Below are 1,146,905 nucleotides of genomic sequence, written 5' to 3' on the forward strand. Positions count from 1 at the left end.
AGGAATTTATGAAAAGTTTAATATATTTTCTTTTTTCTGTTACGGAGAATCAATTTCGAAAGTAGGTTAATTCTCGGAGTATACTATTATGTAACTGTTCGGGACATAGGCGTAGGGAGGCTGCTGACAGATTTTTGATACATAACCTATTTTCTACCGATGTAATCATTTTGGATTCCGAGTGTAACCTAACTTTTGTCTCTGTAATTATTTTAGGTACCGTATACAAGGTTCGTGTAGGGTTAAAGTTTGAAACAAGTATCGTCGCAGACTTCTAAGTAAGATTCTTCGATTTATCTTCATTGTTTGGTTTACTGGGACATTGTAACCTAACTTTTAGAGAACACGAACGGTACACTGGTATCGCAGGGAGAAAGATCGGTCTCGTGTTAAGGGGAATCTGTTGCCACGAGTAAGGAGAATGAGGATGACGTCGAGTAATTTTTGCTTAGTCGCTGGCCTTACGAAGGCTGACCAAAATGTCTGACCCAATACGACTCGTAATTCCTTCCAGAATTTATCTTTCTTCCACCCCTGTGGTACACGGTACTACCGTGTTCATATTTTTAAAGTACATATACATCTACACGCCATCGATGAAATTTTGAACTCACTTTCACCGACTTGTGTCAACGACAAACAAGATACATTAAACAGTAATAAAACAAAGAAATTCCGTACCGTTCGACAAATTATTGTTCACTGGAATTTCCCAAAATTGTCCTACTCTCTTACATCATTTCACCAAACGGTTCACTCCAACGTTATAACCGAGAAAGACCATACTGTCGTATAAAAACATCGTAATAAAGAATACGATTAATCCTGCTGTCTCGCTCGATACGACCTTTCGACTACCCAAATACACAAAACGAAACTTAGTATGCGAACCTTTTGGGTTCTCGTAGGTAATTGTGCAAGATCGTTCTCTCTGTAGAAGGTTCGAGTACGATTATCGCGAAACAAATTGTAAAATGTGTAAAATCCAGCGTTGAGATTTTCTTTCAGCGGTGATTAATACGGTGATGGGAAATGGTCGAAGGAAAAAGTATTCGAACGATGTTGGTGGATGAAAAATTCACCACGGAGCGTACACACTCGAGTTTAAGCGGATTAAATAACTCGCGGGAGAAATAAAGCAAAACGGAAGAAAGTTTCCATCGAAGCGAAACGAACGAGGGTTCCCACAGTCCTCGTCTCCGTTTCCGCGTGAGTTTCGCGGAAACGATTATTTGATCGATTAATTTACACGGATGTTCGTTTACCGAGGGTCCCCATTCAGCGATGCGTTAGCGTCGAGGCGCACTCAGACGCTACGCGCGTGTGCGCCGCGCCGTGGCGCGTCCAGGTGTGCAGGTGAAGCCGAGATGCCGCGGGGTCGCTCATTTATCATTGCATAAGATTCAGAACCTGTTCCGGTGTCCATTCATCGCCGGTTGCTCGTATATACCTTCGAAAGTTACTCGTGGGACGGGCTACGGAAAGGTGTAGCCGCGTACGTGCCCATTGGCGTAGAAACCGATCCAAGATCGCTACCTCTCGGCCCATCTTTCGATAAAAATTACAAATCGTATTTCCAAAACTTCCTAACCTCGTCCCTCTGTCACAAAATTCTCCTAATTCTCATCCGAAATATATAAGCAGAATAGAGATTCTAGCTGAAAGCTTTCTTTTTGATAAGAAACCAATAGTGGTAATTTTCATTCACCGTCGAATATATTTGATTATTTTTAATTTTTGTCTAACGTAATAGAATTTTTTGTAGCCACGTACATGCCTATTGGCGTAGGAATAAATCCAAGATGGCTACCTCTCGGCCCATCTTTCGATAAAAATTACAAATCGTATTTCCAAAACTTCCTAACCTCGTTTCTCTGTCACAAAATTGTCATCCGAAGTACGTGGAACCAGGATAGAGGTTCTAGCCAAAAGCTTTCTTTTTTAGAAGAAACAAACAGTGGTAATTTTCATTCATCATCGAATATATTTGATTATTTTTAATTTTTGTCTAACGTAATGGAATTTTATGTAGCCACGTATGTGCCCATTGGCATAGAAATGAATTTAAGATGGCTACTTCTCGGCTCACTTCTCGATAAAAATTACAAATCGTATTTCCAAAACTTCCTAACCTCGTCCCTCTGTCACAAAATTCTCATCCGAAATACATGGAACCAGGATAGAGAGTCTAGCCAAAAGCTTTCTTTTTCACAAGAAACAAACATTGATCATTTTGAATTTTTATTCACTATCGAATATATTTTGTAACTTTTAATTTTTGTCTACCGTAATGGAATTTTTTGTACCCATTGGCGTAGAAATCGATCCAAGATGGCTACTTTCCATAAAAATTACAAATCGTATTTCCAAAACCTAACCTCGTCCCTCTGTCACAAAATTCTCCCAATTCTCATCCGAAATACATAAGCAGAATAGAGATTCTAGCGAAAAGCTTTGATTTTTTTTCCACAAGAAACAAACATTGATAATTTCGAGTTTTCGTTCCTCGTCGAATATATTTTGTTATTTTTTAATTTTTGTCTACCGTAACGGAATTTTTTTGTCAGGAACGAATAACGTTTTCTGTTATTTTTCTCTCGTTCCACCGTCGATGAGAAATATTTTCGTACACGTTTCAAAATCGATGAAAAGTTTCTCGATTTCGATAGAACCGGGGAGACATATAGGTAACAATTAAACGCGTAACGGTGGAGCGTACACGGAACGTTAACGTTTCTTTAATGTTCAGGTTGTGCAGGATTTGTCTTGGACACTTGCGAAAAATAGAATCTGCTTTGACCCTGTTTAGAACTTTGCCTCGACTTTGTCTCGACTTTGTGGAATCGATTACCAAAGGCAACGGGGGGTTGTCGGTTCGCTGCAAGATCAACACGTACAGTGTACTCGGAGATCGTGCTTAACTCTCTCAATAATTGTTAATATGTAACTTGCAGTTTATAATAATTCCCGGTTCCACGCAAAGACAAAGACACCGAGGCGAATACCGAATCACGTGGGTGATATTACAAAATACTTTAGGACCGCCCCGGAGTATCGTTGTTGTTGAAACGTTGAGCTGTAATGGTCGTCAACGATACCACTTAATAACTCAAGCCGCGGACAGGGATTCGCTGAGAACATTTTCCGTCCCTGTGTTGTTCATCATCATTTTCTGACAAACATCTTCGGGTGGACAGGAGAAACGCGAGATTATCCGGTCTTTTTTTGCGTTCGGTGCACCGTATACCGATTTATTTAGCGTCCTCGAGGTTTCTTGTTCCTTTAGCGAATAAGATTTATGTACAGTGTGATTCGTATACGATTGAACATTTTCGAAAATTTATCATTTATCGTCTAAGCAGCTAAATACAATCCACAGTACGGTTATTTATATCTCGTTCCTTTTTGTACAGTTCGTACAGGCTGATTCGTAAATGCTTACCTTTGAAAATTTATTTCTTATTATTCGAGTATCTAAATATAACGGTGGCTCTCCTCGGGCATAATCGAACAAGTTTAAAGATTGATCACTCGGTAGCTAGGTTTTGTCTCGATACGGTGAAATAAAAATACGTTCTTAAAAAACGTTATTCAGTATCGAGCAGAACACAGTATAAATAATCTCTCCATCCTTCTCAAATATTTCTAAGAACATTTTCCTCGACTCTATTGATCGTTCATAAAATATTCTACCGTCTTAAGACAAACCAGACTCTTTGTCTAGAATTGTTACTCACTATGTTACTATTCGGTGACTATATCTATATGTAATACACAATATAGAGAAACTGCACAATTGTTCGTTTCTCAGTCTCTTAGAAATCTTCCATTGCGAATTAACATCGATTAATACGTTCACGCATAACCTAGATACCGATCGATCGATTTTTCCAATAGCCAAAGCATTCCAGTAATTATCAATCACTGTATATAATTTCGAAGACACATACCACAATCGATTCTCCGAAACTTTCATCGATCGTTCAGTTACGAATCTACCAGCTACGAATCAAGATGGCTACCGGTTAGCATTCTCGAAGTAACGGTGGATTCGATTTCTTGAGATCGATTCGTGGTCATCTGGAAAATTGATCACCGATATATTTTCGTGCGTCAGTTACACACAAAACTCTGATAATCGCGATGATCTCTACTTGAGCGGAAATTGCATCGAGGGGTTCGTTAACCGCGAAACCGAAGCTTTTAGACGACCAACGATCCGTGGCCTACCGATCAGCACGAATTAACGCGTGTTCGCCGACCGAAATTTCGAAATCGCGAACGATTCCGCTGGAAAATTAGCTCACCGTTTCGAAGGCGCGCCATATAGTGTAAATTTAGTTAATTTTTATTTTAGAATAAACACGAGTTAATTTTTCGTCGATGCAATCATCCTTCGAACCGGTAGAAAATTAGCAAACGTTTCCAAAAACGCAGAAAAAGAAAATTTCCACGCCTGAGACGCGTGGACAAATATACACACACCTTCGAATCGAATAATCCATTTATTAACAGAGAACTTATTTTTCTCTATTGAATATTCTATTTCACGATCTCAGAGATCGTGCAATGGCTTCGTTTTGGAAAATATTGACAAAGATTCTTCGATGATCAATAATGGAAAAAATATTCTTTACTCCGTGTCGTTTAGAGATCATCGTTAAGATTGGTTCTTCGTTGATACAAATATCAGAAGACACAATATTTCTCTTGTAGTTTCTCCTGGTATCTGGTTACCCTATTGATTTGAAATTCGAACCGTACGCTCTCGGTAACATCGCTGGTGGTATCCACGGACTAATTTTTTTTTCCCGAGGAAATTTCCCAAACCGCGGACCTTTTTCGAAAATTTAATTCTTATCGAAAACGGCTCCCTTTTTCGAGCAAATCGATAGCGACGTTCCATCCAGTTTCAACGGATAGCAATTTTATTCGTCAAAATTCTTCGACGAAAAATCGCCGGAAATCTTGTCCCTGTTGTGTTCATCCAACGCACGTACGGAACATTTATAACGGACGTTTCGTATCGGTGGAAAAAATTGCCAAATAACAGCATTTGTTTCGTTCTCTCCTCCCCTATCCCTTAAATCGTAATTTCCAAGGAAACGTTCCAACTCGAACATCGTTTCGGGCGCTCGCTGCAAATCAATTTCTAATTCCCATCTTTACGTTTCCTTTCGTAACCGAGTTGCTCCGTTCGTCTTGTTCCCATAGTAATTGATATTACTGAAATTTTCGCTCAATCCCGGCCCGGATGCGGTCTCGAAACTTCGCCGCGAATCAATTGTCCCGGTTTTCCAGCGCCATCGCGATCCTGGTGTTCGGAATTTCAACGGAATTAATAATCCTGGTGGCTCGCGGGTCCCAAGGAGGAGCGGTTCTTTTAATAGGTTTCACGGCCCGGAATACATAAATCCTCGTATCCCCGTGATCCGCGTTTCCGCCACGTTCTTCTTTTAATCGGAAATACCATCGATCCCGTTGAACCGGGGGTTGCGGGGATCGGTGGAGGACATCGCCGAACGATTACCAACGTTTTCCACCGTTTGTCGCGATCGATAACTTCCACGATTTGCTTAATTTTCGCGACACGTTTTTCCGCCACCCCGGCGATAGAAACCGATGGAAAACTCCACCGACCGTGGTCGCTCGGTTTCTTTCCCCTGCGAGTTTTCACGCGAGTAATAATTTCCCCTCGGTTGTTTCCCGTCATCCAGGAAAACGTGGACTTTTTTTTCTTTCGTGTACGTATTTATTTTTCCTTTTTATTCCAATGTGTATGTATGTATTTTTCTTTTGCACTGTGTGTATAGTTTTCTTTTGTATTGTGTATATGTTTTTCTTTTGTATTGTGTATATATTTTTTTGTACTGTGTGTATAGTTTTCTTTTGTAGTGTGTACATATTTTTCTTTTGTACTGTGTATATATTTTGCTTTTGTACTGTGTATATTTTTTTCTTATATATATTTCTTTTTCTATATGCATTTTTTCCTATATATATATATTTTTTTTCTATATATATATTTCTTTTCTATATGTGTTTCTTTTCTACATATATATTTTTGTTGATACATATATACTACACATTTTTTTTCTATACGTTTTACTCATATATATATATATATTTTTTTTCTTGTACACGTGCAAGTAAATATTTGTTTTCCTCCATTTTTTTTCTATCTATGTATATACATTTTGTCCTTTGGTTCATCTTTGCACGTTGTTGAAAACTCATGTTCGTGTGTTATCGCAATCTCTGTGTTCCCTTTTTACTTTCTTTGTGCTTTGCACACTCGCGATTAATAAATGTCCGGTGTGTTTGACTCCGCGGTATTAAAAAAGGGAATATTTATTTTTCTAGCTCATTGTTTGCAAAGAGGATTTTCCACGGTTTGATTTGCGATTTGGGGAAGCGGTATTGGCTCGCTGGAATATGTTGCAGTTATCGCGTTATTTTATTAAATCCCTGTTCTCAGTCATTCGACGTTTAAAGCTCGTGAAAATATCGTTTGAACGTATAATCGTTGTTGGCAAGTACTCTGTGTGTTTGAAATCGTATCGTTCGCAAGATTTTAACTCTCTGTGAAAATATTTTGCGTTTTGTTTATTTTTCTAGCTCGATGTTAAACTAAGTAGGGGTTTAGGATACTTTTACGTAGCATGGAATATTTTTCGTGGTTTTCGGGATAAATTAAAATATTGTCCGAGATGGATACGATCTTGAACAAAAATTCTTTTACGCAGAGTAAACAGAATTCGAATCTCTTCGTTCTGGAACACTCTGTATGAAATTAATTCACTTTGCGTTGAAAAAGTAAAGCCGATGAAACTTCTTCTCTCGAGACACGTGAAAATTTTCCTCGTTACAGTCGAAGCAGATAATCCGCGAGACAAAATTATTTAACACCGTTGCAAATCCCCCCAACAACAAATTAATTCCCCCGCGTACGATACTCGAAAGTGCCAGACATTCGTTAAAATTTTCCCCGTACCACCTAGCCCTTCCAACGAGTATAAAAAGAAATATCTTTTTTCGATCCCTCGTGCGAAACTTAAAATAAATAAAAGTGGCCCAAGTTCAAAAGACCCTTCGCGCGCGTACTACAGGAAGATATAATTTCTTTCGTCCCTGGTACGAAACTTGAAACAACGAGGACAAAATAAAACAGTTCAGAATCAAAGGACTCGTGGACGTACATTCGTTGCAAAAGGAAATACAATTTTTGTCATTCTTTCTACGAATCTTATGTTTCACCTGTTTCGTAGAATATGTAATAGTATAGTGTGAATTTGAACGATGTTTACGTGGAAAGACGAGTGTCATTATTTTTTCAAAAAATCTTATTCGATTAGTTTAAATTCCTTCTTTACATATTATCACCTATTACTCTCTGAAAATAAACAAAGATGATCCAAGATCACAGAAAAAACTAATTTCTTTCACCCAACAATCATCGAATCATCTATTACTCTCAGAAACAAATGAATCTTTTCCTAATAAATTCAAAACAAAAAAAGAATTTCATTCACTTCAAATTCTTCCCCTGCACACTATCACACACTACTCTCAAAACCAAACGAATCTTCCCCTAATAAAATCAAAACAGAGAAAAATTCCACGGTGATCCATGATGCCCCCCCCCCCCAAAAAAAAGAATTTCATTCACTTCAAATTCTTCCCCTACACACTCTCACACACTACTCTCAAAACCAAACGAATCTTCCCCTAAGAAAATCAAAACCGAGAAAAATTCTCTGATAATCCAATCGATGTCGACTCTCCACCTCCAAGTTTCTCAAAAAGAAAAAAGGAAAAATCTCATTCACTTCAAGTTCTTCCCCTACACACTCTCACACACTACTCTAAAAACCAAACGAATCTTCCCTAAGAAAATCAAAACAGAGAAACATTCCACAGTGATCCATGATTCCCCCCCCCCCCCCCCAAAAAGAATTTCATTCACTTCAAATTCTTCCCCTACACACTCTCACACACTACTCTAAAAACCAAACGAATCTTCCCTAGTAAAATCAAAACAGAGAAACATTCCACAGTGATCCATGATTCCCCTCCCCCAAAAAGAATTTCATTCACTTCAAATTCTTCCCCTGCACACTATCACACACTACTCTAAAAACCAAACCTTCCCCTAAGAAAATCAAAACAAAGAAAAATTCTCCGACAATCCCTTCGACATCTACTCTCCCCCTCCAAGTTTCTCAAAAAAAAAAAAAATCTCAAAAATCTCAAAAATTTGAAAAATCTCATTCGACTCGCGTCAGTTTTCCGCGGTTCCCTACGGTACATCCCGATGCATCCCCTCTCTGCACAGGAAGCGGTCCCGTTACCCTGAAAGCGCGCGAGCCTCGTATTTATCCGGCTCTCGATTAAGGACGCGTCATCGTCGGTGCAACGTGGGACGATTTGTCAGCGCCGCGCGCCTCGCGTTTCACGGCCGGGCCCGGTGCACTTTCGACCGGCAATCGATGCACTTTGGACCGGGGGATCGATCCACCGACACGGAAACGCGCATCGATTCCACTTTTATCTAACCGTGCCCGTACCCCAGCATCCCCTCTGTTACGTCACCCTGGAATCCGGCCGAAGGAGAGCCAACCGGCTGCCTACCTCGATCATTGTTTTTTACCCGTGCCCCAGCGATCGCGATTACGTTTCCAGTAATAGGATTACGCCGCTGGAATTCTCGAATCTTTTTATCAGGCAGCAGCAGCCTGGCGGGTTTCTTCGGGCGTTTTCAACGGCGTTTCGCTACCCCCCTCTACCCCCCTCTCGATGCGACGACGTTTCATATTCTTATTGTATGCTGAAAAGCGGATTTCACCCCCACCGTAGTGCGCCACCACAGGATAATACTAGCTGTTTCTCGAACGTTTAATCATTTTCACGACGAATCTCGTTTCACCTTTCGTTTGTGGTTTCAATCGGGACCATTTTATCGATCGTGGACGATTGTCAACGAAACACACTTTTCGATTCGAGTTTGTGAAAATAATTCACGTTCTTGAGACTCGAAGAGGTGTACCATTTGGCAAATTTTTGGCTAATGTTTAAAGGGTGTTGTTTTAATAATATTGGTTGCTAAGGATTCGTTACTGGGAAATATTTGCGGAAAGATTGTATTAATTTTTGTAGGCGCGACGAGACAGTGTTCTCCAATCTAGTGTTTCGTAAATATTTTGGAAAATGTTTTATACTTATACTGTGTATTTTATTTTTTCATTTTAGTTTCATCGTCGTCTCGGTTGGGCTAGTTTTATCGTATCGAGTGTATTTTGAATTTTTGCCTATTATTTCTACAATTAATTTCGTCTTTGTTATTATTGTCCAAATCGATACAATTTCTCGGTGAGTTTTTTATGTTAAATATTCCGGTGTCGGGATAATACTCGATGTCTCTCGTATGTTTACCATTAATTTTAAAGCGGATTTAATTTTTCTCGTCGTTCGAAAGTCTCTTGCGTTAAAAATTGTACCGTTAGAAAATACTCTACTTGTTTGGAAATATTTCAACTTCGGTACATCCTTGCAGCTTGGCGTTAAAGTAAGTGGAACCTGGGATATTTTCGTAGACCTATAGGATAGAACGTTCGTGGAATAAAAAAGTGTTACACGATGGTTCAATTTCTTACGAGACTAGAGAGTGAACATTATTGGAGCGGTGATTATAGTCGGATTAAAATCAACGGGACGATTAAGGTCACCTCCCATGGTGTGAATCACGAGTTTCGTTTTTACTCCAGTTCCTGCTTCTGCTTCCACCTTTACGCGCCGTGACAATTCGTTTCTTTTTTTTTCGACGAAGACACGGATTACGTTCTTTTCACCCGATACACCTTTTATACCGTGCGCGTAATTCTACCGCAATAAATACCCATTATTATCGTTCCGGTGTAACATCGATAGCGACGGTAATATTGATGTAATTTTAGGAGTGGTTGGTGCAGCCACGTATGTTGCTATTAGCATGAAATTTCGTGATAATATCGAGGGATGGAATACTGTCAGTTCTAAATATGTACAAATTCCAATATCAGGCGATTAATAACTTTGATCGTAATAATTGTAGCGTAACAAGGTTCTCCAGCTACATCACTTTTCTCGTATATGTACGTGTGCAACGATGCACTTGCAAAATTGCATCTTAATTTCGGTCGGATCGATCTGTACAGCTATTCGCGGATTAAATTCTCACGAAAGGAGAAACTTAAAATTTCTCGACGAAAAAAATACTTTGCTCGAGCAATACTTTCCTCAATTTTCTCATATAAGTGCATATGAAACGATGCACTTGCAAAATTGCATCCTAATTTCGGATAGATCGATCTGTACAGTTATTCACAGATTAAATTCTCACGAAAGAAGAAACTTAAAATTTCTTAACCAAGAAAATACTTTCCTCACTTTTCTCATATAAGTGCATATGCAATGATGCACTTGCAAAATTGCATCTTAATTTTGGATAGATCGATCTGTACAGTTATTCACGGATTAAGTTCTCACGAAAGAAGAAACTTAAAATTTCTCAACGAAGAAAATACTTTCCTCACTTTTCTCATATAAGTGCATATGAAACGATGCACTTCCAAAATTGCATCCTAATTTCGGATAGATCGATCTGTACAGCTATCCACGGATTAAATTCTCACGAAAGAAGAAACTTAAAATTTCTCATCGAAGAAAATACTTTGCTCGAGCAATAGCTCAAAATAATTGATCAATTTTCTAAATTTCTCTCCCTAATTCGAAGTATCGTTTTTCGTACGAAATTTAACAAACGAAATAAAATTGGTCGATAGTCTCCATTCGTGTTTCGTGTATCTCTATAGATTACGTCGGTTATCGGTCGGTTATCGGTCGAACGCACGAAAATCTTCCACGTTTACGTTACAACGACCATAGACTGCGTTTCAATCTGGAGAAACGCGCGGCCAGACGCAAAGGATAGCGAATTCCGACAAATATTTTTCTCTCCTCTGGCCCTTTGGGCCAAGGTTTCCTTTAATCGTCCGTCCATGCCTCGTTCGGCTTTTCCGAGCTCAAAGGAATAAAGGAATCGGCGCGTAAATTTCCACTTTGGTCCCGCGATTCGAATTCGGCCCGCGTAGAGACGCGAGAATTTCGACGGATCATCGGATGGTATTAAATAAATCATTCTCGTGTGAAATTACATTGGTTTCGAAGGGGAGGTGGGACGACACACGAACGAATTGCAGCCAGCCAACGACCGAAACGTTAATAAATAACGGGGTTGGTTAAACATCTCTGCTCGATTATCTGCACTCGTCGATCGTTTTTCTGGCTTGCTTATCCGTGTGTGTGTACGCAAGACATTCGTCAGCGAGCTTTTCGAAGTGGTTAAAAAATAATAAGGTAGAAAATCATGGCAGTTCCACGATTTTATGGCTTCGTTTCACCAACACCGACCACGCGAAGAAAATTAACAATTATGGACACTGGATAATTATGGATGTCGATTCGAAATGACGAGTGACAGATTGTGAAAATTGTTTTCGCAAATTATTAGCAAAGCGATGCAGAATTCAATTTACGAATAAATCGTTCTGGAAAACTGTGTCGAATTTATAGAATCGAATGTTGAATACGAGTTCGACGGAATTGGAAAAGGTAGAAGATGGTTCGAATTTTTAACTTGAACAATTTTCGCGAACTTTGAAACCATGGAAATGAATATCGATCGAAGCCAAGAATACTTGGAAGTTTTGGAAAATCTCGACGTTCCAAGATATCTCGAAAAATCTTGAAAGTTTTCAATATATCAAAAATCTCACCTTCAGAGAGTATTGAAATATTTTTGCTTGAAAATCTTGGGAATAAAATTGCCAATTGTCGAATAAAATTATTCGAGTACTTGTATAAAATTTTTCACACCTTCGACGAGAAAATTATTTACAATCGTTCCATTATCGAATGACATCGACGTTCTTTCATGTTCCAATAATCATAAGTAGCATTCTTTCGGGGCAAGAATCACCTAATCGACAATACTTAACCAACTTTACTCCTACATGCTCCATTAAAAAACTTCTTAAACACACTCCAAAGATTTTCCAACTCTTCGAAGTCGTTCCATGAATATTCCCACCAGCTCGCGTTCTCTCATGTTCCAAAAATCATAATTAGCATTCTTTCGGGGCAAGAATCACCTAATCGACGACACTCGACCAACTTCATAAAAAATATTTTTAAACAACACTCCAAAGATTCTTCAACACCATCTAAAACCCTTCGAAGTCGTTCCACGAACATTCTCACCGGTTCCCATTCCTTAATTTCCCAAAAAATCCCAATTGGCGTTCCACCACAACAGCTGATCACCGAATTGACAATTTTTAAACGACGGACCAACGATACCACGTATTTATGGAAATATCATCGACCCCGTTAGAGACGACGACGAAAAAGCACGTCGCGATGGTCCGTCGCGGAGTGCGCGCGCTTTTAATTAAAACATGGCGCCCGAAGAAACCCGATCGACTGGATTATTAATCGGACACGATCACGCGATATTTCCTCGCGATACGTCCGCTGGCCGGCACGAATTTATCGTTGCGCGGCGGCTGATTTATCAGCCGGAATCCGATTTATCAGCGCGTCGCAGCCCGCGCGAGAGATCCTCGCGATTCAGGAGTCAGATTGGTCAATCTCGTCCGCCGTCACGCGTCCCTTTTTTCCCCTCCCCCTAGCCAACGACCATCGACCATCCACCTCCGACCTTCCAGAAACCGATCGATCCTATTGCGCCCGGGAATCGAACGAGTTCGACGTCGGTTTAATTTCCGGTCGACCGCCGAGCGTACTTCTTCGTCCCCCGTCTCGATCACGGCGGTCGAATTCGCGGACTTCCGGTAATCCTCGGTAGCGTACGGAACTTAAGACCACGTGACCCGTTGTTTCGGTTTTTCCTCGCGACTTCGTTGAAATTGTTATCCGAACCCTTGGGTCCGGATCGTTCCACGAGCCGAGGAGATTTATGAGCGATTTATAAGTAACAGTGACACGGCGAAAGGAATGGTACATTGTGACAGGATTAGAAACAGGTATAGCGCGAATATAATAAATCGAGTGAACATCGAACGAGAGAGGCGTGCACGTATGGATAACGTTTGGATCTTTTCTCGACTCGTGGATCGATTTGTTTCTCGAGTAGAAATTTATGGCGACGTAGTTTGTAGAGAAGATGTAGCCGGAAACAGATTTACCGAGTGTGAAAATAATAAATTGAATGAATATTGAACGATAGAGGCGAATATACATGGATAAGTGTGCTTGGATCTTTTCTCGATTGAATTGATTAATTTTGCGAGTATGAGATGATCGGGTAGGAATTGGTGTACATAACGTGTGAACAATAAAATGAGAAAATTTTGGAAGGTAGATGTTTAAGTGTAAATAATAAAAGAATAAATTGCGTGCTCGCGGTGAGTCGGAAGAGATTCGAGGGTTAAGTAGTAAAAGGTTGGACCTAAATTTACAAGGTAGTTTTTACCTTTAAAAAGAGGGGAGCACGTATCGCGCTACTACAGGATCCCATCATCGTTGGATTACTTTGTTATGTAAATGGTGAAAGGTTTCGACAACGCGGGGCGGTCTCCTTAAACTTAATATAATAAGGGTTTGCCATTGGGTTTACCAATATCCTGTTCTTTGATAGTGTTCTTCGAGCAGGCTGAGTCTATAGAAGTTTCTCTCGAGAAAAGAAAGCAGCATTTCTTATGGACGAAACGTCCACTTTCCAAAAGGAAAGACGAAAAATAATTCTCCTATTTTTTCGAGACGAAGAAAACCCTTGGGAGGATGGTGATCTCTTTTCTTGAAAATTTCTCTCGAGTCACCGTCGGGGAACACTTGTTTCAAATAGAACGAGTCACGAAAGGATCGTCTCATTAATCTTGAAACCGTGTAACGCGAAGCAGAAACGATCAAATTATTCCCTCGTTTGTGTTAATCCATCGCTATCGCTTCGTAATGGTCAGCTCGAAGTACAGTTATCCATTTGATCATAATCACTGTTCTATATACTCGGGCGAGACCGCAGACAGATGGTCAGAAATACTGCAAGTCTTCGACGTCGCGGCAAAATATGTTGGCCGCCAAAGGACACCTACAGTGGCCATCCCCACCGTTCAACTTAACTGGACCACTTTTGTATTCTCTTCTCTCTGTCTTTATATAGTCAACTAGCGTTGAGAAAGTCCAGGTTGAGTTAACAACAACTATGTTCGCACCGTATACATGTATCTTTGTTTCTACACACCATTGTACATTAATATTATTAATATCTACAATCTATGGGGGGACTTTTATTAGAGAAAGCGATCTTTGTAATCTACTTGTATAAAACTCTCTCGTAACAAATCCAAACATCATTACTATACTCAATAAGATCACAAAGACAGGGAAATATCGTTCCCAGTAGATCAGGGAACTTTCACAGTTCACCTATAAATATAAAACCTCGTGCAACAAATTCGTTCCCGTGACAATCGCCATCGTTACCCACAGCGCGTGTCCTCTACGTCGCAAAAGTACAAACATATTGCTCCGAGTAAAGAAAGCGACCTTGAGCGGCCAAAACATTGCGCCTACACCTCGGTCGCCCACGCCTCGCTAGGGTTCCCCCCACTCCTCGTGCGCGTGTAACGTTACGTTACGCGTTGCGTTGTTTCGCGAACGAGCAAGGCTCGCGTCGAGTGGGAGGCACGGTTCGTGGAAGGAGAAAAGTTGAACGAAACGGGAATCGGACGGAGAGGGTCCCTGGGTACAATCGGCGGGGGAGAAAGGGGGGAGGTGAAGCGGGGAGAGAGGCTCGAAACAGGGAGGTAGAGGGCAGAGTTCGCTCCATTCATACCTAGCTCCGTATGCACGCCCGTGTCGGGAGAACCCACACGTGCACCGTTGCACTTGACGGTGCATGGTTCGCGATACCGGCCAGTGACTCTCAAGGGCGGCCACGTCCCGACGAGGAGCCGCGATTCAGGGTCCTCCCCCTTTCTAATTGGCCCGTTGCGCGGCCGACGTCAAGGCTTTTGTCACTGGTTCTGGATCTGGCTTGTTGGGTTCCATTGGAAGTTGAAATTCACGGGCTAGCGAGCCGCTATTGACGACAGGGGTAGATTCACCCTTTGTACGGAACATGGTGCGTCAATTGGCGCGATCGACTAGCGGTCGGGAAAGTTGTTCCCCGGAAGATAGCCCTCGAAGGGGTTTGGGCGAGTTGCATGATCGAGAGGATGCTCCAAGTTGTGGTTTCTTCTTTGATCGTTGGTTCTTGTTGGTCGACGAGTAGCGTGGATGGGTACAAAATGGACATTTGAAGATTGGTTGCTACGTTGTATTTTTTAAAAGCGTCTTTCGTGTTTTAAAAGTCTAGGTGAACCAGTCCTGGAGGTTATCGAATCTCCTATTGGAGAAATATGAAACTTTTATTTAGAGGTTAGGTTTTGTACTTAGCGTAGGTAGGTATAAAATGAACATTCGAAGATTAGTTGCTATGTTGTATATTTTAAAAGCGTCTTTCGTGTCTTAGAGGTCTAGGTGAACCAGTCCTGGAGGTTATCGAATCTCCTATTGGAGAAGTATGAAATTTTTATTCAGAGGTTAGGTCTTGTACTTAGCGTGGGTGGGTACAAAATGGACATTCGAAGATTAGTTGCTACATTGTATTTTTTAAAAGCGTCTTTCGTGTCTTAGAGGTCTAGGTGAACCAGTTCTACAGGTTATTGAATCTCTTATAGGAATAATATGAAACTTTTACTCAGAGGTTAGGTCTCATACTTTGAAAATCTTCTACGAGGTCCGAGCGAACGTGAACTCCGACGGAATATCGAACTTCGAGGAGTGTAAAATTTTAATTCAGTGATTAGGCTTTGTACTTCTTCCAGAGCTTTCACGAGATCGAAGTAAATAACAATCTTGAAGTAGATTGAAGTAATTCTTTATAAAATATTGAATTACGATTTAGGGGTCTTGCGATTCTTCCAGAACTTCTACTATATTAAACGAAGATATATGAAACTGTAATTTAGAGGTTAGGTTTTGTTCTACAGAGTAATAAAACTCATTTTTGAAACTTGGAACTTTATTTTCGTTGACGTAAGCTCTAATAATCTTTACAAACTTGATTTTAAAGGATCGTCGACATTACTGTGCATAACCTCAAAAGTGAAATTACTCTCCAGACGCATCGGTTCAAAGTCTCCAAGATTTCGAACCCTCGGTGATAGAAAAATTTCGTCCTTCGATTGTAGCAAGTTGAATCCGATGTTTCAGTTTCTTGGAACACGCTCGAAACTTTATTTTCACTGCCGCATACTTTAATAATCTTTACAAACTTGATTTTAAAGGATCGTCCACATTACTGTGCATAACCTCAAAAGTGAAATTACTCTCCAGACGCATCGGTTCAAAGTCTCCAAAATTTCGATCGCTCGGCGATAGAAAAATTTCGTTCTTCGTCTGCAGCAAGTTGAATCCGACGTTTCAGCTTCTTGGAACACGCTCGGCGATTTGTTTGGAGTCGCTTTAATGACCGCAGCGGTGCCCTGAACACCGGACAACTCCCTTAGAAAGTTTTCGTTCAACGCGCGTCTCTTTTTCTTCGTGCTCGGGATTAAAATCTTCTTCGCAAGATCGCCTCTACCCTCCTCCCCGCCATTCCCTGGACATCATCCGGTTTTGCACCATTAGCTACCTCGACTTGCTCCGCGTACAAGTATCTTTGGCCAACAATGGAGTACCTTTTCCACTGGAACGTCGCACTCGCGTTCCCTAGACTAATGGCAGCCTAATTCTCCGCGTTGTGTCAACATCGTGCACGGAGACATCAAGCACGCAAGAAGCACACCGAGGACCTATTATTTTTCAACGTTAATTCGGTGGTGCGTGATTATTCGCTTCGCTGCTTAAGCACGAGTGTCGTTTACGTTTTTCAACGTTGTACGTTACGCGTTGCACGAAATAACGAGTGAATTTTTAATAATTAATTCGGTATTTACTGGTTACCACTTACTTCACCGGTATTCTACTCACAAACTGAATTTTAAGTTCGGTGATTCGAAAACGTCGTTGATCTTTCAATTTGTGGAACAATTAGACGGTATGAACGCGTTAAAGTCGACTTAATTTTTATCTTCGACGGAATAGTGATTTCTTGAACCTTGTAGGGGCAAAAGACACGTTTAAAACTTGTTAAGGAATTTATCGTGTAAGATCTGTTAATGTAATAGACGCGTAAGTATATAAAATCTTAGAAGTAGATATGGCCGGTCGTGGTCAGACACGAAGTGTTCGTCTTTCGCGGGAGAAATTTAAAGTTTCAAATCACTCGAACGTTAACGCACTATTTTTATAAAATGTCGCGATACGGATGTTCGAAATTGTTTAGCAACGATTTTGTATACTTTTCCACTTAAACCGCTGGATTTAATAAAATAAAAATGTGAATAAAATAAACAGAACTCTGTGTCTGGAGAACACGATAATTGAGATTCTCACTTGTGGTTCGTTCGATTAATGAAAAATGATTTACGTTGCTCTGAATTTTTATCGTTTATTAACTAAAGTATACATTTTGCGTTGACGAGAAATACTTTGTATAAATCTTAGTTTCACAATGAGATAATTGATGTTAGGTTCAATAGTATTTCGAGGATGTATTGATTGCTATTCGCTCACTATAGGTTTATAGCTGGGTTAAGGGGCTGAATGGGTCTTCGACGTAAACCATACATCGTCATGGGACAGCGCTGGACGATGGCCGGTGACTTGCAGTCTCGTAGTTATTGGGTGTCGTTGATATTGTTTAACGATGGTTGGATCGAATATGTTTCCCAGAAACACCGCTCTTAAACGCAGCGTACGCTACACGTAGCTACTGATAGCCATTTCACGATGTCGATATTTCGGTTCATGCGACATCAATTCCTATAAAATAAAATATCTATATAAAACAAAATATCACAACACACTGAATCGAGAATTAATCACGAAAATTCAAGCATCTTACAATGAACCAGACATTAAAGGTATTTATACAAACGTGAATCAATATTTCGTTAAGAAAAGTAATGTTAAAAAAACAATATGGTGATTTTATTTTGAAAATTATACGTTCGACAAGTATTATTTCGAAAATTATACGACTTATTGCGAATAAAATTAAACGAATTAATAGACATATGTTTACAAAATTTTGAACCGTAATTCTATTTATTTACGAGTTCTGATACGGTGAACATCGACAAGTGGAAGCCGCCACGTAAACAAAAGTTCGTGCGGCGTCCCCAGTGAACTTTTCGGATTATAAAGTGTTTCGGGTAGCAACAATTTTGAGAACCTCTGTCTTCGCGTATAGAACAGTTTGCTTCGCATAATAATCCCAAATGTTTCATTACTCTGTACCACGCATTTAGCTTCAAACCAAAAGTTTTCCTTATTCTATATACATTGCTAACTCGCTTTATGTCTTTCCCTCTTCTTCCACCGTCATTATTCACACTTCGCGTTACTTTACACAGTGTACTCGGTAATCTCATCTCCATAAACACACGAGCGTTTCGCGAGTCGCATAAATACTTATTTCCCGCTTCTCGACCCTTCCATCCCCTTAAATCCTATTTCCACCATTACCTGGGTCCCTCGTTTTCAACCATTCCCCCTTGCTCCAACTTCCGAGAACGTATTCGACCCGTATTTTGATGAAACTTTACGGGATTTCCGAACAGTCAAAAATAAGGAACACTTATCTTTTCTTAAGCGCGTTAAATCAACTCCAAAGTACCAACTTACTTTTTCTAACCTCCTGTGACGTTACCTTGAAAAATATCGGAAAGATACGAAGAAGTGTTTTCGAGAAACATATATACTTAAATAATCGATAATTCTTAGTATCGTTCGTTCATAATTTTACCAATTATTATTTCTACAAATACTGTTTCTCGCTTTTCGTAGCTATTTAGAAAAATATGTCCACGATTCGACAAGTGCACAGAAAATGATAATTCGTTACGAAAAACGACGAGTTTCTCAATTTTTATGTAATCGATAATTCTTAATATCGTTCGTTCATAATTTTACCAATTATTATTTCTACAAATACTGTTCCTCATTTTTCGTAGCTATTTAGAAAAATATGTCCACGATTGGAGAAGTACACAGAAAATGATAATTCGTTACGAAAAACGACGAGTTTCTCAATTTTTATGTAATCGATAATTCTTAGTATCGTTCGTTCATAATTTTACCAATTATTATTTCTACAAATACTGTTCCCCATTTTTCGTAGCGATTTAGAAAAATATGTCCACTATTCGACGAGTGCCCAGAAAATGATAATTCGTTACGAAAAACGACGAGTTTCTTAGTTTTTATGTAATCGATAATTCTTGGTATCGTTCGTTCATAATTTTACCAATTATTATTTCTACAAATATTCTTTCTCATTTTTCGTAGCTATTTAGAAAAATATTTCCACGATTCGACGAGTGCACAGAAAATGATAATTCGTTACGATAAACGAGTTTCTCAGTTTTGATGCAATCGAAGACACTTTGAAAAAAACGCGCTCGACTTTATCTCTCCCGGGAATTACCCTAGGACGTTCAACGTCCGTGAAAGATTTTTGCCCCGGATTCAAGTAGCAGGATTTCCTAATTCCCTCGGTTGTCGCGGAGCTCGGTTCTCTTTACCTCCAAGCGAACGAACTCGAACTCGCGGCATTGTCTGGCCACCGTTGCCCCCCAAAAGTGATCCTTAACTCTTGCTTTCTGGGACTCTTGAATTTCACGCAGCCCCGTCGTCTTCCGGCAAACTTTTTCGCCGTCACGTTCTACGCCGCCACCGAACCGTGGAACGAAACCGAGGGAAAACAAAGAAACGAGGAAAAACACCGGAACGAGGAACGCGCAGTTGGTTTTCGTTTGAGTTTCCCCGCCGTAGCCGGCCTCGTTTCTTCTTCTCTTTTCTGCCTCCTGACGCCCCGGGTTCGCCTTTACGGCTAAGTAGCGCGAGTAACTCTTTTCAGCCGTTTTGCTTTCCAGTAGCTTTCCTCTCAACGACTCGAACCCAAATCGGACTTGTTCCGAATCGAGGTGTTGCACACTTTTGCAACATTCTACATCGCGATTTTTCCAGTTTTACTACCACTCGAACTCGAATCGGATTTGTTCCGAATTAAGGTGTTGCACACTTTTGCAACATTCTACATCGCGATTTTTCCAGTTTTACTACCACTCGAACTCGAATCGGATTTGTTCCGAATTAAGGTGTTGCACACTTTTGCAACATTCTACATCGCGATTTTTCCATTTCTACAAACACTCGAACTTGAATTGGACTTGTTCAGAATTAAGGTGTTGTATATTTTTGCAACATTCTACATCGCGATTTTTCCAGTTGTACAAACACTCGAACTTGAATTGGACTTGTTCAGAATTAAGGTGTTGTATATTTTTGCAACATTCTACATCGCGATTTTTCCAGTTGTACAAACACTCGAACTCGAATCGGACTTGTTCAGAATTAAGGTGTTGCACACTTTTGCAACATTCTACATCGCGATTTTTCCATTTCTACAAACACTCGAACTCGAATCGGACTTGTTCAGAATTAAGGTGTTGCACACTTTTGCAACATTCTACATCGCGATTTTTCCATTTCTACAAACACTCGAACTTGAATCGGACTTGTTCAGAATTAAGGTGTTGTACACTTTTGCAACATTCTACATTGTAATTTTTCCATTTTTCCAACGACTCGAATCCAAATTGTTCAGAATCCATGTGTTGTATACTTTTGAAACATTTTGTATCGCGATTTTTCCATTTTTCCAACGACTCGAACACGAATTGTTCAGAATCAAGGTGTTGTACACTTCTGCAACATTCTGCATTGTGATTTTTCCATTTTTCCAACGACTCGAACACAAATTGTTCAGAATCCATGTGTTGTATACTTTTGAAACATTTTGTATCGCGATTTTTCCATTTTTCCAACGACTCGAACACAAATTGTTCAGAATCAAGGTGTTGTACACTTCTGCAACATTCTGCATTGTGATTTTTCCATTTTTCCAACGACTCGAATCCAAATTGTTCAGAATCAATGTGTTGTGTACTTTTGTAACATTTTGTATCGCGATTCTTCCATTTTTCCAACGACTCGAACACAAATTGTTCAGAATCAAGGTGTTGTACACTTTGTCAACATTCTCTACATTGTGATTTTTTTATTTTTCCAACGACTTGAACCTAAATCAAACTTGTTCAAAATCGAGGTGTTGCACACTTTTGCAACATTCTACATTACGATTTTTCCATTTTTCCAACGACTTGAACCTAAATCGAACTTGTTCAGAATCGAGATGTACATTTTTTCAACATTCTATGATATATCCAGATTTTTCCATTTTTCCAACGACTGGAACTCAAATTGTTCAGGATCAATGTGTTGTACACTTATGCAATATTCTCTATCCCGATTTCTCCATTTAATATTAATTAATATCGTACAATTTTCACGAGAACTTTCGAGAAACTTCCAATATAATACGAATTAATTTTGTATAATAAATATTTCTCTCTAAGTATCTTCGCAAGACCTTTGTAACTCAGTCGTTTGCAAATATACACTTTGAAGTTTCCCTCCAATTTATACCGTTCCTTTTGCTCTATTTTCTATAGAGTCCTTAGAAGGTTACTTCGTTGCTAAGAAAAACTTGTCTCTGTGTTTGAAAAACTATCGATGAATCTTTTACAACCTTAATGAAAAGAATCCTGATCGCCACTTAAACAATATTCGTTTGCAATATAGGAGACATCTTTGTGAAATTTAGAAAAAAAAACACGTTGATTGTTCCGGTGGAGAAAAATACGACGGAATGTTTATATCCTTTCGAACGAAAAGGCGACACGAAAATTCGAGCATCGAATGGTTGAAAACCGTTGTATTTTTTAATTTGCTTTTCGGTAGTCGGATATTTTTGACGCGTAAATTGCGCGAACATTAACGAGAAACCTCGCTGGAGGCTTTAAAATCGATTTCAGCCCGGGAACGATGCTGGATTAAATACAATAGAATCACTGTGGAACAAGTTGTAACGGAGCTATACACGGAACAACGCGATCGTGGAATAACCTCTAATTCACGATTTTTCCGTTGGACATTTTCCGACAGGTTATCAACGATTTTTTCGCTCAAAATGCTCCGGGCTACGATGCACGAAATTGTGAAAAAGCTGCACCAACTGGGTATATTTTTCGAGCGTGACAATGGGGAATTCGATCGGAGCGCTGTACTTAATTGGCACGGGGACCTTTTACAGCGGCCGATTGGATCGTTTACCGTGCCCGAATTTACCGGCGAACGATACACGGAAAGTAAGTTCAACGACAACATTCGTGGAACGGGGTTCCTTTCACGTGAAACGGGTGAAAGAATTTCCCTCGGTTTACGAGAACGAGTGTAACATTATCAAGCTACGGGCCATTGTAGAGAGCAGGGGAGCCCCGGTACCTGGATTAAGTGGAATGTACCATGAGTAAGTAGAATGTGGACACTGTCGAGTAATTTTTCCTTAGTCATGGCTTTACGAGGGCTGTGTAAAACGTCTGACCCGCTGCCACTCGAAATTCCACCGATGACCGATCTTTCTTTCTTCGTACAGTATTTACGCTCTGGGATTCGATTAAATACGCGCGTTCGTTTCTAGCGAATGAAACGTTTACGATTGTGGAGGAAACGTTACGACGAATCGAACCAACTCGGGACGGTGGTTTAAATAGAACGAAGGGTTGCCACGTTTCGAAAATTGTTTTATCATTGGACCTGTACGTTCAATAATAAATGCTTAGGAAATAAAACTTAGGAAAGTTCGGAAGTCATTTTGTTTTTTTTTTTTTTGGTGAATATGAAACACGACTTTTTTAGAGTGTACAAACATTTTATTTAATTATGTATTCTCCGTTTTGGAAAACGAAATCACTTTCCGAATAATCCAGTATATTCCCGGAAACAATATTCACCTTAAGATTGCCTTCAAAGTCTTCAATGTTTTCTTAGAAATTTTTCTATGCATTATAATTGTCACCAACATCGTTAAAGTATCGTTGATCTTACGACGAACTTAGTAAATATTGTTCATCTCTGCGAAATCAACGAAATTCAAGACGTTCTTGGTGAACGAGATACTCGAGTACTTAATTTTGTCAAAAAAAAAATATCTATGACCTTGATACGAACTTGCGACATTGCTTGCAAATACGAAACCAAGGAAAAACGTATTTTTACTATCTCTTGATACTCGATAAATAAACGTAATTTTAATCACGATTTACTTTCTTTCGATACTCGATTAATAAACGTAATTTTAATCACGTTTTACTTTCTCTGGATACTCGATAAATAAACGTAATTTTAATCACACTTTATTTTCTTTCGATACTCGATAAATAAACGTAATTAAAATCACACTTTACTTTCTCTCGATACTCGATAAATAAACGTAATTTTAATCACGTTTCATGTTCATCGATCATGCGAACAAACAAACAAACAAACAAACCTACCTTTCGTTCTCTTCGCGAGAGTTGCAGAGAGTTTTGGTATTAATTTTCGTTGCAGGTTGCAGGTACGAGGGTCGTAGGTACCAGGAGGGCACATCGGTGATCACGTCCGAGCCTTGTCTGCAGTGCAGGTGCATCGAGGGTGCGCTCAGATGTCGTCTTCGAGTTTGCCCACGATTACCGAATCCACCGCCGTCAGGATGTCGTGTTCGCCCACCTGGGGAGAACGTATGCTGCGCGGAACTGGTTTGCGGCGAGACACGTTAGTACTGTTACGAAAAAGCTCACGATTGCGAAAAGGACAGGTAGGGGAACGTGAAAGGGGGATCTGTTTATCGAACGACAACTTGGTTAGTTCCGTCGTAGTCGAGTCTAGATAAATGTTCACGAATCTCGACGTGGATAATCTCTTCTCACCTCGAGGTTGTTCGAAAAGTTTCAGCTCGAAGATATTCCACGCGCAATAATTACGATAATCGGTAGTCTTATGTAACTTCGGGTTGGTTCGACACTTTTCGAACAATCCTCGTAATCGTTCATGGAAAAGAAGAAACAGTTCACGCGCCACCGAGACACGATAAATATGGCGAAGATACCAGAGTTGATGGCGAAAATTTGCAGGCGATTCCGTGAACGCCTTACGAAGATCCAACGTCCATCTGGAGCAGGAAGAGACGTACGAGGAGGAACACCAGAATTCTCGCTTTCAAGGTAACGTGCTCGCTACAAGGAGGATGAGTGTCTATAAAAGTGGACTCTTCGATGTGATATTTAACTATCACTCTGGGATGACTTCTAGACATTCTTTAATTGTTTGAGATTTATCGGAGATAGGTAAATAACATACTTTCTTGATAGTCCAACTCGTTAGAAGTCGTTCTAGGGTTAGAGTAGATTTTAATAAATTTCACTTCCACTCTAGGACGATTTCAATTATTTGTAATTTATTTTCATTCAGAGATAGGCAAATATCATACTTTTCTTATTTGTTATCGAGTAACAGAGTTTCGGTTAGCGAAAGTCTCAGGGGACCTAGATAGCTCAATTTGTCAGAAGTCGTCCTAGGGTTAGATTCATTTCGAGAATGATCGCGTTTGAAAGATTCATGCGGTTGTTCGGTTAACAATCAGGTTGCCTGCACGAGGGCGTGAGATACGGGCCAGGTTCAGCGATGATGGGCTCGCGTAGATGCGAGTACTGCTACTGCATCTCCGGTGCAAGAAGATGCATCAGACCGAAGTGCCTGTTGCCCCTGCCAGGATGCACTCCGCTCTACGCGCCGCACTCCTGCTGCCCGGTTGCCTACAATTGCACCCGTGAGTGTGCTCTAGCCCTGTCGCGAGCTTACCTCTCGACGAATCGAAATAACTTACGTTGGTTCTGTTTCTCTCTTTTCTTAAAGATCTCCACTCGTCTACCCTGGCGCCAGTCGTGGGAAACGGTGAGTTCGATATTCGTTCCTCTTCGTGAACAATTTATGCGGTAATTTATCAACCAACTTTCCAACATTTATTTTGTTTTTTTTTTTTTAACGACGAGTTCACCGATGGTGAAATTTTTCGCGACAGCCAAAAATTAATTTTAATAAGATCGGTATTAATGTCGCGAAAAGATCTTGTACGTTTTTAAATATCACATTTATATTCTTCTCTTTTCGTAAATTTTTTAAAACAATGATCGGAAAGATTAACTGGCAATCGAGTATTTAATAGAAAATATTTTTAATCGATGTTTAGTTTCAAAAATTCTTCTCCGTTTTAAATGTCGATCGTAAAATAAATTTAATTCGGAATCCGATTACGCGTCATGGATTCGCCGCTACCGGTCTAGTCGAAAGTACGAAGTTTCTTTCGTATTTAATCGTGGATCGCGTTATCCCACATTTTGATCCGTGATCGCTAACAAAATGAAACTTTCGATCTATTTTGATTTCGCGTTTCGCTGTTTGTCTTTGGTAAGAGTTTAATCACCGGCTGCCACGCCAGCAGGCACGTCGGTTCTGTCGTCTCTGAAAAGCCCCTCAAACAGCCACTCCGTCCAGCGAAAGTTGCGACGAAAAGTTTCCCGCGATAAAAAGGAAAGTTTGCCCCACAGTTCGCCACATCAGCCGCTTTGGAAGAAGCCGCGACGCTGGCCGAGTTTAAATTTAAGCTCAGCTTATGAGGAAAAATCGCTGCGCGGGACGAAATCGGGCGGACGCTGTATGGTGAATTTTAATCCCCTTAAGTTGCGTCTGGTCTTATCGCGGTACCGAGTGCCGTGTAATTATCGTTAAGAAAGTCCTTTTAAGAATCCCTGGTCGCTCTCTTTTTTTTCCCCCCTCGGTTTCCACGAGCAGGAAAAACTTTTCCTTTTTTGGAATACACACACGTCGGAAAGTTGGAGGGAACCGTTTAGCGCAATAAAACACGGTTACTGTCGGCGTTACTTTTATCCCGTGACACTTGCTTCAGAAAGATTTCTGCCGTCGTTTCTCTGCTCGTTCACTTAACGCCCAGTTTCATTCAATTTTACGACGCGGCGGCCCTTTCCGGGGAAACTGGAAATCACGTTTCCGGGTAAATCTGACGTGTGAAGCGACGGCGGCTTTTCTTTCCCGCGTTTCCCCCCCCACCTATTTTTCCCAGCAATGTCATGGAATATTTTCATTTCCAATTTCCATTCCTATCTCCTCCTCCTTGATACTTTTAATCGATACTTGGATCACGACCGCGCCGCTTTTCTATTTTCTCTCTTCCTTCGTGCTATTTATTATTAAACACTCTTTTCTAACTACTTCTCTCTCGTTCTATATTTCCCGGTATTTCTACATTTCCCAATTCTCTCTCCTGACTTTGGCTGTGCTCCTGGGAAATTTACTTTTCCCCCAGCAATTTCCATTCTTGATGCGAGATGCAGCAGCACATGCAATAATACCCGAAAGAAACTTTCTTTCCATTTTTCTTCGTAAAAGAACACCGCATCCACCAACATTCGATAATGGTTTTTGTTTTTTTATTATCCGAATTTCTATTTCCCAATTTTCCGTAAATTCTTTTTTCCTCGTCCAGAAATTCACTTTCCTTTAATTTTTGGAAATATCGACGCATGAAAAATGGAAAATAATTTTTTCCAGGCCCCTGCGGGACTCGAACCCGGGCCCGCTGGGGTTGGTAGTCGAGTACTCAACGCGTTTCGCTACGAAACCATTACAACTTTTATTTTCGTTTTCGATTATTCCTACTGTAGGAACTACCCAACTTCCATGTGAAATCTAGTCGAAATGCTCGTGGTTATCGTCGTTTTAACGGCCAGTTTCGCGCCGCTGCTTCAAACTTTAAATCCACCTCTAAACCCTCGTTTCTGTCCCATTATGCGAGCGTCTCTCGGTAAAGTAAAAAATTATATTTTACATATTTTTGAGAGTTTGACGACAACGTGTCATTGTGCTATCACCTCCAGGACACGAATGATAATAATTTCTTTATCCACAGAGACTTTTTTCGGTTCGTTTTTCGTGAAGAAACTTCTCTATTGGAAAGAATATTTTTTAAAGTTGAATTGCACACAGATCTTACACAAACTTTTACGACGAGAGAGTATTTTCTATTAATCTCAAGAATATTTTTTAAACGTGAACTTTATATTGTACGCAAGGCACGAATAGGTTCGTCCCATACAGTTTCGTGGAAATTACCCCATGAACAAGGAGAGGCATTTCGCTGACCGTCAAATCGGTAAACAACAATCGAATGGCACGCTTGTTTCGTCCCGACGAGAAAACAACGCATTACTACGTCGAATGGCGCTGTAACCCCGTAATAACGCCCCCGGGTGACGTTTTCATGATAGAACTTCGCCCGGGAACGGATCATCGGGGCCGATATTGGGTTCCTTCGGTTTTCAACCCTGCCCACCTCCGACAGAGTGAGGTGAAAGGAGATTGGCTCTCGGCGCTTTATGAAGTGCTGTATCACCTTCGACCGAATGGATTCGAGAGATTATCCTCCCTCCCTTTCTCACCCCCTCTCCCTCTGTAAGGAACCGTTTCGCTGTTCTTGAGTCCGGATTCGGTTCAGTTTGAAAGTTAAATTGCCGGATTTGCCGCGCTTTTTCATCCCTCCTTTTCCGAAAGTGTTGAGAAACGACAATGATCAAAGCAGGATTATTTTTTTTCTTTTTTTTTTATTTCTTTAAGCTTTTATACATTGTACCGCTTTATACAGAGTGTCCCTTTTCGATCGATCCACGCTACCAGTGACCTGGCAGAGAAGTTTATCACGAGCGAAGATTTAAAAAACGATTTAAACACCTTCCTTTTTTCTTCGATGGCATTGCAACGAGATAAACAATTTTTAATGCAATTTTTTACCAAGTATACACTCTCGTCTTTATACACGAATCCCTTGATCTACTTTCGAGTTAGTATCGAGGTTTTGTAATCCCCTTTTTATTGTTCGCGTTACTTCGTAGAAGTCGCCATCAACTTCTTCGGCAACTTCTTCTAATACATCAAACTTGAAACTAATCGAGCGAAGAGCGAATCTTTAAGCTCCTTTTTTTTTATTATTTTGCATGCCTGTGCTTCCCCACTTCCAGATTCCCTGACCCACTTTTCGACCGACTCTGTCATTCTTCATCGCTTTTTCCTTTCTCGTTCCGCTCCACCGGAGTCTAATCACCGACAACTTTCGCAACAGTTCTTTGCGACGCGTCGGGCTTCGAACTATCCGAAAAATGAAGAAATTTGAACGATTCCTCGACATTCGAGTCATTTATCCGTGTTGTCGAGGAAGCAATAAAAGATAATTAAATGCCCTTTCTTTTGGACGAGTGACACTGAACATCGATAATCGTCTCGAACTGTGTCTCACAAGACATAAAATAACACCGTTAATCTACATTCGTGAAATCTTCTTTAGATTTTTATTTATACAATTTACACTTTCTATCCGACACTTTTGCCCTCACTAAATTAACTAACAGTTACTTCGGAGATATACCCAATCAAAAACCTATACGTACCTTGTGTCGAACAAAGCTACTCGAAATGCGTGAAAAAAATTGTATAAAGGGTGTACGATTAATTCGAAGTATAGAAACGTATAATAACAAAACCTCTAAAATCTAATAATATAACCTCTAAAATCTAATAACATAACCTCTAAAATCTAATAATACAACCTCTAAAATGTAATATAACCTCTAAAATCTAATAATTTGTGTACTTCGAACGACTCCAGATTTATGTTGCTGCAATGTCTCTACGAGGACTCTAAACGTGCAATTTTCATTCTACAGGGTGTCGCGTTGGTTCACGAGTCTACGACGAAGGTGAGATGGTCAGGGACATCGAGTGGAAGGCAGCGTGCGACAATTGTTTCTGCGCGATGGGGGCGGTGCGTTGCGTGCCCCTCGCCTGCGCGCCCCCCCTCCAAGGCTGCAGCCCAATCGTGCGCGATGGACACTGTTGCCCCTCCACCTACAACTGCAGTGAGTCGCTATAACTTTGCATCAGGGTTGTCGCGATTTCGCCCCGCCCGACAGGCCCACCCCGGATTGTGTTTCCAGTTTTTCTCGGCTGTTACTGTTTTCCCCCACCACTCTCCCATTTTTAAGGATAGAGAAAAATTAAAAAAAAAAACAGCAATGTCGAAAATTGACACTCGATCATTGTCTACAATGTGTGTTTTATTAATTAATATTATGTACGCCTTTTTCTTTCGCGATTAGAATCAAAAGTATAACACACGAGATTAAAATTCGTTTGGTAAATTTTTGCTACCGTTTACTTTATTCAATTTCATTCTCTACTCGGTAATAAATATCCAATTTGATATAAATTATGTAAATATATTTAGGGCCACTTCCACAGATTTATTCGTTCGAAATAAATAATCGGACGAAATAATATTTCGCGCGAGTGGTGTTTTTTCTATTCGTCGTCGGTGGTCTCGAGAAATGAAATAAAATTCGATCCGGAGATCCTTGTTCCGTGAAAGTGAAAGTTTCTCGAAATTTCAACGATCGAATCGATTTGGGAAATTGCGGGGAAAATAATTGTACGCGATTATTTCCGTCGGGTCTTTTCTCGTAGAATCTTCAACGGGGTTTGGAAAAGAGGCTGGCTCTTAATTGTCTTAAATTCTTTATACCGCGCGTGGGAAAATGGGGGATTTTAATTTCAGAAAAATTGCATAGGAATTGGAAGCCACCGGGGAAAGTCATGAAATTTGAACGGTTCGTTGAGTGCTCGTGTTCCGTGGAAGTACAATGTTGATAAAAAAAAAAAAAAAAAAAAAAAAAAAACAGCCGCGCTGTTGACAGGCGTCGGAAGTACTCCATTTTCGTTGATTCGTTCGAGGGGGCGTTTATTCGATCCGGTTGCAGCCCGAGATTGGATACACCGAGCGTGGAAAAGTGCGCGACTAACGAATGAAAATTATTCAGCGAGCCGTGATGTTTGCCATAAAAACGTATATCGCGTTTAGAGGGAAGAAGCGTTTGATGGTTTCACAGGATGGAAACTGTCACCCCGATCGTAGCCGTTGTATTTCACCGTGATTCCCTGGATAAAAGTAAATCGAAAACATCGAATAAAATTTCTCCCTACGAGGCTTCGTTTACCGGGAAATTAATTTCGAATATTTTCGGGGCACGCCTCACCACCGCTACGACACTTTCCACGTACGTGGACGCTCGTGAACGATAACCACGATGGTTTAGAATAATTTACAATCGATCACGAACTTTAGAATCGTCGAAAACGGACGATACTTAGATCTTGAGTAGTTAATACGAATCTTAAGTAGAAACATCGAGTACGTGGTCAGACGCAGCGGCGTCCGATGGTTCACGCGCCCCAAAAATGTTCAGAATCGATTCACTCGAAAACGGGGACTCGTGGAAAAAAAGTCCATAGCAGATTTTCGATTCGTTTTTACACGTGGAATCGTCTGGACGTTCAACCGTATCGCTCACCCGTCGCCTATCTCCCGCACGCGAAATGTTTCTAAAAACAGGAGGAAACTTTTTCGAGACCCTAACGAAGACAGATCTCCTGGCGCGTGACACGGGAACCAGCGCTCGTTCCAATTTTCCTCGTGGTTCCGGTTGGCGAACACCGAGACCAAAGACGGAAACACAAGCCGGGCCGGGCGCAGCGCAAAAACCCTGTGCTCTTTCACAACCCTGATTACCACCTAGGTGTTCTAGCCCGAATGCCATAAGAAACTGACAGATTAAACGTTCAAGGCGGTAGCATCGAGGTTAAGGCCACCCAGAACTACGCCTCGTACGCGTTCATCAGCAAGGACTACGCCAAGTTCCGCAAGGAGACCAATTTCTTTGTATGTTTTCGCCTTTCACTCTTCGAATTCCTTCCCGCTTCTTCTGCTACGTCCAACTTGTCGCTTCGACGAATCAATCTTCCCCGGCTGTCCTGTGCTTTCAGCTACCGCGCCGTGCATGACTTCTTTCCACTTCTACGCGATTGGCTGGGAATTCCTGCGAACGCTTTGTCTCGACTTTCGGTCCGCTCGATCGTATCTTTCCTTCCCGCTACGGTGAACGCGATTCGATCGTTTTTAAACCGTCCAGGGGACAGTCTTGGCTTCTACGCGTTGAACATTTTATGTTTTTCTTTTTATAATTATTTACCCCTCCATTATGGACCAATTGAATCGGAATGGAAATTAACTTATACACTTTGTACAGAGTTTAACGGGGTATAGATTTTTATTGAAAATAATATTTCATTGTGTTTTCTTAATTTGAAAATAAAACGAGGCTATTTCAATGGTATGTTTGATTTCCGGGTAAATGGACGATTATTACCAATGGAATAATTTTACGAATGGAAAATTACGATTTTTATGCGATTCGAGCGTCTTTAATACATTAAGGGGACAGTCTTGGCTTCTACGCGTTGAAAATTTTATGTTTTTCTTTTTATAATTATTCCTCCTCCATTATGGACCAATTGAATCGGAATGAAAATGAACGTGTACACTTTGTACAGAGTTTAACGGGGTGTAGATTGTTATGTAAAATAATATTTAACCGGGTATAGATTGTTATGTAAAATAATATTTAACAGGGTATAGATTTTTATTGAAAATACTATTTCATTGTGTTTTCTTAATTTGAGAATAAAACGAGGCTATTTCAATGGTATGTTTGATTTCCGGGTAAATGGACGATTATTACGAATGGAATAATTTTACGAATTGGAAAATTACGATTATTATGCGATTCGAGCGTCTTTAATCCATTAAGGGGACAGTTCTGGTTACTATGCGTTGAAAATTTAATGTTTTTCTTTTTATGATTATTTCCCCCTCCACTACGGACCAATTGGATCGGAATGAAAATGAACGAATACACTTTGTACAGACTAGTTTAACGGTGTAGAGGTTACTATTTAAAATAATATTTCATTATTTTCTTCATTTGAAAATGAAATGAGGCTATTTCAACGTAATTGGATTTCCAGGCAAATGGATAAAAATCAAGATTATTGTGCTAGAATTTCACCAAATAAAGAGAATATTTTTGGACGATGGTGATTCGTTCTATAGACAGATCAGTTCGGTGGATTTTGTTATTTTTTGTTATTTTTTTTTTCGGAGCATATATTTTATTTAAACTCGCTCGGAAAATTAACTAGAAGTATTTTCGCCGAGGCTCGATTTGAGATTTGAGTTCACTCGATCGTGTAACAAAATATCGCAATTAATTCGGCGGCTGTCCGTTGTTTTTTTTTTTTTTTCTAGGCAAAGTAAACAAGTGGGTAGGTTCGCGCGATTTTGGAAAAATGTTTTCGCTAAATCGTTATTCTCTTCGTTCCTGTGCGCGTTATATTCCCTTATTTCGAGTCAAAAGCGGTCGTTCGATTAACCGACGAGTAATGTAAAAATTTAAAAATCTTGTCTCAGACGTTACATCGATCGTGTTTTCATATTTTCCGAGTAGGAAAAGAGCTACGTACTCTGACACCGATAAATTTCTCGTTCCCGACGATATCCGTCCGAAACGATATAAAACCGACTGAAAAATCGCCCGAGGAAAGAGGAGCGTGAAAACGAGAGAGGAAAAAATCGCTTCTATCGTTTTATCCTCGTCCGCGTTTTCCAAAATCGCTGTTTTCGTATTCGGAGGATGTACTATCAAAAGACGACACGGAATTTGAAATTTTAAAGGACGATCCGACACGACGGGGGACGTGGAATTCTTTTTCGATGATCGAACCACGGGTAAAATTTGAAAAATAATATTTATCGACTACGCTCGAAATAAATCGAGTTTGTCGCAGATACTAGAAAAAAAAGTACCGTTCGAAATAATTGTAAATCGTTCGTAGGAATTATTCTCGGAAATCGAATTGTACCAACCTCGGTATTACATTTACAATTTATTTCCAAAACTCGTTATCTCTCGGTGGAATTGCAACGTAATCGTATCAAAAATCGCGAAAAATTGTTCCTCAAGGAACGCGAATTTCTTTCGAATTTTCCCACGTATTCGTGATTAACGGCACAGGCATCCCCCCCCCCGTGTTCGAAATTTCAAATTGGCACCATTGATCGTGCTCGATACACGCTGCGGTGCAGAGAATCGCGAAATGATATCGGCAATGTCAATAAACGGACAAATTTTGTTTATTTATTGCCCTTTGGAGCCGCGTTAGCATATATAAACTTTGCCAGGGAGCCGTTATTCGTTGCCAAATTTCAACGCGATTAAAATATAAACACGTTCCACCTGTCTTCGTCGTTTTCGACCATTAACGAGTGTTTATTACGAAATAAAATAATATCGTACCGCGAACGTAACCGGAGCGTGTATTATGTAAACAGAAAAGAAGAAAAAGAAAAATTATCATCAATTTACGAGAACAAGTTTGTATTTTAACCGCGTTCAAATTTATCGACCCACGAACTACGAACGATATCAATCGGTTGAAAAATATCCGTGCTTTCGAATTGTAAAAATAATGATCGTTTCTCGCGAAGTGCACGCCAAGTGCAGTGTCTCGACTCGTGTCTACGATTCGAACGTTTGAATCGTTGATTCCTTCCGGACGACAGCTTCCAGAATATTGAGCATTTTGAGGGACAAAACCGCTCGAATAAATGGTCCTATAATTGTTTCGAGCGGTTCAACACCGACAGGATCGTAACAGACGCGATTGTCCAATTGGAGGCTGAAGTCTCTGACGAGGAATGCTTCACTTCACGTTCCGGGATTAACTAAGTTAAATGTCTAACCGGTGCCGAGTCCGTTCCCGCTGGGATTGCATTAATTAAATTCCATTTCGGGGTTGTAAATCACGCGGCCGCGAACGAGATTATGCATCGATGACAAAAGTAATCGGATCGAGATTTCGTTCTCGCGGCAAGAATTTATGCCGTTTCTTTCGTTCGGAGAATATTTATACAATATTTCTCTTTTTTCAACGACTCTATACATTCCGAAGACGATTTTGGAAAAATTGGAATTTCTGTAATATTTTTCACCTAGTGTGAAAATTTCTTTCGATGTTACAAATGGGTTAATAATTTCGTTCTCGCTTCTCTGAATGAAAAATTAAAGCGCGTATTAAATTGAAAAGGAGTTATTCACTTCCATCTAATTAACATTGAATTATTTTCTCCCCGATCGGGGTTAACCCTTCGCCGCGAAGAGGCACCGTGGCTCGAACAGTTTTTAAAGAGATGCACTTTCGCGGAAAAACGAAGAAAGCGAACGTAATTTAGCCTTTGCACCGTAGATGAAAGAAACAGCTCGCGCGTGGTGCGTTACATGCCCCGGAGAGGGTACAAGAATCTTGGATTATGTTCTTTTCTCGCCTCGAGTTCCCCGGTGCAGCCGCGATAAGTGCATCCGTGTTAAAAGCGAGTTCTTAAGATCGGGGGGTGCGGGAAACCGATGCAGTGATATTTTATCCGGTGTGTGTAAACATCGAAATCGATCGATGTTGCTAATATCGTCACGGTGATCGTTCGTGCGATAAATTAACAACGATCTAACCGTTCCGTCGGAACGATAAAACCATTTATCGAATCGTCCGCGGCGAGGTTCGTTAATGCATTACCCTCGCGCAGAAAATTGTCAATTAAAATTGAATTCTCAGCGTCGAACGCTGGAATTTGATGCTTCAATTTCGGTAATTGAATTCGCTGTATTACACGACGAGTACACGCGAAACTTTGCGAAACGAGACCCAACGGATAAACGATAGTGTACACAATTAGACCCGAAGCGTTTATTTTAATAAAACGATACGCGTTACAATTCCGATTTTCGGTTCGTTCCGTACGGATGGATCTGGACAGCTCGGATTCCTTTGTTCTCACCAGGTGAAAGTCCCCGAACGTTTCGAAAGTCTTTCACCATCGTTTACTCGACGAGTTTTACAACGATCATCGGTCCAATTATATTCTCGAATATTTCGCAACTCGACGATAATTCGCGATTTTTTATCGTTCGTTCGTGCAACCGTGTCGTGGTTTTTTTTTTAATACCGGTTTCGAAAGAGCGGAAAAATATTTGATAAACACAACCGGTACATTATTTTTGCAAAACAAACTCCGTTAACAATCGGTCCCTTTCAACGAAGCAGAACGATTTTAATCGCACATTGTGCCCACGGGGAGATAAATATTCTTCTGTAAACTCGTTCGTGCGTGAAAAATGGAGGTTGGAAATAATAACAACGATGCGTTGATTTATTTTTTTTTATACGCGATCGAATTTGAAAACGCACAAAGCAACTTTAATCCGATTTCCACGGGGTAAGTTGTCCCGTGTGAATCGGTTTCGTAAGATCTTAATTCTATTTTTTTTTTTCTATATTTTTTGTTCTTCCTTTTTTTTTTCGCTTCGCGAGGGGAAACGATCGATGGACGGATATGGTTTTTATTCTCGTGGAGAGCTAGCCGCTAGCCGCGTTATTTTAACGGCTAGGCCACGTAAAAAATTTTCTGTACAGCCGGCAGCGGAGCAAATAACGAATCCTCCGGTCGAGGGACGAGGTCATCGCGTGGTCGAGGAACGAATCGATTCGAGCACGATGGATCGCGAGGAATCACCGAACCCAACCGATCCCACGTCCTGGCCGTCCACGTTCGAGACCGACATCATGGACAACGAGATCATGGTGGAGACGGTGGACTATGTGAAATCCAGCCCGGAAATCACCACCACGACACCGGCCAACCCGGAAGAGGTGATCCTACGCTCGAAAAATTACGCGACTCGCCCACGACTTTTCCATTTTTTCGAAAAAAAATTAAAAAAAAAAAAAACTATAGTGATTAGGAACACTAATTTTGTAGGAAATTAATAAGTAGAGAATTAATTCGTCAATCCGGAAGAGATGATTCTACGCTCGAAAAATTACGCGACTCGCTCACGACTTTTCCATTTTTTCGAAAAAAAAACTAGAAAAAAAAAAACTATAGTGATTAGGAACACTAATTTTGTAGGAAATTAATAAGTAGAGAATTAATTCGGCAATCCGGAAGAGGTGATCCTACGCTCGAAAAATGTTGCGACTCGCCCACGACTTTTCCATTTTTTCGAAAAAAAATTAAAAAAAAAAAAAACTATAGTGATTAGGAACACTAATTTTGTAGGAAATTAATAATTAGAGAATCAATTCGGCAATCCGGAAGAGGTGATCCTACGCTCGAAAAATGTCGCGACTCGCCCACGACTTAAAAAAAAAAAATTAGTAATCTAGAATATTTCTCCAGAAGGAGAAAATTCGATAAGAGTGCACATTTTTTTAAAGGAAGAAGGTTTAAATGGGATTATTCAAACGAATAAAAATTATTTTCTTCCCTATCTCCGATGAAAAGAGTGCAATTTGTGAATTTTATACATTTTATACAGATACTGGGCGATCGAGTGTTCTTAACACTGAGACTAACAAATGGTGTGAATTTCATTTGTTTCGAACTTCTCTTTAAACTTACTCGGTTGTTAAAACCGAAAATCTTGACTTAACCTCGAATATTCGTGGACAATTATCAAAATAGACAACTAACGTTACAAACAGTAATACGTTCGCTAAGATGGTAATATAATAAGTTCTAGTATTATATATATTCTAAATATAATAATCTATAATAATCTAAATAAGTTCTAGTATTAAATTCGAGTATATCGCGAGCCTAACCCAGACCCGAATCCAGACACAGTGCAGACCTAAATCGCTGACGTTTCGCAGCTGACGACCACCATCGATTCGATGACCCTGGAGTCGACTTTGGCCAGCAAAGAGGACGATTCCGCGAACGATTTGTCGACGACTTTCTCGACGAGCACCGTCGATGGATCGACGATCGTCGCCATCGAGGATCTATCTTCGATCGAGGACACGACCACCGAGCGTACAACACCCCTAACGGAAGTTACGGGAAACGATACCGCGATGGAGGACGAGACGAGGACCAACGTCACCGTAAGGAACAAAAATACCATCGTCTCGAATTCAACGAACGCCGCATTCAAAGAAGATTTCGAGCACGCCAACTCCACGGTAAGGCTTGGGTATAAATCGATGGAATACATGAATTTTTAACACCCGGGAGAAGTTCAACGATTTATTAACGTCGGTTTAATAAAATTAATATCAACGAAACTGTGGCGCACGATGACCGGGAGGGTTGTACTTTATTTTCTCGCGGATACAGTTTTATTATTCATTACGAATCGAGGAGCGCAATAATTTATTAACGTTTAACAAAACGAACACCTCAGGAACCGTGGCGCATCGATGGCTCGAATGTACACACTTTTATTTATTTACAACGTAGCGAGGGGACTGCGGTACACGATGATCCCGAACGTTACCAGATTTTATTTATTTTAACGGATACGAGGCTTCCTAAATCGATTTTTAACGTTAATGTTGATCATAAATGGTTTTTTCTCGTTCCGATCGCAATGGGGAAAATCGCAGAGAATTGTTCTCCGATGAAGAAAAAGAATCATATCTTTCTGTTTACGAAACGGGTCACGAAAGATTGATAAACAATAATGTATCGAAGATTCGAATAATTCGATAGGTTAATGAATAGAATAAACTTTGTAATTCTTTTGTTTCTTTCTATCGGCTTGTTCGGAAAGTTATTGCGTTTTTCTTTGGTGAAAATGAAACACGATCTTTTTTAAAGTGTACGAACATTTTATTATTAAATTGTATATCCTCCATTTTGGAAAACGAAACGATATACCGAACAAGCCGATGTATCTTGAAACGGTACGAGTTAAAAGATGTCGATTCGATACGCGATTTAAAAGATGTCGATTCGATACGCAATTAAAAAGATGTCAATTCCATACGCAATCGGTCGAAGCAGTATTCGCGTAAACGTGGCGAGCAATTTCCAGAATCGATCGATTAGATCCGAAATTAGCTTAATCAACGTCGATCCGTGCGGTCGGGATTTAACAATGGTTACCTGTTGCGATTAGATGGAGCCGGTCGAAACAACGGAGTCCATAACCAAAGGGGCTGTCACCAAAACGTCATCCAGTGTACTAATGCCGGATGACATCCTGGTGATGAACGTGACTGTGAAAACGAACGTCTCGGTGGGTCACATTCAGGGTGTCACGATAAACCCGATTAGGTCAATTCCGCCGGACGTCGAGGCCATACTGAACATCACTCATCGGGAGAAGGGCGAGGACTACGATTACGATTACAGCGAGCCCACGTTGCCACCGTCCCTACCGAATGTCAGGTAAGGTAAATACCGGTGCCGACGAGTCTCGAAAATTCCCGAGGCTCCTTGCAGAACCAATTACGAGATTGTAGGCGACCCTGGACAGGGACGGGGCCAACACCAAAGAGGATTTTCCACCTGTCACCGAGACCCACCTTTCTCTTTTCCTCACGATCCTTGTGTTCGCGCGATTTCAACCGTGACGTCGAAACGCTCGCCAAGTAACAAAAGAAGTCGTCCGCGGGGCTCTTTGATTTTTCTGTTTTAGTTTCCCCTCCGTTTATTGTGTTACTTTTGAAAGACGAAACCCCGAGAAGGACAACGGACAAAGTCCCTTTTTATGGAGAATCTCGTTAAGCCGAGTAACGGAAGCTTCTCTGCCCGCCATTTTTATTACCGTTGGACACTTCCAACGATGAGAAATCGTCGTGGAAGCGGTATCGTTGGAATTTCTAGTTCCGTTCTTTCGTTTCACCCTTCTCGTCTCCTCTATTTTCATCTTATTCTTCTTTACGACCGTGTCGCTCGCCAAGAGGAACCAAGTCTCTCGTGAAACTAAATACGAAATCGCCTCTTCGTTTTTCCGTCGCTTAGACGAGCGATAAGTTCGATTTTTCGTTCTCTCGTTCGCCACGGTCACCGATGGGAGCCACTTTCGCATCACGGGGAATCGATGAAACGGATGACGTTTCCAACGAATAAACGCGACTCTTGCGTATTCATCGATCGTTCGAGACCAGCTTCAGGTTTTCAGGTTTTCAGGTTTTCAGCACGAAGCTGCGTTCTTTCGCAAATCTCTCGAGAGTGTCTAAACGCACGAACTTTCGAACGAGCTTCGAACCGTCGTTCGCTCTTGTGTATGATCGTCGATCACCAATTAGGGTCTTCGTTTAGGCGGCTGATCGATTACAAAGTTGGTTCGTCGGATGTCGATAGTGTTCGGGGTATAGTCAGTTTCGCTATCGATGTTACGGGAGTTTTGAGGTTAGGTCGATAACACCGCGTAGATGTATTCTATTTAGTTTCTCTTTACTTCCTTTATCTTCGTACGTGCCAAAAATATGTCGTTTAAAAAATTGTTTACTGCGGAGGATGGAATTTTTCCACACTTCTCCAAATTAATAACATTGATTGTCCAATTGATGTTATGTATTATACAACCCTGGTACAATAAAGATGTATTATTATAAACGGAATAGAAAAGATCGAGAAGAGTGTTTTTAAACTAGCTCCGACAGTGGATTCGAAGTTAAGACTGTTTATAGTTAAAACGGAAAATATTGACTCCTCAAGGTCACTTCTACGAGCCAACTGGTATATGTAACTTTTTTCTTCGATGTATACACGAATATTTCCTGACAATTTTAGCGGATACTTCCACGTTAGAATACTTAAAAGAATTTAAAGACCAAAACTGTACCTGTGTCGATATTCCTGAAGAGGTTAGGAGACTAGGTTCGTTTTATGCCTCCCAGACGCAACGAACGAAGCAAACGGTCGACGAGGAGACAGAAGACGGAGTGGTGGGGATGGACAAACCGTGGGTAGCGCCTACTCGGTGACCTTGAGCGGCCAATTCATTTTGCTCCGACCTAATAGACTCTGTTTCGAGCGCAAAGACTGTTCTATTCGTTGCAATGGACGAACAAGAGCTCGTGGACACAGAATACCGGAAAATGACGTTGGTGGATGCTCCAGCAATTCCAGAGTTTCGGTTATCGACCTTGACAAAGCCGCCCTTCGGCTTTTGGCTGTTACTTTGTTTCCACGAATAACACTTTGCGCCCCGCAGCGAAGTTCCATCGAGGTGCGGTTAGTGCTCAGACAGGTGATCGTTTTGGAGGATCGCTGGCAGGTGGTTTCAAAGGCCGTTTGAATTTCTAAGCCTCTTCGTCTCTTGGCCAGGGAACGTTGTAATCAATACCGGTTGGTACAAAGAAACAAACAAACTTTGCGACCCTTTGATGTTACGGTCGACAGTACGCGGTCCAGGTGCGCCAATCCTGCTCCTCGAGCGGTGTGTACACTTTTCCACGTGAGCAGGGTAACTTAGAGACGTTTGATGAAAATTACTGGAGATATGAGTCGTTGGGCAAATATTGGTACTACGCTATTAGCAGAACCGTCCCGTCAACATCGGCGAGGGCACTTTAACCGTGTACAAATTAAAATACCACTATTATCCACCGTTACAAGGAACTTGGTAACAGATTAAGGAATCTTTTACGTTTCGACGACCGAAGCATGTACGTGGTTTATTTACACTTGGTATGTACCGTGGAGCATTTAGAATGAATAAATACTTTACTTTCAGAAGTGGTTGGGTTTCCATGCCGTTACTATGTCACCGATTACTTGTTTAAACGGAGTAATATACTTCTTTTTAGTTACCTTCTAATTAGGGGTTTTCGAGACGAGTACGGTTCAAGGTCGATCGATGTTACTCGAGGTCGTTTGATGTTATTCGAGGACGTTCAATGTTACTTAAGGGCGTTCAATGTTACTCAAGGATGTTCTGTGTTACTCGAGGTCGGTCAATGTTACTCGAGATCGGTAAATGTTACTCGAGGTCGGTTAATGTTACTCAAGGACGTTTGATGTTACTCGATATCAGTTAATATTACTCAAGGATGTTCAATGTTACTCAAGGACGTTTGATGTTACTTGAGGTCAGTTAATATTACTCAAGCATGTTCAATGTTACTCAAGGACGTTTGATGTTACTTGAGGTCAGTTAATATTACTCAAGGACGTTTGATGTTACTTGAGGTCGGTTAATATTACACAAGAATGTCCAATGTTACTCAAGGTCGGTCAATGTTACTCGAGGTGGTTGATTAATGTTACTCAAGGACGTTTGATGTTACTTAAGGTCAGTTAATATTACTCAAGGATGTTCAATGTTACTCAAGGACGTTTGATGTTACTCGAGGTCGGTTAATATTACTCAAGGATGTCCAATGTTACTCAAAGACGTTTGATGTCACTCGAGGTCGGTTAATATTACTCAAGGATGTTCAACGTTACTCAAGGTCGGTCAATGTTACTCGAGGTGGTTGATTAATGTTACTCAAGGACGTTTGATGTTACTCGAGGTCGGTCAATATTACACAAGGTCGGTAAATGTTACTCGAGGTCGGTCGATATTACTCGAGGTGGATCAATGTTACTCGAGGTAGCTCACGACCAAGAAAATACCTTCTCGAGCGTGGAGAAAGCTCGGATTCTGTCAAAATAAAATTATCCGGCCAATTTTACGCGCCCCACCCTCTACACGAATGACCACCATGAACCTCGAGTTTCGAGCGATCGGTGGATTCGGTACGCCCCGAGATTACCATACCGAGAAATAAGACGGTGGGTTTTCCACGTTTCTCCACGTAGAATAATTCCGTTCGTGGCGGCGGACGCGCTGGTGAAAGACAAGACGGTTTCGTCGCCTGTCACCGGATATCCTTCCGGATCGGTGGTCGTACCGCCGGAACTGCGGCCGACTGACACTTCTGGATTTTACGATATCGCTACTCAAGAAAACAGATTCAGTCCGCCGGTCGAGACCGAAGGTGGGTCGTATTTTAAGCATACGGATTTTCTCGCCTCGTGTAAATTTTCAGATTTCTCGCGATCCACGTCCGACAACGAGCATTTTTATACTTTCCATACATTTTTTGCCGCGCGCTATCGGTACCTAGGTGTCAACGATCCACCGTGGAACGTATCGATGTCGTCTCGCGCGTTTCTCGTCGATACTTTTTTTTTTTTTTTTATTTATTTTTTATTCCTCCACTCCGCCCCGTTACAGAAAAATCTATTTTACGCAATTGAAAATTTTCCAGCTGCTACAAACCGGGGACGGTATAGAGGCGAAGTTATAAAATTTACAATTTTTTTTTTTTTTTTTTTTCGTCCCCCTATTGCGATCAACGTGACGCTGACGTGCATTTATTTCGCGGGCCTTCGCTTTGCGAGACTGTAAAATTTACCGGTTGTCGCGGGCACACTGGGCTTGACAGTATTTGCCCCTTTTTTTATATCCTTTTTTTTTTTTTTTTACGAACGACTCTCGTTGCTGCACGGATTTGCGTAATTCGTGGATTTTTCTCGTTATTATCGGGAGACATTTCTCGTCGCGGAACGATACAAAATGGAACGACTCGGGAGTTTGTAATAAAGAAAGCAAAAAAAAAAGAAACGAACAAAACGATAAAAGGAGATTGTCCGCGGGACGATTGTAGACCGGTTGTCGATCTTGTCGATTTTTCCGCGTCGGTTTCGATACGTAATTGTATTTTATCCTCGAACGAAGAATTCGCTCGCTCGTCGAGACAGTTGGATCTATAGATTGCTTTTACCGTTTACACCGTTGTTATTCTTGCTTCTTTGTTCTTTCGTTTGTTTACCGTTCCCTCTTCAAACTGATTTGTTTTTCACAAGGTGGCTTCGTGCCGAGAGAACCGCCCTATTTCGACGCCTCGTATCATTCCACCGATTTGAATCTGGAAATTGGAACAGCCGTCACTGTTGTCCCAGCGCCCATCACCAATCCTCACCGTAAAAGCGATGGTAACGGATCTTCCCTTGTTTTTTCGTTCGAATTATTACGAATTTTTACTGCACCAAATTTCCACCATACTTTTCTTCCGATGAAATTACTAGTAAACGGTACACTATAACATTTCTCGACATATTCAACTATATCAATTATTAGTAATTACCATACCTTGCTTTTCCACCAACCACTATAATTTACCACTCTGTTAACGATTGTACTCTATTGTAGACTACTACACTTGGTTATATTGTTCATTGTTGCACAGCTGAACTTTACTATGTCCACAATTATAGTGTCACCTACAATTTACTATATCACTGTAGTTTATCATACCATTTAACCATACTGCTGATCTCTATTTTACACCATTCACTATTTCACTATCCAGCTATTTGTAGTACTAAATCGTTACTCGTATCTCTACACTGCTACACAGACTATTTTCACAATATACTTCCTCTCACTGCTATAATCTCACCAAAAGTGCAATTCTTCCGTAACGTACACTACTATTCGAGATACTATCCACCTTTGACACAATTATTTTCATACTATACTTCCTCTCACTGCTCTAATTTCACCAAAAGTGCAATTCTTCCATAACGTACACTACTATTCGATATACTATCCTCGCCTGACACAATTATTTTCACACTATATTTCCTCTCACTGCTCTAATTTCACCAAAAGTGCAATTCTTCCATAACGTACACAACTATTCGAGATACTATCCAACTTTGACACAATTATTTTCACACTATACTTCCTCTCACTGCTATAATTTCACCAAAAGTGCAATTCTTCCATAACGTACACTACTATTCGATATACTATCCTCGCCTGACACAATTATTTTCACACTATACTTCCTCTCACTGCTATAATTTCACCAAAAGTGCAATTCTTCCATAACGTACACTACTATTCGGTATACTATCCAACTTTGACACAATTATTTTCACACTATACTTCCTCTCACTGCTACAATTTCACCAAAAGTGCAATTCTTCCATAACGTACACAACTATTCGGTATACTATCCAACTTTGACACAATTATTTTCACACTATACTTCCTCTCACTGCTATAATTTCACCAAAAGTGCAATTCTTCCATAACGTACACTACTATTCGATATACTATCCTCGCCTGACACAATTATTTTCACACTATACTTCCTCTCACTGCTATAATTTCACCAAAAGTGCAATTCTTCCATAACGTACACAACTATTCGATATACTATCCACGCCTGACACAATTATTTTCACAGTATACTTCCTCTCACTGCTATAATTTCACCAAAAGTGCAATTCTTCCATAACGTACACTACTATTCGATAATACTATCCACCTCTGACACAATTATTTTCATATTATACTTCCTCTCATTGCCACAATCTCACCAACAGTGCAATTTTTCCATAACGTACACTACTATTCGATATACTATCAACGCCTGACACAATTATTTTGATATTATACTCTCGCTGCTACAATTTCACCAAAAGTTCAATTCTTCCATAACATACACAACTATTCGATATACTATCCACCATTTTATTCGCAATTTTATTTTCGAACCTCGTTCGAAGGAACTCTGTGTTTTTGTTTCACGAAAATTCAGCCAGCAACTGTCTCTTTGAAAATATGGAACACCGTCACGGGGAGATTCTGCCTAGCAGCAATATCTGCGTGATTTGCATGTGTTACTACGGCGAAGTGGTATGCTCGTCGGAGAAGTGCCCGCCCCTGAAGATCGGCTGCCGAAGAATAAACACCGAGGAAGCCTGCTGTGGGAAAATTGTCTGCGGTATGCAAGAAACACGCTAGATTTTACTGAGAATCCCGTGGCAACAAAGCAAAATCCCGTCGCGCTTGGCACACTTCCCCTTCCCCCCATCCCCCTTAACCGTGCTAGAACTTGCAGCTTGTTAGGATGAAACTTTTACTGTTTAAGAGCAACGTTACCCCCGACTATAAATCTCGCGTTGTAGCTGGTGTGACTCCGTCGTAAATTTCAACGGTAGACGCTTTTACGGAAGTTTTGGCCAGTTATACAGGATAAGGGACCTAATGGAGGATGATATAAATATCTTTATAGTTTTCTAAATTACGGTATTACCATTCATTGCCAAGAACTATCGCGGAGAGAATGCGAAAGGAATTGTACGCGAGACACTTCGTTGTTAACGTTGCTTTTAAAGGCTTGGACGATAACATTGATATGGTTATTTTACTTCGTCCTTTCTCGAGCAGAATTAGAGTAATACTGCTTCGACGTTTTCTTCTTTGGCCATTTTACGCGTATATACGAGTATAACAGAAATATTTCTGGAGAGGGTTCGGAGAAGAATCGATAATAATATTCTTATATTTTGCTACGGTACTGGTAATTATCTAAATACGATCGAGACTATTGTGTTTTGTTACGATAGTAATGACTATATTAACAAAATACTATCGAGTACTTTATTTTACTAAAATGTCAAATGTACTATAGTGTGGTTTAATTACGATACTGTTGAATATATTCTACTATATTTTTTATTACTATTACATACTATACTATCAACTACTGTATTTCACTACCCAACTATTTACTACTCGTATGACTCTACCGCTACGACTACTTTTATACCAACGATTCGATTTACTGTCCATGCACCCGCCTAACGAATCGTTTATTCGCAATTTTATTTTTCATTGGATATATGAACAAAATAAAACGATTGTAACGTAACACAATTTTCTATTGACGTTTAACGGAGCAACAAAAAATATCGTTAAAAGTATTTGACGAAATTGGAACCTACTTGTGTCTTGCCTCTGTATTATATTCTGGCCTTGGTAAACGTACCCGAGCGATTTTGATCAGCTTACGTTGCAATTACTAGCGTCGAGTTAACCTCACTTAGTTCCCTGAATCCTTCCAGTGGAGGCAGACGAGTCGCCAACGGTGGTGCTGGATCGCGCAGACGCAACAGCTCCTTCGCTTCATCAACCGATCGTGTCACCTGACCCCTTCCGCGACGTGATCAAGACCGAGCCAGCTCCCGACCTGCCTTCCCTCATAGAGGACATGATTCCATACCTAGTGGAGCACGGTATAACAACACCGAGACCTACCACCACCACCACCGCAAAGTCCCTGCAAACCCAAGGATCCAATCACCCTCAGCACGCGTCCAATTTCGATTACATGGACAAGTTACCCTTGATCCATCCACCGTACGACTACAGACAGGAGGAAGGTCCGGACAGGTTGATCTCCAAGAACAACTACGCCACCAATCAGGACGCTCATCCGAAAGAAGCGATTCCACCGAGTTACAACACAAAGGACATCGATCAAACTCTGGACCACGTTTCAGAGACCGTTCCAGCGATCGGAGTCTTCGATTTCGACAGACTCAATCTACCTGTCCTGGAGCATACGACCGAGAAACCCGACGATCGTTCCCATCCTGTCAACGTCACGGATCCTGGTCCCTCGAAGTCGAACAGCTCCGGGAACGAGGACACCGCGATCGGATCGATGTCCAAGGATCCACCGAGCAACACCGACGACTTTAAGGTGCATTCGACTACCGGAAAAGCTTCCGATGACCTGGAGCCAATCTTTTCCCTGGACAGTGTCCTCGACTTGTTGTTCTCATCGGACAACGATCCCAGCAGCGAGAGTACCAGGTCACCGGGTGTCTCCACCACCAGTGGATCCACGATAGAGACGAAGAACACGACAGAGTCGACTCTGAACACGAGGGAGCCTGTCACGGAGACCGGTTCACCGTCCAAGGTTCTGGACAACGAGATCCCCGTCTCGGTGGCGAGTCTTCTGAAGCTGGCCGGATGCAACATTTACGGCAGGATGTACCGCGTCGGGAGGATCATCACCGAACTCTCTGGGCCCTGTCTAGAGTGCAGGTGCACGGAGATCGGTGTCCAGTGCAAGCAGCTGCAGTGTTGATCGGAGTTGGGGGATGTCGAGGAGGATTGTCTTTCGTTCTCGCTGCTGAGATTCGGTTCGGGCTGGATTAATGCATTCACTGCTGTTCGACGTATTCGCGGGAGCCAATCGATGGACGAGAAATTGGCCGACAGGTTACCTGGCGAGTCTTTCTATCGAGGTATCAATCTCGGCCCTAGTGCCAAGCGAATCGAATTTCCTGACACTGCGATCGAACCGATGGGGTACTGACGTCTCGACTGACTGCTATTGCACTTGAACGTTCACAGTGTTTCTTTTTCCGTTTTCGTATAGCTCCCGCCAACTCTGTTCGTTCGGTTAGGGTGCGCGAGCAGTGAATACGTTAATTCGTCAATGGCGGGTATACCTTTGAAGCTGAATTATCGCTCCACGTTTCACTTAACGATTAGATCGCTGGGAGGACGGCGCCACGGTTGAAAAGAAATTTAAACGCTCACAGACTCGCAGCGGCGCGTACCGAAACACCAATCGTACGCCGATATTCGTTTCTCGAATTTCGATTGGTTGGTAGCTAGATTACGATACGAAGGTGTCCGTTTCTCATGATCTTGAACATTATTGCGACGTCGTTGAACTTGTCCTTCCTCGTCTGATAAAATTGCGATACGATAGAAGCACGTTGTTTAAAGAAACCAAGTTGAAACGATGTTCAAGAAATACGAATAAAGGTATTTTTATCCCCGTGTGCGAAAATTGGAGCAATTTTCCCTGTGAACACCTCTACCTGGAACAACGTTTGAGGCACCTTTCAATAAAAATATCGTACAGGGTGTTAGAGACAGGTTCCTTCTCAGGATCGATTCCTCGTGTAAAAAGAAATCGAAAAGTCCTTTACCGTATCGCAATACGAAACTTCGTTCCGGAGATACAAGCAATTAAAGTTTACCCGTGCGACCTTCCAGGTACGCGCCATTTGTATTCCAGGCAGTCAGCGCCGCGCGCCTGCGCGCACGTGCGCTCACACACACACACGCGCGCGCACGCACGCACACGCGCGCGAGAGACACGTGACCGTGGGTTCGCACGCGCAAAAACTTCAACTGTCCATATCTCGGTAACGAAGCTTTCGATTGCAAAATGGAAAAGGACTTTTCGATTTGTATTCGCGCGGAGAATCGATCCGGAATGTCGGTTCGACATTTTCGTAAACGTTTCGCAAATTCTCGGAGAAAAACTGCAAGGTGAAAATATCGAATGCCATAGTACGTTTGCTATTTAAACCGATTAAAATACACGAACAGTTCGAGAATCGTGTAACACGGGGATGTAGAACCACTACTCCGGGCCCGGTGAAAACGGTTTTAAATTTTAAATCATTCAATTATCTCTTCGCCACTTGCCTTCTCACCCATGGAAAGAGGTTACCCTCCTCTTATTCCAGCCGCGTCGTTGACCAGCCCATAAACGCCCCCTTGGAAAGGATCCACGTCCCCGGGAGGATCGATCAGGATGTAATTGTGAGGAATAGTCCTTCCGTGCTTCGCAAGGATAAGTGGATAAAGACGGAAGTTAGCGCCTCGGTCTGGCCCCTCCGCTTTAATGGGAATTATCCTCGGCTATATAGGCAGCCGGGTGTCCCATTTTGATTTATCTGTGCAATTTATCTCTGCCGGTTAAATGCAAAAGATACGAGCTCGGGACGGGGGAGAACACCGGAAACCGGGTTATCTTGTTAACTTAGCTTCGTTCTCCGCTCCCCCGTACCGATCTCGGTAGCACATCATCTCCCGATCGAACCGTGCGAGTTATCGACAGGTTTACGACCGAGAACGATATTTCGGACGTTCACGAGACGAAATCGCCAAGTTCTTTCCACTTGGAGCGTATAATCGATGAACTCGCGAGGAATACATTTCACAACTTCTCCGACTTCGTCCTAACGATCGGGCCAATTAAACTTCCAGGATACCAGGCAACTTGTCGCGGGCCTACATTCGTCATTCTCGTGTTTTGATTGTCTACTGTCTCTCGGTTTCCACCGTTCTTTGTCCTTAAGGGGAAACATCGATTTGACACTGTACAACAGTGAGCGATGTACAACAGTCGCAACTATGAATTTTCTTCTTTTTCGTTATTTTTCCAGCAAACTCCAAACCCTTCGATTTCGTTCGGTGAAATTTAATTCTCTCGGAGAGTGTATTTTCTAGAGACATTAACATTTTTTCGTGAAAATTGACAGAAATATTGTTCAGTATACTTTTAAAAGCATGCACGAAACATTTATATTAGATTCTCGAATATCAACGATACTTTCAGCCGGAAAAGTGGTTCTCCCTCTTAATTATTAACACTTCCAGCATCCAAACTGAGAATATTTCCATTCGAAGAACCTCTCTCTTCGCTTTCAATGAAAATAAATCCCAGAGGTGAGGGAGCGGCTCGAAACGTTTGCCCGGCGAGTTACATTATTTATTGAAAATGGCGCTAGTAAAACCGTGGCTCCGTCGTTCGCGAGATCGTCGCCGTAGGTACATTTAATCCTGTAGTTTTCTCTAGTTGCTGTGTAGCGCGTAGAATAATGTAATTACAGATCGATCGCGATCCGTGCGTAATTGCAGATTGCGCGTGAGAAATTATTATTGTCGATGACGTGCACGATTTTTTCTCCGGAGAAAGTAGAAAGAAAAGGAAGCAAAAAAGGAAAAAAAAAGAAGAGAGAAAGAAACGAGAGAAATCGAGAAGAAAAATTATTACCTATTCTCCAATAGCTGTAACACGAGTTGATCATCGTTCTGATATTTATACCGAGTAAGAGCACATTAGGATACCGCACGTTAAGTTTCAGTGTCGTTAATCGACGAAAGCTCTCGATTTCACTTACCAGTCGTCAGCAGCGTTATCGTAGATCGTAAGGGTAGCTAGTAATCGATGTAACCGATCAAGACTATAATCTCGACGCATGGAACGGACAGAGTAAAACGATTCCACGCGTCTTAACCGTTCCCTCTTTATAAGTACTCGAACGAACCGTTTCTTTTTCAACCGTTTAAGAATTAATGATACGCTTGAATCGCATCGGAAGGAATGACGGAAAAGCGCACAGTCGTTTCTGTATCGCGTTGCAAGGCCGTAAATTCGCTCTGAATGCCGCACAGAGGCTTGTACTATACGTTTTATGTTCGTCGTAATAAACGTTTACGGAATTCACGTTGTTCCCTTCAGGTTATCCCACCTCCTCTTCCTTTTCATCCACTTCGAAGTTAAAGAGAGAGAGAGAGAGAGACAAAGGGAGAGTGAGGAGCAGTTCGATCTGGAAAAACGTTTATACAAAAGAAAAAAAAAAAAAACTGAAATTGTCGAAATACGCTTCGGTTCTCTCCTTGTCGATCGACATGGTTTCGGTCGAATAGTTTCGCGGACGTTGCGTGGGATTTAGAATATTCGAAAAATTCGGAAATCTGTTTGGCGGGAGCATCGTTTCGAAATAAAATAATCGAGACACGAGAAAAGGGGAATTACCGGAATGGAAATACTATATATATATAGTATTTTACGAATACGTAGAAATGATACATCGATCTCGAGAGAAGAGCAACTATTTTACGCAAGAACATTCATTGATATTTTTACCAAAGTTTTCAAAACGCGACGAAAAAAAATATATATATATATTTTTATAACTTTGGTAAAAATATCAATGAATGTTCTTGCGTAAAATAGTTGCTCTTCTCTCGAGATCGATGTATAATATCATTTCTACGTATTCGTAACGTTACGTTTGCAACGCGTACTGTACGCGATTGAAAAGATTGCATCTGGACGAGTCACGTTCGTTCGAACGCAATCTGTTGTACCGTACACTGTACATTTTCAAAATACGAAGATCGTTTCTGACGAATGAAAACCGAACAGAAATATTAATATTGATTTTAATTTCTTGCTACGTATTTCCTTATCGCGAAACATTCGTTTCCAATTCATCGAAAAATTGTCGAAATGGAAGTAATTTCAGGTTAGAATCCAATTATCGTTAATTTTGCGGAACGAAGGTTACTTAGAATATCGTGTGTAAAATTGTACGCAGAGATTCGCGAAACGCGTCGACCTTGAATGTTCCACTTGTCGTCGATTAGTGTCACGGTTGAAGCATGATTGTTTCGACGGCTACATCGGTGATTATTCGTGACGCGAGTTTAATGGATGAAATTGAACGAACGAATCGGGTCTGTCAGGCAAAAGACGTCAGGATTACGGGAACCACGGTACGATTTCGACTTTATTGCAGGCAATCGATTGTTCCGATACACAATGGGGAGGTGACGGCTCCTCGTTAATATGCCCGTGACTGGATCACAGTGTATATAATCGTATTTATATTCAATAGTCGGTTCTATTTACAGATCGTATTATCGTTATTATTAACCGTGTCGACGTAGTCAGTAACACTAACATAATCACAGCCAGTTCGCCTCGTGTGTATAATATCGGTAAACAAGTAGGTACAATGATCGACTAAACTGCCGGGGAGAACACATCCATCATTTGTTCAGGTTATCCACAAACTGGCCACGAAACTCGATTAAAAAACTTCACTCCGAAATAGGATTTGTCACCTTTAACGTACCGTTTCATTTTCAATGAATTTCGTTTCTTTTCTTTTTACGCATTGATCGTTTTCAACGAATCGTAGCTTGCTACCAAGGAATTTCGATTTGAATATATTTCGCTATTTATTCATTTAGAGTCGTTTCACCCCGAATGAATTTCATCTACTCAATAGTGTCTTGCATCCACGCGGAGCAAATTTCTTTAGGAAGAATTGAAATGAAATAAATTTTCCATCGAGGCGTTTCGTGCAAAATTAATTATTCTCCTTTCGATGGCGCGTGATTTTTCGTCTAAGTTTCAATTTTGCTAAAGAATTGCAACACTTTGAGGCGTTGTGGATAATTTCTGGCAAATTTCTACAGTCGTGCATCGAAAGTTCGCGTTGCTGTACATCGATCGATACACGACACTGGGAAATCGAAATTGTATTCGTAATTATTAAAGAAATATTTCTTTGTTTTTTATTATTACAGGTAAACGATCGAGTTTCGTGGGAATTTGTGGACATCCTGAACACGATTCGGCTCTACGATCCACTATCGAATAGTTTCTACGTATAATTATAAATGTATTCCTTTTTTTTTTTTGTTCATTTAATTCTTTTTGGCAGCATCGTTAATGCTTCGTCGCGATGGAACTAAGGGGACATTTCCCGAGTGCAGCATTTTTGGAAAATTTTCGCATTTCCAAGTGAATTTTCCGGCTGCCTGGGAAACTTGGATTCCTTCTTATTACTTAGAACGTCTAGTTTGCGAACGAAGAGTTCTATGCACGATTCGCTTCGAAGATTTCTCGGCGTGGAAATATTTCCGACAATTTCCATTTCGACACGATTCGCACGTTTTCGAAAATCGCTTCGATCTTCGTTCCAGATCGCGAGAAACTGACACCGCTTAGAAATTCTGCGTCACCTTTGAAGTCTCGCGAAAGGAATCCAAGCAAAAGTGATCCTCCGACAGCATTTCTCAACCCTTAACAAGCGTTACATTCTACTCGGGAAAAGAGATCCGGTTTCTTTTATTCTTACGTCAATTTTTCCTTCTATGTTTTCCATGGAAAGTGTTGCACGATAATCGATTTTATTTTATTTTTCAAATATTTCAATTTATAAATATTCAAATATTTAAATTTTCAAATTTTCAAATATTGAAATTTTTAAATCTTCAAATTTTCAAATTTTCAAATATTCGAATTTTCAAATTTTTAAATATTTAAATTTTCAAACATTTAAATTTTCAAATTTTTAAATATTCAAAATTTTAAATATTCAAATTTTCAAATATTTTAATTTTTTAATATTCAAATTTTCAAATTTTTAAATTTTCAAATATTTAAATTTTCAAATTTTCAAAAATTTACATTTTCAAATTTTCAAATTTTTAAATTTTCAAATATTTAAATTTTCAAATTTTCAAAAATTTACATTTTCAAATTTTCAAATTTTTAAATTTTTAAATTTTCAAATATTTAAATTTTCAAATTTTTAAATATTTAAAATTTCAAATATTTAAATTTTCAAATTTCCAAAAATTTAAATTTTCAAATTTTCAAATTTTCAAAATTTAAAATTTTCAAATTTTTAAATATTCAAAATTTTAAATTTTCAAATTTTCAAACATTTAAATTTTCAAATTTTTAAATATTCAAAATTTTAAATATTCAAATTTTCAAATATTTTAATTTTTTAATATTCAAATTTTCAAATTTTTAAATTTTCAAATATTTAAATTTTCAAATTTTCAAAAATTTACATTTTCAAATTTTCAAATTTTTAAATTTTCAAATATTTAAATTTTCAAATTTTCAAAAATTTACATTTTCAAATTTTCAAATTTTTAAATTTTCAAATATTTAAATTTTCAAATTTTTAAATATTTAAAATTTCAAATATTTAAATTTTCAAATTTCCAAAAATTTAAATTTTCAAATTTTCAAAATTTAAAATTTTCAAATTTTCAAAATTTAAAATTTTCAAATTTTCAAAATTTAAAATTTTCAAATTTTCAAATTTTCAAAATTTAAAATTTTCAAATTTTTAAATATTCAAAATTTTAAATATTCAAATTTTTAAATATTCAAATTTTCAAATTTTTAAATTTTCAAATTTTCAAATATTGAAATTTTCAAATTTTCAAAAATTTAAATTTTCAAATTTTCAAATATTGAAATTTTCAAATTTTCAAAAATTTAAATTTTCAAATTTTTAAATTTTCAAATTTTTAAATATTCTAAATTTTAAATATTCAAATTTTCAAATATTTAAATTTTCAAGTTTTCAAATTTTCAAATTTTTAAATCATCGAATTTTCGTTAGAATTATCGTGCAAACATTGTTCTGGTGAGACTATTTTTGTCCAAGTTTCGCGGAAGGTGTTCAGGATGAGAATTACTGGCGAGCTGATAGAAAAGATACTTTTAGACTAGAGTTAAGGGTGCGGTTTGGTAAATACAAGAGGGTGCTGGGGAGAATGTCACTGGGTCGCGTCTGTTTTCCCAACTCGTGTGGAAAAAAAAAGAATAAAAAACCGACCGAGGGATGCACGATTAGAGCGTTCGAAAGATACTGAGGTCGCGATCGAAATTGCGATCACGTTCGCGCACCGTTTATGGCAGTCCTGGAAATTTTCTTCCAGCATTCGGCTTCGTGAAATTCCTTCATTAAATTGTTCTTATTCGCACCGAGTCTAATTCTCAATATCGGGGACAATTTATTCCTAGAAAAGAAAAAAAGTGTCACACGTTTCACGAACTCGAATCGTTGACAACTCGGAGTTCGATGACAAATCAGATTGCACTCGAGTAGCTGATAAAAATTAACACAGCTCGCGATAAAATTTCGTCGAATTTCGTAACGATAAATATTTCTTTATCTTTTTTCGAAACGATACGGATCTCTATTTTTTGGAAAAAGTCCTTCGATTTAAACGTTTAAATTTAATTCCGTTTAAACCGATTGATATAATTAACGAACTTACGTTACGATGGATTCCAACGGGAAACGTTCATGACAAATTCGTCGAATTTTGAGTCGAGTTAATTTTCTTTTCCAATTTCGATCCGTTTCAGAGCGTGTGAGAATGATTACACACGACTTGGCGTTTGGAAAAGAATTTCGACGTAAAATACAAAAAATCGAATGTCGACGTAAAAGGGTTGACGCGAACCTGTAACAGAGATCGTAAATTGAACACAGTGTGCATCACGTCTCGAAGTGAGATCGAAATCGCATCAGCCCCTCGACGCGTCGATATCTTCGACAATGGCGGTTCAACATCCGTCTCGACGCAAAAAATGCATCGCAGGGTGCAATCGTTCCGCGAGAGACACGGACAATGAATCGAGAGCCCGACTCGATCTCTCGAGCCACGCAATTTCCTCGGGTTTCGTCGGACTTCCGTAGAGAAAATGGCAGGGTTGCGCCTTACCGAGGGATTCGTCGTCCGCTGGAGCTTAAATACGGAACGAACTTACGCTACTTTTATCGATAGTTAATATCGAAGAATGACTCGAAACACCCTTATCGATTAACATCTCTAAGGCTGCGCGCAGACTGGCGAGCGAAAAAATGGATCACTAGTTGGAGAACGGAACGAAAATTAGAGAGGAAACAACCTAAATAATGTTCTCGGTACAGACTCGAATATACGTTTGGTTATTGATACGACGAGTCATTTTATTCTTAACGATCTATCAGTTTCCCCATTATCCATAACAATTGTTTCTCCGCCAAAGAAGAATTTGTTTCGTTTAACTCTACAATCGATAGACCGATCGACGTTCTTGCAAATTTATAGCGGTTCATTATATACTACGTTTAGTATCTCGGTTCAACTCTGGGTTCAAGTGCGTTGAATTGTTCACCGACGTGTAATTATCGCACCGATTTTGCACTCTAGTTTACGATTAATCGCATACTCTGTTCGACGAACCGTATTCCTAACCTGTATTTTCATTAGAACTAATTTGAACTAAAACTTAACCTAGAATGTACTTTAGCTATTATGAACCGAGCAGAACTCAGACCTAACCTAAAATGTACTCTAGAAGTTACGAACCAAGTTGAACCAAGACTCGACCTAGAATCTACTGTAAAAGTTACGTAATGTACACTTTGCTTTTACCAACCGAGTGTTAAAATAATAAATATGAACGAATTGTAGATATCCAATTTGGAAATACTATCGCTAACAATGAAAATAGTTCTACAGAGATTATCTCCAGTTGCACTTGAACTTAACGCACCAATTATTGTCCTCGTTAGTAGCATAAATTTAATTACCTCGTATAAAATATCTAACGTTCGGAAATTCTTTCGAACGGTTAAAATTTTCTAAGAAATCGAATCTTCCGGCCAACCCAAGACCCAAATCAGAACAGAGAAATCCATTTTGTTCGTCAATCTACACGCAGACGAAAACAACGATCTACCAATACTTTACCAGTCAACGGATTCGTCGCTTACTGCTAGTCGATTGTACACACTCAACCTCGCACCTCAAACTGGACGATCAACGTTCACTGTAGTCACATGCTAGGTGTCCGTATCCCTACCGTTCAAAACGTCACTCGTCATTCTCAAACAATACTAACCCAACGAGCGTCGTCCTCGAAACTTAGCCCGAAAGTTTCTTCAATACCGTGAACCTCCGATCGACAACCCGTGGGTCCGTTTCCTCTTCGATTCCGCTTCTATAATACGATCCACAAAGTCGATCGGACGTTCCATCTTCCAGCTCCGAGCGTCTTAGCGTTAAATACTCGATTACATCGAAGAGTCCTGGTTAGGCGATTTATAGTACAGAGGCGTCCATTTGTTCGGGTGACCCCAGCGATTCGTCAGTGTTTCGCCCACCCAGGAAAAAAGGTCGTCGTGCAACAATCTCCTAATCTTACAATTAGAGGGGACTCCACGCTCGTCGTAAATTTCCAGGGTGTACCTCCCACCGTGGAGAGATGGCCCCATCCTGGGTGATCGAAGACACCGTGGTTTGATTAACAGCGCGAAAGAATTCTTCCCGAGGCGTGGAAGAGATGCTGAAACACGGCTCGAAAGGGATTTTCAATCCTCCCTGTCGATACCGATCGACCCCGATTAAACCGAGTGTACACTTTGGCAGCTGGTTCTCTTTGGCTAAGTTCCGCGGGTACTTCCCGGCGATCTCTCCTTCATCTGTCTTTCCATTAACCGCGTTTTATTCTCTTTTGTTCGCCTCCACCACGGTTACCAGCGACGTCAAGTTTCAGTAGTCGGGAAACGAGTTCATCCGAGGGTCTCCTCGGTTCGAACAGGCCCAGGGATTCGTGGCATTCATAGCGAGGGGGAATGATCCTTTTCGTGAAAGTTGCACCTCGTCGATGGTTCGATCGGCTGATCGTCTGTGCGCCGAGAACACGAGACGATCTAGTCATCTGTGAGCCGAGAACACCAGACAACAGAGTCATCTGTGAGCCAAGAACACGAGACAACAGAGTCATTTTCGCCCCGAGATAATTTCTTCCTCCGTTTGGCTACCGTTGGAGAACCTTCTCGATGGAACAAGATCAGCGTCTTCCATTTAAATCCATAGTACTTCGTTCTAAAACAATCACTCGACGAATCGATCCATTAAGGACTACTCGCCTATCCACAGACCGTTGGCATCCCCGATTCTTTCGTTGAACACATTTTCTACTAACCCCAGTTAGACTCCATCTCGGTAGACTACAACCGATAACAATTCCGAATAGTTTCAATATCGATCACAACGAACAAGTTTCGTATCACTTCACTCGAAACGTCTGTTCGATCAACGAGAGACGAATCTCTAGGTCCTCCGTAGTCACTGGTGACTCTTAGCGGTCGCAGACGTTTCGAATCCTTCGCTATCGTTCAATTCAACCGATTCCAAATTACGTTAGAGTCTCGGGCGACTCCAGGCTCTGGGCAGTCATCGTTTTCAGCTTCTCTCGCCCGACCAGCTGTCACAAAATTCCCATTCCGTGGAGATTCCATGGAGAAATCTACTCGTAAACGCTCTCGGCGGCCTCCCGGATCTTGATGATGAGGAAGGATCGCCTGCAGAGCTTAACGAGCAGTTCGACCCTCTGTCAGGATGGCTTTCTCAGCTGGGGCAGCGCGATCAGATAGATGTTGCCCAACATTGCGCCGACTACCAACAGCATCACGCTGATGGCGGACAGTAAACGCACGAACCTGACGAATCTTCGGCCCCTGGCGTCCTTCTTGCTCTGATTCGGGAACACCGCCAGGCCCAGGAGAGGCCCCGCGAGGGCACCGGCCACGTGCGCGGCCCAGCCGACCCTACCGCAACCGAGCAACGCTGGTATAGGAAGGGACGCCACGTCGGCGCTGGCCAGCAACAATACGGCGGCCAGACGCCAGCTGGCGTAACGGAGCTCTCCGTGACACTGGAACAAACGAGGGGATAACTTCGCGGTTGGTCCGTTTGGCTTTGCGTCAACTGCTACGGGATAAGTACGCGCCAGAAAAATTGGCCGCTAGAGGTCCGAAGCCTGGGTACGTAGTTAGTGGGGAACTAGATCTACTTCTCTTCGATCCCCCGTACTTTTTCAACGGATAAACGAGGAATTAGGTTAATGTCTGGGTATGTAGCCTCTTTTCTTCTCGATCCTCCGTGGTTTTACAATGTGGTAAGGGAGAAATTAAGTCAATGTCTCGGTACACTGTTAGGTGTACCTATAGTTTTGTATACGGTAGACGAGAGAAACGGAAGCATCGGACCAACGAAATGATCGTTCACGGAAGAAGAGTGGGGACGTAGGACAGCTTAGTCGTCGATAGTGAGAAGTGTCGTCAACGGTATCTAAATCTAGGATAACGTGACTTTTCGTCGGGTCTCGTATTTAAACCTTCGAGACGGGTGAACGAAGTGAAAGTATCAGAGGTGGGGGTAGCCAGATGGTACGGTGGGGGTAGCTGTTCAGTGACCTCGAGCGGCCAAAACTTTCTACCGCGACTGCAAATAACACACTCGAGCAAAACTATCCGGATACTAGGATCTATTTACAGAAGATCCTAGTACTCGCTACAACAAGATCTCGCGAAACTGGGTACACCGTATTACCGTTCTATCGTTCTTCGAACATTTCCTTATACACTATTCTTTTATTACGTTTTCAGAATTCCTTAATGCAGTAGCCATTGGAATCGTTCGACTTAAATTTCTCGATGTTTCGGGAGCACCAATTGGCTAAGGAAGTTCCTCGAAAGAATTACGCTACGCGGAGCGGGATTATTTCTTTCCCGTGGACAGCTACGAGCAATATTCGCGGGTCAAGTTCATAGTTATTCCGAGACAAGTTCCTGTTTCTAGAGTCGTCGTTCCCACGGTGCAGTCCCGTCCCCCCGCCAAACTGCGTCGATTCCTCGACAACAAGAAACGATCGATGCTCAACACCACCCTCCAAAAAGCGTAACTTCGATAAAACTGCACCGAGCGTAACTTCGGAATGGAAAACAGGCCAGAAACAATCGCGACGAAAGCCGAACCAGATTCAAGAGCTTCGCGATCTCCGTTAATCCAGCCCCGGAACTTTGCACGTTTTTCAACCCCCTCCGTTTCTCTCAGCTCCCACGATCAGTCCATCGAATACCGAACCGTGGATTTTATTATTCCCCGGTTTAATGAGATTTAACTGGAAGAATGGGACTAGCCAGAGAGAGAGAAAGAGAGAAAGAGAGAGAGAGAGAGAGAGAGAGAGAGAGAGAGAGAGAGAGAGAGAGAGAGAGAAGGAGGAGGGAAAGATTCGAAAAGGAAACTTCGTCGAGCGTGTTTCACCCAGTTTTTCCTGCGCGAATGGTCGCGTGGAAGTTCGAAGCCCGCGCCGATAGATCGACAAACTTTTCCACCCCCTCGGCACCACCCCCGACTTACCAAGTAAAGATGCGCGAGATGGCTGGTAAGCAGCGCGTAAACACCTGCAGAGGCGCCCACCAGGAACAGACTCGGCTGCAGCAGGGATGCTCCCAGGGCTCCGCAGACACCACCCCCCAAGTAGATCGTCGCCACCCCTATTCGACCCTGCTCCACCTGCGAACATTGGAGTTTCTTTTTTTTTTCTTTTGCGATCGATATTTTATCGCGTTCTCTCGTTCGTTGGAACTTTTCGAGAGACTTTCGACGTCTTTGAAAATAAGGCTCTAAAATGGGGCAGATCCTTGGAGTAGAGTTACTTTGTTTTGTAAAAACAATTTACTAATATTAACAGGGAAACAAAGATAGTTCTTTTTTGCGATTGATATTTTATGGCATTCTCTCGTTCGTTGAAACTTTTCAACGTCTTTGAAAATAACGTTCTAAAATGGGGCAGATCCTCGGAGTAGTTACTTTGTTTTGTACAAAAATAATTTACTAATATTAACAGAGAAACAAAGATAGTTCTTTTTTGCGATTGATATTTTATGGCATTCTCTCGTTCGTTGGAACTTTTCAACGTCTTTGAAAATAACGTTCTAAAATAGGGCAGATCTTCGGAGTAAAGTTACTTTGCTTTACAAAAAAAAATTTACTAATATTAACAAGGAAACTAAAGACATTTTTTTGCGATCGATATTTTATCGCGTTCTCTCGCTCGTTGAAACTTTTCGAGAGACTTTCAACATCTTTGAAGATTCCGTTCTAAAACGGAGCAGATCTTCGGAGTAAAGTTACTTCGTTTCATGAAAAAAAAAAACAATTACTAACATTATCACGGAAACCAAAGACGAAGAAACAAAATGAAAGAATACGATAACGCAAACTTACACTATCGGCGAAGAAATTAATAAATTATAAAACTCTGGAATTTGATCAAAGACCGTTACCTCGATAATTGCACGAGAGTTTCGTTCGTTGCACCGTGGAGGGGACGGTTGCTTAGCAACGCGAGTAAAAATTGAAACGAAAGTCCAAGTATAAACAAGGTTTCTTAATAAATCAGCCCCCACGAAAACTCCACGAATCTCGCCGAATGTACCGCCAACCCCGTTTTTAATTCTGATTAATTAACGCGAATTAATTGTACGAAATACGACATTCATGTCCCCGCAAAATTTTCCACCGATTAAAATTCCCTCGATGGTCCCGGTGTCTAATGTCCTCGGTGGTTTCCGCTCGATTCGACCCTTTCAGGGTACGAAATCGATCAAACCGTTCGTTGGCCACCGAAAGATTCGCTTTAGACCCTCGCGAGTGGAAAAAGGGTGGTTCGCGACAGCCCCTGCAATTAGTCTGATTAACTCACCTCGAGCGGAGTGGCCAGCACCAGCTGGATGACCACGTTGAGTGCAAGGTGAAGTGCATTCGAGTGCAGGAGCATGTACGAGGCGAACCTCCATCCCTGGACCCTCTGACGGGGGTCGTAGACCAACCACCTGCGCAAGGTCGCTTCATCCCCCAGGCAGTGGACGGCTATCTATCGTCATCGAGAATCGGTTTCAATGTTCCAGTATCGACAGCGTTTCAATTTCCAAAATATAATTACTAAACGTGTCTCCGTTAACGTGAACGACCTCCGAAAATGTTCCAACAGTTTCGATAAAAGTTACACGTCGATCGTTCGCGTATTCTTTGTAAGTGTATTACTATACCTGTCTGTCTCTTTACAAAAATTCTTTTCTCATCGAATCGAATTCTTCAGTTCCAACGTTCTCCGGATCGATCTTTGAAAATAATTATCCTAACGATTTCTTTGCGAGGGTATTTTTCTCGACTCAATAATAATGTATGTTTTATTGTCCGCGTAACGTTTTGATACTTTTGTTTTTCAGAAAGATTCCTTCGTTCAGGAAGAGAATATTTTTAAACCACTTCCGACAAGGTTGGATGCTTTAAAGGTGAAAATTTTCTGAAAAATTGTAGGAAAATTTCAGTAATTTCCCTCTCGGCAGAGTATTTGATAATTCGTTAGCAAACGTGCGTTATTATTATTGCGTATAACATACTCCGTTATTAATTTTCGTTCGTTTAATGTAGAGCATTAATACGATATTATTAAATTAGAGAGGAAATCACGAAACGCGCTCAATTATTTACAGAAATACCTACAACCCGGGTTACCAGAGAAACGGTAATCTATTCAGTAGCGGATTAAACGCATATTTTTTCGTTAGAATTATTCAGAATTATTCCGCGAACAGAGTAAATTTATACATAGAGATTCCGCATCCGTGTTGCCGCGGTCAAAGGACGCGAAAAATTGCACGGTTATCGACAAACCGTCTAGCGAATTATTAACGAAAATTCCACCAACAGAATGTTGATTAATCGAAACTGTTTTATTGAAACACCGAATGGATCGTTGTTGTTAGTTTGTAAATAAGGCGGAGAGTGGATGTGCGTAGATTGATACGAACAAAAGCGTAAAAAAAAAGAAAAATACACGTAAAAATGATTGTTTCACCTTTCTTTATTAATTTTACTCCACAAAAATTGTACAGAATTTGAATGAAAAAAGTTCCTTGTATTTCTAATACTTTTCCGGTTAATGTCAGGGGATGAAAGCTCGAAGTAGACTTTGGTGCTTGGAACTTGAGTTATCGCGGTTGAAAGAATAAAGAAAAAACAGTTTTCTTACTTTTAGTCGATCTGGAAATCTGCGAAGCAGAGATTGGGAAAATTTTATTCCAACAGGACGAATCTGCGACGATTTATTCGCCACGATTTGACGATTCGATTTTTATTTGTTCGTTGGGAAATAGTTCGGTGCGTAATTCGAATTCTAATATCGTCTAACGGTTGAAAGGTTGTTCATCGTTTGTTCTTTGCGCGAAATTTTTTATTTCGATGAACAATCTCTCGGTCTTCGACGTAGCGAATAATTAAAGCTGCAATGGAAAAAACACCGACGACTTCCACGTCAGTTACAATCGACGAAGAAAACGATAACGTTGGTTAAAATAATTTTTGAACAGCAAAACAGACGTGACCATGATATTCTCGCGCGGCCAGACGGAATGAAATTTTGCGAAATCGAGTTTGACGGAGTCTGATCCGAACTGGTTCGGTTAAAGTTAGTTAAACGCGCGCACGCGCATCAAATTTTGCGGGCTAAACTGAATCGGGCGCCAATCGCGTTGACGATAAAATTCGCCGGAGAAATTCGTTTACCCGGCGACTGGCATCAAATTTCCTAGATAAATCGCGTTAATGGACCGATGAGACCATCTTCGTTTAACCGAAATGGATTCTTAGATGAACTTGGGCAGGAACGATCGGTTCGTGAATCAATCACGTCTACGAATTCTCCAACGAGCGAATATACTTCTTATATTTATTCTTTAATTGATAATTAATCAGGAGATTGTACAAAATTGATAATACAAGTACACTTTATTGTATAATACTATTATAGTATATTTTTATTCGTTGCAAACTCGAATCACATTTTTGTTGGTTGCAAAGTGCAATACAATGAAGTACGAATCCTCGAACGAGCAAATGTAGTTCTTATATTTATTGTTGAATTGATAATTAATCAGGAGACCGTACAAAATTGATAATACAAGTACACTTTATTGTATAATACTATTGTAGTATATTTTTATTCGTTGCAAACTCGAATCACATTTTTGTTAGTTGCAAAGTGCAATACAATGAAGTACGAATCCTCGAACGAGCAAATGTAGTTCTTATATTTATTGTTGAATTGATAATTAATCAGGAGACCGTACAAAATTGATAATACAAGTACACTTTATTGTATAACACTATTGTAGTATATTTTTATTCGTTGCAAACTCGAAGCACATTTTTGTTGGTTGCAAAGTGCAATACAGTGAAGTACGAATCCTCGAACGAGCAAATGTAGTTCTTATATTTATTGTTGAATTGCTAATTAATCAGGAGACCGTACAAAATTGATAATACAAGTACACTTTATCGTACAATACTATTGTAGTATATTTTTATTCGTTGCAAACTCGAATCACATTTTTCTTGGTTGCAAAGTGCAATACAATGAAGTACGAATCCTCGAAGGAGCAAATGTAGTTCTTATATTTATTGTTGAACTGATAATTAATCAGGAGACTGTACAAAATTGACAATACAAGTACACTTTATTGTACAATACTATTATAGTATATTTTTATTCGTTGCAAACTCGAATTACATTTTGTTTGGTTGCAAAGTACGATACAATGAAGTCTCTGTAAATTGTTTTTCAAATATCGCGTTTAGTATTATTCCAAAGTCGAAAGAGTATTTTTTTAACACTGGAACTAAATCGATGGTGAACAATATTTCTATTTATATAACATCACCTATGTACGTATCCTCGAAATTAGAAAGGGAAAGGGTAAATTAATTAATTTATGAATATAATTAATTCTCCGTTCCAATAATTGTCCCCGAATATTACGGACTAAAGCGCCATTAATAATTGAGCAATTTTAAAACGAAGTACAAAATAGTTGAAATTGACCCGCCTGATAGTTCTACCGTTAAAACATTTTAATGAAGTTCTATCGATCGACCGTCCTTCGTGTGTTAACGATACATTGCTTCCTGGGGTTATCATCGTTATCGACTATTATTCTTTACTTTAATATTCTCCTATTAAAAATCTCTTCGAACCGGAACGCTCTGAAAGTTATTAATCGTAAAACTTACTACGTGAATATTTCCACAAACATTGTCTCGAAGTCGAAAAGAAAAAAGAAATTTCTCAAACGCTCTAAAAAAAATTCCATTCGTCGATTAATGTTACCATATTAATCGCGTATTGCTTCCTAGGGGTTATCGATATGAACGTTCTGAAATTTATTAATTGTAAAATTTACCACGTGAATATTTCCACAAATATAGTCTCAAAGTCGAAAAGAAAAAAGAAATTTCTCAAACGCTCTAAAAAAATCCATCAAATTCCATTCGTCGATTAATGTTACCATATTAACCGCGTATTGTTTGCTAAGGTTTATCGATACGAACGCTCTGAAATTTATTATTCGTAAAATTTACCACGTGAATATTTCCACAAATATAGTCTCAAAGTCGAAAAGAAAAAAGAAATTTCTCAAACGCTCTAAAAAAATCCATCAAATTCCATTCGTCGATTAATGTTACTATATTTACCGTGTACTGCTTCCTAGTGGTTATCGATACGAACGCTCTGATATTTATTAATCATAAAATTTACTACGTGAATATACATTTCCACAAATATAGTCTCGAAGTCGAAATGAAAAAAGAAATTTCTCAAACGCTCTAAAAAAAATTCCATTCGTCGATAATGTTACCGTATTAACCTCGTATTGCTTCCTAGTGATTATCGATACGAACGCTTTGAAATTTATTAATTGCAAAATTTACCACGTGAATATTTCCACAAATATAGTCTCAAAGTCGAAAAGAAAAAAGAAATTTCTCAAATGCTCTAAAAAAAGTCCCTCAAATTCCATTCGTCGATTAATGTTACCGTATTAACCGCGTATTGCTTCCTAGGGGATATTATCGAGTGTTACTCCTTACTTGGATTCCCCTATTAATAATTCCCGAAACTCTCGGTACGCGAGAGCTCTGAAATTTATCAGCGGTGGTGTTTACCCCGTCGTTTCACCGAAAAGTTACAGGACAGAAAGAAACCACAGCAACCGGGTGGCCACAAATCGCGCGAATTCCTGTATCCTTCCGCGCGATCTTTCTCCCGATATCCTCTTTTTACGTTTTTCCCGCGGTGTTCTCGCCCCGAACGCGAGCTCTCTCTGTAAATCATCTGCTTGCCGCGGATACACGGGACTTTTGGGCTGCGGGGCGGGCGTACGCCATCCATTTTTACGTCACGGGTGTTACGACCTTAGCGCGGTCTAGGTTTCGGTTTGCGCTTAATGCACTGTTATATCCGCCGTCTTGGAAAACGACGGAACACTCGAAAATTCGGCCCACGGCTGGCAATAACGAATTTTTCCATACCGTGACGTACAATCCCTCCTCCCTCCTCCAACGTTTTTGTTTCGTCCCGTTCCAACCGATGGCGAAGGCGCCGGAGCCTCCTCGGCTTCGATTTTTTCCGATTTATTCCCACGATCGATCATTCGTGATTTACCGCTAGTTTCGCCCCGCGAGTGTGCTATTCTACGCGCGTCACGCGCGAAATTAATCTTCCATTTGAATATTGATTCCATGCGCGAGCCGCTCGCCGAGCCGTTTCACTTTTAAATAAAGCGTAAACTACTCGGTGAACAACGCCGAGTGGCAAATTTCCCGGAGTGATTTTCAAAATTTGTGTTTAGTGGTGGTGACGTCAGAGGTTACGAAGTCATCGTATCGGGTATCGGCAGTTCTTTTCAGAAATTTGTTCGAATTGATCTCAAACTGTTTGCTCTAGCGAGACACGGAAAGTAATTTCGCGGGATTATTTAACAGTAACGCGTACGCGTATGCTTTCAATATTGTGATTATATTCTCTGTTCTGTATTCAATATAGCGAGTATATTCTGTTCTGTATTTAATATAGTGGCTCTATTCTCTGTTCTATATTCATTACAGAAACTATATTCGATACTCTATATTCAATATAGCGACTATATTCGATACTCTATATTCAATATAGCAAGTATATTCGATACTCTATATTCAATATAGCAACTGTAATCGATACTCTATATTCAATATAGCAACTATATTCGATACTCTATATTCAATATAGCAAGTATATTCGATACTCTATATTCAATATAGCAACTATATTCTATACTCTATATTCAATATAGCAACTATATTCTATACTCTATATTCAATATAGCAACTATATTCTATACTTTATATTCAATATAGTGGTTCTATTCACTGTTCTAATGTACTTTTGAATACGAAAGTCTAATAGGATTCTCGAACAGTCTAATAGGAAGATCAATTGGAAAATGTATTCCAAGTATAGAAATCTATAGATCGACCACTTGGAAAAGATTCCTGTGATGGGAGGAGCATCGTTCAGACCTCTTCTCCCACCAAGCATCGCCACATACTCTAGTTCCTCTAGAACTATAAAAAAGTATTTTACGAATTGAAAATTTCGTAAAACACACAAAATTGAATTTTCGATGCTCGTTTAAAGCTGTCCACCCTATACATTTTTCGTAATGTTCTATTCATTGTAGTAACTATATTCTTTATTCAATATAGCGACTATATTCTATGGTCTATGTTCAATACAGTGATTCCGTTCCGTTGTATATTCTCTTCTATATTCAATACAGCATCTCTATTCTCTGTTCTATATTCAATACAGCGACTCTATACTACGTTCAATATGCAATATATATAGCGACCATACTCTCTGCCCTATATTCGACACCGTGTCTATACATTCCAACTACAGCTGCAATCCTCGACAAATACTTTTCACGAATCGTTCTCCACTTGCTCTTCTTTTTTCTATTAACCATTCTCCTCGATCATCTTGTACGTGTTTAATTCAACGGTCGTGGTTCCCGATTGGATATCCGATATCTATAATTCACTTCGACCGGCCGGGTTATTGCAGTCGCGCGTTATCGTTACGGGATTCAATCAACGTGGCCGATTCGAAAAGTGACAACCACGAAATGTAAAGACGAACGACACCTCGCGATCGTTATTAAAGCGGTGGACAGGATCGAGGTTCCACGAGTCCGCCGCGTGGCATCGTCCCGGCGTATCTCGACGTTTCATTAGCCCGGGGAACGTTCATTGTCGTTTTACTATCCCCGTTACATTTTCCCGCAATTTTAAGTTCAGCCGTTCTAGATTGGACGCATTCTTCGGTGGCGCGGCCCCGGCCATAACGACCCCCAACTTCGAAGCAATTATTATCTCCGGAAGAGCTGACCCCGGGGGTCGTGTCGCGATCTTTTGCGATCTTGAAACCCAGGTGGCTTCCCTTCCGCGATTTCGAGATCGTTCTCCGACCGTGGAGGAGGAAATCCGGCCATCGAAATGCGACAGCGAAAGTAAAACGAGACGTCTCGGGGCTGAACTGAATCGCGCTGAGAAAACCTTTTAATAATCGATACCTACGTATAGTTGTCTCCTGTGTGTTACTTTGTCTCGATTTTTGTTATTTGCACTTCGGAAAGGTCGACGATCGATATCCAATTACATTGAAATTTAAGAATCTACTTAGAATTGCGCGCAACGAATCTTACGCTGTGTTCTCGGTATTATCGCGTGCGTTTGAAAATATTTTATCTTATGTTATTGTTCTATTATCGTGTAGTGTTAGAGTAACGAGTTTACATTCGTAGAAAAATTGGTAAACTAATATTTAGAAGTCATCTTCCAGTATGATTCGTAGAGAAGAATTTTTATCGACCCAAAATTCACTTACCTCGAATCGTATAGCGATTAATGTTAGACAGATGATTTTACACTCGTGGAAAAATAATGGAGCAACATTTAAAAGTCATCTTCCGGTACGATTCGTAGAAAAGAATTTTTATCGACCCGAAATTCACTTACCTCGAATCGTATAGCGACTGATGTTAGACCGATGATTTTACACTCGTGGAGAAACGAATGGAGCAACATTTAAAAGTCACCTTTCGGTACGATTCGTAGAAAAGAATTTTTACCGATCGAAAATTCCGAGGTTCGTGTATCACCATCGCGTGAACCATGGTTCGCGAATGTTACGTTCCATTTATTTCCAAGTACCTCGAATTATTCCAGTCACGTAGAAGGCGATCAAAGCGTTCACTTAACCTCGAATTATATAGCGACGATTAATACGAACGATAAATTAGCAATTAATTAATTTCGGGGACCAATCTGGAACCGTCGAGGCAAGTTGTAGCTAAAAACCGTTCCCAACGATACTAATGCGGCAATCAGTGCCGATTCTCGGTGGTCCGCTCGGCGAAAACTTTCTCGTGATTTATTAGCGAATTCTCTAACGAGCCATATTTACGGTGGCGCTTTTACTTCTGATTTATCGCGTTCGTTATCCTATCTCCAGCGATATTACGGAAGAACTCGACCGATTATTACGACGCAGCCGGGAAAGTCGACCTTTCGGTGAGAGGCCACGTAACCGGATACCACCGTTTCCGCTATCTCAGCGTTTCATTAAACCCCCACCCCCTTCTGGAGGCATTATCATTCGTTTCATCGCGCGAAACTGGACGGGAGTACAGACGGCGATTAGCTTCCCTCTTTCAACGATCGTTGAACGAAAATGGGAAATACGTACCTTCGCCCCGACGGGGGAACGAATCGCCATTGAAATAACCCCCATCGAGTCGATACGTTCGTCAGAATTCGAGAAATCGTCGAACATAGGACGATTGGTTTTTTCTTTTATGCTTCGGGTCAGTGTTTACCCTTGTATCGAGTTTAGCGACTGAGGACGATTGTTGTTTCTCCGAGACGTCTTGCGAATTGGTATTCGAGAAATGTGGAGGAAAATTTTTCTAAGAGAAATTTTTAATAAGACATCTTGCGAATTGGTATTCGAGGAGTGTGGAGGAAAATTTTGAAGAAAATTCTTACGAGTAGCGGACGATTGCACGGTGATCCTCGATAAACGACCGCGTTCTACCTCTATAAAGGGTATCGTCTTCCTATTACCTTTTATCTTTCTTGTTTCGAACGATCGTGTAAATGTAAAAGTGTTTTGAGAAACTTCAAAGCGATTAGATTAGCTATTGGTACGAATTGAATTTTTTTTTTACGTTACAAGAATAGTGTCGATCGATCGAAGAGATTCTTACGACGAAAATTAGACGAAATTACGGTACTTGAACTTATGGTTCGAGAAACAGAGAAACTTTCGTAATTTATCGAACTCGATCGTTTGTTACGTTTCTTCTAACTGATAATTCACGCGTACTGTATTTCTATGAATAAATTAATTTACTTTCACGGACAATTCTACAAACAGCAATTCGTAATTGGCCGTGGATTTATGTTACCGCGAGGGGACTATTTCTCCGTTTCCTTTCCCGCCTGCTCTCTTTTTGCTATGAAACGATGTTCCTTCCAATTATTATTGAAGAGGACCCAAACGAAACGAGGTCGAAACGTTTAAAATATTCTGCCAGGTTATATCGTTCTTTAATTTGGATTTACATCCTACAAGTGCTCGCTGGCTCTCGATCTTTTAAACGGAAACGTAGTATGTGTATATTTAAATGTTTGTATTCCGAGGTTAGGTTCGGTAACAGATGTGCGGTTGCATCTCAATTTTTCCATTCGCGTACATATGTGTACGATATCTTATAAAATATCACTCCTTAGGTTAACTAACCGAGGTATCCGATATTAGGGTGTTCGATAGGGTAACTATCCAGACATTTGTAAAATATCTAATAACGTTGATTAATGTTATTTAAGCAACAAACATAGTAACTGAACCGTCACATTGTCGCCTAAATTCTAAGAAACCTATAAAGATTAATCTAGAGCGTTCGACCTACAAAATCACTCCATGAAGATTATCGCACAATTGTCACGAAGTTGTATTGTGCGTATACGACATCAAAAAACATATTACGACATATAAACATATTACGTATCTACTCAATCATCTATCGTAGAGTATCCGAAGTGTCTATTGCTAGATTTAATAAATATCCTAAAACATTTGATACAGTAGTGCATACAATATCAAAAACAATGTATCTCTTCCTGTATCTATCGTACAATATCTCCAACCCCAAAGGGTCTATTGTCAAATTATAAAACACACTATCGGTAGTGTAAACTATATAAAAAAACAATGTACCTCCTTCTCCATTTATCGTACAATATCTCCACTTCCAAAGCGTTCATTTCTAAATTATAAAACACACTATCGGTAGTGCAAACTATACAAAAAACAATATACCTCCTCCTCCATCAATCGTACAATATCTCCACTCCCAAAGCGTTCATTTCTAAATTATAAAACACACTATCGGTAGTGCAAACTATATAAAAAGCAATGTACCTCCTCCTTCATCTATCGTACAATATTTCCACGTCCAAAGCGTCCATTGCCAAATTATAAGTATTTTAAAGCATTGATACAGCAGTATATACCATATCAAAAACAATGTATCTCCTTCTTCATCTATCGTACAATATCTCCACTCCCAAAGCGTTCATTTCTAAATTATAAAACACACTATCGGTAGTGCAAACTATACAAAAAACAATATACCTCCTCCTCCATCTATCGTACAATATCTCCACTCCCAAAGCGTTCATTTCTAAATTATAAAACACACTATCGGTAGTGCAAACCACACAAAAAACAATATACCTCCTCCTCCATCAATCGTACAATATCTCCACTCCCAAAGCATCCATTGCCAAATTTTTCCATCGTGTTTCAAAGTTTCTTGAATCCCCGGTATCAGGAATCCCCCGCTTCGAATCGCACTTCGATCACCTAGCGAACACGCGAGAGCAATCTTCGTCGTTTTATCGCGCGAATCTCGACCGATTATTGTAACCCATGAACTAACGGAATTCGATTTCGAGTCAACGACGACCTCACCTCTCCTCACCCTCACCCCTATTCGCTCCACGCTTCGCGCCATCCTCTTCGCGATCTCGGGGGTTTCATTAACTCCCCGCTGGCGTTAACTTCTGTTTTATTGCGCGAAACTGCGTGAAAGAAGGGCGCGTTTAACTTCGCGGCTTCAACTTGACGCGTTTCGTCGTTCGTCCACGTGACGAGCTATTCGTTACCACATCGAACGAGCTCTTCTACGTGGAATTATTATCGAACATGGTCGACGGTGGTGGATCCACGCGGGAAAGTCTCATCTCGTTTTCCTTCTCGTTTCTTCTCGCGTGGTGCTTCTTTTTTTCTTCTTCTTTCATCCTCTTTATTTATTTTTTTGTTTTTGTTTCTCTTTTACTTTTTCCTCTCCTTCTTCGTCTTCCTCGCCCGAGATCTTCTCGAGCACGAGTTTCTCGAAATACCGGCGCGCGATGTTCGTTCGTGAACTCGTGCGTATAATTGAGAGAGATTCCCATCGGCCTCACTGTCCCCGTCCCCGCCCCCACCGCTGCCTCCGCGACGCATTAGCTCGGCTAATGGGAAATCTTTCGAGCTCGGCCTCGTGCTCGAACCCATACTCCTCCGTGTCTTCGGGTAATACGTACGCGGTTTCCGGTTTCTTGCGAATCTCCTTCCGCGAGGACGCACCCGGCTCCGCGTTCGCATTCGCGATACAAACGAATCACGAAACGACTTACCCGCTTTCAAGGAGCATCTGCGTACACGTTGTGGAGAAGTTACGCGAAGAATTACGAGAATTTTAAATTTCAATCGCGGATACTTCGGTGTTGTTTTCTCGAGGTATTGGGAGAAAATTTTCCGCGAGAGTAATTCGATCGTTGGTTGAAAATCGCGGGAGTAGGGTTTCTTTGTATTGTTTTTAAACAACTAGGATGAATGTTTCCCGTTACTATCGATTCCGTATTTTACGTATCGTGCGAATATGCGAGAGAGAGTGGTTGAAAGTGCAACGACGCGGAAGTAGAATCTTTCCGGTACCGTTTCGAACGAATCGCTTAGTCGGCTCAACGAGTGTCCTTATTGTGCAAATATTGATTCGGGAATATTGTACAAACACGCGAATAAAACAGGTGCCGATTCACTTTGTCGCAAACAAGAGTGACCGCACCGCGGGAGTCGATTTCGTGACGTTTCGAACGAACCACTTAACCAGTTTAACGAATGTTTAAATATTGGTCCGGGAATATTATACAAATAGGTAGAAACACCAGGTGTCGATTTACTTCGTTGCGACTACGGTGGCTCAACGTACAAGTAGAATCTTTCCGATAGAATTTCGAACGAACCGTTTGGCCTATTTAAAGATTACTCCGTTTAAATATTGATCCGAGAACATTGTACAAGTAAACGAAAAGAGAAACAAAAATCAATTTACTGGCAATTGAAACAGTGACTCGTCCATTGTCCGTATCATTCACCTCAAAATTATAAGTATTTTAAAACATTTGATACAGCAGTATATACCATATCAAAAACGATAGATGGAGGAGGAGGTATATTGTCTTTTTATATAGTTTACACTACCGATAGTGTGTTTTATAATTTAGCAATGAACGCTTTGGGAGTGGAGATATTGTACGATAGATGGAGAAGGAGATACATTGTTCCTGATATGGTATATACTGCTGCATCAAATGTTTTAAAATACTTATAATTTGAGGTGAATGATACGGACAATTGGACGAGTCACTGTTTCAATTGCGAATAAATTGATTTTTGTTCAAATTCGTCTCCACGATCGAGCTCAATTCGTAAACTAACTATTCCATGTCTGTTCGACAAATTGTCGAACTGTCCAAAGGCAGTGACGGTTAGCTCGAAGCTCTCGTTCGTTCCTGGTGATTCTTAACGATTGACAACCGAATTCTGATGTTTAACCAACGACGAATCCGTTCCAAATTATTAATAATGATCACGATTACGAAATAATGGTACCAAATAGGTGAACCATCTTTCGTAACGACGCAAACAGTTCTCGATACTCACCTCGATGATGCTGATACAGATCATAAGGTAGGGCGGTCTCATCCGGAAGTTGGGCTTCCTGGGCGGCAGTGGATGCCTGGGCGTTGGTCTGGGCGTGACCTCGTCATCCTTTGTCTTCTTGTAGGAGGACTTGACGATGATCGGCGATTCCGGGGAGTAAGGGGACCCGGGTCCGGAGTACGTAGTGTCGGTGCAGTCCGACGAGATGGTCGAGAGTGTCGGAGAGTTCTCCAGGAGCGCTGCCTCGACGTCCATCTTGGCCTACCTGGGAAAAAACAACGGGCCTCGTTAGCCTCCGGGGTTTCGAGTGGCCCTCCTGCGCATAATCCTCGCGTTAACCGTTACCGTTCGAGAGTCTACGATTATGAAATAATTCGTCCGGGTCGAGCGCACTCGAGCCGCTTGGGAAATTCAACTGCGAGGGAACTTCAAGGCGATTTACTTATCGCGATAATGGAACAACGCACTCGGTATCCCAACCCCGTGACGTTCTAGACGGAATATTTATGTTTCGGGTTCGAAGGGACTCGACCGTTCTTATCGAAGTGATATTTTCAACACGGTAACCGTTTTTCGTACGATATTTTTCAATTCGCCGATTCGTGGCGGGAGAGGATCGTCAGAGGTTCGATGACGACGATGAAACGACGGAGAGGTTAAGTTTCGGGGCGAGGGATTTTCGAGATCGGAGCTTCTTCGTTTCGAGCTCGCGAGACGAGGGGTTTCGTCGAGCTTTGCAACGGCGGAGAGTTTTCATTCGAGTTTTTCCAAGTTTAAACGCTTTTGAGTTACAGATTTGTAAAGTCGGAGTTCTTGGACTCGATTTCTACGAAATCGGAGCTCTCGAGCTCGAATTTTCCGAGGTCAGGATCTAGAGCTCGAATTTTCCGGGGTCAGGGCTTTCGAGCTCGACTTTTCCAAGGTCAGAGCTCTCGAGACCAATTTTCTCGAGATCGGAAGTCCAGAGCTCGACTTTTCCGAGGTCAGAGCTTTTGAGAACAATTTGTCGAGATCAGGGGTCCAGAGCTCGACTTTTCCGAAGTCAGGGCTTACGAGCTCGATTTTTCCGGGGTCAGGGCTTTCGAGCTCGATTTTTCCGGGATCAGGGCTTTCGAGCTCGAATTTTCCGGTATCAGAGCTCTCGAAACCAATTTTTCCGAGATCAGGGGTCCAGAGCTCGACTTTTCCGAGGTCAAAACTCTACAGCTCGATTTTTCCGAGACCAAACCTCTCGATTCCGATTTTTCCAAGATCAGAGCTCTGCCTTCGTCGAAACTTTCCGTCTGGAAGTTCTCAAGGCCAATACCATCGCGCTCTAACTTCCCACGATCAGTGCCTTCGCCCTTGAGCTCCCCAAGACAAACACCGCTCTTTCTTCTCCCCTGAACTTCAAAATACAGACCTTTTACTACACTCTCTTTACCATTCTCTTCGCGGAACAGTGCCGGAAGAAGAGAAGAAAAAAAACGCCGACGTTTCTATACGCGCGATCACGGGTATCGGTTATCGCGAAAAGCTGCACCGCGAACGCTAATGGCGACTAATCGTAATTTATGGCTCCCGTAACACTTTCGTCTCCACGGGGAGGGATATATCCTTCCTCCAGTTGCCGCGAAGATTACGGTAAAATACTTCCGGGGAAAACGTCGGCGAGACGTACAAGTTGGGAACGTGATCCCCCTCCGTCGAGGCCGCAAACCGAGCCGGAGAAAAGAACGAGCGCGGAAGGAAGAAACGGTTCGTGCCGCGAAACGGATGGGAAAAAGAAACGTTGGAAAGGTTCGCGAGCCACGCGGAGCGGAATATTAATTAAACGGTTTTCTTTCGCGGCTGAAACGGACGATTAAAAAGGAGAGGGTGTACGGGTGGTGGGGGCCGGGAGAACAGAAGCAACGGAGCCGGAATCCATAATTAGCGCGAAGAGCTTTCGCCGCGCTATTACACACGTATGGTTCCCTAAACTCACTTTGGCCGCACTTTACTGCCCGCCAACGGGGTAGGCATTAATTTGCATGCGGTTTAAAGTACACGGCGACCGCCAGCCCGTGCTAAACACGGCCATTCCCGAGCGTTCCCGCTCGAACGGTTACCAACCGCCTTCGATAAATACGCCTTCGAATTCTTGACAAAGCGGACTCCGAACGAATAACGATCCGTTCGCGAACGCGCGGTACTTCTACCCAGAACCCCCGTTTACGCGGTGTTCTCGCGAATTAAATCCGTCGCGATGCATCACGGGACAATCGCTACCTCGGAACGACTCGATCTACATCTAATTGCTGTTTTTCCAACCCCCCATCGACGCGCGCGTTGCACCTCGGGTACAATACCTCTCGATTAGCTTCGCCGCGTAACAAGCAACTTTCCAGAAACACCGCTACGGTGCTTATGCGTACACATTTTCTACGAAACTTGCTCAATTTGCCGCTGGAAATATAATATTCGGCCTGAATTATACGCGGGATTAAGTGTAAAGTTTCCCCGTGTTTATGCACAGTTTGTGCAAGTTTTCAGGTTAGGTTTATTAACAGCCCTCGCGACCGGTATCTCATTTGTACGATACGTGTACCGTTCGCTCGCGACATAGGTGTCTCTCTTTGTACTTTCGTTGTCATTGTTTTTATCCAATCGACGATACGAATTACTGAATTTTTAATCAAATCTACCCTGAAGATTTCCATTGTTTCTGCTTGGTTGGTTTAACGCATCTATAGTTCGTATTTCTGTTTCACGTTTCGAGGTTAGGTTTTCGTCCGGTTTATATACATCTATTATTTATATTATTATTGTTAGGACGTTCCTACGTTTTCTACACCTTAATTACAATCTGATCGAATCAACACACTTATAGTTCGTATTTAAGTTTCACATTTCGAGGTTAGTTTTTCGTCCATTTTATATAAATCTACTTATATTACTCCTGTCAAAAATCTTCCTACAAACTTTAAATCTACGCCTGAATTACGATCTGATCCAATCAACGCACCTACACTTCGTATTTAAGTTTCACATTTCGAGGTTAGTTCTTCGTCCATTTTATATAAATCTACTTATATTATTTCTACCAGAAACGTTCCTACAAATTTTAAATCTACGCCTGAATTACGATCTGATCCAATCAACACACCTACATTTCGTATTTAAGTTTCACATTTCGAGGTTAGTTTTTCGTCCATTTTATATAAATCTACTTATATTACTCCTGTCAAAAATCTTCCTACAAACTTTAAATCTACGCCTGAATTACGATCTGATCCAATCAACGTACCTACACTTCGTATTTAAGTTTCACATTTCGAGGTTAGTTTTTCGTCCATTTTATATAAATCTACTTATATTATTTCTACCAGAAACGTTCCTACAAATTTTAAATCTACGCCTGAATTACGATCTGATCCAATCAACACACCTACATTTCGTATTTAAGTTTCACATTTCGAGGTTAGTTTTTCGTCCATTTTATATAAATCTACTTATATTATTCCTGTCAAAAACCTTCCTACAAACTTTAAATCTACGCCTGAATTACGATCTGATCCAATCAACGCACCTACACTTCGTATTTATGTTTCACTTTTCGAGGTTAGTTTCTCACACCATTATCGTTAGTAGACCTACGAGTACATCATTGTTAAAAAAGTTCCAACGAATTGGAAATCTACGTCTTAATTACGACCATAGAACGAAGAAGAGTATCAACAGCTCGAATCCCCTGAACATCAGCGCAGACCAGCCGATACTTCCCAACCTCGAAAGGGAATCCCCTTTTCTTCCTCACCTCCCCTCTTCCGAGTGATTTTTCCCGCCTGGTTGACCCAGGTCGGATCGACGACGGTCTTTAATCCGAATACGTCTAGATGGATTCATTTGCTTGCGGTCCGAGGTACAGGGATGCAGTTGCGCGTCCAACGGTCTGCGGAGAGGTGGAGGACGCAAGTTCGGCTTGGAAATGGCCGCGACAGGGAAAGGTGTTGGAAGTCCCTGTCGCGGAGGAAGACAGGGCGTGGAGGAACGTAGACAGAGCCTCAACGAACACGACGGAGCGAGACGGGTCGAAGTTTCGGCCGGGGTCAATCCTGGTGTGCCCCCTTTGTCCGTTCCAGAGCCGGTCTTTGTTCGCCTCGTGTTTTCGAGCCACCATAGAATTTGCCCGTGAATTATTGGGGCTCGTCGAGTTCGGGTACCGGTTTTCGTCGCCACGAAACCGAGGACACTCGCGAAACCGGGCTGTTTCACCTCCTTCCCAGTTCGGGTGCCGCCACCGTCGAATCGATTCGGATACGAGATCACCGAACCTACGGATTTCGCGAGGATCGTTCTCGGAGAACCGGCGGCATACGGAGAAATTATGGAGGGACGAACACTTTTCACATGCAAAACACCTCGTTCGACCCGGAATCGAGAGGATTTCAACGCCACCGTACGTACGTAGTCCAAGGGACGTTACGCGCCAGAAGTCGATTATCCGTGGGAATTCGGCTACCGATCTTCGAGCTTCTCGAAGCTGCTGAAAATCTTCGAATCCGTTAAACGATCCCGATTATCTCGCGGGACCAGCTCCATTTGCACCGTTTCGAATCGTCTCGTTGTTCGTTCACCATGAAACTCACGGTACCGGAATGGCCGCTATCGTAGAGGGTAGTAGTCACCGTTGAGAGAATAACGATGGCGTCGATGCCGCGGAGCTCTCGAGGCCGCGAAACCGGTCATTGGCAGCCACTTTGATACGCGTCACGCCGCGGAAACGGAAACGCAACGGCAGGCACACTTTCGACCGCGGGTAAATCAATGTCCGCGTTTCACACAGAAAGCAACATCGTCGTCGGTGTAACGGCCGCGTTTTCCGCGGACAGCTCGGTCGCGATGCAACGCGACGCTCGCGTTTGATGTTCATTATTGTAACGGCTCGTCCGTCCCGTTTCGATGATAAACGATCGTCGCGGTTCGGGGATCATTTTACCCCTGTGTGTACTGGTAAATGAATCTCATAGCGAGAGAGAGCAGAGAGAGAGAGAGAGAGAGAGAGAGAGAGAGAGATTTATTTTTTCTTTCCTTTTCCACATTATTCGTTTTAATCGCGCGACTTCCATCTCGCTCGTCAAGTCGAATGAACGCGGGAAACGAGCTCCTTTAAAATTTACCAGCCCTGAATTTTAATCCCTGATTATGACAACGGGCCGCCACGATTTTTCCCATTCGTTCTCTCATCTTGGTCAGCTCGTGTCTCGCGTTTATTCGCTAGAAACAACGTGTTATTCCCCATCCAGATACGCGAAATAAAAACAAAAAATAAATGTTAAACGGGGCATCGACGTTATCGAGAGAAAGAAAGAGAATCGCAAATTGTTTTTCATCGCCTCTTTTTTTTATCTTTCTCTCTCTTTTTTTCATTTTCAGCCCGGATCGTTGTTGCGTTGATAGTTCATCGCGATAGATTTAATACTAATACGGACGCAACGGTCGTCCGTGCGCAGCAGGAAAAAAAATCACGCGAGGAATTTTTTCGACTCGTGCCGAGAGTAAATGCAAATTGTAACTCCGTTCTGAAAATGATTATTTCAAACGCGAGCGAGCGAACGATTTCGCGAGTGGTTGTTGCTTTTGTTAAATATGTTACGTTCCGCGTAGACGTCGATTGGAATTTTATCAGACAGATTCGTTCTGCTTCAAAATTCATCTCTTTCGAACGATTGTTGATAATTATACCCGCGAAAAGAATTCTCGATGAAAATGTCACAAGACTGGTTTCAGATTGTTTCAATCGACGCGTTATTTTTTCTTATTAATTAAGTTCTAAGTTTAATATTCTAAGATTTCAATTCTAAGAATTCAAGATCTATTTTTAAGGAAAAATTCAAGATCTATTTTTAAAGAAAAATTCAAGATCTACTTTTAAAAAGAAATTCAAGATCTATTTTTAAAAAAGAATGCAAAGAGATCTATTTTTGAAAAAAAATGCATAGAGATCTATTTTTGAAAATAAAATGCAAAGAGATCTATTTTTGAAGAAAAATGCAAGGAGATCTATTTTCGAAGAAAAACGAACGGAGATCTATTATTCAAAGAAAAACGCAAGAAAAGTCTATTTTGAAAGAAAAACGCACGGAGATCTATTATTCGAAGAAAAACGCAAGAAAATCTATTATTCGAAGAAAAACGCAAGATCTATTTAAAAAAAAAAAAAAAAAAAAAATACAAGACGATCTATTTAGAAAGAAAAATTCGTACACCGATATCTTTGTTCTCTTTCTATCGTTATGGTCGTCCCGCAGCTGCGTGTTCTCCCAATTCAAGATTCCCGAGGATCCCCCGAGATCGAGGACGCGGTCGACTACTTGTCATCGAGTACGCGGCGGTCATCGGCGCGTGATCTATGCGGGTGCAGCGTGCATTGTTCTTCGCGCGGGCTGGGAGAGGCCTTAATTACGGCGCTCCTCGTACGTCCGCGTACGTTTGATTTGCGTGGGCAACGGCCAGACGACCGTTACGTTAATTACGCGCGGACAGGTACACGCTTTCGCCGGACGCGTCAATGCTTCATTAAGCAACCGGACGACGACGTGCGTCCAAGTTTCGCGACGACCACCATTTCGCACCGCCTTATCCCACACTTCGCCCACTGGACCCGTCATCCTAATTCAGCAAAACTTTTCCACCTCGAATTTACCCCGAAACTGGGTCAACGGACCCAATCACCCACACCTGACACCAACGTTGCACAGATTTTTTAATTATCGGCCAGAAACACGCGTCTCTTCTATTATTCGTTGTCGTTCGCTGCATCGATACTCGTGCAACAATCCAACATTCAAAAACCATATTTCGAGACACTCGAAAGAGTACTGAGCGATCGTTGAACGTTTCAATTTTCATGGAAAAGTTCGCAAGGTTATCTCACATCCTTCTTTGAATTTTAAATACATTTATAGGTACAATTGCGACACTAGGAATAATATGCGAAATTAAAATTCAACGCGGGAGATTTCGCCGTCACCGATTAATTCAACGAGAAGGTTAATCAAAGTATACATATTGCATTGTATGGAGATTGGTCAATGAGCACGTGAAATCATTTATTATTATAATCGATATCAACATATCGGAACTGTATTCTCCGAAGTTCGGTTCACGAGCTGTGAAAATTCTCCCCGTGGTTTTTGTCCCTGTATATTAACCATTGTTTCTTAATTTTATAAATCGAATCAATTTTCAAGCTAAGCGTCTGGTGTGTAGATTCATCGATCGTTCTCCAGGTCGGTGGAAATCTTTGGTAAATGTGAAAACGAGAAACTGTGTTTCTGGATTCGAAGTGGTTCACTTATTTGTTAACTACGAGTGTGACATCGTGTTTTAGCATCCCAGAAAGTAGATGTAATCTTTCGTTAGTTCCTCCGGTTCGATTCTCCGTAATCGAACAGATTTTCGTCCATCGTCGATCAATCGTTCCCCTATCGCGAAATCGGGATGGTTTTTTTTTTTCTTCTACTCTGGAAGAGGAGATTCTCGCGAAAACTCCGGTCCCAATGGGACCCGAAGAACTACAAATGCGCGATCATTAATTATTCCGGAGGCTTGACTAGCGGAGCTACACACGATTGGCTCATTAATTTTCAGCGACGTTCTATCGACTTTCTGTCACGAGCCCTTGCCACTCCGAAATCCCGATTCCGCGTTGGAGCAGCGACCACAAATCAAAATTGCAACCGAACACGCCTAAATAATTTCAAACTTTACCGCCGCTGTTGCTCGCCATTGAACGCTTCGGTGATACGAACCGTGTCTTTTTATTTCTTTTCTCCGTGTACCCCCCAATCCCACACGTTTTCTGTTGCAACGCATCGAGAGACGCCCACGATCGAAACGACCGCGAAACGATAGGCGAGAATCGTTTTATCCGTAGCAACGTTGATAAATATATTGATCGCACGCGTGGTCGACTTTCGCGCTCGAAAGTACACCGGTTGATTTGTTACGCGGTGAAACCTAATATCGACAAATTTCATACAATATTACGACCACCGAGCTGGTAGCTTTGCAACGTAAAAGGTAACGTGTATTTTACTATCTCGTGCGATTATAAGTGTAATACGGTAATTTTCTAACTGACAAATAATTTTTTGGGGCCTCGATAGAGAGACAGAGAGAGAGAGAGATTTATTTTCATTTTTCCTTCGAAAAGGAGAAATTAAAAAGTGTGAAAAGTAGGTGATTTGTTTCGTAATATATCATCGGAGATATTTCTTTCGTCTTACGAACTCACGAGGTAATAAATCGATGTCCAGAATTAACAAATAGTACAATGTACTTTACTTTCTATGATATTCTCGATATTGGAGTATTATTATTGCGTTATAGTTTCAATTAAGCAGTTTCTTAAATCAGGAACGATTTTTTTTTTTCTTAACGAACAGGTGTTAGAATTTCGAAAAAAAAGTTTCTTTTTTCCACCGTGTGGTGCAGTGAACGCACAGTGGAGAATGATTCCAGATCGCGGTTGCGAGTACTACAATTTCAAAAAAAAAAAAAGAAAAAAAAAATATTGCAAGTGGTCCTATTTAAACGATCTTTCTCGCCTCGTGAAATTGACGAGGGTTACCGAGCGAAGCTCGAATTCACGGTGAAAGTTCGACCGCGACCTGGTTCGCGGGCAGTTTTAGGGCTTGTTTGATTTAGGAATTTCCTGGGTCCGGAAATTTTGGAAATTCCCACGTTTGAATATTTTCCGTGCACACCGGGCGCGTGTGGAAACTCGCGGTGGCCACGAGTTTAGAAACGTTCCAAGATCGACATTTTTGCCATTTCTCGCGCTCTTACGTTTACGGTGAATTTTCATATTTCGCGCGAAAGTCTTCCCACCGAGTCAACAAAATTTCGTGCATCAGACCGAGAAGTCTCGAAACCTGAAAAATTGAAAAGTTTTTCGAACGCGGGAAAATTTAAAAAAATTCAAAGTCCGCTCCTCCGTGGACTGAAACTCGGTTTTGCGAATTTGGAAAGTTTTTAATATTAAGTACACGTCCGAGATTGCGTCTGGAATTTTCTAATTTGAAAAAAAAAGAAAAGAAAGGAAAAAAAGAAACAATTTCGTACGTGGTTCCGTCGTTGTCGTGGTAATTTCAACCGATGGCACGAAAACAGTGTCCAACAAATCCGCTCGAATTTCCCCGGTAAACGTCCACCGTTTCTCGAGATAACACCGATAATGATTAATCACGGTGGACGATAATCGATCGTACGAATAAGCGATTAAATAAACGAGGGCTCGTTCGCTGAAAAAGCTCGGCCAGGCAATTTCCATTCAACGTGTTTCGATTTGTATCGAGCTTACGGTTCATTGGTCCATGACTCGATTAATTTTTGCATTCTGTCGTTCGTTCGTTCGTTCGTTCGCTCGGGATCTCTCGTATCGAACGTCGCGGTGTTTTCGAGAGGATGCGCGATTCTACGGCCGCGTTTAGATGCTCCGTGACTGGAAACCTTCGAGGAGACCTCATTTTTTAAACGTCCAATGTTCTATCTCTGTTTCTTGGCTCATAAAATTGTTCGATCGACCGAATGATCCGTGAAACGATACATAAACGACATCGTGCCACACCGTTTTCGTTTTCTCATTCGTCGATCGATAACTTATTACATTTTATTAAAAATAATATTGGAAAACCCGTGAAAAGGTTAACTCGTCCATTGAGTTAACGTTTGGAGAAAACGAGAGTGGCGAAATTGTATTTCCTTTTTTTTAGATATCAGTTTTATTACCGAAAATAATATTTGGTAAAAATAGAGGAATACGAAGAGGAAAATTCTTTGATATTATTATTAAGAATAATATTGGAAAATCGGAAGAACGAGAATTAAGAAAAAAAAGGACTAATAAGAACAGTGAAACTATCTTCATCCAGAGATTTACTAATCGTTAGATTTATCAAGCACTTGAGTAATTTTAAAGTCAACAGCTAGTCGTACGATCTATTTCAATTTTGGTCACTTTTTAATCGAGTCCGATAGATCATATTTCAATTGTCCATTCCACAATCATTCGACCTGTTTCGATCAATTTAAATCTATTTCTAGGTTCGAGGACTTTAAATGGCACTTCAACCCCTTTTGATAATCAACTGTCACGCGCAGTTGAACTCAAATATTAATCGATCGCATACATATACCTACTACAATTTCAAATAATTCTAGTTCATTTCGAACTATTAAACTTTCAGTGTTATTCCAGTTTCTCTATAATACATTCGATCACTATGCACAGATATATCATAGCACTGAATTTACACGATTTGTCTGTTAGATCGATCCATATAGTATTATAGTAAAATGACCAAAAAATATTTACTCAAGGTGGTATTCGTTTTTTACGGTAATCACGACTCACGCTCTTATAATCTTTCAAATATTAATATTCTTACGGTATACAAATTTGCGTATATTTTTCAAGGGTGTGTAAATAACAAGCTATAGTTATCGATTAAAATATTTTGTAGTTTCTTAAAAAAAAATGGTTTACAATTTTCGACCAAAAAAGAAAGACACAAACCAATTTAATCGTCACATATATCGTGTACTACTTTCATTCTTTGTATATTCTTCAAAGGTGTGTAAATAGTAAGTTAAAGTTATCGATTAAAATATTTTGTAGTTTCTTAAAAAAAATGGTTTACAATTTTCGACAAAGAAAGACACAAACCAATTTAATCGTCACATATATCGTGTACTACTTTAATTCTTTGTATATTCTTCAAAGTTGTGTAAATAGTAAGCTAAAGTTATCGATTGAAATACTTTGTAGTTTCATAAAAAAAAAGAATTTACAATTATTAATTTTCGATTAAAAAAAAAAACACAACCAAATTTAATCGTCACAAGTATCGTGTACCACCTCAATGTTTCGCAAAAATTTGCGTATATTCTTCAAAGGTATGTAAATAGTAAACAAAGGTTATCGATTAAAATGCTTCGTAGTTTCATAAAAAAAAAGGATTTACAGTTAGTAATTTTCGACCAAAAAAACACACACACACACAAATTTAATCGTCACAAATACCGTGTACTACCTTCAATTCTTCGCCTCGTTATCGATTAAAATACTTTGTAGTTTCATAGAAAAAAAAAAGGATTTACAGTTACTAATTTTCGACCAAAAAAAAACACACGCACACACAAATTTAATCGTCACAAATACCGTGTACTACCTTTAATTCTTCGCTTCGTTATCGATTAAAATACTTTGTAGTTTCATAAAAAAAAGGATTTACAGTTAGTAATTTTCGACCAAAAAAACACACACACACACAAATTTAATCGTCACAAATACCGTGTACTACCTTCAATTCTTCGCCTCGTTATCGATTAAAATACTTTGTAGTTTCATAGAAAAAAAAAAGGATTTACAGTTACTAATTTTCGTCCAAAAAAACACACACACACACAAATGTAATCGTCACAAATACCGTGTACTACCTTTAATTCTTCGCATCTGCTTTCTGTAATCTCCAACCGTTACACCGACTCTCCTCGGTGATATTCCCGCACACGAGTGACCGAAAACACCGATCGAGCACCGTATCCTTCCACGGTTCGTTGTAAACGCCAAGCAGACCACTGTCCACCGACGAAACCGACGTTAAAACTGGGGCACCGCTTACGTAAAACGGAAGTGCGCGATCAACGATCGAAAGACCGACGAAACAACGATCGACGAACAAGAAGGAGGGGAGAAAATGGTAAACAAAAAGAAAAAAAAAAAGAAAATCTCGAACGCCTTCGATACGATAGCCTTATCCGATTATCGACGAGCTAATCGCAACGGTGGCTCGCGAGTGCACTTGCAAAGAGAGACCAGTCGCCCGTTGCAGTCGTCTTTGCATAAATTATGTAACCGAGAGACTCAAGGCTGCCGCGGAAATAGTCCGAGCGCTGTCCACGCGATCAATCGGCCCCCTGTTTGAAATTTCAAAGTCGACCCCCTCTCCTCAACGGAGAATCGAAAAGAGGGGGGCAGGGGCACGCGTGGTCGTCGAAGAAGAAATATTTGAGAATTTTTTCGCGACCATTCTCAAGCATCTCACACGAACTTCTCACACGTACGTGAAAAGTACAAATTTGGAAGAACACTTGGGCGAATTTTCATTAAAAATTATCAAACCGTTTAGAAGCTGAGAAGGGTTCTCGTGACACGTTCGGAATTTCCACGTTGTGGATACTCGACTGTAATTATCAACGAGTTCACTCTTTACGAAGGCATCGGTTGTTTAAACGTTGAAACTACAAAATAAACGGTTTCACTTTCGCGAAGAATTCCACGGGCTCGTGAATTCTGTTTACGTGCAATCGCAACGGTGCATGTTCGAAAGTCTTACGGGAAGGCGATGTCGCGTGACTGAATAGAGGAAAGGATTGAATTACGATGCAGGCCGTAGTTTCGAGTAACAGTGTAAATAAAATACTGGGTTAACCGCAGAACACGTCCGTTTCCATTATTCCGGTTGTTAATGGACCGATTAGAAATGCTTTATCACGAACGATAAGTCCCTACTGTCGATAACGTTGAATCTGAACCACTTTGTGCGTTACAATTCTTTTCGTTTATTATTTGGTAGAATTTCGAACCGAAATACACAAACAATATTTCCGATACGCGTCGTTTCTACTAAAAAAAAAAAAAAGAAGAAAAAAAACTACGTAAACTGTCAGAATTAAATCGAGACGCTGACGCGATCTATTCGTTCACTTGTTCGAACAACGACCTTGAGCGTGGGAACTATTATGATCGTGTCTCAACGTCCCGAACAATCACTTCGAGAATTGCTGGTCTTTCAAATTGCAACTCACCGTAACACCACCAACTTCTACTTACACGAATTAATTCTAGGATACATTTATATGCGTAGACGTTGACTCATACCCACAATATTGTATCCGAGTCGCCGTAACCCATTTCAAAAGGTTGACAGCGGTTTTATGCAATTGGTATAAAAAAATACATATATGCACACACATCCAGACACACATACGTGATATCGAGCGAGCACCCGACACGAAGAAACGAGACTCTCCAATTGGTATGCAATTTCTATAAATGTCGGACAGCTCCGGATAGATTTATGCGACTCGCTCGTATCGTTGATCCAAAGGAGTATCGTTCGATTCGAAATTCGATAACGGACGATTCGACGTGGTATTTGGCGACTTCCTTTCAGCGAGCCGAGATGCTTCCATGGTATGATAAATTATTGAGCCACCGAGCGAGACGATCTCGTACCGGTTTACAGGGATCGTTAACGTTCGCAGATTCGAGTTCTTTGTTGTTCGATCCGTGGATACTCGGGTAGGTAGCTTTGTGCCGCGGGAAGACATTAGCTTTCGAGTTGTATCGCAACGAGTACAATCTACTTTCCTCGACGACGCTCGGGATGATCGATGGCCGTTGACTGGGCTTCTGTTCATTCCCCGCGAATCGCGGAATTCGAAGATTTTCTTCCCGAGTTTCCTGGAAGACGTTGAATCGTCGACGATTCGAGTCTTCTTGGGTCGTTTCACGCGTTCAAACCTTGAGGAATTTACGATCGCACGCATCGCCATAGGTGCGACCGGGTCGTAACGTAGCGATCAATATCGATGTTACATTCGAAGTGCAATTTTTTGTTGCACTTACCGACTGTCCGGAGTTTCTTCAGACTGGAAACTACTATGAGTGTGTCTGCGTAACGAGACGTTGATCTAGGAAATTCGTGTAGCGCTATAGTAACGTTTGATCGCGTTTGAACAATATTTTTTTATTCAAGAAATTGTCGTAGGTGTACCTATGTGATAACATGTAGATTTAAGAAAAGAAATTTTTGTATCATTTTAGTTTAACAATGGTTAGAAAATGTTTGTTAATTTTGGAACCACCGTAGTTGTGTTTATGTAATAACGTAACAATGTAAGAAATTTCTTTTGTAACTAAACAATTTTTTCGTTTAAGAAACTACTGCAGGTGTGCCTACGTGATAAGATGTAGATTTAAGAAATTTATTTCGTACACGACTAGCGTTAAATCGTAATTAAACAATCTTTTCGTCTAAGAAACTACTGTAAGTTTCTCTACGTAATAACGTATAGATTTAAGAAATTTATTTACGCAAACGAATCTCAATTAGACAATTTTCGTTCATTCGAGAGCTACCGTAGGTAGTTACATACTTGGATTAATTCGTTATTTATCTAAGAAATGTACGTTACGCGTGAATAGCAGGAAATTACAGTTAGATAATGTTTTTCGGCCGGGAAACTTCCCATATAAATTTGCCAAAGATCACAATTTAGTTCACAATCCAAGTTTCGTAAACCCTTGGGAAACAGCAGCCTCCGGCGCTCCCAAAACTCGGAAAACAATTCCTCCCGAAGCAGGCACAATTAAACCTGCATAATTGAACGCACTACTTTCCCAAATGGCAGCGATGATTTATTAAAAAAAAAACCCGGGGAACGATTCAACGACGAACGAGACGAAGTCACGCTCGAGAGAAACCGAGCGTCGCGGCACGAATCGCTCGAGCCCCGCGGCTTTGAAATATTCATTAAGCCTCTCATTGCTTTGATGAAACAATGTTTCGCTGTAAGGAACGCGTAAGGCTCTCTTGGCCGTCACGGCCGTTCCCCTTTCTCCGATTACAACCGACTCGGAATGATTTAATAAACGTAATGTCGCTCTAATCCCGCGCAATCACGATTTACAGGCCTGCGTGGGTTCTGAAGGCGATTCGTTGATAACCGCTCCGACAGAGACGAAAAAGAACACCGCTACAGGGCCGCTCAAACGTCACGTGCCGATCTTTTTTATCCATTTTTTATATTTTTATCACCTCTCTTAAATTTAACGAGGAGAAACTGTTCAGAATACAATTTATATGATTTTGATACTATGAAGGTTACTTTCTTGTAATTTTTTAATTCAAGGCCTCGACAAGGTCAATTTTATCCTTTTCTTAAATTGTGAGTACCTTCCTTAGATTTAATGAGGAGAAACAGTGTGTAGAATACGATTGATACGATTTCGATACTATGGAGGTTACTTTCTTGTAATTTTTTAATTCAAGGTCTCGACAATGTCAATTTTATCCTTTTCTTAAATTTTGAGCACCTCCCTTAGATTTAATGAGGAGAAACAGTGTGTAGAATACAATTGATACGATTTTGATACTATAAAAGTTACTTTCTTGTAATTTTTTAATTCAAGGTCTCGACAAGGTCAATTTTATCCTTTTCTTAAATTTTGAGCACCTCCCTTAGATTTAACGAGGAGAAACTGTTCAGAATACAATTTATACGATTTTGATACTATCAAGGTCACTTTCTTGTAATTTTTCAGTTCAAGGTCTCGACAAGGTCATATAGTGATACTTAAATACAAGGGAGAAAGTACACAACTACGTTTACTGTAATATAATACATTATATTGTGATATGAACTATTATTCAATACTTGAATAATAAAATTATTCAAAGTACAGTGTTTGTTCTTCGAGAATGTTTAAATTCTTTTAAAATTTTCAATTACTCCGAACGTAGAATTCGTTCGCGTTTAAAAATTTCGTGAATTGAGAACTTCGGGGGAATTACGCGCGGAGATATACGCGGGAAATAATTATCGACGAAAACCGATTGGACGACGACAGAATAATTTATCGCAAAGTTGGAACCGTTACCGGGATTCCCCCGAGTCGCAATCACGCTTCCCAAGAGGGAGAGGGGGTAGGGAGAGGGGGCCAGGGAGACCGACTTTTCGACAGTCCAGATAAGATGGTCGCCAGTCGCGGCGCATTAAATCACATCGGGCCGTTGGAATTGTACCGAGCTTTTTCCACTCTACTTATTTTCTGGCCCGCGGCGCACGAGAAACTCAATTCCGTTCGATCCGTCATTTTTACCGTCGTGGGACGTCCGCCCGCGATTCCAGTTCCGCGGCGTTTCCCCCGTGCTTGCGAAAAATGTGCTCGTTATCGAGAAACACGCGACCCTTGCACCAATTACGTTCCGAAGAAAGTCAAGCTTCGAGATCCAGTTTCGAACTAGCTGGACAGACTTACGATTGGAGGGTTACGCGATGCACTCGGGTACGCGCATGCGCGTAACTTCGAACTCTCGGGCCACGAACACGTACGAAGAGTACCGATCGGGATAGATCGAGGACGATTTCGTCGTCCACTCGTCCAATGTTTTGTAACAAGTTTACTCCCCTTTCCATTCTTACTATACTTACTGTACTGCATTATACTTTCCCTTCTTACTCTTTCGATTATCCAACTTTTTAATTTTCTTTCTTACGTTTGACACCATTCTCGTGTTTTATTGAGCAGTGTTAAATATTAGTATTGTTAACGTTATATTAGAGTAATTTTACGTATTTATAATTTTTGAGGTTAGGTTTAACTTTTTAATTTTTTCTCTTACATTTGACACGATTCTCGTGTTTTATGGAGCAGTGTTAAATATTAGTATTGTTAACGTTAATTTAGATTCATTTTAGGTATGTATAATTTTTGAGGTTAGGTCTCACCTTTTAATTTTTTCTCTTACATTTGACACGATTCTCGTGTTTTATGGAGCAGTGTTAAATATTAGTATTATTAACGTTATATTAGACTAATTTTACGTATGTATAATTTTTGAGGTTAGGTCTAACCTTTTAATTTTTTCTCTTACATTTGACACGATTCTTGTGTTTTACAGAGCAGTGTTAAATATTATATTATCGTTACCGTTATATTATACTAATTTTACGTATGTATAGTTTTTGAGGTTAGATTTAAGGACGACGTAAATATATATTTATTTTTCAGGTTAAGTCGAGTTAGTAATAATTCAAATATTTCATCACGAATGTTTCTTTCTTCTTCGCGCGAGAGATCGGTACATACTATTATTATCTTCGCTATTGTTTCGTATAATATTAATCGTTTCGCGTAGATACGTTTTGCGAGGTTAGGTTTGGACACCTCTTCGCACACTCATCCTTTTCGGTGTTTCGCTCGCGTAAATTGAATATTCGGTTAAACGAAACAAATAAGTGGAAACGTAACTTTGGTTTAATCTTCGCGATGATTAATTGTTCGTCCAACTATTGTTTACGGAGTGCATTCAATTACGGGAACGAACGAGGATCTATAAAGTACCAGGGAAATGCAATAACGCGAACGGTGAGTACCTCGTGTTCCATTTCCAATGCACGAGGCACCGTACCCCTAAGACAGGAACGAAAGTTTTCATCGGACGCCATATTTACATACTTTCTTTCACGGTCGGGAGTTGCTCGAGTTTTCGTCTCGGACGGAAGGCGGCCGTACGACGCTCCGGTTTCTTCCTCCCACGAAATGAATTCGAAACTTTTGCGATCGATCGGCCGCCGTTCGGACGGTGCACGATGGCGTTGCACACCGTGCTTGTATTCACAACGCGACAAAAATAACTGACCGATTTCGATGAGAAGTACGCGTAGAAAAATACTAGTAGTTTTCTTAATATTTCCATACCACCCGTAATTCTTTCCTTCCTCGTCCGGTAAGAAATTACCAAACGTAAATATTTCGCATTTTTACGTTTCGGTGTATCTAAGCCTTGCGTGTGTAAATCTTGCTATGTGTCTGTAAGTGTATTGAGTCTTTGTAAATGTAAATATTTCTCATCTTTTCATCTTAGTGTTCGCAAATCTTGCTAGTGTATGTAAGTGTAATAGTAAATGTAAATATTATTCATTTTTGCGTCTTAGTGTTTGCAAGTCTTCCATATATAAGTTTTGTTAGTGTATGTAAGTGTAAATGTAAATATTTCTCATTTTTGCGTCTTAGTGTTTGCAAGTCTTCCATATATAAGTCTTGTTAGTGTATGTAAGTGTAAATGTAAATATTTCTCATTGATGCGTCTTAGTTTACGGAACTCTTAAAAAAAAAAGGAACACCTCTGGAAAGACATACTTGGATCGGAATATTGAGTGGTTACGTATGTATAGAAACCAGACTCAAAAAAGTTGAATTAAATTTGGAAATGTCGTTCCACTTGGATGGAACTTACGTAAAGTGGACGAGAATGTCTAATTAAAAGGGCTGCTCAAATTTCTGGATACGAAATCCAAGTGTATTTCTGGAAGCTGGTAACAGATTATTTCAACGGCCGGTAGATCGTTCCTCAGCCGAGTTCTCACACGTGACCGTGCCAATTTAACGCTAATGTGCGTCACCTTACGGGCACAATGGCGAGAAATTCGAATTAACATACTAACCCGAGCAAACACTGCGATACGTTGAAACTGAAACTCTCCGGTAGTTCCCAATTGTTGTACAACTATAGAGGACGTGCGATCTAATTTCATAAATTAACATTAAAAACAGTAGAAATAATAATACCGATACTACTACTAATATCATTCTCGTTAAAACTAATAATAATAGTTTCTCACTGTTACCGACGAAATTCTCCGATATTGCCCAAAACAACAGTGAACGGAAGAAATAGATAAATTCGGTAAATAATCTTCCAAGTTGAAAAGATAAATTCGGTAAATAATCTTCCAGCTGAAAAGATAAATTCGGTAAATAATCTTTCAGCTGAAAAGATAAATTCGGTAAATAATCTACCAGCTGAAAAGATAAATTCCATAAATGATCTTCCAGCTGAAAAGATAAATTCCATAAATGATCTTCCAGCTGAAAAGATAAATGCCATAAATAATCTTCCAGCTAAAAAGATAAATTCGGGAAATGATCTTCCAGCTGAGATGATAAATTCCGTAAATGATCAGCTAAGAAGATAAATTCTGTAAATGATCTTCCAGCTAAAAAGATAAATTCGATAAATAATCTTCCAGCTACAAAGATAAATTCGATAAATAATCTTCCAGCTGAAAAGATACATTCCATAAATAACCTTCCAACTGAAAAGATAAATTCGGTAAATGATCCTCCAGCTGAAAAGATAAATTCGGTAAATGATCTTCCAGCTGAAAAGATAAATTCGGTAAATAATCTCGCAGCGAGTGTTCGTTAAATATTGTCTCGCGCATCTAAAAAAGAAAATCGGTCGATTGGCATCGTCGCTACGAATGAATTCTTCGGCTGGCTGTCCACGGACCATTTTTCACAATTTCCCGGTTGCATCACGAAATAAGCGAAATAGCGTCGCGCGACGCCGAGCGACGTCCACGTAACGTACGAGCGTCCGTCGGTAATGGACCGGTCGGCCGTCGGGACGCACAGGCCACTCGTTAACTTTCGACGTTTTATCGCGAATATCCTGCGATGTGTACCCCGACCCGGGAACTTTCCCGAGGCGTGACGTAACTCCGGATTCTCCGACTCTTTGAAAGCTCTCGGCGACCCCGATAGCGTCGAGACCCCGGCAAACAGTGCTTAATCTTTCATCGTGGAAATCTTTTTACTCCAGACCCCCCTCACCCGTTGCACTTTCGAGGTGCGCAACTCTCGGGGATCCACCATGAATGTTTATATCGAGTCGCGAGAATTTATCGACTAGGTTCTTAGATTTTTTGTTTTTTTTTTATTTTTTTTTTATTTTCAAGTTTCACGCCGAACAGGGGTGGTTGCGTTAGTTCGAGTGGCCTCGATTCGTTATTGCGTACGAACGTAAAAGTGCGAGAGTAAAGTAAGTTAATCTTAAAATATGCAATTCGCGATCGAATTTATGGATAATTTCGTGTACGCTCGATGGGAGCAACGAGGTGGAATTATCATTTGAGGTTATAGCGTCGAGTTTTTACGAGACGTTGTATTCTAGGTTAGGTTTTACAACGGTTGAATCGAGACTCGTTTTTTGCGCGGATCTCTCTCTCTCTGTGCGTGTATTTTCTTCGCTACGGTGCAATAAAGGCGTTAGTATAATTATACTGTCGTGAGATTCTGTGTAGATTTTACGAGGTATACGTGGTTGTTTCCGATTGGTTGAGGTGTCTTCTATCAATCGGATGCCTCGTGTTTACCGTGCTATTGTGAATTGTAATTGTAAATTATAATTTTAAATTATAATTTTAAATTATAATGTTACGTCTTGCAATTGAGTCTCCATAATTTCGTAAGTTAACGTAATAAATATTTAGATAGAGAATAACGATGCAGGAGAACATCAATGTACAGGGAACGACAGTGTCATCGAAATTGCGCATTAAAATGTTACGAGTTTATTAAAACGTATAAAAATTGTTCCCCCCCGCCGTACGTGTTAATATTTTTTATTTATTCGTCCCTCTTCTATATTACTCAGGTGTAGAGACACGAGTACCGAATAAATAAAACGAGGAGCAGAGTAACCGCACGTAATATGAAACACTCGATTTTAAAAGCTTGCCAAATATGGAGAAATGTTTTTCCTCTTAATGAAATCAACGTCGAACCACGACGAAATTTATGGATATTTATATGTAAATAGTTAAGTGTGTAAACAGTCGAATGTTTCAACGATGGCGAAACGAGTAAAAAATGTCGTACTTGGAATTTTTAAAGAAAGCTCGAAATGCTTGAACTATTCCATCGAAAACGATCGATCGTCGATAGAAACGGAACAAATGAACAAAGACAAGTTTTTTTTTATCCTACACGGTGTATTTCGATAAAACATTCTTATCAGAACCTAACTTCGATTCTCGTGTCTCGTTGTAAATACGAACAGTCTACAACAGTGTACACTCAGGAGCTCTCGTACTTTACGAGAAGCGTAAGTATATTTGTGCACACCAGGTTACGCGTTAAAAGCATCGAAATTAATTTCCCGTATCGATAACGCAAAATTACACCGTAATCATTCCGTAAGTAACGAGAAGACGAACCGTGGAGGATTCGGTCGAACAGTTTGTCCTCTCTCGTAGGTTTTCTCTCGGTTGGTCGAGTAGCTCGTCGTTGGCTAAATATTGTACATTTTTAAATACATATCCTCCGCGGCGAGGCCCTCCGGCCGAGGCGAAGAAACAGACAAACGCGTAATTACGCATGTAATTTACAACTCGCTAATGAGAGCCACAGTTGCACGTTACGGCCTGGATTCTGGTGTTTGCACGACGTCGACGGTGCGCGTTGTGTTTGCGGATTCCTTGTGCAAAGCTATGCTAGGGCGGCCGACCGCGGTTCGCAAACACGTGGCTGGCAACGTTTGTTTCTGCGCATTGACGATCATCGATCACAACGAAAGAAGCTCCGTGTTTCTTTCTTGAGACGGTTGCGAGACATTGGCCGTTTATTACGAGCTTTCGCGCGATACGCGACGCGATCGTTTTCCCAAATAAAAACACCGAGATCGCTTTCCGAGATCATCGAGAAACTGCTGTTTCGCATACTTACGGCTGTGGTACGATTCGCGACGATTGTCGTTTCTTTTGCATCGTGTTTAACTTCTCCGTGGCCACGTGTCGCTACGTTCTCGGTTCGTTGTTAACGAACCACGTTTCGACTTTACTTTTCACGGTCAGCATCGATGGAACCTTAGTGTACCAGGAGATTTCTCGATATACCGGGGGTGGATCACGTAGTACTACTTTCTTGGTAGATTTCCAAGAAAACACTACTCATTCCACTTTAAATTCCATGTTTGGTCGTTAAGAAACATATAGCATTAGACATATCGATAAATCAAGAATCACGTAGTACTACGTTCTTGGTAGATTTCCAAGAAAACACTACTCATTACTCATTCCACTTTAAATTCCATGCTTCAACATTAAGAAACATATAGCATTAGACATATCGATAAATCAAGAATCACGTAGTACTACGTTCTTGGTAGATTTCCAAGAAAACGCCACTCGCTCGAGTTAAAGTTCCACGTTTGGTCGTTAAGAAACACATAAATCTCCAAAGAGTCGCTCAGCCCGGTTTACAATTTAATCCATCGGTGGACGAATACACGCGGCGCATCGTTTCCTCGTTCGAGGATCACGTAGTGCCACGTTCTTGGAATATTCTCCCGTGAGGTCGTCGGGATCGACGAATCGCGAATTATCGGATCGTGGATGAAACGAGCCCCCCCCCCCCCCCCTCCTCCTCGGTCCCGCCTCGCGGTTGACTCCGCCCAACAACGTTATCGCGACAGGCGTTGCGGCGTTATTTCGTTCTCGGTGGCGCGCTCCACCTCTCCTCGATCGGGTTTTTACGAACGACCGAAATCGAATCGAGCCCGTAAATCCCGAGTCGGGGCGCGCGTCGAGAAGAAAATCCGTCGTTCCAGGCACCGTGGAAACGGTGGCCCGTGATCCGCGCCGAGTTCCCGATTCTTCCGTTCCGCTCGTTACATTAAAGCCGCGCGGAGCGTCGTAAATAAATAAGGGAACCCCAGGACCCTCTCCGGGTATTAAAAATGCACTTTGCCCGATGAATCTTCCGTGAGCGAGCCGGTGCCGCGAACAAACCGGCCGCGCCGCTCTGCAAACCCGACAGTAGCGTGCGCGAGCGCGCGCGGAGGGCGGAGTGAGTGGGTGGGCGGGTGGGTGGGTGGGTAGGTGGGAGGGAGGGAGGGAGGATTCCCCGGGGCTACCGCCTCCGCGCAGCCAGCCGCCGCTTCGACGTCGGTAAACAAACCGTCCGATGCGGAGGGTCGATGGTGTAAACGCTCTAAGAAAACATTGGAAGCTCGTGAGCCCGCGTTGGATACCGCAACCCCCGTGAGGAATCTTCCGCCGCCAAGAACAAGGGCGCAAACATGTAAATCACGCGGGAGATGCGCTTCGCTGCGAGCTTTCGTCTCTGGAACGGCCCGCTAATACCACGAGTTCGCGTGCGAGGACGATTGGTTAGCTGCGAACTTTCGTACGGAGCGCGCCCTCGTTCTTCGCGGTAAATTATCGTCCTTGCGACAGGGTCGCGATGAAGAAACTGTGGGGTTCGTATGGGCGAATGTGTGGAATATTGAAAAAGGGGCGAAAGAAAGAGCGATTGGGTGTACACGAGAGAGAAACGTCGAGAGTACCAGAAAGCGGGGTGAAGTATCTAACGAAGAGAGACTGTGTACAGATTTCTAAAGTAAGGCATATTGTTGTTGCAAGTGTTGCTATAAAAAAACCACGGTTCGTCTAGACGAACGAGTGGAATATCGAGAGAGGTGGGAAAGGAGAAGCGTGATCTATCGGTCACGAATTTAAGGGATCTTCGCTCGAGAAGAATTAGTAGGTTTTATAATTCACGGACCGGGTATCGTCCATTTTCCAGCAGATTGAAACTTGCCGGAACTACAATAGATTCTTCTCAACATTAATTTCCCCCTTGTCCGGTTCAAGTTAGGAAGCTATAACGTATATTATCACGTAGCGAGTATCGGCCATTCAACGGGTTAAACCCGAAACTAGTAGCTCGATTCAATTCAAAGTTTCAATGAGTTGCGGCTTCCGATTAAGAACACGGGGGACCCTCGGTTTCGGCCATCGTGTCTGTCCGTTTCCTGTCTGCGGTGGAAAAGTCTCGAATGGAGCTGGACGGAAATTAATCGATTCGATGAAATTAATATCCAACCCGGCTGGGTCTACAGGACCCCTTGAAACCTTTCCAATCCACGTGTACGTTTCAAAAATCGCTTCGAATCTGCAACGAATACATTTAAAAGTCCAAAGATTACCTTTCAAGGTCACCAGCAATTTTTCCAACCTCGCCACAGTACGTATCCCCCTCCCTTCTCCGTGGACGACAATTATTCTCGATCGTGCGAAACAACATCGTCGAACGCTAGCGCGTACACTCGATCGCGCGTTCAGCCTCGACGACGTCGCATTTACGTCGAATAAAATATTCGACTTCGTTCGAGCAATCAATGGAACCACAATTCCGGTTAAACTATTCAATCCCCCCCTCCCATTCGATCGCGCGGATTTATGGATTCGCCGCAATCGGATTTCCCCCGTTCTCCACCGTCCCGATAATCGCGGAGTATATAATTACGAGCAACCGGAACAAGCTTCGACGCGCGTCGTCCCGATTTAAGAGAGGCGAGTGGTATCGGGGACACGGTGGCGGGTCGTCGAAATAAAATCCGAACGCGGAACGTAAGTGTTAATTCCGTGCGAAATTCGAGCAACGATTCGCCGCACGGTAACACGGTATTACAATAAATCCGAGCGCAGTCGTACACGAACTCGACGCGACTCCGATGAATTCAATTCCCTTCGAACAAGGCTGCACCGCGCTCGTAATTACCGACGCGGGGATAATACCATTATCTTGCGCGCGCCTTTCCAACGAATATTCCCCGCGAACGCGTCAAGGGTGTGTATCGTTAACATGCAAATGTTACAATTCCGACGCGGGCCGCGTCGAGAGCCCGCCCGCGACCGCCTTTTCGCGAAACGGGGAGGTTACGGGAGCGGTGGACTGGAGGGGAAGGGGGAGGGCCGCGTTACAACAAACACGGAACGCGGAATGCGAAACGCTGACTGCAGTCACGGGCCGCGGGATGCGCACGTCCGCTCGTGAATTACGAATCTGTCAAGGGTTCGCACTTCGCGGGACAACCTCGCATAATTTACACGGGACCGTGTTCCCACGCGGGGCACGCGCAACACTGGATAACTTTCCCTGGGAAACGGTCCCCGAATTCGACGAGAAGTCGCCGGAGAGAAGTGAAAAAAATCGAATAAGGTTTTTCGAATACGTCGATCGATCGGGTGTTTCGAATTTAACCTACGAGACGGAAAGGAGAAACTACTTCAACCCTTTCGTTAGGGAGTGCTTCTGACAAAGCGGTGAACGGACCGCGTTACCGAGTAGTCGACACCGAGGTACGGAATGCTACGAAATAAGTAGAAGTCGTTTCTTGTTCTCGAAATTTCGCAATGATATTTATTGTATTTGGTAATGTTATTTTACTTTATAAAATATAAAACTTTGTAATCGTAATTCATTCTTTTATATATTATATTATAACGCTCGTATAATATTTTTTAATACAATGTAACGACATTACCAAAGTATTTAAAGCCAACACACAATATTAATAATCAAGTTTGGTACGATAAAGTTCCAAGCATGGAACCACGCGTAAGTCAACGTCACATTGTGAACAATGGTACCTCGACTCGCGTCTTTTTCCGTGTTTACTACGGACGACACATTGTCGAACTTGATTTTTTTGTTCATACCTCATTCGAGACATTTTTCATGCCAGATACTCGATTAACGAAAGTATCTCGTGTAAAGTATGAAATAAAAGCATATATTGCATGAACATATATATATACGCTTTTCGTACCTCAGCGACCACTTTTCCAGAGCGTATATATACGCTCTCCGTATATGAGTGGTCATTTTTCGAGGGCATATATATACGCTCTTCGTATATGAATAGTTATTCTCCGAGGGCGTATATATACAATCTTCGTATATGAATGGTCATTCTTCGAGGGCGTGTATATACGCCTGCCGGAGCGAAAGGGTTAATTACATTTAAGAGACTATACCGGTGGACAATGATTTAGAAATATATTCTCGACACGAATAGAGGTCAATGGTATCTGTGCAACTAAGTTCTTCCATCGACGAGATATTGACACGGATTTGAAGATCTCGATGAAAGAAGCAAAAAAGTTCCGAGCCGTTTTTCTCTAAAACGAGTATTTACACTCGAAATTGTACTTTCTTTCGCGAGTGTTGCGCGGTAGCGACATCACGGGAACGACAAGATGGCGGCGCGCGCATGCGCATGCGGTATCACTGCTCCGCGCGACGCAACCACGAAAGAACAGCGTTTTGCGCCGTTCGTGTACGTTTTGGAAAGAAACGTCATAAGAGTTTTACGTTCGTTTTATCGAGCTCTACACCCCGGTATAGTTTATTTCCTCGATGCAAAAACTTCTCGGTCTAAATCGTTCCGCGAAGTAATTGCGCTTACGAAAAGATTCCATTATGGTGTCCAACGAACGAACGCAATGCGCAGTCACCGTACCAGCTCACCGCGGTCCAGTTTCTCGTCTCGGTGACGCTTTTTATCGACGTTCGAGAAAATCGTCGCCTCCGTTACGACGAACTCGGCGTTCCCGCGATTTTAACGACCGGTCTCGTCGCCCCGCGTTCTGGATAATGAAAACGCGCCACAGACGACGTAAAACGCGCACGGTGGACGATATTATAGGTACCGTTTGCGTCGACGGAGCAAAGGTGAGAGGATTTAATGCGACGCGCGTTCACCGGGGTAACCGCGACAGTCAGCGAAAATAATCACTGCGGCGAGCCGGAATGCCATTTGCTGGCGTCACCCATGGGGATTCCCGGTTCGAGGGTAGCGGGGGCATTTTTAACGCGGGGTTTCACGGGAAGGGACAGAAACCGCGAATATCGGTTCCGGACCGGTGGAACGGAAAATAAAAGCGATGGGAGACAAATGGTCCCGCGAATATGAAAATTCGCAACGTTTCGGGAACGTTTGCGGTAACGTTATGGAGAACTCACGGTGCGGTGCGTCGTTCGGGGTTTTACCCAGAGAAAAAAATAAGGAATAATGGTCTCCCTCCGTCCGGTGGCCCTATTTTCGATCACTCGCGGGAAATACACCAATTTGTGCGCGTTCCCTCTCTCGATGATCGAGAGTAACGCGATGGATGACGCGTTCCGCCGCCGGTCGAACGGAATTTCTCGAAATTGAAATATTCATCGGATTACGAGAGAAACGCAAACGCTCGCGAGTACCCCGTAACTCGAGCATCGAACGAACGTTCGTTCGATGCTCGAGTTAGCGTTCGATCGCTATTGGGTAAGCATTGCGCTTAACGTGGACGAACTCGAATAATATCGCTGCCTTTTCGCGACGACGAACTCGAGCTGGTGCACCGCTCGATCGTTAGATCGGTGCCGCGAGTGGAGCGCGGAATGGTTTTAATTCGCGATGTAGCGCGCGAACCTGGAACAACAACGTCGAACGACTCCGTGTACACGGGCGTCGATGTTCGAAAATTACTCCCGTCGAAGCTAAACATTGTAACGACTGCAACCCGTTCACGATTCGCCCCTTTGCCCCGCGATGATGTACCAACGGTCCGCGAGTACCGAATGCAAACGTTACACGCTAAACAGGCTCTCTACGTGAGTCATGACTGCCCCACCTAGTTGCAACTGGACCACTCGTCGAGCGGTCACGCGGTCAATTGTACATGCAGGGATTCAAACGTTGCCGATCCGCCAGCGTGCGAATTGCTCGGATCGAGAGAGAGGGGACGAGAGGGTTTCGATGCTTTCCTTTTCGAAGTTTTCGCAAATCCCTACGAGTCGTGAAGTTTTAGACTTTCAGGATACATGTCGTAGTCTCAGTGTCTTAATGATTCAAAGTTTCAGGATGTATCTTATAGTCTCAGTGTTTTGGAGATTCAGAGTTTCAAAGTGCATCTCATTGTCTCAGTGTCTCGAAGATTCAGAGTTTCAAAATGCATCTCATAGTCTCAACGTCTCAAAGATTCGTAGTCTCAGGACCTTGACGTCTCGTATTCTCGATGTTCAGAGTCTCGAGGTTCCGGAGTTTCAGAATCTCTAGTCTAAGAGACTCAAAATCTTAGAACCACGATGTATCGAAATTACGGAGTCCTCTCATTCTGAGCCTAGAACGTTTCTCAGTGTCTCAAGACTTCAGAATCGGTAATCTTAGAATCTCAATGTCTCAGATTTTCGGAATCTGTAGCTATAGAATTTTTAAATTTCAGATTTTCAAGATTCTATCGTCTCGTAGTCCCATCGTTAAAAAGTGTCTCGAGACCTAGACGTTCTCGTACTCTCGATATTCTCGAAGTCTCGGAGTTTCGAAATCTCTTATCCGGAAGATTCAAAAAAAAAGTTCTCAACGTCTCAGAGTTTTGTCGCCTCGGACTTTTCCGATACTTTAGAATCTCAGTGTCAGAAGGTTTCGGTAGTCTTGGAATTCTATACCTACTTTTAATGTTTCAGAATCTTTAGTCTCGGTGATCGAGAATCTCAAAGTCTCAAAGTCTCCAGCTGTTCGAGGTCCCGACACCCGAAGGTCTCGACACTTTCCAATCTCGTCGTCGCAAGGTCTCGATGCTCGAGACTTTCGGAACCGTTGCTCGAGAATCCATGGATTCTCGAGATCCCTCAAGATTCTCAGATTCTCAGATTGTACGATTTCTCGGGGTTCTCGAATTCTCGAGTCCACGAAACGAGCTCGAACGCTCGAATTTTCAATTTCGCTCGCTGGCGAATTTCCATATCTTCCGATGCTCGGAGCCTCGCGCCTCCCCGCTCGGAAGTTTCGCGTTTTCGAAACTGCGAGAGATTTTTTAATTCACGTCGGTGGAGCTGTTGAATCGAGAGGTGAATAGATCCGACGAAGAATATCGCGTACGAGAAAAATTGAAATGGCGGCGTCAATACCGACCCGCACAATACGAGTGTACGGTGCACACGGAGCCATTACGCGTTTTATGATCCAACGATTCGGATTATGCGCGCCTCTAGGCGTTACGTGTGTTCGACGATTTTTCAGATGACGGACACGCAGACGCGCGATTCACCGTATCCAAGATTTTGATTTATCCCAGGATTTGAATAACATGAGTGCAATGCCTCCGGAAGGCGTTACGAGCTTCCACGTCGTATCGGTTTCTAGATAAATTTACAATTCCACTTCCGGCCGGGCACGGAACGGCCCTTCGCCGTCCTTGCGATTTTAATTGGTGATTTTCTTTCCCTCGGTGAGACTTGGAGCTTTCCTTCCCCGGCTCGTGTTGCTCCACGACGGAAGAGTGTTTAAATTCCCGGTTGAATAAATAACCGTAGCTCCGCGTTTCGAGTTTCGCCCGTTTATCCTCCCTGTTCGAGGAATTCTTTTGTCCGCGGAATTTTTCGACCAAACATCCGTGAACGCGTTCACGCCGATACTATATCCAATTATCTTAAACGAGCTACTTTTATTATTAACGTTTCGACTAGCCTTCAGAGCGGACGTCGTTGTGCAATGATCGAGAAAAGATATGGCGTGAGATATCTTTGAGCGACCAATAAAACGACGTACCGTATAATTCGAAATGGAATTTCGTTATTTTTAAATATTCTCCAAGGAATTCAATTTATTCGTGTTTTTGGAATATTTTCGACATACTCGTGACAAGAATTTTGCACTGTCGATGGGAAGGAATATTAGGTTGTTCAATAAGTTTTGTCGTTCGATAAAACTTACCACATCGAGTAAGTTTACTACTCCATCAAGTACTATATTGAATTCCATCAAGTACTGTTCAATAAGTTTTACTGTACTTACTATATTGAACAGTACACTTCGACAAGTTTTACTGTACTTACAACATTGAACAGTACTTTTCTATATATTTTACTGTACTCATTACATTGAACAGTACTCTTCAATAAGTTTTACTATACTTACTAGATTGAACAGTACTCTTCAATAAGTTTTACTGTACTTACTACATTGAACAGTACTGTTCAATAAGTTTTACCATACTTACTACATTGAGCAGTACAGTTCAATAAGTTGTACTGTACTTACTACATTGAACAGTACTCTTCAATATGTTTTACTCATTACATTGAACATTGAACAGTACTCTTCAATATGTTTTACTCATTACATTGAACATTGAACAGTACTCTTCAATATGTTTTACTGTACTCATTACATTGAACAGTACTGTTCAATAAGTTTTACTGTACTTACTAGATTGAACAGTACTGTTCAATAAGTTTTACCATACTTACTACATTGAGCAGTACAGTTCAATAAGTTGTACTGTACTTACTACATTGAACAGTACTCTTCAATATGTTTTACTCATTACATTGAACATTGAACAGTACTCTTCAATATGTTTTACTGTACTCATTACATTGAACAGTACTGTTCAATAAGTTTTACTGTACTTACTAGATTGAACAGTACTGTTCAATAAGTTTTACTATACTTACTACATTGAACAGTACAGTTCAATAAGTTGTACTGTACTTACTACACCAAATACTACATTGAACAGTACTGTTCAATAAGTTTTATCGAACGACAAAACTTATCGAACAACCCATTACAAATAGAATCGTCAACTGTAGCTCTATAACATCCTTGTCTTTAATATCTACGTATCATACATAAAAATACGAGTGTATATAAGAACGAGCGTTCCGTGAACCTACTGTATGAGTCACTAGTCCTTTACTTCGAACATTCAGAACAACAAACAAGTATACATATCACAGATTAAAACCACTAATAATTGAATCATTCTCATTCGTTCGAAACCCTCGCTGAAACTTATCACTCGCGAGTCGCGAATCGATCAAACTCGAAAAAGCGGAAGATATCGTCGCTGGAAGAGGGAAGAGGGGGGCGAATTTCTTATTACACATTCTCGGTGAATTCGCTTGGAAACTCTAATTGACATTTTTAATGAATCCCCCCTCTACACCCCTTCTCGCTCGAGCAACGCTTGGAATTGTCGTCGTTACGCGATCTCGATAAAAGTATGCGGTAACCGGGAAGTTTATTGATAAGTCGAAAAGTTTGAAAGTTCTCGACGACCGGAAGTCGGCGGTAAAAGTAACGATTATACGACCGTGGCAAGAACAGTAATTAGAGAGTCGTTTAAGGGGCAATTTGCCGAATCGCCGCGCGGATCAATTCCCAAACATGTTGGCGCGGTTTGCAATTAAACCGTCTTCGGATTATTATTCCGATTTAATCGAAGTATTAAAAACACGAAACAAAACGAACGAGTCGAATCGAACTTCCGGTAGGCGTACCACAACACGGCCAACCGTAACAAAAAGACCCAGCATCGAGACTTTTAATTCTTGGCTCAAAGTGAAACTGAACTCTCCGCGTTGCACCGGCTTAAATATTCGCGCCAACGTTGCATAAATATTGAACTTGTTATTCGCGTGGCTCCGTAGACGGTGGTCCGGCTTTTTGTTGGATCTAACCAAGGAATCTCGAGGATTTCTTATCGCGCTGGATCGTTCGCCCGCTGCACGGAATATACGAAGTGCGTTAATTGTAACAGAAACGAGATTCTGGGGTCAATGAAACGATTGCACACGGTAGGTCTCGCGAGAGATTTTAAAGAAACCGGGGGGATTTGAAGTATTTCAATGGAATAACGTTACAAATGCACAATACACGTATTAAAAATATTTGTAACAATAATTCTTCCAGTAACAATAATTTATTTCCAGTTCAGGATAAATCTCTAAGAAGGATACTTTAATTCCTGATTTCCACGCTTTGCAAGACACACGATTCAATTTCGTTTCAATGACACACGGAAGAAAGATTTACGAGAGTTGATTGCAGTTTGGAAAAATTCGACCGGTTTAAAAATTGCTCGACTCACAAGTTTTCGTGCAGGGTATACCGTGCGGTCAACGCCTATAGGCGTTCGGTGCGTGTGTTCCGTGAACGGAGCTATAAGATTCCCGCACAGAGGGTGGGAAAAATGTTCGAGTTTCGGAGCAGAGTGTCGAATTATCGTTATCGAGAAATTTACGTTCGTTTATCGGTCTCCGATCGTCCGAATGTTTCACTGCGTCGTTCCGAGGCCGGTCTCGTGTAAAAATTGTAAAAAATATCTACCGCGAGGTAGGATTTAATTTATTAAACGCATTTCATTGGTTTTCTCGAGTGGGGCGTTTCGTAGGTCGTTTCGAAGCGACGTATCCGCTTTTAGGGTCGTCTGCCGCGCGTTTATTGACGAGACCAGGAAGGTCTCCGCCGATCTCGCGGCGAATATCGGAATTACGAGTGCCATTAGGGGTCGTCGGTGGGTCGCCGAAGAAAACGTTCACGTCGAGGCCCGTTTACGAGCGACGCCGACGTCTACGTTGACCTGCTGACGGAAGAGAATCGACCTTAAGTACTTTCAGACCGGATCGAGGGAACTTTTACCGCGAGTCTGCTGTGACACGCTTAAAAAATCCATAAAGCCCGCCGCCGAGGGTCAAACCGTGATACGTACAGGGTGTCTCGGCTGACATTGTCGCGCTGAGGAATATTTTCGAGAAAAAACTAATATTTCTGATTTGGTAAAATAAACTCAAATAAAAGATAATATAAAATAAAAGTAAAATAAAAAGATATAAATATATATATATTTGGTAATTTGGTAATTTTAATATTTGGTAATTTGGTAATTTTAATGTTTGGTAATTTGGTAATTTTAATATTTGGTAATTTGGTAATTTTAATATTTGGTAATTTGGTAATTTTAATATTTGGTAATTTGGTAATTTTAATATTTGGTAATTTGGTAATTTTAATATTTGGTAATTTGGTAATTTTAATATTTGGTAATTTTAATATTTGGTAATTTGGTAATTTGGTAATTTTAATATTTGGTAATTTGGTAATTTTAATATTTGGTAATTTTAATATTTGGTAATTTGGTCATTTTAATATTTGGTAATTTGGTAATTTTAATATTTGGTAATTTGGTAATTTTAATATTTGGTAATTTTAATATTTGGTAATTTTAATATTTGGTAATTTGGTAATTTTAATATTTGGTAATTTGGTAATTTTAATATTTGGTAATTTGGTAATTTTAATATTTGGTAATTTGGTAATTTTAATATTTGGTAATTTTAATATTTGGTAATTTGGTCATTTTAATATTTGGTAATTTTAATATTTGGTAATTTGGTAATTTTAATATTTGGTAATTTGGTAATTTTAATATTTGGTAATTTGGTAATTTTAATATTTGGTAATTTGGTAATTTTAATATTTGGTAATTTGGTAATTTTAATATTTGATAATTTTAATATTTGGTAATTTTAATATTTGGTAATTTTGTAATTTTAATATTTGGTAATTTGGTCATTTTAATATTTGGTAATTTGGTAATTTTAATATTTGGTAATTTGGTAATTTTAATATTTGGTAATTTTAATATTTGGTAATTTGGTAATTTTAATATTTGGTAATTTGGTAATTTTAATATTTGGTAATTTGGTAATTTTAATATTTGGTAATTTGGTCATTTTAATATTTGGTAATTTGGTCATTTTAATATTTGGTAATTTGGTAATTTTAATATTTGGTAATTTTAATATTTGGTAATTTGGTAATTTTAATATTTGGTAATTTGAATGTCGAATTCAATTTGTCGCCCGAGATGACTAATAACAGTGGAATACTTATTAACGATAATCGTCACGATAGTTTCTCGAAGTTTTTGGATTTCGTTCGTACCCTCTCGACGGTAATTTCGATTGTTGAAAAGTACTCGTAATAATAGCGTTCGCGATCCCAAACTTTGTAATTGGAAAAAAAGGAAGCACGCTGTAACGCAAATGTACGAAAGAAGTGCAAATCGATTCGACGCCGCCGGTAAAGGGTCGAAAATTGTAAAAAGTAAAAAAATCGCTCTCCGATTACATCGAAAAACGTAATTGCAATTGAGAATGTGTATGTACGCTTCTTTTTTTTCTCTACTTCATTCGAGAGATCCTTTATAAAACGTGGTTCGATTTTGATTAAAAAGTGCAAAATACCACGTATCGGATACATCCACCCTTGTTTTACACACTCGGAACAGATTCCTCTCGAGTTATTACATATCGTGTTTGCACGTTTATTCGTGGTTCGAGTGCTAAATATACGTGTCGTATAAATCGAAAATGTTTCTTCCTGCGACTCGAAGCACTCTGCGTTCATATTCGTAAATGTGGAACGAAGTATCGTTTTTCGTAATTTTAACCCCCACCTGAATCATCGAGTGTTCTATATTCAACAAAGAATCGATAATTCTCACCGAAGTAAACGCAAACTCTTATTCAAATTTACCATTTACAAATACAAAAATTGAAGAATCGTTAAAGTATATTTATCTCGCCTCACCCTCGTTACTTCGCAAATTTTAATCCTTTGCAAATTTTCGATCCTCGTTTCGTCGACGAATCCCTCTACTCCTAATCGCATTCGTAGAATTTGATGTAACTGTACCTCGAACGTTTAGATCAATTTTTGCCCCGGTTCCATCCGACCGGCTCTGTGGTACGGTGGAATTAAAACAATGCGTTGTTTGCAAAACATTTTTCCCTGCACGAGCAATTTCATCTTCTTGATCGTTATCCGCAGTTATTCTCTAATTCCCGGCCGTATCAACAGCCGTTAACTTTTTCCCGATCATTATTTTTTTAACGAGTTCCACACGGAACAATATTGCTCGGTATCGTGAATATTCAGCGATATCGGGAGGGCCGGGTACTCGACGTTTTGATTAAATTCGTTCGAACGTGTATAAAAAAAAAAAAAAAAAATAAAAAAGAAAGAGAAAAAAAAAAGAAGGAAAAAAAAACGCGGGAAAATATCGCGGGGGAAAAAAATGTGCCATCGTCGAAATGACGGGACCGGACGCGGGACGCGTTACATTTTTAACGTGTAAATAATACACAAGAGCGCGGAACCTTACCGCGGATTAATTTATTGACCGCGGTTTCGATATTGCAACGCCGACGAATGTTATCGCGCGTCATAAACACTTATCAAATTCGATATTTGTCGAACGCAGTCGGCTAAAATCGTCCAACGTTTTCGATATCCGTTTGCATTGAATATTTCTGCTCGTGCCCCTATGTAAACGTTGTAAATCAGTGACCGTGATAATTACGCTCGCCGATGCAACCCATTCCCCTCTACTCGCCCCTTTCAAGGGAGGGGGGTCATCGCGACTGATAAACGCGTACGATTGCCGCTGAAAGAAATAAATCGTGAATATTTTTTCTTTCTTTCTTTTATTTATTTTTTTTATTATTTTCCAGTCGCGTTACAGCTAAACGAATGTATCGACGAACAAACAGCAACGCTCCGAGTCGGTGTATACGTTGAACGAAATTAAAAGGTTCGCGCGGGTTCGAGCAACCCTCGTTCTGGTACACCGATTGATTAATGCACCCGTGGGGAAACGTATTCCATGAAACCGATAATACATTTGAAGACGAAAGTAACATTATCGGTTATTTTCACGAGCATTTGTTCGCTCGTGCATCAACAACCATCGAATCGATGGTAAAAAGGGGGGTGGGCCCCGAGTGTAACGATGTAATCGAGTTTTTCGACCGGGGTTACTCCGTTTGCGGAGATTCTCGAGTCTCGATTGTTCGAGGAGCGATTCGTACGCTTGTTACACGGAATGAACGAGATGGTGTGGTCGGAGTGAACACTGGTCGATTTGCGACGAAAAAGTAAATCGAAAATGTGGAATCACATTTTTCAATCGGAGACCTCGTTCAGGAGGAAATTAATATCGAAAATTGTTCGGGGCACGCGCGACATGGAACGCGATCGAGCTACACGTGATACGCCTATTTGCGTATTATTCGCTGTTTCGATCTGTATTAGTATTTTTATCGATTCTTGTAACAATTTACTCCATTTGTACCTACTTGGAGCGAGTAATACGAATAGAAGAAACGAGCGATCGCCCCAGCCACGTGTCAAATGGAAAACGTGCCCCAAAGATATTCAAAGTCGATTTTCAGAGAAACGGTACTCTCGATGAAAAAATGTTATTCCACGTTTTCGATTCATTTTTACACGAGGAATCGTCCTACGGTTGTTTCAGTCGCTAAATATCAACTCTGCGTGCAAGAAGGATAAGAAACCGTGAGACGCGCTACCAATATTTCACAATGGTACGGGGTAACGCGCGAAGAAACCGAAACTTGGAGTAATTTGTATCGTCGTAGGTTGTACGTTGGTATTTGGAAGCGTTTTGCGCTGACAGATATAGGAAATAAATGTACCTCGGTACGTGTCGTATCGCAGCTCCTTGGCGGCGTTTTTCGCGAAATTTCGCTCCGAAACCCTTATCGCCACGCGGGCCAGGATGCTCCAAATTGCCAGTCGTTCCTAGCAGCACGACAAAGCGGATCGTCGCTCAAGTTCTAACCCACCTCCGCAAGAAAAGCTTTTCCATCTGGCGACACGTGACTTCCCGGCCACCACGATCTGGCAACAACCCAAACTTATTAATTTACTCTACTTTCGGTTCGACGTCGTTCGCGGCTCCTGCTGTTCATTTTCGCGAAGATTCCCGCGCGCTCTCAGTTTTGTCCCAGCTACACCGAGAAACGTCACCGTTGCCCCCGTTTTCGTTTCACGATGATCGTTACAGCGGATGCTTCGTTTCCGTTTCCGCGGTGGTTACGAACGTTCGGAGAACTTTGGAGAACTTTATTCGCGAGTTCTTCAATGTTTTGCAACCCTTCGCGTTGTAGGAGAATCTTGCGAGTGTCGTAAGTTGCCTGGGAATCTTGCGAGTGTTGTAAGTTGTCTGGGAATCTGGCAAGTATCGTGAGCTGTCTGAGAATTCCACGAGTACAATGAGTCATCTAAGAATCTTGCGAGTACCGTGAGTTATCTGAGAATCTTACGAGTACAATGAGTTGTCTGGGAATCTTGCAAGTATCGTAAGTTGTCTGGGAATCTTGCAAGTATCGTAAGTTGTCTGGGAATCTGGCAAGTATCGTGAGCTGTCTGAGAATTTCACGAGTACAATGAGTCAACTAAGAATCTTGCGAGTACCGTGAGTTGACTGAGAATTTCTCAAGTACAATGGGTTACCTGAGAACCTTACGAGTACAATGAGTCATCTGAGAATCTTGCAAGTATCGTAAGTTGTCTGAGAATTTGACGAGTACAATGAGTCATCTAAGAATCTTGCGAGTACCGTGAGTTGTCTGAGAATTTCTCAAGTACAATGGGTTACCTGAGAATCTCACGAGTGCAATGAGTCATCTGAAAATCTTGCAAGTATCGTAAGTTGTCTGGGAATCTGGCAAGTATCCTGAGCTGTCTGAGAATTTCACGAGTACAATGAGTCAACTAAGAATCTTGCGAGTACCGTGAGTTGACTGAGAATTTCTCAAGTACAATGGGTTATCTGAGAATCTTACGAGTACAATGAGTCATCTGAGAATCTTGCAAGTATGGTAAGTTATCTGAGCATCTCACGAGTACAATGAGTCATCTGAGAATCTTGCAAGTACCGTAAATTATCTGAGAATCTCGTAAGTACTGTGAGTTATCGACTTGTAGAATGCACCGAGAATGCCTGAATCGATACGATCGAGCTGAGACTACTTAAATTAATACAGTAAAAACCTCCTCCTGACATCGGGAGTCGGATTAACTTGCTTCGTACGACACATAAGATCCCAGATTAGTATCGAGAATCTGAGAATGCCTGAGAGAAATGCGAGTAGACCCGGAGTACTCGAATCCGCAGTGTACTCTACGCGATTTAAGAATATCCAAGGCAACACGAGCTCAGCTGGGAACGTCCGAACGAAATGCGCGTTCTGAGAGTATCCAAGTCGTTGTCGACTGAGAGTACTCAATGCGGTATCGGTAACTTCGGAATACACCGACGCTTGTACGAGCACCGAAAATTTGAATAAGTTCGAGCCGACACGACCGATCCGAGAATACTTGAGTCGCCGCGAGCGAGCTGAGAGTACTTAACAAGGTTTCGGTGACTCCGGACTCTCCGAAGACATAAAAAAAAAAACTTGAGCATCCTCGAGCTGAGAGTACTCGAACTATTTCAGCCGAGATAAAAGTACCACCGACCGAGAACAAAGAGCGCGTAACTTACTCCGTACGACATCGAAGTACCCAAGTGGAGTTGCTAATATCCCAGACGGAAGACACCGATGATACCGCGCACTCTGAGGCTACTCGAGCTCGTACATCTCGGCCGACAGTGCACCCTCACGGCAGAATCCAACACCAACGTACGCAAAAAGCATCGAAACGCTCCGACTACCCACACATTGGCGAATTCCTCCCGTGTCCCGTTCTTCTGCCTCCGATCTCGACCGTACGAAACAAAAACAAAGTAGAACGCTCGCTAATTCAATTATCTCTTAACTCGATTATACCCGGGCTGTCGGGTCGTCGAAGGTCCAACGGACCAACGAACGAGAGGACGGATAAGAACCGCGCGAAAATTGTTTATCGTAACGCGGACAGGGTTTTTATCAAGAGGGGTGGAGGTGTGGGGGCTGGACGATAAAAATCCACGACGTTGAAAGCACCCAGAGAGCAGAATTCGTGACAAAGTGCGACAACCGGCGCGGTCCGGTTCTCTCTTTCCTCTCGAAGTTGCGAGCAGACGCGGAGAAACTGGATCGAGCACATTGCTCGCATACCGCCAACAACTCGAACCCCCTCCGTTTCGTTTCTCCCTTCGGTCGTCGAGTCTCTTTCTTCCCGAGCGAATTTGTCAGGCGTCGTAAATTCAACGAGAGGCGCCGCGAGACGACGCGTCGATTCCCCCGATTTACGACCCCGCATTAAGCCGCTATTTATTTGTTTATGGTGCCCCCGGAAGGCGTTTCGCGGCCCCGTACACTGCTGGATACGGTTTGTTCGACCGTACTCGACGGATTGAAACGTTAAAGTAGACGTAAATACGCCGTATCGATTCCCTTTCAGAGATATCGATTCACGGCCCCTTGACTCCAATTCCCAGCAAAGTACTCGCGATCGGTTTTTCCACAGCCTCGTGACCTACGACGCTCGGAGTACTCGCGCGTGTCTACGTGAATCGAGGCAACCGTTCACCAGGAGACGTGAGAGGATATAGGTGAGGGGGATCGAGGGTGAGTCGATCGCGGATCGACTGAGAGTATTTGCATACCGAGGAGATGAAAATAGCTGGGTATTAGACGGATAGAGCGAAGGGTGGCTGAGACAGAAAAAACGTAGCGGAGGTATTCGAAGAGTTTGGGAGAGTTAGGTTTTCGAGACGTTCGAAATACGAGCATTCGAGACTCGGAAACTTTCGTGACTTTCAGGTACTTCGAGGATTTCAGAGATTTTCAGGTATCGAGACTTTTATTACTTTCACGACTTTCGCAAGTTTTATGACTTTCGAGAGTCAGAAGAGTCTGAAGAGTTTGAACATTTTAGACCTAGAAGGTATACGCAATATTCGAGGTATTTAAGATTATCAAAGAATTCAAGGCTTTTAAGACTTTCAAGGTACTCTAGGCTTTCAAGACTTTTAAGGTACTCAAGGCTTTCAAGACTTTCAAGGCTTTGAAGGTATTCAAGGCTTTCACGATTTTCAAGATATTCAACCTTTCAAGATATTCAAGGTATTCAAAACTTTCAAGGTATTCAAAGCTTTCGAGACTTTCAAGGTACTCGAGGATTTCACGACTTTCAAGGTATTCGAGGCTTTCAAGGCTTTGAAGGTATTCAAGGCTTTCACGATTTTCAAGATATTTAAGGTATTCAAGACTTTCAAGGTATTCAAAGCTTTCGAGACTTTCAAGGTACTCAAGGCTTTCAAGACTTTCAAGGTACTCCAGGATTTCACGACTTTGAAGGTATTCAAGCCTTTCAAGATATTCAAGACTTTGAAGGTATTTAAAGTTTTCAAGACTTGAAGGTATTCAAAGTTTTCAAGACTTTCAAAGTACTCAAGCCTTTCACGACTTTCAAGGTATTCAAGGCTTCCAAAACTTTTAAGGTTTTCAAGGTATTCAAATCTTTCAAGATACTCAAGGTATTCAAGACTTTCAGGGTATTCAAAGCTTTCGAGACTTTCAACGTATTCAAGGCATTCAAGAGTCCACTCGTTCCGAGCGTGTCAAGAGTACGAAGACTTTCCACGCGAAAAATATTCAAGACTTTCGCGAGTTTCGAGAGTCTCCGGAATTTCCACACTCTTGTAACATTAAAGACGTTCGAGGCTTTCGAGTGTCCAATTGTACCAAACGGCGGCAGTCTCGAGACATTCTTGGCTTTCCAAACCGATTCTTCCCAGTGCGTCAAGAATTTCAAGAGTGCCAAGAGTACCGGAAGTGTGTCGAGAGTCCACCTCGTCCCCCGGTACTCCTCGACCATCGAAACAGGAAAGTATTTAAGACTTTCAAGATGTTCGTTGCTTGGGAACTGTTCGAGAGTTTCGAGATCGTTTGGCTCGTTTCGGCCTCGAAGAGCTTACAAAATGGCGACAAGACAAAATTCCCGACTCCCTGGACGTTTTACGATCTACGAACAGTCACCCGGTCACTATTGCCCTAAACTCGCGCCAACGTTCTCGATTCAACGGCCATTTTCCTCGAAGCCCGAGGAAGAAGATCACCCGATCGACTGGAGGGTGGTCCTCGGTTGGAAAACAGCCGATAAATTCCAGAAAATCCAGTCCCCTGGTATTTTTCCCCCGAAAATCTGTTCCCAGGGTGAGTACTCACCCAGTTCACGGTTCAAGAGGAGCTAGCTAGCTACCGTCTACCATAGGAGGAACGAAAGGGAGTACCACGAGCAGCGATTCGAAGCGGAAAGAGGGTGCTAATGGGGGCACGCGAGGGAGGTGGTTGGCCCTCTGAGGCTGTTCATTGGTCGATGAAATGCAGCGACCGCCGGCATGTGGTCATTAGCACGGACGACTGGACCGAAATCTATGGTCGTTTGGCCACCGTTCGCTATCGCTCGAGAACGTCCGACTCGTCTTCACGCCTTACGCATATTTGCGTTAATTGCCCGGCTCGGTCGTTGCCACCGCTGTATGCTGGCTCCTCTGTTCACACTGACGAGACCACGCTCGAAAACCCGCGATCATGGTCGAACAATGACCACGAAAGTACCGTGAATCGACGACACCAGCTCGATATATATAACCGGCTCGTTCGATATGTTTTACCGAACGATAAAACATAGCAGTGTAAAGCACTAGTACCGGGTTGCTCGATTAGTTTTGTCGTTCGATGAAACATAGTAGCGTAAAACATAGTACCGGGTTGCTCGATTAGTTTTGTCGTTCGATGAAACATAGTAGCGTAAAGCATAGTTCCCGGTTGCTCGATAAGTTTTGTCGTTCGAATCAAATTTATCGAACGGTGCTGTTCGATAAGTTTCATCGAACGACAAAAATTATTCAACAACCTATTATACCTACGTAGACGTCCTATTATATTACCTCGGACGTAGGTAGAAGGGTTCGATTATACCAGGGAATTTTTCGATAGGATTTGCGATTCCATCGAAGAAGAGTAAACGAAAAGTGCGCGATAAAAAGAATAGACGGATCGGGTAATGAGATTTTCATTTCGAGTCGAGTGGTATTACAATCCAACGGGGTCGTAGAGCGACTACTGATAACGCAGTGAATTTCAGTTGTTTTCGGTGATCGAGGTGAATAATTGCAGAGAAAGAAGCTACAACACACCTGTCCAACCGGGGAGAAGGAACGAGACGAACGATGGAACCGGTGATCGAAACAAAAATTAAATAAAACAACGGGTATGTTTTCGAGATATACGCCGGATTATATTACGAAAGAATCGGGAGAAATAAAATTTAATTTCTAGTGAACCTTGCGCGAGTCTTGTAATGGAAAATTACAAGGGACGAAGTGACTTTGCGAAGTTATTTTACTACGATGGAATCGAAGGGTGAAGCGAAACTATCGCGAATCGAAAAAGAGCGAACGAGAAGGGCGCGATAAAAATAGTGGATGGATCGGAGCGGGTGGATTCGCGGGATAAATAAAATTTTTATTATTTCTGGTCGTCGTTGGACGATTAAAGCGGTACACCGCGCGGAAGGAAGCGAGTCGGACACTATTTTACCCGGGAAATAAAAGTAAAGCGGAAAATATGAAGACTCGAGAAAAGGGAGGGCCGCGGTGGAAAGACAAAGTCTTTAAGCGGGTTAATTACCCGTCCTTGGACGCGTTTCATTAAAACCAAGCCGTTTAATTTACTCGGTGCAGCTGGTCTCCGCAACCGAAACAGGTAATCAGGATTCCTAATTTCGCTGTTATCGCTCGATCGTCCGTTCCGGGCTCTGTACCGATACAGCGAGTCCTCGGAGACGAACGTTCGACGTCTCGACGATAAATCGTGCGAGTAATAACAGAGTTACCGAGATTGGAGCAAAACAGTGAACTCCCGGTAAACTAGTTCCCCGTTCAAGGGTAATTGCGTGTCGAGGCCATTCACTGTGTACGTCTTTCTCCAAGCTAAATGAGAACGCGAATAAAAAGCTGCACGAGAAGGAAAATGGCTCGTCCATTGTTACCATTGTGCGCATAAATAGCTCGCGATACGTACACCGAAACCGAGCATGGAATATCGTTTCTTATATACGGATCTACGAGATACAGAATTCCTTCGAGGTAATTTTACGAAACAACAATGCTTCGGTTTCGTCTCGAAGCTATCGGTTAAATTCCTCGATACCGCGATATTCTCTTTCGTTGAATCGATTCGACAGAATCAATTATTTCAACTCGGGAAAATTTTCATAGCTTGGCGATACCTGGGCAAATACACTTGGGAAGTTTGAAGTCGATAGGTTTTATAGTTTTCTAAAAAGAAAAATGTCGAATATTACCTAGTTTATGGAGACTCCAATGGAGCCATTTCTAAGAATTGAAAGTATCTATGTTGTTTCAAAATTTGTGCAAATATACTTGCAAAGTTTAAAGTACCTACGTTGCATAGTCTTCTGAAAAAAAGTCAAATATCATCCACCTGTAAGAATAAGAAACATCTAGAATGTTTCAAAATCTGTGCAAGTGTAATGTACTTGCAAAGTTTAAAATCCATACGTTGCATAGCCTTCTGAAAAAATACTGTCAAATATCACCCACTTGTAAGAATAAAAAACATCTACATTGTTTCAAAGTTTGTGCAAACATACTTGCAAACTTTAAAATCCATACGTTGCATAGTCTTCTGAAAATATACTGTCAAATATCACCCACTTGTAAGAATAAAAAACATCTACATTGTTTCAAAGTTTGTGCAAACATACTTGCAAACTTTAAAATCCATACGTTGCATAGTCTTCTGAAAATATACTGTCAAATATCACCCACTTGTAAGAATAGAAAACATCATCGATTTTTCAAAGTCTGTGCAAACATACTTGCAAACTTAAAAACCCCTACGTCTAACAGTCTTCTCAAAGAAAACTGTCAAACACCACCCACTCTTTAGGAGTCTCCAAAGGACCTATTCCTAAGAATCCAAAACATCTCATAAATTACTTCTCGTAGTATTCGAAGATTATTCCGTGCCAAGATGGAATCGAGACCTAGTTACAGATTCTGGAAGACGTTGACCACGAATCGTAGCCACTCGAGCAAAATATCCAGGATGGTTAGGGTATCGGTGGTCCAGGAGCCTCGGTTCCTGGTTCCCAGGCACGCAAACGCTTTGGTCCATCCGATCGAGCCTTCTCACCTCGGCTATAATCATGTTAATTAATTGGCTGCCGGTTCACCTTGCAGGCTGTGGTTCACGAAGGGGGATACGCTGCGGTTGGGCCGGTGGTTGCCAACCTTGTCTCTAGTTTCGGAGTGGTTGCATCAAGGACGCGATTGTTGTCCCTGCGTCGGATCATCTCGGTCGCAACGGAGGTGAAAGAGGAATTACGCGTCATTGTGCCCTGATTGAACCACCGTCCGCAATTTTCACTGGCAAAGGGGACCTCGGGTGGTCATTTAGTTCCGCGGAATATGTACCGCCATCCGAGGTCCTTGGGTCTAAGGACACTCGAGAGCGTCGAATTCCCTTCTGTCCGGAAATTTCCGAGGGAAATATCGTTCGAGTTCTGATTAAATTGCGCTTCTGATACCGTGAGATAGATTTCGGTGAAGTTTCGGGGATTAAGGACCGGGGAGCCTCGAGTCTGTGCAACGAGCTCCACTTTGGTTTATTTCGTTCGATTCAGGGTGTATTAAATTCGTATAAACATTTCGACAGCGACGTTTGGAGAACGCGTGACGTTTAATCGTGAGAACCAACGTTCGCGAAGAATAGAAATAACGACGGTTTCTGGTTGTGGGAAATATTCTTTTCGTTGTTGGACAGAATGAAATCATCCCTCGGTACTATTTACGTTTTTCTAAACGAAAGTCGATCAAATCGTACGTCTCGATTGCAAACGATCTTCCAAAGTCTCGCGATTCGAAAACGGGAATATTCCTTATCCGAAGATAAAGAAAACACTTTTAAGGCTTCTACGTGGAGATTATTCTCAAGATCGTGGTAAATGATTCGTTCGCGTATCGTTCTAAGGTCTATCGTTCGCGTTACGCGCGAGAACGCGTTTACTCGCCGCGAGAGACGAGAGACGAGAGACGTAGCTGCGGTTTCTAAACCTAACCTCGATCGTAACGACGAAGTTCAAGATCGAATTCCTCGGGATCAAACACACGGTGAACGTATAATTGAGCAAAGATTGAAACAGATTAACCGTTCGATTACAGTGGTAATTCCCATTCGGATAGGTTGGTAATTAAAAATTAAATCCCGCCGATTTGAATATCGCGGGGGTAGCTTCGTTTCCATTAGGGGAGAGACGGCTGAGTTTTTCAATCGAACCTCCCCCTCTACCCCTGATTCGATAAAAAGTTTCCCTGGGATACGTCCACCTAGATCCTACCAACGTTTATTCTTAACTTTCGAACACTTAAGACGGGCTTTTAGAAGTTCGCCGGAGCGGTTCCAGGTGACGAGAAAAAGTCCACGGAAGAGCAAACTGTATCAGACAGGGGGAACGTAGATGTTGTCTTTGCAGAGAGAATGATCGGGGAAGACCGCGTCGACATACATCGAACGTCAACTTTGACTCTAGTCTCGGGTCGGGTGTCGTGGTTCAAAGCGTCCGCAGTTCTGTTAAATCAATACCTCTATTGGGGAACGTTGCCAGTGGAACGGTATACCACGACCGGACACCTAACACCGTTATCAGAGACAAATAGAGTGACAAAAACGAGACGATAACGTTAACGTTGTAGCGTTATATAATCCTAGTTAATTTACCGACGAAATCCGCTCCAATTTCTCGAACGGTACTCCCAGAATCGAAATCGAAACGCGCTTCACCGTTTCGGACCCATAACTCAAATATCAGCGGTCTGGACGAACACGGAAGTGAGACCACGACTGGCTCCAAACGGATCTGTAATTTCACCACGCACAAATATTTCCAATAAGAATTCTACTATTTTATAGTATTTTTTTTTTACTTATAAGGAAGCTTGTATCGAGCAAATATTTCGAATAAGAATTCTATTATTTTATAGTACTTTTATTTAATTTCTAAGGAAACTTGTACCGAGCAAATATTTCGAATAAGAATTTTATTATTTTATAGTATTTTCTTTAATTTCTAAGGAAACTTGTACTGAACAAATATTTCGAATAAGAATTCTATTATTTTATAGTAGTTTCTTTAATTTCTAAGGAAACTTGCACCGAGCAAATATTTCGAATAAGAATTTTATTATTTTATAGTATTTTCTTTAATTTCTAAGGAAACTTGTACTGAACAAATATTACGAATAAGAATTCTATCATTTTATAGTATTTTATTTAATTTTCTAATGAAGCTTGTACCGAGCAAATATTTCGAATAAGAATTTTATTATTTTATAGTATTTTCTTTAATTTCTAAGGAAACTTGTACTGAACAAATATTACGAGTAAGAATTCTATTCTTTTATCGTATTTTTTTTTAATTTTTAACGAAGCTTGTACCAAGCAAATATTACGAATAAGAATTCTATTCTTTAATCGTACCTTTCTTAATCTCCAAGGAAAATTGTACAAATGATACAACCGATCGATGCAAAAGTCCATCCGGGTCCGAAAAAAACCAGATAAAGGAAGGTTCAGAAACGAATCGCTGGTAATTGCAACGAATTACGAGCAATGTAAAAACCAATCAACGTAACTTAGCGCGGAGCTTCGTTGTGTAATTAGCGTTCGATTCGTTCGTTTGGTGAGACCACACTTTCAAATTGGCGGGTCGAATTTTGGGCAAATAGACGCGTATCCCGGAATTTTATTCGAGCAGACCTTTGATAAGATCGCAAAGGACCATAATTTAACCGCTGTTGAATATCGGTGCACGGAAACGCTGTTGAACGTCGCCGTTCAAAAGAGTTGGCGAATAAATATCGATTTGCGGGACAAATTCTATCAGAGTCGCTCCTCTCGCCCTGAAAGTAGCTTATCAGCGTTATCGTTCACCGATTATGCCAACTCGTCGTCCCGGCCGACAAATTGTACCGATTTTTCCTGGAAGACGCGAGATCGTTCGCGCGAACGACGCTTAACCGCGACGATGAATTAAACGAGACGTTATCTCGCAGTGGATCGTGTTTTACGATTAACCTTCGACATTCTGGGCCGAGGGCAACGAACCGCGATTGAAACCGCTGCGATTCAACGGTGCTCGATTTCAACATTAATTGTATGTTTCCACGGGCCGATATTTCGATCGTGAAATAGTTCTCTGACCGTGGACCGTCCAGAATCAACGGTGATTTAAATCAATTGCAGTATACATCGCTGATCAATGGTAACTCGCGCCCGAGTCGCACCGTAGACACTTATATCGATTAACCGGTCACGTTCTTATTTCTTCTTCAATTTCATTCGTATTTCTCCGTTAGAAATTAACATACTGTATTATCTCACGAGAGTTACAACCCACTCAATATTTTACAGGTTGTACAATTGGGTATCATTTCCCCCAGAGAACAATCTTATTTATTATCGTTCAATCGCGTCGATCGATCGTTCGGTAATTTCACCGGCGTGGTTCGTTACTAGCATTCGAAGATCCCGAGAAACCGGAGGGTAAATACTTTCGAAGCGATCGCGAGTGGTGGTGGTGGGGGGTGACCTTGAGCGGCCACTTGAATTCGCGCTCGCGCTCGGTGCGTCACGGTGCGCTCGACAGGTCCCGAGCGATCGTTTTTTATTCCGTCTCTGTTAACGACGACACGAATCCCGAGGGGTTATCTTCTCGAATTGGGCCGGAGTATCTCGCCGCCGATAATGAAACACGCGCGGACGAAAGCACTCTGCCGGATGGAACGTAAATTCCGCGTTTCCACGCTCGCGAACGTGATTGACAACCGACGATGCTATCGTTGTCCGATACCCGCCCTTTTCGTCGCCACTTTTTTCCCCCTGCCCCTCCCTCGGTCCTCCACGTTGTCCGTGCACCTCGGTAAATAGGATAGAAGGGGCGCGTGGGGTTCACTCGAAGCGACGCCGTGAAAAGAGTATTCGTCGTAAAGGGTGGGTCGATACGAGACTGATAAAAGGGACTGAAACACGTAATGGGATGCGTCGGGCAACCGGGGCCGATAGTAGGACAGAGAGCACGATACTTGGACGAGAGAGAGAAAAAGAGAGAGAGAGAGAGGAGGATGACATTTTTGAAATCTACTCGAAACTACGGAAATCGAGAAAGAGTATTCGATACGAGTCACAGATACGCATCTTGCAAAGCGTTGTCCGATACGGTTCGTAAATCGAATTACGTGTATATAATACATTTGAAATAATGGATGATGTAAAAATATATTAGAAAATCGAGTTACTACTAGGTTGTTCGGAAAGTCATTTCGTTTTTTTTTTTTGGTGAAAATGAAAGATGATTTTTTTAAAGTGTATAAACGTTTTATTAAATTCTATATTTACATTTTGGAAAACGAAATGATTTTTCGAACGACTCAATACTTTTAAATTTAGAAGGAACGATGTCTCGCGATCGAGAGAAATTTTGTATGTTACACGTTCCGGAATAATGAAAGAAAAATAACAAAATTAATTCTTATTTACTTCCCGACTCATCGAAAAGAATTGCGATCGATCGAAATTTCGTGTACGCGTATCGAAATAATGAAACGAAAATAACAAAATTAATTGTTGCAGCTTCCCGAACTATTACGAACGGGAGCATTATAATCGAAATTTCGCGTATCGAAATAACGAAGCGAAAATAACAATATGAATTGTTATTACTTTCCGATAAAAAAAGTTTGCTTGCAACGAAAATTACGTTTCATGACCCCTTGATTACGTTTTGGTTATTAAAAAATACTTCGTTCGAATGCGCGTACGTACGTGTGACGTAATTATAAATATTTCTCGTCGAAGATCGTCCTTTTTTCTTTTCTCGACTTCTATAAATTTCCCTTTTCACCGAGTGAATAAATACTATTAAAATCATTCGCGATATCGCTTTCTGTGTATTCTGTCGCGGGTTCTTTCGTCTCGTTTTAATTTTGCTGGGGGTTATGTTTATTTAACCCATCAACGACCAAAATCATCGGGTTCCAGATTCCGTGGGCGGTCCGGGACCGAATTTCCATGGGCGTGGAGTCTGCTCTTTGCTCGACGACAGCTTGACAAACACTGATTACGGGAAACCGAGGGGGCGTCAAGATAAAGCACGGTATCGTCGATTTCCTTTATCAGCCTAAATTGCCCTCGTTATCGGGAGGTGTACCGGCGTCGTCGTCGCTCATTTCTCGCCGCCCTCGACTCCGATGGAGCGCGCCGGGACGCTCGTCATGAGAAATTCATTTCCACGGATCCGCGTCTGCGGTAATCCGGTTTTCCTCGCGATGTCGATCGTCCCGTGAGTAGAAAAAATGGAGTGGCGGAGGAAATAATACGAAAACGACAAAGAATCCCGATATCGCGGCGTCGTTTGATTTAATATCGATTTAAATTAAAATATACAGTTACTTTAATTAATACGTTCCACGAAATCTTCAATTTTTTAGTAAAAATATCAGTCGCGGAACCAGTGGAAGTTTTAAAATGTTTACACCAAAATTCTTCATCTTTCCTCTTAAAGTCATAATTTTTTCTATTATAATGTATTTTCAATGTGATAATTTTTCCTATTTTAATGTATTTTCAATGTCATTTTTTTCTATTTCAATGTATTCCGTTCAAAAAGCGGACGAAGATTCAAAAAGACCGGTGGTTCGCGGACGAACCGTTTTCTCGCAAAAGGTGGTCAAAGTTTCGACCAATCGGATCGCGTGGAGGAGCTACTGGAGGAGTGGCGCTTCCCCCACCTTCTCTCCCGCGCGCTACACTCTGCTCCACGCGCGGAGTCTAGTAGCTGTTTACAAGGCGACTTAACGTCTCGTATAACTCCTTTATTTTTGATGTTACGAAAAAATATCAAAGGAAGAATATTTTTTATATTTAATAAGAAACTTCTAGAATCTACGAAACTTTAATATCGGATTACCGATATATGTATACGAGTTCGATTTAATTTCAACAAAATTGTCCTCGCATCAGGACGTTTCGAACTTTCCTGGAGGATGTTTAACATTGATTATTTCTCAGTAAAAAAAGATCTCGAAGTCCACTTACGTTATCAATGTACAGCGAGTCTGAATGGGTTAAAGGATTCGAGGCATCAATTTTAGCGGCTCTCGCGCGTCCAATTACTTTCCAGAGGAACGGAACTCGTAAACACTTGTTTCCATTAAACGGGTGTTCAGCGAACGCCCAAACTAAATCCTTAATTCGCGTTTCCCGCGTTGCATTCAGCTGTGTATCGCCGCTGAAACAACCGGAGGGCGCGTGAAAAATAAGCGAGGAGGGGAAAAAAAGAAAAAGAAGGGGGAAAAAAACAGAAACACGGCGGGTCGTTAACACGAGGGAACTCGAGACGGAAATCGGACGTTTAATTTGATTAATCGTCTCGAGTGGTCTTGAAGCAAGCAGGTGCGAGAGTAGCGGGCCTGCCAAGAATATTCTCGAAGCCCGCCGGGAGTAGCGGCGTGTTTAATTAAATTAACGTTAGCTGCCCGCGAGTCCTCGTTCGCGATTACACGCCCGACACGGCTAATCACCGGACTCCGTGTTTCAATTAGAAGGAAGTCCCACCCCTTTTTCGCCATCGAACGACCTTCCGAAACGGAATTGTTCGAACGCCTGGAACTGCGCGATTTAGAGGGATCCGAGCTGTCCCCCTCCAATTTTAACGCGCTTTGGCAGAGCGATAGGGTACAGGTTTCTGCTCTAGATGGGTAGAATATTAGGTGTAGATACTAGATAATTTTCGAGATACAAGCTATTGAAATTTCGAGTATCTCGAGTTGCACGAGCGATCGAAGTTTCGAGTACCTCGAGTTGCACGATGTCCAAGAGAAGATTCCTCAGGAGCGATCGCTTTAACTCTCCCCCTCCAATTTTAACGCGCTTTTGCAGAGCGATAGGGTACAGGTTTCTGCTCGAGATGGATAGAATATTAGGTGTAGATACTAGATAATTTTCGAGATACGAGCTATTGAAGATTGGAGTACCTCTAGTTGCACGATGTCTAAGTGAAGATTCCTCAGGAACGATCGCTTGAAATTATTTTGTTGCAACTCCGGTTACAATACAATTTTTGAAAAAAGAAAAAAAAAACGATTCGTAGTGTAAATAGTACTCGATGGAAATACTTTTCCGCGTTGTGCACCGTTCAGCTTCAATTTCGTGCTACACGAAACGTCTAAAAGTACAATAGTAGAGCCACTGGTCCTTTCCTTTGGTCACGGTGACTCTTTGAGAATCAGTCCGTTCAAATAGCGGATCGACGCTCGTGGAGAAATAGCCAGCCTCGTTTGTCACCCGCTGGTTGATCGATGCTTCTCGATTGGGTACATTTATTGGGGTGAACCGATTTAATCAGTCGTTGATAACGGGCGTAGTTCGTGTGACGGGCACCTGACAAGCGAAATTTTGACGAATGGCGGTGCAAGCGAGTTGTCGAATCGAGGGAAGTCGAGTAGCATTGATCGCTGTACAATGGTCTTGAGGATTTGAATCGCATATTTCTTGCACTTTCAACATCCAACGTCGATAATATTTTCAACGAGTCGAATCTAAGATTTAACATTGTCCCACATCGATCCTTGAACTCCTACTTTATTCGTTCGTGCTGGATTTGCAACCGCTAGGACAACCCGAAAAACAAGTAGGTGATTCCAAGAATCAACCAATAATACTTATCTCCCGATTTATACGAGCAGTTTTACAAATTTACGAGTCCAACCACGCGACAACCTGAAGGACAATGCCATACTTCTATATAACGCAAACTTGTCACGTTGCTGTTAATTTTTCTGTAATTTCTTCTCCAGATAAATAAATATTTATATCGAATCTAGAAGATCGAAACTTCGTAACTAACATTCTCGTACCGATTATTGTTTTTATTCCTAGACGGAAAAATGGTAGCCAATACTTTTCAATGCTCCCTAAAAAAGTATGGAGTTTCGTAAGAAATCAAAGATCCTCGATCGGAGGTTCCATTCGGTAGTGAATCGTCGCGCGAATTTTTCCCGTAACCTGTTTTCACTCTCGGTTGTTTCATCGCGGATTGTGTCACACGCTCGACGGGAACCTCGCACCCGCGCGTCGTCTTTATTCGGGGATTTGCTTCACGACGAATTCTCGCGAAGTTTTTCGCGTCGTTCTTCCCCGGCGACTTCATTTCCGCGGATTTACGAGGGAATCCCGTCGACGATTTTACGGAATTACGCGAAATTCTTCGCGCAGCGACGTTTCCTTCCGCGATTCTCGGTACCGCGAAAAGAAAAAAAAAAAAAAAAAGAAAGAAAAAATACAAAGATGATTAATTAATCGTCCTTCTCGCGGGAACGTTCGTACTCGAGCGTGTAAATACAACCGATCACGGTCGAAAGTTCCCGGCTCGGTGTATCGAGTTACATTATTTTTCTCGCGCCAATATTTGCATAATTCGAGCTGCCCGCGGTGCCAATCGACCCCTTTTCTCGGTCAGAGAATCCCAGCGTATGGTTGGCAGGGTTTGGGACGGGAGAGAACGAACCTTTGTCTTCGGCATGGTCGATAAGATTCGAAGGGAAAATTACAGGTTCGCGCAGCTAATTATTATTTGAACTTCGTCGAAGCCGTCATGCTTCCGGAAAGTTAATCGCCGCCTCTCGCCCCACCTGAACCCTTCTGGGGGAGTAAAGGAAGCGGAAACGACGAAAGGAATTGTAATTATTGGACTCCCCCGAAGCCGCGTTTCACGAACGATTTTCAACCGAACGTAGAGATCGTCTATTCTTTCGAAAAGTAAAATGGAAGGATGTGAATTGTTTTTAGCAACCCTTACAATTTTTCTTTCCTTTTTCAATTCATAAAAGACAGACGTTTCTGCGAAATATTCTCTCGTCTTCGCTCAAGTGCGAATCATACCGGGAGATTCGCTAAGAAAATCTTTACTTTTAGGGAGATTCCCTAAATTACAAGTAGTAAAGAAATTAGAATAATACGTTGTCATGTTTGATCTGCACGACTTGGAGACATTTTCACGCGCAACGAAATGGTTCACGTGTGATTTGAAAATGGACAACAGCTTTCGACGAGTCGTCCAGCGCAACAGGAGACACGGGAACAAAAGTTCGTCGTACGGCTCGATATCGATAAATAAATATTAAACGGCTACGGGGATGATAGGGAAAAATGTTCCGAGCAAACGTCACTTGTTTTTCAAGGGGTTGTCCAAATATGGAAACATTTGGATACATTTCCATTGGCAGGAACGAGGGCGTGCCACCCTTTGCCCGGAGGGTGACTCTCGGTTCTAAAATATCAAAAAGCTTTTCGCGGTGTTCGAGGAAACGATTGGTGAAGCTGGTGGCGGCTGTTATATTTCCACCATCGACTCTTTAACACGCTTCGAACGATAAAATCGGCGCAACGTTAATTATTCCGCGTATCGTGGAAGTTTTCGGCTTGAAATATACATGTGGACAGAGTGGGATCTAAGTTTGTCCGGAATGACAGCTCGAGAGTAAAATTCTTACGATGCACGAAACTAGAGCGTCGGTACAAGCTCTCTCCCGACCCTTCCAGATAATTTGGTTAAAAGAGGAGCGGATGTAAATAGCACGGTTATTCCAATCGCGTTGTCTTTGCTTGCGAGTTGGTAAGTAGATTATCCGGCAAAGTGCAGAAATACTGATGAGGTTCGTTCCAGGTGCAACCGTCCTATCGACTGGACTAAATATACAAAATTATATACACAAATATGCGCATCGATAGGTCATACGGAAAAAGAATCATTGGAAGCTTCAACGTCGCGAACGAGGATCATTTTTAAAAAAATTATTTTATACTTCGTACTATTGTACATTACGCGATAGAAATTTCTATCGACCAAACGTTTACTTTCGCTTTGGTGTTGGTTTATAATATACGTACGTTTGTTTCCAAAGTTCCTGTGAAAAGTGCGGTTCGTTTCCCAAGGTATGAGAGCGTTTGTGCGTGTGCGTTTGCGTGTTGTTAACGTTTAGCGGAATTGTAGTTCTAATGTATCTTTAACAAACGTTTGTTTTCAAAGTTTGGGTGAAAAGTGCGGTTCGTTTTCCAAGGTATGAGAGCGTTTGTGCGTGTGTGTTTGCGTGTTGTTAACGTTTAGCGAAATTGTAGTTCTAATATATCTTTAACGAACGTATGTTTCCAAAGTTTTGGTGAAAAGTGCGGTTCGTTTTCAAAGGTATGAGAGTGTTTGAACGTGTGCGTTTGCGTGTGATTAATTTTAGCGGAATTGTAGTTTTAGTATATCTTTAACATAGTTTTCTATTTTCAACCTACATCGCAACCACGCACCAATTGTTCCTAGGTATGTATTATTTTTTAACTCGACGAAAAATCTTGCCCCCTTAATTAACGCATCGTGTAATTTTTCGGCGGGTTGTCGTCGACCGTATGCTTCGCAATTCCTCGCCATTCCGATTCAACGCCGATCGACAACCCGTGTAAAATTCCTACGGTGTTACTTAATCCGTCTCGGGGCACGAGTCTGAAAAAGGGCGCGCAACTAAAGTTCACTTCCCGGGAAACCAATTACTCGCCCACCGACCATTATTTCTACCGTTCCACGGCAAACCAGCCGTACACGCACGGAACAAACGAACCCCGAAACGAAGCAAACTACGCGCATCCATCCGCCCCCCCCCCCTCCTCCTCGACGCCCTCTGCTTTCCCTCCTCCTCCACGAACGAGCGATTAGCATCCGGCAGGAAACTTCTCGGTGGCTCGTCGTTCCGTAATTGATACTCGAACTTTCCGCGTGTTTCAAAAGTTAACCTCCCTCGAAATGATCCCTCTGGGAAAAAAGGGGGATGAAAAAGATACACGAAAAAAGATGGCGAGAAACAACTCGTCTAAAATCATGGTGAATTGTCAAGCGTCAAGCTCTCCTCCTCGCGACTCAAAAATTATTTCCAAATGTTTCGAAAGTTAAATTCTTTTGAAATGATCCTTCTGGGGAAAAAGGGGGATGAAAAAGAAAATGGCGCGAAATATCTTGTCTAAAGTCATTGTGAATTGTGAGGAGTTCTCTTCCTCTCGACTCCTCAAAAATAATTTCCAAATGTTTCGAAAATTAAATTCTTTTGAAATAGTCCCTCTGGGAAAAAAGGGGGATGAAAAAAAAAATGGCGCGAAATAAGTTGTGTAAAGTCATGGTGAATTGTGAGGAGTTCTCTTCCTCTCGACTCCTCAAAAATAATTTCCAAATGTTTCGAAAATTAAATTCTTTTGAAATGATCCTTCTGGGAAAAAAGGGGGATGAAAAAAAAAATGGCGCGAAATATCTTGTCTAAAGTCATGGTGAATTGTCAAGCTCTCCTCCTCTCGACTTCTCAAAAATTATTTCCAAATGTTTCGAAAATTAAATTCTTTTGAAATGATCCCTTTGGGAAAAAGGGGGATGAAACAAGATGACGCGAAACAACTCGCCCAAAATTATGACGAATTGTCAAACTTTCTCCCTATGAACTCCTGAGAAATAATAATTTCCAAATGTTTCAAAAGTTGACCTCTGAAATGATACCTCTGGAAAAAAAGAGGGACGAAGAAGATGGCTTGAAACAACTCGCCCAAAATCATGATGAATTGTCAAACTTTCCCTCCTAAGGACTACTGAGAGATAATAATTTTCGAATGTTTCAAAAGTTAACCTACCCTGTTAAATAATAATTTCCAAATATTTCAAAAGCTAACCTCCTCTGAAATGATACCCCTGGAAAAAAGAATGATAAAGAAGATGCCTTGAAACAACTCGTCCAAAATCACGATGAATTGTCAAACTCTCCCCTTATATACTCCCGGAAACTAACAATATACGAATGTTTCAAAAATGAACCCTAAAAATAATAATTTCCAAATGTATCAAAAATGAACACACCCCGAGAAATAATAATTTCCAAATCTTTCCAAAATTGATCTCCCTCGAATCGATCCCCCTGATTGGAAGAAAGATGAAAGAAATGGAAACCGCTCGGAAATTCGTTGAAAATGGTGGAGGAACGTCAATCTCTCCCACCTCGACCGTCAAAAACTAACTTCCGTGTGTTCCAGAAAAATTAACCTCCCCGAAATTATTCCCAGGGATGAAAAAAAGATGGCACGAAACGAGCCACGAACCCCGGGAACCTGTCCAGAATCGTGGCGAACGATGAACCCTCCACCCCACCAGTCCCCCGAAGCCCGAAAAATGATAACAGAGAGTCGGGACGCGATAAGAGGAAAAGGAAGGCTTCGAACGCGGGAAACCGTGCAGAGAGGATTCGCAGCCCACTATTGGCATCCAATAAAGGGAACCGAGAGCAGCTCGGAATTGGCTCCGATGGTTTATATTTATAGATTGAAATCCTCTTTTCCCTGGTCCAGCCTCTACGGTTCTCCTTTGTCTACGTTCGTGACTGCACACCGACGTTTCCCTCGTCGTCCCACCCCTCCTCGAGAAACTCGATGATCGCGCGTCGATGGGGAAGATGGCCTCGACTTTTGCGCCAACGGTGTTTCATCTGGGTTTTTCGAGCGGAAGATTAACCCTTCTCTGGCACCGAGCACGACCGTAGTAGCTATCGGTGAAAAAATTGATGAAATTTCAATCGTATCGCGACTCCGTTTAGAAACAGAGCTCGATATCTGACTTTGTACCTTCCGTTCTGTAAACACCACCTCTCGATGTTTCATCGTTCGTTGCGTCGAGATACTTCGCGAGCGAATCGAACGAGGTTTCCAGAGAATAGAACAATACTCGGACGAATGGGACGGATAAAACGGTCAATGATACGATACACCGGAATTCGATATTTGTAACGAAAGTTTGGTTATCGATACCAATCGTGATCGTTACGTTCGTACGCGGTGGACACTTCTGAAGTGGTTTTTCCACGTGATAGCGGAGCGAACGAGAAATCGATAATTTGTATAAAATTTCACGCTTAAAAATACTCGGTGCGGTGGCAATCTATTCGGTATTAAACTCGATGAACCGAAAGGGTTGAAAGCTATCCCGTTTACGCGACTCGATCGATAAAATTATCGTCCAGGAGTCGTCCACGCGTCGAGGCTTTTTGCATTGTGTACCGTGTAAACTTGACATCGAAACAATTCGCAAACAAGCCACGCCCGGGGGCTGTTTTTAAACCTAACCTCGCGGAGATCGCGGACACATTGCGCTCGGCCCAAGGCTGCTTTTAACCTTAAAACGTTCTTTCGTTCTTTCGAATGCACGCGCAAACTCTTTGAGGGTGAAAACGTACGGAATGTACGACACCCGAGTTTGTAACTTTCTAACGCGCCGAGACGACACAAATTGACCGAAATTTTTTTTTTTTCATCGACCAAAGGAAATATCGAAGGGTCTGGTTGCATTTGTCGTGGGAGAAGATTCAATTGTGGAAAATAATGCAACGCAAGGTAGAAAACACCAAGGTGACCAAAGAAAATATCGAAGTTGCATCAATTGTAATAGAAGCTCCAATTGTAGAAAAATAATAAAAATAATACCGCAAGAAATACCGTAGTACTTAGTTGCATCTGTTGTGGAGAAAGCTTCGACTGTGAACAAAATAATGTATTATTTATTCCAAGAAGACGTCAAGATGACCAAAGAGAATACCGAGGGGTCTAGTTGCATATCTGTTATGGGAAAAGCTTCAATTGTGGAAAAATAATGCAACGCAAAGAAGAAGACACCAAGGTGATCAAAGGAAATACCGAAGTTGCATCGATTGTAGAAAAATAATAGAAACAATACAAAAGGAAATGCTGAAGCACTTAGTTGCATCCATTATAGAAGAAGTTCCAACTGTAAACAAATAATACAATTCAGGAAGACGTCAAGATGCATTTATTATAGAGAAAGCTTCAATTATGGAACAATAATACTATGAAAGGAAGAAGACACCAATGTGATCAAAGGAAATACCAGTTGCATCAATTGTGAAAGAAGCTTCAATTGTGGAAAAATAATAGAAATAATACTAAAAGAAATATCGGAGCACTTGGTTGCATCTATTGTAGAAAAAGCTCCAATCAAGACGACCAAAGAAACTACCAAAATTGCAACTATTATAGAAAAAGCTTCCACTATTGTAGAACCATTTTTACACTATCTTTGTACCATACAATCGTTGTACTATCGTGAAAAAAATAGTACAAACAATACCAAAAGGAACTACCGAATCACTTCCTTGCATCTATCAAGTAAAAAGTTTCAATCGTAAAAGAAAAGTACAATTCGCATTTAGGTTCAGAACTTATTCTTCGCTGTTGCGGTTCCATTCGATCCACATTTTCTTCGCCACGAAGGTATTAAATTGCGCGTAAATGAACAGGGACTGTGAGACGGTATCCCTTCGCCGAAGGAGGAAAAATGTCTCCCCCTAATTTCGAACCGTAACACGATTCCAGCTTCTGAAGCGTCTTGAGCCCATCGCTACCATCGACCCCTTTTCAACCCGTTTCTCGGCTCACTCCCCACCGGAGTCTCCTCGGCCTCTCCGTCTCCATTTCTCCGATTTACCTTCCCCCCTTGTTTCATCCCCTCGGCCCGTTCAACACACGAGTCGCGCACGTGTGCACACACGCGCAAACGTGTACATCCATCCCTCCGCTATCGGGCCAATGGAGGAAACATCGTGGCGGAACAGAGAGCACGGGTACAGGGATGAGAGGAGGGCAGGAGGGGGAGGGAGGGACCAGAGTCGTGCCATCCATTCCGTTTGATCTCGCGACCGTGATATTTTTCCAGATTCCTTCCTTTCTGTCGCGGCTCCATCATCCATCCAGCTGGAACAAAAAGGAGGGACACGTTCTTCTCCGTGCGATTGTATCGACCTGGAGAACGATCCATAGAGTCCCTTCCACGACGATCGCCCGCGGAGTCGATGGTATCGAAGGAACGGAGAACGAGGAACGCGTGAAAACTCTTGGATCATCGAGAAATCGTTCTCTTCCTCCCTATTGGCCGCGATCCACCTCTAGCGAGGATGATTTTCAAAGAGGTTGCACGGTACGTGTCCCTCGCTAGGTCCTCGCGGGGATCGTGACTGGAGAAGGGACGTTTCCTCGGGGATGGACGAGAGGGAATTTATTTTAATTTCTTCGAACGGTAACTTTTTTTCACACGTGTGTACCTGTGTGTGTGTTTGTGCGGTGTAAGTTAGAGGGAATTTATTTTAATTTCTTCGAACAGTAAGTCTCGTCTTTGTGAAAAATTCTAGCGAAGGTAACGAGGATGTAGACACAGAAAGTGTGTGTGTGTTGTGGTGTAAATTAGAGGGAATTTATTTTAATTTCTTCGAACAGTTAGTCTCGTCTTTGTGAATAATTCTAGCGATGGTAACGAAGATATAGACACAGAATGTGTAAAGTTTTCGGAATAAATCGAACGCAAGAAAATAAGAGTCTTTTTCTTATCTGTCCACCGGATTACAGCGCGTTGTAGATCTTACGTGTAATTTCGCGGTGCACGGTTCGCAACGAAACGTAGGAAATTGGAAGTTTTGTATTTCAGAATGCTCTTCGGTGGATCGAACTTGTAGTTACATTAGAAACAGCTCTTGGATTGTTTTCCGGTTCACGATGGATAAAACGTACCGCGGAAGCGACGGTTGGAAAAACAAAGTGATTTAGAACGCGCGTCCGCGAGTACGCGCTTCGAGATAGCTTCGAATATTAGACGCTCGACGCAAAATTTCGAATCTCCTTCGGTATTGCGTTCGATCGTTGCTGAAGCGTTCTCGAAATGTCTTCTACTTCGCGACGAATGGAATATACGTGTATATGTATCACGGTCGTGGAAACATCGCGGTGTATCGCGGAGAAAGAGGTCAAGTTTCATCGGCTGTGAAACGTGGATCATCGGGTACGCTTTGTTTCGAGTAACGCGTTCGATGGCGTTGTGTTCCAATTGCGGGGGAAATTTTCGAAAATCGAGATCGCGCTGAACCGTGCGAAAAGATGCCAAGATCTCGGTCGAGACGGTCGATATTATCCAAACGGGGACAAATTCAAAGGACGATCCGGTTGTAATTTAATTCAATTTCTCCGACAATTTCGCCGAGGAGCGAGAAAACTCATTTAAATCCGCCCCTTAGGTTCGCTTCCCTCTCGTTCGTAGGAGGGCACAGCCAACGCGTCGAATTGGCCGTCTGTGTTCGATTCGAGGCGAAATTAAGGGAGCAAATGGTACAGAGAATCCACCTCGAATAATACAGGATACACAGACGCTCGCTCCGGTATGGCAGAAATAGAAGCCCCGTCTGTGAAAGCCGAGCTTTAAAGCGGGTCGAACGAAACGCCGGCTTCGCGATAACTGGTTCACTGAACGCTTCCGTTCCACCATTTTGTTGATATCGAAAGAGTCAGCCCGTGGCACCCCCCGGGCCACCGAGCAATGATAAATGCGATTACACCGACTAAATTTTATTGACGTTCGAAAACGTAGTCGTGACCCAGAATTTTTATCTGGATTCCCGAGCATCTCCGGCGGGTAACGCGTTTTTCTCCCACTGTACAACCCTCTCTCTCTCTCTCTCTCTCTCTCTCTCTCTCTCTCTCTCTCTCTCTCTCTCTCTCTCTCTCTCTCTCTCTCTCTCTCTCTCTCAGTCCCTCACTCACTCTTACTCGGTCGACCACGTTCACCGGGTCGAGAAACGAAATTCCCCGTCCCGATAAAGAGAGAGATTCTTGCTCGAAAAATAGCTCGGGAAACGAACGCGTTGCGTGGAAACAAGTATTTTTCCGGGAACATTGTAAACCGTTCGAAGCAACGCTCGCTTTCAATTTACATTTCGTTGCGAGAATAACGACGTACAGGGCGCGGTGGAAATCCTCCAGCGAACTCGATCTTTTCCCTAAAATTGTTCCCAATTTGAATATTTCTTTTTAATTACACCGGGACCTCGAGCCGTCCGGTAAGCCCAACTGTGAGAGAATTCGACATTCGTGCGGATCGATCCGGACGGTTTTCGAATCTTTTGTTTATTTATTCTCGAAAGAAAAATATTTTATGGATACCGGAGCGTTTTCCATCCTCGCGACGTGTTTTCCTTTTCGTGCACTTTTTCCCCGATTATTTGCAAACGAACGGGAGGAAGTGACGATTTTTAAGAATCTTACGCGTTGTTGTTCGTTCGTTTATCGTGAGTTTCACCGGAACGGTGAAAGAAATTCTTGAAATAATGTATCTATTGCGAGTTACAGAGAGATACGGCGGATGTGTCCGACCGTGGACGATCCGATATCACTTGCATTCTCGCGCAATGAGTGCGCAATTTTGTTCGGGGCATACGTTCTTAAAGGTTCGCGATCGAACGTGTATTATCTCGCTGAACAATTTTCCAGGATGGTACGCACATACTGAATTTCGGAGAGTGTCTGATTACACACGTGTCTGATCATGGACGATACGATATCGTTTGTATCTTGACATACTCGTACAAATGTATTCGAGACAAAGGTTTTCAAAGTTTCTATAAAATTGAAAAAATTTTTCAAAATTATACAAATATAGTAAATGACAGGAAAGTACAATGCCTACTATGTTTTGCCATATGTCTGACCATAGACAACGTATCATTTACACCTTGACACTATATTCGAACATATGTATTCGAAGCAAAAGTTTTCAAAGCTTTCATAAAACTAAAGAATTTTTCAAAATTATACAAATATAGTAAATGACAGGAAAGTACAATGTCTACTATGTTTTGTCATATGTCTGACCATACACAACGTATCATTTACACCTTGTCACTATATTCGTACAAATGTATTCGAGGCAAAAGTTTTCAAAGCATTCATGAAACTAAAGAATTTTTCAAAATTATACAAATATAGTAAATGACAGGAAAGTACAATGCCTACTATGTTTTGTCATATGTCTGACCATAGACGATATCATTTGCACCTTAACACTATACCGGTGCAATTGTATTCGATAAATGTTTTCTTAAAGCTTCCACAAGACTGAAGAACTCTATCCGAAACTTTAGTCAAAATGATACGAATATTGAAAATTACAAAGAGACCCAAAGTACGTTACATTCGACACACGTGTCTGACCATAAACGACATTTACACCTTGACACTGTACAGGTGCAATTGTATTCGATAAAAATATTCTTAAAGCTTCCACAAGACTGAAGAACTCTGCCCGAAACTTTAGTCAAAACAATAGGAATATATTAGGTTCTTTGGAAAGTCATTTCGTTTTTCCTTGGTAAAAATGAAACAAGATTTTTTTTGAACGTATAAACATTTTATTAAATCACATATTCCCCATTTTGGAAAAATCGAAACAACTTCCCGAACAACCCAACAGTAAATTACAAAGCGATCCAACGCACGCTGCATTCAACACACGTGTCTGACCATAAACGACATTTACACTTTGACACTATACAGGTGCAATTGTACTTGATAAAAATATTCTTAAAGCTTCCACAAGACTGAAGAACTCTGCCCGAAACTTTAGTCAACACGATACGAATATATTATATTAGATTGTTCGGCAAGCCATTTCATTTTTTTTTTTGGTGAAAATGAAACACGATATTTTTAGATCCTATGAACATTTTATTAAATCACATATTCTCCATTTTGTAAAAATCGAAACAACTTCCCGAACAACCCAACAGTAAATCACAAAGAGATCCAAAACACGCTGCATTCGACACGCGTGTCTGACCATAGACGACTCTGCCACTTGCATCGTTCTCGCTGCGTGTATTATCGTTTACCCCCACGTAACTTTCGACGCGTTGTTCATAAAATGTCACCGAACGATCACCCCGCGACTCGGCGTAGACTTAGCGAATTATCCGTTCGAATTTCAGTGGTCGAGTCGCGTTTCTCTCCGCTGGTGCATGTTTCGCGAGCCCTGAAGCTTGCCAACGGTAGACCATTCGAGGTAACAAGTTGTTTCCTCGAGGAGCGAGCGCTCGAGGCCGGTATATCGAGGCTGGTGAACAAAAGAACCGAGCGAGTATCGCGATACAGCGTGTCGCGGAGCAACAACGACGTCAATAACCGGAGAGCAATTAACTCGATTACGACCGAAAGTAAAAATAACGCCGTGTAGCCCGTGCAAGCCGCCGCGAGCGCAGCTGTTCTAATTATCGACAATAAATGGATAGAATGGTAGGTGGGGAGGGGGAGGAGTAACAGAGGGCACACGTTTTTCGGGGGCAGTCTCCATTGTTGCAATTTGTCGCGGAGTGAATATCGACAGATTAAAAAAGGGCTTTTACCCGGTGAACACCGCCCGCACCGACCGACTACTTCTTTATTTCATTTCGCGTGCGTTCGAATTGAATGCATTTGTTTGCTACCTTCCGGGACACGAGTTTCACCCTTTTGGGAACGCTTCCATGGAACGATATTCAAATATTCCTGGGGCTTTGATTCGAAATTCGACCCGATAGCGATCCCATTTGTCGAGAATACACGTTTCCTTGTAATATTACAAAATTCCCGCCGCGACGATCGTACGAACGGGAAACTTATCGTCGGGTTATGAATCGTGTTATCGTTTACTTTACCATTTTTTATCGAAGAAGCAAAAGAATCATCAACCGTGTTGACCGTATCGGTGTTTCGATCTACCTTGACTCGGTATTTTTCTAATTTTTTTAATTTTTTTAATCGGTATCGTACGATCCTGAGAGCGAAACATTTCTTTCAGCGTCCCGTGTACGAATTATCCGTGGAATGGAGAGTTCTATTTCCATCCGATTCTTTTTTTCTTTTCTTTCTTTCTCGTTTTAAATGTTTCTCGTTTCTCATTAATTCGTCGCTGATCGAACGCGCAATTACAAGCGTAAATGAAAATCTTCTCTGTAACGAATGCGTGTACGTATTATTACTCCCGTTTCGTAGCCGCCGGTTTCGAGACGCTTTATTTTCGCAATTATGAACCGTAGAAATCTTTCATTCGGCCCGCTAATCGGCTCGTGTTTATTCAACGCTCAATGAACGCGCCGCCGTTGCCGTAAAACAAAAGCTCCTTTCGGTCTATCCACTCCTCGTCATTTATTTATTCGCCACTTATTGTCCCCGAACCGAGTCAAACGGAGAATAAAGTAAAAATACCCGACTCTGCTCATTATTCGGTTCTTACCTACTTAAAATGTACTTGCAATAGTAGCTGCACAACGAAAACATCCTAAACCCAGCTCACACACCCTGTGGCTTGCACATTCGTTTAACGTGTACCAACTCTACGTTGATAATCCTTCGAGCGATCCGGATCGATCTTCACCGATTCGTGATTATTACTCCACGACCCGATTTCTATCGAGACAAAGTGACCTAGATTAAATACAAAAGACGTCAATAATTCTTTATCGTAACATTTGCTAAATTGACGCTCGTTCTGTGCACGATTAAAGAAAAGAGTGTACAATTTAAACAAGTCTCGACACGAGTACAGATATAATACACACTAAATTAATGCTCGTTTTGTGCGCAATTAAATGAAAGAGTGTATAATTTAGATAAGTATCCATACAAATACACATATATTAGGTTGTTCGATAAGTTTTGTCGTTTTTACCGTTGTAAAAATATATTACTATGACACCTCAACTTTGAACAACCTTAAATATATGAACGAATCGACAGATCTACATGAAACTTTGCACATGTTTATGGAACAGTATTACTATATTTAGAAAAATTAAACGACGAATCTGATAGCTCCATTTCTTATCGAACGATAAAACTTATCGAGCAATCTATTATACTTTCTACAGGGGACAGTCTGCTACGTGTGCACATTTTTAAATTGTTTTAAATATCGCTAGAACGATCTTCAGAATCGTCAGTAAATATTCGTAAATAAATTTTCCAAAGATGGAGAAATCTTCATCCGATAACCAGAAACTATATAATCGATTCATTGAGCATTTGCGCATAAAGTGTATTCAATATTGTGTTTTTCCTAACGAAGAAATAAATTTTCCAAAGATGGAGAAATCTTCATCCAATAACCAGAAACTCTATAATCGATTCATTGAGCGTTTACGCGCAAAGTGTGCTTCAATATTGTATTTGGAAGTGTATTTTTCCTAACGAAAAAATAAATTTTCCAAAGATGTAAAAATCTTCATCCCATAACCAGAAACTCTATAATCGATTCATTGAGCGTTTGCGCGCAAAGTGTATTCAATATTGTGTTTTTCTTAACGAAGAAATAAATTTTTCAAAGATGAAGAAATCTTCATCCAATAACCAGAAACTCTATAATCGATTCATAGAGCATTTACGCGCAAAGTGTACTTCAATATTGTGTTTAGAAGTGTATTTTTCCTAATAAAGAAATAAATTTTCCAAAGATGTAAAAATCTTCATCCCATAACCAGAAACTCTATAATCGATCGATCGAGCATTTACGCGCAAAGTGTGCCTCAATACTCTGTTTTTCACAACGAAACAATAAACAAGGAACCTTCCAGGATATCCTGTTACATTATTTCGATCGCGTCTCAGTTTGGAAACTCGTGAACGTAAAACGAATTTCAAGCTCTCCTCGCGTTTCCTCTGTGGATCCCGCCGGCCCTGTTGTTCATCTCGTTACTCACTCTTATCAAACGTTTATTTATTCACCGCTCGTCGCACGTCTAATTGCGATCGCGAAACAGGAGGATCGTTCCCTCTGGCCGCGCCCTTTGTTTATTAACTAATTGCCAGAACAAAAGCCCTCCATCTGCGCTTGTATCCGCTTGGTCCCGGGCTCGTCCGTCTATCTCTCGCAATCTCCATTCACGGGCCAGGGCCAATTGTTTCAACTTTCGCGGGAATTACACGGCTCGGGGAACAACGGTTTCATCGAATACCGCGGGACCGACCAAAATTGGGACAGGGGGAGGGAATCGAGCCTCCAGGCCTGGAAATCTCGAAAACGAGCCGCTCGAGGGATGGAAAAGGGGGGGTGGGGGTGAAGGGGAAGGGGAGATCCCACGGGCGACGATGATGCCCTCGTCGCGCTAATTTGCATTCGATCATTCGACGTAATCAAATCGATCTCGTCGATACTTTCCCTCGTTCGTTTCGGAAATACATCGAGTATTTCGGTGTCTATCGAAGGACGAGCGAAATATTTTTCAAAATTATTTGCAATGTGCACGGTGACGAAGAACCTGGGAATCGCGCGTTTTACAATTTCTTGTATTCTTTTGGTTTGTATTTATATATATGTAGAGTAATATATATATATGTATAGGAAAATATGCCTGTTCCTCTGTTATAACAATGTATTTCCTGTGAATTGCAGTTGGAAATATAGAGTCTGCGCAAGGTCACGACGCGTACAAAAGGAAAAGTCAAACCCGCTCGCACCGCGGAACACACACACACACACACACACGTTTTCTCGAAAACTCTTTTGAAACTTTTTCTCGATACTGGTCGACTCACGTCCGTATCGGTCGCTGGTTACATTACAACTCATCTTTTGTCTTTCGCACAGGGTTTCAATGAGATATCGATTTACCGATACAGTCGCTCACTCGATCGAAATAACGCGATTCGCTCGCGCTAAACTCGTCCCTACATATATAAATATAAATTTGTATAGTTTTATAGTTTTATATATATATTATATAATGTCTTATTTCGTCTGCAGGTTCTTGGTGGAAAATGGGTCGAATTGTTTCTATAATAACAAAGAAACAACATTCAATGTTATTATTCACACCGTTATTTTCCTGATAACTTTTCTCACGTGTCTCTATGCTTTACACTTTTCTCTTATCTTCTCTCTCTCCCGCCACATGTCTACTCTAAGATCTAACTTATCGACGCTAACTTCGCTATAACTGAGGGTGCTTTCCTTACATATATATAAATATAAATTTTAGGCAATTGTTGCGTATCTCCATACGGATGAATTTTATCTATCAATTGTTTACGATGAATAATATTCTAGAATCGCGTACGAGTACAGAAGTTGCACAAAGTTGTGAACCTTCAACTGACGGTTGTTTGTCACTTAGGACGAAGTGTGATAATTAATTGACGTTTGAAAGAAATATTCTTGAAAATACGATCGTAGAGGATAATTTCTTAGAAGAAATTCTAAGAAGCATATAATTTCTTAGAAGAAAGTTTCCAACGTATGTTTCTTCGTCGTGAGTTACAGTGGAATGTAGTACAGCGATGTATGAAGTGCACGGTGTAGACTGCGTCTGACCACAAACAGCCCGCTATCACTTGGGCTTCCAAGTGCACTCGAGCGATGCACCTTCTAACAACTTTTCGTCTGTACACTATTTCGAAAATTGTTTCCACGGGGAAGTAGCTCGATTTGCAATACGCGAAAATTTGCGAGGAATTTCTGTTAAAATTTGTAATTTTCAATTGCACGCGATGAAATTTTGCGGAACGATCGCTTAAAACTTGGAAGAAATATTTGAAATCGATATTTGAGATCGATGTTACGCGACATCGTCGAAAAGACGATAAACGTCGCGACGCGATAGTTTGAATTTGTATTCGTTTCGAAGGGAAAAATTCATCCGTGATTCGTGCGTCAATGGCGACGAACAAGAACGAAAAAGTTATTTTAACAGAGGAAGTGCAATTTTATCCGAATGATTCGTTTTCGTTTACGTTATCCGTAAACGTGTTACGTTTTGAGAACTAAACGTTACGAGAACGCGCAATCCCCCGGTGGCTCGCACAATGGATACGAAATTTACTCGGGAAATTGTCCAGCTTTACTATGAAAATGTCAATCACGCGATGAACAGAAGCTCGTCGACGGTATATCGCGGTCGATAAATTGTAAAGTATTGCTGGATTATGCGCCCCAACGAAATTGACTTTGTCGATAAGTCTGCCCCGACACGGCGCAATATACGTGCTAATACGAAAGTAATTTGCGAAGGCAGCTGGGAAAGGGTTGTTTGATTGATTTATGCATGACCGCGTAGGATATTCCATTATCTAATTCTCCTATAATATAGGTCGTCGCGACGTTCCGGAAGTTCGTCGTCACCGGACGATAAAGAGTTTTGTCCCGTTGCCAATTTCGTCCGGTTGAAATTGACGAGTATCGAAGAACAATTACGCAACGTCTGCCTTACGAATGAAATCGATTCGACGACCGCGTCGCCGAAGAACGAGAACGGTCCCGAAACGATATATAAAGAAATATTCAAAATATATCGAGCGTGAAATTCTACGAGAAGCGCGTCTAACCAGAGACGTTCCACCGCTACTTGATTTCCTCGTTGAATTAATCGTGTAACCAAATGTGCCTTTACTGAAAATTATGCAACGTCTGTCTTAAAATTAAATCGATTCAACGATTGTGTCACCGAAGAACGAAGAATGGTTTCAAACCGATAAATAAAAATATACCGATAAATATATAATAATCGTTAAGTAAAAAAATATTCAAATATCGCGCGGGAAATTCTACGAGAAGCGGGTCTAACCAGAGACGTTCCACCGCTACTTAATTTCCTCGTTGAATTAACCGTGTAACCATATGTTCCTTTGCTAAAAATTACGCAACGTATGCCTTAAAATTAAATCGATTCAACGACTATGTCACCGAAGAACGAGAACCGTTCCAAATCGATAAATAAAAAAATACTCAAACATCGTGCACGAAATTCTACGAGAAGCGGGTCTAACCAGAGACGTTCCACTGCTACTTAATTTCCTCGTTGAATAAATCGTGAAACAAAATGTGCCTTTGCTAAAAATTACGCCACGTCTGTCTTAAAATGAAATCGATTCAACAATCAGGTCCTCGAAGAACGAGAACCGTTCCAAATCGATAAATAAAAAAATACTCAAACATCGTGCACGAAATTCTACGAGAAGCGGGTCTAACCAGAGACGTTCCACCGCTACTTAATTTCCTCGTTGAATTAACCGTGTAACCAGATGTGCCTTTGGCCGTAATTTGAAAGCCAATTTTGCCCGAAGAAATCAACAGGTGTAGATTTCCAAAAGACACGCCGCCGTGCCTCCTTAAAATTCTACCCCGAGAAGCGTGTCTGTCTACGGTAGCTCCGCTACCCGTTTAATTTCCTCGACGGTGGATTAACCCGTCGCGTAACCGGATATTTTCCTAGTGGAAATTTGAAAAGAGTTCCGCTCGACGAGACCGGCGAGTGTAAAATTCCAAAAGTCGGTCCCGTCGCGGCTTTTTAAAAATTTTACCGCGAGTTCGACTACCGACGGTGCACCGCCGCTCGTTTCCCTTGGCGCTGAATTTACCGCGCAATCGGACAATTTCGTACTGGAAATACGAAAAGAGTTCCTCTCGACGAAACCGGCCGGTGGAAATTTCCAAAAGTCGTTCGTAACTTTTGAAAATTCCACCGACGCGAGACACGCGTCCGATCACCGACGAACTACTACTCGCTACTACTTCGAGGCTGAATTCGTCGCGTAACCGGACATTTTAGTGCTCGAAATTTTAGAACCGTGCTGCGACAAACTCTCGAGTGTGAATTTCCAACAGTGGGAATTTTTTAATTTGAATCGCGAGACGCGTGTCTGATCACCGCCGGTCTGCTACCTCTGGTTTCTTTCCGTGCTGAATTTACCACGTAATCAGACATTTCGGTATTCGAAATTTGAAAACAATTGTACTGTAAACTCTCGAGTGAAAATTTCCAAAAGTCACTCGGTTCGTTGATACGTTGACCACGAGACACATGTCTGATCACCACCAGCCATTACCACTGATTTTTTTCACTGCTGAATTTATCATATAACCAAACCGTTTAAGTACTCGAAATTTGAGGACAATTGTACTGCAAACTCTCGATTGAAAATTTCCAAAAGTCATCAAAAATTTTAAGTTCCTTAAAACTTCGACCGCGAGACGCATGTCTGATCACCACCAGCTACAATCACTGATTTTTTTCGGTGCTGAATTTATCATATAACCAAACCATTTAAGTACTCAAAATTTAAGAACAGTTGTACTGCAAGAATCCCTCGAGTGAAAATTTCCAAAAGTCATTCATTTGTTTAATATTTTGACCGCGAGACGTACGTCTGATCACCATCAACCACAACCACTGATTTCTTTCGGTACTAAATTTACCATATAACCAAACCGTTTAAGTACTCGAAATTTGCGAACAATTGTACTGCAAACTTTCGATTGAAAATTTCCAAAAGTCATCAAAAATTTTAAGTTCCTTAAAATTTCGACCACGAGACACGCATGTCTGATCACCACCAGCCATTACCACTAATTTTGTTCGGTGCTAAATTTACCATATAACCAAACCGTTGAAGTACTCAAAATTTAAAAACAGTTGTACTGCAAGAATCCCTCGAGTGAAAATTTCCAAAAGTCATCCAATTGGTTGATACGTTGACCACGAGACGCATGTCTGATCACCACCAGCCACAACCACTAATTCTGTTCGGTACTAAATTTACCATATAACCAAACCGTTTAAGTACTCGAAATTTGCCAACAATTGTACTGCAAACTCTCGATTGAAAATTTCCAAAAGTCATCCAGTTGGTTCATACGTTGACCACGAGACGTGCGTCTGATCACCATCGGTCCGCAGCCACTGGTTTCCCTCGCCGTTCAACGTACCGCGTAACCGAACATTTTCGTAGTCGAAATTCGAAAACAATCGTACCCCGAGGAACCAGCAGCCGTACCGTTACCGATTTATCGGTCGAAGTAGTTTCCAGTGGTCGAGATTTCGAGGGTTTCGTTCGCGAATATTCGTCTCCGTGAAAAAGGGTCGAGAAGTCCTCGACAATGGAAATCCACGCCAACGCGAGAGAGGGAGAGAGCATCGTTCGCTTTTCTTTCCTTTTTCCCTTCTTTTTTCTTTCTTTTTAAGCAATAATAAGAACGACGTATTCGCGGAATCACGGGCTCGCCTGTTTCCTCGGGGCTCCGAAACTTTACGAGCCACTATTACTCGCTACGACCTACCTCACTTTTATATCCGATCGCCTAAGGGAAGGGCTACGACGCGCACACACAATTTCTCCCCCTCTCTTTCTCTCTCTTTCTTTCTCTTGAATTCTGCGTCCCCCTTTCTTCGAAAACTTTATCGAATCTCGCTCGAAAGTGTTTGCGACAGCTGCAGGTGCAGGTGCACGTGTTCCACGACGAGACGAGACGAGACGAATCCAGGAGAAAAGTGTGCCTGGACAAGTAGGGAGGCTTGCTGGAAGCTCGTGTTATCGAAACGCTAACTATTCCAAAGTTTCCACGGTGTTCGTTAATAAAAAGAACGAAACCCGTGAAATCTCGTTGCATCGGATAGGGATCGAAGACTCGAAGGTATTCGCGATCGACTAATTAAATTTATTTTAAGGTTTCTTTCTTGCGATCAAGCCGAAGACGCTTGAGAAATTTTACAACTTCTCGATCGTTCGTGCACTCGGTTCGAAGAGAGCGTTAACTTCAGTTAAGACGAGAATTAAACAATTTGTACAAATAAAACTTCGTAAACGCACACCTCTTTATCGCGATTGTTCCAAAAACGAGTTTCTTTTTATCAATTTAGATCAATCTTTCGCCTATTTACCATCGACACTCAAGAAACGTACGGAACATTAGTGTTCTTTGTAAAAAGACTTCGAACTTTTTAATTTATCCACAAACAGCCTGCATCCAATTCCCAAACAGAGACTTCTGTAACCAGCCTGCACAATAACGAAGTGTTTGCACGAAACGAAGCAAGCAAACGATTCGTTCCCACGCGATAGTGTTTCCCAACCTGTATACCACAGATTTCACTCTGTTTAGAATTTTACGCTTTGTAATTTTCGTCGAACAAACGAATAACCTTCTCCAACCGTGCTCGGCCCAGTTACATTCGATCCAGTCGCTACCTTCGTAATAAATAGAAACCGTATCGCGAAGTTAACGATACGGAAGAATTCTCGGTTGAAGAATAATCGTAGAAATTTGATTAATATTCCAAGAACGGTGTCGTTGCTCCGAAACGCGTAAACACTCTTACGAGAAACAAAACTGTCAGGGTATCGGTGTTCCGTTTACCTAATTAGAAAAATTCCTCTCCCTCTTCGTCGATGTTATTCCAGGGGAGGAGTAGAGAAAAAAAAGGGGGAAAAATCTTGTCAGGCCGGTTGTGCAAACGTTTCTCGGGCGGTTGCCAAAACTGTATGACGTGCAAACTTCGCGTGGCGGTAGGTACGTGGCGATTGCCAAATCCTATAAATGAATCAACAAGTTGGGAACTCGATAGAAATTCTCGCGTCGAAATCGCGCAATCAGCGAAACGCTTCAAACGAGATAAAAATAAACGATCCAGCCGGGATCCAGCGATCGATAAGGAATTTAAATTCGTCCCTACGATGGACAAGTTGAGGGGAGGACGGACAGCTTGAAAGATCACGGTACGGTTTGCGTGGACGCGTTGATTGTTCGGTTCTTCGTACGAGGACCACTTGGCCCAATTGTATTTAATTGGCAATTCATCATACGCGATTCTTTGATGATAACCACGCGCTCCGAAACGAACGACTTTCGCTGTACTTTACCAGCGAGGACTGTTCCTCGATAAGTGCCGGGAGAAAATTACGAAAACCACGGTTTATGGAATGGAAATAATGGATTGTTCAATGTGTTTTGTCGTTCGATAAGAAACCGAGATATTGGGTTCGGTTGTTTTATTTTTCTAACGATGGTATTAGCGTTTGACGAACGTGTACGAAGTTTTGTATAGATCTGTCGACTCGTTCGTATGTTTACAGTTGTTCGAAGTGTTGTAGTATTTTTTTTACATTGGAGAAAACGAGGAAACTTATTCGACAACTTAGTAATTATTCTTACTTTTGGCTCTCCGTGCTTTGTCAAATATTTTCGGTAATCTTACAAGGAAATATTCCGAACAGAGAAACGAAAGTATGGCTGTTTGTCAGTCTTGTGTTTGTAGATTTCGGAGAAATGCAATTTCACAAAACGAAATAGAGATTCTAAAGAGAATAGAATTAAATTTTTTTCACTTAAATCTTTTTTAAAGGGAACTGATATTTCTGGTTTAGTTTCTCGCGTTGTTTATCATCAGAAATCGATACTCCACGTATCATTTTTTCGTTACTCAAGGTTTCCACGATACGATATTTTCTCGATATCGCGACCCCCTAACTTCGAGCTTTTCCACGTTAGATTAAGGGTGTTGATTTCTTGTTTATTCGTTCGAAAGTGATTCCACGTTGATCGATCCTCGAGTAGGATCTCCGTGAATGAAAGCTGCGAAACATCTGTTGCAAAATACACGAAAAAAAAAAATACTGAGACCCTCTTACGTAACCGAGTAACCTTATGTGACCACGCGTTTTCTATTTCGTGAATTTTGGTCATCTTGGAACATCGAATCGAGAAATTTTACGATACTTTGCGATCGACAAGGAATCGTACAAAAATGTTAGGTGACAGATAATATACAAACATTGCCATCCTTCTATAGACACTTGGTATTAATATAAAAATATAAACCAAGAACGCTACACTGCTCGATTAAACCGTGGTCGTAAATCGTAACTGTCTTTCCGGGATCTTCCATGTACAAATAATTATTCGTACAAGAGAACTTTTGAATTTTTCCAATGGTAATTCACTACACGGATAACTCATACTTTCGAACAATTGGTTCTTCGTGCAGTTCTTTCTCATTTTCTATACTGTAACATTTTCAGTAAACATCAAAACCGAGTTAAAGAAAGCTTCGAACTTAACGTTCAAATATAATGAATACTTAAAATAAAGCATCGTTTCGAGAAATCGAAAATAGTACAAATTTCCGTATCGAGTGTACTCAGTATTTTGGAGTTACTGTTGTTTCTACGTTAACCGAAATTTGGCTTATTCAAAGTATAATAAATGCTTAAAAAGAAGCATCGTTTCGAGAAACTGAAAATAGTACAAATTTCCATATCGAGTGTACTCAGTATTTTTGAGTTACTATTGTTCCCACGTGAACCGAAATTTGGCTCATTCAAAATATAATAAATACTTAAAAAGAAGCATCGTTTCGAGAAACTGAAAATAGTACAAATTTCCGTAATGAGTATACCCACTATTTTGGAGGTATATTATTTCCACGTTGACCGAAATTTGGCTCATAAAAATTGAACTGGACGCTTTCGCGTTCGCGTTCGTCGCAAAGAAGCTGGAAATTTCACGCTTCTTCCCCGTTTACGTATTTATGGAAACGATCGATTCCAATTCGCGGCGGAACGGGCGGGCGAAAAAACGGGAAAGCCGCTCTCCCGCGCAAAGAAATTTAAATCGGAAACGTCGAATAACGGGGACCGATAAAAACCGAGTAAATAAAAACACGGGAACCGGCCGGGAAAGATTAACATATCCGTGGATTGAAATAGAAACGTAAACGGAGCGCAGCTGCGGCGCGACAAATTCGTCGAAAAATTAAAATTCGCGGCACTGGAGAGGGGGCAGGGACGTTCTTCTTTTTTTTTGTTTTTTTGGTTTTTTCACCCCCACCATCCGTGGAAACGCGGTCGCACGTGCGCGCAGGTGAGAATATTCATAACGAGGCCGAAAGAACGTATGGAATTAATGGGCGGGAGGGATTTAAACGTTTCCGCCGCAGGGAAAATTGCAATCCCGTGGAAATTACGAGGTCGGTCCAGCTCCGAGCTGCCCGATGATTCGCGAATAAAAGACAAGGGCGTCGCGGTGGAAACTGTTTCCGTCTCGCAAAATCTGCGGGTTTTTCTCCTTTTTTTTTCTTTATTTTGCTTTTTTTTTTTTTTTGGAAAGATAGAGAGACGCGAGAAAATTTCAAGCATTCGCGAGAAAAGAAAAAGAACGTGTAGTTTTTTAGCTTCGTGGAGAAGGTACGGGAATATACAGGGTGAGTCATATCCTTGAATATCTTTCGAAGTGTGTTTCGAACGAACACGGTTTTAAGCAGGGAGATAATTTTCATCTTTCGAACGAGTATCGAAGATCGAACAATGTCCCCCTGAAAGTGTACAACTTTGTGTGGAATATTTCGTGGATAAATAGTTATCTATACTCGAGAAGACTCGAACGACTCGCCTAGTAAAATATAAACAGAAATTTTTCGAATCGAATTCTAATCTCGGAATATATTGTCTGAAAAACCATTCTATTAGACGTCTCTATAAAATGAAACATTGCACTTAAATTTCATCGAAACTGGTCGAAAGAACTTTGCAGAAATCGTTTTTACTCGATGTAGCAGAATTTATGTAAAATATTTCTACACTCTCGTTTCGATGGAACACGAGCATCTTGCACGTACATCGTTGCAGCTGAGAAGAAAAATGTGATCACAGAGTAATCGAGATCGTTGTAGACCGGTCAACGTGCACTTATGCACGTGCTCGGTTAGCGCGCGAAAAACACGACTCGCGCAATTACAGTGGATTCGTACGAGGTATCGAGCAACAACAATCGAGGTTACGAAATTCGTGGAAGGCTCGCCATTGTGTGCCGCGTGTATCGCGCGAGCTCAATTTTCCATTGTCGTGAAAGCTCGATTCACCATTGTCGCGGGGCGCATTGTACGGCATTTAATAAGAGAAAATTAGCGATATTTAATAATCCTTACCGCGATCGCATGGTCGTTGTTGCGGCACGCAAAAATCGGCGCAGTCCGTCGAGCCCTACGTTTTATGGCGGGATTAGTACGGGTGCCGAGCATGTCATCGGCACACGTGCTACCCCCCGTCAACTAACTACCCTGCCTGGGTTCTTGGAAGGCTGCTAAGCAGCTGCAAGTAATTAAGGCGACTTTCGCCGTTTTATGATTTTTAGTAACTTTGACTTCCAAGAACCCACGGTTTTAAACTAACAATCCCACTCCTGGGATCCCTTTCCTGCACCACCGCTGTCCACCTCCAAATTCCCTCGACCAATCAGATCCTGAGCCGAGTGTATAAAGCGGAGGGTAGAGACGCGAAAAAGGTCATTAGGTCATTACATTACACTACGCCACTTAGTCATTACTACGTCATTACACCATTACACTGTTACAAGTGACAAGACTCTTACAAGTTTGCCACGAGTCACCATCACTTGCAAGACTTACAAGTTTGCCACGAGTCTATCACTTACAACTTACACACGAACTCACTGACTTACATATTTGCCAGAAGTCACACTTGAAACATTCTTACACTTCGCTTACACAAGTCGAAACTTGAAATACAACTGTGCCAGCAAGTTCGAACAACAATCTTCACCATCATTGTACAAAATATATTATTGTTGAACCACATCGACAATAGTGCATTTTTAATCACCAACCATCTCGAGACCTCTAACGAGCTGTCGAGAAGCGCGGACGACGAGAATCTACAACCATCGACAACTCCCGTCGTCCAAGGCGCAACAGTCGGTGACGTTCCTTACGTGAACGCGATCGCGAAACGCGTTACACGATTCCATCATCGGCGATAATTCGATGGAAATTGATTTCGATCGACGAATTAATGAATCGATTCGAACGATGTTTGTACAAACGGGAGCTAGCGTTTGCACTAGGCGCGTTCCCAAGACCGTTATCCAACGATCCGGGCATTTTTCAACGCGAACGGTATCGTAATTATCGGCGAATCGAGGCGACGCGACGATAATTTACGCTCAGGGATCCGGAGAAACGAGTTCGCCCCGCGAATATTTATATCGTAATCGGATTAACGGCGAATAAATCTTCGACGGCAACGATCGATATTATTGATAAAGCCGCTCGACGAAGCGCGAATTAACGAGCCAGCAGATCAAATCGCAAAGTATAGCTTAATCTCGTCGTTACGAATTACCCCGTTATCGTTCGAAACTCGAAACCACGAGCGAAAAATCCACGCCCGTGTGCGTCCATTCTACTCGCGAAATCATTGGGAATCAATTGGTTCCCGTGAAACGACCATCGTACAGTCTCCAATGGTGAACCATCCGTCGAGTAATAATTGAACGAATGTTAAATTAATTTATCTAAATAATTATTATTATTCTTTATGTTTGAAACACGTTACCGATTCAAACAACACGTCAATGGTGACCATCTGTTATTTCGAGACTCGTAGTGAATTAATTTCTGCGAGGGAATTGAACATTTACAATGCATCGATAAGATGCATACATTGATATGTGTGAATGTTAACAACAACCGTGCGGACGAAGAAACATTCACAGAAAATGTCTCCCTTCGTAGATTTCGCAATATTTTGATGTTTATGTATCATAATTATTCACAACTGTCGTAGGACAACAGTTTAAACGATTATTAACAATGTTGTAGAATAAATAATGACTTAAAATATCATTTCGTCGAAGAGTGCTTCGTTTGTTATTAAATTGTTGTCATTGAGATCCAACCGACATTGTCAAGGCTACACGTATCGATTATCGATTCACAAATGTTCATCGCGATAATTTTTCTATCTAGAAAAGCGATTAATTAAATTTCGGGGCTTTTAAGTAAAAAAGACAACTTCTATGCGTATCGTGTAAATTATAAGAATTAAACAAATGTCAAATTAATGTATCTAATAATCAATTGTTACTTTCCATGCTTTATACATTAAGAAACACGTTTTCACTTCGAATCTCGAACAAAATCAATTTCTATAAGTTATTTAATTATTTGTAATGCATAAATAAGATGCACATTGTTCGATCAATATTGGGAACATGCGTAAATGTTAATAACAATCGCGGAAATGAACAAACATTCACCGAAACCGTTCGTCTTCATAGATTTCGCAATATCTTGATGTTTATTTATCATATTTATTAACAGCCGTCGTAGGATCATAGTTTAAACAATTATTAACAATGTCCAAGTATAAATAATTGCTTGAAATATCATTTCGTTGAAATATTCTTTGTTTACGAAGGAATTTTTCGTTGAGATCCAACTGACATTCTCAAGGCTACACGTATCGATTATCGATTCACAAATGTTGGTCACGATGATTTTTCTATCTAGAAAAGCGATTAATTGAATTTCAGCACTTTTCAGTAAAAAATACAACTTCTACACGTATTGTGTAAATTATAAGAATTAAACAAATGTCAAATTAATGTATCTAATAATCAATTGTTACTTTCCATGCTTTATAACATTAAGAAACACGTTTTCACTTCGAATCTCGATCAAAATCAATTTCTATGAGTTAATTAATCATTTCTAATTCATAAATAAGATGTACATTGTTCAATCAATATTGCGAACATGCGTAAATGTTAGTAACAATCGCGGAAATGAACAAACATTCACCGAAACCGTTCGTCTTCATAGATTTTACAATATCTTGATGTTTATTTATCATATTTATCAACAGCCATCGTAGGACCATAGTTTAAACGATTATTAACAATGTTCTAGTATAAATAATGGCTTAAAATGTCATTTCGTTGAAATATTCTTTGTTCACAAAGGAATTTTTCGTTCGAGATTCAACTGACATTCTCAAGGCTACACGTATCGATTATCGATTTACAAGTGTTCATCGCGATGATTTTTCTATCTAGAAAAGCGATTAATTGAATTTCGACGCTTTTGAGTAAAAAATGCAACTTCTACGCGTATTGCGTAAATTATAAGAATTAAACAAATGTTAAATTAATGTATCTAATAATCAATTGTTACTTTCCATGCTTTATACATTAAGAAACACGTTTATTCCTCGAATCTCGAACAAAATCAATTTCTATAAATTATTTAATTATTTGTAATGCATAAATAAGATGCACATTGTTCGATTAATATTGGGATCATGCGTAAATGTTAGTAACAATCGCGGAAATGAACAAATATTCACCGAAACCGTTCGCCTTTGCAGATTTCGTCATATCTTGAGGTTTATTTATTATAATTATTAACAATCGTCGTAGGACCGTTGATGAAATAATTATTAACAATGTCCTAGTATAAATAAGGGCTTAAAATATCATTTCGTTGAAATATTCTTCGTTCGCAATGGAATTGTTGTCATTGAGTTCCAACCGACATTGTCAAGGCTACACGTATCGATTATCGATTCACGAGTGTTTATCGCGAAGATTTTTCTATCTAAAAAAGCGATTAATTGAATTTCGGCGCTTTCAAGTAAAAAATGCAACTTTTATACGTATTGTGTAAATTATAAGAATTAAAGAAATGTTAAATTAATGAACGAAATAGACAATTGTTACTTTTCATACTTTAAAACTTTACGAAACACGTTTTTACTTCGAATCTCGATCAAAATCAATTTCTATAAGTTACTTAATCATGTGTAATGCATAAATAAGATGCACACTGTTCGATCAATATTGGGAACATGCATAAATGTTAATAACAACCGCGGAAATGAACAAACATTCACCGAAACCGTTCGTCTTCGTAGATTTTGCAATATCTTGATGTTTATTTATCATAATTATTAACAACCGTCGTAGTATCATAGTTTAAACAATTATTAACAATGTCCTAGTGTAAATAATGGTTAAAAAGCCATCAATTTCTTGAAATATTCGATTAAATCGAACAAAGACAATCGAAGTAACGGTAAGTCACCTTGAATGAGGTATATATAGCCCCCCTCGGTAGCCAAAATTTTCATTCCAGGAGGAGCCTCCGAGGTGGAGGGACATCTCCATTTTAGGTACCTGGACCCTCCGCGGACAGCCATGGACATTGATTGCCCTCTTGGTGACTGGTACTGACCACCGATGGGCGGTTGTCAGTAATGGCGACCAACTAATTTTTTTTTTTCTTTTTTTTTTTTTTTTTTTTTTTTTTTTTTTACATATTTACTTCTTTCTTTTGTACTAACTCGCTAATTTTAATTCGTACTTGTTTTTCCATGTTTATTTTTTTGTCATATGTAATCACTGACCAACTTCATTTCTATTTTCTCCTTTATTCTATTTAGCTCCTATAGATAGATGTATCGGAAAACGAAGAACGAAGAGGACCGATGTATTGCATCCTCCGCGGGACTGTTAATTCTAAGTATAGACTAAGTTAGTTTTAAGGCCACCATGTACGAATATCTGTGATCTGCCGAGCAATTATTCAATATTTAGCTTATTTTTGCTCGCTTGCTCGTTCCTCAGTCCGGCCACCTCTGCTTGTTGCATAAGCAAGTGACCGGCCGTGTAGGTGGACCGAACGCTCGATCGCCGTCTCTTCTGGTGCGTTCGCTTTGAGAGAGAACATGCTGCGAACACAGGGGCAGGTGTTCGCACCGGTCCCTGCGGAAGCCCTTGTTCCATAAGACCCTCTCTTCGTCATCCTCCGTGAGTCAGGTCCACGCTCTGCGTGGCTCCTGGCTGCGGAGTTGGGAGAAACGGGGCACTCCTCTAGAGGAGTGGACGGCGTCGCGCAGTTCCTTGAGAATCGGGCCCACTGAGGGGAAACGGGACCGACCTAGTAGGAACAACTCCACGGTTCGCGTCGCGTGTTCCCCAATTTTGCCTCAATTTTCCATAACGTAATTGCTCGGCAGAATTAAACGAGGAGATCGAAGGAACATTGATTCCTTCTATCTCTGCAGTTAGAATAAGTTAGTTTTAAGGCTGTGATCTGCCAAGCAATTATCCAATCTTTAGCTTAATTTTGCTCGCTTCCTCGTTCCTCCGTGTAGGTGGTCCGAACGGTCTATCGCCGTCTCTTCCGGTGTGTCCGCTTCCAGAGGGGGCATGTTGCGAGCACAGGAGCAGGCATTTTTGCCGGTCCCTGCGAAAGCCTCCAAAATAAGACCCTCTCGTCGTAAAGATGGAGAAACGGGGCACTCCTCTCGGGGAGTGGACGGCGTCGCTCGTTTTCTCTGGAATTGGAACCACCGAGAGGAAACGGGATAGACCTAGTAGGACCAACTGCACGGTTCGCGTCGCGTCTTTCCCAATTTTGCCTAATTTTTCCATAATGTAATTGCTCGGCAGAACTAAACCAGGAGATCGAAGGAACATCGATTCCTTCCATCTCTTCAGTTTAGTAATTTCGTTTGTACTGCGTATCGAGGGAGATCGATGGAACATTGATTCCATCTATCTCTCTCTGGGTCTCCGCTCACAGCAACCTCCACGTGGTGAGACCTGGTAATCGGTATTACTCGCGATGAAGCATTGTTCGTCGCGGGTAATACCGAGCTAATCGGTTGTGAATTTAGAGTAGTTCCTTAAGATATAAGTGAACGAATAGAATATCGTAACATGGAACGTTTCAATGAAACGTAACGGCGCGAATGTAACTCGAATGTATTTCAATAAATTCATTTCGAGAAATGCGTGTACCTTTCTTTCTCACTCTCGATTCCCTGTATCCCAAATTACGAGTCAAAGACAGAATCGTGAAAGTTTCGAGTAATGTTCGATTGTTCCTCGTTTGGAATGTAAGGTACGTGTTACGAAATAGAAATCCAAGAATAAATGGTACTTGGAAAATTTGATTAAGCTATTAGAATGGCTGAGAAAGGTAAGAGAAAAATGATTGCCACGGACAAAGGTGAATCGATAGTCACTACCTACGAGTTGTTTTGGACGATGATTTTTCTGTCCAGATAAGTGATAAATTAAGTTCTGGCTATTTTATTCCGTTCGTGTACAGGTAGATGAATCTCTTAGGTTTGGCCACCTATCTCTGCTGGATATTCCAGGGTTCTCGGTGGTTCTCTGTGCCCTACCCCTTGCCTCTGCCCTCCACCCTTTGGCACCAGCCGGTCAATGTTGACCAGTGGTGACCAGTGATGAAAACTGTTTAATTTCCCACCTCAGCTCGCCCGTATTTTGTATTGTATCCTCAATTTGACCATTTATTTTGCGTAACTGTTCGATCTGAATTTAACTTTATTTAACCGTTTGATCTTAATTTAACTTTATTAAACCATGTAATTCGATTTTACTTAACTGTTCGATTTTAATTAAATTTTATTTAACATTTTGGTCGTAATTTAATTTTATTCAATTGTCTGACCGGGATTCTGTATTGCACAATTCTTTGGTTTTAATTTCATTTTATTCGACCGTTTCTCTGTTTTATTTTTTAATTATTATAGATGTTTTCTTGCTCCTTGGTTGGGAATTACAACTATCGAAGAGGATGCCAATAAGGTATTTAATCTTGTATTACCTTACTTCCCTCGATTAGTTATTTCGGTTTGTAATATAATTAAGTAATAAATATTGCAACGTAGAAAACTTTCGTAGCGCGTAAGAGTACACGAAACTCTGAACATCTTAATAAAATGTAAGAGTATACGCATTACTTTGATAAATTTCAATAAATTCATTTCAAATGACACGAACAGCTATTATTCCCCGTTTTACTTTCATTCTCTTTGTACGATCCTAAAGTATGAGGCAAAGAAAGAGTTATTAAAGTTCCAAGTATTGTTTGAATATCCCTCCCTTTCGAATAAAAGGTATTATATAGTTCGAGAATAGATGGGACTTGGAAAATTTTAGTAAACTGCTAGGGTAGCTATAACTTTGAAAATATCGTTCCATGTGTCCAGGAACTTTTTTAAAATTTTCCAAATTATATCGATACTCGCATGTGTGTTACGTTTCAAGTTCCACCCTTTCTCGTATCGAACCAAAAATTCATCTTAACTCTTGTAATATCTTCCAACATTGATAGCTTTCGCGGTTGTTTATTTTAATTATTACCTCCAAAATCCTCTCGATCGTATTTCTAATCACAATCGATACCTTTGGTCTTTGCACGAAAATTATAAAAATGTTTTAAAAAAACCCCAGAATCGCGAAACAAAAAAATTTCCATCGAATCTATTCTATTTCTCGTTGATACTTGTTCTCGTCGATACTTGTGGTCGTTGCGCGAAAATGATAATAATTTTTTAAAAAACCCCAGAATCGTGAAACAAAAATTTCTATCGAATCCATTCTATTTCTCGTCAATACTTTTGGTCGTTCCACGAAAATTATAATAATGTTTCAAAAAAGAAACCAGAATATCGAAAGAAAAAAATTTCCATCGAATCTATTCTATCTCTCAACGATACTTGTTCTCGTCGATACTTTTGGTCGTTGCGCGAAAATGATAATTTAAAAAAAAAAACCCCAGAATCGTGAAACAAAAATTTCCCTCGAATCCATTCTATCTCTCGTCGATACTTGTTCGATACTTCGAATGCTCGAGAATCGTCGCGAATATGCTCCCAATCGTTTCTAATTTCTAATATTTCACCTGGTAGAGCCGTGACAACGAACGAAAGTAAACGCGTAAAAGTCGCGGGAAATTCAAACGAATTCGTAATAATCAGTGAGTTTCGACCATCTGGGATGTTATTTACGACGAAGGAGCACCCAGAACGAAAGACTGGAACCACGAAAGCGGGGTGACAGAGAGAAGCTTATGCCTCGCTTATTGCATGCGCGCGCACGCGCGATCGGCACAGAACGGACGCTCTTAATTAATTAACCGATTGAATTCGCGTGCGCTCTGCAGTCATGGGAATGCGAATTAGTCTCCTCTCGTTCGAACGGTCCCGATGAATCGAGATTATTTGTTTGTCCCTTGTTAACGATCGTCGGAGTCGTTCGAAATCACGGGTTATCCTTGAAAACGATAATTCCGTTTCCTCTCGTCGGGAACAGTCGCGCAACTTCAACGATTACCATCCTTGACCTCGGTTATAGTTCGATCGAATAGTCGAAGTGCAAGTTTCCTAATGTTCAACCTTGTTTCACACCCTGTCGCGTTGTGTCCCTCGTTTTGCGACACCCTGTACGTATCCTTTGCACAATATCGCGCGTGCAAAGTATCCTAACCACTTGGTTCGAAGGCCGGTCGTATTTCACACCCTGTCGCGTTGTGTCCCTCGTTTTGCGACACCCTGTACGCATCTTTCGCACGCAGTGTCACGCGTACAAGATATTCCAACTGATTCGTTCGGAGAACGGTCTCGTTTCCGGTAAATAATGAGCGTGGCCGGAATCGCGTCAAAAATTAACAGAACGTCGTGTTTCGTATATTTCACGACCGTAAGAGTCCCCGTTCCACTGTCAATAACTCATCCTTTCAATTTTCCGCGTTATCCGGTTAACGCCATTCACCCGGCTTCATTTTACGCGCGAGGGGCGTCGGGGATCCGGTCGAGTGTCGGTACAGCCGAGCACACCCATCCAATAATTGTCGGTCCGTTGAACGAACACAAGGAAATCCTAATTTTCAGATTTTTACGCGCGACTGTCCGCGATTACTCGAATTCGATAAGCGAGGCGCAAATATCGCGCGTGAAACGCTTTTTGTCCCCTACCTTTGTCACCTCTCCGCCGCCGCCCACCCGTTTTCACGCTGGCATTATTTTTCCCACGCTTTTATCGCGACCGAGCGAACAGAGAGCCGCGAATACCGCTGCAGTCGACCGAAATTCCTTAAGTGCTGTAAATTCGTTTGAATTTGCCGCGCGATCCACCGTGCGACGCGTTTCCCCCACCCACCCTCGAGCCGCGCGTTCTAACGCGACGATATCGAGCGCGCCGGTTTCGAAATGACGAAATCGCGCGACTCTTTCTCGCAGCGTGGGGATCCGAAAAATACATTAACCTTTGAGAGCGAATGCTCTAACGCTGAACGAGTCATTGTCCTTTTGTAGAACGGACTTTGTTGTCGTCTGTCGTTTATATTTCTCTTCTTTGATCGTCGAGCTTTCATTTTCTCAAAACGATCTCGCCATCGGTGCTATGTTCCACGCGTCTTTCAAGCATTAAACATAGCTAACATTCCGTCTGGACACAATCCAGAAACAAGGTTTAACGCGATTGTTGTCGAGCTTACTTTACTTAGAAAAGTAGACTTGCGATTTAATTTCAATCGTCCGAAACACAAAGGTTTCGTATTCCAAGTGTCTATAAATCGTTCCTACGCGCGTAATGTAGCATTTAATTTTCGAAAATATCGATCGAGGAATTTCGAAGAAAATTTTAAAGAGAAATCGAACAATACGAACGTGAAATAATTCCGCGTTCCGATGTTAGATATTGCTCCGTGGAATGTTTGTCTTATTACGAGTCAGCGGCAATGAAAAACAGAAGGAAAGAAGGATTCTCGTAATTTCGATTGCGCCGAGCCACAACGGGGCGAAACGAAAAAGAAAAAAAAAGGGGGGGGGAAAAAAACGCGCGCGGTTCTATCCCCGGTCGCGAGCGACTGGTGGCGATTTTTCCGATTTTCTCGGGCATAAATCCAGCGGGTGTTCCTTTTTTTTTTTCTTTTCACGACCAGCTCGCACTTTTTAATAAAAGCATTTGCTCGGCGGTTCTCCTAATGAAATATCGTTTCTACCGCGCGTTTCTACCTACACGCGTCGCTGTTCTTGCGCGCGACCAACCGCGCGCAAATACCGAGGGCGATCTTCTATGCGGGGTGCTCGATCGCATGATCATCGTTGGCGTTCTTTTTTTTTTTTTTTTTAACATTTTACGGCGAGGTAATTTTACGATCGAGCAATTTTACGCAGGTCTCGCGCCCGAAAAGAGCAATCGCGTTCGATACGTAACGTTAACGGCATCCGTGATCCTTCGAAGACATTATTCAATGGTTGTTGAATCCGTTAAATAATTCATAATGACCAAAACCAAGGAATATGGTATATTAACAATTCCAACGTGCAACTCGCGTCGAGTTACCTTCAGTCAACGCGTAAAGTCTCGTTTATCGTCGTTGACTCGAGATCGAACTGTAGAGGCAACTATGAAACAATTAACGAGGCACGACTCGCGACTATTATCGAGGTATCTCTTAAAACACCGTTCCGCGAGGAGTGAAACAAAACCAAATAAAGAATCTTATCTCGTGGCGCAATAATTTATCGACGAAAATCCTCCCTTAAAGATCCTCGATTCAAATTCTCCCCGAATTTCCAAACGAAACTCGATACGTTCTCCCTTCGATCTCGATTGTCCCCTGAACGACTACGATGACCTTCGCGTAATCGTTTCTTCGATCTCGAGTTCGTACGCGATCACGTGATCACCGTGACCACCGTGACGTCTCACTTTTCCTCTATTGGGAAAAAAAGGGGGGGAAAAATGTGACCCCGCGACCGTGGCCTCCCTTCGAAGGAATTCCAGTCGGCAACTTCGTCGTATATATTACGAGCCATGGCACGCGGCCGCGGTTGCGGCGGATTCCCGCGTCCTTTCCGCCCGGGGAATTCTGCACGCGAAATTCGTATTTCTCCCGGCCGGATGACGTAAACACCGCCCCCGCCCCCCGCCTCGAGGACTCGTGGGGTGGCGTTTCACCAGTATATCGCCGCAACAACGCCGGTTGCAACGGAAAGGGCGCAAAAATTACGCGTGCAAATTAATTCAGTTCGCTCGTTACGCCGAGCGGGCGGGCGGGCGGGCGGCGTTTCCATTTTCTTGAGACGCCGCGATGCGAAAGGTTCAACGAGAATTGCCTTAATTGCGAGGCGTCGGGATTGCCCCCGCAACCTTTGTCTTTCGTTTTATCAGCGGGCTCGTGGAAGGCGCTATCAGCGACGCAGGCAACGGGGAATTTCAAACAGCTAACTCGACGCGGATGGAATTATAAACTTGTTTTATTGCGTTCCGTTAGCAGCTATTAATACAGAGGGGGTTGCCGGTTTGCTACTGACGCACGTTGAACCTAACCCCGTCCGCGAGTTGTGCCCGTGTTAACGTTTGCTCGGCAACGTTCCACCAATCGAGGAATTCCCAAGCTGCCTGGCAACGAATCGAAATTTTTTCGCTCGTGGAGGGAACATTGACGAGAGTCGGGAAGAAAACGGAGAAAAAATTTATCCATGGAGAGGGGGAGGTGCAGAGAAATACCCTCTGCGCTCGAATTAATCTCACGATTTACCTTCGTACAATCGCGCACTCGTGGGTGTCTAAAGATTGAAGGAAGAAGCAAAAGTTTCCAGAGAATTGTCCACGAAAAACGAACGATCTGTGTACTCGGTATTTCCTTTCGTTGGAGCATCTGTAACAATATCGTCGCCCCGGTACACCGTTCGTCCCTCGAAGATACACAATTCCGTAGCGGAACTATTTCGGTACGGTTAATAATAGTCGAAGGTAAACGCTGAATACCCGATGTGGAAGATTAAGCGTCAAAGACCGCCATCCATCGCTTTATCGTCGCGAGATTGCCCTAATTTCGATAGACACCGCTTAATAAAGCAGCTACTTCCGACTCGTGTTTATTTTAATTATCCGGAACCGGAACGAGGTGGGTCGGTAATCTCGATTTAAGGTTCGTCGCGGAGAACGAAGTATCGAACACTCGTTTCACCCGTGGAGACGAGTCCTCGTCGTCGAACACTCGTACGAACGATCTCCCCTCGAAATTCGAGGCAAGAAAATAGAAACGATAAAAAGGATTCGATCGTTAAAACGATGTTCTCGGATTGGCTGTACGGCCCTGCGGTATTTCACGCGGATTATAAACCATCCCGTATTTCCTTCTCATAACACGTTGCGGTTGAAATGCTCGACCGTGGGGGAAAACAAGGTTTGTTGTTCATACGTTCGTTCACGTCTCATTCAGCATTTACGCGATCCCAGGTCGGGAATATTTTTCCCCGTACAGGCGCCGGGACGCCAGTAATTCAGAGGAACACGGTTGCCACGGCCAGGAGCTTTACTTTCCTACGAATTCCTCCCTGGAGAACTTTGCTGCGCGAGTCTTCCTGCTCCTTTGTTTTCCTCCGCTCCGCGGGTACGCCGACGTTCGAGCAACTGCGAAACTTTCGCGCAGCCGCGTCTTAAAGGGTCGGTTGAGCCGAAATTGGGAAGAAGATGCGATTCTTCGAGCATTCGGGAACGCGATGGTACCGTTTGAACACTGTCCAGGGTCCACGGAGGTCGAACTCGATTCCAAAAATTCTTGAGAAGGGGGAAAAAGTAGGCGGGGACTGTTCCCCTCCCTCGATGTACGATATGCGAAAGAGTGGGGCGACCCCACTCAAAGTCGACGATTTAGAGAATTAACCCTTTGAACTCGAGAGGAGATCCTCGGTCACCGCACAATCTAGTGTACTTCTTCCAATTCGGGAAAATTTCGCGACTTGAAATTGAAATTGGAAATTAGGTATTACACTCTTTTAAGATGTAAACACACGTACGTCAAGTATTGGAACAAAAATGTTCCATTGCGTATTAATTTTTCCGATTGAAAAGATTTCATCGAGGCGCCAGTTTTAGGTAGCACAAACGCTTCGAGTGCAAAGGGTTAAATCTGACCATCGGTGGTCGGGAAACCACCGAGAGGATTTCCAAGACTTTCCGCGGTCGTATCTGTTGGCTGCTCAAGGTTGAAGACCCGCCACCCCCACTACTCCGCGCTCGCTACCGGGCCACGCCTCTCGACTCCGCCCACTGGTACACTCGCCATGCCTCGCGGTTGGAGGGGGCGCTGAGGAACTTCTCGAGAACAATGGAACTACGCAGTTACTGCTGAGAAGTGAAAAATGTCACCTGTCGAGTGTTGCTTTGGAACAATAATCGGTCTTCCCTTTAGATGCTAGATTCTCCTCGATTCGGGTGACGTCTTTCCATAGCTTTCTCACAGTACCATGGAAACGAAACTTAAGAAAAAGATACAAAATTCTTTTTACAGTGGACGATTCCGCGCAAAATACGATCCACATTTTTAACCGCGGCGCGTGAATCGTCGAAGTGTACGTTTCTAGGGTCTGAACGCTAAAAATTCGCCTCGATTCGCCTCGTTCGCTCGGACTGCGACCCTACTGGGAACCAAGCTTGCGAAAACTCAGGGAACGAACGTTCTCTGAAATTGTGCTTCCGTTCCAACCGTCTGAAAATATTCCATCAAGGACGAGAAGCGTTAAAAGAACCCCGGCCCTCTACCCTTGGCTTGTTTTAATTTCGCTGAGCACATAGACGGGGAGCCGTTCTCGCGCTCGAGGTACAAACAAACGACATTTTAATAATCTCGATAAACCAATAAACTTCGCCCTGGTAAAAAAAAAGTTTCGCGGTTCTGTTTTCACCCTCGAAGACCGTTTCTCGATCCGTGAAGCGGAACGCGAGCGCCAACTCGCGCGCGCCTAATTCCGAAAACGGAAATGGCCCCCGGGTGGGGGTAGGGGGAGGAGAGAGAGAGAAAAATCCCGTGAAACTGCACCGAAACGAGCACGGAATAAGCGACAGAGGTATCAACTGCTCTCGAGAAGCGCGAAAACTGCGGAACTTCCTCCCGATTTTTACGATCTCGTAAAACGGTACGCGTGCAACGGCCAGAGACATTTAAAGGCATTTTTATTTAAAACACCTCCTCCACCGCTGATAAACAAATCCTCGGGCGTAATATTCGCATTACCCGGCGTCAAATTCGAGGACGAAAGGCAATATCGAATGGACGAATACAACTTACAATAACACTTGAATTTCGTTCCTTTTTACGTTGCATCGGTAATAAAATATGTATGAAGGAAAAAAAAAGAATACGAGAATCCAGTTAGCGATTCGAGCTGCGAAACCGATCTCGGAAGAGAAAAATGTATCGCCTTTATCCCATTTGGTGCGATATTTAAAACAGAAAAGATTCTCTCTGTACGAACACATCAATAAAACATCGATAACTAAATAAATCAATAACTAAATAAATTCTTCTCCTACCATTCGACGATCCTCCGGTAATATTTTCTCCTGTAACGTAATCTTCCTAATTTACAATCTTGCGGTGGAAAATTACAGTTTATTTCGTTTCGATTACGAAACTGGACCGGTTCCGCGTTAAAAGAGTAAAAAATTGTTGCCCCTCCCCTCATACTATATATTTTCGTCGCGAATTCGAGCGTTATCGCCACCGGCAATTATCCACCGAAAGGATATTTCATCTTTACGTTTCCATCGGAAACGACGGCCCGCGGAGCTCTAATTATTTTTTCGAAACGCGTGCATTGATCACGAACGGGAGTAGGGGAGAGGGTATTATGTACAACTCTTTCGTATTTGATCGCTTCGCGTTGGAAAATTGTGGTTCGCTCCGCTTTGATTAGAGAACGGTGCGCCCATCGTTCGTAATTAAAAAGAATCGGCCGGCCGTCGATGAAAATCCTCCGGGCCGCGAAATCCGGCGCGGAGATTGTTTTACGAAAACGTTTCGCGTTCGCGGGGTACAGGCGGGAAATTTCACGTAAAACCGGGCCGAAGATACTCGTTCGTTCCTCGATGGAAATCCCCAAGCCACGTGTGCAACACAACGAAGCGCAAAGTTCCAGTATCGAACACGCGGACAGGGTTGCTCCAGTTTCGCGAAAATTCACGATATCGGCTTCACGGTTGCGTGTCGGTGGTTCTCGCGTCGCGATCCACTGCGTCTCCTTGGCAATTTTCTCCTCGTTAGCCGCGGCCATTGACGCCATTTCGAGCACCGTGTACTTTAAACCCGTCTTTCCACCCACGGTGTCTCCTCCCTCGATTATTTATCCGTTCTGGTCGCGTTGCCTCTTCGCGACACGATCGCGCGAATTCGAAGGGATTCCAGGCACGAACAACGATTTCGTCGAACTCGGTTATTTTCGCGACATCGATGTTTATCCGGGCCAGTGTCTTCGAAATTTGCACCGATGCACTCCGTGTGTATACGTCTCTCTCTGTATCTGTAATTCGTGGCGAGAACGAGGCCGGAGAGACGTTACTGCTCGTGACGAAAATCGAGAACAACGAGAATCGCAGGTATCGTTTACGAGAAGAACGCGTTCGATGATCGTTGCAAACGTGTCGTACGAGTGCAGCTAATTAACGACCGGCGTTTTATGGATTTTAATACCGATCGTTTTCAATCTCGCGGCATTTTACGCGAATCGCGTAACAGTGCGACCAAATCGTTGAAAATGACACTCGTATTGTAGAAAAGAATCATTTCTTTGAGAAATCAACGTAATTGGAATATTTCTCGATTTCCCCGAAAAGAAAGCTGCTTGACAGAAAATTTTATTGCACGTTCTCCACTTTTATCCTCTATTTTTAGAGAAATAATCCTCTCGCTTCCCCTTCCTCGGTGATTTCGATCGTCCGTAAGTTCTACCTAAGAAATTGTTCAACTCGACACTCATATTATAAAAAAAAATGATATTCAAAGAATCAACGCAATCGGAACGTTTCTCAATTGTTACGAAAACGAAACTGCCCGTTAGAAAATTTTATTGCACGTTCTCCGACTTATTTTTAAACGAAGGATTCCTCTTACGGCCGATGGTAGAAACCCGGACTCGAGCCTGTACATCGTATCCCCTTTATAATCCAAGTTGCTTTAACAACGCTACTTTCAACTGCTGTCTCGTTCCACGATCGAGAGTTGGGTCACGGACGTCGATAAACCGGTGTAACGAGCGGCCACCGCCGACTGTTCTGCCGATTTAGTTTTCCCTAGTTACAAATTGGAGTGTCAGGAATTTTCCCAGTTCGGGGTATCCCAGGTGGGTCGGTCGCGCGTCAAGTTCCAACGCCTCGTATTATTTCCTGCCATTCGGTGCAATCGAATTCGCTCGTCGAAAATTCTTCGAGTCTTCGAGAACGCAGCTCCTACGACGATGGAAATCATTTCGCCCCATGGAAACGCGCGTTTTGTGTTTTACATTCGGTGCTTCGGCTGGATTCGTGGAAAACCGAACGACAATGTTTCTCGCCGCGAGTTTGGATTCGAATGGATTCGATTCGAGGGAACGATAATTAAAAGTAACAAGAGCAAAGTGCGCGATAAAATAGAAAAAGTGTGAACGATCGACGAGAAATTACGAATTATTTAACGCAGATGATCACGAAGCGTTGCGATACGAACAGAGAATTTTGAATCAGGTTTTTTTGTTATTCGTATACGCACGTATACAAAGAGAACGTGCGACGAAGAGCCTGATTATTAAAATTCGTTTCACTCGAGTTCGACCCTTTCACTGTCCGATACTCCCGAGTGAAATTTAACAATTACCGTGGACGGAATATTTTTCTCCAAGAGTGAACTTTGTTGATCGAATGTGCATACAATGCAACCAAGTCACCGTTGCGATTCTTTCGCTAGAAATTAAACAACGCGAGAAACTTATCTTCGAATATACATACTCATGGACGACATTCATATCCTAGAAAGTTAAAAAAAGCACAAAAAGGAACAAAATCGGAACCTTTCCCTCCACGCTCGATTAAAAATTTCCCTATCGATCGCCAACCTGAGTCGCCGTGAAAAAAAAAAGAAAGGAAGAAACCATCCGTGGCTTCGATCGTCCAGAAAAAACGCAACAAGGTCCACAAACGCTAACCTAAATCGAACCTCCATTTCATAGCGAATAGTCGCCGAAAGGAAAGGAAAGGAAAGGAAAGGAAAGGAAAGGAAAGGAAAGGAAAGGAAGAAGCTCGAAGCTTTCAGACGGACGGTTTACCTAAAAGCAAAGAAAACCTCCTGGAGGGTTCGGTCGCTCCGAGCCACTGGTTCCCGATTTTTCTTTTTCCTCTTCCCTCCGGCCCTGTACCCCCAACAACCAACTCCCCTGTTTCGTCTCCTTCCGCTCCATAGTCGATGGAAATTAAATTTTACATCTCGACGGCGCTGGTTGTTTCTCGTCCCGGTCGTCCAACGAGAACAGACTCGGCTCTCGTGTCCTGAAAAGCGTTAAGGAGAAACAAATCCCGAGTAACCGGACGGGGAACCCCTGTCGCGCAACTTCCACCGGTCCCTTCCCCCTCCACCCCCCTCCACCCTTCTTCTTTTCTTCGTTCACCGCCCCTTCTTTGTTTCGCGGGAATTTTTCCATCGGGATGAACTCGACGGGCTTTCCACCCGCGGCGAAACATTGAATTATGTATACGGAATAAGTAAAGCACGGCTGAGGGAAATTGGACGACGCGGGCGCGTCGTTTAAGGCCCCGGGCCAATTTGAATTTTCGCGCCTACACGGGGAGTTGCGCGGAATCTATTAAACCACTCCCGGGAGAACGACTAGTCTCGAAACTTGGTCACGTTCTTCCTAAGGGTGGTGGTTTGTATACGATGAATATTGATACGGTAATTTCCGCGATTACCTCGGAACGGTGTCCCACGGCCCTCCCGCGTGATACTCGAACGCATTTTCCGAATGTATTTCCAACTGGCGTCATTTCTTTGGTAATTTATCGCCGTTACGCGATATACGTGTGTTCTCGGTGACGTCTCCGGGGAGGTACCACGCGCGGTGCTTTCCGTGGCTCGTTGATAGCGTTCGGCTCCTCTGGGACGATGTTAAATTCCGTACGCATCGAGAGTGTTTTTTTTTTTTCTTTTTTTTTTTAGTAGAGAATAATCTCTCGAAACGACGAACGCGTCGCGAGAGAATTTCAAATAATACTTTTATCGCGGGAGAATCGTTTCTCGAGAGATCTCGTTCCTTGGGTAATAATTCGATATAAGATTCATCAACACCGGAAACTGATCGAACGCTGTCGTTTCGATCGGTAAAATATATACACGTATCGAACGTTGAGCAAGTGAGACTCTAATTCGCGATTCCTTGATACTGGAAACTGATTAAAAATTATCGTTTCGATCGGTAAAATATATACACGTATCGTACGTTATGCGAATGAGATTATAATTCGCGATTCCTTGATACTGGAAACTGATTAAAAATTATCGTTTCGATCGGTAAAATATATACACGTATCGTACGTTGCGCGAATGAGATTATAATTCGCGAATCCTTAACACTGGGAAATTGATTAAAAATTACAACTTCGATCGGTAAAGTATTGAATTGTTCGGAAAGTCATTTCGTTTTTTTTTTTCTTTTTTCGTGAAAATGAAACACGATTTTTTTTAGAGCATATAAACAGTTTATCAAATTGTATATTCTTCATTTTGGAAAACGAAATGACTTTCCGAACAAGCTTCGAACATTACATGTACGAAACTTTAATCGACGATTCCTTGATAGCGGAAAGTGTATCGGAATGTTTCGACTCGAGCGCATTCGTCGAAACCGGAACGAGTGAAAAATATTTCCATCGTCCGTGGAGAAAAATATTCGAGCGTCGGGGACGAGATCGCAAACTGAACGTGAAATCGTGGAAATAAATTCGGTGTTACGAGGATCGACGAAGGAGAAACGTATGAATTAACGATACACCGTGTGTAGCAATTATCGATGTTGTTTTCAACGCGGAACGCGGTGGCTTCGAAAACAGAAATCGAACAGATAACGGTCATGAAACATTACAGTCCATAAACGGGGCCGTAAATTATCGCGCAGCGGTGTTTGCGAGAGACGAGTGGAAAAAATAACAGACGATACGATTATTTTTCCATTTGATTGAAAGCTTATCGGCTCGGCTCGGCTCGGCTCGACACGCGCGCCGGCGCACCTCGTTCCACCGTTGAAAATATTATCACTGCAAATATACTTACTGCAATATGTATCGATTAAACTTAGTCGGATCGAGCGCTGTGATAATCGTTTATTCGAAACTGGTCGCGTATCGCGGATTTTCGATAAATTCGCGGGACAGGATACGCGAGGGGATGAACGGAGGGAGGGGAGGTACCGCGTGCGTGTTCGGATTTTATTTCGAGGGGAAAAGAGGAAAGGAGAGAGAGAGAAAAAAAAATAATAAAAAAAAAAAAACACTCGAACCGATACACCATCCGATTTCTGTTAATATCGAGGGCGTTATCGTCGCGAGGGCGGCACGTCGACGCGAATTCATCGACAGAATCGATACGTTCGAGAATTGTTTTCGAAATGCGCGTAGAATTAACCTTCTCCTCGAAGACAACGGAATTAATCGAACCCGATCGATTTTCCGTTGCTCGGAAACACTTTTCAAGCACCGTTTACGGAAATTGCGAGGGAAGTATATTTTCCTGTATAATTTACAAATACGTTGAATAACCCAAGATTAACATACGACACCGTATATAGTATATACTGATCCAGATTTCTATTAACTGTATGAAAAACTGGAAAATAAATTTTCCAGTATAATTTACAGATACGTTAAATAAGCAAAAACCAACGTATAATATCTGAACCAGATTTCTATTAACTGTATGTAAAAGTACAAAATAAATTTTCCTGTATAATTTACAGATATGTTAAACAACCCAAGATTAACGTATGATATCTGACCCAGCCCTCTTAATAGAGTAGTAAGACAGTAATATCTACTGTATGAAAAAGTGGAAAATAAATTTTCCAGTATAATTTAGAAATACGTTAAACAACCCAAGACTAACGTATAATACCTGATTAACATCTCTATTAACAGTATGAAAACCTACAAAATAAATTTTCCAGTATAATTTACAAATATATTAAACAACCCAGGACTAACGTATGATATCTGACCCACACCTCTATTAACAGTATGAAAACCTAAAAATAAATTTTCCAGTGTAATTTACAGATATATTAAACAACCCAAGACTAACGTATGATATCTGACCCAGACCTCTTAATAGACTAGTAAGACAGTAATATCTACTGTACGAAAAAGTGGAAAATAAATTTTCCAGTATAATTTACAAATACGTTAAACAACCCAAGATTAACGTATAATACTTTACCCACACCTCTATTAACAGTATGAAAACCTAAAAATAAATTTTCCAGTATAATTTACAAATATATTAAACAACCCAAGACTAACGTATGATATCTGATCCAGACCTCTTAATAGACTGGTAAGACAGTAATATCTACTGTATGAAAACCTACAAAATAAATTTTCCAGTATAATTTACAAATACGTTAAACAAGCCAAGACCAACGCGTGAGCCAGAGCTTCATTAGCTCGGTAGTGCCAATCTTCGAATCTCGCAATTCGCCAATAATCCTTGGTAAACCCGAACGGGAAAGAACCGTGGGACGTTGTAGACGTCGTGATTTTAATCACCAATTAAGAAGAACCATCGAAGAAAATGTTGCTCTTATAATCCCCCATTCCGGTGGTCGAGTCTCTGCACCCCTCGTCGATTCAATTCCAGACAATTTGCCCGCGCCGGGGAAACAGTTCGATTCCCAAATTACTCTAATTGCCGCAACGCACGGGATTAATAAAACACCTGCTACCGACTACTCGCTCCCGGCCCGTTGAATTTCCAATATTTTCGCGAAATCAAGAGCCAGAGGGATGGTCGTCGACGAATGGACGACGAACAAGAGCGCGGGAGCGACGATGGCGGTTGAAACGTGGAAATATTTTTTTCTTTTTTTTCTCTCCTTCGTCGATCGAAAAGCCCAAGGTGCATTTCGCTCTTCTCCGCGAAGCTCACCGTCGACTCACGGCTCGGTCCGTTTTTCCACGGCTTGTTTCTCCGCGAAAATGGCTCGCCATTACGCGGCAACGATTCGACGAAGTAATAAGCGATTTATTGCCGGCCAATTATCATAATTGATTTAGCACCGCGCGCGACGAGAGAGCCAGGAGATTTTGGCACGGGCCGTTCCCTCGTTAATGCGCCGTTAATGCGAAAGGGTAAATCACGCGGCAAAAGCGCCCGCGGGATATATATCGTTCGCCTGTTAAGGGAGTCGTTTGTCATTGGCAAAAACGCATCCCTTGGATCGCGTTTGTCCCGCCGCTGACTTACCGCCAATGCGTCACGGTACCACCACAGTGTGAAGAAAAAAAAAATTAAAAAAAAAAATACCGCGTTCACGCGAGTTGTTGCTCGTTTCCATCGGTGTTTCAATTACGGTGACCAACACCGGACTAAGAAATTGAATCTGCTCGGTTTTCGTTCGTCGAGCGCGAGGAACGTGTACGATTGTTCGATTCAACGGGGGCAAAATGTTGCTCGGATGATCGTGGGAGTCCAGAGATCGAAGGATCTATTTTCTTGATCGATAGAGGGAGTCGAGAGATCGAAAGAGACGAGAGAACGAAAGAGACGAGAGATCGAAGGAGTCGAGAGATCGACAGAGTCAAGAAATCGAGGGATCTATTTTCTTGATCGATAAAGGGAGTCGAAAGATCGAAGAATCTATTTCCTTGACCGATAGAGAAAGTCGAGAGATCGAAAGATCTATTTCCTTGATCGATAAATATATACTACACCCTATTTTTAGTCTAGCCTTGTTCAATGAACATTTACACGTTACGATAGTCCCTCGATTATCAGAGTCAATAGGGACAAAAGATTGTTTGGATAATTGAGAAAGTCTGATAGTCGAAAGATAGCATTCCTGGGGTATGATACAAGCTTTCTTTAATGTACATTTGTGTAACGAATCTCACGAATATTTGTCGAGGTAAATTTTTTGCGTAAGAACGTCTATAGGAAAATTACGACGATAGAATTTATTAATGTTTCGAAACCCTCCTCGTGAATCGTGTTAACGACATAATCTAAGAGGCAGCAATTCTTGATTCGCAACCACTGAGCGAGTTTACGAACGGTTCGAGTTCAGAGGTCGTGTCTTCTTAACTTTTTTCGCTCCTATCGCAGCGAATGAATGTTTTTTTATTCAAGTGGTCGGATAATCCGGGAATCGGATGTAATCGGGGGTCGAGACTTGTGTATTTGAATTGTATAGAATCGAGCAGGTTTACGATCGTAGTTCCTCGGACGATTGGGAATAAGAATTCGTTATTTCTCGCGTAGTCGTATATTTACTCGGAGCGATCGCAACGATCGAAGCGAGAAAAATGGCACGAATTAACTCTCCGCGCTCGGAATGCCGGTTGCATCGGCATTGTGCTTCGGAGAGGAGCTATTGTAACGATGTTCGAAGATTGTACGCCAGAATTACGCGAACCCGCGATTGTTCATACATCCGGACGTGTAATCCATTGGTTATCCCCGCTACTTGTAACTCTTCGTTCGAATAACCGGATAAGTAGATTTATACGCGTAGTTACGCGAATCGATAAAGTAATAACGCGCGTACGTGCGGTTATTATTATTATTTAAATCGTAATTCAAGACAAATTTTACCTGCCCCCCCAGAGACGAGTATTTCGTTCGAATAAGGCCAATATAACGCGATTTATTCGTTCGTATCCGCGATTAAATTTGCATTTGTTCATTGTGAAATATATCGTTCCTTTTAAACACTTGTCCGCGTGATTTTGCTCCGCGTTCGAGAGCGAAAGATCGATTGAACCATCGATCTTCGAGAACGAAAAAGCACCGAGCCTACGACGAGATTCTCGTTCCCGCAAATGGGTACACGACGGTGGCCTCACGATCGCGTAAACGAGGGATCGTTGCGTTAAACTGGAATTCGTGTCTCCCACAATTGACCCCGGTGGACCATCGGCCACCCTCTCGAGGAGGATCCTTCTCCGAACGCGGTAAAAAGCACCGTCATCCGACGGGGTGCTCGCAAAACGTCTACGAGACGAGACGAAAATTTAATAATCGAGCGTTCGTAAGGGCGGTATAACGTGCATCGTAAACGCGATAGCGGGGTAGCCGGCGTCGTAAGAAGGTATCACATCCGGGAAGCCGATGGCCCTGTCGGAGTACGTATTCTCGTTCACGGAGAGCTACGAGGATCCAACGTGGAAGATTAGAGCCGTTCTCGTCGACACTTTCGTCAATGTAAGTCTGGTGTGCCCACGGGACCGTTATCGTTGACATTCCACCGGGAGGAGGAAAGAAAATTGCCACCGCTCCCGGGCTGGGTACAGGGTGTTCGCGAAACGCTCGATCGAACTTCGATCCCAACCGCGTTCCACCGAACGTTGCTCAACAATTTCTTTCGAGCGCTACAGATGCACGAAACGTGCCCATTAGAAAGGGAACGCGCATCGAAATTCCGCGTAAGGAGCACCGAGGTCTTCCTCGCGGCACTCTCCGTGCATTCGTAATCGCGGAATCTCCGTAACGAGTGCGCGAACGCGAGAAAGTTCGAACCGAATCGTTCGGCCGCCGAGGATACCCGAGATCCTATCCCCACCACTTCGCGTGACTTCGCTCCGCCCACCGGGTTCGGGAGACGGCGCGGAGTCGCGGGCACTGACTCTCGTTCCAGGAGCCACCGGTTATACAGTTGTTCCATTACTTTACGCCGGTGAAACTAAAGTACGGATTTTTAATCACGATTAGTCTACGACCGGAAGTGTATTTTAGAAACTGTTAACTGTTTTTTAGAAATATATTGATATTTTTTGTGTATATATATTCTATTATATGATCAAGAGTCTCGTACTAGGTTCAAAGGTAGAAGTGACGAGTTAAAATGTCAAGATTTTTTAAACAAGTAACCTCGACGATGAATTTTTGCCATAACTGGAAACACGAGGGGAAAAATATTCTAGAACGCTGTCCAATGACGAGCACGCATCGACCGGTATCCGAATGGTTGCGCTCTACGATAGACGAGCTTGTTGCGACTAAGTGTATTACGATAGCTTCGCCTAAGTAAGATTTATCGACTTGTCGCAGCTGGCTTGAACTATCAGCGGTATACTCTACTTGACGAACAGTCTTGTATGAGGGTCCGGCAGCTGCATATTACAGCCGACGACAGCGACGATAGACTCCAGCCTGAGTTCGGTTAAACAATTTCCCGTGTAAACTCTTCGAAACAAAAACGACGGAGAAAACGAACGAACGAATCCAAGTTTTCCAAGACGAAGATTTTGGTAGCATAAAGATTCGATGAAAAAAATATCCGAATCGTTGCCCACACTCGAATTCTACGTTCGAGAGCATCTCGGCGTACTCGCGATAACCCCCGCTTTCGAGAGCAAATCTTTTACCCCGGATACAAGTAACGACGCTATCTCCGCCACTGTTCGTGTTCGTCTATCGCGATTTCCTCCACTCGTGCACAGAAATCCCTCCTCGGAGCGAATTAACGATCCCGATTTTATATCTTGAAAGCGGGGAACGTGTTTCCAACGCGAGCAGCCGTACCCGTAAATACATAGCGCGTCCAGAAACGCGGTTAGGCAATCCACGAGATTGCTCCGCGAAGCCGTGGAGCGGTCCTCGCCGAAAAAAAAAAAAATGGCTACCCGGAGCGTCTTCTTCGTTTGCGCGACTCCGCGAGAAAAGCACTTCCCTCGTCGGGCACAATTAAACGTAGCTTTGAAAGCTCGCCCGAACATTTTTAAAACACCTTGTATACAAGCTCCGCGGAGATCGGCGGGTAGTAAGCAAATAATCCAATCAGATTCCTTCGTCCAGGGAGAAGCTTCCATCCCCTCCCCCTCCATTCCCCTCGAGTTGCTCGAGAATTCTTTCACCGGGTAAAAGGACGCGGAGGAAAAAAGGAGGAGGCGAGCCGATTCGAGGAAGCAAGAATGGGGCGGAGAAGAGAGGGGTGGGTGGATATAGCGGTGGAGGGGGGCGGGGCGGGGAGGGGGTAGAAAAGCTCGTGTTTTTCCTCGGTTCCGGCTTTCTATGGAGTTCCTCGCGAGTCCTTCTGTGTGTACAGCGTTCTTTTCTTCGTTCCATTTCCGCCGTTTTCCATCCCCCTCTCCTTCCTACCCCTCGGTCCCCGCCTCTACCCCCTCCCGCCACCGAACGCGACCTTGTTTTCGATTCGGAGCGAGTTCCATCCCTCTCGCAGCCCGTCTGCTCGCTTTCGTTCGCCCGTTGAATCGCGAGAGCGTAATTTCCCGTGATTAATAATCCTCTTTCATCCCTCTGCGCCGTGCAGTTCGAACGAGTCTCGAAGGAATTACGATGCACCGCGTGCGGCTACCATCGATGACTACCGATACGGTTCGATCGTTCGTCGAAGAAAACAGCGATACGCTCCCTCCCTCCCCACCCTCTTGGTCCATCCCCTTCGAACCCCTTTTCGCAATGCAATTTTCCAACGACGGAAGAATTACGATCGCGGTGATTCCCAGCATTCGACGCGCAACGCCGTGCAATATTTCAGTATAACCGGCTATTTATTACGCCGGATTTAATTGAACCGGACGCGACCGACCGACGATAATTACGAAATTCATATTTCAGCGGGTGGAGGGAGGTGGAGGGGATGGGAGGGGAGGGGCGTGCGTGCCGGCGGCCCACTCCGAACGAAGGAATTCACCGTGTCCGGGTACCAAACAGAATCCTCGATCCCTGTGTTTCGTTCGTTAATTCAGGGTGCTCGAAACAGAGGACCGCTACCCGAGTGCTCGAGAGTCTCGATGGAACCGGAAACGACGATATCGAGTAATAAAATACGCGGCTCCGCAAAGCGGAATTTATTACTTCGCGAACGTTTCGAGCGCAATTTTTGGTCCGCTTCGAGAGCCATCGAGGGATTATGACACTTTCTGCTGGTTCAAAGACAAAGGTAGATCTCGAATTTCCTTTTCACGACGAGTGTGCAATTTTACACGAACATTTTTGCACATTATCCAAGCGTTAAAGCGCAATCCTGCGTCATTTTTTTATTCAATTTTAACTTATGGAAATTGTAGTCGGTTCTATAGACCGTCTAAACTTAAAGAATGAGAACGTTTTATGTGGATTAGGATCGTTATTGTCGAGTATAAGTAGTTTCTTTTAATGTTTCTCAAGTTGATATTGAAAATTGAAAAAATAAACCTACTCGTAATAATAACGACACTGGTACAAACTTCCTTCTTTCTTTTTTTTTTCATTTCAGATCGTGCGCCGCTTTTTCGTCGACCGAAATTTTTTCCACCACTTCGCGTAATTGGCCATAATACCTTCACAAATTAAAGCTCGTCGACAAAATTTGGTGGATTTGTACTTCGTTGTACGCATATGATTAATCTATACACGTTTTACAAAATTGCATACCTATCTTCGGAAAGAACTTCCGAAACTTTTTTTTCTTCATCATTTTTCGCGAATTCTAATCGCTTCGGATTCAGTATCTTCTTCGTAATTTCTCGCGAATTCTAATTTCTCCAAATTTAGTATCTTCTTCGTAATTTTTCGCAAATTCTAATTTCTACGAATTTAGTATCTTTTTGTGATTCTTTCCCAAATTCTAATTTGTCCGAATTTAGTATTTTCTTCGTAATTTTTCCCAAATTCTAATTTCTCCGAATTTAGAATCTTCTTCGTAATTTTTTCCAAATTCTAATTTCTCCGAATTTACAATCTTCTTCGTAATTTTCCCAAATTCTAATTTCTTCGAATTAAGAATCTTCTTCCTAATTTTTCACGAATTCTAATCGCTCCCAAATTGAATCGTATCGTCTTCGTAATTTTTCCACCGCAATCGGTCATACCCAAATATACCCAGGTGTACCCGGGAATCGTTCAGTTAACATTCAACATTTTCGAACGGTTCTCGTCGTATTGAAGTTACAAGGAACCCCGGAGATTCGATAGAAATATCTCGGTGTTAAGCGGAAGAGGTGGGTTAAATTCGTGGCGGGTAACAAGAAACGGAAAGCGTTCTCGTCTCCGTGAATGTCTGTTCTTCGAGCGATTAACTCACTCCGCGCGGTGAAGTGGCATAATTTCGAGAAAGCCAGGCTTCGGTTAATTACACCGACGGTGAATTAACAAAACCTGGCCGTTTCGTCTCGCGCGTCGCCTCCGAGGGCATCCCTATAAGAAGGTCCCCTTTGAACACCGTTAATCCGGATGCTGCTTTCGCTACATACACTTCGTTTGCGCTTTGCAAGGGCCCTTTGCCGATGAAAGTGGCTGCGGACGACAGACTCGCGTCTTAAAACTTCATTGCCGCGAGCGCGGCTTTCAGCCTTCAGCTTTCATTGCCTAACAAGTTCCCGGTGGTTTTACACCGGGATATTCTTCCTCCTTTCTTCCTCGAAAGACTTACGCGCGGTGGCGGCATCTGTCGTTTCGTGCCGCGTTCTCCTCTCTCCCTCCCCCACTTCTCGTTCTTTTGGTTCTTGGCGGGTAATTTAAAATCACCGTCCACGAGGTACGCGGGAACACGAAAACCGACGAAAATAAGAGAGTGCGATCGAAATGGCAAAAGGAGTGACCTTGAACGGTCGAAATATTCCGCTTTGACTTGTCGCTCGTTATTGCGCTCTTCTTGAGCTCCTAGTGTGAAATTATACTATTACTGTAATGTGTAATTATGACGTACGTGCTATAGAGAATCAAGTGACGTCATCTGAGAATAGTTCGCGAGTAAGTCGTAGTAGAGCGGGTGACCTTGAGAGGTAAAAATCTTCCATCTCGACTGTACGATCGTGATTTCTTCCCCGCGTCGTAACCTACAAATCTGCACCGGAGGAGGTGTGGAATAACGAATCCGTAAACGACAACTGTTATTCGAAAACGACGAAAAACTTTTTCACGCGACGTTATACTAAATCTGACCGATCTTTTCCCTATTCACGGATCGTGTTTGTTCCAACGCTAGTTAAAACAACGAAAAAAAATGATAAACGATACCGTCGCTCGTGGAACCGAAGCTCGAACAGCGTAACATTTCACGCCCCCGAAAAAAACATTCCGGCAATAAAAATCTCTATATTTTCACCAATATCCCGAAACACGCGAACGATTCCGAGCAACAGTAACGCAGTCATCGAACATCGAAAATTCAGGATTAACGTATCGAAACACACCGCTGTAACTTGGAAAGCCAATATCGTAAAGGGTTTCAGGGATTCAAGGGACCCGGTTCATCGAAGCACCGAGCGGGAAAAAGCTCGCGCCGAATCGTCCCTGGGAAATTCGATTTTATCGACGTTGACCGACGAATATGACCGAATCGCCTACCGTTGAAACGAAATTCTGCCGGTTGTCCCGATTAATTCTAATTCACCGAGCTGCATTACTATATCTCCTTTAAACGGCGTACAATGCAACCAGCTCGTAACAATTATGTATCCCGTATATACAGTCGCATCCGAACGTGTTTCCTTTATATTTGTACACGTATACGACAACAACGTACGATTACATAGGGAAAATCAGGACCGAAAATTCGCGCAGAGTCCGGGGTTGGTCGCGAATTCGTTCCAAGAATCGACGTTTTGTATTTCTAACCGAAAACCAGCCACTCGTGAACCATCCAACGAAGAAAGCGAACGAGAATGTACACCGCGACCGAGAGAGCCCGTATTTCAGCCGCTGGGTCGTCGAACTTCAAAGCGATGAATTTTCATAAATCTCAACGCATCCCCTTGAGAATATTACCGACGAATCGGCGAGATTCTCCCGATTAAAACGAGTCCAAACACGACCGTGTTCGGACTATTTTTAGTTCGAACGTACGAGCGATTTTTGAAAAAATTTTCACCGCGTCGAATTCAAAATGTTCGAAACACGGTCGTGTTTGGACTCGTTTTCCACGCCGCGATCTCAGCAATTCTTCCGTAACGTTCTCGCGACGATACAACGACGTATATAAAAATTTCAATTTTCATCGTTCTTTCGCGCGCATACGGTAAATTTATTCCAAAGGTTGACTCTTTCCCATATATCCGGATAAAATCTTCCAACGTATATACCGGGACACTACCACGAAACAGCGTTACACGCAGCAGCGACACCGTGGCTGGTGGTTCGCGTAAATTTTTGGATCACGTAACGCGATATAATACGTGCCAGAAATATCGATACCGCGTACGCGTCGTTAAGGGGCGGCCGCGCTATCAGTTTTCAACGTCCGAGCGATTATGCAGATCAGGCCCGCGACAATTATTCCGAATTAAATCGAATTCTTAATCGTGACCGGAATTCAAGGGAAATCGGTGGCGGACCCAGTCACGAGTGTCTCGCGCAAAGTATTATTGCCTCGAAGCGGGTTTACGCGCTCGTGCGCGCCTGGACACGCTTTCGCGCGCGCGCGCGTGCGAGCGCGGCTACGACCCGCTTAATCCACTCCGCAACCCCATTGTTATATTGTTTCCGAAGGGCGAACAATGCCAAGCTTCGCCTGGTGATCGTTAGAGGTACGCTTGGGCCGCTCGCGCGCATTTATTACGGGAACCGAACTCGGACGCGCATAATCCGCGCTCACGCATCCGTCGTTAGGTGAATTCCCCAAGTCGTATATATTCGATAACGCCGTGAACGCGTTACAGCGCGGGCGCAGCTGTTATTAGCTGCTAACGGGCCGACGCCATTATGCAAAACCGAGCAGGCCGGTTAGGCGGAATTGATTCGGGCATTGAACGCGCGAGGAAAAGGAGCCGGGATTTGGATACGTTGGACGAGGGCTGCCCGATCGAAACTTTCGAGGTTAGGTTGAATCGGGATTAATACTTCCTCGGTTGCGAGTGGAATGGAATTTTTCTTGGAAATAACTCGGTATAATATTTTTGAATCGAAGTGTATAACAATTGGGACAAATTTTGCACGAGAAATAAACAAAACACTTGCTATTTGTAATTAGAGTTAGTAAGAGTTTTTTTCGCCTGAGTAAGTGTTAGTACTCGATCGAAAGTTTGGAGGTTAGGTTGAATCGGGGTTAATACTTCCTCGGTTGCGAGTGGAGTGGAATTTTTCTTGGAAATAACTCGGTATAATATTCAGAATCGAAGTGTATGATAAAAATTGAAACAAATTTTACAAAACACTTGCCACTTGTAATTGGAGGTAGCAAGAGCTTTCTTCCCTCGGTAAGTGTTACTGGTATTCGATCGAAAGTTTGGAGGTTAGGTTGAATCGGGGTTAATACTTCCTCGGTTGCGAGTGGAATGGAATTTTTCTTGGAAATATCTTGGTATAATATTTTTAAATCGAAGAATATAACAATTGGGACAAATTTTGCACGAGAAATAAACAAAACACTTGCTACTTGTAATTAGACATAACAAGAGTTTGTTCTTTTTTGCCTCAGTAAGTGTTAGTATTCGATCGAAACTTTGAAGGTTAGTTTAGATCGAGATTAATACTTCCTCGGTTACAAGGCCTGTCTAGAATAGCATTCTTCTTCGAGATAAATCAACTCAGTATTCCGGAATCGATCGATACGACAAAAATTAGAGCAAATTTTCCCCAAGAAATAAAAAACACTCTCAACTTACAATCCAAAGAATGAAAAGTCTCTCGTGTCGATGAATCCTACCAACGCCATCGTACATACTCCATTCATCCAAAAACGAATACATCTCTCTGAAATACCCTTTAATATCGTCAAAATTCCTCGCAGAGTTCCCGAACTTCTCGTAGGAGAACTTCATCCTATCGATCATCACCGATACCATCGTTCGCGTGTATCTCGGAAGTGAAAGCGATCACCGTCCCCCTCGTCCTTCCGAGAATCCTTCATCAATTCGAAGCTAACGGTGAACTCCACTCGTCGAATCTTAAAACCGTCTCCCAGCTACTAACCGACTTCGAAGAGCCCGGACGTTCTCCAGGAAATCCAGACGGCCACCTGGAACAAGCGTTCTCGGGGACTGGGATCGCGTTTCGAGGTAGATCCCGGCCACTCGAGCCGGAAGCCTCTCTTTATCCATGGAAATTGCCGCGTGTAGAGGCGTGCACGCATGCAAAATGCAAATCGCGGCCCGATGAGCCTTCTCAATGGCTCGTTTCTGCGGTACGTATACCAATACACATCCCCAGCACTCCCCTCATCCCCGATACCCCCCACGAAGCCATCAACCCTAGGCTACACTCGCGAAACGAGCAGCCGACAGCCACGGTACACAAATATCGCGGCCAGGAGAGACGGACGTTGATCTCTCCGTACGTCCAACGACGTGTAAACGGCTTAAGCCATTACATCGGCCAGCCGCCAGGGCACGTATGCGCGTTAATTCTCCTCTATCGCGGCGTATGATCCCCTGAGAATATACATAACCATCGTTCGCGTAAGTGCGTGCACACCGGATCGGTCAACGCGACCGCCTGCGGGACCGATCGCTTACGAGTTACTCGAGTGCCCCCTTTAAGCCTCGAACAAACGTCTGTCACCGGACGTTTACACGCAGACACCTGTGAGACCAAATTTTCGAAACTTTCAAACTCCACAACCGATTTCCTATCTTACGGATAACCGATTTTTAGCGTGTCATACAATGGTCCTTCTCTGACACCTTATCCGAGCAGAGGTAAGGAGACTAGGCGCAACTATCAGATGTCCCGATAATCGATCAATCGTTTCTTAACCGATACACCTGAACGTTTCTCACGTTGCAAGATTATTCATCTAGTTAATATATTTATCCAAAAACACTACTATAAATTACCATAAATTTTGGACTCAACTTTCCCAAAATCGCGTTTTGCAAAGAAGAAACAATCGCAATGTGAATTTTCTCGAATTTTCCCGGATTTTCCCCAAGTTTCCCACGCACCTTTTCCCCAATCCTCTGTATCTCTATATTCTCGATCGGTCCACCGACGATCGCGTCGTTTCCCCGTGATCGTGTAATTTATCTTAAAGACGACGAGACGAGAACGGAAGATAGTTCGGTCGATATATTACACCGGAGGCTCGAGATATTTGTTAATAAGATTTTGTGTGCTCGACGAGGCAACCGCCTCGGTCTTTCTGGGGTTAAAGCCGATCTGGTTCGAGCCGTTGAGTGCCCCTTGGCAACGCGACGCCACGTTAGACACGGCGTATGCTCGTATTACCAGGTCTGAGCTTCGGCTGGTTCCGTCGAGTGCGGATTGAAATCGCGCGAGTTCGCATCCCGGGATTTGGAGCGGTTTGAGTGGCTATCGGCCGGCTGGCGGGTTCATAAGCTCTATCGCGAGGGGTTTATAAGCTGTATTTGGGGCATCGGCGATGTTGCGTCGAAGCGGCCGATTTCGAGGCGCGGTGCCGCGAGAATTGATTATTCGGCTGCTGGTTCCTCTAACGAATGGGACTTTCCGGGCCTCGAAGAAGAAATAATTGCAACGCGTAATCGTTGCGTACCGATGGATCCTCGGATCGTTCGAATGGGATCATTTACAGGAGATTTCGTTCGCGAACATTGGCCCCCCTTTTTCCAAAACTAGTCTTCGACGGGATTAGAACCAGCAGTGGAATACTGTACTAATCCACTGTAGTGTAATGTATTGTATTTTTGAGTAAGTATCAGTAACCATTTTGAGTAGTGTAATGTATAGTATTTTTGAGTAGATACGAGTAACCATTTTGAGTAGTGTAATGTATAGTATTTTTGAGTAGATACGAGTAACCATTTTGAGTAGTGTAATGTATAGTATTTTTGAGTAGATATGAGTAACCATTTTGAGTAGTGTAATGTATAGTATTTTTGAGTAGATATGAGTAACCATTTTGAGTAGCGTAATGTATAGTACTTTTGAGTAGATATGAGTAACCATTTTGAGTAGTGTAATGTATACTATTTTTGAGCAATACCAACGATGTAAATAAAAGTGCAAGTAGCACCGAGAATTGCTCTTCCAGGTAAGTGATAAACGACAGATTGAACAAGTTATTTTTCACTTACCTTTCACCCCCGAATACGAACGATTACGATCGATGCATTACGATTGCAATCGTGCAGGTTGAAAGATTAGTTTTATTCCGAGAGCGAGTCGAGTAAATAAGTTTCTTTGATACGAACGTTAGATACTTTTTTTTCGTGCGCGTTAAAAATTTATTTCCGTTTTTAATTCACCGTACGCGTACACCTGTGTGTATTTTATTCGATACTTCGACTTCGGTGCAGCCAGAAACATCACTGTCGTCGGTACCGTTAATTGCTAGACGTTCGTTCGTTCGTAATTGAACGAACGGTGTTGAAATTTTTTCTCCATTACGTTCGTTAGACGCGAAACGAACCGACGAGCGCCTTACGAACGAACGTCTCTGAAATCGACTTTTCATCGACGAGTTCCATCGATACGAAATCGCGACCGTGGCTTACACACCGCCTCGTATATTCGAAATCATTGTTCCACCGATACAATTGCGCGAAAACCACGCGCTCGTGGATGTTTCGTGTCCAAGCACCATTGTTCCATCGTTTATGATGTAACTGGAAACGGGACCGCCGCAGAACCGAGCAATCGAGGGCATTCAGCACTGCAATCTATCCTCCGCATGCATACAGAAGTTGTCATGAAACCCTACAGGGACGGAGATCTAAGTTTCGTCAAACTAGACTGCGAGTTTCGAGATAATATTGCCATCGGAATAATAATTACCACGATTACTCCGCCCCGTGTTATCCAAATACCGCCATTAACAGATGTAATCCTCCCCCTTAATAACAATCTTCCACTTATTGCGTTCGTCGAGCCGTGGAAGCTACGACATGGGACAGGACCCTGAACTCGAGCGAAAAAAAAGGAAAAATAATACTTGTAACGTATCCACGCAAACATTTCGTTGTAAAAATTGTGCTCCACTTGAGCTTGGATTCGTGTTTTCAAAATCGATCGATAAACTCCACCGATACATTCCGCAAGATAAAAAAAAAATATACAAGTGACTCGAAAACGAACACAATAGAAAATAGTAAAGAAATTACGCAAATGTACAAATTTACGACGAGCAAAATTTCTGAACGCGATGGAAAATATTGCATCGTTGATAATTCTCTAGAAATGAAATAAGTATCGTCGATACTTTCTTCCTTAGTGTTTAATACTCCCGATGTAATTTTTCGACGAATCGATTTCTTTCCATCCACGTTCGTCGACACTTTCTCCACATTTTTGCCATAAGCGAAAGAAGAACACGATCAGATCGCGCGAGTTTCGAACGCGAAAGGTGTCGAACGAAATCTCGGGCGTATTTAATTTCGTGTTAGGTTTTTCCGCGCGCAACGATACGCTGTTACAGTTGACTTCGTACTCGCGTTTAATACGTGACACCTGCCTCTTCGAGGGAAATCTCGTGGCTCGGTGCACTCGCGCGTGCATCCCTGAATATTCGAACACGAGACGACGAGGACATTCAATAGCGCGATTTGCACTTCGGTGGCGCGCACACAGACCTCTGTCGCGAAATTCCGCAGAGAGATAGGTGTAGCTTTCGTCGAACCCATTCGCGGGAAGAGCGGAACAGGGACCGAGAGGAACTTCGGGGACGAGCTCGGCAACCGTACTCCGGTAATAATTATTATAATTCCACGTGTTTCCGCTGTTTAACTATAGCCAGCTCGAGCACCACACTCGCCATAATCCGTTTCTGGCCGTGCTAGACAATACTCCGTCGAGCTTCTGGACTCTCTCACCCTCTCGTGTTTCATTTCGCGGCACATGGATCGCAATTACCATATATTTTTTTTTTTTTTCTTTCTTTTTCGCGTACCTTCCCTCCACCACGAGCGCGAGAATGTCTCTTGCGCGCCAGACGCGTCGAAAATCGCGTTAATTAACGGTTAATCGACGGAGTGAGGAATCGAACCGAAATGTTCGTGGAAGTCTATCGAATTGAACGAAAAGATTCATCGAATAAGTAAATCGAGCCGATATTCGTGGAAGCTGCGAGACCGAATCGAAACGTTCGGGAAATCCTCGTTCGAATTAAATTAAACGATTCGTACGAATGTTAACCGAGCGAGCGATTAACCAGGATTGGGAGTTGGTATTCCCGTGTCGAGGTACAAACAAGTGTCGTTCGTTGCGCATCAGAGTGCCCGTTTTGTATTATTAACCAGAGAGACGGTAAATGTAACGTGGAAGAAATTTTACAATTTCCTAGAGCATTTGTATCTGAGAGAGGAAACAAGTACAATTTGGAAGAATTTTTATAATCTGCGGAGCATTTGTTTCTCAGAAAAGAGGTCAGTACAATCCAGAAGAGCTTTTATAATTTTTCGAGCATTTGTTTCTCAGAGAAGGTGTACGTACAATCTAGAAGAGCTTTTGTAATTTCTCGAGCATTTCTTTCTCAAAGAGGGAATAAGTACAATTTGGAAGAATTTTTATAATCTTTCGAGCATTTATTTTTCAGCGAGGAAATAACTACAATTTAGAAGAACTTTTATAATTGTTGGTGCACTTGTTCCTCGAAAAATAGATACACTTCAGAGAAGATAAATTTCGAACACCGTTAGTTTCCCAAAGAATGAATACATACCTACGATAATATTTTGAAAGATCGAGAACACGAGTTCTCTTCGAATATTTCAAAGTATAATTTTCGAACTTGCGCCGTTCTTCGATTACAATATTCGTCTCGATGTGTATCTGGGCTCGCGAAATCGAGACGCGAAAGGATAATAGCTGAAAAGATTCGTTAATTTCCAGAATGTTAATCCGCAGGGAACTCTCGAACGACGGTGTACACGTGTCGAAAGAATTGGATAAAAATTCACGTTCATCCGGCACGATTTGCGAACGATTCTCACGGCGCCCGATTAAAACTTAAATCGTCGAATACTCCGAGGCGGGTGGAAATCGATAGGCAGGGGGTGAACGATAAATAAGATCGGAAAGGGTTGTTAGTTGCCTGCACGCTATCGGATGTACGTGAGTCGAGAATCGAGGATGCCGAGGCTATTGAATAGCGCAGCACCAGTCGCGATTTGCATGCATACACGGTCCTGTTGCGAAATTCTATGAGGCTTCGGCGGGTATAGCTTTCGTCGAACTAAAGCCGGACAATTCGATGAAGATCTATAAGAATCGCGGGGGATAGCCGTACAGGTTTCGAAACTCGTTCAGGGGACTGAAATTGCGACCGAAACCCCCCGTCTCCTCCCTCCGTTGAAAGTTCTTGACAGAAAAAGATCGAGTTTGCCAACTGTCTACGCGGCTGTACTGCACCCTCTGCAACGTATATAATCGGCCACTGTAAGATAAGGCGAAACCCCTCCCTCCCTTCGTGCCCCGCCTCACCGAAACGAAACTTTTTCGGCGGGCTCGTGATTACGACCGTTCTATTTCCCGGAAAGAACGTTCGATACGCGAGTCAACATAATTATCCGCCATTCGAACGGAAACTGATCACAGAGACACGGAAATACGACCAAGGGTCGTGGAATTGTTGCGATACTTTGAAACTACTGGTATAAAAATATTCGGTTGTTTGGAAAGTTGTTTCGTTTGCAAAATGGAGAATGTATAATTTAATGAAATGTTTATACATTCTAAAAAAAAATCGTGTTTCATTTTCACCGAAATAAACTAAATGACTCTTTGAACAATTCAATATGGTTGAAAATACGCTTAAAATGATTCTTTCTTTTTTTTACGTTGTGGAAGTTTTACAATAATCGTAAGACGTCGTTGGAAATGTAACACGGTTTCTTTTTATCGGAAGAGAGGTATTTTTCAAAGCTTCAAACGAGTTGCGGTCTGGAATCGTTGGTAATGATTTCAACACCGACTGCGGTGCAATTCATCCGGATAATTACCATGCGTTATTAACCCACCGAGTGGAAATGACCCTCTCGCTTGTATTCTCCGTGCCAAAGTCAACTTTGACGGCTTACGTCCACCACGATGTTGTTTAATGAGGATAATTTTCGTCCCTCCGCTTTTTCATTCGTGTCGTTACCATGCAGCTCGAAAGCGAAACAATTTCCGTATATTCGAAAATAAGAAAATAAGCGTGACTAGCGATGATCTTGAGATCGGTCGAAAACGCGTGAAAGTTTCTAATTTTACGTGCTACTTGTAATAAAAACAAAAGGTAAGATTCTCGTCGATAAGTTAAACATCCAGAAACCTGTTTCTTTCACCGAGTAAAGGTGACCAAAACGTATAAGATACGCAAAAAGTATAAAGATTCTAAATCTCGTTACCTCGTGGGATCTTCCAAACCACGTTACGAGTAAAAAAAAAATAAAAAAATAAAATAGAAATCTTTCGATCCTCTGACAAGAAAAGTGACAGCGATGATCGGGTCGCGTAACTCACTGCGTGCATCGGGGGCGGTGGGTGTGTGGGGGTGGAGGGTAACGTTCCAATCGACGGGAATCGTTTACGCGGAAGGAAAATGATTCCCGGATCGAGAGAGACGCTCGACGCCGCGACGATTTATATTATTTCGAATCCAGGAGAATCCATTCCGGCGTGCAGTCTTTCCGAGCGATTTCGGGCCAGCTCGGTATCCCGGGACGAAGTTGGCCGCCGTCGATCTGACGAATGGCGTCGATAGATCGAGTCCGTCGTTGCACGAGCGAATTCCTAAACCCCCGTCGGCTTTGCTCCGTGAAACGAATCTCCATGAACGAGAGAATAAAAAAAAAAAGAACAGCACGTGGAGAGGGGATAGTGTAGACGGAACCGCGACGAGAAGGAACGAAGAAGGGGAACGCGAAAAGTCGAGCTGTCGATCTGGACGAACGAAGGGGGCCAAGGGGTACGAATTCCGTATCCGGGGTATGAACCAGGACAGTAGCATAATCTCGTTCGCTTGGACGGATTTCCTGCCAGCGAGGTATCGAACTTTTTTCCGCGGACAGGGGCCAACTTTTCGTCCCGAATCGCATTGGTCGACGAATAGGAAGGATAATTTAACCGAGAGAGAAGCAGATGGTGGATTATTAATAACGTTGTTGCGTAAATAACGAATGAAATTTCGTTTTACCGTGATTTCATTGTGATTTTACTGTGATTTCATTGTGATTTCACTCTGATTTCACCGTGACTTCACTGTGATTCCACCGTGACTTCATTGTGACTTCGCGGTGACTTGACTGTGGCTTCGTGATTACATCATTGTGACTTCGGCGTGACTTCACCGTGAATTTACTATGACTTTGCGGTGACTTCACCGTGACTTCGCTATGACTTCGTCATGACTTGACCGTGACTCCATTGTGATTTCACTCTGATTTCACCGTGATTCCATTGTGATTCCACCGTGATTTCATTGTGATTCCATTGTGATTCCATTGTGAATCCACGGTGACTTCATTGTGACTTCGCGGTGACTTGACTGTGGCTTCGCAATGATTTCATTGTGACTTCGGCGTGACTTCACCGTGAATTCACTATGACTTTGCGGTGACATCACCGTGACTTCGTCATGACTTCACTGTGACTCCATTGTGATTTCACTGTGATTTCAACATGATTTCAACGTGATTTCAACATGATCTCAACGTGATTTCACCATTGATACCCATTGACCTCCTGAACCGATTTCGTAAATTTATTATCACGTGTAAAAGTACTATTAACAGCATTATCAACGGTATAAATAATGACTCAAGATATCATTTTACCGTGATTTTTCGGTGATCTCGAACGGAGACTGTCGACGACAATTCGTATCGATTACCGATTATAATAAGCACCGAGGAACCGGGTAAAGAAAAGCAACGCGAGGGGTCCGGAAAGTTCGCAACGCGCGCTCTCGCATAGTGGAGGGATCAAAGGGACGATAATCCCGCGAAGGGGATTATTTGAAACTTATCCTCACGGATGAAACTGCCGGTCGGAACTTTCCGCAGGAATTTACCGAAGACGCCATAAAGGATTCATGAACGTCGATGAGGCTAAACTCCACGAGGATTGTTGACCCTCGTAGACGTGGATGGGTTGTCCGACACCAAAGCCAAACACATCGGGCCACCTTCCAAGTTGAAACACACGGTTAATCCACGGTGTCTTGACACTCGTGTCCACTTACCTAAAAGCAAAAAAAGAAAAACAAAGTTAAACGAATTAGCACGGTCGTGAAACGCGTACGCGTCTACGTACTTGAAATTATTTTTTATTACTCTAACAACGAGAACTGTACCATGCATCCAACGAGATTAATTCGTTGCACGAATGTCATTCCCCTACCACACTGTTCAAATACTCCTACAAATCTATAAGTTTTCGTTTTTTAAATATACTTAATATTTTAAGTTTCTTAAGCCTTTTTTTATTAGTTTCTTCAAACTTTGTCTTCAATATTGACCCATACGAGTCTGAAACACACCGATCGTCAAATATCCCCATGTTTCGAGTTCTACCAAAGACAAATTCTTCGCGAGTTGTATCATCTCTTACCTAGTGTCCTCCAAGAGAGGGAATCGATCGAAAAGACGTATTAGCAATATGCTTAGCTAAATATTGCAATATTTTTACATCGTGCGTCCAATATATTTCAGAGAAAACTGATGCACCCAAAATGTGGAGTTCACGAACAGAAAAGGTGTCAAATCCCAAGCAAGACTCGAAGACTCCTTCCTACAATTTCCAAAAAAACGAACATAAAAGAACCCGAATCCTTGGAACAACGAAGAAGTTGCAGCTGCATCGAGAACTCGGTTCTTCGAACGATCTCGAACGATTCTCCATTTTCCAGGTTGCCCTCACCGTTTCGTGTATCGATTTCCCTGCGTTCAACGGTTCGTTAAGGTTCCCGGTCCGATTTCAAAGCGTGGATCGTCTCGAAAAAAATGTTCGCTCACAGAGGTACACGCATTGGGAAAACTCGATCCGATCGCGGTCCAGGGTTCGCGGACGAGGTCAACGCGAGATTATGAATTCCAAGGAAACGAGACTCGCCGAAAGGAACAACTGAGGAACGAGAGAGAAAGATAAATTAAAAAAAAGTGGAAAAAAAGAATAGAACGAGCTGGTTGGACGACGAATACAGCGGGGAGGGTTCCGTCTGGCCGCGAAGTGCAAGTAAAAGCCACGGTTGTAAAGAAGTACCACCGCTCGGAGCCACGACGCCAATAAAATCCTCGCCGCGAAATCACGAATGAAGTGGCTCGTTTATTTTCCTCTCGATGAGAATCGCCCGAAGCTGGGTCAACAAGCAACGATGCGCCGCGGCAAAGCAAGACGAAAGAGTCGACGAACGCGAAGGAAATGAAATTCGCCCGATTCCAACCGGGGAGCACCGCAATCCGGCCTCTGTTTGCGGTCCTAAGAAGCTTAAAAAATGAAAACGCTCGAGGAACGTCTGCCGCGGCGAGCGAGCGCCCACTCCTCTTTGGGAGGAAATCCATGGAACACACTGAAGAGAAAAGATGGCCGATCGGCGCGCACTCGGGGAAAATTCCGACCAATTAATCGAAAAAGACGACCGATTAATCGTCGAGTGGCGTTATTCGAAAAACAAAAAACAAAAAGGGAGCGCCTGGATCCGTTCGACGAACAACCGTTGCTCGACTCGCGATATCAATGGACGCTTTCCCGCGATTATCGACTCGGTACTCCTCGCGTATGATCGAGCTGCTTGGAAAATCGAGGGAATTTCTCTTGGAAGTCGTGCACCGATGTCTTGGCTTTTTCCTCGCGTTCAAGATCGGGTGGTACGTCTACCACTGTGCGTGTTTTCGTGAATCGAGGGTCGCTCGATTCGAGGGAAGCTTGTGAAAACGAAGCCCAGGTGTTCGAGCATTAATTGATTTCTGTGCCGAGAATCCGCGCGTACGATCGAGAAGGATGGAAAATTGGTGGAATTTTGAGCACAGATGTGTTTTCTGTATCGACGGTAATTTTTTGCTCGCGTTCAAGATGGAAAATTAGTGAAATTTTGAGCACAGATGTGTTTTGTGTATCGACAATAATTTTTTGCTCGCGTTCAAGATGGAAAATTAGTGGAATTTTGATCGCAGATGTGACTTGGGTATTGATAATAATTTTTTGCTCGCATTCAAGATAAAAAATTAGTAAAATTTTGAGCACAGATTTGTTTTGTGTATCGACAGTAATTTTTTGCTCGCGTTCAAGATGGAAAATTAGTGGAATTTTAATCGCAGATGTGACTTGGGTATTGATGATAATTTTTTGCTCGCTTTCAAGACTCCAGCGTCGTTTATACCATTGTGCGTGTTTCTTCGAACCGACAATTCGTCACAAACGAAACTCAGGTGTTCGAGTTCGAGTACCAATTGATTTCTGTGCCGAGAATCGTCGCTTATGAACGAGAAGAATGGAAAATTAGTGGAATTTTGATCACAGATGTGACTTGGGTATTGATAACAATTTTTTGCTCGCTTTCAAGACTCGAGCGTCGTTCCTACCATTGTGCGTGTTTCTTCGAACCGACAATTCGTCAAAACTGAAACGCAGGTGTTCTAGTTTGTACAATTGGATCTCCTTCTCGGAATACCCGATTGTGATCGAACACGTCAGAAAATTAACGGAAGTTTCCTCGCGGAAATACCTCCAGACGATACAATCCGAACGCTAGTATTTCCGCGCCCCGCGAATGAAAATTCAATCAAAAGTTTACCTCGAAATATTATTCCGAGGTATTACCGCGAAAACGTAGTCAATTAATTCGCATCGCTTCGATACGACCGCCACTCGAAGAACTCTATGATCGGATTACACGATTTTCCCGCGGAAATGGAGGGAAAAAAAAAAGACGAGATTACGGAAACGCGAAAAAACTATTTTTATTTAATTCCAGCTACGCTTCTCTCGCGCTCCGCGACAAAGTTTCCACGGTGCCGTAATCGAAACGTTATTAATTAATCACGGATGCATCAATCCGACTGGCAATTAAGAAACTCCGTGCACCCGTTTCTTTTTTTTCTCTTTCTTTCTTTCTTTCTTTCTTTCTTTCTTTCTTTCTTTTTATTTTTTTGCGCACCTTCGATAACTCCGTTTCAAGAATCCATCCGCGCGATCTAGGTCGGCCATTGGATTTTCATTTTCCCCGCTGGTTCCTCGTTCTCGTTATCTCGTGCTTCTCCATCGTGTTACAGAGGCAGCCTTCGTGAAAACATTATTAATTAATTCTCGCGAGCATCGATTCCGCGCGTTTTCGCCGGCTGTCGGTTTCCGCGTATCGAGGAGTCGGAGATGGACGTTTCGGTGCGCGGTTTCGGGTGCCGAGCAACCGCCCCCGTCCCCCGCCTCCGCCTCCAAGCGTCCAATAAACTCGCGGCCCCTTTCGTACGTAACGGTGAAGGGATGGAGAAGATGGAAGGTCGAAAGTATCTCGTTTGGATCGCGATCGTTTCTCGCTTTCTTTTTCTCCGTGATTTAATTTCATTCGCCGCGATCCACCGTACACGAAACCGGGGTAGAACGCGCGGCGGCCACCCTCGAACCTCAATGCCCTCGTTGACCCTCTCGTACCCTCGCCTCTATGTATCCTCGAAACCAACATCGGAACTCGATGGTTACAGGCTCTCCTATCGCACCGTGCACTTTTCCCAGTTAATTTTCGACTTACCTCCATGCGATCCATCCGCAGATCCCTCTTTTTCTGCCCCCAACGCCCCTCTCCAGCCACGGTGTTTGCGCTTCTCGACCAGCCGCGCTCTTCTGCTCGATCGAGGTCGAGTCATGCGAGGATTCTTTCGCCACGCGAAACGAGTCTCCGGTCGAATCGTTATTTCACCCCCCTCCCCCTCCTTTCGACCGATACCTTCCAACCGACTACTATTCGTATCCTCGGATTCTTGGCACTCGGCAATTTTTTAATACCAATTAACTGCGAACATCGTAGATTTACCATCGATCGGAGACCGATTCGTAGCGGATCACCACCGTCCCTCGCATCGGGGTTGACGAGGATTTCAACGCGATTGAAAGACACGGAAAATTACCATTTGCGGGCTTTTTCATCGTTTGGGTGTGTTTATGACAATTTTACGTTCAAGAATCGAGAAAATAACTTTTTTGTTTCGGTAAATATATTCGCGCTGTTCCAAAATATTCGTTTACATAATTTCCGCTCCTTCGTGATGGACGAGTACCAAAAATGGTCACCTTCCAATATTGTCCTTCGACTATGTATATTACAATTTTACAAACACGAGTCGAGAAAATAGCTTTCTCATCGTTTCGGTAAATAGATTCGCGCTATAGCAAAATATTCGTTTCCTCCACAAGTACCAAAAATGGTACTTTCGAATATTGGTGTGTTTATCGCAACGCCCCTATTGCAAATCTTACGTAACATTCCTCTCCTTGATTTTTTTCTCCAGTCAGATACCCACTACTGGAAAATATTTCTCTCCACACGAGTACCAAAAAATGGTCACTTTGTAAGGTTAGTCGCTTCTACGATCCGTCTCGACACGTCCGTACCCTCCCAGTGACGAGACACGTGACGGTAGCGATGGATCAAGTCGCGAGCCATGAAACGGGAACGTGACAAAGGGGGCGCGCTAGCGGGCCCCCGCCTAGCTGAAAAGTGGCAGGGACGAACGAGATAAGAGGTAGGGAAACCTTTCGCGTCGAGACACGGCGGGGAGGAGGTCGAGGGGTTAGGGAGGGACGGTTGAAAATAAACCGAGAAAGGGGCGACGATACCGGGGCCAAGTGACGTCGAGTCTAAGCGAGTATCTCCCCGTGCACTTTTGCCAGGCGAGGAGGACTGCTGATAAGATATCGAGGTGGCAGCGGTGGCTTCCGGTGGCGACTCATCCGCGACACGCCGATTGAAAGGTAGACGCGGTTCTTTGAACGGTTGGAGAAGAAGTTTCGAAGCTCGCGGCTGACACTTTTGTCGGATGGGAAAGCTAACCGGAGCTTTGCCGCGAATACGGAGATACCGAGGGGATCAGGATGCATGAATATGAACCCAATAATCCTCAAAGGACTTCCTCTCGCCCGCACAGAGACGGCTTTGGATAGGGAACTGCCAGGACTGCTTCGTCCGTAAACGAAAGGTTCTTTCAACCTCTTTAAGGAACCGAGACATCTTTTCGACAAACTCGCTTCCTCTCGCAATATCCGTTTGGAAATAATTGAACGGTGGATTTATGGATGACAAGGTGTCGGAAGAACTCGCATCGAGCTTGTTTCTTCTCATTCTTCGGACCTAATCGAACCGCAACCGAAGAAGACACATGTACCTAGGATGTACTCGAGCACCTCGCCGATCGTAATCGAATCTGTCCGGTAGGTCCGCGCGTAGAGCAGTAATCGAAATTACCGATCGTGGACGACTTACACGGTTAGGTGGAACATAAACGTCGAGTTTAGAGAGACAACAGAACCGAGACATCTTTTCGACAAATTCGTTTCTTCTCGCAATATCCGTTTGGAAATAATTGAACGGTGGATTTATGGATGACAAGGTGTCGGAAGAACTCGCATCGAGCTTGTTTCTTCTCATTCTTCGGACCTAATCGAACCGCAACCGAAGAAGACACATGTACCTAGGATGTACTCGAGCACCTCGCCGATCGTAATCGAATCTGTCCGGTAGGTCCGCGCGTAGAGCAGTAATCGAAATTACCGATCGTGGACGACTTACACGGTTAGGTGGAAACATAAACGTTGAGTTTAGAAAGACAACAGAACGTACACTCGAGCAGCAGAGCGTCCCAATGATCGAACCATGCTCCTCGGTGTTACGTACGGACAATGTTAAAGAGTTTCGCGCAATTCGTGTTAATCCGTGGCTGTATTCCTTGTATTATAAATACGGTGCGAGCATTTAGATCCTTAATAATTCCATTTTCTATACGGTCGAAAATTCTCGCATTAATTTCTCACCGAAGTTTCAGATTGGGTTAATACCTTCGGGGTTAGGTTTAAAAGCAGCCCCTGGCTGTTCACCGGCCATTAGGTAAAATTATTCTCCGTATTATAATACGCGTTACAGTCTGCTTACTCGCGCGTTACGGAGGTGAAACGATAACAGAGAGTTACGGACAGTTCCCCGTACGGCAATTAAAAACATTTTACGCCGGGAAGTAGATCGAACGCGGTGCCGAACGGAAAGACTCGAACCCGATGGTGGTGGTTGTGGTGGTGGCGGTGGTGGCCGCGGAACGGAAAAATGTGCACTCTCCGGCACGTATTTCCGTTACAGACGAAAGCTGAAGTAGAAGACGACTGAACAAGAAGAACGGCGGAGATAAGAGGAGAGAACAGCGCGGCGTGCACCGAAGTTGAAAATAAACTGGAAAAGACCGAGAGACGATACCAGGGCAAGTGCAGCTGAGTCTACGCGGAAGATCTTTCGGCTGGTTTTATGGTGGAAGAGGGTCGACGAGCCATCGAGGACTAAAGTCAACCCTCTTGTCCTGCTATTCGCGACTCGTGAACGGCTGGAACGACTGGAACGGAATTAAATGCCAAATTGCGGCGAAGAGAACAAGTGGCTACGTCCCGCCAAGGACGACGACGACGACGGCGACGACGAGGACGACCACCACGAGAAAAAGCCAACCGATGGCTGAAAAATTCTAATTCGTACTTAACGAGAGGATTATGCACTTTCGGTGGACCGCGTTGAATAAGTTTGCGTAAAACATTGAAACCTTAATCGTATTAACACACGGGACGTGTCCTTGTAAGCGAGACTACGGCGTACTTCGAGCGAGGGCTCGGATCGACTGTTATTTTTAAATAAAATACCCACGAAAATATTTCACTCGTTGAGAATTGTTCTCCAAGAGGCCCGAACGTTTTCTTCGTGCACTCGTTGGATAAATATCAAACGAACGCGCGACGTGGAACGTTTCTTGCGATCAGTTGGGAATAAAAATATCCTCGAACCGGGGAATACTTTCCAGCCGCGTGTTTAGCGAATAATGTTCCCCGTTGTCTTCTTTCGAAGGGAAAAAATCTTTTCTGCCCGATTCGTTGCCTAATTTTTAGAGTAAATCCTCGAGGCACCCTTAAATCGAAGTAGTTTTCAGCAGCTCGGTACAATACATTTTGTTCCAATTTACGTATTTCTCTTTCTCTTCTCTCTTTCTCTCTCTCTCTCTCTCTTCTTTCTCTCTCTCTCCCCGACTACTCGACGCCGGTTAAAGATCTCCTCGGCCGGTAATGGAAACAATTACTCGTTGTCCCCGACAACAATGGTCCCCGAGCTGTCCAACGAACGAGAGCTGGGCGCGGAGAGATAAGGCGAGGCCCGATTAACGGGAATGGAAAATATTTTCACCGGCGCGAACCGATTCCTTGATCAATTCCAGTGCTCGATAACCCCGATTAATCGGGCCGCGGGATCGAGCAGCCCCGTTGTGCGCGAACGAGAAAGAAATCCGGGTGAAGAGCGCATCGCGCGATATCAAAGCCCGGGGACCGGAGTCGGCCTGAAGAACGAAATCCCGTTGAAATAAAGACCAGCGTTGGCCACCGCTCGCGGAATTAATTCACGGACTCATTAAAGTAATTAAAACCGACGGTGAGGCGCAAGCGGAGAAAGACAACGGGCGAAGGGAGATCGGAAGCTACGATAAAAGTGGCGCGGTGGGGGCCCGTGGAAACGGAGTGGGGGAACGAGGAAACCGAATCGAGCAATGCGGAGGACGGACCGTGGACGAGCGCACCTGAGACCCCTCGATTAATCTGGACGCGAGATCACGTGGAGAAAAATACGCGACAAATTTTTCCGCAAACGTCGCCGCGTCGCGCAACTTTCTCGATCGCGGTTAGAGTGCACGGTGGGAGTGATTATCTCCATTGTCGTGGTCGCGTCGTTCGTCGACCGCGAGAGAGAAATATTCTGTAAGAGAAAGAGGGGAAGATACAAAGGATATTCGACGCAACGATGAGATTCGCGAGAGGTGACTTTTATCGAGGTGGAACTTTTATCGAGGGATATAAGATCGTTCTGGGGAGGAAGTGTATGAAGTATAATACGTGTAAGGGTGCAATGAAGAGATTCGCGCGAGGTAACTTTTATCGAGGTAACTTTTATCGAGGTAACTTTTATCGAGGTAACTTTTATCGAGGTGAACGTGAAATTTTAATCGAACGGAATAAGATAATTGGGGAAAGGTAATAGATATTCGATGAAATGGAAAGATTTCTGGAAGGTAACTTCCATCGAGGTGAACGTGAAACTTTTATCGAGGGAAATAAGATCGTTCTGGGGAGAAGGTGTATGAAGTACGTGTAACGATGTAATGAAGAGATTCGCGCGAGGTAACTTTTATCGAGGTAACTTTTATCGAGGTGAACGTGAAATTTTAATCGAACGGAATAAAATAATTGGGGAAAGGTAATGGATATTCGATGAAATGGAAAAATTTGTGGAAGGTAACTTCCATCGAGGTGAACGTGAAACTTTTATCGAGCGAAATAAGATCGTTCTGGGGAGGAGGTGTGATTGTAATTCGATGTAATAAAGAGATTCGCGCGAGGTAACTTTTATCGAGGTGAACGTGAAATTTTAATCGAACGGAACAAGATAATTGGGGAAAGGTAATGGATATTCGATGAAATGGAAAAATTTGTGGAAGGTAACTTCTATCGAGGTGAACGTGAAACTTTTAACGAGCGAAATAAAGTAATTCTGGGAGAAGTTGTAATAGATATTCGATGTAATGGATAACTTTTATCGAGGCGAATGTGAAATTTTAAACGAAAGAAGATAATCCTCGGGTGATAAATGTGATCGATATTCGATGAAATCGACAAATTTTATAAAATGTATCCAACAAAATTAAAACGTGCGTGGAAATATTTTAAAAAACAATAAATACAACGAATAATACACGAGACCAGAAGTCGATCGACCGTGTGATGCTCGCGCAATTTCGAAAATGGTGTTGATTCGTCGAGGACCAAGAAGGTCGAAACAATCCAAGGCGTCGGTATTTTAATAGCCATCGTTGATTCCTTTGTTCGAATCAAAAAAACTAGGTCACGGATCTTGGGACGAGTTAATAACGCGGAAAAAACGCACGAGAGGGTGAATGGTGCCCGAATGGTGGGCATCGGTCGGCCTCCGAATAATTTGCATACTGCATTATAAACCGTCAACGCGTGTACGCGTACGTGCGTATGCGTGACAATTCTGACCCTCCCCTGGAAGGATAAATAAATTTCAAGGACGATAATTCTCCCTCCTAGAAGGGAAACGAATGAAATTTTTCCCCTCCGTATTTCACCGCGAAGTAAAATTTTCAATTTATTAAATATTCCGGTACAAAATTTCCCGTCTCTTTTGTCCACCGTCTCTTTCGTTCAAATTATTTCGTTCTATACTACATTCACTTCCATGGTATTTTTATTAATTTTAATATCGGTGATCCGAATTCGTAATTAAAAAGATCGTTTAATTATTCGAAACGAGGTAACTTTTACATCGGGAACAAAAAATTGAAATTTCTTCTCGATATCGATCAATATCACCGAGCACCTATACCAAGATACAGATATATTTACGATATAAAACGCAAGAACACGAGGCAAACACCTGCCCCAAGAATCGTATATCGATCACCTCTATAATGATTTATTTTTTTCAACTTTCGTATCACTACATTCGCATACTCGTATAAACGTATCCACTTGCGAACAATTTTTATAATACATCGCTCGCGGTATACTAGTCGACGTCGTCTTCGTCCCGGCGCGCTTAATTCGCGATTGCTATTATTCGCACGATCGTGCAACGACACCCCGCGGGGCTCGCTGGTTCGAGGGCGTCGAAGCTACCGAGGAAGAGAGAGTCGTCGACGACGAGGAACTACTACGCGTGTTCTCAATTTTCCGAGCGAATAATCCAAATTAGATTAGGCGAAACCGGACAGAAAAAGACGTTCCGCGTAAAACGAGGAAGGAAGCGCATGCTCGCGGAAAATGCAGCGAAGCAACGGGAACGCGGCAAGGACTCCTCGCAGACGTTACGCTAATATATTGCAGTCGTCCCCCTACGCTTGGCAAAAGATACCAGACGCTTTTCCACGACAATTTTCCAAGCATCTGGGATTACCATATACCTCCCGCGAAGCACTGGTATGTACACTCCAACGTTACTGCCACTGCCGCTGACGGTATCCCATTTTTCCTTCGCGTCTGAGCCGCGGTACCGACTATCTTTATTACCTGCGAACTTCGGCAACAGGGTAGAGAAAACCCGCGCCCAGGAACAATGAATTACGCGCTAAACAACCCGGTGTCCTGTGCGTGGCGGAAAAATTACGGGGGACCGCGGGAGAATTTACTTACAGGGAGAGCCTAACAGCTGCTCTCCAACTCGGGAGATTCTCGCGATACACGGTGGAACGTATCTGGAGCTCGAATAATGACAGCGTGGAACGTATCTAGAGCTAGAATAATGACAGTGTGGGACGTATTTAGAGCTAGAATAGTGACAGTGTGGAACGTATCTAGAGCTCGAATAGTGACAGTGTGGAATGTATTTAGAGCTCGAATAATGACAGTGTGGAACGTATCTAGAGCTTGAATAATGACAGTGTGGAACGTATCTAGAGCTAGAATAGTGACAGTGTGGAACGTATCTAGAGTTCGAATCTAGAGTTCGAATCTAGAGTTCGAATCTAGAGTTCGAATCTAGAGCTTGAATAATGACAGTGTGGAACGTATCTAGAGCTAGAATAGTGACAGTGTGGAACGTATCTAGAGTTCGAATCTAGAGTTCGAATCTAGAGCTTGAATAATGACAGTGTGGAACGTATCTAGAGCTCGAATAATGACAGCGTGGAACGAATCTAGAGCTTGAATAATGACAGTGTGGAACGAATCTAGAATTTGAATAATGACAATGCGGAACGAATCTAGAGCTCGAATGACAGTGTGAAACGAATCTAGAGCTCGAATAATGACAGTGTGGAACGAATCTAGAGCTCGAATGACAGTGTGGAACGAATCTAGAGTTCGAATAATGACAGTGTGGAACGAATCTAGAGCTCGAATGACAGTGTGGAACGAATTTAGAGCTCGAATAACAGTGTGGAATGAGTCTAGAGCAGACGACACAGGAGTAATTCGTTCCAATGGAAATTTTTTTTAAGTAACTCAATGTACTTTTATCCTTTCCCAAGAAAGTGTGAGTGTGAGAATTCCAATTTCTGACTTTTTCCGATAATTCAAATTTATACGATCTTATTCGCGAATTGTTACAAATTGGTTCAATTTTTGGTTGGAAATATACAGATAGAGTACACCTGTTGAACAATGTATTGTCAAAGTATACTAAAATCTATCTAATGGTGTAAAATAAAATTCAGAGATGGAGATTACATTGGAAGAAATTGATCATCTTTGAACAGAATTACCGAAACACTAGAGAAAGTAATGAAATAATCTGTGCGTCCTTTCCGTTCAAAGGGAATCTATATTACACTCGAACGAAATAATCGCGAAACAGGACGAAGTGGAAAAATTGTGAAGGGATCCATCTAACCGTGGAATTTGTCCGCGTTTATAGTGTGTAAATCGTGAAGTTCGCAGCGATGTAAATATATGAAACGGTAGGTTCGATTCGTTGGAATACACGGTTTCGATTCTGTCAGGAATTGAAGTCCGAACGAGCCGTATGATAAATAGACCGTTGCTGGAGCATGGTTGCTGGACAAAAAGAGTGGAATCCCCGGAGCGTTCTCGTCACGTTTTCGACTCATTGGACGCTCGTAGTCGATAACGAGAAAGATTTCCTTTCGAGCAGAAGAACGGTTTCCCGTTGGCACGGCGGATGGTCACTTCGGCCACGAATTTCCGATGTCGGACTCGCTCGTTTTTCGAACTCCATTTACCGACCATATCGGCTGCCAAGGTTCCTCGAACCGATTCCAAAGAAATACCCCAAGCTGTGATAACGCGATAAAGGAACGTCTATCCCTACGAGACAATAGTACATCAATACGGACTTCCTTCGACCGGGATTAACCCCGTAGAGGAATTCCTCGATGGAAAAGTTTTCGAGAATCACCAGGGGAAAGGTGACACTTGTCAAACTTAAGAATGCAATGGCGAGTGGAACTCGACGAGACGCGTTTAGCGATCGAATGCACATCGTATGGTTAAATACCAAAGAATATTACGTATCTTGATATAAGAGGTTGGTACATTTAATTATCGTTTGATTTAATTCAATTAGAGAATTATCTTTCAATGGAATAAAATATCCAGTCTGTTTTGCTCGAGGTATGGACGATTAAATTGGCGAAGAAGATATCCAATAATTTTGTTTCGTATCTCGCACGAGGATAAATTTACCAAGAACAGTAGTAACGATTTTCTTGAAAAGGAACAAGGATAAGAATAAATATAAGATTAAAAATAAAACAGAGAAATATCTATTCATAATTTTAGAAACTACCCGTGTATTTTAATATGTGAAGTAGAAGAGTGTTTCAAGCGGTCTGCGCAACATAAGTTGGCCGCTCGAGGTCACCGAGTGTCCATCCCCACCATCGAAACTTTCGAGACCGCTCCGCCGTTTCGACGACAGTAATAGTCTTCCAATGTCTCCGTGCGATCGATTTATTTATACGAGATTACATTCCGCGCTAATTCGTGCGGAAAAAGCACCGTACGCGACACACTGTCCACCGTTGAACGTTCGCGTTGTCGCGATTACGACCAGAAATACGATATATTCGCGCATAAAGCTGAAAAATCCCCCCGTTATGGTACCGTGCGTGCATCGAACGCGGTATTGGCGGAGCCCGTTGTTTGAGAAACGGTGATAAAATTTTCCTCGTGGGCGTGCAAAGTCTTGCGTCGGGTGTCTAGATCCGCGCCACTGCCGGAGATTGCCCGTGGTTACACGCGCGATGCCTCATTCTCAGTCTACGGGCTCATCGGAGCTATCTATCTTCGAAACTGCCGAACCCTGGGTAATCTAAAGTGCCGCAGGCAACCGATAAACGCGAGCTCCTCGTCTAAAATGCGAAACCTACCGCTGTCCTTCGGAACGAGACCGATAGAAACACCGATTTCTGCTGATAGGTGAAGTCTACCTATCGCAACTTCAGCCATTACAGTCGGTGGAGATAAAACTTTACGTGTTGTATTGGCTACATTAATATACCACGTCAAACGTTACGTCTCTATTCATGTGGTAAACTTTGATATTAAATTCAAGCATACCTTCGTCCAACCCTCTCAACCCTTCACCGTGTAATCCCCACTCGACCTGCTCCAATTTGCTAGCGATACTTTTTCGCGAGGACACCTAACAGCCTCGTAGATTCGACTACTCGATCCTAGGGTGGTCACAAGCTGCGCAATTAAAGACGGTGGGTTACCTCCCTCGCGAAAGGTCTTCGTTCGACTCCAACTCACTTCACATCGGACAAATCTCCAACCAAATGTGCCTCGATCGCGCTTCTCTCGCAGCCTGTATTCTCTTTCGATCTAATTCTTGGGCGATCTAGTCGCGTTCACCCAAAATCCCTCGCTCTGGCGTCATCTGAATCTCATCTTCCACGTCTTCTGTTCAAACGCACTTCATTCACATCTCACACTTCAAAACACGATTTTTTTAGAGTATATAAACATTTTATTAAATTAAATATTCTCCTCTTTGGAAAACGAAATGACTTTACGAGCAACCCGATACTCTCCTTTACCTCTCGTGCTTCTAAATCTACAGACATCAGAACGATTTATTTTCTATTAAAGTAGTTTACTGTAACTCGTCGCAATCAAATCTCGACCCACGAACATTTCAACGAATCTGAACGTCGCGCGATTCGGTGGATCGAAGTTTAAATTAGTCACGTGACGATCGAATCCCGCGACACGATCGTTCCAAAGGTCGCCTGCGATAGTGCGTTAATTCGTGAACGCATACGTAATCAAGTATGCAGTTTCTTCTCGAACGGAACGAGTGAAATGCATGCAATAGGGTTGAATCGAGTTAGAGAAAGAAACGAGGGAACAGTGTGGATGAAAGGGCTATCCTATTGGGATGAACGATGGTCCCCCAAGTCCATTCTTTCCTCGACCTGGCTGTAGTCTCCTCCGGTCTACAAACAACCGGGAAGTACAATTGAGCTTCAACGAAACAATGGAGACAGTGGAGACGAGAAACCCTTAGAAGAGAGCCTTCGGAACGAAAGGAACCACGGCGACGTCTGGACGTCTCGAATTTATCTCGTACACGTTCTTCATAACGTTGACAAAGTCGATTCCTTCGGGACGTGGCTGGTTCCCGTAACGGGATGGAACCAAGAGAACGGTTTTCTTTTGGCACGGGGTCGTCGTGTCGGCCACGAAACCTCGGCTACCTTTTTCTTCTTTTTTTTTTTTGCCTTTTCCTAGCCTTCACCCTCCCCACCACGACGAATTCCGTTTCCCGCGACACACGACTCCCCTCTTCGTCTCGCAATCTCTATATCCCTCTCTCTCTCTATTCCTCCCGATTGCAAGGGAATCGGGCGTTGGCGGTCTTCCAGGAACACCCTTATCCGAAATACGTCGTTAAAAGGATTCACGAGTCCTTGGCCTGACAATAACAAGTTCGAGCGACGGAGCAACGAGCTAGGTAATACAGAAACGATCCGTGCTCGCTCGGGACGAACAGATTACTTCGTACACCCGCATTCGCGGTCGACTTCACGCAAGACTGTGACTACCATCGGAAGTCGGACTGTGGGACCACTGTTAAGAACACTATAGGGGAAGTGGAGCAGAGTTATTCACCGATAGTCCAAGTACGCTAAAGTTCCCCGGCGTGCTTCGAAATAAGTTTGCATTTTGTGTACGATCGGGGGACAAACTTTGGGAATTCTGAGATTTCGGGCTCCCGAGGATTTAGAAAGTTCGGGACACATCTCCGGGAGACCCCGGGAGCCACTTAGCGCGTGGATCTAAGAGTCCACGTGTCCCGCTTAACCGTGGTTCGGAGATTCGAAGATTCAAAGAACCAAAGGTGCCCAGATCCGTGTATCCGGTGGTTTGGGGATCCAGGAGTCGAGAAATCTAGACATTGGAGTATTCGGGGATTCGGAGATCCAACGGTTCGAGAATCGAAGAGTTTGGAAGTTCAGAAATTTGGAAAAATCCAGAGACTCGGTGTTTAGACACCTCGACGCTGCAGAGAATCGAGGATCCAGGGGTTCAATACCTCAGAGATCCAAGAGTTTAAACACGTCCAGGAGTGGAAGGCCTAGGATGCAAATCCCGGTAATCCAGAGGTCCAAACTTCGAAACACGTAGGAGTCCAGAGATGTGGCAAACGGTGATGCGGGTACTCGGAGACGCGAAGAACCGGGGTTTCGAACAATTCTATCGGTTCAGAAATCCAGTGACGTAATAGCTTAGAACTGGAATGGATGTCTAAACTTGGACAGTTCCAAGAATCCAGGCATCTACGAATCTAACGGACTAATAATTCTCGAGTTGTGAAACGTATCGTCGAGTCGGAACAGGGAGGACTCGTCTTTATCTTTCTCGGGTAAACGTGGCACACCGAATCGATAACGCAACACGCGGTATTTCCGGTCTAAAAAATAAATTCGACCCCCTTCCACCGATCCCGCTCGACTTTATTACCGTTCAATTGAAACGAATTTCCCCCGCTTATTGCGCTCCCTAATTACAATGAAAGTTCAATTTACTCGGTGGACCCTGTGTAACGTAATCCCCGTGCAACTATGATCATATTTGTAACGGGATTGGATTAATTAAATTACATTTTTAAACTTTCTTCCCGGCAGCCACGTTCCCGGTTTGTGGTTATCCATTTAAATCACCCCCTTGGGAAATTAGCTAAGTGTTCGTCTACCGGATAAAAATACCAACAGGAACCGTGCTTGTATCGTCGTTTAAAGACCAACACCGACGACGAAACCAAAAATTCATTTTCATAAAAGTTACGCACAATTATGAACACCGTGAATGGTATAACTAGAAAAGTGCCGGCAGCTTTTAATTCGTAATTCGTATCCGAGGGAAATTAAAACCGAAAACTAGCGCTTTAATAAAGCAACAGCTGTAAAGTTCGCGTAGAGTCCAGATTCGGGGTTTACACGCAGGGATTCCCCCTACGCGCGCATGCGTGAACATTCGCGCACGGACAAAACCAGATCCAACAGAGACGCGTCGAGTCCAGATGGCGTTATCGTCGTTCCGTGGCTCGTAACTGCTTCCAAGGAATCCAAAGCGGAAGATATAATAAAATAATGGAATAATAAATACAAATGGAACAAAAATTCACATCCAACGGAAATTACATTCAACGAGTAACGCGCTAAGGATAAGGGTAACCACTAGAGTATACGTAACCATCGGTGGTCCATAGTTCGCGATCGTTTCTACGAAATCCCGAGCAATGGAGCGGAACGAGGAGGCAACGAATGCACGGAACGATAAGAAGCTCGAATACAATTTTCCATGAGCAGAAGATGAGCTCCAGAAAACTTCTGAATCTTGTTCTTGCTTCCGCTGAAAAAGTTCCAGCCGCGCTCGGTATCGGGGGTTGCGAAGGAGGAGGGGGAGTGTCTTTCGCGTGTCTGTGCGCATCTACGTGTACAGGATGGAGGAGGGGGGAGGGGGTGCGATTTTTGTTCCGAGTAACGAAGCTCTCCGCGAATTTTCGAGCGGAGGGGAATCGGGAACTGGCAACGCGCCAGAAATATCTTATCTGGGTATACTTCGGTCGAGAGTCTCGCCGGAAGATCCTGAAGGTACTGGCAATTACGAGGAAAGAGGAGATGGGGAGGGGAAGGGAGGGGGCAGGCGTTGCCGCCCTCCGCTTTGACGAAGGCGTTAACTCGAATCGAAACTTTCGATCTCGAACAACTTCGATCGACTTTGATCGGTCACCGCCTCGGGCCGAAACTGGCCAAACGAAAGGCGATGAAAAGTCTCGAGTTTGTTTCTAGGTTAGGTTACCAACTGCTATACTTCACCTTGGCACCGTGACTATTTATTTATATTTTTTTCCCCGTACCGTATTCTATTAAATCCCTCGTTTGGTGCTATTTGTGACTCCGTGGGCAAGACGCGTTTTTATTTTTAGGTTAGATTTAGAACAGCGCGCTCTTGCGTTTATTCGCGTAAATACTTTTTTACTATTGTGACGCCTTCTAGAATTGGATTCTAGGATTCAGACTTCTGTGACGGAGGAAGAGTGAACGAGTGAAAATAGGAAAAGGGAGAGCGTTTTGTCCCGAGCGAAACTGGACAAACGAAAGACGATGAAAAGTCTAGAATTTGTTTCTAGTTCCGGTACAAGACGAATTTTTATTATTTCTAGGTTAGGTCTAGAACAGCGCGCTCTTGCGTTTATTCGCGTAAAACGTATTACTATTATGGCGTCTTCCAAAATGTGTGATAGAGGAAAAATGAACGAATGAAAATAGAAAACGCAGAGCGTTTCATCTTGTACACCAAGATATAGATAAATCGGTAAGGATCGTATACATACCAGTACAGGGACTTGCGAGAAACCACCAGCGGTCGAGTCTCCCTCTACTGGCAAGTATGAAAAGTACAGTCACGTTACTTCTGAAAAAGTTTCCTACCATATTACGTAAGAAACTCGTATTAAAGAAAAACTTGAAAATTCTCAATCCAGACAACACTCGAAGCTTCTATTTCTCCTTGTGTAGAAGGGTGGCGGTTACGGCGCTGTGTCGATCCAATTAAAGAATTTTGAGTCGTGAAACGAAGTCGCGTGTAGTTCACGATTTTGAGAAGGTCGAGAAAGATTTCCAAGAGGATCCTCCTGGCAATTACGAAGTCGAAGAGGATCAGGAACCGGCTGGTTCGTCCGTGTCTCCGAAGAAGGTGCTAACTTTAGAAACAGGCTCCTCCTATATCGAGTGACTTCGATGAAGCCAGATTAGTTCCTCCTTGGCGCGAGAATACCTCGCGTTGCTTTTGCGTGACGAGGGAAGCTCGTCTCGATGAGAAAGAACGTCTCAGACCGAGTATCGCGACTACGACGACGACGACGACCAACGCTTCTCGAAGCTAACTCGACACAAGGGGAGCATTCTCTTTCAACCCCTCCGGGTTCGTCGTTGTAAAATACAACGTCGAAAGGATAACGAGAACATCGATGCAACACACCCTGCAGACTTCCTAGCTACCAATTAACTTCGTTTAAACAAATCCTCCGGGTCTTTGAAGTCGTCGTCGCGATCGCGCGTAATTAAGCGGAAATTTCGCGAAAAGAGAAGTGACCCCTCGAAGTACCTCAAAGTTCGGTTTCTACATCGGACTGGATCTCGAATTCGAATCATTAATTTTGAAATTTTAACCAAAGTTCACTCGCGAGGTCCAGAACCGAACGGAACGACACTCGTGTAAACTGGAGACGAAACCGTGGAACGAAATCGCGTTACTTCGTTCTCGAGACTATCGTTTTCACTCGTTGATGTCTTTCGGTACTTGCGTTGTAGCTCACCGTCCGAGAAACAAATAATTTTCAACCGTTTACTTCTCATAACGTTTCTTAGACACGGATTATTCGCTCTTGTTGGTTTCTAAAGTGGATTCTAAACCAAGCCACGAACTCGTTTCGATATATTTCCCCGTTTAGGAATAAATAAATAAAGACAGAAGGAGAGGGTAGAATAGAAAAATAAATTGCTGCGGAAAACGGTCCGTTATGGAATTCGAATTCGTACGCGGCTCGAAAGTCACGGATTGTGGAAACCTGGGCACAGGTAACGGAATATATTTCTTCCCGGGTCGAAAGAGCGACCGACGAAAACTGGAACCGATTCACCTGATTTATGCGGCTAATATACCCATTAGGGGAGATTTATCGCGGCGAAAGAACGGCAAGCAAACGTATAATATTTACGTTTCCGGGCGCGGCGATGGCCGCGGGTACACACACGTGGGGTCAAGTACGGAAAACGAAGGGCGGAACGAAGGTAAGAAAAATAAACGAACCGGTGGAAAAAGAGGACGCAGAGTCACGAGGGTGCCTGCGGCCGCCTACACTTTTTGCTGTTCTTTGGTCCCGGCTATGAAAGAGAAAGTGTAGGGGTTCAAAGTAAGAAGGAAGAGGAAGAAGGAGAAAAAAAATAACCGCCAAAAGAGAAGATGTCTCTTTGATACCAGGAGGATGAAGAACGACGCACTCGACCATCGTCGATTCCTCGATCGGGGACCATCTGGCGAGTCGCGCGACCAGGGATGGATTTTCGTTATTTTGCGCATAAATTCAACGCGACGACCCCTGTGATCTCGAACGACGGAGAATTAATTTATCAGACGACGAAAGTTTGAAACGCTGACGCGAGATTCCCGGATAGATTCGGCTTCGAGACTCCCAAGAGTCTTCCTTGAATGAAAAATAAATGTTCCTTTCTTTCTTTTTACCTCGCTTAATAACCGACGTAGAATTTTTTAATTTCCTAAAAATTAAGCGAATATTAATTTCAGACGAATATTATTTTCATCGAGTAGTTTTCACGTTACTCGTTTTACCAGAGACGCACACTTTTCAAGAGGATAAAATATCTCTCTCCATTCTCCTATCCTTTAATTTAATTATCGTTCGAAAATATGAGGAAAAAGTTTAATTCGTTCGCGAAGAACAGTACGCCCCGTGTAAATAACTTTCTACTTTTCTCTTATTGTTAACTGTACGGGTTCGTTTTTCGACTGGAATAAACGAGCGGAAACGAATCTAGGGTTGTACGAGATCGAAATAATATTAGCAATCGCCGAGAACGCTAACAATTTTAACGGGAAGTATCGTTAAAATTTCCAGTAATATTCCCCGTAGACGAGAACAAATTTACAACAAACATCGAGAACGATCGCACAGATCGACCGACGAGAAAAATTCGCAAGAAATCCACGACAGAGGGAGGAGAGAGACTTCGTTGCCTTGGAACGAAACTTTCCTGATGCAACTCGCTCCCGATGACGCGTACTTCGCGAGCCGAGTTGCTCTAATTGTTTCAGTGAGTTGCCTTAGGTGCCGAATTTACCAATCGTCTTCGAGGGGCCGGTGCACGTGACACGCGTGACGATCAAACGTCCCGGGGACACCCGGGGAGGGACTCGACCGAAATATCTGGTTCCCGGATGTCCGCTCGACCCTCCCCCACCACCGGAAACGAGAAATCGGATCGCGCGACAGGGAGAGGGTATCGTCGATTAATTATTTAAACCTCCTCTTGCAGCCTTTCTCCTCCGGCTGACAGTGTGCACCGGCGAGCGAGTCTTTCCCACGATTCGTTTAATTAGGTTAATTTAATTAAATTTCATCCCGCTCTAATTAGTTGCGCAACATCCTCGGTCAACGGAGCAAAGCTAAAGGGATCCCGGGTGTCCCGGTCGGCCATTGTTGCGCTCGTGTAACGAACTTGCTTCTTAAACGGGGGCGAACTGAATCGGCGCGGGAGGGGAGGGGAGGGGGGGGGGGTGAGAACGAAACGTGAATGGTCGTCGTCGAAAATAAAAGGATCCCGAGAGAGAAACAGGGAGAGAGAGAGAAAGAGAGAAACGCGACTCGTAATTATCGAAAGCTCCGATTCCCTCGGGGCGGAGGAATTTTATACGACGGATCGTTTGCAGAATTTTTAAGAAGCTTCGGTCCGCCTCCGCGGAAAATGCTCGCTGAATTTTACAGTCCAGTCACCTACACCCTCTCCCGCCCCCCGACCAACCGGTTCCTCGAATTCCATCGTTACGAGGTAGATTCGAGCTAATGAGGAGTCTATATTACAGTTCCAATTCCGTGTAGATAGCTCGATCGAGGTTAGGCGTACGAACGGGGTTTCGACCGTACTCCCCAACTGTGTGTCTTCTAACTCATTTCTCGCGGTAAACGAAATTACCTTGTGTACACGATAAACGTAGCGTGCTATTACGTATAAGTGGATCCGCGTTTGAACGATCTAGTGTGCATCGCTGGAAAGTTGACACGCGCAAGGAATGCGGGCACTATTGGTAACGGATTAGCCACGCCTGTACGCACACGCGACCAATCGCGTCGCTCGACGAAGAGGGGGGCGCGTCGAGACGTAGCGGAACAGCGAGAAGCGGCGGTAAGTGGGGGAGAGCGAAAGAGTGGGGGGTAGGTGGAGTCAGCGAGTCCCTTGCCTCTGTAACGTCCCGCTGACCATCTTCCCAACGACGCACAGTACATACAACAACGCGAATGCATCGATTCGTAACGTATCGTCTATCAACTCTTCAACTACTGTACGCCACTGTACTGGCATCTGTTTATATCTTTCTTTTTACTTTTCATTTCAACGCTTCGCACTCCCGTTTATTACTCGCTTCGAGTAAAGTTCGGTCGATTTTGCTGCAGAAACTTTCGAAACTACATACGAGCGTGTTCTATTTTTCGAAAAATTCCAAACCAAGGGTACGAACCACGAGTTTGGTTCCTTGTTAGCGGAAGGTGTACAACGAGGTACTCGAGGCACGGTTCTCGTAAATTGTCCCGGAATTCCACGCCCCTCCGACAAAAATTCATCCCCAGGTGAGATCCACGGTCGATTAAAAAGCCAGTGGCAGCCGGTCGAGCATCCCTTTCATCGAGAATCGTGGCGAAAGCACGATGGGGGGAAAAAGAAAGAAGTACCGCGCGAGACGCGACCGGAGACTGCGGAATCCCATTCAGTCGTCCCTTTCACGATAACTAAGTCTTCCCTTCTCGCGTCTTGGCTTTCAGGCAGCCTTTCCCGTTCTCTGTTCTTCGTCTCGTCTAGCTTCGAACCACCCTAACCCGGCTGCGTGCATCTCGCCGTAAATAATCGAGCCACGCGTCACGCGGTAAGAAAAGTGACGGAGAGCAATCCCTTTTCCTCACGGAGAATTTTTAAAACGAACCCCTCCCACCACGCACGCCACAAGTGAGAGAAGATTGGCTGGCGCGGTGCACGGGTCGGTATCGATCTTCGAGAACGGAAATGTTTCTCGCGCGCGACACACGCGGCACGGGGGAATGTTTCCCGAGTTTCGTAAATTAATGTCGAACGAGAAGCGCGAGTGCATCGCGCTAAGGGTGACCGTTTTATTGCCGCTGGAAGCGACACTCTAAATTGATGAAAATTTTCATCGAGTACGTGTCCGTACTCGGAATAGTTTGTAAATTCTGCAACTCGATATCGTATCTGAGAAGTTTCGCGACATCTGGCAGGACTTCGCTCGAGGTTAGGTTTTATAACAACATTTTTAGCTCGCCGCTCACGTACCACCTCCGCGGTGGTTATATTTTACCTTTCGGATATATTTGTTTGCACGGTTACAATTTAACTTGCCGCGCGTGTATTCGTCTGTGTAATTATACTCGACTTTGTTCGCGCGGGTAGCTGTATTTCACTTTCGCGTACACGTTCCCGTGCACGGTTGTATTTCACGTTTGTGCGAGTCGTGCGTGTAGTTTCGCGCGTACGCAACGAGAACGTTCGACGATAATTATTTCAACGAGAACGTCTCGATCGAACGCGTCGAATCGAATCGTTATTGCGACGAAGAAACGTTACCGAGATTAAGTTGGTCGGGAAACTATTTACAAATTCGTGAATTCTCCAGCGTCGCGGCAATTCTAAATAAAAAAAATTGGGCGAACGTTACGTAAAAACGATCCGATGAATTCTACTTCGCGTCGAAATTTCCATTCTCGATAAATACCGGTTTTTGTAGCGGGAATTAATTAAACATTTCTTGCGCGCTTTTTCTTATTCGACGGTCTTTATTGCGCGAACGTAATAAGGGTGAAAATACGTAAATAAGAAACGAAGCGCGTTAGATGCAACGAAAATGCTCTTATTAAAATCTAACTTACACAACCATCGAAGCATGTTTTCGAAACACCCTGTGTGTGCCTTTATTTGCCGTATATCGGGCCACGGGAAAGGTAGTAATTAATTACGCGCTTGGGAATACAGCCCGAAGACCCTTGAAGCTTTCCGGTCAGGCTTCATTAATACCTTTCCCGCACAATATTTATTCTTGCCTTACTTATTACCCTTAATGATTTTAATGGAACGGTTAAGTGCCGGGAGAACCGCCGGATAAAAAGCGGCCCTCTCTCGTCGCATCCTTTTCACGACGAAAAATCTGGTCGACGAACCGGGACTAAAAAGAAAACAAAAAAAGAATAAAAAAAAAAAAAAACAAAAAAAATTCATCCCATAAATCAAAGAACGGTTTCGTAATATTGTAATGGAAAAATACTTCGGAAGACACGGTAGCCATCGTACGTGCCCACCGTTTCGTCTATAACATTAATTGAATAAAAATTTAACCGATGGTTCGCCCGAGCCAATATTATTTCGCTCGAACTAATATTGTTTCGCTGGATCGATTTGAATCGGTTCGAAGAACGACGATTATTGCAAACACGTCCACGTACGGTATCGGTAGCTATCGAAATATTATTTGTCCGTGAACACCGTAATTATTTTAGCATTATCGCCGAGGTTCTTGTATAAAATTGATAAAACGCGGATCGGGCCCGAAAAATATTATTTCGAGGAAATTCTTATTTTATAATCAGCTTTCCTACGGATAATAAATATCAATTTCAAGTTCCCTGTATTTCGTTATGTATTATACGTTCCGTTTAATTTATCGCGCTACTCTGTATTTTATCCTACCCACGGATTAGTCTTCGCATAATGGTAGTCATTTTTCGTATCGTATTGATAAAATGAAATTAATCGTCGATACTGTGACATTTGTACAACGGATAAGAAACGAGCAACCGGGCGAATAAAAGTTCACCGGTACAGAGTTAATGAACAATTGGCGCCAACGGTCGCGAGTCACATAACTCTGCATACATTGAAACGATCTAGCTCGTTTCTCTCTAAGAGTCTCGATGTTTCTAATGCTCGATTCGAGAATAAAAATCCAATACTCGTTGTATCCGACGCAACGAACGTAGCAAATTTTATCAAATCTTTCCCGATAAGTTTCATTCGATCTTTCATAAATTTCGTTCACGCGAAACGAAACAAAGACAATTGACCGTTCGTTCGAACATTCGAATCTTCGCACGTATATATTACGTAATATATACGTATGTATCGCGTAAATAATCGGTCAGTGCGACCGTGACGACCAACGTTGCACAAATGATCGTACGTTGTACGAACACGGTACCCTCTGCCGTGTTTGAAATTTTTATAAGCTTCGTTCGAGACTCTAAACGCGAAGAACTCGTCATCTCGTTTTGAACTTCCGCGCGAATACGATAATGTCCCCGCGAAATTCGAGAGTGGTTCCCGGCTCGTTCGACCGTGACGAATTTCCAGCTAGGGTGTCGTTAAAAATTAACGATATTTCCCCCGGGCTCCCGTAATGAAAAAACCAGAACGTCGACTCGTCGACGCTCGTGATTCTCACGGGCGGGGAAAAATCGGCGGGAAATCGCGCCCCGACGAGGCCATTATTCTTGCCGGTCGGCGCCGGTGCATGCGTGTTTACGAGTCGAATAAAATTAGCGATTAAATATTAACGGTACGACGACTATCGGTGCATTGTACGCACGAACGGAGGAAGAATCAATGAAAAAGCGTTTTCCAATGGCGTCCCTCTCTCACTCTCTCTCTCTCTCACTTTGTATCCAGCGCGCAGTCGTTCGGAGCGCGTGAAATTCACGATACCGATGCTAGACGAGGAACGCAATTACATAACTCGGTAGTAACGCAACGACGACGAGATTGAATCTACTTTAGGGAAAAAGTAAACTCGAACGGTATCCCGCGTGCGGTGAACGCCCATAGGCGTTCGGTTAACACACTCGAGGTATACGAATGGAAGATTTCCGCACGGACGGTGCTACTCGGATAACGTTGATCACGATATCGATCCAACTTCCGAGATAACATTCCGTGCCTTCGATTTTGATCACCGAACCACCGCGTACAGTACTTCGAACCGTGAACAGGTACTTGGCGCGTGTAAATCGCGTCGTTGTCGAGATAAATAATTTTCATTGATTCCCGAACCGCTCGACGCTCGCGTTTGGTCCGTGGTATCGTTGCGACCCTATTGACCGTTTCACGGTTACCTTGTAACCTCGCGGTACCCTTAATTCCACGTTTCTCGTCGTTGTCTGAAATAAAACGTAGAGGTGGAAAACGTTCGTATTAAATCAGCCGGTAAAAGACCTATTAAATGCCTATGGGGCAACGATGGGTATTAACGGTGTAAACTGGTCGCGGCACGCGAGCCCCGACGAAACTGATAAAAATCACCGGTACGAAGCGATGCGGCCCAGTCACGAAACCAGACAACTTTCGCTCGAGTTTCCCAACCCCCTTCCGGTCAACCGATCCACCGTTTACCGTGCAAACAGCAACACGATCGTTCGCTATTTTTCCAAACGAAAAACAGTTACGGCGCTCGAAGGAACCCACCGTAAAATCTAAATTACACCCGGAAGTTCGGAACGGGGGGCGACCAACCGTACGATAAATTAAAACGGTTAAAATTCCCCGGCAGTCGTTTTTCAGCTACCTCGTCAAATCTTTCATTGCTCCGTTCCATCTCGTTTCATCGTTTCTGCCAACGACGCCCCCCGCGTACACCGTGGCGCGAGTTTCTTCCACGAGTAACACACGGGACGTCTCCTTTTTCTGGACGATAAAAGAATGGCAATTTATGTCCCGATGTAACGCGGTGGAGAGAACTTGCCCCAGTAAAATACATATTGTGCAAGTTTTATGGCGGAACTTCGTTTATTCGAAGACACGTTGACAGATAACCGGTGGATAATAGAAATTTACCGATCTCGCGAATAATTCGTCTCGCGTACCCTGGTAACGAAACCGGGGGATTCTACGGTGCTGAATCTGGTGTTTTTTTTTTTCTTTTTTTTTTTTTTACTTTTTTGTTCTCGAGAATGGGAAAAACGATCGTTTGCAATTTAACCGTGTAAACTCTACGCGAGAGATTAATTCTGAATTACGTGCACTTCGAGTTCTGGAACGGGAATGATTAATAATAATTCCTGCGGTGCGGTGAGACCCGCGGGAAACTGTAGCTCCTCGGTTAACGACCAACAGGAAGTCGGTGTCGATTAACGCCAGGGTAACGTCGAACTTAACAACATGCATCTCGAAAATAATGCAAAACGAAGATTTCGTCTACGCGAATATTGTATCGTTAGTTTAGAACCGATTGGACACGTTTTATTCGAAATTAGGCAACGATCGATGCGAGCCGATTATTCGAAATAGTTTGCGTTAGGACGCAACGTGGGAAAATATATTTATTTTACGATTCGAATAAATTGGTCCCAGACAGTTTTTTATTTCAATTATTTCGCTCGAGTAAAATAACAAATCATCGTTGTACATTGTATACGGAAAACATATTTAATCTACGATTAATAAACGAATAAATATTTGATCGAGCGAAAAATGAAACAGAAAATAACTTGATCGTTTAAATCAAATGACAGTCGAATAAGATAATACGGTATCTAAACGATTAATTTACGAATAATTTATTCGGATGTCCAGGTTCGATTTGGAGGAATAATTTAACGAATATAGAAATTTTTCTATATTCGTTAGATTTTTTTCTATAAAATTTTTCTACATTCGTCAGATTTTTTTCTATAAAATTTTTCTACATTCGTCAGATTTTTTTCTATAAAATTTTTCTACATTCGTCAGATTTTTTTCTATAAAATTTTTCTATAGAAATTTTCCTACATTCGTTAGACTTTTTTCTATAAAATTTTTCTATAGAAATTTTTCTACATTCGTTAGATTACTTCTCAAAATCGAACTTGGACATCCGAATAAATTATTTATTACTCGAATTGATTATTCGAGTAGGGAGATCATTTTGGAAAATTTCTTTTTCCAACCGTAGAAGAGAGATTCGTGTAAAAACTCGTCCTATGCGATCGTGCGAACGAAAGGAAAATTATTTATAAAAAATCAATGAGAATTCATCGCTCGTGGCTGGTGTTTTTTTTTCTCTACCCGTTAGGGGTACCGTCCCTCGTCTTTTCACGCGCAACAGGAAGAAAAAGAAAGAAACTGCTGAAGTCGTCGCGAGGCTCCCGCAAAAATACTTGTTTCCGGTGCGGCGCGACTTATCGCCATTAGCTGACACCTCGAGCGAGGGTTCCTCCGCTTTTTCATCGCGAGCGGTCCCTGCGAGGGTCGCGGAAGAAAGGGTTACAAAAGCGTCGTGAACTCCCCCTTAATTTCAAACGAATCGTGCCTCGAAGGTGCGAGGGCGCCTCGAAAAATGAGATTACCAAGTTCCCGAAGAAACGGAGGAGGCGAACATTCCGTCCCCTTTTATTTTTTTCAGAGCGTAGGCCGTGGCTGGATACCCAGCTTGAACCCGGCTTTAATCCCGTGGAATCGTCTACTCTACCCGACCCTGAAATTTCGCGCTGAGAAAATTAATAACATTTCGTTGGGAGGGGAGAAAGTTCCGCGACTCGTTCTTTAATCAACTTCTTCTCTGTATTTTCGGGAAGAGTCATTTCATAGATACGATGCGGTACACTCGCGAGAAAGCTTACAAACAAACCGGAGTGGAAAACTGATTTTATGGGAATTTCATCCGAAACACGACTATAGATCTTTCCTACGATTTATTCAATTTTGTGCACGATGTGTACGACTTCAGTGCGAGCGAATTCTTTCCACGATACGAGTACAGATTTTTCTTACAATTTACATCATTTTGTAACCAGTGCTTCCTGACACACCGTAGTGTAAAACTGATTTCATGGGAATTTCATCCGAGACACGACTATAAATCTTTCCTACGATTTATTCAATTTTGTGCACGATGTGTACGACTTCGGTTCGAGCGAATTCTTTCCACGATACGAGTACAGATTTTTCTTACAATTTACATCGTTTCGTAGATGTAAAAATTCTAAGTCAGAGATACGCATTGATTTCTGATCGTCGAACTAAGTTTACTAAGGCTACATTGCGATCTTATCGGTATTTTTCTTATACGTTTATAATTCCATGATCGTTTACACTTCGATATTTACCGTGCTCTTAATCGCCCACTTTGCTCCGTTTCGAATCCTTTTCTTTTTTTTTTTCTATCGTTCCCAGTTTATTGGATTCGATGGACTAAATTGTACAAAGTGATAGGAACACATTTTGAAAAATTTCCCCGAGAACGGGTTTCAATTATTCCTTAATCACCTTGGTGTAATAGAATTTCCCTAACGAGGTAGCTCGGAATCGTGTAAACTTTAAATTCCCCATTTTATGCTCGCTCTGGCTCGAAGAATCGCTCGGTACCACCGTTAAGCAACGAATTACCAAGCGGACCGAACGAGACTCTCTAAATACGCAACAATTTCTTCTCCCCTGGTTCGGTTCTCTTTTGTCCCGCGACTCGAAGCACCAGACAAGTCCGCGCGACCGCACAAAGACAAGAGACGCGGCAAGTTTTTCATAAATTTTCATTCCCGGAACAGTCGCCGGCGAAATCGACCCACTTTCCTCGTTACCGGCCTCAAAGGCGTAAAAAAAACCGCCCGTGGGACGCGGAGACCGCGTCCTCAAAGCATTGTATATTCCGCGTTAATTCCGGCAAGTCGAGCCCCAAAGACGCGAGGCCCGCGAGGCCGTCTCGAAAAATGATATTACAGGGTGCTCCAAAACTCTCTTCACGCTTGCACGGAGAATTTTCCAACCGAGTATATTAAAAAGAAATCATTGCACGCGTGGAGATGAATTTTTTATCAACTTACGATGCGCGTGAGTGTATTGAAAAAATCGCCGAACGCGTACAAATGAATTTTCTTATCAATCTACGAGCAAGGAGAGTGTAATCGTCGAGAGTGTGTTAAAATTGCACGGAGAGTTTTCCACGTGAGTATATTGAAAAGAAATCATTGCACGCGTGGAGATGAATTTTTTTATCGACTTACGATGCGCGTGAGTGTATTGAAAAAATCGCCGAACGCGTATAAATGAATTTTCTTATCAACCTACGAGCAAGGAGAGTGTAATCGTCGAGAGTGTGTTAAAATTGCACGGAGAATTTTCCACGTGAGTATATTGAAAAGAAATCATTGCCCGCGTGGAGATGAATTTTCTTATCAACCTGTAAGAGAATCCTAATTGAGAAGAATATTTCTTGCAAAAACCACATCCCCCTGATTGGGTTTCGATTATTAAAAAGGAAAAATTTTTCCTCGAGTTGTGCGTGTATACGTGTAAATATAAGGAACAATTATTCTCGATCTTCTCTAACAAAGAATTGAACGAAACGTTAATATAATCGTGCTTCTTGCTTTTATCCCAACAACAATTTCGTGCATCGAGAAAAGAACGAGCGTTTACTCTCTGTAACTCCGTTAAATAACGTACGAATAACGAACGAACATTTATTCGTCCATTGCCGTAATTTGGATAAACTGTTATTGGAATCGAAATTTACTCATTGTTGTTCGTTGGAAAGTTACCCGTTATTCGCGTTCGCTCGAGTAAAATTGTGCCCGACGCAATGAACATAATTCGGTTCTTCTCTTTTCGAGCGACCGGGATGCACGAAATCTCCGAGGGGTGAATTGCAAATGCGATTTCAACGATATCGAAAGATACGCGTCTCGGGAGACCGATCGGAGTAGAACGCGTTAACAATACCGACGAACGAGCGGAAAGTTGTTACGAGACGAAGATATACTTTTTAGACTTTTAGGTATCGTGTCATCGGTTAGGTACACGTTCGCGTAAGTGTTGCCTTTTTACCGAAGCACCCTGTACACGCGTGGCGGGAACGAGACGACTCAGGGTTAGGTCCTTGGCGCACTTTCGCCCGACGAAGTAATTGAAGAAGACTTCACCTCTTCCTCGCCTGTCTTCCCGCGGTTCAAAGGGAGTCCGCCCTTATTTTCCGAGCGAACGCTTTAAAAACTTATAATTAAAAAATCGCGGAACGCCGAGAACTCGCGAGAGCCCTTTGTGTCCCGGTGCAAAGTATCTAAAAAATTATGCCCTCTCGCGTAGCTAAAACGTCGACTGCGATGCGCGGAAAAATTTCAGCAATTTATTATTATCGTCGCTACTGTCGATCGTTTCACGTTGCGCGGATTGTGGACAAATTAACGGACGCGAATCGAACGGCATAAAGAATACAATGACGCGCGAGAATCGAAAATTAGGGCAATTTGCAGTTATCGAAACCACGAGCTCGATCAACTATTGAAACGTAACTTTGAAGCTTGAAGAGTTCTTCTGTACGCGATCTCTGGGATGAAAATTGTCCGGAATAGATTCTGGACCGAGTGTTTTTAACTTTGTAACGCAACGAGAGAATTGAGAAGTTTTAATTGTGTAAGAGTAACGTGTTAGGAGGATACTGTGGGTTGAGGAAGACCCGAGGAATGTACCTAGGTTAAACGCCTACTTTACTCCGAAGAGAACTCTTCCGTTGACTTTAAAGTCAAGGGAAGAACTCTTCTGTCAACTTTGAAGTCAAGGGAAGAGCTTCTCTGTCAATTTTGAAGTCAAGAGGAGACCTCTGTCAATTTCGAAGTCAAGAAGAGACCTCTGTCAGTTTCGAAGCCAAGAGAAGACCTTTGTCAATTTCGAAGCCAAGAGAAGACCTTCTCTGTCAACTTCAAAGTCAGGAGAAGATCTTCCCTGTCAATTTCGAAATGAAGAGAAGACCTCTGTCAATTTCGAAATCAGGAGAAGATTTTCTCTGCCAATTTCGAAGTCAAGAGAAGACCTCTGTCAATTTCGAAGTTAGGAGATCTTCTCTGTCATTTTCAAAGTCAAGAGAAGATCTCTGTCAACTTCGAAGACAAGAGAATTCCTTCTTTATCAACTTCGATGTCAAGAGAAGACCTTCTCTGCCAACTTCAAAATCAAGAGAAGACCTTCTCTGCCAACTTCGAAGCGAATAGAAGACCTTCTCTGTCAAGTTGAAAATCAAAAAAGGTACTACTCTTTCGTCAGCTTGGAGGCCGGGAAAGGAATCTTTCCTCCTCGAATTTCAAAGTCGGGAGAACTTCTCGCGCGTCGACTCGAAAATCGTGAGAACTTCTCGCAGTCAAGGAACTTGGAAATTGTCAGAGGAGAGCTCGAAGGTCCCTGGAAGAGATTCCGCCCTCGAGTCCAAAAGGGTGCAACCAAAGCGGGCGGGGTGTTCGACGATCGCGCTCGTCGCTGGGTCGCACCGGCTCGAACGCAAGTAAAACAAAGCAGTGTCGCACCGAAACAGAGTAATTTTATACCTTTCATCGCGTCTCATGAATACGCGTAAACGAAAATGTCACACGAGCCCCCCGGAGGCATCGTAGCTACCGTTCACAATTGCCATTCGCAGGCGAAACGCAAATTTTATTTGTCAGACGTAACTGCGAACGGCGTGTGCACGGTGGCATAAACGTCAGCCATTTTCGCTCATATTGCATTACTTTTCCCTCCTACGTTTCCTCCGCCCTCCTCCCTCCCCCTCCCTCCTCCCCCCTCGTTGCTCCTCTTTCGCCGTGCTCTCGCCCCGGTTTCCTGGTCGCCACCGCCGCCGCGCACGCACGAACAGTTTCACGGCTGCGAAACTGCGCGCGTTCACATACGGAACGAAATTCAGAGAAAAGCCGAGGTCGTCGAGCTCCCAACGACCGAGTCGTTACGTCATTAGCGTCGTCAGCTCGTTTGCGATACTATTCGACCCGCCGTCACCCTCCTCCTTCCTCCCTCCTCCCACCCTTAGCCCATCCAACCCCTTCCTCCTGGTTACGACCAATTGTCGGTAACTTTAAAAACTGCCCCACATTTTCAACACCTGCACACCACCCCCTCTCCTATTTTTTTTTCTCTTTTTTTTTCGTCACGTGTTCGAATCCTTTGATTCATCTCGGGGGACCACGGTGCCCGTTGCCACGTTACGAGATTCGTATCGTACCTTTGTAACGCGTCCACTCTGAACCAATCACCGTTTCGTGAAACGTTTCGCGATAGTGTAACGTCGATTTGCGATTGGCCGCGCGAAGCGAGTGCCACCATCGTCTTCGATGTATGGAACGGTGGATAGCGTTGGATTAGTTTGGAATTTTTAAGGTTCAAAGTACCATCGAAATGGAGGTATTTAAAGTTGCGAACAATTTTCTATTTTAATGTACTGCCGAAACGAATGTATTCAAAGTTGGAAACAATTTTCTGTTTTAAAGTACCGCCGAAACGAGTATATTTAAAGTTAGAAACGATTTTCTAGTTTGTCTAGAAAACTCTCGGTGAATTGATACCTTGCAAAAGGTGAGCGATCCAATTTTATCGATTAAAGTATTTATTCCACGCTCGAAACACGTTTCCACTGTAAAAAGATATTGTTATTTAACGTGTTAGTGGTAAAGTGAAAAGCGTTTTACACTTGTTTGCGCGTGGCAAAGTTGGGGGGCACATTTTGAAAGTATCCAGATTTTGAAAGTATCCAGATTTTGAAAGTATCCACATTTTGAAAGTATCCACACTTTGAAAGTATCCACATTTTGAAAGTATCCACATTTTGAAAATATCCACACTTTGAAAGTATCCACACTTTGAAAGTATCCATATTTTGAAAGTATCCAGATTTTGAAAGTATCCAGATTTTGAAAGTATCCAGATTTTGAAAGTATCCACATTTTGAAAATATCCACACTTTGAAAGTATCCACACTTTGAAAGTATCCATATTTTGAAAATATCCATATTTTGAAAATATCCACACTTTGAAAGTATCCACACTTTGAAAGTATCCATATTTTGAAAATATCCATATTTTGAAAGTAACTACATTTTGAAAGTATCGACATTTTGAAAGTATCCGGATGAGTCGAATATTTCTATTAATGTTTCCCTAAGAACAAACCCCTAAGTTGAGAAAATACTATACAGGGTTGTAAACGCATATCTTATCGAGGAATGCGTTTCGAAAATACGCAGATGGATCTACGATTAGATGTGAAGTAGAAGACACGTTGTTTTTAACGTACAGTAGTAAAATTATATATACAGAGTGTTAAACAAAAAGGATTCGGTATTTCCAAGGAGGTAGTACTCCTTGGACGAAGGAAGAAAATTCTAAAAAACAAAGGATCGCCTTACTGTCTCTTCCTCTGGAGTTTACAGAAGTAAACACTTTTTACTTCATTTTCGCGCGCCCTTCGCGACGAAGAATTATCTTGGCGCCATTTTACGACGGAAAAATGCTAGTTACATATCGACGCGCTCGGTGAACAGTTACAGAGAGCTGTCGCAAACTTTTCAGAGCACGTTGGCTATGACATCGCATTATTCCAACCAAGAAACGGCACAGATGCATTTCATGCATGGCCTTACCGATGGAAACGCTGCAGCCGCACGAAGACTTTGCGTGGAAAAATATTCCACTTGGAAAATACCATCTGGTATATTGTTCGAGAAATTTTATCGACGTCTTTGCGAAACCGGTTCGTTTAAAACACGTCGTGATTCGCGAAGAGCTAGATTTCTTTCGATTCCTCGTAAGGTCTCTGTTTCAAGGTTGAACGAGATACAAGAACAAGTGCAAGTAGAATTTCAGCAGTAGAAATGAACCATCTTCTTGTACGAAGAATTCTTCGTACCTAGACTTCTTCTTCTGACCTAACCTAGCCTCAAGAGCAGTTAAAAGAAACGTAAAAGTAAGGGCAAGAAGAATGTATATAACTGTAGGAACGAGTAACGAGTCATCTTCTTGTATGAAAAATTCTTCGTCCAGACCTAACCCAGACATAACTGAGACCTAGCCTCAAGGGCAGTGGAAAGAAATCTGAAAATAAGGGCAAGAAGAATTTATATACCAGTAGAAACGAGTCATCTTTTTGCGCGAATTCTTCGCAATCAGTTGCTATACTCGTAACGTGTACAACGAGTGTAGATCCTCGCTCGAGCAGATTATTCAACGAAAGCAGAGTTTTCGCAATGGATTCTCGTAAAACGTGCGCTAAATCCACAGTTTATTTCGCATATTTTATTCACCGACGAAGCTGTGTCCACGAGACGAGCAAATGCTGCTCTGTTTATTTTTTTTTTTTTTACACAACAACCATGCGCGAGCAGCACAAAAATTCTTACGCAACTATTTGAACAAATCGCCAAAATTGACATTCGTCGAACGCACGGACATTGCAAACGAATGTCTGCTAAAATTTGTTATTTTAACAAATACATCCATCGTACGTATATCATAATTTCTCGACAAATCCAATTTTCGAACAACACTCGATTATACCCACTAAAGCGGATCTATGGTTCGTGCACGATAATATTTTAACTTATTTTGCGTTCAGCTTTCGGCAATATTTAAATGAGAATTTCGTCGAAAGATGGATCGGAAGTGGTGAACCAATCCTGTGGGGAGATCGTCCGATTTATAGCAAATCCTCTTAATTTTTCTCCGCGAGGATTCCTTGAAAGTATGGTGTACTTTCCGACAATAAATAACACCGGCAACCTACACGAGCGAATGGAAAATGTCCGTTAAGCGGTGCGAACAAATCCAGGAATTTTTCCGAGTTCGAAATTCTCTCGTACGCGGCATCCGTGAAAATGAAAAGGGAACACGTGGAAAATCTTTCGTAAACATCGACCGAAGAAATAATATGGTAATCCGTTGCTTTTTTATCGCGATTTACCACCAGAAGCGAATTAAGCAATCCGTGTACATTAGGTCTGTCTTTTTGCATTTATCGTGTACCGTTTGTCCCGAGAATCGTGAATCCCTTGTTTCGACACTCTGTACGTACGTACGAGAAACATTTTGGGACCAACCTCGCAAAATAAACGAATCTCTGCGTAGGTAAAGATTGATCAATATTTTTGTCGCGTTTATTTTAATTAATTATCAATTGCGCCGTTCTCGTTGAATTTTATGCATCGAGTCGTCCACTCGTCGATTGTAAAAATTTATTCGGAGCTCTGACCAAATTAATTATGTATATACACCGAACGAATATATAATGAAATAATACTCTCGGTGCTATATATGCGTGAAAAATATACGAATACATTAACGGAAACAAATGCTCGAGTTCGACGCGTTTCTTTGCGTTAACAATTCCCTCCCGGATCTCCCACTTTGGGAAACACTGCTTTGGATGATATCCGCCTAAATCTAAATGTAAATTAGATTTCACGGGTATAATAGAGCGTTTTATCGGTACAGGTATTCCCGTGTGTCCGATCGAGACAAAGGAAAACTTAATCAGAAACGCAAGGGGAGTGGCATATTTGAAACGATGCCTGGAAAACGTATCGTTGCATCGATGAGAACAAATACTCCGTTTGCGGACGTTTCCACGCGTTAACAATTTTCTCCGTGCTTCGAAAAACGTTGCTTTCACCGTACACCTAAATCCAAATGCAAACGTATCCGAACGTGCAATAGTATTCTATCAGTGCGCGTATTTCCACGAATCCGATCGATGCAAAGAAAAACTAAACCTCGAAAGGTGCAAATATATTCGCAATTCTCGATAAATGTATCGTCGTGCAGATAGATACGCCCCAATTACATGCATCCTGAGAAATAATAACCCGATACTTTGTTAAACACTACTTTATTAGCTATCCATCTAAATCTAAATGCAAACGTATCCTAACGTGCAATAGTATTCTATCAGTGCGCGTATTTCCACGTATCCGATCGATGGGAAGAAAAACTAAACCTCGAAAGGTGCAAATATATTCGCAATTCTCGATAAATGTATCGACGCACCGACAAATACGCTCCAATTACGCGCGTCCTGAGAAATAATAACGCGATACTTTGTCGAACACTATTTTATTAGCTATCCATCTAAATCCAAATGTAAATCCATTCGCGCGCGCAATAGAGCGTTTTATCGGTACACGTATATATCCAGCGTGTCCGATCGGGGCAAAGGAACACTTAACCTCAAATACGAAACAATTCCGTTCGCTGCATAATAGTTTCCGCGGATTCTGGGGCGAACGCCGAATATCCGGCTAGGAATTCGTCGACGATGTACCGTTGCGCGGAACTCGCGTTTCGACCGCAGAAAACGGCGGTTTGGTGTTTGCGATCAATTATAAAACGTTGCCCCGGAAGCATCCGCGTCTCGTTCGACGCGCTGGCTGGTGAGTCGCGCGCGGCTTTCGACGAGGGGGGTTAGGTCTGGATAGGGGAAAGGAGGGGAGGTGGTGTGTGTACGTCCCGTTGACGTCGACCGAACGGGTTGCGGGCGCAAGGGCCGCCTAAAGAGGCAATCGTGGCGAATTTAGGGAAAATCCGAGAACGTCGAGCTGGCATCGGCTACGTCGTCGTCCTCGTCGTCCTCGTCCTCGTCGTCGTCGTCGTCGTCGTCGTCGTCGTCGTCGTCGTCGTCGTCGTCGTCGTCGTCGTCGTCGTCGATTCTCTCGTTACGTCATTAACGTCGCCGACACAATGTGTCCTGAGTTCGTTACCGCGAGTGCGATCGCTCGCGACACTCTCCTGGTCCTCTCCTACGACCTCGTTACGCCGTGCACTCCCATTAGAGGAAAATTGATAGCGACTATCTCTCTCTCTCTCGGGCCAGCGACTCTACCTCTATCCGCTATCCTACGTCCTCCCTTCTCCGCCTACTCCCCTCCTACTTCCACGAATATCTCCGTCCCCTCCTTATTGCTCAACCTGTCCCCTGTCCTCTATCCAGCCAACCCGGTGTCCCGTCTCTCTCGGTTTCTTTGTTCCCGTATCTCTTTCCGCGCGCTCCTATATCACGACTGCTTATCGTCCCGCTCTTTATCCGTCTGTACGTGTTTCTGTTTTCACTTCTCCGCTCCTTTTCTCCGCTTTTTATCGCGTCTTGCCTTCTTTGTTCCCGTGTAATTATACTCCCCTAACGGCCACCGATGCTCACCATCGTCTTCAGTTTTATCTCTTGTCTCTTACTTACGCTCTCTTTGGGTAGCATTACAGGGAGGCTTTCTTTCCATCTTCTCGGGGCCGTAGTCGGATTCCACTCGGCCTCTAATTTCCCTTGTATCTTCGCTTCTTGGATGTTTCACGCGTTTCCTACCCCTTCCAAACCGGGGAAGGTCCGTCCCCTGTTCCGTGGCTACCGTTTCCAACGTTTTGTCATTTTCGCGAGATATTACTCCCGACGTTTCCTCTAATTTTTAAAACCGTTTCACCGGCAGCGACTTTCCTTCGTTTTAACACGCGCTAACCGGTTGCCGCGCGGTTCTTTTAATCGCTACAGTAACAGCTTTCAGTTCCTTCTTTTGTTTCGTAGCGATTACTATTGTATCAACGTTGCTGATATTACTTTCGTTATCGATAACAATAACCGACGGGTTATTTCAATATCTTCTTATTATCGTCGAGATCGACTTTTCGTAATTGTTTCGGGTCCCCAAAGGAGGAAATTTTTGTAAAATTTAGAACAATCGCACGCTCTTCGTTTTCTCCTCGATATTTCAAATATTGAATTGTTCGGAAAATCATTTCGTTTTTTTCTTTTTGGTGAAAATGAAACGCGATTTTTTTCGTTAAATACTGATACCATCTTTAGAAAAATAAAACGACGAATCTAGTAGCTTTCTTATCGAGCAATCTATTAAGGTATTTTTACTCACGTTTCGTTCCATACGTTTCGAATCATCTTCGGAACAGATACTAGGTTAATCGACAAACTTCATCGCTCGATAAAACTCATTGAATATTATCGAAAGACAAAACTTATCGAATAACCTATTATTATTACGTAACGTATAAACGTGAAATCAAGAATTGGGTTTAAAAACCTTCTGATACAATTCTCATCGAACGACGAAACTTATCGAGCAACCATCGATGACCAATCTGTACACTCGTTCCTTTACACGGGCCCCAATTCGAACGCTAACGATTCGAATTGCGTTTAGGGCGATCGCGGCACCATTAGAACAAATCGTCGAGCGTGGTCCTCTCACGATAGGTGGTAAATGGGTCTCTTTCGGCGTGGCGACGTAGTTGGGTAATTTCGGCGGTCGTTTCTGATAAATCGTCGAACGGTAATTTATGAGTGGCGGCGAGTTATCGCCGCCGGAATACCTTGCGGAGTGTTTACTTCGGAACGAGCATTTGCTAAATCTTCCGCGATCAATTGCACCCTCTTTTTTACCGGACGTCAGTGAATTACACCCGCCGCGGTCTGCACTTCCCCGGTAATTTATTTCTCGCGTCGAACGTTTCTTTCCCAGCCGCCCCATCGCCCCGAGCTTTTCATCGATTCCTGATGAACTTTTAATGACACCGGATCTCCCGCGTTTTGGACACCGTTGGAAAATCTCGGGGAGCTCGAGCGGAGAGTCGATGAAAAATAAAAAAAAAAATCGTCGTACGAAAAGAAAAAAAAAATAAAGAATCTCTCCAATCCGAAAGAAAACAATCCGGTCACTATTCGTTGGAATTTAACCTCGGTGTTAACTACACAAGTTAATGAATAAAAAATATAGATCGGATTTGAAATTTTGGAGTATCGACACGGAGGTTTCGATCTACGGTGCTTGGTATTGTTACGAGATTGTTGCAATGGGGGTATCTCACGCGACTTGGCAAAGTAGATCGATTTGTCGAAGCGAGAAACTTTACTTTTCTTTTTTTCTTGAATTTGATATCCGGGTTACGTGTAACGCGACACGTAAAGCCTCGAACCGGAGAATTAACGGGATCGGGGAAACGACGCATTAACGTTCCGGACGATTATTGGAACTGAATTATGTCGCAGACGATTTAAGTACCATTAGGGCCGGGCGTGTAGCATAAAGCTTCGGGGAAAGGTAAAGGGAATAGCTCTGGAAGGGCTCTCGATTCGCTCGAAGGAACTCGCGAAGAAAGTTCCAACGCAGCGAATATCTTTCCTGTTTTATCAGTTTAATGTACGTACGTCTTAAAAGCTACGTTACTTCCAACGACACGTTTCTTTGTGCAACTGCGTACACGAACGACACAGAAAAGTCTAGAAAATATTACTCGATACGTATACATATACATATACGTATACATTTCTTTGAATATCTCCGTCTCGCGAAAATAGTTTGTCGAGATTCTCAACTTCGAAAATCGGTTCATTGTTCGCGGAATGTTACAGATTGACGCAACGGGAGTGAATCGATGATCGAAAGCTTTTTCGAGCGAGAAGAGAACGTAGAACGCGTGCAACAACCATTAGAAGATATCGAGATGAAATTTCGCGTCGAGGGAACAACTATAATCGGAATAACCGATTATCTTGCGGGTAAACCGTTGAAAACAAATTCTCCGAATTACTTCCACGGATCAGAGTCGAGAGGAGAGCTGATAGCTTCGTACCTCGGCCGGCAACTATTAGAGGAACAATACCTGGACTCCTGAACAAAGTTAGCAGCTCGAAAATTACTGGTGCATATCTGCACAGCCGGTCGAAAATTTCGAACCGTACAGGTAACTCGGGGTTTCCTCCATTTCTGTCGCGAGTCGTTACGACAATGCGAACTTCGGGGAGCTTGTCCCGGGTATTTAAAAATAAATACCTCTCGAGCTCGTTACTCGAGCATCGCGATTAACACCGAAGACGATCCAACGGGGAAAATAAAGAGAATTATGAACGAACAGGTATCGAGGTATCGTTCGACGAGAAAGAGTTACGATTTTACGGGACGGAATCGTCGAATCGTTTCCCCAATAGTGATCACACAAGTGACCATAAGTGGACTATTAACCTGCTTCGCACAGGATTGAACTTCCATCGACAGTATCGCAGAACCTTTCGGTGGTCAATGTTAATCACAAGCGTGGCTATGAGCGACTACAAACCATTAGAAACCTACCCTTTGTAAAGTAACGATCAAACAGTTCGGATAATAGTAGCGTTACGATTCTTTGAAGTGCCTACGAATTTCTTTTGTGAGACTTTTTTTTTATTCGTTGAATGGATCTTTAGAATTTATCCACTGGATACTTGGCAAATTTTGTCACCGAACCTGTTTCTCGTAAAATTGGATTTCAATCGCTGGAATTAGATCAAATCGAAAGCTTTCTCTCGCGTGACTGTGCATCGACCTTCTGTAAAATCGAACTTGCACTCGAATCGTGTACGAGTCATCGTCGTTCGTGAATTTCCCACGAGTCATCGATCCTGGGTGGGAGGTTAGAAACGACTTTCTCGCGCGACCATTCTCACCGCGACAGCGTTAAAAATAATTACACCGCAATAATGTCTTGTTACCGAGCGCTACGGAACGTCCGAGACGAGAGGGGGGAAAAAAAAGACGAGAGGAAACGCCTCATTTCGCATGCACCTTGCGATAGAGGGTGCTCACGTAGTTGCAAGCTCATTCAGTCGGAGCGACACGAAGATGGTCATAAAAAGGAACTCCCCGACGCGAACGAGAGACCGGAAATTAATGTCCTCCCCGACGTTTCTCTAGCTGACGACGAAGCCAGCCGAAGAAGGAGCCGCGGTAGAATTTTGCTCTCACGTCACGCGATACGCCCTTCGCGACAAATGCCCGTGTGGATGCAGTTACGTCGTCGTATGGTTTCCTTCGTTGACCCTACGAGGTATGACTAAAATCAGACGAGGACTGTCTGGTGTATCAGTTCAACGAACACCACACGTTCCGTACCGAGTCTCTTTATAATAATAATAATTAACTTCCTGAGTCGAATATAGAAGTTGGTATATAATGAGATCAAATGTGCGAGGGTTTTTCTAATAATAGTAGTAGTAGTAATAGTCTAATAATAATTAATTTCCAATGTACCTGAGTCCAATACAGAAGTAGGTATATGTTGAAATAAAGTATGTGACAGTTTTTATAATAATAATTAATTGACGATATACCTGAGTCCAATACAGAAGTTGGTACGTACTGAAATAAAATACGTGAGTGTTTATAGAATAATAATAATAATTAATTTCCCACAGGTCTGGGTCCAATACAGAAGTTAGGTACATATTGAAATAAAATGAGTATCTTTATAATAACGATAATAATAATAACACTAAATAATTTTCTACAGTCCAGTACAAAAGTAGATATATATTAAGATAAACATAAAGTGCTCAAAGACAAGATATGGATTCTGTTCTTACGAATAAGCGAGAAAAGCCCAAACTTCCGTTCCCAGTGGAAAACTATCACCGTAACATCGAAAGCTCGATATCAGTCCACGTAAAAAATCGTTGCAATTAATCTTTAAATTAACCAACTCCGTCGACTGTCGACTGAAATATTTAACACTAATTTCTTCCGTCATGAAATTCACCGTCCTTTACATACTAAATCAAAGGACCGCGCGCGCGCGCGGCGCTCGAACGTACGCGCAGCGAGTTTAAAATTTGTTCAAAGGCTCCGTTTCACGACCAGACGGAAAAAGTTCCTCAGCATTTCCATTTACACGCTCCAGCCACGGTTTTTACTCCGTTTCGCGATACCCTGAATTCTTAAAATAAAATCTTCCGAATCGGGGGAGCATACGCGGCTCTAACCGAGAGTCTCGAAAAACTGGTTCCGCGCGAAAATGTATCTTCTTGGGAAACAAATTCACCGCGTACGTGTTCACTGGGAATTGTTCGAGCGGAAGGGAGAATCTTATTCGATTCGCTCGCGATTTTCGTTTCACTTGGTATAACGTTCGCACGAAAGACGACGCCTTTGTACGATTTCGGATTTGCATAATCCCGCGCGGGTGTATTCCCCTCGGTTAAAGCAAAATCTCGTTAATTGTCATTCAAATTGCCGGATCTCTCGGCTCTCGTTGCGGGAGAACATCGTCGAAATGAAAAATTCACTTCCTTGGTCCTTCCACCGTGCCCATCCTCCATCCTCCCTCCGTCTACCTCGTCCATCTCCCTCCATCCTCGACGTTTCCGTCATCGACTCGGTACAATTAAAAATTCTCGCTCGAAATGGAACGATTCGTCAAAGCCGAGTCCGTACAATGATTCGTAATCTTTAGTCACGCGTACTCGCGTTAATTGCCGTTTTAATTGCGAACTTCCCGCCCTAAGTCTTTTCGCGAAGATTGTATTTAAAGAAGCGCGGAGCTCTTTAATCTCGTTCCTCTTCCCCTTCTCGTTTAATCTCGGGACAGTCGGTCGTAATCATTGCGTCCCTTTGCCTCGCCCGTTACGACGTCGGGCTTAATTACATTAATTAACAACGTAATGGCCGGGAAGACAAAGCCGCGACAAAGTTCGTACCGAAAATTCGCGGTGAAATGATACGTTACGAAGCCCGAACCGTGACAACTTCCTCGATTTAAATATTTATTACGCCCGCGGAACCGTGAGGAGACAATTTTCGATAAGACGGGGGAACAACCCGAGTCGATGCGTTTACTCGCGAGTAGACGAAAAAGTGCAGTTTAAACGCGTACCGGGGAACGCACGGAGATACATATTTATGTATTTCCGTGCGCGGAAAATTCGAAATATTTACTTTGCCTTTAAAACTGCAAAGAGACGTTCCATTACGCGATGCGTTTCGAAGCTGTTCGAACGAATCGAACGTCTCTGTTTACGCGTCCATCGGAGCAACACGTAAATATTGAGAGAATGGTATCTAATTCTCGTAATTGACCCTTTCGCTCCGTATATACGCGCCATCGAAAAATGACCATTCGTATACGAAGAAAATTGGTCAGTGGTCGCTGAGGTACGAGGCGTGTATATATACGTTCTCGAAAAATGGTCGCTGAAGTACGAGAAGCGTATATATACGCTCTGGAAAAATGGTCGCTGAAGTACGAGAAGCGTATATATACGCTCTGGAAAAGTGGTCGCTGAGGTACGAAGAGCGTATATATACGCTTTGGAAAAGTGGTCGCTGGGGTACGAAGACCGTATATATACGTTATGGAAAAGTGGTCCCTGAGGTACGAAGAGCGTATATATACGTTCTCGAGAAATGGTCGCTGAGGTACGAGAAGCGTATATATACGCTCTGAAAAGTGGTCGCTGAGGTACGAAGAGCGTATATATACGTTCATACAATATATACTTTTATGTCATACTTTACACGAGATACTTTCTTTAATCGAGTATCTGGCATGAAAAATACCTCGAATGAGGCATAAAAAAAAAATCAAGTTCGAAAATGTGTCGTCCGTAGTAAACGCGGAAAAAGACGCGAGTCGAGGTATCATTGTTCACAATGTGACTTTGGCTTACGCGTGGTTCCATGCTTCGAACTTTATCGTACCAAACTTGATTATTAATATTGCGTGTTGGCTTTAAATACCTCGGTAATTTCGTTACATTGTATTAAAAAATATTAAACGAGTGTTATTATATAATATATAAAAAAATAAATTACGATTGTAAAGTTTTATATTTTATAAAGTAAAACGATATTACCAAATACAATAAATATCATTGTGAAATTTAGGGAACAAGAAACGACTTCTACTCACTTCGTAGCATTTCGTACCTCAGTGTCCCACTACTCGGTAATGCGCTCCGTTCACACCTATCGCATTTTGTCACGAGCACATCGTAGCGAAAGAGTTAAAAAAAAAGCTCGCTCAGGGTGTAAAATTATAAAGAGCGTCGCCGACCAGAATATTTACCGTACATTTGAAACCGTAAAAATCTTTCCATCGAGAAATTCGGTTCGTGATCTACGATTGGATCAATTTACGCGTTCGCGAGAGTCCATTCGAGAAGGTCTTTACCCGACCGTGGACGACCGTGTGCCCGAGTCGACTAAAACGTATTCGGATCTTCGACGACTAATTACGCTAACGCCAGAGTCGAAACAGAGAACGAGGAAGAATAAATTCCAGCTGGTGGTACGAACGGAGGGAACGATGGGGGATCGGAGTCGCTCCCACCTGACCAGTTAATCTGCCCTCGACTTTCCGTGGCAAAGAATCCCTCCGGGTCGCGGTACCGGCCACAGAGGGGAGTTCGAAAAGTTGTCCCTCGTCGTGGGAAATTTATGTTTTCGAAACGTTCCGCGGCCCTGAATGACGAATAGTTCGGTCGGTGGCTCGCGGAGGGTTAGGTCTGCGGATGTGGTTGCGGGGAAACGAGGGGGTGTAGTCGGGCGATCGTAGCGAAAGACCAACAGAGGGTTGAAATAAAGAGAAACAGAGGCTACGGGGTGGGTGTGGGGGAGAGGAGAGAGAAAAAAAAAAGAAAGAAAGAGGGGGTAGGGTGAAAACCTGAATAAAACGAACGAGAGACACCGAGGTGCGGCAGAAAGGGCCGATGGTAGGAAAAAGAAGACCGAAGGGACGGATACGGTGACGCGAAGTCGGATAGAGGAGGATCGGGGACCTAGGGAGGGATCAACGAAACGAAAGAAACGAAAAAAGATCGAGGAAAAAGCGAAATGGAGCGAAAGGGAGACGGGAAAGTGGAACGAACGGGGGGAAGACGGAAAAATCTGGTGGGAACAATGGAGCGAGAAAGGGGGGAGGGAAACGGAACGGAGGGAGGAGAGCTCCGAGGGTGAAGTACGATTCCGTTAAAAGTTCGGACGATTAATTAATGCCGCGGCTGGGAGTCTGTCTCTCTGTGTCCTCCGTCTCCTCCTCTCTTCCCCGTAGCCTCTCTTGGTCTCTGTTCTCCCGAACCAGGGCGTAAATTCGGTCCTCGTTACCTTCGTTCAAACTCGCGCACCCGAGAAAGCGAGGTCCCACCAAGACGGACGTTTAGCTACCTTCCTTCTACCGCTCCCCACCCTATCGTCGTTCATTTACTTGCAAATTTCGCGGTTTGTCGACGAACGCGAACGAGGGGTAGCTCCAAGTTTTCCTCCGAGCTTGAAACGACGAAATTGCTTGTTTCGTAACATTTATCGCCCGGCGCACGAAAACCGAGCGGGAGGGTGGCGGTGCCGGTGGTGGCGGTGGGTGAATAGGCGTGGGCGGTTGTGGAAATTTATGCCGGCCAAGATATGACAACTTTTCGACGGGATTCACCACCGACCGTGGAAGTTTTCGGTAAACAGCGCACCGACGGCGAAAGCGACTCGTTTAGCAAAAATTACATCGTATTCTCTCCGAGAGCCTCGAGCCCCGGAATTTGTATTTTATATTCAACCGGCGAACTTATTCCCTGAAATCGTTCGTCGAAGAGTCCGTGTTTCACCGCTCGTGCCCCTCTGCTATCTTACGGGAGAACGAGTGGGCCACTTTACGCTATTTACAAAGTCCTCCGGGGACGAGGAACGTGGAATCGCAGTTCCGAAGATTTTATAAGAAAAAAGGAGGAAAGCTCGGGGAACGAACTTTCTTTATACGATTGCGACTAGGGGACCGACTGCGTACTTTGATCAATTTCCCTCGAAAGTCGTTTAAACGGGGGTCCATTCGCGCGACATATTTTCCTCACGACGTTCAAGAATGCTTTTTCAGCGTTATACGGCCTGGATGGAAGGATGCTCGGTGTCTTCCGTGGAGAAAACGTGCGTCTGATGGGGATCGCGAGCTAGGGATTTAAACGAAAGGGAGGTTACTCACAGAATCATCCTGTTCTGAGAAACTTCATTTTTCAGTGTCGATGTACTCTTGAACCTCTCGGGGTGTTGTTAAATTCCAATAAAAGTGCTTCAAATTCTATCGTAAGAAATATTGGTACAAAGCAATTCCCTTTTTGAAATGAATCTAACGTTACTTTACAAATAATTCAATTACATTTCTACCATTTCTTAAGCAACTTGATTCTTTCTTGCTTGCGTTCTTTTTTAAATTGAAATGTGAAAAACCTACAATGTCTGATGCCCTGTTTTTCAAAGACCATCTTGCTACTGTTTTTCACAAACTCTACGGTTCCAGACTCTGTTATTTTAAATTCAGTCGCACGTGTGACACTTCGATACACAAACGCGATAGGAAAGACTTCGATTCGAAAAATTACCGAGCTCGAATTAATTCCTGCGCCCAAACGGTACCGGTTCTCGTGTTCCTTGCAATATGATCGTTGTTCGAAACACGCGCGATCGTTTCGATCGGTCGACGAAACATTTCGCGGGTCGAGGGTTTAAACGGGGTATAATCGTGAACGCGGTACCGATTCCAACCGTCGATTTTCTAATTCTCGCCGAGTTAGGAGTAAAGCGTTAACGAGGTCTCGTGACAACGTGGCGCGGGAAGTTAAACTTGTTCGAGACTGTTGGTCCCCGGAGCGATCGAGGTCGGGTCGCGGAATCATTTGGTTAACGAATCGCGTAGTTTCCCCATTGAAACGCCTCTTCCGCTTGTCTTCGGCGTTTCTGCGACCAAAGACGGTGGAAGTTGCCCCGCAGTCTCGAAACGATCCGAAAAATACTCGGAGAGTTCGACCTTCGCGAAACTTTCCCCGTCAAGTTCCTCCAACTCGCGGAGGATCGCACAACGAACGAACGAACGAACGAACGAACGAACGAACGAGCCCCCGACGTTGTATGTTCTTAACAAGTTTCCCGAGGCTTTTATTTCGCCTACGGAAAAATTTACTTCCTCCCTTTTGCCTCTTCTCCTTCGACCGTCCGCGATTCTCGACCGGGGGAAAATACCGGCAAGTTACGTCGGCCGAGATCGTTTGCTCGTTACGATTTTTACGCTCCTCTTCGCGACGAGGGAATCGGTATGTGTGTGTGTGTGAGGGTGTATTTTTAGGTGGAACAACCGGATGTTTGTTCGTTCCGCGTCCACCTCGCGTATCTCGGAGCCGAGATACGTGACACGAAATTACTTCCCGTGGAATTTCATCGTGGTTGGCTCACTCGGGTCACTCTCGACCCGTAACGCGTACCCAAAATCGTTCTCGCGTAACGGAAGTTACGATTGAGAGTGTTCCCTCCAATGTGTGATTTTTTCGCTATTTACGATTGATAACAGTGGTGTCGAGTAATAACGGAATATATATACCGAGAAATTTCGGAAATTGTTTTCACACCGCTTGGGTTCTTCAATTGGAATATTTTCGCAGAGTTAGTGTGAAGGAAGGTTAGACATTCAGGAAGGTTGGATGGTAATAATCATAAAATATATTTAAACACGAAACTCTCGATCTACGATCCACGCGTAACAAAGCCCTTGACTGTCTCGTTCATCTGCCCCGACCTAAAAACTCCAGACTCGTTCCAAATGAACCGTGCACACTCTCGAAACCGATATCCTACTGTAAACTATAAACATCCGTTTCCTCCGTCCCAAACACTCTTCATTCGCACCTACTCAAACCGACATTTGTCTCCTACCCACATAAGTAATTCTACTGAATCGCCCTCTGGTATCTATCAGGTTGTTCGGAAACTGATTTTGTTTTCCAAAATGGAGAATATATACCTACATAAAATGTTTATAGATTCTAAAAAAATCGTGTTTCATTTTCACAAAAAAAAAAACGAAATGACTTTCCGAACAACCCAACATCGCACAAAACTCTTATTACACAACACCCTTGCAAATACCCGATAGTAATTCCCTCGGGATAATTCACAGGGATTCCCCGATGGAAAGCCGAGCTGCACGTTCGAACTGTGCAACGAAACGCGGAAACAAATTCCGAAAACCAATGCTTAAACAATCGGCTCTGTTCTCACCGACCCTTTTGCCCCCTCTCTGTCTCCCCGTAACGCGAAGAGCGTCCAAGTATTCAGCGCGAAGCAACGCGCTAGGTATCCGACGCTTAATTCCGAACCGTTTAATTAACCGTCGTTTCAATTCTTGCGCCCCACCGCGGCGCATAATCGAAAACGATAAATCCTTTGAAATCGTGTCTCAACCGCGACCTCCCACTCCAACCCCTTACCGGGCGACGACAGGATCTCGGTAGTCGCGAGCCAATTTCACAGTTCCCTTACCCCCTCCACTAAAAACGTTAACCAATCGCGAGGGGGGTCGAAAAGTTTATTTTTGCAATATTCGTCGCGGTACCGAGTCCCACGGAACTCAACGTAGTCGTTCTCGCGAAGACTGCCAAGCACTCCGATGAAACCGACGCAAAACCCAAACACCAGAGGATCATCGATAACCAAAAACCATGTGTATAAACCACCGTCCGTTGAACAAAGATTCGTTTATTGTGTCGGCCTACGCGAGCCTAAATCCCTGTCCATCAACTGCAGGCGTACTCTTAAAGATAATCGCGTCGATACATTCTGTATGTAGAGATTCGATAAATGGTAACTTTTGCTAATTACCTCGTACTTTCATAGAGTGAGGAACAGGTTGAGCTATCGTCATTTTTGATACTTCTCTGCGCAAAATCGCGAGCTGAAGCGCGCGAGTGGAAAGAATCTTAAACTATATTATTGTCCGTGATCCGACACGGTCCCGTGACATCCTCGTCGTTGTAGTCGCGACGAATTCCCCGATATCTAATTTCTACGAATAGCTTCGTCACCTCGGACCACCCGGAACAGTGCATCCCGATCCCCAAGCTCGAATTCGATGAACGTCCTGCCGATAAGAGTTAGCCCGAAAACCAACCGTGTGAAACTTTTCCGCCTGTACTATTCTTTAAGATAGCAACTGTATATAAACCCACCGAGCTCTCGAATAGAGCATCTATATTCCGAAGTCAACCGGTCGCCACGTCGTTACGCTGTCCGTTTCGACCAATTATTTCTCCCGTTCGAATAATTTTCAAGTTCTTAGACGACTCTCACCAATCCAGCCTAAATTTACCTCAACGAATCAGGATTCGAGCGCGGCACGAAACTTTCGCTAAAAAGTGACGGTTCGAAGTTTATCCCGTCACATAGTCGTCGTCCACGGTTGAATTCCGCGAAGCTGCCGGGGGAGGGGCTCCGCAAACAAAACGGGCCACTCCTCCCTACCCCCCACTCCGAGCTGTCTCTCGCCGCGTCCTCTAATACCATAAAGGGCGCAACGGGGAGAATCTTTTATCTCGCGGCTCTGCTCGGTGGCCCGGGCTCTTGCGAGCAGTTTCCGTCGCGTCGTCGGCTGAGAACGAGCACCTTAAGGTAGCCGGAAATTCGACGCGTCTAGGTTAGCCCGTCTAGCCCACGGTAGCGGACAGAGACGGAAGGGTGGGGGGCGGCGCGGAGTAGGGGCAGAGGGCGGAGGAAAATAACGTCCCGAGGAACGAAAAGTGGCGTGGAATGGGAGTGGGGGTAGAGGGGGCGGCGCGCGTTTCCTCGGCACGGTTTCTTTCGCTCGATTCTCCCGCGCGCCGGCAAGAGAAAGAGAGATGTTTATTGCCGGCGCGGTGCAAAAGCGGTTAGGTTGGCCCGGGATCGTCTCGTTTGCCACCTACGAGGGTGTCTTCACTCTGATATTTACGCTCTCCTACACGGGGATACTATCTCTCCCACAGTGTTCGCGAACGGGGCTTTGTCACGCGGGGAAACCGGGATGGATTTTTACCGACCAGCGCTGGATTTTTCGATCCGTTCTCCGATCGTTCTGAGAACTCGATCGATTAAAACTTGTCTCGTTGAGATCCCAGCGTTACGAACCGTATCAGTAGACGTAAGATTTCGAAACGGTGAAACGTAACGTAAAACGATCGATATTGTAAGTGTAATATAAGCGGTTTTTTTACGATGTTTTGTTGTCCCTAACGGAAAATTTACAAATTATTGTACGGGAATATCTTACGACTCGGGTAGGTATTTTAAATCGATAAAATAAAAATTTCGATAATTTTGCGATGTTTCGTTGTCCCTAACGGATCTGTAATTTTTCTAACGGAAAATTTACAATTGTACGGGAATATCTTGCGACTAAGGTAGGTATTTTAAGTCGATAAAATCAAAATTTCGATAAAACGCAGACGATATTTTTTATTTTACATTCTACTTCCGGCGCACGGAAGACACACTTCCGTGAGTCTGGAAGCATATTCGTCGTCAAAAGGTTACATATTTGAGCAATTGAATTTTTCTCGATGAAATTTTGACGATACACTCGTTCAATAATTTATTCGAGCTGCTTAACTGTAACGCAAGTATGGGCGTGCAATTATTGTGCACGAATCTATTATTTCGCGAAACAGTATACTCGGTGCCATAATGTGTGAGAAACCGTTAGATTGTAAAATGGCTTCATAGTTTACTGTAGACATTTGGTGTACACAAATTAGTAGAAACTATTCCCATATAGGGTAACTCAACGTTTCGAACATTGTGGCTTGACACAGAAAACTCATGCGGACGAGACTCATCATTTATACTCAAAGGGTTAAAGAAGTTTTGTCATTTCGAGCGAAGAACTCATAATTTTTTGTTTTTTCTACGAAGACATGATTTCTTTTTGATTCACAGGAATCAAAATTGAACACGTAAAATAGATAATTCCTAAAAAAATGGACGTATACCTTACGTAATATAATTTAACGAAATATATATTTTTTCAAAACAAATAATCATGAATTTTTGAACACGAAAAGTAATGTAAATCTACCTCAATAACGTGCACAATTTTAGATAAATCGTTAATCCGATAGACAAAATTTAAGGAGATTATCCAAATTAATCTAGATTTAATCCCTCTATCGAAAGAATTTTCCGTGAAACCGTAATTACAAAATGGTCACGACTTTGATTGCATTCTTTTTTCTATTTCTTAACTAATCTGTAGTAAATATTGCTCGTTATTGTGGAAACAAGCGGTCGAATTGGTAGCAAGGCTAGCACCGTTCAAATTTAGTTTGTTCGAACGTTTTCACCGTATTATGTTTGGATTCTCCTCGGTAATGCATATAATTTTGATCAAATATTATGAGTAACAATTAACGCAGTTCGGCTAGCATCGTTGACTGAATTTCAGCGTTTATCCATAGAGGGGAAACCCGTTTCAATATTTGCATCGATTCGAGCGAACACGATCTGCCCAATAATTAGGAAAATACGTATTTATTTCCGTGTTGATGCAACAAGATCATCAGTACCGTTCACGCATCGTTCAACAATAATCGATGACGCACAGACAAGAATTCCAACGTATTAACAAACCGGTAACAACAATAATAACACAAACTATACGCGATCGCTTGAAAAAGGAGAGTTTTCGAATTTCTGCTTTTTCGTGTCAAACGAGTAACAATTACTTCCAAACTTTGAAATCTACCTATTCAAAACTCGTTAAAAAAGAACTGTTTTCAACGAGTTAAAAAAGAATCCTACATTCTACGTAATCCTTATTTTGTTCAAACTATAAAAAATATAACTAACCTATATTTTGTTTCAAGAACTCGATCGACTGTTGATTCAATTCTAAATTATCATATTTGACCCGTGATATTTCGATACCAAAAAAAAAAAAACTAGATTAATTCTATTTTATTTCAAATTATCATTCTCACGAAGTACAGACCACTAGTCTGCTTCTCTGTAACAAAGTCGAGCCTAAAACTCTCGAGTTAATGTTTAAACGCGCCTCGTTTATAAATCGAAAACGCACCTCGTTTATAAATCGAAAACGCACCTCGTTTATAAATTCAAAAAGTACCTCGTTTATAAATCGAAAACGCACCTCGTTTATAAATTCAAAACGTACCTAGTTTATAAATCGAAAACGCACCTCGTTTATAGGTTGAAAACGTACCTCGTTTATAAATCGAAGACGCACCTCGTTTATAAATCGAAAACGCACCTCCTTTATAAATTCAAAACGTACCTCGTTTATAAATCGAAAACGAACCTCGTTTCTAAATCGATACGCACTTCATTTCTAAATCGAAAACGCGCTGCGATATTTACACAGATTTACGCACAGAGACCGTAAATTTACGCACAGAGTCGACAACGATTGTTTCTCTTGGAGCAGACGGTATTATCGTAAGAAACACCGAGAGACTGGTTCGCTCGTTCATCAAGGTTTCTAAACAGCGCTGTCGCGCGACACCCAAGAATCACGGCGAGCAATTTCACCGACGACCAGGGACGAAACCGTGGAAAAACAATTCCGAGTAAGTTTTAATAGAAAACGGAACCCTCCTAAGTTCACGGCACTGACACGTCATTAAAGAAAGAACATTTTTCTCTTACAGGAGGGTGAAGAAAAAAGGGGAGCAAAAAGGAGAGAAGAGAGAGAGAGAGAGAGAGAGAGAGAGAGAGAGAGAGAGAGAGAGAGAGAGAGAGAGAGAGAGAGAGAGAGAGAAGGAGTAGTTGGCGAGAAGCGTCGCGTTCGCGAAAATTATGCCGCCCACCTTCGATTCTAGCGCGATCTCGTTTTCCGGGCGAATGGAAAGCGCAGCGAGAGGGTTCGAGGATCGAAGAAAAAAAGAAAAGTGTCTCGTTTCGACAAATCGATCCAATACTCGTTAACTTGTTAGCGAAGAATTTTCGACAATTTTTCGGGGACCGTCGAGTGACCAAAAAGTTGCAAAATAGTTCAAAGAGGGTACTTCCGGTTTTAATTCGTGTGCACTTTGTTGCGACGATCGATCTCGGTATTTTCGATACCGAACGACTCAGTAGCGAGAGAAGTCTCTGTGCTTTTAAAGAAAGAAATGAAAGCTCTTAAAGAATCATCGAGTGACCACGAAGTTGCAAAGTAGTTCAAAGAGGGTACTTCCGGTTTTAATTCGTGTGCACTTTGTTGCGACGATCGATCTCGGTATTTTCGATACCGAACGACTCAGTAGCGAGAGAAGTCTCTGTGCTTTTAAAGAAAGAAATGAAAGCTCTTAAAGAATCATCGAGTGACCACGAAGTTGCAAAGTAGTTCAAAGAGGGTACTTCCGGTTTTAATTCGTGTGCACTTTGTTGCAACGATCGATCTCGGTATTTTCGATACCGAACGACTCAGTAGCGAGAGAAGTCTCTGTGCTTTTAAAGAAAGAAATGAAAGCTCTTAAAGAATCATCGAGTGACCACGAAGTTGCAAAGTAGCTCAAAGAGGGTACTTCCGGTTTTAATTCGTGTGCACTTTGTTGCGACGATCGATCTCGGTATTTTCGATACTGAACGATTCAATAACGAGAAAAATCTCTGTGCTCTTAAAGAAAGGAATAAAAGCTCTTAAAGAATTATTCGTGGAAGAATTTTTCCTACACAGTGTTTTCCTTAACCCGAAACAATTATTCTCGTCCGTGCTCGAGTATCTCGATTAAGAAACGAATAATTTCTTTTCAAATATTATTTTCTTAAAGAGAAAGTGAAAAATGTACAATTCTCTGAAAAAAAAACCTCAACCGAATCTCGCTTAAAAATGTTCAACGTTGACGTGTAAGCACCGATGCTTACCGATTTTTGTTGCATCGAGGTATACGAGACTGTTTCGGTGAATCTCGAGTGGTTCGAGTCCTTCGAGAAGAAAGAATCTTCGATACAAAATGTATCGATTTCGATCGCGGATGTATCGGTAACGCAGTTTCATTCCGTGATTAGGTGAATCGGTTTCGCCGGAGGGGAATCCTACGTATAGGAAGAACACCGAGTGAATGATGTTTTTCCGTTCCAGGATGGGTGAACTTGTTTTCCAGAGCGTCGTCGTGGGCGTGGACTTGGAAAAAACCGAACCAATGAGCGTGAGTAACGCGAGCCCCGATCGTCTGAGCGTTTCCCAAAAATTAGATTCTTCGTTCGGGAACGGATCGTTTCCGCCATTTTATGCCTTTCAATTCCGATTGTGCTCCCGTATACTTCTGTCTGGGTGTTCGGGGATGATCCGCGAGTATTAAAGCGGAACTACGATCTACAGGGTCGTTTCCACGGTGAAATTAATTCGGTGTGCACGGGGTGTCCCGATTCGATCTCGTCCACGTGAAACCGTCTTTGAGATTGTTGCTTGTCTCGAGACACGGAGTTTGAAGAGATCATCTTGGGATTAAATTTATTATTAAATCCAACCCCGAACAGGGACAGAAAAGGACCTAGTATGCGGGAGGAGGCGATTTCTGAACGGAACGACCTTGGATAATAATAGTTGAACATCCCCTGAATCGTTAACCGTCCGCGTCTAAAATCGTGTATAGATTGACTCGAGTGTTTCCAACTTCGTGGTTGCGCGAGATCTAATCTCGAATAAAAATAGTCGAAGATCGTTTGGACTGTTAATCGTCTACCATTAAGTTCCATGTTCCAAAGTCTATGGTTGGCAAAATCTCGTTAGAAAGAAAGCGTCACTTCTCGTCGTGCGATCTAATTTAAGTCTCGAACGATAGTAAGAGTTAAACATCTCCAGAATTGTTAATCATCCGCGTCTAAAATCGTGTATAGATTGACTCGAGTGTTTCCAACTTCGTGGTTGCGCGAGATCTAATCTCGAATAAAAATAGTCGAAGATCGTTTGGACTGTTAATCGTCTACCATTAAGTTCCATGTTCCAAAGTCTATGCTTGTGAAAAATCCCGTTAAAAAGAGAGCGTTACACCTGGTCACCTCTAGCCGTGCGATCTAATTCAAATCTCGAACGATAGTAATAGTTTCACGTTTGAAAGTCTATGGTTGTGCAAAATCTCGTTAGAAAGAGCGTTACACCTCGTCACCTGAAGTTCGTGGTTGCGCGAGATCTAATCTCGATTAATGATAATCGAACATCTCTTGGACTATTAATCGTCTACCCTTCGAATCGAGCACGGTTAACTTTAGTGTACCAAAATCTGTGGTTGACAAAATCTCGTTAGAAAGAGAACGTTGCACCTCGTCGGCTCTCGTCACCTCTCGTCGTGCGATCTAATTCCAATCTCGAACGATAATAATGGTTAAACACCGGCTGAAGAGTTAATCGTTCGCGCATAAACCACGTGCCATTAGCTCGGGAAATTTGGAACTGAATGGCTGCGCGGAATCTCGTTAAGAAAGGAGCGTTACACCTCGGGAGGTCTCGGCGCGAGGTACGGGGCTGTTGCGCGTAGAGGGTTTCGAAGATACTCGAACGTGCACGGGACCGGGAACAGTGGGCTCGAGGTGTACGAAAAGATTCGAGGTTACCGAGAAATCGAAAACTCGAGAATTGAAGGGCTCGTGAGAAACACGAGGGCAAGTATTCTCGGTGAACGTTGCCGGATCGGCTCGCGGCCGAGGAATTTCCCGTATTTTTCCGACCGAGCGAAAGCGGCAAAAAGACGCGGACATAAGAATAAAAGGTCGTCGAGACAAAGGCCTTCTGTGAGTTTCCTTATCGATGCATCAAGCACGCCCGGTGGCGACGGTACTACTCGAACTTTTTAGACTTTTCTTACCGAACGGACAATGGACGCCGCGGCGACCACCGCCGCCGAAGGTACACGTGAATACTAAATTTTAAAAGTAAGCCCCGGCGCCGTAGAAATTTATGACTCGCGCGAGTACAAGTTTACAATTGCACGGAAGAACGGGGCCGGGGAATCCGCATCTTAATCCCCTTTTTATCTCCGGCCCACCCCCGCCCCCGACGTTCCCGCCCCGTTTGCCCCACCGCTCGCCGGTGGTATCTATGCCCCTTCGAGGGAAATCTAGGCGCCCGGGAACCAACCCCGTAGATATACGTAGATACGAAACGAGCGACGATCGTAGATACGGAAATCAGGTCCCGAGATTAGGAGGAAGATACATTTTCCTTTACATGGAAATTTATCGATCGACCGGGTTTTCGGGGCACCCGGCCACGCGCTGCTCATTTACCGCGCGTATCTATTTTTAATCGAGACCGACGGTGAAACCGAATCTATTATATTGCCCTCGTTGGAGTCTATTAAGAGAGACAAATAGCGCGTCCGTCGAGGAAACGTTCTTTCTGACCGATTCAGTAGGAAATTTCGCGAGAAAGATTCCATAGAAATCGACGAAAAAATTGTTCAACCCGAGTGTTCGAAGTTCGAGTTCGACGCTCGTCGCGTGCGGGTAATTGGTAGTCGCGTTTACCGAGCACGCTCGACCGACGCCTATGCGCGTTCGACGCACGGGCCGTACCGATCGACTCCAAATGAAAGAATTAATAAAAAAAAAAAATCTTCCACAATGTTGATATCAATGTCGATACAAGGAACGATAATTCAAAACGAGAATAACATCGTGAACGATCCAGAGTCCTCTGATGGAAAAACTGTTAAAAATATGCCTACGGTATCAACTTCGAAAAAAACAACGGTTTAAACGATAAAATGGATATTCGTACGCGCAGGGTATAAATTGCGGTCCGATTCGAAGCCAGCTTAGAAATAATACCGGTGCAAAGGGTTAACAGGTGCTTTTACACCGCTCCGTTCGGATTCCGTAAGATGGGGAAACGTTTAGATGAGAGAATCGAGGTAGCGGGATTAAGGGACACATTTGCGGTTTCAACGCGAGAAAGAGTAGACGACGAGAATGGGAAGAATATCGCGAATCCGAGCTTGCCAAAAATCCAGATGCCCGCGAAAATACAGAGAGCGAGTACACGGTGAAAATTGATAACGGTTAATCTCGTAGTTGCTACCTCTCGAGAATGATCGATTCCCGCGTCAAGTGTAACGCGAAAGAAACTCGACTATTCGAAGGATATCGTAACGTCGAAGTCGGTGCCAACTGGAAGCTCTAGATACTACCCGCCTACCGGTTGCGGACTGTTTCCATCATACTCTAAATTCCAAGTTTATATATGTCGTCACTCGGGCACCATCTGCGCGGACGCACGTGCTGCTCCAAATTTACTCGGCACTAGCATCCTTCGAATTACTGTTCTACTACGCTAGATAACCTTATTACAATTGAAATTACCCCGCGTTCTGCCGAGTGAATCGGCTGGCCATCCACCTACGGGCTTTAAATATTTAACAACGCCGCTTCGAACGTTATTGTAACCATTACGGACGGGGATAACGTTTCTTGATTCGCAACAAATAAATTTTGAACGACCGATGAAAGTGTGGTTCGTGAAGAGGAGAGATCGTACCTCGATAGTTGCACGGGTCTCGATACTCAATGAAGTCTTCGACCCGATAATTGTAGAAATTTTAATCTCGATTATCGCACGAATTTCAGCCCCGATGATTGCGCGGAGTTCAACCCCGAAACTTGCATAAATTTTATCCCCGAAAGTCGAACGAACTTTAATCTCGATTGTTACGTATAGTTTTACATACGTAAATTTAGTCCCGATGATTGCACGAATTTTAACGCAAATGGAATCTTAGAAATATTTCTCGCTTGAAACGAAAAAAAAAGAACGAAACTTGGACGAATCGTAACCCCAAAATATATTTAGATACTTTGATCCTTACTTTCACGAATCGTAATCCTAAATATATTTATCGGGTTGTTCGGAAAATTCATTTCGTTTTCCAAAATGGAGAATATACAATTTAGTAAAATGTTTATACGCTCTGAAAAAAATCGTGTTTCATTTTCATCAAGTAAAAATTACTTTCACAAGTAAAAGACCTTTACTTTCACGAATCGAGATTCCACTGTGCACAATTTTCGTAATTATTTTCCTTCGAAGTATTAATTTTCGCTATCGTTAACGACACGGATACTTCCGACACGCGTAACTCGAACGAAGCGAGTCTTTCCTCGTAAGAAAAATGTCGAAACTTTCCCAACGACGAACCAACGCGCCGGAACCCGTTTAAATCTCGAATGTTAACACTCCTCGTCGATAAATATATTCTCGAACGGAGCTTCGAGCGGCGGTGCGCAGCCGTGAGATTAAAACGGATTTTAGTGCGAAATTCTCGGGTTCATCGACACATTATTTAACGTCGCCAACGTTGGAACTTCGCTCGGTATTTAAAAAAGGCATTTTACCGAACGTGCCGCGTCTGATAAAAGCAGGAATTAACGCAAAATGGAAAACTTTAAGGCGCTTTAATTACGTTCCGCGAGTTAAGCCGGCCCTTCGTGGCTACGCGCCGCGAAGTCACCCCCGTCTTAAGGGGATTCTCATGAGGTGCGGACGACTAATTGCGGGGAAAGAAAGACCACGGTCGACGACATTTTTTTGGTACCGGTGAGCAGAGTATCGCGAAACGATTCGAAATACACGAAATCCGGATAACCACCGTCCGAAGAGCAAATCGAACATTTGTAATGTAATTCTCCCACGAGACGTTCTCGCGATAATTATTGGGTTGTTCGGAAAGTAAATTCCTTTTTTTGGTGAAAATGAAACACGAATTTTCTAGAGTGCATAAACATTTTATTTAATTATACGTTCTCCATTTTGGAAAACGAAATGACTTTTCGAACGACGTACTTTTAAAAACACACGAGGGAGAATTTTTGGGACGAAGTTTCATAGTCGATTCGTATGATAGAAAAGAAATGACTTTCTTCGTTCCTGTAGAAGATACCTCGTATTAGTCGACAACGTGGTGTGTGTTTTCAAAGTACATCTCGAAAACAGTACGTAAAAATGTAATACTCGGCGATCGTCGACTCGCTTACCGTGCAAAGAATGTCCTTTCCTTGGTTCGATCGTGGACTCGGCATCGCGAGTCCCGAGAAACGTTATCGAGCCACGTGAATACGTAGCCGTTAATCGGATTTCTCGACCGATAAAATATTAACCCGAACCGAGAGACACTCCACTTTTGCTACACGCTCGTAACCGACTCTCCGCGTAGATAATATCGCCCGGTGGAACGAACGCGGACCGAGATCGGATGGTAAATCAAAGCGTGCCCGAAAAACTCGTATCGGTTTATTAAAGCGCCCTGGGACATTTTCGCGTACTGATTACACGCCGATGGGGTTATTCACGACCTCCGTTTCCTTTTTTTTTTCTTTTTTTTTTACTCGTCCCCCACCGCGCCTGTTCCACCACCGCCACGTCGACGTGGCGCACGGGCCACGATCGACGCGAAATTGGTCCGATGCCAGATCGAGCTTAAAGCTTTTCTACTGTCCGCTGCGAATAATACGCCAGAAACTCGCGAGCGGCGTTGTCGGTCGGATATACTTGAAAAATCCCCACCCACCGTTAGAAAATATTTGCACTTGTTTAGCACGTAAATCGTCCCACCGTGCCTCTCGCACCTTCGTGTTCTCCGATCCCCCTCCAACGGACGGGTGTCTCGTTAAGGAGACGTAAAAACAATTTCACCGAAAAATTCGTAGGCGAACACCGGCGCGATGCAATTTATTTATTCAACGTTTCGTACGCGAGTGAAAAGAAGAAATAACGCGAAAGAGTAACCGTAGAAGGGACAGTTAATTTTATCGCGTTCCTCGGGTCGTTTTCGACCCACCGTCTCCTCGCGTTGCATCGTTCCCCTACAATTAAAATTGTTGTAAGATACTAGAGTATTTTTATCATAGTTTTCTAGGTGTATTCGAAACGCGAATTTCATACTTGCACATTCGGGGTATTTCTCATCCGAAGACTTTTAACGTTTAAAGTTAAAGCAAGTTGGACTTTTAAGTATATATTATAATAGATACTTAAATAGTTAAATACTCCAGTATTTACTCCAGTATTATAATAGATGTTAAGTACTCCAGTATGATAATAACTGTTAAGTACTCCAGTATTTACTCCAATATTATAATAGCTGTTAAGTACTCCAGTATTTACTCCAATATTATAATAGCTGTTAAGTACTCCAGTATTTACTCCAGTATTAAAATAGCTGTTAAGTACTCCAGTATTTACTCCAATATTATAATAGCTGTTAAGTACTCCAGTATTTACTCCAGTATTAAAATAGCTGTTAAATACTCCAGTATTATAATAGCTGTTAAATACTCGAAAATACTCCAGTATTTACTCCAGTATTAAAATAGCTGTTAAATACTCCAGTATTATAATAGCTGTTAAATACTCGAAAATACTCCAGTATTTACTCCAGTATTATAATAGCTGTTAAATACTCCAAAATATACTCCAGTATTATAATAGCTGTTAAATACTCCAAATTTTACTCCAGTATTTTTATTACTCCTTAATCCTCTCGTTCTATCGTAAAAACACGAGTTTCGTATTTTTGGAGTATTTCTCGCCCAAAGACTTTCGATGTTGAACGAAGTAACTCTTTGCAAAAAAAAAAAAAAGAAGGGAAAACGAAGAACAAGATCGAACACAGTTGTTCTCCATCGGTGAATGGTACACGCGTACTCGCGAAGGGACCGAGAAGTGATTTAATTTTCGGATTCGTTCGTCGTAACCGCGAAACGATACGGTATCGTAATTCGTAGGCGGGTCGCGAAAAAATAATCTCACGGTTTCCTATCTGGCGTCGTCGAATGAAACCGAGTCCCGGTCTCTCGCGATTGGAGCCGATCCAAATCTTCGTATAAATATTACCGCCCCGTTGATCATATCTTGGAATGTTAATTCCGCGAGGGGTGGATAGGGGTGAGGATCGTCGAACTTCGTTCCTTCGTTTCTTCGAACGAGGAATAGATGCAGCTCTACGATAAGGCTCGGAACGAGAACGGGTCGACGTTTGAATCGATCTAATACGAACTTTCTCCCCGTAGTTTTTCCACGGTTGATTGAATCGCTCCACTCTTTCCCGATTATTGTTTAGAGCACCGTTAGACCGATATATATATATATATATACCATTGATAGACACGCGGTTGTCTCTATAGGCTATAGCGCCGGACCGATGCGACCGGCCGGTCGCGTTCAATTTCCTCGAAAATTTGCACCGTAACCGACATTTTTATCGCTGGTGCGCTGTCCAAAGGACCTTGGACAAAACCGATGCAACGTTCAATTCGCGAATTTTCTCTGCAAATCGATAAAAAAAAAAAACCCCCGTACGAGAACGTTTCAGCTTAATTTTCAATCGGAGTCGATTCGACGCGAGCAGCGGCAATTGCCAAGTGTTCTATCGTCTTGCGCTTCGAAATTTGTCGGCTAGCCTCTAAGGGTGAAATACGACCTACCAACGAGGGAGCTTCACCCTCGAAGGATTTCGCGAGTTTCCGTGTACGTTAACGGGATCGAGAATAACACCCATGCAAAGGGCACTGGACAAACATCCATCTGAACTCTTTCGATGTTGAATACTTTCGACGAGTGTGTGATATACGAAGGGAATACTTGTCGAAGTACACTGGATTGAACTTTGCTATATGCTTGGTGTAAGCAGTGTCCAATTCTGTGAACGTGTAGACATACTTAGACGCTTGTCGATTAATTAGACGCGTATACACACTCGTAGCACGGAAAGGGTTAACGAGAAAAGAAAAAGGCGACTACTGCTTGCATCTTCAGTGTACACGCGTAACACGTATTAATTTAAAAAAAAAAACTACCACTAACATCTTCCATGTACACGCGTCCATAACGCATACGCGATGACGCGTGTACACGCTCTGAGAGGGTTAATCCGAAGAGGTTAAAAGGCGATTACCACTTGGGTCTTCCGATCAGAACCTACGGTGAACGCCGAGTAGACAATTAAGTATAAATGACTGTTGCAGTCGTTGGTTCGTCTCGTATCCCCGAATCGAACGAAACGTTGGTCGGCCAATAATAGCGCGCACGTATAAATAAATACAGTCGATCGGTCGGTCAAGCATCGAATTCGGCACCGATGGTCGTCCATATGACAACGGATACAATGGCAACCGGAACACAACGAGGCGGCAGTTTTCACGGAACAAATCGTATTTCAGGAGAACGGGCATCAACGTGACTTTCTTTTCCGGTGACAATGGACCCCAACGACGAATAAAAGAACGGGAACGAAGAACCAATGGTAACGGGACAACCAAGCTGTTCTTTGACCTATCCCGAGAGACAAAACAACTTTCGCGCTTCGGTATCAATTGGAAGTCCAATGGAAGTGCATCCTTTCGTTTCTCTAGTTTACATCGAGATATTGCAGCGAGAACTGGGATGAGACGAGAAGGGTGGAGACCCTAATTTTGGGGGTGCGGGGTCTTCTTGTTCTTTCGACAAGCTGTGCTTTAATTAATTTTCGTACACACGTATATTTTTAATGTGTTCCTAGTAGTCGAACATTTGTGATATTTGTATAGGGAAATTTGAATGTAACTAGATGAGAGATTAGGTTTAGAATAGACACATAATTTTCGTGCACACGACTATATTAAATGTGTTCTTAGTAGTCGAATATTTGTGATATTTTTATAGGAAAATTTGAATGTACACACGACTATTTTAAATTTGTTCTTAGTATTCTAACATTTGTGATATTAGTAGAGGAAAATTTGAATGTAACTAGATGAGAGATTAGGTTTAGAATAGACACATAATTTTCGTACACACGACTATTTTAAATGTGTTCTTACTAATCTAACATTTGTGATATTTTTATAGGAAAATTTGAATGTAACTAGACGAGAGATTAGGTTTAGAATAGACACATTAGTCGCAATTCTCCTCCTTTGAATACTTCACCCTCGTGTCTTTTTCACTTGTATCGTTATATCGCGTTACGTATAAAAAGAAATTCATCATCGTGAACGATGTGTGCTCGATAAATTTTCAATGTTTCTATCTGGAAAATATCGCGAAATATTTTCGAAATTCATCTCGTTTTCGGTGATACCACCGATAGAACGAATCGTGTGAACTCGTTGAGTCTCAGTTACGAGAATACGTTCCGTTTTGTCGCGAACTTTCCGCGTGCAAGTACATCCTAATTAAAGAATCTTCGATGATGTTGATTTATCGAACGTGGAGCAGAGAGTCGTCGATAATTGGTAACGCGAGTAAATATTTATCGACGACTATTTATACGGAACGACGCGTAAAAGGACTCGAGAAACGTTCGCTACGAACGAAAAAGTATTTAACAAGGTACAACTTAGCTTTCGTACAAAAAAAAAAAATAATAAAGAAAGGTGACCGATAAATTTCGCGTGTTTACGAAACGGTGCACGGATTTCGCGATACGCGAAACGCGAAACGCGAAACGCGCGCGTGTCTCCCTCGTTCGGGTGAAAAATTGCGAACAACGTCCACCAAACCCCGCCCCTCAAAATTCATCAATACACAGAGGGTGGATGTCGTTTATTAAACGATTTCACGCCGACCGAATTGCATCGCGATTTTATAATATCCAGATACACGCAATATCCTATCGAAAGCGCGCGGTTCGTGAACGATTAAAAGTTCTCTCTTTGAAAATTGTCGGTTGACGCACTGCTGTATGTATGAGTACGAAATATTTGATGCGGTAGGTCGAGAAGTCTTGCCAAATTTTAGAGTTGAAAGCGTTTGGGACAGCGAGGTGTGCTTTTAAATTTTTATACCGTATGCATTATTAGGTCTCGTTGCGCGAGGTTTACGGCTGCCTAAGATAGATAGATATTTACCAACCTGTGATAATAACACATCTCGACAACGTGAAAAATATTAGTGCACAGTGCGACACGATCCGTAACAATTGTATAAATTAATTTAATTTCGCCCGATAAAAAGTACCGTAAAAAATTCACCATGAATTAATTCGAAACGTTCTCGTAACTTGAATTTACCCTCGTCAATATTACTCGACGTTTAAACGACTCGTAACGTAAAGATGAAAGAATAGATCGTTGCTGATAGCAGTCAATTTTCGTTAGATTAACGAACTAATGCCTAAACCGTGCAAACTCGACTACGCGTACCAATATCCTTGGCCGTCTCTAATATTTAGATTCAATATTTATCCGTGGCCAATACCCGCTAGTACTGAAATTATCGGCAGACGTGCATACATATGTACGCACCGAATACACTACTTTTCTAATACGCTAATTCCAGCTTTCGAGCGACTATTCTCACCCCCTCCCTCGATCCGCGAGAGTAACTTATAATCCTCGAAACGAGCTTTCTTGATCGAATCGACGAGGAGAGGCGCACCGAGGGCAGAGTATACGTTGAAAAACAAAATTAAACATTTTTAAACTTACCTAAAGCAAGGAAGTGAACTATTCGGTCTACTTGCGAGAGAAATCTTCTACACTTTCTACGCCACGTGTGTCTGTGTATTTACACATTCTGTAAAGTGCTGCACAGCACCGCAGAGTAGTTAGAGAAACGGTGGCAAGGTTCTCGAAATTTTCGAGAATCTCGACTTTATCGAGAAAGTCGACCCTTCGAGAATCTCGAAATTTTCGCCAACGTAACCTCACTCGTCCCGACCAGTTCTCGCGCACGTCCGGTGGCTCGTTTCCAGGCTCGTTCGTACGAGAAGAAAACCGTCCGTTCGAAATACACTTCGAACGAAAGAAAAAGCTCGCGTAAATGGATAAGGTACGCGCGCCGGATGCAAATGTACAAGGGCATCGTATACGGTACAGGAGCGAGAAACGCGGCGCAACGTTTTCTCGGCCGGCTCGCTTTGTAGGGGGCGAAACGAAAACAAGGACGAGGCAACGGCTAAACCGCTATTCGAAAACAAAATATTCAGACGCGAGTGAGCGAGCGAGCGCGTTCTGTGCGACGTTAACCTTGAAATTCGCGGAAATCGACGGGAAGGCGTTAGTGGTCGTCGCCGTATCGGGATTCCAGGAAATACTTGGAAATGGTGATTTAAAAATAAACGCCTGGAATGAGGGATCTTGCGGACCCAGACCGCTGGGAATTATACCGCTCGGAACGATCCGAGACAGACTCAGAGGTTCCCAAAGTACGGATCATCTACCCACTGCTGGGTCGGGAGTTAATTTTTGGCTGGATTGCGTTAAATATTAAAACGCAATGAGTAGTTTGAACGTTCGTCGAGAGAATTTTACGTTGCACCGGATTAATGAGTTCGAACGTTGACTGTACGCGAGTGTCTGTATGCAAGGGTATTTTCGATACAAAATTACAAAGCAGTGGAGCTTCTCTTTTGGTTTTTTTAAATGTGTACCATAAGCGAGTAGGTAACGAAAAATGATCGTTTTCGACGGTGAGACTCGACCCGCAAATGTTTGAAAAACACTGGTCTAACCGAGTGACTTTGAGGGACGTAAGGTCGAGTTCCATAACAGGAGTTCGCTGGACATTACTTCTTAGGCGTTTCTATGTTTCTTGTATTTATTTGTAATATATTGTGTATCGAAGGAATGAATTTTTAACTAGCTCGATTGTATAACAAATTGAAGCAGGAACGGTTGCGCAGGAAGAACCTTTTGGTTTATTGATTAAACTATAATAATTTAATTAGATTCTTTTTATCGTAACGCATTTAATACATTACTGAGGGATAACCTATCTTTCGTGCGTTTGAATGTGCACATGCGGTGGGTTAAATTTTTTTTTTAAATTATTGGGGTGCTTGAAATAGTAAAAACGTTGAGTGAAAGACGACAAATTTTTTAACAGTGCGAGATCGTCGAATCTCTACTTCTATGAATCTCTGTACTTGTATGAAAGTAACGTTAAGATATCTAGAAATCGCAGAAATATCGGGCAAAAACGGCTGCTCTCCATGGCCATGAGAGCCAAAGGTTCGAAAAGGGTCGAGGGTCCATGGAAAAAGCTTTTAATCTAACCAAAACCGGGACGATGAACGCACCGAAAAATCACGAAAGTGCATTCGGCCCGAAGATAACGACCGCTTTCATCGTAACTTGATAAACGGCGCACTCTGCCCCCAACCTGATCTTCAAAACTAAAAGCAGAGCGAACCACTCGACCGATGGTTGACAGAGCCGGACCACTTGAGAAACATTCGTTTCCATTAGTGTCCCGGCGCAACACGACGCCGGTTAGAGGCGACAGTTTCGCATTACAAGCATTAAAATATGCCTCGTCACGTTTTCTGTCTAACAGTGAACCTCAAATTGCTCCAACTAACTGTTTCTAGACAAATTCGTACCGTTCGACCGGAAGCCATTTTTACTTCCCTTTTGGCGCGACTTCGCAATCGATTATTGACTCGAGTATTACTCGATCGGCTATTACGAGTAACGAACATTCCACGCGCAATAACGAAACGTGTCGAAACCTGTCAAACACGTTAGAACACGTCGGAACGTTTTCGAACGTGTCGAAACGTATCGAGACCTGTCTGAAAATTACTCAAGTACAACGAAAAAACCTTTCCTTTGTACGATTACATATTCTGCGAAATATCTCGATCGATGGTTTTGCAATCGATTCGGATCGTTGGACGAGACGCCATATTTCTTTTCTTTTTCGCGCGTTATATTTTCCCTTTATCGCACCACGGATCACTCGGACGAATGTTTCGAGCACAATGTCAACGGTTGTTAACTTCGCAGGGAGCTTTGTTCGTTTTATAACGCTTTCCGCGTTCTCGCGAGAGCAGCGTTCTAAATTACTTACACTTTATCGTGTTAACTTTACTGCGGTACTAAACGCTAGTCAACGATCTGTATTCGTAACGACTGTAACGCGTGTATTTTAATGCGCTTTAGGGCAACGACCTCGTTGAAACTTCTCTTTCATTGACGGTTTTCTGATCGACAAACGAGCGTGAATTTACACGCATTGCGAGAATAAAATTGTAGACGGTCACGTACCTTGTTTATCCAGTCGCCGATCAGTCACTCCATGATCTCTCCGACGACAGCGAATTCTGACCTCGCGGATCCTACGGTCGTCCGCTGATCTTCCAGATGCAGAACACAAGCACTGTATAAACTCGTATGAAAGACGCGAGGATAGTCAAACGTCACGACGCGCTTACACGAGAACATGAACATACGGCTTGACGTCCGCGCGTGCACTGACTTCTGTTCGGTCGCGCCAGGCCGCAGTCCATCCACCTTGGACAAGCGTAGACTCGTCGCACGGTTGCCATGACGATGGGTCAACAGCACGCGTTGCGCGCGCAACGAAGACAGTTTCACTCCGAGTCCCGCAGTCGTGACAAAGACCGATACTCGCCGCGATCGTGTCTTCTCTCCCGCGTAGTGCACGTTAAGTCCACGCCACGAAATTGTAACACGCGCGCGTGGAAAATTAATAACGACGCCTGTTAACTATGTACGCGAGTGTATGCAAAAACGAAAGTTTTATATCAATTACGAAAACTTCCTTCAACAATTTTTGTTTTTACATCGAGGTGCATGTAAGAAAATAAGATCGACCAGGGATATCGATCTCGAATGGATATATCGAAATATCGATTTTTTACACCGATAGATAGATTTTTCGTATTGATTTTTTCAACGTTATTATTACTTATTATTATGGTTATTTATTATTATTTATTGATATCTTTCTGTTCAGTTTCTTAAGAAATTGATTTTCTAACTTTCGATCCGTATCGATTCAAAGGATCGATTTTGTCGACACGAATCGATATCGATAGTTGGAACGCTTTAATGCGCAATTCCTTGCAGCAACGTGAACGTGTCGCAACGTGAACGGGAGATAAGTCGTGTTTAAATTTTGAACGTAATCGAATACGTCGAATATGACTATCGCGATGGTTATTGAAAGCAGATAATAGAAACGGCGGGATCTAATCATTTTCTCGCGGCTTAGTTGAAAATCCTTGGACCCCGGTGACATTATTACCGCGAACGTCCAAAGATTTAATAACGATCGCGGGTTGAAAAGGACGGTCGAACCCGGTGGGATCGTCGAATAAGCTGATGTTGCAAGAACGTATCCGTGAATACGTAAGCTTTCCGTGAACGCGACAGGTTTTCTGCGATCAGCGTGTTCCAGCGACGTTCCCTAACCTCTCATTCGCAAACGCCGGCAGATTCGAGAGCAACGCAAGCGGTCGTCGAAGAAATTATAAGGTAAGTGGAAAATCAAATTTTAAATTTCCCGATGGCGAGACACGTGCACATTACGGGAATAATTCTACGGCCATTTTGTATTCAATGTTTTCGATTTAGTTCGATTTGTCCCGTTTTGCGTCGAAGTTTCGTAAATACGATCACATTGTCCATGTATATCGCACTCGTTGCTTTTTCGTACCGCAAATTCGACGAAAATTAGTTTCCACAATGTCTTTGTTCTTTCTATTCGACGATATTAAATTGCCACGTGTAAGATTACCAAAATTAAAACCCATTGTTGCGATATTAAATAAGAGGAAAGCCATTTCGTGGCTCGCAATTAACCGATGATGAAGTAACTTCACCCTCGGTGGTGCACATTTATATTTATTATTCCCTGGAGAGGAGTTAAGCTTTCGTGCAAGTTACGTCTGGCTCTTCGTATTGACCCTTTCTCATCTGAAATTAACATATCTATGAGCATATGGTACTTTCGTGGCACATGTGCGACCAGAGCATCGTATTAATTAAATCGCATTATTAGTATTTATGATCACGTTTGCAGGTACCCATACGATATTATAAATTTGCACAAAATTGAAAGTTAAATTTATTCGCGATACTATCGAGACTTTTCGAACGTTACAAAGGGTGTAAATAATACCGTCCGTGTTTTGTTTACGTTAGAATTTAGTACCCTTGGGTTTATTTAGAAACACACGTACGAGTATCGCGTTACGTTCGTTTACTCGGAATCGAAGTATTCTAAGAACTTCGCTAACTCGAAACATCCATAAACAGTCCAGTTGATCACTGTTCGTTTCTCGCGATTAAAATTATGAAAATTGAAGTCGAATGTATAATCGAGGGAAATAAAACACGTAGAATATATATAAAAATATAGGACGAGGGTTGGAAATGAAAGAAAATTGAAGAAGTCTTCAACCTTTTTCTTTAATATTCTAATACCCTTCTAAACGTTCGTTAACTCTTCTTTCAGCTCTTTCAACGCAGCACACGTTTTGACATATATTCATTTTTTAATTAAAATGTCTTACCCTGTACAAAAATGCCTACCCGTTGGCTCCTCCTTTCATCTTCTGATTTAAAATGAGTCGTACTCAATTCTGACGTTAATTAATATTCGGGGTAAAGCTCTCGTAGCTACGAAGGAAATCTCTCCTTCCGAAATGGTAACTTATTTCTCGTTAAATAAATTGGACGACGGAGCAACTAATCAAATTCTGTTGAAAAAGTTCCAGACACCGGCACCTGTTTATTGTAGAACGTACATATTTATATTTTTCAGGTGTCTAAAAGCTTAATGCATATTAATTTTAACGCTCATTAAAGCCTGATATACACACACCAGCTTTAATATTTATTAGAGCTGAATGTACATTAACGTTAATGCGTGTAATATTATACATTAACATGCCAGAGCTGCTTTTCCACCAATATTTCAACTTACTACTTCTTGTATTACCGCGTTATGATAATTCACTTTCGGGAGAAATCCAATTTACCTTTTGCAACGGTCCCCGTTAAATTTTTCCAGCTTTTTCCCAAACGATTTTAACAACAGAAATTTTTACAAAATCCATATTTTAACCAAAACTTTAAACGCTCGAGTTACACGAACGTACGAAATTCGAACGTCGAAACAACTCTGTTCGCTTTTACATAATTCGAGACTACTCGCTAGTCTCTCGCTCGCACGAAGTGTTAGACCAGGATCGAATTTCGAACTTCGGATAATACGATAGCTTAATTCGGCGGGCGAACTTTTTTTTTCACGTTCAACTCGATGCCCGCGACGCCGAAAGCAGAAAGCACTGCGTCAATTTTTCCGAAAAAAGAAGAAAAAAAGAGAAAAAAAAAAGAGATCGGTGAACAGAGGCCAGCGTGCAGCGTGGAATATAGCGCACGACCGACACAGACATAATCGAATGCAAAACGAACAAAAGGCCGTCGCGAAAAGGACGCATTTTTTACGAGCCTGTCGAAAAATGCACTTCGACCGAGGCGTATCATGACGACGGCGTGAAAAGTGGTCGAAACATTTTACTGATTTTCACGGGCTGGATGGCGCGTCGTTGACTCGCTCCTTTTTTTTTTTTTTTTGCCCCTCCCTGCCCGGTTCAAAAAATACATATGTCGTACACACGCGGTTCGCGCGAAAAAGGCTCGTAAATTTCAACCGCACGAATCGATCACGAACACGCGAGCCTCGATACCGATCCTAACAAAATAAATATTAGTTGTGAGCCGCGGGGTGGGGGTGGAGGGGAGCGCGAACACCGTTTATTCCGTGGAAAATGCGGCGTAATTAGCGCCGGATCATGGCTGAAATCGTACATAGCCGCGTATTAGGGAGTATTAAATTTCAATTTTCGGAATATCGGTCCGCTCTGGTAGCCGCGAGACACGGAAACCCGGCCCGAATTCGAAGTAGAAAATCGCCGGAGGTGGTCGGGGGAGAAAAGGGGGTAGAAAAAAAAAAGAAAGAAGTTGAAATAAGTTCATCCCGGTGGACCGAAATTTACATTTTTAAATTGGATTTATTTGCGCGCCACTAGCGGACCGATTAAAAAGTATTACGGTAAATTAAAGCCGAGTCCTTCTTCGATGGTTCGTAATTATTCCGTAATTATTCTTCGGGTTCGAATCGAGTTCGAAGTATCGCGGAATTTAGGAAATCTGCTTAAAAATCGTCGATGGGTACCCCGAAGGTAGAAATTAGAACGGAGATATAGAAATAGGTCAACTCGAAAACCCAGAAGTATCTGCGAATGTTTGGAGCCTTTCAGCTCCGAAACTTTAAAGTATCTGAAGTGGAAGAATCGAAGGGTCGAATCCATTATATATATACATACGTATAGTTGGATCGGAATCAATGAAACGCTCAAGGCCAATTATATTAAACCGAGTAATTCGATTACCCATGGTATAATCACCGTGAGAACCGTCCTCGCGGGACTGGTTGATTTCGATTCGACCGTCTAATTAATTCTTTCTAAACCGGACGCGTTTAATTCCCGTAATACGAAATTTCCTTATCGAGGCTAAACTTCGGTATTTGAAATTCCACCGACTGTGAGAATTCGATTAATTACGGGGCTTGCGGATCGATTCTCCGAAAATGTCCAATGTTGGTAAAAACCGCGGGGAACGCCGGCCCGCGTTTCCAGACCGCCCGCCATTTTAAGCCACTAATGATATCGCGATAATTAATTTCGCGGTGAAATTGCACGAGTCGCGCGGACGCGAAGAGAGGCAGCGGGAAACCCGGTGAAAATAAGAGAATCGTCCGTGAATATTTTTTCCAACCTATTTTCCATGGCCGCGAGGAACGTTTCTCGCGAACGAAGGAGAGAAACCCGCTCGAGAGTCCACGGTAACGCGCCCCGGAACGAGAGAGAGAAAGAGAAGATGGCGGTACGCGAGCGTAATAGAGGGAACTACGAGCGGAATACGCCGTCGGATTATACGCAGCGTGGAAATTAATAAGTGAAACGATGTAAACACGTGCCACTGTAATATGCTGAAGAGACATAATTAATTCAAGACTCTTGCGCTCGGGAGTTGCTCGCCCGTAGATCATTGAAAGCAAGATTACAGTCACGTGGCGGGTAACGTGACTTAACCTCGAACGTTCGACGAAAGCTCGTTACTTTCGTGGTATTTCTTTCTTTCTTTTTTTTTTCTTTTTTTTTTTTTAATTGCAACTTGTATTTTCGTGCGATTGAAACATTTTTCAAATCGAGGGTACGATTGTCTTTTCACAACCGGAGAACGGTTCTTTACAGACCCGGAGAAATACATCTTTTTTATATTGTTCAGTTATATCGTTGGTACAACTTTCCTTGGGAATGAAGAGAAGTGTGGTAAAATAATGGAATCTTTGTTCGAAATATTTATTCGAGAAAGATCAAGTCACGGGTCTATTTGGACCCAGAGAGCGATCTCATCCATGGACGTTCAAATTACCAGTTTTCTGGTAATCTCATATGTCATCTCATAGTCATGGTCGTATTTGTGTACGGATCACGTTAGGTAACGAAAGTAGGTTAAAATTTATTTGTTTTTATTTTTCCACGCCAGATAGCAGGATTTGATGAAACACGGGAAGCGTGTTACAACTTTTGAGCGACAGTGTACACGCGTTCCAAGTGGATCGAGGAGAACCGAGCGACTGAGATCCGAAAGCAAAACGTTAACATTTAATGCTCTGCAGCGCGGTAGGTTTTGGATAATTTTAACTTCCTGAAGTACGAAATGCAGGAAAACGTTGAGAATTTGCGAATCTTATGAATAACCGATGCCCCGTGAGTGTTTCGCGAAAATTTCGCAGGCTTCCGAATGCAGAAACTCGAGCGCGAGCGAAAGCTTTCGGAAAAAGAAAGTCGATGGTTTTTGTTCGTAATTCTCGTTCCACGGCTGTTCCCCGGATTTCGAGCAACGTTGATAACAATACATCGTATTGAAAACGGGACACGATAAATTATCGCAAGATAATAATAAATTTTCACGCGATACTTCGTGTACGTATACATACAGACACGCGCGTATATATATTTTTCTTTTTCTCTTTTTTCTATTTTTTGTATTTTTTTGTAATTTTTTTTTTTGCAAGGATGCTTATACATTTTTATCTCGTGTATCAATGTGATATACGGGAGAACGGGGTCGTATAAATCTAGTTTAAATCTGGGAAAAGCGTGTACCGAGCTATGGGTACACACATATTTGCGCGTAATACAAGTATGTTCGGGAGGGTTTATCGAAATACGAGCAACAAAAGTAACACAAAACCCATTCAGAGCCCGTCTTTTATGCGTTCGCGCGTCATTTGCATACGCTTTTGCAACCGTCGACCTTTTCCGGATACTACTGACGTGTGTACAGCCACCTTCGTTGTGGCGCAAACGATGCAAGGAATACATATTAAAGCCGATGCAAATGCAGCAACATTGTTGGGTAATAATATAAAACTAGAAACTTTTCGCGAAGGAACTGCGGAGAAAACAGGAAACCGCAACATGTAGATACTTGTGTTTCGCATTGTGAAAAATCTCTTGGAACACGTCCATTCCAATTCTATTACCACCTTCCTGCTACTATAAAAAATAATCGCGTCCATTGCAAAATATAGCGCCGATCAACCGCGTAGATCGTAAATTTGTTGCTCGTATCGTTTAACTGTGAATAACCTATCGAAATATGGGTAATTTCACGTTGAACTAAACCACCCCGTTAAAGGTACACAGGGTGCTCGAATAAAGAGAAAAACGAACAATCAATCCCTCCGCGTTATCGCAAAAAATAATCACAGCTATTGAAAAACATAGATTTATAATCTACACCGATTAACCGCGTAGATGGTAAATTTGTTGCTCGTATCGTTTAACTGTGGATAACCTATCGAAATATGGGTAATTTCACGTTGAACCAAACCACCCCGTTAAAGGTACACAGGGTGCTCGAATAAAGAGAAAAACGAACAATCGATCCCTCCGCGTTATCGCAAAAAATAATCACATCTATTGAAAAACATAGATTTATAATCTACACCGATTAACCGCGTAGATGGTAAATTTGTTGCTCGTATCGTTTAACTGTGGATAACTTATCGAAATATGGGTAATTTCACGTTGAACCAAACCCCCCCGTTAAAGGTAGACAGGGTGCTCGAATAAAGAGAAAAACGAACAATCGATCCCTCCGCGTTATCGCAAAAAATAATCACAGCTATTGAAAAACATAGATTTATAATCTACACCGATTAACCGCGTAGATGGTAAATTTGTTGCTCGTATCGTTTAACTGTGGATAACCTATCGAAACACGGGTAGTTTCACGTTGAACCCAACCCCTTCCCCCTTCCCTCGCCCCGTTAAAGGTACACAGGGCGGCCGAACGAAGGGAAAAACGAGTAGTCAAATATTGTAAGTTCATTCGCGGCGGTCGAATATTAAATTATTCAAACAGTCTCGATGCCCCGAGCGTAACGCGGCGATATCGCGGATTCATTTCCGCGGGCGGAGCGGGCAGAAATCGGTTGGCCGGCCGCGCCATTAATTTCATCGCGATCCAGCTCCGGCTCACGGTTCTCCGCCGTCATTCGTCCTTCTCTCGCTGAGCCCGAAATAAAATTACACGCTCGCGCGGTAACGCGCGCTCGCGAGCGCGCGCGCGAAACGGTAGAGATCACGCGCGACAAACACGGCTCTGATTGATACCTGACGCGACAGCGACGCGGAATTCGCGTTCGCGATGCGATTACGACCACGGCGTTGGAATACACCCGCGCGGGATTACCGCCGACATTACGGTCGCAAATAAAATTACAAAATCGTCATATTACACGCGGTCCAACGAACGTGAGGAGGGTGCGAAATTTCGCGAACGCGGAAACCGTCCTGTCCGTGGAATCCAATTCCTGCCCCTTCCCTCTTGTACACCCCGTACACCCCATCGATGAAGCGGGGAGGATTTGGAAACGAGGGGCGGGGGTGGATCTACTCCCGAGGAACGCAAATACATCGCGCTCGCGCGTTACCCGTTCGCCGATTTTTCCATCGAACGTTCGCGCCGCCATCCGCTCGTGGAAATCCGGATGTACGCGTTGGTAAAAATGTCGAGATCCCCGCGGCGGTGGAGACCAACCCCGGTTGCTCTAATTCAGCTTTCAGGCCTCCGAAATATCGACAGACGGCTCTGTGTTCCTTTGTAGCGCGGTTCGCGAAAATCCTACGCGCAGACCGACCGACCGACGCGACTGGAGAAGCCTCTACGTAAAGAATGGGAGCTCGAAAGATCTATTTCGAGATAGGGTACATCCCATTCGGGCTTCGTTCGCTTTTAGGCAAGGGTTCGCGACCGAGACGAACAGTGTCGCGCATTCGACTATGTACCGTTCGATCTCGCGGAGACACCCATTTTGATTTCTTTCCGAAACACGGTACAGTTCTGACAGGGTACTGTTGAATACGCTACACTGTACTCTATTCACCTTTGGTAACGTCGGTTAATGATCCAACGAACAGGATTTACGAACGGTGTTGACTACTAGTCCGGTGGCTTCCTTTCTAAGACACGTACAATACGGATACGTATACAGGTTAGCTCGAAATAGAATTGAGCAGGAGGTAAGTCTACGTAATAGAATAAGAAATATATTTGGTAGAATATTTTATTTCGAGAAAATCGATTATCGTGTTCGTTTAACTTGTACCACGCTTGTCTTCGTTTCAAATAGTGTTTGAAGCTGTACGAAGTGTTCGTAGAGATAATTAATTTTGTATTTCTTGTTACTACTTTCGATACAGTAATTGCAAGTATTGTTGAAAGTGTCCTAGTTGCTGCGTACGTAAGTTTGCTCGACGAATCGATATCCGAACCGAAAGTAAATCGTCTCTTTAATTTCTCGAATATCTCCACGATCTTTTGATTCGAATTAGTATTCGAAATCTCGTACACGACGACCAAGTCGTTTGCAAAGTCGACCGAACTTTCATGTCGATTTTCTCGAAAACGAAACTCCGGAAGAGAAAGATGTTGTACCAAATACTTTTCTTATTTTTTCGCGTGAAATTTTCTTCCTACGAATTCCGGTCCACCTTGTGCAAGTGGTACCGTATAGTTTGCGTGCATCTCGCAGACGTAACGATTTCTTCGTTCACGTGACTCCTCCGATACAGCGATCTCTTTCGTCGCGTCACCGGCTCGAGATCCGACCGTGACGCCACGAAAGCAAAGTACACGAAATTTGATCGCTCTTATCTCTCCCTTGGAGCCACACTTGCCCACGCCACACTTGTTTCGCTGTACTCGGAGCGCAAAACAGAGAGAGCTGAGACCAACGAGAACGAGCGAGTCGCGACGATTAAGTTCGAACATTGCGCACATTTCTCGCTCGTTACCGGTTACCTGTTCCTCGTCCAACTTAAAATCACTCGGACACGTTCGTGTTTGGTATCGCTACTCTCGTAAAAAAAAAACCTCGTAACGATGACGTATAAAGTGTAAAACTTTTACTATCCCGCCGACTCGTTAGCGGCCCGAGACACCGTAGGTCGCGTGACTTTCGTCACAGTTTTCAATAACCGGATAACTTTACTAGGTGAGAGAAATGGCGATACGATGACAGAAATTACTTCAGCATGCTTCGATTGGGTCTCGTTCTTGTGAAATTTTAACAAACGATCCAGATCCGAGAAGATGGCGCAGACTCGGTGGAAGTAACTTACGAACGATAATCACCTATTTGTCAGTAACTCGAGATACAGGTCACGTGACTTCCGTCACAGTTTTCAGTAATTAAGATTACTCTACAAGAAGCCTGAAATGGCGATACGAGGACAGAAATTAGTCCAGCATGCCGAAACTCCGGACGTTCCGATTAACCGATGCTTCGGTTAGGACTCGTTCGTCATGAAATTATCAAAGGATCCAGATCCGGTAACATGTTGCGGACTCGATACAAGTAACTTACCAACGATAATCAACTCTTCGTCAGTAATTCGAGCCACAGGTCACGTGACTTCCGTTACAGTTTTCAATAACTAAGATAACTCTACAACAAGCCTGAAATAGCGATACGATGACAGGAATTAGTCCAGCATGCCGAAACTCCGGACGTTCCGATTAACCGATGCTTCGGTTAGGACTCGTTCGTCACGAAATTATCAAAGGATCCAGATCCGGTATGATGTCGCGGACTCGGTGTAAGTAACTCGCTGCTAACGATAATCGAGAAACCGTCACCGTGAATTCGGCGAGTCGGTGGTTCGTAGCGTGGTACGTCTTCGTATTCATTTCCGTTCGCGGGCTTGTTGGCGAAACTCTCGGGGATCGCGGACTACAAATACCGCGATCCGCAGGTACCCATATAGACGGTCGTGCTCGCGATACCTGCCTGCATGAATGTCAGTACTGTAACGCGGCCGTGGCTGAGGAACCGAGATTCCGCGAGTTCTTCGTGGCTGTTTACACGAGATAGGGGTATCACCAGGCACTAACTAGGGCGTCGCGCCGCGCCACGCCGCGCCACGCCGCCCCGACGCTGGATATTAATTTTCGAGACGCGTCTAATCTCGCGTAATGCGCGCGTGATTAAATAGTGCACCGTCCCCGAACCCCTCTCGCGCCTCACCTCCCCTCGTTTTTTCACTCTCCGTTCCTCTGTCCCTCTTTTTCCGTCGCTCGAGAGATTCTTGGTCGCGCGACCAACGACGATTCGAAAACTCCAGTCTCGCGCTCGATCGATTTAATCAAACGTAAATAAAAGCGCGAACTACTGGGGGTAAGAAGCGAAACCAGAGTAGTTGCATGCCTGGTTTTGTAAAATTATTAGTATAATTGATGTGGAGTTAATCGTGTAATTTTTTTTACACGAAACTTTACTTTTACTTTCTTAAATTGATTTGGAATAAGTTTAGTGTATTTTATTCCGTGACGCGCAATTTTTCGATTATTTGTAACTATTCGGAGAAAGTGTTAGATTATTGATTATTTGTAACTATTCGAGACTAAGGAGGATTCGAAAACTCGAGTCTCGCGCTCGATCGATTTAATCAAACGTAAATAAAAGCGGGAAATACTGGGGGTAAGAAGCGAAACCAGAGTGGTTGCATACCTGGTTTTGTAAAATTATCAGGGTAATAGAGGGGGAGTTAATCGTGTAAACCTTAGAGCGTAGAATTTTTTACTTTTACTTTCTTAAATGGATTTGGAGTAAATTTAGTGGCTTTTTATCCCGTGACGCGCAATTTTTCGATTATTTGTAACTATTCGGAGAAAGTGTCAGATTATTGATTATTTGTAACTATTCGAGACGAAGGAGGATTCGAAAACTCGAGTTTCGAAAACATAAATAAAAGCGCGAACTACTGGGGGTAATAAGCGAAACGAGAGTGGTTGCATACCTGGTTTTGTAAAATTATTAGTATAATTGATGGGGAGTTAATCGTGTAATTTTTTTTACACGAAACTTTACTTTTACTTTCTTAAATGGATTTGGAGTAAATTTAGTCGCTTTTTATTCCGTGACTAAATTATTCGAGACGAAGAAAGCGTTTTGGAGAAAAATTGATCGGTATCGAAGGTGCAACGATGATAATTTTGGAATCGGTCTTCGCAACCATAGTTTTCTACGTTTTGTAGGGATCGTTCGTAGAAATTTATAAAATAGTACAACTTTGTATTTTTCCCGACGCAATACTATGTTTCCGATAATGGAAATGGAATATTTACCTTCTCGTTGTATTCTACTTTTAGACGATGCTTGGTCTTAGGTTGCAGAGTGCAAACTGTGAACGTTGACTAACGAAGGAACCGCAATGACAAACAGTACAGTTTACACTCGGTAATCTAGAGTGGAGTGTATTTACACTGTCTAGAAGTAGAATAACGAGAAAAAGTTACCGTAAGCAGAGTATTGCGCGAAGAAAAGTATATCCGGTCTCGTTCGAAATACTCGAGGGGATTTCTATTTCGCCATGAGATCGAACCGATTTCCAAATTTACGGTGTCGTCGTTCGTTACGTAAACGGTTGAGGAATCGTGCGTGGAAACACTCCGCGATTGTGCGCTCCTTTTTTTTCTTTCTTGCTTTAGTGTGCAGAATTCAATGTACATTCGTACGGGTAGATCGTAAATTCGATACAAATGAACGATACGAAAAGACTGCTCGATATCGGCGATCATGGGAGATTCGAGTACACTCGGGCGTGGAAACTCCGCGTGCTCGAGGCTGGGAAACAGAGTAATCGCAAATGAAACTGGGTAGGAGGGAATCCAGGAGGTTGGTTATCAGCTTTAGCCGAGATTTCTTGCGAACAGTCTCCGCGTTCCTCGGTCGCGTTTAATTTTCCAGCGCAGGGAACCGATATTCTGATGTCTCGCGGTTTAATCCGTTCCTTAATGTGTTTCGCTCACCGTGATTCGACCGAAAAACAGAACAGAGAAACCTAGAAAATACGGTCTATTATCAGTGAATTTTCACTCTCGAGTGAATCGAGTTTAGGTTTTACGCCATTTCTTTCTTCTTTCTTTTTTTTTTACAAAGCACGTTTTATTCGCGGATGTACTTCCACGTACGAGAAACAACGAAGACGTTCGCTGGTAACAATAATTGTTGTTGTTGCAACAATTGGAATCGGGTTCCATTTTCTTCGGCAGTGATGAACGAACGAAATTATTCAGGATCGAATAGTCGACACACGTACTCGCAACACGTAACCAGGCGAAACGAGCAACATACCGGGCGCAAGAGCGAAACGCGAAACGAGGGGAAGGGAACGATGAAAACCTAGCCTTATGGATGGCCGTTCTATCATGTAAAACGAAACTTTATTGACTCGTGCTGTGTATACACGCGTACGTCGTGATATATAGGTACGTTACGAGTGCCACGCTCTTGCGCGGATAATTGAAATAGGAAACCATAATCATCCGGCTGGATGAAATGCTTCCATCGGTACGTGGCGGTTTCTGCGAAAAAGATTCCGTTGAAAGGAATTTGGTGGCGAGATACGCGTAGTTGGTTGCCTCGTGTAAGAATTGGTCGCGTTAACTACGTACAGGATGTTACAGAAAACGTGAACACCGAATCGGGAGAATTCAACGCGCAAATATAACCAACGAAATTTGTGCTGTGCGTTCGCGCGTGTATTTGTATTCCCAAAGTTGTCCTATCGAAATGAATTTCATTCTCGTGTATGAATGTTTACACGATAATGTTTATACGCGGTACGAACCGTTAATTATCATATTTAAATATATTTTAATCGCATTCTCTGTAACGGATCGGTGCTAAAGTATTTCTTCCGCGAGCGTAGCTACGGAATTACGAAAATTAATATCCGTTGGAGACGACACCGCATACTTATCCGTCTAATTGCGCATAATTTACGATGAAAATTATTTTCAATTCGGTCCCGGCAGATTCGATAAATCCACGTTCCGTTTCCCCGGGACGAGAACGGTTAGTAAACTTGAACCCGAACGTTTCGCGAACGTAGGAATTATTTTCAAAACCACATCGAATCGATAGACGATCGAGAAAATTCTTACCGCTGCATCGGGATATTTGGACGTGCGAGTGGAAAATTTGTTTTACAAATCGTTTCGATATTAAAGACGATCGAGAAGCTTCGACGCTTCGTTTAGTACCTTCGTCAAATTACAATTACCCGTTAATCGACAGATGAGCGTTCTTAGACCGCCGAAGGTGAAGTTTCCGTTCTCTTCGTCGAACTCGGACGTAATAAAAATCTCCACCGGTTATGAGAACGTTACACCTTTGTTTTTACGCGCGGGCTGTTTCCCTACGGTTTGTTCACAATTTCCAGAATACGTCGATCAAAGAGAAACATCGTACGCCGGGTTTTTTGCCCCGAGAAAGGTGAGGATAATGTTTAAAAAAAATGGTCGCGCAAAACGCCGGAGGTCAGCTCCCGTTGAAAAATCACGGACCAAGGAAAACGTTAATTTTTCCCTTACTGTCTCATTCCACGGACATTATCTCGCTATTTATCTATCCCCGGTGGACGGTTTTCTGTCTGAAGGGGAAGCTGAACGTACCACCCGGCAGATGAGAAATTGCGCGATTTAATAAAGCGGCCAGTTCTTTTCGAGAAAATAATTGCTAAAACGAGAGCGCGCTCGCGTCGCTTCCTTCTCGTTGGCAATTATTTCGTTTTTTTTTTCTTCTCTCTTTTCTCTATTTTCTTTTTTTTTTTTTTTACGTTCACTCGAAAGTCTGCCGCTCTTTTCAATTTCAGACTGTCCACGGCAACGCTTCAACGAGTTTATTTGTGATTTTTCGTTCGATCGAGGGACTTCCAACGCTCTTCGAAAGCGCCTAAAATGTTTTTCGATTGAAAATTATCCGAGAAACGATTCCTGGAGTACAGTTCGTTTCCTCTTCCACCATATCTACTTTTACTCCCTCAAAATTTTACACGCTGGAAGTACTGTGCGTTTTTGGAAAGATGGTGGATGCTATAGAGGCAAGAGGAATACTCAACTTAAATGTTTTTTGATTGAAAATTATCAGAAACTATTTACAGAGTACAGTTTGTTTCTTTCTCTATCATTATTCACCCTTACTCCCTCAAAATTGTACACGCTGGAAGTACTGTGCGTTTTTAGAAAGATGGTGGACGCTACAAAGACAAAAAATACTCAACCTAAATATTTTTCGATTGAAAATTATCCAAGAAACGATTCACAGGTTACAGTTTATTTCCTCTTCTACTATTATCTACCCTTACTCCCTCAAAATTATACAAATTGAAAGTACTGTGCGTTGTTTGAAAGATAGTAGACGTTACAGCGTCAAGAGGGCCCTTTGACTCTCCCCACTACCGCTTGCTTCGACACGCCCCGTTCCCCCTCTTCGTCAGACGGCGCGACTACTGGTAAACGACAACCATTTCGTCCAACGATACGCCGCGCCCGAGACCACTTACGCGTAGAGGCGTGGCTAATACACTACAACCAATCGCGCTCGCGTTCCTTCCGCGCGTCGTCGTTCCAACCGTACACAGTACCCGTAGAATCGTCGTTCGCGCGTTGAAAGAATATCCGTTATCGTTTCGGCGAACGTTGTTGCGTCCGACCGAGGACAGGTGTTCGACAAATGATTTCTATCGTTCGCTGTCCAACGGTGTGTTCCATTTGGTAGACGGCCCTTTTTGCGCGGCTATTTCGCATAAGAGCGGTAACGGAACGCGATTTACAGGTCGAAAATAGAGCCGCGAGTGAAAAGCTTTTAGTCCTTCGTAGGTCGGCAAATATGTGACTAACCCGGAGCTCCGGGGTGCACGCGGGTCAGACCCGCTTTCATCCACCTGTGTAATCGTTCCCTCTACCCCCACCACGTCCCCGGTGTCGTTCCACGACCGTACGTACCGTGTCTGACCAAAATCGCGCCCCTTTGACCGTGAGTCTCTTTCTCTGTGGCTCTGTGTTCCGCGCGCGACCCTCGTCGCAAACGAGCTTCTAATAGACCTCGTGTCCCTTAAACGGAATAATTCTCGAACGCGAAAATTGATCGCGTCGCCCGTTCATGAAATCGCGACACTCTCCCTCGACGACTTTACCCGCCCAGATAACGCAACGAAGATCCGGGTTTGTGAACTTGGAATTGCTCGAATAACCGACCCGAATAGTTCTACGGGATATCGAGTACGTAACGTGGATAGTTCTATTGGATATCGGATACCTAGTGTGGTCGGTCTTGGAATTATTTCGATAATCGATCTAAGAGGGTCCTAAGGGGGATCGAACGGTCCGAGTAGACTTTGAAGGATTCTGGTGCCTATTTTCGCTAGCTTCGTTGGATATTGAGTAGTCGGTGTAGGATTAGCCTTAGTTTTGAAATTCCTCGGGTATAATGGTAGTTCTAGAAAGGATCAAGTGCGTAACGTACAATAGGTAGTTGTTTGAACATTGGATAGCTGGTTTGGGTAGTTTTGGAATTATTTAAATAACCGGTCTAGATAGTCCTCAGAGGGATCAAGTACACGGTCCTAGTAGTCTCTAAAGAACTCTGATTAATACCTCCGGTAATCCAGGTAGTCCAGGTAACCCTGATTCGCAATAACACGATTTGCATATAAATTTCACCAAGCCGTAGACAATACCCCTGTAACCAATCAGATCAGATTAGATCCGCTACTAATGGATTAATATCGACGTTACGTTCGACTTCGCGACACAGTTAATCCCTCGTTTGACGTTCCCGTGTGCAAGAATTGTCGAATTTTTCGAATCTTCGCGCAGAATAGACTGGCTCCGAAGTTTCTGTGTGTCTTGCGTTCCCGATCGAGCCGGTGGAAGTTTCCTATTATATTTTTCAACTCGGAGTCTCGCGGAGGAGGAACTTACCGATGAAAGTTTCTGTTTATCCAGGAAAGGAAACTCCGAACTAACGACCCGAGATGCAAATAGTCGGTATTTAAAGAGAGAATGGGACGCGTCGAGTTTAAAGCCGACTGATTTTCTTTTCGACGTTGGATCCTCCGCATTAACAAATTCCTGCGGAAATTTAATTACGGAGAAGAACTGTTTCGCGTTGCTGGATTTTAATACCAACATTGTACGCTAACGGAGATCGTCGATTAATTTCGAATCATTCTTTTCTTTTCCTTTTTTTCTTTCAAATTAACAACTCTTTCCAAGTTTTCGTTACACAACATTCGAGGTGATGTACATCCGAGACAAACGTTCTTTTATTCTTGGAATCTAAATCCAAATTCTTGTAATAATTGTCGGAGTGATTTTCCGGTGGTGTTTAGATAAAGATAAAATAAAGGAAAATAAATGTCTAATTCCGTGTTTTTGACCCGGCTCGCTAATTGTACACCCTTCGAGCGTATGTGGAATCGCGAGGGAAAGCATTGTACTCCTGTTTCCTATTTAGTAATTCCCTTTGGTAGCGAGCCACGGACATTGTCCCAGGGAATAATAAAATCTGCCTTGGTCCTCCTCTCGTTCGCGTCCCTATCCAGTTAGCCCGTATTTCACCTGACAAATATTAATCTCGGAATGGTAAAAGAGATCCGCTCGTACATCCCGAGCGGAACGATATTATCGGAAAATTGGAAGTTACGGCTGACGAGAATTAAAGGCGAAGTATTCCGAATGGGCTTCGACGTGTATCGTGGTAATCTAATTAATGCGACGAGTTCGGTCGCGAGAATTCAGCTCATTTACCCGGATGGTAATTCGAATTCACCCCCCTCGAGTCACGTGAAAATATTATAAACCTCCTCCCCCCTCGAAGATATAATTTTTGTAACGTTTTCGAAAGATCGACGCAAAGATGCGTATCGTTTCCTTTAAACGATCTTTTTCCAACTAGATTACAAAAATGGTTCAAATATCTACGAGAGGTTTATTTTACAATTTTATTTTGACAAATTAACGAAGACTCGTTTCTTTGATTTTTGAACATCTCGAAGAAACTGAATCGTTCGTTACATGCGTTCAATAATTTTATTAAAACAATACACGGTTCGTATTTCGAACGCTTACCTCGTTAACGGAGAAAAGGATTAAATGTTGAAAAACTTTCGATGCGTGTACATACGTATTAATTTATAAATCTAACCGAGACACTGATAAAGCCCTTTAAAATGAGTACACTGATTTATGGTTCAAGGTTATTCAAGGTCAGCTACGTATAAAAACGTTCAATTTCAATCTGGACCGGTTTGTTCGTTCGACGGAAGATTTACGAGTGTTTTCGAGCAGATTATACACGAACAGTTGCGCACTTTTCGAAATAAACAATCGCTCGATTCGTTCGATCGGTTTCGCGAAAGCGCTCAGGGGAGGTGGGGCGAGCGGACAGGAAAACTGTCCGTCGCGTCAAATTTATTAATTGATTTATTCCAATCCCCCTCGGCAATCCGGTTTACCTTTCCGTCTCTGTTTTTCGTATTGTTTTATTTCATCTGTGTCCTTTGTGCGTCGTTGGTCGGCCGAAACGGTGGTATTTCGTCAGGGAACTTTTCGATCGGATCGTTTCCGTGCTCGATTTCCACGCAGTTATCGATACTAGCGTATTACAATAGTTTCCACCCTCGAGTAACAAAATACTCGGGTATTACAATAGTTTCCACCCTCGAGTAACAAAACACTCGCTAATTACAATAGTTTCCAAGCTCGAATAACAAAATACTCGCTAATTACAATAGTTTCCACGCTCGAGTAACAGATATTCGGGTATTACAATAGTTTCCAAGCTCGAGTAGCAAAATACTCGCTAATTACAATAGTTTCCAAGCTCGAGTAGCAAAATACTCGCTAATTACAATAGTTTCCAAGCTCGAGTAGCAAAATACTCGCTAATTACAATAGTTTCCAAGCTCGAGTAACAAAATACTAGCGCATTACAATAGTTTCCAAGCTCGAGTAATAAAATACTAGCGTACTACAATAGTTTCCACGCTCGAGTAACAAAATACTAGCGTATCACAATAGTTTCCACGCTCGAGTAGCAAAATACTCGCTAATTACAATAGTTTCCACGCTCGAGTAACAAAATACTAGCGTACTACAATAGTTTCCAAGCTCGAGTAATAAAATACTAGCGTACTACAATAGTTTCCACGCTCGAGTAACAAAATACTAGCGTACTACAATAATTTCCACGCTCGAGTAACAAAATACTCGGGTATTACAATAGTTTCCACGCTCGAGTAACAAAATACTAGCGTATCACAATAGTTTCCATGCTCGAGTAACAAAATACTAGCGTATCACAATAGTTTCCACGCTCGAGTAACAAAATACTCGGGTATCACAATAGTTTCCACGCTCGAGTAGCAAAATCGAGATGTCTTCGAAAGCAATTCTTATCTTGAGCCGAGACCTTAAGGATCGACACCGCGCGAACGTAAACAGTGGCGGAGATGATTGCAGCTCTCGATCCAAGGTAAAAAGTTCAGTCTCGAGAAATCTCGGTGGGCACTCCGTGACGTGGAAACGGTAGGAAATTGAAACGGAAAAGGAACACGATGCGTATTGTTGCGAACTTTAACCATAATCTCTAGACACAACGAGCTCAATTATCCGCGAACTCTCTATCGGAATATTTTTATATTCGGTTCGTGTTCGATTTACAATGTCGTTTCGTCGTCTAACCGATACTAATCTGCTCACGTTCCAATAGATTGTTAGTACAGTAAGCTATTAGTGTAGCCTAGTATAGTACTAGATTGCTTATTGAACAGTGTAGTACCAAAACTCGAATACTTGTAAGTTTTTCAAAAGCTTCTACTAAAATTTATCGAACAGTACAGTACTAGGTTGCTCGATAAGTTTTATCCAACGTGTAGCCTAGTATAGTACTAGGTTGTTTATTGAACAGTATAGTACCAAAACTCGAATACTTGTAAGTTTTCCAGAAGCTTCTACTAAAACTTATCGAACAGTACAGTACTAGGTTGCTCGATAAGTTTTATCCAACGTGTAGCCTAGTATAGTACTAGGTTGTTTATTGATCATTATAGTATCAAAATTCGAATACTTGTAAGTTTTTCAAAAGCTTCTACTAAAAGAACAGTACAGTCCTAGGTTGCACGATAAGTTTTATCCAACGACAAAACTTATCGAACAACCCAGTACACTCTCTGTACTGTCTATCGAAGATGTTTCCTTCCCTAATGAACGACACCTAACGTAATTGGTTCCGGTGTCTTCCGTCGTTTACAAAAACCGAGACAAAACGAACGAAACACCCTTAAGATACACGAGAGGAACGGAACGGTGGATAAAACGGGTGAAATGAAATAGGAATCGTGGAAAAAAGCTCCGGGTGAGAAATTTAAAGCAGACCGACGGAGCGGACAGGGGTAACAAAAATGGCGGAGAGGAATGGGACCGGAGCGTGTAGAAAAAGCGGAGGAAGAATTAAAAACACAAAAAGGTTGGAAGGTAAAGGGCGACCTAGGAAACGGGGAGGATGGCCCGAGCCGGTAGGGAAGAGAAACAGAGAGAAAGAAAGAGAGAGGGAGAGGGAGAGACGGTGGGGTAGGGGAAAAAAGATAAAGGGAAACAAAAAATATGCGCTCTCGGTGCGACGAGCGAGTTCAATTTGTTACGAGTTCGCTGGTCGTCGATTTTCCCGTGCCCGCTCGGCCGGGAATCGAAAATCGCCTTGAAAAAGAGTGGAAAAAGTGCACGATGAAGGGGTGTGGGTGGGTAGGGTTAAGCGGGCGGGTGGGGTGCTCTGCGAGTCGTTTCCAGACTCGTTTTTCGAGTATCGGATTCCAGCATCGGGTCAATTCGTCGAGTGGCGAGCTGTTATTTCCATTTCGTAGGCGAACCCGTTGGAACACGTGTTGTCGCGGAAAATGGAATCATCGCTGCGATCTACGCGCCCGTTCGCGTGCGACCCGACGAACATTGTCGCGTAGGTGACGTCCAAGGGTTGCCAGCGAAACGAGAACGAAACGAAACAAAAAACAAAAACGAAAAACCAAAAAAAGGAACAAAAATTGCTTTAACCGAATGGGAATCGATTCCGTCGATCGTCGTCGGAAATTTGAAACTAATCAACGCACGGACCACCGCTGGAACGGTGATCGATCGACGGTTATTTATTCTTCCAACTCTTCGAATTGACCCTATCGCCACGGCTAAACGAGTCGTGGCACCGAAAGCGTAAATACGTGAAATGCGCGCGGACGGTCGCGCTTCGAGTTGAAAAACTTACTTTCGCGATCGTTTTCGGTAACGAGGAACTCGTCTTTGTCGCGTAATTATTCGGTATTTGACAAAAGAGATGTCGATCTCCAACGGGAGACGAACTCTTTATTATTTTCACCTGTTTTACACTTTGATTACAATTACCGTATCGTTGGTCATAGATTCGTTCGGATCGAATTGGTCGAGACTGAACTGTCTCCTATGGGTCGAGTTTCTATATCTGTTCGTTCCCTTGTTCCGAGTGTCATGCGTTACGTAAGGAGTGTCCTACGTGCGTTGTTATGGGAACCTATGCAAAACGGAATTTCGGTTAAACATTTTCTTAAATCATATATTCTCCATTTTGGAAAACGAAATCACTTTTCGAACAACCCAATAGTATAAAGAAAATTACAATACCACCGACGATTATCAATTATCATCGACAACGTATTTGCAACCTCCTCGACGATCTTGCTTCGTTCAGTTCAAACAACTCGAGAAACTACCGCAGATTCGGAGCAACTGGTCGTACACGAACGAGTTGTCGCATAGAACGACCGTACTCTCTTTCCAACGAAACGATTAATTCTTAAAAATATCCCCTCGTATCGAATCCCGTCGAATCGAGGTCCCCGAGTTTGTTCGACCGCAACGACGAGAGGAGCATCCCTTTCCGATCGGAGGAAGTTTTTGACGGTTGTTTTCGAGCACTGTCCGATTAGCTTGTTTTTCAACTGGAAAACTAGAGGGAAAGTGTACGGAGAGAGGGCGCAGGTAGGGCAGGAAAAGACGGAAAACTCGATCGGTTGGCGAACTCCGTGGAAAATTATGACGTTCCGTGTTGTCGTGGGATGGGTACTTCTTGGTGACCCTTTCGCGACGGCCTATTGTGTCGCTTGGTGAAAACCAACCCCGGCCGGGTTCCCTCGATCTTGCAAGAACCCCCACTGACACGTTGATAACTTCCCAGAAACGGTGGGAGAGCACCTAACCGCAGACTCCCGTCGTTCCCGCCCTTACGATAATCGTGTGTATTCGTTGGCCGAGAACTACGTGGAACTTGTCCCCCACGATCGAGCCGAAGTCCTCCGACAGCCGCATTATCTACGAGGAAACTTTCTTACGGCTCGTTTCTCCTTTCGACGATTTGCCGCTACGAGAGGAGGGATCCCTTCGAAACTAAGTTCGAATGATCCTTGTTGAGTCCACGCGTTCGTTGTCGAAACCGTTCGCGAGACGATTCGCCTGTTCGATATCGGTCCTCGTTCGTTTCCAGTACGGGGTAGCTAGTAGAGGGTCGAATGACTCGATGTTTCACGAAAGTTTCCAACGGCGGTGGTAGGGTCTCCTCCGCAATCTGTGTTTGAGAAATTAGTTCGGTATAAGGAACACGGTAATAAGGATGCTCGCGAGATCGGTACGCGAACGATCCTCGAGTAGAACGAGTCGATGCCATGGCTCTCGAACGAAGAGAATACGGTCGCGAAGGTTCTCGAGTAGATCGAGTCGATAAAGTCGACTCATCGCGAACCGTACCCGGGTCGCGGTTACTTCCAAGTAGAACGAGTCGATAATATCGGCTCCTTGAGAGTAGAATAAGTAAATAATAACGGCTCTTCCGAAACCGCTCGAAAGTATTCTCCATTAAGGACAATAACACGATCGTTCGGGACTGTCGATGAATTGTACAATTGAATTACCACAGCGTAGGAGTAAATCGTAAAGGAAACTCGTGTCGTTTTACACGAAAAGAGTTTCTACGGTTGTAACGGTGATTGATCATTTTCGTAAGTGTGTCCCGGTGAATCTCGTTCTCGGTTACCCTACGTTCGTTGTAGAGCGATTAACGTTTTACGAAGCGTTTACGCCGTAGAGTAGCAATTACGAGAATTATTTTATCGGCGGCGAGCGTGTTCACGGCGCGAAATCAATCAATTCCGTTTAAACTAGTTGCCGATTATTATCGCAATTTGTAGCCGGTCGATTTGTTTGTCACGTTTGCGGCCCTGTTAAGCGCAATAATTCTCAATTAATTAGCACACGGGCCGCAATATGAAGTAATAACTACAATCAATGTTTAACCGGTGCGCGTATAATCTTCATGGAGCGCCATAACGGCGCGCTTGCACAAGAATTAACCAAATTAACGTACATCTGTTAAATTAATTTCGACGCGCGACACGGGGAAAATATCGCCACTATCATAATTACGTCGGAGAAAACACCGGTGAAGTATTCCCCTCGATTATCAACACCCAGACCTCGTCGATGTTCCCGGCTACGAACATTCGTGAAACCTAACCCGGATATCGTGGATGTCCACCAGCGCAAACATTTTTGCCACTGACCTGAAACACGTCGTTACCACCGATGTACGAGAACACGATCCGAACTTTATCAATGTTTATACCGTACAGAGGTGTCTCGTAGAGAAGAGTTCATTTATCGTTAAAGATCCGAACCGCGTCTACTGATTATCAAAATCTTAAAGAACGACGACGATTCACTTAGGAAAAGAATGAAACTCGAAAACATCCGGTATAAAAAGATTGATTTGCATTTTCTTGATAAAAATCGAGAAGACCCTGTAGAATTTTACAAATTGTAATAAAATTTGTAAATTTGGTTGGTATCGGTACAATTTGTTTTATCGGGGAATTAGCTAAATTTGATTAATTTTAATTTATAAAGTCAATGATATAAATAGATATTTAGTTAGGAATATAGAAAAATATACATTAGAGATAATAGCGTGATATTTTTGGATAGACCAAATTGATAAAAATATTCGCGACCTCGATGTTGAATTGAGATACAATTTTAACGAAGGAGTTTAAATAACAAGTCTGTTCGACTTTTGATGTCTTAAATAAAAATCTTCAATTCTTTCGTTTTATGGGACACTGTGCCGATGGTAAGATCTCCAAATCTGCGATTTGGTGTCCCTCGTGGACATGGAAATTTTATTATTATACAACAGGACTACGAAAAACCCAAGAGTGGAATTTCTGTATAATAATCGAAGTGAGTAGACCACTCTTCGGTTTGTAAATGACTAACCAATCGAATGATCTTTGTGCAATACTTACGCAAAAATTTATCCGAACGTACATCAACGAAATCAACGCACAATCGAAAGCACTTACACCCTTCTCGAATTTTTCCCATCAATTATTCAAAGAACGAGACTGTACGCTTTAGATGAATTTTTTCTACCCAAAAATCTCTTTCTTCGATTACACCGTTCACCGCGCAACACCTCGTGCAATCTATCAACGAGTGGGATTAGTTGAAAAAAAATTCACAAGCTTCGCGCATTCCTTATTGTCTACTTACCCTCGTAATCGTTTTCGGATAGCGCCGAATGTCTCTAAGAGTTTCTCCAAGTGTATTTGCATTCCCCTCGGGAGCCAACCCTTCGTATAAACATACCGGTATCCCCTTTCTTTCGATAAATAAATACCTGGTACGCGAATTGTGATCTGGTCGTGTCTCGAGGGATACCGAAAAGCTCGTCCTAATAGCCGATCCTTAATTCCGTTAGTCCTTTTCCAAGGTGAACGAGTCCGACGGATAAGTAAGTCGACGGATTATTGGAATTTATCGATACCTCGATGAAGACGATACCGCTGGGACGAAACACGTCTCCGAAATGGAAGCACCGATAGACCTCGTGATTCTCGGTCGAATGGAATTTTTGCTTAGAAGATCGATCGATCCGTTTCACCGGTCCGGTTACTTCCAGGGGATTGCGTCGAGAGAAATTTTCGAAAAGTAAATTCACGAAGCACGAAGTTTCGAGTCACTCTTCCTACACGTACCCACGATCGATATTACATACGATATTTGCTCGCCAATTCAGAGGAGAATCGTGTACCGTATCAATTTTATAATTTCCATCGACGTTTCACGATAAACCGAAACGGTTCGTTCTCCCAAATGTCCTTTGCACATCGTAATTTTTATCAAATAAAATCTCTCTGCCCAACCGGAAAAATGTATCGGTAAGTACGCTTCCTTAACGTCGAATATTATTGGAAAATCTTTAATATTTACAATTCACGCAAGACGTTTAACGTTAAAACGGTGAATTGACCATTTTTGAAGTATCTCGATCGTCAGTTAAAATTTATTCGTAAATTGCTCGCGAGATTCTCCTGCCTCGAGCGAAGCGCGATTCCATCGCGCAATTTTTCGCGAACGTTCGGACATCTTTGAAATATTCCTTCTCGTTGCTTTTTCTAGGTTTTTCCCTCGTTTCTCCTGTTTCGTTCCGTATTCGCGCTAAGTCCTTCGTACGAGATCACCGTCGTTTGTCGCATTTGCGGTGCATCCTGCGAGATTGAAAGCTTGCTCCCTTTATGTATTTTCTAGGGCGTACGCGGATAGGCAAATGGTATGGAAAAAACAATCGATGGGGTCGAAAAAGAATGGTGGCGGGGAGGGTTGAAAAAAAAAACGAGATTGCAGGGGATACACTCTGAAAGCATCGACGCGCATGGTATTCCGCTGTTCGATCGATGAACCAGCACGGGAGAATGAGTCGTGCAATTAAAAACGAGGAGGGAAAAATATTTTCGAATACCAATAGAATCCCACCGATACGTATTTCGTTTCGAGAATACTTATTTAGCCGATATCCACCGCCACGATTCAATTTACAAATAAATGCAACTTTTCATCGGTGTGCGTGTGTACAACACTCGTACATCGAACAAGAGTTTTAATTCCAAGATCATCGATCAAAGGGTAACGAAATTCAATCGACAAAATTAAATTCGAATCTTCTAAATATACTCCATTTTGGAGGGAAAAAAGTATACCGTGATCGGGAAAATTTAAATTCAAAGTTACACACTTCGAGACTCGATCGCGTTTCGACCATTCGAAATTTCAAATTTGAACGAAGATTCAACGAACTTTGCGCTTAATTGTCAAACTTTAGATTCTCGTTCGAAAATGTGACTATATTCGGAGCATAATCGATTCACGAATAACGATCGTTACCTTTCGTAGCTTTGCTTCTCCCGGTATAAATTCGTTGCTCGTAAAAATTTCGAAAAATCTTTCGGATGGACTTTAAAGGTAAGTAATTTCTATGTAAAAAAAAAGCAGAAAAAAACACAAATTTAAACGAATTTCGTCGGCGTGCTCGAGCCACGATTCCTTCGCGAACCGAGTATCATGATCTCTGTTAATTCGATTTTCAACGCGGCAACGCGAATCGTATACCGTTTTACAGAGTGAGAGGGCTCTTTGCGATAATTGTTCGAAGAATATACACGGGTATGGATAGCGTCCGAGAAACGAATCGGATAACGATGGTTCCAAATACGATTAACCGAGAACTGGAAACGTTCGGAACGAGGGAAAGCTTTCGAGCCGGTGAGATCGTATTTTAACCAGGATCGCCTTGTTTAATATAATTCGTCGCCAAGGTGAGCGCGCAAACGCTCGTAAAAGCCCCGTGGAAACTGTCGAAACGAACGAGTCCGAGCAGTTACTTCGAAGAGGTTTAATGGCCACTTGAATCGAGTTTGCGGGCTCTTTGCCTCTCCTCCGCTTCTTTAAAAAGAAGAGAGAAAAAAAGAACGAAAAGAAGAAGAAGAAGAAAAAAAAAAAGAACCGAGGAGGAGCGAGGAGCTACGGTGAGGGAGGAGGGAAGGAATCGTGAAACGAAAGATCCAATTTACTCGTAATCGCGTCACCGCTTTCGGCTCGATTAATCTCTCTTTTCTCCTTTTATCCCTTATCTCTCCTACCCCGGGACGATATCGTGTTATGTTTTTCCTTTTCGGCGCCGAACCTACTAAGGAGATTTCAGGGGGGTTCTTGTTCCGGTTCCATTGAAATCGAATCGATGGCCAAGAAGCTGGTAATAGAATCGAACGAAACGCGGCAGTCATTTTATTCGTTGGTAGTGGATGATATTCGTTGATGTCGGTCGAAGTCTTGGGCAAAGTCGAAGTTTTACGAGAGATCGTCCGACATTGAACCTTCTCCCCGAGTGACTTGGAACGTTCGGAAATTTATCACGATGAGAAACGTTCAAGAACGTTAACTACGCGATACCGTACCGAGAATCGAAGTGTTCATCTATTCGTGGTAACGCATCGAACGATCGAGATTCGATGCAAAGAGGAACCACGAACGAAAAGACGCGTCGATGTTCCATCGAAAGAAATTTCGTCGTTCGAAAAGTCCCGGATAAAAATTAACCGGAGTCGAAGAAACGGGAGATTTTGTCACTTTTTCCCATGGAACGATTCGGTGGCACGGTTGTGTCGGGATTTGGGAGTTTCAGCTCCATTGAAGCAACCTCAACGGACGGAGGAAAATCTTTTACCAACGAATGTCCGACCTTCTTTTCATTCGACCGTTGCTCGATCTCCGTAAAAGTAGCTTCGTCATCTACGGAATCGAACTCCGTCATCCGTCTTTCTTCCCTTTCTCATCGGATAGTCTTTTCCACTTCATTTTTCACGTTGCTCGATCTTTCTTTTTTCTTTTCTTTTTTTTCTTTTTTTTTTGTCTTCCACCGCGACCGAGCTTTGCGCGCCATTTCTTTCAATTTTCCCCATTTTCCGCGTTGCCCGCGCCTCGCGTGTCTCTCCGGCATTCTTCGGTTAATTCGATAATTTTCTTCCCGCTCGGCTTTCCCTCCATTTTGCGTTCTCGCTGTGACGTTCCAGACGGAATTTCTTCTTTTTTTTCCGTCTTCGTTTCCGTTCTCCACGCCGCGCGCAACTACTGCGTTGCTTTATTTACTCGCAATTGTCGCGCCGAGCACCAATTCCGATTTTCTCACTTCTCGGGTGCTAACGATCGTAATGGATCGTGACAACTCGCGAAATAATGTAACCGTCCTCGAGTGGATCGTGATTTACGTAAAATGAGATCGGGTGCGAGACAGCGGGATTTTAATTCGTACAAGAACGCGGTACGGTATCGATCTCGTCTCATGGATTCGCGCAACGATTTGCGTCGATCGTTCTGGGTTTCGATTTAAAAAAGTACGCAGCACCTCGTCGACGATTATGTTAACCGATGGTTTTAGTACTACGTCTGAAGTTAACGAAAGAATCTAGTACCGCTGTTCTTGGTTACAATTTCTGAAAAAACGTAGAAATACGTTCACAGTCTTGCAGGTTAAAAGTATCGTCAACGATTTCAAAATTTCGAAAACCGACTAGTTCGATACTATCACATCAAACTTGTAGTTGCAGTTTTTGAAAACACGTAGTGCTACGTTCATTACCTAGTGTTATTCCGCCAACGATCCCTATTTACAGTATTTGAAAGCACGTAGTGCTACGTTCATGACCTAGTATTATTATGTCAATGTTCCCTACTTTCAGTATCTTAAAAAACGTAGTGCTACGTTTACAGACTAGTATTATTACGTCAACGATCTTTACTTACAATATCTGAAAACACGTAGTGCAACGTTTACAGTCTAGTATTATTATGTCAACGATCTCTACTTACAGTATTTGAAAGCACGTAATGTTACGTTTACGGTCTAGTATTATTCCGTCAACGATCTCTACTTACAGTATCTTAAAACACGTAGTGCTACCTACTATTCATAGCCTAGTATCATTACGTCAACGATCTTTACCTATATTATTTGAAAACACGTAGTGCTACGTTCATAGCCTAGTATTATTCCGTCAACGATCCCTACTTACAGTATCTGAAAACACGTAGTGCTACGTTTACAGTCTAGTATTATTATGTCAACGATCTCTACTTATAGTATTTGAAAGCACGTAATGCTACGTTCACGGTCTAGTATTATTCCGTCAACGATCTTAAAACACGTAGTGCTACCTACTGTTCATAGCCTAGTATTATTACGTCAACGATCTTTACCTATAGTATTTGAAAACACGTAGTGCTACGTTCATACCCTAGTATTATTACGTCAACGATCTTTACTTATAGTATTTGAAAACACGTAGTGCTACGTTTACAGTCTAGTAATGTATCATATGTCAACGATCTTTACTTATAGTATTTGAAAACACGTAGCGCTACGTTTACAATCTAATAATGTATCATATGTCAACGATCTTTACTTATAGTATTTGAAAACACGTAGTGCTACGTTTACAGTCTAGCAATGTATCATATATCAAGAATCTTTACTTATAGAATTTGAAAACACGTAGTGCTACGTTTACAGTTTAGTAATGTATCATATATCAACGATCTTTACTTATAGAATTTGAAAACACGTAGTGCTACTTTCATAGCCCAGTATTATTACGTTAACGATCTTTACTTCTAATATTTGAAAACACGTAGCGCTACGTTCACAATCTAGTATTATTCCGTGAACGATCTCCGGTTACCGTATCCAAGGATCACGTAGTACTACGTTCGCGTCACCTCTGTACACGAAAGCAGCCAGTATCGCATTAACCGGTCGGAAAAGTCAAGTACTGTTCCTCACCGCTAGCAACGATCCAAGAAACGTACCATTACGTCAACGACCACGAACGTGTCGATGTACACGTACCTACGTACTATATGTACGTAGCGAATCGATACGAGCGACGGGTAGCAAGAAAAACATCGAACTTCCAGGAACAACTCCTCTCCCCTCCCCGAGTAATTCCGTTGGTGGACGTTCGTTCTCGGCAGGCAGAAAGTCCGACGAGGTCAGGAAGGAAGTGGCTTCGTTGTTTCCCGTTGTTTCCAGTGAACCCTGCTCTCGAGGATGTAGGTACACATTTACCCTTCCTACCTCCAACCTCCTACGTCGCCCTTTCGCGTTACCCAGTTCTTCGCTGGTAATATTAACGAATTAGCAACGAGCCAACGTTAATCGATAAAATCGTCCTCGACGCATTCACCGCGATCTGTCGCGGTATCCTCCCGGAAGTCGAGCGGATTTTTCCATCTCCGCGGCAGAAACTTGTCGACGAGCGTTACTCGTTCTTGAAAATGGGCTTCGGGAGTCGTCCGAGCGAACAGAATCCTCTCGTTCCGTCTCTGTCGCGCCACAGAGTGAATAATTTTATCGAACGAGATATAACGAAGAATTGTTGATCAACGAACCGTAATAGAGCCGATAACAGTCGCACCTAGTAGTTAAATCCGAGCGAATATTGTGCAACTCGACCGAGCTGGGAAATACAGGTCCACTAGTTTTCAATGTCCCGACCAGGTGCTCGTAATATCGTCCAACGACACCTAGTATCGAGGAAACAACTACGAACACCTAGTATCGAGGAAACTTTCTTACCAAATTAATTCCACGTGTCCAGACATTTGTAGATCCGTGTCGGTTCGAATCGTCGAGGAGACAATTTCGCGTTATCGCGTCCACGATGATCGAACTCGTCTGTTCGCGGAAAGTATCGAGGAAACAACTACGAACACCTAGTATAGAGAAAACAATTACGAACATCTAGTATCGAGGAAACTTTCTTACGAAATTAATTACTCGTCCCACGTGTCCAAAAATTGTTATATCCATGTCGATTAGAATCGTCGAGGAGAAAATTTCACGTTGTCGTGTCCATGATGATCGAACTCGTCTGTTCGCGGAAAGTATCGAGGAAACAACTACGAACACCTAGTATCGAGGAAACATTCTTACGAAATTAATTACTCGTCCCACGTGTCGAAAGATTTTTAGATCCACGTCGGTTAGAATCGTTGAGGAGAAAATTTCACGTTATCGCGTTTACGATGATCGAACTCGTCTGTTCGCGGACAGTATCGAGGAAACAACTACGAACACCTAGTATAGAGGAAACAATAACGAACACCTAGTATCGAGGAAACATTCTTACGAAATTAATTACTCGTCCCACGTGTCGAAAGATTTTTAGATCCACGTCGATTAGAATCGTCGAGGAGAAAATTTCGCGTCGTCGCGTCCACGACGATCGAACTCGTCCGCACGCGAGTCGAAATAAAAGTCCAGGAATTCGGTGACATTCTCCTGTTCCCGGTTACCGTGTAAACCGGTAAACAACGCCATTTTTCGCGATGTAATGCACGCGCCATTAAGTCACCGTGAACTTTTTACCGCGCGGGATAACCGTGAGAGCTGAACATTCGATAGACCGAATTCTCCGGATAGTTGTCGACTCGTCCCGGCACGGCCGCGGGAAAAAATTCAATCAATTCCGCAACAGCTCAATCAACTTTCATCCCAGAAAATAAAGCCGGCAAATTGGCCGATACATTGTGCTCCGCGCGTTCACCGATCCTAGAATAATGCCGGGGATAGATTTAAACAGCTGGCAAACTGACCGACGTGGGTGGAAACGTATTTCACGGTAATTTCGGGGGTCGGTGGGGTGGAGAGTGAAAAAAAAAAAAAGTGGAACAATGGCCGGTCCAGAACGAACACTGGAAAGCTCCGTTATCGCCGCGCAACAACGGAACAATGGGAAACTCGCCGACGATCTTTATTATCCCGAATCGCTGGAAATAGCGTGCCCTAGCCGCAAAGATTGAAAAAGAATCGCGAATTCCGTTTGAAGTCCCGCGAACAATAGGAGACGCCGCGAATCGCGCCAAACCGTCAACGTGTCACGTAACGCGAGCATGTGGACGCGTAGGCTACCGGGTCAGTTGTTGTTGGCTCTTAAATAGTTCACGAGACTGCGTACAGAGCAAATCCCTGTGCATTTGCGACCTCTGGAACATTTAAAGCGGAACAACAACCGATGGATTCGCAGACGCGATCGGCAACCGATCGGTAAACGGGACGTTTTTGTTCCGTGCAAGTAATTTCTTTTTAAATTTTGTAAAATGAAATTAATGCAATCGTAGTGGTCGAGGTGTTCAATTTTTTTTATGTATTTTTATAACCGTATTATCTTCCCGGTAAATTTGACCCTTTGACCTCTAACTATATCCAATCGGTAAACGAGATGTCTTGGTACTGTGCAAGTAGTTTTTTTATATTTTGTAAAATGAAACGAATGTAATCGTAGTAGTCGAAACGTTCAATTTTTTTTATGTATTTTTATAACCGTATTATCTTCCCGGTAAATTTGACTCTTTGACCTCTATCTGTACCCAATCGGTAAACGAAATGTCTTGGTACTGTGCAAGTAGTTTTTTTATATTTTGTAAAATGAAACGAATGTAATCGTAGTAGTCGAAACGTCCAATTTTTTTAATGTATTATTATAACTGTATTATCCTTTCGGTAAATTTGACCTTTTGACCTCTATCTGCACCCAATCGGTAAATGGGACGTTTTTGTTCCGTGCAAGTAGTTTCTTTTTAAATATTGTAAAATGAAACGAATGCAGTCGTAGTGGTCGAGGCGTCCAATTTTTGCAATGTATTTTTATAACCGTATTATCCTCCCGGTAAATTTGACCCTTTGACTTCTAACTATACTCAATCGGTAAACGGGACATTTTGGTCTCGTGCAAGTAGTTTTTTTATATTTTGTAAAGTAAAACGAATACAATCGTAGTGGTCAAAGCGTCCAATTTTTTTAACCATTATTTTTAAAACTACCGTTTGATTGCGGACGATCTCAAAATTGGTCGACAAATGTTAGAAATTGTATCGATGAAATTACGAAGAATCGTAAAATGAGAATTTTTTTTAAAAATGTAGATTTTTTTAAGTATATCGTACACTATAGCAGCCAACACCTGAACGCTCTTTAATTATATTCAAATAAGAATAGCATATACTGTAATGTCTAGAACCGTGGTCACGATTGCGCACAAGTTTCTGCAATAGGTAATTGTTTCGAGTAAAATTGTCCAATGTTCGCGAACCACGAAACGTTGTAAAAATCCGTGCGTTCAGATATTGAAAATTCTACAGAATTTTGATAGCTTCTGTTTCTACAAAGAAGATGTTCCAGAAAGTTGGGGTCATCGAAACGAGCAGAAAAGTCTGGAAAACCATGGTTCTGAATTCTAAAGCCGGGTTATTGGGCCATGGGTCACGCCCTCGGGGATGGTTTTAAAATTGTCGGATAATACATCTTTCGAGCAACCACCCAGGTGGCCTAACTTTTCCAACCCCCTTATCCTCCAACCTCTATCCAAGTAACAACCAGTCTTCGAAAGTGATCGTCGCGCGGTTAAAAGCAAACGAATCGATCGTCGAGAACGCAAAGTCATTTTATCGCTAACTCGACGTTACAGAATGGACGATTTACGTATTCGTAATCAGCATCAGAAATTCCCAAACTCCCGAAGAGCCAGCGAAAAAGGGAGGTTCGAAAAGCCCTGGCTTTCAAAACGACGACGTCAGCTCGGCTGGAACTAGTTGGAAACTAGTTCGGCGGGATCGCTGATTGGTCGTTAGATGGGCGGAAAAAGATTCAAAGGGCTGCCATACGTACACATATACACGTACAGGGTGCTTGGAAAAAAACATGCGAACGATCGCGCGGCGAATTTTTACCCGCGTATATTTCGAAATGTACAACATCGAACCCATAGAAACGATTCTCGTCTACTTTCCGATCTACGCGGTAGGAAAATATTACGATTGCGAACAAAACGATAAAGTACACGCTCTGTTCAAATTTTGTCCGTGAAAACCTTTTTAAGAACCACTCTCCTGGAACGAGTATGGATAAAATTACACAAATCCTATGAAAAGAATCGTAATAAAACTTTTGCTAAAAAAAAATTCCCAAATCGTTATATTCTTAAAAACTCTTAATAAGAGTATTTTTGCTCAGTTTCGTAAGAAATATTAAAAAAAAAGGTGAATTTTCCACAACAAAAAAATCATCCGTGAAATTTATTTTCCCTCTCTATAAATTCTATTGAAACCAAAAACATTTGTCCAATCCTCGTCGGTGTGCATCGCGTGAGAATTTTTCTTTCGCTAATTCCATTTCGATCGTTCCCAACCGATCGAACGATTCCCCCGATCGTTTCTATCCCCGCGACGCTCACCCGCGTAGGTATTTACGCGCGTGTAAAAAAATAATCTCTCGTCTTTCGTACGTATCTCGTTTCTTTTTTTTTCCGTGGCACCCAGTATATCTCGGGGCTGGAAGTTTCGCTAGGTACACGGCCGGATGCGTGGCCGGTTGATTGTCGAAGTGTGAAATCGCTGGGATTCGAACAGCTTCGAGAGCTCCGCTGGCAGAGCGCCGTGGCACGGGAAGCGTGTAATCACGGAATTCCGTGGAATTAGCCCGAACTCCGTGAAAATTCAGGCCGCGGAATCGATTTCTCCCGTTGGCTCGGCGAGGTCGGAGGTTTTCGCTGATTAACGCACTCCGTGGAACCGGGGAGACCCAGATTTAAGAGGCCCCGGAGCCTTTAAACGGGATCGGTGGAGATACCGACGGTAGAATGGACGTTTCGAAACGGGCGTCGCGAGGTTCAACGCGACGTCGGGGACAAAGGATCCCCGGGTGTGTTTACCGGAAGAGTCCTTTTAATAACGGGGAAACTAATTAAAATCTCTGCGGAGATGAAGTTGCCCGCGTGCGTCACGGTATAAACGAGCTATCCCACCCCGGTTCTGTCTCTCCGTCACCGACAAAGGAGAAACTCCGCGGAAGGAGTTACCTTTTCCAACCTTCGACCCTCACCGGGCACAATCACGGGGGTCGGAAGATGTTTTCCGCGGAACGAGAGTGGCAGCTACCCGTTGTTCGCGTACCGTGTACACAATTGAACGGGAGGGAAATACACGGTTAATTAAAACGTAGCGAGTAGCGGTATCTACGTTTACGCGCGGTTCGGTTCGACCGTTCAACCGGAAACCGTGCAGCGACGTTATTCTCCGTTACGTACGGCGATACCCAGCCCCCGCGGTACTGCGCGGGCAACGTTGTTCACCCGTTGTTCGAACGCACGGGCTTTCCACGCATCGACGATAAACTTTGATCACGCGTCAGACTCTGCCTTTTGCCGGTGTCGCATCGCAAATACTCTCTGCGCGAACGCACTCGGAAACACTCGACGCTTTGACGTCCGCTGTCACGCGTACGTGATCTTTCCCAGCCGGACCCGGTTATCGACTGTTGTCGCGTACGTATTATTTCTTTTTTTTTCTTTGTTTTTTTTTTCGCTACATCGACGTCCACTCCGCTTCGAAAGCGTTCGATCCTCTCGTCCAGTACGGGGCGTTCTTCGTTACGATCTTCGTTCACTTCGAACCGATCGTTTCTCGATTCGAGGAATGGTGAACGTTTGTCGAGAAATGGCGAACGTCTAAAAAGGTTCTTCTTTCAATCGTAGTGAAATTTAGGCGCGAAACCTCGACGCGCGCTACGTATACACCTACTTGCAATACCCTTCCAAGCCTACGAACCCCTATACCTCCGCGTAACAGAGATCGAGAAATCCTCCACATTTTTCCCTCTCATCGTATCTCGTCCAGATCGGGTATGGAAGAGCCTAGCTCTATTCCTTTACATCGTAAGGAAGTTTGCTCTTGAACCACGGTTTAACGCAACTCCACCAGAAACAAGATCTAGGGATCTTAACAAACGCATAATCCAACCGCAATAATGTATAATCCAACCCTCTCCGGACTATTCGTTCTCGACTAAGTGCGCGAGAAAATCTCGCGTCGCTCGATCGACCAATGTCCCGTCGCGGGACAACCTCGGGACCAAGTACGCGAACAACCTCGTGAACAGGTACGCGAACAAAGCCAGATCGCGCGGGAGACGGAGAAAGCCCGTGGCTACTCCCGTTTCGCGCGTTATGCTCCGCGAGGAGGATCGGCTCTCTCGAAATTAATTCGAGGTGGACGACTGGCCCGGAGAGCGAAGGTAAGAGGGTGGGGGGACTACATCGGCCTGTAATTTACATCGTTAGATGTCCCACGGGTCGGCAAAGCGCGACGGTACGGTTAAGTAACGCCTGGAAAGTGTACGGGGATCGATTCGAGAGTGGCTGCGGCGATGTAATACGGGGACATCCGTGGCACACACACCCTCTCCCCCTTCCCAGCCCCCCTCTACACTCCGTACCCCGTGCTCCGACCCCGGAATTCGCCGCGAGGTTCGTGAAATCCTGTTACAGCCGAGTGGATGGCCATTTAGAGAGACAGACGTTCCGGAGCCGCGGATTAGAGGCCAGAACGAGAGGACGTTTGACTCGAGACAATCCATTCCGTGGGTCACGGGAGGTCTCCGTTCGGAATCCACTTTGTAGACGGATGCCGGGGAATTTTGAATGCTCCCAGGGTATAGAACGACGCCGCTACGTATCGACAGCTCGTGTATTTACGGCTGGACTTTGACCGGGGACTTCCTACTCGAACGTCTCCCTGTTACGAGGATCGTTCGTTGAGCTCGTTGGCTCTTCGTCTCGGTGGAATTTTGTTGAACCGTGGCGCTAAAAATAACTCGAGGCCGCGTAACTTCCTTACCAAGTAAAAGAACAGAGCTAGGATCTTTCGTACCCGATCTGGATGAGATACGACGAGAGGAGTGGTTAACAGAAGCTTCTTGACAGAGAATGACAACCGTGAGTAACTCTGTTGACTATCTTTGAGTCAGTGCAGTGCTCTGGATAGAGGACAAGGTTTCTATATTTGTTAGCTTTGCGTACAGATGCGTTTGTTAAGATCCCTAGATCTTTTTTCTGGTGGAGTTCTGTTAAACCGTGGTTCAAGAGCAAATTTCCTTACGATGTAAAGGAATAGAGCTAGGCTCTTCCATACCCGATCTAGATGAGATACGACGAGAGGAGTGGTTAACAGAAGCTTCTTCACAGAGAATGACAACCGTGAATAACTCTGTTGACTATCTTTGAGTCAGTGCAGTGTTCTGGATAAAGGATAAAGGTTTCTGTATTTGTTAACTTTGTGTACAGATGCGTTTGTTAAGATCCTAGATCTTGTTTCTGGTGGAGTTGTGTAAAAATGACTCAAGAGTACGTAACTTTCTTACGAAGTCCCTGAATAGAGCAAGGCTCTTCCGTACCCGATCTGGATGAGATACGATAAGAGAACTAGTTAATAGAAGCTTCTTGACAGAGAATGACAATCATGAATAACTCTGTTGGCGATCTTCGAATCAGTGCAGTGACCTGGACAAAGTACAAGGTTTCTATATTCGTTAGCATTGTGCACAGAAGCGTTTACCTGGGTATCTCTAAGTCTTGCCCAAGAGCAAACTTCCTTGCAATCGCCAAAGAGTGTAAGAATCTTCCGTACCTGACTCGAACGAGTAAAATACAAAAGAACCAGTTGATCCAAGTCTGAGAAATGGATGGCTCCTAGCCTTGGACCCAACGAAACCTAGTACCGTGTCGTCAGATCCCAGCTCTAGACCTGAAAAAACCTAGTACCGCGTCGTCGTCCAAAACTATCAATACTCTCGCAGTATCGAGCTACTTACTCTCAGCTCTGGACCCAATAAGAAGCAGCGTTACGCAGTCAACTCGCAGCTTCGTGCACGATAACCGTGAGTTCAGACTCGACGAAACCTAAACCGAATCAGTTTCAAACTTCACGCAGCGAATATAAAGCTTCGTAGGCTCAACGTTTCCAAGATGTACATAGAGCAATCCAAGGACAGCTTTGTTCGCAAATTCCCCTCGCGGATAATCAAACAATCGGATCGATTCGCGAAAATTCAGCTCCCGTTTCCGCAACGGGAACGTTGACGAAACACCCCGGGGACTGTCCGGTGGATTAATATTCACGTGCACATCCATGGTAAAACGGTTCGTGTAATGCACGGCTGGCCGAAAGCACGACGGAAGTAACCGATCGCGCAAAAGGGTCCCGGTGAATTTATTAAACTACAGACCCCCGTCAATTTACGACTCCGTGGAACAACATAATCCCGAGGAACTCGCGCAGAAATTTCCTTGTCGATTGCGCGGATAGCTTAAACGGGCGCGCTTCGAACGATAAAGTAGAAAAGTGGATCGTGTGGCGCTCGCATTCCGTAGAAATTGAGCTCGTAGGGGGAGGTTAGGTAGGAGAAGAGGAGAGCTTTGGGGGGAGGGGGGGGGGTTAGTGGAAGCATTTCTCCGGTTTATTCCATTCTTTCCACCCCCGGGCTGGTTTTCGTTCCGGCTTTGTTCCCTGTGTTCCTTCCCGCGATTCTTTTCCATCGCCCCTTCGCCTTCTTAACCGTCTCCTCCCTTCCGATCCCCCTCGCGGAACTAATCTCGATCTCGACGAATTAACGCCGAACCGGCCCACTCTTCGGAGCTTAAAAAATTTTCCGAGCTTTCGACCTCCGAACTGCCGACGGAGAGAGGAGGGTAACGTGGACTCGAGAACGGTGGAAGAAGTCGTTTCTCCGACCAATTTCTCCCTCCCCCTTGATTCTTTCGTTAAAATATTAATCCCCCTCCGCGAACCGTTCGGTTCAGATTAGAAAACTTGGAGGAGTCCGGGAGCGCGGAAGGTTTGTCGTCGATTTATTTCCCGAATTCAATTCGAAGTTATTGTGTCGGCGATTAATCGCCGTTCCGGCTCGTTGAATATTTTATTAAAGCGACTTTCGAGGAAGTTCCAGACCGAATGGGCGGCCGAGACCTAGCGACGGAGGAAGTCTTCGGACCAATCGCGAACGATACACGGAGAAATCATTGGTTAGCTGGTATCGACCTACTCTTCGCGATGGAAGAACGCGCGGACAACTCGGTATCGAGGTGTATCGTTGCACGCGTGTGCGCCTCTAATTACGCTCGCTTGGATGTTTAATATTTCCCCGTGGGACAGAGAATTTCCTCCTACGCTTACTCGTCCCCGTAAATCTTTCAACCGCGCTCCCCTGCGAAGAAGATGGTAGTATGTACCGCGTCGAAGACTCGCGGACTCGTACCAACGTGGTAGCACATACACGGTACCTAATCTTGGTACCAGGTGCACACCTCGCTGGAAGCACTGTGACAAGAACGTAACGCTTCGGGCTCCTTATTTTAGTACCATGTTGCACGAACGTAACATTACGTTTCGAGATCCTTACTTTTAGTACTGTGCTGCAAGAACGTAGTACCGCGTTCGAAGTTTCTTACTTTGGTACCCTCTGTCAAGAACGTAGTACCGCGTTTAAAGCTCCTTACTTTGGTACCCTCTGTCAAGAACGTAGTACCGCGTTCAGAACTCCTTACTTTAGTACTCTCTGTCAAGAACGTAGTACTATGTTCAAAGCTCCTTATTTTAATACCCTTTGTCAAGAACGTAGTACCACCTTCGGAGCTTCTTACTTTAGTACTCTCTGTCAAGAACGTAGTACCGCATTCATAGCTCCTTATTTTAGTAACATCTGTCAAGAACGTAGTACCACCTTCAGAACTTCTTACTTTAGTACACTTTCTCAATAACGTAGTACCACATTCGGAGCTTCTTATTTTAGTATCCTCTGCCAAGAACGTAGTACCACGTTCGAAGATTCTTATTTTAGTACCCTCTCTCAAGAACGTAGTATCGCGTTCAGAACTCTCTACTTTAGAACCCTCTGTCAAGAACGTAGTACCACATTCGGAGCTTCTTATTTTAGTATCCTCTGTCAAAAACGTAGTACCGCGTTCGGAGATTCTTATTTTAGTGCCCTCTCTCAAGAACGTGGTATCGCGATCAGAACTCCCTACTTTAGAACCCTCTGTCAAGAACGTAGTACCACGTTCCTCACATCCCAGCACAACGTTCCCACTTCCCCACCTTGGTACTTCGCGGTAAAAACGTAGCGTTGCTTCCATAGATTCTCATCCACGGATCCACGGAACACGTAGTACCGCAATTGCCCACACTCACGATCCAGAAGACGCGACACTTCTCAAGCATAGCTTTGCGGCGACACCTGCCACACTCGCCACTAGAGGGAAACTCTACCCTCGACCGCTGACCGTTTCCCGCAAGTCCCCGTACCGACTCCGGTCACTATACAAGTACAATCCTTCCCACTATCTCATCGTACAAGGCAACGCCTGCTAAAATGTCCCATCAACGAGTCCACTATCAGGCCCGAAATGGAACCCTCGTTTCTTTTCCTATTCTCACTCCCTCTAGAAGCTACCTCGGCTCTCAAAGTGTGACTCCTTCGAGACGAAAAGGGAATAATAAGCTTCATCGGTCCCCGTTGCATTGTCGTTTAATTTTCTTCGCGAGCTTCTCTCCAGAGTCTCTCGGTGACTCTTCTTGTTCTTCGTCTCGGAAGATCGCCACGCAAAGTGGACGCTCGAGGAAACAACGGGAACACTAGTCCTAAAGGGCCTCGGGAAAGAAACGAGGGAGAGACCTTGGCGGAGAGAGGGGCGTTAGCGAGAGCACGCGTCTTCCGCTGTGAATAACGAAACCGGGGCAAAATCTGGGCCAAGCTTTGGCTGGAAAATCGCCGGTTACGGCTTGGTCGCCGACCGACAGATATTAAAGGCCCGGCGACCGGCCTCGTCTCACGGAGTCTCTTAATGCCTCTTAATTAACGTCGACGAGAGGCTCGCTTGTGTGCATCACTTTACCATCTCGCCACCTTACCCACCTTACCACCTCGCTAACAGCCTGCGGAAATTGCCGCGGTTACGCGTCGTCGTGGAAATCACGGGAGACAGCGATCACGAAACTTTACACGTTTCCGTTCTTCTCCATTTTCCTACGTCGAGTGTCCAGAAGTGGAAACAATCGGTAAGCCAACGTCGAAGATCGATCGATCTTGCAACGCGATTGGGTTGGCCAACGTCGAAGATCGATTTTGGTCTCGATCGAGTATCACGAGTGTAGCCAGATACTCGAAGACTTTAACGTGTTCAGGAACGACAACGAAACGCTCTCGCGTTGTTTTAACTCTGTTTCTTTGAACTTTCTAGGAATAATAATGACGCAAAGTAACCTACCGTTGTAACGGTTCCTCGATTGCCCGAGGTCGATTGGATAATCGGTGAATTTTTTCCCCGGGACAAGCAGTGACCAAGATAAGCGTCGATTGTACCGAGAGACTTTTACGAGAGATACCCAATAGTGTTTATTTCGTATAATTAAGTTTGCACGAAATAGACACTGACTTTGAACGAACATCTTCTATCGCGTCTTTGAGAATTCTTTCTTGGATGAACTCTGTACGATGGAAGTTGAATCGATAATTCTGAGTTTGGAATCGATCAAATATGTAAAATATGTCGCTCGTGTAAAGTGGAGGGACACTTTTGATAGTAGCTGTGTAATTTCGATCGTGAAACTTACGGATGTGGATTCTGGTTCTTTTTATAAAACGGACATCTCTCGGACGATGAGCGCGCGGAGAAATTTTCACGCGGAACGACCTCGGGTAAATCGTGTCTCGCAATTACGTACTCGCGACTGCTCGAGTATGCATGGAGGGGGAAAAAAGTGTTCTTTTTTTTTTTATCACTGCTCAATTTCCTTCGCGATCGAAGGATTCCTCCCTCGGCGACGATGTTATTGTGTTTTCCTTCGCGACGACACGCCGATGATACGTTTTCCCCTCACTCCTTTATCGTCGAAACGAAATAAAATTCGAATAATATTCTCCGCCACGTTGGCCCGGGATATTTTAGGTTGCTCCGTATCCGAGTTCGCGACACTCCTCGCCCCTGAATGCGGTGGAATAAACCAACGTTGCAGCTTTTATACGAGCGAATAAACACTGCGGGGGCTCCCGTTACAAATATTTTTCTTTTCGAAATTCTACGCGTTGCGTTACCGTGCGTCGACCGACGGAGCACCGCGACGCGGGTTCGGTGCAGATTGATTCGTAAATATCGCGAAATATACGCAACAAATTTCGACCTATCGCTCGAAATAATCGGATCATTGATTCGAGTTACTTCACGGCTGTGTAAAAGTTTTTTCGCTCAATGGAGAAAGAAAATCATTTCTTCCGGTACCGAGAGCCCAAAAATTACGTTTCTTTCGTAATCTCGTAACAGTCTCTTCCCGAAAAAGTTTTCATTCCCGTTCATTTCGGCTTCGAACGTACTTCGAAATCCGACATTCACATTGTTCCCACTACCGCTGTACCAAATTCGAGCATTCTGCCCCTTTCACAATTTTTCCCATCGAACGACTTCCCATCGAGTCCTTTTTCCTCCGCAAAATTCACCGTACGGATAACGCGCGTTTCTGCGTACGAAACTGAATAGAATTTGTGGAAAAAAGAACAAAAAAGAAAACGAGGAATAAAATTCGATCGTACGAGGCTTCGTTTCGGTGGAAATAGGTTTGGAAAATTCGCGGCTACGCGCGCGTGTCTGTTCGTTACCGTGTATTTCTACTTGCGAACAGCGCGCACGCCAATGGTTGCAACTGACGCAAGTAGAAGCGGTCACGAGTGGTCAGGTGCATCGGCAGCGTGGTGCGCTTGCCCCGAAAAACGTTCAACGCCGATTTTCTCGTAAACGGAGCTCCGTATGGAAAAGTTCCGTTGCACGTTTTCGTTGTATTTTCGCGCGAGGAATCTCCTCTCGTGTCGTCGATCGTGGCCGAAAGTTTCGTTCGCGATCCACCGCGCGCCTGTACAGAGATTACTCGGTGCTCTCGAGTCCGCAAGGTACTATAAGACTTCCTATTGTCCTTCGAGTGGAACAAACACTTACCAACGGCAGTGTGTATATCGGTGTCGGTGCTGTCACTGCGTGATTCGAAGTTTGTTCGAGCAATTTGACACTGGAGGGCTTTCGGCGAAATTGATTCCGGGTCGGGGAAGTTTACCGCCGCGCGTACACCACCTTCCTGATTTACATTATTAAACCGGGGCTGACTTAGCCGAGTAATTTCGCACGCGGCATTACCGTTAATTGCGAATATCATATTCCCCGCAACGTAATCTGTCGTTCGACGCCGAATCGTGGCCACCGATACCAGTGATTAAATTGACCTGATTACCGAACCGACTGTTCGCCGCTGGTGACTCTTTCGCGTTGGAATTCGTGGCCGACGACGAATCCGCTCGGCTCTGTAATGCACCGAATTCGATCAACGCGGCCAGCTTCTTCCGTGTAAATATTCGAACGCTGGAAAAATTCCATCCGCGAGCGAACACGGAGCTGACACATTTTTTTTTTTACAGAAAAAATTCCGTACACACGGGATTAACTTACAACGTTTACTTACAACGTTTCTCGCGACGCTCTCGAACAAAAGCTCCGCGAATTTACCGAGCAAAAGAGGATCCCAGCGAACGGTACGCGCGTAGATTTTTTTACTTAACTATTGATTACCACACTTTCGGACAATGATTCCCGAATTTACTGCGGAAAGTGAATTTTATTGTAGGAAAGTGTACGCGTGTAGATTTTTGTAATCACTATCGCACGGTTTGCATCGCAAATTGGGTAAACGGAGGTGTATTATACGTAGTATTACGTAATTTTAGCGTGGATTTAGGAAAACGTGGAAAGGCAGCGTTCAGTCAAAAGCCGTTAAGCATTCTAGAGAGTTGTATTATATTATAGTCAGATTATGCACTATTGTTCAACTATCGTCAAAGTATTAATTATTCATAATTTACTAAATTATTCCATATGTACAATTACACGAACATTTGACACGAGTCTCGAACTCTCTTTTCACCAACTCGTTGATTTTCTACGAAATCTTTCTTCTCTTATTTTCTCTCATCTTTGTTCTCATCGTCTTTGTCCTTCCTTTTTATTTCTACTTGTAAAATTTATGTTCGTTCTATTAGGTTGTTCGGAAAGTAATTTCGTTTCCTTTTTTTTTTTTTGGTAAAAATGAAACACGATTTTTTCAGAGTGTACAAACATTTTATTAAATTATACATTCTCCATTTTAGAAAACGAAATGACTTTCCGGACGACCCAATATTTATTAGAAACCAAACGAAATACACGCTTGAGCGTGCGCCAAGCTCGTTCCTTAATTCGAATTTAAATAATGTCGAGCCACGTGCGTTAACGAACTTTCGAGATCCTGATGGTTCTCAGACGTGGAGGCGATCGTCCCGACGGAGTAACAAAAATTCAATTAGAAGGACAAGTCGACGTTGTCGAACGCGTAATTTGGCTCCGTGTCTTCCGGTTTAATTACCCCCAGGACTCGTCGACAGTTTCACCGTTTCGTATTCGTTTGTTCCGGGCACAATTACATAAGCACGTATACGGTGTCAACGAAAGAGGGAATTGGTCGTATTTCTAGGGTCTCGTTGTCCCAGTTAGGAATTTTTCCCACGAATTAACGACGGTTAGGAAGGTCGGAGCAACAGGAAAGAACGAACGTCGGAGAAGAAACCGGGGAATATAGCTCGTTAACATGGTCATCTAAATGCTAAAGTGTCCGGTAACGACACCTCCTTGTAACTCGCGGCGGTTTTAATTTCATTCCCGAAGCCCCGAGACGGGAATTTTCCTTCGACGGGGAACACTTTCTCGATCTCTTCGGTCGAAACGTTGATTAGCACCTCGTAAAAGAAGTTTACTCGACGAAAGCACGACGAAACTTCAACTTCCATGCAACAGTTTACGGTGATTTCTACCCTGGGGTGACAATTTTTGATCGGAAACTGGTTCAGTTCCTTCCTCCACGAGCGTCAAATCGAATTTCGTCCGCTAGTGAAAATTAGAAAATTTTTTTTTTACGAATAAAATTCTATGTACGAATAAAAACGAATCTTACGGTATATTGGTTGTAAAATTGTTGCCAACGAATCGGTAAGATTCTCTCGATGAAAACGAGCCCAAACACGACCATATTCGGACTGTTTTCAATTGCTCAAAAATTTTTCAAAAATAATTCGAATTAACCTTTTGTTCGAAAATGGTCAGAACGTGGTCGTGTTTGGACTCATTTTCATCGGGGAAACATTACCGATCGATCGATGATACTCTCGAGATTGTGTAATAAATTGTGTAAAAAAGAATTTTAACTCGCGTTAATACCACCATACCTATGTATATTTACCTCTTAACGTTTAACGAAAATTCGACACAACCTTGCAGTATTAAGCTCCCGTGGCAATAATTATCGAATGTTTTGGAGTGCAGTACCAAACAAAAACCTATTATTATGTTGCACAGCATTTGAATATCGAGTCGGTAATTAATTAATGCGACCGGATCAATTATGAGTACTCATTTGGTTACGCGGTAATATTCGCGCTTAATGTATCTAAAACAAACGGTTTCCACGCGATCGTACCGTAGCTTGTGTTACATAATGAATTTCTCATTTTCTACCAATAAATAATAAAGACTAGTAAAATAGTAGCTAAATCTTGTACGACAATATTGAACTACAAAGATTGCTAGATATTTTCCTGTAAATTTGATCAACTTCCTCAACTGTTGATACAATTTTGCAAAATGATATAAATGTGATTCCATACCGATAACAAATAGCAAAATTGCGAAACATTTGTCGATTCCAATTAAAAGCCGCCAATTTGCTCCGATTATTTATTTTTGTTTATCAACAACACGACAAGCATTACTCGTTATTATTTCGAAGAGAATATACGTTAATATTTTAAATAAATTCACCGGTAGAAAAATTATTTTACGAAACATGGTGTTTACTATGCAAGAATATTACTGTGTTGGGTAATAACTTTTAAATAAAACTCTCCAAATTTATTTTTCTTTTTTACATATCGTTTATTCGCTTAATGTCGTTATTTATGGAATATTATATCGACCGAATGACCCTTCTCGCTGTGTTGCACATTCGAGATTTTTCAATCACATTTTTCATTGCATCCAAACACGTTCCAGAAGCGATTTGTTCAATTTCGACGCGAATGTTTCGCTCAAGCTGTTAAATGGTTGTTCGTTAACGTGGATCCTTCGAGTAGCCATTTTTCCCACCAAAAGAATCTAGGGTCTCCTATCCACGAACTAAACCAAATTTGTCGTTCTCCGCAAATCAAATTTTACCCGCGTTAAAAAAGCGAAAAATCGAAATATGAACACGTTCTGAAAAATGCTTAATCGTATCCGGGAATTAAAAAATTAAATGTAATAAAATATTGTGTAATTGCATCGGTATACCGTACAGTAAATACATTTAACTCGAACCCCAGATAGAATTAATGTTACATACATTGTTCGATTCAATGGCAAATATTAAGATCAAATTTCTGACCATACACACTCATGTCTACTTGACTGACCATACGTCCATAATTGTCTGACTATACACTCATATTTCTACTTGTCTGACCGTAGACGGGTGTAATACCACTTGTCGGGCCATATACGGAGATCCTACTACTTGTCCGACCATATAAGGTTGTCATACTATGTCGGGTCATATAACTCGATCACTGTAGCAACATGGAATTCAGATAGCAACCACTTTGTTAATACTGAACCCCTTGCTTTTTCAGTCCTCGCCTTTCCTTCGCTATTCGAGATCAAGTAGAATTACTCCCGCCTATGGTCAGACAAGTAGTATTACTCCGTCTATGGTCAGTCAGGTAGTATTGGCCCGTCTGTGGACAGACAAATAGTATAATCCCCATCTATGACCAGACAAGTAATATTGGCTCGTTCGTGGTCAGACAAGCAGTATTGTCCGTCTGTAGTCGGATAAGTAGTATAGCCCCGTCTATAATCGGACAAGTAATATTACCCTCGTATATGGTCAGACAAGTAGTATTGGCCTGTATGTGTTCAGACAAGTGGTATTGTCTCGTCTGTTATCAGACAAGTAGTATTACCCCGTCTATGGTCAAACGAGTAGTCTGCGCTACTATAATGGCTATAACATTGTTAAAAATCACCGCAAGTTACGTTATGGTAACTTCACTAAACCAAATGTTTTTTTCCTAATCAAGTGCTCTCTTTTCGTTCGTCCACTCGCGCTCAATTTCAAAAATACTATTCGAAATAAAATCTAACCGATTCGTTGCTTTACTCTTAACTCTTTCCTTGTAGATTATATGTGCATTTGAAACCGTGCGACTGATTGCAAAATAAACGAAGCGCTATCGCGCCGCTTGGGTCGTCAGGTACTCGTTTAGAGAAAGCGCGATCGCGCTGTTTAGAATTCCTCGACAGTGTTTTTTCAATACGCTGAAACGATTAAAAGGATCAATGTCGCGAAACGAACTTTCGAATCGAATTTTGAAATTCTCGAATGGACGGTCTCGAGTTACAAACGTGTAACAATTATTCCGTTCTCGTCCCGTTTTGTGTTTCTTCGAGTGCATCCTGTGCAAGCTTCGTTCCGTTTTGTGCCACGCGACACGTCAAAGGGTCCTGGTCGCTTCCGAGTAATTCGCAAAGGAGAAACGTCGACTAACGCTAATTAGAACCACTGCAGCCGACCACTCAACCTCCTAGACAATAATTATTGCAAGAAATATCGAAGCACCGTGGCCGGGAAAACGTTGACGTTTTCAAACGTGGATTGCAACCGGGCGCCGACAACGGTTTTGATAGTCGAAAACCTCGAGAAATTTGAAACACTTGCGTTTATCGCGTTCGCGCCGGTGGGATATTTACAACCGTAATTACAAGCGTTGCTTTTAATTAGAAATATTTTCGAACGTGGCTGCTCTCTATCGGGCGTGAAAAAAAAAAGAAAAAAGAAAACCTCTCGAGCAGCTGGAATTTTCGTTCGGAAAAACGATTCAGAAGTGGCCAAGGTAGCACTTTTTACATTTTCATGCGAGGGGGATTGAGTGATTCTGCTCGAAAGAAAATAGTAGCGTGGAAGGGTCGCGGAATGAATACAGAAACGGGACGAAATTAACCGAAAGATGAGACCCGTGCGATTTTATTCAGACACTTCGCGTGCGCGAGGTCGTGAAAGGTGTTGGTAATTGCTGAAGCTGACCGAACTTTTAAACGCGTTTAAACCGCGCTATTAGGGTACGGAAAGAAAAAGTAATTTGCACGAGTTTGAATTTTAATCGCGCTCTAATGACACGTCCCATCGAAAAACCACTTAATAGGAATTAGCGCATTTTAAGCCGTTAGTTTCGAGAACGTAGTGTTCCTACGATTGTTTTCAAAGTCGAACGCAAATTACCCGGTGTCCTGGGGAATATTGATAGCGACGTTTGCTCTCGAGCGTTGCGTAAATAAATTCTGTCACGTAAATAATTTCTTGAACGAACGTTTCACGATCGATAATGCGGTACTATGTTTTTTTTTTTCACTTTACGAAACTTGGAAATCGTGGAAATTTTTACGAAATTTGGAAATCGTGGAAATCTTTACGAAACTTGGAAATCGTGGAAATCTTTATGAAATTTGAAAGTTGTGAAAATCTTTACGAAACTTGGAAATCGTGGAAATCATTACAAAACTTGGAAAACGTGAAAATCTTTACAAAACTTGAAAATCTATTCCGATTGTAAAAGTTGAAAATTACAAACGTAGTACTACGTGCTATCGTCAAATAAAATTAAAAATCGTTCACGTGCTATAAACAAAAGACTTCGAATAACCAAAAACAAATTACCACGCACGATACTACACCTTCTCTTTGATCAATGACAAGAGCCACCGAACGTAGTACCACGTGTTCGTGTAAACTAAAATCGAGCACCATTGCCACAGTTTTCTTTTTTTTTTTTCTTTTATTTTCTAACGGAAAGAGAACAATCCCGGAAATTTGAAAACAACGACAATCACCGACCGGGAACAAAACGAATACATTGACGAGTAGAGGTTAATACTGGTTAGGTTAATAACAGGATAGAACTGGAGCTCGTCTCGCCTCTGCAGCTGTGTATTTATCTCTATTTCCACGCATCGTATTTTATTTAATCCCTCGATTCGTATTACGCACAACCCGGCGCAATAAAGATATATTATTATTATTATTATTGGTATAAATTTTGTATGTACACTCCGGTGCGCGTTGAACGAGCAGAGGTTTCGCGGTCTGGTCCAGTTTCCCCGAAACGATGATCCCGAAGTTTCGGCCGCGCGACGGCGCAGCCAATTGCCCGGAAAATGAGAAACGTCGACTCGCGCTAATTAGGGTCGGTGCCCCGACCTTCGACCTACCCCGTTGCCGTACATAATAATTATTACGAGAAATCCCCTTTAATCGGCTGGAATCTGAAAACGTATGCAACAAACCTTCCATTAATAAGAGAGTCACAGTTTACCAGAGAAACGAGGAGTGGGATTATTTAACGTAATCTCACGAACGGGCAACAAAGAAGATTCTTTCGTTCGTTACGTTGAAACCCTTCAGCTTCGAGCTGCGGATCGTCGTTAATTGTACGTATACTTGGGTCAGTTTTTACACGTTTGATATCAAATTCGTTATTCAGAATGGAACCTTTGAGATTGAGGAGATTGAAAGTTACGAAAAGGAACTTTTTATCTTATCAGGAAAATTTTTGGAAACTCTACTATAAGGGAGAAAGGGAGAGTGAGATTATTTAACGTAATCTCACGAATGGACAACAAATAAGATTCTTTTGTTCGTTTCGTTGAAACTCTTCAGCTTCGAGCTGCAGATAGTCTTTGTGGTATAACATCGTCGTTTAATTGTACGTAGGTCTGGGTCAATTTCGACCCGTTCGATGTCTAATTATCCAAAATGGAACCTTTGAAATTGAGAAAGTTGACGATCCAAGAAAGTCACGAAAGGAAACTTTTTATCTGGAAAATTTTTGGAAACTCTCGCATTTATTTTTATCGTATCGATTCACCCAAGGGTAACGATCTCATAAATGCATCTGGTGGCTCGAAAATTTGCTAACCGAAAAGTATCATAGTCGATCACTTTGGATATAAAATAACACGATCGGAAATAAAATTCCGGTACGTACTTTCGACGAATTCGATCCGTAACTCGAACACGAACGAAGAACCGTGCAGTAGGTGATTTCGAAACGAACTACGACGGAGAAGTAATTCGAAAGTTCGATCACGCGAGTTGCCGAATTGCCTCGCAAATGAGGAAGGTTAATTAGGAGAGTCGAACACGCGAGTTGTAAACAATTGCGACAGCATTGTCGTCGTTGCATCGATACCGGTTTCGAAGCCACGTTGATCTCGCATCGCGCGAACGTTTCCATTTGAAAAATATTTCAGTGGGAGAAAATCCAAGACCGGAAGTATAATCGTAAGGGAAAAGGAAAATCGGAGTGATACGAGACGCGAAGAGACTACGCTGTAACAGCGAAATGCAACGGTAAATACGAACGAGTTACGCAACGGAACGCTCCGTATCGATTAATATAGTCACCTCTTTTCTTTTTTTTTTTTACATCTGTTTCTTTTCGCAAAAAATTCCAAATAATTCCAAATCCACGACCAAGTATCCTTAAGCAGTCTCGACACTTGGCTGAAACGAATTTGAAAAAACTGTTCACAGTGCAACAGTGAACGGATTCAACTGAACTTTCTTTTTTATCGTGTAAACAAGATCGATAATGTGTACACGAGTAACATTATAACAGGGAATAGTTAATCTCGCGACGAAAGAATTGCACACTGAAACGACAGTGCACCGTGAAACGTAGAATTAGAATCTTATTTTTCGGTCGCGTTTCACCGAACGGAAATTCTATTTTCGATCTCGAAATTTCTAGATCGTAGAACACTCGGAAAGGTAGAACGGAAAAAATATTTATTCAAAGTGCTCCGACGAGCCGTGTATCGCGAAACTTTCAACGCGCAGGAGGGATATCGTCGTCGTTAAAATTTGAGCGAGCGAGCCGACAACGCTCGCGATATCGCGCTACGTCGATCGTAGTGTTGCGTTGTAACCATGTAATTAACAATTAACGCCGGCTGGGGGAAAAAGGCTCATTCTGGCGGTGAGCGAAGGAAAAAAACGATATCAAACCGGCGAGAGAAACTTTTTTAATCAACCAGTTCTCTTTAATTTCTCTCACTCTCTCTTTCGCCGTGGCTCGCCCCTTTTTCCCCGCGAATTGGCTGTCGACTGTTTTTACGTCGGTTTGAGGGGGATTTTCAAACAGCTTGTACAAAAGCGGGGCTCGCAGGGTGCCCGACAAAATATTCTTCCTGTAGAGCATTCTCTTTTTTTTTTTTCGTTCCTTTTTTTTTTCTTTTTTTTTTTTTTTAACGCCCAGTGAGCGAGTTAAAGCCGGCCAGACGATAGGTCATTAAAATGCAAAGCGAGGATCAAAGCGCGGGATTGGATCCGCTCGGTACCGCGGCGCGCGGAACTTTTCTGTACACGCGAATCGAAATCGAACGCGCAAGATGTCGCGCGAGCCTCGAAGCTGTTCTCTTTTCTTTTTTTTTTTTTCATCGAATTTCCCGGATTCTTTGCAACGGTGCTCGCTAATTTCTCCCGCGTCGAGATTTTTTTTCAATTTTCGATAAACCGGGCACCGAGCACCGTTCGTAATTTTTTCTTTTTTTACTTCTTCCGCTCGAGGAAAGCGGAGTGGCGAGCCGCTGCGGAACCGTTCCACGAAGTCGCGAGACGAACGGAACGAAAATCTCTCGGCGAAACGTACCGGAGTGTTCGATCATCGAGTATCTGCTCGAACAGATCCAATAAACGCCGCGCGCCTTAATTACTCCGGGCTGGCGCATCGCGTTTAGTTTTCTTCTTCCTCTCTCTCTCTCTATATATATATGTTTATCTATCTATCTATCTATGTTTCTATCTATGTATGTATGTATCCATTTATCTATCTATCTATCTATGTTTCTATCTATGTATGTATGTATCTATTTATCTATCTATCTATCTATGTTTCTATCTATGTATGTATGTATCTATTTATCTATCTATCTATCTATGTTTCTATCTATGTATGTATGTATCTATTTATCTATCTATCTATCTATCTATCTATCTATCTATCTATCTATCTATCTATCTATCTACCTACCTACCTATCTATTTATCTATCTATTTACCTATCTATCTATCTATCTATCTACCTATCTATCTATCTATCTATCTATCTATCTATCAATCTACCTATCTATCTATCTATCTATCTATCTACCTATCTATCTACCTATCTACCTACCTACCTATCTACCTACCTATCTATCTATCTATCTATTTACCTTATTTACCTATCTATCTATCTATCTATCTACCTATCTATCTATCTATCTATCTACCTACCTACCTATCTATCTATCTATCTATCTATCTATCTATTTACCTATCTATCTATCTATCTACCTATCTAATACTCTATCTATCTATCTACCTATCTATCTATCTACCTATCTATCTGTCTATCTACCTATCTATTTACCTATCTATCTATCTATCTGCCTATCTATCTATCTATCTATCTGCCTACGTATCAATTTACCCATCTATTTATCTACCTACCTATCAATTCATCAATTTATCTATTATTTATCAACGAGCCTATCTATTTATCTATCCATCTATCTCTCTCTCTCTCCCCCTTACGGCGTCCCCGTCACGGACTCGAACGTTAAGAAGTATCGACGGTTCGACGCTGCGAGTCGAAGGTGGTGGACGAAGGGGAAGGAAAATCGCCGCGGGGAATTTCATTCGGTTCGCAGAAGCGACGACATCCTTTTTCCACGTGGCGCGGTCCCTCGCATATAACCCCGTGGGGCCGCGAGCTCGACGCACACGTACAAACACACCCGGCTACGAAGGGAATAGACACACCGGGATGGAGTGACAGGAAGTGGAAGGATATTAGCCTGGATGTCACTCGACGTAATAGGAAGAGGTGAGCAACCCCCCCGCCCCACCGCCGCCACCCCAGGCGCCCATTCTCTATACGTCCCAGGGGGTGGCGGAGGCGCGAGACACCCTAGAATAGGAAAGAGAGGGTGTCTCCGGTAACGACAGCTCTCGGCGCTTCCACCGATGGATTTTCGTTCCACCGGTATCCGTGGATTCTTCGTTCACCTAGTCGGGCTGTTTCGCTCTCTAATGGCTCGTGTGTGTCGCGATCCGCGCTGGTCCTCCAAGTGTCCGGACAATCGAGTCCGCCGGAGAAATTCCACGTCGTTTCGCCTCGTAATACCGCGTGTACCGTATCGACCAGCTCGAATCGTTGAAATTCGTAAAAAAAACGAGACGTTACAACGATCCGTATCAATGCACGCGAGAAATTTAAATTTTCTTCGAAAATCCATCGAGGTACCGAGCAATCGCGAACCCATCGTTCGGAGCGTACGAGACGCGAGGGTTATTAAACGATACCCGAAACAGAACAATTCCGCTCAATTGCAATTCTCTACGTAAACAACGATCGTTATTACGTACCGTTTACCCGGAGTAAATTCCGAAAGATACGTGTCCCTTTTTCGTGTACGGAATATCGATCTCTTCGAAAAGGGTGTAATCGCGCTCGTTTCAACCCGGTCGACGTATCGATTCTACCGGAATAGAATATAAATACGTGTATAAATAAATATTAGTTTCGATAGGACCGGTCGCTGAAAGTACACTTAAGGCTGGGTTTCGTTTGGAAAAACCTGCAAGCGTCGTATCGAAAAGGACAATTTTGCAACGTCGAGCATACGTATGCTCGATATTCGATCGATAAGCGTCTGACCCGGCACGGTCCGTAATTCCTGTCGGAGGACATCTTTCCAGCTGCGAACAGTACACCGACGCGTCTTTGTAGCAGCGGGATCGCGACAAGCGTATTTAACGCGCCTCGGCGACAGTTCGCGCCGTACGCTTTGTGAAAATGTTTACGGGAAATTCCATCCGAAAGGAGTGCAGAGGGAATGTACGATGGCGTTAAAAAAAAAAAAAATAGAAAGGAAAAAAAAAACGAGAATTTCGAGCGCACGAACAACGCGCGACTATCCTTTCAATTTCAAATTTACCGACGGATACCAGCAAACACAAGCTTCGCATTCAAATGTAAAATACGCATCTGCCGCGCCGGTACTCGCGGAATAGAGATAACGTAGAAGTGCCCTGCAACGCGAATGGCGGATCAATACGCGGATTTTCGGACCGAAAAACTTTTGTACGGCTCGCGCCGTTCGAAAAAAATCGTTGCTGGTTGTACGGTGAGAGGGGTGGGGGAAGCTGCTGGGAAATAGCCGGCGAAAATCCTCTTAGTCGGGCCTGGTATCGGTTTATAAATGAATTTTCTAAATTGCCCGTTAAATCCACCGACCGACAGAAACAAAAAAAAAATAAAAAATAAAAAAACACCAAGGGATAGCACGAACCGAGAGTATCTCCACTCTCTTTCTCTCTGGATCTTCTGCACGCCCTTTTGTCTCGATATTTCGACGAGTGAATCGATATTCGAGAAACGTTGACGTCGATACTCGGAAAAAAAAAAACATCGACGTCGATGATCCGTTAGGGTTTGCATCGTCACGGTTTGTAATCTCATCACGGTAGCCCCGTAACCGCAGCTACGACTGCGTTCCAGGCAACGTTAATTCGCAAAACGTCGACGGCCCCTGATTTCCCTCGCAGCAACGGAGCCCCCGAATATTCCACGGCCCTCGTGGAAGCTTCCTGCCGGTGCGGAAGTTTGAACGTGTCCCGGCCGAAAACTTGCTACTAACGAGATAATAATTTTGACACGCGCGGAACACGAGATAGACGAAGTTACGAAGGAAGTTGCACGCGTAGCGACGAAATTTCTCGGTATAATTGTGTTCCAACTCCGGCCACCGTGCATTAAAAAAAATTTCGGTACCGTGCACCCAAACGGTCGTTCCCAACTAGCGTCGTGTTACGGGCACAATGAACGACGAAGGACCACCGTGGTACTGATAAGGGGGGCTGGCCATTTTTTTTTTTTTTGCAAGAAGAAAAATGCCTCTGAAGAACTCCAGGCTCGTCGATGGTTTTAACAATGAATAATCAGGGTTGCTTGGACACGCTTGATTCGTTGCGAAAAAATGAATGGAAAACGTGCAGTGATGTTTCTCCTCCCGAGACCTTGTTTCTTGGAAAATCGATCTTCGAAATACTTTGGGGCACCGTTTCGATCGTGTTCGTAAACTTTTAGATGATTTTCGTTTCGGTCGGTTACGATTAAAATCGACGAGAAACGAACGGTATCGTTATCGACGTTTGCAGACCTTAGAACGCGAGTAGAAACAGCGAGCAATGGTCAGACACGCAGTAGTAGCGCCAGCGCGCGCTAAGAATGTTCACGATCGATTTTCTCGAAAATGGTGACTCGTACCGAAAAACTTTATTCCTCGTTTTTTAGTCATTTTTACGCGAGGAATCTCTTCGTGCCCGAAAAAGAACGTTCCTTCCAACGAACACCGAGAACGACGGGTTTCTCGATCGTTTCTCCCCTGGTATCGCAAACTTGAACAAAAAAAGAGAATTAATAACACTTTCCACGATGTACAGTGACAATCGTCACGCGCAATAGGATCAAAGTCGGCGTTATGATAACGCAATTTCGATATAATTATTGTACGATCGCGAAACCGTTTCTCGAACAGCGGGAAACCCGGCGGGCGTAAACGTTGCGCAACAGATGCAAGGAAGACGGAATTCTACTCGAGTCGAGCGTGCAAATGAACGTCAAACGGATCGTTCTAGCGATATTCGTCGCGACGACGACGACGAGTACGACGAGTACGAGGACACCGAAACAAACGCGGGCGTCGATACGCACCGAAACGTGTCTCTCTCCTCGATTACGGCGAGACATTACTTACCCGGCGCCATTACGCGGGAACACCCTCGTCGTGCATGTTCGTCTTTTTCGAAACCTCGTACCGATGACAACCGCTGCGCGGCGCATACCTAGCTGGAAAAATGATCTCCAACGCGGGACGCGGTGCTTTTGAGCTCGTCGCGCGAACATCCTGCGGTAAATTGGAAAGCCGCCACGGCATTCAGACCTTTGTCGAGCGGAGCTTCCCCCGGATCAAAGCCCCCCACGGTTGAACGGGGTGCGGTGGGAGTGGTGAGGGTGGTGAGGGGGTGGCTCAAGTGGAACGGAGAGAGAAGGCAGTGTTCGTTTCCATGCAACGTGTGACGCGAACCAACGGCCGCGGTTCGAGGGGGCTTTTCGTTTTCCTTTTATTTCGAAAATTGTAAGGTTCCGGGCACGACTGAACCCCGTTCCGAGCGACTGACCGCACCGAGAACGAGGCAGGGAGCGTCAGTTGCACACGCGCCGATTGGAAATACTTGCGCGCCGGTTCGTTATCGGTAACGATGCCTGGCGGAAACTTTTCAAAAAATATTCATCGTCCCGATGAACGTACACCGTCCGTGGCTGAAAACAGTACACGGTAGGGTAAGAACCCGCGTAACGTCGGAAATAACAGCGTGTACTTGCAACTGGCTTGTAATTCGACGCGTTCTTCGTCGAATGTAATATTTAACACGCGCGTGTATGCTTTTTAGGTTTGTTTCTTGCACGTGACAAGTAACGATGTGCTTTTTCGAGAACGTGATAATACGCGCTCGCGACAAATGTACGTATACCTGACGTTGCAATGTGTGACGTCCGTGTGAACGTGGACACGTTTACACGGTTTTGTACACGTTACAACACGTTTCGTGAACCGTTTCTGGGAAAATAATTCCCACAATTGTGATATTGGAACGGGATCCGATGAAAGAGGAGTTCACGAAGGGATTCAACGACTCTTCGATCGGACACGATCGAACGTTATCGGTTGTTCTCTAAACGCGAGTGTAAGCAATCGTAACGCGAGCGCGTATTTTTGAACACGCGCGACAGAACGAGTCCGTATGCATACATAAATAGGGAAACAGCTGTTAGAGCGTCCGTTCGAATTAGCTTAGTACGGTCGCGGATCGTTGCTCGATTTCTCCGTGGTGCGTGAAAATCGGTTTCTGGTTACTCGAGGGACCGTGTCGAAACGATTCCTCGTGACAATTCCCTGCTCGATGGGAACGGAGCTAACGGCGGTGGACGTCTGAAAGTTTCACGTTGCGAACGCGGTACGTACCTTCGTCGGTCGTTGAAAAATTACGAAAACGCGAGAAACATCGCCATCGAAATAAATTCAAGGAAACATCGAAGTTCGCGAACAACCCGATACGATAATAACCGTTGATTCTCGCTTGCTAAGAACAGGCGAGACGAGGAATTTATCGTCCAATATTTTCCAACGATATCGTCTCCATTATCCTGAATTGACGAAGTTATATTTGTACAAGAATATGAAACAGTGATGCAAGGATAGAAATTTTTCTATGGAAGTATTTTACGATTAACAGTAGTGTATTTGATGTAAGATGGTAAGTTACAACGTTAGACTCTGAACTTTGGTACCATCTCGATCGACTTCGATTGAATTGCAATACCAACAGCACGTTAACGCTAGATTTATCGATCAGTTACAATGACTTTCAACTGTTTCGATAAAGAAATTTACTTTAAATTTCATAGTATATTTCCAAAAGATTATAACGTTTTCTATTCTGTTTGATATGATCAAGTTCCTCTTTTTCCCGAGACTCGTACAAAGAACATCTTAATACACCAAAACCTATCGATAGTGTAGGAATTTATTTAATTAGTGGTGGTGGTTATAAAATAAGGGTGAATAAAGTTCTAGGATATGCGTGTATTAAATGAGGTAGTAGTAGGAACAAAACATTAACAAAACATTAATGACTACGCTGACCACGCTGACTATGCTGACTACGCTGATCACGCTAACTACGCTATTCTTTCTTTACACGACACGACACGCTTCGACAATTTTCCAACAATGACTGCTCTTGACTCCCGATGACTGCTCTCGACGCTCTTCTTTCGCACCTTATATCCTCCCACGCATTCATACCCTTCGATTCAAATTCTTAATCTCTCTCACTCCATGCATCTGGTCACTGAAAATTTCTCAATCTCAATCGCTCTTCTTTCACGCTTCGCTCGCTCCTCTATACCAAACACATCGAATTCTCCCCGGACCACGCGCAATCCCTTTAATTCTCACGCATTACCACAATAGTTGAAACGTTAAAGAACATGTGGCGGCACTACCCACGCTTGCCACCAGAGGGAAACTCACCACCAACCGTTTCCCGCAAGTTCCCGTACCTGCTCCGATCGCTATATATACGACCTCTTACCGATCTTCCAATGTCCCGGCGTATAAGGCAGGGCCTGCTAGGATGCCTTACTGACGAGTCCACTAGCAGGCCCGGGATGAAACGCTTATCCCCACTCCTTTTCCTATATCCGTTCTTTCCTTCCTCTAACATACTTTAATTTAGCGCCGCCAAAGTGGTGACCCCGTCTAGCAACACGCAACCTTCTGGACAACAGCACAGCAGCAGTACAGGTGCAGCACAAGACGATGGAAGGAACGCAACGTAAAGGCCGATTTTTCGTAAATCCCCCTCTCCGAGGGTTGACTCCTCGACCTGCCAGCGACGACACGAACGCTATACTCCCGGCTAACCATCAGGATCAACCCCAGGAGGACAGCAGGCAGCTTGTCGACATTATTCACCGACCACACCGATGCGTTTCATAAATACTGGTACGCGCACGCATCAACGTCGGACAACAAGCGAAAACGCGGCTTGAGCAAACGATGCTCGCCACGCGTATTCCGCAATCGACAGCAGCTGGGCCTTACTACGAAAAAAAAAGAAGCATTCTTCTCTTCCACCGCTCTGGACAACCTCCTCCTGTGCCTGTTGTGCCACCGACCAACGGAACAAATACCTACGCCACTGGGACATCAGGACGGAACTTCAAAGTATCGTTTACCACTGGCAAGGGGGTTATGTGGCGGCACTACCCACGCTTGCCACCAGAGGGAAACTCACCACCAACCGTTTCCCGCAAGTTCCCGTACCTGCTCCGATCGCTATATATACGACCTCTTACCGATCTTCCAATGTCCCGGCGTATAAGGCAGGGCCTGCTAGGATGCCTTACTGACGAGTCCACTAGCAGGCCCGGGATGAAACGCTTATCCCCACTCCTTTTCCTATATCCGTTCTTTCCTTCCTCTAACATACTTTAATTTAGCGCCGCCAAAAACACATATCACTTCTCCTTCGAGACGAGTCACTCTACCAAAAAAAATTGAAGCAATACCGGGGCCAGAGATTCAACGAGACCTTGAATTTTTCCATGTGTAAACGATCCGCGATATTTCTCCGAGGCAATACCGGCTCGCGGCTGCTGTTCCAAAGGATTTTCCACGTTGAAACTTTTCCGAGGGAAACGCGAACCCGACGCGACAACACGACCGACGATTGCCACTTGAACGGGGAAAAGAGACGAAACGGAGCCGGAGCTCGAAGTGAAAAGAACTCTAAACGGCAATGAAAGACCGAATAGCGAAACTCGATGCTGATAATCCTCCTGGGTTTCGTCTTCGTCGTAGCCCCGTACGGTTTGTTTCCTCGTGGAAAAAGTTCCCGAGCTCCGCCATCATCCGGCTCTCGATCCAACACGCGAGTTCGATCCTTCTTACCTTTTATTCGATTTCTTCCGTTTGCTTCGAGCGGTCGAAGAATGTGGAAATAGACGTTCGATCAAACTCGCTACGAGAATGGGAGTATAACGTTTCGTCGAATGCACTTTCGAACTCGCGATTGCCGGGGTTTGAATCTTTTTTTTCTTTTTCTTTTTTCCTCGACGACGCGACCCGGGTGCATCCATCAAGGGTCGCGAATCGCACGAAGTTCTCTCGACGGTGGACTCGACGCGGAAATGGAGTCCTTTTTGTTCACCGGGTCTGCGAAATTTATCTCGCGAGGGATCGATCATTAGCGTGCTTGGTACCTTCTCGTCTTTCGTCGTACCTTGGTTTCTTTCGAAACTTGGATGATAATTAGCCGCGTCAGCGTTGTTGGAGAACTGGATTCGGAAAAGTAAACCGTCGCGGAGGACAAGAATCGTGTCTATCGCTAGTTGGTGGAAATTATTACAGATCGTATCGATTGTGTAATAGGTGAGTATGCACTCGAGTGCAACTGTTTGCACTCGAAGCTTTTCTGCTACTAGAAACTAGCGCCTCGATGAAATCTTTCGAATCGTGTAATTATTGGGTTGTTTTTTTTTTTTGTGAAAATGAAACACAATTTTTTTAGAGTGTACAAACATTTTATTAAATTATAAACGAAATCACTTTCCGAACAACCTAATAATATAAACAGAACATTTTTAAATGTAATAGACAAAACTCGGGCAAAGTACGAAGTTATCGCTTCTTTGATAATATTAGGTTGTTCGGAAAGTGATTTCGTTTTCCAAAATGGAGAATATATAATTTAGTAAAATGTTTATAAGTGTTTCATTTTTACCAAAAAAAAATGGAATGACTTTCCGAACGACCCAATGGTAATGCAAAATTTAAGAAAGAAATTTTCATTCTGCAATCCACACGTCTCGACTTTCTCATCGTGACTTTCTCATCCACACTCGATCGAAGTTCTTCCTTCGATCGTCACGTTCGTCTCGGTCTAAAAACTACGCTCGTAAATTATAAACATCCGCTCGACTTGACCCAAACACTTTTCGTTCGTACCCAGTCGTACCGATATTTATCTCATACCTACACGTGTTACCATGTTTACCAAAAAACATACGTTACTATGTAAGAAACACGTACAACCACTGTACGCTCAACGACTGTGGGACCACCGACTGTCGATACCTTTGGACGAGTGCAATCGTATGCATTTCTAACAGAAGGAACTATCGAATAGTTAAGTAAATTAACCCTTTGCACTCGAAGCTTTAGTGCTACCAGAAACTAGCGCCCCGATGAAATCCTTCGAATCGTGTAATTATTGAGTTGTTCGGAAAGTTGTTTCGTTTTTTTTTTTTTTTTTTTTTTTTTTTATGAAAATGAAACACGATTTTTTTAGAGTGTACAAACATTTTATTAAAATACACATTCTCCATTTTGGAAAACGATGTTTCGTATTACAATGTTTACATCTTACAAGAAAGAAGTGATTGAATTTTAATTTCAATTCCAAACCACGATAGTTTCCCGAATTGGAGAAAGTACACCGAGTTAAGCGACGATCGAGGATCTCCTCTCGAGTGGAAAGGGTTAAGTGTAAGTCAATCGTAGAGAAAAAACGAAAGCTTTAAGACGCAAACAGTTTTCTTTTTCCTTTTGTAATACATTTACCTTCATTCGTCCGAATAAATCAGATAAATAATTTCCCACTGTACGTTCACCAGAAACACCCAAGATCGTTCGTCACACTTCCACCTCGTTTCTCGTTCAAAGGAAATTCATTTGATCGAAGCATCGCGTAAAGTTCGTAATTTGTTTCTCGTATTTTGAAACGGTCGTTCGGTATTCGATCGTGACTAAAGTGACAGCGTTAGTGTTTCAACGTCGAGGACGCGTATCACCGAGTACCCGGGTATCTCCCACTTCGGTACGGACGAAACAAAAGGGTCGTTGGAACCGAGTCGGAAAAGAGCGCCACGCGGAAGACCGGTTACGAAGGGGGTCGATGACAAAGGTGTTCGATGGAGTTCGATGGTTGATCGATAGCTCGAGGAGTCCGCGGGCACAAAGCGTCGCGATCAAACGTCGGCTGGTTTAACGCTGCTTTAACGTCGCGGTGCCCTATCCGCTCGGTACTAGGCGCGTTCTCGTCGCGGCGGTCCACGGCTGTCGCGACGTCTGTGTTTATCCACGCGCTCGTGCGCGCAACGATATTTGCCATAGGAAGCCGCACAATGGTCCGTCACACCGCAGCACGACCGTACCAGACGCGACGTACCTACGGCAATGCGGACGTACACACGCTGTACCTGGATTCGAGTGTCGCTACCGATCCCCCCACCCGTCCTCCTTTGCGATTCTTCCCTTTCATCCTCGACGAGAAACGAGAACGTTAACGCCCGAAGGGAGGGGGAACGTCCCGTTGACTCTTTCCCAGCGGTGGCACCGATACGATTAGTCAATCCACGAGACTCGGGCAACTCGGTACTCTCGAGTAGCGGGACACGCGGTCCGCTACGGTCTCGCGAACGAAATTTAACCGCGTCGTTAACTCCTCGCGAGTCTGACTTACCGACGCTACCGGACCAGAGATACTCAAAGCGGAGGAAAAGCAACTTTACGCTCCAATATTCTATCGTAACGATTCGATCGGACAAAGCTGCGTATTAATGATACTTTGACGAAAGTATTTATCAATTGTACTTTTAATATCGCTTTTTCGATTTTGTCCATGTACGTTTAAAGTAATTTGTAATTACAGTTCGGCTATTGCAACCGGTGAATTTTTAATCCTACATTGTACCCGATGAAAAGGTGAGTCATCGGTCGAATAATTCGTAGGAAATCTAGCGATCGAATTATTGGACAGTGGTGATCGAATAGCAGTTCTTATCGACTTGCTTATACTTGCTTTGTGTAGTTGCGCGAGTCAGTGAGTTTTATCGCGGTGAAAGTGTCGATTTGAAACAGAATAATCAGAATTCTTTCTTTCGTGTATTTTTAAAAATTGCACATTAACATAGGTATTCCTCCACTGTGCGAAGAATACCGATTACTTTAGTACTCCAAACGCGTGCACACACGGTACCGATTCGTCATTCTTGAACAACGTTTAACCCTTTGGACTCGAGAGGAGATCCTCGGTCGCCACCTAATTCATTCCACTATTATTTTCGATTGGGAAAAACTTCGTGGTTTGGGATTCGAATTGGAATTGAAATATCACGTTCTCGTAAAGTGTAAACGCACGTGTGCGTAGTACATAAAAAAGGTTCAATTCCAGATTAATTTTACGACTTGAAGGATTTTCTCGAGGCGTTGGTTCCCAGTAGCAAAGAAACTACCAGAGACTGATTAAATTGCTTAGAGTAATTTAAGCAAAGTAGTGATAAATTACTCAACCAGTGTACGAATTATATTATATTATATTATAAATTACCGTGTACGGGACTCGTGACGCAAAATAATCGATAATAATTGGTAAGTAGTAGCGAATTTGCTTCTCTCCTCGAAGAATTTACTATTCCGAGAACGGATCATAATTCACGGAGTTAGTATCGGTATCGATTCGGTGTCGTTCCCATCGCTACTCTTTTGTACACCGGCCACGTGTTATCCCGAGGAAACGATTACCGCTTTGATTTGTTGGCGCTGGCTAGTTTTCGAAAGCGATCGGGAGTGGCGTCATCTTTTTCTTTCGAATCAACGGATGGAAAAGTTCGGAGAATTTCGAAGGTGACGCGAAGTTGGGAATCCCGATCGAGCGGAAGAGTTTTCTTTCTCGTTTTTTTTCCCCCTCTTTTTTTTTTGTTGCGCGCGAGGACGACGAGAAATCGGAAATTATCGTTATCTCGAGAAACAGCAGCGGCAATATTTTTATCACGATCGTTTCTTTCGACGGATTCCTGTTTCGTAGCGGAGGTTTTTCTCCATTTAGTTTCCACGGAACCCGAAACGAAGGGAAACTTTTTTGCGAGTTTCTTCTCGAACACTGATAATAACAACTTTCTCGAACTTCTCGCGTTCGTTCGTCCGTATTTGAAGAACATATGTATCGTTTCACAGATGTTTCGAACGTAATTTACTTACCGATACCTCGTTTTTATAATTGTATATGTTCATAAAAAAAAAAGAAAAAAGAAAAAGAAGTAAATCGAAAACGTAGAGTAACGTTCTTCGTTTTCGAGGAACTCGCTCTTGAAAGAATCAACATTACAATCGTTACAAAATTAGAACCAGTACCTGTAAAATCGACATTGACGATCATTGTTCTTTAAGTAGAAAAATTCATAAACAGAGAGCTACGTGTCCACGGTCCAGTATTAACGGTCGTTCGTTTTCAAACGAAGCAGATATTGCAAATCGGGATTACGCGGAGTAGAGTTGTAAAATCGGCTCGCAGCCAGTCTACGATGAGAATCCATTTGTTCGTAAATACTACTAATCGAGCTTCTAATCCGTCGCGTAAAACGGCTCGAAATGAGAAGATTAATCGGTTTTTTGTGCTCCGCCCTGTCAGCTCTTGTAAGTACTTACGAGGGATTAGAGTGCGCTCATCGGTGCAAAAAAATGCGAAATCCTGCAAAAGGTGCAATTTCGAGAGTCGATGTATTTCGAATCGGAAGAAACTCCCGAGCTTTACTCGATCGGTTATTCTGTCTCCTCGATGGGATCCATAATTACTCTGATGCTCCGTTCGTCGATTTGATAATCGTATATACGTACAATACCTCGGTTATCGATCGAATGTGTTCTTATTCACGACCAATAGTCGTCATCTACGCAATTGTGTTTCTTAGAAAGTTTGCAACGATTACAAATTCACTATCGAGAACGATCAACGCCTTTGGATAATTTTTTTATACATGAAATTTCTGACCCGTGGCAATAAACCAAGAACGATCGAGCCTTAAGGAGAAAGTTATTCGCGTTAACGTTGAAACGAAGCCTCGAGTGCAGGATGTTACAAAAAAAAAATGATCTCTGGGATACGCGTTATTGAACCAAACTAGAAATAACATTCGAACGATACATCGTCTCGTTCGAGTTGAAAGATCTGTATATAGTAAACGAAAGACTGTGTGATTACGAGTATCTCGCCTCGCTTCTAATTTACAAGAACCCGTTCATCCGGTGATCTCGTTTACACGGTGTTTTACAACGGCTCGACGCGATGGGAGTTTGTTTACGCGCGTTGCTCAGTTCCGTGGGCAAATAATTGTTCGATTGTTATCGAACAATTTCGCAGTAACGCGGGCTTTTCCGCGGTAGGAACGGCGCAATCGATGTCGGGGCACTCGTGGCAGCTTTAAACGCCGACAGAGACCCACAAAAGCCATCCAAACCGGCTCGATACACACCCGTCGAGATCAGAAAATTAATTTACATCCAGCCGGCACTCGTGTCTAGTATAGATTTCACGAAGCCGCGGTAATTGTACAGCCTCGCGCTAAATCCCCGGTGCCAAAGCCCGATGACGAGAGCTTTAACGAGGCCTCCCTTGTTTTTCGAGGAGCGTGTCGCGTCAACGAGGATCGGTAACCACCGTGGCCTTTGTAAACCGAGTTCCCAGATATCGTCGTTGAGAAATAAAAGCCACCGTTCCCGTTCATTTTGACGAAACGGTCAAACACGAAAATCGGTTTCCTTTCCCCCTCGTTGAACCTTCAACCTTCAACCTTTCTTCGATCGTACGATCGAACGTACGAGACTCGTTTTCATTTTGTAACGTAACGAGAGGACTGAGAAATTTTACGTTTCTTTTTTGGGAATGGAAACACTCTTAGATCGTTACATCGTTTTATTTACAATGGAGAATGTTTACAGTAAGGATTTTTACACTTAGCTTTCCGTGCTTCGGATCGTCTCATAATAAAACTAGGAATTAAGAAACTCTAGATTCTTTGAGAATGTAAACACTCTTAGAGCATCACATCGGTAGTTTACTATATTGACAATAGAAAATATTTACAGTACAGATTTTTACACTTAGCTTTCCATGCTTCGGATCGTCTCATAATAAAACTAGGAATTAAGAAACTCTAGATTCTTTGAGAATGTAAACACTCTTAGAGCATCACATCGGTATTTTATTGACAATAGAAAATATTTACAGTACAGATTTTTACACTTAGCCTTCCATGCTTCAGATCGTTTCATAATACAATTAGGGATTAAGAAACTCTAGATTCTTTGAGAATGGAAACACTCTTAGAGCATCACATCGATATCTTATTGACAATAGAAAATATTTGCAGTGCAGATTTTTACACTTAGCCTTCCGTGCTTCAAATCGTCTCATAACATAACTAAAAATTAAGAAATTATAGCTTTTGGGATTGGAAACACTCTTAGAGCACATATCGTTATCTTATCAACCATAGAGAATGTTTGCAGTAAAGATTTTTACTCTTAACTTTCTGTGCTTCAGATCGTCTCATAACACAACTAAAAATTAAGAAACTCTAGATGTTTTGAGAATGTAAACATTCTCAGATCATTACATCGATATCTTATCGTTACAATAACTTCAATTACATAAACACACCATATTACAAAGACTCAATGAATCGAGAAAGACCCAAGCAATCCTCGCAATACATGCATCAGAATGCACCCGCATTTCCATGTATATTTTTTTCATTCTCAAATCGAATAACACGTAAAGATCCCTCCTATTGATATTTCGAAAGAAAGGTTCAATCCGTCGGTCACAATCGATGAAAAATATAAAAGACGACGAGCGTGAATTTTCAAGGAAAACGATCGTTTCGCTACTTTCTGCCGCTTTCGATACAAAGAAGAAACGTGGTTCGCGACTTTCGAAACGTTTAAAAATCCCCCGAGTTCCACGATAACGGGGTAACGGGGAGATGGTCCACGGTTCGTTGATATATTATGGGACGAGGAGACGGAAATACCCTTGATTCAGATATTGCGTGAGCCGGTATAAATCCGAAGTTTCGGCTGGCGGGTACAATCGCCGGTCCGTTTCCCCGTAAATGTATTCGCGTTAGGAAATGGAACTGCTGGCCACAAATACCTATCTGCGGCCCTTAGTTTATGATGGCACATTCTACAAGGTCGGTATTGCACGTACGGGAAGCTGGATAGTCGCAGCGACGTACACAGCCGAAATTCGATAGCGCAATTCGATGCATTGACCCGCCAAAGCTTCGTGTAACTACGTATACACTCAGAAGCAAATAGTGTCTCGTTGTTCAAAGACAAGAGATCAATCGATTCTGCCCTTCCCTCGTGCCACGTCCCTCTCTCGTCACTCTCCCGACTCCTCTTTGCTACGTTTCCCGGATCACAAGCCAGACCGCGTCCTCGTCAATCGACGCAGTAATTAATTCTAGGGCCGATAAACCGCGCCAAAAATTGCTCACCGTGACACGAGGACCCGCAAATTTCTTCGCGGCCATTCACCGATCCCGAATCTACACACGACTTTATCGGTCGGTTCGTTCAACCGAGCCGAAGAACCGGATGGTCGTCCAGGGACCGGGTTGTAACATTTCGTGGAATATACAAGATATCGGCACGGTGAGGTATCGTCGAGTACGGGGATAATTTTCTACGCGAAAAAACGAATCGAAAAGGAAGAATAACATTTTACGAAGCAACCCTTCGTTTTCGAGCAAATCGGTTTCGAAAACACGTATTTTCATTTCTGGTCGGCCTGTCCGAAATCGTTTGAAAAATATATATACACGTATATATTTTTAATCGGTGAAAAAATAGACCGAATTGCACCGGTACTACATTTTGTTCGTAAACGCAAACACGAACAACAGAAGAGACGTACACTTTATTTTTCAGTTTCGATTTACCATTCCGTGTAAAATTACCCCCTGCTCGATACTACTACACTCTGCGGGACACCCTGTACAGGGCGAGGCCGGACGTGTGCTACAACCCGGCTGGGGATTATTCGACGTGTAAAACTAAGTCGGAACAAAAAACAAAAAAAAAAGGAACATTTTTTTTCATTCGAGAACTCGTTTTCGAGAAAATCGAGTTGGAAAATTCCATCGTGTACACGTGTACTGCCTCTACGGTACGGTCCGTTACGGATATTTTCTATCGGACGTCACTTCGAACGGTTCGCTCGATAATGTACGCGTAAATTTGTTAATAAATGTATTATCGATACTTACCGCGGTATTGGCATTCCTAGTTTATTAATAAACACCGAAGCCTGGAGATACTCGAGTGCACACGTACTCGATAAAATGTTCCAACCCTACGTTTCGATTTCGTTACAATTATATTTATAACATTACCGTTGGTAATAAATATGTATCTCTGTGCCAACGACGATGTTATAAAGATACACTTTAAAATGAAATCGAAATCTAGAATTATTATGATCGATATACCAAACAATATCTACCTCTACGTTAACTATTATATAATTGAATATCTCCATCTGCAACGAATGACACCGAACGAACAAATTTCAATCCAGGAGACACTGGTTGAAAAAAAAAAAAAATAGAGAACGTAACGTTGAAATACGAGCTATTCATTGGATCTGAAATATTTATTCTTCCAACCATGTATGTACGTTCGACGATTCCGTTGGACTTCTCCAAACTGTATCGATTCCCAAATCGATTCCCCCGATTCGAATCCGCCCGGTTGGCTAATTAATCGATCGATTATCCAACCGCTCCTAATTCCTGAAAAGCACGGAGGTAGGTATTCTCTTCGTGAAAAAGTAGCCTCCGCGAGTCTCGACGGAACGACAGGGCTCTAAATATCGCGAAACTCGATCGTGATTAGTAGCACTGTGCGTCGACCGATGCAGTATGCATCCGAGGTGCATCACGCCCGATGAATAAGTAACGCTAATTAGCGCCGCGTCGCCAGTCGGCCTCAATGTCAAAATGGATCAACAACGTTGGCATTCTTCATTTTGCGTTCATGAATTCGTCACGACGTTTCCCTTTGAACCGTTCGAGTTCCATCGAGGAACTCCGGCCGACGTGCGTTTATACATTTATACGCCGGTGTACACGCGCGAGTCGTGCGGGACTGTGACACGTCGAACCATCCACGCGTACGATCGCGAAAAATCATTCCCGATATCGCGTTTCACGAGGTCGTAGCGTTCGTCTACCATTCGCGATCGGAAAGAAAACGAGGTCAAGGAACGTGGATCCGATTGATCGTTCGGTACCGCACATCCACCGAGACAGACTCGTTTTCGTCAGTGGTTCGCTATTGGCTCGATTTCTCGCATTTATCGTTACCGAGGTTGCGAGACGAGCTCCGAATCTTGTACCGTATTGGCCCGATATGTCGCGTCTGTTAATATGAACGTTGCGGGAAACGAGATTCGTGTCTCGAGCTGCATCGGCCTAATCCGTCGTGTGTATTGGTACCGGAGTCGCGAGAACGAGCATCGAGTTTGGAGCTTCGAATCCATTTCCTTGTGTCGAATCGTAAGTTGAGATGTAAGAAAATGCCGCGTTGAAATATTTTACGAGTACTTGGGTAAACATTTATGTAGTATTTTGTCTCGAGCAGAGGTCCCTCGAATTTAACGAGTGCGACAATCCGCGTTTCTTCGAGTGTCTCGAAGACGCGATTTTGAATTTGTGAAAAATGGATCGACGAACGGGTAAAAGAGATCCGGAGACGCGTTAACGAGCGTTCAAAGTATTCGGCCGTGTTCGAACTGAACTCGCGCGTCCTTGAGCGCAAGTTTTCACCGAATGGCGGATCCTTGGAAGACACAAATCACATTTCTCGCGGCGGAGGAAATTTTTACAGGAGTTACAATTTGCAGGACCATTACGAAAGTTTGTCGTAACATTTTTCTCCCTTTAATACGCAACAGGAAGCGAATGCAAATCACGGGACGACGAGTTTTCCGCTCTGGCCTGGTTGGAAAGTTTCTCGGCGGCAGCCGCTTCTTCGAAGCAACGTGTATGATATTTCCCGAGGTTTCCTCGTGGCAGTCGAGTCCTCTGTTATCCGCAGGGGTCTTTCAATTGTATGCCCTGTTTCGTATCCGTGGCACGAAAGCTTCCTTACTCTTAATCCTTAATTAACCCCAATTCGAACCAATTCCCGGCAAGCAGTTCCAGTTCAATTCGAACTTTAATCTCGACCCGTCGGGCGTTTCGAATAACCGGCACGGAAACCAGGGAGCGGTGTTTTCCCTGTTGGAGTGTCGCGGAATTCCGACGAAACAATAATTCGAACTTCGATGCCGTGGCGCTGCGAAAATATGGACTTCCGGCGGGGTGGTCCTACCTTCGATCGTATTCGAGAAATGTCGTTCAACGAATCCGAACGAAACGGTACGAGATATCGATGGAACGTCCGAGTCGTTTGAACAAGACTTATGTAAACGTATGTCGTGGTTTACGATTGGAAATTAACAAGTCGAGAAGAAAAACTTGCAAAGAGCAAGGTTTCTAGTGCAAGTATTTGCACGTGATGTAATAGCGAAAGACTTTACCAAGGGACTGATAAATTTTGATCTCTGTATCGATAATCGTCGTCGAATTTTGCGTAAAAAAGAACCGTTAACAATCGGATTATTTTAAAAGGAAGTGTACGAAACGGGTAAAATATACCCCTTTGGTAGTTGTAGCGACAAAGGCTCGCGAAAATCTTAATAGAAATTTCGAAGGACGAGATTCGAAAAATTTCGTTCAACTTTGCCTCGAAATGTCTTTGTAACCGTAAATAATTCTTCGTACTCAAATTCGTCGGGTCGATCCCATTTTTGACCATACAACCGCATTTCAACTTGTCTCCCTCGGTTACAGCACGCGAAAAAAATCGATACCTTCCTTGGTTACAGTGCGTAAAAAATCGATAGTTCCCTCGGTTAGGTCTAGATTAGGTGGAGAAGGGGACGTGGCCTAATCGGGCTAGGGCGTGTTAAAACGGGGAGGGGCGTGGCTTAAAGAGGGAGGGCTTGTCCAAACGGAGGGAGAGGAGGCGTGGCCTAAGAGAAGGAGAGGGGTCTAAAGGGGGGCCCGTGTCCGAATCTATATCTCACTCGTGTAGAAGAAAAAACAATCGATACCCGATTAATAAAAACAACCTCACAGACTCTGTCTTCGATGCAATTAGCAGTTCAACCCCTAAAATATCGTGTAAGACTCGTGGAAAGTAAATTATGCCAAACATAAGATACACGGGTGAGTCTTATTCAAATTAATCGAGTCGAGTTAACTACAGTCAGGTCAAGTCGAGTCATGACAAGTAAGGAAAGGTGAGGCGAGATCAAGTCAGATGAAGCGAGGCGAGACGAGGTCACACAAGGTCTCGTGAGGTCACCGGAGGTCAAGGTCACGTAAAGTCACCAGAGGTCACCAGAGGTCATGCGAGGTCACTGGGTGTCGCGTAAACTCACCGAAAATAAAAGGAGCGTGGCCTAAAGTTAGACGGGGAGGGGCTTCCCCTAAGGAGAAAAGTAGGGTCGTGTCCAAAGGGTTTGGGGGAGGGTGATTATCGGAGTCTTTTTTAACACTTATAGGCAACCTTAATAGAAAGTAAGCTTTCAAAGCGCGAGGAGTGGGAAAACCAAGAAGTGTTTTTATTGTATTGGTACATCAAATCTAATGTACAACATGGTATACCTAACTGCAATAGATATATCCGTTACTTTTCCCATCCCGCCCATGCAGCCATGTCCAATTCCTTACACTTGGTCTCAATTTCAAAATTAATATTCGATATAAAATCTAACCGATTCATTGCTTTACTCTTACCTCTTTCCATGTAGATTATATATGCATTTAGAACCATGCGGCTGATTATAAATTAAACGAAGCGCTATCGTTCCGCTTGGGTCTTCCCGTACTCGTTTAGAGAAAACGCGGTTGCGCTGTTTAGGATTCCTCGAGAGTATTTTTTCAATACCCCGTGGGACTCAAACGGTTAAGGCGACGCGTTGTCCCAACGAGGCTCGACCTCCCTCGTTCGAGGGAAATAATAACAATCGGTCCCTCGTTCGTCGTGACAACGGCAGAGAATTGTGCCGCGCGAAGCCTTTTCTTTTCCGGGAAACCCCACCTCGGGAGTCATTCCCATCGAATTCGAACGCGTAACAGGATCTTGCGCAACGCTCCCGTGACTCCATTTGCGGAGTCTTCGTTCTCATCGGGACCGAACCGTTCCGACGTCCGCGTTAAGAAACCCGCCCACCTCTCCCGAACAATACATGCTAATTACGAGGTCGCAATTATGAGAGTCACTTGGCCACCCCGCGTGTAGTTCCCGGCCCGATGTGGACCAACGTATACATTTTGAAGACGAGAGAAATGTAGGTAGGGTGCTCCGAGGGAACTTTCCTCGAGTGTAACAACCGTGCAGTTTAAAAAGGAACAGAAATCGTAAAATTGTGCAACTTCCGGGCGCGGGACACGACCGCCCGGAGGGGGTAAATTCGATGGAAGAATTACAGGGAATAACCGTGGAAAAGAAGGCGGAAGTGTGTCGTTTGAAAAATTGGAAAGCTCGGTAACGGCGATGCAGTTAAAAACTGCTTCGAATTTATCGCTTACCCAAACCCGTTTCACGATAATTTCCTTCCTTTATGGTTCGGCTTACTCTCGACTTGTTTCTCTTTTGTTTTTCGTTTTTTATTCGAGAACAGAGAGCAACAAGAGCCGTTGCGCAAATTGCGATCCCCACCGGGAAGAAAGTCGCTTTTTTAATTTTAAAAGATACGATTCGTTGAATTCGGGCAGCGATGATCGGCCACTGTTAATTGGTGCTATCATTATTAGGTTCTGCTGGTTGGACGGTATCGATACCGTGTATTCCGAATTGGGGGTTATCGTAATCCGATCTCTCGAAATAGGGTTATCGCTACTGAATCTCCCGAATCGAGGGGACGTCAATATGAATCTCTCGAGTTGAGATGGATGTCGATAGCCTGCTTTCCCCCGGGTGGAAGGTTACTAATATTCGCTCATTAGAGTCGCAGACCCGAAGATAGTATACCTGGAAGTCGAGATCGCGAGGACGTCGATACCGGATCTTTTGGACCGGAGATAAATACAATTGGATCGTTCCAGTTGGAAATTAGAGCTACCTACTCTGTCAGGTTGCCAGTGCTCGCTATAGAATCTCCCAAATTGTGGAGATGTCGATTATCGAGTTTCTTCAATTGAAGAGTCGTCGACACTGCGCCTTGTAAGCGGTGAGATCGTCGATACCGATTTCTCGAGTTGGTAAGATACCGACACCGTGTCTTTCGAGTCGAGGGTCGTCGATGCCGAATTTACCGAGTTGATAGATCGTCGATATCGTGTTTTTCGAGTCGGAGATCCTTGATACGTCACCAATACCGAGTCCCTCGAGTTGGTCAACTACCCTCACTTACTCGAGTCCCTCGAGTCGGTCAACTATCCCCACTCTCCCGAGTCCCTCGAGTCGGTCAACTATCCCCACTCTCCTGAGTCCTCCGAGTCGTTCAACTACCTCCACTCACTCGAGTCCCTCGAGTCGGTCAACTATCCCCACTCTCCCGAGTCCCTCGAGTCGGTCAACTATCCCCACTCTCCTGAGTCCTCCGAGTCGTTCAACTACCTCCACTCACTCGAGTCCCTCGAGTCGTTCAACTATCCCCACTCACTCGAGTCCCCCGAGTCGTTCGACTACCCCCACTCACTCGAGTCCCTCGAGTCGGTCAACTATCCCCACTCTCCCGAGTCCCTCGAATCCCTCGAGTCGATCATTTGCCTCTACTCTCCCAAATCGGTACTCATCGTCAACATACCCAAACCCGCGTGCCATCGAAGCTTCTCTTTCGGTAATCGCCACCGAGTCTCTCGATTCTCCGATGGTCCTTCTAGGACATAACTCGCCAATCGTCGCAATTGGATCGGCCAAAAATCAGACATCGTCCCTACACTCTAACCACGGCGCCGATTCTTTCGAATCGAAATCTCGAGCCACCGACTCGTCCCCATCTCCGAACCCTTCCCGAATTTATCAGATCCGTGTCCCTTGCCCCCGAACACTGTCGTTTTCGTTCCAGCTGCGGGTAATCGTCCCGGTTTACAACGCCCCATTTGCGGAATCGCAATCGTCGCGGACCATACCGTCGAAAACGACATCCGCTCGAAATTCGCGCGTTTAACAAATGGCTCGTCATTATTCTCGTTGCGTAACCATCGTGCTGCCCGTCGCGCGCAGTTTATTTTCCCTCCCCGTACTTCGGTCCGCTTTCCTTGCAGAAACTACCCGCATGATCTCCACTGGCGTAGTACCCACACACGTACCAAGATCCTCTCTCTCTCTCTCTCTGTGCGTGCGTGTGTATACGTGTGTGCGCGTACGGGAGAAGAATGCGACACCCTGATCCGCACACAGACACACTCTCGAGCTTGGCGCGGACGCGCGTGTGCGTACCGGAGAATACTAGAAGGGATTTAGCAAAGTCCGGCCATAAAGAGTAAATTACGATGTCGGTCTCGCTCCACAGTTTTACGCCGACCCGCGCTGCCGTTGTCGCCGCCGTTGTCGTAGCCGCCCCCCACCCGTAGATTCTCTCGTATTGTGAACCTGCCCGGCACTTTCTGACGCCACCGTCCGCCAAATAAACTGAACCCAGTTTGCGATATTGCACGTGCAGAGGAGCGGGGCTCTCCATAACCCGAGCAACGAAGAAGGTACTCGTCTTCGTCGCCTCGAAGAATCTCGCACCCTGATTTTCGTAAAGCTGGGTCCTCGTATACGGGTGACTCGTTATTCGAGTACTTGGGTGTCTTCGTTAACTCTCGTAACACCAGCGATTTGAACAACCGCGGGAGAGCCTGGGTCCAATCGGACCCGTGATTTACCATTCCAGTTAAACGTTTCGAATATAAGTTCCGTTGTTCGCAATCGTGCGATGCAAGTTACTCCGGGTCGGAGAAGACCCAGACGTGGGATTCTTTATTCTACTCTTTTTCATTTCCAAGGAAAGCTGTGCAAACGGTATAATCCGGCAACACGAAAGTCTCTCCGGGTCGGAGAAGATCCAGACGCGTTACAAGTTAACCCTCGACCGACGTACGTCACCATCTGCGCGACAGCGTCGTACAGGACGTGCGTCGCTTCGTACGTGACACGGTAACTTCATCGAGCGTACAAATGAACAACCAAAGCTCGAGCATCTAGTAAAAAATATTAACACGTTGAAAATGTTTAAATACGCGTTCCCGCGCAATGAAATATACATTTTTTGTCCGGTAGCGTTGGCACAATATTTCCACGTACGGGTAAAACGACCTACCAAGTCGTATATGAAGCGTTGGCGAGTGGTGGAAGTTAACGGGTAAAATATAAACACTGTAATCGCAAGGTAGATTTTCCAAGCATTTTATACCACTTTTCGACCAGTTTACATCCGAGACGCCCCCTTGGAGGAGTCATCGAAGCCCTCCACGATGTTCCAAAGATAATGTTCAATTTCCAAACGAATCGTTCCGGTGTGTGTCGTCGATACGATCTCCACCTGGCCCTGATCTCTTGACGTACGCGTTTTCATTGGTCGATAATGCGCCCGGTTCGCGTTTGCTTTGCATATTTTTTGCATTCGTCGTGTAGCACGTGCGTCGCTTTTTTCGCCGACTGTTTCTGACCGGTTGAAATTTAAACAATTCCGCGCTCTCTCGTAACCATTTTTTTTTTTTTTTTTTCTTTTTTTTATTCCTCGCGCGAGAACGTCACCGTGGTCACGGCACGGGGGACAGAGGGGGCCCTAGGGGGGGGTCTCGCTTTCGCGAAACCCGCCGTATCGCGGCGGCTGGAACGGAGTGAGTTACCGAGTACCTTTTATAAACTGTACACGCTCAACTAAAACTGAAAGCGTGGACAACGGTGGGGGTGGGGGAGGGGGTGGGGGGGCAGAGAAGAAAAAAAAATGTCCGGGGCGCATTTGCATGGCTGTGCCGCCTCTCCGGGCGTCGAAGCAGTCAGGTGTGACCCACTTCTCCATCGTCGCTTCGTTAATGCTACACGAGTCGCCTTTTCTTTCACCGTGTTCCGCGAACCGAATGAATTACATCCCCCTCCAAGCCCCTAATTGACGACATTGTCTCGAGGTATTCTCAATAGTCGTTAAATCAACAAATCGGGGCATCGAAGGAAGCGAACCACCCGATTACCGCTGTCGGTGAATAAATATTGGAGTATTATTTAAAAAGCGATCCGTGTCAGTGTAAGAGACTCGATTGTTATGTGTGTTGATTCGATTGTTATTAATATTGTTATATTAATATTATTAGCATTGTTATTGATTGGGTAAGGTTATTTTCGCCAAATCGGAACGATAAATTTATAAATCAGGGTGTTTCGAAGTGGGGGTAATTTTAACTGGCTATTTTGATCTCCGAATATAAATCCTCTGAATTTTTAATGTGCATACGTATTTTTGGAACACAATGGACGATAATTTACAATTCGAATTCTTGTTCATTTTTCGATATCTTATATTTTTCAGAGACATCAAAATGGTTTCGTGTCGCTCGAACGACGCTGCATATTTCTTTAAAGTCGACCCGTTCGCTCTCTGTTTCTCATCGACGAGCATGGATTCGAATCTTAAATTTATAATTCCCTTTGACCTCGATCGAATCCCCTTTACGGTCGCGGAGGTAGGAGGAAACGATCGCTCGGTATTCGAGTATCTTTCTATTATTTTTTATTTCATTTTACTATTGGAAACTCTTTTGTTTCGTAATGTTTAAGCTCGAGACACTTCGAATTGGACAAAATTCGACCGGTTTCTGTCAAATACAAAAATGTCAAATACATTTTTTATTTTATTTTACTATTGGAAACTCTTTTATTTTCTAATTATACTCTTCGTATGTTTAAGCTGGAGACACTTCGAATTGGAAAACATTCGGCCAGTTCCTGTCAAATACGAGAAGATGGAAAACACGGGCGACGTTCCAGTATTTTTTTATTATTTTAAATTTTATTTTACTATTGGACACTCTTTCGTTTCATAATTATACTCTTCGTATGTTTAAGTTCGCGACACTTCGAACTGGAAAACATTCGACCGGTTCCTGTCAAATACGAGAAGATGGAAAACACAGGCGACGTTCCAGTATTTTTTTATTATTTTTAATTTTATTTTACTATTGGACACTCTTTCGTTTCATAATTACACTCTTCGTATGTTTAAGTTCGCGACTTTGTACGTGGCTATTGATCGCCACGAATGTACGCGCGACGACGAAAGAGGAATTACTCGCTTGGATTCACTAGGTTACGTCGATACAAAGAATACCGATATGGACAAAGCGGCGGAGAACGGTACTTTCTTTCGAAATTGCGTACAATCGGTGTAAAAACACGGTTATTTACGCGCAACAGCGCCCGTTCCTGTTTAATCGTAATTAAACCGTACACGACGAATACGCTCGAGGATCGTGCGTGGATAACGATCGCGTTTCTGAAGGTAACGCGTCATTTTAATCGGCAGCGAGGCGCAACGGAAGCTAGTGTTACCGTCACGAAAATGAACAACAACAACGAGGAAATTCCACGCGAAATTGCAAGACGACGCCCAGCGTGCGCGCACGATGGAGGCGGGGGCGCAAAACGAATTAGCAGAAAGCGGCCGCGATGCCGCATTTGCATATTCCGGTACGGTTCTCCTGTCGCCCCGCGAACCAGAAGAAGACGTAGACTTCCGCCTCCGTAGCTTGCCGGCTTATCTTACCTAGCCGAGGATGAAAGAACTCCTCGAACGGCCGCGACGCGACACCGAGAATCAAGAAATTCCACCGGCGGGGAAAAGAGCGAAATATCGGTAGGAAAAATCTTATTCGAGCGACCCTCCTTTGGATTTCATTTCTCCGCGTAAAGTATATCCCCCGGAATAATTTTCTCCAAAGGTGAATAAAAACCTCCCTCGATACCGGAGGGGTGGGACGAAGGGTTTTCAAAGTGGCGAAGATTGAATGCGAAAAAAATTTCAATCCCCTTCCGACAGAACGCATTCGTCGCGGGTTAATCGAATCTCCGCCGCGAGAACTTCGATTTTCCAATTTCGAACGCCCCGGCGCCTTCGCTAAATTTTATTTTCATCTTATTCTACGGGAAGGACTCGGATTCTCGACGACAACACGATGAAAGGGTTTCCTTTTCGCACGCTTCCTGTGCGGTGTCGCGGGAAGATCGTAGAATCGTCGAGTCGTCGCAACGCGAACGACACTTCGAGCGTACGGTGCGATTCTTTTTTTTTTTCATTCGGAAATCATTTTTTTCACAGCTCTCATCCTCGATGGAGCGTGGATCGTCGTCGAAAACGATCGTCGAAACGTGGAAGCGAAAGACGCTTCGAATGCCAGGAAGAACGAGTTCGTGGACGACCTACTCGTTACGAGCACACTGCTCGGGACCGACGCGCAGCTTACAACGCGGAGGAGACACGTGCTGTCGTTTGTCGCTTCTTTCTCGTCGAAAAGCAAAACGAGACGAGAACCGATCAGAGGAAGAAAGAGAAGCAAAAACGGTAAGAGAGACGATACTTTCGTATAATCGAGGGGCAAAAAAAAAAAAAAAAGTATTTCGCGAACCACCGAAATTCTTGTGTCTCGGAGAGCCGCTCCTTCGGAATTTAACACTCGAAGAAGCTGCTTCGGATATTTCCGAGGGATTTTTCTCAGACGCGGTACGTTTTTCGTGAACAGAAATTGAACGAGCGAATTTCATTTTCTCGCCGGGAGAATATTGTGGACGTCGCGAAATTTCTCATTTGGCGGTCTAAGACGTAGCTACGGGGAAAGGATTTTAAGGAAACGTCCCATCTTGTTTAGTGCGGGGTGACTCGGTCGTCGGTTCGCTTCGAATTAAACGATCTATTCGCATACATGGAATAAATTTCTGTATCGCTCGGGCGAACGAATATACAACGTTGTATACACCGGAGAAAATCGGTTGATAGTCGACTGTAAAGAAGAGTAAAAACTGTACGAGAGAAACGGGAGATGATCTCGGGAGATACGTGAAAACGGGACAACGTCGGGAAGACACCTCGTAATTAAAATTAATTGCACCTCCCGGCTGGGCGAAATTTAAATATTTGACATTAATTACACGAGATTCCTTCCCTATCTTTTTCCCGTATTGTAATTTTTCCGTAAGAAATTATCTTTGCCCAGACGCGAGAAACTTCGACCGCCGAGACAGAATTTATTTATTACACCGTGAACAGGAAGACGTTCCAATGACTTACGGACCTTTCTGGAAATTTTACGTCTCGTGATACGTGGACGTTGCGTTCTTCGATTCGTTCGTTTATTCGTTCGCCAAAATTCATTATCGTTATCGTATTCGAATCGCGCCGAGCTCCGTTCTTTTAACTCTATTCGTTGAGAGAACTTCGCGCGTACGTTTTGCGACTCTCCGCGAGAAACGAATGAAAAATCGCGTCGATGTTATCCATTTGTCCGAATAGGTTCTCAAGATGCATTACCTTTCGTGCGCGTTCGCGAGATCGAAAGCTTTCGAATTTGAAATACAGCTCGATCGAGCTTACTTCCCCCGTGTGCCACGATCTGTGTTTCTCTCCATCGCGAACCTTTGGAAACTCGTTCTTTCGCGATGCACTCGAAGAAAGCCCATTCGAACGTCCCTGAGAATGCATAGTCTCGCATGCCCGCGAACGCCTCGTAGGATTTCTATGGAAACGCGCTAACTACACGTGAAATCGTAAGGAACCAGGAGCCAGCTTATTTGCATGGTCTCTGCGCGTTGCACCGCGAAAACACGGTACCGTATCTTATACATAATGCTCGCTCGCGTACGTGGGCCAGGAAGACGAAGTAGAGGGCGGAGAAAAGGTAGTCTCAAAATTCAACGACCGACGTCTGCGTTATCCGGCTTCACCTTCCCTACGGTTTTTCCCTCACGGAGAAAATCGCCGAATCGACCGAGGACACACCTGATGGCCGAAGCTTTGCACGGAAAACGGAAACGACGACGACGACGACGACTTGGGTAGTTGAAACGGGGGAAACGGGACGCTGTTAATTTCTAGTATTATATTTTTCCTTCCTTCGTAGTGGATTTTAACCTTAACGCGGTTTTCCAGCCGATTTTACACTCGAGGTATTCGGATGAAATTGTACCTCGAGGGTGTAATCGATGTACACGTTTAGATAAAAATTACCTGGAGGGTGTAATCGATGTACATGTTTAGGTAAAAATTTCTCGGGGATGTAAATAATCGATGTAAGTATTTAGGTAAAAGAATCTCACGGGGGTGTAATCGTTGTGAATGTTTGGATAAAAAATATCTCGAGGGTGTAATCGATGCATACGTTTAGATAAAAATTACCTGAAGGGTGTAATCGATGTACATGTTTGGATAAAAAATTTCTCGGGGATGTAAATAATCGATGTAAGTATTTAGGTAAAAGAATCTCACGTGGGTGTAATCGTTGTGAATGTTTAGATAAAATATCTCTCGAGGGTGTAATCGGTGTAAATATTTTGGGTAAAAGATCTCTGAAGTGTGTAATCGGTTTATATATTTAGGTAAAAAATATCTCGAGGGTGTAATCGGTGTAAATATTTTGGGTAAAAAATCTCTGAAGAGTGTAATCGGTGTAAATATTTACGTAAAAGCTATCTCGAGGGTGTAATCGGTGTAAACATTTAAGTAAAAAATATCTCCAGCTCACAAAACTCGTGTTTTCAACTTTGTAACATTATATATAATAACAGTTACCTATTTTTCTCGCGATGTAAAATATCAAATGGGAGTATATTCGTTCGAGTCCTTCGATAAGTTTACAACAGTTTTAGATTCACTTCCAAGTGTCCTGATGCAACACAACGAAAGAACTATGAAAACATCCAGTCCATTGTAATAATTTTTATCGCAAAAAGAGAAAAGAAAAAAAGACTCGGGGAACGCACCAGTGTTAAAGGAATGGATCGTACGTAATACCTCGCATACGCTATAAACTCCTCCGTAGAGCCCTAACATCCAGCCCCGACTCTTCCTCCTGTCCATAAGTATCAGGACATTCTGTATTTTTCATAGAAAAGAGGTGAAAAATTTCGAGAAAAATACGATTCTCCCTCTGGATTCATTTTTCCTTACAAATACGTTGAAATTTTACATTTTTTATAGAAAACATCGAGCCACGTTTATTAACGCGTTTTCCATCTAAAAAAAAAATGAATTAGTCTCGTTGTGTCCTCCTCGAAGTCTCTCAATTCCTATCCGAACTATTTTCTATTTAAGTAATTCTCATTTACGGATTGAATTCGAACAGCCTGTGTATCGAGGACGCTTCGAAACGTTCAATAAAAACACGAAACCTCGTTCGCTTCGAAATGAAAGATCCGTTGTAAGTAAAACGTTAATTCCACCAACGATTAATAAAACTGTTACGTTCGTTTCATGATGGAATTTTCAGTTACAACGAGCCCCGGTCCGCCATTAGTCGTAGCGGCAATTAGTTACACGTTCCGCGATCATCGAGAACGAACGAGATAACGAAGTCTCGCCGAACTGAACCAGTATTACGCGCCCGGAATCCGCTAGTAGCGCGAAGTGTCTCTCGAGGACGGAAGGACGAGATCGAAATCGTTGGAAAAATTTTGGACGACCCCAAGAAACACCCGCGATGAATAACGTTCAGCCGTGTCTGGAAAGCACAATGTTTCACACGCGGATCGTGAAAATCCCCCAACTATAACCACATTTTACTAATTCTTTTCCTTTCTTTTTTTTTTCTAAACCTATCTCTCTCTCTCTGACTCGTTCTTGTTCGTCGAGTCTACGAAGCAGCTGTATTTTTCAGCAATAAACAACGGAAACTTTTATCCCAGCGTGATATACAACGAGCGAAGCTGAATCCGCGTCCTGCCTTGTTCCGGAATACTTTATGAAAATATCTCTCTCTCTCTCTCACACACACACACACACACACTTTCCGTCTCTTTTTCACTCTACAGCACGCACGGTCCCACGACCGAGAGAATATCCGGGTAACGGTTGTTTAAACAATTCAGAACCCTTTCGTTTACCGAACCGTATCGCGAAACGAAGGATCTTTCGAGTCGAAACTCGACGAATTAATTCTCAGGAATAAAGGGGTGGGTCTGCGTGAAGGGGGACAGGGCGAGGTAAACAATTTTTCCCGGAGACTTCGAAACGCTCGCGAGAAATTAAATTATTCTTCGTTCCTTCGGGGTTCTATTTGTTAAGAGTCAACACGAGCGGAGGAGAAGAACACGAACCAGAGAAAAGTAACCGACAAGCGTGCGGGAGGCTCGTCCAAAGAACGGTGTACGACCCTGAGTGTTTGCAATTTTTGTTTTAGTTTTTTAGCGATAGGAGAAGGAGTAGGGTCTCTCTCTCTCTCTCTCTCTCTCTCTCTCTCTCTCGAGGGTTTTCAAAATTAACCCACGAAGATCTGTTCTTTCGAAGCGATCGATCCTCGAGACGATCGGTGGAAAATTTGCTCAGAATAATCAGTGAACGTTGATCATTGATGTAATTGTTCAAAGACGTGGAAAGGAGATCGTTACTCGAGATGTTTCGAGTATACGTAAATTTTCATTACGAGAAAATTTAGAACGGGACGATTGTTTTCGAATACCTTTCGCGACATCTCGAAATTACTCTTTCGTCTTTGTCACGAACGATCGCGTCGCGTTCGCCAATGTCGGTGTATTTGAAATTCATGAATCTATCGGCAATGGTACGCGTCGGTTTAAAATTCCAATCATATTCAAAATAAATAATCAAATATGCATTTTATTGGTCCGTATCGTCCGGGGTGAGCGTTGTATACGCGTACCGTGTTTATATTACATTCACGTCGGTTTAATTGGAAATGGTGTCTGACGCTCGGTCAGTGTGTTTCTCCCCCTCTCCTGCGATATTAATCGCGATAACAAATTTCGACAAGTCGACGAGGAACTTCCCGGAAAAATTGTCGCGTTAAATTTTCTACAGGATGCCCCGGCATCGATGATACAACCGAGGAGAGGGAAGATTCTAAGTGAAATGTAAAGTAATGTAGAAAATAAAGAGTAGGTGGAAAATAAAGAATAAGTGAAAAATAAAATAATGTCGAAAATGAAGTATAAATGAAAAATAAAGAGTAAGTGAAAAATAAAGTAATGTCGAAAATAAAGAGTAAATGAAAAATAAGGAATAAGTGAAAAATAAAGTAATGTCGAAAATAAAGGATAGATGAAAAGTCGAAAATAAAGGATAAGTGAAAAGTCGAAAATAAAGGATAAGTAAAAAATCGAAAATAAAGAATAAGTGAAAAATCGAAAATAAAAAAAAAAATTCTTTCGAGACTCTGTTCTTGAGAAATTCGACTCTGAACGATACGAGTACTTGCCTAACTACTTAGTTAAGTTGAACAGATCTCGATACAGACATTTATTTATAATGTACCTCGGATGAACAAATTTTATTCTTTATTTCAAACTTATTTCTTCGCGTAGAATCATCCCTTCCTAGATTGTACCATGGACACTAATCCACCCCGTGTTTGTACAATTCAGATTTCGGAGAATTATCGAAACAATATGGAGCAAGTAATAGGTTGTTCAGTAGGTTTTCTCGAACGACTATACTATACTTATTTTATCTACTATACTATATTTTATCGAACGGTGAAACTTATTGAGCAATCTAGTACTATACTATATTTTATCGAACGACCTAGTAATTGAAATCGCCGAGCGATTGACATCCTTTGCGCCGTGCCGATAGCTCGTCGCTCCCGAATCGATCCGGATCGTTGAATTTTTTATTTCTTCCGTATCACTCGTTCGAAATTTTCTCTCTGGCTGGAGAGAAATTTCTTCTTTTTTTCGAAAAACTGTCCGTTCTGAATGTTTTCGTATCGTTTGATCGTGTCTTTCGTCTCGCCGAGGGAAACGAAAAAATTCGTCGAAAAATCAGCGAAGCGAGGATCTCATCCCCTCGAAAGGGGATCTCTCGTCGTTCCCCGACAAACAGCCGCGTAGACACACGTTCCCCGTTCCCTCCCCCCGTTCCTCGCGATCGAACAATCGCAACCCCTGGAGCCGTGAACGCGAAAAAGCGCGACGCTCGACGTAGTCGCGTACCCGTGGCGAGGGTGGCGGCTCGTTAAGCTGGAAATTATCGGATAATTAATATGCAACTCGTCGACTGCGCCCCACCCTTTCGTTCCCTTACGTGAACCTTCCCGTTCACCCCGGTGAACTAAGTCAATACATAACGCAATTACCTGACAAGTGGATGGAGGATGCCTCCGTCGGTGCATCAACGTAGGCGTTAACGCACCCCCGTGAAACCACGTGCACGTGCAGCTGCACATACACCGCGGTTCGTGATTATTCCAACGACTCCGTGTCTCGGTTCGAGCAACAATTATAACGGGTGACGAAAAAACTAGGTACCCCTATCACCGCTCGAGAACGATAATCGACCGCGTGAGAAGTAACACGAAAAGTGAACTTGTGGGTAGTTGAACGTTGATAACGTATTATCGTTGTACATTGGAAATTTGAAAGTCGATTTTTAAATTTAAGTACAGTTTAGAAATTCGAACAAAGCGAACTCGAAAGTATTGAAAATAATTGTAAGAATAAAGTAGGTACCCCTATCGCTCGAGAACGATAATCGACCGCGTGAGAAGTAACACGAAAAGTGAACTTGTGGGTAGTTGAACGTTGATAACGTATTATCGTTGTACATTGGAAATTTGAAAGTCGATTTTTAAATTTAAGTACAGTTTAGAAATACGAACAAAGCAAACTCGAAAATATTGAAAATAATTGTAAGAATAAACTAGGTACCCCCATCGCTCGAGAACGATAATCGACCGCGTGAGAAGTAACACGAAAAGTGAACTTGTGGGTAGTTGAACGTTGATAACGTATTATCGTTGTACATTGGAAATTTGAAAGTCTATTTTTAAATTTAAGTACAGTTTAGAAATACGAACAAAGCGAACTCGAAAGTATTGAAAATAATTGTAAGAATAAACTAGGTACCCCTATCGCTCGAGAACGATAATCGACCCCGTGAGAAGTAAAACGAAAAGTGAACTTGTGGGTAGTTGAACGTTGATAACGCATCATCGTTGTACATTGAAAATTTGAAAGTCGATTTTTAAATTTAAGTACAGTTCAGAAAATCGGAGGAAGCGAACTCGAAAGTATTGAAAATAATTGTAAGAAGAAACTAAGTACCCCTACCGCTCGAAGTCATCGAAATTTTCATTCTTATTCTTATCGAACGTTTTTTGTTATACGTTATACACGTCTGTATACACAGATACAGTGTACACGCAGGGGTGACTCGTTCCTTTGGTAAAAAGGTATTAACAACCTCGGAAAGAATAAAGAGAAAGTCGTTTCTTTTTACGTCGTTCCTCCTTGGGAACTATCCGGATTGTACCGTAAATATTTTTCGTACTGTTAAAAACAGAGGAGACATTTAGATGGCCTCCTTCTGCCGATACACCCTGTGCATTGTCTTGCAAGAATAATTTCCACAATAGAGAATTACGGGCGGGGCTGGCTGGCTGCTATTTCGAGCCAACCTCCGAGTTATTGTACCCGCGGAAACAAATGCGAACAATTATGATAAAAGGAGCGGGACAATAATCGAGTGAAAAGAAAATTCACGAAGAAAATGGTGGCAATGTATACGCAACGAACGCGTTAAATGTACGCGTGTAATATAATAACGACCGCATAAAGGACTCCTCGTACATAATTAAAAATCAGGGGGAGGGTACTGAAAAACGCATTCATCCGTCGTCGAGCGGCTCGACGAGTCGCTTGATTTAAGAAATAATTATACGACCGCATCGAAGCTGGAAAATCCACCGTGGCTCGAGTAATTACTGTGTACCTGTGCACACGCACCTGTGTGCCTCGTTCGAGGACCCTGCTTTCCCGTAGGGGTGGTAAACAAGAGATCCCGTCGATGAATTCGTGCAATCCAGTCGAGGATTTAACGAAGAATCGTTGCGAGTCTGGTCGTCGACTGGTTCTCTTTTTTTTTTTTTTTTTTTTCTTTTTCTTTCTTTCATTTTTTTTAAGCACGCAATTAGAGTAATCGAGAGGATTCATTGTTTTCATTTCGCGGAACGTCGAGTTCCCCGACGGGGGTGGGTTCGATCTCGATGGAATCGAACAGAAGTCGGGGTGTCTTTCATCCCGTCGACGAAATTATTGAGACTGCTGTTCGTTCGGTGCATTTCTGCTGAAAATTGGAAATAACGGTTCGACATTTTAGCCAAGAGTCGAGGCGAGTTCTCTGTGTGTATCGTGTATCGTGAAAATTGTTTCGCTCTCACCGGTGGTACTCGGATCGTCGAAGTAATACGATCCAGTGACTCGTTTGTTAATCTATCGATACGTACGGTACACACCAGTCGATACAGAGTGAAATAATTGCGTGGACGGTTTCCGGTATCGAGCGGGTTAAAATTATCTCTGAACGTGCGGCAAGTGTTTCTCGATCTAACGGTATAATACGGGGATATTCGTTGATCTATTGTCCATACTATACGAAAGTATTTGTTAACGTATGGATACGGTATGGGTGCATTTGTCGATTTATACGATACCTTTTATACTCGGTACACGGTGACGTAATTGCCTGGACGGGTTCCGATATTGAATAGATTAAAATTATATCCCACGATGCGCGAAAAGTATCGCAGTGACGGACCCAACGACAACGAGGGGGAAAAAATCGACCCGACAACGCGTCTCGTCGAGTATTTAATTCCTATTAAAGAAAATATCAACGATGGCCACCTGTCGCTCGTACACAACCGTCGATTTGTTTCATCGTATACTCTACGATGCATTAAACGACCGATTGATGGCAAATTGGTATAATGCGCTCGACGACACGACGGCTTTCAATCGCGTCAGAAGGTATTGCATAAATGATACAATATCATAAGTGGACTGCACGTGCAACAATCGAGTGGATTCGGACGATTAGTTCTCCGCATACGGATCCATTTACCAAAGGGACTACGGAATGGAAGGGAATATAACCTACTACGAATTTGGTATCTACATTAGCGAGAGAAATTGGTCCATTAATTTCGAAGTACCGTTAATTACATTTGCCCCGTGGTATTACTCGAAAGAGGGATAACGAGATAACTTTGTAGCAATTGCGCAAAAAAGAGGAGCGTGAAATAATTCCCCTACAAGAAATATCGTGAAACTTATCGTACCGACGCCCAACGATCACTCGTTTCGATGCATGTTCGATACCTCGACGCAGTGCTTAAAAATTTATACGTATTTCCATTAATTAGTATGTCGTTGGACGAGTAAAAAACGCAAAATAATTTTCCTCCTAGAAATGTTTCGATACCTGTTCGATATCTCGACGCAATGCTTAAAAATTGATACGTATCCCCATTAATTAATATGTCGTTGGACGAGTAAAAAACGTAAAATAATATTCCTCCTAGAAATGTTTCGATACCTGTTCGATACCTCGACGCAATGCTTAAAAATTAATACGTATTTCCATTAATTATTATGACATTGGACGAGTAAAAAACACAAAATAATTTTCCTCTTAAAAATCTCAACAATCTGCTTATACCAACGCCCAATGATCATTCGTTTGGATACCTGTTCGATACCTCGACGCAATGCTAAAAATTAATACGTATTTCCATTAATTATTATGTCATTGGACGAGTAAAAAACACAAAATAATTTTCCTTTTAGAAATCTCAACAATCTACTCATACCCAATGGTCACTCGATACATGTTCGATACCTCGACGCAATGCTAAAAATTAATACGTATTTCCATTAATTATTATGACATTGGACGAATAAAAAACACAAAATAATTTTCCTCCTAGAAATCTCAACAATCTACTCATACCCAATGGTCACTCGATACCCGTTCGATGCATCGACGCAATGCTTAAAAATTGATTCGTCGTTAATCGTCACGTCGATCGGTATCGCTATTCATTTAATCGACAAAGGACACGCAAAGAAAGGTGCTCGATTCCGCTTAATACCGATCGCTCGGAAATCGGTGGTTTATTGGAGGGCAGAGGTCATCGAGATTTCTCGATAAAAAAAAAACCGATTCGTCCCGCCCCCGTAAAACAAATAAATTGATGGACACCCGTTGGATGCACGCCGATATGCCGATACGGTTGACTTTAGCGGGCCGTGTAAGCGATATTGCTCGGCTGATAGATGCCCGACCGTGCCAGGGATATCGCGTACAATGTACCGGGTGATAGATGCCGCGTATTTAACCGAGAGAATACGGAAACGTGCGCTACCCGCGACTAAGATACCTTTTTATAGGCGATCATTGATTCCACGGATACGGTATCGAAAGCCCGTATAAAACGGATTTACGAGTCCCGCGAATATAATGCCCGGTGAATCCCAGGGAGAGGTTAAATCGCGCGTTCCTGTTCGCTGGAGAACCTAACGTGACATTGGACAACCTGAATGGTAATTCCTCGATACGCGAATGTTGCGTTTTGTACAATGGTCCAGGGACACGAAAAGATATCGTGTAAGTATCGAAGGTTAAGCTCGTCGATGCAACGAATACACGACGATGATAATCGTCTCCGTGATAAACACTTCGCGACAATAATCATCGTACGTTACGGAAGATTAAACATTCCGTAAAATGACAATTTAACCTGGTCTCTGTAATAACCCACTCGCGAATAAAAACGGTAGAAATCACGGAATATTAAATTCAAACTTGTCGATGTAACGAATAATGTATTCAATATTGAGGTTGTTCGGAAAGTGATTTCGTTTCTTTTTTAAATCAAACATAATTTTTTTAGAGTGTACAAACATTTTATCAAATTATACATTCCCCGTTTTGGAGAACGAAATCACTTTCCGAACAATTCGATATTAAATAGTATCTGTAATACGAAACGATGAAAGTGATAAGTTTCGAAGACGGTACGAATACCTGGGTAAATCTAGGTAAGAGGATCGCAGCGTTTCGAGTCTACCTTCTCCGACGTGTGGATTTCTGAAAAATGAAACGGAGCTCGATGGAACGGGGAATCACGTGATATAAATTTTGCGTTCGTTGTTTCCTTGAACGTCGAGCGATTCATGGACCGATCGTATTATCGAATTCGGAGTAAACTCCCGCGTTGTCGTCGGAGCGACGCTCTTTACACAGGAGGATTAGCGAAACGAGACAACCGGCGGGAACACGTTCGATCGGGACAGGATCTGTATAAGCTCGCGGCGCGGCCATGCGTAAACGTCATCCCGAGTGTAGGCTGAAGAGCGTGTTTAACTCCGTTCAGCCGTGTAACCACATTGACTCCGGTGCACGTGCGATGCATTATGAATCTAAGGAGCCGATATCGCGGCGAATGCCACGGATCACGCGGAGGAGGGAGAGACGACGTTTCGAGCTCGCGCGACAAGTTTACGAATCCCGCGGGCCTGTGCACGTGTTACCCTGCTCGCAATTATTACAACGACCAATGTGTACGAGCCCACACGATCGCGTTCACGGGTACCTGTTAACGCTCGGGGTGCACCGCTTGGGTCCAGAGTGACCCGCAGTGGGTACAGACTTATACCATTGCTGTGCACGCGATAAACGAAGGGGTTGTAAATTTGGATGTTGCCAGATTGTTCGATAAGTTTTGTCTTTTTTTTTTATTGTAAACAAGAAACTACTGTGACGTTTCGATTTTGAATAATTGTAAATATACGAACTGGTCGATAGATCTTCGTGAAACTTCACACGTGTTCGTCAAACCAGTAGTATCGTCTTTAGGTAAATAAAGCGAATACAGCTCCGTTTCTTAACGAACGACGAAACTTATCCAGCAAAGTATTACAAAGGAATAATATTTTTTGTTCCAGATTTAAAATACGTGAAGACTCACTGCAGCGCAGTGTACGCGATAAACAAAGGGTTAGTAAATTTTGAAAATATAAAGGAATAATATTTTTTTGTTTCAGATTTAAAATACGTAAAGGTGCTATGTACGCGATAAACAAAGGGTTAGTGAATTTGGAAATTTACAAAGGAATAACATTTTTTTCTTCTCGATTTAAAATACGTAAAGACTCACCGGTGCTGGGTACGCGATAAACAAAGGGTTAGTGAATTTGGAAATTTACAAAGGAATAATATTTTTTCTTCTCGATTTAAACTGCGTAAAGACTCACCGGGTACGGGATAAACGAAAGGTTAGCAAATCTGGAAGTTGCGAATAACGTTCTTTTTTAATTGAAAATACATAAAGACGAACGTTCCAGGTCGGATAGCGCGAACGGAAAAGTAGAAGCGAATTAAGGTGCCTCGATATCGTTTATCCGGTGAATGAACTTATCGAGCGTTAAAAATTCCGCGTCGCGATACAATTCGCGTAGGGACGCTATAACTCCGCTCCCCGTCGTACAACGAATGATAATAAAAGGATGATGCAATAACATAGGATACTTACCCTCGACCCGCTTCCGTCGGGAGCAACGAGATAAAATCGAACGCCCGTAAATAATTCGAGGACGTCGACCCTCTCGTTTCCTATTCGACGTCAGATTCGTAGCTCGACGTGGAAACGTTGCTGGGGTCTTTAACGTCGAGGGAAATCACGTGTGAGAATCACCGTTGCAAAATAAAATCTGCTACCCCGTTCCGATAATACGAAATTCCCCACGAAAGGACAAAAATTGTTGACCGACTCGATCCATCGTTCGACGTTGTTTCATTCTATCCGTGTAAACTCCACGCTCGTTACGTGTCTTCGTACGAAGCTAAAAACGTTTCGTTCGGTTGGCGGGCGAACGGGAACGCGAGATCGTGAATTTTGCCGCAGCCTGTATAGCGGGGTGTGGAATTAACGAAAAATCGATGTCGCGGCAAATGTCCCGAACAATGGTCGACTCGTGCCACCGAGTCGGGGCACCGATTCTTCCAGGATGTTCGCAACTCGAAACGTACGGGACCGTCGGACGTCGTCTCGGTGTCGTTACAGGAACAAGATGTTCCACTGTTCGGGATTCCACGTAATTATCCCGTTTCAGAACGTTGACGAAGGATCCACCGCGGAACGGAAACTCGGTGGAAAGAAAAAAGTACGCCGAGAGAAAAATCGCGTAACGGTGGTGAACGAAAGAGGGACTCTGGTCCACGATGAGAGGGAGGGGGGTGGGAGGGGGAGGCAAGAAAAGGGGAAGTTCGTTTAATTAGAAACGGGACTACGCGGGAGATGCAAGTACACCGATGAAAGTACGCCGAATGTATAATTAAGTCCCGTTGTCTGTTCTTCGTTGATGAAGTAGCGTGGTCGACGCATAGTCGGCCCGGACTTCTGTATAGAATTACGTCTCGTCGACCGGGGGATATCGCGACGGAAGTTTGAAGTGAAAGTGTCGCCGAAACGGTTGCAAATACCAAGGGGAGCGTTTCAATGACTGTTTCGAGCAGCCACGGTGAGCACGTACCGCGATTATCGATGACGAAACCATGGAAAGGCTTTAACTCTTTCGAGCGAAATGTAACTAATGGAGAAGATTTGATGAAAAGAAACATCTCGGACAAAATGTAAGTAATAAAGATTTGGCGAGAGAAAACATTCGGGCAAAGTGTAATTAATGAAGATTTGATAATAATAACACCTCGGACCTGGTGTAACTGACAAACGAGATTTGACGAAAAGAAACGTCTCGGGCGAAATGTAACTAATAGAGAAGATTTGATGAAAAAGAACATCTCGGATAAAATATAACTAATAGAGAAGATTTGCTGGAAAAAAAAATATCTCGGAGAAAATGTAACTAATAGAGAAGATTTGCTGAAAAAAAAAACATCTCGGACAAAATGGTACTAATAGAGATTAGCTAAAAAAAAACATCTCGGAGAAAATGTAACTAATAGAGAAGATGTGCGGAAAAAAAAATATCTCGGAGAAAATGTAACTAATAGAGAAGATTTGCTGAAAAAAGAAATCCGAGTCGCATTCTCGTCGACAAAGAGGAAGAATCTCCCGGTCAGGTGGATCGTCGCGTTGTTCCATGAAAACCGTCGCGTCGTCGCGTCGGAAACCATCGAGTCTCGTGCACCCTGGTGTACGTAACGGCTCGGGAACGAGGGGAAGTTTAGGGAGGGTTCGCGCGCACAAAAGGGCTCGATACGATGTGTCACGGCCGCCGTCGGCGACGTTCGTTCGTTCGTTCGTTGGTTCGTTCGTTCGTTCGTTCAGAAAGCCCCAGCCCTTCGGGACGCTTCGTTAATGGAGCGGCGCGCGATCATTAAAGTGATTGCTGCCGCGAGAATCGCGGGGAAATCGTGGAAACTGCGCTGCGTTTTGACGACGAACACGTGTTGCCGTGCTTAAATGTGGCTGGCTCGGAGATAATTGAACGCAATGGCAGTAGCTGAACGACGAGACACCGTGTTTAATTTATTTAGAGCCAGCGTCGAGGGTTCTCGCACGTTATCGGACGAGAACTTGTCGTTTTTCTAGTTTTTTTTTTTTTTATCGACTTACTCCCGATGTAGAAATTCGTTCGAACGTAAACCGTTCCGAATCTACGAATGAGTCTTCAACGAGAATTTCTTTTGTACCGAACACAATGTATTTTACAACGTCGAATTATTTTACAACGTTTGTCGATATCTTTGTGTAAAACGATCAATTATTTACACCGTGGATCTGGAAAGATTGAGTCTTGGAATCTATTACTATCGTCGATATTTCTCTTCGTTGAGAGACGAGTTTTACCTACGCGCTAAGAGCTCGGCGATAACGACCGAGACGAATTAGCGCAGAGACAGGTCTACGGTATCGACTACTAACGGAAAAAAGATTCACGTAATAAAATATTATCGTCGACGAGAAGTGTTGCGATCCCCGTACTCGCAGTTTCGTATACTTTCCACGAATAGGGAAATTCTATATCAATGCAACCTGATCGCTTAGCACCTAAATGTGGGAATCTCTGGTGAGGATCGGATAGAGCGAGAGCCTGGGTCCTGTTTCGTGTCAAATCCGGCTCTTACCGGCCAAATGTATCTTGGTCGGATCCGGCTTAATTGGATCAACTGTATCTTGTCCAATGTAATAATTGACACGTGTCACGCGCCGAATTAATCTTGCGCGGTTGGTGAATAAGGAGATGCGAAATTGCGTGCAAATATAATTTCAAAGCAATACTATTGAGGGAAATAACGCGAAGATTCGTTAAGGTCGATGATTATCAAAAAACCGTTGAAAATTAACTCATAGATTTTGTATTGTATATTTCTCGTGACCTAAACTCTCGTAACGGAAGAGTCCGGAACAATAGGAACGAATTTGAGAACGGTCGGTGCAAGATCGAACGTGTAAAAAAATTGTTAAACGTCTACGAGAACCTAAAAGTACTATATGTAAAGAAAAACGTGGAATTTCGAATAATTTCCAGCCAATCGAAGACCGAGTTAACGTCCGACCCAGTACGGTCTACATCTCCTTCCATAAGTCGACTTCTCAACTGTGCGCAGTAGCTCGCTTGTTCTCGATACACACAGACATAACAAGAACCTAAAAATACCATATGTAAAGAAAAAATTGAAACTTCGAATAATTTCCACCGAATTGAAGGCCGAGTTAACGTCCGACCCAATACGGTCTACATCTCCTTCCATAAGTCGACTTCTCAACTGTGCGCAGTAGCTTGCGAGTTCTCGATACACACGCACACAACAAGAACCTAAAAATACCATATGTAAAGAAGAAAGTGAAATTTCGAATAATTTCCACCGAATTGAAGGCCGAGTTAACGTCCGACCCAATACGGTCTACATCTCCTTCCATAAGGCGACTTCTCAACTGCGCGCAGTAGCTCACTTGTTCTCGACACACACGCACAACGTCTACAAGAACCTAAAAGTATAAAGAAAACCTATATATAAAGAAAAACGTGGAATTTCGAATAATTTCCATCCAATCGAAGACCGAGTGAAACGCCCGACCCAATACCGTTTACATCTCCTTCCATATGTCGACTTCTCAATTGCGCGCAGTAGCTCGCCTGTTCTCGATACACACGCACACAACAAGAACCTAAAAATACCATATGTAAAGAAAAACGTGAAATTTCGAGCAATTTTCACGCAGTCGAAGACGTCCGACCCAATACGGTCTACATCTCCTTCCATACGTCGACTTCTCATCTGCGCGCAGTAGCTCGCTTGTTCTCGACGCAGAGCGCGACGTCATAAAACGAAACCGAGGGACCCTCCTCGGCAGGGAACGCGGAAGTCGCGCTGCTTAATGCGGAACCCGCGTCACGCTTTACTACATGTTGTTTAACAGCGTCGAACATTAAACCGCGGCATACGCGAGCGAAGCAGTTCATCCTGTCGGTAGTTTATCGTTGCAGGATTTTCTCGTTTCGTCGTTTGCCCGCCGCGGCCTAATAGGAACATTTACACCAAAGGACCGAACCGCTTCTGAACCCGACGTTGAAACATTACAAGGTCTCCCCGTGAAAAATCGATACCACGGATGGCTGTTGCTGCGCTTGAAACGAAGAATTATTCAACGTACTCGATCGAGCGACAGGGTCTCCTCTGTTTTTGAAGTACGATGCCTGGCGCTCGCGATTCGTTCGTACGATACAAACACAGATTGATAACACCGTTCGTACAACCGGTCTATCGCCGGTATATTAGGTGTCTCGTTTGATCCCGACTGCGCGCCACCGTGCCGGAAGCTACGAGTTCTTTTGTTCGTGTTTTCTTTTTTTTTCTCTCCTTCTTCTTTCCTTTCTCGCAACGGATTTTCGATCGGAGAATCTCACAATTCCGTCGCTCGAGTCGTTGGTTCGTCGATGGACGATAAATTACGTTCGATGGGGATGCGTACATTTCTGTCCGTTGCGAGACATCGACAAAAGGTAAGTCTTTCGCGACGCTTTTTATTTATCGCGTTTCGAAGAGCGGCACGAGCGGAAATAAAATTCGTATCGTTTTTCGAATTCCAACGAGACAACGCGCCTACTGTACCACACTCTCGAACGATCCGTTTACCGTGCGATATCATCGACGCGGAACGGAACACCATTCCGCGGAGAAAAGTGGAAATTCCGCGCCCGTGTAACGGGTCGGACGTCACACGGTCAACCTTCGCGAGTCGAAACGACTCGACGTTGTCCAGATTCTACTTACGCGCCGGTACCGCGTTCCCCTTAATCCCGGAGTAATCCGGTGGGTTACAACGGACATAAACATCGGTCCGTAACTAATGATAATGCAGCACCTGATGCGTCAGCTTCCGTCTACACCTACCGACCGACTTGTTATTCGAACGTCAACGCGTTGCCGGTGTCCTACATACGGAGGTAAGTTTTTTTCTTTTTTTTCTCTCTCTCTTCGTCGAGATGCTCGCTACAATTTATACAAGCGTGTTCGCGTACATTCAATTTTTTCGCGTATCGCGAAATATTTTCACGCGTTCGTGGATACGGTGAATGGTATAGTAATTTTGCACGAGTATGCACTTGTATTCAATTTTTTCTTTTTTTCTATCCATTGTGAAATATTCTCACACGTTCGTAGATACAGTGAACGGTGTAGTAATTTCACACGAGCGTGCACTTTTATTCGAATTTTTTCATCCATTACGGAATATTTCCACACGTTTCACAGTATATTATTAAATATTATTGCACATCGATATATTCTTATGTATGTATATACACGCAACCTTGTTCCACATTCGGTAAATTTCCACATTTCTCGCCTCAATGATTCTGTGCCTCTTTGAATCCAGAACCAGACGATTCGTCGCACCTTTCTTCTTTCTTTCCTTCCTTCTTTCATTTCTTTCTTCTTCTTCTCCTTTTTTTTCAACGCGAGTAAAATTCCGATCGGTCGCGAGTCTAACAGGTGATGGCTACCGAGACGATAGCCGGAGGAATTCGCGCGAGCAGATGAAAACGTTGGGTTTGAATTTTATATACTCCGGCGATATACAAGGAGGGTGAGCACCGGCAGGAAAAACGCCGCGGGGCTTCCGGTGGCAGCCGGATTATAATAATTCGCGTCGCTGCGTCCAATTTCAATTTAGCTCTGGCCGGGCGGAACGCATCACACGGCCAGGTGAGACTACTTCGTTAACCGGGCCACCGGTGTACTCGGTGTCTCGAATCAACGTTTTCCCGGTTGGTAAGTACCTGGTGCCGATCAGGTGTCTCGAAAGGGAAACGAAATCCCCGCGAATATCCAATTAGAATTCTCCCTCCCCTCCTCGAATCACGTTCTGGGATCGTCGATCTCTCGAGGGACTTCCCGAAGCGTTTGACGACTCGCGAAACACACTATTACGCTCGATATATTAAATAAATACGTATAAACACGCTCGGTATATTAAACGCGGTTCACCGGTGATCGATGCTGCGAACTTACTGTGTCTGAACGGGTTTACGAGAAATTACAATAACCGTAAACTTTCGAGCGACCTTACCGTCCCTAGCGGTATCATAAAATGAGAAACGCACCGATTAATACTGTCGTAGTATGTCGTAGTAAGAAAGAGGAGTACGTAACAGATCTACCTTCAGTGAAAAGCAAAACTAACTGCTAACACCGCGTCTAATACTAATAACACTGTAACTTATAATATACATCGATACACCGCACGAGTACAATTCGTTGGGGGCTCGTACGGGGATCAACAATTTTGCACACTCGTCTGTGATCGAAAACAACGAACGATACTATCGAGTATCTTCATTTTTCGTGCTACACTTCAAACGAAGTGTCGAGAAGACGTGTCACGATCGGTGAAACACCACTTGCTGTATCGGTTGAATCGTGCAAGTGTAAAAGTCCACCGCTTGACGAGAACGCGAACGAAACGAAACGCCAAGACGAAGTGAGATGCAACGATATAATTCGGGGAATGCATCTCGTGTGCGTACTGCGTCTCGCTTCGACGAGTTTCGATTCTCGGCAGTTCCACTCGTGTTACACGCACGTATAAACTCGTGCAAATCCAAAGTATTCTTAACCATTCTCCACACACCGAAATGGTGTGTGCGCATACACGCTCGAACGCCATCTAGCGGACAATTATGAGTAATACTACTTGGCTGGTCATGCGCGGGATAATACTACTTGTCTGACTATGCACGGAATTATACTGCTTGTCTGGCCATGGGTAGGCTAGTACTACTTGTCTGGCCATGGACACGTTTATGCTACTTGACTGACCATATGTGACTGATGCTACTTGTCTGTCCGTGAATGGCTACTACTACTTGTCTGACCGTAGCCAGACTTATCTGGTCGTAGACTGGCTAATACTGCTTGTCTCGCCATGTACGGGCTAATACTACTTGGCTTACCTTAGTTCGTGGTTTGTGCTACTTGTCTGACCACGAATGGAGTAATACTACTTGTCTGGATTAGGTATGCGATCTACAATCTGACCAGTAATTTACCAACTCTCTTTTTAATGTCCAATTGTCTGACCATGCCACCCCAATTTCGATATATTGAATTTGGGGTACCTCAATTTCGATACGTCGAATTTTTTATGATCCAAACGCGCCCTCGAAGGCGAACAACTGTTAGGATATGACAACCCCCTCTTCAAGTGGCGATTTCCTTACTTACGTATCGACCACAATCAAATAGGCCATAATGAGAAGAAAGTGGAAGGATTGAACTTTAATTTGATTATCGTGGCAATAGTCTGGGTTCGGTATCAACAAAGTGGTTGCTGTCCGAATTCTACGTTGCTACGGTGCTCGAGTAGTATGGCCCGTCTGTGATCAGACACGTAGTATGACCGTCGTATGTGGTCGGACAAGTAGTAAGACTCCCGTATATGGCCCGACAAGTGGTATTACATCCGTCTATGGCCAGATAAATGGAAATGCGAGTGTATAGTCGGGCAATTATGGACGTTCGGTCGGACAAGCAGGCATGCGTGTGTACGGTCAGACAAGTTGAAATGCGGTTGTATGGTCAGAAATTTGACCTTAAAGTAGCCATTTCCACGTTCCCCAATTCCGCGGTGTGACGAGCCGATTAATAACGGGAATAATATCCGACCTCGATTTTTAATACCGCTTCGAAAATAACGGAGGGACCTCTTCCGATGAAAGGGCAAAAACGACGATCGGAAAGAAAAAAAGAAAAAGAGAAAGGGAACCGACCGCGAGAGAAACGGAGACAGAACGACAGAGGGGGGTGGAACAGAGAGGACGAAACGGGGACGAGCGAGTGCGCGAAAGAGATAGAGAAATTCCATCGTAAAGCAAAGCGCGGAGGTAGTGATTTGCGACTGGTCCTTCGGGTATTTCCGTAGCTCCGATAAAATAAATTGTTGTTCCCTCTTGAGAATTCGAGGAGGACGAACCCCGTTGCCCGCGAATGCCCCGAACAATATCGTTAGTACCTTCGAGCCGTAAGGGGAGGGGGGGAGCTGCTGGGTTTTCGCCTCCCCCTTCGACCCCCTCCACTCTTTCCACGCTCTCTGTGGCCCCGCCCCCTCTCTCCTGTCGCGCGTTCGACCGTCCAAGACCGAAATTTATGATACGTCGCGCATTTATATTCCCACACCTTCCATAAATTGTAGTACTTTACGCGCATGTAAGTGGCTTCTCCATTTTTGTTCATAGATTTTCTACGACTGTCAGAGTTATCCCCCCCCCCCCCTCCCCGTTTTTCACCTCACCAACGGGGTACGTGCCACGATTCGACGCCCCGAGACACGTTAGGGGCGGAAACGAAGGGACAAAGCTGTTGAATCGCGGCCGATATACGATTCGAGAAAGGGAGATTATTCCCCGCGATTTTGAAAACCGTCTCTCGGTGTATATGCGACAACACTGTTTGGAGGAGCTTTTTGTTTAATACTCTTTAACGGTGAGACCCTTGGAAAGGTTATATTTGTGATTCGTGTAGTAGTCGAGCATTTAGTCCAAGAATGGTAACATTTTTTAATTGACTTAAGTTTCTTTTCGCCTCTTTCGTAAAAGAGAATTCATGAACATTAAGCAATTAAGGTGAAGGAAAGAAAAGGAAAAGGATGGGATGGTGGCGTTTCATCGGTAAAGCATCCTAGCAAGCCCTGTCTTATACGCCGGGATATTGGGAGATCGGTAAGGGACCGTATATATACCGATCGGAGCAGATACGGTAACTTGCGGGAATCGGTCGGCGGTCAGTTTCCCTCTGGTGTCAAGCGTGGGTACTGCCGCCACAACACAAATAACCTTTTCTGGTTCTAACGGTTCGTATTTCGTTGCAACGTACATTTATGTTTTCTCGGATGTATTGAACAAAGTAGACACTTGTCTGTGTTAAACGATAATTCAACATTTCTATACGATACTATTCTAACGATAGTTTAACGTAAACAAAATTAACGCTCTGCTGAAAAATGTTCCAGTCAAGAGCAAGAAGGAAGGTTTGTCGTTTCTGAACGCCATAGGTTAGAAAAATCATTTCGAAATAGAAATCCAAGCCTTAATGTCCGTTCATCCTCGAAACCTGTTTGATAAACTCGCGAACTAATCTCGAGCCGTTTCAACGGTAAAACCCGGTTGAAAAAAGGAACGCGAGATCGATCTCGTGGATCGAACGATTTCCGGAGAAAAAAATTTCGTCGAGCGTAACTCTATATTACGTCGACGAGCGGCGAGCGATGATCGATTTACGGGAAATCGTCGGGTCCTTCGTCGTCGTGCCGTTTATCCTCGTAAAAAGGTGGGAGCCAATCCGGAGGTAACGGACAGCTTGCGAGGGGACAGAGGGATGAAAACCATTCTCCTTAAGAGGAAGCTGAGAGTTCTTTTTTTTTTTTTTTTTTTTCTTGTCGTTGCCCCACGTTTCTCGACCGTTCGGTATTATTAACGCGTCGGCCCCGATTTCCATGGATGCAAGGATTCACGGATGATGCAGCACCATTGGATAACGGGATGAGAAACCATTCGTCTGCTCCATGATCGTCTCGATCGTACCGCTTACGTCACGATTCGTTCAACCTGTTCGGAGTGCAAATAAATTTAATAATTTGTACAGAATCGAGAGAAACTTGAGTTTACCAGGAATTTAATATAGGACGCAATGCCACCTAACATCGCAAACCAGACCTAGGATCTTAAAGAAGTTAGCGCCACGAACAAAAACCGAAGTATCTATCGACCGTCTGTGAAACCAGTGGTTTCACAGCGCCCTCTGTGTTTTCGGATGGTAACTGGGAATCTTTTTCGAAGTACAAATGGATTTTGTAAATTGTACAGAATCAAGAGAAACTTATGTTTAACGAAGCTTAATGCAGGACAGAGTGTCGTTTGATGTCGTAAACGAAAAATATAATAGAGTAGACTTAAGATTTTAAAAAAGTTGATGTCACGAACAGGAACCAAAGTATTTACCGACTGTGTGGAAAATCAATGGTTTTTTTAGCGTACTCTGCATTTACCAGTGGTAATTCGGAACTTTAAACCTATCATTCGCAGAAAATATTGTAAAATTTTACCAACTCAAAATTAAACATATTTTCAAAGTTATGCTACACTAGCAGCTTATGAAAATTGTCCAAGTCCCATTTATTCTCAGACTCCACTCTATAATATCTTATATTCTAAAGAAAGAATGATCGAACAATACGTAAGCGCGAAATAATATATTCATTTTGAAATGATTTATTAAAAATATCCAGCACTTGGAGTTCTAAATGTTATTAATAAAATTTAAGGAGTCGATATTTTGAAGAGTTTGAAATACTTTATTTAAAAATTTGTTTAAGATGTTTGAGATGCTGTATTCTTTAAATACAACACAATAATATTTGCGTAGTATAATTTACAAAGCCAAGTAAAAATTCATTTATTACATTAAATCTTTTATGATTCTATATTTTCCTACAATTATGTGCTTTCTTCTATTGCACACATTTCTTCAAACTGACACTCTTCTTCATGATCAGGATATAATGCCTTCATAATGGATAAAGGACATGGTATGTATAAGGGACATCCTGGGAGATAGAGTGGTCTTTCCTGATGCATAAAAAGAATACTAGGACCTCCCGATGAGCAACTAAAATAAAAATGACAAATATCGGGAATATAACAAAGTATTATTATCTTATTATCTTGTAGGTAAAAAATAATTGATAATTACTTGTATAAAACGAACGCGATGTTGGATGCAAATGTATCGATAACACCAGTTCTCCAAGCTCTGTGATCTGCATACAGCGAAAAAAGATCGTGCATTAAATGCTGATCATCTTTTGCAACTCCCAAAGAAGCCAATAATTTCAAAATGGTGCCTGAATGAGTAAAGTATGCCGATACTGATGGCCCATCGACTAATCTACGAATTAAAGACTTATAATTTTAATTCTATAATATTTAGTGTAAACAAATTTTGAAAACAAAATAAATACTTACGTGAGAAAATCAAACATATCTCTCAATGCAGAGCATGCTTGTTCGTAACTTAATTTGTACCCATATCCATCGATCCAATATTTTCTTAAATCCTCTACAAACTCGAGTATCTGAAAGATTTACATTTAGAATACAACTAAACTCTTGATAAAAGTTCTCAAAAAGAATGTATAACTATTAAAATAATAAAAATTCAAGCATAATATCCTAAAAATTCACCTTAAAATCATGTAATGAAAACATTTTACACCAAGGTGACTCAGCACTTATCTGCCATGCTGTTTCAAATCTGCACATCATGTACATCAACCACACAGTTCCTGAAATACAAATTTTTATTAACTGTACATTTTCTATGTACGCAATTCATTCTTTACATTCTCGCGATGAAAAATTATATATTTAATTATACTGCACTAACCATGATCAACCTGATGACCAATACGTTTTGAAACATCTTGCAACATCTTGGTATAAATTTCACTTTTCAGAAATTTATCTTTCTCTATACGAGTACTTAGGCCATTGTGCACCTCAAGAAGCCAACGTTGACAAAGTTTATAAAACTAGAAACTTAAAATAAAGTATTAAATAACAAGAAATCAATTATTGGTTAATGTAGATTATTGAAAATTACTCTCAACACAGGATCTTTGTCGTGTGCCTCTGGATACCAAACATTATAACTATTGTATCTGCCAAATAAACCAGTAGCAAAGTTTCTCGCACTTTCTTTGGTACGCTGTGTAGCAGTATATTTGAACTAAAATTTAATATTAATATTTAATCAGGAAACGATAAAAGTACATAAAAGGCGAAGAGTACATTCTTCTTTACCCTGTAAGTCCGATTGTCGTAAACTTCTGGCATAAGAGAAGGAAACCTAGATTGATATCTTTCTCCAAGATCGATCATCTCATTTTCACCTTCTTCTGCTAATTTCGCGATATCATCCTTAGAAAATGTAATTTTCCAATCTCTCAATAGAGCTGCATCTTCGACTGTAAAACTTGTTTCATTTCTTTCATAATTATCTAAAATAATTTTTTGTAATTCTGGCAGTTCTTCAATCATGGATAATACATATTTTGCACTAGGAAATCTTGTGCCATGTCTTAAAATTAACCATATCTTCTTTGGAATACAATCTAAAAACAATATTAGCAGAAATCAATTTGTTATATTAAATCATTATGAATAAGAATTAAATAGTTAGATTATATACCTGTATATTCAAGAGGAGAATCATCATAATTAGCTATAAATCTATATGGTGTGTTTGTTCCTAGTTTACACCTATAATCTTTGCTATGCAAAAAGCAATTATGAGCACAAAAAACTATAACACTTATATTTAGAATTAAAAATACTTCTATACTCAAGATTTGCTGCATCTTATTGATACTTATGTATCTACAATACATAAAGTTTGTATCTGATCTAAAATATTAAAAACAATCAATAAATTACAGAACAAGTTATCTCGCGGTCGTGAAATTTGTTGTGCGACATTAACCAAGCAGGAACGTAATACAATCGTTAACTTCAGCATTAAAATGTTTGTCTACTATATTATAAAGAAATAACTAATTCAATTATAAGTAATGGAAAAAAAATGCAATGAAAATCGTTTTTAAAAACTTTAAAAAAATCAAAACGTACCAACAAGAATATTCCAGGATTAAATGATCCAATAGTGAATCGTGCCGTATCTTTAAAAAGAATCAGCGCGTGTCATTCAATATATGAAGTTCTCAAATTGTTTGACTTGTGATTTATCGTTTTATTGTCCATTTTATTGTCCAAATAACATGACGTAATTTTTATTCAAAAGAATTGAAAATAAGACGAAGATACAATTAAAAATTATTCTGTTTTCATTGTTGCCAAAGTATTGTATGTACAATCAAGTTATATTTTACTTAACCTCGCACGTTTGAATATTCGACAATATAAAATTTATTAAAAGATGAATGTATATTAATTTTCCATTTTTTTTCTTTGTAACAATATTTCTCAGTAATTCTTGCATTTAGAAAGAAAGTATTTTCTTTAGAAACTCTCTCTTTCGATACGTAGATGAAAGTATTTTTAAAAGGTAGGTATATTTATGATAAATTATTGTTAATCTATAGAAATGAAAAAAGATATTGCAACTATTTATAAAATATAACCCATATAACAATTAACTTTTGTCACAATTCAGATGGGAAAGAAAAGAAATATTCAACCACCGCCTGCACCACTTCCTGGACGTGTAAAAGTAGAAATAAAAGATGAATTGGGTAATGAAAAATATTTTATTTACATTTACTAATTTTAGCAGTAACTATTAATTCATTATTGTATTATAGTTTAATTATAATAATTTATTGTATTACATTCATTTTAAAAATAGTTATATTCTTTGTTATTGATAATATAGATATTACAAACTTGAAATAAATTCTGCAATAGGAGACAGTGATGTACTTGTTGCAAGGGATCGCTTAAAAGGAGCTCTTAGAGAACTACTGCAACATAGTGATTCAGGATCATCGGCAGATTCAAGTGAAGAAAATTCATCACAAGATTATAAACATCAAATGAAGAAAATGTAATATCACTTAAACATGTACAACTATTTTTCTTTTACATTATCTAATGAATCTGTTATTTTTAGTGATAATATGTACAGAACAAAATCAATAGGTTTTCAACAGCCACGAAAAGTACGACGTCGCAGACAAGTGCTATTAGATACAGCATTTCACCATACTTATGTAATGAAATTATTTGATCGGAGTGTTGATTTAGCACAATTTCAAGAAGATACACCACTTTATCCTATATGCAGAGCTTGGATGGCTAATCAACCAAGGAATCCCAATCTTGTTCCAAAGTAAGTAATGTAAAACAATTATAAAAGTTGTAAATATCTAAATGTTATTCATTCATTTTGATGTTTGCTCATACATAATAATCTTAACTATCTCATTAATGCTATTATATTTTCACGTGTATTTATGCTAACATTAACATAATTTTAATGAATATTATTTGTAAAATACTGTGCAGGATCTCTAATTATACATATGTATATTAAAATTAAAGATTAGTTCTGCGCAGAAACAACACAATTTTTGCTTTGTATTTGCTTTCAGAGTACGCAGTCCAAGTCCAGAAATAGTAAATGAAATTAATGTAAGTAACAATATATTGGACACAAACGGAGAAGTTCGTGATGTTTATTATTTGCCACCTCCATTACCTTGTGAAGAGGCTATACCTAGAAATCGTATACCTTCACCAATATCTAGAGAAAAGGAAGAATTAAATTTAGATTATGTAAGATATCTATTCGCATGAATTTGCATATTTTATCCTCATAATCCGAGAGTACGATTGTTAACTATATTATAATAAATATATATGTATATATGCATAATATATTCTAGGACGGACAATGTCTGAAGTCACGAGAAACATTGTTAAGAGAACATAGAACACATTGGAATACTGTACGTAAAAAATGGTATCAACAAGCGCATAAGAATGAACAGCGTTTCATACAAAGTGCAAACATATTAAATACTATATTTAAGAGGTTTGTAGCAAAGATGTTGATGGGAGTATATCTAATTTTCCATTGGAATTCTGTAAAAATATTTCTCAGAGTAAATTTCATGTTGCAGAACACACTTTATTATAAAAACATTATTATTTCTGTTTTAGGGCACAATCAGAATTCGAGTAGCCCATCTGTGACAGTATTGGTACTGTCGACCATTATTAACAAAATCTGATCTTGATCAGCATATAACATTTTTGTCATACTTTTCTACGTACATTTTATTTTATAGACTTAATTATACCTGTTGTATATTACTTGTAGAAATACACCTTTTTATTACAGTATAATTAATGTATCGCAATTATATTTTATTACAAATGATTAGTTTATGTAGTAAAGGAATCGCGTGTCAAGCAATAATTTATCTTCTCGATATAAATTTTTACGGAAAAAGTGATATGTAGTAAAATTATGTTTGATTCTCAATACAAATTGCTGTATGCTAACAACAGGTTAATTAATGGTTTCTTATTGCGCACACATAATTTATTTGAATAATTGAATAATTTCAACGAAATTATTCATCTAGAATGAATAAACTATAAAGAATAAATAACAAACTTTCATTACATTACTACTACCCTTAATAAATTGAAACGCTACTTACAATTATTTTATCACGGGTATAAAAAGGAACTTGGAATAGTTTTAATTGCCCAAACATTAAAGAGAGACAGTTTTTAGCATATTGTTACACAAAATGTTAATTAAAACATTAATTTATTAAATGTAACTAGATTTTGAGGCTAGAAATTTCGGAGAAGAAAATCTAATGCTAGGAGAGAGGAAAAAACGAATAATTGTTGAAGGCTTGAGAATTACAAGCTTTTTATTTTAAATATTGACAGTCGTAACTTACAGTACGTACTTTCAACAAGAAGACTTTATTCGTATTTGACTGGTATTGTTCGACTTTGAATATTTGAGACTCAAAGGAAAATGTTCTGACTTTACACCAGAGCTAATTGTAATTTTCAAGACTTCTAAGCATTACGTACCATAATCTTCATACTACTATTTCCTCCATATAAAATGTAGCTAAGAAATAAATAACATAAGTTAAATTATTTACTTTCATAGTTAATGCTATATGATTTTCACCATTTGACCTTTATGTGTAACTATATACCATAATAACAAATGTCTGTTGTAAGCAACAGTTTTACTTTATGAATCGTAGGAAATGATTTCTTGTTTGACAGTCTCAATATTGCGCGGCCGGAAGATTTCTCGTGATCATGGAAGTATAGCTTGATCGAGTTTCATTCATGACTATTGCACATTTTAAAGTTCACTTGTCTGTCAGAGACAGCTCCAACACTTGCCGAAACGTTTCTTCTTCCAACAATCGACGCTGCTCCTCTTCTAATTGTTGTTGCTCTGACAGTTTTAATGCTAGTCTTAATTGTTCTGCCGTATCTTCAAGAGCATCAGGATCTTCTACATCGCTTGCCATATTTGTGTTACTCCGACCGCTCGCACATGCCACAGTACTCTCCTGATAGCGTGCCAGGCTTGCCTGAATCGCTCTGCATTAAACAAAAAATAAAAAATTTATTTTTATTCGCTTAAATGTTGTGCACTCAAAATATTGCCTAGCACGATTATACTACGTACGCCAATGCGTACAAAAAATCTAGGCTGCTAAAATATGTGGAAAATGGGATTTCTAAACAAATTAAAATTCTATTTTTTTTCTAACACATCATTTGGCTTCCCGTATTTAACGCAAGAATTGTTATGTATTTATCATTACACGAAAGATCTAAATATTTCTCAATAACTAACAAAATACATTTTGGGATTCTCTTTGAATTATTATCGTGAAATCAACATTTGTAACAGGTATCCTTCACCCACCTTCCTGAATATGAATTGTTGAGCAAGAACACATGCAAAAGAAATTGTTTAGAACTTTTAAAATAAAAGCAAAGTATCCGAAACGGCATTTCTATAAGTATGGTATTTTCATACCTTTGAAGTTGCCTTTCCTCTTCAGTCGTCATGTTAAGCGTCGTTGGACGTGATGGTTTTTGAGCCCTTAATGCTTCCCATATGTCAACCTTAATAGTTTAAATTTGACAAAGTGTTACAGTTCGTCTAAATTAATATTTTTCATTGAAACATATAAACATTACAAATTTAGATACTATTGATCCCTAGGATAAATGTTCCTGTGTTATCATCTGGTACTGATCATTTTTTTCTCATACAGAAAGAAATAATGAAAAACTTTGATAGTAACACAGAAGCACTCGTCTCAGATGCCAACAGTATATGCATACCTCGTCACATTCACTTCCAGCTTCTAGTACACTTTGCTGAATAGCAAACTGTAATAGATCATCTTCTTCGTCAATACTAAATTGCGTTTGAACTTCGGCATCTATAAAAAATATATATAACGATATTCTGGAATACTTTATACAAAATTACAATAATATTATGCTTACCCAATTTGACATATCCCATTGGGGCTTCAAAGCAAGTATCATCAATTAAACATGTAATTCTATTAGTTTCGAGTAAATGACCTACATGGGGTACTTCCTGATCCATGCCAAAAATGTTTCCAAACGTTATTCTCGCATTTAATACATGAAACAAGGGAATTTCTATAAAATAAAACATAACTAATATTTACTAAACATTGATATATCAAATGCATTTTTTATTCTAAAAGACTTCAAAAATTACCGATTTTAACAGGAAATCCAGAAGGTAATTGCATTTGAATAAAATCCTTTAATTTTGCAAAATGTGAACTAGATATTGCCATAAGATCGACAATTGGCATAATTTGCTCTTGAAGACTCAATGGATATTTTTCACTAAGCCATAAAGTTGCCTATAAGTTTGTTCATTTAATTTTATTGAAATTATATTCTTGTCTAGAATGTAATTCCAGCATAAAGCTGCTTAAATACCTTAAATTTCTGAATTTTTGTATTTATTTCCTTTGGTCTACCTATATCTCTCCCATTTAAATCAACATCTGGATCAAAATATTCTTCAGCTGTAATGTTAGAAGGATTCCCAACATTGTTATATTCTTCCTAAAACAAATAATTTAATAAATATAATTCAGAAGTTATTATATTGTATCTAAATAAAACATTTAAAAGAAAAGAAAGTTACGCTAGTAGTTGCACTAATACAATTCTCCTGCTGTTGCTCCGCTATGCCAAAAAATGATTGTAAAGGCGTACGAGCACGAGCCCTTATCTTGTCAGGTTCCGACAAGTGTTCTAACCGAGTTTTCGTTATTAATTCTACATTACTTGCGCTAAAAACCTTACATTCGTGTCCATTTATTACTTCACTTTTATCAGAACGCCACCCCCATAAACCAGCTTTATTGCTAATAATACATAGATAACATTATAAAAAATACATATGTATGTTGTTCTAAGAGTAAAATATAAAGTCTAATTACCGTTCAAAACTAATTTTATCTGTATCTATATATGTAGTTACTATAGGATTTGTAAGACGGGTAAATAAACCTTCCTCAGAAGGATTCATTGATTGTATATTATCGATCTCTATAAGTTTCATATGCTCAACGCGTACTCTTCTTGTTTCATGATCTACTTCCATCATCGTTGCTCCATCATCTGTATAAATACAAGTCCTATTTTTATATTGAAATAATGTTTTATAAAATGATTACTAAAATACACCTTGCAAATTGTTTTACAATGTAAGACTCAAACTAATTAATTTTATGCATTGTTGCTACTAATTACACAAAATCTACTGATATTTCTTTAAATATTTATATGTATAAATATTTATATATATATATATATATATATATATATATATATAAAACTACTTACTCATATGAAGATATTAATGTATTAGAAGCAGTTATTTATGTAATAGTACAGCAATATAAATATTATCATAATAATTATAACTGCATAGCATATACACTTACCATTGCAAGCTTCAGTGTAATATACAAACTTTTTAAAAATAATAAAAATTAGAAAAAATAATAATGGAAGTAAAAGTAAATATCTACATAATGAATTTATCGAGAAAGTTTTCTTTACTTCATTGAAGTATATATTCTCTAAAATTCTGTACACCACATTAACTGTAAAAGTAATTCTGTCACCTGACTCTTGTCCCATCATACTGAACACATAACTCCGTTCACATCTAATTGCCACAGGTACATTTGTTGCAGCTTGCATTTAATATACACAATTAAAGAACAAATAAAAGATTCTACTATTAATATAAAAGGAAAAACACTCAAAAAACCTGAAGATTAAAATAAATTTTGCGAATATTAATGTTCATGCAAGGTAATGATGTTCAAATACTCACTTTGTCCTTTGAAAACATAACTGTGATTTCCACGTTGCCAAGTGGCATGATCAAATCCCAATAAAGTTGTATCAATTCGGACATTACTGCCTTGTTTGTATACTTTATAAGTGTCACTAGGACACATTCTAGAGGCAAGAGGAACTAGTGATAAGCAAAACATTAGTTTAATGGTTTTACATAAAGAAAATAATAAAACTATAAACGTTTCTAATTACCCCAACTAGTAAATTCCCATTTCATTTCTATGTAAAAATCAGGAGCCTGAAAATATTATTTAATTTTGGTTCATATCATTAAAATATCACTACTTTATGCTTTGCGTTAATGAACCTACTTGTTTAAGTTTATGAAGTAATTCTGAAATACCAGCTACCCGTTTGCAATATCTTTGATAATCTCTACGTGCTAGCACCATCTGCAATAATTCAGGGTTTCCTGTACTAACTGCTTCTTGAACCACTACAAAAATGACAAATAATAAAATTTTGTATACAAAATCAATATGAAATTTTAATGAACAAAATTATTACCACTCCATCCTTGAGTATTTTCTGTGTTGACATTAGCTTCATGTTGCAACAACACTCCAACACAATTCATATTACCCAAAGTTACAGCTAACATCAATGGTGTTCGTCCTCTATTATCGCGTTTTTCAATATCATGCTACAAAATGATTTTTTATTAAATATGATTTTTACATTTACATTCATTCATATATTCTTAAACTAGTTATGAACTTTTTATAATTATATTACATATATGCTGTTAAAATTCTAGGTTCAAACAAATGCTTATCAAATTTTAAGCTCTCTTATCATAAAGAATATTAACAGATATCAAGACTAATAACCAACAATTAAACTCTTTGTGTACTGAAAGCATAGTTTACTATAAACTGAGCAACATGTTATTATTTGACCTTTTATGACAAAATGAAAAGAATAAGAATTGACAAGGTTGATAATTCGTAATACGATTATTCTAAAAGCTATATCAGATTGATCAATGATATATTCAAAGTATAACATCGAAAGTTACAAATCAGTGAACATTTATGGTTTCCCACATACTTGAGGCTTCACTCATAAAGCTCTCTGACAGCAACCAAATAATCTATTCAAATCAATATATATATATATACACACACACACACACACACATGTTGCAATTAATTTCAATGAATTAAAATTAATCTTGAGATTTCTTTAGAAATCCATGTATATCGGTACATAAATACCAATACTGAATTCTTGCTATTCAATATCATTTACATTTACATACAATTATGTTTGTCATAAAATAAGATTCAAAAAACATATTTTCTATTATATTTTATAATCACACAATACATATGGAAATTAATTTTTCCAATGACAATAAAAATACGTTTATTATCTACACTTGTCTTCTTATTTTATCACTGTTATTATTCAATACATGGATAAGCAAATGAGATACAAGGGAAATGTCATTTTATTATATTCAGTTAGTAAAAAAAATAGCAGTTAATTAATGTTGGAGATTCGTATCTTACTGTCACATCTGCTTAATAACAAATATGACTGGCGATATCTTTGAACACGATTTAATAATCGAATGACATTTTTTCATACGAACCAGCTTCGAAGATAACTCGTTCTCAAGTTCTACATAGTTGTTATTCCATACGAGCCAGTGCAGCCGATAACTCTTTTGTATTGTATCTATATTCACCATTTCTATGAAGTCCTTAACGCTGACATACACACCAGTAATTATACAAAATTCCACAATTCAAACATACGACACAGAATTTTGTCAGACGAATACATGACACCGAGCCAGATATGTGGCGAGTAAATGATCATTACTCATCGACCGGGTAAGACAGCTAGATAAGAAACTCCGAACCGCGTGTCGAGTGCATAAAATGACAAAAGGAAATGTTGCAAGTGGCGCTTATATACGCTCTACTCAGTAAACGTTCCGAAACCTATACAGTTCAGCATAAATTACAAATAGCCTTAATAATTATTTAAGATACTATGAAGTGAACACATTTATTCCGCTTGTCTTATTTTCTATTTGAATATTATTCGGTAACTTAATTGAGTATTTGAATATTCGATTTAACCAGCTAAATGGAGAACACCAGTTGCAAATGGGGTAAAGCGATAGTGTGAACGTGACCTGTGGATGAATTGAAATCAACCACGTTCACTTAAAAGAGTGTTTTTACGAACGCGATAGAGTCGCTCGAATGAACGCGCTGACATCCCGGATTGTTGGGCACCGATTGACGTCATCGATAGGCGGCCAAGATGGTTGTCAATGTTGATAAGTGGTTTGGTTACACGGAGAGTCAGTGATAAAGCCGTGACCGATACAGGCTCCGTGCGAGAGGAATTATGCCTGTGAAGTAAAAGTCGGACTCGCGAACAACGAAACAAGGGGCCGTCACCGTGGCACGGGATGGCGGACAGCGAGGATGCGGAACAAGAGATCCGTCGAGCCTTGGATGTCGTTCAATCCATGATTGACATCTCTGCCGATCGGCTCGAGGGCTTACGAACTCAATGTTCCACCAGCGCAGAACTTACTCAACAGGAAATTCGTACGCTCGAGGTACTCCAAGAAATTCACGGCTCCTTTGATTCTTCCTCGTTCTTCTTGTTTCGTTACCTTCAAGCACGGTTGCCTTGACCTCATGAAGAGCTGCTTCGTGGTTGTCAACAAGTTGCAAATGCGTTTCTTTATCGACTTGGAGTTCGTATTTGCATGCGCGTTAGAAATTTATGCGCGCGAATATTTTGATGCTTCCGTTCCGTATTTACGGTGTTATTATTTGCAACAATGATAAAATTGTATTAAAGAAATATTAAATTTTTTTCTTTCTTTGGTTTGAAATATTTTTCAGAATTTTTGAGAAAATTTTTATTTCAATAAACAATTTCAAGCAATTAAAATGGTCATTATTATTAATAACATTTGTAATCAAACAATAAATAATCAAATGTTGTTTTCAATAATTGTAGTTTATCTTTTCATAAGATAACAAAGAAAATAATTTAATTTGATATTGAAAAAAATACATTTATTTTGTGAAAATTATTTTTATTACTTGTTATTATTTATTCTTGTCATAAATATAAGTAACATGCATTTTAGGGGAAGCTTATCAAATTATATTCAAAGCAACTAGTAACCAAAGCCAAACTGGCTGTAGAATCATTGCCTGCAGAGATGAGACAATATCCATCTTTGCAGCAATGGTTACGGGTAGTGGGACTTACGCAAGAGTCTATACAGGTATGAATAATATTTCTGTAATACTTTTTCATTATCTTTATATGAGAAATGTTATTATAAATATCCATAGACTTCAGTAGATATATCCATTAATAATAAATTTCAGATGGTCTGCTCTAAGGCTAACTCACTCGAAGCTCTTAAAGAGAAGTCTGAGCATGAGTTAGGTAGTATGTTGGGAGAAAATAATATTAGACATGAAGAAGAACTTCGTAGACTCTGTAGGGCATTGCACAATCTTCGTCGGTATATGGGTAAGAATTTATTTACATTGGAATATTGTGTATCATATTCTTCTTATATTTCTATCTAATAATATTTTCGTTTAGATGTTCTCTTAAGAGGAGATATGGATAATAGTGATATGAATTTGTATTGGGATTCTTGGGATAGACACCATTTACGTACTGGAGCATCTCCTCGGCCAGTTCGATCCCGTACAACCAGATGTTCTGTTCCTTCAGAAGACAGCATTCCATATCATAATAACAACAATAATCTTAACAGTGATATATTAGCACAAGCTTCTTCCATTACGTCTTTATCATCAACTAGTCCTCCATCTACTCCTCTTTTACAAAGGTCAGGACGTGGTAAGTAACAAATCTTTCCATATCTATTTAAATTAATTTATTTTATATTATAAAGTATATATATACAATTTTATAAGTAATATAAAATTTTGTTTTTTAATAATAGGAATCAAGTTTCCAACTACTCCTCCTCCTTGTAAAAGACATCAAATAGGTTTACAAAATACAATATCGCAACCAGAAGTGTTTCCATTAACTAAGTCAAAATCTCATGAATCACAATTAGCAAACCGTCTTGAAAATGGAGATACAGCTTCAAGGTAATACTTTAACTCTTAATAGTGTTTTATACACGTGCGCGCGTGCGCGTGTACATATATACATATGTATAAAACTTGCAGATAAATATTAAATATTTTTTCATCATTTCTATAGTTGTGGGAATGATCCTGTTGGTTCTGTGGGAAGAAGAAATCGTCTGCCTACAGAATCAGGATCTTGTAGTAGTAATGCAGATATTACAGGAGAAAGTCTGTTGCTGAATAGTAGTAGTCCTGTTAAATCACCACCTTATTCTAGTGCAGAAAGCGATGATAACAGTTTTAAGGGAACAGGTAAGTATACTTCACTATTCTGGAAAATTCACATTGATACAAAAATTCAAATATATACTTAACTCTTATTCATTATAGTAACAAGTCTCCAAGTGCCAAAGTCACCACGTACTCCGACTGTAACTCGAGGAATGGGCCATATAATTGCTCACCGCTTTACCAAAACATTTAAAATGATGACAACTTGTGACTATTGCGAAAAGCAAATGTTTATGGACACTGGCTTAAAATGCAAAGAATGTAAATATAAATGTCACCGGGAATGCGAATCCAAAGTACCACCTTCTTGTGGCCTACCTCAAGAACTCTTTGATGAGTTTAAAAGAACTGTACAAGGTGACGGTATGTATAAACCTTAAAAATTCATTCATTCCTTCCATCAAGTTTGATTAAAATATAAATTTTTAGGTATGGTAAATGTTTCTCCAATATTAAGCAAACCTGGTATAACATCTCCCAATCATCACAACTCAAATTTATTGAGCTCTTTAAATCGAAGGGATCGAAAACGATCCCATCCACATTCGTCTGTGAACATACCTTTTCAGGTGTGTTGAATATGAATTCACGTTTCTTTATCTTTTTTTTATAAGTTTATTCTTTATTTATGTCAGAAACATATACCTCAAGTTAATCAAGATTAAATCCATTTAAGACTTAATACTTTACAAATGTATGTGTACCAGGGCGCGGATTCTAGTTCAAATACCTCGAGCTGTAACAGCTCAACGCCTTCTAGTCCAGCTTTGCTACCTGCCAATACTAGCCAAATTCCACAGGCACCTGCCAAACAACAGTTCCATTTTCCAGGTACCAAAATTATCGTACAATACATTTCATTGTGATATAGAAAAAATTGATCACAATTCACTTCTAGACGTGCTCAATGAAAAAGGTGTTACATTAGAGACTCATCGACTCGAAGGTACAACTATGTCGAGCGATAGCGAAAGAACAGTGAGTGCTTCTGGATCTGGTAGCGTAAATACAGATTCTGAACGAACACCCGTTAGGGTTGATTCTCAAGATTCTCAAGTCTCTGATGGAGAACCAGGCGATAGTCGGTGGCCACGACAAAACAGTGTATGTAATTTCAATCTAATGTTTATGTATTATCACATCTAAATGGATCTATTATTACAGTTATCGATGCGAGAATGGGACATTCCTTATGATGAATTAGAAATTGGAGAACCTATAGGTACTGGAAGATTTGGTACGGTGTACAGAGGCTATTGGCATGGTAATGTTGCGATTAAAGTCTTAAACATGGACTATTATTTAGACGATGATAAAACATTGGAAGCATTCAAGTTAGAGGTATAATAAAAATACTCTTTCTGCAATTGACTTGCTTTTACTAATTCAATTTAATGAATAACTTTAACGTTATTTGTTCAAATTAAATCATAATGTTCGTTATTTAAATTATATTGTATTTAAATTTTTAGGTGGCTACATTCCGAAAAACTAGACATGAAAATCTAGTTTTATTTATGGGAGCTTGCATGAAGCCTCCTCGCTTGGCAATAGTGACTAGTATGAGCAAAGGCATGACTCTTTACACTCACATTCACCTGTGTAAAGATAAATTTAATATGAATAAAACTACCATCATCGCTCAACAGATTTCTCAGGTATATACACATAAATACTTCAGTGTAATTATCGTTTATCACAAAATTTATTATATCATTTTTTAATAAATTATGAAAGAAACAAAACATAAAACATACTTATTATTACCTAGGGAATGGGATATCTTCATGCTCGTGAAATAATTCACAAAGATCTCAAGAGCAAAAACATATTTTTAGAAAATGGAAAAGTTGTCATAACTGATTTTGGTTTGTTTAGTGTTACGAAACTTTGTTATGGAAACAGGTAAACTTTTTATTTAAAGGAATGTATTTAATGTAAATCAAAATTCTAATTTTATATTTATTATTTTTTGTACAGACAAGGAAATGCATTGAGTATACCACCCGGTTGGTTATGTTATTTAGCTCCTGAAATTGTTCGACGATTGAGACCGCAACAAAATCGAGATCAGGAAGAATTACCTTTTTCAGAAGCCTCTGACGTTTATGCATTTGGGTTAGTATGCAGAATTAGCATAGAATATAACATTGCTTTTTGAATCTAATGTATTCTATTCGATAAACATTGCAAAAAGTAATGTTCTTTTCATCGAAATTTGTTTGTTCTGGTTAAGCCAAGCCTTTCCAGTACATATTAGTTCAATTTTGAAATCAATTAAATACCCTTCTATACTTGAAATAATATTTATGAATCATCTTATTAAATATAAATGAACTTTTATACTTCTTTTCTATTCATGACAAAACATTTTAGCATTTGCTTTTCAACATGCGACGTCTCAAACTAATATAACATTAAATAACAAGTATTTAAAGTATTTTTGTTTAATGTATCTAAAAAAAAAGTGTCCTATCATAGAACCGTGTGGTATGAACTTTTATGCGGAGAATGGCCATTTAAAGGACAACCTCCTGAAGCAATCATTTGGCAAGTTGGCAAAGGAATGAAGCAAACATTAGCTAATTTGCAAGCCTCCCGTGATGTAAAGGTATATTACGTTAAATATTACTCGTTACATATTTCTTTTCACTGATTTTTATAACGCTGTTTAAAAAATTCGTCTTCAAACTCATTCGAATTCCGTAAAGTTTTTATAATCTTTTAATATTGATTTTTTTACACATATTTATAGGATATCCTAATGCTTTGCTGGTCATACCATGCAGAAAATCGACCCGACTTTGCGAAATTGTTAACTACTCTGGAAAAGCTGCCTCGCAAAAGGTTAGCACGTAGTCCTTCTCATCCTATACATCTTTCTCGTTCTGCAGAATCCGTGTTTTGAATACATTTAAGTCTATTTAAATACACTGTTGTTCTCGTAGTGTAAATATAGAACTGTGCAATTATTGCCAGAACTTTGTTCGTGAAAGGTAAAATAAAAATAATCACTAAAAGGTTCGTTTGTCTGTTCTTATTTAGTTAACAAAAAGATTGTGAAAATTGGGCAGAAAAAATTTGTTTATGTTTTGTTATTTTAAGTAACTCTACATTCTGTACATGGAACTTGCTTTCACCTTGCACAATAAATAGTATGAAAACTAAATGGAAATTTATTATTGCAGAGTGAAAAAATACTGAACTTAATATACTTATGTTTGTAACACACAAGAAAAAGAAGAAATATTTGTTTTACAGTAAAACAAGAATTTTATCCATTGCACACTTTTTGTAATTCCTGTAGCTGCCTCCGAAGATGTGCAGCACGTAATTTATTTAAAGCTATCCTTTTCTCAAACGTCAATACCAAAGGCTTCGTGATTATGTCCGTTATGTGAACTAACGTTCGTGTTCTCACTGTAAATAATAACCGAATTCATTCTCTTTGTCGCAATGAAAACCACTAAATATTAAAATAATTAAACTAACCAGCATTATTATGTATACTGGCGAGAATATCCTGATGATCTCTGCATGTTTCAGCCATCTCTTCTTCTTCTTGAACCAAAATTTTTGGTAAATCCGTCATTGTCTAAAAAAAGTATAGGAATTAAATATTTATAACTGAAAATTACATTTACATGTAGAACTAGCTATAAATTTATTATTTAAATATGTACCTTTAAACACTTATCCGATATCAGAGATGTGTGTACAATTTCTAATGGAATTTCTGTTGCTTCTCCATTATGTGATTGGAAGCAAGTTAAAACGATTTCTTGCTCCTACAAAAGTATATTATTATCAAAACAAGCACAATAAATTAAATGTATCATAACTGTCCAATAACTTTCATTCAATATTTACCTTAGATTCTTTGCTTTCTGAAAATACTGAAAATATCAATCCCACAAAACCATGGTCCATTGTTTGATAGTTTGTTTGAGTCCTAACATCTAAAAAAAAACACTTTTATTATCAGAATGCTGTTTTCAATAAAGTTACAGTTTACCTTTATATTTAAGTGGGTAATAAACATAATCTGTAAACTTACCAACATGTGAGGGCCTAACTGTTATGTGCGGATGTGAATGATACCACCCAAGAACATGAACAGGACGGTTTAATTCGGCTGTCAATCGATCTGCTTCAGCAACAGCTTCTAATAATTGTTCGGATGAAATTTCTACTCTGTCTTTCTTTTTGTCCAAACGTCGTAAAATAATAACAGCTACAATTTGTGCAATGCCACATTCTGTCTAACATAAATTATTGTTCAAGCAGTAGAAATATCTTTGCACAGATGAAAAATGTATAAAATTGTACCAAGTAACAAAATATAATTATGAACATACATTCCCAATTAATAGGCCCATTACTTCAAAACTTTCTGTTGACAAGGCATGTTGTAAACATACCATGTATACATCAGTTTGTAATTCTACTTTTTTTAATGGATATGCAGCCATTATGTAAGACTTTGTTGTAAATATAATTTAATTAAAATTATGAGTCTGAAATCAATTATAACATTTATTAATCCAATGTACATTAAGATAATTGAAATTTTAATAAAAAATATAATATCATGTTAAAAAGTAGCTATCTTTAAATATGTATTAAATTAACACTTTGGGTTTTAAAGAAAAGAAAACAAATAACCTCTAAAACTATGTAAATAAAATGTTTTAACCTCAAGTTCAAATTCATACTTAAAATCAATTACTTAAAGTGATATTGTTGAAAAGAAAAAATCTTTTTTACAATTACGTTTTTAATAGTTTTATAAGACAATAAAACGTGATTGTGATTTGTTGATATTTCTAAAAGTGAAAGACACTTCATAAATTCTTAAAAATATAGTACAAATTATGTAAGTATGCGCATAGATTTACATATAAAAAGATTCCAAAAATGAAAAAGATAGTGTTATTTAAATTTTCATGCGTGTTCTTTCGTACTTTTCATAAATAATATTTTGGGAAACATCCACACTGTTCAAAACAAACTTCGTCACTAATTGTAAAGATGTGCAGTTGTCATCGTATCAGTTGAAACCTTTTGCATTTTTAGTATGATGCATGCATATGTATGTAACATCTTTGTTTTTCCATTTAATCGTTAGATGGCACTTATGATTTTTCAAACAAAAAAGAATGTATATCTATTATAAAAATTTGTATAACATTTTACAGTATGCGTTATATATATATTAATGTAAAATTTATGTTGTTTGCAAATTAAGAAACTCTAGGTAAAAGAAAATTGTAGATACACTAAACTGCATATAATTATTGTTGTTTAGAGAAAAAAGACAGTGTGAAAGAATATGAATATTAAATAATATTTGTTTTTAATAATCATATATTTTGATATAATTGTACTATAAAATAAGTACATATATACATATATATCATTTATTCCTTGTTTAAGATTGTAACATATTACTTGAAATAAATATATGCTTATTCAAATTTTTTATTGTGATTACTTCAATAATACTTTAAATGCTGTTTTTGGAGAATTAATTTCAAAATATAAAATTCTGATTCAAGGATGTTGTTTTAAAAAAAGAAATATCAAATCGCAAAGATTGTGTACTAAATGAAAAAAGTTGTAGAAATGTTTTACAAATGTTTTCTATTTTATATGATTTTTTTATTTGTAATTAAGGAATATTTGTCAAGATATATTTGTTATATTCTTAAAATAATTTCAAAAGAAATGGTCTAACGGGATCAAATGTTTCCTACACTGCTTACCATAGAATATTTTTACTTCATGGCAAATCACCACTCATGACAATATTGAATTCTCTTCTACAAATTTTTCAGAGTACCTGGAAAACATTTCGTGTATCTCTGACTAGTTGATAAGTAACAATTATTAATAATGCATAGGTTTTGGAAATAATGTTTTGTTAAATCGGTTACATACGAAATGAAATGTCGGAGGTTCGCGTCGTTCTGAGTACTGGCGATACATCTAACGATCGATAACATCCGATTAAATTTTTTATTAGTAAATGTCAGACAGGATGGCTAGTAGAGAAACATCTATTAATTCAAAAAACTCGGATGACCACAGTGTTGAGGTTTGTAAATTTGCAATATAATATTCATATGTATGAAAGTGTGTTTAATAATCTGAAGTACAGGTACATATTTATTGCTATTTCATTTTATTTGTTTAATGATATACTAAAAATAACAAGTAATCGTTGAATATAGTACATTTAAGAACAACTGTATAGAGATTTCAATTATAGTAAAATCGTTACATTCTCCTGTTGAATCATAGGTGATTTGTTTTAAAATTTCTTATATATAGTTTTTACAAGTCTTGAATTTTATTCTAGACACTGGCAGAGGTTTTCCGATGTTTTATTTGTATGGAAAAACTTAGGGATGCACATCTTTGTCCTCATTGCAGTAAATTATGCTGCTACACCTGCATTAGACGATGGCTCACAGAACAGCGTTCTCAATGTCCTCATTGCCGAGCTTCTTTACATTTATTTGAATTAGTAAATTGCCGGTGGGTAGAGGAAGTAACACAGCAGCTTGATACACTTCAAGCTGTTGGTGTATCAAATTCTAGGCATGATGACTCTAATAGAGACAGGTATTTTGTTTGTGACATGAAATTTGTAATTCATAATTGATTGGTTAAACATATTTATTTATCATTATTTGTCTTTGTATCAATATCTACATATATCTTTGCAGGTGTACTGTGCATCATGAGAAGCTATCTGTTTATTGTTGGACTTGCCGTAGATGTATATGTCATCAATGTGCCCTATGGGGTGGCACTCATTCAGGGCATACTTTCAAACCATTAGAAGAGGTTTATGAACAGCATGTTACACAAATAAAAGCAGAAGTAGGACAATTAAAACGTAGATTGATGGAGTTGATAAGTCTTGTTCAAGAAGTGGTATGTGCAATCTTTCTATAAGGCATTTGATGATTTTCTAATCAATATATTTTGCATCTATTTTCTACTAGGATCGTAATGTTGAATCTGTAAGAGCTGCAAAGGATGAAAGAGTTAGAGAGATCAGAAATGCAGTAGAATTGATGATAGCACGTCTAGATTCTCAATTGAAAGCTAAGTTACTGACACTAATGGGTCAAAAGAATTCTTTAACATTAGAAACAGAACAACTGGAAGCTTTATTGCAAGAAGTAGAACATCAGCTGCATACTTGTACTCGTTCTGAGCTTATTATTAAAAGTGCAGAACTCTCCCGGATGATACATCAAGTAAGAAAAAAACCAATGACAAGTTTTGTGACTGCACCTGTTCCTGCAGATTTTCATAGGTGATACATTAAACTTTTATACTTTAATTTACAGTCTAACATATATTTACAGAAAAATAATCATTTTATTTAATATTTTAGTGAAATTGTACCGGGTTACGCTAGTGCAACATTTGCAATGCAAAATTTTACTCAACTACAATTAAAAGCAGATCCAGTCTATTCTGCGCCTTTGCACGTTAATGGGTTATGCTGGAGATTAAAAGTATATCCTGATGGAAATGGTGTTGTTCGTGGAAATTATTTGTCTGTCTTTCTAGAATTAAGTGCTGGTCTACCAGAAACATCAAAGTATACACAATGAATAATATCATTTTCACTTCTTGAAACAGTCAAAATTAAACTATCTGTTTCTTCCAAATCTGAATTACTGTTTTTTTTAAATTATTATTCCGTTTTTCAGATACGAATATCGAGTTGAAATGATACATCAAGGATCTCGTGATACAAGTAAGAACATTGTTCGAGAATTCGCGTCTGACTTCGAAATCGGTGAATGCTGGGGTTACAATAGATTTTTCAGATTAGACTTACTTGCAACTGAAGGGTATTTAAATACAGAGTTGGACACTCTTATATTGCGGTACGTTCAATGTTCTTAAATCACAATAACTTGGTAAAACATTAACAGTCCTGTTTATTTAAGTACATAATAATTTCTTTTGGATATAATAGTTTATTGCGTTATTATTTAAATTATAATATAAAAATGGACAACAGGTTTCAGGTACGGCCACCGACGTTCTATCAACGTTGTAGAGACCAACAGTGGTATATTAGTCAATTAGTTACGGTTCAAAATCAATATGCTACTCAAATCAATGAACTAAAAGAGGTAACGTGTAGATTTAAAATTTGTAGCCATGCATTCCTTTATAATTACAAAATTTGTTTATAGCGGCTGGCAATAGAAATGTCTCGAAATGCTATGGCAGCAACCAGAGTATCCAGTGGAGCTACACTATGTGGACCAACATCAAATGTAACACCTTTGGTAATGCAACAACAGTCACAAGCTGCTGGAGATCCATTACTTACTTCCAATTCTACTCGTTCAATGGAAACATATCCAAATGGCACATCAACAAGGTGAATTATATTTCCTCTAAAAATAATGTTTTGTACTATACAAGAAGGACTGGAAATGAAAAGCAGTATACCTTATCGTTTATTCTTGTAGTAGATCAGTACATAATGTGCTTCCTGGCGGAAATAATAATGGCCCCATGTCGGGAGATCAATTAATGCCTATGTGTGAATTAGGAGAGCTTTCAAATATGCGTCCACTTGGATCTTCTTCAACATTATCCTCCATTTCCTCGAAAACGAGTTTAAAACAACACAGAATGAAACCTGAATCACCCAATCTGCACGGTACAAACGATGGTTCTTCCGGAGATTGTCAGACTACTGGAGCTCATTCTCCATCCCCATCATATTCCTCGCCAACGGTGCTTAATCAGCAACCATTGAATCTTGTCTCCAGTAGTAGCAGTAGCGATAGTGGAGTAAGACTTTGCAGTTAATATTTTATAATATAATTTAGAATTCTAATAAATATTTTGTTATGTCTTAATAATTTTCATTTATTTCAGGAACTAAGTGAACATGATATATATTTGGATGAATGTGAACATAATGAGCCACATTTAACACTTTTGGATGACAATTCTAATGACGAAAATGACGTAGATGATGAAACCATGTCAGGTACAAATTGCATTCCCTAACTATTTGAATTCATTGTATTTTGTTTTATACAGTGTATGTAAGATTTACAAAGTTGGGTAATTTATTATACTTAAACAATTCACGTAAATGATGCTTTAATCTTTATGAGAATTAATTTTACGTATTTAAAATTTTATATTCAGAATACTTATACATACATATAATATTTTATAGTAAAATACAATGTAATACACGTCATTAAATTAGGTACGAGTTCAAACAGAGGTTCTATAGATGTACAGAGACATAGGCAGCGGGAATGCAAGTTAGATAAAGGTGTCGAAAATGAAAAACCCACGAATGAGAAACCAGACGAAGATTTTATGAAAGAGAATCCTACTTCCCATACTCCTGATCACTTTCAAGCAGTTTCATAAAAAAATTTTTGTCTATTTCTGATTAATCTCCGTCTCCGTTTTACGTTTGGTTTTATAACAAAAAATAAATATTTCCGTACATGTATTGTAATAATCAAAGTTACAGAAAGATTTTAATCAAACTTTTTTCATTAAATCTGAAATAACAATTCAAACATGATCTAGTTTGCGTTATTCGCAATAATATTTTTTTTTCGTATTCCTTATTTTACTATCCAATAATAATTGTCTTTTTAATAATACCCATTTCAATTTTCACAGGAGAGAACGACGTAGAAGTTGCAGAATCATTAACGCCATGGATTCAAAATAAACAGCGCATAAAGCAACAGAACAATCGAGATAATACAGGAGGTACTTGCAGGTATCTTGAGAATAAAAAATTAGACTAATTATGAGTTTTACTGATTCTAGCAATATTTATTGTAATACAAATAATCTTATTTTCTTATTATAGATTGCGAGGCAATGATGGTTTAGAAGATGAAATTATGTTGCTGCATTTATTTGAAATGCAAGATCGAAACTCTGCTTGGACATCTTTGTGTTTCAATCAACACGTGGACGATACCAGCGATTCAAGAACCTCTTTAACAAGTTTACAGCATCATACTTCTAGCCCTTTGCATTGCAGTGCTACACTGCCAACTCATGGATCGTCCTTTTCACATAAACACCATGAGCTCGATTCTGCGTGCAACGAGCAATTCTCTGACAAACGTGCCACGTGTCCCTCGCATCTCTGTCAACCTCAGATTATTTGTGGCGAACGACCTAAACTAAGCCAACTATCCAACATTTGTCAACAAGAAGTTTCCGGAATAATAGCTTGCGGAAGTCAGACGAGGTCTGAACCTGCAACTCGTTCGAATTCGATAGATTGTGAGAAAGATCTCCCAAAGATATCTGTAGTTAATAAAATTAACCAAGAGGTGGAATCATCCAGATCGGATTTAATAGTGCCAAATGGTAACTGAAACACTGAAAATTTATCTTACTTATAATGTACTGTATTTATACATAAAATGTCATGAAGCATATGAATTTTCAGTAGTATTGGACAGCAATAAAATTGTGTCTAAGCATTTATTGTCTCGACGACAATCTTCACCGTCTTCTTCTGCCAACGTTAGCGTGATAAGCAATGAAAATAGTAAGGTATTCGAATTTGAACAATTGTTGGAAACTATTCAACTGTATCCAATATCTCAAAAGGACACTGCCGGTTGTTTCAACAAATTAAGGTATAGAATTCTTTTTAAACTATTTGTGAGGAAAAAGAAAAAAGTTTGGAAAATTTGTACATGTTTCTTTAAATATTACTGACAGGAAGAATATTTCATCAGAAGGAAAAAATAATGGTGCCACTGCCACTATCAAATCAGCTGCGCTTCCATTAAGTCACGATATTGCGTCTACGAGCAATGCGACAACAGATACTGTGCCAAGTCCTAATAATTATAGTTGGGCTCCCGCGTTGTATCAACATAAACACAGTAAACATAATTTATATTGTAGAAACACTACGAAATATCTGTAATAGAAAATCGTTAAAACATTATTTTTAAATATTTCAGGTCAAAAAAGTGTTTTGGAGACAACTATGCAAACATCTTCCACCGATACTTCCAATAAATCTACTACTGAAAAGTAAGTAGAGTTTGATATTTGTCAATGATTTAATAAAGTATAATTCTCAGCTGCTGATATAAATTTTCAATAATTTAATTATTTTCATAACAATATATCAAATGAATGTATACTTGAAGATATTTAACACATTGCAATATTACAGAATTATATAATATAAAATACTTATAAACCCAATATAAAATTATATCATTACAGGTCACTAGAAGAAACTAATTCTTCAAGTTCTCCTTGAATTACATCTGTCATACTTAATGTTACAAGTGTACTGTGATTTTTGTTCGTCTAAACGTTAATTATTATTATTAAAAGTGATCAAAAAAGAAGTGAGAATGCTCAAATTAAAGATCTGATATTTGAATGTATTATCATGATAAGTATATATATATATGTATATGTGTGTATGTGTATATATATATATATATATATATATATATATATATATCTAATAAAATCAATGTCTTATAGCAGGTGCAAAACGTTATCTAAAATTATATAGTACAACATATTGCGTGTATATTTTATTACTTAAAAATAATTCAGTACTTGCTATGACAGAATCATTTGATTTTCATTAGACATTGGTAACACGGACCAATCTTTCTTGAGTTACTAAATCAATATGACTTCAATATCATTCCATACTAGGTAGTGTAATTTACATTATTTATCATTATTTATTACACATACGTATTATATTTTCAGAAGATTTCCACTTTCTTTTGATTTGAATATCAATATACTGTATCATATCAAAATACTCAAGATGTTTACTTTATTTCTTCAAATGGTTATGGTATTCAAGTATTACAAAAACAAATTTTGTACTATTTATATATGATTGCTTGTGAATATACATAAGTCAAGCACAACCTATGACAGTGAAATAGAATAAAGAGCACATCTAAATAAATATCTCTTGCTATTTCTTTTTGTTGTATATTGAAACTCTACCTAATTAACTTAAAACTTTTTCTTATCAAGAGTGCAAATCAATTAGTAGGTATAATATACTTGACCATTCTCTCACCCTCATTACAAATAATTATTATATTCATATATTTCTATATCACACGAATAGACTAGAAGTGAGAATCTGCTCTATGTTCTCATAAAACGTAGCCGAAACACGCACATGTTTGTGGAATCCGCTGAAATCTAATCTGTGATCTTAATTACCATTAAAATAATTAATTTTCGTTTTAGTCCTTATACTTAATGGTGCTAAAATTGTATTACTGCCTAAATCGATAAGGTTGGAATTGTCACGGAAAAATAATACATTTCTCAAAAACCGCGGTCCGTATACACAAAGAAGCATTGCCTGTCACGTCTACCTTACATCTTGCTGTGTGACTAAATTTTGTCGGTAACATCACATAATCGATAAAGAAGTTACCGTATGTAACAAGGAAACAATGAGACCCTCGTCTGTGACAACATATCAAACAATTATTCAATCTTTTGATGCATTAGGTGCGAATAACGATTATTCTAGATAGTGCGGAAAAGATCGCATAAATGTTTGAGATGGAGATTTGGTTTCAAGTAAAATGTATCTGTAAAAGAATTCTGAGAATGCGCATAGCGTTTTATATGGAAAGAAATGCGTGATACAAATGTGTGACAGTTTAGTAGTCGGTCAGAAAATAAAAGTCTGAAAAAGAATTAGAGTAAGAGTTGATAAAATTATAAGAATTTGAAAATTATATTATAAGATATTTTACATTAATGCTAAATACATTTATTACATCAGTTGAAGAGACTGTTCATATTCAACCTGCCACTTACTCCAACAATAATGGCGTCAAAGCGGAAACGTGTAGTGTTAAGTATAAAAACAAAACACGAGATAATTCAAAAGTTGGAAAATGGGGAGAGTGCTGCAAAATTAGCAAAAATATATGGTATCGGGAAGGCTACGATTACTGGCATTAAAAGCCAAAAATGTGCCATCGAAAATTATCTCCTACAGGCAGATTCTTTAGATGCTTCTACCAGTAGAAAAAGCTTAATGGTGCCAAAGAATAAAAATGTAGATGATGCAGTATTCCAATGGTTTCTGCAAAATAGAGATAAAGGAGTGCCAATATCTGGACCAATCCTATGTGAAAAGGCATTGGAATTTAATGAAAAATTGAAAGGTAATCCAAACTTTAAAGCAAGCAGTGGTTGGCTAGAAAAATTTAAGTCACGTCATGGTATTCGAGAACTAAATATCTCAGGAGAAAAACTTTCAATGGGTAATGTTGCTGCAGAAAACTTCACAGCAGACCTTCATAAATTTCTGATTGAAAAAGGATGTGCACTACAAAATGTATGTAACATAGATGAAACAAGTTTATTATGCAAAGCATTACCACAAAAAACTTTAGCTTCTCTGCATGAAAGATCAACTCCAAGTCGCAAAATTAGTAAAGATCATGTTACGACACTTCTGTGTGCAAACACTAATGGATGCCACCAACTTCCAGTTTTGATAATTGGAAAAAGTAAAAAAGTGTTTTAAAAATGATAACATAAATATAATGCTGACTATATATTTAAATTAATTAAATAGTTGGGTGGAGAGTGAAATATTTTTTAAATGGTTCAAAACATTTTTTACATCAGTGGTTAGAGTTATTATTTATGTATTATACTATTATTTATTTATAGTTGAAAGGATTATTTGAATAATCCCCAAAAATATGTATAACAATATTACATTGCAGCTTTATCAATACATATATGTTTTTTTAACTGTTTGATTTATTTTAGATAATTATTTATACTAAGACTAAACAAATATTGTAAGTAATAAATAATATTATGATAAATAAATTACATTTAAAAACAATCCCAAAGTTTTCTCTTTTTAATAAATTTTTATAGAAGCTATAATTTTAATAATAAATTATTAGATTAACAACTCTTTATGTTTACATCTATATAAAAATATAGCAAAATATGTAAAAATATTTAGATTAAAACTCAACATAAATTCTTAAACAATGTAAAGTACCTATATATTTATTTAAATACATACATAAAACGCTTTACTGGAATGATTCGTATTTCATTTTTTGAAACTCAGTGTATATTTTCTTGATGTTATTTATAATTTTGCTGAAAAAGCAGAATGCAATATTTGATTAAAAGGGATTTAATTAGTTAGATAAATAAGTTGCTGACTTATAATATGAATTTTATAAATGAAATTGTAATTCACATATTAGATGCTTTGCCTAAATTATGAATAAGTGTATAAAATTTGTTACTACTTTTTAAAAGTTAGCATTATATAACTACAATATATAATTGCAGAAAACATGCAACAAAAAATAAATGCTTGAATTGTATGAATATAATTATACTGCTATATTTTTTATCATAGTATATAATTACTAAAAGATTTAAAATATTATACAGCTATTACTTGCTCTAGAATAATCACTAAACTCCTGTTTATTTGAAAGTGCTTTATCTCTTTCATCCCACAGTGTAAGCCCATCACAAGCACAGATTGTTTTTGCATTTTGAAATAAACTAGATGAACGAGCGATAATACCACAAGCCAATCTAAAAAAAATATTAAATAAATTTTAAATACCACTCACCAGTACAGTTACTATATTGTTATAAATATAATGGAAGCTTAACCTATTTCCACTATTTCCATTTATTTTAGATTCTGAATTAACTCCCTTTCCCAAATCATCTGGCTTTTCTGTTACAACTAGAGATCTTCCAATAATATCAACTATCTTTAAGAGTTTGTCTATTCTTCTAAAAGTAGCTCTACCAAAGTTATTTACTGTTATATTTCCAAGATCTCCAACATGCTATAATTAAATCTTTATTATTCAAAAATCATAATAGGTAAATGTAATTTTATGCATCTTATTGGTTAAGTCTTAAAAGAATATAAGCTTTAATATATACCCGTTTAAGTGCATCATCCTCAGGTCCACCGTGTACTGTGTTATTTGGATTAAAATGTTCTCCAACACTAAAAGTAGGACGTACAAGAAATAAAAAGTACAAAATTTCAACAAATAAAAGTACACACTAATGTGTATTTACCTATTACAGCCTTTGGATAAATCACCACACTCGTGTATGTGCATACCATGTTCTCCTGGAGTTAAACCATCAACCGTACCATCTATAACACATCCATCAGGAGTCTGTGCAAATCTTATCACACCCATTATTTTACCATTTATACTATATCCTGACTTTCCTCCTAACATTGCAACAGCACTAGAATTATCTGTAATACAAATAATTATCATAAAAAACATCATTGTATTGATACATTATGTTTTATTAATTATTTCCATGTTTTTACCTCCATATCCTTTCAAAATAGCTTTTCTCCCAGATTCTTCAATTTTTTCTTGAATTACAGAATATGGTAAATTTGTTTCAACCACAACACTACCTTTTTCCAATGATATATCAATATTTTCAATTCCATTTACGCCGGCTAAACTATTATGTACAGCGTCAACGCATTTTTGACAAGTCATGTTCACTGCGAATTCGATCTAAAATTATAAAATACATATAACGTTACAATTTATTTAAGCATTACTTGGTTTACTCCTCTAAATTACCTTGGCTGAAGTCATTTTTATAATTTTATATTATTTTTCGTCGCGCGATAATAAATTAACTTTCCTATTATGAAATAAATTCAATTAGTCTTACTAGTTGAGGTTATGTTTTCCATAATATGTTATGTTGCCTGAAACGATGATAAGAAAACTATTATCAAAATACTTTCATAAAATCTATCAAATGAATTTTTACACAGAAAATCAAAAGGAAACAATTTTCATGCACAAAAATATAATTAAAATTATTTTAAATAGAAGTCAATAACAGAAAGTAACGTTTTATTAGAATTCCGATAAAGTGACAGTTAGATTCAAAAAATAAAATGCATTTAAGGTATAAATACAGAATTACTATAGGAATTATAGTGGACCAAACGTATATAATCAAAAAACCAATAACAGACCGTCAATAAAAATATAACACCGAATTCTTTGATGACTGTCGCTGGTGTAGTCATACGATTCTGTTTACTTGCATTTTCTTGTAATTAAACATAGTGGTATGTTATGTATATGCAACAGATTTATGTCACACATTTTTATGATATAGTATGTACGTATAATATAATTTTGGAAATGAATTCCGATACATATAAAGAATATTTTGCATATTTTATTCAAATAACATATAAAAATGTATGAAAATATAATGATACGTATTTAATAAATAATAATCTATTCATTGCGTTAATAACTTTTTTTTTATCAATAAACTTTTGACCCCAGACATATTCATTAGTACAAAATTGATAACCTGATATATAGTTTAAATAATATCACCTACCATTTAATCTAAGTGACAAATACAATTTTGTCGAGAAGTATGTAGATACGTTTGGCGTGTCGTATTCCCCTTAAATGGAAAAAATTGATGGATACATGTCTATAATCAATGCATTCTAAAATGTTTACTTTTAATCGAAGTAATGAAAATAAAAAGTTACATTATTTAGTAAAAGAATAGGATCAACTAACTGCAAAATTTTTCATAAAGTAAATACTAATTAAATATTGTACTTTTATGAACAATATTGGTATTATTTACTAAAGTAGTTACAAGTTTATTCATTTTAATTAATTATTTTTAACGTGTTTGTTAGAATAAAATAAATTTTTGTTTACTAATAGTCCATTTGTATGGACTTGTAAATAAGAAATTCTGAGTTTTTGTGCTGTGTCGTCATGTATATTTCACCACGATAGTTCGTGCATTTGCCACACGATACGCTCTTTTCCCAAGCTTTCTATTTTAGAAATGGACAGCCACCATCTCTTATTTGTAAAACTAGAAATTTTGCAAAGCAATCGCTAGTTGCGATTCGCTATATTTAGAATTTTTCTTGGAAAAGAACAATTGGATTAAGAAATCCGTAAGTTTTGACGGTTAGAAAAATTTCGTGCTAAGTTGGTACCTTTTTGAATGTAAAGTTACGGTGTAGCAATGTGGACACCGATGCTGTAGCGAAGTCTTAAAATTTTAAACGTGTATAGAAATTTCAAGAACGAGACCGATAACTTACTTATTGCATTGAAAGAAATCATAAGTGAAAGAAAATTACGTTTGTCGTGAATATTTAACGATTTATAAGTTACCTAAAACCATGTCCGTGACCTTTGCTCAACGCGGTAGGCCACCACCGAATCCTGCCCAAATACAGAAGGTAACGAATATTACGCATCATTATTAATATTTTAATGTATTGTTTATCTTTACATATATTCTTGTTATACATTTTACTGATATTTAGTACTATAATGTTATATAAAAAAAAGTGTAATATTAACATTAACGGTTTCTTAGTTAAAGATATAACTTGTGCAAATAGATTATTTTTTGATCTAGATAAACATAAGATTTATATAAACAAATGTATTTGTATAGATGCTTGATGAAAATAGTCAGCTTATACAAACAATACAAGAATATCAGAATAAAGGAAAAGCACAAGAATGTATACAGTAAGTAAAATTTGCTTATAAAAATATAAAAGTTTAGAAACATTTGTTATTCTATTACAAATATGTTTAGTAAGCAATTTCTTTATAGGTATCAACAGATGTTACATCGTAACTTAGTATATTTGGCATCAATTGCTGATGCAAATCAAAATTTACAAGCATTATTACCAGTAAGAAATATTTTTACAATTTAAAACATATATTACTTATTATTATTTATTCATTGAACACAGGTCAATGACAGAGTATATCTATGAATTAGAAATAAAGTTGTAATATTTTTGTTTTTATAATAAGCCTCCACAAGGTATACCCAATGGTCCTCAACATGGTATGATGAATCCGCAAGGCCTTCCAAATGCTCCTACAGGGTCAGCTGGACCTGTAGGAGAAATGCCTCCAAACAGTCAGCCAACTTTACCAATGTCAAGTTTTAATCAAGGGCAGCCAATGTCACAGGGTGGATATCGTGGACCTGTCATGCCTGGACAAGGACCTGCTATAAATAGTATGTTATATTTAAATTGGAAGTCTCTAACTTAAATATTTAAATTTTAATATTTTAAATAAACAATCACAAGTTTACAATCAATATATTACATATATTTTAGTTATACATTGAGATTTCCTTTTCTCATAGGACCACCTACTGCGCCTGGACCACAACAATATAGGGGACCTCAAGGTTATCCTCAACAACCTTCTCAACAAGGTTATCCTGCTCAATACACCAATCAAAGTCCTGGCTCCAATTATCAAGGACCACAAGGTGCAGCATATACTCCAGGACAACCAAATCAATATGGACCACCAAATACTTCTCAACAACAAGCATATAGCACATCAACACAACCAAATTATGGTCCTCCAACTACTGTAAACAGTTATGGTCCTCAACCAGGTGGTTATCCACCACCAGGAGCAACTCAACCTCCAACAGGATATGGCCCACCACCGCCAAATCAACAAGGCTATCCACCTACTAATCCTTCTCAACAGAACTTCCCTTCAAGTGGTCAACAACAGCAACCAGGGCAATATGGTAGTCCTAGTCCACAACCAAATTACCAACAGCCTCCATCACAGGCTCCACCTCAAAATGCCTACGGAGCTGGCCAACCTGGAAATTATCCCCCTCCTTCTTCTCAAGCATATGCAAATAATGTTCCACCTCAAAACTACCCAGCTCCTCCTACATCTAGTGCTGCTCAGCCTCCACAACCTGGATCTCAACAAAATACTGGTCCCCAGCCCAATTATGGTAATCAACCAAGTCCTGGTCCCGGTGCAACACAATATGGACCAGCTTCTACATCTCCTCCATTTAGCACTGCCTCTGCAAGTGGAGTTAATACTTATGCTCAAAGTAGTCAACCTACAAGTACACCCTCTGCTTCGACTCAAACATATCCACCAAGCACTGGTCCACCACCTACTTCACAAGGTGGAAATTATGCTCCCTCTGTTCCTGCTCCATCTGGATATCCTGTGCATCAGACACCTCATCCAACATCACATCCACCACACCAGCCACCACATCAGTCTCCTCATCAACCTCCTCATGCTCCTCATCAATCGCCTCATCAACCTTCTCATCAATCTACTCATCAACCTCCTGCACATCAATCTCCACATCAACCACAACAGTCTCAACAACAATCTCAAACACCACCGCAATCACAACAACAGCAATCTCAAAGCCCTGCTCCCAGTGGATTTCAACCACCATCTGCACCTCCACAAGGTCCTGCTCCACCTCCAGGTCCACAACCACAGCCTGGATATGGACCAGCTACTACTCAAACATATGTGCCACCAACACCAGGTGGACAGCCACAGGTATTATTGCTTTAAAAATAAAAAGTATTTCTTTAATCATTATAAATTATATATTTTATATAAGTGACATATAATATGTAAAAAAGTACAATCATTATTATATAATTTTTAGGTATATACCCCTCATCCACCACAAGGTGGTCAGCATTATGGACATCCACAGTATCCTCCTCAAAGTTACCCACCACCACCAGCAGGACAAGGGTATCCTCAGTATCCACCACGACCACCTGGTGGTCATATGCCTCCTCCCCCTGGGCCACAGGGACCTCCTCCACCAAATCAATATGGAGGCTATGGATATCAACCACCTCCACAATAGAGTATATTAATGTAAATTCATATAGTATTCACTCTAATATAAACGATTTAATTGCAAGTTTGGAATAAATGGTATATAAAGTTTTAATTTAATTCTTTATAGTATATCGTCCAGTGTTATGTAACGTGGTAAATAATAGAAAATTATATATAAATAAGGAAAGGTGCTGCTAAAATGCCGTCGGACATAAAAATTGTTTAAAATTTTTTGAACGATGCTTGTTCTTTTTAAATAGGATATGCAGATTAATGTTAACGAAGATAATTTCATACAAAATAATAATTTGTAGGAATTGTATGTCATATAGATGTATTTTAATGGATTCAAAAAACTTCAAAGACTGAACTTTGAAGATATAATTTTATTAATCGTAACAACATTCTAGAATAGTAATTTTGGTAATTTAAATAATATTGTAAAACTCTATGAATGCAATATCAGAGTTTTAGTTTTGCATATCCATATTTTGTATTCATATATACAGTCACTTTCTTGTAATATTATTTTGTATGCTGAGAAAACTAACTATTATTTAATTTTGACAGACACTGGCTTATACAACATTTAACAACCTGCATTAATTGCTTGGGTATTGGTGTACATAATACAGCATAAACATATCTATTACACCAAGATAAAATATATGAAACAAGGTACATGATGTACTATCTATTTACAGCTTCCAGTATACACGTTTGCTTTAGGGTTAATTTTATATTTACTTATCTAATTTTATATTTTCTTGATTGTCATTAAAAGATTCATGAATTTACAAATTGATTCTTATCTTTTCCTTCAAAAATTTATTTGATTTGTATACATATAAATAGATTCTTCAATTTATAATCATATAAAATTTTGCATTTTCTTAAAAATTGCTTCATTTTAAGATATATATAACTTAAAGATTAAAAATGTATAAATGCATGAGAAAATCTAAAGTGACATTTGTTAATATTAGAATAATTTTTAAATGTTTTAAATATCATCTTTGTCTTTCTTTTATTATTTACAGCACAACATACAGCATTATGCATGAAAAGTATATGAAGTTCAAATTGATGCACATTATTTTTACGTATAAAATTTATTATAAAAAAATAAATTGTATTATTGGGGCCTTTAAAAAATCGCAAAAACTAAAGCTCTTCTTTAAATTTTGCATTATCATTGTAACATTTACAAGAATATTTTGGTTGCAGCACTTCTTCCATGTTATCCAGTACCTTAACTTTACTCTTTAAGTGTTTACTCCATTCCTAAAATGTAAAAAACATGTTATTCTATGATACATATTTAAAAAGAATAAATGAAGTTAAATCTGTCTAATTTTTACTTAAGTTCTTACATAGAACAAAACTACATGATAACATAACACATCACGAGGTAGCAAATTGTCCCTTGCGAACTGTCTAGCAGACTTGGCAATTTGTAGTACTTCTTTGTCATGTTCTTTAGCCCATGTGATTTTTTCAACAAGATCTAACAGATCACTTTTTACAGGCACATAGTGTTTTCCAGGTTCAAGTTCGTTGTAAAAGAATTCATAGTATTTGGAGTTCTGTTTCAGTACTAAGGAATCTCCAGCAAGCAGATATGGAAATCGATATGCAGCTACTGTACCATCGATATTTAACTGATATTTGTACTGTACAAATGTTAGTAATGTTGTATTTCTAGTTTAATCAATTAAAATGTCATGATCTATATATTTATTTTTACCTTAAAGAAATTAAAGAAAGATATATGGCTTTGCCCAGGACCATACTTATCCATTTCATCTTTAAAGAAGAAGAAATTAGTAATCGAGACGTTAAATAAATCAGGATGATTTCGTGAAATATCGATTAGATCAAGTCGTTCTCTACAAGAATCACGACCACGCCAAAATACTTTTTCTATCTTTTCCTCCCATGGTGTGTCTGTATTACCTTGTACAGATAGCATATCTAACATTACCCTGTTTTGTGTATAATATCACCCAACACATAAATCCTTAGAATACTGTTAACTAATTGAGTCAAATGTAATCAAATTTATACCTTCCCATTGCCTCTAAACATGATACAGTAATATCATAACTGGGCATAACAATATCCTTTGTATCAGAAGAACCACACCAAGAAAAAATAGGATAGTTCTTGCCTTCTTTTGGAACAAGTGGCCAATCACCCAAGTTCACAAAGAATTCAATATCTGGCAAAATAACTTTTCGAGTGATAGACAACAGAATGGAGTCCATAAATACTTTAAAGCCCACAGACTGGCCATAACATGTTCTAAAAATCTTGTTTCATCTAGTTTAATTCAAACAAACTTTTAAGCAATACAAAATAACAAGATACAGTAATACTTACTTTATTAGATTTAACTATATAATGACAAAGACTAACACTCCATGGTCGATCATAGTCTTTTATGATGTTTTCACGCATATGATCAAAATCTACACTTATAAAACTAGCAAGATCATTATGTATTTGTGTATAATTTTTGGAACATTCTAAATTTTTCAACCAATTATTGATAGAAGGATCTGGACAATAACATTCTTCTTCATAAACAGGGCCTAAGCATTTACATTAAATTTCCTATTACTACGTAAAAAATAAATAATAAATTGATGTAACAGATTTATCAGAATTAATACCTTTTGATTCTATCAATAAGATAGGTGAATTATATTGCTTTATCTTGATTTGTAATTTTAAATTGAAACAAGTATTATGCAATTTGTATCTAATAATAAAACTTCCATCCTTGCAGTCTAAAATTTGTGTCCATACATGGCACTCTTGCCCTGTTGAAGTTTGGCCTTGTATATGAGTAGTAATTACATCTTTTCCAGGTGATTCTGTTAAACTTAAAAATATTTGGAGCAACTGTTCAGCAAAGGTAAAATATATAAAACAAAATATTACAATTTTAAGAATTGCATCTAACTAAAATTTTAATAAATTAATATATTATTTAAAAACACGAATATCTTTTATAGATTTTATTATGATGTATAAAAAAAAAACATACTTTTTTCCTTGTAAATCGGTAAGTTGTAAGAAAATGTATCTTGCTCGCATCGTTATTTTATCTGGTTTCAATCCTGGACCCCAAATTATTGTCTTTGATGGATTTATTTCAACATTTTTTACTTTTTGACAAATAAGCAGTAATAAAAGCGGTATAAATATCATTTTTGTCAACCGTGATTGTGTACAATGTAAGTAAATACACGAGGCGTCGACACTAATAATTCTTTCAAGAATAAAAAATTATAGGATTTATAATAAAAGGATTCGTTTAAGTATTACTCTTCCTTGAATTTTATTGGTCGATATTGTATGAAATAATTTTCTGCCATCCAAAATTCATAATAAAAAGTATTTATTTTTAAATAAATTCAATTTATCTATTTAATAACCATGTTCTAAAGATAAAAACCAAGAACAGAACCACCTTGAAGTTGATTAGAATCGTAACAATATTTTCAATTACATTTTTATTTATAAAACGTATTTTACTAATAAATAAGTACGGCTAACTCGTTAGAAAATGGCAAAAGATGATAAAACAAAATTTTCAAACATTTCTTAATAATAAAAAGTATAAGTTTAGCTTTAAATTATTGTATTATCAATTGTCATGGTAGCCAATATATGGAATATTAAGGAAAATGTAAGTACCTAGGCTTTTTAAATCAATTAAGTGCTCGTGGAGTGCTCTATCATTGGTATCTGGAAGTTTTGCAATAAAGATTTGTTTTTTAACTGGGAATATTATTCTCATTAAAACTTGAAGTTTTTGTTAAGCAAAATATAATAATGATTTTCAAAAGTAAAATGAATTTAAAACTAAGAATTGTTCTATGTAACCGATCGCAACAAGTCCTCTTGATACTTTCATTAGTTATGGTCCAATCACAGTGTTGATTCCATACCAGTATGACATTGGTCAGGCCATTCGGTCTCCGCCTCTCACTTGATTCCAGGGAACGGAAATATTCATCGTTCTGGCTACGGGCTGCGCACGTACAAGGAGAAAGGGAAAGGGAACCGAGAAAGCGAACAAGCAGCCCTTCAACAAAATTTATGGTCTTTCTAAGATTACAGACGGGTACAACTCAATTGTCTCGTAAAAAAGCAAGAAATACTCTAAAAAATGTACGTTCTTAATAGAATATATCCAAATTTAGTAATTCGTTACGGAATGCAGTAATTTTAGTTTAATGGCTGTTTAGTTTTTGTTCTTTACTCAGAATTCTCAAAAATCTCTTCCTGGTGTACCATTCGCTACCACCCGCGTTGCTGCTTAAATAACACAAACACTTCCGGTTGCTCGTGTCAATTACTTTAAATTTTGCTTTTATTTAAGCGTCGTTAACACATGATTTTCAGCTACGTTCACGCGATAGCTTAACAAGAGATTGTAATACATCTCTAGTGTTGTTTTGCAGTCCACGAATGGTTTCTGGTATTAGGTTATATAAATAACCTATGTGCAGTGAATATAAATATCTGTTATGTGATGGAGAAACGTCAAATTCATTGCATTCAAAATTTGGAGGTTTCTCAGATTATCAAAATCATTGGGAAGTGATATCAAAGAAACATGATTTTCGATTGCCTGAGATAATAACAGTTTTGCTTTGGCTTGGAAATTGAAAGACTGAAAATAGTGTATTATTTAATAGTAGAACGCATTTAGTACAGATATTTAATGTAAAATGGAGTGTAAGATCGATGACTTGCCAGATGTGTTGTTGGAATATATTTTAAGTCTGATTCCACCTTACAAAGATCTTGAAGAATGTAAGCTTGTGTCCAAAAGATGGTTCCATGCTACTAAAAGTATGTTAAATTTTCTACTGTTAATTATAGTTAATTTTTTTATCTTGAACGTTTTAAAGATGAGCATTAAAACTTTGATTTCTATGACAGATGTAATACAGCATAATAGAGCACATTTCCATAAATCTGTTGCTTATGGATCATTGCTTTGGAATCCATGGCCGTCTACACATTTGATGCCTACCATAGGGAAGAGACACTCGCACTCTGCTTGTACATATGGAAACTCCATGTATGTTTTTGGAGGATGCACAGCTACTCATACAACATTTAATGATTTGTGGCGATTAGATTTGGACACAAGAACATGGGTGAGATTAATCACCATGGGGAGTTACCCATCCCCAAAGGCTGGTGCTACTATGTTATATTACAAGAAAAGCTTTATTTTATTTGGTGGATGGACTCTGCCATCACCATATTCCTTACACCAGGTACATATATTTGAAACAACTAATAATAAAAATGAAAATAATTTTCCAGTTAACAAGATTATTACATTATTCATTATATATTCTTAGGAATCAAAACTATTCAATGAATTACATGTGTATTCTATAGAATCTAATAAATGGATTACTATAAATACACTGGAAAAGCCTCCACCCACAGCAGCACATACCGCATCAATCCACAAAAATTATATGATTGTTTTTGGTGGTATAATGGATAATGTATTTTTTGATAGGTAATATATTTTAAACTACTGAATTTTGTTTTGTTATTTAAATTTGATTTCATAACAAGAGCATGTTATTTTGAGGCAGATCCAATGACGTATGGTGTTTGAATTTGGATTCCTATAGTTGGCACAAGCAAGCTACATCAAACTTAAAGCCGGAACCACGTTATGGTCAATCTCAAATTGAGCTAGGAGATAACCATCTTCTTGTGCTAGGTAAGAATTCTAGATATTATATCTATTACATTTTAAGAAAACGAAAACGATATGTATTGTAAATAATATAATTTGTATTGATATGCATTGAATTTGTGCGAACAAAAAGAACTTATTTCAAACAATGTAATACAATAAAATGACTTAAATGTTAAAAAAATTAGGAGGTAGTGCTAATGTTGCTATGAATGATGCTTGGTTATTAAAAATGGAAGGCACAACTTGGACATGGAAAAAAGTAAATATGCACAATACAGAATGGGCACCAGCGCGTATTTGGTATCATCAGGCTTGTAAGGTAAAACTTTAAATTCTGTTAATAATAATTTGTATTATCCTGTATTATTTATAACTATTTGACTTAATAGGTGGGAAACTATGTTATCGTTCTTAACATAAATAAATGCCAGAAAAAACCAAATGATTTGAATATATCACTAAGAAATGTCACTGGCCAAAGAACAGCTCCATCACAAGCATGTGATCCTGCTCCTTTACAAGAAAGGTTGAAATAGTTAAATTAAATATTGATATTAACTACAAACATACATAAATACATGACTGTGTGTTTTTAGACAAGGAAATGTAGCTCATATTGATAAGGAGGTAAACGTCAATGGTCGACATGGATCTTTCTCAAGAGCTTCTGGGCAAAATGCACATTCTTCGTCTCACACTCCTAATTTTACAAAAAGTTTAACATTATCTAATGATAATGTATTAAGTATGGCTGCTTTTCGTGATGAACCGGTTCGTAATGGTTCAAATAGCAACCGGCAACGTCAATTAGAATCTCTTCGTAGAATGGAAGAAAGAATTAGAAATCGAATAATGCAATCAAAAGCTGCGAAAAAAACAGGGAATACATTGTCTATATTTGTCCTAGATATTACGAACGTTTTGTGTGATGAGTGCACAGCTTCGTGGATTCCTTTGAAGCACAATAATCAATCGGGTCCTGATGAAAGAATACTTTATTCGCTTGTACCGGGTCGAGGTGAATTAATAGTGTTCGGAGGCATTCGTAAGGATCTTTTACGAAGTCACTCTGTTATAGATGAGTCTGAAGTCTATAATGATCTCCATTTTATAAATCCGCCACGATATATTATTTAATGCCTCGTAATAACAAGTAATACGTTTTCATATTTGATGAAGAATGTTTTCGTTATGTTAGTGTTGCATTGATTTCAGTTGTGCCACAGAACAGTATTTACTAAAAACTATTTTAACTTGAAAGTAAAAACAGTGCAGCAGTGTAAGAAAAATTTATAAACATCTTGTGATAAATATTTAACGCTTAAAAATATTGGTTTATTTCTTTTCAAAAGAAACATTGAGTGTAAAATTTAATTTCTTGGAACATGATAAGAATTTACAAATATTAATTTTATAAACAGTACGCATAATGATAAATGTCAAGATTTCATTATAAAACCGTTTATTTACATATTTTCCACGCATCACAATTTATGTACGGCTTAATCGTCTTCGCCTTCAGTTGCTTTTAAACTACCAAATACTTGCGACGGAATAGTTTGTTTTTCAATGGGTATATCTGGAAGTAAACATACAAATTAGAAGACAAAACGTAAAATGTGTATGTTGCTATGGAAAGTGTCCAAATCAATTTATAAACGCATTACATGTGATAAAATGTAATAAAAACCTAAGTGTGTTATTATGGATTATATACATTACCTTCTTCTACATCCGCTTCATTGTCATTAACATCGTCTATGTCAATATCTATTTCATCTGGATTATTCACTTGAGATTCCGATTTACCATCTCTTTCCGTTACACCACGGACAAATTTAATACTATCTTTGTATGCGGCAACGTTGTCTATAAAATTATATTTTATTGGTCAAATTTAAACATTAAATATTGTTAATTAAAAACATCTCCATAAAAATTACGATCGATTACCTGTACTTGGTGTTTTACTGTCTAAAAGACGCATTGGATCTACCGGTACATCAGACGGTGGATTTGATGCATTGTTTAACATCTGAGCAGACATCATATTCACTTGAGTATTGTACATAGCTTGAACACTGCGTTTAATTCGAAGCATTTCACGCATTGTATCTTCGTTGCCATGTCTTACTTCAAATTCTTTCCATATTTGCCAGAAATTTGATGTTACCTGAACAAGATAAATATTTATATAAATAAAATCCATAATATTTATAAGTTGTTAGATCAAATATGTCATACCCTTGGATCGCAAATTTGACTGCAATGTGCATATATTGCCCGAGCTCTATCAACTTCTCCCAATTTCGTTTCCATTTCTGCAAACCGCAAACACATTTCTCTTGTATTTTCTTCGTTTAGAACTTCTATAGCTTTTTCATATATTTGTCGCGTCTTCGGAACGCCATATATATCTGCTGCTTTTTTTATATATATGTTGAACATCTATAAAATCATATTTATTAACTTTTTAGTCCCGGTATTATTTTTAGAAAATGATTGAGGTATATCTTTCTACATTGAATATCGTACCTCAAATCTTTCTTCAGAAAGAACGGCGCTTGTAGCTCGTTCATATACGGACATTGCATGTCTAGCTAAGCCATGTTCTTCTTCTAATTTTGCGTATAATAAATACAAAACTGCAATAAAATATGACAATAATTAAGTAACAACAAAATATTCTTCATAATACCTTATTCAAATTCGATACTAAACGGCAATACCTTTAGCATATTTAGGTGGACAATATTCTAAGCACTGTTCAAATAAATCTCGCGTGCGTTCTAATTTTGTACCGCCATAACGTTTTAAAAATTTTGTAAGATACGTATTCCATATATCATAAACATTGGGCCACTTGAAGAGAGCAATTCCTTTTTCATATGCCTATGCAAAATATTATTTACAATTAAAATCCATTACAATTTAATAAAATCTCAAAATTATAATTTACATACCCTGAAGGCTTCTTCAAAATATTTATTTTCTTCTAAAAAGAGACCGTAATTAATAATGATTTGCGGCGTTGCAATTTTTAAATCTATGATTTTGTCATATACTGCTTTACATGTCTATATAAAAAATACGAAAAAAGTTATAAATTGTAAAAATACAAGCTATAAAAATAAAATTACTTTACCTTAAATGTGCCAAAACTTTCTTCCAAATCTGCATACATAGACCAGACTTTCAAAGATTTATACAATCTCATTTGAACAGTTTCTGTTTCATCATGATAAGCTACTTTACGAAATGGCATAGCAGTAGCGCGATGCATAAGCTTCAAAGCTTCTTTATAATTTCTGTATGAACAAAATTATATCAATTATATTAAAAATATAAAAAGAAATTTTTGTAAAATATATTTTTTTTACAAAAGAATATATTAAAATATATAATACCCATGTCTAATTTCCATTTCTGCCCATTCGCACCATACAGAAGCGAGATCGTCAACTTTAGTATAAGGAACATGAGTTGCTTTTTCAAAAACCACTCTAGCATCTGTTATTTGACCATTTTCTTCATAAAATTTTCCAAATGCAACCCATAAAGTATGCAATTTACCTACTGCTAAATGTGGTTGCACAGTTTGTACAGCTTCTGTGTATGTATTAATAATCTGAAAAAGTTAATAACTAAAGTAATAAAACTTTTTTTTGGTTAAATGTCAAAGAGTTCTCTTTTAAGAAATTAAAAATTCGTCGTACTTCATGTGGTTGTCCTTCATAAAGCATAACTCTTTTATGCCACTCTTGTACATTATGTGGATTTTGTCTAAGTAATACAGAATTGAGTAATAATAACCGTCTTTCCATCAAATGTTCAAATCGTGCTAATCTCAATTCCAAATCTATATCATCTATAAAAATAATATTAGAAAATATTGTTACAGCTTTTATGGAGTATTAATACATATGTTTGTGTCCATACCATCCTCTGTAGGATTTTTTGCAGCTTCCTCCATGCGTTTACTAAGACTAAGTTCTTCAAACTGTGCATAAGCATCAAAAACTTGTGTGAAGTCTCTAACAGTTGTTACCGTTTGTATTGCTTCTTCATAAATATCCCTTGCCTAACAAAAATTAGAAATATAAGAATTATTTAATTTAGAAGTATAATTACTTATATTTCACTGCAGAGAAAAATATTTGAATACCCTTTCAAATAAACCACTGCGAACATAGTAGTCTGCTAAAGAATTCCAAAGGGGACCTAATTGATCTGTGTACCGTCTCAAACCACCTCTGATAATGGCATCTACATTGAGAGATTTTATTTTGGAAGGATTTTTTGATATTAAATCACACAATTCATTCCATAATTGATGATTTGATTTTCCATGTTTTGATACAAAGTCATCTTGATTAACAATTTGTGCAAGCTTCACAGCTGCTTCATCGAGTCTTTCTATTGATATCAAATATTCTATGTACTCTTCTGTATCTTCTGGAGCTAACTAGAAATAAGGTACATATTGTTCATTTACAAATTATTCAAACATTAAGTTTCATTAGTATAATATTTTTGCACCTTGAGGTATCTCCTAAAAACTCTGACAGCAGTCTCATATACATTATGTTTCTTTAAAAATTCAATGTATAATGGCCACACACGATGATGCTGAGTAATAGGAAGAGCTCTAAGTGCCCGATCAAAAACTTGTCGAGTCCGAGTTATATAACATTGTTCCGTCATTAATGTACAATAATCCATCCAAATACGAGGCATTTTATGCATAAAGACAAGTGCACGTTCAAAAGCATTATTTACATCTTCATAAAGGGGATCTGTTATACATCGTCCCTTTAATTGACTTACACGTTGACGTAGATAATTGTACCATAATTTGTAACTAATGGAAACAAAGTATTAAGTAGTTAAAGAATTACTGTAATTATTTAATTTCAAAAGAATACAACTCTTACCTTCCAGGAAGTTCTTTTAGTGCTCGTTCATAGACAATGTTTAAATTACTACTTTTTGTACTTTTTAAATGATCAATGTAACGTTGCCAATGTTTTACAGAATAGGGATTTCTTAAGATTTCTTCTTCATACGGTAAATCTTCTTCATTCTATGTAATAAAATATTATAGAGAAAGACTATTTAATATAGAATAAAATGAGGTTAACTCTAACAATATACTTACAAAAACGTATAAATTCCCTTCTTGATCTTTGCGTTCCAACATTATTGATAACGTTATTCAATTTGATCTGACTTAATTAAGTTAATAGCAATAGTAAGTTAACTGCATTCCGTATTTACAATTAAGTATTCACACGATAGGTTAACTCCTATTTTGATACAATTTGTTCCAGCCGCGCTATATTAAGGCGGTTTCATTGCTCGCGAGAAACCTGGAATACTGGATCTAATAGGGAATATAGCATTTATTAGCTAATAGAGTCATTTGAAAATACCCCAATAAAATTTTCATAAAATCATAATGTAAGAAAAAAATGCTTGGTATATTAATATTTTTGCTTTCAAAATTTTCAATAATTACTATTTTCAATATATTCTACATTCTGTAATTTTTATTATAAAATGGTTATTTGATTTAGAAAAATTTCTGATAAAGATGTTTCCTGAAAGTCAAGTTGCACAACCTGTTTACCTCGTTTTGGAAGACACTGGAGTCTGACAGCTGTCATATCAAGAATATGATCGTGATTCTTATCTACTGTAAACAATTTGACTAATGTCTGCAACATCTATTTAAAGATTAACTAGCCGTGTTTAACGTTTAAATTACATACTAATTAATTATATTTGAACCGTTTTTATAAATAAACGCTGTAAAGGATGACAATGGGCGATGAAACTCCAGTTACATCACTGGTTCTTCCTGTAATTTTAAGACCAATATTAATGAAGGTACTGAAAACCTCCATCAGTTCCTCGTCATAACTATTGTCTAAAATAGATTTCCTAAAGAAAAAATAAATTTATTAGTAGACAAACAGTTTTTATCAGAAGAAAAAATGTATTTCTATTTTGTATTTATTTATATACGCCATTATTTATACAGCTAGAGAGACAAAATGTATTGGTCGCTCAAACTTTACGTACAGCTCTTTTGAAAGCAGAAAATTCTCATCCAGGAATTACACATGATTTAATTCTTGGTATAATACGACGAGCAGAACTTAATGTTGATATGAATGAAAGTGTCCTGAGACTACAAGGAGCAGCTTGTGATTATGATGGTATATTAATATTTTATTAAAATACTAGTAACTAGTGCTAACTAAAACATATATTTAATTTTGTAATTGTTTTATCTATTGTAATTGTAGCTGTGGAATATAGATCAGCTCGATCTGAAGATGCTTTTCAAGAATTGAATCGTAAATCAACTTCTTTAAAAAGAATACTTAGCCGAATTCCTGATGAAATAACAGATCGTAAAACTTTCCTTGAAACAATCAAGTGTGTATTTACTTTGATATATTTCATTTGTATCATTCCTATGTTGCTCATTTATTATAATGTGTTTGCCTCAGAGAAATAGCAAGTGCAATAAAGAAACTTTTAGATGCAGTGAATGAAGTTACTGCATTTATACGTGGCTCTGCAGGAAAGCAGGCTCTGGATCAGAGAAAAAGGGAATTTGTTAAATACAGTAAAAGATTTAGCAACACATTAAAGGAGTACTTTAAAGAAGGACAGTAAGTATTTTTGATTAATATATTTACTGTTCCCTGACTTGTATATGATTGAGGACAATTTTTAACTCAAGGTGAAGAACCTCTTGGCTAAAGAAATTTGTAGCTTGTTAGTGAACAAGTTAATGTATTGTCCTTCACATTTATTTATTATATTTGTTTAAGAAATACATCAATTTAATATATTTATTGAATTTTTTATACACTGACTAATTTTTAATGTTAACATGAGTATTAATTGTTTAATGTAGCGTATTTTCTTACAACTTGAAATTTTTGCAGAGCCAATGCAGTATTTGTGAGTGCACTATATTTAATACATCAAACAAATATGATAATGCTCACAGTGAAAGACAAATGTGAGTAATAAACATTCAGTTAAAAAGTTGAAATGTGCGATACTTTTACAATAATGAAGTTACTTGTAATTATTGCGAAGTGTATACGTTCTAATTTTATTGATTTTGTTATGTATTTGATAATAGAATTTAAATGTCATTTAATATAAAATATATAGTATTATTTTATATATGTTAAATTGTTATAACATCATTATGCACAGGTAAAATCATAGATACATGAAATACAACATTCTAATAAAAGATAGAAATATTATTTTCAATGTGTTATACTTAATTTATACATAAAATAAAAGTTCTTATTTGAAGAGAATTGTAGAAAAAGGAAAGTATTTATTCTAAGAAAGAATGGAAATTTAAAATGAGTAAGTCACTTCTCCAAATACATAAGAAATAAAAATTACTTTATTGATAACAAATGTACACAAATGTGTTGTATTTCCCACTTGGAAAATTGAATGGCTTGACTATCTACATCCTCATTGTATTAACAATGACAATGAGTAATAGTAAGGATTAATGGTAATTGTTATAATGAACATTACTGGAAAATGTACAAATCTTCAAGCACGCTTGCTATCTGAAAATGCTCGTACAATACTGCCAACACCACTGATATTGTATACTTTCTCGTGCCAAATTAATAAATGACTACTGCTACCTTCTGTTGGAATTTCAAATCCCCGATAAATATATTTCATTAAAACATCCAGTAAGTCTCGATCTAATTGTGCTAAGCAATCGTCTATTTGATTAGATTTTATACTTAGGAGAACCTTTAGAGTTAAATTCCGAGCATTATCCTGTAAGATTTAAAAATCTTTTGTTTTTATGAATTTATATACAGACATTACATAAAATGGTTATATTTTTCTTAAGAGACGCAAATAATGTATTTAATTAGACAATAGGTTATTACATATCATATTAATAATCTTATATCACTTCCATATTTCATTATGCACATACTATGCTTAGACTAAATATATCAAACCATAACTATTTTAAAATAGTAAATGATATTAACAATAAATATGAAAAATAAAATATTATTATATAATAGAATAATACTCTTAATCGTGTAAATAACGATCGTATAAATTAATAATTAAAATGTGTGATATTGAGGTTACCTTTACTTGTTGATTTTTACATTCAAGTGGTGCAGATTTTAACACTAATATTAAAGCTTCAGTATTCTTCCCCTTAAATAATCATTAAGGAAAATACAATGATATATAAGAAAAATTATTACAACATAATTGTATATCACTGTAAGAATCATGGAAAGGATATTGGCTAAGAAGTGTCAAAACTTCATTCTCGTCTGGTCCAGTAGGTCCTCCTAATTCTCCGTCAGCATCCTCCTCTTTAAAATTATTATCACTGTATTGATCAACATCAATTTTTCGAAACGCAGACATTTTCACAATGTGCTTGATGTGTCACCGTGATCACGCCCGGCTTTTAATCTAACGCTTTGGAATGAATCTTCATTGGTCTTCAAATATGCTATCAAGACACTTTTCATTTATACAGATAATAGAAGCAAATGACATTATTGGAAAGACTTTTATTAATTATCGCGTTTGTTGCTTTCATAATAATAGTATTCTACTATTTATACGTAACAAAAAATTATATCGAAAGAAATACCTAAGTATAAAGTGTCAGAAACTCAAAAAACAAGCATATCGAAAAATTCCACCAATCAAAAGCACGAAATTCAACAGTTTTCGAAATTCATTATCCTTTTTTTCGTTTCATTTCAATAGATGACTGAGAAAATTGATATCTTATTTATTTTACATATATTGCAAAGAATATAATTATTTGACACTTATATTTTTCATCTCATAATTAAAACGTAAAAAATGTTAAATTATTAAAGTAGAATATATTCTGTTTTATCTGCAAAGTGAATTTTAATAATTCAAATTATTATTATGTCAAACGTAAATTATTTTACTGAAACAGATATTAATGTTGTTAACATGAATTTACAGTTTTACTAAAAAGTAGGGAGTTTAATACCTTGCGTAAAATTTAATCGAATATTGATATTTTTTTCATAAATACTGTACAATTCGGATGTCGAATATTGTTTTATAATTAATTGTTTACCCGTTTATTTGTATTTTTCATAAATGTATTCTCTCGTTTCATAAGTGATATTATAAAAGGTTAAGTTGACACTGTATTGTGATCCTTTATATGTGAGAAATATATTTTGTGTATTAAAAACTTGAATTAAATCATGAGTTATCCTAATCTCGTTAGTAACTTATACTCACCGAAAATAATATGGTATCAAACAGATGTATTCGTCGTTATACGTATTTTACTTCAGGATGTTGAAAACTACTTCCTTCGAGTTAAATGCGATTATTTATTATTTAGGTATCATACCTTGTGTATGTACATCATGTATTAATTATTTTTAAGACGTGTGTAACTAATGTGAACGTATATTTTAGCACCACGATCAATGGAAAAAATTATTACGTTTGTTTGTATCTTTTTGGGGCAGTGGTTGCAGAAAAAACAATTCATAGAAATTTAGGAAGAGAAATCAAAGTTACACTTGAAAAAGCACATAAATGTAAAATTTGTTTTTGTTTATTTTTATTATTCTGTTTTTTATTTATTTATTCAATTTTCATAAAATTTAATAGGGACTGAATGGTTAAGATTACATGTGGAAAAAGAGAAGAATCCGTTTATAATTGCTGACCTGGACCATTTGTATAAAAATAATTGGCATGAGGCTCCTTTAAAAATAGGTAATTATTTTATGGTATAAATTAACAATGGATATTGAATTACATCATTTATATTAATACTTATATATATGATTAAAAAAAATAATATTTATCAATTAAGCAAGAGTAATACTTTAAAAACTATAAAATCTAATACATTAAATATAAGATAATTCATAATCTAATAAAAATTATGTTTTACTATAGAAAGAGAAAGTTTGGCAGAATATAAACGTAAAAATAACATAACTCATATAATGCCAGTTGTGCCGTCTAGTGATGAAGAAGAATCTGATGATGAAATAATGGACATGTTATTTTATTAATTAATAAAGATTTAATACATTAAACATCTATTAGCAATTTAGTTGTAATTAATTCAAAGTTCATTCAAGTGATACACAATTAAAGATTTGACAACATATACTTTATACATAGGAATTTGATTTCTGTTGTAATTGGTGAAATTAATTCACCATATAAGTCAATTATACTGTAATATATGTACATCAATACAATATTATAATTAATGTGAAGGAAGTAAAAATAATTATATTAAAAATATTGATGCATAAAAACAAAAGCAGGAGCAAATAAATAGTGTACGATGCACTTCTTTTACAAACAGTTTTGTCACGTAAAGGTTTATAAAATTAATGCTAAAAATACTTATATCAATATATCTAGATGGTATATTTTCTTTGCATACAAATGAATTATTTTTAATGGCAGTTTTATTGAGCATTCTAATAATATTTAAGTATAATAACATTTTTTAGTTATTTTATGAAGAAATTACTATTCACACATTTCCATAAGCCAGTAATAGTGTACAAAAGTATACAATATGTGGTGATGTTAAATGAGGATAAATGAATCATTTTTACAATATATATTCCCATGTATACAAAATTTGTTGTATATGATATTAATCATTAATTTATGAAGATTATAATTTGCATAATTACAATAATTGGAATGTTGTTGTTGTGTTTTTATAATGTATAATATAAGGTATAATAACATAGTTGACAACATGGAACTAAGAATACTATATAATATGTATACACTAGTTACTAGCAATAATGTTGTTTTTATCTTTGGCAATCTGTATTACAATTTTTAATAAATATTTATATGTTATGTTTTCATAGGAGGCTGTGAAAAGAATATTTTCTAAATACATAAATAATACATGCAGTATAAATTTAAATGATAAAATAAAAAATGTAACAGAGTGTAAAATAAACTTATATATTTTTAATTGTTAAAAGTTTCTGTAATGAAGTTCCTATGTATCAATTTAACTGTCTGTTAAAGAATATACTATTAGTACCTTGATATTATTGCATAGTAGTGTCTTATGAAGTAAACAAGGAACTAGGATAGTTTTACTACTTGCTATTGTTAAATGCTATCATCATATTCATATACATCTAATATAAAATCATTTTGTTCTACTATCAAAATAATAATGGTACATTAAAAATTCATTCTAGTAACAAAACAATTTTATATAAACATATTCATGAGTCTTTGTACTAAAAATGTATTTTTCAATGTAAGGTACAAATGAAATGCAACGAAGAATGATTATTTACAAATGTGATAACATTTTTGAATTAACAATTTATTGAAAATGTAAGTAAAGCAATAAAACTATTCAATTTATTTTTTCATTTAGTACTGACTTTTTAAATTTAAGCGTAGTTATCTGACATATGTCTGTAATAGTAAACAAGAATGTAAATTAGTAATCTGAATGTTTTCTGAGAATATTAATTAACTTTCGTAGTATTTGCATAATTAACATACTTCTTTTATAATGCACGTAATCAGGAACAAAATGAATTTTATGTTCACCTTATATTAATGCTTTAACTTCATTTCAATATATATCATTTAAATTTTTTTGTTAACAATAAAGCCTATTACAAATGGCTTTTTTATTTGTATCAGACCCGATTCTTTTGTAAATCTGTTTTTTTTTCTTCTAGAAAATTAAATAGTTGATATATATATACAATCAACAATAATGTTCTCAAAATAAGTTCTATTTACATTAGTATTCAAACAGAGAGAAATCCTCAAATATGGTAAAACAGAGTAGTTCAACAATATTTGTATATATTTTAAATGTAAATTTTTAACATGCACAGAAAAAATAATTTCTCCTTTAAAAGAATTGTACACATACATACACAAGATGTTTAAAAGTTTAAATTTTAGCATTAATTTTAGGGACATCCTCTATACTGTAACATATAAATTACAGTGATTACAAAATTAAAAAGATTGTTCATGTTTAAGTTAGTTTTATATCTTTAAATGGCAGAAAATGACAGAAAATGTCATACCTGTTGACCATTCCTGCATTCATTATATGTCAGTGCTTTGTATATATCGAATGATTCTAAGTAATATCTATTTGCTTATATTTAATTAGCAACCTTCTAGAGAAAGTCTTTGATTTATATTCTCAACCCTTATCTTCATTTCTCTAAGTATATCTTCAGCGAGATGATCAACACTGGTGTACCTTACTTTAAAAAAATTAAATATATCTACAAGGAATTCAATGACTTGATCTCTAAAATAATGACAAGTGGAACGTAGACTGCCTTCTGGGCCTAAAAAGCCCCATACGAGTACTGGAGAGATCTGTTCAGAAATAGAGTAAAAGTGTGCCAAAAATCCTTTATCATACTTTAACATTTGTCTTTTACCAACGAGAACTGACCACACTGCTGTTCCAATAGCCTTAAACACAACGTGAAGAAATGGTAATAAACAAAATTAAGATAAGTACCATTATACTTGTTCTAATACTTACAGTTTCGCGGAAACTAGCCGAGATCCATCTATTTTGTAAAATGGCTTTAATCGACGAGGGCGGTTTTTCAACTTCTTCAAACGCGTCCAAAAGAATAAAATCAATCAGAACATCGTAGAAGCTTATGCACTTCACACCTCTCGCTGATAACTCTTCCTCCATGATAGTACGATTACTTGGGTTCTGTAAGAACTCCATCATTCGATCGTAATGTTTTAAATAATCCTTGGGATCCTGATGTTGGAAAGCATTTATTAGTAATCGAATTTAGATTACGAATTGTTTATGTTTTTTGTGAGAAGATATATATATATCTATATATGTTATGTGTTGTGTATACCCTGTCTGCATACATGATCAAATCGCTAATAACTTGTCGGCCTATGTCTACGATCCATAATGTCGCAGATGGTATAGTGAACAACTTTGTATATGCTTGTCGTAAACACTGTACTTTCGCTAAATACTCAACGTCCGAGCCGCACTTTACCAGTTCGGTATGAAGTCGCCTGTAGAAAGATAAATAACAATTTTGAATTCATCTTAATATCTCGATCAATTTTAACAGTATAAATTAAATAGAAGAAAAATGATCATTTTTACCTGCAAAGAATACCATTATCCTCGTGCTCTTTTAGAGCAGTGTGATAGAGCTTCTGCTCCTGAAAGTGTGGGAAGTACTCAGAAAATTCTTCGAACTCGCGTAAATCGGCCACCTGTATTACCGTGAACATTGAGTTTAGCTTCGATCGAAATACGCATATATATTTTATAACTTACAAAAGGAAACAAGCAATCTGACACACGCTTGATATCGTGCATCGACGATTTAGAAACTTACTCCGTCGCGCGCCGATTCGAAGGACTCTGGAGAAGATGCAGCGTCTGCTTTATCTTTTGTGGACAAACGTGTACTAATTTTCGACGGTTTACCCAGGCTTTCCTCGTCTTCGTTGCGGAACAATACCGAGTGCTGCGAACAAACGAAATTATTTATTTCTTTTCATTTGTAGTTTACTTTACATTTCGAATGAAAAATAACACCCGATTCGAATAATGATTTTCTTTCCGCACACTTTTTCCACTGTTAGTGCACACTTTGTCCGTTTAGATTCGAACAACAGCGGTCGCGGTGCCATGAACTTCCTATGTAATAATTCCTCCTTGCGTTAGGTCAAGTGACTCATTCCGCTAATTACTCCGGTCAGTTATCATTTAAATTGGATTAATTCCCGTATTTTTTTTTTTTTCTTATAGCGCGCAAAACGTAATTACGTTTTCAATTGATGAGTGCAGTGGAATGGAATGGAATGGTAGTGAATGCGACGCAGACAAGATTTCGGAGAAGAAAAAGTGAAGAAAAACACAACGACACGTTAAGAAAGACGAAGGAAACTTTTTAACGAGTAATTCGGTTTCATTTGGCTGAGACTAAAACCGTTAACGATCAACCTACTTTCTATGCGTCTATCTTTAAATAATCGTCGATAACGTACCTGTAAAACGAAGAATCATATAGTAGTTGAGCGTCTAAGTAGTGTTCACCGTAATAAACACGCTCCGTGACTAACGATATAATAATTCAAGGAGTAACGGAGATTCGCTTCAGCAAACGAAAAAGGGAAGAAAAAAGAAACAGAAGGTAAACCGATATGCTTACCTGGTCGATAAAGAGGAGTTCCGCGTGGTTCTGGATATCATAACCCATGTGAAGGAGTTCTTGGACATCGTGCGTAAACGCTGTATCCGCCTTAGACGGTAATGCGAGCGTGTCATTGCTGAGCGTGGAGCTGAACGCAGTAAGAGCATTCTCCCAGCAATAGAGAGCCTTTCCGAGAGCCTCCAGCCCTGCATCGTTAAGTTGCACATCGTTTTACATTTGTCAGTTTTCATTCAAGCCCGACGTGTGCGTGGTATTGCAAACAACGAATTCGAATACGTTTAATTCGTTCCGAGAAACGCTTTTGCGCAACGACAGGAAAGAGACGCGAACGCAGTGGCTGCCACTTTGCAACGAAGAAAGATATTCCGCATACGTCGCGGAAAATAATACGGGAACTATTTCTGCGCGATACGTGACGTTACATACGGTTGAAATTTGAATCGAGAAAAAAAATAACGTTTCGCGTACGCTGTCGATTTAATATTTTTACGCGACGAGGAATAGGCTTAACGAAGAGTTTAATTTACCATTGACTTAAGTTTGGATCGTGGTAGCTATCGTCGTGAAACTCTTTCCAGGAATAATATGTAGTATTTTATTAGCGCTGTGAAATACATTCGTTACGGTTCCATTACGATCGAGAAAAAGCGAAACGTGCAAGTAAAGGATACGTTAATACTCTCGAAGAAATTAGTCGATTAATTCGACCACTACGCAGTCACGATTTCAAGCGTTGCCTTCGACGCTACGAACACAGTTTTCTCAGTTTACTGCCGTTGTCAACATAATATCTTCGTTCTCAATCTCGAACGAGTACACAGATTCAACGTGTCTTTGATCTTTATTACGTTTTCTTCCTTTTCACCTTCATCTTATCATTATCATTATCAATCGCTGATACTGTTACACAGAGAATTATTTTCCTTATAAAACGTTATCCGACAGTACTAGATTAACTAGTTGTGTTATTGTACATACTAATTTAATCTTTTTGAACAACCTCTTGAATTAATCGGAAATTAAATAATAGTCGTAAATCACGAACGCGATATATTAAAATCTGTTCGTGTGTTGTCGATACGAGCGTAAAAATATTATGTATCACGTAATCGTCGTTAGCGTTAAGAGGAAAAAAAATAAACACTTGCAATGCATTTACCTTGATTTACGACGAGTATGAGTAAGATTTATCGAATGTTGACGTAACGATACTCAGAGTAGCATTTTTATTTAAAAAAGAGACTTTCAAATCGTATCTCCTATCTTTTACCCGTTTAGTGTGACCTTTCGATAGCAATTTATAACGCGCCGTTTTGTATGCAGCGTATCGTAGGGCCTAATACCATACTTGCGTTAAGGTTATAGTTACACCGAACGACATAGAAAGGGACACACAGATCCAATACTTTCACTTCCTTCTCAGTTTAGGCATAGCTCGAAGCGTACACTGTCTCGAGGTCCTAGTTTCATTTTTTTGTACACTAAAGCCAAGTGCCAACAGAGAGAACTTTCTATGGTATAACTGTTATTCATAGCTGTTTTTCTCCCTATAGGATTTCTACATCCACCTCTCGGTCCACCACGAGAGATATTGATTTAGTAACGATTCGACATCTCAGAACCGGAATTTCGGTCTTCCCCCTGTTGCATCGTAGAGGTTTTGGATCGCACTGTCTTCTGTTCACAACACACAGACGTGCTCTCTACTGTTAATTGCAATAATTAAATTGTCGAGGCATTAGAATTTTTCAAACATTCAGAAATGTGCAAAATAAATAAATATCGTCTCAAGGATCGAAAAATATTCGAGTAGTCGAATTTTATCGAACCGGGGACAGTTCTCGATAAATCGAGTAATTGAACGAAATTCGAGTAGCACAAAATTTGTATCCGAGTAGTCGGCTCGACTTGCTTCTCCCGACTACTCGGACAACTCTAGCCCAGACGGGAAGAGGAAGCTTCAGTCAGCCAACGTCGCGACTCGGTACTTGGCACTCGCACAAGTGGCAAAGGTAAGTTCAACGACTGATTTTGCAACGGCAGAAGATTTACAAATGAGAGACCCTGTTGGCCGGCGTGTCAGCCAGTCAGCAGAGAGTAAGGGGTTGAGAGCACCTACTTAACGTTGTCACTGTCGCAGGATTTAAATTCCGAGTCGGTGACGACATTCACCGTATTCAACGTTTTGTCACTCGTAGTCCGTGCAGACGAAACTGCCAGGGCGGAAGTCGAGCGCGACGTACCAATTACGAAGGATAACACCCTAAAGGTGTGTTCGTTACTTTCAATTTACGACGAGAATAAACTTCGCACCTACGTCAATGGTCGTTCATAAAGTTCACGACAGACTACACGTGTAAACAACTATATAGATTTGCATCTATGAAAAGCGTAAAGGGAGGGATGTAGCAGTGGTCGTTATCAATACACTGCGAATACAAAGTAAGATACGCGTTCTTTCGAAAGATGCGATGAGTGTGTACATGTACGGATATTACAGGTTAGGGAGGGCGAGAATGAATGGACTCGTTTCCCTTCGATCGGAATTTTTGATTTTTATTTAAGGGTATTTTAACTGCCACTGTGCAGAGAAGGGGGATGCACGGAGAAGAAAAATATGCGCAACAGAGGGAGCAAAGTTGGGGTGTTTCCCAGTAACGTACCAATAAATACGCGAATCGAACGAACCGATATGTTTGTAATGTAGACACAACTAACACTTTTTTATCTATATGTAAATTAAGCATGAAATTACATATAAAATTAATCCCGAACGCATACAGATTCGATGCATCCTACTGTTGCAATGAGTCGATTGTTACGATTGCATCATTTTACGTACGTACGACAAATTATTCTACGATATACAACTTGTGTACAGAAGGAATTATTTATTACAGAAAATTGACAAATGTCCATCAAATAGGGTAAAAGAATGTTTGCAATCAAATCTATGTAAATAGAAATTCATTTTAGCTTCGAACGAAAACAATTTAATCCTTAAAATCTCGTAGCGATACTCGTTACTTTTCTCGTAATAATCGAACGTTGAACGATTTGATCTTTTACGATAAAACGTTTTTTAATTGGTCGTTTAGAGTAAAGAATCCGCCCGTCTTGATCGATTATCCGTATTAAAGTGTTCTATGGAAATTGGAATATCGAATGGAGGATAACCTAAAAGGTGCCGCGAGCTGTGATACTCGAGTCCAGAGCGTGCAAGAGTCCTTTATTTAACGAAGAGATTCCGGTACGAGTCTTACGAGAAGAGCTTTCGTGGCGACTAACCCTCGAGAATCTCGCATCCCCCATTAGAGAAAAGATACCCGAAAGAATCCAGCACTGCGATGCTGCCGCGCCGGATGGTTGGCGTCAATAATACCAAAGTGACGTAATCCTTTTCGAGGTTCGTTATTGGAGGATGTGTCATCCAATGGGGAGGGGTCGATACGGCAGCTGGGAGGCGCGCGCGGTCTCAAAGTGTGTTCCAGGCACGCGTTGCGGCATCGCGCGGTTCGCCGCGCTAGTAGTGTGCTGCTGGAACCCCGACTAGGTAGTTCTGAGAGCTATAGGAAGAAAGAGCGAGACATACGAAACCACCGACTAGAAACGAGGATCGACAGAGAGACCCGAGCAAGCGCGCAGCAGGAGGGAGGGTGGGACACACTGGGTCCTCGCGCTGGCGTCAGTTATTCGCCTTGCCGCTTGCTTACCGGGCGTAGTGTGATCTTACCTTCGAGGACTACGGGCCGTTGACACGTGAAATTTACAAACGAACACGGAAAACGACTCGTATTACGTTCGTTTAGAATAAAAGACCGGACCGACACATCTAGTGCCAGATCGCGTAATCCTGTCCCTTGATGCCAGTATTTGGACACTCGCATTATTTGGATTAAGATAATGCAATAGTAAGTACGATTGTTTCCTTCTCTATGGTTATTGAACGTTCGGCGTTCGCGAACGATAACATCGGAAATGCGCCGCTGCATTATCGACACGATGTTTTAATCTGTTTCGTGTTTTATAGTAAATCCGATCGGTCGTACTTATATTTCACGGGGAAATTCATTTCGCCGAATGAAGAGTAAAATGTCTAAACGTGTAAACGTTGTAATTGGAAGAACACTTCGTACCAAGGGTGGTTGAGCCCTTGAGAATTGTCCACGAATGAAAAGATATATCCTGAAAATTTTGAATTACGATAAACAGTTGTTACCGATATTCAGTTTGTCGATCGAACGATAAATTCGGGCGGTAGAGGGAGAAAGGGTAAAATTGTAGCTAAAATATTGCGTAATTTATGGCAAAGTTAACAAGACGCGAGGGCATCGAAGAATATAAAATGCGTTTCTCATTATATGAAATATTTGTTTCCGTCTATGATCGTTCGGGATTCAGGTATACTTCCCGTATAGGTCAAGTTCAGGGGTCAATACCTCGTACCCGTTGAATCTCGAATAAAAGTGAATGCCGTAAATGTAGCAATAGCACCGCACCGGCAGATCGATGGAGGTGCCTGGTGCGCTGGTGAACTTGGAAATTTCCCTAGCACACGCGCACTTCCTTCATCGTGATATTTGTGTTATACCTTGCCCTTTCGGAAGGTATATTTTTATTAAATTCTAAAGTTTGAAAATTTCTAGCACACGCGCACTTCCTACAACCGTGGCATTTGTGTATCTGTTACATCCTTCCCATTTAGAATGTATATTTTTATAAATGTTAAAGCTTAACGTTAAGTGAACACAAAATTGAAGTCTCCCTCGAATATATTTGCAAAGAGTATTTGAAAACTAGATGCACTACCCATAGTATCGTGTGAAAAGTGTGGACGACCTGGGGCGTTCTGAGCAATTTCTGCATTCGAAATGTACAGTTTGTACGTATAAAATGAATCCTTGGAAAGATACGAACGTTAAGTGAATTTTTGTTAATATTTATTGCTTGACATTTCATTCTGACGAAGTCCTGAATTTAAACGATTTGAAAGTGGAATGTGAATATGCCCGAGGTTAAAACGATCATTTTTTAACACGTTTAACGAATTGAAAAGTTGACCAATCATTAGATATTTAAAGGCTAACTTTAGAGATGGATGCAGATAAATATTTATTTCGTAACTGAAAGTATTTCGTAACGTAAAGTAACCAAGATAAATTTCGCGATTAATAATATTAATTCTTTTTTGTATATTCTCTCATAAAGCGATCAAGACTTTTGTTATCGTATAGAATTTACAAACACGACCGATAAATGTCATATAAATGTTGTTATTCTAGAATTTGCCGACCACTTGTTACAAAATAATAATATTTGTTTCCAGACAACAAGTAAAATGAGCTTTTAAATTATTTGTAGTATCTGGATAGAAAATTTGATATTGATAATTTTCCGACAACTAGTAATAACACTTTTTTAACGAGTTTGGATTATTCAAACTTCTTGACCTTTTACCGCAAAATATACATAACACTCTGTGACGAGCAACACGATCTCTATATACAACAAGAATAGTTTACGTGCATAATTGAACTGTACTTACGTTCGATTAAGTTAATGAAGATGCATAGCGTCGAATGAAAAGGAAACGTAATTGCGTTCGGTGTGTAGGGCACGTCTAATGAATAATATTCTAATTACACGTGTGCGATAACGAAGTATTCCCATAACAAATAGCGTTAGTAAATTATATATAATCCCAAATTGTCGAATTGGCTGAAATATAAACACATAAACCTTATTAATTATCCTATAATCGAATCAATTATACGAAATCAATTAAATTTGTCCGCTTAAACCTATCCGTATTAAAATGCCGCAAATGAATCGAATTTTTTACGAAAATATACTCAATAGTACCGAAAAATTAGATCAGAGATCGGATATTCCAAAACGACCCAGTTTTGAAATCTACTCCCGATTAAACTTCCGATTTTCAAATTATCCAACTAAAGAGGAACAATTTAACAAATAGTGGTACGTACTTTGATCGTGGAAGAGAAAAAGATAAAGCGCGCAAGCAAATTTATTAATAAACCGGTTGTAGAAGGAGGAGACCTTTAAAATCGATCACTGGGAGCCGTGTAACTTCCACGGAGACGAGCTGTCGATGGATGCAAATTCCACGAGTAACAAGATACACGACATGATCGTGTCGGTTATTAGGTAATAGTGGCCCCCTGTCGAGGATGCTTCGACCCTGATGAGGCTAATAAAAGTGACATCATTATCGCTCGCGCCGCAACGAGCTTTTAACCTACGTGGTTCGCTCTGATTTTCATAATCTGGTTCACATCGTCGTGCTCTCCCCCATTAGTTGTTAGCTCGCTTCTCTATCTCTTTGCGCCGACAAAAGTGCGAAGGACGCGGTCATCGGGATCGCTTTTCTTTTCCCGCGTAAGTCGTTTTTTTTTCTTATTTCTCTCTCGTCGCGTACTCCTCTCCGTTAACGTAGGAAAAAGAATCTAACCTCTTTACTTGGAAGCGTATTAATGTTCTTACCATCCTTGGATGAGGTAAGCATTTAGAGAGCATATACCGTGGAACAGCAAGAGGGTAAAAGGTGTATGTAACCCCCACTCAGAGTCTGCCTTCGTAAAGTAGACCGACGGAGGTCACACTATACGGCCACGAGCCACGTCAGCTGCAAAGATCTTCTGTATCTCGATGAACGCGAGTCTCGTCTCCTAAGACTATGCTCCTCTTCCCGCTGCGCTCAGAAAATATCATTTCGGTCGCGAAGGAATCCATCGGGGACGATACACCTTCGCGACGTGTATCCCATAAGTATATTAAACGGTTCAAAGGTGACCATTTTCTAATCGTTACCCAATTCCTTCGACCTTGGAGTTCTCTACACTCGAAACATCCTCCCTGAACCGATTCTCGGGTCCAACGCTTAAAATTTCGCTCCTCCGCTCTCCGTGAAACGGAATTATTCATCGCTAGGGAAATCTTCTCCGAGTGGTCGCAATTACCAATCGAATCGTCTCGCCTCGATAGCTTTCGAAGATTTTTTTAAATCTCTAATCCCCGTCCTTCTCGTTCTTTCGAATTCTCCGTAACTTCGACGATCCTCCTTCTCCTCCACCTCTCTCTTATCCCAATAAAGTCGAGATCCATCGACCGAAGGCGCTCTAATTGCTTTCAAGAAGATCCTTCAGGGTCCTTGTAACTTCCCACCGCATCCCTTTCCGCGATCCCGCGAAACCTCCTCACGGAAAGACTTCCTCCAGTTTACCCCCAATCCATACTTTCGAGATTCTCGGAAAGGCTTCGTAAGTTACGACCGTTGAACACCTCCTCGCTCTTGGTTCAGTAACCCGAGATCCAGATCACTGACACAAGTTCCCTCCTTTTGGTCGGCCTACCCGGCCGACGGAGGACATTTGAATTCATTGAACGTCATCAGGGTATTAGAACTATTTTGATAGCGTAGCTCGTGGGCGTTCCGACTCTCGAGAGTGCTTTCGCAACTTGAAACAATTCTGAGCGCGAGCTCGGAATGAATTGAATTCGAGTACCTAGAAATGACTCGGTGAAAAGTGGCGTAAGGTCGGTATGTAAGTACCTACGATGCGCCGGCACGGCGTTGCAATTATTTACGGAGTCACGGACGCTTTGCGTTTGTGACTCGTTAATCTCTGCAACTCGACCACCCTTTCCCTCGCTCGTCCCCCCACCCCCTACCCCCCGCCTGCCAACCACCCCTTGATACATCCATTAATTCCGCCGTACGGCGGAAAGATTACGATCGGGTGGTTTATCAGCTCGTCCCGATCTGTCTATCGAAGCCGATTGAATTCTCGTCGGTGGATCCCGAAGTCGTGAGAAACGGTAACGCGGGAAGTACCTGAGCCAGGTCTCTGCTACGAACCGACGTAGCGGTTTTGTTTTTTTTAAACGGACGCGGTTTTTAGCACCGTCGTCGGGATGAATCATTGCTCCGTGAAGCCGTGAGATGATTCCGCGACCGGAATGTTACCGGATAAGCGACAGAGAAATGAAAACAGGATCGACACCGTTAATGAAGCTATCCCATTAGGGATTCCCCCGTGGGCGACGGGGCATATTTCGTATAATTGTTCGAAACCGCGTATTCGGTCTCTCGTTTCTTGTCGGTGAACCCTGGCACTGTTACATCGGTTAGAACGAAGCGTATGTCGGACGCGTAATGATTTACGAGTTTAACGAGAGGAAGCTACTAAAACGATCTACTAGGTTTATAGAGCCGAACTGCACTTAACCGCGAGAGTTAACGTTGGTTCAAGTCGAAGAAGTTCAAGGGCCCTTCGAATCGAAAGTTGAGCTCCGGGAAGGAATTCCGTTACTCGAGTTCTCTTTCAAACATCGCGTATTCTTCTTGCGTAGAAAAAAGAAGAAAAAAGAAGGATGAGAACGAAAACTACATCGAAGTCTATTTTTCGAAAAGAGATGAAACCTGTGGGGAAAAAGATTATCGCAGAATTTTCGCTGGTTTCTCGTAGTGGTGTCCTCCCCCCCCCCTTTCGTTCGTATCGCGTAAAATCACGTTGTACGAGCGCGATAAGACGACGTTACTTATCAGTAGCTCGTAATGGTACTCGTCTCTTAGGTGCAGTGCGATCAGGGACCATGTCGGTGACAAGGGGGGGTCTGGTGAACCGCCGGTTAAATTTTCGCTACACTCACGGGCAATCGAGCGACGGAAATGAGTTTAACAATGACTGCGGAGACGATCCGGTTGCATAGGTGGCCTTGACAGTGATAAATAGATACCGCAGTTAGTGTTGTCCGTCGGACGGATAACCATCAGGAAATTCGTGCTTTCACGAGTGTCGTTTTACCGTACGCCACGTCCCGATTCGTTTTGAAACCCTTCCAAAAATCATACCAAACGACCATACGTTTCCCCAATCGGGTAATTAGGGTCGCGTAACAGACGACAAAAGTCCACCGTTTCGTCACCGTCTCGTCCGAACTTGAACCGGTCGTTTCGTACGAAGAACCGACAAACGCGTTTCGAGGACAACAATGATGGCAGTAGAGAAGTCGCGAGTGTTTAATTGCCATCCAACGAAGGACGATTTTTGGGGTCAAGGAGGTATGGGATTCACGGAATTGGTGTATCAAGCGATCGTGCCAAGCGGGTGACATTAGACTGTCAGCTACTTGCCGGCTTGTATTTACCGCGGCGCGACGTACACGATCGAAACGACTCTCGGCGCGATAAAATATTCGCGGAGGGTGATGCAACGCGGCAAAAAGTGTCGGAAATTGCGCGTTCGCTTCGCGGTTACATTCGTCGAAGGAAAAAAGAGATAAAAAAAGAAGAAGAAAAAAAACTGGTGTCGCGGGTAACCTAGACATTCTACAATCCTGTTTTTTTATTCGCGAATATTGCATTCGTCAACGCAAGATTTTCCAAGGTGAGAGGTCTTCCTGTTGAACATCGATACGCGTTCCCGTAACACCGGCCCTAAATTTTGAACGAAGGCCGACGCACTGCACCGCGCGCCATGAATCACGTTTCCTGGGAGCGCGTTATTGATTACGCGGCGAAAGGATATTTTCGCAAAGGCCAATTCGGGTGTACACGTTCCGATGGCTCGACAACCTAACGACGACCATGACGGATAACGTTGCAGTCGACAACGTACTCGAGACACGTACCGGGTTCAACTTTTTCAACTACGCGCGCAACGCGTTGAAAAAAAGCTTTCACGGTTACACGCGAGACTGTTCGAAATAGTTCTTTTCCAATCTCGATTTTCGCGGAAAAAATTTCCAGATCGATTTCTCAACTCTTCGAACGGAAAGCGTTCGAAAGACTAAAAAATTTCGAGCATCGATACTCCATCCGTACCGATCCTAACAACGATGCGAGTTTCGAATATTCTCTCGAAACTCGAAGTTCTTGAAAGTCTCTCGGAGGTCGACCACTATCGCGATATGCATCGACCTGTATAATGTTACGCGTTACGTACCGGCGTTTCTCGTGCACATCTCGTGGCGCTATGGTTCCGTGCGGAAATCCCATAGGCGCGTTGTTCGTCGAGCGTGTTCTCATACACGTTTATCGCGCGTAGTGTACAATTTTCCCGGTCGTAGGAAAATGGGGTCGGAGATTGTCAAGCACCGTGATTCGAACACCCTTCGAGCTCGAGGACTGCGAGTCGAAGAGGGTGCGAATATTGCAACGAACACCGATTGGTCGTGTCTAAAATTCCGGCCGTGAAACGACCTAATCTCCCTTCGTTTCGCTCGGTTTCGATCGGTTAATGAAATTTCATTTACTCGAAAATTTCGTTTCGTTTGGAATACAAAGTGGCTCGATTCGAGTATGTTCGAAGTCCATTGATTGATCGTCGAGGACGCGCGCATCGTGTGCCACGGTTTGAGCTAGACCCTCCCTCGGGGCCCACTCGGTTCGGACCGATATCGTCGCTGCGTTTACGTCGGATTGTTCATTGCGCCGTCCGAGAAAAGGTAAAGAAATAAAATCTACAAGCACCGGACGAGAGCAGCGAGAGGTCTCTTTGTTCCATTGTTCGAGAGACACGCGCGCGAGTCGACAACGCGACCCGACCGTGTGCCTTAAGGTGTCTCACCGTGACGTGGTTTGCTTTGTGCCGGCCAGAATTTATTTCTTTTTCCTCGTCATTACCACAGTCTGAAGGGGTTTGTCGCGTACCTCGTGTTTTCTCTCTCTCTCTACTTTTTTCTTTTTTCGATTCGTCTTCCTTTCGGCCCCCTTCTCCCACGGCTGAGAGTACCGTGTGTACCCACGGATGCACGTGGCTAAGAAGCGCAACCGTAAAGAAGTGCTCTCGACTCGTTCGGATTGTCGACGCGAGCGAGCGAGCAATGGTGCGGTAGTGGGAGCGAGGGAGAGAGGCGTTATCATGGTAACGCTGATAGCACGACCGTGGAAAGTCGATACCTTTCTCATTTCGTATTCAGCGGCAAGGGCATGCCCTATCTAGGCTCCAACCGAGCCGTGACCTGTGTTTACTCTCGTTTCGATAGCGTTAGCCCGGCCGGCACCGTCGTTGATCGTGCAGGAAGCGCGTTATCAAACAACTGCAATTGCAATAAGTAGCCACGACAGGACCGCTTTGTGCCCGGAAAACTCCAGCAATTTTTCTATCAGACCCCGTGAACGATTTTCTCACGGGAGAAGAATTATTTAATCGGTTCAACGGGATTATATAAATTTGAGAGAGCGAGAGAGAGAGAGAGAGAGAAAGAGAGAGGATAGATCTCGCGTGGTTCGTAGCGTTAACCGCGTCACTTCCTGACCGAGATATTTTCGTTCTGGTAAACGAGAACTAAATTGATTCGGACTAGACGCCGTTTGTCGTCTAATCGAAGAAAATTACTCTAATCATAATTTAACAAGCATTTACCTGTTGCCTCCACCGACGTAATCGGCGTCGATACGCGGCGCGAGTCCAGCGGAAACGATTCCGCGCGAAAAAATGAATCGAATACGTGGAACGGTGTTTTTCGATCGGAGTCTCCGTTTTCAAGGAAATGGAGTCTGAAAACAACGCGGGGCTCGTGCGCCCCGTGACCAACAATGGCGCCGCGCAACGCTGCTCCACTCGCACACCTTTGGCATCGATTTTCTCGCGAACGATCGCTCGTAGGAAATTATTTCGTTGGACGTGTTTCGTTTGTTTTTTAACGAACTTTCGAATCGCTGGGGATTCGTCCCGGGAAGATCGACAAATATTTGAAATATTCCGTATCGCTTTCAGAGACGATCGGGGAGAGACCCGTAATCTGTTTATCGGTGCATACGCGTGTCCTCGTGTGTGGCCCCTTTCACGCGCAATCGACCAACGCTCGTTTCTTTCACGATACGACCAGAGGTTTCAAATATCCACGCGGTCGTAGCTTTTACCGGCGTCTAAAACCTTCGACCTTCGATGCACGAATCGTGTTCTCGCACGATTACGGATTCGCTTCTCGCCGAATATTCGCTCGACGAAGAACTATATTACGCGTGTTACGGGTCGCGGTGCGTTCCGTGCGTACGAAATCAAGGACAACGACGCGAAAACCATTAGTAATTCTAATAAAACGGCGCGTCCCGACGACGATGTTCCCACACCTAGTGAGATTCAGCCGCGATAACGACACACCTTGGTACGATCCGCGCTCGGAGATGCATTGTGTTCGCGAACGCACGCGATACCAAGCACGGGGACAATAGATATTTGAAACGGACAATAGCGGATTAACGTTTCAAGTTTTATTCTTTTTTTTTCTTTAAGATATCCAAGCAGGCGGAAGTGAAATTATTTAAAATACGCGAGTAAGTGGTAACACTTCGAATATTATTTTGGGGTATGTGCTACGTTCAAATTTGTGTAAACTGATCTCAAAATTGCACGATAAAATGTATTCGAAACTTTGGGATACACGTACACCAGGACCCAAGTAGAGATTGCTACATTGTATCGAATAAACGGTCAACGACAGAACGTTGATATAAACAACACCCGAGAATCGGGTCAGGCGATATCGTTTCGAAGATTTCGAATTTCACAAATATCTCGAACAATGTCGTACGAGAACGTGCGTGAAAATAATTATAAAATTAAAAAAAAAAAAAAAAAAAAACGCGTTGTTTAAAGTGATGTTTGTTCCAATCGTTGACTGTACGATCGAAATAATGTTTCATACAACGTTCGTTCGGAAGTGGGCAGGTTTGAGCCGCGCGCGATACCAATTAGTTAAAACGCGTGCCCCGTTGGCCTAGGTAATGGCGCCATGAATCAAGAGAAGGCCGAAACGGTAACGTAACATCGTAATCTCGTATTATCTGCCCCGAAGGAGACCGGATTCAAAGAGGTTGTATCAATTCTCCGATGATGCTTTCGACGCCGAAACGCGATCCGTTCCAGAAAACGCCGCCACTTTCTCTTAAATTGCTAGGCACCCGAAGATCATCGTACATACCAGAGCTAATTCGCTCCGTGAAAGTCAATTATCTAATTTCATCGGGTAACGTTTCACCGGGCGCATCGTCGTATCCAGCGGTGTGTTTCACATAATTTCTTCTCGGTTGTACGGTATTTTACCTAGCCGCGTAGAGGAAAGGTATCATCGATTCGAGCGTGTATCACCGGCCAATTAGACGCGAATGTGGCCGGTCGCTTTTGAAATTACAGATAATCGAAGGATCGTTCGAACTTGTTTCCTGTCCGTGTACCAAAAAGGTTGGAAACCTTTTTCTCTGTACCTTTCAGTGGAAGATTGTAGATTACGGTGTTAGAAAGTGGTGCCCGTTAAATGAAAGGCTCGGTGTCTGGGCCGAGTTAAACGTTATTCAATCGGCACGGAGATACTGTTATTTACCTATTCATTATCTTCCACTCGGGACATATCTAACGTTTTTATTTCTTATTTACCGTGAATACCACTTCTGTAACACACCGCGCCTCTCGAGACACCGAAGATTCGGCGCCACGTCGAACATTTTCGAATTTTTTTCCGAACACGCCCAAAACGACCTACGTTTCTAAGACACGTGTTCTCTAGAGCGAGTTCCAACGAACAAACAGGTATATTTTTCTCAATTCGAAAGACACGTTCGTTCGAGAATTTTTCTCTCGAACGTTGAATACTTCTCGTGCAAAGGATCGTCGAATAATTTCGTAGAACGAGTGTACTCGTTATTTCGACCGAAGTACGTACGACTGTGGCGTCAGCCATTGGTGGTCATCGTGTCAGCGACAGTCAAGTCGAATTTCACGGCCCACAGAGATACACGATAATCGTCATAGTTCCTCCTCCCGTGTCTTTCTTTCGCGCATAACACCACCTTGAGACGCGTAACGATCTCAATTAAATAAACTCCCCGGTACGCTCGAGTCGCTATAAAAGTTCCCGTACAGTTAAGGTCAGTAGGTCGGCGTCGTATCAAATGAAATATACGAATCCCAGTCTGACCGAATTGCACGAAGGACGACGCGCGTTAATAATGCATGCGGCATACATAGTCCACCTCGTACCCTGTAAATCTTGTCAATGGCGCCTGACGCGTCCGTGACTGGGGTGGGCGCGTGTATTTCCCTTCTTCCTGATAATTTTTCTCTTTTTTTATTTATTTATTTATTTTCAATTACGCTCGCTCGACGTTCCCGGTGCTTTCGATTCCTTTGACGCGTCGCGACTGGTATTGAATTCCATCGGCCGCAACCAATCCATCCCGAGGGAAAACCACAACGGAACAATATATACGTACCATACTCTTTTCGGGGCACGATCGACGTCGATTGCGCCTCGTTAAATGCGCCTCGACGACCGTTCGCGTTGTTTTTGACGGACCTCGAGGTCGTCGGGCTTTCATGAAAATTAAACGCTCCAGAAAGGAACGGGGGTTGGGTAACGAATAATCCCCACCTCCCGTGGCAAACCTTTCGATCGTGACGTATACGCGATCGATCCTTCCGCGGGCGAATTAGTTCGTAATTACGGCGCCGTGATAAATCATTGGTAGATTCAATATTCCTTCGTAATATTAACCCTTTGCGCTCGAAACTTTTCTGCTACCAGAAACTAGCACCTCGACGAAATCCTTCGTATCGTGTAATTAATTTCAAACGAAACATTTTCGTTTCAACATTTCGTATACGTATGTTTACATCTTACCAGAAACGAGTAATTGAATTTCAATTTCAATTCCAAACCACGATGGTTCTTCGAATTGGAGAAAGTACACCGAGTTAAGTGGCGATCGAGGATCGCTTCTCGAGTGGAAAGGGTTAACAGTCGTTTACGATATCTGAGATGGATCAAAATTTCCGCGACACTCCTTCTTCGATATTACAACATTTTCTCATTCTTTAATTTGTGTCTACATTCGGTGTCTCTGGTATATCGATAAAAATACGTTGCTAGAATTCGCGATCAATTCGTTCCCATTGTGCGGCGTTCGCTGTCTCTCTTCGAGCGACCCGTTTCAGTTCGACCCAGTTCCGATAAGAAATTCTCTACCCGTGTTCGGTGTATCGATAATCGGTCCAGATTTTTCAGAATCGTGCGAGCCACTATTGTTCATCGTTCGTAGTTTTTAAGTAACGAGTTTCGCTGTTTCGTCGGACAGCCAGGTTCGTCAAGGTTCCGCGAGCGATCTTCGAAAGAGGTGAATCAATTCGATCCGATGTTTAGAAACGGTTCTTCGAACATAGGAGTCGCACAGTCTGTGACTCAATCGGTACTTCCGTATTATTACGGGTACATCGTCCGAGACTTCTGGGAAACGAGATTTCTAGTTTCATCGGTGAAGTGACTCCAGATCCTCTTCCTCCTTTGAGTTCGTAAAGAACCTCTACAGGGGATTGGTCGTGAAACAAAGACCAAAAACCGATGTTCCAATTCCAAAGGAGCCCATGGATCGTTGAACGACGTTGGTGGTGCAATTCGGTTCGATCTTTTGAAAACTCGGAACGTAAGAGCGGCGCAATACCTAGATACGTGTCTTCGTCTGAATTGGTACTCAAAGTGTTACGGGTACTTCGGCACGGTACACGCCGGCTTGTCAAGAATCACCTGTACACGGGCGCAATTTATGTCGCGCGGTGGGATCACGCGGAAGCTGGAAAATTATGTAACACGGATTCCGAGCGATCCGCTCGAGGGGAGCTGAGAAAGATATCGCGAACACGACGAGAGTTGCCCCCCTCCGGCATTGCAGAAACCAACAAAGGGGGAATTCTTTTCTCGTGGAGTCGCGCGTAATGAAAACAACCGGAATCCGTTTCGTGAATATATATTTCGCTCGTCCCCCTGACGATGAAAAAAGGAGGCGCAAAAACTGACGGGCACCTCTTAACTCGTGCACGGGACATTATCACCGGCGCTTGGGCGTATCTGGAGAACCGGTTGTCGGCCGAACGTTCTGTGACTCGTCGACAGGCCACCTACTACGAGTGCCGGTTCGTCATTACACACCGGTGGAACGATAACGAGTTTGGGCCATGCGATGCGTCGGATAACCACCGGGATCGAAAGGTGTCACCTCGACGAAAGTGCTTTCACGGTGGATTGATACGTTGGACCAGCGGCGTTGGAACCAGCCACGAGTCACGGAGCTTTCGAACGAGCGTTCAGCCTTTGGGGAGTGTACGTACCGTGGATCGCGCGAACGAATTGTAACACCTAGTCGGTGATTTTTTTTTTTTTATAACGTTTCACTCGATGGTTCGCAAGATTAAGATTACCGCGAGAACGACGTTACTCTTACGAGACAAGAAAATACAAAGTACCATCGAGTACCATTGTCGAATCGATTCGTGGTTCGGACTTTGGATGTTTCATCGGTATCGGTCACGAGTGGATTGTTCTCAAATGATGGGGAATTAGGGAAATAGGAACACAGAGGAAGTTTTCAAGCGTTTGAATTCGTGGATATAATTTTTAGAAAATTACCACGGGATCGTCGTTAGCTTTTCGAAAGATCCAAGAATAGGGAGTTAAAGTTCGTGTCTCGGTGCTTCGAAAGTTCGAGCTAATGTTAGCTTTTAAGGTCGAGCTACGAAGACTCGAGCTTTGTACATCGCTCCACTGGGTATCGTCGGATGTTGGAAAAGGTCGAGGTATGGACAGGATCTCCGCTGTTTGCGCTTGGTAGGAATTGCTCGAAATAATTAGGGGTCTTGATAATCATCTAAACGACCTTCCAATATCTTCCGATGAAATGGCTCCGCATTTGCAAGTTGAACCACGATCGAAATTGGTTGCAACGGGTACCACGGGACTGAGAAAATTCCTCGTTGTATAGCCCATTACGTCGGTAATAGGTCAGTGAGTCTTTCGTCACTGATAAATTGTGTCTCTACCTTAGCGTTTAGGATCTGTTACGATCTTCGAACTATGTTTCTTCTCTTTATTGTAAGAGATATTGTTCAATAACAAAATTTGTACACTGTCCACAAATTTTCAATATCGTACGACAATCTTCGGTTTCAGGTTCAGAGACGACTTTTAACCCTTTGCACTCGAGGCTTCTTTGCTACCGGAAACCAACGCCTCGAGAAAATCCTTCAACTCGTAAAATTCATCCGGAACGAAACATTTTTCTATACTTCGCATACGTGCGTTTACACTCCACAAGAACGTGATACTTAAATTCCAATTTGAATTCCAAGCCACGAAGTTCTCCCGGATCGAAAATAATAGTACACCGAATTGGGTGGCGACCGAGGATCTTCTCTCGAGTCTAAAGGGTTAAAATATCCAAAGAGACGCGAACAAGGAGTTGCAAAAATTTCGAGACGAATCCGGTCGTCCATCGATCGCGAAAATTATCGACTCGCGACGAAACGGAAACAAAGAGTCGTGAGTTTATTTAAAGGTACGCGAAATGACGTCAGCTCTGGCAAGAGCAAAAGTGCTTGGAATTGAAAATATGCTCGCGATGTTTACAGGGATTATGAGATCCGTGCGCGATAAAAGTGCATTTTCTAGCATAAGCACAAGCGTTTCATTCGTTTCGTTTGCGAGAACCGTTCCCCAATGGCGTCGAATCTTTCCAGTTTCGATACTGAAACAAACACGCCGGTGGATTTTATTGCCGGTCATTCAACGTGCTCGACCGACCGTCACCGGGTTCTAACGTTTCGCGTAGAACGCACAATGAGAGCTATCTCCAGCATCGAATATTTTTTCCTTTTTTTTTTGATCGTTCGATCGGCACTCGAACAATACCGGGGTCCGCGGAAACCGCGCGCCAGAACGGAAACAGTTTCATCGGCTACGGCCATCGAAACGACGCCGTAAAACGTCACTGTGTGAAAACATTAGAGGAATCTGGACAATTCGGGGAACTTGAACGAAATTTTAAAGAAACTTGATCGATGGGACGCTGTTCTCCCTCGATTCTTTCAGCTCGAGCTGATTTTCTCTCGGAGCGTTGCGTTCGGATCGGTGTTGTAAATCGTTTAAAAATAATTACTATCGAGGGATACACTGTTAGGAGGGCCACGCGTTTTTAACATCGGAACTACCGTCAGATTGTATCGAAGTACAAGCTGGTGTGTATCTCGGCAGAACGAGAAAGGTGGAATTTGTAAAATTTATAATATTCATGCAATTAGTCGTACGTTTCCTTTTTATCTTCACGGTAAATTGTTGCAACGATTTCAGTTTGCAACGCGTAGATGTTTCCTCGTTAGCAGGTATCCGTGCAGGATCGTATGCGCGGAATAGAAGAGAATCTTCCGCGTACGGTGGAATTTGAAGTAAATTTCTTTACAAAAATAATAGTAGGAACCGGTCATTTTTACCGAATAGTGAATCCAGGATTAAAGGACCAAAGAAGGGGTGCTCCAGTTGCACGACCGACTCTGCAGCACAAGCGTTATCTTCTTTTTGTCAGGGTAGTTCTTTGTTTCTAGAAATTCAGCGCATCCGATGCGCCCAGGGCTTAATAACGAACCTTGAATTTCTTTTTCGGGGAGAAAATTGGAACCGGGACGCGTTAACGTGTATAAACCGTATATCGAAAAGTTAACCATATACCTGTATATTAAAAATATATAAATCATATATCTGTATATTAAAAGAAAAAATTATCGAGTATCTCGCTTTTTCCCGAAAGATCTTCCGATTGATTTCAACGCGAACAGTTTTGCAACTTTGTCCCGTTGGTAACGTTCAAACGGAACCGTACACGCTGCCTCTCTTTACGATGGTGGCGTGAAATTTACTCGTGGGACATCAAAGTCGTCGCCACCGCTGGAATTCATCTCCTTGGCGCGTGACGTGAAATTTTAATTCCATCCTCGCGCGGATCGTAAATCGCGCGTACATTTTCGGGATGCTTCCTTCGATAGTACGCGCAGCGATCCGCGAACGAAATTTCCCCGATGGTATCGCCGGTGTCCCGAAAATCCTTTAAAAACCGAGAAAACGAACACACAGATGCTCTTTTGTCCCTTGGAGCGAAGCGTGTCACGCTTTTGTTCGGCTTTTTACGCAACGGGACAAAGGGGGTCTAGAGTTCTTTGTGACCTATGATCTCTTTCAACCGGCAAAGTGGATTATGTACGGGCATTGAAATTTAGGTCTCGTCCCGAAAAAAAAAAACAATTTCGTCCACCTTCTTCGGGTGTGCGTTCGCGCGATAACTTTGAAAGAATCGTCGCGAGGACGAACGCCCGCCCGAGTACTCGTTACTTCAATTCCTCCGAGTGCGTACAATTCGCCGACAGCGATGAAATACGGAGCAGAAAGTGTATATCCGTGTTCGTTTCTTTTTCTCCGATCGCTCTGTACCTTTAATTTACCATTAACGAAAAAAGAAACAAACGAAGTATCTGTTACAATACCTTGTACCTTTTACAATACCCACTGTCTTTCACGGTGCTTTTCTATGTACCGAATCGTTGGAAATGTTTCGTAAAATAGCGTACAATTGTTATCGTTGAGAATTCGACGGATTCACGGAAGAATCCGGTGCGCGCGCACGTTTTGGACGTTTTAATGAAATCCCTGGTGTACTCACGTACAGGAGCAATGGGTTCGCGAGCTATCCGGGAACGCGGTCGAGCGAAATTCTCAAATCAAAAGGAAAGAAGCGAGCGCGCAGTGGGCCACGAGCGTTATAAAATAAGCGTATTATCACGTAAACGGATACGCCACGGAACCGTTACGGTAACTTGTATCGAAGATATATACCGTGCACGCGTTGCGCTAACTGGTGCGCTCTCGCGTTTCCATAGGCCCGATAACTTGACGATCGAGAGCATCTCCGATAGCGTGAATTTCGCTAACCGATGAATCCTAACGGACTCGACGGCCTTTAACATTGTACCGTAATTACAATCGCGGCAAAAGTTCGACCACGATTACGAACATTGTACCGCAATTATGACTGTGGTCGAATCACGGACAAACGAATCACGATTGTTAAAATTGTATCGTAATTATAACCGCGGTCAAGGCAACGACGAGCGAATCACAATTACGAAGATTGTACAGTATAATCGTAATTGCAATTGAAACGTAAGAAACGAATTATCAACGACGAAAATTACGTAAGTAATTGTAACGGCGGGAACATCGAAAAGGAAATGATTAAAATTGTACGCTAGTTGTGATAGCGATTGGAACACCGCGAAGCGATTACGATTATTAAAACTGTACCGTAGTCGTAATCCCGGTTAAAACGTTTAGAAGCGAATACCCAGACGATGTAATTCGTGGTACAGTGAAAAAGGGAGAGAACGTTTCTGCATCGTAAAGTAAGTCGAAATCGTGGGTAATAGGAATGTCTCGGTTCGATCCCCCCCCCCCCCCCCCCACTCTTACGTTGGCCATGGTTTTCGAGAAAAACGATTTTGAAAGTTAGTTGCCATTAACTGAAGCGAAGACACGCGGCGAGGGCAAGGCAGTGCGCGAGCGAGATCCAGTTATACTTGGGCTGTGTTAAAGATACGCTCTGTAAGCAAGAAACATAATCACAAAGAGCCAGGGGTATTACTGTTACAAAAGTTAAGGTCGCCATAACACGACACAACTTGAAATGTTACGCAACTCGGTACTATCCCCCCGTGAAGTCCACGGGGGAGAGTACAGAAAACGTGTTACATTCTGTTAATCGAAATTTGAAAGTCGTTAAAGCGCCTCTAGAGATCCCTGAGTCGCGAATTCGCGCGAATCTTCGATCGATCGTTTCTTTTTTTTTTTTCTCAATCTCAATTCGTTCGAAGACGCGATATTCTTTTCTCTCGGCAATGACGATGGCTGCCGGTTAAAGCAGAACGATAAACACACGGGTGTTAAAGCGATTGATATTACTCCGTGGCAACGGAAGCTAGAGTGTCTCGTGTTACCTCTGAATTAGCTGGCGGTATTGTAACAACAATCTTGTTAGAGTTCGTCTTCTCCGTTTACCGCGCTCAATCCCACTCCGTGGTTGTGCTCGAACACGGTTTACATGGGTCTCCACGAACGTATCGTGCACACGCACACAACGCACACGCGTCACACTCTCTGACACAGAACGATCTGTAAATTTCCTTTTCCAGATGTCTTGGCAAAGAGTCTACCTTGCACTGGGGCTGTTCGGTGTCCTGTTGCTCCTGACGAACGCAGACAATAGCGTGCACATTTTGTCAAAGTACCATCAACTGATCACCTCGACTACTCTCAACTGGCTGCCCCGTGCGCACTACGATTCGTCGAGGGAAATAGTCGTCGGTGGTTTTGAGATCGAAGAATCGGAGGGTATGTATAAACTAAAGGAAAACGGACAAAAAAAAAGAAACAGAGATAAAAGTGAAGAGTTCGAAACTGTGTTACGGGCGTCCGGGTGTTATCCGTGTCCTTTTTGTCTTTTTTTTTTCTTTTAAATTACATCGAGGTCATCGTTGCAGCCAGCTTAGACACGCAACGTCAGCGGTTGACATGGGTTACCACTTAAACGTTGGCTGAAGCCCGCTTTCTTTCAATTTTTCTTTTTTTTTCACTATTAATCCGACCAATTCAAATCTCGAACGATCAAGCATAGATGCGCGGAACCGATCGTCGAAAACTCGGTGATCGGCGTCAGGAAGTCCCGGAGGGACGCTCGATTAGCAACGTGTGTGCTGATCGAACGAAATAATTTCAATGGTCGGTGTTTCCACCGACAACGTAGATCGTACCCACCGAAAGGACACAGGTTCGCACCCGGGAGCCGCGATTATAACTGAAAGAACCCGGGGCCGTAGAAGCCTTGAGGATCTCGCGATAGCGTACGCTTAGAAAGAAATCGGAGACGACTTCTTATTTCGAGACTCGTCGCTTGTATTGTGCAAAGTGTCGACGATCGAATCCTCGCGGTTGTTGTTATTGTTATTCACCGGGTGAGACTGGACGGGAGGAGACAAAAACAACGATCATGACAACGACGATGACAACGACGACACTTAGTCTCCCCCTAGCTCGACGAAAAACGTGGAGACGTAATTGTTTCGTTTCTCCAAAGCCCAGACTGTTGCGTAGATCCTTGATAATAATTGTCAACGACGCGTTTTGCAGACGACTCGTACAATCAAGCGGAGAAGTCCGAAAGAAAGAAACCCCTTTACGTGTGCCGGGTGCTGCACACCACCGTCTGGGTGGCTGGTAGCCAGAAAGGCGACGACGTACGATGCACCGTCACGATTCACGGTAGCGTGCAGTCGTACGACAAATACGAATTGTTGGAGAACGTCGACAATGCCGCCCGCGTCAACTGGGAACACTGGGATAAATACAAATCGACTCCCATAGGAGCCGTGGCGACAGAAAAGATGTTCGTCGCGCGCCACGCGGTTCACAGCGACAAAGACGCTGCAGACGCCACGCCGAGGTACACCCATTATATCGGAACCTTGAATTCATACGAGAATCTTGGAACTATCAGCTACGTGAAAGACGTAAGTAATTGCCGCGCACGCGTTTCCACTTGGATGGAACCCGTGTTCAACGTGTTTTCCGAGAGATTAATTGTTACCGGTTTCATTTTCCACGCGTGTGTAACCGCGGTATAGAAATCAACCCCAAACTGTTAAGCTCGAGGGAGGTTTTCGTGGTAACCGAAACACACAACGGTTCCTTCGAACCGTTCGTGATTAAGGAAAGTGGTCGTCTACTTGGGAACATTGTCGGTTTGTTGAACGAAACGTGAAGGTATTTAACGTATTGTTCGCGAGGAGTTTTTTTTTACAATGATTTTGTTTGTTTTACGATGGGTTCGTTTCGGGTTGTCTCCGATAGTGTCGAATCGACTCCTGTATCGGTTATGTAACTGGTACTTCGATCTAACAGTTAACGGACGATATTGGGTTGCCACGTAAGGTTCGTTCCGTTGATTTCTCGATGCGATATTGAATGGAGAATAGAGTGAAGGGACGATGTTCCGTATCTCTTTTTAACGATTGGAATTCGATTGTAAACTTTTATAATATGTTTATAGTACGATGGTGTCGTGCGATTGCAACGAAGGTCCGCCGGAAGAGAATTCTTTAAACGATGGTGACACTATTGATAAAATGTTATTTTTGTATCAGGATGGCACAGAAGCGATTGCAAAATCAGGCGACGTTCTCGTCGAAACTGAACCGATACACTACGATCTGACGAGAGTTAAATTAACCTGGCCTAAAAAGCGTGTGATTAAACGTGCACCCCGTATACTTGGCGATGCGACGATTGCCAATAATGGACAGGAAGCTGCAAACATGGCGAAAGCTTTCGGATACGCGTACAAGTATTTGGTGTACTGGGGACAAGGACATGCTATCTTGAAAGGCCTAAATACATCGATCACATTGACAAACGGAACGGTCCTGCCAAAAATAATGTGGGGCACACTGGAGACCAGTAACCGTACAGACGTATACACGTGAGTATATGAATCTGTACACGTAACTCCGAATGGAAACGATTGTGATCTTACTTCTTTTTTTTTTCACTCTTTTTCATTGTCTGTAACAGGGTGGAGGTATTCCTAGAACCTGGTACGGGAATAAACGTTACTCTGAAAGCCAATTACACCGACATGGAGGTACCCTACTCTGGAACATTAATCTCCCATTACGAGGACGGTGAAACGAAATCTCGTTTGATTAGCGGAATTCGTCGAGAGGAAACAATGTTTGACATAAAACCAGAATTTGGACCTATTTACTTCCTAAGCAATTATAGTTTAGTTCCTACCACTACTATACCGCCCACTACAGAAGCAAGCACCACTGCAATGCCTCAAGACTTGAATAAAGATACGCGTAAACAAGATATGGACGATGAAGATCACGACGAGAACATGATAATACCTCCAAAGAAATCGGATATGTCCAATATGCAAAGTGACGATGGTGGACCATTGTCGCTTAAGAACAAAGTAGAAGTCTCACATTCTGGAACGTGTTTACATAGATTAAACATAATACTTATACCTTTATTATCGTACATCGTCCATAGAAACACGTGAAAATACGACTCAAAAATCCTAAATCCTAAGATGCAATAGTAATATATTCGTAGAACAATATTGAAGAAAGATAACAAAAAAAAAAAAACAAATGAAAACGAAATGTTGCTGTAATTTCGTACATAGCAATTATGGCACGAAATAAAGCTCCTTGGTTAAATCGCTGATTGTCAGGCTGTGATATCAGCACTGACATATGCTTGCCTTTCGAGAAAACTTGATATTTAATATATATATATATATACATAAAAATATATATATACACGTTTAGGATAGCAAAGAAATACCTTAATAATGAGCTAGTCTCATGACAATGTTAAGTACAAGCGATTGCAGCCAATGTGAATGTTAACACAAGAATTGTTAACATTACCTCTATTGTTGAATAACTGAATGTAACTATGACATTCCGTCTTTACTAATTCTGCTGTGAATCGATTTTCCAGCTACCTATTTTATGCCTTTGCAAAGTGTAATTCTAGACCTTCTAGAAGACTTTAAAAGCTTGAAAATGATGATATCTTCTTTGAGAAACGTGTTCAGAGAGAGTTATAATTACTGCAGGTATTATCTCGAGCAAATAGCTTATAATGAAAACGAGTAAAATGAAAACGAAAATGGAAGATAAAGATACGCGAGTTAATGCAGCTATGATATATTTTTGAGATTGCAGTATAATTTTAGAAAATTGTAAGATTTATAAAGGTGTAGCAAGTAAGAATATGTAGAGTACAGGTGGATGGGTACAAGTATTTTTCAAAACTATTTTAATATCATTTATGTGGACAATGTAAATGTTTCATAGAATTTGCCATGTAGTAAGAATAGTAAAAAAGACAGAACACTCTCAAAGATAAGCCAATTTTATCGTGTACAGATTCTGCATAATATTGGACAAAAATACACATTCCTAAATGACTAATATATCTAACAGCTGAACAAAATTTCTATTTAAAATTTAATACAGTATTTTATGTACCCATCTGTCTCCCATGTAAAGTGATAGGGCTTGCAGATTCCTAGAAGATTATTATTAATGGAAATTGTAATGGCAGAGGAATGCAGTATTTTAATTTTTATAAATATGTTAATAATTTATAAGGTACATTTCTTTGGTAAGTGAAAGAGAAATATGGACTTATTTAATTCTGTGTCTAATTTAAACATTTTTAGTTGAAAGCGTAACGAAGAAAATAATATTTTCGTATATTCTTGTATTTCTAATAATTCTTACTTGAACTATTGGTATGTATATAACATGTTTCTACATTCTTAGTAGGTGTAATCGTTGTAAACTTATTTAACCATTTATAGTTTTTCCTAACAATGGTAATAACATTATATAATTATCATATTTTACTATATTGTAGTGTCAATAGAAGTAATGTAAAACATTCATTTTGAACACAAACAGATGTCCATGGGTTTCTAATAACATTTATCAAAGTAAGCCTAATCACAATATTGTGATATTCAGTAAAATTTTATGTAGACATAAAAAAATATGACATATTCTGTTAAATAATTTGTTAATTATCATAGAAAGCAATAATTTGTTGCGAGATTGGGACATGTGAGTTTTAGAATGTTGTGTGTTTAAATGAAACAGAAGAAAAAGTAGGTAGAAGTTGCAAGATATGATGTTTAATATTGTGAGCAATATTTTCTCATTACGAATAAAGTGATGTAACGGATGTGGCCCAGAATAATTGAATAGTAAGTTTCCAGGATAAAACTATAAAAGAAATGAAGAAAGATACAGAAAAATCTATATTTGAAAAAAAACAATTACTGCTTATGTTTTAGTTGCTTCTTCATTCTTCTGTATACCTTTGAGAAGATATTAATAAAAACTACAATGCAAACAAGTGAATTTAGTAATGCCAAGGAATGTCCTTAGCTTCTACAACCACCTGCTTTGAGCAAATATGTTATTTATGAAAATCTATTATGCTGTACATTATCGTGTAAATATAAATGCTATATATACATGTAAAAATATATTCAACTTTCAGTAATTTATGAATGCATGATACAATACTTTTTATGTTAAACAATGCATACTACATTGTTATTTTTCCTTAAATAAAATTATTTGATCATATCCCCAACATATATATAATAAATAAACAAATCTAAATTTTATAGCCATAGAAGAATAATTTTTTATTTTGGAAATGTTAGAAAAATTAACAAACTAATAAAGTCACTACTCTTTGTTCTAACTTTACCTTCTTACTTTAAAATAAAATATAATACAATATTTTGATATCTATTACAACAAATTTTATTTTACAAAAAATGACTTACCAAGAACCCCGTATTGTTGTGGAGTAAGCCTTATATCACCATCTGGACCTCCTGGAACAGAGGATATAAGCGATGCTCGATCACTTATGTGACTCCTACTGCTAGCTTCGCTTCTTCTTGCCCATGAGACTTGTGACAGTGCATCTATGCAAATAAAAGGAAGATTTCATAATACATTTTAATCTTCTTGTCTATTACTACATAACATTTTTGAACTTTAACACTGACCATAATTTCTTTGACATTTTGATTTTACTATCTACTTATTCTTCTTAGATTTATATCTATTTGTAACTTTATATTTTATGTTGATAAATTACCAAAGTTAGGATTCTTTGCATTTGCAAATCTTTGTTTTGCATCTTTTAGAGGTCTCCTTGAGGGGGGAAGAGGATGTCTTCTTCGTCTTTTTAGAAACTGAGCCAAGCCTCCTAATAGTAATGATCCTCCAGTGAGACAAATAATACAAATCTACAAAAAAGAAATAGAAAACATTAAGAAATTATTGAGTATTGAACTTGAATAAGCTTGTTACAAAGAATTTGTGTTTAAATGTTTCTCGGAATATTGCCAACAGTAATATAATTAGAAAAATATGCAGTTCTCATTTTTAAATATTATGTAATAATGAAATTATCGAATGTAAATATATTTATCCTAACCTCAAAAAGGAATACTTGCTTTTTGTGTTCTAGATAAATTTATCGATGGCAGTGAAATTATGTAACGTTTATACAATGCACCTAAAAACTGCCGCGCGTCAAAAACAGACATTGTTAATATTTTTATTATAAACAATATAAACGGAGAGTCACGCACAGTTTGAACGAGCAAACATTAATTTTGAAAAAATACTGTAACGAAGAAGTCTCTTTTGTGCCAGAAGTATTCAAAGCATAGCCTATCACTATCTTCACACAAGATAAGCAATGACGAGTTAATCTAGTCGCACGTTCATTGGTTCACTACTACGGTATGAAATTAACTAATAAAATGGAACCAGTAGTACCAATAACATTTTGTATCTATCACTGGATATTTAAAACCTCTATTTAATTAATTAAACCAATTACAATCAACCTGCTGCTTGCAGCAATTAATTGAACTGCTCACCAAATGGTATTATTATATAGGTTTATATATAATTTCTATACACCAAAGTTAATTGAAGTAGACCAATAGGTATTTAAATCTTAAGAAGTTTCAGGTTTGCAGTTTTCGTATTTTTATATATTAGGTGGACCGGAAAGTAATGTCGTTTCTGCGCATGTCACTATTTGATTGTCATTTGTCAGCTCATTGTGTACATTAAAGTCGTAGCAAAGACATTCTGAGGTTATAGTGACTTGTTTAGTTGTAAATAATTAAATTTAAAATTTTTCTTTACAATTTTGGGTGAAATGGCCAGCCAAATACCAGAAGAGGTACATATCCGGCAGTGCATGCTTTTTGAGTTTCGCAAGGGTAGTAACACAATAGTTGCTACCAAAAACATTTGCGATGTTTATCCAAATGCATTAGACGTTCGTAAATGCCGAAGGTGGTTTTCCAAGTTCAAATCCGGTAATTTTGATCTTTCCGACTCGTATCGATCAGGAAGACCAACAACGTTAGACAATGACGTGTTAAGTGCGGAAGTGGAAGCAAATCTGTGTCAGACAATGGAGGAATTGTCAGTCTTAACCAACCTTGGTCGACCATCCAAGAACATTTGCAGCAGATTGGGAAAGTAAGCAGAGCAGGTGTTTGGGTCCCGCATAATCTGTCTGAAGAGAACAAGGCTAACCGATCCACCACATGCAACTTATTGCTTCAACGGCACAATACAGAAGCGTTTTTTGATCGCTTGATCACCGGAGATGAAAAGTGGGTTCTTTATGATAATCCAAAACGCAAAAGGCAGGCTAAGCCAGGTTTACACCCCAAAAAGGCCCTTTTGTGTGTTTGGTGGAGTATTCGCGGCGTTGTTCATTTTGAAGTGCTGAAACCTGGACAGACTGTGAATGCAGACCTTTACTGTGAACAATTAGATCGTGTAAATAAATCTTTAATTAAAAAGTGGCCAGCAATTGTCAACAGAAAAGGCGTTATTCTGCAACACGATAATGCAAGACCGCACTGCGCAAGACGAACCTTGGCAAAAATTAATGAATTGGGGTGGGAGGTACTGCCTCACCCACCATACTCGCCCGATGTTGCACCATCGGATTTCCATTTATTCCGATCGCTTCAACACTTTCTAAGTGGCAAAAGATTTGCAAATTTGGATGATATTCAAAATGCCATCTCTGTATATTTTGCTTAAAAACCAATTGATTTTTATCGATCCGGCATTGAAAATTTGCACACTAGATGGCAAAAGGTTGTTGATAATGAGGGTGATTATATCATTGATTAAAAATAAAAACTCGTTAAAAATTTATGTGTTTGAATTTAATGTAAGGAAACGACATTACTTTCCGGTCCCCCTAATATGTAAAAATAGTATGATTAAAAATGGTTCAATGTATAAAATCACACTTATATGATTAAAATATAACTCTTAAATAAAAAATAGTTTTATAATTTGATATTTTGAATAAAAAAAAAAGAAAGTATGCAAATATGCATTCTTTTATTAGAAAATGTTGCTCTTTATTATTAATAATAGTTACATTGCTTACTATAAATTCTTGCAAATTTTAAAAATAAATTCACTGATATTTTATACAATATTTCATTCATACACTCGTACAATATTATATTAACAATTTACATACATTATAAAAATAAATATTATTCAATTTCATCCCAGTCACAGAAATTAAAATCATTTTCACTGAATTCCATTAACTGTTTAACTTCATCTGATGTAGAAGAATTATTTTCTAATAATCTGTTCTCTCTTGCATTTTCATTACTTTGTACTATTTTTCCATCAATCGCACAGTGGTATTCTGTACTGTTTATAAATGAATGTAACGTCTTTTGCTTTGTATTTAATGCATGTTTTGTAATATTTATGTCTTGAAGAGAGAAATTTTGATCGAATCCAACTTCATTTAACACGTTTAGCTTTTTTTGGATTAATGGCCACAAATAGTCATCTGCTGTTTGTTTTGCAACTAAATATTGAATAACCACATTATCATCTTGACCAATTCTATGTACTCTATCCTCTGCCTGGCACAGTATCTGTAAAAATATATTTATAAAATGAGATTATAGTTCACCCAATTAACGTCTTAAAGAATAAGGTAAATATTATGTACTCCAGGATTCCAAAAGAGTTCTGCGAAAACTACAAGTTGTGCAGCTGTTAATGTAATTCCAGAACCTGCTGCTGTAATTGATAGAACTGCTACTAAATAATCATCACAGTCTTGAAACTTATCAACTTGATATTTTCTACATTCAGGATTTGTTTTTCCATCAATTCTGATATACCTGAAGTATACATATTATAATCTAATAAATGAATACATATTACGCTTATAATTACTATATGCAGAAATAATACAATTACTTTATATTCATGGATTCTACAAGTTTACAAATGGCATCTAGGACATTGCGATGATGGGCGAAAACGAGAAACTTTTGTTTCTCTTCTAATAGTTTTAAGATATAATCGCTAAAACATCATTAATATAAATGTTAAAAAAATTATTATTATTTGCAATACAATTTTTTAAACAAAAATAGAACATACCATATAGCTTTTTGCTTAGCAATACTGGATTCATTATAATACTCCAAAAGAGCATTGTGTCTTTCTATACTATTTAAAACTTTTCGTTCCAATTTCTTGGATGTAAGTACCATTTCTTTAGTAGTAGATTTTATTAAATCTGGATTTAATATAATGATTTCCCTAAAATTTAAAGAAAAAATAAGTATAAACATTTATGATTACACACACTAAAATAAGTGAACGTAGAATACATTTATTTCTCACCTAATTTTTGCTGGTAATTCATTCAATACATCAGTTTTCAGTCTTCGAATCACACAAGTACGTTTTAATAAAAATTGCAATTCTTGCATATTTGATGATCCTGAAAAATTCCACCCAAATGAAGATTTTTCTCCTGCACAGTATCGAATTCCATATTCTTGGTACCTATATACAAGTAACTTTTAATCTTTCTGTATTTATGTACATATATCATGTGTAACAAATATTTTACATTACCCCATAAAATGTGGCATTATAAGATTTATTTGAGTATATAGTTCTATAGGCCTTGACAAAGCAGGTGTTCCAGAAAGTAAAACAACATGTCGTGCTTGTGAAACTATACAATGTGCAGCCTTATATCTAGCAGTTTTCTGACTCTTTAAGATATGTGATTCATCCTACAGATTTCATTATTCAAACAAAGTTAAGCAATTTAAAGGAATCAAAAGTTTCATTTAAAAATAATAAATTTTACTATGATATGTACCAGAATAACAAAGCCAAATGTTTGATGTTCGAATGCATCCACGGATCGTACTAATTGATCATAAGATGTGATAACAATCTTATTATCATTACCAAAGTCTTTTATACTTGTAAAATGATGAATATAATGTGTGGGGATAGATGGCAAGAATTTATATATTGCTTCTGACCATTGATACCTAAATACAAAAAGTTAAACTTACTGCATACACTCAAAAAATTAATGCATATATTTTGAAATATTTTTACAAGGAATGCTTTTTCACGGAACCTGACTGAGGATGGCACAACAATAAGAAGAGGCCAATTACATTTGTAGTAATGTGCAATACCCAATGCTTGAATAGTTTTCCCCAAACCCATATCATCAGCAATCATACAGCGACCAATTTTAGATATTCCATAACTAAAAAATGCAAAGACATGTATGTTCTAATGTATGAGAAAAAAATATACAAATATTAATGGACAATTGAAATTACCAAATTCCTTCACGTTGAAAGGGCATTAATTGGTTCAATAAATGAGGATCAATATTTGATAAATCAATGTTTGCAACTGTTTTATTTGAGACATCATTTTTCCTAAATATCTAAAAAAATCAATTTGAAACATTGAAACTTATTGATAATAGTTTTTAATGATATTTACATATAATACCTGAAGAATTTTCATCGGTAGTCCTACTATTTGTACATCAGACTTGAAATGAATCATTTTTTCCATTAAACTTTCATAATCCCTTAAATGAAAACTCCAATTTTTAGATTTTATATCTAATTTAAGAAAATAATGTAAATGTTATTAATTTTACCTAATGTTTTTCAATATTACATATTAAATTAGGTATGAATTAATAATAAATATTACCATATAATTTGCTTGGAATTTTCTTGAATGTTTCAATAAGAGGAAGGAAATAAGATGACTCCACCACAAACCTTTCATCATTTATCATGTAACATTTTCCTGTTATGCGTGATTTTTGTCCAAAAAAAGCTTTTGATTCAATGGGATTGAAACGTTCCTTTTGATTTTTGAATTTTGTATTACTTTTGATGGAATTTCTTCCAAAATTTCCATGTCCTAAAGGCTTAGTTACATTTGATAATTTTTTTTCATTATTTATAATATTAGCAGATGAAATATTATTTTGTAACTTTGCAGAATTAGATGATAAATGAGTTTTTATTTGAGCTTCTTTTTTACGTTGCAAAGCTAATAGACGCTTTTGTTCTATTTCATCCTGAGAATAACTCATACCTGTGATTCAAAAATATAACATTAAAATATTCAATAATTCTTAATATAAACATCTATATTATGACACAAAAATTATATTCTAGCTATCAAATTTAAAATAGAAAACAAAATTTAAAAACGTAATTCTTTCTTCTATAGGCATCATAATTTAAAATCAGATAATTGTGTAATAAATAGCTTTTATATTTATATATACAAACCTGATATATACAAACACTTTTCTTTTCGTAAAATACTATATAATACTAAAAATATAAATTAAGACTGACAATTTTCTCATTGCTCAACTGCTTTTTTATGGTGAGTCAATATTTCTTCAATAATATAAGCAATTATTACAATTTGTAATACATTATTGCGTATCGTCTACCTTGTGTACGATTTACGTCTAGGGAAAACAGCTTTTAAAGAGACAAGTTTTAAGATCCTACTATACTATAGTTTTGCCATGTTTCATGGATTATATATTCGCGCACTTTCCAGTAACTTTTAAGCTTTATGTGATTGGTTCTGAAATGGTGAATCTATTCACAAGTAATGCATGCATTTGTATTCTTCAAAATTTAATTAAGATCTCCACAGTTGTGGATCATGTATTTTCACATTTTAATTTCTACCTTTGTGAAGTTCTCTTACAATAAAAGATCGGTGTTTGGAAAACGCCTTGAAAGTATCCGTGTCTGACATTACATAGTACACGAAACTTTTATGTACCCGTGAATTTTATCGTGGATTTTTTAAGTGATTTTAGTTTTAACAGATTATAATATTCTTTGAAGTTCAAATGTTTCATAGTAGTATATATGCATGATCCAAGTAGCTCTCTTCTTTTTTTGGTAGTGATCTGAGTTACTGATTTTCAATGAATCAATGTTGAGTCCTGAACTATCTATCATGTCAACTTCAAAGGAGTCTGTGGAAGAAACACAGATATTACGTACGTATTCTATGTAAATACAAAACAATTACTAACTTGAAATGAAATCATTAGTTTGCAATATTTTAGCTGACGATCATGAATTCGTCGTTCCAAAGAAATCGATTAAAGTGCCGGCTGATATGGCAATTTGGGAAAAATCTGAAGCGTATTTTGTAAGAATTTTTATCTAGTATATTTGTTTAAATTAAGTATTATTATTTCATGTTTGCAAACAGACATGAAAGCTTTAGTATACCAAAATTGTGCAGAACTCATTTTGTAGGAATATTTGGGATTTATATTGGCCTTAAATAAATCTGTCCAAGGAAAAGCTTTAAACATTGAATGTTCACAAAACCCTGTGGTAGGTAATGTTGTTAGAATGCTTAATGAATTTGATGAATGGATAACACAAATACCTCCAACTGAACAACCTCAACGTTTTGGTAATAAGTCATTTAGGATATGGCACGAACGACTCCAACAGGTAAATAGATTGCATTTGTATACATTTTTCAAAATTTAATGATTTACAATATTTCAGAATGGAGTGGAAGAATTACAAAAAGTATTACCACCAGAATTGCATAGAGCAGTTCCAGAAATAGTTCAATATTTGTGTGAAAGTTTTGGTAATCCTACACGTATTGATTATGGTACAGGTCATGAAATGGCATTTCTTATGTTTCTATGCTGTATGTTTAAAATTGGTGCTTTTAAACAAGATGACAAAGTTGCTGTAGTTCTGAAAATATTTAATAGGTAGTACAGTTTGTATATAATATATAACACTTAATTGTTTACATGTATATATATATATATATTAAAATGGTTTTCATTTTTGGAAGATACCTTGAATTAGTACGCAGATTACAATTAATTTATCGAATGGAACCAGCAGGCAGTCATGGTGTTTGGAGCTTAGATGATTACCAATTCGTTCCTTTCATATGGGGAAGTGCTCAATTAATTGGTAGAATTTTTTAAATTTCTGTATTTTTATTTATATTGTACTAATAGATTTGATGGAAACATACTTGTATAAAACACTAAACGTTTCAGGGCATCCTCGCTTAGAACCTCGTCACTTTGTCGAGCCAGATATTGTTGAATCATATAGCAAGCAATACATGTTTCTTGGCAGTATTGAATTCATTTCAAAAGTTTGTATACATATATACAATATACATACTCACATAGATGATTTTATTAGATTCTTTTATACTTTAATAAAAATTACTTCAGGTAAAGATTGGTCCATTTTCTGAACATTCAAATCAATTGTGGAATGTTAGCGCAGTTTCATCATGGGCAAAAGTGAATAATGGTCTTATCAAAATGTACAAAGCTGAGGTAATAATTCATAATTTCTAATAAATACAAGTTTCATTCTTATAAAGTAATATAAATATTATTCATTTTGATTGACAGGTTCTAGCAAAATTTCCTGTCATTCAACATGTTTTATTTGGCTCCTTGTTATCAATAAAACCAGCATCACCTGCACCTGTTGGAAGAGGACCTTGTCAAAGTCAGCCTACACGACTACCACCGCCACCTAAATAACAATATTCTACAAATATACTTCATATTTGTTTATGTAGATTGTAACAAAAATTCAATATTTATAATAAAATTGTACATTACAATTATATATTATTTATTATTCTGTTAGAGTTTAAAGTGGTATTTTTTCAACAGTTTACTGAATATATTATTTGAATATATGAAACTTTACTTATCTATAATTTACAACTTGTATAACAAAAAATTGAAAATTACAGAAGTGACTTATGATATATTGTGATGTAAATTTTCTAAAATTAGTTTATGTAGAAAATAGTTGCAATTTTCATTGTAAACAGAATTGTAATATTAAGAATTATATGTAACATAATTAATACTTCTTCACTTTGGTTAAATTAAAATTTTCTAAATACATTCAACTAATTTATTAATTTATATCCAATTATAAATTCTTTCATAATATCTTAACAGTATCCCAATCAAAAATTGTGTGAATATCTACTATTTATTTGTATACAAATACATTTCTACCAATGAAAGACTTACTGTAAACATTAGTTCAGAAAGACAGATTTTTTGCGAATATTTGTAGACAGATCAAGAATAATCAAGTCAACGTACATAAATACACAAAATATATTAATTACAAAAAAAATTTTATTTATTATTCTGTATTGTGATTAAATAAATAATACTCTAATTCTTATTATATTTAAAAGACCAAAATGTATCAAAAATATGTTACAGTAATACTACTGTTTTTACTGCTAATATCTGTTACAAATTCTGAAAAATCAAGTGGTTTGTACATAGACAATGGACTTGATCAAACCATTTTACACCAAGTTACAAGTCACAAACAAAAACGAGAAATAGAGCATAAGTTGCTAAATATTCTTGAATTACCTGAAAAACCAAAGAGAATTGGACGCAAAGCTTTGTTAGTGAAAAGATCAGCGCCTAAATTTTTATTGAATATTTATAAAAATATTTTGACTGATGATAATCACAAATCAATTCAGGACAAATATAAAAAAATGGAAGAATTCAATTTAAGCAGTCACGATATTAATATTATTGATCAGAGTGATCTAATAATGACTTTTGGTGCTCATAATCCACATGCAGGCAATGCATCTAAAATTAATCGTGGTAAAAGAATCTGGTTTGATGTATCAGAAGTACCACGAGGAGAACATATTATTGCAGCTGAATTACGATTGTATCAAAAGTTGAATAGAAGTTTTGGTTTTAATAAAACTTACATAATAGCATTATATAGGGTGACACGAAAAAAAGATGAAGGGCGAATTAAACATTATATAAATTCAGCTAATACTATAATAGATAAGGAAGGTTGGATAACTGTAAATATTAGTGCCGCCCTTGAACATTGGGTTAAATATCCAAAAGAAAATCGTGGTTTATTTTTAGCAATACATCATGCTGATTACACAGGACACATAATGAGACCAGATGATATAGGAATTGTAGGTGTTTTAGGAATTCCAGATAAACAACCATTTATGGTTGGCTTTTTTAAAAGTTCTGGCAACCGTAACAAGCGTGAGTTAATGTATAGACAGCAAGAAAGTACCAAAAAGAAAAAACATAATTTTAGTAGTACAAACATTCAAAATAACCCTTACGCTGATCTCGTTCGAAGAAAAGGAAACACCTGTAATATTAAAACCTTATACATAAACTTTAAAGATCTTCAATGGCAAGATTGGATCATAGCTCCAGAAGGATATGATGCCTATTATTGCAGTGGAGAATGCAATTTTCCACTAAATATTCATATGAATGCAACTAATCATGCTATTGTACAAACACTGGTACATCTTATGAAACCAAATAAAGTACCAAAACCTTGTTGTGCGCCTACAAAATTATCATCGATATCAGTCCTTTATTTTCTTGATGACAGTAATGTTGTATTAAAAAAGTACAAAAATATGGTTATTAATAATTGTGGCTGCCATTAAATTGCATAATTAATATTTTTGTTAGTAAAAAGTGTGTAATTATTATTTTAGAAAATTAACTTTTTTTAGACATTTTACAGAACAGACAAGAATCATTTTATTAGATTTGCTTATTGACTTGAACAAATGGTAATTTAACTTATACAGTATTTTAACATTTTAATATTATTAAATCAAAGAAGTAAATGCACTAACATTTTAATAAATGAAAGGATGGATACTGTTCTTGAAAAATATTTATTTTATATATAACATTTGTAATAAACTATTATGACAATAATAACATATATCTAAAAATATTCTTAAATTATATCACACTGTATGGTCTTCTATGTCTTTTAATAAAACTGCAAAGTCATAACACTTAAATCGATACCTAACATACTTAAAGCATAGAATGTTTCATTCCTTGTATAACAATCCTATTTGATATTAGATCAGCAATTTCCTTAGATTTTAAATTTAATTCCGTAAGAATTTCTGTTGTATGCTCACCAGGTTCAGGATTTCTTTGATGTCCTTTAGACTTTCCAGAAGAACGAGATAAATGAGGAGCAGGTTTTGGAATTAATACATCATCTTCCACGGTTGTAAATGTATTTCTTTCTTTGTTGTGCGCATGAAGTGCAACATCCTTTAAATTTAAAACAGGTGTTACACAAGCATCTGTGCCATCAAATATAGCACACCACTCAGCCTTAGTTTTTTGTCTGAATATCTTTTCTAATTTTGCACGGTTTTCCTCAAATGTATCAAATTGTGGCATTTCATCTATTGAAAGGCCAAGTTTTTCTAAAAATATCTCATAGAATTGTGGTTCCAGTGCTCCAACACACATATACTCTTTATCTTTTGTTTCATAAGTATCATAAAAATGTGCTCCTGTATCTAATCTATTGAAAATGAAAAAAGAGATGTTGTTTAATTAATTAGATTTAAAAAAGTGTATATGATTTTAGTCTGAAAACACTTACATATTTTTACCACGTGGGTTTCCCCATAATCCAGGTACATTTTGCGATCTAAATAACCAACTGCCTAAATAAGCTGATCCATCTACCATTGCTGTATCCACTATTTGACCAATATTGCTCTTACTACGTTCAAATAATGCTAATATTATTCCAAAAGCACACATTAATCCACCACCACCAAAATCAGCAGCTAAATTAACTGGTGGTACTGGTTTTTGATTGTAACGGCCACATAAAGATAATAAACCTAAATATTATATAAATTGTACAAATAAAATATAAAATACAATAGCTCTAATCACTGCTAAAGGTATTATAAGCTTGTATTACCAGATAAACCTAAATAATTAATATCATGGCCAGCCATATTTGCATAAGGTCCCTTCTGGCCATATCCTGTTAATCTAGCATAAATTAGTCTTTTATTTGTTTTCATAAGATTCTCTGGTGCCAATTTGATTTTTTCCATCACACCTATTAAATTAACATCATTTTTTTCATTTCAATTTGAAAAAACTCTTATGAATAAATCTTTATAAATTGATACATTATGAATTATTAATTATAATATTATCATTAAAAAATACAAACCAGGTCTATATGGATCAATAAGAACATCACTTTCATTGCTTAATTTTTTAAATATTTCAATACCCTTCACAGTTTTTAAATTCAATGCAATTGATCTCTTTCCATGTCCAAGAGAATCACGGACACCATGAGATGTATTAATCTATACAACATAAAAATATAAAATTACATCCAATGTATCCATGTACTGTAAAATGTGATATTTATGATATTTAAGTAAAATATATATTACCATTATTATTATTAAATTAACTTGTATTTAAAATACAAAACAAATTTTAATTTTTTTGTTCTTTCATCAATGAACGATGCATTATAAATAATTTTTTGTTAATACAAACAATTTTAACAGGAACAATTACAATTTAATTAAAATCTTGTAATAATAATATTAGAACATGTATTAAATTAAACAAAAGAATAACATTATTTTCCTTATACCTTATCCACTTTAATAACTGATGCACCAAATTCTGCTAATATCATCCCACAAAAGGGGCCCGGTGCAAGTCCAGCTAATTCTAACACTCTTATCCCTTTTAGAGGCATATTTATGATAAAAACATAAAGATACGTGAATAAATAGCATGCAATGAGTTTACATCTTTTAAATTAATGGTTAAATATTCATTTTCATTTGAAAATAGGACTTTAAACAAGTTGCACGTATGGATTATCAAACATATATTCTAAAGTTTGAATAACATTCATCAAGTGTTTTGACCACATAACACTAAAAACATTGCTAAGAAAAAAAAAGAAATAAGATTTAGTCATTTTTCCCTCATTTGCCATAAATTCGTGTTACCAAGTGAACAGTTTAGAAACTTTTGTCAAATATAGTTACTTTAAGCTTGATATTAAAGTTCCTAGTAAAAGTATGTTAAGAATGTTGGTAATATCGGCACTTGCGGCGTGAGAAAATAAATATTGTGTTGTAACCTATAACAAAGTAAATTTAATATTTTATCAACAAATTCAGTTATATTATCATCAAAATGAATCCAACAGAACCTACTAGTACCGAGACTTTAAGGTAACTTAAATTTAAAAGGATGCAGTAATGGTATCAGAGAATTTTCTTTGTGATTACATTTAGTGATTTGCCGTCCACGATTTATAAAATTTATCTTTATGACAATAAATAACGAGTTTGCTTTTTAAAATAAGGAACATTCTGTAAAAGTAATTTTATCGCAATTTTAATTCGATTTTGCAATACTTTTTGTTGGTCATCAATAAGTTAAATACGATTTATACTTTATATATTACTAAATGCATTTGTTTTACAACTTTAATAAAAGAAAAGAGAATCGTGTTTTTCTAATATGACAGTCAATGTGGTATGTAATATTGTATTTAAATATATCAGGTGTTCTATTTTCATTAACAATTAAGATATTTTTGTAATATACAGAAATAATAATTTAGATGTTTTAATTGCATAAAGTTTACAATATATTATATATTTACAGTTCCAAAATGAAAGATGTCATCGATGTCTTAGCTATGCAACGGGAAAAGCGAAATACTTTACAAAAGAGTATTACAATTGACTATACCAAAAGTACTGATAGTTTTACAGTTTCAAGATTCATATTTGAGTGTGGTAAGTTATTGGGTTATTATATTTTGTATTAATGAAATTGCATCATGAAATTTTATATTAAACATTTGAATAATTGTAGGTTTAAAAGTAGAAGCTCATCCATTAAGTATTGCCACGGCTGCAACTTTATATCATAGGTTTATAAAAGAGGCTGCTCCAGGAGGTTATGATAATTATGTAAATAATTTATTAATATTATTTATTAAAATTGTGCAATTTTTATAATTAATATTCATATATATCTACATATGTTTTAGTTAATCGCTGCCACTTGCCTTTATTTAGCAGAAAAGGTAAAGGATGATGATCTCAAAATAAGAGACATAATGAATGTGTCTTATAGTACTTTACATAGAGGTTCTCAACCATTAGAATTAGGAGATCTCTATTGGAGTATGAGAGATGCAATTGTTCAAGCAGAACTTTTAATAATGCGTATGCTAAAGTTTCAAGTAACTCCTGTACATCCACACAAAGTAACAATTTAATTCCTACAATGTGTATATGAATAGTCTGACTTTTAATAATTGTATTCATGTAAAATATTAAAATTTTATCATTTTAGTACATGTTACATTACCTACGATCTTTGCAAGCATGGTTTGGAGAAGAGGAATGGTCAAAGTATCCTGTTGCAAAGACTAGTATGGCACTTCTGCAAGATTTTCATCATTCCCCTGCTATACTTGATTACCCACCAAATTTAGTAGCAATTGCTTGTATTAATTTATCACTACAGATTTATGGTGTGGTTGTGCCATTAATGGATGAATGTGATCAACAGCCTTGGTTTAATGTAAGAATTAAAAATCCTAACAAAATTTATGATTTGTGAATTACTCAAAAATCGGAATTATAAAACGTTGGTTGCTTTTAGGTTTTTTGTAAAGATTTAACAAGAGATAAGCTTTGGGAAATAATGGAAAAGGTTATGGCAGCATACGACGAAGAACCAGAAACTAGGGATAACTGATGCATTTTAGTCCATTCTTAATGTATAAAACATTCAGATTCATTGTATATTAACACACTTCTGGCATTCTTCTCATAAAAACTGATAACATCAGAGTACAAAAATAAATCAAGATCATCTTTAAAATACAATATTCTTGTTCCTGTATTTTGTACTTGTTTCATACCACTGATGTTTTCTTTAAATTAATAAACTTTTCAATATTCATTTTACCTATTGCTTCCTCAATATATCTTTGTATCATAAAGTAAAACGAAAATATGTATTAATAAAAGTTAGTTCTAATAAATGGAATTCATTTAAATTTCTAAAGAATGTTTTAAATTTAAATACACTTTATGTCAAAATGTATAAGACATATATAATACTGTAAGACTATAAAATGTACATTAAATTTATTTTTTGTATGGGTACAAAATCATATATTTACTAACTTTGTTTTTTTTCATTTGTTTAAACATTGGTGTAATTGATTCGGTGTCTTAAGTGTATCAATGCGGTATTCATTTATATTATAATTTTACAAAAGAAATGTTGAATATTAATAACGTGAACACCCTGTATACGAAATTTCGATTAATTTTTAACAGGCGTTGGGCAACGACCAATATCATATAAATTTATAAAAATATAATTAATAGCACTTGTTATTTAAAAGAATATCCATTGTGAAAATCATTAATTGATCAAGTTTACTAATAATATTTATATTAATGTAATTGATTACGTGATAAACACTGCGTTTCAATAAAGTTCAAGTCTGATATGTGTGAAGTTAGTTGTCAGCAATTCACTATTGTTATAGGCAGTCAAATGTGTATATATGTATGAAAAACATTATTTTCGTTTGATTATAGAAAATTGTTTATTTATTGCATTCTAATATTAATGAAGATTCTACTACGTGTCACGTTTATTTCTTATTGTAGTAAATACACGTTTGATTCATAAGAACATTGAACATGACATTACTGCGCGGTGAATGTTTACGAGGCTCGTACATAAGAAATTTGAAATAATTCTATAAAATTTTAATGACAGTCTATAAAATAGAATGACGACAATGGAGCAAATAGACATATCCTTGCCGTTGAAAAAAGAACGAGAGGAATACAACATTGAAGATACTGACGATGACACTAGTCTCGAAGATATTAACAATTTACTGTCAATATCTTTACCATCTCTATCAGCAAATAAACTACATTTTCTTACTGACCCAAACGAAGAGTTTCTCCGACTAACTACCACGGTATGTTTCTTGTATACAACAGAATAATCATTTCAAAATATTAAATTTTACATACGAATATTCGATTGTTAATAAATGTTAAAATTTAAAAGTGTTTACAATTCGCAGTTAATAAATGAAATATTTGAGTATTTTCAAATATTAAGATGTATATAATTTTATTTATATAAGTTAAATGAATTATGTACTTTACAGGTTCGTGCTGTATATTTTTCATATCTTCATAAATGTTTACTCACCAACTATATTCTTTGCTATAAAGACAAAAATGAAGATATACCATGTGATCACTTAAAGAAGTGTGCAAATCAAATGGAGTTACATGCTGTTCGATCATCTTTGGAAGCAACTTTATATAGACAAAACATGTTAAAGTTGGTAAGTCAATTTATTCGTGCTTCATATTTAATTTAATAAATTGATTAGTAATTGAAATTAAGATGCTTATAGATTTCAGATGTAAAGTCTCATACCATAGATAAGAAAGCTTATAAGAAATTAGTAATATTTTTAGAAACCCCGCCGACTAAAATTGATGTTGGAGTTCAAACGATTAATTCATGGGCTGAGTTAGAGAAGGCTGATAACATTCAAAGTATTTGTATTACATCTAATTGTGAGGAATTATCTTCTGAGAGGCAGGCATCACCTATTAAAAAAGAGGAGGATGTAACAGATATAATTCAAAATACAACTCCAGAAATCTCTGGTTACAGTGATACAGCTTCACCTACAGTAAATTCTACCTGCTTTGATGATATAGAACATAGCGATGTAAAAAATGAGTCAGATGAAGAGATTAATACTAAAATGGAAGTTGATGAAGAAATAACAAATGAAGATTGTAATATTTTCAGTTGTGTTCAAGATAATTCTAATACTCAGATTACACGCAACCAATCCAGTATTCAAAATGATGATGAAAATTCTCAGGATTCACTTTTACAACACATGGAAGACATGTTTTGCGATAGTGATGATAGTAGTGATCTTATGACGTTAATAGAAAAACATTCAGGTGTTAGCAAAGCTAATGTGGATAAAGAGATTAATAAAATATGTTTAGAAACAGATTCTCTTCTTTCACATAATTCTAATGGCACTATTTGTCTATCTGAAAGCAATAACAGTACAAAGCTTAATCTTGTTAAAAGCAATACTGTAAAACCATCAAATATAAGTACAGGGAAGTATAGCTTTAGTTACTATAAAGAGATGAAAAACAGAGAAGCTAATAAATTAATGCTAGCAGAAAATGAAACTCCTGAAAATAAACAGAAACGTAGAACAAATAGTATTTGGTTTGTTGAACGTGTATATCAGGTATCAAAATTGAAAGCCAAGATGACAGAATTATCTTTAAATAATTATAGAAAACATGGACGGGTAAAAGAAAAATTTATTGAATTGTTCGGAGAATCTGATGATGAGGAAATGAAGCCAGATTCACCAATTTGTATTGAAGAACACTTAACTGCATGTAAGGAGAGGATAGCACCATGGATTGTAAAACATCTGATGCCATTCTATAAAAAGCGAAGAATCAAAGATAGGCAACTCTTTAAAGTAGTTGCAAAACATATAGCTGATATGCTCATTATCGAGAACACATTTCCTGGTTAGTGTCTAGTAAAATGTTTTATTAAAGAATTTAATAAAGAAGCACGATAATGGAAAAGTAGAATGAAGTAACATTTAGAATTAATATAAATTGGATTTTCTACCCAATACATTTTTTATTTTTATTTTTCAGAGCAAGACTGCGTGAGCAAATATGTAGAAACATACTTCAAAAATAAAAAATTCATTAGAACTAAACAGGATGTATACTTATAAGTATAAATTACTTAGTTATTCTAATCGATTAAAAAGGGATATATATTCCTATCGCTGTACTTATTTAAACTTTCAAAAATTTCAAATTCAGAATTAGGTGAAGAGTAAAACTGTATATATTATTTTGAAGAGAAAAAACGCAATAAAGAAGTATGTTAAATGTTGATTCTTCAAAGATACATACACAAAAGGAATGCAGTATAAATGGAAAAGCATGATAACTGTCTTCCACACAGGAATTTTTTTGAAAAACGATATAAAATTTTTAGATGCAAATGACTTAAACAATATATTTTAAATTACTGATACTGCTTGTTTGTTTATAAGTTCCTTAAATATTTTTTAAATGAAGTAGAAATTCTTATTATGATTTTTCTACTAAACATCGAAGCTTTAAAGTAGTATGTAAGTCACAGTCTCGATTTTTTTATGTTTATTATTTATATTGATATACAATACTCCTACCTATATGTGAGTGTGTATGCATGCGCATAAACGCACACACAAATATATGTACACTAGCGTAATGAAATATACTTATTGATTTTTCTTGTAATACAAACTATAACTTAAATGAAAAACGTTAAAATAGGTTAATCTATGCCTTGTACACAGTCCCTTTGATAATTATGAACTTTTAAAGTGTTGCTTATAATATAAATTTATAGAATATAAAAACACAACATACAAGTTATTAATTTTACTGTTGATTTCAGTACAATAGCAATCTTATTCCTGTATCCTATTTTCACAATAAAACAAGAAGTATATAACAAGGAGATTCAAAACGCCTTAGTTATATATGCTTTATCATTAATAAACAAAGAGTTATCTTCAGTAAATTTTAGACTTTTAACATTTCTTAGTGTAGAGATTATTAAATCATAAACAATGTTTGAGAGATTTATCTCCATTTTAAATCGATTTATCTTATTTACCTAGTTGCAATAGCATTGTTTACAAATAAATTTATATGCTACTTACAAGTTATCCAATAGAAAACTGTACAGTGAAAGATGAAGTTTTTATTTTATTTTTCTGATGTCAAAATATATTTCTATGACAATACTACAAATATATAAAGAATTTACTCTAACTACTTTAAAAAAGCAGAAGAGCTATTTGTTACTTTTTCTGCTGAACAACTTGTAAGTGAATAGTTTTTGTCTTGATATTTCATTTTTAAGCCATATTTTGAAATTCATGAATTTCATATATTTATATATTAATTGAACTGTTGTATACAATTGTTACTCTGCAACCTCTGAAAGTGATAAATATCAAATTATAAATTTTTCATAAAAAGCCAATATTACTATAATACCATTAAATAAAACAAAAGAAAAAGCTTTATAACTCTTCATCAATGACTGACAATGATACTAAGTAATGGGATCCTTCTGAATGTATAATATGTATTTTAAACACAAGTACTTCCACAAATAAGTATTATAATTTGACATCACAGCATTGAAAGCTCGATTAAATATTGCATAAATATAGAAGGATCTTATAAAAACTTTAGAATAAATTTTTAACATAATCAAATATGACTTTAAATATTGAAGGTGGGGAGGAAAATATACTTGCGATAAGTCTTATTGTAACTTATGTATTACGTATTTTTCCAGGTACGTAGTTCTTGTCTATTACAGGTTCTTGCAGAAACATGTGCAAACATCGTTCATTCTGTGCTAATGGATGTCCTGCTATTCTGAAACATCAATGCAACATTTTTCAAATTACTATACAATTCTATGTAATAAAAAATCGTTCAATTTAACTTGTTTTATGTTACACTAAGGACTATTTTAATATTCATACTTATTAACAAACTCCTCTAAGCCTTTCCTTCGATTTTCAATAAAATCTTCTTCAAAAATACCGTCATCTCCTCGAAAAGGCATCTGACGTTTCCAAGCCTTTCCTGGTAATGGAGGCACTACAATCTATACATTCATAAAAAAATATGTTAATACTAGATAAAGAAAGTAGATCGATTTTGTTTGATTTTTAAAAATAAACCTCTAAAAACTCTAAACCATTAATTAAGTTAAATAGGTGTACACTTAATGCAGAAAACTTGACCATACTACTACAAATGTAATTGAAAGAGTTAAGCATAATTTGATTTCTAAGTGATAAAGTATACATATGGACATATTTGTTTGCTTCTTTTTTATCCAAAATAATACTAAAAGTTTTTAAAAAAATACTAGACTAAGATTTATATGATGATAATAATGATATAAAGATGAGACTTATTTTCATCTTCCAGATATAATCTATCAACTGACCTTGCTATCTCTTTCTAGTTCAATCCTTAGCCATTCAAAATTGCTGTATCTCCTTCTTACTGTGGAATCTTTCACTTTGAAAACTGGAAGATTTGTCTGAAAAAGAATTAATCTATTATGTTTATTCATTTTGGACCTTGTTACACACTGAACATCTTTCATAGATTATGAATATATGTATACATCCAAATTTGGGTTATATAAAATTAACGATTCATTTAGTTGGTATTTTGTACAAAATATCATATTCACAATTGACTTTATTTTAAAAAACTGAAATCAGGATATGGTAATATATTAAAGCTATAAAGAATTCTTAACACTAATTTTATAATTTCAATGCATTTTAGTTGTAACATATTAGATGTAAAGTTGAAATAAAAAGTAACATTTACTGAAATTTATTATTATTTCCTAAATTTTAAAAGATATTTTACGCATGTTAATTTAAATTTAATAAGTCAAATCAATAGCACACATATTTTTGTATCTGTACTGTTTTATCACTAAAAATAAGATAGTAGACACAGCCCATGATATTCTCACATGTAAGTGATGTATATAATGAAATTATTACTATCATCATTATCATCGTCATTACTATAATTATTTTCTTACTTGCTGAAAAAATACATCTAATACGAAAAATATGCAGATATATGATATTCAGATGCCGCTTCTACGAATTCCCATAAATTTAAAATTAACAATATTGCGATTGAGCGTAAGCATCGACTGCAATGCAGGATTTTTTCTATAAGAAAAGACAATCGCAAATTACAAGAACGTTAAACAAATAACGCAGAAATTCATAAACGAATATAAATTTATTAAATCTTAAACGCAAAAGTCTACGCAAGTTTGTATTGCATTTAAGCGGCAAAAAGAGTTTTTGGCTTCGGAAAACGAAAGTAATATTTGAAAACTTAACCTGGTGCTACAGATGAAAATGAATCTTCTACAAAGCTGAATTTTTACTTACCCTCGTGCGAACTTCATAATCGGTATACCGTTTCTTGCCGACGCCGTGTGTGATTGGATTAATCACGTCAATCTCGAGGAAATTTGCAGGCGCTGCATAAGCGTCGTCCAAGGTTTGCTTTTTAACATTTAAACGGCGTGTTGCGTCTACGGTCGTATCTGCCATGCCGTTTAATTACAAATCGAATAAGCCACTTAAAAGTTAGCTAGAAAATAAATCCGACACGGTGGATAACGAAAGTTCGTCAAATGACAGCGGTGAGAAACTTGACACAATTCGTTCTCATGTGTTACGTCTGTGGTCATGGTGAAGGCAAATGGAAATAGAAGGGAAACTTACGGACAAATCAAGACACTACGTATCACGTTGTCAAGGAAACGGTTATTAGCGATAGTTCGTTGTATTCTGTCTTATTGAATTAAATTTTATAATTTAATTTTCAATTATGTCGCTGGGAACGTGGAATTTCTGTAAAGTAGTTAAGTATTCGCAGTTGCAATACGTAAAACGAATATTGTTGATAAAGTATAGGTGTATTAATTAGAAGTTCAATGTCAACTCTAGTTATTATACGTTTTATGAAAAGAACGATGCTATTTAAAAATATTTAAAAATTGATTATATATCAGTTTCTCGAGTTACCAGTGATACGCCTTTAATGGGACAAACATTGATGTACCAAAATAAAACACGGGTCAGGAGAAATAATATTTGATTTACGTAATTACAAAAATAAAACTTGAAATGATCAATGAATAAATGACAAAATATGTACGTATAGCAGACTTCGTGTCCGAATATGTGTATGTAATAGAAATACAACAGAAATGAAAATGAAAGCGCATAACAACACGTACGCGATTATGATTAATCGTAACGGTTTTTGAGAGATAAATACCGTAAGACGTTTGTTTGTACAACTGTATTATTACTGAATATTTTTGTCACACTCGGTGACATTAATAAAATCAACTCGATATCCGTAACTTGGTAAAATACAACGATTTTCATGATGATGTTCGTAACGATTGGTATACGCATGAGAAATTAATCGGAATACAAAATTTATATTATATAATATGCAATATAAGCCAAAGCACTTGGCAAAGTAGCAAAAATGGAATTCTTGTAACGAGAAGAACGGCCTTGAGTGGTCAATAATTTTTAACTCGAACGCTGTATTATCATGCGGTAAGTACGATTGGGGTACATTTACCGACCGAGAGAGGGACGTAATTATATCGAGAATCTTAAAGCAACAATCTTTATTGTATAAAACAAACGTATTCTCAACACAGTTACACGTATCTGTAGATCTACCGCAGTTTACCTCGGTAATAATAACACTTCGATATTTATGACTAAGGTACGAATAATCGATGATAATCGGTGCGGCTCACACTATAAGGTGCGAGACATCTGCCGTGTAAGCGGCCGGTGATAGTCTGATATCATCCGAGCGTGGGATTGGTCGTTGACGGATATCGCTGTCGCCTGGCCATGCGCGACCAGGGCTTCGTGGGGCCACGTTAGACCTAGCTACTGTGTCCACTGCTAAACTCACGGTCGTTGGATCGTTCAGGCCGTTACTTTGAATTCTTCGTTGAGCGGCTATCGAAGCACGTAGAGTCTTCCGTTTCTGCGTTAAGAGAAAAAAAAAAAACCAAAACACACGATTAGAATAACTCACTGATACGCCGAAAAATAAGGCCGCGCTCGCTTCTTTTGCTTTGACTAACGCTAATTGGACTTACATGTTACAATGCATTGTATCAAAGTACAACTATAATCATACTTTGCGTTTCTAATTGGGTAGCATAAGTTGAATCTGAAGCTTATTTTAAACATGACGAAGCCGACTTGAAAAATATTTAATGCTATTGTAAATTGAAGCGATTCAGGTGCAAGATACGATGTATGGTTGTTTTCCTTTCCGCGATCAGTAATCGTATCTTGCACCGGTTTTAATGAAAGCCTGACTACTTGTCTCATCCCTAAAGCTTGTGTAGCGAAACTTGTGCTCATGTCTATGATGTGTTCATTGGACGATCGTGTTTAATATCGTTACTAGGTCTCATAGAATTCCCCGCGTTGCTCCTACTTCATCCTGGCTGCCTGCGGTTTACTGATAAACACAGAATTCTGAGGAAAGGACAGCGAAAGATATCGGAGAGAAAAAGTTCGATTATGCCCGTCGATCTGCGCTTAGTTCTCTTTACCTCGATCGCACCTCTCCATTTGTCCGCGGCGTGTCTCGCCAGTTCCATCTTCTTTTGCTTGCGGATCTGGTGCTTCTTGTACGCCACCTCGATGATAATTAGACCGATACCACCGATGATACCGACCCCCACGACTATAAACACACCGGCCATGTTCTTCAGACCCAAGGTGTTCGGCATTTTCTCGAACTGCTCGCACTGTTGTATATTACCCTGGAGAATCCAGTGTTTGTCGAGGTCCTCCATGAAACCACCTTAAAAATACGCAATATATATATAATAGTAATAAATGGTAAAATTTAAACGCAATAAAAAATGGTAATTTTGTCGTTGACAAAATGACAATGTATCGGACGGAATAATTAGAACACTGGTCAGTTCGGAAGTATAAGCGAAATATTAGAAATGAAAGAAACGTTGCACGTTTTAACTTGGGAATATTTTTATCGTACGTCCGGCTTACGTTTACTGTCGAGGAAAAAAAAAGAACGACCAGGCGAGATCGTTAGAATTCGTTCGGACCATATATAAATTCTTTCTTACTAAGTCGGTAGTAAGTCTCTTAGTAAGTCGGTTGGAAATGGTGACGAATGTTGAAGCGACTTGAACGATAGCCAATTCTCTAATTATTCGGTGTAAGGTAGAACGATCCTTACTTTCGTGAAAGTCCAAGATGGCCAGTGTTACAGCGTCGGCCCATAAAGACCCTTTTTGCAAGCCAATCCCGTAACCCGATCGACCAAACAATTCTCCAGCTGTTACCAATTCGCAGTCCTGGGCAGCCTCGAATTCCAGCCGGGAACTATCCCAAATGAAGGCCATCAGTTTCCTGTGAGTGAATCGTCCTCAAAGTAACCAGTCTCCAACTTACGAGCATTATTATTTCGCGTTACCGTTAACCCTTGAGCGCGCAGTTTTTATCTTTCGAAAGTTGCGAATGATATTTAACAGAATTATTTTTTTACACCGATATAAAATTGAAAAGTTCTCGCGTGTTAACGATAACGATAAACTAGGTCGATGGTCGAGTATTGACGAAAACTTGTATCTTGTAATTGAACCCAATTTATTTTCCATAGACAGTAACGTTGATTAATTTTTTTAACGTATATTTTTTATTAATTTTAATTTAGAAAGAACCACACCCTAGAAGCAGTAGCAATACTATAGATGATAAACACGTCCCTGGTACGCAATAACACCTCTGTAAACGAAAAATAAATACGTCGTAATTTCGCAGGTATCTATTCCAAAAGATCGAACAGAGATGTTCAGGCCCTGTTCAAGAAGAGGGAAGATGAACCTTTCCTACCCAATTTTGATATCTCTGATGGCCTCCTCGGCTGTGTCGTAGTTGTTGGCTTCCATCGTACGGTACATGTTCGACAGCTCTACCTGTCTCCGGAAGTACATGTCCACCGCCGAGCCCTTCACCGTAGCGCACGTCAAGTTTTCCATGGTGTTCCTCAGCTACGAGCATGCATTAAATTCCGTCAGTCGTGTAACATTACTGCTACCTTGACTAAAATCAATACCGACGCCAGCAAAGGTAACGATAGCTATGCACGATATATGCATTAAATGCAGAGATCTGTCGCCGATGAAATGTGGTATCTGATCAGGCTACATCGTGGACAAAGTGAGATTCGTAATTTCTCGATTCTTACTCGGGCGTCGTTGATCCCGGTCAATTTCGTTTTTGGTCGTTCCAACACCAAGAACGCGGCCAAGTTGGCAGTATACGAGGCCACAATAATCATCGCGAATCCTGCCCAAACCATGCCCAATACACGGGCAGAGAAGCTTCGTGGAGTACCTACGATAACATCGAATTAGCGTCAATGTTTATAAAAGCTCGAAAATGTCCAATTTATTGCAACGGTAGATTGGATGACACGGGACGATATATATAGGTAATATATTTTCACGCAACTACGTTTCTGTCCCTTGTTTGATCGATTTAATTACGCTTCGGCTGGCAAAAGAAGATAATAGCATTGGCTATAAATATATTCCTGAAAGGTTCAATGTTAATGATCGTCGAGAAGACACGCTGCCCGCGGTAGTAACAACAGCGTGTATTTATTTTTCGAACACAGTTCCCCCTCGTTCGGTTACACGCGAAATTATCGGGATACACCGCGCTACAAACGAAAGATACAGTTCCATTTTGAACAAAATGCAATAAGTGCTTTGCGTCTGTTATATATACTTGTCGAAAGAATTTATTCGAAGCAAAAAAGAAACGTGTAGTTCCATTTGGAACAAAATGTAAATTGCATTTACGTCCAATTGCATTTAGGCGTGTTACGTACACAGAATTATCAAAAGAATCGATCTACGATGGAGAAAAATATGTACAGTCCTATTTAAAACGAAATGCAATTGCACTTTGCGCGTGCATCGGTCGATTAAGAGGTTGCAGGAAGACCTCGTACCGTTCGACTTCTTCCTCTACCTTCGACCAAACAGAACGTACTGAACCAGTTTCGGTTATACAACTATGTGTAATACATTAGTCACTCAATCTTGTTGATTCGGTTAACTTAATCTCCGACACGAACCTTCTCCAATACCGCTGTTGAGCAGGACTCCCCAAGCGAACCAAACGGCACTGGACAAGTTGAGGGCGTCCTCTTCGGTACCGTCAGTGTTTGCTAGCTTGAACCTCCCGAAAGGCGAGAACCGGTCGAGGAGGTACAGAACTAGAGCCACTACGTGCACCGACACCATCACCAGTATCCAAAGGGTGTTGCTGAATGGTTGCAGGAACGATACCAGGGTCGATGATCTTGATGGCTAGAGATCGAGGTGTCTGTTTCATACCGTTACAAAGAACAATGTATTACATCGAGTCTCGTAAGGTATTTTGGACCCAAGAATCCAATTTTTATTTACGGTTAAGCTCTTGACGAGAGAAATTGTCCGACACCGTTAACAACACCCTTAAAAATCGACTCGAAGTTTGCAATTTCGTACTGGGGTCCAAAATTTACTTATTCCGCCCACAAAGTGTGTACCTTCTTTTCAAGAATAGTAATGCCCTGATATTTAAAGGGTTTGCTGAATTCGATGAACTCGGCGCGTTCAGGATTGATCGTTAAGGGCGCGACGATCATGTCCGCTCTTTCGTTGACCAGCTCACCGATTAATCCTGTCCACTCTTTCTTACCTCCGACTGTAACCAATCGCAAACGAAACAATGATTATTTTCGTCCTCCTTTCCTTCGTACGTTTAACTCTAATGCGTTCCTCGGGTCAACGGTACAAATTTCTAAGAAACTTTTCTCTCGAACAAAAATTAAGGTCACCGCGACTCTTTTAAACGACACGAGTCTCTTCTCGACATTTTCCACTCAAAGAGCTTAGGTACACTGCTGCACAGAACGCATTAAGTTTAAGATTGTACTCGTTCGATCTTGCGAGCAGAGTTTACTTCTCCTCGCACCTGAACTATTTTTGATCACGTAGCTGCCGAATTGTCCATCGGGGGAGAGGGCCAGGCTGTAGGTGAAATTTATAGTTTTCGATAGTTCTTTTAACAAGTCCACGCAGTATCCCTTGCAGCAGAACGTTCTCGTGCCTGGAAACGTTTAAACGCGTCGCGGACAATGAGACGCGCAACAGTTCGTTGTACAACGTTAACATCTTCCGGAATCCTTACTCTCGTGTTCGGTGGCGTTGAAATGGGGGCACAGAATCTCTTCCGGTAGACACGTGTCACCGTCGGTAATTTCACGAACGTAGACGAACGGCTTCTCCTCGATTGTGAGCACTTTTAAGTGCGTAGGAATCATGAAACCCTCCGGTTTGGTGCTCACTCGTCCTGGCCATGTTATGTTCGACTCGTTCACGCTCAGCTTCATCTTGGTGCCATTCTACGAGGCGATACGAACGTAACAATATCTTTATCGAGCATTATCACCACTTAGGATTTTCAATTATCGATTACTTCGAGGATCAGATTCCTTTAATCGTTTTAAATAACGTATACAGGGCGAGTCGAAATACATTCTATCCGAAGAATAGGTCACGTTTTTAATTTTCTACGTCTTATAATTTCTAAGAGGTCAAGGTGACCTTGGTCGTTTGAAAGACTCAAGTTCACTTCGACACCTACGAAAATACAGGTAACGAGAAATTAAAAAGGGAATTCCGTTCAGTGGGTCACCTCGAGTACAATGTACTTCGTGTGAAAGGTTTTCTCACCGAATCGATAAATAACGATGCATTTCAGATATTATACAATCAGTCAGGGGATTATTCTGCGTGTAAATGTAAGTCGAAAAAGAAGAATGACTTCATTTCGTACGCGGTTTTGTTTTCGAGGAATTGATTTGAAAAATTTGATGAGATACACGTGCACTTAATTATCTGTACACGTAAGAAATGTCAATGTCGCGATAAATATTGATAATACAATCGTTAACAATTTCACGTGTACTTTGTTTCAGATGAACATTATCGAGCGAATTGTTTGGAGTAGGGATGTCAATTTTTGTTGAAAAAAGTCGATTCGCGATCAAATTGATCGGAAGAAATTTTTGTAGCCAAGTAACTGCAGGGATAGTTCAATTTTACACATAGAATAATTTCCTGCTCGATTGCACCATTCACTGAACTACATACGTTCCTTAACGCTAGAACTATCGTTAAATTTCGGTATATTAACACTAGAACTACCAAAGAGGTCAATTTGACTTGTTTCAAGTTTCTTCTTAAAATTACTCAATTATTAACGGTGTCTTTGTCCAATTATCAAAATAATTACAACTAATGGTAAATTAATTTACCCTTTACCCGTCTAGCTTCAAAGATACGTATATGATCTGATACAAACAGTAATACCTTCACCATCCTTAGTTCTAGTGTCAAGGTGTTCCTCGTACGTGGCTCGGGAAAATTGATGATTGAAGAAAAAGAGGGACTTATGAAATTGATTATATCTATATAATAGAAAAAGTTATAAAGTCTTTTGAAAATATGCTATGGAATTTGAAGTAAATTTCTTTGTACAAGCAGTTGAAACTAGTTGTTTTTACTGGTTGGTAAATCTAGTATTAATACCGCTTACAGTTGGATAAAAATATTGTCCAACGGAGACCCGTTCGCCGTTCTCCTTGATGTTGACGATATCGTACTCAGCGAAAATACGGTCCCCGTTATCATCGAAGGCTACTCTACCGGTAGCACCATCTGGCAATATTTCCTTGCGAATATATCTAAATTAATGAAAACCGGTGATAGAGCGTCATGCTACTAAAATCCTATCCTACGAGACTAATAACCAGGACTGGAATTATTCGAATAATATTGTCACGACGTACTTGCAATCGAATATTCGAAGTTTTTCTCCAAAAGTATAAATATTATCAAATATATAAACGCGTAAACTTTATATTGGTGTAAAGTTTACCCACGGTGTAAACTTTATATTGGTGTAAAGTTTACCCACGGTGTAAACTTTATATTGATGTAAAGTTTACCCACGGTGTAAACTTTTTATTGGTGTAAAGTTTACCCACGGTGTAAACATTATATTGTATTTGACGAATATCGAAAAATCCGTGGCTATCTAGAATATTCGGATTATCCGGATAAGTAAATAATTCGAACCATCCGTCCAGCATTTTTTTCTTTTAGTAAGAACAATTGCATAGGCGAACCGTACTGGAATAGTCTCTTCCCAGTCTCCCATATGGAACCGGAGTCCCCGCAGTCCTTTGGCGCTTCCGTGATCTCCTCCGACTCATTCATCGCCCTTAAAGCGAACACTAGGATCACCCTGAAACATACGTCCTGATGAGTACGTAGATCCGCGTAAAAATCGTTACGGAAATGTTTGTCGATCTCGTCCGAACTCCTTCAGACATCCCACGAATCCTTTCTCGCCTTTGTGCTTTTGAAAAATTTCACATTTTTTATCAATTAGCGATTATAATATCTCAGTATCCATCCTGGATGGTATTTATATATATTTTTTAGTACAATACTGTCAACCCTGGATGACGATTAAATTTTTGTTGTTGTATACAATAACACACCTGTCCTAGGTGGTGATTACAATATCTTTACATCGTAGTGTTCATCTTGTATGGTAATTCTATATTTCTTCTGTAGAATAATACTCATCCAGAACGGTGATTATAATATTTTTACGCGTCTGAAGGAGTCAGCGATCCTCGAAGTATTTCTCACGCGAGAGCAACATCACTTGTACACACAAACATTCTAATGTTTAAAGTACAGCGTTGTTTTTTTTGTTTTTATTTTTCTTTTTTTTTTTTTGGTGAACGTTTTGTTATATCCACTCGTAGAGATTTTTGAAAGGTGTACTAGAAGGGTATGTAGATGTGATCCAGTGATCTGAAATCAGTTGTAGATCGCTGTGAAATCAGTGTGGCGTGTTCGTACATACGTAACGCATGCAAAACAGTAGCATCTGGAACATCGGAGAAAGTAGAACGTGAAAAAGATTTTTTTTCGCGTTTGTCGGATTGTTGTACGAGGGAAAACACAAACTGGGTAACATTAATCGGCGATTGATTAACATTTGAAAAAAGACCAGGGACACAATTACTCGACGTTATCGCACTCGTTGTAAAAAGTCCGGGAGGTGTAACGTTGTAATGGAATATTCCAAGAGAACGTAAAAACGTTAAAATTTTTCCATTACGAGGCAAAATGTTACGAAAATGTTCCCCCAGTTTACGATAACGCTCGTGTGACGAAGTTTTTTTCGCATGCGTATGCATCGGGAGCGGAGGCAGGTAAAGGGGGAAAGAAAAGTGGTAAATTTGTCTAAACAGGAAGCTACACGTGACACGGATGCGTAGACGTCAACGTGCAATTAGAAAAGAACTGACAGGCTATCCTCGATGTGAGCCTCCTCTTTCTCCGCGTTAATTAATTTCAAGCCGAGAAGACCTTCCGGTGCGTTGGGCGCATCTAAGGCTTGCTCCGTGACAATCCATACGTATCCTGCGCCGGTCATGTTCAGAGCTGCTGCATCTTGGAAGATCACGCTTGCATCGGTCTTCCTGTTCCCCAATTGGAAAAGAGAAATCCTCGTGTATTCGCGTCGATTCCAGACACAACGAAGAGGACGATGAAAAATTAAAAAAAAAATGTATACTCACGAGGCGTACAAGAGACACACTCTCGCCTGCGCGTTCTTCATTTCCATGAGTTGTTGCGTGAAGCTCTCCAGGCCGGGTTCGAACTCGATAACAGATTCGACCTGTTTCGAAGCACGCACGTGAATTACCATTGCATCCACGAGGCCGAAACGTCTTTTCCAACTTTAAATCTACGATGGCTATTTTGGATAAAATTTCCAACTGTTGGCCGCTTTAGTTTACAATATACTTTTAAAAATATATTTTCCAACACCGTCTCAATTCTGTCGATATAGTTTCTAATTTCAATTTACCAAAAGAGTAATAGAGTTCTCAGAATAAGTTAACAAAAATTGATTTCCTTGGCTAATATAGAATTATATTCGTTTATTTTTTATCAAACGTAGAAGTATTAAGGGTGGCGCTGTTCGAAGGTCATCGAGATTGCTTTCGAACAGAGGGTATTTGTTTTTTGAACATTTTCGTAGATGGTCGTTCTTCCGTCTCTCTCGAAGGTTTCAAATACGAGGATATACTCGTGATACCTACCTGCACCTTGATCTCTACATCGTCCTCTAAGTTCTGAGAAGTGGTCTGGAACCTTCCTAACAATGCACGACCATCCGTGTCGGAGCTATGGATGAAGATCACTTTCATGTAGTTAAAGTGTTTCAACATATCCACCCATACGTCAGCTTGATGCGAGTACGGTGGTACTGTACGCAGGAAGGACACGTGAATGTTCTGGAAGAATACATCGCATCTCGAAACGTCTATTTGTTTTCACGGACGTACAACAAATATTTAAAGCACGTCACGTAATAATGCCGATAATATGATACTGACGTAATAAGTGGTATTACTGGAAATCTCGTTTGCGCAAAACCTTTGAACGTACATCATCGATCAAGTTACATGGATACGACTCTATAGTTCAAGTTTATTGGATGTTCTCGGGAGACAAGTGAAGCTTAACCGTACTTGTACTTTTATCAATTACGATGGTGCATTATAGTATACGGACAGACGTCGATAGGGCAAGATCTCGATATAGCAACGAGAGCGATTCAACGACCTACTTGTTCCTGCACCAAATTTTAGTACCCGACTCTGTGACCATTCTTTCGAAATTCGAATTTTTAAATTATTAGTAGAGGTTTTAATCTTTCGAAAGGAAAAGTGAAGATTTATATCGGTACTGAATCTTGTAAGGTCACTCCGAACCAAAAAGTATTATATACATCGTGGGTCGATTCGTCTTTGTTTTCGAGATAAGATTAAAAGTACAGATACACGTTTTTTTACTTATAAGAGCGAATCGTTAAATGTGATTTGCAGAGTAGAGACGCAAGTTGTGCAAATCGGAGTAAAAAACAATTTTACGCAGTTTCTAATAAATAATCATCGTTGAAAGTTAAGTAGTTTGAATGCATTCGATTGCTCGTAGTTTACAACACTTCACCTTCCATATCACGAGAACGAAGAGGAATCGACCCACGGGTGTATGTAACAGTTTTTGTACGAAATGACCTCCCAAATATGCTAACAAAGTTTATCGGTTTCTGGATCGCTTTGGACGTACAGGGTGTTCCAAAACGTGTATGCGTAACTTCAAGGGCGAATTCAGTACACTAACCCTTGTTTCCAAATTATAGATATTTTTATATTATACCAATTGTTCCACTGTCTTTACAGATATTGCTCGAGGTAGACATCTTTGAAACCAAAGTCTAGGTACCTTTGCTAAATCTGACAATCGATGTGTCCAGTCTTAGTGCGTTCCACGGTTTTTTTTTCGACCGATCGCGTCTTCATAATGTATTGTTTTTTTTTTTTTTTATAATTAAAGCTATAATAATAGATACAACTAGAAGCTGGTTGACTGGATGCTCGTTTTTATAATTAAAACTATAATAATAGATACGACTGGATGCTCCTTTTTATAATTAAACCTATAATAATAGATACGACTGGATTTGTATTTCCTTAGTCAATTTATTCCATTATAAAGTTTGAAACATGGCTTCCGTATATCTAGCATATTTCCAATTCAAAGATTTTCAGTGTATTATCAAAACGAAAGCCACTTAAGGGACAATTGTACTCCACCCCTAGACGACAATGTATTTGAAAAGGTCGTACACGAGAAAAATTACTTTTAAACAATTCAAGAATTTGTCACAAGAGCTACCGGAAGACAAAAGCAACTGTACCTAGGGAACAAGGTCATATCGGACGTATACAAATTTATTTTGTTCATTTCAGTAGGCTGAATTCATCTTTCAACTTATGCCCACACGTTTTGAAACACCCTGCGCATAACTGGTAACGTATATGCAGTCTTGTACAATACGAAGAATCGCAACGATTTTCGCGAACAGTATCGTATCGGTAAAATTACGTTTTTCGAGAACATCGGTACCAAAAGGGACACCTCGCCTCCATCGATACGGATTCTCTTTTGAACATTATTGTCAACTCACTTTGTCCGAGAACGCCGAGTCTCTCGACGATATCCCTATAACGGGTATGTGATAAAATCCGTTGGTGTATGAAACAGCGGCCGGCGACAGGTCTCCCGTAAGAGGATGAGACACCACCACCGCGTAGACCTGCTCGGCGATCAAAGACTTGCACACGCTCAGAGCCATTCTAATTGGATTGGAGTCCATTTGAATTACGGTATGTTTATAGGTCACTCCCTTGTTGACGTATTTCGAATCGAAGTTCAGATGCTGGAAAACCGGTATAAAGTGACCAACGCGTACCTCGGGGACCGATAAAAGCGCAATAATTCTCCACGATTTCGCATAGCTAACGTTTCGTTGTTGCGGTAGTCGCGAATTCAATTAGTCGCGAGCGACGTCGATTTGCATTCGAACTCGAAGCTCTTCGATCGCGACCAATCCATCGGGGTACAAGGTCGGTGAAATTAGCTCGTACTTGAAGATTTTTTAACAAATCAACGAGGCTGTGATATTCGGGGAAAAAGAAAAACTCGCGAGACAAAAATTGGTTCTAAGGGTCGTCAAGCTGCCCCCCTCCCCCAATTCCTATCCCCCCACCCCTGTCCGCGTGTTAACGAATCTACTTCGGGGAATGACGCGGTCCGCGTGTTACTTACGTCGATCGTTTCCCTGAAATGAGCTTTGCTCTCTTCGTTGGACAATACACCGCCGATCTTAAAGAGGTTGGGATTGTTTGCTTGGCGTGCGGCGAGTCCATTGTAGACCTCGTCGTTCAGGACAATCAGGAGAAGGAATAATAAGGCTCCTTCGTATTTCGCCATCGCGGGGTTCGATCTACGACGAGAAATATAGATTCCGAAGCGACTCTTTCCCGAGAGCGACCGGTGAATAGGAGAGAAATGGCGAGAAACGTGGCACAGTGGACCGTAGAAATCGGTGATTGATCTTCGATACGTCGCGCGAGATCTCCGAACGAGTACGAAGTAACGTTACGAACGTACGAAATACCGCGAACGACGGAATTTGTTTAACCGAGGTATCGAGTCACGCGTCCACGCCACGGTGTGGCCCCGTCTCCGCAAATCTCTCGAAGACGAAATTCGAACGTAGAGACTGCAGGACACTCGCCGGATCGTACGCGCGATTTTCGTCAAATTCGATCAACAACGAGAATTCGTTCGAAAACCGTTCACGCCCTTATTCGAGTTCTCCGGCGAGCAGACGACCCGGCGTTAACGTCGAGCGCGAAGGTGGATCTGAGACCGAACTCGGAGATTCATTGATCCGTTCGGATGCTGCGCACAGACTGCGTCCCCACTATCGCAATTTTAGGGTGTTTTTATACATTTTCGAGGGATCTATACGGTTCCGTTCGCGACGATTCCGCATCCGGGCGTTCTGTTTCCGTTGTTCCTCCTTTTGGTTCGTCGTTCCGTCTTGTGTTCGAGCGAAACGATCGATTCTCTTCCCGAGGAGACAACAAGCGTTTCGGGTAAATCCTCGCCGATTGGGACGGGCCGGGATAAACCGATTGATAATTAGTTTCTTTAGATTCGATCGTCTTTAAAGAGTTCGTCGATATTGACCGTAATTAAATATCGAGAACGCATCGAATACGTCAGGAAACGTCGAAGACATCCACGCGGAGACCTCTGAAATTTTTAACGCCGTGTGACGTCTTCTCTTCCCACCCCCTACGAATAATTCCCCCTCCGCGGTCTTTCGCCCCCTCTCGCCGCGCAATCGTCTTTAACGGTCGGGCAAGACGGTTGAAGGCGACACGCGATCCCGCGTGACGCCGGCCAGATCGAAGCCGTTTTCGCGTTGCGAGGATCGCTCCACGGGTTCGCTGTCGTCGATTCGTGAAGTCGAATTCGATTGTGTACGTGAGAAGAAAAAAGTGGGTCGGCCACGGGACAATAAACCGACATCCCCCATTATTGTTTCCACGGTCCCACGTGGTTGGCGACTGCCGCGAGATGCCAGCGCGTCGGCGGCGGCCCCGTGTATCGATCCCGTAAGTTTCCACTCGGTGGCGACCTCCTGCGTGCGCAGCCCTTTCATCTTGGTTATTTACCAAGCACCCTTAGACCGAGTCAGGAGAATCCTGGAGAACGTGTAAATGGTGAGAAGGAAACCGACGAAGGACAGGTAACAACGGTGGTGAATACGAGCCAACCGTAACCGATAGCCACGGGTGGCCAGATTGTCGCGGAAAAGGAGGTATCACCTACTGACCGAGAAGAGAGAGGAGACGCGAGCACGGTACGCGAGATCCAGTTGGTACGTGGTGGAGCGGACAGGAGAACGGTGACGTTTCGTGGGACAGCCCATCTCGGGAAACGAACGGGTGCAGAGGGTGGCGGGCGCCAGGTGAAGGACAGTTTGCCGTGCGAAGCAAACCGAGAGCGGAAAAAGACTTTACAGTAACTCCAATGTATTACGGTCCCCCTCGCGCGAACGAAGCCGTTGAAATATGTCGCTACCACGAGAATGGAGCCTGCAGGATTCGGTCGAGCATGACACTGTCACCGGTGCGACAGCGTCGCAGGAGATGGTCGGCGCTACCGTCATCGACGAGAATATGAATCAACAGAATCAGCTGGGCTCATTGTTGTCGATCCACTCGGCGCCCGTTTTCGATTTAAGCACCGGTGTACCGTCACCGAAGAGGCCGGCATCGTTGGCGGTGCAGGCGACAGCCACCTCGACACCGATCGTACCGCCCCATCTGCAGAGCCCGGATACGATCGAGGACGAGGACAACGACAACCTCCTAACGATATCGAGCCTCACCGCGCGACCGTTGATCGCCAAATCGCGGGAGCTTCGATCGACGAAATCAACGAACGCCACCGCGAAGAAAAAGAAACCGCGTAAATGCGAGCCGAAGAAGCCGCGTAATATCACCTACGTGCCGTTGGATGGCGGTTACGGATGGGTGATCGTATTCGGGGCGTTTTTCGTACAATTCTGGGTGGCGGGCCTGGTAAAATCCTACGGTGTGTTGTACGTCGAGGTCATGGAAACGTTCAAGGATTCGACGGCATCGGTCGCTTCCTGGATACCGGCTATTTTGTCCTGTCTCTGTCTCGCGCTGGGTGAGTAATCGTAGCGATGGGTTTCCTCCTAGTTTTACCCCCTCTCCCCCTCCCCCCACCGAATCGATCACGGGCGAAAGCCTTGTGGTCCTCCCGTAACACGAATGTTATCGTTTTTAATCGGATGTTCGTATGTTCCTTCTCCATCGTATGCAGCACCGGTGACAAGCATGCTCTGCCAGAAATACAGCTGTAGGACGGTCGTGTTCATCGGGGGACTGTTCTGCGCTTTAGGACTAACGATAAGTTACTTTGCCACGAGCTTGGTACACCTTTTTTTTACATTCGGCGTTTTAACAGGTTCGTGGAAATATCGCACCGTGTTGTACGTTATATTCTATAAAAATCTTAACCGAGATCGTTGATCGAATATTCGCACATCGCACGTATTCGAACACCACCGTGGCAAATGTGCCGACGAACGTGGGTTCTCCAAAACATTTACCTTTAAGGTACATCCGCTTTAAGCCGCAGTAGGTATCTGGGTAAATGCTTTAACTGCTTTTACAGGGACGCCCAAACTGTCGAAACGACAGTTGAAATGACTTATGTAACGACACATTGATCGGAAATATTAACTGTCATAACAGTGATCGAATGTGGCTGATATCAAAGAACAAACAACTTGCGGACCCACGTTTACCGACGCCTTTCTCGTAGTTTTGACAGATGCAGGATACTGTACATTCTGTGACACCAATTAAACTCACTCTATATATTATATATACATATCATATATACATATATACGCGCGTGTTACGTTAATGACGTTTGTTACGTAAGAAAGTGCAGACACTGCGCTGAAGTAGAAAAGAGGCGAACAGAGATAAGGATACGTGCGAACGATTCGACGACGGATTATTATTATTATTATTATTATTATTATTATTATTATTATTATTATTATTATTATTATTATTATTATTATTATTATTATTATTATTATTATTATTCTCTGTTACGAACGTAATTTTTTTTCTCAATCGGTTCATTACAAAATGCGACGATTTTAGGTATCGGTGGCGGTTTGTCGACGACGCCTGGCATCATCATCGTCTCCCAATATTTCGATAAGCATCGCGCCCTGGCGAACGGGATATGCGTGTCCGGGACGGCGGCTGGCAGCTTCGTGTTTCCGCTCCTGATCGAGGTCCTGGTGGAGAAATTCGGCTTCCACGGAACGATCCTCCTGCTGGGTGGTTGTATGCTACACGTGTGCGTGAGCGCGACACTGTACCGACCCCTGGAGAACAACTACGCGCCCGAGGCTGCGCCGGATATGTCGGTGAAATCTGAAAAGGTTGAAATCGCGACAACGAAGGAGTTAGGAACGGCGAAGCAGCAGAAGCTGGACTTGCTATTCGCCAACGACTCGACCACGAAGCATAATCTGTTGAACGAATTGTTCCATCAGAACGGCGTGGTGGCGGTCGAGCTGACCGACAGCGAGGAGGAGAAGGACGTGATCGGCGAGTGTCTCAGGATGAAGCCAATCTCGAAGATACGTAGCTCCAGTTTATTGCACAGCGTCGAGGACCTGTCGACGGACTCCACGTGCGTGTACAAAGCCAGGTCGTCGTTGAGGTCGTTGAGATCGTCGGTAACCGCCGTGTGTCCAGTTCCCCAGAACGAGCCACAAGCGCCGAAGGAGCGGAAAACCATCTTGCAGAGGATAATGCAGTACATCGATCTTTCTCTGTTGAAGAATCCGCAGTTTATCATGATGTGTTTTTCGGTCAGCCTCATGTCGACCGGAAGCCCGTATATGCTCTATTATCTGCCTGCGTATGTCCACGCGGCCGGTTATACAAAATCAGAAGCGGGATATTTGGTGGCCATTTCCGCCGCGCTCGATTTGTGCGGACGACTGGGACTCGGATGGCTTTCAGACTTACAACTGTTCGATCGTCGGAAAGGATACATTGGAAGGTACATCTAACGCGAATGATAAATTATAATTTCAGCGATTTCGAAAAGAACAGAACGACAACAGCTTTATCGTTCTTCTGACGAAACTAATATCCCAGGATTTTCATTACACTTACGAAACATAAATGCCAAGTAATGTATAGTTTATTACTGGATGAATACCAACAGATACATACGTTTTTATGATTACAGCAACGAAATGGAACGAATGTTTATTCTCTTGTTTGTTTTTCCAAACTTGTTTAACAGTGTTGTGGGCGCTGGTGTAGCAGTATTGGCGATTCCAATGGCCCATTCTTTCTACGTATTGGCATGTTCCGTTGGCATGTACGGATTATGCCTGGGCTGTTGGTTTCTCTTGGTTCCCGTCCTTCTTGCTGACCAATATGGAACTGACAAAATTTCCTCCACCTACGGTCTCGTTAGGATGTTTCAAAGTGTCGGAGCAATTTCTATTCCGCCTTTAGCAGGTATTTAACGAATTCATGATTATACGGTGTTAAAACGCCGTTAAAGGATTAATTATACTTGGATTCTTGAATACAAAGGTTTCTCGATTCTGCATGGTAGTCACTGAGGTATTGGTCCGTGTCCTTACGCGGTTATTAATGTCGGCGATATTGTCGTTGTGAAATAATTTCAGGTTACCTACGCGATGTAACTGGAAGTTACACCGTATGTTTTCTCTGCATGGGAACGTGCATGGTGATGGGAGGTCTACCTCTGCTCCTGGTTTTTAACGAAGTATCGAAATCATCGAAGATTACCGTTAATGCCGAAAACGGTAATACGCAAGGAGAGGCGACTGTGAAAGAATAAAGATATTTTGCGAATGTGATTAACGAAACGAACGAATGTGTAATAGAAAACTAATAAATCGCAACATTTGTCGCTACAATTATTCCACTATGATGTATTGCTTGGTTCAGTTGTATTCGAAAAAAAGATTTACGATAAATACCTCGGCCGCGGCAGGTAAGGGTAATTTTCATAAATTTTTATAAATGCACGCCTCTAGTTTATTGGTAAATGAACGTACTCATTTACACTGTTCACGTTTAAGTAAAAATCTTAACGTAGAACAAAATTGTATGTACAATGTAAAGAACTGCTTTTAAAACTTTTACAATTGTAATTTGCCTTATATTATATATATAAACAGTATGTACAACATATTTACATGTTACATTATGATTATTTGTAGAAAACGAAGAATTGCGGCAGGTTCTGCGATGAAAAAACAATCTTAGTACGAAATACATATTTTTCATACAAACAGATGTAATTAAACACAGTGATCTTTAATAAAAGTTATATTCTTTTCACTTATATCGCCTTAATGTTTATACTTGGAAGGTAAATTAGTATAAAAAAAATATCTAAGAAACTTGACAAACTTTATGCAATATTAGAAAATAAAATATAAAGAATTTATCACAGAGTATATATCATTTTTATACTTAAAAGCAGTCTATCGTATCTATTTTTCTGTTAACAAATATTATATATAATTTGTATGAATCCATGATCTTAATGCATATATAAAATTATATAATTCTATGTTCATGCTGCACAGTGCAAGTAATCAATTATATTTTAAACTCACTTCGGTATTTGCAGAAAATGGATATATCAGACTTTACCAGTAATAGATGCTAGTTATTCTGATAAGAAACACATTATTAGTAAATAAGAAAAAGTCAGATTGGTTTCCAGGCTACGACGCTCATTTTGTTGTTTAATTCTTGCAATATCAAAGAGCATGTGAGTTGCTTTTCCGGTGACAAACCGTTGATTCCTTCCATTTCATCGTCGTCGTCTCCTAATCCATTACTACTCCCACTCTTCCCTTTACCCTTTCCTTTCCGTTTCTTCTTTTTGTTTAATTGTCTGCAGTCTATGTCGCTAGCAGTGTCTGTTGCTTTTCTTATCTATAGCGATTAAAATTATTTAATATATGTTGGTTTTAATTATCTCTATATATATTTATAATTTAATCGGATAACATCTTACTTTAGCACTTTTTTTTGATTGTTTATCGTATTCAAGAGCATCGTAATAATTTGGTTTTTCACGTTTAATTCGATTAGTACGTCTAGTTTTCATTACACCGCTATCAGGACTGGGAGGACTCTTGATAGAATTACGCCTTGCATTAAAAAAAGAATGACCACATGGGCATGCTTTGCAAGCAACGGGTACCTTAATATATAAATTTATTAAATTAATACACAACGAACATAGGAAAATTATATTTAAATCATATAAAATACAAATAATAAAATATATTTAAGATTAGATTAAACAAACATGCTATTAAATTTAGTTCTAAATAAATAAAGAAATATTCTTACTCTAAAAAATATTTTTTCAAGATATTCATAAATTATATAGAAATCAAAAATTAATTAATTTATCACATTTACATTTCAGTTTGTTTCGAACATGCTCGCGAATAATATTAAATTTAAAAATAATTCATACACTGATAATAATACTATTACCAAAATTTCCATTTTATAAATATGCAATTATAACTAAAGATGTGTTAATAACCATGAAAAATATGTTATGACCTTCTTTTGTACTTTACAATCTAATTTAAACGAACTCAATGAAATTATTGTAAAACTATATGATATTAAACATTAGATTATTATCTATTTTCTTACGAATACAAAATGATTACAAATCGTTCAAAATTACCTGCTGTTCACATTTGGGGCAGCCTTTACTGATTGTTTTCGTCTTTGCCATATTACGGAAATATATTTCATAAAGATAAGGTTATTTACAATTTAAAGAATTTTACTAAAAACATATGTTATTAAATCGTGTAAAATAATAAGGACATCACACGTTAAAAATAGATTTTGTATCAGCATTTTAAGAGATCTCACTGTAACGTAAAATACTTTTCCTCTCACTCAGAATCACGCTAATAGGTAATGACAGCCGTAATGAACGAAAGGAACATAATAAAAACTACTTTATACTTCAATTGACAGATGGCGGTAAAAGTCGATTAGGAGAATGAACCAATCGTAGAGAATTTGATTGTTCCAATTATAATAGGTGTTTTTGTTTGTTCGATACTTTTGTATTCAAGATTCTTGATCACTATAAAATAACATTTGCGTTTTATTACAAACGTAATAGCGTTTTACGGATGATAATATTACACGAAATAAAGCACAGGCGAAATGTAGAATAAACGTTGCAAATAATGCTTTTTCGTGCTACACAGATCAGAGCTTGTGAGCTCCTCTACTATTTTCGTGTCACTCCCAACATTATCGATTTAGACTAGAATAAAATTTCAATGCTATTAGGTGTAAGAATTAAAACTAAATAAAAATGACAAGAATTAATTATTTTGGTAGCAATCAAAACCACTACTACACACAGCACAACACACGCGCGTGCGTACATAACAAATAATTTCATCCTTAAATTAATAAATCAATATTTTATTCGTTACAGACGAATACTACGAGAAATGAGTAATGATCATACGTATAAATGTATATCAGTATGGGATATAGTGGATAAAACGGGTAACCATCAAGCAGAGAAGTTAAGTCTCAAGTGAGCTGTCCTCTTTTCGTACGGCTAGATAGAGTTAATTTTATGTGTAACCTTAGTTTTAAGTTCATTAGAAATGTTGAAAGAAAGAAAGAAATTAAAAAAATTTCATCAAAGAAAGAAATTTTAAACTTCAACGTGTTGTTTGATCATTCTTCTCTTAAAATATAAGATATTAGTGTATTGACGGTGATAAAATGAGATTTAGAAAATTTTAATAACTTTAAAAATATTCTTAGCTTTATGTATTCTAGTACCTTACTTAATTACTCCAAGTTTCGTTTACTTTCACAGCTTTGAAATTTTTCAATTTTTATCTACTTTAATGTAAAGCTATGAGAATGAATGGAATTGATTGTTAGAGTATTTTATGAGATTTATGGATATGATAAAGCGTAAAATATTTTCTGAAGTTGTTTATTTTAATTCTTACCACTAGAAGAGCCACAATCTTATCTGATTCTGAATCGATAACATTGAATGTGACACCGAAATGATAAGGAAGTTCTAAATTCGAAAGCTTCTCAGGTCGCAGGACAAAAGTTTCATTGAGTGTCCGGTGTATCCTTCGTCTCTGTGACATACATTATGGACGTATATATATTTCCACATCGTTTAGTATAACTTCTGCTTTCATGCCTTATCCCTTCTAGATTTCCTTGCTCCATAATTTTTACGTGGGTTTATTAACGATTTAGTTTGTTTTGTTTTTCTAACAATATTTCTAAAATTTGTGGGAGAACTATTATTCCGATTGTCGTTCGCGACTTGTTTTAATTCGGTCGGTAAGACGGAAGTTACTCGGTCGGATATCATCCTGCTTTCGATTTTTAAAATCCGCTCAAGATCTTTTAGATTCCGTGTTAATGGTTTACGACGAACATGATAACATTTTTTCGACCTTCTCGGTAACAATTTCTTTATTGGTTCCACATTATGCAGTTGATGTATAAAAGTTATCGAAGTCGCTTCAAAACTCTTCTGAGATGGAACATTAATATCGACAGTTGCAAAGTGATCAGATACATCTGCATTCTCGCCACTATCAGTTTCAAAATACTTTTTAGTAATCTTATCGCGTCTAAAATGTGATCGCTTGATTTCATATTCTTCGTTGCTGGTTGTTGAGGTATCGGTATTTTCGCCTCTTATTTTGCTCTCTCCTTTTCCGGTATCATATCTTATTCGACAAGGGCGACAGTCATACTTTAGTTTCTCTCCCCTCCGCTCTCTCGGTGGTGCGTCACCAGTCACGATATACGTCCGCTTATGTTGAACAGGATTTTTCGGTAATCTCCTCGCTGCATGAGTCGCGATTACTTCTCCCTGTCCTGCGTCATGGTGAAAACTTGTTCGAACAACGTTTCGAGAATTTCTCTTCACTTTTTCGTTAACTATCCTCACTGGAATTCTGGATCTTGTCACAGTATCAACATCGCGACTGGTCTTCTTCGGAATTTCATTAAAATTTTCATTCGTCGCATCGTTTTGTCGTTTAACGGTCGTTGTATGTCTCGTTTCCTCAAGGTCTCGCGTAGAAACGAATGTTTTATTTTCCACACGCGTGCAATAATGATTCTTGGAATCACGGACGGTGTTACTCTTTTGTTTTCGCATCGGGGAGCACTTTAAAACGTGATCTTGTCTGCGTTCGCGATTCTCTGTATTTTGTTCTATCTGCCGCCTATTAGAAGATTGTTTACGAGCGTGGAAACGTTCTCTCTGATCAATAGTATTCGTATAAATCGATGCGATCTTTAAATAAGGACAATTGCACTTGCAGCATACCAGCTCTAAATCCTTCTTGGAGTCAATCGTGTCTTTTTTTTCGATAGTTCGTTGATTTGATTCCTCAAAATAGTGCTTCGCTTTCTGAAAACAGGCGCACAGTTTAAGCTTCGTTTGTTTGTAAATCTCGCTGTGCATAACGATTTTCTGTTTTTGCACAGACTTTTTTGGATCGGGTACGCAAAAGTTTACGGTTTTCGCGGCGAAATCTAATCTCTGCGGGCTACTTTTGCGATAAATACTTTCACAATTCTGACACATTACGTACTCGGATACATTCTTTTCTCGAAACGAATTTGCACGATCAGGAGAATATGGAATATTTGGGACGATGCACCTTTGTAAATTGCAATTACAACAAATTATATTTAAGGGCTGTTGAGTTTCAACAGTTTGTAAGGACTCGTTTGCTTTCTGTACAGAGTCAACTTGAAAATTCTTTTTAATGGTTGGCCTTATATGGAAATCACTCTGATGGTTTTGCAAAAACTGTTTCTGATTGTGCATCAATGTATCCAAATTATCCTTTCTTTGAATCGAAGGCTTAGTGCTGACATGTTCTTTTATTTCTTGAACATTGTGTATAGTTTTTTTTGCCTCTTTCATCACAGTCTCGAAGTTGCCTTTAAGTTTTTCTACATGTTTTCTTGGATGCCTCAGCAATTTAAAATTTTCTCCGAGTCCTGATTGGTCAATAGCTTTTTGTCCGTTTTTTTTAACTTCCTTTAAAGTATTCTCGAACTTTTGAATCACTTCCTGTTTGACTAGCGGCAAGTGCGATTCGTTCTTCCTATCTTGAAACAGATCTTTCTTACCGTCAACATCGTCTTCGTTAAATTGATCGTGTTTGTTAATAGTGCGTTCTATTTCAGCTTCATCGTCCCCGTCGTAATTACTCGCAATTCGTGCAGAAGTTTTTTTATTGCAAGTGTTTCGTCGTCGCGTACACCCGACGAACTGTCTTGACTGAGGAGACCTACATTTCCATGGATCAGGAATTCCTTGTGCGAAGGGCAAACCCAATTCATTCCATAGGCGGTCAGTGGCGAAACATCTGACGTAACAAGGTATCAAATTTTGTTGCAGAACACGTGTCTCCGTTACACCACAATATCCTCTCGAGGCTAAGTATTCCCTCCAAGCGTCTGGAATTCCGTATTGTATGGAACTACAATTTTCTTGCGCGTAACAAGATGGAACCGCAAGAAACGGACGTGTTTGTAATAATTTTGGCGAAGAAAATGGTCCGCGTACTATTTCGTGAACATTTAGACCTCTATATTTTCGAAGTTTATTCGGGGATATCCACTCGTGCGTCCATCCGGTACAAATTTTAAACTCACTGGATTCCTTTGTTTGTATTCTTTTTTTACCCTCGTATCGGTTATGTTTGACAGGCCAGCCGTATCGGTTTTTCGAATATCTCGTCATTATGTAAAATAATGTGAGTAATGAATTTTTAGAGAAATCTTCTATGTAAATACATTCGTATATTTATGCAACGATTGTATTAGAATCTAGAGAGCGAAATATATCGATTGTCATAGAAAAAGTATATCGAAGTTCCTTACTGGTTTAAAGCGTTGTGCAATTCAAGTATTTTGTATAGTGGTTACAAAACGTTCATCAGCACAGGTTATGAAACGATAATGTTTTATACATTGTTTTTATATTGTAGTTACAATTATGTAATCGTATTTCCAAGATATTTTATCCCTTTCAGAGATTTTTATGTATATTCGAAACAGTATCTTGAACATGTTGAATTATTCACAGGATTAATGTTTTGTTTGAAACGTCATTTCTGGAATTTTATTTTAAATAGGCTAAAATCCATGTATATTATATATAATATTGTTTTTGCATAAAATCCATTGAAATGATCGAAAATGAAATTACTGTTGTTTTTAACAAATTTATTAATATTATTTGAATAAATATTATTTCGCAAATAATGTTTTATTTCTAATTTGTCTAGTAACATTATGCTTAACGTAAACAGATTTATCTCAATTACTATCATACAATTTTTAATTTTATAATAATTGAACAAGGAAGCAAAATTTTTACTTGTTTACACTTTAATTTTAATAAGTCTTTTTTGTAATAGTGATAAATGATTTCATTATTATTAAAATATTATCTTTTTTAAAAATATTTGATTCGTTTAAAAAGAAATTTGTATCGAAACTCTTTCTTAATGTTTGTCCCCAGGTGAATGCAGGGCTACCATTTACAGATATTACCAACATAGATATCTATGTACTTCAAGATAAAATCAATTGTGTCAGTGGAGTATTGTGCAAAGTGACGAAAGGTGTTTCTGCTGCTCAATGTCAATGCACACATAAGCACAATGTCTTTGCTACGTTCGTTACCTACTCTTAACAAAACCACAAAATTAATATCACACAGTGTTCCAGCTGTGTCTTATCATCCAAATGTAAGTACTTGTAATTTTAATTTGCGGTGTCATCTATAACCTGTCACGCGAATGTTTTACGTTACTTTTAGCAATCAATATCGTGTAGTTGCGCCTATTATTGGAATGTATAGATACAAACTTTGATCTTGATATTTGACATTTACACAGTTAAGTTGTTAAATGCAGACATGTCAAAAATACAATATGATAAATGTTTTATATTAATTGTGGAGGAATTTTAGGTTATGTTCTATATCAGTTAATAAAGTAATACGCATATTAACTTCTTTAAGGTTTATTAATATAACTATATATATATATATATATACATACAAAAGGATAATAAAAATAACCATCAATAAGCAAATGAAACATAAATTATAAGAAGGACTAATATATTTTTACTACTTATTATTACAACTTTATAGGTATTAGACCACTATGAAAATCCAAGAAATGTAGGCTCTTTGGACAAAAATGATATCCAAGTGGGTACCGGACTCGTAGGTGCACCAGCCTGTGGAGATGTAATGAAGCTTCAGATTAAAGTTGACAAAAATGGAAAAATTGTGGATGCTAAGTTTAAAACTTTTGGTTGTGGATCTGCTATTGCTTCAAGCTCGTTAGCCACAGAATGGGTCAAGGGAAAGACTGTAAGTAACATTATACATTGGTGAATTTTAGAAATAAAAGATAAATACTCAATTGTTTTATATTACAGGTTGATGAAGCATTGCAGTTAAAAAATACTGACATTGCTAAAGAATTGTGCTTACCACCTGTCAAGCTGCACTGTTCAAGTAAGTAACATTTATCACTAAATTTAATACTTTAATGAAAGTTACTGTATATGTACAAAAAAACTTTTAAACATTGTTAGTTGACAACAACTAATATTAACATTTTTTTATGTACTGCATTAAATTCTATAAATTCAATCAAATGTACAATATATATTTTAATCTAAATGTGATAATGAATTAATTGTGTAATTAAACGATTAAAATGAGCTACAAATTTAACTATTTTTTGTCTATTATAGTGCTTGCAGAAGATGCAATTAAGGCTGCTTTGTCAGATTATCGTATAAAGCAACAGGCAAAATCAAAAAATAATACTCCATCTTAAACTTAAATTTGATATATTCAAGATAGTAGTAAGACACCTAGAATTATGGAACATATTACTTGTGGTTACTGTAGTTATTGTAACCGCAACCCACAAATTCTAGAATTTTCACAAATTATGTACTGTGATCAGAATTAAAAAAACATTGTACCTCAATGTATATTTAAAGTTTCATGTAGAAATATATACTTATTTAATTAAATAATTGCTTAATGTAAAATATTCATTTATGTATTAGCACTATTATTCATCAAATCATTGATATACAACCAAAGTATATATTTTTAATGACATCATAAATCCTACTAAAAATGATCACATACCATGTTAAATTCTTTATTAGATTTCTTCATCAATTAACTTATGTTTTTTTAGAAATGTAGCATTATTCATCCTGTTGATTTTGCGGTTTAAGAATATAATTAAAATTTACTAGAATAAAATTTTTGTACTTAAAGAGATGTCTGTAATACATTTGTTGACATAAATCTACGTCGTAAATGAACTGTAGTGGCAATTTAAGTTGTTGACAAAACAATTTCATTTGTACATCTTATATTTATGCGAACCTATTATGCCACCAATGATGACGTACTATCGCAGTGATGGCGGAATTGGGGAAGGGGAGGCGATACTTGTTATCGATAAATATTTTTTCTTAAAATTTATCACAAAAATTCAATATTGTACAAAACAATAATGTTACGAAAATTAGGAAAAAAAAAAATTTTTTTTTAATAAATCAAACAGAAATAATCACTTTTTACCGTAAATAAACTCCGTGGTAGAATGATTCGTTGCATTCTCTTTCGACTTTTTTAATGTCCACGCAATAATAACGCTCATCCTACAGACTCTGTAATCCGTGCACAATAAAACGTATAATAGCACAAATTCATTGCAATTTCCTCATAGCCGCGATACTCGATCAAATATTTACTCGGTTTCCTGTATCTTTAACCATATAGTAGAATTACATTCTCGGAGAGCGGTTTCCAAGAATAAGACTTCGATTCAAGCGATTAAAATGGATGCGTTGCACGCGTGAGTTCGAAAGTGAGCCGGATCGGTGACTCGAGCATCCCCCTTGTAACTGTCATCATTACACCAATTGATGCTTAATAAGAACGAATATAAACTGAGTCATGTGCAGTTACTACTGTCAATTGCGCGTTTCAAGATAATTTGCAAAGGAGGAACAATTAGCTCGTTAATTCGTAATTTACATTGCCCATAAGTTTCCACGTTGCCTACAATATACCGTCGTTGATTGAAGCTACTTTTATCTATGCAAAATAAACACATAGATAAAGTATTTTGATTTCAGCTTTCTTTCTTCGTTAAATATTCATACTAACCAACACGATTAACCGTTAAGTAAAGTCTTTAGACGTATATCCTTTAACAGGATATTTTTGTATTTACGCATATTATAAAATGTACAATTATATAATCAGAAAAATATAGCATGTTTTCAAGCATTGGAAATACTTGAAACATGCTTATCGCAATTCTGTACATTCAATGAAGATATCTGTTACGTATACATACAACGAATATATCAATATATAATCACGTATATGTTCCATATAATGAAAGTGATAAAAAAAAGTGAAGTATGCTACTTCGAAAGAAATGGCACTCGATTTGGTAAAATTTTTTAAATACCGTGTGACGTTGCATATTCGAAAACTTTTCTTTTCGATGTTAAGCACTCGAATCAATAGTAGATAAGTAATGTCTATTTTGATATTATTCAAATTTACGTAATACCACGACTATAACAAACAAATGGGTAATAATATAATAACGTTTCTGAATCTAATAACACGGTAGTACTTTTAACATTTTAATTTTTGAAACATTAATTCGGTATTGTCCAGTTGGCATGTGTTGTACACGCGCCATTACAAATACATATTTCGTTCTAATTCCCTGAACAGTCATCGTCAAATGTATGTACGCACAATAGCTTCACTGCAAACATGATGCCAGTAATGCGCGATATGACTGAAACGATGGAATCTTGCCTCGCCACATACGTAACAAAGCAGTGTGATTGCATGGAAATTGTTTACATAGGCCTCTATTGATATTCATTTGCTTCGTAGTACATGTAAATCATTTTATAGTTGAAACAATTGAACTTTATTCATAATATGTAATATCTACATTTTTCATAGAAGTTCAGATCAATATAAAAATTAAATTTTACACCTGAATATACGTGTTGAATATTTGACTATAACTTATCTACCATAAGCACACGTAAACAGTCATCGTCCCACGAATTAGTTCATCGAAATCGCCCGAAAGGGATTGTGAGATAGTGATTTTTCAAGAGGTGAGTAAACCCACTGATGAGTTGTTTGGAATTTATCTTTTCGCGATAAGCTGAGACGCGAATCTCTCGTAACGATAAAGAGGCGTTTTTCACGATTGGTATTCAATATTGGGCACGAGGAAGGCTTATCGCGTTCAATGCTTGTTTTTCCTACCTCGATTTCTCTATTCCCAAACTGGGACGCATCGAGCGCGACAAATGTTAAATTCGTGTGGGGCGTTCCGGTGAGAGGACAAAATCCTACATTGGCCCCTGCTGTTCTCGTACCCGTCGTAAATTTTCCATTCCCTTGTCCCTCGGTTTATTCTCTTTTCCTCTATGCAGGCCTTGTGTATAGAAGATGATAAAGAAAGAGCTAGAAACGGGAAAGGAGAAGCATAAAGAGAGTATACCATTGAATAGGGTGGGAGACTTGTTGACTGGAGGGAAGAGTGAAACGGGAGGAAGGCAGTCATGGTGGGAGACAGGATGAAGTAGTAGCAAACGGCCCTGCGTGATGCACAGCTGATCGGTCGTTCCGTGACGGAGGAGCTGTTTTGGTGGCGCGTGTGCGTTGTGGGTGGTGATATCGCTGATTCTACACGGGATGACAGTGAACCGTGCTTGAAGATCTCGTATACATGCGATTGTTTACGTGCTCTATGCAATTTGAAAAAGTATCGGGAGCAGGAGATACGGGCGGAGGTGTTACCCCAGTTATTAAACTGCTCGCAACATCGGCGCATTGCGGATCGCTGTTGGTGGCGTCGGGTCAATTACATCGTGGATATTTTCCTTTATTTCGAAGGAAATCGTTAACGTGGCGAAGGTCTATGACCGGATCACGACGAGGTTCACCTTATCAGGGGAACAAAACAAGCTACAGCGTAGGCGTGACCAACATCAGATTGAAATTGATGAAGTCCGAAGCAATCGGAGAGGAGGACACGACTGCTGATCCTGCAGTTTGTGAACATTGATATTGGTGTACTCATAGGCCGCTATATATCTATTCTGTATTGTAATTCACTGTATATCTGCTGGCTGTCATTTTCTCTCAATCTTTTTTCTTTTTGTTTTTCCGTTTTCCGTTGCATTTATTCGTTTGTATGACTATAAGTTAATCGCGTGTTAGATTTTCTTTCTTTGTAGTATCAGCGATTGGTTTCGCTTTTCCTTTGTACAAAATTCATACGTAGATACATGTGTGTATGCGCGCGCGCGCGAGTGTGAACGTAAAAGAAAAGGTCGATGACAATGCAACGAGTCCAAGATCAAGACAATGGAATCAACATCAAATTCGGGGCAAGCAAAAACAAGGGAAATTACAAACTTGTGTCGCAACGTTCGGAAAACGAAAAGAAAAATAATTTCAATGGGACCAACAAGCAAGGTAAATCGTGTACATTATAGTTTATTTATATTTTTGAAACAATACATGCGATTTTTTTTGTAGACGTTAAGTTTCAGCAAAGAAAACAGAAGTAAAGATAGTAGCGTTTCACGTTATTAGTTTTTGCGTCGATGCCTAAAAATATGGTATACTTCAGCTGTGGATACTTAAAGTTTTCTGGATAAATTCTAATAATAGATGTATCAAAGTCATTGATTTTTTAACTTGTTACTATGTACTTTTTGGAGCTGAAGTTCTGTTCTGTTTTTATTTGTTGAAATGAACAAAATATTTTTTGTGAAAAGTTTATGATTTCTTACTAAAATATTGGTTTTGCATATCTCAAAATTAAAAAAAAAATTTAATATTTATCTTTGACTTTAATTGTACATAAATCATAAAAAATAATGTTGTATGTATAATGTAACATAATGTTTTTATAAAAATAACAAAATTTTTAAATGATAAAATAATTAACACGATCTTTTTAGTAAAAATTTTTCTAAAAGGTTTATCATTATTGTATTAGTAATTATTTTGTTATTCAGTTAAAAATGTAACAGCTGAAGAAGAATTAGTTCCACCAGATGGAGGATGGGGGTGGCTTGTACTTTTAGCATCCGTTATGGTCAATCTTCTTATCCCAGGAACAGTGAAATCTTTTGGTGTTCTGTTTGTTGAATTTCTTGAAGTATTTGATACATCACCTGCTACAGCTGCTTGGATACCAGCTTTATGTTATTTTCTGTATAGTTCACTCGGTAAGATTTATGTATTTTTTGTAACACTGTCTTTGTCAGAAGACTACAATTTCTCATTAAATGTCAAAAATGATGCATTAAAAACTAAATGTCTATTATTCTTTTTGTAGGCCCTCTTTCCAGTGTATTATCGGTTAAATACTCTTATCGAACAGTAACACTTCTGGGAGGAACATTTGCTGCTGTAGGAATGATGCTGAGTTATTTTGCAAATTCTGTGGCCTTTTTATGCGTTAGGTAATTATATTACTGTTAATAAAAAGATAAAGCTTGAATACATATATTGTTTTAAATATAAAGATACGTGGACGTAATCTTACAATTTGTTTTGTTTTTAGCTATGGTGTTCTAGTAGGAATTGGAGCAGGATTGGCTTTCCCTCCAACTGTGTACATTGTAACTTCTTACTTCGTGCGGTTACGTGGACTTGCAAATGGTCTTTGCATATCTGGTAGTGCATTAGGTTCAATATTTCTTCCACCCATTCTGGGAGTTCTTCTACGAGAATATGGATACAGGTATGTTTTTGTTACATTTATGAGTAAACAGGTATGACTATATTTTCCTGATAAATTAATTTATAACTTAAAAAAAAAAATAACAAATAGGAAACCATTATGAATTAGCAAAACTAAAAATTGAGCTTTTATATTTATCTCTGTAACGCGTTTATTTGACAATATTTCTTTAATTCGAATTGCTATAATAATATGACATCACATATTAATATTCTTTTGGACATGTTTTCATTTGAACGTATAATTAATTTTGTCAATTATCTAAATGAAATAGCAAAATTAAAATACGCTTTTGTACATTAATTTTAATTAACTTTGACAAAATTTAATGTATCTGTGATTTGTGGCCTTAATTGTCCAATTTTATGTACTTTGTAACATTAAGAGTGTGTTACAAAAATACAAGACATTTGTGTATTTTTTACGTGCATCTTCTCGTTCACGTGAAGATCTGTAAATAAAGTGTTATTGTCGTAATATTTTGTGAAGATTATTTTGGTGAGTATTTATACATCATTATTACAATTTATTAAATAAATGTGAAGATGATTGATATGCATGTACAGAGTTCCTTTCACGGGATGTTCAGATAAACCACGCGTGCATTTGTGTACACAACACTATTGTATATCTCTGTAAATTTACAGCTTCTATAGCTGTTTTACAGCTTTTCTATCAAACGTGTTGTCGCTAAAGATAACGAACATTAACTGTTCGACGTTTGTACGGTAATGTATACAGACGTGTAAAGAAACATCATCGATCGTAGAAGAACTGCTAGGCCCGCGATGAATTACTCACTTTGCTGTTATAACCGAGCAATTTATATACTAACCCGATGTCTGCAACTGAAATGGTACTTGAGGTCATAAATAATGAGCCGCTCCCGACGTGTTTAGGTAAGAAACATATTCCGTTACATGCGTTTGTTTTTTGTTCCATGTGTTTATTCGTATTAGTCAAAATGTACAATTCGCTTTCTTAACCGCCGCCAATTACATTTTGAGTAATATGTTTAACGCTATTTTAAATTAGACCCAACCGCAATGTGACCGCAATAAAAATGGACGCAAGTACGCCTGGGCCATGATTATAAAGGGCTTCCCAATTATGCCGTGATGACTTACCTTCATCATGATAAAGACGACTTCCTTGGCCGGGTGGTTCATTTAGAGACTTTGGACGCGATCCTTGCAATCATGAAATCGCGATTCGCTTCATCAAATATGTAGTGTAAATACAATACGACCTTTAGTTTAAATCATTTGCGTGCAGATAAGGATTAAGGAATTGAAGTACTCCTAATTAGAGTAAAAGTGTACATTTTTATTCGAAATACAAACATGTACATAGAAGATAACACATTCTTTTTGTCTTTTTAAATCGATTCGCTTTTGTACTCGTTGAAACAGGAACAGAAGAAAAAAAAACCCCCCCGAATAGTCAGCCAGCGAGGCAAGTAATCGTGTATATGCAGGTCTTTTGTTGTGTGCATACGTAATAATCACGTTCGCAAGAACCGCGGAAACATACGATTTGACGTTGAAAGTACTTGCACATTTACGTGCACGCATTATGCATCAGATGCGTGATGTTCACGTGTTTGATGTTAATGTGTTTCGATGTAAGAAGGGAAAAAAAAATACCAAGGCATAACGATAACTTTAAAATATTTACTTCATTTTATTTATTCGACGCTGCGATAATTGGAGGTGGATACGTTTGCTTCTAATCGAAAGAGAAACGATATGTATCTTTTCAGCGAAAATGCGTTGTTTTTCAGTATTTCTCTTCTTTTCTCTTTTTTAAATTGCAAACATAGTTCTTGTTTCCTTATTTGTATAACGAAACGTGAAACTTGTCGTGAATCCTTATCGCTAAACAACAAGTATGAGTGTATTATAGTTGATACTTCAATGTAAGTCAGTCAAAATTCCACTTCGTGTTGTCATCATTTATTTTCCAGTTTTCTTTCCAGCAACAAGGCACACTGTGTTGTGCCGAATGACTTTTCGACGAGAGAATTTATGGTCGTTAAGTAACGAATATCTCGCGTATCGAATAATTCTAACCACCGCAAATCGTGGAACGCGTTACGCGTGACAAATTGAACGTAAATCATTTTATTTATATACATACAGTTCACTTGAATACCACACGATAGATACGTAAGCCTGAAATCTCTGTACCGTCTAAGCGTTCCTTTTATTTTTCTTTTGTTGCAGAGAAATGTGTTCCATGGAAGAAGACAGGGACAAAATGCGTTTTCGAAGAAGATGAACTTCTCATACCGCAAAGAATATTGTACGCGATCTGAAACACGCTAAAAATATAACTACCATCCTGATCTATTTTAAAACGCAAAAGGATGCGCGTGTCGTGTTCGATACTTCTTTTTAAACTTCGAGTATCAGCGGGAACTCTGCGAAAGTGTTACACGTTTGACGAAATTTCGAACACTTTTGCATCACGCTAATTTCTCGAATTGATATGTTCCACATGAATGCATCTGAGTCACAAGTCTCCACCAGCCTCTTGTTCGTGCCTGATGTATACAAACAGTTTCAGATTGACGCACAGAATTGGGTGTGTCGCAGTCTGTTTGCGCTCTAGTTGAAGAACGATTATGGCGCACAGACTACGAAACACCTGCACAGTACATTGTAAATTGTTTAAGTCAGTTATTTAAAAGTACTAGTAGAATCAGTCTCGTATATTTTTAAATATATAAGACTTGTGATATTCTATCTGTGATAGTTTAAAAAATATGGAATTCAGTATTAATCAAAGTATTATAATCTTTAAAGCAATTGTCAACGACAATGTCTCGTATGTTATATGGATTAATTACCACAGAGTGTATTACCGGAACTGTATCTAAGGAGTACCTGTAAATCCATGGTATTGACTTTTACATTTTCTTATAATTGCTAAAGTATAAGAAATATAATTTTATAATATGTTCTGATTATGTAATTAAGACGTTTGCAAGGAATATAAAGAATAAAGCGTTTCTGTAAACGCTTGTATTTATTATCTTCTGAATTATTTTCGTTTTATTACATCATAGTCATTACATTAACATCCTTATAAGATGATCATCAAATATTTGATAATATTTCCTATTCCATTCCATGTTTATATAATTATCAAATGAATGTGTTTGTATTCTTAATTGTTCATTAACAGTGTAACTTTGATGTAACATTCATAATCTAAGAATTTGGTACATTGGTAATTGTCCGAAGTATGTCTAGCAAAATTAATGCACCATATACGTCCATTCGTTGTATTTCTGTAATTGATTTTCAAGCTGCGCCGTTCACTAATGTTCGTTTCAATTCTTTTTTTTTTCCAACAGCCATGGAATTTCCTGATGACGATTTGTAAGCTATATCATTTCTAATAATGGACAGAACGATATGCTAAAGTTTATTTTACTTTTTTACAGAGGTGCAGTATTAATAATGGGTGCTGTCACTTTGAATGTATGGGCGAGTGCCCTATTATACGAACCGGTGGAAAAACACATGGTGCCTGCTTCACCGTCGAATAAGTCGGATGACCATGACTTGGAAGCCGCATCGATAATCGTAACTAGTCCCGAAGACGAGAAGAAATTAAATAATATGATTTCTTCCTCGAACTCGAATGAGAAGGCTGCGCCAATAGTACCAAAGAGTGCGTCTAGCGTCGCATTAGAATATTATAAAAATACACCGGTACAAGGAAGGACAAGAAAAATAAGTATGCCCACGGGGCGAGAAATAACGGGCCAAATGCACAGCACGCCGGCCTTGCATGCTGTTCCTGAACGTGGCGGCGATTTTGGCAAATTATCAAGACGCAAGTCACCCTTCCAGTCGCCAAGCACGTCGTCGTTCAATTACATTAGCACACCGTATCACGGAAGCACTCTTTCCGCTTTACATCCAGAGAGAGCATCCACGCTGACCTTGAACGCTATATCGAACACGTTCACGAGAAAGACTGCCGATGAAACGAACAAGCACGAAGAAAAATCGGAGAACAAGTTCTTCGATTTCAGTTTACTCAAGGATCCCATATATCTCGTTATTTTGATCTCGAACTCGACGAACGCTGTTAGTTACACGAATTTCGTTATACTACTTCCGGCTTACGCAAATTCGTTGAAGTTTGATAAAAACAGGTCTTCCCTTCTCCTCTCGATTGTCTCGATTTTAGATTTAATAGGACGCATCGGGGGTTCCGCTCTCTCCGATGTCTCGATAATGCCAAAGCACTGGTATTTTGTTGGAGGGTTGCTCGTTTCTGGAATCTCGTTAGCTGTTTTACCAATAGCCACAGACTATATTATGCTATCAGTTTACTGCGGTATTTTTGGTTTGGCATCCGGTATTTACGTCGGTATTACTGCGGTTATCATGGCCGACATGTTGGGAACGGAAAAGCTAACTTCTTCTTACGGTATTTCGTTATTCGTCAACGGAATCATACAACTGATTGGCCCACCTATCTGTGGTCTCGTATATGAACAAATTGGAAGTTATGGTCCGATCTTTAGCATCCTGGGAATCATTTTAGTTGTAGGTGCATCTCTATGGGGTTTCGTGCCGTTCATTAGAAAAAAACAAGACGCTTTGGAAAAAGCTTGTCCAGTTGAAAAAGTATAGTGCTTTCGTTTCCCGGAATTGAGTATTTCATGGATGAGAAGAGCTTAATTGTATGATTATTGTAGAAGTTAATATAGCGTGTCTCGGTATATAATTATAAAATACTGTGATGTTAGAATGAATGTTATATATATACTACTGGCACTGTGATGACGTTATACGATCCACACGCACATTTTCAGGTGGATTGCTGGGAAACAATTTTCAAAAGATATATTTTTAAGAAACGCGAAAGTTTCTCTTTTCTCCAAAATTGGAAGTATCTTGCCTTACAAGTGTGAAAAAAATTACTCTTTGGAAGTAAGTTCTCGTTGATACTAAAAAAAAAAAACACATAGGAATAACTAAGTACTTAGATCAAAGTGCACTAGTTGCTGGTGCTATTGTAACTAAAAAAAGAATGCAATAATATAATTTAGTGCACATCAAATTTTCTTAGTATATATATAATTGTAAAGAAAAAGTCAAATACTTGTTTTTACACTTCTCTTGAAAAAAGGATAAGCATGTATATAATTCCTACTATTATTAACATTTGAACATTGAAAATAGGATCAGTCAATTTCATTATCGATTCGATTTATTTACAATTCACCGAAAAATATGCCTTAAAAATAGGATATAAGCACTTTGTAATTAATAAATTACATTTATAATACTATACAATATGTAAAATAAATAATAAGACGAAGTATGCATATCTACTTTGTAGTATCCTATAAAAAATGGGCATACTTATATTCCTAAAATTAATAGACAAATTCATAGTTTGTACCTGTCTTATCGAAGGGGCTAAATAGTAGCAATTATCAGTTATTAATATTACTAAGTCTGTAATGAAATGAAAATTAATAACTTGTTTGCTCTATGTTTTTATATATTTCTTATATGTGTGCAAAATTGGCAAAATGGAAATCTATTTTCATGCTACCAGAAGACATCAACTATATAACTTATTTTTCTTTTGACGAATCATCAGAAGGAGGGAGATTTTTTCGAAATTTGGGAAATTGTTCCCATGGAGCAGATAATTCAAATCTACGAAACTCTTGTGTCAGTTCTAGTGGTTCGCACACCACTCTTTTCTTCTCATCATCATAGCGTACCTAACATAGAAAAATATTGTTTATGTTGCTTATTATTCATTAAACATATCTGTGAAAGTATGTCGAATTATATTATTAAATTACCTCAATATAACCAGAAAGAGGAAAATCTTTCCTCAATGGATGTCCCTCAAAACCATAATCCGTAAGAATTCTACGAAGATCTGAATGATTAAGGAAAAATATGCCAAACATATCCCATACCTCACGTTCATACCAGTTAGCAGCATCAAATATATGTTCTGCTGAATCTATAGGTGTTAATTCATCGGTGTACGACTTTACTCTAATACGTGAGTTAAATCTTAATGACAAAAGGTTGTAGACAAGCTAAAAGTCACAATATGAAAAAAATATTTATTATTAAAAATATTTATAAATAATTAATTATAGTTTATTTAACAGTTTTACCTCAAATCTATACAGACGACTAGGAACATCCACTGCAGTAATATCTGCCAAGTTAAGAAATTGAGCATTGTGATGATTTTTTAAGAATGATAACGTTGGAATAATTCCACTTGGAGCAATTAACACTTCAAGTTCATCGCCAGCAGATATCTGAACTTTTTGCACATACTTTGGTAGACATTCAGAAACATATCGACCAAAGTCCTTTAACTTTTCCAGATCCACCTTAGAAGGTTTACGTATAGTTGCTATTAGAAAATTAATATATTTTTTATATACATTTTTTAATGTCATGTTTATAAATTGTAAAAACATGAAAGATATATGTTTATCTTAAAAGTTAGGTTTAAAAAAAATAGGTTAAGGGAAATGTCAGTAAAAATTATTTTAACACATACATGATAATCTTAAGTAATGATTAAATATATAATAAATAATAATATTACATACGTAGTGTCTCTGTCTTTTCGGGAGCTGTAGTATTTGTAGTATTCGTTCTTATTAAAGGAAGAAGATTTGGATAACCTATCAATTGAGTTAATAATTTATTACATAATACGAGAAAAAGAAATCAAAGAATTACCAAATAAATTTACTTACATTTTGGTGTTTTGATGGGAAAATTTCGTGAGATCTTCAAACAATTCCTCAACAAAGTCGACATTTTTACAGCAAAAATTTCAAAGCACAGAGTAGATACACCTACACGAACGTATGCGAGATTCGTTTACCACGCACCCTAGGTGAAAAAATTGACATTTCGTATACTTCAGCGACATTTAAATGATTATTAAAAATTGTCTTAAACATATTTCGTTGTGAATAAAGAGACATCAATATTAAAATAAATAATATTCTTTATATCTTTTGTATAAAAATTTATACAAGTTTGTACAGAGTTTTCAGAATGAAAGCCTATGAAAAATTTATCTCCATTTATTTTATTACTTATTTACATTATTACATATAGTGATATTTTTTCAATGTAAAACTTAATTCTATATCTTTTTGTTTAATTATTTGTAAAATAATATTGTACAGAATTGAAATGAAAAACAGATATAATATTAATTTATATATGATCATCAACTGCACGCAATGTTTTTTGAGGCACATTGTTGTTCAATTTTTTGCATTTCTACAAGTATAGTTGCTACAGCATGTCTTAACCGATGAAATTTGGACAGAGATAATTCAAATATCTGACACTCTCCATTGTTGAATGTCCATTCCATAATAATATGTGGCTCCAAAACCCTATTTATGATGCTACGAATAAACAAAATCATCAATATATATATATATAGACTGATATAATAAATGGTTGTAGAAGTTTCTAAAAATTTACAAATTTATACTCTTTTAGCGAGCATACTTAATATTTTAAATGGAAATAATGCATAATTATTTCAAAAATATAAAATTACCTAGAAGAAATGGTGATGTCCACACGCCACTTGCAAGATATCAAATGTGCATAAAACTTAGTTCGATGTATTAACCCCGCTACTAATTCTGGTCGTTTATGACCGTACACAACTGTGGATAAATCATCAATACAATCCGAAGACAATCTAAGGAATAATGTTCATTAATACAGTATATAATAATTGGACATTTTATATAATTGATTAAATATATACTTTAATTCATCTAATGTTTGCTTAAATTCTGCAGGCTTAATATTTTGGGGTAATGTGCCTAAGTGAACTTTTAATATTGTAAAAATAACTGAAAAATATTCATCTACAGATTCTTCAGGCACATTATACTTTTGACTTATCCTGTCTAATATTCCTCCCTCTATATGTTCTTGATTTATTGCTTTTACGGCAACTGTAAATGTTAAATTTCAATATTATTACAATTGTAAAGTACATGGAATATTACAATTGCAGTACATAGTATAAATAAACTTACTTTGTATTAGAGGACGGACAAACACCTTTTTTAGTTCGGGGAGAACTTTTGTTCTATTTCCTAAAGCGTACAAAAGCTGAGTTTGAAAAGTTGACATTTTTATTATAAATCCGTTGTTTATTGCTGTTTTACGGTTGACACAGAATGAAAAAACGTGATTGATACATTAAATGCTAAAAGAAATAACTCATTAATCTTTTTAATAAAATCTATATTATATGTAGGTTAGACATTGAAATGTATTCTTATAACACAATTATACATGTTTAATAAAGCATAGTTCCATGCTTTGATTGACAATTTATTTACAAAGAAATGGGCAATGAAATGTTACACCCAAGAGTGCTAAATGGAACGAACTACTTTTACAGCTAATTTTATAGTATAGGTCGCACCTAAAACGGCAAAACGCCCAAATTTGTAGAGAAATAGTTCTCGTCTCTATAGTTAGAGAGCGTTCATAAGTTTTATTGACATTGCAGGCACCTGTACATAAAAATAACTTCAAAGGCAATTCGATTACAGGTTACAGGTAATGTAATTTACTTTTACCATTTTCGTATCGCATTTAACATTATCGATTTAAACTGGAATAAAATTTCAACGCTATCAGATATAACATTTAAAATTAAAAATGACGAAAATGAATTATTTCAGTAGCACTTAAAATACAGATGAGATATAGCATATAGTATAGACTTCGAAAAAAAAGACATGCCCATCGTACAAAATATGAGTGGTTTCGGAACGATGTTATCATTATCAACTTCGTTGGTTTAATTAAATGTATTTCCTAGAATTACCAGTCTTAATTGAAGATGTCGCTTCAAAACCAATGGTATTTTACGAAAACGATATTTTAGATCACATCAGTGATTCGATTCATACATTGCTAGATCTCATCCAATAATTATTTTATTATTTATTAAACATATTTTATTTGATTTTGAAAAAAAATCTGTACGGCGTGAAAATTATGTACGGCAAACGCTACGAATAAGAACTATTATCAACGCCACAATATTATGACTTCATCGGTTATTAATCGACTGAACAGATTTTTATAAAATACATATTATATAAAATCTAAAACCTGTAAACAATATTTTGTACATTTTATTTAAATTGCATGTACATAAATGTATTAAATCTTAAATAACATTTTATGAAATATATTTAAAAGTACAATATCTATAATAACTTAGAACATTAGCTTTAAATTTTTTAAAGTGAAATTAGAATTTTTAAAGATCTTTCATAAAATTGTCTCAATATTTTAAAGAGAAATTTAGATAATTTTTAATATAATTGCGTATTGATTATTATTTTTTTAATGTCGGTAATTCAGTCTTCCCAATATCTCCAATATCCCAAAAAACGTATTCTTGGTGTTAAATCGTTACACAAAAAGTACAAAAAAATCTATATTGTGTGAGTTATTTACTTTATCAAACTGGTATACGTAAAATATAAGGTGCATCATTTAATATCTATTAATAATGTATATTATAAAGCAGCATAATATCCAAAGTTGGCTTACAATCATACAACTGACCGTGTGGCCTAATGGATAAGGCGTCGGACTTCGGATCCGAAGATTGCAGGTTCGAGTCCTGTCACGGTCGAACAATTATTTTTTTTTTCTCATTTATTTCCTTCCTATTGTAATATTAAAATACTATCTAAAAAAAAATACATTTCGTACATAAGTAAATTATTTGTCAATGAAATTATTCGAATAGTAATCATTTAATTTTATGTACTTATTTTTTTACTTGTATTAATTTTGCAATTAAAATAATTGAATTTATTTATAAAGTGGAACTATAAGATACGTTCTTAAAATTTCACAAACATATCTATCGTATGTTATTGTTTATAATTTATCATATATCAGTTGTAAAAACAATTTGATTAACAGTAATTAATAATATTGTACAAATAATATATTTGTTATTATAATACGATCGTTATAACATGTAATACTCGAAGAATAAAGGTAAAAAAAAAATTCCTTCGAGCCGGATTTGAACCAGCGACCTATGGATATCTTTTAAACTTAATGTTCCAACTACAGTCCACCGCTCTACCAACTGAGCTATCGAAGGCTGACGATTTTGGTGTGCCGGTGGAGTCAGGATAAGTTAAGTTACTCTACAAATTTGATAAAGTTTAATCTTGTATTATATTTAAACAATGTTTTAAAAAGACAAAGTAAACGCTATGAAAAAATGTTCATATTGCATGCAAAGTTCATTAGAATAATAAATTATAGTTGTACAAGAGAGATCAGAGACCTTTGCCAAAAACATCGATATAGTAAAACTCAATATTTACTGTTTGTTTTTTAATGAGGCTATCTTTCACATCTTCGATAAAGAACACGTGCGTTTAGTAACATAACCTCGAACCATTTCTTTTGATAAAAATAAAAGATTCAATGTGATGCGAGGATGAAGTAAAGTAGTCGTACAATCTGACATTATCACGAATATAAAGGTCGAAGGTATTTTTTGAAATGCTAGCACAAATTTCATATACATTGTTTTCTGTAACATTATGGTAGAAAATAACCGGAACAAACGTTTTCGATCAATTAATAAAGGTTATGATTGATTAGGTTATTTTATAAAAAGATAAGGATTAGATAATCTTTATAAAAAAAGTAGAATTACAATATATTGCAGCAAATATATATGTATACTATTGGTAAATGTTTTCTTTAATATTTAAATAAGTACACAGTATTGTACGGTCACACTATCGATTGTAACTTGACCGTGTTTATGAAACCTAACAAATTTTAATATTTTTTGTATTTTTTTCCATGAATTTTAGATGAACTGCAAATATAAAAATAATTAAATAAATATATGTGTACATATAAGTACCAAATCAAAGTTTTTAAAGTGTTAGGTTTAATTTCACGATATAAGTTTTTTCTGGGTTAAATTGTGTTTTGTTTCTGTAACGGATTACGTAATATTTTTTTTATTTGAAGGATTTGTATCAATTCAAAGCTTTTTAACAGCAAAATGGATTTAGGAGTGTAGCATCTCAAATCAGAAGATATTGAATCACTTTAACAGAACTACACCTAAATGTCAATCGTATTTTAAACGATTCTTTGTTCGATTTAGTTTCATTTATTTATATCATATAATCAAGTACAGCATGGCTATTTTATAATTTCTATTATTTAGTCAATGACTATCATTATTATCGTCAGAGGAGTAGATGGGACTATGGACCACTTTTTGGTTTCGAGGAAAATACATTAAAAATGTAAAATTTATCTTACCTTGGAAAACTTTAGGCAAGAAAACGTAGCACTTTTACTTATTAACTGAAAAAACACATGCGAATCACATCATTTCTGTTTCGTGGCGATAGAGGACACTAATTGTTCTATTTGCTTCAATTCCCGACATATAGTAGTACATACTTAATGGAGAAATAAGATTCTGATTCATATTCCTTCCTTCTCTCCTATATGCTGTTACAATAATATTTCTTCTTTTTCCTTGTAATTACACATTTCCTAGAACGATGAAAAAAATATTATGATAAAGTATATATAATAATGAAAGAAAGAAATTAATTTAAAAAACGTTTATCTTCTTATTAATATCATAACACATGGAGTGTACGTAGCAGCGCCCACGATAAAAAACTTTAAGAAGTGAAGTAGCGAGTTCTCAATTGAAGGAGCCTATAAGGAGAGTACATCAATAAAATAGTCAACATCGTACTCCTCGGAAGTAAATATTCGATATTGCTCCGGCAGCAGCCGGAAATTCGTACAAAGCATGGTTCAGTGGCATGCAAATACTCGAAAATACTTGAAAACTTCAATAAATATCCGGAGACGTTTATTGGTTCAATCTGCCGATACAATGCACTCGTGTCTCTATTTTTCCATACAATAATTGTATCGTTTTCGTTATTATAGTTTCGTATTCACATATTATAATATGTATAATTGCGTAACTGTCGTGTGCAACAACAACATACGGTATGAAAACTGTGGGAACCCGTATTACGCATTTTCCCCCATACTAAATATTAAATGTCACCGATATAGTAAGATCCCCTTCGATTGCGTGTATTCTTTTTATTTCAAGCGTCAGTGTCATCACACTGAGGTATAACAAATTAAATATCTATATGCAGTTACATTGTCTATATTAGAATGACTTGTATGGTAGTGCAATTAATTTTAAACTTTGGCATTGAAGGTTACATACACCGCAATTAGAAAACATTTTATTTGTTCGGCAGTTTGTATAACGATAACAGAGTTTGTTCATAGATTCGTTTTATTTTTAAACTACGAATGTACAAAGCGTTTATTTATATATCTAAATACGATTGTTCGCATGTTTATATATTTATTAATTGCATTCGATAATATATTTAAATATTTATTGATGGCATTCAATATGAAGGTAAAGACAACGTATGTTATTCGAAAGAATCGAATATATACATTAGAAATGTCGTTTTTGTCAAATGTGCATAATTTACCCCTGCACGGTCATACGTCCCTTGACGATGGCGGCAAGAGGATGGAAACGCGTGTCGCCATCCGCCGGCTGACGTCGGCAGGCGGCATAACGTATACCCAATGCGAGAGGGTGGGTAATTCCCTCCAGATCACGCTACTCCAACGAATGGTCTTGAAGCGAAGGAAAAGGATGAAATAGAGAAAGAATTGGAGGGACAAAGAACGTTAGAAGAACGCAGACGCGGGCCTGTTCACGGCGGCGGTATCGTGTGGTGCGCCTGTGCGAGTCATGACCGGGCTGGAGGGCGAGAAAGAGAGTACGAAGGAAGGGGAAGAGAATGGAAACGCGGTAAGAAGAATAGAGAGAAAGATAGATGAACGTGACACGAGAGAATTATAATAAAGCTACGACGAGGAAACGAGATACACTGAGGAAAGAAATACATATATTTACAGAGAAAAGTGTAGAAATTATGGTACAATAGGATGCAACAGAAATAAAGTTATAGAAAGATAAGTGAAACACGTTACGAGAAAGAGATACGAAGCAAGCAGTAATTAAGAATAGAAATATGGAGTATACTGCGAGGAACTAGCAGATAGAATTGGATAATGAAACATCAGATACCGAATGGAAGAAAAGTACAGATAAAAGGGTGGATGAAACAGAAGAGGACGGAAGGAGAGATGGTCGAACGCGAAAAAGGGAGACAATGAATGTAAAACGATACAACGGGTAATGGTGGGGATGAAGTAGAACAGGCAAGAAAGGTGGCGCTCTCGCGCAGTCTGGCGTCGTCGGCCGACGGGTACGCGTTTAGATTGCCATTAGTTGCGATTTGCCTCCGTTTTGTCGTATTAGCGGCCGTTTAAACCGCGATATCGTCAGTTTTATCGTTCACAAGGTCCGTTCTTTCAGTGTCGTAACAAAGTTTACAATAGTAATAGCGGTTGGAAGCAAGAGAACTCGTTACGCCGGTCGATGAGCTCCTGTAACTTGTGTCGTGGGGATCCTCGCATAACACGGTCGTCGGCCGATGCGAGGGGTAATAAGGTAAAGTTTCATCGCGAGGTTACACTTACAAGTTATTTGACGTGGACTGCTGTCCAGGCCGGTAGCGGATCGATTTTCATGAGGAGTGCAGCGGGAGCTGTATGAGAGGGACAGAGAGAGTGAGAGGGCAGGGTGCGGAGTAAGAGAGAAGAAAGGTAACAGGGCTAGGAATTTGATAATACAACTATGGTCTTTACCCCCTTTTCCCTTTGTTATCGTACTACCCCACCCTGCCTTTTTCTTGTTGTCTCTCACGTTTATTCCTTGCTTTTTTAACTCGTCTGGCAATTCTTCGTTTCGTAATTTATGACGCGATAAAACTTGTTTTTTTTTTTTTATTTGACCCTTCTACGATATTGTTATATTCGTGGTTTTTTATTACGCTGTCTTTCTCCGCTTGTTCCGCTTCGTTGCGCTTTCCGCTTTCGCCCGCGTGCACGCGCGCGCGCGCGCGCGCGTGTATTTTGCGATCAGAGGGACACGAACCCTTAACCGGAACTTTGAACACTCCGGTAATCGACGATGTTACCGTAGGTTAATCGACGAAAAATATCATGGATGCGAAAACAGGAGTGGATATACTATCTGGTTTCGTTGATCGCGATCGGTTAAATGAATACGATTTTTCTAAAATATGCTTTTAAATCGTTGAGATATCGAGAAAAGTAGAAGCACGGTTTAGCAGTTTACACGAAAAACGAGACTCCGCGGTAGATCAATTTCAGCCATTGTACCGTCCGTACAACGAACGCGAGAACGAAACCAAGTCCATCTCGGGAATAGTTGTGGATTTTTGTGGCGATTCGACTTCCATTTCATGATCGGAGGTGACTAATTGCGAGTGGGGAAACGACCGATCGACCACGAAGATGCTAATGACAGGGACGATTAAACGGATTATTATCAGAGGCACGGGTGCGACGTTTAGCGACCTCTGCATGCTAGTACAGAAGCGGTAATCGCTTTAAACGCGTCCTAAATGAATTAGAATTCGTTGACCGGAGAGAAACGGACGCATCTGCAACAGCGAAAAGCTCGTGCAAGAGTTGTGCCGACCTGTGTGTAGATACGCGTACCGTAATTGTGCAAAATTTTCAGTGTGTTCCACGTCTCTGACCCTCTTTCGCCCTCCGATTCTCACCGGTCGATAGACCCGACTCGACGTGGGTACTATCCCTGTCTCTCTTTCTCCCTCTCACGGGACTCGTGGAACGGAAAGAGACGCAAGCAAAGAAACAAGGAACGAGTAAGATACACGAAAATTGTACGATCGTGATTGCATATACGGGGCTAGTGGTTTTCGTTGCGTTTCTGATCGATATACACGACCACGAAGTGCGCACGGAGCACGGAACGTCGACACCGCGATGACAAACGAAGTGGCAGTGAAAGATTGGTACGTTGATAATTTAACCCTTTGTTTCGCGAGGATCGAGGAGCGGGCTGGAGAAGGGAGAGAAAAATATAGAGGGATTCGTGAAGCTTCGCGACCCGAATTAATCGGTACACAGAACACCCATCTAACTAAGGATTTCCGGAAGGAAACGATGTTTCTTTGCTTTCGATGGTCGAGCCTTTCTCCCACCTCCCTCTCATCGGGCTATTATGCTTTTCGACTCCCGCTTTATCTGGCGGTGAGTCAGCAATAGAGAACACTACGAGGGTTGAACAATGCAAACAAATGCGTGTGGTTAGTTTAAATACAGAAGGAAATTCGATTCTTCTGAAACCGAACGGAAACGGTCGTATAAAAGGAAAGTGATTAAAATTTGTCTCGAAGGATTTGGGATTTCGGTGAAGTCCCGTGTATCTCTTTGCATCCGCGGTAGCAAGAAAATGTGTTAAAGCGATAACGTAGACAAATGAGCGAATTGATAACGACTGACGCAAATTGAATTAATAGATCCGTACAGAGGGAGCGACGATGCAAATGTCTTCGTGTTTTCCAATTAAGTGTTCCACACCGGCGGGACACACGGAATAACGTTCTCGATCTTATCGTTTTATTCGTGTTCTACGGGATTACAATGAAGAATTCGTTTTGCTTCCGTCGCGGCAAATTATCTACCATTATTCGTTGTGTTTTAATTTCTTACCGTACCCGGAAGGTCAGGTATTACGTGGTGGGAAGATGAAGTAACAGGGGATAATGAGCAAAGTTGGCGAACGGACAAACGAGCGCTTTCATAGGAGGAAGTAAACGAGGTCGTGCGATCGGAGCTTTCAGGACGTCCCAATGGTGAATCCATAATGATCAGGAGATTCTCAAGAAATCCATTCATCCACCGTTTCTCCAGATGGAAATCTGTGCGAAGAATCCTCGAGTTTTCTTCCCAGTTCTATTAGAATTATTTTTCATGTTGCGGTTTTGAGCTGTGATCGTGTCTGCGATCAAGGGTTATCGTAACTGCCAACAGCGATCAACATATGGTATTGTTTTTTTTTTCCTTCGTTTTTTTCTCTCTCTCTTTCTCTCTCTTGCGCGCGCGCGTTCTGACTTCGGCGTGACTTTTACTGTGCAATTTACGCTAATAGTTTTTGTATTCACCGCGAAGACAGGGAATTCGTACCGTGAAACCTTCTTTCGCTGTGTCTGCGGCTTACGCGACTTCGGTCTGATGCGATTAAATCCTGGATACGTGCGCGACGAGTGCACCGCAACAAGTAATCTCGTAGGGTCTTTGTAGTGCTTCGAGATTATACGCTTACGTGCTGGTTTGTTCCTATTCCCCTGTCTTCTCGATATTAGTCCACGTTATTCTTTCATTATGCGTATCTCGTTTCTCTTTGTCGTCGTGACATTTTTCACCCCAAAACAGAAAAACACACCCTCTGTCCGGGTTACTCGAAAAAGCACAGTTATTTGCTTTTTCTTAAGTTTTCAATTTTTTTTTCAATTCTCATTAACCGATGGTGACCATAAAACGATATCTTTTCAAACACGGTACATTCGTACTTTCGAGGAAATTCGTTAAGTCGGGTATCATTGATAAAAGAAAAATAAACGCCGCCCATTTAAATACAGTAATATTTTCAGTGAACAACCAACTTCCACCGCAATTTAGGGCTCTTAAAGCATCGGATTCCTGAGAAAGTGTCAGAGTCGTTTAACCGATCCTCCAATTATTTTGAAGAGCCCAAGAGTCTATTAAGTCCAAAGTAGTGTAGGCGAATTTAAAAAAAAAGGAAAAGAAAAAACCACGGACAGATTAATGATGTATACATATACGAATCCAACATTGGAATCTAATTATCTTAAAACGCGATCGAGGTAATTTACGCGTTTTTGCTTGCAATAGCTTAATGGTTGAGCCACTTTCTAATTTATTGCATCGCAAACAATGATATCGCTCCACGTGTTTTCCCACCAGTTTAATTTTGTACACTTTTTTATTTTTTTTATTAAGCCCTTAACGCTACTTGCATTTGTTCTCGCTACCTAAAAGCTGTGTATAATATTTACGGGATACGAGGGTTTTGCACATATGTATATATATTTATGAACTCCGGGGATAATGGTATCAATTCCCTTGATTGATTCGCGCAACGATTGCGCAATGAACGATTCTTTATCTGCTTTTCACGCAAGCGACGCGGAAAGGAGTCTCGGAGGAGTCTACGTTTCGTCACCCGTATCGTTCCTCGTTCCTTGTAAACATCTCATTATGACATCGGTATTCTATGACGCACATCGAAAATACAAGTCGTGCGTGCGCGTAATCGTCTTTACGTATTTCTACGGTTGTGACGTTTCGTGCATCGCGGAGCGCCATATACGCCCGTGGAAGCAAAATTTTCAAAACCGTGACGTAAATTCGATTCTTTTTAAATTTTGAAAATAAATCACCATGCCTCTGGGGAGCTGTCCATTTCTCTCCCCCGGGGTATCCAACCTCGGTTCACCGAAGAAAGTATAAAATTCCCGTAAGAAAATCGAGAACATTTCAATTTTTTGGGTAAATTTTAATTGCATAATTGTATACATAATTCTAAATTGTATAATTCCAAGTATTGCGAATCAATATTTCCAAAATTATACAAATATTCCCCCCCCCCTCCCCCTCCCGTGAGAAAACGAATCGAAAATTCGGGATAGAATTTTTTCGCCTGATCCCTCGAGAAAAACAAATTTGAATGTCCTGCGCCGGCGCACTCGACGAGCCACTTCTATCGCTTCGTCGGGCATGCGCACGCGCCACTTATTTTTGTGCGAGGAATCGTCCTCCCGTTCGATCGAATTTTTGACACGTTGAAATATTTATAAATAAATTTAATCTCCAGCTTTTCTACGATTATTGGGATAATCGGGACGAGTAATACCTCGTATATTAAACATTTTTAAGTATCGTCGGATATCCGTTGAGAAATGTTATCAATCGTTATTGAATGATTGAAAAGCGACGTGGGTGGAAGCCACGACGGCGTCGGTTCGTCTAGTCGGTTGTTCCTTTCCTCAACAACCCTCCGTATCGTGGGGTGACGACCCTGCATGTCTGGCCAGAGCCTCCCGTGCATTTCGTATTTATTATTTATACGCCGGCAAGTGTCTACATCCGGTGGATACGCGCGGGAGATCCACTTCGTTAGAGCCACCGTATCGTGCTCCTCGCGCAAAATTATACAATTAAGAGCTTCCCAGCCTCTTCTTCCAAACGAACAAAAACCGTACTCAGTACCGATGCAACCGTGAACCAACAAAGGACACTGCTCGGCGTATTTCGTAACCGAATTCCAGACAATTATTCGGACCGGATCGATCTCGTTACCTCGGAATGCGTTGCGTTTTACAATAGAATATTGTCGAAAATACGCAACGGGATTAATATATACCAAAGAAATTATTATTCTCCACGCTTCTTTTTAAAATATATTTCTTCGTCGTTTTTTGTAAACGTTTACGAGAAATTTCGTTCAGACGAGATAGCATTTTGCAACAATTAAAGACTCGATAATTCTATCGACTATTTGTCAAACGTAATCCGCCTCCGATGGATTAGAGTTCGCAATTTCTAGGTTTTCCGTCATTATCGGGAGAGCTTAATTATTTACGGTCTTTGCGTTGGGTAACATCTGTTCACGACTGAAATCGTCTAATTGGGAAAAAAGAGGATACCAGTATTTATATCCGAATCGCAACTATTTATATCCACGTACGTCCGTTGTGTTTCATTTATTATTGAAAACAAACGAGGGTGCGCACCCTTTGTAGATACGGAGAAAGGAAACCTTTATAAAAAATGTAACAGTGCGCGTACAAACGCGATATCCTGCGCGACGCGTAATATATATAGATATGTATCTGCTTGTTGGTCGGTTCGGGATTGTAATCGCGTAAAACCTACCAGACTCGTCATTTTTTAAAACATATCTTTCTTGGACACAATTGAACATTGACGTTGATTTTCTACGTTTAATATTTAATTTTCGTCGAGGTAATTTCGAGTTACACCTATAGTTTCGCTTTTATCGTGCATTAGTGTTAAATCACGATGTACGCGAAGCTGTACTGTTTTACCTCCGATTTCTGTCGTTTGTCTCCAGTATATGGAGACGAATAAACAAATACTCGTTTAAATTTAAGTAAATCGGAAAATTATCACGGAGAACAAGTGGTGATTTTATTCAAGAAATTGTCTCGAGGCTCTCGACAAAGGAGGAGAGGGATATTCGATCTCGAGTATTTCGAACGAATGTCCTACGCGCTCTAATCCGATTACAGAAACGATAATTTTTCATTTTTTTACCAGATCTTTACAATAACAGTACCACTGAATCGGCGAGGTTCTCCCGATTAAAATGAGTCCAAACACGACGTGAATCGGACGAACTGTATTCTTAATAAATTTAAATATTCAAATAGCAACAAAAATGAAATAGTAGCAAACATTCTCCGATTTGCGCCGTGTTTGGGCTCATTTTTACCGGGAGGATCTCACCGATCTGTTAACACCGTTGTTATAAAGATAAAATGAAAAAAGGTGGAAATGAAAATTTTTGCAATCCGGATGATTCATCCGTAATTCGCGGCGGCGTTTCTTTGAAGCGTACGAGTTCGATCGTTGCTGCTTCTCGGTGCAGTGTTTCTTTCTCGCTTACACTTGCTTAATCTTTTCAATGTTTTTTTTTTTGTCACAGGATCGGATTACATTCGACTCGAGATACCGAGTAAATAGTGGGGCGAACGGTGGGGATGAATCATTGAAATTTAAGCGAGACAAATCTATTGAAATTTAAACGAGTATCATCGCGTAACATTTTATCAGGCGATGTTCAGTTTTTTTGAGAAGAACGACCCCAAAAGTTGCGTCGCGAGCCCCAAACGACTTTTGAAGTCGTTTTTCTCGGAAAGGAAGTCTCTTGCGAAAAAAAAAGAGAAAAAAAGTATATTCCACGGATCGACTTATTTTTAGACCGGGAGAATTGATCGAATCGTGAATCACGCGTAGTGTCGCACCCCCGTGGAATATATATCGTGAGCGAGAATCGCTTTAATTCTTGCACGAAATCGATTTTCATTTGGAATTAATGTGTTCCCACGTTGGATAACAAGTTCCATCGATGTTCGTTCGCAGATGAGAGGCAAACTTTTCCATTCGATTTTTATTCGAACGTAATCCATATGGATGGAGCAAGCGGAAAGGTTTAAAGGCGCAAGAAAATCGTCGTTTCCCTGGTCTCTGGCTCGTCGGATCGCGTACGTCGACCAGGGTTGATATTTCGGTGGCCAAATGTGAGTAACGTATTCCTGCATCGATCCTCTGTCGTTTTTCTTTTACCAATACACTGTTCAACCTTAAAATCTTCTTCGTTGTGCGCTTCAAGATCCTTCGGTCGATAATGTTCTGAATGTACGAAATCCGTGTTTTTAATTTTGCACCGAGAGGACCAAGGAAACACAGGAGCATCGCGTAACATTTGTTACAATAGTCTCAATCGTAAAAAAAAAAACGATTGCTGTGAAATCGCAACGGGTCGTAAAAGACCCGAAGAACGTACCTATGATTAAATAGAACGACGAGTTGAACGAAAAGAAAAGAATTGGTCTTTGAAAGAAACCCTGGAAAGTTTTTGATACTTAACCGTGGGTAAGTTCCTCGGGTCTGTTTTGACCCGTCACGTCCTCGTATATTTTTCTTCTTTATAATCAAAGCTATTATAACACAAACGACCGAACGCTCCTGTATTTTCTCACTTCTCTCGTTGTATCACAAACTTGGAGGTTCGTACATTTTGAATATTTTTGATCTTAAGTGTATAGTCGAGCGGAAGGATGTTTCAAAGTTGAAGAATACTTCTCTTCACCGCCATTGCTCGAATACGTTTTCTTTTCTTTTTCTTTTACTTCCAGTAATTTTAAATTAACCCACCTTTCGACCCGTATTTACGTGTACTTTTTATCTCCTCTTACGTAGTTGTTAACAAGTATTCTACGCGTAAAAAGTTCTCGCGAACAGTTCGACGTTCGTGTTCGGACAGCAATATCTTGTTTCCGCTGACAGGTTGAGGTATATATAAATATAATGGGAGGGGAAAAAAAACTTGTTCGTAGTGACACATACGCGTAGACGTGCTTTCGACTTATGTTTGGCAGATGGTTGATCGACCGCTTCAGCGCGTTTATGGCGGTACAAATTCACGGAAAGTATCACCGGATCGAGCTTCGATTTATCAATCAGAATTCTCCAGAAATGATCGTTTCGTTCGTATAAAGATTTTATTTCGCATGAATCGATAAAAATGCAATTCATACTGCTGAGAAAGAAATGGACGCCAGTTCTGAAGTATTCTTTATAACTGCTTACACTATGGACAAGTTTTTTTTCACCTTCGGTTTACTGCACACATTGTTCTCGTACATTTCTTTCTTCGTCTATTATTAGTCGTAAGGTCTGTGAACTGCCTCTCTGTCAAACGTAACGGAGTCTCCAAGGTCTGTCTTTTTTTTTATCCGCGTTTTCACTATCAACCGTTAAAAACATTAACTGTTCCGCTGTACAGTCCGTATAATCTGTAAACGAAAAATTCTCGACGTACTGTTCTCGTGTAGCATTTTCGACTGTTAAATTTTTCAAATGTCCCACGCTTTACTGTTTCGACGATATTTCTGTAACCGAGTCACGGGAATCACCACCGTGGACATTTTCGGGGATTTAAACATTTAAATGTCTCGAGTTGTATAAAACCTTAATGCTACTTAACCGATCGATCGTCGAGCCCATATATTTACGAAATCTAATACCGCGTGGATGCTCGAGGATTTCTCGCGATTTACTTTTATCCGTGAAACTTTTATTTACCTCGAATTTGGACACTTTCGAACGATCGAGAAATTTAGGTACTCGTACACGAACGACGTTACTGTGTACGCGGTCGCGCCCCTTGTTTACATTTTATAAATAAACGCGTTACAAGACTGATGAGCTTGTATCGCGTCTAATGGAATATTACGGTAACATTTAACCAGACCGTGGAACTTATTTCGAACATTTTATTCGGTTCGAGCCAGCATTTAGAAAAAAAGTACGATTAAATTGAAAAAGAAGTCGATCTTGTTACCCCAAATGTTGACCAAACAAAAACAAACGTATACCTGAATTCCTCGGACGATACGTTTAATTTGATTAATTCTGAATAAAAAAGAAAAAGAAAAGCGACGGAGTAACGTACAGAACGTTGATTTTGAATAAAAAAAAAAAATAGACTGCCGCAGTTACGTGGGCTCGTATCGTTGAATCAGGTGTTTTCGATAATATATCATCGCTCATGACCGAGGACAGACATATAGATTATATTTACCGTTCCGCTATAAATATAAATTCATCTTTATAAACCGAGTTATCTGTACAATGGTATTAATTCTAGACTGCGCGCAGCGGGCCAGAATTCATTGCGACAAAACTAATTGTCCATTGATTTCGAACGGAACATCGTTAAATCTGCGCGATACAAAATTTTTTTAGTCACGATGCGAAGTCATTGAATTCTTCAATATATCGTCGGGGACCTAACAAACGATACTATTTGTACGAATTGTTAGGTTCAGTTTTTTTTTTCTTTTTTTTTTTTTTGGATCATATCGATAACAAAAGAAAAGAGAAAAATTAAGAGAATTATCAAATATTTTCTTACTTGCGTATTTCACTTGGAACGAGCGCCGTATTTAGTTGTTAGTTTGAAGTATAATTTAACAAAAATTACGTTACCGTTCGACCGTGAAACACCGGATTGTAAATTGACAATAACGTCTTCGGTCTCTATTTTCACAGATACGTCAGTGTCTCCGTTTGAGAAACACATGATGCAACAATTACGACCGAAATACTTGTTAATTTATCGATGCGACGGTACAAACGAAAGAAAGCGACGGAAACAGTCCGTCGTACAGAAATATTAATGAAATCGTTCGTTGGACGCGTACGTACATTTACGAATTTACGCATTTTAACGAATTTTGATTGTGTAACACAAAGTAAATTATCCGAACTATTCTGCTTCGTTCTCGCGTATATTCACAGACATACGTTCGGTACTAGCTAAATACAAGAATAAATATTTAGTCGTTCGAGTGTTTGAAATAACGAAAAATGTTTAAGAAAATAATGAATAAAGACAGTTATTTAAAACACACGGAGGATATAGAGCCAAATTCACGAAAGAATAGATTTATTATTGACGATGTGGACGAGTTTCTGTGCAAATAATCGCACATAAAATTCCGCGCATTGTTAATAGCGTCTAAAATATTTTTCACAACGAATGTTTCGACGATTTGGATTCTTCCGTTAGGTTCTTAAAATTTTACCAAGTGTTCCGTGACTTTTGCGCAGGGATGTACGTGTTTAGCATTGTGTCGACTGCACCTATGCGATTATTAGCGACGATGATTTAATGCCTCAAGGCGGACGCGGATCGAATGGTAACGTTGAAACGTCGTTCGTTCGTAAAAACATTATTAACCCCGATGAAAAATGTTATCTTTTAAATTTCTCTCGCGTCGAGCACTCCGATTTCTCTTCCCGTTGAAATCGATCGATCATTTTCCGTCTCCTTATGAAATTCTGGCCCGTTTCACGGATCAGACCGAGCTTACGAATTGGTCAATAACGTTCACTTCTACCCTACTTTTCCATATTTAAGTAAGTCCTCGATATTCGTTCGAACCGCAACGTAAAAAGTAAAAAGATTCGATGATTCGTCAACGTGCTTGTCACTTTACAATATCACCAACCACGGTAACGTTATTTAAAACTTCACAACCGTCGTGTTCCAATCTCTGCGAACAGAGAAACATTACAAATCTACAACTCCGGAGATCGTGTTCAAACTAACACTAAAACTACCGATCGTGAACGTATTATCTCTATTTGTACACCAGACGGTATAAATATTTTCAAAAAAAAAAAAAGATAAATTGTTACAATATATACAAATATAATACTCACTGTACACGACTCTTTGTTTCTATTATATAATTGGACTCGTCGAATAAAGAACAATAATAATGATAATAATAATCGTTAAAAGTAGCGTCGTTGGTAATCGATTTTCGAAAAGAGATTGGGGAACGGGTCGAATTGACCACTTTGCTAGTTTCGGCGTTAAAGAGTTGAACGATTGGTCTCGTTTCAGAGCGTAGGGATCATCCAGCAGCGATGCACGGGAGCCGGTTCTCGTAAAACCGAAACTGTGTTTGGCGAATTGCAGCGACTCGGAACTGGTCGGTAATCGCTGTCGGCACCGAGGATGGCGAGGAGCAGCGGCACTGCAAACGCATACCGGCGATGCACCGATTGCACCGTCGTCGTTCATCGCGATGCCGCTGTCGCAGTCCGTAGTACGTCCCCTCGCGAATTACGATCGATCGGAATCGGGTACGGTAGGAACGGCAACGGCACTGGTACCTCTGGCAACACCAGCTACGCTACCAATTTCGATCAGGGAGAGGGCACGGCCGATTAGAGTCGCCTCTTTCTATATAACTGCCGAGTAGCACGTGATTCACGTAAGTCCGAATCATTGATTTTTCGACACGCGCGCAAATCTATGTATGTATGTATGTAGGTGTGTGTATATATATATATATACATATATGTCTACGTACGTATATTTATTTATTTATTTTTGTTCACCTTCGATTGACGGACGTAGGAATCGGATTGAAAGGTTTTTCACTGAAACTTTTAGCATTGTCCGATCGATAGACTATCCTTGACTTTAATTTAAGGTTACTTTGTTTTTAATGTACATTGTTCGTGTACGGAAAATATAGAATCTGTAATTTGAAAGAGTGTGATATGGATTAGTTGGCGAGGGTTATTTTTTTGCTTTGCTTTAGGGTACATTGTTCCGTGTACAAAAATACTAGAATTTGTAATTTGGAAAGATATGATACGGATATGTAGAGTGTCTCGTGTGTAGAAGAGTATTTGTTTTTTTTTTTTGTTTGTTCTCAACGACGGAAAAAATATTGATTCGAACGGTTTTTAAGATAAATTTTGTTCGAGTATTGTTTACTTTTTAACTTTCTAGGGTCACGGGTATTGTATGCGTTGTTGCGCACGTTATAATGTTTTATGGAGTTGGACTAATGGTCCAATGGGTATATCAAGAAATGAAGATGGACAGCTGTTGATTGTCCTCGAGACAACTAATGAGCTGTTTGGTAGTTCGACGCGAGATTTCAAAGAGATGCGATGTTTTTTATTGGCTAATTTATTCATCCTATTATGTCGCGTTATGGTCGAAGTAACGCGCGTCTATTTATTTATTCTTGTTCACCTTCGATGACGGACACGGAATTCGAACGGGAAGGTATTCGTTGAAACTTTTGTAATCGTCTATTCTGATCAGTTGAGTTTCCACTGCTATTAAATCGATTCACTTCGTTTTATTATATATCGTACGTGTACGAAACATCAGAATCGTCCATTTTTAATCTGGAAGATTATTACACGAATATACGGTGTGTCTCAACCCAGGGAAGCTTAGTTTCGATATTTTATAATATTATTATTGGGTTGTACGGAAAGTCATTTCGTTTTCCAAAATGGAGAATGTATAATTTAGTAAAATGTTTATACACTCTAAAAAAATCGTGTTCCAATGGTATTATCCTTGGAAATATTGCAAGGATTTGCGAAAAAAACGCCCGAATGCTAGCTGTCGTTAGTTTATGCGACCTGAGCGGTGACCAACTCTTTTTAAAGATTTTTAATCCGAATTTCACTTTAATCCTTCGCTTCTTCGATGTAGATGTCTGTTATACAGGGTGAGTCACGAAACTCGCGCGAGAATCGATCAATTCTTATAATATCGTATCTGGAAAGAATATACGATATCTTCGAGTTTACAGAGTTGATAAAACGAAACAAAAATATATTGATTGAACGTAGATACATCGTTTATCGTTTACAAGATATTGTTTTTCTTTTTTCTTTTTTTTTTTTTTTTTTTTTTTTTCAATTCTTTCAATCGTCGAATCGATATCGTTACGACATCGATTCTAATCGCGAAGAATGATTTTTACCATTGAGCGGATAACGAATTGTATTAGGGAAAAATATCGACGATGTTAAGTATTAATTTTCACGAAGGTGTCGCGAAAATGTCGTCGTCGAATGGATCGGACTTCAGTCAGTTTTATATCGGTTTTGTAATTAGATACTGGAAGCCCCTCGGTAATTCGGATTCTACGAAACGTGCACGCGTGTCAATTCGATGACACAAGTTAGCGTGATCCGATAATTAACTGTCGATAAAATCATCGTGTTGCATCGATACGGAGAATACTGTTCACGCTTTAATACGTCAATTATCCAGAAACATTAGAAACGTTGATCGTCAAAATTCGATAATATATTTTAACGAAGAGCACAATTTTCCAAGAGAAAAACGATAAAATTCTCAAAGATTTGGAAAATTGTAAAATCGTCCAACACTTGGAAAATTGTAAAATCGTCGAACACTTGGAAGATTGTGAAATCGTCGAACACTTGGAAGATTGTAAAATCGTCGAGCACTTGGAAAATTCATCGAAAGAAATATCGCAATCAGCAAAGATCTGTCCCCATGGATAAACAAACGTCTTGTTTTGCTTTTCCAGTTTCTGGAATCATTCTCCGCGCTAAACAATCAAGTACGTAACAATCGCATAATTTCCTCGAATTAACTGTTATCGTGCACGTTCATCGATTACACCGTATCGATCGTACTACACCTGCTCAGAATTCGTTGAAAATATTGCGAAAGTTTTAAACACGAAACTCTCGCCACCCGATACGGATAATCGGGTACATAGATTCATGAGTTGGTTATATTATGTGCAACGAAATAAAAAAATACACCGATATCGAAGACGAATCGTACAATTTGCGTAGAGAATTCGATCGATGATTTCAATCGGAGAGCGATTTCGATCGCACGACCGTAATTCGTTCCGAAACAACGAAAGATCGATACTATACTTTGTCAATTTTCGCCGATCTCGCGAGGAAACGAATAACAAGAGGGTTCGATTATGGCAAGATGGGATCGCACGTGAAACGAAGTCAGAATTATGCAACAGTTTTGCCGGATATGGTGATGTAACATTGAGAAAAAAAAGTGTGCAACGAATGTTTTATCGCGTAATTGCGTCGTGGTTGATAATTGTACGCGAGTAGCGTTCGGGAAATTACTCGACCTCAAAGAGATTACAAAGAGATTCGTGTTCATTGTGAACGCGGAAAACTTGCGATCGATTCCACGACTTCTCGCAGAATTGAAGATTCTCTTCGAAATCTTTCATTATTGTTACTATTTTTTTTCTTCTTTTCTTTTTTTTTTTTTATATTTTTGTTTCGTTATCGCAAAACAAGTCGGAAAGCAACGGCGCAATTTTTTCATCCGAACTCTCGTTTTCCAGGAAAACTGCTTTGAAAATGGTTGCGCGCTGGTGCATCGACGGAACAGGCTCAGTGGTTCTCACGCTCCGTCGAGTACGCGCAACGGATTTTCACAGTCAGTTTTTCACGAAAAGGGAGCGTCGTACGAGAAAAATCTATCCCGCGGTTTCGACTTATTCTCGGACGAGGAACCGTTTCTCGTTCGTTTCGAATCGGAACGAGTCGAAGCTTTCGAAAGAAGGAAAAAAAAAAGAATTGAAAAAAGAAACAAACGAAACCCTAGCCACTTTCCCGTAAACAGGATTAACCATTTCCATGTCCCTCGATATCACCGATCTGGTTAATACGGTGCATCGATTTCGAAGAATCGATTTAATTGAATTCGTTTCACCGACTTGGTATTCGGCGAGTAAAATCGTTCGTTCCTCTGTAAAAAAAAAAAAAAAAAAAATTAAGCTTCTTAATGGTGAAAACGATACGTGCTCGACGGACTTAAAAGCACCTAAAGCCTTTCCAACTCGTTTGGAAAACTTCGATCGACCGTACCCGTCCGAATCGAATTTCTTTGAAATTTTAACGCGACGTCCGTTCGAAACATCGAGGTTCTATATTCTTTTTCTTCCAAGCGTTAGAAGAAAAAAAAATAAAGGTTGTGGATTATTTTTACCGATTCGAAGATGAAATACGCGAGAAAAGGTGTTGAATGTTCTTTATGAAAGATAGATCGCTCATTCACGCCATCCCTCGTCTCTTTACCACCCTTCCTCCACACGTTTCACGCTTCTCTCGCTCGATATCGTACAACGAACCAGGTCCACACACTATCGGTTTTTTTGTTTCGTAGGCCACGATAGAGAACTATGGCTAGGACCTTGACATATTCCACCGGCATATTGCTCGCTTTTACACGCGCGAACGCTCAAATAGCGCAAACGACGAATTATCGACCACATCGCGACTGTTTCTCGTCGAATTGGACGTCAGTGGCCCGCCACTTCTCCTCGGACAAAGAAGTTATGGTCGAGGGTGGCTCGTTTCTTCTGTATAATAATTTTCACGAACGCTCGAGGAGTCCACCTGATGGATATTACCGTCTCGACCCACGTCGTTATTATTGTTCTTGGCGAAAAATATTTGGAATAGAAGTCGAATGGTTTCGCGAAGGTTGCGTCGCAATGTTGGTTTTTTTTTTATTTACAGGTGGACGTCCAGAGAATGTTTCTTTGATGGAATCGTTTGTCAATGCAGATATTTTTTACGAGAAAGCATATTTTAGCAATAATATGAAAAATCATTGGTTCGGGAGATATCTTGATTCGATTATCGCTGAGAAATTGTATTCAAAGGCCACGATACGACGAAACGATTTTACCAATTACCGATTGTGATCAAATATCGTCCGTTGCGTTACACAATGTAAGAGAATTGTTATTTTATCGATTACGAAAATGTCACGATACAAATAGTCCTCGAACCTTTTCCGCAAACGAAACATTAATAAGAGAGCGACGGTTTCGTAGCGAAACTCGAATGTCTTTTAAATTAATAATCTTGCGGAGAATGTCGAACTGCATCGATCGACGCGTTAGAAAATATCTATTGAAAAAGAAAAAAAAAGAAAATCGACGCGAGTTCTTTGTGTCTTCGTTCACGATAAACGAATAACGTCGAAATAATCCCTCCTCGAAACCATTCTACTTCCGTAACAGTGACGCGAATCGAGATGATAACATCGGATGAAACACCTTGTACATTGTATATTCATAAACGTGTCCGTAACGTGGCACCTGTATCGTGTATGCAGTTTAAGAAATTACGCACATCGTTGATGACAATCGTAAAAACGCGTCGTTCCGATTTTTCGATTGGAAATAATTTCACGTGCCACGTTAATCGTACGAATCTTTCATCGACGATCGACGATCGGAACGATAACGAGATATTTTCTAATTTTTCGAAGATTATTAATATTTTTTGCTAAGAAAACCGATCGAGACACCCCGTATATACAATTTACTTCTTAGCTTCGTTTTAATATATTCGCTTTCAATGTACCACAACTGTCTATCCGCAATTCAGAGAAGTACAATACGAATGTACAAGGTGTCTCGAATGAAAAAGACCACTCGAAAACTTCCTTCCTTCTTAACGACACGATTTGAACGCTTTTGGAGGAATTTCGCGATAGAAAAATTTCGTACGGAAAAACCGGTAGCAATTTAGTCCATCTCGACCGTGATGATTTTTTTACGTAATCGGTCGACCGATACGAATCAATCGTCGACGATCAACGATCGACACCGGATAACCGGATCCCCTGAACTGGAGATTTGTCAAAACGTAGGAAAAAGTAACAATTCCAACGGTTTGGCTCCAATCAGGATGTTACGTTAGAGGGTGCACTCCCAAACTTGGCACACACTAACGGGTCACCGCGTTAGTTATGAAACAACACGTGCACTTGAACCAACACGTTGTATTGATTGCGACGAAGCGATCGTCGCGGAGCTGTCGTTCGTTACATGCGCCTGTATTTCGCGAAACGGAATTGCTTTCGTCTCTTTTTCCCCAATTGATCCGTCATGGTTCGTTTCTATTGCAGACACCGAGAGGACGAGTGCATCTCGCGGAATGGATTCGTGCGGGGTCTACTTGTCTCAGCTGCGAGCGATGCTCGTGAGGAATCTCCTCTTGAAGAAACGTGAGAAACGGAAGACTACGGCGGTATGTAGAAATTTTTATCGTCGTTTTCTACGCGAGAAAAATCCATCGAAATATTAGATACGTATCGATTCTGAGTCGCGAGTCACCCTTTCATTTTTTTTCCCTTCGATTTTACCGAATGGAATTTCGTAAAAAATTGTGCAAACTTGCCAGAGAATCGAGAAAACGTCTCGTGAGATTTTAGTTAAATATCTTGCAAAATTTCCCAAAGTATTGGAAGCGATGCTTGGCAATTTTAACGAAATTTGACGTGCTTCTAGGTGCACGTGTACGATAATCGTAACCGGATTATTGTTGTGAAAAAAATAAGGGTAGATTCGAGCAGTGTAGCTCGAAACCAACAGTAACTATGGTACTCGACACTTATTGTTAGTTATTTATATATTTTATGAGAAATAAATTAATGCGAAATTGTATCAGCCGAGGTATCTGTTACTTTCTAACGTACTTTCGGTATATTGTGGTATTCTTGTAGTAAATTTAAGTTTGACACTAGATCGATTGACGCGAGGTGCGTCGTAAATTGTAGTTTTCGTGAAAAATATACGTTTTTAAAGTACATTGTACGGTACAGCGGCCGATGTCTGAAAATTTTGTACTTGTATTAGAACAGGAACAGCAGACCCCATAATCTTTAGAGACCGAGGCACTGAATACCTGTGACATAGATGCAAGTACAGGAGACTGGTAATATTTTGGCGCGAGATGTTAGTGCTATAATATACACTTACGTTTTCATTGTCTCTACGACGAATTCCACACAAATTCTCACGCTTCCTACCAAGTCGCAATTATAGTTGCTTGGAACGCTCCACTACTCGAGTATATTAGACTGATAAATTTTTTCAAACTTTACACGTTTCTTTTTTTTTTTGCGCAAGTGGCTGTTTATTTGCAGCCATAATTCCGGTTACAATCGTTGTACACGTGGAGCTACAAGGCTGCCAAATTTTATTAAATTCGTCGAGGACTGGTACTGACATTCCTCTTGTCAGTTTCCGATTTCGAAATTGAGTAGCCAAGAACCGAAATTATTTTCTTGTATTTCTTGAAAATATAAATTAACGCGTACACACGTTGCTCGATAGATATTTGCAGAAATGTAGCTTCTTTGTGCGCGCATACGTGTTCAATTGAAAAACTGTACATTTGCATATTAAAGGAACATCACTTGGCTATGAATATAAGATGAAACTCGTACGTCGTAAATATTCTTTAGAAACCTAAAACGAAACTACGAACCGCTTTTTCTCGAGGAAACATTTGGATCGTTTGTCGAATGTCTCTTCCGGTGATCAATTAACCGTTCGTTTTATAGACGAATAACAAGGGTCTTCCATTATCGAGTTTTATTCGTTCTTTCGAAGCAGGTGACGAGCAGACATTTTGAAAAATCAGAGTGACAGAATATCCGAATCGAGATACAATTATTATTTTCGATTCAAATTCCACTTAATCGCTTACTGTATCGACGAGGAAAAAATTATTTATTTGAAAAGTTGAAGAAACTAATTTTGACTTTTCAGATCGGACATTTCCTTGTTCCTCGATTTCTCTATTCGAATTAATTAAATTTCATGCACGTGAAAAACGTATATTGAATTTCGAATAAATTTCAAACCAAATATCTACTCGATGAAATGCTTTTTACTTTATTTGCTACACAAGAAGCGCACAAAAATGATACTTATCGTACGCTGAAAATACAAATCTTATCGCTACGTACGATGATGGTACTTTCGTCGTAAGTGACCTAATCCATCAGTATGCAAACTTTCGAGCGAATTCGCGACCCAAAAGGTCTTGCACTCTCCCGGTTGGAGATCCTCCTCTTCGTTGCGTCCTCGAAAGTTTCGTCGTCGCGCTCGAATCGTTCCATTTTGGTTTCCAACGAACGAAGAAATACGGAGCAATGTCTCCTCGATAATAAATGGAGAACGCTTCAGAAGAGATCGTACCCGCGTATCGGTACACACGTATTTTTATTCCGCTTTATGTCACCGCAGAGGTTTAACAATTTTATGGTAGAAGGCATCTTACTCGAGTAACTCGCGTTGTGGGAGGGGAAGGGGTGGGGAGAAAGGAGAAGAAAGAGGAAGAGGTTGAGATAGAAGAGGGGGGATGAACTAAGTATAGACGCGAATACTTATTTTATGTATAAATCGATTTTCTCTGCTTCTAACGAGCTATATTTAGGTTTGCGTTTCCCCTTTCCTCCCCCGCGCCCTTTCGTCGACCCTTTATCCCCGCAAATTGACGCAGAGGTTTGACGAGCAGCGCTGAATTGTTGAAAATTTGATCATGGAAACGTGCTCCCCGAGAGACAGGTATTTTTCACGCTGGACATACATTGTTATGCTGAAACTTGACAAAAAAAAAAAGAAAAAAAAGAGAGAGACAAAAAGAAGAAAAAATGTATAAAAAAAAAAGGTCCCGCGAATTCCAGCGAAACTCTATTCCACGGACAACAAGAATTATATTCCATCGTTTGGACGTTTTTCAAAAATGATATTTTAACTCGTAACGCGATCTTCCCGATGGACGGGTAACGGAAACATTTTTCAAAGTAAAGATGTTTCCAGCGTTGCAGCTGATAAACGCGCCAAAAATATTAATCCTTGAGTCGAACCGATTACGAGAAAGCTCACGGTCGGTTGGCCGAGGAGGAGCTTGCGCGAATTTCGATCGAACGATACTCACCGCGACGGGGACGTGGTTGTTCTCGTAACGCGACTGAAATCGCTCGAGTGCACAACAATGGAATGTTTTAACGTCTAAACGGATGCCTGAACTCCCCGTTGAGTAGCCACAGAATAAACATCCCAAGAGATAGGAAGCGTTAGTATTTTATAAACCAACATCGGCGCCGTTGAAAGCCACGACGAGGTACGAGTTCCTGGAAATAGCAACAAAATCGGTACTCGTCGCCTAGAGGAGGGAACGTGTTTGCAACGTGCACTTAACGATAAATCGAAAGATTCCGTCGACGATATTGGAAATTATTCAAAGACGGTGGGGGAGACTGTGTAACTATTTAACCCGGAACTCGAACGCGTTTCGCTTTCAAAGTGCGTACTTTCCTTCGAAAGTTTCGAACGAAATTTACAAGTATTGCATCGAACCGATGGAAAGGAAATGAAAAATTGACAAAAATACACGGTAGACGAGATACACGTCACCGGTGACTAATAATATCCGTGTAAACGATAAATACGTTACACTTTTACAACCGTGTGGCATTTAAAGGTTAAATCACGAGATAAGCTTCTCAAGGTGTAGTCCCAAGTATTTTACAAGTAAATGTCGAAGCTCTTAGAACGGGAGCAAACGAACTATGAATTATCCGTTTCAATATCGACGGACGCGTCCCCGGAAGAAAACGGTAATAGTTGTCGCGACTCGTCCAATTGGAGACGTATCAAAATTATTGCTACGTAAGACCGATCGGAACAACAATGCGATACTCGTAGCCAGAGAACGAAGTTTATCTTGCGCGCAAATATTCTCCAAACTAGAGCGAATATTGGCGTCGTCGGGTTCTAAAAAAGACACGTAGCCACCCGCAAGTGCCAGAGAAATTACGTACCCGGGGAACAACGATGATTGTCGTATTTCTACGCGCTCGTGAGCTTCCTGGGAGAACCTGTTCGAATATAGAACGAAGCGTTCTTGCGCGCGAACGGACGACCGATTTCGAAGCTGAAGAGGCACGTAAGACGAATCGAGTGTGTATTGGACGGGAGAGAGGAAAGAAAAGAAGAGAAAAAAAAAGAAAAAGGAAAAAAAATAATAATAACACGCGTTCAAATAACGACAAAGCTGGAGAAGGAAGAAAAGAAAAATGTACGCGCTCGACGCCGTCCCAGCGAGGCCCGCGATTTGAATTCAAGCAACGACGATCGCGAGACTTCGGTGAAGAAAAGAGCGAAACAGGGACGAAAGGAGAGAGTTCGTGGATAGTTTTCCACGAATGGCGACGAAGTGACTGCGTTTCGCGGACTGCCACGTCTGCCAACCGTGAGGGCGTCTTGCCAATTCGTTTTCGGGCGGGTGTTTTTGCGTTTCGCTTTGTGCCAACTGGGCCAAGGGTCGACAGGGTGAAGAGAACTTTTCTGTTTTCTCCGACTTCGCCCTCTGATTTTTTTTTCTTCTTCTTCTTCGCCCCCCTCTCTCTTCTTCTTCCGCTTCTTCTTTGTTTCCGTTGCCCGGTTTCGATCCGTAACGCCGGACTCTCGTCGCCGTTGGTCCGCTCGAGCGTGGATAATCATCGTGGTAGGAAGATTCGCGGAGGCTGCACGCGATCATCGCGAACCGTCACTTACGACTGGTGGGTCTTAAAATAAATTTCGATCGCGGGGACTCGTAATTTTGGCGCCGATTACACGGCGCCTCATCTTCCATCTCGAGGAGGCAAGATCTCGAGGAACACCTTTCCGTGAACCAGTTCCGCGTTCCAACGTCCACGGGGATCGAAGATTTCGTTTGTAACACCATTGAACGGAGATCAGGAACTATGGAAGTATCTAAACTTTGGTATCTACCATTGTTAAGAAGTTTCACTCGGAGTGACTACTTCCAGGCGCTGGTTCCGCGCTGTAATGTACACGGGGACCGAAGATTTCGCTTGTAACCCCATCGAACGAAGATCAGAAACTATGGAAGTAGATACTTTGGTATCTACCACTGTTATGGTGTTCCATTCGAAATAACCAGTCCTCTCGATGCATTCGAATCGTCGAGTCCGAGTACAGAGCACCCTTGACAATTGCAAGAAATCTTTACTCTTGGATCATCATTTTCGCTGCTGGAGTTCAACGAACAATTCGAGTGTATCGCCATTGCGATCGAAACCCTGCCCGCCTACGTAGATGCAGAAAATTCCCGTGGAAACAAAAGAAGGCTACTTCTGGTCTTGTTTCCCCCGTGTACGATCGGTGAAATCGTGTCTAATCGGACGGATCGAATGTAAATAAGATTGTTTACACACTCCAGTGTCACGAGTTTATTCTTTCGCGAGATACAATCGAAAGCCATTTGCGTTCCTTCCTGGATGAAAACGAATTCCATAAGAGAACTAACTAACGCAGAAAGAATTCTTATCGTCGACCGTCCAAAATTCTCCATTAGTAAACAATTCTATTCTCCTCGTATATTTAAAAAAAATCAACGGTAAACAATAACAAATTCCCGAATCAATGACCGACCGATACCTTCGACTTCTTCTTAAGGAAGACAACAACGAGACTCTTGTCCTCGCGTAAACAATTCCACTCAATCGAAGGCAAGAGGGAGACTCGAAAAACATCGGGGGAGGTTATTTTTTACGCGAGATCTTCTGCTTCTCCTTCCCCTTGAAAATGGCGGGATCGATGACGTTGGTCGGTCCGTTGTTCCACATCGAAGTGGAGACGGTCTCGACGGGCTCGACAGTGGAGGGCAATAGGTGTGGACCGACGAGAAAGTATACTTGCTCGACCCACGTGGGTAGAGAGACACCAGCCACGCAGGACTGCCATAACGGTAGACCAAGATGGACGAGCATCATGCGAAAGTACACGGTGAAACTGTCCGCCATGTGGTACCATCGGTCCGCCTCCTCTCGATGCAACCAGATGCTCGTCGACGATTCTTGCTCCGGTTTCCCGCGGTACACCAGGTAGACCTTCGCTTTGCCACTCTCCGGGAAACACCGAGCGATCTCGAACATCTTGCAGCCACGGGAATCCCCGCACGGATGGGGGATGATCGCGTTCTCGAGGCCGGTCGCGCATCCGTGTTCCGGCTCCGATCTCGCTGGTGGAGGATCCGTTTCCTGTTTCGAGGAGTCGGTTCGTGGCTCCCCGGCGTTGTAACGTTTCAGATAAGCGAGACCACCGATCTCCATGCGACCCACCGAGAATTCTTCGCCTGCGGAACAACCGAGCACAGTTCGCACAAACGGTGTGGTGTGCGTCTCTCGAAATAGAAAATATATAATACTTAACGCGGAAAATTTCCTGCAACTGTTCAAACATTTCCGTACGTTTTTCTCGGTAAGTTTTTAACTTCTACACGGGAATGAAACAAAGCCGGCGATTCTCGAGAGCAGAACCAAGCGAGGGGGTAACGCGGTGAATGAAAATCTTCAACGTGGAAAAATTTCGGGATAAGAACAAATACGCTGTTTGAACACAGATCTACGGAACGTTTCGTTGGAAAATTATGGAAAAATACGAAACTCGAAGAATATCACGATCCGTTCGCGGTCGAGCTGCGCTTCGCTACTCGTAACTCTTCGACGCGATAAATAACACTTTGCCCGAGCAATTCGCGCGATCACCAATTACGTAAAATCATCGGGTCAGGTGTACTACGATGATGTGTTTTAAGAACGACTTCGTTATCGATTCGTTAGCACGTTGTATTTTCGTTACGACTGTCTCGTGAAGTATCCGCGAGTCCGTTTTCGACCGATACTTTTCTCTCGTTTCCGTGGAAAGAACGATCGCGTACAGTTCCCGCGAAGAAGTTCGCGTTTCGTGTGCAACGACTTGGCGTTAATTTTTTTCGCTACTTCTTTTCTCCTTTTCTCTATCGGTTTCTCGTCAGTAGCGTAAAATTTGCGAGCGAACCGTTCGATTACTTCCACGTCGCGCGGTATACGTTCCTTCGCGGATCGACAATGGAAAATGAAAAACTTTCGGGAAGCTCGTTGCCCCCGGTGCGGAAAGAAGAAAGACAGAACGAGAGTATTGATTTCCCGGTGTTCGAAACGTTACGAAACGGTAGCTACGAGCGATCGTTATTAATTACGGATTAATAATTAGCGACGAGTTCCAAGAAACAGAAACGTCGAGAGAAACAACGCGAGATCGGGGCTGGGTGGAGAGGGTGTAAACGAACGTAGGTGAAACATCTCTGGTTGAGGGGGGGAGGGGGATCCTGGAAACGGATGGATGAATCTCGTAATGGGTTACCTGCTATCTCGAGGTTCCACAGAAGCAGAAAGCCGTCGATCGAGGCGTAGAAGTTGCGAACATCCTCCGGGAGCAGACAGCAATGCCTTTGCTCCCAGTTGGTGATGGCCGTGCACTCACATCCGTTTCTCCTCTCCACTCGTACGTTTTTCACGTACGGTATGCTCTCGAGTACCTTCACCACGCCCAACGTGAGATTCTCGTAGAAGGAATCCTCGGTAACGACGTCCACGAAGAAGGACATTCTGCCGCGACGAGAGCCGAGAGATCTTGGGCTAACTCTGAGAGAAAGAAAATTCGGAGAAAGAGACAACTCGTCGAGTCAAAAGCAGTTTCGATGCACCAGCCAACGATTAAAGATCTCTATTATTGAATCCAGACCTACCGGTGTTCCGTTTATTTACGATTTTGTTAAAATTAGTCCACTTTGCAACCTTCCCCCAACAATCTTTACTATTATCGTCGAATACCAAAATTAACCGTAAGCTCTCTAAGTTGAAGGAAAAGAAACTCGTCGAGTGAAAAGCAGTTTCGATGCACCAGCCAACAATTAAAGATCTCTATCGTCGAATGATAATTGACTCAACTATTCCGAGTTCGTGACTAATCCAGATCTATTAATGCTCCGTCTATCTACAATTTTCTTAAAATTAGTCCACTTTGCACCTTCCCCTAACAATCTTTACCATTAACTATCTCGCCGACGACACAGGTCAACCGTGATCTCTCTAAGTTGAAAAAAAGAGAAACTCGTCGAGTCGATGGCGTCTCGATGCACCAGCCATGGAAACAACGATCCTCGTTGTCGAGTATCTCGTACGTAAACGCGAGTTATTTATCGGTGCTCCGTCTATCTACGATCGTTTCGTAAAAATCGGTCCACTTGGTGCTGGTGAGGTTTCCAGTTTCGTCTTCGAGTCCACCGTTACGAATTTTTCCCGTTTTCCAATCGCCTCTACCCCTCGGTGATTTTTTTTCACCCTCGTTATCCCGACGTGACTCTCGACGGATCCTCCCGAGCTTCGCGGCAAAATCGCCTCTGATATTCGGTGAATTGAGGGCAGGTCGGCCCTGATAGCTGAATGGTCCGGTTGTTGATCGCCATGGTGACCGAATATCAAACCGAGGCACACCGTGTCTACTTTTCAGCGTTCGCCGACGAGGGTCGTCGTATCGAACGCTTGCGCGCAAGCAACGGTGGTTCGCTTGCACGACAGGTGTGGGAGAGGGTGCAGGTGGGCTAATTATTATGCACGCACGGGGGAATTTCTTTTCAGCTCTGGCCCTGCCATTTCGAATTGGAATAATTATATATAATTTTACAGCGTGCATTATTAACTATCAATTGAGGGCAGCAACGTAGGAGTCGGGTTAGGGTCTCGGGGTTGCAAGCTTATGCCAGATCCGGGGCTAAAAATGTCTCCTCCTTTATTTCGTTCGTTACCCCACGCTGTGTCGTCTATTATTTCCTATCCGGCGTCTTTCCTCTCGGTTTCAGTGTCGTCGAGCCTTCTAACCCCCTTCTTCGTGCCTTAGTTGGAGTATAACTTTTTTTTTCCATGCGGCTTACACACAACCAATACACACCTATGCGAAGGTGTACACGAATTCTTTCCATGCGTCTTATAGACAACCAATACACACCTATACGAAGGTGTACACGAATTTTTTCCATGCGTCTTATAGACAACCAATACACACCTACACGAAGGTGTATCGGAGGAAGGATGCATTGAATTCGTTGCTTTTAAAAATACTTAACGCCCTTGAATAATCCTTAGAAATGTCTATTGCATAATTCGACGATGGATTTACGATCCCATCGGTGTACCCGTTCACAGGAGATTTTCCTGCCCCTTTGTACCCTAGGCGTTCCGATTGTAACAAAGGTTTGGTGTTTAATAAAGATTTGGTGTTTCCTTGGTTATAGTAAGTGCAGATTGAGAATATTGGAGGAAAGATACATTGAATTCGTTGCTTTTAAAAATACTTAACGCCCTTGAATAATCCTTAGAAATGTCTATTGCATAATTCGACGATGGATTCACGATCCCTTCGGTGTACCTGTTCACAGGAGATTTTCCTGCCCCTTTGCACCCTAGGCGTTCTGATTGTAGTAAAGGTCTTACCACCGAATCCGAATTATCCCGCAATGACAACGCAGAGACAAGAGAGTGGCATTTTCGAGACGTTCAACGCTTTCAAGAACAACACGGTGGCCGTTGTTCCTAACTCGACAGAAACTTTGGTAAGTATCACCAGGTCTGGTTGATAGATCTAATAACGTTCGTCGCTTGTTGCATCGCAACCAATATTAACACTTTACGTTCGAAAGGCGGCTCTGGGTCGCGGTAGAATTAAGTGCAACTTGCGTCGTATCGCACCGTGGAAATATTGTCGAAGTTTGCATACGAATTCGAAATGTAAAGATACATCGAGTATCGAAGTAAAAAAAATTACATTCATAATTATACGTAATTTTCGCTTAAAGAAATTTCGTTGTGTAGTAGAATCTTCGAGTGCAAAGGATCAATCTTTGAGCGTCTTCTCGTTTAACTATACACTCGAGGTCTTTGATCGAAACGTGTCCTAAACGCATAGAACTCGTGTTTGTAATTTTATAGAATAACGAGAGAATTAAGGAAACAGAGGAGCGTTCAATCGGGTCTATTATAATGTCCAATATGTAATAATACCTATCGCAATGATAAAAAAAATTGGCGTTGAAAATGAAAAAAAAACCGAATCGAGATTGAGTTGTACCTTCGAATTATTTGACATTATATTTTTAAACATTATTCGATGTATAATTTCGATAACGAGCCAAAATAGAGCGGACAAGAACATTTAATTAAGATTTAAGAAGCACTCGTATCGGTTCTGTAACGTTTCCCCCCTCTTTCAGAACTTTTTATACTCGATGAACGGCCTGTGGTTGTCAATGTGGGATTCACCCGGCAAACTTCCCCTCAATTTTATGGTGTTCGCCACGAAGGATGATCTGCAAGCAGCGTATTGGAGAGACCCGTACAGCGTACCCATAGCAGTGATCTTCGAGGACTCTCAGCCTATATCTCAACGTCTTGTGTAAGATAAATCGATCCTATTGTATAATCTGGACCGGAATTTCTCACGTGGATTAAGCTACGTATTTGTATGCTTTCTAGGTACGAGATAAGAACTAATCCTTCGTACACGAATCCACCTTCGCCGACCGAATTGTATTCCGCCCCAGTTACTTGTCGAAAGGACACGAGCCACTGGATGGGTGGCGTATTGTCGATAGAAACCGGTGGATCATGCCCTGTGAACAATTACTTGCACTCCGGTTTCCTGGCGTTGCAATTGATAATGGATATTACAAAGATAAGAGTACGTCCTGAATATTTCATTTCACCGGGAGACCAATTTAACATCCACGAATGCACGATGCTGATGTAATTGTGTATGATTGGCAATTTGTAGCTAGACACGGGAAACACTGACGTAACCGTACCGAATGTTAAACTCGAGATGTTCCCAAAGGAAGCTTTCACCGCAGGTAAATATTTAAGATGTTTGACGAATAATGCTGTCTCGTTCGTTTCCGCGTGGTTGAATAATAAATATCGTCTATCCAATGTTAGAATAAAGATAATAGACTAACCGTTATAGAAGAAAATAAGGTAGTCCAGTTTGGTAATTAAATGTACATTTAAAGAATATTTTTATTATCAATATCTGAACACATTTATAAAAATACTTTTCATTTAGATTGGATGCTGGCATTTAGGGTCGTCATACCTCTCTTTATGGTCCTGGCTCTTTCGCAATTCGTCACTTACCTACTGATCCTAATAGTCGGTGAAAAGGAGAAAAAGATCAAGGAAGGAATGAAGATAATGGGCCTGAAAGATTCCATCTTCTGGTAGGTCTCAGTTTACGGATTCCATTCTGTTTCAAAGAAACACGACACATATCGTTTAACGATATACGTATTTCGTACGAGGCCGTCGATGGCAAAATTTGCAATAGACGTCACCGAATTTACTACAAACAATTGAGAAATAATTTCGTGTCTCGTTTCAGGTTGTCATGGTTCATTATCTACAGCGTTTTTGTCTTGTTGCTATCCGCTGTTGGCGTAATACTACTTTTTACACTGCAGATGTTTCAGCACACGCACTTTCTACCAATATTCCTTTTAGTAGTGCTCTATAGTTTCTCCATAATCATGTTTGCTTTCATGATAACGCCTTTCTTCGACAAGTCACGGGTAAGCGTTTCAATCGACGCTTCCTCGCGCCGTTATCGTTGTAAATATTAACCGTAACTCCATTTTCCAGACCGCCGGTGTACTCGGCAACTTTTCAGTAACGATATTAAGCTTAATGTACTTTATCCAAGTCTTTGTGAACGACTCTAGTTCAATCTCGTTCTGGGTAGTCTCTCTCCTCAGTCCAACAGGCGTTGCCTTGGCAATGGATAAGGTTTGTATCCAATTTACGAAATTTTGTATTATTAATATTGGAATATCGATACTCAAAGGTAACAAAATTTCACGAAATTCTACCAATAAAACAAGCTTTACGTGTTACAAGCTTACGCCTTTTTTCCAGGCTCTTGTGTTAGATTTACAAGGAGAGGGTGTTAACTTTGACAATCTTTGGTCAGGCCCAGGTATACCGTTTGGAGGGAGTCTCATCATGATGACTTTAGACATATTTCTATACGCCTGTTTAGCCTACTATTTCGACTCCGTCATACCGAGTACGTTCCTCAAAACTGTTTTCGTTGTTCGATGTATACCTTAAATTATTAATAGACAAAGATAAATTAGATATTAAATAAATGTTTATCCTAGGCGAGTATGGAATAAAAAGAACTCCCTTGTTTTGCTTCACGCCCAGATTTTGGTGTCAGAGGAAGGCTCCACGGGTGGGTTTAATGTATAACGATAATTAGTATCGAATGTATAAGAAAATGGGAAAAATCTTGTTCACAGTCATATTTACAGGTCCCGTCCTCGAACGGCGAGTCGAACTCCTTCATACCTGGCGAGGAGACCAATCGCGACATTGAACCAGTGGTGCGAGAGATGAAAGGACGTGAAGCCATTAGAATAGTCGATCTGTACAAGTCGTATCAGAAATGTCGCAAGCCAGAGATTAAGGCTGTAAATGGCATCAATTTGACGATCTACGAGGGACAAATTACAGCGATACTCGGGCACAATGGAGCTGGAAAAACGAGTCTCTTTAACATACTCACCGGCCTGACTGCACCTACCGCCGGCACTGCCTTAATTTTCGGTTACGATGTCAGGGATTCCAATGACATGCAAATGATCAGAAGTATGACCGGCGTTTGTCCACAACACGATATCCTCTTCGATCTTCTGACGCCCCGAGAACACCTTGAATTTTTCGCTGCTGTACGGGGCATTCCAAAGTCAATGATCGAACACGAGGTACGTTCTCGAGTAATTGTTAAATAAAATTATTGACAGAATTGTTCTACGTTTATTTTCAGGTGAACAAAACTTTGAAGGACATCGATTTGATCGAGAAAGCGGATACTTTCGCAAAATATTTAAGCGGCGGTCAGAAAAGAAAATTGTCCGTGGGTATCGCCATTATTGGCGATCCAAAGATCATTATCCTCGATGAACCCACCGCCGGGGTAGATCCTTACTCCAGGAGACAGATGTGGTCCTTTTTACAATCCAGACGCCATGGAAAAGTAATTTTATTAACAACACATTTTATGGATGAAGCGGACATACTGGCGGACAGAAAAGCGGTTATAAGCAAAGGAAAGTTAAGATGCTGTGGTAGTTCTCTGTTCTTGAAAAATAAATTTGGCATTGGATATCACTTAACGTAAGTTTGAAATAGATTACAGTATTTCCTGAGAGATGTTTGCGATATATTCGATTCAAGCTGGGCGAATCTCTCTTTCTCTCTCAAGGAAGTACTGTAAATATAATAATTTCTCAACGATGTGCGTTTTCTGTATATTTTTATATTTTGGCTTATTGTAAAAAATATCATACAGGTTAGTACTCGAGGGAAACGGAAGAGAGCATGCCATTTCCAGATTAGTAACTTCTCATGTATCAAAAGCAGAGAAAGCAAGGCGCCACGGTCGCGAACTGAGTTTTATTCTACCGCACAATTCTGTGGAGAGTTTCGCACCACTTTTCTCGGCTATAGAACATGAGATTAGAACACGATCAAGTCGATTGGGTATTAGCAGCTACGGAGTCTCTATGACTACACTGGAAGAAGTGTTTTTGCATCTAGAGAAAGACGAGGGCACTGAGTGCACAATGGATAATTTGTCCAAAAAAATGGTGCGTAATCGTGCACTAAGCAGATCATTATCATTGCAATCGAAAAGCACGTCCTATCAAAGCTTGCAGAACGAAGGTGTTACTGTCCAAAATGATGGTCAAGCGAAAGGCAAGTTCATTTTAACATGTACAAAGTATTATTAAGTTCTTCAATTTATTCAATTTTACTTCAGGTGCAGGAGGAGACTTACCAGACGGCGTTCATAGTGATAGAAACCCTCCTGTTCTCGGCCTCGGATTAGACCCTATAAAAATCCGGCCTAATTTCCTACAAACCCTATACGCTATGCTTCGCCTAAGGATACTCAGGCTCTTCAGGAACATTCAGTTATTGTACTTCACTATCGTTGCACCTCTTTTTCTAATAGTCCTTGGCCTCCATTTGAATAGTATTCAAACGGTTGAAATTAAAATGCAATCTCTCAGATTGAATACCGGTACGTCGTATCTTTCATGATTAAAACAACTGTTTCTTATATGTTCTGTATAAAATGACATCTGAAAACAGAATATTTTTTAATGTTAAAAACTAATCAGTTTCTTCCCGCTTTTGTAGACACGTACTGTAACGAGACCAAAATTTTATACGCGAACAATACCGATCACGATATCACTGATTTAATTGAGGGAATAAGTCAAGACGTGAAATACATTGAAGAATATTACGGGAATTTTGCGAACTTGTTGAAAATTGCACCACACATGGCTGTTTTCAATATTAACGAGTACGATCAACACAAAATCAACTTGACCATCGTTTATAACGATACTACGCAACATTCCCTACCGATTTTGATAAACCTTTTGTCCAACACCTATTATAGGTAAGAACAGTAATTCGAAAAAGTATTCTAAACTGAAATATTTATGCATAATATCCATTGTTTATGATTAGGATAACCTCGGACAAGAATCATTTGAAACCGATTGAAGTTAAGACACATCCTTTCCAGCAAACTTCTCAACCGCAGGAGTTCAATATTGGTACAGCTAGTTCTGCTGTGTTTATTGGAATGAATTTCGTACTGTTGCCAATAACTCTAGTTGTAGATATGGTCTACGATCGCGAAGTAAGATTTCTTTATCAGCGGTGAATTACAATATATGAACAGTTTGATTAATTTTCAACGTTATGTACCCTTAGATAAAAGCGAAGAATCAACTTCGTGTGAACGGTTTGTCATTTTCTATGTACTTTCTGACGTATTTCATCGTACTTGTCGGCCTGATCATGTTCATCTGTCTATGCATTCTTGGCATTATATTTCTCTTCGATGTGCCTTCACTTCAAGAAATACCAGCACTCATCACGCTCAGCGGTCTTTTGATGCTTTACTGTCCGTCGTCCATTCTCTTCTCAACGTGTTTGAGTTACATCTTTGACAAGATGGATTCTGCCCAGAGTATTTTGCCCAATATCGCAACTTTCTTTGGACTTATACCCTTTATACTAGTCACGATTCTTGACATGCTAGGTCTCAGTAAGTAGTAGTAATCGCTTCTTTAAGGACGAGACCTTTCTAAATTTATAAATTTTAAGTATTGAATAATCAATTTTTCAGGTGGTACAGCAGCATTTATTTTACACGTAATCTTTTCTTTATTAAACATATTGTACGTGCCGTATGCTGCAGTATATTATGTGGAACGAGTTCATCTGATGTGCTCTATCAATGCCGCTTGTCATCATTTAACTATGTCCGATTACCTAACCACAGAAATCATTTCAATGGCCTTTGGCGTGCTCTTACACTGTCCGGTGTGGTTCTTTATACTTTTGCTATTGGACATTAAAAAAAGTGGTGGCAACGTCAGCGATATCTTCAAGCATTTCCTGGTTAGAATAGTCTTTACATGGTCTATTGAAAATATACCATTGAATATTATAAAATAGAATTTTCCTTTGCAAAGTTCAATGTTCGTGTATAAAATTGCATTTGATACTAAAAATACTTTTTACGTCCATAGCGTAATGGTGGATCTATCGGAGAAGAAATAATGGAGAACTCAGATATTGGAGAGCATGAAGATGCAGATGTTAAAGCCGAAAGACAAAAAGTTTGCAATCTTATTATTTCATCATCCGTTCAAGAACCACCTGTAGTTCTAGTACAGGTATGAATTGCGATTACCTAAATAATTCGACTTGTTTTATACAAATTTGTTTACAAGCATTAAATTGCAATTAAATTATTAGAACTTGAGAAAAGAATATCGACATAGAGAGTCTGGATCATGTAGTTGTTGTTCTAAACAAGATGAAGGAGCCAATCAAATACAACGAAAGGTCGCTGTAAGAAATCTTTCATTAGCGGTTGAACCAGGAGAAGTATTTGGTTTATTAGGCCACAATGGCGCTGGCAAAACTACAACGATGAAAATTATCATAGCAGAAGAAGCGGCCACTCGAGGTAGAGTGCAAATCGGTGGTCATAACATTAATGCCAATATGGCAGAAGCTTTCAGACAAATGGGATATTGTCCTCAACATGATGCTCAGTGGAAAAACATTACAGTCAGGGAACATTTAGAATGTTATGCTGCGATACGTGGAGTACCATGGGGAGATATTGGCAGGTGATTTATTCAGACTACTTTAGTACTTTTTAAATTTCTAAAAAATAATTAGAAATTATGTGAGTTCTGTTTTATAGAATTGTAGATTTATATCTTACTGGTCTACAAATCCATGAACACGCTGACAAGCAGACTCAAGAATGTTCAGGTGGAACTAGAAGAAAACTTAGTTTTGCCATGGCAATGATTGGAGGTCCAAAAGTTGTTCTAATGGATGAACCTAGTACAGGAATGGACCCTAGATCGAAAAGATTTTTGTGGGATACAATTCTCGCCAGTTTTCAAGTTGGTTTCTCTAACAAAATATATTTTCTGGTTCTTAAGAGACATGTTTCTTCATTGATAATCTTTTTTGTGACAGGGTGGTAGAGGAGCAATATTAACGACTCACTCAATGGAAGAAGCTGATGCTCTGTGCTCTAGAGTAGGCATAATGGTGAAAGGATCATTGAGGTGTATTGGTTCTACTCAACATCTAAAAAATCTCTATGGTGCTGGATACACCCTTGAGATGAAACTCTTAGGCGGCGATTGTACACCAACGACACCTTCTGGTGACAGAATTACGGGTTTGAAAGAGTTTGTTTCCAGTCTCTTTCCAGATGCAAGCCTTGAAGAAAGTTTCGCCGACAGATTAGTTTTCGGTGTTCCCCAGCACGCAGTTAACTCGCTGGCCGAGTGCTTTATGCAGTTGGAGAAAGGTAAGTGTAAAGTTAATACTTTTAAGTTGTCATACAATTGACTGTATCATAAACAAATATATTGTAAAATATTTTAACATTATGTATTGTTACTCTAATTGAAACTTGGATTTTTAGCTAAACTCGAGTTGGATATTGAAGAATACAGTTTCAGCCAAACTACTCTGGAGCAAGTTTTCCTCAAATTTTCTCACTATGATGAATCTAATCCAGGAGAATGATGACTCATAAAAAGGAATGTGTTTGTTCTTATGTGTTGCATAGTGATATACTCGTGGAACTTTTCAAGTCGTGCGAAAAGTGTGATAAAGTTCTCATTGAGAAAAGTTATTTGTTCTTTAGTGTTCCGACGTGAATGCTATCCAGGACCATGAATACAGGAACAATATCTGCATTCTAAATATCGAAAATGTTATAGTAATTAGAACAAGATTTCACATTGTCATTCAATGCAGACTTTGGAGTTATGTATTCCTGTTTTGATTCTGACGATCCTGTAAGTGAAAAAATCGTAATATTTTTACGGTATACATCGATCGACCTAATTAATACAGAAAAAGAAGAATTACATGGTATATCTTTTTTTTCATACTGATGTTCTGCGCTGTTATGTTCATCAGAATTACAGTGACTTCCTGGTGAGTGAAATAAATAAACAGATGTGTAAAATTAACTTGACTTGTAAATAGTGGAGACAATGAACAATTTATCCCATTATCAACAAAAATGGTAATAATACCATTTAACACTCATCATTTTGAAATTGTATTGTAATCTAGTCTATTATTCGATTCCTACAAATAGGTCTCACAATTAATATTGCTGTGGAATTGGAACGTTATTATCATCATAATAAGTATATAAACATTCGTTGACAGGGAAGAGAATAAGGATCAACGTATCGATATTAAATTCTTTTTAAACACAGTGAATTCAATGAATTACCTATTTACACAGACAAACATAGAGAATAACCTATACAGGGTTATTCATTTAGTAACCTTTATAATCGCTCGTAATTATTTCGAGCATCATTAACATGATGACACCGTTGTTTAGGAAGGGAGCCGCTATATCGAGAAAGAACTGCATATATACAATCGAGTGACTTAATTTGTGCATATAATATAGTGTGTAGTACATATTTATAAATAATTCTCCAACTGGCTTGTGGTCTTTACTGAAGTCTTTTGAATAACAAGAAAGACATGATAGGTTGTTAATCTTGCCTCAATAGCACATAAGATGATAATAATTTGACATGAGACTTTTTGTGATGAAAGCAATTGAAGCATGATGGAGCAACTTGAATTTGGTGAAAATAATCTGTAGACAAATTTTTATAATCCACAAATTAAATTTTGTTGCAGCATACGTGCATAGATCTAATGATTTAATCTAGCAAAATCATTATGAAATTCTTTGTTATCATCTTTCCAATAATTTGTTTTCCAGAGTGTTAATTTTTCTTAACAATGCTTAATCTTATTTATTTATTTATTTACTTGCAAATATGGACAAAATCATTCATCATGATTAAGATAAAGCTAAAACTAACAAAAATAGTCATTTTGTATTACATTATGCAAAACTACATTAAAGAGTTTCTAAATTTGACATTTGTAGGTAGGTCTAGAAGAAACTAGATGTCTTATTATCTTATAAAAGTCAAACTTTAAGCATAACCAAGAGAACTTGGTATGAATTAAAGAATACATTATTGGAAGGGTAAAAAGCACATAAAAGTATTAGAAAAATAATGTATGATCTCAAAACTTTCCATAGAGAAAGGTTTTGTTTTTAGACATACACGTGCATATGTTCGATCTTCCGAGTGCAAAATCTTGAAAAATTGAACGGAAGAAATAGTAGGGGCACCCGTTTGGACGACTGAATGAAATATTTTGTAGATGATAGCGCATAGGTAGTCAAAAATTTAATCTCATCATAAGAGATGTATTGATTTTTGTAAATAAAACTCGTTATAAGAATGATTCATATTATAAATATATATTATATATATGTTATATATATTATATATATATCATACACATACATAGGTAGTATGAAATAAAAAAAATGTGTGCGTCTCAACGCATGTGCGCATTTATAGGGATTGTGTACATACGCACAACTCTCGTTCTAGTTAATACCATATGATATAAAATTTAGTCAATTATGGAATTACACGAATGAAAACAAAAACTACAAACAATTTTATGAGAATTATATATAAATATATAAATGTGCGTATATTTATATATTTATATAAAGTATAATATATACATATACGTATACCATTTTTTAAAACAAGTATCACAATTATGATACACAAGGATATTATAAACATTCCTAAAGACAAGTACCGTTGCTGCATTAAGAAATAGGCATACTTGCATTCATGCCAAGTGATTTTATTTCTTTTTTTATCTGTAGCTGTACCTACATCTATCTTCTCTGCTCATACTAATCGCCACTTTTTGGCTTTACCTGTTACAGCTCGTTCATACATGTCAAATTTTCATGTCGATCGATATATATGTATATACACGTATAAATATAAAGAAATATATATTAATATATATGGATTTATATTTATGTATGAAATTGAAGAGTTTGCCACAAGAATGAGATCACATCATTTTTTAAACTATCTCAATGAGACTTGTTTTTTGAAGGTCCATATAAATTCATCAATTGTTTAACATCTTGAGAATGAATTGAACTCACTTCCACTTTGAGATTAAAAATTTCACGTTTCCATAAAAACAGTTTTTAAACATAAATTTGCAAAGTTATCTTTAGTTGAAAAATTAAAATTCTAATTCTGCAGGAAACAAGAAAATTACTTTGATTTTAAATTTCATCTTCCACTATCTTCATTGAGGCAGCACGTGAATGTCAAGCACTGGTAAAAGGTATAATTACATCTTTTACTGCAAACCCTTTAACACTTTTAAAAACTACTGTAACAATACCACATACTATTAAATTAATTTCAATTATCTCTTGAAATTTAAGCCTTATTATATAGTGATTTTTAAGGTTGCTAATTAAAACTTTCCCATGCCTTATGTTTTCTACAACGTAACTATGGAAAAGTACATAGAAATATAATGTTGTATAACGCTACCCTATTATTTACAGAATCGAATGAAAAACTGAGTGTACGTGAAGCATTATTTCCTTGTAAGAATGACTAGGTGCACATAGTTGAATCTTAAGCTTGTAAATTGAATGTAAGATTGATTGCCTATTGGTATGTATGATTTTATAGGAATAATATATACATATATACGTATCGATATATGAACTGGCGACCATTGTCGGTCGGTTTTTCGTTTTGTATATCAACAACCTCGTTCTAACGAGAGGCAAACGAAAGAAACGAGAGGTATCCTTGCACGTACGCACTCATGCACCCGCGCGCGCGATCGGCGCATCTACAAGGACTTCGCGCGTATAGCAAGACACGCACTCACACTCAAGGAAATTAAGAGAGAAAGAGACTCGTATATAATAGATACAATTATTAAATGCGATTATCATCATCAATAAGCTACACGCCGAATACACCCTGTCGATGAACGATTGACTTTGCGGAACTACGTATTTGTTGTGTAAAGTGAATGTAATCAATTGGTTAACGGAAGCTTTTTCACCAATAAAAAAAGATCAGTTAAACAATTACGAAGTGTCCTTCTTCAAGCGTTTCGTGTTTTTTAACTATAAAACAAGAAGGCTCGAAAACAACGTGAACACCGAGGGGTTTCTTGTTTCTCGAATTTATCTATTGTTGTTTAATGTATAATTTAGAGTAATTAATAGTATATACATTCGATCTAATTGATACTGTCTGTTATGTATTAATTAGTGAGGTTTAGGGTAAGCATATTTCTTTTAAAAAATTTCATTTCGTAGTTTACTGCGAATGTAATAGAACTTCGTAAATTTTAGATTATCTGTTGAAGATCTTATATTGATATGAAAAATTAGATTTATAACGTTTATTATGGTACCTTACATTTATTTCTACTGGACAAAAATAACATTTGTTAAACAAAAAGTATATATATACACAGTTGGAAAGACAATAGCTTTGTTCAGATCAATTGGCTTCGACTTTGTATACCGTTTTTGTAAATTAATTTCCACAATTTATGTTATAAAAGAAAGATTTTAGCTAGCATACAATTATTTTAATTACTACGCAGATATCATGAATTTCATTACCAGGAGATTAGTATAAAATATTTGTCCTCCATTTGTATTTACACTGATGATTCTTACGTATATACATACACGTATACATAAGTGCACGTATACAGTAAGTATGTATATGCTTTCTACCGACAGCTTACATATAATGAGAAGTGTTCGTCACGTTTTGTGAACTGCAAGGAGTATCAAAAGATTTCCGATTACCCTTAACAATAGTAAACCTCTTTTATTAAGATATTTAGATAATTTGTTTACTCATGATTGCCGACGATAACGATAATAATTAACTCTGTAAATGGGCATTAGGTCCGTCGCTTCGGATAAATAAATTTACAACTTTCAATTTATTGTATTATTGTTATATTACAATAAATATATGTATACAAGACGGTTTATAAAATTGCAAAGAAAATGTTATTTATGATCAGTTCGTTGTATAATATTTAACGTATATACGGTTGTACTGTTAACAGTAGATCGTTAAGATTTTCATATGACTTTACACGAAAAATGTCCTACATAGATGTTCTCTATTATCGTTACTCCTATTCTAAATGCTTTCCTAATTGTATAATGGCATCCGATAGTTATCCTTTATCTGTGGTTCCAACCTCTGATTGCTAGAATATGATTGATGTTGTGTATTCTACCAATCGAAAGTTGAAACTTGCTAAGCATCTTTTATTTCATCTGGACAGTATATAGGTAAATAGTAAACTTAGTATGGATAATTTCTCTTTGCATCGGGTTTACGAACAACGTGTTATTCTATGACAACGTTAATAGCAATCTGTAGTTTTTACAATTTATTATTAATAATACAAAGTCTTATTACAAACAACATAAAATTTAAAAGCAGATATCAACGACGAAAAAAAATGTGTTAATAAGTTTAAAAATTATAATTATTAACGTAATTTGACATCTTCAACGTTTGAACGTAACACCAAATGCTATACGTAAACTATACGTATGTATTTATTTATTACGCACCGTAAGTTTTTCTTGGAATCAATATTTTCATCATTTTAATCAAATCAATTAAAATTGTGTGAATAATTTTATTTTTTTTGTACGGTAGTCATTTGTTTTTTGTTTAATTGCCTAAAACTTACTGAAGGATCATGAAAACGTAAAAATTCATATTTTTTTTTTCAAATCGATTTATTCTTAAAACATCTTTACGATAATAAGCATTTATCATAGGACAAGAACATGTGCATATAATAAAATCATAAGATTTAATTTCTTTATATTTGAAGTTCAATTTATTCTACAGTAATTTTTAAATTAATATTCATAAAGTTCCATTTATTGTGAATAATTGGAAAAAATAATTTCAAATAATTTTTTAAGATCTGTAGTCTTGTCAGTTTCTTCTTTCTTTACAAGCATGTCATTAAAAGCATCTTAAGTTTTGTAAACACTTGACTTACACTTTTGTATTTTACACATAAAATTTGTTTATGACATTTTTTTATAAACATGATATAACTTCTGTTTATTATAACAATATAAAGATATATATTGTAGCATGGTTTTATTTGTTACTTATAATATAATAAAACCTTGTTCATTCCAAATTTATGAAAATATATATCAAATTTTTTTCCATGGATTTTCTAGATTTTATTACAATCTTAAAAGTGATCTTTTATTTGAAAAATGTTTAATCTAAGATACACATTATAGTTGTACATACATAAAAATATCAAAATGCATATTAACAAGATTTTATTATTTATTTCTATTAATATTCTTACATGGAAGGTAATTATATATTAATGTCATGAAATAAAATTTTATATATTTTGTCGTATTTATGCTTAGAAAAGCAAGGTAACAACAGACTTCTGTATAAGTTGGGAAGCTCCTTTTAGTACGTAACTTTGATGTACATTTGTTAATTTCTTTTAAAAACATGGTACAATCAATTATTATAAATCATAAAAATGTGATTTAAAAGCCCTCCTCTATCTATGCTTTTAACTATTGATACATCTTTTTATCTCTGTTACAAAATATTGAAAATTACATTATTGAATTATCATTCTATTTTTACATCTAATTTTTCTTCAAATCGATATTATTATATATTATATTGTATAGTATATACTAGAAACATTTCCACGTTTTTTTATTTAATAAAACAACTGAAATGTTTATTAACAAAAGTAGAAAAAGGATGAGATTACACTAAACAAAATATAAAAAGAATATTTCAATCAGAGAAGTAAAGATTTCTAAATCAATTGTTTTCCTACCTTATGCATTCCATACATTTTCAATACAATAAATTAATTACATCTCTAGTTGTAACTTTGTTCCTAATATGCTTCTTTCAATCACTGTGGCAAAATATGAAGCGATATTTAAGAAACTAAAATTTTTCCAGAACCTAAATAAGAACTTTTTATAAAACAATTTAGTAATTATTAAATAATAATGTTTTCGTTTGTTCGTGAAATTAAGAAAGGTCCTGGTTTTAATTGTATAAGAAGCTTCAAATTCCTATGTATAATATATTACAATATATCTAATGTGAATCGTTCTTAAAATTCGGGCTATCTTAGGATTCAAATTTTACTAATTTTCATGATTAAGTTACATTTAAGCCGAATTTTAAATCTAAATAAAATTATTATACAACCGATTATTTCAGTATTCTGTGCTACCATTGAAAACGCTTTTCATAAGATTTAACTTCATTCTTTACATGAGATCAAAATGTACGAAAACGGTAGCATTCACACACGATAGTACGTTTGATGAAGTTTACTACAAAATGTTTTAAAAATGCAGTATTTTACTCTTATTTTGTTTATGATATAATAGCAATTTTTTACAAACATTATTTTTACATCTTTTTTTCTGCAAGACATGTAACTGTACTCCTCAGTTTACCAATGATCAGGACAATAAATAAGAAATATAAGAAAAATGCATATCGTAATCTTAAAAAAGATTCACGCAGTCGAATTAAAAGACATCACACAAATTTCAATAATTTAGACTTTTCTCCTTCAGGTGGAGAGGTACAGACGATGATAATCGTTAGCTCCAAAAGCGCAATTACATTTTGGACATTTTCGCTGCCGCGTCTCATATCTCGTACGCAAACAGTCCCAACAGAATACGTGAAAACATTTGGTTAAAACTGCATCTTTGCGTTTTACTTTGCATGAAGGGCAAGTGAGAGTCTCTTTGTACTCTCGTAATTCTTCGGCCATTACTTCGTCTAAAGTTTCAGCGAGTTCTATCTTTTTCATTCTCTCAACTTTACGTCTCAATTGAGCTATCTCTTCCTGTAAAAAGAGATAATAATAGAAATAACTGAAATTTCCTACTTAATGTTAATGGTATTTATATTTTTATCATATTAATATTAAAAAAATAAAATTAACTATTGTTTTTAAATTTTACCTGTAGTCTTTTTGTTTTGTATGCTTCTGCTTCCAAGGAACTAGTTTTTTCTGCTACAACTTGTTGTGCTTCCTTCATCTGAGAATGATATTTTTCTAAACAAACAATAATATAATATAATATAATATTGAATAATGTTCTCGTTAAAAATTTAAAGAATTCGCAGACAAACGCCCTTACCAAGATGTAATTTTAAATCAGCTGCAGATTGAGCGCTTTCAATAGCTTTTCGTTTATGCATTTCCATCGCTTGTTGTCTCAAAGCTAATTCTTTTTCAACGGTAGCAAGAGAGTTTTGTAAAAGTCGTTCTTTTTCTTCTAATTTACGAACGACCACATTAGCAGCTTCAACTTGTGTTGTTAAGGTAGAAACTTGTTCCTTTAAAACATCTTTTTCTTCCCTGGCTAATTTATGCAGTTGATTACTTTTAATTCTTTCTGTCATAAGTTTGAAGTTTGCGTCATCCTTTTCACGTAACTGTTGTATCAATCTAGAATTTTGCTCTTGCATGTCCTCAAATGCTTGTCCAGTTACTTCCATTTCATTTAAAAGAGCCTCTTCTTCCTGCAGCCACACACAACTCTGTTCAGCATTATTCTCAGTTCATGATTTTAAGCAAGATTCGTATTTCAGACAGTTTTCCAATATATGAATACACTGTTCTTATTTAGCTTATTGTAAATTGTCGATACGGGAACTTACCTGTTTCTGAGAAGCAACTTGGCGCTGAAGCGTGTATGCTTGTTCCTCCAGTTTTTTAATTTTTATTTGTGCATCTTCGTCTGCTAATTTTTTACGCTCTTCACGTTTACTTTCCTAAGAAGCATACGTTTATCAGTGAGTATTTCTGTACGTCTCAGAATATAATAAAAAGATTATAAGACAAAGTCTTACAACAAGCACGTACTTGAATTTTCTTTATTTGTTGACGTAAGTCTTCTAATTCCGCTCTCGTTTTTCGTTCAGCGGCCATTAATTGTACTTTATCTCTTTGCTCTTTTCCAACGCCTTTATACATGTCTAATAGTAGTTTCATTTCTTTCATTTCATTCACAGCCTTTCTAAAATTATAATGAAACAGTGTAAATGATAAAAGAATATAAAGCATAATTACTAAAATTGTTTATAATTTTAGTCAATTTTTGTATTATTAAGATACAGTATACAAACGTACTTCAGTTGTGCTTTTAGATCTCTGACAAGTTCCGATTCTGCAACTTTCGTATCTTTAGCGCGATGGGCAGGATCACGATGTTCGGTTTTAACCGTCTCTTTTTTAATGTCTTTCTCACGTTTGATATCTTTCTCTTTTTTTAGAGTTGGAGAAGTTAAAGTCAAAGAATCTGGGGTACCTTTATTTCCCTCTCCTTCTCCAACTTCAATAGTTTCAACTTCTTCTTCACCGCACTCTCGTTTTATTGAAACTCCACTTTCTTCTTTAATCTAAGTTAACAGAGAAATATAAATCCATTATTTTAGAAGCTGTTTTAAAATATTTGAATGGGTAGATTAATTCGAAGGGTATATTTTTTTTATACCTGTGTAGAACCTGGAAGAGAATTCGACGCATCTTCTTCTTTTCCACTGCCGTCTGAATTATTACCTTCCTTATTTTCTTGTGATGTTTGTTGACCCAATTTGGCTGTCAATTCCTCAATTTCTTTCTTTAGCTACAATAAATTATAGGTATCAATTATAAATACTTCTATTCTGTTGATTTTAAAAATGTTGTTAACAAAGTAACATACCCTTGGAATTTCTGAAGAAGCTTCTTTGTATTTTCGTTTATAACGATGAACTTCGCCTTTTAGTTGCTGATTATGATTTTGAAGGGACGTTATCAAATGTCTCATTTCTCTATTAATTGGTCCCGTTTGTTCATTTGCCGCTAAATTTTGTTCAAATTCAATTCTTAACATTTCATATTCCTTTCGTAATTGTGCTAATACATCCTCTAGTTGTATACACTCTCCACGTAGTTTCTTTTGGGCCATTAATTCTTCACTCTACGATGTCAATAATAAATTTATATAATATTATATTTGTAGAATATTAATTCTCTAAAATTTGTATGAAAAAATGTAGAATACACTTGCCTCCATCATTTCAATATGACGTAAATGAGCGTTTTTGCTGGATTGTAGTTGTTGACGGGCATCATCTAATTGAGTTTTTAGTTGCATTGATTCATTGTATAATACAGAAAATTGCGATTGTAAACATTTGTACTCAGTTGTCTCAACAATGACTGATTCTGGAAGTTGTCGTATCTGTAAATATAAAATATATTTCAAAATAAAATTGAAAGTAATACTCAATATGATGTTAAGACAGTTTTTCATTCATTTTTTATGTGTATTTTAATACTTTATTTAAATGTAAAGAAGTAAACACAAGAAACAAGTAAAAGCAAGTTAAACATGAGTATTTATTGCACATGACATTAATTTACATTCTGTACCGTGCATCATAAAGATTATATATACAAAAGAACTCACATCCATTTTTAATTTTTCTACTTCTTTCAATGCATCGCGATGCTGCTGATGCAGTTTATCCAATTCTTGTAACCTATTATTAGCTAGTTCCCTAGTTTCTTCTAATTCTCTCTGCAAATCTTCGAGCTGTACAAGGGGTAAAACATTATATGCATTACAATAATTCTAATTATTAAATATTTTATCGATTGATTAAAAAGTATATCACACCTTTGTTTGCGAAACACTAGATGCAACCAGGGTATTCGGTTTATTACTACCCTTTTCATCGGTACCATGTATTTGTTGAAACGCTTTTAGTTTTTCAATTGCTTCTCCAAGATGGTGCTCTAATTTATCATTGCGTGCTCGCACTTTATTTAATTCATACTGAAGATCATCTACTTGATTCCGAAGCTCTGCAGCGAGCGTATCTTTTCCTGTTATAGTGTCTTGTAGTTCTGACATCTATGGAGTGATACATTTGTTAACAAATACATAATTATAAGAATATAATTTGTTAAAATATATCAATTTAAGTTACCTTCAATGAAATAGTATGATATTTTTCATGAAGCTGTATATTTATTGCTTGAAGATTCCTATTTTCCATTTGTATTTCAGCATTTGCTCTACGTACCACTTCATCAATATTGGGTGCATCTTCTGAAATGCGATAATATCAATAATTGTCATTTTAACATATTACTTTTACAAATACATCGGATTAAGTTACCTCCATCAAACTCTCCTTTAAGTGCAAGGGTAATTTTCTCATTTCTTTGAGAAAGACGATCAAATGCCTGTACAACTTTAGAAACTGCACGTTTGGATACCTGAACACGATTTGCTAATTTATCATCTAACTCTTCTTTGTCCCAAGAAGAAAGTTGCATAAGAAACGATGTTGTAGCTTCACTTTCATCTAACATTAACAATGAAAATATGTAAATTATATGCACATAATAGTGTAACAAATTAACTTAACAACTACTCTTACTTTTATTTTCTGACTCATCAGCTGTTTCAGCATCAAATCTCTGAAGTAATACACGTATATCTTCGTTTAACTGATTCCAGTAACGATTAACAACATTGAGTACTGCATCATCCTGCATTTGCCGTTTTTCTAATTGTTCAATTCGCTGCCTTAATTCTGCTTCTACCCTGTGACGTTGTTCTAACCGCTACAAAATTATAATAAAAGAACTGAGTAACTGTTTGAAAAAGATAATAATCTCAAATGGTGAATATTCTAAATATTTGTCAAGTTTCTATTCATTAAAATTATTAAAAACTTATGGCAAATATTAAAAAGAAACATGTAATAGTATCATTTGTACCTTAATTTAACTTTATTTATCTATAATCTATAATGGAATTGGTATTTATATATCATAACATATAATATATGTTAACAATGAGGCTTCGAAGTTAAGATAAGCACAAAAGGGTATCTCAAATTTCTTATGTAACAAATCCTAAATTTTTCAAATTATTAACAAAAACATTTATAGTTATAAAATTAATAACAACTTTTAAAAGATTAAACATTTACAATGGCAAGCTAACTAATATTATTTACGATTGTAGAAAATAATAAATAACAAAAGTTGTGATCGATGCAAACAAAATGATATTTAGAACTTAAAAATTTTGTACAGGAAGTTTTTTTTAAGCATTAATTCATTTTACCAGTGACTGTAAATTTATATTACATTAAAGATCTCACCTGAGCCAATTTTTTATTTTGAAATTGTAGAACTTTCATGTCCATTTCTTCGAGGGTCGATATAGGCCCGATTAAAATCGGTTCGAATTGAACTTTTTTAATAGGTGGCTGGGAACCCGAATCCCCGCTGTCTGCAGGTCGTTTTGACATTTTATGGTAAGTGTAATTCTTTCTGAAATCAACGAAAGAAGAAGAACTGCGTAAAAAATACTTTATAACATGATTTTTAGTTTGATGTCTACAAAATTTGTTATTGATCAAAAGAAATCCGTACCTCGTAACGTGTATTAATACCTCCAGCGTTCCTCTCCACAAATACCTTGGAGTTTCTATATTGCTATGTCATTTTTAGACATCTAAAACCTGCCGAAAAGAGCGCACTTTCGACAGAATTTTACATTTTATTGGAGACGATCGACAAAAAGTACGTGCCCATAACGGAAGCCGCCATTGTGTCACGGCGTTGCATACGCGGCAAATCAAAAAATAAAGTGAAAACATCGACGTTCACCGTGAATGCAGAATCTACGTAGAGACGAAATATGATTACGCTTGTTCTCTTGGCACGTAGTGTCGACACTTCTTTCAGTTGCCATTAGATGGCTACGAACTTTAACTGATTCTCGCAAGTTCTTTACCATGTCATATTCTTTCCATTTTCTTACTGCCTCGTGCCAAATATTAATTTTGTCCATTGCACTGAAATTATGCTGATTAAATTGCGAATCTATGTATTATAGATAAAAAAAAAACAAAAATATGAATAATATTATTCGTTACCATGCCGATTGGAGAAACAATAATTTTATCATATATGGCCTACCCTATGTATACAGCGCTGGGTTTAAATTTAAATTGTTTTCTTTTTATTTGTACGAAGATTCTTTATAAAATGAAAATTTTTAAATATTTGGTTAATGTTTAATTATATTGCATTAATTTATTACTTCGTTGTGAATGCTTAAAAAGAAAATGATTCGTGGTAGGTTAAATTTGAAATTAATAATAACGTTTCTATAGAAACCAACCTCGTATAAAATCAATCGCGTATATAGATCAAACCTGTAAACCTGGTGTTTTAAAAGAACTCTCTATTCCTTTAAATGGACAAGAGCGTTTATTAAATTTAAAGAAAAAAAATAAAATAAAATGATTAACGCATTTGCTGTGGTTCCACCACCTCCTTTAAGGTTTACCTTAAACGAATGGCATCTTAACAATCGTTATAGGTATGTATGTATAATGTATTATAAATTAAACAATATCGGAATATGAAATCGTATCTATTGTCTTGTAAACTTTGTTTGAATATTACCTATCATCCTATTGTTTAAATATTACCTTCATCATCTAAATAAAAGATCGAATCTTATTAATCTTAATAGCGTTTCCTTTGTTTAACTAAACTTATCGATAAAAAAGAACATTAATACTTAATATTTTCATATCGATCAAATCAGGTATCGTTGTTCCGAAGCACAGCAAGAATTAGCGGATCGGTTGTTAGCTGAGACGCAACGTATATGTGAATTGAGCACCGATAAAGTACGAGACAATAAGGACGAAACAGACCACAGACTCAAGGAGAAACTGGAGGATATCGAATTCTGCAAAAAAGAATTGTTATGCATAAGGAAGGAAGTACTTCTCGAAAGTGATGCTCTATCGATATATAAGGAACGTATAATGGATGCTTTGTCATCCGTGAGAAGGAATGCTCTCATTATTTGTGAGAAATGTCTAATGTTTAGGTTAGACTCGCAAATACTTTACCTTAGACATTATCTGAATGACAATTTTCTATTATGTTAACGAATATAATTTAAATAAAAATTTAGTACTTTGGATAAGAGAATACAATTAACTTATCTAGTATTTAATGTCGAAACACCAATGGCGTTTTAATTCTTACCACTAATAGCATTGTTGTCTTATTCCATCCTAAGTCGGTAACGTTGAATTTGACTCTGAAATAGTAAGGAGGTTTAGAGAGATGCTAAATCTACTTTATACCTCAATCATAGTTTCCAAATGTAGCATACAAGTATCCAAAATGTAACATTTCCAAAAGTATACGAGGAACCTATAAATTGGGACTTGATAAATAATATTAATTTTTACCGATATTATAATTTAGGGAGCGTAGACTGGGAATTGATCTGGTTCGTGACAATGTTGAAAGAGAATTGTTAAAAGAGTGCGAGGTGATCATGGGTGTCGAAAATCTGCTAGTACGAACTCTAGAGCAAACTCAGGAACAAATACGTCGACTCAAAGCATCGCTCTACTATATGGATCACGATCTTGAAGATAAGGAAAATAACTTGCGTATCGACAGGCATAATTTAACTTTGAGAGAGACCAATATGAACTTAAGTATTTACCATGGCACTTCTAGACTCGATCCATCGTATGCGTTACTCTTATTATTCCTCTACTTTATATAATTTTTATCCTTATAATTATAAAAGAACTTTACTGTTAAGATTCATTTGTATTTATTAAGAACCATTGAGCTAAACGAATGGGAAATGCAAACAAACAACAACATTCTTGCCGCTACGAAAGAAGTAAATAGTGCCAGACCGTTACGTTGTTACATCGATACAATAATAAAACAGACGATAAATGATTTGATTGATCAGAAGAACGCTACCGATGAAACTTTTAGACGACGCATTGAAGAAACAAAAGAAGCTAAAACGAAGTTAGAATTACAGCATTCCGAGGTAAATGCTTCTTTGTAATTCTCTGATAAATGTATAAAGTGAAGAAGTAGACTTTATATTTTATATGTAGGTAATGAGACAAGCAAATGAAATGAGAGAAAACATCACGAGTATAGAGAAATCAATCGCGGAAAAAGAATGCTATTTAGCCTTGGCGCACACGAGACTCGGTAATCGCTGTCAACGGCCAGGTTTAGAACTCACGCGAGATCTAGTAGAAAATCAACTCATAAAAGAAGTAAACGATCTACATGACGTCGTGTCGAATTTGCAAGCAACTATGTTTGAGGTTCATATTGTGAAATCATTAATACATTCGTTTTCTACTTTAATATCATTATCATATGACTAAATATTATAGGCTCACGCATCGTTGCGTTATTTGCTGAAGACACAAATACAAATTGAAGAAGATATCAACGTTAAAACGAATACGTTAAAAATTGACGAGGTCGATTGTATGACATTACGTCAGAGTATGGATTACCACGTGTATTAAATTAATTGCGCATGTTCCTATCTAACTATATAATCTTATCCTTTATGTATTGTCACAACTATGAGATTGTACTACATTCCTCTAAGTCAAACAAATTTTTCCATTCAGCTAAAGCAATCAAAGTCCATAGTAAATTCATACTAGAAAAGTTAAAAACCTAAGGTTTTACCCAGATAACAATGGTTTATAATAAAACCATTTATATACAATAGATTAAAATAACACATTTAAATACTACTTCTGTGAGCTTCTGGGGAAACAAATTGATTTATTAGATTACAAAATTAAAAGTATTACAATTGAGTTAAATCTGAACACATTATGTATACATGTATATATAAGTATAAGTGCACCAATGACAGTCAATTTATGTAAACCTTACACTACATACAACTATATAAGTAAAAATTATATAAATTCAATTCAAAGGTCAATACAAAAATAAGTACTATAATTATTAATCATGTGTATTTTCTTTCTTCCATACAAGTTCCATTTTCCCTGTAATGAAAAGGTTTCCTTATCCTTGTATTACTAATGTTATCAGTCATTTTATCAAAATAAATATGGTGACAATAAAATTCATTGTTACTTCAGTGGACAATGGTGTTATTACGTCATACTTATACGTAATAATGGGATTTTTAACATTTTGAATCACTTTAAATGGATATCGTGCATTAAACAATAAATTTATGTTTGTATTATTTTTATACAAGCAATAACATTGACATAAAATAGTAAAGAAAATCTGGAGAATTGAAGTTATCAACATCAAATAAATTAATTTACATTATTTATTAATAAACTTATTATTCTTTTCTGCAAATTCTGTTCAAATCATTGACAATCCTTTTATGTATTATAAAATATAAAAACGAATAATGTAAAAACATATATTTATAATAATTGTAACTTTTCAGACTTTCTTTAATATTGTATGTCAATAAAATTGCTAGACCCTTATTAAATTTTCAAAACTTACCGAAATTTTCAAAAGTTTGAATCAAATTCAAAGTAATTCGAATCTTCTACCATTTTACAGATTCGAAACGATTTAAAGCGTTTCAAATCCCATCATTACTTATACGTATATATGTATATATTATAACAAATCTCTTGTAGTCCAATTCCATTCGTTACAGAAATATTATTTAATACAGTCTAAACGCACATTAATTCGTATTTGAAAAATAATTGTTATTGTATAAAAAGTTAATGTTATCTGCCACCTCCATAGCCTGGATAAAGTAATAACAGAGCAGATGATAAAAACCGATTAACTTCCATCTTATAATTCGTGTCTAACGAGTGACGACACGACGGACAACAATGTACACCAGATGAAAAACTACGCTTTAAACAACCGAGGCAAATATTATGTGCACACGGAGTCGTCACTGGATTATAAACTACTTCCAAACAGCATGGGCACGTAAATCTGTAATTTTAAAAGCATTAGAAACCAAAATTTAATAACTGCTATATATAAAAAATAACATAATACCTTTCTGAAACTTGTTGTAAAAATGCAGCTTTTCCATTTGATAAAGCTGTACGACATTCGTCCCACAATTTTACATTTCCTTGATCTTCATCAATAAATTTCACTACTTCACTTTCTAATTCATAAGTTTCACGTTTACGTTTCTTTTTAGGTGGTTCCTGCTTTGTCAAAGCAATAGAATTTTCTTGTTCTCTAAATTCATTTCGTTTCTTATTTGTTTTGTTCGAGGAGTTCTTTGCCATTGCTTCTAAGTATCCATCTGGATACATTGGTTTCAAACCAAGAGCAGCTATTTGTGCTTTACCCTCTTTAGTCCATGGCGCGGGTGCAGGATCGTCCCTTCTTAACAAGTATCTCCATACACGAAAACCACTTTTACCTGTGTCTGGATAATATTTTACTACCTTATATATACCATCATATCTGAAATAAAATTTTACATTACATATAAATGTTAAATATTTTTATTTATTAAAGTAACAATAATAATTAACGTACCTATTGCCTTCTTCAGGTGCGTATTTACTATGTTTGGCGAGCTTAAAGTTCCTTACAACTCTTACAGGTATACCGCCTCTCCAATCTTCTGCTGTAGCTCCAACAGTTGCATTCAGTTTGGCGTTGCAATTTACAGCTAATGCTTTATTCATTCTAGTTAATGTTTGATCACAACTCTGTTCAGCAGTTCTTTTGTTCCCTTTATAGATATAACGTATTGATTAAAATATAATAAATCAATTTATGAATAAATATTCTACCTGATAAGTCTCTTCCTCCAGAGCCAGTATACATAAATTCATCACCATTGTCGATATCATCCTCGTACCCACCAGATAATACGATAGAATAGGCACAATCAGTTTCTCGTCCGTGAATTCCAGCTATATGTGGTCTGTGTACACCAACTTCGGACACCTACCATTTATCTTTTATTTATATGTATATATATACAACAATTGTTAAAATTAAAAATTACTCTAAATTTTTTTTTTACCTGTACTCTATATATCCAACACATTCCAACTTCTACTCCTGGAATGGGACCCCGATGATTGGGTGGAACAATACTGCATTGTTTTGTCCTTCCTACACATGCCATTCCTTTACCCCAGTCTCGTTTACTGTTACTATTCTCATTAGTAGTCTTCTTTTTTGTCTGTTTTAATTTGTCACCTGCCTTTAAAAAATTACCATTTATATAATCATAAAATCGCTATAAAAGTAAATTTTACTCCATGATAATTAACCTTCACAATTTCATTTTCATCATTTTTACATTCTGCACAATACCAATAATCTTCTTCTGGCAGAGATGTTAACGGGGGGTTCAAACATCTTAGGTGATATGCAGAGTTACATTCATCACATAATAAAAGATTGTGTTCATCTTCTTTTCCAGCACAGACTCTGCAACCGCATTCCCTACACTTTGTGCGAGGATTATCCAAACATGCATTACAATTAGCTTGTATACGTCTTCGTTTACCATTACTGATCATGTGCTGTTCATCTTCAGGTGTTCTCTCTCCGAGAAGTTTTGGCTCCTCTATTGCAAAAATCTCACTTTTTGGATTTATTTTATGATTCTCGAGTGGTTGATCCCTATGTTTAAATTAAAATAAATATTTAAATTACACATTAAATTAAGTTAAATGTTCAAAATAATAATTACCTTCCAATATGCAGTGTTCCAGTAAGTTCTTGCGTTCTCCTCTTTTTATCTATTTTTAATATTGTAAAATCATACCATAGTCCTGTCTCTTTAGGATTATCAACATTATGATTGATCATTACTTTTTGGCCTATTTTTAAGGCATCAAATTGTATAAGACACCTTGCACGTGGTCTTATAGATAATTCAGGTATATTAAAAGGTGGAGCATTGTCATCAAATTCCCAACGTACATTATAAATAAGTTTGTCTTCCTTTTTATAGATTTTTAATATTATTGCTTCAAACCAGGCTCCGTAAGTTTGATCAAGACAATCTACAGCATCTCCAAGTTTATAATATAAACTTTCAGTTTCAATAAGCATTTCATCTTCATGAGAATTATCTGTTACTCCTTTTTCAGAATCAGAACTAGTAGTGATAGCACTACTACTAGAGGTTGCTTTAATTTCTACATCATCATTTACTCTCATCATTAATTGAATTACATCATTTAAGTTAATATTATAATCGTAAAGCTTATAACCATTTTCTAATTGCTTTCCACGAAAAAACAATCTTTGTAAATCAGCTTTCACATTAAATTCTTGTTCAATTTCACGCTGAAAGATATCAGAAAGTTTATTACATACAAATAAGATATTTATATATATGTTCTCATAATGTTGATAATACAATAAACATAAAATTAATTATTTTAGTTTCAAATATACAATTTTATGCATTTTCTTTATTGATAATGAATTGTATTGGAATATTCATAATAAACATGAATTTTCTTTTTATACGTAGACCTTATTATTTTAAGGCAACTCTTAATATTAACATAGCAATGAAAAGTTTCGCAAGATGTCGCCAACTAAACTTCGCCATATTTAATACAGAATATTAAAGTTATTTATGCTTTACATAGTAAATAACATATAAAAATAGACCATCTACTCGTTATGGTCGATACCTATTTTCCTACCATGTATATTATATATTACTAATAAATTCTAAAGTAAATTTGATAACTGTTTCTTTCTCATTAGTGGAGATCAAACATTGAAAGGTAGTATTATCTACATAAGTATTGTAGATAAGAATGCAGACTACTCATAAATACTATGACTTCCTTTTTATCTTAAAAAAAAATGCTTCTGATTTTAAACACATAAAACAAAGTACCTTGAAATCTTCCACTTCCGTCAATTTAGAGATAATTAATATTGCCTCCTGTTTACCATCCATTGTTCTCACTTTAACGTACATTTTGATGCGTTTGTTTAATCAAATGCTGTTAAAAATTCGTGAATTTGTATTGTTTGTTTAACACGTCAATTCATAAACAAAATGTGAAAGTAATAATTGTGTTCAATACATTAATATTAACAGTAGCGCAATTTAATCGTAATAAATTTCTGGTTTTGCCGTCAATAACCGCTGTCACAACTGGTCTCACCACTTGTTGGCGCCTAGTAAAAATGGAAATTTGGCGGGAAGGAATTGTGAAGGCACATAACGGGAGAATAAGAACGAAACAAGCTGACGTGCATGCGCGTGTTTCGTTCTTCTGATTGGTGAATTATTTTTAGAGCTCAGGAAATAAACCAGTTACGAAATTCACTTTTACAAAAGCTTATCCTGTAATTTTAGGACACCTCGTTTATTTAATTATACACGATGCATTTTTAAATATTTTAATTTTTTTCTATTAAATTAAATCTTAAGTTACTTTACATCTCCATTATATTTACATAAGGATATTTTCAAAATAATATTATTTATTGTAGATTTTCTTTTATTATAAACTTGTTTGCTACATTTTTTAAAAGTAATGTATAAATTATATAAAAATGCTACAAACTTGTATGTAAATATTTGCGCAATTTTTATATTCACTCATGCATACGCTACCTTTTTCCCGCATTTTTTATATCAATATTTTGACCAATTTCTTCGAATCAATTAATGAAGTTATTTGAAATATATATTCTAATCCTAAATAAAATTTCTTTCTTGTAGCAATACAGAACTAAAAAGTTAGTAACTTGTCACTATTTAATATTATAGGAATTAGTGAACTAGTTTTGTTTATAGTTTAGTAATTCCTAATCTTCTAAATATAATATAAAAGGTCCTCTTGTAATTCATGTGCTGTTGCAATTAATTTGATAATAAAAATTTCGATTACATATTCAAACTTGTATAACTTTGGTAACTAGACTCAAATGAATTATTTTGTAAAAATAATCCAGATAATTATACATGATAGTACAATTTATATATTGATATAATTTTACTACTCATTAATAAAGAAAATTTAAGGTACAAGTACCTTTACCGGATTTTGAAGAAAAAAAAAAAAAAAATCCGATTTGGAAACACTTCTAAAAATTACAATTATTTTTTCTCTTACATGGTTATACATAACGTTCACACAATTTACATATAATTATACTTAAATGCGATTAATACATACCATCATGAGCAGAACTTTAAAGTTGTTAGTTTTCGTATAAAAATATCAGAGAAACGATTGATTAAACTGTAAGATAAAATTACAATTTATACAAATATATAATAATATGTAAATATATATTAAATTGTATTTATACATACATAACTGCATTTATACTAATTCTATCATTAAACAGAATTTTAAAGAAACCTTTGAAGTTATTCTTACAAAAATCACTATATAGTCGACTTACATAATTATATATTAATGATATATAATTTACATTAATTAACTCAAATATGACTATGATTACAGTAGAATTAATGTATAAAGCATGAAGCGGAACTTTAAAGTTGCTACTATTTTTTACAAAACTAAAATGCTATTATGATCGGTATAATTACATATTAACAAGTAATTCGCATAACTTACAATCATAATGATAATACAGTTCATTTGTAAACGTAAATTCACAGTTTCTGCTCTCTTAACTTATATGGTAATCGCAACTTATATAATTACATATTAATATATAGTTAGTATGATTCATGTATAATTACAATCGTAATGCGGTTAACAGTTCCGTCGTTAAATAGAATATGTTCTAGTAGAAAATGTTGCTCCACCTGTGGCACAACCTATGGCTAAGCAGCACAATATGTACCGGTACGAAATTTCCACAAAAAAAAAACGGAATGCTTTTGTAATTCACAAAGAAAACAGTATTAATCAATAAATGACATGGTCATACCATTCTTTCAATGTCACTTTATGACTAGAGAAATTGAAATAAAATTACTGTTAACTTGAACAAAAGAAACAATATATAAACATTAAACATACTTTAGTTACATTGATAAATGATGATAATTACTACAAAAATTGTGACGACAAAAATGAAATTATTTTATTTTGTTCTAAATATTTTTGAATATAAGCTATTCGTGCTTTAACATAAAAACATAAACATTGTTTATAACAATACTATATTTTTATACATTTACTGAAGGAACACTTTTGGGAAAGAGTAATATATTTACTTATTCAAATACTTGGAGTATTTTGATATTCACATCCAATATTTGATATTTAATACATGTTCTATTTAATGGAGTATTAAATAGAAAAAGTATTCTTATATTTTAAATTCTACATACTTAGTTTTCTCTTGGATGAATACTATACCCATTGTAAAAAAAATTTATTAATACAAAACAGGTTTGCAAGAATTATCACCTTTTTATATATTATGCAAAATATATCTTCGTGAAATTGAAATTTCAATATAAACTTAAGTATTTGATTGTATTAACTAGTAGAGAATATTACTGGAATACACATTAAGAATGGTTGATTTCAATTTTATGTTTCATTTTTAAAACTGAAATATGATGTAAAACTTTTTATCAAATTAAACTACTACATCTAAGATGTTAAACAAGCAAATTCAAATTATTGACAATTAGTAAGTATACGAGTTTATAATTTGTGAAAATTTACTGCAGAAATAAATTTTATATAATCAAGGATAAAATACTTATAAAACAATAAAAATAATTCCAGTCACAATTATGTTCTGCTAAAGTTATTAATTTTATGTAGGATTTTAAAAAGAGCCAATTTTATGTACCGGTACATAGGATAGCTGCTAATATAAACCTAAATTGTCAGTATATAACTCTCCAAGTCAACTTCATTACTCATCGCACTTGGAAGACCTCTGTTAAATCTCTTGATTGTCTTCTCCAGTCTCATTATCTACAAACTCAACATGTGTGAATGGAAAGTGGCCGACCTTGCCATGTAATTCACCTTCCCACTGGCCATTTATGTTAGTCTTTGTTACTTTTATCACGTCTCCAACTTCAAGTTTTAGGGCAGTTTTATCATATGCATTTGGTACCCTTGCTTGTTTTACTTTTGCAAAAGCAGGCAATGTTCGCTGAATGTTTGATCTGCGAGTGGTCCCTTGTCCACTTTCTGGATAAGGCATTTGCGAAGCAGAAACTTGTACAGAGTTTGAATTTAAAGTTGAACTTCCTCCACTTTCTGGGCGCGAATTATTTTCCATAACTGAATGATTGTCCTCTTCATATTTCTGAACATATGGAACTGGAACTGAACCAGTTTGACCAAGATTGTTTCTAGCAGTCCACCATTGTTCTTCGTCTTTTGATATTATTGTAAGAATTTCACCTGAAACAAATCAAACAATATTAATGTTTGTCTAAATTACTGATCACTATTAACTGAAAAATTAAAGTTGAAATACATAGATTAACTTTTAAGTTTTAATTGAAACTTATTTAGCATTTTATGTAGCAAAACACTAAATAAAGAAACTTAGACTGTATGTATACAAACATATAACATTAACTACAATAAAGTTTGCTTAAACTAGATAAAAAAATTAAGTGTACATACCTTTCCTAAAAGGTAAATCATCAGGATCATTCCCTTCAAAATCATATTTTGTTATTACCCTCTGTGTCTTTTTAGGAGCAGGCCTAATTAATGGAGTTGTGTCCAAGTAATGTAATTTGTAAAAAGCCAAAAGATTGGGAATATCAGGAAACATTTGATCTCCAATCCGATAACGTATTTGATCACCCTGCTGAATCTTATTTATTATGTAATGGCTAACCTTACTATCTTCTCGTACGCATAAAACAAAATCCCCAAGTATTGATGTGCTATCACGTACTAAAAATACACCACCTTCTTTTTCGCCCATTAGTAAATCCGAAGCATCTTGACGTGACATTGCACCAAAGTACCAACTAAAAAATTTAGTAATAAAATAAACTTTCATAATTTTTAATAAAATAATTGCTCCCTTTACTATTAGCAAAATTATCAAAACAATCAAAAATAAGTATTAGGTTGGTGTATATGAAATGTTATTTCTCTAAAGTTTGAATTTCAAAACATTAAAAAAATTTACCTTGAAAAATATATTTTTAAAAACTGATTAAAAAATACAAACAGCATTTCGTTTGCATCAACCTAATAAATTATACAGTTGTCGTGTTATAACTTTAGAGGTTAATAGTCGATTGAGTCATATCTTTTATTTCAAGCACATTAGAAATCAAGTTAAAAGAACGAAGTCATACAAATAAAAATGCATCTTTATTTACCTGGACTTGTCATATTGATCGAAAGTAGCAGCCATTGTTTTGCAAGTAATCAGGAATAAATCCGTCAAAATCGGTAGTGTTGAATTATACTTGTTGATCAATATACCATGGGATCGGGAGCGCCTCTCCTATGTGTGCGAGAAAAGGACCCGGAAAAAGTAAAAAGCGCAACAGGGCCTCGGTGGCGCGGCGAATAGCGCTCTTGTCTGGGACGGAGGAGGCCCGGGTTCAAATCCCGAACAAGTCCCCAAGTCCCTCTCTTTTTCCGCGGATCCTGCAATATCAAAGAGCACCGTTCTCGAAGTGGCTTAAACGTCTGCATAGTAAAAATAAACAGCATTCGAAGCTGTGTAGGTTCAATGCAGTGTTTAAAACCGTCTCCAAATTGAAGAACGTGCTATCTCCGTGTAAATAATAAATAATACGTTCAAAAAACTTTCGTCAATAGTCATCAATCAACTTTGAGAAATCGCTTGTCAAAAAGTCTCGTGCGAAGTTGCGTATCTGTTTGAATGATTGCAAACATGTTCGAAGCTAGCCCTTACTTCCTCTATCTCTTTTTAGGTTTCATCTCACGTCGAATATGTTGCACTTCTCGTTCTTACACACAAAGATTATAATATATACTTATTTACGTACAAATAGTCCTCGAAAAAGTCTTTGAACTTGCACTCTCACGAAAATGGTCGCCAGCATATTCCACTTAAACCTATGACATAAAAACCGAAACCAATGGTTTGTTCAGGTTTTACGAATTAGATATAGAATTAAAAGAGGAGAAACTCTTGCCAAAATCTGGGAAAAAGTAAAATCACTAGATATATACATCTAGCAACTTAGGGAAAAAGTACTTTTAGCGCCATCTAACATCTTAATAAAAAACTAGAATATTTCATTTTAATCAGTACTCATTTTTAAATACATATATTTTATTTGAAATATATATACACATGTCCAATAATTTTTACTGTTTGAAAGGAATACGGTACCTCTGCAGATTTGAAGTTGCACGTCTGCATTGACCTTAAGTGTAAAGGAAAATGACCGCAGTAACAACCTTCAACCATCTTAATCAGCTAGTAATCATGTCACCTAATTGAAATACATATCATTTTACCCAGTGCCATATTGAATTTTCCCCATTGCTCGTGCTATCAGGAGTTACGTGTTCATGAATTCGGTACTTCGGTCAGTTTCGGGGTATCAAGAAATAAAGCAAGTGCGAGGCTTTTTCTCTCGTTCTCGAAAGGTCTGAAGTCCGATTTATAAGCGTTGCACAATGGAATATTTTCATCAAAAAGCTGAACATGAAAAAACATCGTTTACGCCTATATTTATATCTTGTCTGTGGCGTATTGATCTTAAACGACAAGAATTAATAGACCTCTGTCTAAATATAGTTAACAACATTTTTTAATAACAAAATCTTATTAATATTTCTAAAATTTATTTACAAGACAATAAAGTGGTAAGGCTCAAGAAAAAAATTATTTCACTTTCCATAAATTTATTATTATTTTTCCTGTTTGCACTTAACTTCTTTGAGAAATTGATATTCATTTGTATTTTGTCTAAGCAACCCCATTATCCTAGAAATTGTTGGTATGTGTTGTAATTGAAACAAGAAGCAAAAGTTGACATCAGGTTTAGTTAACATAATTTTGATAAAACAATGTATTGTGCAGCAAATTTATCGAGCCAATTGCGTGATTAATGCTGCACACATTTCAAAAAATTCCATTGTGTGGTGACCTGTTGCTTGAGGAGGTGGAAGTGTAGGATCTGAAATAATGATTATAATTATAATAACTTACATAATAAAGGAACAAATAACACATTAATATAATTAATTACCTCGCCCTATATCCTCTCCTTCTTCACTGGACAAAGACTTAAAATCCAGCAAATAATTTTTATAATCAACTTGATAAAGTTGCAATGACATCTTGCTATATCTGTCAGCTAATTTATTTTTTTGGCGTACTCTAACACTGTAAGCATTTATGATTTTCCATTCCTAAAAGAAACAAACATTTGTATTAATATATCTAAACATCCTAATTTAAAAAGCATTTTTCAAAAAATTTATATCAATTGTAAAACTGTATTACAATGAATGAAATGTATCAATTTCAATAAAAATTAATAGAAGAAAGAATCTTACAAAGTTCAGAGCTTTCATAGCACGATAGACTTCATTCATAATGTCATTGGGTTTAGACTGTGAGCGGATTCCTAAGTGCCATTTGGCTCGTTTTACTGGAGTACCACGATTACCTTGTGTCTGAGATGATGTACTTCCTTGAGAACTTTGCCGTTCTCGGAATGCTGAAATTATACAATAAATACATTAACAATTATTTTGAATTTCATAAATTTTACAATAATATGTTATTAGAATCCTATAGCTTTTATAAGACACTTGTTAATCATAGTTATCAGGTATTTTCTAAGAATGACCAGCACAAACGTACGTGCTATTCTCTCTGGATGTGGTCTCAGGGGGCTGCTATTAGAATCATTAGGACTAAAAGCAACAGGAGGTGGGCTAGATGCCACATAAAAATCTTTTAGCTCTGCCTTAGCAGCTTCGTCTGCAATTCTTTTATTGTCTATTATCAGATGATAGGCAATTGCCAACTGGTCGTGAGGATCTCCAGCTAATAATGCAGAATGAACTTCTGCTTCCTTTACATTAAATTTCTCACAAACTTCATTTATTGCATCAATATCGATTACAGAAGAATCCTGTTCAACAGGCGATGGGAACAAATATGAAGGTAAATCCTTTTGAAACCATTCATGTTTCCTAAAACAAAGCCAGTATTCGTGATCATTTTAAATATCATTATATTTCCATTTAGAATATACAAATTAATTGTGCAAAATTCGATGTACTTGATATCTTCTATGGTAGCCCTCTTCATAGGGTCCACTTGCAACATATGACATAAAAGGCTGACAACACTTTTATTCAGGTACTCTGGAATAGGGAAAATTCCAGCTGAAACAAAAGTCCTTTCATATCGAATCTTGCATAAAATATCAAATGTAAGAAGTGTATGAGTATTAATTACATTTGATTTTACGAAAGAGTGATGGTACGTGTTCATCATCGAATGGCAAAGTACCACAAAGCAAAGCGTAAAGTATTATTCCACAAGACCAGATATCCACTTCAGGACCAGCATAGAGTTTACCTGAAATTACTTCCGGTGCTGCATAATTAGGAGAACCACAAGAAGTACGTAAGAATTCTCCATCCATCATCATATTTGATAAACCTGAAGGTAGATTAAAATCTATATAAATATACAGTATTGATTTATTGTATTTAATATACAAGACATTCGTATAATTCTATATGAATTATAATTATTTTTTAAACTGTTTGAATATAATTTATGTTGACATTAAATACAAGCACACAAATTAACTATAAAAAAATAAATTTCAGTAAGATTTACGAATGTCTGACATTTTGATTAAAGCTTTCATTTAATATGCTATAAAATCCCAGCTATATCCAAATACCGAAATCTGCTATTTTTACGTGTAGATTATGATCTAAAAGAAGGTTCTCTGGTTTTAAGTCACGATGAACTATCATGTGCCTGTGACAATAATCAACGCCAGAAATAATTTGCTGGAAAAATCTTCTTGCTTCATATTCTTTAAGCTTCCCATGTTTTACAATATAGTCAAACAACTCTCCACCAGATACATACTCCATTATCATAAATATATCTGTGGGTGTACTTATAACTTGATACCTAATTTAGAAAGCATAATTTAAATAACAATTGTTTAAAGATACAGTATATAATATCATTTACTTACAACTTAATAATATGAGGGTGTCTGAAAAGTTTAAGATTTTGTATTTCTCTTCGAATTTTTCCAACCACATCTAGACTTTTGATTTTTTGGCGATTCAAAATTTTTACAGCAACCTTATGCTTTGTTAAAACATGTTCTCCAACTACAAAAAATGTAAGTTAATTTTTAATCTAACAATGATATCTTTCAATAATTATACTTTAAGCTGAGCAATATATGATTTAAAAAATAATGAAACTTAAGGAATAAATTATTTTAAAGATAATTTATTTAAAAGAATAATAATAAGTTACGCACTTTTTACTTTACCAAATGTTCCAACACCCAAAGTTTGTCCAAGTGTATAATGACCTATCTTAACAATAGGCTGTGGTTGATTAGATGGAATTCTTTCTGACATTATTAATACTTCTGTAATTTATAAAATATTAAAAGATCTATTAGATTTAGATCTATTAATTAAAATAACATATTTCATAAATCGTGATATAACCATATCATAAATAAAAAATAAGATCAAAAATTTTTTAAATTGCTTCAAAAACAAATTTTTAAAGAGACAAACCTTGAAACAAATGAAATTTAAGATAAGTTGCAATACAAAAGTTTATAAATTTAAGTGAAAACTGGAATGTTATAATGTCAATTATTGATCATCATAACTCTATTCAATGCAACGAATTATTTACATGACATAAAACTTACAAATTTGTTAAAACATAAACCAAGGTCAAATAGGGTGTAAAACTGAATTAGTATCATTAATTGTATAATCTCTACAAAAGTAATATCGCTACATTAAAGGGTATCAAAATGAAGCACATAAAATAAAAAAAGAATGTATTGCAAAATTAGAAAGCACTAATGGTTTCAATCACCTGACACTATTTACATGTTCTGACTGACACTTACTATCTCAAAGCCTGATCACATAGCCACTCAACACGATATTTCGATCATTTATCATGCAGATGAAAGAACAGGAAACTACTGACAAATTTTATGTTGTATTTTTGACTCATAGAAAGGTAGAACTCTAGATCACTGAAATGTGAAACATTTTATCTACGTCTACTATAGTCGTTATCTTAAATCGGATTGGCGGTATATATGAAATTTATTTTTCCATATTCTCTATAAAATATCTATGAAAACTGTTAACTAAGTTTTTAATTACTTCAAAAATTTATTGAATGTAATTTGATTCGAAGATTGGAACACTTATCCTGTATGTTCTATATTTTTGAAAATGTAGACTCTTCATTTCTTCTAAGATCTGTAATAATTATTATGCATTCTTAAATTAACATATATGCATATGACAGAATTTGTTAAATTTAATTATTAATTTGTTAATTAACATATCAAATCTACTTACTCTATTTGAACATTGTACTTTACGTTCCTCCTTTAACAAGACTGAGGTGAAAGTCTGCAAGCATTAATTGTTTAGTACTCTTATTCTACATAAATTGTTACTAAAATGTCGGATCAAGGAAGTCCAATTAAATATTTCTTAAGTGGAGGATTCGGTGGAATATGTACCGTAATTGCAGGACATCCTTTGGATACGATAAAAGTAAGGTTACAGTGTTATAATTAAGCGCAAGGATCAATAATAAATTAACAAAAAACTAGGACTTTGATACTAAATATAACATCAGTACATTTTACATTTTCATTTAAACAAAGCATACTGTATTTTGAAAAAGTAGTTGTGCAATAATAGTAAAGATATTTATAAATGAGGCAACACGAATTTTACAATATTTAAATGAGAGTTTAATTTATTCATTATATCTAAAAAATTTAGTTATGCATTATTACTTGTTAAGTAGTTAATGGATAGAAAATCTGAGAAATAATTTGTAGTAATATTTTTAATTTCTAAAAATCATTATAAAAGGAAAACATGTTTTTAAATTGCAAAGAATAAACAGATGTGTCTAGGATAGAAGAAAAATTCCTGTATGGTTCAATGTAAAAGATCGTCCCCCATTTTTCAGCTGTACCTAATCCAAGTAGGATTATTAAATTCTACTTAAAATTAATCTCTTTTTCCTTGAAGAGGACTGGCCCTCATAATGGAAATGTTAGGTAAAGGAAGCATTGTGCTTGCTGATAATATTAAATTTTGTGTATAAATCTATTTTTTTTAAATATTTCTTTTTACGTTATTGTAGTTAATTACGTAAAAAATTACATACTTTTAACTGTTAGACATGTAATTAATTTTTATTATCTAACTGAGAAATGAGATTAACTCTTGTGCAAGACTACAAAATATTTTTTATAGAGGCAAATGAAGTTTCTTATTTACGATGCAATATATTAATGAGAGAAAAACTTATATTTTAACTAGTTGTTTGTGACTTGTATACTTTTATACTATAATAATAAGCAACAAATATAAAAGAAAATTCTCCATTTGAATGTATTACATTAGACATAATTCAATAATGAATTTATTCTAATTTCATGTATTTCTATATACTTTATTCAAATGAAATAAAAAAAAATGAATTATAATTTTTAAATTTCCTTTTTAACTTTCTCAATATTTTTTCATTACATCTCAAATTTATTTTTATTTAAAAATTTTTGATAAATTAGGATTATAAACTTTCTCATTTAAAATAAATATTTAAAAGAGAGAAATTATGTTTAACAGGTTCGTCTTCAAACTATGCCTTTGCCTGGTCCAAATGAGGTAGCTTTATATAAAGGAACATTGGACTGTGCTAAGAAAACAATAACAAGAGAAGGAATACGTGGTTTATACAAAGGTATATGTACTATATGTGTACTTTCATATTATATAATCAGTGTTATCAATTTTTAATTCATACATGGACAAGTTTAACTATTATGTTTTACTTATGTTATAATGAAATGATGTTTTTTAAATATTATTATTGTACAAGACTTACTTGATTGAATAAAGCATCACACAATTGGAAATGTAATAAGGTATAAAACAAAACAGGTGCTCACAAAGTATATTTCGATTTTGTTATATTGTTAAAAAATTGTATGCAAAATTAAAAAGTATGAAACGTTTTGTTTACTACCTATAATACTTTTTTCTTTAGGTATGGGTGCACCTTTGTGTGGTGTAGCTCCAATATTTGCTATAAGCTTTTATGGATTTGGTCTTGGCAAGCAATTGATAAGAAAGACTGATGATGAACAATTAACACCTTTAAAATTATTTTATGCTGGTGCATTCAGTGGTATCTTTACAACTTTTATAATGGCACCTGGTGAAAGAATAAAATGTCTTCTACAGATACAACAAAGTGATGCAAAACCAAAGTACAAAGGTCCTATTGATTGTGTAAAACAACTTTATAAATTAGGGGGAATAAGAAGTATTTATAAAGGTACCTGTGCTACCCTTTTGAGAGGTATGTGAAATCAACTTATCATTTATTTTTCTAATTTATTTTCATTCTCAACAAAATTAATACATTATCTTTTTATTAAACTTCGCAATGACAGCAATTTTTAATACTTTTACTTTGAATTTTCTTATTTTTGTATATTATTATATGTATATCTATCTATGCATGAGTTTATAATACAGAATTAATAAAATTTTCTTACAATATTCAATTATTAAATGTTACATATTTGATAAAATAAAATCATTTCATAAAAGCTGAAAAGTAATCAATTTCTTATATTCTTTAATTTTGCTCTTTTTTTATACATATACATTAATTACTTGAAATTAGCTAACTGATAATATTGTTATCTTCGTAATAGTTTTTTTCCATTGAAGATTTTTTTAAATGTCTTCTCTTTAAATTCCTACATTGTAAACCACCTTTGCGTAATGCATGGAAAACTCCCCAGTTTCGCAACCTTTTTGGTGTTGAGCATCTTGGTGCTGTTTCTCGTAATCTATTTACCTATTTGTAATCAAATTACAATTGCTTTAGCTGTTGTTTTGTTCTAAAAACTATACATAAACTGAAGTAAAAATAATGTATTAAACTTACCAATTGAGGATTCCATGTAGTCATGGAGCAAGTACAGTCCCATGGATTTCCATCCAATCTTATAATTGCTAATTGTGATTGTTTATTTGCAACCCGCAACATTTTGAAAAAATCCAAAGGTAATGAAGTTAGTTTATTTTTTGAAAGTATGATCTCCTTAAGCTCCTTTTGTTGTTGCACTCCAAATAGGCCAGGTGGAATAAATTCTAACTCATTATTAGATAAATCTATATGCTTAACATTTTCTAATCCATAAAAAGCATCCATGGATATCTTACGAATGTGACAGTAACTCAAATCAAGCTCCAGCAATTTGATTAAATCAACAAATGCATCAAACTCTATACTTGATATATTGCCACGTGCTTTTAATTCTAATAACTCTGGCATTCCTTGAAGTGCAAAACGTTCCAATACAGGTATTTCCAGATTGTACAGGTGTAGGATTTGAAGTTGACGTAGTCCCAGAAAAGAATTCTTCTGCAAATATAGTTTTGAATCCTCACCGCCCAGATATAGCTTAAGTGTTGTATTCATAATTTCAAAAGTACTAAAATCAAAAAGGTATTTGTTCAACGTTTTGTTTAAATTTTGTATTCTGTAGTATGTTTTCTACTTATTTTCATATAATAATAATTTTACTTATTAAGTAGAAACTATACAAAACATCACAATACCTTGGAAATACAGAATCCAAAGGATTTTCTCGAAAATCTGCAAACTTTAACATAGGAAAGGGGGGAAAAGATAATTCTGACAAGAAAGTTAAATTATTCCCTCTTAAATCAAGATCTTTGAGCATTAGTAAACCAGCTAAATCAACACTTTTAAGTGTCAGTAACTGATTGCTTGCAAGTGAAAGCACTTTCAAATTAGGTGTACCATAAAAGCAAAATTCTGGAATAAATTTCAAGTTGTTTTTTTCTAACGAGAGATGAACAAGACTATTTAAACCATCGAACATATGCCATGATATATCTTTCAAAGCACAATCATAAACTCTTAAGTGGGTTAAAGCTCCTAAACCAGTGAAAAGTCCAACAGTTTCTTTATAACCTTCCATTTCTTGCTTATAAATATCGTAAGGAAGTATTTCCTTATCATCACTTTCTCCACTATTCTGTTGACTTAGAAATATCAATCTGTGTCCTGTATTTAGCAATTGCTTGTTCCTATTCTCGTCATCAGTTACTGTATTTATTGGCTTAATTACAAGGTTGGCTTTGTTTTTTTTTGTTGCACTCAAACTGGTTAATTTGACTCTTTCCAAGTTCAAGTAAAGAAGATTAAAACCTAATGAATACAAAGAATCAACAGATAGTATGATTCCACCTTGTTTCTTTTGTTCATTACTTAAATCCTTCCGTCCTGGTTCATTGTAATCAATGCCTTGTATATCTAAGGATATTAAATCTGTAAAACGCTGAAATGTTGTAGATTGTAAAAGAATTTCAAAGTCTCCTATGCCAGACTCAAGTATTGTAAAAATCTGAAACATGGACTCACATATTAATTTTGAGTACTTCTGATATTGAATAAAAAATTATAATATTTTATTTCATAATATTGACCTGTATATCCGAGGGAAGTTTATCTAAAAGTTCTTCATAATCTTCAGCAACAACACAGATTGCTACTTTCAAAAATTCCGTAATCATAGTGTGATCCATGTTTAAACCAAGTTCGAAATCAGCATCATTGGAGAAGTTCTGTTAGAAAAAATTTGTTAAATCTTGAAAAGAGAAGAACGGATAATCCTTGTACCTGATCTTGACTCGTTCGAATCCATCGATGTAAAGGCAAATCTGCGAATCTCTGAACCTCACAAGAACATCCTTGTGGACATTTTACTTCCCAAACACCGCCGATATCGATTATTTGCCCAAAGCACTCGTTCTAAATGACATATATTTATTCATTAATTCATTGTTGAATTAGTTTTACACATGTATTCTCATGTTGCTTAAACATGATATCATTTCTAGGAAAGTCTGTATGGTAAAGAGGCAGATTTGAAAACAACTACGAGGAAGAAGTAGCTTCAGATTTGCATGAAGTAATATACTTAAACTTATAAAACTTGTTTTATGTAGGACAAATAATTATGTACCAGCAAAGTGACAATAAAAATTAATGTCACAGTCATTATCCGTTTGAAACTTGAGCAACGAAGAAAAATGGATCTTAAAACCAGTGATGGTACGCTGGTTCAAAGGAAACTGAATTTTGTTAACTGTTATCTATCTGCCTTGATGTTCTCTATCAAACAGGATGCTTCCTATCTAGCAACCCACACACACTATTCTTGCTTTATAATTATAAATAACGTTTCCACAAGATACCTGGATTATGTAGATCCATATTTAATCTTCTTTCAAAGTTATTATATTGAATCTTCATTATATTACACTATTTGCCTGTATGAACATTACTCAATCTGTATCTTTTTTTATGAAGTATTTAAAGCAAAGATTTTTTTCTAGTTTGTCAATGTAATTGTAGCATTGCTTTAACTTTTAGATATTCCTGCTAGTGGAATGTATTTTATGACATATGAATATTTAAAAACATTAATGACTCCAGAGGGAGGAAAAATCGGAATAGTTAATACAATTATAGCTGGTGGTTTAGCTGGTATTGCAAATTGGGTTGTTGGAATGCCACCTGATGTGTTAAAAAGTCGTCTTCAAAGTGGTGTGTATTACTCTTCAATTCTTTTAGATATATTTTATCAAAATTGTATATTATTATAAATTGTTCAATTAATCTTTATTAACTTTGTTTAGCTCCAGATGGTACTTACAAACGTGGAATTCGAGATGTCTTTATAATTTTAATGAAAGAAGAGGGTCCAAAAGCTTTATACAAAGGATGTACACCTGTGATGCTTCGTGCTTTTCCAGCAAATGCAGCATGTTTCCTTGGATTTGAAATTGCTATGAATTTCTTGAATTTGGTAGTACCTAACTTATAATATTACCTTTTGTTATTAATTTACCTTTATGAGTTTAAATTGTTATTATATATCTTGTTTCTACCATAGAATTTCTATTTTGTTAATTTTTTATATCAACGTTTTATAATTGCGAATAAAAGCCAAATTTTAAATTTTATTTGCAATCGTAAAAATTTCGTTTATATCATTTATATTGTATGGTAACAAATAATAGCTATTTTATGGTATTCAAGTAAATACGAATGAGTCCAAACAAATTTGTAAGAACAAATAACAATAATTTTGTTAAAAATAAATACATATTTCATTTTCTTCATATTGAACCTAAACCGAAATAATTATTAATAATATATTTAAATAATAATTATGTTTAAAGTCCATGCAAATTTGTCATTCTGGTTTTGCTTGGTAATCCTAGTTCTTATCTTATCCTAGCTAGTGAATTGAAATTTATGAACTGAAAATTTCAAAATGTTCCTAAACCTATGAATATATTGACTTTTATCGGCGTGGCAGCGTAATTCTAAAAGATCATAGTAAACTTTTATATAGTTTATAAAAATGATGTTGAAATCAGTTATTCTAATTGGAGGTCCTTTAAAAGGTTTGTTTCTTTATAATATACATATTCTTAATGTGGATTTTATACTATATAAAACAATATAACCTCCAATATAATTTTATAGATACTAAATTTCATTTAACCAATAACTATAAAAATTAAAAATAATCAAGTCATAACGTCTTAGAAATAAAAAATACGTTTTTTAGGAACTAGGTTTAGACCCCTTTCTTTGGATATACCAAAGCCACTATTTCCAGTTGCTGGATTGCCAGTAATACAGCATCACATAGAAGCATGTTCAAAAGTAGAAAATCTTACTGAAATATTGATAATTGGATCATACCTTGCAAGCGACTTATCTCAATTTATTCAAGAAATGACAAGAATGTATGATATAACCATTAGGTATCTTCAAGAATTTACACCACTGGGAACAGCAGGGGGCATGTATCATTTCCGTGATCAAATTCGATCTGGTTGCCCTACGTACTTTTTTGTGATGAATGGTGATGTTTGTGCTGATTTTTCTTTGCAAAAGATAGTTGAATTTCATACAGAAAATGAGGCGTTGCTTACTATCATGGCTACGGAAGCTACAAGACATCAATCCTTGAATTATGGATGTATAGTGCTTGATAAAGAAGGAAAAGTTGCTCACTATGTAGAGAAACCATCAACATTTGTTTCTACTCTAATCAACTGTGGAATCTATCTTGCTTCTCCAGATATTTTTCAAATTATGGCAAATGCTTTTTATGCTGGGCAGCAACAGGAAACTTTTACGTAAGATATTTTTAACTTGTTTACTATGGTAAGTTTTTCCATAGACTTTAATATTTGATGGTGTGGATCAAATACACTTCATACTAAATTTGTTGTACATGGCAGCATAGAGTAAATAAGAACATAAATTTTTAATTGCATATTTTAATTATATATTTTTATGAAAATAGTCCAAAAATTACAGAAATATTCTCTAAACAAGTAAAGAAAGTCAATTACATATGACTTGCATGAAAAAAAATACAATGTAGAACATATATGCTCAGTACCGCAGTAAATGTGTTACAAATTATTACTTGCATTTTTTTTGTATAGATCATTAAAAAAATTGTTTTCAGGTATAATAGTTTTCATTGAAAATTACTTTATAGGCAGTTCAATGGTAATGGTAGAGACCCAGCTCATATATCTTTCGAGCAAGACATACTAACACGATTAGTAGGAACTGGTCGCTTATTCGCATTGCCTGTCTTAAAATGGTGGTCACAAGTTAAAACAGCAGGTTCTGCTATATATGCTAATCGTCATTATTTGGCTCTTTACAAAACGAATTATCCAAATCGTCTTGCATCTACAACTAATGAACTTTATCATATTATTGGTGATGTTTACATTCATCCTTCAGCCACTGTACATCCAACAGCAGTAGTAAAGAAAATTTTGTTTTGTTTTTTAATAATTATCAAGTATGGAATCAATGACATAGTACGATTTTGTTTACAGCTGGGTCCAAATGTGAGCATAGGTCCAAACGCTGTTATTGCTTCTGGTGTTCGAATTAGAGAGTCAATTGTATTAGCTAATGCTCAAATTCAAGCACATTCTATTGTTTTACATAGTATAGTGGGAAAGAGCAGCTATGTAGGAGAATGGGCACGCATAGAGGGAACGCCTTGTGATCCCAATCCAGACAAGCCATTTGCAAAAATGGAAAACTTGCCTTTATTTAACACCAATGGAAAGCTAAACCCTTCTATAACAATACTCGGTAATTAACTTATTATTTGATGACTTTTAAAAAGAAACATTTATATATTTCTATCATTTACATTGTAGGTACAAGTGTTCATTTGGCAGCTGAGAAAGTTTTATTGAATTCCATTGTCTTACCACATAAAGAGCTCACAAGAAACTTTAAAAATGAAATTATTCTTTAAGATATCCATATTTGACATGTTCAAATTGGAATTTTTTGATGTACCTAAAGTAACGTATCTTAATTTAGTAATTTTATATATGCAGTTTATCTTTTGTTAACTTTTATTGTATGTATTTAAAACTATTGACTTATAGAACAGTTTTTTAGCACAAAGATCAATTCTTATTTTATTAAAAAATTAGTACTGGCGCACAATGCATAAAATATTTCTATGATTATAAATATTTTTTAATGATTTTATTGTACATAACTGTTCGTGCGTAAATTATCAATATACACTAAAACATATATATACTAAAAGAAGTGAGTGTACACACACACGCGTGCGCGCACGTGAAGCATTTCTACGTTTATATTATGTATTTTTCTATATTTGTACAACTTGAATTTATAAACTCAACTTAAATTTATTCGAACGATCAATAAGTTAAACAATCGATGATAAATTTTATTGTTGTATATGTAATGAATTATATAATTATTGATTGGAAAATTTGGTATTAATTGAAAATAAGAAAATTTATATAATTAACATTATATTACAAAAAGATATATATTATACATATATTAAATTGTAATATGAGGAAAGAAGTACACTTTAACGAAATGTATAAGCAGTAGATACGATAAAGAGATTGAGTTTAAACATTTTTTAACTATTGTAGAAAGATGAAATATTTTTTTATTTTTTTAATATGAAATAAATTGATATAAATACCCTACATATTCACACAATCAGTTTTCTAATAATAATGTAAAAAGGTAGTAACTGTAAGGCAACAATACCTTTTTTAGTTTTTAAACTATGTATTTTATAATAAAGTACAATAATTTATTGAAAAATTTGTATAATGTGTAGAATATTAAATTTGTATAAAATCCATCCTGTGTTCTTAATTTCTAAAACTCGATTATTTAAATAAACACGTACCCGGTTTTCCGACATGCATTAAGTTTGTACATGAAAAAGTATTTTTATTATCCTTTACATAGAATAAGTAAAACGGTGTTGTTAAATTTGAAAAGTAGTGATAGATCATTTATTAAAATTTAAAGATCTGTTTTTCTGTTTTATGTCTTAGGAATCTCAATCTGGACGTAGTATATTACAGGATATCTCACATATGTAAAAGAAGAAATTATTTTATAAAAATAGAACATTTACAGTCTTTTTCATCTCAAGTCTTCAATTAGCTATTATACAATCTCTGAAGGTATATTATTAAAAACGGAAGCCTCAAAGCTTCGTTTCGTGTTTAACCCTGTTTCTGAAGAACTGACTTGGTCGAAGCAGCCCTTGCGAATTATTTAGGTAAGAATTTCCGGAAATTATGGCGGCTGCTGTGGAATCCAGATTAGAGTGTAAAAAATCATTTTTGCCATTATCTTCGAACGCATATCGTTGCTGCTGTTGTTGCTGTTGTTGTGATCCGCAATGATTATTGTACCCGTAATTGTTTTTCATACGAAACTGTACTTCGGAATCCGTTTCATCTTCGTTATCTGCACTATCTACATCTCCTGGACAAATATTAACGTATATGTATAAATTTTTGTAAATTTGAAAATTAAACTATAATAAAATGTAGATTTTAATAGAAAATAATTTTTAAGAGTAATTTATCCGAGTCCTAATAATATTAAATATTTCAGAATATGCTTACCGTCAGAGCTATTGGTAGAGGGCAAGTAGAAACGCGAGGCTGTGACCTTACTGCTTCCCACACGTCGTTCCCGTTCTCTGGCAGTATTATTTGGATGATTATATTTAAATTCACGAGGAAGTGTGTAACTTCGAGGCAACGATACTTGACTACCTTCCATATCGCTAATTTCTCCTTCTACTTCGCCCTCGCCCTTAGAACTCTCTTCTCCTCCATTTTGACTTGAGCGTAATCTGTGATTTATTTTTTTGTTAACAATCTTTTAATCGCAATCAAATTCAGATATTAAAGAAGCATATTACACTTCGATTTATCATTACCTGTGATTAACGTGTGTGGATGGTGTCCAATGGGAATAATGATGAGGAAGACATCGTGGTGCAAGTAAAATTTCCGGCGTATCTGCTCTTTCCCTTTGCGTTGTTCTCCATGAGTTTGAAGGATGAACGTTTGGATAGTAAGAAGAGGATGGTGGTGGAGGTAAGAGACAATGCATTTTTACTGGTGGCCATGATGATAACGTTATTCCTCCATTTTGATCAAGTACAGACGGAGCAGATGTGAATAAAGGAGAACTGGGAGAAGTGTGCAATTTCGTGTTAGGTGGCGGTTGCTGATTCGATGCAGGTGATGATGAAAATGACAACGCCGATGCTGAAGGCGGGGGAAATAACTTTCCCTCTTTTATCTCTTCTTGTATAGCTCGTAATTCTCGTAACTGCTGTTGTTTTTTCTCTTGAAGTTTTTCTCTTATCAAATTAACATTCAGGGAACCACCAGTTCCAGCATCTGCTCCAATCTTTTGCTCATTTGAATGATCATTCTACCTCAAATAATAAATTATCTAGTGTAAGTTAAAGGAAGGGTGTATGAATTAAATGATTTAGAATAACAATTATTAAAATTATTTATTACCTGTATTACATTAGAAGATGTTACGGATTTCTTCCAGAATGGTATTAACTGACGTGAACTACTATTCATGCCAAGCCACTGTTTTGCATCTCCTACTGTGTTCATAGAGGCTGCTACTGCTCCTGTTTGAGATTGCGGTGGTGGAGGTGGTACGAACGTAGTTGGCTTTTTCTTTTTTCGATTTGGATTTACTACAGTTGGATTAGCAAAGCGACAATTAAACACCCCTGGTATTCCACCATTGCTCAATTTAACTCTTCTCATTCCTACACTTATGTTTACTTTTTTGTCCTCTGTATATTCGATTTGTTTCTCCTCCAAATTATCCTATAAACATTATTTTTTTATGTTAAAAAACCTACAGTTTTTTATTTTTCTATAAGAATTATTATATTAGTTTTGTTTATTACGTTTCTCAATTTTTAATTGTATACCTGCTGATTTGGTAACGTGGTAAGATTTGAAGCTGTCATTCTGCCACCAGCTTCATACCTCAATCTTCTTACATGAAAAAACCTAGAAATAAACATAAAGAACTGATGTTGAAGAAGATGTTTTATGAAATGAATGAATAAAATTGTATGTTTTTATAGTTACCTGTAATAAAGGCCCATAAAAAACATACCACCAAAAAATAAAGCTAAAAGAGTAAGTACTAAAGTTACAGGGTTTGGATGATGTTGATGTGGAAGGAGATCACTTCTATTAACACCTACTATCCATACACCAATGAGCAGAGTATTTTCCAAAAACATTACTGTATAAAAAATTACCTATACAGACAGATTGAGATTATTCACAAGAATACTATTACTCAAAAAGTGTACACTAAAAATTTACCATTTTTTGACGATGATTCGTTTCATGTAAATTTACATATGCAAATATGTAAACAAATGCAAGAAGCGAAGCCAAAGACGTTTTTCTTAAAATAGGTAAACGTTCACCACCATGAAAAAGACCATCAGGGGTGAGTAGTAACCACATCAACATTGATAGCCAGTGGAGAGCCATTACAATTAACAGCCATTGTCCACCATAAAGTGAAGCGTAAGCTACCAATACTCCTACTCTAGCGCTTACAGTTCCTAGCCGCCATGCTAGTTGTGCCAGCACACCTAGCCATGTCAATACCAAACGTTCTAAGTTACGCAGACGTGCTGCACCTTTGCTAAAACTAGCCACTGCCCAACACACACTCCACAGAGAAAGTCCAGCAGATACTGCAGTCAGCTTTGCTAATTTGTCACTATCTCTGTTTTCATTCTCCTTTCCTTTTCCAACATCTGCATTTGGCTCATTGTTAACTCCAATTGACAACAGATATAATTGTAAGAGCAACATTGGAGCAGCTTCACAAAATGCATGAATAAGTCGTAATACACAAAGTTCTCTCACCTAATAACACATACATAATATGCATTTTATGAATAAAAATTAAGATAACAGAATATAGAAAATATAATTACAAGTTTTATAAATTTTTTTTTAAATTTGTTATATTGAACTAACCTCATGTTTGACATAAGTTAAATTAACTGGAATAAATAATTTGAAGTATCTCCATAATACACCAACTTGAGTTGAATGTAGTAATAAAACACACCATATTGCCCAATTTCCGTTTTCCTTTTTCTCGTTAATATTGCAATCTGTAATATTCTTCCCAGTTAGTCTACCTCTAGCACCCCATAAATACCATCGCACACTAATGATCTGCAATTAATAAAAGGAAAAAAATGAGTTAATTATATTGGCATGATTTCAGATTCCTTATTATAATTTAAGTACTAACCTGAGAGATAATTAATGACGTTGCTATAAGAACAATACTTAAAGGAAAAAGAATTGGAGGAGCTACAGAATGATGTGCAAGTGCATATACCATTGCAAAATCAAAGACAACGTCACAAAAGTATGATGCTAGAGAAATTATGTTAAACAGTACATCACACAATGGTAAAAATTCGTGCTGTTGTTGTGTCTGTAGATGCTGGGCCATAATGGTCTTTTGTTATCCATTTGGATTATCCAGCACCTTTTCCTTCTGTCAACCTATGCCACACATTCCACAATATGAAAGTTCTTCTGTAAAATTGGAAACAAATCATTGATTAAATTATTTTTATTAATTTTATTCTAAATTATTCAAGTTAAAGGTTTAGTAGTATCAATTATTTAAAATTACGAAAAAATAAAAATATATCATTTTAATGCAAAACCTTACATCGATAAAATGGTAACTGCACATGATAAAGGAAAGAAGAACTTTAACGACATCTTGTACAATAAATATGATTTAATGTTATACTTTTTATTTTGAAAGAAGAAAAAATTACTTTTAATTTTTTCTATGACAACCATTTTTAAGTTTCTCATGAAGTTAGCACTTAATTAACAGGTGGTCGCAATCGATAGATATGAATTCAAATAAACTGATCTTCACATTTCGTGTGTCATTGATTCTTTTTCTTATTTCGATATTTTATAGATGACAACAACGAGAAATACAAAAGCGAAACTAAAATAAAACTGACATTGCAAGTTTTTTACGATAAAAACCAGGAATTTTAAAATAAAAATTTGTTTTCTGGAAGTCAAAAATAAACTGTCAGTTAAAATGAGAAGTAGGAAAATAAAAATCGTAATAACTGAAGGTGAAAGAAGATTGTAAATCGTATAAGCGTAATAAGAAGGAAAAGAAATATTGTAAAGCGTAGGAGGAAATGATTTTGCTTACCACATTCCTTGAATGTCACTGAATGAGTAATCACAAAAGTAACATTCTCATCTAGATGCTGCCCTGCGAGTGCCTGGACCAACGTTGGAATGCAAGGAATTTATCCGTATACTTCGCGAACGCTTTCGAAAATAGAAATTTTTTTCACTGGTTGACCATACTTTGAATTCCTTTCAGGTCATGACGATACATTTTTTACGAGGTCATGTTCAAAGAAAATGATTTATTTAATTTTAAAGAAATTCTGCAAAAGATACCTATTGATTCAGGGGATAACTACACAACACTATATAACATTGCACTTATCGTTGCTCCACTAACTTTAAAACGTAAGATTGTCGACCAAATAATCAAGAAATTTCGAACAGTGGTTCTCAGTCACATCAGTCATAGCGTAATACACAGAGGCGACACTTCTGTTAGAACCTTTAATTTTTGGATCTCCAATTTGAAGGACCTTGAACGTATCTCCACAATGCAACGTTGCCAATTGTACAGTTTGAGTGGACAAACTTGTCGACCGAGTAAGTTTCCCTTGTAGATACAAGATGGGTAAAATATCTCGATTGAGCAAAATACTAGGAGTACTGGGAATACACTTTGTATATACAATGAGTAAAACATTTCGATCAGCGAAATACCAAGAGTAAATACTTCTTGTACATATAAGAACTGCCAGTTAAATCGGTATATATATGATTCAGGTAGTGATGTAACGTTTGTTTACACCTTTATTATTTTTAAACATAGAAAACTTGTTATAATTTTTAAATGTTATATATTTTTATTTATTATTATATTTTATTACTTCTTTATTATTTCAGATAATAATAGTACTGTAATAATAACATATAAAAATTAATAAAATGCATTTTTACATTATTTACAATGTCTTTATTGCTTGAATTGTTTGCTGTTCCCAACAACTGACTATTAATGAAATCTGTAAAATGTTGTAATTGTTTAAATCATTTTCATGTAACTATTATTTCATGCATATTCTTGTTAACATATAGATACTTGAAAAAATAATGAAAGAACATGCTGATCTGCTTAGTTCATTAGATAATTGGATGTCTCAATATCCTTCTTATGTGACACAAATGAAGCCTATATGCGATACATTACATTTTAAAAATCCTATTTTTATGAGCTAATTAAACTATCTCGTATTAGATAAACAAGTTTATTTCATCAAAAAAGCTGGACTCTTAAAATGATAGACACACTCATTCCATATTCCAATAGAAATAACAACTTTGTATATATAGAATGTTAATTAACATACTTTTCATATATATATATTGCAGAACCTTATTTTGATAAGTAAATGAAATTGTTTTAAAAGCATAGATTCTTACAATCATCTCATTTATTTTATATTCCAATACAAATAACTTGTTATATACAATAATACGTATAAAAACGAATAAGAATGAACATACAACTTTTTGATGGCTTTAAGAGCAACTTTAATTTAATACTTTATTTTCATGTTTCAGGTTACATTGAGAGCTTTTTTAGGTTCAATGTTTTCTTAAAAAAAATATTAATATTATTAAAATATAAAATAACACAGTTTATTAATAATGTTACAACATAAAATAATTAGGTTAAAAAAGTATTGTTCTTGAAGATTTTAAATGTGTATCAAAACGTCAAATGGAGTATTAAATTTTAGTTAATTTTGTTTTCAAAATTATCACGTTGTTATATATTTTTATTCATTTTCATAATTTAAAAATAAACAAACAAAACGTACAAGTTAAGTAACATACTTCCCACGTACATTTTCGAGAACAAATTAAATTTATGATATCTTTTACTATTTAAAATGTATTCTTGCACTTGATATTTTATATACTTGTTCATATTCGTTTGAAAATAGCAACTCACTACCATTAAACTAATTTAAATAAATTGTTATAAAACTAATTTAAAAATGGCGATTCGTAATGCTTCAATGTGTGAATTATTTGTGTGATTACTGATACGTTCTAGGTAGTTGTGACGTCTACTAGCACCACCTACCAACGTCTTAGATACTAACTTTTCTCAATGCAGTACATCTGCTCTTGGACTCCCTGGTTAAAACATTCGTAAACAAGATAATATACATTTAGATGTTCCTTGAAGTTTCTATTTGAATCAGTGGACCAATTTTCAAGAGCCTCAGTGCGTTATTAATCAGCAAGAAGGATAGGATCTAGATATTTTGGATTCTATGGTTGTTTAGAGAAATGACGGTAGTTGATTTTATATCAATTAGATCATTCTAACATTTCTGTAAGGTGTACAAATATTTCGTGAGATTGTTAAGTTGATATGATTTTTTAATTTGACTTTTTGTTGTAATTGTAATTTGTACAATAACCTTATCGTTTCAAAATGGTAAGGTTAATTTTTTGTCTGCATGCAGTAACATTCATTTTAAGTACAAAACAATTTTTTAGGTTATGTACATTTTATCTTGAATTATTACGAAAAAAAATTATTTTTCACGCGATTTAAACGTTTTGTTTACAGCTTTGCGTGGTACTTCTTTTTTCGCACGAAAAAAACCATTCTTGAAGTTTTGACTCTTGTTATACGTGAAATATGTAATAAAGCGAGAACGTTTAATTTTCAGATATTTTCCTTATCCTATTTTACTTGACCGAGAGAGAAAACAGTTTTAATAGTTTTAAAAGTATTGCTGTTGATATCTGTTTAAAACTATCATTCAAACTGTAGGTTTTACAATTTATATCATTTTATGTGCAGTCTGTTGCTGAGTTTTTAAAGGGGTTGCCCTCGCACAATGAAAATAATTTTTCTAATTTTCATACAGACAGTGGAAATAGAACTTGTATAAAAAAACCTTCTGTTTATCTTCCTACAAAAGATCACCCTTCAAAACAAAGTAAGTTTTGATCTTAATACAAGTTAAAATAACAAAACTACAAACAATTTATTATGATTATAATTATTATTATTGTTTTCAGTTATAGTTGCTGAAAAAACAACCATATTATTAAGGTACCTTCACCAGCAATGGGAAAAAAAGGTATAAATTACATATTAAAAAAAATATACTTCAAGTTGTTACTAGTTTCATAACAAATTTGTCAATGAAATTTTTCAGAATGCTGACAGGAAACGAGATTTTCTATCTGCTAATGGTGATTCTGATGATGATAGTACAACACTTCGTAGCAAAAGGCCGCGTCTTGATTTTAACACCACCCTTTAAAATATATTGCACAATTTTGATTGGCATTGTCCATTGAAATACATTTATACATGATCAAAACACATCACAAAGGCAGTAACATAGAGCAAATATAATTCTGAAATATTACAAACATATCTATGCATTAGAAAGATTATTTCAAAACGTTACTTGTAAATTTGAAATGTATAATTTGTGTTTGTATTAAATGTTGTGTGAAACAATGACCTCTAAAAATGTAGAAAGAACGTTTTTAAATAATATTTCTTTAGATATGTAAAATTATTGTTTATTGAAAATGAAAATTTTGCAGTGCTCCTTTTTGTAATATATTACTTATCTGAAATTACTTTAAAATGCACAATATTTATAAGTGAACATGTTCATTGTCACTTCATTTGATATTGCTATTATTATTGTGTGGTTATTGATTGGAAAGAAGCAAAAATGTATTTAAAGTAATGTATTTGCATTACTATTCACGAAGTAAGTATTAATATCATTTTAGTTTAAGATACAATGTATCAGAGCATTTATCCTGAAGTAATTTTGTAAATTATTTTACAATACGTGCTTCATACCTATGTTACATACTGTAGTAATAAGTTTTTAATGTATGTTTAATTTATAAAAAAATAGATGTAACATAGTACTTTCTATTATTGCGAAAAACTTAGTTTATGTAGCTGATTTATACCTTTCTGACTGTCATTAAAATACAGGTGATAATCTAATAAAATACTAACCTGTATAACATTTATACATGGCAACAATTTACATTTTCACATACTTTAAAAACAAATACATCTTTGGGAATATATAGTATCATTAATTTTATGGAAACAAATATTAATGTTTACTAAAAGAATTGTTTCATATTTTTGATAACAACTCTTTCATTTTAAGACAAAAAACATTTTAAGCCAGTAACATCTTATTTCATTTATACAGAAAAATATTTTAACAAATTCTTGTTTTTCAAATAAATGTATAGTATATTATTTATGATATTAAATTCTGTATAAAGGACAATTAAAAAGTTAATTACTGTAGTTTTTTTATGTATGTGTTCATTTTTAATTTATTATATTTACAGATTGTATAAATTATATAATACAATTTAAAAGTTGCAAACGGAATTTATAGTCAAGGTAAAAAGTATTTCTGTCTCTTCCCAAAACTCACTTCTTGTTTTTTTAATAGACCTCTACTATTATTCAATGATCCTATTAATATTGAAACAAATATAATAAGAGAAAATAACTAAAGTTAGTATACTATATCTTTCGACCTATTCACACTCTTCTCTCTTTGTTTAAAACCACCATTGACATTTTATATCTTTCTTAATATTGGAGCATATGTAATAGGAGACGATAATCAAAGGTAGTGGCACAATAAAATATAGAACATATAGGTTATGTAATTATTAACAGATTTATCGTATCTACAAATTATTAATAACATATCAATACCGAAGAAAATAGGTAAAAATATTAAAAGGTTACTTATATGTAAAAGTTGCTTAGAATTTATAATTTAAATTGCATCAGCATACATTCAAGAATTGATCGTACGAAATAAATAAGTAAATTATTCATTTTCAAACGGAGGTTAAATTTATTTAAATAGGCGGGAATGTCTATATCTCTTTCTCGCTACAATCGCTTGCTATCCTTGTCTAGAAAGACCTCTACTGTCGTTCTAAATTCCTATTACAAGATACTGATATTCGCCGAAAATATTTAGGAGCAGATTGATACGAGGACACGTGTGGTAACATTGACGATTGTGAATAAACAAATGCGGTTACAATTTATTTTCAGAATTTTATTTATTACTCTCATTAATTAATAATTACATGCACAATTGTTATTAGAACAAGATAATAAACGTTTACTATTTGCTTTTTTTAAATAACAAGTTCAATGTTTATACATACTTTGAAAAAATATACTAAAGTTAAAAACTATTATGATTTCAGTTTTGCATTAATGCGCTTCGATTTGCTCCAGATCATTCCAATCAACATTAACATGTTTTAATCTGTGTTGATCAAATTCAAGATGCTATAACCTGTTTGAAGTCGCGCCAAATTAGTAGATTCTACATTATTTAAATTTCGCGGTTAAACATTTATGTTCGTTTCTAATTAATCAAAAATGCAAATTGTATGAATTGCATATGTATTTATATATGTTATTAGAATAATATGAATTTTTGAATTATTTTTTATGTTGTGAATTCACCGATTAATTACGTTAAGGTCAAATTATTTTTATAAGCAGTGTAAAAAATGTCAACTTTATGGTACGATCTCTAGTATATGTGCGTTTCGTGCTTCTGACGTAACTACACATAACCAAGAAAAAAGTTACGGAGAAAAATATTTACTGTTTATGAAGTGATGTAATATGTCCTTAAAGCGTAATCAAAAGCTCGATGGACATTTTTACTTGAGATGAAGCATCTTCCAAATAGAGAATATATTATGGTAGATCCTGGAATAAACACTGTAGCGGTGCTTCTAAATATAGGATTTATTTTTAGGTTGGAGCTAGCCATAGCTTGAATCAGGAATCTGATCTAAAGCTGCATTTCTAGGAGGTTTCTAATAGGTGTGAAAAATATCTATTTCTAGCTGACATCTTTTACCTTGTTCTTACTATTTACTAATTTTGCTTATACGTTATTTTTGAACAAAGTTACTTCTTACCCATTCAACTTTTGGTATTACATTTAGCACATTGAATTTCTATTCTAAGTGTTTTATTTTTATAAATTGATATGGTATTGTAAGTAAATATTGAAAATATAATAAAGACAAGACAAGAAATATTTATTTTTGTAGTGACAAAAATGGCAAATGACTTAACGACCAGAGGTAAAGATAGACTGCAAGAAATTAGTATGAAGTTAGAGCAAAGTCATTTGGTTTATTTACAAACAGATGATAGTCCTTTGAAGTTACAACAACGTCATAAACTTGAAGGTAGTGTTTCGTAAATAATATATAAATAATTCATTATTTACAAAGTGTTTACCTTTTATTGTATGTATTCTAGGTTTCATTAAAGAATATCTTTGCCTTGTTCCAAATGAGAATAAATACGTATTTCAAGAAACAGCAGATATATTGCATAGGTCAGCAGCTACGTTACAAGACTTTAGTGGATATAGAGCCACAACTGCCTGGAGTGCTATTTCATTATATGCTGCGAATCTTTTGGCTCAACCTTGGAGAAAAGAATATAGAACATTAAGGGTTAATATTTCTATAATCATTTGTATGATTTTCTAAGTGTTGGAAGCAGTATGATTAATTTATTCTTTCTCAACATTAGACTTATAGTGGATATTATAAACATGAAGTAGAAGCAAATTTGATAGGAGCAGAATTAATGTTCGAACAAATGGGGTACAAGCATACAGGGTTAGGAGTTCTCACTTTGGAAGGTCCTATTGATCCTGACAAAGTATCCAGTGTAAGCAGAGATGCGATAGTAGCCTTTGTTGAATGTCAGGTAATGTTGTTTAACATGCTGTTTTTATACCTATACTTTTAATAACTATATATATTTCTATAAGGTGCAAAGTAAGTAAAGAATTTATCATTTCAAATACAGATATTGAAGCAAATATGGGAGAGCGTTTCACAGAACTGTACTGTCTCTTGGTTAGAAGTTCTAGAATTTCGGGAAAATCACGTTGGCACTCCAGAGCAAGCAATTAGAGCATTAAGCTACCGTTTTCTTGAAAAGATGCATCAGAATCGCCCAAAACCTGAGAATTATAGAGAGTATTATCCGCAAGCTACGTGCATAGATGCAGCATCGCCATCGGTTCCTTATCACATAATGCTTCCCAATTATAACATGCCATTACCTGCTTCTCAATCAGATTATAGGTACATCGAAGACACAAATGCGATACCTGGAAATTATAGATATTTTCCACCAATGGATCATGGCTTCATGAATCGATGTAGTGCCTACGGATGTTTACCGCATGGTAACAAATATTTTAGCGGTGTCCATTCGAATCCTTATTATACTACAATACCAGCATATACAAGAGTACCGACAGGCAGATTAATTGAGCTTGATATGCCGGTATCGGTTACGAATTATGATAAATTGCATAGTCGAAAAGCGTCCCATCGAATATCAGACATGGATGAAGTAGATTTTTATAGAAAACAATCTAGTGATGGAGATCATTACGACTACGGAAAAGTTGATAAGAAATCTACAAAATCCGTTACTGATAGAAATAATTACGACTCTTGGGATTTTGTGTACAGAAATTTAGAAAGTGTAGGATATTCCAAGGATCTTGGTGATCGAGAAGATATTTTGCACAAACGTGAATGCGATTCCCGAACGACCAAGCAAAAATCATTTAAGCAAAGTGACAACGATGAAAAATATAATTCGTATCGTTTTGAAAAAAGAAGGAATGGCAGAACCGACGTTAACGATATCGACTCTTCTATGACGAATGGTCGACAATATCATCATGATACGTTACCTTTTAGAAAGAAGTCTTCGTCTTTCGATTTAACGGATTCCACCAGATATCATGTTGATACATCTCCTGAGGGTAACCTTTCTTTTCATAATAAAGACAGAAAGCACAATAGTCAAACACTTCCAATTCAACGTTCTCACCGATCCTCAGATCAGATTGCAAAAATTGCAGATACATTAAAAAGTTTGGAGTTGTCTCACTCGGGAAAAGAAGACGAAATGAGAGATGAAAGTAAATGGAACTGTGCTACTTGTACGTATCTTAATCCTTTAACAAGAGAAATCTGCGAAATGTGTGGAAAATCCAGGCACAAAGGTAACGAGGATAAACCATTAGCAAGTGGTGGTAAGGAGTGTCCAAAATGTACGTTAGTAAATGAGAAGAATGTTTCAATCTGTGATGCCTGTGGTACCAGTTTAAAAGATTCACCTACCTACATTTAGATAAACTATTTGAAATAAGTATCCTCGTACCATATTCCATGTATTTGAAATGAACAAAAATGGTAAGTACATTGCCTGGATACTTTGCGCTGTCCTAATATGAATGTTAAGGTGTTTAAAAACACTGTTAATATTTATAATGCCTGTAGTGGCTTATGTAAGTGATAACAGAGTTTCTTAATCACTTTATCTAGGGAAAAAAATTTAAAGAGTATTACCATATTAATCGAATTTATAATGTCTGAAATGTATAATGGAGATATAAAATTATTTATTTAAAATTGTTTGAGTATAGTAGATTTGTGATATGAATGTTTAGTATTGTGGTAATATTGTGGTGGCCTATTGTTTAAAAAAGGGTAAAAATGGGCATGTGCAAATACCATTTCATGTCGAATCAAATCAAATAGAAATTTCCCTTGGTTATTTTGCATTCAATTTACACCTAATAAAATTTAATATCTAGGTAATTATACAATTTTAATGTATTAAATAATTACTAAATTCAGCTCTTCTTAAAGCTTCACTTGTAGATTTGATTCGACAATATAGTATTTAAATATATTTGCGTGTTTACCTAAAAATGATGAATGAATAAAGAATTACTGATTATATTTGATAGCCTAAATAGTTAATAATACTGAAAGTTATATAAAAACTATTTATTCTACGGCATCTGTATTGTATCCATATGAAGGACTCATAAAAACTTGTATTTTAGAAAAAAAAATCATATTGGATATAATGGAGTGTTATTTAGGAAAAAAAATATTAATCTATACTGTTATTATATATGTATTTCATAAAATTATACAGGTGTTTATGACTTTTTCTTTGTTTTGTAAAATTAAAGAATTTTATAAGATTTCACTTCATTATTTTTGTTTTTGATACTAAAGTTCATTATCTTGATTATTAAACCAATTGAAATAAATCAATGACTTCATCTTTAAATACTAGTCTATATGATGTTGGCCGTAAAATAATTATTTCGTCAGAGGTAGCTCAATTACAATTTGATATTATAAATGTGATTATGAGAAAAAAACATTAACTTGTTTAAAACATATGCTTCAAATTTATTTATTATTTAAATAATTTGTTGTTATCTAGATAATATCTTTATAGAAATACAATTGCATACCTATGCATAACAAATGTAAATTACATAATAATTGATAGACTGCACAGTACTCAAATTAATAGTAGCACCAGTTGAATCCATAAATTATCTTGATATTTATGTAAGTTGAATATTTAAAAGCTACAACAATTAATTGTCTATTGTATACAAAAAGTTGCATGAAATACTTTGGTATTTATTCATACATTCCTAATGTATCGATTCATCAGTTAATAATTATGTTTTGAAAAATTGATTTCTATTTTAGTTGTTTATTTTATAATTAGTATACAAAATGTCTCAGGTTTTTCTCGACGAACTATGAAGACTTAATCTATAGGCAAAAGTAAGAAAATAATGTTATATAAAGTTCAACAATAAAAGCTTTGTTACAGAGTTATAAATAAATATTTTACACATGAAATATGTATTAATGCATTTTCTATCACAGTACACAAAGGGTCAACTGTGTGTTATCTGGTCTGCGCAGTTACATTTTTTAATCATCTTTTAATATTCTTACTTATTCTAATACTTTCACTAATAGTTATTCTTTAACTTTAGAGTAAATTAGCATTATGTGTCAAAATGTAAAGAATATTTTCGAACTATAAATAGAGATTTTACACGTACAATATTTGTTTATAACTCTATAATAAAACTTTTATCACCAAACTCTATGTAACAGTCTTTTTTATTTTTGCCTGCAGATGAAGTCCTCAAAGTTTGTTAGAAAAAATCTGGGACACTGTGTATAGCTATGTATTCATATATTCGTTGTTTTATTAGAATCGACTTTTTTCTCATTGCATACAATGATTTTATATTCACTTTTTAAATGGTTTATATGTACAAAGTTTGAGTTTCATTTCTTGAATTTATAGCAAAAGATAAATTTTGTAAATTTACAACTTTCAGTACAGTACAAATTATCATAAGATAAAATCATATATGTTAAAAGAGTTCAAATATAAATTTATAATTTACTTGTCAAAAACCTTAATCATTGTCATTTGTTGCAAATTACGGATTTGTAAACAAAATCTTCATTATGCTTTTGAAGAACTTTTAGCGATAGAATTCAACATTTGTAACAACTTTAAAATTTATAATGCTATATCTGAATGAAAAATGTTCTCTTTGTACTTCAAATTTATAGTCTTTTTTTTATGTAGAATGATTTTACTGAAATCCATTTTTAATGTTTACGAAAGTTTGATATCTGAAACATAATAAAAAACTGCTAATATTTTTTCATTGATTGCATGTAAAAAGAAATGTATAAGAAAAAGAAATAATTAATGTAAAATAAATATAAATATTGTAATGGCTGTTGTAATATATCGCAAACTATATGTACATTGTAATATATTCTATTATGTACAAATAATAAATAACATTTAATATACATTTTGGAGAAAAAGTACTTTTTATTATTCTGTAATTTTGAAAGAATTTTTACGGTTTAAGACAGATCATATTAATATCATAATCAATATTAAAACCTTATTAAAACGGGTCAATTTTGCATTATAAATCGAGGATTAAATTGAAGTTATGCATATATGAATAGTGAACGACTTAGTTGAATATATCTCTATATATATTTATTAAATTTATTAATATATTTTTAATATATAGTCAAAGAAAAATGTAAGATAGCTGTCTAGGTCTAAATTGTGTTTTGCCCATTAGATATACTTCATTACGTTTTTGGTTACGTTTTCATAGTTTTAAATGTATACAAAATTATTATATAATGAATATAAAAACATGCATAATCTCATACTTGTGTACAATCATTTAAAAAATAGTTGAAGTAGTACAATGTATGGACGTTATGACAGGTTTGTGGGTACCATACAAATTTTTGTCTTTAAGAGCAAATACTGAATCGGGAAGACATATGAGCATGGTGGACCATTACATCAATATATTTTTATCATGTTTTTGTTAAATTTAAGCATAAGTGCCAGTTTTTACAACATTGTAGCTTTATGTGCGCATAGGCACCAAATATATTGGTACAGGATAATACGTTCCCCATCATTCACGCATGGATTCTGAAGTTCCGCTGTTACGATACCCGTCGTTACGATGTTAAGATAAATATTCATTACTTACTTATAAAAAAAACGTATACTATTATAAAATATAGGTTTAGAAGATAACACAGTAATATATTATTTTACGAACAAATCTTTTTTAAACCTACTTTATTAATTATTTGTATTTTTCATAGCTTTTTCTAAGAATTTAAGGGCAGCTTGATGAATTTTTTGATCCAGCTTATCTATAAGTAACAATACAACTTATTTAAGACTTATCTTATTTTAAAATATATATCTAGTAAGTGTAACTAGGTAACTGTACTTACAAATTTTATGCTTTCCTTGTACTGGAAACTTAATTGGTAATGAATAAGCATTTTCACAAATAAAAACGTATGGACTATCACTTTCTCCACTTGGATAAACTTTTTTATATTCTTCTTGAGGTAAAACATCAATGACTGTTACACAACCTAATAAACAACTAGTTGGATAACTCTCAGGAAAGTTAATTTTTTCTGAAAAATATTAGCAATATTAATTCTAAGACATATATCTAAATAGAAATTCCTTTTTTTTATTCATAGATTTAATTTGTACTAACCATTTTTGAGAATGCGGTAAAATTGTTCTACATTCGAAATTTCGTCTGCAGTTGGTGATTTAGATGCTGAAGCAATCCATAGTCTTCCTCTGTGCGGTGTGTACCATGATCGACCTTCATGACTGTAATATTAATGAAATATTGAAAACCATTTTCTATTTTTTTATATATTTTAAAAGTTACATTGTACTAAATCTTACATTTTTATTCCAGCAACTAATAAAGATGCATAAGGTTGATGCATACTTAAACATGAACCTGTATCAGACATTTCTAAATATTCTTTGTCTTGAATAACATTTTTCATTTTAGAAGGAATGGTGACTTTCGTAGCATGTGGTTCATATTCATTTGATTCAATGTACTGTGGAACAATGATTCAGTAACAGCAACTAGACTTTTATTATTAGTACGTATAAAATTTTATCAATAATACTCTTACTATTGGGCGATCAAATTCTATATCTGGGCAGACATTGGGGCTTTCACTTTCACTAAATGACATTAGTTCAGAAATGACTTCAAACTGGTCATCGAACTCATCAAAGTCATTAATTGGATTTTCTTCAATTACTTCTCTACCTGTGAAGTCAAAAGTAACATTCACTCTCCTATTCAGACGTGATACATGTTTTTGTGCATCCATATCTTTCTCTAATTGTTGTAATTTTTCCCGGTTCTTAGCTGTTAACCAGATGTTATTTGTCTGATAATAGTCACATTCATCGTCAATTACTTTTGTACATTGTGAACTGCAAATTAATACAATTACTAAACTTTCTTAAGAAAATACAGATTACACAATATGTACCCATTGCGATCATATTCAAGAAGCTTGTCTCTCTGTTTGAGCGATTCTTCCAAATCTTTAATAGGTTTTTGATTCATTAACTTCTTATATAAATGTTCAGCTTGTTTAGTATTGCTAGAAAGAATTGTTTGTTCTTTTGGAGAACATACAAGTTCTCCACAGAAGAAGCATGGACCAGCTCCTTCTTGTGTACAAACTATTTTGCCACAGTTGAGGCAGTTATTAATCAACAAATGCTTTTTTGCTTCACAATCACATTTATGTCTACCTAACAAAATATTTCCATATTATTTTCTTAAAAAATTTTTACAATTATTGTTTATGAACATGTAATCTACCTGGTAATAAAATTGTTGTTCTGTCTTTGCCTTCTTGTGAATATAAATTAACAAATTTAGTTTTTTTCTTTTCTACTTTTTGAATTTTTAGATTTTCCTGTGGCTAAATCAACAATGTCCAATCAATTATTATATAATTCAAAAAGATAACATAATATATTAATATACTTGTCTGTTTTCTTGCTTTTCTTTCCCTTTCATTTTGCCTTTCTTCTTATCGTGCTGCCTTTTTGTTATATTATCTGTATCATTAATTTTCTTATATCCACCCTGATCTTTGTTTGATGCTAAAATAACAATAAAATTAAAAGGAAGTATTAAATACCTTATCAATTAATGCAAACATTAAAAATATAAACCTTGACGTCTTTTTAATTCAGCAATAAATTTTCTATGCTTTACATTACTATAATCTAGTAAACATTGAAAATATTCATCCAGATCCCTTTCATTTTGCATTTGCATGACACACCTGAATAATAAATAATCATATGGTATTAATTTATTTATTTTATTATTTTCGAATTAATTTCCTTACTCTACTATACCATCCGGGACAGGAAACTCTAAAAATTGAGACAGATTCTTGTGTATCCATTGTTCCATTTTTGTTAAATTATTGAAATAGCGATTTTAAAATATTAAAGCTAAAATAATTCAATTTGAAGATTAATGTAAGGTTATGTTTGAGTTGGAATCTATTTTAGATTTTATATTAACAGTAAAAATAGTTTTTTTTATATCTAAGATGTACAGATTTAAAGGACAAGGCAGACAAAACAGTCGAGCAGTATGAAGAATAATAATCACAGAAGGATGTGAAGAAGTGATCACAACACTAACTGTGGTGGCGGATATACTAACAAACCCGAACAATTTTGTTTTATAAGATTTTTTTTACGCAAATATGAGCACGTTGCAAGATATGCACATTAGAGTTTTATTTTCAGAATATGGTTCTACTTAGGAGTTAAGGTTCTTATTGGTCAATTTGCGTAATAAAATTTGCTTTTATGAAAGCTGCAAAGTGTTTATATGTTACTCTGTAACACCGTCCTTTAGATCCATTGCATGATGCTACAGTTTCCAATCTATATAATTCTGTCTTTATTTCGTAGTTTCGAAATGTTGGCTAATCTGATTCATTTGAACTCACTCCGTTTTCATGAAAGTGACTATTATAATTCCCTGCCCCTTTGTACGGAAATTGTAATTTATTTACAATTTTTACGTAAAAGTTAAACTATAGTGCAAAAAAATAACAGACTGCGTAAAAAACCAAATGTTGGTGTTGCATTTTTTATACTATATTTTTGAAAATACAGTAGAAAAAAGTGTAGATTCTAACTTGAACAAGACCAATTTTAATTTAGTCAAGTAAGTTATCATCTTTATATTTTCATACTTTAAATATAAAGTACTTTTTCCAAAATTACAAGATAACCCAAATTTTAATTAAAAAAAAAATTAACATTTTAGTAGATGGTTCTGCTATCTAATCGCTTTCTGAAACTACAAAATGTTGTATTTGATTTGAATATTCGAGATCTAAGATAGTATGCACAATAATTTTCTCCTAACACAGATATAACTTCATTGCGTAAATAAATAGTATTATACGTACCTACTTACATTTTAAATTAAAGGGCCGTTGTTTTCGTTAAAAAATTATATCTTGTAGGAAACAGGAGGTACAATTTAAATAATCGTTCGATTAGACGAGTAAAATCGGTTAAGTTGATTATAAGACAGCGTAATAAGAAATGTGAAGATTAATAGTTGTATCGTTAATTTATTATGACAAGTTGAAATTAATGATTTGTGCTAAAATTGAATTTTCTTATGTGCTCGTGTCGAGGCGCTTAAAAAATTTGCGTAGGCTAACGTAAGACCTTCAGGACATTTAACAAACGGATCTTCCTGCAGTTAAATTTGCATACTCGGTCATTTGTATGTGATACAGAGTCACATATTCGCGCATACACGAGTCGGATCTCGATTTCTGCCAGTGTTATATAATAATTACTGCACTACGATCGACATCGTTTCGTTTTACGCGTCCATTATAACCTATCCACGTGTTCGGTAATTGTACGAAGAGTCTTGTATCGTAGACATGCAATTTTAATTCTCATTTGAATTTTTTTTCGAATTTAATGCGAAGGTTCTTTTGGGCAAAACTTCTCCGTAGAAATAAAAATAATTACTTCCTCGAAGATGTAAAGTTTATGAAATTTAATTTGTAATTTGTAATTTAGATTCCTCTTCTTTAATTGCTGCGGCGCTCTATGTCGATGTGTTGATATTTTTTGTATCACGGTATTTGCTTAACGATAATTGTAAGCGTATAAGAGTAATATTGTTTTCTATTGATAATCGTTACATCAATAAAGCAGTAACTCAATGATTAAAATCCCGGTAAATGACGAGACACATTTTAAACTGTTCGGAAGTTATAATAAAATCGTTTTCAACATATAATTTGAATATAGGTTCTAATCAGTCTGCAAAACAGGTCAATTAAGTTTGATTTGATACCTATATTGAAACCAATTATTGATCATTTTACCCCGATTAACTATTAACATTTAACGATTTCTAACCCAAAAATAATATGATCTGTATGCACTCTGTAGCGAACTACGCGCTTGCTTTAATTAGCAATGTTACTTGTTCGTTTGACGGTATAACATTGCCCGAAAGCTCAGTTTCGTTTTTGAAGCTCGCCTTGACACGATCCGTAACACTAACAACAAGAGATATTGCGCTTCGGTGCAGCTGTGCGCACTTGAGCCAAGACGATGCAAATAGGTCACTTCACGAATTGTTCCATTAAGATAGATCACAATACATCGTAATTTGATTATTAAAGAGGATGCGTCGAGAAATATTGCCACCGCTAATCGAATTTGAAATGGTTCATCGTTCAAGGGAAATCGAAAAACACATTGAGACGCGCATATTAAACGCAAGCGTAATTTATATTTTTATTGCACAGCATATTCGTTTCAAATGGAGACGTTTAATAATTTCATAGATCGCTGAAGATACAAGGGTGGATTGGTTTGTCTATTTAAAAAAATCGTACGAAGTGTTGCAAGAATATTTGTGTAAAAAGTTTGAAGTATTCGATGGAATATTTTTGAGATGTCGCTGCAACGTGTCTGTGTCCCTTTCTGAACAAGTTATAGCAATTTCCTGTACGAGACATTATGAAAACGTTGCAGAAAGATTTCTAAAATATTCCTGAAATGTATTATTACTATTCTATTATTATATCGTTCTGAATAATTCCCACTAGGTATTGGGTAAATTTATTTTTAAATAAATTCATCGAAATGGACTTCCTTCGTTTTTTTTCGTCTCTCGAAAGTGTGCGATCGTAGTTACGGTATGGCTAGAACGTCTTCAAAATATTTTTAATAAAATATTGCACACATATATCGCTATAATATTTCGAGCTACACGAGTTGTGAAAGATTATTGCTAATTTTCAGGCGCAAAATCCCGTAAAAGATTTAGTCGTCGATGAGCGATTAAAAAAAAAAAACATCGCATGTCATTTACCCCACTAAATTCGTCCTAGATAGTATCCAAAATTAAATTTACGAAGTATGAAAGTGATTTTAAGATCTTTGCGTCTAATAACCGGAAAATGAAACTTTATTACAGTATTACGTTCATTCTTTTGATCCAGACAAATTTGACACAACCTGTTTGCCATATTAACAGTTTCAGAAGTAATCATCGTTACATCTACGGGTGAGCATTGGTCTAATTTCTAACACCGAGTGTTGCGAACAGACTATGGACGTTAAGCTTTGATACTTTCAATCGACAAAAAGACATAACACGCTATTTAACGAAATAAACTTGAAATAACCTTCAATAGTAGAGGTAAGTATCAAAATATCGTATCGTATTAAATTAATTTAAAGCATAATTTCGTACGTCGTTAATATTGTGATACATTGTATACAAAGAGACGTATCTTCAATCTTTTTTAATTTAAACATGTATAAAATATAGGATAGTTGACGAACAAACAGCACTTATCAATACGTTATTAGGTCAATTGCCATGTTAGACGATAAAGGGTTTCTATACGTACAATGAACTTTCTATGCCTATCATTTCGCATCATGATCATTTAATGATTATTTTCAATCGACGGTTCCATTAGGTCGGATGCCGTTGAAAGCCGCCTGCATTATTCGCACGTACAATGCTCAAATTATGCTGTAATAAAGTCTAAATGATATCAACAGATTCACAGTTTCTTCTGTGTCCTTTTGATCATCTTTCTCAGAGTCAGCATCACCATGCACGAATTCGTTTTATTAGGCTGTACGTTCGACAGAAGAAGTTCAACGAGCATCGTTCAAAGTTACGGGCAGTTTCGTTCGATATTTAAATGTCGAGCATCGGGAAAATTTTTGTAATACGTCGGATGTTCTCGAGAAACTTGTCTTAAGACGTAGAGTGTAACACGAAATTTGATTTAGTAACGTTCAAGAAAGGAGCAGAAATTCATATCGAACAGTGAGTTATAAAATTAAAGAACACTTACGCTTTGCGTAATACGCTTTCTGCGACTTGTTACTTATTTATCCGTAATCAGGATACTATAAACATTACATAGAAAGCAAACATAGTTTGATAACACTTATCTTATCAGTTTCGCCCGATATGATCGATGGAGAATTCAATCGGGATAAAGTGCAAGATAAATTGTTTCCGACGTGTTTAGAAATCGCTATAAAAAAAAAAATATATATATATACATATATCGTTTGAGATTTGTATCTGTATTATTCGTTTGCTCGGAATGAAATCAGATACAGTATAATAATAATTATGACAAAGCATTGTTATCTGTGCTCCGAAACAAAGTCATTAGGTAAGATGGAAATATTGTAGATGTCAGAATATTTAGCTAAATAATATTGTAATAATTTTTCATCAAAATAATGCTTTTTTTTTTTTGAAGGGAAACCGTCTCGTCAAAAATTCGAATGGTTAAAAAAGTTTACATTTATTTTATACTGCAGGCAGTCTCATTATGTAAAATTCGCAAGGTCGCGTCATCGTCATCGATCGAAATACAGTCGTGAGTCGTTCAGTGGAACGCGATATCGTATTTATTAGCGTTGTTAGACTTTTTTCTTATTTTCTTTTAGTTGCTCATTGACGAGAGAACGAATAGCTGGAACTGATTAGTTCGCTCCTTGGCTTTAATGTTATCGATGTTGACGTTGCGAATCGCAATTGGTATCCACTAGAGAAACTAAACGCTGTAACCAACGTGTTAAAGGAATATGTTGAATAATAGGAGCTCGCGAAAACGCATGAATTGTAATTTGAGACTCCACGTTGTACTAATTTAGCTTGCAAATGCGAATTACCTGCACGATTATTGATTAAGACATTTTCCCGATCGAACGTGCAATGAAAAACATATTTCAATCTGTGCTCTGTGTATTGAATTTTAGAAAAATATTTAATTTAATTTTAATCGGTACTCTTTGAAACAGAAGGGAAGTCTATTTATAGATATAATATTTATTTCGTTTAAATATTTTATAGACATTCTGTAACGCGTGTAATATTATCGTAACTTCGGTAGACTTACGTAGTTCGATTAAATATCTTATTGAAATTGATATAGAAAGCTTTTATTGGATACTTTATAACAGTATTTTTACCAGCAAAGGGACAGATTAGAGATGATTTTTTTAATTCGTCAAAGGCAAGTTATCCTACAATTTACCTGCATACTGCATTTTTCCTTTTACAACTTTCTATGCACGTTCCACCAACGCCTACGTAAATAGTAAACCTGCATTAGCAATATACGCATTCAATTAGCATTAGTCAGCATACGTAGCACAACAATCATTGGATGTTTTATGAGCTGGGACAATTTTTTTGCATCGTATCTTTTGAATGATAAGTAAAGTAGCAAAGTGTTCATTCAATGGTGTGCAAGATATAGTTTTTAACGTACGAAGTGAATATGCAATTATTATAATTATTTTAAATGACTTTTTCAGTTCATTCAACTTTTAATTTAGTATTAATCATTTAACGTTTGTAATAGAAACTAGAAGTACACTTCCAGGTACGCGATGACGATACGTATTTTCAAAGTTGCCGCCGTACGTGAATTTTGACCAATCGCACGTGCTGGACACAGGGTGCAGTGAGAGGCGCGAAGTTTGCCGTACTATTCGAAAGTACACGAAGTTTGTCGAAGAAATCCGATCGCGTATGCAACTCGGCACAGTCGACCGGCGAACTTCGTCGCGATAACGCGTTTTGTGTTTTTCGTGAACGGTGCTGCACGTTGGATTTTGGTGTCGTTTGTGTTCTCTCTTCTGTTTACCGATTAGTGTCAATATCAGTGTACATCAAGAATATGTATATTTGAGCCAGCTTGGTAGAAGTCGACGATCAACGAAACTTGAAACTTCTCACCTGTTTTGCATACCATAACGACTTGTCATCTAGACGCACTTACGTAAGTCTCATAACTTCGATCATACCTTACTTATTATACATTATCGATACGAATATCAGAATATACCGTCCGAAAGGCTGACGATCCCTTATATGTACGTAAGACAGTTTCGTTGCGATCAACGGTAAAGATTCAAGTGGCCGGTATCGATAATCGAATCGTCACGTTGGCGACGTGCTATTGCGCGCTTTCTCGTAGTCGGTGGATCGATCGAATCGTTCGCAATCTATAAAACTATACGATCCGCAAACAATGTATCGCCAGTGACAGTTTTTCGCTCCAGATTCGTCCAATACTTGTCAAACGTTGTCGCGAATAATGTGAACGTAAGTCGAGAAGTTAACGCAAAGGTGAGCGATACACGTATACATACGTACGAAACAGTGTAAGGACGAAAATGCACTTGGCGATCAATGAAATGAAACTTCCGCATAGGTATTTCATTGTCGTCTAATGTATCGATGTAAAATACGATCGAATGTATTTTCACTTTTCGATATCGCGAGTCATACCTCGAAGTGGGTACATTTTAGCGATAAAAATCGCTTATCGTCGCGTCATTCGTTAATCCGGTATCTTTGTTTTAGCGTGTATTCGATTACATCGAATGTCGTAAAGATAATGGTTAGAACGAGAAACAAAAGAAGTTCACGAATAGAAAAAGATTGCGCGTGCGACTGACTGTTTCTTTTTTAACGTAGCTTTTACTTCACTCGATAGCGTTAACGTAATGTAATTCGGGGCGATAAGTTCGAAACGGTCCGCGGTAGTCGAAATAGAATAGGCGTAGACAAACGGTTTCTTGATCGTGTCTTTTTCGTGGACGAGAGATACGTGTCCACCATGGCACGGCGTAACTCATGCACGATCATTTCAAGCTGCGATTCACTGACCTACATGACGCGTATAATTTAACCGGACACGGTTTCGGGTTCGGTTGATCTTCATGACCTTTTTAACTCAATTCTGGGATCCGTTTCTTCATTACGTTTCATCGAGTCACGTGTAAACAATCAACGGTTATTTTTATCACGACCGTTACTGTCGCATTTTCTACGTTTGCCGCGCTGTCGGAAGTGCACGGAAAACTTGCTACGAGCATACGACACCTGACACATCGGGACGTTAAACGTTCTCCTTTCTGTACTTCAGCATTTTAATCCACGATCATTTGCATCGTTTCGAAGAAATTGTAGCATCGAATCGATACGAATATAGATAGTCTCAGACTTACGACAAAGTTTCTCTTAACTCGAATTCATCGTTATTACATACAAGATACGTAACATCTGTTCCTTTTTTTCTCATAATTGTTATAAATCTATTCACGAATTCTTCCCTCGTCGTTAAAAATAGTAGAGATCGTTTTCTTTTCCATTCTTTTTGTTTCGTCAATTTTACTTCGATTTTCAAGTCTACTATTTATCGTTCTATCGCTCTTTCGATTACCAGACAATACGGATAGAAGAATTCCTTGGAAAAACCTCGAGCAGCTCAAGAATTCACTCGTACACGTATATGTGTACAATTATACGTATACGTGTATAAATGTAGCGCTATATTTAGCCACTGACGTTGACACAAATTTACCGACCGATGACAATGTTATAATACGACGATACTTTATTTTTATTTACCTTTTTACGATCGTAAGTGCGAGTGGTCACAAGTAGTCAGAAACTACCGTGTTCGATGCCCAAGGCACCGATGATCACCGTGTATTCGTCGTTCTTCGTCGTCTCTGCGAACCCGAACCGATTATTTCGAAACGATCGTTCCCTCAGATCGAAAAAATCCGACTTTCAAGGAACTCGTACGAGCGTGTACGCAATATTTGTCCTCCCTATCAATTTCGAAGGGAACTTATCGCGTATTAATACAATATTCCATATATTTTTTTTTTTCCTTGTAAATTTTACATTTTACGATAAAAGGTATCTTTGGTCGCAAACGAGCAAACGAATGACCTCGAACGTTCGTACGAACGAGAATATCTTGACGTAACCTACTTCGCGCGATGGAACACATTTTCGAGAGAATTGTTTGGGAATTCGTTGTCGATCGCGACCCCCGTCGAAGAGAACTATTAAGTTTCTATTTTTACACGCCACGAAGGTTCTCAGCCGCGACGCGAGAACGTTCTCGCGAGCTTCCTAAAATTTTTCCATCGGTTCCTTTCCCCATTTTTTCCTCGAACGCGAGAATTTTCTCGTCTGGATAAAAACTCGACCAACGTGCACCGCGAACGTTTGAAATTTTGTTCCTTTTGTCTTTGCGCGCCGTACGTTTCGCGCTCGGGTCGACGCTTAGGGATCGCGATAACAAATAAAACAAGCCAGTTTTCGTGGTTGAGAATCTCTGGCATACGTGACTTGGGCTCGTGGCACGAGTTACCGCGAAATAACCGCCGCAAGGAACACGTTTAAGGATGTGTGTTCATAGATTTTACGATTGCAACTTCCAAGCAATGCACGGAAGTCCCAATCGATACTTCCATAATTACCGGAGAACACGAAGGGACCGTAAGGTAGGTACCGCGTGGAAAAAGAACCGACGGTTGCAAAGTTCAAAGTCGTTTCTCCGTCTTTTCGCGAAACTCAAGAGGGTGGAACGTACCTCGGGTCGCCGGTGACCCACGCCGTTCGGGACAACATTTTCTTCTAACGTCGCGGAGTCGAGTTATTAGTCGACTGATCGTAATCGTGCGATTACCAATCGTTGAAAGAAGAAGCTACTTTACGGGAAATTACTTCAACATTTACTTCAGCCTCTTCGTTATCAATTCAAGGATCGATTATTGTATTATTATCGAACAATAAAGATATAAACATGTTACACAAGTGGGTGGTACGCGTTGGAAGAATTAGGCGCGTTGTGGTACCGGACATAATATCGCACATTGTGTCGTTTTTTTCTTCGACAATAACATATTTATTAACGTTGTAGGCAAACGAAGGAACGCACAAATTTCGTACAAATGGGGAAATTAAATTCTAGTTTAATCTTACGCGATACCATAGTAAACGAAACTCCGTCGAGTCGCGATACTACGAATTGAAAATTTCAAACACGTTTTTCTCGAAATTATTCCTCTTCAACGTATTGATAGAGTATCTTGAGAAACCAGTATTCCGATTTGGGGGATTCCGTTGTTTCTTAACAGAAGAAAAAAAAAACAGTGTCCATAGTATAGAATTATGTGAAGAAAGTTACGAGATCAGCTCGTTCGCGCGTTCTTGTCTACGACTCTGACGCAACTTGCGTAAAAAGAATATTATGTATGTATTTCCTAGGAAGAAACCCTCGTGAGGCATCTCCTTGTACGCGAGTTAGCACGCCTCGTTCTTTCCAACGAGTAGTGCGTTCGTTCGCACAATGGAGGCAATACATATCACCTGGGAAGCAAGCGGCTGAAGCATATCGTCGAAGAACATAATAAAGAGGCACTAAAGAGCCGAGCGTAATGAAGAAACGGTTGAACGGAATTTCACAATTATCTTCGTCGATTACGACACCTTGAGACACATATTTTCGTTGGTTGTGGATGAAATCTAAAAGAAAGCGCGCGGTTCTCAGTACCTCGATGCACTCCGCTAATTATATACATTACGCATATAGGAACAGCAATATTTTTATTCTTTTGTTTCAAATCTGTTCAAGAGTGATCAAAATTACTAAAAATATTATTGTAACTGTACACATATAAATCGTTTGCGTTCTGAAACGTTTTAAGGATATTGTAAGATGTTTTTAGAAAAAACAAACAGGATGTTAAAATAGTATGCATTGTAATAGTATTTCGATGATTTTAGAATCATACTTTTTCGTTTCGAAGAGTATCTTAAAATCGAATCAAAGTTGTACTTGATCAATTTCTGCATCATCTTTTATTTCTATTACAAATTTTTATATATCCGAAGTTCTATGATTCTTACACTTTTTGAAGTTTCTAGCGTTTATTAGGTATTTATCGACGGCGCTTATTTAAAGAAAGTATCCCGTGGAAGTATCCGTCTAACGTTTAAAAAAAAAAGCGGGAAAATTGAAGGAAAAAGCCACTGTTCGTTGATAACAGAAATTATTTACCGATGTCGCAGAATATGCGATGGTTCTTTGGCTTTCGTCCAAAAACACGGATTCTACAGGATTCACGAAAGTATTTTTAGGATCTCGGTCGATCGGACGAGATTGCACAATAAATCTTCGAGCTACGAAAAGTTCATCTTTTGAACGTTCGCTTCGAATAAAGTGAATAAAATACGCGATTGTGCGACTACTGTTTCTTTTTCCTAAACGCGCATTAGTTCGTTATTTTCCGTACAATGATTGGTCGAGTTGTCGGAGAAACTACTCGAAATGCACGTTTGCTTTTGAAGTGGGTAATAATTTTAAGTATCTCGCTTACAAACCACTCTGATAATCAGTAACGCAACAAATATTCTGTGAAACTCAATGACCATCGATATGAGAACAGTGGTTAAGATTTATCGGCCAGAATTTCAGTTTTGCGTGTCGCGTAACTGGAACGACCTTTTGTCAATGTCCAACGCTATAGATTCTATGCAAAGATCTCGTGCAAAGTTCTCAAGTAGATATAGGCAGACCATTCTGACCGAGTTTCTTCCAATTGGACGGCCACACGAACACATCAGACGCGAAGTTGTTTAACTTGTATAATCAGCTTTGAATCAACTTGTACAAATTTCGATTGTTTCACAAACGTTTGATTGCGAAACATTTCGATTATTCGACAAAAGTCTAATAAGATTTCGTTGCTTGTTGCACCGAAACAAATATCAAGATTATTAGTAAAACCAATTCGTTCTTCTTGGATAAATTTTCTTTTTTTTATAATATCTGATATATTATATTTTTAGGCTACGTATTATTTTTTATATAATTCTAAAGGTGAAATTGGGTGGTCGAAGATATTAAATAAAAAATGATTAAATTCTAAATAATAGATCTTAAGTATGAAATATTGTAATTCGATTCTTCCTAGGTCTGCTTATTTTTGTAATATTTATGTTTTTGCAAACTTTTAATTACGCTATTTGAAATCGGTATCGGTATTTGAGATCGAGAACGTTTCAATACGATAATGATTATGCAAGTATTCGTAATATTCGTTGCGACGAAAATCTACATATTCCGTTATGTAATAAATAAGTATACGAAAAGTCTAGTCAGGTACGAAAGGCAGATGAGTTAATGGTTCGATGTAAATTAGTCGCAAATTAACTTGACTTTGTCCAAATTGTCCTTTCGTTTAAACTGGGGAACAGTCTCGAAATGATGTTGAATTAAGCTGTCAAGATACGGCCATTAATACTGCTGGAAAAAGCATCTCAATTTTAAATCTCCCCAAGCGACTCGCGGAACGAAGTATCGCGCTCTTCTCAGACTTACGAGGCACGCAAAGGTGAAAACCTGGAGAATGCTATGGAATTGCTTTCTCGAAAGGAAATCGATCTGAGAATTCCTTTGTGAAACACTTACCGGTTCGTATCATTTTTATCGACTCCTCACATTTCGAATTTTCGCGATAAAAATACGGTAGAAATTTCTTTTGGGTAGGAAAAGAATCTATACGAAACGCGAAAATCGCGTGGAAAATTTTTTTTAGAAAATAATTACTCGCTCTCCGGTGTAGAGATTTTCAAGAATTATTGTCAAGTATCAGCAGGGCGTTCCACGGGTGTTCTGCCTCATCACTTCACTCGTTATTCATCGATTTCTTGTTTGTCGTTCGAGGCATTCATAAACGTGCAAACCACATGTGGAGGCTGACGAGGATTACTACAGACCGATGCAATTGCAACAGGCATCGTAAACACAGTACACGGCTAACGACTTGGTTTTACATCGCTATTGTTCTCCTCTTCTATGGTGATTTCAACCAGGGACTAAAAACTAAAATTATTTCAGTAAAAAAATCCAAAAGAAAGAATCAAAATTGAAATAATATCGAAACCAAGATAAATACGTACGGATGTAATCTTTGTGCAACTTCTGAAAATTGATATACAGTACGCTCGGTGTGGACGTAATATTATACATATATAACATTTATGAATATAATTGTACGCAATGTAAAGGTTATACAGGAGAAATGGATTGCAAAAGAAGAAACGTTGTGCGCGAGAATATTTTATAATATAAATACCAATATTTTCGTACGTCTGTTTCTATTTCTGCACAATACAATAACGATATAGCGAGGAGTATAAAAAACAAATGGTCGAAAACGTTTCAATAACATTGAAGTTCGAAGAGAATGTTTATTGTAAAACTTAAGAATATTTTTTTCATTGGTTATACGTGTTGAATTCATCCCCATTTGGTGGTCATCGATAAAGAAACAGTATACTTCATCGCAGTCGGAGTAGCGCGTGAAACATTTTTTTTTTTTTTAGTTAATGGAGCACAGTGACCTTCTCTGCAATTAGTATCGTGTGAACAAAACTCAAACATTGAAACTGTTATCGTGCTTGAGAGAAAATTCGATATTGATTTCACGGAAACTGAGATCGCGATTGGTTTCGGAGTTCTTCTTGTATTCTCGTCGACGTTTGTTTGATTCGATTCAAGATAGTTTAGCTTTAGAGATAAGGCGTTCTAAAATAAATTGTCGAGGATTGTTCAACCATTGTGATGCAAGTTCATCGACGAGTTCCAGATCAGAAACGAACTGCGAGTGCAGTGAGCTAATTGAACTAATTGCGTTCGTTAGTCATTCCTCGTAAGCACGTGATACTTCTCCTCGTCTCATAGAGGACGTAAATATATTCTTCTAGCGAAAAACATCCGTGAAATATTCAACGGTGATTTCTGTGAATCTTTAAAGCTTCACAGAATAATCTGAAACAAGAAACATATTTTTTCAGTTGCGATAACTCGAGCGTAGAATGCGAAACTATCCTCCAAAGTTTCCCTATCATCCGAACGGAATTGTTTCTCACGAGATCGTTTTCTGTACCGTTCCCTGAAAGAAACAATAACCCAGAGACGACAATAATTTACGTCACGCGTATTTTCGCTGCGCGAACATGTGGCACAACTAATTATTCTGGCTCGAGGATTTGTTTCATTTCGCCTGCCGTAAGAACAAGACGCTCGAAGAAGGGAAATCAGGGTACGAGTAGAATGTAATTTTCATTTGTGAGTTAAATCCTGTTCAATCGTCTGTACAAATTTTTCCATGTCGATTTACCTCGATTTTTCATCGTTCATTATTCGTAGGATACGAAGTCTTTCGAGACCGACAGTAAGTGTAATTGTTAATTGTTTCAATTAAACGCTGCGCGAAAAAAGAAAGTTTCCAGCGCGCGGAAAGTAACGAACGGATAAAAGAGTAGCGTTTGTCGAATAAAAGAGAAAAGCGATCGTCGAGCAGCGCAATCGCGCGAATTGTGCTAACGCTGAGAAAGAAAAACATGGTCGTGCAGAGAATTACGTGTGTGTCGGTAATTAAGATGCATCATCGAGCAGCGTGTATTACGTAAACGATGTACCGTTCTCTATTTTCGTAATCTAGGATTAAATGACTACGTTAACTGGGTTAACAGGACCATGTGTTTCGCGTAACGCGCGAAATCTCGAGGAATAACGGGTCGATTAATTGCTTTTAATCGTGGTTGAGTACGGTTAAATTACCGTGAAACTTTTCGGGGAAATCAGTATCGTTTTGTTCACGGTACTGATGAATTGTACACGATTGCACGATGGTGAATCGATTGAAAGAGCAAGAAGACTCTTTAACGACGTGTTCGTAATTGAAAAATTGTAAGAACGAGCAAACGTGGTTCATAATTGTGAACAATTTCCTCCCTTTTGGTCTCGAGCGGGTTTAACGGCAGATGTACACCGTTTCCGAGTTCAACGGATTAACCTACGACTTCATCCTGCAACCATTGGTGCGCAATAATGTTAAATTGGACGAGTTCGCGGGTCGTTCGATTTGAACCGGCAATTGTCGTAACGAGACAGCACAGTACGCGTACGTTCACAATTATATTGGAAAATATAACTCGAAATTGTTTCTCTCTTATCCATCTTCGTTGGTTGATACGCTTTATTCCTTTCACGATACGAGTAACGCGTCGAAATAGTTAGCGCGGTCCAAGGTTGAGATCCATCGAATTGGTTTGCTCGACCAGTTTGCTTAATTTTATTTATTATTTCGTCATGACAGATAACTATTGCTAGTTACGATAGATAACTACAAAGCCGAGACCATTCGAATAATTAATATTTTAATATTTGAGTATACGAATATCGGTATTCGATTATGATTACTCGAATATTCGAGCGATCAAATATCATTGAGTATTTAAATAAATAGTCGGGAAGTATACACGTAGTAGTTTTTCTTTATCAAAGTGGAAATATTTGATAGAAAGAGAATTATAACTTTAAAGAATTTGATTTATATTTCGCATCGCGCTATCTAAATAATAATAATATTCAAATGTCTAATCAGTGCTCAAAGTATTCGAGTAAAATTCGAGCAGTCGAGTATTTAAATTATATTTCCTGAATATTTAAATCACTGACGAATTTGAAAATGTAATGTTATTGGAAGTTATATAATATTAAACATTCTTTTTTTTATTATCAACTGTGAGAGGAAGACGATCCGATAAAATTGCGTGACTTAATCGTGTATGTCCGATTAATTTTCTCGAATCGATCAGAAACGCGATCCCCTAATTACCTTGGACGATAAAATAAACGAAACTCAATGAACGAAATTTGTTTGTCCACACTTATATTGTACAACCATTTCTTGCTAGTCGGATCAACTTCCTGTAAACATCAGTTTCCATCGAATCGAGTGTACGTAATACGTTAAAAATAAATTCGGACTTTATTCCCGATACTCGATACTTTCGGTGCAACTAATAGATTCAATTACTCACACTCTATATACATATTTACAATTAAAACCACTTAGTCAAATTAGACGCGTCTTGATTACAAATAGCCTAAGAAAACAGCTACGGAAAGTGAAAAGAGAAAGTTCGGAGAATTTTTACCGAGTTTAAATTTATCGTCAATAATCTTCATTCCTCTGCAGAATTTACATTCGAGGGTAAATAACATTTTTTAAAACGAGCCAAAGGATAACCAACAAGTTGTCGAATAAAAGAATAATAGAGTACGTTTTTATATTTTCAGCTCGAGGCAAATGCTAAGAGGATGATGACCAGAGATCGGTGAACCTCGTTGACGAGGCGTCTCAATTTCATGCCGTTCCCGAGATAAAACTCGAAGAAACTTGCAGAGGAAACGAGGGTGAATCATGTCACAATCGAGGCGTCCCACTGTTTCCATATACAACTATCCGGAACATTTGAATCCGTTCAACGACGAGATTACCAATAATCAACCTCAGATATACCGCGAGGGGAAAACGAAAGAAACGAAGCACAAATTTTGGACGTTCGGCAGAACCAGAAAGAAGAGATCGAACAGTTTCTCCATCAAGTCTACCTGGTAAAGATTTCCCATTAAGAATTGTTTCTGCGCGATTCGTTCGGCTCTGGAAAACAAGAAAATTGTATCACTCTCTAATATCAGAATTTTCGTCGATTTTTCGGAATCAGGAATCACATTTTGGTATTCGAGTCTCTGCTTCGAAACTTATTGTTAGACCTTTTATTGCTAGTGCCTTTTAAATTGATCCAACTCGCTTGAACAATACGCATAACTCGCCGAGCCTACTATTGGGTTGTTCGGAAAGTCATTTCGTTTTTTTTGGTGAAAATGAAACACGATTTTTTTTAGAGTGTACGAACATTTTATTAAATTATATATTCTACATTTTGGAAAACGAAATTTCGTTTTTTTTGGTGAAAATGAAACACGATTTTTTTGGAGTGTGTAAATACTTTATTAAATTATATATTCTCAATTTTGGAAAACGAAATGACTTTCCGAACAACTCAATAGTTCGTATCTCATCGATATTTTTTTCAAACGTTACTGAACATTTTTTTTGCACGTTGTTAGAGCTGACGATACAAAAGAACGCGTCGTAACAATATAAACTACGAGCGACGTTGAATACAAATATTCATACTGTCGGAATAGGTTTATATCCTTTCTAATAACGAACTCGAGTCGCGCGGACTTGGCAGAGTGCCTCCATATAATTATTTGTGGCACCTATGCGAAACTGTGCGAGCTCGCAACTCGCTGGGATGCGTAGCGCCGCCACTGTGAGGCTGTAATTAAATCTTCCGCGTGTTGGTACGAAAGCAGTCCCGGATTTCAACTTGGAATTTTCAATATAAACTTTTCCATTGCACACGATAGAGTTGCGATGCTCGTGGAAACCTGTATGAAAAAATATTTATATGGAATTTTCAATATAAACTTTTCCATTGCACCCGATAGAGTTGCGATGCTCGTGGGAACCTCTATGAAGAAACATTTTATATATTGTACGAGCGATTTATGCGATCTCGTTTGAAAAAGATTCGACTATGGATTATCCGCGATCTTAAACTTAAACGAACTTAACACAGAAAGAAATAATTGTAGAAGTGTATAAAGGATAGGGACGTAAAGGAATTTATGAATAATAGGGTACATTGCAACGACGTGAAATTCATGTAGGAAAGAATGTTCGCTTCGATCGTCAGGTGTCTTCATCTGTATCGAGACGTTTCACCGAGTTTGAAAGTAAATTGGGAATGATGCGTCCGCAAGTTTGTTGAACTTGAACTTACTAGTAAAAGCCGAACGCACACGTGAATTGAATGCAGCGTGTATACCTGCGTTTGGCCGTCATCCAAACTTCGTAAATAACACGAACCTAACGTACCAGACAATCGACGTCAGGTTGAGTTTCATCCGAAAGGTTTGCACGATTTCTATTTGAAGAAACGATCGCGCGCGTCTTTACTGCGTAATGGCTGGCTTGAAAATTGTTCTGCGGTATTCCTGTACTTGTTACGGTCTACTTTACGTTTGAATATTATTCGATCCATTTTTTATTTTAAACGATCGAAGCACAAATGTTTATCGTTTTTGTAGACAAATTCGTTTTTCGACTGCAGTTGAACGAAAAATTGAAAACACCCGGTTATTGCACTGTACTATTCGATTGTAAAGTGAACATTCTTAATTGAATGTCAAGTTATGAACGAACCAGTTGACACGTACGATAAAATGCCTTTGTTAATTGTTAATACGTATACGCCTGAAGGAGTTACCGATTGTAGAGAAATTATAAGCACAATGCCTCTCAAAGCTCTTAGAGTCTCCAATATTCTCTTCTCGAGCTTGAAGTTATAAGTAAATCGAAGTTCAAACTTTTGATGAGCTTTTCAAGGCTTTTGCATTGGATATCTTCTCGTAATACGATCATCGATCCTTCGATCAAAATACCTATCATTGTTCTTCCGTTTGATCCAATTTTGGACAATAGGTAGATTCTCCACAGCTTGGAATATTTTGCGAGCACGAAGTGTCCTGAAATGCTAGAAATCTTAGAATGCTTTTCAAACGTGCTAATCTTCAAGTGTCCATTTGTATTTGTCGGATATTATGTGTCAATATTTGGTTAATATCTCTACACGAAAGGTCGAGAAAGACGCGTCACCAGAACTATAAATCATTTGAAGATAGCCTGCTGACCCACAGACGCGTAGATACTGTAGATAGTTCTTTTCTTCTGTTGTATGCGAGCTACCTATATATCATTTAGCGAGTACAACAATTGTGTTGGAGTAGATTTGCATAGAACACCGATGTTTGTCATATCGACCCCTCCGCTTTTTCAAAAATGACGTTTTTGTATCTGTTCCGGTGCTTCGAACCTTCTAATGACCGCTTGTAGGAATTCTAGAAAATTTTCTTAAATATTCCCGGTGAAATCTCGATTTTGATTCGCAAAGAAACGCCGCTCCTCGTTGTATTTACATTAGAAAGAAACAGTTCCGGTCTGATTGTTCACCGAAACTGACTTCGGCAAAGTTGATAATGAACGCGTACATTTTACTCTTAATTTTAATTATAGCGCTCAGAATAATTATGTTATCGTTCGGAATACACTTATGAGTCATGTTTCAATTCTTGGCTATTGGATAACGATAAAAGATTCTTTTCATCATTTTTCACCTCGAAAGTTATTCTGCCTTTCACACTTCGAGGTCATTTTTATGATTTTTAAACGGGACATTATGTTGTTCTAAATAAAAAAAATTAAAAATAGTGAAGAGTGCAAGTTAAATAATTTGTTCTGATTTTAGAACCTCATATGGACGAGATTATTAGAAAAATAAATTGACGTTTCGTCTTGATTGATTTACAAGGGTGATCAAACAGTTTCGATCTCTTTGAAAATTTGCAGGCGTGCAGGGAACCTGAAGAGATGTACCGGGCAATTTTTTTTTATCGGTTACAATTCGTTTCTTTAGGGCGAAGACACCTCTTAAAGGTAGATACACAGTTGTATTTATTCTATTTACTATACGTTTTTAAAATTATAACGGATAATTGAAATTAGTTGAAATAGAACGAAATTCTCCACCGCCATTATTTTAAAACATTTTCAATTTTCTATCGCGTTAAGAAGAATGTATGCAATTTTATGATAACATGTTAAATGTATCGGATAATGCGGTATATGCACCGTTGCACTTTGAACAATGTATTATCAGTAATTAAATACATTTTGTAATACATTTTCAATGACGTGAAAAAAAAATTATAAAAAATGACGGAAGCAAAAATATTTATCTAAGTATTGCCAATTAATTAGTAAACTTTGACGAAACATTGCTAAACTTTATTATTGTTGACTAGAATATAATACGATTGTACGTGATTTTTATTACGTAAACGAAAAATATTGTATCAGTTTAATTGAACACTTTTATAAATCACAGAGAACTATTCAAATTTTCGCGATATCGCCGATTTCAATAACCTTGAAGTATGTTCAAGTGGAGCGGTTATGATCGTTTCGGAGCAAATAGTAATGGTTTGGGTCAGGTTTATGAACAAGGCAATTGAAATTGGTGAGGTTATTACTACACATTGTAAGTACAGTCTTGGACAGAATTAAATGGACAGGTTCAGCAATTAATAAAAAGTCAACGAACGATCTTAATAAATCAAAACTTTATCGAATACTTGAATCGATGAAGGACGATTTAATGAAATCGTAATATCGATTCCGATGACTTATACACCAAAAATTTTATCGTTTAACTAGAACTAGCTACATTGACCAATTTCTCTAAAAGTCACATCTCACCTTTCCAATAATGTTAAAATTTTCTTTATCCAGTTCAGGACCGAAGACATTCGTTTCCCATTCCGAGAGAAGAAACTGAAAGGATATCTCACACCTGGACTTCGTAATCCGATATGCTGAGGTTGCTCGAGCGTTTCGCTGACCATGAATCAGTCCTCGAAGTTTATCTCCGCGCAGAAACGAACCGTGAAGGAAGGCTCTCATTGTCTCCGCGACTTGTCCTGATAATTTGTCAAAGCGTTGTTCGCCGATGGTTCGCCCCTCCTGGCTGTTCGTTACCCTTTGTTCGGATCGGGTCTTATCTTTGAATTGCATTAACGGCATCCGTGTGTTGTAATCACTGAGCGACGGTGACGTTTCCTCGGGCATAAAGTCTCGATCCCCTCATCATAAATCTGCTCACTTTCTTGCGACACCGATCGGATAAAATAAGAAAATGGTATTCTTGACGTCAGCCGATCTTGATATACGCGTGACGACGCGTCCATTCGACCGCTACGTTTGTTATTCATTCTCTTCGTTACCTGTGTAGACTCGAATCGTTGATCAATACGGTGTCGTTGAGATTTTTACATCGACACTCGAACCATACCCCCGGCTAGCGGGAATAGTTCTTTTGCTCGTAGTAAACATAGTACTTACATTCGACCAAATACCGTTCCTTGTCCGAATAACGATGAATCGTTAACGATGAACGAAAAGTGGAAATATTAAGAAAATATTAAGCGCGATGTTGTCAGTATTTATGTGGGATTCGAGAACAATTAAGTTGTTTCATTTTCTCGTAATTGGCAATGGTGATTAACATCTCTTGTAAACACGTTCTGAATCCACGAGGTGATTATTGTAAAAATTTTCAAAGCTTGAGAACCTATGAAAATTTAAGCGAGACCTGTGTACTTTACCTAAACGCTTGTGCTTACGGTTGCCATATATTAGACACTGTACATCGGGATAATTGTAAACTATTAGTCATTGAGCCACGATTTATTTTCTCGATGGTTTATACACGTGTGTATCTTTGCGGACATTTTTTGCAAGATTTCATTGGAGGATAAAATAAACGTTGTCTTAGTCCACTTGAGAAAATTAACTGCGGGATATTGTGGGTTAAGAGCGTAGCGACGTGCAGAGTCCTATCATCTTGTACAGCGTATAAATGTGACACAGATCTCTCAACGCGCTTGAATATTAAGCGAGAGTGACACAATTATTGTTTGACGCGCGTCAAAAGTAGTAATTTATTCGTCTTCTTTTTTTTCTAACTGTTTTAATCGTTTCCTTTACAGGAGTGGACTGTTCGGCAAACGGAAGGACGAAAAGTCAGACGCGCAAGAAAACAGGTCCACGATTACTACAGGTGAGATTACTCTTTCGAGAACTTATTAACAGATCTAATGAAAAGTGAGAATTGAAACTACTAAGTGATTCCAATTTAATCAACAGTTTCATCGACCTACAAAAGAGAGCCGTGCACCAAACCTGTGACACCTGCGCGACCAACGAAGGATCAACAGGAGTTTGACGAAGCTCTTGGTACTTTGGCGAGAAGAAGAAAGTATACCTTGGACAATTCATCGAGATACGGCTCGAGTTTAACAGTGAACGGTGATCCGGCGAGGATCTACGATGGGAGCCCACAGGAAACGACTGCGTCCATCATGGGTGATCTTACCCCGAAACCACCGGCCAGGAGGTGGGTGAAATTGAACAGGATATCAGATTGAAACTTTATCGTTTTTACGAGAACTTTGTCACAACGTCTTTGACGAAAAATAGTAAAATAGAAAAAGAAAATTTCTTAACAAGAGTAAATGTAACCTCGTTTAAAGTAATGGAAATTGAAAACGGTTGAATTTATGTCTCCAACTTTGAAAGCACTCTCAACATTAATCACTCGTATTGATTTTTTATCAGATTTGGCCAGGTAAGTCCAAAACCAAATAATAAGATACCACCGTTGGACTTTGAGAATAAAGCGCCAAAGGAGAACGGAAGTGTAACTCTTCGCGACAAGACACAGGAGAGAACGCCCATTCCCCCTTTGTAAGCACTCGTGTTTCTTGCAGTGTCGGTTTGTCGAAATGCTTTGCATTAAAAAGTTCGATTTTCCAGGCGTAGATTCGGTAACCGATCGTCACAAAGGACGAACGCCGCGAGTACTTTGGATTCCGAAGAGGAAGCGAACCGGTCGGGTGACGCTACGTTTTGCGACGAAAACGAGAACGTTCCTGAGGATTATGCCTTCAAGAGGTTCACTCAGGACGCCGTCAGAAAATCCAATCTCTCTATAAACAGCTGCGTTTCTGTTGGTAGTACGATGAGTGCGTACGGTCGAAAAAAACGGAGAGCACCGCAGCCACCACGCCGTGTAGAAAAGTTGGAAACCAGTGAGGTGAGTGTACGATTTTTTTTTTCAAAGAATCATTGTTCCGCTCAATGTCTCTTCTTCGTTTCGTGTGTTGTACAGAAAGCTACTGAAGCACCTAACATTGAACTTCAGATAGTGGAACCAATGGACATAGCGAAAGTTACCGAAAACATTGACGAGATGACGAAGAAGAGTCAAGATTTGCACAAGGAGACTAACGAGGTGAAAGAAAAGCCGTTAGAGTCTGTTTCGGATGATACACAACCGTTGGAAACAGCCACGGTAAAAGATAGTTCTGTCGAAACTGTGGAATGCAATACCGAGGAGACAAAGTCATGTACAAAAGAAAATTCTGCAGAAACCGAACACACTGAACTGAAAAGCTACACAACGGAGGATGAAGAAAAATCGAAGTCGACGGATTCTAAAGAATCTGCGGAGCAGGACGAGGATGATGTTCAGGTCGAGTATCGTAGAAATTCTCAGAATAATATAGAAATCATTAAGGACGTCGATCAAGTGAACTCGTCGTCGGAACTGGAGGACGTTTGCTTTAGGAAGAAGAGCTCTGCGAGTTCGTTATCCAGAAGCGATAGTTTTTCTGTGAAGGATGAAATTGAGAAGATCGAGAAACAAATAAAAGCTCTTGAAACGAAAAATGCATCCAGAGATTCGTCGGAAGAGAGTAATACGGACAGTTTTAATGGAAATACTAGGCAATCGCTTCAAGCGAATCGTAGACACTTTTTCCAAAATATGGTGGACAACGAGAATGATAAAGGTGCGATCAAAATAGAGTTTAAGGAATTCCCAAGGGAGCAGAAGAACATTCACGTTGTGAGATTAAACGACTCTCCGGTTCCCGTGGTTGCGCCCAGAGAACCAGTGAAAGTGATCGAGCTTCACATTTCTGAGCCAATTAAACAAAAGCCAGAGATTGTCGACGATGTCAATCCGATACCAAAACCAAGAAGGCACAGTGCATTAAGTTTGAATGATACTCGGTCGTGCGTAGTTCCAACCGAGGAACGAAAAAGTTTTGAGTCAACCAGAGGAAAGTCAGTTTAAAATTTCAACCATCGACCATCAATTGTGTAGGACATTGTGCAATTGTTTCGGCTTCTAAATTAAATGGAAAGATGATGGTACTTCCGTTGGTTTTAGTCGAAATATTCTTTAAAGACTGTGTAGACATTGTGTACATGTGCCTTTATTTAATGCTTAGAGTTCTCGTTGACCCTTTGAAGTGTCGTTATAACTGCACGGTCATCGTTTTGAATTTAAATCTCGATCTGTATGGCCGGTGATTTACGAAAGAATATCTTATGCGAAGTATTTTCAGCAGTACATATTTTTCAATTGAAATTCGATACCATTCAATAATAATAGTTACTCCTTGTAGATACTTTAAAGGGTTGATAAATGTAATAAGTATACATACTATGTACTTGGAGCCTTAATACAAAGATGAAATAATACGATTTCATCAACTTCGGGCATAGATAATTATGTGATCGTAGATGTTTCCCACTTATTTAGTATTTTCATTATTTATTGATACGGAATAAAGTCTAAATATTTTATCTTGTTTATGCTCTATCAGTTATTTGAAGAAGTCAACAGGTTCCTATTCTTAATTTGACCAAAGTTAAATTACTTGATGGAAGTAATTTGTTCTAAAAATACTGCAAAAAATGTTGTTTTTATTTGCAATATTTACAAAATTCATGGCAATAGAATTCAATGGCTTTGCCATTATATAACTTACAAACTCATATACAAACATCTTTAATAAGGTTTTTATCATTGAAAATATTGTTATATAAATAACATAGGTATATTACATATATTATTTCAGTCCATCAATGTACTACTATACATTTGTTGAGAAAGAAAACATTTAAAGTTACATAAAATCATGATAGTAAAATTAGTTTCAATCATTGTTAACTTTTTAAAGATTTCTTATTCGTTTCTCTTTATATTTTATAAATCTTGTGATATTTGTGTTTACCGTGGACACTACCGCAATGTTATCTCCTAAACTTTTTTTCTGCTGTCGCACCTATTTAGACAAAATATAAAAAATAACCATAATTATAAAAATAAATGGTAATAATTTGATACGTTTAAATATATAGTTTAAAGAAAAGAGTCTTGCCTTATTTTTAAAAAGCGGTAACAGAGTGTGTAATTTTTCTACTAATTTAATTTCACTTGCTAACTGATCACTAGCATCTTCTGAATATATATCCATTATTGCATCCAAAGTTTCTGCCATTACCCAAACCTTTGATTCCATCATACAAGTGTCCAATAAAAATATAGACACATGCTGAAAAAACATTTTTCATTATAAAAAATCATTTATGATCAAGTTTCTTTATAAGATCATAAATCTTACTTTGATTAGTTCGTAACCTTCAGGAGTATCATTATTTATTAAAATTAAAGCAAGATTTCCCAATATTCGTATCAAATTTGTTTGAACATTAGCATTTGGACACTGACGTTCACCATTTAGCATTGGTTCAATGTCGGTTAATGTTAATTGGTTGAAAATGTTGGATTTTGCCTCGGATAATTTTTGGAGAGCTGCCCTCATAGCTGCAGTAGCAGATTCCAATAATTCAATATCATTTGGATTTGCATTTTTGAAGACAGCTGTTCCAATATCAACCCACATTCTAAATTAAAAATATAAAAATTAGTTCAATTAAGCCATTTTTCTCATATTTTATATTAATTGTAATTTGAAAGAAACACAAATATATTTTACCCATATAGATTTTCCATACCACCAAGTACATCGATATCTAAACTGGCTATTAAGTTATTTAAACAGAGGTAAGCTCTACAGTTTAGTGTATGCATTTGCTTTAAAATAGCTTTTCCCTCTAAATTTTGTTCCAGTATTTCTATTGTATTTTTATCTACAGCTAAAGTTTTATCCCATACTTTTTTTATTATGTGAGAACTATTAAAAACTTCAATTACCTCTAGAGGTAGAGATAAATTCATGTTACATAAATTGTCATCCATATATGCATCATCTATACTGTTGGTCTCACAATCTGAATCATTCAAATTAGAATCATTGTCACTTTCCAGTTCTTCAGAACATAAATTAGCTAAAATTTCTAAAGCTTGTTGTTGTGCACCAAACATCTTTTTATAATCCTGTACTTTTTTTTTTGCACTGCTTGAGAAAGCATTTTTTTCGTGAGGTAAAATTGATGATAAATCGTGCAATAGTTGCTTGCAATTAATGGAAAGTGTTTCAGAAAGTACAGTTACTGCTTTACAAATTGTACTCATAGGATTATTTTCTACATTAGCAGATAAACTAATTATTAGTCCACTGACAGCAGTTTTAAGATATATTATATCAGACATATTTGCATCATTTGTCATTACATTTAACAGTTGAAGAAGTGCATCTTCGCAGCCTTTAAGTTTATTAATAGCAACGGAATTATCTTCTGACAAGGATAATAAACATTGCACAGTTACTGTAACAATATCTATGCCATAAACGGTAATGTCTAAAAACTTTATTAAGATGGAAACAAGGTCACCTTCATTTGAATATTTTATTGCATATTCATTACTTTCACACAATGTCCATAACAACGTGACTGTTTGAACAAATGCTTCTTTCTCATCATTTACTTTATGTTTCTCATTTTTATCAAATGTTGGTTGCCAGTCTGTATAATACTACAGATAATAAATTATTAAATCACACATTAATACAAAAACTAAATACTTTTCAAACTTACTTGTTTCAATAAATTAGACAGAGGGGTCATGATATCATCTTTCAATAAATTCTCGTATGCTTCTGCTTTTCCATTTTCTGCAATGTATCTTAGAGCACTGGCAGTTCCTGCTCTCACAAGTACATTGCGATCAACAAGTAATGGTCCTATCAATTTAGCAATTCCATCCTTTGCTATCTGGACAGCAAGTATTGATTCACAAGACATTGATTCCAATGTTTGCAATCCAGATAATATCTCCTCAACATTAACTGACTGTACCTATAACATTTATAATACATTTATCAATTTTTCCGCAGTTTGAGTACATATATGCTTCAAATCAGCTACGTTTAAGAGGATCGAAATGAAACAGATTAAAGGAATTTGAAGGTTATCTTACCTTTTCGTACACTCTTCGCAAAGCAGTTTTTCGGTCTTCATTCGTAATATTTTCAAATTCAGCCGCTTCGAAATCTTTAACAGATGGAAGACCGATAGGATTTTCCCTAAAAGACTTCCTTCTACTTCTCTTTTGTTTTCCCATTTGCTTAAAATACAAAAATCTTTACTAAGTAGGTAAATCCTCTCAACATGCTGTAAAATTGGCAAGCCAAAAACACGTGTTCCACCAGTCTTTTTTTCTTGCAGTTTGTTTTCATGGAAAAGAACCCATTGCATAGAAATACAGCTGCAGATACTTTTCTATATGTGATTGGTTATGCTTTCAAAAATAAATTTCTTTTATTTAAATGTTTTTAAAGAATTTAATTTATAAAAAACAAAACAAGAAATTTAACGAAATAATAATAACCAATATCGTATTCTATATTTTTTGTAGAAAAGAAAGATGTTTCAATTTTTGTTGATCCTCATTAACATTTTTCGAATTGGGGATATCAATCCTACTTGTTTTCAAAGTTCAACTGCAAGAAATTACCTATAATTCAAGAGTTTAAATACAAATGTGTGTTTTGCGCACATTCATCATTTCTTTATGTATTCCCGTACCTATTTGTACAAATATTGAACAGTCTTGAAATTTACAGGTAATATAGAATAATTATTTCTATAATTTTTATACAAAATTTATTTATTCAACTTCATAGTTACTTTCAACAATAATTAACTTGTTGTTGATAATTTTACGCATGCGTAAAACATTCGGTTTAGTAAATAAATATTTTCTTCTTACACTGTGAATTAGTTACATTATTTGTCGGCATTGTTTGGATGAAAATTGTACCGGTAACATTTTTGTCTGACGTGATCAACATTGTAAGTGTTTGTAAGAAATATAATACAGTTAAATTGAAATTTTCATAATACTACATAATTTTGTGAATTTGCTTGAAAAAAGAGTCTTTCTGAAATTATTTCACGGTTATAATTGTAATGTATGTAAATGTTTCTTTGCAACGTGAATGACTCTCATTGTACTTTTCTTAGAAGAAAATTTGACAAATTCATAATACATAATATTGCTTTTTGCTACTATTTCAATTTTAAGAGGAAAAGAATTTTTTTAAGTTCGTTTAGTAATTTTACTAATGTTATAAAATAAATTTGTAAAATTTGGCAGAAGAAATTCAAAAGACCTTTGAAGAGATCAATGTTTGATTAAACTTTCAAAATATATTTCAATTTTTTGTTGTATCTGCATACTTAACCTTGAATCACGTGGGTACAGCACGTTGGATGCAAAGAAGCATAAATTTAGTACAGTTAAATTAGTTGCCGGAAGAAATAATACCGTTTAATAAATTCAATAAAATTTGAAGAGCGACTGTATCAAATTTAAAGAGGTAACAAATTTATAACAATTTTTTAAAAGGAAATTAACAGATTTGCATCAAACTTTATTCTTTTTAAACTTGTAAAATAATTATAGTAATACATAATTATAATTTTTACGTTTTAAAAAAACTGCAGTTTTTAAATAAAAAGATATTGCTAGGAAAAGTTTGTCAGTTTTATTTTATAATCTATTAATTCAATTTTATACATAGAGTGATCCATTATTAATCTTTTTTAGTCTACCATCATGTGTCATGACGCAATGTGTTATGCTGGGTCTTATTTACCTAGACCAGACTTCTATAGTACATCAATTTTGGTATTCAAATATTAATTATTATCTATAAATGCTTAGAATATAGAAAAGAAGGAAATGTGTTAGAAAAATACAAATACTTTCTAAATATATTATTTATTTTATTTATAAACACTGTGTACTTATAATAGCAGTTTTATTGTATGCTGTTCGTATATATGCTTCATGTAGTTAGACATTTTGTATCGTATTAGATATTAATTTTTTTTTATAAAAAAAATTCAATTACAAGAACGTTTTTGTGCTTTTGATTTATTTTTAATAAACATTATGTTTCTGGTTGCATAACATTACATTTTTTGTTATTGCTTGGATTGTGTTAATTGTCTCTCACAATGATTAATTTATCCTATACCTATGACAACTTTTTAAGTAATATTATAATTCCATACAGATATCAACCTGTGTATTTATATCTTTTATTTATCATACAATTTTTAAAGTTGTCAGGTAAACTATGTCCGATCGAGGAAGAGGTAGGAGTCGTGGCCGAGCACGAGGCCTGGATAAAAAGCAACCAAAAGTATTAGGCTCACATGAATCTGTACCACAGTCGACTACAAGTGCTTGGGGTCGTAGACCTGGACCTTCTTCACAAGCAGAGCCACCTACACAAACATCCTACTCTTTATCACAACAGACGAAGGCACAGGTATTACATAGGTATCATAAAGAACCAATATAAAAATAAAATTAAAAGCTTGTCAAGTTCAGTTTTCTAAATTCTTGTTATTTCATAATTTGTAACATTTGTAGGATATGATTTATTTTTATTTTTTTTTTCTCTCTTTTGTCAATATCTAATTGTACCTGACTGTTGTAATGTTTGTCTTCCCTTAATCAAAGTGTAATATGTTTAATTTGTATTTTATGCCAGAAAATAATTTTATTTCAAGTATTTGAATTTTCCACAATTGTATTCTATACATTTTTTGGCATGTATTTTGATAGTTTTTTGAATGTAATAGGGTGCTATTGGTCATGTTGTGCAGCAGTTGACCCTTGGAAGTGCTGAGGTGCCTGGCCATTATGCAGAACAAGGACCTAAGCAAGTACAGGGTAAGTTAAGAAATATACAGTTTCTTTTTCAGAATAATAATGCTTCTACCTATCATTTACAAGAAAATACTTTTTAAGAACAGAATTATGTGCAGTATACTATTATTTTTTATATGCATGAACATACTTGTAGTCATTGAAGGTGGAGATGTTGGTACGTTAGGCAGAGGTGCAATGAGGGGGCGACGTCTTTTACCTGAAATCATTACGAAACCAACACAATTAGTTACTAAGAAAGGTTTATAAGTTTATGATTTTTACATTTGAATTGTATATAATATATTTTACGTATAAAATGTATACTATACAAATATTGTAATTTTTAGGTAACAGCGGTACTAGTGTAAATCTGCAAACAAATTACTTCAAGTTGTTGACAACAACTGATTGGTGCCTATATCAGTACAGAGTTGATTTTTCACCTGAAGAAGATCGAACTATTGTTCGAAAGGGTCTATTAAAACTTCACAAAGCAAAATTGGGAGCATATATTTTCGATGGAACAGTCCTTTATTCAAGTGCGCGAATACCAGATGTATGATTTTTATCAAAGAAAATTTAATCGAATATGTATATATATGTTTAATATAATTTAATATAATATACTTTATGCTTCAGAAGTTAGAAATGTGGTCTGTTCGACAGTCGGATGAAACAAAGATTAAAATTACTATGCGCCTGGTTGATGATATGATCAAAGGTGATCCCAAATACATTCATTTTTTTAATATAATTATGCGAAAGTGTTTGGAACTTTTGAAGCTCCAACTTGTTGGACGTGATTACTTTGATGCACGTAGCAAAGTAAGTAAATAAGTGTTTAAGTGGATTGGTATAGAAATCACTACATTGCAGTACTTGTCATTTTAATATTACTTTATCTTAGTATGTGTTATATTTATATACTTTTATATTAATTAAATTTGATTTATGAGTTATTTAACACGTATCTATAATTACAATCCAGATAGAAATTCGTGAATTCAGACTAGAACTCTGGCCCGGATATCTTACTTCTATAAGGCAACATGAGAATGATATCCTTATGTGTGCTGAAATAACGCATAAAGTTATGCGTCAGCAAACTGTATTAGACGTATTAAATGACTGTTATCAACAAAATCGCAATGAATATAAGGTGAACATGTTAATTATTAATAATAGGCTTTTAATTTTAGCTATGTATTTATACCGAATTATATTTATTTTTAGATGTTATTTGAAAATCAAATTATTGGTCTTGTTGTTCTTACGGATTACAATAACAATACGTATCGAATATCTGATGTAGATTATAGTACAAACCCCAATTCCACTTTTCAATTAAGAAATGGTGAAAGTATTTCTTATAAAGATTATTATAAAAATAAGTATCAAATTAAAATTAACAATTACTCCCAGCCAATGCTCGTAACGAGATTAAAACCAAAAGAGCGCCGTGCAGGTCAACCTGAGTTAGTGTATCTTGTTCCTGAATTATGTCGGACAACAGGTATGTTCTTTTAATTTATTTTTGCTCATAAAGATTTAAGTGTAAGGAGAAATTTCATTTTAGGTTTTACTGACTCAATGAGGAATGATTTTCACTTAATGAGAGCATTGGCGGAGCATACTCGTGTGTCTCCTAAATCACGTATAGATAAATTAATGTTATTCAATAGAAGGTTACGATCTCAACAAACAATAGTGCAAGAATTTAATGATTGGAACCTAAACCTTGACGAAAAATTGGTTAATATACGGGGTCGTGTTTTGGAACCAGAACGTATTATTCTTGGTGGTGGTAGACAAGTTACTGCTGGACAGTTTGCGGATTGGACGAGAGAATTATCCAAGAAACTATTATTTAATACGACTCGGTTAAAAAATTGGGTTTTAATTTGTGTGCAACGTTTAAGACACGATGCAGAGGTAACATATTGTGAATCTCGGTTATTTTTGGTAAAGAAATTTTTTTGAAATTTTGTTCATGTTTGGCTCAAATTGTCATTTTATAACAATAAATAACGTCGAGTATCTTTCTCGACGAAAATATTGGAATAAAGTTACTTTAAATGATTTTGAATTAAAGTAGTTACTAAAGTTAATTGTGACACGTTTTCTTGTTGCATGGTTGGTTTTTCTTTTTGCAGAAACTATTTTGTTATCAAATAGAACAAATGTAGAAAGTCGCATGAGCAGAATTTGGTAGTTGAAAAATAAGGTCCACCCTATTACATAATAGTAGATTATTTATACATTCTATGTTACAGGCGTTCGTTGAAACAATTCGAGACTCAGCGAACGGTATCGGATGTGAAATTAACAAACCCAGATTTTATGATATAAATGATGATCGATCAAATACCTATTCAGAAGTCCTGGAAAGGATAATGAGCAGCTCTAATCCGGAACTAGTATTTTGTATTGTTTCGAATAATCGGGCTGATCGATATAGTGCTATAAAGAAGAAATGTATCGTTGATCGACCAGTACCGTCACAAGTTTTCCTCGCAAAAAATTTAAGAGCAAAAAATGTGAGATCAATAGCCACCAAGGTGGCAATTCAAATGGTGTGTAAATTGGGCGGTGCTCCATGGAGTGTTGAATTACCACCAATTAGTTTAATGGTTGTTGGTTTTGACGTGTGTCACGACCCACATGATAAACAACGCGACTTTGGTGCAATGGTCGCATCATTGGATAAAAATTTGACAAGATACTTTAGTGCAGTAAGCGCACACACTTCGGGAGAAGAATTATCTAACGAGTTCTCTATAAATTTAATGAAAGCGTTACGGAATTACAGAGAAATGAACAACAGTTTGCCATCGCATATAGTAATCTATCGTGATGGCGTTGGTGAAGGTCAAGTGCCATATGTTTATTCACACGAGGTGGAACAGATAAAATCTAAATTGAACGAATTTTATGGTGACCCTGCCTTAGTAAAAATGGCATTTGTAATAATTACAAAACGCATAAACACTCGCTTTTTCTATCATGAGAATAATCCTCCACCAGGCACAATAGTCGATGACGTAGTCACAAATCCAATAAAATATGATTTTTATATTGTGTCTCAGAGTGTACGACAAGGCACAGTATCACCGTGTGCGTATAATGTTATCGCAGACTCAACAGGTTGGAGAGCTGATCAGTTACAAAGAATTACGTACAAAATGACTCACATGTATTATAATTGGTCCGGATCCGTAAAAGTACCTGCACCTTGCCAATATGCACATAAGCTTGCATTCTTGGTAGCACAATTCATACGCCGTCCACCGAGTATGCAAATGGAGAATCTATTATATTACTTATAACAGATTTTTCGCTATAATATGGTTTTTTCGCATTAAGGGTAGTACAGATTTCTTCGATGAGAGCCTCTAACTAGTACTCTTACTTTTCATTCGGGCAGTGTACGAGTGAAATAGTGAAAGGGTAAAGAGAGTGTTTTGCACTCAGCAAGTAAACCAAATCCAGATTTTATTGGGGAAATACTGTACTAAGAAATTTATTTTATAGGAAATCGGAGTTCCTTATATAAACTCGTAAGTAAGATTTTCTACTTCTAAGGAACATATATATTTTGATACTTTTTTATCCGAAAAGAATAGTTTAGTTCCATTTTATTTCTATTTTTTACCAATAGTACAAAGGTACTTACGCTACATATAAAGTTATGTAAAATATTCTAGAAAGTATTATAACTTTTTTCTTTTGATCAAACTAGAAGACTAGACTTTATGTTTTTACATTTTATTGTCCAAAGTGTAAACTATTTTTTAGTTCCTTGTTACTGCAGTATAGCTTCCTATATTCATACTAATTGGGAGACAAAAGTGGCGGAATATGGGAATTTTCATTTTAATATTTAAGAATCTTAACATCTTTTTTTACTGCAAATTACACAGATTTTTTAACATAATTAATAGTTGAAAGGCAAAGAATCGTGACACTGAGATATGCGGATATTAGACGTTCGGATTTGGGAGGCTCTACTGTATATGTAAAGTAAGATGACACCATTATGTTTACTTATAATTTTAACTTCTATTACATTTCAAGAATTTATTAACACAATAAAAGTTTATTTAGTACCTTATTCAACTTATCTTATTAAATTATAACCTTATTCTTTAGTATAGCTTTAAGAGTACATACTGTACATCAAAGAGATCAGATTTTATTTTAATTTTAATGGTTTATTTTTTTTTATTAACGTTTTTGTAAGTATTATACCAATCGAGATTAAAATTTTTAGTAGATATAACTTAAGAGTTTCTTAGTTTATTTACTTGTTTTCAATTGAAAGGATAGACAAGATTGATTCATAGATCATTGCTTCATAAAACAACTTACCTTGCATACCAACTTACCACACATTACACGGTCCAGAAATGTTTAGAAACACGTATAATGTATTCTCGATCGTTAATGTTTGGTTTCAAAGAAAAATGCACGGTTAATCGTTAACAAGGAAGGAGAAACACTCGCAGCAGGCCTCGGAGATTTAAAACAATAATTTATTTCGTAAAGAACTATTTTACCGTGACGCTAAGCCTAATGGACAAAGTTATTGCATCTGCTTCCTTTAAATAATTACCGCTTACGGTACCGACAAATCCATGAAACGTGTAGAGTAATACTTTCTAATACTATTCAACGTATTTACAGAATCGCATCGTCAAAAGATGCTTCTTTTCTTTTTAATAAGAAATAACGACGTTCTTATATTACAAATTCGTTCAAGTAGGTTCACTCCCGCACGGAATATACTCTAACAAATAAACGTAAACTTACACGATACAATAATATTAACGATCAACGTAAATCTCTTCAACGTTTTCACCCACAAAGAAACTATTGCCACCGTGTTACACGTCGATCTCGTAGTCGCGCAACTTTTGCATCCAACACTCTTGCTGTTGTATAAAATAACGATGATATTGATATGTCCCGGTTCTAGTGGGACACTTATAGAATGATGATCTTCTATTTATTTTCATTACACGATGTTTGCCGATGAAACAATGAAATTTAACGCTGTGACTTATACCTAAATTTCTAAACAGAATAAAATTCTATCGTAACGGAATAAAAAGATCGCGTAGAGTTCGAACGTTAACGTGAATAATAAAATTAACAGTGGATTTGCGCGTCGAACAACTATTATCAAGTTTCACGTACAAAAATTGATCCAGTCTTATCATACATATTAATTTTCGTAGGAAGGTGCAAAGCATTTGGCGTTCCGTATTTTAACCAAATTTCGAACCGTGGTGTCGTTGCTCTTTGTCCATTGCTTTACGGGTTCAACTCCCTCTATCACAATACTTTGTATATAAAGCAGTGGTTTCTAAAATTTTTGGAAGGCGCCCCCTTCCTTCGTTCCCCTAAATAGAAAAGAAATTCTATTCTTGAGATGAGTGGTAGGTTCGAAACGATGCAAAAAGAAGTATACTCCTACAGTTGTTGAACTTCGATGATCGATGTACCAATAGAAATAGACGTTTAGTTATATTATATGTTATCCTCATTCTTTTTTTTTACATTACAAACTTTCTTTCACCCTCCTCTTGGATTGTAAGATGCCATCGCTCCCTTCTAGAGGTCGTGCCACCCACTTTGGAAAACGCCGATATAAAGGAATCTTCGTGAAACAATAACGAGCGGTACACAGTAAAACGATACTCCTGACGTCTAGCGGAGGAGACGCGAACGCAAACGCGAGCGCGAAGAACCAGTTTCAACTTCAACGAAAATTCAATCGAACAACGAACACTTTGAATCGATCACAAAAGAAAGTGTAGAACTTTACAAAATTTCCAAGCGAAATATTTCCCAGCATTACTGCCATAGTAATTCGCCGTGGCACCACGGCACACGTATAGCACTCGACGAGTAAAATCATTTCACTGTACAGTACTTACTAGAGACATCTGTCGTCAACTTAGAGAAGTTTAACTATACTATCGTTACTTCATCGTTCGACGATTTTCCTCGTTAATTCAAAAAGCTTATCGATGACTACCGGAACGAAACAAAGTAGATGATTAAAAACGAAACAAATTATTCTACGAAACGAATAGAAACGTATTTACAGTTGTCCATGTGTATAATGATATCGCAGCTCTAGTCGAGCATTTAAAAAATAGAGTGGTAACAGTTTTTTTTTGTTTTTTTTTTTACTTCTTTCGTCAAGATCTACAATTTACCATTATGGATCGATCTTTGCGAATAAAGAAAAACGAGAGCTGTCAAGTCGAGTTACCACCCTAGTGATAACCTCTTTCGGTATCTAAAGCGCTCAGTCGATAAGTATAGTACGTGCATTGAACGCCTATAGGCGTTCGGCGAATATGTTCGATAAACGCAGCTGCGGATCTCTGCAGATAACGTGCGCTTAATGTTCAAATAACGGTACCGAAAGGGTTGAAAACCGATTCGATTCGACCGGGATCGGTTTCAATTCTCTTCGAGGCGCGATTAATTTGAATTCTCAGCGGTAACTCCAAGTTAGTTTTTTTCAAGAGAATCACGATTCCACCTTATCGGCGGGGACAGTTTCCGCGTCGATCTCCGCTTTCAGTTTCTGGTCCGCTTCGGTCTGTTTGTCGGCTTCACGGTCGTTCTGTTCCATTTGTTCGTCGACGTTGATCTCTTCCTCCTCGTCGCCAGCGTCCAACAACAGTTCTTCCTTCACCGTGACACCTTCTTCGTAATTTTGTTCGTCCGTGTCCCTCGCTTTCGCTTCGATAGCGTTCTGCACGGTTTCGTTGGGCGAGGACGATTCACCGGGTCGATGAAACGTCAACACGTGGTGATCCAATTCAGCTCTGAAGAAGAACTTCAGGGTGCACTTGGAACAATCGTACGGACGAGCGCCCAGCCCGTGCTCTTGAAGCATATGGTTCTGAAATCGGAAAAGTGGAACCAGTCTCTTGAAGTCCGTCATTCCAAAAAAGCGAAACGAGTTTCTCGAAGCTGATAACGATCTTCGAGAGAAGTTTTACTCGAAACAAAGATAACGATGCGTAACAGGATCGATTCTTTTCGCAAATACAGATCGGGTTCGTCCGTACGGGGATCGGTAAAATCGAAGTACCCGTTAACTGTTAGAACGAGATACTTTGTCTCGAGTGAAACGTTAAATACCTGAAGACCGATAGGCGCGGTGAACAAAGACTGGCAGATGTAACAGCTGAGAGCTGCGCATCCGGCGAAAGTGTGCTCTATCAAGTGACTCTGCAACTGCAAGGGACTGCCTGCTTCGAAAAGACACAAGTGACACCGCAGCGCTTCGACGGATGCCTTACCAGTTGCTTCCAAGTGTTCCTTCCTAACGTGTTGTTGTATTTTAGCTTCCGTTGGAAACGACATCTGAAAAACAAAGTGCGCAAAATTTATTAAAAGATCTCTACGTTCAACGAAGACACCCCCATGAAAAAACTAATCGAACTGTATCACGAAAACCTTAACAATTGTACCTCGAGCGAAACGAAAGCTTCGAGTTCTTAACAACCGATCCCCCTTAACAACGACTCAAAGTCCCTCTTTACCTGACACTGTATACAGGTGTAGGTATTCGACGCAGATCCGATCTTCTCGTGTTCCGCGAGCCTGTGTTTCTCCGCCTCGTCGGGATCCTCGAACTTCACCCCGCACTCTTGGCACCTCTTGCTGTCGTTTGCCTCGTTGGTCCTGTCCTCCACTTTGAACGCGCGTTCGTTGTCCCATCTGTCCCTGGAGCCGTCCCATTGGGAGTCCTTGCTGGAGATCCATCCGCGGTCGCACTTCGCTCTGATGTGCTCGTACGGTGAGTTCAGTATCGGTAGGCCCTGAGAGTGACGTATGTAGCACGACTTGCAGACCCTCGGTGATTGTCCACCGCCGCTCACGTGACTCGGTGGCAAGCTAACGAAATCGTCCGCGGAGTAGTCCCTCAGACAGAGGCAGCAACCCGGGCTCTGACTCTTTTGCTTGGGGCTGGGACTGGACGCGGAGCTCTGGGAACCGGGCGAGGCCCTGAGATGATACCTGGCGTGGAGACGGCACTCCAGGTCGCTGATCAACGTTTGTCTGCAAACGACACAGGCGGCCGGGAGATGCGGTAGGGATTCGTCGAGTCTTTGTTGAGGATCGACGTTCTCGAGGCTGTGTCTCTGTACGTGTTCGAGGAACTGGGACTCGGTGCCCAAGCTCCCGCGACAGACCACGCAGGTGTCGCTCAATTGGATCTTGCAGTGTTTCTGAAGCTTGTGCTCGGCCAGGGTCGGCCCGGACGGGCACACCTCGTCGCATATGTTGCACTTGTGACGTCCACCGGGCTCGTTCGAGGCGTGTTGGATCCTCGTGTGAGACTCGAGCTCGGCACGGGAGCGACACACCTCGCCGCAGTAAGCGCACGTCATACTGAGACTCGACAACGATTTGTTCTGCAGCTTGGCCGGTGCGTGGGCAAGCTTCTTGTGGGCCTGGAGCTCCGTCTCGTTCGCGAACTCGCCCCTCTCGCACAACTCGCACTGTTGCCCGCTGGTGCTGGTGTAGTTCGGTCGTTTGTTGTTGTTGTCACGCTGGTTCAGGGAATTGTTGTTGCTCGAGGCAGGCGAACGACCTCTTTTCTGGGACTTCGGCTGTAACAGGCGGACAAAGGGTCACGCAAAGTTTCGGAACGATCATCCGGAATATGTTAACGTTGGAAATTAATGGGCAAAGTAAAAAGTTTCGAGCGTTTTTCGTTAGGAGGCTTCAGCGAGCTATATCTCACGACGTGAGATCGTTGCATCTTGTATACGTTGTATCAATACGTATCGCGACGTATACGTTGCATCTTGTATACGTTGTATCAATACGTATCGCGACGTATACGTTGCATCTTGTATACGTTGTATCAATACGTATCACGACGTATACTATACGTTGCATCTTGTAATTCTGTACTGCGACTTAAAGGCGACGTAACGCTTTAAAAAAAAGTTCCCCGACAGTTTTGCGTTCAGTGAATCCAGTTGTGTGTTGGAGCGTTCCAAAATGGAGGTAAAGAAAAGAGAAAATTCGATACATTGTTCAGTACCGCTACGACCAAGGGGAACAAGAGCAAGAGTAGGCGGTCAAAAAAAATGTGTGCTGTTTGTGAACGCAATACAGTATCGAATGCAACAACAAAGCGGTGGTTCCAACGTTTCCGTTCCGGTGATACGAACGTCGACGATCAGACACTGAGTTTATCAAGATGTTGATAAAATCATGAAAATGGTCGAGTCGGACCGACGTAAAAGCACTTATCCCATTGTACAGGAACCGAAGATTAGCCAGAAAACCGTTTGGAACCGTTTGGAACCGTTTGCATAAGGCTAGTCTCACGAAGAAGCTCGATGTATGGGTGCCACACGAATTGACGTAAAAGAACCTGTTGGAGTCGAATCGATGCCTGCAATTCTTCGCCGAAGCGTAACGAAATCGATCCATTTTTGAAGTAGATAGTGACTGGGGATGAAAAATGGACGACATACGAGAACAACGGGTGAAAAAGATCGCGGTCCAAGCGCTTTTTTTTTTCTTGGTGAAAACAAAACACGATTTCTTTAGAGCGTACAAACATTTTCTTAAATTGTATATCCTCCATTTTGGAAAACGAAACGACTTTCCGAGCGACCCGATATTATTCGAATACGCACCTCCTCTTGAGACCTGGGGAGTCTACCTATTCGTCCGTTTTCTCTGGAGCTGCTCCTCGCGGTCGTTTGATGGTCACCGGTGTGATGAGCTTGAGCGATGTGTCTGTCGAGAAGAAACTCGACGGCGAATCCCTCTCTGCAAATCGGGCATCTGTACAAGCTGGTCGAGTGGCTGGCCAGGTGAAGTTGCAGCTCCAGTTCGGAATTGCAACAGATCCCGCAGAAAACGCACCTAGGCCCGGAGGTGGTACCCGTAACACCGGGTGTGGAGGCGGGACTCCTCGCTACAGGGCTGTTGTTCGACACCGTGGGCGGTGCGTGAACGTTTCTGACGTGGCTGGCCATTTCGGATTCGCTTCTGAAGAAGCTCCTTCCCTCCCCGGGCGCGTTACCGGGCGAGTTCTCGTTATTGGGAACGGTGCAAGCGTTGCATCGATAGATTCTGCACTCTTGGCTGTGTTTCACCGCGAAATGGACCTGTATCGCTACCCTGGAGTCGAAAGTGTCCCTGCACAGAGCGCATCTGTAGAGATGATGAGCGTGGCTGTCGAGGAGATGCCTCTGGAGTAGATCCGGATGAGGGTAGAGCTTCTTGCAGGCACCGCAGGCGTACTCTTTGCTGATCTGACTGAGATAGTGTTTCGTCAGATGTACCAGCATGTCCTCCCTGTCTTGAAAAGTGGCCTCGCACTTCGGACAGGGATGTCTCAACGCGTCGTTTCTGTGGTCCGCTTGGAGATGTCTGGCCAGGTGTTCCCTGAACGATTCGAAGTCCTTCAACGCGGCTCCGCACTGACCGCAGAGCAGAGTACCCGCGGTGTAACTGCTCTCGGTAGGTCTGGAATGTTTGCTCGTGAGATCGGTCGGCTCCGTGGTGGATTGATCTCTTCTCGAGCTCTTCTGGCTTCTGGAGCTCTTCGAGTCCCCGTAGCTACCGTTGATCTTGTCCACGAACTCTCGACTGTCCAGTGGGCCCATGCGTCGATTCTCGCAGTGCTGGAGGACGTAATGTTCCGCGTAGGATGCCGCGGAGGCACACGGTATTCCGCAGAGTGGGCACATCATCAACGCGGAACCGAAACCGTCGGTTCTGTGGATCGAGACCAGGTGATCCCTGAGCGAGCCCAACGTGGAGAACTTCATGGTGCATTGGTTGCAGGTGAAACCGTTCTCGTAGAGGTCCTTCTCCATAGATCTGGTCGTCTCCTCTTGGTACTTCCTCTCGTGATCCTTGGACGAAGCCTCGGCCCGATGATTCAACGTTTTCTCGCGTTGGTAGCCGAGTTGCTCGTTGCTTCTGCTTGGCGACGGTGGCACCGTCACGTTCTCACCGCTAAGGATCGCTTGGTGCATCGTGTGCACGTGCATTTGTAGCTGTTGCATACAACTGAACGAGTCTCTGGTGCAGTACATGCACGCGAGTTTCAGTGGCGAGCTCAGAATCGGGGTGGTGGACGTGCTACCGTGGGAGCTTTTCAGGCCCGTTTTTGGATTCAGGGTCAGATTCAACGATGGCGACGGGGAACTCGGTACCGGTGGCGACGATGTGCTGTGCGAGGAGACGCTTCGTCTGCCGTAATCCACGTCCTGCAGCTTAGCCGTTCCCTGGGACTGATGGTGCTTTTTGTGCGATTGCATGTGCGACGTTAACGCAGCTGCCGTGTTGTACCCACGCGAGCAAGCTGTGCACTGGTACGGCTTCTGAGTGTCGTGTGTCTTCATGTGGATCTTCAGGTGGTCGCTGAAAGCACAAGAGACGTCAACCAGCGATAATCACTCTATTGTTGATCGTAGATCAGGTTCGCGGTACCACGATCGTCTCTGTACCTAAATCGTTACGCTCTATTTTACGCAATATTTAGACATTTTCTTAGGATTCTTTTACTAATTTCACTTTTGTACTTTCTCGAAACTTTGAAATCTTCCTTTGTAAAATACACCAAGTTAGAATATAATTGTAGAGTGAATTCGATTACGCGTTGTTCGCGCGTACTCTAAAATTGACAACTTGAAAACGAATTGAAGATTCTTCGAAATTTGGAAAATTAATTAAGAGGAACACACTATCGATTTTCAATACATTACACTCGTTGAATTCGTAATGACAATCGAAAATTATTTCGGTCCAAAGCAAGCTTCCTTTCGCAGTACTGGAAACGTAGTCCGCCATTTTTACCAAATGGGTTCAAACGTTACCCTCTAAAATTGACAATTTAAAAACGAATTAAAATCAACGTTGTAGATACCCGATCGTATTCCGTAGAATTCGAATATTCGAATACTCGAATATTGGAATACTCAAATATTCGAATATTCAAATATTCGAATATTCGAGTATTGGAGTACTCAAATATTCGAATACTCGAATATTGGAATACTCGAATATTCGAATACTCGAGTATTGGAATACTCAAATATTCGAATACTCGAATATTCGAATACTCGAATATTCGAATACTCGAATATTGGAATACTCGAATATTCGAATTCTCGAATATTGGAATACTCGAATATTCGAATTCTCGAATATTGGAATACTCGAATATTCGAATTCTCGAATATTGGAATACTTGAATATTCGAATACTCGAATATTGGAATACTCGAATATTCGAATACTCGAATATTGGAATACTCAAATATTTGAATACTAGAGTACTGGAATACTCAAATATTCGAATACTCGAGTACTGGAATACTCGAATATTGGAATACTCGAATATTGGAATACTCGAATATTGGAATACTCGAATATTCGAATACTCGAGTATTGGAATACTCAAATATTGGAATACTCGAATATTCGAACACTCGAATATTGGAATACTCGAATATTCGTAAAATTGGTCGAGTCTCGAGCCTAATTCGAACGCGATCCGAAATCAATGACGTGCCTCGGACACCATCGTCCGCCATTAGCTCGCAATAGCTGGGCTGGCTGAATCGTTATCGCGAGTAACGGACGTAGCAACGGAGCCAGCGACAGAAATTTCAGAAAGCTGTCAGAGATCTCGCGCGGCAGATAGGTGGGGAAACGAAGCGTCGAGAGTCTGTTGCCAAAAATAAAGGGCGCTGGCGATACGGACACGATAGATCAACCATTCTCACATGCCTGTATCACCGGACGGATGAATAATTCATCCGGCTGGTGGAAAACTAAATCCGTTATAAGGCGAGGTCACACACGTTGGTCCGACAGGTCAGAGTCTCGGTTTCCAGAAACGAAGACAGACGGCAAATTTGCTCTTGCACTTTATGCTTGAATAATTCATAAGTCAGGATTATCGGCCGGTCAGGTCTGGCCACGTCCTATTATCGCGTGTATCGTTTCCCGCGTGTTGTCTGTCCTGTGAAGGGGGACAGGAAGAACGAGAACGGTGACGGGAGGTGGCGGCAGGCGGTTCCAGGAGAGAAAAGACGAGCAATATCGAGAACCCGGTGTCATTTCCGATTTTATTCGGTTTTTTATCTCATCGTTTTCGAGTACCGAGAGATACGTTTGACGTTTCCTTCGATGAGCTTTTTTTCGTACTGCGACACACCTCGAACTGAATATTTTCTCACCGACTCGGATCTCTTCTTGTCTCGAGACTATGTATCTTTGAACTTTGGCAAGCCTCGTTTCTACTTAGGAATCTTTAGCCCTTTGACAATGGCGGATGAACATCGAGAATTAAACTTTGACGTTGTTAAGAATTCTAGCGATTAAATCGTTGCATAGGGTTGCACGAGAGATCTTATTTTAGGTTTTACCGGTAAGATTGCTAAGGATAATGTCGCGAGTTGCTTTTTACGTCGATTGTTATTTCATTCTTATACTTATTTACATTTGCCTGCAAAATTTCTATACTTATTTACATTTGCATACATGGAATTGGTCGATGTAATATTCTGTTTGGTGAAATTCTTTCAAAGAATAATTCTCATCCAGATAATTAAGTTTGATGGTCTTTGCAGATGTAGTTTGTCTTTCTACAACTTGTAATATTTATTACAGCGATCTCGATGTTCGTTTATCTAACTCGCGTTATCGACTACGGATTTTTAAACGATCGACCCATCGGTGAACATTTTTGTCCTTTGGTTGTTCGCATTCCAGAGATTGATTTCAATTCTAAACAATTTTTCGTTATCGCGATCGTAATAGGTGACCTCGCCAACGATCTCGTGGGGAATCCATCAACTACACTCTGGTTACTGTAATCAAGCCGGAGAGTATTGTAAATGAAAAAAATGACCCGTCATTATCCGCAGGGGAGGATAGCGTTGCGTGGGGTCAGGAAAAGAGGAAATAGAAATAAATGGAGCAGAAAAGCTCTACCCAACGAAGCTTTCCTAGATCTCTAGCGAATTCTCGAGGTTTCGTAGCTTTCGACTTTCTCGATCGTACGAGCGGTTTTTGTGCAACTTTTATTCGCTGAATCTCGTCCTTGTTTTTAACCACCTTAACCCTTGACAACCTCGATACAGCTCTTTACTAATTCTAGAATAGTCTAGTGTAGACACAGACCCCAATCGAGAAGCATTGGTCTCTAATTAACACTAGATTTACCAACCAGTCAAAATGCCTGGTTGCAACTGCTTTTACAATGAAATTTACTTTAAATTCCATAGCTCATTTTCGAAAGACGTTATGATTTTTTCTATCCTACACATATAATCAATTTCACAAGTTTCTCCTTCTCCTCGATCATCAATTTTCCTGGAAGATATACGAAGAACACCATAATACACTGGAATCTGTCGGTAGTTCTAGTGTTAATAAAAGTGTAGTGTTTAATGCGATTACTTCTTCGACTTGTCAATTAATTTACTATGCAAATGTCATTAGTATGAAAAGTAGATTAGTATTATTTATTATAATATTTTTTATATATTATTTACACTATTCAAGCATTTGCGAGACATTGAACGCATTTGGACGTATCGTCGGTTCAGAAAATAATTACTGTTAACATGGAAAACATTTCGATCAGATTCTACTGTAGAATCAACGATCGATCGTTGATAATTCTGTAAGAGAAATCCATGGCAGTCGAAATGATAGAATTCTTCGAAAATTCGTTACTCGATCGGGAATAATTCTCACCGATTTTGGAATTAGAACTTTACTTTCCATTCTCGCGGTGGAATAGCAATTGGCCGAGTGTACTCGATCGATCGTCGACGATCTCGATCGTGCATCAGGATCCCCCGTGGCTGCGGGATCTATGTGAGAACCACGGGGGTTTTCACCCTTTTGTTGGGTCACCCAAGCCGACTGTCAAGGTGGGAGAACAAATAGAGATGTGGCGTAAAGATCCAGCAATGCGATTGTAATAACGGCTGACAGGCGAAGGTCTTTGTTAGGACTCTGAAGTGCCACGTTCTTACCGTGTTGAGAAAGTACCGTTTAACCAATGAAAATTACGAAAACTATTCCGATTGATTTCGATCTACTGAAAAGAATACGACCGAGAAGAAATCGGAAAGGAAACCGAAGAAGAAATCCAAAGATCACTGGAAAACTAACTAGTCGAATTTTCTTCCACCGAAACAATTTTGTGGAAATTTATACAACTTGGCTGGAAAAGATTAACTCAACATATTCCACGAATGTTTAATCAACAGATTGTTGATTGTTGTCACTTTCGTAAAAGCTCGTAGCACGAAATAGAAAATAACAGAAATATTTACGTGAAAGTTTGCAGGAAAATTGTTTCTACGAAAAGGGAACTGAAGAGTGTAGAAACAAATAACAATTGAGCTTCTTGGAAGTCAAATCGATCGATTCCACGAAAGAAAACGTAACGAAACGCTATAGTGTGATCTACTTGGTCCTGTAATCGATTCTATGGTAAGCATATATATATTAGAATATTGTAAAAAAAGAAACGGAGAAACACTATTTTTTCAAGCCATCAGAAATTACTTAACCGGTTCACAAAAGATCAAAAATAATGTAATTATTTGAAACGATTATCTTTTACAGCTCACAGACGTAACAAACCTTATCGTAAAACTAGATCCTGCAAGTTCGATTCTATGGCAAGCACACATATATTAGAATATTGTAAAAAAAGAAACGGAGAAACACTATTTTTTCAAGCCATCAGAAATTACTTAACCGGTTCACAAAAGATCAAAAATAATGTAATTATTCGAAACGATTATCATTTACAGCTCATAGACGTAAAAAACCTTATCGCGAGACTAGATCCTGCAAGTTATCAAGAACGTCCCTAAACGATGTTCCGTCTTTTCGCCCATAAGTTGCGCGTCCACCATAGCAACGTTACAAATCCTTATATCCTACGAAATCCTGACCAATAACGAACTAGCCGTTTAAAAAAAATTCTAACCACCGAATGCGAATACCATCGTCCAGCACCTACATTCTTCAGAGCCCCGATGAGAAACACTCGATCCCTCTTGAACGAAATTCCCAATTTGCTGTCAATTGTCGCGTTCGAGTAGAAGTCGTAAGCGCGACGTAATCGTCCAAGTCTCGGCGGAGGAGCAGCAACGAGGCACTTGACTAATGTTCTACCTGTTGTCCCGTAACACCTATGCGCCTACCTGTCCGCTCACCTGGACGCAGAGCCCAGGCCCCTTCTCGTGCACGTATTCACGCTAGCCTGTGCGCAGCTACGGAGCATGCGCGGACACTTAAACACGAAAAAGCTGCGCGCCACCCTCGCGGGCCCCGCAGCAGCTTAGCATTTCAATACGGGACGAGTCAATGCGCGGAGACGCGAGAAAGGGAGGAATAAAGATAGGAAAAGAGGTCGTCGGTTACGCGGGGAGGGTGCGGAAGAAAGAGTCACGTAAGAGAGTAAGCTTGACTAATGCCAGCCGGGGCCGCGGTCGCGGTCGCCGTGTGATCATTATTCATTTGTCACCCGTTGGATCGGTCCCCCGGAATCGGGGCCCTCTGTTTCATTTCCACTTTCCGGGCTGTCTTCTGTTCACCCGAGGACTCTTTCACGTGCTGTTGCTCGCCGTGGGATCTCTGCCGGGATGATTGATTTTTGTGGACGTGGGCTATCGTGGGGGGTAGCGGTTTTCAAACTTGGATGAACTTTCACGAGCCGAGGAACTCTTCGATGGTATTTTTTTGCTCACGGTAGGATCGTATCGAGGCTTGGGCGAGGGTCGACTATCCGAAGGGTTGTTTGGAGAATTTGGTAAGTGCGTTGGGCGTTTGGGAAGCGACGAAGGAAGTCTTGACTGTTCAATGTTTCGTCGAGAGATTGTTGTTCGACGATTTTTAAGTTACAATTTGAAGAAATGATTTTGAAGTACGCGAGTGAACGACGAGAACTCTTCGATGGTATTTTTTTGCTCATGGTAGGATCGTATTGAGGCTTGGGCGAGGGTCGATTATCCGAAGGGTTGTTTGGAGAATTTGGTAAGTGCGTTGGGCGTTTGGGAAGCGACGAAGGAAGTCTTGACTGTTCAATGTTTCGTCGAGAGATTGTTGTTCGACGATTTTTAAGTTACAATTTGAAGAAATGATTTTGAAGTACGCGAGTGAACGACGAGAACTCTTCGATGGTATTTTTTTGCTCATGGTAGGATCGTATTGAGGCTTGGGCGAGGGTCGACTATCCGAAGGGTTGTTTGGAGAATTTGGTAAGTGCGTTGGGCGTTTGGGAAGCGACGAAGGAAGTCTTGACTGTTCAATGTTTCGTCGAGAGATTGTTGTTCGACGATTTTTAAGTTACAATTTGAAGAAATGATTTTGAAGTACGCGAGTGAACGACGAGAACTCTTCGATGGTATTTTTTTGCTCATGGTAGGATCGTATTGAGGCTTGGGCGAGGGTCGACTATCCGAAGGGTTGTTTGGAGAATTTGGTAAGTGCGTTGGGCGTTTGGGAAGCGACGAAGGAAGTCTTGACTGTTCAATGTTTCGTCGAGAGATTGTTGTTCGACGATTTTTAAGTTACAATTTGAAGAAATGATTTTGAAGTACGCGAGTGAACGACGAGAAGTCTTCGATGGTAGTTTTTGCTTCTAGAACGACCACGTTGACACTTAGGTGAGGGTTAACCCTCGAAGGATTGTCGAAGAATTTACCACGTGTGTTAGGTGTTTCAGAAGTGACGAAGAAAGTCCTGACGAACACGAATTCGATCTTTCGTCGAGAGATTGTTGCTCAACGATTCCGAAGTGACAATTCGTAACGACGATTTTGAAGTACGGGGATCAACGACGAGAAAATGGGAAACACAGACCTCTCGATGCGAACTCTGCGGATATTTCGGGCACAGTTGGACAATGTCGACGATAGAAGCGGAAATCAACCGGAAGCGTTCCTAGATTCACTCTGTACGCTGGAAAAGTTGATCTTTACCAGAGAAATCTTCTTAAAGTGCTCACAGTCTTCTTATCAGAAGGCACCCTTATCTTCTCCACTCGGTGGTTAGATTCTTCAGGAACAAAGTCCCTATTCTTCGAGCAATACGACGTCCGGTCGTTTGCTATCTTCCCGTGCATTTGCCTATTTCAAACAGTGACGTCTGACAACCGATAGCTACGCGACACCGAATCACCGGCCAGTGCTCGAGAAAAACAAGAGTTAACGTTCCAACGGATTGCCTCTATCGAAACTGACAATTTAGTATCGTTAGGTATGAACGTTCGGAGGGTTTGGACTCACCTCCTGGAGAAAGCAGCTTCGCAGTGCGTGCATCGGTATCTTCGATCTCCCGTGTGGAGTTTCACGTGTCGATCTCTGCTGCGTTTGTGCTTGAACAATCTGGCACACCAGCTGCATCGATACGGCATTTGATCGCCGTGACTCTGTAACATCGAAACGAATAGGTAACTTTTAACGTGTGTTAACAATGCTCGTTGCACCAGTGGTTCGTGCTGCGAATCTCGGTAGTCAGAAACGAATCTCTCGGATAATGGTCGAACCTTAATAACATTTTACTGTTTTTTGGTTCGTCTTGCAGTACCAGCGTTAACGTTAACTCTAACGGTACACTTGTACCCGACTCAAAACTTACGAAGAAAATTCTAACGAACTTGGGTCGAATCTTTCGTTTTCGAGTGATGAAAACTTGAAAGACCATTCCTTAACCGTTTTGAAGTACGAGATTAAACGAGAAAGAATTAAATACCATGGATCTTCTCTCGATAAAAATTCTATGGAAACTTGGAAACACGAAAAGTCGATTTTTACGAGAGAAATCTTCTTACAGTGTTCACAATCTTCTCACGTACGAACTATGAGAACAAACCACGAGAATCTAAGAAACACCGACCTCTCGATAGTAGTATCGATATCTATAGTAACTGCTGTAGTCTAGATACTGCTACTACGATTACGATAGCTAGTGTTTTCTAACCTCGGAAAGATACTTGAAAATTTTGATATTCGAATACTATCTTCACCATCGGTAGCTCCTCTTTCTAACCTCGAAAAGATACTTGAAAATTTTGATATTCGAATACCATCTCTACCATCGGTAGCTCTTCTTTCTAACCTCAAAAAGATACTTGAAAATTTTGATATTCGAATACTATCTCTACCATCGGTAGCTCTTCTTTCTAACCTCGAAAAGATATTTGAAAATTTTTATATTCGAATACTATCTCTACCATTGGTATCAGTATCGGTAGCTCTTCTTTCTAACCTCGAAAAGATACTTGAAAATTTTGATATTCGAATACCATCTCCACCATTGGTACCAGTATCGGTAGCTCTTCTTTCTAACCTCGAAAAGATACTTGAAAATTTTGATATTCGAATACTATCTCCACCATCGATAACTCTTCTTTCTAACCTCGAAAAGATTCTTGAAAATTTTGATATTCGAATACTATCTCCACCATCGATAGCTCTGCTTTCTAACCTCGAAAAGATTCTTGAAAATGTTGATATTCGAATATCATCTCCACCATCGGTAGCTCTTCTTTCTAACCTCGAAAAGATACTAGAGATATTCGAATACTATCTCTAGAGCTAGTATCGGTAGCTCTAGTAACGCGACGATAGCGATCGCAGGTAATTAGACACGGTAGACGATAGCAACCAGCGAGAGACCGGTCCCCCGCGTCAGTCACCATCGTCGTTAGCGAAGACATCAATGGTGAACAATGACTCGACAATTAGAACGCTCGATCCGACAATGTGGCCGAACAATGATCGTACGGTCGAATAGATTCCGCGCGTCGGTGGCTCGCGGAGGAAAAAAAGATCGACGGGCAAGAAACTTCGTCGTTGGAAGAAGTCCCTCCCCACCCCCCATCTGACGGTGGTTGTCACCCAGGTAGATCACTGTGACCGATATGATCGCGAACGGGCCGGGTCATTCTCTTTGTCCAGTTCCTTTTTTTAAAAACCGGGACGCGATGCTCTCTTTTCGAGTCGGTGTTCGTCCAGCAAAGTACATAAGCTCGGCACGTACGAGTTTCGAGCGGTTTCGTCGGCTCCTTTGAAGAGACAATCCGGACGGAAGGGCGAAGCGATCGCCTCGTCGTCCACCGCTGAAGAACCGAGCTGAAGACTCGAGACGAAGACCCTAGCCGAGAGCCGGAAGGCTCGTCGATGTCGGTGAAAAGTTACGCGAAGCTATGGCAGGACCGGAGAAAGCGAGATTTTTTCGCATCTTCGAATACTCGACGATTATCGAGGCGCGAACACCGTGACGATGGGAGATACGAACCAATGGAACATCCGTTAGGTGTATCGACTATCGGAGAGCCACCAGATGGTTCGAATTGAAAAACTTTCAGACGCTGCAACAGTCGACTAACCCTTTGCGATTAACGTTCGACGAATACACAGAACTTCCACGCATCGAGGAGTCATCGAATCTTGACACCGAAAGGATTATTCTCGAATCGTTCGAACGGTTCACGATTCGTACTGGAGCTTTGTGGTACAGATACCTGTGGATGGATTCGATCGAAAATGTCCCTAACGATCTAGCGGTTTTTCGGTAAGTTTTGAGATCAGTACTTCAGAATTTTTCCATCTTAGAAAAATACTATGACATTTGAACTTTGAACAACTGTAAATATAGAAACGACGAATCTAATAGCTTCATCTCTTATCGAACGATGAAACTTACCGAGCAATTTATTAACTATTCCCAGGTCGTTAGCCATGATTGTATTCTTTGTTCGTATCTTTCGATCAGTCGTAGATAAGAGGATTGAAGATCGACTTCAGTGGGTGGATCGTGGTGTCCATTTTGTTGTTTTGCAAGGTTCGATCGTTTCTGTTTCCAATTGGATAGAGAAGAGAGTGCAGTGCTCGGCGAAGGAGGAAGGATCTGTTAGCCTCGAAACGAAACGTTTATCGAAGACGTTATCTGCACTGGCGATTCAGCTCGCGTATGTGGAAGCGGCTTTTATCGAGGCTGAAAAGTCGAGAGGAACCCGATGGAAGGAGGAGAACCACCTGGACGAACAACCTGACCGGTACAACCTGTTATGGGCCACGGTACAGATTTTGACCCGAAGATGACCCGCCGACGTCGGCTCGGACGCGGAAGAGCCAAGCCTCTAATACCACCGCCATGCAAAACAGAAAAATTCGAATCGGCCACGCGTCCTCCACGCCTGGAACGTGCACCATCGTCGACATTTCGATGTTTCGAGCGACCACCGTAGCGATGGGCAACGATACGGTGGGCACTTGCTCGTGACACGAGTAATTCGCACTTGGAGAGAATTGAAATGCATCGAAGGGCAAAATGTCACAGAGATCGCGACCGAGCGAGAATACGGAACATTTGCGATCGAAGTCGGTAAATTTCACGCACGAGAGATACAATTACCACGTTTAATCCAAGAGTGACGATAATTTAGACGAGAGCTTCGATTCTTGTAATTTGGAAGTTTCGTCTAGGTGAGTTTCTGCGGTAGTGTTTCATCGGGAATATTTTACAAATTTTGTAATATTTTATTTCGATGATAATAGCAAGGACGAGTAATTACTATTTACCAATAGTAATGCTACAATTGTCTATTGGTAAATAATGATTATTGAAATAGAAGTGGACGATGTGTCTATTGGTAAATAGTAATTATTGAAATAGAGATGGACGATGTAAATGTCTATTGATATATAGTAATTATTGAAATAGGGATGGTGTAATCGTTTATTGATAAATAGTAATTATTGAAATAGAAATAGACGATGTAAATGTCTCTTGATAAACAGTAATTATTGAAATAGGGGCGATGTAAGTGTCTATTGACAAATAATAATTATTAAGATAGAAATGGACGATGTAAATGTCTATTGATAAATAATAATTATTGAAATAGGGACGGTGTAATCGTCTATTGGTAAATAGTGATTACTGAAATAGAAATGGACGATGTAAATGTCTATTGATATATAGTAATTATTGAAATAGGGATGGTGTAATCGTTTATTGATAAATAGTAATTATTGAAATAGAAATGGACAATGTAAATGTCTCTTGATAAACAGTAATTATTGAAATAGAAATGGACGATGTAAATGTCTCTCGATAAACAATAACTATTGAAATAGAGACAATGTAAGTGTCTATTGACAAATAATAATTATTAAGATAGAAATGGACGTTGTAAATGTCTATTGATATATAGTAATTACTGAAATAGGGACGGTGTAATCGTCTATTGGTAAATAGTGATTACTGAAATAGAAATGGACGATGTAAATGTCTCTCGATAAACAATAATTATTGAAATAGAGACAATGTAAGTGTCTATTGTCAAATAGTAATCACTGAAATAGAAACGGTTGATGTAATCGCCAATTGATAATTGTGATCAGCTTACCTGTTCGTGTTTTTTCAGGTAACTCAATCGTGGAAAGGTTCGATCGCAGAATTGGCAAGGATAAGGCGCAGTGGCGTTGTTTCCATCGACGTTGACGCCGACGTCGGCGTCGACCTCGGGTTCCGATGGAAAGCTGGCCGACGTCGGCGTCGCGCACGACGATGGCGTCTCTCCTCCGCGTCTCGAGTTCGGCCCGCCATCCTCGCTGTGCCAGGACGAACTTCCGGTACCCAAGGCTTCTGCAATCGATCGACAAAAATATCCTAAATTTCTTTTCGATCGAACGATGCTATCGACAGGAAATTATTATTTTTTTTTCTCTTTTTTTTTCCAAGCGTCTTCCTGTACTTCTTTTCTAAGAAAAGAAAAGCGTGAACGGAAACAAATGTTTCTTCTCTTTCCGGTGAACGAACGAAATCGTATTGTTTGTATAAATAATGGAAATGGAAACGAATCGGTGGAGAAATCTTACGAATAATAATCGCGGACGATGTGGAAATTTGCATGGAAATTTTTAGGTAAAATTTATTTGGAATATTTTGCATCTTCGAACGGTACACGATAGAAATACGATCGTTCGGATAATTGTCGAATATTTTGTAGATATTCGAAAATCAAGAATCTGCTTGGAATATTTAATCATTCGAATATTGTCGTTCTAGCAAGAGGGAAGGTATACATTTGCACTGTTTGAATATTTGGCGGCGCTATTTTAAAGTATGAGAGGAAGGGAAAACGGAAATATAAGGAAGTGGGGATAAGCGTTTCATCCCGGGCCTGCTAGTGGACTCGTCAGTAAGGCATCCTAGCAGGCCCTGCCTTATACGCCGGGACATTGGAAGATCGGTAAGAGGTCGTATATATAGTGATCGGAGCAGGTACGGGAACTTGCGGGAAACGGTTGATGGTGAGTTTCCCTCTGGTGGCAAGCGTGGGTAGTGCCGCCACATAACCCCCTTGCCAGTGGTAAACGATACTTTGAAGTTCCGTCCTGATGTCCCAGTGGCGTAGGTATTTGTTCCGTTGTTCGGTGGCACAACAAGGCACAGGAGGAGGTTGTCTAGAGTAGTGGACGAGAGGAATGGTTCCTTTTCGTAGTAAGGCCCAGCTGCTGTCGATTACGAACTACGCATGGCGAGCCTTGTATGCTCAAGCCGCGATTTTTGCTTGTTGTCCGACGTTGATGCGTGAGCGTACCGGTACTTATGAAACGCATCCGTGTGGTCGGTGAATAATGTCGACTAAAGCTGCCTGCTGTCCTCCTGGGGTTGATCCTGATGGTTAGCCGGAAGTATAGCGTCATATCGTCGCTGGCAGGTAAAGGAGTCAACCCTCGGAGAGGGGGATTTACGAAAAATCGGCCTTTACACGTTGCGTTCCATCCATCGTCTTGTGCTGCACCTCTACTGCTGCTGTGCTGTTGTCCAGAAGGTTGCGTGTTGCTAGACGGGGTCACCACTTTGGCGGCGCTATTTTAAAGTATGAGAGGAAGGGAAAACGGAAATATAAGGAAGTGGGGATAAGCGTTTCATCCCGGGCCTGCTAGTGGACTCGTCAGTAAGGCATCCTAGCAGGCCCTGCCTTATACGCCGGGACATTGGAAGATCGGTAAGAGGTCGTATATATAGTGATCGGAGCAGGTACGGGAACTTGCGGGAAACGGTTGATGGTGAGTTTCCCTCTGGTGGCAAGCGTGGGTAGTGCCGCCACAAATATAACGATTCAGGTGATGTATTTAAATATAGTATCTTGTAATCGGTCGATTATTATTGGATCGTGTACACGAACGACGGTGAGCGAAATCGATGATTCTTAGATGACCAATAATCTGTATGTATATAATACAAATACAGCAGCTCGTTTCGGTGATACATCGTTGTGTGTGCAGAACACAAGATGAAATTCATCTTTCGTTAATGCTTGTGCACTCGAGAGGGTAGTCGAGTTTAAAAATTTTCGTAAAAACCGGTTTCGAGATTTTTAACCGGTTTGCGCATTTTAAACTCTGATTTATTAAAACATTTCGAAAATCTTGACGTGCGTCTACACACACACGGTTATTTTTTTATCCATATAGTAGTACTCCCTCAGAGATCCTTTTAACGGACATTTCGTGACCGATTCGCGACTTCCTTCATTTAAATTGTTAAAATTAAACCTCGATCGAAGTATCTGCACGAAAAAAATATCTAACCCAAAACCCAAGTGCTCGTTTTCTCAGAATTCCGTTTCCAGTCACGATGAACGTAAAATATCGAAAATGGCTCCAACGATTTCCTTCCAAACATTTATACCCATATTTAGAAAGATTATCCAAGATGTACCGAAAGCAACGTTCCGAAAAAAGATTCCTAAAATAACGTAGAAAAATCTCAAAGTTTCATCTCCATACTCTACACCCTCGACAGACGAGACTTACACAATTCTAAACAATAAATCCTTCGACGATTACTTTTCCACACTCCTCATGAATTTAAAATCGTATTCGCCTCAGAAGAAAGCTACCCGTTCGTTCAATCGAACGCGACTCTCCGAACACATCTATTCCCATTCAATTTCTGCAAAGCATCCGTCAAACAAACAACAACAGCCTCCACCAACCTCGCATTATCGCGATTGTTATTAGAAACGTCGCGACTCGACGCTCACTTCGAGTTCCTATGACAAACTCTCGGGTAGATCTCGGAATAGTCCGAGTTGAATTAAATCCGAAGTTGGTATTAAAACCGAGGAGGGGGGATGGTTCTATTTTTCGCAGGAATGGGTAACTATCGACGTAGATGCGGGGTCGATGCCGAGGGATCCAGTCCGGCCGGCGATCTTTTTCGGAACAGGTTTATAAATGTCGTAAGAGGAGACCAGTTCCATAAGCGACCTTACGAACTCGATGCGTACATGTAGGAACATTACGAGGCCCGGTGACCTCACCTTGCCCGTTATATGTCCCTTTATATTGTTTTCGTAACGAGTGCGTATGCGGTGAAACTGGTACCATTAACCGTGGCTCGTCGAGAAGCCTCGCGGTCCGAGATCCTCGAGGACTGGTCTCTCGCCGCGGCTAGAGAAAAGGAGACATTCCGTACCGAGGAATTGTTGGATCGAGTTTTGCTACCCCTTTATCCGCGGATCCGACCCCGACCCTGCTATCCGGCTCGCATCGTGTTAACGTGCGTTGTAATTTTTGCACGGTAACGCGGAACGGTGGTGTCTCTAGCCTAGACGATATCGCGACACGTTCACCCGATTCTTTTGGCTCTTCTACCCTTGGCCAATCGGACGATACAGCGATTGTCGCGCAGAGTTACACGGTGGAGAGTTACATCGGTGATTCGTTCGAGTACGTTTGCTTCGGTCGGAGAGCATTTTTGGGAAATGGTCGAAAAATAGGGGATTACTTTAATTCTGTAAATGGGGGAGGTTTGGGTGAAGTAATAGTGATTTTTTGCAATTTTTTTTTCTAATGTAGAACTTCGATGGGAGTTTTCATTTTGGATATATTTTTTGAATACTTTAACGAAGTTTTCATTTTCTATATATTTTTTGAATACTTTAACGAAGTTTTCATTTTCTATATATTTTTTGAACACTTTAACGAAGTTTTCATTTTCTATATATTTTTTGAACACTTTAACGAAGTTTTCATTTTCTATATATTTTTTGAATACTTTAACGAAGTTTTCATTTTCTATATATTTTTGGAATACTTTAACGAAGTTTTCATTTTCTATATATTCTGTTATGTTTCTATGTATTTTGTCATATATTCAATGTAAATTTTGTTTTCGTTACAAGTGACATTCCACGAAGCGATAAATATCGTTCTCTGTGAATGTGTACTCATGTTCGAATTTCCAGGGAAATTTCAGAACAGTGTCTCGTCATTAATTTTGTATATTTAACACAGAATTTAAGTTCACGCGACGCGTAATTATAAATAATACTCCGTTCTATGTTCCGATCTGTAGAAGAATGCGACTTAAATATAAAATTTCAAAAGAAACTTTTCAGAATCGATATTTTTCAAACGAGATATTACGCGAGTAACACTTTCACTTTTTCAGACACTCGATCGGCAATAAAATCCAATGTCAAAGATAAACGAAACATTTCTTTCCCGGATAAAAAGAATCCAGATCACCTCGGTTCTTTTAAACGGTAGATCATTTCTTTTATTCGTACACGACACCGAAACGGGCGAGTTAAATCTATAAAAAACACCATCGTACCAATCTATAAAAAATATCAACGCATAGGTATAGTTTATCGTACGTGAGCAAGAGTCGCGTTTCGACGGTGCATAATGCGTTAAAGGGACTCCTCGGTTCAAGGTTTCCCCGAGGTGGTGATCCGGCACTGTGTTCCCGACTTAGGGGTTGAAAGAGACGCTTTCGTGCCTCGAGATATAGAACAACGCAGCTGAAAGAACGCGCGATAGAAGAAACCGGTGACGAAGGAGACATCCGGACGAGGCGAGTCGAATAATTAATAATTGCCAGGAATGAAGACTCCCACCGGCTTGGATAGAGCAAAGTGGCCCTGGTAAACGGTGGAAATGACTCGGCTAGTTGGCCGTTTCCTCATTTGCCCGGTCCACGCTCTGGATCCGACACCCACCACTGGATTTAAGAGATTTTACGGAATCCGCGCGGCTTGGAACGGAGAGGAGAGACACCCAACGAGATCGGATCACGGTCTCGACGCGAAGTCGCTTAAATGGCTCGCATCCTCCACCCACGTGCCCGCGTACGGTTTTTCCTTTTCTAGCTTTCCGCGTGCACGCGCGACCACGTACGAATTTTGCGTGGAATTTCCAGACACCGGTTGGGATTCGTACGGCGAACGATTCTCGCTCTCTTTACGGTCATTTCGGAAAGGATGTGGGAGCGTGTATTTAAAAATGTTTCGTCGTGGAATACTTCGGAAATTTAAAGTATCAAAATTGTAGTTTCGTTTGGTGAATTCTCTTTTCTGTAATGTATGAAAACCTATGTTTCTAAAAATGTTTCGTAGTGGAATATTTCGGAAATTTAAAGTATCAAAATTGTAGTTTCGTTTGGTGAATTCTCTTTTCTGTAATGTATGAAAACCTATGTTTCTAAAAATGTTTCGTAGTGGAATATTTCGGAAATTTAAAATATCAAAATTGTAGTTTCGTTTGGTGAATTCTCTTTTCTGTAATGTATAAAAACTTATGTTTTTAAAAATGTTTCACAGTGGAATATCACGGAAATGTAAAGTATCAAAATTGTAGTTTAGGTGGATTGTATTTTCGGTAATGTATAAAAACCTATGTTTTTTAAAAATGTTTCACAGTGGAATATTTCGGAAATGTAAAGTATCAAAATTGTAGTTTCGGTGAATTGTATTTTCTGTAATATACGAAAATCGATTTTTCCAAACTTGTAAAGCGAAAGATCTTAATTTCATCGTTAATTTGGTAATCTTTATTCTCATTCGGTCATTTATCTAGGTATTTAAATATTTTGATATTCAAATATCGAGTGCTCGAGTATTCGAACAATGTGATTCGAAGATACTCGTAATTCGTGGTATTTAAACACCTATTAAATATCCGAGTAGACTCAACCCTGGTCGAGTAACCGCGAATGTTTACGTCTGATGGACAAATGTCAAAATATTTGTTCTTCGAGCTTGTCGCGCGTGCGATGCACAGATTATTTTAACACGTTCACTACCATCGTTCGGCTGGAAAAGCTTTTCCGCTCGCGATATCCTTTCAAAAGTAACGGTTGGTATTTTAAAACGTTGAAACGAACGAATAGAACAATCATGTTAAAATTTCAAACCAGTCGCGTTTATAATTTTCTTAGAAAAAATACTTCCTCCTTCCCTCTCACCATACCCCCTCCCTTAAAGGTAATTGTAGGTGTTTTAAAACATTGAAACGAATTGATAGAAGAATGTTGTGTTTGAATAAATATTACGTTTGCAATTTTACCGTAAAATTTCAAACCAGTTGCGTTTATAATTTTCTTAGAAAAAACACTTCCTCTTTTCCTCTTATAAAACCTCCCTCCTCCTCCAAAGATAATTATAAGTATTTAAAAATATTGAAGCACATTGATAGAAGAATGTTACGTTTGAATAAATATACCGTTTGCAATTTTACGTAAAAATTTCCAATCAGTCTCGTTTATAATTTTCTTAGAAAAAACACTTCCTCTTTCCCTCTTATAAAACCTCCCTCCTCTTCCAAAGATAATTATAAGTATTTTATAAATATTGAAACGAATTGATAGAAGAATGTTACGTTTGAATAAATATTACGTTTGCAATTTTACCTTAAAATTTCAAACCAGTCGCGTTTAGAATTTTCTTAGAAAAAACACTTCCTCTTTCCCTCTTATAAGACCTCCCTCCTCTTCCAAAGATAATTATAAGTATTTTAAAATATTGAAACGAATTGATAGAAGAATGTTACGTTTGAATAAATATTACGTTTGCAATTTTACCTTAAAATTTCAAACCAGTCGCGTTTAGAATTTTCTTAGAAAAAACACTTCCTCTTTCCCTCTTATAAGACCTCCCTCCTCTTCCAAAGATAATTATAAGTATTTTAAAATATTGAAACGAATTGATAGAAGAATGTTACGTTCGAATAAATATACCGTTTGCAATTTTACGTAAAAATTTCCAACGAGTCTCGTTTACTATTTTCTTAGAAAAAACACTTCCTCCTTCCCTCTCACAATACCTCCCCCAAGCCCTAAAGACAACCGTAAATATTTGAAAGCATCGAAACGAATCGCTAGAGCAATGTTCCGCGATCGATACGTACTGAATGGAATAACAAGTGAAGTAAATCGAACTCGACGAAACATTGTAGCTTCCTCGAGGCGTTTCATTGGCGGCAACCCTAAGATGCCTCGGTCGATCAGGTGTTCCTCCAATTGTGCAATTCGCATCGTGCACGTATCGGGGCACTCGCCCAATTGGCATCTTGCATGACTCACGCGCGCCTCTTCTTGCAGAGAAGAGAGACACGGCGGATCGGGTGAGCATGCAATAAATATAAACCGAGCTACCGAAAAGCACCCAGCCGGGCCCCTCCCCCGTGATCGGGAATTCGTCGGCGATTGCCAACAGGTCGGAGGGAAACGGACGTCCCGTTCGTGGAAAATGCAACGACAACGCGTTTCCACGAACCGGTGGACATTTCGCGGACGGAGTAACGGAAAGACGACGATTACCTTTAAACCCGTTTACATATTTCGAGAACGAGTCGAGTGTACGGGCGCGCGCGCGCGTGCGCAATGGCGTAGCGCGCTCGAAAATGTTTGATCGAGGTCCGCGATACCAGTGGATGGAACTCGTTACGAGACTCGACCGTTCCCGATCCTACGCGCGAGAGACACACGGACTTTCCAATTTTCCGCGACGAGGTGACGAAATCGTCCCTCCCTCGAAGGGAACCCGTGCTCTCGAGTATCGTTCGCAATGAGCGTGACCGTTAACGAACCGAAAGGATTCGAAAATCGCGTAACGGGTACGCGCGGGACGTACGATTCTCGATCCTTGGTGTCGAAAAGGGGGGCAAGATTGTGTAGGAACGATAGACAAGGACGTAAAGGTCTGTTGGTGGATTCGAAGGGGTTTTATTTAGAGTCTCGATTCCGTCCAATCAGCGGCGATGTGTCATCGACGCGAAAATAGTCGCACTTAACACTGGCAGCTCTTTTCTGCGACCTGCCGATGCCAGCCGTATTGCATTGTGTTTTTATCTTTTGGACGTGTGCGTTCGCCCATACAGGCTCCCTTCTCGCCTGTAGCTGCGTAATGTTGTCACCTCGTGCCCGTGGCTATTTATAGGATGCTTCGACGTCGCTTATTAATAGGGGGCCGACTTAACGCCTTCGTTAATTGTGACTTATGTTCGGACGCGAACTTCGACACTCGCTGGTGGTTTGCGCGGATTTCCAAACCGACACTGGCGCATGCGCGGTCTTGGACGTCGAAAATTTTTTTTCTTTTTTTTCTCCCGCGGACCAACCCCCGACGACTCGCGTCTACCCACGAGTCTCGAATTTCGAACGATATGTTTCGGATCGCTACCGAGGTATTCAGGTCTCGGGTCCAGAATGACCCGGTATACGTCATCCGAGGGTGAACGAGAGACAAGATCTTCGAACGATCCGAAAATTTCGATCGAGGACGAGATCTACGAAACGTTCGTAGTCTGAGGTTTGTTTAACGAGAAACGAGATTTTTTTACAATTTCTGATCGATCGTGGATCGTTAGCACGGTGGAGAATCTTATTGGACCTCCTTTTTCAATCCTGGCTCGAACAGAGACGATACTTCGTGTGGGTTCGTCGATTTTTACGATCGAAGCTTTAGAAAACCGATGAGAAACGGTTACTAAGTGTCGATAACGGATTGTTCGCAAGGGTCTAGATAAATATTTTTTCGTTCCGTGGTGTTCGTCGAGCCCGTTTGTTGCGAAAGTAGAACCGTCGAGTGAAAATTTGATCGTACAGTTAACGGCGACACGCCATTGTAAGTGGCTCTCGGCAGCGAACGAGTTAACGATCAATTATCAGATCAGATTGAAATTGAAAAGGAGACGCATGAATCTTGCAATTCACTTAGACGAACTAAGGAGCGCTGTATCCGATAAACGACGCATTTATCATTTTCGTTGCTCGGAACTCGAATCGCGGTAACCACTCGAAACATAAAATTGAACAGCCCCCGAACACTCTTCCGTGTTTGCAAATCGATCGAATTCCACTGACGGGAATTCAACAAACGTTGCGCCGTTAGAAAATGTTGTCGATTCGGCCGTTACCGAACACCTCCAACGGTGTCAAACTTCTCGAATCGAAGTTACTTCGTAACGCGAAGTCAAGAATAAATACGTATCTATAGATTGACTTGTAATGTCTTCGTACCTTTGGATTTTTGTCGTTCCTCCTGCGACGGTTCTTTGTGAGCCTGGATCTTTCCTATCAACAATTCCAATTTCGAACTGTTCCCCTTGAACAACATTCTGGTTCCGTTTGGAGCACTCGTGTACCAAAATGAAAATGTTCGTCGGTGCCGTGTTCAATCGGACTTGGTGGTTCGCGACGTCGACATCGCGTACGATATTATTTGTTTATTTCACAGAGTTCACAATGCGCTAGGTACACTAGCTCTCGTCGTCCGTTTCACTCGTGACGGCACAACTTTCAACGTACTCGAACTCGAAACGATATCTCGGCCGGTAGTCGCGGAGACTCGTTGGACGCGCGAATGATCGCGCGTGACACCGTAGAGGTGCCGATCCTCCTCGAAGGATCCAACGGGTGGACGATCGATCCGTCCTCGATCGTTCGATCGCAAGGACTGGCGTCGGTCGTCGGATCGCGCGCGCGAGCAACCTGAGGAGTACACTCGGCTTCGAAACGCGCGCTAACCGGGAAGAAGCCACGGTGACTATTATCGCGCGCGATGCAAACCGACGCACCGAGTCCTCCTCCTGAAAGCAAAAGAGTGCCACGTACGAGTACGTGGAAGGAGAAGGGACTACAAAAGCCGACCGAGAGAGGCTAGGGACTCCCCTGGGAAACCAGCCACCGCATTGGACGGTAGGCGGGATCGCGCACTAACGAGTACACCCACCTTCCGGCTACCCACTGCCACCTATTTAACCTTTCGTCCCAACTTCTCCACCTAATCCACCTCTACGTGCCCTTACACGGCGAAGTTGAGCGACCGGAGTCCCCGCTACCGGAACTCGCTCGTTCGCGCAACGGGCTACGAATTTTTCTTTCGCTTTTCCAACCGAGACGCGATTTCCAACGGAACGCGCGGAAACTCACGGCAGCGTTCCTACGATCGAAAATACAGAATGGCCACCGGGAACATTCGGATGATGTGAAGTATAAAAATAAATTCAATATGTGTACCATTTAGCTTCAGATGGGTACAATTCATAGATTCTTTTTGGTATTACGTAGACGAACCATTGACTGGGAAAACTGAACTGATGTAAAGTATGAAAATAAATTGAAAATGTTCTTTTAATTTTGTACCATTTGGGTTTAGATGGGTATAATAAATAGATTCTTTTTGGTATTACGTTAGTGAACCATTGACTGGGAAAACTGAACCGATGTAAAGTATGAAAATAAATTGAAAATGTTCTTTTAATTTTGTACCAGTTAGGTTCAGATGGGTACAATTAATAGATTCTTTTTGGTATTACGTAGACGAACCATTGACTGGGAAAACTGAACCGATGTAAAGTATGAAAATAAATTGAAAATGTACTTTCAATTTTGTACCATTTAGGTTTAGATGGATACAATTAACAAATTCTTTTTCGTATTAAGTAGGTAAACCCTCGACCGGGAAGATTGATGTAAAGTATGAAAATAAATTGGAAAGGTTCTTTCAATTTTGTACCATTTAGGTTTCTATGGGTACAATTTGAAGGAAAAATATGCATAGTAGTTTTATACATATTTATTATATATTACACACTTTGTATTTATTTTAATAATATCTGAATCTCACTCACATTGCATGTAGCCACATTCACGCTCGCCATATCACAGTCTAGATCTTCTTTTGCTTTCTTTTTTCATTTTCTCCTGTGCATGCAGATGTCACCATCAATAGAGGTATTCTCTTAATACAATTAACGGATTCTTTTTAGTATTACTCTCGAACGATCGTGAGGAGAAATAAGCAATGATTTTTTAGAAGTCATTCGATCTTTCAGTGACCATTTTGTAGATACAGGAATATTGAATTGAGAGAAGTTCGGTAATTTAGAACGAAAGGAACCATTTTTTCCCCGAAAACTCGACGATTCTGTGTATAAGTTGCGGTGTATTTTAAAGAGACTAATTAGATACGAATGCACGAAGAATGTTTAATTTTTTTTTCAAAATAATGAATATTTATAGTTAGTTATAGAGAGAGATATATTTGCTAACGACGATAATCGTGAACGATAGTCTTGTGCGCGAGATACAAACACTTCGCTGCATTTACAAAAATATCGACGTTAACGAAGTACACGATATATGTACAACTCCGACAACTTTGTCGACAAGTTCTAGAAAGTGCGTTTTTGAAAATATTTGTGAAATAATTTTACATACATGTACGTATACATTGAATTGATTAACGTGTATTATATACGCTCAGTGTGTCCGATATTTTCGATTAAAAATAATATAAAATTGTCGACGATCGTATAACTTGATCACTCATGACCAGTTAAAGTAGATACGTTCAACTATAATTATAAACGGAATAACCACGATAAATTAACAAATTGTACTTCGATGAGCGAAAGAAAAAATAAGTCGAGAGAAGAGAAGAAACGAGATTTTAGTCGAATGTGTAAAAAATGGGACCGTTTATCGAATTTCTAACGATAAAAAAAAAATCTCCGAACGAACGCTGCCATCACGGTGAATCAAACCGGTGGAAATTTCACGGAGTTGGCGATCACTCTTGAAAATTTCAAACGCGGTCCTCTTTCGGATCCAGAAGCGCAAGAAATCGTCGAGTTCGTTTATCGCGACAGAACGATCGGTTCGAAAAACGTTTCGGAGGATACGCTCGAAATAATAACTAGAGTTTAGACGCGATCTGGCAATTCGTTTCGAAACGTCACTCTATATATAAAGTGCAGTCTGGTCTGTCCGCTCGACTGCTAAAATCTCGGAAAATACCCAATCGATTCCAATGCGAATTCTCAACGTCAGGTATCGAGGAAGATTTTCGCTGTACTAGGTTCTTTAATAAGTTTCGTCGTTTTTTCCATTGTAAGAAAAAATATCGTGACACTTTAACTTTGAACAACTTGTAGATATACGAACGAGTCGACAGATCTACACGAAACTTCACATAGGTTCATTGAACGATAGTACCATTTTCAGAAAGATAAAACGATGAACATGATAGCTCCATTTCGTTTCAAACGATAAAATTTATCGAGCAACCTATTAGATCTTCGCGTTGTGTCTTCACAGGGGATTGAGTTACTGAAAAATAAAGATTCTATAAATTTCGTGTTCTCTCATCGAGCAGAACGATCGAGTTTTCGTTTTCTATCGAGAAATGCCAACAGGTGCAATATCGTTTTGTTCTTTTACCTCTTTTGCGCAATACTCGAGGATAGTTCTTGCGATTTTACTTCAAAGAGTTCTTTCATTCGAATCATTTTTGGCTAACAAATGTTCCAAATGCAGGGAACTCGTGTTTTTATATTTATAACACAGTGAAAGAATATTTACAATCCTTCAAAGTTGAAGTGTCGTAGTATTTATTTACAATAGAAAAAAAGACAAAACTTATTCAATACTCTAATAGTATATAGCATTGGTACTCCGAAACTGTTTGTGAAAGATTGAAGTAATTGGGAGGAAAAGTTTCACGAGAATACCAAAGAAATATCTTCAATTTTATCGATTTGTATTTTTTCATTAATCTCTGAAAGTTTCGTCGCAAGGTATTTCGTCGTGTTTGTAAATTTACATAAACCGAAACTCGTGCAAGAATTTCCATCGATGAAAATTTGTGTCTGACGACGCAACGAGACCAAACGATCCAGAAGGAGTAGCTTTTCGGATAAATCGTCGCTCGTGGACTATAGTTGTGACACACGATGATGCTAAGAATGTAAGAATTTACAAACGCGAGTACCATAACGAACATGCGACACGAAACTCGTTGGCGTAGCGACCGAAAGAATAATATATCGCATAATATACGTTCATAGGTACGTGATAGCGGTTAATATCCGCTGACTCGCAGTATTTTAATAATTTAACTCTCTTAACCTCAATTTCAATTCTCGCTTGTAGGTAGGAGCACGGTGTACGTCCCGTTTTCGACCTACAAAATCGGGAACGACAATTTATTCGCGCACCAGGTGGATGGCGAATTTGATTTCGAATGTAAGAATCGATCGTCGAGGTAATTTCTAAAATACCGCTAGTTTATATTTACAAACGGAATATTTATTCCAACTTTGAAAAATATTCGCTCACGAGTTGTTCATTTATTTACGCATCATTTGTATTTATTTGTCCGATTTGATTGTGGAAGAAGATTGGTTGGATAATCGAGAGGTTTGGAAATCGAGGATTCCTTGGAATAATTGACAGGTATATATAAATATATACAGTCGGTGTAATAAATACACTTATGTAATAGATACAAATGTAATAGTACACTTAAATAACGAATCTCAGGAATATTCGTCGAGTTGAATTTTTGGTAGAGAATTAAATAAAAAAATGACGATACAATTTATCGTCATTACATCGCAACGTGACTCGTTTACTGTAATAATGACATAATTTAAAAGGCTACGATTCCCGATTTGATAAACAAATTCAAATTCACAAGTTGCGTAGTTTTAACTCGTATCGTTATTAAGGCAAATGAGCTTTTTATTTTACATTTAGGTAGTTTTCTTGTTTTACATTAGTGTACAGTTGAGAAGAATATATGCAATCAGATCGATATTTCGATCGATCCTCTAACGTACTATTCGGATCTTTGAGTACCTTCAGTACGTACTTTAATATCAAAAGAATACAAACTTCTTGCAAAATTGTCCTTTCTTAATTTAAACGTCGACAAAGAGCAAAAAATTCGGTCGCGATGAAACAAAAGAAAAATGGTCCTTTTAATAAGAAATTAAAAGCGCGCGCGATTTGAAAATCACGATGTAACATGTATACATCGTTGCAACATCTCCATTCGTTCGTCCTGGTAATCTTCGATAATAAATGTTGCTTGCAATCGACACTTTGGTCGTACTATTCGATGATTATTTAACGAGAGTCGACGAAGCATAGTTTCCGCGAAATTTACTATTCGAAGGTCCACCAGCGGGGTTCTTATCGAGGATCGGTTAAGTCCACGTTTAGGTGTGTACCACGCGACCGCGGGAGTTTCGAAAACACGGCCGAGGAGAAAAGAATAAGGGGAAAGAGGGCCAAGAAAAGAAAGCGACATCCGAAGCGTGGACCCCCTGCAACCCCTGTGAAATCGACTGGAATGGATTCTCACACACGGTTGGAGTTCTGTACCACCTTATGGGGGCAACAGAGGAGCCCGACTCCCTACGGGGACCCAGAAGGTTGTTCCTCTAACCCGTGCCCGTTTCGAAAACTCGCGAGCGCCCACCCATCGCGATTATTTATCTCGTTGCAGTCGTGACGTTAGGTGGTCTTGATTCCGTTCCATGCCATTCACACGCAGCCTCTCCTGTATTTAGTACGCGTTAGATACTCTTAAAACACCCTGTTCGCACGATTTCCACCGTTTGCGTTCCAACGTGGCTCGAACGCCTCGACAGGGGATTTCTTTTTAACTTTCTGGACAAGTAGATATTTGTGATGGGTTGCTCTTCGAATAAAACGAACGAAAATTGCATTTGTTCGATATGGAGCAATGTGGAGGATCGGTGTAATGTGTGGACAATTTTTATAAGAAGTTTTTCCAAAATTATAATTCTATAATAGGTTGGTCTATGAACGAAGGGAACGAAAATTGTATTTACTTGATATAGAGCCATGTGGAGGATCGGTGTAAAGTGTGGACAATTTTTACAGGAAGTTTTTCCAAAATTATAATTCTATAATAGGTTGGTCTATGAACGAAGCGAACGAAAATTGCATTTGTTCGATATGGAGCAATGTGAAGGATCGGTGTAAAATGTGGAAAATTTTTACAGGAATATTTTCCAAAATTATAATTCTATAATAGGTTGTTGTTCGAGTAAAGCAAAGGAACATTGCATTTACTCGATATGGAGCAATGTGGAGGATCGGTGTAAAGTGTGGAAAATTTTTACAGAAATTTTTTCCAAAATCATAATTCTATACTCTACACGATTGGTGTACGTTTAAAACAGCTTGAAGATTAGACAGTTTAGGATTAGAAGGAAAATTGCATTTGTTCGATATGGAGCAATGTGGAGGATCGGTGTAAAGTGTGGAAAATCCTAATTCTAAACTCTCCACGATCGGTGTACGATTAAAACAGCTCGATGATCAGACAGTTTACGATTGGAACAGTTTGAAGAGACCCGAGTCTTCCAAATGTTTATTCGTGCCCCGAGTCGAACGCGTGTACGTTGAAAAGTCAAGAATTTGTCGCAATGTTCTACTCGTAAGTGACATCTGGTCCACGTTGTTGAGCACAACGCAAAATGCTCGATCGTCGTTTACGATGGGCAGAACACTGCGTTAGACTTTCGAAACTCGCGTCCCAAACTGGCAGTTTAAAGTCACGACCGCTAAATCCGAGCACGCGGTGCAACTTCCCCGAAACTATGCGAAACTTCGTGGTAAATGGTCCGTAGGGTTTCGCGGGATTCTGGGTAACCGAAACCGCTCTTTAAACCTAATGATTGATTTCCTCGAAGGCGAGTAACTCGACACTTGATCGCGTTAATCGACTCGCGCTTCGTCGCGAACTTAAAATCCAACAGCGATGCATGTGCGCTATACGCTCGTCGATACGAGACGCGAAGCGATCTGCGAGTCAACGAGTTGAATTCTTCTGTACTCGAACGTTTAGTTGGTTCGAATATTCGGCGAATAATTCGTAATTCGAATACTCGAGTTATCGAATACTTCGCGTACTTACCGACCGAGTACTTGGATATTCCCTGGTGTTCGAGTAGCTTCGAGGAGTAATCTCTGGTGCAAGTACGCGTACACGTTCTTATTGGAACGTAATAAAAATCAAACGTTTAAATATTCAAAGATTACTAGTAGCATTGGAATTGTAAAATACTCGATCGGAAAATACTGGAATATTGAACGATTGGACGCTCCGATTCGTACGCGTCTGGAACGTAACCTCTGGTGCAAGTACGCGTACATTTTTAATCGGAGTAATGAAATCGAAGTGTTCAAAGATTCGAAGTAGAGTTCGAGACGTTGTAAGATAATGGAATGTTGAATTATTCGGTGTCTGGATTTGTATTACGTTTTGGACATTTTCGAGAACGTTGTTTCGATTTTTTCGAAAATTTGTACGCAACGTTCGGCAAGGTGTCGTTTAAAATCGGAACCGTCTGGGTTGTTGAAAGCTCCGATCAATTTGGCGGAAGAGGTTTCGCGTTGTCGCGGTGCACGTTGTGGGTGGGCTCGTTGATAAGGCGCATGTGCCGAGGTTCGGTGCTTCGTTACGATCGACTCCGCCTACGCGGCCACGGACGGTACACGGAGTCGGCGTTTTCCCTTTTGGCTCGTTCACACGCGCACGCGACGCTTCCGTCCGCCCCGGAGGTGAATCGCGTCGGATCGGTGCTTCGCAGCCACCCACGCTTAGGCCGCGTCCACACGTTCCGTTTCCCCCCACCACGCGGCACAACGAACACGCAACCCGTGGAACCGGCACGCGCGATTTCATTCATGCCCGCGCTACGAGCCACTACGCGTACTATGCTCCGTTAACACGCGACTCCTTCGGCCCTACTGGAGCGTTCCACGGGATACGGGTCGAACGATTCTTTTCTTTTTCCCGAGACCGATTCGAAGCGACATATAACGACTCTTTCTCCAATCGTTCAACTCACAATTTAGCCTAAAAGTCTTTACAAGCACTTTTCGAGCAAATCTTTGCGCCATTCGAACCGAAAACAGGTTAATAGATAGAAATAACTTTCTTTCGTTCGAAGAGAATTCTTTCGATACAGAATTTTCACCGATCGATTTAACAAAGGAATAGATCGGGATAGAAGAGGAAACTATTGCAGGTTCTAGAGAAGTCGATACGCGACATTTAATGGTAAAGAAGTACACGCAATTGTGTACGAGATAATTAAAACTGCATACCGGGAAGTGTTTCGAAAAATGATATTTTTTATCAGTATTGAAGTATCGTTTCGCTTTTTGCTCGAAATCGATAAATGCGTGCAGATTAATTGGAACGAGACGAAGACGATCGTTCGAAACGTAATGGATTAAAGAGCTGTAAAAACAGAAGTCGTACGATATTATCGGCGATCGTGGACGATTCGCTTTCACGAGCGATCGGAAAAATTAAAATCGATAATTTTACGGAAACCGGTAATGAGAGAAAAACATCTGCGGCCTGGACGGGACAACAAAGGTATTCGAGTGTACTGATTTGCGGTCGAGAGATCACACGGAAGCGGTAGGAATTGCTTCGATATTCTGTGAGAACGCGGACGATGTTCCTTCATGAATTTATTAGATTGAGACGCTCTCACGCGAGCATCCCGACGCTTTAGAAGCCACGGAACCAATTTCTGCGTTGCCGATCTGCGACGCTTTCACGGTTTCGTCGTACGGTGAAATTCGGACGAATCGCGCGCCAAATTCGTTGGTCCATCGACTTTGTGAATAGAAAGACCAATGATTACTAGTAATTTCGTAAATTCGAATTTTCCCTACATTATTATGGATAAAAATTCTAACGTTCGTTTGGTTTATAAAAGTAAATGTTGCAAATATTTACAAGCGATGTTCTTCTCTTTACACATTGGAATTTTCTGATTACTGTATAGATCTCACAAATTTGAATTTTCCTGGATAAAAATTGTAACGTTGATCTGGTTTGTAAAAATAAATTTTGCACATATTTACAAGCGATGTTCTTCTCTTTACACATTGGAATTTTCTGATTACTGTATAGATCTCACAAATTTGAATTTTCCTGGATAAAAATTGTAACGTTGATCTGGTTTGTAAAAATAAATTTTGCACATATTTACAAGCGATGTTCTTCTCTTTACACATTGGAATTTTCTGATTACTGTATAGATCTCACAAATTTGAATTTTCCTGGATAAAAATTGTAACGTCGATCTGGTCTGTAAAATTAAATTTTGCAAATATTTACAAGCGATGTTCTTCTCTTTACACATGGGAATTTTCCAACTACCGTATAGATCTCACAAATTTAAATTTTCCCTGAATAAAAATTGTAACGTTGATCTGGTTTATAAAAGTAAATTTTGCAAATATTTACAAGCGATGTTCTTTTCTTTACACATGGGAATTTTCCAACTACCGTATAGATCCCACAAATTTCAATTTTCCTGGATAAAAATTCTAACGTTAATCTGATCTGCAAAAATAAATTTTGCAAATATTTACAAGCGATGCTCTTCTCTTTACACATTGGAATTTTCTGATTACTGTATAGATCTCACAAATTTGAATTTTCCCTGAATAAAAATTCTAACGTTGATCTGGTTTGTAAAATTAAATTTTACAAATATTTCCAAACGATATTCTTCTCTTTAGGCATTAGAATTTTCTAACTACAATATAGATCTCACAAATTTGAATTTTCTCTGGATAAAAATTCTAACGTTGATCTGGTTCGTAAAATTAAATTTTACAAATATTTCCAAGCGATATTCTTCTCTTTACACATTGGAATTTTCCAACTACCGTATATATCTCACGAATACATTACAACGCGGAAAAAATATATTCAATACATATTTACCAATCCTTTTCCATTTTATTTTACGATAGTAACTACTTATCACAAGTTTTCAACTTATCACTTCACCTAACCTCGTATGATACATTTCTTGAAAAATAGAATTACAATACATTACCGAGAAACGTTCACGATTATCAAAATTTATTTTCCATCTTACCATTTTCTAAAGACACTCAAGTTTCCACGTATAATTGAAAACGTGGTTCGAACGGTTTTCCCTTTCGTTTCGATTATTTCGAGCTGACCACCGATTAGCTTTGTTCGTTCGTTGGTAAATTATAAAATTGGTATTCTCTTCGTATTGGAGCGGTTTGCTTTAGTTTCTATCACGAGTAATTATTGAATGAAACGTTTCGTCCGTTCATAGTGTCCTACTTGATTTATGGGTGTTTTTCTCCCCGTTACTTACGTCACAGCTACGTTCCGCGATAGTAAAACCGTTTTTCCAGGGAATCCGTAGTCACGCAGTCTGGAAATGTACTTTGAGCGTGTATCGATGGTAAATCGACACGAGTCATTCGCAAACAACCGGTACACGCGTTCATTGAACAGAACGTGCCGAACGAACTCCTTTCGTACGAACTTCGTAGATACGAGATAGATTAACACCAGCAACTCGTTTGCTCTGTCTGTTTGTCCAGGCACGATAAGTTCGGTAAAATCCAGTGAGTAACAGGGAAAGTCGTGTTTTCCCTTCGACCGGATGCATTGGATTATTTTGTCGATAATTCGTTGTCAATTAGGCAGCACGAAGATAAGATTCTCATCTTGGTGTTCCAAAGATACTGTTTAGCATTTTACGGCCACTCGAAAAGAGAATTACTTTTTTTAATTAATTATATATATATGTATACGGAAATATAGAAAATTTTCTCGGAAATTAAAAATAATATCTTTCTCGAGTGTAGGTTTGCTGTTCTTATTACTATGATTACTATAAACGGGATATTATTCGTTAATTTACAACGGATGTATTTATAGCCGTAAGAATAGAATCAATAAAGCGAAGAAATAAGAAAGAAGGAAGCGTACATTAAATAATAAGTACACTTCCGCGGAATACATTATTCAAGTTAATTATTTAAGTCGCGTTTGGAGCGGTGAATTCTAAATAGAAGCATATATAGCCCGAGAGTCGTTATTTTAAGTATTGCAACCGGAAAGTAACCAATAAAATCTCGAGTAAATGTTAATCGGAAAATTTAATTTCCCGATGCTAACGTCGTTACAAAATTAATAGATGTCGCGATACGATATGCGGTCCGAATTTTTCATCGCTTGGAATAAATTCCTCCAAAATATCGAGATTGAAATAATTTAAAACATCGAATTTATTCAATCGTGCAGAGAGGGTCAAAGATAGAAATGTTTTCGGAATACTAAGTTTTTATTGCGAGTGCTAAATGTTCGCGAATGCGATGTAAATAAAAGATACTTTAATTACAGTTAAGAAGGTGCTCAATTCCAGATATTTATGGTTTTCGATCATCCATAATCGTGGAGAACAGTTTCCTGTTTATTTTTCTTCGTTTCTTTCTTTTCGAACTTAACAAACTGCACGAAAATTTATTGTTGCAACCTATGGTGTTCAGAAATGTAAATTCGAGCGGTAAACCATCGAGTAGTCTTCCTATAACAGGAGCAGCTTCCGGTCAAGGAACATAAACTCCTCGAAACTGTCTTAACAACCGCGAGAAACACTCCGACCGGTAGCTGCTACCCTCTCGAGCCACTTCCGCTCTGCCGTTGTCATTACGACATAATCGTTCTTCGTAATAATCTCACGAAATGCGACATGCAATGAATTTGATCGTTTCGATCGAAAATTGTTTGCTTTTGTTCAAAAGCACACGTTCAAAGATAATGCACAAACAATGTATAAGAAATATCTCACGTACAGAAGATTAATGAAACGAAAAGGAAATCTTACCCGTTTGGAAATCCTTGTATCCAACGGATTTAATCGATTTGATAGAGAATTATTTGCATTTGGACGTTCAAAAGAAATGCACAAACAATGTATAAGAAATATCTCACGTACAGAAGATTAATGAAACGAAAAGGAAAGCTTACCCCCTTTAAGAGTACTGATACAGTTAGTTTTTAAATTATTTTAAATATCACAACAAGTGATCAATATCACATCCGTTAAAATTGCGAACAGAGGTTTGTAATTAAATTGGTCAATGACACAACACGGTAACGTCGTCTCAAGATCGATAGATGTCACGTACCGATATCAATTTGTATATTTAAAAATTGAATTTTCTTAACAAAGTAATTTTCCGTGAATAAGTCGAATGGAAAAATAATTATTCAATTACCGTACGCTGGAAAATAGTAAACGAAAGTGCAACTTTATAGATTGAGATTTGTATTAATATTAAATATTGATAGTGTTATTTTCCCACTGGTAGATGTATAAACAATTGTCAGTAATTTAAGGAATCGTATTTTAAACGCGATCGAGCGAAAGAGAAGCAAAATAATACTTCGAGAACGAAATACTCGAGACCGAAATGAAACCGGACGATCTTTTACGAGCAGTTGATCGCGGAAATACAATACTTGACGGGCGTCGAGCGCGGTAAATTTAAACCAGAATGGATCTACCTAGGAAGAGGTAACTAGCTTCCGGTTCGGTCGAGGGTAAGTTCAGCCACGGACAGGAAGCAACGTCCTGACCGGAAGCGGCTACCCTTGGTAGACGTTGCACCCTCGACGTGGTTTATCTTAGCCTCCATCTTGGGACTGAAAGACCCCGGCACCACTGTCTTAAGTCGCGAAACCATTAGTCCAGAGCTTTACGACTCTTAGTTTAACTGCCGACAATGAGAAATATCCCTTTTCGAGCAACAATTAACGTGTATAAGCACGCTCGATGAGTTATTCAAATTCGACGCCATTGTTCCTTGCAAACGATCACTTTCGAAGCTTCACTTTTTTTTTTTAAATTCTCTTAAAAATAATCGACGTAACATTTTCTTTCTCTGTCATTCGACGTCATTGTTTGTTGCAAACGATCACTTTGGAAGCTTTATCTTTTTTTTAAATTTTCTTAAGAACAATTGACGTAACATTTTCTTTCTCTGTCGTTCAACGTTAACATTCGTTGCAAACGATCACTTTGGAAGCTTCAATTTTTTTTTAAATACTCTTAAGAACAATTGACGTAACATTTTCTTTCTCTGTCATTCAACGTTATCGTTTGTTGCAAACGATCATTTTGGAAGCTTCAATTTTTTTTTAAATACTCTTAAGAACAATCGACGTAACATTTTCTTTTTCCGTCGTTGTCGAGAATCTTAAGGCACGTTTAGAAGATATGTATGTTTTGCAAACTTTGTTATTGGATCATTCTATGAAAAATTTAACAAAGGATACTTCTTTGAGAAACATCTCAAATATTACCGAAACATTGATACGTTTTAGTTTTCGACGATATTTCGAAATCTGTCTTTAAGAATTTTTCAAAATTTGAAAAATTGTCGATTTATAACTAGTGAGCCCCTAATTGGGTGGTTTAGATAATTTCCATTATTCAAAAGAAGTTATTTAACGTTATTTCTGCCCTGAAACATCTCTGAAATTACTCGAATGACGTAAATGAATATCACGTTTGGCTCGTAACGACTCGTCGAAACAAATTCATACGGAATACGGATTAACTTCTAGGGTTTCTTCGATCTCCCATATTTTCTCTTAATTTCACCTTCTTAATGATGCGCGCTAATTACATTTCGGGCGCTATTACGAATTTACGGCGGTCACGATTAAAGAAAAATTTGAAGAAATCGTAAAATTTCGTCGTTAAAGAGTTTTAAAAATCCATTTTATATTTTGCACTCTTTTGTGCAACGTTTGTATATGTGTGTATGACGTATAATTAAAATTATCACTCATTCGGCGTGCAGTCCAGATCATGCTCCATCTAATTGTTAATAAACTGGACTTATTTATAACTGGAGACTTATTTATAATTGGTCTCGAAACGCGATAAAAGGTCTAGATAGCTTTCGATGATAGAAAACTAAGAAAATAAGTCGTTACGTTTGAAATGATTTTTTTTCCATTTATGGTTTAATAAATTAAATTTTCGAGACGCGCGATATTTTACGGGAAACCTCGACGTAGAGCGGGGATTACAAAATCGTCTTTGTTGAGGGAAATATGGCATCGAGCATTGGTTTCGAAGGGAGAGACACATCCAAAGTGACTGGCAGGTTCTGAAACCCTCTGACCGGCGTGTCTAACTGGAAAATTCACGGAAAGCTCCGGGGAATCGAATGATTTTGTCAGCGAACAAATTAGTTTTCTATCCATTTCGTCGCGTCGAAAGAACTACTTGAAATTCCGGTAGCAATCCCTTAACAAAGGGGATCGACCACCCTCCGAGCACCCACTTCGACGGAAAATTAGGATCATGGGTTTCCATTATGAGCTCTCGAAATAAAATATCTCCCTTCCTTCTTCGTGTCTTCGTACACTTTGCCACTTGTATCGGAGTAGTTTTAAATTAATTTTCACACGTCGAAGCAATTAATGAATATCGGTAACGAAATCAGTATTCGTTCATTTTGATTATAATTTAATCTTCTGTTCGTTACATTTTTAAGAATAAGAGTAGGAGAAGGAGGATTATGGAACAATTTTGCAAAAAGAGTAGTTGGAAGGACCGTATTCGAAATAATGTTACCTAGAAGAAAATGAACTAAACATTGAGTATATTATCCAGAAGAAAATTAACTAAACATTGAGCATATTATCCAGAAGAAAATTAACTAAATATTGAGAATGCTACCCAAAAAAAAATTAATTAAAAATTGAGAATATTACCCAAAAGAAAACGATCTAAACATTGGGAATATTAACCAAAAGAAAATTATCTAAAAATTGAGAATATTACCTAATAGAAAATTACCTAAACATTGACAATATTACCTAATAGAAAATTAACCAAAAATTGAGAATAGTACCTAATAGAAAATTACCTAAACATTGACAATATTATCTAATACAAAATTAACTACAAAAATTGAGAATAATTATCCAAAAGAAAATTATCTAAAAATTGAGAATATTACCTAATAGAAAATTACCTAAACATTAACAATATTACCTACAAGAAAATTAACTAAAAATTGAGAATATTACCTAATAGAAAATTACCTAAACATTGACGATATTATCTAATAGAAAATTAACTAAAAATTGAGAATAGCACCTAATAGAAAATTACCTAAACATTGACAATATTATCTAATAGAAAATTAACTAAAAATTGAGAATATTACCTAATAGAAAATTACCTAAACATTGACAATATTATCTAATACAAAATTAATTAAAAAAATTGAGAATATTACCCAAAAGAAAATTATCTAAAAATTGAGAATATTGCCTAATAGAAAATTACCTAAACATTGACAATATTACCTAATAGAAAATTAACAAAAAATTGAGAATATTACCCAAAAGAAAATTAACTAAGCGTAGAGAATATCCCCTAAAAGAAAATCAATTAAAAATTGGGAATATCTGGTGTTCTTTATTCTCAGTAGTTGTTCGAATAAAAATCGACCTATCGCAGATGTAGAGTCAGTCACGGAGGAAGAGAGGAGTCTATTTTCACTTCCGAGGTGTTTCGGGCCAGTGATTTTCGTGGCTGCCGAATTCACCCTTAATATCGACGCGAGTCGAGCTCATTTATTTTTTACGCGGTCTCCCCCGCGAGGGCCAGCACCCCGCGCGGAGTTTTTGTCGGCTCGAGGGTACTGGTTCCGACCACGAAGAGGTCAGGCAGGTGAACCTTAATTCGTTGGGGGCCAGGATATCAAAGCGGACCGCCAGGATCCTCCGGGGAATTCAACGAAACCGCCATTAAGGGGGCCACCGAACCGTTCACTCTCGTCTGCATTTCGCTCGACGATTTGGGAAGAACAAACGTTCAACGCCCGCTTCTATTCCTCCGTGTCTTCTCTTTTTGTTTTTTTTGTTTATTTTTTTTTTTCATATACGATTGTAAATTACAGGTATCGATGGCAATTGATAATGTACCGGTAACGGAATATTCTTCGACCCTGTTCGAAATGGTCAGGTTCACACCGTTAATAGTGTTAATATTCGTTACAATTGCATTACGAATATGATAAAATACAAGAAGGTTATATTTTGGAACGATTAACGCGAAGAATAAAGTGACGGATGAAAATAATAATAACCGAACACATACGTTCTTTCCCTCTTCTCTTTTTTTTCAATCTTTTCCCGTGCATTAATTTTTTACCCATGTAATTTACCTCGGGTATTATTGTTCGCTTTTCGATATTTACACGTGAGTGTTTTTTCTATCAATTCGACCATTTCGTTTTATCTGAATATAAAAAGGAAAATTACTATAACTTCTCTTCTATATGTCTGTCATTTTTATAAGTTTATATTATACATATTTCTTAGCTCGTCGAGACCGCTGCAAATACGAATCTTAATAACCTTTCTCAAGCACATACAATCGTTCCAATTATAATGCCGACTGAACTGTTAACTTTTCATATATCGGTTCGTACACCTAGATAGAAATTATTTCGTGGACGAAGCTTGGCATAAATTCGACTATTCTTTTCATTCGTATCCAATTTCAAATTTAAGCGGTAAAATACCTCTTCGGAAATTGAAAATTGAAACGAAATATAAAAAAAAAATTCACACGTTCTAGATTTTAGCGTTACCGTGTCTCCCACGGAGAAGAAAGTCAACGTGAAATACTATTATACTTCGATATCGTCTCCCACGAGTGTTAAAATTTTGATCGAACAATCTTAAACGGATGAGTAGACTCGAACCGCTTAAGAGCGGAAAGCCGTTAAGGCCTCGTTTCCAATTACGTAGTTTGTGATTAAGTCGCGTGCCCTTTCGTCACGGCTGGCTCAGAGTCATCGAAGTATGTCGAAACCGCTGATCACCTGTCTCCTCGGGGTCTCTCGTCGCGGTGCACGAGCACTTCCGTTTGAAAAATAAAGAAGCTGCAGGTAAGAGCCACCTGACAGAGGCGGATCCGCCTCGTGCGTGTGCGCCAGCACCTGCTTCTTCGATTTAACTCCGATGGACCAGAACCTCCACTGTAATGATTTTTACTCATTTTTTATCATCCTGGAGAATCCTCCAAAGATCCTTTCGACCATTAACGACTCCAACGAGGAAATCCTGTTTCCTGATACTCGTTGCAATCATCGAGTCCGATCGTAGGTGAAATATTTTTAATTTTTGTAATTTTAAGATTCTTCCAAGGAAATTTTTACTTACAAGGAAATTCTTCCAAAGTCGGTTTAAAAAGTTTGCGATTATTGTAAAATTTTCTGACACCGCATAAAAAACGACACGAAGCTACAATATTGTCTCGAAGTAGGTCTGGGTCTTTCGAGATTCCTTCACGAACGTTTTTACTCGCAAAGAAAATTTTTCAACGTCGACTTAAAAAATTTGCAATTATTGTAAAATTTTCTGTCAAAGCATAGAAAACGACACTAAGCTATATTGCCTCAAAATAGATCTGAGTCTTTCGAGATTCCTTCACGAACGTTTTTACTCGCAAAGAAAATTTTTCAACGTCGACTTAAAAAATTTGCAATTATTGTAAAATTTTCTGTCAAAGCATAGAAAACGACACTAAGCTATATTGCCTCAAAATAGATCTGAGTCTTTCGAGATTTCTTCATGAACGTTTTTACTCGCAAAGAAAATTTTCCAACGTCGACTTAAAAAATGTGCAATTATTGTAAAATTTTCTGTCAAAGCATAGAAAACGACACTAAGCTATATTGCCTCAAAATAGATCTGAGTCTTTCGAGATTCTTCCAAGGAAATTTTTACTTCCAAGGAAATTTTTCCAACGTCCATTTCAAAAGTTTGCAATTGTTGTAAAATTTCCTGTCAAAGCATAGAATACAACACGAAGCTACAATATTGTCTCGAAGTAGGTTTGGATCCGGTAAAACGGAAATCATGGAAAGCGGTGACTTCCCGTTGGCGGAATTGCCGATATCCCTGTACGAGCACCAACAGGGTGGAAACGTGGGTTCAATGGGGATGCAGAGAGGTCGAAGGTTAACAAGACTACGTCGACTTAAATGTCACAGGTATGCCGGCTCGATACTACTTGTTGCTTTAGGAGCATATACCGTGCACACGAATTCCCGTTGCGATTCCCCTACCCGAGATCGCGCGATAGATCCTCCTTCGATCGCCGGATAAAATGCTGACAATGTTCCAATAGTAGGTTGTTCGATAAGTTTCGTCGGTCGAGAAAACTTATCGAACAGTAGCATTGAACAGTACCATTGAACTGTTTAACGAAGTGTTGTTCAATAAGTTTTATCGAACGACAGAACTTACCGAACAACCTAGTACTGTTTAATAAGTTTTATCGAACGAAGAAGCTTATTGATCAACCTAGTACTATACTGTTTAATAAGTTTTATCGAACGAAGAAGCTTATTGATCAACCTAGTACTATACTGTTCAATAAGTTTTATCGAACGACAGAATTTATTGAACAATCTAGTACTGTTCAATAAGTTTTATCGAACGAAAAAGCTTATTGATCAACCTAGTACTATACTGTTCAATAAGTTTTATCGAACGACAGAATTTAGTGAACAATCTAGTACTGTTCAATAACTTTTATCGAACGACAGAACTTACCGAACAACCTAGTACTGTTTAATAAGTTTTATCGAACGAAAAAGCTTATTGATCAACCTAGTACTATACTGTTCAATAAGTTTTATCGAACAAAAAAGCTTATTGATCAACCTAGTACTATACTGTTCAATAATTTTTATCGAACGACAGAACTTATTGAACAATTTAGTATTGTACAATAAGTTTTATCGAACGACAGAGCTTACCGAACAATCTAGTATTGTACAATAAGTTTTATCGAACGACAGAATTTACTGAACAATCTAGTATTGTTCAATAAGTTTGATCGAAGATAGAACGTACTGAACAATTTGGTATTGTACAATAAGTTTTATCGAAGACAGAATTTACTGAACAATCTAGTACTGTTCAATAAGTTTTATCGAACGAAAAAGCTTATTGATCAACCTAGTACTATACTGTTCAATAAGTTTTATCGAACGAAAAAGCTTATTGATCAACCTAGTACTATACTGTTCAATAAGTTTTATCGAACGAAAAAGCTTATTGATCAACCTAGTACTATACTGTTCAATAAGTTTTATCGAAGACAGAATTTACTGAACAATCGAGTACTGTTCAATAAGTTTTATCGAAGACAGAACTTACCGAACAATCTACTATTGTACAATAAGTTTTATCGAATGACAGAACTTACCGAACAATCTAGTACTGTTCAATAAGTTTTATCAAACGACAAAACTTATTGAACAACCTAGTAACTTCAGAAACCTTAAACCCGAGTACCATGGAGAAAATTCGAGTAATTTTATCGTACCGAGAAAATATTTGCGTTCCTGACAAATTTAGGTAAATATGCATAAGTGCAGACGAATTCCAGTTGCGATTCCCCTATCCTAATCGCGCGATAGATCGTCAGATAAAACGGTGACAATGTTCTAATAATTTCGGAAACCTTAAACCCGAGCACCGTGGAGAAAATTCGAGTGACTTTATCTTACCGAGAAAATGTTTGCTTTTCTGACAAATTTATATATAAATACGCATAAATAAACGTTCTTGCGACTAATCGACACGCTGCTAAATCATTGCTCGCGAAGAACATCGCTCAACAGTCAATTTGTACAAAACTCGATGCACCGATGGAATATCGAAATAGATTAGACTCGTATCGTTTCACAACCTTTGAAATCGCGAATGAAGTATCCGTTCGGTCGAACGTTTCGAGTTCAGCGAGAAAGCGCGAGCATAATTCCTCGATCGACTGTCGAACGAGAAATCCGACGAACACCGGAACGGGTGGGTCTCGTTAGGTGGCTGTAAAGGTGCCTCCTGGGTGCCCAACACCGAGACCTAAATCTCAGATTACAATCTCCAACCGGTGAGTGGAGTGGGGAGGGACAGTGCCAAGATTAAGGGCCTCTGTACCTCGGCCCGTGTATTCGAAGGTACACGCGCGAAACGAACGTGGAGAGAGAAAAAAAAGAACGAAGATATGGAAGCAACGAGTACCGACGGAAGGGAGAAAAAGAAAAAAAGAAAGAAAGAAAGAAAGAAAGAAAGAAAGAAAGAGAACGTCAAAAGGGCGAACACGCGAGAGACAAAAGGGAGCAACGGAATGACGCGGAACGAGAATCCGAGGGAAACTGAAAAAATCACGGGCGCAAACGGAACGAAAAGCTCACCGGCTACGAGAAAAGAAAGCCTCGTGACCGGAGAGATAAACATCGAACGAAGAGGGGAAGAACACCAGAGAGGGAGATGGAAAAGGGAGAGAGCTCGCAGCGATAGAAACGGATAAAGGAAAACGGGCGATAAATAAGAAAAAAAAAAAGAGAAAAGGAAGAAAAGAAGAAAAGAAGGAGTCGTCAAAGGGACGAGAGATACGCGGTAACCAGATAAACAGATAGACGCAGAAGAGAAGGCGGAGGAAGAGGAGAGATTAAGATGTCACGTGCACACCGAGGGACAAATACGCCCGGTAAGCATACGAGCAGCACACACGTGAAACTCGTCGCGCTCGCACTCGAGCTCGTGCCACCTCCGACTCGTTTCACCGCTGCACTCCGCCGGGATCTCGCATTCCTCTGGACTCGACCGTGGCTCCCAGATAAGCTTTAACCTTCGTGTAACTTTGACGCAGGTTCGGGCTTCCACCTACTACGCTGTCTATGAACTTCCACCGGCGGATTTTTTTCCCTATACGAGAAACCCGTCACACGGTGGACGACATTTGCATTACAAATTACGGATGTATTTTACGGTCGATTCTTTTCCAGAATGGGTCCCGGACTATTCCATTTGCCCGCTTTTATGTACGTAGAATAGATTTAGATCGTTTTGAACGCAATCGTATCGATGTTGGTGGTATGGAAAAATCGGGTACCATTTTTCACGTATCGTTTGTACTGGGTTGTTCGGAGAGTCGTTTCGTTCTCCAAAATGGAGGGTGTATAATTTAGTAAAATGTTTGTACAGTCTAAAAGAATCGTGTTTCATTTTCACTAAAAAGAACGAAATCACTTTCCGAACTAGCTAATATTATTATTATCGGAGTAGGATTCTTTATGCGATAGTGTATCGCGATACACTTTTGGAAGTGTCATCGAAGGGTTATGTGTGTCTATTTAAAATTTAACTGTCTTCTACCATCTTGCTCTATAGTTCAAGGAGGATAAACGCAATTTACCTTTTAAGAACCAGTTACCACCTACCAACCGTATCTCGATACCAGTTTCGGACATTTAGCACTCTACTTGCAACATTGTCGCAACAATATCAGATTCGCGACGTTTCCTTTCACGAATCCTCTCTCTCTCTCTCTCTCTCTCTCTCTCTCTCTCTCTCTCTCTCTTGTTACACATTTCCTACAAAAGGAACACCAGCTAGCCACGGTCTCCGCGAGGTTAACGCGAAACAAAATACACGTAGGTGTGCGTTCGCATGGTCGTCCCGCGAACGACACTTATAAATACGAAGAATCGTTTCTACGTTTGTATTAACGCTGCCGGTTAAGAGACATAACGAAGTACCTTAACCGGCGCGGGAAGGGGCATACAATCGCGCGTCCATTAATCAAGAATTATCTCCCATCGTCGGCCTTCAATGGCGTTTCGAATTTAAAGGAGAAACTCGAGCGATTCCGCGGTGGTGGAGGGGAAATCCCGCGGTACCGTTCCGTGTCTTATTCATATTCATGAAGATTCGGCTTTATTTCCGAGCCGAAGGGCCACGGGACGTGGAAAGGGATCGCGTGGGTGTTGGGGAAACACCAACGAGGGGACACCGTTCCCCGTGTCACGCGACAGGAGGTCTCTGATACCTCAGCCTCTCGGACTTTATCAGAGAGGACCCTGGCACCTCGCGCGCACACCGAGAACCATCGATCCTGTCCTTCCTACAGAGTCTAGTTAAAATTTTGTTAACGTTACACGAGCGGATTTCCCTCTCTTTTTTTGGTCGGGCCCAGTACACTCTTAGCCAAACCGGCCGAAACACTTTCGACATTGAATCCCAAGGTTTAATTAACATTAGCGGAATTCTTTTTATTACGAACGGACACACTGGATAATTGAGTTTGCAAACGTTGTATGTATAGTTATACACTTTTGGAAAATCGAGTATATTTATTCACGCGTCATCGAAGGGTTGTTGGTATCTTTTTTTGAGTTCAATTGGCAGATATCATTTTGTCCTGTAATTGGAGGAGGATAAATGTAATTTACCTTTTGAGAAATAATAGGTGGTTCGGTAAGTTTCATCGAACGACAAAACTTATTAAACTTATTAAAACTTATTAATACTCTTCAGTTTATTGAACAACCTAGTACATATTACAAGTAGAAGCGAGTCTACCGAAGGTATGTAAACAATTTTACACAATTTTACACAATTTTGTACATTGTACACTCGTAGATATTACGAGTAGAAGCGGGTCTGCTGAAAGTATGGAAACAATTTTACATAATTCTGTATGTTGTACACTCGCAACATTGAAAATTGCGATACACTTTTAGAAACTTGAGTATTTATTTACACGTCATTGAAGGGTTATTGGTATCTTTTTAAAATTTGACTATCTTCTACCATCTTTGCCAATTTACATCGATAAAGGTATTGGTCGATCATTGATTTGTATCCCCTTAAGAATGTTATTGCAAAATATCAGAGAAGAGAGAACGTATACATTACCTGGAAGAGTATACGAAACACTCTTCAAAGTATTGCGTTACGTATTAGTTTCAATTAATGGAATAATATAAAATTCTGTGTACGGTACAATTCAACGATATATTTTCCCATATATATCGAATATTATATAGAATAATATAAAATTCTGTGAAGAATTGTAAAAAATTGTCGCTCGAAAGCGAGAATTATCAAATTGTCCAGAAAGTCATTTCGTTTTTCTTTTTTTGATGAAAATGAAACACGATTATTTCTAGAGCGTATAAACAGTTTATCAAATTATATATTCTCCATTTCGGAAAACGAAATAACTTTCCGAACAATCTAATGCTACATGCGAACGCGAATAAAGAATTGTGAAAAATCGTGCACACCCTGAAACGAGAATGCAAAGTGTCCGTAAGATAATCCCTTGTAGCGTCGCACAGTCGTTTGAAAATTGATCCGAGGTTAAAACAATGGACGTTAGAGGAAGCTGGTCGTTGTTCGGGAATTGAATTATTTTCCTGTCGCGGAACACGTTAAAAGGGATTCCACTTTCCGCGAGGGATATCGATATTTTAATGGAGCATGAAGAGCGTCAATGTTTTCGGTTGTACTCGAGAGGAAGGGCGCGTGAGAGCGAACGTTCCTCGGGTTCGATCTCGTGTCGGACCCCCCCAGGATCATCGCCGGACCCCTGCTGATCACCGGTACCGTGCTAACTGTCCTGTCATTGTCACGAGCCACACCGCGGGGACATTCATTCGGGAACGAAGGATCCACTTCCTTCGCGTTAGTCACGCCCGATTACTCCAGCTGCAACTTTGACGCAGTTTCCATACGGGGACGCGGCGTTCTCCATTTCGCGTGGACTTTGCAAACTCGAGATTACTCGGCGATGTCTTCGCACGGCACCGTAAAATTTTATCGAACGGCCACTTTCTTTCCTCGTCGTATTCCTCGGAGGGATATTCGCCACGCGTTTCACCGGTTTTAAATCCAGGTTTCACTTTTCGTTTAAAATCGAAGTTCTCGGCCTTTTAACCGTGCTCGTACTTACGAACTCCGTTCGACCGGAACGTCTCGTTTGACCGATAAACGCGAGGTTGTTCCTTTGCGCTGCGACCGAACGATCGCTCGAGAAACTCGGAACGACTTCCACGATTAATTATCCTATTTTTTTTTTGTAATTTTTTCTTGTTAATCGTAACAGCGGGGAAACGGTGTTTCTCGAACTGTGCTCGGAAGAAAGAGAGGGGAGAATTGTGTAGCGAAGGAAAAAGGATCGATATTCATCGGGGGGAAATTGTGAGTAAGATGGGGCTGGGTGATTCGTTTCTATCATCGATTGATCGAGTTTTGAAAAGGTTGAAGGAAATCATTCTTGGGAAGGGTGTAAAAAATTGAAATTGTTGCTAACGACAGTAACGTATCTTTCATTTTATAAAATTACTAACGATAGTAACGTCACTTGATAGTTTACCGGTGTATTTTTTATTTTATAAGATTACTAACGTCAGTAACGTTACTCGATAGTTTGTCAGTGTATTTTTCATTTCATAAAATTACTAACAATAGTAACGTTACTCGATAGTGTACCGGTGTATCTTTCATTTTACAAGATTCCCATCGTCGATAACGTTACTATATTGTGTCACTATATTTTTTATTTCAAAAGTTCGCTAACGACAGTAACGTTACTCGAGAATTCATCCGTGTACTTTTAATATTGAAAGTTCGCCAACGACCGGCAACGTTACTAAAAACCTTTACGTCTATCAAGGTTCGTTCCTTGTAAACGAGTTCAACGGAAACGTTGTAAGTTTATATCGACGCGGCTGGATCACCGGTAACCACCGTACCATTCGACGTGTACGGAAATCGTACCGCGACACGATCGCGGAAAAATCGTTGGTACGCGCCTAGCCCGGTGTCGATCGCGCGAACGATCGCGCGGTGAGTATAAAAATCGATGGGAGCGAATCGAAGCGGCTCGCTTTCCGCTTGGTCGTCCGAGTCTCGAGTCCCAAGGAGCTTAAGTCACGTTTTCCGTGGGAGCAGAGCGAATCGTACGGAAGGAGAACGGGGTGACAAGACAAAAGATATAAGAAAAGTTCCGTGGCGGTGAGGTCGTCCACGGAGTGTGGGAATAACTTCGCTACTACGCTCTTTAGAGCCGATAGACATTCCGTTTCTTTCCATTTCTACAGTAGTTTTTGTCGGCGTTGTCGCGCCGTAAAATCGCTCGTTACGCGCTTTTTACAACGAGCGAAAGAAAATGTATAATGTATTAGAGACGTCGAGGAGCGACGCGATACAGTTTCGCGAAAGAAATCGCCTCGAAATCACCGTGACCACTGATTGCGGTGATGACAGTATTATCGTTTTTCACGATTACAATTTTATTACCGTTACTACCGAGTACCATCGTAACGTTTGCCACCGTGCGTCCGAGCGATTAGATTTTACGCGAATTCGGTTTCGTTACGAGTTCTTCGATCACACCGAATATTTCGAATAGAGATTTCATCGTCTCGACGTAGTCGAGTCGAGTCGAGTCGAGTCGAGTCGAGTCGAGTCGTCGCGGGAACGTAATTATACAATATTACGGCCGGTGAACGCTCGGAAATTTTTAAGTCTCGAAACCTACGAGGACTACTTTAATCAGACTCGATTTAAGCGTCGAGAGCCAATAGTCGACTCCTCGAAATTGGCAAGCTCGATGGAAACCTATTCAGCTGGAAATGTCCGGGAATACTTACTCTGTATTTAACTCGATCGACGTGTTGACTCGGTCCGATGATGTCTCGAATTAATTGAGTTTAGGTGTCGGATGTGTTTCGTTCATTTTTCAATGAATTTTACGTCGTGGAATCGTTTCAAGACTTTCGAACGATGAAATTGCATTCGTGGATACCGACGTAATGTGAAGTTCAACTTTTTGTAAAATAGTGACATTTTTGGCAATTATTCAACTAGCTTTTAAGTTGATTACAATCGATGGGTTAAGACTACTCGTCGAATTTCTATGTATTCGAATATTGGAATAGTGATTCATATATTCCGCGGATACAATTCGAAGACTATTCGAATAATTCAGTATTCGAATATTGGAATAGTGATTCATATATTCCGCGGATACAATTCGAAGACTATTCGAATAATTCAGTATTCGAATATTGGAATAGTGATTCATATATTCCGCGGATACAATTCGAAGACTATTCGAATAATTCAGTATTCGAATATTGGAATAGTGATTCATATATTCCGCGGATACAATTCGAAGACTATTCGAATAATTCAGTATTCGAATATTGGAATAGTGATTCATATATTCCGCGGATACAATTCGAAGACTATTCGAATAATTGAGTATTCGAATGTTTCGTGTACCGATCGAGTACCTGAGTATTTTTAGTATTCGAATAGTGCGAAGTAGAATGTTCTTTAAGTTCTTGATATCAAATTATCGATATCTAAACTATCTAAATTTATAAACGTCTATTTCGAATACTTCGTTATTTGAATAACGATACTCGATAAATGACTTTATTACTTTCTTACACGCGTCAAATTTCATCTTAATGTTCGAACATGACCTGTAAACGGACTAAAACGTTTACATCTACAAACTAATGTAAACAATAATGCTCGTTCGAACAAATTTCACCATCGTTTCAAAAATTTAACAATCGTTTCACGAATCATGATTCCTCGACGAAATGATTCAAACTTTCAGAATTTCGAATCTTTAGAAAATTATAATTTTGTTCTCGGTACGATGTTCGTGAAAACTTTCAGAATTTCGAATCCTTTAAAAATCGTAAATTTGTTCTCGGTACGATGTTCGTGAAAACTTTCAGAATTTCGAATCCTTTAAAAATCGTAATTTTTTTTCTCAGTACGATGTTCGTGAATACTTTCAGAATTTCGAATTTTTAGAAAATCGTAATTTTGTTCTCGGTACGATGTTCGTGAAAACTTTCAGAATTTCGAATCCTTAAAAAATCGTAATTTTGTTCTTAGTACAATATCCGTGAAAACTTTCAGAATTTCGAATCTTTAGAAAATCGTAATTTTTTTTCTCAATACGATGTCTGTGAAAACTTTCAGAATTTCGAATCCTTAAAAAATCGTAATTTTGTTCTTAGTACAATATCCGTGAAAACTTTCAGAATTTCGAATCTTTAGAAAATCGTAATTTTTTTACTCGGTACGATGTCCGTGAAAGCGTTTAAAAATTTGCGACGAGCACCTGAGAACAAATTATCGTTTTCATTCGGAATCGAACGAATTTAACTTCATCCGTGAGCCTCGAATCGTCGGTTATCGATGCGGGGAGAATCGAGAGGATGACTTCGAGGAGCTGGGTCGAGGAAGAGGTGGGGGGAGTGGGGGCCAGGTCTGGCGCATATCATCTTAAAGTTTAATTGAGTCTTGGTCCCACGAGAAGTCAACACCGGAGCCAATCTTACTCGACGCGGGCCCTTGGGAACCGGGTTCCGTCCCTGCACCCTTCCGCACTGTTCCAGCTTCCTCCACGTTTCATCGACTCTCATAGGATTCTCTGGATATCTCCTGACACGACCTTTTGTCGAGAACACCCTCCGAGAGAGTCAAACTCGAGTGGAGCCAATGGTGGGCATTTTTTTTTTTTTCAATGACGATTCTGATAATGTTTTCATCGGTGACGATTTATCTCTTTTGCACGCAATTCGAGTACAATCCGAACTCGATCGATTACCTTCTGAAATCCAAATTTGATTCTTCCTCGATTTTTGAATGATTTTTCACGTCAGTCACGAGTTGGCTCAAATGTAGCATAATATAATACGTAGCATAATAAGTAGCAGTCTTTTTATAGTGCACGATTCGGGCTATGCTCGTGATAACCAATCAAACGAAAGCAGAAAACGAAAGAGAGAGAGAGAAATGAGTGTAACTATGATTACCACTACCTTGTTATTTCCTTTTGTCGAGAACACCCTCCAAGAGAGTCAAACTCGAATGGAGCTAATGGTGGTCTTTTTTATTATTATTAACGATTGTGATGATGTTTTCATCGGTGACGATTTACCTCTAATGCTCGCAATTCGAGTACAATCGACTTTCTGAAATCCAAATTTGATTTTTCAACGATTTGTCAATGTCGACTGTCACGAGTTGGTTGAAATATAGTATAATTTCGGAATATACGATTGAAAGTCTTTGTACAGTGCACGATTCGAGCAATGCTCGTGGTAACCAATCAAATGAGAGAGAGAGAGTTGAGTGTAACTATGATTACCACTACCTTGTTATTTCCACCTGTAACTTCAACGTTGCTAAGTCACCATCGCTTCCACTTGTCAACACGGTGCAACAATAGAAAGTTTCGTACAATCGTCGAGGTTCTACCGTGATCTGATCCACGATTTCGATTTAACACGATTCAAAAGGTGGAACAAGATTCAGTATTAAGAAATAGAAATCTCAAAGAAATTTCGACGATAAATATTCATCGAACACATTCTCGGTAAAGGAATTAGAAAAAGCGAATGAAATCGACAAAACGTGTGAAGAAAGCATCAAAAGAGGAGAACAACTATTTTATCATCGACTGCTCGATAAATCTCGAGAAAGGACTATTTAACGTAGAAAAATAGTATAATAAACATAGAAGTAAACTGTGTCTTTTAAATATCGAAAACTTAAGAATTCCAAACTCTCCTCTCGTTTTTCTATATCAATATTAATTTCAATCTACCCAGAACTTTTACGAAAGGAAAAGTTCATCTACCGTGAAAATCAATGATAAAACGCGTCTACTTCGTCTCGTGGGATCTTAGTTATAAATTTCTAAACAAGACCAAAAGGTCGAGTTTTCAGATTTTCCGAACAATCGACCGACGAAGCGATCACAGATTTGTCGAAAAATCCCACGAAGCTTCTCTTGTCCCTGTGCAACGAAGACACGGAATATCCTCGCATTAAAACGAATTAATTCGAAGGAATTACCGTTGGGATTAAATTTTAAGGGATGAAGACGGTTCTGCTTTAGAGGTAGGCAGCGGAGTTGGTCCAAAGAAGTTTAAACATTTACAAGTAATTCGGCATCCCGACCTTGCTCGGTCGACTCTCTAGTTGCTGAAGGTGGTAGGAGTCGAGGACGAGAAACCTCTTGCGATGAATTACAGGAGGTCCCGGGGGAGAAAGAGGGAGAGAATCAACCCCGTCGTGCTTCGTCTTGCGTTAATTTCGACTCCAGACGCGTACCTTATTCGGTGTTATCCTCGGGCCAAGGTTAACCCTGACACGGTTGAATTCAGCCATCTTTCGGCGATACGTTTTCTTCTGCGCGCTACCTAAGCTTTTGATGTACATTTTCTGCTTCGTTTCGAGCGGTTCGCCGAGTCGATACGCGAGCTTCGAGAGCACGGTTCGGTATCGAAGAAATCGAAAAGCTTTCCTTTTTTTCTTATCGTTTATTTCCTTTATTTATTTTATATATAAATTTTCCCTAATATGTTCTTCAAATTTTATCTCGATATTCGAAAAAAGTAAAGCAAAGAACGTTTTACTTATTGAGTTATCCGAACTGGATGTTTCAAGATTTCGCACGAGTTCGAAATATTGGGTTGTTCGGAAAGTGATTTGGTTTTCCAAAATGGAGAATATATAATTTAATAAAATGTTTATACGCACTAAAAATATCGTGTTTCATTTTTACTAAAAAAAAATGAAACGATTTTCCGAACAACCCAATAGAAACTATTCTAGTACTCCAATGGTAGTACGTTGTACACTTTCTTTCTGTTAGGTGTTTATGGTTTCTTTAAAAGTTACATCTTCTAACATCGAATATCGATATAGAAGTAACAATAGTCCACTTAGGCATAATTCAAACGATACTATATTTAAAGATTGCGTTTCAATGTTACGATTACAGTAGAAATTTCACTAGAGAAAATATTAGTCCATAATACAAACAAGAAAGTAACGACTCAGAAAGAACCAGTAAGCTAAAGCATCAATGTACAAAAAGTAAAGAAAATTCACACATACAGCTTCGATACACAAACATACCCACCTCCTTGTATTAATTTCTCAATATACACTCGTTACAACCCGCAAATTTTAATTATCCCAATAACGATTCCCTAAATTTTCAAATGGTCCTTTCGAACTATTTCACTTTCCACTCCACCTATCACGTTTCGTACCACCATTGTCCCCCGATATCCTTGTTCCAATTACTCTAAACCGTGGTTGTTCCCTTTCCAACTTTTCCACGCGCACGAATCGCTCGATCTTCCCATACGAAGATTTCTCTTACGATAATTCCATCGTCTATGAAATTGCTCGAAAATTTTCATCGAAGCGGTCGAAGGTTCCGCGGTCCCGGATGGTATGCGTAATTAGGGCAATTAACCGAAACCGAGATACCCCGGGCGGCGGTGGTATCGGTAAAAGCAGGGGTAGAGGTCTCGGGAATCGATGATTCCGGCGGATGTTCTAAAGTTTCCAGGAAGGGTGGATCGTCGAATCGGTTCGTTTCGCTCCATTTCGCGCGGCGTGGCGGTTCGGTTCGGTTCGGTTCGGTTCCGTGCGCGTCTAGCAGGGGTCCCGGTGTATCGGATGTCCCTCGAGCTCGACGCGCGACAATGGGCCCCGAAGACCAAAATCAGCACCGCCCTTTCTTCGTGCCCCCGCACACATCCCGGCCGCCCCGTTCACGACCGAACGATTCACCCCCCACTCCGGACCCACGACTCTGTTCCACGGCGTCGCCGAGGAGAACGGAAGAAAAAACAAACGGGCGAGGCCCAGGATTTAATATAATATAGAATGGATATCCTGTCCGTGGAGAACCGATGGGGCCCACACCGCGTCCCTTTTATGCCATTAGGTGGTGCCGTAACCCGATCCGTTCGCGGCCAACGGGGTATAAAACAAAGTATGGGCCCCTCCGGGATACGTCCACGGTGACGGGGAGTTCTGGGGGCGCGTGTTCCACCTACGAGGGCCCCGGGCCCCATCATTTTCGATCTCGGCCGTACCGACGCTGCTTGTGGGAAATTCTCCGTTACTAGAAATTCCCGATCGCTTGGAAATGATGCGTGGTCGTGGTTGAATTTTTCTCGAGCGGGAGGATAGTGTTACGAGCAATTCGTTGCGAGAGTCGCGTGCGGTGAACGCCTATGGGCGTTCGGAGTGCACGCTAGGTAAACGCGACTGTTGGATTCGCGCACGGGACGGTTGCTCGAAGGTTGAACAGTTGGGAAAACGACTCGGAGGAGAGTAATGGAAAGCTGTGTTTTCGTACCAGTTAGGGAACGTCGAGTTCCAATGTTTGTTATAGCGATTGCACGGGGGAGAGTACGAAATTGGGAATTTTTTCATAGATGTTTAGAGAAGAATTTAGAGAGAAATTTGACTCGAAGATAGTATCTTAAATGTGTATATATATATTTTTCTTTTTTGAGCGTTGTTTCTGAATCGAATCGTCAACCAGTTACCAGCAGACGACTAATAAAACATTCGTGGCGTAGTTTTTCTCCGTACCTTATGAAACGTCGAGTGCGAATGTTTGTTATAGCGATTGCACGGGAGAGAATACGAAACTGGGAGGATTTTCGTAGATGTTTAGAGTGGAATTTAGAGAAAAATTTAACTCGAAGATAGTATCTTAATTGTGTATATATATATATATATTTTTTTTGAACGTTGTTTCTGAATCGAATCGTCGAGTCAACCAGTTACCGGCAGACGACTAATAAAACATTCGTGGCGTAGTTTTTTTACGTACCTTGGTCACGAACCGAAAGATTTTTAAGTTACCGGAACGTGTGCTCGAAAAATGCGGGGATCGCAAAATGTGTTAACAAACGAAACAGGAAGCTAATCCTTGAAACGAGTTCTGTTGCTACCTGTATTCGCCGCGACGCTTCTGCCAACGACAGACCAGTTTCTTGAAGCCGTCATCTCCACATTCTCCTCAACCAGGTCCTGACAGAACTATCCGCGGTATAATAACGCTGGATCCACGCTATCTACGAATCAGGATATTTGTCAAAAGTCACTGAGAATATCTTTGCGAAAACATCGAAGAATGTTTCGACCGACGGTTGTCCAATGACATTAACATTACCTTGAAAGGTAACGCGACTAATTATTCGTTTTCTACGAAATACGAACGCTTCATCAACGTTACAATCAAAATTCCTTTCTCTCTCCAACTAACAATTAGTCCAACTACTGTTACTCTTCATATACATTATTTGATTCACACTATATCTATACGTTATTATATTCTTCCATCTGTTTTCTTTTGTCGTGGACGAACTCTTACATTCTATAAATGTCACTTAAAACGTCACAAGGTGTACCATCTGCGTTAACTATTATACATTAACACATCTTTACAATCGCAACTCCCTATGGATGATTCGTACTTTTCCACAATTTTATAGGGGTTCGAAAAGTCACTTCGTTTCCAAAAATGAAGAATATATAATTTAGTAAAATGTTTGCGCACTCTAAGAAAATCGTGTTTCATTTTCACCCAAAAAAGCGATACGACTTTCCGAACAACTTAATATATGTTGCATCACGATTCGCATCTAAGAGTTTGCATTTTTATTCAAATTACGGTAGCAACGTTTCGACGTAATTGTTTGAATCAAGCCCGGTAAATTTAACGGGAATAATTCATCTCGAGAGATTGGCGAACTCAGCGGGTCACAGGTGTTCCAGCTATTTTTCACGACGCGGTTGTCGCTTTTATGCGCAGACGACATCAGATAGCGAACACGATATCTTCCCGGGCAAATGCGATAATTGCCGCAAAAAAGAAATCGACATTATGCCCGATGTTTTTTCGACGTTTAACCCACGGCGCGTATTCACCTGCGAGAACGAAACCAGATACCCCAATCATCTTGTCACGGGTTATAGAATCGTGTACAAAGGGTGGCCCACAATAAACCGCCCCTGCAGGACACCAAGGGCCGCTCACGAATGCTCGAACACGGATCTATTCTCTCACGAAACGACGCGTCCCTGTTTTCTCGGATTCGAACCTTTTTGTTCTGAAATCGCGGAACTCTTTTCCCCTGGCCCGACGAATGGTAGAGTCGCCATTACCGGATCTCGTTCTTCGATTTCCATCGAATCTACCGCGTTCGTAATGACCCCCGATACCGATCGTTTGCGCGGTAGAAATTTCATCCCCTGTTACTCGAGAAAAAATATACAATCGTGTCGAGAAAAATGGCATCGAGAGCTATCGAGAGACGTATTATTTTCAAGTTTCGTTGGAATCGGTGATCTTCATTTTTCAAACAAATAATTCGGTTTAGGTTAGTTTTATAGAGCTCTAGCTCGATCGAAGGTTACAATTCGAAGAGAAGTATTTTTCAATATTGATCAATTGTTCCGTATACTTTTCAACTATATGTAATTAAGAATAGTACAAATAAGATAGTATTTGATATTATAAACATCGACAAAATTCCACTGGATCGTAGAAGATACTCTCGCGAAATAATAAGAAATATACTTTCCATTTTACTTTCCATTGGCGTAGAGAGGATTTTAATTCACCGTGTTGCCGATCGCGAAATTCCACGAGTCGTTAAAACGTACGCGAATGCCGTTGTCGTGATTTCGTTTTGCAGTTATCCGGGGAGATATTGTTTCAGTTATCCGAGCGTTAACGATATCCAACGACGAGAGGTGGGTATTCCCGCGGGAGGACCCGTACGATTTTAGTTCGCCACGCGATAATGGTCCGAATCTTATCGTAATGATCTGTTGGTCGGTATCGGTGTCACCGGATCGTCATCGAGCGGAATCAGGAATTATTCGATCGAGCACGTAACGGAAGCCAGAGGAAACGTTTACCGGGGCACAGGGTGGTTAGCCAGCAGCGGCGGTGGGCGGACGGGGAGGTATAATGCATTGAATTAGACGCAAATACACCCTGGACACCAATTGAACGGGCTTCCTGTGCTTCGTGCTCCATCTCTCCCACGGGGACCACCGCCTTTCCTGGATATAGCACGCGTGTATACCGCAGGATGCCTGGACGCGATACCACCCAAGATCTCCCCGTCGTGTTACGCTACTGCGCGCCACCCTTGCGCGAAATACCGTACAGGGTGGTTCGAGAGCCGACCTGCGACTACCAACGGACGATTCTACATCTGGAGAGAAACAACCACCGGGGAAAAAAAGAATGTGATTACGGAGGGACGATTCTGAGTTTGGAGAGAAACAACAACCGGAAAGAAAAATAGATATTTCTCGCGAGAAGTTTCTTTTTTGAAGAGAACGATTTACAAGTACTTAGGAGCGATCGAGAGAAACAACGAATGGAAAAGAAATTCGAGTACGAAGGGACGATTCTACGTCTGGAGAGAAACAACAACCGGAAAGAAATATACATATTTCTCGCGAGATGTTTTCTTCTCGACGAAAACGATTTGCATGTAGGAGCGATCGAGAGAAACAACGAATGGAAAGAAATTCGAGTAGGAAGGGACGATTCTACGTCTGGAGAGAAACAACAACCGGAAAAAAAATACATATTTCTCGCGAGTTGTTTCCTTCTCGAAGAAAACGATTTACAAGTACGTAGGAGCGATCGAGAGAAACAACGAATGGAAAAGAAATGTGATTACGAATGGACGATTCTACATCTGGAGAGAAACAACGACCGGGGGAAAAAAGAAATGTGATTACGAAAGGACGATTCTGCGTTTGGAGAGAAACAACAACCGGAAAGAAATATACATATTTCTCGCGAGATGTTTTCTTCTCGACGAAAACGATTTGCATGTAGGAGCGATCGAGAGAAACAACGAATGGAAAGAAATTCGAGTAGGAAGGAACGATTCTACGTCTGGAGAGAAACAACGACCGAAAGATAAATGTGATTACGAAGGAACGATTCTACGTCTGGAGAGAAACAACATCCGGAAAAAAAATACATATTTCTCGCGAGAAGTTTCCTTCTCGAAGAAAACAATCTCGAAGTACGTAGGAGATCGTTTCTTCGCGAATTTTTTCTCTACTCGAATAGTATTCGAATACTTCGGTGTTTTAAATATAAAGTGAGTACAGTTCGATTCGTTTGAATATTTTGCTCATCGAGTATCTGGATAGTGTTTAATAGTGATTCGACAAGTTGTCTGGTTCGAGTATACAAATGTGTATCAACTTTCCTATCCGAGTAGAAGTACTTGAATACCTATATTCAAATATTGACTTTCGAATAGTGTAATATTTGACCTATATGTAAGTTAAACTCTGAAGTTTATTCGGAGTGTTCGAATGGTTGTAAAATATTCAAGTGTTAAATAGTTCCTATAATTTCAAACCTATTTTGAAATTCAAGTGTGCAACTGAGAAATGTGGGTTAATACATATATGTAGGAGGACCGAGTTAAAATTCCTGTGGGTTTTGTGTCGGACGTATTCGTCTTGGTAACTTCTTTGCGGATAAAATAATATTCGAAGGTTTCACATTCTTACTGTAAGTATTTATTAATCGTTTGCAAGTTAATTTAACAATACTTATTCGAGGTCCTTTTAGAAAATACCGAGCTACCATTGTATTATAATTATTGCGATCAATGGGATATTCTCGTTTAAATCGATAAATGAATGTGTCTTTTAGTTTCGCGGACGTCGGTGTGTTCGACTCGTTAAAAATAACCGTGAGTAACGTAAATGAAGCGGTTTTGAAAGAAGTGATCCGTACGGTGGGTAATAATATGCACGAAGTCACGTTTGCAAATAAAACTCCGAGCGCATTGTTCTGGACAGTACGAAGCGATCCACCTTGACCCAACGCGATTCTCAAAAACGACCACTTACGCGCTGCGAAATACCTACCATTCGGATGTATTTGTCATAATTGTGCTCGGAGAGACGACTCGTTCTCTCGTTTCGAATCGTTTCGATGTACAAGTATAGTACCAGCTTGCTCTGGTAAAACTTATTGAACATTACTGTTCAATTTATTGTGTCGTTCGGAAAGTCATTTCATTCTTCTGGTGAAAATGAAACACAATTTTTTTAGAGTGTATAAACACTCTAAACACTTCTTTATTAAATTATACATTCTCCAAAATTTAGAGATATTCTTCTTTCTCCAGTTTAGAAGAAAGAAAACTTAAAAAATTCAAGGTTCCTCTACGAAAGTCGAGTTTGAGGTAGAAAAATTGCGAAAGAAATATTGGATTGTTCGGAAAGTGATTTCGTTTCCAAAATGGAGAATATATAATTTAATAAAATGTTTATACACTCTAAAAAAATTTTATCTTTACCAAAAAAAAAAAAAACGAAATGACTTTCCGAACAACCTACTAGAAAAATTTGTAACCGAAGTGATCGAATAACTTTCGAGGGTTGATACGTCGAGTGATAGATAATTAACTGTACGCGTGATAGTTAATTAACTGTACGCGTGATGGTTAATTAACCATTTTATCCGTTGGATAATAGGTCAGACCGGGCCCACGGATCGCAGTTTCTCCGGTTCGGAAGAGTCCGGTTCCCCGTGAGGAAGTTCGAGGAGGAAGAGGGCAGCAGGAGCGACGAAGTACCAGGATTCTCGAAGGATGCCGTGAGGGCCGAGGGATCGGGCGTGGAGCGATAAGAAGGCACCCGCAGGTGTAATTATGATTACCGCAGTGCAGAGAAAGACGGAGTATTGCGGGGCTCGTATGGCAGCCGTGGGATCGTGGGAAATAGGAATCCTCGAACGGCACTTTCGCGTCTCTGGCTCTTGCTACCAACCGGCGTCGACCACCAACAACGCTGTTTTCCGATTGTTGGTCCCCTGGCCTTTCGCCGTGGCTTCCTCTTACTCTCGTCGACGGGCTAAGACGTGTTAGGTTATATACGTCGCAGCGGTTGTAATCAAATATTAAAAAAAAAAAAAAAAAAAAGAAAAGAAAAGAAAGACAGCTTATTTCGCGACGAGAAACACCTGTTCTACGGACACCGAGGAAGAATTATTTAAAGTGACGTTCGATCGAGATTCCCCGTTTGAAAGGCGCGCGCGTCCGGTCCGCCATTTTTTTTTTTTTATTTCGAGGTTCGTTCGTTGTTCGTCGATTTTCAAATATGGCGGTTCTTTTCGCGTTATCTGGAGTAGTTAAATATCGAAAAAGAAAGTTTACTTCGCGACGAGAAACAACTTCTACAGACTCTGAAGAAGAAATATTTAAAGTGACGTTCGATCGAGATTCCCCGTTTGAAAGGCGCGCGCGTCCGGTCCGCCATTTTTTTTTTTTTTTATTTCGAGGTTCGTTCGTTGTTCGTCGATTTTCAAATATGGCGGTTCTTTTCGCGTTATCTGGAGTAGTTAAATATCGAAAAAGAAAGTTTACTTCGCGACGAGAAACAACTTCTACAGACTCTGAAGAAGAAATATTTAAATTAACGTTCGTTGGAGATTCTTCGTTTGAAAAGCGTGCAAGGGCCGCCATTTGTGTCTTTTTTATTTCGAGGACGTTTGTCGATTTTCAAATGTGGCAGTTTTTTTCGCGTTATCGGGAGTAGTTAAATATCGAAAAAGAAAGTTTACTTCGCGACGAGAAACAACTTCTAGAGACTTTGAAGAAGAAATATTTAAATTAACGTTCGTTGGAGATTCTTCGTTTGAAAAGTGTACGAGGGCCGCCATTGTGACTTTTTATTTCGAGGTTCGTTCGTCGTTTTTCTCGTGTTATCGACAGTAATAAAAAATTGAAAAGAAAGTTTATTTCGCGACGAGAAACAACTTCTACAGACTTTGAAGAAGAGATATTTAAATTAACGTTCGTTGGAGATTCTTCGTTTGAAAAATTTGCGTTAGCCGCCATAGTGTCTTTTTATTTCAGGATTCTTTATTTCCTTTTCTCATCCCCGATCTTTCGATTCTGCTTCGAGACTATCAATTATCAAATATAACAATTCTCGTGTTATTGGATCAAATTTCGATTCCTTAACACTAGAACTCCCAAAGAATCTATTTGACCTGTTTCAACCTTCTCTTTCAACGTTTTCTCATCCCCGATCTTTCGATTCTGCCTCGAGACTATCAATTACCAAATATAACAATTCTCGTGTTATAGAATCAAATCTCGATTCCTTAACACTAGAACTCCCAAATGATCAAATCTGACTTGTTTCAATCTTCTCTTCAAAGTTACTCGATAATTAACAACGCCCTTGCCTACAACATCCATAGACATAATCGTAACTTTAATCAGTAACTTTAAACATCAGGTTGAAACAAGTCAAAGTAGATCCTTTGCTAATTTCTAGCGTTAAGGACCATTTCGTTCATTCAAAATAGACAACTAAAGATACTCGTAAATGAATCAATGCCCTCTCCCCATCCAACATCGAAGACACATCCCCAGTCCGATACAAACGGTAACAAGTCCACCGTTGATAAATTCCAATAGCAACTACCCAGACAACATCTCCGTCTCGCGTACAAACGCTCCACATTGAACAACACTCGAAAAGAAATTATCCAAGATTTCCGAATACCGAATCGCGATCCAACGATCCAATCGTGGCTAGGACTCGGTAGCCCGATCTTTCGTTTCTGTTTCCACGTTTCGTTACCAGGAACGATACAATTCCAGTTCTAGAATCTCTCTCTCGCGCCGTGGAGTCGATTTATAGTCCTAAACGTATTCTCCATACCGAATTCGGTCCATTCGTCAGCCCCGGCTCGTAAGAGCATCCGCGAAGGTTGGATCCACGTTATGGGAGGCTCGTGGTCCGCAGTGTACAGGCGATCGCGGTGGCGAGCAGGAGGTCGAGGGGTGGGTTGCGTATAAAGCATAGGTCGAAACGAGACCTCGGGGTGCCGTGGCACGGGCCCATGGGGTCCATGCTGGAAAAACTCGGCTGTTAACTGCTCCGACCGAGAGGCGAGCCTCCATCCCTACCGCTACGTGTATTACCCAGCCCCGCACCACCTACGGACTTTTTTCACGATTCTTACGGAGAGACACGGCCACCGGGGTGTTTTCTCGTTACTCGTGCTTTCTGTAGTTTCGAAACGATTGCGAGCACGTCGAAGCCGGTGCCGCGTGGCGGGCTCACCGAGAACAAATTGAAAATTGCTCGCTTCCGATGAAACGACAACCGCCGGACGAGACGTTACTCGCCTTTCGAACACGGTCGGCTCGGAACGATTCCTTCGATTTCATTTTATGCGACAACGCTGTTCGCGTAGATTTTTATACGAGATTCGTGGATCGATCGTTCGATAATCGAAGCCCGAGGAGAATCGAATCCGCGAGCGAAGAACGATGCGTTTGTACGAAATAAACGTTGGATGACTACTAGACTTTAGCGAGTGCGCGAGCTGAGGTCACTTGTGATCTTTGGTATTGCAATTGTATGGTAGTGGAACAGTAGGGGTACGGTTGTGTTGTAGTGGATTCGTATCGGGTGAATTTGAAGTAGTGGAAGGAAAGTAACGATAATATTGACTAGAAAAATCACTTTTTGGAACGATGTTACTCGTAACGAATATTGGTATACTTTTACGATAAGAAAGAATAGAATTCGCATCAATGACTCGTCTCAAAGTAGAATTCACCGCGAGAGATTATTATTTGCGAATTCTAATTCATTGTAGGTAATAAATTTGATACGATTTAATTACAAAAATATTTGTAATTAAATTAAACGAAAGTGTACCGATCGAAAAATTCGAATACTCGAATGCAGAAAGACACGGTAAGTGTTATTATTCGTGAATCTGATTCGATGCAATTCTCGGTATATAATCTCGGACGATTTTCAATTGAAAAAGAAAACTCGAGCGTAGTATCGATCGATCAGCATTTCGAAAAAACTACTTCTCCTCGAGTATGGCTAACGTTGCGACAACTCCGCAACATTGTGCCTCGTTTCAAATTGTCACTCGAACGAGCCACTTGAAGCTCGATTCACAATGTCCCAGGTGAACTTACCGCGAAGTATACGATAGATAAAACAACCGATTAGTGATTCGGTGTGATCGAAACAAGCGGGAAAATTAATAATTCGATACTCGTGTATCACACTTTTAACGTTCTTATTACTTTTTTACAAGCGGTAATTAATTTGTAATTTGTAAATTTGTTTGAAATTTGTAAATTTGAATAACTGGTAATTGTATCGTTTCGAAAATTGCACTCCTCAACAGCGTGTTTACCTTTGAAAATTTACTCTTCAAGTAAGTTTCAAACTATTTTTCCAATAGTGTATTTATATTTCTCGGTGCCATTTACAGAGGTAATCTATCGATTTCGTGTGCGACGAGCTTAAAGGATACGGTATTCTTTCTCCTGTTTTATTGTCCTTATTCCAAGTTGAAGCCCTTATCCATCATCTTCTCTTTCGATTACGATCCACGACATCGAGTCGAGAGCCGCAGCGGCCTTCGAGAGCCCGAGCCATCGGCAAGAGTAACAGAAAAGGAGAACGACGAGGGACAGAAACGTGGAAAAAGGAAGAGGGAACTGAAATAAAACCAGCCAAGGAAATACAGGAAAAATGAAATGGGAGAAGTTGTAGACATAAAGCGTGAAACCTCTTACCTTTGTTTCTACAAAACTATCGAAATGAATCGTATCCTCGGTGTGTTTTCGGAAAATTAACAAATTCGGAACGAAGTTTAATCAACGATACTCGCTGCATCGACAAAGTGGGACAGAGTATCGAGAACGAAACGAAATTGACGGAAGACTACGAGAGGAAAAAGTAACAAAAGTATACGCAAACCTTTAATAACGCGTGCATCCTCTTTTCGCTGTTACAAGGTGTCCGTTAGAGGTTTACGAGCGGATAATTACAGAACGATGTTGCAACATGCATGCTAATATCTTTCTTTTCATATCTTTCGGGCCCTTTCTCAACGCTCCTGAACAAAGGTGTTCCCTAACAAGCCACATCATCGAACGGTTATTTAATTTTCGATTTATCGATTTCAATCGTGATTTTTCAATTGTGCAACTTCAATTTCACATCTTTCTATCGAATTTCTAATATATTGTTAATTTCTAAACAATTAATATTCTACTAATTTCTAAACAATTAATACTGTACTAATTTCTAAACAATTAACATTCTACTAATTTCTATACAATTAACATTCTACTAATTTCTATACAATTAATATTCTACTAATTTCTAAACAATTAATATTCTACTAACTTCTAAACAATTACCATTCTACCAATTTCTAAACAATTAACATTCTACCAATTTCTAAACAATTAACATTCTACTAATTTCTAAACAATTAACATTCTACCAATTTCTAAACAATTACCATTCTACCAATTTCTAAACAATTAACATTCTACTAATTTCAAAACTTTGTATCAAATTACGTATATTTCCAACCACGATTTTTACATCACTTTCAATAACAAACGTGAGAGTATCTAAAAATAATCATACCTACGTGTTTTCGATAATAATAAGACAAAATTCTGTAAAAGGTATTCTTTTCAACGGATCACTGATTGTCAATAGACAGATTGTAATCGCAACAAGAAAGAATTCTTCTCAAGAGGTAACTCGAACAAATGCGAAACTTATTTCGACGTTCATAACGAATGCTTTACGAACTCGTACTCGTTGTTTCCAAATTGTTGGAATTCCCGTGATTCGAAATATTCGTTTTAAAAGGTCTCCGGAGCGAGAGTATTCCGCTGAAAGGGACGCGGAGAACGAAACAATCCTGTAACGCGAATGTCAATTAAGTGTAAGCGTTTCTCTGCGGTTGACGCGTGGCCACACGAGGTTTACAGCGATGCGCGCACGATGCACGATGCACGATGCACGATGCACGTGTGCACGTGTGCACGTGTGCATCGCGGGCTGCGCTGGCCAGTTGCAGCGGACTCGGGGACCTCCGTGGCTCCTTTTTCTCCACTGCTCTTCGTGCCGACGGCGAAAGGGCAAATTGCTTTGATCCTTGTCGCAACTGCCCTCAAACCGCAATCGTTTAAGACCCGGACAATTAAACGGCGCGCGCCACGACGAGATTTACTCTCCGGGGAGGTCCTCCCTTGCCTACTGTTGCAAATCCACAGGACAAGCCAAAGGATCCTGCGAATCGCCAGACGAATCGCTCTCGAGATACTCGTTTCGAATCGATTCCCTCGAAGCTTCTTCCTCCAAGGTTTTTCCGACCACGAGTCGTTAATTGTTTTTTCTCGGGTCTATGTACAATTTCGGTCTAAGAAACGGTACAGTGTATTCGTGCACACGATTTTGTGATTCAATGTATTAGGTACTTTGTGTACGTGGTTCGTTTAAAATATGTTCTTATATAATTATCACTTCGAAGGAGAAATTAATTTCGATTATTGTTTCGAAAGATGGGTTACTCGTTGTACTGCTTGTACGAGGTTCGTTTAAAATATGTTTTTATATAATTATCATTTCGAAGGAGAAATTAATTTCGATTATTGTTTCAAAAGATGGGTTACAAATTGTACTTCGTGTACGAGGTTCGTTTAAAATATGTTCTTAAATAATTATTTCTTCGAAGGAGAAATTAATTTCGATTATTGTTTCGAAAAATGGGTTACTCGTTGTACTTCGTGTACGAGGTTCGTTTAAAATATGTTCTTAAATAATTATTTCTTCGAAGGAGGAATTAATTTCGATTATTGTTTCGAAAGATGGATTACTCAATCTTGATCTCGATAGGAGTCTCGAATAATAAATGAAACATAAACGATCCTCTGTTGAGGATCAATTGTTGAACATAAAATTGGAGTTTAGAATATACAACGATGAACGAGTAATAATTTACCTGTCCGATTGACTAACGAATGCATTGTACGTTGATTTTATTCGAATGAAAATTTACCTATCTTTGGTTTCAAGGGACTGTTTCTAGAATATTAACACAATAGTTAAGAATTCGATACCTTTCTCGAAACATCGGATTAGTTATTTTTGGGCCTTTTATTCAAAAATCTATTGTTTCGTAAAGAGTACGAGTAATAATGTAATCGTTTTCTTCTAATATTAAGACCACGGTGAAAGAACAGGAACAACGAAATCGTCTCAGGTGTGACATAATTTCTCAGTGAAATCCAATGAATGTTTAACGAACGGTATAAACGAATGAAATTTAAATGACTCGATGACAAGTGCTCGTTGCGTTTAACGAAGACGGGCATATCAGGTCGTGATGAAAATTTTCTCTACGGTTTCGTATGTCACTCTTCGTCAAACTGAAGTCTCGTCGTTGGATCGATAACGTTTCCTTCGAACGTCGCTTTAATAATTTACTCCAACTGTCTATAATCGGAGTCTTTGAAAAATTGTACATTTGTATCGTCAAAGCTCTATCAAGTTTTTCAAACAAACCGTAGCAGTAATTCCATCAATGGTGGTTTTTGCTCACAAGCTCGGGATTGAGCTGTGACAACCTGACAGACAGGTATGCGAAACTTTATCGTTATTTCTCCGATCTCTATTGCACAACGTAAACAAACTATTCGAGTATAGTTGTTGATGGGAGACTGACACGGAAAGACTACACTAAATATAAACAAAGTTTCTTAATCGGTAAGATTGGTAATTTCGAGAATAATTAAACGTGAAAATAAAAAGAAAAGAAAAATTTCTCGGAGTTTGCACACATTGGAAACAAGAGTGCGAATCAGTGAGATTAACAAGTTTGAGAACAATTAAACGTCAAAATATAAAGAGAACAAAAATCTCTCCGATTTGTTTTATTTTGCACACATTGGAAACAAGAGTGAGATTAACAATTTTCAGAATAATTAAACGTCAAAATAAAAAGAGAACAAAAGTTCCTCCGAGTCAACTTTGCAAATATTAGGAACAAGAGTGAGAATCAGTGAGATTGGCAATTTTGAGAATAATTAAGCGTCGAAATAAAAAAAAAACTAAAGTTTCTCCGAGTCGACTTTGTAAACATTAGAAACAAGAGTGAGAATCAGTAAGATTATCAATTTTGAGAGATAACTCTGCGAATAACTCCGATAACCACAAATAAAGTACAATACGAACTAACAAAGAAAGTTACGACCACGTCACGAACAATCTGATTCTTCCTCGTAATAAAATCAGCGAAAGAACTTATTTTTCTAGAACAAAAAGGGTTCGAATCGAGAATTGTACGAATAGTACCCGAGAAGAAAAACGAAATAAAAAACGTGATCGTGTAACGAGCCGCTGCGTAAATCTCCGATAACGCGAAACATCGGATTCGTCGTCCAGAGTCTGGAGTCCGTCGAAGGTAGCCGAGAGTAGGTCTAGCGAGAAAAATGATCACGGAGCGGCAAAGTGCAGGGAATGCGAGGAGTCACCGCTCGTAATAGAACAACCACGAGGAGCCGAAACGTCTCCGCTGCATGAACGACGTGGAAGGTGATCCGTTCTCGTGATCGCCGAACGCGAAGATTTTATCTGACCGAGCCGGTGCCCAAATACTAATTGGACACGGCTTTATTTATACCCCACGTTACGCTTCAAGGCAGCTCCCACAGTAGCCCACGTGACAAAGGTTATACGCGGCGTTCCTGCAGCCGTTCCGTTCTGTCTAGCGTCTATCGTCCCCTTGGTGATCGAATGGGTGCCTGTGATTCCCGATGCGTGCGTAACCGCGAGTCTTTCGAGTCGTTCTTTCGGTGGACACCGACAGGCTACCCGAGTCACCTTCTTAACCCATTTGCAACCTCGCGCTGAACGTGAGGCTCGCTTTACAAACCGAAAGTAGTCTCACGAGCTTCTCGTTGAAATTAAACGACGGAATCTTTATTTGTATTCGATTTGAAAGTTGTGCGTCACTTCGAACGATATGGACGAGAATGGGTGCCTGTGATTCCCGATGCGTGCGTAACCGCGAGTCTTTCGAGTCGTTCTTTCGGTGGACACCGACAGGCTACCCGAGTCACCTTCTTAACCCATTTGCAACCTCGCGCTGAACGTGAGGCTCGCTTTACAAACCGAAAGTAGTCTCACGAGCTTCTCGTTGAAATTAAACGACGAAATCTTCATTTGTATTCGATTTGAAAGTTGTGCGTCACTTCGAACGATATGGACGAGAATGGGTGCCTGTGATTCCCGATGCGTGCGTAACCGCGAGTCTTTCGAGTCGTTCTTTCGGTGGACACCGACAGGCTACCCGAGTCACCTTCTTAACCCATTTGCAACCTCGCGCTGAACGCTAGGCCCGCTTTACAAACCGAAAGTAGTCTCACGAGCTTCTCGTTGAAATTAAACGACGAAATCTTTATTTGTATTCGATTTGAAAGTTGTGCGTCACTTCGAACGATATGGACGAATAGCGCGTAGGTAATCAAAAGTAATTGCGTCTATGTGGAACGTTCTACTCTTTGTGACGAGTAACAGTTACCGTGAGCGGACTGTCCCGTTTAACGATACAAATGGGATAAACGAGAGCACCACGGTTCGTCGATCTTTTCGTATAATTCAACGATACTCGACGAAGGGCACGAAACGGTGCAACCTTGTAGGTAGAAAGTTTTCTCCAGTTGTTTTACTCGATAAAACGCTTTCGACGCACTATTGTGGCTCCTTTGTATTGCAATAATGATCGAAACGATTCAAATCTTTAATGGGTTGCGGTGTAGGGGTATACGCGTTTTCGAAACGTTGGTCAATTGAGAAATTACTGGTGCAAACGTGTACTTGAAAATCGATCAAATTTGTGAGAATGAGGATCGTAGTGTATAAAGCGAATTAAGTTTGTGAGACTTTACTTCGAGCAATGGTACGATTCTTGAATTTTTCTTAAATTAATATTTACATTAAGAATTACTTACGTGTTACAGATAACACTGTAAAAATACCGAAAGTAACGAAAGTGCGTTAAATAAAACTTTAAAGGTTTATTTACCTTATGGGAGATTTTCGTAGATAATTCTCTTACATTGATAATTCTCTTACATAGATAATTCTCTTACATAGATAATTCTCTTACATAGATAATTCTAGTTACATTTTATTTATATATATTTACATATATATATACAAAAATAATTTTATATATACACATATATATAAAAAAATAATTTGATATATACACATATAAATAAAAATAATATTTATCCTAAAATATGCAAGTGCATTCGGACGAGTTCTGAAATAATCAAAGTTCGTAAATATTCCTCCATCTTTGGGAACTTTAGCTCGTATTTCGAAGCTACCTGCAAAATTTCTTTGCAATTCGAACGTTGCGCGCCAGAGGAGGAACGCATTGGGTCACAACGAAACAGGAGAAACTGTCGAATGAAAAATTACACGGCAACGTAATCGTACGGAAGTGCGTTTACCAACGGGGAAGAGAGAAGGACATTGTCCCACAGTTTGCAATTCTCTTCGCGGAAAGAAAGGATTGCCGTTGAGGCGAGATTTGCGGTTTCTTTCGCGATAAAAGTAAGGGGACATGCCTAACGCTATGCAGAGTACGCGAGAGTTATACTACACCTATACGACACGCTGCTTAAACGCTTGGCAATACACCGGGCATTAACTTCGTGGAATTTTAATTTGAAATCGTCGTTGCTGCAGCGTACGGGCACGTTCTCCTAACGATTTCGTATTTTTCGCCTAACTCGCGACGATTCCGTTCACGAATCAATCTCTGTAAAGATCGAGGGAAGTTTCATCGAGAATCTTGGGATTCGAGAGTCGAGGCAACTGGTCGAAAACGAGAGAAAACGAATCCAAATTTTTAGGTATTGTTGCAGCTTTTTTTTAAAGAATACAACGTGTTTCTTGTTATTTGAAAATTAAACAAAGAACACTCGTGGTATACGTTATTAAGTTCTCTTCGGTGTGATTTATAGAAAGAAGAGAAATCTTATTTGAACGAGATAGAGTTACAAGTTGTTTGCGATTAATTTCATTGGTAATTAGAAATAAATGAAACAATATGTATACACACTTTCGAGTTGTTGGAAATAGTGGATGGTACTATTTAAAGCAATCAACCAACTCGATTTCTCGGTTTTTTGAGTTTAAATATTGTTTATGTTTCTAAATATCTATATAGACCAATTAACATAGCAGTGAATATTTTACCTCCTTTTCCAAACGATGCTTAATATTGTTTCTATGGTATGGGATATTTTTCAGGCATGGAGAAGCTTCCAGGTTAATTGTAAGAGGGATGTTTGTCGAGATAAAAAACGGTCTGAGCTATACGTGGATAAAGACTGTGAAAATGTTAAACATTGCGTCTATATCTATTCAGTGTGCGACGTGCAGCGTAAAAAATGCTAGTCAAACTGGAACTTTAGCACAGGAACTTGGTACTCGAACTATTGAAGCTAAAAACAGTAACTTAGTTGAGGTCGAGGCTGTTTAAACTATGTATAGCAATCTCACTGGGGGATTCGCGTTAACATTTCTCGCGGTTGCAGAATATTTTTCGAAACGTAAAATATGTTTTTTCAATATTTTGAAATATCTGAAATTAGATCGGTTCACCCGCCAAGAATTTCGTATTCACAGTATCTGTAAATTTGATCAAATTTGGGGGTTTGTTAATAACTTTATTTTATGAAAATAAAATACCGTCAGTAGTCTAGGCGATAGTTCTTCGCTTCTGAGAACATCATCGAACGTTCAATACGATTACCAAGTATGTTCCAATTGTAACACATGTATCCTGTACGAATATCTTTGGATAAACTAGTATTTTTCTATTTTCTAAATTTTCATCGTCGATTTCTTTCTCGAGTCGAAGTACTCGAAATAGCAACGAATTCGAAAAATGATCTCTCGATACCAGGCATATTCTAATTATAACACATGAATTCTTTACAAATAACTATCGATAACTTATTTTTCTATTTTCTAAATTTTCGTCATTGGTTTCTTTCTCGAATCGAAGTATTCAGAATACATATTGGGTATTTCGTTATTTAGCAACGAATTCGAAAAATGATCTCTCGATACCAGGCATATTCCAATTGTAACACATGAATTCTGTACAAGTAACTATCGATAATTTATTTTTCTATTTTTTAAATTTTCGTCGTTGGTTTCTTTTTCAATTCGAAGTATTCAAAATACATATCGAGTATTTCGTTATTTAGCAACGAATTCGAAAAATGATCTCTCGATACCAGACATATTCTAATTATAACACATGAATTCTTTACAACTATAAATACTACCTTGATCAAAAAGTTTTAGGACTTTATTCATAAAATCAAAAATACAAATTTATTCGTCCAAATCGATATGGTCCCCTTCAAAGTAGTCCCCATTGACTGCAATGCACTTGCGCCAGCGCTTGATCCAATCCTCGAAACACCGCTGGTACTCAATTTTCGGTATGTCCATCAGAGCCGTCTTCGATTTTGTCATGACCTCCTCTCGGGTACTGTAACGCGTTCCGCGAAGCGGTTTTTTAATTCGGTTGAACAGAAAAAAGTCGCAGGAGCCAGATCTGGTGAATTTGAAGGCTGCTGGATAGTGTTCGTGTTGTTTTTCGTCAAAAACTCGCGGATAAGGATCGCATTGTGCGCCGGTGCGTTATCGATGTGCAAAATCCACGAGTTGTTTGCCCACAAATCTGTCCTTTTTTGACGAATTCACTAACCAAAACGTCTTGAACGGATCCATAAGCAATGTTCAAGTCCTCTGCCAGCTCTCTGATGGTCAATTTGCGGTTTTCGGACAACATTTCTTGAATTTTATCGATGTTTTCATCGGTTTTCGACGTTGTCGGCCTGCCACTGCGTTTGTCATCCTCGACCGACTCACGACCACTTCTGAAGCGTTCGTGCCATCGAAAAACATTTGATCTCGAAAGAGTATCGTTGCCGAAACACTTCTCCAACATATCCAAGGTCTGCGGACCGTTAAATCCGTTTTTTACACAAAATTTAATGCAAACTCGTTGATGCTCAAATGATGCCATTTTCAAAATCGAAGACACGAACAAAGGAGATGTGCTCAGTACAACGTAACTTTTACAAATATCAAGCTATGATGCTGAAATTGGAAGGAAGTGTTAATGACAGATATGGTAACCTAACAAAAAAAAAAAGAAACAATCGGGTGATTGACAGCGACACACGGGGGACAGTCCTAGAACTTTTTGATCAAGGTAGTAACTTATTTTTCAATTTTTAAAATTCTCATCGTCGATTTTTTTTTCAAATCAAAGTATTCAAAATACATATCGGGTATTTCGTTATTTAGCAACGAATTCGAAAAATGATCTCTCGATACCAGACATATTCCAATTATAACACATGAATTCTTTACAACTATAAACAACTTATTTTTCAATTTCTAAAATTCTCATCGTCGATTTTTTTTCCGAATCGAAGTATTCAAAATACATATCAGCTATTTAGCAAGAAATTCGAAAAATGATCGAAAAATCAGTCTTCCTCGTAGAAATTACAACGTAAATCGATCCTAGCTCGAAAGCCTTTTGCTGTTAATTTAATACCTTATCCGTAGCGTTTATCTTCGATCGACACCGGCAATCAGGAGCAGCCACTTCTGGCCCGCGTATCTATTTGTTTCAATATCAAGGATCGTCGGGTCCCGGTTGTGTGTCCCGCAGTATGCGGCGTCCTTCTCCGAAGGAGCCGAGGTGTAGGTCGGCAGATTTTATCGCACAGGAGATTCCTGTACGCGGTACGTACGTCCGTACTGTCTCTCCTCGGCTCCGTTTTGTATTTCACTTGCCGCGACATGCGTCTCTGGCCCCTGCGGGATGACGCGAACCGTCTTCAATGACGCCGGGCCGAAATTAAGAATTCTAGTTCGTTCGTCTGATTTCAGCCGCGAGTGGGGCCAACCGCGATCCTCCAGGATCAGAAATAAGCAATTTCCTCGCTGTAGTTTCCAAGAATAATAAGGGAGCGTTGCCTTAATCGTATCGTCGTTGGATCTGGGTTATAATTTCGGTTTTACGGAAAATTAATCAAGATGGAAACAAGGCTGAATCGGCGAAACATTTTCAAACGATTTCTTCCCGATCTCCGATTTTCACTGGAAAAATTATTTCTCTTCGATCTTCGATTTTTATCAATGAATGATTTCTTTTCAATCTTCGATTTTTATTAACGAATGGTTTCTTTTTTATCTTCAATTTTCAGTCAAAAATGATTTCTTTTCGATCTTCAATATTGTTTAAAAAACCATTTGTTTTCGATCTTCAAGTTTCACTAAAAAATTATTTTTTCACTCTTCAATTTTATTAAAAAATAATTTCTTTCAGATCTTCAATATTCACTCAAAAATGATTTCTTTCCAAGCTTCAATTTTTCTTACAAAATGATTTCTTTTTTTATCTTCAATTTTCACTCGAAAATGATTTCTTTCCAAGCTTCAATTTTGTTTAAAAAACCATTTCTTTTCGATCTTCAAGTTTCACTCAAAAATTATTTTGCCCCTCTTCAATTTTATTAAAAAATGATTTCTTTCAGATCCTCAATATTCACTCAAAAATGATTTCTTTCCAAGCTTCAATGTTTCTTACAAAATGATTTCTTTTTTTATCTTCAATTTTCACTCGAAAATGATTTCTTTCCAAGCTTCAATTTTGTTTAAAAAACCATTTCTTTTCGATCTTCAAGTTTCACTCAAAAATTATTTTGCCCCTCTTCAATTTTATTAAAAAATGATTTCTTTCAGATCCTCAATATTCACTCAAAAATGATTTCTTTCCAAGCTTCAATGTTTCTTACAAAATGATTTCTTTTTTTATCTTCAATTTTCACTCAAAAATGATTTCTTTCCAAGCTTCAATTTTTCTTAAAAAATGATCTCTCACCGATCTTCAATTTTCATTCAAAATTCATTTCTTCCCAAGTTTCAATTTTTGTTAAAACACTACTTCCATTCTAAAACGTATAATAACGATCGGAATTCTCATATACGAAACAGTCCTCGGGAATGGGTTACAAACGACCCAGGTTTCGTTACAGGTGGACACGATGATCCGATGCGTCGCATTTAATTTATTAATGTAGAACGTTCCTTCCAAAAGGAAGCGTTATCCTTTCACGGAACTCGGTATATTTCGTCCAGAGTCCGCTATTCGTCCGGTTGGACCAAAAAACTGGGGCAAGGTTCGCTCAGTCGTATCTGTACGAGATACGAATGCAGAAGACGGTGTGTTTAACATGCGTGACATATGAGATCCGAAGAGAAATCGCGCTCGCGCTCGGCATAATGCTGCGAAATAGATCGTAGTGCGCTTCAAACTTATCTCCAGCTGGTATAACATCGCGATGATGGTTCGTAATTTCATATTACGTACCGAAGTCTACGATTCGAGAGAAACATTGCACCGATATTGTCGATGAGAAGAACACGTTTCCAAAGTATCGTAAATCGAACGAAGAAAAGTATCGTATCGGTTTACAAGTAACGTGAAATTTAAAAAAAGTGAAATTTATTTTTTAAGTGAAATTTAAAAAAAAAACCAAAAGGTCGATATTGTGTTCTCCACGTCGATGAATTTTTAACATTGGAGTTGAAGGACCGAAGAAAATTTTGCTCGATTGCGTAAAGTTGTCTCGGAGCTTCGAAACGGTGAAGCTACAACGAAAATCGAACTCTAATCGTCCATTGGAAGAGGTCCGTGAAGCACGAAATGGCGCAATGGTTTCACGGACGTCACCTTCCCGCCATGTATTACCGTTCGCTCGCAGAATTTCAGAAACTCGACGCACCCGGGCGCCCCAGGAAAACAATAATCCCGGGTAATGATGATTACCGAGCACTCAGCCTCGCCAAGATTAATTCAGGCCATTTGCATTCGTAAGCGAGCTGCTGCACGGATACTGTTACCTTGTCGCAATCACCACGACAGAGTACACAACGCGTCATCGACTCCCGAAAAATAGATTTAATAAACGTACGGGTGGAACGTGCGGTAAATTGTTGAAACGTTTGAAACGAAGAAGGTTGAAAGATTTTTTTCAAGCTCGAGAAACGTTTTCTTCCATTGTGAAGAGAAAAGCTTTATCTACAACCCTTTATCGCACACACGACGCGTACTAATTTATTTAATATTTTATTTTTGTATAAATCGCGTAGTTGTACGAAATAATTTATACAATTGAAATTGAATTTTATACGATTGGTGTTACGAATTCGAGGGGTTTAAAGTTCAACTGCATAATTGCATAGAAATTCATGCTACGAGGGGTTCGAGTCGAACTCTGTGTGTATAGTTGCATAAGAGTGTAGACAGTAAGGGTCTCCAGTTGAACTTTGTGTAGTTGCGTGAGAATGTATGCAGTAAAGGGTTTAAGTTTAACTTTGTATAGTTGGATAAGAATGTATATAGTAAGGGGTTTAAGTTAAACTTTGTGAAGTTGGATAGGAAAGTATATAGTAAAGTGAAGGTCTTCGGTTGAACTTTGTACAGTTGGATAAGAATGTATATAGTAAAGTACAGTAAAGGTCTCCAGTTGAACTTTGTATAGTTGCGTAAGAATGTATATAGTAAAGAATTTAAGTTAAACTTTGCATACTTGGATAAGAATATATATAGTAAGGGATTTAAGTTAAACTTTGCATAATTGGATAAGAATGTACACAGTAAGGAATTTAAGTTAAACTTTATATAGTTGAACACGAATGTATATAGTAAAGGGTTTAACTTTGTACAGTTGAATACGAATGTATAGTAAAGGGTTTAAGTTGAACTTTGTACAGTAGAATACGAATGTATGCAGTAAGGTTAAACTTTGTGCAATTGTAAAAAAATGACTGCAATCGGACAAGGATGCTGAACGTTGTGCAGTCGAATAAGAACTCGTGCAGTAGGGGAGGCAAGTTGAAGTTTGAGCAGATGAATAAGAATATTCGCGCGATAATGTTTATAAGCTCGGTATCGCGGTTCAGGAGCAGGTTGCAGCAATTTGAGCGACTCGATGTGCATTGTTTCCTTGGAACGACTTGTTCCCTGCGTGCAACAAAGTGCACGAGCTATATTTCGATGTACAACAAAAGAAAGTCGGGTGAGTAATCGAATGTAAATGGGTCAACAGCTCGATGCGGCATCGCAGCCGAGGCGCGCGAGTTCGAAACGCCGTTCATTAAGCGTTTGGGCCGCTTTCCAATTCGAGATACGATGAGAAAAGCCGGCTATTGTGAGTCAACCGGCTCAAACGATCGTCGCGCACCTTTTGTGAGGCGAAATTGGCACTCTCGAGACATCACCCTCCTTGAATGAGTCCTTTTCGTTCGGTTGTCAAAAAATTTCTGCGCCTTCCTGGAACGTTGACGCACGTGGCCCCGCGACTCCATTTAGAGAACAAACTCGACGCGACGACATCGAATTTCTCGCGTTCGGATACACTTGTTTACTTTAACCACCGATCGCAATTACGGTTGTTCTTATCGATGGAGAAGCGAGTATTCTTATTAGTGGAAAAGTGAATACTCTTATTAGTGGAAAAGTGAATACTCTTATTAGTGGAAAAGTGAATACTCTTATTGGTGGAAAAGTCAATACTCTTATTGGTGGAAAAGTCAATACTCTTATTGGTGGAAAAATCAATATTCTTATTAGTGGAAAAGTGAATACTCTTATCACTGGAAAAGTGAATACTCTTATTGGTGGAAAAGTCAATACTCTTATTGGTGGAAAAGTCAATACTCTTATTGGTGGAAAAGTCAATACTCTTATTGGTGGAAAAATCAATATTCTTATTAGTGGAAAAGTGAATACTCTTATTGGAGGAAAAGTGAATACTCTTATTGGTGGAAAAGTCAATACTCTTATTGGTGGAAAAGTCAATACTCTTATTGGTGGAAAAATCAATATTCTTATTAGTGGAAAAGTGAATACTCTTATCACTGGAAAAGTGAATACTCTTATTGGTGGAAAAATCAATATTCTTATTAGTGAAAAATGAATACTCTTATTACTGGAAAAGTGAATTCCCCCTTCGATTTTACTAAGCAGTTTCGATCCTTCGTGGTAACATTGTTTGCATATTTTTACCCACTTTCGCATCTTCGATTTTTGCCTCAAATTTGTTTAGAACATTCTGCACCACGATTCAGTTTATCGTCCTGAAATATTTCTCAAATATATTCGTCGATCGTGAAAACGTGTCGATCGAGTGTTAACAAGACGTAAATATTGGAAAGGGTTTTCTTACATCAACGATACGTAAAATTCAAAGTTCGATAAAACGAAGATTTCCGAACGAGGAAATACTAGTTGCAAGTTCGATTCGCATTAAAATTACTGAGCCAGCAAGATCGAGTTGCCTATACGCGTCATCGAAGATGCATAATATACGATACAAGAGATCGCGAATGACCTGCGACCACGCTGAAAAACATTAATGGATCGTGACTAGCACATGCCTCCGGAAGTTACGAGTTCCCCCTCGTCGTTTTGGAATTCTTATCCAGGTAGCGAAGTTATTAAATCGCGAGCGGGTATTTAGTCGACGAAATCGAGGAAAAAGCCTTTAAAGGGTTAAATACTTCCGCACTCTGGGGGATTTTTACGTATTCTTGATCAAAACTTCGAAACACCGTATCTCTGCTTATCGTAGATAGTGTTACAGAGTTCGTTTACCGAAAAACAATTAAAAGAGAAACTACCTGACTTTCTTCGCGAAATTCTGTATAGTTTCTCCGTTACGAGACATAGTGAAAAAAATTCGAAGAAAGTACCTTCCTTGACGAGTATCGAAATCAGGGAATATTTACGTTTCCTATAAATTCGTTTTTGAAAATTTTAGAATTAGTGACACATTCGCGCCAATACTGCCGATCAGGGCCCTTTGTTACCATACTTGTAAACACATATACACAAATGTGCAATATACACACACAATGCATATTTGGGTTACTTCATTCGTTACACACGACACGTACGCATGTACCATCCTACAGAAAAATACATTCCCTCTAATTATTATCAATCGATTTTTCAGGACTACTTAGAACTTTACCATTAGTCGCTATTTATATGTATTATTACCATTAGTCGTTACTTGTTTAGTCAGCGATGGTATTGGGGCAAGAGTGTTCCTCTTCTTGCAGGAGCCATCCCTAATCTCAAAGTTCTCAATTAGTATCGATTCGACAACGTGGAGTATCTCTTCCTGATACTCGTTAATTTGACACAAGTATCCGTAAACCTAATGTCAGCAATGGTGTTGGGGCAAGAGTGTTCCTCTTCTTGGAAGAAGTATCCCTGATCTCAAAGTTCTCAATTAGTATCGATTCGACAACGTGGAGTATCTCTTCCTGATACTCGTCAATTTGACACAAGTGTCCGTAAACCTAATGTCAGCGATGGTGTTGGGGCAAGAGTGTTCCTCTTCTTACAGGGACCATCCCTGATCTCAAAATTCTCAATTAGTATCGATTCGACAACGTGGAGTATCTCTTCCTGATACTCGTCAATTTGACACAAGTATCCGGAAACCTAATGTCAGCGATGGTGTTGGGGCAAGAGTGTTCCTCTTCTTGGAGGAAGCGTCCCTGATCTCAAAGTTCCCAATTAGTATCGATTCGACAACGTGGAGTATCTCTTCCTGATACTCGTCAATTTGACACAAGTGTGCGTAAACCTAATGTCAGCGATGGTGTTGGGCTAAAAGTGTTCCTCTTCTTGGAGGAGCCATCCCTAATCTCAAAGTTCTCAATTAGTATCGATTCGACAACATGGAGTATCTCTTCCTGATACTCGTCAATTTGACACAAGTATCCGGAAACCTAATGTCAGCGATGGTGTTGGGGCAAGAGTGTTCCTCTTCTTGGAGGAAGCGTCCCTGATCTCAAAGTTCCCAATTAGTATCGATTCGACAACGTGGAGTATCTCTTCCTGATACTCGTCAATTTGACACAAGTGTGCGTAAACCTAATGTCAGCGATGGTGTTGGGCTAAAAGTGTTCCTCTTCTTGGAGGAGCCATCCCTAATCTCAAAGTTCTCAATTAGTATCGATTCGACAACATGGAGTATCTCTTCCTGATACTCGTCAATTTGACACAAGTATCCGGAAACCTAATGTCAGCGATGGTGTTGGGGCAAGAGTGTTCCTCTTCTTGGAGGAAGCGTCCCTGATCTGAAAGTTCCCGATCAGTATCGATTCGACAACGATCGAGGACGATTCAATCTTCCTGGAACGATTCGTCAGCTCGTAGGGTCCTCGAATCGCGCGACTTCTCGGTTCCACGAGCAGGCTGCAGGTTTCTCCCAGGGTGAAACGATAACCGTGGCGTTCGAAGACGGTAGGGGCGATAACGCGAAATCGCCGGGCGGTAAAGTACGTCGCCGAGCTGCTCTCTGGCAGAAAGTTTCCGGCGCCGTAAGAATTTCTCGCCTCCGGCCGGCCCGGCGAAAGTTTTCGCCTAAATTCCCGCGGGTGCCATGAGAGAAAGGGGATGGCGAGTACAACGCCCCCATCGTACAAGAAGCCGCGGCAACTGGTACACCTATACGCACACACCACCCCCACCTGACACACAAATTGAAGAAATTGCAAAACGCTCGAAAATACCGATGGTATTATATACGAATTAACCGATTGTTTCGTTCGATCGATCCAATTGCAAAGAATCTTCCCAATAAACGTTTCACGTTCTTCGTACGCAACGTGATACCGATGTTTCACGTTCTTTGTATACAAAGTGATACCGATGTTTCAGGTCCTTTTCTACACAACGTGATACCGACGTTTCACGTCCTTTTCTACACAACGTAATACCGACGTCTCACATCCTTTTCTACATAATGTGATACCGACGTCTCACGTCCTTTTCTACACAACGTGATACCGACGTTTCACATCCTTTGTACACAACGTGATACCGACGTTTCACATCTTTTCCTACACAATGTGATACCGACGTCTCACGTTCTTTGTGCACAAAGTGATACCAACGTTTCACATCTTTTTTTACGCAACGTGATACCGATGTTTCACATTCTTTGTACACAACGTGATACCGACGTTTCACGTCCTTTTCTACACAACGTGATACCAATGTTTCACATCCTTTCTACACAACGTGATACCAATGTTTCACATTCTTTGTACACAAAGTGATACCAACGTTTCACATCTTTTTCTACACAACGTGGTACCGATGTTTCACGTCTTTTCCTACACAACTTGATACCGACGTACGAATTAATGGATTGTTCCGTTGGATCGACCCAGTTGCAAAGAATTTTCACGAATAAATTTCTGGTACCTTCTTCGTACGTAGCGCGCGAGGAAAATCGAAACGGAGTTCAAGAAACTCGCAAATCGATCGCGATTGCCACCGAAATTCTCTCTCTCTCTCTCTCTCTCTTTCTCCGAATCGAGCGTTTCGTTGAAAGCGAGAACGCACGAGGGTTGCGGTAGTGAAAATACTCGCGGTGTCTCGAACTCTCCTCTGGATTCGAGCGTCGCTTCTATGCGCGTAAATAAGCGTGCTCGCGCGAGTGTGCGTGCACTCGCGGCATTCACGCGGGAAAACTCCCTGGAGAAATAACCGGGTTGTATGTAATGTACGCCAAGGCATTGTAAGGGGGTGTAAAGCCAGTGCTACGGCCCTGAAGGGGGGTTGGTGGGCCGTGTAGCGAGGAAAAGGTGCGAGGAGAAGAAGAAGAAGAAGAAGAAGAAGAAGAAGAAGGAAGAGGCACCTTGCAGGTGCGAAACGCCATCGTCCCCCCCTCATCCACATCCCCCACGACATGTATTTATTATTTTATTAGCACCGGGGGCGGAAGCTATGAAAGTAGGAAGCTCCGAGCGAACGGAAGACGCGATGCCTCGCCGCGGATGCTAATTTGTTAACCGTAGACCGAGACCACCGAATACGGAGTGTTCTTCTTTCAGCGAGGGAAGATTACGGTTGTTCCTCTTCTTTTTTAATTGTCAATTTACCGAAAGTAATTCAACGTCTCGATGAACTTCATTGGTACGCGCGCGGTAGTTTTCGAGAAAACTAAAAATTGTAAATTCTTTGGAACAGGACTGTTAGTTCTAATGGTGTTAACTGTTTTTAGTGGAAATTGTAATATCGATGGTAATAGCGATAATAGTAATGGTAATAGTGATAGTTGTACCTATGGTAGTGATAATAAGTGATTTATTAAGTCGTTAGTAATCGATTTGTAGAAATTGATTTAACAGTTGTTCAGAAGCTTTTAATCAGTATTCGTATTGCAAAGAATGTACAAGGTGTTTCAATATTGATACATTTAATGAAATATTGTGAATAATTTCACGTTTCGAGTCTTTATATCGAATTTATTCCAGTCTTGAATTCGTTATGTATTTTTTTAACGAGATATATATAAATACTGAGCGCAAGTTAAAATTATTATCGATAGAGTACAGCGCGGCGGGAAACCAGCAAACTACGAGCAAACTTTGGTTATACTGATGGTCGGTAAATTAGAGAACTACCGAGGGAGCGTTGTAGAGTGCTACTATCGCGGGGTAAATGTTGAAAATTTTATACTTTTTTTAAGATTATTAAAAATTATATTCTGAAAATAGGTATACGAACGAATAAATTTCAAATTCTGGAGACTGAAAAAGTAAACAAGAGTAAACGATGATTGTATCGATCTACTGTTGCATACATTATAATAAAGTACTGCTAATTCTCGTGAAAGTTTAGATAAATTTTCAATGCGACAAACTCTACAGCTTGTGACAAATATTACAATTTATTTCTGAGACATAAGAAAATATATTAAAAGAAATAATTTTTACTAGTCTGACGTCGATGACCATAATTCTGCTTTAATAATCATCGTATCCTATTTGAATTTTGGAAAATGAAATACTTCAAAGATTTATACAGATATTCCATTTATAGAAGAATTGTTAATAACAATACTTGACTAATCTTCAATTATTAAAATAGAATAAGATCGTTAAAATAAGATCGTTACTTCCTGAAACTTGATCAAACAATACCGAATACGATCAAGCATACGTTATTATTCGAGTATCTTTTCCTACTCAAAAATTAATTTTCCAAGTTACAATCAACAAGTGTCGTAATTTCTATTCCACAAAAATATTGCCAATTCCATAAAACTTCATCTAAGATTATAATTTACTCCTTTATCCCACTATTTGAATATTTATAGTTGCGAGAAAATATATTTGAAAACGTCTGTCGTAAATTTAGTATTCCTCCTTTTATTTCACTCTTTATTATTCCAGTCGTTCGGCACGATTGTAGTTGTCCATTTCACCACAAAATTGGGCAAAATTTTGTTCGCATAAAAGACGAGGAGAAGCAACGAATGCGATTTTCTATCAAGTTTAATCGACTGGACGGTTAAACTTTCATTCGTTCGTTGTTGTATATTTTATTCTACGATTCGAAATCTAATTTTTATTCATCGAGTAACGGGTAAAAGGTTGCGAATCTTTTATTCGTTATCCGGATAAAAATGTTATTTTCGTTTCGTCCATTGGAAAATGTTAGAATAAATGCAACAATGATTTAGGTAGTTATTACCACTTAGATAGTGACACATATTGGTAACAAACGGTTTGGGTTAGGTTTTGGGGACATTGGTTCTAGTATTAAGTTTTGGGCATTGTGTTCGTTTTGCCAAGAAAGACAGTCACAAGCAGACTACGCGAGTTCTCTGCGTGTTATAATAAAGCAAATAATATAATCTGTACTTACACAACAGAAAATGAAGAATATCACGATTTGATCCAACAACGCGAGAAGAACCGCCAAATTTGAAAATCGACACTCTCGAAACAGAACTTACATTATTTCTACTATTAAGTTTAAGGCACTGTGTTCATTTTACCAAAGGGTCAATCACAAGCAGTCTACGCGAAACCTCTACGAGTTATAATAAACCAAATATTACAATCCAAACTTTCACAACAGAAAATGGTAACCAGAAGAATATCACGATTTGATCCAACAACGCGAGAAGAACCGCCAAATTTGAAATTCGACACTCGAAACAGAACTTACATTATTTCTACTATTAAGTTCTGGACCTTGTGTTCATTTTGCCAAAGGGTCAATCACAAGCAGTCTACGCGAGATCTCTACGTGTTATAATAAACCAAATATTACAATCTAAACTTTCACAACAGAAAATGGTAACCGGAAGAATATCACGATTTGATCCAACAACGCGAGAACCACCGCCAAATTTGAAAATCGACACTCTCGAAACAGAAGTTACAACAGTCCCACTGTTACAAAACCTTCCGATTTCGTCGATCGGGGAATGTCAACCGAAAGAATATCGAAACGAAGGCTCCCCTGGATCGAATTTGAAAAATATCACGATGTGATCCAACAACCCGAGAAGCACCGCCAAATTTGAAAATCGACACTCTCGAAACAGAAGTTACAACAGTCCCACTGTTACAAAACCTTCCGATTTCGTCGATCGGAAATTGTCAACCGAAAGAATATCGAAACGAAGGCTCGGCTGGATCGAATTTCGCGCTAACGCGTAGCTAAGATTCGTGACACGGGCCAGCCAGCGGTGTCGGAACTTTATTAAATAATAAGCGAATTAAACCGGGTAGGACGACGCCCGGCGGACATTTAAAGTGCTCGGCCGTGTCCACGTCCGTCCTCTCTAATTATCGTTGACTTGAACCGTGTTGGCCCCGGACACGAAATTCGATCCGGGACAAAATAATTTCGGGCGCGGCGAGAGCTTTTCCTCGTCCCACCGATTCTTTGTTTACCTTCGCCTCTGTCATTTTCACGCCGATCTTTTCCCGCGTTCCTCGTCACCCTTGCTCCGATTCCGTATTCCCCTCGTGTGTGTTTCCACCCACACTCCCTCCCTGCCACCCTCTAGCTACCCACCGCCATTTTTACCCTTCTCCTTCTTTTTTTTTTTTTTCTTCTTTTCTTCTTCATTTTTTTTTTCAACGCTGTTTTCCCTCGCCGATCGATGCCGGTTTGCACGCGCGATTGACACCGTTTTCACTTAACGTCAATTAGGCGAAATCGACGGGGATAAATCGGAAGGAGTCGCGATTGAAATCGCCGACACGAACCTCCGGAGATTTTCGGTACGCGCCAAGTGGAGACGATGATATCGTTGGATGTAAATAAATAGAGGAAAAAAAAAAGAGAAAAGAAGAAAAATGATTTGTCAAGCTTCTCGTGGACGAATCCAAGTGTCTGCGAGTAGATCGGTGACGATTTAAGGGGGTGGTCTAGGAGTTTGTTTAAGTGGAACTTTATTGTAATTTCTAGGACATTTGTAAGTGTTCCATCGAGTGTTATATTTAATTAATATTGTTCGTTCTGTGATTACTCAATTTGGTAAAATTTTATTGAAATGTTAAGTAATTGAGTGAACTTTTTTTTTTATGGTGAACACGATTTTGGAGTCGTGAGGAAACTCTCGATGAAGGGAATTGTCTTTGGCAAGGGGATGAACGAAAAATTGCATTAGGTCGTGTATAGCGATATTTTAACTTTACCTATAATCTTGTAATAAATACTTCATAATCCTACATTCGAAGTAATATTTTTATCTTGCCTATAATCGTGTAATATATACCTTATAATCTTACATATAAAGCAATATTTTAACTTTACCTATAATCTTCTAATATATACTTCATAATCCTACACGTGAATATTTTAACTTTATCTATAATCTTGTAATATATACTTCATAATCCTACATGTAAACTAACATTTTAACCTTACCCATAATCTTGTAATATATACTTTATAATCTTACATGTAAACTAACATTTCAACCTTACCCATAATCTTGTAATATATACTTCATAATCTTACATATAAAGCAATATTTTAATCTTACCTTTTGTAGCTAACGTAAACCCAGCTTTGGCATCGTTCCCATTTTCTTCAAATATCTACCTACACATAATTTTCGTGTGTTTGCAACATTTCTCGCGGTCGCAAACTCCTCGTTTCCGGATTAAAATTTCACCTTCCCTATGAACGACACGTTATTTACTATCGTTAAAGTATTCCCTTTTCGGAACTCGTACAACACCAGTTGACCAAAATCGGCACGTATCTCGCTTATTCCATCGAGTATTAAATATAAAATTCTCGTAACGTCATCGACCCGTGGCTTTCGAATGCCTTCGACGAACTAAACCGAAACACAACTGTTTGGTCACCTTCTCCGTGTTTACGAAACGTAACGCGAGAAGTGCGAACACATCGTGACGCGAACTCGTAGAATTACGTAACGTAAATACTATTGTATATACATATTTGTGAAAGAAAATTTTGGGGATGATTTGATTTTTACCATTTATTTACATGTCCCTAATTAAATTCCTTTCATCGAGAAAATGGAGAAAATAAAAGATACACTCCGAAATAGATGGGAGAATTGAAATTATTTGAATATTTCTCACATTCTTTTTCTACCAGATTCGAAAGCTCAAAAGAAACGTTTCTTCGTTACGTTGATAATTCATGCTCCGTGATCTGTGTATTGTATACGTATCAACGAGTAAAAATGTTCAACGTATATATCTGACAAATGAAAGCGCGCGAAAGTCGTTACGAGTGTGCTTAGAATTATAGGCGATGGTTGAAAATTCGTAATCTGGGATAGAACAGAGTTTTGATAAAAACCTAGCGAGTGTGTTTAGATTTTCGAACAGCAGTGCACGGAGAAGGCAGGCTCAGTTCCTATCGAATAATTAATCGTCAACTGCAAGGATCCTCGGTGTCCGAAGACGGACCCGAGTTAAATTTTCAACGTGTCCACTGAGGCTGTTAGGGCTTAGCTAATCAGAGAAGATGCTCAGCCAGTCTTGTCTCAATATGTAGCTGACGGAATTCTGTGTTAGGTCAGACTTGAATGTAAACTTAGCAAGTGGCAATTTAATACTTTGTAATAATTGGACCGAAATTAAAAAATATCCTCACCGATTGAACTATCGAACACGATTGTGAACGATTCGGAAAAGTGTAATCTTAATATTAAACTATTTTGAATATAATACGCCTTGATGTATTTTAGATCATCGAGTGTCTACTCGAGAATTAAACGGTAAAAAAAAATCAAAGTTCGTGTCTAATTTAACCTAATAATAGGTGAACTGTTTGATATTTTTTATATTTTTAATATTAAATTTTAATATTTTAATAAATTTTCAGATATATCGTCGCGACGGTTTGTCTTTGTCGCATGCAAACCTCGAAATACCGATTCCGTGTTTTCCAATTCGCCTTTTCTCGATTTCTTTGATTTTTACCATTTATTTACACGTCTCCTCCCTTTTTTTTTTCTTCTCTCACGACTATTCGTTTCTTTGGAGAGATAACGAACTTCTCCGTAGACTGTTCGTCATAAGCAAATTTCGGTGCCACCCTGGAACCAAAATAAATAGGTAGAGAGATAAAAGGATACGTGTCCTAGCGTTTCGGACGTGCATTGTCCCAGTCTCCGGCCACTTTTATTTCGAGTCACCGTTAATACCGTGTTCATAAATCAGTGGACCGATTACTGGTACAGAAATTCTAAATTTAAAGCCGTAAATTTAAATCCAACGGAGAAAGCTTCAACGTTTTTAAAACCTCCGTCTAGAAGTGCTCGTTCGCCGATAATAACTAGAAAATAATGCAAGGACCTCGTTCCCGAGCAAATGTTACGAAACGAAACATTTGCAAACTGTAACCAACCCTAACAGAAAAAAAGACTACAGAATGTGCGTTCGCGTTTCGATGAAAATAATCGTTTCTCAAATAATACACTGAACCAAAAATATCGAAAATAGCTCCAACGATTTCCTTAACAATATCCACACTCGCGTTCGAAAAGATCGTGTAAATAACAAGTACGTGGAAAAAAGAAACAAATATTGCAGTCTGATACTAAGAATATTTCTGGTTCATAATACACTGAACCTAAAATATCGAAAATAGCTCCAACGATTTCCTTAACAATATCTACACTCGCGTTCGAAAAGATCGTGTAAATAACAAGTACGTGGAAAAAAGAAACAAATATTGCAGTTTGATACTAAGAATATTTCTGGTTCATAATACACTGAACCTAAAATATCGAAAATAGCTCCAACGATTTCCTTAACAATATCCACACTCGCGTTCGAAAAGATCGTGTAAATAACAAGTACGTGGAAAAAAGAAACAAATATTGCAGTCAGATACTAAGAATATTTCTGGTTCATAATACACTGAACCTAAAATATCGAAAATAGCTCCAACGATTTCCTTAACAATATCTACACTCGCGTTCGAAAAGATCGTGTAAATAACAAGTACGTGGAAAAAAGAAACAAATATTGCAGTCTGATACTAAGAATATTTCACTTCAAACTTTATAACGCAAAATAAAACAACTAATAACGAACGATAGACTTCTTCGAACGATTACGCTGATTGATCTTCCAGGAATATAAACTTAACGAGAGATTTGAAAAACGTCCGAGATTAGTCCCTTGAAAGGTTTCGCGCGTTTAAATAGAGAAAAATCGCTGAAACCGCTCGATATCAGTCCCTTACGTTACTCCGTAAAAAGTTTCATCGAAATCGTTCAACGAAAGGACTCATCACGCGTTTCGACTAACGGATTCATAAATTCAACGTAATCACGAAACATAATTAACGCCCGCGAGCGTCCCAATTATGGAGCGAAAAATAGGAGAACGAAACACGATCCGCGTTCGTGTTACGCGCTCGTCCCGACCCGCGAGCTGTGCGGGAGAGAGAGAGAGAGAGAGAGAGAGAGAGAGAGAGAGAGAGAGAGAGAGAGAGAGAGAGAGAGAGAGAGAGAGAGAGAGAGAGAGAGAGAGAGAGAGAGAGAGAGAGAGAGAGAGAGAGAGAGAGAGATACCTCGGTGCAATTAATCATGAGCCGGTAACCCTTTGTTGCTTTGTAAACCAACGCCGGAGAGCTCGAGTCGCGCAGCTCGGTCAACTTAATCCGTCGATCGCGAAGGATCGAGTCTCGCCACGGTGCGCGGATGAACATCCAAAATAAATTCCAAGGGTGGCTTGAGGGACAACAAGCCACGGTGCCGGCCAGACTCGGCCGTAGGGGCGGCTAAATTAAGAGCAGAAAGAAGGGAACAGCTTCGAGCGATCCCCGAACCCGCCAGAGGCGAGCCGAACGCTCGTAATGCGAGCCGCTTAAAGTTGCAATGGGTCTCCGGGGTATAAAAAAAAAGAGAGAGAGAACGAGAGAGAGAACGAGAGAGAACGAAAGAGAGAGAGAGAGAGAGTGGTGGGCAAGAGGAGAGTGAGTGAGTGAGTGACTGACTGAGACCAAAAATATGCGACCCGCCTAAGAGATTGGGATCCTCGCGAATCCGAGAAAGTCCACCGGGACCGATGTCGAATCGCGATGGCCTTCTATTGGACGATTTCTCGATCCGGTGAATCGATTCTTTAGTTTCGACGACAGGTCGAAGGATGTTTAAATTTCTCGCAACGATTGGACGATGTCTTTGCTGAGGATTGTTCGCGATCGCGTTATCGTCTATCGAAAGTGGTGGGAGTACGTGGTTGTAGCTTGTAAAATTTGCGAACGCAAAAGTTGTGATAGCGATAGTAGTTGTGTTTATGGTGGGGACGGTGGATATAGGAAACGATGGAAGTGGTGGTAGTGTAGTTGCAGTGGTTAGTAGCGAGGATGGTAGGGATGATTGTGGATGTAATAGTGAGAGTGGAAGTTGTGTGTATTTGATATTGTGATAGTGTAATGGTAATAGTAGCAGTAGTGTGCATGTAATAATGTGATAGTGTAATAGTAGTAGTAGAAGTAGCAGTGGTATACATGTATTAAGGTAATTGTGCAATAGTGATAGTAGCAGTAGTGTACATGTAATAATGTGATAATGTAATAGTAATAATAGCAGTAGTGTGCATGTAATAATGTGATAGTGTAATAGTAGAAGCAGAAGTAGCAGTGGTATACATGCATTAATGTAATTGTGTAATAGTAATAGTAGCAGTAGTATGCATGTAATAATGTGATAGTATAATAGTAGAAGCAGAAGTAGCAGTGGTGTACATGTATTAATGTAATTGTGTAATAGTAATAATAGCAGTAGTGTGCATGTAATAATATGATATTGTAATAGTAATAGTAGCAGTAGTGTGCATGTAATAATGTGATAGTATAATAGTAGTAGCAGAAGTAGAGGTGGTATACATGCATTAATGTAATTGTGCAATAGTAATAGTAGCAGTAGTGTACATGCAATAATGTAATAGTGTAATAGTAGTAGCAGAAGTAGCAGTGGTATACATGTATTAATGTAATTGTATAATAGTAATAGTAGCAGTAGTGTACATGCAATAATGTGATATTCTAATAGTAATAGTAGCAGTAGTGTACATGCAATAATGTGATATTCTAATAGTAATAGTAGCATTAGTGTAATAGTAATAAGTATGATAGTCGTAGCAGTGTTCCAACTTCGTTAACGCTTCATTTGTTGACGAATCTACACAGCGGAAGAATCATTGTTTTAATTTCCGCTGGACAATTCACTTATTTTCTGTGCGAATAGTCACGTGCAAAGCTTCCTGAAGTCCATTGGAATTCTCGCAAGATGCGAGCCAAAGTACTATTTCAGTGGTCTAAGGTAATGCAAGAAACGAAGAGGGAAATGGCGGAGAACTTGAAGGGTTAATTAAGTGTTTGCTCGCTCGACAAGCCCTACCTGTGTACCTCTAAGCGCAAACTGCTTTTATGTGTATACGAAGATTCCATTAAATCTGCTCGATGGATGTATTCGTGTTAATTCCAGAATTCGAAAGAAATCGGACATCTCCGCATTCCGGATTCAGCTTTATTTGTAGCAGATAAAACACGCCATTCGTATATTTACAACGTTCAATCGAGTTTATCGATCACTTTCGTACTTGAACGATACGAACGATCTCAGAATTTTTAAGTCCCTCTTTCGCAAAAATTACAGATTCCAAACTAGCACCGAAACTAATCCAATAATAAAACACTCGAATAATTTACAGATATACAAACGAAGCGAATAAACATTAAACATCGTTATTCGAATATTAACGTTCGAATAAGAAACTATTCGAATACTCTTACACCGTATCCTCTTTCATTCACAATCCACAATCGCTCTACTCGGATACATACTCGATTCGTTCAAATACTCGAATAATATTCGCAGAAAAATTCAAATACCGAACAATTCGATGAGTATCCACTCACAGGGTCATTCGAAACCCGATAGAAACAATCCCTGCAAGCTTTACCGAAATTCGATCGCTCGTCGTTTAGTTCGTGTATTGATCAATTCGTGGACCGTGAGACGATTTCCTCGTCGAAGGTTGAAAAAAAAATTCGTGCAACGGAGGGTTAAAAGGTTCTACGACCGCCTAATTACGTACATCCACTTGTTCTCGGGGCTACGAGGAAGTTACAGAGCAATCGTCCAGAGACGTAAAAAATCCTCTAATTACGCGTTTCGCGACGCTCGACGAAGTTGCGTGCGCAAAGGGTGACCGAATCGGCGAGCCCTTCGGCGAGCATACGCAGAACGGAAGCTGCCACTAAAGGGACACATTTATGTCTTCCCAGGAGTACGTTAGCTAGCTGGCTAGCCGCCGGCCAAACCAACCCACTCTCGGTCTTATTCACGGACCGGGAACTTCCTCTATCCGCCAACTAAAGCTGAATCTCTGTGTTACTAGACGGTAATCGAATCAGCGCGGCCGCATCACGATTCCGCGAGAACTCGTTCGTCGACAGCGAGGACACAATTTCGATCACACTCTCGAGGAACACCACGTTTGCCCGACCCACGAACCAATACGGTATACCCGGTACAATGGTTCAAAAGTAAAAAAAAAGAAAGAAAAGGGGGAATTGAATATCCAATTGGAATCGATCCGAAAGTTCTGAAATGGGACAATTTTCTAGAAAACGAGAAATTTTCCAAAAAATCTATCACTTTTCGACAAAATAGGACAAATTTATTTAGTAGTAGATTTTTTGGAAAATCTACCACTTTTACAGATGTTATGGAAAATTTACTACTTTTACAGATCTTTTGGAGAATCTACTTCTTTTACAGATTTTTTGGAAAATTTACTACTTTTACAGATCTTTTGGAAAATCTACTACTTTTACAGATTTTTTGGAAAATTTACTACTTTTACAGATCTTTTGGAGAATCTACTACTTTTACAGCTCTTTTGGAAAATCTACTACTTTTCGACAAAATAGAACAAATATATTCTTTTACAGTTATTTGTCACAAATATACCGTTAATAAAATATAGTGTGCTTCACAATTTAAACCGAATCATAGCGCGCTACGAAAGACGATTAAGATGTTAATTCGTTAAAAAATGAAGCAATAATAGTAACAGGATTTTGACCAGCATCTTAAGAATATTCCAGATTAACAATTTTCGTTAAAATGGAAACTGGACTTTGTCGAACAACGGAGTAATTTCAATGCAAACATTTGCGTTGTGAAATTGAATATTGTTCGTTTGGTGAGAGAAAGTCTCGAAAATTTGAAAGACAACGCACGGTTTCTTCCGTTTGAGCGCGAGACGAAAGATCGATTCGTACACCCGAATTTATTGTTCTTGGACGAACGATTGGATAAAATTTACGCATTTGGGAACGACGACGAACACCCAAGGGAACGCGTGCATAGCCCCCCGTCTACGAACCACTGTCCTAGATCAATCAAATGAAATGGTTAATTGTGTCTCTGACAATATTCCTGTATCTAGTAATGGACTTGGGAGGATTGGTCGAGTAAAACCGAGTCAAACCGAACTCGGTCCTCTGTTACCTCCCTGGTAATCGAATTACATAAGCGTGTGTCGAGTTCGTGGAAACGCACGCTCGTAGAAACCGAATATGCAGTAAATTGTGAAAGTGTCCCGGGAGCCCGATGTGAGTCTTGAACTTGGTAAAAGACGATCCCGATACTTCGAATCGCACGAGCGAAATTAATAGAACGTAAGTGGACGAAAAAAAAAAATGTATCGAAATCGGTTCGAAGTATTATATTAATCTCCAAGTGTTCGTACGATGGAGAACTTATTAACGAGTAACGTCTTACCTGTTGTTCTCGATAAAGTAAAATTATACCAAAGGTTGCAGCTATCTCCGCTCTCAAACATTTACCTCTAAATTCCCCTCCCCCAAGTCCGTCTCCCTTCGAACCGATGTTCGTCTGAAAAATTCACCCCTAAATCTTCTTTGAACAGCGAGACCAAGAAACAGGAAGGGAGACAACCCTCTTTATCGCCCGAGCCTCGCTGCTTGTTAGGATCTCGTCGGGATCACCGAGATTTTTATGGGTCACGGGACTACTTAAGAATCTCGGTCTGCGAGCTCTTTGAGGCCGCCTTTCATGGATCGTCGATCGTGTCGTGGATCCAAAACGCGCGTGAACGCGCGTGCACGCGTGTCAAAGGAAGCTGGGGAAATTATAACGCGATGCATCGACACTCACCGCTGTCGAGACTGTTCTGGTTCTCCATGTCTGGCCCTTGAACGGACGATGGCCTGCCGTCTTGCAAGTACTCTGTAACGAGACGTATTTCCAATGTTAATCTCCATAACGAACAACGATTACGGTGAATAAACAGCGAACGTTGCGCGTGCACACGAAAATTACGACAAACGCGTGACCACCACGGTATCGAAATTTTTCATACAGAGATCTGGTCTTTTACAGACAATTTTTATTTCGAATTTCGGACCAGCGGTGTTCCTTCGATCGTTTCAATTTTTCCGGCACGAGTAACCCACAACCGACACGAGTAACAGCGATTCTTGTCGAACTCGGACAAAGATCGCTACCTAGCCCGCTTACAAGCCACGGTATCGATTTTATCGCTTGGAAGCTACCGTGATACAAAGTACACGAGTGATCACAATCCTGTAGTTTATACACTGGTTTAAGAATCGTATTCGTCCTATATTTCTCGATAGCTTCCTAACCTAAAAAAAGACCGTAATTCCTCGCTATTGAGTGACACAACCGAGAGCGTGGATTCGCTTGAAAGCGAGATAGATAGGTAATTTGTACTCGAGTCGATTTTCAATTCGGAAGGTATCGGTAGTTTGATCAATTTTTGGAGAATGTTAACCTCGACGATACAACGTGGCAGAAAATTTACTCATTAGTTCCAATCCGACGGAATCAATTTATTTTCGCGAAGCGCGCCGACCGCGCTCGTTTCTCCAATCGTCCCCCGAATTCCATCGGCGCAATTCCAGGCACCCTGGCCCCCCCTAATAGGGGTCAACATTGAAATTTCATGGGATTTCGGGCGATCGAGCAGAACAGGCTCGAATACGCGGCCTACGGTAAGCGGGCCAGCGCACACGACCCCTTTGCTACACGGATGCGTATAATACGAGAAAGGGTGGAAAAGAGCTGAGGTAATCCCACGGGAGCCATACTCCGACGATATTGGCTCCCATAGCCCATTCCTGCGCATAGGAGACCAAACCACCTTGGGCCACCATCGAGGAACACTGACCAAAATTCAAATTTCCCACCGGACGTATGCGCAACTTTAAACGTAACTTGCGCGAAACAACCGCAATCGCCACTGGATCCGTGATCGGTGTTTTTCTGCTGCACGCGTATCGATCATGCCAACCCGAACCAAGTGTAAACGCGGATAGAAACTCGACGAGCCGGAGCTGGAACCCACGTGACGACAATTCCTTCGAAAGGACTTCCACGCGGTGACGATTTCTTCGAAAAAATTCTCCACCCCGGTTTCAAGTCCTGGAATCGTCCCACGTTCGTCGTTCGTGACTCCAAGACGAACACGACCCTCGTTTTTGTGTTCTACGCGAGCGTAAGGTTACCGTCGCTTTCGTGTAGACCTGGGACGATTACTTGTCGTGTGAGTTTCTTCGTATTCGAGTATTTGAATACACTTTGGTGTTCTTTGGTCTTCTCGACGAATGTCAAATCGAATTTGATTATTGGATATTGGATTGCAGTCATGCAGAGAATAATAGAGGTTATATATAATAGTAATTACTATTTTAAGTACTATTTCTCGGTATTCGAATATTTGAGTATACTTTGGTGTTCTTTGGTCTTCTCGACAAGTGTCAAATCGAATTCGATCGTTGGATATTGAATTGCAGTCGTACGGAGAATATTAGAGATTATATATAATGGTAATTACTATTTTTAGTACTATTTCTCGGTATTCGAATATTTGAATACACTTTGGTGTTCTTTGGTCTTCTCGACGAATGTCAAATCGAATTCGATTATTGGATATTGGATTGCAGTCGTGCAGAGAATAGTAGAGGTTATATATAATAGTAATTACTATTTTAAGTACTATTTCTCGGTATTCGAATATTTGAATACACTTTGGTGTTCTTTGGTCTTCTCGACGAATCTCAAATCGAATTCGATCATTGGATATTAGATTGCAGTCGTACGGAGAATAATAGAGATTATATATAATAGAATAATTACTATTTTAAGTATTGTTTCTCGGTATTCGAATATTTGAGTATACTTTGGTGTTCTTTGGTCTACTCGACGAATGTCAAATCGAATTCGATCATTGGATATTGGATTGCAGTCGTACGGAGAGTAATAGAGATTATATATAATAGTAATTATTATTTTAAGTATTGTTTCTCGGTATTCGAATATTTGAATACACTTTGGTATTTTTTGGTCTTCTCGACAAATGTCAAATCGAATTCGATTATTGGATATTGGATTGCAGTCGTACGGAGAATAGTAGAGATTATATATAACAGTAATTACTATTTTAAGTATTGTTTCTTAGTATTCGAATATTTGAGTACACTTTGGTGTTCTTTGGTCTTCTCCACGAATGTCAAATCGAAATCGATCATTGGATATTGGATTGCAGTCGTACGGAGAATAATAGAGATACTATATATAATAATTACTATTTTAAGTAACAAATAGGAATCACCGATTCACTTGGAGAGGAAGTAGGTAGTACTTTTTATCTCGAACCGATACCAATCGACTAACCACGTAAATACAAACAGTGTGAGAAATTGTTTCGTTATTTTTGAATTCTGTGTAAAGATTGTTCCTCGAAAACGGGTATTAACGATGAGAACGATAACGGTGATCCAGTTTATCTCGTTTTCTTGCTCGTGGGATCGATTTCGAAGGAGTACAACTTTGAAAGATTGTAATTCGAAAAGAAAATCTCACCTACGCGAGATCATCTTCATCGTGACAATAGAATACAATAACGTAGAATGTATTTTTTAATCGATCTCGTTCGTTTCGAATCCTTCACGAATCAGAGTTGAGTGCTAATTTCTTTTTCTCTTTTTTTGTTCTTTTTTTTTTTTTTTTTTCTCGAAAAAGTAGGGCGATTCTCGATGGAATTACGCGGCAAAGAGTTTCACGCTGGCTGGACGCTTCGGTCGGCTCCTCGAGGCGCTTCGCGAGTTAATTGTTTATTCGAATGCGTTAATAATTCATTGATAAGACGCTAAAGGAGCTAGCACGAGAATTACGGGGTAAGTAGTCGGCTGCGAAAAGCTGCGGTACTCAAGCTGCCGGAATTATCATCGCTCATAAGTCACCGGCCGTGAACATTGCAGCCGCGCAGTTCGTGGTTTCAGAGAAGAGATAACTCGTATAAATAACCCGGAAGTCCGCGGTGTACAATAGTCTTTTTTTACGAGTATGACTTTTGGGAGTTCCAAGGCCACGCTTGGGACACTGTTGGTAATCAGTTTCTCGTTGGTACCGAAATACACTACGTGAACGAGGAGGGGAAAAAAATAAAAAAAAAAAAAAAAACAAGAAAAAAATGAAAAAAAACGCACACACACACGAATTCCACGTCCAGGAATTTTAAATTTCCCGTTACATTATGACGAGGCCGTCGCGCTCGCTACGGAACACCGAGACCTTAATCCGGAATTTTTTGCAGCTTCTTTCGCGCCATTGTTTCGTTTAACGAATCGTTTAATCGCGATCGAAAGGCTTCCGGGTCGAGGGTTTCGAGATTGTTTCTCACCCGATACGTATCGACCCGACACGTTTCATCGATTTTCAAATTACCGATCGAACGAACGGTATCGTTTTTATCCGTACGAAATTATACCGTTTCGGAGAAGGTAAAATCATACGTACGTGACAGCGGCCGATAACCGCCGGCTGATGGAACCGCGTACGTTCACGTCGCGAACAGCCATCAAGGTAACAACGGTTAAATATGCGTCTAGTTAGAAATTTATTCAGAACGCGTCTAAATAAATCGAATCGGATGGAGTAAGTGCTTCGAGTCACGAAAGTATGTTTACTCTTGTAACAAGCCTACACGTTCCCAAACAAATTATGCAAACTGCCCGCGGTTGGCATTGCATTCGCTACTGGTACGGTCTTTTTAATTTACGAGAAACTTGATACACGTTCGTTGAAAAATTTCCTCAACCTTGGACAAAAAACGAAATTTAAGCTTCTTGGAAACGAAGTCGAATCAATGTACACGTTCGAGCGATCATTTGGAAAACGGTTTCGGCTCGATATCCACCTAACTCAATCACTACCACGATTCTCCCCCAAAAGAACACCACCGCTCCCCTCGTAGTCGGTAAAACCGAATCCACCGTGCCTCTAAACCCTATAAACAACCGGTCCAAACGTCCCCAAAAGCCAAAATTAACTCTTCCAATCGTCATTCGTCCAACGTCCATCGCGGAATAATCAACAATTTGTCGATACAATCAAACGTTTCAACGATTTAATAACATCGATAAAATATTGTTTCAGTTTTCCAGATAAGTCTCAAATTGTGCTAAAAGTATTCAAATGTTTTCTAGGTATTCGAGTGGTACTGCAGACGCTGATAAGAGTTGGCGATGTGATTGAATATTACACCTCAGCATCAGCTGTTCACTGAATCGTGCTTCGATGATTGTGATCGATGATTCTTACGAAATGATCGCTTCCGTGACATTTCTTGCATTAGTGTACATTAAAAGAGAAATATACTCGAAGTTGCATGAAAAATTTATACATCAAAATAAAGTTTATCGAAGAACTTTATTTACAGTCATCGAAGTATTCGAATACCAGAGATCGTTACATAAAATATATTCAAGTATTCGAATAGTATTTGAAAATAATCTCAATATAAAACGTTATATATTCTCAAGTATTCGAATAGTATTCTCAAGTATTCGAATAGTATTCTCAACTGTTCGAATAGTATTCTCAAGTATTCGAATAGTATTCTCAAGTATTCGAATGGTATTCTCAAGTGTTCGAATAGTATTCTCGAGTATTCTCAAGTATTCTCGAGTATTCTCAAGTATTCTCAAGTGTTAGAATAGTATTCTCAAGTATTCTCAAGTATTCTCAAGTATTCTCAAGCATTCTCAAGTATTCTCAAGTATTCTCAAGCATTCTCAAGCATTCTCAAGCATTCTTAAGCATTCTCAAGCATTCTCAAGCATTCTCAAGTATTCCCAAGTATTCTCAAGTACTCTCAAGTACTCTCAAGTATTCTCAAGTATTCTCAAGTATTCTCAAGTATTCTCAAGTATTCGAATCGTTTGAATCATCGAGTATTTGGACAGAGTGAAACATGATTACGAACCGAGAGGTTCCACGGAACGGTTCGAACTTGGAGCGTAAATCGGTGGTATTAAAACGGGTCCGATTGTCGGTACCATCGCCGGATACGTTAATTGTCGAATAAAAAAAAAAAGAAGTAGCTAAATTCGAAATTCTAGCGGTCCCGAGGACGCAAGAAGAGCCCATTTACGATTCGAGTCGTACTCCTGCGGTCCGCGAAGGGTTCAGGACTCTTCAGGTCCTCGACGTCATTACGATTCTCGTCGGTGGATGCGTATATATGTATGAATTTCGACGGCACTCGAAGCTGTTGGGAACCGGTTTTGGTTTTGTATTAGCATGTAACTCCAGCAGGAGTTGAAGTTGCGATGGCTTGTGGGTGGCTGGGCGAACGTAGGGAGGGTAATTACCTCCTTGGGGAGTCCCCCCTTCCGTGGTGTAGCCGGGTATAGCCCCAGCACGGGCACAGAGGCTTCCCAGTGGTCCCGCGGGAACACTGCAGTGGTCCTCATCCTGCTGGTTCTCATTCGACCCAAATTGGATCCTGCGCGCCCGCGCCCTTGCCCGCGCCCGCGTCCACGCGCGCACGCGCGCGTCTCACCGTCAGCGCATCGTCTGGAATTTCTTTCATAAACGCGCCGAGGGTTTCAATTATGCAACAACTCGGACACGCTTTACGACGAACCTCGACCTGTATTTTTCTGGGACGCGTGATTTTCGAACCTCGACGCGTCGAATGGCCACCGATGCCCACCGATCACCAACTCCCTCAATTCGCAACGTTTTATCAAAGTTGGAAACTTATCACAAACGAAACTTAAAATTTACGAAGTTTTAAATCAAAATTGTTACCGATAATGCTGCCAGCTAGTACACCGATTAACTATTGAACACTTTTACTCGCCATGATGCAGAATCGACGAGAATATTCTCAAGTATGAAAATTTTAGACTAGGTATCAATAATACCGAAGATCGAGGTGGTCGAAGACATTTCGAAAGCGACCACTGGTTACGTCACGAGTTATCATCGCGGCAATGCGGTTCCAGTTCCTCTCTCTCTCTCTCTCTTTCTAAAAATCGATAAAAAATTCTTTGCAAGGGGAACTCGATTCTCGAAAACATTGATTTTGAAAATAGTCGGTGTTCTTTGTTGGATCGTTCGAGTACTGGAAGAAATCGAACGTCGTTGGGAAAATATGGAAGAAAATTAAAGGAATACGGCCGGTTACATCGGTCCGGTGAACTCGAGTCGGGAAATATTTCTGTCCCATTGGCCGTTCCTGATCGCGCACAAGCAAAAAGAACTGTAGGCCGTCGCGCAGATTTTCGAGAAAATTAACGAGGCCGGTGTCTGTTCGATGCCCTCGAGTTGAAAATTTCTCTAAGTCCCAGCGGCTTCCCGGTGATATCAGTTCGCGGACAAAATTCCCTCCGATCCAACGTCACATTCGACTATATGGCGTCTTTTAGACCGCGTGTAAGCGGAAGAACCCGTAAATCGATATGCAAATTTTCGAGAGAATTACGCGAGACCGGTCGGTCACGTTGGTCCGGCGCACTCCAGTCGAAAATATGTCTGTCGCATCGGTTCTCGGACAAAATTCTCACCGATTGCGAATCCAACGTTACACTCGACCGTAAGTGGTTTTCTAGACCGCGCACGAGCAGAAAACACCGTGTGGGGGCTATTGTGGGGATTTTCGAGGAAAATTCTCTAGCCAGGAAATACACTTTGAGGAAAGCGGTCTTTTGATGCAACATACATTAACGTAACGTTTATCGAGAAGAGAAACATTGGTCGAAATTTGATAAAGAAGAATATTTAGATTCCACACTGTACGAAGATCCGTTAAAGGTGACTTTTGATCTCTTTGTATCACTTTAAGGAAGACTGTCTTTTGATACAAGATACATTAGTGTAACGTTTATCGAGAAGAGAAACATTAATCGAAATTTGAGAAATAGGAGTATTTAGATTCCACAGTGTACGAAGATCCGTTAAAGGTGACTTTTGATCTCTTTGTATCACTTTAAGGAAGAGTGTCTTTTGATACAAGATACATTAGTGTAACGTTTATCGAGAAGAGAAACATTGGTCGAAATTTGATAAATAAGAGTATTTAGATTCCACACTGTACGAAGATCCGTTAAAGGTGACTTTTGATCTTTTTGTATCACTTTAAGGAAGACTGTCTTTTGATACAAGATACATTAGTGTAACGTTTATCGAGAAGAGAAACATTGGTCGAAATTTGATAAATAAGAGTATTTAGATTCCAAACTGTACGGAAATCCGTTAAAGGTGACTTTTGATCTCTTTGTCCCAATAATTCTCTAATTGTTCTCACCGGTACAGATTGGAAACTAAGATCAACAGTAAAAGATTCACCTCGAGAACACAGCCACTGTTAATCCTTCGACGAAAACTCTGAACGCGATCGTTCACGAGCGAGCTAATAAGTTAACGAGAAATAATTCCGCGCTGAAAACTAGAGGCTAATGGTCGTTTGGGTTCAGCCACGTGGAAAATCGTCTTCGCTGTCGGGGTCATTAGTAAAATTTCGTTGGAAATAATCATAGGTCTCCGGATGGACTAATAACCATCGTAGCTGTCTTGTTTAATCGACGAGACACTCGCACCTTGAGTAATTCGAATTTAATGTCCGTCGCGAGGCATACCGATCACGAGAGGATCCGACTCGACCCTCGACAATCGTAAGAGTCGGGGACATATGTCGGCGCGTGTTATAAATCGGCGCCGAAATCGCCAATTCTAATTTATACGCGCGCGATCGTGCAGTCGCGCGTTTAATTACCATCGCGAGGCACCGACGCGCGTGTTTTTTCCCCCGTCGAAATCGACGAAATCGAGATCGACGGAGAACACCCGGATGAAATCCAATTCGACCGACGCGACGTTCGCATTAATGCAAGCTTTCATAAGAAATTTATACGCTGTTTAATATTTATTGCCGCGATTTTGGTAGCTACGCGCAAACTCCGCGCGCAAACATTTCTGTCACGGCCGAAAGCACCACGGCGAAAACCCGGAGAAACGTCGAAACGAATCTCGATACCCTAAATCTAAAATCGATACCCGAAAAACCACGAGAACCGTCACGGTCTCGCATCAACCACCTCCAAATTCGATTTTAATCGTTGCTCAACCCCAATTAAGGTGTCACCGGTATACTTTCACGATTATATCGCTGATTTTCCTAGCGTACGGATACAGGGGGGATTCAATTATGATCTTCCTTCGGTCAATTAGAATATTTCGGTGCTTTCCATGTCCCGAAGCACCAACGGTATCGTGACCGTTCGATAACGATCGGGGTCGTGTCACCTTTTCCTCTTCTTTTTTTCTAATTAATTGTTTACGTCGTACCGAATCGCTCGAACGAGTCGTCGGCAGTTCGTGAACGTAGTCTCGGGCAAGATCGTTTGATTGGTTTCGTGAGATCGTTTCGTTGGAAGGTGTTCGTTTACTTGCAATGTCTTCGAAATTGTGACAAACAAAAAATAGAGGCAAGTGAATTGCGTTTAGAAAAATTAAAGATCTTGAAAATTTGTAGAGAATAGGGACGCACGATAACTGTAACGATATCAGAGAGTGGGACTTTGTATAAAAAAAAAAAATATTGAACGGATAGCTGTGAGAATAAAAATAATAAGGGGAGACAAGTTACGCGGTTCACCCTAGGGACTTGAAATCGAAATTATTTCGATACCGATAATCTCTCGGTTAGATCATACCGGAACGTTTATAATATCAGTAATTTACAAAAATAAAACAATACAATTTTTCGTATCTTTTAAATTTGATTATTACAAGTCGGTGAATTCCTTTTGAAATAGCTACAAAACTGTTCCATTACTACAAGTTCCATCGCTATTAATTGTCTATTTCAATACAGTCCACGAATATCGTAAACAAACACAACAAACCGTTGACAATCGAACAATTCGAAAAAGAATTTCGAAACTTATGAAGATCGACCCCTTCCGATACTTCCACCATCGATACGTAACCACGATACCTTGAACCGTCTCCATCGTTAAAATATTTCTCGATTCGGTTTCTAGGTTTCAGCTTGCACACCGGACACCCGGTACAGTGTCATCGGCACATGCCACTGTTAAGGGCAGGCCCGTCCCTGGGGATCACCGCAAACAATAGCAATAGGCTAGCCAGAACCACCCTTCGAGCAGCCTTCGGCGTCCTACGACGATGTCCTGCGCCGGTATCCTACGACCTTCTCACCCTTACGGCCGCGAAGGAACGAGTCGAGCGAAGGGAGAACCTACCGGAGAAAAAGAGACGGTATACCTCCGGGAAAACTTTAATTTCTTTCCGAGAAAGATGGTTGTTCCTTGTACTTGGCCGCTGCACAAGGATCACCCTCGGTTGGCCACCGTGTGCGTGCACCGACACACCGATGCACGCGTTTGTCTACACCTCGATGGACCCGTACCTACGTGGGACACGAACACCGGCGGCGGCGGCGGCGGCGGCAGCGGGCTTCGCAAGGAATTAATTTGGCCGGATGTCCCTGCTGGGACGTCCTCCTCGCAACGGCCCTGAATCGTTTGCCCGCGACGACTTTTCGAAACGTACGACCCTACTCTCCAAAAACGAACTTCGAATCTGCGGAGCTGCGTCCTTGCGACGAACTGGGACCTGGACCAGGTGACTGGCTAGCGATGGGATCGAGACGCGTTTCGATAGTCTCGTGTGGAAGCGTTCTGGAGAACGGTCTGTACACTTACGCGTGATCATCGACTCAGACGTCGGTGTGTGATTCTATCTAGCGAGAATATTCTTAATTCTATTTATCGTTTGTAGTATGTGTCGTACATACGAATAAACGAGTCTATGATCTGTATATCCTACGAGGGTATTCTTAATTCTATTTATCGTTATATGTTGTAGCATGTATCTTAGATACGAATAAACGAGTCTACGATCTGTATATCCTACGAGGGTATTCTTAATTCTATAATATTTATCGTTATATGTTATAGCATGTATCTTAGATACGAATAAACGAGTCTACCATCTGTATATCCTACGAGAATATTCTTAATTCTATTTATCGTTATATGTTATAGCATATATCTTAGATACGAATATATGAGTCTACGATCTGTATATCCTACGAGTGTATTCTTAATTCTATTTATCGTTATATATTGTAGTATACATCGTACATACGAATAAACGAGTCTACGATCTGTAAATCCTACGAGATTATTCTAAATAGTTTATATATATTCTAATTGTATATATAGCATACACCATCCGAATAAACAAGTCTACGATCAGTGTATATTAGTTTACGAAAATATTCTAAATTTTAATATCGCGAATATTCCAAGCTTGAGACACTATTCCGTGTTACTTGCTTTATCTTGGCGATCTTGGGAAATATTGCGCGCAAGAGTGTAACTAATTAACGATAGCAGGAAGTTGAAGACGAAATTAAGCTGTATTTTAATTCAATCGTTAGGAAAGGATTGTTTTCCTTCTCCTTGTCTTCGTTCTTCTCGAGAAGCATTTCAATACCGGCAGTTAACTTCGTCAAGGGGTCTTGGAGCGCACACAGCGATTCTTATCTCTTAATTCCGTTACTATTGCAATCACTGTTAAATAATTCGAGTCGCTCGAAAGCGGAAATTAGCGTAGCTGATAATGACACGAATCTGACATCGATCACACGTTCGAATCACACGCATAAGTATAGCGGGATCAATCTCACGAAATTACTGATAGTCGACTGTATCGGTGGTATCGATCGAGGCCATAGTTCACGACTCGAGATGAACCATAAAGCGACGCACACACCTGCGTATCGTAAACATGACGCCACGAGACCGTAAGCTCACCCTCGTCCCACCCTCCATCACCCTGACGTAGCCAATTAGTCGAGGAATTAGCGTGACTGCGATCTCGAAATTATTACACTAACCGTGCCTTCTGACGTAGCTGCTAACGAAAGGGTTGTAGCTGTTCCAAAGGGATCGCGTATAAATTCCAACCCTTCGCTATGCGTCCCATTTAAGGGTGTTTTTTTTTTTTGCCTTCTTCTAATGTAATTGAACCACCAATTTGACGATACTACTTACCGTCCCGTGTAAAACACGTGGAATTAAACTGCATTCCAACTCGATTATTAAAAAACCATAGCCTCGCTCTCGTCTCTTTGTAGTCGCATTCATTTTAATAATTAAGGATTATGATTGCCGTATAATCGAATCGGTGATTAATGATTATAATTACCCAGCGTCCGGCGATCGTGATTAATGAATAACAGAAATAATAAAAGAGAATACAATCATCGGGTGGAATTAACTCGTTAATCGTTAATCTGGAAACGATTGTACCGTTGATTACGATCGAACCGGTTGGATAATAACGAAAGAAACTGAAACGAAGCTGGTCAAATCTGAACTAACTTCTCATCGAAGATGTTACAAATTAATCATTTATAATTACAGATCAGAAATTGTAGTTTACGGTTGGCGATTCATTTCAGCGATAATTAATCGATTAATTATTACGATTGTTTCGATCGATCGGTGGCAAAAATAATTACGATGTAATCGATCATTGGCCAACTTTGTGGAATTTGCTTCAACAGAGGTTTTCGTGTCTGAACAATACGAATAAACATCGAACGTTTGAGTACTCGAGTATTATTATTCGTGTATTATTATTCGAATCGTTAAAGTGTTCATATATTCTAATATGGAAAAATTCAACAAGTAGTCCTAATTCTATCCAATGTATTCTGTAGTAGTGTCAAACAGGTATACAAGTTTCTCGTTGATATTATTAACGCGTTACATGTCACGTGTATTACTAGTGGACTTTCCATTCGGTTCCTTTGATATTTCAATTATATACAGATACATTATCACATAATATTCTGTAATATTAATTTACATTGAACCGGTATTAAATGATACATCGATGTAAAAAACTAAATATTATCTAACAGTACCTATATTTCTCTATATAAAATGATACCACAATAGATACTTTTACTACGTAGTATCAAACATCAAGTATCGCCAAAACGAATACTTTCATAAATTAATAAGATAGTCATTGTCTAAATAAAATCTAACAGTACATTTCTCTAAATAAAATAATGCCAGAACAGATACTTTTACTACGTAGTATCAAACGTCAAGTATTGCCAAAACGAATACTATTATAGATTAATAAGATAGTCATTGCCTAAATAAAATCTAACAGTATATTTCTCTAAATAAAATGATATCAGAACAGATACTTTTACTACGTAGTATCAAACATCAAGTATCGCCAAAACGAATACTTTCATAAATTAACAAGATAGTCATTGTCCAAATAAAATCTAACAGTACCTATACTTCTCTACATAAAATTACACCACACATACTATCGGGTTGTTCGAAAAGTCATTTCGTTTTCCAAAATGGAGAATGTATAATTTAATAAAATGTTTATGCGCTCTAAAAAAAATCGTGTTTCATTTTCCAAAAAAAAAAAAAACGAAATGACTTTCCGAACGACCCAATATGTAACGTATTCGAAAGTTTAGTAGGATTGCGCGCGGTGTAATCAGTTGCGGAAGTCGTAGCCCTAATATATAATTACGCGTGCCTCGAAACCGAAACTCCGTGCTGCAGAATGGTAATGGACTTTCCGATTTCTCTTGACACAAGTAATCTGCATGTTTGTGTTCGGTCCACCGTTCCGGGATACTCGTGACAAAAGGGTTCCTCTTGAAACCGAGGGCAACGTCGATGGCGCTCGAATATGGAGTTGAATATCGCAAACGCGGCATACGTTGAAGTTCGTTAGAGTACAGAGGAAGAAATTGTATTCTGTCGGTGGATGATGGTCCCGGAATACGGTATCAAGCCCAGTATCGAAATGTGACGGAGCCAGGACAGAGTATCTAGGGACTGGAGAGCCGGCAGCGCAACCCAACTTAACTTTCGCGCGAACATATAGGTATCGGCTCCCGTGCTAACTTTATGCTAATCTTTCTCTCCTTGGGCTGTATCGTCGTTCCGTGGAACAAGAGAACTGCACGTCCCGAAACCCTTTCGAGTCATTCGCGATACTTTGCGCCAGGATAAACGACCAGATAATCAAGACGATTTGAAAAAGACTCGCGAGACTTTTTCGGTTTCTTGCAATTGACTCTTGAGTAGTTTCAGTGTGCAAAGAGTAGTTTCTGTCGAGTGTGTGGAGTAGTTTAGTACCGCTCGATTGTAATAAAATTATAGATCTGGTTGAATATAGGTAAGTCGTTGCGTTGATGCAAACGCATTGTCAGTGTTCTACAAACAGGTGTAGTATTGTTCGATAGACAATAGGGACTCGATAGGGACTCGATATAACACTGACGTAACTTTTTCCCGTGAAAGTAAGCATGGTTGCTCAAATTTATACCTACGTGTACCTGTACAGAGTATCCGTTCGAAAATTTCACATTTAAGTATCTGTGATACGTACAAAAGCTTCTCGGTTTCGAGGAGAACTACTTTGTAGATATTATACTGTACTGTTCTTTTGAATTAGCGTATTGTTTGCAAAGAGAACGAGCACGAAATGTATCTTATAATAATTCACAATCCTGGTAACTTATCCTAAGAGAAACATTTTACGTTCTATCTTGGCGATCTTGGAAAATACTTGATTCAAAATTGCAATATTTTGGTAACGTTATTAATATTGGATTATTCGGGAAGTCGTTTCGTTTTCCAAATTGGAGAATATACAATTTAATAAAATATTTATACACTCATTTTCACAAAGAAAAAAAACGAAACGATTTTCCGAACAACCTAACACTTCCTTTGATGCAACACGTAAAATAAGATTGCACTGTAAGTGGATCGTTAAGAAAATATTTCTCTATTGTTCCATTCAGAGTATACAGAATTGACGATATCCATATCGACTTCGGTACCAATATCGGATCTACGCACGTCGCGAAAGATCGAATCGCATCCGAGATAGATCGTACCATCGAGAAAGTGAGCGACCACGTAAGAAAAATTGTTGGAGGAACCCTGTGCGCGAAGTGCACCGCACCGTAACTAATTTTCTTTGCCAGACAATCAAGAAAAAGAGATTAGTGGAAATTGAACGGCGGTAACGTTCCTTCCAAGAAAGACTATTCTGTAGGGTATTAATGGCCGGAAATTACGATGGAATTCAACATTTTCCTCGCGAAAGAGAACGTGGCGGGTCCACGGGCGTATTTTCGAGGGAATTGGCAAGAAAAAGGCGAAATCGAGGCAGGACAATTTCCAGGGAGGCTGACAAAGCTCGCTGACTTGGCGGCTAGCTGGAAGACGAGATCTTCGGGCTGAAGATGAGACCGGGAGATACGAGCGCGATCTAGGAGGAGGATCGTTAGTATGGCCTCGGGACACTGACTCGTGCTACCTTTATCTCCTCGAGTTACCAAGTTTTACCGCGGAGACTAAAGCGCCTCGACAACGAGCACCGGCGCCCTGGAGTTATTAGCGAGCCTCGGAAACTTCCTCGAGGCTTTCTCATTCGTTCATACCGCGAATAACAGGTGGTGTTCTATAACGTTCCTCTTTGGCCGTCTCTCAAAGCACTGCCGGTTTGTCAAATTCTTCGTAACCGTACGCGCAACGAACACTCCTTGGCACACGTTCCTACCGTTTCCGAACTATTTTTCGTTACGAGGTAGTCCCCGTTACAAGAGACGTACGAACTTATTACTGCTTCGTACTACTTGCTCGAATTTCACCAAGCTCTTCGATGCTTACGAACAATGTTAACTTTATGTACTACTTGTATCAGTACTTCGTGATAGTAACTTCGTAGCTCTCCAATACTTACGAACAATGTTATTACTACGAAGTAGTAATGTAAGTAGTATATAAGGTTAACATTGTTCGTGGGTATTGGGGAGTTACGAAGTCATTACTACGAAGTAATAATATAAGTAGTATATAAAGTTAACATTGTTCGTATGTATTGGAGAGCTACGAAGTCATTACTACGAAGTAGTAATGTAAGTAGTATATAAAGTTAACATTGTTCGTAAGTATTGGAGACCTACGAAGTTATTACTACGAAGTAGTATCTATCCTCAGATCGACAACACTGATTACATTTAGATGTAATAATCCTTTGAACGAATTTAACCTTCTCTCCAATACTTACGAACAATGTTGACTTTATATACTACTTATATTACTACTTCATGGTAATAACTTCGTTTAATACTTACAAACTCGTCTTACTACTCGTCCAATACTTACGAACAATGTTAACTTTATGTACTACTCATATTACTACTTCGTAATAATAACTTCGTAGTGTATGAAGTTAACATTGTTCGTAAGTATTGGAGAGCTTGGTCAAATTCGTTCAAAGGATTATTACATCTAAATGTAATCAGTGTTGTCGATCTGAGGATAGAATTAACCCTTTGGACTCGAGAGGAGATCCTTGCTCGCCACATAATTTAGTATACTATTTTCGATTCGGGAGAACTTCGTGATTTAGAATTCAAATTGGAATTTAAATATCACGTTCTTGTAGAATGTAAACGCGTGTATGCGAAGTATATAAAAATGTTCCATTTCAGATTAATTTTACGACTTGAAAAATTTTCTCGAGGTAGCAAAAAAGCCTCGAGTGCAAAGGGGATAGAATACTTTGACAGTAACAGTTTTCGAGGTGGTTCGATTTTTCATCTAATTCACAGGTGATATTGTTTACAATGCAGGTATCGATGAAGACAGTATTTGACGAAGACTCGATTCTGAAACTCTTTAAGAAAATTAAATTCTCTTTCTTTAAAATTATTCAAGTTTTAAACTAAGGTACTTAAATATGGTCGATATATTCTTCGATCGATTAATGTTCTTTGTTACGAGAAGAGAATATATTGAATTATTCGGAAAGTCCTTTCGTTTTTTTTTTTTTTTGGTGAAAATGAAACACGATTTTCTTAGAATGTATAAACATTTTATTAAATTATATGTTCTCCATTTTGGAAAACGAAATGACTGTCCGCACAACTCAATATGTTTTCTCGAAATAGATACGAATAAACGTGGAAATTTTTGAAAAGCAATGAGTACGAATAGTGTTCGAGGAAAAGATTCATTAAGAAACTGTTTCAGTGTTCTAGCCCGGATAACACTCTTGAAGATGTTGAATATACAGGGTATCTCGTAAAGTATACAGTACTAGCCACTGGGGTGTGATTCTTCGTGAAAAAATAAATCGAAAATGTAAAATGAATCTTTTTTATGCGAAGCTTCGTCTTTGGGAAAATCCATCTCGAAAATTCTTTGGGGACTGTTCGATCGAGTATGACTTGCCTCGCATATATATGATCATTACTCGTTATCTCTATCTTCATTGGTGTTTGCAGTATTATTCGTTTTTCATCGATTTTACCATTTTCTAACTGGTCAGAGTCAGTTAAGACAGATATTACCGTTCCACCATCGTTATTTACAAACACCTATATAAGTAGAAATAACAAGTCTTGGTCAGACACACCAGCCAAATCGTACTCAACAACACGTGTATCGTAAGAGTTTTCATAAACGATTTTCACGAAATGATTTTTTATTCACTTTCTCACGAAGAACTGCTCTCTGCACTTATCAAATATTAGGTTGTTCGGCAAGTCATTTCGTTTACCAAAATGAAGAATACATAATTTAATAAAATGTCTATACACTCTAAAAAAATCGTGTTTGATTTTCACTAAAAAAAACGAAATAACTTTCCGAACAATCCAATATTTTACGATATGTCTTCTAAACACAGAGCTGTACAAATTCAATCTTTCGAAAAACTTCAATAAAGAAACTATTTCTCTACCTTTATTTTCCTTGCAAATAACGTACATGGAAACGTATTTTTGGAAATTGAGAACAAAATTTGAAACGTACGTAATTACTTTCGAGAAAGCATCGATGGTTATTTCTAAACAAATAACTATCTCCGTGACGATTCGGATCGGTTCGCGCACTGGATTAGAATCAATTAGAAAATCTTCTCGTCCGGATATGACTTCTATCATTTACTAAACACATGCACCACGTGTAAACACTAATCTAGCGTACATCCGCGATGCCTTCGGAACCGCGAACGCTTCATCCGGTTGCAGTTGCAGTCGCAACTGCACGAGTTTACCATTGCGAGTACAATCGTATTAGATATGAGCGGGGAATAACGGTGCCGGGAGAGCGAGTTTATAATGACGAAACGAGAAGGTCTAGTCGCTCGAGACCGTATCACACATTTTCCTCGTCTGTTGGCTCCCTGTTCGCCTCTACGTTCTCGAAGCGCACGCATCCAAACACGAACACATAAACGAGAAAGAGAGAGAGAGAGAGAGAGAGAGAGAGAGAGAGAGAGAGGGGCCTCAAAACCAAAAATCAAACATCCGATTAAACTTCGATTCGTCCGTCCAGTAACAAAACTATATTACACTGACCCGAGATACAACCGAAACGACGATACAATTCTATTAAAAATTGTAAATAATATATGTCTTCGATTTTTTTTCTATTTCTCGGTCGTCATTTCGATAAAAGTTTCATTAACCCTTTCCACTCGAAGCTTTCCTGCTACCAGAAACTAGCACCTCGGTGAAGTACTTCGAATCGTGTAATTAATTTAAAACGGAACATTTTCGTTTCAGCATTTCGTACGCATATGTTTACATCTACTACAAGAAAGTAGTAATTGAATTTTAATTTCAATTCCAAACTACGATGGTTTTCCAAATTGGAGAAAGTACACCGAATTAAGTGGCGATCGAAGAACGGGTTAAATTCTAATTGAATGTAAATTTTGATAGTAATTGAAGTAGATTTTGATAACAGTGATCGTGTAAAGAGAATCGATCGAATTTAATTAAAATATCCGGGATGAAGAATTTGAGGAAAAATCGTCGTGCTTTTCGAGTGACATCTCGCGGGCCACCGATCGAAAAATGTCGGAGAAATTCGGCGGAAAGAATTTGGAATCGGCCATCTCTCGACCCATTTCCAGCGTCCATTTACCTCTCGCGGTGAAACAGAGTGTCGCACGATGCGGGCCAGTCGATAAACTTCAACCGTTTAAAAAGAGCTACTTAAAGCCGGCTGACCCCGAAGCAACCGTCCGGTGTTTCCCACTACCGTGGAAAAACCGGCTGACGGTTTCCGGAGCTTTCAGATACGGGCGTGCATCGACGCGAAATTAAAAAAGTTACAAATTACACAATCAGCGCCGGGGGTTCAGCAAAAGGGAATATCACATTCTGCGCGTAAGGGCGTAATTACGAGCACGCGCAATCCGGAGCGGAGCACGCCGCTCTGACGATGAAGAAAATAATTACGTCGAGCCACGGAGATTAAAAAACCATGCAATTTTTGCGCCAAGCATTTTTCCGCGTGTACGTGGTAAAGCCGGTCGAATAACGCGAGGGTTGATTTACAATGCACGCCGGTATACGCGCCCGTGGATGTTTCCACTGCGACGCACGCGTATTTCACGCGCGAACACACGCGTATTTACGCGAGATCGTTGCACGCGCTTGCGCGTTTATTGCCGACACAGTGGCAGATGTTCGTGAACAATATGTGGAAACGTGTCTACAGAGTGTCCAGGAAATCGTGGTTGCGGACGGAGACTTGAATTATCGAGGCGTGGGACTACTTAACGTGTTACATTCCATTCGAGTACTTCGGTTACGTGATTCGAATTTTCTACGAATACTTCGGTAACGTGATTTCGAATTTTATTCGAATATTCTGTAACGTGATTCGAATATTGTTCGAATAATCGGTAACGTAATTCGAATTTTATTTGAATACTTCTGTAACGTGATTCGAATTTTATTTGAATATTCTGTAACGCGACTCGAATTTTATTCGAATACTTCAGTAACGTGATTCGAATTTTACTCGAATACTTCTGTAACATGATTCGCATTTTATTCGAATAATCGGTAACGTGATTCGAATTTTACTCAAATACTTCGATAACGCGATTCAAATTTTGTTCGAATACTTTGGTAATGTGATTCGAATTTTATTCGAATACTTCTGTAACGTGATTCGAATTTTACTCGAATACTTCTGTAACGTGATTCGAATTTTATTTGAATATTCTGTAACGCGACTCGAATTTTATTCGAATACTTCAGTAACGTGATTCGAATTTTACTCGAATACTTCTGTAACATGATTCGCATTTTATTCGAATAATCGGTAACGTGATTCGAATTTTACTCAAATACTTCGATAACGCGATTCAAATTTTGTTCGAATACTTCGGTAACGTGATTCGAATTTTACTCAAATACTTCCGTATCGTGATTCGAATTTTACTCGAATACTTTGGTAATGTGATTCGAATTTTATTCGAATACTTCTGTAACGTGATTCGAATTTTACTCGAATACTTCTGTAACGTGATTCGAATTTTATTTGAATATTCTGTAACGCGACTCGAATTTTATTCGAATACTTCAGTAACGTGATTCGAATTTTGTTCGAATACTTCGGTAACGTGATTCGAATTTTACTCAAATACTTCCGTATCGTGATTCGAATTTTACTCGAATACTTTGGTAATGTGATTCGAATTTTATTCGAATACTTCTGTAACGTGATTCGAATTTTACTCGAATACTTCTGTAACGTGATTCGAATTTTACTCGGATACATCGATAACACGATTCAAATTTTATTCGAATACTTCAGTAACGTGATTCGAATTTTATTCAAATACTTCAGTAACGTGATTCGAATTTTACTCGAATACTTCTGTAACATGATTCGAATTTTGTTCGAATAATCGGTAACGTGATTCGAATTTTCCTCGAATACTTGGAGTATTCCGATAGTACGTCGATCGAGTACCTGAATTATTGCCATTTTTGTGAACGATTCATTGGACTCGTCTAGTTTACTTTAAATATCATTTTCATCTTAAATCTATCCGAAACATTTTATCGTACGAACATTTATCGTATACCTCGCATTTTATGCTATCTCCTTTTTGTAGTTATACTTTATGGTATTGTATTTGTACACGTTGTATATATTGTCCAATGCCTGACTAGAGGGCTGGTATACATTGTAGTTAAATATTTAAACACTTATATCCATTGTGGTTTAAAAACTACCACGAGAGAATATTGAGATCGAGTATTGGGAATTACTACTACTCCAGGAGGAAAATATTTCACCTGGTATAAAAATCAGAAACGCATCAGCTTCGCGGTGCAACGTCGCTCGAACGCTTCAAAGGAGACCAGAACTGCTCGTCGGGAATCTAGATCATAAGAAAATGACTTCTTTTAAGTATCTGAGAGAATTTATTACACGGCCCTGAAATAGATGAATAGGCAAGACTTTTCAAAAAGGTAGTCGTCGATGAAATAATGGTATTCAAACTTTTCGCTACGATTTTCTCAAAATCGTCCCTCGAGATTGATCGCGCAAAAGACCTCAAAAACTACTCAGTCGATGAAATGAAAATTTTTTACGCAGCTTCGATACACTTGTATCCAGAAATCCGTAAAATTTTGAAAGTACACTCTCGTGTTCGAATATTACAAAAATTGAACGGTCACAAATTGAAATTGAACAGACACGAGTTCGCAAATTGTGATTTTACGTTCATAAAGCCCGACGTGTGTAACTTTTAACGTCTGCGCAAATTCGTAAATACAATTTTGTACTTCTGCATTGATTTGTGTATTTTAAACGAACGCCAATTTATAAATAACATTTGTGCGTGGATCGATCCCCGCAGATACAAACGTCGCGAGCGTACCGATTTACAAGTACGATTCTACGTTCAGAAAATTCCACGAATGGAACGACCGAACGTTTCTACGAATTCGTGAGTACAATTTTTTATTTCCATCGATATCCACGTTCCGATTCCGGATGTACACGAATTCTCGAGTAACGTTCTACGTTCATCGATTCTCGTAGATACAATCGTACAATTGTAGACCATTCCACAGACCCGATTCTGAGTTGGTTGTAATCTCCTAGATGTAATTTATATTGTTTACGACGAGCTGGATAGAGTAATCGGATTTGTGCATTGTCGCGAACGCGATTCCGCGTTGTCGCGAGCGCAATTTTACGCGCGTGGAATATTGCGGATGGAGGTCGACCCATATGCGGTTCCGCACGCGTTAAGAGTTCACGGACGTAGTTCTACCTTTGTGAAACTTTTATACGGGAAACAGAAGCACCCTTGTAGATTCCTTCAACTTGTAGATTGCTCGTCTATGCGCGGTTCCCTGGACGTCTAGACGCGATGACCATATTTACAGCGCCGTTAGGTTGGTAAATGCTTCTTTAAATCAGGCTTTCCGTGTCGTTAAATTCTGAACGCGGCTTTAACGACTGCTCATTCAAAATCTGGCCTGGGCAGCTTTACACGAATCGATACATCGACAAAATTACCTCCGTGAATAGTGCAACGTGATCGTCAATTGTTTTCGACGATGTTTCTCAAGGCACAAAATGTAAAATGAACATGACTTGATCAACAGTGAAAGTAATTAACATCGTACACGAAACGTGTGCAAAGGGGTTTTTTTTTCTACAGAATCATTCGGCTTTTTAAAATATTTTTTATTCTCTCAGGAATGCTACGAAGTAAAAGTCGTTTCTTGTTCTCGAAATTTCACAATGATATTTATTACATCTGGTAATATCGTTTTACTTTATAAAATATAAAACTTTATAATTGTAATTTATTTTTTTATATATTATATTATAACACTCGTATAATATTTATTAATACAATGTAACGAAATTACTAAAGTATTTAAAGTCAAACGTAATATTAATAATCAAGTTTGGTACGATAATAGTCCAAAGCATGAAACCACGCATAAGTCAACGTCACATCGTGAACAATAGTACCTCGACTCGCGTCTTTTTCCGCGTTTACTACAGACGATACATTTTCAAACTTGATTCTTTTTTTTCGATACCTCAATCGAGACATTTGTGATGCCAGATACTCGATTAACAAAAGTATCTCGTTTAAAGTATGAAATAAAAGTATATATTGTATGAACGTATATATACGCTCTTCGTACCTCAGCGACCATTTTTCTAGAGCGTATATATACGCTCTTCGTATACGAATGGTGATTCTTGGAGGTCGTATATATACTATTATTTGTTTAGAGCCCGTTAAGTGGAAACGTGTGAATAATAAGATTCTCGAAACACTGTGCGACTTTTATAAAACAAAAAGAAACAAAGAAATTATTTTAACCGTACATGGTGAGACGGAACTGTTTCGTAATTTGTTGCGAGGATTCTTTGTGCTCAGAAAAATGTCGGCTAAAAGTCACTTTAATTCCTCGAACTTCAACGTAGAAATGAGAAGATTTGCAAACGAGTCTGCCGTAAGCTCTTCGAAACAGCTGTCCGCAGCCTGCCACGCAAATTAATAACACACATCGCTGGATCTAAACGCACGAGAATTATTCAACGTACGCGTACAAAGACAAACACCTGTCTATGTACACAATGTTCATTATACGCACGTTCGTCTCGTTGTACAAAGAAAGCACGAGTACGCGTATATTGTGGCACGCCCTGACTGCAGTAGAACGAGGAAAGCAAGGTCAGACTGGTATCTTGTTCAAGCAACGTTAATTTCAATTGACTTACAAAGCAATTTGACGCATTCCGTTTACACTGTGTAAAAATTCTTTTAATTGAAAACTTCTAGACAACCATAGCGATGATACCAATCTATAACGTACTCAATACCGATACATTTCGATCGAGAATACCATTTTGAACAATTTCAAATAAATCTTTATTGAATCGTGAAACGAAATCAAGAAAGTAACGACTCTGGAGATTATTTTTATTGATAAAATATTTAATAAAAAAATGAACTTCGAATGGTTGAGTATTCGAATATCATTATTCGAGTACTCAACGTATAGTTCAGTATTTGAATATCATTATTCAATGCATAGTTGAGTTACCGAAGTATTTAATGAGTATTAGTAGGCTTCGATAGAAAATACTAATAAGTGTTGATATATGATCACCATAAAATACACAAAATGTCAGATTATTCGTCACTGTATACGTACTTAATATTTTGATGTATTTCAATCACTATAAAGTCGTTCGAATGCGTCTGTCCCTGGTCGCTATTAGTATAAGTAGAAGTATCTCAAATAAATATCTCAAATCACTTTAAATGTGTCTGATCTCGCTTTCCTAATTTTACTGTAGACAAAGAGTGTCAGATCGCACACGTGTGTTTTTGTTTTCGTACAGTGAATAATACGAAAGATCAGCCCTGAATTAAAGAGTATATGGCCAATGTCAAGTAACGTTTATTTAATCGTAAACCTTACGAAGACCGACTACCATGTCTGACCCAACACGATACGTAATTCCTTTCAGAGTTGATCTTCCTTTCTTCCAACCGCGCGATACTTTAAATGTAAATTTAAATACAAACGACTCGAAATAATCAATGACCAACGAAAAGTTCAGCCAGCGTATCGGCCAAGCAAAAAGATTGGAAACGTTTTCTGAAATTCAAACGTCTCGAAGAGGTTTCACGGACCAATTAATTACTCCTAATGCTTTCACGATCGATGACGTACCGCGTCTTTTCGCAAGCCGAAGCTAGAAGCATTTACCCTAGTACTTCAGTCTCTGTTATAACCGACAACGGTTTTTGACTCTTTTCCTTAAATATCCAATTCTCGACGGTATACACTGGCAAATAAGAGCAACTGTGGACTTTCTCCTACGGTGTATGGCCTCTGCAGAGCGTTAAAATTGCTTCAACGTCGTTAACACGTAGACTGCCACGGAGGTCAACGACGATCTACGCCTATCGAGCTGATTCGAAAATTAACATTGTCAATTATCGTAAACAACGAAACAATCGCTTTGTCTCGTCAACTGGTTCGTTATCGCCCCGATACTTCTCTAAGTACGATAACGATGGGATTCGGTCTGTAGAAAAAAAAATAAATACATTTTCCCGAAGAAAATGCACTTGCATATTTGCACTTATAAAAAGGTACGATCCTTTTCAGTATAGTACTCTTTGAACCATTCATCTTCTCCCTTTGACCCTTCTACAATTCTCTCTATATACACACCACCCTCTATATATACATATTACGAGTAGAAGCGAGCCCATACTGAAGGTATGTAAACAATTTTACACAATTCCGTGTACTGTACACTCGTAACATTGAAAATTTCATTTTGCAACGTAAGCAACGAGACGTATCAAATTTATCGAGGCGGTGAACATTTTCCCGAAGAAAAATTATTAATAGGCAATTATCAAATGCACTTCTACTCAGTATAGTACTCTTTGTACTATTCATTTTCTCCCATTGACCTTTCTACAATTCTCTCTATATACACACCACGAGTAAAATATGTAGATAATTAGAGCATACCTTCCAGGTCTACTGAAGGTATGTAAATAATTTTACGCAATTCCGTGTACTGTAGACTCGCAAATGAAAATTTCATTTTGCAACGTAAACAACGCGTCGTGTCAAATTCGTCGAGGCGGTGAACACTTTCCTGAAGAAAAATTATTAACGGGCAATTATCAAATGCACTTCTAAAAAGGTACGATCCTACTCAGTATAGTACTCTTTGTGCCATTCATTTTCTCTCTTCGACCATTCTATAATTCTCTCTATATATCGGAGTGGAAGCAGTAACGAAGGTACGTAAACAATTTTACACGATTGTGTCTACTGTAGACTCGTAACATTGAAAATTTCATTTTGCAACGTAAGCAACGCGTCGTGTCAAATTCGTCGAGGCGGTGAACACTTTCCTGAAGAAAAATTATTAACGGGCAATTATCAAATGCACTTCTAAAAAGGTACGATCCTACTCAGTATAGTACTCTTTGTACCATTCATTTTCTCTCTTCGGCCATTCTATAATTCTCTCTATATATCGGAGTGGAAGCAGTAACGAAGGTACGTAAACAATTTTACACGATTATGTCTACTGTAGACTCGTAACATTGAAAATTTCATTTTGCAACGTAAACAAGCGTCGTGTCAAATTCGTCGAGGCGGTGAACACTTTTCTGAAGAAAAATTATTAATGGCCAATTATCAAATGCACTTCTAAAAAGGTACGATCCTACTCAGTATAGTACTCTTTGTACCATTCATTTTCTCTCTTCGGCCATTCTATAATTCTCTCTATATATCGGAGTGGAAGCAGTAACGAAGGTACGTAAACAATTTTACACGATTGTGTCTACTGTAGACTCGTAACATTGAAAATTTCATTTTGCAACGTAAGCAACGAGACGTGTCAAATTCGTCGGGGCGGTGAACGTGTTAAAGGAGATTATAATTTCTCGGGGCTATCTACAGCTGGAAGTGATTCGAAGCGTTTCGAGCCCATCCGCTGGCAACGCGCGCAGCGTTGCACAGGTGCATCTGCGGCACGCGCGAGCACATGTAACTCGCGTATCGACGATCCACGTGTGTGCACGTACGTCCGTGCACGTTCGCCAATCCCCTGTGCAAGTACTGGGAACGAGAGGATCAGAAGAGCTAGAAGGGAGAGAGAAAGAGAGGGAGACCGAGAGGAGAGGAAACGGAAGAGAGAGAGAGAGAAGAGAGAAAGGAGAGTGGGAGGGGGAGGGAAAGGGAGAGACCTAGAGTCGGTCCCAAGGGATACGTAGAGCTGTGCCACGGCCCGAGGCAGCTCGTCACCTGGGACAGCCTTATATCGGCGAGTACAGTCGCACCGAGAAAGTGCCATTGTACCTAAAGCCGTTTTCCTTGCTCTTGATCAAGAGCCATTCGAGAACAACCGCGGTTCGTGACTCGAAATGTTCTCTCGCGAGGGATCTCCGCTGATAGATAATGGCCGGGAGGGATGAAAGGGTGCGCACCGTACTAACGCGAGCTTCTTATGTCATTTACCTGGCTGGAAACGAAGAGATACGCGTTCGACTAGAATGTCTCGTGTCCGGTCGTCACGCGTACCGTAACGTTACTCGCTAAAGTCACAGTTCGTTTCACGGAACTTACACACACGCTCTTAATGATTTCTTTGCATAACATTCCGAGGTATTCCGTTACGCGGGATTTTCTTGGAACAATTTCAGATTTACTCAAATTCCGAATTTCGGGGACGACTTACGGGTAATTTTTTAATCGAAACGTATCTCAAATATGTGTACACATTTATCGAATACTCAGAACGTACAGGTAATCGATAGATTGTACTTTGTTACGATTAAATATCGGTATATGTATCTCGTCGTGTGCGAGGATGACGAAGATGGAGACATTTTGAATAGAAATTTGGAAAAGATCTTTTGGATTATTTAGATATTTTGGAAAAGATCGCTTTATTTCGCGACGCGACTGCTCGAGAACCTAAGAAAAATAATCACTGCGAAGTTCGTTAACGAAGTTCCACGGAACCGGAATTTCTTTTCATCGTTTTTGAAAACACAAAATAAAATTCGTGCAACAGAGGATTAACTTGAGCTTCCTATAGACACGTAGGGGAGAGCTGCCTTAATTGGACCCTGTCAACTACGTTGGACAAGTGTTATAATTTGAGATTTAGGATAAATATGACTCGCTTGATTGACAACACTGGTCGCCCACACTGTTGCGTTGCATTGGTTAACAGATCAAATATTTAACCAATGGATCGAGAGGTCCTATCGCCATTCTATTCTAAGTAACGAATAATTACATTGTCTCTTTAAAAAGTCCGTTTGTTCAGCTATAAAATACTATCGTCGATTAAAATTTCTAGTCCAGAATTAAAGTCGAACCACATGTTTTCAATTACGCGATAAACTTGCCTAGTTTGGACCGCAACCTGTTACCTGTATATAGACCGGTTGGTTGCAAACAAAAACTATTTATGAATTTTGCCTTTATACGCAACTAATTAATTGCAACCGAAGAAATCCCGGGAAAAACTAAATACTAAATATACATTGTTCTGTATCGTTCGATTTTACAGTTACCTCGTAATTTTCCTTAAGAAAATTTCATTATTTCTACCATTTATAAAAACACTTTACCAAAATGGACCAAACCAAAATACCATTATTCCAATACGTAAAATAAATTCCTTAACTCGATTACGCGTACTCAACGTACAATATTTTCCAATACCGTGATACGTTTATCGAAAAATTAAATCACACCGCTCCGAAACACACATTCCGATCAATTTACTTCCCTTCAGATCCTCGAGAAATTTCAATGTCCACGTATCCGAATAATTTTACACGTAAATTATGTAGAACGGTGAGAAGTTGTCGAAAATTCCCTCGCAGCCTTCACCTACGTGACTCTTATCGTACAGAGACGCGACCGGTTGTAATTCCTCGCATATTGATTACATATTAATTAGAATTTATCGAATGAAGCTAACCGTTGGACTTTTGGAAGTGGCTCAAAATTCTCGGAAAGCTCCGAGCATCGAAGGAAAGCTTCATTAGCGGTTGCGATACCCGGAATACGTGGAAACGTTGGGGGAGGTGAAACTACGGTTGAACGAAGAAGAACGAGGACAAACCTACGAGAGACTGGGAAGGACAAAAATCCAAAGAGAAACAGAAGACCGGGGATCGAAACGAAATCGAGAGAAACGGAAGGACGGCAAAGTACACAGAAAGCGGGAAGAGGAGGAGGGGTCGGAGTAGGAGGGGCATGGGGAGGGAGAGGGGGAGGAGGAGGTGAGCAGGGAAGAAGAGGAGAAAAAAGGGGGACGAGGAGGGTGGAAAGTGCGAAGAGGCAGCGGGGCCAGATCCCTCGGGAGTCCGTGCTCTCCTCTGGCGCTGCCAGCACTCGGGAACGCGAAAACGGAGAGGAGAAGGGAAGAGGGAGAACTAATCAGCTCGACGCATGCGCACTGGGCTGCTCTCGCGGTCCCTCGGGATTCCCCTGGCATTCCCCATAATATACCCTCTCGCCCAACTCCCCTCGCGTGTACCCTTCCTCCCCACCACGTCCCACGGCGCCCTCTTTACCTCCGCGTCCTCTTCCTCTTGCTCCTCTTGGATCTACGTCGCGACTCTACCCGCTACAGGGACTTTCTACCTTCCCACAGAGAAACGAAGATCTCTCTCGTTGGTCGAGACCTTTTTCAAATTTTCTATCGCTTCTTATTAACCCTTTGCGGTCGAAGCGCACCGAACGATGTGTACCCTGCCGGCCTGTTGCCAATATCGCTCGAAAGCTGTTCAGTAGCTGCACGTGACTATGTATTAGAATTTTCTAACGAAATTATCGACGGGCGAACCGTTACAAATCGTCGGATACTTCGTCGAGAGGGTACGTACAATATTCTTTCTTAGTGGTTTCTTTATCCTTGATTGAAATTCTTATTTAATTTTTGGAGAGGGAAAAATTGCGATGTTACAGTTTTAGAATCGGTCAGTTTTCGATATAGATATACGTTTAGCGTGTAGATATTTCTAAGCAATTTAATGTACAGTGTTTAATACGATTTAAGTAAATGCGAGAAAATATTGCTTCGAGAGAACTGAGACGCTTGTAACGGACAGAAATGTATGAATAAACATCCGAGAATACATCTCGTGCCGACGAAACACTGCGATACGTTTCCAAAGTCTACAAAGTGTAGCCTGCGGACGAAACGTCAACAGTGTTCTGGCAAGTCCGGTCGCCATCCAATCGTGAAGGGTTAAGACCAGTCGAATATTTGATAGGAATATTTGATAGTTATTCGAATATTGTTACTTGTATTATAGAATTGAATATTCGAATATCATTACTCGAATTGTTGAGTATTCGAGTATCGTTACTCGAATTGTTGAGTATTCGAGTATCATTACTCGAACTGTTGAGTATTCGAGTAATCATTACTCGAACTGTTGAGTATTCGAATATCATTACTCGAATTGTTGAGTATTCGAGTATCATTATTCGAACTGTTGAGTATTCGAATATCATTACTCGAATTGTTGAGTATTCAAGTATCATTATTCAAATTGTTAAGTATTCGAGTATCGTTATTCGAATTGTTGAGTATTCGAGTATCATTATTCGAATAATAAGAAAGTACAGTAGACGATCAGTAGACGAGACATTGGAATACTCGAATATTTGAAGTATTTTAATCGTTGAAGTTTTTCAATGTTCGGACGAAGAAAAATTCGCCAAGCATTCGATATAATATATGTAATTCATAAATATATTAAATAAAATAAACACTCGAAGGAATTTTTTCTTATTAATTTATACATCCGAATATTCGTTCCACTCTCTCTTTTCGAGTATTTTTAGAGAAATTGGTGTATCCATATTTATCGGTGTTATTTAAAAGGCAGAGCAGACGCTCCTTCTCGAACAGCTTTCGCATAATCTTCCTAACGCTCTCTCGCTTTTCGTCACCCACCATCAGGTCGAAGGACCTTCCAACTTCTCCCGCTGGGAGCCAAGAACCCCCATTTTCTTAATGTCAGAGATTTCAATCCGTCACGGAATCGGCTCGACAACTTTTCGTTCAACGATTCTCGGATTGCTCTACGAACCTGCCCGACTATTTTCGCTCCTATTCGCGACAGGTATCATTATTCACACTACTACGCAATCAGCAGGATAATCAAAAAAACCCTTTAGTGGATGATACAGATCAGAAACCCAATAAGACGAACTCGCTGTAAAATTTCGGTATTCCTACAGATTCGATCGCTTGTTTCGCTGAAAGAATAACTTTTTTCCATAATTTTTTAAAAATAAAATAAAATCCATGGAATTGAAGATTAATCAATTTCGCTTCGTACACTTAAAGTATATTCAAATACTTGAGTATTCGAATTTTACCATTTCGATAAGAAAGTATTCGTGTACTCGCACTAGCACCGGGAATACTCGTCACACTATTCAAATACCACGAATACCCAGATAATCGAGCACTGTACAATACATTCGAATAATCGAGTATTCGATTAATCGAGTATTCGAACAGCATTCGAACTGTATTCACCGACTATTCGAATCTCTAAAACGTACATCGAATATTCGAATACGATACGAAAGAATTCGTCGAATCGTCCCAATCCCGACTCAAACTATCCATTACGCGAAGACATATAAAAATTGAGAATCATTTCGAATTACTTGCATACCAAGTACAATGTAAACACCGACAGGATGTTTATGAAGTACAGTACAGCTACGAAGCTTACAACCCGACAGAATACATTGAAATTACAATAAAATTGTTCGACAACGAGGTAATCCGGCCTGTCTCGTGACGATCGGCGACCCCGTTCAACTCTTACTCAATCGTTTCCAAGCGAACAGTTTCCTATTCAGCTAGCTGAACGCAATCCTCGAAAGCTCGTCCGCGACGTCCGTTTGTTGCTCGATAACGTACGCGCGTCGCTAATTTCTAATTGGCTGCATCCGGCTCGATGGAAAGGGGAAAAGAAAGAACGGATACACGAGCGTGTTGTTCGAATAATCGCGATCCACCGGGGTTGAGACCCGAGCGACGACAACCCTTTCGGTGGGGAAAGCTAGCGAAAGCGTCGCGGTGAAACCACCCCCGTTGAATTCTTCTAGCGATGGCCGCTGTAAGGCGTTAACCCACCTCATCCGCCTCGCCTCTCCGCTACGCGATCTCCAGAGGACGAGACCGAGCCAATATTCCCAAGATAATAATAATACACCGATGATATGCATTTCAGGGGTGTATACAGGCCAACCCATGGAAATATTCGCGTACAATGTTTAGCATTAACCCCGTGTCGCATTGTCGTTCTTCCTAACCGCTGAATAATGAAACTTGAAGATTTCCACAACGATCAAAATACGTTCCTCTGTAACCGGTATTAATATTCACCAAGCTGTGTGATCGAACTTTATAATCGAAACAGGATTGATCCGATGCTAATGTCAGAATTCACGAAATATTGCAAACCAAGATGGAGGACCAAGATGGATCCCTGATTCGTCCTGAATGAAATAATCTCAATGTACCACCGGTGATAGAGAAAATCGGAAGATTCCAGTGTGTCGAGCATTGACAGACGTTCTGAATAGAAACTTGAGAATTTTCATCTTCGAATTTAAAATACAAATTTAACCAACCTCGAAGCGTTTTTCAGTTCAACCCTCTTCGAGACAAAACCGTTCCGAGTGTATCATTCGTATACTCTGCATTTGTACACTTTCGACTCAACAACGAGAGGATTAGGGAAACAGAAGAACGTATCCAGTCGCGTTTCTTGTAACGGTTTAAATTTCGGGGAAAAAGGTTGTATTACGAGGACCCAATGGGTCAAGAAAGATCATTACGCGGAATACGTAGTGCGCAGACCAATTTGGAAAACGATGGTACAAAATATTCGAAGTCGGTGTTCGAGTTGTACTGGTTGAACACTCGAATCCACTCCAAAGTGGAAAAACTCGACGAGTAGTCCCCGTCTTCCGATTTTTGGAGTTCGTGGAACGAACGAACGTCTAAAAATCATCGTGTTCGAAGAATTAAATATTTCTGTAGAGTTCGAATGGAATTTCTAGACACCGGTGAAAACGTGGCCGTTGGGTTGTAAAGGGGGTTAACAAACGGCGTTGGAAAATCCTATAGCACTAACGTTGCGTCATTTTATTCCGAGGTAATGAGCAGCGTCGGCGGAGGCCATGTATTAAAGAAACGAAGGAGCCTCGATGTTTTCAGGCGAGCAGGTAGAGTGGAGAGGGCATCGAGGCATCTCCCGTGGGAGTCGGTGGCCTCCTCGGGGATACAACCTCGTTCCGAGCTCCTCCAAGCCGGTTTTACCTTGGAGTATAAAGCGCGCGCAAGTACACTTGGCGAAAGGTAACCTGAAATAATAATCGGCCGGTACAGGGAGGAAACGGATAAAAGTCGGATCTCGCTTCCTCCTCGGGGAGGAAGAGCGCGGCGCGTAGAAAGGCACGAATCTTTCGAGCCAGCTCTCTTCCCGGTTACGTAACAACGGCTCGCGAAATTTTATAGGGCTGGAGAGATTGGTCTCGGAATCGTTAGGCGAGATTATACGAGGCTTCTCAAACGCGCCGACGAAGCCTTCGGGTCTTTTAACGAGCTGGATACGTGGCTGGTAAATGAAACGTGTCGACGCGTAACGCGAGAGTGGGTTTCTAGGCCTCTGGAAGACGCTTTCCAGTTGTTCGACCGACCGGACACGCCCTCAACATCCAAATCGGCCATCTAACCATTTTTTAACAATAGATCCGCCACTCCGCCGCGGTGTCGAGACACTATGTAGTCAACCACGTGAACAAATTTGTAGGTTTGGGAACACTTTCTTAACGACGTGGTTCTCGAGTATTCAAAATTCGGAGTCGGTTGGGATACGATTGCTCTTAAGCTCGGTACAAACGAGACCGGCAAATTTTACCTGGACCAAACGTTAATTTCTTTTTACAACCCATCTCCTTTGACGTTTCGAACTCGAAACGAATCGATCGATGCACATGGGAAGCGTGTACGTGCTCTCGGAATTCTGAACACTTTCGAATTAAGACTAGAACTATTCGAATATTGAATTACTCAAATATTCTATGTGTATTTAAGTACCATAAATCAACTTCAAATACCATTATTCTAATATCATTATTCAAATATTATTCGAATGCTGACCAAGAAAATAGTAAGGTGAGTAGGTAAGTTTGAAGTATTTGTTGCAAAATACTTTTTCTTTGTGTATTCGAGTATTCTGTATGTATTTCAGTACCACAAATCAACTTCAAATACCATTATTCTAATATCATTATTCAAATATTATTCGAATGCTGACCAAGAAAATAGTAAGGTGAGTAGGTAAGTTTGAAGTATTTGTTGCAAAATACTTTTTCTTTGTGTATTCGAGTATTCTATATGTATTTCAGTACCACAAATCAACTTCAAATACCATTATTCTAATATCATTATTCAAATATCTATTATTCGAATGTCGACCAAGAAAATAGTAAGATGAGTAGGTAAGTTTGAAGTATTTCTTGCAAGATGCTTTTTCTTTATAATTTAGTTTATAAAATCATTTTATTTATACTATTTTATTCAACTATACACGTACATGTATACGTACTACGAATATCCAGATACTTAGAGCACAATTTGATCAGTGAACACTCTGACATTCGATCAGCCAATATTCGAATAGTATTCGAATCATATTCGCCTAATATTTGAATGGCAGAAGTCTTCGAGTACTTGAATACGAAAAACTACGAGTAAGCACTCCCAGCTCTATTCCGAACCTAAATCTTCTACCGTTTCCAATGCACACTTGCGTCTGTAAATTCTATTCAATCGCGAAAGAAGCTTACGCGAACAGTTGTATTTCGTTTACACGATCACATTCATCTGGAAAATAGTAAAGTGTACACGCGACGAAAGAAAAATAGATCGATTCCCGAAACGAAAACTCGAGCTTACCAGGATAACGAAAACCCTCGGGTATCGATTTTATTTCAGTTGCAAACGGATCGTTGCATCCGGTATGATTTTAACGATACGAACAAATGTTTCGGACATAATTCGAGGGGTTTCGAAGAAAAAATACTCTGCAACGAAACGGTCACCGCGTACCGAGAAAAAAATTCTATTCATCGGTCGATTATATCTTCATTAGTTCATAGTCGGGTTACATTACAAACAACGCTAAACTTTTCGACGGTATAATTATACAACCATTCAACTCGCAAAGGATGAACCCTCCGGGGGCGTTCGATTTCCGAAGAATATTATGCTCTGGGATGCATAAAGCTGTTCGTGGAAAATGTTCGTGCTCCGGGCGTTTATTCCGCGCCCGCGCAAATCGATGTAATTCGTTTAATTGAGATTCACTGCGTATTTTCGAGGTTGCAATCGCGCCGGAAGTAGACAATTTTTCGGCTAATATCTGATTCATTGTTCCGTATGGCGATTTTTTTCCACTGTCAGAGATGAACGACGCCGCTTTTTCAAAGAGACGATATGAAAACGTCGGTAGATTACTAGTATAAAAATAAAAAAAAAAGAAAAAAAAGAAACGAAGAGAGGAGCTCTAAAAGGATATTTGATGATGCACGAGCAGAAAAACTACATATGTACCTATCCGCCTCTGTATCGTTAAGATACTATTGTTCCGCGTCTATACTTTACACACGATATATCGACATAATAAGCAGGGTCGAATCACCTTTGCCACCTGAGCCCCTATTACCATTCTGAAAGGAATTGCCATGGCTAGCACGCACTTCTTCTCCACCCCATATGCTATGCACGATATGTCGAGAAATTCATTGCGACAACCGAAATGGGAGACAACGTTGTTAAATTCTGCAATTTCACGAACGATACTTGGATTATTATTGCGCTCTTTATCTTCGAATATTGTGTAAAATTATCGACCACTCTACGAAGTGTGTAAATACAGGTAGGACGAATCGTTTGTTATATTCTTTAAACGTTCGAAAAGAGAGATAAAAAGACATCGTAGATTTTAGGCTGACTACTGGGGAAAAAACTCGACAGTAAGGAGGTTAAGCAGCTTTAAACATCACACGCGATACCGTGTCGTGTTATACACTAATGTCAAGACATGTTAGAGAAAGAAGCCGTTGTATTTATATATATATAAGTTTCTATACAATGTATAGACCGATTATCGATCGTCGTCTAAGAATCATTGATTTCGCTCAGAGGAACCGGTTCATTCGTATACGCGACCTCGTAATCAATTCGTGACAAAATACAATATTTAAATACATCGCCAGTACCTTTCATGAATTGCGCAAATATATGAATACTTTCTTGTTTGAATAATAATGTTCAAATAATGATATTCGAATACTCAAATATTCGAACGATGACAATCGAGTATTTGGATATTCGAATAATTTCCGAGATACTCGAATGATATTCGAATACTCAAATATTCGAACGATGACAATCGAGTATTTAAATATTGGAACAACTTCTAAAATACTCGAATGATATTTGGATACTCAAATATTCAAACGATAATAATCGAGTATTTAGATATTCGAACCACTTCTGAGATACTCGAATGATATTTGAATACTCAAACATTCGAACGATGACAATCGAGTATTTGGATACTCGAACAACTTCTGAAATACTCGAATGATATTCGAATACTCAAATATTCGAACGATGACAATCGAGTATTTAAATATTGGAACAACTTCTAAAATACTCGAATGATATTCGAATACTCAAATATTCGAACGATGACAATCGAGTATTTAAATATTGGAACAACTTCTGAAATACTCAAATGATATTCGAATACTGAAATATTCGAACGATGATAATCGAGTATTTAGATACTCGAACCACTTCTGAGATATTCGAATGATATTCGAATACTCAAATATTCGAACGATGACAATCGAGTATATGGATATTCGAACAACTTCCGAAACACTCGAACGATATTCGAATACTCGAGTATTCAAAGTTCCTCGTTTCGAAAGTTCGAAATTGTAGAATACCCCTGAAATATTCGAATATTAAATTATTCGCTGGGTCCCAGGCTCGCTAGAAACAGATAAACGCGCAGTCATCGGTCGGCGCGCGATCCACGCAACACTGTCCGGGATCCTTCGGGACGAAGGAATCCCATATTCATAGAGTCTAAGGTGGGTCTATGCTTCTTGAGCGCCTACGAACAATGACGATGCGTCTGAACGCATTGTTGCGTCGCGGTAGTGCAAGGCAACGTCCCGCGAGAACTGATAAAAGTAATGCACCAGAATGCACCGACTACACACGCCTCCCTCAATTCTTGCCCCATTGTTACGTGCATAACGACGGTTGCCTGGTTGCAATACTTCATTGTGCCGAGTATTCAAAACCGGTGCCGGAGATTCGCGAAAGTAGATCTCTGAACAGGCTGAATGTAACCGGTGTTGATCTTTTAACTGGCCGAGCGAGAACTGAATACGGTGCTCGAAACCGTCGGGGGATCAGATTTTTTCAATCTTTTCATTCAACAGAGTAAATCAGATTCGTCGATAATTCGATAACGTTCGTCATTGTTTTTACATTGAAAGAATATCTTATCGATGGATAGAACGGATAATTCTCTATTCATTTCGGGCAATGTATCTTCGTTCGTGATTCCTGTTACACACGATTCTTTGCGTTTCACCGTACAGTTAATTACGCAACTGTGCGAATGAAAAAATCTATATTTTCTAATTCTAAACGGAAGAACCGAATGTTCATCGAGGTACACGTTATCTTCTTTCTCTACTTGTGAAATTACACGATCACGACGATAATTCTACTCACCCTCGGAATGATTACTGAACGCACGCTGAATTTCCTCTTCCTCCTCCTCGTCCTCCTCCTCCTCCTCCTCTTCTTCGTCCTCTGTAACGAACAATTTTCCCCGGTTAAATTCCTCGTGATATTTTCCTTTAAAGAAACGGCCAAAAGAAAACGAAACGAAGACACGCGTTACTCTGCAGATTTACGCAAACATTTGATAACGGGGGAAAGTATTTAGTAACACTCACGCTTAATTCCCGTTGTCCCATTATCCTGCTCGGCTACCTCCAGGACATTCTGCTCGTTGCCGTCGTCCCACTCTTCGTCTCCTGCGGAGAGACAAGCAACCATTAATTCCGTTTCATTTGCATATCACCAGCGAAGAATAAAATCAGTATTTGCCAAGAAAAACAACCAACGAAATTGTAATTCTACTCTTTCTCTCTCTCTCTTTCTTTCTCTCTTTCTCTCTCTGTCAGTGTTTTGCGCGCGCGCATGCCGCATTCCACGTAATATGAATATGGATTTCGAATAACACAAAGAGACTCCGAAACGATTAATAATAAGCTTTTTGCGGACTGTCGGCCAACTACTAAACAAGATTTACGCATCGAACGTAACGACACGGATAACTTTGACGAAGTACATTTCAGAAGGACAATGCAAGATACGCGATAAAATGCGGCAGTAATTTTAATGGTAAATTGAAAATAATTGAAACGAGATTAGGTTATGCTCTAATACTTCTGTTTTCAAACATTTATGACAAACTCACGGTACACGCGATGTTGCGCGAAATATTAATTTTAGTTTCCGGACACAGATTCCGACTATAAATCATCTTTTTATGGATATTTCAATGTTGCGAAAAATGGAGAAAAATGCAAAAGTAACGTTTGCAGTATAATGTTCTGTGTATTTCATTGTAAAGATAAAGTCGTGGAAAGATTTTTAACAATTTTCATTTTTCGAGCGTTTCGTTTCGCTTCTAGTGACAATAAAATGAACAATTGTTCGAAAAGAATAATGCGAATTTAACACAAAAAGGAACGTACCAACGAGTAAATATAAGTATAGAAATATGAATGGTAAACGAATTATAAAAAGTAGTATGATATTGTGTCAAAAATTAAAAATAGCTTTCTATGAAAACAGAAATAGATAACTGTTATTTAATACATACAGTAACGTGTAACTTGTTAAACTAATAAAATCAATTTTTTCATTCCTGAAAAAGGTGAACAAAATTAATCGAAAACGTTTTAAGAAATTACATTTCTCCGACAAGATTTAAATTCAATGATAGAAACATTGGGATAAACAGATACATTTTTAAGAAACAAAAATTGTTTTTTTTTTATCCACGAAAGAAAAACCTCAATGTTTCTAGATCGAATCCACCTCTAAACCAGAGTATCCACGTATCAAAAATCGTACCGTACTTTCTTCAAACGCTTTCCATCTTTCATCGTTGTTCGCGAACACAGCGGTTCGACTTACCAAAAACTTGATTTCGTTGAAATTGAAAATCAATATTACTCGGAAGAAACATCACCGCGGAAACTCGTCCAAGAAGTTTTTAAATCGCATCCAAAGGTCTCGCGATCGTAAAGCATCGTGTTCTACCAAGCGTTTCGTTGTGTGTCAGATCGCGACACGAATTACCACGCCGAGGAACCGTTCGTTGTTGTATATCATCAAAAGCGAAACGACGAGCCGTGTTTTCGGAATGAAATATACCCGCGGAGCGCACTGACGTGGCTGCCGTATAGTAGAGCCATCCGTTTGTCACGTGGGACCACAAAATTAAACTTAAAAAATTACACCCCTGTCCACGTGGCCAACAGGTCGTTTGTTATTTTGCATGCAACCTCCTCCTCCTCCTCCACCACCACCGCCACGCTCCCTCTCTACCGGTTCTACGTTCCGTCTCGCTTTCTCTCTCTCCCTTTTCCACTCTCCTTCTTTCTCTTTCTCCCTGTCGCGAGCTCGCTCGACGAACTTGCCACTCCAGCCGATTGCCAGCGTTTTCGAAGGTGTCGAATGCGGATTTTTCTTTTTTCTTTTTTTTTCCAAACCAGCTTCGGTTATTACCTAAACGAGAACATTCGTCACTCCGCGGGACTGATTAACCCATTTCCACGTTTGAGTTTCTTCCCGCTTGCATCGTTGCTACACCGTTCGAATCGAGTGTCTCGAGGATTACTCGCGGAGCGACGAAACCGTGATTCGTATCGAGGTGGACAAAAATCGAGCAGAGAGCAAAGTTTGGATCGTTGTTCGAATCGTTCGATATTCGAATCTTCGAGTACTTCGGTAAATACAATTCGAGTTTCGTGTTTTGCACCGTTCGAGTGTCCGAGTATTTTCAGATCTATGAACTGTAAATTGAACACTTATTATCGTTCAAGATGTATACCTGTATGTATACAATGTTTATACTCTGAGACTCGAATTAACTCAGAGTAGAAGTACAATTACTATTCCTGCGTGATAATTATTGGGTTGTTCGGAAAGTCATTTCGTTTTCTTTTTGGTGAAAATGAAACACAATTCTTTTAGAGTGTATAATGATTTCATTAAATTATATATTCTCCATTTTGGAAAACGAAATGACAATGCAAAGAATTATTATTAGTAACGATAACGATCTTTCTCGCGAGAATGATCTGCAAAGTTAAGAAGCATCGAGCATACCGAGAGATTAGGTACCAGGCAACGATGTGTTTCTCGAGAGCATGGTAATCGCGAAAGTTTGATGAAGCTAACAGAGAAAAGTCCTGCGACCATCGACTTTATCGGAAAGCTTCGAAAGAGAGAGAGAGAGGAAGAGAGAGAGAGAGAGAGAGAGAGAGAGAGAGAGGAAGAGAGAGATGACTGAACGTCCTTCCGTATAAGAGGCATTAACCTGCAAACGAGAAACAACGAGCGCATCGAACCAAGGGATGGAAGCTGGTCTTAAATATTCCAGAAGACATCAGCCAAGGCACCGCTGGCAACCGCCCTTCGATTGAACCTTCGCACCCTCCACCCTGTCAGCTGTCAAGGCTTCTGTCGAGCAACGAACGCGTTTCGTGCCTCCAACGATACCAAGAGTTAATGGTTTGTCCATCATCGAGTCGACTGCCGGCGAGGACTTTTCCATCAGTTCCTACCTTGTCTCGTTAATTGTCGCTGAACTTCGCTCCCCACTGAACAACCGGTTACCCCTTAGGTGTGACTACTGTCGAAGAAATTCTCTTACAGATCGTTTTCTAGTAATCTCCACTTTCGAGTAACAATTTTCACTCCGTGTCAAAGTGACTTGAATTATCCACGTTGCGCATGACGAGGAACGACTTGCTAAGACGATGGAATCAGACGAGAGAGACAAGTGAGCGAGCAATTCCAAGGAAGATGAACCAACCTTTTAATAATGTCGCAAAATCACCACCTATCCCGTTTTCGAGCGAAACTGAATCGGTTTCGAGTTTGTCGCTCGAAAGCAGAAATAACCGAACTCGATTCTCTGCACAGTTCCTTTTCAAACTTGAACGTAAATGAAACTCGTCTCGTTTGGTATCGAGAGACACTATACGTTGAACGTTATCACGATCAGTCCACGTTCGATCTTTGAATCCGTCTATCGACCGATCGATAAACATCGGATAACTATAAGTCGAATAACTCGTAAAAATTCCAACCACTCGAGACTCGCTCGGCAAGACGTCGTCTCTGTCTCTAAATCTTTTCCGAGATCTCTCGTCTCCCACCTCCCGAAAGATCCAAAGAAGGTGGTCCCGGGTCAACCAAAGTTCATCGATTAACGACTCGAACACGAATGTTAAAGTCTCCTCGGTTCTCGGAGGAATCGACGTTCACATCCAACACCGTTCTCCTAAATTTCTTTCGACTTGGACCAAGAGCTCTACGATCGAACACCCATTCGAGTTTCGAAAATTAAGATCCGTAGTTCGGGTTAAAGTTCAACTCCTAATTTCCCCGTCTACAGGGTTAACAACCCAGTATCATCTGGCACACGTAATACCGAATAACCTCGCGGCTGCTTCGTATGCATCCGGTCGCTCGCTGGGACTCGATCTATCGTAAATACTGTAAACAATTCGGCGGCGAGGCAGAATAGCCCGGTCGGACAATAATCGTAAAGGTAAGGGGATTGGCTATCATCTCGATGGAGCTGGTCCACGTGTAGCTTTATGCGCGCGTGCACCTGTGTTTACGTACGATATGAGCGTAAGAAGGCACGTAATACTGTCTGGCCTAGACATAGAGCAGTTCCGTGGCTGTTCAGAGGGCAGGACGAAGACGACGATGTAAGCTCTCGAAAATACAGGTCGCAATCTCGGCCCTCCTGCCTCTGCCCGCTCGACGTTAAACGGATGTATTATTATGACCCGCGTGCACCCTCGTCCGGGGATAACTGCATATTGCGGCTTAACCCCGTGGCGTTGTACTTTCGATAACGCCTTTAGATACATTCGTAACCGAGCGTGACAAAGGTGACCGTAAAACTGTAACCGGTAGCGTTGAATTTCAGACGTGTTCCGATACTATCGATACTTGTACCATCGAAACCGATACTCTTGTATCAAATAGTTGGAAAGGGACGTCTTCGAACGATTCGTGACTTACCGGGAAGATTAGACGCGGCTATCGATTAAAGTTCGACGTCTAGGTGTCGATATTTTTTCATCTTAATTGTGGAAAGTTTTCATATTATACTTACATGCATATTTTATTCAAATGGTTTAATTTTTATCGCCGAATCTATCGTCGATAGAGATTTCATCATTTTATAATTTCATCGTTGCTTCTCTGGTTATCGTACGTACGAGTATACTCGTTAAAGTGTTAATACCTCGAGTGTAAAAATACTTTAAGTGTTAATACTGCCGCGTCTTTTGATTTTTCAGTACTATGACCGAGAGAAGAATATCGCTAGAATTTTTATTATTATTATTATTCGTACGCTCGACGAATCCGATTAGGATCGGAACAATCCTAGAAGAGGAATTACTATAAAATTCTATAAAATTACTATCAAATTCTTTTACAAAACACCCTGCACGAAACATCCAAATTCTGATCGTTCAACTGTCCCAACTGTTATCAAACAAACTATTTTCCTATCCAATCGTCGCGTTTACCAAGTACTCGCGAATTAAACCCGGCACCTCTGATAAATTACCTCGACGACACGCACCGCGATACAATTCTCTTCCGTCGATTTCTGGCGACCGATCTGCAAAAAACGATTCCCGTATCTCGATCCTGTTCCGTTTTATCCGTCCAAGAACCGCGAAAGAATTCCTCCGCCACGGTCCCGTTGTAACTCCGGAAAGGGTCACTACGCTGGTTAGGATGCCTCGAAGGAAAAGGAACGATGACTGCCGATTACCGGTTACGATAATCTCGCTAACGATATCTCTGGGGGATCGGCAGGTCGCGGGATGCCCCGAGACGTCGATCCCGGAGGTTGGAGAGGAGCGGTTAGGAAGCCACCAGGGCTTCGGAGTCATTAATCGATATGCTGTGAATAAAGGAGCGCCCTGCGGGTTATCCGGAGCGACTGCTATCTCTGCTCCCCGGTTGCAGCCGCCGTACGTCTTGGACTCGTGACAGGCAGCCAGACAGCCGAGCGAGCAGCCATTGGGAAGGGCTGCTCCGCTGCGGTAGAGCTGGCTGCTGGGTGGCTGCTACAAGGGAAGTCGAGCTGATTCCCGCGGGAACCTAACCCGGCCAGCTCTGACGCGGGCTCAGACTCCCGCGAGACCCTCGCATCCGCCGACGAATACCCTCTGGCTCCGACACGCTACCTGGAGCACACCCGGGATATTGCGGGTAACTTTCGCGCCGCCATTCCGCCCGAAATATTTCTTCTATCGAGCTACCGACCGACCGGTTGCTACGGCTGTCCCATCCAACGAGCACGGTGCAACGCTTTAATTGTATTTATTCAACTGATAATCTTTCGTTGAATTATTCCTTCCGCTGTTGGACGATCGACACTTATGACCAGAGAACATGGTATTCTTTCACACTGAATTTTCTTATTCGTGTGACATCACGAAGATCGAAAACTAGGAAGCTAAGGATTGTAGAGAGAAACAGTGTTTGTCGTGTTCGAATCGGTTTTAAATATTCTCGAAATTACTATGACCGAGCTTTGAGACAGTGTCGGAGTAGTTTATCTACCAAAGGTTGTACCTTTGATATTTATTGACTTCGATGTATTGGAAACTGTAAGAGATCGATTACTCGAAACAGTCCCGAACGGTAGGAATACGTTCTCGGTACGGTATAAACAAGTTCCGAGACATGTTTCGGGAATGCAACACGGTCCGACTAGCGGCCCTATCCGTTTACCAGATCGCGGCATACCTCGATGCAAGGATACAAATACATCGTCTGACCTTTTTATCGCCATCCGAAGCTCGTGAGAGAGTAAACGCGCGATGCGAGAGGTCGGCTAGACGCAACTGGTGCACGCGACACGTACAAGAGGTAGCCGGTGATTGTGATTCTCATAGCACGCGACGCACAATTCGCCGCAAAAGGGACGCCAAGCCGGCGAACGTCAACGCGTGGCCTCGCCTCAAAGGAATACCGCATCCCGGGAATGTCTCGCTGAGACCGTCTTCCCCGGCGTCTCTTCACCATCCTGGGGGGTAGGTACCCAGCCTTCCGCATACCGGGCACTTTTAAAACAGTACCGTTTCAAACGTCTCGAACACCGCCCACTTTATCTCGGCTTGTATACTTCTTATTCGTTCCTTTGCACGAGTTACACCGAACTGACTCGCGCGTACGACGGAGACGAACACAAACCTTTTCCTTTGTTCGACTACTTCGTCCGCTCGTTCGATACAGAGCGTATAGCAATTAACCCTCAATTGGTGGATCGATCTATAACAGTCGGTTGAAATGTACGAAAGGAAAGAACAGTGTTCTTTAGCAAGGATCGTCCGCAAAGCAATCCCTCCACTTTTTCTACAAATAGGATATTTATCGTAGAGTGACTTTGTAGTTATAGCGCCTGTCCTCGCATAGAAAGTTTTCACAAGTAACTTTGGAATTAACGATTCCACTCATAGCGATTAACACTCGATTGGTAGATCAATCTATAACAATTGGTGGAAATATACGAAAGGAAAGAACAGTATTCTTTAGCAAAGTAACCCCCTCTTCTTTTTTCTATTTATTGTACAATGACTTTATAATTGTAACACCTATCCTCGTACAGAAAATTTCCACAAGTAACTTTGGAATACAAGGTAGCTTATATAGCGATTAACACTCGATTGGTGGATCGATCTATAACAGTCGGTTGAAATGTACGAAAGGAAAGAACAGTGTTCTTTAGCAAGGATCGTCCACAAAGCAATCCCTCCACTTTTTCTAAAAATAGGATATTTATTGTAGAGTGACTTTGTGGTTATAGCGCCTGTCCTCGTACAGAAACTTTCCACAAGTAACTTTGGAATACAAGGTAGCTTATACAGCGATTAACACTCGATTGGTAGATCAATCTATAACGAAGTTGAAATGTACGAAAGGAAAGAACAGTATTCTTTAGCAAAGTAACCCCCTCTTCTTTTTTCTATTTATTGTACAGTGACTTTATAATTGTAACACCTATCCTCGTACAGAAAGTTTCCACAAGTAACTTTGGAATACAAGGTATCTTATGTAGCGATTAACACTCGATTGGTAGATCAATCTATAACGAAGTTGAAATGTACGAAAGGAAAGAACAGTATTCTTTAGCAAGGATCGTCCACAAAGCAACCCCCTTTTTTATTTATTGTACAGTGACTTTATAGTTGTAACACCAATCCTCACACAGAAAGTTTCCACAAGTAACTTTGGAATATAAGATATCTTATATAGCAATTGACACTCGATTGGTTTTTATCGTGGAAACTTTCGTTTCAAACTTGTCACCATTCTAAGTAGAAACAGATAGCTCGTGACAGACATCCGGAGAACGTTATAGTTCTAGGCAAATAACCTTTGAAGTTGCATCGCGTTTCAACGATACTTCTCGAGTCCATCGTTACAATTTTTACATTACGTTCAAGTAATAAATTACTCCACATTAGTGGTTGACACACCGATAGAGTCGCTCAAAGTTGCTCAATTTCGTTTCCTTTTGGTGTATCCAAACTTTGGATAAAAATCGCTTCCAAACGAACCGTTCCGATCGCGTAACTTAAAAACAGAAATTACTATACCCTCCTCTAAATCCACCCTTTCGAATTTACTCGTTAATTAAGACGAAACATAAAGAACGTGTCGAATTCGTGAATAAAAAAACGAAGAAAAGTTACTTCAAGGCATTTTTACAATTTCCGATATTCTCTTTAGATTCGTTTAGATTCCATTGATAAAACCACTCGAATGATTCAATAATTCCTCTTCGTTTCGTATTTCGAACATTCGTCGAAATCCTTGTATACAACTTCTTGTTTATCTGCTAAAAAATTATATACCTACAAAAATTCGTACGGCTACTCGAATCGTCCATACACACCCCGGAAAAGAATCACGATCGCGCCTTGTTTCCTTTGAAACCAAAAAACAAACCCCAAGAAGCTTCTGCAATTTATCTTCGAACGGAATCTCTAAACGAATATCGTCGACTCTTTTTCCAGGAACGTTGACACCGACCCCCGAAAACGAGAATCGCTGGACAATATTCCTCACGAATCGATCGGAGCTCCGAGTTAAGAACTGTTTGTTTCAACTGACCGAATCGAGCGTATTCTGTCGTCAGATTCGTTGCAACGAAAATTGCGAATCGTTGATCGAGTTCGGTCCAGGCATACACGCGGGAGCATAATTTCGTTGCTGAAGGAACAGAGCGAGCAGAAATCGCGCGTTTCCGGCGAAAGCAATTCGATGTCGTCCTATCGGATCAGCAGGCACCACCACCAGCGCGTACAGAACACATCACGAACACGCGGTTAGCCACGAAATAGCAAGCCTGGCCGATAGCATTGCGAGCATAGGTGATATAGGGTGTCGCTAATTAATGCACGATAATGAACCTGGGCGCAACCGAAGCTGTATTAATGGATTCCAATGCCCGTCATAACGTGGACGATCCGTAGGTGCATCGGAACCGTTCGTAATTGCGTTAATGGAGGCCCATCTGTTTGCGCTGTCGGCTTTTGGGCTACTTCTGCTCGTCACTCGTCCACGAAATAATCATATCTCCGTTGAGCTAACTGGTTCCGCGTGCTTGTCGTCGCTCGAAATTCGCGAAAATTTCACGGAATTCGACGATAACGATTTTCACGTTTCGTCGACTCTTTATCACCTTTCGCAACGGTCACCGCTATCTCGCCATTTTTCCAACGTTGGTGTTAAATCATGGCCAGTTTTGTAACGTTGATGTTCAATTCTGGCCAGTTTTGTAACGTTGATGTTAAATTCCAGCCATTTTTGTAACGTTAATGTTGAATGCTGACCAGTTTTGTAACGTTAATGTTAAATTTTGGCCACTTTTGTAACGTTGATGTTGAATTCTGGCCAGTTTTGTAACGTTGATGTTGAATTCTGACTACTTTTGTAACGTTGATGTTGAATTCTGACCACTTTTGTAACGTCGATGTTAAATTCTGGCCAGTTTTGTAAAGTTGATGTTGAATTCTGACCACTTTTGTAACGTTGATGTTGAATTCTGACCACTTTTGTAACGTTGATGTTAAATTCTGGCCAGTTTTGTAACGTTGATGTTGAATTCTGGCCATTTTTGTAACGTTGATGTTAAATTCCAGCCATTTTTGTAACGTTAATATTGAATGCTGGCCACTTTTGTAACATTGATGTTGAATTCTGGCCACTTTTGTAACGTTGATGTTAATTTCTGGCCATCTGTAACGTTTTTTTTACCAAATGAAAGAAAATACGCGAGCTGCTCCTTTTCAAAAATTCACACGCTCGATTTATCGATGACACCGAGAAAGTTGCACGACAATCGTTCAGAGAGCGATGGAAATTAAAGAGAACAAGAAATTTTACGCAAACATAGGCTCTAAATATCATATTTTGTGAATTACGGTAGATCGAAGGTGACTCTCGATGTCTTAACCAGGGCTAAGTGTATTTGAACAATTCAATATTCTAAAATAGTTCGAGAAGGATTTAAAGTCGAAGAACTTGATTTGCGATTCGCATCGCGCTATTCGAGTACTACGAACGCTTAAATAGTACCCACTCGAATCGTGTATACATAAATCGTTGAATTTTTCGAATATTCGAATTTAAAGGAATTCGACAAGCAGTCTTACTCGTAACTAATCGTAACTTCGATTAATTTTCAATCCACTCTTTACTTTTTCTTGCCGTTTGTGAACATTTTTAATTTGTCTAAAATGAGTATTCGTTTCCTGTACGAAGAAACACGAAGCATTTCTTTTAATCCTCGAACGACGAATCTAGGTCATTTCTGACCCGTACCGAGGTCTTACGTTCCGGATACGAGTTCCGAATTAAATTCGAATCTAATTATTTTTCGAGCTCCAGATGCAGAGTTAAACTTCCATAAATATGTTGCACACGTGTACATAAAAGCGACGTTCCTGTTACATTTTTTACTTGTACGGGATTCACTCTCTCAAGTATCACGGTGCAGTGAATCCTCCCGTAGAACGTTATTCCCATTGATATCGTGAGTAAATAATTACGGTGATATCGAGCCAGGATTTTTGCACCGCGAGATTTGCAATTAATATTTGTCATTAGTATTCGGTATTACGTAGGAATATTCGTGTGTTTCTGATCGTATAAACGTAAACATTATAATCGGGAAGCAGGACGCAACGACCCGAATCACTGCGCATTATGCTTCAGGGTCGTGATTGTAATTTGCGTCTCTGGTGCAAATGCATAATAATAATCTCTTAATTAACACACCGACCTGAACGATTATTAACGGGTTTTCATTCGATCGAAGATTTTCGCTGCGACTTTTGTGCCTATTCTTGCGAAATATTACACATACGTGTATCAATGACCACCATTCTCTATAATTTTTACCTATCGGTAAATTAATTCGTCTGTGTATAAATGTGTATAAAAGTAACCTACATTTTTATTCGAGTAATAATATTCGAACACCGATAATCGAAGTACACCTATAAAATATTCGCATAGCCTCAATTGTAATTTTACATAGTTGAAAAAGCAGACGTACGAAACGATACGAAGCTCGGATACCCGGAAAGAATCGAACGATCGATTATATCATAAATCATCGTAATCGATTAGCCAGAAATAATTCAAGAAACATCGCGCGAGGCAAGCTGGAAGCCAGTGGTACAATGTAAATTTTCAGCTTACGGTTTTAATCCCTTTAATCGTGGCTCCTCTAAAACTTAATCCGCTATTAGTTTTTGCAGTGACAGCCCTAATTCCTGTCCCGGTGGTTATAGTGATTATAATGCAACTTCTAACAAGGATTAAGTTAGCGGATTTTCGTTAAATTATTGTAGAATGCGGGTGCATAATACGCGCTACAACTGAAAAGGAGACGATTCTTTGTGAAAATTAAAGTCCAGTGGACGGAATGAATTTTCCGCGTCCTCTTTGCCAAATAATTCTCGATGAACCACTCTGTCGCAGAGCGGCTTAGTTTTCGTATTCATTGAAATTCGATGCTCGAACTGGACAGCACAGGACACAGGACATTTAGGTTGATTTCGATAGAGATAAATTACGTTTAAGTCTACGTTCCTTTATCAGGAACGAGGATAATTTGTACCTCCACTGACGAAAATCCAAAGCTCAGACATCACTTTGACCACATTTACTTAGCTAAAAATCCAGATCGACCGATTCCCTGCACTTCCCGCTTAAATTCCGCTGAAGATTCGAGGTATTCCAGGCGTTCGTAACGCGCGCTCGGCTCCCCCGAAATCGCAAGCACTGGATGTATCGTGGTCCACCATTCCCGCGGAATTTACCTGGCACGTCATACGCGAGGCGCGGGACACGTATGACGCGTATGACGCGTGTGGCGTGCGTGACGCCTGTGACGCGCGTGACGCCCGTGACGCCCGTGACGCGCGTGACGCGCGTGATGCCCGTGACGCGCGTGACGCGCGTGATGCGTGTAACGCGTATGGAAACGCGATTTAAACCATTTGATTCGTAAATAATGAATCAATGGCGGCGTATCTCAACGTAATAACGGAAAGATGATCGAAACGGAAGGATACAGCGCCACGGAAGAAAGACACGAGCCAGAGACGAGGTGGAACGTAAGACGAAACGTGAGAGAACGTGACGCATGTGACGCGTGTGACGCGTATGACCCGTATGACGCGTAAAGGACGGTGTATCTCAACGTAATAACGAAAAGATGATAGAAACGGAAGGATACAACGCCACGGAAGAAAGACACGAGCGCCAGAGACGAGGTGGAACGTAAGACGAAACGTGAGGGAACGAACGAGAAGAGGGATGTGAAGTAAAAAAAATTAAAAAAAAATAAAATAAAAAACAAACAAACAAAAAGAAACGATGGAAAGAGCAGAAAGAGGAAGAAAGTGAGAAAATAGTAAATGTGAGAAGAGGAAGGGAGCAGCGCGACCAGAATTGGATAGGATAGGAGAACTGGTGATTACAGAGGCCGGGAATTCCGTGGGGAGAGGCACCAGTCCCGCGGGTTTCCACCTAATTCCATCCTGGCTGACTACTGACTCTGTCTCCCTCTTTCCATCTTCCTCTTCCCGCCTCTCGTCTCTCCCTCTGCTACGAGACCCACTCTACAGGGTGTTCTACTGGAAACAGGCCACTTTAACATCTTCGCTGTGTTAACCCTGTTGTTCTCTTTGTATTTCTTAGGGTAAGACAGAAAAACTTTTACTTATTGAAAGAAAAATGTAACATCTCCGATGAATTATCATTCGTTACTGTCTGTGTAACAATTTATCAGAAACCTCGGTTAGGTCAATTACTGATAGAAAGAAGGGCTTATCGAGGGAGTCGGTCGATTCGTTATTTACGAATGAAATTATTTAAATTGCGTTTCCATCGAATTTTTCGCGGCTTAAGGAAATGCTCTTAACTTGAGTCTCGTTTTTCGAAAACTTTCTTACTCTTTCACAACTTCCGGTTTATTCTTCTTGCAGCCCGTTTCTTAAGGATTCGTTCGGGTCTGCTTAGTCTTCGGACACATTTGGCGAACGGGTTTCAACCGTTGTTACGTTGTTTCTCCCTTCACTTTCCCTTTGTTTTCATCGTGTCCACCTGTTTCACTTTCCCCGTTAACTATCTTCCTCTGTTTCTACTTCCCTCTTTCTTTTCCATTTCGTTCAAAAACGATCGCAAACCCTTACGACACTTTCCGAGAATTTTCCGAGTCACGATGCTTTGTCACGCAAAGTTACTCATGGTCGGTTCATTTCATAATTAATGCATTGTTCAATTATAAACAATAGACCACTTACATGATTTCATGTTCATAAGTACATTTCATTGATATTTTCGAATTTCTTTTTCTTATCTTACGTATTACCAAACGATTGAAAAATTTCGACGATACAATATGTATATATATTTCATTCTTTGTATAATTTCGACTCGTATCGTAAGACGATCGAACGAAGGGATTGTTCGTCTACGACTAAAGAATTTTATTCGTTTAGTTTCTCGTAATAGATCGAGTCGATGCAATTGTACAGTGCGTCTGCCACGTACAATTCTCCTCGATCTTTTTGTTTGCTTTTAGCGATCGCCGACAAGTAAATTTAGCAAGTGTTTAAATCATTGCGGTCGCCAGCAGACCGAACCGATTCATATTGCAGTCCATACGAAATCAACTGATAATGTCTGTTCGACGAAATTTTATTTGGCGCATATCCCGAACAATGTAACACATTATTTAGAGACAAATATTGATCAATTCCTGGTGACTAGTCGCCACAAACAGCTTATCGGTCAAATTTTAAATCAGTGGCATTAGCCAATTAAAACGTAAACACTGTGCACGACTGGTAAGTACCATTGGCGGACCGCAATGCATCGAACACCAATTTTTCGATCCGAGAAATTCTAATTTTTATTAAACTTTCTCGCGTAAGAAATGTACGAGTACAAGATAAGCTTTAAGTTTAGTTTACTTAAGGGGAGCTCCGACACGAGAAACCTTTTCACCTTCTCGCCAAGACCGATGTCTTTTATTTAGGTTTTAGACCGGAAGTGCGTTTTAAGAATCAGTCATCGCCGAACAAGCATCGAGAGAACACGCGTTACGTTTTACGTTACTTCTCATAACTTTTACGTAATCATTATCTCTTTCACTCTCCTTAATTATCTTCAATAGTAACCCCTACTAATACATACACGTATACAAAACTTAACATTGTAGACAAATTTTTTAAAAATAATTTTTTAAAAATACCCTCCCAAAAGTATCAACGAACAAACAACAACGATACGGCTACAAACCGATTCAAACAGATACAAAGGTGTTTGTACATCTCCACTCCGTTAACCCTTAAGACACGAGAACCTTGATCGCTTCTGTCCCGGTTGATTTCCTGTTTAACCCTTTGAACTTGAGAGGAGACCCTCGGTCGCCACACAATTCAGTGCACTTCTTCCAATTCGGGAAAATTTCGACTTGAAATTCAAATTGGAAATTAGGTATTGGACTCTTTTAAGATGCAAACGTATCCACGTCGAGTATTGAAATAAAAATATTCCATTAATATTAATTTGCGTATTAATTTTGCGATTTGAAAGATTTCATCGAGCATTTCATGCCGAGCGCTCGGAAGGTTACTTTGTTTCCCTTTACAAATTATAAACAAAAAAAGATAATGGAAAGAGGAAAGAGAAGAAGGCCAGATCCAAAAGACAAGTTTGTTACAAATTTGTTGTATACCAAAAATTGTTTAGACCTCCCCAAGGAGTCGGAGGGGTCTTTTGAAGATTTCCCCCACGAGAAAAAAGAAAAACCAAAAATTATTATTGACTACAATAAGGGAAAAACAGCGATTGATCCCTCCGACCAAACGAGCGCGTACAGCGGTCCATTGCGGAGAACAATAAAATGGTATAAAAAATTAGTATTTGATCTTTTTTAAATACCGTGGTCGTAAATGCATTGCACACGTTCCGAAGTGTAACGGGAAGCAAAAAATCGATTACAACATTCCGGAAACAATTAACAGATGCACTCGCACGTCGTTCGCACGAGGAAACTCCAAGTGTAACCGTCAACACGATTCACAAATTTGAAAAGAAGGAAGGAAAGGCGCGTAACGTTCGAAAATATTGTATCGAATGTTGTAGCACAAATGGAAAAACATTCGGGCGTACGTTGGCGAGAAAACAAAGCGAAAAAAGGTCGTTACTTGTTGTAATACGTGGGGTAAATCTGAATCGCACCATTGTTTGAAATGTTTGAGTAAACTCCGTGAAAATTGTAACAACAATTTTTTAATCGTTGACAATGCCGGTTTCGCGTGCCAATGTCGCCGAAACGAAGAGTCCGCTGTCAGTCCCCAGGGTGTGACACCGCCTGAACGAAAAGTGTACTGTCAGTCCCCGGGGACCGACGCCGCCTGAACGGAAAGTTCACTGTCAGTCCCGCGGGACCGACGTCGCGCTCAACGTGTTAAACTTAAACGCAACGGACGACAATACGGAGAACTGGTAAAAAAAAAAGAAAGGAAAAATTAAACGCGTCTCGTGTAAAAAAAAATGGAATAACAACCGTTCGCGAAAGATTGTTCGCCGAGATGCGAATAGTGGATGGTTGTTTCCAGTGGGTCACCCTGTATCACGCGCTACACGCGTCTATCACTTTCTCTTACCTCATCGCGAGCACAATATCTTCTTCTCTCTGTCTCGATTTTATCCTGTTACGTTCGTTTTCTCTCCTCCTTTCCTCCCCCTCGGTACTATTATCCACTCTCTCTCCGTCAGACGAACGCGTACCACCAGCCATCCGTCTCTCTCGTTATCCCGATTATCCCGGAACACGTATGCCCCGCGTCCCGCACGGATCGTCGTCGGCTGAGAGGAACGCTTGCGCCGATGTATTCTCCCTATTGTAACGCGATGTTGTCACCGTTCTCCTGTCCCCCCCCCACCCCCCCCCCCTCCCTCCGCCCTGGCCCCATCCACCTCACGACACAACTCGTCTTTTTTCTACCCGTTGCGGACACCTGTGCCTCCGCGAGAAACTAATCGAACGTGTAGTATCGTACTTTTACGCGTAGCGTAGGAAAACGTAGCTTTAACCCTTTCGCTTAGAATATCGTTGAAGACTCATGGTAAGGAAATTAGATAGAAACTTTTAACGTAGCGTAGGAAAACGTAGCTTTAACCCTTTCGCTTAGAATATCGTGGAAGACTCGTGGTAAGGAAATTAGATAGAAACTTTTAGCGTAGTTTGGGAAAATGTAGTTTTAACCCTTTCGCTTAGAATATCGTGGAAAACTCGTGGTAAGGAAATTAGACAGAAACTTTTAGCGTAGTTTGGGAAAATGTAGCTTTAACCCTTTCGCTTAGAATATCGTGGAAGACTCGTGGTAAGGAAATTAGACAGAAACTTTTAGCGTAGTTTGGGAAAATGTAGCTTTAACCCTTTCGCTTAGAATATCGTGGAAGACTCGTGGTAAGGAAATTAGATAGAAACTTTTAGCGTAGTTTGGGAAAACGTAGCTTTAAACCTTTCGCTTAGAATATCGTGGAAGACTCGTGGTAAGGAAATTAGATAGAAACTTTTAGCGTAGTTTGGGAAAACGTAGCTTTAAACCTTTCGCTTAGAATATCGTGGAAAACTCGTGGTAAGGAAATTAGACAGAAACTTTTAGCGTAGTTTGGGAAAATGTAGCTTTAACCCTTTCGCTTAGAATATCGTTGAAGACTCGTGGTAAGGAAATGGGATCGAAACTTTTAATGTAGTTTGGGAAAATGTAGCTTTAACCCTTTCGCTTGCAATATTATGAAAGACTCGTGGTGAGGAAATCGGATCGAATGTAAGAACCAAGGGTGAATCTTGTCCGCGTACGTACGTTCGAATATATTAGGTTGTTCGGAAAGTCATTTCGTTTTACAAAATGGAGAATGTGTAGTTTACGCACCGTAAAAAAAATCGTGTTTCATTTTCACCAAAAAAAAACGAAATGACTTTCCGAACAACCCAATATTTTCTTGAAAATATTGTAAAAGAACCCTTGCGTAACGTTTTCGGAAAGAAAATTTATTTATTTAGAATCGCGACCGTAGGGCAAAGGGTTCAGAGAACATAGTTTTAAGGATCGTGTTGAGCCGAGATAAAGGGTTGCATCTACCAAAGATAGATTCGGTTGTCTATTCCATTATTTGATCAGAACTATCGTTATACCTCAAAGTGTTAGGATTTCTAATTATACGTTCTTTCACTGTACAAGAACTATGAAAAGGAAGTATTTATTATTTACGTTCTACGATGTTTCTAATAAAGTTTGTGTTTACCTTAATCCCGTTTAAAAATCCTGAAAAGTATACTGTAGAAAAACATTCTGCCATACCTTGTTTAACTTTTATAATTATCCACCTGCAGTGTTCCACTTTTTCGCAATAATAATCCAGCAGAATCCGTTAAAATGAACCACTCTCTTATAATGTTTCTCGCTAAATCAATATTCATTTTAGGTGTTATTCGAAACACTTCCGCGAATAATTTACATGCGAATCTCCGTTTAATGTTTTTACTCGCGTTCCCGTACGTAATATGCAAACTAGACAACATTAGTTTGTATCGGTAAGCTTAAGACTTATTTAAAAAAACATACCAACTTGTTCGTACGAATCGTTCTCATCGGATTGAATTATCGCCCCTGAAATTATGGCGATTAATAAGAAAACACTTTGTACAATGTGTTCGTGCTTTAAAACGATAGAATATCTTGCCAAACGTAAATTCGATTAAATTGGTAATCCTTCAATTATTACGAGCAGTCTGCTAAATTAATAATTAATCTAAGAATTAAATCGACCTTTGAAAGTAATTTGAAAACATCGAGTATTTATTATTATAAATTAACCCTTTCGCTTAGAATATTATATATTTATAATATTATTATAAATTTTCTTTCAGCGACATCTTTCATAGATTCCTAGCAGTATTTATTATTATAAATTAATTATAATAAATTTATTAACATCGAGTATTTATTATTATAAATTAACCCTTTCGCTTAGAATATTATATATTTATAATATTATTATAAATTTTCTTTCAGCGACATCTTTCATAGATTCCTAGCAGTATTTATTATTATAAATTAATTATAATAAATTTATTAACATCGAGTATTTATTATTATAAATTAACCCTTTCGCTTAGAATATTATATATTTATAATATTATTATGAATTTTCTTTCAGCGACATCTTTCATAAATTCCTAGCAGTGTCACGTGATCCTTACCGAAGCTTCATTTAAATCGCACTCGATTCGATGAACATATTGACGGTTATATTAAACCTCTTCGTAAAAAAGTCGAAACGTATTAATGGCTGTATTAAACTTCTTTGCAAAAAAGACAAAGGCGTACAATATTTGTGTGTAGCCTTCGCGATAACGATGCATTTCGAGAAACGCTTCTCTTTTTTTTTTAGAGCCTCGACCTCAAGATCTCGATAAACGTAACTTCGTTTGCACGTGCCGCAACTGTCAACGATGAATTCATAAACACGAGCGAAACAAAAGAAACAGAAAACAGCTACAACCACCGAAAAAAAAAGTATCCATACACAGCGATACATTTAACTTGAACGATAATAATTTTGTTTACGGAGAGCTGATTGGTTATGGAAGGCATTAACTCGGCTCTATTACGTAGCACGAATTTTATTATGCCTTTAAGGAAAAGATAATACCGTGTACGTTTGAGAAAAAAAAAAGTACCCGTACAGTGCCATCTATTGACGAAATACATTTAAAACCCTAAAGTAAGAGGAATCTCGACCTTCTTTTATTTGTAATTCTACTACTTCGTTCGTAACGTGTTCTGTTAAATATTTATGGCTTTTATCGTAACGAGTACTCAAAATTAAAAAAAAAAAATACCGTAAGAGAAAAGAAAATTATAATTGGACTTTGGACGGGTAAAAAATCAATTCGAGAAACTAGTAAAATAGCGAGTAGAAGTCGTGCCAGTATCTAATATATCGATAATGAGTATAAAAGTACAAGGTAAGTCGGGTAAATTAACTAAAAGAAATGAAAGATTTATTATAAGAAAAATACAGTATCTATGGGAACTTGGAGAAGCAGGTTATTTAACACAAATAGCTAGGTTAATAAATTGAATTGAGAAGAGAGACTTAATTTTTCAAAAACCTACGTAAATGAATCATTGGATTTTTTAAGAACAAATAATTTTCTCAGACGAGAACAAATTTAATACTTGGAGTTTAGATGAACAAGAATTAGTATCGAGAAAAAAGAGGAAAATCATTAAAGCACAAAAAACTTGTGGATATTTCAAAAAATTACAATTGTTATAAATATTACTAAATTACCGAGAAAACGTAATGTACAAATACTTATTTCTGTTTAATTTCTATATATGTTAAAAAATATCACTTTCTATTGTTTAACCTTCATTTATGCTGTAAAAAGATTCATACTGTCTGAAAGCTGAGTTAATTTTCTAACCTTTTATATACGTTCCATAACCTACCAGCATTTTTCAAAAAAATTATTATTATCGTTTAAACTAAATGTATTGCGGTGTATGGATACTTTTTAAGTAATTGTCATAAATTTGAAAAGTCAACAAACTCTACTTATTGCACATTTGATAATGAACAAAAGAGTTACTCACGTTTCAGAGATCGTGGTTTTGCCTGCTTCCTTCTGGACATAGCAGCGTGGCGCGTCACTCCGGCGGCCAGATCGCAATGACAGATCAGCAAGAACAATTCAGTCACATTTCGCAATTTCTCGAAACTCGATCCGTTCGCGCACTAAAACAGCGTCTTTCAAAAGTCGCACCGTTAACAAAACTGTCGACAGCCTTTCTTGAAACGCGCACCGTTAACGAAACTCGCTTGTGAACGACGTAATCACAAGGTCCAACAACATCGCGGCGAATTCAAATAAGGAAAAAATTTCTGGTTACGCGCGCAACGTTACCATGACAACAGAGAGTAACATCTTCAAGTTGAGAAAGCGCATTGCACGAACTACTCAATTACGCGATTAATAAATATCGAGAAAAACGCGATGAACCGTTTTGCTGAAACAGCCGTTCGTGAACCGGAAACCACGTGGTCCCGCTGTGATCGAGAACGTTTATACGTCTAAACGTACCACGGCAAAGAAAGACGTAACGCGCTCGAAAGTCGCGCAACGAATGACAGTGTATCTGATACCACAATAAGACTGATGCAGAGAACCACTGGGACAGCATTGCGCACGCGTAACGCTCGCTGATAGTGGCCCTGCGCAATACCTATCCCTTTGGTATAGATAAAATGAATTTTTATAGTGTCTTGCAAAAAAATTTGTTTTCTGTAAAAATATTTGGAAAAACGAGAAAATTATTTTCTTCCATTCTAAGGTTTATAGTGTCATAGTATAGTTTCTTAACTAGGCAAGACAGAAAAAGATATTTTAAAAAAATATCACGAAAAATGAATAAATTTGAACATTGTTCCATATAAATAAAATATGTAGTTGCCGCTCTCGGTAATAATCTGAGAGCGATATCTATGTAAAAGAAGAATTTTATCACAAAAAAACACATTTTTTATAGACCAAGCAATTAATTCTGATATTCCAGTTTAAAATAGAATTCAAAGTAATATTTTCTTACAGGTCTTTAGTCTGTAACGATTTTCTATTTTAAATGAATTTGTAAAACGTCTTTCATTTGAATATACTTTGCATTACATTTCATGAGAAAAATGCCTGCATTGCCGACGCGAAAGAATCAGTGGAGCCTCTCAAGTTTCACTACGCAAGCAGAAAATAAATTGATTGTTTTGACAATTCGTTAAATGCTGTCATTTTGTTTCAGTTTCAATAAGATCAAAGTATAAACTTTGAATTATTTAACTCCCAAAAATCGTGTACTAATTGTAATGTAAATCTCTAACATTTGTTACATTTAACGCATCCATCGTTTCGAATTTCTTCAAACAGGTTAGATATAATAGATATATAGGTATTTATTTAAATGTACTAAAAACATAAGATATTTGATTTCTGACTTTTGTATTTGTAGATAACAACATGCTTTTACCAGAACTTGTCCCAAATCAAATTGGATATTTGACTTTGACAGAGGATGGTGCTGTATTAACGGTAATTTTGCTTAATATATATACAGTATAACATAAATTATTAAATACATCAATGGATGCTTTCTACAAAATATTGTGTTGTATATTAATTATAGAAATAAATTGGATAATGGTATGTTATTTTAGTCTGGAGGTGACTTGGAAAATGATGAAAGAATCGCAAACATTATTGTGGGTTTAGTCAAATTGACCAATAAAATCGATCCCAAGGGGTTTCCCAGCAACGAGGCTTTCGATAAGTTATCCATAACTTATCCAGACCACTGCTACCTCATTTGTCTTTCAAATAAAAAAATCCATGTAGTAAAGAAAAAATTGGTTTCTGCGACTACTGCAACTGCGGAATAGCAACCTCTTACAGGTGTATAAATAAAAATATTATGGAATTGTATAAAGATAAAATTGTTTTTAAATATACAAATGTAAAAGAATATGTAATAAGTATAATAAGTCTTTAAACTTAGAATGTAATTTATAAAATAATACAAAATAATTTAAAAAATAGGCATGCATAAGTTTTTTCTGAATTGAAAATAAAATGATATAATTGAAGACGATTGAAACCAAAATTGTATTGCACTAATTTTGTACCTTTAACCTAATGGTTCCCAAACTTTTTGAAAAGTATCCCCTTCCAAAAAAGGTAACTCTTTGCACTCAAAATAAGTGCTTGATTAAAAATAATATAAGGAAAATATAATCCTATACTTAGAGTTTTAATTCTAATAATCAATGTATTACTAAAAAGATTCATTTAAATTATTCACACCTTTTTACATCAAAAATTATTTCTGCTCTTCTTGGATTGTAGAATATCCTTCAATTTGAAAAATACGTAAAATAGATGATATATTAAAGTAATAAATCATCTATTTTAAGGTTGAAATTTCTATCGATACTTTCTTCCATTGAAAATAAAAATAAATTATGCGTATTACAAAAATTAGTGAAGGACGTTTTAATTATTCGTTCTGCATAAGTATGGAAGAATTGTTTTTGGCGTTAACATTTATTTTATCAGTACATCGGATTTAAATTAAAATTAAATTTAAATGTAATAGATGATATTCTAATTATTAAATTAAATTATAATAACATTATAAAGACAAGCGATGATAATGTCGAACTGTGAAACTTTATTAATAAATTATTAATACATATTATTTATGGTATATTATTGATGCGTATTGACTTAAAGTTGACCCAATTGATACGGTATTTAGTGTCCGGATGTATGATCACGAATTTATCCTTTTCTATTTCACTTACACTCCTTACTTCTCACTCTATGTGCTGCACCTGCTCAAGTTCATAAGTGACTATAATATTATGCACTGGAAAACGCTAGGAATAAGTCCCATATAACCAGTATAGAACTGAAAAGAATTAATACACTAACAAATTATAAAATCGTAAACAGGATCGATTTCGATTAGAACCTTTTCCCATTCGTAAGTTAAACCGTCGTTTCGGTTCTTCCTAACTGTTTCAGTCAAAACTTTTATATAACAGTTATTAACAGTTATTTCTAAAACCTCTTCAACTCCTACATTAAACACATTCTGTGCATTTATAAAAAGAAATTACTTCTGTTTACAACATGATTATGAATTTCTAATCATATATAAGTATAATACATCATGTGTAATAAACAAAATAATATGAATTGTATTAATTATATACATAATTTACAATATATATTACATTCTTTATAAATAGAAAATACTATGAATCATTATCTGTATCAGAACTATCATAAGTAACCAGCGATGTACTTAATGTACTGGTGGCTGTTTTCGATGTTGTAGGTTCTTGCTTCAACTCTGGAAGCTTTGGTGTTTGATCTTTCGGTTTTGTAAGATCACAATTTGATGCAGAATGTGATAATTTTTTTGACTTGTTTCTAGAACGCACAATAGAAACCAGTCGCTTCAAAGGATTATGTCCACTTTTCTGTACTTCTGCAAAATATAAAACAAATATTATGATTTTCTTTCTCTTTGAAAGTCAACCTTCAAGTTACTTAAAAAAAATGTGCTATACAAATTGCTATACCTTTTTTATGCATTAATAGCTTTGCCAACTTTACATCATCTTCATGTTCATTCACTAAGTCAATATTTAAACCACTTTTTTTAAGCAAACTATAATCAATACCTTGCCTTTTTTGTAATTCCTTTTTTCTTGTCTAAAATGCAACATATTTTTCAATAAATAATCATCAGAATATTGATAAAATAACAACTATGATAACATTAAATAATTATTATATACAACAAAAATCATACTCTAAATGCAGAACGCAGTGCACAATTTGAAGTATAATCATCTTTCCATGTAGCTTCTTTCAATGCTATTGCATTTTCCAGGGAGGTATCACGCGACTTTGCTACTTTTTTATCTTCTATACCATGTTCCAATTTATACATTGCATCATCATAGAGTCTACAAGATACTTCTTTTGTTTCTGGTACGACTTGTTCATTTTCTTTAGGGTCCCACCGATTTTCTTGGCGTCTTGCACCACTTACTATCACATAATCTAAATTCTAGAAAATAAAATATTTACATTAGATTCTGCATTATACAGCATTGTAAATTTTATATAGAAAATATCTTACTACTGGATCTGTTTTTATCTCAAAATGATTATCACAGAGATGACACTTCATGCAAAATTGATAAAGGGGTGTACTATAATACATTCCAATCTTTTTCTTCTCTGCATTGTAACGAACACCCATTCCAATATGATTACCACATCCAGTACACCATATATTATATGGCATTTCAAATCTGATAATAAGGATACCCATGTGGAGTTTACGTGCTCTCTCACGTAATGCATGGGTACCAAGAAATTTATTAAGTCCACCAACACGTGGATCATAATCTGGTGGATAGTATAAGTTTGTTCCTTTACGTTCTCCCATTGTTCTACAAAATTGAAGAAATTAATTACCATAAAACTTAATATACAGTATAAAATTCATACTAAACATTTATATTTCGTACGTTAATCTGTTGAGTTTTAGTGACACATCAAAAACAGACAGTAAAGTATTGATGATATTTTAACTGCACTACTAGAACATTAGTATTTTAATACTTATAATTAATACCTTGGTTATTATTCTGTACTGAAAAGCAAATCACGTTTTGTTTCACTTATTTAATGTATCTAACCTCTCTTGATGTCAAAGGGTCCGAGCGCAGATGTACCTACAACTGCATTAAACCAGTTTTAGTTATAACGTGATCGATAGATAGCGCTAACGTTAGTTACCCACGATATTAAATATAATGCACCATTTGAAAGTAAAAGTTTATTGCACAAAATATATTAACAAATATAGCATTTTTAGAACGCAAAGAATATATATTTATCTCTCGAGAATCTGAACTGAATTAATTTATCAAAAGCATTATTTTACAAATAATATCACTTGCCTCCAGTAGATGTGTGAATATCAATGATCTTTACCACTGCCGGTAGGAACGTGCATGAAGAGAATAATGTCGCCACAATGCTTATCCCATAATAACCAGATTATATATTCCGGACTATACAACACTGTATTGAATTTCTCCCACCACTGTATATGCTAATGAAGATGATTTGTCTGTAGCTCGGTATTTTGAATACTTCGAAGAGTCAAGAAAGAAGGAGAATGTGAGACTTTCGCTATCATTCTCGAAAAAACTAAAGTCCGATTTGTAGGCAGAGAATTGACTGTAGTTTACGTTTGGAGACGAAACATTGTCCGTAATTTGTATAACATTGAAAAGTAATGAAGAAAAATATCAAACAAATTTACAATAAGAACAAGAAAAACAAAGCATTTGACAAAGAAAAATGGGCTCACTATCTATACCTAAAATTTTTGATCATTTAATATATTCTTTAAAGCTTTAAATCTTTTATTAAAGATTTTTTTTAAATCAAACTACAAAATTTTCCTTTTAAATAATAACTAAGTATATTTTTGACAATCTTTATGTTACATTCGAATTGTCTTTAGATTGAATAGAGAAATTATGTTACTTTGTATAAAAGCTTTTCCCAATTGCAGTTCATAAAATTCCTGTAAGTTCTTAGCAAGTGACCTAAAGTTGTGATTAACTAAGTCTATTATATATAATAACATTTGACAAGATACAGGAGGCAATTCTTCTTTCATTAATAATTGTCTTGGAATAATCATTAATTTATTCATTTTCTTTCTATACCAAATATACATAGTTTGTCCATAAATGATTATCTGAAAGTACAATATGAATATAGTAAAACGAAAAGGATAAATAAAATTAAAATTTGAAATTTAAGTATATACTTGTTCTGTACAAATTTTAATTCCCTCTGCAGAAACTGTTTTTAACGTTTCCATATAAGTTATAAGTGGCAACGTTAACAAGTTAGAAGATGAAAAATTTCAAATAGACAAAAATGTAGAGAATACAGATATAACGTTACAAAACTGTATTGTTGTACTCTGTTGCTTTAATTCTACTCTTCCTAAATTCACATTGTGCTATATAATATTTTAATTTGAAATACATAAACAACACATACTTTCATAACACCTGTGCAAAATCACTAAAAAACGTCTCCATAGATTTGCATTGATAGAAACTTTTGGCATTCTAAACATGGAATAATGTAATAATATTATTACCTTTGGCCCAAACTCTCTGTTGTTGACAGCATATTCAGAGAGCTCATCACGTATAACTCTACAATTAATTAGATTATATTATAGAATTACTATTATAAATGATAATAAAGAATAATACACCAAGCCTTGATATATTACTTGTTACTAATAAATTGGTCGACATTATTTCACTGTTTAAATTTAAAAGCTTGTTGCTTTAAATTTTTTACAGTGACGTTATTAATAATATGAATAAGATTAGTGAAATCAAACTCCTGATTATATAACAACTTTCTTGGTTTGGACAATGGTTTGGACAATCTTCATCAGAGTGTATAATTATTCTTACAAATTAAAATTTTTTCATTAGCACCCCAGCTTCAAAGTAACTTGTGATTTTACTAATTGAAAGTTAAAGTATGCCTATACATTTGTAGTAATATGGTCAAGTTTTTTTTTAAACCAACGTTTTTTATATGTAAACTTTGTATATTTATTCTATATTAAAAGTATATTGTATATAGTTAAATTGTAAGAATATAGTTTTTACTCTTTGTGGGACTTGTGAGCTAAACAATAAGAAAAAATAAATAAATAACAAAATTTCTTTATGCTTAATGTACGTTTTTATAATACACTACTTATTACTAGTAAAAGTAACGTTAGTATTAATAGTAGATAAATATATTAAATAAGTCAATTCTGAAAGTTCACGATTTTCCTGTAATGCATATAAAATATAGAAAAACATGTATTGTAGGTTCTAAAATATTTGTAGACTAACATTTTACAACATAAAATTACACACCTTATGAGAAAATGTTATCTATTCCATTCATATATAAATTTATTTAATAGCAAACAAGATTGAGAAACCGCTACACTAATTTGTTTGCACAATTATCAGCCTTGCATGTACAAGTTGTGCTATCGACGTATTGTTAACTTGCAAAACTGTAACTTTATTACGCATGCGCAGACTTTTCATGCAATTCTGTGCATAGTCTTAACAATAGAGGTGTATAAAGAACCCTATGTGCTAATTTCATAAATAACTAACATCTCAAAATTGGAAAGAAAAAAACAATTTTCTTAAAATAATCGAATACAATACTTTTCAAAATTATAAACTTTTTAGTGGTTTTGAAATTTCAAAAATGTAAACTTAACTAATGTTATACATTTACAATTATACATTATCATAATACATGAAGCTGTCAGCTTTGATAATATAAATAAAACGACTTTGTGTCTTAAATATTCATATTATATACGAAATGCTATTTTATTTAAATTCACTTTAACATTTACTACTGAAAATAGTATTTTAAACATTTTTATTTTAAATAATATAAATGAATATAAAACCCTGGATCTGAAAGCGGTCGGTGGTAGACTGCATAAAGGAAGGGGTTAAACTTTAAATGCTCGATCATTTAACGCGCATGCGCCACTGTAAATGTATGATCACTGGACGGACGATCGCCAGTCATCAATCGGTTATCTGTCATTTTCTTCTTGTACTACGTTTATACTGATTTTTCATTTAATCCAGAAGTCACTTGTCAATTTTTCTTTATTTTATAGTAAGTGCCTCTGTTTGAAAATACACTGACCGAATTTATTAAAAGTGGTCGATATTAACGAGAACGAAGTAACGTAGAAGCAAAGCAGGCGTGAATATCTATCTGTTCGAAAACTACGGATTTTGCCATGACGACAGAAGAGAAGTTTCACGCAGCCGTTAATGTGATTAGAAGTCTGCCAAAAAATGGTAACCTTTTCAGGCAATTAATTTGACTTGTCTGGTCAGATTTCCCATCCTGTCATCGTGCATTATTCTTCAGAAATTCAATCTTCATCATTGTCTTTCTTTCATTACACGTTACAATGTTCAAAGTGCAAATCACTTTACGATATACAGCATCAGTGTGTACGCTACTCTGTCTGTTTTTTTCCTTTTAGAATTTTTTATTCGCTCGAGACCTGTCAAACGAGTTTCCTTTTTCTTTGAAATTAGCAATGTGCAAACTAAGAATATTTGCAGTATTCACTTTATGCACAAAGCAACTATTGGTGAAGCAATCGTACAAAGTTCATGACTGACTTGACAAAATATTTATCTACACAATAACATCTTTCATAAAAATATAACATTACATTCACAATGTTTTTAATTAATAACATTTCATTTATATCTTTTTCTTTGCAGTACATTTAAAACTTATGCGCAAGAAAAAATAAATTTTGTAAATCATTAGCGTTAATTAAATTAGCACAAAATATATATAAAAAAAATTTCTAACAATTATTTACCAAAAAAGTATCTTGTACTCTTTGTATCTTTATAAACATAAACATATTTTTTTTATTCATATGTGACTCATCTTACATCTTTATTAAAATCTATAATATATGAATTGATATCATCTGGTCATTCAGATAATCAATTCAGATAATAGTAATGAGTACATAAAACCCATTATATAAATTTTGATGAGGACTGCAGTAATATATATTTCAACTTTTCTTTTCTATATTATTTACAAGATCTAAAAAATGTTTTTTACATTGAGTAATTTTGGGTTACATTTTGGCCTTGCATTAAAAGTAATACACTGTTATTAAATTCATAGATGTGGAAATTTACTTTCCATTTATTCTAAGTAAATGTGTGAGTGTTCTCATTTCACTTTCTAACAGAGCAAGAATGGGTGAACTGTACTTTGTGTTTAAAACTGGAACGTTCCTCTTGAATAACCACAAATATATTTAGGACTTTTATAGATTCTACCATTAATTCTTTTATTTGCTAACTATATTGTTAATTTTAACCAATTTTGTTTTAAATATGTATGATATAACAACCAAAAAATATTCACTTCTATTTTTATTAAAATATTTATTTTGATAGAAAAAGAACATTACATGCTAATGAATTATGGTATTTTAAGTATAACTTAATTCTTTACATTTAAATCTTTTGGAAAAAAATAACTAAATATGAAATGATGGGCACAATAAAATTTTATCATGACCTGTGCTTGTTTTTTGACCATGTATCATTTGATAAATGTTTTATTAAACTGAGCATAAACCCTAATTGAGTAGCATACATTTTCTTCAATCATAAACATTAAATATAATTTTTATTAATGTTGTAGCTCCATAAAATTAAAATAATTATTTTTTTAATGTGAATGAAATGGAAAATCTTAAGTAATAAGGAACAAATACTGATAAAAACACATTCTTTAACAACTTATTCACACATTATTTAATAAGTTTTACTATGTTGAAGGTGCATATCAACCTAGCAATGAAATTATGCTACGCTTTTATGCATATTATAAGCAAGCAACAGATGGGCCATGTCAACAGCTTAAGCCTGCTTTATGGCAAGTGGTCAAAAAGGCAAAGTGGGATGCTTGGACACGTTTGGGCAACATGAGTAAAACAGAAGCTATGAATAATTATGTGGAAGAATTGAAAAAGGTTGACTTCAGAAAAAAATATGTATAATTAATGCTATTGTATATGTTTAACTTAACATTTTTAAGTTATTACTTAACATTTGACATTTATAATTTAATAGATTGTAGAGACAATGTCTTATACAGACAAAGTAGCTACTTTTTTGGGCAGTTTGGACACATTTTATGAAAGTGTACCAGCCGAGGATTTAGAATTACTTGTTGGCCCTGTTTTAGAACGCATACGTTCACAACCTAGTTCACCATTGTCTGGTTCTCCTTTGGGTTAGTATTTAAATATCTGATATATTATCAAGATACAGACGTATTTTATATTCGTAATTAATAAGGAGTTTGAAACAAAAAAAGGCTAACAAATAGATAATACATTAATGTAGATTTGAAAAACTGAATTTTAAAGTATTTCATATATATAGTTCAAGGCTTATTATATTAATTATTTTTGTGCAGTATCCAGAGAAACATCACCACACAGAGTTTCCAACATGACTCGACACATTGCGAGTAGTTTAGAAACTAGCCCAGCTAGTAGCAACAGTACGAGCCCATTACCACCAGATACTGACGGCGAAGAAGAAGAATTTATAGATACTGTTGAAGTAAGCTATTGGTATTATGAAGGACGTACAGAATTCATACATTGAATACTGTGGGAGTAATCAACAACTTGGCACTAAACAGATTTTCCGTTCAGGCCATATTGGTCACAGATAACATAAACAATTTGTAATATTTGTAAAGCTCCAAATAACACTAATGTCGTTAGAAATTCTGCAAAATAATTAGTACACTATTGCAGTATTAAATGTTACATGTTTTTACATAATAATTTATACAAATATTAAAGACAGCCCTAGAAAACATCTATGGCATTTAGTATGAATGAAAAGACATGCAAAGTTTGCTTGGCACTGTACACATTAAATTAATTTTTAATTTTGATCTATGTGACCGGAATTAATCTTTTATTCACAGTCTGCTCCTGAACAATCACAGAAGGATATAATAAAAACTCCTACTTCCACTCATAAAGTATCTAATGGGTTCAGTGTTACTAATAATAAAAGTAGTGAGTCAGTTGTTTCAAAGGAAAATCCTTCAAAATTAACTAATGGTTATACCAATATGAATAGCTACACAGAGACAGTAACAGACAGTAAACAAGAAAGAGACAGACAACGAGTTAAGAAAGATGAAAAATCCGATGCTGAGTTTTTCAATCAGATAACTACAACTATGCAAAATTTACAACGAGACTTAGACAGAATAACAGCTAGAGTACGCAGCTTAGAAGGTCGAGCATTGCAAGCATTAGCACCGCCCTTAGTAAGTGCACTTTACGGTCGAATTTATTTGTTATTATTACATGTAATTACCAAATTGTGCATTCTGTTTTTAGAAGCAACATACAACAGCTTTGTATCCAAAATGGTGGCCTCTACCAGAATGTTCACCACGATTATTTACTATATTAATTTTGTGGCCGTTTATAGCACAATTTTTTATTTCTCTTACACATCGTTATCATCAGCGAAGACTGTGATTTGAATGTTATTGTTGTCTTGTTCAAAGCATATTCCATTATGTGTCGTTAGGTAATATTGGTTGCAAATAACAGAGATTCTTAGCTATTGGCATGTAGAAATGTTTTTCATAAAATATGCCCAAAACTAAACTTTCACAGTTCAAATGTATATTCGATAAAAAATCAAGAACAGAGTGATCCTCTTTTTGTATAGGAAACGATTGTAGTAATGTTATTAATCATATAAAAGTTTTGAATTCTATAAATTGCTTATATATAATTATGTAGTATGTACAGAAAAATTTATTTATTTTCAAAACCAAGAAAATTTGGAAAAAATTTGATTACTCTGTTTATATGTTAAAAACAAGTAAATTAATCAGGTATCTAAAGTAATTTATATGTATTATATATAGTTATATGTATTCATATATTGTAATATAGTAACGTATTCACAAATTTTATATTGTGAATTCAGGTTAACGGCGTAAAATAGAATTTATTACAACATGCAATTATTTTTATAAAAATACCTATAATCTATTTATCCAATTTATGTACAGACATATAAAAATATACTATAATTTTTAATTACGTGTTAAAATAATGACTATTATTTATAGTTATCTTTTATAGATAATTACTTAATGTAGTCCATTCACAAAGTTATTATTTTTTAATTTGTACAATTTCAATAAAATAATTAAATATATTATATATATCCTACATACTCTGTGAACTCTCATTTTCCGAACAATCTGATATGTTCAATAAAATAACTTTGAAACTGTTAATTAACAAAATTACATTGGCATATAATAAAATTGATTAGAATAGTCGCTACATTGATATTCCTAATTACCTGTTATTATATGCAATTACATACATATCTTCATCACAGATATGTAATATACAATAACACATTATTAAATGTTCTTAAAAATTCACAATTTCATTATTGAAATTACATCTTAATTTATATTGTAAGAAATTTGAAGTTTAAACAAAAGTAAAAATTTCAATACGTAAGATATTTGTTTATAAAAGATGTAAAAGATGAATATCACTGTCAAAATTAATAATCCAAGTTTCCAAACGCAGATGTTTTTCTCTGCGTTAATTCACGTTTTAGTTTGTCTGGCAACAATAGGTAGCGCCAATCGATATCCTACTTATATTTATTGTTAGATTCTAAACTTTAATTCGTTTAAGTAAGCAAAGCAGTATTGCAAGTTGAGTAATACGCTGAGCACTCGCAAAGTAGGTTATCTGCATAATCATTTCACCAAGTATTAAAGTAAATTAAAATCATCTGTAGATCAATGCTTTCTGGGAAAGATAAATAAATTTCTTCAACTGGGCGAGAATGCTCTTTATATAACTGTGGATCATTGATCGGAAATATATACACAAACCAATAACAATAGATTCTCAAAGATAATGAACTTAAACAAAAACACATTATACAATAGATGAGACACAACGATTAAATAGTGACTCATGTACTGCTACTAATCACTGCCATCCATACGGCAGCTACTCATGACACTATTTCTATCAAATAGATCTTATAATTGTGTCTGCTTAAGAAATTAAAATTACTAAGACGGTTAGGACGTTTTGTTCCAATCCTTGAAATTTTACTAATTTATACACCAGTAAAATATAAGTATTTAAATATGAATATTAATAGTTGGATGTCCACTGCTATGGAAGTTCCTGATGAAAATGAGCCTGCTATGTCAGTTTAATCAGTTATCTTAAGAATAAAAATAACGTGCGTGGTACGTCCATTGAGATTATTTTTTAAAGCAGTACGTCGTGCAGTAAGCGAGCAGCACATTGCAGTCTCTCATAGAGATACGCGTATTTATTACAAAATTTGTTCAGTTTTCAATATATTTCATTATAATCCAGAAAAATAAATAATAAATTTATTACTTCTTAATAATTTCGACTGATATTTTAAAATCTAAACGATAGTGAACTTAGTGGTATCTTTTCGACAAGTTCAAAAAAATTATATACACACATCCGCGAAAGAGTTTCCTGCGCAAGTTATTAATAATATTCAAGAACTTTGAGAATGTATAATACATGCATGTAACAACATAAATCAAAATGTGTTAATTAATGTGGCAATTAAGTGTCATACAAAGGGCGGAGGCTGTATCACAGAACACGGACTCCAGTTCGAATGTCCTTCATATGTAAGCACGTAAGTACGTAAATTTAATTTATTTCGTTGTGCATTGTTTACACATATCGTTCATGCTTATAAATTTTATTACAAGTTTCATTATTGTTATAACATTTGTTATTATAAGTTCTCTAATTACAAAATCATGCAGCTTATCGTCAGCAAATTTATATAATTTGATTTGTCTGTAATAAACTTATCATATTATGTAATAAACTTGTCATATAAATACATGTCATATTCCCTTATTCCTAATTATATTTTTAATTTTAATCATATTTATATTTTTTAGAAAATACACGGAATAAAGTGTAAAACAACTCAAAAGATATTCATCCTTTCATAAATTTAAGTTTTAAACGATTAAAATTCTCTAAACAGCGTTCACATTTTCTCCGATTTGTATCCATATTACACATGTACGCCCACTTATACGCCTGCTTATACATTTAATTTACCTAAGAAGTGTAGGCGGCGCCACATACTTATTAAATTTATAATTTATAGTAATTGAGAGCTATTAATCAGTGCCATATTTAATTTCCCCCACTATGACCCGTTATACAGAAGCCACATGTTCGTGAACTCAGAACTTCGGACTTCGAACAGCTTCAGAGTCAAAAAAAAAGCGAGTGTAAGGTTGACTCTCGTTCTCAAAAGAATCTAAAGTCCGATTCATGGGCCAATAAAACTTTATTTTATTATACTTTATATTTAATTTATTATTTTTTATATTTAATTTATTATATATTATATTTCTTTTATTATATACTGTAATATATATACCATCCATTATATATACTTTTTTTATATGTCTATGTACAGTAATGAAATATAGAATACATTTATTATGATTTCTTTAGGATCTGCAATTTTTTATTAGCTAATAACATTACACAGAAAATAACAAATTTGTATGAACTCAATTTATTACAAACATTTTTAACATGGTAGTGTCTTGTTATTTTACCACTTATAATGTTATGCACTCTTATAAAAAATGAAAGGTATGTTTCGGTTAAAAGTTTCAAAGAAAAGTTCATTTAGTACGAATTTGCTAAGAATTTTTAGAATTTATTACAATTGATATCAATAACCGAAATTTGATTATAATAAGCGGATTCGGCGAATTAGATGAGCTGTGGATAATTAACTTTTATCAGAGACAAATTTTTAAAAAATCACCAGTATTATCATCATTATCATTTTCACATCAAATGTCAAAATTATTATCGTTAGTGGTTCTCAAACAAGATTTCGATATGTTTACCAATAGTCCCATCTGATTTCTTAAATTTTTTTGAATAATTTGTCTTCTTTCATTTGCGGTAATTTTATTCTTATTATCTCTAATTAGCCATTTCTTAACAATGAAAAGATAAGATACGGACAGCAATATTTCAAAACATCTTATTCAAGCATGTAAGGTGGATAACACATAATTACATTGCTTTATATTCAGAACTCGTTTTACAATTTGTAATAATAAAAAAAAAAGGGGAAAAAGTCCATTCTTTAAACCTCATACTCTCTTTATAAGTGACTATAAATTATCCACGAACTTTAAAATTTAATTAAGCAACAACTGACAGAAATATGCACCTAATTTTTACAAAAATCAAAGAACAAAGCCTAATTTGCAAAATGTACAAATAATTTGACGAATCTTACTGTTATTTCAAAAACTGAAAAAAATATAAAGTAAATAACTAACTAATTTTGAATACGTCCATCTTTAAACACTATTAAATTCATTACACGTTTCATTACCAAACGAAACTAAATAAATACTTTCCTATTCAAAATCCACGAAAATCAAAATAAATCATAGTTAATATCTTTGCTTAGCAAAAGGCGAAACATCGAACATAAAATACAATTATTAAAGTCGGTAACGATCCTAGATTTCAGTGAATACTTTACCCTATTTAAATAGTTTGTATAAGTAAATGGCATTTTATTTAGAGACCTATATTGATTTAGAAACTTAAAGTAAAAATTAAGTTATAGGAAACGATAAAAATTTTGAATTTTTATCAGCTAAAATCGTTATTTGGCCCACTGTGCGCTTGCCTACAAATTGGATTTCAATTCTTTTGAGAACGAAGAAGAAAGCTTTGCATACACCTTTCTCAACTCCCCAAAGCTATCCGAAGTGCCGGGCTCCCGATATACGGCTCTTATTCCTGCATTAGCATGTGTAGTGGTGAAGGAAATTCAATATGGCGTTGGATAGGTCGCAATGCTTTTTCTGGCTACACTGCTCCCTGCCCTACACTGTACAACTCAAGAATGGTGGGGAATGATATTGACGGCAGTAAAGTGTCAGGACGAATTTCGCAATTGTAGAATTTTTGTAGCATTGTGCGGTTGTGTTCTAAGCATGATTTTGCGCAAGTAATCTCTAGTAGAGCTGACGAAAGCAAAACATACGTCTGTCTGTCAGAAGATTTTAAAATCATTACAATATTCCACAGGTTGTGGTAATCAATAGTCGATGTCTTATTCAATTTTCACGCGAAGCCTCTTTATTAGAGGTCAAAAATAGTAAAGCAAATAAAAAAATTAGAAACATGAATGTGAACCTATTCATCATAGTCCTGGCATTTTTTATTATGAATCTGTCGCGTGCAGAGGATATAGATTTGGGATCCATTATTTTTGCAAATATTGTGAGTTTAAAGCTTGCTGTTTCTTCTGAAATCAAACATGTGAATAAAGTTAAATAACATTTCACCTTTAAAGTGTATGTCAACGGAAATTAAACGATAAAAAATTAAATATGTGAATGTATCTTACATCAATGATTAAGAGTATTTCTTAATCTATTTTTCAAATACATGTTTCAATTAATGTAACTATTCTTCATTTTATTTGTTTTTGTTATTAATATTTGTTTCTAATTCTTTATCTATTCATAGAAAACTATATAAAGTGGATGATTTAATTTACCTAAATATAGTTCTCTTTATCTAACACAATTATTTGTTTTATAGTTGTATAGACACGGGGATAGGACACCTGTAAAATCTTACCCTAATGATCCTTATAACAATCAAAGTATTTGGCCTGTTCCATATGGTCAGCTAACAAATGTAAGTTGTTAATCATCATTGTGTGTACATTTTAATTATAATAAGTAGTACATTTATTTTAATAATATCATTATTTCTTTTTAATGAGAATCAAATTCTTGTAATAGTATATTATTCAAACCTGTTGTTACTTCTTGAAGCTAAATGCTTGTATTTTACACAAAGCATATTATGAAAATATTGTATGTTCATTTATAAAATAATAATGCATAATAAATCAACTTTTGTTTCAACAAGAAGAGTCTGCTTATTAAACATTTTGTAAAATACTTTTATAATGTATATAATAATTTAAAAATATATAAAACAACAAAAAATTCCTTTCCATAAAATTAAAACCCATTTAAAATAAAAAAGAATTGATATAAACTAAACAAACCTCTGTGCTATATTTTAAAATCTTTTTAAATTTTGAAATATTTATACTGTATATATTATATTTATTATATGATGTACAGCTTGGGAAACAAGAACATTTACTTCTTGGTCGTTGGCTCCGCAAACGCTATTCAAACTTTCTAAGCGATTTATACTCTCCATTTGAGATCTATGTCCAAAGTACTGATGTAGATCGTACTTTAATGTCAGCGGAAGTACATCTTGCTGGTCTATATCCACCAACTGGTAACCAAATATTTGATAGTATCAAATGGATGCCTATTCCAGTGCATACTATTCCTGTAGATATGGATAATGTATTGTATGCCAAAAAGTATTGTCCTAGATATAATTATGAATATGAAAAAGTTCTTAAATCCCCAGAAATGAAACGCATAGATGAAGAAAATAAATACTTATATGCGTATTTAACAGAAAAATCAGGAAATAATATTTCATCTCTAAAAACAGTTTTGGAACTTTATGATGTATTATTTATTGAAGTAAGATTACAATATTACTTATGTTTTTAATTTCTTCATTCAATTCTACTACTTTAACTCATTAGTAAATTTAATGAATTTAATTAATTAATTAAATATATTTACTTCAGAATCTTTATAACAAGACATTACCAGAATGGACAAAGGCAGTGTTTCCTGATAAACTTAAACCAATTAGTTCAAAAAGTTTTACAATTAGTGCTTACAATAAAATTCTTCAAAGATTAAAATCAGGTACATGCTATTTATTACAAGTTTAATGCATATAAGTTTTATCACCTTGTATTTCTATCATATAGTGTGATTATTAATGCATGAATTATCTGTAACTTTTTATTTGCATAAAATATAATAACAGGGTTATTATTGGGAGAAATGATAGATCATATGGAAAAAAAGATGCAAAATACTTTAGTACCAAATAGAAAAGTGTGGATGTACAGTGCTCATGATGAAACTATAGCCAATATGTTAATGACTTTGAATGTGTTTGACCCACATTGTCCACCATATACTGCTATGATTCTGATAGAATTAAGAGTAAATTTGAAAGATCAGTATTTTGTTACGGTAGGTACTTAAAATATTTGAAATATAAAGTGATCATATAAGTTTTATAAATATTTTTCAGGTTTCTTATAAAAATTCTACTTTGGAACCACTACTTTTAACACTACCAGGTTGTAATGCATTGTGTCCTATAAAACAATTTATTGCACTAACAAAAGATGTTATACCTGTAAATTGGGAAAAAGAATGTACAATGCATTGGGATAAATTTGGATATAATATAAATACAACAACAGTTATTGGTAAATTCCTATTATATTAAAATTTCTGTTTTTAATGTATATTTAGATTATATTGTTTCTACACATTTTACATTTTAAAGCAATAATGATTGTATTATTATTTAGTATATAGAACTTTAAAAAATATTGACCTACAACATCAAATAAGAAAAATTTGTATTCTTCTTTCAGCAATATTAACATCTTCTATACTGATGTTAATTTTATTAATTTTATCTGTAATTGCCTTTATTTATTGGCATTATAAACGAGAGCATAATCAGTATTACCTCCGATTAACGACGGATCCTATATAATGGATATACATAGTATTGTTGAAAGGGATTGATGTTTTGCTTCTATTATAATAATCAATATCTTCATAATTAAGCCATGTGTAAAAAGCGATTAAGAATACCAAGATAAATGATAAACTCGTATCTAATTTTACACACAGTAGAGGAACTACTGACACAAAAGGCTGATACATCTTGCATAAAACATTTCAAAAGTTTTAAGATATTTGTACTTTTTTATTAATGATAAAATATTTTAACGAGCAGAAAAAAATATATCCTGTCAAATATTTAGTGTCCATATATATTACTAACTAATTGTTGGAAACATGGCTATTTTATAACTTTTGTAATGACTTTTACTAGCTCGATAAAAAGGTATTAGATTCCTAAACACTTTTTGTGATTATAAAGGGGTACATTACTTAAATTGGTTTTTAAAAACATGTAAGAAAATTATCTGTGATGAGGCATAAAATTGTTTACTAATTAATTGCAGGAAAAAATGCAGTATTAAAAAACATTTACCATGAATAATAATCGGGTATAAAAATAAAAATCGGTATAAATTAATTTTTTGTAACTCTGTTGATACGTGGACAAGAGATAAAAATTTGCTTATAATTACTGTATAATAACGATGTTAATCTGTATTGATTACTTCAAGATAAATATTATTTACTACTCATTAAGTAAATCTTTGAGTGGTACTAACATATATTCATGTTATACTTTAACTACTCTGTTGTATAAGTACAAATGTAAGTGTACGTTTTACATGGCTATTTAATCAATTGTTTCTTGCACATTGGAATATCATCTTTAGTTTAATAAAAATTCTGAAAATTGCACTGCTCAAAGAATTAATGAATTATAAATTAAAAAGTATGTAATTTGATTCCTACAGCACATTAAAATTGAGTTCATATATATGTTGTAATAATAAAATCTGAAGCATTTAAATACTATAAAATATAGGAACTGTATTTGTCTGCGATATTTCAGAGAACGTCTAATCATATTGTTTTAAGGTACAAAAGTTAAAAACATGCATTACTCTTAAGTTAAAAAAAGTATACCTAGCCATTCCACTGTTATTCTTTTAAAATATCATTTATGCACGAATATATTTATGAATAGCATTCTCTAACTAAGAAAATGAGAAAAGTTAGATTTAAAGGAAAAGGGACAATACACAAAATTAAAGAAGAAATTACTTTCTACTTGATCATATAATTGGCTTGAGAACTCTTTTCCTTTGAACTAGACCACTCTACAGTTATACTGTTTATTGCTTAACATCGAAATAAGTGTACAAATACATGTAAATCTACCAACTCAAAATATTTTTGTGACATTTAAAAATGAATAAATAATAAAAACAAAATTTGATCATATTTTTAATTATGTTTCTTCATTAAGTATTTCTCTGTGTATCTTTAAAATTATAATAGATATAACAAAAGTTTGAAACAAAATTTGATGATTCTCTATGCTCTATAAAACTATGAAGTTAAATTAATAAAAACTAAATCCTGAAATAAAAAAAAATTTCCCGCCACCACTATTATTTTCAAACATTTTGAACTTTCAAAAACATGTTAAACTTAACGAATAGTACGATATTTGTACCGTTAAATTTCGAACGATGCGTTACCAGTTATTTTTTTTTTATTAAATATATTTTCATCAATCAACGTAAAATGAAAATATAAACAATAACGTGAACAAAGATATTTATCCCAATATTGTTAATTAATTTGTAAACTTTGACAAAATTGTGTTAAACCTCATTATTAGTAAGTGGAATATAAAAATGTATGTGTGTACAAGTACACAAATATACTCTTACGATTAAAATTAAGCGATAGCATTAACTTTTTTTCACACGTTTTTCTACTAATGTGTATTCTGAAAGTATTTCTAATGTAATACCATTCTGGTCGTTGAAAATGTATATTATTAATGCTTTATATCATTTACAAAGGCGGTGCTTATTATTTCTAATTCTTCAACGTTTACATGGATTGACTTTGTGTGTAATAAATTATTATCTTACACAACAATGCATCGTTTGAAGTGCAACAGTGCAAATATCGCATTATCCAATAAGTTTAACATGCTTTTATAATGAGATTGCGTGTATATTTTTAGACATGATAGAAAGTTTAAAATGTTTTAAAGTAACGATGACAACAGATTTTTGTTTTATTTAAATAAAAAATTGTTATTAATTTAAATGCATAGAAAACCATTAATTTTTATTCGAAGCGTTTTTGTTATATTTATTATAATTTTAAAGATATATAGTGGAATAGGGAAGCATCTATCTACCTTTATGAAGTGTTTTCACTCTAAAGAACCGAGGTGTGGTCGATAAAAAAATTGCCTAAATATTTCTCTCGTGGCCTCCTGGAAACCTGCAGTTTAAAAAAAATTAGTATCGTTTGATTACCAAAACTATTTTTTTTCCCTTCTTTTTTTATAATTTATATAATTTATTTCTGCATAGACCCCAATATAATATTAAAATCGCCTTTATTTTTTCATACAACTACAGTATTTTACATATACATTTGTAAATATTCAAGGTCATTCAAGGTATGCCTAAATAAAATCAATTTCATTTATTTAAATTATCTTAATATCATTATCTATATTATATTCTATATGATCTTTGAAGGTTTAAAATTATTATATTTCATATTTAAATATATACAAACGTATTTTGTCATTGGCATATGTTGATATTAGGATTCTAATATTCAACGAAGTTTAAATACACAATTTCATTATGTAAAACATTTTAAATTCATTTTAATGTTCAAGTTGGTAAGAAAAATGTGAATTGCAAATATAATTATATATTGTCTTTTATCTTATGTGTAAGTTGATTGCCCGTCAATAATCCGGAATTGTGTTGAAGCTTCCTGTCCAATTCTCTTGAATATTAAATGCTGGGTTTGATCTAAAATATTACAAAAATTAATTTCATGTATTGTAATTAAAAAAAAACATTAAACCTGGAAGTGTATAATAGTTTGAAATAAAGTCTTTATTATGATGATATGAGAAAATGTATTATGATTCTTACCTCTATTAAGAAATTTAGAAAATCGAATTAGCGCTGTATGTCCACCGTTTTGTTTCTTACAAATGATCGTGCAATGAAAATATCTGTGGTTAGTAACTCAGAAAATAAAAGAAATTGTTATCAAACAGACTGTAGAAAACATAATTACATGCAATAGGCAAGAAGCAATTGACAAATAAGTAACAAATGAATGTAATATGTTCTACTTCCTTTTACTATAATTTCAATTTATTTTAAACTTAGAACAACAGTTATTGTAAAATAAAATTTGATGATAAGAACCTTTAATTCGTATAAACACCTGCTTTATATAATATAGTAACTCTGATAAGATATGAATTACTTTTACTAGAATTAAGAAAGTACAGATTTCTAAAATACTTGAGCGAATGTATAAAAGTTCTTTGAATGTTCTTTATTCATTTTTAAAAAGTTATAACGTTTAGGTGAAATTAATTCGAATGCTATGATTACTAGCATTTGATGCATGAAAGAAGTATTGAATAATGTTAGATGATTTTAATGCTAGTACATACCATATATGACGTTATGTTGAAGTCAGATGATGTTGCAATTACTTTATAATTGATATTTTTTCTACTTAGAAGAAGGCACCGTGCTTAACATAGTTTCACGAGGCAAACTTGATTATGTGTTTAATGATGTTTCTGAGACATTGAAGAAGCTATGAATGAAAAAGGAATAATTCGAAATCTTAACGGTATTGGTTTACTTAATATTTAAAATTTAAGTATACTAAATACTGGAATTTTAGTAAGAAGTAATAATAAATATAAATATCAAATATAGCTTATGAAAATAATTTAATATATTATAACATGATAAGAAAAACATATTTATTTACTTTATCTTTATTATTTCTCTTTAGAAAAACTAGAATATTTGTTAAATAAAAATTATCACTGGAATAATTAATAATACTTCTTGTATTTACTTTTGCTAAAAAATATCTATTTAGTGATACAATAAACAGCAAGAGTGCACAATACTCAATAATCAAAGGTAATTAGAAAAAACACTTATTACATTTAGTTTTCCATATTAAAAATGTTAAATGATAGAACAACAAGACAATCAGTTTTTCCACAACACATACGTTAGTATTTATTACAAAAAATATACAATGTTAATAAAGCATACACAACCACAAACGAATGTTTTCATTTTCAGATTTACATTTTATACTCAGTGTACACATTGATACAACATACATACACAAAGAAGCATTACTTCAGAGTTTACATACACATACCTTGAATAGTGATATTCAATTTTGATGAAGTTGAAACAAATGTTATATTACAAATTTCATAAAGACCTTAAATATAAGAAATTGCACTAACACATGTAATAATCACAAGGTATCACAGAACACACATTTTTTTAAATATGACCACAATTAATAGTATACATGCATTTAGATATATTTTTAAAAAATATATATTTTTTAAAAATATATATAACTAAAGTTATTATAAATATTACACGAATGTGTTGCTGTTATGCATACGAAATTAAAAATTTCTCTTACAATTTTTACAAAAGATAATTGGTTACTTTATGTTATTATTTATTATCAACTCTTGCACAGAATTCGTGTTCATATTATGTTGTTAGTTAGTATTTTTGCGACATATATTATTATGTGTACAAAAAAAACATTATTTTGTTATATATCTGAATAATACATATCGCAAAACAAGTGATTTGGAGACAAATTCTTTTAACAAATAAAGTGTACACAATTCTCACCTTGCATATATAGCTGGGTTTGGTAATCCAAGCGTTGTACTTACAGGACTGCCAATATATTTATTTACAAACTGTAATAAGAATTAGCAATTAAGTTGTAAGTAACAATTATTATTTATGTACATATTTATTATTTGATACATACCCAGTGACCGCCAAGAGAAGTCGCACCCATACTCACGGCCATATGAATTACCAAATAAAAACAAAATAGGAGATAACAGATAGAGTATATAGAAATTGCTAATGTCATTGACCAATGCTGTGGTAAATCTTCTTGGACAGTATTTATCACAAAATATATATTTATCGATATTACTACAACAGACAATGTTGTCGAAATAATTTTATTTGCCCTGAAATACAAAAGTATATGTTAAACACTTTACGAACACATATACACGTATGAACACAAAACATTACAATAATTACATACATTCCATTTCGGAATTCCCCCATTATTTGAGAGCTGCTAGTAAATGCTATTGTTGGCAAAGTTGCAAACGGCAACTGAAGCGTCATAATAGCATTTAAGATATCATTCATTTTTGTTAAATTAACTATATCAGAGAGGAATGCTACAAGGAAGGTAGGAACAATAGCGATCATTCGCGTGAAGAGAACTCGCTTCCAACGAGCCCATTGCAGGTTTAAGAAACCCTCCATAGCGAATTGTCCTGCATAAGTTCCTGTCATTGTAGAAGACTGACCAGCAGCAAAAATACCTACAGCCCAAATGTACATTGCGGCTGCGCCAAAAGCACAACCAAGAAATATACCACCTGTATTAAGATCCACTGAAATGGTCTCATTAGTTTTCTGCAATAATGAAATTAGCTACAGTAAGATTGTAATTGTTAAGATTTAATCAGTGATTCTTTGTTACTGCTTACTGGAAATGTATTCATTCCTATGGTGTAGTTTCTTTCCTCACAAACTTGATACTAAAATATAAAGAAATGTAGATATATAATTATCAGTTACAAGTAACACTTTAAAAATTACTTTAAAATTGATAATATACTTCTTGTACTTACAACTTGTAGACTAGTTTTTTTATAAAGACCATGTGCAAAAACTGCGACAACAAATACATTAATTATAAAAGAAACCAATAATGCAATACAAGCCTCAATAAAATAATACATATTTGCTTCTTTTAGTTTTTTAGGATCTCCACGATCAATATCTCTTGACTGAAAATGATAAAAAAATAGATTAAATTAGCCACTTTATCAATATGTTAATATTTAATATATCAAAACGCCTACTTCCTCAATTTCAGGAAAAAGACATTACTTATACTCTCTGCTTTTTCCTTACTTTAACAAGAGCACTGTGAAGGTATAAGTTGTGTGGCATTATGACTGCACCAACAATTCCCACTGCTTGTAATAACATATTCTTATCATAGTCCTGATACCAGGGTACGAACATGCTTGTTATTACTTCACCTTGTGGAGGAGCAGAAACAATATACTGAAATATTTATCAAATAAATGTGTAGTAAACGTAATATTCCTTTTTATTCGTTAAAATCAATATATTTAATAATATAGTATAATATAATATATAGCTTACTTCATAACCAAATGTAACAGCCATTATTGTGATAAGAAATCCAAAGAAGAATTCTAATTTTCTCAAACCATATTTGTCTAATAATAAAAATGTAAACGTATCAATTACTGTAATGAGTACACCAGCCCATATAGGTATTCTAAAACATATTACACATGTTAATTATGAAGAGTTACATCAAATGTACATTGAACGTTTAATTCCTTGATTGCATATGCTCTCTATAAATCAAAGTAAATCAAGTATATAAAACAAACATCAATGAATCTCACAGAAAACAGTTAATGAATGATAAGAATATCTTATCTCTTTTAAAACATTTGATAAATCTATTTTAGTGAAAAAGCATAGTAAAAGTTTAATAATTGTTCAAGCTACTTACGCTTTATTTGTTAAAAGTGACAGAGCAATAGCGGTTCCTATTATTTCTTGCATGTCACTACCAATTATAGCTACTTCCGTCATTATCCATAAAATCAGTCTAGGTATTTTTTTGTATTGTCTGTAACACATTTCTGCTAAGTGTAAACCTGTTACCACACCAAGCCTTGCACTTAACCTTTGCATAATAAGACCCAGAATTGTTGCACTTAATAATACCCATAATAACTAAAACAAAAAATAAATGCAATAATAATAAGACACTAAAATATTGTTAAGAATTCAGCTTACGCAGCTATCTTTGTAAGACAAAAAAAAAATATATATATATATATCTCAATACAAAATTGTGTTACACACATGTTTGCAAAATGTAAGTCAGAAAAAAAACTATGTATTGTTTATAGAGAAAGAAATAATCAATGTATACAAAAAATGGAAACATTAACATCAAACATATGTTCATAAGAATAACATCATTATCTTGCAACTTTTATTATGAAAAATATATATATCTTACAAGTGCAGATCAATCGTATAAATTTAATGTAATAATAAAAAAAGAATAATGAAAATTATAATATAAAACTTAAATTTTTGGTGAAAACCTGAACAGAAGAAAAACAATAAAGAACATGTGTATTCAACCAATTGAAAAATGTAATAATATTTGGTTAATTAAAATGGCATGTTAGAAAATACCTTATATTTGGCCGCTACTCCAGATTGCAAATCAGATTCAATATTTCCAGGATCTAAATACGCTATTGACATTAAAAATCCAGGTCCTGTGAAAGCCCATAATTTCCTAAAACTAAAGAAACCCTGTAAACAAAACCATTTGCATTTAAAAACTATACAATCGTAAGAATTGATTTTTTAAATATTGTTGACTCATTACATTTTCTGCTTCTGGTATGTGAATTTTTTCCTCAGCAAAATATGCTTGATTACTGTTAGGTGTCAAATAGGTATTTTCAGTTGCTATCATATTGTTTTGTACTTCCTGTGTATACTGATGAGGCACTGTCGTGATTGTTGGATCATTGTTATGCTCAATAGTGCGAGGTCTTTGCATGGTATATTGATAAGATACGTCTGAAACCAAATGATCTATTTATATGATACAAGTGTAGCCACTGTCAAACATATTTATTCCATTAACATTTTTATACTATCATTACGAAAATAATGAAATGATAAATTGTTTCAAATATAAATTGTCTTTTAAATGCAGTAATTTAATCGTTAGGATTATCGATACGATGATTAATTGAAATAAATATATGTCGCATTATATCTCTTTATTTGTTGTTTCAAAAGAAACATTCACTGCAAGTGCATTAACAATGAGATTCATTCAAACGCGACAATAAAGAAAGAATTGTATTTTAATATTAGTCATACGTTAACCACCCACAAAAGCAAAGATATACCGTCAATTAATTGGCTTTCTTTAAGAGGATCATGATTTACGGAAAAATCTAAACATTTCTTAAACGTTACTTTACCATAAAATTATTAAATAGTGTAACTCAATGCAATCAAAAACACCACATAACTTAAAGAAAGAGTGACCGTAACAATCTCCGTAACAGTCAGAAACGAACCGATAGCACTGATCATTGCAAATTGCAACAGACGCAAATGTACACGAGACTAGACACTCTGAAAGAGAGAAAGCCTCACATTCGCCTTCTTTCACGGCTTCCCGAAACTAACCGAAGCGCTTACGGACACGCGCTCGTGCTTAGATATACGGTGGTGAGGGAAATACAATATGGCGCTCTGTAGATCGGGATGCTTTTTCTGACATCATTGCTTAAGCTATCTTTGTAGATGCTTCCCCTCTCTGAATCCACATTTCCGAGTCTGATTTCTGGCGGGGATGTCCGGTCTCATCTATAGCTCAGAATTCATGCACAGAAATTTGTAGATAACGCGTATGGAGAATAACAAGTACGACTACGTCATGGGATGTCCCGTGACATTATGATCGCAATGGAATAGGTAGTGTAATTTAAATAATTCTTGCACGAGATCTTTTATTATCACAAATGACAAGTAACTTCTAAGGTCTCGATCGATATAGGACTACTACAAAGTCTGTAACGCGTTTCACAAGTAGCCTTTTCTACAAAATCATAGTAATTTTCAATCAACAGTTTTCGTTTGAACATTTAAATCCAGTTTGCGAGTCCGCCGAGTGCTTTTTAAATTACCAAGTAGCTCCATATATCAAGATGATTTCTTAATCAACCTTAACATGTTTTAATACAATTACTCACAAGATACCTCCAATTTGTATAAACTACGTATAATTTTCCAATTAACCGTAATCTAATTCGAGGTAGATTAATCAAAGTTTATACCAATAGAAATTATAATAGATAATTATGAATGCAACATTATTAAATAAATAAAATATTCATAAAGTGGGCCGATGAAAATTTGCAAAGAAGTTTTTATGCGATAAAAACTATATATTTTTTTATGGAATTTTCTTTAAAGAAATTATATAAGAAGATTTAGATAAAAACTTAATTAGTATAGAAATTTAGGGAAAATTCGTCGCGGAAAGAACGAAAACATAATTATCTATTTTACGTTCCCTACATTCGATTCGGATGTTCTATTGTTGCTTATATACTGACTAAGCGGTTTTTCCAAACTTCACACTTAATTTTATTTATAACCGGCCGATTATCTACGATTATAATTCCGATTAAGATTGTTGCACATGTAGGCCTGCGAGCGTACCAAATTTTGTTAAAATCGGTAAATGTCAATATTGATATACTCCTTGTGAGTACTTAAATACGGAAAAGATTCAATTAAGATAGTTCTTACGTGATCTAATATCGGAGTTCAATCAACGACGATTAGATACACGAAGTATCGCGTAGTACTTTTATAGGGCTGGAATAACTATGCTGGATGTTGCAAAATTTTTAACGAGAAAATATTTTAAAAACCGTTGTTTCGTTCACACGTATTGTTATTGAACCTCCCAATATCGAGATTGACACGATTTCATTTCGTGCTAGATAAGGACAGAGTTTCGTGTAAATATTTAACTCAATATATCGGACACATGTTTTTGTCTCTTTTATACTAGATACACGATATTGGTCGACGAGTCGCGATAAGGAATTGTGCATATAGTGCTATCATAATTGCATACTAGACGACTTCCCAAAATGTTACAATACAATTACGTACAATTTCCTCGATAACCATTTCTCTAATTAACTTTCGTCATACGGGCCTGATTTCTCGAATAAATACAATAAACAATGCTGTACAACCACTTAGAGCTGTGGCGACACTCGAGAGATGTTTCTGGACAATTTTCAATGTAACAATTGAATTTTTAATTCCTCTCGATTTTAATTCAATTTTTGATGTAGCAAATATTACGTTATAACGCGTTGATCAAACATGGCACACGTTGGTACACGATACTTGTATTGTTCGATTTTCTTAACTTCGGTACGCGAAAGATTCGTTATTTGCAATTATTAGCATACAGTATCATCATGCATTCACGATTGTTTCGAACGCCAATGAATCATAGTGGTAATTCCACTATACAAGGAAAACTAAAACTAATCACGTAATAAAAGTGTACATACGTTTCTCATTTTTCAATTCTAACATTTTTCTGACCTTCGTGACACTTGACTGCCGAGAAATCCATCATTTATTCTATTAAAACCGCTGCTACTTGATTCGAACCGATTACGAACGCAAATTTTTTTTTGGAAACGGAAATGAACACCAAAGTTATCCATCCTTTGATGGCTAGAATAGTAATTGTCATTAAATCGAAAAGTCTTTTAAATAATCATTCTTTATCGAGTATCTTCCACCGATAACGGAGATTTTGTACGAAAATATACTTTATCAATGATAAATGATCGTTTGTACGATTTATCAATCGATCGTAACAATTTATCAAAATGTAGAATTCAAAAAATGAAAATCGGGAGCGATTTCTGTTCGAAGAAGTTAACACTGGAACGGTTGCATCGCAGGCGAGCCACTGCACCTGCCAGAAGTAAAACTTTCGTTCGAAGAGAAAAAGTATATTCTCTGGTTCGATGGTCAGGTAAAACAGGTGGAAGAAGAAAACGAAAGTATGAAGAATTTAGAACGATTCTCAGGGCCGGTACAAGCTATACAAAATGTATCTCACTTTAATCATATTACAATTTAGAATTTAAATATTTACTAGATAACATTCCTGCTGGATCCTTTAATCGAATATCACGATGTAACATTTTGATCTGTTTCTATTAATAAACTTAATTTCACTTACTTCTTCTTCAGTTAATCGTTCGCTTATCATTTAAGATTCTTTGCGTATTGAAAACCAATACTCTGAAGAGAACCCTATACATATATACCACACGATATTCTACCATATCAGTTTAATTCTCCGTCTTTTTATGGTTATTTTAAATCGCTATTGTATTTTTTAAGAAAGATCCAGAAAGAAAGGGTCGAAAGCGTTAAAATATTAGATTTGTTCGTAGAAGAATACCCAATTCGTATAATTTTGATAACAATTTATTTATTTCACTCTAATTGTAATCAAACGGCTGAGACTTGCAAGATGAAAATAATTCGCAACTTCACGAAGAGTAAAACAGGTGGAAATTATAAACGCTGAAAGTAACGCAAAGATAAAGGATACTTGTTAAGGGTATCAGTTTTTACAATTTAATCTAATCTTCAAATACTTTTAATAAGCATTTATAAATGAAAACAGTATTGTCATTATTATACTGCAACGCATCGATTCAAAAGGTCTTATCGCGTCTGTTTGTTAGATGTTATCGCTGTACGTGATTCCTATGCCGAAACCTATGCCTACCGATAAAGGTAGGCATAACAGTAACGTCATCTTAAATCACTCATTGACTCAGTATTGGGAAAACATTATAAAATACGGAAATATCTATACCCTTGACGATAAATGCGAAAGGTAAACTAGGTCAACAATGTTTAAACTTACGGCGAAAAATTTCTTTTTATTCTGCACAAGAAATGTTGTAATAACTGTTTTACTGTTATTTTATGGGAAAAGTACGAAAAAATTTTAAAAATGTTTACAAAAAATAATCGAGGTAAATTTCTTTTCATTCTGTTCAAGAAATGTTGCAGTAACTGTTTTACTCTCATTTTATGGGAAAAGTACGAAAAAATTTAAAAAATGTTTACAAGAAATAATTGAGGTAATTAAAATAAATTGTTCGACTATTTCTTTAGGAAGCACATTTTTCAGAGCCAGATGTAATTAACAGAAAAACTTCTCGTCCGTGGAACGCGCGTGACGTGGCTGATAACTCGACAGCTCGTAAAACGGCTGGCAATGACTACGCTTTGAAAAATGGTATAGGTAAACATAACTCATTTTTGTTCCGAGAATATATACTACTGTTCAATTGTGCTCTTCGAGATAACAATAGAAAAATAATATACCTGGAACAAAATCAGCTGGCCGCTCGTGTTCACTTCTCCGAGTGTGAATAATCTCAGGCATGACTTCTACCTACTTTATGCTCTGTTAAGGGCACAAATCCTTTGTGAATGTAAAAATTAGATTTTAATATTTTCAAAAAGTACAAAGAAATTATGTTTTTCGATTTATGTTATTTCTTGATTAATAAACCTTGCAAGTACAGTAGAAAATATAATTAAGATTAATTGTAACATTGTTTCTATTTCACAGTATGCATTTGCGTCGATTTCGTTACCGCGAGCGTGAAACACGGTTCGAATTGAATCGCTATCGCGCATAATCTAAACAATTTCCTCCAGTTCGGTTTATGTCATCTAAAAGAGTATTAAATAAAATATAATTGAGATAATTTTTCGTAAAAATTTTAAGAGTGTATATTTTGCTATAACAATTAATATGCATTTTCTCTATTGTTTGTCGTGTTTAATTGTTATCTATTAGCCGAAAAGTAACAAACAAAATATTTATCATACTTGACTTTATTACAGTTGGTCTACGATTGCGTTCTTATCAGAGTTGGATACTACAAACATTTGAATAAAGATTATTATTACAAATGATATCCAAATCGTTCGTAATCTCGAAGAAAGTTTATTCAAATTGGTTTTTATTCAAACGTTTATTCAAATACTGCCAAACTCTACTCTACACGTTTGCGCGAAGAGATAAAAATAGAGCAACAGTTTAGTTAAACGATATGGTGGGAGTAGCCCCTGTGGCCTTAATCGGGCAATTGATTTTGTTCTGACTGTGGTTAAATTAAAATGTCCCTCCTCAACTGGCAGACATATAAAATATAAAAAATTTAACGAAAGGAGAAATTTGTTTGTTATTATTATAAAATCAACCACAATCACGAACAGATACGAAAAAGAATAATTTTGCAATGATTAAATTGCAATTGGGAGATATATTAATAGGATGTGACAAAAATAAGGCACAATTTATTTCGACTCAATGAAGTCCAAAAATTTGAAACCCTTTTTCCTTCTTTATTTGAAGAAAATGGTAATGTTTCAAACAAACTTTATGCAATTGATATACATTCAATTCTGTTCACTCACCTTTATTTATGCTGTAAAGGACAGACGAATATGTGAATATAAAATTAAGTAATGAATTTTGAATTCTATTACGTCCATTGAAAATATATAAAGTAAATTATTCTAGTGTCGATAACGTACGTTCGAAGATGGCGCGGAACGCTAACCTGTGTGGCTGCAACTTTCCGAACGCTTAGAGAAAATCGTGTGAACTAAATTGACAAATAAAAAGGAAAAAGAAATGAGCTTATTATCCTTTTACTTTTCAAGCAGAAGGACAACCTGTTTGGACTACGAAGAGCGAATCTTTCAAATCAAATTCGTGTAACTTTATAAAGTATCCGACGTTCTTATCTACGCGAATATCGAACTTTGAGAAGTCGAAACTTTGCTCCTCTAAAACGAGACTCGTGAACGTGCGTCGTACACGATATTATTCACGTTCGATACAGGCATTTTTATAATTTAATTACTATATGCGACAACGTAACGACGTGTATGAATCAGGGCGTGGTTTGATTCGTTCGCAAATAAAGTCAGTGCACTTGCTGTTGAAGAATCGTGTGTAAAGTGACAGTAGTGTGAAATTTATTAATTTGTCGACGACTCGTTTGTTGTTTAATCAGTGAACATTCAAGTCGTTTCTCGATTACTGTTTGAATGTAGCATCGCATATGTAGACGAGGGCTACGGTTGGGCCCGAAAAGTCACCGTAAAGGAATTTCTGAAGTTGCGAGATAAGGGATTTATGAGTCAGCCATTCAGTTCTGATTCGATCGACCTACGAAACATTTGACGATTTCTTGAGATTAAACACTTTTCAACTTTCGGGTGTTCAAAATAACATTTTTTAAAGGACAATTAATTTTATTAACTTACCAGGTGGGTTTGAAGGCTTTTTTAGTAGCAGAAGTTCCATTCTGGAGCAAACAGGTGCTATATACTTTTACTTGACAGATATAAGATCTAACTGGAGATAATTTCTTGTGATAAAGTTTCCAGAGTCACATATTCTATTACAAAACATTACTCCCTAATACAATATTTATAATTTATAAATATTCTACTCGATGCATACAGCTTTCTGAATGTTCATTTTTATTAGATTTATATACCTTTTATACACCATAAAAAAATTGGACCAAAACATAACGCTATTGTTTGCAGAAAAATGTCTAATGTCAGTAATTTGGAGCAACAAATTGCAAGCTTGCAAATTAATCACAGAGATGGTGTCAAAACTATCAAGCCTGGAAAGAAAGTAGGGCCAGCTGTACCGCCTAAACCAAAAAAGTCACAACCTCAGGTCAGTAAATTATACGAATTATAATAAAAAAGTGGAATTGTTATGCTGCTAACAATACTTTATGCTTCTTCTACACGTCTGTTCCATTATTATATGGAAATGTCAATGGTAAAAGTAGCAAAAATTAGAATTTCTTTGAGGTAACTCTTTTAAATAGGTATACATTGTGTAACATTTTTTCAGATACCGCAAAGTTACACCATAAAGGCTGCGTCTGTGCCATCATACAGTACAGTACTCAACAATTCTGGAACAAATGAAAAGCCATCAAATTTGTATGTGAACTCTCCTTCACCATATGTGCCACTAAATATAGAAAAGAATGATTTTTCACTGTCATCCTCTACAAACGGAAAAGATACATCTAAAGTTTATCAAAATAATGATAATTTCTACATACGTCAAGCAGATGAAAAATTTGAACCAAAATATGGATATGATGAAAAAAATTACTATTCAAATGTTGGAAATATGCCAGCTCCTCAAGTCCCAGTTGAAGATCACTCGAGATCCGTAAGAAATATTGTATATAGCAACATAGATCCTCCAGTATCCATTCCGGTAAAAACTGGAGGTAAAACTGAAAAGGACATAATCTACAGTAATATTCAATGGAATTCTAAACCAGAGAATACATACTGCAATATTCCTTCTGCTCATGGTAATTATGAAATAAATTTTTTGCATAATTATTCAAAATATCTCTTCCACTGTTGTCTACTAATTCAATTAATCATTATGTTAAAGATGACTTACCGCCGCCTCCAGAACCTTCGGAGTATGTTCCTTGCGTTCCAGGTAGTTCTTTTCCACCGCCACCGGAAGAACTACCACCGCCACCAAGTCCTGTTTCATCCAGCTATAGCGAATTAAGACGTGCCACTTATCAAACTGATTTTCCTTCGGATAATTATCCAAACGATATTTATGGTCCGAGCTCACAGTCTAGTTCAACATATGAATCTATATATGAACCCATTAATCCTAGACCGCCGTCACAACTGTCTTGTAATTATTCTATGTATTCTGGCTATGGATCCGCTACATCAACTCAGCCGCAAGGAAAAGTATCACCAGTTAAGGAAGTACGTTGAAATTATTTTGAGCATAATAAATTTCTTGTTCCTGAAAAACATTTCTTCAACAAATTTGAGTTACGTGCATCTTCTTTTTAAGGTGGATGTTCTAACTGACCTATTAGTTCAAGGAATGGAAGATAATTCTGAAGACAGCGATATATACGGAATTTGTGCACAATGTGGTCGTAAAGTTGAAGGAGAAGGTACCGGTTGCTCTGCTATGGATAAAGTGTTCCACATTGATTGTTTCTGTTGTTATGTTTGTAAAGTTAACCTACAGGGTAAACCATTTTATTCATTGGAAAGTAAACCCTATTGCGAAGAAGATTATCTAAATACCTTAGAAAAGTGCTGTGTTTGTACTAGACCGATATTGGATAGAATATTAAGAGCAACCGGCAAACCTTATCATCCATCTTGCTTCACATGCGTAGTTTGTGGTCAAAGCTTGGACGGTATACCGTTTACAGTGGATGCTACAAATCAAATCCATTGCATACAATGCTTTCACAAGTCAGTAATATCTTATGTCACTTATGTGGATTGGTTTATCCCAAAGATATGAGTTTAAATTAATATTTTTGTGTTACAGAAAATTTGCACCCCGCTGTTGCGTGTGTAAGTTACCAATTATGCCAGAACCAGGGCAGGATGAAACAGTACGGGTTGTGGCTCTGGATCGTAGTTTTCATATTCAGTGTTACAAATGCGAAGATTGCGGTTTGGTTCTATCTTCTGATTCTGAGGGGCGTGGCTGCTATCCTTTGGATGACCATGTATTATGTAAAAGTTGTAATGCTACTCGTGTACAAGCACTTACATCGCACATGACGACAGAATTATAAATCGTATAAACACATAATAATTATCGAGACGATTTCAAGCCATATATTACATTGTTATACTTGTAGTTGCAGTTCTACAAATTCTTAACATTTAAAGATAAGTCTGTATATTCTTTGAAAATATTGACATTTTGTACGTTTTTAAAGAATTTTCTAATCAAAGCCATTTTATATTTCAATATGAGCATTTATTTTCATTATTTAATACTTAAAGGTGAATTACACCAATTATTCATAATATTTCTAAATACAACTTTTTTAGAGATTTATATTTCTGAAAATATATATTTATATACATATTGACTTAAAATGGTTAGATCCCAAAAATGTAAAACTAAGTTAATGTCACTTTTTTAGCACTGCCATATTTAAGATACTGAATTTTTTTAACAATCATTACAAAACAAATACTTTTTAGAAATATTTTCCTGAAACAAGTGTGATGATTAGAAACTACGATAATCAATGTGATTCTAGTAAAATACTGCATACATTACTAAATCAAAGTACTCAATATTTAGTGTTAAAGAAAGCTGTTCAATTTTATGTAAAATTATATTCAAGATAATGGCACATCAATGATATGAAGTAGAAATTGTGCCATTTGTACATCCGTTTTTATTAACCGAAAGTATATAAAACGTATACGGTGGTATATTGAATCTGTTACGTATTTAGATTTCCGCTTTACGGTAAATCATGTGATACGGTAGAATTAATACAATGTATTAGTGCAAATACCTTAGATTATATCGTTTATTTAGTATGTGAAAATATTAAATAATGAATAGGACTTAATTGTAAAATGTATTACTGGAACGATATTGAATCAATAAAACATTCAATCTACCCAAGAGTGGTGCAAATTCATTTTAATTTCACTACTGTTCTACTTTTATCCATTCATTAAAAAGAATAAAAAGTAGATACAACCGAACAAGAAAGGTAAATTCACAAATACAGTGTATATATATTGGAGCATTGTATATTTTATATTTTTAATGAGATTTTATTGTTATATATTTGCAGGAGAGATTCACACTTATTTTAGTCTAGACCTTTTCTTTACTATGTTTTTTCCATCTATATAATGTTCATGCACAGATGTCTTTATTTTGTTTTAAATATATGCATCTTTTATATGTAATATATTTTTTTTATTATCATCGAGTACTTAGTTTTTTGTTGTACAACCTACGTGTCATCTTGTGTATAATTTATGTTTTTTAATACATCAAGTTCTGTGTTTTAGAAGGCATGCTTTTTAAATTATGGAACGTATTTCATTAATTTTCTTTAGAGAACCAACTCAACAGACTTGAAATTGATTTATTTGGTTATTCAATTGCATTTGATCGTTTTGAAAAAGTTATTATTGATCGCTAAGAGAAAGAGAAGGGATTCATCAGGATGAACCGTCGAAACTGTTACACGTCAGTTTTCCACTCTGAATGTATTTAATTGCCGATCTAACATTTCATTACTGGAAATTTCTTAGAATTAGGCCATAATGTGTTTCGGTAATACCATAAACGGTAAAAATTTGGAAAAGGAAACGAAAAGTAACTATTTTCGACTATGTTCTTGAATCTAGAACATTAGAAACATAGTATAATCCACAATCGTAAAAAGCACACCTCTTACACCGTGTATAATATACATCAATTATATTCCTATGTTCAACTACACGTACCCGCTAATATCTATCTTAGACTCCTTTTATATTATAATATACTTTGCGAAGTATATATCATATTTTATATCGTATCAGCACCATTCTACGTTGAATTTAGTACGTGGATAGTAACCGCGGTCAAGCGATTCACTCCTAATACGTTTGTCTATTTGTCAGACCAGTACCAAACTGAACATAGAATCGCGCTTTTCGCGCATTCTCTTCACATAGATGTATGTTATATGTAGGTATGTATGCGTATATGTATACGTGTATGAAATATGCGTGTGTAGTGTGTGAGAAACAGCATCGATGCACTGACACACGAATGCTTACACACGTAAACTGTCTTCTTCTCGTTTTAACTTGCACGCAATAATCACAGCCACCTATCCAAATTCGCGCACACGCATACCCAAATACGCGTTTTGTCGCACTCACATTCCATATACCTTCGGTATACGTTATTTTTTGTCTGTTTATTTGTTAATATTTATATATATATATATATTTATATGTATATATTTATATATGTATATTGCTGAGATATCTTTCGTGTATCATACATAGAAATAGGTGCCGAAACGAGCTGCTCCTTTCTTCTGTTACATTGTTACAATACCGTCTGTAACGACCACAATGAGAAAGAAAAGGGGTCATGTAACTCGAATGCCGTATATGCGATGATTTCTTCCTTGCTCTATCGCATTTCTCTATTATCTCCGTAAAATTCTTTTCATCTAAGTAATTTTCATTCCCGAATTCCCTCTTCTAACAGCATACTTTCACACTTTCAAATTCGCTGGGTGCTGGCGGGCTGCGCAGCCCGTAAATCAATAAATAAATAGAGGAACAACATTCTTCAAACATCTTTTTTTCTTATAACAACATTAGAGGCTCTTGGAACGTAACGCAACAAATGTTCAACAATACAATCACGAAAACAAATAGAAGGCACTCTTGCATTTTTTTCTCAATAAATTAATTTTTTTCGTAACGACTCACGGGTAATCTACGCGTTCTAGGCCTTTGTCGTGTCGTCTACGTATAATCCCTCGGATATATGTTTTTCGCTTTCATTCTCTATGTCTCACTCTCTTTTCTTCTATTTCTCCATTACAATTGCCGCGATATCTAAATCACAGCGCCACAAACCTTCGGTTCGTTACCAGTTTTTCGTCTTTTTCCCCCTCGTTTTAAATAGACAATAATAGCTACAATATGCGAGATATGAGATAACAAATTTCTCGTTATAGATAAAAGAAATTCACGTTCATAACAATTAGGTAGAATATTATTTAACTTTTTATATTATAATAATTTAATTATTGTTATTTGCTTGGAAGCTCACAGCCGACACATTTTTTTTAATTCATTATTACATATTTTTTTTTCATTATTTTTATCGTATTCGTTTGGGTATGGGGCATCTCTTTTTTGTTTGTTAACAGCTATTTACGATCTTTTTTCTTTACTCTTTTGCGCGGATAATTTATCGGAGGGAAAAAAAATATAACAATAAATTAGTGTCCGCTACCGTTTCGAAAATGCGTGAGAATACATCACGGTTACTCTAATTAAACTATAAGTACTGTGTACCATTTTTCAGGTAGAAAATAAAAAACGAGAGATGTGGCAGTGCCTTGAGCAACCGTTTTATGAAACTCAACTCTATTCTGCCTCCCTATTTACCCCTTCTGCATATTCTTTTTTTTCTTTTTGAACACATAACAAATCGCTCGTCTTTGTACGATAACAACGTTATTTGTTTTTTTTTTTTAGTTTTCTTCTGTTCTATTATCTGTTTTATCCGTCTATCCTACTCTAGCCTTGCTCGTGAGATTCAATGGTTTGTCGAGCCTATCGCGCGTATAACGTCAAATACTGCATACTATAGATTTAAATAATGTAGCATACCTGTAGTATCTATTTAAGATATATAATTTCTCGCCTCGTTAACATTCGACTTTTGTATGAGATAATGTAACTGCCTGTTTGATATATATATACATACACACACACACATATGTGTATATACACACATATCCATACATATGCTTGTACGTATGTCTATATACACATACGTGTGCACATATGTACATATATACACACACACATATATTAATTGTGTATATCATTTTCTAATATAATAATCTTTAAATATCATATTTTATTTTATTATATATATATATATATTTTTTTTTATAAATGCTTAACAATTTAGTACGTTTGATAATTTATCGAAGAATTTATAATTTACAAGTCCGCGTGTCTAATTTTTCTTTTCTTTGTTATATATTTTTTTTTCTTTTTCGAATTTGGGACTGAGATCACAAGAGAAGAATCGTACACCCTTATATATTGTGTGTGTGCGTGTGTGTTTGGTGTTTGTCGTGTATGTTGTGTGTGCGCGCGCACGCACGCACGCACATATATATATATATATATATAAAAGTACACACGTGCTTATGCAGGTTTGTCGAATATACGCAGATTTGATACGTCCGGATCGACGTTAGTTTTCATACGGCTTCGAAATCGAGATACACGCGCGCTCATCTGTACCGTGTTCTCTGTTGTTGTTGTTGTTGTTCGTGCATACATGTATGTATGTGTGTGTGTATGTCCGTGTCCGTGTATTTGTGTCCTGTGTGTTACAATAGAGATGACCGAGAAAAGGAGAATCAGAGGACAAAACAAAGAAAAAGAAAAAAGAAAACGAACAATCGGAGCGCATTCGAAAGCGTTCAAAGGCTCAGAGCTTGCATCTGATGGCACGTGTCGCTCAGCTGATTCTGATCTCCCGCAGGATGACTTGAATGATGAGTCCGTGGCGTTCCTGGTGGTGTAATGGGCATTCTACCGACACCTGGCGGAGCGTCACCGGCACCGCCCAGATTATCGTCGGTTACTTTGTTCCCGGTCTGCATGATCCCGTTCACCTTGTACTTGCTCTGGCGCAGCATGGTGGTCGTCTGAGCGGAACCGGAGCTCGAATACTTCTCCGTCGGCTTGCGGCTGGCGGACAGCGTCGGGGCAATGGTGTACCGACGCTGGCTGGACTGTTGCTGCTGTTGCTGGTGTTGGGACGGGGCTAAGGATGGCTGATAACGGTTTTGCGTCGGAGGATAAAACTGGACCTGGGAGGTGGGTGGTGACAAAGTTGGAAGTGGTCGTGTCATGGGTGAATACGGTGCTGGCGGTGGGCTCACCGGCTTCTCCGAACTATTACTGCTCTCTACTGCGGCCTGTACGCCCTGCGAACCGTTGTTGTTACTCTCGCCATCGATCGGATTGTAAGTCTCGTTGGACTGTGCGCTAGAACCGTTCCCGTGCTCCGTCTGTCCGTTGTTACTTCTATAGATGTTAGTCGCGTTTTTACGGGTCGAGTAGTTGCTCGACCTTACCGCGTTATCGAAATACTGTTCGTTGGAATTGCTCCTGCGGCCGTTCGCGTAGTCGAAGCACTGACTCGCGTTGAATATTCTCGACTGCGCGCTCGCGTAAGCGGGATTGTACGACTGACCAGACGGGTTCGACGCGAAGTTCCCGGACCTCTGTGCGGTACCCTGAGGATTGTAGCTATCGGACTTTTGCGTTACCGTTACGAAGCAAGCCGGAGAGCCCACTGTGGAACCAGCCGTTCTTCTGTTATATTGCATGGAGAACCGCGACGCCATCGCGGGCGACGAATACTTGTTGTAACCTCCGTCTACGTTACTGTGCTTATACGATTGAGAGTTCCCTAAGTTTTGAGTTTTAACGAAAGGAGCTTGATGAGACAACGCGATCCCATGGTTCTGGGACTTCGTGTAACTGTTCTGACCATTTGCGGGCCCGGACTTCGAATAGTCCCTGGAATTGAAACTCTGACTTTTATTGGCCGAGTCGAATATCTGTTGAGACACCGACGGTGGAGTTGGTAGCAAGCTAGTACCGCCGGAAGCGTTGTGAAACGATGGTGTATGCGTGTGAGGAATGTAAACCGGGTGATACACAATGGCTCTACAATGCATTTGATTGCCACTGCAATCGTCAGTTTCGTTCAAGCATCTCTGTGAGCTGTACAAGTTCCCAGTGTGTATCGCGATCGGATGATAATTGGCATAACGACCAGACATGGGGAATTTCACGGGCATTAAGGACACCAGGGGTGTAGCTGACCCTGTAGCAGCCTGTGTTTCACCATGTGGTTGCTCCGAGTGGCTCGATGTGGAACGAGAATCCTACGATTTATTTCACAGATGATAGTTTTCACGGATGAACGTTGAAAGTAATGAAAGTATGTTTTTTGTTTTTTTGTTTTCATTGACTTGCTCACGAGTACTGTTACAGCAAAAAAAAAAACTAAACCTCGAAATGGTATACACACTTTCCAAGCACGACTAACTAAACTTGAAATTGCAATCAAATTCTGCCCGCTAATCTCGGTCTATATTTGTGTTAATCACTCGAATACTATTCGCTGCTCGTTGTTTAACCCTTTTGTAGAATATGAATCTTATCGACACTGCGAAAATATATTTGTAAACAACAATAATAAAATTACTCGTATTTGTTGGAAGATGGTTAGATTTACAGGTTTTACAGAAGGGTTAAAACCAACTATAAGTACGCACAATTGCATTAATTCGGTCTTTTTTAAGGGTTTCGTGACTCGTTTCGCATTACCACTTCTCTTTCATTAACGATACTCTTCTTGAATTCGATACATATAACTTATACGTGACGGATTATATGAATGCTATAAGTACGAAGAATACCTTCTTACCGTATTATACATACACATTTAGTAGAGGATCCTTTGTTCACTGGACTAACAACTTATTTTAATCTCTAGATTCCACGCAGTTAATAAGAAATTATTATTTTATACAAATTATCCGCATCCAGATTAAATATTTCAGGGGGCTTCGTTTTGTCGTAACTGCATCTCGTATTTCAGCCGTGCGACAATTAAAATAATACTGTGAAAAAGAAGAGGTAGCGTGAATTGAGCCATGAATGTCTTGAAAGGAAACGAATTAATGCAACCGTGTGTAAGTTTCCCTTATAAAGAGGACTAAGCTTACTGAGTGGCACCTGAAACTGTTCAACTTACAATGTTAACGTGTCATTACTTTTGGTAAAATAGAAAGCGCGTTTTAGCATGAAGGGAATATTAACTTACCTCCTGTGGAGCAGCCTGACCGTCAGACGACGTTTGCTGGCATGGCGTGTCGGTAGGATAAAGCAACAACTGCTGATCTGTCAATCCCATGGGCGCATGTGGAGGAGGCGGTGGGTGGGGTCCGGCTGCGAAAGGATAGTAAAGATGATCCATCTGCGGAGGAGGAGGGCCTGCAGGCACCGGTGGATGATGATGCGGTGGTGGCGCGGCAGGGGCGTAAAAATGCGCAGGTGGTGGTGGAGGCAAAGATGGAAGCGGCGGCGGCGGACCTGTCGGTGGACTAGTCGCCCCTGTGCCGTTGTTACCGCTTCCGGAATTGCTGTTACCGCCGCTCGTGTTGCTTTGTGAATTGTTAGTGGGGTACAAGTACGGATGAGCTCCGGCGGCGGTCGCCCCTGCATAATACGTCTCGTACTGCACAAAAAAGAGAATTCGACGATGATTTATGGGCACTTGTACACGGTCGTGGAGGAAAATTAAAGGAACCATCTATTTTACACAAAACTGTCGTACATTATTAAAAAGTCTTTGACGAGTTTCTCCCCGAGTGCTCCTCTCTTTTAACGTTCATTCACGATTCTAAAAGTAATAGAGAGATCAATCTCGTTCCAGAGTACTAAGGTCAATGTACATGCTATGAAACAACAGTTATTGATAATGAATAGCGTTCCAGGGAAACTCAAGTATTACATACTTTACCTCAAATTGACTTTAATCTTTTGGTGCACGCCTATAATATGAATATACATATTGTGCTGTGCTTATTGTGTGCAAGTTTACTCTAACTGTTGTTTTCTTATGTGGAATGATTCGAGAGAAACAAATAATATTTACGAGGTTAAAAAGTATCTTAAAGCATGACACGCAACATGTGTTATAAATACATTGTTCCATATTCTCGGTGAAACACAGAAATTGTGGTATAAAATAATAACATGAAAAAATATGATAGAGACGTTGCATCGTGAGACTACGATCGAAAAATATTTATGACATTCTATACTGTAGTAAAATTCTGGTTGCGATAAGCATAAGAAATACATATTGGATGAATAGATGAAATACATCAAATGTAAGAATTTGTGCACAGAACTCATGACAAACTATTAATATAAATCATAGATTATGAAAGAATGTCAAATGTACATGCATTGACAGGCCATGCAGAAGACTGACAAAGAAAACGCACAAGGGTGATGCGCTGCATGCTAGTCATTTAGCATAGACCATGTACCTTTAGACCTCAATACTGTATAGCGTCGAGAAGGACGTAAGTAGGCATTTGCTGAGGGTTGGGTAGAAACGCCGGTGGTATGGCTTCTCCCATCAAACCATTTGTCTGTCAAACCGCAACCGATTTACCGTTTAATATAAATACAAGCTATACCCATGGACAATTCATATGGTAGGATGTACATACATAGGACCCAAGATTAAAGGAATATCAGAGAATGAAATAGAGTGTGTTTATTCTATATTTTACTCACCGACATAGGTGAATACTGATGATATTGCTGTGGCATGTATAAAGATGGAGCAGGACACGGATACATCACAGGTGCAAAAGTTTGATGACCAGCAGCTTGCGGTCCTAATCATTGACATCGAACTTCATTATTAGAAACATTTAAACTTTACGCAAAAATAAATTATGATTTTATTTAAAAATTTACCAAACACTCCCGTGGCTTGATAAATAGTCGCCGGATCAGTTGGTGGAGCAATCGGTGTCGTTGGTGCAGGAGCGGTTGTGTTGTAAAATGTCATTCCATTCTGATACGTAAGACCCATACCTAACAAAAGACAGGTAAGGAAACAAAAATTTGTCTTATATGATAAAAATTTGCATACTCAACATCAATGTATTAGACTAACCATTTGGAAAATAGTAAGGACTAGTAGGCACAGAGGGTGGAGATCCAGAACCACCGTCAAAAGATCTATTAAAAGGTTGTTTTTTAATTGCTGGTGCTATATTTAATTTCCTTTCCCTCAACACAATGCATTCAGACTATAAAGAAAATAATTTATAATTATTAATACAATTCATTTCTTATTTTGAGAATAGATAGACACAAATATGTTACAAACCTCTTGTTGAAGTCTTTTAGCTTCTTCTTCGGTTTCAAACGTAACAAATCCATAACCTTTGGAGACGCCAGCACGATCAGCAATTATTTTCGTAGCTTTTACATTGCCATAAGAGGAAAAAACATGAGCCAGTTCTTCCACACTTGTGTTAGCCGAAATACCACCTACAAAGATGCGATTTGGTACTAATGTACCATACTTCGGAGCAGCCATAGTGAGACTTGTAGCTGAGGCAGGGCTAGAGGCTGGACTAGACCCCTCAGTTCCACCCGTTGATGCCGAACTCTAAATAATATGATTAATGTTAAAATAATGTGGCTAATATTTAAAAATAATATAAGAATAAAATAATAAAGAATATGTAAACGAATTTAATATGTAGAGAGAGAGAGCAGTGAACAGATATGTTAAACATTTTTAATATTTTATATAAATTTTATAGTTTAGTGTGTGATTTAATCTTTAGTTGCTTTCGTATGTTGTTATTCACTACCTGTTATGTCCTATTTTGAATTATTTGTATTGTGAGGTGGAAAACATTAAAACACTAAACTGAGGATCATTTTCTAAAGCTGATGTTATGCACATTGCAAGAAATTTCTTCCCACTTAATACATGGTATAACAACTGACAATTAAATGTCGTTTAACTCGTATTATTGTGCCGCGAAACTCAAAATATAACGAAAAAAAAAAACGACGTCTCATATGCACCAACCTAATAAAAATATTGACAAGCGAGAGCTGTTACACTGTTCTACACCGAAATTTGAGGCATCTATACAGGTTAAATCTTTATGAACATTTAATAAGGACATCGTCCCATGCGTCGCTGTTTCGTGTACGAAACACCGCATCAACGATAAAATGTAGTCTTAAATGAAAGATAAATTTGTTATAGGGTTAGATGAAAATTTTCATGCAAAAGAGAGCTCACCATCTTCGCGAGAGTCGGGCGTGTAAATGAGTATCCTAGCCGTGGGTTTGTCCTAGCAGCTTGAAGGTACCCTGGCCTCGCACGAGGTCACCTGGGTGCCCAGGGACTGCCAAGGACCGTTGCAACCACTTCAAAAGGACTTCCAGCCTCCGGCGAAGCTGCTGTTCCTTCTCGCTAAACTTCCAAACACTACAGAGACACTTTTACAAGATGGCGGTCATACGCGCCGTTCAGGGCGCTAATTTCCCTGGTTTTAAATTTTCTATCCGTCCGATCGTCATTCAAGCTTTCAGTCTCGCGAATGAGCATTCGTAGACATTTTATGAATAGAAAGCATTCTTTAAGATTTCTTATGATGTAACGTATGAAACATGCAGAATATGACGTTCACCGCATACGTTTTAAATGATACGATAATACGAACGCACTATTTGGCGAAATAAATTATTTCACAAGTATAAGCGGCAATTAAAATTTTCTCGATTTGTACTTCCAATTGAATTTAAGAAAATTAATTTCAACATATAAGTAACACTAGCTGTGCATATATATTTATTGATATAGCAACACAGTATAATTATTAATGTGAAATTATTATTACACAAATATCTATTTTCTGGATTTAAAAACTATGTTTCTTTACACGATGCGAGGCTTGAGAGAATTCAGTTTTGTCACAATGGCGGTGATTGTTTATGGTTACTATGGTTTTTTTTTTTTTATGGAGCTTACCTAATTCTGGATATAGAAACATTCGTGGAATTGTTTCTCAGCAATGAACATAATATGCCTATGGACTACCTCGCAATGAATAATCGAATAAAAACACTGAAATTGGAACGAGGAACGAGAACGGAGAGAAAAACGAAAATATGCTTCCTCACAGCATTGTTGACTTCGAAAGACTGAAACATTCGCCGCCGTACTACCCTGGTCGCCGCAACATCTGTAATTTTATCGATACTGTGACCGAATTTATTTCTCACTCGTTTACTATCACTATAAATATAATTAATAATTGACACGATAAATTTTTGCTTCAAAATAAAAACTACTTTCCAAACAGTGTGTCTAATAAAATATTATAACGTTATTTTGAATACGATTGTGCTCGTGATTTTACAATATTCGATGTTCGAATGTTACGAGAAAAATGACAAAAGGCAGGCATAAACATGTGTAAACGTGGTATCCATCTCCATTTTTCTAGACACGAGCAAATGCTACAACAGAATATTATTTTCTCTAATATTGTAATTATTGTGTCGTTTGTTGGTCAATGCAACAACTAAAGCATCAAATACGATAGAGTTAATGGATTCAATGTAAACTTTATTAAACTCAATCGTGTGTATATACAGAAAATGTACAGTAAATTATTTTCTACAGCGTGGTCTTTACACGTTGTTTAAATTGAAGTACGTCGTGGCCGTGGAACTAGTAGGAATAGCACATAATGATCTCTCAGCGGTTTGATAATCTGAAATTACTTCAGAAGCAATATTTAAGCTCTGAAAATTAAAAAAAATGTCAATTACTAGATACTTCTTCTGTTTAAATTGCTCATTTTCTACAGTTGGATCGGTACTTTTATTAAAATTTTTAACGTAGGATTAATTTTTTATTTTAACTTCGAACTACACCTTCGAATTAACCATAAAGTACACGAGACAATAAATAACTCAAGTATCTTTAATAAAATAAAATATTAACAATAACGCGTCCGGGTAATAAATAATTCAAATAATAAAAATTCCGGAAGAGACATTTATCTTGTTCGTAGAAGTAATACTCATTTCCGCTCAATGAGACTTACGTAGTTTTTGTGCATGGCAAGACAGAAAGTGCAAATTTGCGGCCTCGTTTGCGAATCGGCCCAATGATTTGTCCCGTAAATACTGTCACTGTCTTCGATACGTGAACAGGGTTGGTCTATATGACCTGCAACGAGGATGGCACCCAAGTGGTTGATGTAACTGCTGGCTAATCTCAAAGTCTCTATTTTCGATAATTTCCTATCCACCGGTTCCGTCGGTATTAAAGTTCTCAAGGCACTGAAAGCCGTGTTCACACTGCACAGTGAAGATTGGAATTCTTGAGTCTTGTAGCTGTTTGCACTCCTTACCCTCCAAAAGGATATTCACAAATTTTCCACTATTGGGTACAAAATTTTGTTTATACGCTGCCCAAAATTTCTGAACAATTCGAAAGAATTGTAATTAAAGAATTGAGACCTGACGTGAAAAAAAAAAAAAATACTACACATCCAAGACAATGTTGGCTCTACTTAATGTACAACTTACACAGAATGTTGGAGCTTTCAAAGCATTGATCTCTTAACTAAAATCATCAAAGTAGATAATTCTTTAATTATTTTGAGCAGCATAGAAAACGTCAATTTACTTTTTAAGCGAACTTTCATTTTAACGATTGCTCATTATAAATAGTATGTAATTTGTGTAACACGTTAGAGCATTTAAAGTTACTGGGTACTTTACTGAGGAATAAGTTATTCGTGTCATTTATTACAATTTACGCAATTCAAACAAAAATTACACGTTTTAATAATAATCATTGTCATTGTAAATTTATTTAATACATAAATACTTTTAAGTTGGCTAAGGAAAAATTGTTCTTAAAAAACATTTGTAAACGTTATATACAAAAATACACAACTCGGCGTTATAACATTAATTGTATCGATTTAAATAAATTTAATAACAGCGAACAAGTGGATTTCCATTGTAGGTGATAGTGGTCAGTATGTACACCTTCGGGGTAAATATAAACACATGCTTCGTACAATGTTTCTATTACAATTTTATTATAACAATAAGTCAACAATTGAATCTACACCCAAGATATTCAAAGAATACAAAAATCACAAACGGAGAAATAAACACACTAGTATGAACGTGTATTATTACATAGTTCATGCCATCGTACGAAGAAGAGGAAGTTTTTAGTGTTTTATAAAAACGAAAGAAAATTATTTTCACCTATGAGTGCGATCCCTCTCGCGTGCATTTGCTTGATAACGTTGTTTTGACGATTCTTCCTTTTTTCGTGCAGCCATGCTGCACTGCACTTGTTCAGTTAATCGTACTACAACTTCGTTAACTTGAAAAAGTCGTCCGACTACACCGGCGGCTTATTTATGAATGACTAAGCTTCGCGGCTTCCGTCGTTTCCACCAGGATTCCCTCTTCACCAACGTGTTACTCTTACAACCCCCCCCCCTCACGACCCTATTACTCGAATAACACATGTGAACTGCACGTGCATCCAAACAGGGGCGAACGAAGCACTTGTACGATGCTTCACTAGTAAAAACAAAACGCGTTAATGATAATCCACAACAACCATACAGAGGAAAAAATACAGATATTGTATTTGACACGTTAGAAATAAAATTACGACACTGTAATGTCGACAAAAAAAAAATAATAATAATATAGTAAAAGCTTAAAGTACTGAGTAATTCGTAGGTTTAAAGTCGACTGTAGTAGTTTTATAAAAGAGAAATTTTCATCTAGAACTCGTAACAAATAATTCTTTGAGATCAATATGGATACTTTTGAGCAATAAAATTATTTACAAATACAGGAGAAACTATGATGGAAGTATTTCGCGAAAGACTCGTGGCCGAAGACTTCGATCGTTACTTTCTTTCAGTTAAAATGTTATAAAAAACGTAAGATATATTATTGTTTTAAATATGAAATTTTCACGCCGTTAACACTTGGCAATTGGTTTTTCAATAGTATGGTCAACGTGTTACTTGTGCTTCCTGCATACAAACATACCAGTACACACGGAATACGATGACTCCCACGTAAAGTGGTTGGAAGCTGGGTTTCACATTACGGTCAATAAAAACAAGCCGACACCGACAGGAAGAGCGAGGAAAACAAATTCCATGTGTAAAACTAATTAGGACAGTTCCATGCAGCTTCCAGACAACTCGTAACTACCTCCTCTACAAATTCGTTTAACGTTAGAACTTGGATATAAAGCTATGATAAGATGACACCAAAAGATAGTCTTTTATAAGACAGGCGTTTATTTCTGTCCAGGGAATCCAGTGACAGGCAAACTGGTAATAGGAAATTATACAATGATTCGATTTTCTGATTACATATAATTTCATTTTGGTACGTTTTCCCCATTCCACGGATAAAATAGATTGAAAAAAGTCTGCTTGTGATTTGGTTACAGTGACGCAAATATAATTCTTTTACAGATGTTTATATTATATAAGTAAAATATATTACAGCCTTGTAAGAGCAAGCAGACAAATGATAGTACATTAATCGTTAATTTTCCACGATATAAATCATATTTTTCCATTACTAAAACATTTCAGACGCTACCTATGGAAATGTAAAACGAAAGAAAAAAGAATACCATAAAACTGGACGTTTCTATGAAATATTTACTTAGTTAAATAACTAGATTATACTGAATTAATTGTATAGCGGAAAATTTACACATTCGAATGGTCGTCAGAATAAAGGATTATTTTGTTTCATTGAAAAACGTTACGCATCAATTTCCAGCGCCTGCACCATACAGGATATTTCTGTGAAATCTGTGGAGCGCACGACCATGAAAGATTATGCATTCGCACACACCGTTTTTCTATAAACTTTTAAACTTTGGTCACTTTATTACAAAGTTTTAGTACTAATCAGCCGCTCGATCGAACTAGTATCAAACGTTCATGGTCTTCGGGGTAAAATCTTAAAGGATACATATAGAAAATATACAAATTGTCCGACACAAAAATTACAATAATATTAAAACTTAAGTTACATTCTTATATATACTAGAACACGGAAGGTCTGTGAACTGTTCATGGTCGTCACGAAAGCACGGACAGCTCTAACTATGTTCGGATGTTACTCTACAAATTATAAAGTTATTTATTTATTTCGAAGACACGATTCATGTTTGTCGGTGTCGTATAACAACAAAAGAGGGAACAATCTATTATTCTCTTATAAGCACAGAAGGACTAAAGGAGGCGGTGAACCATTTTCCTCTGAACACTTTGGCATTATCACCGCTGTAAATCAAAATCAAACGGAACGAATCTCGTTTGAGCATGTAGTAATATCGTGGATTCGTAATATAATTATATATAATATATATAGAGATTTCAAACAAATTTACATGTCAAGCGATCCTCTATGATGCTAGATTAATCTAGCATTATTTCCAATAGTTTTTGTTTTTCCCATCGTGTCGTATTTACACTAAAATGTTACGTGACGTAACAATCCTTACGTTTTCATCTTGCGTTTACTTGTATAGCTCTAACAGACCGTAAAAATAATTTCTGATCCTAAACGTAAGGTCTTTGACTTACATCCTTGCACCTTTTATTTAAATCACGGCTGTCGAACACCGCGAGACGGCGATTCTCGTTAATTGCAAATCTAACGAGAGACTTTGCGTTCCTAATTATGAGAGATAATCATTAGAATATATAAATACAATTACACTTAAGGGCGTGATCCACGTGCGGCTTCTTCCAGTGCGCGAACTTTAAGCTCGCGCTCGCGCTGTTGTCTAAAAAACACCCTTTGTTAGTCCGTTTCACTGGTCGTCTAATCAAGCATACAGTATATGCAAGCTTTGATAATGATTTCAAAGGACGAACCTTAGGTATTCCTCGTGATGGGCTACGAGTGACGCATGAGGTGGAAATCGATCGCGTTCCATCATGAGGTGACGTTGTAATTGTTCGTGATGCGCAGCCATGTCCGCGTACGGTCTTCCGAGAAGTTCCGCAGGATGAAGCGCTAGTCCTGGGTCACGAGGCATTAAGCCCGGTCGAGGATAGTTTGCGCCAGCTGCAGCTATACAAACAGAAAATATTAGTGAACGGTAAATACAATCGTATGCCCTTATAGAATATATCAAGCCTTGAAATTTATGGGTAAACAGGCATGCATGACAGCGCGTGTGAGACTCGTTCAATAACATTTGCTTGTAGTAACAATCGTTCCTTTGCTTAGCGATGATGATAATAATGATGATTGTTGTTGACGACGACGACGACGACGACGACGACGACGACGACGACGACGACGATGATAATGACGATGATGATGATGATGATGATGATGATGATGATGATGATGATGATGATGATGATGATGGTATATTACAAATGAAACGATACAATGACAAAAGTATTACGAATGGTACACGTTGCTGTTACATTGGTAAATTAGGCTGGCTGGTGTCGGTGATTTGCAGTTTTCAAAGGGATTCTTGTGCAAAACGGACGCCATATCACTTTCATCCACGCACGTAACACGCATACAATTCTCGCAACACTCGCGCACTTGCACGTTACTTGAACGTAATCGAATCATCATTTATCGTTCATACCTTCACCCAGAAGCTTGATGATCGAAAAGCTCGGTGCCAAGTTATAATGGCGTAGCGAGAGAAGCGACAGAAAAATGCAAAAAAAAGTTTGCCGCAGAGAAAAATTTGTCTCGTTTTATCGTCTTCTTTTTAAAATAAGCTCTTACGGTAGTTAGGAGGATGCTCTCCGTTTAGTTAAATTCCGACTGATGTTAAACTGATTGAATGAAAAAGCACGTTTTAGTACGCTTACACGCAATCGACCGCTTTACCGATCACAGCCTACCAAAGAGGATCAAAGGAGCAACAACGCTTTAAGACTTCATACTACACGGAACGTACATCGATACAAAAATAGTCAAAGTAAAAAGGCTGTGTACTCTTTCTAATCTTTCTTCGATTAAAAATGTCTCATATTCCACGCTTTCTTTCTCGGTAACGAACAACTACTTTTGGTTACGTTAACATAAAAGACAGTTACGATTATTACTGTATCGCCATTCTGCGCTTAAAACTGGAACAAGAACCGAATAATGAATGCAGGTAGAATTTGTTATATCCTTCGTCATCGGCTATCAATCGTAACCAACGACACACGTATATTTGGTGGAAAAAATATAGTGCGATTGTAAAAAAAACAGTGAAGACGACAGAGCACCCGAATGTTGGCAGTCAAGATCCCAGAGACGAGTTCTCTATAATATTTGAACGTTAACGTATCAAGGACCTGGACGCACCAAGGGGGATTACGACTCCGAGAAACAACGGAAAAACAACGCATTCGGCGGTTTGTATATTAACGACATTATTTTCAATTTCGCTGGAGTGTACCTCGAGCTGACTATATTCCTTCCACCAAGTATCTCGGGGACGTAGCAATTATTTTTCCCAATACACTACGGAAACTATTTTCATCGGCTGTAAGTACAGACGGTCGGTGAAAGGGGATCGATCATCGTGCAGGAGCGTACTTAGACATCCTGATTTGTAAGACCTACCAGGCAGGGGGAATCCAGCTGCAGCCGCAGCCGCTTCCTGCTGTTGCTGAGCCTGTTGCTGGGCCTGCTGCTGTCCCGGATGTAAGTGCAAGTGCGTATGCGCATGCGTATGCGCGTGAGTGTGAGCATGATACTCGGGCGAAATGCCAGCCATCTGCAACCGGACCATCGGGTCAGCAGCTAGAGCCAGTCGCTCGTCCAGCTGGCCGTGGTGATGAGCCGCCACGGGATGGCCAGCCCCTGCACCCGCTGGCCCCCCGCCGGCTGCAGTCGGTATCCCTAAACCCGACAGCGCCTCGATCAAACATACTGTCCTAGTCGTACTCTTAACGCTAGCCAACTATATCTTTCTCCTGACAACGAATTTTTCTGTTTTGTGCGGCACACTTCTGTCAGACGTCCGACGTTTCCGACTGGTAGCTGCATATTGAACAACCGAACGTTTCAAAGCGACATGCGTTACGATACACAACAACCAATCATCCAGGGCCGGCTTGACGCAATCGACCTGCCAAGCATTACGAAGGGGCGCTCGAAGTCGGGGCGCAAAACCAATTTGTACAGTAATTCCCGCTTTCAAGTGACGACGACAAAAAAAAGAAAAAAAAAAAAAGAAGAAAAAAAGAAATCGAGACCACTGGTTCACTTGAAAGCGGGCTAGGTAAGCAGAGATTTCACTCTCGATCGAAGATCGCGCTTCACGTGCATCAACGCGAAAGAAAATTTTGTATATTCTTCATTATATCTTTACTTATTGTTCGAGGATCGACGATGCTCTCTCTACGTGAGAACGGGTCCAAACGCGACCTTGTTCCAGGGTATCGGTGTATTTGCGATATTCGAGGAAAGAATTAAAGAATATAAGGTCACGTTTGAATACATTTTCATCGGGAAGATCGCACCGATGCGTTTGCAACGATGTCATAAAGATATGATAAAATGCACGGAAGTGTTTTTAATTGCACGAAATCACGATCGTGTAACCTGTAAATAGAAATAGTTCGAACGATGTCGTATCTGAACTGATTTTCATCGGGTGTGCCTCATCGCCGATCCGTTTATAATGTTCTCGTCAAGATACAATAAGAAATATACAAATGTTATAATAAAATTCGATTCTCGCGTGCGCATCTTACCGCTCTCGTCTAGGATCATCGGCCATAAGAGTCGACGAGTCGCTCGCGCTGAATAAACATTAACAATGGAGGGTACGATTACGTTACTTGAATCCGGTGTGATAAGATTGTCACTTAAAAACGGGAATTACTGTAGCTTGTTAGAGAGGGAAATCGACGTAGGGGTAACCCGCATAGAGGGGGCCGATGTACTTGGAGCCGGCCCTGTGGTTACTGTAGCCGCAGCCAACATCCGGAAACGATCACTGTCTCGCTTTATCCCTATCGCCGTAGATCCTAAACTTCGATTCTGTCATTTCGATTCAGAATCGTTGCTAATTTTTGTTCATTCCACTATGCGAGAAGAAAGATATGCATATTCACGGGAACAGTAAAAGTTACCTAGTCTCTCTAGACGTTCCCTTTCCAGCTGACTCGGACCAGGTGGAGCACCGTACAGGCCGAACTGGTGTAAAGCCTGAGGAGGCCCCGAAGGTCCAGGCGCGAGACCCGCGGCAGCGTAACGACGGTGTATTTCCAACCAATGTGGATCCACCGGTGCTGGCATCGGTCTGGGCGTTCCTTTCAGAAGCTCTTCCTTTAACCGATCGTTCAGTTCTCTTTCTCGCAATTCTCTTATTTCGCGTTCCCGTTTCTCGCGCTCCAAGTGCTCCAGTTCCAAGCGTTCTCGCGCGCTCGCCGGATTGTACATGTAATGTAACATCGGATCCGGTGGCGCCGGATGCCTGGCAGGTGAGAACGCGGCGTGCGGTCGAGCGTACTCCGATAACTGTCTTAAAGCGGGTGTATCGGCGTACGATCCCGACCTTGCCGCGTACCTGTCGTAAGGAGACACAACAGGTTCGAGAGGTCCTCGACTAGGTGTTTTACAAACATCTGGTTGTTTCTCCGGTGTCGTCATTTTCCTGGCTTGCTGTGCCGCAGCTCGGTCGCGTTCTTCCCTTTCCCTTTCTGCCTGCTTCCTTGATCTCTCTTCCCGTTTTCTGGCCAACTTCGAATCCGGGACAGGCTTGAACATCAGATCCGTTCTGGTGCAAGAATTATTTTCACCCCGGTTCCAATGCCGCAGGAAAATAGCGGACTGCGACCTATGACATTCCGAGTCTTCGATTCTCGGCTCTGGAGATGGACCTCGTGGACTCGGTGGTTCCTCTTGATCCTGTTCCACGAGATCGGGTTCTATCTTCGGCTCCGGAGCAACCGGCGGTTGAGGTTGCGGCTGTCTGTGATGATGATGAGCCGAACTGCTCGACGTCAGACACGTTGCAGAAAGTAACGACGGTTTTCGTGGAGTATTGTGTGAACTGTGCGACGAAGAGTGACTGTGGGAACTATGGGACGAAATGGTCAACAATTTATCGTGATGTAACGTTGTGGCTTGATGCATACTGGAAGAATGGTGATGCGTGGCGATAAGATTTTCACCCTCTTCTCTAGTTGTAACGCTAGAACTGGTACTCGAATGATGCGCCGTCATCATGGTCGTGCTTTCTTGACTTCTCTGCGGTGATGGTGGTGGAATTGCGTGAGGCACCGGACCATAAGGATACGGCGGGAACGAGGGATATCCCCCAACTGGAGCGTATCCCGGATATGCGTGAGGATGATACGGATGCATGGCGGTGAACAACGAGTGATGCATTAATGGATGATGCGGGTGGAACGGATGTGCCATGTGTGGACTCGGTTGCTGCGCTGGATGCATCACAGGCTGAGGAATAGACGTGGGCGGCGGTGGAAGCGTTGGTGTCGGAGATGCGGCTACGGATTGTATCTGTGGAACAGGTTGATTGCTGGACATGGAGTGTTTGCTCGGCGTGGGTGGTTTACTGGAACTGTCTGGATCCTTTTTAATATTCTCTAAACTTGGCCCTGGGAAACCAGACTGGAAACCGGGAACTTTGACTTCTTTTAAGCTCTGAAGTGGATCTGGTTCGGGAGGAATAATTTCCTGTTTGATTTTTAAATTTTGTGGTTCCATTGGCGGTGTACCGGCCAAATTGTACATGGCAGACGGTTTCTCCATAGATAGAATTCCACTCGGTTGAATTGGTTGGAATAAATTACTTGGCTCGTTTCTCTCAGAGTCGTTATTTTCCGGTCGGTCTGGAATTCTCTCGGGTATTCTATCGGGTATCCTGCCATCTCGCATTCGTTCCGGGGGAAGTCTATCGTCCGAAATACGTTCGGACATTCTATTCTCAGAAGACATTACGGTTAAACCAAGAGGTTGCGGTGAACTCGACATCTGAGGAATCTGCGTCATATTCGACGGTATACTTTGCGAAATATTGAGGTTCAATGGTGGTCCCGGTATACTTTGGGGCAGATTTTGCGCGTTCGACATAGTTTCACCGTGAGTTCGAAGATTCTGCGTTGGTCCCATATTTTGCGTATTCGACATGTTCTGAGGCATATTTGGCGGCATCTGCATGCTCTGCGATAAGTTTTGCGGTACATTTTGAACAGGAGGAACATTAGTTGCGTATTGCATATTGAGTGGCAGTCCTTGTTGCGTTGGAGACATAATTTGCGAGTTCTGTATATTTTGTGGACCAGTCGATGCACAAATACCACTATTTTGAATCGTTTGAGATAGATTACGTGGCATATTTTGACTTATATCGTTCATGTTTAATGGCTGCGACGTGGTTAAATTCAGCTGCTGCTCGGGCTCTTTCATATCTTCATTAGACGGAGACATGGCCGGTTCGATAGAACCGATAGGTAAAGGTTCCAACTTCAAGGGTTGATTCATAGCTAAAGGTACATCGTCTATTTGATCCTTTGTTTCTACTGGTTCTTCCAACAAAGGTTTCTTGTCCAAGGTATGAATGACAGGAACAGATATTGGTAAAGTTTGTATAGGTGTTGGTACAGGTGTAGACACCGGCGTTGGTTCAGAAGGTTCCTCCGGTGTAGTTACGGCCGGACTCACAGGCTCCTCGGTTGGCACTGTAACCGGAGTGGCTTGATTTTCGTTTGTATCACCTTCTCCTTCCCTTTCAGGCTCATCCATGAGAGAATTGCTATCGGTTGTGAGCGACTCCGAAGGACTCTCAGGACGCTCACCGCGTTTCCGTTTCTGAGACTCCTTATCCTCGTCCACCTCATCCGTTTGAGGCCGTTTCTGACCTTTCTTCGGTGTTTCTGGTTTGCTCGAGGACTTTTTCTTACTTTTATCCGGTGTTTGTTGCTGTTGTTGTTGTTTCTCTTGATCAGGAGTATCGGTTCCGCCTGTACGTCGAGGTCTTGCGGGTCTAGGCGTTTCCTTGGCCTTATTTCTTGTACGCATTCTCCCTGGGCTATCTGGTGATTCCGCAGGTACAGGGCGGAACAAATATGGAGGGGCTGGCGGCAATTCTCCGGTTTTCTTCAAATGTATTCTGCATTCCGTACAAAGCAATAATCTATCCTTGCCGGCTACCTGATAATCCTTTGAATTAGTCGAGAAGCAGTGTTGGCACGAATGCGTTGCTCCGTTAGTATTCGTATCTCGGGAATCACTATCTTCCTCCGAATTATCGTCCTCTGTCACAGAACTAATTTCCCCGCCAGGATTATTACTAGCAGGTGTTCCAACAGGTACGGTTTCAGGTTCAGAAATAGGTTCCTTTTGACTAACACTAGCTGGCGGAGTATCTTTGGGAGGAGTAGGGACTTCCTCTTTGGGAGTTCCAGCTCTCGAATTACGCGTGTTACGAATTCTTCTAAGCGAACCCTGCCGTCGTCGTCGATGAGGTCGATTATTATTTGCGCCTGGGGTTTTCTTCCATAAATAATAGAATTCGACCAATTCCGGCTAAAAATACAATAAAAAAATCTGCAATAATTCCTACTATCCCGGCCTACCTTATTCGTACATAGATTTCGATTACCGTGTCTTTATGAGGTAAAAGATCCTTTCTGATCCTCGAAAAGTTTTTCCCAAATTGCCGAAGTCCTTTGACGAAGCGTTTCTACGAGACAGAGCGACGGCCAATTAATTGTGTGCCTGACCAATCCTTTTAAGTAACGTGATTGCACGCACAATTATGAAAACGCGACTACTGAATCAAACAATTTCCCGTTTAGTCGTTTCAACTTACAGTTTCCTCCTCGGACCACTTTTTATCGATGCCTTTAGGTACGGGACATTTAACGAGAGCCTGCAACGCTCTTCCTGGATCATAGCCAGAGTCGTGCAAGATGTCCAGAGCATTGATAGTCGTGTCGTCTCGGGAAGCAGCCACACAACCGTCATCCGGGGATCCTCCATCACACATGCCAGCAAATGCAGCCATAGATCGAGCTGCTCTTAAGTACATCAGAAGATCCCCGTCCAATGCCATAGCTGGAATCCATCTTAGCTCCTCTCGTTCTTTAGAAAACTCTGGATCAGGAAGCAGCTCTCCAGGAGGTATACCCGGCCGATACTCAGGCAAACGGGCCTGACAAGAAACCAATTCCTGTACCCAAAATTCGGGATTGTGCGTGGTTAGCACCAATGCCAAAGCGAGTTAGTTGTACGCACCTATACTCCGGCTTGCTTTTCGAAATCTACACGAGCCAGTATAATTTTTATTCCATTCTGTTCCTTTTGTTACATTACTGGTACGAGAAGTAGCGTGAGTACTTTATGTTTGTGTACAAACTAATGATCATAAATATAAGCATGAAAAACGAGAATTCAAATAATGTATGATTATTATACACATGTTATGGCTTTACATTTAATAACATTAGTTATGTTCACGTTTACAATAAAAGCTATATAAGTTAATATAGCGAACAAAAGCACATTCACGTAATTCTTTTAGTGAATGGATAAACACGAATGGTGAAAATGAGAGTGAGCGAAAGAAGGAAAACACGATATTTCACAAACAACAAATTACATGATATTTACAAGATAGAAACAGAAGATGTTTATGGAAAAATTAACAAGATAAAAATACAAATACTTTTCCATAAATTTTATAGTTTCAATATTTCAGTTGCAACATATTATACTCATAGATGGTTCAAGTAACCAATGGGTTATTATGTAAACAGAATTATGTCTGTTTGTAACAAATATGTTTCTGCAATTTCACCGTGACTGAATACCACTATAAATATAAAAATAACCTTATACTACGTAATATCAACTTACATATTATTATAGAATGTTCATCATAATAACTTGCATCATATTCAGGGTCTTTCAGTGATAGTAATAAATTGAGGGATGGTACTTAAGCGTTGGGATTATACTGTTGAGCAAATAAGAATCATTACCATTATGACTTAAAGAATAACTATCATTGTTATTTGAACCATCGACATACAACCAAACTGTGTAAGGAATAGGTATCTGCTTTTCACTATTTAAGTCTATAATTTCTCTTTCAATGTGTACAAATATAGACAGACATTAAGGTTGTAATTGGATAATAAAAACATATTCTATGATTGTGAATTTCAAGCACTAAAGAAACACTGGTATCTCAATTGCTCTAAACCTGTAACTAAGCACACGCCATGCATGTTTTCAATTATTCTTGAAAGTAACATAATAACTACAATCGGTAGCATTACAAAATAATTATATAACTTTGGAACATGTTACCCAAATACATCCTTATTTCCATTTTCTTCGAAGAGCATATACATTGATTGAATACTTAAATACCTTAATGTTCATTGACATTTTAAATAAAATTTATCAACAGTATTTACGAATTATTAATCAGAACCAATGTATGGATAATAGTATATTTTCAAATTTTAATCTAATGAATAAATATTTCTGTCTTTATTCGATAATAATACTTATATATTGCTACTAATGTCCATTGTAAATTTACAAACAACACAGTTTCAAACCCCTTTGTTATATGCAAAGTTGTTTGAAACTACAGATGCTTCAATAACTTTTGAACAATGTACACATACCTAACAATTTAAAATAATGTAAAAATCACTTTTTACAATTTTAATTCCAATTACTTTCACAGAAAGATTGAAGTATATGAATTAAGAGCATTTACCACTGAAAATATTAGATAATGTGACAGAGTTATGTCACAATTACCTGGTGCTTTGGTAATCATATCTCTGCCTTAATCTATACACTCAAAATATATGTCTTAGGAGAACAAGCCTTGAGTTAGGTACATTGTGCAATATAGCTAAGTAGCAAAAAGGTTTTCAAGGTATATGGCAAACCTGGTGCGAAGGGCCAACCCGAATCTCGCCCTGGGTGCCGGCAGACATCTCCCCCTCCTCCGAAGCTCCACCGTCTTTCTCCAGTGTTTCGAGTGGCTTCTATCTTGGACTTTCAGTAAATTCCTATCATCCACCCCCTGAACTGTATAGTTATTCTATCAGTATATTTGTAATAATTTTGTAGAAAGAAGTACTGCTAACATGCTTCTTTTTCAATGACCCTTTTTTTAACAATGATGTCAGTTATTATGACATTATTTTTCACATTATAGAATTACACACATAGAATGATTGTTAATGTCAAATTACATGATGACAAATTCTTTAAACTCTGGAATACAAATAAATACTCGTAATTTTCATGATTAATCATTATCTTTGAACCACCTTTGTGTTTTATGCTGTGTATATTTATAATGATTCGATTGGATAAGTGAAATATAAATATAAAAGAAATCCTATAAAAACGATAATAAGACACAATGTGTTTACTTTGAAAAATGTAGATACTAAGGAAGAACCATATAAAAACAGTTTTTCTTCCAATTATGAAAATGCACAGAGATTATTTCTCTCCTACCTGTAATTTACATTAATAGTATGTCAATGAATAATAATTACTGAAAGAATATGTAAACAAATCCTGAAAAATCAGCTTCACCTGATTTACATAAATGTTCAAAAAAAGAAACAATTCCCTGCCCTTGCATAATTATAAAATTCATAAAGGAAACTGAATGTTCATGTAATAACCCATTAAAACACTCGCAAATACATATTTCTACTTTCTTGAAGTGGTCTTGAGTCACGGTGAAAGCGGTAAACGGCATAAATGAGCTTTACTTAAATTGAAACGCTTTATCGTCATTGTAACGCAATTGAAGCGTGCCAAGAAGCGATGGACGTCATAAAAAATTTTGATTGACTCATCGATGTGCAATGCGAAGATACAGAAAAAAAACAGCTATTTACACAATTTCGTCATGTACGCAGGAAAACGCGAATGAAATGTGTACGTGGACAGAATTACGGACGGCAAGCAAGTTATTAAATTATTTCGACGTGTTGCAGACGGTTCGTTAGAATTTTTCGTTGCATCGCGCTTCGCCTTGGCAGAATTCCGGAGAGCCGTTAAAATAAAGTGGAAAGCCATAAAATTTCAAGGCAAACTCACCCGTGATAAATGTTTCAACGACGTGCTCGCATTGTTCCTCCGAACGCGGCTTGCTTCCACATATACGCGTTACACACAAACCCGATTACGCCAATGAATGAGCAACAGAAACTTAATAATTCACTATAAATTAACCATCGAGTAATACAGAATATATCTTTCACAAATCAGTAGCCACAACACCCAAACGCAGCCATCTTGTACTACGTTTTGTTTCGTTTTTCTTTTGTGGGGGTGCGTTCCAATTCCATGCATTCCCTTGTTTCTTTCTCGTCGATGGATTTTTGGTGGCAATTTAAATTTCAAACATTTAAATTTTATGCTTATATTTAATTCTATTATTTAAACTATTTATGATTTAAAGTTTATTGTTTAAAGACGTTAAAAAATTTGTATTGATTTCATTTTTACAAAATTAGTAATTTTATTCTAATACATAGAAATTTTTAATGCAAAGAAACTTTATTACTTTTCGTGAAGGGAATTTTTATACATTTTTGGAAACGTCTATACAAGAACTACTACCTTCAATATCGAGGAACTACAATGCTTTCTCAAACAAGATTTGATTTTAGATCTTCTTACTACAAATTATTAAAAGAAAAAATAAGTTAATATTTAAATTTGACTCTTCAAACCATGCCTGTGCTATTCAATAATATCAAACATCAATTACCGACATTAGAGTGTCACATCTTTTCTCTTCTTATCAAGATTTATGTCGGTGTTATATCGTACGCTTTCGCATTTTAAGCAGACGATTTATAAAGTCCCGACAGTTTTACAATTCAACGCAAAATATACTGTAAATATGGCAAAAAAAACGGCAATTTTGTTAATAGCCGACGGTTCGGAAGAAATGGAAGCGGTGATAACGGCGGATGTTTTACGTCGAGCTGGAGTACGTTTTCTTCAAATATAACCTTAAATCATATTTTCGTATTAAATTCGAATATCAATCATTTGCGTTAAGATTAATCAAAATGTTGCTTTATTATAAATAAGATTATTTTTTTGAGTATTGATAGACTTGATATTCCAATTACTAAATTAAACGTATGTAATCTGTTAAGAGAACTTTATATAATTTAACCATTATAAATTATTATTAGATCAATGTCAGTGTAGTCGGTCTTAACGAAAGTCCATGTGTAAAGTGCAGTCGTGACATTAAAATTTGTGTTGATGCAAATCTTAAAGATGCACTTAACCAGAAATATGACGTTGTAATATTGCCTGGTGGTCTTGGCGGTTCGACAGCTTTTGCATTAGTAAGTAGAATAAAAACTTTTGTTAAAAAACAAGGACCAACTTATTTGTTTATGTTATATAGTCAGCAGAGGTAGGCAAACTACTACAACAACAAGAAAAGGAAGGTAGAGTTATTGCTGCTATTTGTGCAGCACCAACTGCATTAAAAGCACATGGCATTGCTAAAGGAAAACAACTCACATCTTATCCCTCAATGAAAGATCAATTGACAGAAGACTATAAATATTTGGAAGAGAAAGTTGTGACTGATGGTATAAACTAAGTTACAAAATTCTGATTGCATTTAGAGATATATTTATGATTCTATTTATACATTCATTTTAGGTAATCTTATAACTAGCAGAGGTCCAGCAACTGCATTTGCTTTTGGTTTGGCTATTGTAGAAAAGTTGCTTGATAAGGAAACATCAAACAATGTAGCAAACGGAATGTTATACACAGAATAAAAGTAAAAAAAATTAAATATAAGTGGATTACATATAAAAAATAGTGTATTGATAAAAGTAAAAATTGTGTAACTGTATTTGTATCATGCATTCATGTAATTCAAGAATTTATCTAATAAATTTATATTATATATTGTGAATTATATTTTTTAACCACTTTTCCTATCTTTTACCCATGGAGATCTTATACTTTTTATGTTATACTGGAATTTAAAATACCCGCTCATCGTCTAACATGGCTGCCTTATATTGTCAAATTATTTAGGGTATATCACTTTTTACCATACCGTCAATGCTTGATATAGTTGACAGTTTACAAATTCGAATACAAAATATGCATTTATTTAGTATATAATTTCACGAGTATTTTAATTAGTTTTTAACAAAAAACGAATGCTCGAAAACATATATCTATAGTTAATTTAGTATCTAGAAAATGTTTGAAAGTGATGATTGGGATCTTGATCAGGTAAATTCGAAATAAATATCTTTTATTGTATATTCTTAATAATATCAATTGTATTTATAATGATTATATAAAATGTTATCTAAATTAAATCGAACGATTCGTTTGATAAGAAAATGTTAAACACGTGTTGTTGCACTTGACATTTAATAGTCCGCTCACGAAAATAATTCTTACATTAATTTTTAATGTATATTTTTAGGATTTCTTGAACGATGTAGATGAAAAATCAAGCGTACCTTTTTTTCCACCGGATAATAACGAAAGTAAACCAAAAAGGCGGAAACTTGAAATTTCCAATCATTCCAGTTTTTCATCTAATCATAATGTGGATTGGTGTGAAAAAAAGCTTGTTGATAAAACTGCAAAATGTAATGAGGATAAAGTATCAAGGAAAAATTTAATTCTTGGTATGTTTAATAAGAACGTAACAGATAAAAATGTTTGTCAAGGTACGTTAAGTAATTCAACAAATTTCTCTCAAAACAATTTATCAAACCCACAATCTAATCATCAACAGAGCTGTGAAAATATTCAGTTACCAAGAAAACATTTAGTACATGAAATACTAAAAAAAAAATATATAGAGAATAATGCAACAAAAAATAATGTAACAAATTTAGAATCACAAAAAACTGAAATGAAAATTAAAAGCAATAATAACATTAATATGGAACAACAAGAATCTGCATTACTGCTAAATAATAAAATAAAATATGAAACTCTTAGAAAGAATTTTCAAGAAAATAACTGCTCAAATAATGATAATACTCAACAAAGATCATCCGAGTCTTCGAAAAAACAAATATTGTGTAATATACTGAAACAACGATCTATGAACAATGTAGAATTTAAAAATAAATGTCCCATTAAACCTGTACAAGTACAATCAACTAAAAAGATGACACTAGTGAGAAGGTTTCCTGGCCCAGCAGGTTTACTGCCAGATGATATAGATACTAATGTTTCTCCTATTTCATACTTAAACAGTTTAGAAGAAAATGAGAGTACTGTGGAAACACACACTGATTTACTTGAATATTGTTCTCAAAACACAAAAGATCTATTTACAGAAGGTGCTTGGCAATTAATGTTAAATGATTTGCCAGATGGTTTTTTAAAAGGATATGAAATTGCTACTGTTAAGCAAATGGCAAATGCAAATGGTTACAATAATACAAAAATTGATTTTTTGGCTGGTATAGTAGAGCATATAGATCATAGTTATGACAATCCCCCTGTTGTGTTAAAAGATTTTACAGGCAGCATTCAAGGAATTGTACATAAAGATATACCACTTAAATATTCTGGTTTATTGGAGACAAATGTTGTCATATTACTATGTGATGTAGGTTTATTAAAGACTTCCGAATCTTTTTTCTCAAATAAATATCAAATTTTAATCTCGCCCTCAAGTTTGTTAGCTATTTATTCTAACAAGGGTAAGATAGAACGCACGCAATGTATGGAATCAATTGTAGGCAATGTTTTAAATGAAGAAACAAAAGAAGAAGAAAAAGAAAAAGAAAAAGAAGAAATTGAAATAGATCACAGTCTTACAAAAACTCTAGAAAAGAAATCATTAAAAAGTGACTCTAAATTCGACATAGACCATATTAACAACATTAAGGAAGCAACAACTTCTGCAACAAGTACAAAAAACTCCAATAAAAAAAGTTCAAGTTCTAATACAAATTTAAATAAAACATTTGAAAATATGAATGAATCAATAAATTTTGATCCAAAACCAAATGCAAGTAAAAAATTGTCTCATAATTCAAAAATGTTGCAAATGAATGTTCACCATTCATTGTCTACAAATATCCATTTAGAAGGAGTTGAAACAAAAATATCTGATGATAGAGTTCCTGAAATAATGGATATTGTAGAAAATGATGTAAATATATCACAAAAGACAGAATCTGTGGTGCAGGCATTTTGCAATGACACAGCAGAAAGTATTCAGTTTAATAATACTGTAAAGAGAAATAAACTTTCAGTTTATTCTAGATTATTGCAGTATAAAAATACAGATGCATTGACTGCAACACAAAATTTCGAATATAAATCTCCATTAGATTTAAAAAAAAAGAATGAAATACCTCAAGACAACAAATTGCTCAAAATTACAAATTTGTCCAATTCACTTTATACCACAGAGAATGATTCCGACGATGAAATGTTGTCTCAGTTAGATATGGACACTATTTTCAGTAACTACAATAATGAAAGTTAGTTATCCCTGGTACAATTTCGTGGAAAATTTCTTTAGTCACTGAAAATCAAGAACAATATAAAAAACAGCAGGATATATTTTAAAATCATAAGATCCTGAAAGTTTAAATTGTTTGAAATTATATAAATTAGACACTATTTCAATAATAGTTAAATATCTGTAAATATTATTGATGTATTTCAATGTACAAAGTACGAATAAAAAAATATATATTTTGTGTAATACATTTTGAATTTGTACCAACATTTCTCTATTTATGCAATAGTATAATAACATAAAGCTTAACTATGTAATTGTAATATGCAGAAGATTAAATAGGCATTTTCATATAGTTACTTTCAACATTTTCCTTTTTTGATGGAAACTAAATTACATACTAAAATTGTATATTACAAATACAAAGCCCGTTATAGAATTATAATAATAATAAACAATTTAACACTTTCTTGATAAATATTTGCTATACTTATATAACTTATTAGTGCAAATTAATTGACTAATAATATGGTTGGAACTATTTAATCAGTTAATTATTGCATTAATAATCTAATATTAAATATTTAGAATATAGTTAATTTGTAGTTTGAAATAGTTTGAACGCATTTCTTAATAGATAAGCATCGTTATACGACAGTATTTAAGTACACTTGTTTTTTCTTCTCCACAATCAAGTATTGCTGAAATCTACATCGATTATGATCGGAGAATAATCGGAAATATAATCATTGAGGTATCTACAAACAAATATATCAAACAATTAAAATATTATTCGATAGGTTATTTTATTTGCATTTTACGAGCGGATTAAAGTTGTACTAATTCTCTGCCAAGTGAAAATAAAGAAAATCTGGAAATATTATAAATAATTAAATATTTGAAGGAGACTCGAAGACACAGATTCGTATCAGCAATGATCTCAATTTTCCGGACATTAGCCATTAGCCTGGATATCAGCCCTCGTCGATCACGAGCGTAGAATCAATGATGTCAAATCTATAGGTAAAGTCTCCGTGACGTGGTTTGTGTATACGCCAATGCGGATCTATTGGATCAACCTTGATGTACCCTGATTATCCAATGGTACATTTAGGCACACGGTCATGCGATTATAAAGTGCAATTTACTCACTTTAGTTACATGAGACAGACATCTACGTTACAATAAAATTACACGATATATGAAAATGCGTGTGACAACAGGTAAATGAAAACTGACCGTGATTCGAGGGTTTGTTCGGTTAAAAACTTGTTTAAAACACAAAATACTAATTTAAATTTTTTATGATACTAGAAAAGACAAACAATAATAATTCCAATATCAATCTTATCTATCGTAGTTTGAACTCTAGTGAAAAATTATACTTTCGTGAATAACAATTCCTCGTTTTTTAAAGACTGTAGTTGCCTGCCATATTCATGGAATTTAACGTGAGAAATATTTTTGACTGATATAACTTACAGTGTTTACACTTTTTGTTTTCTTTTCACACGAATGTATGAAAAATTCATTAAGACCCACCTTAACGAAAAAGTTTTACTTTCGATAGGTGCCTCAGTAGATTTCATATTATAATCTGATCTCCTAAATTACCAATGAGATCACAAAAAAGAAAATTCCATTCCATTACGTAATTGCGTAAGATTACACATGGCATTACAGGAATCTGAAATTACGATAAAATTTACATTCACTTGATCGACTGAGAATTCTTTAGAAGTATTCTTTGCAATTACGAAACAATTCAAATTTTTATTTCCTTTTTATAATTTTGTTCGTCCTTCAATAAAATATGTTTTCTTTTAATAAAATATTTCTATTAAATTTAGGAAATATTTGTTTTAAAAAATTATTATCTGAAAAGGTAAAATAAATTTCTTTGTTGGCGCAATACTTTAAGTAAATTGTTTTGTTTTTTTTTCAAACGTGAATTGCGCCACATGTAAACTTAATATACCACTTGATAAGTCGAGCTGGTTAAGACAGAACCAAATTGACAACAAATCTCCTAAAGGTGAGCAATGCAATCTCATGAACATATTATATATATATATATAGTATATGAACAAGTTTTTTTTATTTTAGGAAGAGGTAAAAAATCGAAGTATTGCAATATACTTTCGGCTAAGTTCAATATTTATAATTATTAATTTTTCATATATTACAAAATTTATGTATTTAATTTTATAATAAATATTTAGCAATTTACCAACAACTGAAAGTGTATCATTATTTTATTGGATAATAGTAATAAGTAACTATTTATATTTTTTTCGTAATTTTTAAAAATCATTAATTAATTAAATCTAGTCAATGTCACAGCATTATAATGTCTTATGATTCATAGTTTTCGAAATTAATGTTGGCTATTGATATGTTTACGATAAACCACAGTAGCACATGTTAGACTGTGTGTCTCTAGATAAGGGTTCATGTTGAGAATTCTTTGTTGGCTACCGATGAGCGAAGCACATAACAATGTTATCGGGCATTTTCATGATACCTCTCGCACACCTTTTTATCGCAAATATTGTTATTCGACTAATACTCGATATCCTGCATTTCTCCTATTTTACTATAGTCACTTATATAATCAAAATTATTATTCGACTTGCTGATCAATAGGTGAAAATTCGAGTTTAATACTCATTTGCGAATTAAATTTTAAAATGTTAAAGTTTATTTTGTTGTAAATGAAGAATTGTATAAGCAGAAAAAACTTAAGATGGGTTGTTTTTCTCGTCTAGACTGTATTTACATAAATCCTTTGAAAGACTATTTGTGTCAAAATATAAATTCGTCAACTGGCCGTGAAAGTGTTTGGTCTTCTTGATTCTGGAACGATAAACACGCTTAACATTTCGTCTGTCTCGCAATAAGAACACTAGGGAGATATATTCTATACGTAAAACTTCAATATTCTTCATGGTTATTATTTAAAGTATCATGTTGATAATCTCCTAATAACACTAAATTGTCGTTAATATCTGAAAAGCCTTAATTATAGGAGAAAAATACGTTACTTCACAAGCATCCTTAAGCCGCACTGACAAGTGAAATGCCACGGGTACTAACCGATAAAGTAGGATATCTAACTGTCAAAATGGAATTATAATTTCACCCGTGCGCCACCATGTTGTCTACGGAAAACTAATCTGAATCATAAACAATGCGCGGGAAGTTAACCAACATTCATAAAAGAATATTATATATGAATATATATAAAGCATCTAAACGCAATGAAAGTAATCCTTAAACGAGTATCGAGGAACAATTACTTTCAAATTTTTCCAAAAAGGTGTAATTAGTGTAACATTAAAAAAAAACAATTAGCAGGTAAACGATAATTAGATGTAATCGAATAAATAACATGTATAAATGAAAACAGGGACAAGAAAATAAAACAAGTTTTGTAATGTGTCGAATGTGTTTGGTATTTTCAGAAAACGTGAAACGATCACGTTGCACGTGAACGGTTACGCGAAATTTTCATTAACAAGCGGATGTTAACTCGTGTCAGAGTGTTTGTCGATGCGATGCGAGTACGTGTAATTTGCAGCTACTATCGCAATTTATCTTTTTACCGGGAACGTTGCGAAACTAAAAATGAGTATCAAGCATCGATAACGAAATAACACTTCTCGCGCATGCAATTCGATAACAATTATTTTCTAATCGTTTGTATCTAACCCTCTGTTAATCACACTTTCTCATCATTTTTTACAATGTTATGTCAAGTACAACCTTTCTCAGACATATACTTATATCCATTTTTTTTCTTTTATTTAAATTTATTTTTAAACAATCTCTCTCTGTTTCGATGCTAATATAGAAAGGACAAAGTAAGAGGTTAAAGGTTTCTATTTATTGCAATAGTAACTGGTATGCTTTAATGAACAAAGAATCGTGATACGATTTCATTGACGTTCGATGTGAAGCAACACCTTCGAAAAATACGTGCTCGATTTTCGAATTCGTTCGAATAATTGCGACGCGGTCTGTCCTTTCGTGGAATTGGTTCACTGCTCTGACGTAAATCACGTTTCGGCGCGGAAAGGTAGGTAAATATCAGTGTGCGGATCTATCGGTAACTCGTACCGCGAGAAAAGTGTGCGATTGTCAATTGGAGGGGACCGGGAGAGGGGAAATTCGTGCAACAGTCCAGGAACGATACAGAATGGCACAGTGTAGCCCGTCGCGCGACGCGAAACAGGTGATTGTGCATCTGGAAAATTATATTCGACGAAATTATAAATTCGACGATCATTTAATACTCTCGCGCAGTCCTTTCGGAAGTCAACTTTCTATTTGTTTCTTTAAACTGTCAATTTTCCCGATACCTCTTGCAATATCATTGCGCATTTACTTTTCGACGGGTTTCTAGTGTTCGATTTTAATTTTATTTTTTATGCATGCCGTTTTGACACGGTTGAGCGCTTCTGATTCCGTTGCCTTTACCTTGGGTCGGTAATTTTCGACCGTTCTACTCCCGCCAATTGATGTCTCTCGAGATAATCTCGAACGCGGAATCGAAAGAAGAATCGTTCTACGGTGTACCGAGACGAACCCTGTGAGTCTTCTGCGATCAGTGAAGAAACAATAAGCATCAAAAATTGCTCGAAAGCAGGTTCATTGGGAATGTACGGATTCGTGCGAATACCTTGGACTACATCCCTGTGAGAGTAAAGGGATCGAATCAAGGAAAGGGCTGTTTAAAGTTCGAGTAAGTAAACGAATAGTAAAGTTTTTTTTCTTATTTACTAGAAGCATTTCCATCAATTGCTCCACGCGAAGGTTAAAATAATTTTCGTATCCTGTAATTTTATCTAATTTCTATAATAACAAACAATCCTTGCAACATCTAATAACAAAGGAGAAATGAGTCTTTCAAATCCTTGTTTGCGAAATAACGGTGGATTTCTATGCTTTTCAAAATGAAAGAAAAAAGAAGAAAATCTAATTGTTTTTTTTTTTACTAATTACGTACATTGATTGTCCATGGTCTTAAAAGGAGGGAGAAATTGTTAGCATTCTTTGTTAATTTTCAATTATTTACTGGTAAATGATTAGTGTGACAGAAATATAATCGTACGTTTACGATGTGTAATACGCGAGTCAAATTACGTTAACGCATAATAATGTATTCAATATTCTTATAATAATAATAATGTACAACTATTTTAGAAATAAATATTAAAAATAACATTAGTTCATTAATTTATGGTATTTCCCTCGCATTCGTATAATTTTTAATTACCAATTAAATTTATCGTCAAGCGTCGAACAAAACAAACATTACATTTTTACAAATTACAATACGCTAATAAAAATAACTAGGGCATCGCTCGCTAAGTGACCCCGAGAGATTCAATATTTCTAAATCATTATATTAGAATTTCCAATTTTCGATTAAACTTTACACCGATAAGTATCCAATACAAAAACCATACAATTATATTTTTACGAGCCATCTAACGTTTCATGAATTAAGTATATTTATATACTTCGTACCTCTTGGAAACGTTACCACGCTAAACGCATTGTGCTACGCTAAACGCGTTGTTAGAACTGTCGATTTCTAAGTAAACTACACAATAAACATTTGCTATCTAATTCACTGAATATTCGTAATGCTCGTTCGCCGAAATTTTCCAGAAACTCTCTCCCCTCCCGATAGTTTTGGTCGACGCGACGATCCCTTTTCCGATTGGTCCTAATCGCTCGAAAAAAGGGAAAAAAGGACTTACAGTGAAAGTGGTTTGAATCAGTACGTAAGAAAATGTCGTTTTTGATCCGGTACGACCGTTTTTGTCCCGCCGGTAGCGGGCGAGCGGGGAGGGGAGAGGAGGGGTGACTTTTGTATCCCCTCTCCAACCCTGTTTCTTTTACAGATCACTGATCTTTACGAAATAACAAGTTACGAGCGATCCAAAGTTGCATGTACCGGTGTTACGCAACAGCCTTTACCTAAAAGTATAGAAGCGCGAGTTGCATTTCTAACGACACGGTTGAATCTAGGTGGTCTCGCGACACACATTTCGCAACAGAATGGAAATTATATAAAACCAATAGTTTCAACGAACAACAAAACGCGCTAAGAGCGATATTATTTACCTAGTTTTACGCATACATCGTTTTCGTGACGTGTACGATCTATTAATCGGTTCTCGTAGCCATTCGGTCGATTCTTAATGTTTTTCGTTTACAACGTCTTTATCAGTTGTATCGCGATCGTCGGTTCGTTTTCGTTATATAACGAAGAATCGCTAACGGCACTATAATTGGAAAAAGGTAGACCAGCTTTTCCTTCGTTTCTCGTTTATTAACGACCTTTTCGAGGCAGAAGTGCGTATAGTTGAATCAGTAGGACGCTATAGTCGTTGTATTTTACCTGTTCTTCGCATCGAGGTAGATTACGCGAAAGACTGGTTTAATTATTATAAAAAATTGCCGCAATTATTGCTATTATGGGAGGATTATGTATTCGAGTAGCTGCGTTTGATGTTTCAAAATGTTGAAGTTGAAACGAATAAATAGGAGGTAGCGATTTTTATTTGAAGTTCTTACTTTTATAATATGAAGAATAGAAGAAAATTATATAGGATTGATGAAACAAGAATATATAAAAGGTACTTATTTTTACAATGCTACTTTTTTGTTTTTTTTTAAGCGACAAATCTATCAATAATATTTCCGTAATGTAATTGTTGGATCATCTTGTTTTTCGAATTCTTCGTATTATGTATAAATAAAATTTGATGCCCGTTGAAATAAAACTTTGAAACGAAATAATAACTTTTTTTATTGGTTTTGGAAGCTAATCGATATGTGGGCCCCAAGGCGCACGCCTTCATCGCTCGTTCGATGATTCGTCACTAATTATAAAATAAGAACGCGTGTGTATGATATGTAGTTTAATCCTTAATTGGTACACTCGCGTCCTGGGGACCCGAGAGATATTATTTTCACTTACTGCAGAGAAATGGGTTGTTGCATTGAGCTGGCCTATCTGGTATTATCCTAACTTTCAGTCGACTTTGAATCAATAATATTATTGTTTTCACAGCTACCGTAATTTTCGTGTAATAAAATTGTTCGGTAAAATGTTATTTAGGTGAAACGTTTTTTAATATTGCCAGCTTTGTTATTTCTGTGTTACTCTGAATTGTTTTATTGTTCTTGTCAACAAAAGATTATAAAGTTCTTGGAAACTTGTTAGCATTAGTTAGTAACATAGACGATAGATGTACAATGTAAGCACTGTTTGCAGTGACATTTCTTTGCTACGTTTTACTTGGATTATTTACACTTCTCTTATTCCTGTAATTTTCAATCGCGCAATAAGAATATAATTTTTAAATATAAATATTATTCAAGTTCACAAAAATATAATCAATATAAAAAGCTCGTATATTTTCCTTTCTCAAAACGAGCAACTTTTTTTTAGATACGATATTTGATATTTGTCCTAATTCACTAATGGAAAATTATTCGACTCTTCGTTGAAACGATGTTTCAATAGTTACGAAATCAAGTTTTGATCTTATATTGTAAAAACGTCAGAAGTTGTGACGCATTTACGAACCCACAACTTTTTTATCTCTTAACAATTGACATTTGTCCGATTTGCATTGTATTATAATTTCCTTTAAACTCGAAATAAAAGAATTCGGCTATTATTATTTAAATTACAACGAAATATAATTATCATTCTAGAGTTAAAGATTTTTTACCGATTTGGAAAAGGTTGGAACGATGTTCCTTTTTTTTTTTTTTGGTGAAGAAAAAAGGTGCTGGAAATTACAAATTGACAAATTGAAAAGAACAGTTTGAAAAACTCAGGTATATTTCAAGTATAAGCTTCTAAGTGTACCAGTTACAGGTAAACGCGCAACGTATGAGTATCTTGTCAATTCCATTTTATCTTGTTCTTTAACCGGTTCACGCTAGAACGATATCGAGAAGAAAAATCCCTGATGCATCTTTTCCAAGTTACATAAATTTGATTAACGGTAGAATGATGTCGCTGGTAGTACGTACGCTGGTAAGTTGCACGAGTTTGATCCAGAACCTTGAACGCGCGTTCAAAAGACCAGCTACTACGTTCTATTATTCGCTTATTCGATCTATATATCGATGATAGAATACTTTCTACACAGAGATGTGATGCTTTTGCGGAAAATTATGAACGTGTTTACCTCGTTGTTGACTAATCGCACAATCTACTTCTAGACAAAGAAATTACTCGAGGTCAACCAGGTTCCGCGTGTTACCCTTCAAACGTGGAAAATAATGGCTACCGGAAGTGGAACGTTAAGTACATTCTCGAAATTTTATCTAGTATCTGCAAGTTTCCACTTCGGTACCTTCGTATCGACGTGAAGTGTGATTTTTATCGATACTCTGTCAATTTCCAATGCATAACTCGCGAAATTAAAGAAAATCTTCACCATGGGAGAACGTTAGGTCAGCCTCTTATCCCACCAGACGTCTTTCCGGACTTGGTTTCTCTTCAGTGTCTTGACAGTGGTATTTTCATACTACAATACTCTAGTACAAATTCTACAATCTCATCGTTCTGTTTAAAACACATGATAACTCTTTGGTATCAATTCAATCATAGTAATTAATCTAAAATAAAATTATCTGTAAAAAATATTTAGTAATATATATATATATATATATATATATATATATCCAATATCTTAACTATAATATAGAAGCGAGAAAATACAAGTGTCGTTACAATAGTTTCTGTATAGCTATCTGTATGAAATATTGTAGTGACAACGTAGAAAAGCATATGCAGGGCGTTCGATATTTTAAGAAGTGATTGTGCACGAAAAAATAGTATAAAAATCGCGAATGACGAAATTTCGTTTGAGGCATTACGTTCAAGATATTAAATGTCATTTATAGATAGAAAAAAGTAGTCAGATGCGAAGGAGTTGAACTGTTACCGACGTGTAGACGTCAGTTGTGCCGCGAGGCGAAGAATGACCGCCAGTGCTGTAACTATCTAGAAGAACATGCTCGTAATGACTTGAAACATCATGCGTCGCTAGTAATGTATAAAAGCTACTATAATGTAGGTCTTTAATACAATTTTGAAAAGAATTAGAGCAGCATCGCGCGATATCGTAAGCTTTTCGTATTGAAATAAAATGTGATACGAACAAATTGTACATACATGGGCACAGTATCTCTGATAAATAACCGGATTAAGGCTGCAAACAATGAAATAATGGTCGTATTGCTATAAATTTTTTTTTTTTATTCAAAGTATGTTTCCTCTGTATCGATACAGATTAACGAAGTAACGAGTGAAACGATTTTTGGACCTGATTTGGGTATCGTCTCGAGTATCTTGGTCACAAGCGACTTTGAACGTTTCAATATTATTATATCAGGTAATTTTCATCGACATATTCAATTTAAGAAACAAAAAGTAATCTGATCGCTAGATTACTATCGAGTGCAAAAAGTTTTTGTTCCCCTTGATCTTCTTGATTTTCGATTAGCAACTCCAGCGTAAATCGAGCACAGTTCTTTTGTTTATCCAAATTTTTTTTTTTTTTTTTTGGTAAAATTTTAAGAGGGAGATCATTACGTCACATTTCTTTACCATCGTTCGAAATTCCTGCATTTGTTACTATGTACCATAGTATTGCTACTAAAATGTTAATAATTTTTTAACGTACCATCCATTTGCGTCAAAATTTTAATCATTTACAGCTAAGATATAAGATCAGCGAAAAAAGTAACACCCGTTTATAAAGTCGGTAACAGAAATTCAATTCAGTTATTGGATAGTCGTTTATTTCACATATCAAGTACATAACAAGATTTTCCAAAACATAATCGAGTAAAATTTGCACTCCAAAGAGTATTAGTCTAAGCCACTAAGAACTAGATAAACATTCTAGACACCTGGATTCCAGCTTGGAGAACCTCGTCGCAAGTGATCCAATCTTATAAGGGGAATCTCAGAAGTAACCTTCACCGATTGAAATGAAATTCGACAGAGTGATAGATCTATATTTACAGTAAGCGCAATTGTCATTTTTGCCGTACATGATCAGCCAATTTTAAGAAAAGTAGGGTATAAAAATGTAGAATAACCACATAGTCAGATATGGCCATAGAATAAAACGATTTCTTACCAGTAGTCGCTGTGGCGTAACGGCTAGCCTGAATTATTATAAATTTTTTTTACCGAGTTCGAATCCAATGAAAAAAATAAAAAAATTTTTTTTTCAGTAGATCAATAATAATATACAATTATTATGTACAGTTTATAATACAAGTTTTATATACTTTGTATAATACGTAGATGCAGGTACATATATCGAGGTAAAAGGGTGCACCACAGCAATCATTAACAATTGGGTGAATCGTTTTATTACGTATATAATTACAGAGAATTTCAAATTTGTATACCTGCAGTTCCCAAAACTGACTGATCGTCTACGGCTAAAATTATAGTTACATTTATTGTACATATAGATCTACCACTCTGTCCAATTTCATTGGAAACAATTAGAGTTACTTCTGTAGCTCTCCTTGTTCTCCTCTTTGTTAACATTTCTTAGAAATAATGATGATCCATGCTCGCTGTTCCTACATTTTAATGTTATAACAGTTTTGACTCATATGTTTGAGTCTTCGTCAATAATAGTACAATTTTCCCTTCCATGTATATTCGTTAAATTTTGCACATTCGTAGTCGTCATCGGTTGCCGTTGTCAATTTTCCCCTAAGTCTGCAACGAACGGAGCAAAGGGGGAGTGAAAGTGTCGCTCCGCGAAAATCAAAATAAATTAATAACTTTTGAACGATTCAAGATATTTTAATGTGACTTTCACTAATAAAATAACAAAAAAATTCTACTTTCAGATAGTGCGTAGCTCTTTACAGGTTATCATTACTTTACACGATGTATATCTATTTTTTTCATTTATCTAATCCAACAAAATTTATATTAACTTTACACTTGTTCGATTTTAATAAAAAATTATCTCTGTTATCAATTTGTAAATATTAATTCGAAGCTTGAATGGTTCACGCTTGAAATAACAAAGTTAGCGAAATAGGAATAATTAGACAATTAAATCAATCGACGAAACCGTCTGCAGAAGATTATCCGATCAAAGTAATATTGTTCGATAAAGGGTGAACCTTAAAATAATTTTTCTTTTAAAAAGAAAAACGAATACACTTCCTTTTCAACTTATTCATTTGTATTATTTCCTGGTTAAGAAATTTGAGAAATACTGTACAAAACGTGTTAAGATTAATTGTAACAGTAATTCTATTCCGCGACATGCATTCGTGTCTACTTCGTTATCGCGAGCGTGGAACGTGGATTGAATTAAAGACTACAACTCATGAATCAAATATTTCCCTCCAATCTCACTTACGTATGTCATACGAAAGAGCCTTAATTAAGATGTAATTGAGATAGTCTTTATCAAAATCGGGAGATTGTATATTTTTCTATATCGATCAATATAAATATTTTTCGATCGTGTAAATTGAGAGAACGTGTGTGCATCTTGTAAAACGACGATAACTAAATATCGTGAACTAAATACGTAATCCGAAAGCAGTAATTTTCGTCTATTTCCTAATCGTACACAAAATATTTTCAATCTATAAATTTAAAGAAAAATCGATAACCGGGAATTGACGACGTTAAAACGTAAGATTAAAATTAAAATTAAAATCGTTCGAAAAGAAATATTTCTTAAAGATTTTTAATTTGTCCATCTCCCGGAATAACGGATAATTTAAACGTTAAATTTTTCGTAACAGGTGGCTTCGAGCGCGGTAAATTTTCCGTGTCACCGACTAATTACAAAAGTACCATTGAGGTAACGATCTACCAAAGACGATACAGAGTATCGTTGCGAGATATAATAGAATGTTTTAATTATTGTCTGACTGCTGTATTGTTAGCGGAAGACAATCGTCTTGTTACCGGGTCCTCGTTCACCTACGCGCGATTCAAAACTTGAATAGGATTACATAGTTCGGTCAGGACACGTGGCTCGCTGTAATTTCGCTACTTGACTCGCCAACAATTTATTGTGTCAACGATGTAATTCAAGCGCATGGTCACCGTGATCACGTTCATTGTCGAACTACCTATTTAACGTCTGACCGTATCTTCTTTCACATAATGAGCCCATCAAGAAATCTAATCACCTGTTTCGTTTCACGTGTGTTTAAAGGTGAACTTTACGTTTCTTTTACTATTCTCGTCAACGACGAAGCTTCACAATTTTACGGCGAGATTCAGCGAGGAAGCTTCGGTTCGCTCGTTTGCACGTAAAAGCTTTCTCCGTTTGATTTCAGTATTGGATCGTGCAAGCGGAGATTCTCGGACGGTGACACGAATTTTGAAGAACATCAACGTGGAACTCGGTCAGATTTTAGCAGCAAAAGCCTGAAGTTATGACAACATCCAATGGTGAGTCTCGTTTGTTTGAAATACTTTATCAATACAACCGTATCAATTGACGACGCGAAGCGTTTCAACGCGCCACTTCGCCGGAGACGGTCGTTTCGGACGAATTTACGATCGAACGGATTACATGGAAAATTCGTAAACCCGGTTTTCTCTGAAGAAAAAAGAAACAAAACGATGGCTTTTGACCGAAACTCGTCGTTATTTCTTCGACTTGATCTCACGTGGCACAGTCGGTACAGAAAACGCGGAAACGGTGCTTTGTAATGGCAGAGGACGTACAAAGTCATTTTGCTAATTAATTCAATGCATACCTAATACATACATGTAGGTACGTCGTAACGTTGGTACTTGAAAGAAGAATATCCTTCGAATTGGACAGGACGATTTGCATTAATCGACCAAGTGATTTTACGCGACCTTTTTTTAATACGGGTCGCTATACCTTTTTCAAGACTGCAATGACGCCTAAAAAAAGAAAGAATGCTGAAATCTTCGAACGTTCGAAATGTTTCACTACGATAAGGGTTCTTTCGTATAAATTGATATAACTTTAATATTTTTTTGTTTCGTAATTGCAATTGGCACGATTACCTGCTCGAAGAAAATAATAAGAACTCATCGGTAAACTTAACTTTCGTTAGAACGGTCTTCACCTGTATTTTATTCGTTTCTCGAGAAAATATCGGTACCGTGAATCTTGTTACGTGTCTTAAATAAATTTAAGTGCACGAAATAAAATTTACGCGGACGTAGAAATTTACCAAAAATACTCTCGTAGGGATTGCTTAATTTTCGATCCATGTATTCGTGGTATTTCTCGATACCGACATTGCATTGTCAATAGCTTAATGTTGAAATAGAGGCAACATAAAAAAGGAAGACTACTATTTGTCCCAGATAAGAGGAGGCAATGTTGCGCGTTTCTCAGATACTTGTCTTGTTGAACTTCCATCAAATATCTAAAAATCCCTACATATTTCTTCGCTTAAGATGTAATCGCGTGTGATGACCCGATAACGAGCCAAACGTTATCGCCATCTAACGACATACTGTTTATAAAAGAATTATCAGTTTTTCACGTGAAATTGACTAGTCGAGTGTTATAACTGATTTGATCCAACGAAACGATAACGAAATAAACGTTCAATTATAAGCGTCCCGCTGTGATTCAATTGCCTCGATAATTTTACACAGCAAAAGTGTCACCTTTAATTTAATCATTGTTGATAATATAAGAAATTGTCTCGATTGAACTCGATTTGTTCCCAGTTTTATCTCTCAAGATCCAATGGATTACGGTTAACGTTGTTCGATTTTCTGTCAAATATTTCAATCTGAGAGTCGATCGATTCACTCGTTTCTAATTGTAAGAGATTTCGTTGCGTGAAATTTGTAAAAGGCACAAATTTGTATTCTCTTCACTTAGGGGTAAAGAATGACCAAACGTCGGAAATTCAGTGGCAAAAGATTTACACCGGCCAAGATGAGGATATGGTGAGTGCTCTGAGAAATAAGAACAAGCGAGAAACAGAACGTTATCATTGTGTCGAATTTAATATCGTCTTTCAGCGTGTCTACGGATTCGAGAAGAGCAATTTGAAAAACTTCCTGACTTGTATCTCTTACGTGTTGACCATTGGATGGGTCAGACTCTTCTTCCACTGGTATCCTCAGTTGCGTCTCTATGCGACCCACAAGAAATGTCCATTGAATCGTGCAACTAGATTGCTCATAACCGTAAGAATTGTACACGTTTGTATAACATTTTCCTGGCAATTAGTTCCGATCGTAATTGTTATGTCACGTATCCATTAATCCGTCCGAAAGGGTAATAAATTTTCCGAGCCAAACGATATGCAAATATCGTTAATACAATCGCGAAAAGAAACTCGTGACAGAGTCCATATAAATATGCTCACCGATATGCATCACCTCGGGCGAGTGATGACCTTTACGTGACTCATACGTTAAACCATCGGGAATTAAAAATTAACATAGCTTGACATACATTTAATAACTAGAAACCCGCGTGAAAGTGAAATCTCTAAGCAGGATAAATTGATCCCGATCGTTTGATTAATAATCGTTAACGTGAATATTTACGCAGGATAATTACCAAGGGAAATACAAGTCGTACTTCGTGAAGGAAGTAAAAACCATTTCTGCCAGGAATCTGAGGTCAGTTCAGTTTCAAATTTCTCATCGAACCGGTCTTCGTTGAAGATCCTCGCAGTTACGCGCAAATCGAGATTCGTGTTTGTTATTGTTGCATATAGCGCGCAAGATTTATCGAAGAGCTTGGACGAGAACCACGACGATCTAATCGAGAAGATCAGATGCAAGAAGCTGAAAATCAATTTAGAGAATGGCACGCAATGCGAGGTCCTTGAATACAAAGCGTTTTGGTGTAAGAAGCAGTGTTACGTATGGGATATCACGCAGAACACGTTTGCGAGATTAGTAGGTCTCGATAAATACACATTGTGCTCGGACCTTCATCTCAATAGCAATCAAGGACTTTCGAAAGAGGAACAATGCCTTAGGTATGGTAAAATTACAAATACGGTAGTTGCCCGTTGAAACGTGACAAAATCGGGCCCGCCGGGTATTTCGAATTCGAGGTCGATAGTGAATTCTATTTCAAGTTTAAGAGATTTGTACATACACGGTCGTGGTTTACTGGAAGTTTGCCCGTAGGTTTGATCGACCGTTCACACAAAGAGACGTTTCGAATCGTCCAAAATGGAGCGTGAAGGAATATAACGACAGTGAGCGAGATAACGCAACGGCTAGCGAGTGGCCAAAACTTGAAAACGATGTCGCACGCGTATCGACGTGTCAACGTTAATACAATAGAAAGTTTTTTATATTTTTCATTATACAAGAGTATCGTGTGGCTAATGGATTGGCCAGGTTTTCCCGATAAAAATGAATCGGGACTCGACCAACTTTCCAAGTATCTTCGATTGTACAGTACACGAATCTCGTTTAGATTCCGCGAATCGAAATATTACTAACTACTGTGCAATGGATCGTATTGTCTTCGTTATTTGTACGTGGTTCGTAACAAACACCAAACGTATTTGTTTCTTTGCCTTTGGGACTGTTTAAAAGGTCGCGTTTGGATTCGTTTTCGTTGGTGTGAACCTACCAATCCATTGACAACGTTGTCACGAAGATGCAATGAAAAATATGCAAATTTTACGTTTCATTAGAGGATGAAATTCAATGCAACGCGTAGGTAAAGGTCAGTCAGTATTTATCTGAGCATTTGTCGGCCACTCGGATCAATATATCTCTCGCGCTGAGGAAACGTAAACAATGGTAGAAATGACTCTGCACCCTCAATTCGGAGTAAAATTTTGATTTTGAGAACCGGTTATTCATCCTACTTTCGGTTAACCCTAGAATTTTTAACGAGACGTTCGAAAAAGTGATCAAAGTTTGGCCCGAAATGGTGACCGAGCGATCGATTTCTTCTTCCAGGCGCATCGTCTACGGCAGCAATGAGATTATCGTTCCCGTACAAAGTATAGGCGTGTTGCTGCTATTGGAAGTTCTAAATCCGTTCTACATTTTCCAAGTTTTCACTCTGTGCGTGTGGTTCGCGGAGGGCTACCTGTACTACACCGCAGCAATCATATGTATGTCACTGTTCGGCATCATAAGTTCCATAATACAAACCCGTAAGGTACAGTAATCATTTTCATCGTCCTTTGACGCTTTGAGACCGGTACCACTTGACACGTAAATAGGTACCGGTTATTGATGTTGTATTGTCGTAAACAGAATCACTAGTCTTGAAACAATATCTTTCATTATCTATATTTATCCTTGTAATATCAAAAATGTTAAAACAATGTTAGGTTTACACTCGAGACGATGAAACATACGCACTTAGATAATATTTCTGGCAATATAAGCAAGTCCTTCACGCTGATTACTTTCAATTTCTTGGTCACAATTCTTCAACAATTACAATTGTAATTTATTACAAATTACGGTATTACGATATTACAATATTTATTACAATATTACAGTAAGCAAACAATTAACAATTACAAAACGTAATACGCGATTTAAAAAATCTCCACGTGCGTAAGTGTGTAAGGAATCTCTTTTTTCAGCGAGTCCTCGTTCGAATTCTATCGCTACGAATAACGAACAACAATTATCCAGGATGAACTATTCAAATCGAAATATTTTATCCGGACAATCGTGAATGAAATGGTTAAGTTCACGTGTATCCGCGAATCCGTACACACCCGTGTATTAAGACGTGTATCTGTGTATTAGAACGAGAAACCAGCATCGCGTTTTGCATTGGACGTGACCTTAAATTCGCGTGTACCCGTGAAAAAGATGACTCTGATCTCCAAGCACCGTCTTACACGGTACACGGAACACCGTCTTGGACGGACTCCGCAATATTTATTTTCAACGTTCGTTACTCCACCGAGTGTTGCTACATAAAATTATACACATTCTATTCAAATAGTTCACCTTCGAATTTTTACGCTTCGACTCGTAAAGATACTATCGTAACTAACATCGTGTTAGAACTTTTCCGAGCAACGCTTCCTACGATTTAAATCGACGCAGATATTAAGACAGTTTGCATCTAATTGAACACCATTATTCCCAGTCACGGACAGCGCTAAGGAAATACGAATCGCCGGGTTCAAAGCGTCAATTCACATCTCGGAAATCCCCCCCCCGTATTCTTCGACGGAGCGAAACCTGAACTCTTTCTTTTGCAGAATCAAATCAATCTTTGCGGCACAGTCGCATCCGTAGAAACTGTTCGCGTGCACAGGAGTCAGACGGTGTCAGAAAGTATACCGAGCAGCGAGCTGGTGCCTGGCGATATCATAGAACTGCCCAAGCATCAAGCCACCGTTATATGCGACGCGGTGCTGTTAACAGGGCAATGCATACTAAATGAATCAATGCTGACCGGTAAGACACTGACAATCCAAACCGAATGCTGTCCCGTTCTTTGTATCGCCAATCCTATTGTTACAATTTCAGGAGAGTCTGTGCCAGTTACGAAAACCCCATTACCATCGCGTCACGTTTTGTACGATCCCAAAGAATGTTCCCATCACACGATATATAGTGGCACTACCATTATTCAAACCAGGTGCGATACCTGTACCACGTGCAATTTTTTTTCGACGTTAAACGGTGTTACGTGTACCTGAATGGCTGAAGAAAAATTACGATTTTGGGATTTTCTCTCCAATGATCGTTCAATTTTATCGATTCTCAATGTCTCGGAGATCGCACCGTCGTGGAAAACTAGGATTGAAGTTTGTGTCGGAAGTCTCGAGAGTCGATTCTTGGAGTAAACGAAACGATTCTTCTCGGATAACTTAAACGAAAACACCTCCGTCAGTGTTTATGTTTACTTAGCGCGAGCGAACCGTCGACTTGTGCAATCAATGATCCTGGATCTAAACGAGCGAGGAAGTACGAATTTATGAAAATTACAATTTTTATCATTGTATATTCATGACGGTATTATCAAAAGATTTACGTGCTTTGATAGCTATTATTTCTTCAGCTTGCTTCACTTTCTACTCGTTGAGAATGAAAGTGAGACACAGTGAGATCGAATAAGATACGGCTAGTAGAATAATTTTGTGACAACCTGAGAGACAATATTGTGGATAAATCTAGACGCATTTTCATCAGAAAGCCCCATCACTGGTAATCAGTAAGGTAATTGATAGCCATTTAATCCCTTGTTAAAATGTGCAGAGTCGGGCCCGCTTAAAATGTTCTTTTGGAGGAATGGTAGCAAGTTAGTTCCTGAAATCGACCTTTCGTATTTTTTATTGAAATTCAACCACGAGCAGGACGTTCAACGAGAAGAATGGGCAAGATAGACCAAGATTGAGCGCGACTTGCATTACAATGCAATCTAACGTAAAAACTTTCATATTTCCCATTGTGTCTTCGCAAGAGTATTGTTAACAAATTAGCGAAATTCTCCCGATGCAAATGAGATTACGCACAACCGTATTCGTACAACAATAATCCAAATAAAGTCGTTTTTGGACACATTTCTGACGGGAGAATCTTACCGATCCATTGATGATACACTTACGAAGATACGGTAAGAGATATAAATATTTTTATTTTGCATTATTAACTACCATCGATACGCATGCGATACCGCTTTGAAATTCAACCACTTTTTAAATCCACAATCGTCGGTCGCTCGAGCTAAAGCACATAGAATATGTATGGGAATATTCGGTATGTTTCACTGAAGGACAGACGCGACATTTTAAGATATGTTATTCTGTAAGAAAACATATAAAAATGTTATCTCGACTCGAGATAAAAAAGCTCGATTCCTAGAAATGAACGAAACCTCGACCATCCATCGATAACTAAAACGCTGAGGACTCGATATTCGTTTTAGTTATCTGAGAATTACTGTATACAGATTTCGGCGTAACATCTTGGCGACACCTTTCCGAAGACTTCGTATTTAAAAAAAGAAGTGCAAAAAACCAAAAGTCAATTTTTTCAATTCAGTCAAAGAGTCCAGGTATATGTAACACCTTTAGAATCGCAGACTTTGTCATCATTAATTCGCATTTTCTGTTAGATGTTACGACAATAGTCCAGTTCTAGCGCGAGTAATTCGAACAGGTTTTCACACCAATAAGGGTGGCTTGGTTGCAGCCATTTTATATCCGCCGCCAGCGGACTTTAAGTTTGATCAGGATTCTTATAAATTCATTGGCATACTCGCGTTCATTGCGACTTGTGGTTTCATATATACCATTGTGACCAAGGTACGTTTCAATATCGATCCTAACGCAATCGATTTTTGGTAAAATTTGTATTAAAATGTAATATTGATTGCCGCGTCACTGTAGGCATCCAGAGGGATCACGGCTGGCGATATAGCTATAAAAGCGTTAGATATAATCACGATAGTGATTCCTCCAGCATTGCCGGCTGCGATGACGGTGGGAAAGCTCTACGCTCAATCGAGATTGAAAAGAGCACAAATATATTGTATTAACAATAGAGTCATTAATGTATCCGGCAGTATAAATTGCGTATGTTTCGATAAGGTAAGAATTACTCGTGTATATTGTATTATACAATTAAAAGAAAAATTGTAGAAGTATCCATTGTGGTTGTTTCAAAATTCATTTAATTCAAAGTTAAGAGTTTCCTTCACTTTTGCAGACCGGAACTTTAACAGAAGATGGCTTGGACATGTGGGGCATTGTACCTTGCACGAATGGCGTCCTTGGTGAATCAGAGAGAAGTGTTCCTAAGTTAAACAACCACCCCCTTTTCGAGGGGATGTTAGTTTGTCACAGTTTGACTCTAATCGACGATGAACTATGCGGAGATCCTCTAGATATTAAAGTACTTGTCAAAGTTTGAGCTCTACTTAAATCGCATGTCGAGTGTTACGCCATTCGTCCACGAATAACTACGAAATTTGTATTTTTACGAGCAAGTCCTTAATATAGATTTTTAGATTTCAAGAGCAACGAGAGAAACAGATTTGTTCGATGTTAATTCTAAAATTTAACATGAATACAACAGACAATTTAAATTACGGTACATAAGTCATAAATTAAAACCGTGTTGTTAAAACATCTTGTTCTCAAGATCAAAAAATTTACGTTAAGGACTTTCTATTCTATGAAAAAATCTGGAGTAAATTTACAGGAAAATTTTTCTAAAATCGGTTCGACGGTTAATGTATTGATTGAATAATTTATTTTCTCGGTAATTGTTATCTACGTGCTTTTAGATGTTTGAAAGCACCGGATGGATATTAGAAGAATCAGACACCGGGCACTTAAACAAATACGATCTCATAGCGCCAACCATCGTGAAACCTCCGAAGGGTACCAGTTTCATGGAGAACATGAACGAAATATCTGAAATAGGGATTGTGCAACAGTATCAATTTTCAAGCTCTCTACAACGAATGTCTGTGATAGTACGCATACTTGGATCGGAAACTTTTAAAGCCTACACGAAAGGATCACCTGAAATGATACTTAGTCTGAGTAAACCGGAAACTATTCCCAAAGATATCATGTTTTGCTTAAAACGTTACACGGAACAGGGTTATCGGGTTATAGCTATGGGTCGAACAGTATTGACCGAGAATAGTACTAAGGTAATTAAAACTGTCATACGGACCTAATCAATTTTTGTTTTCTATACCGAATCCTTCCATTACGTTAAAAGACAGAAAAAAATTGTATTTTAAGAACGTGTATCATTTTTATTGAACGTATTCGATAAGCTTGGCAAACGCACGACTTTATACGTTACGTTCGTTTCAACATTTTGAAAACGCTGTACTCGTGCTAATCGTTATCTGTCTGAGCGTAATCGACGTTGTGCTCGACGTAAATCATATTTCATTTTCATGGTTTACATTTTTATGCGCAGATAACGAAGCTGCACCGAGACGCGGTCGAACAAAACCTTGAGTTCTTAGGTTTAGTTATCATGGAGAACAGATTAAAAGCACCGACCATACCGGTGATCAAGGAACTGAGAGCAGCCAATATACATGTTTTGATGATCACGGGTAATTGAGGTTTAGCAATTCATCGCTGGTAGAAAGCGAAATGATTTATACATGTTTAGAATGTAAAACGCTAAAACAAGTTATTTCAGGGGACAACATTCAAACTGCAGTAAGCGTTGCAAAAGAGTGCGGCATTTTGTCGCCGCAAGAGTCTGTGATAGACGTGACCATAGTTATGAAAGAAAACCAAGTGCAACCAGAGATTTATTTCAATGCTCAAGAATTATCTCCGAAATTGGTAATTTGATTTAATTACACGAACGATTGTTTTCAAAAAGAAACACCCAAGGGAGAGAAGAAAGTAATTACCTATTCCCTTCTTTTTTTTTTTAAAGAATCTACCGAGTAAAAAGCTCAGGATAACAGAATTACAAGATATAGAACAAAATGTAGGCAATAGTAATTATCGGTTCGCGTTAACTGGTCAGTCGTGGCAGTTGCTGCGTGAGCATTATCCGGACATCGTGCCGAAAATATGTGTACGCGGTGCAATATTTGCCAGGATGACCAGCGACCAGAAGCAACAATTAGTGTTAGAGTTGATGCAACTCGGATATTATGTTGGTATGCGTTGATTTCTAACATTTATTATACTTAATTGCATTACACCGTACGATAGTCATTTCAAAATGGTTTCGTAAACATTACAGCTATGTGTGGAGATGGTGCTAATGATTGTGGTGCTCTGAGAGCCGCGCACGCTGGTGTATCCTTATCCGAAGCAGAATCTAGGTAATACCTTACACTTATAAAATACCGTGGAATTGAAGTTGTGATTTCGTGCGGCGAAGTTGTTTTTAAAATTTTTGGCACAATACATAATATACAATAGATATGCAAGTTAATTTGTAAATGGTATCACAAAATTCACAAGTGCATTCCATGACCCCGAATTAAGCAAAAATTTCTAATAAATATAGAGCCATACATTTCTTTTGTTTATGAGGTGTAGCGACTTTAAGTTATTATACTTTTATATAATAATTGAGTGAAACTCAATTGGCCGCTCAAGGCCACTTCCGAGAAGCGAGTGTTACTTTTGTGCTAAGTTAATTTGCCTCGTCGCTTGAAAGAGAGAGCGTGTATTTACAGGCTTGCGCAAAGAGACATGAGGTGAAGCGGTATGGTGGGGATAACCCTATAATGACAGTCACAGAACGTTGATACACTAAGATCATTATCTATCGCACTTATCGAAACTTCCAGCTAGTCTTGTACTATTTGCATTAAACAAAAGTTTTGCAAACCCATGTCCATTAAGCCATTTTCTAAGTCTCAAGTGTATAATACGTTCGTAATTAACCTCATAACAAAAAAAAAACTTAATGTTTAACTTATTTATACTTTACTTTATTCTGTGTCTCTCTACGATGCTTACTAGATTTTATTGTCCTAACTGAGAAAAATATTTTTCCAATATTAATGTTCGACAATATATCTTTTTTTTTTTAGTGTCGCAAGTCCTTTTACATCTAAGGTACCTGACATTACTTGTGTTCCAAAGGTGGTAAGGGAAGGTCGAGCTGCGTTGGTGACATCGTTTGGAATTTTTAAATTCATGGTTACTTATTCTCTTACAGAATTTTTGTCCGTCATAATTCTGTACTCAATTGATTCGAACTTAACGGATTTAGAGTTTCTCTTCATTGATATATGCCTTATTGTTAATTTTGCCTCATTTTTCGGAAAAACCGGAGCATATGAAAAGAAACTGGTAAAAAAGCCCCCGATGACTAGTCTTTTAAGTTTTACGACAATCTTCTCTTTGACTGTACATATGTTAATTATGACTATTTTTCAAGCTATCGCTTACCACATGGTGCGTACTTTTCCTTGGTTCACGCCATTTATTCATACAGACAAAATTGGATACACGTGTTACGAAAATTATTCCGTGTATTGCGTCTCCATGTTCCAGTACATAACTATGGCAATAATATTTTCACGCGGAAAGCCGTACCGAAAAGCTATTTTTACGAACATTGCTTTCATAGTTTCCATAATGTTATTAACTATCGTCTGTATATACATCACAGTCTATCCTGCAGAGTGGATTGTAAATTTGCTTGAGTTGCTTGTGCCTCCGACTTATGACTGGAAGATCATTATTTTGGCACTTGCTCTAGCGAACTTCGTAGTTTGTATCTTTATTGAAACATTCGTGATAGAATACATGATCGAAAAGATATTAAAATCAAAGTTTTATCGGCCGGAGGCATCTAAGAAAGAATATTTGAGAGTAGAACATGAACTGAAGAATAACTCGAGTTGGCCAAAACTTAATAAAGAATTACCCACTTTACCATTAACACCAAGCGTAGAAAACATAATTAACGTAACGTATTCAAAAGAACAGCCTTATGCAAACAAAGTTGAAAAGAATTTAATAGATAAAAAACACAAGGATAATAATAGATTATATGCATTTGATAATTATACATTTGTAGATGACGAATCAACGCGAAATACGAACATGATAACTAGATTTTAAGATATACTTGGAAATTTGAATACTTTATCAGAAGCTAAAGGTCTTGACTTTAGTTGATAAAGACGAGTATAATTGATGGAGAGGGAATCAATTATCATACCAGTATTTGTACATAAGTATTATGGAATATTTCCAAAACAGTTAAGAATTTCACTACAGAATTGTACAAAACAAATGTGGGATAAAATTTGTAATTATTGTATGTATACGATAAAATATCACATATTTTTAATAACCATTGAAACGTATTAATCTAATGATTTTGACGATTGCATTTTACTAGATAGTTCTTTTAAATTTCCCTATTGCAAGAATCATTAATTTATTAATCAAGTGGAATACTGTTTCTTTTAAGTACATAAGAAACATGTATGTAACATTCATATTTATTATAAAAAATATATTTCTTACTTAATAAAAAATTTGAGCATCTAAGAAATAAAATAAGTTACATATCATAAGACGAGATTGTTTCTCATCTTCTGATCCAAGAATTTCGATTTTTTTAGCGTTTTCTGTAATATAAATAATAGACACATTGTTTATATACACATATACAGTAATAAAGATAATATTTTCAAGTATTTACCTATAATGTCATTGTAATTTGTTACAAGTTCTTTTTGAATCCAATTTCTGTAACGAAGCACAACTTTGTTTATTATTTGTATTGTATGTTCGTGTATCCTTGGCTTTAAAAGAAGATTTGGTAGCGTTGAAATGAATTCCTTAAATGCACATTCCCTACAAAGTATATAAATTTTTGTAGAAATTATAAATAAAATTAACTTGTGGAAATTTTTTTTTAATAAAGAATACTATTCTTGTCAATTATAGTAAGTAAAATTTCAAAAAAAATAATAAAAGAAATTACCTGTGTAATTCATGTAAAGTATGATCCAACATAATATCACTAATAAGTGAAAATAATTGTAATTGGACTTCTGTCTTTGAATAATTACAACATGCATTTACAACTGCTTGTAGAGTTTCATTCAGTTCAAAATGATTTTTGTACCAAATTTTACTTGCTTCCAGGAATAACGTTCTCAATAACTTGATTAACTGTGGTAATACAATGTTATTTATACTTGACCAGTTTTCAAGCTTTTCTATAAAAGGAAAAACAAAAAAGTTAAGTACAAAAGAAGACTTATTATTAATGTAAAACAATATAAACTTTGTTATACCATTTAAATACTTCATTACAGATGTACAATAATTTTTATTTAACTTAGGTACAACTTTATCATCATTGTGTATTGATGTAAACCATACATAAATTTGACAAAGTCCTAGATTATGTCCTAAACAAATATCATATGATTCGTCCACAGAAAAATCTTCTTGTCGTTTTCTATTTCGTATAGAGGAAAGCAAATTCCCAGTTGCACTTAATTTATTATAAGGAAATTTTGAAAAGAAATTTTTTACGAAACTATTCTGGAAATTGTTTTTAAACCAATATTTCATGTTTACATCACATTCAGTATGCAATATATCTATACACTCAATTATTAACTGTATAATTCCTACAGCACTTTTCAATAATTCTAATGCTTCAGCAGAGATCAGAAGTGCAGAATTATCTAAATTTTTCTCATCTGGACAAACTTCTATCCAACTATCAAATATGAGAGGCATTAATAATTCAACATATTTTATAAGTTCTTCTGCATCTAAAGTTTTTTCACCAGCATTTTCTTTCAAAACATCAGTTCGATCAAAATTAATTTCACAGTTTTGGAAATTTGTATTCAAGTAAATAGGAATGTGTTTAGTACTTTTGTCTATATGTACAACTTGTGCAGTCATGTTTAAGTTAATAGTTTGCTGTGATTTATAGAAACTAACAATAGAACTGAACATAGTAGCAAGTCTTTCCAATACTTTTATTCTCCATTTAACATTAGTATTTTTGGAATTTAAAGTTGTTGTTAATTGTCTTCCAGGTTTCATTTCAGTATGCAATCTAGAGATCATGTCTAAAAAATTTGGTAATACTTTGTTACTGTTTCGTGCCAAAATATTACTACAATTTTGCACAAGTACATCCAGAAAAAGCAAAGAATCTTCTTTAATACGAGGATCTAAATGTGTCATAGCACATCTCAAATATGAAATCAAAACATTGCAATATGGATAAAGTTGCTCATTAGATACTGGACCAAGAATTAAATTTAAAACTTTAAAAGAATCATGTCTTATATTTTTTTCTTTATCAAGAGACAATGCACAAATGCCTTGCAAAAGAGATCCAAACTGTGAACTTAATAAGTCCAAAGAATGCTGTGACAAAATTTCTTTCAGTTCTCTTACAGCATCTTGTCGAACTGTTGAATTATAATGTTGAAGATGTGATAATAAATCCTAAAAATTACATACATACATTAGAGAAAAGTACATATACACAACAGACTCACAAAATAAGTAATACTAATTAATAATTTATAATATTACTTTAACATTAAGCTTCCTTTTACTAAGAATTTCTGTATCATCGCGATGTTTCAATTGTTCGCGTATCACAATCTTTTTAACTTTGAACGTCGGATCTGTGATATTTAATCCCTTTGGTAATTGTTTTGTTTTCTTTGCTTTCAACTTCACTTTAGCCCTTTCAGACTTTAAATGCTTCGTGTGCTTATGACCTTTACCCATGATTAATTACTTTGTAACCAAACAGATTTACACTGGATATGAATTAGTATGTATGTACAAATTATTTTTTCTCAATTTAAGGTTAAATTAATATAACATACAATTCAATGTAATATTTTTATACAAATTATGTTACATAAAAATCTTCACGTAAACTAATTAGAATACGATATACAATAGTTCAATTAAGACACGTGCAATTTGTGATACAATAGCAGAATACACATTATGCTTTCAAAATTGTGTTATTGTACAGTAAGGTTATGTATCCATGAAGCACAACGGCACAGTCGTCACATGTCATGTGACATACATGCATGCATACATGCATATACACGAGTAATCCCAAGTGACCTGTCAAACTGTGCAACTGATGTACGTGATAATATAAATTTGATGTATTTGAAAATTATAATTTTTTAAAGTTATAAGAAAAAAATTTCTTCTAATGTAAATTACATTTTCATGTTAGTACTGTTTTTAATATGTTTTTAATCATTCGACAGCATTAGGTTAGGCTATCGTTTCAAACAAATTTATTCCTGTTTAGTATTTCAAATCGTTAATCAAAGTACATACGTTGAACATGATGATGCAGATTTCTCGAAAAAAAGATTAAAAGATCTTGTTCTTTCAGGTGTTTTATATTACAAATAAATTGTAATGAAAGCATTAGCTTTCTCCAAGTGAAATTTTGAACTGTTATTTATTCTATTTCAATTTCTCTTTGACATTTTATATCGCGATGTTAGTTTCTATTACACACACAGATTATTTTGCAACAATTTTATTTATTAGAACATTTTATTAGAATATCTTTTAATTCATAAATTTGTTTCCTCTAGATATATATAATTGTATATGATAAAGAAAACTACTGAACTAACAAAAACTACTCAAAATTCGAAATTAAAAATTATTTCTATAAATATACTTCTCATATTTATATCATGTAAGTATAATAAAAGTATAACTTATATAATCACATTGTTTATCATAATATAGATACGTATCTAAAGATAAGTTTCTAAATGATTTAGATATTCTCATGTAAAAGTAACTGAAACAGATATATTTCAATAAGAAATTAGTAACATATGGTATGTGATTTTTCAGATACTATAAATATATTCAGCTATTAAATTTCATAGAATAAATGTGCAAATGAGGACAACAATTGCATATAAGACAAATAGCATAATAAAAAAAAAAAGATAATACAAATAATAAATTAGCAAGTTCAGTATCGTACAAAAATAATAGCAAAAATATTGTTTAAAAATTTGTTTTTAATGGTTTCTTAATGATATATTAAAATTTAAACTTTAAAAGATTCAAGATGAGTGCAACAATGACTTATTGTCCTCTAAATACAACGTTTACTGAGATTTGGGTAGAACATGGAGTGTCAAAATGTTTCATGGATACTATTAGTACTGTTGTGATTTCATTGTATTTATTGATTTTTGGTACGATACAACTTTGGATGTATCGAAAGTATGGAACCGAAACTGGTGCAGCTTCATTATCAAAAAATAAATTATATGTTATGCAAAAAGTTCTTCTATACTTTGTTCCAATACTCAGTGTAACAAGAATAATTCTACAGGCAACAGTTTTGGATGATAAGAAAGTTTATGGCTATATGGTAACAATTTTACTTTACTCATATATATGTATATATATACATAATAATATTGCTTAAAATTACCTTAATTCTTTTAGATTCTCACAACAGTATTAACTGTAATTGTTTATCCATATTCTGTGTACATATTGAGAGTAGAGAGACACAAACTGTTACCAAGTGTGCCATCACGTGGTCATGGACTTGTTTTGTTAGGTTTTTGGACTTTAGCATTTGCTGCTGAAAATCTTGTCTACATTAACATTGACAAACTTGAATGGTGGTTTCATTTAAATACGTAAGTTCGAAATAAACCTGTTATTTAAACCTATATATACATACATGAATACATTTTTAAGCTCACATTGTTAATGGAAAAACTATATTTTCTCAATGTGCCTAGTGGAGTATTTTCTATGTGTTTGTGTGTGGTATTTACAGATTAACGGACCAAATTGAGATGGCATTATTCATTGTACGTTACATCAGTACTCTTACTATCTTTGCCTTAGGACTAAAAGCTCCTGGAATAACTCGAAACACAGATCCTGATTATCATACTCTTAATGATGATCCAGCTACACAGACAAGATATTATCAAGGTGTAAGTTAATAAATATAATCTTGTCTACCAAACAAAGTAGTTTTTACTGATCAAAATCTTGTAACTATGGTTATAATGTAACTATTAGTGAATTACAGAGAGTCCAATAATAATATTATATGATTTGATTAAAAATAATAAACCAAGATATATAAAACAAAGAAATTATCTGTACATGTGCATATAGTAAATTTTTATGTGTAAATAATTTTATAACACTAAAAGTGTACATTTATTATTTGCTTAATTTATTTTAATATGATATAATTATTAATAATATGATTATTTACAGAGACCTGATGATACCACTTCTGCATGGAAGAATGCCTGGTATAAGATAAAAACTTTGGCACCATTTTTGTGGCCCAAAAATAGTTTTCTGCTTCAATTGAGAGTTATATTTTGCTTTATATTACTCATATTAGGACGTCTCATAAATCTGTGTGTTCCAATTTATAATAAAAGGATTGTGGACAGTGTTGTTATAGATCCTGGAGTATTTAGGTACAGAAAATTCTTAAAAATAAGTTTAGAAAATACATAAATATTATTTAATTCATTAAATGTTTGACCTCTATAACAGGTGGGATCTCATATTAATATATGTAGGATTCAAATTCTTACAAGGTGGAGGTACAGGTGGCATGGGACTACTGAACAATCTAAGATCATTCTTATGGATTCGTATACAACAATATACAACTCGTGAAATGCAAGTAGAGTTGTTCAGGTGAATATTTTACTATTTTCGTTTTTGTAAGTTTACTTGGTTAAATTTATATTTATACCTTATTTCTGTAATATATATTTCTTCAGGCATTTACATAGTTTAAGTTTACGCTGGCATCTTAGAAGGAAAACTGGTGAAGTTTTGAGAGTTATGGATCGTGGTACAGAGTCTATAAACAATCTGCTTAATTACATTCTCTTCTCCATACTACCAACCATTGTTGATATAATTGTGGCTATTGTATTCTTTATTAACGCCTTTAACAAGTGGTTTGGTTTAATTGTATTTGTAACTATGACTCTTTATATAGGTGATTATATTATATATTTCTAATTCTTCAATGATTTAATATTATGACTAGTTTTAACATGTTTTCAAATTTTATAAAATGTCGATATTTATTCTAGTTACTACAATTATGGTTACTGAATGGCGTACTAAGTTTCAAAGACGTATGAATTTAGCAGATAATGCACAAAAAGCAAAAAATGTTGATAGTTTACTCAATTTTGAAACAGTAAAATATTATGGAGCAGAATCATACGAAGTAGATAGTTATAGAAAATCAATATTAGAATTTCAAGTAGAAGAATGGCAATCGATGATTACATTAAATATTTTAAACACCTTGCAAAATATAATCGTTTCTGGCGGTTTATTGGCTGGATCTTTACTTTGTTTGTATATGGTCAATATATAAAATATTTTCATTTCTTTCAAATTTGAGAAACGCTAAAGAAATATGTATCATACATTTATTGATTACAGATTGTGACTAATCAAGGTTTAACAATTGGTAGTTATGTTTTATTTGCAAGTTATATCCTCCAACTTTATGTACCATTAAATTGGTTTGGAACATATTATCGGTAAGTAATTATGCTAATCTTTTTTGATAAACTAAAAAGCATTCTATTAATTAGAAAAAAATTTGTGCATTTATAGTGCTATACAAAAGAATTTTGTTGATATGGATAACATGTTCGATCTTCTCAAAGAAGAACAAGAAGTGATTGATGCACCAGGTGCTGGACCATTAATAGTAAAACATGGTCAGGTAGAATTCTCAAAGGTGTCATTTGGTTACACCCCCGAGAAAATTGTATTAAAAAATATTAGCTTTGTCGCTCCTGGAGGAAAAACTATTGCTCTGGTTGGACCTTCCGGAGCCGGAAAATCGACTATCATACGGCTATTATTCAGGTTTTATGATGTACAGCAAGGTGCGATTTTAATAGACCAGCAGAATATTAAAACAGTTAAACAAGATTCGTTAAGACGCGCAATAGGTGTTGTACCTCAAGATACAGTATTGTTCAATAACACCATAAAATATAATATTCAATATGGTCGCATTGAAGCGGTAGATGCAGACGTAATAACGGCGGCTAAAAATGCAGACATTCATGAACGAATTCTTTCATTTCCAAATGGTTATGAAACGCAGGTATTTCCTAATTAATAAATCAGATTACATTTAATTTAATTATAGATTAAAAATTATCAGTATTTAATTGTAATTATATAGGTTGGTGAGAGAGGACTTCGTTTAAGTGGAGGAGAAAAACAACGTGTTGCTATCGCACGTACAATTTTGAAGCAACCAGCAATTGTGCTTTTAGATGAAGCAACAAGTGCACTTGATACTCAAACAGAACGCAATATTCAAGCAGCGCTAAACAACATTTGTGCTAATCGAACAACTATTATTATAGCGCACAGATTATCCACGGTAATACATGCTGACGAAATTCTCGTTTTGAAAGACGGAGAAATTGTAGAAAGAGGCAAACACGAAGAACTTATTTCTTATAATGGAATGTACCATTCCATGTGGCAAGCTCAGTTACAAAATGATCAAGAGGCTAACAAAACACCAAGTGGTGATCATTGGGAAACTGCTCTAACACCATCTTAAATGCTTCTAGGAAAAAGAATCCTCATTTGTTGAGTGTAATAATCATAATAAAAAGAAGTATGTACCTGTATCTAGAAAATAACAAAAATTTAATCATATTAAAATATACATGAGTAATTAAATACTATAAATTATAAATGTTTAGAATGTAATTTTATTTGGTTAAATAAGATATATTTCTCAGTTAGACCTTTGTGTTATTTCAACATTCTATTTATCAAAGCTCACTATAATTAAAAATATGGAACAATTATAATCTATAAGGTGGTCTAGCATATGTTTTATATCAATGCTTTTAAGAAGAGAAATATTTCATATATCAAAGTTTCACTTTTTAAAAAAATAGATACAGTAAATAGTACATTAATATTCACAAAAATTTTACTCTTACATCAATTACATATTTAGTTCCAAATAATAATTTATATCATATATTTATTGTAGTTATAATTGTGCCGTATCATTTACTGCATCAGAAAATAATAATTAAGAGATATCAACAGAATTAGAGTTTTATTCTGCAACCTGATCCTGTACTTCTGCTGTGCTTATATCTTGAAGTTGATTTGCCAATGCCTCATCTGATACCCAACCTGATTCATCAATAGGGTCTGTTACAGTTTCTTCTTGCGCACTCCAAGAATAATAACTTGCAATAAGTATCCATACAAGGATGTACACTGTCTAATAATATAAATAATGAAATAACATTGATTATATTTTATACATATAATTTTTTAAAATTCATTATTATGTATAATATTAATATTGATACTAACTTTCATATATATAATATCTATAATTTTGGAAAGATATATATTTTTAAAAAATTTTCATAAAAATCTATCATACTTTTTTAATTATTGAAATATATTTAAAAATAAAAAAAATTACTAAACGCAAATAAAAGTATTACTTTGAAAACATCTTCTTTATTCATATTGAAAAATACAAATACAACTTGTCCTGAGAAAATAATTTAAAGTAGTCTAATATTATTTATTTGAAAAAAGTTTTTTTTCACTTGTAAATTTTTCAAAAATATCCGATTTAATCAATTTGAATGACAAAAACACCAATATTATTTGCAAACAGCTGATAACCGAACATCTAACTTAATTTGCTCTGAGCTTCATGATAACATATGTATGTGACGTGTGTCAAGATGTTTGCACATCGATAAAGGAACGTATCAGGTGTATCATTAATCTATTTCTTTTATTATGCACGATACAAAATGAATAGCCTCGGCTTAAGCTTAATTTTAAAAATGGGCTGTATATGTTCCAAAGAAACTATCACAGTAAATTCAAGGAATTATACAGTTCGCGAACATCTTGGAGAAGGGCAAGTTTAATTTAAAATAGATTTTTGTAGATTATTATAATACTTTTGTTTATGTTAACTTCACAAATTAACACTTATTTTTATTAAATATTTTGTATTGAGTTTTTTCTATTATTGTCAGAGCAGATTTTATTTTAATCTTACTTAACCTAGTTTATTGCATTTCTTGATACAGAAAGTTAATAATAATGATCTTAGATTGTACTTGAAAATTTTTCGTATTAAAAAGAATTGAATCTTTCAACTACGATGAATTCATTTTTTATTTAGTTGAATTTAACTTAAATTTTAGCGGATTCAGCACTGTACTTTTAGCTGAAGATGCAGTAACACACAAAAAATATGCAATTAAAAAAATAATTTGCCATGGATTAGAGGACCAGAGATTAGCTGCAAAAGAAATAGAATATCACAATCTTGTGAAACATCCAAATGTAATAGAATGTATTGATTCCACGTATAAAGGAACAGCAGATCCTATTATTAATGCTACTAGTGAAGCATTAATTGTTTTACCATATTATCATGTAAGTTTTGTACTTTAAAATTAAGTGATTTAAATGTAGATAATGATTAAAAGTTTGAATTAAATAAATTAAGAATTTTTTTCAATTTCAGAGAGGAACACTTGCAACTGAATTAGAAAGACGTGCTAAAAACAATGATTATATGAGTGCATTGGATATTTTAAATATTTTTTTACAAATATGTGAAGGTGTGAAAGCTTTTCATGAAGCAAAACCAGACCCCCTTGCTCACAGAGATCTAAAGACTGCAAATATAGTTCTGGGTGATGGGAGTACACCTATCATAATGGACTTAGGTGCAATATCTTGGTTACCTTAGAAATTAGAATTTATTAATCCTATCATATAGAGTATTGTCAAATAAATGTTAATCTTTTAGGTTCTGTAGCACCTGCCAGAGTTAAAGTATGTGGGTCACAAGCAGCACAAACACTGCAAGATATAGCAGCAGAAAGGTGTTCAATGCCATACAGAGCACCAGAATTATTTAATGTTGAAAGTTATTGTATGGTAGATGAACGAACAGATATTTGGGTAAAATATCAAGAGAATTTTTTAAATATGTTTTTGTGCAATGTTACTTTTAGTAAAACTCTTCTTTCAGTCTTTAGGTTGCATTCTCTATGCACTCTGCTATTTTAAATCACCTTTTGACACTGTATATGAAAGAGGAGATAGTGTTGCTTTGGCTGTTATGAGTGCAAATATTACATTCCCAGAAGATACTCCTTACAATGAGGTTGAGTAATTGTGCATGTTTGGGTCCATTAATTCTAATTGTGTAAAGAGAAAGTTGCTAGCTCTGGCATTGACCAAGATGTGTACTCAAAGGTAGTTTTGGTTAATGCTTAAGCTAGAAAAATTTGTCCTCACATGATACGAATTAATAGACTACTGTTGCACACCTGATTATTTTTTGTCTAATTAAAATTTCTAAATCTAATATCTGGATCATAAATTTTGTAGGATATGCAGAATCTGGTTTTATCAATGTTAAAGGTAAATCCCATGGAACGTCCTTATATATATACTGTTATAGAAAGTGTACATGATCTTATTGCCAAGTTGGAGAACAGGGCATAATCATTCAAAGAGCAATAATTTGAATATTTGTTATTCAAACATTTATGTACAGACGATTTTTGATACTTCTTATATCATGTATACTAATTTAAAATGTCCATCACAGTGAAAAAGAAAAACGTGATACTGTAATGCAATAATGTAAGGCGGTAATTTTTGCTAACAAAACGTGAAATATTTGCATTATTTCAAAGTCCCATTTCAGACTTCTAGAAAGTAAAATTCTCAACTATGAGATTTAAGATATATTTTAAATAAGTAGATATTATTGTTCCAAAGAACATGAATTTCAGATTTATAGCATATTTATAATGTTGTTAAAAGTATAAATATGATAAAATATTTTAACACGTAATACTATTAGCGGACACTTAAATTAATAATTAGTGAGCTTTCCCTTAATTTATCTAAATATGTATTATTTTCTACTTGTCCATATATGAAATATCATTTTATATCTACATAAAATTATTATTTGATAAATTGAGCACTTTGTGTAAAAATTCTGAATTATATGTTATTTAAATGTGTAAATACAGCAACAATAAACATTAACACATTTTAGATATATATGTGAATTATGAAATAATACACTGTATTTCTTTATGTAAAACTATTTTATAGTAGTATATTTGTATGTAATATAATTTATTCAATTTTTTTAATTACTATTAACTGCTAATTGCTATCTTTTTAATTGCTAAATTTTCTATTTATTTTAGAAAATGTAAAGATTTTTTATACTTATTAAGATTCTAAATTCCCTACCTTTTAATGTTCTTGTTTAAAACTTAAATACAATTACTTAAATTTTACAGTATGATAATATAGGTTAAATAACATGATCTTTTTGCTTGTAGGAAGAAAGTAATAATGAATTTTTTTAGACACAAGTGATCCCTATGATTTATTGAATATATAATTATCAAAATATTTTTGACTCTGCAAAACAAATCCTCCTTAAATTCTTTTTTAAAACTAGAAATTGTAACTCCAAATTTTGTAACAGGAAAAATTAAAATTATATCACAATGTTTTTCAATAGATTATTTTAAAAAACTTACATATAAAATAAAACATGCTTTAAAATTATGCAATCTTAATTTTTACTATTAGATAAATTTTGGTATAATAATCAAAGTTAGTATAATAATACTCAAAAAATTATGGAAAGAATAAATTCAATACTTGAAGCTGTTTACAATAATATGATTACTGCTTGAATTTTCAAAATTAGAGCGTAGAAATATATTATTAAATATATATACAAAAAAAAACTGAAGAAAACAATAAATCGTATTTCAAAAATATATAGTCTCCTGAAATTTGGACTTTTATTAAAATTGAAATAATAAGGCTCCTGAATTGTTAAAAAACTATAAAAAAATCACAAAGAAAGATTCAAAAGAAATTGTGTTTATAAAATGTTAATTTAATATATTAAATATACGCAAAATTTTATGTAATATATCAGTTAATCTGAAATTTGCGTGTAAATAACGGTAGCTAGAATCATACGATATGACGTTGCTGCACGTCATGAATGCGTCACAATAGCCTGATAATGCTTAAATTGAATTTGCAAATGGTTAAAAATATTTTGCACTAATTTAGTATAATCCTATCGCAGAAAATTTTCATTTAGTTACTTAAAAAATAATTATGTAAAAACGTGTGCAATGATTTATTATTGAAAACGCGTCGATAATCTTTGAGCCATACTTCACACCGGTTAACATCGTTGAAGCTAAGAATGTAAAGTAGTTTTTTCAGGAGCCTGTGCTTTTAAGTAGACTACTTCTTGTCTAGTCTCTCACATAACGAAGGTTTCTCAGAAAATACTATATTCTCGCATCCGTCTGTCTAACCTGTGAATCGTAAGTCATTTTGTGTTACATTTATGTACTTTCATTGGTCCTTGTGATAACAAACTAACCTTATCGGTTTAAAAATTTTCCATAAGAAATATTATTGATCTTTAATAAAAATGTAATTAGTAATTCGTTGTACAGTTTTATATCGTACATACATATATAAGTAAGTGATATAAATGACAATATTACAATGGTTTGCTGAATATTTCATCGTTTATGAGCAAATAAATTAATTTAACGAAAGAAAGGAAAAATCTATATTGGTTAAGTATTAGAAAAACATAACCTTGATACAGAATATCATACAATTAAAATCGTTTAAAATTTTAGTAATGTGTTTTACACGTACGTTCAGATAAATCAGTTTTTTTTTAAGTAATGCAATATAATTAAACTATTTAAAGTGTTACGTATTGCTAATAATTTGCCCGATTGCTTTGATCTGCCAGTGCAAAATTTATATTAGACTTATATTTTGCTTGAATCGCAAATAAATATTTTAACACAAATATCGTGTATACAAAATTCCAAGGATTTTCTAATTTAAAAGTAAATAGTTCATCATGTTAACCAAACTTTTTATACTTTGTTTTTTTTATTTGTTTAATCACAAAACAAGGTACATATATAAAGATTCTACAACTCTGTCGTGACATAGCAAATGCTAATCGTTTACGCAATAAATCCCACTTCATCCTACCCTTAGTATATCCATTACTAATTGAAAAACACGAGAACATTTATCACTGATAATTATTCATTTTAAATAATTTATTCTTTATTAGATCAAAGTTCATGTTGGATAATAAAAAAAAATCGGACTAAGTAATTGCCAAGTGGGAAAATAAATATATAATTTAAATTTAATTTAATTTTAGATAAAGCAGAAAAATTAATTATATAATTTTAACGGTTTCTAACTATTTCTTAAAATTTGTTATTAGACATATAAATCTAACTCTTTTAACTGTTCGAAAAGGTCAAGGTTACACTTGAATGTAGAAGACACAAGTGGAAAAAAAGTGAAGATCTTCCATGAAGCTATTATTGCTTAAACTGAATTAATGTCTATTGAGTTCATAAATAATTTATAAAATTTTAATTATTTTGTGCAATGCAAATTTCGTTATCCAACGAAGTATAAGAATACAACTATTAAATTATGTAGTAATTTAATTGATACTAATCATTTTGAGAACCACTGTATTAAGTGATTGGTGTTTGAGAATCGTGGTTATCGCGAAAGTACCACTTGTGTAGCAGTATCGATCTTAAAAATATAATAAAGTTTAATCGATATTGAATAATGAAAATGAGTCGGTTTTTTAATGTAACGGATCAAAGGTAATATTATTTTGCACGATTTAAAAATATTTCCGACTTTGTACTTGATGAAAGGTGTCAAATATTACGTCTAATTTACAATACTACGTAAAAAGTGATTGCATTAAAATGTACAATAGTCTGTATTCGCGTTGCCGTGTAAGGGTTAAATAACTTTTTTACAAGCTGACATGTCTTCAGTATATGTTTGTCTAAATTTATTCCAATGTAGTAACTTATCCGATGTTAAAATCATGAATAAATCGCATAATAATAAGAGTTTGAAAACCTTTGCTATCTGTCCACGTGGTAAGCACAGATCGCATCACAGTCACGTGACCATCAGTTAATCCTCGTACGATTCTCTAGACTTGTATGATTTTACCCGGGTAACAGAATAATTTGAACGATACAGCTGTATTATTTAAATACTTAATGAATATTATATTAAATGCATCAATAAAATTTAATTACGTCTCATAATCATGACTGTAATACGTAACTTTCGTGGCATATAATGCCTTTAAATATCTTGTATGTAATGTTTTACTGAAAAGTTAAAATTTGTGATTTTCTTCATAGAGAGATTAAAGATATAGACCCCTTGAATATAAGTATGAAATGTTACTTTGATATGGAAGTTTTTGTAGAAAAAGAGAACATAAAATTTAACTAATTACTGAACTGTACATTCTGTAATAAATTATAGGTGTATCCTGTAAAATAGTATGATAGAAATGTAAACGAAAAGTTGAAATTACAAGAATAAAAAATAAAAATCTTAAAGGAAGTACATTTTTATATTATAATCTTTAAAATGTAAGCGGTACAACACGTGATGACGGAAAAAAAAAAAAAAAAAATATGTAGGTTAATACGACCGACCGTGAGAAAAGAAGTGGTAGAATCGTACGATATCTCGAGATATCGTGTGGTTTGGCGTTACTTATGCGCACGATGTCACTTTGAACGTTCAGTTAACTGCCGGTGGCAGTGTAGGGCGGATCGTTTCATAGTGTTCTGTACTCGAAATATTGTAGGTTAGAAAATACAGCTCAAGAAGGTTAAGGTCGACTTCTATTGCATCCACTAATTCAAACGTCGAACATTAAAGCTTTTCCGGTGAGCGAATGTGCTTTTATTTGCTAATTTGTACATTCATTCATAGTTTTTTGCGATTTAAGTAATTACTTATATCCACAAATCTCTGAGTATTTATTGAGAAAAACGATATATTAAAATTATACTGGATTAATTTGTTCATTATTTATGCAAAATTATGTTAACTGTATTTATGATTAATGTATTTTTGTTGACGAAGAAGAGTTTAAAAATGAAAATCGATGACGTAAACGACCATAGTTAATAGTTGAAGTTGAAGAGAAAGTATTTTCTTGAAGATGTAAAATTTAAAGAAAGTTGATAATTCTTAATTCAAATGTTCGAATGCTTTCGCTTTGGGAACACTTTTCTCGTAGCCTTTATCGATTTTCTTCCTGTTCATTGAGAATTTTATATTAAAATTTGAAAAATTATTTTACGTCTACACTGTGTATATAAATACCTTCACGTGCTAGCGTTATATATTGTATACACGGAATTGTATAATGTATATTACTGTTGGAAAAAAATGCATGTATTATTTAAGTGACACGTGAAAATTGCATTGCTTAAAGAAAATGACAAAAAAAGTTATAAACGATTTTATAAATTCGAAATTGAATAAAATTAATTAAAAGTAAATTTACTTTGTGCGCAATAAAATGAGCGAATATTTATATCAATTCCGATAAATTTTGTCCGTTCGACGTTGGAATGCAGTCCGCCAACTTTTACTTGGAACCATTCAATATTTTAGACTTGAGAACCTTTAAAGCTGGTATTCGCTTTTACTTTTTACACACATGCTTCTTAGTTTCATGTGTTATATAATTAGTTAGCAGAATATTTATATGTGAAAGCGATAAATTATAAATTATAATATTTGACAAACATAGTGTTTTATTTAGTTTTTTGTTAATAATAAAATAATAAGTGGAACCAAAAAAGAAATTGGATACATTTAAATAATGTTATACGGAAATTTAATCGGTAAAATTGTTGAAGAGTAGTTGATGGATTTTATTAATTTTTAAATACGTTATAAAGGGCGATATTTGTGAACAACTTTTTCCTTCGAAAAAATTGACGCTGAGCCTTAATTTTCGCGACATTCGAAAAAAACTTTCAATACTGTTCATTGAATTTTACCTATGTATATGTATACGCTCATGATAGCGTATGTGTCAGTATGGGACCATTGCTTGCTTACCGTTTCTGTAAACACATCACGGTAGCTAGTAACTAAGCATCTAACGGGTGAACTTAAAGACTTTAACTTGCATAGCAGGTCAGATAAAAAACTGCCCCTAACCAATATCTTGTATATATTGAAAATATAGTCGTACGAAATTGATGTTATTGTGAGTATATTTTTCACTGACCACCCTGAGGTACCCGGTTATTCAAGTTGAAGTTTTTAAGTTATACATTTCGAGTGCCCACCGACGCCATGTGCTTATAGAAACATTAGATAAGCAGCAATCCTACGCTTACGCACAACTGTCACGCACGGACGTATACATGTATGCAAAGTTCAATGTATTAGTGTCGAAAGTTTTTTACAAGTATCTCGGAAATTTTGGTCACTCGTTTATTACATGTAAATAAAAATGTTGTTCAAAATATTAATTTTTACATGTTTAAAAATAAACAAAATCCATGAACGCTTTTGCAATTTTTCCATTTCATTTTTTAGTAATAATAAATTTATTATTTATTATTTAGAAAGTTTTATTTATTGATAATGTTCATGTATTTGTTTTCAGGAACTAATAAAAATGTCTGCAAAAGCAATTCGTGAGGCAACTGGGAAAGACCTTATTAATCGCAAGCTTCCTATAGGTACAGATGCAGTTAAATGTCAATTTGTGACAATTACAGAACAAACAAATTGGGCAGATGTTGTAAATAAAAATCCATGGCTCCAGACAGAAAAATTAGTTGTAAAGCCTGATCAATTGATTAAGCGACGTGGGAAACTTGGTCTAATTAAAGTAAATGCAGATTTGGCTACAGTGAAACAATGGATAGCTGAAAGAATAAATAAGGATCAGCAAGTAGGAAAAACAACAGGAAAACTAAGAACATTTATCATTGAGCCATTTGTTCCTCATAAACAAGTATGCATTTGTTACTGTTATACTTAATAAAAAGGGTATACCAATGTTTACTTTTGAATGATAATTCGTTTTAAAAAATATTTTATTTATAATTATAGGAAGAAGAAGCTTATGTTTGTATCTATTCACACCGAAAAGCTGACACTATTTTATTTTATCATGAAGGGGGTGTTGATATTGGAGATGTTGATGCAAAAGCTTTAAAACTAGAAGTATCTGTAGGAGAAAATGCACCAGATCAATCTATGCTAATGGAAAAGTTATTAGTAAATGTGGCAAATGACAAAAAGGAGTAAGTAAAAATGATTGTTTTATTTTAAAAATATTTCTTAATAATAATATGGTCTTTTTTTTTATAGAACAATTGCTAAATTTATAGAATCTCTCTATAAACTATATGTTAATTTATATTTCACTTACTTGGAGATAAATCCATTGGTGGTAACAGAAAATGGAATTTATATACTTGATCTTGCTGCTAAATTGGACACAACTGCAGACTTCATATGCAGACCAGACTGGGGAGAAATTGATTATCCACCACCATTTGGACGGGATGCTTATCCAGAAGAGGCCTATATTGCTGACTTGGATGCTAAATCTGGGGCTAGCTTAAAATTGACTCTCCTTAATCCAGCTGGTCGAATATGGACAATGGTTGCTGGCGGTGGTCAGTAGAAGCGCACAGCAGTATCATTTACGTGATTAATCTGGTTCATTCTAACCAAATTGTGATTGTCAAGTCGTTTCCCTTATTTTAGTAAGGTTGATCGTATTTGTGTGCAGTTTATATATCTAAATTTTTTTCAGGTGCATCTGTAATATATTCAGATACAATTTGCGATTTGAGTGCTGCAAGTGAACTAGCCAATTATGGAGAATATTCTGGTGCTCCCAGTGAACAGCAAACTTATGACTACGCAAAAACTATTTTGAGCTTAATGACAAAGGAAAAACGAAAAGAGGGAAAGGTATTAATAATTGGGGGAGGTATCGCTAATTTCACAAATGTAGCAGCAACCTTTAAGGGTATTGTAAAGGCACTGCAAGAGTATCAACCAAAGCTTGTAGAACATAATATACAAATATTTGTAAGAAGAGCAGGACCAAATTATCAAGAAGGTTTAAGGTATGAAAGTATATAAAAAATTTAATTTGAACTAGTTTGAACATTCAGCGAGCATTATCAAATAATTGTGCCTTTGTTTGTCTTTAATTTCAGAATCATTCGCGAAGTTGGAAGAAGACTTGGTATCCCAGTTTATGTATTCGGCCCGGAAACTCATATGACGGCTATATGTGCAATGGCTTTGGGTAAAAAACCGATTCCCGATCCCGAAGCTCAAGAATTTTCCACTGCTAACTTTTTATTACCATCGGGACAAGACGTGGGTCCTGCAGCTCCTCCAAAAAGCAGTTGCTCGCCTACCAAACAACCCAAACTAAAAGCAAGCGATTCTGTTGATGGGTCGACGAAAAAACAACTTTTTAGCAGTAAAACCAGGGCCATTATCTGGGGGATGCAAACCAGGGCCGTGCAAAGTATGTTAGACTTTGATTTCGTTTGTCGCAGATCTGAACCATCCGTAGCTGCTATTGTATATCCTTTTACTGGTGATCACAAACAAAAATTCTACTGGGGTCATAAAGAGGTAAGTTTGCAGAATTTTCTTAGTTTATTTTAATTATATCTAAATTTTCACTTGTTCTTTTTTTTTTTAATATGCATAATAGATACTCATTCCTGTTTACAATCAAATGAAAGATGCAATGGCTAAACATGCGGATGCAGACGTTATGGTCACATTTGCATCCTTAAGATCTGCTTATGAAAGCGCAGTTCAAACGATGCAGTTCCCTCAAATCCGAACGATTGCTATTATCGCTGAAGGTATACCCGAAAATATGACAAGAAAATTAATTCTAATGGCACAGGAAAAAGGCGTTACGATTATCGGCCCAGCTACTGTTGGAGGTGTAAAACCAGGTTGTTTCAAGATCGGCAATACCGGTGGAATGATGGACAATATTCTTCACAGTAAACTTTATAGACCTGGCAGGTAACTTTTATTATTTAACATTACAAAAAATATAATAACTATATTTCCTCCTCACATTAATTTAAGGTATATCGACCACAAGTACTAAAATAATTTTATTTTTTAGTGTTGCATATGTTTCTCGTTCTGGTGGTATGTCCAATGAATTAAACAATATAATTTCCAAAGCTTCCAACGGAGTGTTAGAAGGTGTCGCAATTGGAGGAGATCGTTATCCAGGAACTACGTTTATGGATCACATAATGCGCTATCAAGAAAATCCCGAAGTAAAACTCATAGTTCTCCTTGGCGAAGTAGGTGGTGTGGAGGAGTATGAAGTGTGCGAAGCATTGAAAACGAAGAAGATTACAAAGCCATTAATTGCTTGGTGTATTGGTACCTGTGCCAGCATGTTTAATTCTGAAGTACAATTCGGCCATGCTGGATCAATCGCCCATAGTAATTTGGAAACAGCTTCTGCCAAGAATGCTGCGTTGAAAGCTGGTGGTGCTTATGTTCCTGATAGTTTTGATAGTCTTGGAGATCTGTTGCAAAACGTTTACGAAAAACTTGTAAAAGAAGGAACGATCGTTCCAGAACCAGAAGTACCACCACCAACTGTTCCAATGGATTACAGTTGGGCTAGGGTAAAATATTTAATTGGCACGAAATAAAATTCTATTTTTTGTTTTGTAGCAAATATTATGGATTATCCAATTTTTTTTAGGAACTCGGTTTAATACGAAAACCAGCTTCATTCATGACATCGATATGCGACGAACGTGGCCAAGAATTATTATACGCTGGAATGCCTGTCACTGAAGTTCTTAAACAAAATGTAGGAATTGGTGGCGTAGTTTCATTGTTGTGGTTCCAGCGATGCTTGCCGAACATGTATTGTAAATTCCTTGAGATGTCTTTAATGTTAACAGCTGATCACGGTCCCGCCGTGTCAGGAGCACATAACACTATTGTCTGCGCGAGAGCTGGTAAAGATTTAGTTAGCTCTTTAGTATCTGGCCTTTTAACTATAGTAAGTGAAACAACAAATTTTTACGGCATTTTTGACACATATTTGAAACTGCCATTAAAATTTCATTTAAATATTAATAATAGGGTGACCGTTTTGGTGGAGCATTAGATGGCGCAGCTCGTATGTTTTCTGAAGCCTACGATGCTGGATTGCACCCACAAGAATTTGTAAATAATACACGTAAAAAGGGCAAACTCATTATGGGTATTGGTCACCGCATAAAATCCATAAATAATCCAGATATGCGAGTAAAGCTTATTAAGGAATTCGTAATGGAGAATTTTCCTGCTAAGCCGTTGGTTGAATACGCACTAAAAGTCGAAAAGATAACCACGAGTAAGAAGCCTAATTTAATTCTCAACGTGGATGGTATTATTGCTTGTGCCTTTGTGGATATGTTAAGAAATAGCGGAAGTTTCACTAGAGAAGAAGCGCAGGAATACATCGAAATTGGTGCTATAAATAGTTTGTTCGTTCTTGGTAGGAGTATAGGTTTCATTGGTAAGTATTTGTTTTCCAATAATTTAAATAAAATTGCGCTTGAGTAATATTGTTCTATGTTTTTTTCAATGCAGGTCATTATATGGATCAAAAGAGATTGAAACAAGGCCTATATCGACATCCTTGGGATGATATTTCCTATGTATTGCCGGAGCAATATAATTGAATTCATCTTCCATTTGCATTGTCTGTCGTAAACGCATAATAAATGTTACGAATTCATTTAAAGTTTAGGTAGTTATAATGGTCATGTCATACGTGCTTGCACAAAGCCGTAGAAGATAAATTAATTCTTAGAACAGTTATTTGTGAACTATCATATGATACGCTATAAATGTATTCATTATCGCGGATCGAAGTTGTATTTGATTAAACCGCGGATCGAGGGTACTTTGCTGACAGTAATTTATAAAAAATGAAACAAACACGTTAAATAGCAAAAATTATTCGTATAATTAAAGAAAACATTCCATAGAGCATTTTTTATTTAATCAGAAAGTGAAACGCAAATCGGAAAGATTCGGCAATTAATTGCCAACTAATGTGCAGAACTCTAATTTGTTAGGTTTAATAGGCGTAATTTATCTAAGATAGCACAAAATATATTCTTTCCCAATTAATGAAAATATAAATATTATTTTATTTGAAAGGCTTTCTATTAGATACATTTGGTCATGTATGTGTATACACACATGGATACCGTTACATATGTATGTATAAAAAGTGTGCCGATACGCACATATTATATATGTGTATATGCTACATCAACAATATTTTGCACAAGATAGTTTATGATTTACGTCTAAAATATACAAAGTAATAAAACATGTCCAAAATTTTAAGCATTACCTATAACTTTTTATTTAGTTTCACTGAAACCTTGACATCTAATACTTTGTTAATTGTAGATAAAATGTAGGAAATAGTTGCCTTGTGCCATTATTTTCATAAATAACAAATGTAGAATTTTAAAAGCACTGAATGGAAATAAAGGAACAAAGATTATTTTACATTATTCATTTGTTAAATCGTTTTAACAAACTTCCTTAAAATAAAGAATAAAAACAAAAAATATAATGATAAAATTATTGATTTAATGTGTTTGATTACATTAAAAAATAAGTAAAAAAGCATTTCATTTATAATAATTACGTTCGCAAATTTATTACAAATTTAGAGTTTAAAATTTGTACTAAAAATTAATTTTCTAATTTACATTAAATTTATTTTAATGATCGAAAAATATTTGTATACTAATTGGTATTCAAAATATTTCTTTACAAAAAGATTAATATTGAATATTATACATGGATTTTAACGGATGTACAAACAGCTATAAAATGATCGATATATTCGTGTATAAAGCTTGCATAAAACTTGCAAAAATACTTACTTTATATAACAAACTTTCAAATTAAATAATTGCTTAACTTGAAAGTTTGCATTTAATAATCAATTTCAATCAATAGAAATTGTTGCTAATTTTATAAATTTGAATGATCTCTTATTAGCCTTAAAAATATTGTAATCAATTTTGCGAAGCATTCTTTACAGAATCTGTAATAGCTCTCAATATTATGAAATGGTCGACATCCAAGAGCATTTGAAGAGTATTTGAAGAGCATTTAGTTGAGTTTTACTGAGTTTCTGGAATATCATCTGCCACTATATTAATGATTCGGTCACGTTGAGGTGGTTTATGACGACATAAATAGTATCTACACTTTCTTAATAATTGAGGAATAATAACATTGTTGTAGCACGACATTCCAATGAAGAGCATGGTGAAACCAATAAGCTGAATAAAATAAATGAAATTTATTAAGTACATATTAACTTATTTATAATGCAGATGTGAAAACAAATATTAAAATACATACCTGCATGTAATGAAAAACTTGCCACTCGAATGCTAAAGAAAAAACCCATATAACAAAAGTCCGACAATTATCTAAAACCATTCTTGTAGTAGCACTCTTTTCTTTGGTAACGCTAATACCCGCGAAATTAAAAAAAGCTATACTGAATATAATACCTGTACGAAAATAATATGCTCAACAAATTTTTTATGTTATTGCAAAAAGGTGTTTGAAAGTTTCATTTAATTGGTGTTAAATATACTGACCAATTATTGCCATTAATAATCGACCACTGTTTCCAATTTGGACAAATGCATCTTTAATGGATTCAAGTGTTCCTTGAGAATTATCAGTAAATGGAGGTGGTGCATGTATAAAATTAAGAGGAATCATCATAATGCATATAGTAATAAATCCAAACACACCTGTAAAAAGTATATTTCAATGTACTATTTTCACTAGAAATGAATACTTTGAATTTCACAAGAATTAAAACATACCTTCCCAACCAACTGCTTGCAGTGCTGGTATGTTTTGTTCAGTTACGAATTTTTCTTCTACCACCATTTGAATAGCACTTATAACCTATTGTAGTAATTTACATTTACTTTATTTTTAAGATAAATAAATCTTGTTATCCAATATACTGGATAAATAAAAAAATTCATAAATTATTTAAAGTATAATTTTACCTGTGCACATATAATAAGTAGGTCTCCTGTTAAAATAGAATTACTGCTAACATTTGAATTTTGTATAGTTATTATGTCACTGAGTCCAACAAGAGCTAAACCAATTATAATCATTCCTATACCAATCCATTCTCTACTACCTAGTTTTTTATTGAGAAAACTCATAGAAAGGATAGCTGTGAATACAATAACAGCACCACGTAACATTTGAAAACTACTTGGGTATGTCATATTCAGGCCAACATACATAACAGAAGTAGCGCATGTATCACATATTGCAGGAATAAGAAATATAAAAGGATTAAATGTATGCGAGCCTCTAGTTAAAGGATTTTTACTCACAGAACCATCCTGTAATAGAACAATTTTAATATTAAATATTCGATGGGTAATAAACCTAATGTATGTATATCCAATGAATAAAACTTACACCTTTACGACTATAGTAATGATAAACAACTTTGAATATTACAAAACACAACATTTCTCCAATAAACATTAAAGAACACTCTAGAAAAGGATGATTAAAACGTCTAGGCTGATGACTTGTATCTGGTATAACTTGTATATCTGCATATCTAAATTAAAGACCCAAAGGTATAATCATTTTAATTCAATGATTTTGTATTTATGTTAGTTTTGCTACTCACTTTACAGATAAAGTATTAAATGATCCACTAGCAACCATAATTACAGCTAAAATACGTTGATAATGTGTCCATGCCATTTTTAATTATATATAAAATTCTGAAAATCAAATTTATGATGTTATACAGAAGCAGTATTAATATTTAGCAGTTTCATCAGGAACTGTTAATTCAGATAAAATCGAGTGCTATAGCATTGTATTAGATAACAAAAAACTCACTACTTTACTAATCTAATCAGAACACGTTTATAAATATTTCATAAATTTAATATGATAATATATTTTAGAAATATAAATTGATATTACATACTGAAATAAATGGAAAGCACTTTTTGTTGGAAACGTTGATTAAGAACTTCACAGATATAGTATATGATTCATTCTAGTATGATTAATACTATTGTTATTTAACATTTGTGTGCAACAAATATCACAGATCCAATTACATTAAAAAATATACCACACAAAATAGTTTATATGTTTTAATCATTTTTTTAATGAAATGCAAGTAATAAAAAAATATAATCCATAATGTAGTGATTAATCAAAAATTAAAACACTTTTACGAATGAAGAATAAATGATTTACGGTTCGTTACACGAAATAAAAGGTATAAATCTGTCACCAATGACAAACAAATACTTTTAGTATTACTATATAATTGAAGAATACAATAATTTAGCGATTAGTTAAACGTATAATGTTATATTTGTAAATTATATTGTTATATAAATGAAGCAACAAAAATTTTGAATTTCGTGTATGTATAAAGAAAAAGGAGCCACTAAATGTCAGACAAGCAAGTGGATATTCTTATTCAATAATGATTGTTATAATTTTATAATAAAAATAATATACTTAATTGATAAATACGCATTAGTAACTCGATAATATATATAATAAAATAGAAACTGCTAATTTATTTAAACAAAATCTAGAAGGACTAAATAAACTGTAATTAAATACCTTTGTTTTCATAACACAATTAATAGATCTTATGCAAAATTATCATTCTGTAAGGATCATTAAGTTAGAAGCACCTCGTTTACTTATGATTAATTAAATAACAAAGTTCATTGCATGGTAAAGATAATATTACAATAAAACTAATGTTTTTCTCTCCTAGGAACGTAGCGTCAACGAACAACTGGACTTGAAGTGAACGTAAAATTTTAGCATTAAGGGTTCTCAACTTCTTCCAACTATGTATCTACACACGTATGCTTAGTTGTACCTACATATGTATGTAAATTAGAACTGAGCTTCATTGAAATATTTGTTTCAAATAGTCGATATGACAGTAAATACAAATATAATATTATTTCAAATATAACGTGAGAACTTGTATAGCGTATTTAAAACAAAGAGATAAGCCGAAATATGTAAATTTCTTATAAGCAAAGAAATATGTAAATTTCTTATAAGCAAAGAAATATGTAAATTTCTTATAAGCAAAGAAATTGAAAATTTCTTTACTGTTTTATATAATTTGCGCGTCTGAATAATGTATATATTTCTCATGTATAAATGCGTTTATGTGCAGCTGTAAATCAGCTGACTTGGATATAAATAGCGCGTACCGGGAGTTACATCAATAAACTTTAACTGCTTATATCTCGAAAATAAAACCTTAGATTGGAAAATGGTAAAAGACTTTTTAATTCCTCTTCATGCGAGGAATTCGCATGTTTCAGATTGTTCCATCTTTTTAAAACATTTTGCATAAAATAAACTTGAAAAATACATTTTATCTAACCCTAATATAGATTTATAAGCACATAATATTGGAAGATGCTAAGTATTACTTGTAATAATGCGTATCATTTTTAATATGAGTTATGTCTTAATTATAAAATTGTATCACAAAACTTGAAGCATTTGTGAAAGTATATGAAAATTTAATTTTTTTCTTAATGTTTTTCTTTCTTAAAAAAATAAATACTTTTAAAAATCGATAGTGACATTCATCTAGTTTTTAAACATTTTAATTTCATTCAAATTCTGATTATTAGGATCAAAGAAATCTACTTCACTATACGACTAGAAAATTCGGGTAGCGTAGTAGAGAATATTTATATTTTCTATATGCATTAATACAGTTTTATGAAAATGATCAGAAATTTTGTTAAAAATACGTATCATTAATATATGTTTAAAATTTGGTATTATATAAACATTCCGTATCCTCAGAAGTTCCCAAATATTAGTATTTTATTCACCCTGAAAGGTGGTGTTCCTACTTAAAGTGATTGTTAATAGTAAGTTTAAAATGACTGCCAATAGCAGATAAAGTAAACAGACATGTATCTAGCTTAATTGTTAGTGGTAACTTTACTCTAATTTATACAAGTTTTAATTAACTGCACATCTTTACAGAATGATAATTTTTCCTTACACTTGTTTTCTGAGATATGAATTTTAGAAAATATACGTGTTCTAAATATCACTTACTTCTAAAAGCAATGCGTATTAAAATTGTGTACACGCTTAAAAATTATCGACATACGGTAGGGTGTATGGAAGATTTGTAGATTAAAAAAAAAAATTAAAGAATAGTCTAGTGATTTTGCATAATTATTGAAAATTTAATACGAGAACATAATGACATCATTAAAGAATGATGAAAGGTTATCCGAAGTTCTGGAATTGTTTCTGTTACCTAATTATAACATCGTGTCTACTACTTATCTTGATCTTCTGTTAACCCACATTTCTGAGAATATAAAAGAGTGTAAGGAAATATTAAATACCATGATAACTTGCATGCATAAAATATTCAACAAAATGTTTGTTACTAAGTTTAGTTATATTCGTTACACTTTTTTAATCTATTATTTATCATGTTTATGTTAAATTATAATCCGATTTACTATTTTTATTATACTATTAAACATGTTTTTTCAAATTATTAATTTCAGGTACTACGGATGATTATGAACATTGTGTATTACTTCAAAAATGGGTATTAAGAGCATTAAATGTTTGGAATTCCGATTGTAAACCTTCTCAGTCTATAAGTATATTTACTTTGAAACTTGTGGGAATAATTTCACGCAATGAATTACGTTTTCATTATTGGCAATGTCAAAATGTATACAATAGATTGTGTGATATTCTTAAACTTCGTCAAGATGACTTACCAGCTTCTATTAAAATGGCTTATACTACAATGTTATCCGACTTGATTAAACATCAAAGCGGCAGACAATGGATTATAGATTCTGGTGAGTAATATATACTATATTTTTAGTATGAATAAAGATATTAAAGCGATTAAAACATAAACAACATTTGGTTTATAGATGTTTGGAAGGATATTGTAAAATATGCACATTGGAATCACACTATGTATGTTACACGTGAAAGTCAAAAATTTTTATGGCTTTTACTTTTACAAGAACAACAAAATATAAATTTTTGTAAAGAAGTTATTTCAACAATTTCTGCGCCATTAATGTCCAATACTTTCGAGTCTCAAGTGTGTAATGGTTTGGAAGATAATTATTTGGAACAAAATAAATTATTGTGTACTACACTAGATTTATTAACTAGTATAGTTGAAAATACATTATCTGCAAACATGGATAATATGATACCTGAATTATGCCAAGAAATGATTAATTTAGATATGCGAGTAAAGGCCCTTTTTGAAGCATGTATTAGCACAAAATTTTTGCCATATGTTCATAAGCTGTTAGTGTTATGTTTACTTATTCCAATAAAACGTGCTATTAGAGAAGGACAAGAAACTATTGATGTTGAAATAACTCAGAAGTTTTCTTATGATTTGTGTTATATATCCATGATGCTGTTATCAAAAAATTATATAATAGAGATAGTAAAAACAAATAAATTTCTACTAATATATTGGAAAAAGCTTCAATCGTTACACAAATTTGTTATACCATATCAACATAAGTTAGAACATCAAGCTATAAGCGTAATGGTAAGGATTTTTTTATATTATATTTCTATTGCAGTATTAACAAATAATTGCAATATTTTTTTATATTAATAGATTATACCTTTGGCTGTATGTGTTAAACATACATATATAACTCATGATCTTTTTGATATGTTTCTTACTAAAATGATTGATGTGACATGTACAGCTGTGCAAAGATTATCATACAATATAAGAGATGCTGTATATAAAAATGATTTACCTTTAGCCCAAATTTGCAAAGTATCCATTGATATACTTTTAGAAATAACAGACATTATGGACAGGGTAAGTTTATAGGGAAAATTTATTACAATTATAGAAAGCATTATTAACTTAAATTTTGATATTTAATTACAAAGTATCTGTTAATAATTGTCACTAATGGTTTAATGTAATTTGTATGCAACAGGACATTGCAGTAATTACGTTTCAAACACTGTGTCACGTACTCAAGAATTATGTGCCAGATGTTTGTAATGAGACAATTAATACAGTAGGAACAAGTAATGTGGCCAATATGGAAAATGAACCAAAAAAGTCTACTTTTATATCCCCATTAGCGGGAGATCCCATAGTTGATCACCCTACATTGTTAGCATCGCTTCTCAATGGGTTGGCAGTTATGACGGAAAAGTTTAAATTAAAATGGCAAGAATGCGTAGAAACTGTATGCTTGCTATCACTTGCACAAGAAATCTTAAATCATCCAGGAATAATACCTGTGGTATGCATTCTAAGTAACTTCTAAAATTTGTTTATATTTTATACATTATAAAATTTTGTTTTCAGGTTTGTGTAAAAGCTTTAAAAGTATGTAAGTTGGCAATTCAGAATTTTATGCCACCAAATTTAGTACTACTTGTTGAAACAGACAGCCACATGAATGAAATAGGACCAACACTTTTTAAAAGATTGCATGATATTAATTGGGAAGTAAGAGATAGTGTACTGGAAGTTTTAAATACTATTGCTATAATTTCTGAAGACAGTAAGTAATTGTTTATAGAGGTATTTTTTGCATAATATAATTATAGTATGTGTTAATATATAGTATGTTTAATTATTTATAGAATATCCAGCATTTCAAGAATTTTTGTTAACAAATCAGTTCCTACAGTTAGCACTTGAAATTGCTAAAACAGATAGTGAAAGTTATGTTCGAGCATCTGCTTTAGCTTTTATATCAACCACTGTTCGAATAAATAGATTGTGGGAAGAAAAATTATCGCAGTTTAATCTACCTGTATGTCTTTGCTAAAAAGTATGAAACCTTTAATAGAGATACACAAAAGACAATATTTTTCTTACATTTCAGGATATGGCAATAAATTTACTCAAAAATGAAAGTGAAGCTATAGTCAGAAAGGAAGCTGTAATTTTAATAAAGGAATTATATATACACTGTAAATGGCAGTAAGTATAATTATATAGAAGTAGTGTCTATTGTTTATAAATTGTTGATATACTGCTGTTTAGGAAAAACGTTATTGATTCAATGTCCCGGGCAATGTCAACAGCTGCTGTCCTTGATCTCCACTGGGAAGTAAAAACAAGTGCCCTTGAATATTGGATGCAATTTATAAAGTTACATTTATCTGATCAAGGAGTACTGGATGGACACTTTCCAAAAGTTACATTTTCTAAAGAACACAGGAAAATTGTGTCATTAAATGAAACTGAAATAAAACGAAGACTTAACAAAGCATTGGATGAATTAGCAAAGCAAAATTGTTTAGGGGTAAGTTAATTTATGTGACATATAGTTTCAACAATATGTAATATTTTGATATTATAAATTTCAGGTTCTTTTAGTTACTTTAGAAGATGACAGTGACTTTGAAGTATGCAAAACTTCGGCCGCTATACTAAACAAGCTTAAATCATTTCTTCTGAAATATAAACTTAATGAACCTTTGCCAGAATTACCTTTACCAAAAGACAGTGCTATAATTGACACTTCATACATTAAATATGAACAACCACATAATGTAATGAGCCCCAATTGTAAAGAAGTGTTTAGTAACTCTAGTAATGTAATTGAAGAAATTGTAGATGCTAACGATGCAAATCTTCTTGCCTCTATTTACAAAAATTCAATGAAAATGGATGGAGAAATGCAAAGCACAGAGGAAAAAACGTTTCAATTTATTTCTTGTGTAACTAGACAAAGTTTTCTTCAGACGATTTTTAATACAAATATTGATGCTATTATTGAAGAAAAAACTCGATGGTTAACTACATATACTACCAGTTTTGAATCTATATTGGATGATATATTAACAATGCACAAACAAGGAGATGTGAATTCGATGGATTGCTACTAATTAAAAATTGAATACCTTATCAACTGTATAAAAATTGAACCACAAACACCATTTCTATATAAATATGGTATGACATTTTTTATTTAAATACTACTTTTAAACCTCGAATATATCACTGAGCAAATCATACTTCATCTGCTTCCCTCATAACATATAATCATAGTATGTACACATAATTTGATAAGCAGGAGAATTGTATTTAAAGTAGAGTTGTTATTATTATTATTTTTATTAGAAACACATTCAATACAGAAAAATAAATATTTTCTTACACTATTCATACTATAAAGATAAAACGAAATATTCATGCATTATTGTGTATGTAAGTAATATAGAATAAAATGAATTTATACTTGTATTAAGATAAGTATACATAGTATTTCCTTGATAAAAAATAAAATATTGTTAATCATAATATAATTGTAAATAAAATAGTGTTTTGATAGAAATAAGCTTTGCTTAAAACTTAACTAATCAGATTTAATATTTGCACAAGATAAAAAATATAATTTTACTTGCATTTAATTCCATTCTTACACTTTTTATTATACGTCTTTTAGACTATAATATAGAGTTTCATTTTAATTGAAATGTTTAAAACATTTTAGTAGTGTTTTTATTAATCTATCAGGATACAAGAACTATAGTATTTCTTTAATAGATATTTCTTCTTCATCAGCATTCATAATTATGATTGTAGTAAAAAAACAATTGTCATCCACTGGATTAATCAGTAAAACATTTTGGTTAGTGTCAATTTCAATTAGTGTCAATGATACATCATCTTCAGTGATTACCTCCCCTGTTATTTGCGCTTTAAACATTTCATTAGCAGCTGTATTAGTATTTGAATTTGCAACATTCCAAGATGAGGTTGTTGCTGTGGAAATTTGGGGAGCAAGATCATTAAATTTTTTTATAGTTTCGCTCTGTGTTTGTATGTTTTTGTCTTCATTATGTTGGATAATGCTTTCTGTTCTATTTTCATTTATAACTGCCTTGTTCTTTCTTTTTCTTCCTTTCTGTTTTTTCTTACTTAAATTAGTGCAAAAATCTTCAATTATATTAAAAAAATCACTATCACATATCTCTGTCCTTTTATTTAATTCATGTTCCCAAACAATAAACTGACTACAGTTTAATAAACAATATGTTTCATCATGACTATTTTGTTTTTCAGTCTTAACAATGACTTCATCACATATGTTTTTATTGTTATTATTATTACCTAACACAATAGATTTTAATTTTTTCTCTTCTACAAACTTCAAGCCTTGAAAGTTGATAATTGAATGCGATAATTCTTGAGGGGTATGATGCTGAACATAATGATTATGTAAATCTGTAATAGAAGTATTCACGTGCTGGCAAATAACGCAGTAGTACAACATCCTGCTATTCTTTAATTATGTCTGTAACAATAATAATGCATATGTAAAAATATTAAAAATATACATTTGTTTTAATAATTATAATGAAATTTTCAGATGTATATGATTAAAATCGATATTGTAAATATTTTTAACTATGACAGTTCCGAAATAATGTGATAAAATTAAAAATTCAGTTTTAGATGATGAATTTTATTAGGTTATATAAACATAAAAAAAAAATGTTAACGATTATAAGCAACATTAATATATTACATGTAACTTCGACGATTATAATATGATCAAATTTCACGTAAACTGTACAACGATTCAATTAAGTTACCACACTTATTATAATATGAATTATTCGCAATAAATATCTGTATCACCACGTGACAATCGCTTGTTGTATTTAAACGAGGGAAGTATATTATCATAAATATTTGTTTTATACAAATTTTGTCATAATAAATCTCATTTATTGCGCTTTACATAATTAAAAAAAAGAAGAAGAATAGTAATAATAATAATATTAATAGTAATAGGAATAATAATAATAATAATAATAATTAAAAATAATAATATAATCTGATAATATTTTGTATGTATTCAAAAGATTATCGGTGATTGAATACAACAAAACTCTAATTTTTTAAGACCATTAAAATATATTGCAATTAATTGTAACGTTTACTTTTCGATCGTTATATAAAATAGAACGTAATTTCTTCGAATACTATACTCGATTGCGTTACTGCAAATGAAAGTATTACGTGAGGCGTTCCGCGCCAGTTTATAAATAAAAAAAAATGCAAAACTTAAATAGCCGCCGATTAAATTTAGATTTTAACAACTCGACCCTTGCGTGCATCAGAACTTGCATCAAGATTCTGGGGTACTTCGAGATAAATCGTCGACGATACGCATCGTGATAGGCCGACAATCGAACGCGAGCCAATAAACGTGCACGTTGCGTCGACGAGCGACGATCATGAGAGCGGCAAAGCGCATGCGTAGTATTTGATTACTCTTACCGCGGTTCGGCGCGAGCTTCAGTCACGCGCAACACCTCGTACGGGGTTGGTACGAACGTTTGTTTTATGATACGAGTGCGGTTGAAAGATCGTTTTTTCGAGTTAAAGATCGAAACTTAGTATTCGATTAAAGACTGGAAAGTGCAAATCTCGAATTGTGCATGAAACAGTTGTGTACGCGTACACGTAAGAATGTCCTTCTACTTCCGCGATAAGTCGAAATTCGGCGACAAACTGCGCGGTAAATCGGGTGACGAACTTCTGCAAGAGATTAAACAACAATTTGACGAAGATAGTAAATCTTTCTTTGAACCAACTAACAGATCGGGTCGAGATCCATTCGAACGACATGCCGGATTTTCTAGGGTGAGTAAGATAAATATTTTTAACGACATTTTTTCCTTTTATTTCGCACGCATTAACCTACGAATTGTCGGATTAAAGATCGAATTTAAAGACGTTGAACAAGTTTTGTTTGTCCTAGTGTGATAGTTTCTTTCCGTTTAAGAAAATTTAACGTGTGACAAAAGTAATCATTTTAGAAACGATTTTTTTTTTTAAGTTGCAAGTGATTGTCTATTGAAAGTACGAAATTTGTTCTTTTTCTACCTGATTCGAATACCGTTGGACTAAAATTCTTTATTTATAGAGTGGCCCAATTTCTACGTCGTTTCACCCGCATGTATTTAGTTTTCTCTCCTTGTCGGTTATTCTTGTCGTAATCTTGATATTTTCAGAAGGTAAAGAAGTGAAAATATGTTGCATTATTGGAATTCAACAATATAAATCGATTAATAAAAATGTAGAGAAATATAATAATATAAATGTGTAGTTCGACCATATTACGGTGCCAGAAAATTTCATTTTTATCAAATAAACAATCATTTTATTATAATAATCGTTAAATAGTAAGTATAATTTTCAACTATATTTATTTACATTTGTTTTTTGTTTTTTAAGAACTGTGACAAAATTTGTAATAATTTCATTTTAATTAATAATCTTAACAAATGTTGCGTTGTTCAAATATTTGCTACGCTTGTTTTAGCGTTATGAGAATCTTCAGCTTATTATATTTGGCTGGATCACCTGCTCCGTATTGTTGAGTCAATTATCGTAGTCCATAGCCGTCTCGTGACCGGTACAGTCGTATCAACACTGTTGAAAATTTCTGATTGTCTTTATAATTACTTGCACGCGTTTCATTCGAATATTATTACCTAAACGGTGACCAAATGTTTGAATAAAAATTCTGATTAGGATTCGGTAGCTTCGATCTTAAATACTTATTTCAGATAACATTGTGCAACTAAAATAATTATCTTACCCTTGTGTAAATAAGTTTGGTTAACGTTTATCTGCGCCACCTTTCGTAATATCATTGATCCAATTTGTCTGTAAATATCGGTACAAATCATTGAATATCTGTGTTATTGTACGGTATAGTGAGTAAAAAATGGTAATTTTGTAGTTAATATGTAAGCAAAAAGAATTTATTATTATACACCTAATTCAAAACCATATCAAGATTATACCGATGTAAAGAAGTTACCCACTGCTAGTATAAATTTACTTTGTATATTTTTACTTTCTTTTTGTTTTTAAATCATTGCCTATCCAAAAAATTTTGAGGCAATAAATAGGAAATTGAAAATATTGGATTAGTTATTCATCGTCATTTATTATAAACCTTTGATATACGAATATTTAAGGTTAAAACTGTTCTTTTTTTACGTATATCAAATTATCGATTAAAATAAAATGTAGGCATAAATGGAACAAGTATTGTTCTTTTCTCATGTATGTATTTTCGATTTTTTTTAGTGCTGTAATTTATTTTTTATTTTATGGGGGATAAAAATTTAAGAAACGTAAAGTTACATTTCTGCTTCTATTTATCGACATTGTCGCTGTGGTTTGGTTCCAATTACATTCAAAAAGTTTATTTTATTCGAAACCAAACTAATTTATTAGATAATTAGTATCGTTTGTAATCAAAGAGGAAAATGTATATTGAACGATAAATTGAAGGATGTTGCGTGTCATGGTTTTCTCACCTTCTACGTGAGTCCTCGTTTCGTTTGACATCGATTAACAACTCGTGCATGAGTGATGTGGCGTTGCGAGATCGATAAATCGATCTGCGATTTCTTCGCAGAAATTCGGTCGCCTTCAGGTTACAGATCGGTGACAAGTCGGAAATTGCTGCAGATGATCGACGAAAACATTAACAAAAGTTGCGATATTACCGACGATTATTCTCCATCGTCGAATATACATATTTCATTCGAACGATCATAATTTACTACCCCAGCGAAATTCTGATTAGGTTAAAGAAACGGTCTAATAATAGAAGAACGGAGAATATTCGAAACACTTTCGTCGAACGATGTTGTACTTTAATTTATTTGACTGTAACATCAATTTCATCGAAAACAAAGCCTGGTAATGAAACTAATTATTCTATATTTTTTATTCATTTTTTCTCAAAGAATCACTTGGGTTAGGTTATATCGAGTATCTTGGAACATTCTTTGTGTAAATCCCGGAAGAGTTAAGTCGAAACGGAACTGAACGAAGATCGCTCAAAGTTGTAAATATCGAAATGGTATTTCATTTGATTCGTGAAGCGTTCGTATTTTTACCGTTAATAGCACTTCATGTTTTCACTCGGCGATCGCGCCATCGAAAGCACGTTGCCGAGGCGATTGACTTTCAGATTTGAACAACTTTCGTAGTTCGCTTTGGGCACGTGTTTTGTAACTTAAAATACGCGAGAGCACGCAACCGAAATCGCTTTTATGCTTTTTTGGTACGGCCTTTCGTCGTTTGAAGGCATCGTTAATCGTGTAGGTTAAACACGGCGAATGATACCGGCATAGAATTGAGAAAATGAACGGGACACTAAACTCGATACGATAAATTACATCCGTAAAAACAAATGCTGTTCTACGATTACTCCTCGTGTTTTGAGTAAAACCGAAAAATAATTCAAAATAGAACGTTGCAGTTCCCGTGGTAAATTCGAGTTACGAGAGGTACACTCAAATGAGATTAGGTTAGTATAATCGTATCTCACCTATGTGTCTTAACGTATACTAATCCTTATACTAATACGTATACTAATACTTTTATAGCATATTTTGTTTGTTTTTAAATCAATACTTAGTTCAACTTTTTTAGCGTACAATTCTGTTGATACGAAAACGGACGTCTACTGTTAAATGAAAGTCGTAAGCTTGGACCACGTTTTGATTCTTCGAAGAGTCATTCTTTTGTGTTATTTAATGCTCTCGCTGCAAAGTGACGACTCATTCGTCGTATCAGTAGAATTCCAAGAATTAGAAATTCGAAGGGTAGAATCCTTAACCTAAAAATCACTACAGAATAAGATTAACTCGCGCGTGGTTAATTTGATCTCGATCGAGAAAAGGAAAAATATAAACTTTACCTCGCTAAACTTGACATCACCACCGTTATATATTTACGAATTTCATTAATCAAGAAATATCTTGCGAATTATGTTTAATATTCATTTTTCGTATACCTTTTCCCAATATTTCTACGACGAGTAGAATCGATTTATTGATACAAAATATACGGTTCGATTTAAAATGAAAGATGCAGTTGCACTTTACCGTGTTTCGTTGGGCTTGTGACAAAAGACTTGAAAACAAGATAGACCTAAAATGTTAAAAGTAGAGATTTTCTCTTCGTTCGTTAATAGTTTCGTATTCGAGGAGCGTTGCTAATCGCCATTAACCTAAATCGATCTTCGATCGATTATCAACCGATCGATGAGACGTTTATCGTAAAAAGACACGAGGGAAGGGTCGACGCTGCATGCCTACCGAGTCGAATAAGTGGTAAGTCATCTGCCCGCGAGCATTTGGCAACAAACACGTTATTTCTGGGTCCTTCGCGGAGTGTCTGCGCTTCCGAAAAGCCAACGAATACGGCTCCCTTCTGGAGTTCTTGAATAGTAACCGTCTGTATGTTTAATACAGTCACGGTTATCTTGGTAGTAGTCGAGTATACGTTTATCTACTTTTCTGTCGAGCTTTTTTTAGTCGACCGAAAAAAATGCAACATCATCTTGTTTCACTTTTCAAATATTTAAATCCAGCTACTATCACCATCGCTGATACTATTGCTACTACCACTACTATCACAGGGTGGTCACCGAAAGACCGAACTATATGAAACGAAAATAACTTTTGCAAATGCGTACTCTTCTTTTTTCTTTTTCAATTTTTTATTATTTTATCTGGAAATATAACTATGGATCTTTCTTAGCATTATGCGTGAGAAACGACATCCTTGAAACGACCACCGAATAAAAATATATTAAAAACGAACAATTTGGTACAACCTGTGCTACTTGTTTCGTATACTTATTTCGTATATACGGACTACTATCCGAGTAACCGAGTAACTAAGCCGAGAGCTCTATTCCCTTTCCAATTGGGGGGGTTCCGACCCTAGACAGCACCACCGCGAAACTTACCACACTCGCCATATTGATCTCATTTCAACTTGTGAACCAGCGCGTCGTCACCCTCTTTCGTTCGAAAAGAACGTTTAACGCAATTGGGGTGGTTTTAATAGCCCGCTGCTCTGCCCAATGCTACGAATTTCCTCTCACAAGGGACACATTCGGTCCACAGTGTATCCACGACATCTCGAACGAAAATTTCTGGCTTTGTACACATCCCAGAACACCATCGAACAATCTTGCCAAGCGATAATTAAACCACGCGAGCGAAGAGGAAAAATTAGTTTCGATATTTGTATCGAATATTTCGTAGACTCGTATTCGAATGTTTATAACGAGTAGAATAGTTGAAATATTCGTGTATCGTTATTCGTATAAGTAATCCCGGCTTTTAAGCAACAATTTTTACATCGAATTCGAGCAACGTAATCGTCCCAATCCTGTTTACGTTTACGTTTAACGTTTAGTGAGAACGACTAGCGGTCACGGACAAAAACGATTCTTATTGACCTCGTTGTCAATTTGGGATCAAAAATTTACCTTTCACACTTTCAAATGAATCGACGATCGTGGTTATGACACTTGACAACGGGTATTATTGTACTTGTACTGGCGATGTATTCAAATAAAAGACGAACGATACTTTCGTTTACTTTTATAATTCAGTTCGACAAATTATTCGACTCTTTTTAAAGAAAGTTGTGTCACTTTTGATACCATGCGATAATTTCGATAGTACTCGTCGCAAAGCGAAATAACGTCATAACACTAATGTCAGCTAATTGTGCAAGATTGCTGTACAAACATTTTTATTACGAGTGCAACAGTTTTGCTGTAATCGTTCTTCAAAGTCAGATTGTCACTATTGACCCTAGTCTACCCTCCTAGAGCGCACAAAAAAAGAATTAACCCTTTTCTACCATTTAACTACAAAATAAACGAAACAACTTGCACACTTTGTGCGACACACCTTCTATATAGTTCCTTGCTACCGAAAAATGTACAAATTTTGGTCGATCTTTATTCATGGAGGATTGTTGCATCGCTTATAAAGTATCTTAAATGAAAATCAAGGTTTAAAAAATCGACGAACGAATAAGATAAGTTTAAGTACAAAATATTCGAATACTCGAGCGTGCGAATAGTATTCGAATTATATTCACGACTACAAAATATTCGACAAGTAACGTTTGAATAGTATTCGAATTATATTCACGACTACAAAATATTCGACGAGTAGATCCAGGTATAGATCTGAATGAAAAAGGTTTTTCGATTTCGTTTGAATTCGTATAGTTTCCCCGAACTTTTTCTCTGTCGAGAATTTCAACGAGTATTCGTTTGCAACACCCGGTGCATGCGCCACGATCTGCAAACACCGCCCTGGCGTCGTCGAAGACGCAGGAACGTTCTCGGCGACGCCGAGATCTCTCAAAATAGCCGCCATTGATTCTCTCGCCATTCCAGACCCGAGAACTTCGATCCAGAATAATCTGTCGATTCGACGCGTGACACTTTGCACACACTCGTTGCATCGTCGATTCTTAAATTCGAAGAAATTTCGATCGAAAGATATCGCGTGATAACGTAAAGTATCGTTTACTTCGAATTTTCATAGCAATCGTGCGATCTATCGATCTTCGACTTGATTTTCATTAAGAAAATTCAAAACGCTTTATTTGCATCGTCGATTCTTAAATTCGAAGATATTTCGATCGAAAGATATCGCGCGATAACGTAAAGTATCGTTTACCTCGAATTTTCATAGCAATCGTGCGATCTATCGATCTTCGACTTGATTTTCATTAAGAAAATTCAAAACGCTTTATTTGCATCGTCGATTCTTAAATTCGAAGATATTTCGATCGAAAGATATCGCGCGATAACGTAAAGTATCGTTTACCTCGAATTTTCATAGCAATCGTGCGATCTATCGATCTTCGACTTGACTTTCATTAAGAAAATTCAAAACGCTTTATTTGCATCGTCGATTCTTAAATTCGAAGATATTTCGATCGAAAGATATCGCGCGATAACGTAAAGTATCGTTTACCTCGAATTTTCATAGCAATCGTGCGATCTATCGATCTTCGACTTGATTTTCATTAAGAAAATTCAAAACGCTTTATTTGCATCGTCGATTCTTAAATTCGAAGATATTTCGATCGAAAGATATCGCGCGATAACGTAAAGTATCGTTTACCTCGAATTTTCATAGCAATCGTGCGATCTATCGATCTTCGACTTGATTTTCATTAAGAAAATTCAAAACGCTTTATTTGCATCGTCGATTCTTAAATTCGAAGATATTTCGATCGAAAGATATCGCGCGATAACGTAAAGTATCGTTTACCTCGAATTTTCATAGCAATCGTGCGATCTATCGATCTTCGACTTGACTTTCATTAAGAAAATTCAAAACGCTTTATTTGCATCGTCGATTCTTAAATTCGAAGATATTTCGATCGAAAGATATCGCGCGATAACGTAAAGTATCGTTTACCTAGAATTTTCATACCAATTGTACGATCCAAAAATCAAAATGCTTTATTTGCATCGGTGTTTTACAATTGAAAATTGATCATCGAAACGTAGAGTTTTGTCTCTTTACGTATTCTCATCGGACGATTTCACACAATTTTTCCCCATTCGCGTAATAATTCTATCGACGTAAATGATTGTAAGGAACTAGAGGTGCCACTCGAAAAATGTTGAATCTATACGAGAAAATAAGTGGAAAATACAGAATGATATATTTTCGTACGATTCATTATTTCTGAAAGAATTTATGTTACGCGTACATTTGACCATGTTGCAAACTAGTAGTAATATTTGTTAGAAGATACAAGTTATTCTTGCACAGAAGTGTAACGCACAGGATTCAAGTGTGTTGTAATATTATTTTCAGTAATATTTATAACGAAGGAAAAAAATTTTTGAGCAAAAACTTTTATTTTATCGTTCGTACTTTACTATTTAATAAATACGAAAAATAATGCTTTTGCGGTGATGTCTATTAAACGTAAGCGTAGGTGAGATTAAAGGTAAGTGTACGCATACTCGAAGAATCTTCAACATCGATTTATTCGAAAATGAAGCTTCGTACGAAAAAATGTCACTCTACATCGCGTGTTAAATTTAGCACAACTCGTAGCTGCCAAACAGGCCAACGTAGCAACTTGAGCTTAACGTTACAAAATTTAAAATAATTCAATGTGCTTATGTACCAAAAATCGAATATTTCTCACAGAAAATGATAAATCACGAGGAAAAAGAGTTAAGTGGGACATGTATGCTAGAATAATCTTTTAACGTCCACGGACTAACAAGACTCGTGACGCGTGTAAAGCAGCATGAAATTAAATTTCTATGGGAATTTAACTATTCGTTGAGCTCGACATCACTGCACGAATACAGGCTTGTATTTGACTTTTCAACCTTGTTAATGGTAGTCTCTTTTTCTTGAACTGCCATTATTGTCATTATTCCACTTATACTCAATATCAACGTCTGTATCACGCTGGGAACAAATTTCTATAGATGTTTCTTCGGGCCAATTTTCATTGTTATCGTCTTCGCCAACAGCTTTGAACTTCTCAGTCTTTAAATTCATCCAGAAAGTTCAATAAAATTTCTTCCGTAACAAATTTAATTCTAAAATAACTTTATTCATTTACTGTGTAAATGTATTGACTAATTAGAGTTGCCCTCCCTCTCTCTCCAATAGGTGTAGAAGGTTACAAAGCTATTAATTTCTTATCGTAAAATAACTTACACTTAAGATTTCTTACTTAAAAATTTCTCTACAGATTTCTAGTCTTTTAAGTATACGTTTAAATTATTAGGGGTAGTTTATCCCTTGTTAAAAATAAAAAAAAAGAAAAAAGAACGTATCTCTTATTTCCCGGCCTTTTATAACATATTCGAAAATCAATACATCAGAGGTGGACAACCTAAGAATTTTTCCTTGTCGCGATCACACGTTGAAAAATTTCTTGCGACACTCGACAAAGATCACTCCTCGACATCTAGAGAACGTAGCCACCATTCGTCTAGTCTCTCCATCAATATTGGTTTTGGAAAGATTGCCGCCGTCACGACCCGATTTTCTTCCCTTTTTTTTTCGTGCGGTGTCCATTGACATCTCCCTCGCGAATATTGGACATGGAAAATTCTCTCGTCACGATTGCCTCGAGGGCGAAACTACTGCGAGAAAATATTTGATGAACTCCTCCAAGAGTTCAGGTCATACGGATACTTAAGAAACCCATACTTCTTTTTTTTTTAGACAAAAAGTAACAACTATCCACCGTATCGTCTGTACCGGCGTCTCGCGAAATTGAAAATCTTCGTAATGTTCGAACTCTATTCATAATCAGAGCCATTGTCCAATATTAGGAAAACTTTGAAAGACGATTCCCTGCTGGCGAGATACTTCTTAACTTCGGGGATAAAATTTCGATGAAACCGTTCAAGAAGCAGAGTTCTTGTTCTCCAGGTTTTCCTATTATCAAACCAATACACTGGTAGTTTCCGTTTAACTTTCCTCCCCCTTAAAGTTCCGAATTTAACAGCTAAAATCCTACTACGTTTGCGCAAGGTACTGAAATTGTTTTATCTTGTTTAATTCTTTTAAGTTTCATTTCTCTCGTAAAAGAATGGACATTTATTTTTGGCCAGATGTATATTACTTATTTCATTTCCAAAGAAATTTACAATAGCTGGTTAGAATTCGAATTTAAAACGTTTGAGCGTCTATAGTAAATTGCTATCGCTTGACAAAATACAATTTTGTTCGTTTCGTTAAAATTTTTCACCGTGTAAATCAATCGTGCATTTCGAAGGCAATTATCTTATTTTATATCAACGAAGATTACGTACTTTTTATTTCAATGTTACCTGCGTTTTTCTTTTTTTTTTTCTTTCTTTTACCTATACGTTCAGCGACCACCGATCGTCTCTCGAAGTCAACGCATTCTTCGAAGTCGCGGCAACTTCAAAGACCTCGAAACCGCGTACTTCGAGGGACAACTACTTATCTTTACACCGTGTACTGCCAGTTTCGAAGTTTAGTCGCGAAATATACGTCGTAGAACGACCACGAAGTATACGATTTAAATTCATTCTGGATGCTCCCGAGACGTTACGTTCCATCTTATATGTACGTATGTACAACGCATTTCACGAAAGAAAATTCATCGCTAATTGTCCATTTAACGTGACGATCAAGTTTCGTGCAAATAACTGTTGCGATCAACATCGATTCACTTCTGTGAAGGATGTTACGTAGGTTCGATGCACGGTAGATTAAGTTGCTGTGCGCTTCGCCGTTTATTGGCGGGTTGACTTTTTATTTTCTATTTATTTTAACATTTCTATCGTAATCGCGTACAATTAGAAACACTAATTTCAGTCTACACCGTGTGTTACAAGTACAGAAAGATCACGAATGTTTTTCCAACTAGGGTCACGAGTTTGAATGCGTTGATAATCAGTTTTAGAGCCTTCGAAACGAAACTATAGTATCGTTCATTAGTTATACGCGTAAATAGTGATCGGAAAATAGTTTCCTGTCCACACGGCCCTACGTGCAGTCATCTGGTTTTATTTAGATCGATTTTATAGAACTGGGTACAGGGTGATAGTTTTTATTGCGGAGTAACGATACGCGTAGCGTTACTTTTCGCGTTCCCTCTGTAAACGTGCAAGAAGAAAGAAGGAACTGTATTCAGATTGTACGTTAATCGGGTCCTGAAATTCCTAACGCGTGGCCAGGCAACAGCCCTTTCCCTTCGACGATTCGCGGAACGGACCACGAAGAAGATAGGAATGCTGCCGGTTCATGAATGACGCTCGACCAGGGAAATTGGAAGGGATAATCAAGGGTTCGCATCGTAATTCTCGGAACAGTGAAAGAGAGCACATTCAAGGTGTCACTTTCCACGCGATGCATCGCGATGATTCACGTGAGTCATGCAACGAAAATTGTGGGGGATTGCGCGGCGACGCTGCAATTGATGATTCGCGCTGAAAGGACGGAGAAAAGGAGAATTTGCATTTATGCGGAGTGAACTACTCGGTAAGACGTTTCTGGTAGATTCTGCATTCGAACACGACCATTTACAATTTTATCGATTTTTCTATCGTTGCGTTTAGTATTATTATTATTGTTATCGGACATTTTTACTAAGCACACGTGGAAGTATTGTAAAATATCAGTTCCACCGAAGTTCTAAACGATTCGTACACAGTGGAACTGTACGAATCGTTTAGAACTTCAATGGTACTCATATTTTTATATATATATATAAAACCTCTCGTAAACCGAAATTATGTACGGATCGTTTGGAACTTCACCGGAAGGTATATTTTACAAGAATAGTTTTTTTATATAGGAAAACCATTCCGGAGAAATACGTACAAATACGAATATTGGGACGATCCTTGGTAAATTTTTAAGTTCTTCCACCATTCTCCACTTTCTTCCGGAATAGTTCCAATACGTGAATAATTCTCGAAGGATACGAGCTCCATCGAAGTTCTAAACGGTGAATGCACAGTTTAGGTTTACAGGAGGTTCTTTTTCTTCGAAGAGACAACCGATCGTACCGGTGAGTAAACCTCCAATAATCATCCGCGTGTATGGACCACTTTAAAAGGATTGCCAAGGCTTGTACGGGCCACTTTAAAAGGATACTTTTAATTTTATAAATACACACGAGGAATTTTCATACGCAACGACATAACCGAATCCGTAGTTTTGTATATTTCACGTGAATACGAAATCTGTGAGTCCTCAGCGTCTGGATGTATCTCTGGTGGGGATCGGTTAGAGCGATAATCTAAACACTTTTCACAATTTTACGATAATTATAATTATTAAGGGCCTTCTTCGTTTGCCTCTGTGTTGTTCGGTTCGCGAGAACTTGGCAACCTACGATCTCTGCCGAGTAGCTTGCACACCACCTGTTCTCGATTGGAGCCACTATAGTAATCGCGATTCGAACGGATCTGTCAGGGCTACCACGTGATAAACCTTCTCTGTTTACATCGGTGGCTCTTCGTTTCTTTCGCTCGTCGTTCGCTCGACGTTTCCATTCGCTTTATTCCTTGTTTTGGACAAAGAACGCAATCCGGTAGACACGAAAACAATGTCCACAGAACGGCACACAAAGCGTTATTAACCGTGTACAACTCTACCGAAACAATCACAATAGCCGTCTGTAATAAAATCCGTAACACTAGTCGCCAAGACGGAACGAAACTTAATTTTTCTACGCGACGGAGCACCACCACACTTTACCAAGGATGTAACAAATTTATGAAAAAATTCTTGCACTATTTTCAAGAAACACCTTCTCGCGATAAACCGAGATTTCACTGGTTGGCGAACAGATTGAACGTGACGTTCTTTGACGTTGTTTGTACGATAATTATGAAATTGTTTCGTAAACGATATAAATTTTGAAGAGTCTCTCTTGGATCCCTCTACGACGAAAATGGATGATTCAGTCTTGCCGACGTTCAATATTTGAGCATAATAAAAGATTACGTATCGTGCCAATGAAAAGAACTTGGCTAGTACAGCGCGCTTTTAACTGTTAGCTAAATTACGAATTATGCGTATAATCTTTGCGAAATTCAAAGAACTCGACGTGTGTTTGTGCAAAAGTTTCAATGACACTTACTTACGTATTCTTTTATCGCGTAATCTCTGTCGCACGAGTCAAAGAAATTTATTGCAACGGGTGGACGATAAACACGTAACAAAATGTACGATTGCTACCGATTGCTATCAACGCGTGGCGTCTTCTGTTTTCTGAACGCAAGAAATGCGCAGAGGTAAGCTGGTATTTGGGTATCGGTGGATGCCTTGACCTTTGGAGCTTTTAACGAGCAAAGCTTTTAGCTTTTATCGCCACTCCCTGGAGTATCGGTTACAATCGATTCAGGAACTCCGGAAATATCATACAATGATGACCACGTCCCCTTGAACTATCGATAACAAATTAGGAGAGAAACGTTTTTATTTGTTTGTGGTATTTACGACAATTTAGTCATTGAACCGTGCAGGGAATAGGAATATCTCTTTCTTTAATGTAACACGTATGCAACAATTGCCTTTCAGATTTCTTTTCGTTTACGTTATTGTACTCCGAAATTCGAGCTTGAAAAACGATATTACACATGCATCGGTCCAATGACGATAATGTTCTTTTGTAAGGAAAAACTGAAAACCTCGAAATCTTTTAAACGAAAAGTAAGAACAAATCGTAGAATTAATTTGGATCTTGTGTCTTTGTATATTTTGCAAACAATTTTGTTCATCTCGAGTTACACAGTTTTCTTTGGAAATTAGAAAAATTAGAAAAATTAGAAAAGTTAACAAAAGTAGAAAAATTAGAAAAATTAGAAAAGTTAACAAAAGTAGAAAAATTAGAAAAATTAGAAAAGTTAACAAAAGTAGAAAAATTAGAAAAATTAGAAAAGTTAACAAAAGTAGAAAAATTAGAAAAATTAGAAAAGTTAACAAAGGTAGAAAAATTAGAAAAATTAGAAAAGTTAACAAAAGTAGAAAAATTAGAAAAATTAGCAAAATTAGAAAAATAAGAACAATTTCGGTGTAGTAGTTGGCGACCAAGAGCCGCCTCTCGAGTGCAAGGGGTTAAAAGCGCCCTTAGCGCTGAGAAGGTTAAGCCACGTTTCCACGCGTGCAACGTGTGTCGAAGAAGCGCTTCTAACCAGTTCTGTATGCACGCTACACATGTGGGAACACAACTTCACGTTTACAGACTGATTGTAACACTTTTGCTCTTGATATACATTATGGAATGAGAAGCGTAGTTCTCGCGCGTGTAAGAATGCATGTCTATTTGTTAAAGTTTCATATTACCGGTAAGTAGTGATGGGATCGAGTATAACGCATCTAGTAGACATCGAAGAATACGTTTGAATATCATCGAAAATTTGTAACGGTAAACCGATGATGAACATTTGTGAATAATATGCATAACTGTCTTGATAATTCATAAAAGTGTGGAATAGTTCACTACTGTAGAATATATAGTACTTTTAATTAATTTATTACGAAGTTATAGCAAAATGTATAAAATGATAATGAACGAATGTTTCGTTGACACAGCGTACAAAAACAGTGCCCGTATCTAGTTGTGATTATGTAAACACTGTTTATGTTTACATAATCTAACAAGGCTAAACTGAGCAAAATCTGTTTGTGTTTTCATAAGCATATTCTACAAGCAAAGTTTCCAACAAAATACAAAATAACAATCAACTGGTTTCTTTACGATTTTGTTTAATTTCAAATTAAACGCAAATTCGTCATTAATTCGTAGCATTAACTCTTCGCGTGAGTTATTTTGTTTTTCAAAAACTTTTGCTTTCACAAACGGTATCTCGATACGAAATCCTACAACGTACTAAATATTATTAATTTCAGAAGAAGTCGACGACGAAATCAACGATTTTAACAAGGAAACATCAGAGTTTACGTAAATATAAATAGATACCAGCACTGTGTATATGGTGTTGACGAAATACCAGTTCGTTATCGTTTTATAATTTTGTTATAACTTCTTGATAAATCATCTAAGAGTCTATGTTCGTATAACATTTTTTTTAAATTTTTCTTGTAAAATATGTTGACAAAGTTTTGCGGAAAAAACTAGAACACCCTATAGGTATACATGTATGTAGGGACTATTGATGAAAGTTAACGATTTTCGTTAAATCGAAGCGATATTTAAGTATTCAATTAATCGATATTCGCAAGAATTTATCGAACTTGATCCCATCGCTACCTGTCAGAGAACCTGTCTACCGTAGTCCAGTGACGTCACAAAACGTTGGAATACTTGGTAAGCGGCGGTTGATCTACCTCCTCGAACCTCATGTGCTCCTGACAACGCTATCGATCACCGTAGATCATCGATCGTCATTATCGATGATCGTGCGAGTGATCGAGACGCGTGGACAGAATCGAGGAGCAAGATCGAAGAGCAGACTTAGGGTGGGGTAATACTCGTATTGAAGAATGCGATCTACAATTCGATGATTCAATTTTATTCGCTTCTTCTTTTTTTTTTTATTTCTGAGGGATTTTTTGTATCCTTAATAGAATCTTCAATAGCATCCATTTGTGATATCTTCATAAACAATATACTGGGTTTAAAAACAAAATTTGGAAAATTGTACAGGACGTATGAGGTGCACGGAGATTAAAAAATTTTAATAATTTTCTATTTTCATAGCAATAATTTTGCTTATTTAAGGTTAGCTTATTTATTTTTTTATACAATAGTATACATTTTAGCTTGAACATTTTTAGGTTATTTTTCAAACATAGTTATTTAGGTTTTCATGCCTAATCATAAATTATTCGGTAAAGGAGGTATTAGATATACCCTATTATGGTACAGATGTTGCATAAACGGTATAGTTATGTATTTACAACTTGCTTGTTGTACCGTTAGATGGCAACACGGTTCGTGAAAACGAAGCAATAGCATTTCTCTTTGTTTTTGGCTCTATATGTACCAGTTTTTTCTCGATGAAATCATGTTCTCCTTGAAGTTCTGATTTTTATCTTCAGAACAAAAGTCAAGGACGACAGAAGTTTAGTTTACTCCTCGTAAGTGTACTTTTTAATTAGCCATTCGAAATCATAAGCTGTACTCGTCACAAAAAGAAATCTTATGACGAAACACTTTCTTACATTCTTGTTCGATAGCCCATTTAAATTCCTTTGGTCTCCTTCATCGCTAATTTGAAATATTTGAATAGAAAAAAGATAAATAGAAAATTAATTAAATCTAGTTCTGTTCTCATACATTTATCAATGAACAAAAATAAAAACTACGTGTACAATGATCAAACATTTTTGTAGAAAGTAGACAAATTTTATACATATATATATGTGTGTATATGCATGTCTTATGTGCATTTTTATATTTTACATAAATCATTAAACGAAGATATTCGAAAATATGAAAAAATTGACTATTTTAACTATATCGCCCAAGATTCGCCGCCCCTGTTAAAAACTAGGACACACAACGCCTAACCTCAAAACTCCTTTCAGTCGTTCCGTGTAACGAGCTCAAGCGGTAGTTTCACGATTCGTTTCGCCGCAACGTTGCGCAAGAGGTTCGTTTATCCTCGTCATGGAAGAAATCGTTCTTTGTCATCATTAGCAACATTATTTAATATCAAAACGAAATTAAACAATCGTTTTCCATATCATTTTTATCTCATAATTTTTCATTACTTTAATTGTTATGTTATCGCATAGTGACATTGAATCGTGCTTGCTTAAAGTTTGTATTTACATGCTCTTCAATATGTGACATAAACATGTTACCGCAATATTAGTATACTTGTAGAGTGATGCAGTAATTCGTAAATGATAAGATTTATGCTCTATTTTGAATTACACTAATCGTTGGTATGCAACAGTTAAGATGCTTCTTGCAATTGCACTTTGGTTCAGTGTACTTTGGAACGTTGAATTTAAAATATTTGTTACTGTAAAGTAAACGATTTAGAATATAATAATAAAATATTTCAAAATTATAAAACGTTCTTTTTTTTCTCGTATCCTTCGCGGACCACAAAGTTTTTACATTTTCTTAATATCCAATAGTAGCTCAAAGCGAATAATCTAATAGGTGAAATTAAAGATTCCGCGTATTCGCAAATACACAGAATTGCAAAGTATCGATAGATACATCTAATTTATTCTCATGATCGTTTAGAACTCGTGGACCATCAAAGTACTGTATGTTCGCGCTTGGAATTTTATGGAATCCGTAGATGGCAATTTGCTTATATATTACCGATTCATTACATAATCTCTATCTCGTTGAGGACGTGAAGTGAGTCATCTGTCGAACGAACTATCATTCGTGTTTCTACTTGTCCATGAATTGACGTATTTGCGAAGTGTGGCAACGCATTTGTGTGTCCTGTCTATTGTGAAGTGTGGTGTAAGTATTCGTGATTACTGAAAATTTTGATTTGTCGTATCAAACCGGTCATCACTGCAGTAATACGTAATGATCGTAACGCAGTAACTTGATATTTTGTGAGTGTGTAGCACGTGTACGATAGCTCTGTTATTAGGTAAGCAACACTGGTAATAAGAAAACGTCGGAGTTAGATTTACTTTTTCAAGACATCGATGATTTTACATTTTCTTATAATTTAGAAATAAAATCATAAAAATAGGAATTGAAGTGTATTTTAACAAACATCAGGTTTAAAGAGAAAGAATTCATCATTGACCTCAGTAACAGTGGTATAATATAAGTATTAACAGAAGAAGAGAAAGAACCTGTTAATATTAGTATGTAAAAAATTAATGAAATATTGAAAACTAATAATATGCAAATCGAAAAAGAAACTATTAAAGCAAATGAAGTAACTAATTATAAAACAATAATTACTAATGCAATTGCTGCCACTGGTAATTTCATTGCTTCAAAATCTCATTTTTCAATTAAGAAGTTAGGATTAACAATAACTAATGTTCATCAAGAATTTAGGAAAAGCGATTATTAATCATAAATTCTTCATTGAAAAGTGATATTTTGTTAAATTTTAGTTGTAACTTCAATTTTTGTTATTGGCTTCTAAACTGTTTTGTCATTAATTATTGTTTAAATAAATATTCAATACTTAAATAATTAAATTTTGATGTACAAAATTGTGTAACGAATATATAAATACATACGTCTGAACTCATTATACGCGTGTATAAACATTAAAAAAATAGCTAACGTGATAAAATGGAAGGACGTCATGACAGCTGTATGTTTTGTCTTCGAGAGCAAATAACGAATTGGCAAAACATACAAGCACACTACACTTTTTGTCGAGCTTCCGTCGAATGTAAACATAAGTGCCAGTCCTTACAACATTATAACTTTCTTTTCGTTTTATATCGCTTAAAACTAGCGCGCATCGTCACTAAAACGTACTGGTACAAGATATGTATACACTTACTGTATCTAGTGTGTTACTCGTCATTAAGATGTTAAGCAGATATAGAAAGTCTTGTCTTGCTATTAACGAGCAAGGTGCGTTAACAAGGCGTGTGATGCTATTCAATTTTTATCGTGATTTGTAATTCGTGTTACGATTACACGATTACGTAATAGCAATTACCATAATTAAACGGCACGGATCGATCCGTTATCACCAAATTATCAGTTTGCAGCAATTGCACACCACGCTATCATCTGTCTTCTGTATATACAATAGTAAACGTTTCGTTTCCTTTTTTACGAATTGTATACAGATAAATTGCGGAAATAGTGTTCAAGGAGGGGCATGTTCTTGAAGAGCAATTTAAAATTGTCCATTAGATTATGAAACCTTGTTCCCAGTGCACTTGGCGTCTACCCAGTCACGGACTATCATCAGACGATTTCTATATCTCATTAATTACATTTCAATTGCATCTAACTAAATTGCAGAATGTATACAATACTATTATATTGTACACTTAAAGTCGCGCAGGCTGTGACCGATTTATGACAGACACTGAGCCACTCCGCTAAATTAATTGTCGATTATTAGTCTTTAAATATTTATAGTACTACAATGGTGACATTCTTTATGATAGCTTCTTGCTCCTACTATACTACTTGCAACACTCGCCGCATAATGAAGCATAAAAATTAATATGTCGAAATTCAGTTATCAGTTGTCGAGGAAGTTAGGCTAACATCGAGCAAGGTCTCGGCTTATTACTGTGTCACAACGCAACGTCTTGATCGTGAAGCGTGACTACCTGGCTATATGACCTGCACACACATATTTTCACGCCAAGCAGAAGAGTTTGGAGACGGGCCAGAATCTGATCGTATGACTAATATTCAATGGCGGACCTCATACTTCGCTGGTAATACGACCGAGAATCGAACTAGAGGCCAAGTTGACGTTAGGACAGCGGGCGAGAAAATGCTTCCTTGAATGTCTGCTTAACAAATGAAGTATGAAACTATTATTAATCGCGATAAAAATGAATTCTTGAGGAGATTATATTCAACGCTTTTTCTTCGGTGATGGCTTTCATCAGCCACTTAATATCATTACCTACCCTCGGTATCGTATGTAGATAATAAACTCCACAATAGAGTTTTAAAAACGATTCTATTTCGTAATTCGAACGTCACTAAAAATACACTTTGTCGATGTATGGATTTCATTTGTTAATTGTTCGATTTGGTTCTTATTGGGCACAATACGCGATCTATATGTTTCACGATGCAGTGGTATCTTTGAATCAGGCGCGTTCTATTAATACACCTTGAATGATTCATGGTTATATTAAATAAAAAAAAAGTAGGCTGGATTGGTCATAATACTTCTTTTTATAAACGATAACGCGATTATAAATTATATTTAGCCAGTGATCTATTTATAGCAAGATTTAAGAAGATTATAGACATCGCGAAGAGAAATCATGTTGACCAACTTTTCGGATGGGAATACGAACGCGAAGGGTATTCGAGCTTACTATAAAAGGATATAGGTAAACAAGTCCAGAGTACAGCCTTGCCACCAGGCCGATTCTAAAAAGAAAACAAGGAAAAACACGACACTACTGGCCCAAGTTGGCAGAAGCAATGAATCACCTTCGAAAGATATTTTAACCCGGCTTCAAAATGAAAAAATAATTACATTTTGGATGGTAGATACTGCACACGTGGCAATTGTGTACTCGAACAGTTATGTACTGTTACAATTCTGTTTATTAATTGCAAATTCAGTACCAAAATGTATGATCGAGTAGATCGTGTCTTTTATTCAAAGTAACGAAAGGATTGTATTTTGTGTCAACACAATTGCAAGTCATTGTCGAAAAAATGATTCTTATTTTTCTATTTTCGATGATTATCACTTATCGTTTCGAACAATCTAGAAAAAAAACTACGCAAGTAAATTCAACATTTACCGAAAGAAATATTCGAAAAAGACGATATATTCAATCATTTCCCGTTGGCCGTAATCGTCGCGTGCTGTGCACGTACGCAGAAAATAAACGATTTCTCGAAAGAGCCAAAGAGAGACGAACGAACATTCTAGCACACTCTCGCGCTTTCCTTCGGGCGTTTCCGCGAACGTTCGCCCATGTTCGGTTCGGTAGTCACGTGGCTCTCGCACGTCCCACAACAAATATATTTAAGTTGCTCCGGCCGCGCGCTGACAGTTTCACTATTGATCTGAAAGGAGTGCGTGGAGACGCACGCGTCTTCAATATTCTCGACAAGGGCAGTTCCTCCTTCGAATACAGAACTTTTGATTCGCGAGTGTGTGATAGTGCAAAGTAAAGAGACAAGTGACACACGAGTGGCCTCTCTACATAACGAAAAGGAAGAGAAGAAATCGAAACAGGAAGAAAGAAGATCGAACGAAGGAGCGGTGGACAAAAAGGACTTTGTCGCGCATTACTCTTCCGGTAATCTTTGACAGACCCTTAAAAAAACGAGAGTGTGTTGCCAATACGTTTAATTTTCGTCCGGCTTTTTGTTAACCACGCCGGCACTGTTTAGCAAGCTTCTTTGCTGACCCCCCATACAAAGCAAAACGTACGAAAAAAACAATAACTTAACACGCAGAGAGCTCTTAACGACAACGGGCACGACTTAACCTTTTCTTAGTGTGTGAGAAAAGCCAGACTTTTAAAGAAAAAGAAACAGAAAAGGAATCCACGTATTTTTAAGCAGGCACGGATCAAAGAGTTCACGAAATGGACTCTCCTGTCATCGTGGACAAAGCATCCGAATTCGGAGAACCAATCGATTTGGACCGTCCGTTCCACGTAAGTGGTGCCATATTTTTTTCCCCTTCTCTTTCGTGTTTTTCCGTCACTGCGAGTGTTAAACCTATTACAGATAAGGTTGTGCTGTAATTTTTTAAAGGGTCACTTGTACGATAAAACGCGACTTTCGAAAAACGATTATTAATATACGTTTAAAATCGAACTTTGAGATAATACAAGCTTTTCAACCAACACGCAGCGCCTCGATGTGTTGCGCCAAAGACTGCAGTTGAAATCACGCGACTTGTCGCTGATATAGTATACCTATACCTAGTTATCTATACAGATATTTCATCTAGCTTTTCCAGATCGTTCGATACTCGACATGATCTTTTTTCCATCTCTGGAATAATTTGCATAATATTACGATGCCATGACAGATTTGATATGTCCAAAAATTGTTTTCGACTAATGTTCGTCAATCCTGTGTACTATATATAGGTACTCTGTACGATACTGGAGGCGTACAAATCGTGTGTGCCTACCTATTTTGGAAGGGACACCCGCGTTCACTGTGCTATGGCGCACTATACCGGAAACATGTATTCAAATATCATTTTGAAACATATAGAATACGTTTCTAAAGACGATCCAGGTTTAGATACTTTCAAGTAAACCACGTTATCCTGTACTGTTGAAAAACACGATCAATCAACAATATTGGCAGATATCGATAAATTCAAATATGACCGTATGAATATGAAAACTCATTACACCGTACAATACGCTAAATACACAGTCATGGGTTTTACCACTAAAATCCTGAATTGTTTGTAACGATAGCTATTATAATCTTATTGTCCTTTGTGTTGTCAGTTTTAAAATGTAGCCCGATATCAAATCCGCATCTTAATTCCCGCATAATTAAAGAAATCCAGAACATATTTCGATTTAGTACGTCGAAGATCAAATTTTTAATTGAGACGCGATATCTTTCTCGCGTGACATAATCACCCGCTATATCAAAAATTCAGCTGCCACGTTTTCTCGTGCAATCGACAGAGATCTGTTCACGCGTATCGCTGGTCTCGTTTCTGCGGTATAACGTCGCCGTTCGTTCGATCGACCTTCTCTTGGTTGTTCGCGGGATCGCGTGTAAGTTAGAAATAGAATTCGCGAGGAGTGACGTGTTTTTCGTTGCCACGGAACATTGGACTGGTCGAGCCGCAAATTTTTTCGTTAACCGAAATTTGGATCACAACAGAATGAAAAAAGAATTTTTTAAATACTCGGTATATTCTTTTTCAACGACTAGTAAATATATTAATGTACAGAATTACAAAAAGTCGTGACGGGAAATACAAAGAAAACAGGTCTGAACATTCTACGTTTGACGCTAATTTTTCGTTAATTTCTGTCTTCACGGATCTTTGTAATTCTATAGATTTATATAAATAGTAAACAGTCTTTCCTGTCAGAAACTAGATAAGAAATGTAGACTCAAATTTTTAATTGATCCTGAGTGTAAAAAATTGACCAAATATCAAGAACTACACAAAGACCATGTATTTTACATTGTACGATTTTTAGCGAGGATTTACTTTGCATAAGCACGAGTCTTAAAATTGCTTTCGAATCGTGCAACATCTTCGTATTAAAAGGAATCGAAAGTTTCTGTATCGTTTCTCAATCGGAGGTTTCGTTATTATTTAGAAATATCAAAATTACAATTCTATATTTAGCATTCGGTTAGAAATAATATTATGATGAATAGTCGATACATGAATGTTTTTTCGCGAATACGTAAATTCGTGCGTTGTAAAAGAAGAAGACGAGAATAACCTGTTTAGTTTTATTCGACAAATAACGGATAAAATATTTTATATCTTTCATTCGTCGTTCGAGATTTTTATCCAGATAAAATGTTTGTCCATTTCTTCTGATCGAATGCGTACAGTTTCGAACGAGAATGCTTTGCCGAGCACGCTCTCTTCGAACGAAGCCCATTCCTCCAAAACACAAGCGTTGTTGACGCTAATAATAAACTAACGGAGACGTTTCTCCGCGATCTCTCTCTCTCTCTCTCTCTCTCTCTCTCTCTCTCGGGGACGTGCTTCCATGTATTCCCCTTCGTCGAGCGGGCGAAAAAAAGAGAAAGAATCGGAAAACGTAACATAATCGCGGCCCATTCGCCGACTGCACGCTTTATTTCCTCCTGTTTATTCTCGGCCTTATTAGGTTCGTTTTCAGACCTTACGACCCCTAGATGGTTTTTTCCTCTTGGAGAATTATACCTCCATCCTCGCAAGGGACGACCCATCGCCATATACATTCTTTGTAATCTATCGCTTTTATTATTACTCGACCATATTTTATTCGATCAGAACCTATCGATATTTTTGCTCTCCTCGCGAGGCGCTGCTCTCAGAATCGATTGTGAGTTATATAAGGGTCTCTTACGCTGCATTACGTGCTATTTTTTTATCCAAATAGTTTGAATAGTTTCATACACAGTACGACTAGTTGGTGCTTTAACCTCTTGAAGAATTATTTTGTTTGAAGTAAACAAAAATTCAAAGCGATAGCGATCCATTCAATTACGAACAGTCATTCAGAATTGTAGTGGTTATCCCATGTTGCTGTATTTAAATTACCTTGAAAACTAAACGTACACCGACATCGAAAAAACTCGTCCGTATTACGACAAGCACATTTACAATAGTGTGGACAAGTTTTTTGAGGCTAGTGTGCACACAGTATATGTTGGTATCCCTGAACAGATTAAAAATTGCAAGCCGCCGACGGCACTCAACCATCGCCGATTGGCTACGATGATTTATTATCGCACTCATTCGTCAGCAATTGGATCTGCCTATTATTGTGTAAAGTTTGTTCCGACAAAAAAAGGAGTAGTCTTGGAACATCATTGAGAAAAGAAACAAATTATTATTATTATTCTCTCAAACATAGGATTGCGTTCGGAATGCAATTTTGAAATTTAACATACGTAATGGAAACATATTTAAAAACTATATATAATGTATTTTCTTCTATTGCGAAAGAAAATAACTTAAAAATACATCAAACGAGATCACAAAGGGTCAACGATGCATATGTTCGACTTTGTTTCAGTGAGAAACAGACTGACAGACTGTTATCATCGATTCTCTCAGAAGGTAAAGAATATTTTCTAAACTTAAAGCTTGTGACATTTGTTAATAAAAGAGTATGCATTTTAGGAAAAAGTAAGTTCAAATGCTTTAACTTCATCAGTTGTTTTCATGACATTCAAAGGAATCATTAGGATTGAAACGATAAAGTTACACGATCAGAACCATATTTTGCTCTTTCGGTACTGCAGGTGCTTGTAAGCGCTTAATCGGTACAGTTTGTGCAGATTACGTGGCATCGTGCCGCGACATCTCACGTTCAGCGAACTTAAATAATCAATAGTCGAAATACTGTATAAGCGTAATATGTGATCACTACGTGTTAAAGGATTTTCATATCGCTCGTACCAATCCTTTTTCAAACATCGAAACTTATAATAGCGTGACCATTGTGTCATTTTCTGTGATATAATATTGGCTGGAGATTTAAATGTAGCGCTGGTTGAAAATGTAAGAAGAAACATTACTTGGATAAAAACGAACGCTTGAGAAGTAGTGAGGAATGAACTATATCAATATGTCTCTTCATCTTCCGGCAAATTGCCCCGATAAAGGAAAACCTTCGTCGGACTCCTAGAATAAGGTTAAATAATTATTTTTCTCAAATATGTTAAAACTAATTTTGAAATAAATCTACTTGTGTTTAACAATGTTTGTTCAATTTTAAAGGTTTTACATTTATTAATTTAATTTTATTTAATGCTATTTAATAACAAAATTCATTCGTTTTATACGATACGCTTGAAAAATTGTTATTGCCCGGTGACAATGTTTGATATTTTGTTTCACGTTCAAAAGAGACAGAATGTACACGTGAAATAAGTACGAAACGACCTCAATAAAACTATAGATACAAAATACATCAAACCATCGAGCTTTTTAAATTCCCACTTTGGTTTCTGTTTCTACTGCAAACGACAGAAAACAAAAGCACAAATTTTTCCCATTTTTTAATTTGCTGTACATAATATGCTTCTTTCCATTCTTTATTTCTTTCTTCCTTTCGAGAAGAAACCGTTTCACGATTTATTCTCGCGGAATGCATCACGCATCGAGCTATCTGATTATGCAAGGCGAATACGAATTTGAGGTGCACTTTGCTTAATCAAGCTGGCCCGAATTGCTTCCTCGATACACACCCGATCACTCGAGGAACGATAACGCGATATTTTTTCCCGTGATCTAATCGCTTGCTCCTTGTCTTGCGCGCGCAAAAAAAAAAAAAGACGGAGAAACCGGTTCCTGATAAACAGTAGGTACTGTTAATTCTGTCGGTGATGACGCTTCGAAACGATAGGTATCGCGTGGACGTTATCTGTTTATGAAGAAAAAGAAACAAGATTGTAATTTGTTCTCGTCGATGGTTTCACCGGTCTAGTTTCACTACACCTGAAACGTTCTTCTCCTTCCAATCGATTCTCTATCCAAATTCCGCAACAAGGTACAGGCCCACGAATCTTTTTCAAAAGCTGTTCGTAGTCCAATTGTGCATTCGTAACACGATGTCACGAAGAAATCAGGAAACGACTTCTGATCAGCGTCCACCGCAGGTCCGACTCCGAAGACCGTGACACAGTTTCCCTCGAGGATCGTTTATACAGCGTCTGCCGCTGACATTCACCCAGTTTGCTGTTTTATGGACAACCATAGCCGCTCGCGAACCTTTTTTCCACTGTTCGCTCGATTCCTCCTTTGTCCTTACATCGCGCGCAATGTTCGTTGAAACGCCCGCAAAAAAAAATAAGCATTCTCCTCCAACCGTTTCCGAAAAATCGCCTCGATCGTTCGTGACCGCGAGCACGTCTCGACCTTGAGATCGCAAAAAGAAATTATTTATTATTTACGATCATTTCGGAGGAGAAATTTTCTTCGTATCGGCGCATTAGTCCCATTGAATAATATTTTTTAATAAGAATATTTGTGTATTTATTTCTGTCCGTATATTTCTAAGATATTTATGTACCATTGTTTAAATAGTTCACCCTGTGTATGCATCTATGTATTTCCAGATTTACGAAACATTTTTATAGAATACGATTCTACCGAAAATAATAATGAGAATAATATTAATTATTAGAAAATATATACGAAAAGGAAACCATACGCTTCGAGTGACGTTATTTTATTACGATCTAGAAATGTTAATTTGTATTCGATTCGAATAGCGTAGTTTGTTCAGAAATTATGCAACTTTGTGCTTTCCACGAGAGTCTACGAACAGAAGAGCAACGATTACGAGCACTTTACCTTTTCGATACACGTGACAACGTGAGATTCATGACGCGACAATGAAATCGCGAAAAATCTCGTAAAAGGAGAGGAACGCCGAGAATGCTGCACGCGGATGAATATTCAATGCGGGGCGCGAAACGCGTGCAGTGCTGCTGCACTTTCCTGGAACTGCATCGCGTAATAATTAATACGTTTCATAACATCGAGATCGGAAGCGGGAAGAACACGATTTCAACGCATACTTTCACGGTGGTACGTGTACTATCACACGTTCCTGAAAAATGACCCTTCGCGAACGCGTGTCACGTAGTCGCGATACACTCGACGACATACGGTACCGTTTGCACGCGAGTCGGGAAATTCTCGACGAACTTGTCGCGAGTCTCAAATGAAATTTACACGTTGCGCGAGGTAATTTTTAGATACCTAGGTAACCTTCTGCTCCGAAATCGTTCCTTCGACAAATTGTTAAATTTGTATGTCGCGTAATTTTCGCAAAGGTCGTAATTTTCTGCTCCGAAATCGTTTCGTTCGCCAAGGATCAATTATTCGGAAACTGTACGAGGTTGATCGATTCTGAATCAAATTTTTTCCACACGGGGTTTCGTACGCGAGAAAATCGCGTGCGATCGACGAATCGATTTACATCGTCGATGTTTGTAAACTTCGAAGATAGTTCGTACTATCGTGTTACGATCCGACGACCAATTGCCGTAAAAGCGGAGTCACGCTCGGTGCAGTAATTTCCAAGCGTTGTTCGCGGTACAAGGAGAAACTAAAACAAAGGAGTTCGTTCGTCGTATCACCGATTAAAAAAGTAATTCCCGGTAGAGAACATGCTAAGTAGATAAGAATCTTATCCCGAGTGAATTATTCTTTGTTCTGCCGCGTGAGAGAGAGACCGAGTCTCAATGAGTACCGCGAAGACTCACGCTTACGCACTCACTGGATACTTGGTCTACCTTATTTAGTTTTTAACGCGTTCAACGCAGCATGTTCCTAGTAGAGAAGCAAACTGGCCAGAGTTTCGTAATTTGAGACAATTCCAAGTGTAACGGCCCAGATAGGGATCCGTTTTCCAAACGTACTCTTTCCCCGAAAGAGATTCATCTCACGGGAGTACCCAAGATGGTATTTCACGTACCTTGTTTAGCTTTTGATACACACACCGAACGTACCCGCTGGTTATCGCCTCTCGTTACGAGAACGTGAAAGAGAGTCACGACTTGTTTCTTTTGCGAGTAGCAACGGCGAACAATAAACACAAAGGGTTCACCACCAGGTGCGGGCCTCGAAACACGCGGCGAATAGTGTGTGGAGAAAAAAAAACGTCAGGTACGCGCGTCAGAAGGAAGACCGTGAAGTTAAATAAAAAGAACCAGGTAGACGTAACATTAACGGGCGGTGAGTGATTCATAAGGAGAATCGAGTGACGAGTGTACCTTTAAAAGGCAGCTAGAACCGCGCCAAAGCTTTCTGTGTTTCGTCCATACGGAACTTTCAAAGCTTTTCCATTGCTTTCAGAAGTACCAAGTGTTCATAAGTTACCATAGAAGTAACATTCTTCGGATCAGAGTAACATTCTCTCAGACATTCTTTTGCGGTTCAATTGATAGACGATTGTTCTGGAAACTATTACCTCTAATCGTACTATCAAAAATGGTCAACTCGTACACGGCCCATTCGAACGAGATGACCCTTCTATTGGAAGCTTACCAAACGTTTCGCGATCCGTGGCTAGGAATAATTCAACAAATGTTCGAATTGAACGACCAATCGTTCGATCAACGAAGACAAAGACCATTTCTGATACGATTGCTTCGTCAGACACTTGTCGATAAAAACAGATAACGTCTTGAAAAGTTATCCAGACAATTCCCGATTATTGCACCGATTCGAGATCAACTATTGAACCTCGATCGATACTTGAATACCCAAAGACGATTTCTATCGCGTTACTGGAAATAATTACAAGAGTGTGAACAAAAAGAATTCTACCCAATAGTCCTTGTAAATGTTCTGCTGGAGACTTACGCGAGATTTAAATGAGGGGGGAGGATTCAAAGGTGTACAAGTGGTATCAAATTTAATCTATTCTAAATGAAAGCGAAAAGGAAAGCTTGCAAGGTTTTCCTTCGAGTTCACTCGACACATTTCCTCGCTGAACACTTCTAACCCAACTTCTTCGCTTTGGATTTTAATTGTTTGCAAAAAGAATCCCCCCCGTCGTAAAGTATCCTAGAGAATGGCATCGTCTGTCCTTTGGATTTCCCCCTAGCCGCGAATATCGTTAAAAATGTCCAGGTGGGACAGCTGTAGGGTTTCCTTGTAAGTATCAACCGATATGGCAACTGAACGATTTTGTACGCACGTCGAGTTCCCGTTTTGTGCCGTGTATATGGTTAGTTCGCGTTTAAAAATACCCCTCCAAAGAGGAGTTCGTTCATGGATTTCCGAATGATCATTATTATTTGCGGACGCGTAGTCTCACGGTTTGCTTGACCGAATTATTTCGTGTGGGCGGGCAGGAAAGATACACGCTCAAAGGTACATATACGTGCACGTATGCGCCGCGGCCCTATATATAGTTTTTTCGTGACGTAAAACCCGTAATACACGGCGTCACGAGCGAAACGCCCACATGAATACATTGTACACGAAACGGTGTGAACAGCTAGCGCGAATCTAGGCGCTGTAGCGCTCAGCAACAACGCGCCTTTCTTCTCGAGACTCTGCGAAACACGGACATCTGGTCTTCGTGAAGCAGCTTCGGATTTTTCCTTGCGTTCGCGTACGTATAAAAAGAAAAAGAAAAAAAAAAAGAAACGAATCGCACTCGCTCGAGATAATTTCGATAAGGTTTCGCGGTTGAAAGATACCAATTACCCTTTCCTCCTTTGGATTAACGCGTTGAAGCGTCGGGTGAACTCGCAACGTTTCTCGAAACTCTTACGAGAAACGAACTTCAATATTGGCGAACACGATTGAACTTTCAAATAACTGTTATTGTTATCATCGATGGTACGAAATAACAAGACGACGACAGATTGTAAAATGTTTCTTTTTTTTTTTTACTTTACGTGTTACGATTCGAACAAACGTCCAAACGGTAGAAATATTCAATGATTCGTCGATGTAGTTGTTTCGTAGTGTTATTAACGGGAGTAATGCTGTTTAAAAGTTTATATCGGTCACCGTCAGTGAACACCGTGACGTTCAACGTGTTAAATCTCTCAGAGTTGTGTTCAATGTTCGATAAAGCTCCTCGAATTGCACGTTGATCTTTTTTATTCGAATCGCCTAGATTTAGAGCACTTAGGATTCACCTAGTCACCAGCATTGACTTTCGATAAAGTCGTTCGACTCGAAAGTTGAGAGCTCCGATTTGTAAGATAGGCGATAAACGTCGTGTCTGACGAACGTTTGGCAATAACGAACTTGGCACCTTTCAATCGGATCTCCCCGATTCAGAGCGCTTAGGGTGGGTGGTACACATCGATCTCGCCTTTCAGTTTGTCAAACCTTTTAATCGAGCTGCTTGCTTGGCCTCAAATTTAACAAATACTCGACGATGCATTTCACGATCCGTACATATTAATCTCGTCCCTTAGATTTAGAAAACCAGACATCACCACTTCGCCATCGACTGTTAATCAGGCTTCTTAGACGTACAAGTTGACATCGCTTTACTTGTAATGTAACGGCTTGCAGAATATACGTGTAAACTCAAAATCTACAGGATGAGTCGATGACAATTGCCGTCTGAAGTAATTCCTTCGAACACAAACACTTCGTTTCATTCGTGTTTCGTATTTTTCGTTGCATCGGGGTGATTTTAAATTTGTTAAACGATAACGTGCATTTTCTTCGATGTTGTAACCGATGAAAGACAAATTCAACGACCTGTAACAGAATGACCTTTCCATTCTCGAGACGCGTATTAGTTGCCCAACATCCGTGTTTGTAGAATGGTTACAATTTGTACACATCGTGCATCGGATCAGAAGTTGCGATCAACCTACGCAAAGCCTATCCACGTTCCCTTTAATCCATCGACAACCGATCTTACCCACTCCCTACAACGCTAACAACGATTCGCTTTTTGTGTTTGTCGTTTACTGCTTACCGAAGTTGTTTCAAGGCCACTTTGTTACGAATTCGTCTTCCACATCGGTTGCAAAACGGTACCGAAAAATTGAAGATCGCCCAATACCGCGGAAAATACAAAGCGTGGAAGAAAAAGTAAAATGCCTTTGTTCGCCAAAAATCGTCGAATGAAACGCATTTCGTACGGTTTCTTCTAAAAATCGACGCGTAAGAAGTAACTTCAGACGACGATCGTCACCGACTCGCCGTGTACACTCGGCGCAGAGAACTAGTTATCGATAAACGGGTCACTCCGAGAACGAGAGGATCGATCGATCGAGTTTATCGAAACAAGGTAAAGTTCATCCCTAGATTACCCTCGTTCTCGAGATCCCCGAACACTACACCGGCACGAAGCAACGATGACTCGAATTTCGTGTATCTTACCTATTGTTGTCTCCCATTTGCAGGGATTTCCGTTCGACGACGACGGTTTCGGTCGACGCAGCAGCGACATCCGTAACCACCTGGACTATTTAGCGGCACGACATCCGGAATTTGCCGATCACCTTCTTGGACCGCCCTGGGGCGACATACCGTTCCAAAGTTCCTTCCGTAACCGGAACCGTGGCTCCGGAAACGTTGGTAGCAACAACAATTACCAAGGTTACTCGGACGAGGACGCGAGAAGCCAGGCGAGCGGTAGCAGCGCCGCCAGCGGTGCGAGTGCTGTCAGCTCACACGGCGAACCGGAGGCCAATCAGAGCCAACAGGACAGACGGTCCCAGAATTTCGATCAATCGAGCAGGAGGAGCCAAATACCGCAGTACGGGCTCCGTAACACGGTGGATATAGGCCAGCATCATCACAACATGGAGAATCCGTACAAAGCGAGCCGCGAGCAACGCTCGATGTCCGCCCCGCCGGAGAACAGACAGTCCTCGAGTCAACAACAACCGCAGCAGCCGGAACAACAACAGCAATCTCAGCAACCGCAGGGACAGAGGTACGTCTCCAGGATAGATATAACGCCCCAACACAATCAGCCCCAGCAGACCCAGCAACCGCCGCAACCGCAGCAACCGCAGAAGCCGCAGCAGCAACAAAAGTCTCAACAACAGCAGAGCAACGTCAGGCACATACCGATCTTCGTCGAGGGTAGAGACGAGCCGGTGCTGTCCAGGAGCTACGTGGACGAGCCACATTTCAGAAGGGAGCCCTCTCCCACACAGTTCGGCAATCCGCCCCATTTCAGAAGGGAGCCCTCTCCCACACAGTTCGGCAATCCGCCCCATTTCAGAAGGGAGCCCTCTCCCACACAGTTCGGCAATCCGCCCCCTTTCCAAAGGTCGTCGCCCTTCGGGCAATCGCCGTTCGGTAGACCCCAGTGGTCGCCCCACTTTCAGGAACCGTTCTATCCGCAGCAGACCGCTTTCGAGCAACCCTCCCGTTGGCAGCAGCAAACCCACTTCCAACAACCAAAACAGCAACAATTCGCCGAGAGACAACCACAGCAACAGCATTACGAGCAACCGAGACAACAGCAAAAACAATCTCCACAACAACCTCAACAACAACAGCAATCTCAACCGCAACCTCAACAGCAAGAACCGCCAAAGCCCAAACCACCATGTGTTCCGAAGGATGCTCTGGAGAGGGTAGCTCTGGTTCAGAAGGAGGTGGACTCTCTGGCCGAACAGGTGAAACTGTACACCGGGAACTCGAGAACGGACAAGCAGTACATCTACCTCGACGAAATGCTCACCAGGGAGTTGATCAAGCTGGACGATATTGAGACCGAGGGCAGAGACAATGTTCGACAGGCGCGCAAGAACGCAATAAAGACTATACAGGAGACGATCAGCCTGCTGGAATCGAAAGTACCGCTTCCCTCTCCGCAGACCACCACCACGGAACTGGAGGAACTGGACCAGGTCACCGAAAACGTTCAGGAACCCGAACAACAGGAGGCCATGGACGTGGATCAGAAAACGGAGGAACAGTCGCAGACCAACGAGCCTATCCCGTTACCATCCGGTCCGTCGTCACCGACGAAGATGAACGAGGAGAGCGAGAACGCCTCGGACGAGAAATCGAAGAACCCTGACGAGAATCAGCCGGTCGACGAACAACAGGAGACCAGTCAGACCACTGGCGAACCCATGGACACCACTCCCGCGGAGAAACCCGAGGCTGCACCGACAACTGCCGAACAGAAACCCGAACAGGAGAGTACCGTCGAGAAAGCAAAGGTTGACGATGAAACGAAGATGGAGAGCGTTCCCGAGGAGCAGACGGTGAACGAAAAATCCGCCGAAGAGAAAAAAATACCGGTGAACGATTCTGAAACAGTTCCTCAAGAGGCGAAGCAGGAGGACGCTTCCATGAAAACGGAGACGGTCACCGTTGAGAACAAGAAAGCGGAAGAGGTTCCTAAAGAGAAGACCGACACCAAGAAAGAGAAAGTAGAGAAGATGGAGGTGGAGAACGAGGTGAAGAAGTCACCGAAAACGACCAAGAAGGGGAAAAAATCGAAGAAACAACAGGCATCTGAGAAACCTGTATCATTGTCATCATCGGAGGGTGCTGAAACGGACGCGAAGTAATACCGATAGACGCTTCCAATAATGTTGCACCGAGAATAACGGTTCAGGATCAGGGATCGGTCCGGCGTTGGTCTCGCACGTGTATATCGCCGTATGGAAACCGCTTGGGGAGTCGAAGAAAAGATGTCTGGTGGCCCGTGAAGTGCCACGGAGTCCTCTCTATGCTCGTGCTAGCTTTGTCGTTGATCTTGGTGCCGGATCGGAGCGTCGTGGATCGACGTACCCGCATGATTGTTCGTCAGCGCCAACGGGGAACCGTTCTTCCGATCGTTTCGTTGCTTCTTCGTCCGCGGCGCTGTTGATCGTCTTCGTCGGTAAGACAGCGTTTTCAGCATTTGTAGACGCGTCGAACAACGAACTTTTCTTTTTTCTTTCCATTATTATCACATTGAATTATTGCTGCGCGCGCTGATATTTGCATTTGGACGAGGCTGTTCGTATCTTCTTGATTATTTTTTTTTTTTTTGTTTTTTTCTGGGAGGGATGAGCCCACTGAATTCGAGGAATACTCGCGCGAAATTGTATTAGAGATGTTTTCTGGTGTGTGATTCGCACAAGGAGAGAGAGAAAGAGAGAGAATGAGAAACACAGTGACGGTCGCTTTCAAGTAACAAAATTGAGATCATACGCGATCGAGATAAATAGTAACTTTTATCCCAAATTGTGACCACTATAAATCCACCAGCCGAGATGTCGTTAAGTGTGAACGGTGCGATGATTCCGTTATTTGAATTCGGTGTATAAAATTGTTACTTGAAAGCGGGAATTATTGTATTCGTCTCTTAACCCTTTGGGCGCTGCAGACGCTTCTAGTTGTTACTAAATGAGTAAAGAAGCTAAAAGAATCGTTAAGGGAAATGTAGACAGTGTCGAGTAATTTTTGCTTGAGTAGTGGCGAGCCTTACGAAAGCTGACCGGCGGCCGTACGATACGCAATTCTTTCTAGAACCGATGTTTCGAACTCCCATCTGTACGTTGCGCGCGGCAAACACTATATAGGCGTTCTGCGAATATATATATATAACAACAAACGTGACCAAGGGATTCCCGCATACGGCGCGTGCCGAGTCGTGTCAAAAGTCTTAGCACCGAAATGGTTAGAATGTAAGAGTGTTCTTCTTCTCCTCTATATTTAATTTGTAACGTCACTTGTCAGACATTTCTTCCTTCCATCGGAGGACCCGAAAGGAAGGGAATTTATCGTGTATGTATATGTATGTATGTCCCATGTGTGCGTGTGCGCGCGCATGCGTGTGAAAGCGAGAGATATGTGTTCTCGGTGAACACGAGAACCGCAAGATGTTGTTTTTGGTATCCTGTATTATCGGAACCGACGATTTCGTCGGTATCGATGATAGACGAAGGATTAACTCGACACGATCACGCGAATTTTGTTTTTTTTTTTTTTTAATATCGACGATTCGTTTAACGAGAACGCGTTGGGATCGTCGGGGACGATTTTCATGAACGGAGTAATATCCGTTTCTAGTATTACAGCGCACGCCCTGATTAATTAACTTTATATTATTATTATTATTATTTATAATTTATTCTACGTCCGCTGGAACGATTTAAGCGCAAATTACGTGCGCTGAATATCTCCGTGTCTGGTGTCGCCGACGGAACACGTGTTTGTATACGAACCGTGTACATATTGTTAGGATTGTACGTGTTCGTCTTGTAAGAAATGATGCATCCCGTTCATTGTTATCGAATGATTGAGAAAAAGTTGATTCAACCTGTAGACAGTTCTTCATTGCATTTTGGAGACATTATTTTAAAGATGTCAATAATCTTTGTATTCTTTTTTTTTTTTTTTAAATTTCTTTTTCGTTATATATATATTTTTTTTCTGGATAACGGAGATTGGGATACATCATTTTATGGTTCCTTGTTCAGGGTGATACTCATTATTACTTTCGACCTTTGTTTTTTTTTTTTTCGTCATTTTTCTTCTGTATGATGTTGTTTACGTATCCGTAGAGGTCACGTGCTTTCGAGCCAGAAATTTTGTATTTTTTCCGACGAAAAGCGTGCGTGTGTATGTGCGTGTATGAAAAGAGAGAGTGCATAAAAGAAGAGGGAGAGACAGAGTGACTGACTAGAAAGGCAAAACAAGAAACTATACTGTAGAAGGTTGTATAAATATCTGGCGAGAATGTAACTATTTTATGAACAAACGCATTCGATAAAAATACAGAGTCTGGTCTTTGGAATCCGTAACGCGTGGTCCGATTTCCGATTTCCTGTATCCCGTGAAACTTTTTTTTTTGTTTATCTTTGCGAAGTCCATTAAGTTTTATTTATTACAAACAGAAACAAATGTTACTATCAGTCACTGTAATACGAAGTGAATACGTACAGTTGAGAACAAAAAACTGTCAACTTTAGTGGTGGGGGAAATTTCTCGAACAAAACTTTTTACTTTCAAACTTTAGTGCTCTGTTTAGTTTCAGTATAAAAAACTAGACATTCAATGTAAAAAGAAATTGATCTTTAAGTCTCTCTGACACTCCCATCTGCAAGCCAATCGTGTCCCCTTTCAAATAGATACATTTTTATCTGAATTTTTCCTTAATCACTTAAAATTTCAATAATTATTATTAAATATCTTTATTATGCATACGTGGTAATACCTAGATGAAAAATACAAAATACTTCATATGAATAATAATAATAATACGTCTTTATTGCGCCAAGATTGAATACAAAAAGAGTTCAAGTACTAAATAAAGAAAGTAATATATTTACAAGTGAAAATAAGTGTACGTTACAGACACAAGTGAAGTATAGCTATTAAATGTTATTAATCAGTATAGTATTCATAAATTTGCGGTTGAACAAATGCGCTTAAATCCATCACTACTCAACACTTGACATTGTGAGTGCACCCAAGTCATTCTTTCTTTGGCTTAACTATAGATTGTTTTACAAGTTTTAAAAATCAAAGTTTTTAGTTTTGAGATATTGAATATTAAATAGCAGAGCAATGTCCAATAGAGAAGGAAAAGAGCGCAATTAAATTATTTTTACTAAAAATTTTGCACAAAAATAGTTGAATCTCAAAATGGAAGGGTACAGTATTCTGGCTATTGTCCAAAGTAATAAAACGGAATAAAAATGTCACCACTCGAAAGACGTTTCGTTTTTAGAAAAACTCTTACAAACTACACTCTAGGAAGCATTTTTGTAACGGGAATTTTAGTTTCCATAACCAAGTCGATCGAGTGGAACTCGTAAGTCTGTATATTCTTCAAATAGCATGAATTTAAAATTTCAAAGAATATTCTATGCATCAGTTAATACAGTTCTATACAATTTTTATTAATATTCATGTTCAAGTTAAAAGCTCTAAAAGTTCCAATTAGAAAACAATTTCAAGTGGGCTTCTCAAATAAAGATAGGTCACCATTGTCACTGAATATATTGAATAATATAATTAGCTATATAATAAGAAATCCACAAAAAAATATTTGTGAATTAATTATACACTAACAGTAAGTCGATTAATAATAAAATAGAGGTATTTATTGTGAAAAGACTTCATTAAAAGCGAGTAATTTTTACAAACGTTTCACAATAGATAATAACGATATCGAAGAATGCGAACGTCGGAAAAAGCTTCGTAAATAATAAGTTAAATTTAGAGTGACGCATACTACAAGAGGTAGTACATCGTTCCCACACACCTGACAAAATATTAAACAGAAAGTTAGTAAGAAAAAATATTTATTAGATGAAAAATGAACTAATATCGTTAAAGTCAAAAACACGCATGGATGTTCAAAAAATATAAACAATAGTCTGAAAAAGAAAAAAGTATGTTTAACATGTGATGTACTTTCTCAAAGATATATGTATGACATGTGTAGTTCCTACTATAACGGAAATTCCGGTACCAACAACCTGTTAAGAATATTCGTTATGTGCACACGATTTGTTCACTGTCAAATTCCTATGAATTGTTTGTAATCATAAGGTTTCCCCTCGTATAATAACGCAAAGGAAAATGTAATTGACAGCGTATTGAAAAAGGATATTCATTTGAAAACGAGGTTACTTTTATTGTGGTTCTTTGTAAGATCATTGAAAAAGAAAAACATAAATTTCTACAATGTCTAATTTTCTCTTAAAATTAACAAATGCTTTTGTATCGTGTATAATACATCTAGCATAAATAATTTAGCTTTGTACAATTCTAATTTAACCTCAACTTATCGATCGGAGATTAATAATTCTATTTAATTTTTTATTAGTTTCGATCAATTACAGGAGGTTATTGTTTTATTTTGCTAGACTGCAAGATAACTATGTATACATCTACCGAATTAATAATTAAAACGAAAAAATCTGGTGTCGTCGAATTAATAGTATTAAAAAGGACAAATGTCTTGTTCGTTAGTAAGTAACCGATCCGAACGTCGTCGAAAACTTGGCACGGCAGACGCATACGAGTCATCTAAAAATAGAAGGCCTGCTTAGATTTTGAAAAGGTTTTTGCGTCGCAACGCCGACTACCTCCGGGGAATCCCGGTGAAGAAGTCAGTAGATGTCTTTACTGACATCTAGATCGGATCGCCGAATTTACTTTGGTATTTGAATCGCGAGGACAATAATGCTTTCAGGACAGCCAAAAACCACTTCTGGTAAGTTCGAATTTTAAAAGATATAAAAAATTAGATAATTTGGAAAACAATTTTTTCGATTTTCATTAAAAATTGGTCGCGAAATTTGCAATTTCTACTTTTATATACAAGTTTGTAAAACAAAATTAATTGGACAAAAAATCGAACGCAACCAGAGAATTTTGTTTACCACAAATTAATTTTTGTATCATAGCAAAAGCACGTGTATTGATTATTAAATACATCACATTAAATAGTATTATTATAAAACTATTTTCCATTAAAGTAAATATAGCATAAAATAATTTCTAGTAACACACTGTGTAATAGGATCACAATATCAGCTTCAAGCTTATGACTTTAACTGTTAGCAAATCTGTATTATTTATTCTTTATGTATACAATGCAAGAAATGCTTCTATTTTAACGATAGCATGTGTGACCATGATATCAAATTGCAATTAATACTATTCATAAACCTTTTGTAAATATTACATAGCAGGTGCCTCAATGAAGAATTGCTTGTCACATGAATTGTTAAGAAGCATTTTTGTCTCAAATTTCTAACAATCTCAATTGAGGCTCGATTTCATCGCTGGCATTCTTTTATGCGTTTTCATCTCAAAATCACTATGATTTTCCTCAAAGCACATGGGACAATAAAGATCATTGCAGCAGCCTAAACAGCGTTCTAAATTTTCTGTTTGATCGCACATTACACAAGTAGGTTTCTCGTCCTCGTCATCAGTATCTTTTCCCATCTGTAACCATTAATATTGCAATCAAAATTTACTATTCATTGTTTAATGATGTAAGAAATTAATTACACATACATCAACGTCTATTTCTTGCAACTCATCTACATCTTCTTCATATTTTTTCTCTAATTCAGCTTCAGCCAAAGCTTTTGCAATTAATTTCTTAGTTACATGTTTTTCGTCGTCGTCAATATCTTTATTTGAATGCTAAAAGAATGACCACGAACATATATAATATTCAATTATACCCAAGTTATTATTTATACACCAATTGTGTACCTTCTTGGACACATTGCTCACACCCTGCAACGATCTTAATCTCGATTCAATTTCACTAACAGAATCACTTCCTGAGGATAATTCTAATTGCCCGAGATACTCCTGTATCAAGTCATCTGCTTTCTGCTGATTTGTCCTGACATCCACTTGATGTATCTGTAAACAATAAAGTAATTGCATACAAAATAATTATAGTGAAACAATTTTATACATTCACGATTGATATTTGTGTACATTTGTTTTATGATTACTAGCGCCTGGAACTTCATCCTTTAATAATGCCAGCCTTCTTTTTATTTCATCGACACTTAAAGCTGTAGTTTTGTCCTCTTCTTTTAACTTTTGTAATCGATCAACTATCTCTTGATCAGCAGGTTCTAAACCTTTTTTAAATTTGTCCCAGTGATTTGTGTGTTTATACATTACAATTGGTGGCTTTGCTGGATTTTCCAAAGAGTCCAATCTGATAATTATATTATTGTATGTAACTCAAGGAAAGTTTTGCTATCATAATAATTATGAAATATGTAATACTTATTAGTAATGTCCACTGGAGCAAGAGGTTCATTATGCTCGTCCGACATGCCAATATTGTTATCAGAGTTTACTTTTTCGTAGAATTATACTTATAACAACGACCACAGATCTTTTTTTACTTTTCCACAATTTGTACAAGTAACCTAAATGTCATGACAGAAACTAAAGATTATGAAACTGAAAACTTACAGAAAATCGTTTTCACGTCGTTAATGTTTAAATTATAAATCTAAAAACTTATGAAAACGCTATCATGCGATAAAAATGCGACGTAAACTTTAGTTTGTAGTTGAATGAATATGAAAAACGGTAACTTACTTCTTTGATAAAAAACAAGAATTTCGTTTGATAAATGTTACAAGACATGCTGAATTTATATTTCAAACATTATTATGATGTCATTACAAATGTGATAGAAAATTGTCTATCATACACTCCCCAAGAATTTCTGACGTATAAATGAACAAATTACTAGTAACCGACTATAGGATTGAATTGAAATATAGGGTATGCTTCGTTTTCAACGAAACAATACATTTTTTTTTCTTGAATTCTTAAAGTTACATTTGAATGTACAATTATTTAAAAAAAAGCTTCGTAAAAACGATAAAAAACATTAAACAAATTTTATTCCCCTAAAATCTATACTCCATCCAACGGAAAACACTCCAAGTAAATAAAACCACGTGACTACAACAGGATCGAAACGTTGCGTTTACACCCTAAATAGATACATAAAATCAACACGATTTACATTAAGTACCACATTCTTGTCCGAACACGACACTAATTTAACACAATTACCTCTTCAACAGTGTGCGGTTTCAATGACAACATAAGTACTTAGTAGGTTTTGCTGGAAGGAAACCTTAAAAAAAAAAAAAAGGAAGCAGGCGCGTGAAGGGCCCCTATACTAAACAACACTGTATCCAAATTTGTACAAATTACTATTTATATATGACGTTCAACTTCCTGTTTGAGACTCCGACATCTACAACAATTTTTTAGTGAAATTTGCCTTTAATTATTTATGTGTATGTATATATATCCTATATAGTCCTTTTGTGTTACGCCCCACTATGCGCTAACCTATAATACACTCCCAACGAAAATGACGTTGAGCGAAGCAAACCAATGAGATTTTATCAAAGTCACTTGGTTTTCTTTACGCCAAGTATACCTCGGATCAAATACTTATGTATAATACTGCCGCTCTAGCTATGATTGACTACTTTTAGTAGTGATCAGTTTCAATTGCGTCAAATCGACGAATTCTAGGAAAAAATGTAACTTACTTTTATCCAGTTTAAATGTAGTTTCTGACCTACAAAGGTCCACAGAAGTATTCGTACATAAAGATAACATTTGTTCAATTTAATTTTATTGGCCTTTAATAGTTTTTTTATGCAACGATTTAAAATATCAACATCGTAAAATATTCTCCAATAAAGTATAAACTAGAAACTTAACTAGGGGTGATATCATGTCAGCACCATTATCGAATCCCACGAGACCATATTGTATGCTTTGATTGCACAATTTATTGATTAACTCAATTAGTATCTTCTTTGTTATCCTATAATCTTATGCCAATGCTCCTTCCTCTATTCACTTTTTCTCTGTTCTAATAAGCTTCTTCTTAGACTTATTGGTTTCCCACTAAGGATTCAGATTTCCATACTCCATCACTTGCCAGTTCTTTTTCCTTAAAGAAAGGCTTTCCCTTTTCCATTGCTATATCACCCATGAAGTTTATAAGATAAATAAGATAACACTTATTAATGTATTAATAAGTATATTAAATAATATTTCATACTAAAAATAATTATTTGTATATATGTTATCATAGTAATTGATAAATAGTTATGTAGTTACAAATATCTAAAAATATAAAATATTTTAAATAGAATTTTTTCTATTAGCTAAATTTAAACTTTGATCCAAATATAAATTCATGCATGTATTGCAACTGTTTACTTTCTTTGTAAATAGATTATGAATTTAAGGATTATATTATTATTTATTATATACGTATATATGTGCCAGTACATTTTGAAAATAAATTCCAATAAGTTTCACCTAGCCCCAAATGCTTATAAAATAAGAATAATGCTCTGTCAATAGTTCCATGATATTTAGAGTTCATAATAGATAATCAAACCAAGAAGTAAATTATCATTTATTAAATATGTACCATTGTGTTTTGAAAATGAATTCAAGTCAAACCTACATACACACTTTGAATGTTATAAATTAGAACTGTCAGTAGCTCAATAATATTTTAACCTAAGGTATTAATTTAATAAATAAATTTTTATAAAATATGCACCATCATGTTGAGGATGAATTCTGATTCATGTACAAACATATTAAAATGCAATAATACGTATTCAGTAAATTATAATCTGTTCATTGGATTTATAACCTATTATAATGTTTACATGATACCTTCTAGTGCTTCATCTATGCGACAATTAAAAATTTGCAATGAAGAAAAAGCACAAATGACAATAATTAATGGATAAGTGTATACAATTCTTAACAACCACGTATGTTTACTATTTAACAACAGTGAATATGTATGCTTTGCTGTATATACTTTTAGTAAAACCCCAAGTACAAATTTTCAATTATGCGTCATACATTTAACGTAGTTTACACTTTTACCGAACAAACCCACACGTTGAATACACGCGTAACCGGTTAGCTCCCAAACGCCACCTTAACTGAGCCGTAGTACTGTGATCGAACTGAGAAACATGCTTTATTTGTATCTGCCATTTTGCGATCGGTAAACAGGCGCGCGTCTTTTATTCAGAATTGTTCCAGGAAGAGAACGTCGGATGAAAATCGATCACGCATACGACGGCACTCTTAACGATCGGCCAACGACCGGTCAGACGAACAGTTTAGTCACGGATCTTATTCCGAGGCTGCACGAAACGCGAGATCCACGAATTCGCTGTGTTCACCCGAGTAGATTTTTTTTTCTACTTTACCATCTCAAACCAATGACTCATAATTCTACGGTAATGACATTTGTGTCGCGCGCGACACCCGCTCTACGTTTCACCTGCTAGCGCTTTCTCAAGGTCCTCCGTATTTATATGCATTTTAAGGCGACATAGTCTTGATGCACCCGCATCGACTTCTTTGATTGTTTTATTCAGGATCATTACCACTAAACGACTGTGCTTCATTTCGATCGGTGACCGCTTTATTTACGCTGGACCGTTCTTTACTTCATGGTGTGTACCTTTCAACACGATACATGTAAGTCTTCTCGGCCGTGCGATTTTCGCACGTCAAGTTCGATTTCATTCCTACTACGCGTAAAACAATTCTCGTTGGTTGAGTGTCACTTGCGATTTTACTTGGTCCACGACACGGTGATCGTTTTTTGTCGCCGTACTCGTGATCGACATTATTATTATACAGTAGGTTAGATTAACATTGCACTGATTGTGCTATGGATGCGTAGGTACGCACGGTAATTATATTTTTTTTTTAATCGAAGCAATGAAACTTTCACCGTGACGATACAGATCGTACTCGTCCACGAGAACTTTAGTATACGCTCAAATTTCAGATTTATGAATTTGTTTCTCGCTTCATCGATTCTCGGACTGTAAAAAATCTTGTACTTAAGTGCGTCTATTTTATTTGCAGAATGCTCTTACACCATTGGTGAAATAGAACAGACTGTACCTGTGATTTACACTAAAAACGGCAAACTAAGGATTCGATAATATATTAACAAATTTATTTGAAAAATGATGGACATTGATCCTCCACAATTTGTGTCTAAAGACGATGAAATTCAGTATTGGATGGATCTTGCCCATCAAATACATAGAAGGTAAATTATAATTACATTTAGTCGAGTAGTGTTAATTTTTAAACATTATTCGAAATGGTTGCTTTTAATATATGATATTAAATTTGATGTAGTTGAAAAGATGTTTAACAAAACATTTTATTTTGAATACTATTGAATATATAAATTTTTCTTTGAGAAATAAAAGATTTTATACCAAAATTATAGAAAAGAAGATATAGAAAGAGAATTGGAAGAATTTCAAGAAAATTCACAGTTGTTAGAAAAGGAATTAGAAGTATCGTTGGAACAAGCAGAAAAGGCTAATAGAGAATTACGACAACGAAATACAAGACTTGCCACTGAAGTGGAACAGTTAAGAACAAGATTAGATCAACAAACAGCAGATTGTGCAATGTTTCAAGGAAAGGCTCAAGATTTACAATCGCAGCATGATCACTTATTAAAGTACATAAGGGAATTAGAACAAAAAAATGATGACTTGGAAAGAGCTCACAGGTATTTAACAATCACATCTGTATCTATACAAAAATTATCACATTGTTGGATAGATAATAGATTATAATTAACGTGACTTTATAGGATAAATAGGGTAACAGAAGAGGAGATAGAAGCCAAACTTAATTCAGCAATTGAAAAGAATGCCTTATTGGAATCGGAACTTGATGAAAAAGAAGGCCTAAAAGTTATAGTACAGAGATTAATGGACGAAATTAGAGGTCCAATAATTGATTAATAAAATTTCAATAATTAAATAAATAAGTCGATACTAATAGTCAGTGTTATTACAGACTTAAAACAGGAGATTCAAGTTCAAGAAATGCATCAACCAGATAATGATAAGTCAGCTGATAGAGTTCGTAACCATGTTGATAGTAATAAACTGCAAGTTGAATTGGAAACTCACATACCACCTACTAGCCCAATAGTACAACAATCCATACCTTCCAGTAATACAACTTCACCACTAAAAAGTAAGATACATAATACATTTCGTAAAACTAAGCGCATGTTTTGCTTTGGATCTAAAAGATGATTTTCAATATTATCAAAGTCAACAATCAGCAAGAAAAGTATTAATATCTAACAAATCAAAACAAGCATGGATAACAAACAGATGCATATTTTAGCTTTAATTACCTTATTCTGGTGTAATATATATTTTTTCTATGTTTCTAAGAATTTTTCTTCAATGGCAAATGAATGTGTTAATTAAATAATGTATATAATAAAGTAATATATTTTTTTTATATTCCTGAGATTTTTCCTTCAATGACAAATGAATGTTGTTTATTTAGCAATATTTAAGGCTAACTTAACAAATTGTTCTGTCTCTCATGCTTCATTAACATACTTCTGTGCTTTAATTAATTCTGTTTATCTATATATAGTAATTCATAATATTGTTATCAATGCAATAAAGTTATTTTAACGAACTTGTCCTTTATTTTAGTTTCTAAAAAGTAATATTTGTAATTATGTTTATATTTGTAATTGTGTTTCTAAAAGTAATATTGTAAAAGTAATGTTTGTAATTGTCTTGCGTGTAGACTTTTCTTCTACTTATTTTGTATGAAAGTACTGTTGTATAGTAATATCTTATTTATTTTTTATAAGTTTGATACTTCACTACAATATACCTGTAGTAATTTATCTTTTCTTGTTTCCAATTAGTTGGAAACAGAGTTGTAGGGGGTGTAACTGGGAACAACAATAACAATAATAATGTGAATCCACCATTGGCACCATGCACAAGAATATTAGCAATGAATATGATTGGCGACCTTATGAGGAAAGTTGGCGTAAGTATAGCAACTGTTTATTTCTTATTATGTTCTGTTTGTATTTCAAATACACTTATAACGCACATGAAAGTAGCTTGAAGCATGGCTTGTATTCCTCTGAATTTTGAACATTATTTTCAGTTGTCATAAATATTGTTTTTTTTTTTACTGAACAACTACTCTAAATATCAAAAATTGTTTACCTTTTTAATGAATAATTATTGTACTGAATAGTATTTTACATAAAGTTTTGTAAAATACATTGAAAGTACATTAAAATTTATGCCCTTCGTACAAAATCCTTGAATATTATGTTAGTTGTTGGCACTGGTAGTGCGCTGTAGTTGGTGTTTTGGTAGCTTGACAGGTGGGTCTGCATGGAGTGTAGGAGGGTAAAGTGCACTTGTCTGGGTGGGAAAAAAACTATTTCCACTACACCTACTGATTTACCATCCGTCCAGGCTCATACACCTACTCAATGTATACGACAGCAACCTAGATCAACCAAGTGCTGACCAAGCCTTCGTGATACCTCACCGTTAAATTATATTCCACATTTTTACAATACAGGTCTTTATTTGGTTTCTTTTGCTTTGTATTTGATATTTTCATTCTGTATGCATTGTGCTTCCTTCTTTCCTGTCTCATTAGTTCAACTGACCATAGAGACATTTGTAATATTTTTCCAAAACATACAAACACTGGCTATACAATTGATTCATAAAATGATAATATATCCTTTAACAATAGTTATTTAATTAATACAGGCATTGGAGAATAAGCTAAACACGTGTCAAAATTCATCTCGAGAGGATCAAGCCGTCCGTGATCTCTACAGGTAACATTACAGCAACATTATAATTTTTGAAAAAATTACATCATTATCCCAGTTTCCCTATGCACTGCGTGTGCTTGTAGTAAATGAATATCGTGTATCAGAAATGCATTTTTTAAATTAATTGTTAATAACTATTTGTAATTTAAGAAATTGGGAAATAGTTTTTAACAATGTTAACTCTCTTCAATGAAGGGATTTTTGATAAAATTATAGTAAAGTGATACATGATAATTCCTAAATGAATTGTACTTTTTAGTTTTATGTTCACTTTTTTACGTATGTAGTGCTTCCTGTGAACGTTAAAGATACGAATTTGTGGATTATCAAGGCTTCCCACGATCCCAGTTCTCTAGTGTTTTAATCTCTGAAAGTTCAAAATATTTAATAAGACTGCATTACTTTTTGTATAGCTCGTCTTATCGCTTGCGCTACTAATTAAGGCAGAGCATCCTCTTTTTTATATCGTTTTAAGGGTAAAGAGTCTTGCGTCTTAGGTATTAGTAAAGATTCTGAGATGAAGCGATCAAAATTAATGAATATAATAATAGAAAATAAGCTATATTTTCAAGTTTTTATATTAGTATTTTGATTTTCCATTGATATCACTTAATGCTTCCTTTCAGTTTCATAATCGTACTTTGTTATTTACCGCATTTTGATATAAATGTATGTTTTCTGTAAGCAAATTGCATTTAGTTCTCCAATCTTTTTTTGTGATGCAAAAGTACAACAATACTTTTATTATAATCTGATGTGGTCTTAATAATTTGAATTTTAGGAAAAGAAGTCTTAAATAATTTCAGAGAGTTTTATTATTTTACAACAAAAAAAAAACGTATAACATTTTTATTTTTTTATTCTTCAATTAAGTTTTTAAATGTTTAATAACTAAAATTATTAATGACTTCATTAGCTAGGATTATTGGGACCTTTGATACATCAGATTAATATTTCCTCGACCGTTCCATTTAATTATTTCATACATAATGCAGCTCCATTAAGTTAATTATTATTATTTTATCACAAAATTGTATACAACAAAAATATTCGTCTTTATATCCATCTATGTTAAAGATACATAAAAAATAATTTGGAAAACAATTAAACAGTTTATAAGGAATTGCATTAGGAAATAGTGTATTTTACATTTTAAATTGAATAATTGCAATTGCCTGACTTTAGATCAAAATCTGTGTAATGTTCATTAAAAAAATATTCCACATTTTACATTTCTGTACCGTATAAAATGAACGTAATTTAAGAACGTTTTATGTTATTTTGAAGCTTTCTTAAATATTGGATTGAGCCAACTGTACTATATTTTACTATAATAAAATTTTCTAATTTTATATATAGTAAATACGATAATAAGGAAATTTAAATGCATAAGAGAATATAAGTACACTTGTAAATAACAAATTATACACTTTGAGAGTGTGGCTTTTGCAATGGCATTAAAATCTTATTATCAGTTAAGAAACGCATATACACATATTAAATTACTTAGATAGTATCATTTACTACAGTTAATTGTTACAAAAAGGAGTCCAATTACTTCATAACAATGTTTATTAGTTAACTGTCAGTGACTCCATAAATCATAGAAAAATATGTGGCTCAATCTATAATAGAAATATTTAAATGTTGACCTTTCATGCTTGAAATTTATTCCTGGAAAATTAGATTTCCAACTTGTTTTCTAATTATTTACAATTGTGTTATTAAAAAATTTTATATACATATAGCATCAAAGGCATCGACATTTATTGCGGAACACAATGTGAATCGCTGAATTTGTTATAACATTCTTCCTGCATGAAATTTACATGTCATTTTTATATTTCTTGTCACTAATGTCAAATTCACACAGTGTATACAATAAAACTTTCCATTGTATTTATGGTACCAAACTGCTTAAATGTATTTTAAGTTGCACAATATAGAAATCATGTTTTGTCAGTTTTGTGTGGATCATGCAATAACATTAATTATTTGATGTAAGTAAGGCTTACCTTGAAGAACCAAGTATTATGAATTGCAAATCATAAAGCTATTCTTTACTTGTATCAACATGCATGTTGTACAGTCTATGCACGATCCATAAACATGTACAGCATTTCTCAATCTTTCACTGTGTTCCTAATGTTACAACTACCTATGTTCAGTTTAAGCAATTAAACAAAGTAATAACAGGTTAACAAATATTGAATAAAGATATATGTTTCAAAAAAGTATAACTTCTGAAGTGATTGTAAATTAACATAAAATATTTTGAAAATATGATTGGGAAACGCTGACCAATAAACTTATGTTAGACTTTCATAAATCACACTTCTCAGTGTAAGATGGTAACAAAAAATATTGAATTTTTTAATTAGGACTAGGCGGCAGGTTCGAGGCTTTGCCTCTGGCAACAGCAACCACATTCGATTATAAACAACGGATAATATTCCAACAATAAACTATTACTTCGTGCGTCATACTTCTATGCCTGTTAATTTTTATTATGTATGTATTCTGATTCAAATCGCTCATTAATTTATTACGAATTTATGATAGAATGAAAGTGATTTCTATCAGCTTATTTATTATTTATCTTTATTAATTACATATTTAATTTCTGTTTCTTTAAAACGACAAATTTTGAAAATTATTTGTTCTTTCTTTTATCACAATTTGAAAGTATGCTTAGCGATAGTATGAACGAAATTTGTAAATAAATGTTTTAATTTGTAATTATAAACGTAACGTGATAATTATATATGTGTAGTAGAATTTCGTTATTGCTCTTTAGATATTGACAAATGATATTAAATGACTAATTTGTGTACTCTTATTTTCAGTAGATAGTTTTAGGAAAATTAAAAATTTTGCTGCAATTAGAAACAATATTGTAATATCTAGTGCAAATTTAGCTTTTTACAGTAAGTTAGATACCAATACATGTCTATTTTTTAATAACAAAAGAATATTCTTTAAATAATTTAAAGAAATTAATCTTTTTTTCATTTTGGCAATAAGAGTAAAAAATTAAAAAAATTTAATTATATATCAAAACTTGATATGTAGTTTACTTTTAATTGACATTTTGGCTTCTTATGTAAACCCTATTCACGATGTAGAAATATAATACTGAAAAACGTTTGGAGTTTTAAACCAATTAGTGTTAAAATAACAATAAATATGTAACAAACACAATAAAGAAAATACAATATATAACTTACTGATTTAATTTAAAGAATAAATATAACTTGTATACAGTGTGTATAAAACCAACACTCCTTCAAATATATTGTGGATTGTGAATTAAGATATAAGTATTCTAGTATTATTCTAAGGAGTATTATTTGAATTTTATTACCAAAATAAAGAACAGATTTATTTCTTTAAATTTTTTAATGACTAAAATGAGAAAAAAAAATATTTAAAAATACTTACAAAAGAATATTCTCTTGTGACGTGAAATAATTCAATTTTGTACTTCAAAACATATAAAAGCTATTGAACTATATATTTCAACATACACTGTGTGCTTCTATGCCACTTGCATAATTTTAAATAGCCTCAGATCTCCGAATATTTATACAAAGTAGAAAACATACTAACATGACTAATTGAAGTATATTATCTAATAAGAAGGAAATTGTTAGTTCTTACTAGATTCCGCTTAATGTATAAAAATAAAAGTCATTAAATTGAAGTTATAACCGTTTGATGCTAATACCAAAATTAATTATGAAGTTGATTTTCAAATGAAATTGAAATCGAAATAGAAAAATTTACAGAGTATTTGTAATATAAATTTGTAAAAGTAAATTAAACTATTTGTAAAATAAAGTTATTGTAAACAGTCTTCAAAGTACGGATATTTAATACTCTTAAAACTTATCCCAGCAACGAATTTGTTAAATGATAATTACTTATAAGATAGAAAAAGGTGAGTTAATATTATTTCGCAGATTTATTTATGAAACGTTTATCTTTACACGAACAATGAGTACTTGGCTGATTGAAATATCTTGTGTAATTCTCATGCAACCAGAATTCTAGTATAGTAAACAATACTACATTGGATTCCTATAAAGAAACTGTCTTATTTTCTAATGCACATTTTTGCTATGTAATTATACCAATAATGATAATGATGGTGTTATGTATTGCAATAATGACAAATATATTAGAATTGTAATGAAAAACTAAAGCTGCCGCTTTTTATTCTTAAAAGTACTTTCAAGAGAATTACAATTTGTTTCATTTTTCATCAAGATTATTGGCTGATAAGTATTTTTACTTTGCAGATAAAATATAGAATGATAGAAAATGTAAGTTAAACTAAAGAACAAAAAAAACATTCATATTGATAATTTGTGTGAAGTAACACAGTCTTCATGTAAATATAAAATAATGACAAAAAATGAAGACTATCAGTATTCTGAAAATTGTTCGTAACATTTTGGATTCATTTGTTAGAGCTTTAAATTCAATGTATCTATTGTAAAATATGAACGTGTTACAACATGTACATTTTTGTGGAGTACAACATAATATGTAGTCTGGAATGAAAATGCTCCATCCACGATTGTTACGAATGATAATAATTAATAATAATAGTAGTATTAAATGGTATGTATGGGAGTTACATATTATTTAAGCACGCTCGCCACGAATTCGCCGGGCCAGCTGAATATCCTTGGGCATGATTGTAACACGCTTAGCATGGATAGCACATAAGTTGGTATCTTCAAATAAACCGACCAAATATGCTTCAGAAGCTTCTTGTAATGCTCCGATCGCGGCACTCTGGAAACGCAGATCGGTTTTGAAATCTTGTGCAATTTCACGAACCAATCGTTGGAAGGGTAGCTTTCTGATTAACAATTCAGTTGATTTTTGATATCTTCTGATTTCTCGAAGAGCGACTGTACCAGGCCTAAAAATCAGATTTTATCTGAAGTACTTTAATAAGTATGAAATAATTGTGTGTATTATCGATGTGTAAGTTACCTATATCGATGTGGTTTTTTCACACCACCTGTAGATGGTGCACTTTTACGTGCTGCCTTTGTAGCCAATTGTTTACGAGGTGCTTTACCTCCAGTTGATTTACGAGCTGTTTGCTTTGTACGTGCCATAGTTTAACCTACAAAACTTTTTAAAATTTAATATTCGTAATAAAGTGTTTTAATCAAGTAAACTTATTAATTCTAATCTTAATACATTGACTATCACTAGTTTTCTATATTTAAAGATGTCCATAACATCTGTTCAAACATTAACATATAAAGTAGAAATACTCAATAGTTTGTTATTTTGTAGTATTGCTAATGACAATAACATTATTTGAAAATTTACAAGCATTAGAGTTTATTGCTTATAAGTTGTAAGCACTTCAAAGAAATATAAATTTGGCACACTGATTATTAGTGTCTGCCATAGCATTCAATGAGTTAATGTCTACATTACCAAGATTTTTTTTGTTTGTAAATTGTTAAAAATAAACACCAATAATTGTGATCACATAAGTAATTTATATTTCTTTTTATTTAAATTGATTTTTAACTTTTAATTAAATTGACTATTAACAACATTTTTCTTGTAAATAAATGAGATAAGAAAAAATAAAACAATTCAATTTTTCAAAATCTTCAAAATTGTTTTCGTAGAAAATAAAGACAAAATATAATGTCAAAACTGTAATTGAGAAATTTTTAATGGAATCAAAATATTAATTATGACTGGAGCATTGGAAAATTAATAAAAAGATAGGAAAGAATTGTAGAAATCCAAGAGAATTATATACCAAATTCATTAGTATTAGAATAAACGTATTTGAATTTTGAGTATATAACGAAAAAAAACTGCATTACTGAGTGGGCTAGCCTAATACAAACAGAATCAAGAAACGCGGGAAAAACTATTTTGACGAGTGTATGCCGATTTGTCGATATCTGGAGTAAATGAAGTTTTGGAGTGGGAAAGAAAAGATGGTGGGGCGACAAGAGTGGGGGCATAGTCCGTTGCTGTTGGTACGGAGGAACCGCGCACCGAGGAACGCTGCGCATTGCGCAATGCACAAACTTTCGTTCCTCTTGCATCGATGCGAAAAAAATGCACGCTGACAAGAAAAATATATCATTCTAACTTGTATAAATTTTCACACACTCCAATTATTTTTTCGACAACATCATCATCATCATCATTGTGCGACAGATGGAATTAAACAAATGACATTCGTCACGGAAGAAGCCGCGAGAGAGGATTGTGAATGATTCCCTCCACGAACGTCAATTGCAAAATGGAGGCAACACGACAGTACGTCGCGTTCAGACGTGAAAACTCGAATTTTCCGGCACTTTTCATTTTCTCCGATGCACATTACACTTCTCTCGTATTCGCTGGTATTGGTAATTACACGTGACTAAAGATGATCTACAATTTCAACGAGTTTACGTACCTCTCAAAGGAAAAATTCTACGAGAAGCGAGAGCTAGCACTATCCGTTTCCTTGTACTTCGATGGCAGTGGACGCTCTTCCAAGTCACGACTCCCTTGTCCCTACCCCCTAGAAATTAAATCGCGAGAGGCACGTAAGCCCGCGGTGCGGTATATCCAATCGGATGTCGGATAGCAGCTGAGCCTCATAGCGTGGGACATGCGATTGGCTCAGCCTCCTACGCCTAGAGTATGAACCGAGAAGAACCCTGTCAATTGTAATATACATGATACTACTCTCTGCAACCTCGTTTTACTTGTAATAATTGCCCTCCTATTGTCGTTGAAAATGCTTCGATCGATAGATATTTAATTCGACCGATATTCGCTATCGGAATTGAATTATATCGGTAGGAAGTACTCCCATATTTAACCCTCGAATCTATGTCTAAATTTATACCCCTGTGTACGAACGACACGACTTTGTTCGTGCAATTCTATCTGCAATGAAATCAGTTTCTTTGTGGAAACTTCCAGAAAAATATGCTATACCTATAGAGTCCTACAAAGAAAGCGCCATTCTGGTTTTTCGTAGCTAACAAAATCGCGATTTTATTACTATTCTTCGACGATAATATGCTTTAAATCAATGCTAAACTATTGTTTCGAGGACTGAATATTCTCTTACGTTTTCCGTTTGGAAAAGTAGACGCCATTGCGTGCCTAAACGTAAACAATATTGTATCGATATTTGACTAACAAATTTACTGAATTCCTGCGCTTTTATAAGTTAAATTTTTACAAATTAAATCGTGTAGCACATTATTTGATTTCATCGACGGATAATTATGAAATTTAAAGCAAAAATTACCGATAATTAATTCTAATTAAAATTCAAACGCAAATCAAGAAAAAAGTTCTGTAAATACACAAATACTAATTTCAGATCATTATTAGTGATATATAAATACATATTTACGATCTATCCCTTTAAAAAGGGATTTTACATCGATAACAAATTATCGATCAAGAGCGTATTGCATTGGTAGTTGTATCGAATGTTGGTAGGAACACGTATAATTGCACTCGAGCGTGTAATTTTTGCGTCATACTTAAAAAGTACGACTGAGTAAATTTCAGATCCGTAAAATACATGCATCATTTGTGTTGAGACGTAATACTTATAATTAGCGGCCATATCAATGTGATCTATCCAGTGTCAACTAATAACAATGGCGATTTTAAATAAAATTATAATTTTAAATGAGTACACGCAATTGAAAAATTTTTTTTTTGAAATATAAAAACTTATATGTAATTATTGTTGTTATGCACTTTATCTCTATTAATAAATATAAAATTTCTTATTCCAAATTTGCATAACAATCTTTGATTATTACATTAGAAATAAAATGTCTATAATGTCTATTATTGCAATGTTTAGTTAATTGACATAATCAGTTCTAATAAACTGTAGACAATCTTGAATTTTTAATTTAGATTTTAATTTTATATTTCATATAAATATATAATATAGGTATTAGTTGATGTAAATTAATAAATTGGGTGGAATAAAAATACATTTGTGAGATCAAAAACGTGTTCTTTTGGAATATTCAAGAAAACTGAACACCTTTTGTCATAAGACAATACATGTTGTTTATTAGAAATTTGTCATTTACATTAATTAAAAAATTTGTGAATTCTTTCTTACCTTTATCATTATGATTATTGAAATAACAAATTAATCAAAAGTGAAGTATAATTTCATTCGATTTCAAGTGGAATTTACCAGCATGAAATATAAATACATACTAATTTTGATAATTTTATAATGCAAATACAATTATTAACGTAAGTCTACAGAATTTTTGTTAGATAATTCAATAATATATCGGTTTTTTGTAACTTATTGTATAAAATGTTACTATGTTACGTATATCTACTTGTATATGTGAATTATTTCACAATACATTGTAAATTCAATCTATTCTAAAATGAAACTTGATAGTAACAAGAAATTGTTAATAATAAAATAAACACAATGGTGAGTGCAACTAGTGTTCTCTGCAAAAATATTAAATCTACACATTACGTTGCTTCTACATCACTTATTTTACTTAATGTAGTACATAATAATAAAGTATTAATTACGCCAAGTGACATCACTATTTATTATGAACTACGTACTCCGCTTTGTGCCTTTTGTGTATTCTCCTATCATGAAATCATAAATTTACTCAGCTACATTACTAAGTATGATTAATAGATATACTCTAATGCTTATATCTTATCTTTCAAAGGGCTTGGCAGTGTCAATTATAGTAATGATTCATGAAAACAATTCAACTGTAATGAAGTTGATCATTTGTGAGAACATCCAAGAATGTGACAAAATGAATTTGAATAGAAAAACATTTAAGGATATTGAATTATGAAATGTTTAAGCACGTTCACCACGAATTCGTCTCGCTAGTTGGATATCTTTAGGCATTATTGTGACACGTTTGGCATGAATTGCACACAAATTTGTGTCTTCAAACAGTCCAACTAAGTAAGCTTCAGAAGCTTCTTGCAGTGCTCCAATTGCAGCACTCTGGAAACGTAAGTCGGTTTTGAAATCCTGTGCAATTTCACGAACTAAACGTTGGAATGGTAATTTTCTAATCAGTAATTCAGTTGACTTCTGGTATCTTCTGATTTCTCTGAGTGCTACAGTACCAGGCCTGTAAAACAAGTAAATTCATTAGAATTGAAATGCTTTAGTCATTCATATTTCTATACAACCAAATTTTAAACAATATTTTTACCTGTAACGATGAGGCTTTTTTACTCCACCTGTAGATGGTGCACTTTTCCGTGCAGCTTTGGTTGCAAGTTGCTTCCTGGGAGCTTTACCTCCAGTTGATTTACGAGCAGTTTGCTTGGTACGTGCCATATCTGTGAAAATTGATTTGAATTTAAAATTGTCAATTTCGAATTAAAGACCAACATATAAAATTGGTTTTTATAAATGTACAACCAATATAACAAATAAATAAACAGCAAAGAAACGGTACAGATACTTTATGAAAAAGAACATTGTAATTTTTCAATCAACTGAATACATATTTAAAAATGCATTATTTTATTTTAGAAATACAGATTTGTAACAAATCATAATCTACATAAAATGAGTTCTAGTTTCCCTCCAAAAGCGAACACAATAAACAAAATGGTGGATAGCATGCATGTAACATCGCTGTGAATAAGAGCTTGTAACCATAAAAATTAGTGTATCTTTTATAAAATGCGTTATTTGTAACTATATATATGAGTACGGAAATTAAGATGTTTTATAGATATACCCTTACGAAGAACATGTAGTAAACGTACCTGATTCTCAACCGCTTTAAGACAAAATCGTTCCCTAGAACAATCTGTTTCGTTTGACGATGTTAACTGATGTCGGTTGGTGTTTTTACAGAAACGCAGTTTGCTCCTGTGGAAGATAGGCGACAGCACTGCAGTTAGATACACATCACAGGATTGGTTGTTATTTCGTAACACGGTTTCCAATTAGTCAGATTCTGACGAATAAACATATTTGTGTGGAATTTCCAAGTTTACAATTATTAAAACAAGGTGCCGCACCCTACTATCTTAAATTTTCTCGTTAATAATACCGGGAAGCGTAATCTGTATTTTTGCCTTCCTTTCTAAGAAATAGAGATTAAATTTATTATACTGCACATTTATATATAAATATTACGTAGATTGATAATGTTGATCGATAAAATTACACCTTGGAATCAGTATAGATAATTTAGATACTTGACCATTGATTCATGCACATATATATTATTTAGTATATAATGTATTCACATCTAGAAATGTAAATAGTAAAGTTTAATTTTTATAGAAACACTGTTTTTCTTTTTATTCGAAGAGCACAATACATATTTCACGGTATAAAATGATATTTTTATAGCAAGGATTAAAGTCAAAAGTGATTTATATCAAACTAATAATTAAACACATTGTAATAATTAAAATAACACTTGTAACGTGCAAAAATTACATTGAAATAACACTATATGTTAAATATCTTTCTTTGAATATTTTGATCCAAACGAATGAGAATTGGATATAAGTTTAATACATTTTCAAAGAACCGCATGTACAATTTAAAATTTCGTGTCTATATACACGTTAACAGAAAAGAAATAAATTGTACTCCGTAAAATATGAGACTTTTAAGATAATAATTATATAGTTAGTATTATATATGTCATTTTTCAAAATAATGGATTAGTGTTTTATTTGAAAGTAAGGTTAACTATTTCAAGGAAGAAATAGCGAAAATGAAACTTCTAATAATAAAACTGAAAAATACTATTGAGAAATAATAACTGATTGCTGAATAAGAAACCTAATTACATTTCGTGTTGCTTCCTTGCATTTTGTTATGTATGTAATATCTGAAACCCATCGCTATTAATTTGACATACGTAGTACAGTATGCGGCAATATTTCGAATACTTATATCTACTCATTATTTAAATAAAAGTTACTTTACTAACATCATGATACACAAGTTATCAATATAGTTTATTTTTCAAATGATCAATTTTATTGATTTACAATATTCATCTTTATAATCCACTACCTAATAATAGCATAAGAAGCAATAATGAACATTAGTTCTACAAATTACGCCATGAGATAGTTATTATCATATCATCATCGTCATCATTATTCATATACATATATTCACACATATATGTATGTATAAACTTTCAGTCATCGAGAAAATCTTAGAACAAAATTTATTTCACTAATATTCTAGCTACCGCTACGTTAATTTAATCATTATTTAAAATTGTATTGCCAAAAATACGAGTTGTTAATATATTTTTTCAGTTGCACACAAATGATGCTTTTTTTTCTTCTTTATTACTCAATTTGTACTGACATTCATTAGAATTTACTACAATTGTTCGTGATAACAAAAAGTTTTTACTGCGTTTTTTTTTTACATTTCATTACAATCTTTCTTTCGGTATGCATCCAAATACGAAAACTTGTTTGAACGTTATGCAAACACTACTATTGGTTTGCGAATAATTGCGTCATTTTGGCAGGACATAAGATTAAAACGCAAGCCCATATTACTTTTGTACTTTAAAAAATTTTCATTTGAAATGTCAATATTATATTGTGACATTATATAAAATTATTTTGTACTACAAATGAAAGAATTGTATTTTTACCGAGACCAATTTGTTTAATTAAAACTATTGTTCCATTTTAAGACATTTTTCGAAACAAATAAAATGTTCATTTGTTCAACAATTTAAAAAAAACTAGAATTAAATTCTAACATTGATTTTATGATATGGGAAATTAATATTTTCAAAATTTGTTAACTTTAATATTAGAAAACATAAATTATTCGGAAATATTTTACGTATTGTACACAAAATTGTATAAAATAATATTATTGTAATTAGAACATATCAGAATTATGTAAAACAATGTATATACATAGTAAGAAATATTTCTCTGTCTTTGTTTATCTTCTTGTATACGGAAAGAAAATTTAAGAGGCGATGAACAACCGATCCGGTAATTTTGCATTTTACATTAAGCTTCTAGCACATAAATGCAATTTTAATATATAATAAAGTTATTAGTAAATTACAAAACATTCCGTTCTTCAGCATCTATAAGAAAGATACTGTTTGACATCTTCAATGACATACATGATCTATAACACTAAACATTTCTTTTGTAATTGGAATACCAAATATTGTTAATTATATGATATAAGGTTTACCATTCGACTCGATCATAAAGAACATTTTATTATAACCTATTCAATTAATATTTAAGAGACAGTAAAATGTTTTCCGTTTAATTGTAGATACATAGTTACAAATTACAAGTGTGAAAAATATCTTTAAACTATCTTAGATGATTATACATGTAACCCGTAATTAATTAATCACACTCATAATTTGCAAGTACTAATAATTATGTTCTCATCAATATAAAAATCAAGCATAAAGCAATTGTGATTTACCATTTTGGTTGAACTTTAAATTTCAAGATAATTTATTTTTAAAGTACAGAAAATGTAAAATGAATAGCAAAATGTTTTTTGGATTAAATACCTCATCTTCGATGTCGAATGGGAAAATCCATTTCATTTTATAAAAATTGAATTACGACATGAAACGCTATATTAAAATTCTATGTTACAAGTTGCTTAGTATATGATAATATTACCACACAGTCATCATTTCACAATGATGTTTCTGGTTGTTTTTATACTTCCATTGTTCTTTATTATTGGCAGTATTTTTGATCAACTTCAATTTAAGATAATTGAGTTTTATCGTTATTTTTTTGTTATGTAACAGAGACGAGCATTACTCAATTAAAATATTTGACAAATTCATTTGTTATAAAATCAATTCATTATATTTTTTTGTAGTACTTTTAATTACATGAATAGTTATTCTTAACTGTCCTTTTGGTGTCAAATATTCTAAATTATATGAACATACTTTTAAACAGACTTTCTAAACAAACTTATGAATTATTGTACATTCACTAACTATTTTTTTTATTATCATTCACAAATATTATGTATCAAATATAGTCTTTTAATAAAATTATTTTATTTCATAGGAGCGTACAATTTGAATTATTACTTCTTTTATTGTGGCCCTTTGCCCGTCTCTGATAAACTCTGTAAGTTCTCAGCATACATTGATTAGAATAATTTTTAGATACGTATACAATTTGAATCCATAGAAAAACTAGCACTGATATGAGTTCAGAACATACAGAATTAGAATAATAGTATAAAATGTACGCACAGAAGTAACCACAACCAGAACAATCTTAAATATCCACTAATTATTTTATGGTCTATTATTATTATCTTGCAAATATTGTTTCAGTTATTTTATATTCTTTTACCAGGGTGACCATGGACGCCTTTGCTCTGAGGTTTTTGAGTTGCTTGTTCTTCAATTTTTGATTCATTCAATTTACATTGATTTTCTGCATAAATAGAAGGTAAAAGAAATATAAATTATTAAGAAATTGTACAGAAAATTATCAGACATTTTGTACCTGCACTACAGAATAAGGAAAAGACAATTAGGATCGTCAAAATACAATATTGGTCTATATAGCAATAAATTTTCATATACAACTTTTATAAAGTTAACAATAACATTCTTATTATAATATTGTTATTATATAATAATTATAATGTACATTATGTAATGTGTATAATACAGATTAAAATGACACAGTAGTAAAGCCTAAGTAAAACGTCTGTAATACACTCTACTAGATATTTACCTCTGTATGATAACTCTTTTTTTTATTTATAATTGCAATTATATGATACGAACAGAATAGTATACTGTAGTTCAATCTGCACTTTGACGACCTGTGTTAAATTTAAGAGGTTTTACAAAGTATACATTAAATTGTATTTTGGTTTAGAACATTATAACAAATTAGGTCACCCTGTAAAAATGTTGTACGAGCGACATTCCTATTCCTTTTACGTTACAAAGTTTCAGTTTGTATTATTTTCTGGATTTGTATTTTAAGAAAATGGAATATTCAAGTTTCAGAAAATATTTTTTCGTTCGTACAACAGTTCAATTTAAATAAAATATTTATTATCGCAATATACATGCTTCATATAATATGAATATACCATTTTTGTCTATGTTAAACATTTCTAGATTTGTTTCTTTGCACTGTAAGAAAAACGATGCCTATACATGACAAGCTTAATAATAGAATTTACAAATATTTTCTCTTCGCAATATTTTAAATTGTTTACTACTGCACTTTAGGCTATGCAAATATTATTGTACCGGAAGACGGTGTTGTAATATTGCGAAAATATTAAAATATTTTAACGGGCGTGTTTCCACATAATCCTGCATACCTACGGGGGCGGAAATCGAGTCGGCACCAATAATTTTTTGAATCAAGTTTTACAGAGTTAGATAAAATGCGAGTACCATATTAATTTTAACTTACTATATTAAGGTACATTCGATTGGTTGATGTGATTGCAAATTGAAAATACAGCTTCATTGATTTATTATTATAAATATAAAAAATTTTGTATCAATATATTTTATTTCTTCTTTTATCTTTATAATATTAAAGCAGAGATGAAGCTGTACATTTTGAAGTTGCTTTCAACATTAATTATATATTCGAAGAATTAACTTAACATTGTTTTAGGAATACACATGTTAATAGTTATTAGTTACCATGAACATCATCTTTTTTAACAATGTGACAAGCTTTACACATTTGACATTTTTTATGAGATCAACACAAAGTAATAAACAACATGAAATTGCTTCAACCTCCATCGTATGAGTAATGCAGAATTATCTATAGAAATTAGAAACATTAATAGATCAGATTCACTTTTTGCAGAATGTAACTTTATTACTTTCATCAGTTTTTTAAAAATAGTACTGTTTACAGATTATACCTTGTACACTTTACTGCTACTGTTTTATTTACTTCTGCATATTTCTTTTATGTCAATCCTTGAATCTGATCAAAGTTACTTAAAACCTGTCATCAATTTTGGAATAATGAGTGACCAATTGTTCTTATTTTTTAAAGAATTTAAGAATCCTTGTCTCAATTCTCTGACATTATTTTGACACGAGGCATTAACGTTAAAATATGAGGATGCAAATGACTGATACATTATTTAAGAAAATGTATATAAAATCATGAAATCTTATCTTTTCATTAAAATAAGTGTTTTAATCTTTGCGACATAGTGTACTATTTGAATTAAAGTATGAATAAATATTCATCTAAATCTAGATTTCTAGATTTTAGATTATCAAATACAAGTAATAGCAGTTACTTTAATATTTGTAACTGATTATACAGTAATGTAAAACTGCAAAGAATTACAATGCATACAATTTAAAATGCAAATTCATAAGGACATGTCAAAATAATGCGCATGAAATTATTTCTATGTTACTGAAATATGTTCATGATTCTTATTAGTTTAATATAGTTTGATTAGTATCATTCAAAAGTTGTATGGGCTTGCTATACTTTATACTCAGATGTGCAAGTGCTTTTCTTAGTTTAACAAATAGCTAATTGTCAATATCACTATAATTCAATCATGCAAAATGTGTGTTAAAGACTCTTCAATGAATGATCACATAATTGAATGTTTACAGCCTTCTTTTTTATATGCAAAATATTTAAATCTTCGTAAATACCGACATACCGAATGACAAGATCTAAGTAGAGAAATTGTTATTGCATAATCACAGTTGTACAGCCATTTGCTACCTCGTATTTAATACAAAAATGCTTAGATATTAGTACCGTAGAACTCGATCTTTATTTGCGTACATCAGTGTTAATTTCAGTCTGATAAAAAATGTATTATCATGAAAAGAACGAGATCGCTAGCATAATTGAAGGGAATCGCCAATTAAAGTCCGCACAATCAAAATACACACGAGTTTACAATCTAAGCAGTTTTGCAATACTATAACGGACAATAATACGAATATTTCAAAGAGCATACGTTTACATAATAATTGCAATAATACGAGACACTATAAATCGGATTATTATCAACAATGTGTCCACGTTTGCAGGAAAAAAAAAAATGAGTAAAAAGATTAAAAGTAAAAGACTAAGAAGAAGAAAAAGAAAAAGGAAGAGAAGAAGTAGTAATAATAGTAGAAGTAATAGTACTAGAAGAAGAAAATGAAGTTACTCACTATATTTTAGAATATTGAGCAGTCATTGTTGCAAACAAGAACACATTCTACGATAAATAAAACCCAATTTTTGTTTAGACAGAGTACTCGTTTATCGGAATTCGTACTGCTACTATCTAAATAACAAATGCATTAGTCATATATCAAAACTACAAGTGATTAAAGGTGATACAGGTTTATAGCAAGTATCTTTAGTTATAAATCGTAATATAAATGTTCAGCAAATTTGTTTTTAGATATTACATATTACTATTTTATGCAATTCATTTATTGTACAGTAATCTAATGATTATGTGTATGTTTTGCCTTCTGGAATGTGCAGATAATTCTTCCTCGACATTAGGGAACCATCTGCCCTTTTCTTTGATCACGAATCCTCACAAAAAATGAAATAACAGGCAATCTCTGTAATGTTCAACTAGTGCATAAACAAACGTTCGTAATATGGTTTTTCTGGCTCTAATAATGTTCAACAGAGGAGAAGAATCATTCGCACAAAACAGAGTATGTAACGCGTTGTATTTGTATTATTGTAACTTGTCAAAAATATATTGTTCAATTTGATCTGCCCTATTGTTGGTTTTCTTTGTGCAATATTCAAAGAAATTCATCTAATTATATCATCAAATATGTAAACATATTTTAGTAATTTATAAATGTTTTTGATTGTATTTAAAAAATTGGGTGTATTAAACATTGTATTATAGTATTATAGTATTTGGACATATTTTCACTCTATACACTTTAAACTGAGCCAAATATACAAATTAATTTTTATAAACAAATAATTAAAAAATGTCTTAACAACTAAATTTATAAAAATGTAAATGTGCCAAAAATGTAAATCGCTTTTGAAATGAAAACTATCACTAAAACCAACAACTGGGGCAGTACTATATAAATATTCAACTGTATGTTTTCTTTAGTACACAATAGTAGCTAATTAATTTATTTTGTTACTCTCCTATTACCCTATTTTGTAATTAAATTTGTTGCTTTCACAATAATTTATGTTCTTAATAATTAATATTTTAATCATGTTATTAAGTTATAAGTAAAATAGTATATATTGTAATTGTTTATAATATTTAATATTATATCATTCCAGAATATCTTTCCTAGATTTTCACGCAACTTGCTGTAATCATAAATGTACCTCAATGTTATACAAAATAAAAAAAAAAGATTTTTCCTTGTCTTGCTATTGTACATTATCATAATACCCTATTGCGCAAACAAGTACTTATTTGATTTAAAAACAGAAAACGAATTCATTTTCATTGTTGGTATTACCATAATTTAAATACAACTACTATAGAGGTAACATTGTGATTACAAGAAGTCGGTAAAACCAGCATTCTTTACAAGTACGTTATTCATGAGCTAGCATCTTAATTGTTTAATTTTCTACTATTTTTATCAGAAGGTGGTGAATATTTTCAAAGTTCTGAATGTAAGAGTAACAATATAACGTTCATAGTATCATTCACACGATTTAAAAGGAATCAGGATATAAGAATGGTATTTGAGATAAAATATCTTCAAATTACATTTTTTGATCCAATGTATTGTTGTACTCGTAAAGAATGCATTTAAAAACGCAATTGAAAAATGCATTATAGTACTTAATTAATTAAATTCTAAATAGTATTTTGAAAATTATATCATGGTATTTACGAGATTTCAGGGAAAACTAAAATATTTTTTTATATATATTCATTACACACGAGATGGAATATAATATATATATTTTGTATTTGCAACAATATCTTTTTACACTGATTTGTTTGTTAAAGTCTCGATTTTTCTTAATATCGTATATTCTATACGTATTTTTACCGTACTTTTCATCTTTTTGAAATTTTATATCTCGACGGTAGATCGTTTATACCATGATATATACAAATTGTATTTTTTTTAGTAACATCTATTATACTTTAATATTAATAATCTGCAATAAAAACGGACCTAATAAAAACATTTATTTCTTTTTTGGCCTCACTTTTGATACTAAACTATGAAGGTAATTGAAGAAAAAGAAACAATTAGTTTCATTGTTGAGTATTAAATAATTAAATAATTAAGTAAAGTTTGCTATAATACCCTTTGCTGGTTTTAGTTAAATTTGTATAACACATTTTTCGTGTTTATTTGAAATATCGTTTTGCATTAACAAGATTCAAGACTTACATGAAAAGAAAAATTAAAGCTAGCAATAAAAAATACATATTTGTTCTTCAAAGTGCAATTTGTGCAGGGTATTATACATTTAAAATAATTTTAATTATATTGTTAACATTAAATAATAGTCTTTAAAATTGGTTATTATAACATTTTATGTCTATGAGGAAAAAATTTGATAATGTTGTCCTATCTATTCTAGTCATTTTTTAGGCAATAGTTTACCTTTTTCATCATGAATGCATAGTCGCTTTAATAATAGCAATTACCAGCTACATATTCAACGTAAAAATATTCATAGAGCCGGTATACAAACGCAGTTTATGCGTTTGATTGAAAAAAGCTAATCGACATGCATAATTAATTGCATGTCACATTGAGCTGTAATACGTATGTCACATCATATAGCTGGTATCATAAATAGTACCATAGTATCTTTCTTTTGATTAAATTGAAAAATCCTAGATATTCATAATATTCTTATACCTAAAATGTAAAAAGTTACAACACAAACATTGAGTTTAATTAATTTAGTAACATACTCATAGTAGATTACATTCCTTCATTGCTATCACACACTATTTAATTTAGTGTTTAATCCCAATAGTAAGTATATATAATGTAAATACATATATTAAGCATACTTAAACTTTAAAAAGTAGTGTATTACGTGTACAGAAAAGCATGAAATGTGTACATGACTATATTATAATCAATGTTACTAGCTATGAAGAGAAAGGAAAGTATATTTATATAAAATTTTTTAACTACTATTATGTTTTTCGATGTATCCAAAGTATAAAATTTTTTTTGTGTGAATTATAATTTAAGTATATCTTATAGAAATTACAAAGGGTGAAAAAAATATATATAGATTTAAAGAAAAAACAAAAAGAATAATAAGAGTGTCAATAACTCGAAATAATACATATATTTTTTCTTTTAACAATGAAATTGTTAAATGTATTATTTTCTTATATACCTTTACGAATTTCAATTTGTTTCTTGCTATAAATATGAGCAATTTTATTACTTTATATAAAAATCTAAAAATTATATGTCCCTTATATAATAGTACTACTTTTTCATCAATACTACATTTTCAACCAAAGATATAAAATTTGTTAATACTTGTAATATTTATTACCGACGGTACGGGTCAATTGAAAAATCCTATTTAAATATAATTTTAAATACAATAGAAATATCATTTTGCGTGACATACGTTTAACAGCTCAGTAAGTGAGGAAAATTATCCCATAAATATTATACGCGGGACATGTTATTTTTGTTGCGTTTAATTATGATATTTCAATTTTTAAACAAATATATACTTTAGAGGTCCCAAAACTTTGTCCATCATCATTATGATTACATTGTTTTCTTTCTTCACGCCACATGTGTGTAACTGGCACACATACGTATTATAAATGCTAACTATTCCAGCTAGCACCCTGGCTAATAAATGTATTTTGAATTATATATATTCTAAACGAAGTATTTTTCCATTCCAAGATCAATAATATGAATTCTTAATATAAAGGATGTGACATTGGAATCTTTATAAACAGCTATATAGCAGCGTGACTGTTGACACAAAAAGTATGACAAATAGAAAACTACGTATGCACACGAAGTCTTATCACATCCATATTCACTTTGGCGACAGTCGGATGATACATTTGAGTAATTTTTTTTCATTTCTTCTACTGCGATCATTCGTGTACCACAGTACCAATTCTTTTAATTGTTCATTTAATATACCATCGCATTCAAAGTACTGATTTCATATGAAGCTCTAGTACTACTTGCATTAGAGTTCTGAGATAATATTTGTCCTTGTTACTGAGAAAGAGCGTAGATATAACAACGGGAGTTCTAACAAAATATTCAGACCTAACTTGTGGAGACAACCGGAGTCTGGCAGTACGGGCACTCTCGTTGATTTGGAGCGCACGTCGAGCAGACCACGTAGTGGTTACAGGGTGAGAGGGTAACAGTGCGATTTTGTTCTTCACAAACCATGCACTTTGTTGCCGTTTCTCTGTACAGCACCTGTAACGGCAACGACTGAGCTACCTATAGTGTATCCATTAATCGAAGTAGTCGCAAAGATTAATTACACGATTATCAGAAAGATTCTTGATTGCCAATTGAAACGTTTCAGAGTAACATGAAAAACTTTTGATTAATCGATAGAAGAGAATAGTGTGATGAAGATGAGGTAGTAGTAGTAGTAGTAGTTGTGGAAATTAATTCTTTCGCATCCTCTTCGATAAGCTAATTATTTGAGAATCGCCCGTCATACCAGCTATTCAAACCGGCGTGACAACTTTGTTTTACCTTTTCCACTTGTTCGAGATCCGAACGGAGCTGTGATTGAATTGATTTTAACGCAGCTATCGATAATGATCTGAGTTCATTTGTTCTTCTCAGAGTATGAAGGTATGGGCCACCACTGGATGCTTCGTTTTCGGCCGTCAATGCTTTCACTTTCAATAAGGCCTGTCAATAATTTATATTCCTAATATTTACGAATATAATTCATAGAAAAATAATTAAATATTTATAATTTGTAATACAATAATATAAAATATATTGCGCTCAAACTTTCATGTTTAGATCCTGATATAACTGTACGAACTATCTACCTCATCTCTTTGCTGTTCAGCAATTCTTGCTCTGCTTGTAGCTTCTTCAGTTTCTAATTGCCATGCCGCGCAAGCTGCTCTAGCTTGATTAATTCGTTCATCCCATGTTGCTAATTGAGCGCGGCTTGATGTTAATTCTTCTCTAAGCCTTTGTACCTACGGTCAAGTCATTAGATATAGATTAATTTTTTTGTCGTTTTATTCGCGAACAATGATGTTCGATTAAAAACTGGGGGTGTATCTAACCTCAGATAAAGATCCTGTATTACTCGGACTAATGGAAAATGCATTTACCAATGGAGATGCTGGGAGAGGTTGTGTACGAGATGGAGACATTCCTTGATTCGTAAAATCAAATAAGCTACTATTAAAGCCGCTAAGTTTAGAAGCTGAACTGCTAAGTTGTGAAATATGATTGCTAAATGGATCTGATACTTGATTCATAAATGGCATTGTCTGAAATCATTTGAAAAACAAAAATAAAATATTAAAATAACAGAACATTCTTCAACAGTAAATTTAATATCAAGTATCTTTAATTTACCGATTCCATTGAGTCTTGATGAGAAAATCTGGATCCAGTAAGAAAACCAGTTGAATGTAGTTGCTGAAGTGGACTGGATGTAGATGGTGAAAAATTAGAAAGAACAGAACGTTCAGCCATTCCAGGAATATTAACTGGAGCTGAACTTCCCAATAATCCAGAACTTGCTAGGCCTGCTGATATTGAATTGCTAATTGGTGAATTAGTGTCCCTATGAATTGATTCTACTAAATTTAAAGGATCATCTAGATGTAACTCATCTAATGCATTTCCTAGAAGTACAAAAAACATAATTAACGACATGTAATAACCCTTTTTTTACGTTCTTCTTCCTGTATAGCTTACCTACTACAGATTCCACAGTATCATTTGGATAAAATGAACTTGAAAGTGGTGAAACTGTAGTCGCTAATGAATGACTACCCAAGGTTCCATTTAAACTATAAGTAATGTATAGACTTTGCTTTTGTTGAGCTTTTTCAGCTTTTGTTAATAAAGGATCACTATCTATACCAACTATTTGTTTTCGTATTTCACCCTATTTAATATTTACATCAGTTATTATTAAACAGTTAACAAATGTATTGGTCAATTTTAAAATTATAATAATAAAACTTACAACTTGAAGGAGAGAACTGGGATTGTAAAGTATGCTTGTTAACTTCTGTTGATTGGAAGTATTTACAGTGGTATTGGAATTAGAGTTATGAAGTTGAGCACCAGGAGCTTTACTGTGTGAACTATTGCTACCAATGCTGCTAGTACTTGCTGATTCTGATACTTCACCACTTCCATTCTATGATTGAAGTATTTGATAGCATCATTTAATTAAATATTCTTCATTAAGATTCACAATTAAAAAACTTACACTGCTATCACTAAGTGGTTTATCCTTCTCATGGGTGCGCTTATCAGGTGGAAGCGCATTGCTGAGAATGTCTGCCAAATTGGTGCCACAATCTATTGGTACTGCCATGTCCCTCGCCAGGCTCATTTCTTCTGTTGGCAACACTGCTCCATCAGCACACCATACCAACGTCCCAATATATCAATTTTGAGAAGCAATTTTGAATACTAAATTTATCATTTACAAAACGCCTACATTTATCAAATGGAATTCTCAAAGATAAACAAATACTATAATGCTCTTACATAGAAGCGACAACAAGCACTCTTGTAAGTTAGTAAACCAAAATTTGCATTATTTAAAGTCATTGCAATTAACTGCATATTAAGCGATTAAATATTGCAATCAAAATCAAAACAAATGAGAAAAGAATCCTGGAACTTACTAAGGTAATAATAAGTGTTTTACGTACGATTTATGAGGGTACACTCACGGTCAACATGTGCAAAAGCACAGAAGACTCCGCGCGGACAGTAACCAGCTTGTTGTACATCGTTGCACTTTGTAGATTTGTATATTTCAGGATGGAACTGCTGTTCTGTACGTGTGTGACAATATGTGCAAGCATCTCCCTGTTCGCAATTGCCTGGTTCACCCCACTCTTCTCCATGTTTCACATTAGGGCAAGGTGTTGATCTAAAGCAAATAAAATTATTAGTTGAAGAAAAACTCTTTCTTTAGAGAAAAGGATTGCTAATAACTACATACCGATACTTGTATTTACGTGGACTACGCCTTTTATCTTTACTATTATGATACTGTGGACAAGCATAACCTTGACGACAAAGTCGTGGTGGACGTTTGCACGGTTCGGTTTTATAATTACTGAGTACATAATTTGTATCCTGCCACTTTGGATCTTCATTCATTAAGTTCCGTTCCTTATCAAGTATGTTTGGTCCACTCGATGATGAATTGGGATCAGAATCAGGGTTTTCCAGTGCCTGTATCTCTTTAATGTCATAGACAGGTGGTCGAAGATCATGATTGCCATGTGCAAAGGCACAATGAGGTCCATTCTTAACACAGAATCCACGTGTGTCTGTATCATGGACACACATGCAAGTTTTGTAGTAACGTAGGTGGTAACGCCTTTCTGTATCTCCAGCAGTGCGATGAAGAAATGGACACCTGTTTAGTAAGACATTTCATATAAACTATTGTAAATATATCAACAAATTATATAGACTTAAAAATAAAGTATAAGAAGTTAAGAAAAAGAGGCAAATCATAACAAAATAATATTTTGAACTGAAAATTAAATATAAATCCTTCTATTTATTTGTAAATCAAGGACAGAACATTCTGTAGTCTGACTTCAACCAGAATATAAAATTTTATATATTTTATAATAAATTATTAATTACAATAAAAATGAATTAAATTGTGTCATTATTTATAATTATATTAACAATTTATTCATTTATTCAATTATTTCATCTAATTAATTTTTTTTTTAATTCAAGGGCTTCTAAAAGTTTCAATAAACTGTCTTCTTTTATAAAAAAGTCAGTTTATTATTACGCGCGTATTCATGGTCTTATGTCGAATATTATTTCAATGAATGTTAATTTAGAAATCTGAGATTGGGGTCCAATAAAAGTGACTACTGATTTATGAAAACGTCTATTATTTAAAAAAAAGAATAAAAGTTTATGATCTTTATTAAAAGAAACAAATATGACCTTGTATCAATAGTTTTACTTTTTGCGCAATAATTACATCATAATAGTATCAACGTTCTTTTAAACGGTGCAGCAATAAGGATACCACATATAATTCTTTGTTGCCATCATGCCACGTAAGAGAAAATCAATATCAGTAGGCTCCTTTGTTTGGGAACTCGAGACGCTGGATATTTTGGAGGGAAAATCAATCGCAAGTATTTTCATTAATGTATTATAATGGTCTTGTCAGCTATTTAATGGCAAATTCTATTCAGTCATTGTCGAATTTCTATACAAATTAAATTATATTTGTTCGCAATATGAAAATTAATGTGCATATTAAAAAACGTTATTCGTAATAAAAGTTGAATAACGAACAAGTATAACACCTAAACAAACATTCAACAAAAAAACAGAAGAAATTGGTTATTAATAAACGATAAATTAAATATTAATTTTAATTAGTACCTAATTAGTGTTCATCCCAAAGCATCACTTATCGTAACAAATTATACGTATAAATATACAAATCAGTTATCAATTAAGAAATTACATTTAACAAACACAATGTTAATTTACGTCTAACATGCTTTTTAAGTATTAGACAAACCTGCGAGAGACTCAAAGCGAAACAAGTCGATCTTAAATAAACAAAAACCGCTTGCAGTGTTTATAATATTCTATAATTTCCATTTATTTTCATATTTCTATAAAAAGATGTTTTTAGTTTTTTATTTTCGAATATCTCCTAGTGCAGTAAAAATTTTTTCATTCATCAATCTCGTAAGTAATATTGCAGTTAAACGCAGAAGCAATTCATAAACATTCTTAGTATTATTTGCGAAGATTTTTTAAATGAGCTTCTATATTAACGGTTAACGGTTTTCAAAGAGTCACAAATAAACTGGTTACAATTTTTTTTCAATAATAGATAGTATGTTTAATGCGTTTACTGATAATTTCTGTAATTCCATTCGTTCCTCTCGAGCAACTTTTTATCGACATGCATTTTTGCATTTTTTGTCGATTTATTTTTCCATTATTATTATACACGAGCTAAAACTAATTATAGATGTGTACTATTCACGATACAGGTTTCACGTAAATTTTATTTCTACGAAAAAAATTTATATAAAATTTATTCTTTGTAATATAGATAATGAAAAAAAAGTATGTATATACGCATTTTTAAGAACGATTACTTAAGTAAATTATACACTGTAGCTTTAATGTCGATGAATTAATAATAAAATAAATAAAAAACGGTGACCTAAATTCTGTATCATATCCTGTATAGATATCTGTAACCAAATAAATCCGAGTCAATAACCTCGACATAAGTGCATTCATCGCGTTTTAGTTTTTGCTCAATGTTGCATCGCGAAAAGAAGAATATATAAAAAAAAAAAGATACAACTAAGTTCGATGTAGGACAACTTTCAATGCGTAAAGTAATCAAATATATATGTATGAGTGTGCGCGCGCGCGCATGTACGTACGTACATACGTATGTATGTATGTATATATGACTAACGAAAATTTTGCGGGGAATTTACTTTGTACATGGCTTAAAGATGGCTACAGGAGAAATTGCAGTTATGTTGGAATTCATAGAGAAATTTGTACCTAGCTAGGTTGAGGTTATCTATAATGGATGACAACAGGTTAGCCCCGACGGTAGCTATATTCTATCATGAGCAATGGCGGTTACGAACATGTAAGCATACATTCACAAGAAGGTGAACATGATTTATTCCCTAATGTACTCCCTAATTTCATTCTTCAGTTTCGATTCAATCGAATTAATCCCGAAAATATTATATGCCAATAAATTTGGGAAAATTGTAATTCGATAAATTGTTGGTAGAAACATCGAACTTGTTCGTTAATGTGACATTTTGATTTTATTTTTTTCCTTAGGCGCATAGAATTTAGGTCAATTTCGCCTTAAGAAAATGGGCGCATTTTATGCTAAAATATCTCAATGCTGATTAAACCAATATTTATTAACAAATGAAGATATGTAATATATATAATGAATGAATGTATAAATGGAAATAGATTTATTAGAAACAAAATCTATACAAAGATCACAAATATAAGAGGAAGATCGCTAACAAAAAAATAAAGAAAAAAATAGCAAGTCTGTGTGAGACACGAAAAGAAAAAAATCGTGGGGATGTCATCTTGTGCAGCCGAGTTTAATCCTGAATAGTGGCTATGAGTAAGCGAAAGCTTACGAATTATGTAATACCTGGAACGGTATTTCATAAGGGGTGATTGAAACGTTCTGAATGTTTACACGCCGTAATTGAATTGTTATTTGTGCTATTTATAAAAATGCAGCCTGCGTTAATTTTGCAATCATTCATACAATTTGTTAAGGGTATTTGTTAACACGGAATACATATAAGCATATGTATTACGTGTATTAATTTTTGATCGGTTTGGAGCGTGACGTCACTCTTTCATCAAGCAGGTAAAGCGTTTCATGAAAATATATCGATAAATGTAAAGATCCGAGTAAAACGTATATAAATATGTGAAACTGTTATGGCTACGTTTACTACTTCCATGCTGCCTTTTCGTTGTATACAAACCCGACATGCGTGTATAACAATGTTTCGGTACTCGAGATCTCATACATATATACGCGTGCGCGTGTGTGCCTCGAAAGTTACGTCGAAATTGGCCTCTTCTTCGTTACATAGGTTATTCTCGACGAAACGTTACGTCGTTACGCGTTACCACGCAGATGCATATTACATATTACAGCACACGCGTGTCAACGACACAAAGAAACGCGACAACGAATCGTTGCTTTCCCTCAACATACATCGATTTTCAACGATATGTCGAGAAGCAGTTTCATTTAGTACTAGAAAATTCGTTTACGTACAATTCCTAAGCACGAAAATATTACGTTTATACCTTACAAGCAGAGAAACGTCTAATTGCGCTTACGTATACGTATATATGCATTGAATGGCCGAAAGCAAAAAATTAAGTAACTGATGTGTGATTTCACCGGACTCGTGCAAGTCTTAAAGTAAAAAACGATGAAATTTAAGAAGAAAAGATAGGGCAAAACAAAGGGAGAGCTTAATATTATTGGTTAGTGACAGCTACATGACAAATGGATGCATTTTGTACAGGATATCACATATTGCGCATACTCTTCTGACGGAAAGATTCGTTGTGAGGAGAAATCACTTGTAAGGTTTACGACAGATAAACTTACTCGTCTCCATCTGAACATATGCCGGTGGTCTCGTCGTACTTGGTGCAATAACTATCGGCGCTATAGTTGAAGGTGCGGTCCCTCTTTCTCACCGGTCTACGCCTCCGCTGGTTCATAAAGTGCCAGTTGAAGCACGTGAAGGGTCGGTGCTGTGTGCATTTGCGCTGTATAAAGAGGGGACATTGTTCGACGCGAAATTCCTTCAAGTATCTGGAATGCGAATCCACAGAGCTACACATTATTTCGTGGCGGTTTTTGACGCGCGCGTCGATGCCGCGCTGCTCGCGGCCCTCCCTCTCTTTTTCCGTTTTCTCTCTCCCTTTTTTTAGTATTTATTTATTTACGTATGCATATATGCACGTATTATTAATTTTTTTTGTTTGCACTCCACTTTGAATCACGCACTTTTTGGCTTCCAATTTTTTATTCTCACTTTTCTCACGTAGTACGCGACCGGCCCGGCGGGCGCTTACTTACGTGTAATGATTCGCCTTTTCCGCCTGAGCTGTCAACAAAGGTTTAGAGTCGGACTTCATCTTGGGGGCAACACAACCGAGCAACGCGCGCGCACACACACGAACGTACGGGCGAACAGCACTCTCTCTCGTCTTTCTCGTCGTCCTCGTCGCCGTCGTCGTTGCCGTCGCGTAGCTGTCTTTTGCCCCTTTACCCCGCTAAACCTCTACCACCTATCGGGCACGGAATGCGAGACGCAGGGCGCGCACGGCGCAATACACATTACATGCGCCTCGCTATCCAATCCTCGTGCTCTCTCACGGTCACGTGACTGCTCCTTTTTCAAGGTCATTGATGTTTTGATCGCCCGCACGTAAACACTCGTACAAATGCCGGTATTTTAACACAAAAAAATCGATGAGTATTCACTTTATCGATCGTGGCATTTTTTTTTATGTCCAAAACGTGACTGTAATTTTTATCCTTCTATTGGGAATAAAAAAGGGAACGCACGTCGAAAATGCAACGATCGATTCCACGCGCTCGACTTCGATCGAGAGTTCCGATTCTGTGCTACGTTCTCGCTGAATCTGATTTGGCAACGTGTAACTACGCCTTTTGCAAACACCGACAACTGCCTCTAATCTTTTTTGGATATTTTTTATCCATCAATATCATTGATTATACGTATACTTTATTCATACCATATTGTTCTTAAACTAGTTTGCATGCCAATTGTTTTCTACAATTTTTACAATTTGATATATTGTAATGCATTTCTTGCATAAATTCTTAACTGTAATTCAGTAAATTCTTCGTTATCATGTATGCGATGCTTATTCCGTCATAAGAATACATATCGTATCGACGTACAATTTCTTTAAAAAAAAAAACGGGCGTATATAGTTCAATGAAAAGTTCATACAGTATAAGGGATCACAATTTATAGGTGAATGTTTTTTTTAAATTCATATCACGTTGGAAAACAATCAAATCGTATGTGGTTTCATTTTCTTCATTATAAGCGCACGTTGATGATTACGCAGTTAAATGGAACAATATGACTTTGTACAGTCTCACTTTCACTTTGATGCCGTGCTAACTTCAAACTACATTATTTCTTTGGTCACTGATCCTACGCGTTTCACACTTAGTTTTCTTAACACAATCTTACTTGAATATCACTGGCACGTTTACTTGTCGCTAACGTAAGTTTCGTTATCGCAAAGATTGCGTGTGTGAATGATTTCTTATCGCTTTTTTACAGCGATTTTGATACATATTTAGATACCTGTGTTGAGTACGGTCAGCTTTATCAGTTTTTCCTCGATGACGACGATTGTCTAAACTTGTCGAACCACGTTTCGTGATTTGTAAACCGCGATATGCAACGTTTAACACTAACTTGTCGCGCACAAGCGAATATGCTTTCTGTACCCCCTCTTTCTTGAATAAAACGCATTAAAATCTGCACTCTATCGTTAACAAAATTTTGTTTTAATTTAGATGAACATTTTACAGAACATTATTCCTTATTAACTTATCGATAGAATAATGCTTAACGTTTCTTATTACACTTCAAAAAATCACTATAAGATTTACAATTTCCGCTCAAAAGATACGTATGTAAATCAATATACATACACATGTTGAGATATGCCATTTCTGAAAGCATGCGCAATTGTGCGTTTGTTGCGAATCAGAGCATCGAGTTGTAACCAATCAGAATGAAAGTACGCCCAAATTTATCCACAAAGCTCGATGAGTGATTCATAACAATTTGTTATACGCAATAATATTATAAATGATTTTTCATTCATACAAAACATAATGCTAAAGAATATATGATACTAATTTTAATTACTTTTCATAAATGTTTATTCATAGGATTGTAAAAATACGGAATTCTTTTTTTGCAAATTGAAAATTAAAAACAGATCGATTCAATAACTTAAAATTATTCATTAATTTTTTGTTTTCTATTCTTTTTTATTTATGTATTATACTTGGTATGATACTGTGTTAATACAGTAAAATAGTTTTAATTGCATAATTTAAACGTTTATTTAAGAGGATATAGGTGAAAATGTACACATTCTTTTATCACACTTATGTTTAATGTATACAAAAACGTAAAGAAATATAATAATAGGAAAAAACATACATATGATTAAAAATGTGCAGTAGAAGATGAAGGCATTTTAATTACATTACGACAATAATATAAATAATTATTTACGACAAAAAGGAATCGTCATAAAAAATATTTTGTAATAAATTGTAAAGGAGTACAGCTAATATTTTACATTACGCAAATACGCTTGGTGTACACAATCATAGTTTTATACAGTTTTACATTGTAATAGCAGTTATTAAAATCAAAATTTAAGGAGACAGTAGTATTATGATCATAAGTAGTAGACATTTGGTGCTATAATTCATTTACATGCAGCTTAGATTTTTATATAAATTTATAACTAGTTATGATTTCAAGTTTGTTCTTGGTTCCAATAGTATTGCAAATGTTTTATATATTTTTGTTTATAACTTATTTAACTTTGTACAATTATTTTCTTGACTACAGAATATTTAAATAAAGTCTTGTAGTACAGTAACATACCTAGACACAAACTAAATGCGAACCATTTATCAGACTGATAAAAATATAATGCCTTTGTATTATATGAAAATAATACACATTTGGTTTGTACGTACGCATGTTTGATTAATGCTACATTCATGATACAATTTTTCTCTACAACTTTTATATCTATTATAATATGTACTACTGATTTTATTCCATTTATGCATTATGTTTTTCTGTAAGAAGTAATAACATTAGAATATTCTACTTTAATTTTTCATTTCAAAATCTTAATCCTTTGAAACATGCATATTACAATTCCTAAAATATATTTCAGCTTTTGTTTATATTGGCATTGAAAAAGTTGCATATTATGATGTTTGTTTTATGGAAACCAATCACAATTTTTTTTCAAAATTGTGTTTCAAGGAATTAATAAGTGCAGGCATTATGCTTTTAAATTTTAATACATCATAGTAAAAAACATGTTTTTTCCTCCACAGATATTAATTGTGATTATTAAAAAGAATCAGTATAATAAAATAGCATTTGAAGGAAAGTTCTTTCAATGACACTCAATTAAGTTTGAATTACAACAGAAGAAATATTACGCCCATCTCTCTTTTTATTAAAATAGGTTTCTTACTTTTATATATTGCATTATTCTGTTTGCCATCAGACACACTTAGGTTCGTACTAATATTGAGCACTCCTGGATGGATATTATGCAATTAACTGTATAGTTATTGAAAACTATAACAGTATTTTCATTGGATGTTTTCCATTGGATGGACTTGTGCATTATATTAGTAAATTCGGAGGCAATTCCAAAATGTGCCTTTCCTTTAAAAATGGAGCGCTTAGATTCTTAACTACTACTTAGTTCAGTTTGACGGCAAACAAATACTGGTCAAAAGGGACAATTGTATAATTATTATCACTTAACAATGGTTCCTATGGTTTATGACATCTAGATTAAAATATCTATTAAATATTTTCATCAGAGTTCGGTAAGTAGTTTTCAAGATTCTGATTAATTGCATTCTGTAAAATGTATTTTTTAATACAGACAACATCTTAGATGTATTTGAGTCAGAAGAATTATACTATTTTAAAAGTGTATATTTTCTTTATTCAATAGTATTCAACCGAGATCTTTTTAGCGCCATAACACAAATAGAAACAATTTTTTGTAACATACAATGCAACTGTTATTAATACATTTTACACTGTGCAATTTCAAATTCGTATGGATATATTGCTACATGTTTCAATGAATATATCCAAATTTTAAGATATAGTATTTACTTTTTGCATTATTCAAATTTATATTTTCATAGTATAATCTAACATTCTCAATACAGTAGAAGACATTGTATTTTGTGTGGTACACCCTTAATTAAAATTCAATTCAATATCCAACTACTCAACATTGAAATATGTAGTATAATCCCTTTATGTATGTACACATTAATAGTACTTCTATTAAAATTAACAAAAATCGTAGTTGAAAAACATTAAAAAAATTGTTTAGTCATTAAAATATTTATCTAAGATAAACTGATTATTGTAAATGTGGTAAATTAACAATTTTGAAATTTGAATATAAGTCAAACAATTTTAACTATTAATTATTCAGAATTTGTTGAATATTGTTTGTACACATTAAAGAATAATGTAAATTATTCACAAGTGATTTTAAGGAATGACTGTCAACTTATTTGTATACTGGCAGCTTGATATTTTATGAACAGTTCTGAATGAAATAATGCTATGACTCTATCTCAGATGAATTATGTAAATATTGAAAGAGAGCAAACTTTGATGTATTTATTTAAATGGCCTTTAGCGTAAACAACAAGAAAATGTATTTGAGGTATCGTTACATTAACAAGTTTATTTATACAATTAACTATCTATATACAATATATCAATACGAATGTTGTATAATTTTTTTGAATATAGATTCAAAGAGACTTTTTAATGGTGTTAGCCATTTGTACACTAAATTTCTAATTATTTGACTCTGTTTATAATCTGTATACGTAAAAGTTATGAATCTGTAATGACATCCCAGACTTTGTAGATGAGCATTCTATACTTATCATTATATCAACCACGAGAGTTCACTTAATGTCCAGAAAAACTTAATAGTTTTAATAATAGCCACTGATTAATTAAATTAATCGAGGACTAATTTAAGGATGGATTCGTAAGATGTACAATCAGGCATTAAACACATCTTGTTACAATGTAACAATGTCTCATTTTAATGAAAATGAAAATGATAGTAATGTATTTTTAAAAATACATAATAATATGTAAGTTAATCTAAACTTTGCTAAACATTTTATTTCAATGTTTAGTATCATGTATATGTATAGTTCATTGTTTTGCTTGCATCTGATCTTCATATATGAATCGATGATATACGATAATTTCAATAATGTGCTTTGACAGGCACATGTTTATATTCTTTATGAAATCTTCATACATTCCTATACATTTTGTGATGTATTATAATATCATATTTACCACTATCGTAAGACATTATCAGAATTGAAAAATTAAGAAATGTTTTGTTATTCATTGCTATTCAACATGATTTTGTTAAAGACACATTCAAACGGCATACAAATACAATTGAACTGAATATATTGTATTACGATGTTTTGCATTCGGAGTTTTTGTTTTTTTCTTTGACTAAAATGGATTTTAGAAATTTGAATTTAAAATTCCTTTAATGAGAGAAATATTACTTAAATTATTCCATATGAATAAAAGTCGAATAAATAAATGCAAATTTATAAAATTATATGGACAAAAAAATCACATCTAGCCCTACTGATTTTTAACCTATATTTATTTATTTCTATTCGCACCTATTATATGTACATACATATCATATATATCACATATGAGTATATATATATATACACATAAGCATATACATGTCATATACTGTTCACATATATTCATATATATTTATATATATTCATATATGTTCATATATGTATATATGTATATATCTGTATACATACAGGGTGATCCTGAAACGGTCGAATATCTCACGAGAAATTAAAGGCATAAAAAAGTGTTCTGGTAAAGTTGTTTGATATAAAAAAGAGAACTTATTAAGTAGTATAAATTTTTCTATAGGTATAGTGCTAGAAGAGACATTGAAGTTAAGTTAATTTTTATAATGAGATTCTATATTTTTGTATTCGTAATACAACAGCGTTTGCTGAGACGAATACAATAACCTGCTATACCATATCATTCTACGCAGTAAAATGACAAATGAAATCTCTAGGAATCAGATTAATACAGGTTGCTGGCTGAACTCTACGTGGTTGTATCGGTTAACCGTATCATATGACGTCAATTTGATTTACGTTTATCTGACTACTGTGGATTTCATTTATGTAATTTTATTGCATATAATGCTGCAGTAAACCACTATACCTGCAAGAAAATTATTTATACCATCTAATGTTCCTCTTTACACTAAACAATTTTTAAAAGAACATTTTTTTTGTAATTTCAATTTCTCGTGAAATACTCCACTATTTTCAATTAAATGGATCACCTTGATATATATATATATATATATATATATATATATATATATATATATATATATATATTTACCTGATGTAAAAATGAACTAAATTTAAACAGTTGTTCCATATGTACTGAACATCACTCTGGTGGTATCTGTATCCAGAGTAACGTCTTCTGGAGATGCTAAATCGACTTTTATAGATCCAGAATTATTTCTTCTTCTTGTCATACCACCACCCCAATTCGATAAAGTCCAATGGTAAGTTTCACCTTCTTTCTCAGTAGTGGCGGTTTCTTGTGTTTCATTGTCTTTGTCCAAGCCAGTCTCAATAGAAACTGAAGAATGCGAAGCTACTGAATCAAAGCTAGAATCAGCTGCTCCTCTATAACGACTAACATACTCGGTAGACATTTCACCAGGTGATTCTTCAATTGCCCTTAGTATGTTTTGACAAAGTTCTGAGTCAAGTGGAATCGGATTCTCGGAGTCACGATTGTGAATAGTGACAGCTATATGAGCTGGGTGCGGAATAGGAAGTGGAATAAGCAACTTTTCTGCGCTGTAAGGACGAATTTGTCGTTTCCATGGTTGCCGCCATCGTGTCTCTGTTGGAACATTTGTTGACGTTGTGCGCTTTTTAATTCTCGTTGATGTTAAGAGTCCTCCGGTATCGCTGCAAAATATACAACTTTCATGCCTTTTTATACAAAGGCTATTCCTTATCTTAGATATTTGTCAACGAAAAATTTACATTTATAAAGGTTTAAAATTGGAAAGATAAAAATAACTTAATTAACACAGAAAATATAATAGAACAGTATTTTTTACCATCGTTTATCAGATTTTCTACTGTTACTGGTTTGCTTGGCCCGTGGATTAAAAGCTGAAACTTCCAAGTAAGGACTATACACTTGTATATTTCCACGTGGCGCATACACAGCTCCAAGCAAGTCTGGACCATTGGTACCACCAAGTTCAGTACTGTGAACCATATCTGTATAACGTGATAGATCGACCCCTGGATGAGGTTCTAACCTGAACTTTGTGTCCATATCATCAAGAGGTTGAAGGAAATTTAAACTGAAAATATCCGTGTACATGAGACCAGCTAAACCAGCCCAGTCACCGACACTTAAACCTTTATTTTCCCAAAAATCTTCTTCGTTTCTTGATAATCTTGCGAAAACATGAGTAGGATAGAGACGTTCTAGCATAAGAGCTCCTTGTTGTATGACTACCTACATCATTATCAAAACTTGGTAAATTTAAAGTTATAAATAATATTCGAAAATTAAGACATTTAAAATGATAATCACCTTCAAATCAAAAGTAGTTAGTTTTATTTTACTTCTCAAACCCATGGCTAGGCCAGTTTGCAAATTTTTTCTACGTCTGTCTAATTTTTCATGTAACACAGCAATTAAATCTTTGGCTTCCTTTTCAAGCGATTTGTATGGGTCTTTTGTTTTAGCTAGATTAGCTGCGAATGGACCAAAACAGGCTTCTACAAATTGAGTAAAATCCCTTTGTGGTTGAGTAATTAATCGTTCTGTTTCTTGTTGGAATGCTAGCAACTCGTCTAACTCTAATTTCGCTTCGAGTGCTGCCAATGCTTGCTCTGGTCTAATCTACAAATAAAAATGAAATTATCAGCAGTGTAATTATTTTTTATTTTAATTTTTAATACATACTTGATAGTAATAATCGGATGTTAGTCCAGGTCCGGCTATCCTTTTAACCACGAAGCTATCGCTGGCAGGTATACGACCCCTGTTCTTTATTACTAAATGAAACATAGCCGTGTCCCAGACCACTCTAACCCAGTAACGTATCACAGCAACTATAAATTAATCATATATTTCATGTAAGTTTAGCAAATTGTCGTAATTAACTACTAAGCTCATTCCATTGTTATCGTACCTGTAAGTATCAAAAAAGAAATGATGGGGCACAAAAGAAGAGCTACAATTAACGCTGCGATTGGTTGTAAACAACCTTGTACACCGATATTCCAAATTAATGCTTCCATAATGACTAAATATCGATTTCGACTTGATTCCGGACTATCCAGATCCATTATAAGCGCCATGAATGCATGCAATGTCAAAGTAATCAAAGGCATCCTAGAATAGTTTAAGACACTATTAACATTTTAAATTAATTATGAAACGCTGAAGAAAACACAACACAGTCAACGAACCACAAAACCGCTGTAAGTGCAATAACAAGTGATCCCAGACTTGTGAGAATACACATGACAGGAAAAACAAATAATATTGCAAGAGTTCCCAGAAGCCCTTTGACGCCGTAATTCCATAGCCTGTTTAAATGTCTTGTCATTCCTTTTCCAATAAATCCTACGGCGCAATAAAGCGTAAATTTATTAATGAACAAATATTTTTATAAATTACAGTTCAATTAAATTTACCGGTATCCGGTTCTGTTTCGAAGTGTGTTCGGCTTTTGCTAATATGTCTCCAAAGAGCTATTAATCGAGAACAAAGAGTAGGCATTTGAGTCGACTTTCTGGGAAACAAGGTACCGTTTAGTTGACTTAATTCTAGATCAGGAGTAAAAGGTTGTACAAGTAATAAAGCCCGTATGGAGACTGGACTACACCACGGCACTGCTACACCTAACAAGAACATTGCATTCCAAGTCCAACACCATGTCCTAGCTACATAGTTTATCCAACGCCACATAGGCCATCTGTTCAGACATTTTAGAATCAGTTAATATTCCAAAAAATTTTAATTGGGATAGCTTGAGTATCACGTACCTTGTTGTAGTTGTGTGTACGATTTCTCTTTCAACTAAGAAGACCGGTTGACTCGGATCAGCACGAGGCGTTGTAATGGATGTCGGAATATTACTCAGCACCGTTGGTATAACTTCAGATTGACCTTGGAAATTACGCCTAACGATCCAATTCTTCGGAAGCCATATTTGAGTCGGCCACTGGAAACTCCTGGTAGGAGTTTTGACTTTACGCAGTTCTTTTAGTAAAACTGGTTCCCGCTAAAAAAATATTACGTTTATCTACCGAAACCATCATTTCTACAAGAGTATCAATCATTTTATATACCTCTTTCATAAAGGTTAGATCACGATTAAGAAAGTAAACCGTCTGTTGTAAATTCTGATGTGTGCACAATGTGAGAGCTTCTTCGTGTGCACTCCACTCGCATTCTTCTATGAATTTGTCTTCAACTTCTCTCATTCTGTCACGCATCCAGGGTTCTATACGAGAGAGAACCGGGTGCTCACTTTCGATATGACGTTTCAGAGATTCTTTAGTTTGGAATAGTTTACGTTGCACAGTTTCTACAGCTCGATGCATTAATACAACCGATTGTGCTTGTTGCACTAGAAGTTGAGCGATTCCACTTCCGAGGTCAAGCATATCCGGATGCGATAAAATATTGGAGAAGACCCTTTGTAGATATTCTCGCATAACAGCTTCATTGACTTCCTAAAAACGATGTTTAATCATAGTTAAAGAAAATACATTCAATAAGTTTATCGATTCTATCATTATAATCGATAATTTATACCTTTTCAATCTCTTCATCCGGCTTTTTCCGCGCTCTCAATTCTGATATCAGTCTTTCTCTGAAATGAAGAAACCAACCTCGTGTTTCTTTCTCTAAAATAGCAATCAGAATCGGTAAAGCTTTTCTGATTATGTCTCTGCTAAATAATCTAAGATCAACTACTGCTCCACCGGGCGTTCCAAATACGAAAGGAACCGGAATAGGCAATAGTTGCGACAATTCTCTTTCCACTTCGAATTTCTCCATAGTCGCTCGTCGAAGTTGTTTTCGAACGAAGCCGCACAAAAGTTCCAGAGAATCTTCATATTCTGGCTGTACTCGTAACACAAGAGTACATCAAGTTTTTTTTCAAAGTATAAAAAACTAGTATTCTTACGAAATTAAGAAAGTAGACTTACCCTACACACTAATTCAGCAACCAAGTACCGACAGCGTTCTTCTCTGATTTTGGCATCTAGATTGTGTGCTTGAAGAGACGGTACACCAATTATTATGTCTAAACATAAATGTTAATAGTAATATGTTAGATTATAATATTTAGAAAATAAATAGAAATCTAAAGAAACAATGATTTCTTACCAAGAAGCCGTAAAAGCCCTGTTAACAATGCTTTCAAAGATTGTGAAATACTGAAGCAATGGGAGACTAGTCTAGCTTTTGCTGTAACTACAAGGAATCTGGTCGCCAAAGCAAGATCTCGAAGCAATGCATCTCGTCTTCTATCCCGCCCACGTTGAAGAAGACCGCTTAATCTCCATCGATGTGTTTGACCAGCGAAATTTATTGAATCAACTTCGAATTCCCTGAAAAATTAATCGTTTATGAAGGCAATCAACACTAAGGTGAAAACGTGACGAGAATCTAGATACAAAATCTTTTCTACATCGTAAATGAAACATTAACATACACGTGTTATGAACAAAAGTATCTTGGAAAATATGTTGTAATGATGTTTCAATGAAATCCCCGAAACTTTTGTACAATTGCAGTTCCTCCAATTATGTGGAGCATTAATCTATTATGTTGTTTATCCTCTTTGGTAGAACTAAAGCCAATAAAATTTGTTGCTACAGTATAAGCGCATTCTAATGCTAGAAACAAAGAGTAACCTACACCATATATTGTGCTGTAACGACTAAGATCTCACAAATTATTACGTACATCTGCGTCATGCCACGGTTTGCTTAACACGTTCACGCCGACGGTGGATGTGCAGGTTTTAAATTAATGGTGTACGCGATTCCAGGTATTTAGAAATCAACCTTACACGTGTACCATCGGTGACTACCGATCCACCACCATAGATAATACACGTCGACGCAAACGTGTTAAAAGTTATTTGTTAGAAGTTGCACCGATTCTAAAAACCCAAACCTTTATATAGACTGAGCACGCTTTGCGTCAGTTGTGTTTGGCAGTGCCTCGGTTTTTGTACATTCGAATTCTGTCTAGTGAACAGGGTGAATTTGAAATAGGGATAAGAATCATGCCGTATCAAGTTTTGTGTGGCATTTACAAATTGTTTAGAGGGAAATTGTCCATTGTTAGGTCATGAGAATGAGTGATTCCAATTACTAAGTCACTGTACAAAATATTGATCATCATTCAGTCAACGTTGCTTGAAATATTGTGTGACGCTGGTGTATGACATACCCGCATCTTCGAATGCTCTCCAATTGAGTGGCATTCAGCTTCTTCGGTTTTCCATATTTCTCCTTCTGAAAGCTTTACAAACATTGTTAAAATATATCAGACATAAACAAATAGTATCTTGAAATTGAGACACCAATTGGGCGAGTTTTAATTTCTGCATTATTCTTACTTTGTTTGGACTGTGTGCAACAATTTTTCAAAACTTCTCTGATCTTTGAAAATATAGGTGAATTACTTTTAACTAAGTGTGTACTTAATTTTCTGCCTTGATATTCGTTATCTTCCTTTGAGATATTAGATGAAAACTAAAATGGGTTTGTTCCGTAAAATTTTACGAACAAAGGTACTTTTTCATACCGTATTAGTGGAAAAGAGATTACAAATTCTTCTACCACGAGTATTTTTCCTATGTCCTAAAAAAAGACTAACGTTTGCACTGCAAGAGCTTCATACAAGCCTAGTTAACAAATATCTGTGAACTTTAGTATGTATTGGCGACTTTCTATACAGGCGAAGTATACCTGTGCACATTAAAATGGCTAAACACTAATTCTAAAGGAAACACTGACTACTGTATTGTATCTCAAAGCATTGTTAGGGGAAGAATGGGGTATCATTAATCCATGAGTTGCAACAAAAAGTCTGATTATTCGTATAATTATAAAACGTTTTCCAATTCTTCAAAAAATTCATAGTATACACTTATTTTGAACCGTACTTTAATACATAAATAGTATTCAAAATCCAATGTTGCCTCTGTAACTCGAGTTCTCAACGTTATTCTCATTCGTATAATTCTAACTAGGGTTCGAATTCTTGTCGAAGTTTTTCGTATACGAATATATTTGACCACCTCGGGGATTCAAATATTCAGGGGAATAGTAATTCGAATACCATTCAAGCACTCGAGTATTCAAATATTTTACATAACGATCAAGTATCCGATACAATGATACGAATAACGATATCCGAATACTGAAGTATTCCAAATTTATTCGTAGCATTCGAATACCTATAAAATATTCAAGTAGTCTCAGCTCTAATTTTGACATTCCTCCAAGGGCGTTTAACTTTGAAATTTGATTTATTCTTTTAAACTGTTCAGGAATACGATTTGTTCCGATTGTATTGGAACACAAGTGAAGATCTCCCACCACCTTCCTCACAGGACTTTCAAACTTTATCGCTCGCTTTACCGAGGACAAGCGTTTCTGGACATTCTCTGTTATCTTCTCGATAGTTGTTCAATACCGCTTATATGTACGTTTCATCGACGAACGTGTTGCAACTGCTGGGTCAAGGATGTGACGGGGACTCAAGATTCTGGTTCTACCGCAATCTACAGAAATAAAGAAACACTAGAATTCGTTTCACGGTAGGACCTACCCTCGTTTACTAATGCTCTCCAGTTGCTTCTTGGTCAGTCTTCTTGGTTCACCCTTGCTGTCCACGGCTACTGAATCCAACTCGTCGAAACTGGGCGCGACGAAGAGGTCCCTCAGGTGGTGTTTCTTTCTGGCGAGCGTGTCCTCCCCTTCCACGCAAGTGGAGAGCGGCGGCGGAAGGACGATGGGGAATGTTCTCCAGTGGTACAGGAACTGCTGCGCAACCTCTTTGATGTTGTGCACCAGTGCCTCGACCTCGGCCGGTGCACCGCGCAGATGCGACGTGTCGAATTCCACCGGCTCCTTCTGCAAGCATATTTTCGAGTACCATTTAATTGAAGGTAGTGTCGACTAACCGAGAGAGTTAGAGAGCTACGATAAACTCAACTCAGAGAATGTACGAACCGTCGAAGAGCAAGGGTGTCGCGAATCAAAATTGTTACCACTTCTTGTACTGGTTTAGAAACAGAAGTTCGGCTACACCTTGTCTCTCTCGAATCTTTCATCTTCTTTTTTATTTTAATTTTATTTGGTAAAGAATCGGTCTATTTTAGCGCGTCAACGAATTAGAATAAAGCGAATAATTACCGATCTCGAAGAGAAATTAACGTTAGAAAAAATAGAAAAAGAAACGTAAAATTTTGAAAACCGTGATTCGCGCGACTGTTGAAGATTTTTCCAAATTTAAAGTAAATCGTCCATACAGAACTTGAGATAAACCGATATGCCAATTGAAAAAATGCGGATTCGCAAAAAACGCGTTTAAAATTTTTGTCACGCGCGCTGCGAACCGTACATTGTACATTTTAGACGACTGTGACTTCGTTAATTTCACGAACTCGAGGAAATCATTCTCCACAGACATTTTCGAAGGTATATATTTTCAGAAAGTAAAGAAACAAAGAATAAATTTTTCGAAGCCGATTTGACAGAATATCCTCTTAATAGATTCGAATTGACGAAAATTAAAAAATTAAAAGTACAACTTGTAAGTAAGTGACCTCCACCGTATATCCGTGCTAACTTAACCGACTGTGAGACACTTTTTCCAGTCTCTTGCTTCTACGTTTCTAAGCTACGATTGTCTTATACGCTCCAAAAACGATTCGGCGACTGTGATTTCTAAAACACGGAAAACACTGACGTTTGTTTCACGAGTTTCCCGCCGAGTTTCGACTGCTCTGATATTTCAAGTACTCGAATATCAATTCTCGAATATTTGAGTAACAGAAAAGGTACTCGTACACTCGAACTAGGACTACTTATCGAATCAGACCGTTCGATACCAAGGATATCGTAATATTCAAATATTCGAACATTCGAATAGTATTAGAATAATATTCGTCGTATAATGAAATCACCGAAGTGTTCCATTATTCAAGTATACAAAAAAAAAAAAAAAAAAAAAATTCAAACGAGTAGTCTCATCCTGGATTTTTGTCGAGGCGAGAAGGATAACAAGGTCAAGACAATACCTCTGGTTGGAGTCCATCTCCATCCGGTCGGTGATAAGATTGCTGTGCGTAGGCCTGGTGATTCGGTCCAGTGTTGGCGGAGTTGGCGGAAGCGGAGTTTAAGTTGTGGGGCATCTCGCGCGTGAAAAGCGTGCGCGGCGGCTGGGGTCAGCTGCCCCGTATCCCGATCTCCTCATACACCATGCTGCTGGTCGCGACCATTTATCATTCCACGTTCTGCGCATTCAATATGTCTGTTATTCGGTGTTCACTGATTTCGCGAGTTTGGGAACGTTCGCGCGACCTCGCGTACCGAGAAACGAACTCGAACGATTCTCTGGAGAATCGTGCAACTATGGGGTAAGGGAAAAAGGCGATTAAGTCGCTATCACGAAAGGATCGTGAATGGTATTGATAAATTTGGAGAAAAATATTCAACGTAGTTCCACTTTAACCCTTTGGACTCGAGAGGAGACCCTCGGTCGCCAACTAATTCAGTGTACCGTTTTCGAGCTGAGAAAATTTCGTAGTTCGGAATTCAAATTGGAATTGAAATATCACGTTCTCGTTGAGTGTAAACGCGTGTATGCGAAGTATATAAAAATGTTCCGTTTCAGATGAATTTTACGACTTGAAGGATTTCCTCGAGGAGTCGGTCTCTGGTAGTAAAGAAGCCTCGATTGCAAAGGGTTAAAACTCTCACCGATTTACGTAAGGAGTACGTATTTTCTTTGATACTAACATCAAGAATTAGGCTATTATAGCAGCTCTGTGCTCTGGAGCTAATCAAACGATGCGTTAGAGTAACCTTACCGAAGTGTTCACTAACAGATCGAGGATACAGAAGATATACCTCGAAGAGGATAATATCAATATTGATAAATAGATAACTTAAAAAAAAAAGAAAGTATGAAAATTCTTGTTATTTTTTTCATCACAATTTGTACTTTTCAAATGTAAAATGTGATTATGCGCTATAAATAAGAGAAAATAGGATAGCGTTCGTATACTTGTACTATGTATTATATTTAAATAATTTGAACACTGGTGATGGGTACTGAAATATTTCAGTGGTTTTAAATGTAAACAAATACGAAAAGTAGCTATCACAGGATCGTCCATAGTAGCGTTAGTGGAGGTTTGTTATTTTTCTTGGCCCCCTTCGTGGAATTTCAAGAGCGTTGCCGCAAAAGAATAGAATTTTTGTCATCTGGATAAAAACGAACGAAGAGTCTGGAGAAGCCAACGCGATCGTTCGTCACGTGTGAGAGGTTCGGGTGAATACAGGCTCCCATTAACCGATTATACCCCATTAAACGATTAACATTCTGACCATTCCAGTTCTTGTCTGTTCTGGCCGGCATGTGCAACGAATAAAATCTACTTTTGCGCGGAACACTTGCGTTACACTGACTTCCTTCACGGAATTTACAATTTCTTTTCTTATCTTCTCAATCGACGTAAAGATTTTCTCGTTTTAATTAATCGGCTTATTAACCAGCCTCACGTGATCCTTGTTACTTCACCGCCGCTTAACGCGTCTCCTTTTTTATATGGGTTACAGCGCCGTGGTAAAAATCTGTGTCACGATTAATATTATCCTTATTAACTTGTTTCGTTAAGAAGTTTAATTTTTCTTTAATAAATTCGATCGTCCAGGAGAAAGTTCAATGCAAATAAATCTCCTCGTTTGAGAGAACCGGTGTGCACAGTGACTAGTTTCGATCGATTTATGAGCGATATTTTGATAACAATTTCGCGATTGTACAATGAATATTTTCCTCACAGATGGATACAGCAGTGGGTGAATCGACGAATCATTTATCTACTGGTTGTTCGACGAAGAGTGATCATTTATTAAATTTGTTCGATATTATTTGCAATCGACTTTATCGAAACGGTCACGAAATCGAGAAGAAATTTGAAGTTTGGACTGTCGTTTAAATTTATTTCGATACTTTTCGGTAATAAGAGCTCATTGTTTGTCGCGATACAATTTTGGAATCGACAAAGTGTTCTGTATACCGGAAGCAAACATTACCGATCAATTTGCCCCAACTTCCTACTTTAGAGTTTAAATTCGTACTAATTCCGACTTACTCGTTCAGTAATTCAGGTCCAAGGTCATTCTCACTGCGCGAAACAGCACGACACGCGATCATACTTTCTTGCTTCGATGCAGAACATTGTTTAGGATTTGACTTCGTTCGGTCAAATCTTTCTTTAAGGGCTTTTCGTGTTACTGATATTCTTCGCGTCGAAAATACGTATCTTTTTCTTTATATCTTATCAGTCGTGCGTCACTCGTGACCCTCGATTGATCTTCAATTCCAAAACAGCATTAGTATCAGCGATGGGACGAATACTCGAATACTCGAACAGATCTTGCCCTAATTTCGATACTTGTGCAGTACCATCGGACTATAGGAAGTTGATACATACGAGGTGTGTAAGTAAATTCCGATTACATTCTGCGTACTTATCTTTTTTAGATATAATGATAATGACGACACAGTCTTCATCATTATTGAGACACTTGTCATAATAGGACATCAGGTTTTCCTGCGCCTGAACATCTTCGTGGAAATGTTCAACCATCAAGGAATATTTTCAGATACAAAAACAGAGGAAAATCACCAAGTACTCAAGGCTATAGAAAGGACGATGTAAATTGTTTTCCAATCATGTGAACTAAATCATCGTTCACCGTAAACGTTTCGTACGTTTTCACGATCTTCGTTATTAAAATTCCTGACCCATCGTCTTATCATTGAATCGTTCCTGTTCTCCGGTACACCCCATGAAACCGACGATGAATGTCTACCGATTTCACATTTCTCGCATTCGTGAAACGGACAACAAACCGCATTTCACAGACTGATTGTCTCAAACGTGCTAAAAACTCACAACGTTTCCCAAACGAGACTCGATTGTTCCAAAACGGCATCTGTGGCTGATCAATAAACAAAGGAACATTGTCACACATAGCGACACTCAAACGGAACTTTTTTGGATACTTTTCGTATTTATGTATATTAGTACATAATCGTATTTATGTATATTAATACATAATCGTATTTAGGTATATTAATACATAATCGTATTTATGTATATTAATATATAATCGTATTTATGTATATTAATACATAATCGTATTTAGGTATATTAATACATAATCGTATTTCTGTATTGGGTTGTTTGGAAAGTCACTTCGCTTTTTTTGGTGAAAATGAAACACGATTTTTTTAAAGTGTACAAACATTTTATTAAATTACACATTCCCCATTTTGGAAAACGAAATGACTTTTCGAACAACCTAATATATTAATGAATACGTTATTGGATCGATTCGATCGTTAAGTGATCGAAAGGTAAACGAGTATCCTGTTTTGTGATTCGTTCTGTGTACAGGGTGTCGTTCTTCTCGTTCGTGTCCTCTTATCCGGATTCTGGACAATAAGGTAGGCACCGCGATAATACGAGCCCGAGGTGCAGCAACCTCGATAAGTCTTTTTAAACGACAGGAAGTACATACACCGTGTACAGATTATTTCCAGGTTTGAGACGCGGTTGTCCCACTGAGAAACATGAGACGATGTTGGTATTCTGCCAACGCAGAACAATGTCCCCTCCGCGCGTAAGGATAGAACTGGCGGTCTTCTTGGCACGAGAGTATGATACTCTACAGTAATCACAACGTGTAATTACAGCGCGTGCTTATTTATCATGGACCCGACGCGAACTCGGATTGAATATCAGAACCACTGAATGGTTCACTGTCGAACGAGACTTTTTCACCTACGGTGCATACAGAGATATACAAATCTGACGATGTACGGATATACCGGAAGCACATTCAAATTCACTTTTGTACTTCGGTACTTGGCAGTCACGAAGAACCCTCTACTCTGGAAAGAGATTATTTCGATCGAAAGGAACAATATTTTTGTATAATATTACCTTCGTTTGATCACACCTTCGATAATATTAACTATTCTGTAACAAAGTGTATTGTATAGAAATACTTCAATAGACGAAGAAAAATGAATCGAGACGTTTCATCAAAGTGACGATACACCGAGGTACGAAGATCTGGTAATATTATTGCGATTATGCTGCGAGTAGTATGTCAGAATCCAAAAGTAAGTGATCCGTACGAGCCGCACAGATGGAAAATAATTTAGAGAAAGATTTCAAATTAAGCAGATCACTCAAAATGTGCAATGTTTCTATTTTTTACTCGCTCAAGAGAACGAACACATGAGAAACGAGTTCCTTTTATAGAACTACCCCACGAGTTTCTGTTTCGTGTACGCTGTATCGAAAACGTTAAAATAAAAAATGAAAAAAAATTGATAAAGACGCTGCAGTGCATTAGCGTACAAATACCAGAGGGTCGATAAAACCGATCGAAATAATTTCTGGAACACTTGACCTCAACGAGCTCCGCCGCAACCACGAGCTGCAATGAAGTACAAAATGAAATACGACCTCTCTAACATTGATTTATTCGGATTTCCGGTCGAGTCGCGTGATCGAAACGAAAATTGAATTCTTGCTGTTTCGTTGAGAATCGTCCTCGACTCGAAATTTTCAAAGTGCGGTTTTTTCTTTTCTTTTTTTTTTTTTTTTCTAAACTTTATCTTCGTTTAAGATACTACGCGAGATTTGTACATCGTACACGATGCGATCTATCACAGATCAATGCACGAAATATTACGAAACCGAGTCACCGTATTTGTTTACGTTTGTATAAAAGCGTATCTGCGTATATTGGTAGCCTTTTTCAGGAAGTATACTATTTTATTTTTTATCTTATCGCACCTTTGCATTCGATATCTTTTCCTTCCATATTATTATATTTCTTTCCGTATGAAAGAAAGAGATCAAAGTTTTGTATATTGAAAAATAAGACATCGATTAATATCTCGGTCACGGCGCTGCACATTTGCCAACATACGACAATCGATACGATAAATGAGGTAATCAATACTAGTATTTTGCTTAACAGTTGAATGGACGTCACGGACAGACGGTGCTCGACACGAAACGAATCTGCATCGGTAGTCGCCCATTGTGTGCAACGGAATGTTGTATATACCAATAAAGAATTGACGACAAACTAGTTAGCGGAATTATCGTGCCAAATTACCATACCGAAATATCGGGAAAAATCTCTCTTTCTCTTATAATTAGTCTCGAATAAGAATAGGTAAACAGGCTGGTATCGTAACAATAGTAATTTAATAAAACGTTGTCCTATACCGTCACGGTAATTACAACAATGTTATTAACAACTTAATTAGTACATATAGAAGTAAAACTCGTTAAAAATTGATAGAAAAGAAGATATTACGATTATAGTTTTAATTAAAATTAATATCTCTATGTAATTTTTATCCGTAACTAAATTCTATGGACGTGAAAAATGAAAGAGTGCTCGTATTAATTTGAATGTTTAAAATAATTTATAACTCCTAAGGAGGGCCCGAGGGAACACCTCGATCGAACAAAACGTTTAAATTTTCAACACTTGTAAGCTGACGCTCATTCGATATTATATTCTTATTCTCACCGACGATCTTATTCTAACTGACAATAATAATTGTTCGCTTTTCAGCCAATGCTGTGCGATCGAGCGCGCGCAGCGTATTAGAAGCAGAAGACTGGAATAGCAGTGCTGTTTTAAGGTTACGAGAGCTTGCGAGCTTCGAAGTGGGTCAAAAAAGCCAGCGTGCTGCATTACTCTCGGCAACCTACTTGGAACGCATTCGAGTGGAGTCGTAAGTATTCTTTCTCGTGAATCTTCGCGGTCACCTCTTTTTTCTGCGCGATCGTTTCCAGACTGTTCGTTTGTCTACAGGGTGTTTGAAAAAAAATAGTTACAAACTTTGAGGAGCCACGGTGGTCGTTTAAACAAGAGAAAAAGTTTCAACGAACCTTACAGTACGGTCCAAAAATCGCTACTCGTTCCGATACAAAAGGTTCTTTATTTTAGATCCACGGCAGGTGAGCGATCCTCAGAATCAATACGAGATCCCTGTGACTAATTATTTGCAGAAGGTGTTTGTTTGTTTTTTTACGCGCAAACATTGTAAGCAGAATGGATACTACTTTGTGAAGGTTCAGAGTTAATTTCGGGGTAGAAACAACACCACAATTTGTATTCGTTGAATATACTTCTTGCGCAAAAGAAACTACTGTGCAAAGTGCCGTGTGAGATACTAGGTACTTGATAATCTTAGCGTGTGCCATTGGTTGAGTACCGGTTGTTCAAGTTCGTTCGTGGTAAATTTCAGTTCTTCATCGCGAAGAAAATAGTTTTTCCTATTGTTCAGATTCTCGGTAGCATTTGTTTATCTAAAGTTTGTCTTCAGTGGAACTAATATGCTATTGTATGCTTCATGGACATACACAGTGACAGCAAATCGAGTGCAACGGATCCTATTCCTGTTATAAGATCGATAGATTATCTCGATAAATACTAGTTTTCGAATATATAGTCTATCGAGACCTTCTTGTTTACGTTAGCAATGCGAGACTTCTACGTCAAAAGTAGAACTTAACATTTTTACGCTATTCTGATTAAAATCCCACAACCTCGGACCTCAATAAAAATGTACATCTGTTATCGACGTCGAAGAACTAAACTTATAAAATATTAATCTTCTACCTCGAATAATTTCCAACAAGCTATTGTCACAATCGTTAACCATTTTGCGCGTTTGTCATCAAAAATGTATTTTTTCTTCGATTCAAGAAACAAAATAAAATATTTCAATATTTCGTACTATTTACTAATTTTCGTAATTACAACAGGAACGATCATCATTTGTTCAACAGAGTTAAGCACTATTGAAAGTAAACTTCGTTGGTCTGGAATTATTTTGTTCGAAATAAACGAAAATTCAACTGATCGATATTCACTGATCACAGTTACCAATTTAACGACGATGTTGTCGTAATAAGAAATTTAATTATCAATATGTATTTGCAATCTCAGAGGTTACTATCATCGTATTGGTAGTACGTGCCACTATCCTTGAATGGATTAATCTGTACAATAATACAATACGGTAACGTGATAGCCATTAGATCGATAGACGTGACGGTAACGTATCAATTTGATTTTTCGTTCACTTCGAAGAAAATAATTCGTTTGAGAATTAAACGAGTTTCAGTGCGCGCGAGCGGAGGTTAGCCTCGAACGACCAGACAGTGAAAGGGTTAATTGATCCACGTAAAAATACATTCACGTCGTGTCGGTTTGATAACGCGGTCGCGGACGAGATTGCATTCGAATATTGGATTAAGTTGCGTGTCGTCGGTGAAAATGCAAATGGAATGAATGAAGCCCGTTCATGGATTCTCAACAGCGAGGTGCACGGTTCGCTTTGGGAAAACTTGGAACCATCCCACGGAGAAAATAGCTCGGTAACAATTTTCTTTCCGACCCGAGTCCCTCTGTTTCGAGCATCCCGGTGAATTTTATAACGCAATTTACTTTCGCGTTAATATTCGTGGCTGGTTCTCCCGCGAATCGCGGAAAGCTCGATCAACGATCTTAAACACGATCCGATTTCAAATTCGTCTTTCGCTGTTCACTTCGTAAGTTCAGCACCAAGTCCTTCGAGAATACATCTTAAGAGAGAGTATATTTATTGGGTCGTTCGGAAAGTCGTTTCGTTTTTTTTTTTTTTTTGTGAAAATGAAACACACGTTTTTTTTTTGGAGTGTATAAAAGTTTTATTAGATTACATATTCTCCATTTCGGAAACCGAAACGATTTTCCGAACAATCTAATGAGAAACACATACGAAATAACATTGATAATAAATATTGTAATATTTCGATAGCGTAACGCGATTATGCGAGAATGTTTACGACATAACATCGAAATTTGTAAAATGGACCGAGTGGATTATTTTAAAAAAAATATTACGCGATGAAAAGTCTTCTATTCGATCATCGAAACCCGAACCAACCACACAAAAGAGATCTGTATTACTTTCCGTCTCGTTGCAAGTTTGATTTTTAACATCCACGCGATTCTAATCTACGATCTTCCGTTTCAATTTCGATCCAGTGACAAACCGATACGAGACGCGTTCCTACCGATTTAATAAAAACTAATAACAAGCTCGTTAAGCCTCTACTCGGTAACGCAAATAGAATCGACAGCTGCTAAACGATTCGATCGGTCCTCGTCCAATGTCGACGATCTCCCTTTCACGGAGATGGTATCTGAATTGTAAAAATCACATTGTAGTGTACCGACCCGGTGCAGAGCTTTGTCGTGTGTTTCATCGTTGTTGAAGTTTCAGGTAGATATCTGAACAGTGTATTCGAGGGTGTCCTGTTCCTTTGGCGGACTCGAGTAATCGTCGCCGATAACGAGCAACGGTGCTCCAGATACAGCGAAATCGTTATTGGTAATATCCCAGTCATTACTTCTGCGTTTACCAATGAATACACCGACCCATATTTACAGTCGGGTAGGGAGTTATTCGTCGAATTTGTTTGCATTGGAAAGTCGAATACGATATATTTTCAATGATTCATTTAATCGTTCAAAAATCCCTCCGGTTGATCGTATCGTAAAATTTCTTATACGTTGTGTTTACCATTTCCATTTAACGCCTATTGAATCCTACGTATTTAATTTTGATTATTCTCACTTAGACGTGCATTGATTCGTGCGTATTTAATTTTAATTATTCTCACGTAGACGTTCACGATCAAAGAAATTACACGGTCCGTAGATTAAAAGAGAACCGTCAAGGTTGTTCCGGAAGCTTTACGAGAGGAGACGGATACCTGCCTCGAGCGAGTCGATTAAAATTAATTTTTCCCGGCCGGGTTGGATTTCGTGTTGAAACGATTGGAAGAATCGGATCGTTGCTCCGTTGTGTTGAAATGAAAAAAAAAAAAGAAAAAAGAAAAATCCTTCCGTCGTCTAGGTCGACGAACCCGCTGCTCGAATCAGTCAATCGAAGCAAGAAACGAATCTCATTTTCGCCAACTCTGAATTCGAATGTCGCATATAAAACGATGCACGTCTGCCACACGGCGAAACGAGACGACCGGAGTGCCTCACAATGGAGCTGGCACGATGCATACTCCCTTTTATGCACCGCGCGTACACCTACACCCTCTCGCGCGCGTTTCATTGTATGCACGCGCGGCTGATGCACGCGCAACGTGTCCCCGCGTATTGGACCGTCGGTCTTGTAACTTTACGCCTGGTGACGTTCTCGCCGGTTCTTTTCCTTTACGGAAAACCGAAGACACGTACTACGATTCTTATTTACTTCTCATTAGCGCCGCACGACCAAACACGCCGAACAACTAACAAGGACAGGGGACATCGTCCAATTGACAATCCCCGATGTTGACGATACTTGGCACATAGGCAGAGCGGTGCAAAATGTTAGACACACACGGCTCAACAAGTCTTGCGTCTCGTAAAAAGTATCAGGTGACACCCGCTGTCTTGTTCGTACAACGTATCTACGTCCAAGCGATAGGTCCTCGTGTCCAGTACTCGCTCCACCGTGCACCGACCATTACCTCGGGGAGCTTATTAAACTTGTCAAGTTGCGCTTTTTACATCGGCGGGTATTCGTCTTGCCTCGACGCGGAAATCAGTGTACTATTCCGAATACGTAGTTGCTCGACAATGAACGATTTTTACGCAAATCTTGAAACTAGCACCGATGTAGATTTGTATTTCAAATGGAAGGGAATGTACATTTTTGGGAAGAATTTACTAATGTTTGCGGAATAAAAATATCCAGAGCATCTATGTAATGATAAAAAGTCAGAGCAGAGGGACGAACGATTTGTGTAATACACGTGTACGAAGAACTTGTTGAGAGATATAAAAGTCACAAGTTCAATAGTACAAATAATCCTTCTTTTCGAACTATATATATTAAACGTAATTATTTATCGCATATTATAACACATCTCATCAATTTTGACGAAATTGAAATATACTGTAAAAATCAATATTCCAAACAACTTATTTCTATGCTTGTGTATAATTGCTGCTTGGTCTTGGTTTTCGAGACATTGGTGACTGTGTACGAGTTGTTCGGAAAGTCATTTCGTTTTTTTGGTGAAAATGAAACACGATTCTTTTAGAGTGTACGAACGTTTTATTAAATTATACATTCTCCATTTCGGAAAACGAAACGACTTTCGGAACAACCCAATATGTAACTGGCGATTATACGATACGAAATATCTGTAGGTTGTACTTCCAAAGTTTTAAGTACTTACGTTCAACAGGGATTAGAGTGAGTTTGGGTTAGATTTTTTGAAGAGGGCCTTCTGTCGAGAGTCTGAAACGTGAACAAGTGGTCGGATTCTCCTAACGGGGGATCCTCTACGGAAGATCTAGCCCAAACTCGCTTTGATCCGTCTTGAACGTAAGTACAGTTGCTACTACTCGTATTTGCATACTACGAACGTTTAATATAAATAAAAAAAAAAAAAAAAAGAAAAAGTTTATTCATTTTCCACGATCGAAACGTCGATCACTCGGTATACCTTTCATTGAACGCTACATCTGGATGAATTGTGGAAGTAGACGCGCGCGCGATAAATTCTGTTACCGTAAATCGTTTCGCGTTGAAGTTAAGCTTAGAGAGGCGAGTTCGCGGACGAAAGATTCTTATCGATTCCACGTCAGAATATACATACGTCTACACCACGTGTGGCTCGGTAGAAAAATTATCGAAGAGAATTTCACCGAGAAATTTTCTTCTTCCCCCACTTGCAGTTTCTCTTCGCGCGTCAGCAGGGCGGAAACCACTTCAGACACTAACGCACCAGTCCTCGTACTCGAAGGAGATGTCATCGTCCCAATGATATCAACGATAGAGTATCCCAGAGAAACGCGAAAACGAGTTCCTTCGCCATCGAGATCGTTCTCGTTAATTTATTTCTTAATCCACGGCTCGCTCCCCGACGCTATAGTTCCTCGCAGCTTCATCATTCCGCCAGCATGATATTGGTCGTTAACTCGTAACGCGATAACAACATTCTCGTGATTCTTTGCCGTGGAAAATCGGTTTCTGCCGATAAAAAGAAGGGAACTCCGGTGTTCTTCCATCGAACGAACGACTTCGTTAGATCGGTTCCTGTTTTATCAACGACAACGTAATTCGATATTAAAATAGTAATTTTCTTCGAAAAAATTTACAAAACCTACACGATACGCCACTGGACTATTTCAAGGACAAAGAAGTACGTTATTTGTTCATATTCGATATTATAAGCCACTTTGTCGACCTGTTTTCTAATCTGGAGAAGAAGAAAAAATATCGTACAACATCGAATTTGAACAAATTTCAAATTACGCCACAGTTGACAAAATTGAACGAAGATTACAATCAGCGAAAGTACGAGAAAAAGTTAATAATAATTCTGTTCCTTTGCTAAGAAAAAAACGCGTAGTATACCTGGTTGAGCGTTTAAAAAAATCTGTACACCATTCGCATGGTAAAAAACGCACGTTTAAAGGCTGTACACTCACAGCATCGGAGAAAAAGTCCCTCGAAACGCCCTGCAACCCTGTTCGTACGCTTTTTCTGGAATAAGTACTAGGACGTGTTTGAGTGTACGTGGCCAAACTCGATTCCGTCGTATCGACCGTCGAATTCATCCCCGAGGGCACGGAAGCAACAAAGAATTCCCTCTGGGAAATTGATATATAGTTTTTCCAAGACTCTCGTTTTCGGATTATCGATACACGTTGCGAAATTGCGAGTCTCGGATTTCTTCCGATCTATTGTTCTAACGACAATAAAAGAAGAAGAGGAATTCTCGTTCCTCGAGTTGCAAATGACTCGTTAGAAAAAAGCGTACGAAATTGGCAACATTTACAACTCGAAGAAACGGAACGAGACTATTGTGTAATCTTGAATATTGGTGAAGAAATAACTTTGGTTAAAAACATTTTTCTTATTACGATTATTCGACTAACTTCGTAGACAAATACACGGTTTTCCACTCTTGCAGCCACCGCTGCAGCGGTCTGGTCGGGCCGAGAAGTGCAGTCTGCAGTTTTATATATAAACAGATAACCTTTTGCGCTCAAAGTTTGTTCGTCAGAAGAAACTAGGGCTCAACGACGAAAGATTTCGTACCGAAAGTAAAAATAAATTCTACGATTACTTTGGAACGTCGTGTGTGTGTTTTTTTTATATTCCATGTCTTCTAACATTTTACCGAAACATGGTATTTTAATTTCTAGAAAAATTAAACTGAATTGAGTTTTTTTAACGGAGTAGTATACGCACGTATATTCGAAAAAGTATTCGCACAACTTGTGATGCACGTGGAAAATATCATAAATAAAATATCAGAAAGGGGATAATGACCTTTTAAACGCCATACCGATCAAGCCCAAATTCATTCGTGTCGTTTGAACGCTGTTAAATACGTTGTGTACGTGCTATTAGACAAAAATAAAAGTGGGTTAGAAGCTATTATTGAACATACTTGCAGATGTAAAGTTGGTGAACGAGTTGTCGCTGGTAAACGATGTATTTAAATGTTGTTTCAAGTAGTTATTTCTTATTTTAATTTGAAACAAAACTTGTCCTGATTTATATACTATATCCATCTTCGATTTCATTTGTCGTTAAGCAACCATTTCTTCTATTTTAACCGTTACTGTATGTCTTTGCAGAATTTTTGTATAAAATTATTAGACGTTTAAAAAATATCTAATTACACTATCGAATCGTTTAACATCAAAGACGATAAGTAATTAATCGTTGAAAAATTAACAACACAAGCAGTTCGAAATATTCTGATATCTCAACTGTTTCACTATATATAATAGACGTGTTGCGCGAAATATTGGGTTTTTGTGAAATTCTGTTTTTGTAGTAGGCACTCGCTAAATATTTTAACAGTGGTTGAGCTGTTCCTACAGTATCGAGCAAACTCTACTCAACAGCCAATATTCAACTCATACGATACAACGAAGCCTTTTCAATCAAACACATCCAAACTGCCTCACTTGTCAGTACTAGAACTCCGCACGAGATACGTACTATGTTTCCGTGAAAGCGATAAATACTTAACGAGTAATAATGCTGTTCGAATTATAGAATTTTAACAAAGACGATGAGATCTGTTTGGTCTGTAGATTAGAAAAAGTAGACTTTTTTACATTCTTATAAAGATTCAAGTTTTAAAAGTATTATTCCGGAAAGAGTACAGTGAAATTAGAAAATTTGATACAAGGTAATGAATTAATACAGGGAATGATACAACCGTTACATTTCTTAATACATATATTCAACTGTGTGGAATTGCATTCTGTTTCTATTATACATCGAGCTGTATAATCTCTGCTTCTGTATCGAATACTTCAAAGATCCTTAATGAAGACATGTTTAATGTAACCGTAGCTTTCCAGATATCATACATTTTTCCGTGGTTTTACAACTTTCTCACCACTTTCCAATTTATGTACTTACTACTTTATGATTTATTTCTACAGTTAATACTACGCGTTTCCGTTCTTGTACCACTACCACGTGTGAAAACGTCTGCCGTCAGTTACGTGCTAAGTCGAGATGATCGGAATTAACTCGGACCGTTATGAGAAAACGTATCAATAAGGAAAAGAATATTCCACGAAGAAATGTACTGCACAGAGAACAGATCGTTCGAGTACAGTAATCCTCGTTTCTATTTAACCGAGCCGGATCTGCTCGTTTTCGTGTATTCGAAGAAGGTATCGATTTTTCATCAGGGACCCACCTTTTTTTTTTTATCTCGAGCTGACATCGAGGCACGTACACTGTTTTCGAAAAATATCTCCGATAGTGATAAATCACACCTAGGGACGAGTTATTCGATAACGAAGATCAAAATTTACTAGACACGACTTCGTTCGGATTATTTCTGATCATAAGGAACTGAAAGTTTTTAATACTATATTTACAAGCATATGCATGTTGCGTATACTGTGTGTACACATTTGAAAAAGTTGTACAAAGATTAAACCCAGAGAAGTACCAGCATTTATTTGAATTTCGGTATTATTTTGATTTGGCTTTTCCTACTACCGAAAAATCCGAAAAGTTACACGAAGATCAAAACCAGTTTCCATTCGAATTTCGGTATTATTTTCATTTTGCTTTTCCTTCTACCAAAGAATCCAACTTGGCAAACGTTCGAAAAAGTTACACAAAGATCGAAACCAGTTTCAATTCGAATTTCGGTATTATTTTCATTTTGCATTTCTTTCTACCGAAGAATCCGACTTGGTACACGTTCGAAAAAGTTACACGAAGATCAAAACCAGATAAGTACCAGTATCCGTTCGAATTTCGGTGTTATTTTCATTTCGCTTTTCTCTCTAGCGAAGAATCCGACTTGGCAATTTTTACGGAACCCTTACGAGTCTCTAATGGAATCCCGGCGTTCCGTTGGAACTCAATTAAGAAAACTCGTGCCTAAACGGTCGTTCATATTACGGTGGAGTTAAATGGCTTCGAGCGGCAAGCAACGGCTTTGCTATCGCGCGGAAAGAGTCGGTGGTCTACGCGTTCAAACAGGATCAACGTGGTAGAAACGACATTTAAATCCAGTCTGCTCTTTCAATGCGTTCAACGTGTCGTTACACTTACGTTACTCTTCCCCTCTTTTTCTCACGGTGGTTTACACATCGCGTAGCCGATTCTTTCTCCCTCTCGGCTGCTGTCGTTCCGCTACTCGTCCACACAGACACGGTCACATGTAGCGCTCCGTTACGTTGTTAAGGGCCCATTATCCAATCTACACCGATATACATAAGTACACCTGCACCACTCCCATAGCGTCGTCGACGCGCTGACGTTTACGTTCCACGCTCTACTCTGTACAGGCATCCGGTGGATTGCGCGTATTAACGTTACCGAATTATCGTGATTTCCTCATCAACGTTCATTGAGCTTATCTTTAGTTTCGAATAATGTCGAGATGAACCTTCTCGGACGAGGAATCGGTATTTGCGAAACTTTGGAAACATTTGTAACGGAGCTGAGACCACTTGCAGAATCTCTTCGCACTCGAGTGTTTTGCACGTTGATCGAGTATCGTAACGAGAACTTGTGCAAACTGCCCACAAAATGATTACGATGGGTGGTACGATCAAATGTGTATTTACTTCTAGGACTATCTTCGCTAGAAACCGTATACGATTCTTCAGAATGATTTTCGATATAGTCGCAGAAGGATGAAATTTTAAACACTTCTCAATCGTGAGACATCGTAGCTAAAAAGAATACAAAAGTTGTATTATTGACCCTTAAACGGGCTAGCAAAGTTTCAAAAGAAATCGATGACAAATGTTTATTGTAAATAAAAAAATACAGCGGACTCGTGAAATGTATACGAATTTAACTAAACTCGATCCTTCCGCGTTCCGGTGGATCGTTTCGAATTAAGCGAGCGTTTCTGGTGAACCTCGTTATCGCGTTACGAATACAAAAAATCCAGCAACCAGGAAATACTAGTAAACCTGACGGCCATGGGTCGTGCATCATCGAATTCGAGTTAACTCGATCCTTCCGCGTATTGCCGCATCGTCGTCGCCCGATTCGCACACGAACGCATCGATTCGTTCATCCTCACCAACGCGTGCACATGCAACGTGGATGCTGAGTGTAATATAAATTTTCAATTATTCTATTTCAAATCACCGAATCGATCGATTGCCCTTTTCAACTCGTAACTAACGCATTCTGATAAATTGTTTGGCTCGATCTAAATTTTGATACGCGTAACTTGTTCATCGCGCATTGATTACACTGTTGTATATAAATACAACAGTTCTCTTACCGAAAATAATCAAAAATTGAAGGTTGAATATCTTTTCATAAATTATATGAAGCTTGCGAAGATTATATTTGCTAAGTTGCTCTATCTATTCTTGCATCGTTTAAACTTTCATGGATGAATCTGGATACTCGAATCGACGGAGACTCACTTTTATTTCTTTTAAACTTTCCCCACTTTCCTAATGATTGATCATTTTTATTCGCAATTCGATTAACGTTTTTCCTTCTATTTTACTTAATAATCGAACGTTTACTCTCGAACAAAGAATAACTGCAGCCTATCTACGTTTGTTCGCGACGCGTGATTCTTTTTGAATTTTTTATCCTTTCGTCGCGCAGAACGCGTGGAAATAAATCGGGGAAAAAGTAACGACAATTTCTCGTTTACGAGTCCGCTCGGATACAGCTACCTGTATTAATTTTTGGAAACCATGATATTTTCTTCCTACCCTGTACACTTGCAAGCTTGGACCCCGTCAAATACTAGGGTGCATTTTGCATTCTCCAGACACGTGTACACGGTCTGGTGTAACAATGTCGCCCTCAGAACGAGATCGTGCACCCTCGAATGGCGAGGGTTGCCATCCATCCACTTTTGAATTACGCTAGATTGTACGGGCTCGAGAAATCGGTTGGGGTGACGACTGCAGCTGTAGGGTGTCGAAGACTCTTCTCATTTATCGTCTCGATATATCAAGTTTCTCACGGATAGCGTAAAATCAAAAATTTTACAGACCAATATCTAATTCCACCGATCACTTTTATCAAGTATCCGTAAAAGATATTTTCAAGAACACGAATGGCTTCGAATCAACCTGGTAAAAGTGTTCAAATCTTTGTTAAATCTGAACTAATCACAATCACTAACTAATCTTCCCGTTTAATAAAAATTCATATCCGTAATTCCTCGTATCCTCTTTTGAAACAATTACTCGTTACAACTGATACTGAAACTGCTCGAATAATTTAATATTCGAACGCTAAGTAATAAATTTCCTACATTTCAGTATTCGACTATTATTATTTTCATTGACCGTTATATAATTCGCCGAATCTTTGGATCATCGAATCGACGAACTTGAATACTTCGATCTATGATACACCTCGCGCTATTCGTGCACTTAACGAGGACACGAAATTCGACGAGAGGTCTCAGAATCGTAGGTTGCAACCTCGGGGACTCTCGACACTGTTCAACGAACCTAAAACGATCCTACGAGAGTCACGAGCCAACAATCTATTCAATTTGAGACAAAACGATAGAGTCGCAAAACTTGATCCGATTTCTTTCTATGCTTCTCGCTCTCACTTCCCGTGAAAGCTTTTATGTTATACTATGGCTTCGCAGCAGAGGACAGGGTACAACGGAAGCATTTGTCCGTGTCTTTACGATTACTCTGGTTTCGCGACAAGTTTTATCGAAGAAACAACTACAAACAAGTGGCAATGAAAAGTACCATGTGCATCGACGTGGAGTAAACGTGTAAATTCCATTAAACGAGAGTTAGTCGCGGTCAAAGAAACGACACGATTATAATTAATAATTTACGATCGATTGTTCGTTCCTCGAGACAAGCAGACAAGGACTCGATGATTCTTTCGACTCCTCCGTTGTCCGAAAAACAGGAACACTTCAGATTCCTGAACGACCGGAGACCACGTGTACGCAATCACGGTTTTTAATTTATTTGGTACGCCGAGAGATCGTTACTAAGAATCTTAAAACCTTAAGAAAGAGAGTATAGCGTGTTCTCGTCCTGTTACATTTTCACTAACAACGCAACACACCTTCGATGAAAACTAAAACACAATCATCGACGATCGTTTCCACCGTAACGCTAAACTTTACATTGAACCCAATTATATTTCGAACACGTTGCGTTAGATTACTAACAATGTATCAGATTTCAATTCCACATCGTGCACAAGTCTGCAATAACACGAATTCGAAACGAATTTAACGTTTCAGTTGCTTTAACGTTACTCGACTTATACACGATACTTTGGTTATTAAATATAACACGTGATACGCAACCGATGCATTTTTTACTGCATTTATTCGACGTAAAGAGAGACGTGGACAATTCACCAATTGTCTCCGCGATCGTTCGACCGAACACGTCTGAGTATTCAACATACTATTTGTTCCTGTCGCACGAAATACACGTTACAATCGCGTGACAACCCTCCATCATGCAGTTGCAGACAGTCATTATGCAGTTAGGCCCTGATCTGCGTTCGTGAACTGTCCAAAGACACAGTTTCTCTACGTGGAATGCAAAAAGTTGTAAAACAAAGGATCCCATCAACTACCAGATTCAACATTGTTTTCCATTTCTCCTGTTTCGTGCATTACGACTCTCGAATACAGTAACGTCTCACACGTTATCACATAGTTGCCCCTATCATTGTTACTGGTTCAATTTGCTCTCACTCTGTCTCACATTCGTCGTTGATGTACACAAAAGACTTATTTTCGAATTTTTTTACTTTACATTCTTCACACCTCGAACTCTCTTACTCTATTATTCTCCTCGATTTCTATCGCATTTTTATTTTCTTAAACGTTAGATCGTCCCTCCGTACACTCCCTACGACCCTTTAGCGTGCTCTTCTTCGCTATTTCTTTATTTTGCTCCTCGCTTTTTAACCCCAGCAAAGCCATTCTATCGCATCGTCACTCGTGCCTCTCCACGTTCAACCCTAACCCTTTTTCTATCATTCTCCGTCAGCTCTCCTCACGGCGCCTTCCTTCTCTCTCCTATTACTTCATTTTTCTTTTTACCACATTTCACTCTCCCAACTTCTCATCCCCTAGCTCTCTGCAATTTGTTCACTTCTACCGTTCCATCTATCCTTTTCTCCATACCTCTCACCTCCCTGTTGTTATTTTTTCCCTCTATCTCGTTTACCATATTCTTATCTTCCTCTTGTTGTTCTCCTTTAACTTCCTCTCCATCTCTTCCTCTATTTCTGTCCACTCCTCCACCTTTCAACCTAATTGAATTGAAAATATTCTCCATACCTCCCTGTTGTTATTTTCTCCCTCTATCTTACTTGCCATATTCTTATCTTCCTCTTGTTATTCTCCTTTAACTTCCTCTCCATCTCTTCCTCTATTTCTGTCCACTCCTCCACCTTTCAACCTAATTGAATTGAAAATATTCTCCATACCTCTCACCTCCCTGTTGTTATTTTCTCCCTCTATCTCACTTGCCATATTCTTATCTTCCTCTTGTTATTCTCCTTCAACTTTCTCTCCATCTCTTCCTCCACTTCTGTCCACTCCTCCTCCTTTCGATCTTTCCTCCAGTCTTCTCCACCGATCCTTTATCCCCTCACTGCCCCTTTTCCATTACTTTCTTCGTCTTCCCTTTACCCTGTTTAGCTTCCTTCGCAACCCTCCTTATTCCCTCTAGGTATCGATCTCGCAATTATCTCTTCGGTCTTGCTCGAAAGACGAGCACGCTGATCTTTCAAAAATCATCCCCCGCTTTCCCTTCAGCCTCTTCGCTCTTTCCCTTAATTATTTTCTCTATCCTCACCCGTTCCATCTGCCTCCACTTCACGTTCCACCACTCTCGCGGTAACGTTTCCATTTTTCAGAGGCGCTTCCCTTTCCCTTCCTTTTCCCATTTTTTCCGCCTCTACTTCTCGACGATACTGCAATTAACGCCGCACTTTCGGCAAATGCAGCACTTTCAGCTTCGTAGCTATCAATTTTTCGAAAATTCTTTTCACCCGGCTCACCCGAGAGACAACATTCTATTCGAGGTGAAACGTTGCGCATTTTCCAACATTATTGCGCGATCAATCCTTTCGTCACGGCCGTATCTGCCGCGAAATGCATCGCGGGATAGATAATGCTGTACGGGTCACACACGTAGCAGTTGACGACCGAGAAGAATGCCCTCCTCCTTCGGGCGGGTGCCTCGGTTGATGTCGTTGGTGACTTTCTGCTCACACGCGAACAATTAATGGACCCCAGAGCGGTGTTCTTTTCGGCGCGTAATATACTACGCAGTTGTGCTCACGAGCAATGTTTCTATGCGTTTCCTGACGGTCAATTTCCCTTTGAATTGTTCCAAGCTTAAATGAAATTTTATTTAGAAAATTCTCTAACCGAGTCTTCTCGAGTTCGGTCCTACCGGTAGAATTGATGTTACCCGTTAATTACTTCCAAATTCTAAACGCTATTGCAAAGTCGTCCATGGTCGCGAACGGGTTGATATTAGTCATTATCGATGCTCGATGATCTCTCGAGAGAACGATATATTCAATGGAAAAGGTATTTGGAGTTCCGCCGGTAAAATTGATGTTACCCGTTAATTACTTCGAATTGTAAACGCTATTGTAAAGTCGTCCACGGTAACGAAAGGATTAATATTAGTCGTCATCGATGCTCAATGTGTGCTCTCTCGAAGGAACGATATATTCAACGGAAAAGGTATTCAGAGCTTCAGACCAAGAAGAATCGTGCGTTTATCTTTGAACGCAATTTTTTCGAAAGTGAAACATTTTAAAAAGAAATAGGCTAGCCCTGACTCTTCCAGAATCGAACACGCGATGGAAATTTCGTTGAAAGGGAAGACGCGACACAGCTCGCATTTTGAATATTAAAACACAGCGTCTTGTTATTCGCGAAGCAGCAACACGTAAACGAAAAATAGTCCAGGACGTCCGTACGGTGTTCCACGAATGTATTCGGGTCTCGTTACCGATTACGACAACGATCGTGCTCGGTTTTCATAGCTCGTTTGCATTTACGTCGATCGACGTAGAAAGGATAATCGCGACTCCTTACCTTCGGTAAGGATTGGATTATCTCTCCGACTTGCTCGACATTTTCTCGTACATCGAGACAGAGATATGTACATCGAGACAGAACGAGGTACAATTAACCCTTTCCACTCGAAGTTTCTCTGTTAACGGAAACTAGCACGTCGATGAAATCCTTCAAATCGTGTAATTAATTCAAAACGGAACATTTTCATTTCAACGTTTCGTATACATACGTTTACATCTTACAAGAAAAGAGTAATTGAATTTTAATTTCGATTCCAACACCACGATGGTTTTCCAAATCAGAGAGAAAGTACACCGAATTAAATGACGATCGAGGATCGTCTCTCGAGTGGAAAGGGTTAACATCGACGGAACAATGCTACGACAACCTGAGAGACAGTGCTCTAGGTTTATTTGTACGAAGTGATCTCCCAGAGATCGCGTCTCGACCAAGTTTCAATTTGATGAAAAGTATCGTTTTAACATCGAGCTACGAAAACATGAGGAAGGTAGGTGCAATTCGATAGCAGTGAGCTCTTCGACTCGCTCGACTTTGTTTACATTGAACACGATAATGAGATACAACGAGAGTGATCGAGCAGTGGGGATCGCTCTGTGACAATCCAAGGTATAATACTATCCTTACTTCGTTTATATATTTAACTCCGATGGTTGAACGGTATATTTTGGAACGTTTATCGAAGTATCGTGGGATTCTATGTTGGAAATTGCTATCATTGGCCGGCTTCCAATACGATTATACCGTTCGAAGAATTATTGTTTGTGAAATTTTCCTCAAGAGAAGTACAAAAGTTCCGTTGGCTCGCGGAACGAATCGATTCTCATAGAAATGCCCACCATTTCTCGGGCGAGCCGTGAAGTGGTGGCATTCACGGTTGCAAAGCTCCGAGTAGTGTGCACGAGTTCTCCATCTTTCCGAATCCGTGTTCTCTTTTTTTTTTTTTTTTTTTTTTTTTTCGGGGGGTACACCACGTGGTTCGCTTTGGCTCCCGGAAAAATCGACGACGGCTACGGCACGGCCGGGGAAAAAGAAAAGGAGAAGACAATATCGGTTTTCCCAGTGAAACGAGACCTACTGGAACAGTTGGGAGCGTCCGTGTTTCACGGTTCTTCGTTCTCAGAGAAAAATTTTGCCCCCGATCGTTACGAAGCTGCAAAATGTTCTCGATCGTTCACCAGCGGGAAATAAACGATCCAGAATCTCGATCACGGACTTGCACAGATGGAAAAAATATCGAGTTCGGAATGTCGTTTCGTTCTTTTTTTTTTTTGTAGGTGAAAATGAAACATGATTTTTTTTTGGAGTGTATAAACATGTTTTATTCAATTACGTATTCTCCGTTTTGGAAAACGAAATTACTTTCCGAACAAACTAACGATTGGTATTACGTTGATATTATTCGATTATATCCTACGAAGTCTTTTGGTTTAAAATATTTAACGAATTACGATTTAAATATTTTATACGCTTCAACTTTTGTGCATTTATTCGAATAACACGACACGGATCGCGAGTCGTGTTCTTTGAGTAAATTTTCTTCTTTTAAACTTTATTTTCGTTTAAGGTATTCTGTTAACGATATTCTACGCCACATTTCAATTTTAATAAGGGAAAACTAGCGTGTTTACATTTTTTTCGGCTGTATGCAGATTCTTTTTGCCGTCGTCGTATTTTCAGCTGGAGAAAAAGTCTTTTTCAGAGGTAGAAGAAGCAGCAGAAATATTTAAAAAGCGTTTCGCTTATTTCGTCACAGAAAGAATCGTTTAATTTCCACTGCTTTGTGAACCGACGTTGTAAATAAGAAACTAAGAAATTTCAAATATTGTACTCGCTACCGAAATACTACAAATATCAAACTACTTAACCAGGACGAGCAAAGTATTCGAATGCAAAACAATTCGACTTTACGGTTTCGATACTTTCAAGACCGTCGATCCGATTTCGAATTACCCGGATTCGTAAATAGAAGTTTCTTCGTATGTTCACCGCGGCGACGATGTAATATAAAAATTATATAACAAAATCCCATGATCTTGGCCGCGATGTTTGCCCGACCCAGATTTCAACGTTTATCGCAGCTATCGTTTGTTTTTCTCCTCGTTTCTTTCACAAACTTTTACAACGTTCTTGCGCGTCTGACCTGGATCGTGTAACGAAAAACAGGGACGACACGGTATCACAGAATAATTTACAATGGTTCCAAAAACGACGAAACTTCGCAAAGTGAAACATTGCTCGAAACCTTAGCTATCTAGATTATTTCAACCCTTTTGACTCGAGAGGAGATCCTCGATCGCCACATAATTCGGTGTATTATTCTCGATCCGTGAAAACTTTATGGTTTGGAATTCAAATTGGAATTTAAATATCACGTTCTTGTAGAGTGTAAACGCGTATATTTGAAGTATATGAAAATGTTCCATTCCAGATTAATTTTACGACTTGAAGAATTTTCTCGAGGCGTCGATTTCTGGTAACAAAAAAAGCCTCGAGTACAAAGGGTTAATAGCCATCGACACCTTTCTACGTTTTCTTACGGATCGTTATCCTAGCCCTTGCATCACCCAATCTTTATTCATGCTCCGATACTACGTCTTGCACCATTCCCCTCGCTCTCCATTCAAAACCTTTAATCCTTACGATACCGAAGTTCAAGCGATTGGCACGTATCACGTGCGGAAATCCGGTACTCGCGTACACTAAGCTTATTCGTTAAACGCCCATGAGCGTTCAACGCACATACACGTGCACACTATTCTGAGAACAGAATCCAGTGCTTATACACGTAGGTCCATTCAAAGGGAGGTTCCACGTCCAAGGGAGAAGATAAACGATTCAAAGGGTACAAAATTTATAGGATCGTATTATTTTATAAGTGCAACGGTGCACGTACGTTCAAAACTGGCATTACCATTTTTAACCCTTTGGACTCGAGAGGAGATCCTCGGTCGTCATCTAATTCAGTGTACTTTATTTTCGATCCGGGAGAACTTCGTGGTTCGGAATTCAAATTGGAATTTAAATATCACGTTCTTGTAGAGTGTAAACGCGTATATGCGAAGTATATAAAAATGTTCCGTTTTAGATGAATTTTACGATTTAAAGAATTTTCTCGAGGCGTCGGTTTCTGGTAGCAAAGAAGCCTCCGGTGCAAAGGGTTAAATGAAAATTCATTTTTCTGTCGATAGATCGAATCCCCATGCACGTAAAAAAATATTAGGATAAAGTAGTAAAAAAAATGAATAGTTCACTAGATATTATTTTTTGTTCGTTTTGCATTTCTGGCGTCATTTTCGTTTAGACGAAAACTCAAAATATTAACGCTAGGAAAATTGTATCTTTTACTTTCGTTCCAAATATTCATCGATGTATCGAAATTTAAAATAGCAAAGATGATCTCGGTTTTACCTCGTTTTACGCGAAAGATATTAATTTCCCTTCATTCGGTGGTTGTATCTCCTCTGTGAAACGAATCTGTGGTAACTCCTGGCAATCTGGCACAATTTGTTCGTTGAGCTTAACAACCGGTCGAGAACATTGAAGGTTTCGGAATTACGAGGCTTAATCTGGCTTTTCTTGGAATTTTCGAACGATTCCCAAAAGAACGCTCGATTAATAGTTTCTGCGGTTCACTGCCGCCAGGGTTCTATGCACCGAGGCATCTGCATAATGCAATAAATGCATCGAACGTTTCGGAGGACGAAGGAAATTTCGAAGCAGTAATTGGCCAATGAGTCTCGCTCGTTGAGTCTCAAAATTAATCGATCTTGGTGAAAGCACGAAACGATTAACACCTCGAGCGTCGAGCTGAGATTATTTAATAGTTTTATCGGTATTCGAATTCTGGAAATAAACTTCGAATACTTCGATATTATTATTCGAATAAAAAGGTATTCGTATATATCGCACCGTTTAAATAAGGTAGATACCGGATGACATATATAAATATTACATCTTGTTATCAGCCGATTATCGGAATACGTTTGCGAACGAATTATCACAGTGATGGAAATCACTGATTCTTAAAGGATGATCCGCAGCGAGTATAATCACAAACACGTCCTACATAAAGTGTTTGGTAGGGCACAATATCACGTGTGTCTGGTTCGAAGTTTGTTTACAATCGAAAAATGTAAACACGTTAGTTTCTCTTTACCGAAATACACGTGCCGTGTAGATTTTAAATGGAAATAAAGTTTAAAATAGAACGATGTATTTAAAGAACTTGATTTATAGTTCACGTCGCGCCATGTACCCGAATGCCGCGAATAATCCAGATATTTGATCAGTGTACAAACGTTCGAATGGTATTCGAATACAATTTGCCAAATATTTCAAGTATCGAAGTGTTTGAATATACGAACGTAGAAAAAAAACACCGTCGAAACGATTCTTAGGATTCACCGACCTAAAAGAGTGTTTAGGGTACGGATAGATAAATTGAAACTCGAGAAGAGCACAAACGTCGTGGAATCTCCAGGAGGCATTGGCCGAGAAAGAATTGTCTCGACGACACATGTGTCGAGGGATGCACACGTGGTAGCACGGACTAGTATCCACGAGGATGCAATGACGCGGAGAGTAAAGAGGAAAAAACAGAAGAAGAAAAAAAAAAGAAAAACGGGTCGGTATGACGCATGAAGGATGTGAAGCAGGATGCATCGAGTGCATAATTGCAGTGGACGCGCGGACAATATGCTGCGAGGGAAAGACTCTCTGTTTAGCTGATTCTCTTTTTCGTGATTCACCCTAAAGATATTTTCATTGAAAAGAAACGCGGATGATCTTGATAACCTTGAAAAAAGAAAAAAATGATATTGAAAAAAAATTTTCTTTGCAAGGTATACGCGCTTTTTGAAATTATACAAATTAAGTATGAAACATTTCTCGTTTTAAGTGAGTCCATCCGCATATTGGTCAATCTGCAGCACGAGTAGTTGTACCGCAAAATTATTGTCATAGGAATTAAAAAGCTGAAACTATTTAGCACCCAGAAAATTATTCAAATATTTTATTTCTCTTCGGCAAGTTTTATCTGTCTTTAAAGTTTGCACCCGTGCTTTGTTTAGAACCTATGCGAACGTGTAAACTTTTCTGTCGATTTTCGAGCTTCTCTAATAAGTGTAGCATCGACGTTACACGGAAATATTTTTACCGTGTGTTCGATGGCTCGTTGATTAACGAAAAATTTTCATTTTAATTAACCACGCATACCAAGAATCGTTCCTGAACGAGAAATGTATCGTGATTTGCTTTCTTCTTTCTGTCTAAAGACGTGTATGATTCATATATACATATGTATCTATTAGTAAGAAGTTAATTCGAGAAATTTTATTCACGGATATCAAGAAACGGTAAATTACATAGTAAATCAAACACGGTGACACTCTCGAGATATTTTAATTGAAAAAAATATTGCCGGATGAAGGCATTCAAGCAGAGAAAAAATTAGAGAATGTATCGCAAGAAATACCCGCGTAATGCGGTAATCATAAATTAGTAAACTAATACATATTAATTAAGAATGTTTGTTTTTTTTCAATATATAAATCTTGAATTCTCTTTCGATTAATTCTGCAAGTCTTTAAATATTTTGTACACAATTTTACTAAGTGGTTGATTGTTATGAAATAGATATCAATAAATTGATACATAAATGAGACAAACTGTACACGAATCCAACCCCTGCGTACGCAATTAATGTTTTTATACATACTTATTTTTCTTAAATAAAGTTTGTTCAAATGGACACAGATTTATGAAATTTAATATTTTTATCTAAAATAATATCTAAACAAATGTTCGTTAAAATTATAGCAAGTATTTTTTGTTTTTCGATGATTCTACCCATTCTACCGTTCCGTTTCATGTGATAACGTTGGCACAGCACGAGATCGATTAAACCGTATACTACACACGCACAAACACATACACTTACGTACGCGATGAGATACATACGTCACCATGAAATGTACAAAAGAATTGAGATCGTTTTTCTTAATTTTTATAAGGGACAACGAAGCCCTGATCGCTGTGAAAGATTTGAAAAGACAACGCCCTGTTTTCACAGAGCAGAAAGGTTAATAAACTTTAGTCACTCTAAGCCAACGTAACCTTTGCTGTCTATATTCTACTTGTCGTTGATTTCAGACGTACAACATATTAATAACCGGTGAAAAGAAAATATGTTTTACTAATCCTACACGCCACTTTTCGCGCGGTTAATTCAAATCAATTAGTCGGTCGAAAAAAGAAAAGATATTAAGGCGATTTTTAGTTTTCATAATGAATGTCCATAAGATTCGCTTCATAACAACGGTCTGTGTTTTATCTTTACCGAAATTTAGCGCGCCGTAACAATTGGTATTACACACTTTTAACGGTTAATAGAAAACTAACTGAACTGTAGGAATTAAAAGTATCGAACAGTCAAAACAATGAGAAAAGTACCGAAGTGTGATCATGAAATTGGATATTAATTTCAATTCCAAATGTGAGAAACATTTACCTAGTTACATCGTTGAACAAAATTAAACAACGGGTAAATAATGGTAAAGAAACGGATAATGGTTGAAACCGTTAGATCATATCTGAATTAACGGTCAAAAGCTGTGGAGAATAATTAATATGCTGTTGAGTAACCTTCACCGCGTCTAACAAGAGGCGTAACTGTCAAGCGAGCTTCGCGCTTGACATTCGGGCGTTCGAAAAAGAAAGAAACGCGACATATCGCGATCCAATTTCTTCTTTTCATTAAATCAACATTAATTCTATAACAACGAGACGCAGATTTGACGTGTAAAACTTTTGAACGCGGCATTAATTTATCAGTAATGATTAATCTGAATTCTTCTTTCACCCCTCCCTAAACACGTAAATGATCAAAAGGTATCACAATGGCACTGTGATCGTTTCTTTGCGATCATAGATATATTTCATGACATTCGTTCGAAATATTACAAATATTTTTAAATAAAAACAACTTCACTGAAAATTGATTGTAAAATGATTTTCACATATATAATGTAAAATGAATTTTGCTCAAATCACAACCGGTACGAAATTGTTTTCTATCATCGATTAAACAAACATTAAGTACATACATACGTGTAAACTTCGACTACCCAAAGAATTCATTCAATTGTAAAGTAACATTTTAATTAGACGATATAATACGGCAAATCGTGTAACACGTAGAATGTTGACGGTTAAAAATTACTTCAAACGATCGAAACTTGAGTGTAAGACTATCATTTATGGGTGAATTCATTAATAAATCAATGGACCAGAGACAGGATCAAAACTCGATTAAATTCTCTGAATGTGGTGTTCCTAATGACAGAGGAATCGAACCGCTGTCCTGCATTCTTTCCAAAAGTATATCGTAACAAATCAGGTATTCCAACCTTAGTATCGATGCTGTTTTGATGTGTGCACAAAGGGATTTATAAAACGAGTTACGACAATTTTGCAAGGATACGCGCCAAATCTTTTCTAGGTCATTCCACAGGGACAAGACGTGCACGGTTCCACAGCTGATTTTACTCATCACGGCGAGAAAAATGTAGTGCCACAGGACACATCGGAATCAAAAGACGCGAACAAAATTTTTAACGAAACATACGTGTACTTACCGCGACTAGTCACTGATAATTTACCGCGGAATCGCATGCAAACTCCTCACAGTAATCACAGCACTGACACCACGCCAAAACAGCCCCTGCAAACGACTGATTTTTATCGAACTGGCCGCGGCGAAATGCAGCTCGCGCTTCAACATTGCCATCTTCCAACAGGTTCTGTAACTATTCTATGTCCATCGAACAGCAACGTTGAGACTCCTAATCTTTTCTGCGCGGGCGCAATATTTTTCGAATCCAACCAATTATCTTCGATAAAAAACATAACAAAATTAAGCGGCACATAAACGCATATTCGAATTACATGAATAGGAATAATAATACATACTCCGAAAAAATCATACAATTTCCACTATATTTCCTTTCTTTTATTAAAAAGTCATTTAATCGTCCCTTAAATATGTTGCAGATAATTTTAAAACGTGATCATAGAAGGAACAAGTACCAATCAGAAAAACATTCCGTTCTTGTGTTCTGTGTATTCGTTCTGTAATTTCTGCACTGTTTAATAAGGACCAATCGCATCCATATGCTAGACTTTCATGTTTGTATTCGCCAATGACAGACGGTGCTTCTGTTCTCTCGCAGTCGATAATTTTAAATCCGCCATACATGCAAGCGGCAAGTAAATATTTTCGCGCGAAAGGATCCCATTTCAAACGCCATACACCGCCGCCAAGATTAGTTTCCGAAACGAATCGTTTCAAGTTCCTTGTATCCCACAATCTCAACGTGTCATCGTAACTAAAAAATAGTAAATATACAACCAGAAGTTATGACTATTAAATTACTCTGCACATTCTATACACCACCTTCCAGATGATAATAAAAACTCTTTTGTTGCGTTACTATGAATACTTGTAACGCCGGCACCATGAATTTTATTCAACGCGATAGGATGAGTTCCTATCCTTGTATCAAAAACTTGAAATTTACAGTCATCGCCACCTTAAATATAATCAGTTTGTCATCAAATACTTTATATTATTTTAATAATGTTTTTAAAATAATTTTTTCGTACCCGTGTATATTACATTAATATTCCAATAATCAAAAGCTGCGATCCAAGCCTCAAATTCATGAGCAGGCCACGAATTAATTTTATTAAGTTCATTTTCGTTTATTTCAAACAATGATACGTAACCTTTTGAGTCACTAACTACTATTTTTGAATTCGATTTATTATTATCCATCCATCTTCCAGTACACCAATCTAATGATAATGCAAGAACATCATCACTATGTGAAATCTTTGTCTCCGTTAATAATTTTAAAGCTTCTTTTCCTTCATCGCTTTTTAATTGATATACTTGTAAGTAGCCTAGAGAATTTACAACACCAAGTAAAATTTTATTTTGATACATAACATGCATCCATTTCATATCTAATACAGCAGGTACTTTTAACATTTGTAATAGGTATAAACGTCCATTGTCTATGACCCGAAACATATAAATGTGTCCCAAGCGTTTCAATGACTTTGATTTATCCAATGTTGCTTCATTGTCTTTCATTAACTGATATGTCCCACATACAAATATATCTCTGAATAAATTTGCTGGGCACCATTCAACAGAATCAGCAGGAAAGTCGGTATCAAAGCTATCCAAAGTGTGGAACATGATTCATTCATTAATCTGTAACATACAACCCTTTGGTTGATAAATATGTACTTTTTACAATTTATAATACAAAGGTTACAACCATTTTGAAAGTGGTCTTATAGGGTTCACACAGAAATATCTTTATTTGTACTATAAATATTACAATTAATGAGAATTATATAAATATGACATACAATTTTTAAATTATTACAAATTGCAATTATTCGTTCAAATACATACACACACGATTATATATTATTTCCAATTACATTTATTACTATTATTATTTAAAAAAAAACAGAATTTATTTAAAAACATTTGGTATAAAGTTTACTTTTCTAAGAGTTTAAAAATTTCCAATAAATGTATATTGAAATTACATAATTTATATACTCATGCTGAGAATATGGCATTCGTAAATTGTATAGTCATATATATAATGTACATATTGGTCAAAAGTATATTGTTATCATTGAGATCATATTATCAGGAACAATACATGGTCATTGGTTAACTTTTTCTTAAAAGTAGTAATACAGTTCTGAGCAAATTTAAGTATCATAGGAACTTTGTTTTTCATTCTCACATTTCAAACATTTTTGTAATACATAGTTTTTACACCATATTGCATTGTGTTTGTATACATCTTACTACAAATATATATTATAATACCTAAATTATTATTATTATGTTGATTCTTCATTATTTGGAGTTCTTATTAAATATTTATTTCTATGATATTTGGGAAGCATATTTGTACTATCAATAATCCATGTAAGGATACTTTAATTTGTCTTAATAGATGTTAAACACATTGTACTAATGAAGGACTCGTATATATTTATACTTATGTTTAAGTTTGATGGAATGCATCATTTGATTAATTTTAAAATAAATTAATAATACTTAAAAGAGCAATTTTTGCAAAACAGTTCGTATTCATCATTCACATAAAATCAATCATACTTTATAGTTTTAATAAACGATAACCTTTAATGGCTATTATCATTGTACTCTTTGGCAGTGTAGAAACTAATAAGTTACTTTTTTTCAGTTATAAAATAAATATATAATGATGCATGCATTTTTAATAAGTTTATAAAAATACAAAGATGTACAAACATCTTTTTTCTGAATTATGCTAGACTTCCAATTAATGACCACTATCATGTGGTCAAAATCTGAGGTAGGCAAATTGGCATTCTGGTTCTTGCATGTAACATGCAAATACATTTTCATTTTTGACAATAGTATGATTTAAGTCTTTGTGCTTTCATTATTTGTAATTAAGTACTTTTTGAATACTTGATTAGTTAAAAATGAACGATATGTATAAAATTATTTAAAACAAGTATTTCACTGACGAGCACTTTTCTCAGTTTCGACTAGACATTCTCTGACTAGAATACGTGCATGTACAATACCACGTTTAATTTTTTCGGCAGAAGTACGACTGCCGGCATAAGTAGGTCGAACCTCATGACCAAGTTCCTCTATGACATTAAGTAGCTGTATATATTTTGATTGGCCAGGTACAGAAGAAACAGTTTGCTGTAGGGCTCTTGGATTTGGTACGCTCAGTAATGGCTCTGTGATCTTTGTTGAAACTTCTACATTTCCTCGTTCTTCTTCCATCTTCTAACTTTTTCTTAATTAAATACCCTAACAAATAATTTATGAAGGAGATCTAAATTATAAAGAACCAAATATCGCAAAATAACTCTTACAATTTGATTAATACATTAATTTCATTAGATAAATAATAATAATAAATTTTATATTTTAATGAGAACACGGAAAAAATTTATATAGAGAAAACGAGAACCTTTGAGTCGTGTACGTTTCATGTATCTTCGCATAATCTTTGTAAAACAAGATTAAGGAATTCATAAATATAACCTCAAATCAAACATATAATTTTATTTTATGTTTCGTAGAACTTACCTTTAACAGAATATTAATGAAACGCGAATGTATATTTCACAGAGTAAATAAACAAGTACAAATAAAAATTAAATATAATATGCTATAAGTTTACATGAAACTATCGACTTCTACTCCGCTTGTACTCATGTGTCTGAAATTTAAATGGCGTATGACGAGAAAAAGTATGAACTACAGTAATATCTTGGCGCTAATTTTAAATTAATCGACACGCAATTAAGGGTATAAAATCAATACACATTGTTGTAGAAAATTGTTTTTTTTTTATTCAGATATACCTTATAGTCAGTTATATTCAAGGATTATACATTCCATAGGTACGTTTTGTTTGATCAATTTTTTCTGTCTGTATACTGTAGGTAATTACTAGGTACCCATAGTTTTAACCAAAAATGCAATACATTTTCCTTAGAAAATATAAATGAAGACTCTTCAGTGTACAAATTGTTTCTGCTTAATATTATTTTCCTACTTACTAAATTAGAACTTAATATGAAGAAATGATTCCTTCATGATTTGCATCTACATATGCATAGAAAATGGTGGTCTTTAAATCCTCCCTAATAAAAAGACAAAACCAAAAGGAGGAAACAAATCTCTTTTCTTTCATTTATACCCAATATTATGCATTATGAATTGATTAATTTTTCTTTTAGGCATCCACAAAAGTGTACATTGTTCCTAAAAATCAATTTAATTATTATTGAAAGTGATGTTAGGTTTCACAATTATTATTTTCCCAACCTCTTACACTTTTCTTTATTAAACGTACAATTGGTAAACTCGTATAAAATATGAAACAGTAAGAATGAGATATTTATGCACAATTTTGTGGATGCTAAGACACTCCCTTTAAAATATACTGCTGTACTCCATACAATGTACATAGCATTATCTAAAATAATCTGCTAAAAATCTATTCACTAAGTGTATTGGCAGATCATTGCCGTGCATTATGTTCCGTTTCCAGTAGACATTCTCGTACAAGAATTCTAGCATGCTGAATACCCATCTTAAGACGTTCAGCTGCACTGCGACTTCCAGCATACGAAAGGCGAATGTCTCTTCCAAGTTCCTCGATAATAACCAGTAACTGAGCATATTTACCCTGACCGGGTACAGTAGGGAAGTTTATTGTACTGGATGGGCTAGCCTGTGCTACTTGAACAGTTTGAACATTTTGCAAATTTCTTGGATTTGGCACAGTGATCACAGGTTCAGGGATTCGAGGAATTTCTGGTACCTTTGGTGGTGGAGGATCATTTAATTTTGTTATTGTTATTTCATTTAGTTTAGCCAACTCTGTTAGTTTTGCCATTTCTGCCATTTTTGAATATTCAGGCATCTTTGTAATATCATTTTGTATATTAGCCATTTTAATCATTTCATTCATTTTTGTTTTTTCATTCATTTTTGCAATTTCTTTAGCCATCTCATTAATTTGTGCAATTTCGTTTAATTTTGTTATGTCATTATTATATTTAGCCATTTCTGTCATCTGTACCATCTCATTTAGTTTAGCTATTTCGTTCATTCTTTGAACTTCATTAATCTTTGCCATTTGAGACATTTTCATCATTTCATTCATTTTGGCAATCTCATTAATTTTTGTTATATCATTGTATTTAGCCATCTCAGAAAGTTTCACCATTTCATTCATTTTGGCAATTTCCGACATCTTGGCAATTTCTTGCATTTTCATGTATTCTGTTGTCTTGGCATATTCTGCCATTTTTTCCATTTCATATCTTTTAGCCATATCCTGAGACATTTTATTTAATTCAGTCATTTTGCTGAATTCAGCAAGTTGAGCCATTTGAACTATATGTTCTGGTACTTTTCCCCTCTCCATCATTTGCTTTAGCTCTGCAGAAATTTTATTCATGTTCATTTCTGACATTTGAGCTATTGTTGCTGCGTCTGGCATTTTTGAGAGTTCTGCAATCTTTGAAATTTCTCTCGCTAAATTTTCATCTAAGCAACGCTTCTTTTTAGCACGATGTCTAGCCATACGCTGAGCTTCCTGCATTCTTCGTATTGCTGCCTGCTCCTCTGTTTCTTTCGCTCTGGCGTTCTTCATTCTCTCGGCAGCAGTATACAATCTAACAGCGCGTTCCTCTATTGTTTCTGATCTTAATTTTTGTCGTCTATATTCTCGCATTTCCCTTACCTTTTTAAGGTAAGATTTTTTCTTAGCCTTAGGCATAACATGCAATTATGCAGAGCATAAGTACAATCATCTATATAATCTGTCATTTTTGTAAGTTTCAAATTCCAAACTTCTCACAAAATATATTTTATGCATACGTTTTTGGCTAAATATAGCCAATTTTGTTGTTTTTTTCTTGATATTGACTAAATGTTCATTTGTATACTCTTGTATACAAAATAATTCTTACATTACATTTGAATATTATAAATTACCTGTAACACAAAATAATACAATTAATTAAAACTTGTTGAAGGATTTTCAGAAAAATGACAAAGAGAGTTTACATGTTTTGAAGTTTAGTAAGCACTGTGATTAATATTTATACATCTAACTGTCATTCAACTGTTAGTGAATATAAATTTTCTGTAAACTAAATCGTTAACAAGAACGACTAAAAATTTATTTACACTTGCAGAAAAAAAGGGCATCAATCTGGCGATCTTCTTTGAGAAATGCCGTTAACCACTTTCTTTGCTGCAGCAAGTGAAGAAACATAAAAATTAATTCGATTTCCAACATCTAAAAAGACGCGGGTAACGAGCTCAAAAAAAGGTCCATAGCACGTGCGCAAAAATCGAGCGGCGAATACTGTTTTCGAAATACGTGTATGTATACGTGCGTATGCGTATCGGCTACCTGTGTCGTGTTGCTTTTATGTGTGCGTGTCTCCCAAAATTCGAAAGAAGAGCGTCGTCAAGTAGCACGCAACGCGCATGCGCACCAATCTAAGAACGCTGTCTTCTCTGTAACGTTCACCAATCACAACAATGGCGGACGCAATTCGGTCAGTTCACTGAAACGCACGATTAACTCACGGTGAAGCTAAACCGCGTCGTGGACCGATCTTATTTTATATCTGAATCTTCCTCGCAGTGGAACGCGTCCGCCAATGCCGTTTGTACGAAATTAGTCCGATTTTTCTCAAGATATCCCGGAGACAAACGCACAAAAGCAATATCGGCCGACATGTAAGATTTTCGTTCGGAGCCACTTTAAGGGGCCAAGCGGGGTCGCCGATAGGCTGCGTGTGACGTGGTTGCGTTTATTGACCATAACCCCTTCCTACTCCCGTCTGCAACTTCACGACGGACAGGTGTACGACCTGAGAGACCGCAAAACAATTGACCAAACCGACCGCGTCTTAAAATACACGACGACATTGTCAAAGAGTCGTGAACACTCTCGAAATGTTCAGCCACCTTATCGTCTTCACTAATAGAGATCTCACGCTTCTTTCTCTTCGATAAAATGATCATTTCCTGGAAATATTCAATTTACGGTAAACTTTCTCAATATTTTGAAAGAACGTTTCCTTTAAGGATTGAGAAAATTTTGACGTGTTTTTTGCAGTTCTTTCAGGCAAGAAGGTGAGACTTATGGTGAACTCATCAAGAGGATTCGTGTTTTCGAAGAATTTGCGAGTTACGAAAACATTTTGATGCGACAAGGTTTAAAATAATTTATAATAATTAGTAATAATAGTAATAATAAGAATTACTTTAAAAGTCAATTCGCGTCTACGTATCATATTGTTTTTGAATTTAAATGTTCGAGACCTATTAATATTTTGTTAGGTAAATTAAAGAAATGATGTATATTATTCGCAAAATGACTGTTTTATTAAAATTTACTAGAAATATTTTAATAATTTCTCATATCTAAAATATTTGTCAATTACGTATTATTACTCGTACTTTTGTATGGAGTATTACTGTTATTATAGCAATGAATTACTTTTATTACTTCTGTTTATATACTCAATACTTATGTTATACATAGTAAGACACGATATGGCTCTCTATTATCAAATGGTACAAGTGAAATTAGTAAATATATTCTTTACAATTGTTGCATTCTTTTATACAGAAGATGATGTTTCTGTATAATTAATATTTTTCTATATAGAATTAAAATTAAAAATTTAACTATTCACATTTTTATGGATATCATAAAAATAAGTTATCTGTTTATTAAAAATTATATATCTACTTGTAGACAAATTATTGTTGTGAGTTAATTTCTGTCTCTAATAAGCATTCTTTAATCAGCATTCTTGCTTGTACAATGACTACTTTCAACCTTTCTGTTGAAGTTTTACTACCAGCATATGCTAATCTAACATCTTTTCCTAGTTCTTCGATGATTGCCAATAACTGAGAATATTTATTTTGTTCACAAGATGTATCTACAACAATTGGTGATTTCTGCATAGGCAAATGTGTTTGAAATTGTTCGGTATTTGGTATTGTAATAATGGAATTAGTGGTTTTAAACATAATGTTTTGTTTCTTTAAATTTGTAATTACAGAAAGCTTGTTAAATTTTAATGTTTCAAGCACCTTTGCTTCCTCTAAGGCCTTTTTCTTTCTGGCTCTAAATCTTGCCATTCTTTGTGCATCATGAAACCGTCGAATTATAGCTTCCTCTTCTGTTTCATGACGTTTTGTTAGAGGTCTACGTGTGTTTTTCTTTCTTTCTCCAGTTAAAAGGGGTTGTTGGTTCTTTTTTAATGTACTCTTGCTTGTGTTCCACTTATAATTGTTCATTTTGTATTCAGATACCCCCCTTAGATTACTTTTTTTCTTACAAAAATTGTACAACGTGCATTTCATAAAATGTACTGCCCAGAAAATTGTTTGAATTAACCTCCCGTTTTTTTAATTCTTTGTATTGATTTACGCGCATGCGCAAAGTGCAATTAATTCAGAAGCCAATCACAAGAATGGCGGATCGTTGTAGGTAGAGCCGTTAAGTTTCGAATCACGTGTGTTTAGACGAAAAATATTTGACGTTGATTATTCGTATTGCGTCTACATTAAGTTCTGATAAAGTTCTTTGCTCTTATGTCGGCTTTAAATACGTGCGATTTTCACAAACACTGATAAGAAGAAAAAGATCGTCGTACTCGTACGTAAGACTTCACTATGTACTGTTTTTATTGGTACAGTTTCACGAAAAAATTTTAAAGTCAATTTATTGGAGATTAGAAAGAGATAGCTGTCTTCTTCTCTGTATGTATTATTGTCTCAAGGCGATTCAATCCCAAAATAGGTATCTACAATTAATTGGCGACATTTATTATACGCTCGGCTTTTATAAATATCATTTTTGCGGGAACTGTGTTTCACAAAGTTGTAACGTCATTTATTAATTTTTCAAATCATATCTGCTTTTCATTGTATATTCTGATGATAAAAGGTAAACTAACATGTAATTAAGATATATATATCACTTGATGTTTGTAAATTTTGCCAACTTCCTTTAGTTAGCAGACATTTTTTTAAAATATCATACAAAGAAAAAATAATACTCCATAAATGTACATAAAACTTTGTTTTAATTATTCATTACTTTCTTTTTTATTAAGGTGGATTTATCGCATTTATTTCCTATATTTTACGCATGCCAAATTTATTTCAACCCGGGAATCAATTTACATTTTAATATTATATTATGGGTCGCAAATGTACAATTATTTTATAATAGATAAAAATATTTTAGAGATCATTTTGCAGTCATAGCAACATCAATTATTATATTATTATGCCAAATCATAGATGCATATGTTACGTTTCATGAGGCCATAACGTTAAATGTAAATAGAGTTTACCATGTGACCAAAGTTTCATTAGTTCATTATATTGATATGACACCCTAACCAAAGATGTATCGTAACCTAACCAAATTTAGAGTCGTAGATACGATAACATTTTATTGTTTTATATATATATATATATATATTCGGTTAGTAAAAACTTGCCACATTACACAGATGTAGGGTCGCCGCAAATTATGCGCATCTTCGTACACACGCGCGCTTAGAAAGAACTTTACTAATGGCAAACGTGCACGTATGTAATGCAATTAAATTGTTTTGCCGAGTGTACGTATTTGTATACTTTTGCATAACAAACGGTTGTATTGCAAGCACATGGTTTTGTTTGAATCTACTTATAATTTTTACAGAAATAAACAAAAAGATATACTTATTTATAAATAGGCATAATTCTGAGTTAGGTCTGGGTTACAAAAGAACATTTTTTTCTTAAATAGTTGTACATATTTTAAATAAATATGTCCTTTGACTTTCTTGTTCATGACTTATTATGTGTTGACTTAATTTTGATACTTTTGTAGAAGTACCAATTGAATATTGATGTTTGTACAGATGTATCAAATGGATATCAATTTAGTTTGGCATAAGATTATAATCTGCAGGGTAGTATTGATAATATTGATAGTATTGATTCAGTATTATTCCAATCACTGATTTTATTATTCTCTACAATAAAATGTTTTTTCATGTTCCAGGTTGTACATAAAGGTTTCATATATTATATCGTATGAATTAGTAGAGATGTTTACAATGCAGAATACCAGCTCCAAAAATTAAATAAATTAATATGTACATTTCATCATATGAATATTATTTCCTTCTACTGCTTGTAATTCTTCCAGTATATCTCTTTTTTAAATTATGGTCTTGGCTAGGTTGGCAATTATTTGTAAATAATTAATGTTATGTATACTTTGTATTTGCTTAATTTTCTTTATATTTTTTGTAATACTTTGATCTTTGATATATATCTTATATATATTAACAATCTATCTTATATTTATATAAAAGCATAATATATATAAATATATATATATATATACAATGTATCATTAAAAGTCTTTTTAGTGAATCACTATCAAATTTTTCTATACTTATTAGAAAAGTTAAAATTAAATTTTATTAGTAATTAAAAGTTCATCTAATCCCATTCTTCCTCTATGTTTCCATATCCTAAATCTAGCAACATCTTTTCGTGTAATTATTCCAACTACCTAAGGAAAATATAAAATTACAATATTTTTTGTGATATAATATTTTGTAATACATAACAATTATTAATACCTCATTTGTGTCATTTATTACTGGTAAATGACGAAGACCTAACCCTCTGAAAAGTCTGAATGTTCGTGGTAGTGCTGCAGACTAAAAAAGAAAATATTTTTATAAATAATTAAACTTTTTAGTTTGTAAATAGAAGAGTAATAAGTAACAAACATGTTGTAATGTGTATGGAGCAGGATTCATGAAAGGTTTCAGATCTATTGTATAAGTTTTTTCTGTTTCGGTTAAAGTGACTTGTTCAATTGTTGGGTATCTAGGGTATTCTTTTCTGAACATTTTAATATCCAAGTTGTTTTCCCAATACTCTGGATTTTCGTTGAAAATTTTATTTTGCAATAACACTATTAATTGAGAACGTAAAATCAAACCTCGAAATCGCCCATAGGAATGTATTTCAGTCTAAAATAGGAAATACAAAAATAAATTTTACAAAATGATAAAAATATAAAATTTCTTGCTCTAAAATAAAATGTATATACAAAATTTATTACCTGATCACTACTAGGGCAATCAACTACAGGAAACCCATTAAATGTTACGCATTTAAGAAGCTCCACTATATGCCCTACATTTTCTACAGTTTTTAATGTTACTACAGCGCGATTCATTATTTCACTGGCATATATATTGTTTGATAATGGGGGAGGTTCCCATGGTAATATTGGAATTCCAGCCATTTGTATATGAATATCATAAATTCCCTAAATATCGAACGTAATACTCTTTTTATCACTTGTGAAGATTTTTTCCAATATGAAATGAAGATTAATATATTCACGTGCCTCATTAAAAAAATCTCCAACCCATTTAGCCATAATAAGAACTATTATAACTGGTAAACCAAAAGATATTCCTTGAGTAGCTTCTATGAGTATAACAGTTAAACTTACTGTCATTCTAACTACTCCCCCTAATTGTGCAGCTGCACCTAATAAAGCATACTTTCCAGGATCTAAAACAATCTGGAATAATATTACACATGGAAGTTCTTATTTCATATGATATTTTATATATTCATATAAACCATAGTATATACGGTAGCTATAAAAATGAATATACTCATATTTTATATCTTACGTAGTTGGGAAAAAGTTTTGAAAGACCTGATCCAATTAGTCTACCCCATGCAGACCCAATTAGAAGAGATGGAATAAACAGTCCACTAGACATAGATAGACCGAAGGTAAAAACGGCTAAGAAAAAGTAAAGCACGACAAAGATTGCTAACGTTATGTCATTGTGAGAGCCTACAAACAAAAAATTTAATAAATACAGATTCTGTCATCTTTTATGTATGCGTATAGCAGCTTACCTTTAGGGTCATGAAATAAAGATCGTACACTACTTTCTGGTGTTTGGAACCATAAAGCTGCAACTGCGTTATATTCGTCTTCCTTGCAATACATTTGAATAGGAAATTTAGTGGGATCTTTTCCTAATGGTTTACAGTCATTTATAGTATAAATCATTATAAATCCCATTGTTGCACTTAGTACACCAATTAAAAGAGCTTCTACTACCTTCAGCCATTTTTTTTTAACGAATTTGAGACGAAAACAAGTGATTTTATAATTTATATAGTTCCAAGAAGAACCTAGAATTCCACCTAGTGCTCCCATTAACATAAATAGAGGGATTTCATAAATCTGATAAGGTATTGTTTCAAATTTTCCTAAGTTTAGTAAGCCTGGATACGAAAGATCACCAGGTCGTCCATGATATGTACTAAGCACAATATTTAATGTACAGGTTGTAATCATACTAGCAAAGAATGTTCTCCATGTAAGGCTCTGATTAAAAAAACTAAGTCCTTCTTCAATACTGAATAATACTCCTCCTAAATTATTTTGAAGCAATTAATTTGTATTTGTATTATGCATGTTAGTATTTCTGTTACTAACCAATTGGTGCTCCAAATGCAGCAGATACGCCAGAGGCAGCACCTCCTGCTACAAAATCTCGTTTTTCATGATCCTCTCTAAAATATTCAAATATTTTCAGATCTTTGTTAAACGTAGTGCTTTTTCCTTGTGATATTCCTGCTGCTATCACAGCTCCAGAATGTATCATAGGTCCTTCCTATAAGTATCATTGTATTATATACCAAAATATGTTTTTATGCTATTTAAGAATAAATAGTAGTAGAAACAATAAAAAATAATATTTACTTTTCCACCAGCCAGACCTCCCACTACAGTACAGATTACACCAATTGTTTTTACTGCTAATGTTTTAATACGAACAACTCGAGGCACTTTAATTCCATTTAAATAACATTTCACCTGTGGTATGCCACTACCTGCAGCAATAGGTTCCACATAGGATACTAAAAGGGTCCCTATTAAGATAGGTACTAAATTTAAAATTAACCATAGTATATATGGTAGCCATAAACAATTTTCTACTACACATTGATCCATATCTATCATTAATTGTAAGAAACAACAATTAAATTTATATTTACTATTCTACACTTGCACAATAGTATTAAAGGATACAAAATTTGAGGTAACCATATTTTTGGCTTGTTAATTCTTCTATAGAAATATTCACAAAAGATGCTATAAGAGCAGTGCAGATGCCTATCAATAAGAAAATAAACCATCTGGCAAAATTTTTTTTAATTACATATTTATATCCCTTTTTCCTTTCTTCATTTAATAGAAGATGATTCTCGCAGGGATCATAATCTAAACTCTAAAGGAAAAACAAGAGAAAATTAAGATATATTTTAAGTGGAAGACAAAATATATTGGTAGACGCATTGCTTAAGAGATAAGATATAACATTTATAATTATTCATACATGATATTCGCCAAAAACAAAGATAAACAAAATTAAGTTGTGAAACAAAACCATAGTATTAAAACTTTGAATATTACCTCGTAATTAGTGGATAAGAAATTAGTGGCTCCAGGAGTTACATCTTCTGTAATTGGACTTCTTGAATTATGTAAAATTTTGTCCATAATATCTTGTGAAGATTCGTCATTATGGTCGTAGTTTATATTCTATTTATCATAACAAAGCATAGAAAACAAATATGAAATGTAAAATTTCTTTATATAATGTTGTTATCATATGCAATGTTTTACATCATACAGAGAAAAGCTTCTTCAATTTTACTTTTGTGATTAATATTATTCTGTTGTCAAAACAAATATGGAATTGAAATTTTATTTAGTATATGATATCGTTAAATGGTTCTCCTACCCGAAATCTAAGATTGATATTATCATTTGAATATGATGCAAAATTGTTTCTCGGTTTTAACAGTCGTTCCCTGTCATCCTCGTCAGCATAATTGTCAACACCATCTTCGACGCTGTTGTTTATTATCACATTTGTATGCGTTTGGGAATCCGTCATATTTAGACACTGTCACTTCAATTACATTTTATGGAATAATAAACTCAAGGCTGATAAAATTATCGTACAAGTGCAACATTTACTTCGTGTTACCGCATGCTTGACATATATAAGAAAAGAAAGATCAGTGTTGTTAGGTTAGATCAGTCCAGTGTTATTAGATCGGTCGTGTGGATGATTACAGTAACGTACGTACCTAACGTCATTGAAGCTATGTAGATAATTGTAACTTGTTTTGTTTTATTATTCATTAAATTACAAAATTATATGTGTATATATCTCACATCATTTTATTTTTACTTTCTGTATCGATTATCAAAGAATTTTTAGACCATTTTAAAAAATCGTAATATAACGCCCTTTTTCTCTCGATCAGAGCGTTATACTAAAGCATTATCGTCGCGTATACGCAAAAAGATGACTCATTTTTCTACACTGAAGACAATCTACAGTGATCACGTGGTTACAACCTTTGTATTGTGATTTATGTTCGACAAGGACGGTGCTTAATTTACGAGTTCTTTTAGCGATTGATGCACGCTACTCTAATTAATTTAATTCTTATTTTAATATAAATTTATATTGCTAAAAAAAGTTGCAGATATCTATTTATCAGATACAATTCCAGAAGAATATATACATATTCACTTTATATTTATTATTCGTGACATTAAATAAGAGCGGTAAATTGCGTAAATGCTCGTTATTGAGAAAATCTGCAGATACTGAAGCCATCCAAATTGGATCGTTCAATTTAGAACGTCACACGAATTATTAAAAGTAAACAATTACGTAGCTTTTTAAATATAAAAAATATGAATATATAGTTGAATCTCGATAACTCGACCTTTGTAACTTAAAAACCTCTATGAAACTTTAGAAGTCAAATCTTATCTCTGTAAGTCGAACTTCTATTGCTGTTACCGCTACAATTTGAAGTTTATGAGTGAAGGTAATTGAAGCAGTGCGAAGTCGAACAATAATGAATAGAAACCTCTCTAACTCGAAGATTTTAGCTCTTTCTTTGAGGTTCGAATTGCCGAAGTTTGACTATATATTCATAATGGGAATTATATTGCGGATTTTGTAGAACTTAAACGATTTTTTATTGGTCGATGTGCGCTACATTAGCACGCTATTACAAATTCGTATATTACATTGGACGAGGAGAAACAAAGATAAAATTCTTATTTCCTTACATACGAGTACAATATTTTATAAATGTTCTCTTTCGATAACAGTATCAACGTATTATGCAATTGATATTGTTGTAATCGTTAATACCGCCTATTTTTTTTTTTAATTGGCGTAGTGCATCAATTAACGAGAATCTGACTGAACGGTAGTTCCCCTGATTACAGTATCACAAATTGCAGCAATGTGAATTATGAGCAAATAATTCTTTCCACAGTGACACTAAAGGTACTGTACGGTGTTCACGTTATATAAAAATAGATTTATTTAAATCCGTTTAAACCACAATGGTTGGTAAAGATTGGTGCAATTGTCGAGCTAATCGATCCAATAATTACAGCTTCACATATACAATGTATCGTGGTTAACGTATCTGGTAAATGTCGGTCTCTTATCAACTATCTGTTTTTCGTGCTCACCGTTGCATATACTTTCCGATGTACACCACTTTCGGACAGTTTCAATATTAATTGTACATCTTCTCTTTATGAATTATTTTTCAAGACCGATGTACCATCTGTGATCACGTCCAGTGTTATTTTTCAATTTTGCAATTTTTCAACACAATGATAAAGTATTCGTGAAAACAATCTGTATCATACTTATCTTTCTTTCTTTTTCAAATTTCGTTGTACTTGTCGCAAAACAGATCAATGTGTATACAAATAAAAAAAAAATAAATAATATTCACTGATAGATGATAGGTCTACTGGGTTATTAGGCCCCTTCCCTGTGAGGGACTCGTTTGATCGTGTTCGAGATACGAAGAGATTCGACGGATAGTTAATACACTCTTATAAAGAAGTTTTCGTAAGTATTAGGTGGATCGGAAAGTAATGTCGCCTCACCCACCATACTCGCCCGATGTTGCACCATCGGATTTCCATTTATTCCGATCGCTTCAACACTTTCTAAGTGGCAAAAGATTTGCAAATTTGGATGATATTCAAAATGCCATCTCTGTATATTTTGTTCAAAAACCAATTGATTTTTATCGATCCGGCATTGAAAATTTGCACACTAGATGGCAAAAGGTTGTTGATAATGAGGGTGATTATATCATTGATTAAAAATAAAAACTCGTTAAAAATTTATGTATTTGAATTTAATGTCGGGAAACGACATTACTTTCCGGTCCCCCTAATATTATAGCACTAAAAAAGAAATCTACTACCATAGATAAATAGTAACTTGTATAAATTCTCATTTCAACGTTTTCAAAGCGTTACCGGACCGTTGGTGAATCGAACGAAGAATGGATGAATCGGAGACGATCTTTTCGAGATTCTCGTCCCTCGGGGTTCAATACTTTTGAGCTCTGGCGTTCCGCACTTCCAAGAAGAGCGTGAAAAGCGTGTAAAGCGATTCCAATCTCGTGCCCTCCTCCGCGGGAATATCGAGGAGGTTGCAAATGACGTCGACGAGACGCGGTAGCTCGCAGTCCAGTTGCGTGAAGTCCATTTCCATTTCGTTCAGCATCTCTTCGACATCGGCCGGCCACTGTTGGAGCAGAGTGTCGATATCGGGCATAGGTTGCGTCAGATGAACAGCTAAAGGATGTTTGCTCCTGTGGAGCTGATTGATGTCGTCGATCCACTTATCGATGGATTTCACGTTCTTCTCGGCGTCTTCGATTCGTTTCACCACCGTATGCCTGGCCGCACCCGCGCTTCTTAAATGGCTGCGCAATTGTAGGTGCAGCACGGCTGGGTCCGATTGATCGGTGCACGGTTCGTCCAGAACAGTTAATCCTATTTTGTCCTCGACTCCATCCGGTCGTGGAATCTTTATGAAGGCGTCTATGTCGCCAACCGCCGGGATATAATCGGGGATGAACGGTATCAGCTTGTAGTTCAGATCAATCTTCTGCAGTGTGTACCTATTTAAAGACAACGCGATTGTTCAAATTTGTAATTCAGTTTGCGTTTTGAGGTACACATTTAGCGTACGTGTTATCGAGGGGAACGTGGAGCCTTTTTTTGAAGATTAAGAGATACAGAAGAATATGTCAAAGCTTGATCTAGCGCGTGATTCGGTCACACGGAAGTTCATTGAGATCATAAAAAGAAGGCAATTGCGACAGTGTTTGTTCACGTTCATTAGTAATACTTCCTTATCAATGTAAAGCTCCGAAACAGGAAGGCCCCCTCTTTTCAATGTTGCCCTTTATCGCGCGACACAATTTTACAATTAATTCGTATCTCAATTTGGTGAGGTCTGTACGACTGTTGTGAGACACGAGCGAACAAACAACCTTAATTCGGCTGTTTTTAAAGTATACGAGTGTTTGCGCAGACGCAAAGGGATTAATACGTGTATTATTTTAGTTCGACGTGCCTTCTTCAAACGTATCGTATCAACTTGATACACTATTAGTTACACCGATTCTTTAATACGAATCAAGAACATTGGTGTCCGTATCAAACGCTAATAACAAAGCTTTGTCAACGATAAATTAAATTAAAATGTACCGAATTTTGCATATTTACATTTATCAAGATGAAAAGACGAAACGAACGTATTTGTACATAGGTCGGCAGAAATTGCGTTATACTTATCGTACCTTAGTATGTTTTGGAACAGTTCTTTCACTTCCGTCGATACGTCCAAGTCCTCGAAATCCTTGGGATTGTACATTTCGATCGGTTGCGCGTTATTCGTCCCCTGTATGTCGTCATCGTCGCTTTCCTCGCTGTCAGAGGGATCGCTACTGATCTCCAACGACTTTCCAAAGCTGTTGTCATTGTCCGAGTATCTGACGAACGACGATCTTCGTTAGAAAACATCACCGATACTTGCGCAGATCGATAGGACACGCTAAAATATAGTTTTGAAAGGTTGAAAAAAAATCTAAAGTAATGTATATTTTACTTTGATTTTCTTCTTAATCCGTATACTATACTTTATTATAAATTCAGTTTGCGTTTCCCAAACAGAATTAACGAATGACCGAAACTTTGAAATATCGGATCGTTCGGAAAGTGATTTCGTTCTCCAAAATGGAGAATATGTAATTTAGTAAAAATTACTCTAAGTGGTCTAAAAAAATCGTGTTTCATTTTCACCAAAAAAAGAAAAACGAAATGACTTTCCGAACGACCCAATAATTACAATGGTAATTATTATTTCGGTGGTAAAGCGTGTTTTCAGGACTGAAGAATTTATTTACAGAAAAGTTGAATAGCGTGCGCTTTCGAGGAATAAAATCGGGACCGGTAATTCGTTTGAAAGATGGCGTAACAATTTTGATTTCGATACGTAACCAATGAGGATCTTACCTTCGGAAGTTCAGTTTCCCGCGTGGCGAATTTATCCCCATAAAGTTCGGACTTTCGTTCTTAGGAGTTTGTTTCGGTCTTCTGGAGCTCGATGGTCTGTGTCTTATAGGACTTTCGATTTCCTCGGCATTGCGCACTTCGATGCTCTCGTCGAATTTCGTAAATGCCGAAATATTGTGCGTCTCGTCCTCGTCGCTGCTGTCTTTCATGTTCATCGTTCGAAAATGGCGGTTCGTTTCTTTTCGTAAACGGTTTTCTCGAAGTTTTCGTAAACCTTCGGACGTCTGCAAAACCTTTCGACGTTCGAAAATAATCACGACTGAGTAGCTGTCAGGAAATCGTCGAACCGAATGGTCGATTGTTTTGATTTCTGAGCGTTCGTTGTTTCTATGGTTGCATCGTGGGTCGAAGAGCGCAGGCTTGACAGCCGCCATATTGGTGCATGTTCTTCCCAGTTTCTGTTTGCACCTCTGTACAGTTACGTTATCGATACATCGTCGATACATTTGTTAAATTTGATATCGTTTCAAATCGATACTTTTGTATGAAATTTTTTATGGAATATTTTGAAACGATCACAGACTTATCGCAACATGCGACTGTTGCATCGCGTTTGATATCTACTTGCATACATACGTATTCGATTACGCTACAAGGCAGTAGAAATAACAGAAACGATATTCTGTGCTACGAGCGCACTAGTCGTCGAGTTGTTTTATTTATTTACTAAGGCGCACTAGTCGTCGAGTTGTTTTATTTATTTACCAAGAAAATAGGTTTCTTCGACACTTTAAAGCTGTGCCAATGTCGACTTGTTTTGCGTCTGATTTTATCAGAAATCATTTATCTTCTATAATTACGATTTTAATAATATACGAAGCCCATTGTGTAAGTAAATTTGGTTTTGCTTGCTTCGAATAAAAATTGACTAAAAATTCTTTGCTATGAATTATTTTAGAAAGGATTCGTTTGTAATAAATTTTGTTTATCGCGAGAATAGACGTGCAATTCTTTGGCGGTAAGTACTAAAATAACCAAGTTCGTAAAAGAGTTAAACTTCTTCGTATGATTTATTAGCACCTTTTATTTGCGTCGCGTCTTCGATCATTTTATTTCTATAATTTTTACCTGGTTTATAGCCATTATTGAATTATACGTAATCTACGGATTATTGATCCCGATACGTGGTCGATTCTTCGCAAGAATAAAATGTCTGCGGCAATAAAACCATACGTACTAGTTTTTACGACAGCGGATACGAAGGTCGTAATAAGTTTACGACATTTGTCAGATAAAATTCCACCGAGTTTGGATTTACTTATTTATTTATCGATAACGCGATCAAGGGAAGCATAAAATGTTACCTTCGGTAAAATGAATTCAACGATACGTACAAAACAATACAAGGACTTTATTTCTGTAGGTATATATCACTTACAAGACAGTCTAAAAGCGATACAAATGCGAAGGAAATTTCCTATCGACGAACGATCCCATAAAAATCGTGTAAAACGGTCGGTAACAATATTTGAAAAATAATTAAATCTCTAAAAATACATTAAGCTCGTTCTCACACGAACGAAAGACTGATCGTGTAGTCCGCGATGATAAGATCGATCGAAAAGAAAAGTTTGTAAAAAGTAGGTAAACGGCTCGAAAATCCGTGTAAAACGCTACTCGAGCGTGCGAGATTTCGTTCGACGAATAGATTCGTGGACAACGAGAATGACTTCTGAAAGATACCTTGGATTGTGAAAATCATTAACGGACGGATCGCGGGCACGAGTGATTCGCGTGTAATCGACACCGAGCGAGCGATCTCGTGAATTGGAATGATTCGTTTCGCGCGAGTGTCCGATAACGTTCGACTTGCCCGTTAATTGACTATCTCTCGACTACTGTTTTTTACGAACGCCTCGAACGCGACGAAATATCCCGTTAAAGATATTATTTCGAGATCGAGGATCGAGATCGCTACACAGGATACTTCCCGTAGATTTGACCGCTCCTGGTTCGTCTGACCAACCATCTCGAATTGTTCTTGTGTAACGTATGCTCGGTTTGGGTGCTCTGTGAATTCAACGACTGAACGCCACTCAAGCCAAAAATGGATTTTTTCAAAATGCTTTTATTTCGTTTCCGTTCGATGGTTCGAACCCTGACGAAGTTCTCGTCCGAGAAGTTTCTCTTTGGAATTGGACGTCCACGCGAGCGCGCCGAGTCTCCGGAAGCGTAAAAGCAGTTCGACGTGCCGGAACCCGCACCGGAAACGCGGTAAGGCTCTTCTTGGAAGTCCGTGGACAATCTGTCGACGAAACGTTAAACAACGAGTCATTTTATACTAAATTGGATACTCTTTGAAACAACGTTTCGGATTTTGGTCAAGTTTCGGTACAGTAGTTCCCCGATTATTCGATCCAATAGGATCGAAACGTTGGTTTTGCGTCGATAAACTCTTTGCGTTAATAATAAAGTTCGCTGTTCGTACGTGTCTACTATACGTGTCATTGAATCGATTTATTTCGTACGGTAGTCCAATTGGCACCTGCTTCATCATTTACTCGAATGATTCAATTTTACCTACTAGAGTTTCGTTTACGAATACTTTCGTTCGTTTCTCGCATCGAATAGAACAATTGCGATAATTGTTGTACCGCGTTTTCTATTCACGATAATAGATCGTATGTTCAATATTTGAACGATACTTTTCGAAATTTATACCTCTCGATATCGATACTTTTTTTATCGTTTCGTTTGGACACTCGACCGCTTACGACACCTGGTACACGTTTAAAGTTTCTTATCTTTAGTCGGTAAGTATATTTGAATTTTTGCATAACAGTTTCACGCGACGACCAATCTATTGAATTTAATGCGGCTGGTTCGATATACAAAGTGTCTCGTTCGGTGACTCACAGTCATTACATTTGTCGCTGCTTGGGGTTGCTATGCAAGAATTGAACCGCTGCATACGCAAACGTGTAACGTTAGCTTCGATCGACTTTTGTACAGTGTATAAAAGTGTAGAAGCGTCGGTATTTTTGAAAATTTTGCAACGAAGAGGACGAACAGGACTACGGTGTATGATTTTTCTCAAATTTTACGTGTCGTTATTTCAGAAACGAAGCTTTTCAATTTAACGATTGTATAATAATTAATATATGAATTGTAATTAATTAATACATTAATTATACGAATTTGATCGATTCATATATTAATTATACGAATTTGATCGATTCATATATTAATTATACGAATTTGATCGATTCATATATTAATTATACAAATTTGATCAATTCATATATTAATTATACGAATTTGTTCAATCCGGTGGAATCGTAAGATATTTCGATGCATTTATTCCTATGATATTTCTCAAAAGAAATCTATGTCTGGTAGAAATATAACAGAATGCCAAAAAAAAAAAAAATGGCTGCATCTACATATATACATATGTGTTCACACGCACGCGGTTTAATCCAAGCATCGTGTCGAAAATTTTTGTTCGTTAACAAGAACTCGAAATACTCGAGGAACTTGTGGTCATTGGAGTATCTGAACAATAGTGCGAGAATACTGTTCGCTCGAAGATTCGATGTTCGACAATCCGAATCTTAACGTGATCAGACTCACGGCTGGATTCCCGGTGACGCGTAAAGTTGTCCTTCCTCTTTCTCGCATTTGGACGCGAGCATCACGATGAGAAATAAAACGGTACAAAGGATGACGAATGCTAAAACATCGGCGGTGATGTTTCTGGACGTGAGACCGCGTAGCTTCGAATCCGTGTAGTCGATCTCGTCGTTCGCCGTGACCAGCCAGATGAATTTGTACAGTATCATGTCCTGAAAGAACCGTGAAATACATTTCGTTCGGTATCTGGTTCTGTATCGTTGGGATCGCGACTCGGAGGAGGTTATTCGCGGGACCGTACCCGTAAATAGACGAATATTTGACGAACGATCAGCTGCACCAGATAATAAACGTCGCTTAAATTGTCCATCATCGATCGCCACTGGCTGATCATTGCAATCACGTTCGATCGTCGAGCTATCTTTCATTGGATGCGGTGGAAAATTTGTTAAGCCATTCCTTGAAACGAAAAATCTCACACTGCTCTGCCGACTGCTCGGAATTTGACAAAAGCTTCGCGGTCAAAATTATGCATCGTCGTTTGTTACGATATTTTTCGATAGATTGTTTCCATCGAACTACAAGAAGCTGACGAAGTATGCAAACGTTCGATGTTTCGGAGTCCGGTGAAAACTCCATGGAAAAGTTCCTATCGGGATGTTCGATGGTGGGAATGCGACGATAATGTTAACGTAATCTCGTCGATATGTTTGCACGCTTCTGAGAAGCGTTGAGCCGAAGGCTTTAATAAATGTATGTATTTCAAAGTGAACAAAATAAACGTCTACGACAGACTCTCTATTGTTTAACTTCTTCGAGCTTCTGACGGTAATCCTTTAATCGGGAACAACGGTGTTTATCGTGTGACGTAAAGGAGTCGCGATTGAAGGAACGGTGTTACTTCTTACGTGTCGCGACACTTTGCAATTTTCTAACGCACCTACCGATTATCGTACGCAAGTATATACCAACCTGGGAAATATCTGTCATTTCAACGCGACGGATAAGTTGTTCGAGTTCCTTTCATCGAGAAATGTAAAGGGAAAAAATTAAATTATTTCTAGCAGATACTTTCTCCGAGATTGATTTTTGTTACAATCGTATCCGGATTATCCGGTCTGTCCGGATTAAAGGATTATTGGATTATCGAATTATCGGATTATCGGATTATCGGATTATCGGATTAACGGATTAACAGATAATAGATAACAGATAAGCAGATAAACAGATATTTCTGATAAACAGATAAACAGTTAAACAGAATATTCTTTAAAAAATTCCCGCAAAATTTTAATTCGCGGAAATTCTTGAAATCATACGCCATTTCTGAGAATTCGCAAAATCGTGCCACTTCCTCGCAGATTATATGCTCCTGATACCAAGAGTCCCAAAATCAAACATTTTCGAATATTTGCCCGAATTTCGGACTTTGGTGTGAGGTGACGAGTGTTAAGAAATGATGCCAGCCTCAAAAAAATTCGCAAGTTGAAATTTGCAAATCTCCTCGTTTGACTTAGTATTCAGCATCAGGTGAAGGGAATGGGGAGCAATGTATGGGAGGAAGAGCAACTTATGTTATACATAATAAATCTATTGAAATGCAATAGACTGACATTCATATTCTTAAATTTGACAAAAGTATTAAGTTCTTTATGGGCGTTATAACAATGTTTTGTAATGAAGGATTCAACTGTTTCTTATATACTATCTAACTATTCTAAGTTCGCAGCCAATTAGCTCGGTATTACTCACAGCGAATAATATTTCGTCGCGAGTAATACCGATTACCAGGTCTCACCACGTGGAGGTTGCTGCGAGCGGAGACCCGGAGAGAGATAGATGGAATCAAAGTTCCATCGATCTCCCTCGACGCGCAATACAAACGAAGTTACCAAACCGAGGAGATCGAAGGAATCAAAGTTCCTTCGATCCCCTGATTTAGTTCTGCCGAGCAATTACATTATGAAAAAATGAGGCAAAATTGGGAAAGACGCGACGCGAACCGTGCAGTTGGTCCTACTAGGTCTATCCCGTATCCCCTCGGTGGACCCGATTCAAGAGGAAACGAACGACGCCATCCACTCCCCTAGAGGAGTGCCCCGTTTCTCCATCTTTACGACGAGAGGGTCTTATTTTGGAGGCTTTCGCAGGGACCGGCAAAAATGCCTGCTCCTGTGCTCGCAACATGCCCCCTCTGGAAGCGGACACACCGGAAGAGACGGCGATAGACCGTTCGGACCACCTACACGGAGGAACGACGAAGCGAGCAAAATTAAGCTAAAGATTGGATAATTGCTTGGCAGATCACAGCCTGAAAACTAACTTATTCTAACTGCAGAGATAGAAGGAATCAATGTTCCTTCGATCTCCTCGTTTAATTCTGCCGAGCAATTACATTATGGTAAAATGCGGCAAAATTGGGAAATACGCGACGCGAACCGTAGAGTTGTTCCTACTAGGTCGGTCCCGTTTCCCCTCAGTGGGCCAGATTCTCAAGGAAATGCGCGACGCCGTCCACTCCGCTAGCGGAGTGCCCCGTTTCTCCCAACTCCGCAGCCAGGAGCCACGCAGAGCGTGGACCTGACTCACGGAGGATGACGAAGAGAGGGTCTTATGATGGATCAAGGGCTTCCGCAGGGACCGGTGCGAACACCTGCCCCTGTGTTCGCAGCATGTTCTCTCTCAAAGCGGACGCACCAGAAGAAACGAGGATCGAGCGTTCGGTCCACCTCCACGGCCGGTCACTTGCTTATGCAACAAGCAGAGGTGGCCGGACTGAGAAACGAGCAAGCGAGCAAAAAGAAGCTAAAGATTGGATAATTGCTCGGCAGATCACAGATATTCGTACATGGTGGCCTTAAAACTAACTTAGTCTAAGCTGCGATGAGAGTGTATCTTCTTTCTTCTCTTTTCGTTCGCTGATGTGTCTAGCTGAGAGAAAGGAATTGAAAATTGGGAATGGTTAAATACATGCCATGCAGTAAGAAGAAAATAAAGGAAGCAGTGACAAAAAAAAATAAGCATGGAAAAACAAGTACGAATTAAAATTAGCGAGTTAGTACAAAAGAAAGAAGTAAATATGTAAAAAAAAAAAAAAAAAAAAAAAAAGAGAGAGAAAAAAAAATTAGTTGGTGGTCAGTGCCGGTCATCAAGAGGGCAATCAATGTCCATGGCTGTCCGCGGAGGGTCCAGGTACCTAAAATGGAGATGTCCGTCCACCTCGGAGGCTCCTCCTGGAATGAAATTTTTGGCTACCGAGGGGGGCTATATATACCTAATTCAAGGTGACTTACCGTTACTTCGATTGTCTTTGTTCGATTTAATCGAATATTTCAGGAAATTGATGGCTTTTTAACCATTATTTATACTAGGACATTGTTAATAATTGTTTGAACTATGATACTACGACGATTGTTAATAATTATGATAAATAAACATCAAGATATTGCGAAATCTACGAAGACGAACGGTTTCGGTAAATGTTTGTTCATTTCCGCGATTGTTACTAACATTTACGCATGTTCCCAATATTGATCGAACAGTGTGCATCTTATTTATGCATTACACATGATTAAGTAACTTATAGAAATTGATTTTGATCGAGATTCGAAGTAAAAACGTGTTTCGTAAAGTTTTAAAGCATGGAAAGTAACAATTGTTTATTTGGTACATTAATTTAACATCTATTCAATTCTTATAATTTACACAAATCGTATAAAAGGTGCATTTTTTACTTGAAAGCGCCGAAATTCAATTAATAGCTTTTTTAGATAGAAAAATCTTCGTGATAAACACTTGTGAATCGATAATCGATACGTGTAGCCTTGACAATGTCGGTTGGAACTCAGTGACAACAATTCCATGGCGAACAATGAATATTTCAACGAAATGATATTTTAAGCCATTATTCATACTAGGACATTGTTAATAATTATTTCATCAACGGTCCTACGTCGATTGTTAATAATTATGATAAATAAACGACAAGATATTGCGAAATCTGCGAAAGCCAACGGCTTCGGTGAATGTTTGTTCATTTACGCGATTGTTACTAACATTTATACATGTTCCCAATATTGATCGAACAATGTGCATTTTATTTATTCATTACACATGATTAAGTAACTTATAGAAATTGATTTTGATCCAGATTCGAAGTAAAAAGTGTTTCGTAAAGTTTTAAAGCATGGAAAGTAACAATTATTTATTTGGTACATTAATTTAACATTTATTCAATACTTATAATTTCCACAAAACGTATAAAAGGTGCATTTTTTACTTGAAAGCGCCGAAATTCAATTAATGGCTTTTTTAGATAGAAAAATCTTCGTGATAAACACTTGTGAATCGATAATCGATACGTGTAGCCTTGACAATGTCGGTTGGAACTCAATGACAACAATTCCATGGCGAACAATGAATATTTCAACGAAATGATATTTTAAGCCATTATTTATACTAGGACATTGTTAATAATTATTTGATCAACGGTCCTACGTCGATTGTTAATAATTATGATAAATAAACGACAAGATATTGCGAAATCTTCGAAGTCGAACGGTTTCGGTGAATGTTTGTTCATTTACGCGATTGTTACTAACATTTATCCATGTTCGCAATATTGATCGAACAATGTGCATCTTATTTATGCATTACACATGATTAAGTAACTTATAGAAATTGATTTTGATCGAGATTCGAAGTAAAAAGTGTTTCGTAAAGTTTTAAAGCATGGAAAGTAATAATTGTTTATTTGGTACATTAATTTAACATTTATTCAATACTTATAATTTACACAAAACGTATAAAAGGTGCATTTTTTACTTGAAAGCGCCGAAATTCAATTAATGGCTTTTTTAGATAGAAAAATCTTCGTGATAAACACTTGTGAATCGATAATCGATACGTGTAGCTTTGACAATGTCGGTTGGAACTCAATGACAACAATTCCATGGCGAACAATGAATATTTCAACGAAATGATATTTTAAGCCATTATTTATACTAGGACATTGTTAATAATTATTTGATCAACGGTCCTACGACGATTGTTAATAATTATGATAAATAAACGTCAAGATATTGCGAAATCTTTGAAGTCGAACGGTTTCGGTGAATGTTTGTTCATTTCCGGGATTGTTATTAACATTTATGCATGTTGCCAATATTGATCGAACAATGGGCATCTGATTTATGCATTACAAATGATTGACTAACTTATAGAAATTGATTTTGATCCAGATTCGAAGTAAAAAGTGTTTCGTAAAGTTTTAAAGCATGGAAAGTAACAATTGTTTATTTGGTACATTAATTTAACAATTATACAATTCTTATAATTTACACAAATCGTATAAAAGGTGCATTTTTTACTTGAAAGCGCCGAAATTCAATTAATGGCTTTTTTAGATAGAAAAATCTTCGTGATAAACACTTGTGAATCGATAATCGATACGTGTAGCCTTGACAATGTCGGTTGGAACTCAGTGACAACAATTCCATGGCGAACAATGAATATTTCAACGAAATGATATTTTAAGCCTTTATTTATACTAGGACATTGTTAATAATTATTTCATCAACGGTCCTACGACGATTGTTAATAATTATGATAAATAAACGTCAAGATATTGCGAAATCTGCGAAAGCGAACGGTTTCGGTGAATGTTTGTTGATTTCCACGATTGTTGTTAACATTTACGCATATTCCGAACATTTATGTTACAGAATGCATGTTATTTGTGCATTGTAAATGATTGATTTGCCTATAGAAATTAAATTTGATCGAAAATTAAAGTAAACCGTTGTATGTTTCTCGATTTACGATCAAAATTAATATTTGTAAAGTAATTAAAGATTTATAAATGCATAAACAAGATGCACATTGTAATGTTAATATTCCGAAGGTGGGGAAATGTTAATAACAAACGCGGAAATGAACAAACATTCACAGAAACCGTTCGCCTTCGCAGATTTCGCAATATTTTAATGTTTGTTTTTCATAATTATTACTTACACATAGTTTAAACAATTATTAACAGTATTATAGTATAAATAATGGCTTAAAATATCATTTCGTTGAAATATTCATTGTTCGCAATGGAATTATTGTCATTGAGGTCCAACCGACATTGTCAAGGCTACACGTATCGATTATCGATTCACAAGTGTTTATCACGAAGATTTTTCTATCTAAAAGAGCCATTAATTGAATTTCGGCGCTTTCAAGTAAAAAATGCACCTTTTATACGATTTGTGTAAATTATAAGAATTGAATAATTGTTAAATTCATGTACCAAATAAACAATTATTACTTTCCATGCTTTAAAACTTTACGAAACACTTTTTACTTCGAATCTGGATCAAAATCAATTTCTATAAGTTATTTAATCATTTGTAATGCATAAATAAGATGCACATTGTTCGATCAATATTGCGAACATTCGGAAATGTTAGTAACAATCGTGGAAATCAACAAACATTCACCGAAACCGTTCGCTTTCGCAGATTTCGCAATATCTTGACGTTTATTTATCATAATTATTAACAATCGTCGTACGACCGTTGATGAAATAATTATTAACAATGTCCTAGTATAAATAAAGGCTTAAAATATCATTTCGTTGAAATATTCATTGTTCGCCATGGAATTGTTGTCATTGAGTTCCAACCGACATTGTCAAGGCTACACGTATCGATTATCGATTCACAAGTGTTTATCACGAAGATTTTTCTATCTAAAAAAGCCATTAATTGAATTTCGGCGCTTTCAAGTAAAAAATGCACCTTTTATACGTTTTGTGTAAATTATAAGAATTGAATAAATGTTAAATTCATGTACCAAATAAACAATTATTACTTTCCATGCTTTAAAACTTTACGAAACACGTTTTTACTTCGAATCTCGATCAAAATCAATTTCTATAAGTTACTTAATCATGTGTAATGCATAAATAAGATGCACACTGTTCGATCAATATTGGGAACATGCGTAAATGTTAGTAACAATCGCGGAAATGAACAAACATTTACCGAAACCGTTCGTCTTCGTAGATTTCGCAATATCTTGTCGTTTATTTATCATAATTATTAACAATCGACGTAGGACCGTTGATGAAATAATTATTAACAATGTCCTAGTATAAATAATGGCTTAAAATATCATTTCGTTGAAATATTCATTGTTCGCCATGGAATTGTTGTCATTGAGTTTCAACCGACATTGTCAAGGCTACACGTATCGATTATCGATTCACAAGTGTTTATCACGAAGATTTTTCTATCTAAAAAAGCCATTAATTGAATTTCGGCGCTTTCAAGTAAAAAATGCACCTTTTATACGTTTTGTGGAAATTATAAGTATTGAATAAATGTTAAATTAATGTACCAAATAAATAATTGTTACTTTCCATGCTTTAAAACTTTACGAAACACTTTTTACTTCGAATCTGGATCAAAATCAATTTCTATAAGTTACTTAATCATGTGTAATGAATAAATAAAATGCACATTGTTCGATCAATATTGGGAACATGTATAAATGTTAGTAACAATCGCGTAAATGAACAAACATTCACCGAAGCCGTTGGCTTTCGCAGATTTCGCAATATCTTGTCGTTTATTTATCATAATTATTAACAATCGACGTAGGACCGTTGATGAAATAATTATTAACAATGTCCTAGTATGAATAATGGCTTAAAATATCATTTCGTTGAAATATTCATTGTTCGCCATGGAATTGTTGTCACTGAGTTCCAACCGACATTGTCAAGGCTACACGTATCGATTATCGATTCACAAGTGTTTATCACGAAGATTTTTCTATCTAAAAAAGCTATTAATTGAATTTCGGCGCTTTCAAGTAAAAAATGCACCTTTTATACGATTTGTGTAAATTATAAGAATTGAATAGATGTTAAATTAATGTACCAAATAAACAATTGTTACTTTCCATGCTTTAAAACTTTACGAAACACGTTTTTACTTCGAATCTCGATCAAAATCAATTTCTATAAGTTACTTAATCATGTGTAATGCATAAATAAGATGCACACTGTTCGATCAATATTGGGAACATGCGTAAATGTTAGTAACAATCGCGGAAATGAACAAACATTTACCGAAACCGTTCGTCTTCGTAGATTTCGCAATATCTTGATGTTTATTTATCATAATTATTAACAATCGTCGTAGTATCATAGTTCAAACAATTATTAACAATGTCCTAGTATAAATAATGGTTAAAAAGCCATCAATTTCCTGAAATATTCGATTAAATCGAACAAAGACAATCGAAGTAACGGTAAGTCACCTTGAATTAGGTATATATAGCCCCCCTCGGTAGCCAAAAATTTCATTCCAGGAGGAGCCTCCGAGGTGGACGGACATCTCCATTTTAGGTACCTGGACCCTCCGCGGACAGCCATGGACATTGATTGCCCTCTTGATGACCGGCACTGACCACCAACTAATTTTTTTTTCTCTCTCTTTTTTTTTTTTTTTTTTTTTTTTTACATATTTACTTCTTTCTTTTGTACTAACTCGCTAATTTTAATTCGTACTTGTTTTTCCATGCTTATTTTTTTTTGTCACTGCTTCCTTTATTTTCTTCTTACTGCATGGCATGTATTTAACCATTCCCAATTTTCAATTCCTTTCTCTCAGCTAGACACATCAGCGAACGAAAAGAGAAGAAAGAAGATACACTCTCATCGCAGCTTAGACTAAGTTAGTTTTAAGGCCACCATGTACGAATATCTGTGATCTGCCGAGCAATTATCCAATCTTTAGCTTCTTTTTGCTCGCTTGCTCGTTTCTCAGTCCGGCCACCTCTGCTTGTTGCATAAGCAAGTGACCGGCCGTGGAGGTGGACCGAACGCTCGATCCTCGTTTCTTCTGGTGCGTCCGCTTTGAGAGAGAACATGCTGCGAACACAGGGGCAGGTGTTCGCACCGGTCCCTGCGGAAGCCCTTGATCCATCATAAGACCCTCTCTTCGTCATCCTCCGTGAGTCAGGTCCACGCTCTGCGTGGCTCCTGGCTGCGGAGTTGGGAGAAACGGGGCACTCCGCTAGCGGAGTGGACGGCGTCGCGCATTTCCTTGAGAATCTGGCCCACTGAGGGGAAACGGGACCGACCTAGTAGGAACAACTCTACGGTTCGCGTCGCGTATTTCCCAATTTTGCCGCATTTTACCATAATGTAATTGCTCGGCAGAATTAAACGAGGAGATCGAAGGAACATTGATTCCTTCTATCTCTGCAGTTAGAATAAGTTAGTTTTCAGGCTGTGATCTGCCAAGCAATTATCCAATCTTTAGCTTAATTTTGCTCGCTTCGTCGTTCCTCCGTGTAGGTGGTCCGAACGGTCTATCGCCGTCTCTTCCGGTGTGTCCGCTTCCAGAGGGGGCATGTTGCGAGCACAGGAGCAGGCATTTTTGCCGGTCCCTGCGAAAGCCTCCAAAATAAGACCCTCTCGTCGTAAAGATGGAGAAACGGGGCACTCCTCTAGGGGAGTGGATGGCGTCGTTCGTTTCCTCTTGAATCGGGTCCACCGAGGGGATACGGGATAGACCTAGTAGGACCAACTGCACGGTTCGCGTCGCGTCTTTCCCAATTTTGCCTCATTTTTTCATAATGTAATTGCTCGGCAGAACTAAATCAGGGGATCGAAGGAACTTTGATTCCTTCGATCTCCTCGGTTTGGTAACTTCGTTTGTATTGCGCGTCGAGGGAGATCGATGGAACTTTGATTCCATCTATCTCTCTCCGGGTCTCCGCTCGCAGCAACCTCCACGTGGTGAGACCTGGTAATCGGTATTACTCGCGACGAACAATAATTCTTCGTCACGGGTAATACCGAGCTAATTGGCTGCGAATTTAGAATAGTTATTTAAGATTTAAGAACAACAAGAATACTTCAAAAAACAATATTTTTGCAATGCTTATTTATTAACATGTGAATATGTTAATAAGACGAAAGAACGCGATTGTATCTCCAATGTGTCTATGTACTTCAATAAATTTGTTTTATTTATGTATTATAAATGATTGGCTTGCCCGTAGAAATTAATTTTGATCGAGATTCAAAGTAAAAGATAGCTTGCAAATCTCAACAAGTATTAAAATAAATTAATAAAGAAATTACCGATATTTGTATCTTCTAACTCTGACTTTTTTTTTATCTGTAACTTATATCTTCTAAAAGAGTATCAAACTACGTATAATTGAGATAGTTTTTCGTTAAAACTATTACATAGCGTTAACTTGTTTTATTTTATATCGAAAGTTTCGTTAAAATATGATGGTTGAAGAATGATTAATTTCAATTTTTCTCTGAGGTCATTTACGTCTCTTCTTTCTTCACTGTTTTTAAATTTAAGGGAAAATCTACAACGGTGGTAGATTCACGTATGTGCAAACTTTGAAGAAAATCCATTTGGAGGGTTGGGTGTTGGAGGTTCTATCAGTTTTCAACAAATTCCTTTACTTATCTTCGATACTGTCGTCACGTTTACTTCAAATAATAACGAAACAGTCTCGTAACTTCTCGGTTTCTTCTGACTTCCTTGAAAGTTTAGTAAACTCGTGTAATTGTACGTGTGTTGCATAAGTATGGCAAAAGGAAAATTCGAAGAAAACGTGGTTCCACGGAGTCTCTGGTGACAATTATTCAACGAAATAACCAACGTTCGTGTGCTATTTGTATTTGTTCGTTGACACTTCTTCGAATACTTGTCGCGTATGTTAAAAAAAGTGAATTTTATGCGAGTAAACAGTTACAAGCAATAGTGTACATACATGACCGATCGAAAACCTCGAACGGTACACTGGTTAATACTTATGACTAATATTTCCACATGTATCCTTCGGAATAATTTACTCGATTTCCTGCGATCGATGCAGTTGGGAAATAGTAATCTACATGCACGCGGCGCTTTGTAATTACCGTGCAATGCTCGCTGGCTTGACAAACTTTCGAATTCCATTGTTATTATAGTTTCGGTCCGTGTCGAAAGTAGGTATAAGACCGCTTATCGAACTTTTTCTGTATTCGTACGTTCTAAAATTTCCATGCTTCGAATACTTCGCGAATGCAATTATTATAGTTATTAAATGTTTTTTGACTCCTTGAGTATTCAAATATTTTCTGTGCTGCCGAAGTATTTGGACATACGTAGTATTCGTGTAACGCGTATCGTAAATCACGTTGTTCAGGTTCATCGTTCTTGTTTAAACTTTATTTTCGTTCATGAACAAGGTTCACCTTTGAACTATAAATTAATGTAAAGTATGTAACGGAAAGGGGATGTTATAAGTATTTTTGTACGTTTTTATATAACTGTATTTCTATATGTTTATGTGCACGTAAATTATTAATTATCTTTCAAGAGTCATCGATTTTACATACCGCAACGGTTCATCTGAATCCGTGATACGATATCTGATCGATTGGCGACAAGTTAATATTTAAATACACCAATGTCTATATTATTCAAATGATGCAAATATACGAGGAGCTTTTCATTTAAATAATAATAATATTCCAAATTTTCTCTCACTACTCGAACAATGATATTTGAAATTTGTTCAATGTATTCGAACGATGATATTCGAGATTTATTTACAGCTTTCGAATACGTATAAAATACTCGAATGTTAAATAATAATATTAATTAATTCGATAATTCGTCGGGTCTCAACCCTATTTGAAAGCTGTTCGTATCGAGGCGTGGTACTTTTTATCGCTTTACGTTTCTGACCTATTCTCCCAGAAAAGAACACGATTAAGGTTCTTTATCAAAGGCTTTCTGCGTGGTCGAGAAATGATCGTTGGATTACCCTGTCTTTTTGTTATCCTAAATTTACCGTGAATAGATACGTCGGGGGATTTTATGAAATTCACCGCCAATATACAAAGTGACTCTAAAATAAACATTGAAACTTCAAACACGTATTCTACTCGCGACGATACAAAAAGTTTATTATATAAATGCACGTTCGAAAATGTTCTCCCCTCGAATCACGGTCTTCGAAGTTGTACCTTGGAGAACGTGTTCGAAACGGTGTACTTGAAATCATCTGAAACGCAATTAATACCAATGTTCTTAACATTACTTAGTACTATGATCGTTTGTATTCTATTATCCTATCTTAGCAATATCAGATAAGGTGTAGATCTTTGACAATTTGTTCGAATCTTGGAATTTTTCCACCGATGTACAACTTTCAAGGTTTGTAACGTAGAACGAAAACTTTTACTTAGTAATTTCTTTCTTTATTTCACGGGGACGTGTCCTGCTCCTGTTATATAATTTCATATCTTCGTTTCGACAATCACAAGATGTACATTCGTGTAAATCGTGTTCAAAGACGCAGGCCCTCGACGAAAGTTAATTATTGCATTAATGTGCATTTATGTCGCGTTTCTCGATGCAACGAGTAAATTTATGTCTAAGTTCGACCTTGACTTATTTTAAGAGCATCTTGTACAATGGTATTCAAGGTGCTCTTAAATAACGTATTCTCTAAGTTCATCTCCTTTCGTAAATATTGACATTTTCTAAGCACGGACGATTGGTATCCCGATAGGAGAAGAAAACGGAAGGTTGCACGTATCGTGTGATTATCGTGCTAGAATTCTACCGGGTGTTGCGCGTAAAAATAGACGATAAATAACGAGAGTTTAAATCTCCATCGTCGGGAAGAATGAAATTCCCAGCACGTGTCGTCCGGAAATCGCATAATCGTGTATCCATCGAGCGTAATCGAGGCCCGCGAACCAGGAAACGTCTCTGGTCTCTCGATCCGGACTTTTTCTCCAATTTTGCTTATACGTTTCCACGCTACACCGATCGATGTTAACGTCGAGTGGACTAATTGCAACGTAACCGTAGAGAAGTGCCGTTTGAACGCAGGGCAGGATGAATTTCCCCTGAAATAAACAAATAAATGAATAATCGCGCGACAGATCGAGTTCAATTTCTTCGATCGTTTCCAGGGAAGAGTGTCCAATTATCGTGGAGTTTCACGACTTCGTAATTATCGTCTATCCGTGAATTCTCGTTGTTTTACAAGTCGGACGTGTACACCGTGAACGATTATCGACGTATGCCGCATCCTGTCTGAACAGTGCCAGTGCCGAGATGAAATTCGAAGAACGAAGGAGAACGTAACGTTTCGCGTTGATCGTATCTAATCGGTGTGCGCGTTAAAAGCGAGGTTTACTTTGTCGATGTCGGTCTCTGGAACAGCTCGGTGGCCAGACTTCCTCGGACAAATCATTTCCAGAGTGTAACTCCGTCCGCGGATCGGTAGAGGCCTCCTCCTCCTTGACCTTAAGCGACGTTCGTCTCACCTTGGTGTTTCGAGTTACGAAGTTCTCGCTTTTAGCGAAGTTTCTCTACGGGAAGAGTGCGCGAGGAACACGTAGAAACGAATCGTTCGAGGATCGTCGAGAAGGGATCGGTCCAGGATCGTGTTTTAACGGTTTTTCATGAGTCTCGATCCGTTTGTACTATCGTAGTGATTCTCTTTAATGAAGCGTGCCCCCGGGACCATTTTCGAACACCGAGAGAAAGTTGCGAGCAACGAGGGAACATTTGACGGTGATTTTTCGCGCGTTGTTGCCCAGCTGTCTTTTATGGAAGAGACGTTATCGCGGAAGTGAAGATCCCCTCGCGAGTGTCGCCGACATGGCGAAATTAGAGAACGGAGTTTACGTGAGAGAATTATAATCGTTCGCATTACGAATCGAATATACGAAATCGATCGAGTAGGTCGATCTAACTGGCGAAATGTGTTGCAGAAACAGAGTGGTTACACGAACGAGGCGTTCCACATGGAAAATGTTCACGTTGAACGAAAAGGGAACGATAACACGGACCACGTCGACAAGTCGAAAGGGTTGAACGTACAAGAGAAAGTACCTGCGGAAATTAACCCAACCGTACGTAATTCAGTCCACTTGGAATTGGTCGCGAATCGCTTTTGCTGGCGAGTGACTGTTAACGATTGGTTCCAGTACATGGCAACGCAACGATAATAAACCTGTCTACACCTTGTTCGTTTACTTTTCGACGTCTCTATTTTTTCTCGCTATAAATCATTTCCCCGTCTGTATTTACCCGGCGCTTTTATTCGTCCAAGCTAGATTAAACTGAAAATCGCGTTTTCGCGCGAAACGATGGTGAACTAATCGAACGATACAATCCGGGGATGTGAATTCGTTCAACGAGTCGACGGGGGGATCTTTCGAATTGTCCTTTCGCGCTTTACGAAACGATCGAGGGTGTAATGTATAAATAATTCGAGAATAACCGACGTACAGGATATTTAATCGGTGATTGCGAAATATATACGGTCCTTGTCGGTACCTGTTTATCTCTTGCAGGTATTATCGTAATCTGGATGTAAAAAGATTACGAGTGATCAATTCAATTCGGAATTACCGGCAGTTTATTACGTCGACTTAATTTTTGTTTACGAAGAACATTATCGTAGATAATTATTCGCGTTTGGTCTGGAAATAAATATCGTACGAACGCGTTTGCGTCGCAGCTTAGAAATCCGAGGGAAAGGAAACCAAATTTTCCATATCCACGGAGAAATTAAAAATTTCATTTAATTATTACGGACATTGTCGACGTTTTATTCATCAAACATCGACGCCCAGCGTCTCGCAAAGATGCAACATTTTAGAGAAATTTTTTGATTCTAGTTGCTTGCTTCAAAGTTGAGCGTCGATGGAGAAATTTTTTATAACGTTAATGACATTAACTTCTGTGCAGATGTGTATTATAAATGTCAATTTGAAATGTGGATTTGAATTCGAATGAAAAAGTTGGAAATTTTGTTCGTTGGTTGGACGAAAATTTATTCATTAATACCGATGCATATCGATTCCTAAGGATCGGTGTTTAGGTGTCAAATAAATATCATAAATTACCATTGGTATTATTAGAATGTATTGTTTTACGTTTCATCCAGTCTCGATACAATTGAAACATCTAATATTGTTGAAATCTCAATGAGACAACGATGCGGCTAGTTTATCATCGGAGTTATGAATCATTCGAGTAACGACACATAAATGTGTACCGAGATAGTCGTTCGAATATTTTTAATTATTTTTTACACGGTACATCTGTATTTGTGGGATTTTTCATTCCTCAAAGCTAATTTAAATTCCTACGAATTCTTTATCTCTTAAAGCTGACATTATCAACGATAATAAACAACATCCACTTAGGGATAAGAAATGAGAAAAATTATTTTTCGAATAATTACCGTATCTAAAGTCACCGATGATATACAATAGAAACGAAGATGTAAAATTAAATTATTTTTGTTTACGAGTCATTATTATCGGTACAATTGTTATTGCTATCGTTGCGTTCGTTACATTTGTTTTTTTTCTTTTAAAATATGCAAGATTCGATCGACTCGTTTAAATATGAAAATATTGGACTTTGACTTACAATATTATACATTTATTTATTTAATGAATTGCAACTATGATTAAATAGATGTTAATGGATATCGATACAATGACGATCTTAAGAAATTTGAAATCGTTCAAAGACGATAATCAATTCCTTCGTTCGATGACAAGAGTATCAATTTCAAACGTAAATGTATCGATGATAACGAAACAGGTCTTCGTTCCGTGTGGACAGTCCCCGACAATTTGTGCTTATTATTTATTAATAATATTATTAGTAGCAGACCACACAAAGGCTGACTAAACTATCTGACTCGACACGACTTACAATTCTTTTCAAGACATATTTTGTTTCTACTACTTAAAGCAAGGTTAAGAGGAATATAGACAGTACTGAGTAATTTTTGTTTACAATCGATCGCAGGTCTAACAAAGTCTGACTCATGTTGATTATCGGTAAGATTTGCAATTCCTTTCAGGCCTTTCTTTTTGTTCTTTCAGTTTCTTACTTGTCGCAACATTATTCAGGATAATCCGAAACATCCAGTTCAATTGAAATAATGGATACATACTTGAAATAGTATATCCATTTCAAGATAACAAATATTCAAAATAAGTCGTGAAATAACAGTGTTGTCGTACGCGATCGATAAATATATATTCGCCTATTTAAAAATTGATTCGTCGTGTGCAAATAGAAAGTTGGTCATTCCTTAACGAAACGTAAAACTTTTTCGTCTTAGAATACTCTGGTGAAGTTTGTGCGACTTTGGATCATTAACGTTGTCACGATTTTAAAGATGAAACGATACTTTCAGTTCCATCCTTTGATGGAAAATGACGTATTTCGTTATTGCGTTGTTTCATTATCTCGAATGCAGAAATAATAATTATTTTCAAACACGTATCAGGAAGTAAGATAACGCGATTTTTCCTTTTTTAAACAAAACAACAATACTATTTCAAATAATGTTTCAAAAGTCTGCTGTCCATTATCTACGTAAACGAAAATAGGTACGTACGTAGGTGTTCCAGGAATTGAATGCTGATCGAGCGAGATATACAATCGAGTCTTGATGTACGAGACAGTTAACGAGGCAGTAACCGCAACAGTTATCGAGCACCGTAATTACCACAATTATTTTACCGTAATTCGTTTATTATCTTTGATTTTCGTAGAGAGCAGAATGGGGAGGAGGATTGGAATTTTTAATGGCGTGCATTGCCACTTCGGTGGGTCTTGGGAATGTTTGGAGATTTCCATTCACGGCCTACGAAAACGGAGGGGGAGCCTTTCTGATACCGTACATCATCATTCTGATACTGGTCGGAAAACCATTTTACTACTTCGAGGGTCTTCTGGGCCAGTTCACCAATAAATCGTGTGCGAAAACATGGGCCATGGCACCAGCGATGAAAGGTGATTGCTAGACCCATAAGGTTTTATGCATTCGTGATGCGCGCCAATTCGAAAAATGTACGCAAAACGGGTGCAATGTATTATATATTGTCGTTAATTATTTACGTAACGCCAATAATTCTACAGCATACGGATCAATTCGTATGTTAAACCCGAAAAGTACGATTTGTCAAATTGTTCGGATACCGTTAACGTGATTAGATCACGAGGATAGGTAACTCTATCGAAAAATGTTCATTTTAGGCTTGGGGTACGGTCAAGCGTTTGCAGCTACCTGCGTCGTCTCTTACTACTGCGCTTTAATGGGTTTGACGTTGTACTACCTGGCGGCTAGTTTTCAATCTGAACTACCTTGGTCTTTCTGTCGGAAAGAATGGCAGGGTCAGTGTGTCGACTCAGTCGCGAAGGACAACAGCGAGACTCCAATAACCAGTTCCATCAGCAACGGTACCCTGTACAGTTCCGCGGAATTGTACTTCAGGTTGGTGGTCCCTTAAGATCGACGATGATCTCGATAATTGAGAACGATTCCAAAAGTACCGAATGCTGTTCCTTTTGAAACTTCTCGTTGGACGACAGAGTTGAACTCTGTTCTACTTTCTGGATGTTATTTGGTTCGAAAATAATTCGTTGAAAATTGAAAACGAAAGTTGCATAGAATGTACCGTTACGTAGAATATCCAGAGGAAATTGTCAATAATCGATACATTCGACTCTAGTTTCAGATGTCTTCGATGAAAATAATAAACAATACGTGTCATTGTTACGTATCGGTACAGTATGTCTTCGATTCGGATAAACGAAAGCTTTCGGTAGTATAGTGTTCGGATAAGATAACTTCTGCAGTCACGATTCGTATAAACGTATTACTCGAAGAGTGGGTGTTTGATCGTTGTTGGAATCGATTGATTCTCGATTGATCGAAAATTAAGAAAGAAAGAAAGAAAGATTTCTAGCCTACTGACAAGAACGGTTCTCAGGAAAATCGTCCTGAACGAGTACGATTCCATCGAGGATGGCATCGGGACGCCATCTTGGCAGCTGACGATTTGTCTCTTTCTGAGCTGGACATCGATATTCGTAGTACTTTTCCGTGGAATAAAGAGCACCGGCAAAGCGGCGTACTTTCTCGCGATATTTCCGTACGTGGTCATGATCGCTCTGCTGATCAGATCGGTGACCTTAGAGGGTGCGGTCAATGGGATCCTTTTCTTTGTTACACCGGATTGGGACAAACTATGGCAACCGAATGTGTGGTACGCCGCCATCACGCAATGTTTCTTCTCTCTATCCGTCTGCTTTGGCCCCATCCTCACGTATTCGTCTTACAACAACTTCCGGCACAGCCTCAGCAGGTGAGACTCTTCGATAAAAGTTACTTTTTCACTTATTCTGTTCGCTCTATTGATACACCGACCAAGATGACTTCAGAGCTGTGAAACCTTCGAGATTAGTATCGAGACCCTATTTAAAAAAAAAATCAATAATTTTGTAAATACATTTACTTAACAAAAAAAGGTAAGTAAGACTCTCCCTCGTACTTATATATGTATACTTATGCAAATCGATGCGAGTACCTTTCTCAACTGTTGTAAATATTCTTTTCTACGTCTGATGCATCGTGGAGTTCGAAACAAGTGTTATCGAAATTTTGTTTCTTTATTTATTTCTCTTTCTATTTTACAATTTATCGCTACCTCGCGTTAATGGTTTCTTAAAAAGTCTTCTCAAGTTCAGATCAAAGTACGATTCGATCTACGATTGCAGGGACGTAATGATAGTGACGACATTGGACACGTTCACCAGTTTGATCGCCGGTTGCACAATTTTTGGCATTCTTGGGAATTTGGCACACGAGATGGGCGTCACGGACATATCGACTGTTGTACGCGGCGGTACAGGCCTCGCGTTCATTTCCTATCCGGAAGCTCTGGCAAGATTTAGAGCGGTGCCGCAGCTCTTCTCTGTCCTCTTCTTCGTGATGATGTTCGTGCTCGGTGTCGGAAGCGCGGTGGCCCTTTCCGGTGCCGTCTTCAGCATTCTTTACGATTACTTCCCGAAAGTAGCCCAATGGAAACTGGTACTCCTCCTCTGCGTTTTAGGATTTCTCGTTAGTCTTGTCTACATCACACCAGTAAGTATCCCTGATAAATCTATCCTGTACATTTCTTCAATTTTATTTCGAGCGTGAAGAAAATTTATCAGACGAAACCTGAGAAAACGCGTGAAAAATTCTTACTTTCTCCCAGGCAATATTAATGCACACGGTTTTTTATCTGGACGCTAAGTTTCATTCGAATTCTCTTAATTTTGGAGATCGTCCGAAACCCATATAACGTCGATGTAAAAATACAACAAGAACTGGTAGGGATAAAAAAATCGTTAAATAACCGTTTGATACTTTTGTATAATTATTGTGGAAAAAGATCACTTAACGATGTTGAATAGAAACAAGAAGAGTTGCTCAAGATAACGAAAATTGGACGATTCTGTAGTAGTCGGATATGTGAAACGATTGTTACCCGGATATGTGAAATCGAGTCGTTTCTATAAGGGATCGAGAGGATGTTTCTGATAAATTGTACGATTTTGATCGTTTAGGGTGGTCAATGGTTCGTAACCCTGGTGGATTATTACGGTGGCACGTTCGTATCGATAATCGTCGGTGTTTTGGAAATGGTGACTGTCTTCTGGCTTTACGGAGTGTCGAATTTCTTAAACGACGTGGAGTTCATGTTGGGTAGAAAACCATCGTGGTATTGGAGACTCTGCTGGGCCTTTGTCACACCGATGTTGATGATCGTCATTCTGGTGTACACGATCGTCACTTACGTACCACCCACGTACGACAGTGTACCATTCCCAGCATACGCCTATGGTTGATAACTTGAATGAAAATGAAAAACAAAAAAGAAAAAGAGAGAACAAAAAATAAAAAATTAACCGAAATATTTCTAGGTATCGGATGGTTCCTGTTTGGTTTGGGGATTCTCGTGATCGTCGGCTCGATCGTGCAGAAACTGATAGAGAAGAGATCGTCGTCGATCATCGAGGTGAGTAATTTTCCACAAGGGCGTAGAATGCTGATAACTTGTCCAAAGGCGATCAAATTCATCCGTTCTTGTTTCATAGACGGTCAAAGCATCGTTCCGGCCTTCCGAGGAAAAGTGGGGACCCAAAGATCCCAAAATCCGCCTAGAATGGAAAGAATTTATCGCGGAGAAGAATTTCCGCCATCGAGGCGGCTTCGTTGAAACTTTTTTAAAATAGAATTAAAGAAACTCGAGTCTTGCGCTGATCACATGCGTATCTGTGTCGTTCATTTGAACCCAACCGAATCCTTCGTGTCCCATTGGACAGTGTCTGGAAAAAGAAAGAATTTTCCCGAAAACGTTCGATCGGTTTCCAAACGATCTCGTTCGACTTTGGTAGAGATTGTACCGATCGTAACCGTGGAAAAATATACGAACGCAAATTGCAAGAATGTGATCGATAATATATGGTTCGATGCAATCATCGTGCAGTGCATATTGCACGTCACGAGCACGTAGAATGCAGGACAATTCTTCGTAGAAATGTTTGGCCTCTGGTTGACAAAGAGAAAGTCACTATTAATTGCTGCATTGGTTATGCTTGAGAGCGTTCGTACATCGATCGTTCAGAAAAGAAAACAAAAAACGCGTTCACAAGGAAAACGAGTATACGCGTTCTTTGGGACGAAACTTGAGATCGAAGTGTATTCAACTGAACGTATCGTCTGTGTGTACGTGTGTGTAATAACAATTTGGATGTAGAACGAAAGAAAATTAGAAACGACGAGTCTGGTGATTAAAGAACAATTTTCGTGTTCGACTTTTTGGCGCGAATTGTGCACGCTTTGGATTCGATGTAAACGTAGACGCGAATCGTGAACACTTTCCTCGAAACGAACAAAATGGACGTTTGGTAAGTCGATACAATGTCACGTTGGAAGAAGTTCTTACAATAGTGACACGTTGACCGTGTAGATTCGTCTCGTGTTTCCTCTCGCGGATCGTTTGCCGCATTCGATTTACAAAACAGTTCGCAATTTGCGAAACCGAGCTACTAAATTCGAACGTTCGAACATCTTTGAACGAAGAAAAACAACGAACACGGTACGTAGGTGAATGTTATCATTTCCAACGAAATACCATAGTTCTCGAATCGCGTTACGAATACCGATTTCGCGCGCGCCGATCGCGTGTGTAAATTTTATTTCCAGACAACCGGAAGAACCAAGATGGCGTACCGTGAAAATCGGTATTGCTAAAATGGACGTTGTTTAACGCGAAAATGGAAATATGGCACTGTCACTTGTCAAGATTTCTCACGACATACCGTTGATCTAGGTGAACAAAAGTCGTCGATCAGTGTTCCAAAGGCTCTTGCCACGTGAAGATCGCGTATTCGATCGACGAAGAAAAACACTCCTAAGCGGTGTGCGCAAAAGTTGTGCGCAAGTGATTATGACTTACACGCAGGTACGTATCTTTTTTGCGGTGTTTGTTATTCTAATAAATAAATTAACGCTCTGACAACGAATAATTGCGAGTAATTGCGACAAGCAGGACGCTCGTACGGTAACAACGTTCGTGATGATAGAATTGTTTCGAATTATTCGTAAAGGGTAGGTAAAGGTAGGTAACGGATCCTCGAAAATTGTACTCGAAGAATTTTACCAACGAAATTGCATTATAACTCAGTTCTTCGAAAACGATGGAAAATGTCTCGGAAACGTCAGATTTATTAACCGTTTCTTAGAAAGTGCAAGTTACCTTATACATCGGATATCTTTCGAGAAGCTAATCTAAATTGCAGTCGTAAAGTTGTAAGTCGGCTTAATTTCGTTTATCTTAATGCAAGGCTAGCCTCTTTCGAAACGTCGTTTGAAATTCAACGATTCGATTAATAGTATTCGTCAACATTTTTGCCACGATCGTTTCACGCTGACTAACTTACCATTGTTCGTTACGTTTAAAAACATTCCTCTTCCTTCTCGTATCGGCGTCCTCGTCGCGCGAACGATGAAATCATAAACGAAACATTGGTTCCGCTGAGAATAGTGTTCGTAACAGATTCGACACGATTTCGCTGTAATTACGCTTTAATAGCCCTCCGCTTGCATCGAGGCGAATTCGAGAGAAATATTCGTCGATGTATATAGCTCTATACTTACGTAAAAGATGCGATAATAGAAGAAATCCGTAGAGCGAAGTCGTGGAGCGCAATTTGTTAGATAATAACTAGAAGATAATCAAAGTGTGTATTTTGTTTCTGCTCGTAGACCAATTTGGCGAGCAACGATGGAGTCCCGGGTTCTTATAGGCTCTTAGTGATATCAGCTAGCGAGAAGCGACTCGAAAATGGGGTGAGTGAGTTACCATTTAGGGTACGTCCGAACTTGAGTCAAACCGCCTAAAGTCACACTTCTGCGTGTGAAACGTGACGTTCGAAACATTCCTATCGATCTTTACCGTAATCCTTTACAACAACTGTCATGACATCGGAACAGAACTGGTGAACCTTTCCCCGATCCAAAGTTAATAAAACATACGTTGACAAAGTGCCGTGAACAATATTGAACAATGTATTAAACCAATCGAGTAACACTCAATCGGTAAGTATTTTAATTACCATCGTATCGAGTTTTGTAATTAAATCAAAGAGCTAATTTTAACAATCCCACTTGAGTAGCGTGTGCTGCAAAACAGTATACTAGAATAACCAATGTTGAATTCGACTCGTAAGATCATTTGTTACTCCCCTCGAACTTAAACTCAATCGAGCTTCACTTAGGTGAATTTGTAGTAACTATCAAAGATAAATAGTCTTGATTGTGAAAAGTGTTCGTTCATTGTGCGAATAATTGTGTACTTGGTAACTGTACATAAAGAAATGAATAAATATCTATCAAGTTGTGCAGTCGTTGTTCATCGATACTGTAAAGGGACTGGGCAAATTATTCGAGTTGTCTTTCAGTCTGCGGCTGAGAAAACCATGGATAAAAACGAACGTGCTCAATGGGGGAACGATGTGGAATTCTTGATGTCCTGTGTGGCGTTCTCGGTAGGCCTTGGCAATGTTTGGAGGTTCCCCAATACAGCGTACGAAAACGGAGGTGGTGCGTTCCTCGTACCTTACATCATAGTACTTTTCATCATTGGAAAGCCTCTTTACTACATGGAGATGATCCTGGGACAATTCAGCAGCAGGTCGTGCGTTGAAATTTGGTCCGTGTCTCCGGCTTTCAAAGGTACACCTGCTACAATTAGAACAGAAACAATCGGTTATCGAAGGTCACCATTTTCGTTGTCGAATATCTAACACAGTGGTTCTCGAACTGTGCATCGAGAGATATTTCACATTTTCTCGAAAAACACCCCTAAATATTAAAAACTTGTACTCGGTACACTAATGTTTAGTTTGCAGATTTTACACATTTCGTTCACGCTACAACTACGCAGAATGTATTTACATCGTAAATCGATGTAATATTAATTACACAATATTTCGTTTCTTAGAAGTACATACTTTATTCTGCATACGTTTCTCGTATTCGCGCACGCCATAAATTCACAAACTCTAGACTCGACTTATGCAAACACTTAAACGAAGTACGAAGTTGTTTGAACTTGATTGCTCGATAAACGAAATTTAAAAATTTTTCTTTTCATTTGCCGTGAATAAAAGAGTAGAAAATGTTTAGGAAGCTCTACTTTGACGCGTGCATGTCTCCCCCACTCCGTCTCCGTCGTTATGGCGTGGATACGATGAGAACGCTGCGCGAAGGGGTGGGGAGAGACCCTCGATGCCATTGAGCGGCCAATTGATTCGGTTTCGAACGTAGTGTCCTTCGAACCCTATCTCCAACGCAACTCTATTACCTTAACCCTTTTCACTCGAGAGGCGATCCTCGATCGCCACTTCATTCGTTGTACTTTCTCCAATTCGGAAAACCATCGTGGTTTGGAATTGAAATTAAAGTTCAATTACTCCTTTCTTGTAAGATGTAAATATATATACGAAACGTTGAAACGAAAATGTTCCGTTTTAAATTAATTACACGATTCGAAGGATTTCATCGAGGTGCTAGTTTCTGGTAACAGGAAAGCTTCGAGTGTAAAGGGTTAATAGATCCCAAAACCAGAAACTAACCAATTTTCTCGTCGTTTCAGGAATCGGTTACGGGGTAATTGTATCCGTATTCTCGGTGGTTACTTACTATTGTTCGCTGATGGCGTTGACGATGTACTATTTGCTGGCTAGTTTTCAAACGATTCTTCCTTGGGCTGTTTGTTGGGAAGAATGGGGCGACGCCTGTTTCGACAGCATGTCAGCCAACAACGAAACAACGAACATCGACAAAAGAAGCTCGGCTGACTTGTATTTTCAGTGAGTGTGCAAGCTATACCGAGCAAACTCGATAATCGTTGAACATAATTGTACACGTTTCGATAAACGGATCACATTTTCGGATATTAATCCTAGGTGTTTGATCACGAGACCTTGTAGACCTTGTATGTAGAACTTCGATAAAATTCATTCGATACAGGGTACCTCTCTTTTTCAGCAAAGTGGTTCTCAATGAAATTGAGATTAAAGAAGGACTCGGAGAACCGTCTTGGAAATTGGTACTCGCCCTTTTCGTCAGCTGGATATTCGTCTTCGTAGTGATCAGGAACGGCGTTAAAAGCAGCGGGAAAGCTGCTTATTTTCTCGCTGTGTTCCCGTACGTGATTATGATAAGTCTTTTAGTGAGAGCAGTGACCCTGGACGGAGCCGTGGACGGTATCATATTCTTGTTCGAGCCAAGCTGGGAGAAAATCTTCGACCCTTCGGTTTGGTACGCGGCTGTAACTCAATCGTTTTTCTCTCTTGGAGTTTGCTTCGGGGCTGTCACCATGTACTCCTCTTACAACCGTTTCGATCACAACGTATTAAGGTAATTAAAATTTTAAGGTAAAGAAAATCTTTCTTCTATTTCGTATATAAGCTTCGCATGGAAAATGTTTCTAAGAGTTCTCGACAACTTTAAGAGTGCATGTACCAATAATTTGGCAAAACAATTTACCCGCAGACCAACGTTCGTGTAACATTTTTTCTACACTAACAATCGTTCAAATATATAACTTCAGAGTAGGACAAGACTATCTACGAAAAATATTAGTGTAACGATCTTCCAATCTCGGTTTACCTTGTCGTTGATATATTTTTGGGAGGTCCAGCTTTCCGGAAGTTGTTTGTACCTTCTCCGAACAGTCTCAAAGAAGAATAATTCTTCCAGAGACTGCACAGTAGTGACAACCTTGGATCTGGGCACGAGTTTGATAGCAGGAACTACAATATTCGGGATCTTGGGCAACCTTGCCCACGAATTGGGCAAAGAAGACATCAGCACCGTGGTACGTGCCGGAACTGGTCTCGCTTTCATTTCCTATCCGGAAGCACTCGCCAAGTTCACAGTGGTGCCGCAACTTTTCGCCGTGCTCTTCTTCTTGATGCTGTTCGTACTGGGAATCGGTACCTCGGTGGCCTTCACAGCTGTGATCAGTAGCGTCATTAAGGACAAATTTCCCCAGTTTCAAGACTGGAAAGTCGCTGCTGGCGTTACGAGTACCGGCTTCTTAATAGGAATCGTTTATTGCACGAGAGTGAGTCTCTTCTTACGTATTTACTTTTACATCGAAATGGTCGAGAGATTAATGTTGCTTTTCGAACTGTCCATTTAAAATTACGTTTCTCCAGAAAATACAGTGTGATCAATTATCGGGATCGTTTATTGCACGATAGTGAGTCTTCTTACGTATTTACTTTTCCATCGAAATGGTCAAGAGATTAATGTTACTTTTCGAACTGTCCATTTAAGATTACGTTTCTCCAAAAAATGCAATACAACGTGATCAATTATCGGGATCGTTTATTGCACGAAAGTGAGTCTTCTTACGTATATACTTTTACATTAAAATGGTCGAGAAATTAATGTTGCTTTTCGAACTGTCCATTTAAGACCACGTTTCTCTAACGAACGAAATACAGTGTGATCAATTATATGTACGATCTAATAACAATAAGTAATATTTTGATAAAGATCCACTAATTGGACTTATCGATGAGTTTTGCTCGGTAAATTTTATCGAATCTAACACATCGGGAGAATTCAGATTACGCAGAGTAAGGAAGAGTTATATTCATCGTTATTATCTGTCAAATTGTTGATTCAATTTTCGGTTGTTTCTTTAAAGAACTTCTCGGATCTTGATAACGCTGTAAAGTACCTTCAAGTTTACTATTCTCTCGAGCAAGCCTTGGTGAGCGACCTTGCGAATCATTAAGAACGGACTTACTGCTAGATTGCGGATGTTTGTACACGTATGGCGTGTGTGTATATGCAGAATATGTGCAACGCGATGACGCGTGTGTGTGGATGCAGCTATTCACCATAAATGTGCCGTTTCTTTCCCGATGTATTTGTCTATTTGCCATTCAAATAAAATAAACGATACGCGAGAACATGCAGGAAATATATAATGTTAATATATGTGTGCACATACGTGCAAAATATGTATGTGTACGAAAAATATGCAAGATATGTGCAAAGTATATAAATTATACGGGCATATGCAAAATATATGCACCGATGGTAAATATACAAAATTAAATTTAGACCATTAAGTTCTTTAATGGACGAAACAAATTTCCAATTAAGTTTCTTGCATTTTTATTCTATTAAAATACGTGCATGCACAAACATCACGGCAGTTTGCTTACTGTAAACGTTACTTATTCATTTAGGGAGGACTATACATTTTAAATCTGGTGGACTACTTCGGTGGAACGTTTATCATAGTGTTCCTGGCATCCTTCGAAGTGATGGCAATTTCTTGGATATACGGTAAACAAAATCATTCAAGTTTCCCGAGTAGAGTCGAACAAAGTTGTTTGACGTTGTTTGAAATCCGAACGGAACTATTAAAGAATAAAAATTCGTAAAGTCGCGAGTAGGAAAAAAAGTTGCGAGTGAAAATTATTCATAGTGTATCGTGACACGTGGAACCTACTTCGATGGTTGATTGTGAATAAAAAAGTTCATGTCAACATGTGTCCCGTTAGACTAATAAGAGTAAGTTGCAATCATTTTTATATTATATTAAATTGTTCGTATACGATGCTCGTTGGCTTCTCGATCTCTTCGTGCTATCGATTTTCTTTTATAAGTTGAATCACTCGAATTTAGTTGTACAGGGTAATCAAAAATTCCATTTCGAGCACTTCCTAGAAATGTATAAGCAGCTGCGCGTTATCAGGGTACAAAAATGTTAAACTATGACTTGGGAACGAGTTCAAACAGAGCACATGTTCGTGTCGATTTTTGTCACAAGTATTACGATACACCCGAGCTGCGTTGTTAAGCAACAAGTACGATTGACACCCGATCGATTGATTAAAAATCTCGTCACAATGCTCGATAAGTTTCGTCGTTCGATAAGAAATAGAACGCTATTAGTTTCGTCGTTTTATTTTTCTAAAGATTTGTACCGTACGTTTGATAAACATGTGTAAAGTTTCATGTAGATCTGTCGACTCGTTCGTATACTTACAGTCGTTCAAACTCGAATTGTCACAGTATTTTTTTACAATGGAAAAAACGACAAAACTTATCGAACAAGCTTGTAGTTGCATCGATACAGACTTAAAGATAGAACATGTAAACGACTGTCGAGTAACAGTGTTTGCAAGTCGATTCTTTCGCCGACTCCACCATAGCGTCGTCAATAATTTTCTAATGGTTTCTCATTACACAGGCATCGATAACTTCTTGGACGACATAGAATTCATGGTTGGCAACCGACCGTCCATATACTGGAGATTCTGTTGGGGTTTCTTGACACCCCTGTCTCTCTTCTCGATCCTGATCTACTTTCTGTGCGAGTTGACGCCCCTCACTTATGACGACGAATACTACCCAACCTCCGCTTATGGTAGAACAGAATTCCCAGAAAATATACGATAAGTATTCTACACGAGCACTATTAACGGTCCGGATACTGTTTCAGTCGCTGGTTGGATAATTCTGGCATTGGGGGTGATTCAGTTGCCCGTTTGGATCGTCGTCACCAAGATGAAAAACAAAGATAAACCTATCTGGAATGTAAGCAATTAAGAGAAGAAAGTCGTACGAACGACTTAATAAATATAATAAATATGATAAATGTTTCTTCGTGTGCTTTTTAGATCTTTAAACCGAACTCCGAATGGGGCCCGAAAGATCCGAGCAAGTACAAAGAATGGAAGGATTTCAAGGATGCCAAGAGGATATCGAGGATGAATTTGAGTAAGAAGAGGTCTAGAATCGTCATGTTATTGATCGGAGGAGATTGATAGCGATTACAAGATAGATCTTGTAATTAAACGATGCGATCAGAGATTTGGCCTTCAAATTGCTTCGATCGTTACCGTTCGGAATCGATGACGATTCCAAGAATCCTGTAAATCTCTGTATATTCTGTACTAGATACTTAATTTCTAAATAAATATATTAAAGTGTCACGTTGCTGTAACAAAATTTAGAAAGTTTCACTATTGCGATCGACAATTCCTCAACGATATTACTATCGTGCAAGTATCGGTGTGTTCGTTCGGAGCGAAATCGAGAATCGATCGATTAGCATCGCTGTTACGCTTCTTATCGATCGACGAACCACTTCAATGACGATCGAAAGCTCTCCTTTCGAAGTTTCAAGTGTTGTATACAGTTATACACTTGTGTGGTTCACCGTGTATAGTTTGCAGAGGGTACAGGAGGTGATACTTTCTTCGACGACTATCACGGTGTATAATTTTATTTTGGTTTCGCACAGAACAAAATGTAGATCTGCTGAAGCCATCTGGGCTGCGTCCTCAGACTCCTTTCTTTCGCTTTCTTTTCTTTAAAGAGGAGCCAGGCTTGCTTCAACTTGGTCCCTCTTGGTCCCCATTTCGACGTTGGCAGGAAGGACACTTTCAAATTCTACGATGAATTTAAACACGATTAAACACGAAATCACGAATCTCTGGTTAAACAGAAATTAATCGACGATATTAATCGACGAATAAATCGAAATTATTGAGTTTGTTCGGAAAGTCATTTCGTTCTCCAAAATGGAGAATACACAATTTAGTAAAATGTTTGTACACTCTAAAAAAAATCATGTTTCATTTTCACCGATGAAACGAAACAACTTTCCGAACAACGTAATATTTCCGGTGCACGATACCTGCGATAAAGGCAGTCGTCTGTTCTTGATCATTTCCACCGCCATCCAAAATGGTATTTGGAAAACGCCGAAGCACAGTACAACGGCACCAGCCGCGTGTGCAGACACGGGAAATCCTTTTCCACCGTAAGTCAACGGTGTCAAGGTGGCGACGGTGTACAAAAAAACTATTATCAAAATTAACGGTGTGACGATGAACCAGCAGATCCTCCAATAGCTGGTCGTTTTTCTATCGAGCATGAACTCCACGTCATCCACCAAGTTTTCTATACCTATCCCGAGAACTTTAATTATATAAGAGTTCTTATTCGCGAAACTCGGTGATACGCGGAGTGAGCGAATGGCTGTGAAATCACGTTACGGAAAAACCTTGTAGAAAGTAATCTGTACAGGGTGTTTCTTTCAACGTGAGCATTAAGTAACCGATGCGTCGTTTACTGTCGAGGTTACGAAAAAATCTCGAAAGAAAAGATCGTATCGATAGGGCAAATTATAGTATTCTTCCGAGAGATAATTTTATTTCAGGGTCGTATTGTACTAGATTTCATGGTCAATGACGTATTTTTATCGAAACGACACCTCAGCTCGGATTCAAGCACACGTTGATCTTGGAACGACCCTCAGTGGTAAAAATGATTCTTTTTTTCCGGGAAAAAGGAAAATTTACGGTGTTTCGGTGCGAATATGTGAATAAATAGAAACGGAAAGGTTTGATGTAGGATAAATAGAAAACGTTTGTTAGAGAAATATTCAACGGTACGTGGAAACGTAGAGAACGGACACTGTAAGAGATTTTCTCGAAACAATCGTTCCTACGGAGGTGTTTTAATTGCTGTAATTGTTTAGAAATCACACGAGGAAATACGAACCGTATAGCCACGTTGTCGCGGTAATTTCAAAGGATGCGAGGATGAACACAACGAAAGACGTGCCGTAGTAATCGACCAACATCAGTAAAAATTGACCACCCTGTAAACAGAGAGAGAAGCGGACACGATAACGTTCGTCGCATGACGTTAATAAATTGTGAAACACCATCGAATGGCTCACGTCAGTGTAGAAAATTAACACAATCGGTCAATTTGAAATCGTGTTACTCACCGTATACGTCGGTATGGAAATCTTTGAAATATCGTCTCCGCAGAATTTTCTAAACATTATCTTCCACGATCGAGATCTTCGAAAGTTCGATAACGATACTTGTGTCAATGGAACACGATATAAATTCACGTATGCTTATCGAGCGACCCATGACCCACGCAAATTCCACGCGCGATTATAAATATCAAATCTGCAGAATATTCTAAACATTGTCTTTTGCGATCGATATCTTCAGAGGCTCGATAACGATACTTGTGTCGATAGAACACGATACGAATTTACGTGTGTACAAGTACCAGTAGATAAAGCTGTATTAAATGTAAATAGTTTGAAAAAAAAACTATCGATCTCGACAATGCTTAGAGCAACACGATACGAATTTACGTGTGTACAAGTACCAGTAGATAAAGCTGTACTAAATATAAATAGTTTAAAAAACGTACTATCGATCTTTCGATTTCGACAATGCCTCGAGCGAGCTAGGTTGCAAACGTATCGTTTCTCACTTTGGAAAATGAGTCGACCTTCTTTCAAATCGTAAAGCGTTTAACGATGAAAATGTAAATTTTATGTCTTACGTACAGGAGTTACGTAAACTGTGCTGACGGCGAATCCTACTAAACTCACTGGAACAGTGATCTGCCAAATTTTCATGTTCGGAAGCTTCTCTTTCAAGACCGTGATAATTCCCGATACCATTCCCACCATACTACCGACTCCCAGAACGAACATCATAACGAAAAAGAGAACTGCGAACAGCTGTGAAAGACACATATATTTCTTTTTTTAACATTTCTATCAAAATTGGTTCATTGGTTATCGTGTGTAGAACGTATATAACAATACTCGGTTTCAAGAGTATTGTTATATGGTGTTCGTATATCCGATTAAAGTAGCGTTTTCATATATTTGTCTTGATATTCTCACTGGAGTATTATCAGTGAATCGAAAAAGATTTTCTCAGCAAAAACCAGTTCAACCACGATCACAAGACAGTTACTACGATCAGAGAGTACTGTAATTAGTCATTACTAATTATCTATATATATCTAGGTAGTATTACAGATAATTCCAGTAGGAACTTAAACATTTTCGTTATTTTAAACAATAGGTAGAACATTGGTAAATAAATTTGACAGTTTGGAGAAGACAGTTCCACCATTGCGTTACAAATCACCGGAGAGCATCGTGATTAGTACTAATACTAGATTTACCAACCAGTCAAATGACTTTCAACTGGTTTCGTAATAAAAATTTACTTTAAATTCCATGGCACGTTTTCCGAAGACGTTACGATTTTTCTATTCTACGCACGTGATCAATTTTATAAATTCTTTTTTATTCTCATCAATCGATTTTCTCTTAGATATATATGTATAAGGTATACTTTACTATTACGAAATCTGTCGGTGGTTCTAGTGTTAATTCGAACAGCGTTGCGCGTTTACCTGTGGCAGAAAATTGAATTTCGCAATTGCATCGGGATAGGAAACGAATGCAAGAGCAATTCCAGAATTGACCACTTTGTCAATGTCCGTTATATCCATCTCGTGAGCCAAGTTGCCGAGAATTCCGAAAATTGTGCAACCAGCTATCATACTGGTCACTGTGTCGAGACTGGTCACTATCATCGCATCCCTGAAACGCGAGAGTGTAATACATAAAATATTGCATATTTCTTTGTACTTAATACTTAAAAATAACAATCAGTCGTAACAGAATTGTCATAACGTGGCAAAGGTCTCGTGTCCAACAGAAAATTGTTTATATTAGATTGTTCGGAAAGTCATTTAATCTTTTTGGAGAAAATGAAACACGATTTCTTTAAACTGTATAAACATTTTATTAAATTACATATTCTCCATTTTGGAAAACGAAATCACTTTTCGAACAACCCAATAATTCCGAGAATATTAATTTTCAAACTACGTTTATCGGGACATTTTTCCTTCGTTTGTCGAGTACTGTGTACTCCAAAATTTTTCCAACTGTTTCTCTTCAACGACCTGTACATTCTCAGCCAGATATTTCGAACACAATTATGACCGAATCGATAGAAAAATGGAGGATCGTGTTCTACCTGTAGATGTTGTGCTTGAAATCATTGTGCGACGAGTAGGTGACAATTGAGCCGAAACAAACAGACAGCGAGAAAAAACATTGCGTAATGGCGGCGTACCAGACGGTCGGTTCCAAAAGTTTCGACCATTTCGGTGTGATAAAATACAAAATCCCGTTCCCTGCGCCCTCAAGGGTCACCGCTCGGATCAGAAGACTGATCAGAATAATGTAAGGGAAAATTGCAAGGAAATAGGAAAACTTCCCCGAGCTTTTCACACCCTGGAACGTAATCAGGATGACCGACAGCCAGCTGCCGAACAGGCAGAGTGTCAATCTCCAATCCGGAAGTCCGATTCCATCGTCGATGTTGTCCCTCTCCCGGAGAACGACTTTTCTGAAATCGAATTTACGTTGCAATCTTTAATTTACCTTCCAATCACGTTTATTTTGTTTCATCCGTCTATTTGAAATGCCTGGAGAGAAAACCATCGTACAATGGACGGGTTGCTTCTAACTTAGAAATTCCATTAAAAGAAAAAATCAGTGGAAGAAATTTTATAGTTTTGTCGCTTGAATTCACGGTGTAGTCGAAAGATATATATATACACAGTAATTAACGCTTTCGAGAAAGAAATACAGAACCAAGATCGTATCGAATAAAATAGTTTTTCGTGGTAACCTGGAAATCGCTTTTAACGGAAGGGACTCTATCGAAGTGACTATGGTTGCTTTAATTGTGATTAGTTTCGCACGAAAAAAATTCTCTGCACTCGTAAAATATGGACGAAAGATACGTGTACAGACTCGATACGAAGATGCGATACCGTATCGTTTGAAATAATCTCAAAGGGATACTTAAAAAGATCGCGGTTTAGACTTCCTTAAATCCGGGGCGAGGAATCGGTTCAAGAAAGCGGGAATTACTGTACTTGTTAGGTGGTCTTAATCCGATCCACGGGTTCGATTTCATAGATCTCGAGGTGTTCGTTAACCGATCGAATTGTCGAAGAATTGTACAAGATTTAGCGATCCAATTAAAAAGTGTCTAACGAAAAGTAAAGTTCGGCCGAGCTTCTGTATTGTTCGTCAGTCACCAGCAAGTTGAACATGTTTACTCCCTCCGATCGCGTTCCTTCGATGACGTTCGTACTCTCCGAGCTGATGTTCAACATCCTGGCGGAATCCACGCAATAATTGCCCAATTCCTCTCTGCACTTCGCCCAAGGTAATTCAGCGGAGAAGGACGCGATCAGAAAAAACAGCGTCAGGCCCATTAAGGAACTGTAATACGTCATCAGTGCGACGTTCGAACAGAATTGGGCCCAGCCAACACCTAGAAAAATTTACCTCTATTATTTCCAACATACAGAAGATACTATTCTCCACTTAACCTTCAACGCGTACAATAAATCTTAAATTTATTTTGATAATATTCGGTTGTTCGGAGAGTCGTTTCGTTTTCCAAAATGGAGAATATATAACTTAGTAAAATGTTTGTACACTCTAAAAAAATCATGTGTCATTTTCACCAAAAAAAAAAAACGAAATAACTTTCCTTACGACCTAATATTTATCCGAAAACGTGTTCACATAATTTTTCATCGAGAACTCCCCAGTTATTATTTTTCATTATCACGAAATCTAGATGGAATCTTAATCCAATTTATTGTACTCCAAAGAGATACACAGGTGGAGATATCGAACCGAATCGAATGCGTTATTATTCATACCGGACAAACAAAGGGAAGTTTCTTTAAAATTATCTACCGATGTCGTAGAGCAATGAAAGCTACAATCGTTATCCTCTTCACAATGTTTCACACCCATCTTTGGTTGTACAAAGATGGAGATCCTGAAGAGCGCTTTCCGCGTTGTATTATAGAATACGTTAGATCAAATCGAATGAAAATTACCGACGAACGCAGGAGACATGTTCCAAATTCTGATGGACGACGATGAAGTGAACTGTCCCAGGATCATCTCCAGGTAATAAAATGGTTTACCAACGACGAACAGAACGATGATGTAGGGTATAAGGAAAGCACCGCCGCCATTTTCGTAAGTGGTGAACGGGAACCTCCAAATGTTGCCAAATCCGACTGACATGGCGATGCAAGACATGAGGAACTCTATACTGTTGTTCCAGCTGCTTTTCACTCCTAGGTCCTCCGTCGCCAACGAATATCGCGAGCTCGATTCTCTGGATACCTCGCTGCACCTACGTTGATCTTTCTCGTCCACGACGAACGCTGCATTCTGATGTCCGCTTTGTTCGCCATTGATCTGCAAACGAATGCAAGCATACTCGATCACGGTTACAGAGCACGAATGTTCTCTCGAGAGACAAAGAGGTACCACGATGTTACGGTGTGTCTTCGAGTGCGTATAACGTCACGTGGAAACACAACGTCAAACACAACCATCTCTGTGGAAACTTGTGATAACATTGATAAAGACGAAGGTATAGGATTAAAAGTATACCTAAATTAGGAAAAAGAGTGGCGTTCGAGTGAACTTTATAAAATAGTCTTGGCAGTCGACGCGTTAACGTTACGACCCCAGTTTGTGTCGCTTAGATAAATGTGTTAATCTGGAACATGTAAAATAACGGTTTAGTGCAGGAAGAGCACAGAAGTAACTGAAGGTAATATAAACAGGTGAAACGTTAAGAAGAAAATTCGAAGTAGAAGTAAAATATTTACTTATATCCGGACACAAAGCTTGGTATTATAAAAAGTCGATGATAAAATTGAAATAAGTTCTTTAACGTAAGAATTGCTGATTTCCAGAGGTCAGAAACGTTAATCGATTTTCACGTTCGCGTTGATTGATTCTTATTTCGCGTTTACCAATTTCTCGGTGTTTTATGAATTTATTGTTACGTTATAATTACATCGGATGAAATCTCGACGAATGAAAATTCATCGTACGTTATCCGAATAAAATTCTACCAGTACTTGAAAGCAGTGTACATTGGAAATTGATAAGTGGAACGGTTCAGCAATAAGTGGAATTGAAATTGGCTTTCCATTTAAGAACAGAACTGATCGTTTACAAGTATCCACGACTACAAATAAAGAAATTAAGACACGGATAGTGTTACCTTCATAATAATTACACGAATCTCGATTCGCGTAGGAATGTTCGGTCTAGTTTTACTATGTATTGCAACTATCGAAATCATAATTCAACTTTTTTCCCAGCCGTAGGATCACATCGCGGACGTTCCATATTCAAGATAACGAAGCATTAGTTTTAAGCTCTTCACCTAGCCGCGCTGACTCTTATCGCGCGAGTAAAATCATGCTATCGTCGTTGATCCTGCGACGATGGTAGGGAAGAAAAAATAAAACGAAAGCCGTTTATCACTTGCGGCAACGCTCGCGGTGCGATCGGTCGTAAATAAAATGAAACCTGTCCCGCGTTTCGAGATTGTTTATGCAAGCTTAACGCGGTAGATTTTACTCAATTTAGGAAATAAAATTCGGTCCCGACTTATCATTGACAACCACACTGGGTACAAGAGCGAAATCACGCGATCGAGTGTGCACCTTCAATTATCCGTTTAAATACATGGAATTATTACGAATTTCAATGTCCGTAATAAAAATTTGATAACAATAACTACTTTCGAGCATAAAAGAATGAAGTCTCGAGTTACGAGTTTATCGTCACGGTGCGATTTAGAACGAGCACCGTGCGATCGTACGGCCACTGTCGTTAAACGATATTACGGTATCCAAAAGTTCTTTGTACTTTTTTTTTTATACAAAAATTCATCACAAGGTATTAGTAGGTACTTCGAGAACGGAATACGAGGGTGTTTCGAACCAGTTGTGGACAACAGATCGAAGAAAGGTGTCGCGAGAGGAGCGCAGAGAAAAAATTGTTCAACTCACCGTGTCTTTGGGCATTTGACAATCGTGGTGACGATCAATGGAACACAGAATCGAACGAAACGATAAGATATCGAGAAACGGACGAATCTATTTAACGCGCGCGGTCTTCGGCGATTGGTATTGCTTGCATCTCCTTTTATATCGCGAAACGAATGTCGATTCCGTTGCCGGAATACTCGAAAAACCTTGACGATAAGGTGATACCAACATTAAGATTGCATTGCAAGTCTGTACACGTAGTTTGATAACGGTTCATCTAGCCAGGGAACAATTTCTTAATGTTAGAATTGTCGCGTTCGCAAGGATCCAAGGGAAACGGTAATCGACGAACGAAAAAGAGGTATTCGCAATCTTTTTATCGCGTCTTCGAGTAATATAACAATAACAAATATAAATGGTAACGTCTTTATCGCATCGTAAAAATGACTCAGTACCCAATTAAGTTGTAACACAGTGTTTTCCGAAGTAGAAACGAGAAGAAACGTTCCACGATCCGATGAATGAACATTTTCGATGGATAGAGTTTGGATAATTCGAGTGTCTCTTTTTGTCGATACACTGATCGTCGATGTTTAAACGTGCATCGATTTTGTTTCTTTTTTAAAATAAAGAAGAAAGAAATTTGAAAGCCATTAGTGTAATATATATACATTTGCACGGATAACGACGAGAGAAAAATGTGAAATTTTTTATCCAACTGAAACGAAAAAGACATAACAATGTTCAAGTGTCGCTTTGGAGAGACCAGTCTTCGAAACGAACCTAAGTTGAGACGGTCAATGGATATCGATGACAATGTTCCAAAGGTCTTGGTAGAACAAAGCCCGTGTCAAACAACCAAAGAATCAACAAATAAAATGAATAGCAGATAAGGTCCAAGAAAAATTGCAAGACAAACAACTGATACTAGTCGATCACAAAGATGATCATTCACTTTTGAATGACACCGCTAAATGGTATATAACGAGATTAATCCAAGAAAAAAATGTTACAATTAGGACGATCCGTTTTATCTCATTGGCTATACAAGTTTTTTTTATAAGGTTTCTGTTATACATTAACGCCACTTTGAAGTTTGAAATTTGTTGCAATGGAACTTATTTTGATTTGGGTCTATTGTTCATTTAGTTACTTTTTCGATGATAAATCAATTTGATGAAAAATGTCCATTGCACAGACAACGCGATGTAAATTCTCGGAAAATATATTTAGAAACTTTCTCACTTTTGTTCGTATCTATACATTCTTAATAATTATGGAAAAATCTTGGTCAAGAGTCGAAGCAAGAGTAACGAGTTTATTGACTCGAATCTCGTACGAAATACAGTGAAGTTGGTGACAATGAAAGAGGAATGGTGAAAGAAAACGAAGAAAATTGCAAGAGGAATAAAATTGATATTCATCATGGAGTCAGATGATGAGGGAGAGGAGAGAAAATCAAAGCTGGACAAGGTAATTTGGAAGAGGCTTGATTTTCGTAACTTTCAATTATCATACATCCTTAATTAATCACGATCAGTGTCAAACTTAACTATTGTCATGGTAAATCTTCGAGTCTGTGAAAACTATAAAAATTTAATTAAATTTCCATGGAATAGAAGCAGTTGCAAGAACTTTTAAAGGAGTCCAAGTTGCAACCCTCGGATCTGGAGAAACTGGAAGAATTAAAATTGGACGATATCGGAGAGGAAGCGAAGAAAATACTGGAAAATTTAGGAATCACCGAAGAAACGATTAGAGAAGCTCGGATTGAATCTTCGGAAGATACGAAAGACGTTTTCGAAGAAAACGATAGAATCGAGAAACCCAAAACACCCGAAGAATCAGAGAAATCTTACAACGAAGAAATAAAAGATCAGTATGACGTTGAATTAGCCCCGAAACAAGAAATTGCCAAAATTCTTCGCGAGAGATTGAGCGAAAACCTGATCACGACTTTGCTGAAAGTTGGCTTCACGGATGAATTTCTTCGGTAAAAAAATTTCAAGTTGGATTCAATTTATTACTTCGAAAGAAATGTAAGGAAATGTTGAAAATAATTGTGATCATCAGAGAGCAATGATGGCAGCTCTAGGTGGCTGTTAATAATTATTTTATTCCCTTTTTCGTGCGAAATGTTTCTAGAGATACCATTCCATACTTCACTTTTATTATTGCATTAAGTTGAGAAGGAACATTATCGTTCAGAATGTTAAAGGCGATGGGATTCGTTGATACGGAAATCAAGCAGCTCGAAACGTTGTGGAATATAGAAAAGGATCGAGAAAATGTCGATTCGATCGTTTCTCTGTCTTCGTCTCCAGATGAATATTTGTCACTGGACGGATTATACTTGAAAAAGTCTTTGAGCAAACCTTTGTCACGTGGCATTCGTGAAATTGCTGCGAAGAAGCCTTCAGACCCGATTGAATACCTTGGCCATTGGCTGTTGAATTACAAAGTTAAATAACCATAAAAAATTCTTCCCTGTATTATTTTCGATAGTTACTGGAACACTCTTGCGTTTAACCTTTAATAAATACAACGACGAATTTGTAAACTATCTTTTCTATTCTCGAAACTGATACTTTTCCTTATGCAAATATACGTATGAAAAGGTACCTCAAGTACATTATATAATACATAAAATCACAATTTCAGGTATGCGAGGAACGGTGGATGAGACGAAAGGAGTTCGAGCTGGAGCTGATGATCGAAAGGGAGAGACTCAGAGCACGAGTCTGTAAAATTTTTCCATTTTTTTATCTAAAATATTTCGAGTACACTTGTCAACGTCGGTGCAACTATTAATAACACGCTTATTACTCTATACAAAAAATCAGGACTCGGAAGAACAATTATTTGTACCGATAGAAGACGAGGAGGAAGAGGAGTACAACGACGATTGAAATTTCTTGGATTACGAATTACTCGGAAGTTCGCACAACGAGGGTACCGTGACGTCGATTGTCGTGGACAAAACTGAACGACCGTTGTATTATTATAGTAACTTATTATCCGAGAAACGCGGTATCGAAAACGATACGCGATATTGCGCGTTTTTAATAAATGCTATTGAATCTGTATTCTAGATATTTGAGAGGCAGTAAGTAGTACGAAAAAGAACCGACCACGTTAATAAATAAAAGCGAGAGTAGAAAATACTTTTCGCGGCAGTAGTGGTCGCAGAAGTTACACTGCTACTCAATTTTCTGGTTAATACTGTGCTTCACGACGCTGAAAGAAAAAACTGGTTTCGAAGTCAACGGACGTCCGATAAAGCTTGTAATTTATCGAATATCGGTGTATCGTGGTACGATAATTTATTTCTCAAAACGACGCTTCTTTCCAAATACTCGTCCGCTGTTTAAGTACAGCAGTGCCCGCTTTCAAGTGACAAAATCGAAACCGTCGGTTTACTTGAAAACAGAGTAGGTAGCGATTTTTATCTCGAACCATGACCAGTAAAAATCATAACGTAAACAGCGGATGCAATGATTCCGTTGCTCGAATCCAATGCCAAGATTGTCACTTGAAAACGAGGAATCGATCGGAAGACATTAAAACGGGGCAAAAATTCCCACGTTGACATCCGTTGTCTTTGAGCAACCGTTTCTCTTCGTTCTAAAATTATAAAAAATACTTTGTAGAAATTGGTAAATGATAAAATATTGAAGAGCCGTTGAAGTCTACGTCTACACAGGTACGAACTATTTACAGGACGGCAAACTGAACAAGCGAGGCGAACCTTTCGAAGATGAACGTAGAAACTGAACGCGTACGATGGAAGCAATACAAAAAAGATATCCTTTGATAGATTTTTGAGAAATTCTCTGGTTAGATCGAACGTTTGCGCGAGAAACTAGAGACAAAGTTAACTTATCCAAGTTAAGACTTATCGACGAGTACAGATCAATGATAAGTGGAAAACTTGAAGAGCGTGATTAAAAGATTAAAAACTCGAATCCGTTTTATCGTTCATCTCTGAAAATGTTCTCCGGCCATTAGGTGCCCGTAGGATCGACACATAAATTATTGTAGAGTTACGAAGAACAGAGATGGATAGTTTTCATCACACGAGCTTGTCCTCCCAGCAGAGTATCACGTAAAGGAACTGCTTGATCCTCGAGCAGTCTCGTTGCTCTCTAATTTTCCGTTTGGTTTCCTTAAATTCGCGCCAGGAGGCCAACTCTTTGGGATTCTTCGGTCCCCAATCCGAGGATGGTCTGAAGGCTGACTTGATCATCTGTAAATGAACGACCGTCACAGTCACGTGTACAATTATCGTAATGAATTATTGCTCGTACCTGGGACAGTCCCAAATTTCTTTTAGAGATCATGGTGTAAATCATCCAGAAAGGGATCTGCAATACGCCGAAGGCGCAGATGCTCCATCCAGCAGCTGTAATTCGATTTTTTAAATCAAATACAACGATTCTTATCGCAATTCTATTGGTCGATTAAACACTTATAACAAACACGTCCACCGTACCGATACGGTTAACAGGTTAACAAGTTCGTTAAAAATGATTAATACATACGTACCGTGTGCACTAGCCGGATAAGAGATACCGCTGTAAGTTAAAGGTCGCAAAGAGACCAATGTGTAAATTAAGATCACAGTCAGCAAAAGGGGAGTGATGACGCTCCAACAGAGCCTCCAATATGCGGATGGTCTTCTTTTCAACATGTATTCCACGTCGTCGACGAAATTTTCCAATCCGTACACCCAGAAGATACCAATTATCTCCAAAGTGGCTAAGATAAAGACGACGAAGGAACCGGCGTAGTAATCGACCAACTCCAAGATGAATTGTCCACCCTACAGGTACAGAAAGGTCTTTCTCTTTGACTATTGTTTACGAAAAAAAAAAGCTACCAATTTGAAACTTGAACGCAAAAATATCCTCACGTTTGCTCGACCGTAGATAAAAAAAAGTATAATTACAGCGATCTCTGTGTAATTAAAAGTAATGTAAAAACAACATTTTTGAAGAATTTATTGTTAATTTTATTCACGACTGGACTGAAATTTGAAAACGATGATAGCTGGAGTAATTGAATTTCTAAGGGACAACGTAACGATTTATTATTTACAGTAGAACGACTATGGCTCTTTCGATCCGTTGTTCAAATATTTGAATATTATATATATATATATTGTAACGTTAATACTAAGTTTAATTGCGTATAATAATCTCTGAAACGGATTAATAGTTAACTTCAATTGGGAATAATGATCGCTGATTACAACATTGGCGTCTCTCTTTTTTAGAATGAAAAAAATTTATACACAGATATACTACTTACAGGCGTGCAATAAACAGTGCCGACGGAGAACCCGAAGGTAACCGTGCCGAGCACCACGTACAAGTGCTTCCAATTTGGAAACTGATCGCTGATGATAGTGATAAGTGCGCCCGCCAGAGCGATGGCGCTTCCAATGCCGAGTACGTAGAGCATCAGGAAGAACAGCACCGAGAACAGCTGCGAACAGCGGTAAAATCCTTGACGGTTCGTTCGTACGTTCGAGTGAGAATGAAATCTGGATCACCTCGAGCCCGTAAACGTGTAAGTAAAATTCATGGACGCTTGTAATTCCGAGGCTCGCGACAGAGTATAAAGCGTTAAACGAGCCTTCAACGCGGACATGTCAAACACGTTCTACGTCCGAGTGGCGAATTTCCACTGCTGCGGATACGCAATTACTTCACAACGTGCAACAGTTCTACGATCTGTTTTCTCGATCGTTGTACGATAAAAGTGTACCATCGAAAGTAAAAAATAATTCCCACGGAAATGAGAAAAAACAAATACAGTTGTACGTAAAAAAGACGAAAAAGTAGTTTCCCTCGAAAAACGTTGTACGATTTTCCGAAAGATATTTCGAAAATCGAGACTTCGAAAATCGTTGCAAACTTTTGGAAAAACGTTATCGTATTATCTATAACGATGAAAGTTATCGATCGTGTATTCTTGATCTTTCGACGGTTTTATCGTTCTTTGTGTAAACTTTTTCTTTCTCATCTTTGTGATATTTGTGCGTTGAACCGCGTTGGTTTATCCAATGGTTGTAAAACGTAATAAATCGGGTCGGTGTATTTATCGTGGCTGCTTTAACGCGTATCTCGATTACGCCGAGTGGCTCGAGTTAATTTCCACGTGGTGTAATAACAAAGAACTCGGCCGCTTTAATTTGTTTGTAATTGTATCGTGTCCGCTGCTCCATATTCCGTTATATATTCAACGGTCTCGGTTTTCCAGCGGAACGAAATTGCAATCGAGCGGGAAGAAAATGTGGCAAAAAAAAATTACACGACCGGATTTACTCTCGACGAACAAGGTGTTTACCAATTATTTCGTGCGCTCGAATTCTCACCTGCGGTAGAACACTGAACTTCGCAATAGCGTCCGGATAAGAAACAAAGGCGAGACCGGTTCCACCACGAACAACATTGCCGACATCGTCGGTACCGAGTTCGTGCGCCAAATTCCCAAGGATACCAAAAATGGTAAAACCTGCTATGAGACTGGTAAAGGTGTCCAAGGTGGTAACTACTATAACGTCTCTGAAACAGGTTGAATGGTATACTAGACACGTTGTACCGAAGAATCGTTTACGAAAGAGACATGCAGAGTGGGACACCGACTGTATCCGCACGATGTATCTTTGTTCTTTTCAACGATAAGAAAATGTTGAAGTTGTCATCGATTTCAGGATCCCGATACTGCAACGTATCCTTTACTAAATTGACACGTGACTTGTAAACACTGTCATTTGTGCGCCCTAGCAACACCGACCTGACCCGGCGTTCCGTGGAGAGCTTCTTAAACATAGTCTTATCCTGTCAACGACTGCTCTCAAAATCATTGAAAGCCATCATCAAACTTCTCTAATCAAGCATTATTTTATATTCAAAGAGTAACCTGTATATATTGTGTCTAAAGTCGTTGTAGGACGAGTACATGACGACACCACCGAAGCACACCGACAGTGAAAAGAAGCACTGTGTGACAGCAGCGTACCAGACGTTCGCATCGAACAGCTTCCCCCAATCCGGCTTGATGAAGAAAACGATCCCGTTAACGGCGCCGTCCAGGCTCACCGCTCTGATCAGCAAGCTGATCATGATGACGTAAGGGAAGAGCGCGAGGAAATAGGCCGCCTTTCCCGAGCTCTTCACGCCACGCGCCAACACAGCGAATATGCAGCCCCAAGCGATCAGCAAACAGATCGTCAGCTTCCAATCCGGCATCCCGATACCGTCGTCGATCGTCTGCTTCTCTTTCAACACTATTTTCCTAATAAGAAAGCGTTCTATGTAGCGAGCTTGCATCGTACACGACAAGGATAACTTCTACGTTCAAAAACGCGTATCTATTGGGTTTATTGGGTTTATTGGGTTGTTCGGAAAGTCGTTTCGTTTTTTTTTTTTTTGGTGAAAATGAAACATAATTTTTTCAGAGCGTGTGTAAACGTTCCATTAAATTATACATTCTCCATTTTGGAGAACGAAATGACTGTCCGAACAATACTTTCGGGACTACTCACCTAAAGTAGAGTTCAGCAGAGGTGACCATGCCGGAAACGTTTCGTTCGGTAACATTGTAGGATCTAGCCGAATCCACGCAAGAGTCTCTCCATTCCTCGAGGCAACTGGACCAAGGTAGTTGCGATTGGAAGCTTCCGATCAAGTAATAAAGAGTCACGGACATCAAAGAGCAGTAGTAAGTGCCTACGGCGAGCATGGAGAACATTTGGGCCCAGCCTACACCTCGAAATCCCGGCGCTGCGGACAATTGAAGCGTCACTTGGATTTCGATTCGCGTTATCAATGTTGGAATGTTTCTAACACATCGCCAAACCGGTACCGCTCGATTTATCACCCCGCGGCACGCTTACGAACATTTACCTACGTATACTTCTTTTTTATTATCTTTTTATCTAGAGGCTTGTTCATAAATACCGAGCGCGTGCATCCTGAAATCAAAGTTAACAAACACCGGATAAGAATTATTTGCGTTTCAGATATCCCGTGTCGCTAGTTCGCGAACTCTTTCAATTTTCCCTGGAACCTCGATCGTGTACAGTACGTAAGATTTTCTTCTTACGTTTCGAAAAGACATTCACTACTGTATAAAACTAACTATTGGCGACAATACCGAGAAGTACACGACGAAAATACATAATCAACGAAATTTAATAATTCTCTAACCGTTAGAAACTATTGGGTTGTTCGGAAAGTCGTTTCGTTTTTCAAAATGGAGAATCGTATAATTTAATACAATATTTGTACACTCTAAAAAAATCCTGTTCCGTTTTCACCAAAAAAAAAAAAAAAAAAAAAACGAAATGACTTTCCGAACAACCTAATAATTGCAAGTGTAATTGAAAATTGAAAAAAACCCGTGTTGTAGACAGAACGCGGCTTCGTGTTATCGATCTCCATAATACAGAAGGCATTCGATCGTATTGTAGCGCGTAGTCGTCGAGAAATAAACTGTTGGCGAAGTATCATACTTTGCTCGTAGCGATTATCGACAAATTCGTACCTGCTGCCCACATTTTCACCGAGGATCTGCTGCAGAACTGTCCCATTATCATCTCTAGATAATAGAACGGTTTACCGACGACGAAGAGGACGATGATGTAAGGTATGAGGAAGATTCCACCGCCGTTTTCGTAGGCGGTGAAGGGGAACCTCCAAACGTTGCCGAGGCCGATAGACATAGCGATGCAAGACATCAGGAATTCCAATCCGTTGCCCCAGGTCGGCCTCTTTTCTCCATTCTCCGCGATCGACTTTACGAATTTCAAACAATGCACAGGGCGTTTCGTTCACCACGATCGTCTTAACCTTAATGCGTTCTTCCGTTCGATAATACACAAGGTCCTTGGGTGATAAACGTTCCGTATGTATGGAACTTTATAATATTGTTTGTTACTTTATAATATTTGCACGACGCAAGGACTGAGGAACTACAGGAGCGTTCGTCTGTTTCGATAACTTCGATCGTAGTTGAATAACGTATCGTGGGGACGCGATGGGTCGTGAGTGACCCGAGGAACGCACTAGGGTTAAAATTACCCATACCCACGTAGGATTATCGAAGGTTCGCTCGATGGTATTTCGAGAAATACGAGCGATGAAATTTACGAGCGAACCTCTTGTAAACCTTCGGACAGTGTATGGGTGATTTTGTACAGCGGTTCCCGCTTTCAAGACGAAACGTCGGTAGCGTGTCGTGGAACTTCGAAGCGATGTCGCGGGAATATATGTACCGTATAAAGGTTAGATAAAATTTGCTATATTTTGCGTTGAAGTTTTCTCGATGAAAGTAAATCCAAACGCGATCTCGTTCGAGGATGGAAAATACTAAAAAATGTTGTACGTAATTAAGAACAATGCGATCGTGTTTGGACTTGTGTTCATCGAGGAGACCCTGGTCCATTGTTAATGCGGTCACGAAGATGTAACGAATAATTCGAGGTAGAAGAAAAACTTGAAGAGTTCCGTGCTTTGAATGTTGGGTAAAAATTTGGTCTTGAAAGCGGGTAAGCGGTACTGTATCTCGGTTTCTTTTAAGAATAAGAAGCAACGCGTACGGGGGATTCTTGTTTGCTTCGAAAGGATAAATATTACGAGTAAACGCATCGACTGGCAGAATGACGTTGGATAAAATGATTCTCAATGCCGTTCCTCGCGTAGGCGTCAACTACGAGTAATTTAGTAATTAAAGTGTTAACGGTTCTTTCTTCCGAAGATAAAAATGTTCCCATCGAGATCTCAGGGCCATCGACATTCTTTTAATTGGTCCGCGATACCGTGGTGTTGTAACCAACGATAAGATAAAATTCTCCGATCGACCTTCGGGAGAAAGCATGCGCCAGTTTAAAGAAGCAAAGAAAGATTTGAAGTTCTGGGGAGGGGAGAGTTGGTGACCTTGAGCGGCCAGCTGATTTCGTTGCGATATCTACGATTTGTGATTTCAAAGGTGATACCATTTCCTCCGGAATCGACAACGGGAGCGGCACCTTGCGGTCGTCTTGAATCCCGTAATCGAAGCCGAAATTGTCGTTGCCATGATTCTGGAACAGAAACAGAGTTTCACCATTTTTACAATCGATTCGAATTTGTATTATCATACTTTTCTGGACTTCGTATTGAGATTCGTCGCGCAATCGAAATAAACAGCGTCGTATTTTTACCTTCTGAACGATGCTGTTCGCGTTCGAGTTTTGAATGTCCGTCGTCGAATGGCCGTCGTCCCCGACGAACGCCGCATTCTGTCTTCCTTGCTGCAAGAATAAAACAAATCGGTCGTTGATAACGCTAAAAATAATTACACTGAACACTGAGCCATATTCAAATGTTCATTTTCGGAAATTCTAACATTCAATTCCACGTGTATCCTTCGTTCGGTTTATCCGGTTCCTTTTGAAAAGAACAAAGTTTGAAACTTGTTCAAAAATCAGCAAGAATCATCCACCGATGCAAAAGATTGTACACTATTACTCTGTAGCTTAATATAACAACAATCGAAAACCGAATAAGGAAATTTCACCTTATGCGTGGTAACTTATTATTCATTTCGAGTATTGATTAATTCATAAGCGTGTAAACGACTAAGAAATAATCACTTTTGGTAATTTTTGAAAAAATAAGATAGAGCTTTAAACGTTCGCGTAAAACGTTTGATTCAATGTACTGTTTCACGGCCAAAATGAAGTGAAAGAAGAAAAAGGAAGTCACACGATCAATATTATATAATTTGTTCGTTTCTGGAAAATATAATTCAAATCGATGACGAAGATCTACGAACGTCCGAGTTAATCGTGTTAATGACGATTCATTACGCTTTCTTCTTATTTAAGCGCCACTGTGTCATTTGACGATTATTCAGTGTGAACGAACCGTGACGGGAAACAACTAATTCCTCTGCATAGCCATTCTTGTTGTCACTCGCAAGGACACTTTCCAAAGTCTGCAACGCTGCAGTGTTGCACGCTACGCGAGTCGTAATTTACGAGTCGTGATCCTCGTTGCACCTGTACAGGCCGTTCCGAAAGAAGAAGATTCAAACCCTCTCCGATTCTCGTAAACACTTCGATGTACTATACGAAACTTCCCAAACCTTGTCCCGTTTCATCCGAATTCGTCTAACTTCCAGAATCCTTAAAATCTACCGCATCTCCTTAGTTCTCTTATTACCGGTTCATTCCCTATCGGTTCATTTCTAACTTGTACGTAATTCTGACAATTCAATGCGAATAAACTATGTATCGGGTTGTTCGTAAAGTCATTTGGTTCTCCAAAATGGAGAATATATAATTTAGTAAAATATTTATACGCTTTTAAAAAATCGTGTTTCATTTTCACCGAAAGAACGAAATGACTTTTCGACAACCCAATGTATTTTAATATTTGACTATCATCGTTGGATTATTATTGTTCGAATTTTACACAAAGCGAACCGAACGATCAAACAAGCCCTCCACTTGAAAATCGAGAGAAATAAATCGAGTTTAAATAAAAAAATTGAAATTTCGTATACCTTCGATTGTAAACGCGCAACACGAGCATCGACTCTCGAGTATGTGTGGCAATAAAGTTCATTGTGTTCTTATACTTTGCTGATGTCATGCACCTCGGTACGTGAGATTGTTATTGTAGAAATATAAGAACATTCGTGTCCGTGGATTTAGGTACACCGTTTTCGTAACGAGCGATGATCTAATCCAATTTAACAAATGAATTCATTCAGTTAACACGAGGATACATTTCACCTCGTTGGTATCGAAACTTCTTCGCAGATAAAATCGACACGTTTCTTAAGCGTTGCTCGTCGAAGCTTCATTTTTGTAATTTTTTCGAACAACTTAGGCCACTCTCGCAACAAACGACGCGTATATATTTCCATCTATCGGATACACGCAAATTTAGAGAAGTATGCCAAGATCGACTTTCGTAATTCATACACGGTGTGGCGTTGATACGTTAATAAACACGATTGTTCCGTGTCCTGTTGTTTTGGAGCCGCATACCTCGCTCGTTGTCGCGCGCGGATGCGTTCGAATTAGCGTGAAAACACACGACATTTCCAACGTTTCAGTAGGTCAGAAACTGTACGATTGTTACGACAGCCTAACGTTCCAGTAAACACCCAACGAAAGTTCTAGCCGTTGCATACGAAGCAGGCTATCGAATTAACGGAAAAATCTCGATTCGAATCTGTTGTAGCGTATCCGATTTCTGTTATTACTACAGACCCGTCGATGAAACGATCGCCGTGTAATAATCGCGAATAGCAATTAATGGGAAATTTCCCAACGTGTGCAAATATCGTGCCAAGTGTAAGAAAACATTCAGCTCACCTGTTCAATTCGAAACGATATTTTTATGCACACGAAATACAAGGTTCGTTGCAGAAGTACACTTCAAACAATTTGTTATCTTGTCGATCGTACTCGGTTCACGATAATGTTTCTTTTGATTTTACAATCGATGAAATTAATAATGTCGAGTAATGTCGTCTTCGATAAAGAAATTAGTGAATTATTCAAATGATCCTGGTGAACGTTATTTCTGAAATAATTTCAAGGAAAATGAACTTTTTCGTTGTTTTGATTCACTGCTTGTGCGATAATCTTGCACCAAATAAACACCGTTCGTTATTTTTTACTCCGATCATCTACGGAGACACGAATTGTATTAGGTTGATTCGGAAAGTCGTTTCGTTTTTTTTGGTGAAAATGAAACACGATTTTTGTTAGAGTGTATAAACGTTTTATTAAATTATATATTCTCCATTTTTGTAAACGAAACGACTTTTCGAAGAAGCTAATAACTTGGAAGTTTTTGAAGATCGATGAAACAATCTGAAAAACGAAATGTTTATGAAATGTTAAAGCATCCGGTTCGAATAATCGAGATTCTGTTCTAGCGTTGGGTAGATCTGCCTAGACTTACGTGACTGTTGTTAATACTACGTTCGGTTGCAAACGACACTGAAACGCTTCAAACGTAAGATCCTTCAAGGCGTTCGAGTGAAATTGCACACGGCAACGTGGAATTTACCCTCGTTTCACAAGGATCTACGACAGCGTCCAACGCACGATGGTGATTATTATCTTTTTGTTGCGTAAAAGAAGCCGGTTCTACGACTTGAATCATTTTATAATATCGAATCTAATACCACGAGCTGCGAACCTCTCCGCGCGGCTAAACACTCTCGGCGGCTTCCGGTTTTTTGTTCGTAAAAATTTCTCGCGGGTGTTGAACGCAATTAAAAAAATGAAGAAAACAGGAATTGACACGTTTCACACGGTACGATGATACAGAGCGAACGAACGAGAAACAGTAACGATTCACGACCGTTTTCAATCTACGTGTACTCGAAAAAATAAACAAAGAGGGTAACCAAAGAAATATATCGCGAAACTAAGGAAACTTTGGGTCAGGGCCCTCGTGTAGAAGAGATTCCTACTAGGGCCATATTTGTTAATTTTTCGATTTAACTATAATATTATGACAGAACCGTAAAAGGATAAGTTTCTATCTTTCTTAAAAATAATGTTCTCGAAATAATTAGCTTCGATACGGAGCAGTCTCGAGCGTACTTTATTAACAATCAGTCGTAATTAAAGTTAATTAGTTGGAAACAATAGAACCGATGTGTTTCCTTGTGCATCAGCTGCTTCTCTCTGTTTTTAAGTTCGAAGAAAAATTTCGTTCGTTTCTACGAATCGTACTACAAGGATCCTAAACGAGTGCTTGACTTATTCGTTCATTCGTTACTCGACAATAATAATAATTGTTAGTAGAAAACGGTGCAAGAAACGGTACAAAACGGAGAATACGAAAACCGTTGAATTCTAATTATAATTCTTATTTTGTTACACGAGTTCATCGTTTGAATAATTTCCCGTAGATCCCAGTAACCCTTCGCTCGATGTGTTCTCCTCGATTCGAGACGAAATTTGCTCTCGCGGGAACGAAAAGTCGAACGACGGGAAGAAACGACGTTAAATTCGTTTAGTCGCGATGAGAAAGTAACAATGAGACTTTCACGATTCATTCGGTCCTTGTTCTTTTTTTTTTTTTTTTTTTATTTTCACGAGCAGCGTTGCGTCACGACGAAAGTGATTGTTTGCACGAGTGTCCTTGCTTTCTTAGTTATTAGCGTCTCCACGGTGTCTCTTTGACGAGTTTCGCGAGCGTACCGAAAGCACCGGGATCTCGCGCGAAACAACCGGGAGTTCCCGTCTCTCTCTCTCTCTCTCTCTCTCTCTCTCTCTCTCTCTCTCTCTCTCTCTCTCTCTCTCTCTCTCTCTCTCTCTCTCTCTCTCTCTCTCCGCGAGTCCGTTAACACCTTGACGGCCGCTGTCGCGTGTACGTGACTTGGTCAGTTAGCGGTCATCACACTTTCAGCCGCTGCATTACCATCTGCTCGACTTACGTTGCATTTGAATACATTACTAATTATACGTTCCCTTGCGACAATTTCCCTGGAACCTCGATCGTGTACAGTGTGTAAGATTTTCTTCTTACGTTTAGAAAAGACATTTACTACCGACTCGTAGACATTTATCACCGTATAAAACTAACTATTGATGACAATACCGAGAAGTAAACACGATGGAAATATATAATCAATGAAATTTAATCATTTTCTAACCGTTAGAAACTATTGGGTTGTTCGGAACGTTTCCCAAAACGGAGAATATATAATTTAATAGAAAAAATACGAAATGACTTTACGAACAACGTAATAGGCTCTACAATAAGTTTTGTCTTAAGGTTGTTCAATAAGTACTATACGTTTTACTCCAGTCTAAAAGACTCGAATAGAGACTCGCCATATCGGTGGGAAAAATATTCTATAATGTCATATAAAATATTCTACAATGTCGTATGAAATATTCTATAATGTCATATAAAATATTCTACAATGTCGTATGAAATATTCTATAATGTCATATAAAATATTCTACAGTGTCATATAAAATATTCTACAATGTCATATAAAATATTCTACAATGTCATACAAAATATTTTATAATGTCATATAAAATATTCTATAATATCATAGAAAATATTCTACAATGTTAGATAAAATTATTCCAGTTTGCAAACAATTTATTACAGACACCGATCGTAATCTCTAGGTCTTTGTCGATAGAGATAATCGACACGAATCTAAAATTATAATTAAACAATCGATCGCTGAATGAGAAACACGATACATGCGACGATGGAACGAATTTCCGTTACAATGTAATATTTGTGCAATCAGTAAGACTACGATTGTTTATGCGCGAGTAACGTCCGCTTTTTACATGAATTCTCGAAACGTCATTTCCGCCAGTTTGAAAAGGGTGTCGCGAATTTTCTTCCGACTCATTGAACGCTCCCCGTGTTCAGACCTTGACTGACCCGAGGTTGCAAGGGACTTTCCAACGTGACCTTTTTTACCAGGACGTAACTTTCCACGGCAAAACACGCGTAACTGCTAAACCGTGGAAAATTCACCTTCCAGTTGCCTCAAATAGGAAACTCACCGCCACAAAGTCCACACACTACCCTGATTATACATTTATGGGTGAAAATAGAATCCAGGAATAACAAAATGCGAAATTTCGAACGAACGAACGAACGAACGTTAAAAACTGGGATTACCGACGTGTGGAATAGCAGAGAACGAAGTGCATATTGCGTGTGGACCATTTTCGAATGAAGTATCAAAATACCAGAATGGATCGAAGAAACATCAAGAAGCTTTCGAAACACGATTCACGAACCAATTATATAAGAGTACGAATACATTCGAATACTCTTGTCCCTACGTAAATTAAAATTACTGTATTTTAGATTATCGAATAGTCGAATTTGTTAAAATCTGAGGCGAATAAACTATATACAATCGTAACGAAAGTTGTACTGCAAAATCTCGAACTCGTGACACTTAAATCGAGTAAGTCCTTTTCGTCGATAGCGAAAGAATAAATACATACGTTATAGGGTTAATTTATAGTTACAGTTTCTAAACCATGATTCGTTGAATGAACCTTGCACGGTTAAATTGTAATACGTAACTACACTTAAGGTTGTTCAATAAGTACTATACGTTTTACTCCAGTTTAAAAGACTCGAATAGAGATTTGCCATATCGGTGGGGAAAATATTCTATGATGTCATATAAAATATTCTACAATGTCATATGAAATATTCTACAATGTCGTATAAAATATTAGTATAGGTACTCTTTTACGAAAATAAGAACGAAAGAGTTTTTCTCTTTATCATCGCGGAATAATTCGCGTTCCGAAAAATGTTACACGTATCTCGTATCGTTCTTTACGAAACGTCCAAAAGCGGCTCCTTCGATGGTTGCAATCGTGTTTGTCAATCCTACCGCGTCCAGCCACTGATTTCATATTTTTAGACTTTCACGTGCACGTGGCTTTATGTAACCGATGGTTGTCCGCGGCCCGTTCCACTGAATATTCGTCGTTGAAACATTTCGTAATTATTCCACGAGATTTTCGCATTTTCGAAAATCATCGTTCTCGCTTTGCGGATCGATCTCCGCAAGCCAGAGCGTGTACACGAATAAAACGTGGCTGTAGTCGGTGTGGCAACATCATAGCTGTATCATTACGATCACGCGATACAACCTACGATGAAAAATGTTACAAAGGAAACTTCTCTAACAACGTAGAAAGGAATCTTGTAGCTGACTTCGGAAATTCAAATACAGATTAATCTTCTCGGCGATTCGAACGTTTACTTATTTATGATTGAAGTAAAAAGTAACTTTATGCGGTGCGATACAAGCTCAATAGGTATAAAACGATATAAAGTTACGTTCTGCCTAGGATAGACGCAAAATGTAAAATTACGAAAAGGATCAGACGTGATATAATCGCAGAGAAAATAAAAAAGTAAAAAAGACACGTAAATTTAAAATATTCCCAATGTTACGCGACGTAATGGTTCGAAATCGGAAGAAAACATCAATTTCATCCGTAAGTCTTTTTTCATTATTACTTTGATTTCATAGCCAAAGAATATTTGGAATAATGACGTATATATATATATATACACACACGATCGTGTATTTCATCGTGGAAGTTCGATTTGGCTGCATTTACACGAATGACTTTCGTTTGACTTGTTGTCAACTCGTGACGATCCACGCGCGCGATCTCGAGCATACGAAACTCCCGCGCTTTTACTATCCGCGTTACGATCACTTGGATCGGACGTCGAATTAATGTTTATTCCGACGATTTACTCGTTCGAGCACGTACTTGACAATTTTATCATATCCGAGTAGATATTTACAATTCTTGTCCGTCTCCTTTCGGGGTTTCTCTATTTTGTATCATCGCTGCGACGATATTGCATTTTATCGTTCTTGTAATTTTACATTTCGTACCTATCCGGAACAAGCGTCCGGTCCAAAACGTTTCCATTGCACGAATACGTTCTTCGATTCAAATAAACGTTCGATCTCTTCATTTCGGTTACAACCGTGTGAGATTTTTCACCACGTTAAAACGTACCGGCGCATCGAAGACCTTTTTTTATTTAACACTCCTATCTGTTCGCGTATCGGAGAAATTTCAACGACGAACGAACAATAACTTATCCACCTATGCGATGGATAGAAAAAATAATTTCTCCATCCGTGCTATGGATAGAAAAATATTGTACCATCGATATAACGGATAGAAAATTATTGTAACAACGATACAACGGATACAAAAATATCACCGAACCGAATATTCGATCTTCGACGTATAATGTTGTTAACTTTCTGCACCTTGACCGATTAAACGAAGAATTACAATTACTGTATGCAGAATCGCTTATGTCATATCCTATCGCGTTCACCGTTGAAAGTTTTACGTAACGCGAATATGTATCCGTGTATTCGTCGATGATAGAAATTTCAATGACAAACGTGAAAGGATACAACCTCGAGTTCGATCGACTTTTGGCTAAAAAGTATCGTACCTTTTGCATAATTCGTCGATTCACCGGTAAACCAGATTGTTTCAACGATGGATACCGTGTATCCGATCAGGGGGAAGAGTATCGGCGATGTGAAATACGCGACGCAACTCGAACTTCAAACTCTGTGACATCTATAGCACCTGGACGCGACAGGTGTAACACCTTCACGAAGATCAAACAACCACTGACGCGATCGTGGCACGCTTGTCACGAAAGTAAACGATGGTAGGGATCGCGAACCTAAACACGACCGAAAAGGGGGAAATACAATTCCTGTTTCTCGCTCTGTTTCTACCTGTCCCTTTCCAACTCTTGAGAAAAATTTATAACTCCGGGGAGACGGTTCTTTGTTTGTAATCGCACAAAAAAGTGTACGAAGAATTTCATCGAGTATTTAAAACCTGTAGGAAACATATTTCCAAAGATTAAAGAATTGTAGTAAAAATGTATCCCAATTTGATATCAAGTATTAAAAGAATAATAATTATTAACCGTGGATGAGATTACAGTTGAATGTACTTTTCGAATGTTGATCGAAGCAGTGATCTAAGAACGTATGTTGGCACACGTTTCATTCGCTTCTAAGTTTCGATCCTGTGTGGTTGCAGTCCGCTTTGAGGTTACAATCGTTCTAAAAAATAAAATTACAAAGAAACTCAGTAATGAGATAGAATATATAGATGAAAAAATATATGCAATACAGTTAAGTAATTACATTTCCATGCGGTTGAATTTGTCATAAAGCGTTCGAGGGTGGTTTATGAAAAAGAGAATGCAATTACAGGTTTCCGAGCTCAGACGAGAAAATTCAATTTGTGCGGAATATCTGAGCGGATAATCGACTGATTTATTAATTTACACATGTACCAAGAGCAGGTTGGCTACAGGGCGACGCTGCTCAAGAGTCAATAACCCAAGTTGCAACTGTATGAGTTTATAATTATGGCAGTAAGCAAACGTACATAGATGCGTTGCTATCGGTGTGGTAGGAGACAAGTCTAAGGAATCGGTGTTGCACTCTCTCTCTAATTGAGAACGGATCAAAGAATTATCAAGAGTTGAGGAAATAAAAAAATTTAAATAAAATTCAGCTAACCGGTAATTAAAACAAAAAATTTGCAACGTAGAATTATTTATAATCCGATAACGATCATAAAGATAGTGTGTACCTAAATTCTCGAATATCATTGAAGATCGGCATCTTCTGCAATGTTGATAGAATGATAAAACAGTATTAACGAAAACATAAAAATTATCGTTAGTAAATGAGTTAAAAATCGAGGGATGCAAATAAGATCTTTGATGAACGTCGCACAAAAATCTCGTTGAAGCAAAAGTTAGATACGAATTCGTGTTGTTTATCAATTATACATTTTACATAGAGACTGTAATTTATCGGTAATTATGCCTTCCAATCGTTCAAGGCTTAGACGTATTTAGAATGCCGACAGATCTGTAAGAAGAAGCTAAGAATTTATCGCCATCTGTAAATATAGGAGAGAACTATCGAGAATTCTCAAGAATTGTAATCCAATTTTTCGAGAAATGAAAAATATCGAGAAATCGGGAACACTAAATACGAGGTATACGTTAATATACCGGAATCTGTCGGCAGTTTTAGTATTAACGTGGAATTTTTGCAAAAACTATTTATCTTCGATAATAATAAGCATTGACAGACCAGACCGTAGCGTAATTGGTATATGAGTCAAAGTTTCGTTGTTCGTCCTTTCCTAGTTAGAAACTGATACGCACCATTGTTCTCCGAACAGTTTTGGAAAACGTAAATCTAAATAAAGAATTTTATCAGTTATCGTGATCGAAGGATACGTACAGGAGGCATAATAGTACCGACGTCATTAAAACGTTTGTAACACCGGTGCAATTGATCACAGAGCAGCTGGGTGTCAGTGAATAATAGAATCGGAACCATAATTCTCGGACTGAATACGTTTTTATCACCTACTTTTGTGATTGCTACTACCTCATGTACTTTAGGGGGTATTGTCCCAGATTAATAAATTCGTCCAACAACCATATCCACTTCCTCGTTGAAATAACTATCGTTTCTTTGGTAACGACCGACGATAAAATGACACATGATCTGATCCGCGGGTGAGATTTATAGCCGAGTCTAAATTTTTAATTTATAACCTTTTACCGATGATAAAGCGAGTCGAACAATGAAAACGTTCGAGTCCCCTTCACGCACAATCACGCACTCTAACCTTGCGTCCTTGTACATATTGATGCAAGGAATCATGGTCATGGCACGGGTTATACTGATAATTTCTTTATAACGATACTATATACCTGATCGAAATGAATTTTGTTTCTACGAAAGAATCGTACAACAAGCTTCTAAAAAATATTTGTTACCTTTACATTAGTCTACGTAATGTATACACATATAATTATTCGAACACGTTTCCTTAGTATTTTTATACGTAGAACGACGAGGAGCCACTTATTTTTTCTTCTTAAAATATTCTGTGTGTCAATGGAAATACGTAGTATTGTATATTCGTCTCTTCAATTAAAATGATTATCTTATGTATTTAAGTGTTTTCATTCAAACGTCCTAACCTTTATAATTGAGCGTTACACTATATTTTATCGCAGCTCGTGATCGTTTTCCCATAGCCAAGTATCAACAATTTACAGAAGAATTGCAACACATTTCTGACTCACGATGGTGACTCCAGCTATAGAATGAATCAGTGATATTTAATAATTAACAAAGACAAGAACCAGTACGGTATCTGCTTGTTGTAACGTTGCTCGTACGGAATCTATCAGTGTTCGAGCGGAAAACTGTTTGCCGAGAGTCTGGGGAATTCCATATGCGTCATGTGTCATAAATTGCAGTGATTTTTAATCAAAGCATGATACTGGAATGAACGGTCAAAGCTTCCCCAAAGAACTGGTCGAGTCGGTGTTCGTGCCCTCGATCCTTCGCAATAAATACGGTGTTCCTTTCTTCTCGGTGAATTAGAAAACACAAGATACAGGATATAGCATGTTTGAAGTTGCATCTGAGAGAGAAAGAGAGAGAGAGAGACGGAAAGCAGAAACCTGCATTGCAACATTAGAAACTCGGACCAACTGGTCGTATTTTAATTGTTAACTATCTCGAATAAAATACTTACTTTTTCTTCGTACCTTTATATCTCGACCGATGAGAAAATTCGATTCGCGTAGAAAAAATATAAGATTATATTTACATGAAAAGTGCGCGTTAATACGTAATAGCTGACGTATCAAATTGAGCATGTAATTACTTTTACCTTTTTACCTTATACCTTTACCCCAAATATTATACGGTTTCGATGATACTTACAATTTATTCGAATTTCGCGAGACACACTGTAGATAAGGGCAAAGGTCAATTAACTCGACGACCTTAAACTACTTGTAAAGTGTTCGTTCTCTAGAACAATAATTCGAATAAAAATTGTACAGTATTGAGAGGACTCCTTACGCTTCTTGACATTTTATCGAGATTCGAAGGTCAACCTCAATTTCTCAAATGAAACACTCAATATTTCGTGTTATAATTCGAAAAAATATTGAACTTTGAGTAAAATACTATTAATATATAATATTAATGTAATGTAAGGAATCAAAAAGTGATAGTTACTGAAAATGTATGTACATATTTATTATGTACATAGTCAACAGTGTATCGTCCTTTCGAATATTCTCGACTGAAATCAGTTGCTTTTAATAGAAATATAGAATCAAAATACACAAACGAGGTGAAAGGGACCTAGCATTCGAAGAATGTGTCACAAATTCGGTAGCTCGTGCCAAATGAATTATCGTGTCTGAATACGAATTAGCTGCTGATCCATTGTTGGCGGGAAACAGTAACCGATCATAATTTACCGACAATTTGGTAGATTGACAAGGACGATCGCTACATTTACAACAGAGTTTTTTTCTTTATAAATAAAATAAGCTTTGTACCAATCGTAGTTCATAAACCAAAAATTACAAGCTTAACTCAATGCACATTATGTTTGAAACAATATAAAACTAAAAATACAATATACAAATATTTTTTGCAGTGCCGGGTTACTGTGGGGATGCCAGTTATCGTGCACCGATATTTACAAACTTATTCGCGGAAGGATACACTTTCCTTCGATGGCGTGATTGGAACAATGAAAAAATACTAGACGTTATATGATGATGCCTATGTATTTCTCCTAACTTCTTCACATGTTTGTATCCTATGATGGTAGGCCAACGAGAGTTCGACCGCATCGCGCGCTGGTGACGGATTTAAGATGGCCGCTTTCCCCACTCCCATGGAGTGAGAGAAATGACAATACTCCCCGACAGTTTAGTAACTGGTGGCTCCATCTAACAGCAGAATGGAAAACTATTTTGCTATAAATTTCTTTACTTGCTAAAAGTAGTAGTGAATCAAAAAGTGCAAGAAAAATCTGGAAAATTCGCATACCGAAGTAATTCATACATAGTGTAGAAATGGATGACGAAGCTGAAACATATAAATTGTGGAGAATAAGGAAAACAGTAATGCAATTATGCCATGATCGAGGTTATCTTGTTACACAAGATGAATTGGATCAAACTTTAGAACAATTTAAGGAACAATTCGGTGATAAACCGAGCGAAAAAAGACCAGCACGCAGTGATTTAATTGTTCTGGTAGCTCACAACGATGATCCAACAGATCAACTCTTTGTGTTTTTTCCCGATGAACCAAAAATAGGCATCAAAACTATTAAAACATATTGTCAACGTATGCAAGAAGAAAAAATTCATAGGTAAATTTTTATAAACGTTCTGTACCTCTTCATAATGTAAATATTCAAGTTTATACGAAAAGTTAATATCTGAAGTAAAGTATGAATTACAAAATTAGTGCTGTTGTAATAACTGTTTCAAATGACTTTTTCTTTAATAGAGCTATCATTGTTGTGCAACAAGGAATGACACCATCTGCAAAACAATCATTGGTGGATATGGCACCAAAATATATATTAGAACAATTTTTAGAATCTGAGTTACTCATTAACATTACGGAACATGAATTAGTACCTGAACATATTGTACTTACACCTGATGAGAAAGAAGAATTACTTACCAGATACAAATTAAAAGAGAATCAATTGATGCGTATACAGGCTGGTGATCCAGTAGCACGTTATTTTGGTTTGAAACGTGGACAAGTTGTAAAAATTATAAGACCTTCTGAAACTGCTGGAAGATATATTTCTTATAGACTTGTATGTTAAATAAAAAATTGACTATACCTTAAAAATGAACTACTTATAGAGTATATAATTTTTATAATTATTATGTAAGATAAAAAATACACAATAATTAAACAGAAAACAATAAGTTCATGTTTTCAGATAGCATTTTATTATGCCACAATTGTATCTAATAATTACATAATAAATGGTACAGTATTAAGTATTAGCTATACATCAGGCAGTAAATAATTATTAGCATTACTCGTCTTCACAGCATTACACTTTGATCATGATATAAACGCATTTCGATTCGCTTGTCATTCACGAAACTAGAATTATAAGTAAGTGGAGTAACTTTGTACAGCTTTGTGAACAGCAATAATTAAAATTGAGTTTAGTAGAATGAACTTTGTTCAAACTGTATTTTATTATATTTCATTATTATACATTTCTTGGTCCAGACATATCATGGTATACTGTTGTCATCAGACAACTCAATTCCAGATTTGTTTAAGCAACTATACACACATAGTTAAGAAAACATTATTCGTATCAAGTGTACGTATATATTGCTTTATTTGTTGCTGCTTTTATCTTTATTTGAATAATCAGTATAAAATATTTAAAAAACGAACCAGTGCAATACACGCATAAACGAATGTTAATATACACAGCGAATTATGAAAACTGCAAAGTGTAATCAGAAAATAAAAAAAAAATTGGAAAAATAAATTATGTACGATATTTGTTAAAATGAGCAATATTTAAGTACATAAGGCAAGTGAATCTGTATGCTTTGTATTTCTTAAAATCTACACTACTGATCTTCAGATGTTTTTGACAGAGTTTTATTATACTATATCCACAATTTTTATAACATTAACCATGTAGCTACAATTAAATGTATGAACTTGCGTTCTAACAATTTATTTTGAACCTAAGCAACTGATTGCTGCGGTTTTCCAATTTAAATTTTATAAAAAGCGAACACTAAGGTATTCTTTATTTCAGTAAATTTTAATTTTTCTCCTGACCTCATTGATATAATATTTGCTTTATCAAGAACTACATAAAATATAATAAATTACCGTGAAAAGTATTAACAATATAAGGAGGAGTAAATTATATACTTTAACATCTTATTTTTAAATGTTCATAGCCACGGCTTTTAGTACAATAGTGAAACAAAATCGTTTTATATTTGTGGAGAATCATCACATAATTATTACAGTCTTTGAATGAAAAAAAAGGATGCTTTTAAATTGTCTCTTTTTGTGTTCATCTATTTTAAATACAGTGCATGCATAAGCATCTAGCGTTAGTTGTCTACAATGTATTTGCAAAGCAGTTGTATGAACTAAAATATTATCACTTGTTACATAGACAAAAATTCTGCTATAATTAAACTGTCATGGTTTATGGGCGTAAGTAAATAAAGCATGCAAATGTAATTAATATAATATATTGTTATCAATAAAATGTAACATAACGAATAATAATAATAATAATAATAATAATAATAATAATAATAATAATAATAATAATTACACAATATAGCTACGTATTTTCATTGTCTACATCAGTGTTTTCCAAAGTAGGGACACAATCCCTAAAGGTATCTTGCAATCCAAACAAAGTATGAAAAAAAAATGTAGATAATTTAAAACATCTTTTTCTATCAATTCATTGATAACTGAAATTTAACAACCGGAATATATTTTTCTTATATTGTGTTAAATCTATCACTTATCTTGAATGCAGACATTTTTTTTGTTATTAGGGAGGCGCTTACCAAAAAGTTTGGAAACCACTGATTTACATAGAAATACGAAAGCAAAATTTGCCGAAATGATCAGATAAAAAGAAAGTATTTAAAAAAATATACACGAACTTACGCTCTTTTAAAAATTACATGTTTTGCATTATACAGACCAGTCGTTCAAAAGTCAAGTCTATTTAGCACGGCCGATTCTCGATGTCGTATCGCTTTTTGGCATCTCTCAAAAATGCATTACAGAAAAGAAATTGCTATTAAGATGACAGTATATACCACAAAATTAATTGAGTTTCCGACGTAAGATTTAACTTTGTTATTTTGATGCTCTACGTTTTATTCTTTCATTAATATTCTAGCACATTACAAAGAATAAATCAGTCACTCGTTGTATTTGAGTCTCAATAAGAATATATAACATGTACTATGTTCGTGTAAAAGATTTGTATTCTCGTTCGCTTTTCTTCGTCATATCTCTCTGGACAAAAAAAAATTCCAAAAGTAAAACAGTTTTATATGATAGTCGGTAATCGTAAAAATATAGTTCTCCTATCATATACGTATGATTGGAGTAAATCAAAACGCAAAATAGCTTGTTCAAACTGCTATTATGTCTTTACTAATACTTAAAAAGGATTTTCCTAAAAAGGTGTCAGAATGGTTATTCAACGTACAATCTGAAAGTACAAGTCTATATATGATACATAGCAAGAATATCTGATGTAGTGGTGTCAGATATATCTTAACCAATGGAAGAATACTTTCTTCCTAAAGTATTTGTAAAAATATCCACAACATAGAGGCATAATAGTGTGCATTTTATGCCAAAAGGCGACGCGTTTAATGCTATATCTATATAAAGTTCTTGTATCTCACGTAAAGGTAGCTTACTAGGCTCTTTATCACCAAGGTCCCTGTTCTTCGAACAGCGAATTCGTATTGAAAAATACAATGTTTATGTCAGCCCTGTAATAAACCTGTCTTTCGAAACAATATGCAGTTTCGTTTAATATGGCCGATGCTCCTCATTATTGATGTACACAATTGATATTGTACGTCCTCGTATAAATACTCCATTAATGGACTACCAAGAAACAAGAAACACCATTTAAAGATTCATTTGTCGCGCATAAATGTAATGAATGTATTTTCTACTCGATTATTCGCGAAACTGAAGTATGAGATGCTTAAAGATGTGTCTATTGTACACACACAATGACTATCAATAACTTCGAATAATAGTAGTATCATGATAACAGTACAATGATAACAGAACAAACTTGCTAATCTGTTATGTGTTACATCAAGGAACTCTACGTATGCTTACGTAATTACTAAATGTAGAGAATTTTTTTCATCGAGACCAATGAAGAGTACTAATGGTATATTCAGCCAAGCTAAACAACTCGACGTCTAGACCACCAATACATCCTGGTAGCCCATTCGATAGGCGGAGTTTGCAAAATATTGTTGATTAATTCTGCAGTAAGTCTGATCCTGTATGTGATAGTGGTGAGATAAAGAGGCCGATGCCTACGGTCTCTGTGCGCACAACATGAGGCCTAAAATAAACCATTCCAATCAGTTTGAGATACAGACAATAACAATGAAAGAAATTACTAAATGTATCATATATATTTTTACCTAGGAGTGGTATGGAGTAACGTATGTAGATGGAAATAAGCCCCGTCTACTGCCAACCTCTCCGTGCCACCAGTGTTGATCCGTACGATCGGTAACAGTAATTACATCACCCCGTTTAAATTCAAGTTCACCAGGCTCCTGTGGTGCAAAATCGTATAGTGCTTGCACTAAACACTGAAACAATGTAGTGTAATATTACATATTTGAAAATTATTTCCCATCATGGATATCTTGATTTGACTACATTAAAAGTGAGAACGAAGTTAGTATGATTTTAATAATTAGTATATGTAATGCAATTACTTCTTCCGGAACCATATCCCTTAGTTTAACATCTTGCGAGCGAGAAACAGATGCTGTACGATGGTATTCTACTAATTCGTTAAGACTGTTAAATTTAACCACCCAAAGAAAGAATTTGCCTTGAGCGTCTCTCAATACTTTAAAATGTTGCACACCATCTGAACATCTGAAAAAAAAAGGCAAAAATGGTTACTTGTTCTATTTATTCAGTTTCTATATACAGAGTTTCTCTTAACAATCTTTTACTAACTTAACAGATAAAGAGAAATCACCAGGAGAACTTTCACTGATTCTAATAAGAAAAGCGCCTTCATGTTTGTTCATTAATAATCTTTCTGCATCTGCTCTGGTTATCCTTCCATAATACCAGCTGAAATAAACAAATAAAATATAAAAAAAATATAAATAATTTTATTAGAATGACAGATTTACAATAAATGCTTGATAAAAGAAATTAAAGACATAATATTTGTGTATAAAAAAAAAATAGAAATACCCACTCATGGTTTTTCATCTCTATGTAATTACTTGGAATGAGTCCTTCTCTGGAATCTAGTTCAGCTCTATACCAATTCATGTCATCTTCCATATTTAGAATCTAAAAAAATAACACAGTACCTATACTTTTCTCATTGCAATAAAAATCATTTATAAAAAATATTTATGCATATAAAAAAGAGTTTCAAATTCCTACCAACATACTCATTAGTTTTTATTTTAATCATTGCTTAGAGATGAATGACACAAAAAATTACAGACAATTATATATAATTAAATTGAAAACACGTATTTTAGAGTTATTTTTGTTTCTATTGTACATAGAGGAGATTAAGCATAACAATTAATTATTTTCATTTTTAATTTTAAACTTTAACACTGTAATTGATACATAACCTTAAACTATTAACATGAAAAGTAAACAAAGAGATAGCTCGAGAAATGCATAATAAAGCATTATCATATCACAATATTAAAAAATATATATAATGTACAACTATTAAGGAGTTGATTTGTATTTAATACAGTCATGATACTATATGAGCCATAGTACAGCAAAGATTTTAAACACACTTGGTTGTAAGCAATAATGTTAAAAACTTTTCTACGTCTATAATCATTTCTTTAAATAAAATTGGAATAATAAAGTTATTAAACCTTTGAGAAATATGTAAAAAAATCATATTAAAACAATTCTTACGAATTTACATGTCTTTCATATTTGACTGAAAAAGTACTCCATTTCGTATGGAGCAAACTTACAAATCTAAGTTGCTCAAATTTTAATTCAAGAATGAGACGAATCATAGAAAGAAAAGAACTTATTATTATCATGACAACAGTAAGAAACATTTCTGTCACGTATTTTAAAAGAAAGTATCGTCGAAGAAGTTCAAAGGAAATATCAGTGGTCAAGTGATTTACGATGAAGCTCGAGCACCTTTAGAAATGTGAAAAAAACAATGAAGCAACGACGACAATAAGTTTGTGGAACGCTACGTATTGTCGCGAATATTCTTAAGCGACACGCGATATCCGCTCACACGAAAGCAGTTCGGAAAGTTCGGGATCGGTAAACTCTTTGACGAAAATCGTCAAAACGCGAATGTCTGCTAGCAATCTCTTATGTCGGGGAATAAACGTTGCATTTTGACATACGATATACTAACCTTCAGGATCTGGCTTCTTCGAAAACTAAGCTCATCCTCCGCAGTAGCCGTAAAATCGTGCTTCGCTATCGCCTCCATTCTGCTTCCTTGTCCCTCGAGAGCAAGAACGAAAGAGAGAGGCAGTACTATATCCAGTCCTCAAAGGCAGCGCTAAAACCAGCCGCCTTTGTTTGCCAGTGGGAAAAAATTATGACAGATACTGGCCCTTATTTATTTCGTACGGAGGCAGGCACCTCCGGTTAGTGTTCCTATACTCCAAACGAAAGACACGTAGGTGCTTACGACGAACACAACGCGCGACACACACCGACGACCACTTGTGCTTTTCCTTGTCCGTGCGATTTTCTGAATCAGTCCTCCGACCGTCCGCTTCGATCAATGGCACGTTGGCACGTACATATTAGGCGCGATTTGGGCGCTGTTCGCGAGTCAGTTCGTCTCTCGGGTCACTTTTTACGGTTGAACTGTCAAAACTGAAGGTACGGTCACGCACTCGCACGGTTGTCCATCGCTCACCTTATCAGACATTACACTCTCGACTCTCTCGCTGATCTCGCTCTTCGTGTTTCGGTCCACCGATGCGCACTGGGCCACTGCGCACCCTGACGTCCGGATTCGCCTGTGGACGAAATGTAAATGCGTTCAATGCATCGAACGCCGATCGAATGGCTATTAGATTCGAGTTAAATGACCCGAACGCGATCCGCCGCGGGCTTTTCCACGCCACGAGAAGAGGAATGCGATTGTACCGGACGAAAACTCCAGCGTACTACTTTTCTGTGGCGCAGGCGCGCGCATGCGTGCTTCGAAAGTGCTGCGTCGACTGCTCCACCACCATTTTGTATTTTATGAGATCGCTAGAATGCCGTACCCATGTTGCGACTTTGCAAAGCTATATCGTCTCAAATTGATTTCGATCTGTAGGATGTGCTATTATTTTTTCATTAACGTAGACTTTTTAAATTGGATATTATCGATCGCATATTCTATATTTCTTTTGTATAGCGCGAGTAAAACGAGCGACTAAAATTGGGGAGGAAAACTACAAATCGATGAATCGATTTGACGGGTTTTTAATTGATCGTCCGAACTTAGACGTATGTGCTGAAATTGTGAATATTAGAATTTAACAGTTTATATTCAACAATATAAATCACCAAGAATCCTGTCGAAGAAATAAAAACAAAGGACATAGATGATTAGATACTGCGCATTTTTCATTTTCCATCATTTCCTACCATGCGGAATAAATTGCAATCAGGTAATTGGACACTGAACACGCGATAATGCTGAATAGTCCGTAATCGTTATGCAATTATTTCACTCGCAACATCGTGTTAAGACATTGAATGAAATTTTGCAACATGTCGATTACAAAAGGACAAATTCAGTTAAAAATATAATATATCTACTATATAAGAATTCGATAATATATAAATATGATTTTTAAACAAATTTAGTTTCACAGTAGAAACTTATAGTATGCTATAAGATAATATGCAGGGGAAAAAATAAGTTAGAAACATAGCATTTGGTCGTGAAATGGATGAACATTTCGCGCCGTGATCATTGTCTGTGATCACGTGAGCTGTAAACAAACGTGCAGTGAAAGCAAGCTAGATTAGTAGAATCAATGTTCATAAATCTCTTTATTGTTATTAAAGACGAACTTAATTTAGAGTACGTATAAATGTATATGTTGATACGTTAATACCAAAGAAAGAATCTTCATTCAATCTACTAATAGATTTAAGTTTTATTTGAAAAATCACATTTTGAGTATAGATTTCTTAACCTAAAAATATTATTTTGACAAAATTCACTTAGATTAGAATTGGTTCAAGTCTGATGTGTTTGTGTAAATACTTATCATTTATTTTTATAAACCGTGCAAAGTAACTGCAAATGTTTACACTGTAAATAGTACTAGACCTATGTATTTGACAAGCTCTGCGTATCGGAAATTATCTTTCAATTTACAAAGCGTAATCTAGTCGGTTTTCAATTCTATCTACAATCAACCGTTTCGAGCGACGGATCAATGCGTCATACTATTGTTAACTCGGCAGAGTGCACGTTTGTTTTGGAAGTTTAAAAAACGTGCCCGTAAAGACATTCGATCTATGTTATTGTTTAATAGAGTAGAAGTGATTAATTCAAGAAAAACGCTGTATATCCTAAATGAAGCGTGCCGATCGATTATTGTTACATGGAATTAGATATTGTTAATGGATTATTAAACGTACGTTATTAACGCCAATAAAAAAAAAAGTGCTGTCGAGGTCTCTGACGCAAAGTTGTTTTTTTTTTAGATAGTCTATCGAACACGTCGTTTCGTTAACATTTTACCAACGAAAATTTAATTGAGTGTAATTAATTTTCCATTTCCGAAGATAACAAAAATGTTTAAAAAATTTAACGACACAGCTTGAAAGCTTGACTTAAGGCTCGTAAATGTCGCGACTTTGACATTTTTGGAGTTTTTCAATATTTTTTTGTTCAGTCGTTAACTACACTTGTATAAAATAATAATTTGTTTGTATTTTTTGTTTTTAATTGTTAGGTGAGGGATGAGCATGTTCACCGATTACGATACTTTCAGGATATTATTGATAACTTTGTTTATTATTGAAGTAAATTATACGAATAAATTCACGTACTTTTCTCAAAAACAAAATCCAAAATGTTGCCCATTTTTTAACCCGAGACAAGAGAAGACTCTCTTAAACGCTGTTCGTTTCTGCAAACGAATCGGATTGTACGACCGCACCGACCTCTTATGTAAGGTCCGTCATGCAAATACATTGTTTATTTGGGTTATTGTCTTATGTTAGTGTTGCGCGGGGGCTTATGTTTTCAGGAAAGAAACATCACCACGCGCAGCGATACACGCGGTTGCGCGCGTTAGCGCGGAAATTGAATTACCTTTGTGCGACTGCAATGATGAAAGCGAGGATGGATTGTACCACCTTGCAAACGAGCTACCAATTAAACGTAGCTGCGTTCTGCAATTTGCATGACAAAGGACCTGGACAGTGACGTATCGCAGTTTTGTTCTACACATGACGAGGTATCGATATTTCGTATCGTCGAAAATTCATTCCGGAAGTTGCACGTCGGAAGTATCGTTTTTCGAGCGGAACCCCCGCTTCGAGACATAGTTTCTATACAATATCGATTAGAGTATTCTCGTTCATTTCGAGCGCGATCGACTTACCGATATCTAGGTTAAATAACAGCAACATATAACTGTAACTCGCCCTTGCACCGTACTCGTATATTTCTACTTATATCTACGTATCGTATTTTATTTAATTCTTCGATTTACATTCCACAGACATCTTTGATGCAAGAAAAATGTATTATTTATTTTTATTTTATCGTTTGTACCGTATTTTTACCGTACCTCGCGAAAGTTTCATTTCAAACACCGATTCAGCAAACCGATCTCGTGCGACGCGACGGAGATTTAGAGCGTCCTATTATACCGTTCTCCAAAGCTTTTTTGCAATTTAAAGTAAGCTCGCGTTAAATCGCGGAGTACACCGAGCGCAAAGAATGGCCCTCTATTGCGAGATGAAAAAGGCCATTGTGAGGTTATGTTTGTTCGGCCGAATCTTGAACGAAACGAGCTACAGCAGCACCGTGATCAGAATTTTTATGGAATAGGCGGTGGCGAATTCATGAATGCGCGCGTGTTTCGCTTCCTGTTCAAGATTTACGGGCGTCACAGATGCACGTTTCCGCCCACATTCAATGAAAGTTTCCGAGACATTCGCACGCCATTCGATCAAGCTAACCCTAGCCTTCGTTCCCAATAACGAAAGCGATTTCCTGTTGCTCGTTTCTTTGATAACGCGTTCCTTCGTAAAACGAAAATAAATTCTGTACGATTAGAAATAGAAATCGATTAAATCTTTACATTCCCTACGAAATCCTATCGCCCTTGATTTTTACAACGAAATGTATACTTGACACGGGATTGCTCGTTCGTAAAGCGAAAAGGTTAGAGTGCAAAGATTCGCACGGGAGGGGTTTCGATTTGCTGAAAATATAGATTGTATCCGTTAAAATCCGGTTAATCGAATTTAAATGAAATTCAGCAAGTCTTTGTTAGGGTTTCCCATGGCATCCCGTCCCTGTGTCATTAGCGCCACCGTTTTCATTATCATAACCGTTATATTGTTGCAATTTTATAATGTCTCGAATATTGTTGTGCAGGCGTGACGGTCATTAACGGGGAACAATTAAATTAGCCACGTGTAGCACGTTGTCATTGAATACTAATGACCTAATTATTGCGCAGTTACTTAACCCAGATAGACCCTAATCGTCTTTACTATTAAATAATCGATTTACGCGCGAAAAGCCCCATACAGCTTTAATTACAGACAAACCTTCGAACGTCCAATGAATATCCTCGATCGGGTTCGACAATTATTTTTGTTTTATTTCTGCTTACTGGTCGTTTCCAAAGTCCCCTTGAACCGTACGTGCTGAAAACATGTTTGTTTAGAATCGTTCGTTATACGACAACGGCAACGAGTAATCTCTGCTCGCAAAGGAAACAATCGGTCCGGGAGTTAGCAGATTATTCTCGAGCCTGAAGCCGAAACGCGGCACGCCGGGTTAATCCCCGAGGACACGGTCGGCAAACAAGACGTTAAAAGAAGAAGAGGAATCGCGAAAACCAAGGTTAAGAACAACCACAACAGGAAAGGGGGAGAGAAACGAACGAAGAAGAAACGTAACGAGAGATGAAAAGTAAGGCGGAGTAGGGGAAGGGTAAAAGGGGGGATCTTCTCGCGTCTGAGGACGACCCTCGACGGAAATGCAATTTCGGTTCTTGTCTGAAGACGACGTTGCTACCGTGGCTCATCTCCGAGGCGTGGCCCCTGCAAGATCGTTGAAGACATGGCCTCTCGTGCGGACAGAAGTTCCTCTCTCTGGCATGTTCCAGAAGATAAAAGGCTCCCGTTGCTATCAAAGGGAAAGGGAAGAGAGGCAAAGGCCCCACCAGACAATGGCCCTGAGCTCCAAGGTTTTCAGCCTCGACGTCCAGGGCTCCGGAGGTCCAGGTCGCGTGATTTCAACCGGACCCGTCCACCGATTCTCACATTTTTTTTGCAGATTAGAATTATTATTAAAAAAAACTTCTTTATTCCGCCTACGTGGAATTATCTACTACTTTATACAATATACATACATACACACATATATATGTATATATAGTACGTATGTATATATTCAGTATGTATATATGTATATATATGTATGTATATAGGTATATATATGTATGTATATATGTATATATATATATAGTATGTATGTGTGTATATATATATATAGTATGTATGTATTAATATATAGTATAGAGGCGTGTCGCTGCTACATTCGATGTTAAAAACCGAGCTTCGTTACGCGTGCATACGTATTTATCTATATCTATACGTATACAACCGCGTCGATAGGATAGACCGAGGCTAGATTTGCGGTTTCGGTGCTTTTCGGGGCAAGTTTCGAGGATGTTTATTTTAAACCATGCGTTTCGACTCTACGAGGACAACTTCCTACGCTGGGGGAAACGGGGGAAAACCGTTCGAGGATTATTCACAGTGGAACGTTTCTCCTTTTAACCGATTACGAAACGAAGAAAGAAGGCGGTTCTAAATTTACATTCGGTTCGTTCATTTTGCATCCTCGTCCACGGGGTGAACGCTCCCCGGACCAACGACATTTCGACGGAGGGACTTCTTCGGCATCGAAAACCGGAACAAGGGGCCCCGACGAATTTTCTACGAGGTGTTCGAGCACGGTGCCAATGATTCAGCGTTCTTGATCAATCGGTACGCGAGTGTGAGAAGGATAACGACGATCCCTACCTCGTGGCAGAACGTACAAAATTAACACTCCTAGTGGCTTTGCGAACTAACAAGAATAGAAAGCATTTGAAGGAATCGAGGTGATCTTGATTTATTTGGAAAAAATAAATGTTATCGAAGCTTTTCGACGCTTGAAAAATGATCGAGCTACACCTTAACGAGTCGTAGATGTTGAAATAATGTACACGCCTACGTATTTCGTCGAATCGGAAAATTTAGTCGAATTAGTGTTCTTGGAAAGGTTGTACAATCGGTCTTCGAAATTCAGTCGTTCGTTTAGCGTTAGGTATAGGTGTGAGCCCAACGTAATAAGGCATTTGTATGTTTGTCGCAATTCATTGTGATTCGAGGACTCGTCTTTTTAAACATCATTTTTAAATCAAGGTTTCGGAATACCAAGGTCGCTCGCTAAGTTTCAACGTATCTACGTGTAAGTTCTCCTCTCCACGATGTCCAAGTAACTTTATAGATTAATATCCAAATTATGTTTTCGATTTGAATCGTAATCGTCGAATTTAAACATTCAGATGCGTAGGAAGAATGTAACCGACATTATGTCTCTTCGAATTTAAGATTCTTGGTAGTCTGTCTCTAAGAACTATCCAACACGTCGAATAACAGAACTCTGATCGTGATAAAACCTTTTCCTAGTATTTCTACGATTACTATAATTATTTCGTATCTGCAAACATCCTGTAGCCGCACATGATACATTTGCATATGGTAATTCGTATCTATTTTGAATGACTAACCTACTTAAATGTTGCAGCTTTTAAAATGAGAAACCAAATCGTTTAAGTAGGTGACCGAATTTTTTCCGATTAATTTTTTTTCTAACATCGAATGTAATCTTCAATTAGAGTATACCTGTTAACAAGCAGAAGTAGGGCAAACTGTCGTGTTCGAATACATACATATGTATGTGCATGTATATAGGTTTCGGTTAATCAATTTCTTCCCACTAAGAATATAAGAAAAACACGTGCTCTGCGTCAGAAGGAGAGAGAAATTCAAATTCAACCGATGGAAATGTTACTATAAATCCGCGTTAAGATCATAGCTGACGTCATCCTCTGACGCACCATCATCTTCGTAGACCGCATTGTCCAACCAACGTGCAATGTCGTATTTTCTACTATCCACGATTATCATGATTTTCCTTCTCCCGTCAATCTTTGAAACAGTAAAAATGCTGCATTATGTACCTTTGGGTTGTAATCTTACTACAATCGATAAAGTCAGGTCACTGTAGGAAGCAACAAAAAAAGTAGGAAAGGTCTGCGAACAATTTAAAGACGCTTTTAGATAGTTACGTCTTCCATTTCCCCGTCTATCCGAGTCTAATATAGTTCCTGACCTAAAAGACACGTGCGTACGTAAATTGAAAATGTGGACAAAAATTCTGAATACTTAAATAATTACACATTCTTTGTGCGTGTACCGTTACATTTACACGGTGTTTAAAGTGTACAAACGTACAGATAATTCAATTTTTACGGTTATCGGTTGGGAAATTTAAGAATAAGAAAAGATCGGAGTCAAATGTAGGACAGTAGAAATTAAAAAGAATTTCATCCAATGATAACTCCCTTTAAGGTATGCTTATGAAATTGTGCCTTCGATACGTGCTGCCATCTACGAGATTTATTGAAACTCCCGGTAAGGTAGACCACTTCGCGTCGGAGTGTACGATGACTCGTATCGTATGAAAATAAACAGAATATCTCACGTTTGCAGGCTCTGTAACAGGTGTTTTTGTTTCCGGAGAGTGAAGGGGCAGGGGTCGGATCGCTGGTTGCACATGGGTGATTTCTCTCTTCGAGTTTGGACGGCGTTCTTTCACTGGGAAACTTCGTCCAGAGATTCGGCAGATTTGTATTTCGACATACGTTATTTTGAAAAGAATATATTGTAATTTATCAATATACTTGGGTGTGATTTGGAGAGACTTTTCATTATTTATTTGACGCGATAAACTTCACGAGGGCAGAATTTTGAGCAAAAGCGCCGAGTAAAACGAAATTCCAATCGCGGCAAGAACACTGGCAATTTGCTAGAAGATGTAATTAGTTTCTTACGAGGATCGAATCAAGATAAAGTTGTTTCTCGATTCCGTGTCCTCGAGGCATCGTGAACTTTATCGATATATGTGGAAAGCTTTGAACTACGAGCTGTGTTTAATTTTTGTAACGCGTATTCCGTTGTACGATTTTTCCGAACGTTTCTCGAAGATAGGTTATCTTCGATGAAACGAATCGATCGACAATACTTCGATAGCTTCGAATTCTTTCCTTAACTTTGATATTTAAGCAACGATAATCTTTGCGCGAAAACGCAAACGTTTCGATAAATGTGATTCGAAATAAAATCGCGTCGATGTTAAAAATTGTTAGTTTTCAGAAATATCGAAGCTGAGACGGCAGGTGCGCCTTGCGCGGACGCGCAAGTAATAAGGAGATAATATTCAAGCGTAGAGGAGCAGCCTTCGCGAGTGTAAGAGTGTGAGTGATCACGTCCTGTACTTTCCTAAGCACCTGCGGAGCCAGAACGGATCCGGCAGGTGTAAGAAGGATACAGGGAACCCCGAAGAATTTTATGTAACCCTCGTCAAGCAACAGACATTCACGGATATGCTGGTAAAACCAATAATTGTATCGAAAAACGATAATTGAACCTTCGTCGTGTGACACAAAAGATGACAATTAATTCGTCGTTTCGCATTTGAAAACATGGGCTTAAGTTGTCGGTCGAGTCATCTATCGTGAAAGACCGTTCAACGTTATCTAAACTTATAGATATTGTCCGCTATGTACAGATTTATAAAAGTTATTCCGTGTAAACGAACCAGTCATTGGTTAATCGTTCCGAACACGCGCATCGAGAAAAGGGCAGATAATCGAAGATTGAAACGCGAGTACGGTGCTCGTGTTTTTAAATGCAGTCTCCGACGTCTCCGCGGCGTAACGATACGACTTTCCTGCCGTTTCCCGGGTAACTTTTGCGTCAGCCTTTATCGCCGAGAAAAAAAACTCAGCTTGGCGCGGCCTAGCTGGCCTGCTTCCAAATCACGCCGCCAGAGGTCCGCCGTTACGCGCGGACTGTGCGAGGCCGCGCCGATGGATTTGGTGACGTAAGAGAATAAAACCACCATAAAGGCTTGCTGGTTCATTAGCGCAAACCGCGGAGCATGGCATCCTTGTAGAGAGAGAGCGAGGTTATAATCCATACTCTGATCTCGGCCTATCCACAGTACCTTTAAACGTGCGCTCCGCTGGCACAGTGTGGCGATTCTCAACAAAAAGACACGAAACGATGCACGTCGCAATCACGGTAACCTGTCAGCTTTTAAATACGAGTCCCGAAATGTGTACATGCAGTGCATGTATATCGTTGGCGAGTTTTGAAGTTAATCACGGGTGAACTGTAAATTTTTGAGGATGCATTTAAATAGATTTTTATACGGTAGAACAAATAGAATTTATTTTAGAAATTATCTTCTTCGTTTTGGTCCGATAAGCGCGCATGTTACAACGTTGTCCTGTTACGAAATACGGCAAATTATCGACGGACGCGAGTTCATCCGTTAGAGAAAATATTATTTTACAAAAATAGTACAATAGAATCGTATCCAGTAGAAGAAAAATGTAAAAGAAAATTTCGCTTTCGTCGGTAGCCGGTCCACGAATTACGAGTATGCGTAGGTTATGCGGATGTCGACGCAAACTTGTTTATTGGTAGTGGAAAATGCTAGTTTGTTGCGAAGATTTGATCGACGGTGTCGCGATCGAGGTCACGGTGAGTCGGTGTCCTTAAAAATCGTAGTGTATAGTTTGGAAAGTCACAGATGTTTTTTGTATTTTTAATATGCAATGCAAACACGTTTAGAATCGTTAGAGGCGGCGCTAACGACGTTCCAGACTGTATTTCGCGCTTGAATTATCGACGCGAAAACGTAGTGCTCCGTTCGCCTTCTACGCTGCAGCGAAACGCAGCAGTAAGGAGAGATAATATAGTTGACTTCCACCCGGAGAGGTCGGGTAGATAAGAGAAGAGTGAGCCTGCGAAATTGACTTTCGTAATTACCGACTGAGACTGCAGCGGTATCCGAGCGGCGGTAGTATTCGGCCGATCTACGGTCGTAGATCAGTCGGATACGATAAACTTTGCAATTTGTACGCAAAGAGGAACGACCAGGCTTGTTCGTTCGATGATTCTCCAATAACTGTGTCGATTTCGTGAAACTGTTTTCACGCTTTTTTCCCCGCTATTACACGTAACACGGTTCTACGTCCTCAATGCTAAACGCGAATATTAATCATGGTTTAGTCGACGCGGACACGTTTATCAAAATTCGTAGCGCTTACAGCAGTCGCTAGTTACGAGTAAATATTTCTCAGCTGAACGGAACGTAAACGTCTCTGTCGCTGATTACATTTTGTTAGCGTGTAGAATCGAATTACGTTAATTAAAAAAAAATGACAAATTTTTGTTCGCATCTGTTCGATGTATTTCTTTTTAGAGTTATTATGAAAATAGTTGAATAGAGAACGTTCGAAGAACTTCGTCAATCGTACGTCTTGTATTGGTAATAATACTAATACGTCTAAAATCGCGAATTATCGAGTAAACAAAAGAAATACGGAAAAAAAGAATACGTATATAGGTACATCTGTATGCTATTATTAATCTAATCTCGAAAACGGTGTAACGAGATTGCGATAAAAATTCTTATATCGGTTGCGGGTGTACCTTGCCCGGTTATATGAAATCGAGCGGTGCCTGTTCAATTTCATATAACTGAGGGCTGCTGCAATCCGAATCGACCGCGAGATCGTAAGATTCGTAAAATTGAGACTATTTTGATCGAAACTGGGCCCGAGTTTCGCTTCCCGTTGTACGTTTGTCACGAAAAGTTTTTTTTTTCCAAACAGTAACGGTTTTAATTAGCGCGAAGAATTTCGTACCCTGCTGATAACAATTAGAGAATTCCAAGCAAACGAAATAATTCGAAGAGGTGACCCTCGACTTATTCCGAGCAGCGCTAATGCAACTTCTACGAACCTGGGTTTACGGTTTATGCAATCAGGTATACAGAAATGCACTTCGTGAACGCGAGTAGGGGACAACAAAAGCAAATCCTCAGCCCTGACAATACTTTCATTGGCACACGAAATTAAGCCCAACGATAAGATTGTCGATTTCCACATCGTTCCGGGGTCGGTGAATTATACTCGCGAAATATCGTGAGAATTAATTTATGAAAAAATTCTACCCTTTGCTCAACCGTTGAAAATTTATCAATCACTGATCCCCTGGTGATTGTTCTGTTTCACACGTTTCGACGATTTTGTAATCGAAATACGTCTAAACTGACATTCACCTGTATCTTGCATTCGATCGTGCTGCACTAACAAATTTTGAATAATGAATTAATTTTCTAATAAAATCGTTAAAAATCTATAACGTACAGAAACTTTTGAAACTCTCAGAAATTGAAGTACAAAACTTAATTATCCATTCGCTTTCGAACACTTTGTAAATGTATCGATATTCCATTAACCTTTTACAAGTTTTTGATACATTCACCCAGCGAACACCGACTCTGTCAATGTATTCGGCATTCATTGACCGGGCAATTGCGATACACGCATCGATATATATCCGTCTATTCTGTATTCGAGGATGCGAAGCCAAATAAAAGTGTTCCGCAAAGCTACCGAATGCCAACACGCGAATATTTTTAAGCATTCGATTACAAACGGAATACAAATCAGCGATGCGTTCGTGTATTTTTTCAAAGTACGTATCCCGTTCGTGAGAGATGATGCGTTCAATTGGTTCGCACGTTGCGAGTAACGCGCTCGGAGTGTCCTTTCGAGACCCCGTGACTCGACCCGCTTCCGAAAGACGACGGACCACGGTCTTCTAACTTCGTTAAGGAGATCTTAATGGAGTACCGGTGCTGATGAAATTCGCGGGCATTTCCTTTGTCGTCGTTGGTCTTTGTTCGTTCCGGGTCTTTTCAAGTGGACGCTTTCGGGTGGTCGCGGTGAAAACCGCATATCCCTCAAGGGGTTAACTTTATTTCGGCCGCACGGTCCGAAGGCGAGCTCGCGTAACGAAGGAATGTCGTCGCGCACGTGTCGTCGTCGAAAGAGTTCAGTGTCAAGCGTCAGCGATTTGTTTTCGCGGCGCGCGGACGCGTTACGTTGCACAACGTCGATTTATCGCTGACGGGAGTTATTGGCGGCCCGTGATCAGCATGAACGCAATATCTTCGCGGACGACTGCTCGGTAGGCGTCGAGCGAGAGCTGATTTTAAAAATCAATTCATCCGAGCGCGCCTGCGGGAACCCGTCGATGTCCAGCGTTTCGTAGCGATCGTTAAACACAACGTTCGAAAGCGATCAGAGTTTCGGAACGTTCATTCGGAAGAGTTCGACCAAGTATCGGGAAATTCACGAAATGGTACGCACACTCGACCGACTTGTGCAAGCTTCTCGTCTGGTCCAACCGAAAGTTTTCTTTCCCTGTGTTCGTGTGGATCCATGAGAACGCGAATCGTTCTTACACTGGACACATTTATCGAGGAACTAATTGTTCGACATGTCAGTTGCTTTTGTATACAGGTTTTATGTAATAAAAATGTTTGCAATTTTTATTTCTTACGTACAAGGTTATTCTATTTTTTTTTTAATTTCTGGTATTCTTTTGCAAATCGAAGTCTCTTCTTTTTGTTTATCGAATTAATGTACAGCTTTTGTCTGGTTATTGGTTTATTGTAGTTCTCTTCTTGGATCGCACTTTTCAACCACGTTTTCTGGCTCTACAGGGATCCCACTTTCTTCGTTCAGTATCGTTGTTAATTTTGAACCACTTATTTATCGTTCTTCTTCAATTTTTTATAATATTAGTCACGTATATTCAAATAATATTCAAATCGTATTCAAATGGTATTCGAATAATATTGAAATGGTATTCGAATAATAGTATTCGAATAATATTGAAATAACAGTGCCGGCTAACGATATTCGAAGTTTCCTCGTAGTATTTAAATACCTAGATATTGTTTGAACAGGCCCAACCCTAGATGTAATTCGATGTAATCGGCCATGTGGTTGATAACGCGATACAGGGCAAACACGAGGTAACATCTGTAACACAAAAGCATCGAAACGAAATAGTACCGAAAGATAATTCTATGTTTCATTTCTTTCTTCGGATTGTTTTATACTCCTTGTCTTCGGTAAAAAACACTTGAAAGCGAGTACTCGTTCGGTTGCCAGTTCAACGATTATAACTCATTGAAAAAGTCACAATTACTTTCCGAACTACAAAATCAATCATTTTCAAAATTTTGAAAAATCATTTTAGATACTCTCAACGCTAAACCTCTCGATACTTTACGTATAGATATTCTCAAGATAGCCGGTCGCTCGAAAACTAACACTGAATGGAAAATTTCAAATCAAATCCCAAAACCTTCGTTTGACCAGGTACGGACTACCTTAGTGTCAGATATCACCGAAGATTACGTATCCGAATTTTAATGAAACTCGAGACGTTGGCCGAAAAAAAGTGCCCGATTTGGCTTGGAGTGACTCGAAGCAGTTCGAGTTTGGCGTGTTCAGACGTTGGAATAGATCCAACTTGGGTTAATAATATTTGTATTGATAGAGAACGCGAGATTAAGAATGAAACGGTTGTTTTCCTGGAAAACGAGTAACGGTCCCGAGGAGGAGGCAAACACTTCCCTAAATCTTCAACGAGCTGACGAGGATCGTCGTTCGAGGGTCAATAAATTATTCTTGAAAAGTTGGAGGTGAACTTAACTTTGAATTTACGGCGTTCGAAATACGTGCTGCGGAATACTAGCCAGCCAATCGAGAACGCGTTATCTTATCATCGTCCAACGGCCCAACTTCTCCGTCCAAATGCGTGCCAGTATACAAGAGATAACATTTCGCCTCGTGGCCAATGAGATTCTATTCGAGATCTCGCTCGGTCGGTCGGTCGCGGAGAAACCAGAATCCGGAATATGAGACACGCAACACGATCTCGCGCTCATCTCGATTTCAGTCCCCGATCGAACGCTGTTTCTTGCTACCATGTAATCCCGTCGAGCGAGTCCTTTAGTCGGTGACCTAGACATCTTCTCCATCGTATTTGGGTTGCAGAATTCAAACCTAGGGTTTTTACACACCGACAATTAACGCGACGACATCGATTGGCTCCTTAGTCGGTGATCGCGGAAAATGGACGACCCTTTACCCTAGCTGAGTACATTCGATTCAACGTATCGAGTTTCGTACGAGTACGCGCGTACATACATACGCGTACGTGAACACGAATCTTAAAACCGAGCAATTTTACACGCTGCTTCGCGTTTCCTTTAAATTTCGTACGTTTACATTGACATCGTTAAACGCGCGCTGTCGTCTGCTCTCTACTATCTCGCAAGAAGATTAAATTCAAACTGCAGTTGCACGTTGCACGCGTAAAATTAATCGGCCGATGCATCAGCCCGAGAAGAAGATAAGACTTGGAATCGTTTCTGGTCCGGGAACACTTTTTTCTCGAGATTTTAAACGGTGTCCCGCGCGAGCGATTCGATAAAGGAACGATGCGAATGTAAATCGAACGTTTTCGACGAATCGATTCTGCAACAACTACGGTACGGGTTCGCGGGTTTCGCCACAAATTGATTCGATGTGACTCCTCCCTGTGGATATTTGTTACGTTTGCGCGGGAGTAATAATTCATAACCGTAAATAGTACGTTGTACAATAGTTTCAGTTTCCAGGTCGAAAAATCGGTGCCGCTTTGAATTCAGAGTCGGTGGCGAATTTTATTTCGAGCCAAGTGTAAACCGTGCCGACGAGAACGGAGAATGGAGTACATCCAGAGGAAGCGAGACAGAGCGAGAAAGATGAGGCTCGCATTACATGCGGCCTGTCGTCGTAACTTAAAAGCGATACTACACGGGTGTCGGTGAATTAACACCGATGCGAACGAATCATTTCTGTAATTTCGATCGTATCTTCGCGAGAGTATCATCGAGGAATTTTGTCGGTTTCCGAGGGTGAAAACGAGCCCAAGTACGATCTTGTTCGGCGATACGTAATTACGATTCTGTAATTTAAAAGTGTTTCGGTTCACGTGTAATTAAAAAATAATCGCGGTAGCCGCGTGTTCGCGTTCACTTTTATCGGAGAAACGTCAGCAATTTATCGGTATCGTTTTCACGTAGATGTAACGAAAAGTGTGAAAAAATATGAAATTTCATCGTAATCGATACGGCACGCGATAGAGACGGTTCCCGGGTTTTAGCGGGCAGCTGGCTTTCCTCGGTAGATTTGTGCCGGCCGTTTCAGTCGACGATTCTCTACCATCGAAGAAACACAAACAGAGGGTGCGGATGACTTGAAAGCGGGTACCGCTATATTTTCTTCTAATCAACATCGCGCACTTCGCGTATAAATAGGATAGAAACCGATACCGAAGGACGAGGGGAGGGGATGCGTGAAGTTGACGCTGACCAATCAGGCGCGTGCGCAAACAGCGTATTTTTAAAATCAATTTTCTCGCTAACGAAGCCCTCCCGTGGAAAGAAACTTCGTTCCACGTTTTTGATTCATTTTTTTACACATGATCGTCGGTTCCTCGGTGCGCGATTAACGGTACCGGATATCCAGCTTCGAAGTATCGTTATTTTTTTCATCGATCGGAGGAAACGATCGAAGAAAATTCCAAGATCTCGATACCGTTTACGTGGCGCACTATTTACCGCCAATTGCGCTCAGAGCTCACAATTGTGTGCGTGACCTTTGTTTAAACAAATTTTCGCCTACGGTGATCCCATTGATAGAAGTTGAATCTCGTGTTTCGTATAGAGTGAACGTGGTTCCGAACGGAATTAGTTAACGATTACGCGAAAGCTTCACTTGAAGATATAACTCACGATTAGATAATAATCGTAACGATTGTTGTACAAAAATGCACAATCACGTTGTAAACAGAACCTCGTTGATTCACGCGCTTCCTCGATTCTACGTAACTTCTTTGTTTAGTTTAATTCGGATTAATGGTACGAGGATTTATATTAGTACACCCGGCTCGAGTAGATTATCTGCTGCTCTCTGATATTCTATTTTTTAATCGAATGAAAGAAAATTGAGCAGATTATTTACGTGGCAAAGATAAGAAATAAATAGTATCTACTCGTATTTAAAAAAAAAAAGAAAAAAACGAATTGACCGTTTGGTAAATACCAATATTTACAATATTTAATTAATTTATTTCGTACGTTACTCTTTTATTTATGCAGAGATAGTAACGTAAATTCCGCTCAAGAATATTTAATCGTGCTTTCGATACAACGAAACTTTATTAGTTGTTAAAAGAACGTAATTGCGTTCTTGAACTTGCACAAGCTTTTATTAGAGATATTTACTTTCATAAAAACAACACAATTATATAAAGAATCAATAAGGAGTATTTGTCGATTTGTTTGCTCTTCGATGTCGGTAGATATAGCCGAGAGGAGTGTTATTGATTTGTTGGTAAATTAGAGCAAAAGAATACGTAACGTTATTACGTTTATTGGTTTAACATGTTGATGCGACCGTGTGGTTTCGATTCTCTATGAGAATGGAGTTTTAAAAAAATAAAAATACAAAAATTCTAGTAATACGAGAAGAATAAAGTGCGAACAACGTGTGCAAAAAATGTACTTCGATAAATGGGAAATAGAATAAATTAACGTGAAACGTTCCGGGTTAAAAATTCCACCCGGTTTCGGATAACGGCCGTTTCTTTTTTTTGGTATAATCGCGAGAACGAAAAAAATCATAATTAACAAGGTACAAGGTGTAAAATCATCGAAAACAAGTTTAAACCGTGAGTTAACTCGCGTTCAACAGGTAAGAAGTTTCCGATTTAAACAGGAAAAACTACTATCTAGAACGAAAGGCAGAAAATTACATGCACGCGTATTTACGACCAATGTAATAAAAATGAAATCTGGTTCAAAATTGATGCAGTTATACCGATAGGGGAAAGCCATTAATGGCTGAAATCAACCATACGACAACGAGATATCGCAGAGATGAACAAAACAGTGGTATTCGTAACGCGATAATTGGCCGAAAGAAAAAAAAAAACTAAATAACGTTCTTCGCGAGTAAAATTATACGTATTATTAACGCGTTAAAAATAACAATCGTGCTCGTCCAATTCTACGAGACGTACGTATAACGAACGATCAAAAAATACTTTTGACCTGTAGCGAGCATCGAACGTTGATTACGAACAGTAGCGTAGTCCGCGTCGGAATATTTTCCGATCGAACGATAAGAACGAAAGCGTTGATAATTTCGTCAATAAAAGTTTCGATTTGATCGGCACGTGTCATCGAACGATTTCTCGAGTCCAATCGGAGGAACTGTTGGTTCGAATCGTGTCCGGATAGGTCAGTTACAAGGGTCTATGGAACGCGCGTTGCTCATTGGGAGTATCGAAGGAACGGAGTCGAACTTCGAACGGTGTCGATCGGTCGCTCGCATCGGCGGATCGTCCGGTACGCATGCGCACTGCATCGTCTCGGAACAGAACGCGATGCGATGCAGGACGCGTGACGCAAATCGAGCGCACTCCGTTTGTTTACAAGCGCGATAAGACATTGTCCTGGGTCAAGGCTGCACGGGTTTTATAATCCAATTCAGATAACGGTAACATAGTTCCCTGGACCTTGAGCGTGCCGCTAGAGAGCGAGAGGAGGGACGGCCGAGGAGAACACACGAACACGGATGACTCATTTCGCGAGCAGTTTGTCAAATCGTCCGCCTGCCCCTACCCTCCCCGCCCAAGACCCGCCCCGATTCCCACTCCCCGTTCAAAGACACACGTTTATCGTGAGTAGTAACACGCGCACGTGACATTTCGAGTATCTCGAATTAAACTGTAAACATCGTAGTACAACGGCGCCGAAGCCCGGCCACGCGCTCGGTGTCAATGATCCTACTATTTATTGGATCGTTGCTTACGCACGTCGCTCTTCCGTGCACGTGTGTCTGTCCGTGTGCGCGCCGTCTCTCCTTCCTCGTCTCGCTTTTGTCAGCCGCGACCTCGAGGGTCACCGTCTGTCTCTCTACCATCTGAATCTCCTCCCGTGGCCAGCTACCGAGGATCATCGGGCGCACCCGCGTCCGCGTTGCGCTACGTACAAGGATGGCACCGTTCGCGTTCGAAAGAGGGGCCAATACGGTGGAACGGTGATACGAGAAAACTGATCGAAATTCGAACGATCGATTGAACACGTTGCCATTTCGAACACGAGAACAATTCACCGTCGTGGATCGTTATCGCGTCGCGCGTATAAAATTAGGCGAAAGGATACGTCGTAAGGTTGTCGCGATCAATTTTCATCTCCTTTGGTACTCTCTTTCGCGTCGATGGAATTCATTTCTTCTTCTTCTTCTTCTTCGATCGTTTCTTCGGGCTGATTAAAAAATACCTTCGACCCTTGGAGGAGCAACACGATCTTTGAGAAGATATTTTTCATACTTGCGATTGGGTTCCGACGAAATAAGAAGCACGTCCAACGGATCCTCGTTTGTAACTGTTCTCCAAGTTCTCCGAGTGAAATTCCAGTGAAAACTTTTCACGCCTTTGTTTCCGGCTTACCAGGCCACCTCGGATAATCGATCGATAGGTAAGCGAGCCTGTGATAACGAAGACAGGTCCATGAATAAGTAGTTTACGAACAGAAGCGAGCAGACGAAGCCACGGTTAATCTTTTTCTCGCAGTTTGGCGATCTCGTGACAACGAGTGCGACTGGTGCGTGCCTCGAGCGCGAGAGGCGCGTTGAAATTTTTCAGGGGGTTTTAAATCGCAAGTACGTGGAAAAGTATAGTTATTCGGTAACGAACGTTACCACCGATGAAATTTAAGCCTTCGCCGCGTGGTCTTCGATATTCAATGTTATTACGAACTGGAAACAGATTTAACGAAATACTATTAGGAAATGAACGGAGTACGTATTTACTGTATACGTATAACTACTTCGACCCAATTGGGTTGTAAAATTCACATACACGCAAAATCGACACAATTATCGAACTCGCACGCTTCGTATTGGCAGGCACTAATACCGCTATTATTCGATGTAACTGTGGAAATGATACACGATCGGCTCTCGAATTAGGCGACCACGTCGTAAACGAGCATAAATAAGGAATTGAATATCGCGTAGTTATTTGCTTCAGGAATTTCATAATTGCACGTCCTGATCGCGTTTTGGAGATTTCATCCCGCCGTGCGAGACGTAACCGTTTTTCATACGATGCAATAGCTCGCTGCGTAACATCGAATACGGAACAGGTCTCGTTGTATGCGAAATACGATTTGTTCCGGAAAGAAAGAAATATCGGTCGTGCAAAATCGGACTCGTCTTACGATAAAGTGTCGCGTCTACGGCTTCTATTGCTCTCTCCTCGGTCGTCTTCGACTGCGAACGCACTCGTCGATGGCCAACTCTTGGTACTTAACTCGAGTAACGTGGTCCGTTGCGAAACGCTTTTAACGGTGCTCGAGATATTCGGAGCATCGTTTTCCGTGTTATCGGCGCATTCGGTGTATTCTGGTCTCGGATGCAATTCGGAGTGCATCCACCCAGTGGCGTTACGAACGGAATCGTTTCGATCGAACGACACGAGTCCAACGTACACTGGACGTACAATGTACTCTGTTTCGAGTTCGCGGAACCAGGGTGTATCGCTATCGGTGACGTTTACTCCACAAATCGGACCTCGAGACGCACCGAGTCCATCGACGATGATACGCAAAGTATCGTTGGTGGTACCAGGGTGTATCGCTATCGGTGACGTTTACTCCGCAAATCGGACCTCGAGACGCACCGAGTCCATCCGCGATGATACGCAAAGTATCGTTCGCGGTACCAGGGTGTATCGCTATCGGTGACGTTTACTCCACAAATCGGACCTCGAGACGCACCGAGTCTATCGGCGATGATACGCAAAGTATCGTTGGTGGCCGAGTGCACCGAGCCCGAGCCGGCTAGAATCTCAACCGTGGCTAAGTACGCGTGGCGATCCGTTTCGTTTCGTTGTACTCTGTGTCACGATTCATAGGAGTATAGGTAAACGACGTCCGCGTCCGAGAGTGGGCACGTGCGTGTGCCTCTCTGCGTTCGCGTGTCTCGCAGTTTGTGTCGTTGACTGAGGGTGGTGGCAGTGGTGGTGGTGGTGAAAAGGGTGACGGAGAGGGAGTCAGCCACGTGTGAGAACGTACTACGATTTACTCGCAGATCGGTGGAACGTCTTCCTCGTTCCCTCCCCGGTCCTCTTTCTCCTTCTCGCCAACGTCTGTCTTTCTTTCTCCGCCACCCACCCCCCTATCGCGTACTTCTCTTCTTCGTTCTCCTCCTCCTCTGCCTCCTCTTCGTTTCTCCTCCTCCACCACCTCCTCCTCCTCCTCCTCCTCTTCCTCCTCCTCCGACCACCACCTCCTCCTCCTCCTACCACCGACATTATACTACTACTACGGGGTACTCCACTTTCATTCAGTCGCTTCTAAAAATAAAGTCCCTGATTCACAATGCATGAATGACAATCACACTGAAAGGAATACCGCACAGACTTGCAGCCTTTCTCTCTCTCGGCCCGTGTCTTGTATCCTATCTCGCTCTCGTGTCCCCGCAACTCTGTCGCGCTCTCGCATCTCTTCTCCCGTGCTTCTTTTTCCAACTTGATCTCCCTCCTTCCGTCATCCGCCTCCCCTCCGCCTACACCCTCTGTGTCGTTCTCTCTTGTAAGAGAGCGAAATCCCGGTTCGCCTGTTGCACGCCGAACTATTGGTTCCGTGTAAATAGATCCCGTGGAAATTCCGAGTGGCATTGCCGGCCGGACCGATCGATCGTCGAAAGGATCGATCGCGGTGAACTTGTTGCTCCGCGTGCCAGGAATTTGCGAATCGTCGTCACGGAGCTACGTCTGCTGAATCGTCGTTTGGAATTTACGTCCTTGAAAAAAGCCAACTGTGCGCCACACCGTTTCCAATTTGTCTACACGCATCGAGACATTTCTGGCACTCGTTTCTCCACCCCGGGTACCGGTTACTCCGAATCGTTTTTAACGTTCGAGTGTACGCGTTCTCTACTCGATGAACACGGTTACACCGTATTGTTCGAGTGTCGCGTCTTCTCGTCGGCCGATTATCGGATCACAGGTTACGCGAGAAATCTGTTAAGACGAGCGAGATCGATGCTTTTTGGAAAACGATCGATAAGTCGCGCGCGCGTTGTACGCGCACAAAGGTGTAAAAATACAGCGGCTCGTTTTCGTCACAGGTATTACATCAGCGTACGATGAGACACTAATCGTGTATTTGGACGTAGGAAACTTTGAACCGCGTGTATCGTGATTCACGAAGTCGAAAACGGGGATACGCGTTGAATTTTCATCGCCGAAATGCAAATATCCCGACACGTGGTAAATGGAAACGAAGTACGAGAAAGAAACGACAAACGTGAAAAACTTGATTCGTAATCGCGTCGCGTTATTCGAATATCTATCACGAATATCCGGACACTCGATCGGTGGGAAAAATAATCGAGTACACGAGCGTGTTCGAATAGATTTCGAGTAATATTCGGCGAGTGCTCGAATTGCTGCCAAAGGATTCGAGTAATCGAGTACGGTGGAATTTGAGGATTAATTTCGGCCCTTGTTCGTACCTATAGCCGCGATATTCCGAACGCACAGACTTGACAGAATTATAAATCTTCACGGTTATAAGAAGCGTTCGCTTTTCCTTGGGAAAAGGAGCTTCGATTTCCTGTCGGCGAAGAAATTAATTGCTCTCGGGGATCAAATTTTTAACGAGATTTGCAAGCCTAGACGCGATAGCGAGTCAAGATATCGATCTCTTCGATATCCCTTTCGCTAAGACAGGGCCGTATCGTTCGCTGATAAATAAATTCCACGAAGAAAACAAGTTACGGTATCTATTGCTCGTCGTATTCGAAAGAAAGAGAGACTACAGTCTACGAATGTGAGTATCTTTGTACGAAGGAAATTTTCTATTCGAGCTCGAAGAATAAAAGTAAAGTAAAGTTAATAAGAGAGAGAAGAATTACGAACAATTGTTCGCAAAACGAGCTAGGTGTGGTTCGTAAAACATAAACTACGGATAAAACGCGTACCGTGCGGGCAGTGGATTACAAGCAAAACGAAAAATTCGTTGAAAAAATTGGTATCGATTGCAGAAAAATCGACGAAAAGAAATGGAGCGTGATACCGCAGTTATTGCGTTATACCTGTTCGCACCGGATAAGTTCTCTTCAAATTTTTGTATTCACGTTGTGTGCAAATTGCGTTTCTAAAGCGTATATTTAACGATGTTCTTGCAGTCGCTTTTCTTTCCGGAGCAGATTGGGTAGCAAATTGCGGAAGGGTTAGTAGATTAACAACGAAGATAGTTGTCGGAAGCACCGACTATAATTTGGGAATACCCAATTGCCTCGTAACGCTCGAGAGATTCACGGAAATTGGGGCGAGTAACCCTGAATACCCCGTGAAGCTCGCTCTCCTGAGGCACCCAAGGAGAACTGGTTTCGAACTCGTCATCGTCACCTAGCGCTCACGATACAACATTCCAAAATAAAAAAACCGGGTAATCAAATGACCCTGAGTGTAGCCGAGTGTAGTGAAACCATTCGACGGTCCACGTGTTTGTCGAAAAATTGGCGAAAGACCAGTCTTGGAAGAAATGGACGGCTGCGTCGAATGCCACGATTGGAATTCGTATCGCTTCGTCGAAATTGTCTCTGGTGTACATCCTTGTTACTTGGATAGAGCTGTAACGAACGCGACCTTCGAAAACTTCGAGTCCCGCGAACGAAGGAATGCAGCGACACTTCGCGCTGTTGCAAAAATATATTTACGAAACGTTATTATAATCGAGAACAGAGGGAAAATGGAACGTCTACGTTGAGCGTGGTAATTCTGTTAAATAATATTTCTTCGAACTGTCATTTTTTGCAGCACGTCTACGCTCTGATTATCACTCGCAGGATTTCAGCAACGAGACGGTCCTGCGCCCGGAGTTTCCCTTCGACGAGACTCCCTCGTTATAATCTGTCGCTGCAAGCCTCTACTCTAAAGAGACTTTGGAGCGCGAGGGAGAGCTGCTAGGTAGCAGCGCACCAGCAGCTCGAGCCGCTCACAGCTAAATATATATCTCTCTCTCTAGAGTTACTCAAGGTCACAGCGCTCGGATTGGCCCACGATAAAGCGTAGCTCCGCGCCCGTCCCTCGGCCGACTGGCCTTATGCTCCATCCGCACACGTTCTGTTGCACCGTGGCCCACATGTCACTTCGCGACAATGTCGTGTACCAGCCACATCAGGAACACGTGTTCGTATCGAACGCAGCAATAGCTCCGCATGCGAAGCGTGTTTCAACCGCGATACTGCCAGTCACGGCTGTCTTTCGATCTCCCTCGTTGTTTCCTCCCGCCAGTTGCGTTTTAAATCTGCCAAGATCGCCGCATTTAAACTTCGCGCATACTTGGAAGCTTCTCAGGAACGCGTGCGTTTTAAATCGCGTAGAGAAATGCTTCGCGAATCAAACGATCTCGGTACGCTTAACGATTTTCTTTTACAATTTTTTTCACAGTTTTTTTTTTCCTCGCGATGCGTTTGAACGTCAGGGGGAAAAGAATTCTGCGAAAACAATTTGCAATCGTAACTGTTAACACAAAATCAAGCTGCCGCGTAAACGTGCGTAAACCGTTTGGGAATATGTACACGGAATTAAATTGGAATTTGTACGCAACTGAAAAGGCGTACGTTCGTTCAAAGAGTAACCAGAATTATTAATCAAAGAAGTCTGTATCTCTATTGTTACTCGTAGCGGAGTAACAAACAATGAACGAGATTCTATTCGCGTTGTTGCTAGTTTACGGACACGCATCAATTTCCGGATAAAACGCAAACACGAAAGAGAGTGTGACCTGTTGCTGATGATAAATAATTAGCGGGTTACGGGCCGCTCTTTAGAAACAACCGACGAAAAGGTGTAGAATCTATGGGGCGTTTGTTCCACGATGTACGCAGCGTCGCGTCCGGTATCTCGCAAACAATGGCATAGCTTTAAATTCATGCAAACTGCATCGTAAAACTGGATTAGCATATTCCTTCGGTCTTTCAGATATCAGTTTTTTTTTCCTTTTTGACCAATATTCGTTAACATTTTTCTCGTGTCCGCCAAACTATTACGGAGAAGTGGTAAACGTCTCCAATGGTATGAATAATATCTACATATATATATATTAAATATTAGCAATAAATTCGTGTTCGAACGAGACAATATATAAAGAGAGGCATATTCAAGGATAGTTTCGGCGCTTTTGAAAACCGCTCATTCAATTTAGAGAGGGCTGTTCTGTGGTTCGGCGCTGCTGATAACAGAACCGAGCCGCGCTCGTTCTGCAGCTGAATTTGAGGTTAGGTTATTGTCCGGGTGTGCGGTAAGCATCGATAACGGCGCGTTGCAACCGCGCGTCCTGGCAACACGATCTGGCAACCCTGCAGCGGCCGGTCGGCAGTGCCGGGGTTGAATTTCAAGCGCCCGAGGGACAGAGGGGGTCGGGCCTCTCTCTTTTGTATAGGGGGCACGAGGGCTTCACCGATGCTCGGCACATAACGGTGAGTCGACGGCCATGATGCGGGGCTTATAGCCGGCTGCCTGGTTCTGTTGCCTGCTAAAGCGCTTCAGAAGAAAACCGGCCTTTCTCTTCGACTTCCCCTTCTGTCTGTCCCCCGTAACATTACCCGCAACTTGCTCTAGGCCTACGGGGTTGAGTCCCAGTAATCGCTCGTTTCTCACCACCGAATATTCCCCCGCGTATTAATTACGAGATCCTCCGCTCCCCACGGACATTTAAAATCGCGTAAACGGCAAATTTGCGTGCATAAGGTACGATCGAAACCACGGAAGAATCTTTGTTTCGTCAAATATTTCAGTTTTAATATTTCAAATATTTCTCGCTCGATAATATTATTCCTTTAATATCTCGAGCGAGGTATAATTTTCTTCGTTAAATTTACCTTGAGTCTTTAAATTTTCCTGTATTTTCATTACGGTGGTCTCGTGGTCTGTTTTCGTTTAAATTTTGATTTTCGAGTACAACTCAATGTTGCGTTTTGTAATTTATTTTCATTTTGTGGTAAAAATATAATTTCGAAGGGCTCGTTTAAAATTTAGCATACCTGAAAATTTTTAAGAAAACCCAAACCAGTACCGAAGACGAACCTTCGGAACTCCGATACAACCCCCGGCACTCGGTATCCTACCCGACTACCTGAATCATTGTTCGTGGGCGCATACCTGACGAAGCTTTAAAATCCTCTCTTAACGCTGATCCTTTGATTTTCAAAATTCTGTGCGTAAACGGTAATCCTTATAATCTTGGTGCAACGCATTGTCAATTTCGGAGGCTCGACGAAAATTCTGAAAGCGGGTAAATCTCTATTTCGGTTCACAAAATAAGGGATGCGAGGTAAAATTTGTGCTTCGAAACGCGCTACGGGCGTCGGATCGAACGTGAACCGGAACGATGAAACGACGGTCTTTATGTGCCGCTTAAAAACCCGACAAAATATACAGAATATAATGCTCAATTAAATTTCACATTTTCTTGGTATTTCGGGGTGTAAGGTTTAACTCGTTATTCTGAAGTTTCACAAAGATTCTCGGTAAGTTTCTTCGTTCTTGCTTTGCAGAAACAACGACAATGGAAAGTTACCGATGCGCAAGCGCTCTCTCGGCACTTTCCACGAGTACACCCGACAGGCTAGCAGCTATAGAGTGCTTCGGTGGTAGTGATGCTGACATTGGTAGTGAGGCGTTCGCTATGGTACTCATGGGCTGGTCGGCGAAGCGAGATCTCACGACGTACACAATGTAGACGAACACTAGCATCGCGCACCAACACCAGCACGCGACTGATTATATGCCAGCACTCTACCACACAGCGCGGCATGTGGCACGACGGTATAGGCGTATGCCGCGCTACAAAGAACGCCCGTTCTCTCACATATATGTAACAACGTAAGCAGACGAGCCCTCGCGCGAAATCGTGTACCTATGTAGCAAAAGTTTCCAAGAAAACAGCCGTAAGTTTCCCCGTTGCTTGCAATTTTGCACGACGGTCACGGACACTAGCGAAAAAAGAGTGAAGGAATGCAAAGGTAACGACTTACGAGGACAAAGGAGGAAGGAAGAAAACGGTCCGTGCGAGTCAAAATTCGACACGTTTAATCATCAAAATTGTATTATCGATCGACGTAACGACGGCGATGATGAAAATTCGAACATTTTCGTAAAAATAAAACGCGCGAGAAAATACGTACATACTCTGGAAGGGTAAAATTTGTAAAAACGCGATCCTAACGGCGTGCTTCCTTAATCGAGTTTCGACTCGTCGATTGGCAGAACGAACGTCGTTAACCAGTAGACGGAGGTACAGCGCATGTCGTCGCGTTTACAAAATTGTGAAATCGCTCGTTTCGCAACGGCTCCTGCATTCGTTTCGTGATCTTCCTCGGCGAGCATGAAAAAAACGCCCCCTCCCCTTTCTGCTTTAGAGTCGTCCAATCGTCATCCTTCCAGGAGTTTTCAAACATTGCAGACTTTTTCAACACGTTCGTGACACAAGGGTTGCGAGTCTGTCTCTGCATATGCCCTTTCGTGCGTATTTTCGAGCCACTTCTGGCACACGCGTACTCGTAACCGTGACGCGTCGCACCAAGCTTCGCCTTGTGTACATGAACCCCGTCTCTACCCACACGATTTAACCTTGCGGAGTAGCGACGGTGTTCGCACACGTAAAGGCGGACGCACACAACGATCTCGATTTGTGTGTGGAGCACGCGGTGTGTGCCAGCCGTGGTACGGCACCACTGGCGCGCCTCTACCCCGACTTTAGCATCGATTTCCAGTCGGACGACCCAACGCGATCGAGCGAACGGTACGCGCCTTCACGAGGAGGTATCGAGCGTCCGCGTCGCTCGTGGGAGTCCACGAAGAAGGGTCGCGCGAGAAATCGTACGGCTTGCCGTCGAAACTGCGAATATTTCGATGTGGAATATATATGATAAAGCCACGATCCGTCGCGTTCCTTCTTTCGTTTCGTGTATTAGAAAAAGCAAGAGCGATCAGGGGTAAAGGAAAGAGAAAAAGAGCGAGTGGGAGCGAACACGTAGAGGGGAGATAGGGTCGGCGCTTTAGTAGTGGTACCGAGTCCCGAGGGGCAAGAGGAAAAGGGGACGAGCAGAAGGCAGCGAAGGCGCTGCCCTCAGTCGGTCGCCCGTTTCACTACAGTCAGCATACAGAAGAGAGCAAGCGATTGACTATACGTGGTCTTTGCCTAAGCGCGCACTGCTCCGTGTTCCCGTTTTTCGAGTGAAGGCTTCGAGCTTCGTTCTGCCCGCTCTTTCGCTCGGTCGGTCGTGAATGCGCGCGCGCACACGCACACACTCGTCGAAATAGACAGACGGCAGAGCATCGAGAGAGGAGTCGTGCAGAGACAGGCGCGCGTACACAGGCATCGAACGTAGTGATTCGTACGGAGGCGGACGTGTGATACAGCATAACCGAGGCCGTTTTTTGCGAGGGAAAAAGACAACGGCCGTACATTGCTGTCCTTGTTGTCTTCTCATCGTAGCCGTCATCGCTGTTGTTCATGAGACCGTCAGCGGGATTTTGCGGACGCTCGAGCGTATTTTCCTGCTGTATTCAAAGAGATATACGAACAGTTTCATGGAAACAGTCGGTACAGCGTGTCCTGATAAACAGGAGGATCGGAGACGTTCGTGAGTAAATAGAGCGAAAAGGGGTACGTACCCTGCGGAACTTGCGTGCATAGTCTCGCGAGTGACGATCGAAGTACGTGAGAACCCGTGTGTATTCCGAGAGTTCCTTCGGAGATCGGTGCATACGTGCGTGTACGAAGACCAAAAGGTGGGGGAGACCGTCTATACCTCGCGGACATCCGGCGGGGAATCCGCACGCATTCGTACCAAGCTCTCTCAGAGAGCGAGGGAAAAAGGAGGAAGGATCTGGCGCCGAGGGAAACACGGTGCTCTCGAGTGCTCGAGAGACTCGAGAGGAGAAAGGAGGTTCTTCGCGTTCCGACCGCTGTATCTTGTACGTTCTCCTTTTTGTCGAGTCTAGAAGTTTGAGGGCAAGTTACTGTACAAACGTATTATTGTTGTCATCGTTTCCTTGGTCGTCCCGTATCGTTGATCCTCGTGCGTGCATACCCGCACGCAACGGTTGAAATTTTCGGTACAAATAATAAGGGTGGTGGAAGGACGTGACGAGAAAGAGAGAAGGTGAGAGGGGGGAACGAGCGCAGAAGAGAGAAGTCCGAAACACGCCGAGCAGTGCTGCTCCCTATTGGCGACGTCGAGTCGCGCTCCCCACCCGGGACAGTCGAACGAGGTCCGAAGGCGAGTTCTCGGCGTGTACTACGGTGATTTTCCCTTACGAGAGTGTACGCACAAGACCTCGTAGCTCTGCACTAGATTCTGTACCGCGCAAACATCGCCACCGTACACCGATATCACAGTAAATATCGTTCGAAAATCTTCATCCTTGAAGCGTGAAGAATACCTTTCGAGGAAATCGAAAAACAGCCAGGGACAGAAAGAGACGGAACGAGAGTGAGAGAAAGGGACTGGTAGTGAGTCTGCTTTATATACGCGCGATATCGTCGACGTTCTCTCTTGCCAATAAATTGTGTGTGCGCCGATCGTGAACGCGTCCCACGCGTGTGTCGCGTATCACCGCCGCCGGTGAAACCGAGAGAATTCGAACGAGGCAGAGGGTAAAATAGGATTTCTCGCGTGGTCGGTCCTCTCCCGTGGCACGCGCGGAGAGGGGTGCACTGAGGAGTGAGAGAGGGAGAAGGAAAGTAAGCGATACACTGATAGACAAAGATAGAAGAGGAAGGAGAGGGAGTGAGATAAAGACTCTTGAGGGGGAGCGACGGAGACGGGTATAGTGCACGGAGGCGCTGGTGCTGCGCCTCAACGGCCGTTCCTCGAAGCTCAGTTATCACAATGGCTTCCGTGAAAGACACAGCGACTTTCTTCGTGGAGGGCACCGCGAGTCAGTTCGAACACGTCCTGAAGCTTTATCCGCAGGCCCTCAGACTCAAGGCCGATCGCAAGACGAAAAAACCTGAGGAACTAATCAAGTTGGACAACTGGTAAGTTCAGAAATACCGTCCTGTATACCGTAGACATATTACGCCCGACACACGGGCCCTCCTTTTCAACGAGGGGCTTCCACCACGGGCACCACACGGGACAATGAACCCGTGGCGCGCCAGTTGCCATCACGTACCACCGCATGGTGTATGTGTACCCCTATGGCCCCCTCGCGAGACTAACTACAATTCCAGATAGTATATTTACCCTCTCCTATTGTCATGATCGACGACGATCGTGAAGAGCGGCTGCTTCGAAATACGTGGCTACCTCGTTTAAAGTATCCGCATTGAATTCGCATCACGTGGCGATTCGATTAATTCTCGTCTTTCTCGACTTATTCCTAATCTAATAGATTCTTCTCTTATTCGTTTCGTCGAAAATTATACCATTTTGTGTCGTTCTTTAAAACGATCGTATCGACCGAAGAATTTCCGTGAGAATTTTATGCCACCTCATCGAGGAAGTCTCGACGTTGCCGTTATGTCCCGCGTGCTATAACGTCGTTTCTGGTGCTATCCGTGACACAATGTCTATGAACATTGTTGATCAATCTTCGAGTTTACGAAAAGACGATAACGGGTCGTTTTGCCAGATTTTTCGGACACTATTCGGTCGATCGTAAAGCGGATTTTGGACAGACCGTCGCACTGGCAACGATGCCAGTGAAAGAGGCGACTCGCCGGCGTCGCTTTCACGGCGTCACCCAAGTACTTACCTCGGTTCGTTCGGATACGATTAACGAACCTTTCTCCACTCTTGTTTTCGCGATTCTTTTTCATTTACCAACGATTCTCGTTATCCTTGTTTTTCGTAAAAAAAAATAGCGAAACGAGATTCCGTACGTTCGCAAACTTCCGAACAAAGAAATAGGAAACTTGATCGATCAACTTTTATCCGGTAGGGGGTAGTATTTCAAAAATTGCAACGAATTTTCCGCACTATTTCCTGTCACACTGGTCGTTTTTTATTCAGTGACACCGAAAACGAAAGTCTACACGATCCGTTACGGTAACTTGTAATATATTATTGTGTTTCGCTTACCGATCGTTATCGTTCAATGTTTTTCACGCATTCGTAAAACATTGAAACGAACAATACTTTCTATCGTCGATAAATGAACTATTAAAACGACGGAATATTTTTGTTCTCGCTCAAGTACAAGGTTATTTTCATATTAGCGTTGCAATTTCCATCGTATTATTTTTCACCGTACGTTAATAATCTCGCCGGAATGCGATGCTGTTCGAAAACGACGTAAAATTAAACGAAATGAAATACACATCGAGCACGCCCTCGAAATGGTAAAACTCAATTTAGTTAAATATAAAGAAAACGAGCACGCGTACCTCGGGAAATTTTTATACCCGAATCGTTAAAAGCGATTCATCCGCCTGTACGAGACACCGCCGGCGATTTAGAAAATAATTTCTTTCGTCGCGTAAACCTTCAAATTTAAAGAGACCGAGTTACGGGGAGCGGCGGCGGCGGCGGCGGTGACGGCGGCGCCGGATGAAACCCGTTTATCCAGTCGCGTAGAATTTTGAAACGCGAAACGATAAGTACGATTTATCAAGGAGAATCCGATTTACCGGCTTCGTTATTGCTGAAACTGGAGTCTGGTAAACTCTCCGACACGACGAAATTCGAGCGAATGCCTGAATTGGGATAGTTCCCGTGACGAGCGTTCGCGACAACGAGGTTTCCACGGCGCAAGCTTCAATTCCACTGGCGTCACGTCTGCCTTAATTAATTAAAGGCAGGTTCGAGTCTCGTTAAATTCCACGTTAAGGCTTTTTAGTCTTTCCGGTGACGCTCGGAATCGGACAATAATAATGGAATCTTTTTCCCTTCCTGATCGCGTTTTACCGTTTAATTATTCATTCTTCGTTACGATCGGGCGAGCTTTCCTACTCTGTTTTATTTTTCCAGGCATCGTCGAACGAACTCCACCTCTGTCTCCTTTGCACCGTATCCGTTTACTTCTCGATACGATCTTACGATCAATCGGTTATTTAGCTCGCAGCGCGTTCTCATCGTGGCCGAACGAGCGGGATCTGCGATAAACGTAATTGTCGCGAGGGAATGCTTTCAGGGAACGTACATTCGTCTCTGGTATCAACGATCGGAACAAGGACCCGATTGAGATTTCAAGTTTCACGGAAGTGAATTTTCCGACGGAACTTACGGAGAGGGAAAAATATGGAAACAACGCGAAATTCGATCGATTACGTAGGGCACGGCGATACAATTTCTCCGCACACCGTATCGTTGCAACCGCGGTAAATTTGCATCCACCTCCCCTCCCAATTTAAACTGAAGAAAATTGCAGACTGGTTTCCTGGCGACTGTCGAAGGTGGGAAGTACCGTTGTTTTCGTTCCCAGCTATCCTTGTTTGTGTCAAGGCCACTTTTCTACGGCGTCAAGCGACACATTGTCATCGATACCTACCCCATGATCTATTTAATTGTCCGAAAAATCGGGATCGTCGGAAACGACGCGTTTACAATGGCGTGCAGATCCACGGACACAACAGTGTGGTCAACAGAGTGCTTTCGCGCGTCACAAATGTACGAGTACTTCCGGTATTCGAATACGCTCTGACATTTGAGTGTCTTTGCTACTTGGTGAGTACTGGCGGTACACTTAGGACCATTGCACGGTCGAGTACTCATAGTATTCGAATAATTTCGAGCGGTCTGGTATTTCTCTCTATTCGGGCCCTTCGAAGTAACCGAGTACTTGTTCTAGTACTCGAGTGCCTCCGAGAGGTCGAGTACTCGCGATTTTCGAATACTCTCGAGCAATTGAATATCCACGATTTTCTGGTATTCTCGAGTGCTAGTGTACTTGCGGTGATCAAGTACTCTGGTATTCCAGAATCAAGTACGATTGTGTATTCCGATATCCAAATAACCATCAGTATTCAAGTATTGTGATATAATACTCTTGTAATAATAATTATTAATGTTTCACGTTTGTAACGATAATTCAGTCCTTGCATTAGTATTTCGGTATTCAAGTTGTAACCGTCGGTATTCAAGTATTGTGATACAATACTTTTGTAATAATAATAATTAATGTTTCACGTTTGTAACGATAATTCAGTCCTTGCATTAGTATTTCGGTATTCAAGTTGTAACCGTCGGTATTCAAGTATTGTGATACAATACTCTTGTAATAATAATAATCAATGTTTCACGTTTGTAACGACGGTGCAGTCCTTACATTAGTATTTCGGTATTCAAGTTGTGACCGATGGATGTTTAGTATTCGGTACTCGAACATCCCCTCTAGTGTCATCATCGACTACACGTCGTGCACGACTTGCGAGTTTTTTTTTAGGTATTTCTACGTGTGTCCTACGACCGTTTCTCTCTCTCCCTCTCACTCAACCGTTTATTTTTCTGACGCTGTAACGCACGGTTGTGTAACACCACGTGTTTCATAGTGGTGGACGGTGGTCTCACCTCGCTGCCCGTTTTTCCTGTTGCAGTGAGCCGCACCAAACATCCAATATCAACAGATATTGTACTCTCTCTCTCTCTTAAGAGGGTGGAGTAACTTTGTTTTAGTTCGGGAATCGAATAACAAATACACAGAGTTTCGAATCGTTTCGAGTTTCGAGTGTCTCTCTGGTAATTCGGGTCGCGATACAACGGGACCAATTCCGCGACGAATGATAAAAAAAAAAGAAGGAGTAGATGCGGATCAGTATTTGGTTCGAAGAACGATATTTTATCGGAAACGAGATCGATGCGTTACGCTGTATCCAATGAAAATGCTTCTCGTAGATCGCTAATCCACTTAGTTCCATCTTTGTTAACATCGAGAAAAGTGCTACCAAGAAAGAAAAGAGAGAGAAAGAGAGAATCTCACGATCAGGATTAAACGATTCTTGCACAATCCGGCAGATAAACTGGCGATAATTGTCCGTGTATACGTTTTTTCTTTGCACGTTCTTTTACATCTGTTTATAAACTGTTCAATTATGGACTTTCTTTGCTCTCGGTCGGTGCAAGGTTCGTGTGCTCGATATATTAGATTCGAGGTGCGTGTAATTACGTGTGAAATGTTTTTTTTTCCCCGTGGCGATTAGAAGAACACGAAGACTCGTTGCTTTATTTCATGCGACGCGGTTGTAGATTTGTTACGAACAATGTTCGTTCACCGGTCTCGAATTCGAGCACGTTGTGTCCGAACACCAACTAATCGGTTCCAAAGAAGTGGTTCTTCGCTAATAGAACTCAAGAAATCGTGCTGGATGATCGAAACGCGATTCGACGTTACTTTTCTCGTGCTTTTCGACTTTAGGTTAAATGGTACGCAGCTTCGATTCGTGGAAACATTTTCGCTGATTCACGAGTCCGTTAAAGCGATGAAAACATTTGGGTCAAACGGCTCGCAATCGAATATCGACTATCGTCGACGCTGTCATCGTTCGTCGATTCGTTTCTCATCGCGATCCCGATAAATCCGCGATCGTTTCGTCGTTTTCTCTGCGTTTCCACGACCGTGACAATTTCGAATCTTCCCTCTCACTCGTAACGAAGAAATCGTGATTCACAAGAACAATCGAGATCCCAAGATATTTTCGTCTCGTCTTGCTCCCCGATTGTTTTTTAACTTCGCTACGAATGGCTGTTTTTGTTATAAATTATTCAAAACTTTGCGAACAGATGCTATCCGGTCGATATCAATTTATTACGCGAATGGTTTCGATAACAATTTTCCAGCAAGTAGGTGAATCGGTCCTTTTGTATTTTTACTTTTCGATCGATGGAGCAGCGAGGAACAATCTCGGGAAACAATTTTTGAGATAATTGATTCGATCGTTGAGGAAAAATTTGTTTTCCTAAAAGTGTAATTAGTCGAGGGCGTGTCAAGTTAAATATTCTATTTTAAGTTTTTAACAAATATTATTATACCGAGATTGACTTGAAACTATTACGCAATAAATTGCTCGAATTGACTAACGATTATGAAATCATTTTCTCGATACGAGCATTAATTCTTATCGTAGTATGATGAATATTTATTATAACATTAAATTATATTACTCTTGAAAGTATTTGTTACGGTCAATGTGTATCTAGTTGTTGGACAAACAAATCACTTCTTTGCGATTATTTATTGCAAGAAATATTTCTGTGTGATACGGGGACGGACACATTCGTGTATATCTAAATGCGCTCTGATGAGATAACAATTAAATAGCATTGTAGATGCAAATACGGAATAAAACACAGAAATACTTCAGAATCGAGTTTTATAAGGAAAACGCTTTCGGTTGGAACGAAGTTAGCCAAAACATTGGCGCGGAACTTGTATTCGCAGTTTGTCAAACAATGTATAAATAGCGTTTAAAGGATCACCTTCTAAAATAATACTATAAGTCAGTGATGTGTCCAGAATTTTAAAAGCTGCATCCTTATTGTTTATTTTTCTTTCATCTCTGACGTCTACTTCACTTTCCTGAATGTGTAATACAAAAACACCGTCTCCTAATTATTTCCAGTAGTACAAAAAAAAAATAAAAATTTGCTATTATAATTTCGAATGACGGTTTTGTTGGAGTAAAAGAGTCCAGATGATTTTTGTACTCAGTTCACGCAGAACAATATACCAGGTAGTGCTCTAGTTAGACATTTAACAACTTGACACGGATAGGTCAAGTTATACTCTGTCAATTAATTCATAAAGTTGGTTTTTAGATCTTTCACCTTCGATTATTACGGATGGATTGCAACAGAAATCGTGTTCAATGTCCAGCTACCTCCACAGCTGTCTTCCATGATTAGTGATGTTACTTGTTCGATATTGAATGTTTTACTATGTATTTCAACCGGTCTCGCAATTTTTTAAACGTACGTGGTATTATATAAGTAATAAATTATTGTTGCTATCTGTAAACAGCATCCGATGCTACACCATTCCCATATTTCGCAACAATACGTTTAATTCCGGAATAATCTATTGAATTTAGTATTCATATAGTCAACGTAACATCTATAGGTTTTGCGGTCAATATGGCGAAACTTTACGTCGAATTTAATAATGCTATTGGTCTCTATAAGATAACGAAGATTTATGCTGTCTTCGTAGATTGGCTCCGCTAAATATGAAATTGCTCGTGATGATTTATAGGAACCAGTAAATTGAATTTTGAGGTCTCTCCCTCTATCAATACTGAAAAGTCAACAAGTACGAAAGGCGATAGTTTAAATGAAATTTTTGTATATTATCTAGAAAGAAAATGTTTCTAAGCACGTTTCGAAACTACGTTCGCAAAGTTTACTATGGTGCAACATTTTATTACTTTACAGCTGCTCCACCAGCGTTGGGGAATATATTGTTAATATTTCAGACTGTACCACGTACGATATAATTTTCATTGTATTTATTTAATTTCTTCAAGAATCACACTCTTTTACTTAACGCACTGAAAAATGCCTACAACATTCGTTTCATAAATTCGATATGAATGTTCAACGTGTAAGTTACTCTGACGAACAAAAAGCGACGAAAATGTTGGTAGTTAATTTTTTTCAAAATCGAGGATAATCTATCGTAACAATATACACTTATTGTTAAAGTACAATCGTAGTTCGCAATATCCCGTGACTGCTTCTGTGCGAAATTGGTATTTTTCAACATTCTTCAATTTTTTTCGATCAGGATTTTCGATCGAAACTTCTGAAAAAGTTGATTGAAATGGCTCCGTTTTTTTTTTCTTCTCTTTTTTAATTTTTTTGACACTAAAATAGGAAAACGTGAACAAAAGCGCGATTTTCAATCCTTTTCCCTTAATATTCCCCCAATCGGAGTACAGAGTTGAAACTTACCACAAATTGATTTTTTTTTTTTTTTTTACAAGCTATCCAGTATCTATCACAAGTCAAATTCAATTCTTTCACGGTTGTTCTAAAATAATAGACGTTATTGTGTTTACCAAAACTGTGAAATGTTTTCGTGCATTTATTCTCCAAGAATGTTATATGTATTTTTCGTTTCGTGCAAAGTGTACTTCTTCATATTTTCATTTGGATTCAATTGTTTACGATAACTCGGGCAGGTTTAAAGTTTCTTGGCCTTTGTTCGTAAGTGTGTTTACATTTTCCCTTTTATTTTCAACGATATACCGGAACGTGGTTCAGCGTGTTTTCGTTGACTTCTTTCATTGAAGGATCAGATGTTGGTCGGTGTTTCACTTTAACATTTATTTCTCCTTCCGGATTAGAATATATCGATGCTCTTTTGCAATATATGATCATCGTAGCTAGAATCCGAATTTGAAGTCGATACCTTGATTTTTTTTTACCAATTCTCGGTTTTGGTATAAATTCTTTGTTTAACGTAATAATTTTATATTGATCTTTCGTTTGCTTTATGGAATATTATTTGCTATTACGTCTTTATCGTAGATTTATTTCGTCTGTTTAAACAAGATATATAACACGAAGGAACACAAAGATGTTTGTAAATAAAAGAAGTACAAATCTAATTAGTCAGGAATTTCAAAGTCATTTTTTACGGAGAGAAAACCTAGCACGCAACAAATTTATTCAAAAATTAAAAAGCTCGCGTTGAATTCACCGTAAATAAATATTAAAAGGATTTGAGATTATACGTTACAAAACTTTGCATAGTGTTTCTGAATATATATATCTTTGTAACATTGGAAGTGGTTATTTATACAAAAAAGTGGTCCATAAATATGCGATTATTTTCAAGGTTTATAAAATCCAAAAGAGGTTTCTATTTTTAAAATGTCTTATACCTGAATATCGATGTTACACATGAAAAAGTTGCGACTTAATCGAAATTACCCTTCAATACCATTTTATCAGAGAATTTTCCACGAAAGGTACTAAACAGGATTTACCAAGTACATTCCTTAATAATAATAATAAAAATACACTACACCCTAAAAATATTTGTATATTTTTCCATATCAAAATTGATCATCTTCTGAGAATTATTAATTTTACTCAACGCTACAATTTATCCGTGCACGTGATCAAAATGTAATATGTATTTTAACTAAATCGCAAGTATCGTCCACATTATTCAAATAATGAAAATGTGTGTACAAATATTTCCTTATTTGAATAATTGAATTACAATGAATATTCGAATACTTGTAAAATATTCGAATATTAAATTATTCGACCAGCCCCGGTGATAGAAATCACCCCATTCGCGGGCCAATCGGCCGTATTTTCAACAGCGGCGACGAGTGGTGATTCTCGTCGGCGTTGAGCAAGACGTGTTTCAAAACGCGGTGAAAACAGTCTGGGAATAGCGCTTTCGGGGCCACGAAAGTCTAGCCTAGTTCACTTGGAATTCACGAGCTATATCGCTGGTTTCGAAGGCGCCGGGAGAAGTAGGAAAGGAACAGAGGGCAAAATAGGGGGAAAAAATGGTGAACCGTGGTAAAAGTGGTGTGGAAAAATAAGCCTCGTAGCGCCGCGGCGAGACATAATCCTCTCGCGTCGAGGCGCGCGCGGCGATTGTGTCAAGGTTGCTTTTGCGTTGCGCGACGCGACGCGAGCGCCTCTCAAAATGGTTGCGCGCGAGCAACCGTCCTGAAAAGGTTTCAACGCCGCTCAAAACAAACCCGCTCAAAAAAACACACCGTTGCGACACTCGACCGATTGTTTTTGGAACTTTCTATGGAACAATCGCGCCGTGTAACGATGCGGATCACGACCTTCTTCGTCTCTTTCGTCCTTTCGCGATCCGATCTCGCGACTACCTACAGTGGGCCGCTCGCTGGTAATTCGAAGCACCGTGAAAAGAAATTATTGACCGATTTCAATGGAAACTATACGAAGACGTAGGGAAAATATTCGATAAGTGATTTCTGTAATATCTTCTTACGATGAACGTTAGTTTTCACTTTCTTTTCGTTCGGACTTTTCACATCGATAAAAATAAATATTTCATTTATGGTTGTTGTTTTATTTTCTTATTTAGACACGGACGTTTCGAAGAAATGAAAATCGGGGATGTATGTTTCTATTTGTTACTGATGTACAATGTAATAGTTTGTAGTGTGTATATGTATTTAAGAAAATGGTCCGTTCAGATAGTGTAAGTATCTTTTTATTAATGGTACAAAGTATTAGAAATTTACTCAGTTTATTAGGAACGTGTAATAAGACAATGTTTGCATTGCGCGAATAATGGAAAACTCGTAATTAAAATTCTTGTACGTGTCGATTTATTCGAAGAAAAAAATATCACGTTAAAATATTTGTCCTGAGCACAATTGCCATTCAACTAACGCAAGAATAATTTACTTTTTAAATACTTGGATAAATTCTAACTAATTTTGTAAACATCCTTTCTGTCTTAACATACGAAAATTCAGGATGCGTTCTATGCGGAAACTGCATAGTCGTGTTTGTCCAGTGTACTCGCAGAACGTGTTCACGATTGTACATGATATGCGACACAATGACAGACAAAACACTGTAAGCGTTCCCAGCACTTAAATCGTCAAGAACACCTTATGTAAATCGCAGATCGAGTATCGCTCAGCACCGAATGTATTTCTCTTATTTCTGAAATATGATTTATTGATCCGAGTTGTCTAAAAACGTAATTACTTAAAGCAGTGTACATAATGTAACTCGGTTGATCAGTGATTACGGCTATACGCGGTTCGTTTCAAAGGCAAACACAAGTGGTCGTGAATCAGGGAAACACGTGTCACATTATGTGAATGAAATACAAACTATCCCCAACTAATTGTAAGTTTAGCTCTTCGGTCGAACAGCTGATCTCGACGTCCTTCGAAAGTACCTACAATAAAACCACGCGAGCCTCTCTCTCTCTCTCTCTCTCTCTCTCTTTCTCTTTCTCTCTTTCTTGCTCGGTGACTCCCTTCTGTTCACGGATGCAGCGTTTGCTCCGTGGAACAGAGAACTTGTCCCGTGTCGATGACCCGAATAATGGGAGACAAAGAAGGAGGGGAAAAAAGGAAACGTTACCTCAACCGAGACGTTTCGGATAAACGAAATCGGGTTCTTAAAAAGGACGTACTTCTTCGAGACGAACCTCGAACTCGCGTCTTCTTCGATACGACACGACTCCAACACTTTCGAGGTTACCGATGTACGGTATTCACACGCGTGTAAACCCTTGGGTCAAATTTGACCCGTGGTAAGATTACCTTCGTATAGATTGCAAAAGGAAATTTTCGGGCAGATTTTTACATTATATCGTCACATTTCTAAATAATTTTTAGCAAAGAATTATTCCTATACTACATCGTCACATTTCTAAATAATTTTTAGCAAAAAATTGATCCTACATTATATCGTCTCATTTCTAAATAATTTTTAGCAAAGGATTGTTCTTACATTATATCGTCACATTTCTAAATAATTTTTAGCAAAGAATTATTCCTTTTCAAAAAAAATTTTTTGTTCGACGAATTGTACGATCGCCTACATTGTCCATCCATGTATTCGTTGGTGAATAAAATATGCGAAATAAACCGTGAATTCAGTCCACGCTTTACACGAATCTACTGTGAAAAGTTCGTTTTTGCCGAGCGATACCGCATCGGTTAAATGTGGTACAGTTACAGTAACTGCTCGTGAAGAATTTTTCGCACAAGAGGATGACTCGTTTCCACTGGTGCTAAAATTCACCTCCTTGGGTGAATTTTAGCACCACTTCTTCGGTTTTCTTTAATCGTTCTTAAGACACGAACCTCCTCATCGGGAGCCGAAGCGATTTAGGTCTTCTCGAATTCCAATTTCGTGTTTCAAACGAACCGCTCTCACAAAGGCGTTGATAATATTTCAGAAACAGAGATGGTATTTTCCGGCTTGGATATTTTTCCACGTAAAGTCTATGCGCAGCTTCAGCGTTTCCATTGGCAAGGGCAAACGTAAAATGCATGTCCGCCATTACTGGATTATTATAGTACGATGTCATAGCTAACGTGCTCTGAACACTTTATGATAGCTCTCTGTAACTGTTCACCGATAGTGTCTATACGTTACCAACATATTTCTGCCAAAGTGTAATAATAAAACGATTCTTTGTCACAAACCGAGCGCGGAAAGTAATGTAATGTAATCCGTTGTTTTTGTATCTTATTTTTAAAGAGAACTAAAAAAAAAAGTTAAAAAAAATACTGGACTGGTACTAAACAATTTGTTATTCTCTGATAAGCTGGAATAAAAAGACAGTACAACTTAATACGAGTGACATTTAACAAAGACAAAAACAAAAAAAGTATTTAAAATGATAATATTGAAATTTACTTTACTATAACCCTTTTCATTTTTCCTAACATCTTCAGGTGTAGTGAAGGTATCAGTTTCGAATTATGAGAATTGTAGCTAGAATTTAGAATTTTTCTGTCTAAGTTGAATAGTAAACTTTGAATATTCTCAACGAGAGAACCACTTCTGTGACTATCAATTATAAGTAAATATTAATCGTCGCTCTTTACACACTCGATTACAATCGGTCTCGTGCAAACTACCAAAAAAGAGGTTCCAAAAGAAAAATATATTTCCACTTATAAACTTTACACCGAGCCAAGCTAAATTTGTATATACATTGATTCACTGTTTGAAAAAAATATCTACAAATTTTGAAGCAGAGCGTGTAAGTGAAATCAGTGTCGAGTAACGTAAGAGGGGAAGGGTCAATAGAGACCCTTGAGGGCAGATTTAAGAATTAAGATTCGGAAGTTGACCAACGAGAGAAACGGTCGAGGACGATGGATATCGTGTTCGATAGGGTTTGGAAAGTCCAGCGTTGGAGAACATGTCCCCGATTTGGCTCGTGTTCCAGCGTCGTGTCAGGCGTCCCGCATGATTGTCAGTAGGTGGAAAACCACTTCTTGCGGCTGCATTTTTAATCAGTATTCTGTTTCCTGCACTCTGTTCTCTCGCGGTTGCGTCACCGATCCGAGTAGCCGTGATCTTGCGCACCCTGCGCATACACGATCCGTTGCTGACCGTCCGGTAACTTTTTCTGTTCCCAGGTATCAGAATGAGCTTCCAAAGAAGATCAAGTCACGCGGCAAGGACGCGCATCTCATTCACGAAGAGCTGGTGCAAACGATGAAATGGAAGCAAACAGTGAGTGAACAGATCGCCATCGTTCTTCTATTTTTCCATTTACCATCCGCGACGCGCGTAAAATACAAATCGTACGAGAGATTCGTATTCAACGAATCATCGAAATCGATGAAACTGGGAAACGGTTCGAGTATTCGACGCGTAGATCGATATGATAATTTTATCGAAATTTCTCTTGACAATTTTCTACACATTTTCTTCGCGAAACGCTAGTCTCGATCGGTAGTTGTCCGCTTTGAAATTTAGTATTGTTAAGAATAAAAATGTACGAACGACGACACACGGTGCACCGTGTCGGTGTGCTAACGCGAAATTATTTTTACCACGTGTCCAACGTAAATACCGGTAGGTGATCTCCTGTGACCGTTTCCAGGCGACGATGAAGAATCTTATTCGTCGCGTAGAAGGTAGTTCGATTTAACCGTGTTGTTCTGCTTCGTTATTTACAGCGTGGAAAATTTTATCCACAACTGAACTACTTGGTAAAAGTGAACACACCCCGTGCGGTAATGGCGGAGACGAAAAAGGCGTTCAAAAAGCTTCCAAATCTTGAACAAGCGATCACTGCCCTCTCGAATTTGAAAGGAGTGGGCACCACGATGGCATCGGCCCTATTGGCGGCAGCATCGCCGGAGAATGCGCCTTTTATGGCGGACGAATGCCTGATGGCAATACCGGAAATCGAGTTCATCGATTATACCATCAAGGAGTACCTCAACTTTGTCCAGCACATTCAAGCCACTGTCGACAGGCTGAATAAACAAAGTGAGTGTCTCTGCCGATTCAGCTACCAATTAACAACTGCAAGATCAATTTTTTAAACGAGTCTCCGTTTCTTATTCGCGAAATAAAATATTCGATTCGCGTTCAATGTTGGACTGCAGTCTCGATTAACGTTAAAACAGAATAAGTCGCGATACTTGTCTAACGAACAATCGTCCGGACGAGTTATACGGTTTTAATTCTTTCGGTGTTCAGTTTCGAGGACCTCGGTGCACGCCATAGGCAAAAATCCCATGTTAAACTCGCCGAACGTCCATGGGCGTTCGCTGCACGCGATGCATCGATTGCTCGAACGATCGAGTGCATCCACAGCACCGGAAGCGTTAAACCAGGGATGGAGAACCGTTTTATATCGAAAAACCATACTTTACTTAACTGGGTTCATATCAGTCGGCATGCTAAAAATTTAATATATGTGGAACAGTGTTCTTTTTTTTTTATCGACATATTTACTAATTTTAACCAAAGCTTGCTGTTACGTGGCTTGTTTCGTTTAAAAGACATCTGTCTGTTTTATGTGCGAATTGTAAAACTAAAAATACGTAATACTACTAAAAGAAGTGGACTCGAACAGCAAATCAGTCACTGGATATCTTTACGATTGTTCATTTTGCGAGATAGAAATCGAATATTTGCTTCCAATGTTCTTAACGTGTCCCCAACGTGATACTGAATGACCCGTTGAAATTCGTTACCGACCCCGTATTCAAGGCAGTTGGCGAATTCGATTTTTCGTCTTGAAAATAGAAGCTATTGTATCAACTTTCGAAGTTTCTGTAAATTTCATCTGGAAGCTATCAGATGCTTCGGATACGGGAACACGTTTGGTTGAAAAACTCGTTTCACTTGAAAGTTATGTTTCTCAAAGTCGGTTAATTTTGTATCATATTTTCCAGTAAGAAAAATATAGAACAGTTCTATATTCTTTCGTGACGCACTTGAAGGAACAGACTGAAAGTCTGGTACTCTCAGCCGAAAATTGAGGGTTCTTTAAATGTTTTTTCGTTCTTATGAAATAATAATTGAATTAGAATGAAAATTAGTAGACCACTAATATAATGTAGTTCAATGCAACAGGATATAATCTCAGCCGAAAATTGAGGGTTCTTTAAATGTTTTTTCTTGTGAAATAATAATTGAATTAGAATGAAAATTAATAGACCTTATGTAACGTTGTTTAATGCAACGTACGTAACAGGGATTCAACATCTCTGATCGACAGTGATCTCACTCGTTGGATATTTCTTTTGCTCTGCAGCGTATTCAAATTTCAAGTTGATTGGCCCAGGCACCTTTTGAAATATCGTGTACAGCTCTTTAAGTTTCAGAAGAAGGAAGTACCGTATTGAATTTTATTTTAACACATGATCGATCTGTGATGCCAAGTTTGTACAAATCGCCCTCAGCCATTTTAAAACGTTCATTTTCAACCTGGTACCCCGCGCTCTTTTCGGCTCTTTAACGATGACACATCGCCACGTCTGTCGGCGGCCATCGCAATGTACGAGCATAATTATACGTTTTTTTTTTATATCAATTATTGTTCCACGGCCATCGTTATTTACAAAACCGATCGAAAACTTTCTCGAAAAGATCCAAGAAGAAGATTCAATATTTTTCGAACCGCAACGTATACATTGTCGCTGAAAATTTCGATCCAAAACATTCGATATCTGATCCAAGCTTAGCTCGTAATTTTGTTCTACTCTGGTGGTAATCGATTACAATTCGTGAAAGTGTTCGTACGGAAGGTGAATTTCGTATTTTTTTTTTTTTCGAGAAATACGGAAAAAGTCGCGATTGATAGAGTCGTGAAGGCGAAGGGTTCCCTGTCCCTGGGTGAGACCGAGGGAAATCCAATCGGTGTTTAAACGTGCGGATTTGATTGGTTCGTTTCAGCGTCGAACGGCAAGACATGGAGTCCTCACAGGGTAGAGTTGGCCGTATGGACCCATCACGTCGCGTCCGACCTGAAGCCAGAGCTTCTGGACGGGATGCCGGGCTCGACGGAGAATGGGAACTCTCATCCGCCCAGCAACGGTGAGGCGACGGAACCGTCGGACGACAGCAATCAGGAAGTGGCGGTGAACGGCAAGGAGCCGGGCAGTATTGATCCGGCGGCCATGGACGAGAACAGCACCACCACGTCCTTCACCGAGGACTCGATGGACAAACCGGCCACGCCGATCACAGTCGCCGTAGCCAGCGAAGACACCAACGACTCCCTCGCCACGAACGAGAACGACGACAGCAACAACACACCGCGACCAACCGACAGCGAGGACACCGAGGACTCGCAAGACGCGCAGGAGCCGCTCACCAAGAAGAGCAAGAAGTGACCCACCACCAGCCAGGGAGCCACGAATACGAGCAACAACGTCACCACCCTCGTGTCAACCGCCAATCTAACGCTGATCGCAGCGAGGCGCTTCTAAAAACCGCCAGGGTCACCGATCAGGGTCGCGGATAGTAGACCTTGCGTAGCTACCATCGCACCATCACGATCGTTTTTTCATCATTCTCCTTCGCTCACTGATATTTCTTGATCTCTGTTTTCAGCCAGTTGTCTCTCCTTAAGCTTCGTCCAACTCGTCATTCTGTTTCTTTGCGTCGCGCGTGGTTCTTTTTTTCTTTTTTTTTTTTCTTTTTTTTCTTCTTCTCTTCCCTCTCCACCGCGCGTTTTCTCTCATCCACTTCCTCATCCACGTCTGTTCCTCGTTCCCTTCGTAGGACACTCTACTCGAGACTTCTCGTGCAAAGTAGCATTATCGCACACACGATGGGGCTGTTACGCGAGCACCATGCTGGTTTTTAGATTCATCATCGGGGCCCGATCGGAGGCAGAAACAAGAGGCAAAAGCTTCCGGCCAACGTCTCGAAGATCACGCGCGAGTTTTTTGTTTTTTTTTTTCTTTCTTTCTTTCTTTCTTTCTCTCTTCTTTCCCCTTCCTAGCCCTTTGTGCCGTCGTTTTCTCGGTTTTCTTCCTCTGTTCGTTCGGGTGGTCACGCGTCGACGAATTCGGATCGAGGTTGGACTGCCGCGGCTACTCGTGGTTTCTTTTGCGCTAGCGACGCTTCCCGTAGGGATTCAACTAGTATTTTAACGGCGGTGCAGCGTCGGTGGACGAATTTCCTTTTACTTTTTATTCGTTCTTCTTTTTGTTTTTTTTTTTTGTTTTTAAAGACTTGACAGATGAGAAACTTGACCCGCCGGAGCTTTTTCGCTTTTTCTGCCGCGGCGTAGCGCTTAGGAAACACACACACAGAATATATTCTCTGTTCTTTTTTTTTTCTCTCCTCTCTTTTTTGTTTCTTTTTCTTTTTCTCGTTTTTTTTCATTTTTTTTTTTTTTTTTTTGGTTCGTCCGAACGAAGCGATCTCGATACTGCCTTCTTCAGCGACCCGGTTCCCGTTTTCAGCTTTTGTCACACGGTAGCGAAACGACTTGTAGCCTTTATCGAATAGAACGATCATTCCTTTTTACCACGATTTGTACCGCGTGTTCAAGGCTGCCGACGAAATACGAGCGAGACGCGGGAAACCGAACACGTTGACGCGCTTTTTTGGATATATACATAAATATATATTTGCGAGTGGTGTGCAAAGCGAGAATGAAAACAGATAAGGGAAGAACGTGTGGGAGAGAACGAACGTAAACTCGAGGGTGCGTGTGGGTGTGTGTATGTGTGTGTGCGGCGCGCGTGTGGGTGAGGAAGGAGGGAGGGAGAGAGAGGGGAGAGAAAGAAAGAGAGAGCGAGATCGAGTATCTGATTATGCGACCAACAAGAAATATAACGGGCGGTACACCGAACACACAATGATAATATTAATATTAATAATAATAATAATTATTATAATTATAATACAGAATCATTACCATAATTTATATACCTAAACGAAACTGCATGTCAGAGCGATGCATGAAGCAAAACCAAATACCTTGTAAGTAAAAGAAACTTTAGAAACAAATAAAAGTAACGCTTTTTTGAGTCCACCAATAATGAGAAAACGAGTAGCAGTGGCGGCACACCTACACAGATAGACGAACGCGCGCGCGTATAAGATACATTTATCACCATCATCATCGTGTCAAGGTTTTCACGTACAGGGATGTAACTAGTATTTTTGCATTAATCAATGGTTATTATATTAATCGTCGAGGAAGTATGTACGAAGACGAGGAACCTCATTGAAGAAGTAGAAAACGAAGACGAAGACGACGACGACGACGACGACGACGACAACGACAACGACGATGACAATGATCACGACGGTAAAGAAGATACGAACGAAACGAATACACAACATATAGGTAGAACGATGCAAATTAAGATCGATAAAGAGCGAAAGAGAGGTTGAGAGAGAAAGCGAAAGTGAGAATGCGAGCGTGGAAGATTGCGTGTGTCCTCTGAGAGAGAACGATAAGCGAGAGAGATCGCACGCAAGAGATACAGGAAATAAAATAAACCACTATAGCTTGACGAAGAATCGTTCATTCAAATTTTATAAATATATATAAATCTATACATATATATATATATATATATATATATATGTATATATATATTTGTAATTTAGAGAAAACACCGCGCGGTCGGGAGGCTGCTTTAGTACTGACTCTATTAGTAAATGGCACACACACAAACACACACACACGCGCCGTGTAAAGCGGCCGTTCTTGTTTGGCTGCACGAAAAGAAATAAAAGAATACCGGAAAGTGAAGAAACGTGCGCGTAGAACGTTGGTCTCGTATACCTTTCCTCTATCGAGGAACCCAGGATGATCCGACCGATACGAACCGCGAGCCGAAGCCGCAAAACGTGTCTTCGGTGGTGACCAAGAGAGCCATAAATTCATCGACGCTCGGAGAACGAACGAAAAGGGACGGAAGAAGAGGGCCTGGACACGCAGCGAGTACGGACGAACCTAATAAAAAGAAACAAACCCCGTAGCGTACCGTTCTATTTATTTAGCGCCTAATTTATTTCGTATCGATCGTTTCGTTGGCAAGGAAAGAAGATATATATAAATATATATATTGATAGATTCTATGTACACGCGTGTGAGTTTACGGAAGGCGTTGTCGGGGATCCCACGTTTCAGGATGACGATGAACGGAGGACACATTTGTGCGACACGATGCCGAAATCGAGAATAAAATTTAACGATTCACTCGACGACGACCACGACGACTAATGGGATCGATCCACGTATTTGCAAAGTACGACGACAAGGATGATTATTATTATAATTACGATTACGATTATTATATTACTGCTGCCGATGCTGCTGATGCCGATGCTGTTGCTGCTGCTGTTGTTGCTGCTGCTGCTGTTATTATTACAAATGACAGCGAGAACGAGCATAGTTTTCATTGTCTCATAAACGTAGCGGAGGAATTGTTATTTTTTATTTTTCTTTCATCTACCGCCTGGTAAATTATTAATCTCACGGTTAATTGCAATACATTCCACGCGGCACACGTACACGCAGATCGCTTCCTGTTCTGTTTGTTTCTCATTTATTTTTATTTTTCTACTCCGACAACGCAACGCCCGAGAGGGAAGGTGAACCGCGGGAGTAAAACACGTAATCGCGTGGACAGAAATAATCTCTACCGGTAGGAAAAGAAACGATATATACATTCTCTGTTTCTCTCTCTCTCTCTCTCCCTCTCCCCCCCCCCCCCCCCCTCTCACGTTCACACCTGATGCGACGATTTACACGCGGTGCGACAAGAAAGCGAAACCGAGGGAAAGACACGGACGTCCACGTTGGCTCTTGACCGAAATACAACCGTAGTGATTCCCGTTTTCAAGCAACCAAGTGGGGAGCACCGATTTGCTTGAAAACGGGGCAGCCATTTTTCTATGGAATCGAGGCTATCGTGGGTTACCTCGCTTGCGCGTAAACACAAACAATGGACGGACGATTCCATCGCTCGAAAGCGGGAATTATTGTATCGAGGCACAGGTACACGCAGACGCGACACTGGACCCGGTTGTTACTGTGCGGTATACGCCAAAGAAGCAGTAACCTCTAGAAGAAAACAAAAACCTCCCATCTGTATCATCCGACAAGTGTGCGAGCGAGATAGAGCGAGCAGCGAGTTCCGGCCTTCACCAGTGGTCGACAGCCAGGATTATCATCGCACGTGCGATGACTCACTCGCTAATGAAACTTGAAATTTTTATACTTTTCGTTGTATCTCTGCGAGAATACCAACACCGGATCGACGATGATTTCAAACTCGATCTCGCACGGACAATCTTTAATTGTACGAAATTTGAAACTTTTTCTTTCAGGTTGTCCGAATATCGTACGATTAAAGGTGTTCGAACTACGGCCAGGACTATTCGAATATTTTTTACGTGTTCGAATGCCAAGAGGGAACTTGGATTATTCGAGCACTTGAATATTACTATTCAAATAAGAAAATACCTATTTATATACATGCACCAGGTTTAAGACTATTTATAGAATTTTTCTGTGGGGAAACATTCGAATATTCGGCGAATATAATTCGAATTATTGATATACTCTGTATCGCATTATTCGAATACTACGAATGTCCAAATAGTTGATCGGTGCACAAAATATTTAAATACTCAAGTATTGTAATTGTATCCGCTAAATATTCGAATCATTTAGGAAGCGTTCGAACAATCGAATGCAGAAGAATTCGAGAAATAGTCGCAGATACGATTCGAACTCATTTTCATCGGGAAAACATCGTCAATCCTTTTACAATACTTTCATTAAGATATTAGACTGTCCCAGAAAATATTGTACATTTGAAAACTGGAATTTTTTAAGTCACAACTACAAGAATTTAGTAGTATACCGATACAATTTTAATTTCGTGAAATACGCAATTTTACGCTATCAAGCAACGGGTACACTGTTCCAGCGCACACGCAAGATCGGTAATATTTTCAAATCAATGTCGCTTCAATAGATCACACCATGAGGTATCCGAATGATACGGAAAATATTATTTTTCCTCGTATTGAGAATTTACCTTACTGTGTAATTTTTCTGTTCTCGCGGGAGCAAATATTTGTAATAAAGGTATACGTAAGTTGAAAATTAATTTTTATTACACCGAACACACGATCAAATAGTTTTGAGCGGTACGATGTATCCATACACACACTTCATTTCGATGGACAGTTTTATATGAATATTTTCTGGGACATCCTGCCACGATGACAAATATGAAATTTGTAATTTTAAATATTGAACGAAATACAAAAAAAAAAAAAGAAAAATGAAAAAAAAAACAGTGGCTGGCAGAGATGATTTCGTTTTCTCTGCGCGGAAAAAATTGGCGACGTACACGCGGGAGGGATTACACACCGGACTCTCCGGATCGTATTTATCGGCGTTCGTGTCGGATACCCTCGCGCGTTATATTAACGCGAGCACGATGCCCGATAATTAATTGGGTATCTTATCACCGAAGAACGCTCGTATTCGCAACCTCCTGTTTTGGTCGATTAATCGCTCGAAATGTTAATAACCGCGACACGCTTCGAAGAATGAGCAAAGACATCGGTAGTTTACATTAATACAGTGACGTGTTGTTTCGCTCAATGTTAACGTGACAAAGCTTTTTGCGGATCGATCGTCTGTATCGTTCCCACTGAGGGGGAACTCGACGACAAACGGAAACGGAGATCTCTGCTGATCGATCGGAGATTCGTGTCTCAGGTTCATAAAGTGTTAACGATCGGTGATCGATGAGGATCGCCACTATTACTGCCATTTATTGTTACCGATAAGCAATCGCGAAAATCATGGGCTGTGTTCTCGATCGTGTCCGATTCGTTTCGTGGATAATATTAGGTCGCTGCATAAGTTCTGGCCGTGGAGTTCGCGGCGTACACGAAGCAAAGAAAACTCACGACGCAACGTTTACCACGAAGCGTGAAACGTGCTAGATGTCGTCTATAGTGCGGTTAAATTCAACTGTTCGCTCGAGGTCATCGATAGTTTAACCCCACCGAACCGTGCGGCTAGCCCCCACCACTCTGCATACGTATATCTCTTGCGCCTGCGCACGAACCTGCGCACGAACCTGCGCGCACACGTTCTCCGTATCTCGAATATACGAGTCACGCAACGGTACGGTAAGAGGAGAGGTGGATTCCGACCGTGTCCACAGTCAGGGGTATATCTCTGAACGATCAATTGAATTTGCGTCGACAATAGCTGAAACGTGGAATTAAACTTACGGTGTATGCATACGACCTGTTTGGTTCGGAATCACCTGCCGAATATACTCTGGTTTTTGCCAGTTTGCTCTTGGAACACTTCGCACCGTTTAGTTCCGGGTAGCGGGTGTTTTTAAAGAGATCGATACATTATTATACAATACTTGTCTCACGAACAGAACTTATGTATCAGTTCGATACAATCCCGGCTGATCGAAACGGGGAATCACCTTTTGCCTTGCCTTCGACGAGTACCGGTCGATCTAGCACACACAGATCTTAGCGATCGTACGTCCGCAGCCTCTCTCACTACCTACCGATGCACTCTTCTGAATTCCTTTGTCTCAGGCCGCGGCGCCTTTCCATGCCAACCCTCGGTGCCCGTTTCTCTCTACTTTGTACAGAGAGCTTCTGCGACCGATTACTTTTCATTTTCCTCATAGTAACGTGTAACTCTTGGATTAATTGTAAAGTAACGCGATGTCGTTACGAAGTACGAGGTTAAATAAATTATTTGAAAACGTTACGACCTGTGGTGTTCTGCCTGTACCGGACACGTTGCACATACGGCCGAAGGTACTTACTTACTGTTTAGGGCTGGGACTATTCGTTTAAATTTTCTATACTCGAACGTTCCTGATACTATAGTATACGAATAGTCTGCGCGTCCAACGAATAGGTATTTCTATATTCGTAATATTTCAATAGCGTGTTGTAGATTATAAATCGAGTCGAGTCCCAGCTCTGATGCATAATAATATTGTTCGAGCATTCGATATTCATTCGTAATATTCGAATACCTATACGATGTTTGAATATTGAATCAATCGAATAGTCCAGAATCGGATATACGGTAGAAATAATTCGAAATAATACGCGAAACATTCTTCGGAGATAAAATCAGAAATGACGGTTCGAAGCGACGTTTCAATTGCTTATTTTTCGTAACGTTATTCTAGAATTGCGAAGAAAATATTGCTTAAAATCAGAGAAACCAATTTTCAATGGAAAGATAATTGTTTCTAGTGTTTTAAACGCGATTCAGTTTATCGGTTGGTGAAATTTTTTTCTCAGAACAAATAATGTTCAACGTACAGTGGTCTCCCCGTTTGTACGTAACCGAATCGATACCTCGCATTTCCTTATATCCGGGTAAGGTACCATTTTTATCGATCTCGATCTTTTTTATCTCGAACTGGGCCTAGGCTCGCAGGTACCTCTTGAGAAAGAGAACGCGTCCACTACTGAAAATTAACATTTTTATATTATTTGCTATATCATAATGAAAATATTTTTGAATTCAATTTCATTGAATTATCATTGAATTACAACTTCTCCAAAAATAATTGCTGAACGCACAATTGAAAAAGTACTCGTTTATAATAATCCGACGAAGATACAACGATAAATTTAAAAATTGCAAGTCTCAGCAGTGGATGCAATAAATTTCTCGTCCGCCAGTCAATGGAGAGTTGCGTTGAATAAAGAAAAACAATCGCGGCGAGGACTTCGATGCCGTGAGGTTTCTCTTGATTCGATGCTAGTCAAATTTTTCCCCCGATGCACTTGTTTGTCGAAAATGCATTTTTGACGGTGCTGATTGCAGGACCGTGGAAGATTAAATTACACTCCGCCGTAAATTGCAATTGTAACGAGCCTGCGAACACCTGGGAAAACGAGAGGAGCCTCTCGAAGCACGCGATTGCGAGATCGTGCCTCGTTAATGCAACCACGAGTGCATTTACGCGTTGCACCAGTCCGTGCAACGGTTCCCCGAGACTCGCGAATTTACGTGGGCTTTCGTTACCCGAATCTTTTTGTCTTCTATACAGGGTGGCGCATTTGAAACCTGCGGACGTAGAGCAAGCAAGTAAGTGAATAAATTATTTTCCAAATTACACATCTTTTTAAATGGACGTACCTCTAAGAATCGATCTTTGCTTCTTCAAACGAAATCTTGTATTTTCACTTAAGTAGATGCATTTCGTGACAAATTCACCGACCTACGTACGCGTATTCATTGATCTCTCAAAGTAGTTTATCCTCATTTAAAGTTTACCTTCGACTCTTAATACTCTTGAATACTCTTGTATTCAAAAGGACGACCTTGGACATCGACACACTGGTTTGTTCTATCCTCTAAATAATGGTTTCGCGCTACCAAGAGTTGATCTATCGCGTACCAACCTAATTGAAATCGTATCGACGCTTTCGTTAGGCGTACAATCTTCAAATAAGAACGCTGAGTATCGCCGTTAACGATAATACCGGTTCCTTCGACGCGACTGTAGTACACGCTGGCAACAGATGTGTCCTCCGTTTGTAAATAAAAATTAAAACGATAAGTCGTATCATTAGCGCGATGTCGTATCGTGTTTACGACTGAATCGACGAACTACTCCGTTGTAGGAAGCCTGAGGGACGTTCAACGAAGGTAAGCTTTTGGAAATGTCAACACACGTAGTGGTACGTGTGTATTTAGGTCGATGGAGATTCGTCACGGAACGAGCCACGCGTTCACGTAAATGCAAATACACGGTTTCGTTCGTAAAAGCAGCAGTCACCTTGAAATCTTGGAGGCACGTCCACCTAGAAGAGATTCACGACCATCGAATAATCACCCTTGGGAACCTTTTTGAAACAACGAACGGTACGATTACGCTTAAATGTTCAAACGGATCACCCTGTACGAGGTCTGCGCAACGATTGGGAAGCAGCGAGAGGTTGCTGAAAATTGATGGACAGAAGAGAAGCAAAAACCGATTTCCAGGGAACTCGATCAAGCGGTTGTTCGTGATCGACGTAGGTATCCACGTAATAACAACGCAGTCTCCG

The 1,146,905-nt window shown here is 38.1% G+C and overlaps 92 protein-coding genes, 6 long non-coding RNA genes, 2 other non-coding genes and 1 pseudogene across 204 annotated transcripts; 44 read left to right on the forward strand and 57 right to left on the reverse strand.

Annotated features, from left to right (window-relative positions):
- Positions 1-17,676: 17,676 nt before the first annotated feature.
- LOC143143264 (uncharacterized) lies at positions 17,677-25,910 on the reverse strand. The gene is made up of 2 exons (XR_012991070.1): positions 23,607-25,910; positions 17,677-17,967 (listed from the first exon to the last, which is right to left on the reverse strand). It is a non-coding gene; the product is annotated as an uncharacterized LOC143143264 (long non-coding RNA).
- On the forward strand, positions 23,715-46,842 carry LOC143154862 (uncharacterized). Its single transcript, XM_076326882.1, has 22 exons — positions 23,715-23,865; positions 24,225-24,314; positions 24,734-24,919; positions 25,006-25,044; positions 28,884-29,075; positions 30,837-30,931; positions 35,575-35,811; positions 36,817-37,128; positions 37,350-37,591; positions 37,658-37,679; positions 37,834-37,950; positions 38,067-38,338; positions 41,705-41,883; positions 42,755-42,975; positions 43,101-43,458; positions 43,563-43,664; positions 43,769-43,870; positions 43,975-43,991; positions 44,078-44,094; positions 44,146-44,285; positions 44,500-44,685; positions 45,809-46,842. The coding sequence occupies exons 3-22, from the start codon at positions 24,775-24,777 to the stop codon at positions 46,840-46,842; spliced, it is 4,029 nt and encodes a 1,342-aa protein (XP_076182997.1). The 5' UTR covers positions 23,715-23,865; positions 24,225-24,314; positions 24,734-24,774.
- A 10,642-nt stretch (positions 46,843-57,484) lies between these two features.
- On the reverse strand, positions 57,485-84,758 carry Rho-6 (serine protease rhomboid 6). Its single transcript, XM_076304549.1, has 5 exons — positions 84,349-84,758; positions 72,883-73,147; positions 60,655-60,825; positions 59,307-59,462; positions 57,485-57,819 (listed from the first exon to the last, which is right to left on the reverse strand). Exons 2-5 carry the CDS (start codon positions 73,135-73,137, stop codon positions 57,499-57,501), a joined length of 903 nt encoding a protein of 300 aa, XP_076160664.1. The 5' UTR covers positions 73,138-73,147; positions 84,349-84,758; the 3' UTR covers positions 57,485-57,498.
- A 101,288-nt stretch (positions 84,759-186,046) lies between these two features.
- LOC143154868 (uncharacterized) lies at positions 186,047-244,813 on the reverse strand. The gene is made up of 2 exons (XR_012994265.1): positions 244,379-244,813; positions 186,047-186,220 (listed from the first exon to the last, which is right to left on the reverse strand). It is a non-coding gene; the product is annotated as an uncharacterized LOC143154868 (long non-coding RNA).
- Positions 244,814-328,748: 83,935 nt separating this feature from the next.
- On the forward strand, positions 328,749-341,036 carry LOC143143664 (uncharacterized). The gene is made up of 3 exons (XR_012991212.1): positions 328,749-328,810; positions 329,273-329,515; positions 340,906-341,036. It is a non-coding gene; the product is annotated as an uncharacterized LOC143143664 (long non-coding RNA).
- A 10,725-nt stretch (positions 341,037-351,761) lies between these two features.
- On the reverse strand, positions 351,762-354,186 carry LOC143154957 (multiple inositol polyphosphate phosphatase 1). 2 transcript variants are annotated; one of them, XM_076327095.1, is made up of 9 exons: positions 354,109-354,186; positions 353,672-353,886; positions 353,284-353,594; positions 353,084-353,209; positions 352,868-353,012; positions 352,666-352,766; positions 352,447-352,556; positions 352,175-352,369; positions 351,762-352,090 (listed from the first exon to the last, which is right to left on the reverse strand). In XM_076327095.1, exons 2-9 carry the CDS (start codon positions 353,868-353,870, stop codon positions 351,919-351,921), a joined length of 1,359 nt encoding a protein of 452 aa, XP_076183210.1. In that variant the 5' UTR covers positions 353,871-353,886; positions 354,109-354,186; the 3' UTR covers positions 351,762-351,918. The 2 variants fall into 2 exon arrangements, with proteins under 2 accessions (XP_076183210.1, XP_076183211.1); XM_076327096.1 differs by lacking the exon at positions 354,109-354,186 and having other exon boundaries at positions 353,672-354,081.
- Positions 353,803-356,592, forward strand: Mip40 (Myb-interacting protein 40). Its single transcript, XM_076327097.1, has 7 exons — positions 353,803-354,544; positions 354,653-354,731; positions 354,904-355,042; positions 355,109-355,327; positions 355,590-355,773; positions 355,884-356,032; positions 356,161-356,592. Exons 2-7 carry the CDS (start codon positions 354,653-354,655, stop codon positions 356,180-356,182), a joined length of 792 nt encoding a protein of 263 aa, XP_076183212.1. The 5' UTR covers positions 353,803-354,544; the 3' UTR covers positions 356,183-356,592.
- Positions 356,593-356,870: 278 nt separating this feature from the next.
- LOC143154956 (ankyrin repeat domain-containing protein 13D) lies at positions 356,871-362,321 on the reverse strand. Of its 2 annotated transcripts, XM_076327093.1 has the most exons (14): positions 362,024-362,321; positions 360,934-361,069; positions 360,738-360,862; positions 360,619-360,664; positions 360,401-360,544; positions 360,186-360,257; positions 359,496-359,676; positions 359,198-359,420; positions 358,987-359,115; positions 358,757-358,907; positions 358,513-358,674; positions 358,345-358,445; positions 358,034-358,122; positions 356,871-357,588 (listed from the first exon to the last, which is right to left on the reverse strand). In XM_076327093.1, the coding sequence occupies exons 1-14, from the start codon at positions 362,120-362,122 to the stop codon at positions 357,351-357,353; spliced, it is 1,896 nt and encodes a 631-aa protein (XP_076183208.1). In that variant the 5' UTR covers positions 362,123-362,321; the 3' UTR covers positions 356,871-357,350. The 2 variants fall into 2 exon arrangements, with proteins under 2 accessions (XP_076183208.1, XP_076183209.1); XM_076327094.1 differs by lacking the exon at positions 360,186-360,257 and having other exon boundaries at positions 362,024-362,319.
- A 320-nt stretch (positions 362,322-362,641) lies between these two features.
- On the forward strand, positions 362,642-367,844 carry Ksr (kinase suppressor of ras). Of its 3 annotated transcripts, none has more exons than XM_076327091.1 (16): positions 362,644-363,010; positions 363,554-363,694; positions 363,801-363,948; positions 364,024-364,287; positions 364,394-364,547; positions 364,663-364,841; positions 364,920-365,183; positions 365,250-365,389; positions 365,528-365,651; positions 365,737-365,924; positions 365,985-366,161; positions 366,293-366,478; positions 366,592-366,725; positions 366,801-366,938; positions 367,302-367,431; positions 367,576-367,844. In XM_076327091.1, the coding sequence occupies exons 1-16, from the start codon at positions 362,858-362,860 to the stop codon at positions 367,726-367,728; spliced, it is 2,673 nt and encodes an 890-aa protein (XP_076183206.1). In that variant the 5' UTR covers positions 362,644-362,857; the 3' UTR covers positions 367,729-367,844. The 3 variants fall into 3 exon arrangements, with proteins under 3 accessions (XP_076183207.1, XP_076183206.1, XP_076183205.1); XM_076327090.1 differs by having other exon boundaries at positions 362,645-363,010; positions 365,719-365,924; XM_076327092.1 differs by lacking the exon at positions 367,576-367,844 and having other exon boundaries at positions 362,642-363,010; positions 365,719-365,924; positions 367,289-367,423.
- LOC143154960 (lys-63-specific deubiquitinase BRCC36) lies at positions 367,465-369,918 on the reverse strand. The gene is made up of 7 exons (XM_076327098.1): positions 369,785-369,918; positions 369,179-369,337; positions 368,878-369,082; positions 368,691-368,779; positions 368,504-368,608; positions 368,313-368,415; positions 367,465-368,240 (listed from the first exon to the last, which is right to left on the reverse strand). The coding sequence occupies exons 2-7, from the start codon at positions 369,290-369,292 to the stop codon at positions 368,095-368,097; spliced, it is 762 nt and encodes a 253-aa protein (XP_076183213.1). The 5' UTR covers positions 369,293-369,337; positions 369,785-369,918; the 3' UTR covers positions 367,465-368,094.
- Positions 369,919-370,615: 697 nt separating this feature from the next.
- On the forward strand, positions 370,616-376,249 carry LOC143143672 (uncharacterized). Of its 2 annotated transcripts, none has more exons than XM_076305215.1 (16): positions 370,616-370,917; positions 371,182-371,447; positions 371,552-371,762; positions 371,834-372,150; positions 372,232-372,441; positions 372,554-372,733; positions 372,871-372,985; positions 373,049-373,239; positions 373,331-373,658; positions 373,746-373,860; positions 374,520-374,622; positions 374,716-375,227; positions 375,310-375,502; positions 375,588-375,754; positions 375,836-375,908; positions 376,107-376,249. In XM_076305215.1, exons 1-16 carry the CDS (start codon positions 370,849-370,851, stop codon positions 376,141-376,143), a joined length of 3,087 nt encoding a protein of 1,028 aa, XP_076161330.1. In that variant the 5' UTR covers positions 370,616-370,848; the 3' UTR covers positions 376,144-376,249. The 2 variants fall into 2 exon arrangements, with proteins under 2 accessions (XP_076161330.1, XP_076161331.1); XM_076305216.1 differs by having other exon boundaries at positions 373,334-373,658.
- Positions 376,250-378,889: 2,640 nt separating this feature from the next.
- Positions 378,890-381,414, reverse strand: Ccs (copper chaperone for superoxide dismutase). 3 transcript variants are annotated; one of them, XM_076305227.1, is made up of 8 exons: positions 381,297-381,414; positions 380,510-380,640; positions 380,242-380,440; positions 379,974-380,163; positions 379,833-379,899; positions 379,551-379,732; positions 379,327-379,469; positions 378,890-379,016 (listed from the first exon to the last, which is right to left on the reverse strand). In XM_076305227.1, exons 2-8 carry the CDS (start codon positions 380,522-380,524, stop codon positions 379,006-379,008), a joined length of 807 nt encoding a protein of 268 aa, XP_076161342.1. In that variant the 5' UTR covers positions 380,525-380,640; positions 381,297-381,414; the 3' UTR covers positions 378,890-379,005. The 3 variants fall into 3 exon arrangements, with proteins under 3 accessions (XP_076161342.1, XP_076161341.1, XP_076161343.1); XM_076305226.1 differs by lacking the exon at positions 381,297-381,414 and adding an exon at positions 380,917-381,055; XM_076305228.1 differs by lacking the exon at positions 381,297-381,414 and adding an exon at positions 380,865-380,886.
- Positions 381,415-381,753: 339 nt separating this feature from the next.
- Positions 381,754-384,719, forward strand: LOC143143674 (uncharacterized). 2 transcript variants are annotated; one of them, XM_076305220.1, is made up of 6 exons: positions 381,754-382,173; positions 382,395-382,471; positions 382,560-382,641; positions 382,769-382,979; positions 383,112-384,310; positions 384,423-384,719. In XM_076305220.1, exons 1-6 carry the CDS (start codon positions 382,114-382,116, stop codon positions 384,630-384,632), a joined length of 1,839 nt encoding a protein of 612 aa, XP_076161335.1. In that variant the 5' UTR covers positions 381,754-382,113; the 3' UTR covers positions 384,633-384,719. The 2 variants fall into 2 exon arrangements, with proteins under 2 accessions (XP_076161335.1, XP_076161336.1); XM_076305221.1 differs by lacking the exon at positions 382,560-382,641 and having other exon boundaries at positions 382,102-382,173.
- Positions 384,720-385,567: 848 nt separating this feature from the next.
- Positions 385,568-388,023, reverse strand: LOC143143676 (protein O-glucosyltransferase 2). Its single transcript, XM_076305224.1, has 7 exons — positions 387,660-388,023; positions 387,283-387,494; positions 386,990-387,201; positions 386,675-386,919; positions 386,355-386,592; positions 385,981-386,280; positions 385,568-385,891 (listed from the first exon to the last, which is right to left on the reverse strand). Exons 1-7 carry the CDS (start codon positions 387,821-387,823, stop codon positions 385,772-385,774), a joined length of 1,491 nt encoding a protein of 496 aa, XP_076161339.1. The 5' UTR covers positions 387,824-388,023; the 3' UTR covers positions 385,568-385,771.
- Positions 388,024-388,632: 609 nt separating this feature from the next.
- Fbxo42 (F-box protein 42) lies at positions 388,633-392,055 on the forward strand. 2 transcript variants are annotated; one of them, XM_076305223.1, is made up of 8 exons: positions 388,633-388,789; positions 389,083-389,476; positions 389,567-389,910; positions 389,998-390,164; positions 390,244-390,374; positions 390,539-390,672; positions 390,743-390,879; positions 390,950-392,055. In XM_076305223.1, exons 2-8 carry the CDS (start codon positions 389,353-389,355, stop codon positions 391,488-391,490), a joined length of 1,578 nt encoding a protein of 525 aa, XP_076161338.1. In that variant the 5' UTR covers positions 388,633-388,789; positions 389,083-389,352; the 3' UTR covers positions 391,491-392,055. The 2 variants fall into 2 exon arrangements, with proteins under 2 accessions (XP_076161338.1, XP_076161337.1); XM_076305222.1 differs by having other exon boundaries at positions 388,637-389,476.
- On the reverse strand, positions 391,671-396,127 carry Fand (Pre-mRNA-splicing factor SYF1 fand). 2 transcript variants are annotated; one of them, XM_076305218.1, is made up of 16 exons: positions 395,983-396,127; positions 395,512-395,736; positions 395,288-395,436; positions 394,893-395,214; positions 394,519-394,818; positions 394,293-394,434; positions 394,070-394,221; positions 393,761-393,981; positions 393,499-393,661; positions 393,317-393,430; positions 393,083-393,245; positions 392,889-392,998; positions 392,598-392,801; positions 392,307-392,526; positions 392,076-392,222; positions 391,671-391,932 (listed from the first exon to the last, which is right to left on the reverse strand). In XM_076305218.1, the coding sequence occupies exons 2-16, from the start codon at positions 395,551-395,553 to the stop codon at positions 391,856-391,858; spliced, it is 2,526 nt and encodes an 841-aa protein (XP_076161333.1). In that variant the 5' UTR covers positions 395,554-395,736; positions 395,983-396,127; the 3' UTR covers positions 391,671-391,855. The 2 variants fall into 2 exon arrangements, with proteins under 2 accessions (XP_076161333.1, XP_076161334.1); XM_076305219.1 differs by lacking the exon at positions 395,983-396,127 and having other exon boundaries at positions 395,512-395,851.
- On the forward strand, positions 395,989-397,612 carry Ccm3 (programmed cell death protein 10 Ccm3). Its single transcript, XM_076305229.1, has 5 exons — positions 395,989-396,242; positions 396,397-396,574; positions 396,665-396,797; positions 396,872-397,036; positions 397,316-397,612. The coding sequence occupies exons 1-5, from the start codon at positions 396,171-396,173 to the stop codon at positions 397,398-397,400; spliced, it is 633 nt and encodes a 210-aa protein (XP_076161344.1). The 5' UTR covers positions 395,989-396,170; the 3' UTR covers positions 397,401-397,612.
- A 163-nt stretch (positions 397,613-397,775) lies between these two features.
- Arpc5 (Actin-related protein 2/3 complex, subunit 5) lies at positions 397,776-399,880 on the reverse strand. Of its 3 annotated transcripts, none has more exons than XM_076305234.1 (4): positions 399,687-399,880; positions 398,689-398,870; positions 398,526-398,598; positions 397,776-398,195 (listed from the first exon to the last, which is right to left on the reverse strand). In XM_076305234.1, exons 2-4 carry the CDS (start codon positions 398,814-398,816, stop codon positions 397,956-397,958), a joined length of 441 nt encoding a protein of 146 aa, XP_076161349.1. In that variant the 5' UTR covers positions 398,817-398,870; positions 399,687-399,880; the 3' UTR covers positions 397,776-397,955. The 3 variants fall into 3 exon arrangements, with proteins under 3 accessions (XP_076161349.1, XP_076161348.1, XP_076161347.1); XM_076305233.1 differs by having other exon boundaries at positions 398,689-398,904; XM_076305232.1 differs by lacking the exon at positions 399,687-399,880 and having other exon boundaries at positions 398,689-399,009.
- LOC143143679 (putative ATP-dependent RNA helicase TDRD12) lies at positions 399,426-400,880 on the forward strand. 2 transcript variants are annotated; one of them, XM_076305231.1, is made up of 4 exons: positions 399,426-399,806; positions 399,923-399,994; positions 400,068-400,175; positions 400,362-400,880. In XM_076305231.1, exons 1-4 carry the CDS (start codon positions 399,650-399,652, stop codon positions 400,478-400,480), a joined length of 456 nt encoding a protein of 151 aa, XP_076161346.1. In that variant the 5' UTR covers positions 399,426-399,649; the 3' UTR covers positions 400,481-400,880. The 2 variants fall into 2 exon arrangements, with proteins under 2 accessions (XP_076161346.1, XP_076161345.1); XM_076305230.1 differs by having other exon boundaries at positions 399,426-399,792; positions 399,870-399,994.
- A 1,433-nt stretch (positions 400,881-402,313) lies between these two features.
- Miga (mitoguardin) lies at positions 402,314-431,811 on the reverse strand. The gene is made up of 9 exons (XM_076327726.1): positions 431,598-431,811; positions 431,237-431,387; positions 430,917-431,060; positions 404,648-404,835; positions 403,829-403,960; positions 403,591-403,703; positions 403,328-403,496; positions 402,988-403,221; positions 402,314-402,914 (listed from the first exon to the last, which is right to left on the reverse strand). The coding sequence occupies exons 1-9, from the start codon at positions 431,688-431,690 to the stop codon at positions 402,597-402,599; spliced, it is 1,542 nt and encodes a 513-aa protein (XP_076183841.1). The 5' UTR covers positions 431,691-431,811; the 3' UTR covers positions 402,314-402,596.
- Positions 408,199-430,300, forward strand: Uzip (beta-pore-forming protein unzipped). Its single transcript, XM_076327727.1, has 5 exons — positions 408,199-408,561; positions 425,677-425,875; positions 426,671-427,050; positions 427,684-428,018; positions 428,111-430,300. The coding sequence occupies exons 2-5, from the start codon at positions 425,677-425,679 to the stop codon at positions 428,604-428,606; spliced, it is 1,410 nt and encodes a 469-aa protein (XP_076183842.1). The 5' UTR covers positions 408,199-408,561; the 3' UTR covers positions 428,607-430,300.
- A 1,727-nt stretch (positions 431,812-433,538) lies between the features above and the next one.
- Marcal1 (SWI/SNF-related matrix-associated actin-dependent regulator of chromatin subfamily A-like protein 1) lies at positions 433,539-437,450 on the reverse strand. Its single transcript, XM_076304556.1, has 12 exons — positions 436,806-437,450; positions 436,213-436,605; positions 436,003-436,118; positions 435,825-435,934; positions 435,614-435,748; positions 435,344-435,521; positions 435,091-435,254; positions 434,854-435,018; positions 434,608-434,769; positions 434,422-434,529; positions 434,168-434,342; positions 433,539-434,090 (listed from the first exon to the last, which is right to left on the reverse strand). Exons 2-12 carry the CDS (start codon positions 436,601-436,603, stop codon positions 433,692-433,694), a joined length of 2,103 nt encoding a protein of 700 aa, XP_076160671.1. The 5' UTR covers positions 436,604-436,605; positions 436,806-437,450; the 3' UTR covers positions 433,539-433,691.
- Positions 437,115-439,279, forward strand: LOC143143392 (serine/threonine-protein phosphatase 2A activator). Its single transcript, XM_076304558.1, has 8 exons — positions 437,115-437,542; positions 437,597-437,697; positions 437,808-438,011; positions 438,069-438,286; positions 438,373-438,497; positions 438,587-438,687; positions 438,770-438,877; positions 438,956-439,279. Exons 1-8 carry the CDS (start codon positions 437,476-437,478, stop codon positions 439,088-439,090), a joined length of 1,059 nt encoding a protein of 352 aa, XP_076160673.1. The 5' UTR covers positions 437,115-437,475; the 3' UTR covers positions 439,091-439,279.
- On the forward strand, positions 439,251-441,039 carry LOC143154869 (protein 60A pseudogene; annotated as a pseudogene).
- A 218-nt stretch (positions 441,040-441,257) lies between these two features.
- On the reverse strand, positions 441,258-443,389 carry Amacr (Alpha-methylacyl-CoA racemase). 2 transcript variants are annotated; one of them, XM_076327969.1, is made up of 5 exons: positions 443,046-443,389; positions 442,605-442,746; positions 442,344-442,487; positions 442,014-442,260; positions 441,258-441,932 (listed from the first exon to the last, which is right to left on the reverse strand). In XM_076327969.1, the coding sequence occupies exons 1-5, from the start codon at positions 443,151-443,153 to the stop codon at positions 441,425-441,427; spliced, it is 1,149 nt and encodes a 382-aa protein (XP_076184084.1). In that variant the 5' UTR covers positions 443,154-443,389; the 3' UTR covers positions 441,258-441,424. The 2 variants fall into 2 exon arrangements, with proteins under 2 accessions (XP_076184084.1, XP_076184085.1); XM_076327970.1 differs by lacking the exon at positions 443,046-443,389 and adding an exon at positions 442,837-442,954.
- Positions 443,390-443,503: 114 nt separating this feature from the next.
- Koko (cyclin Q) lies at positions 443,504-445,454 on the forward strand. The gene is made up of 6 exons (XM_076304096.1): positions 443,504-443,640; positions 444,080-444,213; positions 444,293-444,390; positions 444,471-444,689; positions 444,779-445,009; positions 445,091-445,454. Exons 1-6 carry the CDS (start codon positions 443,603-443,605, stop codon positions 445,184-445,186), a joined length of 816 nt encoding a protein of 271 aa, XP_076160211.1. The 5' UTR covers positions 443,504-443,602; the 3' UTR covers positions 445,187-445,454.
- Positions 445,455-446,063: 609 nt separating this feature from the next.
- On the forward strand, positions 446,064-449,050 carry LOC143155015 (uncharacterized). Its single transcript, XM_076327214.1, has 4 exons — positions 446,064-446,438; positions 446,634-446,816; positions 446,889-448,056; positions 448,192-449,050. The coding sequence occupies exons 1-4, from the start codon at positions 446,241-446,243 to the stop codon at positions 448,272-448,274; spliced, it is 1,632 nt and encodes a 543-aa protein (XP_076183329.1). The 5' UTR covers positions 446,064-446,240; the 3' UTR covers positions 448,275-449,050.
- On the reverse strand, positions 448,691-451,854 carry Snx3 (sorting nexin 3). 3 transcript variants are annotated; one of them, XM_076327216.1, is made up of 5 exons: positions 451,554-451,854; positions 450,572-450,667; positions 450,099-450,223; positions 449,894-449,988; positions 448,691-449,538 (listed from the first exon to the last, which is right to left on the reverse strand). In XM_076327216.1, the coding sequence occupies exons 1-5, from the start codon at positions 451,716-451,718 to the stop codon at positions 449,525-449,527; spliced, it is 495 nt and encodes a 164-aa protein (XP_076183331.1). In that variant the 5' UTR covers positions 451,719-451,854; the 3' UTR covers positions 448,691-449,524. The 3 variants fall into 3 exon arrangements, with proteins under 3 accessions (XP_076183331.1, XP_076183332.1, XP_076183333.1); XM_076327217.1 differs by having other exon boundaries at positions 449,865-449,988; XM_076327218.1 differs by having other exon boundaries at positions 449,861-449,988.
- Positions 451,855-452,803: 949 nt separating this feature from the next.
- On the reverse strand, positions 452,804-464,773 carry Nmdar1 (glutamate ionotropic receptor NMDA type subunit 1). Of its 6 annotated transcripts, XM_076304808.1 has the most exons (17): positions 464,015-464,771; positions 463,374-463,625; positions 461,440-461,634; positions 460,912-461,012; positions 460,639-460,812; positions 459,444-459,557; positions 458,847-458,994; positions 457,437-457,650; positions 457,221-457,355; positions 456,793-456,950; positions 456,337-456,571; positions 455,440-455,588; positions 455,085-455,242; positions 454,429-454,601; positions 453,773-454,026; positions 453,622-453,695; positions 453,056-453,192 (listed from the first exon to the last, which is right to left on the reverse strand). In XM_076304808.1, the coding sequence occupies exons 1-16, from the start codon at positions 464,177-464,179 to the stop codon at positions 453,651-453,653; spliced, it is 2,670 nt and encodes an 889-aa protein (XP_076160923.1). In that variant the 5' UTR covers positions 464,180-464,771; the 3' UTR covers positions 453,056-453,192; positions 453,622-453,650. The 6 variants fall into 6 exon arrangements, with proteins under 6 accessions (XP_076160921.1, XP_076160918.1, XP_076160923.1 ...); XM_076304806.1 differs by lacking the exon at positions 453,622-453,695 and having other exon boundaries at positions 452,804-453,192; positions 463,374-463,542; positions 464,015-464,769; XM_076304803.1 differs by lacking the exon at positions 453,622-453,695 and having other exon boundaries at positions 452,804-453,192; positions 464,015-464,769.
- A 47-nt stretch (positions 464,774-464,820) lies between these two features.
- Positions 464,821-469,297, forward strand: Sln (monocarboxylic acid transporter silnoon). 2 transcript variants are annotated; one of them, XM_076304811.1, is made up of 6 exons: positions 464,821-466,459; positions 466,616-466,759; positions 467,473-467,759; positions 467,874-468,388; positions 468,638-468,858; positions 469,032-469,297. In XM_076304811.1, the coding sequence occupies exons 1-6, from the start codon at positions 465,835-465,837 to the stop codon at positions 469,205-469,207; spliced, it is 1,968 nt and encodes a 655-aa protein (XP_076160926.1). In that variant the 5' UTR covers positions 464,821-465,834; the 3' UTR covers positions 469,208-469,297. The 2 variants fall into 2 exon arrangements, with proteins under 2 accessions (XP_076160926.1, XP_076160925.1); XM_076304810.1 differs by having other exon boundaries at positions 464,825-466,459; positions 467,473-468,388.
- Positions 469,298-469,733: 436 nt separating this feature from the next.
- LOC143143511 (uncharacterized) lies at positions 469,734-471,752 on the reverse strand. Its single transcript, XM_076304815.1, has 3 exons — positions 471,095-471,752; positions 470,402-470,590; positions 469,734-470,319 (listed from the first exon to the last, which is right to left on the reverse strand). Exons 1-3 carry the CDS (start codon positions 471,143-471,145, stop codon positions 470,089-470,091), a joined length of 471 nt encoding a protein of 156 aa, XP_076160930.1. The 5' UTR covers positions 471,146-471,752; the 3' UTR covers positions 469,734-470,088.
- Positions 471,753-472,184: 432 nt separating this feature from the next.
- LOC143154870 (uncharacterized) lies at positions 472,185-475,192 on the reverse strand. The gene has a single exon (XM_076326891.1). The coding sequence runs from the start codon at positions 475,190-475,192 to the stop codon at positions 472,607-472,609; it is 2,586 nt and encodes an 861-aa protein (XP_076183006.1). The 3' UTR covers positions 472,185-472,606.
- An 845-nt stretch (positions 475,193-476,037) lies between these two features.
- Iscu (Iron-sulfur cluster assembly enzyme) lies at positions 476,038-477,519 on the forward strand. The gene is made up of 4 exons (XM_076304814.1): positions 476,038-476,204; positions 476,615-476,839; positions 476,908-476,986; positions 477,229-477,519. Exons 1-4 carry the CDS (start codon positions 476,118-476,120, stop codon positions 477,312-477,314), a joined length of 477 nt encoding a protein of 158 aa, XP_076160929.1. The 5' UTR covers positions 476,038-476,117; the 3' UTR covers positions 477,315-477,519.
- A 139-nt stretch (positions 477,520-477,658) lies between these two features.
- Positions 477,659-488,783, forward strand: Hrm (solute carrier family 16 member hermes). Its single transcript, XM_076304812.1, has 6 exons — positions 477,659-479,658; positions 479,983-481,030; positions 481,579-481,791; positions 481,902-482,028; positions 482,130-482,309; positions 485,761-488,783. Exons 2-6 carry the CDS (start codon positions 480,889-480,891, stop codon positions 486,962-486,964), a joined length of 1,866 nt encoding a protein of 621 aa, XP_076160927.1. The 5' UTR covers positions 477,659-479,658; positions 479,983-480,888; the 3' UTR covers positions 486,965-488,783.
- On the reverse strand, positions 487,551-489,207 carry Nd-30 (NADH:ubiquinone oxidoreductase core subunit S3). The gene is made up of 5 exons (XM_076304813.1): positions 489,082-489,207; positions 488,932-489,006; positions 488,482-488,729; positions 488,155-488,400; positions 487,551-488,070 (listed from the first exon to the last, which is right to left on the reverse strand). The coding sequence occupies exons 1-5, from the start codon at positions 489,143-489,145 to the stop codon at positions 487,918-487,920; spliced, it is 786 nt and encodes a 261-aa protein (XP_076160928.1). The 5' UTR covers positions 489,146-489,207; the 3' UTR covers positions 487,551-487,917.
- A 194-nt stretch (positions 489,208-489,401) lies between these two features.
- Positions 489,402-491,202, reverse strand: LOC143143524 (COMM domain-containing protein 5). Of its 2 annotated transcripts, XM_076304837.1 has the most exons (6): positions 490,954-491,202; positions 490,797-490,887; positions 490,402-490,574; positions 490,125-490,317; positions 489,909-490,055; positions 489,402-489,750 (listed from the first exon to the last, which is right to left on the reverse strand). In XM_076304837.1, exons 3-6 carry the CDS (start codon positions 490,496-490,498, stop codon positions 489,567-489,569), a joined length of 621 nt encoding a protein of 206 aa, XP_076160952.1. In that variant the 5' UTR covers positions 490,499-490,574; positions 490,797-490,887; positions 490,954-491,202; the 3' UTR covers positions 489,402-489,566. The 2 variants fall into 2 exon arrangements, with proteins under 2 accessions (XP_076160952.1, XP_076160951.1); XM_076304836.1 differs by lacking the exon at positions 490,954-491,202 and having other exon boundaries at positions 490,664-490,887.
- Positions 491,203-491,953: 751 nt separating this feature from the next.
- Positions 491,954-492,026, forward strand: Trnar-ucg (transfer RNA arginine (anticodon UCG)). The gene has a single exon. It is a non-coding gene; the product is annotated as a tRNA-Arg (tRNA).
- A 387-nt stretch (positions 492,027-492,413) lies between these two features.
- Positions 492,414-492,509, reverse strand: Trnay-gua (transfer RNA tyrosine (anticodon GUA)). The gene is made up of 2 exons: positions 492,473-492,509; positions 492,414-492,449 (listed from the first exon to the last, which is right to left on the reverse strand). It is a non-coding gene; the product is annotated as a tRNA-Tyr (tRNA).
- A 3,180-nt stretch (positions 492,510-495,689) lies between these two features.
- Positions 495,690-532,827, forward strand: LOC143143519 (cholesterol transporter ABCA5). Its single transcript, XM_076304824.1, has 27 exons — positions 495,690-495,962; positions 496,020-496,117; positions 502,535-502,692; positions 506,592-506,964; positions 512,448-512,569; positions 521,600-521,773; positions 522,431-522,612; positions 522,693-522,897; positions 522,991-523,066; positions 523,279-523,432; positions 523,594-523,780; positions 523,851-523,994; positions 524,124-524,274; positions 524,369-524,442; positions 524,522-524,974; positions 525,037-525,386; positions 525,562-525,968; positions 526,033-526,296; positions 526,416-526,683; positions 526,755-526,929; positions 527,004-527,340; positions 527,422-527,696; positions 527,828-527,974; positions 528,057-528,436; positions 528,514-528,721; positions 528,798-529,137; positions 529,255-532,827. Exons 5-27 carry the CDS (start codon positions 512,477-512,479, stop codon positions 529,356-529,358), a joined length of 5,148 nt encoding a protein of 1,715 aa, XP_076160939.1. The 5' UTR covers positions 495,690-495,962; positions 496,020-496,117; positions 502,535-502,692; positions 506,592-506,964; positions 512,448-512,476; the 3' UTR covers positions 529,359-532,827.
- Positions 517,376-520,046, reverse strand: LOC143143523 (tubulin polyglutamylase complex subunit 2). 2 transcript variants are annotated; one of them, XM_076304835.1, is made up of 3 exons: positions 519,911-520,046; positions 519,526-519,806; positions 517,376-518,476 (listed from the first exon to the last, which is right to left on the reverse strand). In XM_076304835.1, exons 2-3 carry the CDS (start codon positions 519,767-519,769, stop codon positions 517,884-517,886), a joined length of 837 nt encoding a protein of 278 aa, XP_076160950.1. In that variant the 5' UTR covers positions 519,770-519,806; positions 519,911-520,046; the 3' UTR covers positions 517,376-517,883. The 2 variants fall into 2 exon arrangements, with proteins under 2 accessions (XP_076160950.1, XP_076160949.1); XM_076304834.1 differs by lacking the exon at positions 519,911-520,046 and having other exon boundaries at positions 519,526-519,871.
- A 2,318-nt stretch (positions 532,828-535,145) lies between the features above and the next one.
- Positions 535,146-542,958, reverse strand: Bre1 (E3 ubiquitin-protein ligase Bre1). Of its 7 annotated transcripts, XM_076304828.1 has the most exons (19): positions 542,904-542,958; positions 542,425-542,598; positions 541,630-541,690; positions 541,266-541,516; positions 540,992-541,163; positions 540,260-540,446; positions 539,996-540,184; positions 539,804-539,925; positions 539,491-539,727; positions 539,281-539,406; positions 538,879-539,052; positions 538,531-538,788; positions 538,321-538,452; positions 537,957-538,225; positions 537,690-537,843; positions 537,485-537,598; positions 536,962-537,364; positions 536,782-536,876; positions 535,146-536,663 (listed from the first exon to the last, which is right to left on the reverse strand). In XM_076304828.1, exons 5-19 carry the CDS (start codon positions 541,139-541,141, stop codon positions 536,382-536,384), a joined length of 2,892 nt encoding a protein of 963 aa, XP_076160943.1. In that variant the 5' UTR covers positions 541,142-541,163; positions 541,266-541,516; positions 541,630-541,690; positions 542,425-542,598; positions 542,904-542,958; the 3' UTR covers positions 535,146-536,381. The 7 variants fall into 7 exon arrangements, with proteins under 7 accessions (XP_076160943.1, XP_076160942.1, XP_076160941.1 ...); XM_076304827.1 differs by having other exon boundaries at positions 541,266-541,690; XM_076304826.1 differs by having other exon boundaries at positions 541,630-542,598.
- Tektin-c (Tektin C) lies at positions 542,040-544,674 on the forward strand. Its single transcript, XM_076304833.1, has 6 exons — positions 542,040-542,220; positions 542,452-542,742; positions 543,129-543,401; positions 543,498-543,720; positions 543,791-544,009; positions 544,082-544,674. Exons 1-6 carry the CDS (start codon positions 542,141-542,143, stop codon positions 544,217-544,219), a joined length of 1,224 nt encoding a protein of 407 aa, XP_076160948.1. The 5' UTR covers positions 542,040-542,140; the 3' UTR covers positions 544,220-544,674.
- A 518-nt stretch (positions 544,675-545,192) lies between these two features.
- Uhrf1 (ubiquitin-like with PHD and ring finger domains 1) lies at positions 545,193-548,830 on the reverse strand. The gene is made up of 9 exons (XM_076305782.1): positions 548,762-548,830; positions 548,569-548,677; positions 547,399-548,000; positions 546,974-547,328; positions 546,721-546,903; positions 546,485-546,641; positions 546,225-546,423; positions 545,727-546,149; positions 545,193-545,660 (listed from the first exon to the last, which is right to left on the reverse strand). The coding sequence occupies exons 2-9, from the start codon at positions 548,650-548,652 to the stop codon at positions 545,441-545,443; spliced, it is 2,223 nt and encodes a 740-aa protein (XP_076161897.1). The 5' UTR covers positions 548,653-548,677; positions 548,762-548,830; the 3' UTR covers positions 545,193-545,440.
- Positions 548,831-551,150: 2,320 nt separating this feature from the next.
- Crk (Crk proto-oncogene, adaptor protein) lies at positions 551,151-553,733 on the reverse strand. Of its 3 annotated transcripts, none has more exons than XM_076305798.1 (4): positions 553,621-553,733; positions 552,982-553,255; positions 552,266-552,621; positions 551,157-552,037 (listed from the first exon to the last, which is right to left on the reverse strand). In XM_076305798.1, the coding sequence occupies exons 2-4, from the start codon at positions 553,014-553,016 to the stop codon at positions 551,565-551,567; spliced, it is 864 nt and encodes a 287-aa protein (XP_076161913.1). In that variant the 5' UTR covers positions 553,017-553,255; positions 553,621-553,733; the 3' UTR covers positions 551,157-551,564. The 3 variants fall into 3 exon arrangements, with proteins under 3 accessions (XP_076161914.1, XP_076161913.1, XP_076161912.1); XM_076305797.1 differs by having other exon boundaries at positions 553,527-553,706; XM_076305799.1 differs by lacking the exon at positions 553,621-553,733 and having other exon boundaries at positions 551,151-552,037; positions 552,982-553,031.
- A 735-nt stretch (positions 553,734-554,468) lies between these two features.
- Positions 554,469-557,869, reverse strand: Ampkalpha (AMP-activated protein kinase alpha subunit). The gene is made up of 10 exons (XM_076305791.1): positions 557,734-557,869; positions 557,119-557,232; positions 556,822-556,963; positions 556,516-556,754; positions 556,059-556,265; positions 555,880-555,985; positions 555,456-555,790; positions 555,146-555,309; positions 554,836-554,998; positions 554,469-554,763 (listed from the first exon to the last, which is right to left on the reverse strand). Exons 2-10 carry the CDS (start codon positions 557,219-557,221, stop codon positions 554,672-554,674), a joined length of 1,551 nt encoding a protein of 516 aa, XP_076161906.1. The 5' UTR covers positions 557,222-557,232; positions 557,734-557,869; the 3' UTR covers positions 554,469-554,671.
- A 331-nt stretch (positions 557,870-558,200) lies between these two features.
- On the forward strand, positions 558,201-564,291 carry Colt (carnitine/acylcarnitine carrier protein colt, mitochondrial). 3 transcript variants are annotated; one of them, XM_076305795.1, is made up of 6 exons: positions 558,201-558,400; positions 559,493-559,607; positions 559,914-560,228; positions 563,346-563,519; positions 563,612-563,781; positions 564,217-564,291. In XM_076305795.1, the coding sequence occupies exons 1-6, from the start codon at positions 558,305-558,307 to the stop codon at positions 564,226-564,228; spliced, it is 882 nt and encodes a 293-aa protein (XP_076161910.1). In that variant the 5' UTR covers positions 558,201-558,304; the 3' UTR covers positions 564,229-564,291. The 3 variants fall into 3 exon arrangements, with proteins under 3 accessions (XP_076161910.1, XP_076161909.1, XP_076161911.1); XM_076305796.1 differs by lacking the exon at positions 564,217-564,291 and adding an exon at positions 558,828-558,918 and having other exon boundaries at positions 558,382-558,400; positions 563,612-563,938; XM_076305794.1 differs by lacking the exon at positions 564,217-564,291 and having other exon boundaries at positions 563,612-563,938.
- LOC143143909 (uncharacterized) lies at positions 560,484-564,196 on the reverse strand. Of its 8 annotated transcripts, none has more exons than XM_076305784.1 (8): positions 564,081-564,196; positions 563,629-563,788; positions 562,936-563,242; positions 562,590-562,721; positions 562,397-562,534; positions 561,503-562,314; positions 560,826-561,375; positions 560,484-560,735 (listed from the first exon to the last, which is right to left on the reverse strand). In XM_076305784.1, the coding sequence occupies exons 3-8, from the start codon at positions 562,969-562,971 to the stop codon at positions 560,559-560,561; spliced, it is 1,845 nt and encodes a 614-aa protein (XP_076161899.1). In that variant the 5' UTR covers positions 562,972-563,242; positions 563,629-563,788; positions 564,081-564,196; the 3' UTR covers positions 560,484-560,558. The 8 variants fall into 8 exon arrangements, with proteins under 8 accessions (XP_076161899.1, XP_076161904.1, XP_076161905.1 ...); XM_076305789.1 differs by lacking the exon at positions 564,081-564,196 and adding an exon at positions 563,824-564,001 and having other exon boundaries at positions 562,397-562,458; positions 563,168-563,242; positions 563,629-563,745; XM_076305790.1 differs by lacking the exon at positions 564,081-564,196 and adding an exon at positions 563,824-564,001 and having other exon boundaries at positions 562,397-562,458; positions 563,629-563,745.
- Positions 564,246-566,955, forward strand: Gmppa (GDP-mannose pyrophosphorylase A). Its single transcript, XM_076305792.1, has 5 exons — positions 564,246-564,385; positions 564,553-565,129; positions 565,501-565,777; positions 565,853-566,117; positions 566,186-566,955. Exons 1-5 carry the CDS (start codon positions 564,343-564,345, stop codon positions 566,284-566,286), a joined length of 1,263 nt encoding a protein of 420 aa, XP_076161907.1. The 5' UTR covers positions 564,246-564,342; the 3' UTR covers positions 566,287-566,955.
- Positions 566,956-567,090: 135 nt separating this feature from the next.
- Positions 567,091-571,926, reverse strand: LOC143155152 (uncharacterized). Of its 2 annotated transcripts, XM_076327565.1 has the most exons (11): positions 571,865-571,883; positions 571,608-571,729; positions 570,663-570,955; positions 570,380-570,583; positions 569,708-570,265; positions 569,465-569,640; positions 569,302-569,383; positions 568,868-569,194; positions 568,273-568,775; positions 567,953-568,185; positions 567,091-567,809 (listed from the first exon to the last, which is right to left on the reverse strand). In XM_076327565.1, exons 3-11 carry the CDS (start codon positions 570,867-570,869, stop codon positions 567,526-567,528), a joined length of 2,574 nt encoding a protein of 857 aa, XP_076183680.1. In that variant the 5' UTR covers positions 570,870-570,955; positions 571,608-571,729; positions 571,865-571,883; the 3' UTR covers positions 567,091-567,525. The 2 variants fall into 2 exon arrangements, with proteins under 2 accessions (XP_076183680.1, XP_076183679.1); XM_076327564.1 differs by having other exon boundaries at positions 571,608-571,926.
- Positions 571,927-573,686: 1,760 nt separating this feature from the next.
- Positions 573,687-575,530, forward strand: LOC143143046 (DET1- and DDB1-associated protein 1). Of its 2 annotated transcripts, none has more exons than XM_076303892.1 (4): positions 573,687-573,853; positions 574,371-574,509; positions 574,592-574,653; positions 574,732-575,530. In XM_076303892.1, exons 1-4 carry the CDS (start codon positions 573,848-573,850, stop codon positions 574,837-574,839), a joined length of 315 nt encoding a protein of 104 aa, XP_076160007.1. In that variant the 5' UTR covers positions 573,687-573,847; the 3' UTR covers positions 574,840-575,530. The 2 variants fall into 2 exon arrangements, with proteins under 2 accessions (XP_076160007.1, XP_076160009.1); XM_076303894.1 differs by lacking the exon at positions 573,687-573,853 and adding an exon at positions 573,861-573,998.
- A 1,621-nt stretch (positions 575,531-577,151) lies between these two features.
- On the forward strand, positions 577,152-580,443 carry Tamo (PUB and ZnF_RBZ domain-containing protein tamozhennic). 4 transcript variants are annotated; one of them, XM_076327794.1, is made up of 6 exons: positions 577,152-577,436; positions 577,670-577,810; positions 577,884-578,083; positions 578,163-578,342; positions 578,445-579,420; positions 579,499-580,443. In XM_076327794.1, exons 2-6 carry the CDS (start codon positions 577,678-577,680, stop codon positions 579,789-579,791), a joined length of 1,782 nt encoding a protein of 593 aa, XP_076183909.1. In that variant the 5' UTR covers positions 577,152-577,436; positions 577,670-577,677; the 3' UTR covers positions 579,792-580,443. The 4 variants fall into 4 exon arrangements, with proteins under 4 accessions (XP_076183909.1, XP_076183910.1, XP_076183906.1 ...); XM_076327795.1 differs by having other exon boundaries at positions 579,504-579,714; XM_076327791.1 differs by having other exon boundaries at positions 577,153-577,436; positions 578,445-580,442.
- Positions 580,444-582,832: 2,389 nt separating this feature from the next.
- On the reverse strand, positions 582,833-604,841 carry LOC143154762 (activating signal cointegrator 1). Of its 7 annotated transcripts, none has more exons than XM_076326708.1 (11): positions 585,583-585,754; positions 585,257-585,284; positions 585,078-585,190; positions 584,887-585,005; positions 584,719-584,821; positions 584,381-584,648; positions 584,012-584,321; positions 583,770-583,933; positions 583,570-583,691; positions 583,292-583,483; positions 582,833-583,207 (listed from the first exon to the last, which is right to left on the reverse strand). In XM_076326708.1, exons 3-11 carry the CDS (start codon positions 585,181-585,183, stop codon positions 583,134-583,136), a joined length of 1,458 nt encoding a protein of 485 aa, XP_076182823.1. In that variant the 5' UTR covers positions 585,184-585,190; positions 585,257-585,284; positions 585,583-585,754; the 3' UTR covers positions 582,833-583,133. The 7 variants fall into 7 exon arrangements, with proteins under 7 accessions (XP_076182823.1, XP_076182821.1, XP_076182822.1 ...); XM_076326706.1 differs by having other exon boundaries at positions 585,257-585,365; XM_076326707.1 differs by having other exon boundaries at positions 585,562-585,754.
- LOC143154761 (uncharacterized) lies at positions 590,981-608,469 on the forward strand. Its single transcript, XM_076326701.1, has 7 exons — positions 590,981-591,238; positions 600,419-600,736; positions 605,798-605,868; positions 605,955-606,204; positions 606,426-606,554; positions 606,624-606,903; positions 606,979-608,469. The coding sequence occupies exons 2-7, from the start codon at positions 600,543-600,545 to the stop codon at positions 607,945-607,947; spliced, it is 1,893 nt and encodes a 630-aa protein (XP_076182816.1). The 5' UTR covers positions 590,981-591,238; positions 600,419-600,542; the 3' UTR covers positions 607,948-608,469.
- On the reverse strand, positions 608,437-611,267 carry LOC143154760 (HEAT repeat-containing protein 3). The gene is made up of 6 exons (XM_076326699.1): positions 611,044-611,267; positions 610,662-610,922; positions 609,659-610,599; positions 609,284-609,566; positions 609,041-609,214; positions 608,437-608,944 (listed from the first exon to the last, which is right to left on the reverse strand). Exons 1-6 carry the CDS (start codon positions 611,185-611,187, stop codon positions 608,834-608,836), a joined length of 1,914 nt encoding a protein of 637 aa, XP_076182814.1. The 5' UTR covers positions 611,188-611,267; the 3' UTR covers positions 608,437-608,833.
- Positions 611,268-611,818: 551 nt separating this feature from the next.
- On the forward strand, positions 611,819-617,902 carry Aub (aubergine). 6 transcript variants are annotated; one of them, XM_076327368.1, is made up of 11 exons: positions 611,864-611,918; positions 612,676-612,756; positions 613,197-613,405; positions 613,722-613,812; positions 613,946-614,050; positions 614,139-614,347; positions 614,431-614,616; positions 614,780-614,950; positions 615,025-615,304; positions 615,368-615,723; positions 616,065-617,902. In XM_076327368.1, exons 3-11 carry the CDS (start codon positions 613,211-613,213, stop codon positions 617,115-617,117), a joined length of 2,646 nt encoding a protein of 881 aa, XP_076183483.1. In that variant the 5' UTR covers positions 611,864-611,918; positions 612,676-612,756; positions 613,197-613,210; the 3' UTR covers positions 617,118-617,902. The 6 variants fall into 6 exon arrangements, with proteins under 6 accessions (XP_076183484.1, XP_076183483.1, XP_076183487.1 ...); XM_076327372.1 differs by having other exon boundaries at positions 613,746-613,812; XM_076327370.1 differs by lacking the exon at positions 611,864-611,918 and adding an exon at positions 612,128-612,445.
- L (zinc finger protein Lobe) lies at positions 613,005-770,777 on the reverse strand. Of its 6 annotated transcripts, none has more exons than XM_076327365.1 (13): positions 770,293-770,777; positions 750,703-750,783; positions 750,476-750,556; positions 714,000-714,071; positions 636,250-636,488; positions 632,120-632,262; positions 623,478-625,218; positions 621,360-622,433; positions 620,956-621,180; positions 619,268-620,713; positions 618,160-619,193; positions 613,940-614,008; positions 613,005-613,797 (listed from the first exon to the last, which is right to left on the reverse strand). In XM_076327365.1, the coding sequence occupies exons 1-10, from the start codon at positions 770,330-770,332 to the stop codon at positions 620,336-620,338; spliced, it is 4,074 nt and encodes a 1,357-aa protein (XP_076183480.1). In that variant the 5' UTR covers positions 770,333-770,777; the 3' UTR covers positions 613,005-613,797; positions 613,940-614,008; positions 618,160-619,193; positions 619,268-620,335. The 6 variants fall into 6 exon arrangements, with proteins under 6 accessions (XP_076183480.1, XP_076183479.1, XP_076183478.1 ...); XM_076327364.1 differs by having other exon boundaries at positions 618,160-619,211; XM_076327363.1 differs by having other exon boundaries at positions 618,601-620,713.
- A 641-nt stretch (positions 770,778-771,418) lies between these two features.
- On the forward strand, positions 771,419-772,344 carry Lamtor4 (Late endosomal/lysosomal adaptor, MAPK and MTOR activator 4). The gene is made up of 3 exons (XM_076304323.1): positions 771,419-771,614; positions 771,697-771,776; positions 771,902-772,344. The coding sequence occupies exons 2-3, from the start codon at positions 771,705-771,707 to the stop codon at positions 772,121-772,123; spliced, it is 294 nt and encodes a 97-aa protein (XP_076160438.1). The 5' UTR covers positions 771,419-771,614; positions 771,697-771,704; the 3' UTR covers positions 772,124-772,344.
- A 546-nt stretch (positions 772,345-772,890) lies between these two features.
- Positions 772,891-777,376, reverse strand: LOC143155236 (coiled-coil domain-containing protein 130 homolog). Of its 3 annotated transcripts, none has more exons than XM_076327714.1 (8): positions 777,239-777,376; positions 776,452-776,509; positions 775,226-775,380; positions 774,962-775,003; positions 774,397-774,712; positions 774,064-774,324; positions 773,831-773,963; positions 772,891-773,736 (listed from the first exon to the last, which is right to left on the reverse strand). In XM_076327714.1, the coding sequence occupies exons 5-8, from the start codon at positions 774,706-774,708 to the stop codon at positions 773,501-773,503; spliced, it is 942 nt and encodes a 313-aa protein (XP_076183829.1). In that variant the 5' UTR covers positions 774,709-774,712; positions 774,962-775,003; positions 775,226-775,380; positions 776,452-776,509; positions 777,239-777,376; the 3' UTR covers positions 772,891-773,500. The 3 variants fall into 3 exon arrangements, with proteins under 3 accessions (XP_076183829.1, XP_076183827.1, XP_076183828.1); XM_076327712.1 differs by having other exon boundaries at positions 774,898-775,003; XM_076327713.1 differs by having other exon boundaries at positions 774,791-775,003.
- On the reverse strand, positions 775,777-776,861 carry LOC143154871 (uncharacterized). The gene is given in 6 exon segments (XM_076326892.1): positions 775,777-776,037; positions 776,110-776,291; positions 776,349-776,540; positions 776,572-776,576; positions 776,623-776,751; positions 776,854-776,861. Coding segments are annotated over 6 exon segments (777 nt in total).
- A 524-nt stretch (positions 777,377-777,900) lies between the features above and the next one.
- LOC143143498 (uncharacterized) lies at positions 777,901-781,928 on the forward strand. The gene is made up of 6 exons (XM_076304790.1): positions 777,901-778,204; positions 779,732-779,925; positions 780,026-780,188; positions 780,375-780,523; positions 780,900-781,250; positions 781,324-781,928. The coding sequence occupies exons 1-6, from the start codon at positions 778,144-778,146 to the stop codon at positions 781,465-781,467; spliced, it is 1,062 nt and encodes a 353-aa protein (XP_076160905.1). The 5' UTR covers positions 777,901-778,143; the 3' UTR covers positions 781,468-781,928.
- An 805-nt stretch (positions 781,929-782,733) lies between these two features.
- On the forward strand, positions 782,734-790,104 carry LOC143155204 (prostatic acid phosphatase). 3 transcript variants are annotated; one of them, XM_076327661.1, is made up of 8 exons: positions 785,744-786,321; positions 786,646-786,744; positions 787,203-787,368; positions 787,507-787,625; positions 787,736-787,859; positions 787,984-788,195; positions 788,257-788,437; positions 788,609-790,104. In XM_076327661.1, exons 1-8 carry the CDS (start codon positions 786,223-786,225, stop codon positions 788,731-788,733), a joined length of 1,125 nt encoding a protein of 374 aa, XP_076183776.1. In that variant the 5' UTR covers positions 785,744-786,222; the 3' UTR covers positions 788,734-790,104. The 3 variants fall into 3 exon arrangements, with proteins under 3 accessions (XP_076183775.1, XP_076183776.1, XP_076183774.1); XM_076327660.1 differs by lacking the exon at positions 785,744-786,321 and adding an exon at positions 782,734-783,667 and having other exon boundaries at positions 787,203-787,625; XM_076327659.1 differs by having other exon boundaries at positions 785,745-786,321; positions 787,203-787,625.
- Positions 790,105-791,244: 1,140 nt separating this feature from the next.
- Positions 791,245-797,307, reverse strand: Mvl (solute carrier family member malvolio). Of its 3 annotated transcripts, XR_012994347.1 has the most exons (13): positions 797,152-797,307; positions 796,443-796,639; positions 796,244-796,366; positions 795,543-795,769; positions 795,161-795,299; positions 794,903-795,058; positions 794,617-794,775; positions 794,473-794,523; positions 794,016-794,398; positions 793,725-793,935; positions 793,580-793,650; positions 792,343-792,491; positions 791,245-791,680 (listed from the first exon to the last, which is right to left on the reverse strand). XR_012994347.1 is itself a non-coding variant. In XM_076327657.1 (12 exons), exons 1-12 carry the CDS (start codon positions 797,165-797,167, stop codon positions 791,614-791,616), a joined length of 1,800 nt encoding a protein of 599 aa, XP_076183772.1. In that variant the 5' UTR covers positions 797,168-797,306; the 3' UTR covers positions 791,249-791,613. The 3 variants fall into 3 exon arrangements, 2 of the variants coding, with proteins under 2 accessions (XP_076183772.1, XP_076183773.1); XM_076327657.1 differs by lacking the exon at positions 792,343-792,491 and having other exon boundaries at positions 791,249-791,680; positions 797,152-797,306; XM_076327658.1 differs by lacking the exon at positions 792,343-792,491 and having other exon boundaries at positions 791,251-791,680; positions 797,053-797,295.
- A 4,952-nt stretch (positions 797,308-802,259) lies between these two features.
- Zyx (lipoma-preferred partner zyxin) lies at positions 802,260-806,195 on the forward strand. Its single transcript, XM_076327780.1, has 6 exons — positions 802,260-802,993; positions 803,279-803,417; positions 803,601-804,078; positions 804,165-804,502; positions 804,594-805,009; positions 805,089-806,195. The coding sequence occupies exons 2-6, from the start codon at positions 803,283-803,285 to the stop codon at positions 805,339-805,341; spliced, it is 1,620 nt and encodes a 539-aa protein (XP_076183895.1). The 5' UTR covers positions 802,260-802,993; positions 803,279-803,282; the 3' UTR covers positions 805,342-806,195.
- On the reverse strand, positions 805,787-815,406 carry LOC143155261 (uncharacterized). The gene is made up of 7 exons (XM_076327779.1): positions 815,214-815,406; positions 814,278-814,562; positions 814,062-814,197; positions 813,860-813,979; positions 813,674-813,777; positions 812,187-812,600; positions 805,787-811,242 (listed from the first exon to the last, which is right to left on the reverse strand). Exons 1-7 carry the CDS (start codon positions 815,214-815,216, stop codon positions 809,764-809,766), a joined length of 2,541 nt encoding a protein of 846 aa, XP_076183894.1. The 5' UTR covers positions 815,217-815,406; the 3' UTR covers positions 805,787-809,763.
- A 1,126-nt stretch (positions 815,407-816,532) lies between these two features.
- Positions 816,533-818,431, reverse strand: LOC143143157 (transcription factor 15). Of its 2 annotated transcripts, none has more exons than XM_076304129.1 (3): positions 818,213-818,431; positions 817,030-817,285; positions 816,533-816,724 (listed from the first exon to the last, which is right to left on the reverse strand). In XM_076304129.1, the coding sequence occupies exons 1-3, from the start codon at positions 818,287-818,289 to the stop codon at positions 816,611-816,613; spliced, it is 447 nt and encodes a 148-aa protein (XP_076160244.1). In that variant the 5' UTR covers positions 818,290-818,431; the 3' UTR covers positions 816,533-816,610. The 2 variants fall into 2 exon arrangements, with proteins under 2 accessions (XP_076160244.1, XP_076160243.1); XM_076304128.1 differs by having other exon boundaries at positions 817,030-817,339.
- An 822-nt stretch (positions 818,432-819,253) lies between these two features.
- On the reverse strand, positions 819,254-831,288 carry LOC143155201 (uncharacterized). 7 transcript variants are annotated; one of them, XM_076327650.1, is made up of 8 exons: positions 831,092-831,288; positions 829,918-830,059; positions 827,817-828,158; positions 827,607-827,687; positions 824,110-827,530; positions 822,593-822,871; positions 820,879-821,077; positions 819,254-820,787 (listed from the first exon to the last, which is right to left on the reverse strand). In XM_076327650.1, the coding sequence occupies exons 2-8, from the start codon at positions 829,963-829,965 to the stop codon at positions 820,721-820,723; spliced, it is 4,437 nt and encodes a 1,478-aa protein (XP_076183765.1). In that variant the 5' UTR covers positions 829,966-830,059; positions 831,092-831,288; the 3' UTR covers positions 819,254-820,720. The 7 variants fall into 7 exon arrangements, with proteins under 7 accessions (XP_076183765.1, XP_076183763.1, XP_076183764.1 ...); XM_076327648.1 differs by having other exon boundaries at positions 827,817-828,176; XM_076327649.1 differs by lacking the exon at positions 831,092-831,288 and adding an exon at positions 830,579-830,598 and having other exon boundaries at positions 827,817-828,176.
- A 432-nt stretch (positions 831,289-831,720) lies between these two features.
- LOC143155202 (protein dj-1beta) lies at positions 831,721-832,949 on the forward strand. The gene is made up of 4 exons (XM_076327656.1): positions 831,721-831,992; positions 832,204-832,362; positions 832,425-832,614; positions 832,688-832,949. The coding sequence occupies exons 1-4, from the start codon at positions 831,810-831,812 to the stop codon at positions 832,807-832,809; spliced, it is 654 nt and encodes a 217-aa protein (XP_076183771.1). The 5' UTR covers positions 831,721-831,809; the 3' UTR covers positions 832,810-832,949.
- A 152-nt stretch (positions 832,950-833,101) lies between these two features.
- Positions 833,102-835,733, forward strand: LOC143143024 (uncharacterized). The gene is made up of 2 exons (XM_076303851.1): positions 833,102-833,278; positions 833,478-835,733. Exons 1-2 carry the CDS (start codon positions 833,246-833,248, stop codon positions 835,509-835,511), a joined length of 2,067 nt encoding a protein of 688 aa, XP_076159966.1. The 5' UTR covers positions 833,102-833,245; the 3' UTR covers positions 835,512-835,733.
- A 3,971-nt stretch (positions 835,734-839,704) lies between these two features.
- On the forward strand, positions 839,705-859,496 carry LOC143143915 (polyamine-transporting ATPase 13A3). The gene is made up of 18 exons (XM_076305800.1): positions 839,705-840,231; positions 847,866-847,980; positions 849,407-849,474; positions 849,550-849,717; positions 850,088-850,158; positions 850,257-850,523; positions 851,467-851,671; positions 852,741-852,939; positions 853,012-853,123; positions 854,603-854,792; positions 854,877-855,077; positions 855,196-855,381; positions 855,776-856,150; positions 856,429-856,570; positions 856,660-856,808; positions 856,906-857,134; positions 857,221-857,302; positions 858,023-859,496. Exons 2-18 carry the CDS (start codon positions 847,965-847,967, stop codon positions 859,059-859,061), a joined length of 3,699 nt encoding a protein of 1,232 aa, XP_076161915.1. The 5' UTR covers positions 839,705-840,231; positions 847,866-847,964; the 3' UTR covers positions 859,062-859,496.
- Positions 859,219-862,100, reverse strand: LOC143143917 (testis-expressed protein 10). The gene is made up of 5 exons (XM_076305805.1): positions 861,522-862,100; positions 860,252-861,431; positions 859,936-860,173; positions 859,651-859,805; positions 859,219-859,576 (listed from the first exon to the last, which is right to left on the reverse strand). Exons 1-5 carry the CDS (start codon positions 861,720-861,722, stop codon positions 859,473-859,475), a joined length of 1,878 nt encoding a protein of 625 aa, XP_076161920.1. The 5' UTR covers positions 861,723-862,100; the 3' UTR covers positions 859,219-859,472.
- On the forward strand, positions 862,054-867,228 carry Hmt-1 (ABC transporter ATP-binding protein/permease Hmt-1). Of its 4 annotated transcripts, XR_012991288.1 has the most exons (13): positions 862,054-862,189; positions 862,568-862,674; positions 862,839-863,370; positions 863,448-863,647; positions 863,791-863,953; positions 864,246-864,457; positions 864,537-864,683; positions 864,770-864,993; positions 865,091-865,371; positions 865,452-865,552; positions 865,629-866,130; positions 866,212-866,658; positions 867,046-867,228. XR_012991288.1 is itself a non-coding variant. In XM_076305801.1 (12 exons), the coding sequence occupies exons 3-12, from the start codon at positions 863,062-863,064 to the stop codon at positions 866,599-866,601; spliced, it is 2,529 nt and encodes an 842-aa protein (XP_076161916.1). In that variant the 5' UTR covers positions 862,054-862,189; positions 862,568-862,674; positions 862,839-863,061; the 3' UTR covers positions 866,602-866,788. The 4 variants fall into 4 exon arrangements, 3 of the variants coding, with proteins under 3 accessions (XP_076161916.1, XP_076161918.1, XP_076161919.1); XM_076305801.1 differs by lacking the exon at positions 867,046-867,228 and having other exon boundaries at positions 866,212-866,788; XM_076305803.1 differs by lacking the exon at positions 867,046-867,228 and having other exon boundaries at positions 863,055-863,370; positions 866,212-866,788.
- On the reverse strand, positions 866,877-867,707 carry LOC143143919 (uncharacterized). Its single transcript, XR_012991289.1, has 2 exons — positions 867,518-867,707; positions 866,877-867,285 (listed from the first exon to the last, which is right to left on the reverse strand). It is a non-coding gene; the product is annotated as an uncharacterized LOC143143919 (long non-coding RNA).
- A 22-nt stretch (positions 867,708-867,729) lies between these two features.
- LOC143143918 (serine/threonine-protein kinase 16) lies at positions 867,730-870,006 on the forward strand. Its single transcript, XM_076305806.1, has 6 exons — positions 867,730-867,948; positions 868,241-868,475; positions 868,567-868,771; positions 868,855-869,009; positions 869,080-869,214; positions 869,442-870,006. The coding sequence occupies exons 1-6, from the start codon at positions 867,839-867,841 to the stop codon at positions 869,556-869,558; spliced, it is 957 nt and encodes a 318-aa protein (XP_076161921.1). The 5' UTR covers positions 867,730-867,838; the 3' UTR covers positions 869,559-870,006.
- Positions 870,007-871,279: 1,273 nt separating this feature from the next.
- On the forward strand, positions 871,280-880,564 carry Atpcl (ATP-citrate synthase). Of its 2 annotated transcripts, none has more exons than XM_076303852.1 (11): positions 871,280-871,435; positions 875,623-875,976; positions 876,075-876,268; positions 876,336-876,646; positions 876,787-877,105; positions 877,199-877,628; positions 877,711-878,036; positions 878,143-878,662; positions 878,743-879,048; positions 879,132-879,549; positions 879,624-880,564. In XM_076303852.1, exons 2-11 carry the CDS (start codon positions 875,635-875,637, stop codon positions 879,713-879,715), a joined length of 3,258 nt encoding a protein of 1,085 aa, XP_076159967.1. In that variant the 5' UTR covers positions 871,280-871,435; positions 875,623-875,634; the 3' UTR covers positions 879,716-880,564. The 2 variants fall into 2 exon arrangements, with proteins under 2 accessions (XP_076159967.1, XP_076159968.1); XM_076303853.1 differs by lacking the exon at positions 871,280-871,435 and adding an exon at positions 873,727-873,877.
- A 232-nt stretch (positions 880,565-880,796) lies between these two features.
- Positions 880,797-883,922, reverse strand: Tango9 (transport and golgi organization 9). 2 transcript variants are annotated; one of them, XM_076327849.1, is made up of 8 exons: positions 883,060-883,091; positions 882,751-882,847; positions 882,531-882,678; positions 882,101-882,451; positions 881,909-881,993; positions 881,675-881,833; positions 881,430-881,584; positions 880,797-881,347 (listed from the first exon to the last, which is right to left on the reverse strand). In XM_076327849.1, exons 2-8 carry the CDS (start codon positions 882,825-882,827, stop codon positions 881,186-881,188), a joined length of 1,137 nt encoding a protein of 378 aa, XP_076183964.1. In that variant the 5' UTR covers positions 882,828-882,847; positions 883,060-883,091; the 3' UTR covers positions 880,797-881,185. The 2 variants fall into 2 exon arrangements, with proteins under 2 accessions (XP_076183964.1, XP_076183963.1); XM_076327848.1 differs by lacking the exon at positions 883,060-883,091 and adding an exon at positions 883,716-883,922 and having other exon boundaries at positions 880,800-881,347.
- Positions 883,923-885,020: 1,098 nt separating this feature from the next.
- On the forward strand, positions 885,021-889,038 carry LOC143155023 (integrator complex assembly factor Brat1). 2 transcript variants are annotated; one of them, XM_076327240.1, is made up of 10 exons: positions 885,021-885,067; positions 885,668-885,973; positions 886,052-886,695; positions 886,768-886,980; positions 887,105-887,419; positions 887,485-887,683; positions 887,766-887,938; positions 888,011-888,108; positions 888,172-888,433; positions 888,498-889,038. In XM_076327240.1, exons 2-10 carry the CDS (start codon positions 885,904-885,906, stop codon positions 889,017-889,019), a joined length of 2,496 nt encoding a protein of 831 aa, XP_076183355.1. In that variant the 5' UTR covers positions 885,021-885,067; positions 885,668-885,903; the 3' UTR covers positions 889,020-889,038. The 2 variants fall into 2 exon arrangements, with proteins under 2 accessions (XP_076183355.1, XP_076183354.1); XM_076327239.1 differs by lacking the exon at positions 885,021-885,067 and adding an exon at positions 885,108-885,480.
- Positions 889,039-889,639: 601 nt separating this feature from the next.
- Positions 889,640-890,554, reverse strand: LOC143143497 (uncharacterized). Its single transcript, XM_076304789.1, has one exon. It carries the CDS (start codon positions 890,408-890,410, stop codon positions 889,661-889,663), a length of 750 nt encoding a protein of 249 aa, XP_076160904.1. The 5' UTR covers positions 890,411-890,554; the 3' UTR covers positions 889,640-889,660.
- A 941-nt stretch (positions 890,555-891,495) lies between these two features.
- Stv (BAG domain-containing protein starvin) lies at positions 891,496-933,857 on the forward strand. Of its 7 annotated transcripts, none has more exons than XR_012991121.1 (5): positions 907,948-908,059; positions 909,638-909,933; positions 910,368-911,765; positions 914,838-915,458; positions 921,664-921,802. XR_012991121.1 is itself a non-coding variant. In XM_076304532.1 (5 exons), the coding sequence occupies exons 2-3, from the start codon at positions 911,694-911,696 to the stop codon at positions 923,797-923,799; spliced, it is 2,208 nt and encodes a 735-aa protein (XP_076160647.1). In that variant the 5' UTR covers positions 910,927-911,402; positions 911,671-911,693; the 3' UTR covers positions 923,800-928,445; positions 932,817-933,271; positions 933,668-933,857. The 7 variants fall into 7 exon arrangements, 6 of the variants coding, with proteins under 6 accessions (XP_076160643.1, XP_076160644.1, XP_076160645.1 ...); XM_076304532.1 differs by lacking the exons at positions 907,948-908,059; positions 909,638-909,933; positions 914,838-915,458 and adding exons at positions 932,817-933,271; positions 933,668-933,857 and having other exon boundaries at positions 910,927-911,402; positions 911,671-911,765; positions 921,664-928,445; XM_076304528.1 differs by lacking the exons at positions 907,948-908,059; positions 909,638-909,933; positions 910,368-911,765; positions 914,838-915,458 and adding exons at positions 891,496-891,789; positions 932,817-933,271; positions 933,668-933,857 and having other exon boundaries at positions 921,664-928,445.
- Positions 928,625-930,113, reverse strand: LOC143143377 (uncharacterized; the record flags this gene model as incomplete). Its single annotated transcript, XM_076304536.1, is given in 6 exon segments — positions 928,625-929,185; positions 929,258-929,389; positions 929,462-929,617; positions 929,696-929,924; positions 929,996-930,068; positions 930,071-930,113. Coding segments are annotated over 6 exon segments (822 nt in total), but the record flags the coding sequence as incomplete, so codon positions are not given.
- Nude (Nuclear distribution protein nudE) lies at positions 933,772-935,268 on the forward strand. Its single transcript, XM_076326893.1, has 5 exons — positions 933,772-933,857; positions 934,044-934,334; positions 934,419-934,555; positions 934,613-934,810; positions 935,135-935,268. The coding sequence occupies exons 1-5, from the start codon at positions 933,772-933,774 to the stop codon at positions 935,266-935,268; spliced, it is 846 nt and encodes a 281-aa protein (XP_076183008.1).
- Positions 935,269-940,400: 5,132 nt separating this feature from the next.
- Positions 940,401-943,070, reverse strand: LOC143143375 (histone H3.3A). 2 transcript variants are annotated; one of them, XM_076304534.1, is made up of 3 exons: positions 942,913-943,070; positions 941,463-941,598; positions 940,401-941,388 (listed from the first exon to the last, which is right to left on the reverse strand). In XM_076304534.1, exons 2-3 carry the CDS (start codon positions 941,588-941,590, stop codon positions 941,106-941,108), a joined length of 411 nt encoding a protein of 136 aa, XP_076160649.1. In that variant the 5' UTR covers positions 941,591-941,598; positions 942,913-943,070; the 3' UTR covers positions 940,401-941,105. The 2 variants fall into 2 exon arrangements, with proteins under 2 accessions (XP_076160649.1, XP_076160650.1); XM_076304535.1 differs by having other exon boundaries at positions 941,463-941,606; positions 942,913-943,010.
- Positions 943,071-944,733: 1,663 nt separating this feature from the next.
- Positions 944,734-946,423, reverse strand: LOC143143285 (histone H3.3A). Its single transcript, XM_076304380.1, has 3 exons — positions 946,266-946,423; positions 945,701-945,830; positions 944,734-945,616 (listed from the first exon to the last, which is right to left on the reverse strand). Exons 2-3 carry the CDS (start codon positions 945,826-945,828, stop codon positions 945,334-945,336), a joined length of 411 nt encoding a protein of 136 aa, XP_076160495.1. The 5' UTR covers positions 945,829-945,830; positions 946,266-946,423; the 3' UTR covers positions 944,734-945,333.
- A 9,529-nt stretch (positions 946,424-955,952) lies between these two features.
- Unk (RING finger protein unk) lies at positions 955,953-965,960 on the reverse strand. Of its 8 annotated transcripts, none has more exons than XM_076304586.1 (12): positions 964,362-965,960; positions 963,885-964,094; positions 959,685-960,107; positions 959,389-959,612; positions 958,938-959,080; positions 958,689-958,865; positions 958,415-958,607; positions 958,070-958,341; positions 957,820-957,981; positions 957,526-957,681; positions 957,218-957,379; positions 955,953-956,929 (listed from the first exon to the last, which is right to left on the reverse strand). In XM_076304586.1, exons 1-12 carry the CDS (start codon positions 964,418-964,420, stop codon positions 956,771-956,773), a joined length of 2,340 nt encoding a protein of 779 aa, XP_076160701.1. In that variant the 5' UTR covers positions 964,421-965,960; the 3' UTR covers positions 955,953-956,770. The 8 variants fall into 8 exon arrangements, with proteins under 8 accessions (XP_076160701.1, XP_076160700.1, XP_076160699.1 ...); XM_076304585.1 differs by having other exon boundaries at positions 957,772-957,981; positions 958,938-959,065; positions 959,410-959,612; positions 964,362-965,959; XM_076304584.1 differs by having other exon boundaries at positions 957,772-957,981; positions 958,938-959,068; positions 959,410-959,612; positions 964,362-965,959.
- A 4,615-nt stretch (positions 965,961-970,575) lies between these two features.
- Positions 970,576-1,007,073, reverse strand: LOC143143176 (uncharacterized). 2 transcript variants are annotated; one of them, XM_076304159.1, is made up of 16 exons: positions 1,006,825-1,007,073; positions 978,557-978,772; positions 977,083-977,387; positions 975,697-975,768; positions 974,623-974,846; positions 974,442-974,539; positions 974,044-974,355; positions 973,575-973,961; positions 973,269-973,507; positions 972,918-973,198; positions 972,690-972,846; positions 972,410-972,612; positions 972,181-972,329; positions 971,806-972,117; positions 971,318-971,727; positions 970,576-971,162 (listed from the first exon to the last, which is right to left on the reverse strand). In XM_076304159.1, exons 2-16 carry the CDS (start codon positions 978,668-978,670, stop codon positions 970,598-970,600), a joined length of 3,828 nt encoding a protein of 1,275 aa, XP_076160274.1. In that variant the 5' UTR covers positions 978,671-978,772; positions 1,006,825-1,007,073; the 3' UTR covers positions 970,576-970,597. The 2 variants fall into 2 exon arrangements, with proteins under 2 accessions (XP_076160274.1, XP_076160275.1); XM_076304160.1 differs by lacking the exon at positions 975,697-975,768.
- Positions 984,007-988,648, forward strand: LOC143155187 (uncharacterized). Of its 3 annotated transcripts, XR_012994345.1 has the most exons (5): positions 984,007-984,070; positions 984,156-984,318; positions 984,399-984,544; positions 986,864-986,967; positions 987,857-988,648. It is a non-coding gene; the product is annotated as an uncharacterized LOC143155187 (long non-coding RNA). The 3 variants fall into 3 exon arrangements; XR_012994344.1 differs by having other exon boundaries at positions 986,864-988,648; XR_012994343.1 differs by lacking the exons at positions 986,864-986,967; positions 987,857-988,648 and having other exon boundaries at positions 984,399-985,365.
- Positions 1,007,074-1,007,183: 110 nt separating the features above from the next.
- On the reverse strand, positions 1,007,184-1,010,513 carry LOC143143177 (diphthine methyltransferase). Of its 2 annotated transcripts, none has more exons than XM_076304161.1 (4): positions 1,010,379-1,010,513; positions 1,007,852-1,008,467; positions 1,007,643-1,007,778; positions 1,007,184-1,007,574 (listed from the first exon to the last, which is right to left on the reverse strand). In XM_076304161.1, the coding sequence occupies exons 2-4, from the start codon at positions 1,008,450-1,008,452 to the stop codon at positions 1,007,214-1,007,216; spliced, it is 1,098 nt and encodes a 365-aa protein (XP_076160276.1). In that variant the 5' UTR covers positions 1,008,453-1,008,467; positions 1,010,379-1,010,513; the 3' UTR covers positions 1,007,184-1,007,213. The 2 variants fall into 2 exon arrangements, with proteins under 2 accessions (XP_076160276.1, XP_076160278.1); XM_076304163.1 differs by lacking the exon at positions 1,010,379-1,010,513 and adding an exon at positions 1,009,859-1,009,971.
- LOC143154873 (cyclin-dependent kinase 2-associated protein 1) lies at positions 1,009,791-1,010,069 on the reverse strand. Its single transcript, XM_076326894.1, has one exon. It carries the CDS (start codon positions 1,010,067-1,010,069, stop codon positions 1,009,791-1,009,793), a length of 279 nt encoding a protein of 92 aa, XP_076183009.1.
- Positions 1,010,514-1,010,816: 303 nt separating the features above from the next.
- Positions 1,010,817-1,014,947, reverse strand: LOC143143844 (uncharacterized). Of its 2 annotated transcripts, none has more exons than XM_076305591.1 (2): positions 1,014,930-1,014,947; positions 1,010,817-1,012,802 (listed from the first exon to the last, which is right to left on the reverse strand). In XM_076305591.1, the coding sequence occupies exon 2, from the start codon at positions 1,012,582-1,012,584 to the stop codon at positions 1,011,319-1,011,321; it is 1,266 nt and encodes a 421-aa protein (XP_076161706.1). In that variant the 5' UTR covers positions 1,012,585-1,012,802; positions 1,014,930-1,014,947; the 3' UTR covers positions 1,010,817-1,011,318. The 2 variants fall into 2 exon arrangements, with proteins under 2 accessions (XP_076161706.1, XP_076161705.1); XM_076305590.1 differs by lacking the exon at positions 1,014,930-1,014,947 and adding an exon at positions 1,013,227-1,013,611.
- Positions 1,014,409-1,015,714, reverse strand: LOC143143845 (uncharacterized). Its single transcript, XM_076305592.1, has one exon. The coding sequence runs from the start codon at positions 1,015,200-1,015,202 to the stop codon at positions 1,014,591-1,014,593; it is 612 nt and encodes a 203-aa protein (XP_076161707.1). The 5' UTR covers positions 1,015,203-1,015,714; the 3' UTR covers positions 1,014,409-1,014,590.
- On the forward strand, positions 1,014,669-1,049,121 carry LOC143143841 (sodium-dependent nutrient amino acid transporter 1). Of its 3 annotated transcripts, none has more exons than XM_076305582.1 (9): positions 1,042,146-1,042,682; positions 1,042,769-1,042,909; positions 1,045,583-1,045,823; positions 1,046,067-1,046,304; positions 1,046,804-1,047,178; positions 1,047,591-1,047,957; positions 1,048,425-1,048,701; positions 1,048,782-1,048,876; positions 1,048,956-1,049,121. In XM_076305582.1, exons 1-9 carry the CDS (start codon positions 1,042,656-1,042,658, stop codon positions 1,049,091-1,049,093), a joined length of 1,899 nt encoding a protein of 632 aa, XP_076161697.1. In that variant the 5' UTR covers positions 1,042,146-1,042,655; the 3' UTR covers positions 1,049,094-1,049,121. The 3 variants fall into 3 exon arrangements, with proteins under 3 accessions (XP_076161699.1, XP_076161697.1, XP_076161698.1); XM_076305583.1 differs by having other exon boundaries at positions 1,042,775-1,042,909; XM_076305584.1 differs by lacking the exons at positions 1,042,146-1,042,682; positions 1,042,769-1,042,909 and adding an exon at positions 1,014,669-1,015,497.
- On the reverse strand, positions 1,016,821-1,021,334 carry Clc-b (chloride channel protein 7). The gene is made up of 13 exons (XM_076305581.1): positions 1,021,056-1,021,334; positions 1,020,704-1,020,958; positions 1,020,373-1,020,501; positions 1,019,989-1,020,187; positions 1,019,659-1,019,912; positions 1,019,392-1,019,569; positions 1,018,803-1,019,327; positions 1,018,568-1,018,737; positions 1,018,273-1,018,452; positions 1,017,982-1,018,191; positions 1,017,644-1,017,889; positions 1,017,491-1,017,571; positions 1,016,821-1,017,420 (listed from the first exon to the last, which is right to left on the reverse strand). The coding sequence occupies exons 2-13, from the start codon at positions 1,020,857-1,020,859 to the stop codon at positions 1,017,319-1,017,321; spliced, it is 2,430 nt and encodes an 809-aa protein (XP_076161696.1). The 5' UTR covers positions 1,020,860-1,020,958; positions 1,021,056-1,021,334; the 3' UTR covers positions 1,016,821-1,017,318.
- Positions 1,023,202-1,026,125, reverse strand: Ift46 (intraflagellar transport 46). The gene is made up of 3 exons (XM_076305588.1): positions 1,025,332-1,026,125; positions 1,024,617-1,024,808; positions 1,023,202-1,023,932 (listed from the first exon to the last, which is right to left on the reverse strand). Exons 1-3 carry the CDS (start codon positions 1,025,835-1,025,837, stop codon positions 1,023,356-1,023,358), a joined length of 1,275 nt encoding a protein of 424 aa, XP_076161703.1. The 5' UTR covers positions 1,025,838-1,026,125; the 3' UTR covers positions 1,023,202-1,023,355.
- Positions 1,027,306-1,029,358, reverse strand: LOC143143847 (uncharacterized). The gene is made up of 3 exons (XM_076305594.1): positions 1,029,266-1,029,358; positions 1,028,965-1,029,176; positions 1,027,306-1,027,636 (listed from the first exon to the last, which is right to left on the reverse strand). Exons 1-3 carry the CDS (start codon positions 1,029,356-1,029,358, stop codon positions 1,027,306-1,027,308), a joined length of 636 nt encoding a protein of 211 aa, XP_076161709.1.
- Positions 1,047,478-1,050,294, reverse strand: LOC143143846 (uncharacterized). The gene is made up of 3 exons (XR_012991270.1): positions 1,050,183-1,050,294; positions 1,048,768-1,049,018; positions 1,047,478-1,048,696 (listed from the first exon to the last, which is right to left on the reverse strand). It is a non-coding gene; the product is annotated as an uncharacterized LOC143143846 (long non-coding RNA).
- On the forward strand, positions 1,049,576-1,057,401 carry LOC143143842 (sodium-dependent nutrient amino acid transporter 1). Of its 3 annotated transcripts, none has more exons than XM_076305585.1 (11): positions 1,049,576-1,049,959; positions 1,050,067-1,050,325; positions 1,051,129-1,051,212; positions 1,051,824-1,052,097; positions 1,053,020-1,053,236; positions 1,053,415-1,053,786; positions 1,054,129-1,054,495; positions 1,055,637-1,055,736; positions 1,056,647-1,056,823; positions 1,056,899-1,056,993; positions 1,057,077-1,057,401. In XM_076305585.1, the coding sequence occupies exons 2-11, from the start codon at positions 1,050,311-1,050,313 to the stop codon at positions 1,057,221-1,057,223; spliced, it is 1,848 nt and encodes a 615-aa protein (XP_076161700.1). In that variant the 5' UTR covers positions 1,049,576-1,049,959; positions 1,050,067-1,050,310; the 3' UTR covers positions 1,057,224-1,057,401. The 3 variants fall into 3 exon arrangements, with proteins under 3 accessions (XP_076161700.1, XP_076161701.1, XP_076161702.1); XM_076305586.1 differs by having other exon boundaries at positions 1,050,194-1,050,325; XM_076305587.1 differs by lacking the exons at positions 1,049,576-1,049,959; positions 1,050,067-1,050,325; positions 1,051,129-1,051,212 and adding an exon at positions 1,051,282-1,051,461.
- A 79-nt stretch (positions 1,057,402-1,057,480) lies between these two features.
- LOC143155087 (sodium-dependent nutrient amino acid transporter 1) lies at positions 1,057,481-1,065,260 on the reverse strand. The gene is made up of 9 exons (XM_076327391.1): positions 1,065,160-1,065,260; positions 1,063,174-1,063,543; positions 1,062,311-1,062,593; positions 1,061,280-1,061,654; positions 1,060,648-1,060,837; positions 1,059,782-1,059,958; positions 1,058,968-1,059,067; positions 1,058,099-1,058,370; positions 1,057,481-1,057,851 (listed from the first exon to the last, which is right to left on the reverse strand). The coding sequence occupies exons 1-9, from the start codon at positions 1,065,172-1,065,174 to the stop codon at positions 1,057,684-1,057,686; spliced, it is 1,950 nt and encodes a 649-aa protein (XP_076183506.1). The 5' UTR covers positions 1,065,175-1,065,260; the 3' UTR covers positions 1,057,481-1,057,683.
- Positions 1,065,261-1,067,238: 1,978 nt separating this feature from the next.
- LOC143143202 (sodium-dependent nutrient amino acid transporter 1) lies at positions 1,067,239-1,083,314 on the reverse strand. The gene is made up of 11 exons (XM_076304213.1): positions 1,083,162-1,083,314; positions 1,075,349-1,075,438; positions 1,075,142-1,075,228; positions 1,073,692-1,073,941; positions 1,072,691-1,072,928; positions 1,072,066-1,072,440; positions 1,071,518-1,071,707; positions 1,070,449-1,070,625; positions 1,069,684-1,069,960; positions 1,069,446-1,069,540; positions 1,067,239-1,069,384 (listed from the first exon to the last, which is right to left on the reverse strand). The coding sequence occupies exons 1-11, from the start codon at positions 1,083,168-1,083,170 to the stop codon at positions 1,069,211-1,069,213; spliced, it is 1,962 nt and encodes a 653-aa protein (XP_076160328.1). The 5' UTR covers positions 1,083,171-1,083,314; the 3' UTR covers positions 1,067,239-1,069,210.
- Positions 1,083,315-1,087,547: 4,233 nt separating this feature from the next.
- Rpb5 (DNA-directed RNA polymerases I, II, and III subunit Rpb5) lies at positions 1,087,548-1,089,219 on the forward strand. The gene is made up of 2 exons (XM_076304135.1): positions 1,087,548-1,087,957; positions 1,088,098-1,089,219. The coding sequence occupies exons 1-2, from the start codon at positions 1,087,656-1,087,658 to the stop codon at positions 1,088,426-1,088,428; spliced, it is 633 nt and encodes a 210-aa protein (XP_076160250.1). The 5' UTR covers positions 1,087,548-1,087,655; the 3' UTR covers positions 1,088,429-1,089,219.
- Positions 1,088,536-1,094,535, reverse strand: Drk (growth factor receptor-bound protein 2 drk). Its single transcript, XM_076304134.1, has 6 exons — positions 1,093,778-1,094,535; positions 1,092,611-1,092,708; positions 1,092,361-1,092,480; positions 1,092,111-1,092,276; positions 1,091,808-1,091,981; positions 1,088,536-1,091,725 (listed from the first exon to the last, which is right to left on the reverse strand). Exons 1-5 carry the CDS (start codon positions 1,093,853-1,093,855, stop codon positions 1,091,808-1,091,810), a joined length of 636 nt encoding a protein of 211 aa, XP_076160249.1. The 5' UTR covers positions 1,093,856-1,094,535; the 3' UTR covers positions 1,088,536-1,091,725.
- A 26,494-nt stretch (positions 1,094,536-1,121,029) lies between these two features.
- On the reverse strand, positions 1,121,030-1,122,573 carry LOC143143095 (uncharacterized). Its single transcript, XM_076303982.1, has 2 exons — positions 1,121,587-1,122,573; positions 1,121,030-1,121,472 (listed from the first exon to the last, which is right to left on the reverse strand). Exons 1-2 carry the CDS (start codon positions 1,121,677-1,121,679, stop codon positions 1,121,065-1,121,067), a joined length of 501 nt encoding a protein of 166 aa, XP_076160097.1. The 5' UTR covers positions 1,121,680-1,122,573; the 3' UTR covers positions 1,121,030-1,121,064.
- Positions 1,121,030-1,138,204, forward strand: Amun (protein amun). The gene is made up of 4 exons (XM_076303981.1): positions 1,121,030-1,122,955; positions 1,134,974-1,135,070; positions 1,135,520-1,135,835; positions 1,137,753-1,138,204. The coding sequence occupies exons 1-4, from the start codon at positions 1,122,807-1,122,809 to the stop codon at positions 1,138,190-1,138,192; spliced, it is 1,002 nt and encodes a 333-aa protein (XP_076160096.1). The 5' UTR covers positions 1,121,030-1,122,806; the 3' UTR covers positions 1,138,193-1,138,204.
- The last annotated feature ends 8,701 nt before the right edge of the window (positions 1,138,205-1,146,905 follow it).

Source organism: Ptiloglossa arizonensis, chromosome 2, assembly GCF_051014685.1.
Source record: "Ptiloglossa arizonensis isolate GNS036 chromosome 2, iyPtiAriz1_principal, whole genome shotgun sequence".
NCBI lineage: Eukaryota > Metazoa > Arthropoda > Insecta > Hymenoptera > Colletidae > Ptiloglossa > Ptiloglossa arizonensis.

What these genes read in the sequence shown, in the direction of transcription:
- LOC143143177 (XM_076304161.1), bottom strand. Translation starts at nt 1,008,452, where the DNA reads ATGTTCCACACTTTGGATAGCTTTGATACCGACTTTCCTGCTGATTCT. An exon ending in TATTAATGTAATATACACGG is followed by an intron (nt 1,007,779 to 1,007,851) that starts GTACGAAAAAAT and finishes ATTATATTTAAG; the next exon opens with GTGGCGATGACTGTAAATTT. An exon ending in TTTTTATTATCATCTGGAAG is followed by an intron (nt 1,007,575 to 1,007,642) that starts GTGGTGTATAGA and finishes ACTATTTTTTAG; the next exon opens with TTACGATGACACGTTGAGAT.
- LOC143154862 (XM_076326882.1), top strand. Translation starts at nt 24,775, where the DNA reads ATGATGGGCTCGCGTAGATGCGAGTACTGCTACTGCATCTCCGGTGCA. An exon ending in TAATGAATAGAATAAACTTT is followed by an intron (nt 37,680 to 37,833) that starts GTAATTCTTTTG and finishes ATACCGAACAAG; the next exon opens with CCGATGTATCTTGAAACGGT. An exon ending in ATACGCAATCGGTCGAAGCA is followed by an intron (nt 37,951 to 38,066) that starts GTATTCGCGTAA and finishes TGTTGCGATTAG; the next exon opens with ATGGAGCCGGTCGAAACAAC.
- Amacr (XM_076327969.1), bottom strand. Translation starts at nt 443,153, where the DNA reads ATGCCTCTAAAAGGGATAAGAGTGTTAGAATTAGCTGGACTTGCACCG. An exon ending in CAGTTATTAAAGTGGATAAG is followed by an intron (nt 442,747 to 443,045) that starts GTATAAGGAAAA and finishes TATGTTGTATAG; the next exon opens with ATTAATACATCTCATGGTGT. An exon ending in TATTGATCCATATAGACCTG is followed by an intron (nt 442,488 to 442,604) that starts GTTTGTATTTTT and finishes TTAATTTAATAG; the next exon opens with GTGTGATGGAAAAAATCAAA.
- LOC143143679 (XM_076305230.1), top strand. Translation starts at nt 399,650, where the DNA reads ATGAGTTATCCTAATCTCGTTAGTAACTTATACTCACCGAAAATAATA. An exon ending in TGCGATTATTTATTATTTAG is followed by an intron (nt 399,793 to 399,869) that starts GTATCATACCTT and finishes CGTATATTTTAG; the next exon opens with CACCACGATCAATGGAAAAA. An exon ending in TGAGGCTCCTTTAAAAATAG is followed by an intron (nt 400,176 to 400,361) that starts GTAATTATTTTA and finishes GTTTTACTATAG; the next exon opens with AAAGAGAAAGTTTGGCAGAA.
- Mvl (XM_076327657.1), bottom strand. An exon ending in TTCACAGTGCTCTTGTTAAA is followed by an intron (nt 794,776 to 794,902) that starts GTAAGGAAAAAG and finishes TATCATTTTCAG; the next exon opens with TCAAGAGATATTGATCGTGG. An exon ending in GGGGAATTCCGAAATGGAAT is followed by an intron (nt 793,936 to 794,015) that starts GTATGTAATTAT and finishes TTTGTATTTCAG; the next exon opens with GGCAAATAAAATTATTTCGA.
- Arpc5 (XM_076305234.1), bottom strand. Translation starts at nt 398,816, where the DNA reads ATGTCTGCGTTTCGAAAAATTGATGTTGATCAATACAGTGATAATAAT. An exon ending in GTTTTGACACTTCTTAGCCA is followed by an intron (nt 398,599 to 398,688) that starts ATATCCTTTCCA and finishes ATGATTATTTAA; the next exon opens with GGGGAAGAATACTGAAGCTT. An exon ending in GTAAAAATCAACAAGTAAAG is followed by an intron (nt 398,196 to 398,525) that starts GTAACCTCAATA and finishes TAAATCTTACAG; the next exon opens with GATAATGCTCGGAATTTAAC.
- LOC143143918 (XM_076305806.1), top strand. Translation starts at nt 867,839, where the DNA reads ATGAATAGCCTCGGCTTAAGCTTAATTTTAAAAATGGGCTGTATATGT. An exon ending in CGCGAACATCTTGGAGAAGG is followed by an intron (nt 867,949 to 868,240) that starts GCAAGTTTAATT and finishes CTTAAATTTTAG; the next exon opens with CGGATTCAGCACTGTACTTT. An exon ending in ACCTATCATAATGGACTTAG is followed by an intron (nt 868,772 to 868,854) that starts GTGCAATATCTT and finishes TTAATCTTTTAG; the next exon opens with GTTCTGTAGCACCTGCCAGA.
- Uzip (XM_076327727.1), top strand. Translation starts at nt 425,677, where the DNA reads ATGTCTTGGCAAAGAGTCTACCTTGCACTGGGGCTGTTCGGTGTCCTG. An exon ending in TGAGATCGAAGAATCGGAGG is followed by an intron (nt 425,876 to 426,670) that starts GTATGTATAAAC and finishes CGCGTTTTGCAG; the next exon opens with ACGACTCGTACAATCAAGCG. An exon ending in AACCGTACAGACGTATACAC is followed by an intron (nt 428,019 to 428,110) that starts GTGAGTATATGA and finishes TGTCTGTAACAG; the next exon opens with GGTGGAGGTATTCCTAGAAC.
- Snx3 (XM_076327216.1), bottom strand. Translation starts at nt 451,718, where the DNA reads ATGGCAGATACGACCGTAGACGCAACACGCCGTTTAAATGTTAAAAAG. An exon ending in ATTATGAAGTTCGCACGAGG is followed by an intron (nt 450,668 to 451,553) that starts GTAAGTAAAAAT and finishes ATTCTTTTTCAG; the next exon opens with ACAAATCTTCCAGTTTTCAA. An exon ending in AACTAGAAAGAGATAGCAAG is followed by an intron (nt 450,224 to 450,571) that starts GTCAGTTGATAG and finishes ATGAATGTATAG; the next exon opens with ATTGTAGTGCCTCCATTACC.
- Amun (XM_076303981.1), top strand. Translation starts at nt 1,122,807, where the DNA reads ATGGCTTCCGTGAAAGACACAGCGACTTTCTTCGTGGAGGGCACCGCG. An exon ending in CGATGAAATGGAAGCAAACA is followed by an intron (nt 1,135,071 to 1,135,519) that starts GTGAGTGAACAG and finishes CGTTATTTACAG; the next exon opens with CGTGGAAAATTTTATCCACA. An exon ending in CGACAGGCTGAATAAACAAA is followed by an intron (nt 1,135,836 to 1,137,752) that starts GTGAGTGTCTCT and finishes GGTTCGTTTCAG; the next exon opens with CGTCGAACGGCAAGACATGG.
- LOC143155261 (XM_076327779.1), bottom strand. An exon ending in CTAAAAGACTTCAACAAGAG is followed by an intron (nt 814,198 to 814,277) that starts GTTTGTAACATA and finishes TTTTCTTTATAG; the next exon opens with TCTGAATGCATTGTGTTGAG. An exon ending in ATCAGTATTCACCTATGTCG is followed by an intron (nt 812,601 to 813,673) that starts GTGAGTAAAATA and finishes TTTTTTGTGCAG; the next exon opens with TACGAGACGTATTATGCAGG.
- Ampkalpha (XM_076305791.1), bottom strand. Translation starts at nt 557,221, where the DNA reads ATGTCAGAAAGAATTCCATCTAATCAACCACAGCCTATTGTTAAGATA. An exon ending in CACCCTCATATTATTAAGTT is followed by an intron (nt 556,755 to 556,821) that starts GTAAGTAAATGA and finishes TTTCTAAATTAG; the next exon opens with GTATCAAGTTATAAGTACAC. An exon ending in ACTCTTTCGTAAAATCAAAT is followed by an intron (nt 555,986 to 556,058) that starts GTAATTAATACT and finishes CTTTTGTTTCAG; the next exon opens with CTGGAATTTTCCCTATTCCA.
- Koko (XM_076304096.1), top strand. Translation starts at nt 443,603, where the DNA reads ATGAATCCAACAGAACCTACTAGTACCGAGACTTTAAG. An exon ending in AAGATTCATATTTGAGTGTG is followed by an intron (nt 444,214 to 444,292) that starts GTAAGTTATTGG and finishes GAATAATTGTAG; the next exon opens with GTTTAAAAGTAGAAGCTCAT. An exon ending in ATCAACAGCCTTGGTTTAAT is followed by an intron (nt 445,010 to 445,090) that starts GTAAGAATTAAA and finishes GGTTGCTTTTAG; the next exon opens with GTTTTTTGTAAAGATTTAAC.
- Miga (XM_076327726.1), bottom strand. Translation starts at nt 431,690, where the DNA reads ATGTCTGTTTTTGACGCGCGGCAGTTTTTAGGTGCATTGTATAAACGT. An exon ending in ATTTATCTAGAACACAAAAA is followed by an intron (nt 431,388 to 431,597) that starts GCAAGTATTCCT and finishes TCTTTTTTGTAG; the next exon opens with ATTTGTATTATTTGTCTCAC. An exon ending in TGCAAAGAATCCTAACTTTG is followed by an intron (nt 431,061 to 431,236) that starts GTAATTTATCAA and finishes TTATTTGCATAG; the next exon opens with ATGCACTGTCACAAGTCTCA.
- LOC143155087 (XM_076327391.1), bottom strand. An exon ending in AATTCAATTTTCTGCCACAG is followed by an intron (nt 1,059,959 to 1,060,647) that starts GTAAACGCGCAA and finishes TGTCTTTCACAG; the next exon opens with CTGTTCGCAGTTCTCTTTTT. An exon ending in CGCGACAACGTGGCTATACG is followed by an intron (nt 1,058,371 to 1,058,967) that starts GTTCGTATTTCC and finishes TTCTCGGGATAG; the next exon opens with GTATAGAAAACTTGGTGGAT.
- Tamo (XM_076327791.1), top strand. Translation starts at nt 577,678, where the DNA reads ATGGCAAATGACTTAACGACCAGAGGTAAAGATAGACTGCAAGAAATT. An exon ending in AAGAATATAGAACATTAAGG is followed by an intron (nt 578,084 to 578,162) that starts GTTAATATTTCT and finishes TCTCAACATTAG; the next exon opens with ACTTATAGTGGATATTATAA. An exon ending in TAGCCTTTGTTGAATGTCAG is followed by an intron (nt 578,343 to 578,444) that starts GTAATGTTGTTT and finishes TTTCAAATACAG; the next exon opens with ATATTGAAGCAAATATGGGA.
- LOC143143672 (XM_076305215.1), top strand. Translation starts at nt 370,849, where the DNA reads ATGTCAGACAGGATGGCTAGTAGAGAAACATCTATTAATTCAAAAAAC. An exon ending in GTAGCAGTAGCGATAGTGGA is followed by an intron (nt 373,659 to 373,745) that starts GTAAGACTTTGC and finishes CATTTATTTCAG; the next exon opens with GAACTAAGTGAACATGATAT. An exon ending in AGATGATGAAACCATGTCAG is followed by an intron (nt 373,861 to 374,519) that starts GTACAAATTGCA and finishes CAATTTTCACAG; the next exon opens with GAGAGAACGACGTAGAAGTT.
- LOC143143674 (XM_076305220.1), top strand. Translation starts at nt 382,114, where the DNA reads ATGTCCGTGACCTTTGCTCAACGCGGTAGGCCACCACCGAATCCTGCC. An exon ending in ATCCTGCCCAAATACAGAAG is followed by an intron (nt 382,174 to 382,394) that starts GTAACGAATATT and finishes GTATTTGTATAG; the next exon opens with ATGCTTGATGAAAATAGTCA. An exon ending in ATTTACAAGCATTATTACCA is followed by an intron (nt 382,642 to 382,768) that starts GTAAGAAATATT and finishes TTTTATAATAAG; the next exon opens with CCTCCACAAGGTATACCCAA.
- Fand (XM_076305218.1), bottom strand. Translation starts at nt 395,553, where the DNA reads ATGTTGGAACGCAAAGATCAAGAAGGGAATTTATACGTTTTT. An exon ending in GCAGTGGTTTATTTGAAAGG is followed by an intron (nt 394,435 to 394,518) that starts GTATTCAAATAT and finishes AATTTTTGTTAG; the next exon opens with GCAAGGGATATTTATGAAGA. An exon ending in TCCACCTAAATATGCTAAAG is followed by an intron (nt 392,999 to 393,082) that starts GTATTGCCGTTT and finishes ATTTTATTGCAG; the next exon opens with TTTTGTATTTATTATACGCA.
- Aub (XM_076327369.1), top strand. Translation starts at nt 613,211, where the DNA reads ATGTCCGATCGAGGAAGAGGTAGGAGTCGTGGCCGAGCACGAGGCCTG. An exon ending in ACTTTGATGCACGTAGCAAA is followed by an intron (nt 614,617 to 614,779) that starts GTAAGTAAATAA and finishes ATTACAATCCAG; the next exon opens with ATAGAAATTCGTGAATTCAG. An exon ending in AAAATCGCAATGAATATAAG is followed by an intron (nt 614,951 to 615,024) that starts GTGAACATGTTA and finishes ATTTATTTTTAG; the next exon opens with ATGTTATTTGAAAATCAAAT.
- Bre1 (XM_076304828.1), bottom strand. Translation starts at nt 541,141, where the DNA reads ATGTCAAAACGACCTGCAGACAGCGGGGATTCGGGTTCCCAGCCACCT. An exon ending in CTAGTGTTTCGCAAACAAAG is followed by an intron (nt 539,407 to 539,490) that starts GTGTGATATACT and finishes CCCCTTGTACAG; the next exon opens with CTCGAAGATTTGCAGAGAGA. An exon ending in TGATTTAAAATTACATCTTG is followed by an intron (nt 536,877 to 536,961) that starts GTAAGGGCGTTT and finishes TTGTTTGTTTAG; the next exon opens with AAAAATATCATTCTCAGATG.
- Stv (XM_076304528.1), top strand. Translation starts at nt 891,616, where the DNA reads ATGTCCTTCTACTTCCGCGATAAGTCGAAATTCGGCGACAAACTGCGC. An exon ending in GACATGCCGGATTTTCTAGG is followed by an intron (nt 891,790 to 921,663) that starts GTGAGTAAGATA and finishes TCCCATTTGCAG; the next exon opens with GGATTTCCGTTCGACGACGA.
- Crk (XM_076305799.1), bottom strand. Translation starts at nt 553,016, where the DNA reads ATGGCTGCTACTTTCGATCAATATGACAAGTCCAG. An exon ending in GATCAATATGACAAGTCCAG is followed by an intron (nt 552,622 to 552,981) that starts GTAAATAAAGAT and finishes TAAATTTTTTAG; the next exon opens with TTGGTACTTTGGTGCAATGT. An exon ending in TGATTTACCTTTTAGGAAAG is followed by an intron (nt 552,038 to 552,265) that starts GTATGTACACTT and finishes GATTTGTTTCAG; the next exon opens with GTGAAATTCTTACAATAATA.
- LOC143143909 (XM_076305784.1), bottom strand. Translation starts at nt 562,971, where the DNA reads ATGACTGTGACATTAATTTTTATTGTCACTTTGCTG. An exon ending in TTTTTATTGTCACTTTGCTG is followed by an intron (nt 562,722 to 562,935) that starts GTACATAATTAT and finishes TATGTCATTTAG; the next exon opens with AACGAGTGCTTTGGGCAAAT. An exon ending in AACTTCCCTCGGATATACAG is followed by an intron (nt 562,315 to 562,396) that starts GTCAATATTATG and finishes TCCATGTTTCAG; the next exon opens with ATTTTTACAATACTTGAGTC.
- LOC143143842 (XM_076305585.1), top strand. An exon ending in TTCGATCACAACGTATTAAG is followed by an intron (nt 1,053,787 to 1,054,128) that starts GTAATTAAAATT and finishes TAATTCTTCCAG; the next exon opens with AGACTGCACAGTAGTGACAA. An exon ending in CTACCCAACCTCCGCTTATG is followed by an intron (nt 1,056,824 to 1,056,898) that starts GTAGAACAGAAT and finishes ATACTGTTTCAG; the next exon opens with TCGCTGGTTGGATAATTCTG.
- Atpcl (XM_076303852.1), top strand. Translation starts at nt 875,635, where the DNA reads ATGTCTGCAAAAGCAATTCGTGAGGCAACTGGGAAAGACCTTATTAAT. An exon ending in CATTTGTTCCTCATAAACAA is followed by an intron (nt 875,977 to 876,074) that starts GTATGCATTTGT and finishes TTATAATTATAG; the next exon opens with GAAGAAGAAGCTTATGTTTG. An exon ending in GACAATGGTTGCTGGCGGTG is followed by an intron (nt 876,647 to 876,786) that starts GTCAGTAGAAGC and finishes AATTTTTTTCAG; the next exon opens with GTGCATCTGTAATATATTCA.
- Ccs (XM_076305227.1), bottom strand. An exon ending in TATTTTGAAAGGATATGGAG is followed by an intron (nt 380,164 to 380,241) that starts GTAAAAACATGG and finishes TTTGTATTACAG; the next exon opens with ATAATTCTAGTGCTGTTGCA. An exon ending in AATGGAAATAGTGGAAATAG is followed by an intron (nt 379,470 to 379,550) that starts GTTAAGCTTCCA and finishes TATTTTTTTTAG; the next exon opens with ATTGGCTTGTGGTATTATCG.
- LOC143143917 (XM_076305805.1), bottom strand. Translation starts at nt 861,722, where the DNA reads ATGGGTAAAGGTCATAAGCACACGAAGCATTTAAAGTCTGAAAGGGCT. An exon ending in AAAGGAAGCTTAATGTTAAA is followed by an intron (nt 861,432 to 861,521) that starts GTAATATTATAA and finishes TGTAATTTTTAG; the next exon opens with GATTTATTATCACATCTTCA. An exon ending in ACTTTACATGAATTACACAG is followed by an intron (nt 859,806 to 859,935) that starts GTAATTTCTTTT and finishes TATACTTTGTAG; the next exon opens with GGAATGTGCATTTAAGGAAT.
- Uhrf1 (XM_076305782.1), bottom strand. Translation starts at nt 548,652, where the DNA reads ATGTACGTTAAAGTGAGAACAATGGATGGTAAACAGGAGGCAATATTA. An exon ending in GTTGGATATATAGAGTACAG is followed by an intron (nt 546,642 to 546,720) that starts GTAAAAAAAAAA and finishes GATAAATGGTAG; the next exon opens with GTGTCCGAAGTTGGTGTACA. An exon ending in TTACAACAAGTTTCAGAAAG is followed by an intron (nt 545,661 to 545,726) that starts GTATTATGTTAT and finishes TTAAAATTACAG; the next exon opens with ATTTACGTGCCCATGCTGTT.
- Gmppa (XM_076305792.1), top strand. Translation starts at nt 564,343, where the DNA reads ATGATGTTGAAATCAGTTATTCTAATTGGAGGTCCTTTAAAAG. An exon ending in CAGCAACAGGAAACTTTTAC is followed by an intron (nt 565,130 to 565,500) that starts GTAAGATATTTT and finishes ATTACTTTATAG; the next exon opens with GCAGTTCAATGGTAATGGTA. An exon ending in CCCTTCTATAACAATACTCG is followed by an intron (nt 566,118 to 566,185) that starts GTAATTAACTTA and finishes TTTACATTGTAG; the next exon opens with GTACAAGTGTTCATTTGGCA.
- Drk (XM_076304134.1), bottom strand. Translation starts at nt 1,093,855, where the DNA reads ATGGAGGCGATAGCGAAGCACGATTTTACGGCTACTGCGGAGGATGAG. An exon ending in GAAGAAGCCAGATCCTGAAG is followed by an intron (nt 1,092,709 to 1,093,777) that starts GTTAGTATATCG and finishes TTATTTTTTTAG; the next exon opens with ATTCTAAATATGGAAGATGA. An exon ending in GATTTCTCTTTATCTGTTAA is followed by an intron (nt 1,092,277 to 1,092,360) that starts GTTAGTAAAAGA and finishes TTTTTTTTTCAG; the next exon opens with ATGTTCAGATGGTGTGCAAC.
- Fbxo42 (XM_076305223.1), top strand. Translation starts at nt 389,353, where the DNA reads ATGGAGTGTAAGATCGATGACTTGCCAGATGTGTTGTTGGAATATATT. An exon ending in CACCATATTCCTTACACCAG is followed by an intron (nt 389,911 to 389,997) that starts GTACATATATTT and finishes ATATATTCTTAG; the next exon opens with GAATCAAAACTATTCAATGA. An exon ending in TAACCATCTTCTTGTGCTAG is followed by an intron (nt 390,375 to 390,538) that starts GTAAGAATTCTA and finishes TAAAAAAATTAG; the next exon opens with GAGGTAGTGCTAATGTTGCT.
- LOC143155201 (XM_076327648.1), bottom strand. Translation starts at nt 829,965, where the DNA reads ATGTCTGCCGGCACCCAGGGCGAGATTCGGGTTGGCCCTTCGCACCAG. An exon ending in TTTTACCTCATAAAGACACG is followed by an intron (nt 827,531 to 827,606) that starts GTAATCGAAATC and finishes TTGTATTTTTAG; the next exon opens with CCGGAATTGGTCGAATTCTA. An exon ending in AGCTGGATTCCCCCTGCCTG is followed by an intron (nt 821,078 to 822,592) that starts GTAGGTCTTACA and finishes CTGTTTGTATAG; the next exon opens with CTGCAGCTGGCGCAAACTAT.
- LOC143143524 (XM_076304837.1), bottom strand. Translation starts at nt 490,498, where the DNA reads ATGTCAACTTTTCAAACTCAGCTTTTGTACGCTTTAGGAAATAGAACA. An exon ending in TGTCCGTCCTCTAATACAAA is followed by an intron (nt 490,318 to 490,401) that starts GTAAGTTTATTT and finishes TAACATTTACAG; the next exon opens with TTGCCGTAAAAGCAATAAAT. An exon ending in GACATCACCATTTCTTCTAG is followed by an intron (nt 489,751 to 489,908) that starts GTAATTTTATAT and finishes GTTTATTCGTAG; the next exon opens with CATCATAAATAGGGTTTTGG.
- LOC143143676 (XM_076305224.1), bottom strand. Translation starts at nt 387,823, where the DNA reads ATGATATTTATACCGCTTTTATTACTGCTTATTTGTCAAAAAGTAAAA. An exon ending in ACCGATTTACAAGGAAAAAA is followed by an intron (nt 387,495 to 387,659) that starts GTATGTTTTTTT and finishes AATATTTTTAAG; the next exon opens with TTTAACAGAATCACCTGGAA. An exon ending in CTTATTGATAGAATCAAAAG is followed by an intron (nt 387,202 to 387,282) that starts GTATTAATTCTG and finishes GTAAATGCTTAG; the next exon opens with GCCCTGTTTATGAAGAAGAA.
- Lamtor4 (XM_076304323.1), top strand. Translation starts at nt 771,705, where the DNA reads ATGCTTTTACCAGAACTTGTCCCAAATCAAATTGGATATTTGACTTTG. An exon ending in AGGATGGTGCTGTATTAACG is followed by an intron (nt 771,777 to 771,901) that starts GTAATTTTGCTT and finishes ATGTTATTTTAG; the next exon opens with TCTGGAGGTGACTTGGAAAA.
- LOC143154762 (XM_076326702.1), bottom strand. Translation starts at nt 604,654, where the DNA reads ATGGTCAGCGAAACGCTCGAGCAACCTCAGCATATCGGATTACGAAGT. An exon ending in TGAATTAAAAAGACGTCAAG is followed by an intron (nt 585,006 to 585,077) that starts GTTTATATTTTT and finishes TTGTTATTTTAG; the next exon opens with CATCAAACAAAGATCAGGGT. An exon ending in ACAAGGAAAGCATAAAATTT is followed by an intron (nt 583,208 to 583,291) that starts GTAAGTACAGTT and finishes TGTTACTTATAG; the next exon opens with ATAAGCTGGATCAAAAAATT.
- LOC143155152 (XM_076327564.1), bottom strand. Translation starts at nt 570,869, where the DNA reads ATGGCCCAGCATCTACAGACACAACAACAGCACGAATTTTTACCATTG. An exon ending in TAACTTATGTCAAACATGAG is followed by an intron (nt 570,266 to 570,379) that starts GTTAGTTCAATA and finishes ATGTGTTATTAG; the next exon opens with GTGAGAGAACTTTGTGTATT. An exon ending in TCCACACACGTTAATCACAG is followed by an intron (nt 568,186 to 568,272) that starts GTAATGATAAAT and finishes AATAAATCACAG; the next exon opens with ATTACGCTCAAGTCAAAATG.
- Mip40 (XM_076327097.1), top strand. Translation starts at nt 354,653, where the DNA reads ATGGGAAAGAAAAGAAATATTCAACCACCGCCTGCACCACTTCCTGGA. An exon ending in AGAAATAAAAGATGAATTGG is followed by an intron (nt 354,732 to 354,903) that starts GTAATGAAAAAT and finishes ATTCTGCAATAG; the next exon opens with GAGACAGTGATGTACTTGTT. An exon ending in AATCCCAATCTTGTTCCAAA is followed by an intron (nt 355,328 to 355,589) that starts GTAAGTAATGTA and finishes ATTTGCTTTCAG; the next exon opens with AGTACGCAGTCCAAGTCCAG.
- Rpb5 (XM_076304135.1), top strand. Translation starts at nt 1,087,656, where the DNA reads ATGGATGACGAAGCTGAAACATATAAATTGTGGAGAATAAGGAAAACA. An exon ending in CAAGAAGAAAAAATTCATAG is followed by an intron (nt 1,087,958 to 1,088,097) that starts GTAAATTTTTAT and finishes TTTCTTTAATAG; the next exon opens with AGCTATCATTGTTGTGCAAC.
- Ift46 (XM_076305588.1), bottom strand. Translation starts at nt 1,025,837, where the DNA reads ATGTATCGACGATGTATCGATAACGTAACTGTACAGAGGTGCAAACAG. An exon ending in GGGAAACTGAACTTCCGAAG is followed by an intron (nt 1,024,809 to 1,025,331) that starts GTAAGATCCTCA and finishes GTCGTTCGTCAG; the next exon opens with ATACTCGGACAATGACAACA. An exon ending in CTGTTCCAAAACATACTAAG is followed by an intron (nt 1,023,933 to 1,024,616) that starts GTACGATAAGTA and finishes GTCTTTAAATAG; the next exon opens with GTACACACTGCAGAAGATTG.
- LOC143143375 (XM_076304534.1), bottom strand. Translation starts at nt 941,590, where the DNA reads ATGGCACGTACAAAGCAAACAGCTCGTAAATCAACTGGAGGTAAAGCA. An exon ending in AAAAAACCACATCGATATAG is followed by an intron (nt 941,389 to 941,462) that starts GTAACTTACACA and finishes TCTGATTTTTAG; the next exon opens with GCCTGGTACAGTCGCTCTTC.
- LOC143155015 (XM_076327214.1), top strand. Translation starts at nt 446,241, where the DNA reads ATGACGACAATGGAGCAAATAGACATATCCTTGCCGTTGAAAAAAGAA. An exon ending in TTCTCCGACTAACTACCACG is followed by an intron (nt 446,439 to 446,633) that starts GTATGTTTCTTG and finishes TGTACTTTACAG; the next exon opens with GTTCGTGCTGTATATTTTTC. An exon ending in GACAAAACATGTTAAAGTTG is followed by an intron (nt 446,817 to 446,888) that starts GTAAGTCAATTT and finishes AGATGCTTATAG; the next exon opens with ATTTCAGATGTAAAGTCTCA.
- LOC143154956 (XM_076327093.1), bottom strand. Translation starts at nt 362,122, where the DNA reads ATGGTGAATATAGATACAATACAAAAGAGTTATCGGCTGCACTGGCTC. An exon ending in ATGGGAATTTACTAGTTGGG is followed by an intron (nt 360,545 to 360,618) that starts GTAATTAGAAAC and finishes GCTTATCACTAG; the next exon opens with TTCCTCTTGCCTCTAGAATG. An exon ending in GTATTAGTGCAACTACTAGC is followed by an intron (nt 359,116 to 359,197) that starts GTAACTTTCTTT and finishes TATTTGTTTTAG; the next exon opens with GAAGAATATAACAATGTTGG.
- LOC143143511 (XM_076304815.1), bottom strand. Translation starts at nt 471,145, where the DNA reads ATGGCAAAGACGAAAACAATCAGTAAAGGCTGCCCCAAATGTGAACAG. An exon ending in GCCCCAAATGTGAACAGCAG is followed by an intron (nt 470,591 to 471,094) that starts GTAATTTTGAAC and finishes TTATATATTAAG; the next exon opens with GTACCCGTTGCTTGCAAAGC. An exon ending in AATCAAAAAAAAGTGCTAAA is followed by an intron (nt 470,320 to 470,401) that starts GTAAGATGTTAT and finishes TAATCGCTATAG; the next exon opens with ATAAGAAAAGCAACAGACAC.
- LOC143143498 (XM_076304790.1), top strand. Translation starts at nt 778,144, where the DNA reads ATGACGACAGAAGAGAAGTTTCACGCAGCCGTTAATGTGATTAGAAGT. An exon ending in ATTGTCTGGTTCTCCTTTGG is followed by an intron (nt 780,189 to 780,374) that starts GTTAGTATTTAA and finishes ATTTTTGTGCAG; the next exon opens with TATCCAGAGAAACATCACCA. An exon ending in AATTTATAGATACTGTTGAA is followed by an intron (nt 780,524 to 780,899) that starts GTAAGCTATTGG and finishes TTTTATTCACAG; the next exon opens with TCTGCTCCTGAACAATCACA.
- LOC143143519 (XM_076304824.1), top strand. Translation starts at nt 512,477, where the DNA reads ATGGATTCGTGCGGGGTCTACTTGTCTCAGCTGCGAGCGATGCTCGTG. An exon ending in GTCAGAGGAAGGCTCCACGG is followed by an intron (nt 524,443 to 524,521) that starts GTGGGTTTAATG and finishes TCATATTTACAG; the next exon opens with GTCCCGTCCTCGAACGGCGA. An exon ending in GGCATTGGATATCACTTAAC is followed by an intron (nt 525,387 to 525,561) that starts GTAAGTTTGAAA and finishes AATATCATACAG; the next exon opens with GTTAGTACTCGAGGGAAACG.
- LOC143143847 (XM_076305594.1), bottom strand. Translation starts at nt 1,029,358, where the DNA reads ATGATCAGCCAGTGGCGATCGATGATGGACAATTTAAGCGACGTTTAT. An exon ending in AAATATTCGTCTATTTACGG is followed by an intron (nt 1,029,177 to 1,029,265) that starts GTACGGTCCCGC and finishes CGGTTCTTTCAG; the next exon opens with GACATGATACTGTACAAATT. An exon ending in GCGTCACCGGGAATCCAGCC is followed by an intron (nt 1,027,637 to 1,028,964) that starts GTGAGTCTGATC and finishes TTTCGTCGACAG; the next exon opens with ATTGTCCACGGACTTCCAAG.
- L (XM_076327365.1), bottom strand. Translation starts at nt 770,332, where the DNA reads ATGTCCAGAAGGAAGCAGGCAAAACCACGATCTCTGAAAC. An exon ending in AAAACCACGATCTCTGAAAC is followed by an intron (nt 750,784 to 770,292) that starts GTGAGTAACTCT and finishes GTCTCTCCGCAG; the next exon opens with GAGACGAAGAGTGGGACGAC. An exon ending in ACACCTGTATACAGTGTCAG is followed by an intron (nt 621,181 to 621,359) that starts GTAAAGAGGGAC and finishes TTTGTTTTTCAG; the next exon opens with ATGTCGTTTCCAACGGAAGC.
- LOC143155023 (XM_076327239.1), top strand. Translation starts at nt 885,351, where the DNA reads ATGACATCATTAAAGAATGATGAAAGGTTATCCGAAGTTCTGGAATTG. An exon ending in TATATACACTGTAAATGGCA is followed by an intron (nt 888,109 to 888,171) that starts GTAAGTATAATT and finishes ACTGCTGTTTAG; the next exon opens with GAAAAACGTTATTGATTCAA. An exon ending in CAAAGCAAAATTGTTTAGGG is followed by an intron (nt 888,434 to 888,497) that starts GTAAGTTAATTT and finishes TATAAATTTCAG; the next exon opens with GTTCTTTTAGTTACTTTAGA.
- Tango9 (XM_076327849.1), bottom strand. Translation starts at nt 882,827, where the DNA reads ATGGCATGGACACATTATCAACGTATTTTAGCTGTAATTATGGTTGCT. An exon ending in GCAAGCAGTTGGTTGGGAAG is followed by an intron (nt 881,834 to 881,908) that starts GTATGTTTTAAT and finishes TACTTTTTACAG; the next exon opens with GTGTGTTTGGATTTATTACT. An exon ending in AAGTTTTTCATTACATGCAG is followed by an intron (nt 881,348 to 881,429) that starts GTATGTATTTTA and finishes TATTTTATTCAG; the next exon opens with CTTATTGGTTTCACCATGCT.
- Tektin-c (XM_076304833.1), top strand. Translation starts at nt 542,141, where the DNA reads ATGATTAACGCATTTGCTGTGGTTCCACCACCTCCTTTAAGGTTTACC. An exon ending in CATCTTAACAATCGTTATAG is followed by an intron (nt 542,221 to 542,451) that starts GTATGTATGTAT and finishes CGATCAAATCAG; the next exon opens with GTATCGTTGTTCCGAAGCAC. An exon ending in GAGAAATGTCTAATGTTTAG is followed by an intron (nt 542,743 to 543,128) that starts GTTAGACTCGCA and finishes ATTATAATTTAG; the next exon opens with GGAGCGTAGACTGGGAATTG.
- Marcal1 (XM_076304556.1), bottom strand. Translation starts at nt 436,603, where the DNA reads ATGAGTTATTCTCAGGATGAAATAGAACAAAAGCGTCTATTAGCTTTG. An exon ending in GAATTACCAGCAAAAATTAG is followed by an intron (nt 434,770 to 434,853) that starts GTGAGAAATAAA and finishes TTTAAATTTTAG; the next exon opens with GGAAATCATTATATTAAATC. An exon ending in GTAGAATCCATGAATATAAA is followed by an intron (nt 434,343 to 434,421) that starts GTAATTGTATTA and finishes TGTATACTTCAG; the next exon opens with GTATATCAGAATTGATGGAA.
- Nude (XM_076326893.1), top strand. Translation starts at nt 933,772, where the DNA reads ATGATGGACATTGATCCTCCACAATTTGTGTCTAAAGACGATGAAATT. An exon ending in GCCCATCAAATACATAGAAG is followed by an intron (nt 933,858 to 934,043) that starts GTAAATTATAAT and finishes CCAAAATTATAG; the next exon opens with AAAAGAAGATATAGAAAGAG. An exon ending in GACTTGGAAAGAGCTCACAG is followed by an intron (nt 934,335 to 934,418) that starts GTATTTAACAAT and finishes GTGACTTTATAG; the next exon opens with GATAAATAGGGTAACAGAAG.
- LOC143154760 (XM_076326699.1), bottom strand. Translation starts at nt 611,187, where the DNA reads ATGGGAAAACAAAAGAGAAGTAGAAGGAAGTCTTTTAGGGAAAATCCT. An exon ending in TGCGAAGAGTGTACGAAAAG is followed by an intron (nt 610,923 to 611,043) that starts GTAAGATAACCT and finishes TAAATGTTATAG; the next exon opens with GTACAGTCAGTTAATGTTGA. An exon ending in AAGGTTACGAACTAATCAAA is followed by an intron (nt 609,215 to 609,283) that starts GTAAGATTTATG and finishes ATGTTTTTTCAG; the next exon opens with CATGTGTCTATATTTTTATT.
- Hmt-1 (XM_076305801.1), top strand. Translation starts at nt 863,062, where the DNA reads ATGAGTGCAACAATGACTTATTGTCCTCTAAATACAACGTTTACTGAG. An exon ending in AGACAAGATATTATCAAGGT is followed by an intron (nt 863,954 to 864,245) that starts GTAAGTTAATAA and finishes GATTATTTACAG; the next exon opens with AGACCTGATGATACCACTTC. An exon ending in TGGTTTGGAACATATTATCG is followed by an intron (nt 865,553 to 865,628) that starts GTAAGTAATTAT and finishes GTGCATTTATAG; the next exon opens with TGCTATACAAAAGAATTTTG.
- LOC143143841 (XM_076305582.1), top strand. Translation starts at nt 1,042,656, where the DNA reads ATGGCGAAATTAGAGAACGGAGTTTAC. An exon ending in AATTAGAGAACGGAGTTTAC is followed by an intron (nt 1,042,683 to 1,042,768) that starts GTGAGAGAATTA and finishes AATGTGTTGCAG; the next exon opens with AAACAGAGTGGTTACACGAA. An exon ending in ATTCCCAGCATACGCCTATG is followed by an intron (nt 1,048,702 to 1,048,781) that starts GTTGATAACTTG and finishes AAATATTTCTAG; the next exon opens with GTATCGGATGGTTCCTGTTT.
- LOC143143915 (XM_076305800.1), top strand. An exon ending in AAAGAGGAACAATGCCTTAG is followed by an intron (nt 850,524 to 851,466) that starts GTATGGTAAAAT and finishes TTCTTCTTCCAG; the next exon opens with GCGCATCGTCTACGGCAGCA. An exon ending in TATATACCATTGTGACCAAG is followed by an intron (nt 854,793 to 854,876) that starts GTACGTTTCAAT and finishes GCGTCACTGTAG; the next exon opens with GCATCCAGAGGGATCACGGC.
- LOC143155202 (XM_076327656.1), top strand. Translation starts at nt 831,810, where the DNA reads ATGTCGGTGTTATATCGTACGCTTTCGCATTTTAAGCAGACGATTTAT. An exon ending in ATGTTTTACGTCGAGCTGGA is followed by an intron (nt 831,993 to 832,203) that starts GTACGTTTTCTT and finishes AATTATTATTAG; the next exon opens with ATCAATGTCAGTGTAGTCGG. An exon ending in GTTCGACAGCTTTTGCATTA is followed by an intron (nt 832,363 to 832,424) that starts GTAAGTAGAATA and finishes TATGTTATATAG; the next exon opens with TCAGCAGAGGTAGGCAAACT.
- LOC143143046 (XM_076303892.1), top strand. An exon ending in AGATCACCCTTCAAAACAAA is followed by an intron (nt 574,510 to 574,591) that starts GTAAGTTTTGAT and finishes TATTGTTTTCAG; the next exon opens with TTATAGTTGCTGAAAAAACA. An exon ending in ACCAGCAATGGGAAAAAAAG is followed by an intron (nt 574,654 to 574,731) that starts GTATAAATTACA and finishes GAAATTTTTCAG; the next exon opens with AATGCTGACAGGAAACGAGA.
- Iscu (XM_076304814.1), top strand. Translation starts at nt 476,118, where the DNA reads ATGTCTTTGCTACGTTCGTTACCTACTCTTAACAAAACCACAAAATTA. An exon ending in CTGTGTCTTATCATCCAAAT is followed by an intron (nt 476,205 to 476,614) that starts GTAAGTACTTGT and finishes ACAACTTTATAG; the next exon opens with GTATTAGACCACTATGAAAA. An exon ending in TGTCAAGCTGCACTGTTCAA is followed by an intron (nt 476,987 to 477,228) that starts GTAAGTAACATT and finishes TGTCTATTATAG; the next exon opens with TGCTTGCAGAAGATGCAATT.
- Nd-30 (XM_076304813.1), bottom strand. Translation starts at nt 489,145, where the DNA reads ATGTCGACTTTGTTGAGGAATTGTTTGAAGATCTCACGAAATTTTCCC. An exon ending in TCCCATCAAAACACCAAAAT is followed by an intron (nt 489,007 to 489,081) that starts GTAAGTAAATTT and finishes CTCAATTGATAG; the next exon opens with GTTATCCAAATCTTCTTCCT. An exon ending in CGAAAAGACAGAGACACTAC is followed by an intron (nt 488,730 to 488,931) that starts GTATGTAATATT and finishes ATTTTCTAATAG; the next exon opens with CAACTATACGTAAACCTTCT.
- Unk (XM_076304579.1), bottom strand. Translation starts at nt 964,420, where the DNA reads ATGAAGTCCGACTCTAAACCTTTGTTGACAGCTCAGGCGGAAAAGGCG. An exon ending in ATCAAGACTCAATGGAATCG is followed by an intron (nt 957,982 to 958,069) that starts GTAAATTAAAGA and finishes AAATGATTTCAG; the next exon opens with ACAATGCCATTTATGAATCA. An exon ending in CTGAACAGCAAAGAGATGAG is followed by an intron (nt 957,380 to 957,525) that starts GTAGATAGTTCG and finishes AATTATTGACAG; the next exon opens with GCCTTATTGAAAGTGAAAGC.
- LOC143154957 (XM_076327095.1), bottom strand. Translation starts at nt 353,870, where the DNA reads ATGTATTGTAGATACATAAGTATCAATAAGATGCAGCAAATCTTGAGT. An exon ending in TTCTCCTCTTGAATATACAG is followed by an intron (nt 353,595 to 353,671) that starts GTATATAATCTA and finishes TATTGTTTTTAG; the next exon opens with ATTGTATTCCAAAGAAGATA. An exon ending in GATATGTTTGATTTTCTCAC is followed by an intron (nt 352,370 to 352,446) that starts GTAAGTATTTAT and finishes TTTAATTCGTAG; the next exon opens with ATTAGTCGATGGGCCATCAG.
- LOC143143095 (XM_076303982.1), bottom strand. Translation starts at nt 1,121,679, where the DNA reads ATGCACCGATCTCCGAAGGAACTCTCGGAATACACACGGGTTCTCACG. An exon ending in ATGCACGCAAGTTCCGCAGG is followed by an intron (nt 1,121,473 to 1,121,586) that starts GTACGTACCCCT and finishes CTTTGAATACAG; the next exon opens with CAGGAAAATACGCTCGAGCG.
- LOC143143285 (XM_076304380.1), bottom strand. Translation starts at nt 945,828, where the DNA reads ATGGCACGTACCAAGCAAACTGCTCGTAAATCAACTGGAGGTAAAGCT. An exon ending in AAAAAGCCTCATCGTTACAG is followed by an intron (nt 945,617 to 945,700) that starts GTAAAAATATTG and finishes CTTGTTTTACAG; the next exon opens with GCCTGGTACTGTAGCACTCA.
- LOC143143157 (XM_076304128.1), bottom strand. Translation starts at nt 818,289, where the DNA reads ATGGCTGCACGAAAAAAGGAAGAATCGTCAAAACAACGTTATCAAGCA. An exon ending in GAGAGGGATCGCACTCATAG is followed by an intron (nt 817,340 to 818,212) that starts GTGAAAATAATT and finishes ATCCTTTTGGAG; the next exon opens with GGTAAGGAGTGCAAACAGCT. An exon ending in TTGCCATGCACAAAAACTAC is followed by an intron (nt 816,725 to 817,029) that starts GTAAGTCTCATT and finishes TTTAATTTTCAG; the next exon opens with AGCTTAAATATTGCTTCTGA.
- Sln (XM_076304810.1), top strand. Translation starts at nt 465,835, where the DNA reads ATGTCGCTACCACGAGAATGGAGCCTGCAGGATTCGGTCGAGCATGAC. An exon ending in CTGTCTCTGTCTCGCGCTGG is followed by an intron (nt 466,460 to 466,615) that starts GTGAGTAATCGT and finishes CATCGTATGCAG; the next exon opens with CACCGGTGACAAGCATGCTC. An exon ending in TACATTCGGCGTTTTAACAG is followed by an intron (nt 466,760 to 467,472) that starts GTTCGTGGAAAT and finishes CGACGATTTTAG; the next exon opens with GTATCGGTGGCGGTTTGTCG.
- LOC143154960 (XM_076327098.1), bottom strand. Translation starts at nt 369,292, where the DNA reads ATGGCTGCATATCCATTAAAAAAAGTAGAATTACAAACTGATGTATAC. An exon ending in CAGAAAGCAAAGAATCTAAG is followed by an intron (nt 368,609 to 368,690) that starts GTAAATATTGAA and finishes ATACTTTTGTAG; the next exon opens with GAGCAAGAAATCGTTTTAAC. An exon ending in TATCGGATAAGTGTTTAAAG is followed by an intron (nt 368,416 to 368,503) that starts GTACATATTTAA and finishes TACTTTTTTTAG; the next exon opens with ACAATGACGGATTTACCAAA.
- Ccm3 (XM_076305229.1), top strand. Translation starts at nt 396,171, where the DNA reads ATGACAATGGGCGATGAAACTCCAGTTACATCACTGGTTCTTCCTGTA. An exon ending in ACTTTCCTTGAAACAATCAA is followed by an intron (nt 396,798 to 396,871) that starts GTGTGTATTTAC and finishes TGTTTGCCTCAG; the next exon opens with AGAAATAGCAAGTGCAATAA. An exon ending in GAGTACTTTAAAGAAGGACA is followed by an intron (nt 397,037 to 397,315) that starts GTAAGTATTTTT and finishes AAATTTTTGCAG; the next exon opens with AGCCAATGCAGTATTTGTGA.
- LOC143155236 (XM_076327714.1), bottom strand. Translation starts at nt 774,708, where the DNA reads ATGGGAGAACGTAAAGGAACAAACTTATACTATCCACCAGATTATGAT. An exon ending in AGATAAAAACAGATCCAGTA is followed by an intron (nt 774,325 to 774,396) that starts GTAAGATATTTT and finishes TTTATTTTCTAG; the next exon opens with AATTTAGATTATGTGATAGT. An exon ending in CACTGCGTTCTGCATTTAGA is followed by an intron (nt 773,964 to 774,063) that starts GTATGATTTTTG and finishes GTTGCATTTTAG; the next exon opens with ACAAGAAAAAAGGAATTACA.
- Colt (XM_076305794.1), top strand. Translation starts at nt 558,305, where the DNA reads ATGTCGGATCAAGGAAGTCCAATTAAATATTTCTTAAGTGGAGGATTC. An exon ending in AATACGTGGTTTATACAAAG is followed by an intron (nt 559,608 to 559,913) that starts GTATATGTACTA and finishes TTTTTTCTTTAG; the next exon opens with GTATGGGTGCACCTTTGTGT. An exon ending in CTGTGCTACCCTTTTGAGAG is followed by an intron (nt 560,229 to 563,345) that starts GTATGTGAAATC and finishes TTTAACTTTTAG; the next exon opens with ATATTCCTGCTAGTGGAATG.
- LOC143143202 (XM_076304213.1), bottom strand. An exon ending in GCACTGTTTATTGCACGCCT is followed by an intron (nt 1,069,961 to 1,070,448) that starts GTAAGTAGTATA and finishes CTGTACCTGTAG; the next exon opens with GGTGGACAATTCATCTTGGA. An exon ending in TTATCCGGCTAGTGCACACG is followed by an intron (nt 1,069,541 to 1,069,683) that starts GTACGTATGTAT and finishes ATCGAATTACAG; the next exon opens with CTGCTGGATGGAGCATCTGC.
- Clc-b (XM_076305581.1), bottom strand. Translation starts at nt 1,020,859, where the DNA reads ATGACGGATTCCCAAACGCATACAAATGTGATAATAAACAACAGCGTC. An exon ending in GAGGTCTGGCTGGTGGAAAA is followed by an intron (nt 1,019,570 to 1,019,658) that starts GTAAATATTATT and finishes TGATACTTATAG; the next exon opens with GAAGGACCTATGATACATTC. An exon ending in TAATAAATGACACAAATGAG is followed by an intron (nt 1,017,421 to 1,017,490) that starts GTATTAATAATT and finishes TATTTTCCTTAG; the next exon opens with GTAGTTGGAATAATTACACG.
- LOC143154761 (XM_076326701.1), top strand. Translation starts at nt 600,543, where the DNA reads ATGTCACAATCGAGGCGTCCCACTGTTTCCATATACAACTATCCGGAA. An exon ending in TTCTCCATCAAGTCTACCTG is followed by an intron (nt 600,737 to 605,797) that starts GTAAAGATTTCC and finishes TTTCCTTTACAG; the next exon opens with GAGTGGACTGTTCGGCAAAC. An exon ending in AAAAGTTGGAAACCAGTGAG is followed by an intron (nt 606,904 to 606,978) that starts GTGAGTGTACGA and finishes TGTGTTGTACAG; the next exon opens with AAAGCTACTGAAGCACCTAA.
- LOC143154870 (XM_076326891.1), bottom strand. Translation starts at nt 475,192, where the DNA reads ATGACGAGATATTCGAAAAACCGATACGGCTGGCCTGTCAAACATAAC.
- LOC143143845 (XM_076305592.1), bottom strand. Translation starts at nt 1,015,202, where the DNA reads ATGAAATGCACGTTGTACAATTTTTGTAAGAAAAAAAGTAATCTAAGG.
- LOC143143392 (XM_076304558.1), top strand. Translation starts at nt 437,476, where the DNA reads ATGTTGAGTCCTGAACTATCTATCATGTCAACTTCAAAGGAGTCTGTG. An exon ending in GTTCTGAAAATATTTAATAG is followed by an intron (nt 438,287 to 438,372) that starts GTAGTACAGTTT and finishes CATTTTTGGAAG; the next exon opens with ATACCTTGAATTAGTACGCA. An exon ending in TCAAAATGTACAAAGCTGAG is followed by an intron (nt 438,878 to 438,955) that starts GTAATAATTCAT and finishes TTTGATTGACAG; the next exon opens with GTTCTAGCAAAATTTCCTGT.
- LOC143143176 (XM_076304159.1), bottom strand. Translation starts at nt 978,670, where the DNA reads ATGCCCCACAACTTAAACTCCGCTTCCGCCAACTCCGCCAACACTGGA. An exon ending in TTGCTGAATTAGTGTGTAGG is followed by an intron (nt 974,356 to 974,441) that starts GTAAGTCTACTT and finishes TTACGAGTACAG; the next exon opens with CCAGAATATGAAGATTCTCT. An exon ending in AGAAAATCTGATAAACGATG is followed by an intron (nt 971,163 to 971,317) that starts GTAAAAAATACT and finishes TATATTTTGCAG; the next exon opens with CGATACCGGAGGACTCTTAA.
- LOC143143844 (XM_076305591.1), bottom strand. Translation starts at nt 1,012,584, where the DNA reads ATGCCTAAGGCTAAGAAAAAATCTTACCTTAAAAAGGTAAGGGAAATG.
- Rho-6 (XM_076304549.1), bottom strand. Translation starts at nt 73,137, where the DNA reads ATGGACGTCGAGGCAGCGCTCCTGGAGAACTCTCCGACACTCTCGACC. An exon ending in TCTGTATCAGCATCATCGAG is followed by an intron (nt 60,826 to 72,882) that starts GTGAGTATCGAG and finishes CGATGACGATAG; the next exon opens with ATAGCCGTCCACTGCCTGGG. An exon ending in ATCTCGCGCATCTTTACTTG is followed by an intron (nt 57,820 to 59,306) that starts GTAAGTCGGGGG and finishes CGTTTGTTCCAG; the next exon opens with TGTCACGGAGAGCTCCGTTA.
- LOC143143024 (XM_076303851.1), top strand. Translation starts at nt 833,246, where the DNA reads ATGTTTGAAAGTGATGATTGGGATCTTGATCAG. An exon ending in ATGATTGGGATCTTGATCAG is followed by an intron (nt 833,279 to 833,477) that starts GTAAATTCGAAA and finishes GTATATTTTTAG; the next exon opens with GATTTCTTGAACGATGTAGA.
- LOC143155204 (XM_076327659.1), top strand. Translation starts at nt 786,223, where the DNA reads ATGAATGTGAACCTATTCATCATAGTCCTGGCATTTTTTATTATGAAT. An exon ending in CCATTATTTTTGCAAATATT is followed by an intron (nt 786,322 to 786,645) that starts GTGAGTTTAAAG and finishes TTTGTTTTATAG; the next exon opens with TTGTATAGACACGGGGATAG. An exon ending in ATGATGTATTATTTATTGAA is followed by an intron (nt 787,626 to 787,735) that starts GTAAGATTACAA and finishes TATTTACTTCAG; the next exon opens with AATCTTTATAACAAGACATT.
- LOC143154873 (XM_076326894.1), bottom strand. Translation starts at nt 1,010,069, where the DNA reads ATGGAAGAAGAACGAGGAAATGTAGAAGTTTCAACAAAGATCACAGAG.
- Ksr (XM_076327090.1), top strand. Translation starts at nt 362,858, where the DNA reads ATGGCGGACAGCGAGGATGCGGAACAAGAGATCCGTCGAGCCTTGGAT. An exon ending in ACAACAGTTCCATTTTCCAG is followed by an intron (nt 365,652 to 365,718) that starts GTACCAAAATTA and finishes ATTCACTTCTAG; the next exon opens with ACGTGCTCAATGAAAAAGGT. An exon ending in AAACTTTGTTATGGAAACAG is followed by an intron (nt 366,726 to 366,800) that starts GTAAACTTTTTA and finishes TTTTTTGTACAG; the next exon opens with ACAAGGAAATGCATTGAGTA.
- Hrm (XM_076304812.1), top strand. Translation starts at nt 480,889, where the DNA reads ATGACAATGCAACGAGTCCAAGATCAAGACAATGGAATCAACATCAAA. An exon ending in GTGGCCTTTTTATGCGTTAG is followed by an intron (nt 482,029 to 482,129) that starts GTAATTATATTA and finishes TTTTGTTTTTAG; the next exon opens with CTATGGTGTTCTAGTAGGAA. An exon ending in CTACGAGAATATGGATACAG is followed by an intron (nt 482,310 to 485,760) that starts GTATGTTTTTGT and finishes ACTTTTTTACAG; the next exon opens with AGGTGCAGTATTAATAATGG.
- LOC143143523 (XM_076304835.1), bottom strand. Translation starts at nt 519,769, where the DNA reads ATGTCCTTCTTCGTGGACGTCGTTACCGAGGATTCCTTCTACGAGAAT. An exon ending in GTGGAACCTCGAGATAGCAG is followed by an intron (nt 518,477 to 519,525) that starts GTAACCCATTAC and finishes GTTGTTCCGCAG; the next exon opens with GCGAAGAATTCTCGGTGGGT.
- LOC143143497 (XM_076304789.1), bottom strand. Translation starts at nt 890,410, where the DNA reads ATGTTGTACTACTGCGTTATTTGCCAGCACGTGAATACTTCTATTACA.
- Zyx (XM_076327780.1), top strand. Translation starts at nt 803,283, where the DNA reads ATGTCTAATGTCAGTAATTTGGAGCAACAAATTGCAAGCTTGCAAATT. An exon ending in AAGTATCACCAGTTAAGGAA is followed by an intron (nt 804,503 to 804,593) that starts GTACGTTGAAAT and finishes CTTCTTTTTAAG; the next exon opens with GTGGATGTTCTAACTGACCT. An exon ending in TGCATACAATGCTTTCACAA is followed by an intron (nt 805,010 to 805,088) that starts GTCAGTAATATC and finishes TTTGTGTTACAG; the next exon opens with AAAATTTGCACCCCGCTGTT.
- Nmdar1 (XM_076304803.1), bottom strand. Translation starts at nt 464,179, where the DNA reads ATGGCGAAATACGAAGGAGCCTTATTATTCCTTCTCCTGATTGTCCTG. An exon ending in ACTCGGCGTTCTCGGACAAA is followed by an intron (nt 461,635 to 463,373) that starts GTGAGTTGACAA and finishes GTATTCTTCCAG; the next exon opens with AACATTCACGTGTCCTTCCT. An exon ending in GTGTGTCTCTTGTACGCCTC is followed by an intron (nt 460,813 to 460,911) that starts GTGAGTATACAT and finishes ATTGGGGAACAG; the next exon opens with GAAGACCGATGCAAGCGTGA.